The sequence below is a fragment of the Lissotriton vulgaris genome, chromosome 1_1 (assembly GCF_964263255.1).
Source record: "Lissotriton vulgaris chromosome 1_1, aLisVul1.2, whole genome shotgun sequence".
Classification (NCBI taxonomy): Eukaryota; Metazoa; Chordata; class Amphibia; order Caudata; family Salamandridae; genus Lissotriton; species Lissotriton vulgaris.
In genome coordinates, this window is record NC_141685.1 from 1,776,696,111 (window position 1) to 1,777,843,799 (window position 1,147,689).

General features: G+C 45.4%; 2 protein-coding genes across 3 annotated transcripts; one reads left to right on the forward strand and one right to left on the reverse strand.

Annotated features, from left to right (window-relative positions):
* Positions 1–158,101: 158,101 nt before the first annotated feature.
* Positions 158,102–661,650, reverse strand: ANO6 (anoctamin 6). Of its 2 annotated transcripts, none has more exons than XM_086919093.1 (20): positions 661,485–661,650; positions 441,714–441,797; positions 411,919–412,049; positions 349,303–349,368; positions 302,522–302,800; positions 283,223–283,336; positions 282,904–283,019; positions 253,453–253,587; positions 251,926–252,031; positions 241,926–241,986; positions 241,154–241,299; positions 215,981–216,058; positions 215,117–215,342; positions 207,169–207,338; positions 206,900–206,997; positions 200,735–200,862; positions 198,240–198,445; positions 197,058–197,263; positions 196,170–196,275; positions 158,102–160,889 (listed from the first exon to the last, which is right to left on the reverse strand). In XM_086919093.1, the coding sequence occupies exons 1-20, from the start codon at positions 661,564–661,566 to the stop codon at positions 160,683–160,685; spliced, it is 2,745 nt and encodes a 914-aa protein (XP_086775219.1). In that variant the 5' UTR covers positions 661,567–661,650; the 3' UTR covers positions 158,102–160,682. The 2 variants fall into 2 exon arrangements, with proteins under 2 accessions (XP_086775219.1, XP_086775218.1); XM_086919092.1 differs by lacking the exon at positions 661,485–661,650 and adding an exon at positions 586,345–586,526.
* A 400,373-nt stretch (positions 661,651–1,062,023) lies between these two features.
* On the forward strand, positions 1,062,024–1,112,141 carry DBX2 (developing brain homeobox 2). Its single transcript, XM_086937977.1, has 4 exons — positions 1,062,024–1,062,336; positions 1,097,250–1,097,342; positions 1,109,703–1,109,890; positions 1,111,516–1,112,141. Exons 1-4 carry the CDS (start codon positions 1,062,024–1,062,026, stop codon positions 1,111,870–1,111,872), a joined length of 951 nt encoding a protein of 316 aa, XP_086794103.1. The 3' UTR covers positions 1,111,873–1,112,141.
* Positions 1,112,142–1,147,689: the final 35,548 nt, after the last annotated feature.

The window sequence follows — 1,147,689 nt, forward strand, 5'->3', positions numbered from 1 at the left end:
CATTGAAAAAGAACTATTTCTCCTTTAATTGTGAATTCTTCATGCAGGTGAAAGGAGCTGCCATGGGGTGTCCTTATTCCCTCAGAGATGGCAGTCCTCTTCATGGCACAGTACGAAGAAAAATTTGTGGAAAACCAACAATCCATATAAAAACATATCTCTCAGTGGTATCGCTATATAGATGACGTCTGGCTCCTGTGGCAGGGGAACCAGAACAAGCTATTGGCTTTCCACGAATGGCTGAACGCCAGACATGGACATATAACATTTTCTATTGAGCATAGTAATACCAGAATGACATTCTTGGATGTAATACTGACATGTGCCGAAGGTCAAATAAAAACATCTTTATATAAAAAAGCCACCGACAGAAACACCATCTTGCACCACAGAAGTGCTCATCCAAGAAATTTAAAAGCGAATCTCCCGTACGGGCAACTCCTACGAATAAGGAGGAATTGCTCGGACGTGAGGGATTATGAAGATCATGCCCATAATTTCTGTAAAGAGATGAAGCAGAGAGGGTACCCCAAAAAACTCTTGAACATTCATTTAAAAGAGCACGTTTTACGCCCCGTGATTGCCTCCTTCAAGTAAAGAAAAAAACAGAATTAGAGAGGCTAGTATGTGTAACAACCTTTGGCCCTGACACACATAAAATGAGACAAGCTGTCCTCAAAAATTGGCATTTATTGGAAGGCTTAGAATGCCCCTTTCCAAGAGCTATCTTTGCCTATAGAAAAAATCAGAGTATAGGGCAACAGATCATCAGGGCGGACGTTGCTCTACCAAGACCAAAGAGTGATTTACTATCACAACGGAATTTTAAACCCATTGAGGGTCATCATAAGTGTGGGAACTGCGTGGCCTGCCCTAGTACCATCGAGGGGAAAGAATGTTGCCATTTGGGTACTAAATGGAATCATTCTGAATTTTCGAATTGTAGGACTAAGAATGTAGTCTATGTGATACTGTGCCCTTGCATGAAGATATACATTGGCAAAACAAGCCAACAAGTTAATTTACGAATCAGCCAACACAGATCACGAATAAAAAAGAGAGTGATGACAGCCCAAATGGTAGAACATTTTGTTGAAAAGGGGCATGATGAAAATGATTTCAAATGGTCTATTTTGTTCACAGTCAACCAAATGAATCGTCGCCCAGATGTAGATAAAATGCTACTACAAAAAGAGGCTTATTTAATCTTGAAATTCAACAGCACTCAGACAGGGCCGAATAACTTGTCCGAATTAGCAAGATTATAGACCTGAAAGAATTAGGATGATAGAGCAGGTCCTGATGTTCACAGTGCCTTTAGATCGCATTAATAAATATGTCCCTTTACATGATGCCACCTTTTTGCACAAGGTGCCAATTGGTTTTTTCTGCTTTTTTTGCGAGGTGACTTGGCAGTCAAGATAGGCGAACTTAGATGGTAGCCCAAAAGGACTCTTCCACAATTTAGATCCATGGCACAAATGAAATAAGATTACATGTTTCTGAGTATTTCATGAATTCCCACGGCAAGTTGTGCCCGATGAGTTTCACACGTGGTCGGGCCATCGAAATAATGTGCTACAAAGTCATTTGTTAAAAATCAGCACAATTTCAGATAAGTTTTTCATATATCAGGAAAAGGGGCGACTACATGTCCCATAATCCTTTGAAAAAGCACTACCATACAAATTGAGCACATACGAGCAGGCCGCCATCTTCAATCTATCGGGATCCAGGTAGCGGAGGCGTTCGAAAGCTCGAGCAGAAGGTAATGCTGCGTGCTTTGCCAGAGATCTGTTTTTCAGCATTTAGAGCGTTAAGGCATATATATTTATCTAAATACTCGATGTTGTCTTATTAGGTCCTGCGCTCATCGAGAAACTTACAAAGATTGCAGCTACTGGCAAATCGATACAGGTACGCCAGCGCGCTGTTTGGAGGTGGCTATCACGAATAATTGGCAAGGGATGTCTGAATAGTTACAAATGTTTCTCTGTATATTTTATTGAAACAGTGCTGAGATGCAACAAGCCGGTTGAAGTGGTGATTCGGCAAGCGTAAATAAAAAAAGATTTGCATCCATTGTAACACAACAAAAAAAAGGTACGTGTAAACACGGATTGGTTTCTTTGAAACTAAGCAACTGTACCATAGTGAAATGACTAATTTCTGTCATTTTCTTTGGTAGAGTGGTGCGTGGATTATAAATGTGGCAGCAAGAGTAAGACCTGAATAATGCGAGTGTGGAGCTCATTCCAACTTAAGTACGAACCATCTAGTGGCAATAAGAAATTATTTTCTACAGACCCCCGCTTCCTGAAACACCCTGGTAGGTTGATCGAGCTAGAGTCAGATAGATTCAAAACTGAATAAATGCAACTGTAAGAGAGAAGAGCACACCAGATTGTAAAAAAACTTTATTGTTTTTTTACATCTCATGTAGACAAAAAGAAAAAAGCCCTGATGAGATTCCAGGAACTGGTTTCCTGGTTTCGAAACGTGTCGGCATACTTGGAGGAGTGAAGGAACTACAGTATATACTAGCAGCAGCTAGTTTATTAGATAATTGATTGGTTTCATTTATTGAATGCACTCCCTGCTTTTTTACTTTGTCCCTCATTTCCTGAAATTGATTACACAAGAATGTATATGTTTTGTTTTTTCTAAAATTCTTTTTAGGATGGATGATGTTATGAATTAATTTTTTTAGTATATATGTATTGTTTCATCTATGTTTGTAAATGGTATTGTATATTAGTGTAATATATATGAATGTACAGTTGTTTTGTTCTCTGACATTAAGGTGCTGATAAAGAGTTTTTCTAAAGAAAAAAAGAAAATGAATGGTATAAAATAAAAAATACCTGATCAAATTTGAAAATGGTTGGTTTGACCTTGATAAATAACATTGAATATAAAGAAGGGTGGTGTAGGCACGTTTTGTGGTTGTAGTTTGACAAACAAGTGGGCAGGTTCCACCTCTTTGGGCTGCCCGGCCTGTAGTATTACAGTGGAGTCGGAATATCATGTACTTTTCTATTGTCCAGGCTGTAGGAAGGCCAGGCATAGATGGTTGACAAAGCTATGCAGAAATTTGTGAACTAAGCACTGTTTGGAGCCATTTAGATAACTGAAATACAACACCCATCTGCCTATTGTATTTTCAGTTTTGCACTTTTTATTTTCTATGTGGTGTGTACGTAGAATGCCACTGAAGACCAATCCATAGGCTCTAGCTGTTAACTATATTTTAGATTGGATCTGGAATATTTTACATTTGTTTTTAATATTTAGGGTTTTTTAGTGTGTTTTTACTGATTGTAATATAGTCATACTTGTTTTTAGAAATGCTGTACACTTAATGTAAACCTTTGAATACGAATTGGGTGTGCCAACTCCTGTGTTGGAAACCATAATCATGATGGGGTTCGGGCATGTGCCCATATGGACTGTCTTTATTGTAATGTTATTGTAACACACATGCATTTTCATGGGCTACTCTATCCCGGCGACACGGGCCGGGGGCCCGTGCCCATATAGAGCGTTTTAAATGAAATGTTATTGTATTGTACACATACTTTAATGGTGAAAACAACCGAAATAAAGTTTTTCAGAATTGAATTGAAATGATAGGTGCTCTACTAGTGGGTCAGAAAGAGTTTTGACTACCTGAAAAAGAGTTTTACGGCAGTGTTGGGTTGCGGCAATGTTGTTTGTATAAAACGTCACAACAGGTGTTTTGGTAGTATTTTAAAGCAATTTTGTAGATTTGCTTAGTTTGATTGCACCCGCCACACCCTCTCAAGGTGTTTGCATGACATTTTCTTTTTGTACAAAGACTCATTGCACCATGGAGTTGGAGGAAGAATTCTATGATGCAGATCTGAGCCAAGAATCTATTGTAGTAGTATCTGACACTACTGAATTGCAAAGCAGAGGGGGATTAGCTTCAAGCACAGCACTCTACTAGGGAATAACACATTTTGTCCATCTTCTGTTTGAGGAGTCTGGTGGATTCTTACAGATCTTTAGATTTGTGTCTGTAGAAAACGAAAAAGGGACTGCAAAGTGGTCGGATCATATTGACGGAAAAGGAGGGTCTGATTTCAGGTTCCTCAAGTTGGTAAAGACCAGATGCAACAAATGACCAGCTTTGTGAGTGGGGAAATTATTAATCCGCTGAATATCTAGGGCCATAAACTCTTCAATCAAGGCAGTAGTAGTATTACAGGTTTTATCGTCTACATGAATATTTATTTATTTTATTTATTTGTGTATTTTGTAAAGCGCAACAGCTGCCCCAACGGGGCGTCCCGGCGCTGATAAATCATGGAACTTAGAGGCTAGGCACCAATGGGGCATTATATGGGGAAGAGATGTGTTTTCAGGGACTTTCGGAATGCTAATTCGGTTTGACAGGCTCGTAATGCAACCGGGAGGTTATTCCAACACCGAGTGGCACAGACCTCGAATGTTTTCCCTCCGGCGCGAGTACGTTTAAATCTAGGGGTTTCCAGCAGAAGTAGGGAATTTGAGCGTAATGTCCTGGTGTTGACCTACGGTCTCAGAGTGCTTTTCAGATGGGCCGAGCCTTTGCCCTTGGAGGCCCGGAAAGCCAGGGTCATGGCCTTAAAAATACATCTCTTGGAAATGGGGAGCCAGTGGAGTTTACGGAGGTGTGGGGAGATGTGATGTCTGGCAGGAATTCTCTCCACCAGCCGAGCAGCAGCATTCTGGACAGTCTGTAACTTGTGGCATAGGCCTACTGTGATGCCAAGATATAGTGCGTTGGCATAGTCCAGGTGAGATATTATCAGGGCTTGTACCACAGTCTTACGGCAGTCCATCGGCAGGTAGTTGATGAGCCGTCTAATTGTCTTGATCTTAGCAAAACAGGATGCTGCTACTGTTTGAACCTGGGCGTTGAAACTGAGATGATTATCCCAGCGCACTCCCAGGTTTCTCACCGAGTCTTTAGGCGTGGGGGCATGGCTGAGATCATCCGGCCACCATAAATTAGAATCAAGAGGGGATGATGAGTTAAAAAACAGAATCTCTGTCTTTCCAGCGTTGAGTCGGAGGGAATTGGAGTCCATCCAGCTAGAGATGTCTCTTAGACAGTTTTTCAATGGGTCGAAGGCAGAGGCAGTGGGGGTATCAAAGGTGAAGAGTAACTGAATGTCGTCAGCGTAGGAGGTGGATTTAATCCCAGTTTGCGCAATCAGTTTAGCCAAGGGGGAAAAGTAAACATTGAACAAGAGCGGGCTCAGGGAGGAGCCCTGTGGAACTCCCCATTTAAGTGGTCTAGCGGTGGAGGTGTAGGGAGGGGTGTATACCTGCTGAGTACGGTCACCCAGGTAGGAAGAGAGCCATCTCAACACTGTACCGCCAATACCCAGGTCTCCCAGCCTTCTCAGCAGGATCTTATGAGAGACGGTGTCAAATGCTGCTGAGAGATCCAGCAGCACTAACACCGCCCTCGACCCTCGATCCAGCGTCCATCTCACCGAGTCAGCCATTTCAACAAGGGCCGACTCCGTGCTGTGGCCCGATCGAAAGCCGTGCTGAGAGTCATGCAGGAGCCCATGGGATTCAGTATAGTTGGCAAGCTGGGCGTGCACCAGTTTTTCCAGGATCTTAGCTGGGGCAGGCAGGAGAGAGATGGGCCTGTAGTTACTAGGGTTATCTGGGTCAAGATCAGGTTTCTTAAGGATGGGGACTAGGGACGCATGCTTCCATTTTGCGGGAAAAATGCCCGTTCTCAGGGATTCGTTCCAGATATGGTTAAGGAATGGGTTGAGCAGGGGTGCCAGTTTTTTATATTGTTTGCCTGGCAAAGGGTCCTTGGGGGAGCCAGATTTACAGTTGAGTAATTCTACCAGTGTGTCAGCCTCAGAGATATCTGCAAACTCTAGCAATGAGGGTGACTGTAGCGGGTACGTAGTAGATTCCTCACCCGACCCTGCACTACTGCTGATGGGAAAGGAGGAGTAAATAGCCTGGATTTTTTCCTCAAAGAATTGTGAAAGTTTATCACACAGAGACTGGGAGGCTGGTTGAGTTCGAGTCAGAGCGCTGGGGTCCGTAAAGGATCTGACTATGTTGAAAATCTCCCTGGCGCCGTTACTGGCATGTTTAATTCTGGAAGCCAGGAAGTCCCTTTTATGATCCTCAATCATTCTGCGGTATTCTTTTAGAGCTGTTTTATAGGTGATTTTACTGTCGAGGGAATAGTTCTGCCTCCAGGAGCGTTCGAGGGCTTTGCATGAAGCCTTTTTCTGGCAAAGCATGTCAGAGTACCAGGGTGCGGATGGAGTGGCCCTGTAGGTTTTGATGGGTTTGAGAGGGGCCATAGCCTCTAGGGCTTGGCCGATCCAGGCGTCGAAATGGTCAATACCACCATCCGGATCAGATGATGGGGAGGGTAGAAAATTATTCTGGTGTTCCTGGAGCGTTTCAAGGGTGATACGACTCCAGTTTCTGCCTGATGCTTTGGGGGCGATGGTAGGTCTGATGGAGCGGGAGATGATGATCTCAAAAGAGATGAGAAAGTGATCTGACCAGGTGACCGGGATGGGAGAGGCTACCAGAATGCTAGGTAGGTTGGAACAAATCAGGTCAAGGGTATGTCCCGCTTTGTGAGTGGGGGAATCTATTTTTTGCTCTAGATTGCAGGTCGCCAGTGTAGAAATAAAATTATTGCTATGTGAGCATGATTCATCGTTTACGTGAAGGTTAAAATCTCCTAAAGCAGTGAAGTTGGTGTAGCGAGTGCTAAGCTGGATGATGTAATCCATCAAGGCCGGCAGGTAGGAGAGGTTGGAATGGGGAGGGCGGTAGATAAGTATTCCAGAGCAGGAGGTGGACGAGGAAAAATGGATAGTAAAAGGTAGACCCTCTATGCAGTCAATAGGGTCATATGTAGGGAAGGAAGCCGTCCATTTGGATTTGTGGATTAAGGCAACACCACCCCCCTGTTTACCGTTTGGTCTATTGGCGCAGGCGATGCTGTAGCCGTCCGGCAAGGCAAGAGTAATGGTGGGGTTAGTGGTCTCATTCAACCAGGTTTCAGTTAAGAAAAGCAAATCCCAGTTGTTGTCCTGGAGGGACTGCCAGATGTCAATAGCATGTTTATTCAGAGACCTGCAGTTAATCAGTGCCGCTCTGAGGGAAAGAGAAGGGTCGGCTCCATGGGAGGAAGCAGAGCACCGAGCGAGGGCCGGGCCAAGAGTTGAGTCCAGAGAGGGTAGTGAGAACTGGCAGGTTTCACATACGTAAATGTGGCTCTGGGCGTCCGGGATAGACCAGAGGCAGGTGGGGCAGGGAGGGGGTCTCATAGAAAGCAACATGGTCCGAGAATGGATTGTGGGGGTAGTGCTGGTGAATCAGGCAGGGGAACCGGCCCCGGTCGCGTCATGATCGCGGACGAGCGCAGACGAGCTTGCCTTAAGCGCGCCTTCGGCGCGCAATCGGCGCGCCCCTGCGCTCGTCCGCTGCGCTTCCGGTAGATACACATGTATAAAGTGAGGGGACGTGGCCTCGAAGTGGGCGTGTCCCTGTTGCAACGAGGACAATGGCGGGAGAAGTGGATCGGCGATTTTCGCCCGTTTCTAGCGCTCGTTTTTGCTGCAGAAATTTATATTTATATTACCCAAAATGATCTAATTAGCATATTGTGAGTATTGCAGGAGAGACATTCAATAATATTAGCACACCTATTACTAGACGTGCCGGAGGCTCCAGCCAAAGTAAACTTCATTGACAAAGGTAGAGAGAAGAGCAGTGCTTCGCTAACCGGAATAATAAGTTTATCAATTTTAAATGCAAATCTATTTATGAAAATAATTGTGATGCCACCACCTTTTCTATCTGGAAGCTCTTTGCGTAGAATTCAATAGTCAGACATAAGGGTTGAGATGATATCCTGTACCGATGTCTAATTCTGACAAGTTTCTGTTAAAATAGAGCACCATGGCTGTGATCAATCAAAAAGTAAAACATTTCTAGATGATGCTTGACCAATGGCTGACAGTTTAAATTAAAAAACCTAAAACCAGAGAAATTAAGTTTCTTATCATTACAAATATCGTTGTGTGAGAGCTGGAGGTTATCTACAGGGTGCACAAAAGACTCACAAGAAGGCTTAAAGTGGAGGAGGGGTCAGCTAATTAAAAAGAGCAGTGTAAGCAGTTCCTCTTTCCTAATCCTAAATTGAGTGATGAGCCACAGGCTTCAGGTGTGAGAGGGCGGAGTAAATGGAGAGTGGAAGCAGAGTAGATAAGCCGACCTGTAGACTGGGGGGGCATTATTCCTAGCCCCTGGACACGTTTGGGTGCATGCGGGCATGCCCTAGGCACACCCAGGGCTTTAAGTGGGCCGGGTCTCAAGAGGTCTGAGCACCATCAGTTTTTTAAAGGGGGCCTCGAAACGGGTCTCTATCGGGCTCTGTTTTGAGTTCTGGCACAGGCGGTCCGTTTTTTTTCCGACTCCAGTCTGGAAAAAAGTGACAGGGCACGAAACAGCCCGATAGAGACCCTTTTCAAGATAGCAAGGACATTGATGTGCGCGTGCTCACACTGCTCACTTCTCACTAGTGGAGAAGTTACTGCAAGATGTCATGCCATGTGAGCGTTGTGGGGGGGAAGGGAAATCCTTTAAAGAGTCATTTTCTTTCTGGATTTCCCTTCTCTTTCTGAAACGCAAGAGCAGCAACATTGTGGTAGGGTCACCAGGGCTTCAATTGGAAGCTTTGTCAATATTATATGTAACAAGGCATAGTTGCAGCTTATTTATCTTATGGAACTAATAACCATTGACAAAGCCAATTGTCCTTACTTGTTGTAGGTATGATGTTACTTGTTGTATCACATATCTTGATGTAATGACAGAAACAGCAAAATGCAAGTTGGGTGGCAAACTGTGCTAAACACTGATTTTTAGCGTAAGTGTTTTAAAGACACGCACTTATTTACGCTGGCCATGCCCATTTGAGAGACCCCACAGTTTTTTCATCCCACTTAAAGCCCTGGGCGCGCCCACTGCAAATGTCTGCTGCGCATCCGCGCCATGGCAGTGCTTCAATAAGCAAGCCAGGAGCAGATGGTCAATGTAAAAAAAATGCTTTCGCGCTAACCACTCAATTCTAGTGGCACACCAAAATGGCCGCTGATTTGCACAGAGAAAGTTCCCTCCTTTCCGAATGTTTTCACCAAATGAGCAGTTTTCCCACACAAGTACAACTCTCAACGAAGTTTACCTAGATTTTTCCTAGCATACAACCGGTATTTCAGGCAATACAAAAAAACAGGTAGCAACAGATTCTTAAACTAATCACAAAGGTATTTTTTTTTAATAGCAACGCAATTAAAAAATGAAGTCTCTGACAAAGCCCAGTTACCATAACATTGCTGTAAGATAGCTGTTCAGTGCAAGTGCATTAAGTATTAAAATTGCTCTTTACTATGCCAGTGTAAATAAAGTTGGATTGATAACATTTTATCAGGAACAAGTAAGTGAAGAGTGCAGAGTCAAATTCCTTAGTATTATCAAATTTGAGTTAAACTGGCATGAGAAAACAATTTATTTATTATTTATTTATTTATAAATTTATAGAGCGCCTGGTGACCCGTAGGCATCCCCGCGCTATAGAGTTGTAAGAACCAGGAGGAGGAAGGGCCGGAGAACTATTTGGGGAATAAAAAGGTTTTTAGTTTTTTCCGGAATAGGGCGTGACAGGGTTCCAGACGCAGATTGCGGGGGAGTGCGTTCCAACCTGCAGAGGCTTTGACCGAGAAGCGACGTCCACCGGTCCGAGCCTTCTTAAATTTTGGGACGATGGCCAGATGTTCATCGTCAGAACGCAGTGTTCTTGGGGCTTTGTATGGGGCGACTAGGTCTTTCAGGGCGGCTGGGCCGGCACCATTGATGAGTTTATGGCTGGTGCACATGGCTTTAAACTCCACTCGCTGGCGAACAGGAAGCCAGTGCAGAGCCTTGAGGGCCGGTTTGGCAGAGGCTCTGGGAGGAAGGTTCATGATGAGCCTTGCCGCAGCATTTTGTGCACGTTGGAGTTTGGCCAAGGTGAAATCCGGTGCGCCGAGGTAGACGGCGTTGCTGTAGTCAATCCGGGCTAAGATGAGCCCTTGAACCAGGAGTTTCCTGGAAAGGGGGGGGAGGAGAGGGAGAATTTTGCGGATTGACCGCAGAAGGCCAAAACATGTTCCAGCGGTCTTGGTTGCCTGGGTCTTCATGGTGAGGGTCGGTTCCAGCCAGACACCTAGCGTTTTGATTTCTGTCTTTGGTGTGGGTATCTCACCAAAGGCGTCCGGCCAAACCGAGGGAGGGATGGAGGACCATTTGTTGCCCAGAAGCATAATCTCGGTTTTTGCACCGTTTAGCTTCAGGGAGGATTCGCACATCCAGGTGTAAATGTCCTGGAGACAGTTCAGCAGGTTGTCTGGGTGTTTATCTAGCTGGGAGAGAGAGACGACAAGTTGGGTGTCGTCAGCGTAGTTTACTATTTTTATCCCGTAGGGGGTCACGACATCTTCCAGGGGGGCCATATAGACATTAAACAGGGTGGGACTAAGCGAGGACCCCTGGGGAACTCCACAGGTAAGTGGTAGGGGGTCTGAGCGAGAGTTGCCGTCCCACACCTGAAATGAACGGCCAGATAGAAAGGAGTCAATCCAAGCATGTGCAGTTCCCACAATTCCTGCCCTGGCCAGGCGATGTAAAAGGACACGGTGATCAACCGTATCAAAGGCGGCACTGAGGTCCAGGAGGATCACTGCCACTGATCCTCCTGAATCCAGAATGCACCTTGACTCCTCGATGACGGAGAGGAGGGCTGTATCCGTGCCCTGGCCGGGCCGAAAGCCTGTTTGAGATGGACGCAGGATTTTGTTGGTCTCAAGGAATTGGGAGAGTTGTGAATTAACTAGTTTCTCAGCCATCTTGCTGATACAGGGAAGGAGTGATATAGGTCTGTAGTTGGTCATGTCGCCCGGGTTCAAGTGGGGCTTTTTAAGCAAGGCCTTGACGACCGCGTTTTTCCAGTTGGGAGGCACTGCGCCTTGGAGGAGGGAGATGTTAATGAGATCCCTGATGGTAGGGGATATGCTGGGAGACACAGATTTTAAGAGTCTGGTCGGGGCCGGATCAAGGGGTGAGCCACTTTTCATTTTGGCTAACGTGGAGGTGACCTCACTGAGGGAGACTGCTCTAAAGGAGGACAGCCGCGGGCTGTAAGTGCAGACCTCTGTATCATCATAATTATGGGAGGTGATGGTAGGGAGAGAGTCCAGTATCCGCGAAATTTTTGAGTCGAAAAAGGAGGCGAGGTCGTTGCTTCTGTCCGGAGGGGCGTGGGAATCAGCGGGTGCCGAGGGAATATTGAGGAGTTCCTTGACAATCAAGTAGGATTCTTTCGCCGAATTAGTGGCATTTTGTATTCTTTTGTCATAGAATCCTACCTTGGCTAGTTTGAGAGCCGATTTGTAGCGTCTTACCGTGCTGTTGTAAATATCTTCGTTACTGTGGAGCCAATCCTTTCTCCACTGTCTCTCAGCCTTTTTGCATTTTTTGCGGAGGTCACGGAGGTCAGAGGTGTACCAGGGGGCCTGGCCCTTTATCCTGTTTTTGATCTCCCGATTTTTTATGGGGATGATACTGTCGAGAGAGGAGGATATCCAATCTCTAACTTGGGAGTCGGCAGTGGAGGAGTCCTCCGTGAGAATAGGGGTCGAAACGTCCAGGGCTATGGACCAGTCCTCCACCGAGAGTCTGGCCCACGCTCGGTCTCTGGTGAAGGTAGGGGGTTTTTGAGGCTTCTTGAATGCTCCAGGGAGGTGGGTCGTGACCAGAAAATGGTCCGTCCACGGGAGAGGTTGAGAATTAATGAAAAGGAGGGAGGGGATGTTGGAAAACACTGGGTCGAGAAGATGCCCTTTCGTATGTGTTGGGCCAGAGTTGGCAAGGAGCAGACCAAAGGCCGCTAGTTCGCCAATTAGGTCGGCTGCTCCTGCGTCAAGAGGATCCTCGAAATGGATGTTTAAGTCGCCTGTTATAAGGAAGTTGGATGTCAGGTGTGCCGAGGAGGAAACAGTTTCCAAAAGGGCGGCCGTGAAGGGGCCAGAGTGGCCGGGCGGCCGATACACCAGGAGGCCTGACAGGGAGCTGGTCGAGGAAAGGTGAATCGTGAAGAGACAGCTCTCTGAATCCTGAATCGCGCAGTCTTTGATTCGACAGGTGAAGTGGTCCCTGTGGATTATGGCTAATCCACCTCCTCTACCTAGGGGGCGTGGTTGAGACAAGATAAGGAAGCCCGGGGGTAGGGCAAGAACTATATCTGCGTTGGAATGCTCTCTAATCCACGTTTCTGTGAGGAGAAGTATGTCCAGATTGAGGTCGACAATGAGATGATTAATGAGCAAGGCATGTTTAGGAAGCGATCTGCAGTTGAGAGTCGAAATTTTAAGTACTGGGGGTGGAACCGGGGATTTCGGTAGTAATACATTTCCTGGTTTGCATTTGTTACAGCTGGAAAAAGTAGGGTCATGAAGTGCAAGACAGGTACTGTTTTTAGTGGGTCTTAGGCTGAGTAGCTCTTTACGCGAGTAGCTTACCTTTGTGGCGGCGGGGACAGGCATAGCGTTTGGCCCTAGGCCCGGCTGGTCGCGGACGGGCGCAGACGGGCTTGCCTTAGGCGCGCCTTCGGCGCGCAAACGGCGCTCCCGCTGCGCTCGTCCGCTGCGCCTGTGTGGCCGACACATTTATGGCAATGTTGGGGGCGTGGCCTCGCAGGGGGCGTGGCTCGCCTTCGAACCGCGATGGCGGTGTGTTTGTAGATCCTGTCTCAGCGCTGGTTGCCGCTGTCTCAGGAGTGCCTCAGAGGGTCTGCTTGGCGCGTGAGGGCAGCGCTATTCAGTGCAGGTGAGGTTAAAATAAGTGGCCAGAACACAAGAATACAAGTATTTTTAAAAAATGAACAAGGGTGCCGTCCTCCGGCTTTCCGCCTCAGAGGAAATTACAAAGTAATGCTTGTTGCGCTGCGATCAGCGTTTATATAAGATTCCTAGGTGGGCGTGGCCTCGCAGGGGGCGCGGCTCGCCTTCGAACCGCGATGGCGGTGTGTTTGTAGATCCTGTCTCAGCGCTGGTTGCCGCTGTCTCAGGAGTGCCTCAGAGGGTCTGCTTGGCGCGTGAGGGCAGCGCTATTCAGTGCAGGTGAGGTTAAAATAAGTGGCCAGAACACAAGAATACAAGTATTTTTAAAAAATGAACAAGGGTGCCGTCCTCCGGCTTTCCGCCTCAGAGGAAATTACAAAGTAATGCTTGTTGCGCTGCGATCAGCGTTTATATAAGATTCCTAGGTGGGCGTGGCCTCGCAGGGGGCGTGGCTCGCCTTCGAACCGCGATGGCGGTGTGTTTGTAGATCCTGTCTCAGCGCTGGTTGCCGCTGTCTCAGGAGTGCCTCGGAGGGTCTGCTTGGCGCGTGAGGGCAGCGCTATTCAGTGCAGGTGAGGTTAAAATAAGTGGCCAGAACACAAGAATACAAGTATTTTTAAAAAATGAACAAGGGTGCCGTCCTCCGGCTTTCCGCCTTAGAGGAAATTACAAAGTAATGCTTGTTGCGCTGCGATCAGCGTTTATATAAGATTCCTAGGTGGGCGTGGCCTCGCAGGGGGCGTGGCTCGCCTTCGAACCGCGATGGCGGTGTGTTTGTAGATCCTGTCTCAGCGCTGGTTGCCGCTGTCTCAGGAGTGCCTCAGAGGGTCTGCTTGGCGCGTGAGGGCAGCGCTATTCAGTGCAGGTGAGGTTAAAATAAGTGGCCAGAACACAAGAATACAAGTATTTTTAAAAAATGAACAAGGGTGCCGTCCTCCGGCTTTCCGCCTCAGAGGAAATTACAAAGTAATGCTTGTTGCGCTGCGATCAGCGTTTATATAAGATTCCTAGGTGGGCGTGGCCTCGCAGGGGGCGTGGCTCGCCTTCGAACCGCGATGGCGGTGTGTTTGTAGATCCTGTCTCAGCGCTGGTTGCCGCTGTCTCAGGAGTGCCTCAGAGGGTCTGCTTGGCGCGTGAGGGCAGCGCTATTCAGTGCAGGTGAGGTTAAAATAAGTGGCCAGAACACAAGAATACAAGTATTTTTAAAAAATGAACAAGAGTGCCGTCCTCCGGCTTTCCGCCTCAGAGGAAATTACAAAGTAATGCTTGTTGCGCTGCGATCAGCGTTTATATAAGATTCCTAGGTGGGCGTGGCCTCGCAGGGGGCGTGGCTCGCCTTCGAACCGCGATGGCGGTGTGTTTGTAGATCCTGTCTCAGCGCTGGTTGCCGCTGTCTCAGGAGTGCCTCAGAGGGTCTGCTTGGCGCGTGAGGGCAGCGCTATTCAGTGCAGGTGAGGTTAAAATAAGTGGCCAGAACACAAGAATACAAGTATTTTTAAAAAATGAACAAGGGTGCCGTCCTCCGGCTTTCCGCCTCAGAGGAAATTACAAAGTAATGCTTGTTGCGCTGCGATCAGCGTTTATATAAGATTCCTAGGTGGGCGTGGCCTCGCAGGGGGCGTGGCTCGCCTTCGAACCGCGATGGCGGTGTGTTTGTAGATCCTGTCTCAGCGCTGGTTGCCGCTGTCTCAGGAGTGCCTCAGAGGGTCTGCTTGGCGCGTGAGGGCAGCGCTATTCAGTGCAGGTGAGGTTAAAATAAGTGGCCAGAACACAAGAATACAAGTATTTTTAAAAAATGAACAAGGGTGCCGTCCTCCGGCTTTCCGCCTCAGAGGAAATTACAAAGTAATGCTTGTTGCGCTGCGATCAGCGTTTATATAAGATTCCTAGGTGGGCGTGGCCTCGCAGGGGGCGTGGCTCGCCTTCGAACCGCGATGGCGGTGTGTTTGTAGATCCTGTCTCAGCGCTGGTTGCCGCTGTCTCAGGAGTGCCTCAGAGGGTCTGCTTGGCGCGTGAGGGCAGCGCTATTCAGTGCAGGTGAGGTTAAAATAAGTGGCCAGAACACAAGAATACAAGTATTTTTAAAAAATGAACAAGGGTGCCGTCCTCCGGCTTTCCGCCTCAGAGGAAATTACAAAGTGATTCCATTGTGGAATCATTTGAGAAAATCTTCGCTATTTTTTTTTTATGTCACTGCACGTATTTAACGCGTTGTGCTCTAGATATATGTATATTTATTTGTTTCTAATTATTGAACGTTAAAAACACATCATGGCATAAACCATACATTGAGATGTGCTGAGTGTAATATGCTACTCATTTGCTATTGTTGATGAGAGGAAGGGGCATCATGCCACACTTGCGGCCTTTGTTGACATTGTTTGTTGACATTGTAATTAAAATATTAAGTGAGTTAATGTGCAAGATCGGGACTGTCTGAATCTCTGTAAGTCTTTGTAAGTCTTCATAAGACTTAGGGGTCGATTAGGATGTGGGACGTCCGCCCTACATCCTTCCCCGCGTGCCACCCATTTCCCCCCTCCATATTAGTATGGCGGGGGGACCCCGGCGGATGGAAAGATCGTCCGCTGGTTTTCCGCCGGTCGACTGGGCAGAAAAGGGGCTATATATGGTGGCGGTGTCTGCTAGACACCGCCATCCATACTAGCATGGGCAGCGGAGCATGGCTTTCCATTGCGGAGACCCCACCATGGAAAGCCATGCGGAGTCTGCTTTCGGGGGCCCGTTGCGGGCCCCCAGGGTATTGGTGGGTTGGAGGGTGCATTGTCATGGACATGGTGGCAGGCACCTCGCGGTGCCTTGCACCTTGTACACGACAATGCACACAATGCATACCCAGCATTGTGACGGGCGGTGCTGTGAGCCCCGCACTCCACAATGCTGGGAATGGAGGATGCCACCGCCACGGTGGCGATGACATCCTAATTTGCAGGTGCAGGACCGCCGCACCACTGGCGGCCGGTCCCAGCATCGCTAGGGTAGCGGGCGGACTACAGTTCGCTCGTGATCCTAATTGGCCCCTATGTCTTGATCTAATAAACACACTTGCAGAAGGAACAATTTAATGTTGCAACCTCATGGGTTTATTAAAAAATATGATCATTACAGAAAGCAAAAAGTAATTAGTCAAAGTATAATTCTGCAAAAGGACTAACTTAAGGTCAGACTCCCAAGAAAGCCCCAGAAAACACTAATACAAATCAGTAAACAGACTGATTGCTCATTAGAAAGGTAAAAAGAGTCATAGTACAAATAACTAAACAGACAAGGGCAGAGATTGCTCAGAATAGCAAAAGAGTCTAAGTGTACATTAAATAGACTGAAAGAATGCCCAGAAAGAACTGGCTCTCCTACAAAATAAAGCAGCTTTTGTAATATTTCAGGCTACAAAAGTGACACTCATCTCATGGTATGATATGACATAGCAGGTTTGGACTGCCAATGTTACATAAACCAATGAATATTTTAGCAAACTAGATACTTCTAGGGACATCTACTTCCAAGTGCATTTCATTGGTTAAGATATGCATACCTAGTTAGGGAAACAATTTGACCTTTTAGTAACACAGCAATATAACGTTTGTTCAGCTAATGAATGGCATATACAGAACATTGGCAAGCAGCCTTAGAAAGTTTCAAATGAAAGAAACATCCGGAGCATCGCGTCCTCCAGAGAACACACATATTACATTATATACTCGAATAACCGCCACAGTAGATGCCTCATTTTAGATTTTTCTAATATTTAAAAACACGGCAAGCAGAAAGTGAAAAAGGCTTGCTCACATAAAATAAACTTACACTCTTATTCTGCAAATATGAATAGCTACCAATACAAGGAGACCACGGCCTAGTCATGCTAACCTTAACAAGTTTAAATTTGGAATTATTTTCGAATGTGTAAAACCGGGGCCTTCAAACTGTGGCTATGTTCCCAAGGGGCACAAATGCTTCTATAATTACTTGTAAATGAAGATGGCTTGGAAGTGTTGCTATGTTTATTTATCACATTTCCAGTCTGTCTTCATCCAGTGGTTAAAGTGCATAAAAAAGTATGACAACTTTGATTCTGAGCGCTTTGGTGGAAGAGTCAAAGATGTGGCTAAAAAACCCAAAATATTCTAAAAGTATTGTGTTGTTTTTTAATCTTTAGCTAGATGCACATAAATCAATCCAGAAAGATTAAATGATATATAAAATGCTAATTAAACTAATCATTGGCAATTCTTGATTTTATGTTATGAAACCTCCATTGGCAAATGTGATCACTGCAGATGTCTGCTTATGAGGCCAGAAAGTGGCAACATTGACTCCCGGTTGGTACAGTGCAGAATAGTGACTTTTGTATTTATATAATGCTATGAAGACTCAGCCTGTAACACAAAGCACTGCGAATATGCAGGAGATTATTTAAAAATTGGATTACACACAGTAGAAACAGGACCACTGGAACTATGTTGCAGGGGAGTATCAAATTATGAGGGCGAATTGACTAAATTATGCAGCAAAAAAAGGCAAAATATGTGTCTTAATGGGACACTTATTGTGATAGTATAATTTCATTGTATTTTCAGTTTTACACATGCTAACACTGTCTGGGCCACAGTTTCACCTTGTTGGTTCAGTTTAACACCCAAATACAGCAATAAGCAACTGAGATGTGACAAGTGAAACTTTGTGATGGGCCTTCCACTGCGCAGCAACATCTGTAACTGTGTTTTAGTAACTTCTGAACAGTTTGCACTAAATTCAAATTTTTGTTGTTGAAATCTGCAGATTATGTAACAAATGATGGATTATGCGGAAAATGCAGCGAATGCAAAATTGCATAATTCCAGTGGCCCTGTGTAAAAGATAAGCTGCTACGAAATTATAGTGTTTATACTAAAACAAGTGCTTTCAAATAAAACATTTAGTAATAGGTAATGACACTGAATGAGTGAATGATGGATTTATAGAGCTTCCGGCACTAGCGGACAAAGCCCATGTTCGGATCCTCACAGCAGAAAATGTACCCCATTCCCCCCTGGCCCCCCGAAAAAATGAGCTCAGAAGCGATCAAGCACTGTTCTTGAGTGAGCTCATTCCAAGCCTTAGCAGCCAGGAAAGAGAAAACTTTGCCACCCCTTCGAACATGTTTAAAGCATGGAATAACCAAAGGTAAAGCAAAAGCAGAGCACAGCGCTTAACTGACTTGAGCTCTGAAGAAAAAGGAGCAAACTGAACAGATTGGCCTCTGGTGATCAGAAATGACTTGCACCAATCTTACACAGAACCCCCACACCCAGAGCAGAAAGATGGTGCAGGAGAACTGTACCTAGACCAAACATTTTTATAAGCCCATTGAAAGGATGCTTACCAAAACTCAACACCATTACATTGCCTCTCAAAAAGAATGCATCTTTGTCACCATGGAGCTTTAATGACTCCATAAATTAAAGTCTACACTTGCTCAAGCAGCCAAACCACGGGATTCATTTCCCCCAAACATAAGAGCCATGGATAACTATCTTATCTTAAGAAGACTACTTAGCATTTTCCAATCTCATTGGTCAAACCCCCGTCACATTATCTTAAGGACAGACACTACCGGAGAAAGGGCTTAAGGTTACAATGCTCAGCAGTTTTTTTGTACAAATAAATGCACATAACTACAGACATACATTTAATCAAATTATACGTATTTATTTACACGTACAAGCATATGCTATACATTTTGTGTTTGAGTGTGGTGGTCCTGTAGGAAAGAGTCAGCTCTTGAGTAGTGTTCTTAAGATAAGATAGTTATCCATGGCTCTTATGTTTGGGGGAAATGAAACCCGTGGTTTGGCTGCTTGAGCTGCTTGAGCAGAGAAAGATGTACCACCCATGGTTCTTTTCTTTTTTTTTTTTACATTTTATATTTTCATTTCATTAGTCATACAAGTATACAACAATCAACTACAGTATCATTCTTGTACAGTGATTGATTATAAATGTTTCAGCAGCGTTTACTCCGCAAGGTTCAGTAATATCATACCAACTTTACTACCCCGTAAATCACCCTCTCTCATCTCCCCCCACCCTCCTCATTATGTTAGTAGTTACAACCGTTGCTTATAGTTCCACCTTTGTCATGGGCTATTTTCAGGGGTCAGTGGTGTACATGGCGGTTCACATAAATTCCCCGGGATTCATTCCATTTCCCCCATATTCGTGTCCACTTTTTTGGGCAGCCACGATGTGTGTATATAATTCTCCCATTGGGATTGTGTGGGTGTTACCCGGAGCCCCAGTTCCGTGCTATATTTCGTTTTGCAATGGCCATTCCTAGTGTAGCCCACGCTTTTTGAGCAACGTTTAGGTCTGTTGGTTGCCATATATTTAAAATTCAGCATCTAGGGTCTACCAGGACCTCCACCCCGCTCACTTCCGAAATCTGTTCTAGTACTTGTTCCCAATATGATTGTATTTTTGGGCAATACCATAATCTATGGAAGTATGTGCCGGTTTGTCCGCAACCGCGCAGGCAAAGTGGATCAGGCGCGTGCCCCAGTTTGTGTATCGTGGTGCGGGAGAAATATACACGATGTAGGATTTTGAGCTGTATTAATTTCAAACGAGATGGGATCGCTGCCTCTCTGGCCGACGCCAACGCATCCATCCAGTCAGAGTCTTCTATGTCCCCCAGTTCCACCTCCCACTTGCTACGTAGGACTACTGTAGGATCTGGGAGATTGTTTACCAATTTCCGGTATGTTTGCGATATAGCTTTTTTGTCTAAGTGGTCTGTGAGGAGCCTGTCCTCAAGTGGGGAAGTGTCTGCCAATTTGGTGCCCGGGAGGATAGCGCTTTGGAGTGCATGCCTGATTTGGGTGTATCGGTATAGCTCTGCGTCTGCTATTCCGTATTTTTCTTGGAGTGCTTCGAATGGTAGGATTTCGCCCCTGACCCACAAGTCACCAGTATTTGTACTCTAATTCTAAATACATCTATACTGGAGATAACTCCTTTACTTGCTGCAATCTCTGCAACCCGCCCCGCGTTGAGACAGAATGCCATGGCCCACAACTCAGCCTCCTCAACTGTAGGTCGCTCGTTAAGCACGCCCACGAGATAAACCTCCTCATTCTAGTTCACGCCATTAACATTCTGTTTCTCATGGAAACATGGCTTACTCCCAACAACGGTTCTGATATTGTTAATGCCCTCCCACCCGGCTACCAAATCTGCTCATTGAATAGACCTCTCGGCAGAGGAGGTGGCCTGGCTATAATATACAAAGATCACCTCACTTGTAGAATCGATAATGGCAACATTAAAGATTGCGAAAGCTGCCATTTCACTTTACAGATCTCACCGGCAACGTCTCTTTCTGGGTTGCTAGTATACCGTCCCCCAGGCCCACTGGCCGAGTTCCCTAGCAGCCTCATTGATCACGTCACCCTTATGGCAACCACTTCTTCTAATTTCCTTCTCTTAGGAGATTTCAATCTCCACTTTATGGACCCCACCGACACCCCCGCAGCCGAATTGCTGCTGGATCTCTCTTCCGTTGGCCTATGTTTAATGAATCCACAGGCCACCCATGACAAAGGCCAGCTTCTGGACCCTATCTTCGCTAATATCCTTGACCTCAAAACCCGCGTGCCCCTCCCTCTTCCGTGGACAGACCACTTCCTGATCCCCATGGACTGGCATCTTGATACTCCCCCACTCCAACTGTCTAAAGCTAGAACCCTCATCAGACGTTGGCACAAACTCGTACCGGACGAATGGGCATCCAAGCTTAGGGAATTTACCCCTTCCCCTACTCTAGACCCCATAACCGCCGACATTGAATTTAACGCCTGGCTCACTCAATCATTGGACAGCCTCCTACCCCGAACTAGCACCCTTAAACGAGCCAAGAGAGTCAACCCTTCTCCCTGGTACACCCCTGAACTTAATGTTCTACGGAAGGAATGCAAGAGGACGGAACGCTCATGGAGGAAGGACAAGTCAGCAGATAAGGAAGACGCGTTCCGGACATCCATAAGAACCTACAAGCTTGCGCTTCGTAGCACCAAGAGCTCATTTTATGAGGAAAGAATTAAAAACTCATCCTGCTCCGCTAAGGAAACCTTCACCATTCTAAAAGGACTTCTCCATGTCCCAGATCCCCCCGTGAAATCCCTGGACCCTAACTCCGCGGAAGAGAAATGTATCAAATTGGCAACATTCTTCGATGAGAAAATTCAAAAAATCCTCGCTTCCCTGCCCTCTATCGATATCGGTTTCACAGGCGGTGACAGCCATAGTCCTCCCCCCTGCCTTAGTCCGTCCCCTGACACCTCTGCACCCTACCTTGACACCTTCGGTCCGGTAACCACAGAAGAGGTAGCCGCGATGTTTGCCACAATCAAAAGTGGCTCTCCCAGCGACCTGGTCCCCATGCGCTTTCTCAAAAAAGTAGCCCCCACCGTGGTCCCTCCGCTTACTGCCCTCATTAACGCCTCTTTACTGCAGGGAGAAGTCCCTCCTAGTTGGAAAGCAGCTGTTGTTAAAGGTCTCCTTAAAAAACCCTCATTGCACCCTCAGGACTTAGCCAACTATAGGCCAATTTCCCTCCTCCCAGGAAACAGCAAAATCACGGAGAAATTAGTGAACAAAAAGCTATCTCTATTTTTAGAATCCAACAACTTGCTTAGGAGCTCTCAGACGGGCTTCCGCCCAGGTCAGGGCACTGACACCCCCCTCCTGGCGGCAGTGGAGAAGGCCAGATGCATTCTAGACACAGGAGGATCAGTGGCAGTGATCCTCCTGGACCTGGACCACCAGGTTCTAATCCAGCGTCTGAGAGACATCGGAGTGAAGGGTACGGCCCTGAAGTGGCTCGTGTCATTCCTCCATTGCCGATCCTTCCAAGTCTGGGAGAATGACAGCCACTCCCCTGCGGTTCCCCTCCGCTGTGGAGTGCCGCAGGGCTCGTCACTAAGCCCAACGTTATTCAACGTTTACATGTCCCCGCTGGAGGAGGTAGTCACCCCGTTTGGAGTGACGATTGTCAATTACGCTGATGACACCCAGTTGGTGGTGACCCTCTCCCACCCCAACCAAGAACCTTCCAACCTCCACAGCTGCCTTACTGAAATCTATGGTTGGATGAACAACTCAGCACTGAAACTTAACGGGTCCAAGACCGAAATTATGCTTCTTGGACAAAAAGGGCCTTCCCTGCCGCCCAACATCTGGCCCACCTGTCTAGGGAACCCCCGGTCCCCAAAGATGAGGTCAAGAGCCTGGGAATATGGCTTGAGAAAGATCTAACCTTCAGACTCCAGGCAAAAAAAACGGCAGGTATCTGCTTTGGACTTCTTAGGGCATGTAGGAAGGTGCTTCCCCTGCTCCCTCCCACTTCCCAGAAACTGCTGATCCAAGGCCTTATTTTGTCTAGGCTGGATTACAGCAATGCCATCTACCTGGGAGCCCCTGAAGCCACTTTCAACACATTACAGAGAATCCAGAACGCCGCTGCCCGACTTCTGACCAACACCCCGGCCAGAACATCAGCAAAGCCGGCCCTGAAGCAACTTTACTGGCTTCCAGTCAGAGAAAGGGTGGTTTTCAAGGCCCTCTGCCTGGCACATAAACTCCTTCATAACAAAGGTCCCCCCATCCTTAAAAACGTCATCACTCCCTACAAAGCTACCAGGTCACTCCGGTCGAACCGCGAGAACTTCATCACAGTTCACAGAGTGAAAAAAGCCCGGTCTGGAGGACACCGCTTTTCTGTAAACACAGCGAAGCACTGGAATAGTCTCCTCCGGAAACTGAGAACAGAACAAAATCTCCTCCACTTCAGAAAAGCACTGAAAACTCTTCTTTTCCCCTGATCTTTCAGTCTTCTCTGCTACCGCTCCCTCCTGACTGTCTAGGTTCTAGCGCTGGGATGCTCACGGGTTACTACGCGCTCTACAAAAACCTTAAATAAATAATAAAAATAAATTTGTAATACCTATTAGGTCCCAGTGTTTGAACCCTTTAGAGTTTGCTAAGGTGCCCAGTCGTCGTGTCTCCCAGAGTGGGGTGGCCAGTGTAAGCACCCCTTCGCATCCCAGCGCTTTCTGGGCCGTGTGCCATATTTTGATTGTGTGGGCCGTGGGGCCTGTCAATGTGTGGCACCTCTTGTTCGTGTACAGGGCTCTCATCAGACGATCAACCGGTAGTACATCCCTGTCTAGGCGGTAAGGTGGATCATCATGTGGTGTGTGCAGCCATTGATTGACAATTGCTAGCTGTGCAGCCCAGTAGTACAATTTGACGCTTGGTAGAGCTATGCCGCCGTCATACCAGCTTTGTATCAGTTTGGATTGCGCTGTGCGAGCAGGTTTCCCATCCCATAGTAGAGTAGCTACTTCGGCATTAACGGCCTTAAAATAGGAGAGTGGGACCGGGAAAGGAGTATTTTGAAGTGCGTAGAGGAACCTAGGGAGTGCCAACATTTTAAAAAGGGCCGCCCTACCTAACAGAGTTAGCGGGAGGGACCGCCAGTGGGAAACGTCGGATTTTAGTCTGTGCAGTGGCTTCATCAGGTTTTCCTCCATAAAGGTGGTATCTTGGGGTGTGATATATATCCCTAAATTTTTTAATCCCCTGGTCACTATTTGCACTGTACAATCTCGGGGAAGGGTCGGCGCCGGGCCGTGCAGCAAGTAGAGCAGTGACTTTGACCAGTTGATTGTATAGCCGGACTTTTCCCCATAGACTGTGAGGATTTCCAAGAGGGTCTTTAGGGGCTCTGTTGGTGATGTCATGTATATTAGCACATCATCGGCGTATAAGGAGATACGGTCTTCCCAACCTGTCTCCCATGTTAGCCCCCGGAGTAACGGCGTTGTGCGTGTTCAGGTCGCCAGAGGTTCTAAGATTAAGGCAAAGAGGAGCGGCGAGAGCGGGCAGCCCTGCCGCGTCCCTCGAGATATGATTATTTGCGACCATATGCGCCAGGGGCGCTGTATAAAGTAGCCGAATCCAGCCGCAGAATTTTGGGCCGAAACCCATTCTTCGTAAGACGGCAAACAGGAATTGCCATTCCACCTGGTTGAATGGCATCGTAGCATCCAAGGAGAGGATGGCCGTATCATTTTGGAGCAATTGGGTGCGAGCCAGGACCCCATTAGGGTGGCGCAAATTAAGGGAGGTGTTACAACCGGGCATGAAGCCCGATTGGTCCGGGTGGACCAGTGTCGTTAGGTGGGGCTGTAGACGTAGCGCCAGTGTTTTGGCCAATAACTTTGCTTCCGCATTGATTAGTGGTATTGGTCGGTAAGAAGAGGGCTGTTCCGGTGGCTTACCCGGTTTGTGTATCGTCACAATAGTAGCTAGCCTCTGATCCCTGGGCAGTGTCCCCTGTGTTAGGCAGTCGTTGTACATTGTTATCAGATGTGGGGTTATCTTGTTCGCTACCTTTTTATACAATTCTACCGGCAAACCATTAGGTCCCATAGCCTTGCCCATGTGTAGTGCCCCCAGTGCTTTCCCCACCTCCTCTGCCGATAAGTCGGCTTCTAGCGTTTCCATATCTTCTACCTGTAGTGTTGGTAGTGGTATGTCGTCCAGGAACTGCCCACAGTCCTCCTCATTTGACTGTATTCGTGGTGTGTAAACTTTCTCATAGTGTGTTGCTAGCTCCTCTACAATCAGCTGAGGATCTGTTGTAAGTGTGCTGTCCTCTAGTGTCAGTTGGGCTATCCACCTACTCCCTCTCTCCTTCTTTTCGAGCCATGCGAGCATTTTCCCCGTTTTGTCGCCCAGTTCATATACTTTGTGCATTGTGTCTGTGTGTCTCGCTTTAGCCATATCTTCGGCCTATGCCCGAAACTCCTGCCCCGCTAGTGTCAATGTTTGCGCTGTGTTTTCGTTTGGGTCTAGTGGGTGCACCCTCTCCGCCTGTAGTGCCGTGGATTCTAGGGAATCAATAATTCGCCTTTGTTTCCGCTTCTGTCGGGTGATAGTTGAGATTGCTTGCCCCCGGATAACCGATTTATACGCCTCCCAGAGCGTACACGGGGAATCTACTGTCGCCGTATATTCTGCAAAGTAAAGGTCTGTGGCTGTTACCAGGGACTTTGCAATCTTTCTGTTCTGGAGAAAGCCAGGGTATAGGGGGTAGATGCGCTGTCTCTTTGGGAGGTGAGTGGTGTAAGTGAGCTATATCAGGGAGTGATCTGAAATCCCCCTGGCTAAGTGGTCAATCACTGCAATGTTCTCGGGGGGGTTTCGCCAATGTGAGTATATAGTTTATGCGGGAGAGACTATTATGTGCCCCCGAGTAGAACGTGTACTGTTTTTCCGTGGGGTGTTTAAGTCTCCACATGTCGGTTAGACCCATGGCTCCAAGAAAGTCCCTGAGGAGTTGGCTGTATTTGTTGCTCTCTCTGGGTGGGCTTCGGTCGAGGGCAGAATCACACACTGCGTTTAGATCCCCCCCTAAGATCAATTCGCCCTCGGGTAAGTCTAAGAGAAGTTTACCGAGATCATGGAGTATTGCCTGGTGAAGCGTTGGGGAATATATACAGAGACCATATTGTAGCTGCGCCCCTCCCATTGACAAGTGAGTGCAGCTAATCTCCCATTATCGTCCGTCCACGTTTTGGTGACCACTAATGGGGAGCTCTTGTGAATCAGGACACCCACCACCCCCTGGATCCCGAGGAGAACTCCGCATGCGCGGCCATTTTGAACCCCATCGATGGAGTGCCTTACATGCCTGTCCTGTCAAGTGTGTTTCTTGAAGCAGTACCACTGTGGGGGCCTTCTGCTTTAGGTATTTTAGGACTAGACCTCTTTTAATTTTATGGCCCAACCCGTTTACATTCCATGATATCACTGTCAATGGGGGGGGTAACCATACGAGGTGCCCAGGGATCACTTCCCGTCTGTTCGGCTCTCTGCATAGTGTTTGTGAAGTAGAGTGTCATTCACTGTGCCGTTGTCAATAAATCTGGCCCCTATTCGTGCATCCGGGGCCCAATGCCACCTCAAAATCGATCTAAGGAGAGACTGTGTAACCCTAACCTGTAAACAAATACACATAAACTTTGCGTAATTAAAAACCTGTGCCCCTCACCCTGCCTCCCTGCCCGGCGGAACCATAACCGTCCACCTCCCCAACTGAGCAGTGTGCTTACATTCCCCTTTAACCTGCGTAACTCGGGAGGGTGAGACCTCCTCGACCCTAGGAATTCCCCATTCGGAAATAGTCCCATTGTTGCATATTAGGTCCAGTATCTCCTACATCTTGTAGTCTTCATGAATTGTTCTGCCGTTTCCGCCTTATACTGTGGCAGACTTCAACTTTTACATTCCACCCCCTCCACCCCCGTTAGAGCCAACCCATTGGTTGTGGTCTGTATGGCTTTCCATGTGGCTAGGATCACCAGTTCATCTATAGTCCCACGGTCACGCCGCAATCGTCCATGTTATCTTCCCTCAGTGTCCATCCACCATGCGCTGTCTACCTTCCTCTGGTTCACCCCGGGTCGTTTCTCGATGTTTGGGGCCTCTTGCCGGCCGCCAACCCTCTAGCGAGTCTCTTGCCTCTCCTGGGGATTGAAAGAACCATGTCTTCCCTTCGGATATCTACTCTGAGCCGCGCTGGAAATATCATTGAATACTTGATTTCCCTGCTTCGGAATTCTTTTTTCACTTCCACGAAGCTCCTCCGTTGTTGCTCCACTGCCGCTGTGTATTCAGGGTAGAAGGTGACTTCCGAGTTCTCGATCTTAATCGGTGGGGCCACTCGCGCAGCCTGTAAAATAGCGTTGCGGTCATGAGAGTTGAAAATACGTGCCAAAATGGGCCGTGGTGGATTCCCTGGGCGCGGTTCCCCTCTTGGCACACGATGGGCCCGCTCCACCGAGAAGGAACTAGATAGCCCTCGTGGTTTTAGCTGGTTTTCAATAATGTCCTCCACAAAGAGGTCAAGGGCCGGGCCCCCGGCCTTCTCTGGTACGCCAACCAGGCGTACATTATTGCGTTGGGACCTCCCTTCTTGTTCGTCCAGCTTAGCATTTCAGCACAGTGTTATCTTGCTTCAGCTTGCGCATTCTGATTTGTAGGTCCGCTGTGTCCGCCGAGAACCTTGTCGTCGTTTTTTCCACTTCTCCCAGGTGGTCCGTTACTTTGGCGAGGTCTGCTCGCATTAAGGAAATGTCTGTAGAGATCGTGCCCATAGAGGCTTGCATCGATTGTAGTGTTGCCATTACATCTTTTAGGGTGATCTCCCCAGTGTCCCCCGGGCTGTGTGGCATTTGTGTGGACGACTGCGGCGCATTCCCCTTCGCCGTTTCCGCGCCGTCTTTGTTGTAGGCATATTTTTCCAGTCTGAGGGCCTGTGTGTGCGCCCTTGTCCCCCGGCCGCTCATTGTTGCGTGCCTCAATGTATTTTACTATCAGCCAACGTGGGGTGAGTGATCAGGAGGCGGCCCCTCGGCGTCTACTTCCACCGTTCTTTAATGACCCCCCCTGGGACCGGCGCCGAGCAGTCTCCCCTCTCGCCCCCACTCGCAGCTCTCCGGCAGCCTCTTATGTTCTGTTTTCTGGGGGGGGTCGTTCCTCTTGCGCTTTGGGCTCTGCTCCCCAGCTTGTGGCCTGAGTTATAGTTCTTCAATGGTTGGGGGGGGAGGGGGGCGCACGCCGATAGGCCCTTCAAGTGCAGGGCCAGTGCCAGGTTAATGTTGTAGGTGCTGGACCCCCCGGCTGATCAGCCCGTGCGCCGGTACTTCTCTTGCGCTCTCCGCGGGGGATGTTGGTCTCAGTGGGCCCGTAGCCGGCCCGCCGCGTGATGCCTCTGTTGTTGTAGGTTCCCTGGAGTATGTCTGGCCGCTCGCGTCACTCTCACCTTACTAGCGGCAGCACAGGTTTTGTGAGGCAGTCCTGTGCGCTCTTTAACTGGGGCGTGGTCTTCGGGGGTCCCGGCGTCTGTTTCGGGCTCCGCTGCTGCCGCCAGAAAACGGGCGATCACTCCAGCCGCGCCTGTCCCCGGGCCTCGGACCTAATTTAGTCCCCGGGCCTCGGACCTAATTTAGTCCCCGGCTCCGGCTGTCAGGTTAGGCCGCAATTCGCACTGCGGCGGATCTCCGCTTTGGTAGGGTCTCAGACGCTGCAAGTTGGCTCCTCATGCAGCGGAGGTGCTCCGGTCGGGAAATCTCTCTATTAGGGCCAGTATAGGGCAGGATTAATAGACGGATTTTGTTGGGAGGCTCTTCGGGTCACGTAGACCTCCTAAGCAGCGGCCATCTTGTCTAGTCGTTAGCCACGCCCCGGTTCTTTTCTTATATGCTGAAGAAACCGGTCTTCTCTGTTGGAAGCAAGTGTAGACTTTAAGTTATGGAGTCATTAAAGCTCCATGATAAAGATTCAACAAATTTGTAGCAAAAATTTAAGCTATGCCTTACAGAAGTCATCCAGTGGATGCAACTCAACCACCTCAAATGTAAAACAGACAAGACGGAGATCATGCTAGTAGGGAATTCAAACCCTTTTGACCTGGTTTTATGGTGGCCTGAAGCTGCCTTATGTTACCTCTCGCACGCACAGATCTTCATCAGCAAATTTGCTTTAACGTCCTACCTTTCGTTATAAGACAAAAGGTGGTAAATCCCTTGCTGTCCTCTGAACCAGAGCCTGGAATCTTCTTTCTTGCCATATTAGATCCACAGAATCAGAACTTCTCTTTATGAAACTTCTGAAAACCTGGATCTTTCCAGCCCTGGTGTGTCTGTGCTTTTCCCTCATCTAGAGACCTCCCTCTGTTCATGTATGTTCTGAAGTCTATTTCGTTCCTGCACAGCACCAGGATGCTCCAAGCGGAGAGATAGCTGCCCTCTACAAATGCTAAATTAAATTAAATTCAATGTAGCTATCTGGCCGTCCATCTGCTTCACTTTAGACTGGCTTTCAACCAGAGACACCTCAAAGTCCCCATTAACCATTCAGAGATGGTTTTTTTTAACAAATAGTATGAGAATATAGGAACTGTTTTTGTAAAATAAAAAGAAAACATGGGCACCTATGTCCCCATACACCTCCCCAACTTCGACCTCTGTATACATGCAAATGTCATTTCAGGTGATTTGAGGGGGTGGCAAAGAGAAGGCTGGCAGGGTATATTCAGGCACAGAGCTCAGTTCATTAGAACCCTTGATGCCTTTGAGTAATGGCCCTGGAGAAAGCAGGAAGGAGCGACATCCAAGGATCCAGCATAAAAGAGAGATGCTCTGAGGAAGGTGGAGAGAGATATGGGTTAATTTTTTTTTCTTTAAAATGACTATCGCTACCATTGGTGCAGAAGATCAGTGACACTGGAGCAATGGTAGGGGATCCTGCAAAAAAATTGAAAGACGGTATGCTTGAATTAATCTTAGCCACTGGTAATTACTTGGGGCTGCGTCCAAGTCCATTGTCATTTTGCACATCATGCCACCTCAGTTTGGACCCACGCAGATGCAAATCAGTCTCGACGACCTTCCAATGGGAGCAATCCAGCCTGAACTTCCAGGACAGGTCCTCCCTGAACCAGAACACAAGCAACCCACCCAGGTTTGACCATTATTAGGGTTCTTCAGTTTGTACAGCTTGATTCCAGTAACACAGCGTATACAGGACCTACATTTGAGCATATCCATCTGACTTAGGGTGTTGCACTGAAGTGTACAAAAAAAGTGATGGATTGAATGCTTGAGCTAATCTCAGCCACTAGTAATTACTTGGGGCAGCGTGCAAGTCCATTGTCATTATGCACATCATGCCACCTCAGTTTGGACCCAGGCAGATGCAAATCGGTCTAGCCCATCCACCAATGGGAGCAATCCAGCCTAAACTGCCAGTGCTCGTCCACCCTGAACCAGAACACACGCAACCAACCCTGGTTTGACCATTATTAAGGTTCATCAGTTTTTACAGCTTGGCTCCAGCATACACCGTAAACACATCTGAGCATACCCATCTGACTTAGAGTGTTGCACTGAAGTGTACACAAAAAAGTGATGGATTGAATGCTTGAGCTAATCTCATCCACTAGTAATTACTTGGAGCTGTGTCCCAGTCCACTTTTATTTTGCACACCACGCCACCTCAGTTTGGACCCAGCCATATGAAAATCAATCTTGAGCCTCATACAATGGGTACAGTCCACCCTAACTGCCAGTCCCGGCCCACACTGAACCAGAATACAAGCAACCCAGGACCTGTTTCACCATTATTAAGGCTCATTTCTTGGTACAGGCTGGTTTCAGTAGCACCGTGTACATAGAACCCACACCTGAGCATACCAGTCCCACCTAGGGAATCGCACTAAAGTATAAAAAAAAATTGATTTGTGGAGTGTTTGAATTAATCTCAGCCACTAGAAATTTCTCAGGTCACATCTTAGTCCATCTTTATTTTGCACACCATGCCACCTCAGTTTGGACCCAGCCATGTTCAAAACAATCTTGACCCTGCTCCATTATGAGTAGTCCAGCACAACCTCCCACGCCAGGTGCTCCCTGAACTAAAACACAAGCAACCCAAGACCGGCTTTGCCCTGTTTAAGGCTCATTAGTCGGGTATAACCTAGTTTCAGCGGCACAGTGTGCATGGGACCCATGTCTGGACATACCTGTCCCACCTACAGCTTTGTACTGAAATATACAAAAAAAGTGATGGAATGTTTCAATTAATCTCAGCCACTGGTAATTACTGGATCTGCATCCCAGTCAATTGTTACTTTGCACACCATACCACCTCAGTTGGGATTCAGCCAAAACTGCAACGGTATGATAAACCACTGCTTCCCAGTTATGGCTATATTACTAGCACAAAGGTGGGTGGGGAGTCATTTTCCTTGTTAGAATTAGGGACTAAGTCACCTGTGTTGCAGAGAGAACAGTTCCCAAGCAAGAGGCGGGTGAGATGTGGGAAGTCCACCCCACTTAAAATAAAACTCTTGATCAATTGTTTTATGTTCCACAAGATCAATACAACACAACATACCACTATTACATTCGTATCAGTGTCCGGAAAAAAGAAACCGACCACCTTACTTAGTTGTGGCACAAGTCAATTGCGGCATAGCTGAGAGCCACATCCCTCTCGTCAGATCTCATTCCCAGGTTTCTCCTTGTGTCAGTTGTCTCAGTGTAACCCTCTCTCCAGGGGGACCCTGAGAGGACCATGTTAGTCCAGTTCAGGCTGTAGTGTGCCAGCCATTGTCCCCATACATTCTGAATTTTCCTTGGGCCTCATATACCTCGCTGGGTGGGAGGGGGGGGGATTGGTCAGGGCTCCCCCATTTGCTGGTGATGTCCCGTTTGACTACACAGAAGCCCAGTACACAGAATATGAGCTGCCCAAGGGGATGTCAACATCTCCTGGTATTCCTAAAAGTGTAAACTGCGGCATCGATGGAATGTTGGACCCAAAACCACTGTCAACCCGGCAACTACCCCCTTTCAGTATGTCTGTATGTATGGGTAGGACCAGAGAATATGAATGAAGGTGCCCCTCTCCTCCCCACACCTCACACAAGTAGGGTTCCCTGTCTGGTCCATTGTGCAGAGCTGTGGTCTAGAGTAGAACGTCCTGTGCAGGACCTTGAGTTATACAAGTCTATACCTAGTTTATATTGCCACTTCCCATGGATGCTTCAAAGCTGGCACTCAATCTACGTCCTCCATTGTGCCAAAGTCCGCTTGCCAGGAGGCTCTCAGTGGCCTGAGGTTGTCCGTTCTGATGTTTTGGAGGGTGTGATACATAAAGGAAATGGCCCTAGAGGGTGGGTCGCACTGAAGTAGCCTCCTTTTAAGGTGGCTACTGTCTTCCAATTTGTCCCACTGTATACCCTCTACCAGCAGGCCATGACATTTGGATATATTGAAAGACTGTATGTTGTGGAGGTTGTATTTGGCCTGTAGTTCCTGGAATGATTTAATCCCTCCCTTCCCCAACCACATCCCCAAGTATTGAGATCCCAATCCGGTCCCAAGGAATCAGCTTGAACAGCTACCTGAACCCGCTCAGAGAGTCTCCAGTTCCCAGCAGGGTGAACAAGTAGACTCGGCCCCTCCAAGCCAGTTAGGCCGCTGCCCTATCCCAGGCCACATGGGCACATCACGTGTGCCCCAACAGCTGTGAGCTGAACCTCTGCCTGTAAATGTAATGCATATGGGCACTGTGCTCCATTATCAACCTTTCTAGCCATGTTCCTGGATCAGATCCAGGGAAAAAGCACCATTCGTTGACTTTCTGGAGCTGTGAGGCCCAATAATATGCTTTAAGGTAGGGGAGTGAAATAGCCCCATTGGGGCTTATTTACAAGCCCCTTGTGCCACTTTTGCGTAATTTTTAACATGGGAAAAGTGGCATAAGGGTGGTGCAAGAGGCTTGTAAATAAGCCCCTTTGTATACATTCCTCTACAATGTACACATGGCAATGCTTGGGGGACCTCCATCACAAAGCAGGGTCCGGAGTGTGTTGTTCACTTTTTTGAAAAACTCTTCGGGCATCGTCCATGGGGTGTTTTGCAGCACATATAAGAAATATAATAAAGTAATCATCTTGAAGAGGTATCGCCCTTCCCATTATTGATAGGGGCGAGTGCCTTAAGCGGCCCACATCCTGCACAAAAGTTTAATAGATTACTTCTGTATTTCTGGCAAAAAGAATTCTTTTTGAGGGACAAATCTCTATTGCCAAATAGCGTAACTCTGCTCTGTTGTCATTTGGAGGGGGAGTACTACCTCTGGGTGCCAGACACCCATTTGGTATAGAACTAGTTCATTTTGTATCCTGCGTACTTCTCAAAATTACAGAACACTGTAAGGATCATAGGAATTGAGACAACCGGGTCAGAGAGATATAGCAATACATTGTCTACATGCAGAGAGAACTTCTCCGGCTCTCCCCTGATTTCCAGGAGCCCTGCCACATCTCTCCTGTTCCTTAACCAACAGGCCGAGGATCCAAGCACAAGGCAAACAGGAGTGTCCCCCTCCTCAAATGGAACTCCTCTGATAGGGTTCCTTACACTCTCACACCCGCGACCGGAGCATGGTACAGTAGGTGCACCCACTGGCCTAAGGTCAGTCCAATCACCAACATGTCAAGGACCTGAAAGAGAAAATCCCATTGAATGGAATCGAACGCCTTCTCGGCAGCTAGGGATACAATCGCATGGGGTGTCTGAGAGTCACATAGATGGCTCAACCAGCAATGAAGCCGCCTCTCTAAACATTGCAAGGACATGGGGCACTAAGATTGTGAAAGTCCTCTTATAAAAGTTCACTGGAATGCCATTGAGTCCCGGCGGTTTCCCCTGCTACAGCAATCTCAGTGCCTCTGGTAAAGTCCTGGCCTAGGACCTGCCTGATCTCCTACGTGAGGCTTGGTCGTGGCAGTTCCTCTAGAAAGGCTGCAACCTCGGATGCCTGGACCCGCTCCCTGTAAAGGTCCCAGTAGTAGTTTTCAAACTCCGCCACTAAAACCTTGTCTGTCCTAATTCGGGAGCCATCTGGAACCTCCAATTTCCCCACCCACCTGGATGTCAGCTCATGTCTACTAAGTCGGCCAGTAGATGTCCTGCCTTATCGGTTACTTCGTACAATTTCCATTGAGTCGCCAAGAACTGTTGTTTAGCCCAGTCATGTATCATACTGTGGTATTCCTCTGTCAAACTCTCCGGGCAGTGTAAATAGTGCATTTCGCCGGTCCTAGTTATGCTAGTTCAGCAGCCTCGATGCGACCATCTAAGGCCTGTTGGTTCTGCTCTTTGTGACGTTTCTTGCATGCTATACCATTTTGGGCTTCATCCCTGAACACCATTTTGTAAGCCTCCCATAGTGTCACCCGAGACTGTACCAAATCTTTATTCTCCTGGAAGTATATCTCAGAATCCATTCAGAGTTCTAGTATAACCTTGTTTTCTTGGATGTCCCATCCACTCGATCTCCAGGCAGCCTCCAACCCCACCGTCTGGCTCCAAGCACTAGTCTGAGTGGGGCATGTTCGAAATTCCCCAGTCAAGATGTTCTACTGTCATGCTGTCAGGGCACTCTATCTGTGGCACGAAAATGCAATCTCATCAGGAGAGTGATCTATGGGCCCCTGAGCAGAAGGAGTAAGTCCTCTCCGTGGGGTGTTTCACCCTCCACATGTCTAACAGACCTAGTGCGAAGGCAAACTGTGCTAATGGACACGGTGTCTGGGCTGGAAAAGAGGGAACATTGAATCTGTCCACTGAGACATCCATGACTGTGTTAAAACCCCTCCTATGATGTGGAAGTCGGTGACCGCCTCCTGCAAAATAGGACTCAGGGTCTCAAACACTTCCCTGGGGAGTCTGGGAGGTGTATAGACACCAAAGGTTAATAAGGTTTTCCTTGTTCTAGTTTCCAGTGAGAGACAATGGCAGAAAGTCTATACAGAAGACAATAAGATACAACTAAGGAATTAAACAGAATAATTATAAAAATGGAACATGAAAGGCTAAAGAAAACTATTACACTAAAACAATTGTCGAAGCATCGAATAGGCCACAAAAGATATTTAGCATAGCAGGGGATCTAGTAAACCCAGAATGTATTAAACAAACAATAAAACATCCACAAGAATTGTGCAATAATTTGTCGAACTTCTTCATTAAGAAGATTGTGTTAATTTTAGATTACATAAATATAGACCCACTGGAGAGAGATCTGTCTACGGGGTAGGCGACCACTAGTGTGGGAAAAATAGACTTAGCAGCCACTAAATTAGAAAGTATAAAGCCAATGAGCGAGGAGGGATTTTGTTCAATGGCCTTGGCTATATCTTAAGCTCCTTATTGGACCTGATACAACCAAGAATATGGAAGGGATGGGCGGGTGATTTATACCCGAGCCTATTAAAGATTTGCAATCAGTCCCTTTTGACAGGCATAGTTACACAGTCCTGGAAGAAAGGTCTAATAACCCCACTACTGAAAACAACCATCAGCATATTCAACTATTCTTAGCATTTACCGTCCAGTATAAGAACTCCCCTACACAGTAAAAAATTGAAATAGTGGAAAAATATGTCAGCAAGACATTGTCAAACTGTTTGGAAAACCACAGCTTTCTTAAAGACGAATAAAGGCTTTAGACTGGTGCATGGGAATGAATCTGCTTTGATTCGCCATGCTTTGATTCAAGCTGCTGATGAGGATTGACTGAGATCAAACAGCAGCCTTGAACTTATCTGATCTGTCAGCCGCGTTTGACACTGTCAACCTAACCACCAAATACTGCTATCCAGACTGAGGGATATAGGTGGGGACGGTATACTATTAGAATGGATTAAATCTCATTTATCAAACAGAAACCCAGCAATTTCACTTCCCACATTCTGTTTAGATTTTAAGAAAACTGAACACGGTGTACCTCAAGGATCAGCGTTGAGCCCTATACTTTTTTCATTTCAAAGTAGTTTATTATAATTAGGGGATACAAAGATATGGGGAGGGGAAAAGGGGCGGGTTTTAATACAGTCATAATGAGAGGTATACTTGTAGAAAACGAGTAAAATTAAGAATAAAACCAAATACAATCGGCCAGTATGGATCTAAACACATTTGTAATTGGTTGGATATGAATTGAAGTAAACCCGGGGGAGGAGGGAGAGAGAGAGGGATGGCATAAGGGAAGCACATAAAGAAAGAGAGGGATAGCTAACGAGAGACAGAGAAAAAAAGAGAGAGAGAGGAAACAGCGACAGAGAGATGACTAGAATTAAATACTAATGGCAATGTGATGATAAGTGTTGCTGCTCAGCGCCTATTTACAAATGTGGGGGATTGGATTAGTTCTCTATCAAAAAGGAGGGAGTTAGAGAGGTGACCAATAGGTCAACGGACACTGTTTACCTCCCAGGGGGGGTTATGGGAGGAAGGTCCAGTAGCAGCTGTGTCCGTGTTAAACACTGAGTAAACAAGAGAGGTTGCTGTACTGTTCCTACTGGGGAGTATTTATCTGGCATGACCGCAGATGTTAAAGTAACATCCTGGGGCATCCATTTTGTTGGATGGAATGGCCTCACACACCCCGAAGGATGTCATGCTTCATCATCGGCAGTTGCTCCTCGTCGGGGAGGCGGTGCAATCCCCGACGGGCTCACCTCAAAGAGGGGCTCTTTAGCGGAGATCTTTTTCCAACTGCCTTTTGGTGAGTGGGGGTGTGTGGACTGGACTAGAAGTGGTGGTGTGTGGGATATTAAAATGTAGCAAGGGGTACCTGAATTCTATTTATTCTGGGGGTCCCCTGGTTACAGTTAAAAAGGTGGTTAGGCTCACTAGGTGGTCAGCAGGTTAGGTCAAGTGACCCTAGTTGAGGCTAAAGGTGATGGTGGTCGACATGTTTCACGCTGTGGGTCTATTCACCCGCGATTCATCAGGACCGTGTTAGAGTGATGTGGCACACATGCAAGTGTAACGTGTGTCTAGTGTTACCTCTGTGTGGAACTCCTATGCCTGAAGGTTAAGGACTACCTGCCACATGAGGGGTCGGCGGGATTAAGACATCGGGGGAGAGCCCAAGGAGTATGCTCTATCCTTCCGTGTCCATCTGGTGTGACCTACCCTTCTCCGCCGAGCTCGAGTAGATGTTGGATTAGTTCTAACGTTGAGGGTCGGAGAAAATGTGGTTTAAGGAGGTTTCATTTTTTGCATGCATAGGTCTCATCTATTCCATAAGCATGGTTTGCAAGGGGGTTATCTGTGCTTCTTGTGAAGCAGACCAATGCCCACCATGTGTGAACTGAGAGGTTTTGGAAAGATTTTCATTGGCATAGAATGTTTTTAACTCCTATCTTTAAAAGGAGGTCCATAAGGCAAATATCTGATTGATTTAATTTCAATGTGGTAGAGTGAGCTAAGGGGCCTAAGGTTACTGTATGGAAGTTTAGGGTGACATCAATGTTGAAGATTGCCTTTACGGTTTTCTGAATTTTGTTTCAGAAATGATGGTACTTATCACAGTTACATAGCATATCCCCAGGGGAATTTTGGCAGCTCCAGCAAATATCGGATTCAAGATTCCCTACTTTGGCGAGTTTTACTGGAGTCTAATAGGCCTCACGTAATATCCAGTATTTACATTGTAATAGAGTGGGGACATTTTATTTGAGCGTGTGTCCAGATCTTCTTCCACAATGAGTCGTTTAAGGTGGAAATAGATGAGGTAGAGGCTGACTGAGTCCATTTATCTTGAATCTCCAATGTAATTCTTTTGTTAGCGTTGGTGAAGTTCAGTGATTTATAAATTGAGGACGCAGCATGTGGCATTTTAGATCATTTAAGAAGTAGGGGGATTAATTCTGAGCTGTGTGGTGTAGGATTGTTTTTCATCACAACCTTTATTTTGAGGAAGTTATAAAATCTAATATTTCCCAGATTATGAGCATTCTGTAATTCTTCAAATGTTTTCAGAGAACTCAGTGTGCCAAGGTCTTTGAAGAACAAGATATTATTAGATGACCAAGAGGTCCAAGATGGAGCTGTGCCATCTATTTTAATTTTTGCGTTGTTCCATAGGGAACCATAGTCTGAGTTTTGGCTTTATGATGCACCATTCTATCTAATGACTTGGGGACTATGATAGTGTCCTTGATAATAGTGTGAGAGTGTTGTATCAGCACCGTTTCCATAGTTCGGAATGAGATTAAGACATATGGTTTAGTCAGTGATTCTTCGATCCACAACCAAAACGGGGAGTGACCGGGTGTGACCACCAAGTGGCTTGTTTGATTAGAAAGGCAAGTTAGTATTTAAAAAAGTTGGGAAAGTCGAGGCCTCTGGAGCTTTTATTTAGTTTTTGTTTCTTAAGTGCCATTCTGCCTTTTTCCCCCTTCCAGATAAATCTAGAATTTACGGTGTCGATGTTTTTATTGAAGGTGTTTGATAATAGTAAGGGTTGCATGCACGTAATGATATTTATTAGTGGTGCAGTCATCATTTTTATGCATTCCACTCTGCCCAACCAGCTCATACATTTTGGGGACCATGCTTTCAGAGATCTCTTTAGGAGGTTATCTTCATTTATTTTCATTGTGCCTTCTAGGTTGCTTTTAAAGCAGAGGCTTAGTTATTTGATCTGCAGGATTTACATTCTAATTTGGTTTTGTTCACAATGAATGGAAAAGTGAGGTTATTCAGAGGGAAAATGTTGGTCTTCTCAAGATTTAGGGACCCGAGACCTGAGCGTAGGAGTTGATTTCAGATAAGATTGCCGGGATGGCAGTATCAGCCTCTTGTGAAAATATGAGTACGTCATCAGCATAGGCAGCGACTTTTATGAAGTGTTTCCAAAAAAAGATGTCTTTAATAAGAGTGTTTGTTCTGATGGAAACAAGGAGGGGGTTCCATAACTAAAAGGTAGTGAAGGGGGAATGTGGGCAACCTTGTGTAGTTCCTTGAGCCAAATAAATGTTATTGGATAGGATCCCATTAACTGTTATACGGGGCAAGGGTTGGGCATATAGAGCAAATGTTTGGCGAATGAAAGTTTCTCTGAGGTTAAATTGTTCATGACAGCCCGTAGGAAAGGCCAGGTTACCATATACTTTCTAATATATATTTGTGCCTACTGCTGACTCTCATAAGATCACATGGCATCACTTTGTAAACTATGCCAATGACACACAATTAATTTTGTCATTGGATAGCAACAGGCACATATCAATGGAGGGGTTCCATAAATGCTTAAAAGAGATGGCAACGTGGATGAAGAAGAACTCATTAAAGCTCAACAGAGGGGGGACAGAATGTGTATGTTGCTCACCCTCTAAAGTGCTTTATACACTCCCAAATAATTTCAGGCCTTGAACTAGCACATACACGCTAAAGACATCACAAGCAGTGCTTAACCTAGCTATTTATATGGACGTTAAGCTCTCCATGGAGACACACACTAATAAGATTGCAGCCACTTGTTTCAGATAACTCCAGAACCTCAGGAAAATCGTGCCGCTGTTGACTCAGCCAGCAAGACATTAGTGGTTCAGTGTACCGTGTTTAGCAGAATTGATTACTTTAATGAACTCCTACTGGGCACACAACTGCCTAATTAAAGGACTAGATAGAATGCAATTGATGGCAGCAAAACTTGCACTGGATAAACCAGATATGCCTCGTCCTTGGGCTCTCTCAGAGAGTTACACTGGCTCCCTGTGAAACAAAGAATTGTCTTTAATTCAATGTGCATGATCTCTAAGGCTTTACATTGAACAGGACTCATTTTGCTACAAAGAAAATGTATGCCCCACAGTCCAAGGAGGAACTTACAGTCCTCCTCTGCCAACCTATTATGTGTCCCGAAATTCAGGAAAGTCGGGTCTGGTGGCAGGACCTTTGAGGTGAGCACAGGTCAACTGTGCAATGAGTTGCCAGCTCCCCTCAGAGCCATTACAAATCTCACTAATTTTAAGAAAGATCTAAAAACCTGTCTCTTCCCTAAAAAGTAGTTAGTTTCATATTGAGGATGGGCCAGGAAAGATGGATTATTAATAAGGAAGGGTAGGGCCTGTTGTTGCTAATCCGACATGGTTGACATAGCGCCAGGATACTGGAGAGGTGAACGTTGCCCGTTATGTATGTCTATTACTTACTTACTTACAGTACCACCACAAACCTTTCCAATGGGTTGTGCCATGTTTTTGTGACCTCGAAGAGGGGATTTTTTTCACCAGGATAGCAACCACCCTTGATCCTCTGATATACCAGCATGGGCAAGTAAGGTGTAAGGGGCCCTGTTAAGACAAGGGCAGTGGTCCCCAGGCAGGTGAGTTTCGTGGAGCAGCACTATGTGCAGGGTTTGCCTTTTGAGGTATTGCGCAACCACCCCTCTTTTAATTTTGCACAAGAAACTGTTGATGTTCCATGAGAGGGAGGTTGTGATGGCGTAAACATGAAAAAAAGAAAATCCCTAAATCTCAATCCCAAAGCTGAAAACAAACATTTCCCAATGTCAGATAGAACACAACCCGAAAACAAAACTCCCTCTCTCTACTCTTCTACCATGAAAGTATCTGTCACCCTGTCTTGCAACACACCCCAGCATGATGTCGCCAGAAAAAACTGTTGTGTACAGTGAGTGTCTCTCATTGACTCTCGTCTTATTTATTGTACTTTTTTTTTGCTGAAAACTATGTTTATTGGCATTTTTCCCATTATAACAATACCACAATTACAAAGTGTGGTAGACATTACATTAGTAGTCCATGTACTCAGCAGCACAGTACATTAATGTAGTTTAAATACACAGGGACCAGCGTATAGCAGTCATTATAGGCTCGAGTTGTGGACGAAATACCACAGCAGTCACATTAGTGATCAACCTCCTGGCCTTGTGGCCTACTGTTCCCAGTTTGGTGGGCGGTTTGCGATGGTGCAGCCCCATCTTCCGTGTCTGTTGCAGCTATTCTGAGTAGATAACTAGTTAGCGGCTTCCAGATATCACAGGGATGTGAGCGGGGGTAGCAACTCAGCATAAATATTGTTTTGTTCCTGGTAATAAGTAGGTTAATTCAACCATTCCTTAAATTTTGGTGCTCTGCCCCTCCCCCATCTGCAGGCAATTCTACGTTTGGCCACGAGTAAGGCTATCGCCAGAAATCTTTTAATGCGACCTTTGTGTTCTGGGATGTTTCCCAGGAGACCCATTTCTGGTGTAAGAGCCAGCGGCACATCTATCATGTCTCCCAAGGCATTCTCCGCTTCCGTCCTCTATATTGTGCTATAGTACTACATTCCCAAGCCATGTGTAGGAAGCCAGTTCCCTCCTGCCTACAGCGGTCGCATCTGTCGCTTTCTCGTAGTTGGAGTTTGTGCAGTCTTACCGGGGTATAATACATTGTATGGAGGAGTTTAAAGTGGATAATTCTAAACTGCCTGCTGGCAGTGATAGGTTCAGTTTGCTGGCAGCTGTAAACCCAGGCTTCCTCCGTGATCAGGTGTCCCTATTCCGCTTCCCATCCCTGTTTTGCTCTCAGAGTATGGTGTGTCCCACCCCTACGGAGGCATTATATATGCGGAATATGGTATGTGGCACCCCTGCCTGTATCGTTTGGTGCAATGGGAGCACTGTAGGAGGTTCCTCGGACCGTGGGGGTAGCAGCTTCGACAGCTTGTCGCAAACGGATATATAAGAAGCGGTCCATGACAGTGGGGGATGTGTAGCCTAAAAATTCTGCCGCAGTTTTAAACTGTCGCTAATTTTACATGTCTCCCCAAGTATGTATCCCTTGTTTAAGTAGCGTGCGCTTACAGATCCCTTCCTGTGTAGCTGGCAGGTTATGTTGGTTGAGTAGAGGGAGTAACGGGGAATACAGCATGGGGACTTGGGACCTTTTAGCGATGTCGCGCCACGCGTTATTTGTACAAACCATGGTGGGCCCCCTTCCTCCGGCTGTTTTGTTATCCACCCCCAGGAATCCCACTAGAGGTAATGGTGCCATAAGCCCCTGCTCTACGGCTGTCTTATTTATTGTACTTGCATTGCTTTCAACTTCTATTTCATCTCCTTGAAGGTCCACCATTACTGCTGCACCCGCAGCATGTAGTTGGGAAAAAGCATCACCCTGTTGGAGTTCAGTGAGACCACCAGCAGGCGACAGGCCTCCGCGAGGACAGCGCCCCTGTTAGCGTAGTTAAGCAGGTGCAAAATTCGAGGCCTGGGTAGACCCCCCTGGTTCAGGATGAGCAGCCAGGGATCTGTGTGCACTTTCGATGACAGAGGAAGATGACAGAGCTCCCTTCAGCATTCCCAAATGAAACCAGCGAGTGAAATACTGCTCAGGTCGGGTCTCCTCCAGGACCCCAACTAAGCGATGTTATTCCTCCATGAGGAATCCTCCGCATCCTCAACATATCTCTCCAGTTGCAATGCTACTGAGAGCACTTATTGCGACGTCTCTGAGAGTTCTTCTTTCATCCTCTGCTGTGGAGACCCAGGTCTCCACCTCTATCATGCAGTCTAAGACTATCCGCAAATCATTGTGCAGGAGGGACACCTCTCGCCCACAGTGTTGATACAGCTCTCCAGAGCTGACTTGGAGCCTTGTATAGTCTGCAGGATAGCGTCTGCTGAGTGAGCTTCTGTCATGGGCTGACCTCCCGCCGCTTCCTTGGTCACTGACTTAAGGTAGTGATCCAGCATGACCTGTGAGGACTTTGCAGCTCCTCCCCGCACCATTGCTGTCCACCTAAAACTCCCATCACCAGCCAACACTGCCCACTCCGTCGCTGGGCACGACCACCCCCAAGAAGGCACTGCTTCTCCCCAACGCCGTCCCTGGGGTGCCACACCATTTGTTGCTAGCTTCTCATTGCTCCGTGCCTCACTGCCACCAATCCGCTGTTCAAGATGGAAGGGAATGACCCCCACCAGTCAGCCTGCCTCACCTCTGCTGTTTCAGAGGGGCATGAGCAGCCGCCTCCACTCCGAACCCTCGGATCACTAACCACAGCTGCCTTGCATCATGCACTACCAGGCTCCCACCTCTTCAAAAACGGAGCCTGGGCTGAGTTTTCCAGGATCTACTCCCTGGTCCATTCACTAGGAGGCCGAAGGTTAGCACCCCGCATTCCTGATTCCCCCCAGCAGGTTCAGGGTAGGGGGCTTGAGGGCATCCATCAGTCGGCACACCTCACATCCAATGCTCTGGGCAATCTCACATTGTTGCGTTGCCACCACTCGTCTCTTGTCTGGCGGGGCACCTGCAACAGTTCATCTCCTACGGCAGCCAGGATTGGGCCTAGACGTCGGCCGCATTTCCCATCTGAGTGCCGCTCTGAAAGGCCTCAAGCTCCCCGGCCGCCTGGCGCCGCCTCACAGCTCCTGCTCTTTGAGGCAGCTGACAGCAGAAGGCGAGGCCAGGCAGTGTCTCTTTCCGCCTGGGGCACAGCGTGTTTTCTGGTCATGCAGGCCTCGCATGGAACCGTGCCGCGGCATCTGCCGCTCTGTGCCCTGCTTGACCAGTGGCGTATCCTGGTGTTTGAAGGGGGGAGAAGTCCTGCACAAGGTGAGCTGCACCCCAGCCCTTGTCACCCCCTCGGATGTTGACGGATCCGGGGAGTTGCTGTAGGAGCTCAAAGTAACTTGACCGCCATATTTGACAGCTTAGCCAGCCCCTCCTTTTTTAACACAAACAGCTTGTTTGGGCCTTAAAAGAAAAGCCTAGTGGAGGGGGCAAAGGACTAGGGGGAAAATGTACAACAAAATGTTGAAGCGCGGAGCTGCGCCAAATTTGTCATTGCCGCACTCTGACATTTTCATAACGAAGGGATACACCATATTTACTACAATATGGTGCTCTGCTGTGTTTTCCCTAGTGCTGGCACTAAAGTTAGATGCCTAACGCCAATGCTGGTACCCTTGCTCCATAGTGCAAGGGTGCCTTGCATTGCAGGAAATGATTGTCTGTGTGTAGGAAGGTGACCTCCCTGCACATAAACAATCTAGAATGGCTATCTTTTACTTCTATATGTACTGCATTCTGAGGCATACATAGAAGTAGCAAATCGCCATTTTTTAATGATAGTTTATATGCAGGAAGGAACACCTTGCTGATCATTAATGGCTTTTTGCTCTTTCTATGTGTGTTGTAGAATGCAGCACACATAGAAAAAGCAAAAACGAGCAGAAATAAAAGCATGTCTCCTCTTGTGCCATTTTAACGCCTGCTCTTGCATGGCTTTAGTTTTCTGTGTTGCCACAGATTCACACCTCCTAGTAAATCTGGGGAAGCACCAAAAAGCAATGGTTGGTGTGGTGGAACGCCCACATGAACACCCATTGAACAAACCTTTCTCGCAGATACCTGCTCAAAAGAGTAGCGTATTTACACAGCAGTGTTAAGCCACAAAAAGTGGCTTAACGCCACTGTGTAAATATGATGCTTGGCATACCACCACTGTGTCACAAAATGTGATGCTAGGGCTTGTACATATGCCCCTAGGTATCACTTGTGATTCATATAGGGGGCCCAGGGATGTGAAGGGCCAAGTAAATACCAATTAGTGCTGTTTTACTATCCTTCCTTGCTTATATTAGGGTACAGTTCACCATTGCTGTGTGAGTGTTGCTTGGGCCTCGGGTCAATGGCCCAAGAGAGGGGAAAAGCAGAGGAGACACCTTTACCTAGGGCTCATAGAGATCCCAGAGTGGGGGATAGGGTAAGGTGGAGGCCTATGTTTTTAACAAGGGGCAGAGTAGACTGCCCGCTTAGAAAGGTAGTCATTCTCATTAGTGAAGCAGGTGCAGTGGCACTGCAGCCCAAGAGTGTGGGGGGACCACTGCATCAAAAATCTGACGGTCTTACTTTACATAAGGCGTATTATTTTCTCAGAGGTTCAATTTTCTTGCTATCATTAAGACCAGTGCTTTACATGGGCAGGTACTGACCGGTACTGAGTACCTGCAATTATTTAATTTGAAAGGTAGAGTCTTTGCACTTCACAGCACTGTTTCAAAACATTTAATGGGAGAGTACCCGCATTCCTCCGGAGCAACTAGGTACTCTAAATTGTGAGTACCTGCACTCCGATATTTCCATTTAAAGCACTGATTGGGTCTAAGGACACCCTTGCTGCAAAGAGGTGGGCAACATAGAGCTCATTTTTTCTGTATGGGACAAAGAATATGTTTCAAGATTGAAATGATGGTCAGGCATTGTAGTTAAGGGGTAAAAGAAGCAGAGGAGGCAACCTGCTTCTCAGGGCTGAAGATACAATTAGTGCAACAGTTGTGTTGGGTCCAAGGAGTGTAAGGGGCTCAAAACATGGCAATTATTCAAAAGATTTTTTTTTTATTGAACAATCGCTCAGTACACTTCAGTTTTTGCATATACAGAAATACATTACATTTAGTGAAGTGGGAGGAAATAATAGGACACACTTCTTGGACAATAACATCTCAAGGTGCCCCCTCCCACCGCTCGGTTCCCTATCCCCTCCCATTGCTACAGCCCATCTCCAGCTTCCACCCTATTTGTGTCGATATTCCTCCCAAGGGGTCCAGATCTTTTCCCATTTTTTGGGGCATCCCCTGCATTGAAAAAAACCTTCTCTGCCTGCTGACACCTGCTCATATTGTGTTCCCAGTCTCTGGTGTTGTCCGCAGCACCCCATGTCCATGCAATGTTTCGCTTTGCCACTCCTGAGCCAATCATAAGCCAAAGTCTAAGGTACTTGGGCCACCTCTCATTTCCTTTTATTCCCAATATGTGCCATCTCGCTTCTAGCGGGACCTGGATACCTGTGGCCCCAGTCATAATCCTGGTCACTCCCTCCCAATATTGTTGAATATTGGGACAGGCCCATACTATGTGAAAAAGGAGCCCTCTTCCCCACACCCCCTGGCACACCGGTCTGAGTTACAATGTCCCCATTGACATTGGAGTGTTCTGGAGGTGTACGACCTGTGTAAGTTGAATCAATCAAAAGCATGCCTCTGCCCAGTCATCATCTTTCAAGAGCCCCAAGTCTGTTTCCCATGCATCCCTCAGGGATTTTTTCCATGAGTTTCAGGTATGTGAAATGATGGCGTTCTCGCCCATCAGGTCGAGGAGGAGCTGGTCTTCAAGAGGAGAGTATTATGGTAACTGTTTTCCCTCTGGCATATGATATCATAAGGCATGCCTTAACTGCAGGTATCGAAAGCGCTCGCTGTCTGCTATTTGATACTCAGTCTCTAGGTTCTCGAATTAGATCATTGCCCCATCCCGCCACCAGACGTCACAAGGTGGTCATTCTCTATGAGGCTCCATCGTTGGAAGCCCTGTAGGAATCCCACATAATACCCCAATTATTACCCCGGAAGTGATCTCATAAGCTGTACCCCCTGCACTCAGCCCTTCCCCTTCAACTCTTGCAAATAGTGCCATAAAGCTTTGGAGAGGACCAGATTTCAAAACATTGTGCTTAGGAGGAGCTCACAGCAAAAACATATGAAGACCTCTGATGCAAAAACGTGCCAATACCTTCTATGCCACCTGGCCCCTCCACATGCATAATAATATTCATAAATGTGCACTGTTGCTAACAGATTTGCAATTTTACATTTTCTACTGTGTAGCTTTACAACTAATTTTTGTGGACTTCACTCACACTACCACACTCCTCCTTTCTCTGGCACTGCTTGTTACCAACTGTCACCCATCATTCGGTTTGAAATGGATTTCCACCAACCAGCCGAAATACAAAATGGTGGTTACCCTTCCATTCAAAAGCTGAGGCTATTGCGTAAAAGGTTTAGTGCATTAATACGCATTATCTTTAAATCTTTACTTAAGTAAATCGTCCTTTCGCTTACTGTTGAATGGCCCGCTGTGCACATTAAGTGGCTAATTTATGAGAACTCTGTGTTACTTTTGCACCTCGTAAAGTGGTGCATGCATGAAGCAGGGCCACACAAACCCACCCTGCTTGGCTTTGAGTTGCCTCATAAATCATGAGTAAGGTGGCCTTGTGCAAATCGATATGTTGCCTTACTCTGCGCCCAGGAGGCATTCCATGGGCGTTGTAGTGGGTTTTCCCACCGACACCTTTGGAATTTGACACTGCCCCCAGATTTACATAGTGATGTAAACCTGAGGAAATGCCAAATCGGAGCGCCTCATGAGGTGAGGCGTAACGAGGAGAAATATGTATCTTTTTCTTCGTTTTTATCTCTCTCTGTGTGTGCTGCATTCTGCAGCACCTACATTGAGGAAAATGCCTCTTAGTTATATTTATGTGCAAGAAGGTGCCTCTTCCTGCACAAAAACAATCCTGCAAGGAAAGGAGGCACCATGGTGCAAGGGTGCCTGCGTTGGCGCTAGGCTGCTGAAATGGCGCCAGTGCAGGGAGAAATGACAGGAACGCACCGTATTCCTTAAATACAGTGCATTCCTGCCCTTTCACTTTGGCGTAGGGCAGCGCAGCAAGATGCCTTGCTGCGCTGCCCCATGCCAAACTTTCCAAAATAAGCCCCCAAGTCATTCAGCACCTTTACTGCAAATTGGACTCGTTAACAACGCAGCCCCAGAAACACGTCGGTTTAGTGTTTCATTTTACATTGTATCTCTGCATCATCTTATGCCATGTAGGCGCGTGGCAATGATGCAACATTCCATTTCTTGTGGGAGCCGCTCTAAACAATGGTAATGAATTGTGCTGCAGACGCTGGCCGCCTCTTGGCTTAAAGGGGACTTGGTTAAACCCAGCCCATGTGCCCAATAAACTGACGTGTTGGTTATGTAATATCCAAACAATAACATTAAATTACTATGAATTGTAGGCAGGTCATTTTTGAATAATGTTATTTGAATTAGTTTTGTTTTGCAATCCCATCAAATAAAATACAAATCAAGCGTGGGTGTCCGGAAATTGCATTAACTTGGAATATGCCTGAAAATACCAGTTTGGAAATTAGTAGTTCCTTTGGAGCTTCCTCTGCAAAAAACAGAAATTGTGCGAACTACTAAAATCATCCCAAAGTAAGGCGGCTTTCAATAGAGGTAGAGGGCACTCCTCCCCTATGCATGAAAAGTGTCATGGGATGCAGGGTAAGAGCATCCCCGACTCTGCCTCTCCTGTTCTCCATACCAAAATATGCTTTACTCACTCTTTGCAAGTAGTGCCGAGCTTTGCTTATTGGAGCAGCAGTCCTGCCCCACTCCCATGGCTATAAACCACTCAATTGAAGTCTCTCCTTTTTAGGTTTTGCTGGGGGGCGGAGCCGTTAGGCTCCTCCTCCAGAGAAATCTATTGAGTACAGTAAGGCACTATGGAACACGCCCCCCGTCCCATTGGCTAGCTCCATAAATGGAGCCTATCCATTGGACGAGGGGCCTGTCCATCAATGCCGGACCAGACACGGGGGCGTTCCCGAGATTCTTTGGCTTTTGCCGACGTCACGCGACGCCGGGAACGCCCCCGAGTCTGGTCCGGCCGGGCCGTGCTTGCTGCTGTCCTGCCTTGTGTCCCTCCTCCCGCCGTCCCCACGTTTCCCGCCTCCCTCCCGCCGTCCGTTCCTCTCGTGTCCTTTCCCGCCCCCCTCCCGCCCCCTGTGTCCTCTCCCGCCCCCTCCCGCCGTCCGTTTCTCTCGTGTCCTTTCCCGCCCCCCTCCCGCCCCCTGTGTCCTCTCCCGCCCCCCTCCCGCCCCCTGTGTCCTCTCCCGCCCCCTCCCGCCGTCCGTTCCTCTCCCGCCCCCCACTGTCCTCGTAGGTGCTTGTTACGTGGAGTGCGTGGAGCGATGATTACCAAGTGAACAAGCACAGACACAGGTGCGGCGCAGCACACCCCTCTCTTGTTCCCGCCACGGCAGAATTTTAATGGTATTCACCTGCGCTTCACCCGAAAGACACATGTGAAGCAGCTCTACAATTTACAATGGGGGAAAAGAGATAAAGACAGGCTTTCAAAGCCGATGCAGCATGTCGGAACGTGTGCTCCTCTGCACTTATGACCATTCTCTCTCCAAGCAAGAGTGCGAGGCACAGACTGCATTTCAAATGGAATGCGATGATGCTCCCGCCCCCCTCCCGCCCCCTGTGTCCTCTCCCGCCCCCTCCCGCCGTCCGTTCCTCTCCCGCCCCCCACTGTCCTCGTAGGTGCTTGTTACGTGGAGTGCGTGGAGCGATGATTACCAAGTGAACAAGCACAGACACAGATGCGGCGCAGCACACCCCTCTCTTGTTCCCGCCACGGCAGAATTTTAATGGTATTCACCTGCGCTTCACCCGAAAGATACATGTGAAGCAGCTCTACAATTTACAATGGGGGAAAAGAGATAAAGACAGGCTTTCAAAGCCGATGCAGCATGTCGGAACGTGTGCTCCTCTGCACTTATGACCATTCTCTCTCCAAGCAAGAGTGCGAGGCACAGACTGCATTTCAAATGGAATGCGATGATGCTTGTTTTGGTTGATTCATCGGAGCCGTGTCAGTATTTCCATTAATTCAAACACTTGTGACGTAGGTGCTTGTTACGTGGAGTGCGTGGAGCGATGATTACCAAGTGAACAAGCACAGACACAGATGCGGCGCAGCACACCCCTCTCTTGTTCCCGCCACGGCAGAATTTTAATGGTATTCACCTGCGCTTCACCCGAAAGACACATGTGAAGCAGCTCTACAATTTACAATGGGGGAAAAGAGATAAAGACAGGCTTTCAAAGCCGATGCAGCATGTCGGAACGTGTGCTCCTCTGCACTTATGACCATTCTCTCTCCAAGCAAGAGTGCGAGGCACAGACTGCATTTCAAATGGAATGCGATGATACTTGTTTTGTTTGATTCATCGGAGCCGTGTCAGTATTTCCATTAATTCAAACACTTGTGAAGATGTTAAATAAGTTTAACCTCATTTCATTGACTTTGTATGTTCTCGACAGTAAACCATTTGTTTGTGTCATTATTTTTCCCTGTTATATATGATTTCTAGTCTGTATTTCTTCCCGAGTGAAGTGATTTAGGTCTGACTACGGGTGGCACTCTTTGGTGAACTATGGTGGACCGTGCAGGGCACTCTGTGACTCAGACTAGATTTACAGCAAGATCATCAGTAACACAGTACTGACCAGTGAAACAATCACAACGCATCACTCAAAATTGCAAACCTTCAGCAGCAATCCGATCATAAGATCCATGTGCAAAGTTCCTGGTGCATCCGAGATGCTCAAGGAACGTTGCAATCATTAGGAAGTCTCAAGCTGGCGCTCCCAGCTTTCCAGCTCCACGATTTGATGATTTCCTGCGAAGCCCGAGCACTGTGTGCCCTTTTGTGTATTAATGTTACTTTCCTCCTGGGTTAATCCCTGCTGTGTGGGGAGGGCTGTTTTCATCTGGACAGCAGAGAGTAATATGTGCGCTAACTCTGCATTGTTATCTCACTGTGTTAAGAAGTTCCGTGGCTAAACTGAATAAACAGCATGCCTACGTCATTATCATTGAGTCATACCTACAGTTTCACAATTGCTTAAGTAACCTTCTGTTTCTCAAATTTGCTTGAAAATGTACCATTTGCCCATTAAAAAAAAAAAAAAATCTCTGGGAGAGACCCACATGAGCCCACTGTCACCAGGCACTCATTCAGAACTTTTGCCCCCCACCACTTATAAATTTCACCAGCAGCCACTGAACTATAGTTACTCGATACGGCCGTAATTTAGACTAGCATGCATCCCAGGGCTAGTTTTGCTGAAGGTGATCTTATTTTAACGGGGGACTTCAGTGCTGCAGGACTCCGGCCTAGATAGGAGAGGTTAGGCGTCAACACGTACAGGGGCAATCTCTGAGCGTTTGAAAAAAATCAGTCAAAAGTTGGGTCTCGGAGATATTTGGTGATATCACCACCCACATGATCAGGAATACCTGTTGTTTTTCGATAGGACGTTCTCCAGAATAGATTACGTTCTCATTAATAATGCACTGGTACCATTGGCAGCTGGGCCTGGGGGTCTAAGGCCAAATAGGTGTAACAGATCATACCCCAGTCACACTTTGCATGCATTGGCAACAGAATACAACAGGAACAGGATGTTGGATTCTGCACCCTAAGCTCCTGAGATATGCGGTTCCTAAAGAAGAACTTGGGATACGTATAAAACTGTATTTTGAAGAGCATGAGAATGAAGAATTCACAGAAAAAACTACATGGCACAATTTTAATGGAGTCTGGTGGTGTACTTGTATCAGTCTAATGGTGAATGTTAGGCGATTGCATAGAACTCAGTTCTAACAAGAACTTCAAGCAGCAGAAGCCACTCAAAGAACAGCTCCCTGTCCAAGACTTCTACGGACAGTTTACGGTTATCAGGGGATAACACGGGCGATAGGAATAGAGTAGAGATTGATTTCCTTCGAGTGAAAAAAGTGTATTAAACTAGAGGCAATTAGGTAGGGACCTTACTGGCCAAACAACTAAGACAGACAGGAGAGTAGCTATGCCAGGGAACTTATTATTAAATCAGAAAATCTATGTACTGGGGAAGAAAACAAATTGTCTTTTTTTTATTTTTACTGTATCTTATGTCAGTTTGCCTAGCTTACCCAATCATTGCAAAATGATTATTTAGATAAGAATCACGAAAACACTTCTTGACTCCCTGATAACTGAAGACAAAGTTAAGTTTGTGATTAAAGCCCTGAATGCCAATAAGATGCCTCACCTTGCTGAATTCATGGGATTATTATTTGCTCCTCTAGCTCTGCCATGATTTTTCTTTTTTTACAAAATGCACAATAAAATTGTTCATTAAAGAAAAGCTCTTCACTGCTTCCAAGAAGCAGCTCAATGGTTCTAGCGGAAAGTCCCTGAAGAAGGCCAAAATTCATAGGCTTGTTAGCTTTACCTTAATGACTGTGCCCTTAGACTCTTGATTTGCTCCTTAGACATTCAGTGCTGTGTTGACATTTGCCTGTGAACATTAAAATTGTAGCATTTCTTGTTGATGGTCCCAAAGCCTCGACATCTGCCTCCATGCAGCTCCATGGAGTATGCCTCATTAACGGTTAATCCCATCAACAACTGCATTTTTAGGTTTCGCTGGGGGACGGAGCCGTTAGGCTCCTCCTCCAGAGAAATCTATTGAGTACAGTAAGGCACTCTGGAACACGCCCCCCGTCCCATTGGCTAGCTCCATAAATGGAGCCTAGCCATTGGACGAGGGGCCTGTCCATCAATGCCGGACCAGACACGGGGGCGTTCCCGAGATTCTTTGGCTTTTGCCGACGTCACGCGACGCCTGTTGACTCAACCCCAGACGGATCTTTTCTTTGGGAGTCCGACCTCTCGCCCGTTTGTCCTCCGCCGGCCTCTGCCACAAATATTTGGCTGTTTTTCACTTTTCTCTGGCGCCCGTGAAGCCTGCGCCTATTGGTAGATTAATCATTCTTTTCGAAGAAATTCGCCCCTGGGCGCATTTCTTAAATGTTTCCCAACCTCTGGGCACACAGAGGCAGCCGGCTCACGAGCGTGCATGTGCGCAGGCCGCTCTCACAACAGGGTGTGCCAGTACTAGCCTGGATCAGGGGTACGAGATTGCGTGAAGATACAAGCTGAGGTGAGCAGTAACCCCCCCCCCAAACCCCTCACCCCATGTCCCCCCCCCCGTCGGAGCTGGGATCGAGAGCCTGCGGGCGTGCGGTCTAAGTGTGGAGTGGGCTAAGGAACTGCTTCTGGAGGCCACACGAGCACCTCGTTGTGCAGTGAATAAATAACATATAAAGAGCCTGGGCCTACGTGAGGTGCACTGGTCCTGCCAGCAGGGGGAGTCTGGAGCTGGTGACTGCCGCCGCTGCAGTGAAGGCGGGCCCCTGTGTACCCAGTCCCGGAGGTAGTGAGTGTGGCGCGGCCTAGCCCCAGTTAATGGTGGCAGAGGCGGATGCAGGCCGGGTGCGGGCGGCGTCCCGTGAGCTGCAGAAAGGTGATAGGGGGCGTGGGTGGTGCCGGAATTCACTGCGTGCGGCTCTTGGAATTATGCTCTGTGTGTGGGAGTCTGGCTCTGTGTGGGCGTCTGGCTCTGTGTGGGCGTCTGGCTCTGTGTGGGCGTCTGGCTCTGTGTGGGCGTCTGGCTCTGTGTGGGCGTCTGGCTGTGTGTGGGCGTCTGGCTGTGTGTGTGTGTCTGGCTCTGTGTGTGTGTGTCTGGCTCTGTGTGTGTGTGTCTGGCTCTGTGTGTGTGTGTCTGGCTGTGTGTGTGTGTGTCTGGCTGTGTGTGTGTGTGTCTGGCTGTGTGTGTGTGTGTCTGGCTGTGTGTGTGTGTGTCTGGCTGTGTGTGTGTGTGTCTGGCTGTGTGTGTGTGTGTCTGGCTGTGTGTGTGTGTGTCTGGCTCTGTGTGTGTGTGTGTCTGGCTCTGTGTGTGTGTGTCTGGCTCTGTGTGTGTGTGTCCGACTGCGTGTGTGTGTGTGGCTCTGTGTGTGGGCAATGCCAATAGCTCTAACTTTTCCAAAGGCGAAACCATTGCATTGTAAATGCTTGTTTCACTGTGATTTTAGCCAGATCAGGGAAAGCAGCACCTCTTGACAAGGATATTGGAGGTCTCTCTTGGTTTTGGCTGGTTTCAGAATCCTCCTCCTCCACCAGCAGTCACTTGAAGTGAAGTATCAATGGGGGTCTGCACTTTACAGTCAGTTTGAACGCCTTTCAGACTTGATTCTGAGGCACTTCCAGTTCTGGTGCCTATGTTAATCAGTTCCTTTTTGTTTGGGCAATAATTATTTATTGTAATTTTCAAGTCAAAAACAGTTTGATAAAAACTTGAAAAGGAAATAAATCATACTACCTTAAAGAGATCACTTATTACGTCGGAAAGTCAAGAAACAACAGGCAAAAAAAATAATCCGAGTCCAAAAAAGGGGGGGGGGACAAAGGGAACCACAAAACAAATTGGGGGCTAACTAGGGCAATACGTTTTGAATTAAGTCGGCAATATCTCAATAGAAAACCAATCAAACAATGGAGCATCGTAAGCATGGACCTATCTAACCTGAACAGAGGATGGCAGTGCTTAAAGCTCTGGAATGTGGGGATGGGGGGGGGGTTAAAAACAGTAGTGACCCAGTGATGTGGACAGTGTGCAGTTTAAAATATCCATACAGCCAGGTAAATAACTTTATTCCAATAGTGAATCGTGATAGTGGTGCAAGTCTACAATATTCTTGATCTTATTGCAAACAACGTGAGAAATAGGGAAATACAACCTGTTTCTTTTCTGTAAGGTCTCAATGTACCTGGAGTGTGATAATGCCACACTTCCTTCGGGTTTAGTCAAGGGCATCGAGGGGGCTTCAGCTCCAATCCTCGTGCATCGCTTACGCTGATGCTGCCTCTCGTGACCCGGGTCACGATTAACTATTGGTCCTGAAGAAAGCCCATAAGTCCCATTCCCCGGCAGATTGGGCTGAAACATGTCGGCCATTTTTTACCTCACTTATTGCTAGCGCTTTCTGAACTCCTAACAATTTCACAGAACGCACTTTTTTCAGCATTCCCCTAACAGGGGCTATCCGAATCCAGACCGAATAAAGTTATTTACCTGGCTGTACGGATATTTTAAACTGCACACTGTCCACATCACTGGGTCACTACCATTTTTAACCATGGGTAAGAACCTCCAGGTGGAGGCTGCATAACGAAAACTAACCCCATGATTATGCACGCACGTGTATGAAGAGCGGAGAATCAAGATATACCGCTACCACTACTTCCCAACACGTGCATGAGGGTTTTTTATTGGAGACACCTCGCTTACCTCTTGCATACCCTGGTTCATGCAGGACAAGTGATTCTTCCCCATTGATTAGTTTCATTTATGAACACGCCTGAGAGAACGCCTGTTACACTACAGGCTTCTGGACTTATCAAGGTCCAATGGGCTATTTGTGATGCATCAATGGATTGTGTGTCGTTTTCACACTGCCTCGATTACTTTAATTTCGCATCCATACTTCAACATTAAAGACTAACTTCGGCCTTCACATGGGATAATGAGTTTTTAGAGCGAACGTATGAACAATTTACTGAACCATATTTGGCAGTCAGAACCACAATCTTTGATACTATTTTCTCTGTGAGCCTTGAAAAAACCCTGTGGGCGAAACGCGCGTCGGCTGCTGCTGTGTCAACAAACATGCATTTGAAATAAAGCATTCAAGACCTGATTGAAAAGTGTGATTGAAGTACTTCTTGGAGCTGAATCTTGGGAAATTGGACTAAAAGACTTCTCTGGGATTTGTACTGCGTTGTAAAAGGATTCTCTTTGTTATATGCTATTATGTGATATATGCCACAATTGGATTTCAGAAATAATGATTGGGTGTGCTCGGGTGTAGTGTATATAATTTTGGGTCAGGATATTGTAGATCCATAGACTGATTGACACCCCAGTGGGTTGGTGTAAAACGCCATTTAAGAGCACCTCTCACCAAGTGATTGATAGGAAAATAATTTTTCTGTGGAATTAGAGAGTCAGCAGATGTGCGGATCAAATTAAGCAAACCCACTTTTTGTGTTTATGATGCGTAACCCTCAACTCGGGCCGCACTGTCGATCCTGGCGCTGCCCCAATGCTATACTCTGAGGGGGGGGGGGGGGGGGGGGGGGGAGGGGGGAGAGGGGGGGGGGGCGACCGCTCCTTAGCCGTCCTGACCTCGTCCCCCGGTCTATCTTGGGCAGGCAGTCTCCCAACGGCTTGCGGCTACTCCAGGCTCTCTAGCGAGACTCCCAAGGTCTCCTCCACTCCAGCAGCTGCCATCTTAGCACCTCTGTCCGCGGTAGGCCTCAATGCCCAAAACACTGCGTTTCCTCTCCACGGGCGCTCAGTGACACCTTCGAGCCACCCGAAGGGAAAGTTATCTGCGAAGGACAGATAGAGAGTGATTTGGTTACAAGATGCTGCAGGATCTTTTACGGATTTAAGGCTCCATTGGAACCTCTTGCTCAGTGCAACTTACTCTGCCATGAGCTAGCCTAAATTCGATATTCTTGACCACGAGACTTTGTCAATATTTCCAACCCACGATATTTTTGACTCGATATTTGTATATATCGATATTTTTGATTCAATATTTTGTCCCTGCACTGTTCAAAAGTATTTATTGATTTCAGTATCTACTACATATCAACAAAACATAAGAGCAATAGTGATAAACCAAAGTGAATATGCAGTATTAGATATTGATAAGGAGAACCATAAAAGTCTTTATTATTTTCTGAGATAGGGAGAGGAGAAGGAATGGAGGGAGAAGGGAAGGAAGGGAGGACAAAGGAGAGATCATATTATGAGTCATAGATATTAACAACAATGACAACAAATTGCCTCTAAGGTAATTTCATATAATAAACAATATTGTATTGTATTGTGTTGGACCCGGCCCATTAGGCAGGTTCACCCCTAGACTTTTTGCGTTTTCCTAGCCTATTTATGGAACCTGGTGTTGGTGATTTTAGGCCTCTGCGCACTTTTTCACTGTGGTACAGTGTAAAGTACTTGAGCTCTCTGTGGATGAATGGTGAGTGACCTGCCCTCCCATAGGAATGAATGGGGAATATGTATGCCCATGGTAGTTCCTGATGTGTGGGGAGTGCAGGGGCGAGTTTGGTATGTATCAACTCGTGAGAGTGAATGCTGCAAAATGATGTATGCAGCATGACTGTGTCTAGTCTAGAAGTACTACTTTTGGAAGTTGGCATATTTGTGTAGGTTGTCTAGCGTGTGATTGGCTGGTGAGCCTGGCCCAGAGTGCATGGGCCTGCTTGTGGATTGACTGTCTGGTTTGAGGATGACAGGGGCTGGAGAGCCCAGGAGGTTGTCTGAAGTCAGCCCATGGATGAAAGGCAGCATCTGCTGCCAGGGAAGTGGGAGGAGATGGCACCTGATAGTGAAGGGCTGTTCCTGTGTAACTACAAAGCTGGCTCCACCTCCCGCTGGGCGACTGACACCTCTGTCCCTGATACTGAAGGGGACTTCCCTCTAAACCAGTCCAGCTGGTTCTCACACTGCCTGCTTCAAAGGACTTCAAAGGTTTTGCACTGTATAAGAAGGGGTTGTATCCCCTTCCAAAATGTTCTTGTTTTCAACTTGAATCTGCCAGGGGCATGCTGCTGCTGGGGCTCAGGGGAATCCCTGGGCTCTGCCCAGCTCCTGGACATCTGATGGACTGCTGGGGGACTCTTCCTGGCTGTCCCCCTGTCTGGCTGCATCTTTAAGGACTTCTTGAGCATTCTGTGGACCCTTCTTGCTGTAGGGGTCTGCTCTGGGGACCTTTGGCGCCTGGGAGCGCTGTGCTGGGATCCTAACGCTTGAGAGCGCTCCTGGCTGCATTTCGAGCATTTCGTTGCACGCATTTTGCGTGAGGATTGGCGGGTGCCACCCCGCTTATTGGATTATTTACATTACGAGTGCCCACCTCGCTTATTTGTACTTTTATTTTGTTTCGGTATTACCGATATTTTAAATGCCTCCCCGCCTGCCTGCCTAAAGGAGAAGGGCCGCTGCGCTGCCCGCAGCGACCCGGAAGTGGATGGCCGGCCGGCCAATCCCAGCGCGGCCGGCCGGAAGTCCCGCCCCCGCAGCCCGGGTGCCGAGAAATGGCGACCGCGAGCCCGGGCAAGGAGAGAGGAGAAGCGTGATGGCGGCCGGCTGACAGGGCTCCCGTGAGCGGAGGGAGCCCTGCCACGAGAGGAGCGGCCTGAGGATGGAAGCGGAGGGGGCGCGAGGCACATTGTCGGTGCCTGCCCCCACCGCGAGGCTCCCCGGCGAGAGAGAGAGACCGGCAGCAACGAGAGCCCCGGTGAGTGAAGCTCCGTGAGGGGGCGGCTGGTTCCACGTGGTGGCCAGGGGGGAGGACGAAGCATTAGAGCGGCCCCGTGGCAGCGGGCCGCTCTCCCTTTTGCCCGCATATCATTTAGGAGCCCCAGAGGCTCCCCTTGGGCATTTCTGAGTCCAGAGTCCCCCGTGGGGGACTCCAACGACGGGGCATAATTAACTTTGGTGCAACTAGGGCGGCCCCGGATGGCAGTGGGTCGCCCCACCGTTGGTTCGAGCCCCCGAGGCTCCCCAGGGGCATTTGCAGTTTTGAGCCCTGAGAGAGGCTCGTGGGGGCATTTTGGTCTATTTAGAGCCTGAGAGCTCCAACACTCCTCCGCAGTCTGAGAGAGCCTATGTGGCTCAGAGGGGCCATATTTTTGTCCAGAGCCTGTGTGGCTCCAGCGTGGCGCAGTTTGCGCCTGAGGGCTAGTGAGAGCCCCCAGCCGCAGTGTTGATGATTTTCCCAGCTGTCCAGCAATTAGTGGGCAGCTGCACCGTTTAGGCCTTTCTGTGATGTACACAGTTGCCCAGCACTTTGTGGGCAACTGCCACGTTTAGGCTTTTGTACTCTGTGACTGGCGCTGCATGGCAGCGCGCCCTGACATTGGACACAGGGCATCTGAGCCCCATCAAGGCCAGTTGGCCTAGGGACTGCCACAGGTAGTGGCTTATGTAGTGTAGGCGCAATGTGATTTCTATGCTTTTAAATAGTAATTGCCTACTGTGTGTTTTTGCGCTATTGACTTATGTTATGGCATTATGTGTCTTCCTTTCCATGCGCTGCACCTCTGAATGTTTAGTCATCATGTGTCTTCTTGCGCTGCACCCCTGAATGTGATTTTATTGCATCATGTGCTCTATCCTTATTACTCCTCTGAATGTGTTCATGCATCATGGGTAAGGTGTTCTGGTTTATGCCCCTAAATGTGGTTATTCTTAGGTGGTTGTCTTTTCTACTCCTCTGAATGTAGGTTTATTGCGTCATGAGTAATGTATTCTTTCTTAGACCCCTAATGCTGTGTGATACTTAGGTGGTTCTTCTTTCTTAGTACAGGTGGTCCTAGTAAGGTCCTGGTTCCTGTTACCAGTGGTTACTGGTTGTTATCTTTGATTATTATTTTATGTTACATTTATTCTTTATTCTAAAAGTGATTTTAGATTCTACACTTTATCTAGAAGTTCTATATCTGATTTTGACAGGCGCCCATGAGGCCCTGTCTTGTGTACATAATCCCTGTGAATATTGCCCGTGCCAGTTGGCACCATGTATATGTGTGATTTTATCTGATGTGTTTTTACAATACAAAAGTTATTTTTATAATAACCTTGTGTGGAGTCTCTTCTGTGGTGTGCCTAGTATGTTGTTGCTGTTGTGCGCTGGCGCAAATGCTTTACACATTGCCTCCGAGTTTAGCCTTACTGCTTGTGCCAAGCTACCAAGGGGGTGAGCAGGGGTTATCTTGGCGTGTGACTTCCTTGCCCTGACTAGAATGGTGGTTTCTGCCTGGCTTTGGCGTCAGCCTTAGCCTACCAGAAATAGCCAGTTCTAACATTGTTGGTCAGCGGTGCGGATTTTGGACTTGTGTTTGCGCAGTGCCATAGCGACAACTGGCTACATTACAAAACTCTGCAATTGTTTTTTTCAGATAGTCACATGTTTGGGATTATTGTTTTTGATTTTTTTCCTCAAGAGTGTCATTTTCAAATGTGTTTCTGCGCTTTGTGTTTAGTGGCAGATGAGAGAAAGTGACAGGGCGGGACGCCATTAGAGGGGGGAGGTTCCCATAGATTAGGAATCCCTTGCTGGGTCCCGTGTCCAATCCCAAATCCTGTCCCTGTGTGGGTAGATGGAAGAGAGGGAGTGTGAGGAGAAATGACTAGCTCAGGAGGGTGGTTGTTCCCTGAGTGTAGTGTGTGTGTCTGGATTCCCCAGTGTGGTAGGATCCAGTGGTGGCAGCTTTAATGTGTCCAGTGTGTTAATTCCCATTCCCCGCTCCCAGAGTTTGGTACCTGTGTCACGTGTGGTCAGGTTGAGTGATCAGGGGTGGTAGTAACTGCCTTACCAGTCCGAGGGGGGGGGGGAGTGTGCGAATGAGTGATGTGCTGAACTAGAGGAGTTGGTGTGAGTTTTCTTTTTGTTAAAGAGCTTGCATGAGAGCTGTACCTCTGGTGGTGTGCAGGAGGTCCTGCAGAAGAACTGGACAGGAAGGTGGATGTCTGGTGGTGTGCTAGATGTCTTGCAGAGGCATTAGGGAGTGGTTCCAAAAGGAGTGGTTTGTGTATCTGATGATCCTGTGAAGGGGAAGAGGTTACTGTGTAACCCAGCTAGGTCCCAGTAATATGGTAGGGGTGTAGGGGCTCACGCCCTGTCTCAGTGGAGGCGGAATGAGTGTGGGACGGTGTGTCCCACGTCGGCCTGAAACCCTATCTCTGGGCCTGGAGGGTTCCCTAAGGGAGCGCCAGGTCAGGGGCCTAAGCTGTAAATAGATCATTTGAGGAGGATCTTCCTGTGTCTAGAGGACGGGGAGTGTCTGTAACCAGAACTCCGGCGGTCCTAGTGTTGGGCAGTACCGCTCCTAAGTGGAGGGTGCAGAAGTCCTGGCTCGCTGAGCATTTGACCGTCTAGAGTGCTTGACCATTTGTGGGGCCTCTGGAGGTCGTTCCCCGAGGAGGGGGGAAAGCCGGGTTGGGGTTGTGGCCTGACCTGGGAGGAGTACTGGAGGAGAGTGTGTCGCTGATACGCCGCTGCGGTGTGCTCTGTCTAGCCTGAGACATACTGGAACTGGAAGGGGGTGCAGAGGGACGGTGTCCTTACTTCTGACCCCGGTGTAACCTGAGGGTTTATTGTATTGTATTGTATTGTGGCATACTTATATAGCGCAACCTGTCACCACCAAGGGCATCCTGGCGCTTTGACCCGTACTCAATGAACAGTAGCTCAGCCTATCCTGGGAAAAAGATGAGTTTTTAGAGCCTTTCTAAAAGAGAAAAGATCTCCAAGGCTTCTCAAGGATATAGGTAGAGAGTTCCAGAGTTTGGCTGCCGCTACTCTAAAAGAGCGGCCTCCCATCCTCACTCTCTGGAATCGTGGAACTACCAATAGCCTGGATGACGAAGAGCGTAAAGCTCTAGATGGACAGTACCAGGCAAACATTCGCCGCAAAGGAATGGGGCCCAGGTCATGAATAGCTCTAAACACAATACACGCTGCTTTATAGCGCACCCGTAGATGAACTGGCAGCCAATGAAGTTCTCGCAATGCTGCCGTAGAAGAACTGTGGTAGGGGCGAGAAAGGGCGAGTTTAGCAGCGATATTTTGCACCCTTTGCAACTTGCCCAAGAGTGTTACCGGGGCCTCCAGAAGTAGTGCGTTACAATAGTCAGATCTTAGGTTGGGAGATTAGGAAACTTCTAGGTCAAGAGGAATCTCTACCAAAGTGGATCAGCTGAAGAGACTGAGGGGGCTGCCCTTGCTGTGTGTTCTGGGGCTCACCTGCAGTTTGTTGTTTCCACCAAGGTAGAGGAAAGGGGGCTTTGCTGTGTGCTGTGTCCCCCCACCTGCTTGAAGAGGGACTGTGCTGTGTGCTTTGTACCTCAGAAGTGGAATAGTTTCCAGGTGGTAGACCAGTGATGGAGTGAGGTCCTGATCTGGTAGGAGAATTGTGTTCTGGTGAGTGCTTCTCTGTGAGGGTGCGGAAACCCAGAAGTAGAGGTAGGGTGGGGCATTCTTTCCCGTGACCTCTGGTCAGCCTGAGGGTATGGTCCCTAGGTTGTTGGATCAGTGGTGGTTGTAGCTACACTGAGAGAGAGAGTGGAGCATGGCTATTGTGTGCCAGGGGTTACTACCCCCCACTCTGTGGATTAGTTAGGACCTGTGATTTGGATGGCCTATGGCCTGGTCTTGGCTGTGGATGACTAGTGTGTACCAGTGGGGTACCCTAGTTGAGTCAGAGAGTTATTATTTGGAGGAAACCATGTAGGTTCAGAGTGGCGAAAAACTGGACGGTGTCCCTGCTGTGCGAGGCCGTGTCCGTGGTTTTGTCGCCCAAAGCAGTGAAGCCCATCAGTGGTGTGATTGGTCTACCCTGCGTTTTGGCTGGAAGGGGGTTGTGTTGGACCCGGCCCATTAGGCAGGTTCACCCCTAGACTTTTTGCGTTTTCCTAGCCTATTTATGGAACCTGGTGTTGGTGATTTTAGGCCTCTGCGCACTTTTTCACTGTGGTACAGTGTAAAGTGCTTGAGCTCTCTGTGGATGAATGGTGAGTGACCTGCCCTCCCATAGGAATGAATGGGGAATATGTATGCCCATGGTAGTTCCTGATGTGTGGGGAGTGCAGGGGCGAGTTTGGTATGTATCAACTCGTGAGAGTGAATGCTGCAAAATGATGTATGCAGCATGACTGTGTCTAGTCTAGAAGTACTACTTTTGGAAGTTGGCATATTTGTGTAGGTTGTTGCTAGCGTGTGATTGGCTGGTGAGCCTGGCCCAGAGTGCATGGGCCTGCTTGTGGATTGACTGTCTGGTTTGAGGATGACAGGGGCTGGAGAGCCCAGGAGGTTGTCTGAAGTCAGCCCATGGATGAAAGGCAGCATCTGCTGCCAGGGAAATGGGAGGAGATGACACCTGATAGTGAAGGGCTGTTCCTGTGTAACTACAAAGCTGGCTCCACCTCCCGCTGGGCGACTGACACCTCTGTCCCTGATACTGAAGGGGACTTCCCTCTAAACCAGTCCAGCTGGTTCTCACACTGCCTGCTTCAAAGGACTTCAAAGGTTTTGCACTGTATAAGAAGGGGTTGTATCCCCTTCCAAAATGTTCTTGTTTTCAACTTGAATCTGCCAGGGGCATGCTGCTGCTGGGGCTCAGGGGAATCCCTGGGCTCTGCCCAGCTCCTGGACATCTGATGGACTGCTGGGGGACTCTTCCTGGCTGTCCCCCTGTCTGGCTGCATCTTTAAGGACTTCTTGAGCATTCTGTGGACCCTTCTTGCTGTAGGGGTCTGCTCTGGGGACCTTTGGCGCCTGGGAGCGCTGTGCTGGGATCCTAACGCTTGAGAGCGCTCCTGGCTGCATTTCGAGCATTTCGTTGCACGCATTTTGCGTGAGGATTGGCGGGTGCCACCCCGCTTATTGGAATATTTACATTGCGAGTGCCCACCTCGCTTATTTGTACTTTTATTTTGTTTCGGTATTACCGATATTTTAAATGCCTCCCCGCCTGCCTGCCTAAAGGAGAAGGGCCGTTGCGCTGCCCGCAGCGACCCGGAAGTGGATGGCCGGCCGGCCAATCCCAGCGCGGCCGGCCGGAAGTCCCGCCCCCGCAGCCCGGGTGCCGAGAAATGGCGACCGCGAGCCCGGGGAAGGAGAGAGGAGAAGCGTGATGGCGGCCGGCTGACAGGGCTCCCGTGAGCGGAGGGAGCCCTGCCACGAGAGGAGCGGCCTGAGGATGGAAGCGGAGGGGGCGCGAGGCACATTGTCGGTGCCTGCCCCCACTGCGAGGCTCCCCGGCGAGAGAGAGAGACCGGCAGCAACGAGAGCCCCAGTGAGTGAAGCTCCGTGAGGGGGCGGCTGGTTCCACGTGGTGGCCAGGGGGGAGGACGAAGCATTAGAGCGGCCCCGTGGCAGCGGGCCGCTCTCCCTTTTGCCCGCATATCATTTAGGAGCCGCAGAGGCTCCCCTTGGGCATTTCTGAGTCCAGAGTCCCCCGTGGGGGACTCCAACGACGGGGCATAATTAACTTTGGTGCAACTAGGGCGGCCCCGGATGGCAGTGGGTCGCCCCACCGTTGGTTCGAGCCCCCGAGGCTCCCCAGGGGCATTTGCAGTTTTGAGCCCTGAGAGAGGCTCGTGGGGGCATTTTGGTCTATTTAGAGCCTGAGAGCTCCAACGCTCCTCCGCAGTCTGAGAGAGCCTATGTGGCTCAGAGGGGCCATATTTTTGTCCAGAGCCTGTGTGGCTCCAGCGTGGCGCAGTTTGCGCCTGAGGGCTAGTGAGAGCCCCCAGCCGCAGTGTTGATGATTTTCCCAGCTGTCCAGCAATTAGTGGGCAGCTGCACCGTTTAGGCCTTTCTGTGATGTACACAGTTGCCCAGCACTTTGTGGGCAACTGCCACGTTTAGGCTTTTGTACTCTGTGACTGGCGCTGCATGGCAGCGCGCCCTGACATTGGACACAGGGCATCTGAGCCCCATCAAGGCCAGTTGGCCTAGGGACTGCCACAGGTAGTGGCTTATGTAGTGTAGGCGCAATGTGATTTCTATGCTTTTAAATAGTAATTGCCTACTGTGTGTTTTTGCGCTATTGACTTATGTTATGGCATTATGTGTCTTCCTTTCCATGCGCTGCACCTCTGAATGTTTAGTCATCATGTGTCTTCTTGCGCTGCACCCCTGAATGTGATTTTATTGCATCATGTGCTCTATCCTTATTACTCCTCTGAATGTGTTCATGCATCATGGGTAAGGTGTTCTGGTTTATGCCCCTAAATGTGGTTATTCTTAGGTGGTTGTCTTTTCTACTCCTCTGAATGTAGGTTTATTGCGTCATGAGTAATGTATTCTTTCTTAGACCCCTAATGCTGTGTGATACTTAGGTGGTTCTTCTTTCTTAGTACAGGTGGTCCTAGTAAGGTCCTGGTTCCTGTTACCAGTGGTTACTGGTTGTTATCTTTGATTATTATTTTATGTTACATTTATTCTTTATTCTAAAAGTGATTTTAGATTCTACACTTTATCTAGAAGTTCTATATCTGATTTTGACAGGCGCCCATGAGGCCCTGTCTTGTGTACATAATCCCTGTGAATATTGCCCGTGCCAGTTGGCACCATGTATATGTGTGATTTTATCTCATGTGTTTTTACAATACAAAAGTTATTTTTATAATAACCTTGTGTGGAGTCTCTTCTGTGGTGTGCCTAGTATGTTGTTGCTGTTGTGCGCTGGCGCAAATGCTTTACACATTGCCTCCGAGTTTAGCCTTACTGCTTGTGCCAAGCTACCAAGGGGGTGAGCAGGGGTTATCTTGGCGTGTGACTTCCTTGCCCTGACTAGAATGGTGGTTTCTGCCTGGCTTTGGCGTCAGCCTTAGCCAACCAGAAATAGCCAGTTCTAACATATTGTAATTGTATTGTAATTGCATTTATATAGAGCTTACTACCCCTGACGAGGCGTCAAAATGCTTTGTCTGTGAGTAGTGTGCTACTGCGGGACCCATAGAGAATTAGTGTTGAATTAGTGAAACATGCAAGTACATTGAAGTGGTGGATAGGTTAGTCAGTTATTTGGATTTGGATTGATAGCAGAAGGATAGAGGAGGACAAAGGTTTGCATTTATATAGCGCTTGTTGACGCACGCTATTCAGGTAGCCTACAAAGGATTAGTGATGAAGTAATATGATGAAATATGAAGTAATTTCAGTGGTGGATATTAGTCAGTTACTTGGAGTGAGAAGGATAGAGGAGGGATGAAAGAGGAAGAAAGATTTGCATTCATATAGCACTTGTTACCCCTGATGGGTGTAGAATCGCTTTTCTGGCGAGTAGCACACCACTCCGGAACCCATAAAGGATTACTGTTGAAAATTAGTATAGTAAAAAAATATTAAGTAATTTGAGTAGTGGATATGTTATTCAGTTATTTGGGTAGTATATTAGTATAGTTTAATATGGAATTTGGGAAGTGAACATGTTAGTCTGTTAATTCTCGATTGAAAAGGATAGTGGAGGGATAAAAGAGTGAAATATATATATATATTTTTTTAGGTCTTAGCAATTGGAGGAGGCTTTTGGATGAGTAATAAGGAGTTTTGGAGTGGAGGACTCAGAGGAAAGAGTTTAGAAAGGTTTGTTTTAGGGGATCGGTATGGTAAAAGAGGTGTCCGTTGATACAAGGAGGGGTAGAGTAGGAGAGAGTCTAGAAAGGGTTATTTTGGCAATCATAGTGGTGGTATGGGGTTTGGAATGAATGAGAGAGTGGATGTAGTAGATATTTTGGTAGATGTATTGGATGAGAGATAGGGTAGTGCATTGGAAAGGAGTAGTAGAAGTTTGAGAAGAGTCAGAAGGTTGGGCTAGAAGATATATTGAGCGAAGTATAGGCTGAGAAATAGGGTAGTGCATTGGAAATGCTAAATTAGAAGAAAGTGATAAATATGTAGATCCATAATTACATTGAAAGTATATGTGTTGCAAGAGTTACAAAGTGTGGTGGTGTGCAGTGTTTGTGTTGTGGGTTAGTGTTATTATGGTAGAAGGGAGAGGAGGGTGTTTGTTGGACAGCTGATGGAAGGATGATTATACGTTTGTTAGTGATAAAAGGTGGTCTGTTAGATGTAATTACAGCAGGGAGAGTGTGTCTGAATGGGATGTAGTTATGTATGGTGTTGATTGGTGTTGTGTTAGTGATGAGTGTATTGGTTAGTGGTATAAGATAGAGTTATGTACTGTTTGTAGGTGATGGTGGATATGTGTGGTAGTTGGGATAGTAGGGTTTGTAGATGTGGTTTGGTTGAGTTTGTAGTGCAGGCTGGTACATTAATCTGTGCTTAGTGTTGTATGCGGTGTACATTTGGTGTGAGTGTGTTGCTCTGATTGTGGATGTGGATGGTGTGGGCTGTGTATTGTTAAATGATAAAAAGGGCAGCATTTCTGGCCCTAGTCCCGACCAGGCTCAAACAGGCAACTGCCCTTGTCCTCTCTGCCCATAATATGCTCAAACAGGCAACTGCCCTTGTCCTCTCTGCCCTTAACAGGCTCAAACAGGCAACTGCCCTTGTCCTCGCTGCCCTTAACAGGCAACTGCCCTTGTCCTCTCTGCCCTTCGCTGAGACGCCCTATATGCCTAGTAATCAGGTGACCCCATTCAGCCAATGGGAACCCTAGCCCTAACACTATCCAATCACAACACTAGCCCTAAAATCTAGAAACCAATAGGAGACCAGGACCTTACAGACAATCTTAGCCCTAGTCCAAGCACCCAATCAGTTAAAAAACCCTGATCTCTACGTCCAATAAAGACCCTAGCCCTACCAGTAGTGCCAAAACAAGTCCATGCAACCAATGGCACAGGTAGCCCTAGTCCCTACTTCCAATAGACAGCCTAACCCTACTCTAAGTCCCACACCTAGTCCAGCAAGCAACCACACCCAAAGCCCTAATCGTTACTTCCAATTAAAGGTCTAACCCTAGCCCTAGTCCCACCCTACTCACAACAACCAATAACACAGGAAGCCCTAGTCCCTACTTCCAATAGAAATCCTAACCCTAGCCCCAACCCTACAATGATTGAATCACAGACCCAGAAACAAATCAGAACCCTCAAATACCCAACCAATGAGGACATTAACCCCAATCCAATAGAAACACCAGACACAACCACCAATCAGTGGAGACATGTACCAACCACTAGCAGACCATATAAGGTCCCAGCGACCTCAGACAAGGTTTGCTGGCCAGGGAGTTGGAAGCTGCTTCTCCTGTTCAGAATCTCCTAGGAGACAGACAGGCTCAATCCACACTTTGGACTTCAGCAGGTAAAGGGCCTTGCTAACTTGAAATGTAACAATACTGTTTGAATACAACTTTACTCCCCCTGCTGGCCAAAAAACGAAGTGCACAGGCCCTAGTAAAACACACTTTAAACAGCTCACAGAAGCACCCTCTGATGTAGAAAAATCCCTGTTGCTGGGGGAGGGGGGGGGGGGAAGCAGGGGGGCTTGTTTCACTGGTGTGTGAACACAAAATGGTGGCTGGGAGTGCACTGTTTTAACATACAGGTCTTAGCACAGAGCAAAGGAGAAATGTGGAGGGAAAACAGAATTGTCGCCAAGGAATGAGAGGGACAAACTACAGAGGTTGGACTGCAAATCCCACAATTCAACATACTAAATGGAGGCAATCATGGGCAGGGAAAACCACAAATTTAAAACACAACACAGGTGATAAAATATGCAATTACAGGCAGGCTAAAACTACAATTTTTAACTGTAACAACCACAGGCATAGACAGTAAACACAGAAAGTGAAAATCGTTTTTTAAACAACTTTTTGTCTTGGGAAGAGACAGCACTAGTCTGTCTCATTACCGCTTCCTGGACTCTGCTCACTGCAATCTGGGGCACAGGTACGCTGCAACTCACAAGACGGAGGAGAATGACTTGGGGTGCACCCAGCAAGGCCTTAAGGGGCCTTGGCAAGTGTGAGAGGAGGGCTCAGCCTTGCCTGGTAGCTGAATAGCCAATGATCTGCTGGCCTGGGGGTGGGGGCTAGGCAACTGCTTCTCCTGTTCAGAATCTCCTAGGAGACAGACAGGCTCAATCCACACTTTGGACTTCAGCAGGCAAAGGGCCTAACTAACTTGAATCTAACAATACTGTTTGAATTGAATTGTAGTCCCTCTGCTGGCCAAAAAACAAAGTGCACAGGCCCTAGTAAAACACAGTTTAAACAGCTCACAGAAGCACCCTCTGATGTAGAAAAATCCCTGTTGCTGGGGGGAGGAGGCAGGGGGCTGGTTTCACTGGCTTGTGAACAGAAAATGGTGGCTGGGAGTGCACTGTTTTAACGTACAGGTCTTAGCACAGAGCAAAGGAGAAATTTGGAGGGAAAACAGAATTGTCACCAAGGAATGAGAGGGACAAACTGCAGAGGATGGACTGCAAATCCCACAATTCAACATACTAAATGGAGGCAATCATGGGCAGGGAAAACCACAAATTTAAAACACAACACAGGTGATAAAATATCTATCTATCTATATAAAATTTGTAACACGCGCAGTTACCCAGGGGCATCCCGGTGCTGTGAACACTCAGTACTACACCGGAAACAAGTGTGTTTTCAATAGTTTCCTAAAGTGCAGGATATTGGGCTCAGCACGGATCTTAAGGGGCAAGGAGTTCCAGTGTGCCGCCACTTGCGCCGAAAAACGTCGGCCCCCAGAACTAGCTCTTTTTACTCTTGTAGTCTGCATCAGATGTCTTTGATCCGAGCGCAATGGGCGTGTGGGCTTGTAGGGGCGTGCCATAGAGGACAGAATAGAAGGGCCCCTACCGTGCAAAATTTTATGGGCCGTACATAGCGCCTTAAATTTCACCCGCTCCTTAACAGGGAGCCAGTGAAGCGCTTTCAGGGCGGGGCAGCTGACTGTCTTCGCGGCACTTCCATCAGAACCCTCGCGGCTGCGTTCTGCACCTGCTGAAGGGTTTTAAAAGTCGCTTCGGGTGCGCCCAAAAATAGCGCATTCCCGAAGTCGAGCCGCGACAGAATTAGACCACGGATCAAAAGCTTCCTAGATGGATTAGGGAGCAAAGGTAGCACCTTGCGGGCAGATCGCAGCAAGCCAAAGCATACCCCGCGGTTTTCCTAGCATGGGTCCTGAAGGATAAATCTTCCTCTAACCACACCCCCAAGCTCTTGATTTCCTTCTTGGGGGATGGCAGGTCACCCAGGGACCGAGGCCAACAGCTAGTGATGAGAGAGGGACTGGCCTTGCCCAGCACCATCATCTCAGTCTTGTCACCGTTGAGCTTCAAAGCGGACTGGGACATCCAGCGATGAACATTAGAAAGACAGTCATGAAGGACTTCGGGTTGTTCCTCCAGCTGGGTGAGGCCTACAACCAGCTGAGTATCATCAGCATAGCTGATGATCTTCACTCCTGAAGGGGAGACCACTCTTTCAAGTGGAGCCATATAGGTGTTAAATAAGGTAGGGCTCAAGGATGAGCCCTGCGGGACTCCACATTGAAGAGGGAACAAGGTGGACTGCTCTCCCCCTTCCCATACTTGATAAGACCGGTCTGAGAGGAAAGATTTCAGCCATTTCAGGGCCATCCCTTTAACACCCACCTCTGCCAGCCGTTGGAGGAGCACCTGATGATTAACGGTGTCAAAGGCCGCACTCAAGTCCAGGAGGATCACTGCCACTGACCCCCCTGAATCAAGAATGCTCCTTGCTTCCTCCACCACTGCCAGTAAGGCTGTGTCTGTCCCCTGACCAGGGCGAAAACCCGTCTGGGAGTCCCCTAGCAGATGGTGGTCTTCAAGATGGCGAGAGAGCTGGTAGTTGACCAGCTTCTCTGCGACTTTTGAAAAGCCGGGCAAGAGTGAAATGGGCCTGAAGTTGGCCAGATTTGATGGGTCTAGTCCAGGTTTCTTCAATAGTGCTTTGACAACAGCGGATTTCCACCTTTGAGGCACTGTGCCCTGGGCAAGCGAAAGGTTAATAAGATCCGCAAGCGGAGTGGAGAGAACATTTGCCACCTGTTTAAGGAATTTCATGGGCGCCGGGTCACTTGGAGACCCGTTCTTCATCCTTTTCAGGACTTTTTCGACCTCCTCCTCTGAGAAGGGGCCGAACGAGGGCAGCTCAACGGGGCTTATTGTTGGGCTGACGTCCATTTCCAAGCTCTGCGACGTCGCAGGCTATGAGGACAAAATCTTCTCGATTTTCAAGTGAAAGAAGTTGGCCAGCTGCTCACATTTCTCCTGCGGGTTGTCATGGACAACTGGGGGGACCGGAGCCTTCAGCAGCTCTTTAAAGATCTTAAAGGATTCCCCTGGAGAATTGCTTGCCTTCTCAATCCTATCACTAAAAAAGATCTTTTTAGCCTCTTTCAAAGCCACTTTGTACTTCCTCATCCCGGTCTGTTCCGATTTTCGTCAGTCCGCTCTCTTCTCCATGCACGTTCTAATCTTTTGCATGAAGTTCTAAGAACCCTGAGTTCGGGAGTGTACCATGGGGCGGAGCCAACTCTTCTTTCTCTGAGAGGCCTCCTCTTTTTCGGGATCAGCGAATCCAAAGTATTAGTGAGCCAATTGCCCACCTGCTGATCCGCCATAGTGGGGTCAGTAGCAGGGGGAGGACAGGTTCTTGCCAACTCGGCTGCCCAGCTTTCCACTGGTAGCCTCGACCAGAGACGTTCCACTGTGTGCCGTTGAGGTACCGGGTCTCTCCCCTTCACCAACTGCCACCTAAAAGGAACCAAACGGTGGTCAGTCCAGGGAAGAGCCAAGGGATGTAGGGCAAGCAGGTTTTTCGAGTTCGCAAAAACAACATCCAGCTGATGGCCTCTCTCATGGGTGGCGCCGACATTGACAAGGTGAAGATCAAGTGCGCCCAGCGTGCCTTGTAAGTCTTTCGCCCATCCATCGTGAGGGTCATCAAAGTGCACATTCAGGTCCCCAAGAACTACAAAATTAGAGGATGCAACGGCTAATGGTATCACCGCTTCAATAAAGGAATCTACAAAGTTTCCCATAGTAGCAGGAGGCCGGTAAAGAAGGAGGCCTGATATGGAAAGAGTAGAGGATAATCGCAGCACAAATTGACAGCTTTCTGAATTATTGATGCCGCAATCTACAGCCTTGCACATGTAATTGTCTCTATACAGGATGGCTACCCCTCCCCCTCCCATCTGGCCTGTCCTGATGAAATATGAGGTATCCCGGCGGGAGGGCTTTTACAATATCCGGACCAGAGCTAGGGGTTAGGCAAGTTTCTGTAAGAAACAACACGTCCAAATTATGGTTTGAGATCAGAGAATAGATTTCCGTGGCATGGCAGGGTAAGGACCTGCAGTTGAGCAACGCCATAGATAACTGTGTTTGGTCCCTGGCGCCGCAGGCCGAACAACAGAGAGCACATTTCAAATAGGGGGTACCCTCTACCCAACAATAGCTACAACCTGAGCGTCTGGGGGCATGCAGTGACATCAGAGTATCCCTAGAATACCTGATAATGGGATCCATGTGTCGTACAGGATTGAACAGAGTGACATGCCCTGTGCCCGTCTGGGCACGGACGGGCGCAGACGGGCTGGACTCAGGTGCGACTCCGGCGCAGGTCCGGCGCAGGTCCGGCGCGTCCGCTGCCCGCGTCCGCTGCGCGGAAGCATGACTGACCGTTTAAGTAGAGCGACTAGAGCGCTCGTCCAATAGCACCCAACCAAAGATGGCCGCCAACTACAGCAACCCGGGACCCGGTGATCTTAGCCCCGAGGACGGCCAAGCCCCACCTGGGAAGCGGGGAAGACTGAGAAAAGTGCTAGCGTGTCAGTGAAATAAATGTCAGCCCCTAAGGTGTGCAAAATCTGGCTCGAGGGGGGGGACGGACACAAGGGAAATTCTATAATGACAATAAGTATTATTCAAAGTTTTAAAAGTTTAAAAAGAGCGACCGCTCAGGAGCAGCCTTTAGCGTCTGTGCGAGGTAATCTCCCGATTTATTTGAGAGCCCCTCCTTAAGTAGAGCGACTAGAGCGCTCGTCCAATAGCGCCCAACCAAAGATGGCCGCCAACTACAGCAACCCGGGACCCGGTGATCTTAGCCCCGAGGACGGCCAAGCCCCACCTGGGAAGCGGGGAAGACTGAGAAAAGTGCTAGCGTGTCAGTGAAATAAATGTCAGCCCCTAAGGTGTGCAAAATCTGGCTCGAGGGGGGGGGGACACAAGGGAAATTCTATAATGACAATAAGTATTATTCAAAGTTTTAAAAGTTTAAAAAGAGCGACCGCTCAGGAGCAGCCTTTAGCGTCTGTGCGAGGTAATCTATGCAATTACAGGCAGGCTAAAACTACAATTTTTAACTGTAACACCCACAGGCATAGACAGTAAACACAGAAAGTGAAAATCGTTTTTTAAACAACTTTTTGTCTTGGGAAGAGACAGCACTAGTCTATCTCCTTACCACTTCCTGGACTCTGCTCACTGCAATCTGAGGCACAGGTAGGCTGCAACTCACAAGATGGTTATTAACATATCCGAAGATGTAATTAAATATAAAAGAAATACAGAGAGAAACTCCATGGAGGCGCACATTTTCAGAAGATACATGTACAATACTTAGTTCATCACTACCAATTTTGTTGAGATATGCACTGAGAAGTAACCATAGTAATTGCACGTTACGAACAGATGAGCATTGTGTAGCATACATAGTATCTAACTTATGATAAGCAATCATCGAATCCCACCACATTTTGTATGATAACTTATCTGATGTTTTCCAATTCAAACCAATCAGGTTAAAGGCGCTTTCTACCCCTAGAGCCTATCATTTCGGGTGGGGGAGGAGTCAATCTCTGCACTTGGTCTTAAAGATGGCCACAGCACGGGAGCACCCGTATAAGGTACGAGGGCTGCCTTTAACATGAAGTTTTTTTTTTTTTTTTTTAAATTTTTGAAAACCTTTATTGTGCATGAATAAATGAACAAATACGGGCCTACAACCGCCAGGCCGGCCACCACATTTCGTCAGCACAAGTGCAAGCATTACAGTTCCCCGGCAGTATTAGTTAAAGTTTCAAGAAACAATGAGCGTTACACTGGGAAGAAGCATGTCGCCAGGGGAGAGGAGAATTGAAGGTTAATTTTTATGATTTGTTTTGGGTTTTCATCATGAAATAAGTCAGTGAAGAATAAGAACTAAGAAGATTTGAGTCCGCACAATAACTTCACGACATGGGTAAGCGGCGTTGCAGCTGAAAACAACAATGGAACGTAGCATCAGTTACAATATGGCGGTGCAAAACAACGGCAAGTCGTCATCCAGAATTTACGCACCCCAAGTAGCGCCGCCCCCACCCTGCCAACCCCAGCCCAGACCCAGATTCGAACCAGAGTAAAAGCGCGGAAAATAGAAAAAAGAAGGCCCATAGAACCAAAAAATGAATAAAGTACCCCACCCACCCTGCATCATTGTGGAGGCTATGGCCTATCCCCCCCCCACAGAGTGCCTGTCGCCCTGTAAGAACCCGAAATATAGACAAGGAAGAAGAAGGAAGAAAATGAAGAAAAAGAATAACGTGTATACCTATAATATAGGGAGCAAGAAAGAAAAAATCAACCTAGACTCCCAGAGAGAAAAAGGTGGGGAGGAGCCCACTCAATACCAGGTCACCCGGAAATCCCAGCCCTCGACAAACACCCACATCATAGATTACACCATTACTAAGCATCGGCACAGACACAATCAGATATTGCAGTGCAATTGAAGAAGTCATAACATGGTACGTGTTCATGGAATAAGTGAATCAGTGCCAACCCCGTCCCCGGCAGCTAGCAAGTCAATAATAACAACAAAAAAAAAACCCCCCTGACCCGATAGTGGATGCAACTTTGAACATACTTCCCCACGAAGACCCCCCCCCCCGCGCCTAATAGGACACGAGGAGGGCCAGTTCCTAAGTCACCCGGGCTACCCCGATCACAATAGTCACCTCCCCCTAATCATCATAAACAAGCAAGGAGTATCGAGCATAAAGGAAATCGGGAAGGACATCGTGTAGCACAACATCGCGCTGAGGAGGCGACCCATCCCGAGTCCCAGCCATCCGTCAGACACAGTTCGCATGAATATGGGCACTTCTAGCCCTGGCCAGACCGCAAACGTAGTCCCAAACATAGCTCCAGTGAAAGCCCCGCCTCAGGTAGAACAAAGGGACAAGATGGCCGCACTCGGCAGAGAGATGAACCTCCAGGGCAAAATGGCCACGTCCAGTCACACACATTTTTGGCAGCCCAGAAGGACAACATTCCAAAGTCCATATGAAGTAGTAGGTTACAGGGACGTAGAATCGTATTGTGCAGGTTGTAAATATTCAATAAAGAAAGAAGCTGTGCCCGCCGATCCACGTGGAATGATGGTGATGCCTTGGTCAGGATAGAACTCGAGGGCAGGATAGGAAACTTTGTGCCAATGTCAGGGTCGACAGACAGCAGTGCATCCAAGGCATCGGAATCAGCAGTGTTTCTCAGTTCACAGGCGCGCTGCAACAATGTTGCCCGCACCTCGTCGTGAGGGGGCCGATCGGTGGGAAAAGGAGAGCAGTAAAGAGATACATCTCTGAGTTCAAGCGCGGCTTCATCTAGTTTCATTTCCAGCGCCCGAGAGCGCTCATACCAAACTGCCCTTAGTTCAGTGATCGCACTCATTATGGAAGCGCAGGTAAATGCAGGCTGGGGAGTCGCCTCGGCCGCAGTCTGGTGTGTATCACCGCGTCCCCCCCATCGCCCAAGCGCACTCCGTACAGCCTCTTCAGTAGCCGAGGTAAAGCCCATGCCAAACACAAAGGGGACGGCCGCCATGTTCACTGCGAGGGGTTTCACCGATAACCGAGGCAAGTTATCAGTAAACCGGCGGGGTGCAGACTCCGGATAGCTGGATCCGTCTACAGCGGGTAGTGATGAGCAGGAAACCCCCTCGCTTATTTGCCCGCAGGATCGAGGGAAACGGCAGATCCCGGCAGGCGGTCCCACACACGGGAGAAAGGAGCAATGCGGCTCACCTCTGTGTCTCAAAAGGACTGTGAAGCTGGATGGACCCACCGTCGGTCGGCGCACACCGTTCAGCAAAGGTAAATACAGGCTCTCCCACAGCCTAGAATCCGCATGGGGCGTCCAGCACTGCACTGCTCCAGCAGCTCACGGAATGGAAGACTTCTCCGGCGGCGTGCAGGGACACGGAGTCCGGCTCCAGGGCGCCATTACGTGCAGCAGGTCAGCTCGCCCTATCGTCGGAGTTCGGACTGGTAGGGACACCGGAGGAACACCCCCGGTATCAGCGCGATGTGCGCTTCCTCCCGCGACGACTCTGCGCCAGGATAGGGAACAGGATGGTGCCGCAGGGAACAAAGGATCGGGGAGCCGGGCGTCTACACGTCCGTCTCCGCCGCCATCTTGGCTCCTCCCAACATGAAGTTTTTAAACTTAACGCTGCTAATTAGTTTTTAAATATTGAAAAGTACATTGAATTTGATTTACTCTACCTTGTGCCATATGCTTGGCCCCTAGAGCGTTTTCCCGGTTTCCTGGTTGCTGGACCGGATATCCTGCTTCCCACCCCTAGAGCCCATCATTTCGGGTGGGGGGAGGATCCAATCTCCGTACTTGGCCTTAAAGACGGCCGCAGCGCGGGAGTGCAGATGACGCGTGCAGCGGCACGCCGATGGTGCACCATAGGCGTGCCAAAGGCAAGCCCGTTTGCGCCCGTCTCGCGCCAGTCTGGGCCAGGGGCCATGCTCCATGCCCAATATTTTCGCAATTCCGCTAAGGGGTTGAAATCATTACGAGTTAGCATGCCTATTGATACGATCACTCGTGCTAAACTCGAGAAGGTAGGGATTCTAAAATACAGAGATACTTATCCAGAAATTAGCAAAAAGCTTCCTGACCTGGAGGAGCATATCAGACAAGAGACCTCACCTGAATTTGCTACCCCCCAGCACCAAGAGCAAAAGGGACTCACAGTTGGTTATCTGAACACTCGCTCGCTGGTCAAACACCAGCTTGAAATCCTTCAGCTTCTAGATTCGAACAAACCGGAAATACTCCTTCTCACTGAAACCTAGCTTACTGAAGAGTCTGCCCCCTGACATCTTAGCAGCCGTGCCAGACAGTTACTATATTCTTCAGGCTAATAGGACTACATGCAAAGCAGGGGGAGGGGTTGCGGCTATCATACATCAGAGACTATAGTTCACTTCACTAGCAGTTACGGGCCTACCCTCAGTTGACAGCCTAGTTTTAAAAATTGAGTCTTCTTATTCTCCTTTTATCTGTGCATTATTTTATAGACCTCCTTGTCTTATGTCAACATTCCCCCAGTTAATTGGGTGAAATGATCTCCCATCTAGTCATTAACTATGCTAGAATCCTCATAATTGGAGATTTTAATTATTGTCCGAATGATGTTCAGGAGAATGCTAGCTCTGTTGAACTGACAGATTTACTTTCTGGGATGAATTGCTCTCAGCATGTGAATGCCACTACTCACATATAAGGCCACACTCTTGACCAAGTCTGGACATCTAATCTGACAATTTCTAAGTTACTGATCTCCCCGTGCACTTGGTCTGACCACCATTGTATAACATTTACTCTCTCCAGTGTTCAATTAACCAAGCCCCAACAGATGGGGAACCGTATGGCAAGAAACTAGAGGTGTGCTAACTTAGCCGACTTCTGCACGTTGCTGACTACCACGGCCCAGTTAGAACAGGAGTCCCTAAACAATCAAGCAGAAAGTGTTAAAATCTGGCTTGAATCTGCCTGTGACAGCGTCACCCCTATCAAGAAAAACAAGATCATGAGACCTCATGATGCCCAATTCTGGTTTTCTGACATTTTAAAATTAAAGAAACTTGCCCTGGGTCAAGCGGAACGCAACTGGAGACGACATTACTTTCCAGATAAGAAAGATATATTCCTAACTCAGCTCAAGGAATATAAAAATGCTATTCTACAAACTAAGGTGGATTATTTTTCCAATAAGATTTTAAACTCCGCTAATAAGCCCAAGGATATCTTTTCTATAGTAGACAAACTATTGAAGCCAGTTAGAGTAATGGCGAAACCTGTCCTTTCTCAAACTCTATGTGATTCTTTCAACTCCTATTCCACTGAAAAAATTGCCACTATTTTACTTCTCCGACTAACTCTCTGCCTATAAGTAGAAACTCTCTTTAGCTAGACCAGATCCCTTTGATTTCTAGGGAAGTGTTTTTTTTAGCTTACTAAGGAAGGGCGGATCCTGCTCACCTACTGACTGCTGTCCCCCCCTCACATACTACGGGAAGCTTTTCTCACCTGTCCGGACCCCCCTCTTTTGCTCCTGAACAACTCTCTTAAGCAGTTTATAGTCCCAAATATATTTAAAGATGTGGAAATCTCCACTACCAGCATGTTCTACCAAAAGTCTGGGTATTATGATCTGCAATGATCTGTCTATGAAAGCCCAGATTGGGTCAGAGGTCTCTTCCTGTTTCTTCCAATTGTGTAGGATCAGGAAGATCAGCAGATTTCTGACCACTGAAGCCCTTACCCTAGTCATCCTGGCTTTGGTAATCTCCCGCATCGATTATTATTATTTTATTTATAAATTTAGCTTGTAGAGCGCAACAGCTACCCGTAAGGGTCTCCTGGCGCTAAGATACTGCAGCTAACAAGGGATGGATTGGCCAAGTAGTTATAGATCGAAAAGCCACGTCTTAACGGCTTTACGAAAACAAATAAGGCTGTCTTCAGACCGAATGGCCAAAGGAAGGGAGTTCCATAACTTGGGCCCTAAGTAAGAGAAGGAACGGCCTCCCATTCTGGAGAGTTTGATTCTTGGGACTGAGAAGAGGCATTGGGAGGAAGAGCGGAGAGAACGGGAAGGTGAGTAAGATTTTACTTAAGTCTGTAGATAACTGGGTGCCACCTTATGCCTGATCTTATGCATATAGGTGAGAGCCTTAAACTTCACCCGGTTTTCAATCTTCAACCAGTGAAGATCACGAAGGCGGCTGGATATGTGGTCGGTTTTGCGACATCCACTAAGAAGATGCTCTGCAGCATTTTGGACTAGTTGTAAGCGTCGGGTGACAGCCTTGGCCACCTCCAGGTAGAGTATGTTGCCATAGTCCAACCGGGAGGTGACCAAGGCACTCACCACCGTCCTTCTTGTGTCAACAGGCAACATCCACAGGATCTTACGAAGCCAACGTATAATGGTGAAACACATGGCAGATACTTTATTAACTTGACATTGCATTGTCAGGCTTCTGTCGATGGCAACACCTAAATTTCATACCTGCTCCACTGGTACAGGAAGGGGACCTAGGTTAGCTGGCCAGTGTCTCGAAGTCCCCAGGTTAGGCTTCTGTCCTAGGACAAGGACCTCCGTCTTCTCGCCATTCAGTTTGAGAAGGTTGTAATTCATCCATTTTGCTATTTCTCCAAGACCAAACTGAAGGCGAGAGGAGGAGGCCTCGCCACAGTTCGTAAGCGAGAAGATAACCTGGGAGTCGTCGGCGTATGTGAATAACGTGAGACCGACATTGTCAGCTATATGAGCTAAAGGGGTGACATATAAATTAAAAAGTAGGGGACTGAGGATAGAACCCTGAGGGACACCATGGTACTGTGACTAGGTATTGGAAGTGGCAGAACGGGAAAAAATTTGAAAAGTGCGCTTGGAAAGAAAGGAGGCCAGCCAGTCCAAGGCTAATCCATCTAAGCCCAATGTGACTAAGGCGTCAAGAAGGATTTTGTGAGAAATGGTGTCAAATGCCGCGCTGAGATCAAGTAATATCAGCGCGGCCGTTTCACCTTTGTCGAGCAGGGACCGTAGGTTCTCTGTAACGCCCAGGAGAGTGGTCTCCGTTGAAAAACCTGGCCGGAAACCTGACTGTGAAGGATGAAGTAAGTTGTTGGAGCTCACATACTGAGTAAGACGAAGGTGGATGTGACTCTCTAGTACCTTGGAAAAAGCAGGTAACAATGAGATAGGGCGGTAGTTGGCGAGAAGCTCAGGGTCGGCAGTTGGCTTTTTTAGAAGTGGCATAACCATTGCATGTTTCCAGATGGCAGGAACCGTTGCAGTCGTTAGTGATAAATTAAGAATGGAACAGATTTTAAACAGATGAGGGGGATCGAGCGCCCTAAGTACAGAAATAGGGAGGGGATCCAAAGGGGAACCAGATTTTACTTTACAGAGCAATTCCCGGAGACCCTCAGGCTGTAATTCAGGCCAAGCAAGGAGTGGATGGCGAAGGGAAATCTCGGGCCGGGGTGCTTGCTCTACAGAAGCAGGTTGGGCTATGGTCTTGATATTAGAGTTACAGGAGGAGATGTCCTGATGGATCTTCTCCACCTTGTTTAGGAAAAACTGGGCAATTTCATTGCATTTCCTGTCTGTCAGAGAAGGAGTTTTAGCTACAGTGGAGGAGCCCGCGAGATTTTTTACTAAGCTAAATAAGACTTTAGAGTTGTCGATGGCATCTGTTATAGATTTCGTCACTAAGTTGGCCCTAGTAGAGGCACACTCTTTGTGATAAGATTTTAAAGCAATTCTGTAGGTCAAAGCTGCCTGCTGAGAATAGTCTTTGCGCCAAAGGCTCTCAAGCTTCTTACACCGAGACTTCTTAGCTTTTTATGCCGCGGTGTACCAGGGGGCGGGCATCTTATGACATACATCCTGATTTAGAGAGGTAGGGAGTACGGTGTCAATGGCATTTTTTAGCCAGAAATCGATCAGCATGGCAGAAGTTTCCACATCAACTAGTGTGGACAGTTCCAAAGGGAAATTGGAGGCAAGAGCTTTATTCAGACAACCGATGTCCAAATTCCTCCATGCCCTGCTCCTTTCCGCGTAGTTGCCTCTTTGCAGAGCTGCGATGGTCAGAGCCGAAATTCTAAAATTGACTAGGTAGTGATCTGACCAATGGACGGGCAAGGGCGGAAAACATTGCAGATCCGGCAGGTTGGAAAAGATGGGGTCTAAGAAGTGTCCACCTTTGTGTGTGGGACCATGATTATGTAAAATAACATTCATCGCATGAAGGTCAGTGACCGAAGTTCTAGCTACACTACTGCTAAGATCACCCAAATGAATATTAAGGCCACTCACAACTAGAAGAGTACCAACGTTAGGCAACAAGGAGGCAATGAACTCAGACAGGTGAGTGACCCAGTCATTGATTGGCCCTGGTGAGCGGTAAATAAGAATGCCATTTAGGGAAATTTTGGGATGAAGGACAAGTCTAAAAGATGCGGCTTCGCAGTTTTGTAAGTTAATACGGTCTAAAATACATTGATACACATTTTTTCAAAAATAATAGCAATGCCCCCACCAATTTTGGCCACCCTATCACACCTGACCATGGCATAGTTAATCGGAAGTGCTTCCGCGACACCCGGGCCCGAACCTTCATGGAGCCATGACTCCGTAACGAAGAGGGCATACGGTTGCTCATCATTTAGAAGGTCAAAGATCTCACGTCTGTGCTTAGGTACGGAGCGACAGTTCATGCTAAGAAAATTATATGTTGTTTTAGAAACAATCGGCAGTTGAGATGTACAGCCATGACAGAGTTGGGGAACCTCAAGTGACAGAGAGCAGTTAGAGCAAAACTGTGAGGACTCAGTTGTTAGACTGAACATAGAGCAATCTGCATGGTGATAGGGCCTATAAGCTCGCAATGAGCTGGCGCTGTAGGTGAGTCTAGGAAGCGACTTGGCAATTTGGCCAGGGAGTATGGCCCCTGGGCCCGTTAGGGCGCGGACGGGCGCAGACGGGCACGCCTTTGGCGCGCCGCCGGCGCGCCCGCTGCGCCGCCCGCTACGCGGACGGGAATTCACTGCCATAAATACTAAAAAAAGTGGGGAAGGGGCAGGAGAGAAGAAGGCGAGGTGGAAGAACCAGCTGGTCCGCAACCCGTCTCCTCACCCAAGATGGCGTCGTTCCGGTCAGCGTCTCACATCAGCCCCAAATCGGCTGTGGGGACAGCTGAGAGGATCCAGGTAGGTTAGAAAGTGCCCCAGCAAATGCAGCAGCTTTAAAAACAATTTAAAACTGAATCGTGCAAATAATGCGAGTAGCTGCAAATCAGGGAACAAAATTCATTAGACAATGGCCTAAGACCCCGGCTTTCCGCCTCAGGGCTCAGGTTAGCAGCAAATCAGGGGGGGGGTTCGGAAATAGCGTTTTTTTTATTTTTTTATTTCAGTAATTTTTATTGAAAAAAAAGCATATATACATGGTGCAGAGTGAAAACTGGCGACGGCGGGGTGGAAGAACCAGCTGGTCCGCAACCCGTCTCCTCACCCAAGATGGCGTTGTTCCGGTCAGCGTCTCACATCAGCCCCAAATCGGCTGTGGGGACAGCTGAGAGGATCCAGGTAGGTTAGAAAGTGCCCCAGCAAATGCAGCAGCTTTAAAAACAATTTAAAAATGAATCGTGCAAATAATGAGAGTAGCTACAAATCAGGGAACAAAATTCATTAGACAATGGCCTAAGACCCCGGCTTTCCGCCTCAGGGCTCAGGTTAGAAGCAAATCAGGGGGGGGGGGGTTCAAAAATAGCGATTTTTATACTGGCGAGGGCGGGGTGGAAGAACCAGCTGGTCCGCAACCCGTCTCCTCACCCAAGATGGCGTCGTTCCTGTCAGCGTCTCACATCAGCCCCAAATCGGCTGTGGGGACAGCTGAGAGGATCCAGGTATGTTAGAAAGTGCCCCAGCAAATTCAGCAGCTTTAAAAACAATTTAAAAATGAATCGTTCAAATAATACGAGTAGCTACAAATCAGGGAACAAAATTCATTAGACAATGGCCTAAGACCCCGGCTTTCTGCCTCAGGGCAGCAGCAAATCAGGGGGGGGGGTCGAAAATAGCGTTTTTTATACTGGCGAGGGCGGGGTGGAAGAACCAGCTGGTCCGCAACCCGTCTCCTCACCCAAGATGGCGTTGTTCCGGTCAGCGTCTCACATCAGCCCCAAATCGGCTGTGGGGACGGCTGAGAGGATCCAGGTAGGTTAGAAAGTACCCCAGCAAATGCAGCAGCTTTAAAAACAATTTAAAAATGAATCGTGCAAATAATGAGAGTAGCTACAAATCAGGGAACAAAATTCATTAGACAATGGCGTAAGACCCCGGCTTTCCGCCTCAGGGCTCAGGTTAGCAGCAAATCAGGGGGGGGGTCGAAAATAGCGATTTTTATACTGGCGAGGGCGGGGTGGAAGAACCAGCTGGTCCGCAACCCGTCTCCTCACCCAAGATGGCGTCGTTCCGGTCAGCGTCTCACATCAGCCCCAAATCGCCTGTGGGGACAGCTGAGAGGATCCAGGTATGTTAGAAAGTGCCCCAGCAAATTCAGCAGCTTTAAAAACAATTTAAAAATGAATCGTTCAAATAATACGAGAAGCTACAAATCAGGGAACAAAATTCATTAGACAATGGCCTAAGACCCCGGCTTTCTGCCTCAGGGCAGCAGCAAATCAGGGGGGGGGGGGGGGGTCGAAAATAGCGTTTTTTATACTGGCGAGGGCGGGGTGGAAGAACCAGCTGGTCCGCAACCCGTCTCCTCACCCAAGATGGCATCGTTCCAGTCAGCGTCTCACATCAGCCCCAAATCGGCTGTGGGGACAGCTGAGAGGATCCAGGTAGGTTAGAAAGTGCCCCAGCAAATGCAGCAGCTTTAAAAACAATTTAAAAATGAATCGTGCAAATAATGCAAGTAGCTACAAATCAGGGAACAAAATTCATTAGACAATGGCCTAAGACCCAGGCTTTCCGTCTCAGGGCTCAGGTTAGCAGCAAATCAGGGGGGGTTCGAAAATAGCGTTTTTATGCCAACTCACTTTATGTAGGTATCCCGGCATATCAATTAAAGCGTTTACAGCTAGTGCAAAACCAAGCAGCCAAACTAATTTATCACCAGCCAAATGGCACCATGTTGGATATCTAATTAAAAGCCTACACTGGCTCCCATTGGCCAAGTGTTGTGCATTTAAGCTGGGGTGTATCAGCGTTGTGCATTTAAGCTGGGTTGTATCACCTTTAAAGCCCTACATGGCAACAGTCCAGCTTTTATTTCTTCTAGGATTCAGTGCTAGGTCCCTCCTCTGGACCTCAGGTCTTCCCATTTGAATCTGTTAGTCATCCTACCCTTTAAACGTAAGAAACACAGGGGACTAAGATTTGCGATTTTAGACCCTCATTTCTGGAACTCTCTTCCTGTTGAGTTAAGATCAGAAATCTCTTACGCGCAGTTCCGAAAACAACTAAAACATGGCTGTTAAGCCAGGTGTATGACTAGTTTAATCCTCTCACTAGTGCAGCCTCCCTTGGACTCTAGCGCTATGAAACCACCTGGTGTACGTGCGCTGAACAAATTCTCTTAACATAAACATAACATAACAAAGGCGTTCGCTAATAGAATATCTAATAACTTATTTTTTAGAGAAAGATGGAATAAGTAAATTTGACAGGGAACCCCAAAAAAGATAAACAATATTAAAACGGCAATCAAAATTAAAGATCCTCATAATCTGAGCCCACATTTTACACCAAAAACTTCGGGTATTGGGAAAATTAAATAAGATATGCACTAAATCTGCATCAGGAAAAACACAAGACCAGCACTTAGTGGAACTATCAGATGAGAATTTAGAACATTTCAAAGGAGTAAAATATAGGTGATATTAAACTAAAAATAGAGATTATGTAATACAAGCAGACTGTCAGATTGTATATATGCGTACCCATACCTTATCCCAAAAAGAGCTTGTCCAAGAAAAGCACAAATCTCTCTCCCATAAAAGTTCAGATCTGGATTTGGTTCTAGAGGGATCCGGAAGGGAGAAATATTTGTAAATAGCCGAAGCCCTAGGGCCAGTTTTCAAAAATTCCATAATATGAGAAGAGACAGGAATCTTCTTTGAGGAATTCTGTAAAGAGGCATGTACATCAAGAATTACATTCATTAGTAATAGAAAGCGGGTACGAAAGGATTTGGGGCAATGATAAATAAGTAAAAGTGGGGAAAAGGGGGGGGCGTGGCCAACTGCCAAGCATGGCGGCAGCTTGAAGCGGGAGCTCCCCAAGGCATAACGGCCCGCGGTAAAATCCGTACATTTATCCGTACCATTGCCCGCCCGAAGTAGCGGTATCGGCTCGGGGACCCGAGCGACACATTCTGATCCAGTCCCGGCGGAGATCGGGAGCCGGGAACTGCTCTATCCTGCAGCGACGAACTGTGGCCTAAGACTGCCTGACCGCACCGGCCTTGCGTGCCTGGTGAGCCCTGGCGGAAGTGCATCCTGTCCGGCTTTGGCGCGGTGACATCGGCCGCCCCCTTCAGGGAACGGAAGCGAGGCCTGCTCCGACGCTGCGCACTGCTGGTGCAAGCCCCCGGGGGGGCAAGAAGACCTGCCGCATCGGAGCCGGCTGCATAGAACAGTGGTTCCCAGTACAGGCACCGGCGCAGACGGAGGTGCCCCTGGGACTCAATCAGGCGCCATCTTGGGAGTAAAAGACTGTCTGCACACGCATCGCGAGGTGAGGCCGATCGCACCGGGGGCCCTAGCATCCGCCCGCAGTGATACTAATATCCAAGACCCCACTCGTGTCTAGCGGAGGGGTGGGACTGCGCCCCTACATCCTGCCACAGTGGTCTGCAACAAGGGAGGAACATCCGGGGGAACCGTCCTGAAGGAGCTGGGCACGCCGGGGGATAACATAGCGGTGGACATCCCGGCAGGAGGCGCTTCAATCAACCGACCAGTGACATCCTAGCGCTGCAGCAGTGGGATGCCCTCCTGCTGCACAGAAGGGGCCTGAACACCAGTAAGCGGGGTGAACCCTACCAAGAGGTCGATGAGGGGACCTTGGGGCACCGAGACAAGGCACAGTATATTGAACACGGGGGGACGGGGTGGCCACGCGGCTGGCCGCTCAAGAACACGCCAGTGAGGAGTTACATGACTGGAAACGTGGAAGGGAGGTCGGAGTGGCTGCACCGGGTCTGACGCACTGATCATTGCAGCGGTTGCGATGGCTGTGACTCCGCCACCGCCTGAAGCACACCTGGACCCTGTGTGGAGCAGACTAGGATCCTGGAACCAGTGAGGCACTCACCCAACTGCGCTCCCCCTGACGAACACAGGATCCACGCAGCCCATTGACGTGTGGTGCTGAGGGTACCACTAGGAGCAAGCTAAACGTCCACGAGCACTGCGCCATGGCAGGCAAAGGTACTAGGAGTGCTTCTACGCAGGCCAAACTTGACAAATTTGCCTATAGCCAACACGGGCACTCTCAGGTCGGCGGGCGAAACTCCACAGGCGCAGCTCGGGACACAGACGGGACGAAAAAGGTGACTTTGGAGGACATTATGAAAACCCTCTCCGAGGTACAAACGACAGTGGGCTCCATCTCTTCTGAAGTCGCTCAGCGGCGGGCGGACTTTAAGAAAATGTCAGAAAGGGTGTCCCAGGTGGAGGTGGTCACAAAATCGCTCATTGAGGACACTTCAGACCTGCAAATAGCGATGGAGCGAATGGAAAAAGTCACTAAGCAACTACAGGAAAAGCTTGACGATCAGAAAGGGCGCTCCCGAAGAAATAACGTACGCATCCTTGGCCTGCCGGAAACGGAAGGGAAGGGTGCTATGGATTTGTACGTCGAGGACCTCATTAAAACTAAGCTGCAACCAAAAGGCTTGTCACACTTTTTCTCAGTTGAGAGGGCACACCGGGTACCTGGCGGGACGCCCAAGCCGGGAACCACACCACGACCTGTACTGGCTAGACTGTTTAACTTTAGGGACAGGGACGCAATCCTGCAAGCGGAGAGGGTCTCACCGCCTGTCAAAATCCAGAACTCAACTCTGGCCTTCTTTCCGGACTACACGGCGGAGGTGGCCAGGCGCCGGAAGTCATTCACTGAGGTAAAAAAGACGCTACGTGACAGAGGCCTACCATACTCGATGCTGTTCCCCGCCAAATTGCGGATTGTTGCCGAAGGGAAAACGTGGTTTTTTGATACGCCGGAGGTGGCGCAGGAATGGCTTGACGGATGGAGACAGGTGGGCCAACCCCAGCGCCCACACAGGGAACGCCAGAATCATCGCAACGGCAGGCCAGCGGAGCAATCGCCCAGCAGCCCCTCGCACAGGGAAGACGCTGCAGGACTGGAATCTGATCTTGAGAGGGATCCACTTGATTCAGGACAGCCGGTCCGAATTTGATTAATACGCTGCATGATGGGACAACGCACTTGCAGCATTTGGGAACCTGAAGCTGATGCAGCTGAGTAGGGCGGGCATTAGCCGGTGCCTGTAGGGGGCTCACCAACCCCACGAGCAAGTAAGATAGTTGGGGACGGGATTAAGCACTCTGCCAAGTTGGGGATGCGGGCGGGAATCAGTCCGTGGCGCAGGGGAGCAGGGAGGGGGTGGGGGGGGGGGGAAGTTGAAATGTTAACGTTCTTGTTTACAGTCATCACTAATTTCATATGGTGGATGGTCCTAACACAGGCCTTACAATTCTGGTACCCTAGCACACGACGCTGCGTCTGCGCTACACCCCACTGTCACTCATCAGTAACACCGATCCCGCGCCCTAATGGCCCAACAGGAACACGATGCACCCGCTGAGGGCGCCCCTGCAGTGGCTGTAGTGCCCCCTCTGAGACTGCTCACATGGAACGTTAGAGGCCTGGGGGACAAAATTAAAAGAGGTTTGGTCATGCAGTCCATTAAACGCCATGGGCCTGACTTAGTGATGCTTCAGGAAACACACTTGGCAGGGAATACATGTAAAGCGCTTGACAGACGTGGGTATGCCATGGCAGTGCACGCAGAATTCACTACGGGCTCCAGGGGCACTGGGATACTCCTTAAAAAGAACTCGTCTTTCATAGTAGAAAGCAGCAAAACAGACGATCAGGGTCGCTTTGCTGCGATACTTGGCCAATGGGAGGGAAGGCCCCTCAGTGTGATATCCATGTACATTTCCCCGGCACTCCACTCTACGGCATTGCCGGCTCTTGGGCAGTTTCTCCTTGACCTCCCAGAGGGTGATATGATCATTGGGGGAGATTTCAATGCAATAGCGGACCCCTCACTAGACACCTTTCCAGTACGAGACCGCCTGAGAGGGACTGCCACGCTTCCTGGTTTTCTGGACGCAATGGGCCTCACGGATGTGTGGCGTCAGTTAAACCCAACGGCGACCCAATACACGTATTACTCCGCTACACATAACAGCCTTTCACGTATAGACTATTTTTTATTTTTAGGGGTGGGAATGGGATCGGTAGACAAACTGGAAATTCTGCCCATAGGCATATCTGATCATTCCCCAGTGTCACTCCATCTTACTACCAAAGAGAGGAAGCGCGCTAGGCTCTATCCGCTATACCCCAACTATTTAAAAGTCCCTGGGATCAGAAAGAAACTCAAATTAGCGACAACACACTACTTTAACGAATATGAAGGGACAGTGTCCTCACCCTCGGTGCTTTTGGAGGCATAGAAAACAGTCCTACATGGCGCAGCTATAGCGGCGATCACAGGGCATAAACGGGATTCCAGACGTGAACTCGCGGAATTAGAACTGGCACTTCACAACGCTAACAACACCCACATGTCAGACCCCACCCCCGGAAACAACACATTTACTGCAACTCCGACAGCAGCAATACCAGGCTCACCTCACAACGACTTTTAGGGGGCATCTGGCAAACACCGCACATAGAATATATGACGTGGGTGACAAAGCTGGGAGGATGCTGGCTTGGTTAGGCAGAAGGGGCGGCAGTCACAGAGGAATACAAAGACTCTACACACATGATGGCCAGCTACAGACACACCCTGAACAAATAGTGCGCACCCTGGCACGTCACTATCAGGAAATATACACCCCGGTGCGGACCGTTACTGCACAGGAGGCGGCAGCCGCACTCGAACACATTGCTATCCCCGTGCTTACGCAAGAAGCACAGCAGGAACTAGAAATTGACCTGACGGAGGACGAAATCCAATTGGCTATACAGGCATTGCAGTCCGGCAAGGCACTAGGGCCCAACGGGCTACCCATAGAATGGTATAAGGCAACGGCTTCTGTATTGAGTAAACCCCTGCTAAATATGTATGCTGAGAGTGTGGAGTGGGCGGAGCTCCCGCTTGACCAACGCACGGCCACAATCGTAGCCATTCCGAAACCGAATAAGCCACTGACTGCATGCACCTCATACCGACCCATTTCCTTGCTTAACGTTGAAGCAAAAATCCTGGCGAAACTCCTGGCCAATCGTTTGACTCAGCACCTACACACATTGATACACCCCGATCAGTCGGGATTCATGCCACACAGGAGTACAGCACTGAATCTAAGGAGGGTCCATGGAGTCCTGGCACGTACACATCTCCTTTCGGAACAAGCCGTGATCCTATCCCTTGACGCCAAAATGGATTTCGACCTAGTAGAATGGGAATACCTGTTTGCAGTCCTTGCTCGTATGGGCTTTGGGGCGAAATATATTGCATGGGTGCGGTTACTGTACACGTCACCGGTGGCACAGGTGGTTGCAAATGGTCACATTTCACCAACGTTCCCATTGGGACGCGGGACTAGACAAGGGTGCCCGCTATCGCCCCTACTCTTTGCGTTGGTGCTACAGCCGCTGGCCATCTTGCTCAGAACAACGCCACTGTTCCGGGGCATCACTTGGGAGGAAGGATGGGAGGATAAAATCTCCCTGTATGCAGATGATATGCTGATTTACATGGTTAACCCTAACGATGGGATCCCTGCCCTGTTGAGTCTTTGTGATGAGCACGGGAAATCGTCAGGATACACCCTGAATTGGTCCAAGTCGATAATATACGTGCTTAACGGCCCGGAACCACTGTTACAAGACGACTGCCCCCTGACGTTGGCGACCACCTCCTTTAAATACCTGGGTATTTTCATCACAAATAATGCCGCGGACTTCTATGCCGAAAATTTGGTGCCGCCTCTGGTTCGCCTACGTGCGGATGTTAAACACTGGGCGACCTTGCCACTGACCCTCTTTGGGCGGGCGGCATTATACAAAATGATGGCTCTCCCCAGATTTCTCTATGTGCTGGAAAATACCCCTTACATGGTTGCACCGCGTTACTTCAAACAAGTTGCAGCACTAGTCTCCAACCTACTGTGGAACAACGGTCCGGCTCGTATAGCACATGATAAATTCGTGAAAAGCTGGTATGAAGGGGGGATCGCGCTACCCAATATTCAATTGTACTATTGGGCGTCCCAACTTAAGATAATTAACCATTGGATCCACGTCCCACGAGGAGACCCCGCGTACAAGGCGGACTGGTCGCAGTTGGGGACGGACGGTATGCTCTCCGTGCTGTATAATTTGTCACAAGTTAAAAACCTGCTCGGACCGACACGTCATACGGCGGCCTTGTGGCATGCAGCACAACCTCGGCTGGGTTGGAAGGGGAAAATTACCAAGATGACGCCGTTGTGGGACACAAAATCACTGGGAAACTTAAGGGCATGTAAGGGGTTCGCACAATGGGACTGCATAGGAATTTCCACGGTAGGGGACCTTTGGGACAAAGGCACGGTAATTGCGTTTCCACAGCTCCAGCAACAATATGGTCTGGGCCCCACTGAAACATTTAGGTATGTGCAGATACGTCACGCACTCCTACAAGCAATCCCGCCTAACACCACACTCCCAGAGTCATCACCACTAGAAGACAGACTACTGACGGATTTTATGGAACAGAGGGCAACTTCTCTCACATACAAAAAGCTGGTTAACAACTTGAAAGACCCCACACAGAAACTTAGAGAGAAGTGGGCTGGGGAAATAGGAGAATTGGACGAATCAGAATGGAACGAGGCACTTGCATCACCGAGGGAAGTAGACATCTCGGCTAGGTTCAGGTTAGTGCAACTCAAGATACTACATCGCACTTACTACACCAGAACACTACTTCACAGAATTCAGAGGGCTCCACACCCCTTCTGCCTCAGAGGATGCGGGGAGGAGGGGACTTTGCTCCACACATTATGGGAATGCCCACGGATCCAAGAATTTTGGAAGCAAATTATGCGCACGATTTCCCAGGCCCTTAAACTCTGTCTTGCCTGAACCCCGTAGGTGCCTATTAAACATTTGGGACCCTAACAACCTGGACAGATATGGACAGCTATGGGCCACATTGGCCGTGACAATGGCCAAGCGAGATATTGCACAAAAATGGGGTGCCCCAGAACTGCCTACGGCGGCTAGGTGGATTAGGAACATGGATTTGCTGATGGTGAAGGAAAGGGCGGTTTACCTGCTGAGGGCCTGCCCCCGTAAATGGATTAAGGTTTGGGCACCCTGGAACATCTACAGGGGAGAACCGTGTGAACCTTTACCGGAAGACGAAGACTTGGACTCAGAGGAGGAGAAGGATTAGGGGGGGGCGGGCATTAGTGATGGGCTCCTGTTAAGGCTGGGGTGGCGCATGAATGCAGCAATACCAATGATGGCATTCTGGTCCTGTGCAGTGGCTACTGACTGGATTTGTGCAGGTGACACCTAATGATAAGTGATGACATTAGTTGGGCTTTATTGTTTTTTAGTTAATTTTGTTAGAAACAGATAAATGTGCTGAAGGTAGACAGGTCACGGAATGAACAATGGGTTAGTTATAATGTGATCTACAATCCGTAGTGAATGGTCGCTAGCAGCACCCATCCGTATCCCTGTTAAGACACTACTTGCACCGTATCAGAATGTAATTTGTTTTACCCGTTTCACTTGACAGTAACTGCAAAAAAGTGACAATGACCTCTGAATGTGATATTGTGAATACATCTTCTGCCTTCATGTTAATAAAGATTTTTTTTTTTTTTAAAGTGGGGAAAAGAGATCGGAAAGTCGTTATGAAAAAGTTGAGACACCCACATAAATCCTTTATCCGTCAAGGTGCGCCAAAAAAGAGGTCTATTATTTATCTTAAGTGAGGAAGTATACCAAATCGGCATTTTCAAAAATAGGGCCCTATCTAGAGAAAGTGGAAGAAAAGTCGATTTGAGCAGCGATATTGTGTTCAATAAGATAGGGGTAAAAAGACTATGTTTTAGCAGACAGGGATGGAACTTCTTTGAAGCTAAAAGGGAAAAGAGAAGCACGTTCAATTTCAAGCCATAGTGGAGAAAAGAGCGAGGATGAATCTTGAGTCCAAAGAGCTGCTTGGCGTAAAGAAAAAGCTCCATGAAAACCATAAAAATTAGGAAAATTGACCCCTGCCGCCAGTTTCGGTCTTTGTAAGGTAAGTAATGCTACTCCTAGTATTTTATTTCGCCAAAGAAATTTAACGAGCAACGTGTTAATTCTTTAAACAAAATGTTCAGGAATGAGTACTGTCAATAGGGGGAAATCTTCATTTTAATAGAGTCTAAACAACCCCACCAAGACAGAAATAGGGGATTCCAAGAGGAGAGTATTTTATCAATGTTAATAGTAAGTTCTGTCAAATTTATCCTAACCGCATCGGGAACAGAATTTGTGAACCATATCCCCAACTATTTGATTTTTGCAGAAGTGGATCATTGATAACCGGTGAGAGAATAAGAGCTACTAAAAGTGTATTTCATTAGTGGAAGAAGTTCGGTTTTATCCTTATTGATTCTGTATCCAGAGACAATAGAAAAAAGCAAGATTTCGTGTAACAGATGAAGTAGAGTCATCAGGAGAGGAGATGAATAGGAGAATGTCATCTGCATAAGCAGACAGCTTTAAATGTTGTTCCCCATAAGGAAAGCCAGAAATGAAGGATTAAGATGGATTCGAGAAAGGAAGGGCTCCAGAGTAAAACTAATAACAGAGGGGAGAGAGAGAGGCCTTATCTAACCCCCCATTGAGAGAAAAATATGAGGAAGTTATGCCATTGACCATTACGGACGCTCTGGGAGCAGAATATAAAATGGAGATAAGAGCTATAATCTTAGGCCCAAATCCATGCCATTTTAAAGAGTGAAAAAAATGTCCCAATTTACTGTATCAAATGCCTTCTCTGCGTCGATTGTTATAGCTACAAGAGAAAACTTAGAAGGAGAGGCCTTACTGAGGACATTTAGAAACAGTATCGCATTATCCGAATTAAGCCTTCCCTTAATGAACCCTGATTGTTCTTTTCCTATAGGATGGGGAAAGGGCTAAGCAATAATGTTATAATCAACGTTTAATAAAGATATAGGTCTGTAATTTTTACATTCGCAAGGATCTTTACCTTCTTTATAATAAGACAAATGATTGCTTCTTGAAAGGTACCAGAAGTAGAGGAGGATGCAATAAAATGGCTAAATAAATGATACAAATAAGGAAGAAGAATACTAGAGAAATGGAGATAAAATTCAACTGTAAAGCCATCTGGACCAGGTGTTTCCCTAACTTAGGCACTTTTAAGGCTGCTGCAATTTCTTTAGAAGAGGGTTCAATCTCTGAAGAGTCAAAATCTAAATTTGGCTGAACAGGATGAGGGGTTTGGTATAGATAGTCCGTGATAGTTTAGGAAGAGGGAACTGATGCAGGCATAATGAGAGATTTATAAAACGTCGCGGGGTATGGTCTTTTCCTATCTTGCCCGGAAGTATTGGAACAGCCTTCCACGTTATCTACGAGAAATATCCTCCTATCTGATCTTTAGGAAACAGTTAAAGGCATTCTTGTTCTAGGCTTCTCTTTCACCCCTGTGCTGCCCATCAATCCGGAGTACTCTGAGTAGGGCGCCGAGATGCCCCCCGGTGATTCAAGCGCTATATAAATGAGTATAACATAACATAACACCGTAACAAATTCTTCTAAAATATCTTGGTGTTTAGTGGTGGACTTACCTTTTGAATCAGAGATAGAATCGATAATGTGTCGTTCTTTTCTTCCCTTAAGATAATTTCCTAATACTTTACCAGCTATATTTCTCCCTCTATAATAATGCACTTTTCTGGAGAAGTACAAAGGAGGCTACATTAGTAGAGATAGAGTTAAACTGCGGTTTGGCTTTAAGAAGAGCAGTAAGGTCTGTGGACAATTTAGAAGGGAAATATTTCCTTTCTAAGGATTTAATCGATGTAAGAAGCCTAGTGTGTTCTTTTAACCATGTCATTTTTTGTTTAGAATAATAATTTAAAATAAAATCCCGTGCCAAGGCTTTGAATATATCCCAAAGTAGGGAAGGAGAGATTTCTGTATTATCATTAAAGGAAAAGAAGTCAGAAACAAAGGTAATAAACAGACTAGAACAGTGGGATCCTGAAATAAATAAATGTTAAATTTCGAGCGATGCAAAGGAGGACGAGGGGGAACCAAATCCTTATCTGTGATAACTATAGCATGATCAGAGAATACAATTGGAGAAATGTGCGATTGTATGATAAGATGGTCAAAGGACTTGGAGAGAAATATATGTGTCGGAACCACAGTATCTGAACTCGTGCCTCCACAGGAGCAGAAGGGCCAAAGCTGACGGTAAGATGATATTTCCCAACTCCCCAACCCTAATGTGCACCAGATGCCTATCTGCACACAGTGGGGAGGGGGAAGGGGAATGGAAAGATAGAGAGTCTGCTACAGTGGTGTCAACTCTGGTGCTCTTCTGTCTGGTCTGCTAACACCTGTAATTACAAACACAACACTCAGGAATTCTTTTCTACAGATTCTTAAAAATCATTAAACTACTTCATACACAATTCCCAATACCTGAATTATGCTGTAGCTTGCTTCTCTCTAGTAAAGTAATTAGTCTTATAGCTTTTCTTTCTGAGCCAACTCTAAGCCACTAACAATCCTTCTTTTCTTCTATGGAGAAGATGTCCTATTGCACAGGATAACAATGTTAAGCAGAAATATCTATATAGATTTGTATTTACTTGTTGACAATTGAAGTACGCTGCACTGTTAGTGATGACCGATTAAGAGTGGCAGAGTAAATTGAGTCCATGCGCAAATTTGAAACAGTGTAAAGAAAAAAATTAAGCTCTGCGCACTAATTCTAATATTGCCTCAGACTGAGTTCATACTGAGTTCGCAATAGGTAGGCTAGTAAAAAATAAACATGCGAAGATAACTTGCTACTCTCCTCAGCAAAAGAGTTAAAAAACATATAGAGGCTCTGAAGTCTTAAATGATATATGAGCTCTCCACAAAGAACACGATATAGGAAACTCTCAGTGGAAGTCTGTAACTTGCCTTAGTATTCAATAGTTTCAGAGTAGACAGTTTTTTCCAAGAAAAGAAGAAGAACAGCTGAACGAACCCGAGACGCAAGGCTCTCTCACTGTTTCTGAAATACCTGTAATCTCCTTTGACGGAGGTTAGGGAACCACTACAAACCTCAGCAGAAAGCGCTGACAGGGGAGATTCAGAAATGCGAGCGAAATGCCTCGCAACCTATTCAAAAATTGATGAGGCAAAAAGCTTAGGAAACACAGCCTTCTCTCACGGATTGATAGTTGAAGTACGAAGGGCAACAGGTGCGCAAGCACGATAACCGTCAGTTAGAGAGAATAAAGTGAAACGCTAGAACGCCAACCCCAGTGTTACACAAATCCGCCATCTTGGATTTCCGTGAACACGGACTCAGCAGATTAAAGCTGAAGAATGGCATTTTCGGGCAACCAATTGTCTCCAACTCTTCTGATTTTTTCTAGGATTTGCATCCCACCGTAACTTGGGAACAGGCAAGGAATGTCTCAGTCTCCAATAGGATTGCCTAGACCTGACAATATGGTCCAGTCGTGAAAGTGAACCATGAGACGCAGAATAATAAGTATATTTCCGGGCAGTTGGATTAGACAATCTCCAGGAGTCCACCAAAACTCCCTTATGAATAGTAGAGAGAAATTGCAAATGGATTTTATGGACTGAAAAATGACTGAGGATTGCCTATCTAAACAAGCATTGGCATAGTCAATAGGTCTTGCCTTTGGGACCATATACGTGTTTAGCCATGCAACACTTGATGTTGTTGCACCACGGATATTGTGCTGGATAACTAAACACTTATAAGGTCCCAAAGGCGAGACCTATTGGCTAGGCCAATGCTTATTTTTAATTAAAGGGACCGTGCATTTTTGCATTTATTTACACAAGCAAAAAAACTTTCAAAAAATAATAGTGCAAACAGACCAGGAGCATTTGGGTATATCCGACTTCATATAAAGTGTATTGCAAAATACGATCCAGGCCTGGTGGCACTGCGTCCCCTTGGGGTTATTTTTAAACATGAACTTTCAACTTATCTTGAAAATGTTGCATGTTCGTGCCAGCTGGTCCGTTGTGTACCTTCCACTTTCGAAATGGATTTGGAGACCGGGGAAGCCTACATTGTACTCTGGCACAATACAGAATAGCAGCTCCCCCACCCCCTTTTTCAATCATATTTCATCCATGTAGGAATGGAAACGTTCCTTCTGGTGATAATGAGGTGAAACCTCTGCCCAGATAGTGGTAACATGTCAAAATGACAAAGTCATACCTTGGATACTCATATCACAAGATGTGCTGCCTCAGTGGCGTCACTGGGGTTGGTGTCACCCGGTGCGGGTAACTCATGGTGTCACCCCCTCACGACTTACCGCATGGACCACCTCTGTCGGAAATGTACGGCGCTAGGTACTGTCTTACTCCCTCTAGCTCCCTCTCTCTGTCTAGCTCCCTCTCTAGCTCCCTCTGTCTCCCTCTCTCTCTGTCTTACTCCCTCTAGCTCCCTCTCTCTGTCTAGCTCCCTCTAGCTCCCTCTCTGTCTTACTCCCTCTAGCTCCCTCTCTCTCTCTGTCTTACTCCCTCTAGCTCCCTCTCCCTCTGTCTTACTCCCTCTAGCTCCCTCTCTCCGTCTTGCCCCCTCTAGCTCCCTCTCTCCCTCTCTTACTGCTTCTAGCTCCCTCTCTCTGTCTTACTCCCTCTAGCTCCTGCTCTCTCTCTCTCTCTTACTCCCTCTAGCTCCTTCTCTCTCTTTTACTCCCTCTCTCTCTGTCTTGCTCCCTCTAGCTCCCTTTCTCTGTTTTACTCCCTCTAGCTCCCTCTCTCTCTCTGTCTTGCTCCCTCTAGCTCCCTCTCTCTGTCTTACTCCCTCTAACTTCCTCTCTCTCTGTCTTACTCCCTCTAGCCCCCTCTCTCTTACTCCCTCTAGCTCCTTCTCTCTCTCTTACTCCCTCTAGCCCCCTCTCTCTCTGTTTTGCTCCCTCTAGCTCTCTCTCTCTCTCTCTGTCTTACTCCCTCTAGCTCCCTTTCACTCTGTCTTGCTCCCTCTAGCTCCCTCTCTCTCACTTACTCCCTCTCTCTGTCTAGCTCCCTCTCTCTCTGTCTTGCTCCCTCTAGCTCCCTCTGTCTTCCTCTCTTTGTCTTACTCCCTCTAGCTCCCTCTCTCTCTGTCTTACTCCCTCTAGCTCCCTCTCTCTCTGGCTTACTCCCTCTAGCTCCCTCTCTCTGTCTAGCTCTCTCTAGCTCCCTCTATCTCTCTCTTACTCCATCTAGCTCCCTCTCCCTCTGTCTTGCTCCCTCTAGCTCCCTCTCTCTCTCTATATTAATCCCTCTAGCTCCCTCTCTCTGTCTAGATCCCTCTCTCCCTGTCTTACTCCCTCTAGCTCCCTCTGTCTCCCTCTCTGTCTTACTCCCTCTAGCTCCCTCTCTCTCTGTCTTACTCCCTTAGCTCCCTCTCTCTCTGTCTTACTCCCTCTAGCTCCCCCTCTCTTACTCCCTCTCGCTCCCTGTCTTGCTCCCTCTAGCTCCCTCTCTGTTTTACTCCCTCTGTCTCCCTCTCTCTCTGTCTTACTCCCTCTAGCCCCCTCTCTCTCTGTCTTACTCCCTCTAGCTCACTCTCCCTCTGTCTTACTCCCTCTAGCTCCCTCTCTCTGTCTTGCTCCCTCTAGCTCCCTCTCTTTGTTTTACTCCCTCTAGCTCCCTCTGTCTCCCTCTCTCTCTCTGTCTTACTCCCTCTAGCTCCCTCTCTCTGTCTTACTCCCTCTAGCTCCCTCTCTCTGTCTTACTCCCTCTAGCTCCCTCTCTCTTACTCCCTCTAGCTCCCTCTCTGTCTTGCTCCCTCTAGCTACCTCTCTCTGTCTTGCTCCGTCTAGCTCCCTCTCTCTCTGTCTTACTCCCTCTACCTCCCTCTCTCTCCGTCTTAGTCCCTCTAGCTCCCTCTCTGTCTTGCTCCCTCTAGCTCCCTCTCTCTCTCTTACTCCCTCTAGCTCCCTCTCTCTCGGTCTTGCTCGCTCTAGCCCTCTCTCTCTGTCTTACTCCCTCTAGCTCCCTCTCACTCTGTCTTGCTCCCTCTAGCTCCCTCTCTCTCTCTTACTCCCTCAGTCTCCTTCTCCCTCTCTCTTGCTCCTTCTAGCTCCCTCTGTCTCCCTCTCTCTGTCTTACTCCCTCTAGCTCCCTCTCTCTTACTCTCTCTCGCTCCTCTGTCTTGCTCCCTCTAGCTCCCTCTCTGTTTTACTCCCTCTAGCTCCCTCTGTCTCCCTCTCTCTCTGTCTTACTCCCTCTAGCCCCCTCTCTCTCTGTCTTACTCCCTCTAGCTCACTCTCCCTCTGTCTTACTCCCTCTAGCTCCTCTCTCTGTTTTACTCCCTCTAGCTCCCTGTCTCCCTCTCTCTCTGTCTTACTCCCTCTAGCTCCCTCTCTCTCTGTCTCACTCCCTCTAGCTCCCTCTCTCTCTGTCTTACTCCCTCTAGCTCCCTCTCTCTTACTCCCTCTAGCTCCCTCTGTCTTGCTCCCTCTAGCTACCTCTCTCGGTCTTGCTCCATCTAGCTCCCTCTCTCTCTGTCTGTCTTACTCCCTCTAGCTCCCTCTCGCTCCGTCTTAGTCCCTCTAGCTCCCTCTCTCTGTCTTGCTCCCTCTAGCTCCCTCTCTCTCTCTTACTCCCTCTAGCTCCCTCTCTCTCTGTCTTGCTCGCTCTAGCTCCCTCTAGCTCTCTCTCTCTGTCTTACTCCCTCTAGCTCCCTCTCACTCTCTCTTACTCCCTCTAGCTCCCTCTGTCTCCCTCTCTCTGTCTTACTCCCTCTAGCTCCCTTTCTCTCTGTCTTACTCCCTCTAGCTCCCTCTCTCTGTCTAGCTCCCTCTCTCTGTCTTACTCCCTCTAGCTCCCTCTCCCTGTCTAGCTCCCTCTCTCTCTCTTACTCCCTCTAGCTCCCTCTCTCTGTCTTCCTCCCGCTAGCTCCCTCTCTCTGTCTAGCTCCCTCTCTCTGTCTTGCTTCCTCTAGCTCCCTCTGTCTCCCTCTCTCTCTGTCTTACTCCTTCTAGCTCCCTCTCTATGTCTAGCTCCCTCTAGCCCCCTCTCTCTCTGTCTTACTCCCTCTAGCTCCCTCTCTCTGTCTAGCTCCCTCTCTCTGTCTTACTCCCTCTAGCTCCCTCTCCCTGTCTAGCTCCTTCTCTCTCTCTCTGTCTTACTCCCTCTAGCTCCCTCTTTCTGCCTCTCTCTCTGTCTTACTCCCTCTAGCTCCCTCTCTCTCTGTCTTACTCCCTCTAGCTCCCTCTTTCTCTGTCTTGCTCCCTCTCTCTTATTCCCTCTAGCTCCCTCTCTCTCTGTCTTGCTTCCTCCAGCTCCCTTTCTCTCTATCTTACTCCCTCTAGCTCCCTCTCCCTGTCTAGCTCCCTCTCTCTGTCTTACTGCCTCTAGCTCCCTCTGTCTCCCTCTCTCTGTCTTACTCCCTCTAGCTCCCTCTCTCTCTGTCTTTTTCACTCTAGCTCCCTCTCTCTCTGTCTTTCTCACTCTAGCTCTCTCTTTCTCTGTCTTACTCCCTCTAGCTCCATCTCTCTCTCTGCCCTCGGCATACACGGACCAAGATGGGTGTGTCTGCAGAACTCGTCTGGAGGGACCAAGAAAGGGCTCTGGTGTTAAGGAAGGAGCTGTGGAGCTTAGAGAAAACGCCATCCTGCACATGGGGTTAAATACGCATCATAAAAGGCCCTGCCGAGTACCTAGTCACGTGGGCACTTTGAGGGTGTTCCACTACCCGCAGGGCTAAGTGCGAGACACTGCAAAGATGCGTACACGGGCCAAGTGGACCCTTTGAAAGGGCTCTAATGGTCTCAGGGGCAGTGGGGTCATTGCTTAGGCAGCTTGAGGTGCGTACACTACAAAGGAGGCCCGTATCCTCACTGTCCATATACTTTCATCTGCTAAGTGCATTAAGGCAGAGTAGAGGAAACGACACACTTCAAGGTTCTACTATTAATAGCGCCGCTTAGACCTGGCCATTACTTACTTCTATCTCTCATTCGCTCGTCTCGGAATCACGTCACTGAGCTGCAGAGGGGTCTCCAGACTCTCCCACTGCTGCAATATGGATGTTAACACTGCCTGATGCGCGGGCGGCCCATGCTGAGAGTCAGTCATGGACAGGTGTGCGGCGCCGCGGTAATAATTACATTTTTAAACGCACCCTAGGCCCCGAGGCAGCAGAAGCTTGACTCTCTGCCTCTCTCCAGTTCCCCGCCACTTCTAATGACTTCCTTCCTGTGTTCTGGAGGCAGCCGGAATTGAGGTTCCAACATCCGATAATCCCCCCCGCCTCTGCTCTGTTGAGCTAAGGGCAGGAAGTCTTCAGTGATTGACAACCGCGCCGAGGGCCCGGGGTGCGCCGGGTCCGTCGCAGCGGCAGATTGCAACATTGTAGCATCTCATAGAGTCTCATAGGAGAGACAGATTTAACTGTGACTATCTGACGGAGCCAGCTGCTGTAGTAAGTCTGCAGCGCCGGGGAGCAGCATGGTGTCACCCATGTGAGGGTGTCACCCGGTGCGGTCCGCACCCCCCGCACACCCCTAGTGACGCCACTGTGCTGCCTTATGACGCACAATTTAGGAAACCATACCTAGGAAACCATACCGCATAATTTGCACTTCCCAATAATATCAGTATCCTGCTTTAGAGTAATAAACCTGAAGCTCACAAGAGACATGACCTGAAAATCTGGATCGGACAAAAGCAATGACCTTGAGATCTGACCTAGCCCTGGGCCAAGGGTGTCCTCTGAATACTACAGCTGCTGTCAGTGCACATGGGTCGAGCTGTCTGTAATCAAAAAAGAGCCCAGGAAAAACCATACCTACAAGGCAGCGCCGAATACAACACCCCTTCATTTAACTACTATGTGAGAAGCCAGTCACCGAGAGAACGATCTAAGCTCATCCTTGAAACTAGAACATGTGAGCTAGGGTCACCAGTGATTCTGCTGTCTAACAAGGGTGCCATGGGCCCTAATGCGAGTAGAAAAAAAGAGCCTGCGCCCATTCCATGGTGCAGAAGTTAAAAATAAAAAATAAATGCAAATCAGCCGTAGAGGTGATGGAGTCGGCTCCTGGTGCCACTGCACTTGCTGCGCCAGCGCTGGTTCGGTACTATTTCAAAACGAGATGTGGGATTCCGAGCAATTTGATCAAAGTAGCAGATGAGGCGATTTTTAGGTCTCGGCTAGCGAAGGCTGCGCACATGCGTAGTCTCGCTGGCGAGATTTAATGACTGAGTAGCGAGGGTAAACCCACCCCTCTTCTCCATTAGCTGGCCTCCTAAACGGCGGCCAGCCATTGGAGAAGAGGTCTCAGTGTCGCCAGTCTCTAGAGTTGTATGGTGTGCATTAATCGCTCAGAATCGTTTCAGAACTATTTAATTTGGAGTCAGTGGGATTGATTATTAATAGTTTCAAAATGCATAGAATTAGCCTATCTGTCTCATGCCTTCCGCTGTCCTTTATCCTTAGTGCGAACGTCACCTAATAACCATCTTGGAGGGAGGAGGGGGGGTTGCACTGTTCACAAACCAGATGCTTTGCATAGGAATGAATGTCTTACCCAATCCAATATGGCCGAAGCACACATGATGTACGTGCAAATCTGTAGGGGTGTTAATCCTGTTTCCATGTTACGGAATGACGTCACTGAGACCTGGAGACATTGGGCAATGATGTATTAGAACGAGGAAAAGTCAGCAGAAGTTTCAGGAAAGAAAAAACGGTTTCGATAAAATATAGCGACGATAAGTCAACTGGTTTAGTGGTAGAGGACTCGCACCAATCCTTAACTGTGAACCCCGGGGTCGGTGGAGTCACACCCCGGGGTAGCGCGGGGCTAAATAGGAAATATCTGCAAGTGCAAAGTACAGCGCCCACCAACAACCTCACCCTTTACATCGGGAATAGTAGGGTGGACCATTGTTTTCACTCCTGGATTACTGAACCACACCACTGATTCTGGGGATGAACCACAAGACTAAGAAGCGAATACGAGAAGCCAAACGCAGTGCCCGACCAGAACTGTGGGAACCGCAGGACTGGAGCCGACGGGAGTATAGCCGGACTTTCGACCTCAGCCACAGCACAGTGCGGGTAAGGGGTGCCCGGGAGAGGAATGATGAATGAAGACTACGTTGGCTAAGGGCATCTAAGGCAACTGTACATCTGAAGTTGAGGATTCAAATATGGGTGATCCTAAGCGCATGAGGGCACCTTTGTGTATGGGTAATGTGAGAGCCGGGCTCTGTGGTTAGAGCCGGGCTCTGTGGTTAGAGCGCGTACCAGATTTTTTTTTACCAGTGTATTCGCTCTCGAACACCGATAGGCTTTAAGCCATTTAAAGAATAACGTTTCTTTATGTTTATTTAAACTTGGCAGGATAATGTGGAGCGTGCCGATTATCTCACCTTGTCCGCGGAAGAGTTTATTTAGCGGTACGAAAAGCCTTACAAACCGGTGGTCTTGGTAAACGCAATCTTAGAATGGGCTGCACAGGCGAAATGGACCATCGAGCGACTGAAGCGCAAGTATCGGAACCAGCAGTTCAAGTCCAGAGAAGACAACGATGGTTACTCCGTGAAGATGAAGATGAAGTACTACATGGAATACATGGAGACCACGCAAGACGACAGCCCACTGTATATCTTCGACTGCAGTTATGGAGAGTATCCCAAGAGAAGGAAGCTTCTGGACGATTATACGATTCCCAAGTACTTCGAAGATGACCTATTTCAGTATTCGGGCAAGAAGCGTCGCCCCCCTATAGGTAGGTTATCATGAAGTGTAGTCTGGAGAACCGTGCCTCTAATTATTATTTTAATAAGTCTTTATTATTCCAAACACATTACAGAATGATAATAGGCTTCAAATATTGGGTGTCCGCATACTTTTTCTCTGCTGGGGTAGTGCATCATAGCAACCACCGATAAGTGCATCTGAACGTTCTGCAACAGTATCCACTGCAGATTTGACAACTGTTTCATGTTTATGATGGAAACATTTTAAATCAACAGTACAGACGGTATCGGTTAGTAACTTGCCCGTGAGCTGCAGATGCTCTCTCAAATGCTTATACATTGTCGCTATACGTTGCACACACTGAGTCTGGCATTCGGGCCTCCTCATATATTCCTTGGAAAAGCACGCTGGCAAAGAGCCCCCCTACTCAAGCTTCTTGGGCATTGCAGTGCCGACCGACGAGGAACATAGCCTGACGAAGTATGCAATTGAGTGCTCTCTTCTAGGAGTCAGTGTGCCCAGTTCATGGACAGTAAGTGTGACAGTCTGGCTTAGGATCCTCTAGCTCTTTCTGCTTCTTTCTAACAGCTAAAATAAATCTGAGGTTAATGTTAACGTCTAAATAAGAGCAGGTATTCAGATGTTTGCAAAATATGCACCTTTGAAACTTTGTACATATAAAAATTAGTTTATAGAATGCCAAACTAATGATTGTAACCCATATCTTGCTAGCCTTACATGAGAAAGTCATCCAAGTTATTTGGTCATTGCAGTATGATTAGACATTCCTAGCATTTCCCAGGTTGTTCCTGCTGCTTGGTATTCTGTGATCTTCAATTTGCAGGACAGTCCTTGCCAAGCGTGTACATACTGGTCCTTCGTTGTGGCCCATGCTGGTTGAGGGCAGTGGGGTCGCGAAGTTTGTGTAGTGATTATATAGATATCGCTTACTACTCAAGTATAAGGCTGTCAATCTATACAGATAGCATCACAGCTTGGATTAATATTTTCTCTCCCTGGATTTCACCAAGAAGTTTTATTCTTGCAATCTGTTTGCTCTACATACCCCTCTTTGCTGGCCTCTGGAAGTAGAGTGGAATCTTGAACATGTGGTATTCCTGTAGACGGCATTTCATCCCAAAACGCATGTTAAAAATACTTAATTCAAGCAACAGTAGTGTTGAAAAATTGTATTTAAGTCAAAACACTTATTCTATTTATAAAATGAAAATGGAAATATGCATAAGAACACTGTAGATTGTTCAAGCGTGAAGTGAAATTATGAAAATATTAAAGAACAATTTTTTTTGGTATAAGGAATTGATTGAGTTTGTGTATGGATGTGTGAAAGGTTCAGGATGTATGGGGTATGAATATTTATAGTATTTGTTTCTTTGAAAGCTTGTATTTAGGACAGTTTGCCTGGTTATATAATACTAATGTTAATGATTTAAACTGTTGATACATTTGTAGATATTTTTCTAGGAATAATAAAATGATAAATACAAAAATTATAACCCTCTGGGCCGTACAGTATTGTATTGTAATTGCATTTATATAGCGCTTACTATCCCATACGAGGCGTCAAAGTGCTTTTTCGGCGAGTAGCACGCTACTCCGGAACCCATAAAGGGTTAGTTTTGAATTAATATAGTGAAATATGAAATTAATTTTAGTGGTGGATAGGTTAGTCGCTTATTTGGATTCAGAAGGATAGTGGAGAGATAGAAGAGGGAAACGTTTTCATTTATATAGCACTTCTTACCCCTGATGGGGTGTTAAAGCGTTTTTTTTCGGCGAGTAGCAAGCTACTCTGGAAGCCATAAAGGATTAGTGTTGAAATAGTATATCATAAAATCAAAGTAACGTTTTTTGTACAGCAGACACGCTGAACACACCACATCCAGCACATCCACCACATCCAGCACATCAACCACCACCACATCCACCACATCCACCACCACCACATTCACCACCACATCCACCACCACCACATCATCCACCACCACCACATCCACCACCACCACATCTACCACCACCACATCCATGTGTGTGTGGCTCTGTGTGTGTGTGGGTGCAAATGCAATAGGTCTCGCATTTGCAAGAGATTAAGCTATTGGCATTGTAAATGACAATGCAATTTATTTATCTGATTTCAAAACCAACACATAAATAAAAAAATTTAATTACAATGCCAATAGCTCTAGCTTTTGCAAAGGCATCACCGTTGCATTGTAAATGCTTGTTGAAAGGAATGTTCGCAAATCTAGAATTGTTTCTGGGGAGAGCGGGGGGGGGGGCATCTGAGAATGCTACAGAACACAAAGCCCATTCATTCAGATTTGCCTGGAGACACTATCATCCTTCTTTGAGGCACGTTTCTAGAGCTAGGTGATTTCTTTCTCAGCTTGGAAGTTGGCGAAAGAGCTAAGTGAACTAAGGATTCCACTATAGAGTATAAAAACATGCTCACATAACATGTAAAGCGCTCTGATACCTTTGGGTTTAGCTAGCGCTATACAAGTCTCAAAGCAATAATAAAAACAGGCTCCAAATTCAGTCCTACATCCTTCCGAGTCGAAAAAATGAGTAACATTGAGTTAGATAGTAATGTGAATACCAGTCTCTAGATACCAAACAAATGGTAGACAGCGCTTTGTACAGTTAATTGTGTTATTTTTGTCTTCCAAAGCCGTACATAAGTTAGCTAAACAATACTTTTTCCGGGCTAACTAAATATAATTTTACATTAAAAGTAATACCTGTGGCGTAAACATTCCCTGCACTGGCTGTGTTTTCAAAAACTTAAACCAACGCAAAATATTTCACGAGTCTCAGGCCACACATCACCTGCAGCTGGTGAAACGAGGTGCAAGCGGCACAGAGTAGTGAAAAACAGAGGTGAAATGAGCAACACTGAACAAAAGGCGCGCCCTCTGAAGTGTTGTGGCAGATTTAACACCTTTTCTGTGACGTGGCCGAGGTGCAAATGGCGGTGGCCAAAGGTACAGTAAGGTCCCTGCGAGAGAACTGCAGCAACATGCTGCAGATTAACAGCGTGAATGACAAGAGAGAAGTGGAAAGTAGAGAAGCCAAACAAGGAAGGGGCAGAGAGGATCGGTTTGCAGACTCTATGGTCAGAGATCAAAAGATAGCAAAACAAGAGGAGCCTTGGAGTGACAAGACGCTAATTGTCTGTCCTGCAGATGGGCACGAGGTGGAAGGTACCGGAGGGAAGGGCAAGCTACAGTAATGAGCGTCATTCAATATGTGTGGGAGAATGGACATGGGGCACTCACTGCAGGTGCACTGCCGCCGTGCACCAAAGGGCTGCACAGGTGAATACATAAACACGGGCCCGCAGTGGGATTGCTCGTTTCTGGCTTTAATAGGAAATTTATCAGAATACATCACACAGGAGGAGGTTGCCAAAAGTTAGTCAAATTTGCACACACGTTAACGGCATGGCCACGCCCAATCATCTGGCGTCTTACTTGGGTGCACTCAAAGAAAGAGGAAAATAGATATACTTATAGAAGACAATTGAGAGAGACGTTGTGTCTTCCCTCGAGGCAATTCCATACTCAAAAAGCCAAAAAACGCCATCCCCGTTGCTGGGTTTTCAGGACACGTGTGCCGCAGAGCCCTCGGTATATGGAGACTAATAAGGTAGGGGGCTAGGGGTGGGGAGAATGAAACATTAAGTTGAAGGGAAAAGTGCACGATACAAACACAATTATACTATCAGGCTGAGCGCCAACTGCACAGTTGCTTGCGACCTGTGCACCACAAGTCTGTGTGAGCCAATGGGCCTGTGATGAACACACGCCTGGTTTACAGAAAGAGTTTCAGTCGACTTTTAAGTGAGCTGTGGTTGCCTGCCTGCTGAGGCATGGCTGATCCCTGCAATGGTTCACGGGGTGATCCAGCCACCCCTGGGCCAAAGATGTGCTGCTCCGTGCAGTTGTCGTAGAGAATAAGGAAGAAAGAGGCAAGCAAAAGCGGAGGAAAGTTGTAGGCATATAAGAGAGATAAGTAGAAGAGGAAGGGAGAAATAGGAGAAAAAAGAGAGATTCTCGAAGAACAGAAGAAAAGCAGACACGGAAGACAGAGGTTCCAGCCTCTGCTCTATGGTGTGAGAGCTTGTCCGAGTTTTTTGAGCAAAAAATAGCGGCTATTCAGGCGAGTTTTAGCTCTAGCCACTTTCCGGATGACTCTTTCCATCTTTCCCCTCCCTCTGAGGGTTCATCCCCCCGGATAGTGGAGCTCACGCCTCCCACTGCTATTGACACACTAGCTGTGATCAAATCTTTGAAATCTGGATCACCTTCTGACCCGTGCCCAGCGCGAGTGTTGGCAGGGGTCGCGGATGTGGTGGTGCAGGAAGTGACGCAGATTGTTAGCCTTTCATTTAAAACAGCCACAGTTCCTGCTGAGTGGAAACAAGCCAAGCTTCTTCCCCTGCTGAAAAAGGCTGGAGCAGACCCTGAAGTGCTGGCCAATTATCGTCCAATTTCTCTGCTCCCGGCTATGGCAAAAATAGGGGAAAAACTGGCTTTCCGGCAGCTTAATGAGTTTGTGGAATCATCGGGGGCTCTCCATCCTGCTCAATCTGGTTTCCGTGCTGCGCACAGCACGGAATCTGCTTTGGTGGAGATCTCTGAGGCAGTTAGGGAGTGTCTGGACGGTGGCGGCAGAGCAGCTCTAATTTTATTGGACCTCTCTGCCGCGTTCGACACGGTGCCTCACCAACGCCTCCTCACTAGGCTTGCGGACATTGGGGTTGCTGGCCTTGCTTTGGACTGGCTGCGCTCCTTTCTCTCGTCTCGATCACAACAGGTATGGCTCCCTCCTTTTTCATCTTCGGCTAAGCCCCTCATGACGGGGGTCCCGCAGGGCTCCACCTTGAGCCCTCTTCTTTTTAATGTATATCTGACCCCCCTGATTGAGCTTGCCGAACATTTGGGGGCCAAAATCATCGCATATGCCGATGATACACAGCTGTTGTTCACCTGGCCTAGGGATGTCTTAGATACCGAGCGGATTCAGTTCTGTTTATCCGCAGTTTTCAACTGGTTAGCCTCCGCGCAACTGAAGTGCAACGAGGACAAGACGGAAATACTGCTTTACGGTCAATTCCCCCCTAATTTTAGAGAAGCACTTTGGCCGGCCGGTTTCCCGATGCCCAGTTCAGTCAATGTCCTCGCCAAGAATCTAGGGGTCTGGTTCGGGGAAGACCTTCGGTTTGAGGGGCACATCAAGAAGCTGGCAGGGGGCTGTTTCGGGACCCTTAAGGCGTTGCTGACGTTTTTTCCCTATTTGCCTGCCTCAGCAAGAGAGTCAGTGGCTAGAGCTCTAATTCTTTCGCGACTTGACTATGCCAATGGCCTGCTGAGTGGATCCCCGGCTTATATGGTGAGACGTCTCCAGGTGATCCAAAACGCAACCGTCAGACTGTTGGGTAATATCCCCAGCCGGGTCAGCGCCAGAAACCACCTGCAGAGCCTGCACTGGCTGCCGGTCTCCCAGAGGATTACTTTTAAAATCTTGACCCTGGCCCACAAAGCCATTCATGGACAAGGCCCCGCCTACTTGATGAAACGATTCAGGCGCTACTCTCCTAAGCGACCTTTGCGCTCTGCCGCCCAACATCTGCTTCAGGTCCCGCGCTTCCGGCTTTCTCGGCTGGGAGGGCAATCAGTGGCGGTGAAGTCCGCTTTGGCTTGGAATGAGCTCCCTCTATCCTTGCGTGCTACGGTGAACTTTATCTCTTTTAAAAAAGGGTTGAAAACCCATTTGTTTCGACTAGCCTTTTAGCTTTTGTCTGTGTAGGGTAGGTTGCTTATTCTTATTCTGTTTTTTTTCTTTTCGCGCCAGGATACTCCGGCAGTAATTGAGCGCGCTATAAAACAGCATAATAATAATAATAATAATAATAAGAAAAGGAAACAAGCCCGCGAGTGGTGCACACGCGTGTGTGCCACAGCGAGCGATCTGTTTTCAATTATCGCGCCTGTGTCTGGGCATGATAATTCAAAACAGATGTCCCCCGTGTGGGTAACCACAAACAATAGGCCGTGGGCAGAGCAAAGGCGGGACATGCAACCGCCTTTGCCCAATTGCGTGCTGTCTTTCTTAGAAATCGATTTACAAAAAGGGGGTGGTGATGAACAGAGTGTCTGAGTTAAACAGACCACTCTTACCCAGTCCAAAGATCAGGGCTTGATCCATCACCGTTATTTATCTCACTGCCCCATCCCAGCTCAGAACCTGGCTATATGCAAATCAGTCTGTCCCTGGCCCAGTGCATCATGGGAACAGGGCAGACTAAACTACCAAGCCAATTCTTCACCAGAAAGGAGACAAGCTACCGGGGACCGGTTTCTGGCATTTCAGCCTTCTTCGGCCCGGCTTGCTTGAATCCTGATGGAGCAGTGAGAAAGGGACTCATGTCTGAGTATACCCTGCCACACCTATAGTGGCCAAAATCGATTTACAAAAAGGGGGTGGTGTAAGAATTGGCTTTTGTAGTTTGGTTTGCCCTGTTCCCATCATGCACTGGGACAGGAACAGACTAATTTGCATACAGCCAGGTTCTGAAACTGGGATGGTGCAGTGAGCTAAAAAACGGTGTTGGATCTAGCCCTGATCTCTTGACTGGGTGAGAGCTTTCTGCTTAATTCAGAGACTCTGTCCCTCACCACCCCTTGTTGTAAATGTCTTTCTTAGAAAGACGCACGCAAAGCCCAATAGCCTGTAAGAAAAAAAAAACACACGTACAAGCGTGTGGTGAGCTTGGTGAACTTTCTGAAGCCCATTACTAAAAGTCTTGCAAGCAGCGCATGCGCTGCTCTAGGCTCGACATAAAAAGGGTCCATTATTTCATTACAGTTCCCTCCTAAGATAAAATAAGAGTCATGAAATTGTGTACATTTTTGTGCAATGATAGGCCAAAAGGTAATATCAGGTTGTGTTGGGGCATAAACATTCATAATAGTGAAGGGGACATTTTCTATTATTAGATTTACAATAATCCACCTACCTATGTCATCTGTATGTGGAGAAACCATATTAACATTGAGATTTTTTAACCAGTATCACAAACCCATTTTTCTTATTAATTGACGGGGAAACATACACATTGCCAACCGCAGCTTGTTAACTTTCAAAGCTTCACTTTGCGTAAGGTGAGTTTCTTGAAAAAGCACCAAATCAGGATTAGATTTACCTAGGTGGAACAGCACTCTCTGTTACTTAATCGGATTAATAGATCCTTTAATATTCCTTGGATTAGTCGGAATTATACACAATCAAGAACAAGCATTTACAATGCAACGGCCTCGCCTTTGCAAAAGTTAGAGCTATTGGCATTGTAAATGACACATTTTTTATTTATGTGTTGGTTTTGAAAACAGATAAATAAATGGCATTGTCATTTACAATGCCAATAGCTTAATTTCTCGCAAATGCGAGACCTATTGCATTTCCAATGCAATAGGTAGCGTATTTACGCGACTTTGAGCTATTGACATTGCAAATAACGTGTTTTATTTATGTTTCAAAAACACACACACAGCCACACACACACACCCCCACACACACAAAACCACACACACACACAGCCACACACACAGCCACACACACAGAGCCACACACACACACAGAGCCACACACACACACACAGAGCCACACACACACCGAGCCACACACACACACAGAGCCACACACACACACAGAGCCACACACATACCGAGCCACACACACAGAGCCACACACACACACACACAGTGAGCCACATACACAGCCACACACACACACAGAGCCAGACACACACAACACCAAGCCACCACCTTTCTTTGACGGTGACTGTTGCACTCTAATTTTGCATAAATGAGATTGAATTGCTAACACAGTTACGATTTGCATACGTTCAAAAGAGTTGTCTCATGGTATTTACTGCTTGCAAAAGGACCAGCCATGCGAAAGAGACTCATCTATTAACCTCCCTGATCAGACGAAAATAGTTATTTAAAGGCAGTAAATTTAGGAATGCACGGATGAGATCAGGTGATGAAGGCAAACATGTCTTAACAGGATAACAGAGCAACACAGGCTCGAGTCTGGGAGTCACATTGTGACTTATCGTGGGGGGGGTAAACTGCAGCGTGGGTGAGACGATGGTAACGCAGAGTGCAGCGGACCGTCAGTGCAGGGGAGGGGTCAAGACAGTCCTAGACATGGAGAGGGGGTCTCTGGCTCACAGTACCGCCACATATTTCACACGTATACTCAGTTTTGCTGGTAAAGTTGAACTGTTACTTTTGTCAAAAATCAGCAGAGCTTTTACAGATTTGATAGGAAAACCCCTGCTTTTACCAACGAAACAGGCTTGCCATTGTGCACCACTGTGTATGGTTGCTCAGCTGTAGAACACGCCTTTTTTATTCTGTGTGTGTAGGGAAGTTGGATGACTGCTACTGCCTAAGTTTCCTTATGGAAGTAATGTTGTACTCTTACTGATAACTGTCAGAAAAGCTTGCTAGCTGGCGACTCGTGGAGTATGTTTGAGCATGTGTGCAAGCATGCTCGGTTAGCCCATGCTGTACGTTTCTATATGTGGGGGTGGGTTGATTTTGCTGCCACCGCCTTTGTTAGACTTGTACTCCATGGGATGGAAGGTTGCACTGCTTCTCTCACTGGTGCACCTTTTGGTGTGTCAAGCTTTGAGAGTGCCGGGTCACAACACAAAAGCCAAAACATTTGGCTTAGTAAATGGTTATTGTGATGGAAGCCCTCTTTCTAGCAAAATAGTGAGCCGCTGCTTTAAAGATTTTTTTCGTTTACCTGCAGTTATGTATCCTTGTATTTTATTGAACAATCAGTATCTGCTTTCAGCAGTATGCATGTTTTGTCTACTTTATTCATATCAGATGTTAGCTAACTACACTTGCCATCCACATGTGGCAGTCCATCTTTAAATTGACAGGGTTTTGTGTGCTTCGTACGTGGTATGTATGCTAGGGTAGCGGAATCCACAAAACTGAATATTCCTTACCGTCGTCAATGCGTTGCCCTTTCGCTCTATTTCGGTGGGCAGGGGTCGCCCCAGTATCGTTTGAGTGGTTTTCTGAGCTGCCGTAAAAAAATGCCCCTTACACCGGTCCCAGTATATACTAGGATATTTCAATTGGGGAATTGTTTGGTTTCGCCAATAATTTCAGAAATAAGTCCCTCGCTTTGCATGTTTACTTGGCGTGGTTACATAGCCCACCACTGTGACTTGGGCTTATGTCCTCCTCCTTGCATCTATCGGCCAATCAATAACCATACGAGCTTTCTACGTCACTTTTATCTTCCCAGAGGCTGCTAAAAAGCGATTTCTGTAAACATCCTTTCGGTTATGATCTATGCAGCTCCAGTAAACATTGCTTTTAAGATCTGTGTTGCCCCTTGACGAAGTGTGGCCGCTATTCTCTCAACGTTATGTGCTGTTTTTGTATTACTATACTCTTTTTTTTCAATTCCAATACACACTTTCAAACCGTTTTGCTGAATAACGAGACCAAACGTAGAATTGTGCTGTCCAAGGGCAGAGCCTGCCCTCGTATATTTTGTGACACAGCCCTGTAAGGGAGATGGCTGAGCCGTACCGATGGAGACCGATTTAGAGCTCTGTTCTCAAATGCGTGGGGGTTTCTTTGTGGGTGAGGGGGAGATTCGCTGCTTGTTGCCGTAGGACCCTCGTGGCCAGAATTGTGATTGTGAATGCTGGACAACAATCACAGCTGGTTTTTGTTGTTTGCATGCCCCCGCCTACAGCCCATAGCAGAAACAGCACGTACAGCACACGTTAATGCACACGGACACTGAGCGGCTAGGCGAGGCACTTTCAGTGGATGCAGCAAACGCCTCCGAACACCGAAATAACCCGCTGACTCCGATTATCACTGGGATTGCCAGTTCTCGCGCAACAGGGGAGTTATTTTCCTTTTGTTTGAAGCCGTGGTGTTCACCCAGATGAAAATCCAAATGTGAATCTGTGCACTGCGGAAGATGAAATGCTTCCCCTGTCAGTTCACACAGACTATTAAATCCTCTCAGTCCAGCACCAGTGCATTGATGACGGCTTCTTTCTTTGTTCAAGGTATGGGAAAAACACTGTCTTAATGGTGAGTTCGAGAGTTGCAGATGCTTAACAAGAGAGGAGCGCTCCACGCCATCATGTTTCTCGAGGTCATGCAGAAATGCCTCGGAGAAACGCAGCGTCATTTTCGGATTCGGGCGTGTTTTTCTTTCTCTCCTCTTTCCATTGGCTGGAATGTAAAATTCCAGCCAATGGGAAGAGGAGAGAAAGAAACTAAAAACACCCCCCGAATCCCAAAAAGACGGGGCTTAAATGGACAGACGGCCCTCTACTCCAATGGCTGGCCTCCGTTTAGGAAGCCAGCCAATGGAGAAGAGGGGCGGGTTCAAGCCCCACTCTGAGAAACATAAGATCTCCCCAGCGAGACTGCGCAAGCGCAGCCTACGCAGGCTGAGACCTAAAAATAGTATTGGAAAGTAATGAGGCATATAAAAGAATTTCAGCAAATAATATGCAAAAGAGAAAATGTAGTATCGGAATACAATCAGAGGGAAAGATGAGGAAAAGAGGGAAAAGGAGGAGTGAGGGGAAAAGGGAGAAGAAAGAGTAAAAAGAGATGACAGTACAAGTCCAGACAGGACGACTGGAAAAGAAAAAAACCTTCCCTGTAGGGGAACAGAAAAGGAACAGGGGTGGTGCTGACACAAAAAACAGATGACATGCCCAAAAGGGGGGAGTCTACGCCACATCCGGACACACACACACGGATGAAGTGTGGTGTACTGTGCAGACAGATAAAATGGATCTGTGAGAAGGGGGGAAGCAGAAAAGAGAAGTTATATTAGAAAATATGATAGCATGACGACAAGGACAAATAAGACAAACATCATGATAAAGTTAAACATACCATCAAATAACTACCATGAGAGAGAACAAACATAGATACATCTATCACATCTTACAACATCCAGCCTAAAAAGGCCATCGGACACAAAGAACAGATAGACAAAATATTGCTCAAAGGAAAGTCAACACGAGGAAGGACCACCCGTATCCATAGTGTCTGATGATCTATGAGATTGTATAAATCTATTAAGATCTGCTAGATCTTCGAAAGAAGAAGTTGTGTTTTTATAGGGGACTTTGAAGATGCAGGGATGGAAGAGACCATAACGCACACACATCGCTTTTAAGGAAGGCCAAAGACCTAGAAACTCCTTTCTTCTGGCAGCAGTGGTGTTGGAGACATCCTGAGACAAAAAAATCCTCTGACCCATCCAGGATATCTGTCGTTTAGCCCTTACTGCTACAAGAACTTGCATATGATTTGTAAATGGCAGAAAAAGTATTATAACTCCTCTAGGTTTTGCAGGCGACAAGGAAGAGGTGAGCCGAGGACCCAACCTATGAGCCCTCTGAATATTAAGTGAAGTAGTCAATTACATATCCAGCAATTTTGGGTGAAAGGATGTAAAGAAGGAAACAGGATCATCGCCTTCAAGGGACTCTGGGAGACCATTAATGCACAAATTATTTCTCTTATTTCTGTTTTCAAATCCTCCGCTTGTTTTTTGAGATGGCCAACTTCTTTCTCCAAAAGCTGGAGTTTGGCTGTTCCTTCATGCAAGTACATGGCCTGCTGTTCCTCCATAGAGACATGATTTTCCATTAGTTTCCATTTATCATCTAATTTTTGGATACGTTTACTCATTTCCTCTACAAAAGGTCTTAGTGCCCTAATCTCCTCCAACAGTAATTCTAGAGAGATTGAAGATGTAGTGTCCTCAGGCGAAAGGAGGTCTTGCTTCAGTCCTTTAGAAGAGGAAGGAGATTGAGATTTATTCAGGGTGGACTGCTGAGAGGAGTTACATGATGCTGAAGAAGTAGCCATTTCTTCAGATGAAGATAACGTTTTCAACAGTGAACTATCTTTATTGGAGGAGCTTACTGAAGAAGGAGGTAGTTGTTTTTTGGACACAACTACGAATTGTGGCTTTTTTAACCTGCCCCTAGAAGAAAGAACTAATAGTTAAAATGAGGTAAAGGGTCCATGGGTTCCAGCGAATACCGCAACCTTTTCCACATGTTTTGGTCCGATTTCACAGGACAAATCAATTCAGGAATGCCTCCTGTTGTGATTGAATATGTATTAAATATGAGTGGAGGGAAACGAGGTGGAATGCAAGTGAAAAGGAACTTTGTAGGCAATATGTGTGTGTGTGGGGAGGGCATGTCGAGTGCTTGTGCAACAGGGAAGGGTATGATATTTTGCATGTGTGGAGGCGGGAAGTGGTCATCCAGAAGCCCCTGGCCCATTCGACAGAGGTTTTCCGGGTGTGGGAATACCGGGAGGTGGGGGATGAGGGATCCATCTTCGAGACTGCTCTGGCAGGCTCATAATGGATGGAGGCTTGAAGGTGGGTTTCTCCGATGAACAATTCACATACAGCAGCAAGTGGCACGGTTTTGTTACTGCTATCCGCTGTTTTTAAATAGGATAAGGGCAGGCTCCCACCGTCGCTTAAAGAGACCTTCAGTCTAAAACAAACACCTAAGGTCTCACAATCCAAAAAGAGTACCTCACAGCAGGGGCGCGTTATAAATAGGGCTCCCGGTTTTCCGTTTTTACGGATTTTTACATATAAATACAGACGGAAAAGTATTTTTCCTTTGTCTGTATTTATATGTAGAAACGGAAAAATACGAGTAAACGAGGACATTTTGGCACGCTGCTGCCTTGGTTTAGAGTTGCCGTGCCCTGCTCCGATGCTGGGAGTTCCTTCCAGTGACGTACTTGGACATACTGTGGACCGATTGGCTCAGGGTCTTCAAGTGACCCTGAGCCAATCCTGGTTGTTTCAAAGCGTCATAGTGTGGGCGTGCTAATACCTCCAGCCCCGCCCTGGTAACATCTGCCCTACATTTTGGGGGCTCACCTGCCTGTTGTTCCTATTTGCCTCCACAACGTTAAAAGACGCCTTCCAGGAATCCAGGACTTACGCCACTTAAGTCAGCCTGCGCCAGCCCACCGCTGGAGTTAGCCTGCGCCAGCCCACCACCATTTGAATTTCAAGGGAGGTGTATGTGCCCTACATATGTGGCCTCGGGACAGATCGATACGCGTTAAAAGTCGTTCCTGCCTCTCTCTGTCCCTCTGCAGCCTTAGGCCCCTGCCCTCCCTCCCCACCCCACGTGCGCAGCACCGGCTGTTGCACCCCCGGTGTTCACACTGTTCTTTTTAATTTTCCTTGTATTTTTAATCCTGTCTACTGGTCTGGGGAACCGAGTTCGTGCATCGGCTAAACATCCTGGGATCCTGGGCATATCACTTAACTGTCCCATTACTATATATGTGTGTCTTTTTGTAAAGTAACTTGTGCTCATAAAATTGCCCCCATTGCCCAGAAGTGAAGAAGTAGGTGCACCTGCCAGGGTCTGCTTGTGTGCCTGCGTGTGTGCTTGTGTCTCTGCCAGGGTCTGCTTGTGTGCGTGCAGAGTCTGCTTGTGTGCGAGCGTGGTTTCAAAAGGGATGTGAGAAGGGGGAGGGGAGGAGAAGGGAAGAAGATGTAGACGGGTTTTCAAACAAAATGCATGGAACTTCCAAAATCGCGTAAGTAGAGAGTATTCAGAAACATTCCCAGCCGTGTTTCCATTTTGGTATATGAAAGATGCACTTCCATAATTCTTAGGGGTCTGGGTTCCGTGGATTCTCAACAGGGAGATAAATTCAATCCACCTCCGTGTCTCTGCCAGGGTCTGTTTTTGTGCATGGGTGCAGGGTCTGCTTGTGTGCGTGCTTGTGTCTCTGCCAGGGTCTGCTTGTGAGCGTGCAGGGTCTGCTTGTGTGCGTGCGTGTGTGCTTGTGTCTCTGCCAGGGTCTGCTTGTGAGCGTGCAGGGTCTGCTTGCTTGCGTGCGTGTGTGCTTGTGTCTCTGCCAGGGTCTGCTTGTGAGCGTGCAGGGTCTGCGTGTGTGCTTGTGTGCATGCGTGTGTGCTTGTGTCTCTGCCAGGGTCTGCTTGTGTGCAGGGTCTGCTTGTGTGCCTGCGTGCGTGCTTGTGTCTCTGCCAGGGTCTGCTTGTGTGCAGGGTCTGCTTGTGTGCCTGCGTGCGTGCTTGTGTCTCTGCCAGGGTCTGCTTGTGTGCAGGGCCTGCTTGTGTGCTAGGAGGGGCACAGGCTTGCCACCAAGCCGCACATTCCCTGCGGGTGACATCGGAGTCATTAATGGGCCCGGGCAGATGGCACAAGGTCCAATGCCCCCTGACCTCTGCCTCAAAAGGTGTTGTTTTGTTCCTGGAAAGGTTTTTTTTTACGTTTCCTGGTCTGGGGAACCGAGTTCGTGCATCGGCTAAACATCCTGGGATCCTGGGCATATCACTTAACTGCCCCATCACTATATAGGTGTGTCCTTTTGTAACGTAACTGGTGCTCAGAAAATTGCCCCCATTGCCCAGAAGTGGAGAAGTAGGTGCACCTGCCAGGGTCTGCTTGTGTGCCTGCGTGTGTGCTAGGAGGGGCACAGGCTTTCCAGATTGTTGCGTTTAGGCCCCCTGGAAGGCATTTATTTATGTATGCGTTATTATACTGCGCAGACTTTACCCGAAGGTGTCAGAGCACTTCAGAATAGGAACAGTAACATGACATGAGGAGAAAGTTACAAGTGTGCGTATTACAAGAGCAAACGTTACGTTACATGAGAAAAAAGTGACAATTGTGCAAGTAACAACAGCAAACAAGATACAAGATGAGGTAGCAAACGATACGTTACAAGAGGAAAGAGTGACAAGTGTGCATGTTACATAAGCATACTGGATACAAATAGAGGTATAATACTTCAATAAGTGTATGTCACTCCAAACACAAGAACCCACTGGGAAGGCACTTCTACATTCATAGTTTTCAGATGAATGTATTGTGTTGATCAATAACAACTGGGTGCTGGTGTGCATTGTCAACTTAAATAAATGCGGAAAAATACTAGCTGTAGCATTGTATTTTGCTTGCGGCAAAAATAAATGTGGATAAATACAGAAAAAATGCCCAAAAAATAAATATGGATAAATACAGACGGAAATGGCAAAAAAATAAATACCATAAAACCGGGAGCCCTAGTTATAAACCTGGAACAAATACAGGTACTCAGAAGTCAGCACACCTTTCATTTCAGCCTTTTGTTCAAAAGTTCCAACTAGTATCGAATTTTACAATAAGGAAAGGGGACGCTGTGCGCAGACCACTCAGCTGTGGGCTTGATATTGCTGGCAAACTGTGAATAAAGATGCTGCTCTTTACAGGGAGGGATGGTTAACAACTGAATCTGAAGGAAGGAAACTATGGTAATGAAAGAGAGGTAAGTGGGGTATTCCTGGGTAGATGACCAATGATAGGACTCACATTCTTTCTGCAGTTAGTGGATTTCATTCCTCCACAGGTGTGAATAGTTCTTTTACTCATTTCAAACGTCAGCGAGCTCTGTCTTCTCAGAGAACAGTGTGCTGCATTTTGGAGCGAGCGGTATTAATATAAATCACCTTTTAATCGGATACCCCTTGGTTTGGGTCTAAAACTCTACAGGATTCCGCATAATTTGTCCCTTCCCTGCCACATAATTCCATTGGCCCTGATTATACATTGCGTCACACGTTACTACTTAAAGCTGTTGATTCTGAGGCCACCGGCATGTCTTCCCTGGCCCTTGTGGTGGATTCTTGAAATTGGTAATTATGAATTTTATATCTATGTAATACAAGTGTATGAATATGTAAATACTTTATAAATATGTGGTTTAACTACATGCACACCTCACTATTCATTGACAAGAGACGTGGCTCGAAAGTTGCACTGTAATAGGTTTAACATTGAATTGTGCTTTCACTATAGTCATGGTCTGTATTGTGGTCTTCCTGTTATGCAACGGTGTCACTTAAAACAGATTTAGAATGTTGTAGTGAAGTCACTGTTGTACTTTTTTTTTTAATGGCGTTTCTTTCATGAAAACAGCATAATAATTTAAGGAAATAGTGTCATCATATTGAAGTACTGCACAATCAATGAATGTATTTATTGTATAGTTAAAACCATTACAAGTGTATAAGTGTGTTCAAAAGTTAATATGGGCAAATGATAACATCAGCATGCGCAAAGATTGTCATCAATAGCTCATAAAAATTGCCAACTTCTTAAAGGATAAATAATTAAATCGTATTGCTTTATTAACCTTCCTGCTTACTCAAATTTGCTTGAAAATGCACCATTTATCCACTCTTTTTGTTAAAATTTTCTCAGGGGGAGAACCCCCCCCCCCCCCCGAACCCACTGTAGGTTGTTCGAGCTACGCTCCTTTGCCACAGTGCAGTATTGCAATAATATGACGCCTCACCACTTTCAAATGTCACCAGCCGCCACTGACTAAGAGTTAATGTGCAACTGTAGTAAAATAAATTTCTGCTAAAATTCCACAAAATCTCGATTTTTGTGCCGTTAAATTCCAGTTTTTGTGCCATTAAATATAGTGATCTATGCTGCAGCTGGGTGGATCTGAAGTTGGAGAGTAGTGAGTGAAGCGGGAGCGTAGCACTAATGCTATCTGAATAAATGCAGTGAAATAAATTTGTCAGAGATCACAACTATTTTATAAGTATATTTTCCAGACTGTGCCTCGTTGTTAAACTAGATGCTGTACGAGCAGGGCTTTAAGTGGGCCAGGTCCATCTGGGTATCAGGCCCAGAAGTAATTAAAAACAGACATCGAAATTGGTCCCTCTCAGGCCCACATTCATGTCCTTAAATATACTGGCACATAACGCCGATTTCTAAACAATTAATGTAATAACGTTAAAGTTCGCAATTTAGTTACTGTTTATATTTCACATGTTGTACTTAATCTTGCATTCCCTACGAATGCCTGCTATTTCCAGGATGCTGTTTCTGTATGTTTTCCATGTAGCACATTCTTAGTGCATACTTTGAACTGAGTCGATTGAGAGCTCTAGAAAAGAGGCTTTAGGTCACTAAGGTGTTTAGAATATATGGCCATCCAATCCTTGGCCTCTCCGCAGAGTGTACAGAGCCATGGTCAAGTATTCCAGTGTGTGATTCCGTTCAAATGTGTATTAAGGAGGTACTGTGCTGTCAAAATATTGAGAAGGCGAAAGTAAAATAAAATGCAGGGCTTACTGGTGAGTGGGTGCATTGTGTGTTGGGGGGCGGTGGTGTGAGGAGATGCGAGGAAGTGCATTCAAGGGGAGTGAAAAGATGGCGTTGAAGAAGAAAGAGGAGGTGTAAGATGTTCAGATTGAAATGTGGAGAGAAAAATGGTGAACACGCCTAACATAGATTGAACATAAGAGAATTTACGGAGACACTTTGAAAATAACCACCCCTCCCTCAGGCCTCAGTAATGTTTAAGTCACAGTCTCAATATATTTCAGAAACAAAACATTTTCAATATTAATTACTTACAACAAAATCATTATAGTTACTCATTTATCTTGAACAGGTAACAGCCATTTACAAAAACAATCTCTGGTTTTAGATGCATGTCAGTTTTGTTTTATGACTGGATGCAATAGCAGAAAGCTCAAAGAGGAACCAAATATGGGTTGGGTGTCACACTGTGGGAATTGCAGAATTGAGTTGATGTATGTTAAGCCGCGCCCTTAATTGCACAGGCCATGCCCATTTTGGAGACACCCTCACTTTTTGCTTCCCACTTAAAGCCCTGTGTTCGAGAAGAATATATACTGTGCGACGTGACCATTCAGAAACGCATTTGTGACGTTTTTGAGCTCTGTATACTTCTGTATAGCTTCGAATCCGGCTGCAGATTGCTCCCTGTTCTCGTATTACGTCGGCGCCATCTTGTGGTTAAAAAGAAGTAGAGTAAACGCAACGACATAGCAGCACAGTCCCTTAATTCAAGTGATCAAAATGGAAAAGCATTGGGCCCTTTTAGAACCAGATAAACATGGAAAGGCAAGAAGCTTAGGTAAAGCTACAGGAATTTTGATCTTAACTCGCAATTTCTTTATTTGTTTAGCTTCTAGCTATATTACATATATTATATAATATATATTATAGCGGGTCAAGACCCTGGACACAGGGTGAAAGAGTGCTTAACAGAGACAATGTATATAATAACATTAAGATAAGTAAAGAACGTGTAATAAAATATGAAATCTAGGTCTTCAAAAAATGGATGTTCTCTTTGTAGTAGTGGGTTTGAGAAGATTAAGTACAATAGGTTGATAAATATTACAAAAGGTCTTTCCGGAAATGCTGCTCGAGGTCCTTTTTAGGTCTCGCCTGAGCTAGCACATGATGCCATGTGAGACATTTAGTTAGTGGATTTTTAAAGTGCAACCAGAGGCTTTTCCTGGCCTCAAGCTTGCGTTCACAAGTGTGTGCACTCGCGCATCCGCCATTTGTCTTTCCTCTGTCTGGCCGTCATGGTTCATAAAGCACAGCGCTCTACCAAGCGCCTTGCTCTGCCCCTCCCCACCACAGAGCGCGTCCCTGCCTACCCCCTCCCTTCTCCCACTATGTGCTTTCACTTTCGCTGCGGCAGGCGCTCGCGCCTGCACCACTTTTAAAGCCGGGCTTTCTCAACTCATTCACTTTAGAGCCCTGCATCCATCCCCCAGATTAATTATTGTCATGTTTTGCGAGTCCTTAATAGCGATTATTAAGGAATCGCTATTAAAGACTGGCAAAACAGGATTCATGTAGAAATCGCAATATTTATTGCGATTTCTACAGCTTCCTTATTTGCGATTCGCTGATGCGGACACCCTGTAGCCCCCCTGAAATGGTAATGTACACAGGTGTTGCGCACACACATGTCCAAAGGACATGTGTGTGTGTAACATACAGCTTAGAAAAATGTTTTCGCTATTTACCACGTAGTTACACTTCGCGGCAAATAGCGGCCCCAGATTGCGAATTCGCAATTTTAAAATGGTTCATGAATTGTATTTAAGCAATCTCAAATTGAGATTCCTTAAATACAATTATTTGCAATTCAGCGATTTTTAGATTTGCGATTTTTGCATTTGGGATGATGAATCCCAAAGACAAAAATAGCGCTCGCAAAGGGCCAGATTCTCAGAATCTGGCCCTTTGCGAGCCGATTTCGGCTTCATGAATCTGGCTGCATGTTTTTCACCTTCTTTGCTAAATACAAAGACGTCCGCACCACTTTCAAAGCCGGGCTTCCAGCCTCATTGTTGCAACAAGCAGGAGCCAAGAAGAATGCCATTCGCTGAAGCCCGTGTCACCTCCAGGGTGACATGGTCTGCCTAAGACAGGCACCTCTCAAAGATGTTTGACAGCCACTGATGCGAAAAACCCACACTTCAAGAGAGTCAGCGTGGTCTTTTGTGGCAAAATAAACAAGTCAGCGCTGTCTTTTGTGGCGAAATAAACAAAACTCATCTTTGGGGATCACAAACGTGAATTTTGCAAGTCCTTGCTTTCATGTAGCAGTGAGCCACGCCCAGTCTTCAAAACAAGACATTTTTCTGCATGAGTGTTTGTGGCTGTTCTGGTGTATTTGTATCTCAGAATGTGCCTCTCCTGCATGCGTGGTCTGTGGACTTTGTGTGTTTCTCTCGCTCTCTCTCTCCCTCAAGGTATGCATGTGTCTACCAACTCTTGCGTTTGTGCGTCCTTTTGTCTGTTTTTTTCGTGTACATCTTGTGACTGTACGTTTGTCTATCAGTGTGCGCCATCCAGTGCCATCCCTGTGGGTGTGTCAAGTTCTCTGTGTGTGACACAGCGCACAAGTATTTACATTCAGTGGAAGACCAACTAATATGTCTCCGTAACTCATGTCAATGCCAAACACGACGAAGGCGCTTTAATTTAAACCCCCACTTGTGTTGTGTCCTTCAAAATTAAACATCTTGTACTAGTGAATATGGTATTTCTTACCTTTTACAATCTCCTCCAAGTTCACACCTTACCCCGCAGCTCAGACCCAGGTGCCAGCTGGGTGCTTACCAGTATCACTCACACTCTGATGATCCTGCAAACGCTCTGTTAAAACTGGTCCTTTCTTTTTTAAAAATAAAAGAATAAAAGAATGACTGGAGGTGCCTCATGTTTTTCTCAGAACCCAGTTTGCGCCGCTGAATACCGCGGATTCCTCTTCCCAAGCTTTTAGTGCTCACTCAACGCTCCTCCGCCCATCCCCCGCCATGTCTGTGTTAATTTAAAACATATGTGCTTTCACTTTTGCTGCTGCAGGCGCTAGCGCCCGCACCACTTTCAAAGCCGGGCTTGTTTACAAATGATCTTGATTCATTCACTTTAGAGCCCTGCATCCATGTTTTTCACCTTCTTTGCTAAATACAAAGGTGTCTTGGTGTGGCCTAATGGCTTGAATTGCTAAGTTTGGAAATGGGGACTCGGGTTTGAATCCCGGCCCAACTCGCCATCTTGTGATTCTGGACAAGCCGCTTAATTCTCCCATCGTTAAAAACCAGCAATCTTTGCCAGGTAGACAAATTTTGAACCCAGCATTCCTTCCCTGACCTCAAGTGTGCTTCCGGGGTGCAGCTGTGGCTGGGCAGCCCCTTATGTCTCACAGCCTTAGTCCTGTGGTAGCAGCTTGCATGTGGGCCAGTGCCATGGTGGCGGTTGATAGGAGTTCCTTTTCATGAGTCCACATACATGCAGACTCTGGACCAAGCCCTGCTGCCTCTTCTTATGCGCCCATATTCAGTGCAGCTCTCGAGCCGCTGTTAATGGGGCGTCACCCCCCTCCTAGATGGGGCCCATCACAGCCCCCTCATTTTTCAAATCTATATTTATAGATTTCCCAACATAAATCAGAAGTTTAGATTCTATTAAGCATCGCATATTGCTACAATAGCATAACTCCTAACAACAAAGGTTCCATGTGCCCATTCTACTCAGTTGTCTGGTATAACCTTTGGCCTTTTACTAAACGCCAGAGTGTACTTTAAACACGCAACTCTGTTAATCTGATAAACATTTTTATAGGTAGTCCTCGGTACGGCGTCTATGTCCATAAAACCCGAACTAGTCTGTAAATTTGTTTTCAGGCACACTCCCGTCCCAGAAATAATGTGTTTAGGTTGGACTCCTTATTCCCATTTTAGTAACAGAACCAGAGGGAATGCTACCAATTGCGCCTTGATAATAGAGTGTAAGCAGCAGGGCTGGTACTTGATGTACCCCCTGCAGGCGTTTCTAGGTCCTTTAGGCGAGATATGCCTGGCACTCGATTTCTTAATTCTGTCTGCCTCTCTCTACAACCCCCTCCACCCAGTACCCCCACCCCCCGCCTCGTCGTCCTCTCTTCCATTCTTCACTCTTTCTTCCCTTCTGTTTCTTGCTCGCTATAGCCCACTCTTTTCCAGTTTTCCGATTGTTTTTTCGTGTCTCTCCTTCTACTCTTTGTTTTGGGGTCTTTCCTGCCGCTCCGTGTTTCTGCTCCCCTCGATTCCACTCTGTGTGTGTGTGTCCTCTCTCCCCCAAACTCGTTCCTCGCTCCCCTTATTCCCATCTCTCATCCCCTGGCTTCTCTCCTCTACCATTGCCCTTCTACTGTCTCATTGTCCCCTCTCCCTTCTCTGAATCCACTTTCCCTCGCTCCCTCCCCCATCTTTCCTATTCTCATCTTTACTCCTAATGTATAAATCGATAAAACAGCGCATTATTGGTCTAATTTGAGGCTCTTCGTCCCACCGGTTTCTGATTCTTAACACATTTCTCCTTCCTGCCCTGGTGGGTGCACTTTGAGGGGTCAGGGGCCTCGCCCTGCAGACCCCACCCATGCCAGGAGGGGCATAAGGTGGTCAGTGGGGTGGGGCATCTGTTGGGGGCTCCTGCCTCCCTCTAGCTAGTCCTGCTGAAGATGGAGCCAGTTTCTACCAGACATACCCTCTCATTACTGACATCCTAGTTGTTTGTGTGGACTATTTAAACATTTTGAGGAATCCTATCTCCCAAACCCCAGGGGCTGGCGAACAATGGCCCACTGTGCACACCGTTCAATGTTAACCATTTACTCCCACGCAGGAGAGGACGTCCTGACAGTAACATAACCGTCAGTGCACACAAGTACTGCCTGTGCGTTTGCGTGTGCTTAGGGATCAGGCATGCTCGGTTGTGCTGGTAGGCCCCAGAGGAGGTCTTGTGTCCGTCAGCCTGACCACCTCCAGGTGCTGTCAGAACAGGAGACAGGCAGGGGGTCTGCAGATCACAAGCTCCCAGCATGACTCATCACGCAGCTCCGGCTGATACAAGTTTGTGTGTTTTGCAGAACACTGCAGGGCACATCTGGATGCTGTTTTTCGGCCACCTAGACATCCGGTAGTGAGGTCGTTGAGCGCATTTGGCTTATTCTGCACTGACACAATAGTCACAAGCATTGGCATAGCCAATAGGTCTCGCCTTTGGGCCCTTATACTTGTTTAGCCATGCGACAGTTGATGTTGTTGCACCAAGGATATTGTGCTGCACAACTAAATACTTATAAGGTCCCAAAAGCAAGACCTATTGGCTATGCCAGTGCTTGTTAAAAGTGGAGACTGATGCAGCTTGTTGGATGTGCGTGTGGAGATCCTTAGAATAGGATTGAGTAGAGCCCATACAGAAGAGAGGAGATAGGCTGAGAATAGGCAACTTTATTCTGACACCACAGCCACCACCAACCATCAACCTCTCTTCGTCCCTCTCCACCACTTCATTCCATCATTCAATTCCACAGGTATTATTCTGTTTTTACAATAACATAGCATGCCCCACTAAGATAGTATGCCACACTTTGTCCTCCCATAACAGAAGGTTGTATGACGCACCTCCACATGCCTTTACAACACAGTCACTACCCCAAATGCGACATTACAATACGTTACTTTACCACTCGAGTCGTTACAATAATTCGCTTTAGGGTGAACTGGACTTTCGAATAGTATACATTACTATTCCAACTCCTGTCTATGCAACAATAGGGAAGGTGTTGGACTTAAAAATCCACCACCAGTCCAACAATGTGCCTCCTACAGCAAGCTGTTGTAACGACTTGAGGGTTAAAGTAACGCATGGTAACATTGGGGTAGAAACTACATTGTAAAGGCTGTTCATTGTTGAGACTGCGGTGTAAAGGATGTTTCCCATAACATAAACCTAAACTAAGGAATATTAACAATTGTAAAGCATAGAAAGATTATGTCAAACAAATAGCACAACAAATTACATCTCATAAATGATCCTCACCCTAGCATAACTAAACATGACACAGAAAAAACTAACATTAGCACGGAAAATCACATCATCATGGAAGAAACGGCCCTAGTTAATGTGCAACAACATTTTTCAAATAGGAGGGTTTCTTTGTAACTCTTTCTCCTGTCAAACACACCAACAGGAGTTCCATTGAGATCTACAATCTCACGATCAGCCTCCGCTTCCTTCATGTTTTCTGCATAAATTGGGTTACCCTCCCCATTCCTCATAGAATCATGATGAAGAACTGCAGCCCTAAATTTGTTCCAAATTCTGCCATCATGAGTCTTGACAGCATTCTTGAAAAGGTTGACTACCTACAACTTTTTAGTGAACCTGGACTAATCAGTCTGGAAAGATCATTATCCTGGACCCTTCATGTTATAATTCTCCCTTCTGTTGTGCTTCTCGGAGGATAGTAGCTCTATCTAAGAAGTTGAGGAATTTTGCGATGATGGGACATGGAGTAGCCCCCAGAGGGTGGAGGGCTTTCCTCTCGGGGCCCTATGTGCACGTTCTTTTACAAAGTATGTGGATAAAAGTTCACTCGAGAAGGTAGACTTCAGCCAAGAGGTAAGGATGGCGCCAGTATTATCTCCTTCCGAGCTCTTGTTAAAGCCAATGAATCTGAGGTTTTTGCGGTGGGCGCTATTTTAAACATCTTGAATTCACCAGAAGACATCTGCATTGATTTTACTCTGTCCCTCAGTAAATTTCTATAGTCCCTGGACTATGTCCTCCACTTTGGATATTCTTGTCTCCACTGCCATGACTTTGCAGATGTCTTGACGCAGGAGGGAAACCTCCGATCATATCTTGCAGATTTTCATCTCCATTGCTGACATGGAGCCATGTATGGTATTGCTGGGGTCAGGGACGGCAGACTCTTCATGTTCTGCTGGAGAGATAACCACTCTGGCATGGAGGTCTACTTTGCCATGTCAAACTAGTTTGAGCTCCTTGTCCTTGACCATAGTACCAAGAGGTCTTCCCAGTACAACCACTGGTGATTGTGTTGTGTTCGCCTGAGAAGGTAGAACTAGGCCCTGAGCATTGCGGGGAAGGGGAGAATAAGAGGGAGCTGGGCACTAGGTCGCATGAGCAGTTCTAAATGGCGCCAGTGTCTACACTCCCCTTCAGTCCAGTGGGGTCCCAGAAGAAACCAGAGAATTACAGAGCTCCGTAGTGTGGATCTCGGGTCCCAGCACCCACAGTTCTCAGAGCAGCAGCCTTCGGGTGGGCCTCTGGAGGGACAGCACTCCTCAACCAGTTAGTGGGGGGTTCCTCCAGGATACTCCTCGAGACAGCAGAACGCAGCGACCCTCCTCAGGGCGGCAGCTCCGGACAAGCGCTGTGCCCATGGTGGAGCAGCTGGTATCACATGGGCCTGGGACTTGACACTGCCTATGGGATGGTATTTGGGCCCTTAATGTTAGTTACAGGCCTCCTCATCTCCCTCAGCCCACAAGGGCAAAAAGGGAAGAGCGGGGGGCAGACTGCAGGAGCATAGCAGGTGTTGGTTAAGCTGCTTATTGGGCTTCCCCCTGGTCTCTCATCACACAACTACAGGGTTGCAGCACGTCTCCATTCTGAGGCCGCACCTGGGCAGGTCACCGCAGTAGATGTCCATGGGATGCCAAGCCCCTTTTGGGGGCCGTACCACTCTCCAGACCAACAGTAGAGGGGACAGTCTTACCCCCATCACAGCTCTCCAGGTGACCACCACTTGCCTGGGCCTCTCTGGCTGAGTGCCCTGGTGCACAGTCTTCAGGTCACCATCCAGGCTGCCGGTGTTCTTCAGACTCTGTCCACCAGGTCCCAATCCTGGGATCACGATTCTCAGGCAGCTGCTTCCCCCAGGACAGCGCCAGTGAGTCTGCTTCCCGGCCCCTCCGTTCCGTCCTCAGAGGCTGCACAGCCGCCATTTAGTGATTCGGCACGGCCCGCGCCCTCTCGCTCCTCAGAATGCTCCACTGGTCTGTGACCCCTCAGCACTCATCCCAGAGTCAGGCAGACTGGAGTGGGGGTCTCCTCAGGTCCATTTGGGGAATTATTTGATTGAGGGGTGGGTAGATTATTGAAGGATTCAGCTCCGGCGATCGGAGCTCTCAGCAAACACGTCTCAGCCATGTTGCAGGCCACGATGTCCCCATACACACATTTTCCTGCTTTTAAAGTTAGGCCAGCATCCTGTAATTTGCCTAGTACATCACATACTCTCTCATCATGTTCTCTCATTTTAGAACCATAAACCAAAAATATCACCCTGGTAGCATTTAACCCCAGGAATACCCTTCAAAATTGTCAACATTGCCCGCTGCAGCCGCTGAAATCAATTCAATTGGCATTCTTCTGAATTGATACACCCCCATAGGAGTCACAAATGCTGTGAAATCTTGAGATGTCCCATCAAGTTCCACCTGATGGTATTAAAGTTGTAAAAACTTTGGCTTCTGAAGATGTGGAAATCCTTTGTTCAATATTAGGCAAAGAAAATTTGTCGACTGTCACTTCCTTGTTCAGTGCTCATAGATCAACACAGAGACAAATACAAGCAACATCTATAGGACACACCTACTCAGTAGCTTCCACTGGTTTGATAACCACCAAGTCACACAGCTCCTGTAATTTACTAGTGACTACATGTTGTATGCTTAGAGGAGTATGCCTTACCTTTCCTACCACTAGAATTCCATTATCAATCTTATCCTGTGAAGATATCCTTCCTGTTTCCAAGTTTGTCCTGAAAAATACTTCAAAACTCCCTTACAAATTTGTTGTCCCCTGATACTACCCACCAGGTTTGACATCCATTCTCAACAGATTTAGATTCCTTTTGGAAAACCTTTCTCCAATATAGCCTTAAAAATCATAGTAATTTGTGAGCAAGAGTGAAATTTCATGGGTACCCTATCGTCATCAATTACTACAACTTCAGTTGAATATCCAGTGGATGCATCTTTTACCTGCAAAAGAACTTCCTGGCAAACTTCAGAAACTTTACTCTTAGGAACTTTCTTCCCTTTTCTCCTATATCATTTGCTGATTTGACCCTTACTGCCACAAGTATTACATGTTTGGACCAGGATGGGCATATTTTGTTATTTGTCTGATACCCTTCCACGAAACACCAAAAACACATACCCTTAAACTCTCTCATTTTTTTTGTTCTGTCTTGTTTTGGTTTTTACTACACACACATCAGCCATCCTGTCTTTTGATACGTTAGCTTTTCCTCCTTTGTCAGTACAGAGTTCTTCCACACACTTCAACATGTGTTCTACATGTTTTGCCACCAAAATAATTTTCTCCAAATGTGGCTCATCCTTCATCCATAATTCTTCCCGGATCTTGTCATTATTACATCACAGAACAAACTGATCTCGGATTCTGTCTTCCGTGGTTCCACCAAATTTAGACCTCAAAGCCAGTTTCCTTAGACTAGTAACAGATTCTATTACAGGACCAGAGGCTTCAGATTATGCTATCTCTTTCTTTACTGTATAAAACACAGCAGCCAATTAAAACATTCAATTAGTTATAACAAACTACATTGCCCATGATGCTTTGCAATGGTAACGCCGCCTTGGCCCTCCATAAGAGCCCTGAGTCCAATCCCATCATTCTCTTTCTTTGCTGCTCACAGCAAGAGATAAGTGCCCATCTATTGCTCTGACTAAGAATGCTTATTTCTCTTTGATATGTCGACTTGACTTATGAGGATATTTCTAGTTTATTATGTGTTATTTGCACAATTGTATTAGTGCCTTGTTTTCTATGCCCAATGTGAATTTGTCAGACTTTGATTGAAGTTACTTGACTTGTGCTTTAGCGCGCACCGCGTGCTATGAGCGGACTTTGTCCTTCAACCCAAGCGCTGCTGGAGAGTCCTCCCAGCTTTTGTGCAGTAGGCGTTATCATCGCGCGTGTGTACCGGGACGCTTCCTGCGGTCGTTTTCTTTGCCGGTAATCGGCAGCGCGTTCAAGCGCTAAAGTTCCCCGGGCTCCCCTCGTCGCCCGCACACTACGCAGGCACGAGTGGTTCACGGCAGGTGTGCGCTGCACAAGCGAGCCCAATTGGGCTCCTTTTGGGCTCGCGTTGGGCTGCGCACTGAGTCATTATATCCCGCTCAAGCTAATGAGTTGGTGGAGGTGATGCCCGGGTCGGCTGGAAGAGTATCTGCTTTGGGGAGTGACAATACGCTCCTAGAAAATTATATTTGGCTCCTACAACTCTTTAATAGGGGGTTATAAGAACAGTTGACTTTAGCTTTGCTGAGGGGGCCTAGTACAAACTTTGGTTGGTCATCAATGACTGTGTGCAACGTGGGCTGCCCCCCCCCCCCTTTACTCCTCAATATTAAATTGGATATATTATATACAGATTGCCTGTCAGTTGCTCTGTATAGTACACCACAGCCTTTAAGGAACATGGATGACTGGGTGACATATGAAAATGGCCAAGAGGAGGTGTATTATGAAGGACAGCAAGAGACTGTACTTGAAGATAATATTGTGGAGGCTCTGGACGCTTCTGTCCAATCCTCAGTCAATAAGGCGGTTGAGAGCACAGTACCAAACACTGTGCATCAGGCTTAGCTGCTGCACTTAAACCTACCACTAAGCAGCTGGAAAGCTTTGCTAAAAGGCATGGGTTCACTAAAGATAAAGCGAAAGGTACTCCACCAACTGCAGGCGCAGTGCAGGAAAGTCAATGGCCGCATGCCAGCGCATTAAATGACCTACCCCCGCCTCTATAGGGGTACATGGATATTCTATTGGTGGCAAGGCAAAGGGTAGACAGAAGGTTTATCCCGATACCGACACAACTAACACCGTTACGGATACTACCACTACGGATGAAGAACCCCCTCCTAAAAAGCAATCAAAGACGGCGACTTCCGCCGCCCCTGAAGGTGCACCCAATACCCCGTTCACTTTCAATCCTAGTGATATTGTGCATCCCAGATCCTCGGATTGGTCTCCGGCTCCAGAAAATACTGAATACCTTCATGAGAACCTTCGTAAAGGTTTTGACAAGGAGGTCCATAACAGACTCAGGTCCGAATGTCCTCGGCCTGAGGTACCGAATAAGGTGGCAGAGAACCCAGAGATAGACGTTAGTCTCCTCACCTTTCTGAAAAAGTTTGCTAAGGATCACAAGAAGGGGATCGCCGCGCTTGGCGCGGGTGCCAAGATAAGCTCCTTGACGTTGTGGGTCCGCTAGCAAAAATTCTGGAAATGACCCTGGTGGCCAAGGAAGCAGCATCCCCAGTTGACCCAGATATCTTAGCAGGTTGGGCGATTTGCCTATTAGGCAATGCAAATTGCGCCATATCCACTGAAAGGCGTAAGTCCTTGCTTAAGCGCATGGACACCAACCTTACAGATCTCACAGTGGTGGAACCCGGCCCCTTGGCCGAAGGTAATCTCTTTGGAGACCGCTTTGTAAAAGATGTATCGAAATACGTGGGAACATTCACCTCCCTAGATAAGGGGCAGTCAGGTATTAAGCGCGTCTTCCAGCAAGGCCCTTTTAACAGGGCTGGACGAGGCAGGGGACGCTCCTCAGGTTGTGGATACAACCAAGGTCCCCCCAGATGTGACTATGGTCGTGGACGAGGAGAATGGGATTCAACAAGAGGGGGTACCTTCTACCCTACTCGTCGACGCTTCAACAGATGCCGTTTCCACTGAGGTGGAAATAGAGCTGGTTTCCAGGCACAGAATTCCTCAGGTAAGCTTATCAGACGTATCTCTACTACCATTGGGGGGTCAAACTCAGTCATTTGTTCAAAATTGCCGTATCATAACGCAGGACATGTGGGTATTCAGACGGTTCAGGGTTTCCATCTGGAGTTCTACGACACAGCACTTCAGGACAGTTTGCCCAAACCTCTCCATTTTTCCCAACAAGAGTGCATTTTTATACACTCCGAAATAGCAGAATTGCTGCAAAAACACGCAATTACGGCTTGCGATAGCAGGCCTCGCAGCTTTTGCAGCAATGTCTATTTAGTCCAAAAGAAAGGAGGTGTCACAGACTGGTGTTGAATTCGAGGGAGTTCAATCAGTACCTCATTTACAAACATTTCAAAATGGAAGGGATCCATTTTCTGACGGATCTACTAAAGCAGGGGCCCTAGATGGCCAAGTTGGATCTCAAGGATGCCTACCTGTCCATTCCCATTTTCCCTCCGCACCACCGTTTCGTGCAATTTCAATGGAAAGGTCAGTGGTACGAGATTCAGCCCTTCCGTTCGGGTTTTCCTCAGCTCCTCGGTGCTTCACCAAGGTGATGAAGTCGGTAGTGGCCCACCTGCGGGAGCAGGAGGTGCGCATGATTATTTATCTGGACGACATTCGAATCATGGATCAGAGCCCGGAGTTGGTGGTTCATCATCTTCAAATGACAATGTCCCTACTGCAGAGCCTGGGCTTTGTGATCAATCACGCAAAGTCTGCACTAGTTCCGGCACAGGCAACTGAATTTCTGGGGTTTGTGATAGACTCTCAGATGGCACAATTGAGTCTCCCCAAATCGAAGTTGAAGGATCTCAGGAAAGAGATTACAACACTTCTCAGCAAGCAGCTAGTGTCTCTCAGAGTTATTGCCAGAATAGTGGGTTTGCTAGCATCGTCCATTCAGGCGATCTTCCCAGGGCCACTGCATTACAGAGCACTGCAGAGATTGAAAATCCAACATTTACAGAAGGGTCTCACTTACACGGATGTGGTTCTGGTAACCCAGGAGGTGAGAGAAGAGATGCAGTGGTGGCTGGGCCACGTGGAAGCGTGGAACAGCAGAGCTATTTTCGTCTCACAGCCCAAGGTCATCAACGAATCAGACACCAGCCGTTGGGGTTAGGGGACACGCTGCGGAGATATCTCCACAGGGGGTCAATGGTCGCCCCAAGAATTGTCATTACACATAAATTGTCTAGAGCTCCTAGTGGGTTCTTTCGCGATTTGGACTCTATCACCCAAGCAGACTTAGTGTTGAATCCTTCTACGGATGGACAACATCTCAGCAGTGAGATACATAAACAAGTTGGGGGGAACGAGATTGTCTCTTCTAGTAGAGATTGCCAAGGATATTTGGCATTATTGCCTGAATTGACAGGTCACGTGATAGTGGAATACATCCCAGGTCAGTCCAATCTAGTGGCAGACTGGAATTCGAGACACTTTAGGGATTACAGCGATTGGCAGCTGAATCCGAGAGTGTTCCAATGGTTACAGAACCTTTGGGGTCAATGTCAGACAGAATTGTTTGCGTCCAGGTTGAACCGTCAGCTTCTCAATTTCTTCAGTTGGAGGCCGGACCCAGCAGCAAAAGTGACCGACACATTCCTTCAAAACTGGTCGGGAGCATTGAATTATGCATTCCCTCCATTCCTCTTAATACCCAGGGTGACGTCACACATTTTCAAGCAGCAGGCGGAAGTGATACTAGTGACATCCCTGTGGAGGTCGCAGCCATGGTTCCCTGTGTTACTGGAGATGAGCTGCGACCTCCCCAGGATGCTCCTGTGGTCGGAGTACCTACTCCTGGACCTCAGGGGGAACAGCATCCGTTGATCCTAGAGGGGAGACTGCCCCTGATGGCATGGCGGCTTTCCGGCAACAGTGGGAAATGCCAGGGTTTTCGGAGACAGCTTCAGCGCTCATCAAGCAGGCTCGGGCTCCGTCAACTAGAAAACTATACTCTTTAGCCTGTAAGGGCTGGATGGGTTAGTGCTTGGAATGGCACTTGGATCCCGTGGGGGCAGACCTACACCACGTTTTAAATTTTCCTTCTAACAAAGCAGCAGAGGGGTTGGCATACCGGTCAGTAAATAATTTTAGATCGGCCATCTCGGCGGGTCATAATCAGGTAGACGGGAAACCTATTGGTATGCATCCATTAATATGTAAGCTTCTTAAGGATATAAGGGTGACAAATCCGCCTAAACCTAAATACTCGGGCTACTGGGACGTCTCACTAGTTATTTCTTTATTTAATAACTGGCCAGTGAATAATCTTCCACCCCAGAAACAGTTGTTGCCAAGTTGGCAATGCTTCTATGTCTTTCGGCATGCAGGCGTTCATCAGACGTGCGGGCCTTAGTAATTACAGGTAGAGTATTTACTCTGGAGGGAGTTTCTTTTACTATCACAGGTCGTACGAAAACTCTATCTAGACATATTGAATACAATGCTTTTCCCAGCAATGAAAAATTATGTGTTGTGCACTGTTTAAAGGAATACGAGGAATGTACTAGATTTTTGAGACCAGAAGGGTCTACTCAACTGTTCATTGCAGTGCAGAAACCTTTTAAGACGGTGTCAGCAGCAACTATTGCTAGATGGCTTCGGTATATTATGAAAGAGGCTGTATTGACACTCAGAAATTTGGGGCACATTCAGTACGGGGTGCCATGGCATCTAAGTCTTACATGTTAGGTTCTAACATTCAGGATATTATGCATTGTGCTGATTGGTCTGCAGAATCGACTTTTAAACAATTTTATTATAAGCCGGTGGGAGACATAACATCAGTTGTATTTAATAAAGCATTAAACTATCATAATCCAAAGCTAGCATTCGCGCCGAGAATTTTCAATTCTATTAAGGACACAGAGGTGAGGATTATCCCACCCAGCTACGTACAAGATTATTGTTCATATTACCCACCCGTTCATAATGGAATGATGAGGATTTATGATACACAGATATTATGGGTTGTTAATTTTTTCCTAGGCGCAGACAAGAAGCGTGAGTAAGAAGTTCTTCCAGTTGAAGACTACAGATGGATCTTGGTTCCGTATTAACTTCCATGTTGGAGGATGTTCTGCAGTTATTTGTTGATATGGACTGTTGCAGTTCGAGCAAAGAAAGAGGATGATGGGATTGGACTCAGGGCTCTTATGGAGGGTGAAGGAGGCATTACCATTGCAAAGCATCATGGGCAATGCAGTTTGTTTTAATTAATTGAATGTTTTAATTGGCTGCTGTGTTTTATACAGTAAAGAAAGAGATAGCATAATTCTCGCCTCCGTGTCCTTAATAGAATTGAAAAATCTTGGCGCGAATGCTAGCAAATTTTTGATTCTTCCACAGGCTCATCTTTCACCTTACATCTCAAGCCTAAATGATACCTTTCAAGCATTGTGCTAACTCTTGGCAGATAATGTAAATCAAGTTTTTATGTCAATTTCATATTTATTTAGATCTTTTATCTCGTCTAGTGATGGCAAATTCTCCAACACCTCCTACCTTTCTGAACGCAGACAATGCAAGAGAAGTGTGCTTCCTTTCAGCACTTCCGTTTGTGCCCCACACTCTTGAGCAATTACCAAAACCCCGTTTCCACTTATTCCATTTGAGAATTGGCTCACCAGGGGAAGGTAGAAAAAACAGCACAGCTGTAACATTCTACATTTCTCACCAAGTATATTAACCCGTTGCATGCGTGTGTCGGCCAATGACCGTCGAGAGCACTACCTTTGTAGTGCGCTCACGTCCGTTGGCCGACGCGGCCCCGCCCTTGCACGGAAACATCCGCACTGCGGCAGGTTCTACTCCACGGTTAAAGGGTTAAATGCTCAGCTACTAAAACAGTTCTGGCAGGAGTGCTACCAATTGAAGTCGATTAGCACCCCTCACACCTCATTAACTACTTATGACAGGTTTAGGTTGTCAAGCAAACTTCCTATATGTTCGGACGTTATTTTACACAATTGTGTAAACCTCTACAGTTTATTGAGCCTGTTCGTCACACTATACATGACAAAAAAGTATTCTCCAGTAAACCCCACAACCTGGTACATAATATTATGAAATGTCAATACTGCCACCACTTTAACATGTCAGCTACTGTAGCACTGCAGAGATCAAAATACTGTCCCGATTCCAAATGAGCACGTTCTTGATGCCACAACTTCACAGCTACTGGCACTTTAGAAATGCTATCGTGATTACAAATGCCTGTCATATTCCTGACGTCTTGAGGTCACAACAAGGCTCTTAGCAATGAAGCAGCTGGCAGCTCCTGCTGTGGTTGCGAGTGTGCACACCCCTTGAGTTTAGGTCCTCAACTGCTGACTCAATTCGTTTTCCGATGCCGATTCTGTGCCCTGAGACTCATGTGTGAAGATAAACAGCCCCCTCTGTCATGCTTTGTGTCTCTTGCTAACCTGTTTCCTGCAGAGGCGAGATGAGTCATGATGTGAATTCCCAACTCATCCCCTGTACTGGAGGCTAGAACGAGGAATAACTGAGTCAATTCTGTGGGCCGGGGGGGGGGTGTAAGAGGGAGAGGGAGAGAGAAAGGGAGAGAGGCCTGTGCTGGATAATGGAATTCCCTTCTGGACTTCAGAACCTTCCTGTCTCCCGAGTCCTACTGCAAGAAGGGAAAAAACAACCTTAGAATTGAAGACAATTCCTTACAGTTCTCCACTACAATTCCTATAATCACGCTATTTCTACTCAACCAGCTTGAATACCTGTTGGTATCCCCTTTCCTGCTGGTGATGATCCCGGATTATCGTACCACAGACTGCAGAAAAACACTATCTAGTTCAAGAAAGTTAGCAGTTTTATCTGTAGTGCGTGTTACTGCTACCTAAATTTTATGTACCGGTATTATCAGAGTGGGTTCATTTACTTGTTCTGTAGTTGCAAAAATAGCTTTCCCATTTTATCTACCTGGTCGGTATTGAATCATGAAGTCACAATCGGGAAAGAACTGTATCCAACGTTATTGGTGATTAGACAGGGCGCATGCCGATTTTAAAAACGGAGGTTTCTATGATCTGTCAAAATGATAACGGTATGGAGGCCCTCCCAGGAGATAGTGTCTCTATTCCTCAAAGGTCAGTTTTAAATGGCTAACAGGCCTCAATCAGCCACCGAATAATGACTTTTTGTAGGATTCAGCGTTTGGGAATATTGTGCTCCTGGGTGGAGTTCTTCATTTTGGGGCTCTCATTGTGAGAGTTCTTCCACTATTGCTTCTTGAGTCACAAAATTCCCATAATACTTCATTCATGAAATATTGAAATGCTGAGGAAACATTGCAGAGTTTGAAAGGAATGACGTAAAGTCCAAATTTAGTTCAGAATGCTGTCTTCCATTCATCACCCTCTTGGACTCTCACCAAATAATAAGCCCCCCACAGGTCCAATTTAGTGTAAATAGTAGCTGTTTTCACTCGATCTTACAATTTAGAAATCAAAGGCAACAAGTATATGTTCTTCACCATTATATGGTTCAAAGATTGATAATCGATACAGATTCTTAACTCCATTCGTTTTTCAGGTTATAAAAAAGTAAGGTAAGGAAGCTGGCGAATGTGACGGTCTTTTGAAACCAATTACCTGCATGTCATCCAAATATTGTTGCAACTCTATGTTTTCTTTCTCTGTTAATGTTATATATATGACTACATGGAATCTGAGACTCTGGTTGCAACTCAATTTGGCTATCAAATGACCAATGGGGAGGAATAAGAGTTGCTTTAGCTTTATCAAAGACATTTGAATAGTCTTCACAACAGGGAGAAATTATTGGAGCAGAAACACTATATGCTATCAATGGTTTTTTCCACCATTGTTTTTTACAGAAAGGTGATTGTAAAAACAACTGTCGAGTGTACCAGTCAATGTCAGGGTTTTGTTTTTGCAGCCATGGTACTCATAGACTGCCTTTGAATTAAGGAGCATGGACTAAATCAAATTTTACTCGTTCAAGGTGTACATTTTGTGTAACCATCGTTATTGACTTAGTGGTATGTACGATGGGTCCGGATGACAATTCACTACCTTCTACAGTATGTACTGATTCAGTGAATTCTTCATCTGTTATGGGGATTCCTAACTCTTTAGCTAAGGATATATCTAGGGAATTGCCAGTAGCCCCCGAATCTAGAAGCATTTCTATATTTTGCTGGCCTGTTTCCCCACTACAACTTATCAGGGACATAAAAACATCTAGATCAGTTTCCGAGCTTGTTTGAGCCAGAGTATTGGAGACTTTAAGAACTTGGATACCTTATAGACTAATCTCCAAAGCTAGTGGGCTTCTTAGTTTCCTGAATGATTTTTAACAGTCTCTCCTCTGTGTTGCGGTTTGAGATTGCAATCTTTTCGAAAATGTCCTTTCTTAGCACAGTAAAGACATAACTTTTGGGCTTTACGTCGTCATCTTCTTTGCTTAAGGGACCTATCAACCTTCAAATCTGCATTGGTTTAGATTCAGTGACCGAGCTGGTGTTATCTGATATTTTTTCCCAACCACCAGTACCTTGTTATCAAACTGCCCTCTGTCAGATCTTCATGAGCCTATGATCCAGTTTAGGTTTAACTCTTTTAATTTGAAATCTGCACCTGGAAGGCAAATCATTCAGCGTAGACAGTACAACATCAACAGCAACAATATACATGAAAAGGGTAAGGACAGGGCTCGAAGAAATCATTATAACAGTCCAGTACCCATCCAATCTGTTGCTGCGCTGATCTACAAGGAAGAGTGCATCGTGCCAACCAGGTGGAAACTCCCCTTCCCCAACTTCTCCGGCACCCCTCCCCGCCCCTCCCCGTCCAGTGCTCGAGTCGTTCTCCTCTCGTGTCGCCTCGTCAGGCCTCAGTTCGGAGTCCCAGCGTTTCCCCAGTGTCAGGCCTTGCCCCTTGGTCCCGTGAGTCGCAACAAGCGGAGATACCGTGGGCATGTAAGTTCTCTAAATTCGGTGACCAGTAAAGTGCGGAATGGTTGCCAAAGCTCGTCAAATTGATCTTTATCTCCGGCTAGTGTAAGGGACATCTTCTCCATCCCCAACACCCCCCATAGCCGATGAAGCCAACCTGTAGTGGAGGGGACTGTAGCAGTGCGCCAGTGTATCAAGATGTTTTGGATCGCTGAGCCCAGGGCGATAGTCATTTGGCGTCCTCTTCGTGAGCGTAGAGGGTGCGTTAATGGGTTAGGGAGCCCAAGTATGATGTAAGCGAGAAAGCGGGGCAGCTCGGTGTGGAAATGTGTATCTACGTCATCAATCACTTGTGTCCAGTATGGTTGTATCAGGGGGCATTCCCACAAGATGTGCAGTAATATGCCCAAGTGTCCGCAACCCCTCCAGCAGTTCTTGTCTTTGCTGTGGTCTATTTCACTTACGCGTTCTGGCGTGTAGTACCAGTATGTGGTCACTTTAGTAAGGGTCTCAGTAAGTCCTGAGTGGTATGCCGAGTGTCGGGCTCTGATATTTGGCTCCATTCTTTGTGGCTCAGGGTCCTACCTAGTTCCCTCTCCCATCGTTCCCTTCCTGGATTGTAAAGATGGGCTGATTGTGGTTGGAGGAATTTGTAAAGGTCAGATATGAGTTTGGTGTCCAAAGTGCGAGTCAGAAGCCATCTCTCGTATGGCCGGAAGTGTCGATTGGCGGTCTCCCTCACCTGTGGCTGTAGAGCCCAATGGCGAACTTGAAGGTATTGCATGCGTTCCGTTTCGGGGAAGTTGAATTCTTGTTGGAAGAGGGGGAAGGGGAGTCCGCCATCCGGGCCATAGATGGGACAGAGGCAGCGGCATCCCGCCGACCGCCAGTGAGCGTAAGGCCCTCTGGCCATACCCGGAGTGAAGTCTGGGTTGTCGATCAGGGGTGTAAGCGGTGAGGGAAAGGTAGTGAGATCGTGTACCACGTTAGTGGCATCCCACGCTTGCAGCGGGACCCGTGTGATGAATGATGCGTAGAGATTAACCGGCCGGGCTGCTTTGCTAAGGAATGGGATTTCCTGAAGTGGGCGTCCCGCTATCGCTTGATCCTGGAATATCCAGGGTTTTTCGGACTCCCACCTGCTCCATTCAACCAAATAGCGTAGTTGCGCCGCCTGGAAATACTTGCGTAGGTCCGGTATTCCTAACCCTCCCTCCTCAGGGGCAAGCGTGGTCAAAGCCTTTCGCATCCTCGGCTTCCGGCACTGCCAAATAAAGCGGGCAAGATCAGCCTGCGTTTGCCGGAGCCATCCCACGGGCGGCTGGAGTGGTAATGCACGGAAAAGGTACAGGATTTGGGGTAAAATTGTCATTTTGACTGCCGCAATTCTGCCCAACCACGAGAGGGGAAGGCTTTTCCACCGGCCCAGTTCATCGCGCACTTTCTTTTGGAGCGTGGCGTAATTGACCGCTGTCATTGCAGGGAGTGTGGAGGTCAGCTGGATCCCTAGATAGGGCACGGCATCCGACGCCCATTGGAGGGGAAGGGTGGTCTGCATATGATCTAGTTTAACAACGAGGTCTATCAACTCCTCACATGACTCTGGTGGATTCACGCTTGGGCCAACAAATCCTTTAATTTGTCTTTTAGCCCTTGATTCTTTCCTGTTTCCTACCGGCCAATCCAATTCCTCTACCAAACGATTAAAAAAAGTTTGTAAGTCAGTAAATCCCCTGACCCTGGTCTGAAATTCCTAAGTTCAGTGTAAACAGACTGCATAAACGTAGGTTTACTAAATAATTTCTTTGATTAAGTTTTAAAGGCTTCAAAATTGTATGAGAGAGTATCATTTAGTTCCACAAGGAGTACAGACCAAGAAGCGGTAGTCACCCCTAGGTAGAATAAACCAAAGGCTACTTTAGACTGTTCGTCCGGGAAGAACGTAGGCCTGCACAAGAAGTGTAGTTTATATTGGTTAAGAAACAAGGTCAATTTTGAGTGTTCTCCTGAGAACCATTCAGGAGAGGCTTACGGGACTGCAGGAGGAGTTGTTACATGGATCACAGGTGTGGAAGACCTATTACCATATGAACCAGGTAACGGTGAAGGGAATGAGAAGGTAGACAGTCTCATGACTAATTTGGTTCCAAATCCCCTTACAGCTTCCCCATATGACTCTTTCAACCGGTATTTGCCCCTAAAGATGGTCTACTCTCTGGGCTAAAACGTGTGTCTCTCTCTGTTAATTACCTATCATCGTATCTGCATAAGCTGACATGACCTCCTGTGACTCCATCTCGCCCAGGCAGGCAAGTGTACATGGGCTTGCTATTCTGTCATGCTTAGTGTCTCTCACTAACCTGTTTTCCTGTGGAGGTGAGAGTAGTCCTAATGCTAGTTCCCAACTCCTCTCCTGTCCCAGAGGCCAGAACGAGGAATAACTCAATTAAGTTTTTGGCCCCAGGGGTAAAAGGGGAATGGGATGACAAGCGAGAGAGAGACAATGCAAGGTTCTCCAGATACTAGAATTCCCTTCTGAACTTCGGAACCTTCCTGCTACTTTGGTCTTTCTGCATGGTGAAGGGAAAAAACAAGCTTACAGTCTCCACTATGATTCCTATAGTCACACTACTTGTACTCACCCAACTTCTACACATATTGGTATCCCCTTTCCCACTTTTGATGCTCCCTCTCTCTTGTGTGTGTGTGATATGGTCCTGTGCCTTCAAAATAAAAGAACAATAATGTACAGGTTCTTGCTTCATTAACTGACGTATATATCAGGAAAGCATGGATGCATTTCACTAATGCATATGTGGCATGCATAGATAACAACATATATACTTATCACACGAGCCAACATGAAACCTTCATATGTTGTGCATAGGCGAAACCCCTCCTAACAATAGCAAAAGATTGGTAGAATTATGTATGCATCTTAAAACAACAACCATACAGACACATAGTATTTCAGTGATGTTAGATTCACATACCTCTGTTAGGGTATACTCAGGCCAAAGATGGCGTTTAGCACGTTTTATTATCTTTTTGCACTGGAGTATGTGCTGCACATTATCACCCACACACACACAGAGTCTTGAGCTAAACCTCAACTTAATAGTTTCCCCTGTTTCTTTACACGGGTCAAAAGAATGCCTACAAGTCATTTAGGCAAGCATTACAATATGTGCTAATCCTGTTTGGCAGGGTACAGTTTGCATTTTTCAAGGTAGTTTCTACATTAAAATTCAGAGTGTTGCAGTGCAAGTGCGTTACCGCCCTAATCCTTGTTGCTTTGCTTTTATTTTGCAGGGTTGCCCAAGTGATGCAGGTGAGGAAACAGGAACTTCAGGTAGTGATGCTGGGGAGGGAACAGAAGATTCAGTCAGTGATGCCGGTGAGGAAAACAAGGACGGAGAAAGCTGCTACAGGAAACAAGGCTAACTAGGAAGATAGCAAACAGAGTGCAACCTGTCTGCTTCTTCTTATGAGATCTGCTTATATCTTCTTTTGCAGCATGGGATTGGCTGCTCCAGCCTTCCCACGTGATAGGTCTGCATTGCCCTCCGCGTCACATGGCCATGTCATATGACGTAGAGGAAATTCACACGGTAGCAGACCTGACACCCTTCGTGTGTGGAGGTGTCTGATGCAGCGGTGTTCCAAAACGCTCATTGCCAAATTGTGGTGTCCAGTGTCTACACCGACGACAGGACATAGGCTGAGAAGAAGTAACATTTATTCAGACACCTCAGCCACCACCAACCATCAACTCTACTTCGTACCTCTCCACTTCTCCATTCCATACCATCATACCATTCCGCAGCTATTATTCTGTTTGCAGAATTACAATAATAATAATAATAATCTTTATTCGGTTTTTTAGCATTCGCAAAACCATAAAAGATGTCATTGTATACAAACATTCACAGTAAAAAGGTACGATTAAAAATGCAATTTATAAAAGTGAAGATGCCATCTGTTTACGTGGAATATAAGTTGATCCATTGTTTCTACAGATTATTTCTGTGCCTCATAATACACTTTAGAAAATTTAATACATGATACACGGTGGCTTCAGAGTCCAAAGATTGAAGTGCCAACATGGCTGGACGACATTGTCTGTAACCCCATTTTTTTAATAGAGGGATAAGCCATATTTTTCGGTGGGTGTGGAAGAACTTGCAAAACAGTATTGTATGCATGGTAGACTGTTGGGAAAGATCGTCACATGGGCACGAGTCCATCTGAGTGTTCCAGTTATTTTTTTCCGGAAATGTCACTAGTCTGAAAAAGAGATTCAGTCTGAACCTTGTTAGGAGCATCTTTTCATATGCAGTGATCTCTAAGGTTAAATATAGCTGAATTTTTGGAAACTGCTGTATCATGATTGCATGCTGAACAGATTTTTTTGCAATCAACGAGGACAGTCTCAGGGATTCCAGGTGGCTCAATGCGGTTTGCTTCAGTTCCTTTTTGGATATCTCTTTTAGGCTTTCTGGTTTGTGGTAATATTGTTGTAAGCCCAGGTTGGAGAAAAAATGTCTTACATAGGAGAGTCAAGCTATTTTATTGGCGTGGTCCAACTCCATAGTATCCTGTAGGATGGTTTTAGTTAGGCTGTTTTTTTCCGACAGCCAGACTCGCCTCCAGAGCATGAGGGGTTGTATTTTAATTAGATCTTCGATATATGAGATTCCCAATTCTATGTGTGAGGCGTAGGTGGAGGTGCCTCGTGGAGTTGATAGAAGGAATCTCATGAAGATATTTTCCTCTTTTTGTATAGAGCCAGTAGGTGTATGTCCCCAGATCCCTGCACCGTATAGTGCGATGGCTTGGCATTTCGCAGCATAAATCTGCAACAGTTCTACTGGAGGTCTTTTTCCGAGCTTGTTTGAGAATTTCATCAGCGCCATGATCGCTCGTTTGAATAGATGTCTCCTGGCCTCTACCGCCGCTTTCCAGTTTAGGGCGTCATCTATCATAATACCTAAGTAGGGGTATTGTGAGGTCTTTTCAATTTTTTGGTCTTTCAGGAAGATGGGCTTCGTTGCTTTTCTTGGTCCGCCGACTACCATGACAAAAGTTTTTTTAACGTTAATGTTCAAGTCCAAGGCACCCATAAAATCTGCATATTTAGTTAAAGATTTCTGCAGTTCAATGGGGGTTCGAGCTAAAATGACTGTGTCGTCCGCATAAAGTAGTGCAGGGATCAAGCGATCTTTTGCTCTTGGGAGGTCCCTCCCCCCTCTCAACATGGTCTCTTCTAGGCCATTGGTATAGAGAGAGAAGAGAAAGGGGGCCAGGACACAGCCTTGCCTCACTCCCCGCTCTACTCTGAATGGTGCCGTCAGTTCTCCTCTTGTCCCATACCTCACTCTCGCCGTGGCTTCACTGTAAAGCTCCCTTAAAAAGTCCAAGAGAGGAGGATCTACCCCCATTTCGCTCAGCAGTGACCAAAGCTTAGCATGCGAAACACAATCGAATGCGGAGGAGAGATCCACATATACCATATAAATGGCTCCAGGTTTAGCGTGGGTATATTTAGATGTTATCAGGCTTAGGTTTAGAGCCTGTTCGACCGTACCAAAGCCCTCCCTGAAGCCGAACTGTAGGTCCGAGAGGATGTTTTTGACTTCAACCCATTGTTGCAGCTTTTCAAGGAGGACTCTGCCAACTACTTTGCCCAAAGAGTCGAGGAGCGAGATTGGTCGATAACACTTAGTGTCTTGTCGGTCCCCCTTCTTGAAGATTGGGACCATGATGGAGGATGACCATGATTCTAGCAGGCCGAGTTTCATTGTTGCTATACAGACCCTTGTAATTATTGGTACCCAAAGGTCAGGGAGATGTTTGAATAGGTCGACTGGGACCCCGTCAGGGCCGGGGGCTTTCCCACGCTTGCTTGAAGATAGCGCCATTTCGAAGTCCTGCAGATCAACCTCCAATAATATTGGATAAACTACTGGATTGATGTTGTACTGGGGTGCTTTGCTGTTGGGTGTCAGTTTAAAGATTTTCGAAAAGTGGTTCACCCACGTGTCCTCGTCAATGGCCACGTCTATTTTTGGGCCGTTGGAGTCGATTAGCGAGGGGGATTTAACTATATTCCAGAATGCTTGGCTGTCTTTCAAAAGTACACTCTTATGCAGGGCATTCCACAAGGATTGTTTTAATTCTTTTTTCCTTGTTTTTCTAGCGATGTTATACTCCCGTCGAAGAGCTTGAATATTTGATTTGTCTCTGTTTGGGTTTCCGAGAGCTTTTCTCAAATTAGTCTGCGCTTTGGTGCAGTCTCGGTTGAACCAACCTTTAAAGTTTTTCTTGTTTTGATTAGAAGTTTTGGTTAACAGTTTTTTGACTTGTTGAATTATTATATTAAAGTTTTCCAAGATTTGATTCGGCTCCGCGTGAGGATCAAGGCAGGTCAAGATGTTATTATAGGCAGATGTTACTAACCGTTTTGTAAGAATATTAGGGTCCACTTTTTCCCACTTTATTGTAAATCCATTACTTTTGCCCAGTTCAAGCCTATTCTGTGTTAGCGTGTTTGCTATGTTCGCCATCAATGTCCTTGGTTGGTTTGTTTGAATATTTAAGCTTAGAGCGGAGTGATCACTGATGTTGTTTTCCAAAATTTTAAAGTTGTTGATTTTATCTTTCAAGGCATCTGCAACTATTACGTAGTCCACGGTGGTCTCGTGGCCCCTTCCTCTGTAAGTGGGTTCTAGTTTATTGGTTGTCTGTTGGATGGGGTTTATGATTTGTAAGTCCAGATCGGAAAGTATTTTGTTCATGGGTGGTCCCACTCCTGAATGGATAAAGTGGACTAGGGGGTTGTCATGGTCATCCACCATTCCACAGGTGTCGGTATTGGGGCAGGGATGTAGGTTAAAATCACCTCCCCATATTACATGGGCATTATCCATTTTCTGTTTGGGATGACAATGTTCAGTTATTTTTTCTTGAATTAGGGAAAGAACATTCAAGAAGTTGTCATCCTCTAGGTTGTTATATATGTTAATTATTGTGATGGAGAGTTTTTTCTCAATTGTGAGAGTGAGGATCTGAAAGTTCGATAGTAGATCTGCCTTGAAGATCTTCGTGTCTGCGATTGTGTTCGCCAGGTAGATTACCAGTCCCCCTTTAGGTCTACCTGAAATACTGGGAAGGGCGGGAGATGTAAATGTCCTGTACCCCGCAAGGTGGAGGGGCGTCGTTGCCCAGGTTTCTTGTAGGCAGATGATTTGAGTGTCCTTCAAGAAACCGGCGGCCGAACCGTCCTCAATTTTGCTTCGGAGGCCAGCCACGTTCCAAAAGATCATAGAAAGCTGAGTGGATGTGTGATCTAGATCTGTGTTATTCATTTGTAGGGGGGGTGGGATCGTACTGCAAGGTGCCGGGATTATTTGTGAGGGCTCCGGGGATTTGATTGTTGGTCAATCGACCATTTCCAGGCCGCTAAACCGGTTCATGGTCGGTATGCCTAGCCAGTTTTGCCCATTGATGGTGTCTCCATAGCTGGGTCCGTATGGTAGGTGGAGTGGTCTCTCCCACTGCTCCCAGTTTCTAGGTCTATTTTGTGGGCCCATAATCTGCCATGGTACTTCTCTCTGCTGGTGTTTCTGATTTACTGACCACCAGGAGTTGTCGGGTTCGCTGTGTCACGGTGGTAGATTTGGACCAGCGACATCTAGCTCCCACGGCTGCAAGATTGGTTTCCGCCAGATATTATCAGTGTTACGTATATAATTGTTGTTATTATACCTTTTTGGGTAGAAGTAGGACAAAGATCTTGTTGCAATCCCCCCTGAGGAGTTGTTATATTCCCAGGAGCAGATGTACTCAGCTATGCTGGGGTCCTCGAACGTGATTACTATGCAATCTCCCCGGATGTTTTTTTTCTTGTAGCCTACCCACGAGGTTCGACATACTGATGCTATTCTGCTTTTCCAAGGTGGCGGGACGGGGCGATTTGTATTCAACCAATACTGGACTTTATTCTTTAATGACCAGTTGGGTTCCGTCCCCTCACCTGTAAGTTCGGGGACCCCCGTCATGACTAACACGTATGGAGATGCCTCAGGTGGCAGATTTAAGGTGGGTCTTTGGTCAGTAGTCCCTCTCGGGGCACCTTTTGTTTTTGGTGGGATTGTGTTTGTTGTGGCAGGGGTTTTAGGAACAGGTGTGTTTATAATTGGGGTGCTTACCGTTAGTGTCGGTTGGGAGCTGGATTGTGGGGGGATGGTCAGAGGCTTGGGAATTGTTTTTTGTGCAGTGGGAGGGTTTGTTTCTGTCGGGAGTTTTACTGTGGTTTGTTTTTTGGTCTGTGGAGGGGGTAGGGTTACAGGTTTCCTAGGTACTGGAAGTGTGGTCGTGGGATTTGGGGCTGGTTTAGGATGGGGTTGTGGGAGAATAGGGTTAAGAGAGCCGGAGATTTTTGTTAATTGACTCTCAATATTGCTCAGTCTGGTTTCTAGAGGACGGATGTAGGAATTTAGGAGGGAGGCTATCTCCTTAATTAGCCTAGCTGATTCTCTTTCCCTACCTGTTTGTTGTGGGCTTGGGGGATCTGGGATTGAGGAATCTTGAAGGTCATGTGGTAAGTGATGTATTATTACAACATTATTAGTTGGGGGAACAGAGTGGTGTGGTAACACTGCCGGGTTTGTATCACAGACCAAAACTGGATGCTCAGTCTCTTTGGTGTTTTCAGTGTGATCTGGATTTTTCCCGGCATTCCTTTTCTTTATAGCTCCCTCCCGCCTCCCTCTCCTTTGCCTTATTTCTTCAGGTGTTGGGTCTGGAAAGATATCAGGGGTTTTTTCGAGGTCACTTTCTGTAAGGATTACAGAGAGTTGAGATGCTGAAAGGTCTACGTTATTTGGAAGGCTGAGTCTGTTTACGGTCACCGTGGATTGGGTTGGGGCTGACTGTACTTCAGGGGTTCTTGCGGTTGCTAATAATCCCATTGAGGATCGACGTGCGATTGCAAGTTCGGTTGAAACCCTCCCCTCAATTAGACTTATGCTCTGGTCAATGAATGTGTTTGCTTTGGCCAGGAAGTCATCCATTGGACCTAATAGTTTTTCTCCTATCCCGTTCTTTTTAGGCTTTTTCTCCTTGCTAGATCTCGTGTTCATTTTCCGATGGTTGTTTGTTAGGAGATCTTTCTGTGTTGTCTGTAGGATTATAGGAGAGGTCGGGATAATGATGGATACCTGTACTAGGTTGACCAAGGTGTAGTGCTTAGGGGGGTGGGCCGGACCGGACTCTCACGTTCTCGAACGGCCTCAAACGGCCCGCTCTTTGCCCGGTCTTCGCCCCGGGCTGCGTCCCGCGAGGCGCGTTCCGTACTGTGCTTTTAGGTAGTGGCGGGTTGTGGGGGCGTGGCTCTGTGAGGGGGCGCGGCTCTCACGGGAAGAGGACCAGCTGGAGCTGTTGTATGCTGGTCCTCGCAGTCCCGGGGCCGGCGCCTCGTCCTCCTCTGCGGCCTCGCGGTGGTGACAAGCTCCCAGCAGCGCAGTCAGCGGGGTGATTAGCTACGCCTGTAGCAAGGGCAGGGCTCCAAGCAATCTGTGACAGCAAAGTCTTTTCCACGAGTGGCACCCGCGAAGCGGGTGCCGCGAGAAGTTGTAGGGCTTGGCTGGGGGCGTGGCTCTGTGAGGGGGCACGGCTCTCACGGGAAGAGGACCAGCTGGAGCTGTTGTATGCTGGTCCTCGCAGTCCCGGGGCCGGCGCCTCGTCCTCCTCTGCGGCCTCGCGGTGGTGACAAGCTCCCAGCAGCGCAGTCAGCGGGGTGATTAGCTACTCCTGTAGCAAGGGCAGGGCTCCAAGCAATCTGTGACAGCAAAGTCTTTTTCACGAGTGGCACCCGCGAAGCGGGTGCCGCGAGAAGTTGTAGGGCTTGGCTGGGGGCGTGGCTCTGTGAGGGGGCGCGGCTCTCACGGGAAGAGGACCAGCTGGAGCTGTTGTATGCTGGTCCTCGCAGTCCCGGGGCCGGCGCCTCGTCCTCCTCTGCGGCCTCGCGGTGGTGACAAGCTCCCAGCAGCGCAGTCAGCGGGGTGATTAGCTACTCCTGTAGCAAGGGCAGGGCTCCAAGCAATCTGTGACAGCAAAGTCCTTTCCACGAGTGGCACCCGCGAAGCGGGTGCCGCGAGAAGTTGTAGGGCTTGGCTGGGGGCGTGGCTCTGTGAGGGGGCGCGGCTCTCACGGGAAGAGGACCAGCTGGAGCTGTTGTATGCTGGTCCTCGCAGTCCCGGGGCCGGTGCCTCGTCCTCCTCTGCGGCCTCGCGGTGGTGACAAGCTCCCAGCAGCGCAGTCAGCGGGGTGATTAGCTACTCCTGTAGCAAGGGCAGGGCTCCAAGCAATCTGTGACAGCAAAGTCTTTTCCACGAGTGGCAGAATTACAAAGTATGCCCCACTAAAACAGTATGCCACAAATTGTTTCAAGGTGGAAGATTTTTTTGAATCCACAGGAGTCCTGCTTGAGTAGATCTTAGTTCGAGAGAGATCCTGGGATTATTGCCCTGAGAGAAACATGCATTATCTGGGATTACAGTGTGTACTGCTCAGATCAATTCAATATAGATGAATTATACACATCTCTTGAAAGGCTAATCTGTTAGTTAACCAATATAGCCAATATGAGGTGATTCAAGCCTTTAACAATCTTGTGGTGTGCTTGATCAAAGTCAACACATTGAGTAATTCTCAAGTAGGGTCAGTCCCAGAATAAAAAAACACTTGTTCAGTCTGTACACTGGTCCTATACTGTGACTCAGTGCCACATCCAAACCCAAGCGTTAGACCCTTCTGAAAATGTATGGGAGGGATTGTCTCAACATGTTTACCAGTAACACTACCTAATTTTTGTTGTAAACAAATCCTTGTAAAAAGGAATACTTGTAAAAGTGTTTGATCGGAAAATAGAATGAAGTAAGGGCAGTGTGAAGGGTTTAAGGACTGGGTCAAAGGGTACACGGTATAGGAGTTAAGGTTGAACTCAGAAATATAGGGTTAAAGGTATTGGGTTTGGGATACAAGGTTAAGGGCATAGGATTAGGGATTGGGGTATAGAGATACTGGGTTAGGAATTAAGCGTTATAGTTTATGTGTATGGGGTTAAGAGTATTTGACGTAGGGTTCTGAGCTTGGTTTATAGGGTTAAGGGTGTGGAGTTGGGGTGTAAGGTATAAGGTTTCGATACTGAAATAAGAATATGGGGCTACGGATTTGGGGTATAACTTATTTGTGCGGCTAATAGTTAGTGATATAGGACTTATGTTTATAAGTTATAGAGGTTAAGGGTATGGGTCAGATTAAGGGAATTGGATGCATGATTTAGAGCAAAAGGTTTTTTATAAAAGGTTCGTGTTTTGGGGTATAAGTTTGAGGGTGTGTTGTTTAAGTGTGAAGGGCATAGGGTTAAGGTTGTATGACAGTATAGGAATTTTGTTTTAGGGTACTGGTCAAAGTTAAAGGGTCAAGGGTTTGGAGTACAGTGTTCAGAGTTGGGACAAAGGGTTAACCATTATGATTATATTAATTTAGTGTCAGCATTGGAAATGCATTCAAGGTGTGTTGATGATTTTTTTTAATAACTTTTTTTTATTTAGTTGACAAAAGGAATGCACCAGCCATTCAGCACCATATCTCAATAGTCTGGGATTACATACACAAGTCCTCGTAACCCATTTTACAGACAATAATAAAACAAAAATGAAATGGAAACAATCAATCCCTTCATAACTAGACCCCCCCCCCCCCCAAACCACTTCCCCCAAATTCTGGGATATTTCTTAGGGCATCCTGTGTCACATACATAACTTTCTCCTGTGTGGTGCACCAATACACTCCAGTCCGCCAACGCCACACACGTGGGGGTTCAGGGAATCTCCAAGAGGCGGCAATGTCTCTTTTAGCTACCACCATATCTGTAGTGAAGAACAATATTTTGTTGCGTGACCCGTCCAGCCCATCAGTGATGCCCAGGATCGTGTGCTTAGGGTCGTGGGTAACCCCCACCCCAGAACTTCAGTGAGTTCTTCTTTAATGCCCCTCCAAAATCACACCACGTGGGGGCAGGCCCAAACCATGTGAAGGAAGTCAGCGCGGTCATGGCCACACCTGGTACAGGCTTAAGACGGACTAAGCCCCGCCTGATGAAGGCGTACCGGGTTGAGGTATGCGGCATGTAAGTAGTAGAGCAACAGTAAGCACAGCAAACATAATCCTGGCTTCAGGCGGGCTATGATCCGGTAACCGTGGATTGCAAGATGCGAAGACAATGTGGGTCAGACCGGTCGGGATCTGCCAAATAGATGATGACATCGTCCGCGTAGCGGGCGATTTTACCCGGTTCAGCACTGGGCCATTCCCATCCACGCATCTGGTCGCAAGACCGCATCAAAGACGGCAAGGGCTCCATCACCAAAGCAAAAAGCAGGGGGAAAGGGGACAACCCTGCCTCGTCCCCTTACAGACCGAGAAGGGCTCCGACAGGACTCCGTTTACCAGAACACGAGCCCTCGGGAGGGCGTACAGAACCTTGACCATGGCCCCAAAGCAGGGACCAAGTCCCATCATGTCAAGAACATCTTGAAGGAAGCCCCAGTCCACTGAATCAAAGGCCTTCTGAAAGTCTACCAGGAGAAGCGCCAGGTATGGGGTGAGGAGGTGGCGATGGGCCAAGGCGACTGCAGTCTGCGGAAACAGTGTCGGGTGCCGCAAGAGGGCATAAACCCACATTGATCAGGGTGGACCAACGTAGACAGGTGGGGTTTGAGTCGCTGGGCAAGGATGGTGGCGAACAGCTTGACCTCAGTGTTAATGAGGGAGATGGGGCGATAATCTGTGCACCGTGGTGAGAGGGGCTGGGATTTCAGAAGGACCACAATGGTGGCTATATCCGTCTCCTGGAGGAAGGAGCCTTTCTCCACAGCTTCACGAAACAATTCAGCAAGGTGAGGGATGAGTACATCCCGGCAGTGAGCATAGTATTCTTCAGGAAAACCATCTGGGCCCGGTGTCTTGCCAAAAGAAACGAGAGCGATTGCTTCTCCAATTTCCTCACGGGTAATGGGGCGGTCTAGATCAGCTTGAGTGGCGGCGCCCACACACGGAAGGCGGCCACCCTCCACGTCCATCAGGTCCACAAGGGACAGGGTTAGGGCTCAGGCCTCGTATAGCCGGCGGCACAGTGGCCCATCCAATGCTGCTATTTCAGGAATTATGCGGTTCGCCCTTGGGTACATAGCAAGGCTGTGAAGGAGGGAGCCATTCTTATTGCCCCATCCAAATACCCTGGACATGGAGGAGCGCCAAAGGAGTTTGGCCGCGTCCAGTGACAGCTGCTTGATCTCTGACCGGAGCCGGGTCAGAAGTCTCGTATTGGAAGCATGTGGGGGTCGGGCCAAGGCACCTTCAAGGCACAGGGTCTGCGCCTCCTGCAAAGTAATCAGACCCAATTGGGATTGTCGCTGGAGCTTAAGTTGGCCCTTGGCGACCCCCCTAATCCTGGCCTTGCCCGCCTCCCATAAGGTGCCTGTGGATGACACGGATCCCTCGTTAGAGAGAAAGTACTGTTCTAGTTCCCACCTCACCACCTTCCTGAAATCTTTGTCCTGAAGAAACCAGGCATTTAGCCTCCATGTTTGCCGGAAAGAGGTGAGGGGGGACCTGTATGGATCATCACTGGTGAGTGGTCAGAGATACCTCTCGGAAGAAGTGAGACGTCCTGAATCAGGCAATCCGTCGAAGGAACGAAGATGGCATCAATGCATGCCTGTGTGTGGAGTGCCGCAGAGGTGTGTGTGAATTGTTTAGAGTGAGGTTGCCATATTCGCCAGGCGTCACATAAACCCAGTGATGCAGACCAAGACCTCAGCTGCTTGGCTTGTGCGATTATACCAGGGGACGGAGGGCTTGTTGTGTCGAGGTCGGGAGATGAGACTGCATTAAAGTCACCCCCAGGAAATGTGGGACCCGGGGCAGAGACGCCAGGAGGTCAACAGGGTTGTCGTCAGCATCGAGGGGGGGGAGTAAAGGGACACCAGATTAAGCGGGTTGCCACTTAGTGTGCCACTAAGGGCCACGAAAGTGCCCTAGGCAACAAGAGTCGTCTGGACAGTCACCAGAGGGAGGGAGCATTTCACCCAGGATCGCCATCCCTCTGGAACCCTGCGCAAACCCCGAGTGCCATAACACGTTAAGAAGGGGCAGGGATTACCCAGCAGATGGGTTTCTTGTAAGAGTAAGATGACCACCCCTAGGCGCTGTGCGTATCGGAGGACAGCCATGCTTTTAAGGCGGTCCAGGAGGTCATTGACGTTCCAGGACATGATGCTCAGTGGGGCGTTTATTAGTGGTTTGTCAGACATGGTGTGTGGTTTGTCAATGGGACTACAAATCTAAAAGGGGAGGCCCGGTCTGACTGTCTTATCGGGTGTACGCCAGGGTGCTTCGTGAGTGCTGGTGTGACAGAACTAAAAAAAAATACAAAATTGATGAAAAAACTTGGGACAGCGGTCCTACCTCCATCCCCATCCCCATCCCCAGCCCCACCCTCCACCCTACACTTCAGGAACGGAAGCATCTGTCGCCCTAACAACAAACCAGAGAGTGAACAACCAAACTAAAATGCTTGGGAATGGGAAAGCGCGGCGAACCCCTCCTCATTTCAAGATGCGCATAAACGAGTCCATCAGGAAGGAAAGGAATGTGGCGAGACCAGGCACACTCTCCGGCTGCGGAGCCAGGGTTGGCAGGCAGAGGTGAGTTCAAGCAGGGTCTTTCAAGAGCATCGGGCTGCATGAGAGGTCTGTGTCTGGGAGAACCAGCAAGGAGGGTTGTGGCGAAGCACGCCCTGGTCCAAGTGGTCTGATGATCCTGAGCGCCTCCCAGTTGAAGGTTCATCAGAGAGCAGTATTGGCTGAAGGGGGCGGCCCGGTGGGGTGTCCGAGCGGGTTCGTCTCTGTCCACGGAGCCTGCAGGAGTGGTTACGTTAAGGCCGGGGAGCGGGAGGCATGAGGCGAGCAGGTCCGCCCCCGGGCCCCCCAGGGGCTGAGCTCGGTCATCAGTGTGTAATGGGCGTTCTTCCGTCGCCCATGTCCAGGCCTCTGTTGGGTTGTCGAAGAACAAAGTCTTGTTGGCGAATACCACTCGCAGGAGGAGCCGGTATTGGATATTGAGCGCCATCAGCTTTTATTTAACCTCAACGAAGGAGCGGCGCTGGCTCTGGATCTCGCGGTGTAGTCAGGGAAAATCATGACACCGCGATTTTCATGTAGGAGCCGCTGCTGTTTGCGGGCTTCAGACAGGATCGCGTTCCGGTCTTTGAAATTAAGGACCCGCATTAGGATTGGTCGGGGGGCCACACCCGGCGGCGGCTTAGGAGCCAGAGATCGGTGAGCCCGCTCAATCGCAACCAAGGAGAAAGAGAGCCCTCAGGGACCCATAATCTGAGCCATTTCTCCAGAAAATCCGCAGTGCGGCCGTGCTCTGCCCCTTCCGGAAAGCCCATCAGGTGGAGATTGTTGTGCCGGGACCTGTTCTCTGCGTCCTCCACCCGGCGGTGCAACTCCTGAGCGTGAGATTGAAGACGGGTCATCTGCCCCTTGAGTTGCTGCACATCGTCTTCCAGGGTGGAGATACAGGTTTCGGTTTCCTTGATCCGGGCATTGGAGTTTCGGAGATCTTGCCGGATAAGAGTCATGTCCAAGTGTACCTCCGCGATTTTGCCCTTCCACCGAGGTCTGCAAGGCGTGCATGGCTTGTAGGATAGTAGACCAATTCCTAGAAGGCGGGGGCTCCTGTTCCGCGGCTCCCCCAGTTGCGCCTGCCTCCAAGGTGGTGAAACGGTCCATTTTAGTTTGGGTGGCAGGAGCCTTTGCCGACCTGTTTGTTCTGCCCATGGTGGCACCCCAAGGAGTTGCGGTGCCCGGGTTCCGCGGCGAGGGGAACCAGCGAGCCACTATGGGCGGCCCAAAGTCAAGCGGTGGGACAACCAGTGCCGGGGCACAGCTGGGACCAGATCGCCGCTGCCCGATGTGTGCAGCCGACTCCGTCATCCCGGACAAAGTGGATCATCAGGGAGGATGGGGGAGGGCGAAGAGGATAAAGTCCAGGCCCCAGGGACGCAAGTAGGACCCCGCTGGTCGAGGCTGCAACCCACACAACTCAGGAGGTAACAGGAGAGGCAAAAAACCACACCACCCTCGGAGCCAAGATTCCTGAGTGCGGTGGCGCGGAGAGGGGGCAGTCGCCCCAAGGCCTCAGCCCAGCACCACAGACTCGGAGGCAAGGCGGGAAACCTCCCTGTGGGGAGGTGATAAATTTTACAGTTATTTTTAGTCTAACTGTTCAAAACAGAAAAATGAAAACGCTGCTTTTTACAGTAACACTGCACCAAATTCATTTATAAATGAAACTCACTACAATTTTAAAGTGGTGCAGTTAGGTGTGTTAACAACAGATTGATGGTTGTTCTCAGTACAAATTGAATTAACAATGTACAGGCAGGTTGGAATTCTTTCATCAAAGAGAAGAAAACCATTGTTCACAATTTTGAGAATAGAGTTTTCATTGCTGGATTTCACACCGATCTCCAATTGGAAGTTGCCTAGGAGAGGATTGTTACTGGTAAATTCTAGGAGGCTGGCTACACCTCTTTCCATAATCTTTGAAAAATAGGGAGGTCTGAGATGTGTTTGTAGTTTGTGATCTGTGTTTACATTTAGTTTTGTAAGCAGGGGATGAACATGCCCTGATTAGGGAGGAATGGATCATTTGGAGCCATAGGGGTAAAAGGGCATTAGAGGGATGTTTGGCTACAGGAGGTGGTATGGGATCTTAAACTAACTTCAATGGCTTTGTTTTTGTGATGGTCTTTTTCAGCATATCTGTGGTACATTCCAGGTGGCCAAGGGTTTTTTCCTGAATAAAGTTCAGTTTTCTGTGTCAAAGGAGGTGATTTTGCTTGAAAAGTGTGAAGCTAAATCATTGCATTTGGATTTTGTTATGCGGGTGGGGCATCCTTTGTGGTCTGATGCAGGTGATGTGGAAACGTTTTCTAGACTGGTTTGAAACATGTCTAAGTGTATATCTCTAGAATGAATATTTAACATGGCATGTGGCATGTTTATAATATTTGCTGCCCATCTTGAGTTTGAGGAGAAGGCAGAGGTGGAAGATGATTTTCACCATCTCCTTTGTGTCTATGGATCATTTATAACTAGCTCACCTCATCATTATACCATTTTAAGTTTTACATGGACTTTTTATGGTGGGGGTACATTGTTTGGAATTGGCGAAATCGTTTGGCAGGAGCTAAATTGTCTATGATAGGAAAAATCTCACATTTGTATCCAACACTAACTTGTCTGTTTGAGCAGTGAGCTCCACAGGTAGTTTGATTGGGTGGACCGTGAAGTCTATGGCATTCTTGTTAGTGTGTTTGAAATCTCTTCAGTTTCCCATTATGGTTTGAGGTTTAACATCTGAGGGGAAATTTGAAGTGGAGATTAGAAAGGAATAAGGAGATGATCTGATTGTTCAGTCGAAGGGAGAGTGCAGCTTCAAGTAGGTACTCCTTAGTAAAGATCAGGTCCAAGGTACCACCTTTTTGTGTACAGTAGAGATGCAGCGCCGGAACAGGTTATTGTTGGGAAAAAGATTTTAATGTAGACGAGTGATTGGCATTATTTCCCTGTTGGAGATTGAAGTCACCAAAGAAAAGTTGTCACATGAAGCGATGAGTTAGTCACCTGCACAGTCCTTGTAGCTTCTGGGAGGATGGTAAAGGATATTCAGCCTTGGCGTTTGGATGTTACGTTTGCAACATTAACCATGAGGCATCGGACAAGAGAGGAACGTAGTAAACTTGTCACCTTCAAATTGAGTGGAAACTTGTGTATTGGTGTGCTGCCTTCCCTTTCATTCTCAGTTCTGTCAACAGGGATAATATTGAGGCCTAAATCTACTAGGATATCAAATAACAGAGTAGAAGCTGGGGTGAATCAGGTTTCAGTGAGAGCCAGAGCATCAAGGTCATGGGCAGATATGTATATGGCATTTGAAACAGCAGACCTACAATTTGGAGGAGAATATTGACCTGGTGAGTGGGTGCAGGCTCAGTGGTATGAGTGTGATATTCTTGAGATTGCTTGAGCAAACAGATCTTGTAATCTGTTTTGGTCACCTGCATCACAAGATGGTATTGTTATCATATGTGGGGTGATAATTGAATTTTGGGAGAACTAGTGGTGTGTATACTGAAGTGAAAGGATGTACTGGAGAACTGAGGGTGGGTGGTTGAATAACACAATAAGGTGGGTTTGGTGAGCCAATGGGGGAAGAATACAGGAGTTTTGTGTAGATGGAGTGGGGGAGAGAGAGGATATGTGGTCTGGAGGTATTTAATTTATTCACTTAGGTGATCCAGTTCAGGGCATATAATTTGAAGTTCACTGGAGCAAAATGAGAGTAGATTTGTGTAAGGGATAATAGGAGGTGTTTGTAGTGTAGTAACTGGTGTTAAGGCACATTTCACATGGAAATCATGGCTCACGTAATGAAGACCTTTACAGGTGAGTCCATCTCGGTACTGTGTCCTTGGTTTAATATGAATGAGTTGAAGGGCAGGTTGGTAGGATATGGTGTAGGGTGAAATTATGAGTGGTACAAGACTACTATGAATTTTGGAAGTAAGGTCATATCGGACAGGTATGTATAAGTCTGTTGAAAGGAGAGAATGGTTAATGGGAATATGTGCAGTGCTGAACACAATCATTTTTTGATGTCTATCAGTGCAGAGATAGTTTTAAGTTTGGTTTTGAAATGCTGGTTGCATGCCATATTGGTGAATTAGTGAAGGTGTAGAGCTCCTGGGCTGGTAGGTCATGGGATGGTTGTATCACGACAACAATGGTTGTGGCTGTACTGTTCTCCTGGTGTTACTTCTAGTCCTGGCAGAAGCTTTAAACTCCTTAAAAGTGCCGAACAGTGCAGTGTAGATGGGCAGATTTATGTCGGAGGACTACATTGTGATTTTCCCATTATTATATAAGTTCATGTTACGGCTATATTTTTAGTTTTGGTAACCAGTAATGGTCAGTTTGTTTCCTGTAGGGTATCTGTCCAGAAGGGTATGTCATTTTTACTGCACCAGAATGGACTACAAAGTCAATAGCATTCTTCATTACCCCTGAAGATTGTAACGATGCTTTCAGTATACCATCTAGCAAGTGACAAGGATCTCTTACAGGGATGCACTTCAGCTCCGGTATCGATTTTGACAGGCCATCATACAACTTTTTCATATACGTAGTTGAATTACTGCAAATACAAACAATATCACTCCAATCTTTATTGAACTTGGTAGGAACTTTTTTCAGCAGTATTCTAGGTGACACTGCGTTCCTTTTTTACCAAACGCCTGGTGTCATGTTTTCACCACTATCTCAGATGCTAGGTGACAAAATTCTTTTCACATATACCTGTCACTACATCTATTTAAAGACTGGAGTGTTTGGCAATACACTTACAATCAATACTGACTCACTAGAAAAGGAGGCTGATGTATCAAAGGATTTCACCTGTTCACTGTCTGTGGGTATATGTGATGGTACATATTAGGAAAGATTCTTATGAAACCAACCATTTTCCCGATCAGTGAAATCAAATGTAGGCAAAATTTCAAATATGATTTTGATATTTCCCAATTCTCTACATTATAAAATAACTAAATAAGACCTAAAACATGCTTCTAAACACTGCATCTTTAGACCAAAGAACACAAAACGGAAGAAAGCAGAAGAAAGAAGAGACAATGTTTTAGTGACATACCTAAACAACAAAACTCAAGCAGAATAATGTTAGCCCAGTCGTTCTTGATGCTTCCTTGTATAACTAAAGTTACATTGTATTGGCCGCTTCAGGAAGAAATAAAAATGACTCTTTCACTCATCATTTCCTTACTATGAATGGCACTTAGTTTGTGGATGCAAAGGTGTTTTTTCAGTGTTTATATGTTTACACTGGTGATAGCTATTTTCCTTTCAGTGGGGTTTTATCAGTTATTATAGGTTTAAACCTAAAACCAGATAGCTGAGTTATATTTCATGGTGGTTTTGGAAAGACCAGTAGGGAAGAGAATCTCTGAAGTATTGTTTCCCGTAGCCTGACATGATAGGGCAATCTACTTGTTTTTGCTGATTTGGCATGTTTACATTTGTTGTGAAGCACAAAAAATACAAAGAGAGTAGAAAAACATGGAGCAAAACATGACAAATTTCTATGGTGCACAGTGATGCAGTGATCCTTGCATAAGGCAAATCACATGGAGCAAAATGAAATAGAGGAAATCACACAGAGAAAATGTAAATGGATCAAATCACACAGGGAAATTATCTTTGAGGTCAACAACATAACCACCCTCCAAAACAAGGACACACAAACACAGACTTTTTTTCTTGACAAGGCCCAATTGGACAGTAGTAATGCCGAGCTATGACAAATGAGCGCAGATAAATATATTTTAAAATAAACTTTATTTAAATGATAATAAATATAAAGGAATATACACATATAGAAATGTTCCAAAATTAGTTTCAAAGTGGAATTTGTTGGCACAGTTCACATTCTCTTACAAACAAATTATGAAAAGTTGATTACATTTTTTACAAATGCATATAATGCAGTCAAATTACATTTTGTATTCCAGAAGGATGAAGAATAACGTATAATGACAACTGCACCATAAACATATATAATAATGTTTTTTAAAAAATGGAGCTAAAATGATCGGACTGTCACGTAGAATGTAAACATGGAGGTTTTTATAAATGTTTTATGTTTGCACATAGTTTTGATCAGCACGTTGTAGATATAGTGGTTTATACAATGGTTTTAGCTAAAATAGGTAGTTAAAAATATAATTAAAGTAGGGAATCTCAAATATGTCATCATCATAACTTTTCCACAGATATTAGGTATACCACATTATTTACCACAGTACCGGTTTCATTGTCCAGTGCTAGTGAGCTGTATCATTCACAAACAATCAAATGGGAAAATGAGTGAGAGCCTAACTGATGAGCCATGAGCTTAAAAGAAAGAGAGTTAATTTTTAGGAAGAATAAATGTGATTGTTGAAAAATCATTATGTGTATGTGGATGACTGGACAATCATTCATTTGGGTAACTGATTTTGCAGTGTTCGGCAAACTTACCACCTGTTGCAGCAGAGGTTTTTTTTTTAAAACACGTTTATAAAGCACTTTTTGGTCCATACTAGTAGATTCTTTTCTATTAGCATGTTACAAAATAGGTAATTTACTCTACGAGATATTAGCATTTTGTTAAGTCAAATTGTCTCATTTGCCTAGGTTAAAAACATCCCCATGATTTAAAAAGCAGTCGACAGTACCTGACTGTGTGGGAGATTAGGGGTTCTGTGAAAACATCCCAGGGGTAGACTTTGTAGGAGATTAAAGCAAAGTGTCCTACTCGCCCGCCCAACTGATCTATTCTAGAAGTGTGTTTCTTTAATAATGCGTATCCTTCAAGCTGCACCCTCCAGAAGAGAGAATGGGTGAATGGTTTGAGCACCAGAGGCTGCCTGCGCTCTAGCACCTTCCAGAGTGCTGGGCCCAGGTGTGTGACAACTACATCATTCAACTTCGGTGTCCTTCCTGAAGTGCACCGGTCACAGGTCAGCTGTCACTCAGAGTGAGGCTACTCAGAATGAGGGCTGTAATCAAAGGTGTGATGAAGTTCTAGACACTGACTGTGTGCAATAACCGATTTCTGATCTTCTAGACACAAAAAAAAGGATTCACCCACAGATGCATCTATGCAATGGAAACACAGCTGACTTTCATGAGCACATTATATGCAGTGCCTAATAAACAACAGTGACACAGTGGTATATGTATATATAAACTTACACATGCATACATTATTGTATTAACGAAGCATCGAAATACATTTAACAAGTAAGGCAAGAAAGGCAAAAGTGGTTGGCACAGAATGACACTTTTTGGTTCAATGGCGATGCTGGGATAGGAATGTCTCATGGTTCTAAAGTCAAAGATTAAGCTACTAGACAGCATCTCATGTAATTTAACAGTATGTAGGATCCCATTGTCCTTGCAATTCCCTATTTAATTGTGTTCTGGCAATGTTTCTTCTTCGGTTCTTTTTTGTCAGAAGCATTGAATGCAACAAATACGTCTTTCAGCATATTAAAATAGTGGGAATGCCTAAGGAGCATGTTAGCACAGGAAGACAGTTCCAACACTTCTCTCCCATACATTCTTTATACTGCTCCTTTCAGGCAGTTGTTGCAGCCAGCTGGAAGCGATTGCCAGTTATGAGTGGTAACAGAAGAGAAGGAATGTGCCTTTACACCCGCGCTTCAACCGTTTGCTATAAGCCATGGGTAAGAGCTCTTCCATGTCTTTATACAACACTAATAATACTTTCATTACAAAATTGCCCTTTCAACCAGTGCCTTTGGTTGAAAAGAAAATACAGTAGTTCTAATGGTGTATCAATGCAAATTTCAAAAATATAATGACATGTTGCTGGAGGATTCAGCATTACATTGCTTTCCACATCTCCAGACTGATTTTCTGTACTGTAACCTATGAAGTACAGCCTGGTCAAAATTTAAGGTTTGAGATTAAAAAGAACTTACATTTACAATGTACAAGAGAAAAACATACTTGAGAGAGTCATATAAGATCTTCAGCACAAACAAAATGTATTGTGGTATTCCCATTCTTCTTTAGATCCATACGTTCAAATGACTTGAAGGCACATTTCTATCATTCTACTGCAATACGTCTAAGCTAATCAAGAACTTTCAGGTCAACTTGATGAAACACAAACAAGGATAATGTATTCCTCAAAGCAGACCCAGTTTAGAACGCAATGGTGTTCCATGTGATGGGATCCTTTCTCAGCGTATGGAACATATGTCGAGAAAATCATCGTTTACGGTGATTATATGTTTCAAAGACCTTTGGTGTGCTCTTCAAACTTGAAATGTTTTCATTGGTATCATATTTTAAAAGTTCCGAGCCCAACTGAGCTGTCATACCCTAAAATTCTAGTCAAACTTTTGTCGGAATGTCTCATCAACTCCTTTCAAGAGTTTGTCAGCCACCTTTCCCATCTTATTTTTCATGACTGTAAGATGACTCTCATGCAAGAGCTTCTGTCTGAGGTACTTCTCTCGCTTGATCTTGTCTCTGGTTTCCTTGGAGGTGTCCGGAATGATGTAGGCGATAATGAACTTCACAGAATATACAACATGCTGATAAAATTAAAGAAGAGAGTGTAATTAGTCACGGAGTAATAAGATACAATAATTAAGGCATGAGTGAAGTGTTTCATAAATCTGAACTAAGCAACATGAAATTGGTTACTCTGGCTGTGACAGGTTACCATGCAGAGTAGGAGAATTGGTGCTACTGTAGAGCGCAAGTGTAATGGCTGGTGGGTAAGTGACCAGGTAAATCCCATTTGGTTATGTTCTGGTCTGATTGCGGACTCCCATGATTGCATTGCTTTGAGTGTGCAACAAAAAGGTTTGGATGTGCAGGACTGAACCTCTGTCTTATTTCTTAGATTCCATAGGAGGGACAGATACACGGACAACAGTCACATAATTACAGATTGTGAGGAGTCTGAATTTGGTGCAGGTGATAAACCTCTGTCATCCTAAGAATTAGGAAGGCCAAATGGGGCAACTATTACACATGCACTTTGTTGGAATAATGTGTGATTTAGGAATTGAAAAGGTCTTATAATTGTATACATATAGGAAAGCACCAGGTGTGGCAACACGTACCAGCAGGTGTGATTGAAAACATGTGACCAGTTCAGGGATCAGTCCTGGTTTCAAAGGGAGAGAGTGTAGGGACGTTTTCCACATGAAGCACGAGAGAATTTGCATGGAGTATCCATGGAGACAATGCTTCCTACCACAGTGAATTTGCATTGGAATGCAGTGTACCTGCACACCCTTGCCAGAGCTGCCCACAGCCATTGTGGCCATTTCTGATGAGTCGAATGAAAGTATTAGTTTCAGTCACTAGTAATTACTCTGGATCACATTCCATCCCATTAATTTGTAGCTTCTCCATACTATTAGAGGTAGGGACCAACCACATGCAAACTAATCTGGGATCTGCAGCAAAAGGGATGGTCCAGCCTAAACTGCTAGGGCTGGACATAACCTGCTAAGAAGGAAGGATGGATGGATGGATGTTGTCACTGGGCATGAGCAGTGAGTGAATTTCCATTACATGATTAGGTTAGAGTCTGCATGAGAATGCCAGTTGGTGAAAGTTTTCTAGAGGATTTTAATAAGGTTTCTGCTGTAGTTCAAAGCTTGTAGGTATGCTGCTTGCGGGGTCCCGCTGCATGGGTCTAGTTCTATAACTCTGGGCATTGGGATAAGAGAGGCCTTAGCATCAACTAGTCTCTTTTGGAAGATGGACAGAACCTATGAGGACAAAAGTATTGTAGGGCCCAGCACTAGTCAAGATCAGAGCCAACAGTGAGCAGATTCATCGGGGCCACCTTGGTGCCAGACCACATTCATGTGGGGATTACTGGCCCAAAGGTTTTATGTGATAGTACGTGAGCAACACTCCGATTTCCATCAGTTATTAGATATATAGGTTAAAGTGGCACCATGCTCAATTGTCTCACTGCTGGCCATGAATTAATCCTCAACTAAGAGCTAGCCACTGGTTTCCTGGCCATGTAATACAGGCATGCAGCATTTTTGGTGACCCTTTGGGGACATTTCCTCCCATGTATTCTTAACCCTTCTCCCCCCCCCCCCCCTGCAACATTGCTGAAGCACCAAACAGCGTCATCAGTGAGGTACTGCAGTGCTGGAGAAAGCCACAAAGACCAGAATGAGCAAAGACCGATATTATTTCCCCTATTGTTTTAAATTTGGCTTCTGTGTCAGCCAGTTTCATAGGACCATGCTAATGTAATATAGTTGAGTCTGTTTTTCTAGGTAAACAGTGAGACAGCTTCTGAGCCATCTCTCGATCAGGGAACCCCACCTTATCTCTGAGGCTGTCTTGAGTATGCCACCAAAACAGTTTGGAGTGAGTCCTTAGTGTTGTATAGTGTATACATTGGTTTGCTGGCCCCCAAGAAACAGGTGGAAGCAAAAGTAATGAGTATTGATCTGACTTAGAATGTTTATGCCAGCAATGAACATACATAAGTGTAACTCAATCTATTTCCAACTGCACTTAAAACATGGATGTGTTCTAGCCAATATGGAGGTAAGGGATCAGGCGGAGTTCTACAATCATGCTCCCTGCCTTTTCTATCACTTTACTAATAGTTGGGGTCTTTTTAAAATGACTAAAAAAAACTTTTAAGTACTTTCCCCTATCAAAAGGAGATACAGTGTGCACAGAGTCCAGTAAGTCCCCAAAGGTATAGCAGAAGATAAAGTAGATAATACCTTACTCTCAATTTAGTGGTAGCTGGGCTGAGCAGTTAGGCTTATCAGAGGGTGGTGTGAATGTATTTGTTGTATACCCTCATACAAGGCAGGAACACACACCCAATGACTAACTCCAGGCCAATGTTTACAAAAATATTACTTTAGTTACTTTTATTTTAGGGACCAAGTGGGACTCAGTCACAGGTAAGTAACCTTTTTCAGTTATACCACACTTTCAATGTACAGTTGGCTATGGTTTAGATAGCATTTGAAATACTTCACAGGTGCATGAAATACTATTCAATAGTAATAAGATGCTTTGTACTGTTCTCAGGGTCAACACTTAGTGCAATACAGAGAGAAACCAATGCAATTCTATGTAAGGAAAGACAGGTTAGTAGATTTAAGGTAAGCACTTAACTTACAAATCCAGTCTTCAGGGGTTAGAACAACACTAGGCATGGGGCGGACCAAGGTAGGTAATGCACCACTAGTGGCACTGGGGCAGAGCAGTACAGAGGTCACTGAGCCTAATGTTAGCCTATGGAAGCTGGGGGTACCTTGAAGAGGCACCAGTTGCAGGTAAACATCCACCGTTCAGGGACACAAGCCCTGGGGGTTGTGGACACCACTGAAGTGGCCACCAAGTAGCACCAAAGCCTAACCACCAGTGGCACAGGGGCCGCCGGGTGCAGTGTGAAAAGGGAGCGCCAGGTGCCCTATAGAAACCAATGGAGATCATAAGCTGGGGAGAATTGCTGCAGGCTCAGGCCAGTTTCATCGGTTTATCATTTCCCCTACCTATTTTTTCCTCCTTTTTCTTCTCTCTTGTTTGGCAGATTTTTACTTAGTCATCACAAAGAGAAATTTTCCGTTACTCCTGAGAAAACGTATACCTGTATATACGGATTTACTATATTAAGCTATAGATACCAGATGATTTCTGATCTATTCCTTGTGCTTTACTCTTTCTCCATTTTCATACCTCTGTGTTGTGCATGGTATGATCCGTGTTGATCCATTCTGAAGATTAAACGCGGTGAAGGATTTTTCTCACTGCACTCATTGGATGTTAGCACTTTTGCTTGTATGAGCACAAGACTTCACAAACGGTTTCTTTTCTGTTCTTCTGAACTCCCGCTTTTCTTGGGTGAAGGTTCTATCTGGTGATTCCATTATTGTTCTTTGGTGGCACTTTGATTGAAAATAATTTGTAGTGTTGCACGGGTTAGGTCTTGAAGAGACACCTATGTTAAACGTTGAGTTTGTAGTGGTTTTTTCCTCTTGAATCCATGTTTATACAAACTAGACAAACAGATGTATTTGTTTTATTTACAGCCTTGAGAAAGTCATTCTTACGACGAAACACATGTCGGCTGTGGAGTTTCTACAACAACGTGTCAACTTTAACAAACAGATATATGCTGCCTATTTCTTGTTACTTGGATTGGAGTATGTTATGTTGTACATGGGAAATTAAAATACAAGCTTGACCGGAGTTGGTCAGAGAATACTTCTACTGGTGCTGTGCTTTGTTTGTTTAAGGTTTTCGGTCCAGAAGACTGACTGAAGGAACCCAATGACTGGAGATGTGAGTTGGATAATTGAGGGATGCTGAGAACCTACTGGTTGGCACCCCAAAGCCTGGGGGCTGAGGGTGCAAGGGTGTCTTAAGGCATTGGGTTTCGTTCACCAGATCAGGTCATGGTCAGAGGGATGAGGCTGCAGGTGTTGCGGGGAAATTCAGGTGAGGTCGTCCAATGCTGGATCCCAGGCCACGATTGCTGGGGAGATGTCACTGGATTGGTGGGCCACTTAGACTCGGGCTGTGGGCGACGGGTGCAAAGTGGTGAGGTCTCGCGGATCCAGGAGGCACTGGAGTCCTTGTTGGGCGTTGCTTTTGCTGGACAAATCCAGTGTTCACTGGAGAAACTTAAGTCAGCTCAGGTTTCTGCAGTTGCTGGCAGTGGGACACGCTGATTTCTTTGAGCAGGGTCGCTGGAGGAGACCAGCGGGTAGGGCTGGGGCCAAGTCAGTTGTCGTCTTCTTCTCCACTGTGGCATGGCTCTTTGGTCCTTCTTCTTTGTAGATCATCATATCTGAGGAACAAGGTACGGGGGGGCCCTTCAATTCTAGGTTTAAGGTGTTACTGCGGTCGGAGGGCAGTAGTGTTGCAGGGATTCTGCACATATACAGAACTATGCACAGGAAAACAGGACCACAGTGAATAGGTGGTGTACCAAACTACCACATTTGTACCCAAAATCCGAAACCGACTAGCTATAGTGTCTCATTCATTCTCCGTCTATAGCGAAGCTACCAATGATTAGACAACCCAGAACACTTCATTCTATCTTGGGAATCGCGGGAGCGAGACACTCTTTAGCTCACTCACTCATACCTGTCCACAATGCGAGTAATCAGAGACGTGGTATTGTTTTAAATGTTTATTTAAACTAACGTGCTCTATGGTGCAGTACATGACCCAATGCTAGCAACAAAACACAATATAGTCAGCATTGTTACAATATCATAGAATACAAACCGGCATAGCATGTTATAAAAAACTGTGGAAAAGGACTGAACGACCTAACCACCCCCGCGACAAGAGATAGTTTACTATGAAATGAAAGAACTCTGGGCTTTGTCAGCAGCAGACCCCATACCTCAAGGCCTCGATGCAATGTTCACATCGCAAGACAAGCAGAGCTCTTCTTGCTGGAAAGGTGTCTCTCAAAGTGTGTCAAAACAGGTTGTGGTTGCAATATTAAAGTACACGATTTCCAGGAGTGCAGCTGTGTGTAGCATGTTATATCTAGGTGCAAGGAGCTGATTAGAACAGAATAACAAGGGGGATTGTTGTTTAACTGTGAACATTGTGTTCAGACTAAACCTCCGAGCACAGCAAAGAACTTGGAAGGTAGATAGTTCTCATGTGAAAGGGGCACAAACAGAGTATTGAGAAATATATGCATGCGGTGTCATGCGCAAAAGCAGCCTTATGGCAGCGAAGCTCATGCTAACTTAGCAAATGTCGACAATGGACCTATAATATTATGACTCCCCTGTGTTGAGCGATTGTAGTCTGATATCTAGCAGGTCCTGAGGAAGGTGATGTCTATCTACACGTCAAACCACCGAAACGCGTCGACCTTGGCTAAACAGATCCTGTTTTATGCAGTGGCTTTAAATGGTCGTGAAGACCATTAAACAATCTATTGTCTCATATTCTCCAGATGTATGCAGTGATGAATGTGGTGTGAATGCAGCGGAAGGATTGTGCTGGAATGAAAGCTGATTGAAAGGTTGGTTATTGTCTCTCTACCTGGGGTTATTTAATGTTTATATATGACAATGTCATTGTCTTGTAAGAAAATTAGTACATGTTGATAATAATTTTATGTGTAAAGTGGATAAAAGAAATGATAAAAATAATTTTGATAAAAGAAATTAAATAGTAAAAAAATCAATGTTAAAACGGATAAAGATGTTGATATTTCTACATTTGTGTTTAATAATCTGCTTTGTTTAGCCCATTTTGGAATTCGTGCTGAATCTGAAAAAAGAAATTGAGGTCTTGAGGGCTGTTCCTTTAATGTATTGATGTTTTTCCCCTCTTCTCCCTGACCTTGTAAGTACTCTCTTAGAGGGGGTCTCCTTATTGTTGCATAGATTACACCAAATATAGTCTGAAAAGAAGACAAGAGCCCAGAACATACATGTTTAAATAAATTAGCCAGGCTTTGAGCTTTCAACGCATTGAATATGCGATGAATCAACCCCCCAAAATGTAGTGGGAGGTTAGTATTTAAAAGTGTTTGAATTTCAGTGGCCGCACTTGCCACCTGGAGGGTGAAGGTTTCTCGTGCGGAAGTCAATGGAATTTCTTGTTGCGTTAAAAGCGCCTTTAATCTGCTCAGCTTGTTTAAATCTGCTTTCAAAGTTGGTATTGAAAGCAAAACTGAACTATCCAGCGGCCCACGCAGGGGTGCAAAAAGCACATTATTGCAACAATTTACGCACTGGAAACCCGTTACAATGTAAGGTATGCCAGCAAGCAAGCCACAGCATTCCTGGTTATTTAAAATAATATAGCTACCATTAGTAAGCAGTGTGAACGTGGGAATTACGGCGGGCACTGGTTTAACTTTTAAAACACAAGTGAGGTTCGGAGCTGAAAAATTACACACAACGTGCAACTGTATGTTTTTGCATACCAGGGAATGTCCTACTGTGCAATCACAATCCTGCCCGGTAAGATAAACCTCAGTGTCTTCCCTAAAACATCAATAAGTGAAAGGCAAAGACCACAGTTCATGCAAAAAGGCACTTCCAAGGGGTTCAAAGTGGCCTACAGGGTAATGTTTCATAGATGAGCTAAACTGAAACATTGAGAAAGGCAAAGATATAACCACAGGGATTAACCAAACAGCAGAGTCAGACTCTGCTACAGAAAAGGGCAAAGGGTCTATTTTTTTCAATGTGCAAAAGAGTGTAGGTTGCATCTTTCATGGACAGGAATTGCTGTTTATCTATCAAATAAAACTGATAAAATAAAGCAGTTGCATTCAAGTAATCCCATGGCACTTTTCCCATTTTCAATGTTGGCAAAGTCCATGCAAATTGCATCACAGAACACAATTGATAATGACCATGAGACACATCTTCTTGCACAATGTGAATAACAAAGGAAACTATATTATCTAATGTATAAATACGGGAAGACAGTGTATTAATACTATTGTTGACAACAGCCAAAAGTTTTTCTAAGTTTGCCTGGCCTATTTCCCGCAAACGAGATGTAGCTTCAATTTGAGAAAGTTTCCAAATTTCATTGTAAGCAGTGTATATCCATCATTTTGTTCTAGGAGCTCTACGGTCCTAAGAAAAAATCGGCCAAATTAATATTGTCGGACAACAAAGATAAATGCTGTTTAACGGACAAGAGTGTAGAGTGCTGTAACCATTGTTGACACAATTTACCAACAGAATAGTTTGTGACAGTATGCGAATCAGAAAATCTAGGGTTGAGTCAGTCTTGTGTGAAACCTAAACTAGAGTTATGAAAATGAAGTTGGCAGGAATTCGAACTACTTGGCCAAATTAACCAACCTAGGGGATCTATGGCAGATTTATTAATGCATTATTTTGGAACAAACTTTGTAAAGCCTCAATGGTATAATTTGTATGTGTGCGCCAATTAATATATTCAGCTAATGTCAGAATGGCAGGGGCATTATTTTCTTAGCAGTTGCCGGGCCATAGCATGTGGTCTGGTACACTGTATTGTTTAAAAACAACATTTGTGTTGGAATGAGGCAGGCACGATGTAGCGCCTCAGTGCTGTGCACTTGCTAATCCTTGGAACCCCCAAACTGATTTCAAGTCAATGATGTCCTTCCAATGATCATAGCATTTTAGGGGCAGAGCATGATAGAAGGAATTGGAATAAACCAATTTACTATGAGTTAACATGACTTTTTGAATTGACGGACAACATAATTTGAAATAATAAGATTCAGGATTCGCTTTATCAAAATCTGGGAAGTATGTAAACTTTTTCTTGAATGTTTTTTAGCTTCCTTTCAGGGGTGTAGGGCAATGTTCCCATTGTCTGTAATTTACGACAGGACCTAATGTACTGGTCTTGTGTATGAAAGGAAGCACATAGTGTTGAACAGGTCGGCATAATTTGCAGAATTCATATACAAGTCTTCAGCATCAAATGCAGTATAATAATTTAAATCTGAAAACAAAGCCTGCATTGCATGCACATCCCAATCATCAGAACGAATGTCTTGTGTGACCACATCACCCATAAAGACTCTAAAGATATATGGGACGTTAATCAGCTCTGTCGGACCATGAACTTGAAAATCTACTTCATCACAAACGATACCATCCGAAATTGGGAACACTGAAATGTTAACAAGAGTCTGGTCACACTTCCTGATGTGTGAAGAGGAATGGGGGGTCAAAATACCATCAACAGAGTTCACAGCAGAGCATTCAGGCAAGTAGTGACCATTGATGAGTTGGAAAAATACAGTTACAAATCCAATTGACATAAAAAGAAAAATCTAAATTAGTATCAATCAGATGTATATCCATGGAGGAACCAAATAAGTCTGTTTAAACCAGGTCAAAAAAATGGACACTTTTGTTGGGTCTCTTGAGGAGGTGGATGATGAGTCATAAGAAAAACTGCCATGGTGCAAAGGACTATCCAGCAAATCATGCAAAGACTCACTTGTGGGATATGTGTATTCAGCCTCTGGATTGCAGGAGGAAGCAGGGGGAACAGAAGATTGGTCAACAACAGTGTCCATCTCGATGACAGTGTTGTGTGGCAAATTGGAAGATGTTATATTCTCTTGAGTCCTCAAAATTGTAGAACACGAAACAGCAGGCGTCAAACTATTCAGAATCGGCCAGATTTTGTAGCTTGACATTGTCCACTGAGATGTATCTGTTGTCTTTGCTGCCTGGAAGAGGAGGTAAAATGACTGTTCGAGTACCCTTCAGGACAACCACGGGAACCGGTGCACGATAACAGTGACTAGATTCTTATTTGTTCTCTCGGACCAGACCTCCAACTTTGGAAAGCCAGCTGACCACCGGATTCTGGAGTGCTGCGTCAGTTGCTGAGGAAAAATGTTTAGTAGCAAGGCTGGCACGGGTCTCTTGTAGGTTCTGTAACACAGCAGAATGATTATCTACGTCAAAGGTTGCGGCAGCCGCCGCAACGTCTAGACCATCAAGGTCTGGCACAAACATTTTGATGCCAAAGAGCATTTCGTAAGGGGTCCGCCCACCCAGAGGTCTTCTAGGGATATTATTTAATGCACGGTGGACTCCATACAAATGGGCGAACCAGTTCCTGCCAGTACCTAAGACTCTAGCTGTCCAATTTAGTTGCCCTCAGGCCTGTATGGAGACAAAAATTGCACCAGCACCCCCTAAGACTTCATCGCATCCTTGTACGCCTTAGAGGCGAACACTGGACGCATGAAAGTTGCCACAGGCAAAAACCCCTACAAAGACACACAAATCCTTGATGACATTTCGAGCGTCAGCACTGCGTTGTGGCCACACCCAAAGGAATCTAGTGCACGAATCCACTGCAAATAAAATATATTTATATGCAGTATCTGAAGAAAAAAGTACCGCAGTGATCAAGATACACACAAGCAAAAGTCCAATTAGCAATGCTAAGCCGTGTTTGTGGTGGGCGTGTTACCACTGAAGGCTTAATTTGCTAACAGATGTCACAAGAAAGTACATAATTGCTGGTCTGTTTATATAAACCGCGCCACCAATAACATTGCTGCAAAATAGAAACAGTTGCAGAACACTCTGGCATGGGCCGAAGCCATGCCTTTGTGTGCGGTTTTGATTAAAGTGTGTCTGCCGTCCGCGTTGAGAATCAGCCGATTTCCAACATCTGGTATTCTAGCAAAAGGAACTTGTTCTGGAGTTAACTGACAAGCATATTTCGAAGGGAAACCCTGCGGGTAATTGAGGCCCTCTTTTGTAGCAACAGTTGCTGACAAAATGTCATTATCCATCTTCATCATGGATCTAGTAACGGCTGCTATGGAACACGTGGCTACTGCAGATTTGGCGGCTTCATCAGCCAAATAATTTCCAACAGTGTGTGCTCCCACACGCTGGTGGCCAAGAGTATGTATAACATGTGTGAGTGGCAAACGCTGTTTAAGATCTGCCACCTAATCCCAAAGCGTTTTATGCTTAATTGTGCTGCCTTTAGAATCTCGATAATCATTTTGAGACCAAAAGAATAAGTTGTCATTGAAAGACTGAACACAGTAATAAGAGTCACAGACAATAAGAGTAGAAACTGTTGGATCAGCAAACTAGACAGCAAAAACCAAAGCACGCAGCTCAGCCAATTGTGCAGTACAGTCTCCCAGTGCCTGAGTGTGCACTATGGAAGATTTGAACTCTCCATTCACCATTGTACCGTCTACAATAGCACAATCTGCTGAGTAAGCATGTTTAGAATCCGTGGCTGGTTGTGCCGAACCATCGGTGCAAATAATCCATGCATAGTCTTCCAAAGGAAGTAAAGACAAAGGAGGTGGATGAACATGTTCATACTGCAAGAACTCCTGTGTCTGAAGAGCGGGGTCAAAGATAAAGGTGACATCGGGGAAGTCAAAGAAGTAGCCCATTGAATCCAACTGGGATGCAAAGCTTTTGAGTTTGGCACACTTGCCTTTGTTACTGCTTCTAAGGCAGGGTAAAGTCTAACCACCAAAATGCTTTTTCCCTGTGCGAGGGCACGTTCCTTCATTGTATGTCAAGTAAGTGAAACCCACTGCGCCCGATACGATTCGTATCACCAGGTTCGTGTGGTTATCATGCGTCAACAAGTATTAAGATTCAAGCAACTCAGATTGCAAAGAAAGTAAAATGGCAGAATGTTCCGGTAACCAGCTGTCCTTTGAAAATATAGGTTGTATCAAGGCATAAAGTGGCTTGATACACTGGGCATATTCGGGAATATAAGAACGCCCAAAATTTTAAAATCCCAGAAAGGACTGAAGTTTTTTCAGAGTGGTTGGAGATTGCAACCGTGCGCATTTCTCCAGAAAGTGGGGATCCAGGCCTCGACCTTCATTGTTGAGCTCATAGCCCAAGAAGAGCACAGCATAACAAGCAATGTGAGACTTGGAAAAATTAAATTTATAACCATAGTCTGCAAATTGCAGAATTATGCGGTCAACTCAGCACAGATGTGGCCATAATTCGTCATCTGTGAGATAGATATCATCCACATACGAATATGCATCTGGGTCTATGCTGTCCAACAGAGAGACAACATGTGCTGCAAAAATACCTGGGCTGTTTTTGTACTCCATTGGCAAACTCCGGTATTTTTTCTGTTTTCCACCAGTCGTGAATGCGGTCCATTGACTGCTTTCAGGGGACAGGTTTTGCCTATAAAATCCATTGGAAATATCAAGTGTTACTTTATATTTTTTACGAACTATGCTGTCTACTAAAGCAGAACTATGGGTATTCTACCGCACAGGTCTGTCAATGGGAGTTCAAGTGCCGGTAATCAAAAACTATGCAGTAAGACCCATCAGGTTTGGATACAGTAAAGAGTGGATTATTCATTGGTGATACACATGTTTTGATCACTCCTTGATATTCCAATTGAGTGAGAATATCAGCGACAAGACCTTTTGCTTCCTGTCGAATGGGACATTAGGGTTGTGGTTGAGGCATAGACCACAATGGATTATCATGTGGTGGTGAATCTTTATCCCAGCCAACTTGATTACGGTACAGAGCTGGAGCCAGGGCCAAAGACCACTCAGCTGCAAAAGCCTCTGCATGCTCCTTGGAAACGTAACTTGAAAAACTAGAAAGTATCACGTCCTCCCCGCGAGCCGCAGCCAGAACAAAAGGTGGGGGCCAGTCTGCCTCCGCTAGCAAAATGTCATAGGAAGCGGTCAGATTCTCCCCAAAAAATCCCAGTAATTACACGCTCAATGTCACCCTGTGCACGAACATTTTTGTCATACAGTCGATCCGGAGGCGGGGGCCACCCGGGTGTCAGCTGTATCCATAGTAATGAAAGTATCAGTTGCTGTCGCCTCAAGACAAGGACGCAGTGCCTCCCGCACTATTGTAACTTCTGCTGCGCTATCTAGCAGGGTTACCGCCTAAGTACAGTCAGGTAGTCGTGTTCTCACTGTCTGAGGCATATCTCGCTGTCAAAGCGGCAACATTTTTCTTTTGAAAAGGGGCGCAGAAGTGTGGTTGCTTGTAATGCTTCCCCTTGCCGCCAAACTGAAGAGGCTGATCACGTCCCATTGGAACTGGCTGACTCTTGCCACGATCCTGGCAATCCCCAGCACCAGCTTTTGAACCGGATGTGTCCTGTGAAGAACGAGGAGAACGCTGATCAGGTACTTGAAATCTATCAGGAGTCTTAATTTTCACGCGATCGTGCAAGCCATAAGTACGCTCAGAAGATTCATGTGTTGGGGAACTAGCAGGCGACCCTGTTTCTGTTGTTGTTGCCCCCTTTTTTTTGTTTCTCCAGTTCTTTTTAGAAAAGACTGAGCGTCCATCTGTGTCAGATGGCACCTTAAGCTGTGATAGCGATTGAGTAAAAGGTTTGTTCTCCAAACTATTGCGGCCAATGGTTTTATAAGCCTTTGCAGTCATTTTTGGTAATCGCGTGGTTTGTCCACTTCAGGGACTGCTGCCAAGCCGTTAGCGTCTTGAAAGCTCACAACATTGCCCTTGACATTGGCAAGGATCATATCAGCCATCACATCGAACACTCCCACCAGACGCCTCCCCAGTTCCACAGCTGCTTCAGTGCCATGTTCATCCTGAACATGTTTTATCACGGAGGGGAGAATAGTCAACTCTGGAATCAAACCTTAGGCAAACTAATAGTTAAAATTCTGTGTTTTTCTTCAGGAAAGGTGTAAGGAAAAACAGCTTCAAGCTGTCCAAATTTCTCTGCAAGACAATAAGGCAATTCATTCTTATTTTTTGGACGCTTGCCCATCACCAAATTAACCATAATGGGATGGATAGTCACCCCACAAGTTCCTGTATGTTGTGCGACAACTCCAGGTGGAGCCACCTGGAAAGCACGTGACATGAACTATATAACAGCTCTGTGTACACAAATTAAGGAAGTATGCAACACCCGCAGCTCATCAAGCGTAGCTGTCGTTAACCCACGCGGGTGTGGTGCATACCCAGCTAACACCGGCCATGTGGCCTCTTTCTTTTGATAAAGGACCTAAACGGACCCGCGTAAATGTGTGAGAAGGGCACCATTAAACCGAATTCGGTGTTGCCATGTTTTGAGCGGAACCTCAAAGGTCCGAAAGGGTTGATACGCAACTGGAATAGCCACGGCGGTGTATTCATGAAACACACCATCGTCTGCTTCAACCACCAGAAAGGTAACACAAGAGTAAAAGACTTCAAACTGATCCGCAGGATCTGCTTCTACTACAAAAATCAATGATACCCCTGGATCAGGGGCTCCATAATTTCTTAAGAATTCCCTGAGTGGGGCACGATTGTGTGCAGCAATGTTATGCCCCATCACAAAAGTAGGAAGTACAACTTAATTTCAGGCAGCACAAGGGCCAGTAATAGAGAGTAACCTTTTTTATATAACTTCAAGCTTGAAAGAACCTATAAAAACGTCAATATAGGAGGTTGCCCCATCACAGCCGCCTCCGGAGGCAGAAGTGAGGGTATTGTGGATAAGTACGAGTACTACTCAAGCGTCTCGCAGATAAGAACCAGACCAAACGTTGGTGGCGCTATGTTGCGGAGATTCCGCACATATACAGAACTATGCACAGGAAAACAGGACCTCAGTGAATAGGTGGTGTACCAACCTACCACATCCCAAACCGACTAGCTATAGTGTCTTATTCGTTCTCAGTCTACAGCGAAGCTACCAATGATTAGACAACCCAGAACACGTCACTCTATATTGGGAATCGAGGAAGCCAGACATCTTTCGCTCACTCCCTCATACCTGTCCACAATGCGAGTATTTAGAGACGGGTATAGTTTAAAATGTTCATTTCAACTAACGCACGCTATGTTGCAGTACACGAGCCAATACTATCAGCAAAATGCATAAACACAATATAGTCAGCATTGTTACAATACCATAGAATACAAACGGGGATAGCATGTTATAAAAATGCAGTGGAAGAGGACTGAATGACCTAACCACCCTCCCCGTGACAAGAGATAGTTTATTATGAAATGGAAGACCTCTGAGTTTTGTCAGCAGCAGACCCCATACCTCAAGGCCTAGATGCAATGTGCACAGATCTTCTTGCCAGAAAGGCGTCTCTCCAAGTGTGTCATAACGGGTTGCGGTTGCAATATTAAAGTACACGATTTCCAGGTGTGCAGCTGTGTGTAGCATGTTATGTCTAGGTGCGAGGGACTGATCAGAACAAAATAACCAGGGGCATTGTTGTTTCACCTTGAACATCGTGCGCAGACTAAACCTCGGAGCACAGCAAATAACTTGCAAGATAGACAGTTCTCATGTGAAAGGGGCACAGACAGAGTTTTGTGAAATATATGCATGCAGTGTCGTGCGCAACAGCAGCCTCATGGCAGCAAAGCTCATGCTAACTTAGCAAATGTCGACAATGGACCTATAAGCCTTACTACAGTAGTCAATGGCTACTGTCTCCTGGAGTGACTACACTCTTTAGGTGCCTCCTACATTTGGGGAGACGGGCACATCCCTACTCCTATTGGTCCCATGTCTCCAAACCAAGATGAAGAATTCTGAGAGGGGTTCACCTCAGCTCCTGGCCATCCTAGGGGTGTGCCAAGCCAAGGTGGACACTCCTACCCTGCTTACTAATGTTCCCACCTGTGCTGCTGCCAAAAAGAGGGGCGAGGACAGGGGAGCAGGCATCTCCACTAGTTGGAGCTGCCCAAATCAGCATAACACAAGGTGAGAGCCTTCGAAGCTTACTGCCAAATGCTGCTGTTCCTACAAGGGGGCGGTGTGAAGCACCTTCACTCAGAGCAGGCTTTGTTTCTGACCTCCGAGAGCACAAAGGCTCTCACCCCATGAGGTCAAAGCCTGTCTGTTGCTGGCTGGCTGGCTGGCAGCTACCAGTCAGCCAATACACTAGAAGGTGGTCGTTTTTCAGGGGGCATCTCTAAGATTCCTTCTGAGTGCATTTTATAATAAATCCAACACTGGCATCAGTGCGGGTTTATTATGCTGAGAAGTTTGATACCAAACTTTCTCAGACTTCAGTAAAGCCATCATGGAGCTGTGGAGTTTGTGTTGACAAACTCCACTCAAAATGGCTTCACTGCACTTACAGTGTCCAAGAATGGATTCAGACAGTGTAGGTACATATTGCTCATGCAGCTTTGCAGTTACCTGTGGCACAGTGCACCCTGCCTTTCGAGACTTGTGTGCAGGGAGAACTCTTCAGTGCCTTAACTTTGGAAGAAGACTTTGTGGGCTGTAGGGCGGAGACACCACCATTGGCGCAGCAGCGGGACTGCGAGTCAAAGGAATCGAGGCGGCTGCTGACACGCCGCACCTGGAGACTCTTCCCGGCTGGCCACGCCCCCCCGCCCTGTGAGGCTAAAACCGCGACTGACGGCCCCCGCTCTGCAAGTGCCGTTCGTGGCTTGTGTGCAGGGAGAACTCTTCAGTGTCTTAACTTTGGAAGGAGACTTTGTGGGCTGTAGGGCTGAGACACCACCATCGGCGCAGCAGCGGGACTGCGAGTCCCAGGAATCGAGATGGCTGCTGACACGCCGCACCTGGAGACTCTTCCCGACTGGCCACGCCCCCCGCCCTGTGAGGCTAAAACCGCGACTCACGGCCCCCGCTCTGCGGGAGCCGTTCGAGGCTTGTGTGCAGGGAGAACTCTTCAGTGCCTTAACTTTGGAAGGAGACTTTGTGGGCTGTAGGGCGGAGACACCACCATCGGCGCAGCAGCGGGACTGCGAGTCCCAGGAATCGAGGCGGCTGCTGACACTCCGCACCTGGAGACTCTTCCCGGCTGGCCACGCCCCCCCCACCCTGTGAGGCTAAAACCGCGACTCACGGCCCCCGCTCTGCGGGAGCCGTTCGAGGCTTGTGTGCAGGCAGAACTCTTCAGTGCCTTAACTTTGGAAGGAGACTTTGTGGGCTGTAGGGCGGAGACACCACCATCGGCGCAGCAGCGGGACTGCGAGTCCCAGGAATCGAGGCGGCTGCTGACACGCCGCAACTGGAGACTCTTCCCGACTGGCCACGCCCCTCAAGGCCAGCGGCTACAGAACCACGCCCTTAGACGCGCATCGCGGGACGCGCGCGGGCGGTCGACGGGCTAAGCCCGGGCAAAGGGCGGTCCGTTTGAGGCCGTTAGAGGACGGAAGAGACCGGACCGGGCCACCCCTCTAAAGTCCGATCCTCCGGTTCCCTTCGTGAACTATGGCTAGCAGGGAAACAAGAAGCAAGGTTGTGACTGTGGTCTCAGGTACTATGGACAAATTCCTCTCCAAAATCAATATGCAGGGCAGCAATGGCCCCTTGCTTCCTGTAACATCTATAGAGGGTGGTGTAGAAAATAATGCTGTGTGCTCTCCTCCTAGTTTAGTAGTAAACACTAGCACTCCAGTAATGCTTGATGCCACTCACCTGTCCTTAATGGACAGTATTGACCAAACCATTGAGTCCGTACTTCAACAGCTCAGGACTCCATTACCCACGCAGAGAGATAGGGACACATCTCGGGTTAACAGTGATGTGGAGCTCTCTCCTGCTGTGGGGCTGGAGCAGTCCGGGGTTCAGGGCGCGGATCTTAACCCTAATTCTTTGGCGCATGTGGGGTGTAGAATGGATCCGGTACCGAAACTTAAAAGGAAAAGATCAAGAAAATCTAAAAATGCTAAAAGGGCCAAAACTGATTCCATACTGCCCGTGAGGGAAGAAAGTACAAGTACTTCTGTGCTATTAGTTTTTGGTAATGATGATGATCGGGAAGCACCGGCAACATCATCTATCCCCTCTGTACCCCTGCCTCCTGAACCATTCATCTTTGAGAGAGTTCCCACTAACAACATAGAACTTCTTATCACTTCGCTTACCAACATCTTTAAGAATCTCCTAAATCCTATCGCCCTTAAATTAGACTCAATTGAATCAAGACTAATAGCCCTTGAAAAATCAGGTACGGGCACTGAGGCTCAGACGGGGAGGGGAGATAGTACACTGGTATCACAGGGGCCTATTGCTGGACCATTTCATTCTTTAACGACCTCATTGACCGCAGCTGCAACTACAGCGACAGTTATCCCTGGGGAAAATATTAACAATGGCCCTATACCAGAGCGCCAAATAGTACCCGTACCAACAGCCAGGTTAGTGCCACCGATACCTGCTCCTAGGAGGTCGAAGCAACTAACTTCGGACACTTTACCCAGACAGGAGAGACCCTCTAATGGTATGGACAATGGTTCTAAAAGACCAGATGGCACTAAATCCAGGCATAAGGCAGTCCATCTACCCCCAGAGGCGGTGGGTTACACTGTAATTTTGATGGGGGCACCTGAACTAGCAAGTGGCGTAACGGAACCTTATGAATCTTTACGCAATAAAGTACTTAGCTGGCTAAACATCCATAGACCCCTACCACCGCTTTTAGAGGGAGAGGTCCTTATGGTCAGAAGGGTCCCGTGGGTTGGGTATACCATTAAAAAAAGAGTAGGGGACTGTATTATTGTTAGCTTCAGGAACCCCCAGGTAGTCACACACATTTGTAATTTGCTTGGTAATAAAGGTAATACTACCATTGAGTTGGTTCCCCTCTCCTATTTCTACCCTAATGTCCCAACCCACACCGTGAGGAGGGATGAAGGTTGGACACGGGTGGGCTTTGCTGTGGATGGGACAAGATACAGGCCGAGGCATAACATCTTCCCTGCCCATGTTAACTATGTACACCCCAACAGATATACCTGCCTTGACGAGGTGGATTGACTCTGCAGGGGTGTTCCCTCGCAATCCAACGGAAAAAGTGAGAATGAACCCCTGGGACAGGGGGAGGTAACAACCGTACGGGAGAGCCAATATAATAGAGTCCCAGAACCCTCCCTAGGGAGTATTCTAAAGCCACCCACTGATGGAGGGGTCGTAGTCACTCTACCCCAGAGTCAACCCGACAGTACGCCAACACCTCCAATCTTGTGTGTCCCTAACACCACTCCTATTTTGCAGCCCACTGTGGAATTTCTTGCTCGTCGCCACGCATTTCGACCAGCGGACGATGTAGCGGAAACTCCATTGGGACCAACCAGGGGGCAGGAACCGAAAACTCACATTGAGGTTCTGAAGTTCTTGTCCTGGAATGTAGCGGGTATTGCAAATAAAATTTACACAGAGGACTGGGATCTCCTAGTGGACGAGAGTGATATCTGTCTCTTTCAGGAGACTTGGGCGAGGGATCCCCTGAGTAGAACGGGCTATGCAGTCCTCGAAATCCCGGCCAGTTGGAGTGGTAGGGGGAGGCCTTCGGGGGGTATGGCGGTTTGGGTGGCTACGCATATTGGGTGTTCCGTGGAGAGTATTCCCACGTCCTCCCGGGACATCCAGTGCGTGCTTCTCAGATGGCCAAATGCTGTAAATCTGGCAATTGTCAATGTATATTCCCGCCCTGTTAGTGTGGCCTCGGAATCACCTACCCTTGATGACCTTTCGTCCTTCCTGGGCCAACTCCCTAGTGATTGTAAAATAGTAATGGGCGGTGACTTCAATTGTCACTTTGAACCTCTGGATGGTCTAAAAGAGGGCGCTATCACTTCTGAAGATGACTACTGGGGTGTTCCACCTGGTCAATCCCCCCACCCAAAGACCTGGTCCCCCCTTGCGGTACAAATCATGTCCCTCACATTGAACTACGCGGTGAGGGCTTGTAACGGACGAACTCCGTCCGACAGTCCCTCTCTGTGTACTTTTAATGGGAGGGGTCATGAATCAAGATTGGATTATATTTTTGTTGATATTTCCTTATGGCCCAAGGTTGAGGACTTTAGGATAGTGACTAGAACAGATAGTGACCACAACGCCCTGTTACTAGTAATGAAACACCCCGCTCCTTTAGGCGAGCCACTTCTCTCCAACCAAGGTGGCGACCCTGGGAACTTGGTTCTTACCTCCAATAGACGTAGGGTTAAATGGGGGAATATAATTAGTGCAGAAGATAACATAAGAAGGATTTATGAAGTGGCACTCCCCAAATTTGAAGAAATGGAGGATTTAATCAACCTGCCCAGGCATCCGGATTTTAACTAGCAACTGGGCCAAATCCATGATAATTTGGTGGGAGCACTAGGCAAGGTTTTTTATCCCGTGGTACCCTCGCAACGTAAAAAGACCAGAACCCCTACCTGGTATAACTCTTTATGCAAAAAGGCCAAAACAGAGCTCATTGCCTCAATAAAAGCAGGCAAAGACAGGGGTAGGATAGTCGAACTTAGGCGGGAGTATAAGGCGGCCCTGGCACTGGCAAGGTCAGAGTGGGACTGGAACCACTGGCAGGAACTTTCCCTAGCACTCGAATCCAGGGACCTCCAAAAATGTTGGTCCCTGGTTAATTTTGGCACTGGAGATCCCAAAGTTGCAGTAGAGCCAAATATTGCATCTTCTGTATGGGAAGAGCATTTCGGCAAAATTTATCAAGAGATTGAATAACCCACAATTGACGTTATTGCTCCTGGATATCTATCAACACCTGTAACTGCTATGGAATTCACCCTAGGGGAGGTGGTGGGTGCAATGGAGAGATTAGAAAGTTGGAAGGCCCCCGGACTGGATAGATTGCCTGGCGATCTATTCAGATACCATCCGGAGATCTGGGGCCCATATTTTTTGATCCTCTTCAATGCCATCTTGGGAGGGATGAAGATCCCCTGTACTTGGCTGGGCGCAGAGATAGTGCCCATTTTTAAAAAGGGTTCCCCTCTGCTCCCAGCCAACTACAGGCCGATCAGTCTCATAGATGTCCCCCAAAAACTCTTCTCCCGTCTTCTCCTGGATCATCTCATGGACTGGATGGAGGCTAATGAAATATTGAGCCCACTGCAGGCTGGCTTCAGGAAAAACACGTCCACCATGGACCAGATCTTCCGCCTCGTCCTCCTGTATTGGAAAACGGTGAGGATAGAGGGGGGGGGAGACTGTACATGGTGTTCGTGGACCTGAGGTCAGCCTTTGATATGGTCCCACGCAAAAAACTATGGGAGGTCCTGAAAAAGCTTGGTGTTCCCACACATATATTACATGCCATGATTAGGCTCCATGATAATAACTACGCACAGATTAGGTGTGGGAGGGATGGAGCGTTGTCTTCTAGGTTTCCTGTACGCAGAGGGGTGAGGCAGGGTTGCGTCCTGGCGTCAACCCTGTTCTGCCTCTTTGTCAACAATATCATATCCCACCTGGACAACGTTAAGGACAATGATGCCCCCTTTTTGGCAGGCAGGAGGGTGCCAGCTGTTATGTTTGCTGACGACACCCTCCTGCTTTCCAAATCTCCGATGGGGATACAAAGGATCCTGGATGGATTTGGTCTTTTCTGTATACAGCATGGTCTAGAGATCAATACTGAAAAGACCAAGTTTATGATCTTCAACCCATCCCCAAAGACTAGACCAAATCCCACCCTGGGCGAAGCCAGTTTGGAAAGGGTCACAACTTTTCAATACCTGGGGGTCACATTGCAAGAGAATCTCTCCTGGGACCCCCAAATATTAAAATCTCAGTTAAAGTTGTCCCAACTTTCAGGTGCCATTTTAAAGGTTGTGAACATCTCCACCTTTAAACCCATAAGCCCGGCATTAGAACTCTATAAAACTCAAGCCAAAGCAGCTGCAACTTATGGCAGCGAACTTTGGGGGTACAAAGCGGGGCGTGAATTGGCTAAGGTGGAAAATCATTTTCTAAGACGTCTTTTGGCACTTCCCCGTAGCACACCCTCACTCCCCTTAAGATTAGACGTGGGATTACCTTCCATCGCCATAGAACTGGAGTCAAAGCCACTAAGATTCTGGCATAGGCTATGGACCACTAGCGAGCTAACTCACTACAGGCGTGATCTCACCCATGTAATGTGCTTGAACAAGCGTGATAGAATCCCATGGCTGGCCTTTGTCAAAAAGGAACTATATCGGTTGAAACTCCAGGAGTTATGGGAGGACCCAGAGCAGGGGTGTCGAACCATTTCTCGTAAAAACCTGGTGCAAATCCATAAGGAATCTAGTTTGGCTCTCCTCCTGTCGGCCACCACCAACGGCACCCTGACCGACTGCTTTTAGGAATTCAAAAATTCCTATGAATTTGAAGATTTTATAGACATAATATTCCCCATCCTAGCGAGAAAATTGTTTATACAGTGGAGGTTAGGCACTTTGCCCATAAAAACCTTCACCTGTAACTGGCTTAAGGGGAGGGATAGATGCTGTCCTGGATGTTAAATGTATGATGAGGAGGAAGTTCATCTTTTTTTCTTCTGCCCTGCCTACAGCAGACCCAGAAAATACTGGCTGGTGCCTTTATGCAGGAATCTGGGATCTAGGTCTTACTTGTCTGTATATAGAATCCTAAAAACAAGCACTCTGCCTTATATTGTATTCGCTGTGGCTAAGTTTATTATGGCTTTGTGGCAGATAAGAAAGAAACTGTTACCTACCCAAATGCATAAAGGTTGACGTTTCTCCCATTCATCCATAATCATCCTTTTAATACTCTGAATTATTCTTTATAATATTATGTAATTGAGTTTCCAATGCCATTTTTACCCTTGGTACTTTTTTAAAGTCCATCTACTATTGTATTCTAAATTGGAGTGAACCTTTTAAATGTGGTTGTATAAATGTATTTTGTGTGAATCTTTTATGATCTTAAGGACCGAAATAAAGAAATTTTGGATTGGATTGGATTGTAAGGCCTGCCAGAGGGGTGACTTACCTATGCCACAGGTAGTGAGGTTTAGGCATGGCACCCAGGAATGTGTGCCAGGTCCACTCTTGTAGTTTAGCTACACCACAACACATTGCCTGCAATGGCAGTGTGTATGTGTTTGGTGTGGGGCCCCTGTACGTGGCACAATACATTTTGCAGCCAAAGGGACCCTCTCTGGGGACAAGGACTGTGGTACCACTGGTACCTTTTACAAGGGACTTATATGTGGGCCAGAGGTGTACCAATTGTGTTTGGTCAATAACACAGGTGCTGGGGCCTGGTTAGCAGGGTCCCATCACACACTCAATCAAGTTAGCATCAGATTTCAGGCAAAAGGTTAGGGTTGACCATGCAAAAAGGGGTACTTCCTACAGATGCCAAAACCAGAACTAGCTAAGAATCTCACATGTTACATCGGCCTCTGGTAGCGAGGTGTACCTTACATTACATTCAAATATGGGTTGTGTTCGCATTCTGATGGTAGGCCACGTATAGTAACATAAACTCTTCACTTGAGACTAGCTGGCCTAACATCATCATGAAAACAGGTGTAGTACAATAACAGGTTCCCAGGTGCTAATAATCATGCCATTGCTTCACTTACCCTCCGAGGTGGTATGGGCTGAAGGGGGACACAGAGGAGCAGCAGCGGCCCCCAGAAATTACTGTTTGCTGAGATTAAATCAAGACTTCCATCCATCACTCATGACGTACATCACGTATGCCCAGAACTGTGCCACTGTAACCAAGCTACACCCAACTGATGAGCACTAATAATGACGAAACTGGGGTTGGTTTTCTTATGTTACGCTTCAAGGAGAACTTAGTCTGGCAGTTCGAGCTGGAATGTTCCTTTTGGAGCAGGGTCGTGACTGATTTGCATATGGCTGGGTCCAAACTGAGCTGGCATGGTGGGCTAAATAATGATGGACTGGGATGCGACCTGAGTAATTACCATCACTTTTATCATACTTTAGACGCCCTATGTGGGAGTGGCAAGCCCAGATGTGGGTCCCAAGCTCTCTGCACCACTGAAACCAAGCTACACCTGCTTGATGAGCCCTAATAACAGCGAAACTGGTTTTGGGTCCAGTTCGCTGAGGAGAACCTAGCCTGGCAGTTTAGGTTGGACTGTTCCCTTTGGAGCAGGGTCCATACTGATTTGCATATGGCTGGAACCAAACTGTGGTGGCATGGTGCGTAAAATAATGATGGACTGGGATGCAGCCCCAGGTAATTACCAGTGTTTGAGAATAATTCAAGCAATTTGTTCTTTCAAGTTTTTTGTATACCCCAGAAGGGGGACACTGAAGCACCTTCCTCACATTCATTCTGGTAATCTCATTTGGAGCTGTAGTTAATGTCAACACACATATGGGTATAGTAAGCATCATAGATCCATCCGAAATGTACCTTATGCATTAAAATAGTGAAAGCCGACACAGTCCACATGGCTCATACCTGGATCCATGTTAAAAAGATGACTTTCAAGCAAGTGCTACATCTTTTAGCTGATTATTACAAAGTAGGGACTTGTAAATACACGTTTCCAATATACCGTCTTGATCTACAAGTTTGAGCATGTTTAGAGCAGCTGGGTTGACAAGTAGGACTTACTGAAAGTTGCCTCTGGTTTGTCTTTCATTTAAATTGTTTTTCTCTGCATGATGTTCATGTCCGCACTTGTGTCATTCTAACGCAGTCACCTATCAGAAGAAATTGTGCCTTATTTTTCAAAACCTCAGTGACTGCAGAAAACCCAGTTTCCTTGTGCATCCAACAGAACTACACCAAATCATTACAACAGTAGACCTTTAAGTGATTCTACCATGATACAACAAGGGGCTGATTATCACAGGTTCCCTTTAACTGGATACTTTGTGTTTAAAGCAGCGAATCCTTACTGGCGCTGATCTTAGGAACAATTCACCTTCTCAAGCCAGTAGTCAGAAATTAGACAACCTTCAGCTTTTAAGGTATGAGTTGATTCAGGGCAATTTATAAGAATGCTTCCTTTGAGCTGATCACTCCACAAAAGCCATAGCTATCACTCGAGATGAGTGGGTAATTCCATTTGAGAGCACTGGAGTGCCTAATAGCACACCTCAGTAGGTGATCCTGGCAGTAAACAAGGTGATTGCCAACTTATTTTATGCATAATGTGCACAGGCTCTGGAGAGGAAATACAAATCTGCAGTAACTGCTTTTTTGGTGCATCCGAAGGACTCATTGTCTCTTGAATAAAAAGTGCTGTTATGACCATTTTTTATGGTACTCATTTTGCCAAACATAAACGGAAGAAAAGCTGAGTCGACCATACCAAGCTGTGCTCTCGCAACCGTTCTGCAGGATGTACCGGATCCTCTGCTTTCTGTGCACAAGCTACTGACCACCTTCCCTAGCAGTCAACTAATAAAGGTTTTTTTTTAAAAAGCAATTGCATTTTTTTATAATACTGTAAGAGTGAGGAAAAGATTTGTTCCTTTTAGACATGGTTCAAAAAACCTACGTCCTTACCTCCTACGGATGTAGGTAAAATGAGTAACAGTTTATATGGTACGAATACTCTAAATGTTTAGTAAGTTGGTGACACACAGGCCAGGAATTACTATAACAACTTCCACCACACAACTTTTCCCCTTACTGGTATACCGGCAGTTCATATTTGTATAAACACCTGCTTTGCAGGAGCAAAAAGCAGGAATCCAATTTTTTCTCTATAAACTCTAAAATGGCAAATCACTTGTGGGGGGAAGGAGCGACTTGAGTTGGGTGCACGTAATGAGAAGAGTACACCTTTTGTCTAATAAAATGTATATTATGACATACACATCTCTTTAAAATGAATAGCAATAAAAAAGATGCGGGGAAAAGTTGCATTGACTATGGACTGTGTGAAGAGCTACTTTTTTATTTCATCACTGGCAAAGTTTCATTGACGTGCAACTATAGGTCCTGCACATATACTGTACGCAAGGTGCTGGAATTGTGTAGCGGGGGAGGAACAAATTATGTGGCAGCTTTTACTAAAAAATGCAACAGGAAAAGGCAAATTATGCTGCGTAATGAGGCTCATTTTGTGATACTATTACCTTAATAGTTTGACATTTTTACACGTTAACAATATTTGGGCAATGGTTTCACCTCATTTGCCTCATTTTGACACCTACATACAGCAATAAACAAAAGAAAGGTGACCAATCAACATTTGCGAAGGGCATTCCATTATGTGCCAACACGCTTCACTGCTTTCTTTGGTCTGGCTTGACAGTGCAGCTGTCGCCCAACAATTATGTGGTGATCACCAGGAGAGGGGCTTTGGCCCGGTATACATGTTGGGAGTCAGGAGTAGAAGTTTTGATTGGGCAGACACTGTGTGCCTCCAGAAAAAAAGTGTTTGCGCTACACTCAGCTGTGATCATGTTGTTCATTTATCCAGCTTCATGTGCTTGAACTTTCAGGGGCACACATATGCCATTTTAATGCTATTAAAACGTCTTATATAGCTAGATAATTTATATTGTTTTTCTCTGGCAGTAGCATAGATGAGAGCAGGGTAGTCATTAACGTACGTTGCTTTTGAGGTCTGGCTTGACAGTGCATTCATGACCCAGACCTATGGGCATCACCAATGCATGTTTAATAACTTTTGATGAATTTGAAGTAAAACCCATGTGAAACCTGCAGATTCTGTAGCAGATGATGGACTGTGTGGCAAACGCATAAAATACATACTTTTGTGGAAAACACTGTGGCCGCAAAGGTGCATAAATCGAGACTCCCAATCTATAAGCCCTTTCCAAAAACACTTTGAGATTTTCCTCTGAAATCAAAAGATCATCATGAGATCACGGCTACTAAGCCATCTTCTTTAAATTGTTGATCAAGAAATTAGGAAATTTAAGGTCTAATCACAGTGTTGGGTAATAAAGTAGGGCTAAGTTTAGCCTCTCCTTAAGTGGGCGGAGTTATAGTGCTGCAATCTAACAGTGCAAATGTCCGAAGAGAAGGCCATTCTTCCATATTATCTCTCGTATACCAAATATTACACAACTTAGGCTTCCCTACTTCTTAAAAATGTGTGATCCTGGCTGCATCTCTTAATTTTGAATCTCAGCTCCAGTGCTTAATTTGAGCCAGTAGTTTCTGGTGTTGGGCACTGGAACTTAATTGTCAGCACCAGCACTTACGACAGTGTGCTACATGGTAACGCGGGCTGCATAAATTACGGTTGAGTACAACAGTTGTTTATTAATTCAATATACATTAACAATGACTAATAACTGCCACACAAGCAATTCTTAGAGGTTTGGGGCTTGGAATAGTGTGAAATGTCACACTTGTGAGAGGGTTAGTAGTTCTGGGAAGGGGCAATGGATAGTGTAAGCTGCTGTGGCCTCCTGACGAGGGCCTGGGCACTTAATTTTTAACACATTAAGCACTGCTCAGCTCTTACATCTGGCAAGATAGTGAGCCTTCGGGAACAGGCTGAGCTCCATTAAGCATTAACCTCTAAACAAACAGAGCAATTGTTGGAGCACTTAGTTGGGAGCGTTGTGATGATTAAATATGTCACTGCTCATTTCTTATCCTGATCTCGTCTCTGCAACAATATCGATAAACATTTTTTTCATCTGAAAGTCAAAAGTAACCAACCACTTGTGTCCTCCCTGAAATTAACTCTTTACCTATCTATTCACAAAAACACAGTCCCTTACTTTCCTCCGGCACAGAAGGACTGCCCATGCCTGTGAAGTGGAAACACAACAGCACGCTGCTGAAAGCTTAGGCCTTTCGATTGCTCTACCTTTTTAGGTCGAGCTTAGCGGCAGCGCGCATGCACTGCTTGCTCTGTGAGGCATGCTGTAAGAGTATTCAGTGGAAGCCCTCCCTACTCCCCGCCCATATTTTTAATTGGCTTGCGTCATTGTCTTTCATAAAGGCTGGCTTCTGAATAATTGTTTGCCCATCCTGAGTACCTCCTTGTCGCTATTGGTTACCGCCCAGAAGGATTGGACTTTACTTGGCTTGTTACACAGTCTGCTTTATCTAGTCGGTAAGCACTATTTTATTTATTGACACTAGGGACAATGGAGGAGTCACGATCGTAGCCGGACCGAGGGGTAGACAAAGGCACATTCTTCTCTCCTATGGTTATTGTGGGATGACTGGGAGATGCATGGGTAAGGAACTACATAACCCAGTATCCTTTTAGGTGAGCTCAGGAAGTGGCAACAGAGGTCAGCTGATGTGAAACAGCAGTATATAGCAGGTCCGCACCGCTGCTCTGTGCTTGTCGTTCCGATTCCTGGGATTATACCTTCTGTCTGTTCCCTGCCTCATGGATTCTGTTTGCATTCGTTCTCCGCTTCCTGACAGAGCACCATTCCGACAGCGCTCTTCATCGCCACCGCTCCAGCTTTCTGATGATTTTGTTTCATTTCCTGCCAGCGCGGCTCAGCGCATTTCCTGCCAGCGCTGCTCTCAGTACTACCGCATTGTTCCTTTCCGGACAACGCAGCTCTCTTCAAAGCCGCCTTTACACATTCCTGTCAGCACGGCTCAATTCAAAGTCGGCATTGCTCCTTTGGAGGAGGGGCTGAACTGGAAAAGGGTTGTTTCTGCCTGTAGCCCTCTCAAGCTTGCACCGCTCCTATGACGGAACACGAAGCTTCCCTGCACTGCCAAATATAAGTGGTGGGAGTATGTTTGCGTTGCTTATTTGAGAGACCTTGTTTTAGTATTCATTTCTAATCACCCGCATTAACAGGGATTCGGTTTAAGTGTGGGACTTGCTTTGACTTGTTATTTAGAATTCACAACAAGGAGCTGCTGTTTCCTCCTTTATACTATAGCCATATTCAGACTATTTAACACTGGTTCCAACTTGCCGTGTTGGTGGATGCTGGGGATTTAAGCTGTTTGATTGTAGATAAATGTGCATCACTTAAAGGAAGGCTTGTATGCATATATGTTTTCTTATCTCTTTCTCTTCTCTTGCACAAAGGGTACGTCCGCATGATCACTGTTTATGAAGGTCTGACAGGCGCATCCTCCCTCCATTGTTATTTGTTATTTTCTCCCATTCCCTTTTCCCCTGCATGCTTCTCACAGGGCAGTGAGATACCGACCTTCAATCCCTGTGTGGCATTGTGAAGGGGAGGTGGGAAACTATCTGCTTTTCTTCATCCCCGCTGGACGTTATCGGCAGGTCAGTGGCATTTCTGTCCTTGGTTTCCGACAGGGGCCTGCTTTGTTGTATTTGCATTCTGGGCGCAGTGCCCGCTTTAGGGACACCGCTCTAAGTTTTCATTTAATTTTTAAAGTTTGATGTTAAGTGCGGCGCCCGCTTCAGGGACACTGGGATCTGTTTATTTTATTTTTTATTTTAACTTTATTACTGCGTGTGGTGCCCGCTTCAGGGACACAGCGCTCAGTTTTATTATTATTTTTTTTTACTTTACTACTGAGCGCGGTGTCCGCTTCAGGGACACTGCGCTTAGTTCAATTTTTTTTCCAACTTTAATAATGAGAGCGACACCCGCTTCAGGGACATCGCGCTTTTTTTTTACACTTTAATAAAGAGCGTGGCGCTCACTTCACGGACACAACGCTCTGCAATGGGTATTGAATTTGCGGGACTTTGAACTGTTGCCATTGTAACTGACCATGCCTTTTAATTTTTTTTATAAAAGGCATTGACATTTACAGTACCAATGGCTCAAAGGCTCACGACTACGACTTATTGCATTGTAAATGCTTTGTTTTAAAGAGGTCCTTCCCCATCCTCACATGGGAAAATTGACAGACACCAAATGAGACCCCCACAGCACCAAGAACGAGAGGCGCAGACACACAGCTGTCTCAAACTTTGTAAATAATCTGCTTCGAAGCACATAAACCACTGACTTCCTTGAAGAGGCAGTCGCAAGAGCCAGCCCACTCACTGGACTTCAGCGTAGGGAGAACCAGCAGAAGTCACGTTGCTTATGTCAGACACCCGGCAGGGCCAAAAGGCAATAGAAATAGCAGAGCCGGCGCTATAGAACGTTTTACCTAATCTAAAATCTCGATGGGAGGTGGGGGTGGGGGGAGGCACTCTGGTTCTAGAATGTGCAAGGCTTTTGTGGAACCAGCAGTGACGTAAACGCTACTCGGCACCGAGGCCTCGTTCACAGTTTCAAAGACAGGAAACTCATTTTGCTAAAACAATGTATCCCAGCATGTCTTCCTTATTCCCACTCTGTCCCCCGCATCGCACCACCAACCTCTGCTGTGAGACAGAACAATCCGAGTAATATGCTTTATAGTCTAGTCAAATTAGTTCAGACAATGGGCTAACATAGAACTAATTGCAATACAATTTCTGAGAGTAGATTTTTATTGAACGTTTTCAGTAGAAAACAATGGTGAAAAGTCTACGACTCTATCATGACGTGTTAATCCAATATGGCGGATTTTTCAAAATGGCTGCCCATTATTTGAGGTATAGGGTATAACTGTTTATATGCCCATGTGTGGTATCATTTTATATGTTTTTAGGGACAAGAAAGTCAAAAATAACATAAAAAATTGTTTCCGATGACCATAATATCCAATAATCGCGGAATATGTCAGATAGACAAAGCTTGTATAATGTTTTCGTTGACTTATATGACAAAGTGTGGAGGAACGTAAATATTACAATTAACTTTTGAAATAAAAAGTTTGCTATTGTTTGTGTTTTGTTTTGTAACTTTGTTGTTATTGTTTGTTTTTTTGTTAATCAAAAATGTTTCATTTATGTGTTACAGGTTCTTGCGAGCTGGAGTGAGATACAGTGAAAATGGACGTAGAAAAGTTTTTAATTTGTGATGTAGTGTTTCAAAAAGATGACGATGTATCTGTACTCACTGAAAGAGGAGTGACTGGAATTCACCAATCACAACAGGTGCGTTGCCCCCGACGCCTATCGCTGCGCTAGCCGCTCCACCAGTTGTAGGACATCAAGGCAGTGGTATAGCACAAGTGTGGGTTCAGTCAGGGAGTGTGGCCCAAACTCCAGTCATGGTAGCGGCAATGTCGCAAGGGCAATTACATAGTCATAGCGCAGCAGGGTCAGTGGTCCCCGCAATTGAATCCCCATGGCAATAGGGCCAATAGTCCCAGGGCAGGCATCACTAGCATACAGCCCACTGATCTATGGGTCGGCATCTATGGCGTTAGCCCCCTCGGCGGGAATCATGTGGCATGTACCAGTGGAGACCAAAGAGAGAATATTCAAGGGAGAGTATGTGGATGTGTTTGACCTCATAAATGCCGGGGTGATCCTGGGGAAAAGCAGGACTATGGGTATTTTAGTTGATCAAGAACTGGATCATAGGGTTCACTATTTATGCAGCAATTATGGTAGAAAGGTACCCCACAGTGGCAGCCCAATTAATCAATTACATGTCTATGATTCATGGGGCGGCATCAGAATTCCCAGGGACAGGGTGGCTCCAGTACGACAACAAATTCAGGCAAATGAAGGCAGTCCATCCGGAGGTAGCGTGGGACCAGCGTGAGATTAACATATGGCACGCAGTGTTTTACTCAACAATACCAGATAATAAAACGAATCAGCCCTTTCAGGGGGACAGGGGATCTGAAGTTGGGGAGGCCAAAAGAGCAGCCTGCCAACACCCAATCCCAAGCACCCTAAGAGCCTACCCACGCCCATCCAGCTTCACGTCCTGACGCATCTCCTTAGTAAGTATGACAAGATACAAGAGGCACAGTTTTTATATAGTGGCTTTAGTTTTGGCTTTCGTATTCCATCCTCGGCTACCCCGTCCACGGCTCCACCGCGCAATCAACGCTCTGTTCTCCAAAACCTAGAGGTGGCTAGGCAGATAATCGCGAGGGAAGTATCTTTGGGGAGGATGGCAGGCCCCTTCCAACAGTGGCCAAGGCCCGACCTTGTATGCTCACCATTGGTACCAAAGAAAGAGAAAGGGAAATTCCATTTGATCCACAACCTGTCGAGCCCACCAGGTCTGTCAGTTAATAACAAGCTTGACCCAGCGCTGTGCAGGTGCATTACACCACTTTTGATATGGCAATACGGAAGCTACAAGGGCTAGGGGAGGGAGATTTGATGGCTAAATCAGACATTGAGTCAGCCTTCCCCCTCCTGCCAGTCCACCCTGACGACACCAGGTTCATGGAGTTCTCTTTCGAAGGAGAGTTTTTCATTGACCTCTGCATGCCAATGGGGCGTTCCATTGCGTGCGCGGTGTTTGAAACGTTCAGCAGGTTTTTGGAGTGGGCAGTGCAGCAATTTCTAACATCAGTAACATCTGTTGAGGTAGTGCATTACTTGGATGATTTTTTGTTTCTGGGACCACAGGGCTCCCTTGCGTGCAGGAAGGCCCTACTGGGCTTCCAACATCTGGAAAATGCTCTGGGCGTACCTTTGGCTGCAGAGAAAACAGAGGGGTCAACCACTCTGTTAACTTTCCTAGGCATTGAAATAGACACCAGGGAGGGGGTATCCAGACTTCCCCAGGAGAACGTAGCAGCATTTAGGTCGGCCATTGAGGCTTGCTTGTCAGCAAGGAAGGTGACGCTTCACCAACTGCAGGTCCTAGTGGGGCCTCTGAATTTTGCGCTACGAGTGATACCTATGGGCAGGGCATTTTCAAGAAGTATCGCGAGGGTGATGTCTGGCCTGCAGGCCAAACATCATCACACCAGGCTCTCGGCGGATGTCAGGAACGACTTAGCCATTTGGAAAGTATTTCTGGAAGAATTCAATGGAACGGTGATGTGGCAACAGCCTAGTCACCCCAACACTGAGTTGAAATTGTACACAGATGCAGCGGGCAGCGTGGGCTTTGGGGCGGTCATGGGTCCCAGGTGGTTTATGCAGCACTGGCCAAAGGAGTGGGTGGTGTTAGGACTCACCCGCAATATTACCTTCTTAGAGCTGTTCCCAATTATTGTGGCATTGCATTTGTGGGGCGACAGTCTGAAAAAAAGGCATATAGTATTTTGGTTGGATAACATGTCAGTAGTGATGGTGATTAACAATCAGAGGGCAAAATGCACCTGGGTCCTGGTTTATTGAAGGAATTGGTCTTGCGATGCTTACAGCGCAAGGTACACTTTACTGCCAAACATGTGCCAGGGGTGGACAACGCAGTTGCTGATGCCTTGTCCAATTTTAAGTTGGCAAAGTTTTGCACTCGATGGCTTCAAGCGGACAAACAAACAGATGACGAACTTCCCGGAGGGACTATCGAAGCTTGTTGCCCCACGGCCCCTGAGTTGATAACGATGTCATTGGCCCCCAAGACCAAGAGTATGTATGAGAGGTCGTGGCAATCATACCTGGCTATCCTAAGGGGGTCAGGAGCAGTAGAGAGGTTCTCACCACAGGGTGTCCTGGAGTTCATAGTTCACCAGAAAAGGAGCAGCAGATCACTAGCTACGGTGAGGTGACAACTATTGGCAATAGCATTCTATGCAGGTTTAGGGGGGGTGGCGGACCTCACAAAAGATCCATGGGTGAAAAGAGCAATGAGGGGTTGGGAGCACTTAGCACCAGGAGTGAAGGACAGTAGGAGGCCCATAGATGCTGGTAGACTTACAAGTATCTTAGAAATATTGCCCAGAATCGTCTTTATGCCTTACGAGACGCAGTAACTAAGATTGACATACTCGTTTGCGTTTTTTGGGGTATTTAGGATTTCGGAATTGTTACCAGTGTCAAAATCAGACAAGGTAGGGGGCATACGTTGGGAGGATGTAATCCTGACCAGGGAATCCCTTCAGGTCAGACTGTGGAGATCTAAGACAAACCCGGTGGGTAAGGGAACTAGGATCCAGATAGGTTCAGTTGCAGGGGCCACCTGTTGCCCGGTAAGCTTGGCCAAGAATTTTTTAGACCGGGGGGAGGTGACAGCAGGGTATTATTGCATGCTGATGGCATCCCTCTAACCAGATTTCAGTTTACTAGGATATGTAGGCGTGCTCTGGAATGTTTAGGGGTGGAAATGACTCATTATACATCCCATTCGTTCCGCATCAGTGCAGCCATGAAGGCGGCAGTCCTAGGCCTCCCGGAGGAAACCATTAAGAGGGTGGGCCGTTGGAAGTCAACCTGTTTTGAGCGATACGTACGCCCCCAGTTAGCATGAATCATTAGTCAGTTCTTCTCCACTTGTCCCATCTCCCACTGATCGTATCCATTTCCAAATTTGATCTAGGTGTACCGCGCCAGAGGGCCCAGATATGCTGGTGTGGCCATTTGTTTATTCGCAGATCAGGGCACTTCTTCAAGAATTCGCGTGAGGACAGAATACAGAGTGCAAAGGGAATCGACCACCATTGGGTGGGGGAGGTGGACAGCATTTAGCGGAGGTGCCAACCGATCTGCAGGGTGCCATGGCCAAGGGCATTTCTGTTCCCGATATACTAGTGATTCATTTGGTTGGCAATGATTTATACTAGTGATTCATTTGGTTGACACCGTGTCACATGACATCATGACCACCAGACTTGTGAACATCGGTCTGGAAGGTGGAGCTCTGGCATGGTTAAGGAGTTTTCTGACTGACCGCACCCAGACAGTCATCCTGGGTCCCCACCGGTCAGAGGAGTTGGAGATCTCAAAGGGGGTGCCACAGGGTTCTTGCTTAAGCCCGACCCTTTTTAATATCTATGTGGCCCCCCTGGCAAACATCATGAGATCTCATGGGTTCATCCCTATGTCATACGCGGATGACACCCAACTCCTCTTTCCGTTCAAACATCTCACTGAGACGGTCAGGAACTCTTTCTCCTCTGGGATGAAGGCAGTGGCCCACTGGATGGCATCTAACTTCTTGCAATGCAACGTTGCAAAAACGGAAGTGATGCTGTTCGGTGAGGCAAAGCTCCTATGGTCCCCAGACTGGTGGCCGCAAGATCTAGGCCCAGTCCCAGAGCCAAAGCAGGTGGTAAAAAATCTTGGCGTGCACCTGGATCAGGAGCTCTCCCTGAAACAAAACAGCAATCAAGTGGTGAGCTCATGCTTCCATGTGATCGCCATGCTGAGGAAAGTTTTCCCTATACTCCCTGACTCAACTAGGAGAACATTAGTGCAGGCCCTAATACTGAGTCGTCTGGACTACTGCAACGGGATGCTCCTATCAGCAAATGAGGGAGTTATTGCGAGATTGCAAGTAGTCCAGAACACAGCGGCCCGTCTTGTACTAAATCAGCCACCCCGTACACCATCAAAGCCTCTTTTGAACACCTTACATTGGCTACCCATTAAACAAAGGGTGAAGTACAAGATTGGATGTACTATACATACGAGCCTCCAGAACAGAGGGCCTGAGTATCTAAACAGCAGATTCTCCCTCTATAAACCTGTACGGTCCCTGAGATCTAGTGACCAAGCCTTACTACAGGTCCCAAGAGCTAGAAAGACCAGGCAAGGTGGAAGGGCACTATCCATAGCCGGACCAAGGTTGTGGAACAGCCTCCCTCTCTCTTTGAGACTATGCCAGGACTATCTCCCGTTCAGAAAACTGTTAAAAACCTTCCTATTTACCAACTAGTGATATCTGTGTACTTACTGCCACAAGCTGTAAAGGTGTTCAAGGCGCGGAGATACTCCTTCGGGAGGTGATCCTAGCGCGGTATAAACCCGTAAATAAATAAATAAAATAAATAAATAAATGATATGATCCCAGCGGGAAGGAGGGGCATAAAGGAGGTGCTGTTTTCCGTTTTGTCTGTGGTTAAGAACATGTTGCCTAACACAAAAATACTATGGTTTGAGGTGATACCGTGTCAAGTTTGGGCGAAGGGAGCGCCTCTGAAGGCAGTTAATAAATCTGTAAGGAGATTAAACCAATCAGTGGCCGAAATTTTGTAAAAGTCCAGCATTCGCACCATCAGGCACAAGTTAATACAAGTGTCAAGGGCAGAGCTGTATGCACCGAATGGGGTACACCTGTCCAACGTAGGTTTGGAGTTGTTTATTCAGACTGTTTTGGGTGCCCTTGCTGAGGAACTAGAATGTGCAGGGAGGGAGGTCGAGTCCCCCAGTGAGAGCCTCGCCCTGTAAATACAATGGAAATGTATAACCCTGATATCTTATTTGCGTGTTGTGGTTTTTAAATAAAGCAAGAATAAAGAATGGTCACAAGATTAATAGAAGTGAGGCCAATTGAGTAATTGGCAGTATCTGAAGTTAATAAAGTTTACACTGTGAAGGCCAAATACTGACTCAGGTGTTTCTATTTGATGGGAGATGGGAAGGGACCGTGAAGTGCAGTTTGTATGCCAGCTAAAACCAGTATTTCTAAATGTGTACCGGAAATTCCAGCCGCACCCTGTTCAGGCACAGCAAGGGATGAACAAGCTAAGTTTCTATCTCTATAAAAGTGGAACAGATCAGCGGTGGTAGGGCGCCATGTTCTGATTAACTAAAGGAATACAACAGTTTAAAATGATTTGAACAGTGAATGCAAGATGTCATTCATGGTGGTTTCTGCCCCCGCCCCCACTCGTTACAAAGCACCCTCTTGAAATGATGTCCTGAGGCTTTTTGTAACCCATTCCAACAGAGATAGGTCCCTTACCTCAACGACAATAAGAAAAGACAGCTTGGCTGCGATCACGTGCCAGTAATACATGTTGTGCTCATACTTATACTGGTGGTCAGGAGGGTATCGGAAATCACGGTACCTGAAAAAAATCAAAACCCGCCAGGGTATACATTACTGAGTGTCTTCCAGTAAACCACACTTTTATGAAACATCAGCAGCCCGAGCCAATTAAAATGGCTTCGCGAGCTAAAACCCGCCCCTGGTCTATATTACGAATTGCAGGTCACACGTTTCAATCCCTGCAGCACCAATTCAGAAGCCCATCCTTAAGATGGAATTAAATGATTAGCATTACATTTGGTAATTATAATATTGGTTATGGGCACAGCACTTGAAAAGGTAATGGAAACAAGGGGAACGCAAGTATCACTGGGGACCTGGAGTAATAAACAATGACATTTAATGAAAAATAGATATGATTATAGATAGTGCCAGTAACAAAAATGTGCTCGGGGCTCCTTTTAATGAAATTCACACTAGTGAAAAGTGATCAACAGGTGTATCATGTAAACACGAACACTGCCCGTCTGATTCCAATGCAACAATGTTAATAGGGGCCGTGTATAGGTCTTAAACACATGTTGATCACTTGATAAGCACTGCTCATTACTTTTATCGTCTCATGTTCTAGGGACCACCGTGTTTATAAATGCTGTCAGCACTTGGAAAGGCAGCAACGTAGGACGAAGAACCATCTATTGTTATTAACAGCTGCAGCAGTACTTACAAGGTTTTATTTGGAAAATGATTGATTAAAGTAAACTATATGCATAGCTATTATTTTCTCTTGGTTTCCCTAGGCAGGAGTGACCACAAAGATTCAAGGTGTCTGCGTGAAGTGATGCTTTCACAGCGACTTGCCTGCAAGTAGTCACCTCGCCCAGCCAGGGAGGGATGGTGTTCGGTCTGCTTTGGCTCTTGAAGTCCGAGACATTGAAGATGGAAAGGGTGTTGTTGATGTACCCCTGCATGGTATAGCTGCTATGGTTCCCATATGGAGGGACGGAAAATGACCAGTAATACACCAGTCTGGGGATCATATCAGAGGTAAATGCAATAATCATAGCCTAAAGACAATGATAAAAAAACACGTCAGTGGAGAACAGATGGCACACAACGACAGCGTTTTCCACACATACACAACAATGGATCTTCTGTTACCATTTATAAATCCTGCAGCGTGAGATGATAGCAGAATGCTTTATTTAGATGGGATGATGGATTGGTGAATTAAGAACTGGCAGTTACTACGCTGACAGGCTAAGCTTTTTGATTGAGAGATGTTTTTGAGTGAGCACGAAACAATACGCGCATGGCCTCTTAACACGAGTGTTTCAAAAAGAGCACCGTGCTTGGGAATTGTTCTGCTATTTGGTTTAGAGGGTTACTGCTGATTCAGAGCATGATTTTAGTTTCCAAAGAGCTAGGAGTGCCATATTTCTTTGGTGAAAGGGGTGGTGCACTCTCCAGGGGTATGATATCTGTTTGTAAAGGGGGCAGTGCACATGCTGGGACTGGGACATTTCCTTGGTTAAGCAGAGCTGCGGCTGCCATGATTGTGGTATTGTTTTGGTGAAGAAGTGTGGTGCACTTGCTTATGAAGGTGATATTAGTTGGTGGAAGGTTAGCATACTGGCCATAAGTGTGATATAGGTTTTGGCTTAAAGGCCACAGTAGGATGGCTCCAGAGGATGGTTGCTAGCCCGTACTCTCTGCCTCTTTTGCCTATGGCGCAAAACACTGAACCTTGTACTATTGCCACAAGGGTGAATGGCGTCTTTGGGAGAGAGACTGCAGCTGTGCAAAGCAGCACTGTTTTCACCAGTGAAGAATAACATGGACACACCACCACTGAGAAAGGAATTACTCGTAGACTTTATAAATGTAAGCTTCACATATTTTTCTCCTGTTTAGTGCTTAGCACATTTATTCCAAAACAGTTGTGTTGCCTTAGCAGTCCAGTGTTGGATAAAATCCTAGTGATTTGACTTCTCCTGGTGCATACATTTATTGGTCACCATTTATAAGCGCAGTTGTACTCACGTTTGTCACCACAGCGAGAATCGCGATGCCCTGCATGATGGGCTGCCAGGCTCCTATGTCTTGGGCTTTCTCTGGGGTTACGCGTCTGAACTGCGTGACAAGTTTCCAGGCATCCACTCGTATTTCCAATAAATTGTTCACAAGGGCAAGCAGGGGCGCCAGTGGGAATGATGCCACAAACAAGGTAACAAATCCAAACTGAATCACTGGTAAGAAAAAGAAGCATCCATGTATTTGCGAAATTTCACAGCACCTACCTCTTAGAATATGTTACACAGATAGGTTGTATCCCAACATATCAAGGCTCTACTGTCTTTTGGCTAGGCTTGCGCTACAGTAATATATGCTTTGTTTATATTGATACATTCGTATAGGAAAGAACCTAGCTTGGAAGCAGTCAAGCACATTACAGGGGAATAATTTACAATCACTTCCTAACAAGAGAGGAACAGAAGTTGGGGAGGCTCTTGAAATACAACCAACGAGGAACAGCAATGTTACTTATTGATGGGGGAAGGTAGCAGCAGGAACAGAAACATTTTTCTCATCGCCTGGTGTAATGTGGTAGGTGAGTACACTGACAGAAGTGAAAAGTAAGTCTGTACTTAAAGAAACTCTAATGCTTGATTTTCTGTCAAATATTTACTGTCAGTGGAGCCAGTCTCAGTTGACATTTGTCTGTGTGCCGTCTCTCTCCTTTATTCTGCTTTTTCGTGCCGAATCTGGGCCAAGAGTTTATTCCAGATCCTGCATACCTTCTGAAGATTTGTCTTCTGGGCCTTTCTTCTTTACACCTTTTGATTCTGACAGTGTCATGTCTTTGCATGAAGCATCTCTGAGCTTACTTAGTATCTCAGAACGAACTGAATGCGAACCACATTGGTTTGACGCTTCTGTTACAAGGGGGCTTCTTATTTCAAAATGAGGGGAATTCCACTTGTATCATTAGACTAGGATTCTAGGGACATCATTTAAATAACATTAGCCACTCAAGCTATTAGAGAAACTCTTTTCAGGTCTGAGTACAGAAAGCTCAGCTGTTTAAGACGTCAAATCATCTAAGTTTCAAGGTACAATACGTAGTACAGAGATAAACTTGTCTTTGGGTCTGCCCTTTTAAGAACGTGGGGGTCAGGTTGAGGGGCTTCCACCTGATCTAAATATTTTGCTTGCTTCCATCTGAGCTTGATTTTTTGTTACAATTGTTTCCACTTGCCACCTGCAAACAGCTCAACCATTCACTGTTTATCTGCTGCTCTATGTTGTACAAGTCGACTTTTTATTCAAATTTCCTGAAATACAAAGCAATTGGAACAAAGAGCCTCTTGCATAAAGCCAACCTGCCTACACTGATATTAGTGCCCAACAAAGATAGGTATTGAGAACTCCCTTCTGGTCCATATGCAGCATTGTGTTCATAGCATGTAATTGCCACGTTATTTCAATCACTGTTTTGGTGTACCAAGTTTTTTTCTGTACAGTATTTGACCAACAATACACAATTCCTTCTATTGCTGGTACTTACCTCTAATGGTGACCGCAATGAACAGCAGTTTGAACAAAAGTATTTACTGTGATATATTAAGCTATGTATGCCCTTTAAGTTCGCCACTAACACAAACATCCTTTACTGACTCATTTTCTAACGCTCAATAGTGTGGGTACAGCCTACTTCCGCTAATCCATGGTCTCAGTGAGCTGGAATCACACCGTTGCCTTTATGTTTGATCTATAATAAACACTAAGGCCCTGATTATGAGTTGGCGGTGAGGGACCGGGACCGCCCTGCTCCTACACTGCCAAACCCGTGGTTGAACCTCCTGTCAGATTAGGAGTTTTCTCCTGGTCTGGTGGGTGGTTCTTTGGCGTTCCCACGGTAGTGCCTATGAACTAGGCACTGCAATGGGAATGTCAAAATTCGTACCTGAGTGGCATGGACTGCTGCAGTCCATGACATCAGGTACTGCATTGCATGTATACACGGGGCACAATAAGTATCACCTGCATGCATCCCGTAGCCCAGAGGCAACAGGGAGCCCTGTAGGTCCCCCTTTGTTTCTTCCTCTCCATGGTTTTAATGGTGGTGGAACCACCATGAAGACTGCAGCAGAGAGGAAACCTGGTAATATGCTTGGCGGGACTGTGGCGGTCCCACCAAGCATATTGAGGCCTCAAACAGCCACGCCACCACCTGGGATCTTTGATCCCTGGCAGTTGTGGCGGTCGCAGGGCCGCCTGACCTCCCTAGTTGTAGTAGGGTGGTCAGAAGTCCGCCACTACCACCCTAGTTGTAGTAGGGTGGTTGGAAGTCCGCCACCATGCCCCGCAAGTCTGGCTGTCCTCGTAATTAGCCCCTAAGTGATGTCTTCCTAACAACAGACCTTTGATCTGTTCTACAAAGACAAATCAATCTGGAACTATAATTTACGGTTCTCCAGCACGTGGGGAGGGTGGGTTCTTCTAATACAAGGTATAACTTCCAAGAGGTTTCTTACCCATTTCGAGGTACTCATAAAACAATCCCAACTTTCCCATGGGTTGTAGATGGTAGTCTTGTTCCCACCGAGGGATAATCTTCTCGGACCCTACAGCTGTGCATCTTCCAATGAGATTTTTAATCCAACTGAAAAAAAGAAACATGTGTTTTACCTTATGTGGCATGACTGCAAAGGCTTTATTGTAATGCTGTATTTTGTTCTGAAAATACTGCTGTAGTTCACTGCCTTTGTGGAACCACTTCAAGGGTTAAATGTTATTGGGTTCAGCTTTTTTCAGTTTCCACAATTAGCATTTTTTTTCCAGCACTTCTAATTATATTTATGTGTCTTTTAAAAAATGTTATAATAATATCATGGGTCAACATCCCACGATAATAGACCAACCTGTGGTTGTCCGAAGTAAGCAAGTACTTTAGGTAGTGTTGTTTGAAAGAAGGCATATTAAATTAAGTGTTGCTGTTGTGTATGCTAGTAGGTAATAAGGTACAAAATTATTCCAGTTATCGAAATGGGCTTTGAACAGTGAATGTCCACTGTTCACAAGGCAGCTGTCTGTGACTTCATAGCAAGGCAAACTGTATGGAAACTGCTACTATTTTGTGAATATGTTGACCCCTCTGTCGCCTTTCATGATGTAAACTGAGTCCATTTAGCTCACCGAACCATATTAATTACCAAGGCGGGAGAGCAATGTCAAAGCATATTTATAACAGTTTGGGCACAAGGAAGGGCTGTAAACTTGCCCCGTATTTTTCAAAATCCATCTTATTGCTCTGGAAATTGAAAGCAGGGAGGGATACCTCCCTCGAGTGTAGGGTGGCAGGTTTGTACCGGTCACGTTCTTTGCAGATGACGTGCTGATACCCGATTGTACACCGGTGGGGCTCTAAAGACCGCTGTACCATCTCACTATCTAATCTACAGAGAACAATTGCTGGTAAATATGAATTAACACTAAAATTATGCACCAAATGTTTTTTGGGAATAGGCAAATTGGAAATGCTTGACAGATACAATTATCTGGTAGTTGTGGTGGACCATACGTAAGGTCACAGGCCAGTTGAAAGCCACCAAGGGGGCTGTTAGACCTGGCATTTTTTACAGGTTTATGTCCAGACCTTTTGCTATTTGGCCTTCTGTTTTTGGCTCATTTTTCGTTGGTTTGAGGACTCTGGGCACTTTACCACTGCTAATCAGTGCTAAAGGGCATATGCTCGACATGTAAATTGTGTTATGATTGGTTTTCCATGATTGGCACAGTTGATTTACTAGTAAGTCCCTAGTACAGTGCACTGTGTGTGCCCAGGGCCTGTAAATCAAATGCTACTAGTGGGCTTGCAGCACTGGTTCTGCCACCCACACAGGTAGCCTTTCAAAGGTGTCTCAGACCTGCCACCACAGTGTCTGCGTGCCGTTTGAACTGCCATGTCGACCTGGCAAGTGCACCCACTTGCCAGGCCTTGAAATTCCCTTGTCTTACATGTAAGTCACCCCTAAGATAGCCCCATGGGCAGAGTGCAGTGTATGTGAAAGGTAGGACAGTAGTGTGCATTACATATAATGATAGTGAAATACTTTGCATTTTGTTTTTCATTATTGAAAGGCTGTCTTTTTTATAGGTGATCATTGGAGATGCCTTGTAACATTTTACAAGTGTAACGTTCAATGGGGAAATATAGAGGACTCGAGTTTACGTTCCCTGAGCTTCAGAATTTAATAACACATCTTTTAGTAAAAGTGGCTTTTAAATTGTGTGTGTGAAAATGTCTCGTTTAGAAAGTGTTTCAAACCATAGGGGTCACGTCCATTGCGGTAGGACGTAATAAAGTTTATAGACAAAAGGGTATGTGGCCACAAATTCACATATTTCCTTTTTATTTTAGCAGATTTCAGATGCAACACATTCAGTTATTGTACCTTGCTTCATCACTTGTAATCATTTAGAATAACCTTAAAGCAACATTTTGTTTTTCATTATTGCATTTTTCGGGAAAAAAACTTGTGCAAAATATAACAAAACATTAAAAAATGTGAATACATAACATTACACCAGTCGTTGTTGTTAATACTCAGCCTGCCTGTAACCACAATTATTTGTACTTTGTTTCTTTTAAGGGCAGACTAACTATGGGGAAATGAAAGTTTGACTTCTCTCTATGGGTGTGCTTCTTGCTGTTAAACCCTCTTGAGAGTCCAAGTCAATTTTAGTTCCCTCATAGATTTAGAGGAAAAATGCAGACGCGTTTCCAATCCCCTTTGGAGTTTGGGGATTATCGTCAGGGCAGAACCACGGTGTAATCTGATGTTTATTAAAGTGATTTTCACTCGCTGTACACCATTCTTTATGTAATTAAGACACAGTGGCTGGGTACTTGGCCAATAACTGTTTCAAAAGCGTGTATTCAAAACGTATGTCAGGTCTCAGACTGAGACGCCGCTGCTCACATGCACGTTTTTTGACCTCCGGTAAAATGGCTTCAAGGGACTTCTTTTTCGTCCAATATTAATGTATTCTCTATTCTGTTTGATCAACTGTATTCATTTCGGCCTTCGCTCATGTGTCAGACTTCAAGGCTTTTGGTATGCCTCACATCTTCTTCCAACGTTCGGTCAGTTAGGAAATCATGCACTTTTAAAAAGTGGGCATTATCTTACTTAACTATCCTGTGTGCTTCTGCTTGTTTGCGTAATCACAGTCTGGTTTTGAAATAACACGAGCTGGGGATGTGCATTCACACTAGACAGTCACAAATGGAGTTGAAGTGTGTCCTGCCTTTCCTGGGTGACTCATAGCCAGGCTGAATAGACCTTTCTGCATTTAGATGGGTGGGAGGAGTTTTTACTAGCACCTGAATAGGCTGTGTCTGCTCTGCACAATGCTGCCTCCACCTCCTGTAGTTTAGCTGGACCAGGGAAGACACAACTGTTTTTTACTGAGCTCAGAGACTTTGTAAACAAAGATTACAAAGAGAAAATGTAGTATAAATATCGGGGCCCTGACCCCAGAACTTTAGATTATTGCTGAAATAAAGAACCTGCCAGGAAGAAGGGCTGGAAAAGCTGTCTGGAGGAACTGGCCCTTTGCTGTTTTGGCCTGCTGCCTGATGTGTCTGTCTTGGGCAGGAAAAGGACTGGATTATACTTTCATCATCCTGCTGTTAAAGTTTTCTCCAAGGGCTTGAAGTAGAGCTTGCCTCCTGCTGGAAACCTCAAGGAAATTAAAGACTTCATGAGAACTCTTTTGGACTAAGGACCCTGCCAAGAAGAAGAGCTAGGAGAGCTGCCAGGAGGAGTACTGCCCCTTTGCTGTGTTTTGCTTTGTAGGAATGGCTTGCAGTTGCTTAACTTTCTGCAACGTATTTCCTGAGTTTCTCCAAGGGCTTGAGGTAGAGCTGTTCAAGAAGTCTCAGGAACATCAAAGACTTCAGGTTCATCTGTCAACAGCACTGGGAACTGTGTGTTTTGCACTGCAACAGAAGAAAAAGCAACCAGACACCAACAACGACAAGCTGCCTGCTCCATGACCTGTTGGCACTGCAGAGAGCACCGCCCTTCTTTGCACCACAACCCTGGTCTCACAGATGACACCACCCTCTGCCACCATCGTGCCACTGCTTGCACCGTGACCTGATGGCACTGCAGTTTGCACTGCCTTGCTTCACATCGCCGCCCTGGTATCCCTGCTGCCGTCGCCCCACGCCGACATCGACACTGCTGCCTGCACCATGGCCTTGTAAGTTGCTTGATGCACTGCCCCATCCCACACTGCAGCCTTGGCCTACTGGTGCCACAGATCATCGACCAACGACAGTGCTTCTGCAACACCGCCACCTCTGCTTGCACTGTGACCTGCCAGCACTGAAAGGAGCACACCCCACTTCATACTGCAGCCCTGGTCTCACCGACGCCACTGGATGCCGTCAACAAGCTGCTGCCTGCACTGTGACCTGAGGGCACCGCATGCCACACCGCTCCACTTCGTGCTGCAGCCTCAATGCCTGCAGATGCCAGTGCTCCAGACTTAAACCTCACAAAGTTCAACCAGCAACGCGTGTGACTTCAGGGGCCCGATGACTCCCGCACCGACCTCCGGAACAGATGCCTGCTGACGCTGCTATTTCGCAGCTCATTGCAAGGTTCACAATGCCCTGCATTTCCAAGGTACTGTTTGAAGGACTTCTCGACACCGTAACTGGGCCGCGATGCCGTGGTTGGCCTGAACTATTGGATTTGTTTGATCACGACGCCGTGATAGCCCTGGACGGAGCCATCGACCTCAAGGAATTGTATTTTAAGTCTATTTTTGCAATATTTGTATTTTGATTAATGAATGTTGGATTTTCATCATTTTAGTCTTATGTTACATAGATAAATATGGACTATTTTTCAAAAACTGGTGTGGTGTCCTTTTGTAGTGTTTTCACTGTATTACTGTGTGTTATGCGCAAATGCTTTACACATTGCCTCTGAGATAAGTCTGACTGCTCGTGCCAAGGTACCAAGAGGGTGAGCAGGGGTTATTTTAAAAGTGTAATCCATTTACCCTGACTAGAAGGAAGGGTCCCTACTTGGACAAGGGCATACCTCTGCCAACTAGAGACCCCAATTCTTAACATCGGCATTGTATTTTTGCTGTCCCAGTTGGTCCAGTTCAATGTTTAATTTCTAAGCTGGCTAAATCATGTAAATGAGCTGTCCTTTACAGCTACAGAGAACCTAGATAGAGGGATACTATGCTACGCGCATCAAGCTTAGGATTCCTTGGGCCTGATTTCAATCTTTTTGAAAGTCTCTCTTATGCCTAGTTTAAACTAGACGTGCAAAACAAGAATACAATATTTTCAGTGGCTGCACACTGAACATTCTTGCTAGAAAAACTTTGTTTATGAGATATGCTAAAGATTTTACTTCTGCACCTATACAACTTTATTTGCACTTAGAGATGGTCCCTAGTATAAGGATAATCTACGTGTTCTATAAATTGGATTTTGCAGTTGGGGACAAAGTGACAAAAAAAGGTTAGGTTGGCTGTTCCAGAAGGAAGTAGAATGAATATAAGACAAACACATGTATGTTATATGTTAGCTGAGATTAGGGAACAAACATTTGCTCCTCTGATCGCTTGACTGGGAACTGAAGAAGGTTGCACAGGACCTAAAATTGGACCAATTTTAGCAAACGTGATAGAGAGGAATGATTGCGTTCTATTAGAATTATTTTCAAGTAATCTTCTATTACTGTTAGAAAAAAGAAGCTATATTAATATTAGTGAGAACCATTAATTGATTACTGAATAATCATTATTAGGTCATGCTATTTAATTGTAGTATAGTTGGAGGGAGCTTTCAAGAACAATGAATATCTTATAAACGTAGGGTTCTCAAACTTTTAATTGGAATCAACCATTTGTCTTTAGTAACCTTAAGAAACCCAAGGTTGAAGGCTCCATTTTCAATACTGCTTCTATATTTAAAGATTCCATTTAATAGATCTGGGCCCATCAGGCACCCATTCTCAGCATATAATAAACAACCATCCCTACCAGGATTTCACCTTGCTGGTTTGATCAAACCTCGGTATGCATTTGTGCATTGGCTAACAAAGTGGTTAAGATGTTTTGAAATTCACTTTTTCATATTAAAAACTGTTTTTCATTTGGCTGATAGTATGAGGATTGTATTCCCTTTAATGTTATCAACCCTTATTATCATTTCTGATCAAACGTAACCATCCTGACAGCCAGGAAAGCTCTTTAATCACAACAAACCTTTTCTTAATATGAACCACAAACTTTGAAGCAAACTGCCCCATGAAAACATTGGCATTAATCATCCAGCACAAATATGCAATAGTGAATTTATAAACAAAAAACTGCTAATGTGAAATGAGGAGAGGCAAATGCAATTTTGACATACTGAACTCCAATTTATAGGCTTCTAAGCAGTGATTCTCGACAAATGACAGGCAGCGGCTGATAACAAAATGAGTAGATAAGCAGTGTTAGAAAAATGCATTCATTCATGAGAACCGCTCCCAATTAGACCATTTTACATTCTTCACATTATCACATTTTAACTATATATTTTTTCATACTGCATGATGCTCTTCAAAAGGCCTAAGTAAAATCTTGACTCGATGTCTTAAAGTAATAATTCCACTTACGGGAAAAGTACTTCTTGAACGTTATTCCAGATTGCCTTGCCTCCCATTATTATCATTAACTGAGTGGTAAGTTCCAGGAGGCAGCCACCTGGATCACACTTTAAAGGCGAGATAAAAACATTGTTAGAATATTTATCATATGGACCAGAGCACTGTCTACATTAAAACACAATTTATTGTACAAAACATAATATTTAACAACATTTTATGAAAATGTGGCACATTTTCAAACACCTTTTATTTTTAGAAGAATCTGTTTTTTTCTATACCTCTTCATTTCTGAATCTCCCCAGCCAATAAACTGGGTCTCCAGGATAGCCAACAAATTTGCCTTTAAAAAAGGCAATATAGAAACAAGCTGAATAGTAGTTGACAAACTGGAAGAGGAACATCTTCATCGTCAGACTGTGCTCATAATCAGATTTGGTCCGTTGTAGCTCTGATGAGACATAGAAAAGGAAAATGTTTGAACCTTTTATGGCTTCATTGACCTTAACAGAAAATACAGCCCAGGACAATGAAGTTTTAACATAAAAATTTCTAAATCCACCTTTGATATCTAGCAAACATTTTTGAAGATTGTAATGAGAATTAACATTTATTTATGGTTAGTTAAAAATAATATTAACATCAGCCAAGATTGTTATGCTGTTTGTTATGGTGATGAACCAGTGTAAATGTTTATTCATTCTCTGGTAGGTAAAACCACACTGAGGTTTACAACAATGATGGTGTGCTTTTTATGTTCTGGAAAAGTGTTCCTTATTGATTGTGCTCTTCAGAACTTAACTGTCTTGAAAAAACACAACACCACATGGCAAATTTGGTCACGGCGCTAAATTATTATTTAAGAAGGGGGGAGGTTGCAAAGGGGATTTTAGGTAAAGATACTGTCAAAGCAATATAGAGTGAGTGAATGTTAGTCGGAAAAGGGCAAACCGCCATTTGAGTTTAAACATCACTATATTAACTGGCAGTACAATAGTATGTTTCAGTAGACAATAGTTACTGGAAGCTATAAAATCTTTTTTCTTAGAGCATATATTATAAAAGGAAAATTCAGATTTCAATAATGCAAATAATATAGGAGCAGGAATGAATATCAATTTGCATCATTGATCAGTAAATTCAATCAAGGTGTATATGTATGTATGTATAAATACATTTATTTTTGTAAGCATGCACTGCTGCTACCATACTCAGTGCCTAAAAAGTACATTGTGTAAATCTTGTAAAGTGTAATTATGTCCAAGATTGTGCATGCTTTTTAACAATGAAATGATGGCCTTCAATAATGTATTCCAGCCCTCTACCCACATTGCAACAATTTTGTTTCAAATGGTAATTTTTGCATTGATAAATGTCTTCATGGAGGCAATCTGCACAATTAACCTTCTCTAGTAATATCACACTTTGGAATTAGTTCTTTAGTCTTTCTGCGTTCAGTAGTCAAAACCAGAAAACATAGATGAACTGTTGACTATTATTCTGACAAGAAAATGTCCTGTTTGTAAAGACTTAATACGAAAATAAAGTAAGATGTTTTTCAAAAGGTTGGCAATTTAACCGTTAACCTCCAAGCTACGTAGTGTTAGATTAAATCACGCTTAGCAATAATGGCTGAAATGGTAAACTTCCTAAGAAATTGATTGAAGTATGTGTTTGTCCAGACTAAAGAATTGCTGAAATTGTGTAAAGACCATTGCAATATATTGTGTGCATTCCTCTAAAGCCCACTGACAGACAGCATGAGCCTGGCTAGAGAAACTGAGAAGAGCTATTTCTAATGTCTCTATGGTTAGACTCAAAAGACTGCCTTGGGTTGTGGATCCTCCCATAGTGATGTGTGTACTACCTAAATGAGCCACAACTATTTCTGCAAACCTAGTCTGCAGATTGGAGACACACATAGTCCGCCCCTATGTTGGACGTAGAAACGCTAAAGCATAAAGACCCAGTATGCGGACCATCACTTTCCCAGACTAGGGCTCTAAATTGCTCTGCCTCAAAGAAATTCTGAATTACAGACTATTGATAGTTTGTAGTTTAGTTTGACAGCTGGAAAAGGCTGCTACAGGACTCCCCGATTATGCACATTGTGGGCCTTATGTGGGTGATAGGCATGCTTTCTGATTGGCCAGGAATTGAGTTTGTGAAGATACACATATATTTTGGATGCATAACGAGGTAGGGAATCAGCTTCTGTGCTGATTTCCCAGCCAATGGTGATTTAAGATAAAGTAGGAGGGGAATGTCTCCTTACTGGTGTTTAGTTGTAACCCCTGCCCTGGGAGCCAGACTGCGAATATTTGGCATCATAGTTTTCAGATTTTGGCCCAGCCACACGCTAACCTACTGTGTGAATTAAGGCCTAGGCCTTTCCTTGACTTATGAGTGTTCTAGGACCTGGCCTGGACTTGGAGGGACAAATCAACTGGACCTTCAGTAGCAACAAGAAGACTACTGTCCATGTCACAGGTCTATGTGTGTGGCATTGGTGGTGGCAGCATACAGTGTTATTATAATTGATTATAGTAAGCACACCAAAGGAGCGAACTTCCAACTCAGCATCCTAAGGAAGCTCAAACCCTTTCTCCCAGCTCATGACCTAAAGGTTGCAGTGCAAGCATTAGTAATTGCAAAGCTGGACTATGACAGCATAACAGTTTGTGGTTTGCCCCGAGTGAAAACTGCTCCTCTTAGGGTGGCCCTCAATTCTGCCGCTAGGCTCTTAACTGGCACTAAAAATTTCTACCACATCTCTCCAGACATGCTGGCCTTGAATTGGCTTCCATATGAAGCTCGGATACAGTTAAAAATCGCATGCATTGGCAAACACAGCCATCTACTTCAAGACCGCGAGGTACCTCGCTCAGAAACTGGAGCTTTCATGTGGTTCAAGAGCCTCTAGAAGCGCCAGCACCCTTTTACTCAAACCACAAAATTCAAGAAAAAAAAGGACCAATAATCGAGCCTTCTTAGGTATGGCGCTGAGGATCTGGAACTCTCTTCCCCCCGAAGTCAAGGTGATCCCTTCCACTGTCCTCTTCAAAATAGAAGTCAAAGGACTCCTGATGAAGAAGTTTCTGCCTCAATCCGTCTACCCCACTTGATTCTGGGGCTATAGATGCTGTTTTATAGCCCAGCTGCTTGATTAGCGAGAATGTCGGACATCTTAAAACTATGTACTTTTTGCTATGTTGAATCTGTTTGTTTGCCTGTACCGTTCTTGCTGCATAATCTGTAAAGCGCTCCAATACCCTTGGTGGTCATGTTTGCGCTATATAAACTTTCTAAATAAATAAATAAATAAATAATAGTAAGACAATAAAAAACAGTTAGTACTCCTTTAAGAATTTCTGACTCATACCACGTAGAAGCAGTTACGCCAACATACATACTAGGAAGGACCTTTCGGGAAGTTGTGATTTCACGTAGAGAAGCCAACTTAGCCGGCGGGTGATTGCACTGATCCAGCTGCTGGTCTGCTTGATACTCAGGAAGAAGGATGGGAATTATATGCCTCTAAGCATATAGGGACCTCTTTGAATAAATGGTTAATATCTATACCAGGCATTTACAAGGTCCTAATATACTGAATTATGACTCGTTTTTGGTTACCCTACCCAGACAGATTAACTTTTGCCCTGACGAAGTCCACATGTAGTAGACAAAACAAGTTGGCTGGTCTATATCATTTTCTATGAAATAAGAAAAGTAAAGAGCTTTTTTGACTTCATTTACAAAGAATGGACTACATTTATGTGGAACTGAGATTGTGCGGTGCACTACACCTTTGTTTTTGAGTAAAGTAAGACAACGCCTTTTTACCTGTGCCATGTGAATGGGAGTCTTTATGCCCATTCACCTAAAGTTCTGCTGTTGTCGGTGAGCCCAGAATCCTAGCACCAAAATCCAAAATGGCTGGATGTGTGCATGGATGCTAGTGGAGTTTGATATGGCATGTTGGTTTACGCACTATGGAGGTGAGGATGATTTTGCAGGCACCTGAAGTGTATATGCTGACATGCTTTACTGGAGCGGTGAAAAAGGAGGCTTTCCATTAGATGTTTGATCAAGTCCTTTCTGATATAGAGGACTGCTGATTAGTCTTCCTGAGACTGCCATTTGATGGCCGGTAGTGGTCAGGGGTGGGACTGGAGTTTCAGTGTCAGAGTGTGAAGGATCCTTTAGAAGGGCAGCCATTCTTTGTCTCTCTTCGCGAACACTAGTAAGGGAGGCTGGTGAAAGTCACGTGCAGACTGCTCATATCTTTTTGTACCTTACTGTGAAGATCTTCACTTATGAAAAAGTCTGAAGCTGGAGGACAGCCTGAATAAGACACGTGAAAAGGGAACAGACCCGAATTAGTTCAGCAAAGAGAGACAAAAAATCCACATTCCTGGTCTGCTAACTTTAGAAAAGTCAAAGCAGCTGACCCAATTATTATTTAAGTCCTAAGTTCTCTCTGACCAAGGAGGGGGAGCTCAATAGAGAATGCAGAGGATTACTGTGTAACCAAGGCTCGTGTCTCCTGAAAGCCAAGTTCCCAGTAGTGAGGGAACATCACTTGGCGGTCAATCTGACTTGTCCTACGAACTAAAGAAGTCCTGCTTGAGCCAAGATGAAGGAGTGAGTCTAGCCTGAAGCAGGAGATGCCCACTGGATGAGGGCTAGAAGCAATTGTCCATGGTCAGTGGGCCACCACCAGAGACTTCCTGATTGTATGACTGGCATGATCAATGTTGCAGATCAAACCCAGAAATCGTACAAGGAATTGCAGCACTTCTGAAGTGTGCCTGAGAAGCCTCCAATGTCACCCCGTCATAATTGCCTTGGCACTTGAAGCTTGACCTATTGGTTGGTGTGGCTGAAGCAGGGATCAACACTTACCTCATGGCACCTGCTGTGTGCCTACAGCTGGAGGTGCTGTAACCACAACATTGGCAACTCTGTATCATGGGGTCCTGGCCACCCTGAAAAGACTGCAAACCTGCGGTGCTTGTCTGGGCACCCCACCACTGTGCGGCTACCAAAGAAGTGATCCCCAAGGCTATCACCTCAAGGCACTTTGTTCTGAACTAGTGCCTGGCAATCGAGGCACGGGAGACCCCAGCACCTGATCAGGCTACTGCCAATGTGCTCCCAACAGCCCCAAAAGTAACTCATAGTTGTCGAAGTGTCTGGAGAAGATGAGTACTGAACCGCCTCCACCTGTTAGGGGTTGGAGGATAGCAACAAGGGCTAGGGTGAGATATTGACATGTGGTTAGAAGCAAACCCTGTGTCCCTTTTGCCACATTCCCCCATAGAGTATACAGAGTATGCTCTTTGGAGACGATCCCTGGACCACGTAAAGGGACGCTCTACCTAGGAAAAGACACTTGGCTTACTGCCGTGAGCACGCCCCCTTCCTTGTTCCTGTTTGTTGCAAACGCCATTCCCCTTAGCGTGTTGCTTGTTTCCTTCGTCCAGCTCATATTCTCTGCTCTCCTAAAAGATATCGATTGGGGAGTTTGCAGAGATACTTATCCTGACACGGATTTCCCGCATTCCGTTGCTTCCCCGGCTCTAGAGAGAAAGCCGGTTCCTGTTACCTCAAGCACCGCTCGGTGCACATCTCGGCTGAGAATCCTAAGTTTGATTTACCCGCATTTTTTGTGTATTGAGCTCTCTTCCCCGCTCGGTGCACATTACTGCTGTGAAGTCGAGATTTGTTTTTCAGGCATTAGGTGTGCCGAGTGTCATACACCTTTTGCAAATGGCTAGAGAAGTTATATTTACTTATCCCCTTACCGAGAGAGTGTCGCTCCGCCTGGCGCTTGGTCTTGGGCCGGGCTTCGCCTCTCTTGAGAGAGTAGATGCTCCGCTCTTAGTTGCTCCAGAAGAGCCGGCCATTGCTCCTCAATTCCCAAGGTTTACTTACCTTATTATTTCACTAGCCATTTTTCTTTTGGTCTAAATGGTTGAATGTCGTGTGAGAGAGTTATCTAGTGGCCCCTCCCCTGGTCTCCTGCCTTTACGAGTCCTGTATCTTACCCACTTCTCTCTTTAAGGACATTCCGGGACATACCTGGGGTAAGTGAAATGCAATGCTAATCACATGTCAATGTCTTTCTAGTTTGTATGCATAGCACAGTGTATTGGTACCCTCCTATTGTTTCCTTGCAGCATTTTGTGACCAGACAGACCTGTTTTCCTCCTGTGATTCCGCCCCACGTATGGGGAGAGTGGTGGACACTCCTTGGAATTTTTCGCCATACTTTTAGAGAACAGCCTATAGGCGTGTATGTTACACATCATACCTGTGGTTGTTTTTTAGAGGTTAAGGGTATTTCTCTTCACTTCCGTGGACTCTTGGGTGCCTGGTGCTTGAACCCTGACACCACCCCAGGAAGTTCCAGCACAGCTGACAGCATATTCACTGGCTGATACTGTGAGGCCCACCAGCGCTGAGAGAATGCCAGAGCTCAGGAGAAACCACCACCACTTTTCCTGTCGCTGCTCTCCAAAGACTCCCTGCAGGGCCTGCAGCTGCACACCAGCCAATGCACTGACCTCTGAGAGGACCATTGTGGCTGCTTGCCACCCACAAGAAGGCACAGGAAAGAGACTATACCGGATATTTAGCCCCAAAGAAGTGACTGTATGATGTGAGAGGGGAGGGAATGCTGCAACTCATTTAGAGATTAACCACCCAAAACCCAAGCCAATAGAGTAGAGGGAGATGTAGGAGGGAGTAGAGTGCCTAGCAGGGGCCCCTCTTTGAATCACATAGCACTTAAAGCTGAATATGAGGTACTAACGGCATTATTGTAGTGTGTAGTATTGTGCCTTCATGTAAAATAAAGTCCTTTTCTTTTTCAAAAGAGAAGCATGTCTCTGGATTTGATCCTATTGTGCTGCTGGGTGTGCTTGAGTGCTGAACCCCACTAACCTCCCTGAGAAACCTTGCTATCAATTTCACCCAGTTTGAAGAGCCACCTTTTTAAAGGTAGTTTCGTTGCCACACGAGAAGCCTATCTCTAGCTATTTATTAATAGAAATGATTATTACAACCGGACTATATAATTTTCATGGTACAAGAAAGGATGCCAGAAAATACTTGAACTCATTAAAAAAAAAAGCACCACAATTCAAAAATATTTATCACACCTCTACCACATCACATTCCACCTGAGGTCAACATTTGGGCCGATTCTAACATACACTTGTTTCATTGTTGCATTAGAGGCAGTAACGTTCTGGAACGTTATAGCTATATGTCAAAATAGGTCATCATAGTGGAAGAAACACTAAGTAAGGAAGAACGACGAACTTGCAGTGTGATCAAGCATAGAATGAAAAGGCTGTTTTCTTATTCGTGATCAAAATACAGACCTAGAAATCTAATCTAAGTAAGAAATATTAGATTAAAGGAAGTTACAATACATGATAAGGGAACAATTCCAATCTATTCGCTGCCAAATATGGTTTAACAGAGCTCCCAATGTGGGAACAACTGAGGGAAAAAGCTGAACATCACACAAAAATTATTGTAAACATGATTTCTGTCTTATCTCTTTAATGGCGTGGGTTTCAACATGACTCTAGACATTTCTTAAGTCATATCACAAAAAAGAAAATGAAACTAATAACAAAGACTTCAGTAAGAGGTGATACCTCACGTTTAAGAACGTTTGCACAATCAAGGCTAACATAGACAAAAGGGGATACCGGACTTTGGACTAGATTTATAGATTGAGGGAAAGGGTACTACGTGGCAATGGCGTCGGAGGTCCCTGCCCGCCAATATGGTGGTCCACCCACCAAATTTATTTGTGAATGGACCTTAAGTTTGGCCACGGTGGAGATTACTCTGCCCTGTATTCATTTTTTGCAGAACATAAATTTGCATGTGTTGTTTTTGCGACTTCAGTTTCAGCAGGACTGATTTCGAAAAGATAGTAGCCGTTTATCCAGTAAGTATCTCAGTATGTTTAGCACCCATTGCAATGGTCAATGTGCCATTTGCGGGTCACAGGTCCGAATCCTGGTGTGGGTGACTTAATCATTCATTTTATTTTAGTTGATAGACAGGTAGCACTGAGTTCTTTATAACAGCATTGGTCACTAATGAACCAATGAACAGGTCATTTTGCCGTGCACACTATATAATCAGTCTAAATTCTTTATCAATATTTTATCCATTAAATTATGTTAACACAAAAAAGCTTACCAAAGTCTGTGATCCAGATGGCCACTCTTTCATAAACCATGTTCAAAATCATGATAATCACAAAATTAATGATTGATGCGGTGACTGTCGTAGCAGTTTGTGGTGTCAAATACTTTTGGATTGCGTCTGTCCCGTTAATGTGGCGCGGTAATGTTGAGGAAAATACCAGAAAGACAGAAAGTCGGTATACGATAATCCCAACTACGGAGGCGATAATCAGGAAAATCTGAAGAAGAAAGCGATAAAATGCATATAACTATACCTCTATTCTGCCATGGTTCGATACATTATCCAGCATGAGGCCGATACATTACATTAAACATCTTTCACATTGTATATTAAAAGTCGAATTCTTTGTGGTGCAAGTGATACGTTTCCTACTGTCAGAGTGTTAATGTCGTCCACAGTTCAACAACAACAAAAAACCCTCAAAATAAGACAAACCATCAAAAGGTTGTCTGCAATTCTTTCTGTTCTTGCACTTTGAAAATATTGTCCTTCTGAGAAGTGGGACGAGGCGGTCATATTCGGTTCTAAAGAGTATGTAGTAGGTAAGGGACAAACTTGACCCCACCCAAACAGCTATAAAAGGGGATAGAATAAAACCGATGTAAAAATCATGCTTTAAATTAATATTTACTTTGTGATATTTCCCTATACCAGTTAACATGCTGTGTTTCTATGTGGCAGCGCTCAGGTCAGGCTGTAATGGTAAAGGACAATTAGTTGCCAACTCTGTTATTGCAAATAATAGCCTTCTTCAGATCATATGTGCTGGAAAAGGCACTTTGTGTGATCGTTTGCAATCATCAGCTGTTTCAATAGACAAGCCACATGCAGTAGGAAAACAAAAAGTAGCTTTACCCAGAAAAAAACAGCACTCGTACAGAAGGTCATCCTCATGCACTTTCCGCAGGTGGTGTATGGCACGTGCTCTTCTTGCTGTGAGGCAGTAAAACGTATTGATTAAACCATAGCATAGATTATAATTTTCAATAACTGAAAAAGTCGACAATTTAAATACAGAACACACAATACAGAGGAGAACATGGTAAAATGATGATCGGTCGAAGAGGCGTCTAAATGAACCCCTTGTCATATGATACAAAATCTATATGGAACTCCACATGGTCATTGATGAACACAAACAGAAAAAACACAACATACACATTAATCTAGTGTGTTCGAGTATTTGTCTCGTTTCTTATTCATGAGCTTATTTTCACTTTTGTTTTATATTTTGTTTTATGATAATCTTATCTTTCTGGTACAGACGACACAAATATGTACAACAATTAACACAAATACCATAAAGCAAAAGTTACAAAACATTTCCAAAATGTTTTGGAGATCAGTGAGTTATAAATATTGAGTTCAAATATAGTCTCAAAAATCAATGCATTACCCCTTTTATCACATCGGGTTACCGGGCACATTCCTGTAATCACTACTTTACCAAGACAAGCCACATTCTTTCCCTATTTCTTAATTTGAGTTATACAGGTTTCATAACCAAAATAGTTGGTTGTACGCAGAGAAGGCTCTCCTTTTTCTTCCCCAAGAAACTGCCAACGCGCTTTGACCTCAATACATGGTGGGGTATGTAAAAACTTTTTACAAGGTCATCATCAGGGCACTATATTGCTCTTTCAGTTAAAACTGAATGGTATTGTTCCTCGCATCGCATGTGAGGCTGCTGGACGGCCGCCTTGGCGTCAGGTAACCCGAGGCCGTAGCTAAGGTTTTGGTTGCCGCTCCTCCTATTAGGTCTGATCTTTGTTTTGATAAAGGCTCCCGGATCAAGATTCAATCAGCGACTGATTTTTCATATAATCCTGCATTCAATGCTCCAAACCGGTCCTAACGCCATGACTAGCCTTCACTTATCTTAAGAGCATACTTTCATGGCTCAAAATCTGTGGAGCCTGAAGATGGTGGCAGAAGGGACATTCAATTGCACTATTCACATTTAAAGAGACGCCTTTCCAGCAGCAGGAGAGAGATTCTTGCACCAGTAACTATAACTCCAGTCTGGAGCGAAAGTTGAAGAAATCACTCAAGGCAGGAGGAGAGAACCAGTGGCAACACAAGGGATTCTTGTATCACTCAACGCGTTGTGAATTCAAGAAGCCGCTCTCACAAGGAGCGGTAGGGTCACAAACAGCAACACCAATATACAGGCTTGACAGGCACGGCCAAGCATCTTTAGTCGGTGGCATACTATTAAGCTGGAGGGTACACAAGGTTTACAGCTGTAGAACATGAGAAAGCGGTTTGAAAAATTGGGTTCTGCCAAATGTCCACATTTTATCAATATTCCCGGATTCCCAGTGTGGGCCACAGGGAGTGTATGCGCGTTTTTAGACTGCTGTTGACACGTTAGGCTCCTGAACTTTCAGTACAGGAATATTTATGGTTCTTGAATTACTAACCAAAAATACTTCTTCGTTGGCTTACGCCGAGACAGTTATCACTACATCAACAGGAGACTATGTACACTCCACATAGGAATCGAGCTCACCAAATTACTGGTGGGCATCTTCCCAAGGTCATGCATGGGCAGCGAGATGCCCTGACTAGCGTGCTCATTGGTACATGGAAAAGCCCCAGGAATGAAAGCACACCTCACACTCCAGAACCATAGAAACATCTCGAGTTGATTCATTGTGTGTGCCGCCAATCTAAGCAACGAGCACTCGACACCGAATCTGCCCTTCTGCAAACCTGGAAAGCAGGGGTAAAGTCATACAAACATAGCACAGGCAATAATGTTACTACTTTGTAGGAAGGGCTGTCACAACTTTATATAGTTTCCTAAGCATTATAAGCAGAGTGATACACTTTGCAATCAGTATTATAGATGGAGCAAAACATATGATTTACAACGTATATTTTCATACATAAGCCACGCACTCATTTCCATCGTCCTACAAAAACCTATATTTAAAAAATGAAGCACGCATCATTAAACAGTCAGTCATACCTGACATGCAATAAAACACAAACTAGAGAAAGCAAATGTTGCGCAAATGTTGCATTCAGGCGATATGCACCGTACTTAACCTCTATATTTGAAACTCATATAGTAAATAACAGGTTGTTTCAGGTGGGACTCACTTTTGGGGACCAGCACTTATTTCTCATCATCAGACTTTGAACCAGCAAGAAAAAAAAACACAAAAGGAGAAAAGCAGGCGAAAGACGGAAAAACGGCAACAAAGGGAGAAAGTGGGGATGGAAAAGAACCTATAAAATTGAGATAAGAGGCAGAAAGAATCTGGGATGGAAGAAAGAGGCATGAGATGAAATCAAGACTACGCAGCCTTAGTATGTGGCAATCCCAAGGTTCGTTGGTGCAGGCTGCAGGGTGGGGTGGAGGGGTTGAAAAACCTCAGGCACCATCACTACTTATTTCACTGATTAAGCACTGCGTATTACATTTAAATGAGCTTATTTGTAAAAACAAAACAGAACGTGTGATATGGCACATGAGTGCACTTTAACACGATCCCAGACATTTGTGATCATGTTTATTGCCATAAATCGGAATATTAACTATTAATTTAAAATGTATTTTGCATTTTGCACACCAACATGCATCGTTTTTACATGTTAGCAGAACTCGAGCACATAACTCACTCAAAATGACAACTTTTTCAAACAAATGAAAGTAGACTTGGTTGGAAAATGCAAAAGGGCCATTTTTAAACATGCACAAAAAATGGAAAAGAGAAAGAATGAAAGAAACAGCGACAGATACAGTTACACCAACAGCCACCCCCTACCCACCTAAATGTAAAAGAAAACTGCTCTGGCCCCTGCTCACTTGAAATAAAAATAAAACAGCCCTGGGTCTTCCCTGTGGTAGGTCCTGCCACACATACATTGCAGACACTATATATGTAGAGCACCTCCTTCCACAGAGGATGTACCCAAGAAGACTTTAGTGACCCCTGACTGCTTGCAGGCCAGGTCACCCCCTACCGCCGAACAGCTCCACCTGTTCACCGCCCGCTGCTGCCACCGCCCGCTGCTGCCTCGAGCGCGAGTTCGCGCCAGCTGTCCCCTTTGCGCCACTAGCACCGCACTAATCCATCCTTGGATTTCCTCTTGCCCCGCATCTTCCTCCCCACCCATTCCTGCTCCGGACCCCAGCTTCCACCGCTGCCCCATGGGCCACGCCCCCTCGCCGCCCCCTCCTGCCTCCCAGCTGCTCCTCCCTCCCTCCTCACCTTTATATGGCGGCCGCTGTGCGGGCGCGCTCAGCGGGCACGCCGCTGGCTCGCCAAAGGCAAGCCCTTCTGCGCCGTCCGCGCCTGGACTGCGCCCAGCGCCAGAACCCCTGGACCCCTGGACCCCGCGAACACGACAACACCAGACTCTGCTACGATGCCAGCATCCTCCACGCACTCAATGCCAGTTGAAACAACACCTGCTTCCAGGCCGCCCCGAAACAGGCTCACTGACCTTTTTCCTGCCACACCTGCAGCTTCACCTGCGACAGAACCACCAAACCTCCAAGGACCGGACCCAACCACCTCCGATGCATACTCCTCAACACCCGCTCTGCACGCAAACACGCAGTCGAGCTCTGGGATCTGCTTGAGACCTCTGCCCCAGACGTGGCCTTCCTGACTGAGACCTGGTGGAACGATTCCTCGATGCCCGACATCGCCATAGCCATCCCGGACTGCTACAAGATCACCCCCAGGGATCGCACCAACGGAATCGGAGGAGGAATAGCCATCATCCACAAGTCGACCAAGGTCGCCACCCTCGCAGACGACACCCTCAACACCGCCGAACACCTGCACTTCCGAATCTATACCGACCCCAACACCACCCTCAGAGGAACACTGATCTACAGACCACCCGGACCCCGGGCTCAGTTCCGCGACTCCATCGTCAACCTCGCCAGCACCCACACACTCGCCTCCACGGACTACATCCTCCTCGGGGACCTAAATTTCCACCTTGAGAACAACAACAACACCATCTCCTCCACCCTGATCAACAACCTCGCCAACCTCGGCCTCAGACAACTCGTCACCGCACCGACCCACGCCGCTGGCCACACACTGGATACGATTTTTTCTACAGGCACCCACGTCACCTTCGACCACACCACCGAACTCCACTGGACCGACCACCGCTGCATCCATTTCACCTTCAACAAACCAACCACGCACCACCGCACCACCGCACCCAACAAATGCCTCGCCGCTGCTGGAGCAAAGTCACAGAAGACCAGCTGACCACCACACTCGCCCAGAACCCACCCACCGACCCAGATGCCGCGGCCCGCAACCTAATACAGTGGATCGACGACTGCGCCAACACCCTTGCCCCACTCAAGAAACCCTCCAACAACCACACCAGCAAGAGAGCCACCTGGTTCACCGACGAGCTGCAGACCTCCAAACGCGCCTGCCGGAAACTGGAGAAGATATGGCTCCATGAACGCACTCCGGGCAACCACAGAGCCCACAAAGACGCCACTCTCAGACATCACCACCTCATCAGAATAGCCAAGAGATCCTCCTTCAAAGACCGCCTGGATAACAACGCACACGACAGCAAAGAGCTCTTCAGCATCGTAAAGGAACTCTTCAACCCCAGCGCCAACGCCAACGACATACCTCCCTCACAAGAACTCTGCTACTCGCTGGCCACCTTCTTCCACCGCTAGATCGCTGACATCCATGACAGCTTCAACACCATGGCCGCCCCAACTACGCCTGACTCCACCTTTCCTGTGAACACCACCAGCACCAACCGCCTGTCCTCCTGGTCCAACGTCAACAACGACGAGACACGCAAGATCATGAACTCCATCCACTCAGGATCCCCGTCAGACCCGTGCCCACACCACATATTCAACAAAGCAGACGCTGCCATCGCACCCCAACTATGGAAGGTCATCAACATCTCCTTCGAAACAGCAACATTCCCGGAAAGCTGGAAACACACCGAAATCAACGCCCTCCTCAAGAAGCCGAAGGCGGACCCCAAGGACCTCAAGAACTTCCGGCCCATCTCCCTGCTCCCGTTCCTGGCGAAGGTCATCGAGAAAATCGTCAACATGCAACTGGCCCGCCACCTGGAACACAACATCCTGGACCCGTCCCAGTCCGGGTTCAGACGTAACCCCAGCACCGAGACCGCCCTCATCGCCGCCACAGACGACATAAGGCGTCCACTAGACAACGGCGAAACATCAGCCCTCATCCTCCTGGACCGGTCAGCCGCCTTCCACACGGTCTGCCATCGCACTCTAAAGACACGCCTCCTAGAAGCCGGAATCCAAGAGAAGGCCCTCGACTGGACCACGTCCTTCCTCTCCGGCAGAACCCAGAGCGTCCGCCTCCCGCCCTTCCGATCCGAGGCCACCGACATCATCTGCGGCATTCCCCAGGGTACATCCCTCAGCCAGATGCTGTTCAATGTCTACATGGCCCCCTCGCACAAGTGGCCCGCCAACAGGACCTCAACCTCATCTCCCACGCAGACAACACCCAGCTCATCCTCTCCCTTACCAAGGACCCGCACACCACCAAAACCAACCTCCACGAGGGAATGAAGGCCGTCACCAACTAGATGAAGAACAGCCGTCTGAAGCTGAACTCGGGCAAGACGGAGGTACTCATTCTCGGACCCACCCCCTCAGCCTTGGACGACTCCTGGTGGCCGACCACACTGGGGACAGCACCGACACCCCCGACCATGCACGCAACCTAGGATTCATCCTCGACTCCTCCCTCTCCATGTCTTAACAGGTCAACGCCATCTCCTCCTCCTGCTACAGCACCCTCTGCATACTTTGCAGGATCTACAAGTGGATCCCAACGACACAAGAAGAGCGGTGACACAGGCCCTCGTCAGTAGCAGACTAGACTACGGCAACGCACTCTACGCAGGAATCCCAGCCAAACACCTATGACGACTACAACGCATCCAAAATGCCTCCGCCTGACTGATAGTCAACGTCCCTCGCCGCAGCCACACCACCCCCCACCTGAGAGACCTACACTGGCTCCCTGTCGACAAGAGGATCACCTTCAAACTCCTCACCCACGCACACAAGGCACTCCACAACGCCGGACCGGCCTACCTGAACAGCAGACTCAGCTTCTACACCCCTACCCACCAGCTCTGCTCCGCCAGTCTCGCCCTTGCAGTTGTCCCCCGAATCCAACGTACTACCTCCGGCGGCAGATTCTTCTCTTACCTCGCCGCCAAGACCTGGAACACCCTCCCTACCCACCTACGGCAGACCCAAGACCTACTCGCCTTCAGAAGACTCCTCAAGACCTGGCTCTTCGAGCAGTAGCGGCGCCCCCACCCTCCCCACCCATCAGCACCTTGAGACCCTCACGGGTAAGTAGCGCGCTTTACAAGTATTTTGATTGATTGATTAATCTAGGAAAAAACAGCAAACCAGAGGGTTATCGTGCACATCACAGAACCAAAATGTGCAAAAACCTACCCTCAACCGTAGCCTGGCTGAACAAGGTAACGTCAAGGTTGCCCCTCTAAGATAGTGAGCACTGCAGAAGAAAGTGATAACAAAAGAAAGGTACAAAACATACCAGCAGCATAGACAACCGATCAAGACTAGTAAGTGACACGGTCTACTACTTAATCAGGAAAAATCAACATTTAGAATGCAGAAACATGAAAGACACTCAGACCAAAGCGCTGTAAAAAATAAAAGGTAGCCGTGGAACAATCAAAGCTCATAGAATACACCCAGTTGATTATGGAAAACTCTAAGAAACAAAAAACCAAGACCTGAACGTATTGCTAAAAACCAGGGGCACGCAAGACAAAAAAAGGGAGGAGTCTGCATTGAAAACAGCAGCAATACAGAAACCACACCTCAGGAGAACTGTCATTAAGGGTGAATTTATGAACTCCTACGACAGACAGGCAGGCCTATTGAAACCCTCCCAAAGGAATATCAGGGGATTGGAGGAACAACCACAGAACATGAAAGTGGAGGACACATAGAAAAACGATCTTGAATTTGCAGCATTTAAACCCTAGAGCAAATGCTGGCCATGGCACCCCAGCCACTCAGCGGACAGTCTGCAAGGAGAACATCTGAAAGTGTTGCAGGAAAGACAAAAGGGGACTATGGGGAATGGGAAACACTGAGAGCTCCCAGACCCTGAAAATAATAAAGGTAGACCCCCTGATGGGACTACAGAATGGGGTTTGTCGAGGGACAGACACACAGGGGAGTTGGTTGGTAGTGCTCTGGATATACGTGGGCTGAGTGGGGGTGGAGCGACAGACAGTGAGGATCCAGGGCTGTTTTTTTTTTAATTTAGGTGGGTGGTAGGGTGCCTGTCTGGGAGGTGCACACACCTCACCTAAGTTAGGGCTGGGACAAGGGAGTGGATGATGAAATAAGATGTATTATCACTGTATGGTGCAGAGGGCCACGGTAAACTATTTTAGTTTGCGGCCACTACTTCGTAGTACCTTTTATACGCATCTTTTACTTAGCACGTTCCATTACTTTGCATGCATTGATTACGCATGATTCTACTACGCAAATGCCGTTACTACGCAACTACCATAACGCATTGCATCTTATTTATAAAAAAGAGTAATCATTGAAAAACGTGAGTTTTGAGTGAGTGATTTAATTTCAAAATACCGTTACTACGCATATCAGAAACATCAAATTAGATGCAATGTAACTGTTGTTAACAAGCGGTGGGGGGTGGTGGGGGAGACGAACACCGCTCACCGCCATCAAGGCTGCACAACATGGAGAGTCTTAATGAATGCACATCTGATTCCACTATGGTGTACAGGGGCACACCTCTGTGGCGAAACACCGGGGTCACCATGACAGCGGACAGGATCGTCAGCCTTAGGCACAGCAGGAAGGTATGGTTGGATCGTGGACGACCAAGTAATTACAGAGAGCGCGCCCAGTGTATTTGAGAGGCGTGCATAGAAGACGAAAATGAGAAATGTAGCAAGAGGAAGGCAAAAGTCGTGTGTGTTGTACATAGGATAGGGCAGGAGTTGTGGTTATGGGGTCGTAGGCAGTTAATAAGTATGTATTATAAGCGTTTTCTAACACTTTTTAATGAATTGAAATCATACAATTGTCCATTTCTATTTTTAGGAAAATGAAGTAGATAGACGCAAGAACGTAACAATGTAATTTGGAGGATCGACGAGCCAAGTACGAGGAGCATAGAAGACTGCTGTACAGGTAAGAGCTTTAAAAAGATGACATTATTTATTAAACAAAATACTTCTAAATTGAAGGAGAGTGGAGGGAGGATAGTTGGATTAGGGAGGAGAAGCAAAGTAATAGACTTCAAAATGAGAAAACAAAGTGAACAAGGAAAGTTAGTAAGAAGTAGAACTGAGTCAGACTTTTGATCGAAAAACGAGAAATGAAGAGAGAGAGTCATTTAGTAATTAAATTATAATCAAAAAGGAGCAAAAAATGCGTTATAGATGTATGCGTTACATTTAAATGCGAAGTAAAAGCATTTTTTATACTATATGATGAAGTTGCGAAATAAAAGCATGCGCATTAAAAAAATGTGTAGTAATAGTATTTGCGATGTTAAAACTACGTACTAAAGGCATGCAAAGTATTTGTTTGCGTAGTAACGAGTCATATTCGAGGGCCACATCTCAAATGAAATGAAATGAAATGATATAGTATATTTGTATGGGCGCACACCTACTCAAGCTAGAGTGTCCTGGCGCCTTGACAGCGCTGGGGAGGGGGGGGCAGTGAAAAAGGACCCAGATTAATAATTAAAAAGACAGGTTTTACATTTTTTCCAAAAGGAAAGTAGGTCTGTATTAAGCCTGAGGGACATCGGAAGGCTGTTCCACAGTTTCGCACCAAGGAAAGCAAAGGATCTGCCTCCCGTCTGGGACAGGCGTATCCTGGGCACGCTGGCCAGATTGGCATTGGAATAGCGTAACGATCTAGAGGTAGTGTAGTGGTTAACCAGTTTGATTAGGTAGCCAGCTCCTACGTTGTGGAATGCTTTAAAGAAGATCGTCAGGACTTTAAAGTCTATGAGTTCTTTTATACGAAGCCAGTGTATCGATGTAAGAATTGGGGTTATATTAGATCGAGGTTTAGGTTTAAGAATGGCTCTGGCCGCCGCGTTTTGGACCACCTGTAAACGCTGGATCAAAGATTTAGAAATACCTAGGTACAGGCAATTGACATTATCAAGCTTTGAGGTCACCATTGCTTGCACTACGATCTTACTGTTTTCCAGGGGAAGTAGTGGCAGGAATTTTTTTTAGCATTCAGAGGATACCAAAACATGTTCCAGTAAGATTTTGAATCTTAGATCGCATGGAGAGAGTATTGCCTAACATGATTCCTATGTTTTTGGCTTTCTCCTTTTCTACAGGTGGGGGCGGCAGATCCTCAGGCCACCAGGAGCGCCACCCAGGGGTTTCCGAGTATCCGAAGAAAACCACTTCTGTTTTGTCTGGGTTACACTTAAGCTGATTGATTCTGAACCAGTTGAACACCTTGGTGAGACAAGCCCTGACCCTAGCCCCATCAAGGTCGGAGGCTGTATCACAGGAGAAGATCAGCTGAGTGTCGTTGGCATAGGAAATCATTTTGGCCCCTCTGCCTCTACCATGGATGCAAGGGGTGATAAATAGATATTAAAAAGGGTGGGGCTGAGAATAGAGCCCTGAGGGACACCCACGTCAGAGGCCGGCACCGGCAATGAAAACAGAGGGAGCCAAATATCCTGAGATCTATTACCCAAAAAAGAGGACAGCCAGCTCAGGGCGGTCCCACATAGGCCGATGTCTACAAGCTTATTTAGGAGCCTATCATGTGGGACAGTATCAAAGGCCGCTGACAGATCGAGCAATATCAAAATGGCCTTTCCTCTCTGGTCAAGATTTCCCCTGATGTGCTCTGTCACTTCCAGTATGATTTTGCAAGGCCATGTTAACGTGCTTCCCCAAAACCTTAGAGAGCCGGAAGCAGAGAGATCATCCTATGATTCGCCAGATCCTTTGGGTTGGCGTTTGCCTTTTTTATCAATGGAAGAATCTTAGCATGCATCCATGATTTGGCATAATGCCTGGTGTGAGGGAGGCAGTAACAAGCTGATGCACTGTAGGGAGAATGATGGGGGCTGGTAGTGTCAGGATGTTTGCAGGACAATGTCGGACGGGGAGCCAGACTTAATGCTTAGGAGGAGGGACAATGACTCTTCCAGCTGGAGTTCTGGGAAAGCGTGTAAGGATGGGGGGATCCAGGTTATGAAATTTGTTATTCACTTTTTTTAAATTAATCAACTTTATTGCGTTTTTAATAACACGTAAGTTCATTGGCAGCAGATCATTTATCATTAAAAAAAACAAAGCCGTATGCACAGTCGACAAAGGCAAGGGCACCCCAGCGGGCTGGGCACGGCAGTCCAAATAACCATCACAGATAGACAAGATTAGACTGGTCATCACATTGGTAGCAGATTAAACCATTTACCCCACACTTTACCGAATAAATCGGGGCAGCCCCGGGCTTCAAAAAGAGATTCTTCCTGTATTCCACACCAGTCCACTCCTCTCCTCCGTTTCCGCACAGTTGTCGCCCTAGCCTGGGACCAAAGCGCTGCTATATCTCTTTTTGCTACTGCCACGGGCGTCCCCAGGTAGCGTTTGTCTGCCCTAGAGCCATCAAGACCGCCGAACACCCCCAGCAGCATGCGTCTCGGATCTTGGGGAACCTCCCATCCCAGGGCCTGCGTGAGCTCAAGCTCAACCCCTCTCCAGAACGGCGCTAAAGCCAGGCATTGCCATACCATGTGATAGGAATCAGTTGGGGCAGACTCACAGCGAGCACAAACTGGGGAGGATCTCATATGGGTCCGGAATAGGCGCGCCAAAGTGAGGTATGCTGCATGAAGGTAATAAAGTTGGACCAGGTGCAACTCGGAGGATGTGGTAAGGGTTTGGGTGCCATTAGGACATCTCGCCAGTCCGCCTCTTCTAGGGGGCCCAACCAGCCCTCCCATCGAGCCCTTAGCTGGGCCAGGGATGCAGGACCATTGTTCACCAGTGACCGGTATATGTGGGACACTCCCCACTTCCCCAGGTTCTCCATCATCACCTGGGAGAGAGGTAGGGATGAAATGTGAGTATGAAGGGCATGTCGGAGTTGTAGGTATTTATAGAATTGGGAATGAAGTAGGGCGTGACGTAGTTGCAGATCAGCAAAGGATCGAATGTGGTCTCCCACCCACACATCTCCGAGCAGCGAGATCCCAACGAGGTCCCAGCGGCGAACCCTTGCAGGGAAGAGTCCTCTCATAACCATGCCCCACTCCAGAGCGGTGTTTGCCGAGTGAGTTTCCGGTCCCACTGTACATGGCGTAGGGCTGTACGTCCGGCCAAGAGCACCCTCCTAGTGACAGGGGGCAGATCCTGCGGCACCGGGCAGACATATAAAAATGCCTGGATCTGCGTGAAGTCCGTTGTGTGGAGTTCCACTCAGTATGCGGGGTCGGACCAGCCGCCCGGAAACCAATCGTTGACCACGATAAGTCTCGTGGCCAGGTAGTAGAGGTGGAGATTAGTCACTCCTATGCCTCAGTTGAAGGGGGGGATACGACAATGAAATTTGTTATCAACTTTATGGTAAAAAGATAGCTCATCTTCCGAGATATTTGATAAAGCTTGTTGGATCACGGAAATGTTATCATTAAAAAATTGGCCAACCTGCTTTGACCATGCTTCTTTGCATGGCTCTTCAATTGAGCCAGCCTTTGGCGAGGAAAAGGATTTAACTTTTCTAAAAATGTCCCTCCTTTTATTTTTGGCAGTATCAATCTTAGTTTGGAAAAAGTTTGATTTGGCTGCTTTTACCAAGGAATAATTAGCTTTTAAGTTATCTTTATACACTTTCCTGTTATCAGGCAGGTATAATTTGCGCCAGTTCCTTTTGCTAGCTCTAAGAATATCACTATACCAGGGTGCCGATGCATCTGACCTCTTCGAGGAGCGGGACACAATCGGAGCCACTGCCTCAATTTGGTCGGAAGCCAGGAGTCTATTTGGAGGGCATCTAGATGTGGGGCGTTAGACACCTCTGGTCGAGAGAGGCCCAAGGTGCCGGCTAACATTGGGATGGATATGTTGGGGAAGGATCTATACCTATGGGCCTTTGGCCCTACGATCGCCCGAGGGGCTGAGGCAGCGTAGGGGATACCAAATTTAAGAAGGAAGTGGTCAGACCAAGTGATAGGCAAAGGAGGACTGGCTTACAAGTCAAAGGTATGAAAAATGTGGTCAAGGGTATGACCCTTCTCATGGGTGGCCGAGGAGATAGAAGCAAGCATCTTAAAGGTCAACAGCGTCTCCAGCAAGAGATTAGATTGGGGATCATTCCCATTCTCCATATGCATATTGAAGTCTCCCAAGATCAGTCAGTATTTATATTTTAAGGGCAAGGAGGAGATAACAGAATTTAATGAATTGATAACATTTTTGATAGGGCCCAGGGGTCTGTAAATCAGAAAGCCTGCGATGCTTTGCTGAGGGGACAGAATACAATGGAAACCTAAGGACTCTGTGTTCTCTATGGTTTCCAGCGAAATGAGGGAACAGTCGAAAATGTGCTTATAAATTAAAGTGATCCCCCTCCCTTTCCACCCAGAACGATCTTTCCTAAGAAAATTATAGCCAATGGGAATGGCCATCGCAATCGTGGAGTTTCAAGCATCCGACAGCTATGTCTCTGTAAGAAATAGAAGATCAGGCTGTTCATCTAATAATAAGTCCTGAATATGTAACGCATGCTTTTGCATGGAGCGACAGTTTACAAGGATAGCTTTGATATCCTGTGTTTTCCTCCTGAAATTGCTCGGCTATCAGCCATGGTAGACTGGGGCCAGTGAATAAAGCACAAGAGAAGCGGAGTGAACAGAAAGCCACAACAGTTAATAAAGTGCTAGTGCAAGTAAGAGCTACAAATAAGGATTTCTAAGAGCATTCGCATACATCACAATTACAATTTCAAAAATGCGTATAAAAATCAATGAACATAATATCAAAATCAATGCTGGGTTTAGGCACTAAGCCCTACCGCTATCGACTGTGCATGTCGGTTTCCATCTAAATATATAGTCTAAGCAGACTAGACTGCATGCGCAGGAGTGGAAGCGGAAACTACGAGGGCGGAAGTGAGGCGCCCAATAGTAGCAGACTGGCCATCTGCACAATCGGCTATCAGCCGTGGCAGACATGGGCAAGTGAAGAAAGCACAAGAGAAGCGGAGTGAACAGGAAGGCAAAACAGTTATTAAAGTACTAGTGCAAGTAAGGGAAGCTACAAATACGGATTTCTAAGAGCATTTGCATACACCACAATTAGAATTTAAAAAATACGTATAAAAGTCAATGAACAATGTATTAAAATCAATGCTGGGGTTAGGCACGAAGTCCTACTGCTATCGACTGCGTGTGTCGGTTTCCATCTAAAAATATAGTCTAAGCAGACTAGACCGCGAGGGCAGCAGTGGAAGCGGAAACTACGAGGTGCTAGGGCAAGTAAGCAAGTGTTATCCTGTATCCCTCACTCGTCAGTATTTTGTGATATTTCACTGTTCACATTGCAAACATGGCTTGGTGAAGGTTCTGAATGAAATACTTCATTCCTTCCAATAAAAGCAGATCAGATTTTTGGTCAAATTTGTTTACGCTTCTGTATTTAGGTAGAACCATGAACCCTTGTATGTTAGGTATAGCAGTGCATCTCATGCCTCACCTTACTGCTTTTTAAATTAATTGATTTTCGTTGCAGTGCATGAAAGGTTTCTTTGCTTTTTAAAGTAAGAATATACACATATTTGTAGTAACGCAGTGCTATAAGTGGGATGAAAATGTTGTGGGGGGGACGGAGTCTAAAAGTGGCGTGGCCAAAGAAGCATACCCATCAATCCTTTCCAATACTTTTGTCTGTGTAATTAAAGGTGTGTTTTGAACATCCTGTGCTTCATACCGTGTGCCACCTGACCAGTATTTGGGGCTTTGGTAAGTTTTCTGATATTGCATCCAGACTTCTAACACAACAATGGAAATATGCCAAAAGCCAGCCATATCGCCTGACTTTGACAATGCTTGTTAGCAGTATGAAATAAACGAGCAACAACCATGATTTTGGGGTGTATAATACGAGCTGAAAATGTTTACATTCTGAAAACACAAGACTGTGAATTAAAAAAAACAAGATCTGTGGAAAGAGGTCTTCTGAGAGTCTCAATTGTGCCCCTACTCTCCTACACACACCATTACTCTAAAGACTCCAACTCTGGTAGACACTTTTAGCCAGTTTCTCTATGCATCTTTCTGAATATCCTCCATCTGCATCTCTTGCCTCTTCAGAACAGTCTATTCCCTCTCTCCTTTGGCATGCACATATTTTCATCTCCTTGACTTCCCCACTATTCCCCACACAAAACCCACCTCATCACACCCACTACATATTCTTTTGATTTGCACAATCAATATTAGAACAGCTGTGTATTTATTTCGCTTAGAACAAGTTACTTACCTTTGGTAATGATGTACCTGGTAGAGACATATATTAGTTGTAGACTCCTTACCTTGGAATTTCCCCCAGGCAACAGTCTGGATCTAGAAATTTTTCTTCAGCAGTACCCCTGCGCCTTGTTAGGTGACGTCGGTCGGCTCCGCATCTGTTGTCGGCGCCGGGATGATGTCGCTGGATCTACATAGAAGCCCCCCATCAGGGCTGGGCAAGCCATAGCGGGCATCAGGCGTTTCCCCGAGAGGCTGGAAGGGTGGGGCCAGTTTTGCAGCTGTAGCAGCTGGTTTTGTTATTGGCGACTGGTTTTGCAGCAGTGCTGCAATATCGGCCCCCCATTAAAAAAACAACAACACAGCAGTGCTTCACACTTGCACACCCTCCAGTCCCCTATGGGGCTTGTCCGACAAAACTGCCAGGTCTGTTTTGGGTCCCAGTCCGGCCCTGCTGCCCATGCGTGTTGATGTCGGTTCTTAACACAACTTTCCACACCAGAAGCACTGAGCTATGAAAGACAGTGACCACTGGTGCATCAAAACTAGGGATCTGTAGGGGAGTCCCTATCCCTATTAATCAGTTCGCAGAGTGAGAAGGATGGATGGGGCAGTAAAGAATGTATAACTAATATATGTATCTGCCAGAAACATCGTTACTGAAGGTAAGTAACTTGTTCATCTGATAGAGACTATTAGTTGTAGATTCCCTACTTTAGAATAGATACCCCAGCAATACCATCCCCAGAGGAGGGTCTGTGAACCGAGATCATACCCGGTAGTCTTGGAGGAAAGAACGGACAAAGTACCGTCTCTCTGGATTGGATGTCCAGTCAGTAGTGTCTGCTAAACGTGTGCAGGGATGCCCACGTTGCTGCCGGACACATGTCAAGGACTGGGACTCCACGTGCTAATGCCGTGGTTGCCACTGTTGCTCTGGTAGAGTACGCACGCAACCCCACAGGAGGTTCTTTATTCACAAAGGCTTAGCATACTTTGAGGCAGAGAACAACCCACCAGGAGATGGTCTGTTTTTAAACAGCCCGACCTTTCTTGGCACCCACATAACCAACAAAGAGCTGATCATTCATCCGGAAGTCTCTGGTGCGATCAAGATAAAAAGACAGGCCACGCTTTGGGTCCAGACGGTCGAGTCTCTCCTCCTTTTTGGAGGGATGTGGGGGTGGGTAAAAGGTGGGCAGAGTGATAGATTGTCCCACATTAAAAGGCGTGACGACTTTAGGAAGGAAAAAAGGTTTTGTATGAAGCAGCACTTTATTTGGATAGACAGAACTTGGGCTAGGGTGAGCATTTTCAGCTTCTCCTTCTGGAGGAAGAATTGGAGGGCCCAAAGGTCTAGAATAGGACACAGGCCTCCATCCTTTTTGGGTTCCAGAAAGTAGGGTGAAGGCCGCCCCTTCTGTAGCCACGAAAGGGACAAAAGGCAGGGTGAGGTGGACTGGAAGTAGCCATAAGGCCCAAGGATCTGGCCATAGCTCGAGAATCCTTGAATCGCTCAAGCGTTGAGTCTGCCTTGTTGTCAAAAAGGTCAGTGCCATCAAAGGACATGTCCATCAAGGAAGAGATCCCCTGAGAAGGCAGAAATTCTCAACCAGGCGAAGCGTGTAAGTGCTACCGACGTGGCAATCGTTCTGCCCAGTGAGTTGGTGGTATCCAGTCCACATCGTATGGTGACTTTGGCCGCGTCTCTCCCGTCTGCAACTGTTTCAGAGATAACGACACTGAGGCAGCACCTGCGCGCCTGCATCCCAGATAGTATGGAAGTATTGGCCCTAAAGGCAAGAGGTATTCACTGACCTCCATGCCAAGCTGGAGGTAGAAAACACCCTCTTCCCAAGGTGGTCCAGCTTCTTGCATTTCCTATTTGGAGGAGCAGAAGGGAATACGCCTTTCGATGATGAGGCTAGGATGACCAAGCTCTCAGGGAAGGGGTGTGGGGTCAGGAACGAGAGGAGGTGGCAGCAGGCAATCGTTCTATACACAGGAGTCCCTGCACTGGGCTTGGACCAAGTTCCCAGAATGACAGCCGTGAGGGCTTTATTGAAGGCAAAAGGTGTTCAGGAGTGGAAGACGCAGGCTGAAACACCTCAGTCAGAAGGTTAGTCCTGACTGCCACGGTAGAGAGCTGGAGGCAGAGGACCTTGGCTGCCCTCCTCACCACCACAGCATAGGAAGCTCCCTTCTCTGTAGCCACAGTAGGGGGAGACAGCAAGTCAATGTCAAGGGAGGTGTCAAGTGGGCGTGGCTTGGAGGCCGATGCGGATGGCAGCGTGAGCGCTGAGCTCTGCGGAAAACCCCATAGAAATCCTGAAAAAACTGATGAAACCGAACCCGAACCCCTCCGGACAGTGAGAGAGGACCTGGGTACCACGCCGGGTCACTAATCTGCACCCAAACCGGGACTACGTCGAGGCTAGTGGGTTGAAACCGGGGGGATGATCGGAGGCCGAGGCGGTGAAGGAAATGGCGACGCCTGCATGAGGGGGTCGGCTGTGACGGAGGCCGGAGAAGCGACCGTTGCATCGGATCTGAGCAGAAAGGGAACAACGCAGCACTCTCGAAAAGGGGAGACAGGCTGAGTAACCAAACGACGGGGCCTGCTCGGGTCACTGAAACCAAAGGGCTCCAGAGCAATACACCCCGGAAACGGAGGAGGAGATCGGAGGAGATCAGAGGAAAATGGCGGCGGCGCGCAGGTTTGACCAGGCCGCGAAAGGCAGGAAGCGGTGGTTGGGCCTCTAGCCACGCGGCAAGCAAGCAAGAGAAGAGCAAGGAAGAGGGACGAAAAGAGAAAAAGGTGTTTGTGGCTGAGAAGGAAGCCGACCATTCGGACACTAACTCATCAGGAGCCGATAGTGTACAAACACAGAGAGTCACTCCGGGAACAGCGGACGAACTGTTGGATGAGTAGAACAAGATGTTGAAGGACTGGCTTGGGGAAGTGGGAAGTGGGGAAGGTTGGTTGGAACTATTGCAAGCAAGAGGACCTTATTGAATAAATGTCACTGTGGACCTTGAGGCTAGACACAAAATAGAAGCAACGGGATCAAGCAGGCGTGACACGTTACAGGCTGATATAATGTCTGGACGGGAGGTGGGATAAGGGAAGAGAATGTATCTGGAGGGGGGTTCAGGCAAGATTAAAATCGAGAACAGTACAAGACCACAGTTTGGCACCAAGCACCCTCTGTTGCCCTTAAGGTACGCCATCAGTGACGACTGGTGGATTAAGTGACGATTAAGTTGTTACAAAGGTTTGGATGGGGGCTAGCATGTTGTTCTAGGTCCTGCTCTCGGGAGGGGGAGGGGGGAAGGGAGTTGGGGAAGGGTAGGGAAAAGGGGGGGTTCCTGGTGTGTCGAAAATGTACGGAGAGATAGAGCATCGGATATTAAGCAACAATGGGGACAATACCTCATTTAAGATGCATAACCTGGAATGTGAGAGGCTTGCACACAATGACAAGAAGACATAAGATACACGCCTATTTGGTTAGGAGAGGAATACATATAGCGCTGCTCCAAGAAACACACCTCACTAAGGAAGAGGGATTGGCTTTGCAACGTAGATGGAGGGGGCAGGTATTCAGCACGGCACACTCAGCGTTTGCGATAGGTGTATTGATATGGGTAAGAGCAGGGGTGCCATTTCAAGTAACGAAGCAAACTGTAGACCCTAAAGGCAGATTCGTAGCGGCAGAAGGGAGATTGAGAGGGCAGGAGGTTGCGCTATGCAGTATTTATGCCCCAAACACAGACCAGGGATCCTTTTTTGAGAGGTTGTCAAGTGCGCTGGCCCACTATATTGCCGGACCAGTGATAATGGGAGGAGGCTTTAACTCCATTGTGGATGTGTCCCTGGATAGATCGCACCCGCCTTTGCTAGATTCCCCGGTGCGTAGAATGGCTAGGAGTAGGTCGAATTGGCAGACCAAATGGGGGCTGATAGATATATGGCGCACACACCATCCTCAGGAGAAAGACTACTCTTACTTCTCAGCGGTACACGAGCTACATGTTCGATTGGATGCAGTGTTGTGCTCGCCGCAGATGGCTCCATCAGTAACTTACATAGAATATCTCAAACGAACATTGTCAGATCATTACCCACTGCTATTTGACTTGCGATGGATGGCGACGCGGTCGGCTATTCCAACGTGGAGGCTACGGCCGGACATGTTGTAGGACACGGCCTTTCATAGTGCCATAGAGAAGGGGATCACACACTACTTCACTGAAAATGAGAACACAGACACAACTAGGGCGGTAGAATGGGACGCATTCAAGGTAGTGATAAGAGGGATCTGCATTAGTAAACATGTAGTGGTCAGGAAGGTTTTGTTACAAGACGTGGAAAAGGCTGAAGACAAGCTGAGGACTGTTGAACGGGCTCGTCCAGGCCATCCAGACAGGCAAGAAGACTTGCGGTAGCGGTGGAGGTAGAAAGATTGAGAAGTTATGACTTTAAGGAGTATACTGCAAGAATGTATGTTGAGGGGGACAAAGCCGGAACGTTATTAGCATGGATAGCCAACCTGATATAACGGGGTTCTCCGATTTTGTCCTAAAAGGATCAGGGAGGGGAAACAGTATTTACGCAACGGGAAATTCTGCACAGGTTAAAATTGTATGAAAGCAATCTGCTGGCAATGAAATCGGATATAGAAGCCTTTTTGGATGCTGCTCCCCTACCACAGACAGCAGAGCAGGCAAAATGTTTGGGCAGGGAAATTACAATAGATGAGATACGATGTGCTATTAAGCAAATGGCTCGTAATAAGACGCCAGGGGTAGATGGATTACCAGTAGAATTCTATCTACACTTTATTGACCTACTGGCCCCTCGATTGCTGGAGGTTTACAATGAAGCGAGGGAACTGGGTTATCTCCCTAACACCATGAGTGAGGCGCTGGTTTTTCCGCTATTAAAACTAGGGAAAGATGGTACAGATAGACCATTATCAATGCTGACCACAGATTATGAGGTCTTGAGCAGAATACTGGCGACCCGCTTGATGCAGCATATGACGGAACTGGTACATGAGGACCAGGCGGGTTTCATCCCGACCAGGAACACAGCTAATAATATACGGAAGCTAATACGGATTATGGGAGAGGTGGATCAGGAGGTTGTGAACCCAGTAGTGTTGTCAGTGGATATAGAAAAAGCCTTCAATAGCTTAGAATGGAGATACCGGAGTGCGACCCTGGGGCGTTTTGGGCTAGGAGAAGGTTTTGTGCATTGGACGGAGGTGTTTTATATGAATGCAGTGGCTAGAGTGAAAGTTGGAGGGCTAGTATCTCATCAATATGGAGTGGCACGAGGGACGAGGCAGGGATGCTCCCTATCTCCGCTGTTATTCACATTGGCGATGGAGCCCCTGGCCGCGAGAGCAAGACTAGGAAGATATTATGAAGGTTTAGTCTTCAGAGGCGACCAGCAGAATATATCATTATACGCGGACGACCTGCTGATGTTTCTGGGGGACACTGAAGCAGCACTGGAAGGGGCAGCATCCTTGTTGTCACAGTTTGGAGAGGTATCTGGGTCAAGACGTGTCTGTTCCCGGTGAAGCACGGTGGGCGCCCACCGGAACGGGAAGGAGCGCTGCGTTGGGAGCCGACGTCTCTGGTATATCTGGGGGTGAACATATATCATCAAGCGGCTGACCTATTGGACGGGAATATAGGAAGATGCGTGAGGGCCCTGAAGAGTAGTATGGCCTTCTGGTCCACATTACCCCTCTCGGTGATGGGCTGCATAGCTTTATTGAAAATGGTAGCGTTGTCGCGACTGCTGTATTATTTCAGGACATTGCAGGTTTGGATACCGAACTCAATCTTTCGGTCCCTGCGTTCTATGACAATAGGATTCCTGTGGGGAACAGGATGGAGAAGGGTGGCTTTGAACACCTTGACACGTCCGAAAGCAGAAGGGGGACTAGCGGTCCCACATTTTGAGTTATACTATCTGGTGGCACAGCTACAAGTGCTAACGCAGGAGGTCGCGAGGGAGTTTAGGGGCCCAGAGGCACGGAGAGGGAAAAGAATACCGACACATGTGCTGCCCTATATAATATTACAGCAAAAATTAGACGTTGCTGAGTTAACGCAGGAGGAAAAAACTTTACGATTGTGCTGGAATCGTAGCCAGCGTAAAGCGGGAGTATTACACCCATATGCGCCAGAGATACTGTTGGGGATGCTCACAGCGTTGCCACACGGGAGTGACTAGACGCCATTGTTGGAATGGGGGGATGCTGGGATACAGATGATAGGGGACTTGATGAGGAACGGGAATTGTTGCCGTATGGAGTCTTACAGGAGAGGTATGATCTCCCTAGGGGAAGCTTTTTGTGACATGCGGCGGAAACACATGCAATAAGGCGGCACTGGCACGAAGGAGCGAAAGAACCCAAAATGACGAAAGCGTGTCAATATGTAGTAATGGCGGCGGGGACTTTCAAGGCGGTCACGTGTTTGTATTCTAGGATGTCACAGGAAGGACTAGCTGGAGGGACTGGAGGGATTAAGAGTGAAATGGGAATAGGGCATTGGAAAATCAATACCGGAAACGACATGGGAAGGCTTAGTGCGCAGAGCTTGGAAGGGCACGAAGAATGCACGATTCCAATTGGTGCACTTCTTTGTATTGCACAAGGCATACCTGACTCCTGGAAAGATTAAGAAATATTCCCGAGTGGACGACGCGATGTGTCCCAGGTGTAGGAGTGAAGGAGTAGAATTAGAACATATGCTATGGAAATGTCCACAGATAGGGGATTATTTGAAGGAAGTGGGCAATATATTGAACGAGGCCACAGAACGGAATCTAACATATGACACGGCGACTTGCCTATTACATTGGTTTCCCCACACATCCAAAACGAAGTTGACAAGCAGATTTGGGGACCTAGGGTTGCTATTGGCCAAAAGGGAAATAACGAGACACTGGAAGGCGAAAGAGAGCCCTAGCAGCGGACGGTGGAGAATAGAACTGCAGAAGTGGGCCAGCAGTGACAGTAAGCTTAGATTCGCACAGGCACAACGCACAAAAAAAGAAAAGGACTTTGAAACAGCCAGGTCATGGGAACGGATGGTACAGGGACTAGCTGACACCCTCCAGGAGGACGAATAAGCAAAGAATAACAGTACTAGCTCCGACCAGTAGCACACAAGATGGGATGGCCTCTGAAGAAATATGATATCAATAAACAATTCGGCATGAATAGTTACAGGATGACACACCAGGTAGGGAGGGGGGAGGGAAGGTGGGAGGGTGTTCAGAAAAATGAGCAGGAAGTAACGGGGTGAACCATTGATCGAGGGAATATAGTAAGTATGGAATTAGACCGTGGGGGAGGGGATGGGAGCAGACAGCAATGGCATGTTGTAACTGAATGTTCAGAAAATAATAAAAATGTTTTTTTTTTAAAAAGGGAGGTGTCCAGACCATTGGCATCACTCAGGTCCATTTGCCAGTCCGATTCTTGAAGCTGGTCAGTTAAAAGGTCCAGCGGCCCTTCTCAGTCCTCTTCCTCACCATCTGGCCTAAAAGGATTACCAGGACAAAACTCCCTTCCGGCGTCTGAACCAATGTCTGTCCGCCTCCCTATGTGACCAATGCTCTGGTCACTCTGCAGAGAGGCCAAAGACAGGATGTGAATGCACTCTGAACACCTTTATAACCAATTGACGGGCATTGTGAAAAAGGTGCTCTCTCAGTCTCAGCTCCTGATGAACCCTGTCATAAACAACCACCCACAACCGGAACTCACCCCAACACTTGAATGTGACTCACTTCACCATATCAACTATTTAAGAATCATATTGCATAAAAAAACTACAGAAACAGAACATCTACTGAAAACAAATACTCTTTGAGGAAGCAACAAAAATAAAAACATATGAAAAGCAAAAAGAGACTATATAGCTGACATGGAATACCTTATGAGGTTTTCTTAAAAGTCATTGTTGAGAAGTCGATACAAATATTTGCTTATAAAGTTAAGGACGTGAATGTAGGGGTCGATAGGGATTTGTTTCAAAGAAAACATCTTACTAGTGCGGAGTCTGAGTCCCTGAAGGGCCTGCACCACTTTAATCCTTGTCTTGGATCATTAATATCTGTATTACGTTGAGGGTTGGAATCAATTAGCCAGGTTTTGGTGAGGCTCAGCTATAGTAAAGAACTACAACTTTGGTGGTTGGGGTATTTCATTAAACACTAGTTTGGCTGCTAATGAGAGCTCCAATAGAGAGATGGTGAGATTATTTAATTTTAGTTTGAATGTGGAGAGCCTTTGATCTATGGGATGTGAGATACATCTGTATGGTGGACTTAGTCAATATGGCTCGGCACGGGTATGTCGGAGTGCAGGCTCTTAAGGTTATCAGACCGCTGCGATCAGCCTTGGTGGGGTCAGCCCATGTCAATATGAAGACTGTCTTATTAAGTGACTGGAATCATTGTTCAAAAACAGATGTATTGTGATGATTACCCTATGCCATTCATCTTGGCAGTGGTTTAAATGTTTAATTTCAGGAATGTAGTCTTGCCTCCAGTCGATGACATGTAAAGTGCCAACCTCCTTGAATACCCGTATAGAAACATCTGGAGAGCACTGATTCTAGAGTGAGTTCTGAGCATAATGTGTAGTTTCTAAAGAGAGGCTTGTGGTAAATAGGTTGTCCCTAGTGGTCCATCTTGAGGGTTTGTGGGTACACTATGAGAATTTCAATCATGAACTTCTTTTTCAACTATTAGAAAGTTATCGCATCACTTGCTAGTTGTAGGACTTTCCGGGCCGACTGGGGTGACCTGGTAATCGATCGCAGCCTTGATTAAAATCATACATAATGATCACATTTTTTGAGGCAGAGCTTGAGAAGTGGGTGGATTGATAGAGTGTGCAGGGATAGTGGTAACCTCAAATACCTGCACCGTGTCCAGAAAGAGAATCATGGCGGACTGTTGAATGGGGGTGAGAAGCAGACTGCAACTCTGAGAGCAGCCACACGCGCATTGTAGGAATGGCGAGGAGGTCTGTCTCTCTGAGAGACTTCTATTCAGTCTCTCGCCTACTGCCTTTAGCATGTCATTGGTTCTCACTAACTCTAATCCCTTTTTCAACTCATCACATTCATACACAATACATCCAACTAATAAGGCGGCCTTCATGAATCTCATTTTGTATAATGAATATTGAAAATGAAACTTTACCTCCTTAAAAACACAAAGTGTATTTGCAAACTCTCTAGACAAAAAAAATCTGTGCTTCCGGCAATGTTGCTCGATGACATTGTTTAGCTATCTGCTTCCCTTGCAGGTTAAAATAATGTGCGGAAGGGGCGGGAAGCACGTGCTGACCTCTTCACTCTCGGCCTCTCCCTCCTCATTCCTGATAAAGACACGGTTACCCGGATGCAAATTTAATTTCCGAGGCGTACATAAAGGAAGGAAGGGTATGGAGAGGGCAAGTTTTGTTGTGGACGGAAGCCTCATATCTGGCAGACGTACATCTAAACAAATAACCACACAAACGTCCAATGGGGTTTTGAGAAAAAAAATAAAAACTATATATATATATATATATATATATATATATATATATATATATATATATATATATATATATATATATATATATATATATATATATATATATATATATATATATATATATATATATATATATATATATATATATATATATATATATATATATATATATATATATATATATATATATATATATATATTTTTTTTTTTTTTTTAATTTAAATGTGAGGCTTCCACTTTGAGCTCTAGAGGGAATTCAGTTTGTGGTGAGAAGCATATAACTGATTAACATATAGCAATATTGAGATTCATTCGGATGAGTGTATGATCACATATAGCATCTCGATTTTATTTAAATTTGCTTTAACGTGTTCTGTTTTTAAATAGAAGGGCCAGTGTACCTTGGGGAGCAAATGTGAAGCATGTTTGAGCTGAATCATAACAACAAGAATAATGTGTTTTCATATAGTGTTTCAAACCCCGAAAAGCTGCAAGAGCAATTTAGGCTCTGACCACAATGGGGGCCATATCTTGTGAGAGCGAATTGGGGGTTTTCACACCTCGGAATGGTGAATGAGTGGAGACTGTGTTATTCGTTATTCCGAGGTGCATAAACAGTGCACATGTGCTATTTGTTCAAGTGATTCGCTGCTGGTTTCACTTGATGCAAACATCTGCGATCTGGACCCACACTGCCCTCCTATTGCAGGCATAAGCGAGAGTTTGTACCAAAAACACAGGATTTCTCGAACCATGATGGCTGGAGCCTGTGCAGTAAATAGTAAAAAGAGACTACATCCCTTCTGTTCCAGCTTGAAAGTTGTTTGACTAAACCGAAGTGGTCTGTGCTGAGGTTCATTTCATGCCCCACTCGCTTCGCATGCCACTCACCTGTGTGATTGGATTCATCACTACATGGGTGCATTTTGCTTCATATTCTGGAAGAGGTTGTTCTTCTTGGTCCAGGAACTCAACAGTGTCCCATTCGTGCTCCAGCTCTGCCTGTCTTCGTTTCCAGAACTCCAAAAACAGAGTCACTGAGGAGGGGAAAACCAGACAAGAAGTAGAAGGTGTGAACAGTTGAAACTTCAGCTGTTAGGAGGACATCTTTTTAAAGTAGGTATTTTATTTCCTCAACATATTAGTGAACTGATACTATAAAAAGAAGTTAGGGTATCTTGGTAGATTAAAGTATCTGTTACATAGACATGTCTACAACTTGTATGTCACAGGTTTGAATCCTGTATGCTTCCTCCATCAATCTGAGGATAATAAAAGCAGTGCTAGCTAGGTTTGTTATCAGTTTTGTAAGGTGCTGGGTACCCTGGAAGTGGTGCTGTTCGTTATATAACTTCAAAAAGATCAGCTGTTTTTCTTCTTCTTACATTAGTAGCAGCAGAATTAATGTTTATTTTAAAGTACCAGTGTTGTCTATTAATGTTACTCATAAATAAAAATACTAATATCCTTCCTAACACTAACTTACTAATTTGAATAATAGTGAACATAAAATACAGGAGAATTGAAGATCTTACAACTGTATCTGTACTATAACGAGCTCTATTTAAGAACGTTATCTAAGAAGCGGAGACAGGAAGTAACGAAATGTACATCAAAGGGTCGCAGTCAACCCAAGTGCCAAGAAATATAAATGTCATCTTACCCCATATGCCCATGAATACTGCGAACACTAGCGTTCCAAAGCTGTCAAATATACAGAGTTTCTGTAAAACATAAGTACATTTATATGAGGAACAACAAAGTAACATCATATCCAAAAATACCACATTCCCATTGGCTCGGACACTTTTTTTTTAAACGTGTGGTCGATCTATAGAGACAAGAGCCTATCAGTATTGTTCTCATAGAGAGTTTGTTCAGGGCTGAGAGGTGATTGGTTGTATAGCGCACCACTTTTATAAGTTTATCATACAAAAATATATTTTTAAGTGAGTATCAAATATGTTATTTTAATAGGTGAGTACATTTCTTATACTTTCGACTTTGTTCGAAGCGGGGAACATCCTTTACAACTAAACTCTAACAACGCGGTACCATTACAACGCAGGTTTTACAACGAAAGTCGTTACAACAACTTTCGCTGGAGGGCGCTCTAGGATAGGGAATAGTTTAATTTACTATCCAACACCTTCCCTACTATCCACGGGGACTGGAGTTGGAATGGTAAATTAAACTATTCATTATCCAGCGCCCCCCAACGCAAGTCATTGTAACGACTTGCGTTGTAAAACCTGCATTGTAACGGTACGCGTGGTAATACCACGCGTTGTACCGTCATACATCCGTTTGAAGCTAGTGCTTAATGTTGATTGAAGTTTGTATCTTTACCTGCTAGTGGTAGTAGCAAGGTCATAAAACATATCAAATTGAATCCGTGGTTACGCCGTGTAAAATGCCTTTCAAATTGGGATGGCGAGCACTGGCCTATCTTTCTCCACACTCCAGTAGCGTAGGACACACATTTATTTTATTTGAAGTCTATATGCATTAGCTCACTGTGGTTAAAAGCGGCTTCAGAGCGCTAGCAGTGCGGGTGTGAAGTGCAAAGGTCAGGGGAAGGAAGACACCCTTGAGGTCATTGTGATCAGAGTGCACCCACAAGGCAAGTAGAATACATCAGCTTTTAGTTTCTTCGATACCGCAGTCATTTGTAGGACCCAGACAGCCTTGGATATGGAGGGATGTTCTTACAAAGCGTCTGTTGTCAGCTGGACCGACCAGTGATAGGCTGTGCCAGGCGGCCTTTTGCACAGCACTTTTGAACACTTGTCTGCTAAAGACAGGGACTGAATGTCACACCGCTGTTCCAAGTAGCCTTCAAGCTATGCACCGACAGATGTAGTGGGCGCAGGCTGGAGATAGAATGTCTGCGTTTTGTCTAACTTTCGTGAATAGATTTTTTGTAAAGAGTTTTATTAGTATTTACAAATCTAAGACGGATAAATACAAGCATTAGAACAAGTGATACAAATTCTGAGCAGAGATACCAGGCATGTATCGGATATCAGAGACAAATGTTACATAACAGTATAAAAGAATCAACGCCAATTAGTCAAGACTAGACTCATGGACCTGAATGGCTCTCATCCCTAGAACAACAAATTCAGCTGAAATAAATAAAGTGTTGATAAAGCAATGAACAATTCTCAGGGCTAGTGGAATTACACAACTCTGTGATGGTGGCGTTTACTGCATAATCATGGATTTCACGTAATTGCCACATGATCTGCAGCTTTCAACAAACGTGTTGTTTCTAGCTCAAATTTGATCAAAATAATCTGTGCCTCATAATGCCACATACTTTGCATTTTATTGTCCCATAATCAAACACACATGTAATAAAGTAGAGCACTGTATATTTTGATATAATGTATCTTAATTTAATATGTGTTGTGAAGTCCTCTTCTTTATTGTTATAATATTATCCGGTCCTGTGCATTGGATTTGCTGTGAGAGTTAAGGTTTACACGACAAGCGTGTGAGCTATGGTTTGCATATCTAGCCATAAGTGGGGAAGTTCCGTTTTTTTGCTTTATTTTTTAAGAGTAGTTACACTTGCATTGTAGTTTTTAAATGAATTTCCAGGTTATTTTAAACATTTTAGTATTAGTATTATGGCCAAGATAACCATAACTTCAACTTAGATGTGACTGGTTCAGTGAATGTGTTTTCTGATGATATAATAAATCCAACTTCTATAAAAGAAACCGTTTGAATGCTGCGAACAGTGAGAGATGGCATCAGGGGAGGCACTGTGGCCAGCCCCTCCTGCAACAACAGTTGGCCAAGAACAGTGGGGGTTGGCCAATCTACACTTTTATTGCGCAGTAGGTCCCATGTTGCCACTTGGTTTTTCATAATAGGAGGATCCCCAGCCAGAATCAAGACAAAAGGACATGATGCTGGGGGGAGGCTAAGTACCTCCCTACTTGCCTGAGGGATTTCTATTCTCTCGAGGTCCAAAACCCCTGTTCAAAATCTGCCGCCCCCTGAGTTTGTACTGTCTTTGGTGCTCCTAGGGACACTACGAAAAACTGGGGACATATGTGGAGCAGTTGCAGGTAAGCTATTAGCAACATCATCATTGGAAAGGATGTCCTGCACGGTTAGGTGCTCTGATGAGAAACATTTCTTAACTTTACTGCAGGTGTCACAAACACCAGAAGATGGAAGAGATGTTGGTGCGGCAATTTGTAGGTTACAATTAAGTATGCCATTAGCTGGCGGATTGGAAGCAACCCTTCATTGATAGTAGGCTTAGTGGTTTTGAATTGGGAGTTTAATCTGACAAAGTGTCCAACCGGTCTAGTCGTTTCCAAAGGGTGGCAAAGCTCTTATCAACTGAGTCTGTCTCCCGGCTATTCTCCACAACCTCAATGTTCTTAAGTCTTTCCTCGATGTGGGTTAATATTTGCCGTAAGAACAGTACTAGGATGCAGAAGTCAAGCACTCTTCCCAGGCCAGGAAAAATCTTCACAGATGAAAAAAAGGATTCAATTCAAAGCTCTATCATGCACACAGCTTTTTAATGACATTGCCAAGTTATGCCTCAAGGAAGTGTTACTGAAATACATACTCATCCAGTCTCTTTACAGCTCCCGTTCCATGTCTGTAATGTCAAACTGCCCAGTATTGGTGGCTGTGGACTCTACCACCTCATTCTTAAGATATGGAATGCTCTGCCTCATGACGTGAACAAGCAAACAGTTTTCTTTTCTGGAAAGCACTTAAAGCTTAAGTCTTCTTACAACATTCTTTATCCTCTCCTTTACAGTTCTTCACAGGGGTTTTCCCCTTCACTGTCATGATGCTACTGGGGTCTACGGGAGCTTTATAAGTATAGCATAAATAACTAAGTAAATATATTTTGGAAAATGCTATTTCAAGAACGAAAATTTTTGTTTAATTCACCAATATATTTGATGACATAGCATCAACATGTGTTAAAATGTCATTTTAGGATCTCACAAGTTATAAAGCAGTGGCAAAGCCAACAGGTTTGATGTTTGTATGGCATGCTATTGGGTTTGATAATCCTTGTTTGTATGATACAGTGTGAGTACAATCAAAAGCTTCGGAAAAATGGATGCGTCAGAAACAAATCAAAGTCAGTACACCTGGTCAATGATGCAACACGTGTAAACAAAAGTATTCTCAAATGTTGTTTACGTGTGTTGAATGCAAAAATACTGTTTATCACATGGGAACCCGGACTGGTGACTTCTAAAGCACGGAAACATGAGAGAAAAAGGATTGCTTCCTGTATAGAATGTATGTGGGTGATAAAGAACTGAATGTGTACTAGAGTGTACTTTTCAGATGTAAAATAGTCCCTCTTACATTCCAATGGGAGCACTTTCTTGAAGAAGAAATAATTAGCCAAATAGCCAGTAGCGAGAGGAGGAGAGAGAGGTACATTTCTTTGGGTGGAGCCAAAGCCCACTATGTGTATTTTAAAAAAAAGGCAACAATATGTCCTACAAACAGCAGCGCTGTCAAGCCAGACCTATAAAGGGTTGCATTTGATTCTGTAGCATCCATGTTTTAGCTGTTTCTTTCAGCACTTGCGCCCCATGTGCAACTGGGCCCCTTGCAAATAAATGTTAGATTTGTAAAGTGTAAATAAATGCACCAATTTATAGTTCTTTAATCGTTGCGGTAAATGATTTAAAGCAAATTTATGTAAGTCACTTTTAACTGGCTTGGGTTTAGAAGGCACAGTAAGCTAATGATGGATGATAACTGTATTCTTGGGGAAAGAAAAAAGTTCAAAAGAAATGTGGTTGAACAGCTAATCAGCTATTCAGTTGTTCAACTGGCAAGCAATTTAGTCAGTAAGCTGCTTTTCACACCTCACACATTTTAAGATATCACTAAGGAGTTGCGAAACCTTGGAATCTGAAGATGCTTTTTCATTGCTTTTATTATGCACAGTTAGGTTTTTTATGTGTGTTTAATTGTGTTTTATATCTTATTTTTATAATGCACTGCTGTACCAAAAGGTGTCAAATTGCTGCACATGTCAACAAGAATTGAGATTTGGAGAATCTCTTACAGAGAACTGTCGATCAGAAACTGAGCCACAGACAGCATCAACCAACTCGCACCCACAACCATAAACCCCGAAAACCATCTCACCCACTGGAACCTCCCGACCATTCAAGACACTGTATCCATCATGAACTTCATGCACTCAGGAGCACCCATGGATCCCTGCCCCCAAACCACGTCTTCAACCTCAGAAGCAAGACAATTGGTGAAGAACTCTGGAAAGTCCTGGACACCTCCATCATCTTGGCCTCCTTCACTGAGGGCTGGAAGCATACTTAAGTGAAGCCCCTCCTGAAATAAACCATCCACTGACCAAGCCGATCCGAAGAACTACCGGCCTATCTCTCTGCTCCACATCCAGCAACAAAGGTCACTGAGAAGGCAGTCAACCAGCAACTCACTAAGCACCTGGAACACCACAACCTCCTGTACCCCCCCCCCAACCACAGCACTGAGACAGCCCTGACTGCAGCCACCAATGACATCAGGGCCCTCCTCCACCACTGAGAAATGACAGCTCTCATCTTCTTTGACCTGCTAGACACGATTGACAGAGTTTCCCACCACATCCTGATCAACAGACTCCTCCACATCAGGATCCAAGGAGATGCTCTTAAATGGACCCCATTGTAACTCAACGGTAGAACCCAGAGGATTTATCTCCCACCGTTCACCTCTAAACCCAAGAATATAATCTACGGTGCCCCTCAAGGATCGTCCCTGAGCCCCACCCCTGGCTGACATAGTCAGATTGTACAGACTCAACATCATCTCCTACGCCGACGACACCCAGCTTATCCTCTCAATGTTTCCACCACCAGAGCCAACTTGCACAGATACATGAGGACCGTTGCTTACTAGATAAAAGGCAGATATCTCTAAGTCAACACAGACAAGATGGAAGTCCTCATCTTGGAAAAGAACACCTTGCTGTGGAATGACACATGGTGGTCCATGTAACTAGGATCCCCCAACACCTCATCAGATCACAACCTCGGCATCATCCTGGACAGCAAGCAATCTATGAAGCAAAAGACAACACAGTCACATCCGCATGCTTTCACACCCTCTGCTTGCTCCACAAGATCTTCAGATGGCTTCCAGTCAACACCAGAAGGACCGTCATGCAGACCCTCATCACCAGCAGATTGGATTATAGAAACACACTCTCCATAGGAATCACTCCACGCCTTCTGAAAAGACTCCAGACTATACAAAACTCAGAGGCAAGACTCGTACTGGACCTCCCCAGAAGTACCCTCATCACACCCCACCTGAAGAAACTACACTGGCTCCCAATCGTGAAGAGATACCAGTTCAAGATGCTGACCTAAGCTTACAAGGCCTTTGCCCAACGAAGGACCACCATACATTAACAAATGCTTAACTTTCCTCCAACTGACCAGACACCTTTGATCTGCTTCCCTCTCCCTCGCAGACACCCCACGGATCCGCAAAACCAACAGCGGAGGAAGCTCTTTCTTGCACCTGGTAGCAAAGCCATGGAACAATCTATCCCTGCACCTAAGGATCGCAGCTTTGCTCCTGCAATTCATGAAGCACTCATGACCTGGCTGTTTGACTGAACAACCCAACATGCAGCAACCAACTTCCCCAGTGCCTCGAGTCCCCCACGGGTGGGTTGTCGTGCTCTATAAATATTTGATTGATTAATTAAAAAACAATAAACAAGAAAATAATCATAGACATGACCATCTTCCAGACAGCCTGGGATTAAAGCACTGTGTAATCCCTGTGCTCGTGGGGTAAAATAAACATTTAGGTGAAGACAGACAAATATAATCTCAAAACTGACAATACAGGAAATAGTGATTAGCATTAAGCAAGTAGAGAGTGGAGGTTAGTGGGTGGGCAATGGGTGGGATAGAAGTTATAGTGAGCACTGAGAAAGAAAATCAAAAAAGGCAGTCTAGGTAACAGTAGAAATATGTACAAAGACAGTATGGAGGGATAGGCGTCAGTGTCAAGAATACTTAAAGGGAAGTAGAGCAAAGAGCATAAGAAATGATGGAAAGATGACAAATTACATGGATGCTGAAACTACTGCAAGTTTAAAATGGTGGGTTTTCTGCTTTTTGCAGAATTGAAGAGGTCTTTGAATATTTCAGGCCCACTGAGAGTTAGTTTCAAAGAGCACAGGCTGCATCAGAGAATGATTTGCAGAATGTGGAGTTATTATTTTGGTTGATTCCAGTTTTATATTTCAGATTCTCCTCGAGTTTTTAAAGAATTGTGGATGCAACCAGATGCTGGAGGTGAAGAGCTTTAAAAGTAACGCATGCCATTTTTTTGCTGTTCTGGGTTTCACATATTCTGTACTGTATGCAAACAGCTCACTAAGATTTTAATTGTTTCAATCTTCCAACATTATCCCCTACATTTTTTAAAATCTGGTAGCATTTGCTGCCTACAGTTTATGCCTATGTACCCATCGTGCTGAGGCACTCATAATTTGTAGATTATGCACACAACACATTTATGCACATTTGGTTTTAGAGAACATTAATAATAAGCACTATGGAGTTTTAAAAGAAAAGCATTCTTAAGGTCCCCTACATGATTTAGCCATCCAACTAGTTTGTTTAGAACAGTGGTTTTGTAAAGTCAGTTATAAATATGATATTATAGCTTGCAACCGAGGACTAAACCAGTTAAAGGCCCTGGACCCTCGGCTTGGGCCTATAATGTGGAAGAGGTCCTTTAATAACTGGTATAGCCCAAGGCTAAAAGGCTATATTGCGATTAGAAGATTACACCGGCTGAGGGTAGAACGTTCTAAATTGAAAAAGGGAAAAACAGAAATAGAAACATTGGAATGCTAGAGTAGAAGTTGTATACCAGACACTATTGTCCTGAGGCACACCACTGACTTTAACAAAGCAGTCAACATTCTAGAGTTCTAAAATAGCCTTATAGCCCGCAGTAGCGGGCTATACCATCCATTAAAGGCCCTACTCCAGCATTAAAGGAAAGGGCCTTTAATGGCTTGTATTGCCTGCTATGGCGGGTTAGAAGGCTGTCAGAACATTGCACCCCATGAGGGCAGAATGTCCTAATTAAAAAACAAAGACCTCCTAGAGAAGGAGGGGGTTGAAATCCTCCACAGTTTCAAAGCCTTTGATTCGCAGCTGCTGTTGTGAATGTTCAACAGTTAACAGCCAAATGCAGGGCCAGGGCTCTGTGGAAGGAAAATGGTACCCAAAATGTAGACACACCAACAATGTACCTAAATCAAATCTCCCGCATTAACTAGATCTGAGTTGGTGTTGAACCTCAAATTTGTGAAGCAATATGTCTGCATGTTAAGGAACCCCCAAAAACATCAAGTTAGCAGGGTGAAACAAATCAATAAATTACGGGTCAAAAAAAATTGAATGGTCTCCACAGTGCTTAATTTGTGAAAAATAAGTGTCAGAGCCCTTGTCAGGAGACCACTGCAGATTGCACCTCCTATTGCCCCTGCCAGTACTGCCAAAGCCGGTACCAACACAAATCCTAACCATCCCACTCCTACAAGAGTGACTATTGAGACTGCTACAGGACCCCGAAGCTCTAAGAATGGCTTGGACGGCAAGTATTATTCCATTTCCATTTATATTGCATCAATACACAACTGTGAGTATGCTCATCCTTAAATTAGACAGTATCATAAGTGCCAGTATTGACAATAATGTGCTGGTGCCTAGCACCTGAAACCACCAGTTCAAATTAAGCATTGTTCTCCACTCAATAACTGAGTTCTAGATGAATGAAACATTAAAGAGTTTTATTACAAAAATTCAAAGTAAGTGCTACAGAGTCAATGCCTTGAAGGCTTTCGGATGCAAAATTATGCACAGTAGGCAAAAACCAGAAAATATTCCAAGTCCCAAGCGTATCAAAAACATTAGAAAATCAGACAGCATGCCTAGAAGCATTGGAAAGCTCAGGAAAATCTCAGGCTAACCCCCAAAATCAAGAGGTTTATATACACAATTCTTGCAGTTTTAACGTGGAGTGAGCAAATGTATAGTTTGTTCAAAAAATCAGAGCACAGAGAAAACATACGTGATTTTGCCTAAGCACTTAAGCTCTAACCCATTTCTTAATAATTATTCAGCACCCTCTATGCTAATATCATCCAGAGATGTTTGAACAAAATAGGAAACATTGACAATAAGACTTTCTTCAAGTGAATAGATCAAATAAAGGAACGGAACATGAGGTTATATGTAAGAATTTTACATCTGCACCATGGAAAGTTCATCGTGAGCAAAACAATACAGCAATGAAAATAAATGAATATGACCTCAGCTTGACTGTGTGCTGTGGAGCCTGTGGGGAGATGAGGTGCGCGGGGGGATGTACAAGTAAATGTCAGAAATGGTATTTATCTTGTCCAAGATGATGTTTTACACAGAAATGTGACTTAACTGAAGCACATTATTAACTACACTGCTACACATCATAGGGAATTTGTTTTTAAAGGCAATTATACAATATCAGTCTGTAGATGTAATATTGTGAGTGAAAATGCACATTACACATTGTTAATGATACGCAAAATATATATCTTTAAAACAATTCTACAGCTGTTAACTGTTGAACATTCACAGCAGTAGATGTGAATGGAGGCTGAAGTCAGCCCCTGGTTCTCCCTGGGCTTGGCGAAATTGCTTTCTTAATTCAGCCAAGTCAGGGACGTTCCGAAGGCCCAAAGTCGCCACGGAAACCGTTTAAAGGTGAATTGCTGAATTACATCACCACATATTTATCCAAGTAAATTAGACCCCTTCCTTAGTCGGAAGGCCACTCGAAAACGCCAGTCGTCTCAGTCGGAATCGATCAGGGCCCTTCACAAACACACCTGTGAGGCCAGGCTTGGCTCCAGGTCAAGGTTGCAAACATAAAGTCCTGATGAAGACTCGCAGCTAAGGTCTGAATCCCTCAAAGCACAGTGCATTCGAAACGTCAACGCCCTCCTACTAACTAAGACCTGTACCTACAGTCTCATGGTCATATTATTGGAAAATGCATTGAGTGCACATTTGAAATTTACAGATTACTTGTAAATCTAATCTGGACAGGCTTGTACTGACTGGTCTCTGATACCAGTAATTGTAAAATATCGAACATATTACCTTCATTCTCTCATTCAATCTTTCACCTCCCACCACTACTACCCTGCCCCTTTTCACCTTTTTCGCGCGCAACCTGTGGTCATTTGAAAAAGTAGATTTTTGATTCATGCAAATAAATACTTGTTATTGAACTACAGAATTTGACGCTTTTTTGCTTGTGTGGTCTATTAACTTTTGTACATGCATAAATAGGTATGGATTACATGCATATGATCTTTGTTAGGTTATTAAATAACCAGGTTGTAGTGTTTTCACACAACCCAAATTGTTAAACTTTTTTGAATTGTGGTCACGGACCATTGTTTTCATTTTCGTATTACGTCCAGGTCCGCATTGACTTTAAGGGCTACCCCATTATCTATAATAATTTCTAATATAAACCCACTACAAATATTGCAGGTCAATTTATAGAAAATAATCTTTGCCAATAAAATAGATTAAATAAGTTACCTTTGATGAACTACATGTAATGGTGAGATTCCAATAAGTGCATTCTTGATCACACTGGGGACACATAATGATATTGCCTCCGATTTTGGGATCACAGACTTCTTTGCTTAAAAAGAATAGAAATCACCAAAAGATTATGTGCTTTTTCTTTACCCTTTTCACTTCTTTAATTCTTAACACGTTTTCCTTTTTGTTCTACTGAGCTTGACAAGCAACAAACCCTTCTTCATAGTAGGGACCAAGCAATCCTGAACAAGGAGAGAATGTTCGTGTGTATATTTATGAGGGGTTACAGTTAACAATAAAAAACAAGGCTTTCTTTGGTTTGCTCAATAATATGCACCACTCACAAAGAGTCACCAAACCACTTAATTCCACTTCAACTTGACACAAGGGAGTCTAGTTGACAATCTAAAACCAGTACATAAGAAGTAGAAATTATATCTATCTTTTTATTAAATACATTAAACACATATCAAGAGATTAAAATCAAGATAGAAAGAATTTCACATATAGGTTACGTAAATTTCAAATTTATACACAGAAATGACAACGTTCTAATTAGTCATAGCACAGATGTGTGTTTTTTATTACAACTTGTACTGCCTTTTTTTGTACTCTCCATGTTTTCATTATTTGTTGCCTGATTAGTTGTTTGCACATGCAGTGGCAATTTCTTCTAAGCTACGACTAATTAGAACTTTGTCATTTCTATGTATGAATTTGGAATTTACGTCTACTGATATGGAAGGCATTGTGCAAGTTTCTTAAAGGTTGGCTGAATATTTACTTTTAACTAACGTTCTTGCGGCTAGCTGTATGCCTGCATGGAGGAAGGTTGTTGAGGGCTGGTTTTGGGTCTACTTTGAATGCAAGCTTCTTACTCATTAGCGGTTTGTGTACTTGTATGTAAGTTCTATGTAAGGCACTTGAGGGTCTGAACTATACAATACTATATAATATTTTTGCAATCTATTGATTATTTAGCACCTCCCTTCCACAACACTACAATCACCGCTGTGGTTGGAATTTCTCACTAGCCAAGAGAAGTCCAAGAAGAAAGTACACAAATTGGAAACCAAACATTAGAACAGAGTGAATTGGCCATTTATCCAGTTTGTTGTGTGAACTGGTATTTTACAATCTACAAAATGCATAGCTGAAGTATGTCCCATAAAACAGAGAATTGCTGAAAAGATGGGAACATCATCTATCTGTTCACTGGCCAAGATGTAATTTATGATTCACATTAATTTCCTGGAATCTCAAAATAAACTACATCAAAAACACATTCATGGAAAGGGACATGCACGATTTCCATGTCTTATATGTCAATGTTGAACATGTAGGTATGATATTAAGCAGGGTTGACATCTCTAGTCAAAGTACAACTAAACCCTAACCCTACACTCCACTTCATTAATCTTTGCCATTCATTTTAAATTACAGTGTTCTAAAGATATTTGCTAAGCCTGTTTTAAAGGGCATAATGGAAAATATCAGCACACAAATATTTTGATACGATACCTCCATGTGCAGGTTTCCTGAGATTTGAATCCATAAAGAAAACAGGCAAGTCCCACAACTGCTGCAAGGACCAACATCTTTGTATAAAAACCGAGCCAGGCAAAATAAATTCCAACTTTTTCGCCGTAATATTTCCTGTGTGAAGTAAAAGTTTGTGTTAAGCACAGCAATATTGTTTAATAGTATATCCACGTAAACATTCATGAGGTGTTTTAGGGTTGTTTTATTGTACGGTTAAAAAATTTGGGGACCATGAAAAAAGTGTTAATCATTTATGTGTAGTTGATAACCAACTTGATTATTCTGATATTACATTTAAAAATATATATTACCGGAAAAACATGTGGGACATATTATCTTCAGAGGTACTTTTGATGCCTGTAAGCTATGGTTTCAATACCAGTAAATGTTATCTAATGTAGTGGTTCTTAACGTTTTGGCTTCTGTGGAGCCCGAAGTAATTATTAATAAAACCAGAGTACGCCCACTGAATCCTTATTGGAATTTGGGATCCCGTACTGAGCTATTACTTGAAGCCAAGGGACCCACCCCAGCCTCAGCATTTTCAATTATCTGAACCGCAAAACAGTACACAAAAAACACAGAAACAAGCATTCATCGAACAAATATACAAATAAGAAAATATTTTATTTATTCACGAACAAATATAAACAAAAATCAAAATGTAGTTTTAGTGGGAGATTGGAGCTTTTCTAAATTCAATTGAGGCAACTCATCGTCTGTTCTGTTTGTATTATTTCTACAAATCAATCTGAGGATACTAATTTATAGCCTCCAATTTCAAATGAACTCCCATTTACAGTACGTTTTATAATTTTCAATGTTGCTTCTTTATTTATACACACTACATTAATATGTTAAGATTACTAATTTTTCTAAGCATTCGCAGGCTCCCTATGTAGATTCTGCAGTCCCCCCTGGGATCCCCGGACCACAGGTTAAGAACCACTCATATAGTGATTACGTTCGTTCTAGGTTAAAAACCAAAGGAGCGGTGTTTCTTTGACCATAGCACTTCCCCCAGTTTCTGCCATACTAGCACTTCATCAAACCAATTTACGACATTCTAAAGCGAAAATACATGAAGAATCAACTGTCATATACATCACTAATCCTCCACCCTGCCCATAAGATTGTTGCTGGTGGCCTCAGTGCTTACTATGGAGTCGCTCATTTCACTTTCACTCAAAACGTAAGCTCTTTTAACAATCTCATGAGGCAATGTTCCAAACCAAATAAAACATACAGTAAAGAGCTCCCTCATGACCTATATTTCTTTCATAAACTTGGAACTAAATTCAGCATAGGCTAAATGACAATATCATGACATCAACAAGGCTAATAAGATAACGTTGATTTATTCATCGTTGTTTTTTAAACTTCTTTTTATCATTGAAGATATATGTAGCAAAAATGTAATTATTTCTCCTTTTTTTATAAAACTATTTTGTATAAATATACATATAAGTGAACAAAATTTCTACGCGGAATTCACAAATGACCCCTGAGAGAGAAATCATACAAAAGAAAAGCGTTCATACATACTCAAACAAAACCATCCACACTCATGTGAACTTGTACTACATTCACAAACACATATAACTGGAAAAAAGGAAGACAGTAGATTTTAAAATAGGTCCTATATTGTTCAGATCCTTCTGAACACATCCATCACACATGGTCCCAGAGATTTTGCGATCTATTGTCTCCCTTTAATAAACAACTATGATTAAATCAACTTTATCTTACTAGCCTTGGTGATGTCATAATATTGTCGTTTAGCCTATGATGAATTTAGTTCCACATTCATGAAAGAAATATAGGTCATGAGGGAGCTCTTTACTGTATGTCTTGGTTTTCCCCTTTTCTCCCTGACCTCAAATTATCTTTACAAGAGGGGGTCCTCCTTTTATTGCATAACTAAACCAAATGAAATATATCTTATCTACTGGCCAAATTCATCCTCTCCCTTATAAAACATATACAAAGAGTTTGGCCGGACTACCTTATAAAGAGAGATTTTCTCTTCCTCAGCAATTTATAATATGCCTACAACCAAGAACAGGTAAAATCGCCCTTCCTCACCTGCACCCTCCAAGAGGATAACTCAAAACCCTACCAAGGAGCATCCATTACAAGCTTCATGAAAAGAATTTGGCTACTCCAGCAACTGCGGTTTACACAATTGCATGAGCGATTTCTCTTTGTGGGCAGAAGAGCGTCGCCCGACTTGCTGCGAGCAGAGTGGTAAACTCAGAATAATAAAATGGTCATTACCATTTTATTATTCTGTGTGCCGCCTGCCGTAGCAAGTGGGTGGTGGAGGCAGGGCAGATTCCTGCAGATTGCAGGATGATGTTGTAGGTGTTAAAATTTGCATGTCAGATTTGCCTGCAACCTATGGCCGGCCAATCTGACATGCACACTTTAAAGCCAGCAATCCCAGCGCTGCAAAACAGCAGAGGGATTGCAGGCACAGGCCCCCAGCCTCAAAATGAGCACAGGGTTAGCCTGCTCCAACCACTCCTGGAGCATTGGTTGGATGCGCATTGCATGAGAAGGGAAGTCCCTCCCTTTCCTTCCTGCTCCTCATCACCCCCAGGATCTGTGTGGCGAGAGGAGCATCTGTTTGGGGTGCCCAGCGGCCGGCAGCCATTATGGCGAGTGCTTCACCATTAATTAATGTTGCAAGTCGCCACTGCACAATTGCAGGTCTGCCTGCCCTCAACTAAGGGAGTTGCAATAATATTTTTTTTTAAATCAGCGATATCACTAGAGTCCAGCACGGTGGATAGGATGGAAAGATGGGCTATAGCCAGGGTTAAATGCCATGCATTCAAGTTCAAAGGGGCAAGATATTATGGCCCGAACACAGATGACCCGGCACCCTTTAAAAACCTACTGTCTGGATTGTTAAACTACACAGACCCGCTAATATTGGCTGGAAATTTTAATGTGGTCCTAGACCATCCATTAGTTAAGTCACAGAGAAGTAGAGCTATTCAAACCCACAAAATGGGTGCATTGATCAAAAATGCGATGAAACAGCTAGCCTGGTATGATGTGTGGAGGAGTAAAATAGGAAGAAAAGAGGTTACGTCTTTCATTATAAGAAGTACGGTCATAAGTCTAGACTAGATTACTACCTGTTGAGCACAAACTTCAAGAAATGGGTTCATGATGTTAACCACGTGGGAGAGCATCTTTCTAACCAATCAGCAGTGACCCTATCTCTCAGGGTGCCAGTTAGATCAACCCCCAATAGATGGACCCTGAAGCATGTCATTCTTCTAGAGGAGGATATAACTGAGAAGTGAGCGTTCGAATCAGAGGCCTTTTTTCAAACCAATCTAGGTACTGCCACGATACAAGTGGTCTGGGATGTGTACAAAGCTTTCTTAAGGGGTCTAATAACCTCTCTACAATTTGCTAAGCATAGAAAGTATAAAGCAGAAGTCGAGGAGATAGAAAAATAAATACAAGAATTAGAGTATTACCTCATCACACACCAGAGTAATCCTTCGGATGCTAACATATCTGCAAAGCTAGAGTCTCTTAAATCAGACTTGGTGGCTATCCTTGACTCAAGGCTGAAAAAAGAAATGGCAAGCCAGAAAACTAGCTCATTTTGAGTATGGGGAAAGCTGCAGAAAGCTTCTGGCATGGAAGACCAAACAAGATCTGGCTAGAGGTATTATTACTCTGCTGTCCCGGGGAATATACTCAAGACCCCAGATTAAATCGAAAAGGCCTTTCAGTCGCATTTTGAGAAAGTTTATCATGAAGATTTAAATGTCCAGGAAGGGGAAATAACAAAATGGCTGGCTCAGACCTCCCCCAAATAGGATTGCTGAAGACAAATCTCATAATATGGACATGCCGATTTCAAGTGTTGAGATTAGGAAATCCATAGACTTTGGTAAATCCGGAAAAGCCGCAGGCCCAGACTGGCAACGTGCGGAATTATATAAAGTTTTAAGGGAAGTTCTTATCCTTGTCATGATGATACTATTTTCTCGCATCTTTGAAGAGGGTGGGGATATACCCTCTTGGAACGAAGCAACGATCCCGTTAATCCTCAAACCCTCCAAATCAGCACGCTCCTGTGACTCATATCTCTCTACTCAATATTGATTATAAGATCTCTGCAAAAATATTGTCAGAGAGGTTGAACAGAGTAACAGAGAGCCTACTCCATAGAGATCAAAAGGGATTTGTTAGAGGGAGAGGAATAAGGGATCTTACCTTTAACCTGATTGTGGCAATCAATATAGCAACTTTACACAAAACTCCTTTAGACATAATTACCATAGATGCCACGAAGGCTTTTGACAGAGTAAACTGGGCCTACTTAAAATCTATATTTAAAGAAAGTAACTTAGGAAAGAACTTTTGCAGGTCAGTTTCTCTGATATATAAAGCTCATATAGCTAGAATTCTAGTGAATGGAAATGAATCTGCTCCAGTCAAAATCCAGAGAGGCACTTGGCAGGGATGCCTATTATATCCAATGTTCTTCAACTTATACATTGAGCCTTTGGCTGAAAAGATTAGACAACACCCAGGCATACCTCACTTAATGATCTATACATCGGACTTAATGATCTTTACATCAGACTTGAATGCCACAATCTCTTTAATATATAAAGAAGCAAAACATTTTGGGAGTGTTTCGGGATATGAAATAAATGTAACTAAAACTGTATGCATGGCATGGAATTTGAGGGCATGTGCCTATCCAACGGAAGAAGTGATTAGGTATTTGGGAATACTGATTACCCAAAATATTACAGAAACCAACCTGCAAAAAACCATGAAAGAAATATACAACTACTTAATGGGATTGGCCTATCTACCCCTGACTCTAATTGTTAGAGTTAATTTAATAAAAATGATGTTGCTGCCTGAAATAATCTTCTTGCTACAGAATATCCCACTGGTATTTAATGAAAAAAGCTTGAAGATTCTTCAGTCGAAACTAAATACCTTTATCTGGGCCTCAAAAAGTATAGAATATTGTGGAAAAAGTTGCGCTGAAGAAAAAACAAGGGAGGACTACGCCTCGCAGATCTAGTTCTGTACACAAGGGTATTCTCATTGAGGGCAGGTAAAATGCTCATGGACGCACCAGATTGCTCAGATGTAGGCGTGATGTTCAAGGACATGCTCTTAGATGTTGAAAGAGGGCGTCAGGGTTTCTTATACAAATATGGAGATCCGAGATTTTGTAAGAAAGTTCGCCTAAAAACACTAAGCGTCTTGATTGCCACTTGGATTAAGATCAAGAAGGCCTTAAAGATTAGTTACTTTAGTGCTCTTGCTCCCATTTGGAATGCTCCGGGGTCACCATTGTGGACCAGAGATTCTTTGTCAACTCCTCTAATAGAGGCAGGTATTTTGTGCTGGGAGCAGTTAATATCGGAGGGGTCCTTGCTATCCTGGGCTGAGATGAATTCACTCACAGACAACAAGCTTTCCAAATTCAAGTACTGGCAAAAAGTTGGCACCAAACTGTCGGGACTGATGTGGGCATGTCCAGTGAACTGGAAAAGGCACTATGGTAGAAAACAGCAAAAAAGAAGGAAGTAACGACTCTTTACTGGTTATTGCTGGACCTGGAAGAGGGAGAGTTTAAACTACCAACAGAGCTGTGGGGAGAGACCTTGCCTGGCACCCATCTTGAAGATTGATGGCAAGTATCTCATGAAATTTTGTATACCACATTACAACCTGCAAATTTAAGAAGGAACCATATGTTTTGTATCCACAGGCTGTATTGGGCTCCCCTTAAGCGCTCTAAATTCTCGAAAGGTCCAGCGCAAAGTGCCCAAAGTGTCTCCAAATTAATGCGGATGATGTCCCTATGTTCTTAACTTTTCCAAAGTGACGTCAATTTTGGGCAGAGGTGAATAGAGGCATGGAAGGTATTTTTGGTATAACCCCTCAGGTAAGCATTACTTTGGTTATCTTTGGGTTGTTTCCAGATTATAAGTCTATGTCCAGGTGGGAAAACAAGTTTAAGTGTATATATGATTTTACTGGCACAAAGAGAAATTTGCAAAAGGTGGATTAAGAATACTTCCCCAACTTTATTAGATTGGCTGATCTCCATTCAATATACAACGAAGCTGGATAGAGTTAAATTAGAGAAAGATAAGAATGATAATGATAATAGAGAAGATTTTTGGGGTCCATGCAAGGAATGGTTCGGCACTCTTGATCAATAGGATAAAATCAGTCCAATGATTAAGACTTTACACTAACATACTTCATCTCTCTGGTATCTGTGAGGTGCCCCGAGTGATACAGAACAAGCATGTAGAGAGGCTCTGTGTAAAGCTTATCCATCTAGATACAGAGCTCTCCAGTTGGTGCCATTTGAGAGGGGGGCCGCAGGTGTAAATTTAACAGCTCTAAATTATCTGATGGCGAATGAGGACAAAACAAATTAAAAAAACTATTGCAGGTCCGCAAATGCACACCACACAATTATAACAGAAAAAAATCGCTAAGCTCAATGTAGATATCCTAGTCCACACCGAAACATGGCATAACAATCCCTAGTAATCTCCCAAATTAATTATGAAAGTTTCCAAGTCTTCACTTCCCCTGAAAGCCATAATTCACTCAGGAGCTAATCTGGTCTCTGGCGCTTGAAAAATTCAACCACATTACTAAGATAACTCTACTTGCTCTACATTTTAAATTAGCCTGCATAACTTTCAAAGATATCCCCGTTGCACAGCCAAATTACTCGTGATCTTTCCTAAAATGTCAGGAGGAAATAAACATCCAAGAATCAAAGACATACCTTCACTGGAATCCAAAAACCTGAAAACTCATGCAAGTTGTTGGCAGTCCTTCTCTAGAGTTGCATCATCCCTCTAGAACTCCCTTCCAGAAGAAATACGATGCTGTTAGACCCTCTGAACTTTCTGCACGAAACTAAAATCCTTTATATTTAATTGTTCAGATTGATTTGCACGGTGAAATGATTTATCCTGTAAATAGATTGTTACACCACATAGTGCCCTGCCTTATCTTTATGCAAACAACTCGCAGACCACTGCTTTACTTTACTACATTCTGCTTCCTCTTCTCTAATAAACCCCCATTTCCTCCAGACTCACCCAATTTATATGATTCTATATGATCATACCGCATTTTGTTTCAGGTCTGCTCGTTATGCACATATGTTTCATTAACTTTGAAACAATTGTGTTCCATGGTATGTTGCACTGTAACCTGCTCTGTCAGCCTCGAGTAGAGTGGTGCTATAGAAAATGTAAAATAAAATACATAATTCTGTGTTCTTTCTTGATCAAATGCTATAATACCGGGAAAATCGCTATCAGCCTATGCTTCCATTATCTGGAAGTATTGGCATAGGAACGGGCTAGAGGAAATTAAAACACTTGCATATATTATTAAAGCTACCATACCTGTCATGATGGCTCTCAATCTCCCGGCCTTTTCCTTCATAATAATGCAGTACTTTATCAATAAATTCATCAGAGTGTGTAGGAAATTGGGTTACTGGTTGAGGGGGTGAAACCCTACTCAAGCAACAACCACAATTCCTGTCATGGTGAAGTCAGAAGCAAAACTCAAATTAACCTGTGCTAAACCCTCTGGGAGTTTCGCACAAAAGCAGGCAGGCCTAACTTAGAGGCAATATGTAAAGTCTTTATGCAGCACATCAAACAGTAATAAAGTAAAAACACAACTCAAAAATGCCACACCTATTTAGAAAAATAAGGAAAATGTAATACATTATTTGAGACAAAAACAACAAACACCCAATCGGCAGAACCAGAGATATGCAATTTTAAAGAATTAAGTGAAAATAGTGCCTAGAAGCACAAAATGTGCGTATCTGGACGTGCCGGACTAGGACAAAGTCACAAGTTTAGACCAGCTGCGATGGAGCGTGGTCTGGATGCAGGAAACAAGGTAGGCCCGCTGAACAAAGTACCTTAAACCCTGGTTGAATGATTCAGCATCAAGGATGCGTGACACAGCGTCGGTTCCGATGGACTGTGGGCTGCAGTGTGAAGTCCTGCATCAAGGATGCGATGTGCAACAGCGAATCTGGGGGTCAGTAGCTGCGATACGAGGTCCTGCATCATGCATCATTGGTTCGGAAGTGCTATGGGGTCCTGCATTGGGGATGCAGTGGGGAAGTGTGGCTCAATGATTAGAGCGGCAGACCCTGATGCAGAGGTCTAGCCCAGGACCAGGGTTCAATTCCCCGCCACGGCGGGTCTTGGGCTAAAGAATTCCACGGACCTGATAATTCTCGCCTCGGTGCCTATTCCAATCATTGAGTCCCACTCTGCAACTCTGGGCAATAGCTTGCTTAATCTCCACAACGGCCCCCACAACGCTAAGGATGCCTGGCCTCCACCTTGGGGGTGCCCAGGAGTGGACGCCTCACAGGGAAAGCCAGGATGGGTTCCACAGCGGTATTCGTACAAGCGCCTTGAGACCCTTGCGGGTGAGTAGTGCGCTATACAAGTATCAATTTACAATTTACATCGCACTGTGTCGGTTCTGCGTAGACCACAGCTGGGCTGGCAGAGTACCTTTAGGCTTACTTCCAAGGGTCCAGGACTGGGCTGGCATCACTTAGGGGCCATGGCTCACAGCAGACAGTGTCTAGGTGCTGGGTTCAAGGTAGGTGGAGCCTTTTCTAATCAGGTGGACTCACTCTGGTGATCCTTGGATCAAGATGCAGGTCTATTCATTTTCACACAGGTAGCAAAGTCACAGTCCATCTTGCAGCACAAAAATCTTGCTGAGTCTTCCACAGGTCAAGAGGTATACTGAAGAGTTGGTTCACAGGGTGCAATATTTATACCGGATGCCAGCTTTGAAGTAGGAGAAAGTTCTGGAGGTTTCCACCACTAGAGGTGTCTGGAATGTACTGCCCCCCTGCCCTGGCTGCAGCTCGTCATCCAGGTGTCACGAAATACTAGTCTCAAAACCCTTTTTGAGTGTACTCAGGAACAGTCTTTGTTATGTGCAAATGTGGTAGGTGACAGCGCCTCCCCCTCATCCAGTCAGAGATGTCCCATCCTGCCAACACCTATTGTCTATTTGTCTCATTGTTTGGAGCAATACATAAAGACCAACTGCCAGCTACATATAGTCATATGACTCTGGATACAGGCTGCAGGCACTAGGGCAAGAAAATGCCAACTTTCTAAAAGTGTCATTTTCAGAATTGTGACTTAAAATCTGACTTTACCATTAAAGAGGGTTTTAATTTACTATTCTTTAGATACCAAACTCAACATTCCTACTTGTTCCCAATTGAAAGGTATCTCTTATTAAATGTAATAAGGTAGCCCAATGTTATGCTATGGGAAAGGTAGGCCTTGCAGTAGTGAAAAACGAGGTTAAGAATGTTTCACTACTAGGACATGAAAACCTTAAAAGTACATGTCCATCTTTTTAAATACACTACACCCTGCCCTATTAGCAGTTAGCGCCTACCCTAGGGCTGACCTATATGTGTTAAAAAGGAAAGTTTACTTCTGACAAAAGGTTTATTTTGCCAGGTAGAAATGGTAGTGTAAAACTGCACAAACAGGTTGCATGGCAGGCCTAAGGCATGTTTAAAAAGGCTACTTACATATTTGGAACAATCCGTGCTGAAGGCCCATTTGTAGCATTTAATTTACAGGCCCTGGGAACATGTAGTGCCATTTTACTAGGGCCTTGAAAGTAAATTAAATGTGGCACTTGAGTGTAAGCCATTCTTGCCATGTTTAAGGGAAGAGTACTAGCCTGTTAGCACTGGTTAGCAGTGCTAAAGCGTGCTGAGTTCTAAAGCTAGTAAAAACAAAGTCAGCAAAAACAGGAGGGTTAAAGGCAAAAACCTGTGGTAAAACCACGCCAAGGATGTCCGGTCCAACAAAATGTTTCTTTTACTTGTTTGGATGCAGATAGTTGATTGCTATGAAGAACACTTCTCGCTGCCAAACTGTAACCTCAAGTCATTTTTATGCATCAACATGTATTTACATAACGGCAAAGGCACAGTTTTGGTGATAAACAAAAAAGCCTTACTTCATTAAGAAAATAAACACAGTAAAGTCCTGTATAAGTGCAAGCCCCCTGCACGATGCCTTTCCCGTGGCAAAGGTGATGTTTCCGATCAGTACACTCCACCCAAAGAGATCACAGTGCTGCATCAAACATGATGCTTGAAGAAGGTATAAGAGGATGTGTGAGGGTCAGGAACCCAAAGAAAAATAGACACTCTGATATGATGATCCTAGCAGGGTTTATTTCCCAGAGAAACTTCAGCCACAGCCTGTCAGATTCAACAGTTAATTGACAGCCCAGTGTCTCAGCCATCCCTTAACATTCTCATCAGAACTCTCTGAGACAAGGGAGCTAGCCATGGCAACTGTACTGTCAAATGGAGTTGCACATTACACAATACAGTCATGATAAAAGAAGATAAAAGGATAACTATATACACATTACCACACACCTTTGCCCCTAATTAAAGAACAAAATACACTTCACTTATTTCAACTAAAGGATATCATACATTTACAAACTTCATTTCACTAGTCACTAACTACAACTATCCTGTTGAAATACCAACAAGCATTTACAATGCAATGGTCTCGGCATTATTAAAGGTAGAGCTATTGGCATTGCTCATGACATTTTTTTCTTTTTAAAAAAAAAACATAAATAAATGGTATTGTCATTTACAATGGCAATAGGTGAGCATTAGAGTAGTAGAGAGTATTCGCGGACACAGAGCCACACACACACACACACACACACACACACACACACACACACACAGATAGAGCCGTGCACACACACACAGGCAGAGCCACGCAAACACACACACACACACACAGACAGAGCCACGCACACACACAGACAGAGCCACGCGCACACACAGAGCCACGCACACACACCGACAGAGCCACACACTCACAGACAGAGCCACACACACAGAGCCACGCACACACACAGACAGAGCCACGCACACACACAGACAGAGCCACGCACACACACAGAGCCAAGCACACACACAGACAGAGCCACACACACACACAGACAGAGCCACGCACACACACAGACAGAGCCATGCACACACAGACAGAGACACGCACACACAGACAGAGGCACACACAAAGCCACACACACACACACACACACAGAGTCACACACACACACCGACAGAGCCACACACACACACAGACAGAGCCACACACACACAGAGCTACAAACACACACAGACAAAGCCACACAAACACACACAGACAGAGCCACACACACACACACACACACACACAGTCAGAGCCATGCACACAAACACAGACAGAGCCACGCACACACACACACACGGCCACGCACACACACACACACACACACAGAGCCACACACACACAGAGCCACACACACACACAGACAGAGCCACACACACACACACACACACACACACACAGACAGAGCCACGCACACACACACACACAGACAGAGCCACGCACACACACACACACAGAGACAGAGCCACGCACACGCACACACACAGACAGAGCCACGTACACACACACACAGACAGAGCAACGCACACAGACAGACAGGGCCACGCACACACACAGAGCCACGCACACACACAGACAGAGCCACGCACACAGACAGAGCCACACACACACACAGACAGAGCCACGCACACACACACACACACACACACACACACACACACACACACACACACACACACACACACACACACAGACAGAGCCACGCACACACACAGACAGAAAAACCAGGATGACAAGTAGGGAACTGAGGCACAGAAAACACCAGAGACACCAAGAGGGAAGACACAAGCACACACCGCCCCGGCAAGCACTGACTCATAACGGTGACGCCGACCCCGCGCCCCCTGTACTCACGATGGTGACGCTGGCCTTGCGCAGGTCACGGTTCTCTTGATGCAGGACTTTGCACTTGAGCTTGTAGGTTTCTAGCTCGATCTTGAGGACCTTGTTCTCCTGCTGCATAGACACCGTCCGGTTGGTGAGCTCCTCCAGGCGGAAGGGCGAGATAACCATGCTGGACTTGCAAGAGGAGGAGGAGGATGAGCTCTGCATAGCGGTGGAGCACGCACGATAGGACTGGATAGCTTATACCTGAATCTCATCTACTGCCTTTCATTATATTGTTCATAGAATTTTGAGAATGGATATATTTAGACTTTCAAAATTGTGAAGTAACGGGGGGTGGTCAGCAGCCGGAGAAGATGGCCGAACACTAGCACGACTTCGTCATCCCCCGCCACTCTCCCTCAAATATCCTGCATTAATCCGCCGACATCTGACACACATCGGAATGCAGATATATTAGGTGCAGTACAACACTGGAATAAGCTACAGAAATAGCCCACTCACTGTCCTTATAAATACTAAAAATCCAGTACAATGGTGAAAGTGGATTTTCGATAAAAAATATACAGGAATGGTAACTGTTAAAAAGTTATTCTTTCCCTGCCTGAAGTCCCTGTAAGACTACTTCACATTAGCCTGCCTGCAGCTAGCCTCTCGATGTCTCATTGAGGAGGTGTTAAATACTGCACTCAGAGCAGAGACAATGGCTTGGGACTGGCAGGGTAGCTTGGGGGAGGAATGGGACCCAGCTTCACCCAAGCTGGGCAGTTTTAGAATCCAGTAACGTTAATACCTTAAAAGAGACCGGGATGAGACTTGCTCTTTTATAGTTTAGTATAAAGGGAAGTTGGAGAAGAGTCTGCTTTTGATCCCAAAACAAAATATTGCCTTATCAGTGGAGTAGATATTTGGCCACAGAACCAGTGTGGAGTGAAAGAGTAGGGGGGCTGCTCTTTTCCTCAACCACACACTAGGTGTGCAACCCACAGGAGCAGAACGTTTTTAACCGTGTTGGATGTTACTGAGAATGGTGCACAGTGGGATCGTTTGCAGTAAGGAAAACCTGATGTACTGCAAAAGTGGGAAGGGTTGCCTTTGGGACAGTTTGCCTGTTGGTCAGGAAGTGTCTAGGAGCCACTCATACCCACTAGCTAGTGAAAAAAATAATCTTGTGGTTACCCACTTTATGCAGTGCAAGACGATGTAATAATCCATGGTGTAAATTGGGTGTTGATGCAGTGTCATACACCTGCACATACATTGGTAACATAGTGTTACCTTTTGATATGAAACGCTGGCCAGACACGTGTTTAGATCGTTAAAGGGGCGAATCAGACTTTCACCATTCCGAGGGCTATCAATGTAAGTACCACCGACCCGGGTAGGATTTCGCAGAAAGTGGAGGAAAACACATTAGAAATCCTATTAAATAAATATCTAACTACCACAAGAGGAGTTCTCTTTCTTTGCAGGCTTGTTATCCTGGATTTAATAGTGTACTTGCTGAGTTGATCATGTTCAAAGTATATAAATTGCAGGATTTCGTCAGTAAAAGGCGTCAATAGGAAAGCTAGACGGAAGGCTAGTTAAATTAATTAGCGCAGTATGTAACAATAGCCCCCAGGTACTGTGAAGAGCACTTTTGTTGATAAACCAGTGAATGAATTAACTTGAACGGAAATTATTCAAACAGCAGTAGAGCAGCATTGAATGAAGAACAGTGCATATGTACATTAATTAAAATGTTTAATGTTAGCATGCCATTATTCCAGCAGGGGACTAATGACATTAGGGACCTTGTGATCGGTCCTATTTATAGCACAAAATGAGGTAGATAAAGGCTGTTAAAGGGTGCATTCAGAGACTTCCGGTGTTTTCTACGCGTTCTCAGCTTTCCGCCTCGTCAGCTGTAAATTGTTTAAGGGGGGGGGGCGCACATTTATTAAAGGTTTGTCTGCTTAAAGGGGTGTGGTTTAGTCGCCAGACTGTTGTCTATGGACCAGAAAGACCAGAGTTGTAATCCCGGATTCTGTACTTCACCAAATTGTGTGATCCTGAGCAAATCGCTTTACCCTGCTGGAAGTTCCCTCGTCTGCCGAAATTGGAGGGGAATCAAATGTGTTAATCTCTATTATTTAAACCCTACACACCACATCGGATTTAATTATATTTTGTTGGTGGTTTCTGTGCCCGAAATGTGCGGAAACAGACAAGAATTTGGTCAATTATTTGTATTTTCACTGTGAAATAATTCCAGTACTCTTATTACGGTGTTTACATTTTGTTTACTTTCCTTTTTCAAGTTAAAGCACACCTTTTAAATTGTCAATTAAACAGTAGTATGTTTTGTCTCTTTCCGGAATTTTCGCCTGCCCCATCACCGTGACGCACAGTCTCACTGAATGTTCCCCACACTATAAGTGCTGAGTATTTATTTGTACAAGACCCGTGAAGAGAGGCACATCTGCCTCGTAGCGCTCTACACTACAGGGCAAAGGGCGTGTAATGGAAGTAATGATTCCATGGGCCCCAGCCTTTCTTGGGTACTAAAAGACATAAACCATTAGGGTGCAAGAGACCCTCGCACTTGTGGGTTCCGGTGCCACGGGATCTGCTGCACCAATGACAAATACACCCTAGTCTTGTCCACACACCATCTCACCTGCGGCAGCGGCGACAGACAATCCCGCAACTTCAAGGACTTTGATCCGTATTTTTAAGAGAACCCCGTGTTAAACAAGCCGAGGCAGCATGGCCGCTGGAGAGGGAGGAGGGGTGCGGGCCCGGGGGAGCCGCAGAGCGCGATGGAGGAGAGCTGTGGCAGAGAGTGGGGGGAGGCGAGAGCGTGACGGAGGAAGGCAGAGGGAAGGGGGGGAGGCGAGCGGAGCCGAGCAGCTCCTGAAAGCAGAAGGGAAAGGAGGCGGGCAGCTCCGGAAACATCACCACGTTTCTCCGAGGTAAGGCGGAAATGCCTTGGAGAAACACGTGGCCATTTTCGGATTTGGGGGCGTGTTTTTGGCGTTCTGAGTGACGGATGACATCACAGTCAAAAGAACGCAAAAAAACACGCCCCCGAATCCATAAGAGACGGGGCTTGAATTGAGAGATGCCCCTCTCATCCAATGGCTCGCCTCCGTTGAGGGAGCCAGCCAATGGGGGAGAGAGGCAGGATCAAGCCCCCCTAACTCCAAAACATAAATCTTCGGGACTCCGCCCACTGCTTCGCAGTGCGACAGTCCCTCCACCTAAAAAGCGACCATCATCCATTTTGGACGCACCGCAGAAGACTTTTGTCACATTGTATGTTCTGCTGAACTGCGAGGTGCCTCTTACTCTCTTTAGCATTTTTATCTTGATCACATCGCCCACTTTTATCTTGAATGGCTTAACCGCCTTCTGACTGTCATGTTTTCCTTTTCCAGAAAATAGTGCTCACTCCCATGGTAAAAACCTATACTCTTCCACACGTTCCTAAACAGCTTGAATGCAATCTCCTCCATTGTTTCGGGCAATCTGGATAGTTTCTTCCAGTGTTCTATTAAATCTTTCCACCATTCCATTTGTTTTGGGACCGTATAGAGCACACTTTTTATGACATATGCCCCTATCTTCAAGAAACCTTTACATTTCTTTTGAAGTCAATTGCAACCCATGGTCTGTACGAATACTTTTAAGATGTTTTCCCTTGCAAAGATCTCAGATAAAAATCTGGTTTCAGAGGCTGTGTTCATGTCTGTAGTAACACCTACCTCTGGCCACCGGGAATGAACGTCCATGACCATCAACAAATACTTGCAGACACTGCACACATGAATGGGCTCAAATATATAAAATCCAATCACCTCCCAAAACTACTCAAGGTATTTCTCGACACACCATGGGTGACATCCTCACCTTCATATTCTCATCATCAATCATCCTTCATTCACCACTTTCCCTCACAATTCTCTCAATCATGAGATCCCTTCCTGGCCACCAATAAACACCCCTAAGTCTATCCTTGGTCTTGCTAATGCCTTGATGCCTCGAAGTCCCTCATGCGCAAGTTGTATTAGACACACTCTAATACTATGAGGTGGTACCAATCTGCTCCCCCTCATCAAGACATCTTTGTTTAAAGACAACTCATCAAATATTTCGTCAAATCCAACAAATGTCTCATTCTTTTTTCAGTCACCTTCACCAGACAAAACAAAGTGACACATACGGTTGAGAACATCATTCTTGTTCATCTCAGCTAAGACGGAGAAGCATCACCCCACTGCCAAGAGCAGCAAAGAAAGGAAAAAATTAAATGATAATAACAGAATGTTATTATAATCTAAATGTTTCCTCCTTCTGCTGCAGTGTGTGAGGGGGCGGTGTGGAGCAACAGGGGAGGAGTGGTAGAACACTCCTGTGTGCAAGACTGTTTGGTCGGCCCCTCTGGTAAGCGATGCCGGTCACCCCTGCGACTTGCAAAATTGGGCACAACTCAGGAATAAAATTCTGTGATTCAAAGAAAATTTGAACCTCTGCTTTCTTGGTAGCACACAGCAACTCAGATATCGTGCCAATAAGTTCATCCTTGGGTTTGATGCCCTCACTGGAGATAATGTGTGCCAAATATATTAGCTGAGATTGAGCAAATTTACAGTTACCAAACTTGAGTGTTATTCCCCTCTGCAAAAATTTGCGAAGAACATCTCTGGATCCTGTTATCACTGAAAATCAGCATATCATCTTGAAAAAAATTTGCTCCCATCATTCCCTTCAGCAAACTGGACATGAATCTCTGAAACACAAATGCTGCGGAACAAAGTTCAACAGCATCCTGTTGAAGCAAAATACCCCCAAAGGTGTAATAAAGACAGTCAAATCCTTAGAGTCAAAACTCAAACAAACCTGGTGATAGGCATACATCAAGTCAAGTGTAGTGAAATACCTTGCATTAAACATCAGTGTCATCATCTCGATTGATTTGGGTAGAGGAAATTGGTCCTCAATAACTTCCCTGTTGAGATGCCGGATATTCACACAAAGACATATCTCCCCAGAGGACTTGGAAGCTACAAACACAGGTGCCACCCGTTGCGATGCCTCCACAGCTTCAATGTTGCCCTCACACTCAAGTCTATTAAGTTCAGAATCCTCTGCTTCATGCAGACTCAAGGGAATATTTCTAACCTTACAAGCAACTGGCATGGCAACTCCTTCATCCTAATGCAATGTACATAACCTTTTACATATCCAACCTTTCCTGAGGATACTTGTGGAAAATCCTGTTGAAATTACTCAACCATAGTATCAACTTTGCTGACATGCGCTTGAGGAGATGAATTAGGAATCAGAAAGATTCCTAAGAGCTTCTGCCAACTTAAAATAGAATCCCCTTTAACTGGTACATACACCTTACCGGAGGCATAATTACCCTGAAACTCGAAGTCTGTCTCTAAGTACCCTACCAAAACAGTGCATTTGCCACCATAACTGCACGTTGTGACATCAGGAGCAGATAGCACAATTTTCCCTTTGAAAAATCTGTTCTAGTCCCCGTCAGACATTAAGGGCAAACTAACCCCTGAATCCATCATCATAAGAACTTCCATACCATTCAATTTCACCAGATGCGAGGGATGCGCAAAATCTGCACTAGAAACATCATTGACATCCATATCATATGTTTGCAGAACAATATCTTCCACCTCATCATATGTCGCATTCACCTTTTCCTTGCTGGAAGAAGATTTACAACACTTGGCAAAGTGACCTCTTTTTCCACACTGCATACATACCATTCAAAGAACAAGACATTTCTTGGAATTTGCCAATTGATTAGGATTTCCTAATCTGTATCTACTAAACATTTACTTAAAGGAACTTTGTTGCTTGTTATTTTGTATGACCACTGCATGAACTATGGACACCTCATTCTTTGCCTCATTTTTTGTCACATTTTTGGATTTTTGCAAGTCACGTATACATTGCATGGAGTGTTCCACCTGTTTAGCAATAGTAAGAACCTCCATAAGACTAGGTTCCCTTATAATCCACAGCTCTTCCCTAACCTTATCACTCTAACACTCTATCATGAATTGAACACAAATTCTTGCTTCCGTGTTCTCCCCAAAGTTACACTCAGCAGCAAATTTTCTAAGTGCAATAACAAAGTCTTCAACAGACTCATCATCATTATGCTTTCTTTTTCCAAAATAATATCTTTGGAGAATTATGGACGCCTTGGGCAAGTAATGAGTATCTAACTCAAAAAGAGCTTTCTCAAATTCTTTCAATGTATCCCCTTCCCCATCTTCAATTATATTAGGTAAGTTCTCATACACCTCTTGGCCTTCCGCTCCTAAACAGTGTATTAACATATAAGTTTTATTTTCAGCAGATAGCATGAAGCTACAAACTTTTAAATAATTAATAAACCCCTTTTTCCATTTTGAACATGTTAATGGCGGTTCCCCTGGAGAAGACAAAGAAACTGTTGGTGTTGAAATATGTTGCATATTCCTTCTCAGTACTAAGCTCCCAATGTTCTAATTACTGTGTACTAGGTACTAACCCACCAAAACCACAAAAAATTAACATAACACCAGAAAAATAAGCAAAAACAAAATATACCACAAACACACAATCTTGAATCCGAGAAACCACTTGGGAAAAAAATACTTTAATTAAAATGATGCTGAAAATTGAACAATTTCACCAAAGTGTTTTCGTAGTTTTTCTACTATTGAACTGTTGATTGTTCTTCCTTTGGGTTTGTAAAAGCACAATCTCAAAAGATGCAAGCAGAGAAACAGGAGACCAAAGAAGTAAAAAATGAATAAACTCCAAATTATTGAAATGGGAGAACCAGACCTTTTCACAGGTAAACAGGCACTCATTATCAAAGTGCCACCTGCACCGTGATGAGCAATGAAACTGATGAGCGAGCAGAAGTCAAACAAAAAAGACTGTAAATGTCAAGTTTAGTGAGCAGTGTAAAGAAATGACAGAGGTTCCTTTGAGAAATGATATTCAGCCCAACAATGGCCAAGTGACAGCGGCCGTGAGATGCTGGCTCAGTGTGTGAGATACGGCGTGGTAGAATATGCAAGAGGAATATTTACCATTAGGTCACGTCACAAGAGGGAAACTCTAGCGCAACACATGCATAATTGCAGCCAGCGGTTTAAAATGTAAACACGACTAAGGCTAGCGCTCGTGCAAGCTTAGCATTTCCACATCTTTGTCAATAAAAAATGAATCCTCCAGCCATAAAAGGAAAGCAAAGGCCTAAACCTTGATGCAGTGCATGGCCATCAATTCAAATGCCAGCAAACTAGAATGGGTCCATATCAATGCTTTGAGCTCCTCACAGGCATCATTGCCATAAAAAGCCTCACCAAAACAGGTCCAACTATTGCATTTTGCTCAACGTGGACAATACGTTAGCAGTATAGTATGGTAGCAAATTGGGAGGTCTGAGATCAAAGGCCCTACCATACCTTTCCATAGATGTCTGGGAACACCACATCATCAACAACCTTTCAGTGACTGCGGAACATCTTTCTGATCTTTCCAACTATATTTCAGACATGTTCCACAAGCACGTGAGGGACTCCAGCCACAGGAGACTATATTTGGTCATTTTTCCATCACTGACTTTTCTTTGGAGTCCCCTGGATATAGACCGCTTCGCCTCACACAATCTTCATCATCCCACCATCATGAGAGGGTGCTCTGATCCAGAGGCTTGGGCAGTGGATGACTTTCTTCAGGTCTAGATCCAAAAGTTTGCTCTTCTACCCAGGGTTATTCTGTTAACAAGATGATTCCAAGTCATGATCACCTCTCACTGGCCTTTTAAAGCCTGTTTGTTCAGATCTTGGATCTGGCCACAGATGCTCCTCAACTTCTTCCCTCCTTTAACTTCCTTCTTCTGAACCTAGAAAGCCATCTTCATGCTTATCTTGTGAGGATTATTTAGTTGGCCAGGCCTTTCACGGTTGCTGCAGGTCTGGTGGTTGAATCCTGGGCCCCAGGCACTCATCGAGCCTACAATACTGAAAAGAAGCTTGGCTTTGGTGCTGCTTCTGACGGAATCTAGAATCCCTTGCTTCCTTTGCCAAAAGACCTGGTCCAATTTACTCTGGACACTTTTTTCTAAAGTCCTTTCTTACAGGACTATCAACATCTACCATTCTGCTATGGCGGCTCACTCTTCCTCTAGATCATTCTTTATCCTTGAGAAAAGATCATTTACTGTGCTGTTCCTCTGCCAGGGATGCTTTCACCATTTTCCTTTTCTTTCCTCTTCATTCCTGAATTCCACTGTCTCCTAGAAAGAACTATCTGTCAATATGCATTGCCTGAGAAGGGTTTCTGATATCTGAGCTCTCTCCATGTCAGGCCTGGACCTCTCCCTGGATGGAGCGATCTTCTAAATCTTGGCCCATACCAAGACAACCTCTAAATCTGTCCTTTACTCTTACTTTACTGTCTTACCTGCTTTTGGTGTAGTATCTTGCCTTCAGGAATACATCACTCACACCTCATATCACAATCCAGTTTTTGTGCCACTTTCACCCACTAGGTCAGGTTAACTTGCCAGCAGCGGGCATTGAAGCCAATTCGACTTGCTGCGCTAAGGTCTCTAAAGCCCTTTTTCACTGGCACCAGACTCGAGTACATCCTTAAGGCCTCGGCTAGGTCACGGGTGGCAACCTTAAGAAAACGTTACCTCAAGCATGTTGATCATATAGCAATCTTAGACCTCTCCAGGCACTGAACTTACATATTATACTTCCTCAATGTCTTATGATGAAAAATGGATTTTCCTAACTTTAGTGAAGAGGAATTGTAAGGTTTTAATATAGAAAAAGCAGCATGAATGTTTATCTTGGCCCTCCTCTGTATGGTAAGTTTTCTGTTTACTGTCTAATGTTTCTACATTATTGATATGATTTATGCCTTCATAGCATGGTGTTATTGCTGTTGATGTTTTTGGCTTCTCATGCATCTTCTCCATCAGGCTCAGATTGAAGTTCATATGTCCCTATTTTGTTTTAGCTACAGCTAAGGTCTGATGCAATCCTTCATCCATCCTGTTCCCGTTGTATCAGTTTCCTACCTTTTCAAGTTCACACTGTTCTCTGATGAAGTTACACAATAAGAGAGTAAAATGGATCCAACACATGCTTATTTAGTACCAGTTTAGTATAGTGTCAATTCTCATTGGTGTAGCTAGGACAATGATTAAAGAAATATTGTATATGCCACATGCTTCATTGTCTTTAACAAAATCTTAAATTTCCTCCACACTGAAGCTAGGAAAATCGGAAAATCCCCTTTGGCTACCAATGGAACTTATCTAAGATAAAAGTGCAAGCTTTCTATGAGGACCTTTCGGCTTACACCGGATACTTAATGGCATATGCTTAGGAGAAATATTTCTAAATAATATCTTAATCCTCCATTGCTTGCTGTGATAATTGTAATTTCCTTACCAAACATACATTACTGATTCATAATTATGTGGCAGGAGTAGAAATGGGGCGTCCTTAAGGTGCAAAAATGGCTTTGCTATCCCTCCCTTGACCTCTCATGGAATGTTAACTCCCGAAAAGGGGGCTTAAACATGTAAAGCCCTAATGGATTGTATAAATTCTATGAGGACCCTTCAGCTTACACCTGATACTTAATGGCATATGCTTAAGAGAAATATCTCTACATTCTCAGAGATCTCCTGGTGGCTTTAGGATAAAATACTGGCTATTCACCAAATTAGCTTGCCAGCTAACTCTGCCAACCATTTTTTTAAAGACCTTTATTGGATATTTACAAGAAAAAACACAGCGTATGGCCTACAACATCTAGGGCCGGCCGCGACATTTGCAATTTCCTTTCAACATTTTCGGTTTATACACACTGCCAACCATTTTTGTGTTTATCCACAATCCTCTTTGATTGGGTAGGGACCTCCAAATCCTCAAGTTACTCAAAGTTAGAACCCCTTACCAACCTTCATAGCACCTTCAGGAAAAGCCAACATGGTTTACTCAGCTTTGGGCCCCATCAAGCAGTTCATAGATCAGCTTTTAATTTGGACAACATCCAACCTTCTCTAGTTCACTCCCCCATGACTGACTAACTCTAATACAATCATTCTGATATTAGTCACTAAAAATATTTTTTATTCCTGGGGAAACAGTTGTAGACCAGGTGCATAAGACAAAAGACACACAGTTGATGGACGGAATGCAGAACAAATCAAAATATTCACCCGAGTCAATAGATCTGGGTTAAATCCATCATTCTTTTGCTCACCATGCCACCCCAGTTTAGACCTGGCCATATGCAAATCAGTCTTGACCCTGTGCCTCATGGGAACAGTCCAGCCCGAACTGGCTCGGTCCAGACTGGAATGCCATGGTGAGCAAAAAAAAAATGTATTTAGGCCCAGATCTCTGTACTGGGGTGAATGTATGCTATTGTTCTGCATTCTGTCCATCAATTTTTTGCAGGTGTATAAGACAGCATGAGTGTATTAGCCAATAATGCACTAATTCACTTTTCAATGTTCATCAAATCAATATTCACGATATTGCAAATTATACCAATCAGGCATCAAATTACCTTAACCCCTGACACCAATCATACATGTCTATGTCAAACATAAGGTTGCTAGGATGATGCCATCATCCACAACAAAACCATCCACTGCCCCACCACCGCAGACGACGTAATCCCGAATATGGAGCACCTCAACTTCCAACTCTGAACCAACGGCAAAAACACCATCAGAGGCACCCTCACCTACAGACCACCAGGACCTCGCCCCAGGTTCTGCAACACCATTCCCGGATTCATCGCTCTGCTCACTATCGAATAGAAAACCTACACCTTCCTCAGCTACCTCAATTTTCACCTTGACGACCTCAATGATACCAGCACACCCATCTTCCTCGTGAGCATGAACAACATCAGTCTCACCAAACTTGTCAACAACTCCACACACATCACAGGACACACACTCAAACTTTTCTTCATGGTACATAGTCTCCAAGTACAGCCATGTCACCAAGCTCACCTTGACAGACCAATCCATTGTCCACTTCACCATCTCGGGATCCTCCTGCACAGCCCCCAAGCTGCCCAGCACCTCATGTTGCAGCTGGGGCAAAGTCTCAGAGAGCCAATGGACTGAAGCCCTCAACACCTTCCACCCACACAATGCAAAGATCCAATCAACCAACAGGCTGTCAAAAACTTCTACACCTGGATCACTAACTAAACCGGCAAAGTCACCCCCAGAAAACCCACCAAGCTCAAGTGGTCCTCAGCGCAACCAGTTGGTACACTATGGAACTTAGAACCATGAAAAGTGCCTGCAATCATCTCTAAAGGAAATGGCGCACCAGCATGGAGTCCACGGACTGAGCCACATTCAGGACATCCTTCAACCAATACGTCTAACTCCTGAAAATGATGAAAAGAAGTACCTTGACTGACTGAATCGAAGCAAGCTCCAACTACAGAAAAAAACTCTTTATCATCATCAGAGTTTTCTCCATCCCCTGAGCCTCCGAAAATCTCATCACTCTGCGACTCCCTGGCAGACTTCTTCCACAACAAGATTTCCATCATCTACAGAAGCTTTGAACTTCAACCTACAACAGTCTCAGCCATTTCATCCCCACAAACGAGAAACACAACCACATGCTCACCATCTGGGACCAGCTCTCCACGCAAGACACAACAGCCATCATTACCTCCGCCCACTCATGAGCACCGACAGACCCCAGCCCTCAACACATCTTCAACCTTGGTAGTAAGATGATCAGCAATAAGCTCACCACCATCCTCAATGCATCCATCACCATAGCCATCTTCCCAGAAGATTGGGAACATGCAGAAGTCAAGCCCCTACTCAAGAAGCCTTCTGCCGACCTCAACAAACTCAACATCTACCGCCGCATCTCTCTGCTGCCCTTTCCCACCAAAGTCCTCGAGAGGGCCATCAACCACCAACTCACAGAGCATCTGGAGAACAACAATCTTCTGGACACTTCTCAATCCAGATTCTGCACCAACCACAGCACCGAAACTGCCCTTTTTGCAGCCACAGACAACATCAGATCCTTCCTTGACCAAGGAAAAATGGCGGCCCTGATCCTCCTTGACTTCTTGACATCATTCAACACAGTACCTCATCACGCCCTGATTAAAATTATTCACCATATTGTAATAAAGGAGACACCCTCAGAACCCAAGAACACTATCTGCAGCGTCCCTCAAGGTTCATCCCTTAGCTCTACTCTGTTCAACTCCTACAAGACTCCCTTGGCCAATGTCGTCAGACTGCATGGATTGAACATCATATTCTACACAGACGATGCCCAGCTCATCCTCTCACTATCAGAAGACCCCTTCACCACGCTGACCAATTTTTCCGGAGATGCATGACAAGCATCGCCAACTGGATAAGAGACAACTGCCAAAAACTCAACACAGACAAGACAGAAGTGCTGATTTTTGGGAATAACACCTCCCCGTGGAACAATGCCTGGGGATCTCCCAAACTAAGAACCTCACCCACTTCGACCGACCACACCCACAACCTTGGCATCATCCTGAACAGTAAGCTCACCATGAAAAGACAGATCAACTTAGTCTCACCGCATGCTTCCTCACCCTTTGCATGCTCCTTAAGATCTTCAAGTGGTTCCCCAATGACACCAGACGGACCGTCACCTAAGCCCTTGTCACCAGCCGACTGGACTACGGCAACAAACTCTACTTGGAAATCACCTTGCATCTCCTTAAGAGACTACTAACCATAAAGAACACGGCAGCCAGAGTCATCCTAGATCTCTCCACTCAAACGCACATCACCCCCACCTCAAGAGGCTCCATTGGCTTCCCGTTCAGAAGAGATGTCAGTTCAAGATGTTGATCCACACCTTCAAACCCCTTCACAACTAGGTCCCAGCATACATCAACCACCGCCTGAACTTCCACCTGGCCTCCAGACACTTGCGCTCCGCCTCCATCTGCCTCGCTCATATCCCATGCATCCCCTGCAGCAACAGCCATCCTCCAAGAACCCTCTATTTCTTTGTCGTCTAATCTGAGGTCTAGAAGTGATCCACTCACTCACAAGTGCTTGAACATAACAGACCATAAATGTATGGATTGCCTTCGAGATGCACAAAGGACACAGCTCGTGAATTCAAGCAATTAATGTATAGTGTGACTCACACAACATGAAAGCCCTAACAAGTACAGCATACAACTGTTGAATGTGTTTTTTCGGCAACATACGCGTGAAAAAATGTCTCCCCACAAGTATGATGAGATATGCATGGGCGGCCTTAGGCATGTGCAAGCTGTGCAACTGCACAGGGCCACCAAACCCCAGGGGCCACCACACCAATATATATCCTTAATATAATAATCCTCCGAAGATGGATACATATTTGCGTGGCGGCAGGGATTTGGCGGCCTCTGGCTCTGTTCCACTTCCAAACACCCTGACCCCCCCTCTTCACTGGCCTCCACACCTGCATTCCTCCGGGGGCCCCCTACCTAGGCTCCCTGCCCAGGGCCGCCATGAGCCTAGAGCCACCCCTGAATACGTCACTGCAGCCCCTTTTATGTCAGAGGTAACTATGTTGAAACTTGCTCACTTGCCATAAATTGTGACAAATTGTCAACATGAGATAATGTTGAGCTCACATAGGATAGTATTTTGTTTTTAGTACATATATGGATCTCTAGCCTAGCAATTGTTAAATATGGTTTCTAAGTAAATAATATTAAGCAAATCAGAGAGCCCTTTTATTACGAACTTGCATACAGACAGGACATTAGTATGCAGTCTCCAGTGATCATATATTTAGTTACTCAAGCGAATCAGCATAAGAAACAATACCTGTTGAAGTTGATTAATACATACAATATATATATTCAGCCTTACAAGGATCTCAGTGCATTCGGTATATCCTGTAGGACACCCCCACTATACCGCATGCCATTTGTTCAAAAGGGGACTCTGCCTTTATATTAAACCCCCATGAGTTTTAATAACTAACACAAGACACGCTTTGTCAGATATAGAATATCGGTGCAAGGTTTTATTTTTACTTGGGGTCAGATATGTATAGGTGTACAGCATAAACTAAAGGTATGAGTTGCATGAGATTTTCAAGTAGTCGTTACGCAATGTTGATAAGTATTTAATAATATAAATCTGTTTGCAACAGGCACACAATGCAATCACATTTGATTTTCAAGTTCTTGAGATCATCCCGATGAGGACTAGAAACATTGGTAAGGCCAAAACACGGTAACAATTTATGGAACGCAAATGGCTCCCAAAAAACAAAGAGCAAGGACGACTGATTTTTTTTTTTATCAAGTAAGTTGGGATAAATACTTTAGCCCATAGAAAAGTCTTCGCTTGCCTCAACTATTAATGAGCTCAGAAGAGGAGTGGATTTTAAAATGTTTATGCTCAAAGACATCTTGTGGACTCATCATTTGAAACAGATGACTTCTGAATCACCAATATCATAATGTCTCTGAGATTATGTCTAATATGAGCAATGAAATAAATAGAGGCAGATTCACAGCGATGTATTTACAGAACTAGGCATTGGTTACGTTTTAGAGGATTTAATTCTTCCCCGTTGCAAATCAGAAGCTACTTGGGATCTACATTAATCTGCCATTATTGATCCTTATGAGAGTTTTGTTTATTAATTGCCACCAATTAGGTCATTTTTCCTAGTCCATTGGGAGAACTCACCTTTCTCTGCAGGGTCCACTTTTCTGTTCTGTTGGTGCTTCAGGAGTTGTGACTTCATTCTAGACTGAATTACCCCTGTTGGTTCCAATAGGTGGTCCCCAAGTACCACATTACTGGGCATGGGAACATGCTTGCTCCTAACTCAGCTGTTACAAAGAACAGAACAGAACCTCCTAAACACAGTAAGAAAAGAAATCCTCTATCGAAGTGAGCTAAAAAAAGATGATGGATTCAACCCAGATCTGTGACGGGGGGGGGGGGGTGTCTGAAATGTTTCAGCGCTCCGTCATTATCCCCTTGTGTTTGCTTTGTTCGCCCTAAGTTGGCAGGGTATGCCCAGACTTGGGTCCCTTGCTCACTTTGCCACTAGATTCAAGCTAGCTGTTAGCCTGAAACCGGTCCCAGGATGCTTGTTTCCGGTTCAGGGAAGACATGGCTTGGCAGTTCGAGCTGGACTGTTCCCATGAGGCACAGGGTCAAGAGTGATTTGCATATAGCTGGATCTGAACTAAGGTTGCGAATTGAGCTAGAGAATGATGATCGATTCAACCCAGAAATGTGACTGGAGGTGTGTGTCTGAAAAGTTTCAGTGCTCCGTCCATCATCTCCATGTGTTTGCTTAATTCAACATTAAGGCCATGATTTAAAGTTTGGCGGACAGTTTCTCCATCGCAAATGCAACAGAGTACCCTGTCCGTCAGACTCTCAGTAAACCTACCTCATTTAAACATAGGCCGACTCTAAAGTTTCCATTAATGGAGCCCCCAGGTGCTTCCTCTGAGGGTTTGACGAAGTAGAGGCTGTCAGAGAAAGGGCTTCACACTGCCTGCTCTATTTAGGTTGGACAGTGTAATGTAAATTCTTTCTGTTCATCACTGCCAGGTAAAACCTTGGAATGAAGGACAGAAAAAAAAACTCCTCCAAGCTGGGAAAGAACGCACAGGGTGCAAGACATTCATTTATGTATTTTCAGAAATTTAACTCCAGCTTTGGGAATTTATTTCTAGAAAATAAAAATAAAACATTTAAACGTTTGGCAGACGGTCGTTAAAACCGACTGTGGCCATCCACCAAATATTTTGTACCTTGAAGTACACTGCCATGATGGCAGCTCCTTTCAAGGTACAGAGATGACCGCTGGGCTGCAAGTCATCACTAAATTTGTTGGATGGTAGTTCATCAAGGTGCCCCTGCCACCCTGATGGATGGAGTACCATGGTTAAACCCTAAATCAGACCCTAAGTTTCTATTGAAATTGATTAGAGTGAATGACAATCTGCAGGGGTTTTACCAAGAACCTAGTCATTTTATGTTTTTAAATAAGTATGAAATGTTAATATCGTCTTTCAGATACAATTCAATTGAGAGGTCCCCCTTACTGAAGAGGCGTGGTTCAATATGTCCTATGAATGCACTGCATTCAGTATTCCCAGACAGGTTTAATTTACATAGGGTGTAGAGGTATGTGGGCCCTGTCTCTATAGACTCCTGTCTTAGTCCATGGCTATGGTTCCCACTGGAAGATATAGAATTATGAGAAGCCAATATATATATGCAGCATTTTGGTATTGCACAGCTATATGATTTACAATTTTGGTAAGGGACTGGGTTTTTAACCACCAATGCTGGGGGGGGGGAATATGAGATCAAAGTACAAGGATGCAGGTACTGGAGAACCTGTTAGCGGAGGAGTAGGGAGTATGAGATAAGACTTTGTGCACTGGACATTCAAACAAGAGAAGAGAGGAAGGGAGTATGAAGTAAGAAATGGTATATTGGATATAATAATAATAAAAGAATGAATACGGCAAAGAGGCCAGGCAGAAGAGGACTGGTTGAAGTCTAGTTAAAGTTAAACATGGACTTAAAAGATTTAATGTTTGTTGAGAAGAGGGGACAGGTGTTGCTCTCCTTGTGACACACTATGTGAGAATCTTTAGTTTACTTGGTTACTTCATACTCATGGTTTCTAGCTACTAACTGCAAACAAAGTGCGGAGTAGGAGTATTCATCCATTGTGCACTAGATTAGTAACACAATTTGATCTTGCAGAGGTGGCCATGCTACTGCTGTGGTGAGGCCTCTGCCTGAGAAGAGACACATTAAGATATAAGTCTAGGGCTGATCTGATTTAGAGTTTGGTAGAGAGGGTACTCTTTTCCAAAAGCGACAGTATATCATGCCTGCCTCATTTAGAGACAGGAGGGCCTTATGTTAGCTGTCAACGGAATGCTTCCTCCAAGGGCGTACCCGAGTAAGGGCCATGTGAAGAACAACATTACACTGCCCGCCCTGTTTATGGTTGAAGCTGTAATGTCTTTTTATCCTGTCTGTCACAGCCAGGAAAGCCCTGGTAGCAAGGGACAGAGAAAAAAACAACGGACAGTAGAGCATCAGGATGGTGAATGTAATGCAGTACCACCTGTCAAACCATAAATTAAATAAGGTCCCTACTTTCCAGTCTATGCTCAGCAGTCTTCTTCCTCTCATTTATCTACCGTGTGGTCGATATGTGAGCTGGTCACAGAGGTGTGGAACTCTGAGAAGACTTTTTCTATTTTGAAAACCGGGCCACACTCACTAACAATGCAGTCCTTATTCATGTCGATTTTCGGAAACATATTGATTATCTGCTTACTTGGCCATCAGAAATCAAAAATATTTTAAAGTGTCACAGATGCTATATTGTTCTTCAATCTAGTAAATGGTACGTCTGCCCACCTGACAAGATCCAACGGCTGGAGTTTGAAACAGCTGCGAGGGTGAGCCCACTCTCTGTATAGAAGATAACGCTCATTGGGGCAGTTAGAGTCTTCGGAGATGTAATTAAATCTGCACTGGGAAACAAAAACAAATGATGTTATTTGACTTGCATGGTACTGGTCCCATAATTGCTCTTGTATTTGCTACTTAAATTCAATAATAAATATTTTATGCAATAAATTAAATGAAGTAGAGTGAAATTAATTTTTTCCTAAAGTAAATATGCAGTTCAGTTAACCTTTATAGGGAAATCATCCAAGCATTTTCTTATACTCACATCATGAAGAGGAAAAGCTGCCTTGTAGACCCCAGAGTCGAGTAATTTGTTGATACCAAATTTTTTCACATTGTCCCGAATGGCATAATTAACACGAGACAGAATAAAATTAACCTGTAAGATCAAAATATGTTTCATTTACAGCTTGTTCATGTTGATCAAAATGAGGAAAACACATCTATGGGGATCACTTCAGTCCTTAAGTATCAAATCAATTCCATGAATGAGCTCCCCCAGTTCTGCCACCTTGGTCATCTCAATGGTACCCACAGAACGGTACAACACGATTCAGGGCCAGACATTGCCTGCAGCATTGTTACTGCTACAAGTGACAGGTACACCAAACAGGACTAACCCCTGAAATGAAAGATAGGAGTATATTCTAGAAAAAACATCTACTTGAACTATTAAACATGGGCAGCTCATGGAGAGCACAGATGCTTAATTAATACAACGGAATAGCCTGGGGGCCCGATTCACAAAGAGACTTACTACTCGTAAAGTTGAGTGTGGAGTGCCTGTACTAGGGCGGAATTTCCACACTGAAAAACTGTTCTCAGTGCAGATTCCGTCACAAGCTCGGAGATTCCTCCACGAGTGCGTAGACTAGACACTCATAATTTTACAAGTCTTAAATCCCTTTGCAAATTAGCCCAATGTCTGCAAATAACTTGGGCCAACCTTTGATACAATCCATGGTGGACTGAATAAATAATGATGTCAGTGCCTGGCTTCGGTTATTTTAGTTATTTAACTGTCCTCCAGTCCACTAGAAAACAGTTACTGAGATCTACAAATGTGGCAGATCGGATTACGCCTAAGAGTACACACATGGCTAGAAGAGATTTCAAATGATTGAAATGTGGACCTCTCCCCTGCAGATCTCTGGAGTGTGCCAAGTAATCCAGTTATTCTGCATGCTGTGCAATACTTTACACTACAATGTGATTTATGTTTTATGTTGTTTATTTTACAATCACTTTAGTTTAAATCTATTCATAGCGATGTCCATTTCCAATGTTAATTGATTAATATTATTTTTACATTCAGAAGCATTCTTCTTGAGGGACTATCAAATGAAATTAAATTAAGCTAGTTTAAATATGATTCTGTGAGATACGGAAATTATAAAAAGCTTTAGTTAATCTGCAAAAAAGGTTTTATCTGGGTTTTAGAACCAATATGTTAAGTAACTTTAGGATTCTTAAGCATTTAAGATCACCTAGTTTTTTTTAGGAGTCTGCAGCTATTTTAAAACCACAAATATAAATCTCCTGGACATTATGGGTCCTAATTATACTGGTTATTATGATTGATAACTGTGTGCCAAAGGTTAAATTCATTTCATTTCCTAATCTTTATTTCGATACAATAGTACCATAAAAGATACATAAAAGAACATCTTGCAATACATAAAACATTGAATGCCATTACTACAAAGGCGGGAATGAGGTGCAGTCCAGTGACTTTTTCCATAGAGACACTGTCGGGGATGATTCATCATTATAAAAATAATAATTATTATATAAATATTTTAAAAAGGCATTTGTTACAATAAAAAACATTTTACATTCGAGGTTGGGTCCATGATTATTCAGCAATGATCCATCGTTGATGATAATCATATATATATATATATATATATATATATATATATATATATATATATATATATATATACATATACACATATACATATACACATACATATACACATTTAAAATTCATTAATAACAACAATAGCATCATCATTCCATGTGACAGCGCTTTCATCTTCAACAACACTTCACTACAATTTAAGGCCTAGTTGTACTCTTATAAAATTTGTAGCTAAGAGAAACCTACTAATACCAAAAATATTAACTTGACTAGTATCGGTCTTAAAAATCCTTTTCGCATCTTACTCACACCTATATTTAAGCACAATGGTCTACTCCACATTTTCCTTGGCACTGATTAAGCGGTACAAAAAAACAAAATGTGCAAATCATCATCTTTGGCTTTACATGTGCACAAAGTACATTGATCATTGCCATCATTTGACCACCTTGCTGTGCTTGTATTAGTCATCAAGACTCCATATCTATACTTCATATACAATGTTTTAACAAGTGGTGGACGTACTTCATCTAAGAAATATTCAAAGCAGGCAGAATCTTTAAATAAAAGAAATGTACTTGTTAAAGATCCAATCACTATTTCATTTAACCTGCTATGGTCCATATATGCCCAAAAAGATGTCTTTAACATCTTTTTTGAATTTTGAGTTAACAATGATGGATCATCCCAAAAGTGTGACAGACCAATCTTTTTTAGCCAATTGCACACATGATTTAGCCATAAAATACTATTATTATTATCCAATTCCATCATTTCTTTTAGTCCAACCCTATAGTCTGAAAGCTCGGGTGTCGACCAAAGTCTAACCCAGAGCATTATTGGTCTTAAGATCGCATGGTGATCAGTACGCTTCATGTTTAATTCAAGAATAACATGTATTAATGGGGGACGGACAGGTAGTCTTAGTAATGATCTATAAAATTTGTTTTCATCAACCTCAAAAACCTTTTTGCACGAGGGCCCCCATAATTCAGCTCCATACAAGGTAGCTGTTTGGGCTTTACATTTAAATACTTCTAGTGCTGGGGATACTGCTTTACTAAGACTATTTCCATGCCTTTTCATAATCGGTAACATGTTTTGAGATAAAATCATTTTACTTTTTTCAATTTGGGTTTTCCAGGCTAGTTTTGAATCCAAGGAGACACCCAAGTAACTAAAATTCTTAACATTTTCTAGTTTGTGTCCGTCTAAAACCACATTTTCCCTAAAGGTTTTATGCGGGTTTATAGCCATGTACTTCGTCTTGTTTGTGTTGATCTCAAGTCCCTTCTCTCTGCAATATGTTTGGAATGTATTCAATAAACATTGTAATCCCTTGGGTGTTTGCGATATAAGTATAGTATCGTCAGCTAAAAGGAGGGTTTCTATTCTTTCTCCCCCCAATTTTGAAGCATAATTTTTACAACCCTCCAAAAAGGATGAAATATCGTTGACGAATAAAGAAAATAATGTAGGCGCCAACACGCAGCCTTGGCGAACTCCCCGTTTTATTGGGATTTGCCTTGTTAATTATCCACCCGGGCCCCACCTAACCGTTGCATAATTATTTCCGTGCAACCTCACGATCTGATCAAACAGGTTTACTGGCAGTCCTAGATGGTTGAGTGTTTTCCACAACAATTTTCGAGGAATAAGATCAAATGCAGCCCTAAGATCTACAAAGGCTACGTATAAATGACTCTTCCTTAAGTTGACATACTTCGAACACAAGCAAGAGAACCTTAGGACTTGATCTATAGTACTTATTTTGGCTCTAAACCCCGCCTGGGAATTTGTAAGGACCTCTTTTTCCTCTATCCAAATATTTATACGGTTTAAAACATGCCTTGCGTATATTTTTTATAAAATATCAATTAAACTACTGGGGTGATAGTTCGCTGGATCACTTCTATCCCCCCTTTTAAAAATTGTAATGATTTCCGCCCCCTCCACGTTTCCGGAATCTCTGCACCAGCAGCTATGGCATTACATAAACAGTTAATATAGGGGCCCCAAACTTTATTTTCATGCTTATATAATTCCCCCGGGATTGTATCAAGTTCAGGAGCCTTCCCATTTTTAACTTGATCAATTGCCAATAATGTTTCTTGTAAGTCAAAATCCAATGAGTCTTCATTTTGACCTCGCACTAGCTCATCATTTAGAAGAGTCACATCGTCCTCAGGTGCTTCATACAACTTAGTAAAATGTTCGATCCAGGTGATCTCGTCTAAGTAAACAGATCCCTTTTCTTTCCTATTTCCTTTCGCCACTAATCTCCAAAATAGCATTTGATCATTACTCTTAGCAGCAGCAAGAAGATCAGACCACGTTTCTTCATCCCAGAATTCTTTGGCCCGTTCTTGTACTCTTTTATATTTCAATCTAGCTTCTTTAACTAGCAATGTATCACTATTTTTAATGGCATGGACTAACTCCGTCTTTGCCATTCGACAATCCTTATTATACCAAGCTTTTCCTGCCAGTTGAGGTGTTCTATCTCTGCGGATCTTTTTGGGCATATTTGTTACCAGCGGAATAAGTTCTTTGAAGAACCCCTTATGTAGATCTAAAAGGATTTCCTTTCCACTGATATGACTGCGTGCCTACAAAAGGTGTTTGTGAATGTATTATACACATTTGCCAATATTTCGCCATGTTCCAGCATATACGCCCATTTAACTGAACGACAGTTATTGCTAACAATAATTTCATCTGTGTTCACGCCAGATGTACTATTGCCTTCACTTGTGCTGCATAATAGTCTACTATAAAAATCAAACTCAAGAGGTCGATGGTCACTCTCTATTCTTGGAATTATGTTTAAATCTACAGCGTACGGCCAGATATCAAAAGATAGGATAATATAATCAATTTTACTCTGAGACTTGCCTCTGCAAAAGGTTGGGGCCTTAGGTACATCAGATGGTAATCGTCCATTACATGCTCGCAGGCCATCCCCAACCGTTAATTTCATAATTTGGAGCGCTAGCACAGTACACGGAACTGTTTTAGAATAATACATTTTAGGGATCTTATTAGCAGTATCTTCCTCTTCTAAGATGTTATCAAACCCTGTTATTGATTCATAATTACAGTTGAGATCACCACCTATTACTATACTTGTCTTTGTTTCAAGTAGCTTTAAGATGGAGTCTATTTAATCTATAGTTATCGACTCCTTAGAGGTCGGGGAGGGTCTATTATAGATATTATATATATGCAGTACCCTATTATCCTTAGTTATTATTTTTTTTGCCAATATATCTAATGAGTCAATACATAATTGCACGACTTTAACATCGAGGGTCTCTTTAACCCAGATGACTAGGCTCCCAGAGGGCCTTCCTCTTACAGAAGGAACTGCGGCCACATAAAAGGTTTTGTACCCTACCCTATGTGGAATCTGCAAGGCCCATGTCTCCTGTAACATACAAATGTCACTCCTTTCAATATAATCATTCCACTCAGGGTCGTTGACATTCCTTCCTAGACCAGCAATGTTCCATGAGATTATTTTTAATATAACAGGACTTTTAAAACCTATGACTTCCATGGACCCATTCTTTAGCCTAGCATCTAAATTTTTATCCTTCCTCATTTGTATATTTCCACTTGTTCCACTTGTTATTTGGGTTGTTAGTATGGTTTCATCTGCACCACTCTCGTCTTCTACTTCAATTTCTCTACAAGAGTCAATAAACAATACCTTATTACCTCCCCCTAGATTCTTCTCTAGGTATGCCTCATGGGAGTTTTTTTATATATCTTTTGGGGATTGTAGTCAATCAACCGCCTCTAAGGATGATAATTCTTGGAACCTATTTAGAATCTCAGGGAATATAGGATTAATTGTGTTCTGACATCTTCCCAGCTCAACAGGTTTGTAAAAATAACCTAATGGTAATGCACAAATACTAGTACTCTGTGTTGGTGTCTCCTCGTGCGCTCTCAACAAGTTACAGATATGTGGGTGCCTAAAGTTTATAACAATGCAATCGCCTTGTACATTTTTTGCAGAATTCCCCACCCACCCTACCCTGCGCACCATCAGGATTTCATTCATTTTGTCGGGGTCGAACTTTTTAAACTTGGAGAGCCACTCTACTACTTTGTTCCTGAGATTGGACCATGTTTCGGTTTGTTCCCTTCTCAGGGCTGGTACACCGGCTAGTACTAGAACATAGGGGCATGTAGCGAGGGTAACTTCAAAACATCAGAGTTGGGTACCAAATCTGTCCCCTTTGGACTGTACATAGCTTGCACAGGACTGTTTCTCCCACTTGGGTCATTCTAGTGCCAATACTAGTGTCTAGCTTCCTCTGTGCCTCATTTTGCCCTAACTCTTCTGTTTCTCTCCTCATCCCAACACTATTTGTTAGTTCCTTTCTGGGCTGCGTGGGAATTTGTTCATTTCCACTAGCTTGCTTACTTTCCACTCGTGTTGTTCTAAGGTCTGCTAACAATCTAGCACCCTCTTCTATTATTTTGCCTCCATCCCCAATCATAGTTCCTAATTGGGCTATGGTTAAATTTAACTGGTCTAATCTGCTGTCCATTACCCTCATTTTAGCATCCATACATTCATTTATTTGGGTCTGAACTGAGTCCAGGGCACCTTTAAAGATGTCCACCGCTGTTTGTTCTATTGCTTTAACTACTTCATCCTCTTTTCTTAAATGTAGGAAGCTGTCATTGTCCGTTTATAACCCGGGCTTCTTCCGGCGTGTCCCGCAACGCGGGAACCCTGCACTGCTTTTAAGCGCCTCCTGGCGCTGTCCGCTCGCGCTGGTAACAAGCCGCAAGTGCTGCCAGGCAGTGTAATTCAGCCCTGGCAGCAGCGGTACTGGCGGCAGGGAGGCGAAGGTCAGCGGTGATTATGAGGGGTCCCGGGCACTCCCAGCGTCTTCCGGTCAGCAGCAACACAAGTAAGTCAAACTGCAGGACTCCCGCTCCACCGGAGCTGAGGTTCCGTGACAATTGTAAGTGGTGTTTTCGACTCGCACGAATATGGTCGAGTCTGGTATCTATGAACCGCAAATGCCGAGTTTAGTAAGTGTGCGCAGTTTCGCTGTGCTAACTTAAACCGTTCGTTTGTTATGTGGGTTTTTCATCTTTACCCACGGGTTCCATCTTAGATACGGCATCCATTTTGTCTCTTGACCTCAAGTAGCCAGCGAACGGACGCTGTCCGCTTCGCGACCCTGGGACTCCCAAGATATTTGCGGAAGACACATGTCCTTTGTAAGTGTCTTTATGACGAGGGGGATGATACTGTAAGGCAGATGGCCCCGCTCGAGGCTCATCTCGCCGTGCCGGTTTATTGTCTCAGCCGTGCATCCCATTAGGCACGTCCCTTTGATGCCTGTATCTCGTGTTTCCCGATACCTCCCCTTTTACACCCTTTCCGATCTCCCCACTGTCTCCGTCTTCCTCTGCACCTGTCTTTGTTCCTATTTCGATCTGTTTTACTGCCGATTGGAATGCACTAATGTTGGGAAGATGGGTTTTTACAGTTGGGAACCGCCAAATGTTTCCGCACTTATGTTCCGGACCTTATGTGTATCAAAGTGACCAAAGCGACCCCTCTGGGGGATAATGGTGGGAACTGGGTTGTAAACTTTTGTGTACCATGTTGTCCTATGGGTAAAAACTGTATAAAAGGAGCGATCCACAGAACCAATTTGAAGCAGTCTCCCCAAGTTGCACGAGTTGTACTTGTCGTGATATCTGTGTTCCCTGCAGCAAATAAACCTTGAATCTTTGACGCCGAAGGAAGTGTCCCGTGTCTCTGTCATTCGTACGCCGGAGCAGGTTACCCACGAAGGTTTCAGGTGTTGTGCCCTGGCACCGCTGGGTCTTAAAGAACCCAGTCCTTCAGTTGGCGCCCAACGTGGGGCTGCATCAGTGGTACCGGTCCAAGCCCGACGATCGTGAGGAACTTCGTGTGAAATCTCCGAGGGAAGGTGCACTCCGCTTCATCGATCCTGTTGTCGAAACAAGTGGCCCGAAGGCTTTTCCCGCGAAGATTCCCGCCTCCTGACGGCTGCGACGGACTGCTGCCCTGACTGTAGACCTGTTTTGGCGCCTGGCGTAGACCTTGGTATAGCGAGACGATTGACGGGCCTTCCTGGAGACGCCATCGATCTTTGAGTTAAGTATTTGTGGGTCGCTCCCAGAGTTCTTGGTTGTTGACACTTTAGCGAGTGTTTTTGTTGTTAACGCTGTGTGAGTGTTTTTGTCGGTGACACTTTGCTAGCGTACTTTGTTGTGTTGTTTGACGACTGCAGCCGCCAAAAACCGAGGGTTTTGTTCTTTGCTGGGACTTGGTAAATCCCGTAACCCTTGAAGTTTGTGAAACTCGGCTAGTGTGCAAGATGCCTGGTCGCAGTACTTTGTTTAGTTGTTTCAGACCTTGTGGTACGGATTCCCGACTGGAGGACTCGTGTCCGATACCTCCGGTTGGAACTCCCACGTATGAACTGTATAGCAAACATGGGCTAGGCCCGATTACTTTTAATGAATACTGGATCAAATATACGAAGAAAGATGGTGACCTTCGCTGGCCACCACATGGTAGCTTCGAGGCCCCGATCTTAGATAATCTAGAGGTTAAGTTGTTCGCGAAGAAGTCAAGGCCGGCCATGTTTGATGCCTTTCGGTTGTGGCGTAAAGAAGCCCGACAGAAAGAAATCAGACAGACTAAACGTAATCAGAGAGATAGTGCTGGTACCATTGTAAAGAAAGCAGAGCAGTTTCAGCATGATAAGGAGGTTAGGGAAAAGGAAGTGTTTGACAGATTACAGCATATGACTATAGATAAATGCTATCCTGCTTTGCCTACGGAGTCGGAAAAGAAGGATGAGGCAGTTGAGGATCCTTTGATGTCTTATCTTATGAAATCGCCACCTCCGTACGTACAGGGTACCACAGCCCCTGTGATTCCCCCTGTACCTGTTCCTGCACCTATTCTTCCTCCGCCTGTTCCTCAACCTGCACCCGTCCTTCCGACTGTTCCTGCTCCTTCGTCTGTTGCTATTCCTACTGCTCCTCCGCTTCCACATACTCCTGCTCACGCTACTGCTCCTGCTCTGTTAACCCCTGCTGTTGTTTCTGTTTCTACTCCTTCACTTGTCAGTCCTGTGTCCTATACTTCTCCCTCTACTTGTAGTCGTAATTCTCCCCTTGCGGCTAGCTTCTTTCATTCGCTCGGACCTGTTCTTGGGTCCGCTGGTACAGATGGTCCTCAGAGACGTAGTCAGCTTCCTGGTAATAGGGAACGTGCTTCGCTATATAATATGGCGATGGGTTGGATGACGCACCCCCTTAGAAATCCACCACGCGTTGTGCTCGACACGTTTTGTCAGTTCAATATACCAACCCAAAGATTTGTGTTCGAGGAAATGTGTAAGGTTCTTTGTGATCAGATATCGGCCGACGCACCTGACGAGGTGCTGACCGCGTTGTCTGATTTACAGCTTCAGTTCTCGACTGGACTGATAGTGGATACTAATGTTCGACGTGCTGTTGAACGATTGCTATCTTTTCGTCCCACGCCCATACCTCAAGCCTTGTTTGTTGAGGATGTCGAAAGACAGCCAGATGAGTCTGGTCAGTATCCTATGCTGGAAGTTCCGCCAGTTTAGATGCCAGGTAACCCCGCAGCTGCTCCTCCGATCTTGCCGTTCTTCCAGAGAGTATGGATACATCTCCCGTGGAAGCGATCAGAGGTGTTACAGGTGAAGCAATCTTTGCCTGACCCTCACAAAAATCCTGCGGGGTATTACAAAGAATTATCGCAGCTCGTAGATGCTACGATAATGAATCTTGCCGATATCGACATGTTGTTTGGCAATGTCGTACCGCAGCCGGTATGGGCTAAGATTCGCCATGAAAACCATCCGAATGAATTAGGTGGTGCTTGGGCTGCCATTGTAGCGGCAGATGCCGGACAAGTTGGTGGCGCTAAGCCCGACCAGCTGATTACTGATCTTCCCCAAAGAATAATAACATTAATGAAAACTCTTATGCCGGCTATGAGGGTAAATTGGGACAAATTGTCAGCTTGTAAGCAAAAGAAGGACGAGAGTGTTTCCGACTTCTTTACGAGGTTCGAGGAGGCATTCATCGACCATAGTGGCCAGGATATGAGCACTGAGGGTGGTCAAAGGTTGTTCGTGGATAAATTTGTTTCGAACTTACTGCCCGATTTGAGCAATAAATTGAGGAATTCAGAAAGTGCATGGGCCGTTTCTACTTCAGCTCAGATATTGGCTACGGCACAATATTATGAGAACAGAGAGAAAGAAGAGAATGACCGTGCTGATAAAAAGACGAAAGAGCTAAAAACTAAAGTGCTGCTTCAGCAAGCGTATCCTCCACGTTCGAATCAGAATAATTCGCAACAAAATAGATCGCAGCCGCAATCGAACCGATCCCAAACTCGTACTGACTCCTCTTCCAAAAGATCCTCGTTAGGATACAACCAATGTGCTTATTGTAGGCAAGAGGGTCACATTAAATTCAATTGTCCTGTTCTAAATGAACGTAATAGTGGTAACTCATCTAGAGGAGGTCGTGGTGGTTCGCAGCAGGCACCACGTGGTAGAGGTCGTGGTGCTCAGAACGATCGCTCAGATAACTCATCGAATTCCGATAATTGTTTTGATCAACGTGGATCGTCGCAAGGACGATCTGCGCAGTACAATGTAGACGATTACTACGTCGATCAGGGAACTGATGACAGTAATTACTAGGACAGCCAAAGACAAGGAGAGGGAGTGGTATCAGTTCCGGTTGATCAGAGAGGGCCTTACGTCGCAGTTGCTACATCGGGCGTCGTTGAGCCTTTTCTGTTGGACACTGGTGCAGCGAAAAGTTCCATTAAGCATTCGAAACTCCCTGGCGCACCTTTGTCTGGCTTAACAAATGTTTCCGTTGGATTCTCTGGCGCCCCTGTTAGCAATCTGTTTCGCGCCCTTTGCCCCTTACAATTGGGCCTCGTGAGCTCGAAGCTCCGTTGATTTTGACTACGGGTTGTGGTGAAAATCTTTTGGGCCTGGATTTGCTCAAACGTTTGTATGCGACTTTGTATTGTTCTCCTGCGGGTGTAAAGCTTACGTTAGGAGAGAGGGTTGTCTCTCCCATGTACTTGTCTCTCGATAAGCTCCCACCGGAATTGAGTTCTCTTCCTGCGTCTTTGTGGGCAACAGGTCCCAATGATGTGGGCCTGCTCGATATCTCCCCATATGTTGTTCAGTTGAAATCTAATGTGCGATTGCCACGTATTCCCCAATATCGTATCTCCCTTGATGGTGAACGAGCACTGTTAGCGATCATTTATGATCTGATCGAGAAGGATGTCATTGAAGAGACTAGGGGAAACGTGTGCAACAGCCCTGTACTGCCCATTTTAAAACGTTCTGATCCTTCGAAACCGCCTGTTTATCGTTTTGTTATCGATCTACGGGAGGTGAATAAAATTGTGGTTCCTCAATTCCCTGTTGTGCCTGACATCACGGCGCTACTGACTCTGATTCCAGCTTCTGCATCGTGGTTTTCGGTGATTGACTTGAAAAATGCGTTTTTCAGCATCCCGATTGCCGAGGAGAGCAGGGACCTCTTCGGTTTCTCTCTTGGTGGACGCAGCTTCCGGTTTAAACGCGCTCCTCAGGGCTACTGTGAAAGTCCATCGATTTACAGCCAAGCCTTGAAGGGTCAACTGGATGCGTTTAGGTTGCCGGTCGGTGCGGCCTTAATCCAATACGTCGATGACTTATTGGTGGCTGCTGATACTCAGGACATTTGCAAAATTGCTACGGTGTCGTTGCTGCAACATCTCTGTGAGTTGAATCATAAGGTGTCCCCTTCTAAACTCCAATATTGTTGTCAAGAAGTAACCTATCTAGGTCACTTATTGTCAAAGGAGGGAAGGAGGTTGACCCCGGAGAGAATTGCAGCAATTGCACGTATGGCTGTGCCAACAACCCAAAGAGATGTGCGTGCCTTTCTAGGTATCACGTCGTACTGCAGGCAATGGATTCCAAATTTTTCATTGCTAGCGAAACCATTAGTGGCTCTTACGTGCAAGGATGTTTCGACTCCTTTACCATGGACGGAAGAATGTCAGAAAAGTTTTTCTGAACTGCGTGATTCATTATGTTCGGCTCCTGTGTTGGGTACTCCCGACTACAGCAAGCCGTTTACATTATATGTTCACGAGAGAGAAGGTTGTGCTTTGAGTGTCTTAACGCAACCTTTTGGTGGTAAGCAACGTCCATGTGCATATTTTTCCTCGACTTTGGACCCGGTAGCTAGAGCATTGCCGAGTTGTTTACGAGCAACAGCGGCAGCCGCGGTCTCCATCCGACAATCAGCAGGACTAGTCATGGATAATATGCTTACGGTGATGGTTCCGCATGCAGTCGATACTCTTTTGAATCGGACGAAAACTCAGCACTTGACGAGTGCGAGGTTGTCTGGTTACGAGTTGACGCTGTTGGCAAGCCACATTCAAATAAAACGTTGTAATGTTCTGAACCCGGCAACTTTGTTACCAATTAGCACAGAGTCAGATGTAGTAGTAGAACATGATTGTTACTTGAGGACCGAAGAAGAAACAAAAGGTCGAGTGGACCTTAAAAACACCCCATTGGAAGATCCGGATGGTACATTGTATGTGGATGGGTCATGCTTTAAGTTGCCGAATGGCGATGTGACTACTGCTTATGCTGTTGTAACGTTGAATACTGTTGTTGAGACTGCAAGATTAAATCAGAATTCTGCCCAAGCTGCAGAGCTGATTGCTCTTACTAGAGCGTGTGCGTTAGCGAAAGGGAAACGTGTGAATGTGTTTACCGACAGCCAATATGCATTTGGCGTCGCACATAGTTTTGGACGATTGTGGAGAGAGAGAGGTTTCTTGACGTCGCATGGTACGAAGATTCAGCATGGCCAGCTTGTGAATGATCATTTGGATGCACTGACGCTGCCTAAGCAAGTAGCGATTGTTAAATGTAGTGCGCATCGTAAGGTGACGGATGATGTTGGTCGTGGTAATGCGTTTGCGGATGAGACTGCTAAGGAGACTGCCCGGAACCTTAGCACTCGAATGTATGTGACGAGTTCGGTTAGGTGGCCTACAGAATCGAGCATGTGTGAGGATACTATCGAGAGTGTGAAAGCAATTCAGAATGAGGCCACCGACACTGAAAAGACGAAGTGGAAAGAAAGTACGGGAAAGTTGGATGCGAATGGTTGTTGGATTGATTTGTCTGATCAGAAGAGATGGATGTTACCGGATGCGTATGTGCTGGCTGTTGTGACAATGGCGCATGGGTTGGCACATATTAGCGCGAAAGGTATTTGCAAATTGTTGTCTCCTGTATGGAAGAATGATGGTATCACGAAATGTGCTGAACGTCTGGTGAAGAATTGTATGGTGTGCATGATGTACAATCCTGGCAAAGGAACCCCAACTCCTCCTGGCAGTTTTGCTCCCCCTTCATGCCCCTTTGAGGTGATTCAATTGGACTTCATCCATATGGAGAGATGCAATAACCTGAAATACGTTTTAGTTGTGGTTTGCGCATTCTCCGGATGGATCGAGGCTTATCCTCTCAAAGACAATACTGCTTTGTCTACTGCGAAAATCCTACTGAAGGAATACTTTCCTCGGTATGGAATGCCTAGAGTCGTGTGGTCAGATAACGGAAGTGAGTTTGTGGGTAGTGTGATGAAGAGTGTGTGTAAGGGCCTTGGAATTAATCAGAAATTCCACAGCGCCAATCATCCCCAGTCAGCTGGTTTGGTTGAAGGGTATAACGGCACCCTTAAACTAAAGCTAGCAAAGATTCAGGCTACGACTGGTCTTTCGTGGCCTGACGCTTTACCCTTAGCATTACTGTCAACTAGGGCGACTGTACATTCCCGAGTAGGGCTTAGTCCCTATGAAATAGTGTTCGGTCGTCCTGCGAATGTGTGGGGGGTTCCTAGGCCAGGTATTTTTCGTGATCTTGAGTACCCAATGTTGATCGATTATCTTCATGACTTGACTGCTAAACTGAGGTTAATTCACCAACAGGTTCACGAAGCATTGCCGACGCAGACGGAGGGTCCAGGCCACCAGCTCCAGCCCGGAGATTGGGTGGTGACGCGGAACTTTTCGCGCAAGAACAACTTGGACCCGAGGTTTACCGGACCCTATCAGGTCCTCCTTGCCACGAGAACTGCAGTTCGTCTTGAGGGGCGGAAGAATTGGGTGCACGCCACCCACACAAAGAAAGTCCCCATCCCGTTGCCAGCAGACTCGTGGGTGAGGAAAGGCATTGCATCAACTGAAACCGAAGGATTGCCGGCGTTTGTACCTTTTAGCGACGCACAACCTGTCGGAGAATCCTCAGTGCAGCAGAGAGACACTGTTGAACGATTGTCAGAGAAGGACTCAAGACCAAAACATTCAGCTGATCAACAGGACGCTGTCCCTTCAACGGATCCTTTGTTCGACGAACAGACACGTCCTGGGAAAACTCGATACTTTTTACGATCTAGCACTAAAGACTAATAAAAGATCCTGCTTTGTTGTATTGACAACTGCATTATCCCGTTTTCCGTGATCAGTTTGAACATTCATATCATTGTAATTATTTTGTATATATTCATTGAGCTTCGTTCCTTACACTTTTTGCTTCCATAGCTGAGAGACATTGTTTTTGCATACATATATATTGTGCATTGAAGGCCGTAGGGCCGCGCGCGTACTTCCTTCTGGATAGTAGGTCTTGACGCTAGGTTAAAGGCCGTCGGTTCCTGGGAACTCCTAGGGATTGACTATTGCTACACAGAACGAAGTGCGTCAAGAAACGTTGCGGACGGTCGTAGGGAATGGCATTCTCGAAGCTGAATGATTTGGAAGGAGCTCAGGCTCATAGATTCAAGCTGCAGCAACTCAGTCGCACCAAATGCTTTATATTCCAACTATTTGTATTGTTTTTGACTGCTTCTGCATTATTGGCGGGTGGGGTGTATTACACGATGTCTTACTTCTTACCTTCTACTACACCTACTCCTACTCCTGACCCTAAACTTATCTCCACTGTTTCTCCTCATTCCTTTCATATGTTACCCGAACACGAACAGGCTAGACGTGTAGAATTCCGAAATAATTCCTTTATTCAGCTCCTTCATCAGCATCAGTTAGTGGTTAACACTACTAATTGTTGGGTGTGTGGGTTGATGCCACATACTACGGATAAGGGAATTCCATATCTGGTGTTACCGTATAGTTCCCAAGGGTCTGCTCGAGCATTTCAGATAATGTTTCGAAGCGCACTGGGTTTCCACCCCATTCGAGAACCACGTTCTCCCTACTCTGGTCCTACCTCGTATCAAAAACCTTTGTCGATAGCAATAGAGGATTTAGATAGCGATATCTATGATCCCTCGCTTATTCCCGAAGAAGAGATACAAGCCTATAGGGTCCTAAGTAGAGGTGAATATAGTGTGTTCACCAGTGAAAAGCAGCTTAAAAGCTCGCCTCCGATATGGGTCGTACCCCACATTGGTAATTTTTGTCTCATGGGTCGTGGTCGAAGATCGCAAGCCCGACTTGGAGCAAGTGCTTGCACTGAAAATTACATCCTGCCGATGTTCTCGTCCCCTGTGTTTCTGGCTGCCAAGGGTACATACTTTATCTGTCATGATCGTGCATACGCATGGTTGCCCGCTGACTTCATGGGCTCATGCTTCATTGCAAATTTGTTGCCTCCGACGTTCACTGCAGATGCCGATTATCATAAGATTAGAGTTGAGCGAGGCGTAATTAGCGAAGAGGATACTGCCGGTCAAGAGGCAGGAGACTTTTTCAAGGGTTTCCTCCCGTTTTGGGGACCTATGGTTAATAGTAGGAACCTGAGACAGTTGACTCGAGTGGTAGAATCGACAGCTAATATTACTGCTAGTGCCCTTGGTAATATCACCACTGAACTTCAGGCGGATAGACTTATGACGTTACAAAACCGTATGGTTTTAGATGTCATCTTAGCAGATCGAGGTGGGGTATGTAAGGTGATCCATTCGAGCTGCTGCATTTTCATTCCAGATAACGCTCCAACTGTCTATCAAGCCATCTCGAGGTTGCATAAGATCTCTGAATCCATACACGTGGATGTAGGGGATTGGACGCTACTTGGATGGTTTTGGGGCCTGATGTCGACTTGGGGTTGGAAGATTCTGATGATCATCGGAGTCGTTGTAGTGTTCCTGTTCACGTGTTGCCTTTGTGTGCAGTGTGGTCCTGCCTTATGTGGCCTCTGTGCTACAACGTGTATGAGACAGCCACCTGTTACCAAGGGGACTCGGTTGGACAGAGCTATGCTACAGCAACATCTCGATGGTCTGATGAATATCGAATATGATTCCGACTAGTGCTTGCCTACATGAGGGCAAAAGGAGCGTCTGAGGTTCCGTGACAATTGTAAGTGGTGTTTTCGACTCGCACGAATATGGTCGAGTCTGGTATCTATGAACCGCAAATGACGAGTTTAGTAAGTGTGCGCAGTTTCGCTGTGCTAACTTAAACCGTTCGTTTGTTATGTGGGTTTTTCATCTGTACCCACGGGTTCCATCTTAGATACGGCATCCATTTTGTCTCTTGCCCTCAAGTAGCCAGCGAACGGACGCTGTCCGCTTCGCGACCCTGGGACTCCCAAGATATTTGCGGAAGACACATGTCCTTTGTAAGTGTCTTTATGACGAGGGGGATGATACTGTAAGGCAGATGGCCCCGCTCGAGGCTCATCTCGCCGTGCCGGTTTATTGTCTCAGCCGTGCATCTCATTAGGCACGTCCCTTTGATGCCTGTATCTCGTGTTTCCCGATACCTCCCCTTTTACACCCTTTCCGATCTCCCCACTGTCTCCGTCTTCCTCTGCACCTGCCTTTGTTCCTATTTCGATCTGTTTTACTGCCGATTGGAATGCACTAATGTTGGGAAGATGGGTTTTTACAGTTGGGAACCGCCAAATGTTTCCGCACTTATGTTCCGGACCTTATGTGTATCAAAGTGACCAAAGCGACCCCTCTGGGGGATAATGGTGGGAACTGGGTTGTAAACTTTTGTGTACCATGTTGTCCTATGGGTAAAAACTGTATAAAAGGAGCGATCCACAGAACCAATTTGAAGCAGTCTCCCCAAGTTGCACGAGTTGTACTTGTCGTGATATCTGTGTTCCCTGCAGCAAATAAACCTTGAATCTTTGACGCCGAAGGAAGTGTCCCGTGTCTCTGTCATTCGTACGCCGGAGCAGGTTACCCACGAAGGTTTCAGGTGTTGTGCCCTGGCACCGCTGGGTCTTAAAGAACCCAGTCCTTCAGAGCCCTGCACTCCTTTTAAGCGCCTCCTGGCGCTTTCCGCCCGCACTGGTAACAAGCTGCAAGTGCTGCCGGGCAGTGTAGTTCAGCCCTGGCAGCAGCGGTACTGGCAGTGAGGGCGGCGGTGCAGACGAAGGTCCGCGGTGATTATGAGGGGTCCCGGGCACTCCCAGCGTCTCCCGGTCAGCAGCAACACAAGTAAGTCAAACGGCAGGGCTCACGCTCCACCGGAGCCCTGCACTCCTTTTAAGCGCCTCCTGGTGCTTTCCGCCCGCGCTGGTAACAGGCCGCAAGTGCTGCCGGGCAGTGTAGTTCAGCCCTGGCAGCAGCAGTACTGGCGGTGAGGGCGGCGGTGCAGGCGAATGTCCGCGGTGATTATGAGGGGTCCCGGGCACTCCCAGCGTCTCCCGGTCAGCAGCAACACAAGTAAGTCAAACGGCAGGGCTACCACATTTGCAACAACGATCTGCTCTCATCGAGGAGTGTCTGCTTACAGACAAGGTATTTCCAACAATCCTATACAGGTTTCTATATTACATAAAGATTGGGAAATAAAGTCAGGAATATCTCCTAGATCTGCAGAAAATGTTATTTGCTCCTAATTAGTCATTGGGTGGTATGCCAGCAATACATATAGAAAAATGTAATATAGTGATTTTAATCATAACAATATATTTTGCTCCTATATTATCCTTTGCTCCTCAAACAAACATTGTATCACAAGCTGAAGAAGCAATTAAACAATTCATAGCAGTAGCAGATTTGGATTAGTGTTTAGCTCTGTACTTTGCATCCAGAGCCCTGTGTTATAGTTCCATCTTTGGGACTTGGACATATTGTTTGATAATGTGATTATTACATTAGCTCCTAGAGTCTAGAACTGCAAACAAGTAATGTTACATCCAGTTGTGAAAATATGTGATGCAGTAAAAGAAAAACTGTTCACTATCTCGTAATATCCCAATAATACGTTAATACATCAGTGACAGTCCTAGTGTCAATGGAACCAAGCAATACCTGGCTTGTGAGTTCTAAATAGGGTGAACTAAGTCCTAGGTTGGTTGTGTTACGGTTCTGGAGGACCTGGCCTACCAGTTGGGGCTGGACTGTTCCCATTGGAGCAGCATTAAAACTGATTTGCATATGGATGGTTCCAATCTGAGGTGGCATGGTGGGAAAATAACTATGGGTTGGGATGAAGCCCTGAGAAAGTACCAGTGGCTGAGATTAGTTCAAGCATTCCATCCATCACTTTTTTTGTATTCTTTACTGTGTCAAAGCCACCGATATCAGCATATTAGATAGATGTAATAGGTGTTTCTCCTTTTCATCTGCAGTAGGATGCGAAGATACAGAGATAGGATTATATATTTTGTATTTTCTTTGAAAGATATAGGATCTGCTGCTAAAATCGGACTTTTAGGAGAGTCATTTTAAGGTACAAATGTCAGTTTGGGTTTATCTACATGTATTCATATTTATTTAACAGTAACAAAGGTAATTCTAAAAGCTAGATTTACTTATCTCACCTATCTTTAGAATTGTGATTCTAAAAATAAAGGCAGGATTATGCTAATTACCAAAAAGCACTACATTTGGGCTCATGATAGAATGAAATAAGAATATTATCATTCTTAACAGCATTTAAGAAGATCCGGTCATTAAAATGCACATATCCTCTGCTACTCATTTCACCCGCAACTTGCCCAATATATGCGTCTTTGCAAATTTGTTTCTATAGAGAGTCTACTAGATTTGTAAATCTTTGCTAAATGCCTTTCTTTTCATTTGTATCCAATCAAAGTTAAAATAAGCCAATAATCACTGCATTATGCAGTGTAGTCTAAGATCATTTTTTGTTACAAAATGTTTTTTGGACACAAAATAAAAACATTGAGACTTGAAATGGTTTTATTTAATCCATTTCAGAAAATATAATAAACATTACTGTTTCTCGGCCAGGCACATTTACGGACACATCCCCTGAGTTTTTGGCTATAGCTCCCTAAGACTACATAAGTGGCATTTGTATGCCCCTACACATAATCCTGAATTTATACTACAATATAATATCTGTAAATGTACAAGATAAGCTAAACATATGTTGTCGATGGTTACATTTAGTTATGTGTAAGAATGTAACAAAAAAATCAGTATAAGCATTTACAAACTTCAAATTTGATTTTGTTCATATCAAGGTTTAAATAGCTGTCTTTCGCAAAACACCCTACAATTCGTTTTCTTGAGTTACGTTTTAAACATAGGAACTCCGTCTGGCTTATCCGACTTTAAGGACATAACACATGTGCTGTCAAAATGTAAACTTACAATTCGACTTCTCGTTGATGGGTTAAAAAACTGGTCTTTGTCAGGAATGTGGAAGTCTTGCAGCCGGTCCTTCTCAAATGGAGCAGTGAAAAAATCTTGCTCTGGCTTTATAATATATTCACTGACTTTGAAAAATTTTGTGAACCAACTGAAGGGCGAGTCGGGTACTTGCAAATCATTAGGCTTTAAAGGGAGCTTGATATGCATAACCTCGGCATACGTGCAGAGGACGTCCCACGGTGCATGCACTTTTACAAATATCAGCTTCTCATCTACAACCTGCAAAAGAGAAATGCACATTGTCAGGAGAACGAACGTTATATTTTATTTTTTTGTCTTCAGAATAACAGGTGTTTTTTTATATTGCATGAACTGTTACAGTGTAAGCCTTTATGAAATATATTATAAAATATGATCATTATTAAAGCTTTTCTAATTTCGAATAGAATAGCGTGCTCAAGTCACAGTAATTAATTCAGTTAATATAAACCTTCTCTAGATATAATTAAAAAAGGGTTCATTGGGATACTTTTTCAAAGTTATAAAAGTGCATTTCTTATTTAGAACAGGAATTTCAGGACATTTTGCTAGGAAATCACCCTTTTCTGTGTGGTCAAACTAGATTTTTATGGCCCATATATTTTTGATGGTTTTAGAATTCTGTGCATTTTACCGCTGCTAACCAGTAGTAAAGTGCATGTGTACCTCATTTAACTATGATGAAATTGTTTTTTTCCTAATTGGCAAATTTAACTTGCATGCAGGTTCCCAGTATAGGGTGTACAAAGTGTACTCAGGGACTGGAAGCTAAATGCCACATGTGGACTGCAACACATATTGTTCAATGCACTATAATGGCAGTGCAAACATGACTTTTGTGTTGTTACTCTGTCCCTCATCACTGTTCCATTGAAAATTGCTTCTCTATATATTTTACAACATGTTCGCATTTGTACTCTTTTGCGTTTGGATCTTTATTTTTTCTGCATCACTGGAACTTGGATTCCTCCATTTAGTGCCAAGGCTTCTGCGTCTGTCGTCTTTTTTGCTTTGTCCCCACAAATTGTGGCTTGGAGACAGTATTAGTATTCAGGTCAGTAGGTTCACCTCTGGTGAATTTATTCTGCAATGCTTGACTTACCTCTCAGCCACCCCCCACCCCTATTGGTGCTACGTTTCCTCGCTCGCCCACATCTTCTCAATTAATTCTGCACTGATGCAGCTGCAACTCTTTCTCTCACTGTTTGTGACTACCATTTCCTGTCTTTCACTCCTTATCAATTCTTATTTCTCCTAGTCTTTTTTGTGGGCACTCTGTCCTTTACAAAGTTGCTTTGCTGCTGCGATTCAGAAAAGGGGATGGTGATCCATCACCGTTATTTAGCTCACTGCACCATCCCAGCTCAGAACCTGGCTATATGCAAATTAGTCTGTCCCTGGCCCAGTGCATCATGGGAACAGGGCAGACCAAACTACCAAGCCAATTCTTCACCAGAAAGGAGACAAGCTTCCGGGGACCGGTTTCTGGCATTTCAGCCGTCGTCGGCCCGGCTTGCTTGAATCCTGATGGTGCAGTGACAAGGGACTCATGTCTGAGTATACCCTGCCACACCTATAGTGGCCAAAAACGATTCAGAAAAGGGGGTGGTGATGAACAGAGTGTCTGAATTAAGCAGACCACTCTTACCCAGTCCAAAGATCAGGGCTTGATCCATCACCGTTATTTAGCTCACTGCACCATCCCAGCTCAGAACCTGACTATATGCAAATTAGTCTGTCCCTGGCCCAGTGCATCATGGGAACAGGGCAGACCAAACTACCAAGCCAATTCTTCACCAGAAAGGAGACAAGCTTCCGGGGACCGGTTTCTGGCATTTCAGCCGTCGTCGGCCCGGCTTGCTTGAATCCTGATGGTGCAGTGAGCAAGGGACTCATGTCTGAGTATACCCTGCCACACCTATAGTGGCCAAAAACGATTCAGACCTCGAAATATCTTTAGTTTATATCACAGTAGGAACCCTTTGGTCTTCTGTTGTTACCAACTGGCTTGCCTACTAGTACTGGCTCTGCTTCTTTCCTTCTTCCTGCCACCTCATTTTCAATTTGTTTTCTTGAAGATGTCACTTCTCAAACACTTCATCGAACTGATAGAAACAGAAAACAATCCCAGTTTACATCTGAACCCCCGTTATGTACTGGACACTGCAATAGAGGCATACGAGTCTGCTATACCAACTATTAAGCAATTCAGCAATTTTAGACAGAGCAGAACACTGAGCTTTGTCCTTTGGTTGTCCACACTAGTAAAGAACGCTGCTGAGCAGTGCCATATAGATGGAATGTGTCCGAGTGGGTGAATGCCCAATGTAATTGGGGCCCACCCTCTTTCTCTGGCCAGTCTGTAATGTAAACTCCTTCAACACACCCAGTAAAGAAATGAACAGGAACACTTAGATTAAGTGCGTCTATATACTGTTCTTACTCAGGGAGGTTTTCTAGAGATGAAGTACCTGGTGATATCCAAACTAGACTATGGACACATGATTAATCTGGGCCTTCCTCAGTATATGAAGAGTTGCTTTTAGAATACAGTAGCCAAGGTGCTGGCCAGAACCCGTTCACGGGCTCGTATCATTTCAGTGCTTTGAACATTATATTGATTGATTGTGAAATGTGTACTAAACATAAGGTTCTATCCCTTGTCCATCAGGCCTCTGTGGTTGGGAGTTAATTTTCTCTGTAAAAATGATGCATTTATGAACCTGCTAGCAAGCTCGATTTTCTATGAGATCTGGACAAGTTCTAGTTTCTTCTGTTCGAATATCGAGCAGTACATTACCTGTCCACCCTCCAATGGAATAGTTTTCCATTCAGTTCCAGAAATAATGGCAACTTTCTGTACTTCAGAAATAATCTTTAAACCTTTACCTTTTCATTCCAACTTTACAAGTGACGCTGCAATGAGCAGTTCCAGTTTCAAAGCCAAAAGACCTCCTTTGAACCTAACTCTATGTAGGCACAACCTAAACGTAAGCGCCTCTTAGTTCTTCAGCCTACTCGGTTACTACCAGGTAGGGGTGACCTCTAAATATGGCAGGCGGCCCTCTGCCTCGTTGGGGGGAACAGTGAGCCTAAAAAAGGCCCTTTATCCTGCCATAGACAGGAGCAATTTACATGGGTGTCAGGTGGGAAATTACCTGCAAACTCTCACTGCCAGAATGAGCCAATTTGCAAGATATTGTTGTAGAAGGAACAAGAGATCCACAAGGGCCTGGATTCTGCCTAATTCACATTGATGAGTTATTTAGACGGAATATCAGAAACAAAAAAATCGTGGGACAAAATATCTTGTCAAGAATATCAAGGATAAAAATATTGTGAAGGTAATTTTCTACAGGTAAGCAAAGTTTTACTATATAAAACTTCATTCATGGTGTTTTGACCAAGTATCGGATTAGAAATATCATGCTGCAGAAATATCGAGAAAAAAAATATTGTGATAGAAAAATATTGCATTGCAGAAATATCGTTGGAATTGAATTTTGATTTGTAAAGCGCATGGCTGCCCAAGAGCGTCCCAGCGCTGCCTAACAGGTAACAGAAAACTCAAAAGGAACCGGAATTTAATGTGTTTTAGGGAAAAGAAAAGTTTTAAGCAACTTTCGGAACTTAAGGTGGGAAGGTTCAGTCCGAATATGCCTAGGGAGAGCGTTCCAGTTTTTTGCCGCATTTACAGAAAAACGGCGGCCTCCTGTGCGGGCCTTCCTCACTCTAGAAACTATGGCAAGATTATCCAGGTCCGATCGGAGGGCCCGAGGGGGTCTGTAGGGACAAATCAGGCTCCTCAGGGCCGAAGGACCTTTGCCTTGGAGTGTCTTATGGGCAATGCAAGATGATTTGAAGGCGATTCGCTCACAAACTGGAAGCCAGTGGAGAGCTCTCAGCAACGGTTTGGCAGACGCTCTTCTTGGGGCCCCCATAAGCATCCTGGCAGCAGCGTTCTGCACCCGCTGCAAGATATTAATGGTGGCTTCTGGCGCTGCCAGGAGTAGGGCGTTGCTATAGTCCAGTCTGGATAAAATTAATCCCTGGATCAATAGTTTCCTGGACTGAAAGGGCAAGAGAGGGAGAACTTTCCGCACTGCCCGAAGCAGGCCGAAGCACAAGCCCGCGACTTTCTGGGCATGTGTCCTAAAGGTTAGTTAGGGCTCAATCCAAACCCCTAGGCTTTTGATTTTCTCTTTCGGTAGAGGCAGCTCGCCCATACAGGGCGGCCAAAAGGCTTTGGGCAGAGATGTAAATTGATGGCCCAGGATCAGGATCTCAGTTTCTGCTCCGTTCAGTTTGAGCTTTGAGCTGGTCATCCAGGAAAAGATTCCAGTGAGGCAGGCCGAAAGGTTATCCGAACATCCCACTTGTTGCGTCAGCGAGACGACTAATTGGGTGTCTTCTGCGTAGGTGACGGATTTAATCCCGAAAGGGGCTACTACCTCCTCCAGTGGGGCCATATAAACATTAGTGTTACCAACAACAAGAGAGTGTTAATACAAACATCCAACACAGTAGGCAAATAATGAATTAAACAAGCACTACTGAACTTTTAAGAGAGGGAATTATTAACAGTAGGAAAGGATAGGGTGCACGTGCTCAAAGTATTAGCTAAAAAGAACCCTCAGGCCCCAGTGGAACACTGGTAGCCAGTTGTCTTCATTGGGCTCTCTTTGTTAGCTAAGAAGGTGACAGTGAATTAAAAAGAGTATGGGCTACTCCTCGACATTATTTTAATAGGAGGGTAGCTCTAACTCTATTAAAAACAGTGTAATGGAAAAAGTGAAAATTTTCCTGGACTAATGAAAGGTTGTGCAAATTTGAACCAATCAGTCCCTCAACAAAGTGCAAAAAGAAAAACTAAAAAAAGGTCAACATGTTTCTGCTTTACGAGCGCTACTCTGCTCAGCATTCGTCAGGACCAAAGGATTAATACCACTCACTGATCAGAGCACCCAAAAGCGCTCGGAACCAGTGGTAGTTGTATGAAACAATACGACCTGTGAGTGTCGATGCTCTAAGAGGACAGTCTTCCTCAATTTGGAATTCACTCCTTATTGTAGGAGCAACTGTAGTAGTCTGTAGGGATGGACAGAGAGAAGTCTCAGTTGTAAGCCCTTAAGGAATACAGTATATTGATACAATCCAAGCATGTGTACACAACTATCTCCAGCAGAATGCATACAAACAAAAGCCTTTCTTCTCAGTATTGCAATTCTAGACCCAAATATATTGATTGTTTCTAAATATAAACCACACAGTGTCATTGTCTGTCGTGTTTTTAAATAAAATGAATTAATTAGCAGGAGTGGAAAATAGCAAACAAAACAGTGCTCGAGTTCATATAGGTGAAAAACGGATTAGGAGTAGTAGCTCCTTAGCACACCTCTACATAAAGCACACAGGGCACAGTACACTACCAGAGAGGAGGGGGCCGTTAAAAAACTTACTTAGGATTCTTAGGTAAAACGCCCCATGGGCATAGCGGCAGGAGGAAAATCTTCACGTTTGGATTTCTGCCATAAAAGCAACAGAAACGAGTGTATCAGTAACAGTGCCACAATCCCGCCGTTATTTGCCCAAACGCGTTGTCAACTGCACGTTACTTACATTTCACCAAACGCCTCTCCGCCTGTTTACCTACAGGTGACCACGTCCGCCGCCCGCAATAACCAGCACAAAGCCGGAGCTTTCGTTAATAAAAGCGGAGCAAACGGAGGAGGATGGCGTGTGACGCGGCACGTCTTGATCACGTGTCCTAAGTGATCGCGTCAGAATTTTAAAGGCGCCCGTCTGTTTACAGACGTACTAGGGCGCATTCAAAGCGAGCAAATCTGCAAAAGAAGCAGAAAAAGGAACATGATTACAGGAGAAATACCTCAAGGGACGCTATGGCTCTAGTTTAAACAAGGGCAGAGGCAAAAATACAATAGTGTAGTGAAAAGTGGGCAGATGCAGTAATATGCTCTTGATAGTCCCAATAATGAAGGTGTGTATTTCACTCGTAGTTAATCGAAAACTGGGTTTTGTGGAATTATCAGTTTATATCTCAGTATTCATAGGTTAAGTCTATGGTTCAATTATGGCTGTGGCAAAAGAAATTCAGTGAGAACTAGGCAGATGCAATAATATGCCCATCATGGCCCATATATTAGAGCAGTGTGGAATTACATCATAGTCGTTCAAAACCTTAGTATTGTGAAGTTGATAGTTCTTAACACAGTATTAATAGGTCATGACACCGTGGGATATGGATGGGCGCCTAGTTGACAGTGATGGTATATTAAAACTATCTGTGCATGACTGATCCCCATGGGATATCATCGTTCAAGCCATTTTTATGGGTAGAAAGGCGATAAACCCATCGTTGCTCCTTCTCATACAAAGTACCCTCGTCCTTGGTGCTCAACTGTTCTATTATGACCCATTTGACATCATTAGGGCAGTGACCTTGTTCAAGAAAATGAGTGGTCATTTTAGTGGTGTTCCTGCCACATCGGATGTTGCTGCGATGTTCCCCTATTCTGGTCTTGATTTTTCTAGTGGTCATACCTACATATCGGAGACCACACGGACATGTAATTAAGTAGATGACATTACTTGAATTACAGTTAGTGTGGCCTCGTAGGTGCCATGTTTTGCCCTCTTCCAATTGTAGCGTTTTTGTGGATGGCGTAAGGTGGCATACACTACACCCCCCACAGGGGTAATGGCCAGTTATAGATGGCAAACCCCAAGCATTCAAAACAGAAGTGTCATGTGTGGGTTGATTGGTTCTAGGGCGAGTGTGTACTAGAACATCATGCAGACTCCTATCTCTTTTATATGAAAAGAGTGGTTTCCGCCAATTTCTTCCATTGCTGGTCAGTATTTGCCAGTGTTTACCAATACAGCGACTTACAAAGTTGGAGATATTATTGTAAGTGGTTACACAGGTCAGGGGGGCCTCTGATTCACCATGTTACGCTACAATTGGAAGAGGGCAAAACATGGCACCTACGAGGCCACACTAACTGTAATTCAAGTAATGTCATCTACTTAATTACATGTCCGTGTGGTCTCCGATATGTAGGTATGACCACTAGAAAAATCAAGACCAGAATAGGGGAACATCGCAGCAACATCCGATGTGGCAGGAACACCACTAAAATGACCACTCATTTTCTTGAACAAGGTCACTGCCCTAATGATGTCAAATGGGTCATAATAGAACAGTTGAGCACCAAGGACGAGGGTACTTTGTATGAGAAGGAGCAACGATGGGTTTATCGCCTTTCTACCCATAAAAATGGCTTGAACGATGATATCCCATGGGGATCAGTCATGCACAGATAGTTTTAATATACCATCACTGTCAACTAGGCGCCCATCCATATCCCACGGTGTCATGACCTATTAATACTGTGTTAAGAACTATCAACTTCACAATACTAAGGTTTTGAACGACTATGATGTAATTCCACACTGCTCTAATATATGGGCCATGATGGGCATATTATTGCATCTGCCTAGTTCTCACTGAATTTCTTTTGCCACAGCCATAATTGAACCATAGACTTAACCTATGAATACTGAGATATAAACTGATAATTCCACAAAACCCAGTTTTCGATTAACTACGAGTGAAATACACACCTTCATTATTGGGACTATCAAGAGCATATTACTGCATCTGCCCACTTTTCACTACACTATTGTATTTTTGCCTCTGCCCTTGTTTAAACTAGAGCCATAGCGTCCCTTGAGGTATTTCTCCTGTAATCATGTTCCTTTTTCTGCTTCTTTTGCAGATTTGCTCGCTTTGAATGCGCCCTAGTACGTCTGTAAACAGACGGGCGCCTTTAAAATTCTGACGCGATCACTTAGGACACGTGATCAAGACGTGCCGCGTCACACGCCATCCTCCTCCGTTTGCTCCGCTTTTATTAACGAAAGCTCCGGCTTTGTGCTGGTTATTGCGGGCGGCGGACGTGGTCACCTGTAGGTAAACAGGCGGAGAGGCGTTTGGTGAAATGTAAGTAACGTGCAGTTGACAACGCGTTTGGGCAAATAACGGCGGGATTGTGGCACTGTTACTGATACACTCGTTTCTGTTGCTTTTATGGCAGAAATCCAAACGTGAAGATTTTCCTCCTGCCGCTATGCCCATGGGGCGTTTTACCTAAGAATCCTAAGTAAGTTTTTTAACGGCCCCCTCCTCTCTGGTAGTGTACTGTGCCCTGTGTGCTTTATGTAGAGGTGTGCTAAGGAGCTACTACTCCTAATCCGTTTTTCACCTATATGAACTCGAGCACTGTTTTGTTTGCTATTTTCCACTCCTGCTAATTAATTCATTTTATTTAAAAACACGACAGACAATGACACTGTGTGGTTTATATTTAGAAACAATCAATATATTTGGGTCTAGAATTGCAATACTGAGAAGAAAGGCTTTTGTTTGTATGCATTCTGCTGGAGATAGTTGTGTACACATGCTTGGATTGTATCAATATACTGTATTCCTTAAGGGCTTACAACTGAGACTTCTCTCTGTCCATCCCTACAGACTACTACAGTTGCTCCTACAATAAGGAGTGAATTCCAAATTGAGGAAGACTGTCCTCTTAGAGCATCGACACTCACAGGTCGTATTGTTTCATACAACTACCACTGGTTCCGAGCGCTTTTGGGTGCTCTGATCAGTGAGTGGTATTAATCCTTTGGTCCTGACGAATGCTGAGCAGAGTAGCGCTCGTAAAGCAGAAACATGTTGACCTTTTTTTAGTTTTTCTTTTTGCACTTTGTTGAGGGACTGATTGGTTCAAATTTGCACAACCTTTCATTAGTCCAGGAAAATTTTCACTTTTTCCATTACACTGTTTTTAATAGAGTTAGAGCTACCCTCCTATTAAAATAATGTCGAGGAGTAGCCCATACTCTTTTTAATTCACTGTCACCTTCTTAGCTAACAAAGAGAGCCCAATGAAGACAACTGGCTACCAGTGTTCCACTGGGGCCTGAGGGTTCTTTTTAGCTAATACTTTGAGCACGTGCACCCTATCCTTTCCTACTGTTAATAATTCCCTCTCTTAAAAGTTCAGTAGTGCTTGTTTAATTCATTATTTGCCTACTGTGTTGGATGTTTGTATTAACACTCTCTTGTTGTTGGTAACACTGATTTGATGAGGGGCATGGGAGTGTTTATCCCGACCCTTACTCTCTTGTTGATCGAATTATTTTTCCATATAAACATTAAACAAGGTAGGGCTCAAAGACGAGCCCTGGGGAACTCCACACTGGAGGGGAGTAGATTTAGACATGACACCATTTTCCCAAATCCTGAATGCTCGTTTAATCAACAATATCGATTTTAAAAGGTAAGTAGTATTGTTTTCAATAATGTTGTTAATATTTCTTATCTCTCTTTATGTGTGTTAGTTCATATATTAATGAAATGTGTTTGTATGATTGTTAATATTTTTAAATATAGGTAGTAATTTTAAGTGAGTGACATTTTATTAATTTTATTGTTAATAGTAATCTATATTGTTGTAGTAGGTTGCTAGGTTGGTAGGAGTGAGGGGTAGAAAGTGAATTAACATGTTTTATTAATTATTTAATGTATTAATTATGTAAATTGTGTAATAAATGCAGTTCCTTAAGATATATAGTAGGTGCAGGTTGATGGCTTTGTAGGTGTATGAAGTGCGAAGTTATTTATCTAACAATTAATAATATTTTATTAACTAAATAACGGATTATTAATTATGTAAACTGTGTAATAATAATCATATTTTAAAAATTACATATAGGTGTGGGCTGCTGGGTTTGTAGGGGAATAAAGTGTAAAGTTAAGTAATAATTATGTGTTAATAATTAATTAATGCTTATTGAAATTGTTTGATTATATTTTTTTAAGTTGTAAACTAGGTGTGGGCTACTGGGTTTGTCGGGGTATATGGTATAAGTTATGTAAGTAAAATGTAATAATAATGTATTATTAACTATTTAATTGATTCATAAATATGTAAATTAAGTAATGATTATATTTTTTAAGCTACATATTAAGTGTGGGCTGATCATTTTGTAGGGGTATATGGTGCAAAGTTATTAAAGAAATGATTAATTATACATTTAGGATTCATTATTTAATTGATTAATAAATATGCAAATTGAGTAATGGAATTTGTTTAAGTTATATAATAGGTGGGAATGCGGGATTTGTATGGGTATAGTAGGGAAGTTAATTATGAATTAATCAATAATTCGTTATTAGATTACTAATTAATATTTAATTGATGGTTAATTGTGATACATTTATTTTGGTTATATTTTCAGTGTGGGCTGGTAGATTTGGAGGGTATATTGTGGTAATTTAATTAACCAAAAAATAAATGACAATTATTTAAATTGATAAATATTCATGTATTTACTAATCGTGTTAACTGTTTAATTGTTTTATATATATATATATATATATATATATATATATATATATATATATATATATTTGGTTAATTAGTAAAGTTCATATTAAGAGTTTTATATTTGTTTTAAAATAATAGGGTTATGTTTCATATATGTTATGTGTTTTTTTATAAATCTTTTTATAAACAGTCACTGACATTTACATACAGTACGAAGGATTTGGCAAATATGCTTACAGTGGAGACAAACCGCAATCATTAACGAAACAATACTTTCCATTGGTAGTCATGGGGTAGAGGCATCATCAAAGTCAATCCCACGGGGTGGCCTACAAATATTTCCCCTATAGTAGTTCTATGGGTCCCAGATTTTGGACCATTTTCGGGGGCAGCCCCGGGCTATATCGACTGTCTTCTCCCTACGAATCCACCAATCAATGTCTTTTTTCCAGTCTACTATCTTGGGTGTGTGTGTGGCCCCCAAACCTGCGCTATATTTCTTTTGGCTATTGTAAGTCCCAGGGTGACCCATAGTGTTTGGTAAGTGTTTAAGTTAGTGGGCTCCCAAATGTTGAGGAGGCATCTACCTGCCTCGGAGTGGAGAGAAATTGCTAGAACCTCGCTGATTACCTCATGTACTTTTTGCCAATATGATTGTATATATGTGCAGTCCCAAATGATGTGAATGAATGTGCCTAAATGAGTGCATCCCCTCCTACAGTCCCCCCTCCAGCTATTCTCATTTGTAGCAGTTGGGGCTCTATTACATAAACTCTATGAAGGATTTTGAGCTGTATCAGTCACAGGCGCGCTGGGATAGTGACTATTCTCGGGGAGGATACGGCCTCCTGCCATGCCACTCCAATTTCAATACCTTCACTCACCCATTTTTCCCGTAGAGCGTGGAGGGGGTTTTCCATGTTATTCATAGGTTTTTTATATATTAGGGACATGGTTTTCTCTGGTAAATGACCGTCGAGTATTTTGTCGGGGGGGGTGGACCCCGCTGGAAGGAGAGATCGAAGTAGGTGTCACACCTGTGTGTAGCGAAAGTGTTCAGAGTCTGCTAGCTCATATTGGTGCTGAAGTGTGGCAAATTATTTTATCTCGCCCTTGTCCCAGAGGTACCGGACATGTGAAATCCCAATAGTTCCCACTTGTCAAATCCCTTTGATTTCCAAAGTCAAATCCCTTTGATTTCCAAAGGTCACCCTGCATCTGGGAGTCCCACAACTTGGTTGCTAGAGTGAGTTTCTTCCCCCATCCCAGCGACCTATTGGTTGCATGCCACATATCGGTAGAATGTTTAGTAGGGCCCGTAAGGGGATATCTACCTGGTTTTGAATGTAATATGTTATGTGTTTGAAGTGAAGTACTTTACCCACAGACTGGAGTGGGAATAGTAATTGTTACCCCTCCAAAGTCCAACCCTTCCCCTACTGTTGCACAGACTGGAGTGAGAATAGTAAATTGTACTCCTCCGAAGTCCAGTGCTTTCCCTACTATTGCCCAGACTGGACTGGGAATAATTAATGTTACCCCTTCAGAGTCCAACGCTTTCGCTACTGTTGCACAGACTGGAGTGGGAAGAGTACATTTTACCCCTTCACAGTTCAACGATTTCCCTACTGTTAATTAATTAATTAATTAATTGTGTGCTTATATAGCGCAGGAATCACTCCCGAAGGGGTACCTCCGCGCTTCGACCGCTGCGAAACCCTTCCTGGCTTCCCTGAGAGATGGTCCCTTAATGGGTATCTCCAGGGTGAGACCAGGCATCCCCGGCGGTCTGGTGGGGCCGTTAGTGAAGATGAGGCAAGCTAGTGCCCAGAGTTGCCGAGTGTGATCACTGATCAGAGTGGGCACCGAGGCGAAAGAATTATCGAGTCCGCTGACCCTGGTCCAGAAACCTGCCGCGTCGGGAATCGAACCCTGGTCCCGGGCCGTCCTCTGCTCTCGGGTCTGCCGCCTCTAACCAGTGAGCCACACTACTTCACAGACTGGAGTGGGAATAGTACATTTTAACCCTCTGGAAACAGATGCTTTCCCTACTGTTGGACAGGCTGGAGTGGGAATAGTAAATTTAACCAGTGCTTAATTTGTAAAATATTAAGTGCCAGGGCTCTGATCAGGAGGCCACTGCAGCTTGCACCGCCAATCACCCCGGTCATCGCTGCCAAACCAGCTATTAACCATCTCTCTCGCATGTAAATGCAACAGTTCTGATTATTCCAGGTCCCCAAAGCTAAAGGAATAGCTGGGGAGGCAGGTATTAGCAATGTTAATGCATATTGTATTCCTAAACTATTAGTGTGCTGCTCATCTCTAAATTAGATGAGCAGCGCCACCATGAGGTGTTGGTATGGTTTAGACAGTTAGGTGCCGGGTTTGGAGCACCAGAAACTAATTAACCACTTGGCTGCTAAGGCAATATTTTACTTTTCATTGAATTTCCATTGAAATCAATGAAAAGTGCATGACGAGTTACCCTTGTCATTAGCGGCGAAGAGGTTAACTGCTGGTGCTTAGCACCGGAAAGCTCCAGCTCAAATTAAGCACTGGATTTAACCCCTCTGAAGTCCAACACTTTCCCTTCTGTTGCACAGACTAAAGTGGGTATAGTGTATGTATTATTGTCAGATTTCTATATTTTTTAATGTTTAAATATATCTAATGATATTATTTGTACATGTGTTTAATTTATATATATATATATATATATATATATATATATATATATATATATATATATATATATATATATATGAGCACAAAGTTCCTCCTCTGTTTGCTCTGCGCTCGTGGTCACAGCCTCCACGCCAACAACAAAAAGAATACGGACCACCAAGTCAGCAAATGTTGTTATTTATTTTGACTCCACAGAACCAAAATCAGCGACGCGTTTCGAGCACAAGTGCCTTTGTTCACGCTGCAACTAAATGAACAATCACAAGCCTTTTTATCAGTATGCTAACACTCTGTTACCACCCCCTGGTGGTAACCTCCAGTGTCACGTGAGTAACAACAGTGAGAAAAGACTTTTGCTGCAAATGTCAAATACAAACAGCACACATAGAGCAACAGTCACAGGTTAAATCCACATGATGAAAGTAATGACATTGTAGCACAAAAAATGTGTTAATAGCTGGTTAAATCCAGTAAAGTGCACATATTCAGTACATCACAATGGAAGTGATCTACTAGCTACATTACTAATCCATCAAAAAGAAAGATGGTACAAACAGTTTAAATTTCCAAGCAAAAGCTAATGATAGGGAAATGTAAACATATCGACTGTCATGTGCAAAGTAGCAAATTTTGATAGCAGCAAAAGGGTAAAAAGTGCATGAATAGATAAGGTGCAAAAAAGTGATTGTGATGAAAAAGTGCCAACGTGCATAGTGAGCCGCATTTTCATAGGACAAGAGATACTATATGAGATATAATTGCTCATAAAAACTCAGATCCCTGAGAAAAGATGACCAATATATATAATAAATAACAGCACTCAAAATCACATATGATAAAAGCTAGTATCAAAAAGGCATATCAAAAATTTTAAACTGGGTATATATATAAAAAGCACTATATCCCATATATTTACAAGATAAACAGGCAAAGCACAGTATAAAATACAAATTTCATAGAGCACAGACAAATGTATTGAACATTATAACTGGAATGAATAGAATGAAGCAATGTACAAAAATATATATCTACAAGGAAAAGAACACTCCATTAAACACCTATTTCAGCAACAGCATGGACAAAAATAATGCATATCACAAATAGGGAACCTAACTTGTGAAAAGATACTCCTGTTAGAGTTAAGACCATAGAAAGGAAAACAGAGACTAGAAATGCATGTACAAAGACCGATAAGATGATAAATCATTCTAAAAAGTGATGCATTTCTTCAATATTATTTAGCCCATTGGGCCAACGACTATCGAGCTCGAGGATAAACCGAGCTTCAAGCTTTCTCAGTAATAGTTCTCTGTTACCTCCCATTCTCTGCAAAGGAACAGACCCGATCACAAAATAGGTAAGGCAAGATAGGTCCCTATTGTGGACCTGATTGAAATGCCTAGCGACCGGATAGGCAGGGTCGTTGTGTAATATAGCTCTTAAGTGTTGTAATATCCGCACATGCACCCGGAGCTTAGTACTGCCAACGTATCTAAGCCCACAGGTGCATGTTAGGACATAGACGGCATGATCCGTTTTACAGGAGTAATTGCCTTGAATAGATTTCGCTACCGTGCTGAAAGGAGTGTCATAGTGTGAAATGGTTATGCCAAATTTGCATGCCCAGCAGCTTGAGCATTTAAAGAAACCTCTGGTAGGTCGTAACCAGGGTACTTTGGTTTTAAGCTCAGGAGCTGCAGTGTCCAAACAGTTCCCCATAGTCTTCGCTCTTCTAAAAGTGACAAGAGGAGCAGGAGGTAATCTAGTGTTAAGTACATGATCACTAAGTACTATCAGACAGTTTTTATTGAGGATGGCCCTAATTTTTCTTTCTTCCTTGCTGAAAGTGGTGATCATTCGTGGACAAGATATAGGGGGCTCGCTAGCTATAGGAGTCACTGTTTCTAAGGTGTTTTTAGGAAACAGGCTCTCTCTCGTCCGAGAAAGAGACTTGTTGTAGGCAGTTTTAAGCACTGATTCTGAGTACCCTCTGGCTTTAAGGCGTATAATAAGGTCCTTGAGACATACTTCATAATCTGATGGCGAACTGCAAATCCTCTTTAGTCTCAACATTTTGCCATAGGGGATGCCAGCTATCGTGTGCCTAGGGTGCATGCTAGTAGCGTGCAAAGTGGCATTTCCAGCAGTCAATTTTCTATGTAGGGTAGTGTTAATTTTGTTAGCCTTAATGTACACTTCCACATCAAGAAATTGGATCTTTTTTTTCTCGACGTGTGCTGTAAAGTTGAAGTTGAGGTTATTATCACTGATTTCATCAATAAATGCAAGTGCCTCTATATATATCCATCACAGGCTTCCATTCAATAGAACAGACGTCTCCGACACTCGTGAGTTGCAGTGCACGTAATTATTTTAATCAGCAGGAAAACAACGCGTTTCGCAATGTAGCTTGATCACGTTTACGTTTAAAGTTACCAACTGAACATTAGCGCAATGTGAGGAACTACAAGTCCCATAAGTCCCATCAGGGCGTGCATCTAAGCAAGAAGGGGTGTGGTGCCTCTAGCGCTCCTTTATAACTGCCAAAGCCTCTGAAGAGAAGTTGGGACACTTCGGAACGCGTCAGGCATCCAGGGCAGTTTGAACAGTCAAAGGATATCGTTGTGCTGGAGGCGTGCTTACCATTCAAGGCTCCTTGTGTGCATTTGAGGTCCGGGTGCTCCTTTGTACGTGGGGTACCTCGGAGCAGGAATATTTACGCGGCGGCCCATGCCGCGGAAGGAGCACCACCCTGAAAGAACCGGGGGCCATGCAGTCATGACTACGGGCCGAGAACATGGGACAGCAGCGTATGGATTCTGCACGCATTCCACACAGCGAGGCCCATCTGTGGGCTTGAAAAGTTACCAACTGAACATTAGCGCAACGTGAGGAACTACAAGTCCCATAAGTCCCATCTAGGGCGTGCATCTAAGCAAGAAGGGGTGTGGTGCCTCTAGCGCTCCTTCATAACTGCCAAAGCCTCTGAAGAGAAGTAGGGACACTTCGAAACGCGTCAGGCATCCAGGGCAGTTTGAACAGTCAAAGGATATTGTTGTGCTGGAGGCGTGCTTACCATTCAAGGCTCCTTGTGTGCAGCTGAGGTCCGGGTGCTCCTTTGTACGTTGGGTACCTCGGAGCTGGAATATTTACGCGGCGGCCCATGCCGCGGAAGGAGCACCACCCTGAAAGAACCGGGGGCCATGCGGTCTTGACTAAGGGCCGAGAACATGGGACAGCATGGTATGGATTCTGCACGCATTCCACACAGCGAGGCCCATCTGTGGGCTTGAAAAGTTACCAACTGAACATTAGCGCAACGTGAGAAACTACAAGTCCCATAAGTCCCATCTAAGGCGTGCATCTAAGCAAGAAGGGGTGTGGTGCCTCTAGCGCTCCTTCATAACTGCCAAAGCCTCTGAAGAGAAGTGGGGACACTTCGAAACGCGTCAGGCATCCAGGGCAGTTTGAACAGTCAAAGGATATCGTTGTGCTGGAGGCGTGCTTACCATTCAAGGCTCCTTGTGTGCAGCTGAGGTCCGGGTGCTCCTTTGTACGTTGGGTACTTCGGAGCTGGAATATTAACGCGGCGGCCCATGCCGCGGAAGGAGCACCACCCTGAAAGAACCGGGGGCCATGCGGTCTTGACTACGGGCCAAGAACATGGGACAGCAGCATATGGATTCTGCACGCATTCCACACAGCGAGGCCCATCTGTGGGCTTGAAAAGTTACCAACTGAACATTAGCGCAACGTGAGGAACTACAAGTCCCATAAGTCCCATCTAGGGCGTGCATCTAAGCAAGAAGTGGTGTGGTGCCTCTAGCGCTCCTTCATAACTGCCAAAGCCTCTGAAGAGAAGTGGGGACACTTCGAAACGCGTCAGGCATCCAGGGCAGTTTGAACAGTCAAAGGATATCATTGTGCTGGAGGCGTGCTTACCATTCAAGCCTCCTTGTGTGCAGCTGAGGTCCGGGTGCTCCTTTGTACGTTGGGTACCTCGGAGCTGGAATATTTACGCGGCGGCCCATGCCGCGGAAGGAGCACTACCCTGAAAGAACTGGGGGCCATGCGGTCTTGACTACGGGCCGAGAACATGGGACAGCAGCGTATGGATTCTGCACGCATTCCACACAGGGAGGTCCATCTGTGGGCTTGAAAAGTTACCAACTGAACATTAGCACAAAGTGAGGAACTACAAGTCCCATAAGTCCCATCTAGGGCGTGCATCTAAGCAAGAAGGGGTGTGGTGCCTCTAGCGCTCCTTCATAACTGCCAAAGCCTCTGAAGAGAAGGGGGGACACTTCAAACACGTCAGGCATCCAGGGCAGTTTGAACAGTCAAAGGATATCGTTGTGCTGGAGGCGTGCTTACCATTCAAGGCTCCTTGTGTGCAGCTGAGGTCCGGGTGCTCCTTTGCACGTTGGGTACCTCGGAGCTGGAATATTTACGCGGCGGCCCATGCCGCGGAAGGAACACCACCCTGAAAGAACCAGGGGCCATGCGGTCTTGACTACAGGCCGAGAACATGGGACAGCAGCGTATGGATTCTGCACGCATTCCACACAGCGAGGCCCATCTGTGGGCTTGAAAAGTTACCAACTGAACATTAGCGCAACGTGAGGAACTACAAGTCCCATAAGTCCCATCTAGGGCGTGCATCTAAGCAAGAAGGGGTGTGGTGCCTCTAGCGCTCCTTCATAACTACCAAAGACTCTGAAGAGAAGTGGGGACACTTCGAAACGCGTCAGGCATCCAGGGCAGTTTGAACAGTCAAAGGATATCGTTGTGCTGGAGGCGTGCTTACCATTCAAGGCTCCTTGTGTGCAGCTGAGGTCCGGGTGCTCCTTTGTACGTTGGGTACCTCGGAGCTGGAATATATATATATATATATATATATATATATATATATATATATATATATATATATATATATATATATATATATTTATGCTTTAATCGCTTCGCTGCGGCGCACATTACCCCGCTGTGCAGGAGAACTCTAGGTGTGCGAGAATCGGACGGCCGAGGGCCGTCCGACGCCCATGCCCAATGTGACATCAGATGGCTGGGGGAAGTCCGACGCATGGTAGAGGTTATATAGTAGTAAATAAACATAATGTTAATATTTTTAATAATAGTGCTATATTATTTAAATGTATATATATATATTTCTATATATATATATATATGTATACGCACACACACACACACACACACATTTATGTGAGTATCTTTATATAAGTATATATTTAAATATAGAATTAAAAGTTACCTAAATGTATTTAACTTACATTATATTAATGTTATATAACAGCAAAATGGAGCCTCTTTGAACACATTTGACAGAGGGGGCATGACCCGCTTTCCAAGTATACCAGCCAACAAGGATTTCCATGGCAAGGTGGTAACGAGTGGAAGAAAGAGAGATGAGAGAGGTGAGCCTCTCTTGGGTAACGCCGCATTTCAGGCAAATTACTTAAGTGTGGCAGGACTAATATGTATTTTGCAGCTGAGGATTTCAAAGTGTATACCTTGGGAAAAAAACAAGAAATGTTCGAGACATTTGGTGTAAAAAACGCTATTAAGCAGAATTGAATTACACATCAATGCACGTGGAGGACTTTACATTTTACGTTTTGTGCACTCCGGGGCTTGTAGTTGGTTGCTACAGGCAATGACCACAAGGATAAAAAAAATGTAAATCTGCATTTGTAAAGTGCGAATTACTCACCCTTACGGGTCTCAAGTTTGGGGGCTGTCATGGAAATGAAGTGAGCTATTGCCCAGAGTCACATGGTGCTGAGCTGAGCTGCCGCTGGAGCTGGGGATTGAACCGTAAACCCTGTGCTCTGAAGTCAGCTGCCCTGGCTGCTGCACCACACCTCTCTAAACAAATTACACTCACCTGTGAACATGGCGGCTCCACGCCGAAACGCTTAAGGACTTTAAGAGTGTTTCTGTTCTGGTACACATTTAGACAAATAAAATCAGCCTGTTTAGAAGTCGGAGTTGGGCTCTACTCTTTTTTGTGGCAAAATATATATATATTCACAGGGGTATTATAGTTAGCTGGGCATTTCAATCGTACAAAACCATAGAAATTCCTCCGTTATAGTTAGTTCTGCTAACTATAACTCGCACGCCCGCAATGCACTGCTGATGATGTCAGATATTACATCATTCATGACATGGTCAGTGACATCTCAAATGACATCACTGATGACATCATTGATGACATCACCCTGTGAATGTGGTTTAAGTTTGAAATTGAAATGTGTATATATATATATACCAATCTGTATTGAAGATTGAGTGGATATAGAACTGTCTGGATGGAGGATTTAGTAGCTGTCTGACTGTTTAAGTGAGTATTTAAAAGTGTCTCACTTAATACATGGATTAGTAACTAAACTATGTGAATGTGTACATCACTGTCTCTGTTGTATAACATGCTGCATCAGTTGGTCACTAACTACATGAGTGTGTATATTAGTTATTGATTATTTGGGTGAGTATTTGTATGGGACACTGAGTTTATGTGTGGTTGGATGGGTTGTGTGTAACTCTATGCATAGATTTGTGAATGGTTGATTGACTAGGTGTGTAGGTTTAAGAGTGCATGTAGAAACTGTTGTTTGGGTGACTGAGTGTATTTATTTATGTGTTGGTGAGCGAATTTATGTTTTAGTTGTACATCTTCAACAAAGTAAAAAAATAAAAGGCATTGTATGTGAGAGTTGGTGTATATAAATAAGTATACGTAAGAGTCAGTGATTGTGAGAGTAACTATATGAATGAGTGTATAATTGTAATGGTGATTTTTTAACATATTAACTATGAGTTACTATGTGTTTGAATAAATGAGGTGTTGTGGGTGTATAATTGTGTAAGTGCGTAAATGTAAGTGTGATTGATTTTTTTCATGAGTGAGTAGGATGACTGCATAACCAACTAAGATGACTACTGATGTGTCAATGTCTATATATGTGTATAAGGCATTTGACAGTGTCCTATTAATTAGTGACTGCATGTATAAGTGATTCTGTTGTTGAATGAGTAGTTGTGTGTGTAGACTTAGGAGTGAGTGGGTAAGTAGAAACTGGTATTGGTGTGTCAATGGTTTCAAATATGGTACTCTGTATTTTACAGTGAGTGGTGAACGGTTACTAGTGTATGATGAGGTGTATCAGATTGTCACGTGAATGATGTCATCACTGAGTCATCAGTAATGTCATTTGAGATGTCATCAGTGGTGTCACTGACCATGTCATGAATGATGTAATATGTGACTTCATCAGCAGTGCATTGCGGGCGTGCGAGTTATAGTTAGCAGAACTAACTATAACGGAAGAATTTCTATGGTTTTGTATGAGTGAAATGTCCAGCTAACTATAACACGCCTGAAACCTATGTTTTTTTCTGTGAATTTCTAAGGTTTTTCAAATGCTAATTTCGAACTATAACGTCTCGGAAACTTATGTTTTTTTCAGTGAATTTCAAAGCTTTTTTAAATGCTCATTTTTAAGTGTAACAGCAGTTATACCTATTTATTTGTACTGATTTTCTACAGTTGTTAACTTGTTTATTTTTAAATATTTTATTCATGAAATAACATCAGATATTTTTCAGAAAATTGCAACAACAAAAAATGTTTTAATTCAAACTGAAATATAAATTGTTTTGTTTTATTTTTTATTTTAATATATTTATATTATTTTCTTTTTTAAACGTCCATTTTTTTTTCGGAGTCGCGCACCCAAAGCGTACACATTACAGGGGGTGAGCGGATTCTGGCTGCCATTTTAGAAAAGTCATGAAGGATCCGCGTACGGTGTGCGACGGCTGCGTGTTTTTCAGTTATATCAAATACATTTAATATTATGTGATGTGTGCGATTGGTATGCGACCAGTCCGCGACTCCTGCTCCCGTGCATTTGTGACACATGAGCATTATGGTACGCAACGCTTGCGTTGTGGCGGGTCACGCATGATGTCATATTTGTGCTGGGGCGCGCAGGGTGCGTGACTCTGGCAAAAAACAATGTATGTTCTAAAATTATATGTATGTGTCTTTAATATACATATTAGGGCAAGAGATTATCTAAGATATTCATAAAAATAATATATTTGTATTTATAATAAACATTATTTTTAAAAATATTTTCGGAAAGTCGCGTTGGGTGTGTGCTTTGTGAGCGCAGAGTGCACAGATCCCATGTGACCTCGAAAAAAAGATTTCATTGGTTCATAACATTTCTCACTGTAACTATTGAAGGACCCCACACATTTTAATCATTCTTGTTGGAGCATCTTTAGAGAGACATCTCTTTTCCTGCAAGAACCCTTTTTGCTTGTTTTTTTGGTGTTTTTCAAGAAATATCAAAGAAAATGGCATCTGGACAGCAGTAGGAGGAAGTATGTTCTGAAGGAGAATTCTTGCAAGAGGCACCACGTCCACAGAGGCCGGAATCTATTGTGTGGAAATTCTTCACGTTTCCACCATGAGAGAAAAAAGTAAATGCGAGAAAGGTGATGTGCAAAATTTGTGACCGAGTCCTGTCAAGAGGCAGTGAAAAAAATACTCTTGTGGCATTGCTTCTATGTTCAAGCATCTCCGGATCACACATCCTCTCAATCTTACTCGGCAGGAAATGAGGCGAGGTGCTTTGAACCCCTCACCTGTTGTGGCAAGTACGTCTTGAGCGTCCTCAGGAACACCTGCAATGGACATTAGGCCAGAATTCGCCTTTCTCAAGCAACACTGCGTGAAGTGTAAGAAACATATGCTTCAGTGAGCAGTCGGTGGATGCAGTTTGTGCTGCCCAACGCAACCATCGTTGTTAATTTTTTTGTTTTTTTTGTCTTTGGGATGATAAGTAATTCCAAAAGTTTCCTGTTTTATTCGTTCTTTTTTTTGTTAATTTTTTGAAAAACCACCCAAAAAAACTAGAAAATTGTTTACATTTTTTTTTTAAAAAATACAAAAAGGGAAAAGAAGAAAAAAAAGTTCTTATCAGAACTACCTTATCTGGTTAAAGAGAGAACTATAATGTAAATTTAAAAATGTAAATTGATACTTGTATAGCGCACTACTCACCCGCAAGGGTCTCAAGGCGCATGTACGAATACCGCTGTGGAACCCATCCTGGCTTTCCCTGTGAGGCGTCCACTCCTGGGCACCCCCAAGGTGGAGGCCAGGCATCCATAGCGTTGTGGGGGCCGTTGTGGAGATTAAGCAAGCTATTGCTTAGAGTTGCAGAGTCGGACTCCATGATTGGAATAGCACAGAGGCGAGAATTATCAGGTCCATGGAATTTTGAGCCTAAGACCCGCCGAGGCGGGGAATTGAACCCTGGTCCCGGGCTAGACCTCTGCATCCGGGTCTGCCGCTCTAATCATTGAGCCACACTTCTCCACCATAATTGCAAGGTAATGTGTGAAATTTTGGTTGAATATATGTATACAGCATGATTGACTGAAAGAATGCATTAGTAGTGTATGGTGAATTTAAGGTGAAGATTTATGAGGAAGTACTGCAGCGTGACACTGCAAGCTCTTTAGCTGCAATGCACTGTGGCACTTCCGAAGCACAGGGATGTGACATATGTACATGAATATATTGCAACTCTGTGCTTCCCTCTGCACTGCTGCACAAACTGCAGCCATGCGGTGACACAGGCACCCTTGCACCATGGTGCAAGGATGTCTGTGTCATGAGGAGATTGTTTTTGTGCAGGAAGGGACACCTTCCTGCACAAAACAAACAGTAAAGGCATTTTCCTCTATCAATGTATGCTGTGGAATGCAGCATGCATTGATAGAGGAAATAATTAGGAGAAATGAATACAATTCTCCTCGTTGCGCCTTGCTACACCAACTCTAGGATGGGGCAGCATTTACACACATCTCCAGATTTACGATTTTTCATAAATCTGGAGATATGTCTTGTTCTATGGGTGTTGCGTGGGAACATCCACAGCAACACCTATGGAACGCCCCTTCAACGCAAAGTTCTGTGTATGAAGGGGTTGTATTTACAAGGAGAGGAAAAAACACGCAGGATGGCTTTTCCTCTCCTTGTAAATATGAAGGATTGCCTGGCGCCATCACTACGTTACAGAAAGTGACGTACTGGTGGCACAGGGTGCTTGTAAATCTGCCCCATAAGTGCTTAGGTATTGGCAGACTGATACAATAAGAATATAGTGCTGGATGGGTGATTGAAGAATTGCATGAGACTGACAGGTGGTACCCTACGCTGCATGGGTACTACGTCAGTATTTAATGGAGTGGACCAATAGTATGTATCTGTTTAGAGATTCGTAGGGATTATGCACAGAATATTTAATGTGTACTTGTATTGCTGCCTAGGTCACTTATAAGAATACCACTAGTAACTGGAATGATGACCGTGCTGCAAACAGAGTGAACACTTAATTTATAAATGCTTACGTGTTGGTGGAGTGATAGGAAAAGTAGATAAGTGATTAAAGAAGTGCATGGGACAGACTGGACGATTTCTACACTACATGAGTACTAACTGGGTATTTAGAAGAGTATATCAATAGTATGTAGCTAGTTCGAGGTCTGCTTGGAGAGTGCACAAAATATTATAGCTGTGCTTGTGTTAGTAGCTAGGCCATTCCATGAGTTCATGATAAGTAACTAGAATAATTACTGCATTACAAACAGAGTGTATAGTGAATTTATAAGTGCTTAGGTATTGGTTGAGTAATAGGATAAGTAGATAGTGCTGGATGGGTGATTGGAGAAATGCATGGGACAGACAGGAGGATTCCTACACTGCATAGGTACTAACTATGTATTTAGAAGAGCGTATCAATAGTTGGTAGCTGGTTAGAGGTGTGCATGCATAGTGTACAAAATATTGTACCTGCACGTGTGTTAGTGACTACGCCATTCCTTAAGCATAAGACTAATAACTGGAGTAATTTCAGTGTTGCAAAGAAAGTGCGTGCAGCATTTATAAGTGCTTAGGTATTGGTGGAGTGATAGGATACGTAGATAGCCTGGATTGGTGAATGGAGAAGTGCATGGGACAGACAGAAGGATTCCTAGACTGCATAGGTACTAACTGGGTATTTAGAAGAGCATATCAATTGTATGTAGCTGGTTAGAGGTCTGCATGCATAGTGTACAAAATATTGCACCTGCACTTGTGTTAGTGGCTAGGCCATTCCTTAAGTATAAGACTAATAACTGGAGCAATTTCAGTGCTGCAAAGAGAGTGCATGCTAAATGTATTTGTGCTTAGGTATTGGCAGAGTGATAGGATACGTAGATAGTGCTGGACGGTTGAATGGAGAAATGGAGAAGTGCATGGGACAGACAGAAGGATTCCTAGACTGCAAAGGTACTAACTGGGTATTTAGAAGAGTGTATCAATAGTGTGTAGCTGGTTAGAGGTCTGCATGCATAGTGCACAGAATATTGTAGCTGTACTAGTTTTTCTGGCTAGGCCATTCCTTAGGTACATGACTAGTAACTAGAATAGGGACATGGCTTGGGAGCCGATGGGACTCTCAGACCCCCAAGACAGAGCCACTTGAGCGGAGGGGGGCGACCCGGAGGTGATGGGCGTCGAGATTTGCCCGATTCCAAACCTACAACGGCGGCGGAGGCTGCTGGCCTGAATGGGGGTGCCGGCCGCTGGAGGCTTCAAGATGGCGCCGGACCCCACCGCCTACTCCAGATGCTGGAGCCGGCGCGGACGGCCGCGATAGGGAGCAGGGAGCTGCGGCGGGGGACGCGCTGCTGACTGGGGCGCAACGCCCTGAGGAAGACTGCGGTGGTGCTGCTGGATGGCAGAGAACCCCAAACTGCGGTAAGCAGGTGCCGGGAGCACCGCTGCCACGGGAAGACCGGGACCAGTGGCTCGGTCCACCGGGATCGCGGAGGGCCCTGCAAGGAGTCTGGACTGTGCGGGAGAGGTGCCCAGCCTGAGGACCGGACGGCGCCCTTCCAGCTTGATTGGAGGTGACAAGATGGTGGCTGGACCCCGAGGGGGGGACTGTGTCCGGGGCCCCTGCGGGAAACAGCAGATTGGCAGAGGCTGGGCTTGCTCCCCCTTGCCCCCCCTGCTCGCCAGCGTGAACTGCGGACTGGGGGCAGGATAGCCTTGGGGGGCCCTGGAGATCGCTGGCGGCGCCGCTTAGAACGGCTGCGAGTGGCCCCAGGGCTGCACTGACTGGGCAGTGGCGACTGGACTGGCGGCGCCCTCCTTGCACGGAGCTACTGGGCGGGGGTGCGGGCAGTGACCTGGCAGCACATCGCTGGGCGCCTGACACCCCAGAGTGTGGCCATAAGGAAGCTGCGGCGAGGCTGCTGACCGGACTTGGGGCCGAGGATTGAGCGCAGCAACGCGGTGATGAGGGGCGGACCTGGGCTTGCCCTCTAATACAGGACCGTGAGGAGTCGGGCCACCTTGGCCTGGAGTGCACCGAGAGGAGCCTTAAGAGAGCTGCGGCGAGCTAAGAGACCTGACGCCCCACGGTGGAACCTCTACGTCCATGCATCGCCCTCACTGGATGGTACACTAAGGCTGGGGCTGTTCCTGGGTGATGCCGGTGAAGCGAGTGGCGGCCATTTGGGCCTATTCGGAGCGTGAGAGGTACTGCCCACTAGTCTTGATTGATCGGCATTTGGAGCCCCGCAACGCAGGATTGGAGTGCGCCAACGGACGCAACCATGGGCAAACCTCAGGCACGGAAGGAAGAAGACCCACCACAGTCAGACACCGACTCCCCCCTCAGGAGAATAGGGGTGAACAGGATTTGCCACGAGACCCGGGGATCCAAATCCAACTGGATAAAATCCTGGCAGCCATAGCGGACTCCCGAGTTGCCCTCCAGCAGGACCTTGCGCAGGTTGCAACGGGGCTGGGTTTGTTGCGAGCAGCCCACTCGAAACTTGCTGACCGGGTGAAGCAGACCGAAGCTACGCTTCAGGAGATTGGCCTTGCGCAGACTGCGATATCTGAGACAATGGCGGGCGTCCTGGACCATCTCACTGTGCTGGAGCGGAAGGCAGAAACAGACACAATAACATCCACGTGGTGGGGCTTCCGGAGAAAATGGAGGGATCGGACATGGTGACCTACCTGGAAACTTGGCTTCAGACTGTAGTGGCCCCTGAGGCTCTCGAGCTTCTACACCTTGGAGCCGGCGCATCGAGTCCTGGCTAAGCCGCCTCTGCAGGGGCGTCCTCCGCAGCCAGTAGTGACGCGACTGCTACACTTTCGGGACCGAAACTTGCTTCGTCGGAGGGCCCGTACCAATGGCCCTTTCCAAGTGGACAACAGTAATGTTACTCTCTTCCCGGACTACTCATTCCACACGCAGTGGCGCCGCATGTCCTTCCAAGCTGTCAAGAAGGAATTGCATGCAGAAGGGATTCAGTACTCCCTGTTCTTCCCAGCCAAGTTGCGCATTGCACTCGACGGAAAGACTCACTTCCACGACACGCCGGAAGATGCATGGGATTGGCTGGAATCTTACAGAGTAGGAAAGGATGGCTAGGACGTGGAAGCAAGGAGCTGGCTGGAGAATCTCAACCTCGCAGATCACAACAGTTACGCCGCCGCAGGCGGGGCCTGCGGAAACCATCGACCTCACAGACGGCCATGGAGCGTAGGGGTGCTCTAGAAGCGGTGACGGCGATCTCCGGAGAACTGTTGAAGACCACACCGGAGGCATCAGAACTTGGCAGTGACAAGGGCCGATCAGAGGCGGAGTCCTCTGTGTCGGACGATCCACGCTTACCAACGGTCACTCCTGGGACGGCAGATGGACTGCTGGATGAGTAGATATTGTGCTGGTTGCGGGACTGGGAGTTCTGCCCTAGAATGCTGTAGTAGTAGTAGTAATAGCTTTATTCGATAAATTCATATCATAAAAGCATTTCATACATCTTAAAAAACATTTTTAAAACAGCAATCATCAGCATAAGAACATTTAATCGACATAGCAGCATATTGGGTGTAGGAGCTCGGTCACTGGATTAACAGTTTTCTTGCAGCTCTAAGACGCCATGCCCAGCCCAAAAATTTTGCCATGCAGGTGGAAAAGAAGGGTCTAGCATCTGTGCGTAAGATACGCAGCGCTTCTAAATGAGAACGAGTTCCCAAACACCTGCAAAGGGGCTTCAACCACCTACGTCTCGGGGCTGCATAGACACTACACTCAAACAGCATGTGGGGCACAGACTCTACCCTTCGGTCACAAAAAGGGCAGTAAGGTACAGTTTGGGCCGGCGGTCTCCAAGTGGATGTAAATTCGCATAATGGAAGCACCCCCACCCTAAACTTAATATACAGTGATCTGTCCCATGAGCTCTGGATGGTATCCAGATAAGATTCCCTTAACGGTAACTCTTTGACCGACAAAAACAGGATTACAGATTTGCAATGGTTTGTACTACGAACCCTCTCACTGTCTACCCATGCCCAATAAGCCTTCTTTAGCTGTTGTTTTAGGGGTGCAGATTTGTTAGCCCAAGCCTCTCCTAGTCCTAGTTTGTGCAGCAACTTTTTGACTTCCCTGAGCCAGATGATTTTATGTGAGCCCGGTAGTGACATAATGTCATTCAAGGCTTCTGCATAACTTCTAAGTTCCTGCACATTCCAGATTCTGGACCATAATAGGAGTGGGCGTAGTTTCGCTTGATCGCAAATAGCCCGGGTACCTGCATCTAACAGCAGTGGGATTGTTGGCGTGCTGCGGGGCAAACCCATTAGATCTTTGTGGAAGTTACTCTCAAGATGAGCCAGAGTATCAACTCTGTGAGTGCCCCACAGCTCGGCACCGTATAGTGCCGCGCTCACAACCCTTGCCCTATAGATGTCCAGGGGGGCCCCAATGGGTTTTAGTGATGAGGCTCACTGTTCCTTGAGCAAGGCACCTGCCACCCTTTTGTGAGTCAGGAACACTTTTTGGTGGTGTGCCTTCCAGCTCATGGTGTCACTGATGCGTATACCCAGGTAGTCAAATTCTTTGACGCGATCAAGTGGGACAGAATCTAGGGCCGGGGGAAAGACAGACTTTTTGGGCGGGTTGAGAACCAAAAACTTGGTTTTCCCTATGTTTATGGCCAAACCCCTTTCTTCGCAGAAGGCCTTGAAGCTGGAGAGCAGCGATTGGATGCCCATTGGTGTTTTCGAGATAAGGAGGGTATCGTCCGCGAACAGGAGCGTTGGAATTTTCCTTCCAGCCAGGGTGGGTGCGTCTGATGGTTGCTGAAGTAGATGCTCCACCACTCCGTTAATGTAAAGAGAAAACAGAGTGGGGGCAAGCACACACCCTTGGCGGACGCCCCTGTCCACGGGGATACGAGATGTTTTCTCTCCCTGTGCACCCCATCTAATTTGCGCAAAATTCCTGTCGTGAAATTTTACAGGGAGCGAGAGCAGGTAGGGAGGGAGGCCTAACCCATCGAGGACGTTCCATAGAAGTGCGCGTGGTACTAGGTCGAACGCAGTCCGCAAGTCAATGAAGACTAAATACAGACTGCCCCTTCCCAGCACCACCACTTTCCAATAGATCATTAAAAGGCGGAACGTCTGCTCGATTGTACCTGTTCCTGTTCTGAAACCCGCTTGGAGATCTGACAGGATATGATTTTCATCGGCCCACTGGATGATCCTGCCCAATACCACCTTTCCTGCTACCTTTTGGGAAGAGTCCAATAAACTAATTGGCCGGTAGTTCGCTGGGTCGTCCCTAGAACCTTTTTTAAAAATAGGTACGACTTCAGCGCCCCTCCAGGAGTCAGGAAAGAATCCACCCGATAACACTTCATTCAGAAGGGAGGCAATTAGTCTGCTCCAGGAAGATGGGTAATTCTTGATTAGGTCTCCTGGGATCCCGTCAGGACCTGCCGCTTTGTTCGGGACAATACATTGGATTGCTCTCTCGACTTCCAAGCTGGTAAATAAGCCGTCATGGCACCGGGGATCAGTGATAGGGTTAGACAGTAAACTCATGGGTGGACAAGCTGACTGGGATGGGCCTGGGGGAGCAGAGTATAATTTCAAAAAGTGGTTGAACCATACGCCTCCTGGGATGTTACAAGTTAGCTGCTGTTCAATGGGCTTTTCCCTGGATCTTAATAGGTCCCAGAACCTCTTGGCATCCTTCCTAATGCTTGCCTCTACAAGCTCTCCCCAAAAATTAGAATCGTAATCCTGCTTGGCTTCAGATAGGGTTTTTTAATAAATTTTCCTAGTAGCCCTAATATCAGCTGCGTCTTTGGATTTTAATGTTACAACAAGTTCCCTCTTAGCTGCACGACATTTAGCTGTATACCATTTGTCTGTTTGTTTCGGGGGACCCCTACGAGTAGATTGGGGAACAATAAATAAATCACTCAGTGCCAATACAGTCTCAGTGAATAGGGGTAAAATCTTAATGTCAGTTGTCCCTGAGGTGTCCATCCTTGACTCCACTCCTTCCAGAATAGTCCCGGCTTGGGCCATCCTTGTTTCATCGGCTGAGACTTTCGCCCACTTCAGGCGCCTGCTACAGTTTGTGGGGCTAGTTCATGGGAAGACTTCCACTTATGGCCGGGAGGGCCTTGGTTTCCGGCCTGCCAAGGAGATGAAATAGTTAGCGATAGAGGGTTGTGGTCGCTATCACCCGACACTATAACCTCCATGTCTTGATGGTATTGCCAGAGGTTATAGTTAAACATGACGAAATCAATCCTTGATGTATGGCCTAGTCTGTTATAGGTGTGAGCACCAGTTTGGTCAGATTTGGATCGCCCGTTTGTCGCTCGCAAATTATGCTCCATACAAAGAGCATTGATCTCTATTGCGTTTTGCGACCATTTAGGGATCGGGTCAAGGCTCAGAATAGGAATGCCTCTCCTGGTGTCCTCCTCGAAAGTGTCCAAGATATCTTCTCTGGCCAAAGGTTCAAAACAGCAGTTAAAGTCGCCTGCAAGCATTACATATGAGTCCGCACTGCAGGCGGCCAGTTTGTCGTTTAGGCCTGTAGCAGGTAGATGGGATGCACCGCCTTTAGCACCCCTCAGGTAAATATTGAAAACTTCCAAGCTTCTTCCCCCTTTGTGGGTTATTGTTAGCCACTGGAGATCAGGTGACTGAGTATTTCTTTCTATTACTCTGAAGCCCAGTGCAATATTAATCCATATAATAAGGCCGCCTGAAGGGCGACCTTTAGATCCTTGTTCCTGGGCAGCGGGGATAAAAAAGGTAGAGAATCCCACTCGGTGTCTTGGCTCCAGGCACCAGGTTTCCTGGAAAAGACAGATGTGATAGGGTTCCAGAAAATCATGCCATTCGGGAATATCAAAGTTGGGACCGAGACCAGCCACATTCCAACTTAAGATTTTTAGAACAAAGTCAGTGGGTGGAGAAGCCTTTGTACAAACAATGGGCATAGGAGAAATAATCGTAGCCTCAAGTTTAGGAGACTTCACAGGTAGCTCAGTTTGCTGTTTAGGGGTCACATAACAGCCAAGACAGGTAGGGCCAGATGGTTCGATAGAGGTAGCTGCAGAGTGGTACATGTAGGGTAGGGGCGGCCAATCTTCCCTGCCTTTTTTGTTGTGACAGATGTGGATGGCTCCCCTTCATACCATGGGCTGTTTGGTCGTCCCACTTCATTTGTTACGAGCTCAGGACCAGTACGATCATTGGGATGGAGCCCCTGCGATGGTAGGATTTCCCTTCGGGGCTGCTTGGCTGGTTGCGCAGGGAGTCAATCCACCTCCTCTAGGCTCCCGAATCTGTTATAAGTGGAGAGACCGTTCCAATGTAGGAGCGTCTCCTTCTGGCCCGGGACTTGTTCAGCCATGGATGTTGTTGAACCAATGTCCAATTATCCCCTTGATTTCGGCTTGGTCGAGGAGGATAAAAAAAGGATAGTGGTTTAGGTATAACTAGGGAGTCATCGTTACTGGGCCAAGAGCAAATGTGATGCGCCGTTTGGGGATCTTCAAAGGTCACTACTACGCAGTCCCCCGGACTGGATTTCAGCGTTGGACCTACCCAAGGAGTTCTGCGTACCATCAGTACGCGACTTCTTCGGCCGTTGGGGATTGGTCTGTTTACATTTAACCAATGCATTATTTTATTTTTCAGCGACCAGTGGTTTTCGAATTGGCCATTACCTATCATGGGAACACCCGTCAGGACAACCACATAGTCGTTTGCCTCTGGGGGAAGATCAATATAGCCGCCTCTAAAGTTGTCTTTAGCTGGGGGGACTTGAATTTCACTAGGAATCGACCTGTTGGGTATATCGTGTTTGATATTTTGCTGGTGACGCAAAGAGCCCCGTGGAGGGGCCTTTGGTTTATCACGAGCTTGCTCCACCGTAACGGTCCTTGGTTTAGGGACGGGCTTTACTGTGGGTGGGACCGAAGAGGTAATTTGGACGGTTTGGGGTGCAGTGGGTTGTGGCATTGGGTCAGCAACAATAATGCCCTGGTTTTCGAGACTTTTCAACCCTAGAGTGGCCAGAGCAATAATGCTCTTCTCCATTTCTAACAAGTTATTTTCTATCCTAGATAGTCTTAAATCTAGGGGTGACAAAAATTTTTTGAGAGTCTCCCAAACCACCTCTATAAAATCTTTGTTATTTTTAGTTAACCCATCTACTTCAGGGTCCTCACCTGCTGGAGTATTAAGGAAGGGAATGGATGGAACCTTTTCCTGTCCCTCTCTAGCTGGCTGGGCATTAAGAGTATGCTCTGTACCAGCATTAGGTGCTGTGATGTTGGTCAGAGGCAGATCTTTGGGAACAGCAATTTTCGCTTTTTTGCGAAAATAAGCAGAGCGAGAATTGCGTTTCCTCTTCGGTTGCTTGCCACTAGTAGTAGTATTAGGTAAATTTATGGGAAAAGGTACAATTGGGGCTGGGTTGGGCACACTAAATGGTGTCGAGGGAATTACCTCCTCTTTACTTCCTAAGGCAGGTTGGAGAATAGCCGGGGTCGGGGAATGATGAACATCGACCTGAGTGATTACACAATGTGGGCGGGCTGGGCGCTCAGGGGTAACAGAAGAGGCTATGTGGCCTAAGGAAGATTTCTTAGAGAGTGCAATTACTTGGGACACTCTTCTAGCAGCTTCTAGTTCTAGCGAGACCCGGTTTTGGAGTTTGGATATCTCTTCGTCAATGGCAATGTTAGTGCGGGTAATAAAATCATCCATGGGGCCACTGTTCTGTGACCCACCTTTAGAAGTTTTGCTGCGAGTTACCCTTGAATTCATAGCGCTAAGAGCACAGTGACGAAGGTAGGTCTTTTTCCCCTCAGTAATTGTATTAGATCCCGAAAATAATGGGCGAAAAGGGATGGGCCAGTCGAGTCCTCTCTGTCCTCGAACGGCCTCAAACGGCCCTGTCTTTGCCCAGTCTTAGCCCGGGCTGCGTCCCGCGCTGCGGGAGTTAGTTGGCTTTTTATAGGAGGAGCAGAAAGGGTGGGGGGTGGGCCAGCAGGGAGAGCGGACCGGAAGCTCTTCCTTGGTCTCGCAGGGACTTCTGGGAAATGAAGTCCCCGCACGCTCGCAGGCCTGCTGATGCCTCGCGCCCCTACCGCCTTGCCGCTAAGACTCCTCGCGTCTCCTCCCAGAAAGCTGCTGGCGCTGTTACCCAGCAGCGAAGCGGCACCCGCGGAGCGGGTGCGGCGAGGGGTTGACAGGAAGCCTCGTACGCTGAAGGTCAGAGTGCCCTGGTGCGCTGGAAAGCCTTGTTTCTCTGTGCCTGTATCCTCTGAGAGTAAGTGTCCCACAGTTGGTCAGAACAGGGTCGCTTTTCAACAACCTTTGATGGGCGGGGGGCGGGCCAGCAGGGAGAGCGGACCGGAAGCTCTTCCTTGGTCTCGCAGGGACTTCTGGGAAATGAAGTCCCCGCACGCTCGCAGCCCTGCTGATGCCTCGCGCCCCTACCGCCTTGCCGCTAAGACTCCTCGCGTCTCCTCCCAGAAAGCTGCTGGCGCTGTTACCCAGCAGCGAAGCGGCACCCGCGGAGCGGGTGCGGCGAGGGGTTGACAGGAAGCCTCGTACGCTGAAGGTCAGAGTGCCCTGGTGCGCTGGAAAGCCTCGTTTCTCTGTGCCTGTATCCTCTGAGAGTAAGTGTCCCACAGTTGGTCAGAACAGGGTCGCTTTTCAACAACCTTTGATGGGCGGGGGGCGGGCCAGCAGGGAGAGCGGACCGGAAGCTCTTCCTTGGTCTCGCAGGGACTTCTGGGAAATGAAGTCCCCGCACGCTCGCAGCCCTGCTGATGCCTCGCGCCCCTACCGCCTTGCCACTAAGACTCCTCGCGTCTCCTCCCAGAAAGCTGCTGGCGCTGTTACCCAGCAGCGAAGCGGCACCCCCGGAGCGGGTGCGGCGAGGGGTTGATAGGAAGCCTCGTACGCTGAAGGTCAGAGTGCCCTGGTGCGCTGGAAAGCCTCGTTTCTCTGTGCCTGTATCCTCTGAGAGTAAGTGTCCCCAGAATGCTGTGTTGCAGTTATTGTTCTCTCTTGTGAATGGGGGTTATAGTGCTGTATTGGAGACGCGGGGGCTGGGTGACTGGATCGGAGGGGTCCAGGGTTGGGGTGGCGCTGAGATTGTGGGGGGTTCGGGGGGATCTGGGAGGTATTGCTTTTTTGGGGGGATTTGAGGGAGGTATTGGTTGCACTTTTGGTTTATTGTAGGTCATTTTCTAGGCTCTATCCAACCCCCACCGGATGGTACTAGTTAGTTTGCCTTAGCTTTGCACGAGACACACAGTTGGGGTAGTTTGGATATGATTCACTATGCTGGTGCCTGTTCTTTGGGGGGGGGTGGGGGGGGAGATGTACTGGGTGGGGCGGGATTGTTAGGGGATGGAATTTGTTTGTTTGGGAGACACTGCCTGCTGGTGAGCTTAACCGAGAAAGTGGTACTATCGAGTGTTGTGTATTTCTGTGCTGATACCGCCACCTGGCAGCCGGAGGGGGGAGCTGCTTTGAGTGGTTTTCGCATTATTGTTATGGGTCCATCACCTAATGTGAAATGTATAACCTGGAATGTTCGGGGATTGCACTCCATGCAGCGTAGATATAAGGTCCACTCCTATTTGGTCCGCAGGGGCGCGCAGATGGCTTTCTAACAAGAGACACATTTGACTAAGACTGAGGGGCTTGCTCTGCAGCGCAGGTGGCCAGGACAGCTTTATTACACCACTTACTCAGCCTTTGCATGACTAGTAACTAGAATAATTTCAGTGATGCAAAGAGAGTACATGTGGAATTTATAAGTGCTTAGGTATTGGTGAAATGATAGGATACGTAGATATTGCTGGATGGATGAATGGAGAACGGCATGGGACAGACAGAGGGATTCCTAGACTGTATAGGTACTAACTGAGTATGTAAAAGACTGCATCAATGCTATGTAGCTGATTAGAGGTTTGCATGCATAGTGCACAGAATATTGTAGCTGTACTAGTTTTTCTGGCTAGGCAATTCCTTAGGTACACGACTAGTAACTAGAATAATTGAGATTACATGTGGAATTTATAAGTGCTTAGGTATTGTGGAGTGATAGAATACGTAGATAGTGCTGGATGGGTGAATGGAGAAGTGCATGGGACAGACAGAAGGATTCCTAGACTGCATAGGTACTAACTGGGTATTTAGAAGAGCATATCAATTGTATGTAGCTGGTTAGAGGTCTGCATGCATAGTGTACACAATATTGCACCTGCACTTGTGTTAGTGGCTAGGCCATTCCTTAAGTATATGAATAATAACTAGAGCAATTTCAGTGCTGCAAAGAGAGTACATGCTAAATGTATTTGTGCTTAGGTATTGGCAGAGTGATAGGATACGTAGATAGTGCTGGATGGTTGAATGGAGAAGTGCATGGGACAGACAGAAGGATTCCTAGACTGCAAAGGTACTAACTGGGTATTTAGAAGAGTGTATCAATAGTATTTAGCTGTTTAGAGGTCTGCATGCATAGTGTACAGAATATTGTAGCTGTACTAGTTTTTCTGGCTAGGCCATTCCTTAGGTACATGACTAGTAACTAGAATAATTGCAGTGCTGCAAAGAGAGTACATGTGGAATTTATGCTTAGGTATTGCGGAGTGATAGGATACGTAGATAGTGCTGGATGGGTGATTGGAGAAATACATGGCACAGACAGAAGGATTCCAACACTGCATAGGTATTAACTGGGTATTTAGAAGAGCGTATTAATAGTATGTAGCTTGTTAGAGATCTGCATGCATAGTGTACAAAACATTGTACCTGTACTTGGGTTACTGGTTAGGCCATTCCTTAAGTATATAACTAATAACTGGAGTAATTTCAGTGCTGCAAAGAGAGTGCATGCTAAATTTATAAGTGCTTAGGTATTGGCCGAGTGATAGGATACGTACATAGTGCTGGATGGGTGAATGGACAAGTGCATGGGACAGACAGAAGGATTCCTAGACTGCATAGGTACTAACTGAGTATTTAAAAGACTTTGTCAATGCTATATAGCGGATTAGAGGTCTGCATGCATAGTGTACAGAGTATTGTAGCTGTACTAGTATCGGTGTGTCTATGGTTTCGAGAAAAGTAGTCTATATTTTAGGGTGTGAGGAGGTGCATCAGATGATCACGTGGATGATGTAATCAGTGATGGCATTTGAGATGTCATCAGTGATGTCTTCAGTGATGTCACTGGCCATGTCATGAGTGATGTAATATGTGACGTCATCGGCAGATCATTGCGGGGGTGCGAGTTATAGTTAGCACAACTAACTATAACAGCTGAATTTCTCTTGTTTTGTACAAGTGAAATGTTCAACTAACTAGGACGTTCATGAAACCTGTGGTTTTTTCACTGAATTTCTGAAGTTTTTTAAATGCTAATTTCTAACTATAATGTCCCTGAAACTTGTGTTTTTTTCAGTGAATTTTATATATATGTATTTTATCAACTCTCACTCTTACAAGGAAGGAATCAGCAATCAGGTTATAATTTAGATGTATTTAATCTACAAAGGACGTGATCCACGCGTTTCGGCTCATCAGAACCTTGATAACGATACAAGATGCCATTGTAGCATCCTTATTTAAATGTACAAATGCCTCCAGTTGCCAACAATAACAAAGGACTACATATTACTTTAATCCAAAAAGCTGACGGCCATACTGGTCTGGTCACGATGTGAAAATTCAGGAATTGATACAATAAAGAAAAGAAAACAAGTGTTAATATGCACACAATGTCATTTCAGCATATCTTGCCTCGTAACCGTCATACCGGTATGTTCGTCAACGTGACTTATTCATAATAAACATACTTAGGGTTGCAAACATCAACATAAACAATAGACTACACATTTCTTTAAAGTGAAAGTCTATCGGCCATATTAATCTGGGCACATTGCGTATTGGAATGGTTCTTACATGAAAGAAAAGAAAAAAAGGGATCTTAATACACACACACTATCCCTAAATAAAGTTCTAGCGATTATAGTACCATTCCATTCACAGCTCATTTGAGATCTCATGAGTGATGTCATGAGTGATGTAACCGACCATGTTAAGAATGATGTAATGTACGAGGTCATTAGCAGTGCATTGCCGGGGCGTAAGTTATAGTTAGCTCAGGTAACTATAACCGCTGAATTTCACTGGTTGTGTATGAGTGAAATCTGAGTCTAACTATATCGTTCCTGTAATCTATGTTTTTTCAGAAAATTTCTAGGTTTTTATTAACGTTAAGTAAGATGCATATCACAATGGATGGTGGGGAGTTGGAAGCAGGTCCTGGCATTGTGCTGCCCCCATCCAAGCTTGCTGCTCCTGCCTTGCCTCTTCCTAGCCATGCATTGTCCAAGTCCTTATTACAGCCCTGTGTGGCCATTGTTCTGCCACTGGCCTTCCCGCCTTCTCTGAACAGTTAGCTTGCTGCCCCATCCACCTCCTCCCTATCCTCTGTTGTCTGAATCCATGGACTAGCCTCCTCCTTCCTGCAATGCATGGTCTGATGTGCTGCCACTACCCTCCATTTAGCATGATGTACCAGTCCACTCCTCCTGCCCTCCATTGCCCAATTCTATGCCCCATCATTGACCTCCTGCTTAGCCTCTGTGCTTAGCTTGCTGCCCCATTCTCCTTCCCCCTGCCCTCCGAAGCCTGTGTGCATGCCCCGGCTGCATCCTTTTTGCCCACCATGTTCCATGGACCTGCCACTCCTATCTACTCTGAGTGCCCTGCTGAGCTGCCACTCCCCTCCCACCTGCCTAGCATTGTCAGATGACTGTAACCTGTCCCTGCCACCTCCACCCTCCCTGTCCACATTCCATGCCCCTATCCCCTTACTCCTGTCATTCATGGTCCATTTTACTGCTACACCCTTCTGCCCTCCCTGGTCTGTTGTACTACAACTGCTCCTCCTGCCTGCCCCGCGTGGTCTGTTGTAAGGCCCCTTCCCCTGAACTCTCTTGTCTGTGCCCATGTCCTGACCCTCCCTTCTATCCTCCATGGTCCTTTGTGCATGCCCCTGCACCCTCCTTCTTGACCATCATGGCCATTGTGCTGCCTCTAACCCTCCCGCTTGCCATGCATGGTCTTCTGTGCTGCCACAGCCCCTCCCACCTTCCCTGTGTGGTCAGCTAACTGCCCCGGACCCCCTCCCACCTTCCCTCCATGGTCTGTGTGTATGCCATTATAGTCTCATTGTTGCTCTCCATGGTATGTCTTGCTTCTAGTGCCCATCCTGCCTGAACTCCATGGTCATCTTGCTGCTCCTGTCCTGCCCCCTTGCTCCCAGCCCTCTGTTTCCATATTCCCTCCCTCCTGGCTTGTCTGATCCATTGTAATGCCCCTGATCCGTCCCTCCTGCCCTTTATGGTCCTTTATGCTGCAGCTTTCTGTCATGTCTGTCCATTATGGTCAACGAGCTACCACTGCCTCTTTCCCCTCTGTTCTCTGTTGTCCATGTGCATGTTCCTGTCCCATCCCATTGCTTTCTATGTATAGTGGTGCTGCACTCCCGTCCCGCTTGACCTGTGTGGTGTATTGTGCTGCTGCAAACCCTGATGCCTGCCCTGTAGGGTCAGTTTGGGATACCTCTCCCTGTCCCTCCTGTCCTCTGTTATCCGAGTCCATGTCCCTACCTCAATTCCTCCTGCCTTCCATGATTCAATGTACCATACGTGCTAACATTTTGAACTTGGTAAGAGGGAGATTTTGAAAAAAAAACTGGGGTATTGATTTTCCTCTTTGACTTACATTGAAAAAGAGGAGATTGTAGACAGGAGACAGATCAAATAACGCCTATTTGGGCTTAAAAACATTGGACGTTTCCTTGCTGAATCGGGTCTGTTAGCAAGTATAGTTGTACTACCACTGCCTCTTCCTTCTGCCCACAATGGTCTATTATATTGCCACATCCTCTCTTGCCAGTCCTTTATTTATGGTTTGTTGCCCCTTCCCCCCTTTCCACTGCCCTTCATAGTCTGTTGTGCTGCCACTGCCCTTCCTGCCTGCCCAGTGTGGTCAAATTGTTGCCTTTGCATCCTCCTACCTGCCTTCTATTTTCAGAGTCCGTGCCCCTGGCCTCTGCCTCTCAACAGTATCCTAATGAACAACTAGATGGCTAACATTCTATATTTACTACAAAAGTGTGGAACGCCTGACGTCATCTTGATGTAATAAAAACTGCAATACCTGGAGCATTTCCTTTAGAAATTACATATATGAGAGGGTCTTATTTGCATCAAAATTATGGTTAGTGCTCTAAAGAACTAAAAAGAGGACATATTTCCGGAGTTTTCAAATAGCTACAAAGCACTTTTAGAATTATTTGTTATCTTTATGATTTTTTTTATCCAGATGACCACCTGCACTTAGGGGAGAGGATGTGGTGTTACTTCCAGAGCTGCAGACTTTGCAACTGGGGAACCAGGTTGGAGTTTCTGCTTCAGCTCGACATTCTGTGATTCTGGTCAAATCACTTAATCTCCCCATGTCTACAACCAAAATGAATTTGTTCTTGTGCGCTGTAAGTAATGCTCATGTAAAGCACTCCAATAACTGACAAGTCTGCACTATATAAAACTGCAAAAACACAAAAAATAAAAAGTGTTTTGCACACTTCTGTCATTGGGCTACATGTGGGCTACATCTGGGTGATATTTGTGCTACATTTGGGCTCTTTTGTCTCTGGTGGCCATCTTGGGAGATTTATTTGTTATGAAGTTTCCTAATTTACTGCAGTCTCCTCAGTAGGAAATGCTTTCAGTTTTTTACTTTGAATACAACAAGAAGGTATTCAGATATGTCACACATTTGCCATACATTTTCAATGTTAGCACTCTAGTTGCTCATTAGATCACTGTAGTAAAGCTATTGCTCACTACAGAAGTCTACTACTGGTATTACAGGTGCATGTTTCAGCCTGCATGTCAGAATTTTTTTATTAAATAGAAGAGGATTTGAGAAGTCACTCAAAATGTGCCCTCAGTTTTCCTTTCTTCAGCACTAATCATAATTTCTATGGCAAAATGAAGCCCCTGATTGTGTTCCTTTTTAAATTTAATGTTTTAAGTGTTACCAGTTTATTCCAAGCAAGATGGCTTCAGGTGTGCCATACTTTTATCATAAGTAAGACAGTAAGCGCTCTAGTTGTTCTTAAGAACACTCTGGGACATTCTGTCATTGAGCTATACATGGCCTACATCTGGGTGATATTTGCGCTACTACATTTGGGATCTTTTGTCTCTGGTGGCCATCTTGGGAGACTTATTTGTTATGAAATTTCCTAATTTCTTGATTTACTTCAGTCTCCTCAGTAGGAAATACTTTCAGTGTTTTACTTTGGTTCCATCAAGAAGGCATTCAGATGTGTCACACATGTGGCATAAATTCTGAATGTTAGCACTCTAGTTGCTCATTAGATCACTGTAGTAAAGCTACTGCTCACCAGGGAAGTCTGCTGCTGGTATTCAAAGAGCATGTTTCAGTCTGCATGTCAGAATTTTTTAATGAAATAGAAGAGAATTTGAGAAGTCAAAATGTGCCCTAATTTTTCTTTCTGCAGCACTAATCATAATTTCTATGGCAAAATGAACCCCCTCATTTTGTTCCTTTGCAAATTAAATGTTTTAAGTGTTACCACTTTGTTCCAATCAAGATGACTTCAGGTGTGCCATAATTTTGTCATAAGTAAGACTGTTCCGCTCTAGTTGTTCTTTAGAACACTCTGGGACATTCTGTCATTGGGCTATACTTGGGCTACATCCGGATGATATTTGTGCTACATTTGGGCTCTTTTGTCTCTGCTGGCCATCTTGGGAAACCTATTTTATGAAGTTTCCTAATTTACTACTGTCTCCTCAATAGGAATTACTTTCAGTGTTTTAATTTAATTCCATCAAGAAGGCATTCAGATGTGTCACACCTTTGCCATAAATTCAGAATCTTAGCACTCTAGTTGCTTATTAGATCACTGTAGTGAAGCTACTGCTCACCAGGGAAGTCTTCTGCTGGTATTGAAAGTGCATGTTTCAGTCTGCAGGTCAGAATGTTTGATTGAAATAGAAGAAGATTTGAAAAGTCACTCAAAATGTGCCCTCCTTTTTCTTTCTGCAGCACTAATCATAATTTCTATGGCAAAATGAACCCCCTCGTTTTGTTCCTTTATAAATTAAATGTTTTAAGAGTTACCACTTTATTCCAATTAAGATGGCTTCAGGTGTGCAATACGTTTGTCATAAGTAGGACTGTTAGCGCTCTAGTTGTTCTTTAGAACACTCTGGGAAGCTACAGTAGAACACAAAGAAATTAATTGACAGTCTCTGCCCTTGTTGGATGTACATGTTTTACTGAGAAAGTCAGACTTCATTCTAAGATGACTGAGAAAGATAACGTGAATTTACAGAAAATATGCTCTCAGTTTAGCTTATAGATCACCTTCCAAACCTCTGTGGGAAAAACATGAGAATATAGTTTTCTCTCAAACATGATTCATGATATCCCAGCAGAAGGCTTTTTCACATGGTAAAATCACCTTAGAACACACCACAATTCCTAAAATGAGTAAGGTACCATCAACAAATGATTTATATTGTAACTAAAGTCTTAAAACCTTCTATTAACTGCAATGCTTTTTAATGAGGTGCTATCATGTATATTGGTCCCAAGATGGCTGCCAACACTTCTTGGATGAAGTGCTGACAGCCAATCAGAACTCACGATGAGATGTGTGGTGAGGCTCCGCCCATATATATATATTTCTTTTTCCATTAATATTTAAAATACTACTCAACGGATTTACACCATTTAACAAAAAGAGCTCTTTCTGAACCAAGGGCTACCTTTTTGCCAAATTTGGTGTAATTCCATTCAGCAGTTCGGGCTGTAGCCGTGTCTAAAGTTTCCAATGGAAAATTGCATGGGGAAAACCCGTTTTGGGACCCCCTTTTTCCTCGGCCCCCCCTTGACGAATCACCCCGAAACTTTCAAGACAGGAGCTGACCGGAGGAGGCCATAGGTTTTGAAAATTTCATGAAGATACGTCAATCGGCGCAAAAGTTATTGGGAATAGAATGTTGCGATTTTCCTATGGTAACTAGGTCCTAACTATAAATACATACTGGCTGTCAGGCCGTGCTCTTCCTTTTGCACAGGAGCAGAATGCAGCTAGTTCCTAATTCCTTCCAAGAACTCCCCAGCCACACGCTAATTTAACATAATGGCCAGTAGAGCCCCGTGGGGGAAAGGGGATGGGACAGAGAAGAGACTGCCACACTGCGTCTATGTTCTTTTCTCTCTTTTTCTTTAAATATCTTTTCTGTTCTTTCTTCCTTTCTGGCTACTGATGGACCATTCACTGCAACAGGAAACACATGCATTATTCTCACTTCTGATCCACTAGTGTTCATATGTACACTTTTTCTAAACTCACCTCCCCAGACTTAGTGTGACCTTTGCTCCTCTTCTTTTCTCTACTGTTGTGTGCTTCCTTCTATTCTGTGTTGTAACTGAAAATTCTACAGGTTATTCTAATTGTATGTTTCTTATTTTCTATTTATATTCTTTGTTGTGTGTCTCCCACAGGTTCTCACTTTCTCCTGTCACAGCTGCTGCTTCTACATGGATTCTGTTGGTTGTAAATTATATTCTTCACCTGAATTTAACTGGATACTTCTCTAGTTTTCTGTCTTGGTGCTTACTTTTCTTTACTTAATATAAATATCATTTGCAGTTAACAGCACTGCAAGTAATATAACCCAAGTGACTAAAGAGTTCTTATTTTCCTCTTAATTATCTAATTGGAACTAGAACGATTTTCACTGAATACGTTTTTTAAAAGATTCTGTGCTCTCTCCCTTCCGATATTACATTTCAGAAGCTTGTGCGGACTCTACTTTTGCTTTTCCCCTATGTGCAGTCAGACGCTAGCTCGCATGACACATTGTATTTTATTATTCGCACTCCCGTGCCCTTTTTTCCTGAATGGGCACACTCTAAAAATAGAACACTTCCTTAAACGTTGCCTCAGAAGTTTTAACTGAGCATGCCCCAAAAAACGGTAAATAATTGGAACAGTCTTACTGGTAATTCCTGCGACCATCCAGCTTCTCAAGCGGAACCCAAAAACTCTTGAAATGCGCGACGTAGAATTCTCCTAATCTATCTTAGCGACGCACCGCACTTGGACATCTCCTCCTCGTATCTCAGGTGAAGTGCGCAGCTCCTCGGGCGTTTCACCTGCATCACTGTGATTGTGCTCAGAAACTAGTGCACTAATCAGACTATTCCCAATTTGATTTTTGGCCGCCATCTTAGTGTCCTCCTGTGATGTTTTTAACTGTTCTGCATTTCTCTTTAATAAGTCTGCCAAACCTAGTTAAAACTACGCTTACAGTCTGTCTTTTCCTGCCGCTAGTCCTAACAGTCCTGACACTGGCGACCAGTAGGTAATATATACAATATTTTAGTATGTTTTTAAACAACATTGGTGTAAATCAATATTATTTTCTCATTATTTTTGTACCTACCATCATAAGTATGGGGAAACAATATTTTGTAATCAATATTTTTGACTCTATATTTATGTCCCTCGATTTTGTTGGATTCGATATTCCCCACATATATGTACCTTGACGATATTTTTTTGAGATACATAGATGTGAGGTTAAGGTTAGTAATATACAAAACTATTTGCACTTAGATTCCCAATATTTTTGACATGATAATCTGTCCACACTTAGGGGTCCATTAGGATGGCGGGCGTACTTCAGTCCGCCCGCCACCTTAGTGGTGTTGGGACCGACCGCGAGTGGTGCAGCGGTCCCGCACCCCTAATTAGGATGCATCCCCCACCCTGGCAGTTGCATCCCGCATATTCAACATTGTGGCGGGAGGTGCTGTGAGCAGCACCTGCCACAATGTAGAAAATGCATGGCGTGCGTTGGCATGCACAACATGACAGACACAGCGAGGTGCCTGCCACCTTGTGTATGCCAATGTAGGGGGGTATCATGGGTACCTCCCAAGTGCAGCCCCCCACCCTCCCAGGGGACCCACAATGGGCCCCCAAAGCGATTCCCGAAAGGCATAACGCTGCCCACAACATAATATGGATGCACTGCCACCATATTATAGGCCTTTTCCACCCAGTAGGCAATCGTGAGGATTGCCTACTGGCAGAAAAGCGGCGGACAATCTTTCCGTCCGCTGCGGTACCCACGACCATGCTAATGTGGCGGGGGTAAAACGTCGGCCGGCGGGGTGTTTTGGCGGGCGGATCGCCACCGCCGGTCGGGCGGTGGTGATCCGCCCACCATGCTAATGGGCCCCTATATTTTTTTTTCTGATATGTCACTGATCCATTGACAACGGTAAAGCTCTCTTCATCAGGCTACCAGGTTTCACAGACATTTCAGCAAAACCAGCATCCATGCTGCGACCCAACCAAAGATGAAGAGACTGGAATGACTCCCTCTCCCAGCAAGAATCCAGTTTAAATATCTGTACTTAACATACTACAGAGCTATTGGCATCAACAGCCAGAATACCTTGCGGACAGGGTTTCAACATCTAGCTGATCGGACTGGACAAAACAAAATTGTGCCGTATTCCCAAGATCTCGATCAATGCACTCATAATATTTAATTTTTAGAAGGAACCTGTACGGCAGTAGTCTTCAAAATGTGGGGCAGAAGAAGAAGGCTTTGTCTCAACTATTTCACGAAACTTCCAGTAGCATTTATCAATGTGTTTGATAAAATGTCTTTCTAGAAATGGAAGCCTGATACGTAGCATTACTAAGTGTGGAATGTTTAATGTGTTAATGTGAGTAACTGAAAGGTAAAACTGATCACTAATTGTTAACAAAAGGTCTTGGAAGAACTCTCATCCCTCAAACCACTCATGAAATGTTTAGCTTGCCTTTAAGGTTTCCCGTTGCATATTTTTATCAAGATAAATCGAACAATCCTACAATGTTGTTTTGCCTGCAACTCTTTAAGGAGCCTCCTTACTATTTTTCGGCTTGCTCACAAGATTATTCTACATATTATTTGTGAGAAAATGTTAGCTGGGATGTCAATTTGAGAGAGCTGAAGCTGAACCAAATATTTTTTTATTTCAAGCGAGGCTTACCTTGAAATGTTTTGGCCGCTGAGGACTATAGCAACATCACGATCCATCAGTACCTGATGACATCAAATTGTGAGGATATAAAATTGTATCTCCTGCTATCACAAGCACACCGAATTCCCCACCAAAGATCCTTCCAGAGCTTCATACAGTTCGGAGCATCTTCCATACACCTCACACTAAACCCAATAAAGTCAATGTGGGGGAACTCACAAAAAAGCAAGATTAATACTATCAGACAATGCTTCAGAGCTCCACACCCACTCTCACTATAGAAATGTCATTAGTTTTTAAATGGATTCTGATCTCTTGTTCTAAATACTTCATAGCCAGGGAAGCCCAGACTGCCTGGTACTGGTTGTGACTACGAACATATTTTGCTTGCCAGTTATGCTTTTGCACTTTTCTATGTATGCCCCACTGAATAGTTTACTAGATTGCACCCATATCACTCTGAGGGAAGCCCTCCATACTGCTGCAAGCCCTCCATACTGCTACTTGCTAAATCACTGGTAAGAAGTAATTTTGCAGACTCACTCTCCAAAACAAAGCTGCACGATCTCTCCCTACAGCAGAGATCAGCATCAACATTTACTAGATGATTTACAATGATTTTCACACCAGCACACCAGTCTACGGAGCTAATAAACTCTAGTGGCCTGAAAGTAACCGAGAGCCTGATGGTCACACAAGTGAAAATTTAAAATAATTCCACAAAGAATGCACTTGAAAACAAGCATTTTCAGGTTGTGCACCCAATTCCGTGAATGGGCTATAAGACTTTCCTTATAAGGTTCAGAAAAGAACTAAGAATTCCAGTTCTTGATATTTCTGGTGCACTATGTTACCTGCCAGGGGTTGCTCATTATAATATCCAGTCTGGCAACTCCTGTCGTCTCTACTGAAGTATGAATGACTGAAGTGTAAAATTGAGAATCGATGATTTTGTGTCCTCTGTAAATGTATCAAATGCTTATCAAAGTCCCTCGTGCCTTGTATAGCAGTCTGCTCCTTTTTGGTCTAAGATCTTGCTAACCAATATCCTATAACAAATTCACAACAAAGCGTTAGTTTGCTTTGTGTTTTGGCATGTTCCTGTAAAGGGGAAAGCTGTACAAAAATGTGCAATAGATGCTGCTCTGCTAATGGCATGCAATAAGAAAGATGCTAAATGGGAGTGTTCATATGTTACCTCTCTCTTGACTACTTATGCATTAAGGGTTTTAGCCATGTGTAACATTAACCACTTCAAGGTCATAAAATAATAATTTTCTGTGGATAACTTCCATTTTGTATTGTTTTAACACACTTTTTCCATTGATACAGGGCCTTATTTCGAGTTTAGCAGTCCTCCTGTCAGCCCGCCACTGCTGCGCAAACAGGAGGACATCTAGGCCCGTAGGGCGCATGCCAGTCGTATTAAGAGTGCAATCAATGGTGGGTGAGCGAGTGGTGCTGCGGCGGTCTGTTGGGCTCATAGGAGAGCCTTAACAGCAGTCTGCCGCCATGGCAGCTCCTGCAGCACATTCCTGCACGGTTTGGCATGCACCATGTTGTGCATGCCACACCATGCAGGAACGGGGGTGCATTTCCAGGGGGCACAATATGTGCCCCCCTGCATGCACCCCCAGGCAAACAAGTGGCTAGCGGCCCTATTAGGGCCCACTTCCTTGCATGTCCACCAAACTTTTCATGGCTGGCTCACTGCCATGAAATGAGCAGTGGACATTCAAATCAGAACATGCTCTGCGGTGACAGCTTAGCTCCGCAAGGATATTCCTGACCATTTCCAGATCGCTGGCACAGCGGAATCCTTGATCCCAGCGGTCTTGTGTTGGTCCAACCGCCACACCCATAATACGGCAGGCAGACCGCCAGTGTGTCAGTGGTCAGAACACCACCAAGACTATGGAGGTCCTGTGGACCACCATACTCATAATGCACATGCAACCTCCAATACAATTACTAAATAAGACATATAAGGCAAAAATAGACACAAAAAATATGTTACTTACAGATCGTGTTGCTTCCAACTGTAAACCATGACCAACCAGGTTTGATTCATACGCTTGCCGTTTTTTCTGCAAAATACATTATCAAAAAAAAAAAAAATTAACACACACTACCACAAAGAAGTAGAAAATCTGATGCAAATAAGGAAAGGTTTTACAAGGATAACAATAGCACTTTTAATCAGTAAATGCATTATCTTCACCAATTTTAGCAATTTGTGGCATTCACATCTCGTAGTTATCAGGGCAATAACTTTGATGCACCTAAGTCTTCAACTATCAGGAAAATAATCAAGAGTTACCTTTAAACTCAGAATCCAGAATCGTAGGTGCATCACGCCCATTGCAATCTAGCTGCCTGTACTCTATACTGCAAGGGGAAGACACATGCCACCTAGTGGAAGGTCTAACATTGGAAGCAATGCTTACTTAAATCTGAATCAGGCGGTCAAAGAAAAATGATATTCTGTTTTTCTTAAAACTATTATGTTCGCAGATCCCACTTTTAATATATCTAGCTAAGTATTCTATTATATAAAAAAATCTTGCAAAAGCGTAATTGCCATGTTGGCAGGAGGAAATGTGAATCCTGAAACTGCTGTTTCACTTTATGTTTTCATTCTTGTAACATTTTGAAGGCCAATATGTTCCCTCTTAGGTTCGCTTCCCTCTCTAAGAATTCAATACTGTAGTACATAATGTTTGCTAGACGCTTCTGTTAAAATACTTGTACAGATTAATTAATGTAGCATTACTAATGCTCATATAAGAAGGCAACTCTTGGTCGTTCTATTCTGATAATTCACTAAATAATAAAATATATATCAGACTTCTTGTAGCTATTTTTTTTCCAACAAGGGGACCATCGTGAAACCATTGCAATATAAAGGAGAACTACTTGGCCATGTTTTCTTATTGTTTTTTTCTGGGGTTAATATCTGTATTTAAAGGCCTTTCTGGCCCTGTGGGCCTTAAAGTGTAGAGGTCTTCATTGGTTACAGGGAAGCAAGCAGGTGGAGTTCACTCTTGGTGTGTGTTTTGTCATTGTGTCCACAGCTGGTGCCTGGAAAAGGCAGGGCTTGGTCTCTGCTTAGGTTACCACATGCAAGACAAAACTACCGATCCTCTCATTACGAGCGCAGAAGTTTGAATAGACTGTAATTTCTGCCTGCAGAGTAAGTGGAGAAGCTGCTTTCCTTAAACCAAAAGGGGAAAAAGTACAGAAAGGAAAGGAGGAGAGAAGGAAAGGAAGGAAAGAAAGAAAAAAAGAAGAGGATATAAGAAAAAAAGAAAAAGATAGGGAAAGAAGGAAGAAGAGGATAGAAGGTAAAGAAAGGGAAAGAAGAAAGGGGAAAGTAAAAGGAAGGGGAAAAAAAGAGGAAGAAGGGAAAAAAAGTCACTGCAGAATAGTTGAATGAGAGGCTTGGCACTTAACCTGGGTTTTGTCTTGAGAGAGTTCTAAAGCTGACAAAATGGGCTGACTTCTGTGCTTATTCTCACCCTTAACCCCTTGCATTAGCATCCCCTCTGACCTACAGATTGGAGTCATTATGGCACCACCCACAGAATCCCGCCCCCCCCCTTACAAAAAGGACTGAAAGCACAAGGCCTTAACTCCTTACCCCCCCCACCTCACCCCCAAATCAAAAAGAAACCTTATACATAGACTAATTAGACTACACCCTGAAATCCTAATCACGGACATATACTATTGCTCTTCCAAAGGCCAGATAAAAATAGACCTCATTTTCCACACCTTAAGACCTTCTAACTCGAACAGCATACTTAGAACACATCTGCACATATCCAAAACAACCAACACCACCAATAGCTGCAAACTTACGTTCACACTCCCTAACCGCCCCAAACACAGCAGTAACACCTCTGCAACCATCTACACAAACTGCAAAGTCTTGATCCAAGCCAATAACAACAACCTAGAAGCGTTTGAGTCCCTCTTCCCCTCTTCCCCACGCTCCGCAATGCCCCACCACATTCTCTCAACACCCACCCGCCCAGTCTCTCATTCCCTGATAGCCCTCCTCTCCCTGTGATTGCACAAGACACTCACAAGACATCTGCCATGCGAACCATCCTCCCCCCTCCAGAAACCAACTGACACCCCGTCCACCTTTTCTCAAGAGGTCTCAACTCAGGAGGGCGTGGCTTGGGCGCCGATGGCGATGGTCGCCTGAGAGCTCGGCTCCGGGACTAAGCCCGAGATTATCCTGAACATCGGAGGCTGAGGGGCGCCCCAGACCCCGCATTCGGTTGAGCGAGGTGACGACACCCTGCCGGGGACCTTGGTGGAGTTTGGACGGGGGTGGCTACGAAGAAATGCCGAAGTTTGCGGAGTTGCGGAGTGCGACCCAACATGGCGCCCGGACCCCTTTGTCCCCTTGATCGAAGCTACGGAGTTGAAGAGGTCTCGCGGGTGTCGACTGACACCCGGCTTCACCATCCTCGGTGGTTTTAGACATTGGACATTGGCAGGATCGGACCTTCTTCAACTGGTTCACACTCGATTAGACGACCGGGCGGGTGCCCACGCACTAGAGGGCACCGGGTGCGGGTGCCCTCTGTTTCGGGCGGTGGTCTGCACCGCGACTCCGCGTCTAGTTACGATTCCCTGGCCAGCCCAACTACATGGGAGGCGCGACACTCTGGCGCCACAGATCAACCGAGGGAGTTGGTGGCCCTCGTCCCGGAGCTACAGTGGGTGAACGGGCCTGCCCGACTCGGCGACGGTTGTCTCCGCCCCCTCATCGGTGCCCTCGGACGCCGTGGCGGTGGCGTGAGCCGAAGCGGCGGAGTCTCCACAGGCTCTGGAGAAGGAGATCGCCCATACCCGACTTGAGAACGAACTCCCGGGAAGGTCGTGCTGGACACCTATACACGGCGACACCTACTCCGGGACCCTCACGGGGAGCCCCTGGCAGCATGGGGAAACCGAAAGGAGCCAAGGGATCCAGCCAGACCACCTCGGACTCTGAAGCCCAGGACAAGGAAGAGCATGGAGACCCAAAAAGACCGGGTGGCGCACCACTGCAGCAACAATTCGACCGTGTATTGGAAGCGATAGAGGCAACTCGGTCAGCCCTCCAACAGGACATTGCCCAGGTGGCGACGGGCCTGGGCCTCCTTAGGGCAGACCATGGGAAACTCTCAGACCGGGTCAAGGAGGTGGAGGGCACGGTGAAAACTTTAGAACCGGCGCAGAGAACCCTGGCTGCGACGATAAAGGATGCCTTGTCTCGAATTGAGACCCTCGAACGGAGGGCGGAGGATGCGGAAGGCCGCAACAGGAGGAATAACATTCGGGTGGTGGGCCTGCCGGAAAAAATCGAGGATGGCGATATGGTGCGATACTTGGAGACCTGGCTCCGAGACACGGTGGTCCCGGAGGGTCTGTCCTCCTTTTACACTCTAGAACGGGCCCACAGAGTCCCAGCACGGCCCCCACAACAGGGACGGACCCCAAGGCCGGTGGTGGCGCGGTTGCTACATTTCCGGGACAGAGACCTGATCCTAAATGCCGCCAGGCATAATGGCCCGTTCCGGGTTGCAAACAGTCAGGTGAACATCTTCCCTGACTACACGTACGAGACGCAGCGCAAGCGGTTCTCCTTCCTGGCGGTTAAGCGTGAACTCAGGAGTGAGGGCATCCAATATTCTCTCCTATTCCCCGCAAGGCTCCGTGTCATTGTCGATGACAAAACCCAGTTCTTCGACACCCCGGAGGAGGTCTGCGACTGGCTTGAACTGTACCGGACGGGGAAAGATGGTTTTGGCGCCTCGACCCAACAGGCGGAGGAGCCGGAACAAAGGAGGCGATCTAAGAGGGTCAGGAATCGCCGCGGCCGCACGGGAGGGCCCTCGACTGCGGAGACATCATCGGAGCGGAGGGGAGTGTTGGAGGTTCTATCTGAACTGTCGGGAGCAAGAGGCGAAGTCATCGAGGAGGAGGAAGAAAACCCGGGTGCTCAGGGGGCACCATCGGACTCGGAGGATTCAGTGGCAGACAGTACCCATACACCGGTGATCACACCGAAGTCGGTGGAGGACCTTTTGGACGGACAAGGGTAATGGGGTATGCTGCCTTGTTTTGGGTGGGGGCCCGGCAGGGGGGAGGCGGTTGCCGCTCTTTATTGCTGACAACGAAGGAGAGAGGGTTGGGGGGCTTCTGTTCTTGCCCCGGAAGGTTTTGACACCGGGGAGGGCTCGCTATAGTCCTGGTAGCCTGGGCGACGAGGGCCCACTGCCTCCGCCCAGCCCGCACCTGGCCCATAAGGCCTTCCTACGGTGGCGACCGTAGGGCTAGTGGGGGTTTTGGGGTTGATCTACGTAGAGGTTTGGATGGGATCTAGATGGTGCAGTTTGGGTCCTGTTCTGGGGTGGTTGGGGGGGGGTCTTGTTGGGTTTTGGGTGGTTTGGTTCTGGTTGGGGAAAATGGCCACCGTCAGCGCTGGGAGGATTGATGCTTTTTCTTTGAGTGGACCCGAACGGGGAGACTGTGCAAGAACACTCTGGGACAATGGCTGATGTTGCTAATTTGAAATGTGTTACTTGGAACGTGAGGGGGCTTCACACTATGTCCAGGCGTCACAAGGTCCATGCTTATTTAGTGCGTAGGGGAGTGCAAATGGCGCTGCTGCAGGAAACGCATCTGAACAAGGCGGAAGGGGCGGCGCTGCAGCGTAGGTGGCGAGGGCAGGTCTTTTCCACGGCGTACTCTGCTTATGCCAGGGGGGCGCTAATATGGATTAGGGCAGGAGTCCCCTTCCAGGTCACGAGGACAGTGGTGGACCCAGAGGGGCGTTTCGTGGCCATCTCAGGCACTCTAGGAGGGAGGGACCTGAACGTTTGCTGTGTGTATGCTCCTAACGTAGACCAGACTGCCTTCCTTTCCAGGTTATCGGGCTCGTTGGCCCACTTTTTCGCCGGGCCCCTCCTGCTGGGGGGGGACTTTAACTCCGTAGTGGATGTAGACATAGACCGCTCGCATCCCCCGCTCCCCGATTCCCCGGTCCGGCGGACGGCTAAGGGTCGTCAGGATTGGCAGACCCGTTGGGGTTTGACGGACATTTGGAGGGCGCATCACCCCGCGACTAGAGATTATTCCTACTTTTCGAGCCTACATGAGCTGCATGTCAGGCTGGATGGCTTTCTTGGTTCGTCCGAACTAGTTTCGGCAGCGGTCCGATCGGAGTACTTATCGCGGACCATCTCGGACCATAACCCCCTCCTGCTGGACATTCGCTGGTTCCCTGGGACGCCGGCAGTACCCACCTGGAAGATGCGCCCCGAGATCCTCGAGGACAGTGTCTTCAAGGCGGACCTAGGGGAGAGAATCTCGGATTATTTTGCGTCCAACGGCGGCTCCGCGAGTACTAGGGCGTTCGAATGGGACGCTTTTAAGGTGGTGGTGAGGGGCTACTGTATCTCCAAGAAGGTGGGCATGCGGCGTGTTATCCTGGCTGATTTAGACACAGCGGACCGGGCACTCCGCGAGCTCGAAATTAGCCGCCCCGGACACCCGGAATTGCAAACACGAACGGTAGAGGCGAGGGAGAAGGTAGCGGTGGAGGTCGAACGGCTCCGCTGTTTCGATTATAAGGCCTATACGGTCCGGTCCATTGCGGAGGGCGACAGGTCGAGCGCGTTGCTGGCGTGGCTGGCCAACCCCACGCGCCAGTCCCAAACTACGACAAATATGCGTGGGGCAGATGGGACCGAAGTGTGCACCCAACCGGAAATTCTTAGTTGCTTCCGGCATTACTACGAAAGTTTATACCGCAGTCGCTCCGCACGTGACTCAGACCGGCTTGATAACTATCTTAGCCCACTGGAACTCCGCACAGTAGGACAGGAAGTGGCGGAAACCCTGGGTTCTGATATCGACTTGGGGGAGATCCGCGGGGCCATCAAACGGATGGCTAGGAATAAGACCCCGGGCCTAGATGGCCTTCCGGTGGAGTTCTATGCAGCTTACGCTGACCTCTTGGCCCCTCGATTACTGGTGGTCTACAGGGAGGCGAAGAGGTTGGGTCGTCTCCCTGGCTCGATGTGTGAGGCGTTGGTGGTCCCGCTCCTCAAACCAGGCCGAGACTCGTCTGACCCGGGGTCCTACCGTCCCCTTTCAATGCTGACGGTGGACTACAAAATATTGAGCAGCATCTTGGCCTCGAGGCTGCTGGGACATATGAGTTCCCTAGTGCATGAGGACCAAGCCGGTTTCATCCCGCGGCGGAATACGACCATGAACATCCGAAGGTTGTTCCGCTTGCTTGGGGAACCATTCGTGGACGCCCCGTCCCCGGTAGTCTTATCGGTGGACCTGGAGAAGGCTTTTGATAGCCTAGAGTGGGACTACCTATGCACGGTATTACGGAAATTCGGCCTCGAGGAGGGATTTGTCAAGTGGACTGCGGTCCTCTACGCTTCCGCTTCGGCCAGGGTTAGATCGGGCCCTTTGATTTCATCGCGATATCCGGTGGAGCGTGGCACGCGGCAAGGGTGCTCCTTATCCCCGCTTCTTTTTGCACTGGCGGTGGAGCCACTGGCGATGCATCTTCGCTCGGGGGCCCACTATACGGGCTTATGGACAGCGGCGGGCCCGCATTACGTCTCGCTTTATGCGGACGACCTGTTGCTCTTCCTGGAGGATCCGGTCGACGCACTGCGGGGAGCGGAATTAGCGCTAACGGAGTTCGGAGCGGTCTCAGGCCTCCAGGTGAATTGGTCTAAGACCTGCCTCTTCCCGATGCGTAGGGGCACCCCCACTCCTGCGCTAAGCAAGGAGATCAGGTGGGAGCCCGACTGCTTTAAATACCTTGGGGTATTTGTGTACCACGACCAACCCGACCTCCTGGATGGGAACATTGCCCGTTGCATACGAGCACTCCGAGGGTGCATGGACTTTTGGGCCACGCTGCCGCTCTCAGTGGCGGGACGCATCGCCCTGCTCAAAATGGTGGCGCTCCCCCGGCTATTGTATTACTTCCGGACTTTGCCGATCTGGGTCCCACCAGCCACGTTTCGTCGCTTGCGTTCTATGGTGATCGGGTTCCTCTGGGGAACGGGCCGGCGGCGGGTGGCCCTCAATACCCTGATGAGGCCGAAGGACGAGGGGGGGCTCGCTGTGCCGGACTTCGAGAAGTACTACCTAGCGGCGCAGCTCCAGACCTACACCCAGGAGATAGCCAGGGAATTCAGAGGCCCGGAAGACGGTAGAGGGAGGGGTATGGCCAGGCACGTCCTCTCCTTTATTGCGTTGCCACAGCGCCTGGTCCTACGGGACCTGTCGATGGAGGAGCGGACTGTCCGACTCTGTTGGAATCGGGCTCACAACAGAGGCCGCCTGCGGACGCCATATGCGCCTGAAATACCGTTGGGGATGCTGACGGCCCTCCCCCACGGAGGGGATTGGTCACGACTGGCGGACTGGGAGGATTCCGGTTTACAGCTCGTCGGGGACCTGTACGAGGACGGAGCGCTCCTGTCCTTTCAGGATCTCATTGACCGCTTTGGGATCCCCCGGGGCGACTTTCTGCTGCATTCGGCCATTGTGCGAGCGATCCAGGCGCACTGGCAAAACGGGCTGGAGGAACCTCAACTGTCTCAGGTGTGCCAGTACGTAATGATGTCGGCGGGCACGGTGAAGGCGGTCACTTGCCTCTACGGCAGGCTGATTACCGAGGGGTTGGTTCCTCTCACCACACTGAAGTCCCGCTGGGAAGAGGACATTGGTAGGGAGATCCCGGAGACGACCTGGTCCCAGTTGGTGAGGCGTGCCTGGAAGGGTACACGTAGCGCCCGTTTCCAACTGGTCCATTATTATGTTCTCCATAGAGCGTACCTGACCCCGGTAAAGATCAGGCGTTATTTTGCCACGGCTTCAGCGGAATGCCCTAGGTGCCCGGCTCAGGAGGCGGACCTCTTACACATGCTGTGGGCCTGTCCAGGACTGACGTCCTACTGGCAGGAGGTGGCGACGACTTTGGAAGAGGTGACGGGGAGGCACTTATCATTTGATGCGGCGGTAGGGCTCTTGCACTGGTTCCCCCATACCCCCCGGAATAAATTCTCCAGTAAATTTATCGACCTGGGGCTCCTACTTGCTAAGCGAGAGGTGACCAGGAACTGGAAGGCACGAGCTGGTCCTACAGGCAGCAGATGGCACAGTGAGCTTTTGAAATGGGCGGCGGGTGAGAGCGCGCTAAGATATCAGTTGGCTTGGAGGCAGGGTAATGAGAAGGCGCAGGAGGCCGCGTTAGAATGGGAAACGCTGGTGCAGGCCTTCAGGGATTATTGTACCCCCAGCGATTCCGAAAGTGAAGGAGCAACTCGCCCTGAGTCCCGTTAAACATTAGCATTGACAGCACTATCACCTTCCCCGTGGGTCAAGCAGTGGATCCTATGTTGATGAGCTCCCTGGCGCTGATGGTGGGGGGGGGGGGAGGGGGGGTTTCATGGTTACTGGGAATTTTGAGGGGGGGGTTTATTTCAGGGGTTTTGGGTTTGTTTAGAAAAGCAGACGACGGACAGTGTGTTATCCGGACCAGCTCCAGCTTCCTACTGACTCCTGCTACATTTGCCGCCCAACCCCAGGGATATGGGCTGATTGGCTGTACACAAACGTTATGGAAGGGGGTCGGTGGGCTATAAGTTGTATAAGTTGTTTATAATACGATGCTGGTCGCTACTGTATTGTTTTACTGATTCCTGCAATAAAAATATATTTAAAAAAAAAAAAAAAAAAAAAAAAGAGGTCTCAACTCTCTCCCACCCTTCCTATTGAACCAAAGCTCGATCTCAGACGAGGCTCTGCAACCTCATACCGGACAACACCCACTGCCCCCCTCCCTCCATCCCCACAAGACCCCGACACGCAAGCCAGCCTCTCCTCTCAAAACACCACCCTACACTCTGTCTACTCTTCCCCAACAGTGACAAATTCTCTCCCACAAACCAAATCTATTCAGAACCCCGACACAGATGAGGCTCTCCAACCCCACGACCAATACTCTGCCCGCCTTCCTCAATCCCACACTCTCAACAGACAAATTGCGATCACATGGCCCCTCCCTCGACGCGTAGCTATCTCTCTCCACTGCCACACAAGAGATGGTAGAGGGAACCACGCCAAGACCAGACACCCTCAATATCCAGGACACTCCATAGAGATAATTGAGGCATCTCCAACAACAAAAGCAAACTCGGAGAGCCCAGTCCACACCCATACCTGACAACCTCATTTATTGACACTTCTCACGCAAACCCGCCCAAGATCGAACAGCCCAGCTCTACAACGCCCCCTAACACGGCCCAGTCTCAGAGACCCAGGTACAATAGAGCCGCATCACCCTCCCGAGACTCCTCTTCCCTTCCCTACGTAAAGACGAACCAGCAGCTGTCCCTGCTCGAAAGCCAGATAGAAACGGTAATTCTGGGCCTTTCCAAAATATTACGGAACCTCACCACACTCAGAAATCCCCTTCATAATTCACATCCGACACCCCCATGCGCCAAATCTAACCACTCTAGGCCCGAGACCCAGCGGCTCAGCTGGAACACAACCCCCCTCCCAACACAGGCTCAGAGACCTAAAAGAACAATAGCCACCAACTAAGGAAGCAATGGATCTTGCCTCCATATTCAACACAACCACTAATGTCATCCCTAGCTCCAGGATTCAGGTGATCACGGGTATGGGCAGAGACTGCCCCCCCCCCCCTCCAGACCTTTAAGACCGCCAGCCCTCCTCACCAATATCCCTAGGGCTCCTGTAATGAAGAATCCCGTTAATGAGAGACCCAACACCAACTGCATGCTCATTAACTGCAGGTCGGCCTACAAACCTGCAAATGAATTTGCAGAGACCATCCTAACAGATGACATTGACATCATGTTCATTAACGAAACTTGGCTAAATGAGTTCTCTTCCCCTATTATGGACATGCTTGTCCCCCCCAGGCTTCACCATCATACACAAAGACAGAAAAAAACAGAGGGGAGGATGCTTAGCAATCATACATAGAACAGCATCTCCACAAAGGAAACTGCCGCCATCAAATATAACTCTTTCGAATGTCTCTCTACAACCATTAAGATGAGTGACAACAAAATCATTACTTTGTCATCTCCTCTACCATCCACCGAGAAACACCGCCTCTTTCGGAGGACATCTCTCCGACCTATTAACTCACTCTTCACTCCAGGACTCTAACAACATAATTCTAGGCGACCTCAACTTAAACTGGAAAGATGAAAACACTGCGTTAATCAAATCCCTAAATGATCTCTTAAGCAACCTCGATCTTACACAACACTGCACAGAGAAAACCCACATCAAAATATCCACCCTAGACGCCATTATCGCTCGTGCAGATACTGTCTCCATCAACTTCACCTTGCCTGTGCACTGGTCGGATCATCATTTCATTCTGTTCCACCTAAAACAGAAGTTTCAAGACCAACCCTGCACTCAGGACCCTCCGTGCTTGGTGAGAAATCTAAGTCAAATTCCACTTGTAGACCTGGAGGAGAGGGTAAGCTCCCTCTTCCCCTCCCACACGGGTGATCTCTCAGTAACAGAACTCACTTCTCAGTACAACACCTCCATGACCTCCATTATGGACCAAATAGCCCCCCTGAAACTAAAAAGATCAAGAAACATTCCATCCAGATCATGGTTTAATACAGAGTTAAACTCAGAAAGAAGAGAACTAAGAGCGGCAGAAAGAAGAGAACGAAGAGCGGCAGAAAGACTGTGGCAAAACAAGCCATCCACAATCCTACGAGCTAGACTCAAAGCAGTAAGAGGGAGATACAATAAACACATGAAAAATGAAAAAAAAACGTCCTTCTTTTGCGACGACCTTGACAAAGCAAAGAACAGACTTAAGGAACTTTTCAGCCTCATCAGGTAACAAACCTCTAAACCCCCATGACACAAGTTATGGCCTTCAAAGACCTGTGTGACAACTTTGCCAACTTCTTTATTGACAACATTTCCAAGATTGAACTCTCCTTGGACATCCAAAGCAGTCCTCACGACAGTAAAGCATCCACGGAGTTCGATGTTGTCACCCCCAAGCACCCTCCTTACTTATTGGAAATTCTTCAACCCCATCTCTGAAACAGAGGTCATCAAATTGATCTCCAACACCAAACCCTCAGCACATATCATGGATCCCTTATCAACCCAACTAGCAATAAAACTTAAATTATGCCTAGTCCCGCACTGGACTAAGATTATAAACAGATACTTGAGTACTGGAGTCATGCCTGACTGTCTCAAAATTGGCCAAGTCACTCCTCTACTGAAAAAACCTGGCTCGGACACAAACGATCTGAACAACTTCAGACCCGTCTCCAATCTCCCTCTCCTTGCAAAAATTATGGAAAAATGTGCTCTCCTCCAACTCACTTTACACCTAGACAGCACCAACTTTCTCGATCCTCATCAATCGGGGTTCAGGAAAGGTTATAGTACAGAGTCAGCGATCCTAAATGTAATAGATGACATGCACAACTCTCTGGACAAAGGCCATTGCTGCCTACTCATACTCCTGGATCTATTGGCAGCCTTCGACACAGTTGACCACAAACTACTCATCAAAGCACTTCAAGAAAGAGTAGGAGCAGATGAGGTGGTCCCACAGTGGTTCACCTCTTTCCTACAGAACTGCACACAGAGTATAAAAATCAAGAACTTTTCGTCTGACCCACTCCTCGTGGGTAGGGGTGTTCCCCAAGGATCAGTACTTTCCACATAACTTTTTAACATCTATATGGAGCCTCTCACCTCCATACTGGAAAAAACCAATATTCCCTTCCACCTCTATGCTGATGATACACAAATCTATCTGGAAACCTCCTCCTTCGAAGACATCAAAAGACTGAACGACACTCTATGAGAAGTCCAACACTGGCTCTCTCGCAACCATTTAAAGCTAAATCAGGGCAAAACGGAAATCCTCCTCATCTCTAACAAAGAGGAGAACCCACAAATCACAGAACGGATAAAAGCCATCGAGGCTCTCAACCACAAATTCACCCTAGCAGAGTCTGCAAAATCGCTGGGAATTACTCTGGACCCCAAACTAGATATGAACAAACACATTAAAAACTCTGCTAAGAGCGCCTTCCTCAACCTTAAACTACTCAAAAAAATAAAACCATTCATCCCTACGTGTGACCTCAAACAAGCTACAAAATCCCTGGTACTGTCCAGACTGGACTACGGGATTGCAACCCTCACAGGAGCAGCAAAATCCCATCTTGCTCCACTCACTTCAACTCTAAACGCAGCAGCCAGAATGGTCACCGGAGTAAAGAAATACGATCACATCTTGCCTGCACTAAGAGAGCTAAAATAGCTTCCTGTTGAAATGTGTGCCAATTTCAGAACCGCCTGTCTCAGGCACATAGTGCTGCACACAGGTAAACCCGCCTACCTAGCTGCTAAACTTCAGAAGGCCGGTCAGTCAAGAACCCTAAGGAGCTCAAACACACTACTCCTTATCCCACCGAAATCTCCCACACAAAAAACACGCATCTCGATCCTTTGCGGGAAATGCGCAGAAAATATGGAACTCCCTTCCAGTCCATATGAGGATTAACCCCTCCTACTTAAAATTCAAAAGGCAGCTCAAGGACCTCCTCCTCACCCGATCTCGCGCAAATGGATAGCTACAAACCATAGAAGCACATGGACACTCGGTAATCAGTGACCTCTTCCTCACCCCCCCCCCCCCCCCCACCGGTTGAACCCCTCCAGGAGTCACTGGATCCTCAACGATAACTGAAGCAAGGCGTCATTTGTTCCCGGTACATTTTACTTGATAACTGTCATATGCTCCCTGTACATTGTACTGAAATAATTTACTTTACATGTAACATTTTGCACTCCACGTTGATATTATGTGATGCTTCCTGGAACATTGTATATAACAATTGGCTTAATGTATCCTACGAGTGATTCATGCTGTAAAGCGCTCCGATACCTTCGGGTCTGGGTAGCGCTATATAAAACTCATAAAATAAAAAAATAAAAAATAAAAATCATTAAATGATTTGGTTCGGTGAGAAAATGGATTAAAACGCACCAATATTATAAATGAAAAAGGCATGAAAATCAATGGAAATCTTCTGATAGTAAATGCAATAGTGCAGCTAACAGGACTCAAAAAAATCATTTTTATTATCTGACAGATCAAAACCACCTTTGGGGATCAGCAAGAACTGCTAGCCCCGATTTAGTGAAAATACGTTTTGGCTATTGAGCCCAAAAGATAACTTCAGTAAGTCATTCTATTTTCTCCAATCAGACTTCAAGTCTATTGCAGCACATATATTTGCATGGGGAAATCTGTACTTGGTGGCTTCCATAAACTATTTGTTTCCATCTGCTAAAAGTGGTTAATCAAGGAAGGAGTAGCAGGCACCTATCTCATGCAGTATAGCAAAGATCCACTTCTCTGTTTGACTTTTCTGCTCAGAAGCACGTGATGCAGTTCATTCCAAACCTCAACAGGGTTCATTCGAAAAACGAAAGTCCTTAGGTACACAACTTCTTCTCATCTTTATTGATTCACTCAAATAAAACGCTAACCCCTATCCAATGGAAAGACCGGAAGGAGCCACATTTCTCGATGGGAAAAGAGAGTTTGAAGTATATCATGCGCTACATAAATATGGAAGATAACATTATCAGGTAGATTCATCAAAGACCCGTTTTGCGAGTCTTTAATAATGATTCATAAGGAATCGCTATTACAGACTCGCAAAACGGGATTCATGTAGGAATCGCAAAATAAATTGCGATTCCTACACATTCCTTATTTGCGATTAGCAAATTGCTAATTGCAAATAAGGAATAACTCCCCATTCATTCCTATGGGCCTAAAGGCCCATAGGAATGAATGGGGAGTATTTCTTATTTGCGATTAGCAATTAGCTAATCGCAAATAAGATAGCAATTTCAAGGGTGCCACGGGTGTCCAAAGGACACCCTGTAGCACCCCTGAAATGCAAATTTAAACAGGTGTTGCGCACACACATATCCAAAGGACATGTCTGTGTGTAACATGCAACAGAAAAAAATGCACTAAAGTGCTTTTTACTATTTTTTCGCTATTTACCACGAAGTCAGACTTCGTGGTAAATAGCGACCAAATATTGCGAATTCGCAATTTCCAATTGGTTACTGAATTGCATTTAAGGAATCTCTAATAGAGATTCCTTAAATCCAATTCCTCGCAAATATGCGATTTCACTAATAGCGATTTTTGCATTTGGGATGATGAATCGCAAATGCAAAAATCGCACTCGCAAAGGGCCATATTCTCAGAATCTGGCCCTTTGCGAGCGCTATTTAGCTTCATGAATCGGGCTGCAATTGCCAAATGTGTGAAGAGTAGATCGAGTTTTGGCCTTGCAGCTGTCCGATAAAAGGTGCTACTGCAGAATAAGACTGAAGTCCCCTTGTACTGTATAGAACTGATCAATCAGGGGACCCAGGAGCTGCCAAGGCAACATTTTAATGACATTGGTAGATGCTTACTCGGCAGTTCTGGCTTCTTTTTTTTGGGGGGTAACTGTTTTTATTGAAGGTTTATATTGCATTACAATCATTATTCTGGCAAGTTTATACAGTTTTCGAGATATGGTAAAGAACAAATACAGTAATTCATGGCTAGTGGCTATACATCGGACAGTGGTAACATATCAATTCAATTGTTGATGTTATCATCCCAGACATAGTCCCTGTGCATATCTGTAGCAGTTCTGTCTTCTTGCACCAATGAGGGAACCATCACTGCAAAATTTGTCTCTTTTGGAGCCATCCATGCAGCACTATAACGGTGCAGGAGCCACAAAGCGGAGCACCCACTAGGGATTTTGCGGTGCTGTTGAGGTGTGGGAGGCCATACAGCTGACCACCCTGCGCGAATTGTGCTGGTCTGTTCCTTGAAGTAACCAAACATTGTCCTCATATTCTATCTACTTTAAGAAATGTCGCAGGCTACTTTTGGATTAGAGAAAGGCTTAAATCGAATAACACCCTCGTTATCAAATGAGTGGAACTGCAGACTGGCCAATCTATCCAGGATGACGTGGAGGTGCGGCCACTGATCCCGAGGCACTCCATCTTCTGCCATGACTAGGACGCGTATACTTGGAAAGGCTTCTATTCTGTACAACTTACACGTTTCGGAGCTACTTGACTGAACATGTGCAAAAGTTAACTTACGATGCTGCAAGGAGCCCCGGATACCCAGCACCATTACTAGGCTTGGGGCATGCATCCTTGAAGCCTGCATCCGTGCCAACAGGACATGATGCTGTGGAAATGTATTAGTGACAAAAACAATCCGAATTTGACGGAGCCGAGGCTAAACGGGAGAGTGCAAATCATTTCAAACACCGTTGACAAAATTGAAATTTCAGTGAGCACGACACCGCTGGGGCTGTTTAGAGGCAGAACTTTCCATTATAGGGCAGATTCAAACATGGGCGAAGTTTGAGAATCCATCTGTCACAACAAGTTTAATGTGCTGTTGAAACACACCCAATGCCAGTTACAGAGGCCCGCGAACAATAGAGAGAAACCTTTACTTAGCAGGCGATTGAACTGGAGACAAATATTAGACGCATCACGGTGTGTATTTGGCAGAGTCTACCTCGGAAACAAGCAGACCAAAGTAAATACATATCCCTCAACAAGCCAAGCCCAGAAGGAAGGCACAGTCGCTTTGCAAAACTGCATTCTTTTGTTTGTGGTGTTAAAATGAACGTTGCTGAATGCTTCTCCACACAGACCTTCCATTCTTTGTGTTCAATTCGACTACTCAATTTTCAGAAAAATGACACATTTACCATTTGTACTTGCATATCTAAAACTAGGAAGCGCTCTGTTAAGAATGCGGAAGAGACTAGGCCAGTTATAAAAAAGTTTTTTTTTTTTTACTGTTCAGAGTGCCTGAAAGTGAGGGGCATAAAAAAATCTGAATAACCTAAATGCAGCAAGGCGAGACAGTCTCACGAGCCATTTGTCTAATTAATCACCAGCTTAAATTGTAGTGTAATTGCATTTCGTTGGATGCAAGAGTAGTTTTATTTGCAACAGCTGAACCTGGCCGCGCGTTGCTGTGGGTCAGTCTGGTTAAATGGAAGAGAAAGAAAAGAGTAAGCGCACGTTTCTAATATGTTTAATTTCACAATGCTTGTGGGTATACAGTATGTTTTTGTCTATCCTAATATATGTAGACTATTGTCTATATGCGTCCCTTGTATTTATTGCGCAGCAACCAAATCGATAGGGTCTGTTCAGGTTGCAAAGTGAACCAACTCCCTCCCCCTCCCCCCTCCCTCTTCCCGGTCTGCCATCCTGACACCAACTGTCCATCCTAATATATGTAGACTATTGTATATATGCATCCCTGTATTTGTTGCGCAGCATCCAAATCGATAGGGTCTGTTCGCCCTTTCGATTAAAAACACGCGCGTATTGGACACGCGCATATTCGAATCCAATGTTGTGTATATAAAAACGCGCGCTAATGTTGCAAAGTGAACCAACTCCTCCCCCTTCCTTCCACCCACTTCCCGGTCTGCCATCCTGACACCAACTATCCATCCTAATATATGTAGACTATTGTCTCTATGCGTCCTTTCTTAATGTTGCCAAGTGAACCAACTCCTCCCCACTCCCTCCACCCACTTCCCGGTCTGACGCGCTATGATGTAAAGTGAAGCAACTACTCCCCCCTCCCTCCACCCACTTCCCGGTCTGCCATCCTGACACCAACTGTCCATCCTAATCTATTTAGGCTATTGTCTCTATGCGTCCTTTCTTAATGTTGCAAAGTGAACCAACTCCTCCCCCCTCCCTCCACCCACCCACTTCCCAGTCTGCCATCCTGACACCAACTGTCCATCCTAATATATGTAGACTATTGTCTATATGCGTCCCTTGTATTTGTTGCGCAGCAACCAAATCAATAGGGTCTGTTTGGGTTGCAAAGTGAACCAACTCCTCCCCCCTCCCTCCACCCACTTCCCGGTCTGCCATCCTGACACCAACTGTCCATCCTAATATATGTAGACTATTGTCTATATGCGTCCCTTGTATTTGTTGCGCAGCAACCAAATCGATAGGGTCTGTTCGGCCTTTCCATTAAAAACACGCACGTATTGGACACGCACGTTTTTCGAAACCAAGGTTGTGTATATATAAACACGCGCTAATGTTGCAAAGTGAACCAACTCCTCCCCCCTCCCTCCACTCACTTCCCGGTCTGCCATCCTGACACCAACTGTCCATCCTAATATATATAGACTATTGTCTATATGCGTCCCTTGTATTTGTTGCGCAGCAACCAAATTGATAGGGTCTGTTCGGGTTGCAAACTGAACCAACTCCTCCCCCCTCCCTCCACCCACTTCCCGGTCTGACGCGCTATGTTGTAAAGTGAAGCAACTACTCCCACCTCCCTCCACCCACTTCCCGGTCTGCCATCCTGACACCAACTGTCCATCCTAATCTATTTAGGCTATTGTCTCTATGCGTCCTTTCTTAATGTTGCAAAGTGAACCAACTCCTCCCCCCTCCCTCCACCCACTTCCCGGTCTGCCATCCTGACACCAACTGTCCATCCTAATATATGTAGACTATTGTCTATATGCGTCCCTTGTATTTGTTGCGCAGCAACCAAATCAATAGGGTCTGTTCGGGTTGTAAAGTGAACCAACTCCTCCCCCCTCCCACCCCCCACTTCCCGATCTGCCATCTTGACACCAACTGTCCATCCTAATATATGTAGACTATTGTCTATATGAGTCCCTTGTATTTGTTGCACAGTAACCCAATCAATAGGATCTGTTCGTTCTTTAGATTAAAAACACGTGCGTATTCGACACGTGTATTCGAATCCAAAGTTGTAATATATAAAAACACTCGAGACGGGTGGCGGGCGCGCCATTCGGCCGCCTATGCAACGTCCCGGAGTTGGGGCCTGCGGCAGCGCCTGTAATCGGGGGTGCGGCCGGGCCTCGGCGCCCCCACCGACTTCACTACCAGTGCTGGCAAAGGGTCGCGCAGCGAGCCTCGGCCCCGGTTTGACATTCCTGGACAGCACCTGAGGTGGGGGCTCGAGGGCTCTACGTCCCCTCTGGGATTGCGATAGGCCCGGGTCTCGAGACAGCGGCCTGGAGAGCCCGTAAGGAGGCAGGAGGACACTCACCTCTTCCCCTGAGGAATGGCCCAATTGTGAGTCTAGTGGTGTACCTCGGCGGCCTCTTCAACCCTGCTACAGGATTGCACGAGAGAAGCATAGTGGGCCATATTTACAAGTGTGGAGGAGGGAGGCATTACCGGCCTGCGGCAAGGCCCTGTGAGACCTGAGGACTGCTGCTACTGGAGGCCGCATTGGAGGCTGAGGGTGAGCTCTGCACAATTGCACCAAAGGATCAAGTGATTTGTGAGGGACCCCGCCTGTGTGGGAACCCCTCCCTGTGCTCAAGAGACCTACTGCCGGAAGGGCCTTATAGAGCGGGGGAGAGCCCCTGAGGTACCCGGGCAGTGTGCGAAACGACCAGAGGTGGTCCCCCAGTAGCACGTACGCCGGAGGTTCCAGGTGCGGAGGCGGGAAGTGGGGTTGGCCCATGAAGCGGCCTGAGAGCTCGGCTCTGCCCGGCAGTGAATACGAAGGCTGCATAGTAATACGGGTGCATGCCCCTAGTGGCGACCAGGGGCCGAAGGAGGCCAAAAGACACCACTCCCATGATCCCCTCCTGGCTGGCCTGAGTGTTGACTTGAGGTCGATGGATGGACAAGGAGGCCTGGTGGGAGTGTGACACGCGCTTGTGACTTAAGTATAAAGGTCAGCGAGCCCGCCAGTAAAACCGAACAAAGACCTGGCTGGGTGGCAGTGGGGATCGCAAAATGTGCGGCGCAGTCATACTTAGGGACGACAGGATGACCAGAAGATTCCTTTCTGTACCAGCCTGCTGAACATCCACGGGGAGACAGCCTGGACAAAGGAGACAGCAAAATGAAACCAAAGGGCGCAGTGGCTGCCCAGACTAACAAATTCAACAAATATGCAGTTCCGATGTCGGCGCCTCAGACCGAGGGAGCGGCCGGGGGGCAACCTGCGCAGGTGGAACCCTCCGTTGCTTCCATATTGGCGGCCATTCAAACTCTAGGGACCACCCTCGAGACGAAAATCGACAAGATGTTCATTGAGATGAACCTTATACGCGCCGATCTCAACAAGACATCGGACAAGGCCAGGACCAATGAGACGGATATCCTGGAGCACCAAGCATCCTCTAAGAAGCTCGAGCAGAGGGTCAACAAGCTTGTACACCAGCACCGCCAGGTTGCTTTGAAGCTCGAGGACCAGGAAGGGAGGGCACGACGGAATAATATTTGTGTGGTGGGTGTTCCAGAAGTTTCAGAAGTATTGGACCTCTGCCTTGAGGATTTGATCCTCAACTATGTGAAACCGAAACGGCTCTCAACTATGTTCTCCATTGAGAGGGCGCACCATGTGCAAATCCCCAAGCCTCCACCGACGACCATCATTGGCAAAATCCTCAACTATAGAGACCGGGACGCCATCTTGCAAGCAGCCAGACAGACGGGAGACCTACAATATGAGAACGCAACTGTCAGGTTTTTTCCTGATTTTACGATCAAAGTGCAATGAGACCGGCGTTCATTTGATGGGGTGAAAGCGGCGCTTCGAGGCAAAGGTATTAAATACATGATGTTCTTCCCTGCAAAGCTCAAAATTATTGCTGGTGGCAGGTCCCTCTTCTTCACTATGCCTGCGGAGGTGCAGGACTGGCTGGACAGAGGCGCATTGCAGACGTCAGCGACTGCTACAAGCAATGAGTGGAGAGATACCCGGGACAAGTCACCGGGCTCACTGGACGGTAGATCGGACACCGACAGAACGAGTCAGCGCTCATGGCGATCAAGATCTTGCAGCCCTGACATGGGCGGCAATCAGGGATGCTAGTGGACTCACATTGGCTGGAGAGACTACATTTTCGGACCGCGGCAAGCTGTACTGTAATGTATAAATCTTTCCTATGTTGTTGGGGCTGTGGGCTTCCGGGGGTGGTGCTAGCTGGGGGGGGCAATGTGCTCCCTGTGCCCGAAATGGGCTGGATCTGGACGGAGGGGGCTGGAGACGCTTCCTGACTTTCATTATCTGCACTTCATGGGCAGACAGCCAGGCCGGTCATGGGACACTGATTGATGCATTTAGTTGGGGGCGGGATGGGCTTGATGGTGCCATTTGGATTTCTTTGCAGGGTGTGTGCATTTGCCTGATGAGCTACTACATGTACAGGAATAGGCGTTCAGCGGCCAGAGTTGGTGCCAGCGCCCTTCCCCGCTTACTAGTTTTTACCGGGGAGGGGGGGTTCTCTCTCTTTCCCTTTTTGGGGCAAAAGGGGCTCTGCTAGTTGGGGATGTGGGTCGTTATTAACCTACGTGTCAGGGTAGCAGGGTGGTGGTGGGGACAGCAGTCTCATTGTTATTTACTACTGTTTGGTAATGCTTGGGGGGGAGGGGATGAGGGCTTGAGTTGGTCTTGTTGGGGAGGTACTGGTGGGCGGGCACGGTGTTGCAGGATTGCGTACTTGGATAGTTTCCAGCGAGGGCAACAAGGTGGATAAAAGTCTTAAAATCCTTAGTTGGAACATCAACGGATTGGGGGACAAGCTCAAGAGGAGTATAGTTCTTCAATTTGTTAAACGCCATCTCCCAGAAGTGGTCCTTTTGCAAGAAACGCATCTTATTGACAATACATGCCACGCACTCAGCAGATGGGGCTACACACTGGCAGCACATGCAGCTTCACTACGGGATCCAGCGGGGTGGGCATTCTGTTGCGCCGTAACTTCCCATTTGTCATTGAACACTCGGAGACCGACCCGCTGGGGCACTCTGCGATGCTCTCGGGGAGGTGGGATGGACGCATACTCAACTTGGTTACGGTTTCTATCCCACTGGGTCTGCAAACCCAGTCCTCTCAGGATTTGGGTAGACGTCTCCTTTCCCTTCCTGAGGGGCAGCTTTTAATTGGGGGAGACTTCAATGCAGTGGTATCGGGAAGACTGGATAGGCACCCACTGCGAAATATTGCGACTGGGCATATGTGGCTCTCCAATCCCCTGGAGGCATTCGGATTAGTTGACCTCTGGCGTCTGCGCCATCCAAACCTACAGCAGTACACATTCTTCTCGGGACCACACCACACGTTTTCTAGAATAGACAACATCCTCGCACCTTTGCAGCATGACACTGCCATTCGAGAGATCAGACATCTGGCATGGGGTATATCTGACCACTCACCTATATGGGCACACCTTACTATCGGAGAACAGAAGGTGGGCTGTGTTCCGCCCATAAACCCTAAAACCGTATTGAGGGGTGAAGCCCTCTCCATGATTGCCGGATAGCGCAAAGTAAAAGAGACAAATATTTACCAATGAGCGCGACCACCTTGCTCTAGAGGGGGCAGCACAAGAGGACGGGAATCCGGGGGCTCTGCACCAGATGCAGCTCAAAGCAGCCAAATATAAAGAGCTAGCCACCAACGCCGCTAAAAACCTAGCAAAAAACAGGGACAGACGATTGTACCACCAAGGGGACAAAGCGGGCAAATTAATAGCCTGGTTAGACAAAAAACAAAAAGCACAGAGGGTGAGCTTCAGACTGAATTGGGCACCCTCCTCACTGAACCTCACGAGATAATAAACAAGTTTGCGGCACATTTTAAAAGAGTATACAGAAGAGCGTCGGAGAGGCCGAAGGAGGATTCCTTCGCGCTTTTGGCCGACATTAAGATGCCCACCCTTTCTGAAGGTGGCTGAGAGAGTTTGGAGGGCGTGCTTACCGTAGAGGAACTGGCCAAGGCAATTAAGAAACTCCAGCCGGGGAAAGCCCTAGGACCAAATGGTCTTCCTATTGAGCTGTACAAGCTCAAATCCGACTGCCTGGGTCAACACCTTAAAAACATGTTCGAGGATAGTAGCGTTCGGGGGAAACTAACAAGAGACCAGCGCATCACCACGTTGGTGGCCATCCCTAAAAAAGGGAAACCCAGAGAACTGTGCACCTCTTACAGGCCGATATCATTATTAAATGCTGAACCCAAAATCCTCGCGAAGCTGCTCGCAAATAGGATCAAGCCGATAATCACTAAATTGGTCCACACCGACCAATCGGGCTTCATGCCGCGCCGCAACACTGCGCTCAACTTGCGACGACTCCACGGAATGTTGGGACGTTGCCACACGATCCAGGAAGATGCGGTTGTGGTCTTGTTGGATGCCGCTATGGAATTCGACACGCTTGAATGGCCTTATATGATGGCAGTCCTCAAAAAGAAGGGCTTCGGTCCGAATTTCATTGGGTGGGTGCGCCTCCTCTACACCAAACCATTAGCCCAGGTGGTAGTAAATAATCAGATCTCAGAGGTCTTCACACTGGAGAGAGTCAAGTCAAGTCAAGTCATAGAATTTGTATAGCGCACTACATACCCAGAGGGTTTCAAGGCGCTTAGGAAGGGGAGGAGGATTACTTGTCAAATATCCACGTTTTAAGTTGCTTTCTGAATGCTAGGTGGTTCTGGGTAAGGCGAAGGTAAGCGGGGAGTGAGTTCCATGTTTTAGCAGCCAGGTATGAAAAGGATCTGCCTCCCATGGTGGTCTTGTTGATGCGAGGTACAGTGGCGAGGGCTTGGCTGGAAGAACGTAGTTGGCGGGAGGGGGTGTAGAAGGACAGTCGTGAGTTGAGGCATTCTGGACCGATGTCGTAGAGTGATTTGTGTGCGTGGGTAAGCAGTCGGAAAGTGATCCTCTTATTGACGGGTAGCCAGTGGAGGTCTTTAAGGTGACCAGAGATGTGTTCGTTGCGTGGGATGTCTAATATGAGTCTGGCTGAGGCGTTTTGGATTCGTTGGAGTTTCTTCTGGAGTTTTGCGGTAGTACCTGCGTAGAGGGTGTTTCCGTAGTCCAGTCGGCTCGTGATCAGAGCGTGGGTGACTGTTTTTCTTGTGTCGGAGGGGATCCAGCGAAATGTTTTTCTGAGCATGCGAAGAATGTTGAAGCAGGAAGAGGATACGGCGCTGACTTGTCTGTTCATTGAGAGTGAAGAATCCAGGATGACGCCTAGGTTCCGTGCGTGGTCTGTCGGGATGGGTGCTTTTCCGAGGGCTTCCGGCCACCAGGAGTCGTCCCATGCAGAGGGGGATGTACCTAAGATGAGGACTTCTGTTTTGTCTGAGTTCAGTTTCAGACGGCTTTGTTTCATCCATTCGGCAACTTCTTTCATTCCTTCGTGTAGGTTAGTTTTGGCGGTGCTGGGGTCATTGGTGAGAGAAAGGATCAGTTGAGTGTCATCCGCGTAAGAGATGATGTTGAGGTTGTGTTGGCGTGCGATGGCCGCGAGGGGGCTCATGTATACGTTGAAGAGGGTGGGGCTGAGTGAGGATCCTTGTGGTACGCCGCAGATGACTTCAGAGGCCTCGGACTTGAATGGTGGAAGGCGGACTCTCTGGGTTCTTCCGGTGAGGAACGAGGTGATCCATTCAAGTGCTTTTCCTTGGATTCCGATGTTATTGAGGCGTTGTAAAAGGGTTTTGTGGCAGACTGTGTCGAATGCTGCAGAGAGGTCAAGGAGGATGAGGGCGACTGTGTCTCCATTGTCCAGTAGAGTTCGAATGTCGTCTGTTGCTGCGATGAGGGCGGTCTCAGTGCTGTGTTTTGCTCGGAAGCCAGATTGTGAGGGGTCGAGGGATTTGTTGGCTTCGAGGAAGGCGGCGAGCTGGTTGTTGACAGCTTTCTCGATGACTTTGGCCGGGAATGGAAGAAGCGAGATGGGGCGGTAATTTTTGAGTTCGGTGGGGTCCGCTGTGGGTTTTTTCAGAAGGGCGGTGAGTTCAGCGTGTTTCCAGTCTTCCGGGAAGGTGGCGGAGTTGAAGGAGCAGTTGATGACGTCTCGGAGGTGCGGTGCTATGACGGAGTCTGCTTTGTTGAAGATCTGGTGAGGACATGGGTCTGTGGGGGATCCTGAGTGGATGGAATTCATCAGGCGGATGGTGTCCTCAGTAGAGATTGGGTTCCAGTCGTTAAGGGTGTTCACGGGGGGAAGATGATCAGCAAATGGTAGGGTGGGTTGGTTTCCGGGTTGGTTGTCAAAGCTGTTGTGGATGTCTGCAATCTTGTTGTGGAAAAATGAGGCTAGGGAGTCGCAGAGGGTTTGAGAGGGGGTGATGTCGTTGGAGTTGGCCGAGGGATTGGAAAATTCCTTGACGATGTTGAAAAGTTCCTTGCTGTTGTGAGCGTTGTTGTCGAGTCGATCCTTGAATGCTGTTTTCTTGGCTTTTCGGATTAGTTGGTGGTGAATGCGGGTGGCGTTTTTGAAGGCGTTCTTGGTGCTGGTGGTTGGGTCTTTTTTCCAGGCCTTTTCAAGGGAGCGGCAGAGTTTCTTGGACTTCTTGAGATCATCGTTGAACCATGAGGCCTTCTTGCTTCCAGGTTTGTTTTGACGTTTTTTCAGTGGTGCTAAGGTGTCAGCGGTGTTGGATAACCATAGGGTGAGGTTGGCGGCGGCTTCGTTAGTGTTAGAAGAGAGGGCTGGGGTGTTTTGAAGGAGCGATGCGGAGATTTGGTCCGTGGTGATTTTGTTCCAGTTTCTTTGCAGGGTAGGTTGGAGGTGGATGCTGGGTTTTGGTTTGTTGTAGGTGAAGTGAACGCAGCTGTGGTCAGTCCAGAGGAGGTCAGTGGTGTGGCTGAAGGAGACATGGTTGCTGGATGTGAAGATGGGGTCGAGTGTGTGACCTGCGATGTGGGTGGGGGAAGTGACTAGTTGTTTAAGTCCGAGGTTGGCGAGGTTGTCCACGAGGATGGCGGTGTTGCGGTCGTTGATCTTTTCGAGGTGAAAGTTGAGGTCTCCCAGAAGGATGTAGTCTTTGGAGGGGAGCGCGTGTGGGGTGATGAAGTCCGTGATGTCTTCACTGAATTTTGCGCGGGGTCCTGGTGGTCTGTAGAGGAGGGTGCCTCTGAGTGTGGTTTTGGGGTCGATGTGGATCTGGAAGTGAAGGTGTTCGGAGTTGGCGAGGTTGGCGTCAGAGCTGGTTGAGATGCGGATTGATTTCTTATGGACGATAGCGATTCCTCCTCCTGTGTGGCTGGTACGGTCTTTGCGAGTGATCTTATAGTCTTCAGGGATGGCAATGGTGATGTCTGGTGCGGAGGAAGCATTCATCCATGTTTCCGTAAGGAAGGCGATGTCCGGAGAGATGGTGTCTAGTAGATTCCATAGGTCAATGGCGTGCCTGTGGACTGATCGGGTGTTGAGAAGGATGCATTGTAGGTGGTTGGGGTCGGGAATCTGTGGTGTGGTCGTAGCGGAGATGTTGACGGTGCCGCTGAATTTGCAGGAGAAGCAGGAGAAAGGTCCATGGGTTTGTCCAGGGGCGGCTTGGACGCAGTTGGGAGCGCGGCCGGGGTTAAGGGCTAGGAGGGTGGCGGCATCGTAGGTAATGCGGGGGGCTGGGCGGGACGGGGGCCAGGGGGTCTGGCGCTGGGCGCGGTCCAGGCGCGGATGGGCGTAGACGGGCTTACCTTTGGCGCACCTTCGGCGCGGATTGGGCGCGGTCGCTGCGCGTAAACGCTGCGCGCGGGAACTCCTGTCATATATGGGTGGTGGAGGGGGAGGGGCGAGGGCGTCTCAGCTGGGAGGCGGGGCGGGCTATAGATGACCACAACAACAACACCAACAAAATGGAGGCGGAGGGGGGAGCACAGCGGAAACGCGCTAAAACAGAAAAAGCGGCGCTTTTAAATTGTAAAGTGCAAAATTATCAGAGCGGCAGCTAGGCAGCTAGGCACACAGCAGGCAGCAATTATTAGGCAGAAATATAAACAAATCAAAGCAGCAACTATACCGAGTGACACAGCAGGAGGACACTGGGGACCGACCACTCAGCCCAAGGGGCTGTCCCTTCTCACCCCTGCTTTTTGCCCTCTCCCTGGAGCCTCTTGTGGCCTGGATATGACCAGACCTCTCACTACGGGGGCTTAGGTGGGCAGATGGGTGGGAGGACAGGATTTCGCTTTATGCGGATGACATCCTTCTGGACCTTGCCTTCCCTTCAAAGTCCCTTAGAGTTGCCCTAGACAGTTTCACCAGCTTTGGGAGAAACAGTATCAACTGGGGGAGATCAGTGCTTTACGTCCTACATGGCGCTACTCCTTCCATTCCGCGCGATTGCCCGATCAAGGTGGCCACAGAGGGGTTCAAGTACCTTGGAATCTTTATCTCCCCGGACGTGATGACGCGATATGAGAGGAATCTTTTACCACCTCTGCAAAGGTTCAAAAGGGATACCACAGTTTAGAAGAGGCTCCCGTTGTCCTTACTGGGTCGGGCAGCTCTTTTCAAGATGATGGTGCTTCCGCGTTTTTTATATGCCCTCCAAAACTACCCAGATTTAGTTCCACAAAAATATTTTGTAGACATTGAGGCCACTCAAAGGGACCTGTTGTGGGCCGGAACGCTGTGCTTATCACTCCAGAAACTGACACTGGGGTGGTACGATGGGGGTATAGCACTTCCAGACATTCTGAAATACTACTGGGCGGCACACCTCTCGGCCATAAACCATGGCACATATAGTGGTGGGGTTGATCCCGGCTATAGGATGGACAGATGGCTCCTCCTGGGGGAAAACTTTGAGGCTGCGCTCTACTCTAGACCTAACAGATATCCACTCACGGGACCTACAAGGCACTCTGTCCAACTCTGGCATATTGTGAGTCGCAAACTAGGATGGGCGGACAAGCTCACTTTGGCTACCCCACTGTGGGTATCTGAAAGGTTGGGTACACTGGATCGCACAAAATGATTTCACAACTGGGACCTGATAGGGATCTCACATATCAAAGACCTATGGGGGCCCAATGGTATGGTGACATTTGCCTCACTACAGCAAACATACGACTTAACGCAAACCGAATACTTTTGATACATACAGATCAGACACTCACTCCAGTCTAACATTCCACCTGGTGCGACGCTCCCAGAGTCCTCCCCCCTAGAGGACAGACTGCTTGATGGCCATTTACCGGAAAAGGCTATCTCCCTCACGTATAAAAAACTTATACATCATATCCCCGATCCCTTGCTTGCACTTAGGAGAAAGTGGGAGACTGATGGTCTTGAGATCGGTGACGAAGAATGGAGAGAGGCACTTTCCTCCCCCAGGGAGGAGGCGATTTCGGCAAAACTGAGACTAGTACAACTAAAAATACTCCACCGAGTATACATCTCAGGTACACAACTAGTATTGATGGGTAGGAGTGAGGACGGGCTTTGTAGGAGACAGTGTAGGGAGGTGGGGACGCTCCTTCACATAATTTGGGAGTGCCCTCTAATACAAGCCTACTGGAAACTGTTGCACAACTGTATGCGCAATGTCTGGGAGGTAGAATTGCGACCCAAAATTAAAAGGAGCATCTTAAACATCTGGGAGCCAACAGACTTGTCTGCGAAAGGCAAAATATGAGCAACACTTGGACTGATTATTGCAAAGCGAAATATAGCATGTCTATGGGGAACGGGCGCACCTCCAACATTAGGTGCATGGAAGAAGGACATGGACTGGTGCATGCTGCAAGAGAAGACAATCTATGTGGCCCGGGGTTGTGCCCCAGAAATGGGTAGCAATTTGGACAAAATGGAATGAATACCGCGGAAACATGTGTGCATCTCCCTTGGTCCCCTCCCTTGACGAACCATTAACGCAATAATGATTTATGTGGTGTTACCATCTTGCATGCTATAACATCAGACAATATCAAGGGGACAGCCATGGGCTGTCCTTATGCCCCGGAGATGGCCGTATTGTTCATGGCTGAATATGAGAACAGATTAGTTGAAAATAATAACCCTTATAGAAACACATTAAACAATGGCTACGGTATATCGACGACGTGTGGCTCCTGTGGCAGGGGAGCCACACCGAATTGATTGAATTCCATCAGTGGCTTAACAATAAACACCAGGACATTAAATTCTCCCTGGAGCATAGTAGCTACAAAATGACCTTTTTGGATGTAGAGATCAGTTGCGTCGACGGTCACTTGAAATCATCTCTCTTCAAAAAGAATACAGATAAAAACACAATTCTCCACCACCGAAGTGCCCACCCTAGAAATCTCAAAACCAACCTACCATATGGGCAGCTACTTCGAATTCGAAGGAACTGCTCAGAAGTAGAGGATTACGAACTACATGCACAGACGTTTTGTGAAGAAATGACCACCAGAGGTTACCCCAAAAAACTACTTAAACACTCCTATAAAAGAGCGCGATACACTCCTCGAGAGGGCCTACCCCAAAGTAAAGAAAAACAGGAACTGGACAAAATGGTATGTGTAACAACGTTTGGCCCTGACATCTGCTAGAAGAACTAGAATGCCCCTTTCCTCGACCGATTTTCGCATATAAGAAAAATTGGAGCATTGGCCAACAGATTGTGCGTGCCGACGTAATGGTGGAAAAACCTAAACATGACTTACTTACAAAATGGGGCTTGAAGCCCATAGAGGGAAATCACAGATGCGGCAACTGCGTATCTTGTGGCACAACGATCGAGGGTAGTGAATTCACTCACAAGAACGTAAAATTGAAAAATTAAGGGTTCTCCAACTGTAGGACCTTGAATGATGTGTACACAATCATCTGTGGTTGCAACAAAATCTATATCGGAAAAACCAACCAGCAGGTTAATACCCGAATCACGCAACACAGGTCACGATTAAAAAATAAAGTGATGAATGCCCCAATGATCCAACATTTTATGGAAAGGGGTCATGCAGAAACCGATTTCAAATGGCCGGTTCTGTACACAACGACCCAAACAAAATGCATCAGAGATATGGATGATGTGTTATTGAGAAAAGAGGCATACCTAATATTGCGATTTAACAGCATTCAGACTGGCTTGAATACCATGTCTGAAATTTCCAGATTGTAAAGGCTTAAGGTATCGCCAAAGGTGGATGTGTAATGCTTCACGCGAGAAATTCAGCCGATTCCACTGTCCATAATTCCAAACCAGCAAAATTTGACTTGAGGAACTACATATCCCAGCATTCCAGGAATCACGTGATGCAGGTAAATATCACGAGTTCCTAACATGGCGCACTCACTGAGAGTCAAGCAGACTGAACGTAGCAGCGCTGAATGAGAAGAGACCGGGTAGGTGAAAAGAATGTGATAATGACTAAAGTGTAGAGCAGGATGAGTAACCGGTTGCTAACCGCATGTTTAAAATTCTGGTAGGACCGGGATTAGACCACGAGTGGTGAAACCACAAATGCAAGGGATTCAGTGAGGAGCACGCCGTGTTGGAAATAGAGAACACAGGTATGTGTTGAATCCTGTGGGCGAAGTGTTCCATTATTTTTAAAAGCAGATCAGTGATACGGATTATTTATGTCTCACAGGCTAACCGGCATCATATTGAAGAATTTGAGAGAGCACGCCGCACCAAAAAAAAAAACAGGTACATGTTCACTCCTGTGGGCAAGGCGTTTCATTATTCAATAGGCACGCCTAGTGACACACATTATTCTTCTCCCATAGACTAACAGGAACCTTATTGGCATTTACGAACTTGAGATAGGCGCGGGAAAGTGCTTAACCAAAATACAGAAGCAAATTAAGAAAAGCGGGACAAGTCGTGACATTCCCATACATAAAAAAAAGGTAGGACACACAAGTGTTTAGAGAGTCACGCCATAGGTACGCATCTGAGCAATGACTAAATCTGGATTATTGCTATCTTTCAGAAAGCCTAATTACGACAGGCACCCAGAGTGAACCCGGGAAACCGCTACAAAATAGGTCAAAGGTACACCATTTGTGACAAAACAGCATAGTGTAATATGAAATGGGGTAATGACATATAAACCAACTTAGTGTTATTTTTTTCTCTTGCACACGATTTGCAGATAAAAGTGATAAAGCCATGATGAGAACTCGTAGATTGAGATAACGAGTTCGAAACGCGTCAGCAGAAAGGAGAGAATAAATTGTTGGACTGACTGCAATAGTGATTAATACGTTCAATCAAATCTTTTCTATCTCCTTTTGAACTTGACTTTATCCTCTAAATGATATATTTGAAGAAATACCATGCAAATATTGAATATTTGTTGGATAATAGATGTGCAATGTATATGTAATGTTCATTGAATGTAGTTTCTATATGTAATGTCATAATTTATTTACATGTGTAATGTTTAATGTAATGTGTTTTTCTCATGCAAAAATATTTTCTATTGAACAAACGAAAAAGTAAAGTGTATAAATAAATTGTACAGAACAAATCCAGAAATAGGACTGATTTGTTGCTTGAATTTACGAGCTAAAAAAACGAATTGTAGGGCTGGCATCTTGTTTCTTAAAAAGTATTATATGGTCCAGCTGACCCTACGTCCCATGACCTACCTCCTTAATTTCACAAAATAACATCAGACAAGACTTTTTGTTTAGGAATATGTGAATGCAACACTGTACTAATTGTGAATTCCTGTATGCAATGACCAACGAGTTTATTATTGCAAATAAAAAGAGTTTAAAAAACACAACAAAAAAGAAATTGTAATTGTTTGTATAAAGTGCTTATTACCCCATGCAATGCATTAGTGTTTAGTGTTTAACACGAAGCAGTATGTTGCTTAGCACCATCCTGGGATTTAATCACATCCGGGGTTCAGCCACGCCCAGACCCGGTTTGAGAACAACCGTATCTTCGTTTACAACTTTGTCCGTGCATGCCACGGTAAGCTCCATTTACAACCGCACACCTTATGGTTTGCTTTGCGATAGGTTCGCATGATCACTTTTTTAACCATTGAGCACAGCCACAGCATTTTTACCCACTTCAGTGTATTTCTGAACACGGAGTACTTTCTTCGTTTTTTAGCCGCCATAATTCCACCGCCCCCAACACGCCGCCTTTTTAATACAATCACGGCCTTGAGCACCGACCAGAGGCACACCTTTTAATTTTAATTTTCACGCTGCACTGTTTTTTCACAATTCTTGACCATAGTTTGTTAACGAGCACGTTGTGCCCCATAGAGGCCCTTATGAACTTCCCACCTCTGTTGTGATTTGTTAGCTAAAACTCTCTTGCACATTACTCTGAGTACATATATTGTTTTCTTTGTTGATATATATCCCCAGAAGAAGGTATTTGTGATATGCCGAAATGCATTGGGATTGTTCGAGTGCACGATTTGAATTAGGAGGACTATGTTAAAGCTGAATATATCCTTGTGAATACAACAAGATGGACTAAATATAAGCATATTTCAAAAACAAACATTTTCATTTACTTTTTTACATTTATTCGTGAAACCTTTATATAAGGACAATTCAGGAGCCCGGGGGACACTTCTCACTCTTGGGGAGTGCTACCTCAGTTCATATTTGAAGAAATACCATGCAAAGATTGAATATTTGCTGGATAATAGATGTGCAATGTATATGTAATGTTCATTGAATGTAGTGTTGTTTCTATATGTAATGTCATAATTTATGTACATGTGTAATGTTTAATGTAATGTGTTTTTCTCATGCAAAAATATTTTCTATTGAAAAAACGAAACAGTAAAGGGTATAAATAAATTATACCGAACAAATCCAGAAATAGGACTGATTTGTTGCTTGAATTTACGAGCTAAAAAAACGAATTGTAGGGCTGGCATCTTGTTTCTTAAAACGTATTATATGGTCCAGCTGACCCTACGTCCCAGGACCTACCTCCTTAATTTCACAAAATAACAGCAGACAAGGCTTTTTGTTTAGGAATATGTGAATGCAACACTGTACTAATTGTGAATACCTGTATGCAATGACCAACGAGTTTATTATTGCAAATAAAAAGAGTTTAAAAAAAGAAAAAAAAAAGAAATTGTAATTGTTTGTATTAAGTGCTTATTACCCCATGCAATGCATTAGTGTTAACATATTTTATTGCGTAGATAAAAAGAAATACTTTGGCAAGGCAGTAGCAATACATAAAAATCAGAAACAGATATATAATAATGAAGAATTAAAAAGGAATACATAAATAACATCAGAACTGGGATAAAAAGATATAAAAGTTTGAGGGCTACTCGCCCCTGCTCCCTTCTGGGTTCCCCCCGTACTACACCCTTGCCCACATGGGGGGTTTCAAGATTGTCTGGGACCCCTCCTAGTGAGCCCTCCAGCCGGTTTCCACCCCACAAACCACCATGACACGCTCCCACGCTAGGGCACTTACCCTTTTGACATGGAACATAAATGGCCGTGGGAATAAAATAAAGAGAGGGGTGGTTCTACAATATCTCAAACGCCATGCTCCGGACTTAGTCTTGCTTCAAGAGACACACCTGATGGGCAATACCTGTCGGGCACTTCATCGGGGGGGTTACAAGTTATTGGTTCACACGGGGTTTACATCTGGTTCCCGGGGCACCGCTATTCTTGTTAAGAAAAGCCTTCCACTTACCTGTACGAAGACGTGGGCAGGCCCCTTGGGTCGTTTTGCTGTAATTGAGGCCACCTGGGAGGGGCGACAGTTGAATGCTGTCTCAGTCTATATCCCACCAACACTAGGTAGGGAATCACTGCGGGCCTTAGAACTACTCCTGCTAGATCTCCCCCAGAGCTCGTTGATTGTCGGTGGCGATTTCAATATGACAATGAATGATGCGTTGGATAGACACCCCCAACACAGCTCCCACAGGCAAAAATGATCTAACCTTCTAGACTTTACTCAGGCGATGGGGCTAGGGGACTTGTGGCGGACATTTCACCTGGACACTTCCTATTTTACACATTACTCTAATGCACACAATAGCATGTCTCGCATTGATTATTTCTTTTGCCCCATGGCAGACGCTGGGCTATTTTGTCATCCCCAGGGACTCCCTCGAGGTATCTCAGAACATTCACCGCTTAATGTTGAGCTCACCTATCATCAGCAGGTGACCCGGGGACCCATTATCATCAATCCATGGCTCCTGAAAATCCCTGACATTAACGACAGCCTGCTCGAACACACGGAATATTATTTTAATGAGAACGTTGGATCGGTGAAATCATCTGTCATGATCTGGGAGGCCTATAAAGCCGTGATCAAGGGGAGGGCATTGGCTCTTAAATCTGCATACTTACACAAACAAAGCGAGATATTGATCCCGGCGGAGACTGACTTGCTCCGCGTGGAGTCCGACCACAATACCGGCCCATCGGATGAGACGGGTCACCGCCAAACAACTTGAATATAAGGCACTGACCCTGGAAAAGGCTTAGACTAAACTCCTTAAAACTCACCACCGAGTTTACGAACTAGGAGATAGAGCGGGTAAAATGTTGGCCTGGTTGGAAAGGCGTCACCAAGGCTCCAGATGGGTCCCGCTGCTGATCCGTTCAGACGCCTCATGCATCATCGACCCGCAGGAGATAGCGGAGGCCTTTGCAGACCACCTAGAACAGGTCTACTTCTCTAGAGCATATTATACGGCGGACGAGTCCCGCTTACTCTTGGAGGAAATGGATCTACCCACTCTCTCCGACACAGATAAAGGCGAGTTAGAGGCAGAACTCATAGTTGAAGAGATTAGAAACGCCCTCTTTGCTATAACATCTGGTAAGGCTTTGGGACCCAATGGCGTTCCCATTGAGTTCCTGAAGGGGATGGCCCAAGAGGCAATCCCTCATTTGAAGGCTATGTTCGAAGAGAGTCGGGATGTGGGATGTCTGCCCCTGGACCAAAGACTGGCTTCCATTGCCGTGTTCCATAACCCTTACAAATCACCCACTGACTGCTGCTCCTATAGACCGATTTCTCTGAAACGCTGAAGTTAAGATTCTGGCCAAACTTTTAGCTACCAGGCTCCTCACAGTTATCCCCTCTTTAATCCATGATGACCAATCGGGCTTCCTTCTGGGCCGGAACACGGCCCTTAATCTCCGTCGACTTCATAATGTTCTTGGTAGACAGCCCTATGTACAGGAGGATGCCGCGATATTGTCCCTCGATGCCACACTAGCATTTGACTCTATAGAGTGGTCTTATCTTTTCGAAGTCCTGGAGCGCTTCGGCTTCAGTCGTAATTTCATCCAATGGTCAGTTTACTTTACACTGATCTGTTGGGCCAGGTGCGAGTCAATACCCACACCTCCAGACAATTTCGGTTACATAGAGGGACCAGGCAGGGTTGCCCCCTCTCCCCCTGGTTATTTGCAGTTACCCTAGAACCCCTGGCCCACTGGGTCCGATCGGACGCCTCCATTAGAGGTCTGCGATGGAACGATGACACTGTGGACAAAATCTCCCTGTACGCAGATGACATTCTAGTCTATGTCTCCTCCCCGTGAACCTCCATTAACAGCCTGCTACATGTTATCACTAACTTCGGCAAATACTCCGGTTTCTCGATCAATTGGTCTAAATCGGTGGTCTATGTATTACATGGCTCCCCGCCTGCCCTTCCGAGGGGATACTCGATCGCCTTGGCCCCCGACAGATTTAAATACCTTGGCCTTTTTGTCACCCCAGATCCTAAATTGTTTTACGAACGTAATCTACAAGGCCCGCTGCAGAGACTCCACAGTGACATTTCCCACTGGCGTACGCTGCCTTTATCCCTCCCAGGCAGAGCGGCTCTCTTTAAAATGCTAGCACTCCCACGCTTTTTGTACGCTCTCCAAAACTGCCGGTTCCCATTGGCTGACTCCTACTTCCGCACGCTGGAGGGAGATCTAGGACTCCTCTTATGGGATGGTGAGGCGCCCCGGATAGCCCTTCATAAATTCACTCAGGGGTGGTACGATGGGGGCATTGCCCTGCCAAACATGCACCTTTACTATTGGGCCTCCCAACTAGTGGCCACTAACTCTTGAATTCATTGATCGCCTACCAACCCGGCCTCCGATCTTGAACTCTACCAGACTGGGCGAGAAGGGTACTTAGGTGCCCTATATAGCAAACCTTCCCGAGGTCGTTATGTAGGGCCAATGTCACAAACAGTAGCTATTTGGCATCGTGCTACGAAGAGTCTGGGATGGTCTGACATGTTTACTAGGGCTACTCCGCTTTGGGCCTCTCAAAAGCTTGGCTCCCTTTGCCACCACAAAGGGTTTATAAATGGGACACGATTGGCATCTCAACTCTGGGTGACCTGATCCATAAAGGAAAATTACTGACTTTTCATGACCTTCAACAGCGCCACGCTCTCGCCCAGCGTGAAGCCTTTCGGTACCTCCAAATAAAACATGCTATCCTTACAAACATACCCGACCTCTATTCCCTTCCGGTGGCCTCACCTCTTGAAGATAGGTTGCTTTCAGAGCCCCTCTCAGCGATCTCTTGCACGTACCGCAAACTCTAACAATATGCACGACCCCTTTCAGTCCCTACGTGACAAGTGGCAGGGCGACGGAGGGCTTCTAGAGGACGACGAATGGCGATCAGCCTAATGTCCCCTAGGGAAACAGCTATTAATCACCGTTTCAGACTGATTCAGCTTAACATGGAGCCTATATGTCTGCCCCCCTCCTGGCCAGAATAGGGAGGCGACCAGACAACATGTGTCTCCGGGGTTGTGGCATCATCGGCTCTTTCTATCATGTTTTGTGGGAGTGCCCTATAATCCAACAACTATGGATAGGGGCGACCCGCAAAATGACAGAGGCGCTGGGTAAACCTGTCCCTCTTTCCCCTAAAGAGGGACTCCTTAACATCTGGGGCGCTACGGACCTCACATAGGTGGAACTCCAATGGGTGGCCCTAGGTTTTCTGCTAGTAAAACGAGCAGTGGCAATGCAATGGGGCGCCCCTCAGCGGCCTCTCCTGGTGGGATGGGTGGCTGAAATGGACAGATGTATGCTCGCTGAAAAATATGTATATAAGGTCAGGGGGTGCTCCAAAAATGGGACGGGAAATGGGGACATTGGAATGGATATAGAGGCGATTTCTGTACCTCCCCCCCCCACCGACATTGCCTTGGATAGGGCTGGACCTCGACAACGCACTGTACCCTGATCTAATGTCTTTAAGTTTTGCCTATTGCATTTACCTCTGTATTGTATGAGATGATGCTTGGACGATGACTCCGTTTTCTTTTTGTTTTCAATAAAATATTATTAAATAAAAGTTATCATATAAAAATGATCAGATACATATCATGACAGATAACAGGTATTACAAATTAATCAAATACTAAGTATAAAGCCCAGGAAGATGGGACATATGGAACATCTACATATATCCCAGGAAAGTCATGTGTGAGTATGTACTGTTTGGTAAATAAGATGCATCAGCGAGGGGAAAAAAAGTGGAAATCGGAAGAGAGAAAGAAAGGATACTGGAAGGAAGCAGGGTGGGATGGTGGGAAGGGACATCTGCTACACCTATAAAAAATTAAATTAAGAAACAGATTCAAAAGGATATTGATCTACCAACCCCTGAGAAGACAAATCCATATAATTATCCAAAGAACGCCATACATTGTTAGCAATTGGAGGTGAATAATGTTTCTTTTTAACAAAAGTATGAGCTCGACGAAGATAAGAAACCCACGCCAACCAGGCATGGTAAGAAAGGAGATGAAAAGATTTCCATTCTGTGAGTATAATTTTGACTGCAATAGATCAAACCAGATCTAAGAGCTCCAAATCTGTACTGTCAAGAGGTAAAGGGGTAACTATTGCCCAAGGACCCAGCAAAATCATAGCTAAAGAGAGAGCTCTAGGTGTATTTAAGATTAACGATAAATGTTTTTGTATCGGAGCCCAAAGGTGCCTAATAGCGTACATTCATAGAACATATGTTGAGGGGTGCCTGGTACTAAATTGCAATTCAAACAAAGATCACTATCTTTTAATTTCAGCTTAAACAAACGAGCAAGAGTCCAGTGCAAAAGGATCATAGTAAAGGATTTGGATTTAATCAGTGAAAGAACAATTTTGTTACGTAAAGATAACATCCCTATCATTTGCCAGGCATCCTGTGAAATATGTCTAAAATAAATTGCTTCAAAATGCTGAGACAATTTAACAGAAGTAAACGTGGGTTGTGAAGGCATGGATCAGATAAAAGTTTATACATTTTAGTATCTGTATGGCTTGAGTGCTCCACATAGAAAGACAATAACCGAATCTGTAGAAAGGGGTATCTTAGAAAGTTTGACTTTAAACTTAAAAAAAGTATTCAAAACCATTTTATTGAGATTGTATTTTAGGGCTAGGAAGTAAAAAGGAAGAGGATCATGATTATTATCATAGAGGTCTTTCACAAGTCTGATACCCTTGACGGTCCACAAAAGAGCGGTGTTAGGTTTAATGTCAGTAACAAGCTTAAAATTAAACCATACAGATCTCCATCTTGATTTATGAGTAGGGTTTGAAACTGCCAGATCAATGTATTTCAATGCATTAACCGTAACTGATATAATACGCTGAGAGTGTGCTAATGTAGTTTTTGAGGCTGTGAGTAAAGAAAGAGTGGAAAAGGGAGTCATTTTTTTGTTCTATATAAATCCATGGAGGTATATGTTGGGATTCTGGTAAAAACCAAATTGCTCTCTGAGCCGTCACGAAAGAAAGATGGTATAGATTTCAGTCCAGGAGGTTACATCCTCCCAATACAGAGGGTTTTCTAAGATATTTGTAAGCAATTCTAGCTCTCTTATTCCATAAAAATCTTGAAGTGATTAAATGAATCTCATGAAAGAAAGAAGTAAGCTTTATAGGTAGCATAGAGGATGAAAAAATTAAGGTTTAGCGTTATCATCATTTTAACAGTTTGTAACCTACCCCACCAGTGAGGATCTGGACTTGCATTTGTGTCTTAATGTCACCGGGTCACGAACCCCTTAGGATCCTTCCCCGTGACAGACTTCTCGTCTTCCCTGCAGGAATGGTCCGGGCCCTTTAAGGGAAGTCTGGAGTCCCTGGACAGCGAGTCCACCCCTCTGACGTCAGTGGACCCAGAGCAGAGCCAGACGTCCACGGACCGTCGGAGCAGGAGAGGGAAACCTCGACGCGGGAGAAGCCAGGAGGCCACCGGTCCCATGCACTGCCCAGCCACGTGCAGGAAGACGCGTGGCTCAAGCAGGTACGGGGTTGTTTCCGTAATCTTCTAAACTTTGGAAAAGGGGGAACCGGGTAGTGGGAGGCTCCAAGACACCTCCCCAAACAGCCCAGAAGGCTGCTAGGAGTTCCGACGGAGAGAGCGGTGCTCCATTGTCCTGAGCTGCTTGCCAGGTGAGGAGAAACACTTACACCTTAAATCAAAGGAGGAAATCCAGAAGTGAACAGGTGACATTTACCAATTTTGTTCACTATTGTTTTTTAACCTTTCACAAGAGCAGTAGCAATTAAGTTTATGGGTCCTGAGGAAGCGGCAGGTACCAACGTGGACCTTTAAATGTCTGCAGAAACATGTCGACCAGATAACCCAGTCAGTAGTTATTTGTTTAAACCATCTGACTTTTTTGCACTCTAGTTGTTTTTATAGTTGGAAGTGCACGACTCCAGAATAAAGTTATATTGCGTTCACTATCCAATTTTATTATAAACACATTTCTCTATCACTTATCACACTTGCACTGCTTTCAGTTACAGACAGCATCCACCAATCACCCTGTAAATTACACCATCATAACCAATCATCTCCTAACAACAACTCTGGAGTTGGTAAACTTGGACTACCTACTGTGAAGTAGACCACTTGATGAATTGGGCGGTACAAGAAGAGTAACTGATGGACACTTACTCACATTAGGTAATTGTCCAGTAGTCTGCTTACATTTGGAAGCCTACATATAGCCATTTCCACACACATAGCTTTCTTATCATTCTAGACCCACAGTTATTCTTTCTGTTTTTCATAGTTTGCAAGGGGGGTCATAACTGTGCTGAGGTCGGTAAACATTCCCCCGGACCCTCTTCTGATCCTTTTCTTTGTTGTAGGCTCCAAGACACAACAATTGCTTTGTGCACTTTCACCGCACGTTGGGCTCAATACATGTGTAGTTGTGTTGGTGACGGTGGTTCTCTATCTCTCACACCCGATAGCTACCCTCACTCCCTTTTCCGGCATACTCATTTAAAACCCAGGCAGTGAAGTAATTGCCGCGTTTGGCTTGTGTTTTTTTTCCTGCATATACCGGGCATATCGAGAGGACCGGCCAAGACGACCTCCCGAAGAAACCAAAGCAGGAAGTCATAGACAGTACCTGGGAACTGTAATCAAGATTGGAACTGTAGAACTCTCTTTCTTGTACACAAAACCCAATAAAACGTTTCTGCAAAGACCCATTAGTGGCTCCTTCCCTCCTTGTATACCCATAAGGTCACACTTAAATCCAGTGATTGGTGTACACTACTAGCATAGTGCAGACCATTACATGACCACATACTGGTTTTTCTGTTTTCTGGTGTCTATCGGGAAGTATTTTTTGATACTAGGACTCTGGTTAGTTGTTGCAAAATGGAACTTGACTTCCGGCACATGTTCATCTACACAATGAAGGAGCTATGTGTGTTTTGCAAGGAAAGAGGGCTTCCTGTGAAGAGAAGGTCTAGGGAGGATCTAGAGGCATCCCTATTTCATTATGAGTTACCCCGCAGGGGTCCAACACTACCAGTGCAGTCTGAGAAAGGACTTTCCTGAAAGTGAGGGAGAAACAGAAAAAGATGGCAGGCTTCTAGCTTGTGAGCAGCGGCTGAGAGAGCTTGATGAGGAGCTTGAGAGGGCAGAGATCAAAAGGGCCTTAACCCAAGAAGAAGAAATGTGTGTAGCCCAGTAAGTGAGCTTGGCTGGGTTGAAGGTGGAGTCCATCTCAGATCGTGGCAGAATAATTGTGTTATCTAGTGCTGAGGGAGCAGTACACACACCCTGAGATGTGGCGCCTGACTTAAAGGAGGGGGTTAACATACACCAGGGGGCTCAATGATAGGAGGTAGCTCCAGTGGTGTGCAGTGTCCCTGAGGTAGATTGAGGAACTGGCACAGGTATTCATAGTTCTAGTGGTGGGTGGGACACTCTACTGACTCTAGATGAGAGGCGTTCCCCCATGGTTGAAGTCCTAGTATGTGAGTGTGGAGACCACCCAGAAGAGTGTGGGTTGAGTGACAGAGACAGTCAGACATGGTCTTGACAATCTCAAGAGAGTGTTGTGGTGTACGGGTGCGAGGCACTGGATGGTAGGGCAAAGGATAGCTTGGTTAACACCCATGTGGGGCGGAGTGATTCAATTGGTAGAGAGCATATTTTAAGTCCCTGTTTTTCCAGAGCTATGCCAACGCCTAGTGGAGTGTGAGTTCTCTGACCCCTGGGAGATCACACTGGAGGCAGACCTTTTGGTGTATTCGAGAGGGTCTGAAGAAGACTCTGGTGGTGATCCTGACGGAGGGCTCTTGTATTTCCCAACCGAGGGTGGTGGGAAAGGTTCTGAGTAGCCTAGATAGATCCCGGTGTAGTGGGAGGGGAATAGGGACTCATGTCCTGTCTCCGCAGAGAAGGAGTGAGAATTGGATGCCTCCCAAGATGCCTGAAACACAGTCCAAGAGCCTGGAGGGTTCCCTAAGGGAACACCAGGTGGGGATCCTAGGCTGTACCGGGAGGCAATCTCCTGAGGGAGATTCCAAGGTGTCAGTAGAGTAGGGGAAGACTGCTGTAACTAGCATTCCACCATCTCTGGTGTCTGGCAGAACCTCTCCAGTAGTGAGAGGGCATGAGTCCAGAGAGAGGGTGAGAGGGCATGAGTCCAGAGAGAGGGGTGAGAGGGGGACACAGTCCCCAGTGGAAGGACCAGTCAGTCAAGGGTTGCCAGCACCCGAGGACTGACCCTGGTGAGGCCACGTCTGGCCTGGAGGAGGCAGGAGACTTGTGTCAGACAGACTCTTACACTCCTACAGATGAGTGTGTTTCCCTTGGGAGTGGGGGGCTGGTGTACACAACCAGAAGTCCTGGGTTGCCAGGAAAAGGTCCAGCCTAAGGGTACAGACCTTTGGTCAGAATGCCAGTTTCAGGGTATCCCCCCCCTGACCTGGAGGAAGTGGCAACTGCTAACAGTGCCCCTACCGGTTTGCCGTCTGGGGGCACCACTACAGGTGGGAGGGTGCAGGGCCCCAGTACGGGAGCAGAGAGAGGGCAGCCTCACCCCTCACCTCTGCCCAGTCCAAGGGTACAGACCCTAGGCTGGGATCCCAGTTGCAGGAAAGAACCCCTTACCTGGTAGGCGAATTGTGCAGGACACAGGCCACAGGTGCCCTGGCAATTCTGGAAGGGGGTACCGCTCCAGGTAGGAGGGTGCAGAGCCCTGAGGAGGAGGACCATGTGTGGGAAAGCCCACCCTAGTCTCCTGTACAGCCAACGGGTACTGGCCCAGGGCTGGTGGGCCAGTGTCAGGATGTCATACCTGACCGGACTGGACAGGACAGGAAGGAGAGTGGACAAAGACTGCCAGGCACCTGGGGCTGCTTCTCCGCTCTCTAACACCACCGGGGTTTGAGAGCTCTGAGAGACATAAGGCCTGGGTCTTATCACTGACAACTGTCAGTGGACACTGTGACTTGCTGTCCTGGTGTACAGAGTGGCCCCTGGGGGGACAGGAGTCACACCCCGGGGGGGGGGGACTGGGCCACACCACTGTGTTGCCCATGTGGGTACTGTCTGTTTGTTGGGACACACCTGTGAGTAAGCTAAGGTTAGGTGCTGCACAGATGATGTCCACAGGTGAGGGGGAGGGTTCCCCATAGGTTAGCTTAGTAGGCCCTACGAATATGGACAGAGGGCTCCAAATGGGTTCAGATTGGCATAGAACTGGAGTATGCCCCTTCAGTTGCGGGCCAGGGTCCATGTTCTATCACCCCAAGCAGGGAAGCCCATCAAGATATTGATTAATCTACCCTGGCTTTAGGTTGGAAGAGGGTCGTGTTGGACTTGGCCCTTTTTGCAGGGTCATCCCAGAACATTTTGCCTTCCTCCTGCATTTTTTCTGACTTGGTGGTTTTATAACTCTGGGCACTTCACCACTGCTGATCAGTGCTAAAGGGCATATGTTCTCCCTGTAAATTGTTGTTATGAATTGGTGTTTCCATGATTGGCATATTTGATGTGCACTGTGTCTGCCCAGGGCCTGTAAATCAAATGCTGCTAGAGGACTGCAGCACTCATTGTGCCACCCACAGAGCAGCATGTACAATGTAACTCTGGCCTGCCATTGCAGAGCCTGTGTGCAGTCTAGTACTGCCATGTCGACTTGGCAAATGCACCCACTTGCCAGTCCCTAACCTTCCCTTTTCTTACATGTTAGTCACCCCTATGGTAGGCCAAAGGTACCCCTGTGGGCAGGGTGCATTGTATGTGAAAGGTAGGACATGCCCTAATGTGTGTGGCATGTTCTGATAGTGAATTACTGTCAATTTCATTTTTCACCATTGCAAGGCTGCCTGTTCCCATAGGACAGAATGGGGAGTTTGTTTATAACATCTTGTAAACATATCGACCCCTGGGAATGAGGTAGAAAAATAAAGTTGAGTATGCCTGAACTCAGAATGTTAAAATGTATCTTTTAGAGAGGTTGATTTTTACATTCTGTGTTTGAAAACGCCACTTTTAGAAAGTAGGTATTTTCTTGCCTAGCCATCCAGAGTGCCTCTGCTAGGTGTGTGTATTGCATGTATGGCTTTTGGATGACAGGGGCTGGAGAGGGGCAGTGGCTCCAGAGAGCCTGACGAGTAAGAGCTGGGCTTAATAGGCCTGATCTCTATTTGGAGCGGTGGGAGGAGCAGCACCTGCACCGGAATAAGGCTGTGCCTGCCTTCCACGATGATGGCTCCGCCCCCCTGTGGTGGGTCTGGAGCCAGGGCTCACATTGACAAAGGAGGTTGTTGTGCACTTGCAAAGTGCCCCACAGAACTGGTTTTGACTGGGTACAGACACTCTCTGCCTTCAAAGAACAAAGGATTTTTGGGTGTGCAGTCTAGTACTGCCATGTCGACTTGGCAAATGCACCCACTTGCCAGTCCCTAACCTTCCCTTTTCTTACATGTTAGTCACCCCTATGGTAGGCCCAAGGTACCCCTGTGGGCAGGGTGCATTGTATGTGAAAGGTAGGACATGCCCTAATGTGTGTGGCATGTTCTGATAGTGAATTACTGCCAATTTCATTTTTCACTATTGCAAGGCTGCCTGTTCCCATAGGACAGAATGGGGAGTTTGTTTATAACATCTTATAAACATAGAAAAATAAAGTTGAGTATGTCTGAACTCAAAATGTTAAAATGCATCTTTTAGAGAGGTTGATTTTTACATTCTGAGTTTGAAAACACCACTTTTAGAAAGTAGGTATTTTCTTGCCTAGCCATCCAGCGTTCCTCTGCTAGGTGTGTGTATTGCATGTATGGCTTTTGGATGACAGGGGCTGGAGAGGGGCAGTGGCGCCAGAGAGCCTGACGAGTAAGAGCTGGGCTTAATAGGCCTAGTCTCTATTTGGAGCGGTGGGAGGAGTAGCACCTGCACCGGAATAGGGCAGTGCCTGCCTTCCACGATGATGGCTCTGCCCCCCTGTGGTGGGTCTGGAGCCAGGGCTCACATTGACAATGGAGGTTCTCCCACTGAAAAGGCATAGCCTCGGGTGACGGGCGGTTCACATGCTTCCCCGCGCAGCCTGACGCAGGGAGAACTGACTGCCATTGAAAAGCTAGGCAAAGCAGTACCTGTCACAGCGCCTGATTCCAAGAGGTGCCGGATACCAGCAGGACAACGAGTGGACCGAGTTGGACGCCTACACCGCCACCAGCCGCACCGCCGCCTAGGGACTGCATATCCCGACAGCCTCAGCGGCGGCGCGTTCCCCGACGCGTCACACGCGCCGGGAGGGGCGAAATAAAGCAGACAGCCCTCGGTGGAGCGGGGGGAGCACATTGAAAAGCTAGGCAAAGCAGTACCTGTCACAGCGCCTGATTCCAAGAGGTGCCGGATACCAGCAGGAGAACGAGTGGACCGAGTTGGACGCCTACACCGCCACCAGCCGCGCCGCCGCCTCGGGACTGCATATCCCTCGGTGGAGCGGGGGGAGCACATTGAAAAGCTAGGCAAAGCAGTACCTGTCACAGCGCCTGATTCCAAGAGGTGCCGGATACCAGCAGGAGAACGAGTGGACCGAGTTGGACGCCTACACCGCCAACAGCCGTGCCGCCGCCTCAGGACTGCATATCCCGACAGCCTCAGCGGCGGCGCGTTCCCCGACGCGTCACACGCGCCGGGAGGGGCGAAATAAAGCAGACAGCCCTCGGTGGAGCGGGGGGAGCACATTGAAAAGCTAGGCAAAGCAGTACCTGTCACAGCGCCTGATTCCAAGAGGTGCCGGATACCAGCAGGAGAACGAGTGGACCGAGTTGGACGCCTACACCGCCACCAGCCGCGCCGCCGCCTCGGGACTGCATATCCCGACAGCCTCAGCGGCGGCGCGTTCCCCGACGCGTCACACGCGCCTGGAGGGGCGAAATAAAGCAGACAGCCCCCAGCGTCGCGGGACGCGATCGGGACGCCCGGGGCTAAGCCCGGGCAAAGGGCAGGCCCTCTACGGCCCTCCAAGGCCTGACAAGGCCGGGCTGGGCCACCCCCTTTACGTGTGTACCAGCCTCATACACCCCTACGGTTTAGGATCATGGCTAAATCGGGCAGCGAAGCCCATTCAACTGTAGAAGGTAACTCTATCCTGGGACCATTGGATAAATTCTTTTTTAAAGCAACTGGCGAAATAGATAGAGATCTGGCCCTGGTAGAGCGTCGTATCGCGCGGCGACAATCAATAGAGCAACTTAAAAACACCATCCTAGATCCGGGTCTGACACATACCCCTGAGCCTCTCCCACTAAATTCGACCCTGGAAAACACCGATGATGATCTTATGAACACTGATAACGTCCCATCAGTTTTTCAATCTTATTTTCCCCCAAAAAATGGATCATCTGCCCCATCCCCATTAAAATCAGCTAATAACACAATCACTGCATCCACTGACCTTATTGACCTGGTCACTCCAAATTTGCCAAAGATTGCAGAGTTCGTTGCTCCTGACATAATAGAAATTCCTTCCTCTTTGGGCACACAAAAGATAACTATGTTTCAACCTTTACCCGTTGTATTAAAGTTAGATAAATCCTCACATTCCACAAATCAACCCAAAAAGAAACAGGTCATCATCCGATCTCCACCAAAAAAACGACGAAAAAGAGCCCCAGTGAAAGGGATCCCTAAAACCCAAAAATCGGCTAAGGACCAACTAACCAAAGAACTACTACAAATTGTAGAGGGAACATCCACATTACCGAGGGAAACATTTACTTCCTGTGTCCAACCTACAATTAAAGACTTTGTGGACGCAATGGAACATCTTATCAAGGCACTACTAATACCAATACACGAGAGAGTGAAGAGAATAGCCACTCAACTAGACACCCTCTCATGAACCCTGACCCAAAACCAGGCTGGTAGGAGGGCCCCAGATGCTGATTCGAGCGTAAAAAGTGGAGATAAAACCAATTATGTAGCAAAACCTACAATGCCCACCGTAAAGCCCACCACATTGATAGTTGGGGGAAAAAAGTCCAACAAAGAAAAAGTGACTCAGGTTCAAAATGCTACGAACCAAACAACCGCTTCAAACCAGCAAAAAACCCAACCATCAGACCCAATAAAGAAGACGGCAACCATCCAAAATCTAGTTCCCCCCCCAAAAGCTTCTTCCAACATCCAGCCACACTCGACACAAATAAACTCCCTCATACCTTCGGCAAAAATGGGCAATACACAACCCACACCAGATAAAATTAAGTCTGCCACCCAATATGAAAAACGCTCACGTGAAAGATATGTCGACCTACCCCCTGCTGCATCACAGAACGTTATTGTTTTAACGGGGGTTGCACCATTATCCGCTATAGGAGGACATGAAAACCACCATAGCCTAAAAAATAAGGTGATTTTTTGGCTCAAATAAAATAGACCCTTACCTCCTCACATAAACGGCGATATAATAATGGTAAGAAGAACTAATTGGGTCGGAATTCGTCCTAAAGACATAGAAGGGGATGTAGTAATTGTCACCTTTAAAGATCCAAGGGTCACTACACACATTATAGATTGGTTTTCTGGTTTCAACAGGGGACCAATATCGCCAAAACCACTGGCATACTTTTACCCTGAAGCTTTAATGTCCTCAAAGCCATATCAATCTAAACTCATTATGACAAACTCTCATTTGCTCAATCCAGAAAACACCACCAAAGGTACGGAGTAAGAGATCAGACATTTTTCCCTTTTAATGACTATATGCAACGGCCGATACCACGACAAAACCCTGAGGGATATCCCCAACCTTCACCATTCATAAATCCGTCCTGGAACATGGCTTGTCACAACTATTATGAGCCGCTCTACGGCCTTGATGACGTAGAATGACTCTCTCAAGGCAAAGAACTAAACCATGGTAGCGGGAGCGTTGATAGTACAACTGACCAGCCCTATGCCATTCAGGACGATCCAGTAAATGGGCAAAATAAAAAACCCCCAGCTAACGGCATGAGAAATAGAGAAAAAATTCTTGAAAGGGGCAAAGCTAAAAGAGTACCACGTTTAGCCCTAAAACCCACGGATAATACACCCCCGACCCATAAGGGAGACAGGTATAAAACCTCCAATTTGCATTTTCTCTCATGGAACTTGGCGGGACTTTCCTCAAAAACTACATTACCAGACTGGATAAAGGTGGTTAATCAGTATTCCATCCTGTGTTTTCAGGAAACTTGGGTGATTTCTCCTATTCACCTACAGGGCTTTCAGACATTCCACTCACCGGCTTCCGTGAGCAATCAGGGCAGACATAAAGGGGGACTATGTACATATATTAGTGTAGCAGTTGGTCACAGGATCAGAAAAACATTACTTAGGGACTCATTCCAAGTAATTGTTATGGATATCGCCCCGTCCCTCCTATTGTTAATTGTCAACTTTTACAACAACCAGACCGTAGAACAACTGGAGAAAGCCGTGGACAACCTACAACAAGCCCTGTTAACGATCAAAGAAACCTCGGGAGGAGAGTGTGCAATAGTTTTTCTAGGCGATCTAAATTGTCACATCTGCCCAAACAAAATGAGAGATGATTGTGATATCTTTGAGACACATGAATCGGACACTGTTAATGCTACCTTTAATCATTTTCAACATACAAAATCAGGAGATCTTTTTAATAATTTTGCGACCTCGTTTAACTTACATTTTGCTAACGAGCTTCTTCACACTCCAAGTCCTCACAAATCAACCTTTCATGGCAGAGGTACGAATTCCATCATAGACTTTATACTATTCTCAAAAAATCATGCTCCGTTAATACGAGAATGGAACACCCTCGACCACCCATACAGTGATCATTATCCTTTGTCCATCACCATCGAGCTACCTTCGCTAACCACGAGTCAAAATTGCCTAAAGGTTATTTATGAACAACCAATTATAATGGGAGCCACAAACGGATACTCTGTAAAATGGAATAAAATCAATCCAAATCTTCTCAAAAATCTAGTCACCAAAAGGAGGGAGGAGATTTACATCTGTCTTTCTAATAATGTCAACCCCAACGACATCTGTAAAGCCTTCATCAAAATTCAGGCCACCTTGAAAGAACTATTGACGCAACAGTTCAAATCAGGACCTATCGTATATAAAGGGTGGTTTGATAAAAAATGCTCTATGGCTTTAAAATCTCTAAAGAATTTGCTGCGTGTCACACCTAAACCTCATCCAGAAATACGCCAGGCTAGAACCCAATATCGCCTAGCCATAAAAAATAGAAAAAGGGCACTGAAAGTGGAAGCATGGCAGAATTTGGTGACAACATCGGAAACCGGGGACATGGCAGCTTTCTGGAGACTCATCAATACCCCCTGCCATGGGTAACAATGCCCGAGAGGAACCTGGACATGGCAATAAATGGTGAGACGTGGGCGGCCCACTTTCAGAAGCTATATAGCAAACCCACATGTTCAAATAATCCTAATTCAGATTGTATTTCATCACCAATCTTAATCCCATCTCGGGAAGAGTCCCTCCAAAATTCTCTTTTCGCTCGAGGAGGTAGAACTGGCAATCAAGGAAAGTCCCGCTGGGAAGGCACCTGGACCAGATGCCATCCCAGCAGATGTGTATAAGGCAGAAATTGAATTCTGGGCCCCCCTACTGACTTCTGTTTTAAACTCTATAAATACTTTTGATCTTCTTCCATCATGGGGTGAGGCAATAGTAATACCTATTATCAAAAAAGGAGATAGGCACTTGCCATCGTGCTACAGACCCATATCCCTCCTCGATACCTTAATGAAAATCGTCGGACGCATCATCTTGAAAAGAATAACTACGTGGACGGAGGATAAAAACATACTCTCGAAATTTCAATATGGTTTCCGCTCAGGCAGAGGTACAATAGAACAGACCCTCAACTTACACCTAATCAAGTCCAAATATGTGGATACCAAAAAGCGCAGTCTGTACATAACGTACATAGATTTAACTTCAGCATTCGACTGCGTCCTGCATGACCAATTATGGGACATTTTAAAACAATTGGGGATAGATCCATCAATCCTCCTTTTTATCAAGGCCTTGTATAGAGAAGCCGGAGCCAGAGTCAGATTTGGACTGGAGGGAGAGTGTTCGCCGCGCTTTAATATCAATAGAGGGGTCAGGCAGGGGTGCATTTTGGCTCCCCTGCTTTTCTCCCTTTATATAAATGCGATTGGTAATCATCTCAAAAACATCGAATGTGACTTCCCCAAAGTAGGAGGCCAACCAATCCCAATTCTGCTATATGCAGACGACGCGGCAATCCTCTCCCAGACCAGAGTGGGCCTGCAAAAAGCAGTTTCAGCTTTCACAGTATTTATGAATGATAGGGGCCTGAAAGTGAACATAGGAAAAACTCATACAATGCTATGTAACACCAGTTATAAAAAAAACCCATGCCCCGTTTTCATTGAGGGCCAAAGATTAGAGACAGTGGAGGCATTCACATACTTGGGTATCTGTCTACATAAAAAACTATCATGGAAATCGGCAATAGAGAAGAGGAAACTTGCGTTTGTGAGAGCCATCGGCGGGCTTCGAGATTTTGCAGGAAAAATAGGGGGAAGGCCGGTAAAACAACTATTAACCATATACAAAGCAAAATGTGCCTCTACTGCCACCTATGGGGCTGGACTATGGGGAATAGATAAAAACATCTCACCGATACAAATAGTGGAAAACCAATTTGTAAGGTATCTTCTGGCCACCACAAAAGCAACCTCTGTGTATACGATGCACATTGAACTGGACCTACCGTATATATCAGACATCATAAAATCTGAGCCTCTTCTTCTCTGGCACAAAATCTGGACTACCCCTGAGACTGCTTTCAATAGAGAAGTGATACAAGACATCCTAAATTTGGAGGGGGCCAAACTCTCCAACCAATCTAATTGGCTGGTCTATGTCAAAAACTTATTTTCTGAAATTGGGCGTCCAGAGTGGTTCACAGATCCTTTGTTATTGGAAAACATCCCAAGAAGAATTCTAAGAAGGACCCTAATGGCCCACCTGGAAACAGTCAGATGGAACAAACAAAAACATTATAATACTATCCAGGCGTATCAAAGGGTGACACCACACAAGGGCCTACAATTATACCTATCCACGGATTTCTCGTGTTACTCGAGGATGCTGCTTACCAGATTTAGACTGGGCTCCTTCTTCCGACTTGTAACATTTCCAACATGTAATGATTGGACTCGAATTCTCTGTTCCTGCCCTTGTGATGACATATCACAACAATCTAATATCCACACCATTCTTTTCTGCAAATACTACGGGACATTGAGAAAAGCCCTTTTATTACCCCTATTGAAGAGATGGAATGTTAGGTCCTGTAAAATTGCCTTCGAGCGTTTACAAGAACTTGAAGACAGGGAGGTGATAACTATAATGGAACAGTTTTTAAAATTATTGATCAAATTTAGGAAAACTTTAGAATGATTTGGGAGATAATAATTATTGCTGTTTTTAATTGTTGTTTTTAAAATGCAGTTTTTAAAATAGTTTCCTTATCAGTGATTTTTAATTTCCTACTGAGTAGTGGATGACATTTTAACCAAAAATGTTTCTTTTCTTTCATTACTCTGTTTTAAAATACTGTATAAAAATGTATGCTTATATGATATTTCTCTTGAATATCGAATAAAGCTTATTTTGAACCTTTGAACCTTTGACAATGGAGGTTGTTGTGCACTTGCAAAGTATGTATGTATGTATGTATAAACCATTTTATAGCGCGCTCCGTTACTGGAGAGTATCCTGGCGCGGGTAAAGGAGAGGCAGACAGTGAGACATACAAGAAAAACTTAACTTACACTCTTGAACAGATGTGTTTTCAGATGCTTTTTAAAAACAGCCACTGAGGACATAGAAAGTAGCTGGAGAGGGAGAGCATTCCAGGCCCGGGCCCCGATCACTGAGATCGATTGGCCGCCAAGTCTTGCTCGTTTGAAGCGGGGAAGATACAATTTGTACAGGGTGGAGGATCTGGGGGTACGTGCAGGAACAGAACTGGTTTTGACTGGGTACAGACACTCTCTGCCTTCAAAGAACAAAGGATTTTTGGGTATAAAAAAAGAGGGCCCCAGACCCCAGACTTTAGATCACTTCTGGGACATCAAGAGGAACCTTTGCCAAGGAGAAAAGCCGGAGAAGCTGAGGAGGAATACTGCCCCTGTGCCACTTGCTGTCTGGGGTTGGCCTGCAGTGGCTAATTGTTGCCAAGGAAAGGAGAAAAGGCCTTTGCTGATTGAAGTGTCCTCTGCTTTAGGAAGATCTAAAAGGGCTTGAAACTGAACCTGCCTCCTGTTCTGAAGTCTCAGGGACACATCGACTTCACCACCAGCTCCCCTGAACTTCCTTACTGTCAAGTCAAGTAAAAAACATTTGTATCGCGCACATATCACATCCAAAGAGTCTCATGCCGCTTGCAGACGGCTCTGACGAGAAAAGGGAGAGGCCTAGTTGGCAAAAAGCCAGGTCTTCAACTTCTTACGGAAGCAGCTGTGTTCGGAGATGGCACGGAGATTGATGGGTATTTTATTCCACAGGGCAGGGGCGAGGAAAGAGAAGGTGCGACCACCATTTCTAGAGGTTCTAACCTGCAAAGAGGTGCCTGCTGTTGCTTTGGACCCCTAGAGACTGTTTTCTGCTAGGAGCTGGAAGAATCCACGCATCGTCGCAGATGGTCGCATCGAGCTGTCAAGTTTGTCGCATTGTTGGGAGACGCATTAAGAAACCAACGCATCACCTCCTCATGCAGTAAGAAACTGGCGCATCACCTCATCTCCGGTAAGGAACGGACGCATCACCTCCCCTGTGCAACAGTAAGGAACTGACGCATCACTTCCCCTGGAGCAAAGAACCAACGCATCACCTTCCCTGAGTGCGCCCTATTTTGTTTGTTTGCGAGACGCCTCCCAAGTACTTTGTGTGAAAAGTGTTGTATCTGCAATTTGCTTTGAACTGAACTATTTCTACCATCTGAAAGTCATATTTGTATTACTGTATTGTGGATTTTTGTTGTTTGGTCTAGATAAAGATTACTTATTTTTCTAATCTGGTGTGGTGTTTATTTGTAGTGTTTTCACTGTATTACTCTATGTATTCACAAATGCGTTACACACTGCCTCTGAGATAAGCATGTCTGCTCGTGCCAAGCTACCAAGGGGGTGAGCAGGGTTATTTTAGGAGTGTATCCCCCCTTACCCGGACTGGAAGCAAGGGTCCCTATTTTGACAAAGGTACCTACCTCTGCCACCTAGAGATCCTTATTTCTAACACTCCTGCTAATTTAATCCAACACAAAGAAGAGGGAATGCATGAAATGGTTTGCATACACAAACAAGGCTAAACCCAGTAGGCAACAATAGCCAATAATACTGGATTCATAGAAAAACTATAGTGGATTAGGCATGATTAGTTATCTGGCTTTCAGAAGAAGGACAGGTTGTGATCTTGTAAATGAGTTTTAGGCAATAAGCAGAAATATGTGAACCAGATGTCCATGTTTGTAACACGTGAAAGGTGGCACATTAAGCTATTAGGGTTGAGGAGACATCCAATGTCTGTCTGTCTGTTGAATGAGGGGTCATTAATTGTGTTAAGGTGTGAGGTGGTGTTTATTGTGGGACACCACTCAGTCATTGGTGTGCCCTCACTTTTCTGTTTTGGTTGCATGCAGATGTTGTGTGATAATTTATGCACACACTGGAGACTAGCAATATGGCTAACAAATGAAAGGCAGTCACACAAAGACTGGCTTGCAGTTCACCCCAGCACTGTGATATGTTTGAGTTGGATACTGTGTGTATAGTACATACGTATGGGGTGTGCACTTAAACATATCTATGCATTCTGATATCTAATTTTCGGTGTATACATGGCCGCATACCTTGTGTTAGAGCCATGCATGTTTAGTGTGTTTGCATGCTGGGTGGGTTTCATGCATGTTTAGCTTTAACACTATTGGTAGATGGAAGGGGTTGTGTCAGTGTGGGAGATTATGCAGTGCCATATATAAGCGGTGTTGAAAGGGGGCATGCAGGGGGTGAGTAGCTGCACCAGGTACAGACGTTGGCTGATGTGAAAATGTAGTGCTTAAAGTGGCATTTTACTGGAGGTATAGCATCTGGGTTCATAGTGGTTTTAAGCATTGCAACTTGAGTACATGTATACGAAGCAAATAGGTTATTAGTGAAGTCAGACAGAAATGGAGTTTATATGTTGTCTGCAAAGTGATGTGTGGTTGATGGATTAGCCTTATTTCTATGGTGATTATAATTTACGTCGGGGAGAGGATAGGGCAAGCAGTAGAGGTATAATATGTGGATGGAACAGATCTGAGACAGTGCAATGTATAGATGAGAGACACACTTAGCCCTTGACAATGTGGTTTCAATGGAAGCTTAACAGAAGGGCTTGAAGGCAATGCAACAGGTACCTGCAGTTGGTGGAAAAGTCGTATTTCACAGTATGTGTGTGTTGCTAAAAATGGTCCATTGTAAGTGGGTTCACCTAAGGAATTGTGTTGATTGTGATGCAAGTGATGCAAGTACATGCGTTAGGGCCTTTCAGAAAAGTTCTGCAAAGGATGGGAAAAGGGACAAGCAGGTGAAGACTACCTGTATGAGGTGGAGATGCAATATGGACTAATGAGTACTTCGTTTTGAAAAGTTCAGCCACATATTTGGCACTGTGGTGGTTTCAATACCGGTCACGTGGCCATTACAGGGAACACATGGAGAAAGGGCATCCAGGGAGAACAAATGTTGCAGTGCCCAAGTGTAGCGGACAGGCATATGGGACTTGTGGGGTGGCAGTAAAAGGCACTGTTGATATTTTGAATAATTCGATTGAGCACATTTTGGTGTGGGCTGGGTGATGAAAAGAAGGATCATATACACTGTCACTAATCTATGCAATTCAGATGGTAGGAACATGCATGTGTGTGGACAAACGCATGGGGCAATTGAATGTCCACGTAGATATGCTGTGCAGTGTAATCTTTATTTGTGGCAAGTTGAGTGACTTCATTTCTTGACAAGTATGGCACATAAAAATGGCATTGAAAGGAAAGGTCTAATAATACTCTCACCCATAGACTTTCCCTTTTCATTGGCAATGTGGGTATTTGTTTTCCTTAATTGCATTTAGAACAGGGTGGAATTTGTTGGTTGCCAACACAGACACCTCTTTGCATCACGTACTTTAGAGCTAGGGTTCCAGTTCTGGCTTGGTAAAATTGCTAAATTAGACTGCTGAAAGTGTGCAGTGCTGTACGGAAATGCAGTGTTGCATATTGCTGCCATAGGAAGCCTTTATCATTATACACTGGATCGGTATTCAGTAATGTACTACTACAACGGCATCACAACAATGGCTAACCAAAGTAATTACACACTTTTGTGAAGTCACTTGGAGAAGAGCTTGGTCCCCCTTTCTCCGTCTTGCTTTAGTCCAAGGAAACAGAGTGCAGCTGGGGCGGAACTGTGGGTGGCGGTCTAACCCACCTTCTCTGCATCTTGCGGGTCTCCGCAGACTCAAGAGAGATGGGTGAATGCTGGGTCCAGCCGCCTTTTGTGTCAGTGTGTGACTCTGCAAACTCATGCGGAGAGGAAAAATGAAGACAAGAGGCACCATAGAGCCGCTGTCAACGTAGTGTGGCTCTACACTCAATGCTAGATCAGGGAGAGCAACTTTGTTCTGGGCTGGTAGGAGGCCATGTAATTATTGTTCTGTGTTATTTCCTGTGTGGGCGGAGAAGATTGCAGAAGGTGGTTAGCTGCCTTATGCTCACAGTTAACCTTACAAGGATAGGAAGCATTTCTTTTTAACATCGAACTCTCAAAAAAATCAACCCATTAATGGGCTTCTGGTATATCGCCAAACTGGAACTGGAGCTACATATTTTAAAGATATTAGCTCTATATTAGAATCACGTGCCCTTAAAAATGATTTTACTAGTCTAGGCAATTTTAATTATCTAGTTAATCGTACTGACAAGGATAGTAAAAAATATTTAGATACTGTGTCCTGTTTGGGTCTGCTGCAAATCGTGGAGGGAGAAAATTACAAAAAACAATTTGATGGACAGAATGTAGATCAATGTCGTGGAGGGGCCAACTCATTTAACAGGTCATACTCTGGATGGAGTCTTCACTAATAATCCGAACTTAAATTCATTGAGTCTCTCAACCCGACCTGCTCTGACCATAAAGCTATATTTTTCGTCATCTCTATCTTTTTAAAGAAAATTACTGTGGCATTAGTAACACAAAATGTACCTGTCCATGCCATAAATTACAAGAATCTGATCGAAGATCTTCGTTATTAGAATCAGGACTAACTGTGGCTGTGTATCCCGAGACTGCACCAAAGGACTATGGAAAATGGCTGCAATCTTCAATTAATTCTCTAGTGCCAATTAAGCCCAGACTAGCTGAAAGACGAACACCTTCGGCCCCATGGTTTAATGAAAACCTCTGAGCTTGTAAACCAATTTGCCGAATGCAGGGAAGAGTGTGGCGGAAAGAATACAGCTTAGTTGAAAAACAAAAATCATAAACAATGTTTAGAAAAATACAAACTACGAAGGCTAAATCAGAATATTTCACAAAAAAACATAACTAGCAAAAAAAATCCCCTCAGGAGCTTTTTCGCAGGGTTATAAACCCTACCTCTGCACCAGTTGTCGAATCAATTGAATAAAATCAGACATTGTGAAATTCTTTAGCTCTTTTTTTCAAAAGAATCAGGACATCTACGACTGAGTCACAGCTCACAGCCAAAATAGTGGCCAGTTGTTGAACATTGCGGATTCAACTAAAAAGACGTCTACTGAAATGAAATGAAATGAAAATGAGATTTATAAAGCGCTACAGTTGCCCTGAGGCGTCCAGGCGCTGAAAAACAGATGGGGCCCTCTTGAGGTTACTTTGCTATGCGTTAAACAGCAAGGTTTTTAGCTGTTTACGGAAAGTGGTCAGGTTGGGGTTGTTCCTTAGCTGCAAAGGGAGTGAGTTCCAGAGTTTGGAAACGTTATACGAGAAGGAGCGACCTCCTGCTCTGACTCTGCGAGTTCTGGGGATCTCGGCCAGGAATGCTGTAGAAGAGCGGAGGGATTTATTCGGCCTGTAGGGAGAGATCAGGGGTCGATTAATGTCTGGGCCCGTTTCCCAGAAAGTCTGGTGGGCAATGCAGAGCGATTTGAATCTTACTCTGTCCCTAATAGGTAACCAGTGCAAGGTCCTCAAGCTGGTTCTCACTGAGGTCCTCCGGGGGATGCCCAGCAATGCTCTAGCAGCACAGTTTTGGGTGCGTTGAAGTTTCTGTAGGGTGTAGTCCGGGGCTCCCAGGTATAGGGCGTTATTAAAATCCAAGCGGGATTGGATAAGGCCCTGTATAATTATCTGTTTGGCCTCGAAGCAGAGGAGGGGAAGGACTTTCTTAATCACTCTGAGGAGGCCAAAACAGGTAGCTGAGATCTTAGTGGCCTGTGTGTTAAAGCTCAGAGACTTGTCGAGCCAGACCCCTAAGCTTTTGATGTTGTCTCTGGGGGGTGGAGCCGCTCCCATGCTTGGTGGCCAACTCGCCTCTATGGAGACGGGGGAGGCTGTGCCCAGGATCATCAGCTCAGTTTTGTCGTCATTCAACTTTAGGCAGGAGCTCATCATCCACTTCTTTACATCCTCCAGACAAGCCGCTAGGTCTGGTGGCGCCTGGAGGCCGCTCTTCTCTGCCAGGGAGACCACCAGCTGGGTGTCGTCCGCATAGGAGATGATCTTTACACCATGCGGACGGACAACCTCAGCCAGTGGCCTCATGTAAGCGTTGAAGAGCGTAGGGCTTAAGGAAGAGCCCTGGGGAACTCCACATCCCAAGGGACGAATGGATGAGCGTGATGTGCCATCGAAGACCTGAAAGGTTCTGTTGGACAAAAAAGAATTGAACCATGTCAGGGCATCTCCGGTCACTCCTAAGTTGGCAAGACGGGTTAGCAAGATTTTGTGATGCACCGTATCAAATGCGGCACTTAGATCGAGGAGGATCACTGCCACTGATCCTCCTCGATCCAGGAGCCGTCTTGCCTCCTCGGTCACAGCCAGTAAGGCCGTCTCAGTCCCATGTTTGGTACGGAAACCTGTTTGGGAGGAGTCGAGGAGATGGTTTTCCTCAAAAAACATTGTCAGAGTGGTATTGACATGTTTCTCCAGAATTTTCGATGCCCAGGGGAGTAGCGAGATCGGACGATAATTACTAGAGTTAGTCGGGTCTAGAGAAGGCTTTTTCAACAGGGCCCGCACCATAGCGTGCTTCCATGTTGGGGGGACTGTCCCACTGATTATGGAGGAGTTCATGAGCTCCAAGAGCGTGGGGAGAATAGCAGTGCTGGCAAGGTTCAGCGAACCTGGGGGGGCAGGGTCGCACGGGGAGCCGGATTTTATTTTTTGTGCCAGTATCTGTGCGGTTTCCAGAGTTATCAGGGGGAAAGACTCTAGGCATTTGGTTGAGTTTGAAATCAGGTGCGGGTTCTGGCCAGGGGAATCAGAGGGGGGATTGGGAAAGGAGAGATAGATTTTATTAATTTTTTGGAAGAAGAATTCCGCCAGATCATTGCATTTGGTTGGTGAGTTATTGTTATCTGTGACTGGGGGCGGGGGTTTGATCAGGGAGTTAACTATGCAGTAGATTTCTTTGGATTTAGATTTTGCCGTGGTTATTTTAAGGTTGTAGAAGGCAGCTTGCGAAGATTTGATAGCCAGTTTATAGTTCCTGATCAGTTCCCTGTACGTGGCCTTTTCTTCAGGGTTGTATGAGGTGCGCCACTTCCTCTCTTGTTTTTTGCAGAGACGTTTGTGGTTCCTGAGTTCTTCTGTGTACCAGGGAGCTGTTTTACTATGTCTCTTAGATTTGGGTGCGTGTTCTGGGAGGACCTGGTCCAGAGAGGTGATTATCCATTCTTCATATTTTTTGTTATTAGCGGTTGGGTCTTGGGAAAGGGAAGGTCTCATGGTGCCTAGAGCTTGTACCCAGTTGTCAATGGGGAGTTTGGACCAGTTACGGGTTTTCCTAGTAGTAAATGAGGAGGAGGGTGATTTGTTTGTGGTCCAGTTGAAGGCTATTAGGAAGTGGTCTGACCAGGGGAGTCTGGTGATGTTTCCCACTTCAAGCTGGTCACAGTTGCTGAAAATAGGGTCCAACAGATGTCCTTTTTCATGTGTGGCAGCTGGGACTCGTTGTTCGAGTTGATATGCAGCCAGGCTTGACTTGGTCTCTTGCGCCGACCGGTCTAGTGGGTTGTCAAAGTGAATATTAAAATCTCCAAGTAGGGAGAAGTTGGACGGGGAGACAACCGACTGAGAGGTCACAGAGAGCAAGGAAGTATTAAATTGTCCTATAGGACCGGGAGGGCGATAGATGAGAATGCCGGTAAAGCAGGCATTGGGAGAGAATTCGATGGAAAAGGAAAGGTTCTCGCAGTCCTCAATATCTTCCGATAAGTGACGACAGAGGAAGCTTTCTTTATGTATGATTGCAAGGCCGCCACCTCTGCCCTTAGGTCGGTCTGCGCGTGCTATCTGGTACCCTGGGATGATAGCTTGTGCTAGGTCTGGCTGAGAGTCTTGGTTCAGCCAGGTCTCAGTCAGAAACATGGCATCTGGGGAGTATTCCTCTAGTAATAGGGAGATCTCTAGAGAGTGTTTTACGAGGGACCTACAGTTTAGAAGAAACATGGAGCAGGTCATTAGCTCGCCTGATAGTTTAGTGGTTGGGATGCATAGGTGTAAATTGCAGTACTTACAGCGACGAGGAATCTCCAGGGGGTGTAACGGGATAGCGCATTTAGGAGAGACAGGTGGCCGTAGCTGGCATAAGAGGTCTCGGCTATATACCAGTCTGTCGGCTCTGGGGGAGGCAGAAGGCGTGGCCCCTGGGCCCGGCCGGGCGCGGACGAGCGCAGACGAGCTTGCCTTAAGCGCGCCTTCGGCGCGCAATCGGCGCGCCCGCTGCGCTCGTCCGCTGCGCGTCCTATGGTTGCACATATCTATAGAGGAGAAGAGGAGTCGAAGGGGGCGTGGCCTGTAGGATGGGTGTGTCTCCCTCCGCGACAGCTTCCAATCAGCTGTGCGAGGTGCTGGGTGAAACGCGAGTGAAGTGTTTGTTAAAAACCGGAGCTCAACACATACAGGTGAACACAAGTATACAAATATACAATTTTAAAAATGGAGCGTCTCCCGGCTATTTCGCCTCAGGAGAGTCAGGTCTGTCTAAGCGCCGCTTTCGTTCAGCGCGCGCTTTTGTAAAGGTCGAAGGGACGTGGCCTGTAGGATGGGCGTGTCTCCCTCCGCAACAGCTTCCAATCAGCTGTGCGAGGTGCTGGGTGAAACGCGAGAGAAGTGTTTGTTAAAAACCGGAGCTCAACACATACAGGTGAACACAAGTATACAAATATACAATTTTAAAAATGGAGCGTCTCCCGGCTATTTCGCCTCAGGAGAGTCAGGTCTGTCTACTGCTTATAAAGAATGTGTTTGTCTGACAGTGGAACAAGTAAGTCAGCTGTTTCTCATTACAAATTCAGGATCTCCAGTAGGTCCACCATCATTTCAGGACAGCTAATGAAAATTGTTAACAAAATGTTCTCTACAGGTGAATTTCCGATGTATTAAAAAAAGGCCTCAGTTTTACCACTCATAGAAAAGTCTAAGTTTGATCACCAAGATGCCATTAACCACTGCCCTACATCAAGGCTTCCCCTTCCAGCCACATTTGCGAAAGGACTATCAATATACATCTGACAGCATTTATTGAATCAAACAATCTTTTGGATGTGACTCAGTTTAGTTTCCGCAGTGGTCACGGAACAGAGACAGCTCTTATCCTGGTTCCTGAGGTAATCAGGTCCATACTCGATAAGGGCGGCGGAGCGGCCCTCATCCTGTTGGACCTATCCGCAGCCTTCGATACGGTCGATCATTCTTGTTTGACCGACCGGTTGAGGAAGCTGGTGATTAAGGACACAGCCTTGATCTTGCGTCATTCCTTCCTGGCTAACATGATACAAACAGTGACACTTGGCGATTTCACATCTGAGCCATATACTCTGCCCTGTAGTGTACTACAGGGCTCATCGCTAAGCCCTACTTTATTCAATTTATACATCACCCACTAAGATGCCCTAATTAAATTCCTTGGGTTACCGCTAGTGTCCTACACTGACAGTACACAAATAGTGGTATCACTCTCTAAATCTGATCATAGCATAGATGAGAACTATCGAAACTGTATGTCTGCAGTTTGGGATTGGATGGGCAGTAACTACTGTCAATTAAACTTATCCAAGACAGAAGTGATGTTGTTTGGGCACTTCCTTACGGTCCTCATCTTGGTGGCCAGAAGAATTAGGGACTTTGCCAGTCTCTACAAAAAAAGTCAAACACTTGGGTGTCACTCTTGATGACAGACACGTGTATATGAACCAGGGGAATGCAGTTATTTTCATCATTCTTCTTTGTTTTGAAAACCATAAAAAAGATTTTCCATCGGATTCCTTTTGAGCTACTATAGATAGTATTCATTGCACTGAGCCTTTCTCGTATCGACTATTGCAATGGCCTGTACTTAAACTTACAAGAGGGGCTGCTATAACTACAAGCTCTGTAAAAGTCAGCTACTAAAATGTTGTTAAACCTCCCTAACTGTCATTCAGCAACTCAGGCTCCTAATGAACTCCAGGGGCTCCCTGTGAAAAAACAATCTATTTCTAAAGCGTTATGCATAGCATTTAAGTCCCTGAAGGGTATAGGTCCAGACTATCAAAAGAGGAACTTTAGATGGTACATTCCAGGCAGAGCTTTTCGTTCCAGTGACGTCAGAAATCTGATGCCCCTCTCTCACAAGTTTGTTTCATGGGGAGGTGGTAGTTTCATTAGAGGCAGTGCCTTACACTGGAACACTCTGCCTCATAGTGTGAAAGCTGCTTCACCGATTTACTTTTAAAAAAAAAAAAAATCTTTTTATTAGAACAGAACAGCTCCGTCAAGACTCGCATCAAAGCAGCAGTGGAAGTGCAATGGCAGTCACATATTACGCAAATATAAACAATAAGAACCCCTCAGCAATGTGTACATTAGTGGTCAATCCCCAGAACCGGTCCCACCTGAAATAATCAATTGAGCCAAAAACATCCATACCACCCGACCAAACTCCCCTCCCGACCTAAGACCCACCCCGCCTCCCATCACACATCAACTCTCCCCCTGTGCAGTAGAGGCTTCTGATCGTCATAGGACAGTGACCATGAAACCAAGGGGAGCTCTCGTGGACATACAAGACATGCTATGTAATGGGAAGAGCCCGCTGAAAACGCCCTCAACCCGGGGAGTTCATCCATTCTCCCCTATACCTCCGCCATGCCTGCCAGATCTTTTCCCACTTCTTGGGGCAGCCCCGACTACTGTAAATGACCTTCTCTGCCCTCTGGCACCAATCAATATCACGTAGCCACTCCTCCACAGTCTGTGTTAGATCACTCCCCCAAAGGCGAGCAATATTCCTTTTGGCCACCATGCTTGCCAATGCCAACCATGTTTTGTCACCTTTAGGCCACGTTACATCACCAGTCACTCGCAGAACATGCCAACGAGCCTCCAGCGGCACTTCCGCCCCTACCACCTCCACCATAATGTCCGCCAAACTAACCCAGTATGCTCTGATTTTAGGGCAGTCCCACAGGATGTGGAAGAAGGTGACACCGCTTTACTTTTAGGAAAACCCTAAAGACGTGGCTATATAGCAAGTAATCAGGGCTTTACTCTGTTGTCATAGGTTAGCGCCAAGATGCCTCTGGGCATAAGAGCACTCTACAAATCAAATCTACAGGAATTAATATCTGAAATCCATGTTTTCGGACCCTTCCCCTGTTTCTACCCCCTGCATGATGGATTGCCACAAAACGTTCCAGTTAGAAGCTTAGGTGGATGACATTTCTTCACCAAAGTTATTACCCAAACAATAATGCTCTTACTATGAAATTTCTGACCTAACTATAACTCCACAGTGGCGGTAGCCACTGTGTAAAATATCTAAATATTCTATTTCACACTGGTGCACAATCTGCATGATTGCCCATTGTGGGTCGCCCCACCAGCTTTTTTTGTTTGTTGTAAAACTTTTTATTAAATAATATAAGCAAAACGGTACATTTATGGATGCATGACGTGGATACAGATGGAAAATAACATATATCAAAGTCTTCAGAATTACAGCTTTGCGGAACCTCTTTTGTGCATCGAAATTCGGAGCCCACCCAATTCATGGCACAATAGTTCAGACTCCAAACAGAAAGGGCATTCACTCAGCCCCACCAGCTTTTATCGGTGTCACTTGCGTGCCCCCTATAACAATCACTTCTGTAGACATCATTGAACGGCTCAAATTCATACTTAGGCCTTGGGGAGCTCACAAAGTTGAGAGGGTTAGATACACCAAATTTGCACCAAGGCAGTACCTCCATATTTCGCAGGAAAGGGGTAGGGAAATAAAGGGTGTTCGGCTCAATCCCAAAAAATGTTGGCTAGTGGTTTGTATTCATCATGCCACTCATATCGATAAGAAACTCTCATAATTAATTTTAAAGTGTTGTTTCGGGCAGAGTGGAGTAAAAATAGTGAACTTTACAAAAGGACAATAGCTCCATGTTTGTGTCACTCACTGTAGATCATGTATTGTACATGCCTGTTTGAAACGAACACTCGCACAGTTATAACAGATTATGAGCAAGTAGAGTCCACCTTTACACACTCATTAGGGGACCACAATATTTTGTTAAACTGTTAAATATGGCATTTGTACAGCCGTGAAAGTGAAAGCTTACCCTCTGCTTAGAAATCACGCTGCTTTTGCCACCTTTACTCGCTTTCATGATCTCATCTTCGTACACAAGAACATAATCGATCCTTCGCTCTCCATCATTAAAGAACAAAGAATCTGGCTTCAGATCAAACTCTACCTGTAATGAAATATTACATCGTTCTGTTATTTTTAGTAGGAGGGACTTGCTTTAGGAGACACATACTATGTTGACAAGCATTCCATCCACACTACACTGATATATCAGCTCAGAAACATGTCACATATTACTTTTTCTTCACCTGCTAGGTTACAGTGCGTATTTTAAATCCAAACGGACCCTTCTTCATTGCAGGGACCTATCCTTCACCAGCTTATGACTCTAAATCACTCAATGAATTGCTAGATCTAGCCTTGCACCACAGACACGAGTATGTAAAACCACAGAAATTGGAAAAAGCAACCACTAGAGAGACATATCTTATAATAGCCCCTCAGCAGATTTCATTAAAAAACTGAATACTTTAGGGTTCAGTCCAGATGCTAGAAGCCCGGCACATACAGAGGATCCCACACAACATACACTTCAACCATACCATTGTAACATCTGAAATAATGTCTCATCTCAAATTTAGGCAGATCATTCCCTCATGGCACTCCACCTTTGTTTTGCTACTCTGTCCTCACATTAGGATAAAGGTAAAACATCTCTGAATGAGATGCCTCAAAAAGACAGGGAAAAACAACAATTGAAGTTCAATTCAAAGCAAAGGGGCACATAGCAAGAACCAGCAACAACCTTGAAAGCATCATCTATACACTGCACCAACATGACCCAAGCTGAACAACATTTCTCTGGCAATATACTTCATCCCAGATGAGCAGAAATCTATAGTCATTTTTACTTGAGAAACATTATTAAGTATATTCTCTATTCTATAATACTTGTTAACTACTACAACTTCCTATACCCCAGGTAAAAACTGGAAAAACAGATCACAAAAAGATTATTTACAATAAAAAATGATTCACTACCTCAAACAGGGGGGGGGGGGGGGCTGAAATTAACGGAATTACCTCTGGCAAACATCATAGAGGGTCTGCTCATCCCTCTGGAAGAAAGCTGGCAAACACTTTTGATCCCTATGCAGGATACAGCTTTGAAGAAGAAGATATTTTGCTGAACAGAGTAAAAGAATAAGCAGGTCCATTCAACAGGACTTTAGATTGAATCCACGTATTCCTTTGTGACCACAGCTAACCGCTCTGGATCTGTTTTACTGCTTCTTCCATGAAAAAGGTGTCATACGGTGAGCCTTAGATGGCCTCCGTTTCTGCCCTTTTCCTTAAGAGCTCCTTGATACCTCTTGAAGAGATAACAGAAAAATAGCAAGTGCATTTCCAGAAAAACAGACATCATAGCTATTGACGGAATGGACATGGGAGCCAGGCTAACATTAACAGGTGGTACTACTGTGTCCATCCCTGGACAACAGAGGGCTCCTGTGTCTGAATGAAGCCAAATGATTTTACTTGGCCCTACAATTGGAGGCCTTCAACCACCACATCACAGAAAGGTGAAAACCATATTTGACACAAATATCATATGTTCTCATGAAATCAATGTTTTGGTGCTTCAAAATGCAAGTACATTTGCTGAGAAAAATTCATTCTTACACTCCTGAAATTTGCTTACAGTGTAGATCTGCTGAGATAGTTAGTTATGCTGCGAATCATCTACTCCAATGTGGGCTACACTAACATTACAAAATATTTGACTGACAAGCAGCAAAAACGTGAATTATTAAACAGTATACATTATATGAAAGTTACCACTGATTCTAACAGATCTGTTCAGACAACGGATTAACCGAGGAGGTACCGTGGATACAGTGACCAGAGAATGTTGGATAGGTGATTTCCCTCGCATCCCACTGAACTCTAACTGTCCTATAACCGCAAGTTACCTATTTTCTCTCTTCCATGTCTATTTATAGCTCACCTATATACGGAGGCATTTGAACACCACTATACTCATACATAAAACTGAGGTACAAAAACACACAGCTGTAAAAAGCTTACTTATTAATATTCAGCTGACATCAGGTTATCCATGTCGACCTCAAAGTAAAAAATAAAATCCCAAATGAAGATTTTATAAAAGCAAAATAAGTTTAACACGCATTTGTTGATTAACCGAAGAAAACAAAACATAAATACTAAAGGAAAGTGATCTACCCCATTTGTAAGTAACTGAAACAATTGCTTTGTCAGACACTCCAGTAGTCTAGCCATCATAAAGAAAGATCAACAACAGATGAAGCTGTAAAACTAGATGCGTTCATGGGTAGTAAGTATCATTCAAGTTCAATGGGTGCAAATTATAACATAGGCATAGCTGTACTCCATGTAGATACCACTCTGCCCAATTGTAATCAGCTCGGTGACCTGGGACCAGAGTTTAGCAACCAGAAAATCCAACCAGTAAATTCATATGATGCTTGGGCAAAAGTGCAGCACGACCTTGACCCACGTCCCCTGCCAAGCCCCCTTTCATGGTACAGCCAACATAAAAATCCAACCTCTGCCAAACACATCCTCTGCTTTCACTTAAACCTTTTCCTACCTCTTTGCCTCCCAATCCCCACAAGCCCCCTCCCCCATTCACCACCTGTGTAAAACACAGTGTCCCTGCACATTCATTACCCCACCTCATAATCGGGCCAATATCTTTTCAGAAATATTAACAGTACATGTAACTACTATAACAGGACCTCTACCTATTCAGTCTGACTGATGGTTCCACAAATTACACATATGTCAAGTCACTTATAAGAGGAGAAGCCTAGTAGTACTACTGGTGTTTGGGCAATGCCATGCCTCCATTATAGACTGACCTCTAAAGGGCTGCTACCCCACTGAAGGGATTGGAATTCCTTTTTCGAGCTGTCGGGAAAAAGTATCTGCCACACAACATAACACGGAGTGCTTTGTAGTTTTAAAGGAAAATGGGCGAAGATATAATATGGAAGATGGCTGCTGTTCCCAGTAACAAGAGTGGAAGTTCCAGGGCAGTGTTCCACATTCTCTCTGAAGCCAGCCAAGACTAATTTTAACTTATCCTCCCAAAACTCCACCTGTTCCAATAGTAACCTCAATCAATCGGCATCTAAATCCATATGTTTGCAATCAAATATGGAAAGCTTGTACGAGATGTATGTCCCAGAAGTGGGTCTGAAGGAGCGTTGACTTAGCCCATTTAATTCTAGAGGTGGAGCATTTCCCAGAACCTTTAAAAAAGAATTAGAAACTTTGGTATTGTCTAGAGAGATTATCTGCTACATTGAGGATGGCACTGCCCACATACAATATTTTGTCATCAACTACAATTCACTATTTAAATCCCTTTTCTAAGGGGTCCACCCGAATCCAGCATGCTTCTGGCTGAACGTGCAGCCCAAACAGGAGCAGGATGGAGCGACAGAAATACAAGCAAAACAGCTAGTGGAGAGTGCACCTTGCAACTTCTATTGCTGGAGAGCAGTGAACCCTTGTAATGAACACTTCCACTTACCGGTGGTGAGAGGTTTGCAACGTTTTTGGATGATGTTACAGAAAAGGCAGACAATTAGTGCCAGAAGTCCCTTCTGGTTAAGATACACATTCCCTTCAGATAGGGCAGGGTTAATGTACTCATATGACTCTTCAAAGTGCTTAAGGATGATATACTGATCAATCCTATACCACACCGATCTCTCTCTATTTCTCTCTGTATCTTTTGGGTTGCAAATCTAAATGTAAACGGCAGGGGCTTCACTCTGAATGTGTCCCTTAAGCAATGTCTCTTGGTTTCCCTACATATTAGAATATCACTAGGAGCACATAATTCCAAGGTTATCAAACCTGCCCAGTTCTAGCTGCATTCCCTAAGGAAACCGAAACCATACATCCTGCGTGAAGATTTCAGTAGCACCATTCAAACAAGGGTATTCTCACACCAAGATTAAGACTAGGCCTAATTTAAAATCAACCAAAAATGTCCTAGCCCTCTCAGAGCCATCCTACATGAAACTGAAAGGCTTGCTAGAGGTGTAAAGAAATTGAACCACACAAATCTCGTTCTTAAAAGAGCTCCACTGACTCCACATGGATGCCAAAATCCAATTTATCATACTGAACCTCTAAAGCTCCCAACTAAGGCCAACCCATCTATTTAAAATACAAATTGATGTTCATCACAGGAGAAAGGAAACACCAGAAACAAATTTTGAGTTATATTGGAGATATAAAAAGTAAGGCAAACTAAAAGACTGAATCACATCTTCTCTTGTCTGGCTCCGAGACTCTGGAACCCCACTCCCTTTCTCGGTCCCCTATATTAACTACTCTTCTATGTTAGTGTTACCCTGCTACAGCACAGTTAGGATGATCACCTTTCGTTTTTGTTGCATTTTTTCTTAATTGTAAAATGATTTGCAGTGCATGTGATCGTGTCTGAGCTATATAAATGGGCTTAATAAATAAGTATCTAAATCAATTGAGCCAGTTGCATTTTCAGGAATAGACAGCTCAGGGCTCCTCCATGCTCTCTACTCTGTCCAGCCAGTTGTGTAATCTCAATAACGTTCAGCCTGGTGAAGCACAAGGGCATCAAGCTTGATTGGCCAGAGTTAACCCAAGTGGTTAGCCCTATTATGAACTTATTCGTACCCACCTTTGCCAGCATTTTAACTTTTATGTGTAGTAGAGAGATGGAGCGGTACAAGGCACAGTCATGGATCAATTTGCCTTCTTTTAGTATGATGGTTATAGTATGATGCCTAGGGTCATCTGGCAGCTTTCCAAACCTTTTCACTTCCTCAAACATGTGCAGTATGTGTGGGCTCACTTGGGATGAAAGCCGCTTAAATGGCTCAGCCAGGAGTCCAGTGTGCCCTGGCATTGTAGCAGTCTGTAGTTGATCAATTGCATCTGTGACTTTTTCAGTTGTATCCTTCTACAACCTAGTTCTAGTCTTGGATGTCAGTTTCAGAGTCTATGTCTAAAAACAAACCGCCTTATTTCAGCTTTGCTGTCACCTGCACTGCACCACAAACCCTCTGCAGTACTCTGCAAAGAGTGCCAAAATGCCCTTATCTGTGGAGACCTTGTCACCAGGCCTTGACACAAAAGCATCTACCCAGTCGGTACCATCTTACTCAGCCAAAACATAGGCTCTAATTTAGAATTTGCAGATAGTATGTAGCATAGTATCCTGTTTACCATACCGATGGTTCTTTTGCTCTCTTTAGAGTTGAGCAGATCGTCATGCTTTCAATAGGTTTCTCTGCCTACGTTAATGCTACTCTGATGACCTAATAGAGTTGGGACTCTTGATGTTAGTATATTAGACCATCCGCACTATTTATAGCAGTTGGTGTGACATATTCCTTTTCTGTTTGGGGCCACCAAGAAAAGCCTGGCATTCATGAACAGAAAAATGAAAATGATACCCACACCCTGGAAGAAACCTCCAAGAGTGTCAGGATCATTTGTATTTTGCTTTTCACTACCAAACTCCCACTTTGTTTTTTTTCATTTGCAAAGATAAAAAACTTTGCTGAGTGGTTGAATGAACATGGCTGCCTCTCAGCAAAATTAAATTGCCTTCAGAGAGGGCTGGTGAATGGCAGGCCACTCACTAAACTATAAATAAGGCCCTAAATTCTTACTTCATAAAGTTCCTGTGATCTCCAATTAAACCCCACAAGTGCTCATGACACATACCTCTCTTTCCCTAGGAATGCACAGTCTAACCCCAAAAAGTACATTTCCTGATGAAAAACCAGGCTGAATCCATACCTCTGGAGGATCCAAGATACCATCCCCTCTCCTCAACCTATCCTCCAACCGATCAAAAACATTCCAGGAGAGGACTTTATTTGGAGCATTTTTTCTGCTTCTTTATGTTAGTCCCCACTGAGCAGAGAAAACAAAATGGTTACTTAACAGTAGCAGTAGTTTTGCAGCTTGAAGAATTTTCTCGATTCACATGCTGTGCATTATTCCACCACCTAGTGGTTGGGTCTAGAAATGTTTTTGTTTATTTTTGTGAGGGTCGTTGACCACCATTTGGTGGTTTGTCTATCCCCTGTGTGAAGTCAGATATGCCCAGGAAGTTCCTAAGCATAGTCACCATCTTCGGATTAGTTTTCTCTCTTTGTTGTCTCTTTTTTTCTCTCTTTTCTCCTTTGTTCTACCTGGTTGCTTCATCTCCCATTTCTAGGGTGGCGGGTGGGTCGCATGTGAATTCTGAAAATTCTTCAAGCTGCAAAACTACTCCTAATTGTAAGTAACCATTTTGTTTTGCAGCATGAATCCTATTCTTAATTCACTTCCTTTGGATTGGTTGTGTTGAAATGTGGATGTGTTAGCAAACAGATGTTGTAGTACCTTCTGTCCCACCTGTGATTCCTTGTTCATTTGAATGTCCACACAATATTGTTTTGCAAAGATGTGTGGGTTTGCCCATGTAGCTGGAGTGCAAATTTCATCAATGGGGATGTTCGCTGGGAACGCTAGTGTTGCACCTTTTTTCCTAGTTGAGTGTCATCTGGAGCATACAGGTAAGGTCTATCCAACCCTGGAGCAGAAAGTTTGTATTGATTCCACTATCCATTTTGCAAGTGTTCCTTTAGTTGCTGGTGATTCCTTGCTTGCTTTAGCAAACAAGATAAACAACTGGATTCTCTTACAAAACTCCTTTGTTTCCAGCAGATAGGACATTAAAGTTCTCCTCAAATTCAATGTGTGAAGGGCGTTTTTGGTTTGTATCTTTGGCTCTATGAAGAAAGTTGGGTAGGAAATGTGGATTGGTTCTAAGGACCACCTTGTCTGTGTGGATTTGTAGGCATGGTTCCTATATCATCAAAGCTTGTAACTCGCTGACTCTGTGTGGCGATATGATTGCAATCAGAAAGGCTGCCTTTAGAGTCAGTGATTTTAGATTCAATTTGTGCATAGGGTCAAAAGATTCTGTCATTAACTGCGTTAGCATGGTGTTAATATTTCACAATGGTGCTTGAACCGTTCTTGGTGGTGCAACTCTCTTAGAACCATCCAAGAATCTCTTCACCACTGAGGATGTGAACCTGAAGTATCTCTGGTGTAGGCTACTATTGCTGCTAGGTGTACCTTTAGCAATGCCTAGGTTAGCCTGGTATCTAACAGGTGGGTGAGGTATGTTAGTTTCCTGTTCTGTCCTTGTTTCCATTTTCCTGTTGTCAGCAGATCTTGTTCTTCTTTGATTGTGATCATTTCTCCCATGGACATTTCTAATAGGTCCAAGTACCAGGTTTGCCTGGCCCATTGTGGGGCTATGAGGATGAGCCTTGACCTGGGTTGTCTGGCTTTGTCCAGTACCTTTGGGATCAGGGAAATCGGAGGAAAATCGTATGCAATTTTCCCTGACCAGTTTATTGGCAGTTGCAAAAAACACAGGTGATGGACAGAATGCAGAACAATGTCCTACATTCACCCCAGTACAAAGATCTGGGCCTAAATCCATCGTTTTTTTGCATTCCACGCCACCCTAGGTCAGACAATGGCTATATGCAAATCAGCCTTGACCCTGTGCCTCATGGGAACAGTCCAGCCCGAACTACCAAGCCATGTCTTTCCTAGATCGGAATCAAGCATCCAAGGACCGGTTTCTGGCTATCAGCCTTCTTCAGCCTGGATAGCTTGACTCCAGTGATGTGGAGAGCCTGGGACTCACATCTGAGCATACCCAGCCCACTCGGGGTGAAAATTTCAAAAAACACAGTTGATGGGCAGAATGAAAATCAATGTCTTACATTCACCCCAGTACAAAGATCTGGGCCTAAATCCATCGTTTTTTGCACTCCACACCCACCTAGGTCAGACAATGGCTATATGCAAATCAGCATTGACCCTGTGCCTCATGGCCATGTCTGAACTGGGGTGGCAGAGTGGGCTAAAGAATGGTGATGGATTAAACCCAGATCTTTTAACTGGGTGTGAGTGTTTGATTGATTCAGATGCTCCGTCCATCACCACCCCCTTTTGTACCGCTTTTGGCCGCCATAAGTGTGGCAGGGTATGCTCGACGTGAGTCCCTTGCTCACTTTGCCACCGGATTCAAGCAAGCCGGGCTGAAGACGGCTGGAATGCCAGAAACCGGTCCTCGGAAGCTTGTTTCCGATCCAGGAAAGACATGGCTTGGCAGTTCGGGCTGGACTGTTCCCATGAGGCACAGGGTCAGACTGATTTGCATATGGCCATGTCTGAACTGGGGTGGCAGAGTGGGCTAAAGAAGGGTGATGGATTAAACCAAGATCTTTTGACTGGGTGTGAGTGTTTGATTGATTCAGATGCTCCGTCCATCACCACCCCCTTTTGTACCGCAGTTTATTGGCAGGGCATTGCCCTCTGACCGGTGGTGTGGAAATCTGGAGGTGAAGTTTTGGTATTTTGCGTTTTTAGGGATTGCTAACAGGTCTATATTTGGCTTGCCCCAAACTTTGAATATGTTTTCCAGTGTCTCCTGCCTCATCTCTCATTCATGTGAGGTGAAGTCCTGCCTTCTTAATCTGTCTGCCTCCGTGTTTTGTTTTCCTGGCAGGTGGGTTGTCTGCAGTGTGATCTGTGTTTGGATCAACCATCTCCATATCACCTGGGCTAGTTTGGACAGGGTAAATGATTTTGTTACCCACTGCTTGTGGAGATAGAACATGGTTGTTGTGTTGTCCATTTGGATCAGTACAGTCCGACCTGTTATGTGCACCTGGAAAGGCTTCAGGGCGAGAAATACTATTTTAATTTCCAGGTAATTGATGTATTTTACTGCATCTGTTCTGTCCCATAATCCCCATACCTTCAGATTGTCTGTGTGCGCTCCCCAACCCTTGTAGGATGCAGCCATCATTATGGTCATTGTGGGAGCTGGTGTCTTGAATGTTCTCACCATGTTCCTGTTTTTTAATTTCCACCATTCTATTTCCCTTTCTAGCTGTGCTGTGACAACCACTTGATCCTCCTAGTTTCCTGTGGCTTGTGACCATTTGTTGCAGATCTGTTCCTGAATGGGGCACATGTGCAATCTTGCATGTGTTATGAGTGGGATGCATGATGCCATGAGTTTCATGGCCACCCTCACTGTTAGAGATCGAACCTTCTTGTAAAGATGAGTCTGCTCTGCGATTGCATCTTTTCTCTTCTGGACTGTATATACTCGTGCAGTCCTGGAGTTTAAGTTTGCTCCCAGGAACACCTTTATCTGTTCCTGATGTGGTGAAGACTTCTTGTGAAACCAAGGCATTGCAGTGTGGCAATCACTGTGTGCATGTCCAGGTGGCATTTTTCTATTGATTGTGCCTTCAATAGCCAATCAGTATGGGTAGACATAGATTCCTTGTCTTTTTAGGTGGGCTGCCACCGCCGCAAAGCACTTTGTGAATACTCCTGGTGTTGACTTAATGCCAAATGGTAGCACCCTGAATTGGTAATGCACCTTGCCCAGAACAATTCTAAGGTTTTTTGGTGTATTTGGTTCATAGGTACGTGTAGACCGACATCCTTTAGATATAGGGTGGCCATATAATCTCCCTTCCTTAGGAGTGGTATTACTCCTTGCAGTGTTGTCATCTTTAAGTGTTGTGTACGGATGAACTAGTTTAGAAATCTGAGGTCTAGAATTGGTCTCAAAGTCATATATTGCTTTGGCACAGGAAAGTAGGGGTAGTAGTTGCCCTTGTTTGCTTCTCTTGCTGGCACTTTTTCAATGCTCTCTTTTGTATAACCTCTCTGACCTCCTTTCTAAGTTGTATGATTTCTTATCCCCAAAAGTGTTTTGGTTGCGGGGGGGGATTAGTGGAGGTTCTTTGAGTAGTTCTATTCAGTATCTGTGACGTACTATGTAAAAAAAACAACTGTCTGATGTAATTGTTGGAAAACGGCCCTCTCTGAAGGGTCACCCCAAACTTTTTGACTTCCTCCTCCACTTTTTGCTGCACTCTTTTTGTTGGCTTTTGGACTCTGAGAACTTTACCACTGGTAACGAGTGCTAAAGTGGATGTGCTTCTTCCCTAAACATGCTTGTGATTGGTGTATACCTGATTGACATATTTAATTTACTTGTAAAGTGGTACACCATGTACCCAGGACCTGTGAGTTAAATGCTACTAGTGGGGTTGGAGCACTTAAAGTACCACCCACAGAAGTAGTGTTTCAAATCTATCTCGGACCTGCCATTACAGGACTCTGTGGTACTTTACTGCCACTTTCGATCTATCATTTAAGGCCTACTTTCCAAGCATTAAACTCCTCTTTTATTACACATAGATAACTACTGAGGTAGGCCCTAGGTAGCCCTAAGGGCAGGGTGCTATGTAAGTAAAAGGTAGGACATGTACCTTTATGTTTTACATGTCCTGGTAGTGACAAATAGCCTATTTCGTCTTTCACTACTGTGAGGCCTACCCCTCGCATAGGGTAGCATTTGGAATTCCTTACTATTTTTTAAGCTGCAATTCTGTGTGCCTGACCGCCTGTCTCCAATACATTCCCTCTAGACAGCAGCAACACAGGACACTCAACTGCATATGCATTCATCTGCATACTGATGGGTCATCCTGGGCAGGAGGGAGGAGAGGAGGTAACACTTCACTTGAATAGGTACTGTCCTATTTCCAAACAATGGGCTGATTTACCACCTCCCCCATAGCTAGGCTGGCAGACAGGAGGCTGAAAGGGGAACCTATGTACTTCAGAGAATTCATTTGAAGTCACTCCGACATCATATATATATAGATATAAGTTCTGCGTCTCTGACCACCCCTCTAGGTAGGCACTTCGTTGGACCTGTAACCAGGCAATGCTGGCTCCAGATATGCACATTGCTAGAAGGAATGCTGTGCTGCCAGGTGTGACTGTCACTTTGCTAACTACTCTGCTGTGTTGGCCTGCTGCTTGATGAGCTGCAGGAGGGACTGCCACTTTGCGACTTGCCTAGCTGTCCTGCTACCTTTGTGCTGTGCTGAACTCCAAGTGTTTTTAATGGTTTGCTGACTTGCTCCCTGTTCAGGAGGTCTCAGAATTATCAAAGACCTCGCCCCCTTCCACGGACATAGGACTCCGTACATGGTAAGTCCGGTGAGTGGGTTTTGACATGGATCAGCTTGTGAACCGATTGCTGCCTCCATCTTAGCCCAGAGACCAGTGCTTCCTCTTTTTTTTTGAAAATCTGTTTATTAGCATAGTGATTAGAGCAACAGTACAGAGTTATTATTGTATGACTAAACTAGAATGAGGCATGCTCCTGTACGCATGATAACAGCAGTTACATTATACATTTTGATTTTGTTGCATTTCTGAGTAAGTGAACAAACCCCTTAAGAACCGGAAAAAATCCCTCCCTCCGCCCGCAAAAATCCCCCCCGACACTCTCACTTTAGGCGTGAATAAACCAGATTGTACTTGGCTGCACCCATAGGTCAGTTCTTCCCAGAAGTATCATTCCATACAGTCAGTCAGAGACATAAGCAATAACATCACAGGATATCCCGTACCATTGTCCAGTGCACCACGTTTGGTTACGGTACATGGAAGCCCATTAAGGTAGGACACATTTCAATGTAGGGGTATCGAATCAATAGACTCCCCATCACCCCCTTCTTCGAACATCCCCAGTATGGCAAACCAGTCTAGTGAAATCAGCGTTTTCCTGAGGCCCCTGCGTTCTTCACGCTGCAGCGCTTCACCCTCTGCTTTGCCCCAACGTGCCACTTCCGCTTTCCATAATTCGGGATCAGGTGGCTTGGGTGACTTCCACCCCATCGTGATTGCACGTTTCGCCTGTAACATGGCCATGTCAGTAAAACGTGCTGCTACACTCCTTGTACGCGACGCTGGTCCCAGCCCCAGGAGTGCATATTCCAGAGTGAGCGTTTGTGGCAAGACACCTGCTCCGGTGAGCAATTCGTTAATAGTGGTCCAGTAATAGCCCAGTTTGGGGCAGTTCTACAACATGTGTACCAGTGATGCATCATCTGCAGCGCATCGGGGGCATGTGTCGACTGCGTTAGGGAACATAGCGTGTATGCGGTGTGGTGTTAAATAAGCTCTATGTTGGAGCATCAGTTGGATGAACTTAAACTTGGGGTTCCTGGCCACTTTTTTGGGGAATTGAAGGATACGTTCCCATTCCTTGTCCCTTAGTGGCCTCCCTATATCACCCTCCCACTTAGTCCTGAGAGGCGACAGTGAGACCGCTCTCCCTGTTCTGATGCTAGCAGTGAGCCATTTAGTTAGGTGACTTCCCGTCCCCATGAGATACTGCATCGTCGGCAAGGGGTTTGTGGGGGGTTCTACTCCCTCATGCACCCACCTACTCGTTACGTAATGGCGGAGGCCAGCATGCAGGAGGAACGATCCCCCGGGGACACCATGCGTGGCCCTGAAGTCTTCAAAGGACCGCATTTGTCCTTCAGCAAAAAGGTCTCCTATATGCGTCACTCCAGCGTCGTGCCATGACATAAGTTTGTGTGTGGTGAGCGGTCCCGACTCCATTGGGATACCCAGTAGTGGAATTGTGGGGGCATAGGATGTCGTCGGGCCGTGTATTTCAATGCCTTCCGCCAGTATTGGACTGCAAGCCGGAGAAGCGGTGGGGTGTCTCTCGGCAGTTCCGAGCCGGGTAGTAGCAAGACATGGATTTTCCCCTTAGAGCGATCTTCCTCTGTCATGTTAATCTCATGTAGGTTCCGACCCGCTAGCCAGTAGGCCAGCCATTGCAGCTGACATGCGAAGTTGTAGGCCCTGAAGTCTGGTACTCCCATGCCTCCGGTTCCAGAGGTGAGCTGCAGCTTAGCAAGGCCTATGCGCCTTCGCCCTGGTCCCCATATGAGTTCCGCGAGGAGTGTATCTAGTGCTTTAAACGTTGTGGCAGGGATCAGAAATGACAATATTTTGGAAGAACAATCGGTAGTGCGCTTAGTAATTAAGCCAAAAAACCCAAGGAAAAAAGCTAATTAGCTAATAAATGTGACATATAGAAACAAATTGATAGAACAAGATCCAATAATTATATTCAAAATAGTATTGTGGTTTATTTAAATATTTTCTTCATTTTTTTGATAAGAATCTAATTTCTAAAAGATGCATATAAGCATTAAAACATCAATAACATACAATTTGTAAATACAAAAAATTGTTGACACATTTTCAAAACACGTGACGAAGGAAATAAGAATAAGTGAAATAGACATACAAAAAAGCATAAACAGAATACAAATGACTATGATGGTAGGTCGGGCTAGTGGAGTAAGCAAAGCGGTTGGTGGGAACTCTACGCGCGTTTCGGCATTTGCCTTCTTCAGGAGTCCGTCATTTGCTTTAAGACAGAAACATAACAGAAAGACAGAAGGTTTGCTTATATTTTAAGAAAAATCTCTTGCTGGTCAGTCAGGCAGGCTGGGTGATAATCTGTACCTCACTTACTATTCCAACTTGGAATGTTTGTTGTTTTTAGGATGATAGTCCAATCGGAGGTATTGGAAGATTGACCATGGGTGTACAACACTTATTAGTTGTTCTTGTTGCCTTAGTGAGGTAACTGGATGTAGGACACGACGATTAATCCCGGGTGAAGTCGTACTGAACGTCAAGCTAATGTCTAGAACGAGTCTTGGGCGGTAACTGACTATGACTGATATATGTCACCCGCTATAGTAGAGTTGTCGATAATAATTAGAATATAATGTTCTCTGTTTGCCATCTCATTACCTAAGAGGAAAAAGAGCGATGGGATGCATCATGATAATGGACACGCCGCCAAATAACGATAAAAGGTCGAGCGAGAAGTTTCACCGGGGGTTCTGGATGCCTGCAAACAAACGTCGAGGTTGTGTTTGCAGGCATCCAGAACCCCCGGTGAAACTTCTCGCTCGACCTTTTATCGTTATTTGGCGGCGTGTCCATTATCATGATGCATCCCATCGCTCTTTTTCCTCTTAGGTAATGAGATGGCAAACAGAGAACATTATATTCTAATTAATATCGACAACTCTACTATAGCGGGTGACATATATCAGTCATAGTCAGTTACCTCCCAAGACTCGTTCTAGACATTAGCTTGACGTTCAGTACGACTTCACCCGGGATTAATCGTCGTGTCCTACATCCAGTTACCTCACTAAGGCAACAAGAACAACTAATAAGTGTTGTACACCCATGGTCAATCTTCCAATACCTCCGATTGGACTATCATCCTAAAAACAACAAACATTCCAAGTTGGAATAGTAAGTGAGGTACAGATTATCACCCAGCCTGCCTGACTGACCAGCAAGAGATTTTTCTTAAAATATAAGCAAACCTTCTGTCTTTCTGTTATGTTTCTGTCTTAAAGCAAATGACGGACTCCTGAAGAAGGCAAATGCCGAAACGCGCGTAGAGTTCCCACCAACCGCTTTGCTTACTCCACTAGCCCGACCTACCATCATAGTCATTTGTATTCTGTTTATGCTTTTTTGTATGTCTATTTCACTTATTCTTATTTCCTTCGTCATGTGCTTTGAAAATGTGTCAACAATTTTTTGTATTTACAAATTGTATGTTATTGATGTTTTAATGCTTATATGCATCTTTTAGAAATAAGATTCTAATCAAAAAAATGAAGAAAATATTTAAATAAACCACAATACTATTTTGAATATAATTATTGGATCTTGTTCTATCAATTTGTTTCTATATGTCACATTTATTAGCTAATTAGCTTTTTTCCTTGGGTTTTTTGGCTTAATTACTAAGCGCACTACCGATTGTTCTTCCAAAATATTGTCTTTTCTATTCCCTACCGGTAGTGCATGCATTAGCAGTAGGGGTGCCCCTTCTTTCTGAACTAGGGATCAGAAATGGCAAGTTAGTGGAAAAGTAAATGAGGCGGGGAAGCATTACCATTTTGGAGATGGCCACCCTACCGGCCACCGATAGGGGCAATGACAACCAAAATTGTATTTGTGATTTAAGTGCTCTCATAGCTCTTCCGAGGTTGCCATCTATCATTACTTCGGCATCCCTATAAATTTGTATCCCGAGGTATCGGAAGGTGGTGTCTGCCATTTGAAGTGTATGTAGCGTGAAGGGTAATGGTATGGACGAGCCAGTGGCAGCAAAGGTGAACCCGTAGGACTTGGGTTCGCTTATGGTGAGGCCCGACAATGACCTGAAGTCCTCGAATATTTTAGGTATAGGATCCAGGTCGCCCCGCAGATCATGGAGGTACAGGATATCGTCAGCATAGGCGGACACTATATGAGTCGTCTCGCCTCTCCGAATGCCACAGCGGGGAGCCGATGTCCGGAGTTTACATAGCAGCGGTTCAAGGGCCAGGATGAATAGGAGCGGGGAAAGCGGGCAACCCTGCCTGGTGCCTCTTGCTATGGCTATGGGTCCTGAAATGTATTTGGATGTGCGCACCCGAGCCGTGGGGCGGGTGTATAGTAGTTTGACCCAGGCAATATATTCGGATGGAATCCCGAATTTCGTGAACGTAGCAAACATGAAATCCCATCTGAGGGAATCAAAGGCCTGCTTCAGATCCAACGAGATGCAGCCCTCGGAGCCCATGTCCGCCGGGTCTCGTAGCATCAGTTGGGCTAGTCTTCTAAGATTCATGGCCGTGCTCCTTCCTGGTACAAAACCGCACTGGTCGGGGTGGATCAGTTGCGGGATGTATTGTGCCAATCGCGTCGCTAGTACCTTGCTCAGTATCTTATAGTCGGTGTTAAGGAGAGATAAGGGTCTGTAGTTAGCTAGGTGCATTCCATCTTTACCCGGTTTTAAGAGGGAAGTTATTAAAGCTTGTAGGGATGACTGAGGTAAGGAGTAAGTCCGCAGCGCTTCCAGATAAACAGTGTGTAGGCGTGGGGCTATGAGGTCTATGAACGTGGCATAGAACTCGGCCGGCAGGCCGTCCGTCCCAGGGGTTTTGCTCCTCGGGAGAGCGTGTATTGCTTGTCTAATCTCCACAACAGTAATATTACGCTTCAAGTCCTCGCTTTGCCTGGCAGTGAGTTGGGGTAGTTCTATATCCCTCATAAATCCCTCTAGTTTGGTCTTGGAGAGGCATGGGTGGGGGCCATAGAGTGTGGTGTAATATTCCTTGAATGGAGTGTGGATTCCTACTTGAGTCGAAGCCAGTATACCTTCCTGATCTAATATTTCCAAAATTGGATGGTACACTGGAGAGTCTCGTATAATACGGGCCAGCAGAGGGCCCGACCTATCCGCCTGTGTATGCTGTCTATTAGTGTATTCCTTGTAATCTAATAATCTCAAGTCTTCTAGCAGTTCAGCTTGTTTTATATGTGCGTCCTGCAGTGGTGTGAAGTGTGTGTTCGTGCCCGCAGCTTCACTCTCTAGCATTGCCAATTTACCTTCCACTTCTTTTAGATTATCGATCACTTCCCTCCTCCTGCCCACCCGGGTGGCCATCACTTCCCCTCTGATGAATACTTTGAAGGTGTCCCACTCTATTTGTCGGGAGCTGGCGTTGTTAGCGTTCATGTCGAAGTAGGTCTAAATGGTGTCTGACATGGACGACCTGAAGACCGTGTCCTCAAGTAGTTCCGTGGGTAATCTCCAAGTCGGGATAGGGGCCAGCAGCTGGCCCCATTGCTAAGTAAGCTCGACAGGATTATGATCTGAGAGGGTCTTCCCCATGTGCTGGGCCTGGACAACCGACCCCAGTAGAGAACAGGAGCAAAATCTACGGTCTATTCTGGTGTGTAGTTGGTGTCCCCACCACACCAACTGCACACCAGAATAGACCGTAGAAAAAGGTATATTCCCTGTCCAGTAGATGTGTACTGCGCCATGCATCCGCCAAGTCCCATCCCTCCGCCCATTGTGTTAGAGCATCCGCCTGTCTCCTGCTTTCCGTGGCGTGCAGTGGGGGGTGTGACCTGTCCAGCGCAACATCTAATACAGCATTGAAATCCCCTCCAATCACCCATTGATGATCTGCCCAATCCGCAAGGACCCCATTGACATTTACCAAAAAATCCGATATCCTGAATTCGGTGAATATACACAACCAATCACAACAGCATCCCCATCCAATAAGCCCCTTACAAACACATATCTACCCTCCTTGTCAATTCTCTGCTCTATCGGCTTGAAGGGAACAGAATTACGAAGCCAAATAGCGGCCCCCCTAGAGAATGCTGAGTAGGACGTAGCGAAGAGTTGACCCCTCCACTTCTTTCGTAGTTTCATGTTTTCAGCACAGTTCAAGTGTGTCTCCTGTAAGCAAGCTATCATAATTCCCCTACGGTTGAGCTGAGCCAGTATCCTGTGTCTCTTGTGAATCGAGCCCATGCCCCGCACATTCCAGGTGCACAAGTTATAAACATTAAGTGGCTCCATGACTGACCGTGCAATGCGGTAATGCTGAGCTCGTGGGTGCCCATGCCAGATACATCGTACTACAGGAGAGGAGTGTCGTGCAAACAGTTAACCCCTTAACATTAAGGTCCCCAGGCCAACGGGCTCGGGAGCCGATCCAAGATGCCCAACGTGGGCATAAGTCAAACAGTTCCATGTGCATATGGTGGGGGGAGCAGACCACTCGTGCCTGACTTGTACTGGCCTGTGGCGGCATGGTAGCCCTCAGTAAACCAAACCCTCCGGCAACCCACCTTTGTGCGGAGAGTGATATAGTTCATACATTACCACCCGGATATCATTCAAGGTGCTGATGCTAAAATTCTTCTGCCATCTGCGCCGTGATCTTGGGGAACAGTTGTAGGCTGTCCGCCGACCCTGACGCTTCGGTGTGAGTGTCAGAGGTGCTGGTCTGGTCCCTGGCTGTGCCCGAGTCTTGAGCGGCAAGTGCCTCCTCCGTCAGTTGTACCACCGATGATTGATCTGCCAAGCGGTCCTTTGCAGCGTGTCCCCTCGGTGACGACCTCGGCGAGGGGGCTTGTCCAGTGTTGGAAGCGGTGTGTCTCGGGCCCGGTTGGCTCCGATGCCTGTCGCTCCCGGTGTCCGCAAATGGGTCCTGTGAGGCCGGTGGCGTCAGCGTTACCTCCATCCACTCCTCCGCCTCCTCCGGCGAGTCAAAGAAGTATGATTTGTTACCGTGTAGAATCTTGAGGCGTGCGGGGAACAGGAGGGCATATTTCAAGTCTCTCTCCCGTAAGTTGTGCTTCACCCCCATGAAGGTGGACCTAGGTCGCTGTACTGTGGGTGTGAAGTCAGGATATATGGAGACATTCTTGTCCTCATAGCGAATCGGCGCTTTCTCTCGGGCCACTCTCAGCACGGTGTCGCGGTCCTTATAGTGAAGAAGGCGCACGATTAAAGGACGTGGGGGCGCTCCCGGTTGTGGAGGTCTCGACGGCATTCTATGCGCCCGTTCCACGCTGTATAGGTCAGTAAGATCTTCCGGACCCACCATTCTCCTGAGCCAGTCCTCCACAAATTGAGTAGGGTTCCTCCCCTCGCTGCGTTCCGGAATGCCTAAGATGCGGACGTTGTTACGGCGGGCTCGTCCTTCCTCATCGTCCACCTTTTCTCATAGCTGCTTGAGTTGCTTCTCCATGCCTTCCAGCTTCGTAGAGTGTTCCGTATGCTGGGGTATGAGATCATTCAGCGCAAGTTTTTGTTCCGAGACCCTCTCCGCAAGTTTGTTATGATCTGCTCGGAGCAATGGGAGGCCCGTCGCCATGCTGTCTATACGTGATTCTAGTGCCTCCCGTGTGGCTCGTATTTCATTGAGGATGAGATCCAGTTTGGCGTCCTGTGACCCTTTCCCTGTCGGCGGGATAATATCCACATTAGATGAGGCTAGTGGGTCCTCCGAGCCGGTGGACTGCATGTCCGTCGATGCACCGTGGTCTTGGGCCTTGCCCCTGTGTTTCCCCATCGATCTAGTATGCAGGGTGGCGTTGTGGTAAGCGCACTCACTGTTCCCGGCCTGCACAGTTTTGCGACACACAGTGTTATAGGTCAAGTGCGTCTATGCAGCCACCAGTGCTATCGTGAAGGAGGCGAGTGCAGAGTTAGTCCCTAGAGCAATGCAGAGTCGAGGGTGCCGTGGCTTTGGTAGCGCTTCCGGCGGGTGTGGTGGCGCCCTGTGGAGGATCCTCCGCGTGCCTACAGCTCTGGCCTCGGCGAGGTGGCGTGTATGGGCTATGGACCGTGGGAGGGGGGCTCGTCAGAGGCAGGAAGGAAGGGAAGCGCCACGCGCCTGTTCCAGCAGAAGGGATCTTGTAGTTAGCAGCCCGCCACGTGAGCCTTTGTGCAGCTGGACCCCTCAATGGTGCTCAGGGACATCTCCTGCGATATGGATGCAGGGGCCGTGCCGTTGTTGCGAGGCGTCCCTAGCGCCACGGCACTCTCGTTGTCACAATGCGCTTCGGGTAGTGCAAGGTTTCGCGCCAGTTGCTCAGGGAGTTCGGGGCCCAGGGTGAAGGCAAGATGGCGCCTGCAGCGCTGCCGCGGCGCCAAATCGTATCATGCGGCCGCCGTGTGTCTCAGGCAGTGGCCGCAGACTCCCGGGTGCCAGTATTCTCTTTCCCGTTCCCCCGATCCCTCACTCCTCACCGGTACTCAGGCGAGCGTGGGCGCCTCAGCGTTGCACAGGCGGGCGCTGGGCCGGTCCCGGTGTCCCCTCGGCTGCGGACAGGGCAGACAGGTCAGGACGGGCTCCTGTGGGCTCGTTAGCGAGGGGGGAAACAGTGTGGTGTCAGCAGGAGCAGGTGCCCGCCGCTGATTATGGGCACGCGGTCAAGCTCCGCAGTCCCGCTCACCTCCGGAGCCCCCTCTGCAGTCCGCTGGCACTTCTCGGCAACCCGGCGTCCAGGCTAATTGAGGCCGTGGCTCTCCTCGATGCAGTAGGCCCCAGCAATCGCCGCAGTCCACCAGGGTCCGAGGGAGGCGGCTCACCGTCACTGCTCGCCGCTCACCTCCTGAAGCTCCGGGCGCAATATCGAGGTGGGTTGCGTTGCAGGCGGTCAGGATAATCAGCTAGTTTCAAGGGCTAAGGACGGAGCTCTTCCACTACACGTCCGCCATGATCGGCTCTTGGCCACGCCTCCCCGACCAGTGCTTCCTCTTTGCCGAGCACTCAGAGTGCTGCTTTCCTACAGCCCGCATTGTCTACGAGGTTCAAGTTGTTCCGGATGTGCTTGTGCCGAACTAAGTCACTGCCACACTCCCAGAGGCTGCAGCACCTTCTAGCACAGCTCTACTGCGAAACTTTACCCGGGTCACCAGTGGTGTGTCCAAGGGCGTCAGGTTCATCAGCTTTCTACAGGCACGCTGTTGTGACCCCAGATCAGCCAACGACATGGGCCCCAATCACGAGGCTTACTGACAACTTGTTTGAAAAGTACTGTACTGAGGAGTCATACCCCAAGGTTCCAGTCACCGACCCACACTTACGCGAGTGGTTCGCCTTTTGTTGCATTTTCCAGGTCCTGAGGGACCAGTATAACACTAACCACTGGTGCCATTTTGTGCACTGCTTTGCCCCACCACAGACCATGGGCATTTAATGTGCTAAAGAATACATTGTATTTTTGTTGTTTTTGTCTTGTTTTGTTTATAACACAATAACCTATTTTTATAAACGTGTATTTTCTTGTGATGTATTCATTGTATTACTGTGTATGTGTGCGTGTTGCTTCACAAATTGCCTCTTTATGTAACCCTGACTGCTCTGTGTCAAGCTACCACAGGGTGTGCACAGGCTATCTTAGTTGTGTATCTAGCTTACCCTGACTAGAGTGGTGGGTTCTGACAGGTCTGGGTGTATGCCTTAGCCAACCAGAAACCCCAGTTCTAATAGTAATCTTTCCCCACTTTTGGAGGAATGCCCTTATCTTGGCTCCCACAGCTGTATCGTGGTGGGGTTGAATGTTGCATAAGTCACTTGCCTGCTGGTCCTCCCCCTCTGGGAGGTTGGCCTTTTACCTTCCTCTTAAGGATTGTATTGAAGATTGTTGCCACTGCTGGTATGTTGTTTGCTGTTTTGCATGGTATGTACTGCTTTGTGGCAACTGTTGTTGCTGCTGAGATGTAAAGGGCGCCTGCCTGCAGCTCTCCTGTTTGCAGTTCCTCCTCTCTTGAAGGAACCACTGAGATGCAATGCCCCATGGGTATCCTTTGGTCAGGATCCGTGTGAATCTTGGTTTTGGCTGACCTTCGGTCGACGAATGCTTTGAAGCAGAGATTACCTTTTAGGACTTATTGTCCGAGGATTTAGCGTCTGCACCTTTCGGGATTTTATTTACCTTTGATTATTACTTTTCTGTGCCCTTTGCCGCCTTTTTCTATGATTGCCTCTTTTCAGCGTCAGCAGGATGGATCTTGCCGTACAACTCCTCTCCTTGAGCTTGTTTGGCCTCCTCGATGCTCTCATCCTCGTTGCTCCTTGATTGATGCCTGCATCTTTTGAGTGTTGCCTTTGGTGCAGTGCTCTAGCATCTGTTGACGTCGTACCTTGAGAGAGTTTGGTACAATGCTGCACAGGCTTTGTCCTTAGGGTCCTTTGGAAGACCTTGGTTGCAGACTTCGTGGGGGTCTCTTTGTTCAAATTTGTGGTGGCAGTTGGGGCAGAACTTAAAAGGGGTGTTTTCCATTACCCTTATCTACCTTTCCCTTTTTTATTCTCCAACCACGAGGTTCTTACTGGTGGGGGTCCCTCATCAGGATCTAGAAAGATTCCCTTCGTCGATTTTCTCACGGTTTTTGGCAATTTGGGCGATTTTCTGACTTCTCTTCTTTTCCCAAAAATTCTTCGGAGCTCCTCTGTCGTGCTTCCAGACCCAACGTCGGAAAAAAGAATCTGAGGATGGCAACTACGCACAGGAAGTACTTGAGCGCCATCTGACATCCACATGGGATGGACATATCAGCAATGGTGGTCGATAACGCCCACAGAAAAAAGGGGGGGAATGAAAAACAAGACCATTTCCACACCCAACCATTAGATGGCGGAGTAATGCACAGCATGTGAATCCAGAAAAGGATTCATGCTGCAAAATCATGGCTTTCTTATTGAAAACCCCTTGATGTCCCTCCAAGGTGAGAAAACGAACACCATCTACCTCTCTAACTATCCCTAAGGGGCATAAATGAGAGATTTGTATCACACATTTTTTAATACACTCATCTATAGCTAGCAGTTGAAGAATTCCACACCAAGAGCAAAATACTGTTGAAAACATCTATAATATGTAAAAGAACAGTTTGTCTTATTACACAACCTTTACAGCTGTCCCATTTATCTCTATTCATAACAACTTGTCCCACGCATCGACAAAATGCATTATACATTGGAAAAGCATATGTAAGAGATCTGGTAATTATGTGGCAATCCTAGTTCAGAACTTTTATAGAATGAGAATACTAAGGACTGTAGCAGTATATCTGCTCAGCGCATTTTCTCTGCCCACTTCTGCATAACTGAGACACTGTAGTCTTTTTACAAAATAAAGGCATGGTTCTTTATCAGATTAACAGTCCACAAAAATACTCATGAAAGAATATCCTGCTAGGCAGACTCAGAGGTCGTTTGATATTTTTATTATTCATCATATTTGTGACCCATTAACTCATAACTGTTCTTTATGTATATTTCTTGTTCAATTGTACAGAAGGGTTATGAAGGCTTTATATGATTGCACATTTGCCACCAATAACTCTACTACAACTACAGATGATAACATGCACATGTTGCTATTAACAAATATACACCCCAGTGGGATACACTGTGCCTGCTGCATGCTATTAGTGGTGGTTCTTCCGCTAAGGCGGTGGAGCGTTGCTCCACTGCTTTTGCAGTGTAAATAAGGAAAAATAAAATGATAATACCTCAGTATCATTTTATTTGGTCCTTCTGCGGCAGCTTTGCGGGCAGGTGGGCTGCTCTGCTCTCAGAGCAGGGGGAAGAGTGGTGGGCATTCTGTTAGTGCGAATGAATATTTGGCTGGCTGTCTCGGGCCGGCCAAACAGCCATGCACACTCTGGATGTTCTCCACGCAGGCTGCATTACAGCCTGCATGGAGAACATGCCCATGCGTCTAGTCCCCGTCTGAGAGCTGAACCATGGCGCTCCAACCAATTATAACGCTGCATTGCAGTGTTGTTATTGGCTTAGGGGAGCCTGGGTGCTTCCTGCTTTCAGCAGGAGTGGAGGGGCGATGAGGAGAAATGCAGCGAGGAGGTACGTTTCATTTTCTTTTTTTTCCACTGCCCCCCCCCCCCGCCACCCGCCCCCAACCCGATCTGTGCCAGTTGCCACTGCATGCAACTTTGTTCAAACTAGAGGAAAAAAAATCACATCCTGGTCACTTGAAGTATCCTTTTATCATTAAATATTGATAAAAAGTATCCCTGCTTTTACATACAGAGTTAAAAGACTACAAAGTGCACAACTGGTTGCAGTGCTGAAGAGCGCCAATGGCAAGCACGTATGCATCTGTCCTTGCCTGAATTGCATCCAGTCAGAAACCAGGGTCCTGATTTTTCCCACAGTTACCCCACATCTTTACATCACTCACCGGACACAACTATCAAGACGTACCACAAACAAACCAGGGAGCTTTCTCCTGCGCCTCTTGCATATACTCATGTATGCTCCCAACCCACATCAATCAAAAACACACACACCACTCCTAACGCACACACACCTACAAGCAATCCGCCCTTACAAGCCCAACTGCATTGTCCAAACATCTCTAATCACTCACTTGCATGCTCCTCAATGCCAGATCACAAGCCAACCACACCACAGAAGTATGGGACCAGCTGCACAAACACAGCCCAGACTTGTTCTTCCTCACAGAATACTGGTTGGGTACCACTGCAGTGCCGGCCATTGCAACCACCTTATACCCCCCACCCCTAAGCCCCACCAGCATCAAGATCATGAGACAGGAGAGGACACACAAAACCAGGCGAGGAGTAACCATTAAATAGAAGGACAACTTGAGTTGCACCACCTCAACAGACATAATCTCCATGTACATGGAACAAATCTCCTTCAAACTCTGCATCACAGCCAAATTCACACTGCACGGCAGTCTCAAATACAAGCCTCCAGGACCTTGTGTCAATTTTTCTAACATAACGGACTTCATTGCTCCCCTCATCATCAATGCCACCATCTACATTCTACAGACCTTAACTTTCCCAACAAAGACCTCACCAACCCTACCTTGACAGCCATAATAGATAATCCGAGCAATTTAGGTCTCACTCAGTACATCTCTGGGCCCACCCACACCACCAGACAACTCCTGTCACCCATCTTCACATTCTTCAGCAACAATCACCTTAGACAAGACCAAACCCCTGACCTGGCGGTCTACACCGTAATTAGCTGTAACATTTAAGTCTCTCATCCCCACAGTACTACCGAACCGACAAGTTTAAATTGAAAATGAATCACTGAAGCAGACTTGATCCCACACCAACCGGAGCACACCACCTGCTGATGCCATGAAAAACTTCAACAACTGTATCAAAGATTGAGCCAAGATGCTGGCCCACTTAAATAGGACACCACAAAAAGATCCAGACCATATGCTAGCTAGTATACGGAAGAACTCAGACTGCAACTCTTACTCCAAACAACTTGAATGTAAATAGAGAACCACCCTAGACATGACAGACAAAGACACCTTCAAGTCCCCACTAAGATGCTACCATGAGTTGATCCAAAGCATCAAATGCTCAGCCATTGCAGACAGCATTAATGCCTGTGCCAACAACAGGGAAAGCTTTGCAATTGCCTAGGACTCCACTTCTCACTCAGTTGCTGCAAGCAACATCATTCCATCACATGACCTCTGCAATAGACTTTCTATGTTCTTCAGTGACAAAATCACCACTATCTACTGCAACTTTGACCTTCAACCAGACCTCATCACCCTAGCCGAGCAGTTTACCACCAAGACAAACAAACAAATTCTAACATCTTGGCCCACCATACTCACAGACTAAACTGCAACTATCATGAAATCCACCCACTAGGAGGCCGCCGGCAAACCCTTCCTGCACCACACCTTCAACATGGAACTAGCCAGATCAGCGACGTTCTGACACCGATACTCAACACTTACATTAACACAGCTACTTATCTGAGCTCGTAGAAACATGCCACTATAAAGACTCACTCACACTCAAGAAACCATCCATAGATCCCTCCACACTCTCTAATTACCAACCAATATCACTCCTTCCTTCTGATTGTTGAAAAGCCAGTCAACCAGAACCTCACTGACCATCTGGATTCGAGTAGGAGGTTTTAATAACTTTGTGGCGTGCGTTTGAGAATTGTTAGGGTTCTCACGCACTTAATTTTGTGGTTTTAAAAAGGTCGACATGTTTCAGCCCTTGGTTGCCTTGTGAGGTCGAATGGGCTTTCTTCAGGACCAATAGTGAAGGGTGTGTAGAGTGGTGGAGTCAGCACAAGTCATGCAAGGATCAAGCCGCAGTAGGCCTCCTTGATTCTCTGGCAACCCGTTGAGGCGTGAAAAGTTACAGCGAAAGGTACCATGAGACCTATTTTGAATAGGGATTAATATATCCCTCTTCTCACCTCTCTAAATAAAATGAAAATTATTTTATAAGAGAATACATTCAGAGAGACGCCCACAGTCTCTACACAAACTTCACTATTGGTAATGAAGAAAGCCTATTCGACCTCACAAGGCAACGAAGGGCTGAAACATGTAGACCTTTTTAAAATCACAAAATTAAGTGCGTGAGACCCTAACAATTCTCAAACACAGGCCACAAAGTTTCTAAAACCTCCTACTAGAATCCAGACCCAATAAATACGAAAATCTGTCTGTACGAGTATTTTAATAGGAATACCCCACACATCACTGATCAGTACTGTTTTTAACCAGGGGTAAACCTCTGGGTGGAGGATGCATAACTACTAACCCTATGATTATGCAATCATGTGAAAAAACAGCGGACAACCAAGATATACCGCTTTCCGATCTTTAAACACGTGAATGAGAGTTTTTTATTTGGGACACATCGGTACGCGACCTGTATGCCCTAGTTATGCAGGACAAGTGGTCCTTCCCTACATGATCTATTGGATTTGAAACTAAGGAAGCTGAATGGATCACACCTTCCTTCTCCCTCCACAATTGATTCATTGATAACACCAGATCTAACAAGCATTGGCATAGCCAACAGGTCTCGCCTTTGGGACCTCATAAGGGTTTAGCCATTCAACAGTTGATGTTGTTGCACCAAGGATATTGTGCTGCATAACTAAATACTTAGTCCCAAAAGCGAGACCTATTGGCTATGCCAATGCTGGTTTCTAATGCTGATGTTTCCTCTGACTGCTTCAACACCCTTCTTGAAGGAGCTGACTACATATCTTCAGCCAGCCCTGGTATTTTCGTAAACACCGCTGTGTAAGATGGGATTGTTCAGCCCACACATACAAAGCTAAAATCAAAAATATAAGATCTTTATTAAAAAAACTAATTTTACTTAAAAATCAAAATAAAATGCTAACTGTATTGCACATGACAAAAGGACCATTTGGAAGATATGCAGCAGGGGCTTAACATTGTTTTCCCAAAAGGGGAACAAATGGTTTCAAAGTAGACGGAAAAAGAGTTTTCCAAGAAGGGAAGAGGTCTCTAAACACTTCCCATTCACAGAAATGTGATCAGTGAGCAGCCCAGACTTGCGTGGTGCTGAACTGTGACATGCTAGGACATTACATCTGTATTTTATAAGACTAGCACAGTACCAGGATGTAGAGAGGATCCAAAATTTTGCAGAATGTCGAAGGCTTTGTGGCAGCACGTTAGGGTGTGAAGGATGGGGTATCGGGTTTTTGTGGAATACACATGAAGGCACTGAACGTAAACTAGAGAGTATAAATTAAGAAAATAAGGTCGATATTTTTGGGTAGTTACCTCCCCGTCAAGAGATGTACTGCGTTTACAGGTCTCTATGCTGCAGACTCTAAACGTACCTACCTCTCCGGCACCAGCAAAGCACGTCATTTCTCCTTCACTGCACCAAACACTTTGAATTGCTCGACTACATGACAAAAGCTTTCATGAAAATGAAGGGAAAGCTTGGAGAGAACACAATCCAGGACACGAAGCTGCCGCCTGCAGGTATCCTTGTAGGGGAGCCTGAAAGGTTACTACTGTACGAGCTGTGCAGGCAGCTGCAGCGCAGGCCGGCGTTGCCATCTACGTGCTTTGTTACGCGTCTGATGTATGTGGGAGTCAGGGAAGCTACTCTGACTCTCTCATGAGACTGTCCCTGCATGCTAAACACGGGAAAAACCTCCGCGTGGCTCCGGAATCCCGACTCTCCTGACGCTGCAGGATTCTGCGCACGCTGCATTTCAATTCCAATAAAGCGCCACTGATTAAGATGAATGGGGCTTATTTGATGCCGTTTTTTCCTTCCCACCAACTACCAGGAGGGGAGAGTGCCAGCCAAGGAAATGCCTCAGACCTGATATAGGGGATCTCCCCAGGCAGGGATGGTAAAGTAAAATAACGATGCTCTATTAGATTGTGAGGCTGCTCTGTAGAGAGGGGGTGGGGAGGGGTGGGCATCCGTCTGCAGTACTCCGGCACATTGGATAACCTACAAGCAACTTGCTATTTCACACGGAATCTCTGACTAAACTATTATTGGACGGAATCGTAAGAGACTTGATAACTTGGAAATGTCATTCCCCTATCAAATGTAATAAAATATCCAAGATTTTCAGACAAATATGTGGCCATCCTATACCTATATGAATGTTAAGCAATGATTTGATTTGACCGAGGTTCTTTTTCAAATGAAGGAAAGGATGAATGGAGCTGCGTTTAATATTGATGCTTGAGAAAACAAGGGGAGGGTCAGCCAGAAAAAGCACAGCGAGGGGCGCTGCAGGGAGTCTGGAGACTGCCAGGGGCATGAGCGAAGCAATAATGGCAGTCTTTGTGATCTGGTAACAAGTAGGGATGTTCACAGCTTTTATCGCCCTCGCCATAATGACGAGAAGCTAGAAACTGCCGAAAGTAGAACCGAGCAGAGAGGTGGCCCCTGCGCGTCGCTGCTCGTTCCCGCTAGGTGGATGCCAGCACAAGCATGAGTGCTTGAAAATAGCTGACCGATTCCTAAAGGTCATCTCCTAGAGCAGCGCACGCGCAGCTCTAGGCTCAACCTAAAAAGGGTGCTTTGGAAAGCCTGCGATTACCTAGAAGCAGCATAAAGAAATGCTTTGAGTCGCATTTTTGCTTGTGCTTGGAAATAACCGGTTCATATCTCCATGCATGTTGTTTGCGCTGATGAGGGTCTTTGATTTGCTCCCTGAGTGGTAGTGATGGATTGGTTTTATTTTTAACATTGTTCTGAGATGTACATTTTAGTGCCCATTCTATACCGGATATATTCTGTAACTTTCTAACAAATAGTTCGTAACATCTCTTCTCCTGCAGACATCGTCTCTCTCTTTCAATATTTATTTTGTTAAACTGCCCCTTTCACACACTTTGATTAGTTTTGCTTCTGTATTAGATTATGTGTATGTGATTGGTTTAAATTTTTTTTGTTCCGTTAATAAATACACACATTACCATATGACTGTTGACCTTGAAATTGTAAGCAATTTATAATTGTTTTTGTCTGTTTTTGTCAATACAATCCAAGTGGGCGAATCACAAAGGTATTGAGAGTTTGGAAGTAGTACTGCAGAAGTACTCTTATGTGATCCTACATGCCTTTATGACGGCTCAAAACGTCCAACACCATATTAGAAATAGTGCAAAGAGCTACCACTGTACGAATATTATTTTATTTACATTTTAGATGTCTTCGGGACAATTCACAAACACATGGAAAAATATAGGAAAAGTACTGCAGAAATACTACTTTATGTACTGCAAAGTACCTTTTTGAATAAACCCATATAAGTCATATGTAGCCCATATGCATTTAGTAGAGCAAAAACATAAAAAAGCAATTACATTGTGAGATATTCATATACAAAATTAAATTAATAGTTACTGAAGAGTGCTAATCATCTAAATGACTCCCTGGAAAGCATCTCCTATTATTTCAGCTCACACAATTTGCAGCACAACAGGGTTTGTAACGTTTGGCTCCCATCCTATATATCATCATTCTAATTGTCTTTGAAAGTGAAGCTCCAGAAATTCTTGGATTGTGTATGATAAACCAAACACCATTGTGAATGTTCTGTAAGATGTATTTTTTAAAGTTTCAAATATTATAATGTGGAGTTTCTAAAATGGTTTAACTTTTCGGAAAGAAATAATGATACCCATAGATAAAAGAGGTACTTGAATGAATACATAAAAGAAAATAACAGAATGCATTTATTATATATTAAGACAATTGCATACTCCAAATAACTTCATGCATTCACTTTGACATGAACATAGTGAATATTTCACTCAGATAAACCACACATCCTTTTTGCCAACTTAGATCTAATGATTCCTACAAACTATGTTGTGAGCAATGTCAACGGAAAATGTCCTCCCCCTTTGTTTGGAGTATACCAAAGACTTTCTTCCAGCCAGAAGATTGCTTCATAAAGGCAGTCTTCCAGAAAAGTAAATGTGCTTTGTTACCATTACTCTTAAGTATGGAGTAGAGACTGCCCTTTATGTGATTCACAGAGAATTCGTCGAGTCCTGTGAGAATCTACCATAGTCTACAACTATTGTAGATTTAGTATTCAATTGATACATAGTTATGAAACTTTACATGTAAATAATACGTATCTGAAATTTTACCTACCAACTTTTCTGGCTGATAGCTTTCCTGTGGTTGCATAGATCCATAGGTCTGAACTATCCTTTGTTCCATGCATTCCAGCACTGAAAAACAATCCAAAAGTAAAAATGTAAAATTCATGGCTTGACATAACTTGTTGTAAATCAATTCTTTGTTCATATGTCAGGATCTTAGCATCATCAGGCTCTCGATTCATGCGCTCCTGAATATTTATTTTTCACTTCCTTTTTGCAACTTTAGAATCTAGATAAATAAACTACCATGAATGGGATACCACTCAAAACACGTATCGGAGCTAATTTGCTGTAAGCTATAGCACCTCGCGGTTTGAGAATGCCTGAAGTTCATGTGATGCAATAGATTCATACTTTGCAGAACATAAATACAAAATACAATTAATGACCAATGGAAGTAAAATGAAAGACTTGCAGAGTATAACTCGTCCAATATGTAAAAAGAATTACCAAGAAATATTGAAACATAGAAATATGAGTTAAAAAACTCATTGCAAGAGGTGAGAACGTACCCACTTGTATGATATGCAGTTTGATAAACTCACCCTACACAACCCCAGCAGTGAAGTCCCTGCTAGAGAATAGACAACTAATCTGTCATGGGAAGTGAAGAGAGATTCTGGATATAAAGTCAATCCACTAAAACCCCGGGCCCCGTGCATCTTAAATATGACCAAGCGGTTTTCAAGAAGGCTAGAAAAAGAATATTTGTTTCTTAGCACCCATGTTTACTTCTCAGCACAGATGTTTTTTCGTGACAGCAGCACATCCTATCATGACACTGAGATCCGACAAAAACATTGAACAGAATTCCTAACATATATTGAGTAAGGCCCAGACATATCATATAGTTTTCTGTGACAGTACTAATTAGAACTCACAACCAAAAAAAGCCCCACACAAACCTCTAACTTTTCTGTAAAGTAAGCCTGTCTATTAACCAAGAAGACAACTAAGCAACTGTCAAAACCCCTTAGCATTACCTTTTAAACAACAAGAGCCACAAGGAGTAAGACAGAGCCACTTAACTGAGAATACAATCAGAACACAATAAGTGCAACATATCATCACGAGATTAATCATATTCCAATCGGCAGTGCTAACTCCAGATTCATGTGGAAAGTTGCCGTACTGCGAAACATACTACAAGGCCATATTAATGACAGAATCTGTGCTGTACAACTGACTATAACATAACATCAACATAAATGTAACCTTATCTACCATATCTCAACCATCTCTTGAGAAAGACTTCATACTTTATCAAGTCTATCCTGTTTCTTTTCATTCACTGAGAATCTCTCAGAAGGTGCTGGTGGATATCTTAACAACTTCAGGTGTGCCTAGTGAAGGTTATTGAACATTGTGTATGTTATGGAATTATTAACCACCATGAACTGTTAGACTTTTTACAAAAGACAAGTGTTAAAGCGACAGCGCTGTTCGAAAATTGTTTATTTTGCATTCCTCACAATGGAAATGTGTCTCTACTTGTTCTCTTTGTTCTATCTGCTACCTTCCACACGGCTTTCCTTAACAGCCTGGGGCATTGATAATGCAGTCTTAACTGCTTTGAATTATACCCACAGTTTCTCTCAGCTGGTCAAGAACTGACAGTGTCTTTTCAAGTCCTGCCAAACTACTTCAAGAGTGCTACAAAATTCTGTGTGGCTCCTTTGCTACAATGCTGCCCCAATCACTGAATGCTGTGATCAGTTATGCCATTAATTACGTAATTTTTCATCAATTATGTCATTTAACATGTCCTGAGAGGTCATAAGCAGTGGAAGGCGGGGGCAGAAGTTCTAGTTGGCTCAGTTACCTATAACTTATGAATTTCACTTTTTTTGTTGTTAATGTTCTCCGTTATCTCTTTTCAACGCCTAACCATAAAGTCACTTAAACCTCTCTTTGTTTCAGTGAATTGTTTTTTTAATCATATTCAAAGTTGAACATATGCCCAATCCACTGTCAAACTGTGGCCAATGCCCACGACGCACACCCATTGGGCAGGCACTGTGCCTCAGCCCCCTGCGGGCAGCCAACTGCCTCTTGCACCCGGTCTTTGGAAATGAGGGGGCTAGCTGCATCGCCTAGCCTCTGATTAGGCCCAATTAACAGCCCTACTGTGGGTGCCCAAAACACTGCTGCGCAGGGCCAACTGGCAGCCAACACCCCTGCGGTGTATGGCACAGCATGAGGTTGGCAGCAGGGCCGGGCCTCTGGTAAGGTTCTGAAGCTAACTCCGCTGTGACTGCCCTAACCCCATGCTGCATGCAGCCTTTGAACAGGCCCTGTGTCTGACCCACCGCCCTCCACAGGTATCAACCCTCCACTGTGCACAGACTTCAGCAGTGGCTTTTCCCTGCACCCAACAGACTGCAGGTGGCTAACCCCCACTGTGCATGGCCTATGGCCTACAAAATGGCAGTAGCCCACAGATTTTTTACCTGGTGGGGTGGGAGGGGGGGTTGCAAAACTTTCTGTTCCATGATAGAGACGTGGTGGATGAACTATTTCTTGGAAAGTTTCTCGCAGCTTTGTCAAATGGATAAAAAGGTTATCAGTAAAGACAAAAAACACTATTTGATGCCATCAACAGGTCATGAGTGATGCAATATGAGAGTTTATAAGTAGGTCATGATGGAGGTGCAAGGTATAGTTAGTGCAGTAAACTATAACAGGTTTTGCTTTCAGACATTAGTTTTTATCTTATTTCAACCTCTTAATCATAGCATCACTTAAACCTTTTTTTAGTGATGGTCTTAGTGGGAGAGACAGAGAATGTATATGTATACATGCAATCTAATGACTCCTTAACGGTAATTTTGCTGCATAAAGGCTAAAATGTTTAATATCTGCATTTGTTAGATGACTTGTCCAATGTATAGCCAGCTTGCCTAATGTAGTGTACTGATTACCCTCGACAGTATACCTAGTATGCTTTGGAAAAAAGTTTAAAATATAAAAGCAAGTTTACCTATTTTCATTGGCTTTTAGTCCTACGACAGTCTGCCACGGCCTACTCGACCTTCATGATGTTACGCATGTAAACCGAGCGCGCTTGCAAGAGACGAGCACTGTAATCGAAATTTGCCTAGCTTACGTAACGGTAAGTTTCAATTCTATTAAGGACACGGAGGCGAGGATTATGCTATATCTTCCTTCGCTTTATTAACATAAAGAAACCACAGCAGCTTAGGAAAAGATATAATCAGAACAAAAAATGCTTTAAACATAAAGCATTGACGTAATGTTCAACAAAAAATCAACAACAACTCCCAAGAGTCTCTTTGTTATAATCATAGTCCACAGTCCTTTGTCACTGTTCATCATCCCTATATAATCGGACTTCCCATCATCTTCCTCCTCTTTCTTCGCGCAGATCACGCTTAAGCCTCATTGGTCCTGTTTAGCACCGTCGTTGCCTGTCAAAAAAGGAACAGCATCAGCGAGGTGGTCCAGGAAAAGGCGACAACAAGGCGAGGAGCATTCAGTGAACAACACAGTACTGACAACGTAAAGGAAAACGCTTTACTTACTGCCATACGGGTGGGTAGAGACACCACCGTAGTCCGGGTGGGATAATCCTCGCCTCCGTGTCCTTAATAGAATTGAAACTTACCGTTACGTAAGCTAGGCAAATTTCGATTCTATGTCAGGACCGGAGGCTTCAGATTATGCTAGTTTAAAGCTTACTTACCACCAACTGAGCTAAATCCACCACCGGCTTAAAATAAAACCTCTTGAAGGTGGAATCCGAGGACCAGTCCGCCGCTCGCATAAGGTCCTCCAGACGAGCACCCACCGAGAATGCCTTAGAGGCCATGGCCCCCCTGGCGGAGTGTGCTCCAAAGAGAGAAGTATTGATGCCCGCTTCTTGCATGACCCAACGCACCCACCGAGCGATAGTGGGGGAGGAGACAGCTTTGTGTGGCTTCCGCAGGGCAATCAACAACTGACGCTCGCCCGGAGGGCGCAGATCCAAGGTCAGGTCCTCATATGCTTTGAGGCATTGCACGACACACAACTTAGGAGTGTCAGTAAAGGCTGGATAAGAAATGGAACGCGACGACGTCTTAGTGCGTCGACCCACCGTGAAAGTAACCCCCTCCGGGGAAAAAATGCGTGCAGAAACATCCAGCGCGCGCACGTCCGAGACGCGCCTACAAGAGACCAGACATAACAACATGGCCAATTTCGCCGAAAGCTCCTTCAGAGACAGATAAGGATTCGCTGGCCACGATAGGAACAGGTTCAGAACCAAATTGACGTCCCAAAGGACGGAGTACCTGGGCTCTGGCGGCAGTGCGAGGCGAACCGCTCTCAGAAGCCGGCACACAAAAGGGTGTTCCCCTACCGGATGGCCATCGATGTTATCATGGCCCGCAGAAATCGCCGACCGGATAGCATTGATCGTTCTATACGCCAAACCCTTGTCGGCCAAATGAGCCAGGAAATTCAGCACGGGAACAAGGCCGGCGACCATGGGATCCAAATCCCTTCGTAAACACCAACGCATCCACTTAAGCCAAGCGGATCTGTAACGCTTCGTCGTACTATCGGCCCATGCTTTGGAGAGCAAGTGCTCAGCTGACCCCGAAAGGCCCGGGAGCGTCCAGCGTCTCCTGAGAGCCTCCACGCCACGAGGCGGAGAGTGTTCTGCATGACGAGAGGGTGAGGTTCCCGATCCGGGCTCGTCAGGAGCAGAGGAAACAGGGGGAGTAGGATTGGAAAATCCCAGGAAAGTTCCAGAAGAACCGGAAACCATACTTGAGACCTCCACAGCGGTGTAACCAACACCAGGTCCGCACCCTGGCGGCGTATTTGAGCCGCCGTTCGCATGATCATGGAGAACGGGGGAAACGCAAACGGCTGTTCCCGACTCCAATCCTGCAAGAACGCGTCCGTGGCCTCCGCCAGAGGGTCCGGCCTCCAGCTGTAAAACCGCGGCAGCTGGTGATCCAGACGGGACGCGAAGAGGTCCACCGAGAAGGGGCCCCAAAGGGAGTGTAGCCACCGGAAGACTCCCGGATCCAGTTTCCACTGGCTGGCATCCCTGAGATGTCGAGAGTGCCAATCCGCCACCTGATTGGACTGGCCTGGCAGATACTCCGCCGTCACCGCAATGTGACGAGACAGGCAATAGTCCCAGAAGTCCTTCGCTAAATCCGCCAAGGCGCGGGACCGAGGACCTCCCAGGTGGTTCACATATCGGACCGCCGAAACATTGTCCATCCGTAGCAGGACACAAGCCTTGACCGAATCTTTGGTCCAACAGCGAACCGCGAAGGAGCCCGCAAGGAGCTCCAAACAATTGATATGCAATTGTTGTTCTTCTGACGACCAGGCGTCGCCGGTGGAAAAATCCCCGCACCGGGCGCCCCAGCCCGACCTGCTGGCGTCGGACTCTATGATTAAGTCCGGAGCCGACCCGAAGATCGCTCGCCCATTCCATGCCTCCATGTGAGACAGCCACCATGACATCTCCTCCTTCACTTCGTCCGTGAGGGGAACCCACTGATCGTAACACATCCCACGGCGCAAATGCTGCGCTTTTCAGGCGCTGAAGAGCCCTGTAGTGCAGCGGGCCTGGGAAAATCGCCTGAATGGAGGACGACAGAAGACCCACCACCTTGGCGACATGGCGCAGTGACGTACGATCCCTCGCGATCGTCTGCCGGAGCAGGTGCCGTATCTTCGCGACCTTCCGGCTCGGTAGGCTCAAGACCGCCTGCACTGAGTCCACCACGAAACCTAAAAAGGTGATCTGCTGAGTGGGAACCAAGACCGACTTGGAGCCGTTGACGACGAACCCCAGTCTCTGAAGCAGGCCGACCGCTTGACGCAGCTGTCCTGCCAGCACCTCCGGGCACTGCCCCATGAGGAGGATGTCGTCTAAGTATACTATCATACGGACCCCCTGGCTTCTGAGAAACTCCACTACCGGGTGAAGGACCTTCGTGAAGCACCACGGGGCCGAAGAAAGGCCGAACGGCAGGGCGGTGAATTCGAACACCTGGCCGTCCCACAGGAATTGTAGGAAACGATGATGAGGGGGGTGGATGGGAACGACCAAGTAGGCATCCTTGAGATCCAGTCGCACCATCCAATCCCGAGGGAGGAGCACGTCCCGAAGGAGGTGGATCCCCTCCATCTTGAAGTGACGGTAGACCAACCACCCATTGAATTCCTTGAGATTGATCACAGGCCTCTTGCCCCCATCCGTCTTGTCTACCAAGAAGACGTTGCTGAGGAACCCATGCGGATGGCGCGTTGATAGGCGGATGGCTCCCTTGCGCAGCAAGTCCGAGACCTCCCCGTCTATCAATCGCGCGTCGGAATCTGAGAAAACCATCGGGCGCGGGGGCCTCACCTGAGTTGGCTGGTCGTGAAACTCTATATGGAAACCCCTCACAGTTTGCAAAACCCAAGCATCGGCAGTGAGCAACTCCCACTCCCCGTAAAAGCTTGCCAGCCGCCCCCCAATCGGAACTTGATCCAAGCAAAGTACACTTACCGGGGGCATTTCCCTGTCCGGACTTCTTTTGGAATCCTCTGCCACCATAGCGTTGTCCCCTCGTGGGGTAGAAATTGGTGTAGTTGGCCGAGGTCTGGTACTGACCTCTTCCGGAGCCTTGTCCACGGTTGTTGGTCTGCTGACCACGGCCGATCGCGCGGCCCCTGCCGCGACCGGCCCCTCCAGAAAAACGCTGGTGAAACACCCTCTTGATGCTGGACTGGGCCTTGTCCAGCGACGTGAACGTGTTCACGAACTTTCCAAGCTCGCGGATGAAAGGTTCACCGAAGAGGCCACCCTGGGCCACGGCACCTGCCTCCGACGAGGCCAGGTCCCCCAGCTTCGGGTCCAGCTTAATAAGGAGCGACCGCCGCCGCTCCGTGGACAGGGCACAGTTGGCGTTGCCCAAGAAGACGATCACCCTCTGGGCCCAGTTGGAGAGCACCTCCGGTGAAATGGCGGTGCCATTCGCTCGAGCCTCCTCCGCCATATCGAGGATCTTCGTGGCGGGCCCGACCGCATCCAACAGCTTGTCCTGGCAGGCCCGCCAGGACCGATCGATCCCCTTCCTGGGGTCCTTCATGAATTTTGCCAGGAAGGTGGCCATCTTGGGGTCCAATTCAGGTGTCATGGCCACCTTCCCCTCCAAAGTAGGCCGAGGGCATTCCCCGCGCAGGCAACCCCTCGCCTCCTTCTCCAGGGGCTTGCGCAGCCGGCCCGCGACAAACTTCGCCACCGTCTCCCCCGGGGCCCAGGCCGTGGATCGGGGGTGGACGATCTCGTCCGGGTCCAGCATGCCCGACTCATCTCGGGGCATCTCCTTTCCCGAAGGCGCCGGGAGCCAAGACCGGGTCGATTCCCCGTCGTCATCCGTGTCCGGAGAGTCGAAGATCGGGGAGGCGGGCGCCGTCGACAGGCCGCCCGAAGTGCCAGGGTCCACCAAGGGCGTCGGAGGCACCGCCGTCGCCTTGGCCAGGAAGGCGTCACGTAGACGCTCGAAGGCGCCCTTATCCACGCCTTGGGCCTCCGATGAAGGCCCCTCACCCCGGGGTCTCTTCGGAGCGGGCGGCAACCCGCCGGACGTTCCCGGGAGCTCGGGGGACGGCGGCACCTGCGCCGCTGCCAGCTTGGCACACTCCTCCACGATGCGGGCCGAAAGGCGGTCCTCCATGGGCCCTACCACCTCCGTCACACAACGATAGATGGAGTTGTCCACCGCCTGATAAAACTCATCATCCTGCAGATAGGGGCAGGCCTCCTCATCGTACTCCCCTTCCATCTCGGAACCAAGGGCAAATGCGGGGCACCCAAGAGGGCGGCAACCGAGAAAGTTCTCGAATGTGGGCAGGCCCAGCGGCTGCGATCACGTTTTGGGCCAGCTGACGTGGCAGGTGGGCTGCACCAACCCCCAAGCGCGCAGACCCTCCTCGCCGGGACCGGGCCTACGTACCCCTCAAGCGCGCTAGGCCACACATGAACAAAGAGGTGCACAGATCTCGCCCGAAGGCGATTCACGCGGTCAAAACCGCCATACAGACCCCAAAGGGCGTCAATTTGTGAAAGTACAGACCTGGATCACCAGGTGTCAGAGGGGTACGCGAGGGTCGGCCCCCGCGCAAGCAGACCCCACGGCGCGGCTCCTCGTACCGCGGAGGCGCGCCGGAGGGTCGGCGAGGCGACAGGCCGCCCCCTTGCGGTCTATGTACACACCGCACACAAGTGGGAATAAAGTCGCGTAGGAACGGTAGAACGTTCCCGCAACTAGGGGACTCTGAAAGGAAATAAACCATGCAAGGAGTCCCCAAAGACCGCAAGACAATCAATCACAATAAAAGAAGACAAAATAGAAAAGCACTTATCTGGCTGCGGGAGCAGCGAAGAAAGAGGAGGAAGATGATGGGAAGTCCGATTATATAGGGATGATGAACAGTGACAAAGGACTGTGGACTATGATTATAACAAAGAGACTCTTGGGAGTTGTTGTTGATTTTTTGTTGAACATTACGTCAATGCTTTATGTTTAAAGCATTTTTTGTTCTGATTATATCTTTTCCTAAGCTGCTGTGGTTTCTTTATGTTAATAAAGCGAAGGAAGATATAGCATAATCTGAAGCCTCCGGTCCTGACATAGAATTAGAAATGACTATTGAAATTCAAAAAGCTACCGTAATGCGCTGCACTTTGGCGCCCTGCATTCCACCGGATCTTAATTCATCTTGGGCGGGGGTAGAAAACCGGTTTATTTACATTTCTGTCTTTTGCTACACGGTGGAATGAGTGCGTAATGCATCCGAATACACTTTCGCCTTTCACCAGCTCCGCTTTTGTGCGCTTAGGCTTTTCCTTCCCCCTCCTCTAATTGCCAATAAGATTTAACAGCACTTTACTAATGGATGGAACCTCGGGGAATATGGTTTGTGGGGGAGACAGGGAAAGCGTGAACGGAAACGGTGCAGGAAGGGAATCATTAAATGGAATTAAGAACAAACTGCTCAGCCTGGTGACGAATTAAAAATTACGTGTGTAACTCAAGGCATTGGAAAACAACCCCCCCCCCCCCATGCTCGAATAGCACTGGGACTAAGAAACAAAATAAAAAACAAATATCAATAATATCACAGCTTTTTATGTCGGTGGAAACATTATGTATGTAATCCGTTTTACTGAAGGCTCAGATTAGGTATCATTAAATAAGAGAGTGCCTTTTCTTTTTGGTTTTCCACTTAAGGGGCATAAGAAAAATGCCTGTATAGTTTGACTACTTTTTTTTCTTTATGTTCCGTGGTAGACAGACGGAGCTATAAAATGATATTGCATAAGGACATTGTACATAAAATGTGTGGAATCAGTGCTTCTATGAACATTGTCCGTGTGAGTTACATAAAAGGTACTCAGGAATGTGATATTACGTCCAGCACCGACAGAATAAGGAGCGTATTCCCTCTCCACCTGTGACCCTCCATGAAGGATTCTTACATGAATGTGGGTGTCTGAGAGGACTCAATGTCTGGTTGGACAGAGTTCTTGGCAATTCAATGTGTGCTGCGTTCTCTACATGAGAGCAGAAGAATGCGAGATCAGTTACAATTAGTCACATGGTGGTGTGGTGAGGGGGGTGATGGTGGGGAGGGGCGGGCGAGAGGGGGTGAAAAGCCAGAGGTATTCTGGATTATGAGTCTCTGGGGAGATGTCTGTGTGTGAGGCTAGTTCTGTCAGAGATCGGATAAACCTATGTAACTGTGGAATTGAGCCCACTGACATGGCTTGTGTTTTTTGGTTTGTTTTCTGCTGCAGCTTGCACTTTGCTGGATTCTCAATGTCTAGGAAATATCACTTCTTTTCAACAACTAAAACCTGGCGATGTATTTGGTCAGGGTCAGATGTAGTGAAGGTGTGAACCCTTTCTATAATCTGCTGGTGTGGTGAGCCCAAGTAGCCGACCAGCGAAGTGATAGCTCGACCTGAAGCAACATCTCGAGGAACAGGGTTTCCTCCATTGAGCCTTAATGATTCCGGTATTCTATCTCCGATGTACACTAGACATTTTTATTTTATGCGTTTTTATATAGCGCAGACTTTACCCGAGTGTGCCAGAGCGCTTCACAATAGGAACAGTAATAATACAGGAGGAGAAAATTACAAGTGAGCATGTTACAAAAGCAAACGTTACGTTACACGAGGAAAAAGTGACGTGTGCAGGGTACTAAAGCGTATAAAGTACAAGTAGAGGTATAATACTGCAATAAATGGCAGACACTCAAAACACAAGAACAGATGTTACGTTGCATGAGGCAGTGGTGGAAATTGTGCATGTATCAAAAGCAAACAAAATAAAAGAGGTATAAAACGATACATTACAAGAGGAAAAGTGATGTGTGCATGTTATAAAAGAGTACAACATACAAGTAGAAGTATAATACTGCAATAAATGGCAGACACTCAAACCACAAGAACACACTGGGAAGGCACTTCTATAGTCATGCAGAACAGAATTTCCTATAATGGAAGGACTTCCTTCAGATAATTGAGAGGGCGTGAATTAAATTTGGAAGTGTCTTTGAAGGAGGAGAACTTTGAGGTCAGTTTTGAAGGCCTGGGAAGAGGTGGTGGTCCGGACCTGAGGCGGAAGTGAGTTCCAGATTCTCACCGTGTAGCCTGAAACGGATTGGGACATCCGTCTTTCCTTCTTGAAAGTGGGAGGTTCAAGCAACACATTTTTCGCATTACGTGTTGGTCTGGAGCCTCCTGTGAGTTTCAGTTTATTCCCCAGGGTGATACAGGCACTCTTGTAGATAGATCTTGCCTCGATGGAAGCCAACGGAGGGTGGATAAAATGGGTGTGATGTGGTCGCTTCTTTTGGCCCCATATATTTATTTATTTATTTATTTATTTAGAAACGAGCTGCTGAATGGAGAACACATTTCAGGGGGGGGGGGGGCTGGTGGGATTTGGGGAGGCCAGTAAGAAGAGAATTGCAGTAGCCAGTCTGGAGAGAACCAGCGATTGGACAAGAGTTTTAAGGTCTTGCTCCGGGAAGAAGCGACAAATCCCCCAAAGAAGGCGCAGTAGGTATCGAGCATACTTTGCAATGGAATTAATGTGGGAGAGTAGATTGAGTTTTTTGTCAAGTATGACACCAAGGGATTTTGCGGAGTCGACAATGATGGGTTTATTGTTAAGTAGATTCATCTGATCCATCCATGATTGAACCGGGGGAGAGAAAGTGAGGAGGCGAGGAGGAGGAATTCAGTTTTGGAGGGATTCAGAATCAGTTGATGAGTTGACATCCAGTTATGAATGGAGTCGAGAGTAGAGCTTAGGATGGAGAGATCGTGAGTGGAGTGGGTTTCTATCGCAGCTCTCCCTAAATCATGGATTCCTTTATGCTACTCGCTCTCTCTGTGGACAGAGTGGAAACATCTCAACACAGGAGAAGTCATTGCTTGTTATGTTTCCTACGATGGTGAGGACCCACTGCTCATTTTTATAAATCCTAGCATGCTGCGTGGAATCAAACTTATGGAATTTTCTATTAGTATTACAGGGAATTGCCTTGATGGGTTGCCGCACCACACCAGAACCTGTGGCCAAATGTAGGCCTGTATTCAGTCTTTTGAAATATTCTTTGCATTATGCTCGGTCAGGAATAGCACCATAAGTGGTTGAAGAGCATCTTACACCAATCCAAAAAAGTTAAGGAGCTTTCTCATCATTAGGGTAAGGGATCGTTGAAATCTTTCCAATTACCAGATAGTGGCATACCAAACAAGACAGATGCAATGGGAGGAAAATCACTAGCCTATCCCTAAATATCTAGGCAAACAAAAATATAACAGATGGCAAACTATTCAAAATAGAGCTAAAACATAAAAGCAGGTAATATCAACTTTAACTTTTCACTTACTGCAAAAGGGTTGCACTTACCCAACTTAAACTAGTTACACATAAGGCTTGCATGTGTCATATTTTGAGCAACATTACTTATTGGTGCAAGAACACTAAGTGATGCAATAGGTTGCAGGGAAACACCTCTCAGATATTGGCCAATCATACATATACAGAAGACCCAGACGCTGAACTCTCCTGTCAAATCAATAAAGGAGAAGAGAACTTTGGATAAAGGTCTGATACTACTTCTGACAGAGCAAAAGTGTTGGAAGAGAAGGAAAACACTGGGCAAACAAAGCATTTTATGCACCTGCATTCCCACTGACCTGCCTCTCAAACACTCAAGGTCATTTTAAGCTAAACTACTCGAGTCATGGACAAGAATGAGTGTAGAAAAAGTAAAGGACAAAGATGGCATCCCAATGGACTCATTTCTAATATAAGGATCACGTGTTGGGGCAATAAGAACAAAATGGACTATAGGTGAGGAATAGCCACGAAAACCACAAGCTGCTGAACACAATATAACACCCTGGGACAGTGGACACCTGACTTTCGAGAGCAATATGGTCTGCGACCAAAACAAGTGTAGTAGGCCTGAAACAGAAATGGTAATCAGATTTAGAAAAGGATTTAACGGACAAAAAGTGAGACAGTATAATAGAATACAGCCACAATGTACCCACAGCAACCGGATTCAAATATATTCAATTTAATTACACACGCAGAAGCTACCCACCCCAAACGACAAACAAAAATACATAGGCTGGCAAACTTATTTTTCCCAGATGTCTCCAACAGAAAGCAGATTTCTCTTATATGTTGTTGGACTGCACCATCATCAATAGCCAATGGAAAGGCTTCACAAATACTCTTGAAGACGCGCTAGAACACAACCACCTGCTCCCACCCACACACTGTTTGCAGCTGTTGATTAAATGTCCCATCTCCAAAAATCTGTTAAGAGATATCTAGTCGTAGTACCAATAATAATGAAAAGAGCCATATCAGTGGCTTGGAGTTCAGTGTTGGCCCCAGCATTTAGCCGTTGGCGTGGGGTGGTGAAAAACTGGGCCATAGGCAAAACCAATGCATGCACTGCAAGGAAAAGTGTACTCTGAAAAAAAGCATATACGAGACTCTGGTATGAACTATTAATCACTTTCAAAACCTTTTCATATAGGAAGGGACACACCAAATCTGAATCTTCAATTTACCTAAAATCAATGCAGAGGAACATCAGAACTTGCAATAAAAATTAATGTAAACAATGAGGTGAATTTCATCACCAAAAACCTGGAATGAAGATCATATATTGCAAGTGGAATGAACTGATCATCTGTACAAGAAAATCGATCTAAGAACCCTTCTTTCATTACATTGTAGGAAAGTGCAAAGGGTCCTACAATCCTCGCATGCAGACACCAATTTAAGATTACCCCGAAAATTAGCCTGCTGACCCATATAGCTTTTGTTGTTGTGTTTACTACCCAATAAATGTTGTGACTGACAAACAAGCATTCCAAACATTGCCTGAGCCAATAGAAGCAACTGAGCTAAATGGCATTCATAAATCTCTAAAAACCTACATAAACTTTTGCTCTGAAAAGTGAAAAATAGAGTACGGAGTTCCTCAGCGAGTCATGGAACACATTGGAAGAGGATGTGTCATAACAGGTTGCTCGAAAGTCCTCTACGGAGGGGAATACCTCCTTTCGGAAGTAGGGCCCTCACACACCCAGCAAGCTAGGTGTCATGCTTCATCATATGGGTCTGCTCCTCGTCGGCGCTGCAATACCCGGCGGGCACCCATAAAGGGGCTCTTTTGCAGAGATCTTTTGTTCCTTGCGTATAGGTGCTGTGGGTGTAAGGGGCTAAGTATGTGTAGATGTAATAGCGGCATTTGCAGAGTAAAATTGGGGAGGGAATCCTCTACATACCTTTACTCAGGGAGGATCTCAGCCTGGTTAAAAATAATAAAGGAGAGGCAACAATCTGGCTACAATGTGTTGGAAATGCGCTCTACTCCTAGGAGGTCGACATGTTTCTCGCCTGATAGTTACGAATGATCTGTGGCGATTCCTCAGGACCGTAAGTGAAAACTAGTGGTAATGTGTGAAACTGCATACCATACAGTGGTTCTACAGTAACTGTACCCGCAAGTAAGAAGCCAACCATTGCTCACTTTGCCACTGGATTCAAGATAGCCTGGCTGATGAGGGTTATGAACCCAAAACCGGTCCCAGGATGCTTGTTTCCGGTCCAGGGAAGACATAGCTTGGCAGTTCGGGCTGGACTGTTCCCATGAGGCACAGGGTCAGAATGATTTGCATATGGCCATGTCTGAACTGGGGTGGTGGAGTGAGCTAAAGAATGATGATGGATTAAACCCAGATCAGTTGACTGGGGGTGAGTGTTTGATTTGCTCAAACTCTCCGTCCATCATCCCCTTTGGTATCGCTTTGATCACCCTAAGTTGGCAGGGTATGCCCAGACGTGGGTCCCTTGCTCACTTTGCCACTGGATTCAAGATAGCCTGGCTGATGAGGGTTATGAACCCGAAACCGGTCCCAGGATGCTTGTTTCCGGTCCAGGGAAGACATGGCTTGGCAGTTCGGGCTGCACTGTTCCCATGAGGCACAGGGTCAGACTGATTTGCATATGGCCATGTCTGAATTGGGGTGGTGGAGTGAGCTAAAGAATGATGATGGATTAAACCCAGATCAGTTGACTGGGGTTAATGTTTGATTTGCTAAAACGCTCCGTACATCATCCCCTTTGGTATCGCTTTGTTCAGCCTATGACGGGAACATATTTAGAAAAACATCATATTATTGGTGCATTAATCATCATACATCAGACAACAATTAAATTAGTATACCCATGACCTCTATAAAGATTAGCAAAGGCCTGATCAATGTAGATTGATACCACTAGTTATCAATCGTGGAGAGTAAAAAAGTGTGCAGTGCTATTGGTGGTATGATGATAGCACAACTGTGGCTTAAAATACAATAAAACCAGCAGGAGTGATGAAGTAGGCTGTGATAAAGGTGTTATTGAGACTTATCTAAAGATCACCTCAACTATGTAAGATCGTGCCTCATCAGTTGCAGCAGGAAAAAACGACACACGTAATGTTGCATCTAAATTTAAAAGAAGTTTGAAGGCAGTGATTAGCAGGTATGCATGAAAAACCGCTAATCAATAATTCTTGAAACCCCGTTTAGTCGCCAACAAAGCCGTGCAGTGGCGCTTGGAGGGCAAGGCAGTATGCGAGGTTGACCGTCCGTCCTACTCGTATAGCTAAAATGACCCCTGTTTATCTTAGTCTGGGGCTCCGGTGGTAGCTCGGAATGCCCTACAGCTGAAAGGCAGCCCAACAAAGTTGGGCCCGGTACTGCAGAGCAACCGAGGACCCTCGTGAGCCCTTAGGAGTAAGCAGAAGGGATTAATAGCGGTAAAGACTGAGTAGTAAACTATTACTCGACATGTAAATGATCAGGAAATATGTTGTTGGAATAAGTCTGTAATGTATTTGAAAAATGTTGAAATATCCATACAAATTGGTTTATGAAAAAAAATCTTAATGTATTCAATTAAGAAAACCTCACTGAACAATAAATTCCCTACTCGGTCAGTTTAGTGGATGCCAACCCACCACAGTGCTTCTAGGGCATTTAACTCAGGCCCTAGCGACAGTAAGACTTCCAACTAAGCGAACTGCACACTTCTGTCTGGGAGCAGCCATGTTGGGTGCAGGGCATCCTTGCTGCAGTCACAGTGCTTCTACTTAAATAGATGTAGAGTTGGTTTACAGTAAATCAGTCCAACCTCGCATTCAATTGAATGTGCAAGTCTCAGGACTTCTTTAACCAATATTGTCTACACATTCCTAGGCTCTAATTTCTATTGCATGCCTATTTGCTGGCAAACTCTGAAATGACCTTTGCCCTGGCATCTGCCATTGCCGCGAAGTATCCGTCCATACTTTTCAATACACAGGAGAGGTGACGAACGTAATTTATACTGAAAGCAACGAGGTCTTGTAGCTGGAAATAAATTACCTGAAAATCTTCAGGTAGGCATACTTGGGTGAAGTACGTAAGGTCCGGTAACTTTGAAAACAGTGCAAAGTGCAACCTTTGTCAAATGTCCTCATCTGTGAAGACGATGTTAGAAACCTGATCCACCCACAGGCACTGGTTTTAAAATATGCTGATAATACATCAGTAGCCAGCAGCATTGCTTTTCAGATAGTTTCACTTATGATCGGAGAGATTGAATGCATGTTTTTATCAGATGCTGTATCAGTTTTTTCTAATTCCCTTTTGGTCATGAACACAAATTTCTAAACCATATGGTCTAACTAGAAGATTAGATGGAAAGATGTTGAAGAAAGTAACCTGCATCACATCCTGAAACAGAGAAGATGACTTAATTGTAGCCATTTGTGAACGAGTTAATTTGACCCTACTGTAGGTCCGTAGTACACAATGCCTGCTAAGGATGTTATAATTTATTTTATGTAAATGTAAATGTATCGGCATTTATATAGCGCACTACTTACCCGGAGGGTCCCAAGGCGCTTCGACCGCTGCGAAACCCTTCCTGGCTTCCCTGAGAGATGGTCCCTTAATGGGTATCTCCAGGGTGAGACCAGGCATCCCCGGCGGTCTGGTGGGGCCGTTAGTGAAGATGAGGCAAGCTAATGCCCAGAGTTGCCGAGTGTGATCGCTGATCAGAGTGGGCACCGAGGCGAGAGAATTATCAAGTCCGCTGACCCTGGTCCAGAAACCTGCCGCGCCGGGATTCGAACCCTGGTCCCGGGCCGTCCTCTGCTCTCGGGCCTGCCGCCTCTACTTCATGAAGCTGCATCGTGAACAGTTTAGGGAGTTTCTGCAGACAGCTGTGACTGTAGCTAAAAAAAAAACCTCAGGACTATATTTTCAGGGTTTCTTTCATAGACAACGCACAATTATGTTCTTATTGCGGTCAGGTATGTCTGTAGTCCTTGCTAACCCAAAGCTAGAACTACACCGCTCAGTATACATGTTTACATGAGTTCCAAAGCGTACTGGTAGGCAAATGCGCCTACACAGGCCACGTTGGGATGTCTGTAGTTCTCCTGGTGACTTCTTCGATACATCACCTCCTAAAAGTTTTAAATTGAAGGTTTAAGATGCTCTTGTAACACAAAAATTGTTATAATTCCATATTTCAACTGAGACACTGCTTTAATGTTCCCAGCAGAAAAGAAGTCTACATGTGCACGAGTCCTGTCCTAAACCCACGTGTCTCTTCTATGCTGTGTATCAGTTATGCGTTAGAATTAGGCATAACAACACAGCATTGACTGACAACCTTGGAAATTCCTCGAAAGGCGCATTTCAGTTCTGTACTGTATTTAAAAATAAATACAGCCTTGTAAATTCATGGCTTTATATCTGTACGATCTTAAAAAATGCAAAGTGGGTGCTTTACGTGTAATACAGTCTTTGTGTAGGCAGAAACAAAAAAGATAGAGTCGATAATATGTCTCTTCCCCGAATCCTACTAAATTTACCAACTTTTTTTTACTAAATGGCTGCTGCTGCACGTGCACACGCACGGCGCTAATCTTTCAATGGTTAGGTCTCGCTATTCGATGCGCATGCGCATCGAGCTTGCGAGCATATAGGGCTTTAACCAGAGTTAAACTGACTGGCGATTTGGTCCTGTGCCCGTGGCTTTTAGGTCAATGCGCAAGCGCATTGACCTAAAATGCGCGTGCACATCACCAAATCGCCGTCTGTTCCCTCTCCCCGCTCCGCCCCCTCCCCTGCCCGCCGTGTCGCATTTCTCCTCCCCCTCCCCTTCTCACCTCTCACACACAAGTGAAGCTTCACTTCAAAGGCCCCCGCATTTACATTTCACTCTTTCACTCGTCTCTTGTATTCTCTCACTCGCACGCTCAAACACACACACATTTACTCTTAGCCTCCGTGGCACTCTCGTTCTCCCTTTTGCATGCACATTTTTTGCTCTCAGCTTTCATTACTCTCTCTGCTGTTCCCCTTCTTCCACTGTTCGTAACACCCTCGCTGTTTCCACTTCCTTTATGGAGTATCAGCAATATAACCCGGTCCCAGTTACATTTTGCGGACATGTTTTTTTAAAAAGAAAAGAACGTGAGCCAATGACACACGTATTCACACTGCCCGGAAGTGCGCATGCAAATATACAACTGCAGTAGACACACCAGGTAACGTGCACATGGCCTGAGACAGCCCAACTCTGAACACGCTACAAAGAACGAAGAAGCATCACACCACCCTATGAAGCAAATTCCGTTTAGGGACTTAAAATTATGTGACAAATACCCACTGTGTTCATGACAACGGTACAATAACTAACTTTGTAACCAATTCAAAATGACTTGGTTTCAACTCCAGACTTCAATTAAACTGACACATTCAATTTACTTACACACTATAAAAATCTCAATCAGGGTGGAAGGCAGAGAAATGCAGATCTAATAAGGAGGCCCTCGTCTTTAGTGATCCGTGCGCAGCAAACGTCTCGGAGGCATTCCTTCTCCCCGAAGTGTACTCCCACCTGCTTGTTAGTCAGTCCTACACCGTAACACTGATATCAGGCAGCTGTACCTGTGCTGCCAGCCCCATTAAACACCGAGATAATCACCCGCGGCGGAGCCGGGCTTCTCGCCACTAGGAGCGAAGCTCTCAAGCATCTGCTGAGCATCACTGCGAAACGAGGAGAGAGAGGCCAAGGCTCCTTGCACAACAACTCTTGTGATGGCAGGATAAGGACCTCTCTCCACCGCCACATGCGAGCACAAGAGGACAAGGAGGCGCTACGCAAAAGAAGCCACAGTGACCCCAACAGGACTCAAGACTACAGAAGGCTACTGCACTCCGCTCTATCCTGACAGACAAAAAACGGGGAACAGGTTAGACACACACATATATATGTACACACACATACACACACACTGCGATCCCTCTTGAAGTTGATAGCCAGGGCACTCTGGTATAGTTATGGTAAATAGCAGTTTATTTCCCAAGCGGAAGATGTTCCACCCCTTGGGAATAAACTGCTATTTACCTTAACTATATAGGAGTGCCCTGGCTATCTACATCGAGAGGGAGCTGTGTTTATGGACGTTTACAGCAACGCGACGTAGCTCTGAATTTGGGCACCACTAGCGTCCAGGAAGCCCACAGGCAATACGAGAAACAATTGAAGAATATATAGCCAATTTTTATTAAAAGGAACATCACGTGAATCTAGCCTTAAAAAGCATCTACCGAGACAAATACTAAAACATTCTCTCTCTCTCGTAAGGCTCATCATTTACAACAGCCCCCACCAGTTTGCCTAGATTTCAGGGTGTGCAAACCTACCGGTGGGGTTGTCATTCTGGAAAACGTGTTCCCCTATTTATGCGTCGTCCTCTCTCTGTTGCACAGTAGACATTAGAACAAAGACCTGGGACTATCAGGTGGAATACCACCTCCACCAGAACTGTTAAGTTATTTTTGCTGGCCATCACACTCTTAGTCAACGAAAAGAGGGAGAGCACGAGAGTGCCCATTTAAATACCCGACTACTTTGGGCCAAATAGTATGTCATCCGCCAGGGATCAGGGGCGGAGAAGTCATGTTGGCCAGAGCTAGTTTGCTTAGCCAGGTGACCAATGAAATATACTCAGCTAGAAGTGGGGATTACACTAAAGGACTGTCCCTCTTTAATGTTCCCCTGTTGGCGACGTGGCCTTCCATGTGCAAGACCCTGTTTTAGATGACCTCTGAACCGCAAGTGCAAAGGTCCTTACTGCACCAAACCTGGTTCCCCTTCTTTTACTCTTTTTCTTTCAGTCACTCTTTCCGCAGCCTATCTGTCTTCATGACTGTCTTCAACCCTGAAAATGTCCATGAAGTATAAAACATCTTAATGTAAATTGTCCGGCAAATTCCCACGCTTCAAATGTCTCTGTAAAGAGCAACAATTTGAAAGTAAAAACCTGAAAAGAGCATTTTTTCTAGGCGAGTTTCGCAAATGTTTGAACAGTAGCAAAAACATCTGCAGCTAGACCCTGCGTGTAATACGTTTGCTGTGTGTGGAGTGCACATTTTTTTTAACACCACCAACAACGTTTTGAGTAGTTATTTGGCTACCCCTAGTTCGTGGACTTTTCTGCTTTAACTGCATTTGCACCCAAGCATAGTTTAGTTTTTCCAGCGCATTGCCTATATTTCCCACCGATGGTGTTAGTTGGTGCTGAAAATTGTCCAGTTTTCTTACATCTTTAAAACTGTTTAGAATGCTGTTGGGCTGTATTTTTGGCCTCACAACCAACAACTCAGAAATGTCAAAGTCCCAACTTTCACCTGAAGAACTCACATGGTGGTTTTGTCTACCTAAATCCTATTAATTGCAGTGCTTGCATCAATTGTGGCAACTTCGTGAGATAGAAAGTTTGCACACCCCTAGTTGTGTCCTGGCGGCTGTCGAATCAGCTAGCACCAAAGACTAGCTTACATTTTTTGGGGTTTCAAATGTTTACCATAGTTAAATGTACTAGGCGGATTTTTGCATAAGGGTGGAAATACTTACAAATGTACATTTCTCCAGTGGTCGAACACTTCAGTTTTCACATGAAATGTGTTCTGAATAAATTAAATGTATGAACTCAAAACTTTTTCCCTGAGATGCTAAGTCTCATTGCCCAACCTTTTAAAGGGCCTAACTTTGAGTTGGGGGAAATGTGTGACTACACCAGGTGGCTGAAATTAATGATTCCTGCCAGTGCCTCAGCACATATTTCTTCATATTAACAGTTAAAACCCACAGATGGATGGCTGCACAAAACGGGCTTCTGCAGCAATCGGTGCAAATGTGTTTGCATTGCTCATTCTGTGCAGATTTTGGTGCAAGCATTGCAGTGCACGAGTGCCATGGTACTATGTTGGTTGTTCAAGGGTAGATGGGTTCAGATCTTCGTTTCGGTCTGCCCTTTAGTTTTCACAACAAAGCAAAGACAACCCTGAAAATGTCCATGAAGTATTAAAAATCTTAATGTAAATTGTCCGGCAAATTCCCACTGAACACCACCACATCCACCGCCACCGCATCCACCACCACCACATCCACCGCATCCACCACCACATCCACCATCACCTCCACATCCACCATCACCTCCACATCCACCATGACATCCACCGCCACATCCACCACCCCATCCACCACCCCATCCACCACCACCACCGCATCCACCACCACCACTGCATCCACCACCACATCCACCGCATCCACCACCACATCCACCATCACCACCACATTCACCATCACCACCACATCCACCATCACCACCACATCCACTATCACCTCCACATCCACCATGACATCCACCACACCCACCACCACCACATCCACCACACCCACCACCACCACATCCACCACATCCACCACACCCACATCCACCACACCCACATCCACCACACCCACATCCACCACACCCACATCCACCACACCCACCACCACATCCACCACCACATCCACCACCACATCCAACACAACCACCACCGCATCCACCACCACATCCACCATCACCTCCACATCCACCATGACATCCACCACCGCATCCACCACCACCACCGCATCCACCACCACATCCACCATCACCTCCACATCCACCATGACATCCACCACCACATCCACCACATGCACCACCACATCCACCATCACCACATCCACCACCACCACCACCGCATCCACCACCACCACCGCATCCACCACCACATCCTCCATCACCTCCACATCCACCATGACATCCACCGCCACATCCACCACCACCACATCTACCACATGCACCACCACCGCATCCACCACCACACCCACCACCACCACATCCACCACACCCACCACCACCACATCCACCACCAGGTGCAAATGCAATGTTCTTGGATTTTCGTCACAATAAAATACACTGAACATAATCTTCACAAAATTAAATTACAAACGTTTAAGCTATTGCCATTTATAAATTACAATAAATTTTATTTAAGTATTAATTATTTACAAAATTAAAAGCCATTATTTGCAATATCAATACATCTAAGTCACGTAAAGACAACACACATTGCATTACAAATGCTATAGGTGTCACATTTGCGAAAGTTAAAACTATTGACATTGTAACTGACAAAACTATTACTTTTGCTATTTTCAAAACCAACACATAAATAAAAAAAGTGTCATTTACAATACCAATTGCTCAAACTTTCCTAATGCGAGACCTATTGCATTTCCAATGCTTGTTTTTCTTTTGACTTTAGTAAACGTTTTACAGCACGGCCACCATCCGCGCACATACATTAGCGATGATATTTTTTGTGCTTTATTCTTAATTTACCATTTAGAATATGGTGGATGGATAGCCCTTATAAAATAGTTAAATTAAAAAAAATAACAAACACGTGGTTGCATGCCAATTGGGGCCTGTCAGTCTTCAGGTGGAGACGTGGACTCACAGAGAATCCTGGCCTTCCCTTCCCCGAGTCTCTCTGGAGGTGTTGAGCACTGACCCGCCTCAGAAGAGACACACAGGAGCGCTTGCATTGCAGACTGCGATTGGTAAAACCCATCCTAGCCAGGTATTGGATTTAGACTGGTACGTGCAATGTAGAGTATGTGCTGAATATGTGTGAAACCCCGAAACCGGCCCTAGGATGCTTGGTTCCAGCCCAGGGAGAACCTGGCCTGACAGTTCGGCTGGACTGTCCCCATTGGGCGCAGGGTCAAGACCGATTTGCATATGGCTGGGTTCAAACTGGAATGGCACGGGAAGCACAACAACGATGTATTTAGGCCCAGATATCTGTACTGGAGTAAATGTATGACATTGTTCTGCATTCTGTCCATCAATTGTTGTTTTTGCAATAGGAACAGTAAGCATCAGAGGTAGGATACAGGCAAACATCAGGCACTCTAATGCCTTTTGAGATTAGAAGATAGTCTTAAGAGATAACAGGATTGATGAAGAGACCAACCGTCGACCAGGATACCAAAGCTGATCCCCAGGATGCCAGGAAGCAGGAAGAACTTGAAAAGCAGCAGCAAGCATGGGGTAGACGAACCACAATAAACAAAAAACGGATACAAAAAAACCTCAAAGGCAAAATCTGCCCCAAAGGGAAACAGGAAGGGATAAAATAAGTAAGTGTAGGGACACAAGGGAAGAACTATACCATAACGGATAGACAATACATCAGGAATTGTTGCCAGGCAAAGAACCACAAACGCAGCAGTGTTAAATATGCTCCACTTGTGTTGACCTGGAAATGACTCTTGATCTAGGAAATTCCCACCCGCACAGTCTAGTTACTGTTAGATGCCACTGTCCCGTCTTCCAGAGAGCCAGCCCTTGTTTTCTATATATTGGGTAATTCGATAATTACGCTGGGGAAGGATGATGCGATATCAGGCTTTAACAGACCTCCCTCTAAGCAAGACCTCTCATTACCCCTTTCCCACTCACTTCTATGCAGAGATCCCGACAAAACAAGCAAATGGCCTTTACAGAAACAATTTTAAAATGAAAAAGTATGTGGCTTGGCAGGTAGGGCAGGGAGAGTAGGTAGCAGTGTACAGTCATTTGGGCCCTGGCAAACATTAATAACTGATATAAATATGAAATAAAACACAAGAAGGAGGAATTTGGGGCTGCAAGAGAGGAGATGCACAGTGAATAAAAATCGGTGGCTCACACCCAGTGTGCAGCTTCCAGGCTCCCATAAGTAGTATAAAGATAAATTAATATACTATGACAATGTGGAGAGAGAGAGAGTGTGTAAATGGATGAACTCCCATAGGATGCTTAAAAAAACTAAGAAAAATGTTCTCCTCATTCAGCAGTGGAAGGATACAAATCAACCAATCCGAGAAATTGTAAATAGAAGTGGCCAGGGGTGGGACAAACACTTGAATTTGGAGGAAAGGCATTAAATAAAGAACATGGAACTGAGACAGACCAGAAAGCCACCCAATCATGAGAAAGGGGCTGACCCAAAGCGCACTATCTATAGTGTATTGCAGACAACAGGTTTTTGACAACAGGCCGCCACAGCCATCTCTAGATGGTGAGCTCAGAACAGAGACAGACAGCATTCCTTACAGTAAATTTTTTAAAGAAAAACATGTACACATAAGCCTCTCAGGCACTGCACACCGAATTGCTTCTCATTCACGTTTGAAGCTTTTATTATTTATGGATTTATTTCAGATTTTCAGAATTTTAAACGTACAGGAGACAAAGTATTTTTTTTCAATGTCCTTAGTAACGGGAGGTACAATTACTGGGCAGATTAATTATATCCTATTTAGAGGGTCGAAACAATTCCATTAAAAGTTACATTTAGACATACACAATTAACAGTAAAAAACTCGGTATTACAGGGCAGGTTCATTTTGCATTTGTAAAGTTAACATGTAATGGAACTCTCTACAATCTGTATATATGACGATGTAACCTCCCTGTACTTGTAGCGTTGCCAATGCTTGATGCCCTCTGCCTTTAAACTATGCACTTGTTACAAGAGGGAGGCTTGGGTCTTTGTGCTAACTAGATTAGACCACTTCTATTGTGTATACTAACAAAATATCTAGTTGCCTTATTTCTCAATGTGTTCAACAATAAAAGAGCCAATGCCCATAATTCATTAGCCCTTGTGATTTATTTTTCTTTTCTTTATATTTTTTTCCGAATTTTTTTTGTAGCATTTAAAGCATGTCTACATGAAGGGCAACACTTGATTTGTGAAAACGCTTAGTACAAACATACATAGACCACAGTTGTGTTTACGTAAATAACTTGTACAAACTTACTGTCAAATTTTTACAAAGCATATTTGACCAGTCCTTTACTGACACATATAAAACTTGGCAGAAAAATCAATTATAGAATGTGTAATGTATCCTGCCATTGTGTATTTCCCTTAAATTGTTGTCATATGGGGAGTGGTTGCAATGCTAAATCTCTCCCAGACACTAATGTTGCACTAATGATGCGAATGTCCTTTCCTAGGGGTGTGAGTCAACGCGTTTCAAACCCCAATCATTTCAGGGGTTCTCCCCTGGACCTGGTCATTTCTCAATCATGTCGAAATGGAAAGTTCCAATGTCAGCTCTTGCCACTTTGTTTGGTTAGGGAAGTCGGATTCCTTATAATTAGGGGTCCACATTATTTTTTTCTGTTTTTCCGCCTATAAATTCCTTTTTGCTGCCCATTTAAATGAAGCCTTCAATACTTAAACGGGTTCTGTCCATTTCTTGACTGCTTGCTTCACTCAATTTCATAAGTTAAGTGAGGTACAATTACGTGGCAGATTGGTTATATCCTATTTACAGGTTCAAAACTATTCCATTAAAAGTTACATTTAGACATACACAAATAACAGTAAAATAACTCGGTATTACAGGGCAGGTTCATTTTGCATTTGTAAAGTTAACATGTAATGGAACTCTCTACAGTCTGTATATATGACGATGTAACCTCCTTGTACTTGTGGCGTTGCCAATGCTTGATGCCCTCTGTCTTTAAACTATGCACATCACTTTGACATCCTCTGACGCCCTTGTGCCTGGTCGTCGACTGGGCGGGGCCGCAATGTCAGCTAACAATTAGAGGTCACAGGAAAGGTCTTTAGCTTTAGTCATCTTCATGTTTACTTCATGAACTTTACTAGTTGCTAAGGCTTTTTTGGAGTCATATTCCTTTAGATTACTTCACAAAGCAAGAGACCGCCCATCCTTGAAGACAGGACTACTTAATGATCAGGAATTCACTAAGCACAGTCTACTTCAACGTCCTAGGCAGGGCCAACACTACAACCACAGGAACAAATACATTTGCACTAGGCGTTCTTATCCCTTTCTAGGGGCGTCCATGAAGTGTTGATGTAATTTCATTGTATTTCATCGCCTCTGGACTCACAAAAACAGTTCCTTAAACAATACCAACAAAATAGCAATGCCTGGTTTCAGAGCCGGATTTTGAATTTTTACGTGGTCATGATGGCGAAAAAAACAAGATGGCAGTAATTGTTGGTGCAGCAGGTGAAGGTGAAGTAGTACTGGAGACAAAGGTTGTGAGGGGTCCCGCACACTGACTGTGGTTTACTAGACGGGTGCAAGGGCATTTCCTGGATTTCATACGGTCCGTGGCACCTTTGTTACACCACCAAAAACCAAAGCCCTCCTATCAAAGCTCTACATATATAAATTGAGCACTTCATAGTGGAACTGTGGCTTTCCCACAAAAGAGAGCAAATATAGTAGGGAAAAGTATTCAATGTTCCCTTGCCATTAGACCTGTATCAATGTAACTTCTCTAAAAAAAAAAAAAGATTTATTGTTACAAAAAGAACAGTTGCATCTTCACACAATGAGAGAGGGCTGGTATTACAATATTACATCTTTGAAACTAAATTTAAATTACATCTAGACCACAAAAAACAGGAAAAGCAACCTCAAACCACCAGCTCAAATTAAAAAACAAAACAAAAAGAAATTAGAAAAATAAGCTGTGCTAGTGAACCGATGGTGAAATCTGGTTAAAAGGCTGGTCTTACGTTTCTTTTTTAAGTATATCGTTAAGGGATGTGGGCGCCCGTTTCTGAAGTATGTTTTTAAGGGGCATGGGTGCCTCAGAGGTACACAGTCTTCACCTAACAGGCTCAAATCCTTCCAGAATGTGCTTTGAAATTCAGGGCACAACGTGTTTGGGATTCATAGTGAAGTGCGCATTCGTTTTTCCATTGTTAATTAGGCTTCTTTCTGCCTTTCCCTGTAAAGTATGTTATTGAAAATATAATTCATTAGTCCATACTAGTTGTAACCAGGTGGACTTGTAAGCTTTTAGAACTAGTATGAATATCCAACCTGTCTGTAAAGTTTCCAACTCTACATATCATACATGCCAATGGACCTGATTCAGGCGGGAAACTCCCGAGTTTTTAAAATAAAAAATGGCTTTATTTTGGCTGTCTCTCGACTAATATTGCCTCTACTTCAATGGTAGTCAATGGGAGAAATACATTCTCCGGCTTATTTTTCTATATCGCCCACTTTCTTTTTTTTATTTTTTATGTTAAATGTTTTATATAGCGCTGGCTAGACCCGGAGGTATCAGAGCACACTACATCAGCATCAGATCATAGTTACAGGTTACATCGTTACAAATGTTACACAGTTATTAGAGCATGGCAACATAGTTACTTGTTTGGTCAAGATAAACAATAAGCACAAATACGAAAGGGGAAAAGCAAGCAAGGGAAAAGATTCAGGGGAGGGGGTAAGGAGCTGGGGAAGTAGGCAGGTAATGAAGGCGGGAAAGAGGAGGGGAGGGTGAAGGACATCGCATGGAAAGAGGAGGGGAAGGGCGACGGGGATACAAACCGGTAGACGAGTCAAAGCAACGTCCTAAATCCAGTAAGCTGTGATCCCAGGGGAAGTGGTATCACTTCCCCATCTCTGTTGCGGGAGTCTCCCTTTACGCAGTGGACTTCCAAAATGTTGCCACGTATGTTATAGGTTTAATTCCCAGGCCAAATTTCTGATCATGGGTCAGGCTCCGCCCTTCACTCAAGTTGTGCAATTGTCTTTATTGCTATTTCTGGATCGCTGTATTTGATAAAAACAATCGCAGGTGCACTCTTTGTTTTAGAAAGCACGCTTTCAGAGTCAGCAGATGACATTTCTTTTATTTTTTACTATAACGTGTTTTGCATCTTAAAATCGAACCTTGTATCAGATTCTCTGCAAATGCCTGTTGCTTGTGGGATGGAGTACTGAGGCTTATCACTGTAGATGGCGAAATGGTGTGCATGAAGAGAAAACTTTAGGTACCATGTGTTGCGTCTACGGGTATTTTATTTTCCTGTCATTGGGCAAGAGGTCCCATATCAGTAGCATATTACAGTGTTAATTGTGGATTCCAGCCACAAAAGTCGGAGTGGCACATGCTACATGGAGCCCGAGCTGTGCTGTCTGTTTACACCCTGTTCCTGAGAGCATCTGCTATAAAGAAAATAAATAATACTGACAGGCTATTGTAATTAATCTCACTGTGTGGTTGAACAGAAACTCTATTGACATCCTCAACTACTCTTGGGTATCTCTCTCTGTTTTAACCTTTCCCACTCTACTCAAGCTCAATTTCTTCTTTCAATTTGTAGCATTTGCTCTCTCACACCACCTCAATCAGATATAATCTTCTAAAACAATGTTCAGTGGCGCAGCTAGACCTATTACCACCCAGGGCTAGCCCTGGGTATGCTGTCCGGTGGTGGGGGAGTAGGGGGGAGGTGGTCGACAGGGGACTTGTTCTCATGGTGGTGGGGGGGGGGGGGGGGTAGTCGACACAGACAACTGACTCACCTCTGCCGCCCCCAAAAAGAGTGCCCCCCCCTCCCCGTCTACGCCACTGACAATAATAAAGCTGGGAAAATCTACTGCTATTTCCGTAATGGGCTAGTTTTGGCAGGAACGTGCAAACCTCTTCGATTCTGGAATGTCTAGTGCGAAACTTTTCAAACTGTTTATTTTTTATTCCCACGGGAATGCGCCAAATGATTTGAAAAGGAAACCCCTTTGGATAGCAGACAACGAAGATGTAAACCCATAAATGTTCTACAGTGTTGACCAACTCGTGTGACGAAGTACATAGCAAGTGCCCCGCAGGGAAGAAAAGTTTATTTTTGCCTGTGGTATTTTTCTTGAAAACATTGCTGAATATTCTGCTATTCCGGTCTTTCCCTGACCTTTCGCCTGGCTTGGTGCCATGTCAGAGGAGCAGCTATGAGAGGTGGGCGTGGGGCCTGCATTTTACGAGCAGCCTGCATCACATGGAAGGAATTATCCCTATCCTTGCTTTCCTTTCGAAAGTCAGAGCACTACATTAGAGCAGGAGAAAACGCCTGTGCCAAGAATGTGACCACTAAATCACGGTGCAGCAGTCTGAACTGCTACCCCATGTATACCCAGCAGAGGGCGCCATTTCAGACCACGACGATTCACCTAGGAACTTGGTGGATCCCAATCCTGGCTTCCTCACACTGTACAATCCTGTCAAATGTATTCATCTGCCTCTGTTTCAGCTCCTTTGCCTGAAAACGTGGAGTTCTTACTACAGGTGATAAACCTATTTGCTTTTCACTGTGCAAATCATTTAACATCAATTAATGCCGTAACAATATGAGCACTCTATGCCCTGACGTAAATATTGGTCCGTGCTCTTCAACAAACATTGATTCTTCAAACTATTGTTCTTTGTGTGATGCATAGTGCCACAAAGTATAATTTAACTCCAGCCGTGTTATGAATTCAACATGCCTGGCCCTTTTAGGCTTTTCTGGGTGATTTTATCATGGCTCCCTCAAGCAGGGTGTCATTTCGGCACTGCTCATCCATCCAAATAATTTGAAACAGGATTTATCACATACTCGATTTGCCTTCTGGAGTGGTTCGGAATTACACAAGTTTTGGATCAGTCATTGCTCAACCATAATTCCCACAATCTATCATCACTGAACTTTTTGTGATCTAACAATCTTAACTAACGATTTTTAATATAAAAAATTAAATATACTTTGAGAAAATGTTCTCTCACTCTAAAAATGAATGTGTAATTTATGAACCTACTTGCCAGCAACGTATACACTGATAAAACCTCTTACAAATCTATTGAGTACATTAGTAAATATTGCTCACACGAGCGGAGAGGATGCACCCTTAATATTGTGTACACATTGTTTGCCTAGGTGACCAATAATAAACACCCGCCCACTTGTAGTTTATGACGTAAGCCCGAGGCATGTGCTTGCCTTTGTTGCGTTTATACAAAAACTATGGCAATGTGTTGCATGTGTTTTCTTTATTATGATACTGTGCTTTTAGTTCATATGTTCAATCCATATATCATGTATCGTTGTAGCTCAGTGGTTTCCTACGTAGACTACTATAAGTAAGAATTCCCAGGATTCTTTTCACTTTACATCACAAATCACTAGTTCACTTTCTCATGAGAAGTAGTGAAATACTACAAATACGTCGCCTTTAGATATCTCAGACAGAGAGGTTCATTTCCAGGGTTCAGGGAGCATGTTTCTCCACCATCAAAAACACAGACAGAGCGACCGTTGACCCTGCCTCAAGGCTAGGTCGCCCCCTCGCGCTGCTGCCCTCCAGCCAGCCTCCTTCCAGCTGATTGCTGCCTCGGACGACCCAGCCGCCGCTGAGCCGCCCATCTCAAGACTCTGCTCTTTCCCGCCGCTGCCTACATGCGGCCCGCCCCTCTCCTGCCCATTCGCCGCCCCGCTCCCGCTACCCAGTTGCTCCTCCCTCCCGGCTCCTCACTTAAGGGGACAAGCAGCAGGCGAAGGGAGCGACCGTTGACCCTGCCTCCAGGCTAGGTCGCCCCCTCGCGCTGCTGCCCTCCAGCCAGCCTCCTTCCAGCTGATTGCTGCCTCTGACGACCCAGCCGCCGCTGAGCCGCCCACCTCGAGACTCTGCTCTTTCCCGCCGCTGCCTACATGCGGCCCGCCCCCCTCCTGCGCATTCCCCGCCCCCCTCCCGCCACCCAGCTGCTCCTCCCTCCCGGCTCCTTACTTATGAAGGCCACAAAGCGACCGCGCAGCGGCGCGCGCAGCGGGCGCGCCGATTGTGCGCCAAAGGCTCTTATATCATTTTACCAACTTGCCGGTGGTCCCACCCAGGTCCTTCTTCCGGGACCTCAATTCCCTCCTAGGTGCCCTAATTTGGGGATCGGGCCGGCACAGGGTAGCCTTGAAAACCCTTCAGCTTCCCACCACCCAGGGAGGCCTCAGAGCCCCATCCTTTGAGTCCTACTTTCTGGCGGCCCAGCTCCAATGGCTGTCGTACTGGACGGCGGACCGGCATACACAAGAGGCCAGTACCTCAACAGGTAGGATTATGACGCTGGAGCTCACCCGTCTTCTTCTCCCGGGCACTAAACCGCGGCACACATATCCTCTACAGGTCACAGTGGCGCGTCAATGTATGCTTCGGGTCCACCGGATGTCTCCCGAGACAACCCCATATTCCCCGTTGCTCCCGTTGGTCAGCTGGCCCAGGTCGGATTCATACTTCTCAGCCCCCATGCTAGTTGAGTGGACACAGTGTGGTATTACGGACATGGAGTCGCTCTTTGAGGAGGGTCGGATCAAATCACTCAATCGGCTTATTGCCGAATTCGGTCTCCCCCCCATGTCAATTCCTCTGATATCGCCAGCTCCTCGAATGTTTCCGTCCTTACCACAACCTCCAGGCCGGAGAACCAGACACACATCCAGTTGTACACGAATCCTGCACATGGGTGTAGGACGCCATTTGGTCACCTGGTTATATAAGGAGATACGAGAACTCTCGAGTGCTCCCCTAGTGTCCCTACGCGCCACGTGGTAAGAGGACATCGGACGCCCACTACACGACTCGGAATGGATCAAGGCGCTTGAAGCCCCATAACGTACGTCTAGGAACGCCCGTTTTAAAAACATCCAATATTACATATTGCACAGGGTGTATCTGACGCCGACACGGCTGCAGAAATTTTACCCCACTACACAATTCCTCTGCCCCAGATGCCGCTCCCCAGATGCAGATTTCCGTCACATGTTCTGGAGCTGCCCGGACCTCCACTCCCTTTGGCGGACGGTACACAACACACTGAAAGACCTCACGGGCCTCACAACCCTAGCCACCTGGGAATCCAGCGCATTGGGCATTTTCCACATTCCGAAACAGCTCCCGGCACACAGGCGTTTTGTATCCCTAGTGTTACTGCTAGCAAAAAGATGTATAGCTATGCACTGGCGATCATTAGACGGCCCCCCCATAGCAGCATGGACAGGGGCAGTTTGTAAATGGGCAGCGGCGGAAGAAGGCGTCCTACGGGAGGAGGAGGCTAAAGGCTCCCGTAAACACCCCATCTCTATGGAATGGGCCATGCTACTGCATCATTTCTGACAGCTGACGCGCCATGATGACCTGGCCACGCCTACACCTGCAACTGCACCCACCCCGACCGATCCCCCCACCCCCGCGAGCCTGCAGCCCCTGACCAACGACTAGTACTGTACTTTGACGATTCACAATCCCACACTACTACCTAGCTCCCGGGGCGATTGGCCCGATGCCCAATCTGACATAACACTCCCGGCCTCTGGCAGCCCTACACACTGTAAACACGAGTCATTGACCCCTCAGATGCCCGACCCCCATTTCCTCTTGTTATGCCCGTGCGAACGCCCAGATGCTCCCTCCCCGAGTTCTGTCCCCCCTGTTACTTGGCAACACCGCTGTTTGGACTCTGCAGACCCAATCCAATGATCCTCATGATGGTGACTCACATGCTTGCGCTTTTTCCTTTCTCCTTGAGTCTTGCTCTACGTTTTCTAGCTTATGTGATTACTTACATGGTCTGTACTATTCAGATAGCGAAATGCCAATAAAAATAAGTTTAAAAAAAAAACAAGCCCACTTTATCAACCCACAACAGGTATGCAGGAAGCGTGAGCGAAGGGTCCCTTTTATTAATTTTAAAAAACGCTTTAAGTGCAGAGGAGTGGAAAAAAAAAGAAACAGTTAACAGCGCGGGGCTCCTGACTAGCACCGTACTCATTATGTATGCAAATAAGTAGGTTATGCTGCAACTCAGCATGCTGGGCTGCAAAAAATGTAAAAGAAAGTTCCCCTTAAACACACAAAGCCCAAAAGCGGACAAAAGCAGTAGTTAGGCACTGCTGCTTCCGGACTGCACGGAAGAAAACGGAAGTGACGTATCGGACCACCAGCCAACAATAAGCGAGATAAGAAGAGCAATGCCAGATTTAAAAAGTGACAAGTGAAAAAACTAAAAGAAGCGCAATGGGTGGAGTTTCGCCACTAATACTGATAACTTAATGCCTAGTAGAGGCACCGCATGCGCTGCCCTATGCAAGACCTAAAACATGTGTGATGAGTCAGTGTATTTTTGAGTTGTAAAATAGTCAGTCAGTCATGCAGTGCAATGCAACCTCACAGAAGTATGATGGTAAAAGTCCTGATGAAGACATAGTGTATGTCGAAACGCGTCGGCAGGAAACCATCTGTTATTCTTACCATAAAGCTTTTTATTGTGACAACATATGTATTAGTACAATGTTATTTTATCAATTGACATCAATTTATTGATTTTTTACTATATGTGTTTATCATATTAAAATTGTATTTTTTCATATTGAATTAGTTGTGTGTTTGCCTTAATCCATTTTTTGCCACTTTCCTTAATTGTATGCCTGGGATTGTTATCTCACATATATTGTTTGCCCTGTCCCAGGATATTCATCCAAAACAGGGGGTCCTTGTTTTCTGTCAAAAGTGCAATGCAACCACTACACAGGAGGTGGAATGATGCACAAAACAGCCAGGAAAATTGGGTTAGAGATTTATCCTCCTCTGAGTGAAGCCAAAGCACACAAAATGCATATTGCATATTTTAAAGAACTGGTAACAATGGGCCTTTAGACAATTGCCCTTTCAATCCAGAGCTAAAACCAATCCAAAGTTTAATTTCAGAACTTGAGCCACACCTTGTAAGATTGCTCAGCCTGATTGTTTCTCCTATCAAAAGAAATGTGTAACAGTTTTGGGAAAGGAATGGAAACTACGCTTCAAGAGAGTGCATGGGAAAAACACAACTACCACAGAAAGGCTAAAACACCTGCCCCTATAACATTCTATGTTTCTATGTTTTTGCACCCTGTGTTGTAATGTTACTTATAGCTGTTAGAATGCAAGCTGAAACTATGCTGGCCACATGAGTATCTCATTGGCTCAGGAGTCCAGGCCAGTCATATGTCTGTGATTGATGTGTGGGCGTTTATTTATTTGATACTCCTGTAAATAGGTTTATAATTTATTATTCCACTGTCTCTTTTTGGCTCACTTACCAGTCCTATTTTCTGTTGCTCAAGCTAACTTGATAGTCCTATTATAGCTCACAAAAGCCTATCTGTGCTATTTCAGTGTTTCAAGGATGCTTGGGCTTCTGGATGCTTGTAAGCCTTAAATCACTGGCTTCTTCTTGCTTGCTATTCCTGATTCTGTGGCTTATGTATTCTCTCCAATTCTATTTCTAGAGCTCGTATCTGCTTGAAAGACTTGTCCTATTGCTAAGAAGACAGGCTCCTTATTGGCTGCCACGTTTCATCCAACTATCTTTGCTAGATTGCCTTCTTAGGTCTTGCGCCTAGCGTTGCAGTGCGCAGCATTGCTCGCGCAGCGTGAGACCTCTTCTAAGGGGGTTTTGAAAGCTGACCACAATCTTCTGCGTGTGATCAGGCTTTCGCCGGCAGGCATTGGCTTTCGCGTGTTTTTTTTAATTAAAAAGGTACGCGATTGGGCAAAGGCGGGTGCTTGTCCCGCCTTTGCATCGCCCATTCCCGTCCTCCGTGTCTAGCACACGCAGCAGCACACGTTCACCTCCCTGCCGCTGCCGCGTACCTCCCCCCGCTCCTCTGTGGTGCGCACCACTAGTTTCCATTTGACAAGGGAAGGTTCAGGGAAAGTTCCGCGCAGCATCTGATTTCCAGGCCATCACGTGCATCTTCTGTTTCCTCCCTCCCCTCGCTACTCTACCCCCACCCCACTCTCTCTGCTGTGCATGGCATTGGAACCTTTTCCCTTCAACTCTATTTCTTTTAAATATTCCAAAAGGATATTGTTTATTCGACTCCATATTCCAAGAGGAGTTATCGGGGCAGTTCCTGCTGTTTGTTGATATCATTCAAGAATGAGAGAGTGATTGCGGGGGGAGCTCTTTGTCGAAAAGCTGCTAAGGCAGTGCGTACAGTGAGTTAATGCACTTGCTGCAGTTGTTGAAACTTGCAAGGCCGATTCTACGGGCATCCAGCAAATTTCAAAGACCTGGACATTTTTACATCCCTTATTGGAGTTAAACTGTTATAAAAGCAGACCATTACACCCTGTGTCACTCTGCTCAGCCTTTCACTATTTGCCTGCGTATTCACTCTTTTGCATTCCCCCTTGTTTTAATTGTTGCGTTTTTTCCTTACGGGATTTGGCCAGAGGAAGATGTGGGTCTGGATGGGAATTGCAAGGCGATCAAGTGCTGCCTTGCTTATAAAACAATTGGCTTGCCCGTTTAAACTTTTATGAGCAGCCTGGGTTTGAGGCGCGGTCTCTCCACGCAAACTAAAAAAATAATCTACAGATAACAGGAAGGGAGACGGAATCAAGATAAACAGAACAGTAAACTTGAGTGACATTTTATGGCAGGAGACGCAAGTTGGCATGGCGAGTGTAGCTCAGGTGGGCTGATATCCCAGGACAGAGCGTGCAGTATCAGTTTAACACTTAAAGATGCCGCCGGCCAGCAGCGTGAAATCCCCAAGAACCCCCTCCGCCTTTCATCTTTACCTCATTACAGCTACTTCGGGCAGGGCGAGAGAAGATTGTTTTATGTTTGAGTTTATATCTGCACTTATTACAGCACGTCCTGTGAGCACAGCCATATTCCTGACTTAGTTATTTATAACAGTTATAATATTTCGTTTAATTTAATAGACTCCGGTTCCATGGTCTTGTTGCGTATTCGGCCTAGTGTACTGAGATAGCTAAGGGTATTATGTGCGTGTGTGTGCGAGCACACACACACCACGTTTGGTACACTATAGTGTTTTGCAAACTAGGCAAAGTACTGGATTTGACACACTGTGCAAGCATGCTTTGGGATGCGTGCAGTGCTTAATTTGACAAAGTGTTTGCAGGTGGGACCCTTGGTAAGTGTTATTATTATGCAATACATGGTACTCAATGTATTGACCACCACGGAAGGCTAGACAGTTACATTGGCCTTGGCAGGTTCTGACTCAGGGCATCAACCACCAAGCAGCTCACTGGCGCGTTTTTATCTCACTGAGCCATAATGCCAGTTTAACTGTGCCTAAGCCCACAACAGACACTATTCCCTTATTTTCTAGCACCAAGACCCCTTTGCTAGGATGGACAAAACCTTCCCTGGAGCCCCTGATTAAAAACAAGAACGACCCATCATTCAGGTACAATGGGCCACTGAAATCCCTTGGTTCAGGCGGCAATGTCACGCTCTCCCGACCTTTGCAAAAAACAGAAACTTTAATGTTGTGTAGATTTCTAAAAGTAAAAAAAAACGGAAATAGGCCAAAATATATCTAAATATCACAGTTGCAATGTTTAATAATTGTTTAAATTGAATATACGTTTAACATCCGTAGCGAATTATTGCACCTAATGTACAGCAGGGGCTCGGGGATGGTATGAAGGATTGCTAAGAGAGCGGATGAAAGAAGTATACAAGAGTCCTATGTCAGAGACTGAGTATGCCTTTCTCGCATACTACAATTGTATTCTTCTTGACATTATTAGAAAACTGGCACTGCTGGACACAACGGGCTGTTTGTGCAGCGAGCACATCCGGGCAGGCTTTTGTTGCACAGTTATGCGATTCACATCAATGCCTACCAGCTGACGGTATCATGCCCTCATTCATAGAAGGGCTCGCTACTCCCTCCACGATATAAAGTGATGCATCACCAAGAATCAATCGTCTTCAATTAAATACACAGATGCAGATAGCCAAGGGTGATAAATGAACTAATGGGAACTTGGGGAACCGTTGCTACTCGTGTTGCCAACTGGGGAAAACCTTTCACTCTTTTGAAAGTAGCAACAAAAAATAAGACTTCTAGATCATTGGAGCGCTGCGTGCGGCCACCTGCCAGGCGCGCGGGCGTTCCTCGAGTCACGGGAGATGGCTGAGTAGGTGCTGCAGGTCTTCGGATATGCCTACGGTGTGAGGTAGGTGGGACGTGGGTGAGGGAAGGCGCAGGTCAACCTGAAGGCTTCCAGGAACTCGAATTCACGCGCTATCACACCCTTCCACCACCTCACTGACGGTCTCGGTCTTACAGTCCAACCATCCATCTCCCAGCACCCCCTCTATCTCTCGCTCTACCGCCCCTTTCTCTTTTCCCTTTGCCTCTCTCTCTTCCCTCTCTTGTTGCAGTTCTCCCCTCCTCCTTTCTCTCTTCCCCTCACCTCTCCCTCGCTCTCTACCTCCCTCCTCTCTCTCTTCCCTTTGCCTCTCTCTTTCCTCTCTTGTTGCAGTTCTCCCTTTCTCCTCTCCACCTCCCTCTCTCTACCTCCTCTCTCTTTCTCTCTCTACCCCTCTTTCTCTCCCCCTCGCCTCTATCTTTTCCCTCTCTTGTTGCAGCTCTGTCTTTCTCCTCTCTTCCACTCGTTCTTTCAAACTCTCTCTTGCCCTCGTCTTCTCTATTATTCCCAGCACATTTCTGGGTCCTCGCTCTCTTCCAACCTCTGCCCTCCCCACTCTCCTGTTTTAAACTCCACCCTTACCCCACACCATCCGTCGTCCTTTCTCTGGGTCCCCAGAGCTTGAGGTGCTTCTCTCTCATCCGTTTTCCTTGCCGTGCCTTTTCCTCTTTCTCTCCACCCACTGGTCTCTTCATCCCTCCATAATTTTCTCTAACCATCGCCTCTTTTCCCTCGCTTCTGTTCAACCCTACGCCGTCCCTCCTTCCACTGTCCCCATCTCTCCTCAGCTCTCCCCTCTTTTTTCCTCTCCCTCCCTCCTCTACATCCTCCTCTTCCCACCCCATTGCCTCTTTTAATCTCCTCATCCTCCACTCTCTCCACCTAGTCTAGCCACCTCGCCATGCTTGCACGTGCTTCCCTTGTTCTCCCACCCGTTTACCTGCAAGCGCCCCCTCCATTGTCTCCCTCCAGCCTCAGGTCTCTCCATCTCCCCATCCTCCACCCTCTTCTCACCTTGCACCCTCTTTCCATTTCCCACTCTTCCCAGCTCCTGACTCTCCTTTGATTCCCTCTTCATTTTCTCCATCATCTCCACACCCCACCCCCACCCCTTCTCTCCCTCATGTTTTAACACATCCCTGCTCCTCTTCCCATCTCCCCTTCACATCCCGTCAAACCCAAACCTCCTCTCCCCTTACCAATCTCTCTCCTTACGTTCCAACCCTGATCCTCTTCTCCCTCCACTGCCTCTTCTTTCCACCCATCTTTCTCATCCTCTTTTACCTATCCGCACCCACTCCTTTTCCCCTCTCCCCCTCACTTCTCATATACCTTCCCCTCATCTCCAAATCCCTCTGCTCTTCTTTTTCTTCTCTTCGCACATCCACCTCTCTTATGCCCGCAACCTCTTCTCCCCGCATCTTGTCATTTTCGCACCCTGCTCTTTTCTTGTTTAGTTTGTGGTGATGTGTTACAGGTATTGTGTGCTGGGCATGTTCAGGGGTCGGTACTGTTTACCAATCTCATTTGGCCCGTATTCACATATCACCTTTTATTTTCATAATACATAATACACTACACTCTATAGGTCTCCATTACTAAAAATTAGAGCCATTAGTGTTGCGTTATTATTTGCTACGGCAAAAACTCAAACTTTTACTAATGCGAGACCTATTGCATTGCAAATGCTTGTTCTTTCTTATCTCAAGCATACATGCTCTGTTTCCAACAATCTGTCATGCGCCCCCCACCATCCCAAACTATATTTCACTCAAGTCCTTATGCTGTAGTGTTCTTTGTTTATCTAGAATAACTAAAGATTTTGTTAGGGGTGTGTGGAGACTTATAACCTGCGCAAAGCCTTTTAAGTTCCCTATTATTGACATACCAGTAGTTTATGGAGCTTGGCACTTTGCCTCTATTTATGCACTTGTGGTATTCTCTTCAGGGTGTTAGTTGGCACCGGTCACTTGTGAACATTTTTGCATGTGAGTGCATGCCTTGCTTAGCTCTTTCTTGTGAGCACTCTAAAACCATGCCACGCCAGTAACTCAGGAGCATTAAGTAAGAGACTGCATAGCTTGCTTAGGTGTTTTCTCAAGATAAATCAAAAATCGTGTTGCACTGGTAACTTGCAAACATTGTGGTTATGAACGCACAACTTGCTTACATTTATCTGTTGTAACCCAACACACATACATACCAGCATTCAAAATGCCTGCGAAAGTTCTGATTTTCACAATAAAATACCACTCTTGTAGCTCTTCATTACCTTCACATATTCGTAAGGGAGCGGGAGGGCGAGTGCGCCGGGGAGCTTCTCATCCTGTGGCGGAGCGCTGACAGTTTACAACAAAGGGGGATGCACAACAATGGAGGTGCAGCCATTCGATGGACCCCTGGAAGGGGTAGATTCCACGAGTGCAGTGGGTAGGCGGGGAGGAGGGACTGGCCTGCCGGTAGTCCTGGACTCTGCTGCCCTAACCCACCACGTATTGACTGAGTAGAATCTTGGGGAGGATGCCTGTGTTCAGGTGGGCCGGTGCGTTATGCGGTGCCCTGGATGTCAAGTAATGTAACTGTTGGCTGTAGCACGTTGGGGCCTGCCGGCGCAATGAGCGTAGCCGAGTTGGGGATTGTGGGGAGGATGCTTGTATTCAGGTACCCGGTGGGCCGGTGCGGTATGCGGTGCCCTGGATGTCAAGTAATGTAACTGTTGGCTGCACCGCGTTGGGGCCTGCCGGCGCAATGTGCGCAGCCGAGTGGGAGATTGGCGGACTAGATGGCCAAGTTCAAATGTACGGCCAAGTTCTTGTGTACGACCGAGTTAAAAGTTAAAGTGTAAGTTCGAAATGTGCTGCCAAGTTGTGCTAGTGTACGGCCAAGACAAAAGTTAAAGTGTAATGTCAAACCTAATTTCCTTACTGCCGTTGACATGTTGATGCAGATAAAGATAAAGTGTGATGCTGTGAATAGTTCTTATATATCAAAGAAGGATACTTTCATTTGGTAATGGACTATGATGATTCACTTGGATTGATGTGAATTGAAAACATATCCTGATTCCAAGAGTTCTTGGGCGTAGCGGGCGGTAAGGGGAAGGAATTTGGGGAGGAGGGAACGTCCTGTTGTGTGCATACTAAACACTTAGAGGCGCCACATGCACGCTTAGACTGTGAAATCTAATTGTACTCGAGCAGACCACTCCTGGTAGCTATCACAAGTGAAGGCTCGGTGTGTTTGCTGGCAGGCTGGATTAATTGAAGGCCCTGGATGCCAGCAAAGAAATGTAATTAGGTATAATGAGCCATCGTAGCTGATGGTTTAGGAAAGGCAGTTATGTTTATGTTATATATAGCATAAACGTATGTTTTAAAAATGCAGTTAATTGCGGGAGCTTGCCAATTCATTGACTTGCATCAGTTTGTTCTAAAATTCTTTGTTTAGGGATACATTTTGTTATTTAGTATACAAAAGCTATTTACTATCATCCTGCACTTCTACTAACAATGTAGATACCGGATCAAAAGCAGCGTCCCAAGCATTGGTAAAGCCAATACATTTGGCCTTCCAGTGGTGTATGTAGAAATGTGTATAGCCGACATGCTTTGTGGAAACAAACAGCATGGGTTGTTGATGTGTGATAGCTATAACATATCATGAAATGTGACTTTGTGATTGAGACGGGCAGCTGTCACCTGGCACCCTACCATGAGTCTATCTTGTTCAGCTTATTTAGCCAACCACGCTAAGCGTGCTGGATTGTGACTGCCTATAGCTTGAATAAGAAAAGTGGATCTACAAGTCTCTGGCAGTCTAGACACTCACATAGGATTAAAGAGTTGCATGCATGACGGCCCAGGCACAGGCAAACAAAGTCCACCAGCCCCTCTCGCAGATGCTGCTCTATCTCAGAAAATCATCCCATACCTATGCCTTGGATATTTATTTTTTATGCACTTTTATATAGTGCAAATTTGACCCGTAGGTATTGGAGTGCTTTACATGAGCACCAGTTATGTTACACAATGACACTTCATTTTTTGTAGTCACAGGGAGATTAAGTGATTTGCCCACAATCACAGGATGTTGAGTGGACGCCAAGACTCTAACCTGGTTCCCCAGCTCAAAAGTCAGCCGCTCTGGCCATTACACCACATCCTCACCCCAACACCTGGGAGCAGAAATTCCTGTACTGGGTTTATGGGGCAGACTGACCATCAACCCAACAGGACAAACACGCCAACTGAATCCAAGGTGCCAGAGCTGATCCCATGCTGGTTCTGGTCGACTTCGTTGAATGTTATGTTATGTTATGTTATAAAGGAATTTGTATCGCGCACTGCTACTCAAGAGTGTCCTGGCGCGTGGGAGAACAATAACATGGGAGGCAGCAAGGGCTAGATCGATTGTTTAAACAGATGAGTTTTTAGACGCTTTTTAAAAGGTGGACAGTTCCTTGGTGTGCCGCAGATCATCCGGCATAGCATTCCACAGAGTGGCAGCCTTGACCGCAAAGAACTGCCCCCCCCAAGGCGCGCTCTCCGAAATCTGGGGATCACCAGCCGTCTTTGCACACCAGAGCGGAGGGGTCGGCTGGGAGTGTAAAAGGCAAACCTGGAACTGATGTGAGGAGTGAACCTCCTTTTATCTCTCTCAACATCAAGGGCTCTTTTAAGCTTTATTAGAATGGACAAAGGCACAGTCATCTTTAGAACTGAGTTGACTACAGCACCCATTGTGCTAAAGCAAATCCCCCCGCCTACCATCACATGATGTGCCTATGTGAGGCAGACGCTTGCTTACATTGGTGACGGTAGGTGGGGGGTGTGCTGTAGCACAATGGGTGCTGCAGTCAACTCAGTTCCACTGTGTTGTCAAACCCCTGCATCCATCCCAATACGCACTATATAGGTCAACCCACAAAAAACCTTACAGCTACACACTCAGGACATCCTGAACCTGATGCAAATTGGAGCCTTAGTTTCCTCCCCAGGGATATGAATTTCCATATAAATAATAAAATCCGACCATCCAGAAAGCACTTTTGATCATGCAAGGGATAGGGAATTGCTGTATAAATAACTATACAATTAAATTCATTTTGGGAAGTGGCTAGTGCCATCTGCAGGCTAAAACTAGGTGGTTGATAAATAGGCAAAAATAATGAAAATAAAGTGCATTTTAAAGTCAGGAAAAAAGCGAATAAAAACAAAAAAGTCAGCATGATGGTAGGTAAAATTGGCTTATTAAATGAAATTTAATTTCTACCTCCGGCTTAGCATCTTCAGGTAGGGGATACATTTTAAAACATACGTTTATGGTAATTAATGCACTACCTGAGTCAAGCTGTGGTAGTATAATTACTTTCCTCCTCGTTGCATGAGTTGGTCCCCTTGAATCCTGCACGGTTTCTCAAATAGTTTTTATCCTGAGCTTTTGTTACTGGTCTCTGGCCTGTTTTGTGAGATCCTTAAAATGGTTCATTAATCTAGCAGTCATCTTATTGTGTTTTTAAGTTTGGCACGGGTGAAGGCACATTACACTAGCTGCAGGGCCCCATTTGGTGGCCGACAGCCTTTCGTACCAGATTAGGCGTGGTCATTTCTTCACCTGGTTTATCTAGGTTGAACAATTTTGAAATAAAGCTGCACCCTATTAAGGGTGTAGGCTCCGACTTAGAAAAGGAGAAGTTATTAACCATGCAGGGGAAATCTTTATAGTTTATTTAAGGATGCATTCAATGGCTTGTGTTCTCAGAACGTGTCTGCAAGTAGGAAATACCCAAGATTTAATAGTGGTTCTTAGAAAACGGTTTCTTCACTGGTAAAATAAATTCCCTGTGGAGAAACAAGGAACGAAAAGTTGAATGTGCAAAGGCACGGTTTATACTGGCCAAGATTTAACTATGCAGATATCCCATTCAGTTGAAAATCTTCAAGAGTAACTGTTGGGTACTAGGAGTAGTTGTGTAAATGCTTGTCCATTTCCAGAAATACTGCGCTGGATGTTTGCGTACTCTCAAAAGGTCTAAAATCTACTTCAGGTGTAAAACCAATTGTGCACGATTAGATTTTGGACTTGCTTTGTGGAGCTTTGTGAATCAGGACCATTATGTTTTCTGAGGGATTAGGTCCATCTCCTTTGAGAAATGCGTTCATCTGAGAGAATAATGAAGGATAACAAATTATGACACAAAAAAGAACCAATCACATCAATGGACCAATTCTGTGTCTCAAGACCAGGTCTGCCCCATTAGGGAAGGCCAGAGAGGTGAAATGAAGGCCTGCACTGGAGCCTGTCCACCACCATGAGGAGCATTATAAAAGGACAATCCCAAATCAATGAAGGTCATAGGAACAGGATGACGAAATTCATTCCAGCTTCAAGAGCAGATTCTTCTGAACAAGATCTACTGGATTTCTGAAAAGGCTAATGTTTAATCTGCTGATCCTAGAGCTCCTAGCTCCAAGACCCACCGATCTTCTGCAGTAGGTCTGCCGGGTGACAATTATCCACACAATTATTTTTTTCAAAAGTACAAATCAGACGATATTAATGGATGTCTTGGGAATGAAAGGTTGGGATTCTGGGGTGAGAGATAAATATATTAGATGCTGGATTGCTGAAATTTCACCATTATTTCTACATAAGAGACGCCCACGGGCCATTGCATGCGCTTTACAAATATCAAAAATAAATAAATATATATATAAATTAGCAGTCTTGTGCTACGGGCAGGGGTGGGGGTGGGTATGTTGGTACAAGGACACAGAACAAAAGCCATATTTGTTTAGCAGCAGCTTAAAATTAGTACATTTTGGTACATTCAGAGTGCTTCAGTCACAATAAGAGCCAGATGATGAGAACATGAATGTTAGCAATATCACAGCTATTTTTTTCAGAAGAATTTGGCGAATTTGAGTGTTGTTGCAAAATCCTGCCCATATTTGAAAACCACACGTTTGCATCCTTTTACCAAATGTTAGCAAAATGTTGAGGGGCTTTTGACAAGCACAGGCACTCCTTACATGTAGCATTCACCCAACCCCTGGAATCGAGACTTAAGCCATATTCCACCACAACACGACTGTGTAGCACAATGTTGTTAATCAAGTGTTAGAGTGACAACGAATGGATGCTCATGTACAATTATCAGCAGGGCGTAGAGCACACCAGCCTCAACTGCAGCTCTATCTTTAGTTCTCAGAGAAGACCCTTTATCAATTCCTGCAAGATTCCCTCATTTCTACAGTGCAACAACAATACAAAAATGGCAGGGTGTGGCTGCAAAACCTTTTTTTTTTATTCAGCTTTGCAAAAAAAACAAGAAGTTACAAATGTGCAGTATAGATAACAAAGATAAGGTGGGTTCACTAAGCTGCAAGCTAAGTATGAGCAACCAGGGAGAACTGTGCCAACTGGCTTCACCCACGCACATCACTAACAATGTAAATAGCGGCAAGACATCCTGGGCACAGATGTCTGCAAATATTGAGAGCTATTCTGAATCAAGACATTGAATGAAGCCAACCAAAACATACACATGAATATTCCCATAGGAAAAAAACATAAATCATTTGCACAAAGCAAAGTGTAGCAAGCAGTGCTGAGCAATGCCTTTGTGATTCATGCTGGTAACATATGCTAACCTCATCGATATGTAGGGGGGAAACGATAGGGGAGAATGGACACGTCACTGGAGCTGAATAGTAAATTTAATTACAGTGCGCAAGGTAATGAGAGTAATATAGATACAACTTGAAAGATAATCATTAATCATTTGAAGGCACTTTCTGATCACTAGTGATGGCTGATAGCCCATTTGCTGCAGAATACCTAATCAATAAGTAACTAGTACGAGATCAATAAGTAACTACTACAACCCATTACTAAACCATACGCTGCACATATCGATACTAGTTGACAAGACAACAGACCACCTGATGCTGATTGATGCCATTTGTTAAACCCTCTGCAAAGAGTGTTTAGAATGTGAAAGGGCTGCGGGCCGCAGAAATGATACAAGTGGCCATAAGTCCAGTGCTTAATTTGTAAAGAAAAAAACGTGCGGCCACTGCCGCTTGCACCACTCATAGCCCCTGCCAGAGCTGGCCAACTCCTCCTTGGGTGGCCAATGCAGTCTGCACCACCCATTGCCCCTGTCAATCAATCAATCAGTGACACTTATAAAGCGCGCTACATACCCGTAGGGTCTCAAGACTCAAGGTCAGAGCCGTCAATGACAGTAGCAAAACAACTACTAATCATCACACTCCTTCAACTGTGGCAAAGCAGCTAGTTCAGTACATCTTAGCTATAATGGCGTGAGTGGCTGGTATTACTAATTTGTAATGCATATTGATTTATTAAACACACTTGGGCTCATCTCAAAATTAGACAAGCAGCTCCAGCATGTGGTAGACTGTCACGAGAGCCAATGCTGACAATTAAGTGCTGGCGCTGAGCACCTGGAAACCACCAGCTCAAATTAAGCACCGGCCAAAACGGAACAATTGTTTTCCTATTAACTTGAGATACTTTTCCTCATGATCTATACAGCAATCCAGACCCCAGAACTGTGGGAAACAATGCGAAGCTCTTTTAGGATAGTGCGGGTTTGTTTTAGTATTTTAATAATTTACATTGCTATTCAATGACGCTTATTTTAAATAGAGGAAATCAAAAAAAGAAAGATGTTATATTGAGCAGCTCGAACATTATTGTGTTAAAAGACTGGCAACGAGTCTCGCGGAACACCTGCAGGGGCGGCCAGCATAGTATCATAATCACAGCAGCGTATACACGACTAAACTAGTCCATGCCCTCCCTATACACTGAAAACCCAGTGCAGCACATGCCTTTCAAATCCAGAAATACGTAACAAAAAACACGTAAATATATTTTGGAAAAACGGGCTGATCCAGTTGTGCACTTGTACCGACAATCTCGTCGTTTTCTGGGGTGCGCCGAGTGCATCTTCATATCCGCAGGCCCCATCTTGTACATACCCAGGCCAGATTGCATGAAAACAGGCCGGCGCTAACCCTGCGTTAACCCTTTTCAGGTGGAAGTGCTTGACTCGGAACAAGGATTAGCTGTGCATTCCTTCAAGTAGGTGAGCTAAAGGACCCTCAGGGCCATGATGAGATGGGAGCGCATCGTGCCAGCCGTGAGCGAGTTAACCAGAACTTTCCTCAGTTCCATAAAAGTGAGTGTGAGGCAAACATATTGCGCAATGCAACTTTGGCAGAATGAACCCGCCCAACGGACACATGTGACACCAACACAAACTTGCCTCTCCGCAAGGGCCCGTCTATGCCCACAGCCAAAGGCCTAATGCATCCGGGCGTGGGAGGGTTTTATGGCGACTCATCACAGGAATAGTTCATTAATGTCCCTTTTTGTTCGCGCCGGTGGCACAGACTGGAGGAAGACTTAGCAGCACGACTACACACCACGTGGTCTGTCACTGTGCGGGAACCAAATGAGCTACTGGCTCAAAGGACCAAACCAGCCCGCGCTGCACCATGCGAGCCACTGGGGCAGGGATGCTGGTCCTCTCTAGTAAATTGAGGGTCCGGGCTCCCGCACGGATTTGCATTTTTAGTGGGCCCACGTGCTGCATTTACTGCACAGTATTTGTATTGCACTGGCTAAAAGGCGTAGGATTCGCAGACACTTCCGACGAGAGGCCTATGAAATATGTCAACACTTAAGGGTCTGGCGGGAATATCCCAGAGCAATAATTATTCAAAGCAGAAGAGCCTAAGAAGAAACGATGCGCCATGTTAGAAACAACTGGGTCCCAGCAGGCCTTTGCACCATAGCCGGTGCAGTGATACCTGAGACAGGGTGCCGCACTGAATGCATGCGGATACAGAACTATGCGGTGAGGTAAATAGAACCTGTGTACATGCTGCCTCAGGGCATGGCGCCATCAATATTCTTATTCAAATTAGGAGTCCGTCAAAACATTTCCATGCTCTGATAATATGCAGCCACTCTGCAGGCTGCCAATACTGCTGCTCGGGTCCTGCAGAGTCCTTCTGGAAATGCCAGTCAGAGATGCACACCACTGTGCCTGTCTTCTCTTCCAGGAGGCGGGCACTTGTTCAAGGTACTAGGATTGGCGCAGGTCACTTACTAGCCATGTTAACACCTCAGACATTAGGCTTATCCATACGGATACAGGTATTGTTATGATGCATTGCAGACAGATTTCTTACTACAATGGCAGCTTCTACAGTGCCCCAGCACGTGACACTCCTGCTTGATGATGAAATATGGAAAGTGCGACTGCCATTCCATAACCCACATTTGCTGTGGAACATAAAGAAGAAACTTATCTCATAATGTGCTCTGCAGGGGTGTGTGGAACAGCACTTCCGCCCACAAACAACACTGCCCCAAAATGAAAACAATAGTGCACTGCAAACATCCCCATCGCTGTGGCTGCAGCAGCACCACTGGCAATGAAGTAGAATCCACAATTCGCAGGCATGTGCGCACAACTGTCGTGCCAGAATCCTCACCACAGCACCATTACCAGACCAAATACCCAACTGCTCTAATTCAGTGAAAGCACCTTTGCCAACATGCTACCCGTCCAACTCCTTTTGCACCTCTCCTTGCCTACTATCCTCACTCTCCTCTGACAGGAGCTGGCGCCGCAGTGGGTTGTGGGTAGCTGGAGTTCTATTCATTTGGAATGGTGGCAGCTGTCCACCCAGGAGCGCCAGAGTGCTGGCTGCTTCATACACTGCTGCAGAGGAGCACATGAGCCCATGCCTCCTTTTTCCTCCACTGTACTTCTGTGTTCGCTCCTGCTGGGAGGTAGTTTACATCTCTGGCTACCTCCTCCATACGTCAGTCATCTACTGATGAAACATTTGCACAGAAATATTCTCGTGGTAAACTGTCGGTGTGTCCTGAAAGCTGCCTGGAGCTGTGGATGGAAAGGTAGCAGATGGACTGAGGAGTTCAGAGATGGGAAAAGGATGCCAAACTTGGGTTTCTTCGTCTGCCAAGTCAACACAATGAGTTTTGGGGAAGGGGCATGAACAAGCCTTATAAACTGCCCTTTCCACCATGATGGTCTCTCCAGGGTATGCTAAGGTTCCCCGTGCAAGATGCATTAGTCTTTTCCTCAGCAGCGAGTCCCTGCTTGAATCATATGTAAGGAAGCACTTAGTGATTGCTGTGTTGTAATGCATGAATACCCTGTTTTTCGCCACATTTTCACCTCTTTGCTGCTATTTTTGCTTCTGAATTTAGGTTCTTGCAGCTGGAGGTCTACCAATGTGCTTCTGGATGCCCTATCTGGACTCGTTCCTCTTCCCCCTGTGGGGTAGTTTGGTGCCTTGCTATTAACTTCTGTATTAATCTTCAATTCACTAAAGAACTACACGATTGACAACTAGTTTATATTCCCTTTTGTGGTTTTTGATAACTGGAGCTCCATTGAGGATACACTTTACACCTATCAGAGCGCTTTACATACATCCTGTAAAAAAACAGACGGAAATTGCATTACATCGTAAGCAGGCAGTAAGGAAGCAAACAAGGGATAAAAAGAATACAGCATGAAAAATAAGGTGGTTTACACAGTTCGGTCACCAACTATCCTTGAATATCAAGAGAGAGGAGTAAACTCGGAATAATGAAGTTAGGTTAGATGAAGTTGGTCAGGAAAGTATTTGTTAAAGAGATGGAGTTTCAGGTCCCTTTTGAAAAAGAAGGAGGGGTTGCATCTGAGACTCTAGGGAGAGCGTTCCACATCCTGGGAGCGTTGCCAGAAAACGATCTGTATTGTGTGGTTTTCTTTTTCAGTTTCGGAGGAATAAGAAGGAGTGAGTTGGAGCTTCTCAGAGTTCTGGATTGACCTGCTCTTACCAGTTTGTTGTTCAGGTAGTTGGGGGCCGGAGAGTGAAGAGTTTTGTGTGTGATACAGGCCAGCTTGTAAATGCACCTCCCTTCCATGGGAAGCCAGTTGAAGGAGTTGAGAGCTGGAGTGATGTTAAGGGGGACACCGTGGCGAGCCACCATTTCCTCTGGCAAACAAGAAGGAAATTCAACAGACCTTCTCAGTGTTCAATCCTTGACATTAGCCCACAGCAAATCAGCATCTGGCCGGCAGCCACCAGAGCCAATAGATCGGCAGTAAAATAATGACAATGAAGGTATAAATTAACGTAATCTAGGGGACAGGGTGACACATATTTGTCACAAAACACCTAATATTATAGCAATGGGTGTGCTCTATCATCAGAAAGAAGGGCCCTTCTTTGTTTCTGTCAGTGCAAATTATGGGGTTTTATAAATCAAAATGGGATGCTATGAAGGTTTCGAAAATCAGGATCAGAGGGGTGTCACTGTTTTTTATGTGCTAAATATTTGTTGGGACAGTAGGTTCAAACAAGCCTTGATTAAGCCTATTGGACTCTCCTTTGGACCTATAATGTCTTTGTTGATGGTTTTTAATGGGGCTGTACCGCGTGGTTAAAGAGCAAACAAAAAATATGCTTTAGTGCAACTACCCACCTCCTTTTGAAGGTGCGCGCAACATGCATACTTTTACAAACAAACTGATGTGGGTGTTTTTTTCCCTTTTTCATTTAAATATTAGTTTGACTGGTAAATAAGCACAAACACGTTGCTTTCTTTTTTCATACAAGGGTGGGGGAAGCAACACCAAGTGTGCAGGTCAGGGGAAGCAACATGAAGGAAGGACACAGGTGGGAAGAAGCAAATCGAATGGCGCCGGTGGAGGGAAAGAACACAGAGGGTGCAGGCGCAGAAGGAAGCAAAACAAGGGGAAGCAACATTGGAGCTCAGAAGCAACAAAGTGCGGGGCTGGGGGCAGAACCAACACAGAGGGCAAGGGTGGGCGAATCAATATGGAGGGAGGAAAAAAGAAGAACATGAGCTGTTTGGGGGAAGTAAACAGGTGCGAAAACAATGCAGGGTGAGACACACATGAGAGAGAGCACAACAGTAAGGGGGTAGGGGAGAAGCGAAGCACATGGTTAAGAGAGCAACATGGAGTTGTGGGGGGGAAGACCATTGCAAGTACTCTAGTAGAGTGCATAAACAAACAGAAAACAGTAGAGCTTCACAAGTGAGCAGTGGAAGTTGCCAAGTAATGTGTCCCTGCTCCAGGGGAGGGACAGACACATGAGCAAGTAAAGCCAACACAAGCTGACGAATAAAAGAAAGCAAATGCGAGTTACAACAAAGCCAGCACACTTCAAAAAAGAGGCCAAAACTTTCCTAATGGGCAAATTCCTCTTCTAACGCTCACGTTACAATCACCTCCGTAACCTGGCTTCACCAATCGCTACGGCACTATTCCTGGGCTTTTCTCCTTATGATACCCACCTGGCACTTCTGAACAAACCTCCCGGGCGTTGAGACTGCTTTCTCTAGCTTAATGTATCGACTCGTTCTTACCCCAAAATGTATCCGGGTATTATGATTGTTTGTTTTATTAATATATTGTATCTACCTGTCCCTATCCCTTTGGCTCTCTTCCACCCATGTCCTTGTATCCCACCTGTTACTACTGTAAAGCGCTCTGATACCCTCACGGGTCTGGTTCGCGCTCTATAAAACACGAAATAAACAACATCTGAACCCACTGTCTGGTAGGCAAAACATAATAATAGAGACCACATTATGAAGGTAAACAGGTGACATATGCATGCATGGTGATACAGAACTGCTCCAGCAAAATGAGTGTTATAAGGAACAAGGGAACCCACTAGGTAACCAAGGACCTTGGGTATCAATTAACATATGAACAAGAGGTCCTTGACATCAGGAAATGAAACTGCGTAATAATTATAGGCCACAATGAACTCTATAACAAGAACAAAGTCCAGCCGGACTTAAAAATTTAATTCAATGTTTTAAAGAATGTACTTAGATCAGACAAACAAACAATAAAGCAGTGGGACACAATCCTGCATCCACGATGCTACACATACATTAAAACATACAATCACAGTGGTATTTCAGGCAATTAGAGATCGTGAGCAAAGAATTGGTTGGCACACAATTGCTTCACATATGCGGGAAACATACAGTTTTGGCACATAATAGTACACTTAATGTTTAAGCCCACATAAGTGTCGACGGCGTTTCGATCCAATAGAATTAATGGATCATCATCAGGACTTTCAATGTCAGCCTGAATGTACAGAGCCTGTATTGACAGGAAGGAAGGGAACAAATAACAATTTTTAACCAGCTGTAATACTCAACAGATTTAAAGTGACCTCATGCCATTTTAAGGTGCTATAAAACATTCAAGTGAGAGTGTCTCATAACCAGTGGCAGAAACATATTCATCGCGGTGATAAGCATACATTTCAAGGTATTCCAGGTGGCAAACTAACAGTGTATATCGACCGATAGGACAGTGCTAACACTAGGTGCGTGAGAATTAATACAGTTGTCAGTTATTAAGGTGCTGCGAAGGTGAGCCAGCATGCAGCACATGCATGTCAGGTAGTGCCACGTCATGTCGAATAGCGCAAAACCGACCGATGTAAAGCCATGGTTGCCAAGGGGGGGGGGCCCATTATATACCTGGAATTGGTCCAGACCGATGGTGGTAGATGGGATTAAGTAGACGTCTGAGGTATAGGTCTATAGGAGTACATAAGGTTGGAATTACGTGGCTGTTATTGCCTGAATTAAGCGCAGTTCGTTACTTAATTAAGAACATCTGCGTAAAGGACGCTTACCCAATGGCAGATTAAGCCCAAGTACTGAGAATTAAAACAATGATGTGCCCGTCAGGGTAGGCGGTAACAGGGAGAGGGGGTCATCTTCCTAGAAAAACAGGGGAGGAGAGATAACCTTTAAAACCAAACGGGGCTTAAAATGTGACCTAATTGCGTCGTAGCCGGTGCTGGGGCTTAACACAGCGTGCTTACCTTAGGGAAGGTCCTAGCCGATCGGCCAAATTATAACCTCCTGCAAGGAAACAATTGTACACCAAGTAAGGTGAGGAGAAGCGATCCTTCGATAGCCAACCAATAATTACCAAACAGGTCCTAAACGCTTACCAAAGGTTCACGATGGAACCACAACAATACGTCCTGGTGCACGATCGCGCCTAGGAACAATAGAGGAGGGACTGGGCTGGGAGGATAAGCGTGTATACGGCGGCCATATTGCGTTGGGACTTGACATAACAAGGCGGCCATTATTGAAGGGGCATTGAACCACCGAAGTGTACTAGGAGCGTGACTATACGAGGGATCATGCAGGTGATTTACATGCATAGTGACCCAATTAGTGGTACATTAACAACTTAATCGGATTACACTTGTAGCGAAGGACCTTAGAAATGTAACCAACCCCAACCTGGTGGGGGACATGGGATTAACATGGCATTACAGTATGTTAAGCTTTACGAGAGAACCATGTAGGTCATCTTATTGATGAAAATGACAAGAAAATTTATACAGATTATTGATCAGGCACCAGTTAAAAGGTAAGGACAATAAATTGTTCCATAATTCAAGCCAATGAAGCTTCAAAGTAATGAGGTCCAATCCTCAGTTCGATTCAATCCCCTGTGGATACTATCCAGGAGTAAGATCATTTTGAGTTCTTCTCTATTCAATAACAGTCCTATGTCTCCTCCTCGCGGTGGTAGCTTTACAGACTTCAGGACAGTCCACTTTATATCATTGTCGGTGTGTCCTTTCTCACTGAAGTGGTCCACCAGTGGGGCGTTGGGCGTCTTGCAGCGAACCCGGCTGCGATGTTGGCCAATTCTTGTTTTGACTTTCTGTCGTGTTTGTCCGACATAAACCAATTTACATGGGCACTGAATCAAGTAAATAACATCGCTACTGTTACAATTTGTAAAGCTTTTACATTGGATTGTAGTATCATCAAATACAAACGATTTACCCTCCATGGTAAACTCACACACGTTACATGAACCACACTTCACATGACCCAGTAGCGGGGTTTGTGTCCAGAGGGCATTGATTGTACCTAAGGTTGGAGGACTTGGGAGAGCGGCTCGAACTAAATGATCTTTCAGATTGGAGCTTTTCTTGAACGCAAAAAGTGGGCGGTCAAATTGTAGACTGCCCGCACTCAGAGTGGGCCAGTGTTTGAGTATGCTCTTTTTTATTTCATTAGACACAGGGGAGAATGTTGTTACACAGGCAATTCTTGTGTTTGATTCTTTAGCTTTGGGACAAAGAAGTACCTCCCTTGGACAATACCAAGCACGTTTTGCCGCTGTTCGAACCAGCCTGTTAGGGTAACCACGGCACTTCAATTTTTCTGACAGTATACTGGCTTCTTTGAAGTAATCTTCCTTAGCATAGCAATTCCGTCTAATGCGCAGGAACTGTGAATAAGGGAGAGAGTCCCTCAGAGCTCTAGGGTGATTGCTCTTGTAGGCCAACAATGTATTTCTTTCAGTTGGCTTACGATGAAGCCTGGTATATAAGTGGCCATCAAGGTGGTATATGTTAAGATCCAGAAAAGAAATGGAATCGGTATCAATAGAGCTGGTGAACGTAAGTCCACAGCAATTATTATTCAACCAATGAATAAACTGGTTGAGCGTCTCTTCATCATTATTCCAAATTAAGAAAATATCATCAATGTATCGTTTCCAACTGATGATACATGATGAAAATGGATTGGATGGTGTTAAAATAGAGTGTGTCTCTATCTGGTCCATAAACAGAATTGCCAGGTTGGGGGCAAAAACAGCCCCCATGGAAGTCCCTTTGACTTGCTGGAAATATTGCTGATCAAATGAAAAAAAGTTTCTGGTTAAGCAAATTTCCAATAGCTGAAAGTATAAAAAATGTAGGGACGCGGTGAGGTCTTGGTCTTGTGTCCAGGACATCTCGTATGACCAATAATGCAGCAGTTTGTGGAATATTCGTGTACAGGGACTCAATGTCCATTGTACACAATAACTCGCTACCTATATTGAAGGGTGTTTCTTCAATGAAGTTGACCATGGCCATAATGTCTCTGACATAACACTGCGTGTCAGGCACAAAATCTTTAATAAAAAAGTTCACATATTTGCCCAAGGGTTCAAGAATTGAACCACAACCGGATACAATTGGACGTCCGGGTGGTTCAGTAATACTCTTGTGTATTTTGGGTAGAGTATAGATAACTGGCAAGCGTGGCGATTTTATGTTAAGAAATTGGTGCTCTTTTTGGCTGATGATTCCCAATTCGAGAGCCTCTGTGGTAATCTTAAGAATTATTGATTGTAAATCCCTGGTTGGATTGGCAGGGAGTCTCTGATAGTGGTTCGTATTAGAGAGTAGTCTATGGATTTCTGCAGTATATTGATCTCTATTCTGTAGGACAATCCCACCTCCCTTGTCTGCACTTTTAATGACACGAGTCTCTAGGTTTTTCAGAGAACTAATAGCTTTCTTTTCAGCTAAGGGCAAATTATATGGAATGAATCTTCTTTTCTCTTTTATAATATTAAGATCCTTGGTCACCAGTTTTTCAAAGGTAATAACCTCTGATGGTACCATGCCTGCAGTGGGCAGGAAGGTAGAGGGGGGTCTGAAAGGGGTGAAAGTTGTCGGTATAGGGCCAGGGTTCATTTGGAAAAATGCATCCAGACGAACCTTCCGATAAAATCTAAGAAGTTCAGTTTGGAGCTCCAAAAAATCAGGACGAACAGTCGGTACAAATGTGAGGACTTTGCTCAACAGTGACAATTCAACATTCGTCAAATTGTGCATTGACAGATTAAAAATGGGGATCGTTTGTGGTACAGTCATATTAGGATCTACCACTTGTAAAATTTCTGTCTCGTTTGACGTTCGCCTGGGGGGTTGTGCCACCATGGAACCCTCTTCCCTCTCCCTCTGGTAGGTGTGTCGGATTGTCCTCTGTCTAAAAAATTATTCCTATTAGGAACCGGGTTTCTATTTGAGGGACCTGGATTGTCATTAGAGTCTGAATTATCAGACTGATCTGCTGAGGAATCAGAAAAGCCAACCAATGTTTGACGTTGATTGAAGCGGCCCCAAGGTCTTGTATTGCGAGGGTTAGAATAAGACCGATTCTGATAGAAATCCTTCTGAAGGTAAGGGTATACCGTTTCAATATGAAAAGACTTAATGTCTTTTTTTACTTTGTTGGTTTTTTTATTTTGTTCAATACGATGAAACTCATCGACGGTTTTTTGAATCTGTTCTAAAAGTGTTTTGGAGTCAGGAACTAGATTGTCATCCTTGATTTTTTTCTCAATTTCTTCAATTTCTGTTAAGAGAGTACTGAGAGTCTCAATGGCTATCTCTATACCCAATACTAACCAATGCCTTGAGCAGGTGGTACCAATGTGGCTAAACCCTTTGATATATTTAGGGTTGTCAGTGAATATACCCGGAATATTTCTCACTATCAATCCTAATTGGATGATTTCAGCCTTGAGATATTGTCTTAACATAAGGGTCATCAGATCCAAACGAACATACTTTTTCTTCAATTTCTCCAACTGCTCTGGTAGAGCCGATGGAGTAGTAGCAGAGGTATTATCAGTAGTGTCTGAAAATAAAGAGGGGCCTTCACAAATCTTCTGTATATATTCTAGTGAGTATACAGGTGGAGGGACAGACATAATAAAAGAAATGACAACAGGGAGTGACAACCAGTGAGCAAGGGGGTACAGGAAAGGCCCACTTCAAGGGAAGTAGATTGGATTATTAATCCCTTGCAATCTAGCGATTGCGCAACATACTGTTATAAGGAACAAGGGAACCCACTAGGTAACCAAGGACCTTGGGTATCAATTAACATATGAACAAGAGGTCCTTGACATCAGGAAATGAAACTGCGTAATAATTATAGGCCACAATGAACTCTATAACAAGAACAAAGTCCAGCCGGACTTAAAAATTTAATTCAATGTTTTAAAGAATGTACTTAGATCAGACAAACAAACAATAAAGCAGTGGGACACAATCCTGCATCCACGATGCTACACATACATTAAAATATACAATCACAGTGGTATTTCAGGCAATTAGAGATCGTGAGCAAAGAATTGGTTGGCATACAATTGCTTCACATATGCGGGAAACATACAGTTTTGGCACATAATAGTACACTTAATGTTTAAGCCCACATAAGTGTCGACGGCGTTTCGATCCAATAGAATTAATGGATCATCATCAGGACTTTCAATGTCAGCCTGAATGTACAGAGCCTGTATTGACAGGAAGGAAGGGAACAAATAACAATTTTTAACCAGCTGTAATACTCAACAGATTTAAAGTGACCTCATGCCATTTTAAGGTGCTATAAAACATTCAAGTGAGAGTGTCTCATAACCAGTGGCAGAAACATATTCATCGCGGTGATAAGCATACATTTCAAGGTATTCCAGGTGGCAAACTAACAGTGTATATCGACCGATAGGACAGTGCTAACACTAGGTGCGTGAGAATTAATACAGTTGTCAGTTATTAAGGTGCTGCGAAGGTGAGCCAGCATGCAGCACATGCATGTCAGGTAGTGCCACGTCATGTCTAATAGCGCAAAACCGACCGATGTAAAGCCATGGTTGCCAAGGGGGGGGCCCATTATATACCTGGAATTGGTCCAGACCGATGGTGGTAGATGGGATTAAGTAGACGTCTGAGGTATAGGTCTATAGGAGTACATAAGGTTGGAATTACGTGGCTGTTATTGCCTGAATTAAGCGCAGTTTGTTACTTAATTAAGAACATCTGCGTAAAGGACGCTTACCCAATGGCAGATTAAGCCCAAGTACTGAGAATTAAAACAATGATGTGCCCGTCAGGGTAGGCGGTAACAGGGAGAGGGGGTCATCTTCCTAGAAAAACAGGGGAGGAGAGATAACCTTTAAAACCAAACGGGGCTTAAAATGTGACCTAATTGCATCGTAGCCGGTGCTGGGGCTTAACACAGCGTGCTTACCTTAGCGAAGGTCCTAGCCGATCGGCCAAATTATAACCTCCTGCAAGGAAACAATTGTACACCAAGTAAGGTGAGGAGAAGCGATCCTTCGATAGCCAACCAATAATTACCAAACAGGTCCTAAACGCTTACCAAAGGTTCACGATGGAACCACAACAATACGTCCTGGTGCACGATCGCGCCTAGGAACAATAGAGGAGGGACTGGGCTGGGAGGATAAGCGTGTATACGGCGGCCATATTGCGTTGGGACTTGACATAACAAGGCGGCCATTATTGAAGGGGCATTGAAACACCGAAGTGTACTAGGAGCGTGACTATACGAGGGATCATGCAGGTGATTTACATGCATAGTGACCCAATTAGTGGTACATTAACAACTTAATCGGATTACACTTGTAGCGAAGGACCTTAGAAATGTAACCAACCCCAACCTGGTGGGGGACATGGGATTAACATGGCATTACAGTATGTTAAGCTTTACGAGAGAACCATGTAGGTCATCTTATTGATGAAAATGACAAGAAAATTTATACAGATTATTGATCAGGCACCAGTTAAAAGGTAAGGACAATAAATTGTTCCATAATTCAAGCCAATGAAGCTTCAAAGTAATGAGGTCCAATCCTCAGTTCGATTCAATCCCCTGTGGATACTATCCAGGAGTAAGATCATTTTGAGTTCTTCTCTATTCAATAACAGTCCTATGTCTCCTCCTCGCGGTGGTAGCTTTACAGACTTCAGGACAGTCCACTTTATATCATTGTCGGTGTGTCCTTTCTCACTGAAGTGGTCCACCAGTGGGGCGTTGGGCGTCTTGCAGCGAACCCGGCTGCGATGTTGGCCAATTCTTGTTTTGACTTTCTGTCGTGTTTGTCCGACATAAACCAATTTACATGGGCACTGAATCAAGTAAATAACATCGCTACTGTTACAATTTGTAAAGCTTTTACATTGGATTGTAGTATCATCAAATACAAAATGAGTATCACCATATAGATTAAGTTGAACCTACCTCAAAGTATTTTTTTTATATACAGATATGAATAAAATGTGCTTTATCACTATTACGGCTTCGCAATGCTAACGGTGTTTGTGTCCCTTCACATCCTGGTCTAGAGGACACAGACAGTTGAAATCTGAATTCAGGGAGTTCATAGTGGATTAGTGTAGTGAATGATTGTTTAATTTGCTGCTTTTGTGTGTGTATTTATAGATGTACTATGCTGGTTAGTAGTGTTTGATGTGTGTTTCCAGGCTTCTTTACCAAATTGGATGATTGACACGTGGGAGGAACGGTATGTGCATTGCTCAGATAGAAGTGTGTCTGGGGGAGGCAATTGGGAATTTGGTGTCCAGTGAGGGTCCCAAGTATCCCTTTGAACAGAGGAACGAAATGCATTTCGAGCAGAGGTCTGAAACCGGGCTCTTTTCCCCTGAGGGCTCCGAGCCTGTGCTCAGAGATTCAGATCGGAGTCACCTTTCCAGTTCTGCGTGTACGGGAGCAGCATTCCTTTCCGCATCAGTGGTGCCAGCTCGGTTTTTAGCAGAGGGGGCAGAGTTAAACCTAGTTACAGTAGCCTATGCATGCGAGGGGACTAATGTATACTGTTTGTAACCCATGTCCTGAGCCCGCCTCAGTACAAGGTCTTCGGCTCCCGCTCTGTGCGAATTTGCATCTCTGTTGCTCGCTTGCTAGATGCCTTCTTCCGTAGCAAACAGATGGGCCATTGTTTGTGGCTGAGTCCACATGGCCTTTCTGTACTTGTAACCGAATACCTAATCAGGAGCTTCATCAGAAATGCCCCCAGAAATCCGACAACATTCATAAAACAATGCAGGGAATTAGTATCGCCATGTGCCATGCCCCCTAGTCTCATGGTGATAACATCTGGGTAAAGTCAGGGCCACTGGATATTATGGAGCGCGGGAGGACCAAATTATGAGGTAGCAATTCCTAAATTATGCAGCAAGAAAAGGCAAATTATGTGGAAAATTGCAGTACATTTTGTGATAGTACTACTTCACTATTTTATCATTTTTACACACGGAATACTGTATTGAAAAATTGTTTTACCTTACTAGTACGAGTGTAACAGCCAAAAATAGCATTAACCAACTGAAAGAGGACCAGTCAACCTTTGGACGACAGGGCCTTCCACTGCGCAGGAGCACCGCATGCACAATGTGGTGCAAGAGTGACAAACCTTAGTCAGATTTTTGAAGCCATGCAAAGGCAAGTTGCACGTAGTATTTATATGAAAATGGTACATGTAATGACATTATTCCTGTGGAGTTTTTCTCCTTCACTTAGTTTATTACAGATTTGCTACAAGCACTGCCATTTTAACATTTTTTAGTAACCTCAATATGGCAATGCTCTGTAAATGTTAGTGCTCAAAACAAGCATTTGAAAAGCAATAAGTCTTGAATTTTCAAGAGTTGGAGCTATTGGCATTTGTTAGAAGGGCGATCTTAGGGAAGGGCAGATTTCGCACCTGACCACCCTGGGACCCACCTCTCCTAGGAACACAGCCGAGCACTGGCGGGAGACCCTCAGGGTGAGGATCCCGAATCTAAAATCGTACGTGCTGCACCAGCACCACTCAACAAAGAGACACCACACCGTAGGTTAAGAGAACGTATTCTTTATCTCTTCAAGTAAAAATGGATCTTTATGATCCCCAGTTTCTCAAGTACAGGCGAGCAAGGGCTCAAAGAGTCTTGGTAGGGGTAGGGTAGCGGGACAGTCTCAAAGGCAAAAGTATCCGGCACACAGCTCTCAATCCTCGAGCTGGGGGATCAGGGTGGTCTTGGGTCCAGCCGAACCAGGATAGTCTCTGAGCCGCGATCGAATCAGCAGGGCTCGAGCAAGAAGGTCGTCGTCTTACGGTTTCGGAGAGCCGCGATCAGATCAGCAGGGCTCAAGAGTTCTCGAGGTAGCAGGGGAGTCGCGACAGCGTCAGCAGGGCTCGGTGATCTTCTTCGGTAGCAGTGGAGCCGCGACAGCGTCAGCAGGGCTCAGATATTTCTCAGATTGTAGGAGAGCTGCGACGAAGTCAGCAGGGCTCGGTAGTCTCTTCGGTTGCAAAAGGAGCCGCGACAAGGTCAGCAGGGCTCTCGTAGTTCAGGATACAACTGCCTGATCGTTCCAGAGCCACCCTTGATATAGGACTCCCTTCCTTTGATGTCCGGAGTCCTCGCAGGCGAAGGTCCTAGCACCTGGGGGCTGGTTGTTGGGGGTTCCACCTCGGTGGCTCCTTTCATCCTTTCAAGTGGGGCCTGGAGGGATCCCAGACACTCAGCAGGCCTGGAGCCAGCCCTCAGGGAGGCCGGATGGGTGATCGAAACTCATCTCTCGAGGGGAGGTGGAAGGTGTGACCAAGCTACTCCTCCCTCTCTTGCTCACAGGGAGCGCTCTACCCCCTGGCTGGGGATGGCGCCGTTGGCCGAGGTCAGGCTGGGGCGGCCATCTTAGGTGCAGGGACATGGGCCTCGGCTTTGGTTACCAGGAAAATGGGGGACGAGGACGGGAAGCCCAGTGTCGGGGATGTATGATATGGCGGGAAGGTTCGGGGGGCTCAGGGTCTTGGGGAGCTGCCTGGGTCAGGGGTGACCATGCCACGAGGCCGGGTCCAACACGCGTCCCCCCCCAGCTGAAGGTCGGGGAGAACTACCCATCCTCTTGGGGATTCTCCTCGCTGAGGCGGAAGAACCTGGAGAGGCCGCCAGCGTTGGCGTGGTCGGTACCAGGGCAGTGCTCTACTGTGAAGTCCATCCCCTGAAGGGAGATTGACCATCGCAGCAGTTTGGGGTTCTCCCCTCTCATCTGCATTAGCCACCGTAAGGGTCGATGATCTGTCTGCATTCGGAAGTGGGTTCCGAATAGGTAGGGTCGGAGTTTCTTGAGGGCCCAGACTACTGCGAACGCTTCTCGTTCGATGGTGCTCCATCTCTGTTCTCGGGGCAGTAGCCTTCTGCTGATGAATGCTACGGGCTGATCTATGCCTTCCTCAATGAGCTGGGATAGTACAGCCCCCAATGCCATGTTCGGAGGCGTCGGTCTGGACCACAAACTCTTTGGAGTGGTCCGGGGCTTGGAGTATGGGGGCAGTACACATTGCGGTCTTCAAGGCGTCGAACGCCTTTTGGCAGGATGGGGTCCAGTGCACGCGCTTGGGCTGCTTTTTGGATGTCAATTCTGTAAGGGGACCCACTATACTGCCGTAATTTTTTATGAACCTCCGGTAGTATCCGGTGAGGCCCAAGAAGGCTCGGACCTCGGTTTGGGTGGTGGGTGGTTCCCAGGCCAAGATGGCATCGATTTTCGGTTGGAGAGGGGCGGCCTGCCCGCTTCCGACCTGGTGGCCTAGGTAGGTTACTGACCCCTGCCCGATCTGGCACTTGCTGGCTTTCACCGTCAAGCCCGCCTGGCGCAGGGCTAGCAACACCCTCCGGAGGTGCCGGAGGTGGTCACTCCATTGGGAACTGAACACCGCAATATCGTCTAGATATGCAGCGCTGAACTCTTCTAGCCCGGGCAGGACTCAGTTCACCAGTCTCTGAAAGGTGGCCGGGGCGTTTTTCATCCCGAACAGCATCACTCGGAAGTGGTAGTGCCCATCCGGGGAAGAGAAGGCGGACCGCTCCTTGGCTCCCTCTGTGAGCGCAATTTGCCAGTAGCCGCAGGTCAGGTCGAAGGTACTTAGGTAGCGAGCAGACCCCAGGCGGTCAATGAGTTCGTCCGCACGGGGAATGGGGTGGGCGTCTGCTCGGGTGACTGCGTTGAGCCCCCGGTAGTCCACGCAGAACCGAAGTTCGAGGACAGCCCCAGGGGCCGCGGCTTTCGGGACCATCACCACGGGGCTAGCCCAGGGACTGTCGGAGGGCTCGATCACTCCGAGGGAGAGCATTTTTGAGACTTCGGCCTGGATGCAGGTCCGGACTCTGTCAGGTACTCGGTAGGCTCGGTGTCGCACCGGCGGGCTGTGTCCGGTGTCCACGTCGTGGACACACCAGTCGGTGATTCTGGGGACTAAGGAGAACAAATACGAGAACTGCCCCAATAGCTGGCGGCAGTCCTCACGCTGCTGAGGAGTGAGGGAGGGAGAGAGGTTCACTCCGTCTACAGAGCCATCTTTCTCTTTGGCACACAGGAGGTCAGGCAGAGGCTCCGTTTCCTCTTCTGCTCCGTCGTCGGTGGCCAAGAGCAAGCTCAACTCCGTCCGCACGGAGTGAGGCTTGAGGCGGTTCACGTGGAGGACCCGAAGGGGGTTCCGAGGGGACTGGACGTCCACCAAGTAGGTCACTTGGCTCTTCCTCTCCACAACCTTAAAGAGGCCTGTCCATTTGTCTTGGAGGGCGCAGGGTTTCACCGGGGACATCACCCAGACCTGCTGGCCCGGTTGAAACTCGACCAGAGTGGCATTCTGGTCGTACCAGCGCTTCATTTCCTCCGGACTTGCTTCGAGGTTGGCTTCGGCCAACTCTCGGAATTTCCGTGTCTGATTTCGGAGGGTGAGAATGTAGCGGAACACATCGGGAGGAGGTTCCCGGGGGGCCGTTTCCCACCCCTCCTTGACCAGACTAAGGGGCCCCCTGACGGGGTGCCCGTACAGCAGCTCAAATGGGCTGAACCCCAGGGACTTCTGGGGGACCTCTCGGTACGCGAACAAGAGGCAGGGAAGGAGGACGTCCCATTTGCGCCGGAGCGGTTCCTCTAGGCCCATGATCATCCCCTTCAGTGTCCGGTTAAACCGTTCCACTAGGCCATTGCCTTGGGGATGATATGGGGTGGTGAATTTGTAGGACACTCCACATTGTTGCCACAGAGACATCATATACTTTGAGATGAAGTTTGTGCCGCGGTCGCTCACGACCTCGCGGGGAAAACCTACTCGGGAGAAGATCCCCATCAGTGCCCGGCCCACCACGGGGGCCGTCACGGTGCGGAGGGGAATGGCTTCGGGGTACCTGGTGGTGTGGTCCACCAGGACTAAGATGAAGCGGTGACCTTGGGAGGACCTAGGGTCCAGGGGCCCTATGATGTCGATTCCGACCCGCTCAAAGGGGGTACTGACGACTGGAAAGGGTTGGAGGGGAGCCTTGCGCGCTCCTCCACTCTTTCCACTAGCCTGGCACGTGGGGCAGGACTTGCAGTGGGTCTCTACATTTGTTCGCATTTTGGGCCAATAAAAGTGAGTGACTAGGCGATCGTAGTTCTTATCCTGGCCCAAGTGTCCCGCCAGGGGTACATCGTGGGCCAAACCCAGGAGGAAGTCTCAGAAGCGTAGGGGTACCATCAGCACCCGGCCCGACCGTAGCTCCGCAGACTTCTGCTCACTGTACAGGAGGCCATTCTCCCAGTATACAGAATGAGTTCCAGTCGGGTCGCCTGCAGCTTGGGCCGCGGCCTGTCGCCGGGGTCCGACCAGGGAAGGGCAAGTGGCTTGCTCCCGGCAGAACTCTTCTCGGGAGGGGCCCCCCTCGTGACGCCACTGCGCCAACTCGGGCAGATTATCTAACTCAGGGAGCTGTGAGGTCTCATTGTCGGTGACGGGCTCTCCTCCTGGGGAGAGGCCGGTGGGCTCAGTTCGGTCTTCCCTATCTTCTTCTACAGGGAGATGGCTGGGAGGCTCAGTGTCGACCGCCCCGATGGGGGGTAGTCGGGCGGACATGGAGTGGGTGGTGGCGCACACCCACTCGGGTAGGCCCATCATGCCCAGGTGGGTCTTCGTTCCTCCTGTCTCCACGGGGAACTCTCTAGGTCGTTGCCCAGGAGACAGTCTACAGGTTGGGAGGCCCGGACAGTGACCCGTAACTCTCCTGTCACTCCCCTCCATTCGAACGGTACTAGGGCCATCTTACATAAACTCTCGGTGTTGTCAGCGGACAATACGGGGCATAGGACATTTGGAATGATCTGGTCTTCCCTGACTAGGTGACTGAGGATACCTGTTATACTTGCCCCGGTGTCGCGAAGAGCCTCCACCCGGTGGCCGTTAACCGTCACCAGTTGTCGGTATTTCTCGGTATTATCTGGTAGGGGGGCCCCGGGGATCATCTCTCAGTCTCCTAGGGAGACTAGGGCCATGGCGGCGGGTTCCCACTCTTCGGTGTCCTCCATTTCCTCCCCTAGAGCTACGTTGGCTACCTGTCTGGTTGGGAGAGCTGTCGTGGAGGGTCGCGGGGCTATGGGACACAGGGGGTCACTGGCGTAATTCCCGGTTTGTTGGCATCGGTAACAGGAAATATTGACCCGGTGCCCACGGTTGCCCGGGGGAGCGGGTTTGGCCTCTGGGGGGACTACGCTGGGGTCCAGACTGGGAATCCCTCTGTCTACCTTGGTTCCCCATACCCCTCTGGCGGGGAGATCCCTGATTGTTCCTGGGGGAAGTCTCCTACGGGGCCTCGGGGGACCCGGGTGTTCACCCAGCGATCAGCCTCCACGGCCAGCTTCCTCGGGTCAGCAAGCTTGCTGTCGAGCAGATGCTGGCGGAGTTCCACAAAACAATTCATGGACAAATGTTCCCATAGCATGAGGTCAGTTAGCTCTTCCATGGTGGTCACTTTGCTGCCCTTGACCCACCCGTCGAATGCTCTGCTAAAAAAGTTTACATACTCCACCCAGGTAGTGCCAGGAATCTTTTTGCAGTCCCGGAACCGCTGGCGGTACATTTCTGGAGTGAGGCCGTATCTCGTCAGGAGGGCCTCCTGCATGTGGCTATAGGAAGTCTGCATAGAGGATGGTAGGTCGAGCAGGGTGTCTCTCCCCTCGCTCAGGAATCGGCCCCACAACCCAGCTCCCCAATCCTTCTGCGGAACTCGGTGGGAGGTCATTGCGACTTCATAGGCCTTAAAGCATTGCTGGATATCATCGTTCTTATAGTATTCCTTCACCACATCCTTGGGGATGTGCACCTTGGGTTCCATCGGGGGAACCGTTTCTCGGCTCCCCATGGTTCGGTTTTCTTCACTCCGGGCCTTGAGCTCGATCTCTTTCAGGCTGCGCTCGTGTTCCAGCTGGAGTCTCTTGTCTTCATGTTCCCGTTGGAGCTTTTTTTCCTCCAACTCTCCTTGTACTCGTAGTTGCTGTACCGCTAGTCTTTTTTCTGCTAGCTTCAGTTCACACTCAATTTTGAGCTTGGCCAGTTCAAGTTCATGGTTGCGGTTTCTTTCTCTGTCCGCTAGTTCTCCGGGGGAGAGTTCCCTATCTGGATTGCTGTCCCTTACTGGAGAGCTGCTGCCCACTCTCAGATTGAGTCTGAGTCTGGTCAGCTGTTCGGTTCCTCTTCCTGATGGGGGAGGGTTCTCTTCGGATTCGACCCAAGTTTGTAGGGCTTTCTGCATATCTTCCTTCGTATTCAGGCCTGTGGTAGCGATTCCTCGTTCCTTGCAAAATTCTTTCAGTTCTCTGTGCGTGTAATCTTCTAACCGTTCCGGGAGGAACGTGGTACTGGCATCAGTTTCAGTGGAACTCTTGGTATTTTTTTCCCGCCATCTTTGTTTGGTAGTGCGTCAGCCGCTTACTGTACGATGTCTAGATTATGGACACGGATCCCGTTACTTGCCACCAATGTTAGAAGGGCGATCTGAGGGGAGGGCAGATTTCACACATGACCACCCTGGGACCCACCTCTCCTAGGAACACAGCCAAGCACTGGCGGGAGACCCTCAGGGTGAGGATCCCGAATCTAGAATCGTACGCGCTGCACTAGCACCACTCAACAAAGAGACACCACACCGTAGGTTAAGAGAACGTATTCTTTATCTCTTCAAGTAAAAATGGATCTTTATGATCCTCAGTTTCTCAAGTACAGGTGAGCAAGGGCTCAAAGAGTCTTGGTAGGGGTAGGGTAGCGGGACAGTCTCAAAGGCAAAAGTATCCGGCACACAGCTCTCAATCCTCAAGCTGGGGGATACGGGGTGGTCTTGGGTCCAGCTAACCAGGATAGTCTCTGAGCCGCGATCGAATCAGCAGGGCTCGAGCAAGAAGGTCGTCGTCTTACGGTTTCGGAGAGCCGCGATCAGATCAGCAGGGCTCAAGAGTTCTCAAGGTAGTAGGGGAGCCGCGACAGCGTCAGCAGGGCTCGGTGGTTTTCTTCAGTAGCAGTGGAGCCGCGACAGCATCAGCAGGGCTCGGTGATCTTCGGTAGCAGTGGAGCCGCGACAGCGTCAGAAAGGCTCAGATAGTTCTCAGATTGTAGGAGAGCCGCGACGAAGTCAGCAGGGCTCTGTAGTCTCTTCGGATGCAAAAGGAGCCGCGACACGGTCAGCAGGGCTCTCGTACTCCAGGATACAACTGCCTGATCGTTCCAGAGCCACCCTTGATATAGGACTCCCTTCCTTTGATGTCCGGAGTCCTCGCAGGCGGAGGTCTTAGCACCTGGGGGCTGGTTGTTGGGGGTTCTGCCTCGGCGGCTCCTTTCATACTTTCAAGTGGGGTCTGGAGGGATCCCTGACACTCAGCAGGCCTGGAGCCAGCCCTCAGGGAGGCCGGATGGGTGATCGAAACTCATCTCTCGAGGGGAGGTGGAAGGTGTGACCAAGTTACTCCTCCCTCTCTCGCTCACAGGGAGCGCTCTACCCCTTGGCTGGGGATGGTGCCGTCGGCAGAGGTCGGGCTGGGGCGGCCATCTTAGGTGCAGGGACATGGGCCTTGGCTTTGGTTACCAGGAAAATGGGGGACGAGGACGGGAAGCCCAGTGTCGGGGATGTATGACATGGCGGGAAGGTTCGGGGGGCTCAGGGTCTTGGGGAGCTGCCTGGGTCAGGGGTGGCCACGCCACGAGGCCGGACCCAACAGCATTGTAAATGACAATGGCTTTTATTTATGTGTTTTTTAAAAAACAGATAAATAAAAGGCATGGTCATTTACAATGACAATAGCTTGAACTCTCACAATTGCGAGAACTACTGCATTGCAAAAGCGTTAGAAGAGAGCTGTCCTGCCTTTTCCTGCCAGGAAGAGCAGGCAGAAAAAAGATCTTTGAGAAAATAGTGCTCAGAGGTTGTAATTAAAGCCTACCGAGCAACAACACATGTAACAGGGGGTGTCCTCATGAGAGGTTACAAAATGGGAAAAGGTGGGACTTCTAAGCATATTGACTGATAAAAAGACACAGTTTACAATGGACAATGACAAGCCAATGAAAAACTGGGCGAAGAGTGTGCTGAGCTTCACGTCCATACCTCAATACAGCATGCCTCGCAGAGCAGCGCAGGCGCTGCCCAGCTCGACCTAATAAATGCTTAAATATAAAAGGAAACTGATATCCTCCCTATCAATGCAACACCATTACACTCACTGCCAATCATTAAGAAAAAATCTTGGTTTTGGAATTGAGGAGGTAGATGGGTTACTCCTGCACAACATTATTAGCAATCTAGACCCTATCAGAAACCAGCAAGAGCAAGTAGAAAGATTAATTTGTTAAACAAATCGTTTTTAAAATTGACCTCCATTTACAAACAACAAAATTGAGCAGAAGTCCTGCTTAGCGGTGACTACAGGTGTTGTAAATCAAAATTGAAGGATAAATGGAAGAGGACTTAATGAGTGCCTATCAAAGGTACACACAAGTTTATTTCTGACTTTTTGTGTATTTCACATGCGGTCAACCTGTTCAAGCATAGGCTTGGAATGTGTAGTAACAAGCACAGAAAGCTTACTAGAAGACCTAGTAATATTTTTGTCCCATAGTTATGACTACATATGAAGAGGGAAACACAGTTTGTTTTCTTTCTGTTCTGATAAGCAACAATTAATAGAAACAGAAATTCACCTTATTTGTAGGGTCATGGAATTCCACTGTGACGTCTGGAAAGGTGTATCGTATTCCATACAATACATGATTGCCCCGGACCTTGGTCTATTGTATAAGCGGAATAAATATTTCCCCTGGTTGAGGATTTATGGAATATATGTGAAATCTCATAAATCAGTTAGGGAGCGGCGATCACTTGTCCTGCATAACCTGGGTATACAGGTAGATTGTATGTCCCAAGGTAAAAAACCCCCATGCATGTGTAAAGTTGTTTGTATTAGCGGTATATCTTGATTCTCCGCTCCTTTATTCACGTGACTGCATAATCATTGGGTTAGTTGGTATGCAACCTCCACCAGGAGGTATATGCCCTAGGGTAAAAGCAGTAGTGATCAGTGATTGGTGGTGAGTGTGAGATATTAAAATAACTCGTACAGCCAGATAGTCCAATTTATTTTCCTGGATTTGAGTTAGGGGTGAGAATATTCTGAGGAAACGTAGGTTGAATAATTAGGATTCTTACGTATTCAATTCCCTTGTTTTAAAATGGTCGACATGTTTCAGCCTCGTATTGCCTAGATAGGTCGGTTGGGCTTTCTTCAGGACCGTGTAGGGTATGTGTGGTAGAGTGACGTATTAGTCCTCTACTTCATGGAGGTGAGGTTAGTACCTGTGAATAAAAAAGTGTATGTAACTAGGGAAAGGGTAATGGGACAGTGTTATTCATATATTAATTCAAAAATTAAGAGTGCAACTACAAGAATGGCAATACTTAATTGATCACTCTCCATGCAGTCAGCTGCCACATACTCATACTGATTTCTCACGTTCTGAATGGCATGTTATGTACATATTCATGGCAAATTTCCCTGCTCATTATTGTGCTCAAATTAGTAGGACTAGATGTTGCGTCCTATAGAGAGGCAAGGGTACAGCCTCTTTAGGCATCCTTGCAATATTGGTAATGGTATTGCCCAGTTCTTATCGTAAAAGTTCATGTATGCTCTAATGGTCAGCTCATAACGGCGCGCCGATGTGTAGCTCTTGAAGTCGAGCGCCAAGTATAAGTGCCAATTCGTGAACCTATGGGCGTTTGGCATATTATTATTGTTGTCACGTAATTACTCTGTGATGTTCGGCGCGTTTCCCATAAAACACCTACATTCTCATAGTTCCGCACATCTATAGTCATTGGCGGCATCCTAATCAACCTGCCAAGTTGTTATGCTTTATCAAATTAAGGCAGGACTATGACCTTCTGCAAAGTAAAATCCCCCCAAAGCCCTATGCTGTGCGATTTAATACACGTACCTCAGCGCGTCTCAGGTTGCGCGTCAATCAGGTGCCAGGGAGTCGGGGGGAGGGGGCGCCTTTTAAGAGCAAAACGGTACTAAAGTTAGTAAATGATCACAATACTTATCTCCTTTGTTTGCAGCTCGGATCTCCTTCTCTCGGGTTACCTCGTCGCTCACGTCCTCCTGCACAACTTGTGCTGACTCTGCTCTGCCTGGTCCCGGAGGTCGGAGTCACTTCCGGGACTTCATTATCATCACTCTCACAAACTATGGAGACTGTAGAAAGACTATGGACAGGTCCGTGTAATGGATTGACTGCCCGTCATTAACTGGTATTCTATTTTTTTAGAGGATAAATACAATAACGGTTATCACTTACAAAAGCTCTTAATTATAGAAATAACTATTGTCATGAGCTCAAACGGGGATCTAAGCTTGTTGCACTTAGAATCAAAATGACGCGGTGGTTGCTAGGATACATGTCGGGAATAGCGCTATGAAATTAACGGGTATAATTAGGCAGGGAATACCCATGCATACAGTCTGTGAGATGGCATTTAGGGTACTTGCGTGTTCAGGCTTGGCTATGGTGGATCTGGTTCATATCCTGCATTTGGTCTTTTTTTAATAAATGTCCCATTAGTGAAGACCTGTGCACGTAGTGATCACAGTGTCTGTTTGATGGTGTTTGGTTACTTGTTTAGGACTAACCCAGGAGATTCATGGATATCTACCACACTAGGTCGTTAAGTGACTCAAAGTCCCAACAAAGGAGACCTATACATCTTGTACTCATGGTGTCTGTCGGATGATGTTCTGGCTACAATTACCTGTTCAGGCTTACCCATGGAATGTTGTCGTTCAGCCCTAGTCGGTATGTGCCCAGTCTGTGTACCCATCTCTGTTCTTTCTCGAAAAGGATGCGCTCTGCATTGTGGTCCTTTACAGTGAGGGTTTCTAGGATGACCCATTTTAGTTCATTGACTATGTGACCCTTTTCCAGGTAATGACTTGCCATTTTTGTCGTGGATTTCTTACACTTCACGTTGCTGCAATGCTCGCAGATTCTTTGTTTTGTTTTACGACAAGTCATGCCTATGTAACGCATGTCACAGGGACATGTGATCATATACACTACATGGCTCGTGTTACAATTTGTATAGGTCCTCAAGGTCCATTTCATGTGTGGTAGGAGTTGTATTTCTTTTGTAGGTTCTGTCAGACAGCACACTGAGCACGATCCGTAGGGAAAATGACCCGTGATGGGTGGAAGATTCCAAAGGTTGGTCTGTTTTTGTAACAACATGGGTGGAGGTCGTGTGTGGACCAAAATGTCTTTTAAATTCCGTGTTCGTTTATTGGCGAATCTGGGTTTTGGCCATGATATTTTGGCGGAGGTCAATATGCGCCAGTTTTTGTTCACGATTTTCTTCACATTGTTGGTTGCTGGACTATATGTTGTTACGCAAGTCAGTAAGTCTTCCTGTTGGGCTTTATTGGTTGTTTCAAGCAGGCCTTCCCGATTCTGATTCCTGGCTCTCTTCTTACATTTTTAATCACCTTTTTCGGGTAGTCTCTTGCCGCAAGTTTTTTTACAGAGGTCGGTTGCTTGAGACTGGTAGTCCTCTGTCTTGCTCCAATTCCTGCGTAGTCTGAGGAATTGGCTGTATGGAAGGTTTTCTCTTAAAGGGCGAGGATGATAGCTATTGAAGGACAGCAAGCTGTTTTTAGCTGTCGGTTTAAAAAATGTCCTCGTATGTAGAAGATCATTCTCTACATATATCGTTATGTCCAGGAAGTCAAGGCTTTTTTTGCTGGCTGTATATGTGAATTTCAACCACTCGTCTTGTGTGTTAAGCCACGTGTGGAACTCTCTAAGACTTTCCATATCTCCTTCCCAAATGAGGAGAATGTCGTCTATGTAACGCTTCCAAAAATAAATGTGGCGTTGAAAAGGGTTGTGGCCATTGTTGACAAACATTTCCTGAAGTTGCTGACATATAGCCCAGCTACACTTGGGGCAAATGTGCTGCCCATTGAGGTACCATGGCATTTCCTGTACATGGTCGTCTCGTACTGAAAAAAGTTTTCGGTCAGTGCAAGCCTGCAGCACTCTAGGACGAAGTGCCGGGGGGTTTTGTAGTTCCAGTCCATGTTGAAAAGGAGTGTCTCTAAGGTGTTCAAAGTCTTCTGTTGGGGCAGGCTTGTGTAGAGTCTCTCTACGTCCATCCCTACTAGGATCATGTTAGTTTCTGAATAGACTATTGGAGTCAGGTGGTTTAGAAGGTCCCTAGTGTCTCTCAAGTATGTTTTTTTTTGTGTCAATGGTTTCAAATACTCATCAGCAAACTGGGAAAGTGGTTCCAAGACAGACCCGATGCCAGAGACAATGGGTTTGCCTGGTGGTGGGATCCGTGCTTTATGAGTCTTTGGTAGGGAGTAGAAATACGGGGTTCTTGGTGTCGTGGTTTTCAGGAAATCGGCTTCTCTCTTTGAGATCCAATTGTGTGTTTCGGCCTCCTCTACCATTAGGGCAATAGTTTGTTGTAGTCTGGGTGTGGGATCTGTTGTTATGATCTCATAAAATTTGCGGTCTGATAAGAGGTCCATACATTGTCTATGGCACCCTTCTTTCAGCAGCCGGGCTGGAGAAACCCCCACAGACTCCTCGTCTGAGCCGGGCGTCTTTTACGCCCGCTCAGACCAATCCCTGTGCTACTCCGCATCACATTGATTGGATGGGAGTCTGGACCAAGGACTGCTGGGACCCAAGCTGGCCAGCCGGAGCAACGCGACGCGGTTGGTGACCAGAGTCTATAGGTAAACTTGAACAACTTATTATTAATCCCGCTTCTGCCGCGCTCGATCTCTCCCCCCCCCCCCCCACTTCTCCCATCCACCCTACCACCCTTTGTTACTGGCAGCCGCCACTGGGAAAGTAAGCTGTTTTAACCAAAACCTAAAGAAATAAACTGTTGTTGCAGTATAGTATTTTCCTTCCCTGCTAGAAATACATAAATATAAGGTTTATGGGTAAAATCAGCTGCCAACCCAAGAATGTCAACAAATGTTCCACTGCCTTGTCCCAGGACTGCAGCAAGTTCAAGCCACAATCCTACGCTTTGAAGTCTATGAAGCAAACGGTTGGTGTCGGAAGCGCTACACGAAAAAGTAAAACAATGAATTAAAATTGTCAGATGAGGAGGTCTTTCCGAATAACAAATTCATAATAAACGTCCTGTACATCGCCCAGATCGCCAAGAAAAAATATCATATCCATCTTGCAGATTGTAGCACATTTTTATGATGTGTTTGCTTCCGGTTCTGGGATTCAGGACAATGGCTTTTGAATAAATAGTTACTTCTTGTGGTATAATCTTCCATCTACACATGAGTGCGTTATGCTGGGGTGAGTGAGGCAGTACATCGTGCTCATCACGAGCTGCTGGTGGTCTTCGGCTGCCAGTAGAACACAAACTGCAGGGTTATCGATTGATTTTGTTTCTTAGAGCTTGTATTCCAGAGTTACACTTTTATCTTGTTATTTTTATCTATTTGTAAATTGCATTTATTTCTGTAGTTTCTCTTATGACCTACACAGGTCGAATGAAGATTTTAAAATTGAAATTAATTGAGTGAGCCGGTCAGTCTGATCAACAGTAGGTAGCGAAATGCTCTAGTGATCAGTGATGGATAGAACGAGCTTGCACTACTCTTTCACAGACCGCAACTGGGAGTTGTTTCATGGTTAGGTTTTTTTAGGTGTCGCCTGCGCAGGGCGTAAGCGCTGTTTGGAGTGGCCTCTTGGAATCACTCTGGGCTTTTTTGGAAACCTATGCATGTTCTGCACTGTTTCCAATGAGTCTTCGTACATGTGTGCGGGAAAGAGCAGCGGCGCCATCTGTTTGCAATTATCATGCCTTCCGCTGCTCGCTCCCACAAGGTTAACGCTGTACATGGACTTCTGGCCCCGCTCCACTTGTTTAATTATGGAGCTGTGCGTAAGATTTTTTTAGTACTCATGGGGGTTATTGTTTCAAAAGAAGTGCTCGGTGCCTGCATAATTTTCAGGGCACTATCTACTGTCTATCATTCTCTTTAGGCTGATGCACACTACACTGTCATTTTTTCCACACCTTCATATGGGTAGTGTTTTTAACGTACATGCCCGGGCGAGCGCTTCTTCCGACTGCTACATACCCTCCTGCCTGCCCTCACCTGGCCGCTCCTTTCCAATCCCCAGCTGTCCCCTGTGCCCTACCCAGTGTCAGCCAGTCCTGCGCCATCTGCCGACCCCACCATATATATTCCTCCAGGACTGCAGACGTTTTTACCTTCAACCGCTAGGATGAAGGCATCGCAGTAGAACCTTTCAGCTCCTGACTCCCCTTCCATCCAGCTAGTCGCTCCCGTTAGGGTGACCAACCGTCCGTAAATTTCACGGACAGTCCGTAATTTCGGCCGTCTGTCCGTTGTCCGTGAAGGATCCTTTAACGGACGCCATTTGTCCGTAATTTTAACCGGGCACAGCTTCCACCCACCTCCCTGCTTAACTCCGAGGCTGTTCCAAAGCTCAGATACCCCGCAGCATTGGAGAGGCACAGCGGGATGGCCTCACACCTCCAGCCCTTGATGAGCTGTTAAGAGGTGCTGAAGGTGACAGAGGGAGGGGCTGTGGCTTCGGAGCAGGGCCATCTATTCAGACGCAAACAGCCCTGAATGCGTCTCTGCAATTTAGAGGGGCCGCCGCCTCACACATTCCCTTTCTGCCAGGGCCCCAAACATCCTCGAACCGGCCCTGATTGCAGCACTGGTTCTCTTCACAGAGCGGGTCTTCAAACATGCAGCCTATAATGTAATAAAGTAAAGAAATGGCACAATCGCACCAACACTGATTAACAAAGTATGGAGGACAATCAGTTCAATCAGTTCTCTTGGAGCATCTCCTGTAAGTGCTGTACATCACAGTGGGGGCTGGCAAAACTAACATTTTGGAAAGAGAGCCTGTCTTCTCGTTGTCTTGTCAAGGAGGGGATGAGGAGCCCTACCCCACCCTCAAACAGACCAGGATGATACTAGAATACTGCATGCCCACCCCTGTGCCCACCCTGGTGGATCCCGTTCCCCCTCCAGTGATGGCTCTTGTCCCCCCATGTGGTGGCTCCCCTCCCCCCCACCCCCACCAGTGATGGCTCCTGTCCACCCCCTGTGGTGGAACCTGTCTCTGCCCTGGGTGGCTTCTGTCCCAGTCCTGGAATGGCTCCAGCAGCAAGGGTGAAGTTCTTGATGGGCCTCTTCTAAGAAAGGCTTAGCTCAAAATTAATATGAAAAGGTGGGTGAGTGAGTAAGTGAAGGGATGGCTGGATAGCTGGATGAATTAGTGAAAGGGTGAGTGGATGAATGAAAGATTGAATAGATGGATAATGAGAGAGGATGGCCGGATTGATGAGTGAGTGGAAGGATGAGAGAGAGAAAAAGTAAATAGCTGGATGTATGGGTGGAAGGGTAGCTGGATGGGTAAAAGGGTGGATGGATCAGTAAAATGATGGCTGGATGAGTGAAAGTGTGGATGGTGAGTGAGTGGATGGATGAGTGAAATGATAGATGATTGATGAACGGATAAGTGCAAGGGCGAATGGATGCACAGATGAGCGAAAGGGTGGATGTAAGGACGGATGAGTAAGTGAAAGGGAGGGTAGATGGACAAAAGGATGAATAGATGAGTGTAGTGAAAGGATAAATGGATGAGAGAAAGGATGGATGTGTGATAGGGTCAATGGATGGATTCATGAGTGGATGAGTAGATGGGTGGGTGGGTGGGTGGGTGGGTGGGTGGATGGATGGAAGGGAGGATTGCTAAGTGAAAGGGTCGATGGAGAGAGAAAGGGAGGATGGATGAGTTAAAGGGTGGATGGTTGGAAGGATGAGTGACTGGGTGGATGGATAGTAAGTGAAAGGATCGCTGGATGGCTGAAAGGGTAAATGGCTGGATGGATGAGTGAATGAATGGATGAATCGGTAGAAGAGAGGATGGATGAGTGTACAGATGAATAGGGTGAAAGGGTGGATGGATGGATGATGGATGAGTGAAAGGATGAATGAAGGGATGGATGAGTAAAATGATAGATGGAAGGCTACATGATGGATAGGTTTGCAAATGGTTGAATATGTTTAGATATGGCTAGGTTTATTTATATACTATTGCGCGACCTCTGATGTGTCTGTAAAACGTATCCAATTGTCCTGAAGTTTTGTCCTGAATTTTGACCTACTGTCCTGAATTTGTGTCCTGAATTTTGACCCTTTGTCCTGAATTTTTACACTCACCGTCCTGAATTTGCACCAATGCCAGTTGGTCACCCTAGCTCCCGTATTGCTTACGGTTATGCCATACTTCAGCGTGATGCCCTGCAGCCTGTCCCCGGAGCTCTCGGGGTGCTCGGTGTACCTCTGGGCCCAGGCGGCCACCGTCACGCTGGCTGTGCTGCCGTAGGAGAGTTTTTTTGTGCGTGCAGGCTCAAGGACAGTTCGGCTTTGTATTCAGACTCAGAGCAGGAGCGTGGTTAGACGGGTAGACCCAGTCGGCCTCCCACCACCCTCAGTGCCTGGGGAGACTCTGCCATGTTCTGAAGGGAAGGCGCAGTGTCTCAGGCTGACACAGAGGGCCGCAAAGCCGGGCTTGGCGGGGATTTGTCTCCCGAGCACACTGGCTGCGGCAATAAGAGCAGGTGGCGGAGCGTCTTGTGCATCCCACCAGCAGCAGAGGGAACACGGTAACGGTGAGAACGCGAGGCTGTACGCAGAGCAAGAGCAGCAATGTGACACCAAGGCTCTAGTAATGGAGAATGCCAGGGGGCAAAGAGGGGACGCAGCATCAGGGATCGAGACGGTAGTCTACACCCTGGAACCCACGGAAGAGACACACCACAGTCTGGAAAAGATTCTGCAGCCTTAAGGGAGGAAAAACCGCCTGCTTCAAGTTCTTCCTCTTCACGAGAGACACTAACAACCTTCTGAAGGATGCACACTGTTCGCTACTTCAAGCATGCAGAATAAATAAAACTATAAGTAAAATTGTACACTATTGCACAATAAAGACATTGTGGCAGATAGAAGCAGCACAACAAAAAACACATCAACTAAGAAAATACAGTGCACACAGGTAGCACAAATTAAACACACCATGTATAAAAAGCATTTGCAATGCAATAGGGTTCACATTTGTGAGAGTTTGAGCTATTGCCATTGTAAATGACAATGCCTTTTATTTTTGTTTTAAAAACCAACACGTAAATAAAAGGCACTGCCATTTACAATGCCAATAGCTCAAACTCTCACAACTGCGAGACCTATTGCGTTGCAAATGCTTGTTTTAAATTAATGTTTATTCCCGTGAGTCCTGTGTACTATTTTATAAACTGCAACTCTGTGGTGATTACCTCTGCTTGGATTGGCATCTTATGTTTACTGATACCCTTTCAGAGCGTGGCATGCTGCCCAGTAATGCAAATCAACAATGAATATTGTGTTCAACACACTCGCCAGAATGCTGGTGTGCTACCTCGTCATTCTCCCACCGAAATTAAGAATCAGAGACATATTTGGTCTTAAGATCACCCCAGAATGCACCAGGAGCGGTGATGCATAGAGGAGCACCCCATCAGCACTTGCACTCAGCGCCACCTGTGCTCCAGGTGACTGAAAAAATATGGAGGGGGAAAGATGTCCACAGGGCTCGACTCTAACCATCAACGCTGACAAAATGTTTTAGAATTTAAAAAACGGTGGTTCGCGGGGCCTCCACAAGACAGAAAAGAAAAGGGTCGTGTGCTGTGACAGGACTAGGACACATGACCAGCACAGACATGGAAGCCGCCGGCCACGAGGCAGAACAACAACCCAGATTCAATAAGCAATGATTGCAAGAGGAGCAATCAATCACCTACTGCACGCAGCAAAGGCTGGCAGGGCACTTACCCCAGTGATCTCATTTCACTGGCTCCCACTGATGCCAGACATGCCTTCACGACAGAACGTGTGACCTACAGGCTACACATTACCGTTTCCTGAGCCAAGGGTCTAAAAAACAGAGAGCTGTTCCTACCATCAAACATTCCAATGCAAGAAAAACACTCAAAACGACTCCCTTTCAGAAATATCAGCTCAACCTAGGCAAGTACATTTTAGTAGGTTTTCAACAGATTTGACACTTTTCATTTCCATTGTCTCAGGAAAGGCTCCTGGTGTAAATGTAACTTTCTAGGGATCTACGGGCTTTGGCCCAGTCCCACTACTACCTGCAGCAGCGTACACCCTAAAAGACCTGGCTGACACCCAACTAAAAATAATGAAAAGCAGACAAAAAGAGAACTTCATTGTCTATCATTATTCGGTGCTTGCATGAAAATAAAAAATCTGTCTGTCGTCTACATACCAAGTGGGACGCGCAAGGGGTCTTCGCACCACATCAGCACACTGCAGAAAAGCAAGACTGCTACAGAGCACTAAAGTTGTTTACCGTTTAAAACCCGTGGAAATGCTCTTCGACATTGTAGGAAGAAACTGTGTCGAAAATTCAAGATAAAGGGTGCACAGAAGAGATATGAGCTGCATTTCGACATTTATGGGGTAACAAGACCTATGCTAAGGAAGAGTTTAAAGAGTGAACAAAACGAAAAAATATCTCTGGAGTGTCTAGTTAATCCGTCATGTGTACCCGTTACTGATTCGCTCCCTTCACTTTGAGTCACAGCACAAAGCTTGTGCACATTGGACCTATCCACCTAAATGCAATTAATTTTAGTGACAAAGCAAGTTCAAAGCGAGTTTTACTTAATGTATTTATTTATAAGGCCTTTAAATAACAACTATTTATTTTACCTACACTTCAGATATGCATTACAATCGTGTTTTAAAAAAAAAGTTGTTGATATAAAGCTGGGTTCTCCAAAGTCAGTCCTAGAGGGCCGGATCCATGCCAGATTTTTAGCATATCCCCATTTAGATAAATGTAGTTATCTTAAAATCTGGAATGGATCTGGCCCTCCAGTACCAAATTTGGACAACCTTGTTATAAAGTGTTTCAGTGACATTGTAAAACTGTAACTGCATTTCAGTCCTTGGTTAGGTTGCAATTTATTCTAGTCTCCTTCACTAATATAACTTTATAGCTCGTTGCCAAGAGCTAAACTGGTTGTTGTAGACCCTAAACCAGAGTGACGCTAAGGCCAAAACTAGGGAGAGGGCCTTTAACAATCGGTATAGACCGAGGCAGAAGGCCCATAAGGCTATTAGAAGATTTAACCTACTAAGGGTAGAATGTTCTAAATTTAAAAAGGGAGATACATGAAGACAAACATTGGAATGTTGTAGCTCCGGGCTTATCAATATTCACAAATAGAGGGACAAAGGGATTTTATACATGAGGTCCAGAACAGTTGCCCTAATGAAAATGGCTATATGGAAAAAGATCTCCACCAAAGTGTCCCTCATCGGGAGCCCGACAGGCATTGCAGCGCCGGCCAGATGAGGAGCAGCCGGATGAAGCACGACACCCAACTGGGTGTGTGAGGGCATTACATTCAAAAGAAATTGGTTCCCATCTCTTTGACTCTGTAGCCTACTGTACTTTGTATATTGCTAAATTCTAGATCATTCAGGAACAGCACAACTTTAATTTTCATATAGCTCCGAGCTTATACCAGTCATTATAAACCAAGAGCTATGCCATTGCCTTCAATGGAGCTCCCAACATTCCAATGTTCTAAGAATAAGAATAATAAAATGCATGGCACAAAGACACAGGTTTTTACTTAAAAAAAACACTAGTTACATAGTAAAATTAGTGAATTATTTTATTTAAAAATTTTCATTGCAATCATATGAGGGTAACTAGTTTTGGTGACTGCATTGGTTTCCTATTAATCATTGTGACAACACGAGCAGCATTGTTTCAATTGGTAAATTATTTCAATTTAAATATTTTCATTGCAAACATATGGCAGATAAACGGTGTTGTTGGCTGCATTTTTTTCCTATTTGTCTTTGTGGACAATGCATGCAGTAAACAAAATAAAAAAATAAAACATTGCACCAGTCTGCCGAAGCCAGCTCTATTGACTTTGCCAATGCTTGTTAATATTGGTGTTGGGTTATTAAAACAATAACTCGCTTTTATGTAGCACGTCGTACTACTGCTGTTGTCATTTATGAGCACCGTATACAACAGGCATGACTATAAATGTGTTAGATGTTTTGGGAAATGGCTGAGGAGCTGGTACTTCACATTCTGCTGAAGTTTGATTTTTCATAACTAAAGGCCTCATTACAATGTCAGTCGAAAGGCTACGAACAGCATGCATATTTTCCACCTACCTACCTGGAGCGGCAGGAGGATTTTTAATCTTTAAACCCCCTGGGCATATTCCCTCAAGTGCTCCCTGAAACATGGTTGAGCCCATCCTGACCTTTAGGAGTCAGGGTGAACCCGATGATGAAGCATGATACTACTAGAGTGTTTGAGGGTTATTTAAAAAAAGGAATTGCTTCCTATCCCGCACTTGAGCGGTTGGCACCCTGGGAGGTTTGATTAATGCCCAACTGTCTCTAATCTAAGTGAGATACTTATGTTGGAATGGTACCAATGGGTCCCCTCTTTAAGAACATGCACAGTGTGGCAGGCACCATGGGGTGCCTGCGACCAGGTGCAAGGTTTTCCACAACCACCCCTTTTTAGGTCTCGGCCTGCCAATGCGCTTGCGCATTGCTGGCTGAGATTATAGTAATTGGCCAAAAGAACAGTCTACCAACGGCGGATTTGGCACTGTTCATGTGACCTACGTGCGTTCACAAACCAGCCACGTCACAAACAACCATTTGTCTGTGTCTCCTGTGACACTTCAAAGCTGCCGCTCCCCGCCCCCGCATCAGACTTCAAAGCAATGAGCTCCCGCCCCACCCCCCCACAGCAATGCCAAGAGCTTGTTAAATCTCCTTGTGATAAAACCAGCCGCTGCCGCCCCCCTGGAAAGTTTGCTCGAGCTGTCTCCTTCACTAAACCCCACCTCTCGGTCTTGTTAGTCTTCACGTCTCATCCTTTCTTCTCAGCGCCCCTCTCATTCACCCTCCGTCTTCTTCATTTCTCTCCCCTCCCTTGTCATATATTTATTTTTATTTAACTCCTTTCTCACATTTTATTCTTTTTTTGTTTCCCTTCTCTGCGTTCCTCTCACCTCGCATCTCACCCCCACCCGTACTTCTGTTCTCTTTTGCTTTCTCTTCTTACCTCATCTCATCACTCTTTCTTCCTCTTAGTCTCTTTCTTTCATGTATTACCTTGCTCTTCATTATCACATATCAATGCAACTTTCAATATGTGAGTTTAGGGAGTGCACTGTACAAAATACCCCATATTCATTTATGTGAGGCACTTCTGCGCTTCATTTCACTTACATAAACAAATGTGGGGCTATCTCGGCGCCCTTCTACTCTGGCGCTGCCTTTGCGCTTTAAGGATAACATTGGCCGTGTTTAATTTTGGCATGAAGCAGTGGTAGCTGACAGCGTCAAGGCTTTGAGGCGCTGCACTGCTACACACACATTCACAAACGTGTTTTGAATGATGGCATAAAGCTGGTATGACATTCTGGCCGGCTTCTCAAACCCTGATGCTGCAGAGGAGGTAATTGTTTTAAAATCTGCCTTACTGTAAAAATTGCAAAGTAAAACGTTTTTTTCTGCATTCATTTACTTTATTAGTAGCTGTAAAGTCGTCCGCCCACGGTTTTTTGTATTCATTTGTTTTATTAGCATTTGTGTCTTGCCACGCTTTAGTCTCACAGGTTTAAATCTAAAGTGTGGCATGCCGCAATAGCTGCAAAATTAAATAAAGAGAAAAGAAATTTGGCGATGCTGCATTTCTTCAGTTTATTTACTTTTGTAGCAATCACGGCACGCCACCCTGAAGCTTTAAACATCTATCGCTAAAGCAGACTGTGATGCGATTTCTACAAAAGTAAAAAAAATAGGAAAAGAATGTGGAGGCTGCCCTCTTTTTTTTTTTTTTTTTTACAATTATTTAATTTTGTAGCAATTTTTTGCCAACAAAGCACCTCACATTCTTCATGTATTAACATGCTGGCCGCGCTGCTGTTATATTGTTTTTCAACACAAAGCCAAATGAGCTTCATGTTTTAACATGGCAGCCGTCAACCAACGGTGCACAGATGGTTGGCTCTACGCTCACCAAAATCTTGTTATATGGTAGATAAGATGTCTATTGAAAGCAACTAAAAGTTGGCTATATGTGACAAGTTGAATCACAGTCTGTGAAGAAAGCTTGCACGGAAATAACAACACAGCTAAAATTGCTTGAATAGCAGCAAAAGCAAACCTGTCAGCACCCGGGAAAAGCTTTGAGTACGCACGGTCTGAGACTTAAGGTTTTGTAAAAAAACTCACACAGTTTAGAAACTCATTTTCCTGCGTGGGACAAGAAACCACGTTTTTTGCCTTTCCATTTAATGGCGATACAGCGAGCTAAAGGGAAGTGTTTTTAACATATAAATATTACCTATCCCGTTGTCTGTTGAATTCCAACACCCGACTTCACCCCGCCCATCTCACTGCACTGATGCTCTTACCTCTGCAGACCACCACTTGCCTGTGTGTGTGTGCGCCTGTGTGTATGAGTCTGTACGTATGCTTGTGTGTGCCTGTGTTTGTGTATGTGCTTGTATGTGTATCCATGTGTGTGCTTGTGTGTGTTCCTGTATTTGCTTGTGTGTGCTTGTGCGTGCGCACCTCTGTGTATGTGTGCTTGGTTTTGTGCCTGTGTGTGTCTGTTCCACATCACTCACTCCATCCAAGAGTTCTATGCCATACCACTCTACACAGTCAAGTGATAATGCACACCGAGTTATTGCTCCCATAAGGATAGATGAGGGAATTGCCTTATGGAGTCAGCAGTAGATGGTGCCCAATAGCAAGCAAGACCTGGAGAATAGTTTAGCCAGTAGATGCCAGACTCCAGTGTCCATATGCTGTTGTGCCCACCCTTGCTCCGTTCGTTGCACACAACGCTACGAACATTTACACTACCACCTTACTTGCCAGCCCCCACCTCTGTAGCCCATGGGGCGTGCTGAGATCCGTAGAAATGCTTCCATTACCCGTAAGACCATAGACATTCTTTGGGATGATGTTGTTTGTTGAGTAAACAATAAATGTTCCCTAAATAAGTGAGTAGACATGCAGGCATCCAGGTCTAGTTTTCCTTGAAGGAAACGCGCTGGAGGCCACTATGTTTTGTATCTCACATAAATAGCGTGGTGTCAGAGGGCCCGTTATTGACATTATAGGGACAGGCCTCTCTTTTATGGCTTAGGGAAGTCGGGCCACAAAAGACAAAATTAAAAACCTGATGTGACTGACCTTGAATGTTACTCGATAAAGGCTAATATTGTGAGCGTGCACGGAAAATTAACCCTCGTTTCCAGCGCTTTGTTTAATTATTTAAAGGAGAATATGCAGGGCTTTTCCTCTCCATTATAGCAACAAACCTTGCCCGAAGGAGGAACATTAAATCACATCGTAATCTGTACTACTACATTATGTTGACTGGACAGGGATTTGGTTTACAATAACTGTTGGAATATGTGAGCAGCTTCCCGACACGCGCAATCAGTTGCGCATCACTGCGGGCATTTATTCCCCTTTGCCTTTACTACACTCATGGGGAATGCACAATCATTAGCCTTTTTCCTGTTCACGCTTATGGGCCCCCTCTCAGCATCCTCCCCCGCCCCTTGAGCTTACACACCGCTATTCTGCCAGCCACACTGCCCGGCCAGACCTCTGCCACCCAGGTCCCCACTCCGGAGCCATTCCCCGGCCCTGCTCCAATTGCTAGTCACCCGGTACTCTTTGTCAACTACATGCCATCCCGGGCTTTTGGGCAGGTTCAGCCACCCTTCGGTCAATTCCACCCTTCGGTCAACTCCCCCCCAGGACAGTTGTTCTCTGGGTCTCTCTGGGCACAGTTTCATACTTGTCCCACTGTTCCCACCACTTACTGTGCAGGCCTAAGAGACTACGTGATGTTTAACTTTCACCTTTATGGCAATTATTACATTCATAATTTCAGCCCCCAGGAGCACTTATTTGGGCCCCTTGCGTTTGTGTTTGGCCTCATTCCTGCTCAATCCGACATACTATCTATCTATCGCAATCCCTCTAGCTATCTATCTCCCTCCCTCTAGCTAGCTATTGCCCTCCCTCTAGCTAGCTATCGCCCTCCCTCTATCTATTGCATCACCACAGCACCACTCAGGGGCACCACAACATCACTATGCGCTACCACAGCATCACTGAATGCCAAAGCATCACTCGGCGCCACCAAAATATCACTCAGGGCCACCACAGCAGCAATCTATGCACCCATTCAACAAAAACTGGTTCAAATATGTTCGCTCAATGTTTCAAACTTTATTACAAATGTCACAATTTTTTTTTATATTTCACTTCTGTTCTTGGATTTCCGTCACAATAAAATACACTGAACATAAATCGACACCAAAATTATTTACAAAAGTTTCAGCTATTGCCATTATAAATGACAATCACTTTTATTTAAGTATTAATTATTTAAACAAATGAAAAGCCATTGTTATTTGTAATATCAATACATCTAAGTCACTTAAATACAACACATATTGCATTACAAATGCTATAGGTGTCACATTTGCGAAAGTTAAAATTATTGGCATTGTAAATGACAAAGCTATTAATGTAGCTATTTTCAAAATCAACACATAAATAAAAAATGTGTCATTTACAATACCAATAGCTCAAATTTTCCTAATGCAAGACCTATTGCATAGCAAATGCTTGTTTCAAAGGGAGCTTGTGTTGTTGGTCAGATGCAGGCTCCCATGGAAGTCAATGGGAGTCTGACCGAATGGTGTTCGGAAACATTGTAATCGGTTGGTTGGACTGTCCGAGTCGGTCAGAACAGATACCGACAAGGAGTCGATCAGATTGCTTTCTGACCGATATCATAATGAGACCATAAATGTTATATAGGGAAAGCTTTGGTCTATTTTAACAGGGTTCTTTCCCTACTTTTATCTGTAATGCCATATCAATTATGATTTCTTTAAGAAGTGACCCTTAATGGTTTTAAACAAAGACTTCCAAATATGTTTGTTTTTAGCCCTCATTTTATTTTTATTTATTTTTTAATTTTTGGGGAACCTTTATTATTATTTCAAGCAAATACAAGCATGGGCCTACAACCACCCCGGCCGGCCTCTAGTCAAGTCGTAAGTACAGCAAATCAATGTGGGAAAATATAGCAGCTCGAAAACTGGGGTCTAACAAGTGTCCAGGATATGACTTGTATTCAAGCGTACTGGCCGAAGTTCAGGATTCATAAAGGTTCATTTTACAATAAAGAAAAAACTAAGAATCAATGCCATACGGTCATACATGGTCCTACAATAACAAGCATGAATCAGGAAATCCGCAAATAGTTCAAATACAATTGAAGTATTGGGGGTAAGGTATACGAGTCAGGATAAATGTAAACACAAACCCGTTCCATAGCAAAGCTGCACCCCACCCCTCAAAACGAAACATACTGTAGGAAACATGAAAAACGTCAACACCAAAAAGGAAGAAAGACAAAAGGGCCATAGAAACAAATAACAGACAAATTAACAACGCCCCTCCCCCTACCCCCCCCCCCCCCCTGCACCCCTGCAGAAGGCCACGGCCTACCCCCCCCCCCCCCCAGCAGCGTGCCTGTCGCCCTAAATAATAGACCCGAAATATAGAAAAAGAGGAGAAAGAAGAAAAGAAGAAAAAAAAGGAAGAAAAAAGTGGAGAAGGGCCCTCGATCTTGCCACCCGGCCCCACCCCGCGCCCAGTAAACATCCTAAAAGCAAGATCAGAATAGCCATGGAAAACATTAATCACCAATTGCACCGTCAATAAAATCCCCGCCGAGTGTCCCCCAAATCACCGTCAGCCAACAATAAGTCCACTAAATCCTAGACGGTATCACCCCTGGCCTTTTCTATCAGTAGTACCAACATACGTCCACTTATCAATCGGCATACAGAGCGGCGTGGAGGGTCCAAGTGATCCGGGCGGACCGGGCCGTGTTATTACTCCATGGGACTTCAGCAACCAAAACCCAGCCGAATATGTATGGTGGAAATCCGTCTGTGTCGGTGTCGACCCCGAAAACATCCTCAAGTCCGAACACAGTCTCACCATCCAAGGAGAGAGAGTCACACCATCCGGCAAGCGCTGGGACGTCGCCGGGGCAGCCCAAGACATAGATCGGCGTTGTTTCCCCAGCCGCCGATTAGATATGTGCCCCGACGAGTCACTCACATGTACTACAGAACTGTCCAAGGCGGTCTCATGAGCCGGGTCTTCCAGCGTCTCCACGAACCTAGGCGTAGCTGGAGCACTCTTCACTGACATAGAGGCGGGCATGTCGGCACTTCCTTGAGATCGAGCTGTGCCCGTGTGGAACGGCGGGACAACAATGGCGGCCATCCTTCTTCCCAGGTCCCGGGCGTTACGGATCATGGTCGCATGCAGGGTCGTTAGAGCAGCCAATATATATTTGGACGTGGGCTCTTTCTCGTGCCGCCAGTCCCCTGAACTCTACCGCACGGCAGCTTTTCTATCCGGATGTGGTCTGCGTAAGAGGGTGCCAGCCGCCATCTTAGCTGATCCGGCCTCGTCCTTCTTCACCTCACCTCGGGACCGGGCCCCACACCAGGGCGCAACAGGATTCACAGCGAGGACCCAGAAAGTCAAGGCAGGCTTCCCAGAGACGAGTCACCAAACAAAATCTCTGCCGCTCCCCGGGAGCCGCCCGCCGATTCCAGGGGAAATCCTTAGTTATGCCCGGATACAAAACTGGAAAGGGGGCCAAATATCATGCACTCCCCTCGACCCTGCTTTGCCACGCATCCCCACGAGGCACTCCGCTAGATGGACTGGGTCGTCACTGTCACCATCGGCCCATCAAATCTCCGGCGCCCTCCGGCCGACTCTTCACCTCCACCAATGGCCGCTGTTGTCGCAGTCGCGGCCGGCTGCTCTTCTCACTCAACACCCCGGTCTCAGCTCCGTGAGGGCCACAAAACAGTCGGGGACATTTCTTCGGGTCTGCCGCACGTAGAAGCCTCAGGAGCAAATGGTTAGTGAAAGTTTTCCTTCGCCTACTTAAATATGTCGTTACGGCTCAGGATAGTTGCCTGGATGTATGCGCGGGGTGAGAGGGCTCACGGAGCCGAGCGTCTATGCGGCCATCTCGGTCGCTAGCTTGGCTCTTCCTCCCCTCATTTTATTTTTAATTAGAATTTGTGATCGATTGGTAGCGGATGGTGCTCCATGTGTAGCACTAATATGGATTTATTCATACACAGTTTATTTTATTGGTTTTGTATAGCTGACAGGCAAAATTAGAATAGCGCGGTCTTAAGGAGCTTTCTGAAATGAAGATAGTCAGAGCATTGTCTCAGATGAATGGGGAGCGGATTCCAATAAAGGGGAGCGAGGTAGGAAAATGCTTCCCCCCAACCTAGATTTCCTGACCCGGGGGACCAAGAGAAGAGATTTGGTTCCTGAGCAAGAGTAATGGAAGGAACATAATGATTGAATTTCTCAATGAGATAGGAGAGGCCATTGTTATACAAGGCCTTATGAACGGTGCAGAGGATATTGAACTTAACCGGCTTACGCACCGGGAGCCAATGAAGCTGTTGGAGAAGAGGGAGGGAGGCAGTTTTCGGGGAGGGGTGGGGGCGTTCAAGACAAGGCGCGCTGCGGTGTTATGAACCACCTACTGTCTGCATCGCGAGGACTCGTTGACTGACACCAGGAGAGCGTTGCAGTAGTCTAATCGACTTAGAACCATCGTCTGAATGAGGGTTTTACGTGTGGAATCTGGTGGAAAAGGAAAAACTCGCTGTAATAAACCCAACATGTGGAAACAGGAGCCAGCGGTATAAGCAGCATGCTCATTCAGGGTCAAAGCCTGATCTAGGCGGATACCCTAGTTCTTAACAATGGTCTTGGGGGCAGGAGGGGTACCAAGTTCTGCCGGCCATCACTCTGGTGTCCAAAGCAAAGGAGCCTTTCCAAAAAGCATAATCTCAGTCTTCCCTACGTTGAATTGGAGAAAATAGCTTCTCATCCAATTTGATATGGCTATCATTCCAGAAGAGAAAGTAGACTGAACACAGGGGTTGGATTTGTTAAATGAGAGGAGAAGCGGAGTGTCGTCAGCGTATGAAATGGGAATAAAGCCACAGGTCCTAAGGAGATTAGCCAGGGGAGCAACACAGATGTTAAACAAGATGGGGCTCAAACATGAGCAATTCCATTGTCTTCGATCTGGTCTGAGAGTGGGAGGAAAGGTAGCTCATCATCCACTGAAAAGCTGATCCTCTGAGTCCAATCTCCTCCAATCTCTTGAGCAAGATCTGGTGAGAGACCGTATTGAATGTGGCAGAAAGGTCCAACAGCACAAGAATTGTTGTATGGCGCTATCTAAGGTCATCCTGATATTATCTGTGACCGCCACCAGGGCAGACTCTGAGCTGTCTTTGGGCCGGATACCAGATTGAGAGTGATCCAAGCTACCAATAGATTCGACATGGCCAGGCAGATGTTTATTAATGTATTTTTCCAGTAGCTTGCGCAGGAAAGGTAGTAAAGAAATGGGACGGAGATTGGAAAGATCTTCCATAGGGACTTTGGAGTTCTTACGAATAGGGATGACCTGTGCCGCCTTCCATTTCAAAGAAAGATAACCCTCTATCATTGAGATACTGAGAAGCAAACCTATGGGCCCGGACAATTGGTTAGATAAAGAAGCAGCAATTTTAGCTGGAATAATGTCCAGGGGGGAGCCAGATTTTACTGTACGTAATAATGCTTTCACATCCATGGTGGTCAAAGGGGGGAAACTCTACAGCATCTGTGTTTTTTGTGGGTGTAGGCGGGTTATAAGCCGTAGCAACCGGTTGCTGGCTCCCTGAGGTAGTAATCTTGTCGCAAATGAGCTCAATTTTATGTGTGAAATACTGAGCAATCTCATCGCAGAGGGCCTCTAAATTGTCACAGGTCTTGGGATTGGTGAAGGACTTTAGGATCTGGAATAGGGTTTTAGGAGAATTCCCTGCCTGGGCTAACTGTGATGCGATAAAGGCTTTCTGCGCAGCCTTATATTTTTATGGTAGTGGGAGAGGGCCGTGTTAAATCTGTCTTTGTCCCTTGCATCATGGGAACTGCGCCAGCGTCTCTTCGAGATAAAGTGGGGAGCTATTATTTCTGTAAGCTGGAGTGAGAAATATGCCAGGGGGCCTGGAGGCCAATAAATTAAGGCACCCTTCCAGCTGAGTTGCGGAAAAAAAGTCAATGCGGAAGACTAAAATTACGATGTTAGCGTTGCACCATTGCTCAAGTATAGAGACTTTAATATAGTCTTTATGGATAATGGCTATCCCACCCCCATCTTAGGCTGTCTGTCCATTCTTAAGATCCGGTAGCCTTCAGGCAGTGCTAATGTAATGGTGGGGTTGGAGTTAGTCTTGAGCCAAGTTTCTGTCAGGAAACCTAAGTCTGGGTTCTCTGAAGAGAGGAGATCCCATAACTCAGTCGCATGTTTTGGCAGGGATCTAACATTACTTAAAACACCTTTCCAACCATGTTTGGAGTTGTTTGGAGGCTTCTTTAAATCTAAAATGAGTGAGATATCGTCCTCGGGGATGTAGGGGCATTTGCTATGGGGAAAATGCCAGGGGTCTCCATGCGTTTGATCAGTTTTGGTTATGATACATTGGTACCAGCAGGATAAACCGGAGAATGGACCTTCCTTCTAGTGTTGGCAAGGTCAAGGCTGCGTCCCGAGCGTGACACAAGCAGGGGGACGATAAGTCCTTCCTCAGATCAAGTAAATCCTTGCTAGAGTAAGAAACTATTGAAATCGGGCCCTGTCCAGGAGCAAAACGGGCAGGGTTCCTGGTTCCTGGCGATGCCAGGGCACAGACAGGCTTGCCTTTGGTGCGCCTTCGGCGAGCCACCGGTGCAGCCGCTGCGCGACTTGCCAAACATCCGGTTTTGTAGAGGGGGTTGAGGCCACTAGACCGTCAACCTCCCTCTTGACCGGAAGTCACCCTGGCCTCCCTCTACACAAACGGGATGATCCAGCGGTGGACCGGGGAGAGGCAACTAAGAGGTAGGAAAAGTGCCAACAAGTGGTTTAATATGCCTGAAAATGTAAAATCAAATGTCCAAATGCATATAATATTACAATGAGCTTAAAAGCAGCAATTTCTGCAATATAAGAGTGAGTGTCAGCCTTACTTGCTCCCGTTACTTCTCACAAAACAATTATACTTTTTGGAAATGTCGAGAGGAAGTTCTACGACAATCCAAATGCCTGGGACCACTTTGGAAAGCAATTTGGGATTAGCAATGAATTGTTGTGGCCCTCTGCAGGTGGGTTCGGTGCTCTACAGAGCACGGAGAACCACCAGAGACGGTGAGATATTAAATAGCACTTCCCTCTAGAATGATAGTTCTCGTACCCTTAATTTTATTATTTGTCGCAAACCTTTTAAAGGGCACCTATAATCGAATTAGAATATATGCAATAGACTGATATCTCAAACTGTGCTTAAAATGTATATTGTGCTACGGAAATAGTAAATTACCAGAACCATGAATGTACAAGCCGTCAAGTGTAAAGTATGCCAACGATATGGGGGGGGGGGGGGGGGGGGGGAAGGGGTGTTCATGCATCATTAAAATATCTACAACAATATGAACACCAGCGTGAATTAGACACCTGGAAGTCACAGTGGAAACATTGGCTAATGTAATTTCTATCAATTCTACTACTCATAAAACATGTATAGCCAATGGTTAGTCAGCACTGAAGCATTGCCACTGACAGAAACTGCTGCCAAAATCCTGAGGGCAAATAATGCTTTTAAGTTGCTAAATGCATCTCAGAGTGCATCACGTCACTGAACACCCATTCTGATGGAACCTGTTGCTTCTGTGCTGTTCGGTACTTTGCACTAAGCTTTGCAGCGGAGCCAAGGTATAAACATGGCATAGACATCTGGGAATGAGCTGTTGTGCACCACATGTGAAGCTGAAGGTGGGATCAATGACAGAATGACGCCAATGTAAACTGTAGAGCAGGATTTTGGCACAAAATGACACTGTATTCATTTGTTGCATATAGAGCTCAAGGTCTAAAGCATCCAAGCTCGTGCTTCTTCCAGTCACAGAGAGTTATTTGTTGTTTTACTACCTTATTTATCAAACTCGCAAAACAAAGTTAATTGTCTTTAGTCGCCTGGGTCAGTAGAAAATAAATAATCTCATGGCATCTCCTAGTGCAAACAAAGAACCATGAAACACTCATGCTGTGATCTGAGGAAACCTGGTCCCAGATCCCGAGGCCTATGGCCACCAATCTGGCCTCCTTTCCATCAGGGTTTGGTTGTAGTATTTCTAGGGTGCCTAAACTAATTAACAAGAGCGTATGCATGGGCAGATATTAGATACTTTTGATCCCATCTATACTGGGGCACTTACATTAAAGTCCATATAAGCAACTTTAAAAATAATACTATTTACTAGATGGTACAAATATGCCCGTATTTCCTAATATTTCGACCATATTTTAATTAATGTAGTTTTGAGTTAATTAAACAAACACAATGGTTTACTATTAACATAATAGTTTGAAAGTGTATTGCATTAGTGTCCACATCTAAACTTTTCACAGAATAACTTCTGTGGGTTTCCTTAAAAGATGTCCGGAATTTGGTGCGGTAGCATACTACCAATGAGACATTAATGAGGGTGCGAATGCTGCATCTTTATCAGTTTTTCTGCTTGGAATGAGTCATAGCATTTACATTTCGAGTCTTGCACACCAGTTACTTCCTATGTTTCATCTTTTGAAGCAGTATTTACTCTTAGCAGTGACGGATTTGTCGTGGTGGGAATGATCAAATGTGCATCCTCACACAAAATTTCTAGCCCCAGGTAGTGTGGGAAGAGTGTGAATTACAAAGGGGACTCAGACCAAGTTGCAAAGATGCATGCAGTGCAATGATGCTTTTGTTTTTCTAATTAATTTGGGGGGATGTGAATCTGATCCTACGTGGATCTCCAAATCCCAATTCATGCCACCATGCATTCATGTGCATTGGAAAGCTGCCTTGACCTGCTAAGATAGATAGAATGGTTGATGGTGTGTGTGAGTGGCGCTGTCTTGGTGCTCTTTGCAGCTACGCAACAGATCATGAAACCCACCTTGACCCACTGTGGTCTTCATGGACAGGGTTGCGTGCGAGCATTTAGAACCTGGACTGAGAGGCACATCACACATGGACATGGGAAACTTGGCAAAGTCTACCGGTTAGATTCTGGCTTCTGCATTCTGCATCTGCAGCTTTCTAAACAGCTGAAGCTACTCTTCTATCAAGTTACATTTTTGTCCATAATGTCTCACTCACCCTTATTATGGATCTTTCTTAGTTATTCACCGAGATAATTTAAGTAAGGACAAACACGCAGTTGAGGAGTTAACTGCACTAGTGAGTGAACATTTAGATTTTGGAAGATTTCTGGCAGCACTGCTAATTTCAAAAGTCTACAAATCACATGAAATCTTTTGAAAAACTGCTGCCCATTACTTATTAACTTCCGGTCTCCGTAGAACGTGCATGGGCCCTGTGCCGACTGTAAGCAAGCGCCTACACGTCTCAGCATGCATGCGCCGTCCTCTCCAAGCCATGGGGGAGGAAGGCACCACACGTCACGCGCCCTTTGCCAGTCGGGAATGCGTTAGGAGCTACTTCGAGTGCTAACAAAGATTTGGAAATATAAAGTTAGAAAACGAGGCCGATTCTTTCTAAGAGTCTAGCACGACAATCTTTCAAGAGAGAACCCGTTGTAGGAAAGAATCCCCTCTGCAGCTCTGGCTTAACCACGGATAACAAAACACAGATGCTTCGAGTCAGAACCCCTAGAATCAAAATGACCAGAGCAGCTGAAAAACGAAACTTACTTTGATCTATCGTTCTGGCAGCACTTGGTACTTTCTGTGCCAACTAAAGTCTTCAATTAAAGTCCCAGAATGGGTGCGCTGCAGCACCAAAACGGAGCAGAGAAGTCCGTGCAAGTAGAGACCTCTGTTATGGCGCTCGGTTGTTATAAATAGAGAACAACCGGCCACAGCGAGGTTGCACATCTCACAACAGGCTACAGCTCTATTCATTTAAAAGTGAATTAACTATTTAATGCAAATATATTAAATACAATAAAAATAGCTTTTAGGGGTTTAAATTCAAAATATATTTCCAACTTAAGTAAAGAAAATTTCCTTTTTATGCATTAATATTTATTAAAAGTTATATGCAGTTAATAAAATGTAATGTTAAGTTGATATACATTCAAAAAATGGTTGTTACAATCTTTTATAATTAAATAGGTTTTATTTTGAGATATCTTTAGTAATATTAAAACATAAGCATTTATATTTTGTAACTATTTTAAATACAATTTTATTTAATATTATTTCCTATGGGGCTTTATGGGGCTTAGTATTAAGTCCCTACCTCCATTATTTTCTATTTGACGGTCTTACAGTACCAGTGGTTTGCAATGTGTGATGCTGGGCTTACTCCAGCTCGGGGCTGGCGTAATTTACCACAGTTTGGGGTCCTTTTTTTGGCAGGGCGAACTTTAGAAGTGCAGTTTGTGAGTAGCATTAGGCTTACTCTGCAGTAGGTGGGTGCATGTCTCTTCCTAAACCTCTCCCTAACTGTTCCAAAACCCTACCTTACTCCTTCCAAAACCCCTCCTATGTCATAGGAAGTAACACCAAACTTACACCTCTTACATCATATGGAGCAATAGGTATGAAGAAACAAGTAATTGGAAAAGTCAACAAACTGCTTCTCAGTTGATAAAAATGTATATTGAATCCAAGACCTTCTACACCTCAATTCATATTAAGTATACAGCCTGTACTATTAACTGCTGGAGTATTTTTTGCAAATGTTTTATTGCAGAGGAAAATACATTAAAAAACACACTATTATTACAACATTTTAGCTTGACACTGAATGACTACCAGCATATCCCACTATCATCAAGATGAGCAGGCCAGCCCACAAAATGCTGAAAAAGCAATCCGTAGAGAAGAATCAATTTCAGTCTGATATTGAGAAAACACTGAAATATACAAAAACGAACTATATATTATCCTTTTATACTATGAAAGCACAATTGTATCTGGATTTTAGCATAAACTCACACATTTAAATAATCTTTTCTTAGATTTTGTCTTTTTTATGTGTGTTAGGTGCAATTTGAAGGATCGTGGGATACTGCAACAAAGAAAATAATCCTTATGCTGATTATGTCTTTCCCACAAAGAGATCATAAAACATACTTTATCCCTAAATCCTAATTATGGGATGTCCTTAAGAAATATTTGAGACAAATCTTCAAAATCCATAGCAACAGAATGATAACAGAAGCTACTCCCCTGTGCTTCCAGGGTTGGACAGGAAAACTTATTACATGTGCAATAGGGGTGGGCGTTACTTGTGTGTGATTCAGTGTAGCATAATCACATGGAATTACCTAAGAATTCCGTAAGATTACGAATAATTACGCAAGAAGAGTAATTCTGCATTTAGCGCTATTTCTCAGTGCAAAAATGCTCTTCACATAGAAAATGGGTGTGAGAATGCATTTTGCGCTAAGAAATAGCGCTATATTAAGACAAACATGAATAGCGAGCACAAGCAGCTGCTCATGCTGGCTAAATGTGCTCTTTCAGTAGGACTTTCCCACAACTTACTCCTAGCATTTACCACTATTTTCCTACACCTAAATGCACTGTGGCATCCGAAATGGATGCAAGGACACATGTTGTAGTAAGAAATAGCGTTAAATACAGAACATAAATAGCGAGTATGAGCAGCTGCTCGAGCTTGCTAAAAGTGCTCTTTCAGTAGGATTTTTCCCCAAATTACACTTGGTTATACAAGCACAAGTAATTGCCTTTTTATTTGTAAATTACGCGTCAAAGAGTATCACTAAATTACCAAAATTGCTCTGATTACTCCATTGTAATTGAAATTTTGCCCGGGCCTATGTACTATGAAATTTTTGTCAATAACAGAGGAGATTATATTAACTTGAAAAAGACTGTATTCCTTTGGCCCAAACCCCAGAATATATTGATTTCACATTCAAATTGACACTAGAAATAATGTTGCAGTATGCGCGGCCAAAATAAATTATTTAAGAAATGACTATGATAAATGCTCTTGATCGTAATATGCATTTTATGACTTTTAACATTCAAATACAGTATAGTTACTGAAATTGGTCTTATAGTTGTTGTATAGTTATATTCATTTAAAAGTAACTTTTAATTTATTGTATTTGTATCCCTGTTATTGTGAAAGGTTTTAAAAACCTAACACAATAAAGAATTGTATTCATTCAGGCATACTAAGTAGTACAGTCACGTGTGAATTCTCCCCATAGAAATGCTGGGAGAGGTGGATATTTACACTCATAGGTCTGTGAATAGCTTTTGGTATTATTTCAGTAGTAGTCTTGGATTACTACTGAAGGTACTACAAAATGCAGTTTGTAAATTGGCCTGCAGTATTTAAATGACACGAATTCATATTTTCTATGCAAATGTCACAAATATTCATATTTTCTATGCAAATGTCACAAGTGAGTACTGTGAATGCTTGTCCTGTATTTATGAATGGTCGGAAAAATATGAAAGGTAGCAGAGGTGTGTCTGTGTGTGCATGTGTGTTGGGTGTGTCTTTGTGTGAATCCCTCCTCTTTCCTTGTTTCGAATTCTGCACCGTCCACTGGACTGTGGCAAGATGAAGTCACAGTACTACTGCCATGTCCATGCGATAGTACTCCAGAGGAGTGACCTTCACACAGCTTACTGGCAGTTGTGTAAGACACCTGCAAAGTGATATTCTGATCTGTAGTGTGATCTTCCACACAAGTGATTGGTCAGTGCTAGAGTGCTTTCTCTAGCGGTGTCCTGTAGCACTCAAAGAAATTAGCATTAGGGGGTTTCTTCCAGCAGTGTCCGACCCATCAGTGCTATAGCTTGTTCAATTCTAGGTACCGATAAAGTGCCTATTTTCAGATATCCATTATTCAAATCACGTTCTACCCAGTGACACTTAAAGAAATAAAACGCATTGAACTCAGAAAGGAGATGCTGGTCCATGGTTATCCAATGTCAGCGTGTTTTTTCTCTTTCTCTTTGTTGTAGCAGAACTGACAGAGCTCTTATGGCCTCACTGCAAGTAGTGCAGACGTGAATGTTAATTCCTACACCCACCCAGAGTTAAAAATATCGTGGATACTGCTAACTCTAGGGGTGCAGAATTAAGAGAGCCCTGAACTCTCTTCAGGAAAGTAGGAATTATGAGGTGAATCAGTTGCCTTCAGCAGCCTAAATCTGTGGGTGAAACATGACAGATCTGCAGTGTGCCCACAGATCATAATTGTGGAGGGGCCATTAACTGTCTCTGATAGTCTCACTGGAGTCACAGGGCAAGCATGATCTGATTAGTCATGAAGGAGAGGGAGCAATTAGTCATTTAAATTGGAAATGACCACATTTTCCACAGTTTAGCTACGCTGCAGTCAGTAAATTAGGAGATCAGGCATACATTAGAATACTGGTTGCAAAAACGCTTCTGAGGAAGTTACAGTTGCGTCAGGTGATAGCTCCGTTTTTGCACCAGGTATTCACTTTCGTCGTGAAGATGGACCATCAATGCTGTAAATGTATTTGTGCTCAATTTTAATAAGACCTTATACCCAGGAGCGGCCTGTCCTTAAGGGCAGAGGGGCCCTGCCTCCCCCTCAACTTTGTGCAGACCTGAAGAATGTCTATGAGGCTTAGCAGAGGTCAGCCTGACAGACATTCTTTATGTTCAGGTCATGCAGCCAGCACTACACATGCAATAAATGTGCAGGTGCCTGGCTACCTGAGCTGAACTTAGCTGGGGTGAGGATTTCACAGCCACGTGGCCGTGACCTCCTCAGTACGGCAACGTGCCTCAAGGTCCCCTCTATCATGATGAGGCGGCATGTCACAGATGGACTTAGACCTGGGTGCGTCAACTTCAAGCCCTGAAGTGCCCAGGGCCGAATGTCAATCACTGACATCTCGTCATAGAAGGGGTTGCCCAGAGTGACGGCGTCAGAAGAGGCTGGATTTAGAGGGCAATTTATAGAGGAAGGAATTAATTCTTCTTTCCGATTACGTCATTTCTAAGAAGTCCCGTTACAAGAAGAGAATCCAAGCACTATTGAAACAAAGAGGAGATCAAGCAAAGGTATTATCAAGGGACAATGGGGCCGGATCTACAAAAGATTTAGGTTAGCAAAAGTAACATAAATCTTGGCATATTATATTCATGAAAAATTTGGAAATACTGAAAATAAGCACTTTGTTGACTACATGTGTATTGCGCAATCTCAGTCACTATTACATAGAACGGTGGAACAAGATGGGACATATAATGCATTACAAAGAGTTTTATAGGAAATAGCTCTAGCTATTGATTCACCAGCAGAGTAATTTATAAACATATCTCTTTTGATCAACTAACATCCCAAATTGAAGGCTAAAGCACTTTTTTTTAATAACATGCACTCTTCCTTCAAATTTGAGAGACTGTTTTACGCCAGGCACCCCCTACGAAACGATGTTGATTTAGAGCTTAATATGCATGGTCCATGTTTTTCCACTTCATATAGTGATTGTGTTTATTGATATTTACATTTCGTGATTAGAGGATCATTTTTCGATTCTTCCTCCTTTTCTTCCCCTCTGCAGGATCCCCTATACCTCACTTAAATATTTATATCTACATACATTGCTTGCCTCTTTCTTTTTTGGGTCTTATAAAAATCAGTTTGATAATATGTATTGGAAGAATCAGATCAAATTCTTTTTTAGTAGGCTCAGCATTTTGAAGTTTGCATGTATTCTGACAAAACAACTCGAAATGCTGAAACCCTTAAAACACATTGGTGGGACAGAATCAGATGATAAACATCCAACAAGCATTGACAGATTTCTTTTTGCGTTGTTGATGGGTTTATGGGCTCATACATGTAACTATCACTCATCCTTGCACTCATGCACCCTTTGTTGCTTATACGGACCAGGGCCAGACTGGCCATAGCGGGCACCTGGCATTTCCCCGGGAGACTGGAAGGTTGGGGGCTGCTTTTGGAGCAGTGGGGGCCGGTTTTGTTACTGTGGGCGATTTTGTGGCAGGGCTGCAATACCAGCCCCCAGTACCAAAAGCAGCAGTGCTAAGGGCCAGTTTAGTTAAGCAGCAGTGCTTTACCTTTGCACCCTCGCGCACCCCCTGGCCTCCTCCGAAGGCCGTTCCGGTAAAATTGCCAGGGCTGATTTGTTTTCTCAGTTCGGCTGTGATACGGACTCATTTTTGTATTCCCCCTCTGACACACTAATAAAACAGATACAAAGAGCACAGCAGCAGACCAAGGTTAAGCACATAAATTCCGTCAGTTTTAATTTGTACGTTGGTGCTACTTCTCTCAACACCCGCTGCGACAGGTTGTATAAGAAATAAAATGTTCATAGGAAGAGAGAGATGCACTTCCCGGTTACAACTATTATTAAGTACCGTAGTCAATACAAGGTGCCAGGATTAATAGAGCGTTGTCTCAGTATTGGCAAATCATACCTCTAAGAAGTTTGGCCAATAGGTTCAATGGTCATCGAGATTCACCCCTCCCAGTTTCAGACGTCAATAAAATTTATACTGCAACACCATTGTCTATCATGAGGCGCTATTCCAAAGGTTGGAAACGGGAGGTGGGGGTATGTGCGTCGCCTTTACAGAGAAACGACGTCCACCTTCTAGGTGTTTCATCCGCAATAAGGATGAAGCAAGTCCACGGCACCTGTGATAAGGTGCAGTCGTTACGTTCCTCTAGTGACCAGCAAAGACCAGGTCCAGGTTGTAACCGGGAATTGGACCACTATCGACAATTTGGGAAATAGCGACATTCCTGCTAAATATCCTTTCTACGAGCTTTGTTTCGAATTAAGAATTAGAATTAGAACTCGGTTGTCTGGGACGACCCAACTGGGGTAATGAAACCTAGTGTGGACTATCATTCTTCTAGTTCAAGCTTACCTCTTAAGTGCTCTCTACGTAAGCCCTGACGAAGTTCCCGTGGCACTGGGGGAACGAAACGCGTTGGCTGTGCCGTTTTTCACGAAAAGAATAAATAAAGAAGAACTTTTCACACAAACCCCGTGCACAACTGACTTTATTGGAGTGCACCTCCCTCTTCCTATGAACACTAATAAAACACACACAAGCTCAACAATGAATGATAAATTAAAAGAATATAAACAGAAAAAAATATGCTGCTTACTCAACATGGCGTCCATTTGCTTGCAATATTGAAACTAAACATAGCATTAGTGCCTATTTTGGTATTGTATACAGTCTAATAGTGCTTCACAGTTCCAGTCTGGTTGCCATGTTTGGAACCAGCACGCTGACAATCTTTGAGGGGTAAAACAATGTTACACGGTGTACATCAGCATTCTGTTATGGTAGGATGGTTTAGAGGAAGTGGCCTCGTGTAAATACAGCATACTGCAGTTGAAATAAGCAGCGAACTGTAGTATATTCTTACGAAGCATAAAACAAGTATTAGCAAAGCCAATAGACCTCGCCAATGGGCAACCTATTGACTTTGGCAATCGGGTAGAGGTGCACAATGGCTGGGCAGGAAGGATAGATACTGGGACGGGAAAAATAAAAAGGCGTTATGAAGCATGCAGCACTGGCAGCGTCATAGCGCCTTTTTTCTTCTTTATAGTAGTTTGGGGGAATAAGCAAAATGGACTGGTAAGGGAAGAAGGAACATGAACGGGGAGGTGGGAGCGAAATAAGCCACACAGACTGGGGTGACGGGGAAGAAGAAATAACAAGGAGGGGGGTGGTGGAAGTGAAATAATCAAAATGTACAGGGGGATGAGAGGAAAAGAAACCACACGGACCGGTGGGAGGTGGGGAAGCAGCAGCATGGAGTTGGTTGGGAGGGGCAGAAGCAGCATGAATAGAGGGGTGGGTGGGGCGACAATATAATGCACACCAATTTGCAACAATGTACACAAGTGCAATAAAATGGGGGACTAACTAACACAGACAGTGAGGTGCCTGCAGAGCCTGAGAGGCAACAACAGAGGAACAGAGTGGCCTGTAGGGACTTCAAACTGTGTGCCCTTACAACCAGGGCCGGACTGACTACCGGGCAGTTTGGAATGCTGCCGAGCTGGGGGCTGATTTCACTGCGGTGGGGGCTGTTTCCGTACATGGAGACCTGCGTGTGCTTCGAAATGATTAAAGCAAACGAATTACTTTTAGCACACACAGGTCTCCATGAACGAAATCAGCCCCCAGCTCAGTAGCATTCAAAACTGCCCGGTAGCCAGTCCGGCCCTGCTTACAGCTGACCTTTAAATCTCTTCTTTCTTTTTTAGGGCTACGAATACAGAGAAGCTGGAAACCAATAACCAGCTGGCACAGGCGCTGTTCCGAGTCTGGATGTGACGAACATAGCAGGAGTATGAACGTCTCGAGACATTAATCACTGCTCAATAATGCAGTACCGAGTACAGTTAATTGAAGCACTGAGCACTGAAAGCTGTCATGCTCAAATAGCAATTAGAGAGATAATTTTATACACGGACACCAGTGGGATGATACGGTGGGGAAACAAAAAACGAATGCAGAATAATTGACTTGTGACGTATTGCGTATGCATTTTTATTGAATTTTGCTTATGAAACACAGTTCACTTAATTTCCAGGGCTTTATATTGACACTCAATGCCCATGGTGTGCTGTGCAGATGGTTGCAGGTGGTGACCACCAACATGTACTTTTGGGCACCAGCACTTATTTCTTTTTATCACCCAGCGGCAAGAAGAGGGCGGAAAGAAAAAGTAGTGCAACTAAAGAAAACATATGGCCCATACTGACAGGAGGCATGTAGCAGCGGCTGTTGCCAGGTTGGGAACAAAACACCCTAAAGGCAGGACAAATGCACACTATTCAGCAGCAAAAACTATGAAATTAGTTAAGGCAGAGCAAGCAACAAATAAAAAGCGGTGGGCATGTGGTGGGTGCATTCAAAAGCTGCAGACGGAATACAGCATGCTTCGCAAAGCAGCGCATGCGCGCTGGCTCTAGGCTCGACATAACAGTGGGAGAAGCAAAGAAATGGAAGGGGAACTATAAAAAGGAAAAGAGAATAAACAAAAGGCCACAATGTGCACTAATTTTCGAGCAGATGTACACATGTGATCAGAAAATGCCATCATTCACAGGGCTAGAGAACCAATGACTAATATGGTCTGAATCATTACCCCATTCAGTACTCTGTTATGAATGGAAGCAAAGTGTAAATGTAACTCAGGCAGGTGAAAGACACAAGAGGGCTGACCCAAAATCATGTCCTTACACATATTTATATAAACGGCTGTATGTAATATTTATTGATTTTGTTTAATTATAAGATTCTGACATAACGCTAAGCCTGTAGTTTTTTGGTGTCATTTATCTAGCGCAAACGAGACCCCAAAGTATAGGAGCCCTTTACATGAACATATGTTATATTTAGGGCTCCCGGTTTTATGGTATTTATTTTTTTGCCATTTCAGTCTGCATTTATCCATATTTATTTTTGGGGCATTTTTTCTGTATTTATCCACATTTATTTTTGCCGCAAGCAAAAGACGACGCTACAGCTAGTATTTTCCACATTTATTTAAATTGACAATGCACACATGCGCTCGGTTGTTATAGGTCAACACTATACATTCATCTGAAAACTTTGCCATTTGCAGCATGTCCCAAATATGCTTAAAAGTGCTATAACAAGCCATTTGTCTCAGAACATTGCAGTTTCTGTCATCGGCAGAGTGCCACATCGTCTCCCCCACTGAACTCCATACTGCCCCATTTAGAGAAACTATCACTGCCTTCAGTAACAACTCAATTGTGTCCCGCTATAAACACCTGGAAGCAATTCAATTCAAATTATGCACTAGACTACAGTAATATGCTGCCTGAAAAAAAGTAACAACATATTGGAAAAAAGCAAACACTCATAGGGAATACAACTTAAAGCTTTTACACTCCGTATTCAAAAATCAATGAGTGTTTTTGCTTGAAAAGCTAACATGAAAAGAAAAGTGTTTGATGAAGTGAATGGCAGGTAGAGGGTGAAATTTCAAGAGGCCCCAGCACAGTGTTCGATGAGTGTGAATGGTGGATGGAGGTTGAGATAAGAAGAGTCACCGGCACGGTGTCTAATGGGCATGAATACAGGTGGGAGTGAAATAACAAGACGCACGAAATATTACGAGAGATGCTAGCCCAATGTTGGATGGATGTGAATTATGGGTGGAGAGGGAAATAACAAGAGAGGCCAGCGCAGTGTTTGATGGGTATGCATGGAGAATGGATGAACAGAGACGCTAGCACGTTTGATGGGCATGAATCCAGGTGGTGGTGAAATAAACAAGAGTCACCATGACCCATTCAGACATTATCAAACATTCTGAAATCCTTATTGTTGGTGACTGCTCGCCCTGCCAAATTGGGTTAAAAGATATTGTGGGATTTGTTTTTCCTTTTCATGGGTTGGACCTCCTAGGCCACGCTGGGATGTTGATATCACGGTCGTCACAATGAATATCCAGACATCACGGAAGCCATGTACTTTTGGAGTGTCTGATGATCTAGGACAAAGATCTACGGGTCAATGCTTAAATCTAGCGCCTTGATGATGCGTGATACACACCTGTCACTGGTGTGCAAGGACATATGAGGGACACGCACACTCTGCTTCACTCAGAGATGTTACTGTGAAAGATGCACAGGGTCACTTTGCAAGCAGTGAAGGCTGCGGGTCTCTCTCCCTCGTCTACGGAAGCACTGAGGACCAGGCAAAACAGAAGTCGCCCATGCTGAAGTAGCAGAGTCCTCACTCAGTAAACAGTCTCAATCCTGCACCTAGGCCGCCATTCACAGGGAGACAGCAGAGACGAGAGAGAGAGACCCGCAGCCTCCTCTGCTTGCAAAGTGACCCTGTGCATTTCTTTTTTTTTACACCGCAACAATAACACAATTTAATGAAACACAACAGCCACAACAATGACACAGTGTGATAAAGCAACACAGAAACACAACGGTACAAAAAATAAAACTTCGCAACAGAATGCAACACAACAGTTATGTACAACAATTCTTGTCATATTTATATTGTGTAAAAGGTGTTAACATCAAGTACTTCCTTGCTTACAATCAAGGGCATGTAATTGTGTCAGTAAAAACGTTTTGTGATCCACCTTTGGTGTTCATGCCAACATTTCTAAAATAGGAGCTTTCCTCGGGCACTGCATCTGACTATTGACTTCCATCTTTGTCTCATTGTTGAATTAATTTACTCCTGATTTTTTGAGCATACCTACTTAGATTTCTACATTTTGTATAATCAGAGTGACAGGACCAGGGGATGTGCATTCACATTAGACAGACACAGGGGATGGGGTTGAGGTGTGCCCTGCCTTTCCTGGCTGACTTAAGGTCAGGTTGAATAGATCTGGCTGCAATTAGAGTAGTGGGAGGAGTCACTTACACCTGAATGGACTGTGGCTGCCTTCCACAAAGCTGTCTCCCCCTCCAAGAGTGAACCTTGCCTGAGCCAGGCAGAACTGGTTTATATACGCCAGTGGAACTTTGTATCAACTTCAAAGGGAAATGTGGTATAAATATTGGGGCCCTCACCCCAGAACTTTAGAACTCTTTTGGATCAACGAACCTGACAAGAAAAGGAGGTGGCGAAGCTGTGAGGAGAGACTTCACCCTTGCTGTGTGCTTTGCTGTGTTGGCCGGAGGGGTGCTTCTGTCTTGGGCAGTGAATGGACTTGACTGGACTACAACTTCTGCCTCTTATTTCTCTGAGTTTCTCCAAAGGCTTGAGGTAGAGCTTGCCCCCTGTTGAAGAAGTCTTGGGAACAACAAACACTTCAAGTTCATCTGTTACCAGCACTGGGAACTATGTGTTTTGTGCTGCAACAGAAGAAAAAGCATCCCAACTCTGTCAACGACACTGCTGTCAGCTCTGTGATCAGAAGGTACCACAGAGGGCAGTGCCACATCAGTCTGACGCTGCCACTGAGCTTGCACCGTGATCTGTGGGCACCGCACTCTGCACCACCTCGCTTCAAACCGCTGCCCTGGTACCCCTGATGCAACCTCTTCACGTCAACATCGATGCTGCTGCTTGCCCCGTAGTTTAGGTCCACCGCTCATGAAATTACACAACACACCACCCTGTCCCACACCGCAGCCTTGGCCCACCAACATGGACTCCAGTTCGTCAGCCAACGACAGCGCTTTAACAACACCGCAGCCAGCACCGTGACCTGCTAGTACCGCAATGAGCACTGTCTCACATTGCAACTGAGCCCTGGTCACACCGATGGCGCTGGGTGCTGTCACTGAGCCACTGCCCGCACCGTGACCTGAGGGCACGGCACATTGTACAGCTACATTTCACACTGCAGCCATGACGCCCACCAACGCTCTTGACTTCAACCACATGGAGTTCGATCTTCCACATGTGTGACTACCAGAGCCCGATGACTCCGGAACCGACTCCCGGAACCGACGCTGCCAACATGAGCTCTTCAGAGCTCATTACGAGGTCCTCGATTCCCTGCATTTCTAAAGGTACTGTTTGCGGGTCTTCCCGACAGCATAGCTGGCCTGCAAAGCCGCGGTCGGCCAGAACTGCTGGATTTGTGTGTTAACAACACTGTGATAGCCCTGGACGGAGCTATCGACTTAAAGGAACTCTTTTAAAGTCTATGTTTGCTTCCTAATGTTTTTGAATAACTGTATGTTGGCATTTTATCGTTTTGGTCTCTTTTTACACAGAAAAATATTGGCTATTTTTCTAAAACTGTGTGGTGTTCTTTTGTAGTGTTTTTACTGCATTACTGTGTGTTATGTGCAAATGCTTTACACACAGCCTCTGAGATAAGCCTGAGTGCCTAGCCACCAAGGGGTGAGCAGGGGTTATTTTAGAAGTGCAACTCCCTTATCCTGACTGGGAAGAAGGGTCCCTACTTGAACAGGGTAATAAACTACAAAACTACAACAAGATATCCCAATTTCTAACAATACATGTAACATACCTTCTTAAAAGCTTTATCACAGTGTAATAACAGTTAATTCCTAAAATCCCATTATGTTTAACACATGTTTTTTTACACGAAGTCACACCTACTGACTTCTTCATAACATTTCACACTACACAGATCAAACCTTTGGAGTCTTGCATAACTTTTTCCAATGGATTGATATAGACCATAACATTTACCATTGGTTTGACATGATAACAACACAGGTGTATTAAGTGCATATAAACTGGGAATAATCGTGCATGTATGGGATAAACTACCCCTGCTGCTCATTGTAAGGTTACTGCAAGTCACCAAGAAGTTCCATGACAATGTAGAGCAACGAGGCTGAAGGCTGAGTTCCTTTATAGGGTTAAGGAAATAATAGGTGAATTACAGTATCGTTGTTGTGTATGGCCAAGTGTCCTTTATTCCTTAAAATACATGGTCCCACCATACCTTTCACGCAAACCACTTAAATCCTAAGTGGGTAGCTTTTTCATATAAAAAAGAGACCATGTTTGCAAACATGAAGAATAGAATTATCATCTTTAGTGCAAAATGAATCACATTCAAAAAGTTGTTTGATATGTGTTGTAAAAATATATCAGTCAGTTTAAAACAACTCAGTTTTATTTATTTTAATAAACGCGATGGAGAAACCAACAGAAAAATTCGAACTTTTCTATAACCAACTCAGGAGTGCAAAAAAATGAGCGCGGTCCCTTTCTGCTTGTCATGGTACCGTTAGAAAAACTGAGAAGAAGTAAAGCAGCATTTTGTTTTATTTGCTTTAAACAGCTTCTTTCATTATGCTCACTGACCGGACATGTCTTACCTCTCGGCTGCTGGATCTGGTAGCGGGCATTCTGATGTCAAAATGTACTAAGTTATTAGTAAACTTTTTAATAAGTAATTAATAATATTTAAGTTCTAGTGTAATTTTTTTATAATTGACAACTGGGTGCGACACAAATCGGCGATTATAAGAGAGAAGCTTTTAATACTGGGATTGTAGAATCCCATCGATTAAAAAAATTACAAATATGTAGAAAAATAAAGGTTGCAAAGCAACATAGAGTTCTTTTAAATAAGGCCTAACAAGAAACATCACAGTGAAAACCCCAAGTTTTGTTAGATTGGGTGGCCAACACCAAAACTCTTGCCTACTAGAGTAATCTGTGCGATTACATGTAACAGAATATCTGTTTGTAGCCTGTAACACAATGTGATAACAACCCTATGTTAAAGTCCTACTGTCTTCAACAAATGCTTTTCACAATAAATATGCTAGACCTATTGTCTTTCTCATAACGTTTCATAATAAGTAGATCAGACCTATGCCACCAGATATAACTTTCCCCAGTGCATCAATCAGGCATATAGCTTGTAACCATGACCAGCTCAAACCTACTGTTTTGTACACATCATTTTCACAAGGTAACCATTAGGCACACAGTCATAAAATGACAAAGGTATACAAAATTACAGTTGGCTGACCAAAATACTATCTCTTCTAAGTAGGCCTATCAAGGATTCTGACATAGTAAATTTTCTAAATCCACGGTTTGTCACAGGGGTAATCAACAATCTGTGAGATTACATGCAAAGAAAATCCTTCTCTGCAGGCTACCATATAAGGTAATAACAATCCACCCTTAAATATATTGTTGAAGGAAAAAGTGATGGGTGGCGTGATTTAATTAATCATAGTCACTGGTACTTAATCTGGGCTCCAATCCAGTCCAGCATTTGATGTTGACCATACCATCATAGACAACGACCAGCCATATAAAAATTCGCAGTGGGCTTGCTCCAATGGGAAAATTCCAGTCCAAATGCCAGGTCTACCAACACCTCTATCAGTAGCCAACTGTGAGGTTGCACTCATTTGCATTTCATAATAATATTTTATTTGAGCCCACTACAAACAAGAGTCAAATAAATATGAGTACATTTTTGGGCAGGCACTTTAGTCTCTAGTCTGATGATTTCAATCTTTTCTACCCTAGGAATGGAGACCACCATTCCGGTTTTAGATGGACTGGAACAGCCAATTATTATCGCAGTCTCCACATGCGCGGAAGTCTTCTGCATTCTTATGGACAAGTTGCCTGTAAAGACTGTTTGGTTCCGATGTGTGACGAACATTTGTAAATCAGATACTTGCATATGTTGCACATGTTTCTGTTGTTCATATTTTGACTGTGCTGCTATGAATTAAGGCCAGCAGGACTCCCAGACCGTACAAGATTGTAGGCCAAAATGCTTTCAAAGCATGGCCTAATACCTTCAAAGATGTTGCTGTCACTCTGAATACAAAACCATTCTTCTTATCAGAACAATGGCACATATACAGTAGTTGAAGCATAGTCACCAACATTTTCCAAGAATGACAAACAAAAGAGAACTACAGAAAATGCTAAAGATATGCTGGCATAGATCGTTTAAATATACCTTTCAGACCCTAATGACCGAGTACGTAAACATATAAAATATTAATTCACTGAAACAAAACTATTCAATGGATTTAAGTAGACGCTCAAAATGGCTCACTCTAGAATTCTAAGATGGGACTTTTTATTTATTTTAGTTGTTAACACCTTAACCGCGGTGGGAATTACGCCGCAGTGCGAGCGTTCTAAAAGGTGGGCGGGGCTGCGACGGCCATTGGCCGTTCGCAGCATCAGGGAGGGAGTGCTCCTGTCGACCGTTGGCCGACGGGAGCACGGAAGGGGTTAAATGTGTCTTTAGAATGTTTTATGGACAATTGTCTAAATAAACTTATTTTCTACCTACCTATAACTTTCAAAAAGGTCAGAAAGGCCAGAAAACTGTTTTTTTCCCGATGCAGTTGTCATTCTCAGACATGAGCGTCACCTTTTAGCTCTTCCAATGCTCTTTCTGTTGTATGATTCTTGGTGCTCTTTCTGAGCTCTCTTTAAAGATAAATAGGTGAAATAAATAAGCAAGTTAAAAAAGTGACAAAAACTAAAATCGAGAAAACACCACAATCTGCTGCCAAATTAAGTGAAAAGTGTTCTTATTTTTTAGAATTTCTAATAACAGACACAATTTGCAGGCAAACATCCACAGGAACCCAGTTATTGTAAACATGCGCTTCCGCTTGAGAAAAAAAGGCTTGCGAACATGCCATGATGAATAGAAATGCGTGTACAATTTTAAATAGAAACCTACCCAAGTGCCCCATAGTTGTACACTGCACGTAGAGAACAAACCTTAACATTCCATCTTAACAACTACAAAAACCCATTTGGAACTCAAAAGCATCTTACTTTAGATCACAACTTGATAAGGTAAGAAACTGACCAGGTAAACTTTTCAAAATTGTCAAACAACAAACAGGGGCAAACATTGTGACCAGGATCAGCAATAACTCAAAGGAAAACTGTGAAGCTTTCCCAAAAACTTTTTCGAAGAAACTATTTTAGAGATTGGAAAATCAATCGCTAGAGATAGAAAAAAGGTTTTAAGTTATGATTGTCAACAATCATTCTTTCCAATTCAAATATCCATCCCCAGAGGAGGATCAAATTACCAACCATCCACCCAAGGCTGAAAACCAGGCAACCTGGAGTGAGTTCAAGACACTAAATGAAGATGAGGTCCGCAAGATCCTATTATTTGTGAAACCAACCACACATTTCAATGAGCTAATCCCCTCCACAATACTAAGGGTCATATGCATGAGCACATTTTCCCATAGAGACAGAATGGACAAAAGCCTTTGATGCATCTGGCCCTAAAAGGCCACCTATCTCTTCCCTGTTGATGATGATTGTAAACTCATTGGTAAATCATGGGACAATCTTGGACTACCTGATGGTAGGGCAAGTGACACCCCTCTTGAAGAAAGCAGAGACGAACCCTAGAGCCCTGAACAATTTTCGTCCAGTGTCGAAAATACCCTTTCTCGCCAAATTGTTGGACAAAAGTAATGTGTACATAATTAACTGTGTCAACACATCGAACAATTCAGCGAACTCAACAAATTTCAATCAGGATTCAGACCTGGACACAGCACAGAAACAGCCATCACACATCTTGGGCAACGTTCTCAAGACACTAGAGAGTAACAATGTCTGCCTACTCATCCTCCTAGATCTTGCATTTGACACAGTCAATCACAACAGCCTTTTAGAACAACTAGAAAGCAGAATGGGGTTATCAGGAAACCTAGTCAAGCGGTTCGCATTTTTCTTACAGACTTGCTCACAACGGATCAAATTAGGTAGCTCACTATTAAATGCTTCCCCAGTAAGAAGCATGTACCACAATGGTGGACTATCGACCCACACTCTTCAAACTCTATATGAAGCAACTGACAGAAATCATCCAACAATTAAACCTGCATTCCACATGTATGCAGATGATATGCAGCTATACTTACAGATTTCTTACCTGGAAGATGTTATCTGACTCAACAACATTCGAGTACAAACTCAAACCTGTCTGTCTCGAAAACACCTCAAGCTGAACTCTCTGAAAACAGAATACCTCAACTCCTGTCAGCTCCCCGCCCATCCAAGAATAGAATAACCACCTAGATATCCTCAACTGCAAACCAGTCATTATAGAATCAAAGAAAATCCCCCAGAATAACCCTGGATAATAATCTCAAAATGCAAGCACAAGTTAGTGCAGCCACATGCAGTGAGTCATTCCAGCCCAGCCTCCTGAGGAAGGTAAAACTGCTCATGCCACCACCAGATTTCAAGTTAGCAGTACAATCCCTAGTGATCTCCAGACTTGAATATGGCTGTGCATTCTTAACAGGTCTTCCCAAGTCCAGAGAGGTTCCACTGAAGGCGATCATCAATGCAGCAGGGAAACTGATAACAGGCACAAGAAGTTTTGACCACATTACTCCTTCTCTAAGCTCCCACCTGGCTCCCTTTTGAAGCAAGAGCTCAGCTGAAAATAGCTTTGCTGCACCCGCAAATTCTTGCACTACCCAGATACCTAGCAGAAAAAATTCTAATATCAGGGGCAGTAACTCCCTCTGGAGTGCTAACTTCCTCTGACTGGAACCACCCAGATATAGAAAATAAAAGACCAACAAACGCTGTTTCTCAGGATCTGCCCCTAAAATAGGGAACTCTGCCCCACCAGAAATCCGGTTAAACTCATCAACATAATTTTTAAAAAAAGAGGTGACAATTATCCTGATGATCCGATTCCTCACATAACCTTAGGAGCCGACGACGCCCCGGTCAGTCTGACTCCTGGGATGACGGCCTTGATGACAACTCACCTGGCGAGAATGCCACCCTCCTAGATGAATGCCCAGGAACAATCTGAATTTGGTTGCCATGAACCGGATCAACTTAGGCCCTGAAGGTAATCTTCAGAGGAATTGCTTAATGTTTTGTAACTGAGTTACGTTGCTTGGTGAATATTTGTAATGTAACAGATCATATTTTGGTTAAAGTTTTTGTTTTGCTTCTGCTCTAGACTATGTACAGTGCTCTAATACTCTTGGGTCATGTTCACGCTTTATAAATCTCTTTAAATAATTAGAGCAAAAATAATCAGATTCGATCCCTAGAGGGCAGAGTTGTATAAAAATAAAAAAGAAGAAATAGTACCTCTATCACAGCTCAAGCACAGACAGACACTCAGGGCCCGAATAACCTTTTTGTGCGTTGGACGGCCCCCAGCCGTCCGACTTCACAATGGGCGTGTGCGGAGGTCGGTCAGGGGCTGTCCGAACCGTGCACGCATCGTTTCTTTCAGCAACACGGCAAAATGTCCGCCACGGCGAAAAGGTTAAGACTTTGACGGTGCTGTGGCGGGTACGTCCGTCCCTGCACTACCAAAACTGTGGTCAGACTGCCCACCAGATTAGGAGTACCTCCTGTCTGGTGGGCTAGTTTTTGGCATTACCATGGCGGTGCCTCAGAAAATGGGCACCAAAATGGGAATGTCAAAAACAGTTCCTGCACGGCATGGACTAGAAAGTCCATACCAAGCAGGAAGTGGGACAAATACACACAGGGGGGCACATTTGTGTATCCCTATGCAGAGGATCCCCCTTTGTTTCCTCTCTGTCACAATGTTCAAGGAGGAGAAAACTTGTAATATGCTTTGTGGGACCTCAGTTGTCCCAACTAGCATATTGCAGCCTCCAGACCACTGCAATATCACCAGGGGACGGTGGTTCCCTAGCGGCTGTGGCGGACTGTCGCAGTCGGACAGGCCAAGTCGTAATAGAGCAGTCGGGAGACCGCCACCGCCGCGCCCCGCAAGTCTTGCGGTCCGTGGAATGCCAGACTGGTAATAGGGCCCTAGCTAAAGACGAATCAATCTGTACTTGGTCCATGCCCCACATGAAGAAACAGAAGTGATGCCTGAGACTCACTGCCGAATTAGAAGGCAGCGAAGAAGAGTGTTAATAAAGGTAAGTAAACAGCGTGCTGAAGGTCACTTTTTAGCGTCTATTTTTTTTTTTTAGACACAATAGATAAATCAGCAAGCAACAGCATATGCATGCTGCCAGCAAGCGAGACCTCAACAGTGAGAATCGCTAATCCGAATGGCATAAAGCTCATTCCCTCTATAGAGGACAGTGTTATTAGTCAATAGTTAGTTAGCCGGTTTGGATACCACTCTTAATGTCCATGCAGTGACTCTAGCCTTCCCTTGGTTTGTGTAGCTCAACATTTCTGCATGCACAAGGTGGCCCTAACCAGGGGGATCTTTCGCTCATTGTGGAATTCTACTGTAGCTGCTAGATAAACCCCTAGAAACATTTATATTGTTTGAGGCAAACATCCTCAAATGACACAGAGGATCCCAAATCTAACAAGGTCCTCAAGATGGCATCTACCTGAAAATTGAAATTCACTCTGCTTACGGTGAACCACATTGCAGCACCATGTGATAATTCTTGATGATCTTAGTCAGGGATGTCTTCTTTACCCCTTCTATTGAGAGTCCTTTGACACTTGTGATAAACTAAGTGGATGGTACCCTACCAATTACTTCACTAACTATGTACCAAGGGTCGCCACAAAATTCAGCCATCTGCAATAATATCAAAATATTGACGCTTTGGGTCAACCTGTAGCTTCTGAATGCCAATATGGGCCCGGTTTCATTTTTTAAGAAATAATTATTTGTGGTTTCTTGTAGTAAATGGGAAGATAATTCTGCTGTGCATATATACTTAGAACATTAAGATTTCTTTGGAGGCCCACTCTATCAAAAGTTATATGTAGCTTAATGCATATTTGTTAAATCCTGCTGATTACTGAACACCAGAATTAAGTTCCCCTAATGCAAGATATAAACTATTTAGGGAAGTTACAAAGAAGGTTAGTGCAGCAACAGTCTTGACAAGCACCTCTACCACAAGGTAAAGCATCATGACTAGAATCAGTCCATTTAAGTATAATTATGCCACTCTGCAATGTGCTTAAAATATTTGAGCAGCCTGGGGTAAGGTGTGTGCTGCCACATTTAGGGCCTTATTACGATGTCGGGTGGACGTGAGTCCGCCCGACACCGTTTCGGTGTTGGAACCAACCCACGTAGGTCGGCGGTTCCGACTACGGTTTCTGCCCACAAAACAAGCTCCCATAGAAAAATTAGAGTTTGTGTAAATCCCTGCTACAGTTGGCAGACACCTCATGGTGCCTGCCACACTGTGCAGGCATTTACAGGGCCGCCAACTGGAGTTTGCGGCGGCATGGTGGACCTGCTAGGGGCCCCAGAAGTCACTGTCCGACAAGCTTTTCATGTCGGAAAGCAGACATGAAAAGCCTGTCTGAAACTGGCATTGTAATCTAGACAGCGAAAATTCCATCCTAAATGGATTACATTGCGGTTCTGACTGGCCTCCTTGAGCCAGTCAGAAGCCAGTGGTCTGACTGGTTAGTTTACACTTCGATCGTCTAAATTGTAATTAGTCGGTTTGACTGCAAACCTACAATGTCAATCGGTTAGCCTCCGACAAGCAGGCGGAGGCTCACCGACCGACCTTGTACTGAGGCCCTTAGTGTCTTGTTTTGGGATAACTACTCACCATTCATGCAGAATTCATATTATTTTATTTCAAGTCTTGTTATGTACTTAGACAGAAAGTTACCATCTCATAGTGCTTGGGTAAGTGGATAAGAAAAGAGGAAGACAATGGGTTAACGCTACAACGGTTACATTAAGTAGCGGGAGCAGAGTAATAACAGACTAACAAATGTATTAATGCTCACAAAAGTTGAAAAGCCTTGAAGGACAAAAAATTCAAAAAGAATGTTGCAGATGTCCAACTCTGGCTTCTGCTAAACAGGATCTGAATTTCACCATACAGAGTAATAAATCACTGTAATCTTGATAGAAGTAAACATAACCAATTAGACATTGGAAATATCTGAAAACACATTAATCTATTATTCCGATTCTGTAATGCCCAAACATTTTTAATGGAATGTCCATTAACAGCTGTATTAGAGGGAATATAACATCTGTCAAGAATGAAGATATGAGATTCAGTCTTAATGTAAAGTAGATAGTCAATATCAACTAATCTCATACCCTCTTGGGTAAGGCAACCAGAAGATGGGCTCAATGGAATTTATTGGCTCGTCAAGTAAAATCAGCTTTAACTTTGGATGAACAGATGAAAGGTCATAGAGGTTTATTAAAGATATATCTGACACTTACACTATAAAAAAAATCAGGGAGCCTACATTTTTGTCAAACCAATAGACGTTTCACTATAATTTTGAGATTTGTGTCAGTTTGGTTCCTGAAACTCACATCAATTGTTCTAGTTCATTGGCCGACACCCTATCATTCAGAAGAGAAGGTATATGAACACTTTCAGCTGAGCTACAAATATTAATGTTAATATCACTGAGAGCTTGACTACCTCACCAGCCTGTCGTATTGCTTTGTGTACTATGTGTCATATTTAGAAGACTTGTTTTTCTTGTTCCTATTCTTGATAACACTGAAAGGCACAGTTTTCCTGGACACTCTCATGGCTTCACTGTTTTTTTCAATGTTGAGTCGGATCTTTTTTGTATAATTATTTCTGTGTAGTAGTAAGAGCATGAAGTATTACAAATTCAGAATGAAAGGTATTGGAAATTATCATCTTTTCAGTAGTATTCTTCCCAGATTTTTGCCCTCACTACCCCTTTTCTTTGCTGTACTCAACTGTTTTGTTGGCATTAGGACACTGTCCACTTTACCCCTGCTAACCAGTGGTAAAGTGCTTGTGAAGTTCCTTCCAAACATGGTAAAAGTGGTGTTCTCCTAATTGGCACACTTAATTTACTTTTAAGTATCTAGTAAATGGTACTACATGTATGCAGGACTTGTACGTTAAATTCTACAAATGGGTTGCAGCATTCATTGTGCCACCCACTCAAGTAGCATTGTTAACCAGGTCTCGGAGCTGCCACTGCAGCCTGTAGTGCAGTTTAAAACTGCCAGTTTGACCAGGCAAAATAACTTTTTTGCCAGGCCTACACCTTCTTTTTTAAAACTTATAAGTCACCCCTACGGGTGACCCTAAAGGCATACAAGATAGGGTGCATGGTATTTAAAAGGAGGATGTGTAGTTAAGTTTAACATATCCTGGTCACGGGTGTGTGGAAAGGGTGTTCCTCTCCTGAGCAGGATGGCCTGGTGGGGTGTACTCAGCCCTTCCTGGACTCCAAAGGGTTGCCTTAGACCTTGTTGCCTTGAAACTAGAACTCCAGAAGTGACTCCAAGCGACAGCTGGCTGACCTTCTCTTTTATCTACAGGAATACAACAAACTACCAGAGGTCTATTCCTGCAATGGACCAGTACCAACTGGACCCACTTGAACCCTGCTGCTGGCCTCTGTTGGAGAGTGTCCTGGACCGATCTAGTGTTAGAGTGTTCTCCTCCAACTCCAACACTGTAAGAACTGGGCTTCCGGTGAAAAACCCAAGACTTTTTAGCACTTTGCATCAAAAAGCACTGCCGTCGGTCTCCTTATGGATGCAAGCAGATTTCACGGAGGTCAACACGGAACCCACATCTGACTGTCCATGAGACCTTCTAAGCTACAGACTTAGGACTTCGCCATCCAGAGCGGTTTGTATTGACCCCCCATATTGTCTGCTGGTACTAATGATCATCAACCAGCTCTTTGTGACAAATACACTGCGAACATGAAGGGGGCCATTGCCTTTTTGCTGAACTGCAGGAAAGGGAGTTCAAGCCTAACGAGTGAAGGATGTCGTTACATATCTGTGCTGTAAAGAGGTAGAATTCTTAAATTATAGTTTTCTCTTTTCTTCGCTTTAAGACTTCAAGTCAGGCAGTGATTTGTCTATACACCCTTCTGGTATTAGCCCTAAACCGATTCCTAAACATAACAAAAACCCCAACTCCTACCCCAACCCTTAACCCAATCCTCACGTCAACTCTAACCATATCACCTTCACTGACACCATCCCTTGCTCTATTCCTAACTTTTAACTAACCCTAAACTTGGCACAAATTCCGTTCCTACCCGATGCACTGTTTGCTACGCAGTAGTTACTTGCACAAGTCAGTCTGTTCCCTGGTTCATTCATTTACTAGTGGCAGGATGCCTGTGGGTAGCCGTTGTGCTTTCAAAATTAATTTGATTCATTCACAACTATAAATCTTGATATGTGCCATGCATCTCGTGTTAGACTAACGCTTTTGTAATCATTTGTCCACGTCGCCGCAAGGTGTGAGAATGTCACGCAATGTTTGGCACTTGGCAGGCTAACACAGGATATACAATTTTAAATAATTCAGCTGATAGTTTGCGCTGCAGTTTGCACCGGTTCTGGTAACACCCCTAGCAGCAGTGGTTCATGCTGAGGCTCTGGAAACTGGTGAAGTGTTTCATGTTTCTTAAGTTATACAGCACGGGCGTGACGTGGGTGCCGGCAAGAATGGATGTCTGCTAGCAGAACTCCATGGCTGCTCGGGAGGGATGTTGACTCCCCACAGATGATTTCAGCGCTGCACGACGTCTGAAGTTGCAATCTACGGCAACATGAAGTCCTAGGGCTGCAGGAAAGAGCTTCACGACACAGGAAGGTGCGGTAATTGTGGTTGCGGCGGGCATATTTCTCCTCAAAAACACACGCCCACAATTTGTCTAACTACTGCTCTGTTTTTTCCAGTCATGCGGAACATCGTTCATTGTGTCGTGCGTCTCCTCATACATGTGCCAACACCACAACTCTTTAATTAATTTTTCAGTTTCCACATTGAAATGTAATGTGACCACATTATGGCAGGTTTTAATGTTTCTACCTGACTCCCTGCCCTGATATTCATTTGTATTTTATACATTGACCTATTTGGTTGCCTGGCTCTAATTTTTTCAATATTATGTAGCTTTGGGGAGAGCTTTTCCCATATAGCTTTAGATTTATTTTCCTAATCCAGCAGTATTTCAATATGTTATTACTTTGACCACACCTTACCTCATTAAAAAGATCCTAACTGAGGTTGCTTCTGCTGGTTTATGGGGAAAACAAAGTCTACACGTCGCACACCCATTTCTTCTCCTTCATTACCTCTAGAGTGTAGGAAAGTAGTATCCGCTTCTTATGGTTAGCCCCACTCTTTGCTGATGTCACACTGTGTTTGGCCTAGTCTGACTGGGATCCTGCTATCCAGGACCCCAGTGTGTCTGCTTTCTCCCTTAAATTGATAAGCATGTACTTTAGGTACACTCCAGATTGGATTCTGGGGTACCCTTATCAGTCCCTAGTATATGGTACACCATGTACCCAAGGCATAGGTACCCCAGAGGCCTCCCATGGGCTGCAGCATGTATTATGCAACCCCTGAGAGGCCATTCAAATTGACACGAGAAGCCTGCTACAGCAGACTGTGTAAACTGGTGCTTGCACCAGTTACTTAAGATATAGGTTCACTATATCTATCTAAATCCCTACACTTAAATACCCATCAGTCCCACCTATGGCAGGCCTTAACAATCCTGAAGGCAGAGTGCTGGGTTTTACGTGAGAGGGTGCCCCTGCATGAGCAGAGCCCCTCTGCATCCTTTCTCCGGGATGGTCTGTGATGCAGCCAGATATATATGTTTAAGTGCAATCCTCGTGGTAAATGCTACCTTTAAAACGGCTGCTTAGAAACATGTCCTATTTGGTGTGGGAGGTACAATTCCACCCTTTCCAAAAGGACATATGTGGGTCAGTGGTATACCGGGTACCAGCTTTCTTGACCTGGGCAGCACAAAATGGACGCTGCCAGCCAAAGACACGATTCTGATCTCCTGCTGCTGAGCCAAGCTCGAGCAGAAGAAGGCATGACAATAGGCTTCGTATCACAGGGAGGTGTGACCCCCGCCCAGACAGGGTTTAGTGTACTGGGGCAGGGTGGGTGCACTTTGAGAGTGCCAGAAAGTCTGCACTGGGGGCACATTTGGTGTCCCTGTGCATAGTCCAGCTCAAACCAGTTCAGGGAGCCAGTTGCTCCTGCTCTTGCACGAAACTGGACAAAGGACATGGGTGTTGCCGCCCCTCCCCTAGGAGCGTCCACAGAATCTTTCCAACCCCTTCCCATGGATATAAAGTGGGTTGCCTGGCTACAGGACTTTAGATTTTACTTGGACAAGATTCTGCTAAGAAGAAACCAAGTACTTCGACTGCCGGCACGATGCTGGACGGCGGAAGAATCTCCCTTGGATTAAAGGAGTTACTCCCCTGCAAAAGCAGGCCCCTAAATGCATCTGACCAGTTTGCTTCTCCCAAGCTCCTGAGGACTCCAAAGATTTCAGCAACACAGGAGGTGGGTTTCCTAAGGTCCTAGAGGTTGATCTGCTCTTTCAGTGATTCTGAGACCAGTATCTCTCATGGGGACCGTGCAACCCGAACCCCTGTGCACCGTGTACATTTGCAGTTGCATATGCTTAGTGACAATTCCCAAGCTTGTGCATTAGACTCTGCATAGTCCTGCCCGCGAGCAGTATTTGCACCAAAGATTTCCGGCCTCCACTCCATGAGTGTCCTGTGGGCTGGTCCTTTGCAAATTTGCTTGAGGTCTCCTCGCGATCCCTGGTCCATTGGCCCGTGGGTCCTAGCAAGGGTCACCTTGTTAATTCTTGGGCTTACCTGGTTGCTCCAGACATGCCCTGACTCTCCATTGCTTGGAGAGTCCCCTAGACCTTGCTGGTCCTCACTGTAACCTGTTTCCTCTGACCCCATGGGTTGCATTTGCCAAGGCTTGTTGGTGCTCCAGCTGGACATCGACACCTCAGCTCTCGACATCCTCGTGGGAAAGCTCACCTTCAGACTCTGGTCATCCTCGATGTCTCCTGCTTCACGTGGCTGCAGAGTCAAGCAACCCTTCTTCACTCCTGAAGAACTCGACATCGGTGGGCATTCGACTACCGAGCCCCTGGTCACCTGAAGTGACCCAGAGTTTGTCCCCTCTGCTTTCAGGTTCTCCTCACCTCGAATCCAGGCTTGGATTCCACGGGACATTCTTCGCCCTCCTGGCAGATGGACTTCTTTGCAGTTCTCCATTGAAAACGATGAAGGTTTCCGACACCACTTGACCCCTATGCACCCGGCTCCTCTGGGATAGTTAACACTGGTACTTTGTTACTCACTGGGGGGTTGGCTTTAGAACCTCCTAAGTTCCAATGGGTTTGCTCGAAGTCCTCTTAGAAGTGTCCTTAACTTGTAAATTTCCAACCACGGCTTTCCCATAGAGTTGCACGGAACACGTGTCTGTGTTCCCTCACTGCACCCGTCCTCCGTGGGCTCCCTGTGTCACTCCTCTGGGTGGTTACTTGGGGTCCCAGCGATTCTACGTGCTCCAGGCACTGAGTCTAGTTAAGCCGTCGTTTTATACCATTTTTTTAGTATATGGTTCGGTCTCTCCCTGGAGCCCGCTGTGTATTTTGCTATTTACGAATGTTCTATTGATTTAGTATTGCATGCTTTGTGCCCTAGTCTCTTGTAGAGGCTAGTAGAGAGTGTTATATTAATAAATACATATTTTCATATAAACACTGTGTGGTTCTCATTTCATTTAATCATTTAGGGAGGTGATATTCTGGTAAAGCAAGCTGCTTTACATTCCTTCAAGATTAAGCCTGAAGGCTGCTCTCCATAGCTACCACTAGGATAGCTTTCAATAACCACATCCTTGACCTCAGACATCATAAGGCTCGTATGGCTTGGTACAAGGTGCCCACTTTATTTAGTGGACAGCATATACCAACCCACCTTCTCACATAGAGGATTATAATTCCTTTAAATTCCTTATAACAAACATGGAAGGCTCTGACTGTAACACTTTACCTCCTTCAATAGGAGTTATGCCACCACCATCAAATATTCCAATTTCAAGTGCCAAGTTTGCATCTAAAGCAAATGCCTCCTCTCCACGTGTGTCTGGCACACATCAAAAAAGACCCTCCTTCACCAGCCACCTCTCCTCCACCTACCTCCATGGTGTTGCTTCTTGAGGAGATTCGAGCCCTTCGACCATATATGGAGGAAACCAATAAACATCTTCAAAATATAGAAAATAAATAGTCAAACATGGAGAATAAAATTGTGCAAATGGAACAGGGTGTGGACTCTTTTCAAGCCATGGCAATCAAGGTTCCTCCTATGCAATTGGAAACTGCTCACCGCAAAAAACAAGTGGAAAATCTTGAAAATCATAACAGGCGTAACAATTCACGTTATTTATGTATTTATGGGTTGGTGGAAGGTTTGGAGGGTCCAGATCCTCTCTCATTTTTCAATTCTTGCCTTCGAAAGGTATTTGATCTCCCAGACATTCTAGTTCTAAATATACAAGGAGCCCATCACCTAGGTCGTGAATCTTGTGCTTTGACTTCACATACCAAACCAAGAGGTGTTATCATCTACTTTCTAGAATATACTGACCTATTGAAAATCATACAATCTGCCAAACTTAAAGGCCAAGTTTCCTGGCAGGGATCTACTCTTATCTTCTCCCAAGTTTATGTTAAAGAAACAGCAGATAGGAGAAATACATTTATGGAAATGAGACCTGCCCTTCGCAATATAAAAGCCTGTTGTGTTCTCTTCCATCCCTGTTTGTTTAAAGTGACTTATAAAATCAAAACTACAACTTTTGAGGATCCTGGGATTGGAAAATTGCAGGGAAGAAGATATGGATATTTCTAGGCTTTCAAATGTTTGATTATGTTGTATTATGTTATCCATGTTTCTTACCTCTTGGTTTGTTATAACTACGTATTGTGATTGTGGTCATTAACTGTTACTAATTTTTCATGTCCCTTCTTTTATTAGGTGCGTTTTTTGTGTTTGATCATTGTTTTTTTCAAATTGTTTGGCTGGTGTGATCCTCCCTTCCAGTCCACCTTGGGTTTTCTGGTCGGCTGTGTCTCTTTCTTGTGTACTGTCACCATCCCCATTTCGTCCATGTCTTCTTCAGTAGATTATTTTATTCCTTATTTGTATGGTTCTTGTTTTTTTCATTCTCCGTTTCCTTTTTATTCTTTTTTTTCCCCTCTTTTCTTTCACTTTTCTGGCAATCTATATTCAACACTATTTCATTCTGGTTTCTTTTGTATGGTTTACATACTTCATATTTATCTTTAAATTGGCATTTCATTCTTTCTCTACTCTTAACCATGTGTTGCTTTTTATATGCTACTCAATTTTGCTAGTTTATTGTAAATTAATTTTCGATAGTCTTCATTTTATTTACAATTTTAACATGTTTTAACTACCGTTATTCTTTATCTCAAAGACATACTCTTGTTTTTACATTATAGATGACTTTAAGGCTTATATTTTGGAATGTTAAGGGTTTGGACTCTCCTATAAAACTTCAAAGAGTTTTAAGATATCTTTCTCATTTAAAATGTGATATAGCCTTACTGCAGGAAATTCATATTCTGGACAAAGAAATATCTAAACTTAAACGGCAATGGGTTTGCCATGTTTTTGCTTCTTCCAGTACTGGAAAACGTAATGGTATTGCCATTTTATGTCATAAATGTTTGGATGTACAATGATCGCACAAAATGCGGATACGATGGGCAGATGGATTTTGAACCTTTATGCACCCACTTTCCCAGATAACAGTTTTTGGCTAGACATATTGCATTAATGTCTTACAAAGATGACTATTTAGTAGTTGGTAGGGATTGTAACATGGTTTTTGATCCCATCATTGACCGAAATTCTAAATTCATTTCTTCCGGCATGCATTCTTAATTCACATCTGCTATTCAATAAAGATCTTTAGTGGATGTTTGGAGATTGTGTAATCCCACACTTTTAGAGTACACATTCTCGACTGGATTAGCTGTTCCTTTCTAAATCGTTTACACAACACATTACAAATTCAAGTATAGGATCCATATTAATTTCGGACCATGATCCAGTCATTTTGGACTTGGATCTTCTTCTACCTAGTCGAGGTGCTAAAAGGTGGAGATTTAATAATTCTCTTTCATTGGATCCCAAATTCACTCAGAGTTTTGAGTATTTTGCCAGCATCTTTTTTTCTTGAAAATAAGAACCCAACCATTTATTTTCAAATTATATGGGGCACTTTTAAAGCTGCCTCTAGATTTGTATTATCTCCTTTGTATCTCGCAAAAAGAAAGCATCTTTCAATCAATTGAAGTCACTTACAGCTCGTATTAAACAACTAGAAAAATCTTATCTCTGCAACAATTCTAAAACTTGTTTAGATGAACTTATCAAAGTAAAATTCTCCTTTAATAAATTATCCACAGAAAATACTAATTCATATTTACCTAAATGCTCTGCCAAATACTTATGGTGGTCAAAACAAAGCTGGAAAACTTTTAGCAAATTATCTCAAAGTTAAAAAAGAACGCACCAAGATTGAGTCTATGCTCCATTCCACTATAAGTAAAGTTTATAAAAATAAAGAAATTGTGAAGGAATGTACTCAATTCTTTCAGATTTTTCAATACTACGTGATGATATTTAAATTCATGATATTTCAAATGCTATTCAGAATATTAAATGAGGCAAAGCACCAGGTCCTGATGGTTTTACTATAGAATTGTATTCTAATTTCTCGAAACTCCTTCTTCTCCAACGACATCAACTCTTTCTCTTCTCATAATTATAGTGGCTCATTTCAAAATGTTTTAATATGTCTCCTCCCCAAAGACAATAAAGATGATACATTATGTAAAAACCACAGGCCCATTTCTTGCCTTAATATAGACTATAAACTATTTACCAAAATTTTAGCTTTTCGTTTAGAGACCCTATTACCTTATTTGATTGGTCATGAACAATGTGGTTTTATTAAGGGTAGACATATCTCTGATAATACTTGCTTACTTTTTAATGTACTTAGCGAATCTAAATCTTATAAGCATTCTTTAGCTGCTATTTATTAAGACGCAGAAAAAGCGTTTGATCGGGTTAGCTGTCCTTTTCTGTTCTCTACTTTATCTTGGTTTGGTTTTAGCCCTACTTGTATTAACGATGTTGCTTTGTTGTATTTCTCTCATGCATCTGCTATTTTAGTTAACGGTCTCCTTTCCCCAATGAAGGGGTTTGACAAGGTTGTCCCCTCTCTCCTATTCTTTTTCTTCTTGCCCTCAAACAATTTTTGATTAGGATTTGCATAAACGCCCAAATTAAAGGTTTTCACTTTGGTGATAAGCAGTTAAAACTTTCTGTTTATGCAGATGATATTTTACTTTTTATGTCACATCCACACACTTTGTTGCCAGCCTTTTCATCAGAGGTGAATCTTTTTGCATAAGTTTCAGGTTATAAATGAAAAGTAGACAGATGTGGAATTCTTCCATTAAACAAATTATATTTTCACACAGATTTTCTCTCTTCTCATTTTCGTTGGAGTTTGGATAAAATCAAATATCTTGGTTTATGGTTTAGATCCCCTTTTAAAGAGACTGCTTCTCGTAACTTCAAGGAATTACATACAACATTGAAGTCTCTTACATCCCTTTGGAATCCTCTATTTTTATCTTGGTGTGGTCGTCTAGACACTATAACGAGGATGCTGGTACCCATAATATTTTTTTATATCTCTAATATGCCTGTAAATATTTCTAACTCTCAATACAAATTACTTCATTCTATTTTATCTAAATTCCTAAGGAACAATAAAAAAGCTTGTATGTCTCTTTATAAACTTAAAAGACCTAAACACTTAGGGGCAGTACATTTTCCAAATGTTCAGTCTTATCATACAGCATTGTCCCTCAAACAAGCTTCTTTATTACTACAAGTAGACGATGTGTTCAATGTACCCTTGTGGACAAATATAGAAAAATTAATTATTCAACCATTTTCTTTAAAATAATTTTTAACTTTTACGCATAGACCCCTATCTTTATCTCTTCCTACCTCTAATAACACATGTAAGATTCAACATATTTTTACTTCTTATCCATATCCTAAAGAGAGATGGTTGTTGAAAGTTACTCATAATTACACTGAAATTATGAAGATGCCACACAAGCAATTTGAAAGCTTGGCAGTTATTACCTATTCTTTTAACATTTTGTATATTTCAGTTTTAGTAATCTATATGCTTCTGGAATTTTTTCCTTTCATGCAGATCCAGCAAAAACCCTTGAGAAAGAGAAGAGTTGATCGTCTTTCTTTACCAAATATTTTAATTTCCATATTGTATGCACTTTTTAATAGTGCACGTGTTACTATAAGGAGGCCTATGAGGGGTGCACTATATTAATCTAGTCTGGGCAGGGAGAGTGTGTGTACTATTGTGGGGAGCCTGGATGGAGACAGAAGTTCTTAACTTTATGGAGGAGGGACAGTTGGATTTTCATGGCAGAGCTAATTTTTGCAAGGCGTTTTTTAACAGGTGGCGCTGAATAATTTGAGGGATCAGCATCTTTACTGACATGGTCAGGATGATCAAAAGGAGGGACAGTGCCTACTTTCTACTGTTGGAAAGGATGTTTGATGGAATATATATGTGCAAAAAATGATTGGGTGCTCAAAGCATAAAAAGCAGTGGTACAAAAACCTATATCTCACAGGGAATCGTGAAATATGAGAACTAGTTTGTGGTTGTCTGTGAAATACTGGTTTCATCATCATAATGACAGCCCCCAAACTAGTTTGAAGAGCTTTACCTTTGTCATATCTACTAGGATTGTATGACAAGGCTACCTAATTATGCAGCATTGATATTTAAACTATGTGGCAACTAAAGGAAAGTTAAACAGCACATTCCATTGAGATTTTATGTTTATCCATTTGAGCTAGAAACAACATTTTTGTGAAATCTACGAACTGTGTGTACATATGCGGCAAATAATGTGGCAAATGTCATAAATCCATCATTATGTAAAGGCAGCAGACACTGAATCACATAATTCCATTTAACATTGTTTTATCATTAATTTATTTTTGAATGGTAAACCGAAACATTGTAATTCCATTTAGCACCCATGGTTAAATTCGCTTGGAATAACCCTGTTTTTTCAAGCCAACTACCCCAAAATAAACATGTAATACAAAAAATACAGAACGGGTAGCGAATAATATGGGTTTAAATTTTCCTATGAGAGTTCTGGTGACATTTAAAAAGCACTCTGCTTCCGACCTCATCGTTTATGGTTTGACCAGAACCAATCAAAGGGCAATTGTGGATCACAGTAAGCAGCTACCGGTTATGTATTCTCGATAGACACTACACACACACACATCTCCATCCTCTCCCTGCCGTTGGGGAAATACAACTAGTGAGCGGGCAGAAGAACTAGGAGTTGGACTTGTTCTACCAGAAGTACTTGCTTTAATGCAGCCTTTCAGGAATTAGTTAAAGGCATTCCTGAAGTAAGCCAGCCTCGGGCTAAGCCCATACAGGTCCAGACACTGAAGAGATTTCATTTGGAACACGAGTTTGCTGCATAGTAAGGATAATATATGTGTAGGTGTGTATATAGCTATCTATTGGCGGCCAATTAAAATCAAAAGTGCCCTAATACTATCAGATTACAAAAACCCCTACAAAGCACTGAGCAAGTAGAATAGTAGCAGCAACTGAACACCCATAACTGCTAGATAATACCTGTGCGTACAAATCACACAGTAGAGTAGAAGTACTCCCTTAAGGGCCTGGGACATAGCAGCAACCATCGTGCACTCAAAGCATCACAGCCAAAACTTCAGCAAAAGTGATTCATACTGTAGCAGCATGCTGTAGAGGCGTAGCAGGAACTACTTTTGCGCTAAAAAAAGTGCAACCTCGAGAAAGCAATTCATACTGCAGTAGTAAATATGTGCAAGCATGCCACAACAGGAAGTGAGTCAAAGTTTCAGTAAAAGACGGGGTTGTCTGGTGCCTGTGCACGCAAAGCTTCGAATACTTCTGAACACAAATCTTGTAGGACTGACTACACCTGCATTACCACATTGTAGACGGAAATATGTGCACCACTATTATGCTGACAAATGACAACAAATATACGCGTACAAAACTGGTAGAAGGGGCACACTATTTAGTGAATGAATCAAAGGTGGTAAGGATAACTGGGTTAAGTGAGATGTACAGAAAATGTGTCCTGCCCAGAAAAAGGTTGGCAGAAGACAGGTTTACAATCACGTGCTCAGAATTCTTTTGCAGGGCAGTCTCCATCATGCTCTTTGTAAACTCACTATAAGAAAAAACATAAAAAGTACACTATAAAATGAAGAAGTTTTCCCTTTAAAGTCAGAAGAGCTATCCTCATACTGGTAGCGTGACTCTACCACCTGGGGAAGTCATGGTTTGAGGGATTACTGCTGTTCCATGGAATGATGTACTCATGGTACCAGCCTGAGGAGGATGGGAATCCACTTTTACATGTTTCTCTGTCTGCACTCTTCCCAGTTCCCAACCAAACTGGCTCCCACTCCAGGTTCCAACATTCCTGTTACACGAGAACAGGGTTGTTCCCTATTCAGACCTCAGACCCAGCGCTGGCACATTAAGGCTGGGCAGCAGCAGTGCAATCTCTGACTCACCCACCTCATTGCGTCGACCCATGAAGGTAGCATTACATTCCGCCTGGCGATCACTTTGATCACTCCGAGTCAATTGTTAGGAACTATCACCAGTTAGTCCTACGATTTAAGTTTTAGTTAGCAGCTTCCTACATCAGCCTAGTCCTGGGTCAATCAGTCTATCTAGCAGAGATCTGTTATTGTTAGTACAGTAGGTGCACTAGCACCGTCAGAAACCCAATGCACCCTAATTATGGATATTTTTTACTATCCAAGCAGGGGGCAGAAGGGGCCAGGAGCCACACACTGATATTTTATCAACTAAATCCGCCATCATTATTACTGGTGGTGTAGGATGCTGTTCTTTAGCTTTAAGAACACTTTGACTGGAATCTCAGTTCCAAAGTTTCTTTGTTTGAAAATGAGGATAGCCATGTATATGCAAACAGAACGAGGAACAAGAAGAAGTAACCTCCACATCAATTTAATGAAAGCCATCCAGGGGCCTGCTCTGTACCAACCAACCCTACAACAGTGAAGAGCGGTAAGAGGTCAACAATGGGGAGAAACCAGAAAATCCTGTTGTCTGAGATAAACTTAAAGGGTGGGAGCGACCGGAAAGAGAATGGGGAGGGGGAAGGTGAGAAAAAGGGCAAGCGGGGGACAAACAAAGTGAAGCTCTGGTGGACAATAGGCAGCAGTCCCAGAAACAGTATGGAAGGCAAGGCAACAAAATAATATTTAAATAATATGCTAATCCAGTCATGGACCCATATCACTATAATTTTAGAATATTATAGCATGAGCATCAACTTCTCCAACCAGGAGGGTTAGGGCCTATGAGAAATCCAATGTAATAGATACTGCCGAGGCCTTAACATGCAGACTAGCCTAATCTGTCCCTCTCCAATGTTACTCTCGTTTAAACCAAGAAGCGCGAGGAAGCGGCATTAAGGCCAGAGCTGCCGATTTTGAACTGGGAAACCAGGTTCCAGTTTGGGCGTCCACTCAACATCCTGTGATTCTGGGCAAATCACGCAATCTCCCTGTGCCTAAAATTGCGTTTGTGTACTTGTGTAATATAACTGGTAGGCGGGTAAAGCGCTCCAAAACCTTTGGTTTGAGTTTGCGCTACATAAAACTGCAAAAAACAAGCATTTGCAAAGCAATCATTCTCTTCTTTGGGGCTTTATAAGTATGTAGCCATGCAGCACATTGTTTACAGCTCGGGGCTAGTTGCGGTTCCAGGGAAACCGTGCTCTAAAACGGCCATGCTGTTTTTAAGAGCCAAATAAAGAAAGGACAAAACCAGGTTGAATTTACTAGTGTTAAAGAATAAATGCGTTCAGTGCTATTTTCAATTCAAAATAAATATTTATTAAACGAATGTCAGAAATAGGAGTGTTTGCAAACCACCAAGGTGTCTGTAGAAAGAGATAGTTCGATGAGTGTCCAGGTGTGTGCATAAACTTACTTAAAAAAATAAAAATAGGTTGGCTGCTTTAGGTGAAAACAGAACAGCTCCTAGGGTTTTCAGAATGGGTAGGAAGAAATAGATATACCCTTTTGACTCAAAATACCAAAATGGCTGAGAGATGTGGAAGGGGGCTAAGACAGGTACGGTTCTGGGACACCCCCTCTGAGATGCCCTTGCCCCCTCCCCACAGCTCTCACAGTTTCTCCAGGCAGAGTAGTATGTGTACTGTAAATTATTCACCGTCACACCGAAGGCATAAGCTACACATGTCACGCGATCAAGCTGGAAAGAGGGTTATGGGTACCTTCGCCGCTCATTACCAATGTGGATGCACAGAGCTGCCCTTTGTGTGGGCACCGGCATCCCTGCTTACTAGTCAAGAAAGAGTCAGGTCACATTTAGGGGCAGGGATGGGCAGGACAGAGAGAATTCCCAGCCGAGGCAGACACATCCTGAGGGTATGGTAGACTCAGCTGACTCACACATCCAAGGTAGAGAGAACTCACAGCATGGGCAGAAAGAGTAGACAACCAGAGCAGACCCAACTCGAAGCCAAAACACACTGTTGACAGAAGGTATCTGACAGCGGAGGCACATCTCACAACTAGCTCCAGACAGTCATTACAAAACTTACCGTCTGTACAGGTTAAAGCGCGTCGGGCACCTTGCTGAGCCAGGAAAACACAAAAAAGAGCGCGCAAACAGAAAAGGAAAACAAGTTTTTGCAATCCAATAGGTCTCGCATTTGCGGCTATTGGCATTGTAAATGACAATGCCTTTTATTTATCTGTTTTGCTAATTAACACATAAATAAAAGACATTGTCATTTACAATGACAGCAGCTCAAACTCTTGTAAATGTGAGACCTATTCAAAGAAGGGGTCGCCATTGTTCCCGCTGCTCGGAAAGTGAAATCACGCATGGCACGCTGAATGTTGCAGAAGAGCATGTTGTGTCTGCAGTAGGAGAAACTCAATAAAGAAAATAGTGCTTACAGACTAAACCAGCATTTGAAATGCTACCGGTCTCGCCTTTGGGACCTTATATGTATCTACCTATGCAGCACATTAGCCTGGGTGCTGAAAATTCTTTAACATGGAGGAAACGTAAGCACCAAACTGCGTGACATTTCAGGTATGGAACACATGGAGAGAAATATTGCCTTTCAGCAGGAAATGGCATAGTCCAAAGCTGTTTTTTTAATATAAAATCAGGGCCTTTGGCGGTCATATCACTAAAAATACAAGATTTGAAAAAAATATTATTGTCTACGGGTGCTTGTAGAAGACAATTTCTATGGACTGGAATCTAGAGAATGTTAAAGTGATTCTGGTAATTTACTGACCTCTGCTGGTCGTTTTCTATCAAGACAGTTAAATAGAGGCAGTAGAACAGAAAAACGTCCCTAAGCTGAGGAAGACAAGTCCTAAGGCTAATCTCCAGAGCCCACAAAGTACATACACATATTAGTATATACTTAAGTATATAGAAGAGGTCTCGATTGCTCGACCTAAAAAGACGTACCATGTAACAACCGAAGTAAAAGGGCCTGTCCTCATGGGAGGTTACAAATGAAAACAAGGCGGTACTAAGGAGGGACTAACAAGCCTATTAACGAATCAGAAGTCAGCATTTTCGAAGGTCAATGACACTAGCCAATGACAAATCTAGACGGAGAGTGAGCGGGCTTCTTTTCCATACTCCATACGGGGAATAGGGCCAACCTAGAACAAACGGAAGTCCAGGACCCTAGGCAATCTCCCTTGCATAATGCGTGCGTAAAATAACTATGAATAAGACCCTCCCTCTACCCTGGACTGATTACAGGGAAATTTACTTTGAGTTGATAAAAATCAAGTCTAGCCGCTCGATTCCCTTTTGTGCCACCAAGGTGAGGTTTCGGCATTGGAATAAGATACAAGGGAGCGATTTGGAACAGGCTCTGAATTCCTGTCCGCCCATCCTGGCCAGGGACAATGATGTAGCAGCTGACCAGCTCGATAACTGGATTCCGGTAGCTGTAAATAGCATCGCTCCTGAAGTAAATAGCACAGTTAAAAGAGTCTCAGCAACTGCCCCCTGGTACAGACCTGACCTTAAACGTGAAAAGATGAACTGTAGAAGAAGTGAACGGACCTGGAGGTCTGACTATAGCACGGAGCATAAGGCAGCTTACAACTTAAACCTAGAAAAATACAAGAGGGCCATCATTGAAGCCAAATGGGCCTATTTCACTACTAAAATGGAGGCTGCCAGAAACTCATCCAAGGAACTTTTCAAAGCCGTCCATACATCAGTTAAACTGCAGCACGCCGATCAGTTCAGACCAGACCAAGCTTTTTGTAACAAATTGGCTATCTTTTTTCAAAGCAAAGGGCAAAGGATTTAGAACGATCTCCTGAACTTGGCCACTGCTATGACTGGTAGTAATAATCCATTCATGGAAGCTGGGGCAGTACACTGTAGGCTCTCACGTTTCAGGTCACTTTCTCAGGAGGAGGTCAACAAGTTCCTATTATCAACAAAGTCGGGCTCCCCGAATGACCCTTGCCCCCGGCTTTATTTCAATTAGTATCTAGGACTATCTGTGCTCAACTTACCCCTCTTTTAAATCAGATCTTAGAAACCGGCTTATATCCCAGTGCCTGGAAAAAAGCCTGTACCAGGCCAATACTTAAAAAAAAAAACAGCTCTTGATCCCATGTAGACAAAAAACTACCGGCCAATCTCTAGGCTGCCAATGACAGTAAAATTCTTAGAATGAGCAATGAATAAGGAGCTAATACAATACCTTGAAGAAAGCAATTTGCTGGACCTGACACAGCATGGCTTCAGGCCCTGCCATTCTACTGAGACGGCCTTGATATTAGCCACTGAGGCTATCTGGAAGATAGTTGATGGAGGGGGGGGGGGGGGGGGGGGCAGAGCGGTCCTCATCCTCTTAGACCTATCGGCAGCATTTGATACCGTGAACCACACGGCATTAGTGCAGCGGCTGAGGGACATGGGAATAGAGGATACCACTCTGACCCTCCTCTCCTCCTTCCTTGAAGACAGGGAGCAGAACATTCACTGCGAAAGTCTACAGTCTAAGATCTTCCACCTCCCATGCGGAGTCCCGCAGGGATCTGCCTTGTCACCAAAGCTTTTTAACATATATGTATCCCTGCTGGATAATCTTGCCAGAAAACACAGCTTCACCTTGATCACGTATGCTGACCACTCCCAGCTCATGATATCGGTATCTAAATAACCAGAGATCGTTGCCAGCAGTTTTTATGCTTGTCTGACGGATATCCTGAGCTGGATGAGCCAAACTTTTCTGAAGATAAATACTGACAAGACAGAGGTCCTGGAGTTTGGCAAGGGACCGTCTTTATGGAATAACACCTGGTGGACAACAGAGGCGGGTGATTGCCCTCGCCCTGTCACTAAAGTTAGGAACTTGGGTGAAATCTTCGATGATCAACTCAATTTTTCAGCCCAAGTTAACCATCTGACCTCTTCCTGCTTCTTCCTTTTGAAAAATCTAAGGAAAATCCTTCCTTTCATTCCACATGAACTCCAAAAGACCGTTGTAGTGGCACTCTTTCTTTCTAAGTGAGATTACTGCAGCACGCTCTTTATAGGAATTGATAAGGCACAGAGGAGGAAGCTGCAATCCCTGCAAAATGCCACAGCCAGACTACTTATGAACATTGCCAAGGGTTTCTCCATCTCGGCTGCCATCAGGACTTTGCACTGGCTCCCTGTTCAGCAACAAGCTGAATTCAAGTCCCTTTGTCTGGTGCATAAGGCCCTTTATGGAGGAATCTCTGAGGAGATACAAAAGTTGTTTTCTAGGTACTCTCCAATCAGAACACTCAGATCCACAACGATGGGCCTCATTTGCACTCCGAAAATCCGCAAGGTAAGGTGAGGGGCCATACCCTGTCATTTTGTGCGGCTAAGCTATGGAATCAGATGCCATCCACCATACGACTCCAACCTAACCTACTTATGTTTAGGAAAACTCTGAAAACTTAGTTGTTTTCCGCAATCTAATGGTTCGTTCAGAGCTCACCATTCCCATGTACTTCAATCAGCGCCAAGACGCCACGGCATTCGAGCACTTTACAAGTAACAAATCAAATAAAAAATCATACTTCAATACAGCATGCCGCAGTGCAGTGCATGCGCTGCCCAGGCTCGACCTAAAAAACACACCCTTAGAATTGGTGGGCTGAAAAAGGTCCAAGTAGCCCGGCAAAGGCTCTGGGGAGTACTGGGTGACTGGAATCAGATTGCTGGCTAAATGGGGGGTGCAAGACGTCGGGGCAAATGCCCCCATGGGTCGAATTTGACCTGCCCGCCTATTACCCTTTTCATGAAATGGACAATTTCTTGGAAACCTTATGATGAGCACCGAAATGGTGATGCACAGGTCTTCTAGTAGAACCGCAAAAAATTCTGGTGCTAAATTAAAACAAGAAAACATAGCTGAAGGCAAAACATTAACATTAAAATACCGGGCCTATCTTTGGCCACTTTTTTGCAGTAGGAAAAGAGCAAAACAAACGTTTTTGGTATCCGTGTGTCAGCATTTGCAAATACTTAAGCATAAACACACATAGACCGGCTTGGGCAGAACAGTAGAATGCTTTTCCAAATATATCAAAACCTAAACAAGAGGAATTGTAAGTGTGACAGGACGGTAGACGGTAATCACCCAACACTGATGAAACAAGTAAATCTAAACAGGTTAGGCGAGCATTTTTTACATATCTATTTCTTTTATTAGTGCCAGCACTACAACTTACATGCATTCCTTTTCTGGTGGCTGTTCACATGTTATTTGACAACCACTGTCAATCATAATTCAAGACAGCCATTAGATGATGTGGGTTGACTTTCTGACCCATGCTGTAGAGGGCAGAAGCCAAATGTGAATATAGATTATAAGCATGTATTTAGATTATGAATTTACTGGAAAACATGAGGCCAACAAGAATTAAGTCTGCCGACTGGTTCAATGCAACTCGTCTTAACCGCAGTGCACACACCCGGTGTCGCCTTAACTGCTCAACATCTGACTCGTAAGGATAATCATTCAAAATTCCATCTTCATCGGTACCATAATCCGAAGATAATATTTAGACTCTAGCAACATTTTTCACAATACAGCGTTGAGTCGTTTTCGATAAGTTTCACTTGTGTCTTTTAGAGAGTAATGCCACTGCTGGTTTTAAGTGCGCTGAAACGCTGCATGCTACTTTACACGCTAAGAGCCCACAGAACAATGGTAGCAGCCCAGCCTTCGCCTTTTATAGAATAGATTACAATCTACTACCAGATTCCACCCATCATACTCCACATGGACCCACATTAAAATTGCAGTACGTAATATCTACACAAGCTCCTTCGTCTTTGTTTCACTGCACTATCGTGTTTTATTTTGTTTTATCATGATGCCATTATGTCAAACAAGCATTTGTAATCTAGATGAAGATTTTGGCGGGAACCAATATTAAACACATGTCAAGTACTACAAAGAAGATGATATTGCTTGGAGCCAGTCCACAGCCAGACAGACAGCTGTCCACAAGACAGAAGAATAAGAAAGCATTGAAAAGTGCTTCAAGACTATGGTGGACGATAATAAAGTCGACACAACTGCACACGCGGAAACAGAACAATCTTCCAAGTGGCTGGCTCCGATTCCAGTCCTGAAACAGAGCAGACAAGTCAAACAGAGGAAAGTGGAATAATAAACTGTGGATTTTAATACAAATTTTGGGGAAGAAGGTAAAATGGTCGCTTGGTGCCAACCCAAAAAATATATTTGTCATCTGCAATGTCTTAATGTTGAACAACTATTGATATACAACACTTTTTCAATCCAGAAACATTTGAAAATTTCAATGGACAACTTTGTTAAAGTAAAATTGAACTCTAGACACACCGTGAAATTACGGGAGAGGGATTAAAAGAAAATGAGACCACTTGAAGAAGTTAATGCTACACGTTCAACAGAAAACAGACAACGGTAAGTATATGCATTTAAAGCAACGTCTTAGACGTAGGAGAGAAGTTATGATTAGCACCATGAGGTATGCACGTCACCATCATACTGTTCTGATCAAACAGCAGGGCCACTAGAGGCTGCCTATTAAGAAGGATTATCATGGGGACAGGAAAGAAAGCCTAGTGCACTTGATAGGAAAGAGAGATATTTGAATGAATTAATCTGCAAATATGGCTATGTAGGCTAGTAACACAGTAATGGAGTTAAGGTCTGCTTTAATGAGGCCTCTGCAGGAATTGAAAAGAGTCCAAAGACTGACCAATGTCAATGACAGGTCAAGGACAAAGAGGAGGTAGGGGCCATATTCATCCGAGATCATCTGCCTGGGCAGGAGCCGGACTGGTCGGTCTGCGGGAGGCTGTGGGGCAATAAAAATGCAATATTGCGTTTACAGTTACACAAGACTGCCTTTAAAAACATGCCTAATGAAACAGGCCACTGTATTATGCTAGGAGAGCGTACAACTCCAATTATATGCCGGTAAGAGGGAAAAAGTTAAAGAATAGTTTTACAAAACAGACTTAGGTATGTCACAAGCAGAGTCTTTAATTACCACCACTCGCACGCACTCAATATTTCCGCAGCATTATCTAGGTCAAGACTGTCTCCCACACTAGTTGCATTTCCTGAGACAGCACCTCGCATAAAACGGTACACACATTTTTTAAACACTGGTATACAAACCAGTATGTGGCCAGTTAGGCCCCATTCAAGAGGTTTCACGTGTTTTAAAACCCCATTCATTCATTCATTCATTCATTCATTGGCTTTTTTGCCACTGTGAAAAAGTTGGCAACCGTGAAAACTTTACAATATCTGAACCCTGATACTGGATGTTAAGACGAACCAGAAGGGTGGTGTCCCGGACTCTCTCACTCAAAAACGTTGTGCTGCAGAAGGCCTGAGATGGAATGGAGGGCTGGCTGTGCGGCCCCGGCTGTTTCCTTCGACTACATTTACACAAGATGGAGTTCCATCTCTTAAGCCTAATGGATTTTTTACTTGGAAAGATCTTGGGCAGTCGTACAGTGGGACATTTAGACGCTCTTGCTATACCAAACACTAATTCATGCAAATGTACCTAATGTCTACTGTTGCTACAAACAACAGAGCACAGTGTCCCTGAAGTGGGCGCCGCGCTCAGCATGAACGTACAACAAAAAAAGCAGCCGCCATTTTTAATAAACTAAATAGTACTCACCCACTAGACAAAGCATGCTGTGTACCCAGCAAAGTAAAAGGTCCAGTCCTCATGGACAACAACAAATAGAGACCGGGCGGTGCCAAGGCGGGACTTAGAAGCCTCACAATGAATCGGAAACCAGCGTTTATCAGGGACAAGGACACCAGCCAATGAAATATATGGGAGGTGTGTAAGTGAGACTTCTACAGCATAATCAACTACAGCATGCCTCGCAGAGCGAGCAGCGTGTGTGCACAGCCGCTAGGCTCGACCTAAATACTACTGAGAAAGGATACCTGTAATAGGCCAATACTCCAGGGAAGGAGTAAGGCAGAAGAAGGTGGGACAGTTAAAGCCAATAAGCCAAAGAAAGGAAAGCTTTTACAAACAACGTGTCTGTTTTAGAACCAACACACATGTAAACAAATAAGCAGCGAGGGGCGGAATGAAAACCCACATACCGAACACAGCATGCCTCGGAGAGCAGCGCATGCATGTTGCTTGGCTCGACCTAAAGATAGAGAGAGATATGTATACCCACTCATCATCCATAGACACCAAGGTTTCAAATTGCTTCTGTGTGACATTTTCATAATTTCAGTGTAATTATGAGTGACACTCAACGACTATTAGTGTCACTTTCTCACCAGTAAAAATCAAGCAATGAAGACAAATGTCAGAAATGAAATCCATTCGCGCAACGAGAAACTCCTGGAAGACCTTAAAACTGTGCACCAGAAATGGAAGGGTACTGTTGGACATGGCCCTTTTTGCAGGGTTATCCCTAAACGTTTTGTCTTCCTCCTGTATTTTGCGGACTTGATTTTTGCTGGTTTTAGGACTCTGGGCACATTCTCACTGCCGACCAGTGCTTCAGTGCAAGTACTCCCTGTGTAAATTGTATTGGTGTTTGGTTTATCCATGATTGCCACATCTGATGTATTACTAAGTCCCTAGTGAAGTGCACTAGGTGTGCACAGCACCTGTGAATCAAATGCTACTAGTGGGCCTGCAGCATTAATTGTGCCACCCACATGAGTAGTCCTGCAAACATTTCTCAGACCTGCCACTGCAGGGTCTGTGAGTGCAGTTTTAAACTGCCATTATGACCTGGAAAGTGCACCCATTTGCCAGGCCCAAACCTTCCCTTTTACTACATGTAAGCCCACACGCAGGGTGCAGTGTATTTAAAAGGTAGGACATGAAGCAGTGTGTTTTACAATTCATATTAGTGAAATACTGCCAATATTGTTTTTCACTATTGCAAGGGCTATCTATGCCTCCCATAGGGTAATATGGGGATTGCTTTGAAATATCTTTTAAGTGCAATTTCCCATTAGGAGCAGATAGAGATTTGGAGGTTGGGGTCTCTGAACTCACAAATTTAAAAATGCATGCTTTGGTGAAGTTGGTTTTTAAATTGCGTTTTGCAAAAGCCACTTCTAGAAATGGTATACTACAAATAAACTGCCAATGCTGCCAATCTAAATCAAAGTCTCTGTTTCTAATACCGACATACGAATTAAACACTATGAAGGCAAAGTCAAGTCTTTGTGAATTAATCTTTTTGATTTAATTTTCATTTGGATTTCATTTTTTCATTAGATCAAGCGGATTTTTTCATTTCAAACGAAAAACATTTTTAAAAAACATAGAATCAACAAACATGTATATGTTCAACATTGTACCCCAATAATTCATTCATACACATTCACTCTGAAATTCTCACACTACACACATTCATACTCTCATATTCTCGTAGCAAAAATATTTTATATGTACATTTTTTATACAATTTGTACAAGAACCATAGTATACAATTTGTGAAATAAATCCATCTAATGTAAATATTCTTTCTGATTTTCTTATGGTTCATATTTTTTGAACCATAAGAAAATCAGAAAGAATATGAAAGTATGAAGGTGTGTAGTGTGAGAATTTCAGAGAGAATGTGTATGAATGAATTATCGGGGTACAATGTTGAACATATACATGTTTGTTGATTCTATGTTTTTCGTTTGAAATGAAAAAATCCGCTTGAACTAATGAAAAAATGAAATCCAAATGAAAATTAAATCAAAAAGATTAATTCACAAAGACTAGACTTTGCCTTCATAGTGTTTAATTCGTATGTCGGTATTAGAAACAGAGACTTTGATTTAGATTGGCAGCATTGGCAGTTTTTTTGTAGTATACATTAGGCAGGGTTTGGCCTTGCTGCCTGGGAGTCCATACCCAGTGACGTGTATTGATACTTCTAGAAAGGGAGCATCTTCTTGTTTATCCATTCTGTGCCTCTGCCTGTCTGTAGAATCCACATTTGGGTTAGGCTGATAGTTGGGCTCTTCTGTATTCACTATAGACAGTCACATAAAGGGAGCTGAGGTGTGCCGGGCATATCCTTATAGTATGATGTGCCTTCCTGAGACTCGGCGCTGGCATCTGAATAAGACTGTGCCTGTCCTCACAAAAAGATGCCTCCACCCCCTTTAGTGAGTCTGGAGTAGGCCAGGAAAAGGCAGGGTCTTGTGTGCTACTAAGACTTTCCTTTAAAGTTTGCCTACTTCAAAGGCAGAAAGGGGCATAAATATTGGACCTTTGACTCCCCAAACTCAGAACACGTCTGGACTGACAACATTCTGCCAGGAAGAAGAGCTGTTTTTCTGTCAGGTGGGACAGACACTTTGCTATTTGCTTTGCCTACTGCTGTTGCGTCTGTCTTGGGCAGTGAAAGGAGGGGAATTTGCTTTCCACATTATGCTTTCCAAGTTTCTTCAAAGGCTTTAGTTGTGCTTGCCTCCTGTTGGAAGTCTCAGAAATATCAAAGACTTCATCTACATTTTGTGACCAGCACTGGGACTCTTCTGCTGTGAGTCCTGCGTTACCAAGTGGCCCCCAAACCAGTCATGGGCCCTTGGCATTGAGTGGTTGTGCTGTAACTCGCGCTGCTGCCTGCACTAAAGTCGTGGTCACCACTCGTAAAGAGCATGAGGCATTGACCGCGATGATATAGTGGCCCGCCATATCCAGCGCTCCTGACCTCAACATCGTGGAGTTCAATCCCAAGCGCATGTGACTCCAAGGCCTCATCGACATTGCCCGACTTTCGGAACCGCCGCCTGCCGAAGCCAGTGACAAGTCATCTTTGGATTTAATCGCAAGATCACTGAGGCATCTTCACTTCGAAAGGAACTGTTTTTCGGGTCTGTCCAACACCGTATCACTGTGCTGGTCGCGACACCGCGATAGCCCCAGTGGGCGCCATCAACTTCAAGGACTGTATTTGTAAGTCTATTCTTGCAAATTTCTTATCTTTACTTGTGTATGTTGGATTCTTTTCATTTTGGTCTTGTTTTACTCAGATAAATATGCCTATTTTTCTAAACTGGCGTGGAGTTCTTTGTAGTGTTTTCACTGAAACTGTGTGTGTAAAATACTTTGCCTCTGAGATAAGCTCGACTGCTCATGCCAAGCTACCAAGGGGGCAAGCAGGGGTTATCTTAACTGTGTAACTAACTTACCCTGACTAGAGTGAGGGTCCCTTCTTGGAAAGGGTGTATACTGATTGCCAATTAGGGTCTCTATTTCGAACGGCACTAACCTAGTACCCCTTGCATCGTGATCGTACTGTTCAACAAATTTGGAATCAATAACAATGAAATAGATACTCTGCCTTTGCCAGCCTACGCTGACCAGCCCTCCTGGCTCCTCCCGGGAAATCAACTGAAGCAGGATGTGAGAGCCCCCAGCGCAGATCTCAGGTGCCTCAAACCAGCTAATAAATGATGATAATCATTCAGAGACCTGCCTAGGGGAAATCGTTAGTTCATTGAGTCAACAGACTGACGATCTCATACCAGGCTGATGCCATGCTAATGCCAATACAGCATAGTGGAAAATGATATAATATATTCGTATTTTGACATTGTGACAGAGCTATGAAAACAGAAACATTTAGATGAAATGCACTGTAAGGTGAACATATCATGCAGCTAAAAAAAGTAAGTGCAGTAATTGAAATACTTCAGACATGCAGGTGACTATGACTTTCAAGATGTCCAGCACTGAAACGTGAACATGACATTTACATGTGGTTGACATACAATTGAGAGTGAAAAACAGAATGAAAGAAACACGTGAATGCCATGCATTGAGCCCAGAATGGCATGCAACTAAACCAACGAAAGGCATGCATTGAACTGTGAATGCCTCATATATCGAAACGTGAATACCATGCAATGAAACATGAATGGCACACCACACTGGTTGAAACATGCAAATAACATGGGCTGAAGAACGTGGGTGGCAAATGCACTGAGAAGTGCAAGGGAACAATATACTGAAACGTGAGAAGCATGAGGTCAAACATGTACGTGTAGCGCAGTGAAACACGAAAAGAATATTAGCGAGAGGGGCAGCATATGGCTTTGGCCATATCTGTGTTTCAGCAGGTACAGTCTGTCTACCGCACCTCTAGGTGAGCGGATGCATGGTACTTGGCAGCGATGTTTCCCCGACCAAGTGCGTAACAAAACCTTTCACTCTCCTTTAACCCCTATCTCTTTGCCTGCTCAAAAGTCTTCCTGGCTCCCTTAAAGCAGAACTCACCCAGTATTAAGCATGAGCGAATTTTGCGGATCTCGCGTTCGCAAATTTTGCGGATTTGCGGATTCGCAATCCGCAAAATCCGCGAATTCCCGCGAATTTGCGGATTTTTTTTTTTTTTGTGTTCGCCCGTGTTTCTGCCAGTTCGCGAGGGTTTTTTACAATTTCGCAATTTGCGAACTTACCTGTCGGGTCGCAAGTTTTGCGAACTTGTTGTTTCTACGTGTCCAACCTGTTTGGGACACTCTTCTTCATCACTGCCACTCTCTGTCACCACTGCCACTCTCTGACTACTCATGCCACCCTCTGGCCCACCCATGCCACCCTCTGTTTCATCACCACACCCTCTGGTTGTCCAGTGTACATTATTTTCGGCAAAGCAAAGCACACCTTCCCTGCCTCAAGTGACCTGAATTAATTTGGGGCTGATTAATGTGTCACAGAATATTTTTTTAGCTGGCACCTGCTTCCTTAGTGCGCCCTGATTAGTGATCTTTTGCACTTGCTAAGTGCTTTCATTGTTGCAAAATTAGTTACAACACCTGCCCTGCCCCAACTGACAATAATGAATTAGGGGCTGATTAATGGATTTTAACTTCCAGCCTGGCTCCTGCTTGTCTCCCTTAGCTGTAATTCATGACCTTTGTGGCATATGTGTAACTATTCTGAGGTTCAGAGCAGGGTCACATAATAGTTTCAACTGGCAACTGAACTCTGGAGGGGCCCCTCAGGAAGCACTACAGGAAATGGCTACTAATGATGTGCCTGAACTTTTGAACCTGGTAAGTAGTTACTTTCAGTTTTGCTTAGATCGTATTTCTGCAATTTCGCACTTATTCGCGGGGCGCGAACTCACGCGAACAGTGCGAGCAGTGCGAGCAAAATCCGCTGCTCGCGGATTTGCGGATTTTGCAGGAAATTCGCAAATCTCGCGGATTGCGGATTTCCCGAAAATCCGCAAAATCCGCGAGCGGAACGGATTTTCCGCCCATGCCTACCCAGTATCAGGCATCTATTTATTTCCCAGTGTAGAATGGCTCCCTGCTGAAACCTGGCTGAAAGTATGAGAGGTAAAGGGCGATGAATAACGCATCAAACCTCTAAGTATCTATCTCATACCAGAACTTCAATATTGAAAGCAGCGAGCGGATGCTCCCCACTGCCGTCCACCGCCACCTGATGGCACGGCTGAGCCCTGGCCATGTCACAGAGCTCACACCCGGAACAGGGTGCAGGGGCCGGTCATCACTTTGCCCCTCAGCCGTATTCACTGGCAAGAGCTGCCGCATCTGACGCGGTGTAGACCATCGGGGGACAACGCGCCTTGAGTGAAGAAACTGTAGAGTGAGGAGGTTGTGGTGCCTGTGTGCAGCCAGGGCCTGCGCTAGGCATGGGCGGTGTGGGTAGCTGCCAAGGGTCTCGCACTCTGCCTACCAAGACGGGACCCCACACAATGGCAGCACCCCACCAGTCCTCGTGTACCCCTGCTGATCAAAGTGAAAGAAATGCATCTCTTTACGATTGGGCTCATGGGAGGGGGCCCCCTCCTGGGGCCTCTAAGGGATGGTGTGGAAGGCCTAAGGGAGGAGGCCACCTCCCTGGCTGCCCATTCAGAGACTCCACAGAACGCCCATTGTCAGCACTTTAGCCCACACAGGTTTAACTCTCAGCCCCCAAGCATCTCACACCTTCAGTCCGAAATGGGCTGTAAAAGAGGTGCTTGAGGGTGGCTAAGAGAAGGAGCTGCGGCCCAGGTGGAGCCTGCAGGAAGCAGCTTCACCGAACCCAGAAGGTGTCACTTGTGTAAATTTCAGGGCCTCGCGCAATCCCTTTTGCCAGGGGAGGCCTTAGGCATGTGCAAGCTGTGCACCTGCACAGGGCCACCAAACCCCAGGGGCCACCACACCAATATATATCCTTAATATAATAATCCTCGGAGGATGGATACATATTTGCGTGGCGGCCCCTGGCAGGGATTTGGCGGGCTCCGGCTCTGTTCCACTTCTAAACACCCTGACCCCCCCCCCCTTCACTGGCCTCCACACTCCGCCCCGCCCGGACCCCCTCTTCCGGGGCCCCCTACTTACGCTCCCTGCACAGGGCCACCATGATCCTAGAGCCGCCCCTGCTTTTCCCCAGGGCCCCGAAAATCCTAGAACCGGCCCTGTGTGCAGCTCTTGAGCAGGAGTTTGTTTCCCTTAGGGCACTCATGAACTCTGAGCGTGGCTGCAGCACCGAGCAAGCCTTTGGAGAGCGAGAGCCCAAGGCTGCAGTGCACACAACAAAAGAAATTAAATTACAGACTGACTAGGCTGCCCAGCCCGCCACAGCACTGGGCAAGTCACTCCTCAGGAGAGCAACTGAAAGATTGAGGCAGGCAACGCATGCACACTTGACACTGACACTTACTGGTCTAGTGTGAGCGGCATGAATTGGCCGGCCAGCCATGACAAAAGGCTTCCCCCTTGCTGGGCAGTGCACAGGCGGTCCAGAACTCTTGACTCGTTGCAGCATAATGACTTCACACTACCTAACTGCAGTGCAGACTCAGTCGAGGCACCACTCCAGAAGCAGCTGGGTCGCGGGTGCCAGTTGGTCCGAAAGTGGTAGTTCCATCATGCCGCACAGTGCCAGCTGCAGAGGGAGCTGCCTGAGCTGTTTGAAACTTATGCCCTGCAGTGCCCCACTTATAGGTGTGTCTCTGTGTGACACGTGAGTCTCTCCTTGTTGGCTCATGATTGGGCAAAATCAGACTGACTCTTGTGACGTCAGTGAGGATGCTGCGCCAATGTCAAAATAATTGGCTAAATTTTAGCCCTCAAGGCTGCGGCGAGCAGAATGCACTGTACGCTGCCACAATTAGCTTGGTCAGTCACACAGTGGCAAGAGCGCTCCAGACAGCTGAGGAGGCGCTATAAATGCGTGACTTTGCATATCAGAGCGATGATGCAAACTACCACACTGAAATGTGTTACTTTAACGCCTGATGCGTAGTACTTGGTAGGGCTGGTCATCCCAGCTATGTCTCGCTACCCTAGGAGAACGCAGAAACCTGAAGTACTAGGAGAGTGAGGGTGCTCAGAGAGCTGAGAAAACAAATGTGCTGAGGTTCGGTGTGAGTGCTTCTCTGGTCATTTCCTATCAGTATGGGGAGTAGCTAGGTGGAGAGATGGGATGGTTGTGAACTGTGGGAGAAAAACATGGAGCCACATCAAGGCACAACCTAGAAATAATAATGAAGCACAATTAGCTGTCCAGGGTGAGAACGTGAAAGTTAAAGTATATTCTTGCTAGTAAACCAGAAGGGCTTTTCCACTTGTGGGGGGCACGAGGGTTAGCGTGCTACACATGGGACGCAGGCGGGTCTGCATACAAAGGGAAAAGGAAACTACGGAGGCAGTGAAGCATGAGCGGAGTTCTCCTCAGATGCAAGAAAGGCACCCCAAACCCTCTCAAATCCGCCTAGTTTGTCATTTATTTTTATAAGAGTTGTGTTCATATTGGCGTACACTATGCAATTCAATGCGCCATTCTTAAGCACTAGGTGGGGCTGTTTGGGACGGATGCATTTTATGCCCTTTTTGGCCACACAAGGCAAAGGCTACCCATCTATGGAAGCCCTGTTCCAAAGTTTATGATCAGGATTTTTCTAGTGTCATTGTCATTTTGTTCTGAAAATTCATTTCACCAAATATAAGGCCATCGTTTTTGCAAGACCATAAAAAACGATTTTTTTCAGGCAAGCATTCTGGTGATGCTGTTAGTCATGATGTGCAGCATGCTGGTTTGGGGAGAGTGTGAAGTGATGTTATCACCTTCTTTGCAGTTATATTTACCTCTATCCATGGATTTCTATTTCACTGTTATTCTCTTATTATAGTGCATTTTCTTGTTAATCTATGACTGCCATTTGTGATCAGTTCTTTACTGCTATGAAATGCTTCAAACTAAAATTCTTTTTAGGTAGAACACATGACAGCACATGTGCAGCAAGCGCTTTCCATGCAAGACACTACTTTTTACAGCAAAGGGCTTGGAGCCCGTCCATTGCTTACCATTTGTTGGTTTCAGTGTTCACGCTCCTTTGGAGCCTCGTAATTGGCCAGCACAGGCTAACTGTCACTTCTGTTCAGTTAGCATGGACCAGGCGCAGAGTGATTCAATTTAATTAGTGCCCGTCCGCTACTCGTGCAGTGATTCGGGTGCTATGTCTTCTTCCCTCCTCCAAATCCCCATGGCCCTGTCTGGTACACCCTCATTCATCTCTAGCGCCTTCCTCGTTTTGTTTTCCCCATGTCCCCCTCCTTCCAGTCTCTGCTAGTCCTGCGCTACCGAACAACGTTTCTGTCAAAAAAATATGCAGTTCCTAAAGAAAGAGAATTAAAAGGATTGGTCAGTATGTATATATCTGTCCAAAGGTTGGAGCTGGAATCTCTTCCTTTTGGAACCAGGGTCCTTACACACCCAGCTGGGTGTCATGCTTCATCTTGTGATTTTTTCCAGAGACAGCAGCATCCCTCGCGATTAAAACACAGGGATTGCCAGTACATTATTGAAGCTCAAGGTCACGGAGGATCGCTCTGCGAATTAATTACGCTGTGATCGACCTGTGACCTCTGCACAGTCCATCATATCTCCACGTCCTGAGCCCAGTTGGGCCACGACTCCATGGATTGCCCCTTACTTTTCCCGGTTGAATATGTCCTGATGAAGACCCCACCTAAGGACTGAACGTAGCCTACATATAGGGGACTAAATGTCGACGGCTTTCCTCCGGCACAAGCCCTCTACAGTTTTATATTGACTGTGTGTCCGCCGAAAGTTCACTTTGTTAAAAAACTCATCATTGTGTGCCCTGATTTTTGGGCTTATGTATTTGAATTATTTTGATTGTGTTGGAAACTTTTGTACTCATCACCTGTTTCCTTAACTGTGTCTATCCCTTCCTTACACTCCCCTGAGCACTTTCCCTTCCCTCTTTTTTTTCCCCCTCTTTTTTCTGGGGCAAAAATTGTTTGATTGTGTTATTACCTCATGGTATTGCTAATAAATTACAGTACCTAGATTGAATCTTTTTATGTTTTTCTTGTTTCATGAAGTTGTTTAAACAATAATTGTTGGTTGTTTGACACAACACGTCTCTCTTGCGGGGACCCCCTTTTATATGTACTACACATCGCCCAGGTCCCGGCGACTGCATGGGTTCAACCCCCCTTTTTTGTAATATGCTTCATCATAGGGCTTGCTCCTTGTCGGTTACCCTTTTAGTTCTCTCTCTTTAGGAACTGCATACTCTTTTGACAACATTGATATGCTCTAGGGGCTTGTATGCTGGACCTATAAGAGCCAATAGATCTCGCGTAGGCAAGACCTATTGGCTTTGCCAGTGCTTGCTTGAGTAGGGCATCTCTGTAACAGCGTTTGAACCTTTGAGGTTAAAAAAAATATATATATACTTTTGGCGAGATAGATAAACGAGTTCTCTAAATTAGGGCATTATAAAATTGGGCTTTGATACCAACAGAATAATCATCATATAAAGGAGTGCGTTGCAGGGCTGATGAAGCAACTTTGTTTCATTAATTTCTGTCCATTTGATTTCTTTGTATTTCTGATCAGGGATTCCAAACACCCAGCTGAACTAGACACCCGAAGTGAAGCGGGGCAGGCAGCCTTAAGAGCAAATACCACTTTTTTCCACTGGTGCCGCATTTTTACATTTTGATTTCTTACTACATTCCTCATGCCCGTTTATGAAAAAAAGTATTTGATGTTGAAGAGCAAAACATAGAAACCCCGGCCTTCCTCCCAGAAAGGGTTTTGTCTGTTATTACCTTCTCGGTTTCTAATCTTTGGTGACTTGGGAACACCAGAAGAGCGAGCGGCGTTACTATCTGTTCACTTCCAAGGGCGGGGGTGGGGGGCAGTGTAACATGTGACATCCTTAAAATAAACGGCGGCAATACCTCACAATAATCTAAAATCAGCCGTGCAATGCTGTTTGCAGCCGGAAGCAGTAATGCACCCTCGCCACACCCCTGCTTTCTCTCAGGCACGGCACCCATGCTTCCAGCTAAGGAGGTCCTTACCGGCAGTCTCATTCTCACACTCGACCTCCGGCACTGGGGCCGCCAGGCTGGTCTCCTCTTGGTCCTCACCCTCCTCCATTCTCGCCGTGTCCCAGCGCTGCCACATCTTCTGGGGCACGTCCAAGCTCCTCGAAGGCGCTCCAGTAAAGCTCAGCAATGAGTGGCAGCGGCCCTCCTTTCTCTTGTCTCCCCCATCATTCAGGACCACTCCATTTCCCGTACCACTGTGGTCAGGGGGGGGGGGGCCGTAGCACCTGCTTCTTACTTTGAATCTTCACTCATGCAGCCCTGGCCCCCCTTTCAACTTCCAACTGCGTCAGTGTGTCCAGAGAAGCGGTCGCATCCTGCCGGTCCTCCGTCCCAGGACGGCCTCTCCAGCTCCCACCCGCCCCCTGCGCCGCGCCCGGCCCCACTCGCGCGCAGTCTCCCGGCCCTTCTCTTGGTTCGCACTAAGGAGAATGCAAACAAATATGCAAAGAGGAGCGCGCGCCGTGAAGCACCTTTGGGTGCCTTGGCAACAGAACGTCCTGGAAGGAGCCTGCAGGACTGGTCTGAGCGCTACTGGCTAAATTTGGCAGACTGCTCTGCTCAGAAGTCCCAATTATGAGGCACTTAGTCCACAGTAGGGGCAACAGCACGTCTACAAGTTACAAGACGGTGGGATTGTATTTCGTGGTGAGCAATTCTGCAGGGGTATAGCCTCTTCATGCACCTGTCAGTGAAACTCACCTGCTAGCCATTCACTGTCCCTCGCCCTTCACTTTTATGTTCAGAGGTGACGATTGGTTCTGGGTTGGATTCTTGCGTTCTGCTTCAATACGAAATGCTTTTTGTAACAGTCGATACATTTCAATAGGGTTAAAAGAGGCATTGTAGGAAGGAACCTCGGCAAACAAAATGTAGAGAGGGCCCACCCTCCTCCTCATCTCAAAAGTAGGGGTTCACCTTGAAAGGATTTCGGTCCTAATATACCAGGTAATATTACACACATTATTTATGGTGCTATGAAATGCAAACAGCAGTAGGAAGCGCTATAAAAACAAGAGCTATTTTTAATAATATTCGTCCGTGGTTGAGAAATTATATATATTCTTTTCTTTCGGAGTCACAGCCTCCTCACCAAACAACATATAGGTATGCAATGGTAATTTACTAATTCAGAACCACATTATCTATAGTATTGGCACTCGCAAACATTTTCCAGGGGCCACAAAATATGGTCTGTGGTGTGCCCGAGGGCGGCACTGATGCCAGCCGGGTGCAGGATGGGGGTAAGGTGGGTGTTGGGGAGGTAAAGCATGTACATAGTGTGGTCAGTGAGCCATGGAGTTATTTTCAGTGGCGGCTAGTGGCATTTCTAAATGGTAGGGCGTAAAAGTTTGGGTTGAGTACACTGTGGTGAGCGAGCGCAGTGAACGAACAAGACTGTCATAGGTGGGTCCTGGGGGGATTCTCCCCCTGGGAAAAGTTTGAAAAAAAGAATTAGGAAATGGGGCATTTTCAAGCAAATTTGAGAACGTTAGAAGGTTAATAAAGCAATTGTGAAAGTGTAGTTATGACCTCAATAAAGAAATTGCATATGATATATTGCAATCCTTGTTCTTTGTGTACTGCTACATGCTACCCTTGCATTTTTGACAATCCCTAGGACTTCAGTCAGGCATGTGACATTGATGACAGCACCCCATTCTGAAAATAGTTTCAGCACTACTAGATCAGAGGCAACACTACAATGCCATCCATGAAATCTGACTCCAGGCAGGCCACGTGTTGTTAGTTTATGTCGGGAAACATCATTTACTACGAAGTAATTACCACTAATAACGTTTACCACGAGTCGCTTACCACGCAAACGTCTTTTAAACGCGGGTGCCTTCCACGACTGACTTTACCACGCAAGTACGTTTTGCGTGGGCTGGGGGGGGGAGACGTGGTATTCCTTCCAGTCGTTCTGCGTGGGCTTGGGGGCTGGGGAGGGGCTGGGGGGGGGACTTGGGGGGGGGTCTCCCCCCCCAAAAAAACAAAAAACAAAGGAACAGGTTACTTAAAAAAAAAAATACGCACTTCAGTACCACTGAAGAAAAAGGAAAGTGCCTCCCCCAAAGACGTGCTGTGTACGTCAAAATAGCAGTCCTTTTTTAATGTTGGTAGACGTGTTTGGACGCTTGTTTCCATGGTGGATGGAATCAAGGGCTGCTGGTGAAAGACGGGAAGGTGTAAGGTAAGAAAATAATCTTTATTTAAAATATATATATATTTAGGCGCACAGTAAAATAAAAGAATTTATAAATCTAAGGTAATTTGTTGTTTTTGAATGTTGAAAAAAAACGATCGATTGGGTTAAGCAGTTACTACAAACTCTAGACATACTTTTTTTGCCTATCAGTTTCATTATGTTTCATTTGTGCTTAGTGGACGTTTCTACGCGTGGTATAATCCATTGTTGTAAATTCCAGCGTGGTAAAGCCACTTGCGAACTAAAATTTGCGTGGTAATGCCATGCGTGGAACTTGCAATCGTGGTAAAATCATATATTCGCTTATGTCCTGACAAATGGCTTGAATTGTAATGCTTGCATTAGAAAGGCCTGCTTTCAGTAAACCAGTGTGTTTATTATGTCGCCTGCATGCAAGCCATTTGTCAGGCCATAAAGACCGCACACAGCAGGGTCAACTTTAGTGCTGATGGTGGCCACTGCAACCATGTTTGTTGGTGCCCTTAATGACCACTTCCGCAATGGATACCCTCACTACCACCCTTTAAAAGTGCACTTCAAGCCTCAATAACCACTCTCTGTCTCAGATGCATTTAATTAGTTTCATAGCACCACTAATACCAGTGTAGGGTGTCAGAGCACTTTACATCTCACATACATTACACAGAGACAATCATACATGTGTAAATCAGTATATGAGAAACGTCACATAAGACAGAGGACTACAAGATGTAGGAGTCACATGGCATCTGTGCTAGTAGACAGTATATTATAAGAGTGCTTGGTCTGAAAAAGCATAAACTCAGAATTTAAAACTTCACACCACGGTTGGAGGTTCTCTTTATTAATAAGATCTGATTTTTATGCAAATGAACCCTTTCGGAACATTAGGTTTATTTATAAAGTTTTAAATAAAAGAATGGGGAAAAATCATAACGCTCTAATATATTCCCTGCGGTTGCATGCTGCTCTTGGAGGACAGTTACTAGCCCACTGTTCTATATTGGGATTTCCACTTATAAACTGCAAGTAACACAAGAGTCTATCTGACGAAAGCAGTAACCAACAAACCTATTTACATTATATGCACGGTGTAATCTGCATGGTGCACGTTCTTTACAGCAGGCATATTAACCCTAATTGCTACCTTACACAGAGTTAAAACTACCACTAGACAAAACTCGATCTCACTACAGGAAAAACATAAATCACTGGAGTAATCGTGATATTTTTATTCTTGCTATTTAGTGATAAGTCCTGCCTCTTTGTCCATCCTTTTTCTCTTTTGGTTCCTACAGAGCAGGGACCATAGTCAAGTGCACTACCAACAAGTAGAATATCCAAATAAGATTTATTTAGGCAACACACACCGTATTTTGGTACAAGTAGTGTTTTGATGAAGAGTGAAAGAAGAAAGTGAAAAAGAAGGGTGCATACAGTTGAAGGGCATTATTTTTGGTACTTCTGCACACCGAGGTGTGCACAATGTAGTTTTGATTCATACTAATAGGAAATAATGTTCAAAGAGTCTTTGGTTACATATGAGCACCTACATAGACAATGATTTTATTTTTAAGAATATATTATTTGATTATTACAATGAGGCTAGTGCAATTTATGGGATACATTGCATGTATGATTTACAAGCTGTCATTTGGTTATATGATGATGTACATTCCATTGCCGTATTATATAAATAAGATTTGCCCCTCCCACCTTATCGAATGTACAGTCTGGTATAAGGAATGGGTTAATTAACCTTCAACTGTATGCAATAGCTGATGTATGGACTTGATCTCTTAGCTTGGAGGCATGCATTGAGTGTGTTGCCTAAATAAACCTCATTTGGATACTCTACTTGTTGGGAACATGCATGACTTTTCTCTTGAACTTGGAGTCTGCTTGTTTGCAGATTAATTTGGATTCCCACGCCCAGTCATGCACTGCACTTAGGGGGCCAAGAGCTTTGTGGGACTAGGCATTGCTGGGATATATAAATATATATATATACTTACCCAGTGGCTGTTATAGTTAGGATTGTGTATCCTTTGGACATAAGAAATGCCATTTTTGTTTTGCTAATAACTTTGGTGCCGTTTGACAAATCTCATTCAAACTTTCCAAGTGCTTCTTTTTGACTAGTTTGCACATGGGACGTTTTGAGGTGACCCATCAAACGATGGCCAAGAAAAAGGGGAGGGGGGGGTGTCCCAAAATGTGTTTTCCACATTCATTGTTACATAGGAAGTTTAGACACAGCTACAGCCGAAGCTACTAAACAGATTTGCCCACATATTTTGCAGAAAGTTAAATCATGGTCCAGACAAAGTGCTTTCTATCATTTGGTGTAAATCCGTTTAGTAGTTTTGAAGCAATTGATGCTCACAAACTTTGTATATATCACGCGTGAAGGATCGGAGTCTTTAAAAAAGCATAAAAGATAGACATAAGGGGGGGGAAGGTTACCCCCTAAGCCTGGTGGTAGGGTTATAATCCGGGTGTCATCGCACCAGCAGGAGAGGACACTTTACGAAGATTCCTATTGAATAACGCGTTGATACCAGCACCAGCATAGTCTGTAAATGATTCGCCACTACCACGGGACGAATCATTGTATGCTATTCAGCAAGGATATCTGAACAGAGAGCGCCCTCGTGTGCTTCTTGCTCCGTGCCTCTCCTGCGTTTTCACGCCATTTTGTACTACGGATCCATTGGCCCGGCTTTTAACCCATGCGTGCCTGCTCCTTTCACCTTTTTCTGGGCTTCCAGCTGGGACCCCTGTGAGTCTTTTTGTTCACCATTACTACACGGTGTCACCATCACTTTTCACAGCAGTGCATGCCCTCTTCAGGTGTCCCTACATTGACCAGTCCCGAGGAGACCCTGTATCCACTATGGGTCGAAACGTCATTGACAGCTACAAAGAGATAGACCTTGTACAATAGTTACCTAAATTCTACAACTGTTGTATATTAATTGGATAAATTCTGCTTGGTAGCCTCTTTTTGTTGAAATCAATTGAAAAAACAGAAACCTTCCTTTTCTATATGTTATTTGATTTTCACTTTAATAGTGTAGGTTCTTTGAGATATTCACTTGGGGGACACAGCCACTTTTTATACTATGTTTGTAAAATATGTTGCAAATTTTGTAGTAAGATTAATTTTGCCTATGTTCATATAAACTATACAAATTTACTACCATACTGACTAAGTGTATTGACAGCTTCTTTCTTTGACGTCCTACATACCACCCTACATTGCCATTGTGCTTAATATTTACTATAAGTGCTATATATCTATCCACAGGAGCCGTCGTTTCTTAGTTATAATCCGGGGTGGCATTGCATATTAAAAAGGGAGGTGGCTAAACTGCCCCACACCCTGAGCCCTATTTGGCCCCAGGGACCACATTCACTAGAGAAAAGTTCTATTAAAAAAAAAAGATGGCCATTAGGCCCCCTTGCAGATCCTTAAAGGGCCCCGGGGACCCCATCCCCTCGGGCTGAACAGAAGTTATAATGGAGGGTCCAGGCAGTTCTACTCCCCGACCCCCGGGACCGGCTCACAGAAGCTGTCCTGAGAACCCCACCACCGGGACACAGTGGTTTACGTGTCTGCATCAGCGTTGGCATGGAAATATGATTGCTCCTTCTGGGCCATAGTATTTTTTTTAATCTTCCTTTGGGTGGGAGTAGACATGTCCTCTCTGTCTGCAGGAGTGTGGGCAGGTAAGGTGTATCTGCTCTCACTCTGCCAGAGTTCAAAAACAATTAACACCAGATGGGAGCAGACTTGTGTTTTCCTGCCCGCGCTCCTGTGGTCAGGGAAACACATTTCTCTTGCCCAACAGGAGCAAAACACAATCAGCAGCAACTGCCGGTTGTAGTACTTGCGGTTCCCGCAGCATGACGACATTGTAATTCCATTTAGCACCCATGGTTAAATTCGCTTGGAATAACCCTGTTTTTTCAAGCCAACTACCCCAAAATAAACATGTAATACAAAAAATACAGAACGGGTAGCGAATAATATGGGTTTAAATTTTCCTATGAGAGTTCTGGTGACATTTAAAAAGCACTCTGCTTCCGACCTCATCGTTTATGGTTTGACCAGAACCAATCAAAGGGCAATTGTGGATCACAGTAAGCAGCTACCGGTTATGTATTCTCGATAGACACTACACACACACACATCTCCATCCTCTCCCTGCCGTTGGGGAAATACAACTAGTGAGCGGGCAGAAGAACTAGGAGTTGGACTTGTTCTACCAGAAGTACTTGCTTTAATGCAGCCTTTCAGGAATTAGTTAAAGGCATTCCTGAAGTAAGCCAGCCTCGGGCTAAGCCCATACAGGTCCAGACACTGAAGAGATTTCATTTGGAACACGAGTTTGCTGCATAGTAAGGATAATATATGTGTAGGTGTGTATATAGCTATCTATTGGCGGCCAATTAAAATCAAAAGTGCCCTAATACTATCAGATTACAAAAACCCCTACAAAGCACTGAGCAAGTAGAATAGTAGCAGCAACTGAACACCCATAACTGCTAGATAATACCTGTGCGTACAAATCACACAGTAGAGTAGAAGTACTCCCTTAAGGGCCTGGGACATAGCAGCAACCATCGTGCACTCAAAGCATCACAGCCAAAACTTCAGCAAAAGTGATTCATACTGTAGCAGCATGCTGTAGAGGCGTAGCAGGAACTACTTTTGCGCTAAAAAAAGTGCAACCTCGAGAAAGCAATTCATACTGCAGTAGTAAATATGTGCAAGCATGCCACAACAGGAAGTGAGTCAAAGTTTCAGTAAAAGACGGGGTTGTCTGGTGCCTGTGCACGCAAAGCTTCGAATACTTCTGAACACAAATCTTGTAGGACTGACTACACCTGCATTACCACATTGTAGACGGAAATATGTGCACCACTATTATGCTGACAAATGACAACAAATATACGCGTACAAAACTGGTAGAAGGGGCACACTATTTAGTGAATGAATCAAAGGTGGTAAGGATAACTGGGTTAAGTGAGATGTACAGAAAATGTGTCCTGCCCAGAAAAAGGTTGGCAGAAGACAGGTTTACAATCACGTGCTCAGAATTCTTTTGCAGGGCAGTCTCCATCATGCTCTTTGTAAACTCACTATAAGAAAAAACATAAAAAGTACACTATAAAATGAAGAAGTTTTCCCTTTAAAGTCAGAAGAGCTATCCTCATACTGGTAGCGTGACTCTACCACCTGGGGAAGTCATGGTTTGAGGGATTACTGCTGTTCCATGGAATGATGTACTCATGGTACCAGCCTGAGGAGGATGGGAATCCACTTTTACATGTTTCTCTGTCTGCACTCTTCCCAGTTCCCAACCAAACTGGCTCCCACTCCAGGTTCCAACATTCCTGTTACACGAGAACAGGGTTGTTCCCTATTCAGACCTCAGACCCAGCCCTGGCACATTAAGGCTGGGCAGCAGCAGTGCAATCTCTGACTCACCCACCTCATTGCGTCGACCCATGAAGGTAGCATTACATTCCGCCTGGCGATCACTTTGATCACTCCGAGTCAATTGTTAGGAACTATCACCAGTTAGTCCTACGATTTAAGTTTTAGTTAGCAGCTTCCTACATCAGCCTAGTCCTGGGTCAATCAGTCTATCTAGCAGAGATCTGTTATTGTTAGTACAGTAGGTGCACTAGCACCGTCAGAAACCCAATGCACCCTAATTATGGATATTTTTTACTATCCAAGCAGGGGGCAGAAGGGGCCAGGAGCCACACACTGATATTTTATCAACTAAATCCGCCATCATTATTACTGGTGGTGTAGGATGCTGTTCTTTAGCTTTAAGAACACTTTGACTGGAATCTCAGTTCCAAAGTTTCTTTGTTTGAAAATGAGGATAGCCATGTATATGCAAACAGAACGAGGAACAAGAAGAAGTAACCTCCACATCAATTTAATGAAAGCCATCCAGGGGCCTGCTCTGTACCAACCAACCCTACAACAGTGAAGAGCGGTAAGAGGTCAACAATGGGGAGAAACCAGAAAATCCTGTTGTCTGAGATAAACTTAAAGGGTGGGAGCGACCGGAAAGAGAATGGGGAGGGGGAAGGTGAGAAAAAGGGCAAGCGGGGGACAAACAAAGTGAAGCTCTGGTGGACAATAGGCAGCAGTCCCAGAAACAGTATGGAAGGCAAGGCAACAAAATAATATTTAAATAATATGCTAATCCAGTCATGGACCCATATCACTATAATTTTAGAATATTATAGCATGAGCATCAACTTCTCCAACCAGGAGGGTTAGGGCCTATGAGAAATCCAATGTAATAGATACTGCCGAGGCCTTAACATGCAGACTAGCCTAATCTGTCCCTCTCCAATGTTACTCTCGTTTAAACCAAGAAGCGCGAGGAAGCGGCATTAAGGCCAGAGCTGCCGATTTTGAACTGGGAAACCAGGTTCCAGTTTGGGCGTCCACTCAACATCCTGTGATTCTGGGCAAATCACGCAATCTCCCTGTGCCTAAAATTGCGTTTGTGTACTTGTGTAATATAACTGGTAGGCGGGTAAAGCGCTCCAAAACCTTTGGTTTGAGTTTGCGCTACATAAAACTGCAAAAAACAAGCATTTGCAAAGCAATCATTCTCTTCTTTGGGGCTTTATAAGTATGTAGCCATGCAGCACATTGTTTACAGCTCGGGGCTAGTTGCGGTTCCAGGGAAACCGTGCTCTAAAACGGCCATGCTGTTTTTAAGAGCCAAATAAAGAAAGGACAAAACCAGGTTGAATTTACTAGTGTTAAAGAATAAATGCGTTCAGTGCTATTTTCAATTCAAAATAAATATTTATTAAACGAATGTCAGAAATAGGAGTGTTTGCAAACCACCAAGGTGTCTGTAGAAAGAGATAGTTCGATGAGTGTCCAGGTGTGTGCATAAACTTACTTAAAAAAATAAAAATAGGTTGGCTGCTTTAGGTGAAAACAGAACAGCTCCTAGGGTTTTCAGAATGGGTAGGAAGAAATAGATATACCCTTTTGACTCAAAATACCAAAATGGCTGAGAGATGTGGAAGGGGGCTAAGACAGGTACGGTTCTGGGACACCCCCTCTGAGATGCCCTTGCCCCCTCCCCACAGCTCTCACAGTTTCTCCAGGCAGAGTAGTATGTGTACTGTAAATTATTCACCGTCACACCGAAGGCATAAGCTACACATGTCACGCGATCAAGCTGGAAAGAGGGTTATGGGTACCTTCGCCGCTCATTACCAATGTGGATGCACAGAGCTGCCCTTTGTGTGGGCACCGGCATCCCTGCTTACTAGTCAAGAAAGAGTCAGGTCACATTTAGGGGCAGGGATGGGCAGGACAGAGAGAATTCCCAGCCGAGGCAGACACATCCTGAGGGTATGGTAGACTCAGCTGACTCACACATCCAAGGTAGAGAGAACTCACAGCATGGGCAGAAAGAGTAGACAGCCAGAGCAGACCCAACTCGAAGCCAAAACACACTGTTGACAGAAGGTATCTGACAGCGGAGGCACATCTCACAACTAGCTCCAGACAGTCATTACAAAACTTACCGTCTGTACAGGTTAAAGCGCGTCGGGCACCTTGCTGAGCCAGGAAAACACAAAAAAGAGCGCGCAAACAGAAAAGGAAAACAAGTTTTTGCAATCCAATAGGTCTCGCATTTGCGGCTATTGGCATTGTAAATGACAATGCCTTTTATTTATCTGTTTTGCTAATTAACACATAAATAAAAGACATTGTCATTTACAATGACAGCAGCTCAAACTCTTGTAAATGTGAGACCTATTCAAAGAAGGGGTCGCCATTGTTCCCGCTGCTCGGAAAGTGAAATCACGCATGGCACGCTGAATGTTGCAGAAGAGCATGTTGTGTCTGCAGTAGGAGAAACTCAATAAAGAAAATAGTGCTTACAGACTAAACCAGCATTTGAAATGCTACCGGTCTCGCCTTTGGGACCTTATATGTATCTACCTATGCAGCACATTAGCCTGGGTGCTGAAAATTCTTTAACATGGAGGAAACGTAAGCACCAAACTGCGTGACATTTCAGGTATGGAACACATGGAGAGAAATATTGCCTTTCAGCAGGAAATGGCATAGTCCAAAGCTGTTTTTTTAATATAAAATCAGGGCCTTTGGCGGTCATATCACTAAAAATACAAGATTTGAAAAAAATATTATTGTCTACGGGTGCTTGTAGAAGACAATTTCTATGGACTGGAATCTAGAGAATGTTAAAGTGATTCTGGTAATTTACTGACCTCTGCTGGTCGTTTTCTATCAAGACAGTTAAATAGAGGCAGTAGAACAGAAAAACGTCCCTAAGCTGAGGAAGACAAGTCCTAAGGCTAATCTCCAGAGCCCACAAAGTACATACACATATTAGTATATACTTAAGTATATAGAAGAGGTCTCGATTGCTCGACCTAAAAAGACGTACCATGTAACAACCGAAGTAAAAGGGCCTGTCCTCATGGGAGGTTACAAATGAAAACAAGGCGGTACTAAGGAGGGACTAACAAGCCTATTAACGAATCAGAAGTCAGCATTTTCGAAGGTCAATGACACTAGCCAATGACAAATCTAGACGGAGAGTGAGCGGGCTTCTTTTCCATACTCCATACGGGGAATAGGGCCAACCTAGAACAAACGGAAGTCCAGGACCCTAGGCAATCTCCCTTGCATAATGCGTGCGTAAAATAACTATGAATAAGACCCTCCCTCTACCCTGGACTGATTACAGGGAAATTTACTTTGAGTTGATAAAAATCAAGTCTAGCCGCTCGATTCCCTTTTGTGCCACCAAGGTGAGGTTTCGGCATTGGAATAAGATACAAGGGAGCGATTTGGAACAGGCTCTGAATTCCTGTCCGCCCATCCTGGCCAGGGACAATGATGTAGCAGCTGACCAGCTCGATAACTGGATTCCGGTAGCTGTAAATAGCATCGCTCCTGAAGTAAATAGCACAGTTAAAAGAGTCTCAGCAACTGCCCCCTGGTACAGACCTGACCTTAAACGTGAAAAGATGAACTGTAGAAGAAGTGAACGGACCTGGAGGTCTGACTATAGCACGGAGCATAAGGCAGCTTACAACTTAAACCTAGAAAAATACAAGAGGGCCATCATTGAAGCCAAATGGGCCTATTTCACTACTAAAATGGAGGCTGCCAGAAACTCATCCAAGGAACTTTTCAAAGCCGTCCATACATCAGTTAAACTGCAGCACGCCGATCAGTTCAGACCAGACCAAGCTTTTTGTAACAAATTGGCTATCTTTTTTCAAAGCAAAGGGCAAAGGATTTAGAACGATCTCCTGAACTTGGCCACTGCTATGACTGGTAGTAATAATCCATTCATGGAAGCTGGGGCAGTACACTGTAGGCTCTCACGTTTCAGGTCACTTTCTCAGGAGGAGGTCAACAAGTTCCTATTATCAACAAAGTCGGGCTCCCCGAATGACCCTTGCCCCCGGCTTTATTTCAATTAGTATCTAGGACTATCTGTGCTCAACTTACCCCTCTTTTAAATCAGATCTTAGAAACCGGCTTATATCCCAGTGCCTGGAAAAAAGCCTGTACCAGGCCAATACTTAAAAAAAAAAACAGCTCTTGATCCCATGTAGACAAAAAACTACCGGCCAATCTCTAGGCTGCCAATGACAGTAAAATTCTTAGAATGAGCAATGAATAAGGAGCTAATACAATACCTTGAAGAAAGCAATTTGCTGGACCTGACACAGCATGGCTTCAGGCCCTGCCATTCTACTGAGACGGCCTTGATATTAGCCACTGAGGCTATCTGGAAGATAGTTGATGGAGGGGGGGGGGGGGGGGGGGGGGCAGAGCGGTCCTCATCCTCTTAGACCTATCGGCAGCATTTGATACCGTGAACCACACGGCATTAGTGCAGCGGCTGAGGGACATGGGAATAGAGGATACCACTCTGACCCTCCTCTCCTCCTTCCTTGAAGACAGGGAGCAGAACATTCACTGCGAAAGTCTACAGTCTAAGATCTTCCACCTCCCATGCGGAGTCCCGCAGGGATCTGCCTTGTCACCAAAGCTTTTTAACATATATGTATCCCTGCTGGATAATCTTGCCAGAAAACACAGCTTCACCTTGATCACGTATGCTGACCACTCCCAGCTCATGATATCGGTATCTAAATAACCAGAGATCGTTGCCAGCAGTTTTTATGCTTGTCTGACGGATATCCTGAGCTGGATGAGCCAAACTTTTCTGAAGATAAATACTGACAAGACAGAGGTCCTGGAGTTTGGCAAGGGACCGTCTTTATGGAATAACACCTGGTGGACAACAGAGGCGGGTGATTGCCCTCGCCCTGTCACTAAAGTTAGGAACTTGGGTGAAATCTTCGATGATCAACTCAATTTTTCAGCCCAAGTTAACCATCTGACCTCTTCCTGCTTCTTCCTTTTGAAAAATCTAAGGAAAATCCTTCCTTTCATTCCACATGAACTCCAAAAGACCGTTGTAGTGGCACTCTTTCTTTCTAAGTGAGATTACTGCAGCACGCTCTTTATAGGAATTGATAAGGCACAGAGGAGGAAGCTGCAATCCCTGCAAAATGCCACAGCCAGACTACTTATGAACATTGCCAAGGGTTTCTCCATCTCGGCTGCCATCAGGACTTTGCACTGGCTCCCTGTTCAGCAACAAGCTGAATTCAAGTCCCTTTGTCTGGTGCATAAGGCCCTTTATGGAGGAATCTCTGAGGAGATACAAAAGTTGTTTTCTAGGTACTCTCCAATCAGAACACTCAGATCCACAACGATGGGCCTCATTTGCACTCCGAAAATCCGCAAGGTAAGGTGAGGGGCCATACCCTGTCATTTTGTGCGGCTAAGCTATGGAATCAGATGCCATCCACCATACGACTCCAACCTAACCTACTTATGTTTAGGAAAACTCTGAAAACTTAGTTGTTTTCCGCAATCTAATGGTTCGTTCAGAGCTCACCATTCCCATGTACTTCAATCAGCGCCAAGACGCCACGGCATTCGAGCACTTTACAAGTAACAAATCAAATAAAAAATCATACTTCAATACAGCATGCCGCAGTGCAGTGCATGCGCTGCCCAGGCTCGACCTAAAAAACACACCCTTAGAATTGGTGGGCTGAAAAAGGTCCAAGTAGCCCGGCAAAGGCTCTGGGGAGTACTGGGTGACTGGAATCAGATTGCTGGCTAAATGGGGGGTGCAAGACGTCGGGGCAAATGCCCCCATGGGTCGAATTTGACCTGCCCGCCTATTACCCTTTTCATGAAATGGACAATTTCTTGGAAACCTTATGATGAGCACCGAAATGGTGATGCACAGGTCTTCTAGTAGAACCGCAAAAAATTCTGGTGCTAAATTAAAACAAGAAAACATAGCTGAAGGCAAAACATTAACATTAAAATACCGGGCCTATCTTTGGCCACTTTTTTGCAGTAGGAAAAGAGCAAAACAAACGTTTTTGGTATCCGTGTGTCAGCATTTGCAAATACTTAAGCATAAACACACATAGACCGGCTTGGGCAGAACAGTAGAATGCTTTTCCAAATATATCAAAACCTAAACAAGAGGAATTGTAAGTGTGACAGGACGGTAGACGGTAATCACCCAACACTGATGAAACAAGTAAATCTAAACAGGTTAGGCGAGCATTTTTTACATATCTATTTCTTTTATTAGTGCCAGCACTACAACTTACATGCATTCCTTTTCTGGTGGCTGTTCACATGTTATTTGACAACCACTGTCAATCATAATTCAAGACAGCCATTAGATGATGTGGGTTGACTTTCTGACCCATGCTGTAGAGGGCAGAAGCCAAATGTGAATATAGATTATAAGCATGTATTTAGATTATGAATTTACTGGAAAACATGAGGCCAACAAGAATTAAGTCTGCCGACTGGTTCAATGCAACTCGTCTTAACCGCAGTGCACACACCCGGTGTCGCCTTAACTGCTCAACATCTGACTCGTAAGGATAATCATTCAAAATTCCATCTTCATCGGTACCATAATCCGAAGATAATATTTAGACTCTAGCAACATTTTTCACAATACAGCGTTGAGTCGTTTTCGATAAGTTTCACTTGTGTCTTTTAGAGAGTAATGCCACTGCTGGTTTTAAGTGCGCTGAAACGCTGCATGCTACTTTACACGCTAAGAGCCCACAGAACAATGGTAGCAGCCCAGCCTTCGCCTTTTATAGAATAGATTACAATCTACTACCAGATTCCACCCATCATACTCCACATGGACCCACATTAAAATTGCAGTACGTAATATCTACACAAGCTCCTTCGTCTTTGTTTCACTGCACTATCGTGTTTTATTTTGTTTTATCATGATGCCATTATGTCAAACAAGCATTTGTAATCTAGATGAAGATTTTGGCGGGAACCAATATTAAACACATGTCAAGTACTACAAAGAAGATGATATTGCTTGGAGCCAGTCCACAGCCAGACAGACAGCTGTCCACAAGACAGAAGAATAAGAAAGCATTGAAAAGTGCTTCAAGACTATGGTGGACGATAATAAAGTCGACACAACTGCACACGCGGAAACAGAACAATCTTCCAAGTGGCTGGCTCCGATTCCAGTCCTGAAACAGAGCAGACAAGTCAAACAGAGGAAAGTGGAATAATAAACTGTGGATTTTAATACAAATTTTGGGGAAGAAGGTAAAATGGTCGCTTGGTGCCAACCCAAAAAATATATTTGTCATCTGCAATGTCTTAATGTTGAACAACTATTGATATACAACACTTTTTCAATCCAGAAACATTTGAAAATTTCAATGGACAACTTTGTTAAAGTAAAATTGAACTCTAGACACACCGTGAAATTACGGGAGAGGGATTAAAAGAAAATGAGACCACTTGAAGAAGTTAATGCTACACGTTCAACAGAAAACAGACAACGGTAAGTATATGCATTTAAAGCAACGTCTTAGACGTAGGAGAGAAGTTATGATTAGCACCATGAGGTATGCACGTCACCATCATACTGTTCTGATCAAACAGCAGGGCCACTAGAGGCTGCCTATTAAGAAGGATTATCATGGGGACAGGAAAGAAAGCCTAGTGCACTTGATAGGAAAGAGAGATATTTGAATGAATTAATCTGCAAATATGGCTATGTAGGCTAGTAACACAGTAATGGAGTTAAGGTCTGCTTTAATGAGGCCTCTGCAGGAATTGAAAAGAGTCCAAAGACTGACCAATGTCAATGACAGGTCAAGGACAAAGAGGAGGTAGGGGCCATATTCATCCGAGATCATCTGCCTGGGCAGGAGCCGGACTGGTCGGTCTGCGGGAGGCTGTGGGGCAATAAAAATGCAATATTGCGTTTACAGTTACACAAGACTGCCTTTAAAAACATGCCTAATGAAACAGGCCACTGTATTATGCTAGGAGAGCGTACAACTCCAATTATATGCCGGTAAGAGGGAAAAAGTTAAAGAATAGTTTTACAAAACAGACTTAGGTATGTCACAAGCAGAGTCTTTAATTACCACCACTCGCACGCACTCAATATTTCCGCAGCATTATCTAGGTCAAGACTGTCTCCCACACTAGTTGCATTTCCTGAGACAGCACCTCGCATAAAACGGTACACACATTTTTTAAACACTGGTATACAAACCAGTATGTGGCCAGTTAGGCCCCATTCAAGAGGTTTCACGTGTTTTAAAACCCCATTCATTCATTCATTCATTCATTCATTGGCTTTTTTGCCACTGTGAAAAAGTTGGCAACCGTGAAAACTTTACAATATCTGAACCCTGATACTGGATGTTAAGACGAACCAGAAGGGTGGTGTCCCGGACTCTCTCACTCAAAAACGTTGTGCTGCAGAAGGCCTGAGATGGAATGGAGGGCTGGCTGTGCGGCCCCGGCTGTTTCCTTCGACTACATTTACACAAGATGGAGTTCCATCTCTTAAGCCTAATGGATTTTTTACTTGGAAAGATCTTGGGCAGTCGTACAGTGGGACATTTAGACGCTCTTGCTATACCAAACACTAATTCATGCAAATGTACCTAATGTCTACTGTTGCTACAAACAACAGAGCACAGTGTCCCTGAAGTGGGCGCCGCGCTCAGCATGAACGTACAACAAAAAAAGCAGCCGCCATTTTTAATAAACTAAATAGTACTCACCCACTAGACAAAGCATGCTGTGTACCCAGCAAAGTAAAAGGTCCAGTCCTCATGGACAACAACAAATAGAGACCGGGCGGTGCCAAGGCGGGACTTAGAAGCCTCACAATGAATCGGAAACCAGCGTTTATCAGGGACAAGGACACCAGCCAATGAAATATATGGGAGGTGTGTAAGTGAGACTTCTACAGCATAATCAACTACAGCATGCCTCGCAGAGCGAGCAGCGTGTGTGCACAGCCGCTAGGCTCGACCTAAATACTACTGAGAAAGGATACCTGTAATAGGCCAATACTCCAGGGAAGGAGTAAGGCAGAAGAAGGTGGGACAGTTAAAGCCAATAAGCCAAAGAAAGGAAAGCTTTTACAAACAACGTGTCTGTTTTAGAACCAACACACATGTAAACAAATAAGCAGCGAGGGGCGGAATGAAAACCCACATACCGAACACAGCATGCCTCGGAGAGCAGCGCATGCATGTTGCTTGGCTCGACCTAAAGATAGAGAGAGATATGTATACCCACTCATCATCCATAGACACCAAGGTTTCAAATTGCTTCTGTGTGACATTTTCATAATTTCAGTGTAATTATGAGTGACACTCAACGACTATTAGTGTCACTTTCTCACCAGTAAAAATCAAGCAATGAAGACAAATGTCAGAAATGAAATCCATTCGCGCAACGAGAAACTCCTGGAAGACCTTAAAACTGTGCACCAGAAATGGAAGGGTACTGTTGGACATGGCCCTTTTTGCAGGGTTATCCCTAAACGTTTTGTCTTCCTCCTGTATTTTGCGGACTTGATTTTTGCTGGTTTTAGGACTCTGGGCACATTCTCACTGCCGACCAGTGCTTCAGTGCAAGTACTCCCTGTGTAAATTGTATTGGTGTTTGGTTTATCCATGATTGCCACATCTGATGTATTACTAAGTCCCTAGTGAAGTGCACTAGGTGTGCACAGCACCTGTGAATCAAATGCTACTAGTGGGCCTGCAGCATTAATTGTGCCACCCACATGAGTAGTCCTGCAAACATTTCTCAGACCTGCCACTGCAGGGTCTGTGAGTGCAGTTTTAAACTGCCATTATGACCTGGAAAGTGCACCCATTTGCCAGGCCCAAACCTTCCCTTTTACTACATGTAAGCCCACACGCAGGGTGCAGTGTATTTAAAAGGTAGGACATGAAGCAGTGTGTTTTACAATTCATATTAGTGAAATACTGCCAATATTGTTTTTCACTATTGCAAGGGCTATCTATGCCTCCCATAGGGTAATATGGGGATTGCTTTGAAATATCTTTTAAGTGCAATTTCCCATTAGGAGCAGATAGAGATTTGGAGGTTGGGGTCTCTGAACTCACAAATTTAAAAATGCATGCTTTGGTGAAGTTGGTTTTTAAATTGCGTTTTGCAAAAGCCACTTCTAGAAATGGTATACTACAAATAAACTGCCAATGCTGCCAATCTAAATCAAAGTCTCTGTTTCTAATACCGACATACGAATTAAACACTATGAAGGCAAAGTCAAGTCTTTGTGAATTAATCTTTTTGATTTAATTTTCATTTGGATTTCATTTTTTCATTAGATCAAGCGGATTTTTTCATTTCAAACGAAAAACATTTTTAAAAAACATAGAATCAACAAACATGTATATGTTCAACATTGTACCCCAATAATTCATTCATACACATTCACTCTGAAATTCTCACACTACACACATTCATACTCTCATATTCTCGTAGCAAAAATATTTTATATGTACATTTTTTATACAATTTGTACAAGAACCATAGTATACAATTTGTGAAATAAATCCATCTAATGTAAATATTCTTTCTGATTTTCTTATGGTTCATATTTTTTGAACCATAAGAAAATCAGAAAGAATATGAAAGTATGAAGGTGTGTAGTGTGAGAATTTCAGAGAGAATGTGTATGAATGAATTATCGGGGTACAATGTTGAACATATACATGTTTGTTGATTCTATGTTTTTCGTTTGAAATGAAAAAATCCGCTTGAACTAATGAAAAAATGAAATCCAAATGAAAATTAAATCAAAAAGATTAATTCACAAAGACTAGACTTTGCCTTCATAGTGTTTAATTCGTATGTCGGTATTAGAAACAGAGACTTTGATTTAGATTGGCAGCATTGGCAGTTTTTTTGTAGTATACATTAGGCAGGGTTTGGCCTTGCTGCCTGGGAGTCCATACCCAGTGACGTGTATTGATACTTCTAGAAAGGGAGCATCTTCTTGTTTATCCATTCTGTGCCTCTGCCTGTCTGTAGAATCCACATTTGGGTTAGGCTGATAGTTGGGCTCTTCTGTATTCACTATAGACAGTCACATAAAGGGAGCTGAGGTGTGCCGGGCATATCCTTATAGTATGATGTGCCTTCCTGAGACTCGGCGCTGGCATCTGAATAAGACTGTGCCTGTCCTCACAAAAAGATGCCTCCACCCCCTTTAGTGAGTCTGGAGTAGGCCAGGAAAAGGCAGGGTCTTGTGTGCTACTAAGACTTTCCTTTAAAGTTTGCCTACTTCAAAGGCAGAAAGGGGCATAAATATTGGACCTTTGACTCCCCAAACTCAGAACACGTCTGGACTGACAACATTCTGCCAGGAAGAAGAGCTGTTTTTCTGTCAGGTGGGACAGACACTTTGCTATTTGCTTTGCCTACTGCTGTTGCGTCTGTCTTGGGCAGTGAAAGGAGGGGAATTTGCTTTCCACATTATGCTTTCCAAGTTTCTTCAAAGGCTTTAGTTGTGCTTGCCTCCTGTTGGAAGTCTCAGAAATATCAAAGACTTCATCTACATTTTGTGACCAGCACTGGGACTCTTCTGCTGTGAGTCCTGCGTTACCAAGTGGCCCCCAAACCAGTCATGGGCCCTTGGCATTGAGTGGTTGTGCTGTAACTCGCGCTGCTGCCTGCACTAAAGTCGTGGTCACCACTCGTAAAGAGCATGAGGCATTGACCGCGATGATATAGTGGCCCGCCATATCCAGCGCTCCTGACCTCAACATCGTGGAGTTCAATCCCAAGCGCATGTGACTCCAAGGCCTCATCGACATTGCCCGACTTTCGGAACCGCCGCCTGCCGAAGCCAGTGACAAGTCATCTTTGGATTTAATCGCAAGATCACTGAGGCATCTTCACTTCGAAAGGAACTGTTTTTCGGGTCTGTCCAACACCGTATCACTGTGCTGGTCGCGACACCGCGATAGCCCCAGTGGGCGCCATCAACTTCAAGGACTGTATTTGTAAGTCTATTCTTGCAAATTTCTTATCTTTACTTGTGTATGTTGGATTCTTTTCATTTTGGTCTTGTTTTACTCAGATAAATATGCCTATTTTTCTAAACTGGCGTGGAGTTCTTTGTAGTGTTTTCACTGAAACTGTGTGTGTAAAATACTTTGCCTCTGAGATAAGCTCGACTGCTCATGCCAAGCTACCAAGGGGGCAAGCAGGGGTTATCTTAACTGTGTAACTAACTTACCCTGACTAGAGTGAGGGTCCCTTCTTGGAAAGGGTGTATACTGATTGCCAATTAGGGTCTCTATTTCGAACGGCACTAACCTAGTACCCCTTGCATCGTGATCGTACTGTTCAACAAATTTGGAATCAATAACAATGAAATAGATACTCTGCCTTTGCCAGCCTACGCTGACCAGCCCTCCTGGCTCCTCCCGGGAAATCAACTGAAGCAGGATGTGAGAGCCCCCAGCGCAGATCTCAGGTGCCTCAAACCAGCTAATAAATGATGATAATCATTCAGAGACCTGCCTAGGGGAAATCGTTAGTTCATTGAGTCAACAGACTGACGATCTCATACCAGGCTGATGCCATGCTAATGCCAATACAGCATAGTGGAAAATGATATAATATATTCGTATTTTGACATTGTGACAGAGCTATGAAAACAGAAACATTTAGATGAAATGCACTGTAAGGTGAACATATCATGCAGCTAAAAAAAGTAAGTGCAGTAATTGAAATACTTCAGACATGCAGGTGACTATGACTTTCAAGATGTCCAGCACTGAAACGTGAACATGACATTTACATGTGGTTGACATACAATTGAGAGTGAAAAACAGAATGAAAGAAACACGTGAATGCCATGCATTGAGCCCAGAATGGCATGCAACTAAACCAACGAAAGGCATGCATTGAACTGTGAATGCCTCATATATCGAAACGTGAATACCATGCAATGAAACATGAATGGCACACCACACTGGTTGAAACATGCAAATAACATGGGCTGAAGAACGTGGGTGGCAAATGCACTGAGAAGTGCAAGGGAACAATATACTGAAACGTGAGAAGCATGAGGTCAAACATGTACGTGTAGCGCAGTGAAACACGAAAAGAATATTAGCGAGAGGGGCAGCATATGGCTTTGGCCATATCTGTGTTTCAGCAGGTACAGTCTGTCTACCGCACCTCTAGGTGAGCGGATGCATGGTACTTGGCAGCGATGTTTCCCCGACCAAGTGCGTAACAAAACCTTTCACTCTCCTTTAACCCCTATCTCTTTGCCTGCTCAAAAGTCTTCCTGGCTCCCTTAAAGCAGAACTCACCCAGTATTAAGCATGAGCGAATTTTGCGGATCTCGCGTTCGCAAATTTTGCGGATTTGCGGATTCGCAATCCGCAAAATCCGCGAATTCCCGCGAATTTGCGGATTTTTTTTTTTTTTGTGTTCGCCCGTGTTTCTGCCAGTTCGCGAGGGTTTTTTACAATTTCGCAATTTGCGAACTTACCTGTCGGGTCGCAAGTTTTGCGAACTTGTTGTTTCTACGTGTCCAACCTGTTTGGGACACTCTTCTTCATCACTGCCACTCTCTGTCACCACTGCCACTCTCTGACTACTCATGCCACCCTCTGGCCCACCCATGCCACCCTCTGTTTCATCACCACACCCTCTGGTTGTCCAGTGTACATTATTTTCGGCAAAGCAAAGCACACCTTCCCTGCCTCAAGTGACCTGAATTAATTTGGGGCTGATTAATGTGTCACAGAATATTTTTTTAGCTGGCACCTGCTTCCTTAGTGCGCCCTGATTAGTGATCTTTTGCACTTGCTAAGTGCTTTCATTGTTGCAAAATTAGTTACAACACCTGCCCTGCCCCAACTGACAATAATGAATTAGGGGCTGATTAATGGATTTTAACTTCCAGCCTGGCTCCTGCTTGTCTCCCTTAGCTGTAATTCATGACCTTTGTGGCATATGTGTAACTATTCTGAGGTTCAGAGCAGGGTCACATAATAGTTTCAACTGGCAACTGAACTCTGGAGGGGCCCCTCAGGAAGCACTACAGGAAATGGCTACTAATGATGTGCCTGAACTTTTGAACCTGGTAAGTAGTTACTTTCAGTTTTGCTTAGATCGTATTTCTGCAATTTCGCACTTATTCGCGGGGCGCGAACTCACGCGAACAGTGCGAGCAGTGCGAGCAAAATCCGCTGCTCGCGGATTTGCGGATTTTGCAGGAAATTCGCAAATCTCGCGGATTGCGGATTTCCCGAAAATCCGCAAAATCCGCGAGCGGAACGGATTTTCCGCCCATGCCTACCCAGTATCAGGCATCTATTTATTTCCCAGTGTAGAATGGCTCCCTGCTGAAACCTGGCTGAAAGTATGAGAGGTAAAGGGCGATGAATAACGCATCAAACCTCTAAGTATCTATCTCATACCAGAACTTCAATATTGAAAGCAGCGAGCGGATGCTCCCCACTGCCGTCCACCGCCACCTGATGGCACGGCTGAGCCCTGGCCATGTCACAGAGCTCACACCCGGAACAGGGTGCAGGGGCCGGTCATCACTTTGCCCCTCAGCCGTATTCACTGGCAAGAGCTGCCGCATCTGACGCGGTGTAGACCATCGGGGGACAACGCGCCTTGAGTGAAGAAACTGTAGAGTGAGGAGGTTGTGGTGCCTGTGTGCAGCCAGGGCCTGCGCTAGGCATGGGCGGTGTGGGTAGCTGCCAAGGGTCTCGCACTCTGCCTACCAAGACGGGACCCCACACAATGGCAGCACCCCACCAGTCCTCGTGTACCCCTGCTGATCAAAGTGAAAGAAATGCATCTCTTTACGATTGGGCTCATGGGAGGGGGCCCCCTCCTGGGGCCTCTAAGGGATGGTGTGGAAGGCCTAAGGGAGGAGGCCACCTCCCTGGCTGCCCATTCAGAGACTCCACAGAACGCCCATTGTCAGCACTTTAGCCCACACAGGTTTAACTCTCAGCCCCCAAGCATCTCACACCTTCAGTCCGAAATGGGCTGTAAAAGAGGTGCTTGAGGGTGGCTAAGAGAAGGAGCTGCGGCCCAGGTGGAGCCTGCAGGAAGCAGCTTCACCGAACCCAGAAGGTGTCACTTGTGTAAATTTCAGGGCCTCGCGCAATCCCTTTTGCCAGGGGAGGCCTTAGGCATGTGCAAGCTGTGCACCTGCACAGGGCCACCAAACCCCAGGGGCCACCACACCAATATATATCCTTAATATAATAATCCTCGGAGGATGGATACATATTTGCGTGGCGGCCCCTGGCAGGGATTTGGCGGGCTCCGGCTCTGTTCCACTTCTAAACACCCTGACCCCCCCCCCCTTCACTGGCCTCCACACTCCGCCCCGCCTGGACCCCCTCTTCCGGGGCCCCCTACTTACGCTCCCTGCACAGGGCCACCATGATCCTAGAGCCGCCCCTGCTTTTCCCCAGGGCCCCGAAAATCCTAGAACCGGCCCTGTGTGCAGCTCTTGAGCAGGAGTTTGTTTCCCTTAGGGCACTCATGAACTCTGAGCGTGGCTGCAGCACCGAGCAAGCCTTTGGAGAGCGAGAGCCCAAGGCTGCAGTGCACACAACAAAAGAAATTAAATTACAGACTGACTAGGCTGCCCAGCCCGCCACAGCACTGGGCAAGTCACTCCTCAGGAGAGCAACTGAAAGATTGAGGCAGGCAACGCATGCACACTTGACACTGACACTTACTGGTCTAGTGTGAGCGGCATGAATTGGCCGGCCAGCCATGACAAAAGGCTTCCCCCTTGCTGGGCAGTGCACAGGCGGTCCAGAACTCTTGACTCGTTGCAGCATAATGACTTCACACTACCTAACTGCAGTGCAGACTCAGTCGAGGCACCACTCCAGAAGCAGCTGGGTCGCGGGTGCCAGTTGGTCCGAAAGTGGTAGTTCCATCATGCCGCACAGTGCCAGCTGCAGAGGGAGCTGCCTGAGCTGTTTGAAACTTATGCCCTGCAGTGCCCCACTTATAGGTGTGTCTCTGTGTGACACGTGAGTCTCTCCTTGTTGGCTCATGATTGGGCAAAATCAGACTGACTCTTGTGACGTCAGTGAGGATGCTGCGCCAATGTCAAAATAATTGGCTAAATTTTAGCCCTCAAGGCTGCGGCGAGCAGAATGCACTGTACGCTGCCACAATTAGCTTGGTCAGTCACACAGTGGCAAGAGCGCTCCAGACAGCTGAGGAGGCGCTATAAATGCGTGACTTTGCATATCAGAGCGATGATGCAAACTACCACACTGAAATGTGTTACTTTAACGCCTGATGCGTAGTACTTGGTAGGGCTGGTCATCCCAGCTATGTCTCGCTACCCTAGGAGAACGCAGAAACCTGAAGTACTAGGAGAGTGAGGGTGCTCAGAGAGCTGAGAAAACAAATGTGCTGAGGTTCGGTGTGAGTGCTTCTCTGGTCATTTCCTATCAGTATGGGGAGTAGCTAGGTGGAGAGATGGGATGGTTGTGAACTGTGGGAGAAAAACATGGAGCCACATCAAGGCACAACCTAGAAATAATAATGAAGCACAATTAGCTGTCCAGGGTGAGAACGTGAAAGTTAAAGTATATTCTTGCTAGTAAACCAGAAGGGCTTTTCCACTTGTGGGGGGCACGAGGGTTAGCGTGCTACACATGGGACGCAGGCGGGTCTGCATACAAAGGGAAAAGGAAACTACGGAGGCAGTGAAGCATGAGCGGAGTTCTCCTCAGATGCAAGAAAGGCACCCCAAACCCTCTCAAATCCGCCTAGTTTGTCATTTATTTTTATAAGAGTTGTGTTCATATTGGCGTACACTATGCAATTCAATGCGCCATTCTTAAGCACTAGGTGGGGCTGTTTGGGACGGATGCATTTTATGCCCTTTTTGGCCACACAAGGCAAAGGCTACCCATCTATGGAAGCCCTGTTCCAAAGTTTATGATCAGGATTTTTCTAGTGTCATTGTCATTTTGTTCTGAAAATTCATTTCACCAAATATAAGGCCATCGTTTTTGCAAGACCATAAAAAACGATTTTTTTCAGGCAAGCATTCTGGTGATGCTGTTAGTCATGATGTGCAGCATGCTGGTTTGGGGAGAGTGTGAAGTGATGTTATCACCTTCTTTGCAGTTATATTTACCTCTATCCATGGATTTCTATTTCACTGTTATTCTCTTATTATAGTGCATTTTCTTGTTAATCTATGACTGCCATTTGTGATCAGTTCTTTACTGCTATGAAATGCTTCAAACTAAAATTCTTTTTAGGTAGAACACATGACAGCACATGTGCAGCAAGCGCTTTCCATGCAAGACACTACTTTTTACAGCAAAGGGCTTGGAGCCCGTCCATTGCTTACCATTTGTTGGTTTCAGTGTTCACGCTCCTTTGGAGCCTCGTAATTGGCCAGCACAGGCTAACTGTCACTTCTGTTCAGTTAGCATGGACCAGGCGCAGAGTGATTCAATTTAATTAGTGCCCGTCCGCTACTCGTGCAGTGATTCGGGTGCTATGTCTTCTTCCCTCCTCCAAATCCCCATGGCCCTGTCTGGTACACCCTCATTCATCTCTAGCGCCTTCCTCGTTTTGTTTTCCCCATGTCCCCCTCCTTCCAGTCTCTGCTAGTCCTGCGCTACCGAACAACGTTTCTGTCAAAAAAATATGCAGTTCCTAAAGAAAGAGAATTAAAAGGATTGGTCAGTATGTATATATCTGTCCAAAGGTTGGAGCTGGAATCTCTTCCTTTTGGAACCAGGGTCCTTACACACCCAGCTGGGTGTCATGCTTCATCTTGTGATTTTTTCCAGAGACAGCAGCATCCCTCGCGATTAAAACACAGGGATTGCCAGTACATTATTGAAGCTCAAGGTCACGGAGGATCGCTCTGCGAATTAATTACGCTGTGATCGACCTGTGACCTCTGCACAGTCCATCATATCTCCACGTCCTGAGCCCAGTTGGGCCACGACTCCATGGATTGCCCCTTACTTTTCCCGGTTGAATATGTCCTGATGAAGACCCCACCTAAGGACTGAACGTAGCCTACATATAGGGGACTAAATGTCGACGGCTTTCCTCCGGCACAAGCCCTCTACAGTTTTATATTGACTGTGTGTCCGCCGAAAGTTCACTTTGTTAAAAAACTCATCATTGTGTGCCCTGATTTTTGGGCTTATGTATTTGAATTATTTTGATTGTGTTGGAAACTTTTGTACTCATCACCTGTTTCCTTAACTGTGTCTATCCCTTCCTTACACTCCCCTGAGCACTTTCCCTTCCCTCTTTTTTTTCCCCCTCTTTTTTCTGGGGCAAAAATTGTTTGATTGTGTTATTACCTCATGGTATTGCTAATAAATTACAGTACCTAGATTGAATCTTTTTATGTTTTTCTTGTTTCATGAAGTTGTTTAAACAATAATTGTTGGTTGTTTGACACAACACGTCTCTCTTGCGGGGACCCCCTTTTATATGTACTACACATCGCCCAGGTCCCGGCGACTGCATGGGTTCAACCCCCCTTTTTTGTAATATGCTTCATCATAGGGCTTGCTCCTTGTCGGTTACCCTTTTAGTTCTCTCTCTTTAGGAACTGCATACTCTTTTGACAACATTGATATGCTCTAGGGGCTTGTATGCTGGACCTATAAGAGCCAATAGATCTCGCGTAGGCAAGACCTATTGGCTTTGCCAGTGCTTGCTTGAGTAGGGCATCTCTGTAACAGCGTTTGAACCTTTGAGGTTAAAAAAAATATATATATACTTTTGGCGAGATAGATAAACGAGTTCTCTAAATTAGGGCATTATAAAATTGGGCTTTGATACCAACAGAATAATCATCATATAAAGGAGTGCGTTGCAGGGCTGATGAAGCAACTTTGTTTCATTAATTTCTGTCCATTTGATTTCTTTGTATTTCTGATCAGGGATTCCAAACACCCAGCTGAACTAGACACCCGAAGTGAAGCGGGGCAGGCAGCCTTAAGAGCAAATACCACTTTTTTCCACTGGTGCCGCATTTTTACATTTTGATTTCTTACTACATTCCTCATGCCCGTTTATGAAAAAAAGTATTTGATGTTGAAGAGCAAAACATAGAAACCCCGGCCTTCCTCCCAGAAAGGGTTTTGTCTGTTATTACCTTCTCGGTTTCTAATCTTTGGTGACTTGGGAACACCAGAAGAGCGAGCGGCGTTACTATCTGTTCACTTCCAAGGGCGGGGGTGGGGGGCAGTGTAACATGTGACATCCTTAAAATAAACGGCGGCAATACCTCACAATAATCTAAAATCAGCCGTGCAATGCTGTTTGCAGCCGGAAGCAGTAATGCACCCTCGCCACACCCCTGCTTTCTCTCAGGCACGGCACCCATGCTTCCAGCTAAGGAGGTCCTTACCGGCAGTCTCATTCTCACACTCGACCTCCGGCACTGGGGCCGCCAGGCTGGTCTCCTCTTGGTCCTCACCCTCCTCCATTCTCGCCGTGTCCCAGCGCTGCCACATCTTCTGGGGCACGTCCAAGCTCCTCGAAGGCGCTCCAGTAAAGCTCAGCAATGAGTGGCAGCGGCCCTCCTTTCTCTTGTCTCCCCCATCATTCAGGACCACTCCATTTCCCGTACCACTGTGGTCAGGGGGGGGGGGGCCGTAGCACCTGCTTCTTACTTTGAATCTTCACTCATGCAGCCCTGGCCCCCCTTTCAACTTCCAACTGCGTCAGTGTGTCCAGAGAAGCGGTCGCATCCTGCCGGTCCTCCGTCCCAGGACGGCCTCTCCAGCTCCCACCCGCCCCCTGCGCCGCGCCCGGCCCCACTCGCGCGCAGTCTCCCGGCCCTTCTCTTGGTTCGCACTAAGGAGAATGCAAACAAATATGCAAAGAGGAGCGCGCGCCGTGAAGCACCTTTGGGTGCCTTGGCAACAGAACGTCCTGGAAGGAGCCTGCAGGACTGGTCTGAGCGCTACTGGCTAAATTTGGCAGACTGCTCTGCTCAGAAGTCCCAATTATGAGGCACTTAGTCCACAGTAGGGGCAACAGCACGTCTACAAGTTACAAGACGGTGGGATTGTATTTCGTGGTGAGCAATTCTGCAGGGGTATAGCCTCTTCATGCACCTGTCAGTGAAACTCACCTGCTAGCCATTCACTGTCCCTCGCCCTTCACTTTTATGTTCAGAGGTGACGATTGGTTCTGGGTTGGATTCTTGCGTTCTGCTTCAATACGAAATGCTTTTTGTAACAGTCGATACATTTCAATAGGGTTAAAAGAGGCATTGTAGGAAGGAACCTCGGCAAACAAAATGTAGAGAGGGCCCACCCTCCTCCTCATCTCAAAAGTAGGGGTTCACCTTGAAAGGATTTCGGTCCTAATATACCAGGTAATATTACACACATTATTTATGGTGCTATGAAATGCAAACAGCAGTAGGAAGCGCTATAAAAACAAGAGCTATTTTTAATAATATTCGTCCGTGGTTGAGAAATTATATATATTCTTTTCTTTCGGAGTCACAGCCTCCTCACCAAACAACATATAGGTATGCAATGGTAATTTACTAATTCAGAACCACATTATCTATAGTATTGGCACTCGCAAACATTTTCCAGGGGCCACAAAATATGGTCTGTGGTGTGCCCGAGGGCGGCACTGATGCCAGCCGGGTGCAGGATGGGGGTAAGGTGGGTGTTGGGGAGGTAAAGCATGTACATAGTGTGGTCAGTGAGCCATGGAGTTATTTTCAGTGGCGGCTAGTGGCATTTCTAAATGGTAGGGCGTAAAAGTTTGGGTTGAGTACACTGTGGTGAGCGAGCGCAGTGAACGAACAAGACTGTCATAGGTGGGTCCTGGGGGGATTCTCCCCCTGGGAAAAGTTTGAAAAAAAGAATTAGGAAATGGGGCATTTTCAAGCAAATTTGAGAACGTTAGAAGGTTAATAAAGCAATTGTGAAAGTGTAGTTATGACCTCAATAAAGAAATTGCATATGATATATTGCAATCCTTGTTCTTTGTGTACTGCTACATGCTACCCTTGCATTTTTGACAATCCCTAGGACTTCAGTCAGGCATGTGACATTGATGACAGCACCCCATTCTGAAAATAGTTTCAGCACTACTAGATCAGAGGCAACACTACAATGCCATCCATGAAATCTGACTCCAGGCAGGCCACGTGTTGTTAGTTTATGTCGGGAAACATCATTTACTACGAAGTAATTACCACTAATAACGTTTACCACGAGTCGCTTACCACGCAAACGTCTTTTAAACGCGGGTGCCTTCCACGACTGACTTTACCACGCAAGTACGTTTTGCGTGGGCTGGGGGGGGGAGACGTGGTATTCCTTCCAGTCGTTCTGCGTGGGCTTGGGGGCTGGGGAGGGGCTGGGGGGGGGACTTGGGGGGGGGTCTCCCCCCCCAAAAAAACAAAAAACAAAGGAACAGGTTACTTAAAAAAAAAAATACGCACTTCAGTACCACTGAAGAAAAAGGAAAGTGCCTCCCCCAAAGACGTGCTGTGTACGTCAAAATAGCAGTCCTTTTTTAATGTTGGTAGACGTGTTTGGACGCTTGTTTCCATGGTGGATGGAATCAAGGGCTGCTGGTGAAAGACGGGAAGGTGTAAGGTAAGAAAATAATCTTTATTTAAAATATATATATATTTAGGCGCACAGTAAAATAAAAGAATTTATAAATCTAAGGTAATTTGTTGTTTTTGAATGTTGAAAAAAAACGATCGATTGGGTTAAGCAGTTACTACAAACTCTAGACATACTTTTTTTGCCTATCAGTTTCATTATGTTTCATTTGTGCTTAGTGGACGTTTCTACGCGTGGTATAATCCATTGTTGTAAATTCCAGCGTGGTAAAGCCACTTGCGAACTAAAATTTGCGTGGTAATGCCATGCGTGGAACTTGCAATCGTGGTAAAATCATATATTCGCTTATGTCCTGACAAATGGCTTGAATTGTAATGCTTGCATTAGAAAGGCCTGCTTTCAGTAAACCAGTGTGTTTATTATGTCGCCTGCATGCAAGCCATTTGTCAGGCCATAAAGACCGCACACAGCAGGGTCAACTTTAGTGCTGATGGTGGCCACTGCAACCATGTTTGTTGGTGCCCTTAATGACCACTTCCGCAATGGATACCCTCACTACCACCCTTTAAAAGTGCACTTCAAGCCTCAATAACCACTCTCTGTCTCAGATGCATTTAATTAGTTTCATAGCACCACTAATACCAGTGTAGGGTGTCAGAGCACTTTACATCTCACATACATTACACAGAGACAATCATACATGTGTAAATCAGTATATGAGAAACGTCACATAAGACAGAGGACTACAAGATGTAGGAGTCACATGGCATCTGTGCTAGTAGACAGTATATTATAAGAGTGCTTGGTCTGAAAAAGCATAAACTCAGAATTTAAAACTTCACACCACGGTTGGAGGTTCTCTTTATTAATAAGATCTGATTTTTATGCAAATGAACCCTTTCGGAACATTAGGTTTATTTATAAAGTTTTAAATAAAAGAATGGGGAAAAATCATAACGCTCTAATATATTCCCTGCGGTTGCATGCTGCTCTTGGAGGACAGTTACTAGCCCACTGTTCTATATTGGGATTTCCACTTATAAACTGCAAGTAACACAAGAGTCTATCTGACGAAAGCAGTAACCAACAAACCTATTTACATTATATGCACGGTGTAATCTGCATGGTGCACGTTCTTTACAGCAGGCATATTAACCCTAATTGCTACCTTACACAGAGTTAAAACTACCACTAGACAAAACTCGATCTCACTACAGGAAAAACATAAATCACTGGAGTAATCGTGATATTTTTATTCTTGCTATTTAGTGATAAGTCCTGCCTCTTTGTCCATCCTTTTTCTCTTTTGGTTCCTACAGAGCAGGGACCATAGTCAAGTGCACTACCAACAAGTAGAATATCCAAATAAGATTTATTTAGGCAACACACACCGTATTTTGGTACAAGTAGTGTTTTGATGAAGAGTGAAAGAAGAAAGTGAAAAAGAAGGGTGCATACAGTTGAAGGGCATTATTTTTGGTACTTCTGCACACCGAGGTGTGCACAATGTAGTTTTGATTCATACTAATAGGAAATAATGTTCAAAGAGTCTTTGGTTACATATGAGCACCTACATAGACAATGATTTTATTTTTAAGAATATATTATTTGATTATTACAATGAGGCTAGTGCAATTTATGGGATACATTGCATGTATGATTTACAAGCTGTCATTTGGTTATATGATGATGTACATTCCATTGCCGTATTATATAAATAAGATTTGCCCCTCCCACCTTATCGAATGTACAGTCTGGTATAAGGAATGGGTTAATTAACCTTCAACTGTATGCAATAGCTGATGTATGGACTTGATCTCTTAGCTTGGAGGCATGCATTGAGTGTGTTGCCTAAATAAACCTCATTTGGATACTCTACTTGTTGGGAACATGCATGACTTTTCTCTTGAACTTGGAGTCTGCTTGTTTGCAGATTAATTTGGATTCCCACGCCCAGTCATGCACTGCACTTAGGGGGCCAAGAGCTTTGTGGGACTAGGCATTGCTGGGATATATAAATATATATATATACTTACCCAGTGGCTGTTATAGTTAGGATTGTGTATCCTTTGGACATAAGAAATGCCATTTTTGTTTTGCTAATAACTTTGGTGCCGTTTGACAAATCTCATTCAAACTTTCCAAGTGCTTCTTTTTGACTAGTTTGCACATGGGACGTTTTGAGGTGACCCATCAAACGATGGCCAAGAAAAAGGGGAGGGGGGGGTGTCCCAAAATGTGTTTTCCACATTCATTGTTACATAGGAAGTTTAGACACAGCTACAGCCGAAGCTACTAAACAGATTTGCCCACATATTTTGCAGAAAGTTAAATCATGGTCCAGACAAAGTGCTTTCTATCATTTGGTGTAAATCCGTTTAGTAGTTTTGAAGCAATTGATGCTCACAAACTTTGTATATATCACGCGTGAAGGATCGGAGTCTTTAAAAAAGCATAAAAGATAGACATAAGGGGGGGGAAGGTTACCCCCTAAGCCTGGTGGTAGGGTTATAATCCGGGTGTCATCGCACCAGCAGGAGAGGACACTTTACGAAGATTCCTATTGAATAACGCGTTGATACCAGCACCAGCATAGTCTGTAAATGATTCGCCACTACCACGGGACGAATCATTGTATGCTATTCAGCAAGGATATCTGAACAGAGAGCGCCCTCGTGTGCTTCTTGCTCCGTGCCTCTCCTGCGTTTTCACGCCATTTTGTACTACGGATCCATTGGCCCGGCTTTTAACCCATGCGTGCCTGCTCCTTTCACCTTTTTCTGGGCTTCCAGCTGGGACCCCTGTGAGTCTTTTTGTTCACCATTACTACACGGTGTCACCATCACTTTTCACAGCAGTGCATGCCCTCTTCAGGTGTCCCTACATTGACCAGTCCCGAGGAGACCCTGTATCCACTATGGGTCGAAACGTCATTGACAGCTACAAAGAGATAGACCTTGTACAATAGTTACCTAAATTCTACAACTGTTGTATATTAATTGGATAAATTCTGCTTGGTAGCCTCTTTTTGTTGAAATCAATTGAAAAAACAGAAACCTTCCTTTTCTATATGTTATTTGATTTTCACTTTAATAGTGTAGGTTCTTTGAGATATTCACTTGGGGGACACAGCCACTTTTTATACTATGTTTGTAAAATATGTTGCAAATTTTGTAGTAAGATTAATTTTGCCTATGTTCATATAAACTATACAAATTTACTACCATACTGACTAAGTGTATTGACAGCTTCTTTCTTTGACGTCCTACATACCACCCTACATTGCCATTGTGCTTAATATTTACTATAAGTGCTATATATCTATCCACAGGAGCCGTCGTTTCTTAGTTATAATCCGGGGTGGCATTGCATATTAAAAAGGGAGGTGGCCAAACTGCCCCACACCCTGAGCCCTATTTGGCCCCAGGGACCACATTCACTAGAGAAAAGTTCTATTAAAAAAAAAAGATGGCCATTAGGCCCCCTTGCAGATCCTTAAAGGGCCCCGGGGACCCCATCCCCTCGGGCTGAACAGAAGTTATAATGGAGGGTCCAGGCAGTTCTACTCCCCGACCCCCGGGACCGGCTCACAGAAGCTGTCCTGAGAACCCCACCACCGGGACACAGTGGTTTACGTGTCTGCATCAGCGTTGGCATGGAAATATGATTGCTCCTTCTGGGCCATAGTATTTTTTTTAATCTTCCTTTGGGTGGGAGTAGACATGTCCTCTCTGTCTGCAGGAGTGTGGGCAGGTAAGGTGTATCTGCTCTCACTCTGCCAGAGTTCAAAAACAATTAACACCAGATGGGAGCAGACTTGTGTTTTCCTGCCCGCGCTCCTGTGGTCAGGGAAACACATTTCTCTTGCCCAACAGGAGCAAAACACAATCAGCAGCAACTGCCGGTTGTAGTACTTGCGGTTCCCGCAGCATGTGGGGTGACGGCTGGGGCCCAGGGGCCCTGGGACTCCCCTCATGACCAATTGCACTCAAAAATTCTTAGGCAACTATACATATTATAATCATGGACATAAATCACTGCTATGTTAGGGATCTCCTAATATATGACCATGAGATCCAAGTTATAATCAAATGTCGTACATTTATTGTATTGGAAAACAATTAATAATATACATATCCATCCATATACAATATACATTCTGTGCTTCTTCTAAAACATACCATCCATATCAATACTCGTATAGATCTCAGTCATAAATCCTCATTCATTCCTCTTTATTGCATAATGAGAAATCACAATACATTATCTCAGTATGCATGTATAATGATAACATGCTCCTCTATTTTCAACAATATTCGAAACTTGGAATGCTATTATAAAAAATAATAGAGAATTTCCTGTATATGATGTTGACATCTATCTGCAATGGATAAAATTGAAATTGTAAGGACCATGTGAAAAATAATGACGACAGGAAAATATGCGTCAAGGTCACTGGGGGAGTTAAGCTGCTAGTGAGAACAAGAACAAGCATTTACAATGCAATGGTCTCAGCATTATTAAAGGTAGAGCTTTTGGCATTGCTCATGACTTTTCTTAAAAATCATAAATAAATAGCATTGTCATTTACATTGCCAATAGCTTAATCGTTAAATAAATGGCATTGTCATTTACAATGCCAGTAGCTTAATCGCTCGCATATGCATGACCTATTGCATTTAAACCCACACAGAGCCACACACACACAAGCCACCCACACAGAGTCATTCACATAGAGCCACCCACACACACAGAGCCACCTACACAGAGCCACCCTCACACAGACAGAGCCACCCACTCATAGAGCCACCTACAAAAAAAGCTATCCACACAGAGCCACATACACACACACACACACACACACACACACACATACAGAGCCACACACACATACAGAGCCACACACACACACAAAGCCACACACACACACAGTGCCAAACACACACCCACACAGAGCCACACACACACAGCCACACACACAGAGCCACACACACAGTACCACACACACACGGAGCCACACACACAGACAGAGCCACACACACACAGACAGAGCCACGCACACACAGACAGAGCCACACACACACACAGACAGAGCCACACACACACACACACACACACACAGACAGAGCCCCACACACACAGACAGAGCCACACAGACAGAGCCACACACACAGACAGAGGCACACACAGACCCCTAGTGACAGTAAGCACTTCTGAGCCCTCCTCCCCCGATACAAAATAGGTATTATCTGCTCATTTCAACCTCCCAAATGCCAGATCACACTCTTTCAGATATTGTTACAATGTCATCTTCGCTGAGCAGGTCGTTATCTGTAAAATGGCTTTTGGTAAATGGCTGAGGAGGAAAAGGAAACAATTAAAGGACTGCACTGTCCCTGGAACACAATCAATATTCTACAGGCTTACACAGCAATGCTCATCTCTGAGGAGATCATTCACTAGCAAATAAAGTCCTACCCGTCCACCTTGGGCAGACTTGCTGGTGCCCACGCATGAGGACATAAAGGGGGCTTTGATGCACCTATCTCGGGGTGTGATTGTTTTTTTTTTTAATCAAGCATAGCGCGGCACAAAACTGTGTTTTTGCTGCGAGTTCCAAGTTTGAAATATGGCAAAACTTTAATGTGTTTTGAGTGACTGGGTGATACGCATCAGTGGAGCGCATTTACAGGTATGCGATGACGCGGTCACTGCACGCAGCGTCTGTCCAGAGGACATTAAAGGTTTACGTTTGTAACGCGAAAACTGCAGAGAAGCCATAGCCACATGTGGGGGCGTCAAGGCGCTGTTGGCATAATGTATGAAGTGGCCCTGCGTGGTTTATCGGGGATGAGGGAACACATGGCAGTAACCGGAGCCTTGCCGGTCCCACTCAGTTTTCGGCGGCCATAAACTCACACTAAACAGGGCAGGGGTGGCAGAGGAGAAAATCAAACAATGGGGGGGGGGGCACCTGGGGAGGAGCGCTTCTCTTACCTCGCCCTGCTCCACTGAGGAGTCGCTGCCGTACTTCACCCCGATCCCAGAATTCATGATTACACTTTCCAGGCTCCCGGATTTGAACGGCTGTCCTGTTTATGCTCCACACTTTCTGCGCTCCAGGCTTCCCCCACCTTTTCCTGCAGCGCACACTTTACTCTGGCAAGCCAATTTAAGCCACATTGTCACAAGTCAGGCGCCTACAAGTGAGAAACGGCCGCGCAGGGGGCTGGCATCTCTGGGAGCCTCCCGTGCTGCGAGCGGTGCCAGGCAGGCTGCTCGACCACACGGCGGCGAGGAGCCCCGCAGGCTGCAGCACCCATGTGCAGCCTCCGCAGCGCCACCGAATGGGAGGGGGGAGGAAAACCACTCACCTCAGCAAAACAGCGTCGGGCAAAACAGCGTCGGGCAGCATGTTCGTTCAGCGAGGTCCAGGAGGGGAGGGGATCCGTCCTTTTCAGACTGGGGGCGTGTTTTTTAGGTTTGAGTGACTGAAGACGTCACAGAGAGAAAGAACCTAAAAAACACGCCCCGAATCCGAAAAAGACGGGGCTTGAACAGAGTGACGCCCCTCTCCTCCAATGGCTGGCCAGCATTTACGAGGCCAGCCAATGGAGAAGAGAGGCGGGTTCAAGCCCCCTAACTAAGAAACATTCAATCTCGGAGCTCTGCCCACACTGCTACGCAGTGCGACGCAGTCCTCAACCTAAAAAACCTGAACCCAGGACAGCTTTAAACCTCTTGTTAATGTTGAACATCAGAATATGTTTCTTTCAAAGGCATTTCTTCAGCTGCCCCTTTCACAAGCTCTTTTTCGACTCCAGGACCTATCTGAGCTATAGCTATTTTAAAATATACCTACTGCTGCTGTAGGGAACTTACTTTACTACAGTGTTGGGGATGCAAGGCACACTGCTCAGCTGTCATCACCAATAGCGGCCTGTGTTTTGGGGGAGTGACAGGGTGGGTGGGGTGAAGAGGGGGCATTGGGGTCCTCTCCAAACAAACAGTTTGGGTATGGCTTTTATGTGCACTCATTTTGAGAAATCTTGATTAAAGGTTTTTTTAGGGATTCTTCTAAACAAATATAGTCCTGAAGAGGGTATCATGTATGCTAACCATTTGGAGACTGAAACATTGAAAATTTAAACACACTTGCCCATATTAAGTAGAAATATTTGTACTGCAATGCTTTGTATTTTAACACTGAAGAATGTATTTCTTAGGCTGTGTTGTATGGTTCACCATATAGTACCTTTTGTGAATTCAAATATATCAGACACTTCTAAGTTTTATCTGGTGGATTTTTGTATGTGACCATTCATTTGTTTGTTCTTCCCTGGCTTGTATAGAATGTATATATTCACACGTTCCTTGCTATTATTAAAACTATTGATTTTTCAAATGGTAGCACAGAATAAATATCTATATTTTCTCTATGCCCTCAAAAGATTATTTCTACATAAAGGATATTCATCAATTGAGTTTATGAGACAGTGGGGCAAATCCCTTTACCCCCTTATCCATCTTCCTCGCCCTTACTGAAAGAGAAAATGCTTTCCAATGCCAGACAGTTTACCTATCAAAGCTAAGAAATACAAAAAGTACAAAAATGAGTTATTTCCTCTTTCTGTTCCAGCACTTTTAAGAGGAAGTAAAAATAAGTCATCTAACTGTCTGTCTTTAAGAAGCATTTGTCATTCAAACTCGACTGGGTTAAGGGACGCCTCAACTCTGAGTAATGAAGATAACCGATAAGTAACTAGGGACCTGCAGATCTGCATGTGGACGTACTGAAATTCAGAACTCCATTCGATTGTAATCCGTCGAAAGCACTGTCCACAGTTTTCTAATGGTTTCTTTGCACGATGTAGAAAGTGCACCCTTCAGCTTTGGCTTGGCATACAGCATATTTACCCATTTCTGCAAGTGGGTAAAAGGCATATGGCTCTTTAACAGAAAGTTGAATGAAAGTATTGATTTTATGCTGCCCAAAACACCCTTTCTCAGAAATGTTGTTAATATTATCCCATTAAATACTACTTATCAACTCCAGAAGAATGTGGGCTTCCCATATTTTGATCCTTTGATTAACTGGTTGCCCATCGATCTCAGCCGCAGGCACATTACCTCATTGAGCAGGGGCGGATTGGCACTGTGGGCATTCGGGAATCGGCCGAAGGGCCGCTGTTTCAGTGCCCTCTGTGGGCCGTTTTTTTTCTTCCCTTTCCCAGTCCACAGAGAGTGCTCTCTGTTGTAGGTGTAACATTACTTGCTGTATTATATATCTGAACGCAATGACAGAAGCAGCAAAATACCAGTCGGGCGGCACACTATGCTAAGCACAGATTTGTAGCTTAGGTGTTTTAAGCTACGCCCATAATTACATTGAACACCCCCTTTGGAGAGACCCCTCAGTTTTGTCATCCCACTTAAAGCCCTGGAAACAACACCATGTCACAGACACCTCAGGGCCTGGCGTGTGCATCATGCATGACTCATGACTTCCAAGGTTTCAGATTGACTATGTGCAGGGGCATCTTGAACGCCTCCCTTTACTTTAGGAACTACAGCGAGGGGTGAGTTCCTGATGAGTCTCTTCTGTCTGCAACTCTGCGTACAATGGCTCAGCTCGCAATTAATGTGAAAAGGTGGGTGAGAGAGTAAGTGAAGGGATGGCTGGATGGATCAGTGAAAGGGTGAATGGATGAATGAAAGGGTGAATGGATGGATGATGAGAGAGAATGGGTGGATGGATGAGTGAAATGATGGATGGATTGATTAATTGATAAGTGAAAGTGTGAATGGATGAACAGATGTGTGAAAGGGTGGCTGTAAGGATGGATGAGTGAGTGAAAGGGAGGGTACATGGGCAAAAGATTGGATAGATGAGTGAAGGAGTGAAAGGATGGATGAGAGAAAATATGGATGGATGATTGAAAGGATGGATGAGTGATAGGGTCAATAGATGGATGCATGAGTGGATGAGTAGATGGATAGTTGGGTGGATGGAAGGATGGATGGCTAAGTGAAAGGGTCGATGGAGAGAGAAAGGGAGAATGGATGGCTGAAAGGGTGAATAGGTGGAAGGATGAGTGACTGGATGGATAAGAAAGTGAAAGGATGGCTGGATGGGTGAGAGGGCAAATGGCTAGATGGATGAGTGAAGAGATGGATTGGGTGAAAGGGTGGATGGAGAGAAAAAGTGAGGATGGATGTGTGGATGACTGAAAGGGTGAATGTGTAAGGGTGAGTGACTGGGTGGATGGATGAGTAAGTGAAAGGGTGGCTGGATGGGTGAAAGGGTAAATGGATGGATGAGTGAATGGATGGATGGGTGGAAGAGTGGATGAATGGGTGGATGAGTAAAAGGGTGGATGGAGGGATGGATGAGTGAAATGATGGATGGAAGAATACATGAAGGATAGGTTTGCAAATGGCTTAATATGTTTGGATCTGGATTAGCGGCATCTTATGTTTGCCACTTTACATCTCACAATGACTATCCAAGCAGATCGTCCTGACCATTTCTCTCACCAAACATGACTGCTCAGAACCATGAATTGTAAACAAAATATCAGACTGGACAACCCAGTGCTGTAACCATATATATAGATTATTATCATATGAAATATCACAAAAAGACCTGCACAGTTGATCAAAGCTGCGTGCATACTGAAAAACCGTGAAGTACACAATTGGTTCAACCTGATATAAACTTATTTTGACTAGTGCTTAAATGGTTGTCTATTTACTTACTTACATAATAATGCGGAACCTCCTCTGATGGGTCTGTAAAACGCACCTTTTGTCCAGAAGGTTTGTTCTGAATTTTAACCCTTTGTCCTGAATTTTTACACTCCCCATCCTGAATTTGCACCCATGCCAGTTGGTCACCCTAGTCCTGACAGTCCCATACAGAACTACAGAGTGTTCACCCTGCCTTTTCTATTTCGTTACTCTTGTAACCAGATGCACCACACTGCCAAGCTCTAACTCAAGAGGGGCCATCTAATCCCCTTGGCATCCCACTCTCCACAGGGCTGACCAAAGTAGGCTGAGTAAAGCAGTACTCAAAGCTACATCGAGTGTGCCTCAATTGTCATCCCACGAATCCAGAAAATACTGCACTAGCCTCAGTGCAGTAGGTCTTCCTCAAAGGTTTACTTGACTTGCCACATCCAGCACCCAGAAATGCAATATGTTGCTAGCCGATCCTTTCCTCTGAAGCAAGAAGGAACAGGTAGGAACCATTTTGTTTACCATTTCTTTGCACAATTTACTGATTGATTTGTGTGCCAGTTAATAATGTAACTTTATTTTAAAGGCCTCATCCAAAATGCAGACAAGGGGCATATTTCTCTATATGCCAAAAATATTAATTAGTAAGTTTTGGTTAGTTTTTGTTTGTAGTGTGTAGGTCTGACTGCACTCTATTTTAGGTCCTAGGCCAGAATGTGGCAACATGTTTGTGTGTTGATTTCAGGACATGTCTAAGACTTTGTGTAATGTGATTTCTCAAAAGAGAGCTGTTTAGCCTCATTCTATGCTAGACCTAGTTCGAGGCCTAAGCAAAATTTGCAAACTTGGCACTTCTTTCTCTGAGCAGAAGAATTAACTTTTCTAGCATGTTCAGGTTAGAATTCCTTTTTGCAGATTTTATATCATTTTCATGGTTAATTGAGTAATCCTCAGTCTCCTCATGGCCCAGACTTGAAGGCAGCAACAGATGTGAATAAAACTGTCCTTTTGTATATAGACATCACTTGCTGGCTGTGAAATAAATTTATGACTAGATTGTACAGATACATTTTTTCAGCATTCTTTACACCCCAGACTGCCTTTTCCTAATTTGTGAATTCTTACTTTTGTTATTACATGTTCTGTTCCCAGAGATTCCAGTCTTACCCGTTCTCCATGACTTTGTACTAGATTTCTGATTTTTGTGATGATCAGCTGGTTGGGAAAGAGTATCTAACGACCTTGTGCAGGGCGTAAAGACTGCATGCAAGTATTCAGTTATTTGACCTGCAGTGCTCCTAGTCTTTACCAATGTTACTTGCTCTGAAAGCTTTAAAAGGCTTAATTTACTAAATATTTCTCTACGAATTAGACCTCAAAGAGTAACCAAATAGTGTTTCATGAAAGGGCACGCCCCTTGAATGTGGGCCACGCCCCTTAACTGTAGGCCACGCCCCCTTAATGTATGCCACGCCCCTTGAACGTGGGCCACTTTTTTCGTCAGTGCCCGGGCCAAATTGTGATCCCAATCCGACCCTGTCATTGAGGTACTTTACCAGCTTCTTTTCTCTGCTAGGTCTGACCACTGTCCTACGGCAATGATGCTCGGTATTTTGTAGCACTAGTGATGTTTTAAATGGGATACTATTATATGCCTAATATGTGACGAAAACAAACAATCACCTAATACCCACAGGTCACCTATTACCACCCATCTACATGGGTGTCCCTCAGTGACATGAGGTACGAGGTGTAAGTGGAAAATATCCACATATTCAATTCTCTCCCATCTTTCATTCAACTGGAACCTGATTATCTGGAGTTCAGGGGCGCTTTCAAAACGTGTCTGTTCTACTCTGCCTATGCATTCCAGCAACGGCTGTCCCCACCCTGTTTCCCCCATGGGACTAATCTACTTTCTCCCTTTCCCCACTGCTCTTCTCTAGCATCTCTGGTGTGGCTTCACAGCAGTGTGGGCACTTGACAGATCATTAAAAACAAGCAAAAAATAATGGATTGATGAGGCAATATGATATGGGATGGTTGGATATTTCCAGGTGATTGAGATCATTTCTCACTAATGCCAGGCTATCTCATGGTATACCAAGAGGCAACGTTACTAATCATTTGTCTGGAGTAGCTATTAGTGTAGGCCAGGGTGTAGTGGAGAGAAACTCCTTTTTACAACCTGCCTGTTAACTACAATATAAATAGTGGATACACAACAATGCCAATGGATATTAATGGACAGCCCAGGATTCAAACAACAAGCACAAATGCTTTCTAAACACCTAGGAGCCAATTCATAAACTGCACTTTGCAGTAGTACTATGATCGTGCTCATTGGGTATCACAAAATGCTATTCACAAACTTACTTGTGGAGGTCTCAGTCGTCGCCTCTTCTATCTTTTCTGTGCAGAGATCTCAGCCTCGAGTGCAGAAATCTCTGCACACAAAGACCAATGTTTAAGTAGTTAATGTGGGAGGGACATGGGGAGTGACTGGAGAATGAGAATTACTAACTACTAACAAGGAGGGGCTATTAGAGGAATATGGGCGGGTTAGGGGAGAGCTGGGGGAGGTTGGAGTGGGACATGCGCTCACTCACAGAAGAGTAAGGCAATAGCTATTCACAAACTGCACTTCTAAAGTTATTACAGCCAAAAAGGACCCAAAGTAGTTATAAATGTACTCCAGTTCAAACCTGGAGTAAGTCCATCATAGCACACATGCCTAACCAATGCAACTGCAACGCAATCTTATAGTAAATAATGTAGGTAGGAACTTAAAACTAGAAACACATAGGAAATAGTGTTTAAATAAATTACTTTTTTTACACTTCCGGAACTATAAATTTCCTTAAATGTAAAAAAAATATATCAATTAAACCTAAGTATTAGTTTATTTAATGTTATTTTGATAACTTTTTTAAACGGAAAATAAACTTTAGCTTTATTTTTTTAATTCAATGATTCTATACCGAGAAGTAACTACTTTTCAAATATATAATAAATCAACATTTTACTTTAGATTTGTTTCTTATTAAATCTTTAACAACATTAATTGTATTTAATATATATTCAAATTAAATATTTAAGCAAACTGGCCATTTTGTACACAAAACTTTTCATGGGGTCTATAACAAAAAACAGGTTTGAACAGGTCAACTATATGCTTCTGATAAGATAGCATATTGGGGCAATACAGTGATGATATTTGTATGCTTTTGAATGAACCTGTAGAACTAAAGGATTCTCATAAATATCTTAATAAAAACGATGTCAATATGCAACTAAGTTTGGAATAGGATTTTAAAAAATTGTTTTTCTCCAAAACTGCTCTCCAGCAAACCGACAGCTGTTTTTTTGTTCTTCAATCCCAGTTAGACCAGCCAAAAAACAAATTAACAATGTATTTTATGGTGAACTATTAAGGGATAATAGAAATTGCAGTGTACAGAGAATACAATATGGACAATGCTTTTAAAATGGATAAATTCAGTGAAAGAGGTCAACCAATAAAAGTTTAAAAGAAGCAGAGACTAAAGCAGATCCACTCACTAGAACAAAATCCAGTTCATTATCACATGAAATAAAGACAATAATATCATTGATTATTGTCTCAGTAAACATTGGGATGTCTTGAAACAATTTGAAAAAAGTGATCACAGAGATACCTTTAATGACATATAAAAGGGCACACATAAAAAAATATACACAGCACTAGCAATACTAATACATATGAGACCAATAATACCACTCTAACTAGAGAAAACATGTTGTTACCATCTCGACTGCGAGGAACTAAGGGCCAGATTTTGTTATTAGCGGACGGAGTAGTCACCATTGGTCTGGCAAGGGACTTTAGGTCCCCCAGGCCTAGACAACTCTGCCCAACATATTTATAAATGACCACCTAGTAAAGGCATTGGCAGGAACCACCATCACAGCAGTTCCTATCAATGCATTTGTCTGTTTGTTACAGAGCTGCGTAGGAAGGAACAGGATTTTCTTTTTGTAAAGAAAAAAAGTAATGCTTCCCTCGCCATGGGAGGCTTCTCTCATGGCATGGGGAGCATCAAAATCTTTTACTGTGCCTTACCGCCAGGTTTTACCTGACTGTAAGAAACACTAAACAATTACTACATGTCCGCTCATCCAAATTGAGTGGGCATACTATGTAGTCATTTCTTTGACTGCCCTTACTTTCCAGGGCCGTAAAAGGGGGTTAATCACAGCGGAGACAGAGTAGTCTCCGCCATCAATACCAACATTACCATGAAGGTTCATCCGCATCTAAATGCAGCAGATGGACTGCATTCTTGGCAGTGAAGATACTCCATCACCGTTGTGACGGAGTATCCTTACCGCCAAGAATTAAATTGGGCCCTACGTTCAATAAATGGATTTGCTATAAGTAATATATGGACAAAATTATAGATTGTGGAAATTCTGGTAAAAAATAGAAGTACAAATTTGAGTCTTTTAATGTTTGCAACACAAAATGTTGCAATTTTTTAAATAATTTGTTTGTCCTATGCACAAACTTAAATACAGAAGAAAATACACTTCAGAGCACTGAAAGTTAATTACATCAAATATCCAATGGTTAACCACATGTTGCAAAACGTTCTTATATACAAGTAGAAAAAATCGAATTAACTTACATTGAGAATATAAATGTTGTATAGGAGGATGAAATGTGAAATCGTAATTAATATCAAAAGAAACATTTTAGATTTCCAAATTATACACGGTTAACCACGGCCCAGATTCAGATAGAGAACTACACACTGTCCTTTAACTGCCGTCTAACACTTTGCTGGCTATTAGTAAGCTGTTGAAAGTTTATTTTGTTTATAATTGAATTTACTTATTGACCTCAGACCCTCGGCTGTCCCTCGGTAATTGGAAATGTTCTCTCTTGGTGCTGGATTAGGTCTTTGCTGGTTATATTAATAGGGAAGATCTTAAGCAGTACAATTGATGTTCTTATGGACCCTTTATGACAAGGGTTCATGTCTGATCATCTATATCACAAAGAAATCAATTTGTGTGGCTCTAATGAATACACAAATGAATTCACTCATTAAATGATATGAGAATTGTAGGATATTACTGTTTTGTATACAAGCTAATTTTGTTTTGTTCTAAGCACAGTGATCACTTTTATAGGACTTCCTTTAAAATGTACAAATGATCCTATACGAAATGAAAAAAAGTTCTGCTAAGACATCAGTTGACCTTCATTCCCCTAAGCTCACCTGAAATTACATTGGTTTTCGAGGAACTAAAGATTAGGGCTGTATTAAGATTATGGGTTTTAAATATTACTTTATATCAAAAATATGTATTTTTGTCATTATTAATTTATATAAATCCACAATTTGTTTTAATCAAATTACCTCACCCAATCCACATCAATGGGTTCTAAAATTATGGCTCAGTTTACCTTACAACTGAATAGTTTCTATCTATTTTCAAACTCTGTTACCCTGTTTCGGCTGCCAGCCACTTTTGACTAAACAATAACTTCCTCATTCTGGCTACACAGCATGATCTCACTTAGGCAGAAAAACTAAGCTCTATAAATAACTTCTCAGAATGTCACTGGTTATTTCATCACATTGACACAACATGCAAATAGTTTCCGTTAACAGCAGGTAATAGAGGCTCCCATCTTCTTGGAACATAATAGCTAAAATAATAAATAGAAATTCTGGATAGTGTATTTGACTAAATGTGCATTGCTTTATTTTTTAGTATATTTATCATGGGATATATCAACCATTGTCGAAAACCTAAATTAGTTACTTTAAACCAGTGCAACTTAGAACTTCCTACAACCTGTAAAGCGAACATTTACTAGGTAAGGGAAACATTTTCAACATCACTTGCTGTTTGTGTAGATACCTTAAAAATATATTTTTTACATTATAAATATTTTTTAATCATTTACATTTAAAAATAACGGTCTCCTGAAATAAATATAGATGGCAAAAGGTCGTGATCATTTTATATGGTTTAGGGTAAGTGTCCATGTATATTTTTTAAGTCTGTAACCCTATCAGCAATTGGATTTTTGGTAGGCTAAGGCTTGTGCCAAAGTCAGGCAGAAACCACCACTCTAGTCAGGATAAGGGAGTTACACACCTAAAATAACCCCTGCTCACCCGCTTGGTAGCTTGGCACGAGCAGTCAGGCTTATCTTAGGAGCAGTGTGTAAAGCATTTGCACATAACCAACAGTAATACAGTGTAAACACTACAAAAGGACAACAAACCAGTAAAAAAAATATCCAATATTTTGATATGCTTAAGACAAGACCAAAAACGATAAAAATCCACAATACAGTACTTAAAAATCTTCAGTTATCAAAATATGCTTGAAAAAACAGTTCCTTGATGTTCGGGGCTATCACGAGGTTGTAAACAAACAATCCAGACCATTCTGGCTGACCGCGGCGTCGCAGGCCAGCTACGTGTCGGGAAGACCCGCAAATGTAAATGTAAATGTAAATGTAAATGTACAGGAATTTATATAGCGCAAATCACCGAGCGGTTTCTAAGCGCTTGCTTAGGGAACCCGTCCTGGTATTCCCCTGTGAGATAACCCCAGCAGGGTATCCGCAAGGTGAAATCCAGGCATCCCGCTGCGAGGGGCCGTTGTGGAGATTAAGCAAGCTATTGCCCAGAGTCGCAGAGTGTGAACCCGTGAATCGAGTAGGCACTGGAGCGAGAATTGTCGAGTCCATGGGCATTTTTAGGACTCAAGACCCCGCAAAGCAGGGAATTGAACCCTGGTCCCGGGCTGACCTCTGCTTCCAGGTCTGACTCCTCTAACCAGTGAGCCACACTTCTCAAACAGTACCTTTTAGAAGTGCAGGGCGTCGGCGACCTCTCATTGAGCTTCCGGAAGCTAGACGTCTACAGGCGTTGATTCCAGAGGTCGGTGCAGGAGTCGTCAGGGCCCTCGAAGTCATACGCGTTGCAGATCGCACTCCTCTCTGTTGAAGTCAGGAGTGCTGGTGTCGGTAGTCGTCTGGTGCTGCGGTGCGGAATGCAAAGGGTGCGGCGTGCGGTGCCCTCATGACGCGGTGCGAGTAGTGGCTCGGTGGCAGCATCAGATGGCATCCTCGGTGAGACCAGGGTCACGGTGTGAAATGAATGCAGTGCTGGCAGGTCGCGGTGCAAGCAGCGACATTGTCATTGCTGAAGCGCTGTTGTCGGATGACTAACAGGAGTCGATGGCGCCGGCTTCGGTAGGTCAAGGCTGCGGTGCGGGATGAGGGCAGTGCGTCGTGTAACTTTACGAGCAGTGCCCTCAATCCATGGTGCAGGCAGTGGCGTAGATTTCGGCTTGCGTTGGGGATACCAAGGCATCGTCGTGAAGCGAGGCGGGGCAGAGTGCGGTGCCCACAGGTTGCGGTGTGAGCAGCTGCTCGGCAGCGGCATCAGCAGGCGTCATCAGTGAGACCAGGGTCACATTGCAGCGCTGATCTCTGCGGTGCCTTTAGGACATGGAGTTGTCGTCGTCGACGTCGTCGGGTTGCTTCTTCTTCTGTTACAGCACAAAACACACAGTCCCCAGTGCTGAGGGCAGAAGAGCTTGAAGTCTTTGCTGTTTCAGAGACTACTTGAACAGGGGGCAAGCTCTACCCCAAGCCCTTGGAGAAACTCACAAAAGTATATTGTTGAAAGTTCAGTCCAGTCCTTTCACTGCCCAAGACAGAAGCAGCCACTGCAGGCCAACACAGCAAAGCACACAGCAATGTGGTAGCTCGTCCTCACAGCTTTTCCAGCTCTTCTTCTAGGCAGTCTTCTTGGTCCATAAGAGTTCTAAAAGGCAGGGATCTGGGCCCCAATATGTATATGTATCCCAACATCCTTTGATTTCTTAGGCAGAGAGTGTCTGTGCACAGCAAGAACCTGTTCTGCCTTCTCTGGCAGTGGCGGCTCCCCCAAAGGGGCATTTGGGCGTTGCCCCACTGCCGTCATGCAGTGCGGGAAGGAAGAAACAGAAAATGGTAAAAACTACCATTTTATGTTTCTGCTTCTCGCACTGCGAGAAAGCAGAAATGCCTGGTTGGGGCGGGAGAGTGGGCGGTCCTGCTCAAGGGCAGGGAAGGAGTGGCTTACCCACTGTTGTGAGTACTGACTGTTTGGTCGGCCCTCGAGCCGCCCAAACAGTCAGGACCCACAACAGTGGGTAAGCCACTCCTCCCTGCCTTCGAGCATGACCACCCACTCTCCTTTTTTCACTATGTAGTCTGCCTACATCGAGAAAATGGCGTGGCTGGGTCGCTCTTTGCTGCACCTCACTACGTTCTGATTGGCTGCCATGTAAAGTTGCAGCAGGGCGGCGGCATCATGACTCGCTGGCCGGGACTTTTGAATACGCTTCCTTAAATTGTTGTTTCCAGTTTAAAACAGGTACCTGCACTTCTGAGGAACGCCATGTTTGCAGTCTGAGCAATGAGGGCCCAGAAGTGTTTTTAATAAGATCCTGCGGGCTAGGTCTGCACATGCACAGCAGGATGCCTCAACATCACGGTAGATGCTTAAAGTAAAACACAGATCAGTCCGTGTAACAAAATGAGCGGGGGCATGCAGGCTGGAAGCACAAGAGGGCAGGTGGGGGCTGATCAAGGCCGGGCATCTCTCAGCAGAGAGACATCGGGCGATGCCATGGGGGGGGCAAGTGCTTCTGATGGGAGGCTGGTCCCGGCACTAGGTGGACAAAAATGACAGCTGCCGGGGCTCGAAGCTCGTGCGAATCTCTAGGTGGCTTCAAGTGCTCCATTAATGGCACCATGCGGTGCTTCAGTTTGCATCACCCTCTGAAACCAATTCCCCTAAACAAGTCAGGCAGAAGCATACAGACGTCAGGCATTCCACCGGGAATAATGTCAAGCAAAATGCTAAATACTTCCGAGGCTTGCATACCATCATGTCTTTATACTGGGCAGAAAGGTGTATTTCAGAGCACGAATTTCAACATGGAGCTTGGAGGTAAGGATACTATGCAGTGTTTTTTGTTTTTACTAAGATCCGATTTTACATTGTTGTTTTCATGCTGGTGGTTGGGGTGAACAGTAGCGTAGGGGCACAGCTGCCCTGATATTGGTGTTTTAGCTTCCGGAGGAAACTCAGGCTGTGGTACGAGCAGGGGCGTGGATACTAGGAGCACGTTACCAGGGAATCAGCTCAGAGCACGATGCAGTCCGAGCGATGAGTTTAGATGTCCCTCGTGCTGCTGCCTTACATTAATTCATAGCTTGGGGCAGTGGGGGCTTTCATTTTCCTTGTTTCCTCAAAAAAAGTAAAGCATTTCCAAACTTCAGCCTCATCTGATAAACAGCTTTTAGTTCTTGTCATAGCCCTTATCTTCCTAGCACTGACATAAGTGTTTACATTGGGAAGGCGGAATAATTACTTTCATTACTGGTCCTGGGACACCGGCATCATAAAAGTATTACAGAGTTCAGGAGTTCAACCTTGAAAATCTTTTCAAGAGTTTTTTGTTTAAAATATGTGATGTTGGGCCTGCTCCAAAAACATTCAACTGACAGTATTGTGTGATGCGTGTTGTGACAAGTATTCTCCCAACAACCAACCGTTGTTTTGTGTGATGTCCTGTGTGTTACTGTTGTGTTCTGTGTGATATCCTGCGTGTTACTGTTTCAGACTTTTACGGCCCACTACTTTCAGATCCCACCAGCCGCCACTGTTCTCTGGTGTCACTTCTTGGCAGGAGGTGGAGACGGCATGGTCAGAGGCAGACCAGGCCCTTTGAGGTTCAAGGAAATCTCCTCCCCCTTCCCCAATTGTAGCCCAGGTCTATTCAGCCCTTTCCTGACCCACTTAGACTATCTGGAGCCACTCCTGCTGCCCAGCCTTCTGTCATCCAAAACCCATACAGGCAATCCACATTCCAGCAGAGGCACAGGGGATGACTGAGCAAGAAAATACATACTTTCTAAAAGTGTTACTTTCAAACACAGAATGTAAAAATCACCTTCACTAAAAGATGCATATTTAAGTTCTGAGTTCAGGCATACTAAACTTTATTTTCCTACCCAAAACCCCTAGCCAGTTATGTTTATAAGATGTTATAAACAAACTGCCCATTCTGTCCTATGGGGAACAGGTAGTCTTGCAGTAACAAAAACCAAAATTGGCCGTAATTCACTACCAGGACATGCCACACACACCAGAACATGTCCTACCTTTCACATACACTGCACACGGCCCTGAGGGGTACCTTGGGCCTACCTTAGGGGTGGCTGACATGTAAGAAAAGGGAAGGTGAGGGACTGACAAGTGTGTGCACTGGCCAAGTCGACATGTCAGTTACAAACTGCGCGCAGACTATGCAATGGCTGGGTCCTGAGTTACCTTTTGAGGGCTACTCACATGGGTGCTACAGTCAGTGCTACAGGCCCACTAGTAGCATTTGATTCACAGACCCTGGCACACTCAGTGCACTTTACTAGGGACTAACAAGTAAATCAAATATCCAGTCATGGAAACACCAACCCATAACACAATTTACCTCAGGAGCACTTGCACTTGACCGCTGATCAACAGTGAAAAAAGTGTGCAGAAACACTACGCCAGTAAAAGCAGTCACAACGGGGGGTCAGAAAGCAAAAACTCTGGGGAAACACACCAAAAGATGCCAAGGCAAACAAATCCCATAAGACAAACTGTACATTACTTTAGAAAAATGAAATACATGAAACAAATTCCAGTATTGCTATTTTAACTAATATAATAGGCTTGCATTTTTATGCTTGTTTCTTAGTGGATAGGAAACAAGTGATTAACATTTACCAGAAGAACAATTTTATACTAAATGAGATGCCAATTTACTAAGATGATCTACGACAATGAACTTGTTATAAGTCAACCGGCTGCATTAAAAAACTGGTAGCACTATTATGAAAATGACAACATTATTTTGTTTGGACTTCAATTTTATTGTGTGAATTGTGTTGTGGAGATATATTCATAACAGTCAGACTGATCTAATTTTTAGTCAGCTACAGTAAAAGAATCAATAGCTGGAACATTACGATTTCAAATGTGTGTGATAATGTTTATTCTGTATGTGTGTGATAATGTTTATTCTGTATCTGATAGCAATATCTGCTGCAGGAACCAGGCTAGATACAGAAATTAATCCATACTTAGTGCCACGTTCTTAATGGATATTCAATACCTCATATCGAGATTTTGGAGCATCAGCCTCTGAAGCCAATTATGGCATCCTTTATAGTGCTGCTTCAATATAACATTTGGTGAATATGTAGTCTAATGGATTATTACTCTTCCTGGATATCGTTGTGGTATAGAGTGTACATCATCTGTCAATGTTTCTGATTTAAGTTGCTTTATCTTTGAATGACTCCTATTAAAAAATAAAATCAAATAAAGCAGGCATTGACCCTCCTAATTACACAGACCTGGCTTCTACATCTACATCTTAGGGCATGCCCCTCAATAAATATTCTACCACGGCTCTTTACCTCCCCCCTACTCTTTTCATCCCATTTAAAGTACTGCACATGAGTAACCAGACCTTAATCAATCTCTGCTGGGAGCCTTTTTCAGAGTATAGGGTTAACCACTGCATGGTGTGAGCAACTTAAGCTTCTGTGTGCAATCACCTTTATGGTGCAGGCTTAATGCAGGGTGTACAAGCGACCACTACAAGCCTGTGTGTGCTGCCATCTGTAGAGTGCAGATCACTCTCTGATGCACAGGTCCGATGCTCCACAAGTCCCAGGCTGTAACCATATCTATATTGTGGGCAGAGCCTCTTTTGAGAATGCAAGTCTCCCCAGAAGCCTCTGTGTATCATTTCCTCTAGGGTGCAAGCATTCCCCTGTTGCAGGAGTATGCCACCTCACAAAGGCCTATGTATGCAAGAAAAGAGAAGGTAGCGTTCCATGTCGTCATGGTCACCGATTTCAGTCCTGGGCTTTCAGCCTACAAATCAGCACTTTTACGCCAGTTAGTCTAATGTGTCCCTTGAAGTAAACAAAGACTACAGCAACTACAACAAATTATTTTTGCACATGTAAAACCTAACTTAGACACAGTTTCCAATGATATCTTGCAGCGAGGTGTAACCTCAGGGCAGCAGTGGGATGGCAGATGCAAGGAGGTCAACTTCACTATTCGAACTCCAGTTCTAGAAGTTTTTTGGGAAAAGCAACTTTGCTCCCAGATATTCCAGGAAGCTTATCTGCCATTCTGACCCCACCCCTTGAATTTGGGGGTGTAAAGTTATAAATCCCCCCAAGTGTTTTGGGGAGGGTTGAGAACAAGTAATTTTGATTCACGTAAAGTTCTTTCCTGAGGCGCAGCTCAAGGCAACAAACTAGGAATAACCAACCTTAGTGTGAAACCTGGGCATATCGCATCCTCCAAGTGTATGCTTCCGCAAGCTGAATGCGCAGATCCATCAGGTGACTTGTAAAATGTTCAAAATCAGCTTTAACAATTAAATTATATTCACTTATTATGCGACTCATCATTAGATTCGAAAGCGAGTGTTGTAAAACTACCTTCCAGTCACGATAGGTCTAAACGTGCTGCCTCTATTTGTACCTTCTGTCACTTAAGTGGTGAGAATATTGTAGGGAAGAAAATGAAAAACAACTGTACTCAACCCTGCCAAGTGCTATGTATCTTGTGTTAGACTAACACTTTTTAAATCATTTGTCTGCCTCGCAGACTCAAGGTATGAGAATGTCACCCAATGTTTGGCATTTGGCAGGGCTACACAGGATATACAATTTTAAATAACTCAGCTGAGAATGTGCCTTTTGTGTCATGCCTCTTTGCAGTCTGCACTGGCTCTCGTTGCAGCTCTACCAACAGTTGTTGGTGCTGAGGCTCAGGAAACAGGTGTAGTCTTTGTTTTTATGTCTGCCTAGGCAGCGCTTGCACTGTCTCCGAGACATGCTGAATTTAGGATATGGGCATAAAGCTCTGCACTTTACGCCCATCTTTTTAATTGGCACCTGCCACTGTATTTTGCAAAAGGTGGCTTTTTTCATTTGTCAATAGGCTTAGTAGTCCCTCCCTAGTACTGCCTTGTCTCTTCTCATTATCTCCCATAAGGACACCTCCTGTTACATGTGTACTTACTCCCTAGGTTTTAATTAAAGCCTCAGGCCACTATTTTCTTAAATGGCTTCAGGCAGGACACACACTTGGTCCTAAGCTTGGCTGGCAGTAGTTACTTTACTCACTACAACATCTCACATTTATATGAGACCGTCTATAAATTTTCCTTACATCAGCTCCACACAGAGCACAACCTAATCCGAAATGAATGTAATAAACCTTAGTCACATTTCAAAGTTAATAATTGTATATATATATATATATACATAGCAATTTGAATGTACTTGTAGTACTGTCTTGCATATAATGCATTATGGGTAGGGTGGATTTACCATATCTTCTGCATGGTACAGTACCATATGTGACCAACAGAGGTCCCCTTTTAGCCACATATGGTACTTCACCCTGCAGCATTGCTAGGTAAAAAAACATAGTGGACAAGGGAGGGGCCCTGGTGGTCATGAACACCACATACTATGAGGACAAAGTAAGGGAACACGTATTCGGCGAAGAAACATTTATTCCTCTCGAACAGGATCCAACTATTGAATTCCATAGAACCTTGCATAACATTCTAACAAAAGCCAGTTGCTCTGGGTGGATTTATGCCAACACCAAAACGTTCTTGACATGAGATTACCCACAACGTACACATATTTATATCCTACCCAAGATGCATAAGGATCATTTGGATCCTCCTTTCAGACCCATTGTGGCAGGATTTGGTTCAATACATGAGCCGGTGGGAAGATATCTTGATAATTTTCTGCAACCTTTGGTACAATCATGGTCATCGTACATTCAAGACACCACAGATTGGTTGAATAAATTAACTAAAATCCAAGAAGCCATCGATGATGACACTTGGTTATGCACTATTGATGTAGCGGCACTATAAGCATCCCTTTCCCATGCTGATGGTTTGGCAGCCGCTGAATGGATGCTACTAAAGAGTGATTATGAAGAATCCTACAGCATCTTTTTACTGGGGTTTTTACATTTCAGTTTATGTTATAGTTACTTCTCCTGGAAAGACACCTTTTTTCTCCAACGCACAGGCACATCGATGGGCTTTCCTGGTGCACCTACATATGCAAACATCTTCGTGGCCGAGTATGAGGATACACACATTTTACAAACAAAAGAGTGGCAAGACAATTTGTTATTATACAGGAGGTACATACATGATATTCTGCCTGTATGGAAAGGACCTAAACAGCAATTGATAAATCTTATTGAGCCCAGAATGGACGGAATCCTCGTATCAAACTTACATACCAGTTGAGTCAAGAATCTATTAACTTTCTGGACATTTTAATAGAACTGTAGAAAGGGCATCAACATAGGGTGTACAAGAAAAAAACAGACAGGAATAATGCCCTCCATTTCCAAAGTTTCCACCCACCTTCACTTAAAAATGATCTACCACTCTCAGAATTTAACAGGATGAAATGAATAACGTCAGATCCAGAGGAATGCCATAAAATAATCGATGAAGTGTCACAGCAATATAGGGAACTGTTATATCCACGAGGAATTCTGGATACTGCACATAAGAAGGTCAAAAATATGCAACGTTTAGACCTATTGAGAAGAACCATGAAACATACTGACAAAAGAGAAGTTTTCATTATGAAATTCTCAACAGAAACTTCAGCAATTAAACGGAGCATTCTGAAATATGGGAGATTATTGACCAAGAAACTGATTTCAAGGATGTGTTTATCTCAAAACCTATTTCTGCACATTCACGGTCTAAAAATATAAAAGAACTTTTGAAAAAAAGACCAGAATCAATAGCTAAAATACAAGCGGCAGGCATGCTGAAAATGCTACAACTGTAGTCATTGCGGCAAAGTGATGGTCGAGAAAATATTCACGCATCGACAGACTGGCAAGAAAATAAAATTAACTCACACCTCAGATTGCAATACAGAAATGGTAGTGTATGCCATTAAGTGCCCATGTGGTTTTGCCTGTGTGGGCAAAACATCAAGAAATGTGTAGATAAAACTCACAGAACACAAAAGTATGATCAGGACAGCTAACCTAAATTCCTGTTTAGCAGCGCATTGGGTGGAAAAGAAACATGCCATACCCTAAATTAAGTTACCCATTTTGGGGAAAATCATGATGTTAACACATAGGGACACAAACCAACTGTTAGTGCAAAGAGAAACACATTAGATAAAGTATTTGAACACGTTGATATCATTGGGTTTGAACGACAAAGTTGAGAATGTTTGCTTCTTGTATATAGGATTTACACACCAAGTATACTTTTGCTTGGATCGCAATTGTTATTTCATGCTAACATTGATGATATAATTTAATCAACGACACGTGATTTTTTGGGCACCCGTAAATTGTGGTTGGTAGCCATTCATGCTGAGGCACAAAAGTAATTAGGATACTTTTTCATTCATTGACATCTTTACGGTTTTCATATTATGCATTATTTAGTGTATCATACTTTCCATTAACCATGTAAGCATGGCAGCTCATTGCGCCGCATCAGCATTATGAAGGTGAGATACTTGGGAGATGGTCCTTTAGGTTGAGCAGCTCAGTGGCCTTTTATTTTCATATCTTTTGGCATGCGCGTTTTTTCAATTGTTTTATTTTAAAATTTAGGGATAGAGCACAGTTTAATCTTGGAATTGGGTGCTTTGTAAAACGAAGTACAAGATCAAAGCAGGTTCCACAAAAGCGTATCCTACATTGCGTCTGTTTTCAATGTTTACGCATCAACACGACACATCTGCATGATGTACACACACCAAGTTTGAAAATAGAGACTGCGTTAAAGTTAGCGTACGCACAGCACTATCGGCAGGGACGGGTAGACCGCAAGCAAGGGCAGCGCAAGAACAAGTAAGCACAAGCGCTTTGATAACCGTGGATTCATTGAAACTGGAAAGTTCACTTTCGTACTGACAGCAGAGGCTGTTTTCTTGATAGATCGAGTGAGTACACCACACCGGACCTTATCTGTTTGGCATATGTCATTGAGCACGCCAGTTGTAGTAAGTTTTTGGCAGTTTCTGGTCTGTTCTAAAAACTTAATCTTGAGTCGGCAACCGGGATGTATAATAAATCACAAATTGATTTTTGTCATAGATACATTTACATATTTGAAGGCTGAGGTCAACCCAGGACCGGGTATGTGTGAGTTGGTTACACAAAACTGTGTTTGGTTTATTCTCACACAGAGGAGTTGCATGTTTTAGAGGCAATGCACTAGGGGCATGTTTATCTTCCATAAGTTACACCGAATGGTAGGCATGATGCACCAGGTGGACAGATGTCAATGAAGGAATTTTTCAGTTATTCCTTTGAATTTTTCAGTTATTCCTTTGAATTTTTCAGTTATTCTTTTAAGTTACTCTTCATTGTGAAGACACAGACTTTTAAATCACAGCATGAACTTATGGCGCCAAAAAACACGGTGAAGGGCATAAACCTGAAAAGTCCGAATATTTTTGATTTTTTGTTGTTGTGTTCACACAGTATGATAAAAATCATGTATTATTTGTTATCATGGAGTTCCCCTGATGAAGTGATTTCCGAAATGCATTGGGAATACAGAAAAGAAAGACCTTATGTGGAATTCATAATGTTGTGAAAGCGTTGTGAAGAATTGTATAATACAGAAGACACGTGAAAAATGAATTTGATGGCTGCTGTTTTCTTCTTTTTGTCTTTGTATTAGTTATAACAATGAAATGATCGGTTCACAGTTATTTGCTGGATCAATGATTTAACAATGGCATCAGTGAAAACAATCTGTTAAATTTGTATTACACCACATGGGCAAGAGTGGTGCACCTTGATATATGTAACAGAGTCTGTACACATTAGTTGGTTGATAAGTTAACCTGACAGGAGCAGGTCAGGGTAGCACAGAATAGAGGAACATGTTTTCAGTTGTTTATGCTCAGGATATACAGTATTAAGTACAGGAGTGCAGGTTATACCAATAGTTCGAATTTAGGTAAAGAAAACAGATTGCCATTTATAATGCCAATAACTCCAATTTTGTAGATATGCAGTGCTGGCGCCTTGTTCACTAGGGACCTCTAGGAGCAGCTTAAGGTACTGCACCGAGACATGCAGTGCTGGTGCCTTGCTCACTATGGACCTCTAGGAGCAGTTTACGGTACTGCACCTAGACATGTAGTGCAGGTGCCTTGCTCACTAAGGACCTCTAGGAGCAGCTTGTGGTACAGCACCTGGGCATACAATGCTGGTTCCTGTTTCACTAGGGACCTTTAGGAGGAGCTCACTACACAAGCATTTGCAATTAACTAGGTCTCGCATTCTGAAAGTATGAGCTATTGACGTTGCATTATTAATTGCAAGGCCAATACCTCAACCTATCAGCAATGGGGGACCTATTCCATTGCAAATGCTTGTTTTTCTTTAGTTATACATGACAGTTGGGGCACTCTCTCTCCGCCTTTGTGAGAGATAAACAGGCCCTTCCTACTATTTATCCGGTGTGGTTCAGTTATAGAAGTGCGTTACGCAGTTCGGGGCTTCGCCTACCCAATTTTGAGGGGGTTGGTAGGAATACCTGAAGGGTGGAGCTTCTGCTATAACAACCAAAACCCGACAATTGTATAGGATGATCACCTCTGGCGGAACCCTCCACACGAGCATAAAGGAGTTAACCTCATGGTCCAGCATTGAAAGTAAGGCATATTTTCCTAAAAGCTGCGTTTTTGTCACCTGTGTTGTTTGCTGAAGTGTAAATATATGGATGAAAAGCAAGCTATTACCCCACTGAGTTCTAATTGATATATGTCCCTGTATTTCTATTCTTTGAATGTAAGAAACTATGTGGAGTGACGGGCAGAGATGCCGACTCAAAACCTGGGAAGCGAGGTTCTAGTACCAGTGTCGGATCAACACCTTGTGATTCTTATTATGCCCAAAAAAACATTTGTCTTAGTGTAATGTAACCGCTGTCTACATAAAGAGGCCAAATACCGTTGAGTCGAGTTCGTGCTGTAAAAAACGAAGGTGTTTATTATTTTTTATCAGCCCAATGATATTCAAAAAAGTATAATGTACAATGTTTTTGCAGACTTAATCAGACTATTCACGGGATGGATACTTAAAGTATCTCAGCACTATGCCCCTTGTTTGCTATAAAACAACAAATGATAATAGTTTTGAGGTGACCTCATTCTCCAGTACTTCCATCCTATGTTCTTCAGGTCATCAACAAGATGATGAGATTGCAGTAGCAGTGATTACAGAGAGCTTGTGTTACATGAATGCTTATTGTGTATAGTGTGGTTTATAGTTTCGTAGGCCTGTGTGTGGGAGGTGCATAGTGCACTTCCTAGGATATTAGGCCTAGATGTATCAAGCATTTTGCGATTCTTTAAGGCCGAAATTCGCAGAATTTCGGCCTTAACGAATCGCAAACGGACATTTTGCATCTTTTGGGAAGTATGTGAAATTAGCAAAATAAGGAATCGCAAAAAATTGTGATTCCTTATTTTGCTTAAGCATTTAAGGAATCGCAATTTTGCGATTCCTTAAATGCCATGTAAGAAGCTTTTTTAAATTTGCGAATTCAGGATAAGGAATCGCAAATTAACACCAACTTGAGGTTCGTGTTAATTTGCAAAATCCTTTCAAAAACCAAAAGTTGCCAATTTTGAGGGTGGCATGTGACACACATACATGCCCATAGGGCATGTATGTGCGCCATATGCACACACATGTAAGTTTCAGGGGTGCAGCAGGGTGTCCATGAGACACCCCTGCACCCTTGCAATAATTCTCAAATTGCGATTAGCAAATTGCGAATTCGCAATTTGAGAATTATTTCGCAATCATTCCAATGGGCCTCATGGCCCATAGGAATGAATGGGAAATTATTCCTTATTTGCGAATTCGCAACTTGCAAATTAGGAAAAAAAAGGAATCGCAAAAAAATAGCGATTTAAAACAAACATCCCATTTTGTGATTTCTTAATAGCGATTCGTTAAAAATCGCTAGTAAGAAATCGCAAATAGGAACGATGATACATCTAGGCCTTAATTAGGTGTGGACGTATCCAAGCTACACAATGCAGGTCGACAATTGCTCATTCGATCACTTCATTGAATTACAGGGACATCATTGCTTTGTTCTATCTACTCCGGATAAACGGTCACGCATTAAGATTTGAAATGTCACACACAGGCACGCTAAAAAAAATGAAACGGTCACACATAAGCAAACTGAAATCTCAGCAGCAATGTGTACTGGTTAAGAAAAGCCAAGAACATAGGGGCATATGTATGAAGCCCATTTCCCATTCGCAAACGGGTCGATTCTCAGAATCGCCCGTTTGCGAACGGGAAAAAGCCTTTTTGGGATGTATCATCCCAAAAGGCCCTTGCAAAATAGGGAATCGCTAAATTTGTGATTCCTTAAATGCGATGTATAAAGCACTCAAGTTTAGCAATTTCTTTGAAAAATGCACTTTTTTGCATTTTTCAAAGTGCAATTTGGCGCGTGTGCGCACCACATGTGTACCCATGCTTATTTCAGTGGTGCACACACAGGGTGTCCTTATGACACCCTTGCACCCTTGAAATCGCATTCTCAATCTACGATTCTTTAATTGCGAATCACAAATTGAGAAGGTTTCCATTCATTCCTATTGGTCTCTAGGCCCATTGGAATGAATGGGGAGGGTTTCCTTAATTGCGAATCACAAAGTGCGATTCGCAATTAAGGAATATATAGGATTCGCAAATTATTTTGCAAATCCTATATACATCTCGTTTTGCGATTCTCAAATAGCGATTCTGTAAAATTCGCTATTTGAGAATCGCAAAATCAAACTTTAATACATATGCCCAATAGTAAACGAAACGCGCATTAGTGCGGCACCTCGAAAAGGGCCATTATGTTAAAGAGAAGTGCTCTGCTCCGGTGGGCGCAGGGCGGGTCCCATAACACCTCCAAAACAGCAGACATGGTCGATTAATCAGCAGGAAAGACACACCCCTTCCGGTTGCTATTTTTGCATGTACCGAACGTGTGTTGAACTTGCGGTCTCTGCAGCCGGTGGGAAGTGCATGCTGGCTTGTGGTGGGGTGTAAGTAAACTCAAGCTCAAAACAAGGAGCGGCCCACAAAAGGTCACGGGTTTTTGTTCCAAGGATCAACAGAATGCGTGCCGAGGCAGTGGCAGATTTTGTTTGACAGAGAAAATGAACACAAAGCTAAAATAGTCGCACATTCATCATTTTGAGTGGGCCTGGCCTGGAGTAGAACAAGGGCAACGCCCTGGAGCTAGAGCGGGAGGTAAAATATCAAACCGTAGATGCTTGAAAAACAAGTTAAACTCCCACTGAACATCCCTGCGGTGACTTATCTGGTGTCTGCAGGCCACTCTTGATGAAAGTGGTGCGCCACCCTTCCTCTGCAGACAAGAGGGGCCGTGTCAGGTCTGACGCCTCCAGACAGTCCATGCTGTGCACTGTGCTGGGTCTGGTGGCGTAGAGGAGTAATTGTGCAACTACGGATCCCACGCTGCAAAGTGTTATGAGCTCAAATGGCTTTAGACGTCCTTCTTGGCACTGGGACATTTGGCGGCATTACATCTGGAACAGGGACAGAGCAATGGCGAACACCTCATTTCGAGCTGGACAACCATACTGTTTCCACGCCGGGCTTTTAGCAGACACGTCATTGCCATTTGGCATTTTACTTTAATCTTCGTCCAATCGAAGTAAACCAAGGCTTTCAAGCTCAGACTGCATTAGACTCCCACGCGGAAGCCCAGAACTGCCAACACTCTCAGCAACGACAAGAAGTAAGGTGGTCACTGTAGACAGGACATGTGCAGGAAACAGTGACCTGAAGGGACACCCCACTGGAATGCAGTGTCCAATGTGGAAAGAAACATTTTAAGGAGATGAAATGCAAAATGACCTGTTGACCACGGTTTTCAAGCTCTTCCATGTTGTATACAACATGGAACTTTCAGCTATCATCGGGACTTCCAGCTTTACTTTGCCCCCACCCATCAAAATGCAGGACTACAAGGCCCAGAATCCCTGGCTGCCCTCACGTGGTAGCATATGTAGCCTGTGCTGCACTTGTTTAAGTTAGGATGCTGTGAGTGCGCCCTCTAAATCACACAAACACCCCAGGATGAGCTGGAGAAGAATGAGTGAAAGGTCATTATTTTTCTTTTCTCTGTGTCTCTACACTAGGAGGCTCCAACCTTTTCTCTAGGGAGAGCCAGTTATGCTCATTAAAAATGTTCCAGAGCTACCAATATTGTGTTGTAATAGTGACCTCATAAGACAACATAACACTGGGGGCCATGCCTTTCAAGACTATCAGCGGTGATCCTCTCAGTGCATCAGGCAGGGTTACTAGCAGTAATGTGAAAAATAGGTTTTATCAATTTGCAGTGCATCTACATGGGGAATACATAATAACAATAAGTCTCCTCAACCCTGCCTACTTTATCACTCAAATATAACCTTTAAAAGTGTAATTTGTAACGTGGATTTGTAAAGTGCATGTGCACCCTAAAGGGTGGTCTTGCGCTGAAATAACATATTTATTTTTACGCAACACAATGACTGGAATTGTTAAATCCAACCATACCAACATTTTCATCTTGAATACACGATTTTCAATTTTGAAATACATGTAAAAACAGAACAAACGCTTCTACATTATTAGGCTGGGTTGCAGACTGGGGAGATACTAACAGGTTGCGGGAGAGCAACTCATTGGAGAAGCCCGCTCTAGAGGCTTCTAACTTGCTGATGCTGGTTGCAATAGATCCTTTTAATAAGCTGGTTTTCCAAGGAGGGTTAATGTTAGCCTATTGTCAGGAGATGCTGGCATTCGCATCTGGAAGGCCCTCTCTGCCCTCTCACCCACAGAGCTGCATAACCCATGATTGCCGACATGAAAAAAGGCAGAAAGCCAGAAACTACCTTTATGTTGCATTTCACAGCTCTTCGCGTTGCCACTATGACATAGGATACTAGCATCTGTTTTTTTGCAGCCAACAGCATGTTGCATTGTGGGGCTTGTAGTAGCTCAAAACCCCAGCATGCAAAGTGGTATTGACTAATATGCCAAAATTGGCTGCAGATGTTCTACATAACATAGAACCACTTGTCAGCAATCTTAACATTTTACAAAATAATCTTTTCCTTTCATGTAAATATGCTTTATTTTTCAATAAAAAATTACTGAAATAAAAAAAAAAACTATTTTTCCACGAGTAATACCAAAAGTAAACTCTGCTCAGATGTATTGGGAGGGTTCACCCTCATCATTCATTAAAACAAGCATTCGCAATGGGAATGTTTTTTTTTCTTATGTGGAGTGGAAAAATGTATACAGACATTCACAACACAATAAAGGTGCAACATGGACAGCCATAGCATAACCTTCCCTAATAAATGAGACGCTAAGGACAGGTGGCAGAAGCAGAAAGAACATCACATAAATCTCTCAAACATACAGGACAGGTGCAATTCAGGCTGCTTATGCAGTAAAGAGTAAGTGAAAGGTGCTCAAGAACTGTTGTATTTACCATAAACAGGCCTAAACATACAGAAGGTATAAATCTACAACAAGACATATACAAACTCCTTATGACTAGACCATACATTCATGTACTCATACAGGATGAACCCTCACCTACCTCTTGTAGTATGCTTAATCTGTGGGTGCCATGTTTTGAACCGGTATGCATTTAGAGAACTACTTTTCATTGGTTCCACAGTCTCCTAGCTATTGGGATCTCTAGTTTGGATGAAGTTCTGTCATTGATGTCAATATTTACTTTCTCTCTTTGTTAAACTGTTAGACTTATTTTAAAGATTCTAGGTGGGTGAGCACAAAATGTTTTTTACTAATATCGCCCAACTACAAGTTTAACAACAGGCGGGTAAAGCAACAAACACTTCTCTTTTCCATGAACTCATTTCGGTGCTTGAATATTGCCCCTGTAAAATCAGTGTATTTCCCGGGAATATATGTATCTTGCATCAAATGTTGTGAAATAATTCCTGTTTCATAAAGCATGTTCACCGGCCTCAGAAAAAAAAGGAGGGAGTATGAGGCAGACCTCGCATCAGGCTATTGGAGTGGTTGTCAGTATGCAGCTTGTTTTCCCAAGGCGAGTCGTAGTAATTGCAACCCGCACCATAAATCAGACCATGCCCATGCTGCCAAACCACACTCACAACTGAGGGCCCGATTCTGATACAGGTTGGAAAACTTCTCGATCGAATCGGTTTGGAAATGGTTTCCGACCCACTTGGATTGGGAGAGTCCGACCGATGGAGTACGAAGCATCCAGATGCTTCCCAATACGATTTGGTTGGACTCCCATTGACTTCAATGGGAGAATATGTTCCTAACCACATCATAATTGGGTCATCGGTTGGTAAGACATGTTTCTGATCCGATTTGGAAGGAGCTAATGCCGTTAGGAGGTCTTCCTAACCACATCAGAAACAGACCCTAGGTGGGAATGCTTTCCTAACCGCATCAGAATCAGGCCCTGAGTGGGTGTGGGCAGCGGGAGTGTACAGGCCTTAAGACCCCAAACTATATGCCCCCATACAAAAGCGTATCTTGCCTCCATGCAAACAAGAATAGGGTAGTGGTGCTGAGGAGGGGACCTACCGGCCTTTAATTTTCTACAACCCCCATATGTGTTGCATCTTGTATGGAAAATTTGCAGTGCAGTGGAGGGGTGAACAACCTTAACGACGCAGCTGTTACACCGCCGTGCCGTTACAACGCGGTCTTTTCAACGCAAGTCGTTACCACGACTTGCGCTAGAGGGCGCTGCAGGACAAGGAATTTTTTTATTTACTATCCAACACCTTCCCTACTGTACATAGGCTGGTGTTGGAATAGTAAATGAAAAAATTCCTAAGTCTGCACCCCCTCCAACGCAAGTCGTGGTTACGACTTGCGTTGAAAAAACCGCGTTGTAACGGCACGCGTTGTAACAGTACGCGTTGTAATGCCGTACATCCAGTGGAGGCTTAAGAGAACAGCTCTTTGCTTAGCCTGGATGTTCCACTCTTCTTAAAATGACAGGAACTGACACTTTATAGCCGAGGTACGAACTTTTACACAAAAAAGATACATATATTTTGGACTGTTTCACTTTCACACCTTAGACTATTTAATTATTTATTTATTTATTTGTGTTATTTGTAGAGCGCACACACTCAGCCCCAGAGGGATATCACAGCGCTGATACTGTCCACAGTCAATAAACTAGTATGCTAGGGGAGAGTCAGATTGATAGATCGGGTTCCAGTACATTGGAAACAGACATGTTTTACGCTTTTTCCTGAATCTGAAGTAGTCGCCAGTAAGGAGGAGATCCAGGGGCAGTACATTCCACTGGGCTGGAGCCAGATAGGTAAAAGAGTGGCCTCCGGCACTAAATGTTTTGATTAGTTTTATTTTAGCTATGGTTAAATTTACTGATCTCAAATTTGGATCAAAGAATCACGGGGCTCGAGTCATGACGGGCCCTGTGAGCATGGCAGAGAAGCTTAAATGTTGCTCTCTTTCATATGGGCAGCCAGTGCAAGGTTTTTAGGCAGGCAGACTGCAGTCACAGCTTTATCTGTCTTTGTTGAAGATGAGTTTTGCAGCTGCGTTTTGTATCACCTTTAAGAGAGTAAAAAGATAGTCAGCCATTCCCATGTATAGGGCATTCCCATAGTCCAATTTACTGGCAATTAGGGCTTGGACCACGGTTATGCAGCAGTCATCCGGAATCCAACTGAATAGTTTTCTGACAAGTTTGAGCAAGCCAAAGCATCTGCCACAGGTGGCATTGACTTGTTCCTGCATGGACAGTGACCTAACAATGAGGACTCAGATTTTTTTGCTGCTTTTTTTGGCTCAGGCGCGGTGCCCTCGGAGGCAGGCCACCATGATGCATCACCACCGTATAGTAGAATTTCCACTTTTTCGGCATTAAGTATTAAGAAATTAGCCATAATCCAACTGACCACCTGGAGTCAGAAAGATTGTTTTGGGGCTTCTTCATAGTACTCCCCTATTGAGATGACCAGTTGGGTATCATGTGCATATGAGCAAGTCTCAAATTCCCACTTTTCGACCATTGTGACAAGGTAAGCGGTACACTTTGAAAAAGAGCCTTGTGATATGCCGCATTTTGAGTTGAGGGAGAACACAGTCCTTTTACACAGGAAAGATCCAAACCATTGTAGGGCTGTAGAATGAAGCCCTATCCATTAAGTTTTTTTTATCATTTGGCTGCGAGAGGCGGTATCAAATGCTGTAGAAAGATTTAGTAGAATCAGGGTAACTTCTAATCCAATGTTGTCCAGAACAGCTAAAAAGATAGATTCTGTGCTGTTCTTGCCTCTGAATCCCATCTGGGCAGGTCTAATAAATTGTTGCTCTCCAAAATACTGTCTACCGGCTATTGAGAAGTCTTTCAAGGACTTTGGACATGTACGGAAGCAAGGAAATTAGGACGGTAGTTAAATAGAATAGATACATCTAGTCCTACTTTTTTAAACAAGGGGAGAATCAATGCTTGGTCTGAGTAAAACAGCGTTCATCAATGAAAAATGTAAAAATGTTGTGAACTGTTGGCTCAGGATGGAGTTTTAGGCGAAAGAAAATTAAATGGGGACGGGTCGAGGGGAGATCCTGACTTAACTTCTAATAACATTTTCTCCACATGTTCCCTAGATACGCTAGCAAGACTCCCTAAGTGGGCTCTTGCTTCCGGGAGTGGCCCTGACTGGGTTTATAGGCCTGAAGACCCCAAACTATATGCCCCCACACCAAAGCGTATCTTGCCTCCATGCAACAAGAATAGGGCAGTGGTGCTGAGGAGGGGACCTACCGGCCTTTAATTCTCTACAACCCCCATATGTGTTGCATCTTGTATGGAAAATTTGCAGTGCAGTGGAGGCTTAAGAGAACAGCTCTTTGCTTAGCCTGGATGTTCCGCTCTTCTTAAAATGACAGGAACTGACACTTTATAGCTGAGGGACGAACTTTTACACAAAAAAGATACATATATTTTGGACTGTTTCACTTTCACACCTTAGACTATTTAATTATTTATTTGTGGTATTTGTAGAGCGCACACACTCATCCCCAGAGGGATATCACAGCACTGATACTGCCCACGGTCAATAAACTAGTATGCTAGGGGAGAGTCTGTTGGGGGGCGGGGGGGGTTGGGTATAGAAAGTAGAATATATTTTATCGGTTTTATCTGTGAAGTAATTAGCGATTGCTTCATAGTGGTGGACTGAAGAGGTGATAACTTGTGATCGACTGATGGGTTGGGACAGTTCTTTTACAATTTTAAAAAGTTCTCTAGAGGATCTACTACTTCATTCTAATCTGCTGATGACTATATCATGGCTACAAGTTGTCTTAATGACACCCTTTCTGCTGTGACAGTTTTATTTATGATTTAAGGAGCAAGTCAGTTGTCTTGTTTCCTCCTATATAAGCCTTTTATTTTTATAGATGCAGCAACATTATGGTCTACTAAACCATACACAAGATATGTTGCTGTACAGCGTGCACCATGAGCTATTTCAATGTGCTCTCAAATGTGGTGATCATGGAAAAGGAGTGGAAAACAGTAATTGCCAAGGATTGCGCTGTTTGGTCAAGTTTAGAAGCTGGGATTGAAACCCGGTTTCCTGAGTAGACATTGTGCAATTCAGGTCATGAGTGGATATTGCATTATTTCCCCCTTCTGCCCTGATGCCACCTTGTCTTATTCTAGGCCTTTACTGATGTTGTATATGGAACAACATTGTGGTCTATTAAACCCTGTTACAGAGGTTTTTATATAGTGCACATCCTGAACTACATTATTTCAAGTTGCTTTCAAATGTAATGATGACTGAAAAGGAAGCAGAAGCAAGAAAAGTAATTGCCCTTCTCTGTCATACTTTGTTCAAGCGGGGAAGCTGTGCTTGAAACCAGGGTCTCAGGGTCTGCAGCTATGGTGTCCTGGGTCAATAAAAGCTTCTGACTTGCCTTAACATGATATTAAAGGACATGTGAATGACCCTTTATGTTTTTAGGTCTCGCCTGTCGATGCACATGCGCATCGAGCAAGCGAGACTATGGTGGCTTATCCACTCTTTATCCAACTTGCAAGGAATCGTGGCGATTCCTTGCAGTGCATGAGAAATTTAAGCTCAATGCGCATGCGCATTGAGCTTAAAAGCGCGTGCACATGCCCCCAGCCGCCTGCCTTGCCTACTCTCCCAGCTGGTGCCGCTCCACCCCCTGCGGCATCAAAGGCTTTCACGGCCGGCCGGCCATGCTTTCAGTTTCACGACCGGCCGGCCGTGTGAACTGCATTTCAAAGCCCGCTCTCCCTGCTCCGCCCCCTGCTCCGGCCGAGACGCATTTCTCCTCCCTCCTCCCCCCTCCTGGGTCAGGTTACCCTGCTTTCTCTTTCTTCTTTGTTTGGTAGTTTGTTTATTTTACCCAAGTGACTTTGCGCTATTGCAAACACGAAGCATGGTTGAGCTTGCAAACACGAAGCATTGTTGAGCATGTACTTTTATTTGTTTTACGGGTTGATCGTTCGAACATTATTCATTGTTTATTTTTACTAGTAACACCTATGAAAAACTCTGCGGCTTTTGAGATCAACACTTGAACCTCGTGCCCACCCCCGCTGGCGAAGAGAGGCTTACACAGGAGGCTGCACACGACCCAGGGGACGCTCTGTGCACATGGCTTGTGTCCTGCCCATCTCTTGGCGTGTCCCTCCGCTGCCTCCGTCGCCGCCTCCCCGGGCACCGCCTGAATGGAATGGGTGGGTGCAGGTTGTGCATCGCCCTGAGAAGTGGGCAGCTGTGCTGGCGATTCCTCGAGCTATGCCAGCGAGGAGCAGTGCCGACACAGGTCCGACATTGCTGGAAATGTGACCATAAACTTCCTTAACCGTGACCTTGTAAGTAGAGGGTGGTGTCAAATGTTGCTTCAATACCCTACATTAAAGTTAGCCCCGGGTGAAACCGTGTGAAATTGGCGTCACGTGAATAGAATTTTATGGGTGCAGCTTTTTGTAGAACGGGCTCCTCAGCACAGTAGTTGGAGGAGACAATGCTTGGTGGAAACAGTGACGTCATTGCTGCGGGGCTCCTAACTCTACAGTCTCCAGCTGGCTCACGAGTATGGTCGCTTTTCGCCAGAATTGAGCCATTTCTCCGAACTTGTGCCACGATTCCACCTCGACCGTGTGTTCATTACAAAGAAGTGTTGCCAGAAAGGAACCTTTGGGTTCCACAAACTTATTCCAATCAAGTATTTCTAGAGGAATGGAACAGTGTACCTGACGCTGGAGCTGAGGGCTTTCTGTGGTGTGGGGTGAAAGGACACTTGCAAATACACGCGCTGGTCACTCAGGGCCCCGTGTACAGGCTTTGCATCTGAAGCACGTATCGGGAGAATCCCTGCACTTTACCTTCAAGTGCCTGAATTCGGTCTCTCACCCCCTCACCCTCCACCCTCACTCACCCTCAACCCCTCACCCTCACCCTCACACCCTCAACCCTTCACCCTCAACCTCTCACTCACCCTCAACACCTCAGCCTCACCCTCACTCACCCTCACCCTCACTCACCCTCAACCCCTCACACTCACTCACCCTCACCCTCACTCACCCTCAACTCCTCACCCTCACTCACCCTCACCCTCACCCTCACTCACCCTCACCCACACTCACCCTCACTCACCCTCAACCCCTCACCCTCACTCACCCTCAACCCCTCACCCTCAAACCTTCACCCTCAACCCCTCACTCACCCTCACTCTCACTCACCCTCACTCAGCCTCAACTACTCCCCCTCACCCTCACTCACCCTCAACCCCTCACCCTAACTCACCCTCACCCTCACTCACCCTCAACACCTCACTCGCCCTCACCCTCACTCACCCTCAACACCTCACCCTCAACCCCTCACCCTCACTCACCCTCACCCTCACTCACCCTCACTCTCACTCACCCTCAACCCCTCACCCTCACTCACCCTCAACCTCACTCACCCTCACCCTCACTCACCCTCAACCCCTCACCCTCACACAGTGCAATAGGTCTCAGACCATTTCAGTTAGAGCTTTTAGAAATGTTTATGGCTTTTTTTATTTGTAATTCTTTAGCATTGGCTACAGGAAACAAAAATGCTAAACATTTACAAAAAAAACCCATAAACAATTCTAAAAGCACTAACTCTAATGGTGCGAGACCTATTGCATTTCCAATGCTTGTTATAGTATGGGGAAACAACAGTGGAAACCCCTCTCTTCACAGAACAGGTGCAGAAAAAGTGCAAACATCCCTCTTTTAGAAGACTGGTACAGCTAGTGTGCCATCAGGGGAGTAACAGCGGACCCCACAGTGCTGGGGGAGGGCCACCGCACGGTACCCTGGCCTGAGCTCCCGAGTGCCCCTCTATGTTCTTTGCAGGTGAGCCACCCAGTGCTTAATTTGTGCCGGTGCTTTCCGGTGCTTAGCACCGGCACTTATTTATTAGGGCCAGGGCTACACGCATCCGCACGTCATATGGCATTGATGATATATTTATCTCACTGACTCGGGCAGAAAGTATTATGCTGGTTCGTCTACCGAGTGAGTCCAAGACAGTGAAGAGTTTTGCGGCTGTGGGAGCCAAGATTCACAAGAAAATAATCATTACTGGTCCGATCATAATTATTTATGCAATATCCATATCGCATGCGCATTTGCTTTTGGCGGCGCAGAGGCAGCCCTTAGTTCAGTGTTGCCAGTGGGCGGGCGCTGGACGGGACACCGATCGGGCTGGATTTGGTCTGGTAGTAAGCATGAGCGAATTTTGCGGATCTCGCGTTCGCGAATTTTGCGGATTTGCGGATTCGCAATCCGCAAAATCCGCGAATTCCCGCGAATTTGCGGATTTTTTTTTTTTTTGTGTTCGCCCGTGTTTCTGCCAGTTCGCGAGGGTTTTGTACACTTTCGCAAATTGCGAACTTACCTGTCGGGTCGCAAGTTTCGCGAACTTGTTGTTTCTACGTGTCCAGCCTGTTTGGGACACTCTTCTTCATCACTGCCACTCTCTGTCACCACTGCCACTCTCTGACTACTCATGCCACCCTCTGGCCCACCCATGCCACCCTCTGTTTCATCACCACACCCTCTGGTTGTCCAGTGTACATTATTTTCGGCAAAGCAAAGCACACCTTCCCTGCCTCAAGTGACCTGAATTAATTTGGGGCTGATTCATGTGTCACAGAATATTTTTTTAGCTGGCACCTGCTTCCTTAGTGCGCCCTGATTAGTGATCTTTTGCACTTGCTAAGTGCTTTCATTGTTGCAAAATTAGTTACAACACCTGCCCTGCCCCAACTGACAATAATGAATTAGGGGCTGATTAATGGATTTTAACTTCCAGCCTGGCTCCTGCTTGTCTCCCTTAGCTGTAATTCAGGACCTTTGTGGCATATGTGTAACTATTCTGAGGTTCAGAGCAGGGTCACATAATAGTTTCAACTGGCAACTGAACTCTGGAGGGGCCCCTCAGGAAGCACTCCAGGAAATGGCTACTAATGATGAGCCTGAACTTTTGAACCTGGTAAGTAGTTACTTTCAGTTTTGCTAAGATCGTATTTCTGCAATTTTGCACTTATTCGCGGGGCGCGAACTCACGCGAACAGTGCGAGCAGTGCGAGCAAAATCCGCTGCTCGCGGATTTGCGGATTTTGCGGGAAATTCGCAAATCTCGCGGATTGCGGATTTCCCGAAAATCCGCAAAATCCGCGAGCGGAACGGATTTTCCGCCCACGCCTATCTGGTAGGGGCCTGTGCAGCAGGCAAAGTGCACAGGTTTTTTTCAGAATGCCAATATCTGGCACGCCCGCACTCCATGCGTCATCAGCGGTTCAGCTGGGTCAGCCCGACAACGTCGAGCCTCGAGGGCAGGTAGCACCAGGCCCATCAGTTAAATAAAGGCAGAGCCCGGTCGCCCACCACCAGCAAACCGTAAGTACTAAGTAAATGAGCGCAGCCTATTGCCAAACCAAGGTGCTATTTTTTTTAGCCAAGCATGGTGACGTGACGGTCACCGCAGTATAGCTCCGGCTGAGCGCCACAAACTGAAAATTCGACGAATCCCAAGGGCCTGGCCTAGCTGTACATTATATGGGAGGGAGGGGGTTAAGTTAATGGCCCTGCCCGGCCCCTGCGCTTTCAGCCTGCTTGTCCTGGCCAAGGTGCTAACGAAGACCGCGTGCCACTTAAACCTGTGATTAAACACAGCAGCTCCAGAACTGTTGGGTAAACTGTCTCAGCGCCGCTGATCACTGGCGCTTGGGATCGAACTCTCTATAAAGATGCTGAAAGTTATTTTCATTCCTGGCAAGGGCCACAACCTGCAGGAACACACCATTGTACTAGTTGAGGGAGGTTGGACTCGGGATCTGCCTGGGGTCAAGCTGAAAGTCGTGAGAGGGAAATAGGACTGTGCTCATGTGCAAAAGAAGAGAAGTGATAGAAGTGCAATACTGTGACCATTAATTAACTGCTCCAAGGTCGGTTTGAGGGGAGTGGTACCTTTTCAAGGCACTTTGTGAAATCAACAACAAACTACTGTTTGGATGGCATTGTATGATTCTCGGGTGTTGCTAACAGCAGAACAGAGTGCTGCAAGTAACGCTTTGTCTTCATAAAATCTTATTTATTGTCATTAAACCACTTGAGGACATTTTGGGAAGTGAACACTTGCTGTTTTTCTTTTCCAAGAGCACATCATGTCTCTTGATGCTCATACACGACCTACTTGGATTTTCTACTTTATAGTTAAGACTCTTGACAAATGATGATCATTGTCATTTGCAGGCACTTGTTTCTCCATAGTCGTCCACTGCGGATCACGTTCAAAAAGTGAGCCTTTTCCAATAAAAGCATATGCCAAGTACAAAAAAAAAACAAGCCAAAAGTCTTAAAGAGAGATGAATTGGTGCCTGGGGTACAGTTAAATCTTTCCCCAAGGGGGTACTGGAATAATGTTAAGTAACAGCTTCGAGATGACAACGTGTCTGGTAGAATTATCTGGCAGCACACTCATTATTTCAGGTGCGCGGTAACCTCAGTTCAAGACGCCTACAGCACGGTTTGCTGAGATTAGAAGCCACTGAAACTTTATCGAGGCCCTGAGCTCAGCTAAAGCACCTCGTTGAAACTATTGAAGAACAACCACAAAAGAAAAGAAACCAAGATCTGATTTAATGCGCGCCAGAATGGTGATTACAGCAGAGCACAATTAATTTGGCAATTACTTTCATGTACATACACTTGATTTACAGCCCGGACCTCTTGGGCTCATGACTCCCACCAGGGAGGGGGGTCAGAGAAGAGCAAAAGGCCGAAACACAAGCGAAAAGCCAGGGCGAGAGTGTGAAATAAATACACCTGGGAGAATGCTTTCTGTAGCTGGCAGGGTGGAGTCTGAAAGGCAGTGTGCAGTGCCTTCTCAAACTGGGCCGCCACAGTTATTTTCTCTGAAGAAACCAGAAAAGTATATTTTCCTAGCAATCGCCAAACAAGGGTCTAACTTGTGTAATTAGACTAAATTCAACCAATACCGGGGTAGGACCGAAAACATGATCCTGAAACACTACCTAGAACACTGGTGATGTGAGCAAACACCACAGTAGTGCCCGTCGCCTGACAATTTAGCTACCCACTGCATTCATTCCCCATTAACCCTTCGCCTAGCTCCTTAGTTTTATGATTGTTAAGTTCTAGCCTTCTACCAGGGTCTGGGCTGGAGCTGCCGATTTGAAAGTGCCCCTCATCTTGCACTATGTGCATATATCACTTTGTAGTACCGCTTTCACAGCGTCCCAGGTGCCCCTTCCGTACTGGACTTTACTCTCCCACCACTGGAACTCAGTGGGAAGAAATATAACCAAGTACACCCAAACCTACCCCGGGTCAGTGCGTCTTGGTTACATAAAAGCAATAGCGCAGATGTTGGCCAAGCATCTCTCACTGTGTCAACCCCCATCTCTTTTTCTCTGTTTCTCTCAATCTTTTCCCACACTCTCAAACATCCTCGTTCTTTAAATATTTTCATTACTCTTACTTCCTGTCTTTCTCTCTTCTCAAGCATCCTCTCCTCCGCGGTCTTTATCAGCTTCCTCTCTTATCCCATCCTCTTTCCTTCTATCACCAGTCACTAGTCACTTATCACTGCGGTTCTCACCTGGCCTCCTCTCTCTTTTAAAACCAGTACCCTGGAGCAAGAGTGTCTCAACGCTACGACTGTCAAGTTGAGAATGTTCTGATGAAGACAAATGTTTACCAACATGCAAATAGGATTTACACATACATTTTAAAATAAATATTTTGCTGACCTTTTTGTGCTTTGTGGAGAACATCTGTATTTGCTGGATGAACACTTTAGTTATCAGAGGTTTACCTTTTCTTTCTGTATTTTTATTAAAGTGTTCTTAATGTAATTTGCAATATCTTTTGTGATCTAATCGCACACTGGCTAAGCGATGCTGTTGTCAAGTGCACATTCTATGTTGCTCTTCTCCACATGTGAATGAATGATATGATTTAATCTTTTTTAAATTTTCACAGGGTAGGGAACCTCCTATTAAAACTTTACTATGGGGAAGGCTCCCTTGCTGAAATTCAGATAAGATATTACCTCTGACTATTAGCAGTGCCAGTTGAGGATGTGGGTGGAGCCACTACAGTAAGTGGGTGGAGCTGGGGAAAAGTAGGCATGGCCTCCGATAAACATTTGAGCACCTGGACTTCATATTTTACAAATTAAGCACTGGAGCCACCCTCAAGGTCTATTACTCCAGTGTGTGGCATCAGCACAAGCAGGTACACATTGGAAATCGCAGTGCAAGCTTTAGTTCTCACAGAATAGGGACAGCATGGCCATAGCAAAGCAGGCTTCCCTCTCTCACAGAAGGAAAGAAGTTTAATCTTCCATTACTTCAGAAAAGATCCAGCAATGCAGAGTTGTACAAACTTTCATCGCTCACAGAACCTGAACGGTTAAGGCAAGAGTGACATGTAGGTTAAAGTTCAGTGGGTTCTTAACTCACTGAGAGGAATGTATAGGTGGATGAGTGAGGGAGTAAATATGCACATTGTGACACCACTTTCATTCAGGGGATATTCCAAGCCAGCACCTTGAAAATCCTGCTGCCGACACTGAGAGCAGTTTCATTGATCCTTTGTTATTTCACATGTTAAGAGGTTGCAGTAACCGAGTAGGTAATTGTTATTTGGAACAGCCTCTCCACAGCCCAAGTATCCAGGCTCTGGGCAGGCGCGCGGGTGTCGGTCTCTTTGAAAAGGCGCTGAAGTCGCGTGCCTCAGGCGGCGGGCACTCCCAGCCTCAGCTGCAGATGTTACATTCTGGCCACCAGTGCCCAGAATGCATAGCCAACATCAGGAACAGATGAGTAATCAGAACTAACGTGACAGCCTGAGGGCTTTGGCGGCAACACCCTGGACAAAAACAAGCAGGATAGATATCGGCTCTCCTCGGAATGAATGAGTGCGGATACTTTTCTTGTTACACATGCGGGGCCACAAGTCATAGGGCTCAGCGAAAACACTAGAGGAGCCACCTTATTCGTGAGTCGGGACAACTTGTGATCTATGCATGATCGCGAGACAGCACGGGCGGGTGTACTGTGGAAAATATCCATCAATGTGTGGAAGGCCCCGGTTACTACAGCATGGATGACGCACCTGCTGCTCTTCAGAACAGCCGGTTTTAGACCGGCACTGCAGGACTATAAACTAATTGGAAGCCCTTGAATCGACTGTGCATCCAGTTCTAAGGTCACAAGAAGCATTCTATTGTTTTATCTATTTCCAATACACGTGGCTTTGTCTGTATGTGACAGGGTACTGCTTGACCCAAAACATGGGCTTCAAACGTCTCGTCGCAGAGCAGTGCAGGTGCCTGCAGGCTGGAAGCACACATGGCTCGATATGGAATGATTTACATAAAAAAAATGGTCTTACATAGGTTACGACTGCCCTATATGAACACGATGACAAAGACTGGAAAATAACTGCTTGCTGGTAGGTGGATAATGCATTTATAGGAAACAGTGTTATTTTAGAATTTTGGAATCAACAAAAGATATCAAAATGATATAGATACACCTAAAAAACGGGTTGTGCGCGAGCCACTGCTGACCGATTTCGCAGTTTCTATTCCTACCTTCGTAAATAATATAGCAACCGGTTCTACCAATTAACTCAGTAGTGCTCATTTTATCAACTGAGGAAAGATGAAAGTCTGAGCAGAGTGGCCGGGATTTTATCTTGCTACTTACACACTGTGGGGAGCTACCGGCGCAGATGTTTTACCTGCGTTTGAACCTCTGGCCGAAAGTCCCGAAGACATTTCTATACGGCGCACGGGCCACGCATGTGTTTTAAAGGTTTGGAGCCTGGAGGTGTGACTACAAAGATCTCCGCAGTGGGCGTATCACGCCTCTGATCCACTACAGATGTTTTTTTGTTCTCTAAGTAGACAATTCAAATTAAACGTGAAACCCTGTCGCTGTGCCTCAGAAGACAGCTCCCATGATGAGGGTTCTGGAAGTGCATGGTCTTTTTTCCCGTAACCCATTGGGCGTGCCCACCATGCAGCAGAAACAAAAACGAAAAAACTAAAGTGCGGCGTGGAACATTCCAAAGTTTCCGTGCCTGTTTTCACAGATGCTCAGCGCGGCATTAGTGTCACACTCACTGCGGACTACGACTTTCAATTGAAACAATTTGGGGTGAAAGACCGACGTGCCACAACACACGGGCTTTCTAAATCCTACCGACTCCCTTCCTCGGCGAAAGTGCATCGCAGAAGACACCAGTGTAGGTACCGTCTACTCACCGATCTCTCCGTCCACGTCCGTCTCCCCGTCCTCGGACACCCCTTCCAGTTCCAGCAGGACATCCTCGTTGTCCACGTTCATGGCTGCTCCCTGCAGAGGGATCCCTCCGCTCTCCCAGGACTTGGAAAGCGCAACAGCCTGCTCACAGCTGGAGAAGGGCGGGGCCCTGGGCGGGCAGGAAGAGGCTGTCAGGGCGGCAGGAGGGGAGGCTGCCACAGGCGGGAGGAGACTGGGGAAGCCGGACTCGAGCAGAAGAAGGAGTCAGTGGTGAGGAGACGAGGCAGCTGGGATGGAGAGGAGGGGGCAGCCCGTGGCGAAGAGAACCAAAGACGGGGAGTGCAACACCAGATTGAATATGTGGCGTAACAACCAGAGCTGCCGGTTTTGGCGCCAGGGATCCGAACCAGGTTCAAGTCTTGGCATCCACTCCACTGACTCTCCTGTGATCATGGGGAATCTACCCCTGCCTCCTAAAAATGAACGTGGTGTAATGGTTAGAGGTGGAGCCATGTTCAAACCTCAGCATCCTATGATTCTGTGCAATTTACTTCACCTACCCGTGCCTAATGTAAAAGCACTTCAAAACCTTTGGGTCGTATTCGCGGCGCTGTATAAAACTAGACACAAAGCCCGAGGGAAAGGTGCTAGGAATGCGGGGCATCTCCAGCTAGTGCTGGATGTATGGCCAAAGGGCTTTACATGCTTCGATTTGTGAGCCTATAGCTGCCATTGGCGTGTTATCCGCACACGTTGGACGCGCTGAAGGTGTAGCAAGCGTCTCTCCCGCATGGGAAGGCTCTTCTCGCTGCCGTGTACTTGGAGGCCGGTGAGACTCGTGACCAGCCCCTACCGAACTCGAGTTGTTGTCATGCCCAGTTTAAGGAAGAGAATCCACTCCCGCTTTGTTTGGATGTACTCGGGTCCTTGTAGTTTGTTATCCCACAACACAGAGGAGGAAACAAGTCCCAGCACGAAGTAACCCCGTGGCTCGATGACTTGATCTTGCCTGACACAGGGCACCTCGAGATAGTCCTGGCACCGCTGCTGGAAAGGAATGTGTGGGGGGTGGGGGGTGCGATCAGATGTATGACGAACACGAATTGTTGGGGGTGAATGTTAAACCTGTCTTTTAAAGATTCAGTGCCACGCTCGGAGGATCCTTCCTTGTGGATAGATCTTTCAGTGAGGCTGGCTTTGAGTGTATCAGTCTTAATTTTGAGCTTGGTTATTAAAATACGTAAAAATTACCTTAAAATAAAGTCAATTACCTCTATGAGCTGTTACCTTCTTGGAGTGTATAGAAAATGAAAAAGTTCTCTTGGGAAGATCAAAATATATACAGCATCTAATTCTCTCTCTCTAACCACCCCGTTCACCAGCTACACACATTCAAGCAAAAGGACCCCAGACCCTATTGGCAATTATAATACATGTAATACAAAAAAGCATAACAATATTTTTTTTATTATTAAAAACTATTTCTTTTACCAAGTTCTCGGGACTACAGCCGTTGCCCTCACGGCGTAAGATGGATGGCCGAGTAGTGAGGAGCTGCAAGGAACTGGTGCCGTTTCCCTCACGGCGTGCTCAGTACTCCGGTAAGCGACCCCCAAGAGCGCTCGGCGCTCACAGATCTTATGGCGCCTCCGGGCGCGTTGGGAGCTTCACGGGACTGCGACCTCTCCGGGGTTGCTGGGTAGTGTAGTCCGCTGGCCGGGACTACAGCAGTTGCCCTCACGGTGTAAGATGGATGGCCGAGTACTGAGGAGCTGCAAGGAACTGGTGCCGTTACCCTCACGGCGTGCTCAGTACTCCGGTAAGCGACCCCCAAGAGCCCTCGGCGCTCACAGATCTTATGGCGCCTCCGGACGTGTTGGGAGCGTCACGGGACTGCGACCTCCCCGGGGCTGCTGGGTAGCGTAGTCCGCTGGCCGGGACTACAGCCGTTGCCCTCACGGCGTAAGATGGATGGCCGAGTTGTGAGGAGCTGCAAGGAACTGGTGCCGTTTCCCTCACGGCGTGCTCAGTACTCCGGTAAGCGACCCCCAGTCTTGGGCGGGGCTCCTTAGGGCTCCAGACGCCTGCTTGACAGTTTCTAGTTTTCTGGGCGCAACAACCCTTGTTTGTTTGAATACATGCGATTCCAAGTTATGGTCACTTATAGTGGGACCTTGCTATTAAAAGTATCGGACGCGGTCGACTCTGCTTTAAAGGGTATACCCCCTGATTTACGGCAGAGACGACCGCGTCCGATACTTTTTATAGCAAGGTCCCACTATAAGTGACCATAACATTTATTCGAACAAGCAAGTTCACAGATTTCCAGCTAAATCCAGAGTGTCCCATATTTACAAGTAACTTTGGATTCCCAAAGTGGATCAAGACTGCAGAGGATACTTGAGTGCACCTCCGTCACGTTTAATATAATATTTATTTATTTATTTATTTAAGCTTGTATCGCGCACAGCTACCCACAGTGGGTTTCCCGGCGCTAGGGATAGACTGGAGAAGAAGGAAGCAGCTTCACCTAACTGAGCCAACAGCATGCTATTCGGCACGTTGAGAAAAAAGCAATGTTTTTACAATAATAGGAGGGTTGTTGTGCCCAGAATACTAGAAACTGTCAAGCAGGCGTCTGGAGCCCCGCCCAAGACTGCAGGGGATACTTGAATGTACCTCCTCCACTTTTAACATAACAGGAGGTGTGTTGCGCCCAAAATATTAGGACTCTTTTAGGACTCTTTCCGGGTCTTGTGTAAATAGAAAAGAAGAACACCCTGCCTTAGGATATAAAGGCCCTAATCAAAGGGTCCAACAAATATGTATGAAGGGGTGATTAGCCTAGGGGTTGACACAACACATAATAATCACATGGTCAAATCAAGAATGGACAATACAATTCATATTTATAAATATATATGTTTTTTTATTTTTAAGGATAACAATGATATAAATATAGAATTTTTAGGTATCACATGTATATATAGATCATAAATAAGACAGACATAGATAAGCAAACAACATAGTTAGGAGAATTCTATCCTACCCAGTAACGGCCACACTACACACACTCTAACTCACTTACTTCAATCTCTACCCACTCTCTTATTTAGTCTCATTCACCATTCATGCTACATTCATTCATCTAGTCCTGGCGAGTAAAACACAAGGGTGGTTTAACGTGTTGTATAGATCGGGGTGTTTAATCCAGGGAGATGGTTTTGACTACGGGTCCTGATGTAAAAAGGACAATAGCCATTTTCCTGGAGACATAAGCCGACGCGCGTTTCGGTGACAAGCCAATGAGGCCGCACCTTCGTCAGGGCAAAGGGCAGTATACTGGGAGGGGGCACAGGTGAAAAGCAATCTGTAGGTGTATTTTATTCAGTTATTCAAGAGATGTCGGAACGCAGTTGGGGCTAGTTTTTTGTAGGCAAAACTTCTGGTCGGTTCGGGTCTGTTATCACCAGCACCTCAGCGTAGTATTTTTTCTTTCAAGTGTCACAAATCTCATGCACGCTTTAAACAAGGATGTTCATCCGTCTAGCCAGCGCCGCCGGGTTGTACAGGCAGACTTTCTTTTTAAATGTCCTGGGGTCCACAAAGGTATACAGGTTTAGTTAGATGTATGGCCAGCCTTCCATATAATAGGTGCTGTTCCTAGACGGGGGTTCAGATGAGCAATTCTTTTGGTGTGTAATAGATTTTCCTCGTGGGATATAGGCCTAGGCGCCGTCTTCTCTAGGTGGTAAGTGACCCATAAAGGGACTGGCTGATCTTGGTCCCGAAAAGCTGTCTCTGTGGAGCAGGGGTTCCGCCGACCGAGTATGCCGGCTAAATGGTGACGACTGGACGGCGCCTAGACCTATATCCCACGAGGAAAATCTATTACACACCAAAAGAATTGACACTTGAAAGAAAAAATACTACGCTACCACGCCTGTGCCCCCTCCCAGTATACTGCCCTTTGCGGTGTGACCTTCTAACAGGATGGCTGGGGTATGTGCCAATCAATTTTACAAGCTTCAAATGGGCAGCCCCTGTCACCGTCAGATGTAACTCACACCTGGGCCTACCCCTGCCATTGTCCCACTAGCCATAGAGGCATCAGTCCAGGGAAGGTTCCTGTCCCGGTTCTGGGTTTGCAAGGGAGTTCCTCATTTCCCTAGACACACCACATGGATGTGCCGTGGGCTCTGACGAAGGAGGGAAATATTCTTCCATCTTTGATTTTGGGAGAGCAGGACACTGTGGGCTTGTTTAGGACCTGACCGTCAGGAAATTATGTCAAAGTGGGTAGGGTTATCACTGGGAACTTTTTCCCTATTGGTTAGGCAGTCATCCCTACCCACAAGTTAGTGCCTAGCATAAAAGTGGCACCTCTGGTTACCTTCTTCAGAACACCTCTGGATCTGTGGAAGACAGAAAAGGGACTAGAGAGGGTGAACCCTGATTTTTAGAAAGAAGACTGAACCTACTGCAATCTATCTAGAGAGACACCAAAAGCTGGACCTGCTCTCACTTGAACCTGTGACAGAAGAGTGGACTCTAATGGCTAGTTGGCTAACCTCCAGCTAAGCTATTGGTTCACAAAAAGCTGCAGGAAGTCTATATTCCTGAAGAGCCCAACTCAACACTTTCAATTGGACTTGTCCTGGAACCTAGTGGCTTTTATTGGAGTGAGTCCTGACTCCCAAGTGATTTCCCTCAGGACTTGTGGCCTCCTACCTAACCCTAAAACCTGGGACCTAGAAATGTTTCCAAGGATTTTTAGCAAAAGAATCGGATTCTACCACCAAATTGTTGCTGAGATGCAGGTGCCAACCTTACATTGCTGGTCGGATTCAACTTGGTGGTTTTCTCTGCTGAAAAAAAGTTGACTTCCCAAAAAATGTCTAAATCTGAAGGAAGAGATCTTCATTGGGAGAAGATGCTGGAAGGATCTGGCCAGCAATGGACTTTCCCTGGGCCCGAAGGCTATGTTTCTTTTGCTGGGAGTTTTCCCACCAAAAGTTAACTGCTTCAACGGGTCCTTGCCCCACAGATATCCAGCCTTTTAGAACCTGTCCTGGCCACAGACTCCTACCTTGCCCTGCTGGGGACCTTCAACTTCAAAAAATATTTCTAAGTTAGAAGTTAAAACTTTTCACTGTAACAAACCTGAGCCCTGTATCTGATCCATGCTCCATCATGATCAGACTTTTGACCCGGTCTAGTACAACCACATATCTGTGGTAGGCAGTTTACACTTTTTGGCACAAGAAACTTTAAAACTTCCACAAATCAGATCTACGGTTCCCGACCCGATTTATGTTGTTTTGGTGTCTGTTTGTTTATTATAATTTATACTGTTTTTATATATTGGAGTGGGATTTTTATTGTGTTGTGTGTTTGACCTATTGACTGTATTGGTACTGATCAATGATTTACACATCTTTCTTTGAGTTATGCCAGACTGCTCTGTGCCACAGCTCCCAAGGACTGAGCTATGGTTTAAATTAAAGTAATCTGACTGGACCTCATACAGAATAGTGCCATTATTACTTGGGGAGGTCTCACAACCAGCCCAACTAAGGATCTACTTTCTCACAGAGTAACCGACCACTAAATATGCACCACTATAAAATGCTCGTTTGCTTTTCTGTACATCCATGCCAAATGTAGAGAATGCATTTGAATAGCACACTGTTTTTAGTCCAACATTTTAACTCAAGATGCCCCATTATGTAACTTTTCAGTGATATAGGGTAACAACTAGGAGAAATGAAAAATATGTCTCTCAACCTGTCGGTGACGTGTGCCATAGACCTGGAACTCCTGGTCAGGTGTTAAAATCAGAGCAGATTGCTCTAGGGCACGGAGCTTCAACAAGTAATTTGAGAACTGGATCAGCAATTGTGCCAACAGCATCTCCCCCATCCGAGCAACATCCAGAAAAAACCCTCCAAAAAGGCTAGCTCATTCACCCAAGAACTGAGAACAGCGAAACAAGAAAGCAAACAGCTGGAGAGGAGATGACTCACGAGCAAGAGCACCTCTCATAGGCCATCCTTCAAGACCTCCCCGAGTCTCTACCACTGCCTGCTGAGAGCTACAAAGAAGACAGTCCTAGACGCACACATCAAAACCAGCGCCAGCGACACAAGGAGCTCCTAAACATTGTCAAGGAATTCTCCAACCAAACTGCCAGCAAAAACTACATCAAAATGGTTTCACTGCCCGCATGGTGTAACAACTCCAGAACTACCCCTTAATCATGGTTCTGACAGGTCAATCCAGTTCGGGATCAATTTTAATGGGGGGCGGAGTTTCTCTCATAGCTCTCCAGACTTGTTTTCAAGTCCACATATTGAATGGCAATTGCCGCTGCACACATGCATTCCTACTATGCTCTCTTCTACTTACTGATTATTAATGCCTGGTGGTATAATGCTTAAGCTGATCCAGCATACACCACAGACAGATGGGCGACACTTCAGTGCTCGACTTTCTCTATAGTGGGAGTGAGATGAGCTCTCTTCCCCTGGCAACTAGGATAGTAATACACATATGGAGACAGTCCCTCTGAAGGGTGGGGTGGAGCCTTACGCAAGGTACACCACTGTGGCAGGGGGTTTCACAAGTGGGATGCCATAGGCATTTCTACGCTAGGGGATATCATGAGCGGCATGTTTCTAAAATCGTTTCTGGGGATACAAAGTGATTACCAGCTGCACCGTAGGCAGTGCTACAAATACTTACAATCCCCTTACCTGCTAGACTTCCAAGTACTGTCAGAATTTAGCCCACTGGAAGGCAAATTGTTAATGGGAGTCCTCAATACCCACATGATCACTACAATTTATCAGTCCCTGATTACGAACAGTTCCACTATGCTGCCAGTCCTTATGGCCGCATGGGGGGGGGTGTGGGCATTGGAAGCATAGACAAAGATGACTGGACAGAAGCACAAGAGGCCCCCTGCAGAGCGACACTATCTACCTGGGCCCGTATGATCCAACTGAAATGTCTACACAGAGCTTATTACACTAGGAGCCGCCAACGGCGCATGGGATTGATTTGATCCCCCTTATGTCTTCATTCTGAGGCAGAGGAGGACACCTTCCTTCATACAGTGGGAAATGTTACAACATTAACATGCTTCTGGCGAGCGGTGACATCCTGTCTTGGGGAGGTTCTCACCCGAGACATTCCACTAGACCCCAAATTGCTCCTTCTTCATAGTATGGAGGGAATTGGTGGAAACCGCTACAAACTGCACTTATTTCTTAGGTTTACGCTGGCAAAAAGAGACATAGTTAGACTGTGGAAAGTAAACACACCACCATCAGTGGAGGCATGAACGAGAGCAATAGACTACTGTATGGGGCTGGAGGCAACAGTGTTCCAAGGTAGGGGATGGCCACAAAAGCATCAGAAGATATTGTAGCAATGGGCAAATTACAAGGGTATAGTATTGGCCCCAGTCCATACTTTAGAATCTGAACTGGATGCCAAAATACAATATTATGGTCACGCAGAACGAGGGACTGAGATGGGGTCTAATGTTGCATCTGAATAAGGGCATTACTGGTGATGTGTGGTAGGGGGAGGGTGACCGGGGTTGGCTGTGCAAGGTTTGTGTTTGATAGTTGTTCACAAGATTTTTACATTACAATCTCCTATATAAGTACGTGAGCCGGCTTGACCCTGATATATTGTTAAAACCCAATAAAATTTGTAATGAAAAAGAAAAAGAGGGAAGGAGGAAAGAAGGAAGTAAAGAAGGCATGAACAAGTGAAGGAAAGAAACAAAGAAAGCAACATAAAACAATGGAAAGAAGGCACAAAAAGAAGGAAAGGGCAAAAATGAAGGGAAGAAAGGCAGAAAAAGGAAATAAAGAAAGAAGGAAAGAAAAGACTGCAAAAAGATTGGAAGGAAGAAATAGCAAAGGAAAGATTGAAAGAAAAGACAAAAAAGAAGATGAATGGAAAGAAGGCAAAAATGAAAAAAGAAGGAAGTTAAGATGGAAAGAATGTAGGCAAAAATAAAGAAAGAAGGAAACAGAAGGTAAAAAAATAAGATGGAAAGAAGGTAAAAAAGAAAAGGCAAAAAAGGAATAAAAATGACAAAAGCAAAGGAAAAAGTGAAAAAAGTAAAGGTAAGAAATAAAGATGTAAAAAAGGAAATAACAAAAAAAGGAAATAAAAAAGAGAAAGCAAAAAACAAAGGAAAAAAAAAGCGAAAAACACTAAGGAAAGATGGAAAGAAAAAAGGAAAGTGGGCAAACAATAGAAAGAAGGAAAGAGAAACAAAAAAGACCAAAGAAAAAAGAAGAAAGGATAGAAAGAAAGAGAAAAAAGGAATGAAGGAAAGAAAGAGGAAAAATGCAAGAAGGCAAACACAAAGAAGGAAAGAAAAAGTAAAGGCAAAAACCAAAAAAGTATTGAAAGAAAGAAAAAAATGCAAGAAAGAAGGAAAAGAAACAAGAAGGCATACAAGAAAGAAAGAATAATGGAAAGAAAGAAGTAGGGATAAAGGAAGAAAAGTGGGTTCACAGTATAAAATACAATATACTAAAACCAATATTACACCCCATCTATGTTCAATTAAAACTGTTACAGTTGTGCTGCAAATTAAGCTTGATAACGTTGGTTTTGTTTTCTTCCTTTGTAACGTTTATTAATCCACTTCAAAAGGAACTTACAACTGTTGTGTTTCTATCTAGGACCCTAATTCGATATTCCCGATTCATGCCCTTATGTGGTTACAATTAAAAATATCCTTATAAAGGCATAAGAATCGTATCCATATTCAGTAATAGCCCATGCAGTCCAAAGCACAGCACGGCTACTCCCATCGACTCCTAGAAAGCACAACGCGTTCTTTAAACAAACCAAGCCTCCAGCAGCCCGGGAAAACCCTTGCTTTTGTTTTGATTTGAACAAGAACTCCTGGAGTCCAGAAAGAACTGTTAGTTCTTAGTGACGTCTTATGTCCAACCTTACGTCAAACCCGGTACCTTTCAGGTATAAATATACCAACAGTTGCCTTAAGCAAACACACAGTGGTTTGGAGCAGAGCGGCTATCTACTTGCCCGAGAGCCCAGCTGATGCGAGAGCCCATGGAAGCCGCCCCTCCCGTTTGACGCACTGAGAGAGACGCTGTCTTTTTCTCCAGCCGAGAAAATCCAGCTCCGGTGTTTCCAGCCACCCCTGCGGGTTGCTGGGAGATCGAGTCCTGAAGAAAGAGATACTAGACCGCCCACATTCCATTACCAAGGTACGGAGCTGACTAAACCCTTAAGAAAATTCTTGATTCAGATTCTTGGCAAAACCAACTTAACCAACTTAACTTAAACTGCTACTTACTTACTCCTTCCCAAGTATTAGGCTTAGGTCAGGTACACCGGGGTAGGCGTAGTTAGAAGCACCAGTTGAGTAAGTTAGTCAATGTTTTTATGTATGTATATATTTTATCTATTTTAAAGTATCATATGGCTAAGAAACCATATCAATGCTTTTACAGTATTATTTCATAATACTACTTTTACTGTACGCACTTTACTTTATGATAAGTATTGCAATTGTGGCAATTCATTTCTCTTTTATGAGAAAGAAGACTGCTCAATAAATACCACCTTTTATTGAAAAGGCCCGTCTCTCTATTTCTCTGCACTCTGGTGAAACTAAGTATGCACAGTTGACTGAGTGAAATAGCTGCCTATTGTTTCTACACGACTCTAGAGATACATTCTTTTCTGAGGGAGCAAAGTTGTTATGTTTGTATGGTTGTCAGAAGCTAATCCTTTCTTGTCTAAATCCGGAGAGTTAACTCTTTTCTGAACATTCGAGAAAGTTTCTAGTGACCTCTGAGCTAGCTGGCAAAACTAATTAAGTCTAATATAGTCACTAGAGACCTAGTCGACCTCAGTCCTACGTCTACACTGCTGTTTAAATTATTCCAATGCGCGGAGCCTATTGGGAATATAGGAACTACACTACATGGCGCCCAACGTTTGGTAAGGCGATAATCTAATGCAAGACACTAGAGTAACTCAGTCGTGCTTTTTCACACAAAACCCTTTTCCCGTAAAAACTCCAAAAGACGTCTGGAGTGGGTGAAAGGTTAATATCCGCCAGAACTTAGTAGGAAGAGATTCCTATGTATTAGTTTTTGGTTTAGTCAACGTTGATGGATACAGTGTTCCAAAATATTGTGCACCTAATCTTTGTTTTCTTGAAACTTGATCTGCAACAAAACTTTCTGTCAGTAAAATGGGAGAAAGTGAAGACGAAAGGGAGCAAGCTAGAATAGCAGCTCAACTCATAGCGGATGACACAACCATCCAAGAAAATGACCCATGTGCTATACTCATTCCGGCTAACGTAAGGAGAACTATAACTCTTAAACTTATAGAAAATGGACTGACATCACGAGGTGGTACAGTCATATTCGTGGTAGAGGCCCATGAATATCGGCAGACAGAGGTATTCTAGTCATGGATGCACTTTCCAGCAGCAAACGCTGTAACAAAAGAATTCCACTATTACAAAATAGAGGAACCTCCGGATATATACACTCCTTTCAAAGACGTTGAAATCCCACTAAATTACCAAGATCACTTACTCTGGTTTAAAGGCGCCCTAAAACATCAAAATCACATCACCAGGCACGGTCCACTAGGTAGACCAGGAGCAACGTGGCCGGTTCTAGCCAGCTACACACCACATCCAGACATTGATAAAATGTCAGACCGGGAACTATTAGCTCAGCTAAAATTACTAATTAAAATACATAGACAATTGGTCCAATATGTCATGCGGACTTCAACAGTCCAACCCACAATTAATATTCCACAGCTGACCCCTCATCAGGGGAACGCAAACAAAATTACACCACAGAACATACAATCATGTCTTGGTAAAGTACCCGCAAAACGGGAACAAATTCCATTCTGGCAGTATTTCCAGATACTACTCCTACTGAGAAACACAGAATTCTGACTATCTGTCTTCCAATGGGGATTGCACCACATGTGAAAGACTGTGACACTTGGGGCATGGTCTTTGCTTCCATCTACACAAAAACACATGGTGTTCCGTCTATGGCGGTTATACCAGATGTACTAAGACAGATTCAAAATGAATACGGTCCAGAACCTGCTTTAACTCTGGGTATGAAATTACTAAAAGACTTCAAGCAGGTCTCAGCTATATTATTAGCCAACATAAAAGGAGAAGCAGCATCTGTGGCGATCCGCCAGAAATTGAAAGAAACAGATATAGCAGACCAACCATTTGAACTTGCCAGAATCATAGAAAAATCCTAGGAAGAACTAGGAAGAGATAGTTTGGGTGGGAAACCAGTAAAGCCCCAACTAACTGAAAAACCTGAAAAAACCTTTATTACAAATAATCTGAATACTCCAAAAAGGAGTTGGGATGGTAATAAACAGTCCACTCCCAGGTAAAAATGATTCCAGTCCAGAGGAAGGTCTCCTCAACTGAGAGAAAATTCTCCAGACCGAGGAAACCAGTCTCCCCAAAGGGAGCCCTCTGAGAAAAGATACAACCTTAGAAATAGGGATAATTTGAAAAAACCTGATAGATATCAAGATGTTGATACACGTCCCTCTCGATCTTTTCAGACTTCCTCACAGAAATCGGAAAGAAGAGGACGGTCAGAACACAGAGAAGAGCACGTCAAGTCCAAAGACAAAGAACCTGCTTATCAAAGTAAAAAATTACAATATCCAAGAAAGAAGGTAGCTAGTATTAAAATTAAACATGCCGAGGATACTGAGGACACAACTGAAAAACGGAGAGTGGGCCCAGACAATGCTAGACAGCGCAGCAGAAGTGACCATAGCTCGCAAGATCGTGATGAATCTTCTGGAGACAGTGGACACGAATGAATACATTCAGGTGGAAACCCCAGATACCAGGGTTAGCAAACCTCATAAAATATGCAAAATAACATTGCGTATAGAGGGGGACAAGACGAGGAAAGTAAGGGATCTCTTTTGGGATAACCTTTCGAAAGGCTATGACATCCTGTTAGCTGAGAAAGACTGGCCACCAGAGTTTGTCAGGGAGTGCCCTCATGGCGAAGAAATGATTATGCCTCCCTTTTCAAATCATATTCCAATTCATAAAAAATACACATTCGCAAGAAAATGGGCAGTGGCACAAGCTCCTGCATTATATAAAAATCATGTAGGATGGGATGAGGATTCGCCTCACCACAAAATCCAGTTAAAAAATCAGCCCACTGCACAAAGGCAGTACCCAGTTAAACAAGATGCTAAAAAGCAAGTCAGGAAGATCTTAGATCAACTTGAATATCAAGGGGTGATTGAAACATGCACCTCACAAATGAACAATCCTTTGTTTCCTGTCTCCAAGCCAGACGATTCATATTGTCTAGTTTTGGACTACAGACACCTAAACTCCTGTTGTAAAACATTTGCAGTACAAAACTCACATAGTGCAGCACTAATGAATAACATTGTGCGCAAAAAATATAAAACAACATTAGACATCTCTAATGGATTCTTTTGTCAAAACATTGCACCTGAAAGCAGGTATTTGACCGCTTTCTCAATAATGGGGTCACAAAAACACTTCTGTCGACTCCCACAGGGATTCAAGAATAGCCCAGGATTATTCTCAGCAATGGTAACAGAGTTACTACAAATATATGATGATGAGGCATTATCCTATGTCGATGAGATCTATCTCACAGATGATGACCTGGAGACTCACTTAAAAAGAGTGAACGCCATAATACTTGGGTTCGCATCAGAGGTTACAAATTCAACTTTAAAAAGTCACGAATTGCCCATCTAACTGTCCTGTTTTTAGGATATGAATTATCAAGTGAAGGCAATAACCTAGCTGACAATTTCTTAGAGAGATGTGCTGTACTCCAAGCACCAAAAACGCAGAAGAATTTACAATCAATACTAGGTTTCCTGAATTTCGGAAGAACATACATGCTAAATTATGCAGAGAGGGTTAAACCTCTCTATGAATTATTAAAACCAGATTTCAAACCAATCAATTGGACTCAGAAACACACAGAGATTTTGAGATCATTGCAAACAGACATGTTAGCTAAAACAAAATTACAAACTTGCGAAAACATACACAATCTTGTAATCCGAGTCATCCCAGGAAGATGCGGATTCACATACCTGACCTCTAATTAGGGAGAAACTGTACCTATAGCTTACAAATCACATTTGTACACTCAAGCTGAAATGAAATTCAGTTCTACTGAAACAATTCTGCCTGCGGTTCAAACTGCTGTAGCAAAAGAAAGAGCCCTAGCCCAAGGCAAGAGAATAACTGTTCATACAGCAGAATCAGCCCTTGAGGCATTAACAAGTCCACGCAATCTGAATACAGTGGCATTAGATCCAAAATGGATACAATGGGAAAATTCTCTTGCTACTGAAGACGTGAAATACTATTTTGACCAGAAACTGAAACAACTAGATGATCTAGAATATGAACAGGAATATCCTCTGCCAATCGAAATTCTGCCTCTGGAACAATATACCTGCGTAATCTATATGGACAGATTTGCACAACACTACGATGTAGATAAAAAATCGTACAATGCAGCGTGCACGATTGTTAAAGGTCGCTGGCGCTCTGGTAAATTCAAACCGATGATTACCAAAACGGAATCACTCAAACTGTTCAGCTCAGCGAGCTGAAATAAGATCTTTAAAGATTGTGCTTGAAAATGCCTATCGCGAATTCCTCACACTGATAGTGTGTGATTCGCATTTCTGCATCAAGTCATACAACAGTGACATGCAGACATGGAGTAAAAATGGTTACAAAGATGATACAGGTGCCACAATAAAGCATAAAACGCTTTGGGAACAAGTAGTTCTTTTAAAGAAAGAACTACAGAAGACTCACATGATACACGCACTGAGTCATCAACGTGATGGCGTTCACGTTGCAGGGAATTCATTGGCTAACACAGCCACAGCGGAAGCGGTTCAACCGGCTTCCGTAGCCACTTAAAAGCGTTCAGAAAAACACATAGATGGGGAAACCATGCTGGCAGTAAAAGCCTCATTAAAAGGCGATTACGCATCATTACCTCTCAACTATCCACTCAATAATACATACATAAGTGATGCAAACTCCGTTCCTTTTGCTCAAATCCCTGGAGTGGGGGATAGAGTAATTCCAAACACGAACCGGAGAGTTTTCTTGATTGAAAGCACACACATGGGACTGGGTCCGAGGCACCAACAGATCTTGAAATCTCTAATAGAATTACAATCAGAGTACGTGTGGCTGGGAATGAGCGTGCAAATTTACAAATTTGCAATAGATTGTCCAGACTGCAACAGAGATCGCAGTTGTGAACCGGACCAGACTATTGCCAGGACACCTTTATTAGAAAGCATCAGGCTATCTATAACACAGAAATCCATCGGGAGATATGCGTCCCCATAATTATTAAGACAAATTAACTTAAACATGTAGACCACCAGCACTCGGCTGACGCCAGAACTGTTATAAAAGATTTGCGAGTCTATATCGGCACATACGCAATTGGCATGCTACATTCTGACCAGGGTCCTGCGTTTAGCTCTCGGGCTTACAAGGAGGCCATGGCCAGCATGGGCATTGCATTGTGGTACTCTTGTCCCTTCCATCCTGAGGGAAATGCGGTAGTGGAAAGAAAAAACCGTGACATAAAGCAATCCATAATGGCGAGGGTATTAGGTTCGGGTAATGGGTGGGTCAAACATTTAACAAGTGTCCAACGTAGTCTTAATAATCTGCCAAGAAATTCTCTAAAAGGTCTCACTCCATACGAACTATTGTTCGGTACTAGAATGCACATGGAGGATCTTGATTGTCACACTTCAGTGGTAGAAGAAAAATCCTTTGATATCAAAGACCGTTTGGCTGTTTTACAGGATTTAAATGAAACAAGAAAAAGCCTTAGTAACATAAAGTTGAAACAACAGCCGACAGCCACTGAAGAAAAACCACCTGTCCCAGCAAGACCTGTCTGGATTCCAAAGATTGGGGATCTGGTCAGAGAGAAGATCGCGATGATGAAGGAATTTGGGCCTTCTTACAGAAAAGCAGTACCTGTCTTAGCTGTCAGCGGAACAAGATCAGTTGTACTACCGCCCCTTGATGGTAAAAAGGAGAACAGAGTTGTATCCATCGACCTGGTAAAATCACAATCATGTGGCCAATAATAAGTTGTAGGCCCAGTGGACTCCCAAGAAATAGCAGAATACCGAAATTTGCTACAATCCAAGAGGCTCAAACTGAGAGACTAATCACATTTGATAAACCTGCAGTGAATAAAAAAGGACTATGCAATAATGCCATGGAACTTGTGCCTCTTGAAACCTAAATTGCAACAGTTCGTCAAGAAACACCAGTCTACAATGATGTATGCTAATTAAACAAAGAAAAATGCAAAAGCAAATGAAAATCCGGAAATAATTCCAACAATTTACAGAACTGCATCTGGCTACTTCATCAATTTCGATGATTTTTCTGAAGATCCAAGCGAGCATGAAGAAACGCTTGCAACAAAAACTTTCAAAGACAAAGTAATTTAACTTTTTCACCAACTAAAAGAAACATATCTGATTTCACCATGGATTGAATTTTGGATTGTGTTAGGTGTACTTTTTCTCCTGCTTTGGCTCATCATGGTTCTATGTTTGGGAAAATTCATTGATGGAAAATATAGTACAATGGACACAGCAAGTCAGAACATCAACTTGGTCCTAAAGCCTCACACATCCTCTCACATCGAGAAAAGAGAACTGTCATCAGTAAACATCTCAGCCAATCCAATACCCGGTGGGGTAGCATGGGACAGAACTGATTATGACATTTTTGGCCCGGTTGAGCTCTTGAAATATCCACACCAGTTCAAGGTTTCATTAAGTGACTTTTTGACACCAAGTACTTTCTCTGATGATTGAGACTTTGAAAACATTAATAATATGATGTCAGGGGATGAGCTACGCAAGCGTCCGAGATGGCCGCGTGAGCACAGAGCTCCCGGGACCTTTGCCATTCTTTGCAATTTATCCTGACTTTATCCTGAATTTTCAGATGGGCTTTTGAAGATGAACCTCTGCTGATCACTTTGCTCCTTTAAAATTCTGATTTGGACTTTGGGAACCGAAGTTACGCTTATCCGAACTTTGGAGGCCCACCTCTCAGTAAGCCGGGGACTTGGCAAGTTCGCACGTCGGGACGGAGTTGAACAACAACGGCTGAGGGGTCTTCCCCCAGTAGCCCGCATCGACTTTCGGTTTCACTTTTGGGTCCTGGCATTGTCTGACGGCGCAACAGTTCCGTTTTGTTGGAGATTCACCCAGGCTCTGATGTATCAGAGTGTGCCTACTCTCCTTTACGCCGCTGTGTTGAACCACATCTTCACCTCGGCCGCACAGGCCTGCCGTTGAAGACTTTTGGTGACTTGCCCGTAGGCGGCCATTTTCACCAGGTCTCGCGGGCCCCTCCGGGGCTTATCTCCCAGTATGGCGGCGAGGAGCGACGTTGAGAAACGGAAAACTAAGGCTCCCATTCACGGGGGGTCGGTCCAAACCAATGTCATAGATCGGTATACACAACCTAAAGGATCCCCTGGTGGCACCAGTCGTACCCTGGAGGAAGCCAAGGACGATCCCACCGTGCCTCCTGATCCGTCTCTTCACGACATCATGAGCGCCATCGCTGGCATGAAGGAGACCATCGGCCAGCAGTATGAGGCTCTAGCTCACAATATCGACACGGTTGCTATCGACGTCACCCTGATCAGAGCCGATTTGTCCAAAACCAACGAGAAGGTGAAATCATTGGATTTGAAGACTTCTAGCCTCACGGCCGTTGTGTCCGAACTTCAAACTGATATTAGCGAACCTGAAGTCTACCAATAATCTCATGTCTCATCGACTGGAGGATTTTGAAAATAGGGCAAGACGCAACAACATCCGCGTCATAGGTGTCCCGGAAAACCCTGAGAACCATTGTATGGACCTTCTGGTCGAAGACCTCGTTCTGTACCATCTTGCCCCTACGGGACTGAGCAAGTTCTTTGCAGTGGAGCGTGCCCATCGCGTTCCGGGTGGAAGGCCGAAGCCGGGCGCCCCTCCAAGGCCTATCATCGCCAAGCTTTTTCACTTCAGAGACCGTGATGTTATCCTGCAGGCTTCGAGGTTAGCGGCCCGGTAAAATTCTAAAACTCTACAGTCAACTTCTACCCGGACTTCACTCAACTTGTCCAGAGGCAAAAGATGGGTTTTCAGGGTGTTAAGCGCAGACTCCGAGACTTGGGATTGAAATATGCGATGCTGTTTCCCACCAGGCTTCGAGTGGAGTACAATGACCGGACATTTTTCTTTGACCGACCAGAGAACGTGAGTGACTGGCTGGATTCGCTGCCTGCCCGGAACGACAGAACTGAGCTCCCTGGTGGTGCAGAGGGTGGTGAGCCGGAGCAGAAACGATGACTCGGCGCCTGATCTCCGAACATTTGACTTTGCGTAGCTGGGTTCTATAACTTCCTTATTTTTGTAGTTCATTGTTGTATGTCCGAGGGTGGCGGGGGTGGTGGGTCTCTTTCTTCCTCCGGGGTCTTTTTGTAGATTGGGTAATGGTAGGGCGACAGGCACACTGAAGGTTGGGGTGGCTTTCTAGTCTAATGCAGGGGTGCAGGGAGGGGGGAGTTGTAACGGGATTTGGTTGGGGGGAGGGCTGTTTGTGAGTTTGTTTTTCTTTTTCAAGGCAACATAATGTTATTCTTTATGACTTAAATGTTGTGCTCTTTGTGGGGTGAGTTCTGCATCACTTGTTGGGATGGGGGTAGTGGGTTGAGGTTAATATCTTGGAATGTTAACGTGTTGGGTGACAGGATAAAACGGGGTGTGGTGTTACAATTTTTGTGTCGCCTGCCCCCGATGTAGTTCTTTTACAGGAGACGCATCTAATAGGCAACACGTGTCACGCTATGAATAGGTGGGGCTATCGCCTTGTCGCACACTCTGGTTTCACCACTGGCTCTAGGGGGGTGGGCATTCTCATTCGGTCCTCTCTCCCCCTGGAGATAGACAATGTAATCCTTGATGACAGGGGGCGCTACGCCGCCCTCCCTGGCAGATGGGAGGGTAGGACTATTTTGTTGCTCACAATATATGTTCCCCCGGGCCCTCAGACCTCCACTTTTTCTGATATTGGGCAAGTAATGCTGGGACTTCCATAGGGTATTTTGGTTATGGGCGGGGATTTTAACTCTGTCGTCTCTGGTACCGTAGATCGTCATCCCCCCAGGGATCTTCTCAAATCCCAGTCATGGCTTAGTGTTTTTTTTTACACTTTTGGTCTGGTGGACGGCTGGAGGTTGATGCATCCAACGCAGATTCAGTACACTTTTCACTCTGGGGCTCATGGGAGTCTCTCTAGACTCAATTACATCCTCATGCCTGCTGCCCAGTCCCCTTCCATTAGAGAGATTCAACACCTTGCCCGGGGCATTTCAGACCATTTCCCAGTGTGGCTTTGTATGGATGCTGGACTAAGTAGCGCGGGGCGAGTCGCTCCCATAAACCCTTGGCATTTGCGCAATCCCAAAACCCGCGCCGGCTTGGTAAAGTCCCTAGATCAATACTTCCGTGAAAACTAGGGGTCTGTGTCCTCCTCTGTGTCCCTATGGGAAGCCTTCAAGACTGTCATTCGTGGGCAGGCCTTATCCTTGATCTCTGAAGCTAAGAAAACTAAGAATCAAGAGGTCGTGCGTCTTGAGGCCGAAATAGTCGAACTGGAGAATGACTTAGAATCAGGTGTTACCCATGATAAACTCCACGCCCTTGGTCTAAAGCAGCTGGTCTATAAGTCCCTTGTCACGGATGCTGCCAAAACAATGCGCAGGGAGCAACAGGGCAGGTTGTATGATGTCGGGGACAAGGCTGGTAAGTTGATTGCGTGGCTGGATAAGAAAGAAAGGGCGAATCGTGTGGTTCCCGTGCTTCGGAATCTGAATGACGAGTGTGTGACTGAACCGAGCGAGATTGTTGAGTGTTTCGCGGACTATTTTCGTACTGTGTATTCCCCGGTGTCTGATAGGGATGAGGAAGACTCCCATCTGTTGCTACGTGACATCACATTGCCGTGCTTATCGGAGGAGGACTGTGATCTGATGGAGGCTCCTTTGTCTGCGGATGAGATTGCGGTCGCTATTCGCTCTGTTCGCTCTGGCAAGGCCATGGGCCCGAATAGTTTGCCTATCGAATTGTATAAATTGCGCCCTGATAAAGTTGCACCATATCTCCGAGACATGTTCATGGAATCGCAAGACCTCTGCACCCTCCCTTGTGATCAGCGCATGGCTGCAATTGTTGTAATTCCCAAGGAGGGTAAACCTCGGGATCGTTGCTCCTCGTACAGTCCCATCTCTTTGTTGAACGCTGAAACAAAAATTCTAGCTAAAGTCTTGGCTAACCGGTTGATCACAGTGATTGCTGACCTGATCCATCCAGAGCAATCTGGTTTTATCCCGCACCGTAACACCGCACTCAACTTGCGGCGCTTGCATGGTGTTCTCGCGAGGGCAGGGTCACTTCAGGAGTCGGCCATCTTGGCTTCCTTGGACGCCACGATGGCCTTTGATACTGTTGAATGGCCTTATCTCTGGGCCGCCCTCGCGAAATTTGGTTTTGGTTCCGAGTTTAGTGTGTGGGTGCAATTGCTATACAAGGAACCTCTGGCACAGGTGGTCGTTAACGGCCGGGTGTCTAATTCCTTCACTCTTGGGAGAGGTACGAGACAGGGGTGCCCGCTGTCTCCCTTGCTTTTTGCGCTAGCCTTGGAGCCCCTCGCAGCTTGGCTCCGCTGGGAACCTTCAGTGGACTCCCGATTTTGAGGACCGGATCTCGCTTTATGCGGTTGACATCCTTTTACACCACACTTCCCCCCTAAATTGCTGAACGTCTTGTTCGATGTTCTTACCTCGTTCGGCAAGAATTCAGGTCTAGTGATTAACTGGACCAAATCCTGTGTTTATGCGATTTCGGGTGGCCTTCCCCCCCTGCCGCGTAGATTTCCCATTCAGGTTTCACACACGGGATTCAAATATCTGGGGATTTTTATATCGTTGGACCCTGTTGCTCATTATGAGAGTAATTTGCTCCCCCCTCTCCAGAGGCTGAAGCTCGACGTGGTTCGTTGGCGTACATTGCCATTATCGCCGCTCGGTCGTGCCGCGCTCTTTAAAATGATGTCCCTGCCACGGTTTTTGTATGCACTTCAGAACTCGCTCGACACCATCCGGGCGAGTTACTTCCGGGAGGTGGAAAGCTTACAGAGGCGGCTTATCTGGGATGGGCGCGCAAGAATCGCTCTCGCTAAACTAACCCTCCCCTGGTATGACGGGGGCATGGCACTCCCGGATATCAGGCGGTATTACTGGGCCTCCCAGTTGAGCGCGATTAATCACGCGACGTATGCACCCAGCCCAAATCCGGCATTTGAAATGGATAAGCACCAGTTGCCGGGTGGGAATTACAACAGGTCGCTCTATTCTAAGGGAGCAGGGAGAAATTTAACAGGACCTACTAAGATTGCTGTGCGAGTCTGGTGTGACGCAACTGCTGCCTTGGGTTGGAAGGATCGATTGACACGTGCGACTCCATTGTATGCGTCGGAGAGATTAGGATGCCTCTGGACAACGAAAGGTTTTGAGAAATGGGACATGATCGGAATTAGTAGAGTGGGTGACCTTTGGGCTAAGGGTGCTGTTAAGACTTTTGAGACATTGAAGACTGAATATGAACTGAATGACAGGGAGTTTTTTAGGTATGCGCAGGTTCGTCATGCCTTGACCCTAACATCCCTGAGTCCTCCCCGTTGGAGGATCGTATACTCGACGGTCATCTGCCTGATAGTACGATCTCACTAATATATAAAAAATTGATTAACAATTGGGCGGATCTCCTCGTATGCCTCAGGGAGGCCTGGACCGGAGACAGGCTGGAACAGGATGATGAAGACTGGCAGTCCGCACTGTCTTCCCCTAAGGAGGTGGCCATTCCCGCTTGTCTCCGCCTCGTCCAGCTTAAGATCCTCCATCGTGTGTATGTCCCTGGTCCCCGGTTGGTCTCCATGGGCTTTTCTACTGATGGGTTATGCAAGGATGGCTGTGGATTGAGTGCTATGTTCCTCCATATCATTTGGGAATGCCGGAAGGTGGCCGAATTTTGGAATCGAGTGCATGCTGTGATGGAGTGTGTCACCGGGATTGCTTTGCTGCCTGAGGCCCGGAGATGTTTGTTGAATGTGTGGGAGCCGAATGATAACAAAATTGCCCAGACTCGGTGGGCAGCCCTTGGAAACATGATTGCAAAGAGAGATATTGCGCAGCTTTGGGGTTCCCGACGGCCGCCCACCGTGTCAGTCTGGAAGGAAAATATGGATTGGTGTATGTTCAGAGAGAAGACTGTGTATTTGGCTAGGGGCAAGCCTAGGGCGTGGACTGCAATCTGGAGTCAATGGAACACCTATCGAGGGAACATATGTACACCCCCCTTCGAGGACACTCCAGACACCTCTCTCTCCCGGTCTGATTCTTATTTATTATTGCTTTTTTATCTCCCCACTGTCCCCCCTGACCAACTCCACCGTTTGCAACAATTTGTTCATCTCGCTATTGAGGCTCCCCCCTGTACAAGCACAACTTCAGGTTCAATGTCTTTTGCCTTGAGACTTGTTTAGTTTCTTTTCTTTGTTCTTTTATAAAACACAAAATACTACTGTATCCTGGATCCATCCTGAGTTGCTACGAACATTATCCTGCACTGATGCCGTACCTCTAGGATACCGGCGACGGAATTGCGGTGACTGTTGATTGCTATTGCCTTGTCTAGCGGCCGGCCCCTGTGGTTGTAGGCCCATACGTATAACTATATTTACGTGCACAATAAAGTTTTTATAAAATTATAAAATAATATGATGTCAGATTTAGTAATGTCAGCCAAATTTACAGAACATGATTACTTACAGGGTTCATCGAATTATGAAGATTTATACTGTTATAATCATTTTGGTGATCACTATTTGCATAAAACTGCTCAGCCTAGAAATGTTTTATCTTGTAACCAATGGGAACACTGTCCAACTCCGCCGAAAGGCAGCTCGAAAACATTTTATGAGAAATTCCAGTACTTCTCGGGGTTTAACAACAGTGATCCAGAAACGTTTTATTTTAAAATGTTAATTAGGATAGGAATGAAAACAATGTTGACAAATACTAAATTGATTTATTCTGAAAATGTTATGACAAAATTTCTACATTTGGTTTCGAATTTTGGAAAAACAACATTGAAACAAAAACGATCTGGGGTACCAAAGATTGGCAAGTACAAGGTCAAGAAGCATTATTTAGGGCCTGCATGATCCCAGAACAAATGATTTACTTGAGTGACACAATTCAACAAACTACTTGTCTTGGCCTAGCTAAGATAAAAGACTTAAATACACTGTGTATTCCGAAACCCATAACTGATAGTAATAGCACTACAGATGAGGAGATAGACGTATCCCATATTTTACACCAAAACAGAACACATCCTGTTTGGAAAAAGTGGTTGATCTGGCCAACAGACACAAATAACTCAAGATAGATACCTGAACAAAACACAGGGGTTCAAAATGACCAGGCCAGACCCAAGATACTCCCAGAGACAACATGCAGGGATAGTTACAACATACAGTGTAGGGAAACTATGCCTTGAGTGGCTACAGAAATCCACACTGGCTGAAATTAAGCAACACTTGACTTTACTTAAAGACGGTGCTGACTTGCGTGATTTCATACTGGGACCATGCAAACAGCATCAAAAATGTTTCATAGCGGCCGGTATATACGCTGCGTACAACGAAGCTTGGAAAGTAATGCAAATTGAAACAGCAGAAAAATTACGAGAAATTGATCGTATAAATTTGGAAAAATCACTTTCTGTAGTGGACAATGGGTTAACGACTCTGTCCTCCAGAATATATTCACTGGACAGCATTGTATCATCTGCTATTGATATAATAGAGCAGGACTTGCTAATGTTACAACATGGTCAGTCTCAATTACGTTCTATTGTACAGCTTGGTTGGATGTTGCAAAATCTGCGTTCAGGCTACGTACCATGGCGTTTAATGAACACAATGTCAATATTCGGTATCTTTAACCTTACTGATACACAAATCAGTTTGGCACAAAAAGGAGCAGACTATACGATTCTGAGCATTGAAAAACTTGAGAGATTACCATTGACAATGTCAGAGAGACCTGTCATTGAATGGATAATACACGGAACAATTTCAATTCCGATAACAACCTTCCAGTTTAAATACTGCCAAGAGTATATACCTGCGGGCCAGTATGAAAGGTTGGGTAAAGAATACATCAAATCAACCTGGGGTTTACCTTATACACACAAATGTTATAGTGAAGGGAAAAAGGAAGTATTCCTTAGTGGTAACAATTGTAAAAAATCACTAAGTGGTACACTTCTGTGTCAAGGTATTAACTTGCATGGAGCCTGCGAAGGGTCTTCAAATAACCTTTCATGTCACCTGCATGGCACGCCTGCAAAACAGATAGAGCCATTTTTTAGACAACTTTCTAATGGCAGTTACGTTTTAATAAGTGACCACAGCTGTTGTGGAATGGTGCCAGGGAAAGCCTATCTCGTAACTGTTGTATGCAAGTATTGTATCCACACAGCAATGCAGATATGGGGGCTGCGTTATGGCCTTCCTTGAATATCTCTTCTATTCGAATTGATACTTGAAGCAGAATTAAGTCTATTCTTTTACAGACAACTGTGCCTTTAACGTCATCCAAAGAAACGTATGATCTGCAAGTGGCAAGGACATCGGCAGAGATACATTCCCTTTTATCGACAAACTGCCCTGTGCATTTCGTAAAAATGTTAAGCCAAATCTTAAACATGTCTGATACCAGTGGCATCGCACATGTATTTAAGACAATTTTTTCGGGACTGTTAGCACCCTTTGAAACAGTTCTAGGCATCTTTCCGAATTTTGTCCATTCTGTCTTTGGCGGCCTACCCTTAATCTTGGGACTCGTGGCAGGAATTTTATTTTTGTTCCTTCTGCTCCGATATGGCAAGCCAATCCACAAACAAGACTCCAGCAACAATGGAAGAAACGATCCTAGCAATATGATACCGAGACCGTATCACTAAGGTCCTCAGATTGGCCCGGCTAAGAGATCTGAGTACAACCTGGTTTCTTTCATTCAGACCAATCTGGCAGGATTGCATCTTACCTGTGCTTCGATGTATGCTATGTGGAGAAGAATGCGTGTTGGACGTCTGTCTTACACTACCATCAGCAGTACCAATGGATATCGATACTTTGCTAGGTCCTGTAACGACTCATGCATCATGTTGTCCCCAGCGGCTACCTATTCTGATGACGGCATTCATTGAGACTTCACCACTACGAGTAGGTGGCAGTGAGGTACGAGAGGAAAGCAGCACCAAACAGGTACAACCTTCTGTGAGCATTGCTGATCCAAACATCGATGATAGCAATCACGCACAGAATTGCACAGTTGCAGTATTTTCAAACTTGGTCGAACTTTCACCTGATGTTGTAGACCAATTTTTTGCGAGTCTGTCTGATATGATGTTCTCTCCAGTCAACGAGAATAACTCTTAAAAAACAATGAGCACACAGCGTTCCCTGAACTCTGAAGTCGGCCTTCAGTTTTGATAAACAAAGCTACCGAAAATATTTGGAACTATTTTTTACCCTGAAAGCAAAATTATTTTTTTCCATTTTCCAAAATATTTACCTTTTTTTTGGCACATGGTACTCTGCTTAAAGTAGAACTATTCTTAGAGAACAGAGCTTCTATTTTTAGGATACTAGAGACAATATTTTACCACAGCCTCTAGCACATATACAGCATTTTGTATAAATATGTGATGGAATGGTCTCGACCTTCTTTTCTGTATTCAGAGCCATTTCATGTGTAGTTTTCGCAATTCATTCAGCTGATATATATATGCATTTAACTGAATGATGACACTGCTCGAAAAGCGTACAGTACCAACACTCATTTTCGTGTATTTACCATATACCATTTCAAATGCGAAATATGTATTTTGGGGTGGGTTGGAAAACACACATGCATCGTTATAATTTACTATTGCTTAGTTTTTTAGTAATGATGGACATTAATCCGTGGAGTTGGTGTTGTGTTTCTATGTAGGACCCTAATTCGATATTCCCGATTCATGCCCTTATGTGGTTGTAATTAATAATATCCTTATAAAGGCATAAGAATCATATCCATATTCAATAATAGCCCATGCAGTCCAAAGCACAGCACGGCTACTCCCATCGACTCCTAGAAAGCACAACGCGTTCTTTAAACAAACCAAGCCTCCAGCAGCCCAGGAAAACTCCTGCTTTTGTTTTGATTTGAACAAGAACTGTTTGTTCTTAGTGACGTCTTATGTCCAACCTTACGTCAAACCCGGCACCTTTCAGGTATAAATATACCAACAGTTGCCTTAAGCAAACACATGGTGGTTTGGAGCAGAGCGGCTATCTACTTGCCCGAGAGCCCAGCTGATGCGAGAGCCCACGGAAGCCGCCCCTCCCGTTTGACACACGGAGAGAGACGCTGTCTTTTTCTCCAGCCGAGAAAATCCAGCTCCGGTGTTTCCAGCCACCCCTGCAGGTTGCTGGGAGATCGAGTCCTGAAGAAAGAGATACCAGAGTATCTGACGCAGAACAAGCTCCAAAAACTATCAAAAGAATTGAAGAAATTCAGCCAAGAGAAAATGCATCCGTACTCGAAGGACGATTTTGTTTTCACAAGTAACGGATCAGATGGAGACTCCACTGGTGGGACTTCATCAGAAGGTTCAGAAGCAAGTTTTGAGGGGTCAACACCAAGAAGAGGTCGTAACAATTTTAGATTCCAACGCCCCCGACGAGGAAATAGATGGCAAAGACCACCTTTCTATCATGGTAATCCAATACCATATCACCCTCCGTACATGCCCCCCTTTGCTGGATGGATGAATCCTTTTCATCCCAATGCCAACCAACAGCACCAAATGGAAAGCCAACATATGACAAACAACGCTATTCAACATCAAGCACAGCCTTTTTTAGGGAGAGGCCAGAACATCTCGAGAGGCAAAAAGAAAAATCTCAGGTGGCAAGACCAACAGCCCAGTGTACAAACAAGGAGCATGGCCTCAGCTCAACCAGGACCGAGCAAGAAGACTCACTCATAGTGAACCTGACCACTATAACTCTGACTGAGGACCAGAAAAATGTCCTCAACAAAGGACTTGGTTTTGTACCAACACCTACTACAGACCGGTTCAAGCTCAATTGTGAAGTGTCTGAATTTTGCAGGACTTTGAAATTGAAAGCATTCTTTAGCAATTCGCCTAACCAAGTGACGGAGGGTGATACCAATCTAAGAAGAAAATCAAAGTTCTGCCCACCATCCACAACAGTGCCCATTGAAATTCAAGCTTTTGAACAAGCGATAATGAAAGGGATCGACAAAATGGACAATAAGAAAAAAACGTACCACAACATGACTAACAAAGAAAAACAAGCACTATCCGAACTAAGAAACAACGAGGACATTATAATCAAACCTGCAGACAAGGGTGGCGGGGTGGTAATCCTTACAAAAGAAGGATACAATGAACAGTGTTTGGCTCTACTGTCCAATGAAACTTTCTACAAACACCTAGACACCGACCCCACCGAGAGATTAACTAACATGATCGCAATAATGGTACATGAGGCTGAAACGAACAGATGGATATCAAAAAAAGAGGCAGAATTTTTAACACCAAAGGGCCCCAAAATACAATTTTTCTATTCACTACCCAAAACACACAAAAATAAATTTCCTCCTCCTGGACGCCCGATAGTATTGGGAATTGGCTCTTTTTTGGAACCACTATCAAAGTTTGCCGACGAATATTTAAAACCATTGGTCCAAAAAACGCCCACATACCTAAAGGACACGAGAGACCTTTTAAATCAGATTGCGGATGTAGAATTCAATCAAGACAACATGCTACTGGTAGGGTTGGATGTGGAGTCCCTCTACACCAGTCTACCCCAAGAAGATACCCTAAAGATGTTGGAGGATCTTCTCTTCATGCAAGATTGGACATACAAGACCCCCCGTCACTTCATACTTGAATGCTGCAGATTGGCTCTACAAGAGAATTACTTTGAGTACAACGGCCAACTATTTCTTCAATGCCATGGTACCTCCATGGGCAGTGCATTTGCGCCTTCGGTAGCGGGTCTCTATGTGAGCCGCTTAGAAGAAGAATGCATCCTTCACAACACCAATCCTTACGTTTCCAGTATCAAATACTGGAAACGTTATATCGATGACGTCCTACTCATATGGGATACACAATTTGATCTCACCACCTTCATAGAATGGTTAAATGGCAGAGACCCATGGCTGAAATTCACCTTCACATCACACAGGCAAACAATTGATTTCTTGGACCTCACCATTTTCTCCGAAAATGGAAGATTGGAGACCAAGACCTTTACTAAACCGACAGCCAAGAACTGCTTACTGTCATACTACAGTTACCACCCTCGTCCCCTACGAGACAATCTCCCATATAGTCAATTTCTGAGACACAAACGGAACTGTAGTAAAAAAGAAGATTATAAAAAACAAGCAGAAGAACTGAGCCAAAAGTTGAAGAAGAGAAACTACACACCGGCAATAATAACCAAGTGCGAAAAACGGGCGAAACATCAGCCCAGAGATTGTCTCCTACAAAGTACGAATAGAGAACCAGTCACAGACCTTGTCACCTGTGTAACAACTTTCTGCCCTGCTACCTACGATGTCCAGAGACTCATAAAGAAGAACTGGCAGATATTAACTTCAGGAGCCCTGAATTGGCCGAAGCCTAGATTTGCAAATAGAAGAACGAAGAACATAAAAGATGTTCTTGTCCATACCAGACCGAAGAAAATACTTCCAAGGTCAAGCATCAGAGATGTACATATGATGCCAGTCACCGGACATTATCCATGCGGTACGTGTGGGGTTTGCAAATTTACCTCCAGTACGAAGACCTTACAATTGAATGACAGCTTACTATGGACTCAAAGAAGCCATACAAACTGCAACTCAACACACGTGATTTATTTAATCACGTGTCCATGTCAAAAACAATATATTGGCATGACCGGCCGCAAAGTCAAACTCCATATAGGAGAACACCGGAGCAATGTTAGGTTGAAGAAAAACACAACTAAATTGTGCACTCACTTTGTAGAGGCTGACCATACATGTGACGACCTGAAATGGACAGTCCTGGAAATGTTAGATGTCAAAGACCAAAATGCAGAACAAGTTCTATTCAACAAAGAACAAAGATGGGTGGATCGTTTAAAGACAGACATAGTGGGAATGAATGACCACATTCCATGGCACCAATTCTATTAACTCTACCTGATCGAATGTAGAGTGTAGAACAAAACTCAAGTCTTTCAAAAATATCTGTGGCTAAAATCACTACATACGAAGATCCAAACGAGTATATGATAGCTGAAAAGTCCACTAGACTTTCCACCATCTTACAGTGCTTTTTTCTGTGCACACAATAGTCCTTTTTCAGTGTCCTTGATCCGTATAAAAGACCGGAGACCTAAGACCCGCCCATAGCCGGGGGCAGAGTCAGCACAAGGCACGAAATCCGCGCCGCATGGGTAAGAATGGCGTTTTCCTGTTTTCCCACAGAGATCAGGTAAGAACGCCCCTGTAACTAACCATAGACGCTCTATTATCTCCCACCTAGTAAAAATCCAGAAGCGACTCCCAGTCCCCGTTGATGCCAAAATATTGAACGCATAAGGTAATACACTGGTTTGTGCATGGGTATCCACGGAAAACCGATTTACCGGTTATACAGCTTTTTTTAAGCACAGTCACAAATATTTGATGTCTAATGTGGTCAACGTGATAAAACCGCTACCATGTGTATCCGCCTGAGACATGGTAACGATCTAGAGATCCGATCCCCATAAAATGTCAAAAACAGATGTCTGACCCCTGTCCTTAAGACATTGAGGACCCTAACAATGAGCAGCCGCATGGCTGAATATCACTCCCTCCCCAGACCGTTGTTTCCCCCACTACCTCCTTTCTCCCGATTAACTTTACAAGCAGGGTTAATCTGTGTTAGCATAAAATAATGCTTTAATGTGTGCACCAGTATGCCAAACCTCACAAGCATACCGACTGATACAAGTTTTTTGTTGGTTTCTTTCACAGCTTGGAAATTCCAATTTACTACAATTGCAACACACACAGAAGGTGTGCGTGTTTTCTTTATGTGTGTTTGTTTTTTGTTACTGTCCTGACGAAAGCTCCCCCGACCCCTGTGGGCCCTGAGAGCTGAAACATGTCGACACTCTTTCAAAATGATATGGTAGCCCAATAACTCAACTACCTACATATCACAAGGGTTCTTAATGATAGTGACTAGTCCTTTTTTTGATATTAAATTTTTCAGTTCTGACTAAGTCATTATTTTTTAAAAATTTCCCCCCCCTTTTTTATTTCTGGACACTTCTGCATACACCAGAAGTAGCCTCGGGTGAGGCAGGCATCCTGCACGTTAATCGTTGACCCAATGACTATGCCAGGACTCCTGATGGTATTTACAACAAGGGGTAGCTTGTCTCCTTTCTGGTAAAGAATTGGCTTGGTAGTTTAGTCTGCCCTGTTCCCATGATGCACTGGGCCAGGGACAGACTGATTTGCATATAGCCAGGTTCTGAGCTGGGATGGGGCAGTGAGATAAATAACGGTGATGGATCAAGCCCTGATCTTTGGACTGGGTAAGAGTGGTCTGCTCAATTCAGACACTCTGTTCATCACCACCCCCTTCTGTAAATCGATTTTGGCCACTATAGGTGTGGCAGGGTATACTCAGACATGAGTCCCTTTCTCACTGCTCCATCAGGATTCAAGCAAGCCGGGCCGAAGAGGCTGAAATGCCAGAAACCGGTCCCCGGTAGCTTGTCTCCTTTCTGGTAAAGAATTGGCTTGGTAGTTTAGTCTGCCCTGTTCCCATGATGCACTGGGCCAGGGACAGACTGATTTGCATATAGCCAGGTTCTGAGCTGGGATGGGGCAGTGAGATAAATAACGGTGATGGATCAAGCCCTGATCTTTGGACTGGGTAAGAGTGGTCTGCTCAATTCAGACACTCTGTTCATCACCACCCCCTTCTGTAAATCGATTTTGGCCACTATAGGTGTGGCAGGGTATACTCAGACATGAGTCCCTTTCTCACTGCTCCATCAGGATTCAAGCAAGCCGGGCCGAAGAGGCTGAAATGCCAGAAACCGGTCCCCGGTAGCTTGTCTCCTTTCTGGTAAAGAATTGGCTTGGTAGTTTAGTCTGCCCTGTTCCCATGATGCACTGGGCCAGGGACAGACTGATTTGCATATAGCCAGGTTCTGAGCTGGGATGGGGCAGTGAGATAAATAACGGTGATGGATCAAGCCCTGATCTTTGGACTGGGTAAGAGTGGTCTGCTCAATTCAGACACTCTGTTCATCACCACCCCCTTCTGTAAATCGATTTTGGCCACTATAGGTGTGGCAGGGTATACTCAGACATGAGTCCCTTTCTCACTGCTCCATCAGGATTCAAGCAAGCCGGGCCGAAGAGGCTGAAATGCCAGAAACCGGTCCCCGGTAGCTTGTCTCCTTTCTGGTAAAGAATTGGCTTGGTAGTTTAGTCTGCCCTGTTCCCATGATGCACTGGGCCAGGGACAGACTGATTTGCATATAGCCAGGTTCTGAGCTGGGATGGGGCAGTGAGATAAATAACGGTGATGGATCAAGCCCTGATCTTTGGACTGGGTAAGAGTGGTCTGCTCAATTCAGACACTCTGTTCATCACCACCCCCTTCTGTAAATCGATTTTGGCCACTATAGGTGTGGCAGGGTATACTCAGACATGAGTCCCTTTCTCACTGCTCCATCAGGATTCAAGCAAGCCGGGCCGAAGAGGCTGAAATGCCAGAAACCGGTCCCCGGTAGCTTGTCTCCTTTCTGGTAAAGAATTGGCTTGGTAGTTTAGTCTGCCCTGTTCCCATGATGCACTGGGCCAGGGACAGACTGATTTGCATATAGCCAGGTTCTGAGCTGGGATGGGGCAGTGAGATAAATAACGGTGATGGATCAAGCCCTGATCTTTGGACTGGGTAAGAGTGGTCTGCTCAATTCAGACACTCTGTTCATCACCACCCCCTTCTGTAAATCGATTTTGGCCACTATAGGTGTGGCAGGGTATACTCAGACATGAGTCCCTTTCTCACTGCTCCATCAGGATTCAAGCAAGCCGGGCCGAAGAGGCTGAAATGCCAGAAACCGGTCCCCGGTAGCTTGTCTCCTTTCTGGTAAAGAATTGGCTTGGTAGTTTAGTCTGCCCTGTTCCCATGATGCACTGGGCCAGGGACAGACTGATTTGCATATAGCCAGGTTCTGAGCTGGGATGGGGCAGTGAGATAAATAACGGTGATGGATCAAGCCCTGATCTTTGGACTGGGTAAGAGTGGTCTGCTCAATTCAGACACTCTGTTCATCACCACCCCCTTCTGTAAATCGATTTTGGCCACTATAGGTGTGGCAGGGTATACTCAGACATGAGTCCCTTTCTCACTGCTCCATCAGGATTCAAGCAAGCCGGGCCGAAGAGGCTGAAATGCCAGAAACCGGTCCCCGGTAGCTTGTCTCCTTTCTGGTAAAGAATTGGCTTGGTAGTTTAGTCTGCCCTGTTCCCATGATGCACTGGGCCAGGGACAGACTGATTTGCATATAGCCAGGTTCTGAGCTGGGATGGGGCAGTGAGATAAATAACGGTGATGGATCAAGCCCTGATCTTTGGACTGGGTAAGAGTGGTCTGCTCAATTCAGACACTCTGTTCATCACCACCCCCTTCTGTAAATCGATTTTGGCCACTATAGGTGTGGCAGGGTATACTCAGACATGAGTCCCTTTCTCACTGCTCCATCAGGATTCAAGCAAGCCGGGCCGAAGAGGCTGAAATGCCAGAAACCGGTCCCCGGTAGCTTGTCTCCTTTCTGGTAAAGAATTGGCTTGGTAGTTTAGTCTGCCCTGTTCCCATGATGCACTGGGCCAGGGACAGACTGATTTGCATATAGCCAGGTTCTGAGCTGGGATGGGGCAGTGAGATAAATAACGGTGATGGATCAAGCCCTGATCTTTGGACTGGGTAAGAGTGGTCTGCTCAATTCAGACACTCTGTTCATCACCACCCCCTTCTGTAAATCGATTTTGGCCACTATAGGTGTGGCAGGGTATACTCAGACATGAGTCCCTTTCTCACTGCTCCATCAGGATTCAAGCAAGCCGGGCCGAAGAGGCTGAAATGCCAGAAACCGGTCCCCGGTAGCTTGTCTCCTTTCTGGTAAAGAATTGGCTTGGTAGTTTAGTCTGCCCTGTTCCCATGATGCACTGGGCCAGGGACAGACTGATTTGCATATAGCCAGGTTCTGAGCTGGGATGGGGCAGTGAGATAAATAACGGTGATGGATCAAGCCCTGATCTTTGGACTGGGTAAGAGTGGTCTGCTCAATTCAGACACTCTGTTCATCACCACCCCCTTCTGTAAAAGGACTCCTTATGGGGCGGAAAAAAGATATACCGCTACGATAATTCCAGGAAGTCTATGAGGGTTCTCGATAAAAACGAATGTTTTTTTGCAGAAACTAGTGTCCATTCTCTTTTTGATTATCTATAATTAATAATATCCTTATAAAGGCATAAGAATCATATCCATATTCAGTAGTAGCCCATGCAGTCCAAAGCACAGCACGGCTACTCCCATCGACTCCTAGAAAACACAACGCGTTCTTTAAACAAACCAAGCCTCCAGCAGCCCAGGAAAACTCCTGCTTTTGTTTTGATTTGAACAAGAACTCCTGGAGTCCAGAAAGAACTGTTTGTTCTTAGTGACGTCTTATGTCCAACCTTACGTCAAACCCGGCACCTTTCAGGTATAAATATACCAACAGTTGCCTTAAGCAAACACATGGTGGTTTGGAGCAGAGCGGCTATCTACTTGCCCGAGAGCCCAGCTGATGCGAGAGCCCACGGAAGCCGCCCTCCCGTTTGAATACATGGATAGAGACGCTGTCTTTTTCTCCAGCCGAGAAAATCCAGCTCCGGTGTTTCCAGCCACCCCTGCAGGTTGCTGGGAGATCGATTCCTGAAGAAAGAGATACCAGACCTCCTACATTCTATTACCAAGGTACGGAGCTGACTAAACCCTTAGGAGAATTCTTGATTCAGATTCTTGGCAAAACCAACTTAACCAACTTAACTTAAACTGCTACTTACTTACTCCTTCCCAAGTATTAGGCTTAGGTCAGGTACACCGGGGTAGGTGTAGTTAGAAGCACCAGTTGAGTACGTTAGTCAATGTTTTTATGTATGTATATATTTTATCTATTTTAAAGTATCATATGGCTAAGAAACCATATCAATGCTTTTACAGTATTACTTCATAATACTACTTTTACTGTACGCACTTTACTTTATGATAAGTATTGGAATTGTGGCAATTCATTTCTCTTGCATGAGAAAGAAGACTGCTCAATAAATACCACCTTTTATTGAAAACGCCCGTTTCTCTATTTCTCTGCACTCTGGTGAAACTAAGTATGCACGGTTGACTGAGTGAAATAGCTGCCTATTGTTTTCACACGACTCTAGAGATACACTCTTTTCTGAGGGAGCAAAGTTGTCATGTTTGTATGGTTGTCAGAAGCTAATCCCTTCTTGTCTAAATCCGGAGAGTTAACTCTTTCCTGAACATTCGAGAAAGTTTCTAGTGACCTCTGAGCTAGCTGGCAAAACTAATTAAGTCTAATATAGTCAGTAGAGACCCAGTCGACCTCAGTCCTACGTCTACACTGCTGTTTATATTATTCAAATGCGCAGAGCCTATTGGGAATATAGGAACTACACTACACAACAGCCTTGGAAGGAGAAAGTAACTGGTAAAACTGGAATGTGCCCTGTGATTACTTCAAATGCATCCTACTGTCACACAAGGCAACACTGACCCTAAAAGGAACTACCTTGTGTGCGAATGTCCACCTTGTGAAAGAGCAAAATACAGTCACTCAAAGTGATGTTAGCCTGAAGCTTGGGTAGGCTGACCCATTTCCCAATGCTGCAGTGGGCGGAAGCAAAATGGGAATGACACAACAACAGATCAATGAGTGAAGAAAGGTGGCTAAAAGACCCTTTACATAACATATATAAGTAAAATAACCATTTTATTGGCTAACGCCAGACCTAAAAATGCAGTAATCCTAACTTTTAAATTAAAATTATGCAAAAATGCTAAATTCCATTAATTTCCTTCAAAACAAACATTTCAGCTCAGTTTGATTTTAATTCACAAATAATTCCGGTGCAATTAAATTCAGTACAAGTTGGATTAAATGTACATTCCTACAACTCTTTTGTGGTACTTCCATATCTCCAAGGATTACATTTCTGTCTCTTAACATGAAGTTGTCTTCATAAGTGTTCAGTGAAACAAATTTCCTACCTAGAACTATCTTTACTGCACTCTCGTTTTTAGGAGATTATAATATCAACTGATGCTATGTAACAAATACATATCACTCTATGGTAAAGAAACCAGTGACTTGAAATGATTCAAAGGAGTTCTGCAGTTAACTTCCTAAAAGCAGCCCTGATCCTCTTTGATGGAAAACTATTTTTTAGCAACTACTCAAATGTGAATTTGTCTGCTCATGATTGTCCAAACTAAGAAGCAAATGTAGGTTAGCCAACCACTGTCTTACACAGACTATACAGTGTTCCATCGTCTTCTGTACCCAAATTACAACCCAGAAAGATCTTTACAAAGGAAAGGTGGAAACTAACAGGGGCTTTTGTCATGCCATGTCACTGTAAGATCTAGGGTGGCCTGAATTTCTAAGACATCGCAAGGCACTGCTGTGCCCTAGATTGCTAAAGCATCACAAGACACCAATGTGGCTTGAATTGCTAAGACATCACAAGACACCAGACTCAACTGAAGCTTCCCTCTGTGACCCCCAGCACCGTTTTACAAAGCCCCCCAAAGCCTAAAGCTATTCTTAAACTGAAGGATATTCATTTCATCCAAAAAGTCACAACCATGGTGATTTTTCCTCAGTGGCTTTATGAAATGTTACTACTCAGAGCTCCCGTACCCAACTTTAATATTAAAGGCATCAAGGGGTCCCACGCTTCTTTCACTATAGTCCTATTAGCCTTCCACTGTAACTGATTTTCAAAAAGCCAACCTGGACACCCTTAGGTACCAACTATTTACAAAGGATTCAATACCAACATCCAAACAATCCTTGCAGATGTCTTCTAAAAGGTGATACATTTTGTTTAGGTATGGTTTATTGAGATAGAGTTCACCTGAAACATTGACAAAGCCTATCCAGAGAGCATTGATGGCCCAATCGCGTAATATCTGTCACAAGCCCTTCCTCCTCCCTCTCTGCCACAACCCGCTCTTGTGTCCTCTGCATAGTGTTCTAACGCGCAGGGCTGATCTTGCTATATGTAGTGGTCTTGCACGCAGGGCTCATGTTACCTTACGCTATGGTGCCTTATGCACATTCTGATATTCCTCATGACCGAGGTTACCCCAACAAACCCCTATGACTGAGGCTTCCCCAGCATCCCTCATAACCTATTGTCCCCCAGCATCCTCATGCGGATGTGCCTCCAGCATCCCTCATGGCTAGTGTTCCCCAGGTTTCCTCATGGCTGGTGCTTCCTCAACACTCTCATGACTGGTGGTTCCAGAGCACCTGTAATTTCCATTATGGTTGTACCCCTGCAAGCGTTCCACACATCCTGTGAACCAATAGATTACCTACTCTTTCTGATCTTAGGGCCTTAGTGCGAGAAGGTGGCTTGGCATATGCTGTCCACTACTTAAAGGGGCACCCTGTACTAGGCCACAAGACCCTTATGATGTATGAGGTCAAAGATAACCTTTTTGAAAGCTATCCTAGTGGTAGCTATGGAGAGCAGCCTTCAGGTTTAATCTTGAAGGAATGTAATGCAGATTGTTTTACCAGAATATCACCTCCTAAATGACTACATGAAAGGAGAACCACACAGTGTTTATATAAAAATATGTATTTATTAATATAACACTCTCTACTAGTCTCTATACGAGACTAGGGCACAAAGCACACAATACTGAATCAATAGAACATTCGTAAATAGCAAAATACACAGCGGGCTCCAGGGGGAGACCGAACCATAGACTAAATAAATAGTAGAACAACATCGACTTAACTAGACACAGTGCCTAGAGCACTTAGAATCGATCGCTGGGACCTCAAGGCTCCACCCAGAGGAGTGACACAGGGAACCCACAAGGACGGGTACAGTGAGGAAACACAGATTCGTGCTCCGTACAACTTTATGAGAAAGTTGCAGTTGGAAATTTACAAGTTAAGGACACTTCTAAGAGGACTTCGAGCAAACCCTTTGGAACTTAAAAGGTTCTAAGGCCAACCCACCAGTGAGTACCAAAGTACCTGTGTTATCTATCCCAGAGGAGCAGGGTGCATAGGGGTCAAGTGGTGTCTGAAACCTTCGTCGTTTTCAATGGAGTGCTGCAAAGAAGTCCTGCTGTTCAGGAGGGTGAAAAATGTCTGGTGGAATCCAAGCCTGGATTCGATGTGAGAAGAACCTGAAAGCAGAGGGGACAGAGTCTGGGTCACTTCAGGTGACTAGGGCCTCGGTAGTCGAAAGCCCACCGATGTAGAGTGCTTCAGGAGTGTAGAAGGGTTGCTTGACTCTGCAGCCCACGGGGACTAGGAGACGTCGAGGATGATCAGAGTCCGAAGGTGAGCTGTCCCATGAAGGATTTTGAGAACTGAGGGGTAGATGTCAGGCCTGAAGCACTAACAAGCCTTAGCAAATGGAACCCACACAGTCAGAGGAAACAGGTTACAGTGAGGACCAGCAAGATCCAGGGGACACCCCAAGCAATGAAGAGTCAGGGCATGTCTGGAGCAACCAGGTAAGCCCAAGAATTAGCAAGGTGACCCTCGTCCAGACCCACAGACCAACGGACCAGGGATCGGAAGGCAACCTCAAGCAAGTTTGCAAAGCACCAGCCCACAGAACACTTGAGGAGTGAAGGCCGGAAATCTTCAGTGCAAATAATGCCCAGGGTCAGGACTACATGGAGTCCACTGCACAAGCTTGGGCATCATTACTAAGCATATACAACTGCAAATGTACGCTGTGCACAAGAGTTCGTGTTGCACAGTCCCCACGAGGGATACTGGCCTCAGAATCGCTGAGAGTGCAGATCGACCTCAGGGACCTTCGGAAACCCAGTGTTGCTGAAATCTTTGGGGTCCTCAGGAGCTTGGAAGAAGCAAATGAGACAGATGCGTTTAGGTGCCTGCTTTTGCAGGGTAGTAACTCCTTTACTCCAAGGGAGATTCTTCAGTCATTCAGCGTCGTGCAGGCAGTTGAAGTACTTGGTTTCTTTGTAGCAGAATCTTGTCCAGGTAAAATCTAAAGTCCTGTAGTCAGGTAACCCATTTTATACACATGGGAAGGGGTTGGAAAGATTCTGTGGACCCTCCTAGGGGAGGGGCAGGACAGATGGATGGCTACACCCATGTCCTATGCCCAGTTTTGCACCAGAGCAGGAGCAAATGGGTCCCAGAACTGGTTTCAGCTGGACTATGCACAGGGACACCAAATGTGACCCCAGTGCAGACTGTGGACACTTTCATAGTGCACCCACCCAGCCCCTATACACTAAACCCTGTCTGGGAGGTGGTCACACCTCCCTGTGACAGGATGCCTATTGTCATACCTTCCTCTGTTCGAGCTTGGCGCAGCAGCAGGAGAGCAGAATTATGTCTGTGGCTGGCAGCATCCATTTTGTGCTGCCCAGGTAAATAATGATTCAGAAAAGGGGGTGGTGATGAACAGAGTGTCTGAATTAAGCAGACCACTCTTACCCAGTCAAGAGATCAGGGTTTAATCCATCACCGTTATTTAGCTCACTGCATCACCCCAGTTCAGAACCTGGCTATATGCAAATTAGTCTGACCCCGTGCCTCATGGGAACAGGGCAGACCAAACTACCAAGCCAATTCTTCACTGGAAAGGAGACCAGCTTCCGGGGACCGGTTTCTGGCATTTCAGCCGCCGTCGGCCCGTCTTGCTTGAATCCTGGTGGAGCAGTTAGCAAGGGAATCCTGTCTGAGTATACCCTGCCACACCTATAGTGGCCAAAAATGATTCAGAAAAGGGGGTGGTGATGAACAGAGTGTCTGAATTAAGCAGACCACTCTTACCCAGTCAAAAGATCAGGGCTTAATCCATCACCGTTATTTAGCTCACTGCATCACCCCAGTTCAGAACCTGGCTACATGCAAATTAGTCTGACCCCGTGCCTCATGGGAACAGGGCAGACCAAACTACCAAGCCAATTCTTCACTGGAAAGGAGACAAGCTTCCGGGGACCGGTTTCTGGCATTTCAGCCGTCGTCGGCCCGGCTTGCTTGAATCCTGGTGGTGCAGTGAGCAAGGGACTCATGTCTGAGTATACCCTGCCACACCTATAGTGGCCAAAAATGATTCAGAAAAGGGGGTGGTGATGAACAGAGAGTCTCTTGCTCACTGCACCATCAGGATTCAAGCAAGCCGGGCCGAAGACGGCTGAAATGCCAGAAACCGGTTCCCGGAAGCTTGTTTCCTTCCCAGTATAAGAATTGGCTTGGTAGTTTTGTCTGCCCTGTTCCCATGATGCACTGGGCCAAGGACAGACTAATTTGCATGTAGCCAGGTTCTGAGCTGGGATGGTGCAGTGAGCTAAAAAACGGTGATGGATCAAGCCCCGATCTTTGGACTGGGTAGGAGTGTTCTGCTTAATTCAGATACTCTGTCCATCACCACCCCCTTTTCTGAATCGTTTTGTCCACCATAAGCGTGGAAGGGTATACTCAGATGTGAGTCTCTTGCTCACTGCACCATCAGGATTCAAGCAAGCCGGGCCGAAGACGGCTGAAATGCCAGAAACCGGTTCCCGGAAGCTTGTTTCCTTCCCAGTATAAGAATTGGCTTGGTAGTTTTGTCTGCCCTGTTCCCATGATGCACTGGGCCAAGGACAGACTAATTTGCATGTAGCCAGGTTCTGAGCTGGGATGGTGCAGTGAGCTAAAAAACGGTGATGGATCAAGCCCCGATCTTTGGACTGGGTAGGAGTGTTCTGCTTAATTCAGATACTCTGTCCATCACCACCCCCTTTTCTGAATCGTTTTGTCCACCATAAGCGTGGAAGGGTATACTCAGATGTGAGTCCCTTGCTCACTGCACCATCAGGATTCAAGCAAGCCGGGCCAAAGACGGCTGAAATGCCAGAAACCGGTCCCCGGAAGCTTGTTTCCTTCCCAGTATAAGAATTGGCTTGGTAGTTTGGTCTGCCCTGTTCACATGATGCACTGGGCCAGGGACAGACTAATTTGCATGTAGCCAGGTTCTAAGCTGGGATGGTGCAGTGAGCTAAAAAACGGTGATGGATCAAGCCCTGATTTTTGGACTGGGTAGGAGTGTTCTGCTTAATTCAGATACTCTGTCCATCACCACCCCCTTTTCTGAATCGCCCAGGTAAATAAAGCTGGTACCGGGTAGAACGGTGACCCGCATATATCCCTTTGGAAGGGTGGGATCATACCTCCCACACCAATTACTGGTGTGGAGGTATAATTCAAAGGTGTTTGATACCAAACACAACATGTTTATAAGCAGTGGTTTTAAAGTTAGCATTTATCGCAAGAGTATAATGAACTTAAACATATATGTCTGGCTGCATCACAGACAACCCCGGAGAATGGTCTCTGAAGGCTGCAGAGGGGCTCTGCTCATGCAGGGGCACCCTTTCACGTAAAATCCAGCCCCCTGCCTTCAGGATTGTTAAGACCTTCCATAGGAGTGACCGATAGGTATTTACGTGTATTGATTTAGATAGATATAGTGAACCTTTATCTTAAGTAAGGGGTGCAGCACCAGCTTACACAGTCTGCTGTAGCAGGCTGGTCATGTCAATTTGGATGGCTTCTCAGGGGTGGCACAATACATGCTTCAGCCCATGGGAGGCCTCTGGGGTACCTATGCGCTAGGTACATGGTGTACCATATACTAGGGAAGGATAAGGGTACCCAAGAATCCAATCTGGAGTTTACCTAAAGTACATGCATAGCAAATTCAAGGGAGAAAGCAGTTAGACTGGGGTCCTGGATAGTGGGATCCCAGTCAGACTAGACCAAAAACAGCGTGGCATCTGCAAAAAGTGGAGGTAACCATAAGAAGCAGATACTACTTTCCTAAACTTGGCATGGTTTTCCATTAAATCCATGCAAGCTTCCCCCAGAACCTTGAGAGCCGATGGCAAGACTTTCTCTCGATGTTACTGGGCCTTGGTGTTGTTTTCCGCTATGCATGTTTGAGCGAAAACAATACATTTGTTTCCTGCTATTTGGTTCCGAACAACAAGTTGCAACAGCCAATTCTTTAAGGTCATAGAGAGTGTACTTACATGTGTATTCTCCAAGGTTCAATAACCTTGCAAATGTCCACGTGATCTACCTACATCCATCAGGGGAGTAGCCAGAAATGTAAAATATCCCCAACTTTGAACCCAAGCTCTAATGGCACCAAGCCAGCAAGCCATATGAGTCTAGACCTCCCTAGATGTGCTCCCTTGTCTCTTTCATCCAATAATCTATTTATTCCTTCACCCTTTCTTCCCCTCACAGATATCCATGATTCACCTTTACATATTCTAATCCATTTATTCTTTGATTCATCATTCAATCTTTCAACATTCTATCATCCATTGGTCATTCCATCCATCCATACAGATATCCATGATCTATGCTTTCATCCATCTACATCAATCCACATATACATCCATAATTTGACTTACCCATCCACCAATAAAGGTTTTCATTCATCAATCGATCCGTTTACCCACTCATCCATCCATCCTCTCTGATTTCCATTATTTTACCAGCCTTTCTCTCACATTTCCATTTACTATGCCACCCATCCATCCTCTCTAATTATAATTTACTCATCCATACATCCATGCATCAACCCACCGATCCTCTCAGATCCCCATTTACTATGCTGTCCTTTCAATACACTCACCTATCGATCCATCCTCAAATTTCCATTTACTTTGCCATCCTTTCACCAATCCACCCATCCTGTCAGATTCACTTTACTCCACTATCCATCCATTTATCTGTCCCTCTCAGATTTCCATTTATTCTGCCATCTTTTCATCCACCTATCTGTCCTCTCAAGTTTCCATTTACTGTGCCATCCTTTCATCCACCGATCTAGCCATCCTGTCACTATTTATCCATTAATCGTTTCACCCTTCCATATTTTCACCCACCCATCCATCCATCCTTTTACCCATTCATCCATCCATCCAACCTTCCATCCATTCATACATCCAACCAATCATCTACCCACTAACCCTTTTACCCACACATCCATCCTTTTACCCACCCACCCTTTCACACACTCATCCATCCATCCAACCACCTTTTCACCCACTCATACATACATCCTTTTGCCCACGCATCCAGCCATCCTTTCATCCAGCCACCCTTTCACTCACTCATCTATCAATCCTTTCTTCTACCAAACCTTTCACCCACTCATCCATCCACTCTCCCATCCTCCTTTACATCAGCCTTCCTACCCTTTCTTTCTTTTAATGATAATTATAAGCTCTTATCTGATCTGCCAAGTTGCAGATAAGAGGCCCATAAAGAACTCCACCCCAGCAGTAGCTGGTAAAGTGGGATTTCAGGACGCACCTGCATCCATCCATCCATCCATCCATCCATCCATCCATCCATCCATCCATCCAATCCATACAGACATCCATGATATGTACTTTCATCCATCTACATCAATCCACCCATACACACATCATCTGACTTACCTACCAATCGATAAAGACTTTCATTTATCAATTGATCCTTTTACCCATTCATTCATCCATCATCCATCCTCTCTGATTTCCACTCACTTTGCCATCCATCCTCTCAGATTTCCATTTACTATGCCATCTATACATCCTCTCAAATTACAATTTACTCATCCATCCATCTACCCACCCATGCTCTCAGATCCCTATTCACTATGCCATCCTTTCAATCCACCCACCCATCAATGCATCCTCAGATTTCCATTTACTCTGCATTACTTTCACCAATCCATCCATCCTATCAGATTTCAATTTATTCTGCTCTATTTTTATCCATCCACTATCCATCCAGTTATCCATCCCTCTTGAATTTCCCTTTATTCAGTCATGTATTCATCCACCCATCTATCCGTTCATATTTCCATTTACTTTACCATCCTTGCATCCACCCATCTAGCCATAATCTCACCCACTCATCCACTCATCTAACCATCTAACCATCCTTTCACTCGCGTATCCATCCATCAATCCATTGTTTCCCCCTTCATTACTTTTATTCATCCATTCTTTTTCCAATCCATCCTTTCACCCACTCATCCATCCTATCTTTCACTCACTCATCCTTTCACCCGTCCACCCATCCTTTTATCCACTTATCCTTTCACCCACTCATCCTTCCACCCACTCATCCACCCAGCCTTTCACACATGCATCCTTCCATTTTTTCTTCCACCGATCCTTTTAGCCACTTATCCATCCATCATTTCATCACCCGGTAATCTATCCTTTCATTGACTCATGCATCTACTCGCACATCCTTTTTTTTCTGTCAGCCTATCTGTCTTTCCTTTAGCAATAATTATAAGCTTTTATCTATCTGTCAAATTGCTAATAAAAGGCCTATAACCATCCCCATTCCGCTGTAACTTTTAAAGCTGTTATGAGCCCCAGCGTACCCAAATATAGGCCCTGGTAGTTGCACAACCTTTTACCTACATTTTTCCTACCTTGCTCCAAATTACTGCTCTGGCACTGACCTTTTACTTAGTTAGGTGCAGAATAAATGTCCGCTGTTTTTCTTCAAAAACTTGCCTCATTTCATATGCTTGATGGTTCTTAGTATCACAGCAGGATTACCATCTTCTGCATAATAACTCTGTACAAAAGTCACCGCTATCCTCATTCTTGGACGACAGGCCTACAGTAGCATGACATATCTAGGTAGATCCTCTGAGGGTACTTTTTCGTGTATATAAGTACCACATCTTCACGGGGCAAACCACATTGTTCTCTCGCATCAGGTAATGGGGTTGGGTCTTTCCTAGGAGAGATTCTTGGCTTTACACCTACATACATGCTAGGTACACTTAGTTAGGGTTTGCTTCTTAGGAGTACGCATGATTACTGCCATGTATCTATATGCCCACATCTATTCACTGTTTTAGCACCATGGTAGAATTCTACCTTTTATTTACTCTGTTGGTGCTCGTAATCGTTTATATCTGTTTCTGTCTAATGGTTGTTGCAGCACACATATTTTATACTATAATGACGCTGGTTCAATAAATGCTTATTGAAAACGTCCCGACGGTTTATTCTGTATATCTCTCTGAGACCAAGTGAGCACGAGTGAGAGAGCGAAAAGCACTGTACTGTTTCTACGATCATTGAGGGGTCAAGGTTGTCATGTTCAATAGTTGCCAGAAACTATTTCCCTCCTTTGTAAGGTTGTGGGGCTTAAAGTGGTACTGTGAGCAAGCTGGTCTACAGACTAACATATATTTTGGGGGAGTCTGGACTCAGTCTGGACACCAATCCCTTAGTTTATGTTGTCTAAACACGCAGATCCTATAAAGATTTGTAGGAACTACACAACATGGTGCTGCCAAAGTTGGTTTGGTTCTTATCTCTCAGTCAAATCTGAGTAGTTTAGTTGTGCTTTCTCAGAGACCACTATTCACATAAACCTAGAGTTGTCTGGAGTGCGAAGGGAACATCTGCCACAGCTGAGAAGGTATAACCTATGTATTGGCTGTAGGTATATTCAAGCTTGAAGGATTATAGTACCCCCACATTGTGCAGCCATTCCACCCATAATGTCAGACACAGGTGATAGTGCTACTAATAGGGCTGGTAGTGCTAATCCGGAGGAAACTAAGCAGGAAGGTGCCATAAACATTTCAGAACATTGCAGAAATGCACTTACTATAAAACTAGCAGATTTGGGATTTTCATCATTAAGTGGGACTGTTACCTTTGTGATTGAGGCACATGAGGCATAGAAAACAGATGTGTTCTATTCTTAGGTTAAATTGCCACCTGCAAATGCACACACACACACACACATACATTTCATTCTTACACTGAAGTATCAGATGAATATACTCATATGAATCCAGTTAACTTACTAAAAACATATAAATTGGTTTAACACCTTCGGTGCTCATGACGGCTCCCGGCCGTGTGCTCATGATGGCCGGGAGCCATCAGAACATTGCGGCTCTGCCCATGCGTGGTTAAATCCCCGCCTGTGTGGGAGAATTAATCCGTGGGCGGAGTTCTGATGGCTCCCGGCCGTCATGAGCACACGCCCTCCGAGATTTATGATGGCCGGACGCCGTCATAAGTACCTGAGCGTCACAATCAACCTCGCACCCCTTCACTCCGCTGCAAAATTCACGCTGCGGCGAAGGGGTTAAAAGCACCCTTCCACATACCACAGAAAAAGTGTTGCCTGGTCTGCTTACAGAGCGACTTGGCCGTTCTAGCTGCTTACACATAGCATCCAGAGATTGACACATTGCCAGCAGCTGACTTACGCCCAATTCAAAAAGAAATAATAAAATTTTACAGAAGTCTTACACATTTTGTTATGCAAACACTCACACTTTAACCTACAAGCGTCACTCAAGAAGGTCAACTACAAGGGACTGCAACAAAAATCACCCCATAAACGCTAAACATGATAACGGGAAGAATGCCCACTAAACATGAGCAAATGCCATTCTAGATAGCACAGAAAATAGCACAGCTTGAGGCAGTGTTTCCACACTTAGACCAGCAAGAAAAACACAGAATACTGGCAATCTGTTGCCAAAAGTAATAGCTCCCCTGATAGAGGATTGGATCACTAGGGGTACAGTCTTCACTGCAATTTATACCAGAACTCGTGGTACCCCCTCAATTGAAGTCATACCAGAAGTATTGAAACAAATACAGAACAAGTACGGAGCAGAACCTGCCCTTGACTTAGGGATAAAATTGATAGGCAATTTTCCCAGGTATACACAATTATGTTAGCAAACATAAAAGGGGAGGCAGCAGCGGTGGCTATATGCAAATGCCTGAGGGAATGCACTCCTACACAACAGGAGCGGGAGTTACCTAAAATTATTGGAGAGACCTATGCTTCACTGGGTACAGATAATTTGGGAGCTATACCTGTGAAACCACAATTAATGTGTAATTCCAACAAAGGATAACTCAGAGCAAGCACTGATTCTGCTAAAAAGAAATGGGATTACAAAGAATCAAAAAACAAGCAGGATGCATCACAATCACCAGGCTGGTCTCCTCAACGGATCCCTCTGACAGGAAATATAACCTTAGAAACCGTGACAATATTAATAAACCTGACAGGTATCAGGACACTGATACACGTTCCTCTCATTCCTTTCAGAGTTCATAAAAAAACTCTGAGAGTGAAGAGCGGTCAGAACGCAGATCAGAAGAGCGAGCCAAGCCAAGAGATACACATCGCACTTTAGACTACATTATCAAACAAGAAGATAAACCTAAAAGTAAACCTCAATTTAATAAGAAGAATGTAGCTGGCCTTAAAATAAGAAATGCCCAGGTCACTGAGGACTCAATTACTGAGCAGGGAATGGGCTTTGACAATGCTAGAAGCGCAGCAGAAGTAACAATAGCTTGCCAGAACCTGATTGAATTTCTGGTGAGAGCAACGATGAATGAGCACATCATGGTTGAAACACCTGATACCATGGGAAGAGTCTTCCATCAGTTACAAGAAATAACACTCCAAATGTTGGGGGCATATCAAGGAAGCTGAAAGGTCTCTTTTAGGAGAACCGGACCTTTGGATACAATATCTTTTTGGCTGAAAAATATTGGCCACCTGAGTTAATTATGGACTCCCCAAAAGGAGACGGCGTAATATTACCAGACTTCTCCGACCTTGTTCCAGAATCACTTAAACATTCATATGTGCAGGAGTGGTCTGTAGCACTAGCTCCAGCATTATACCACAATCATTTAGGGTTGGATGCTGAGTCCCCTCACCATGAAATCCAAGTAAAAACTACTCCAACTCCACAAAGGCAGTACCCAATAAAACACAGCGCAAAAAAACAGGTCAGGGAGATCTTAGATCAACTTGAATACCAGAGTGTAGTTGAAAACTGCACTTCCTCCATGAATATTCCTTTGCTTCCCTAATAAAACCCAATAATACATACCGTCTAGTTTTATACTACAGATATTTGAACAAATGCACACAGACATTTGCAGAACAAAATACGCATAGTGCCGCATTAATGAATAACATTGTGCGGAAAAAATACTAAACAACACTAGATATCTCAAATTGATTCTTTTGCCAAAATATGGCCCCCGAAAGCAGATATTTGGCAGCATTTTGGGCCCTTGGATCTTAACACCAATTCTGTAGATTGCCCCAAGGGTATTTAGAATAGCCCGGGTTATTATCGGGAAGAGTATCAGATATACCGGGTTACTATCGGAAAGATTATCAGATATACTTCCAAATTTTTAATGAGGAGGCATAGTCTTATGTAAATTAAATTTATCTGAGGAACTATGAACTTTTGGATCAATTGAACAGGATGAACAATATCATTTTGGGATTCGCCTCTGAGGGCCACAAATGTAACTTTAAAAAAATCAAAAAGTGCCCACCTCAATGTCCTATTTTTTGAATATGAGCTTGCATATGAAGGGAAAAGCCTAGCAGCTAATAATGTTTTCAGAAAAATGAGTGTTGCTTCTACCACCAAAGATTCTGAAAAATCTACAGTCCATTTAGGGATTCTTACATTTTGGCAGCATATGCATTTTGGATTACGCAGAAAAAGTAAAACCTTTCTACGACTTAATTAGACCTGATTTTTCAGTTCAACGGTGGACACAGGAACACACAAAAATTCTCTGTACCTTACAAGCTGATATGATAGCTTCCAAACACTTACACACATGTGTAAACACCACACATTTGGTGATCCGTGTAGTCGTGGGTCAATCCGGGTACACTCACCTCACTTTATATGAAAGCAAAATTGTACCCACTGCATACAAATCCCATTTTTATAAAAACGCTGGAATCGTTTTGCATAAACAGAAAATATACGGACAGCAGTACAGACTGCTGTAGTGACACTAGCTCAGGGGAAAAGCAGAATTGTCATAACTCCAGTCCTTAGAGGCTGTTACAATTGCAAGCATTCCAAATGCAAAAGCACTGCATCCATAATGGATACAATGGGCTAATTCCCTCACTGCAACAGATGTAGACTACAAATTTGATTCTACATGAAAAACACAAGCATCTTTGCAGTATGAACAAGAATACCCTCTCCTGCATGAAATAATGCCTTTAGAACAGTATGAATACATGATTTACACTGACGGTTCTGCTCAGCCTGCCCTAGGAAGTAACAGCAATAAAGCGCCGCACGTTCGATTGCAATGGAGCTATATATGAAACGGTAAGTTCAGTCCCAGCAATACGCAGATGCAGTCTCTAGGAGATTGCACGGCACAGCTGGAAGAACTAAAAGCCCTTGTGCTGGCATTAATAACACAGATCGGGAATACCTCACACTAATAATGTGCAATTAATTTTGCTGTGTCCAGTCATACTATACATATCTTCACTATTGGGGCCAGAATGGGTTTAGAGATTCCAAAGTTTGCACAATAAAGCATACGTTGCTTTGGGAACAAGTGGCAGAGCTGAAAAAAGGCTTGCAAAGGGTTCGCATGATTCATACACTGAGTCATCAGCGTATTGGCATGCACGTTTGAAGGGAGTTCATTGGCTGATGAAGTCGCCAAGGTGACAGTAAGAACTGCTGCTGTTGCTGCACTCACTCGTTCTAGCACAAGACAAGACGGACAGATAATGGTAGCTGTCAATGCTACACATAATAACCGCTCAGCCTTACCAAAAGGTTTTCCACTCAAGTACTTCTACAAGCTAGATGTGCAAAATATTCTGTATGCTCAAATTCCAGGAGTGGGGACAGAGTAATATCAAACATGGATCGCAGATTAGGTTTAATTCTAGCTGCATACGGGGGTCTGGATCCAGCACACAGTTTCACTACTGAAACAACATTATTGGTGACCAGGTCTTACGAAGCAGACCTAGGGCTTTGTTCTATCATCAGATGAAGGGTTCCACTGTAGCATGTCCGCCACAAACACCACTATTGATATCAGATAGACCTCTCGCATGTGCCTATTTGGACCACTGCGGCCCCTTACAATCCGACATGATTTACAAGTACATCTTGGTGGCAGTTAACCCATGCTCTAGATTCCTGTGAGTTTGGCCCCAGCGCTCGGCTGACGCTCAAACTGTTATAAAGGATGTGCAAGTCTACATAGGGATATATGCAATTGGCACATCACAATCTGACCGTGGCCCTGCGTTCAGCTCTCGGGCTTACAAAGAAGCCATGGGAAGTTTGGGTGTGGTCTTGCGGTACTCCTCTCCATATCATCCAGAGGGAAATTTAATTGTGGAGAGGAAAAACTGGGACTTAAAGCAATCCTTAACAGCGAGGGTATTAGGCTTGGGTGGCAGTTGTGAAATCACCTATATGAGGTCCAGAGGGCACTTAATAACATGCCAAGAAGTTCCCTAGGAGGCTGTACTCCATATGAGGTCCTGTTTGGGACTAGAATGTTGATACCCGACCTCGATTGTGGCAGCATAGTGGTGGATGAAAAAACATTTGACATCAATGATCGTTTGGCTGTTTTACAGGAACTCAATGAATTCCGGGCATTACAAAGCAACATCCAAGTTAAACGCACCGCCACTGGGGAAATGAAAGCTGTTCCAGCAAGACCTGCCTGGGTCCCAAAGATCGGGGGCCTGGTCAGAGAAAATATTGTGGACAAAAAACAATCTGGGCCATCTTACAGAGGGCCTGTACCGGCTGTCGAAGGAACTGTACTTGTTCTGCCTCTTGACGCAAAGAAAGAAAAGAGATTTGTCTCCATTGATCTGATCAAATCACACTATGTGGCTGGTACTGGATAGCAGGCTGCGTGGGCTCCTGGGTAGCTGCCGATCTCCTCTCACTACCATGCATGAAGTTCAGACAGAAAGAATAATAATGTTTGAAGATTCTACTCTATGAAGTAATGGAGTTACCACCATCGGAATGGGACTCGTGCTCGTTGGAATTGAACAGCAACAAAACATAAATAAAACATAGTTCTCAATTCTGCTTAATACCAACATCTATGTAAATATGTCTTGAAACGAGTCTTTTGCCAGTTCTACAAAACTTGCTGAGCTACCAAAGACAGATCGAATAGTGTCTGGCAACTTAACTGATTTTGACACCTTTTCTCTGGATCCAAGGGAACCTGAGTCACCACCAGCGGCTGTTTCCCACAAAGAAAAAATACACGATCTCTACCTTTGTCTGAAAAAGACTTACTTTGTTTCTCCCTGGCTATAGCTCTGGATTGCAGTTGGTCTACTTTTCCTAGTCCTTTGGATAAGTATTGTAAGTGTCTTTTTCTAGCTCCCGAATGGACATTATCTCCTCGAACACTCTACAGTACAACATGTGAATTTGGTCCTGAAACCACATACAAGGTCTCATTGTGAACAAAGAGACCTGTCCTTTGTGAACAATACAGCAGTTCCAGTTCCTAAAGGAATAGTATGGGACAGGGTTTCAAATGATGTATACGGTGCAAATGAACTTTTAAAATACCACAATTATTTAAAATGTCCTTGATTTATAGCATCACCTCCAGTACTTTCACTGATGATTGGGACTTTGAAACTGCAAATACTATGCTGTCTGATTTAGAAGAATCTGCTGCATTCTCTAGTAATGATTTGTATGATGATACATCTGATTGTGACACCATGTATTGTTACTAACACTATGGTCATCATTACTTGCACTAAGCAAGTATCTCACGTAATGTTTTCACTTACCATCAATTGGAAAATTGCCCAACACCACCAAAAAAGTAGTTCACCAACATTTGCACAGAAGTTTGCTTATTTTTCTGAGTTTAACACTTCAGACCGACATATTATTATAAGGTTGTGCCTACTCCTGCAAAGAAAAATATGCCCACCAACACAACACATATTTGCTCTGCTTCCTTTATTTCCCAGCTGTCTTTACAGGGTTTTGACTTTTGGAGGGACACCATACACACAAAATGTGCATGGGGATTAAAAATTGGCAAGGCCAGGGAACTGAGGCCTTATTTAGAGCATCCTTAATACCACATCAAATTACCTTCCTGAACGACACCATTCAACAGACTTCCTGTCTTGGAGTAGCTAAGGTGAAGGACGACTTCATCCCAGATAAGATTATTCCCCCAACACAACATCGGCATGTCATGTGTTATCCTTCTCCAATTGTGATTTTCCCCATATGACATTTTTTTTAAATTCATTTGTTCTTTCAATTTACTGTACATAACTCAGTGGCGTTGAATTTTTTATTCCATTTGTCGTAACATATTTTGTCTGTCTTCTCCGTCTTTGCTCATTTTATTTATTTTTCTCTTGATTTTTTTCTTTTTCTTTCTCTCATTGATGTTCTTTTGTATATTAACCCGCTTTTTTCATTTGTGTTTTTCTTCATTTAGTTTTCTTTCAAATATTGATTTGTTTTCTTTTTCCCAAATTTTTTGTTCAATTTTGTTCTTTGTTAGTTTGTTTATAGATTTCTTTCTTTCTTATTTTATCTCCCTCTTTCTGTTTTTAGGTCTTGCTGAAGCAATGCGTAAGCATTTTTTTCGGCGAGATTATAGTAAGCTGATTTCAAAACTCATACAGTTCATGTGAGAGCCAGGCGCGTGCACCGCAATTTGCCCCCCCTCATACTCCTCCCACAAAGCAAGACAAGAACATCAAAACATTTGCCAGCAGCCACTTCACGCGCTCTGCAGGTCATAAACAGGACCATCTGCTGGTGAATCGGAATGCTGGCATGGTTGCCCAGCCCCCCTCCCAGCGCTGCCTTGAAGGCTTTCCCCACATGCAGGAGACAAGGAGAACAGGTTTTCTTACGACTTAAACCAGACCAGACATTTACAAACTTTACATTCACTTAATGCACCTCTTTATGGCAATTTACTAATTTGGCCAAATACATACAATTTATGCCAGACACAATCGTTGCCCCTCCATATTCATCTTCTAGTTATTGATGACACTTTTTGTATAGCTGATAATTATGAACTTTTGACAAAAAAAGGCCAACTTGCCATCACTGGTTTTGCCTGATCTTGGTATTAGTTTTACCATGCAGGCTATTCCTTCTTGTCGTTCTGGTGCTTCTTTAGCTTTGTGTTCTCTTCACTATTCACTCCCTTTCACACTCACACCCGCACCCTCACAACCCTCTCACTCTCACTCACCCTCACACCCCCTCACCCTCACATTCTCACACCCCCTCACCCCCTCAACAACCCTCACCCTCACACACCCCCTCACCCTCACACACCCCTCACATCCTCACACCCTCACACACACCCTCAAACACCTCCTCACCCTCACACCCCCTCACTCTCACCCCCTCACCCTCACACACCCTCATCCTCACACACCCTCACCCTCACACCCCCTCACCCTCACACACCCCCACACCCTCACACTCACACCCTCACCCCCTCACCCCCACAATCCCCTCACCCTTACCCCCTCACACCCCCTCACCCTCACACTGCCTCACCCTCACACCCACCCTCACCCCCCCTCACCCTCACACACCCCTCACCCCCCTCACCCCTCTCACCCTCACTCACCCTCACACCCCCACACCCTCACACCCCTTCACCCTCACACCTCTTCACCCTCACACCCCTCACTCTCACACACACCCTCACCCTCACACACACCCTCACCCCCTCACCCTCACAACCCTTTCACCCTCACCCCCTCACCCTCACACACACCCTCACCCTCACACACCCCCACACCCTCACCCCCCTCATCCTCACAACCCTCTCACCCTCACTCACCTCACCCCCTCACACACCCTCACACGCACCCCTCACCCTCATAACCCTCTCACCCTCACTCATCTCACACCCCTCACCCTCACACACCCCCTCACCCTCACATCCCCACACACCCTCCGACCTACACCCCCTCCTCACCCTCACTCACCCCCTCATGCCCCCTCATTCTCACACCCCCTCACCCTCACACCCCCTAACCCTCACACACCCTCACCCTTACCCTCACACACCCTCTCACTCGCACACACCCTCTCACCCTCACACTCCCTCACCCTCAGACCTCCTCACCCTCACACCCCCTCAACCCTCACACACCCTCACCCCTCACCCTCACACCCCCACACCCTCACTCACCCTCACATCCTCTCACCCTCACACACCCTCTCACCCCCTCACGACTCACATTGCTGCATGCCACACACTGCTGCACGCTGCACTGCTGCATTACTCATACTGCTGCTCACCTCACACTGCTGCCCGCCTCACACTGCTGCCCGCCTCACACTGATGCACACTGCAGCATTACTCACCTGCTGCATGCTGCACACTGCTGCACGCCACATACTGCTGCACGTTGCACACTGCTGCATTACTCACACTGCTGCATGCCACTTACTGCTGCACGGCACAGACTGCTGCATGCCTCACACTGCTGCACGGCACACACTGCTGCATGCCTCACACTGCGGCACACCTCACACTGCCACCCGCCTCACACTGCTGCACGCCTCACACGGCTGCATTACTAACACTGCTGCATGCTGCACACTGCTGCACACCACACAGTGCTGCACGCCACACACTGCTGCATGCCTCACACTGCTGCACGCCTCACACTGCTGCATGCCTCACACTGCTGCACGCCTCACACTGCTGCACGCCTCACACTGCTGCACGCCTCACACTGCTGCACGCCTCACACTGCTGCACGCCTCACACTGCTGCACGCCTCACACTGCTGCATGCCTCACACTGCTGCACGCCACACTGCTGCATGCCTAACACTGCTGCATGCCTAACACTGCTGCATGCCTAACACTCCTGCATGCCTAACACTGCTGCATGCCTAACACTGCTGCACACCTCACACTGCTGAACGCCACACAACACCACCACATCACTCAGGGACACCACCATATCACTCAGGGACACCACCACATCACTCTCGGACACCACCACATCACTATAGGACACCACCACATCACTCTGGGACACCACCACATCACTCTGGGGCACCACCACATCACTCAGGGGCACCACCACATCACTCAGGGGCACCACCACATCACTCAGGGGCACCACCACATCACTCAGGGGCACCACCACATCACTCAGGGGCACCACCACATCACTCAGGGGCACCACCACATCACTCAGGGGCACCACCACATCACTCAGGGGCACCACCACATCACTCTGGGGCACCATCACATCACTCTGGGGCACCACCACATCACTCTGGGGCACCACCACATCACTCTGGGGCACCACCACATCACTCAGGGGCACCACCACATCACTCAGGGGCACCACCACATCACTCAGGGGCACCACCACATCACTCAGGGGCACCACCACATCACTCAGGGGCACCACCACATCACTCAGGGGCACCACCACATCACTCAGGGACACCACCACATCACTCAGGGTCATCACTCAGGGGCACCACCACATCACTCTGGGACACCACCACATCAACACATCAATCAGGGTCACCACCACATCACTCTGGGACACCACCACATCACTCTGGGACATCACCACATCACTCTGGGACACCACCACATCACTCTCGGACAGCACCACATCACTCTCGGACAGCACCACATCACTCTCGGACAGCACCACATCACTCTCGGACAGCACCACATCACTCTAATACACCACCACATCACTCAGGGGCACCACTCAGGGGCACCACCACATCACTAAGGGACACCACCACAACACTCAGGGACACCACCACATCAATCAGGGTCACCACCACATCACTCTGGGACACCACCACATCACTCTGGGACACCACCACATCACTCTCGGACACCACCACATCACTCTGGGACACCACCACATCACTCTGGGACACCACCACATCACTCTAATACACCACCACATCACTCAGGGGCACCACCACATCACTCTAATACACCACCACATCACTCAGGGGCACCACTCAGGGGCACCACCACATCACTCAGGGGCACCACCACATCACTCAGGGACACCACCACATCACTCAGGGACACCACCACATCACTCAGGGACACCACCACATCACTCAGGGACACCACCACATCACTCAGGGACACCACCACATCACTCTAATACACCACCCATCACTCAGCCCAACCACATCATCACTCAGCACCACAACAGCCTCACTCAGCACCACAACAGCACTGTCCTTGCTTGCTACCAACAAGCATTCCCATAGCCAATAGGACTCCATTAGGAAAGTGTAAGCTATTAGCTTTGTGAATAACAATGCTATTAATTTATATATTTTCAAAGCCAAGCAACCAACACTATTTGTGCTAACTTTTTTTTTAATTTTTCGTTTTACCATTCAACTTGGATCCAAACATAGAAAAAAAGGCACTCAAGTAATTTTTTAGGCGCATGTTTTATTGGTGTGCGCACCTACAAAATGACATGCAGGTCGCTCAAGTTTTTTGTTTGTTTTTAAAAGCCATGCTGCACAGTATTGGTGACTGCACACTCACACATTGCTCACTCACAGTAATGTAGTCCACACATACTGCACCCTCACACACACTGCCCCCTCACACATTGTGCACTCACACTACTTTAGGCCACACACACTGCACCCTCACACCCCGCACCCTCACCCACCTCGCACCCTCACACACTCTCATTACACGGTGCCCTCACACACTGCCCCCTCACACACTGCCCCCTCACACACTGCCCCCTCATACATTGCTCACTCACACTACTTTAGGACACACACACTGCACAATCAAACCCCTCACACACTACCCCCTCACACACTGCCCACTCACACTACTTTAGGGCACACACACTGCACAATCACACCCTGCACCCTCACACACCCTACACCCTCACACACTCATTACAGTGCGCCCTCACACACTGCACCCTCACACACTGCACCCTCAAACACTGCCCCTCACACATTAGCCCCCACTCGTAGCCACCACAACATCACTCAGCACAACCACAGCACCAATCTGTGCAACCATTCAACAACAACTTGTTCAAATATGTTCTCTCAATGTTTCAAGCTTTATTACAAATGTCACAAAAAAATTTAATAATTCACTTCTGTTCTTGGCTTTTCGGCACAATAAAATACACTGAACATAATCTTCACAAAAGTTATTTACAAAAATTTAAGTTATTGCCATTATAAATTACAATAAGTATTAATTATTTAAAAAAAACAAACATTGTTATTTGTAATATCAATACATCTAACTCACGTAAATACAACACATATTACATTACAAATGCTATAGGTGTCACATTTTTTAAAGTTAAAACTATTGGCATTGTAAATAACAAAGCTATTAATTTCGCTATTTTCAAAACCAACACATAACATATAAATGCAATTACAATACAATACAATAAATACAAAAATTGCCATTTACAATACCAATAGCTCAAACATTCCTAATGTGAGACCTATTGCATTGCAAATGCTTGTTTAAAACTAGACACCAAGGGGAATCCAGGATGGGGTGACTTGTGTGCCTCTCATCAGGTTCTGTTGCCCAGGATCCCTTGCAAATCTCAAACTTAGTTAAAAATAAAAAATGTCCTCACATTTCTGGGATGGAAAGTGCTGGGATCTGCGTAGATCCACAAAATTCCACCAAGACCGCAATCCCCAAAGTCTTCTGAGAAAAATGGTACCTCACTTGTGTGGGTAGGCCTAGTGCCCACATCAGGAAACGTACCAAAAACGTAACGTGGACACACCACATTTTTACAATGAAAACAAACCTGTTTTTTGTAAAGTGCCTAGCTGTAGATTTTGAACCCTAGCTCTACCGGCGCCTAGGGAAACCTAGCAAACTATACAAGGGCCCAAAACCTTTTGTTGAGGCAACTTGAAAATCACCTGTCACAAAACAACCTGGTTTTGCAAGGTGGGGTCCCATGAGTTTTTGGGCCTGGGCTCGGCGGCCATCTAGGGAAACCTACCAAACCCACACATTTCTAAAAACTAGACACCATGGGGAATCCGGCAAGGTATGGCTTGCATGGGTCCCCCAAAATTTCACAGCGAGAATCCCCTGTAAACTTCAAATCTAACTGAAAAAAATCACTGTTTTCTAAAATTTCTGTGTGGGAAAGTTCTGGGATCTGCCTGTCGCGGGTACTTGATTCACCTACACAAGTGAGGTACCATTTTTCTCTGAAGACTTTGGGGAATACGGGCTGGGTAGAATTTTCCAACACAGAAAATTGAGGAAAATTTGTTTTTTTTAACCAATCTTGAGGTTTGCAAGGGATTCTGGGTAACAGAACCTGGTGGGAGCCAGTCAAGTCAGCCCATCCTGGATTCCCCTGGGTCTCTAGTTTTCAAAACATTTATAGGTTTGCTAGGTTTCCCTAGGTGCAGGCAGAGTTAGGGTTCAAAATCTACAGCTAGGCACCTTTGTAAAAGAAAGGGAGAGTTTTCACTGTGAAAATGAGGTGTGTCACGTTGCGTTTTGGGCCGTTTCCTGTCACGGGCAATAGGTCTACCCACACAATTGAGGTACTATTTCTCTTGCAAGACTTTGGGGAACGTGGGGTGGGTGGAATTTTGTGGATCCACACAGATTCCAGAACTTTCCACCGCAGCAATGTGAGGACAATGTGTTTTATTTTACAAATTGTTAGGTTTGCAATGGATTCTGGGTAACAGAACCTGGTGGGAGCCAGTCAAGTCACCCCATCTTGGATTCCTCTGCATGTCTAGGTTGCAAAAATGTATAGGTTTGCTACGTTTCTCTAGGTCCTGGCAGAGTTAGGGTTCAAAATCTAGAGCTAGGCACTTTGCAAAAAAAAGGAGTCCATTTTCACTGTTAAAATGTGGTGGGTCCACGTTGCGTTTTGGGCCTTTTCCTATCACAGGCTCTAGGCCTACCCACACAAGTGAGGTAACATTTTTCTAGGAAGGCTTTGGGGAACACAGGGTGGGTAGAATTTTGTGGATCCACACAAATTCCAGAACTTTCCACCACATAAATGTGAGAAAATGTGTTATTCTTACACTTTTTTAGGTTTGCAAGTGATTCTGGGTAACAGACCCTGGTGAGAGCCAGTCAAGTCACCACATCCTGGGTTCCCCTGGGTGTCTAGTTTTAAAGATGTATAGGTTTGCTAGGTTTCCCTAGGTGCCGGCAGAGCTAGGGTTCAAGATCTACAGCTAGGCACTTTGCAAAAAAAGGGTCAGTTTTCACTGTGAAAATGTGGTGTGTCCATGTTGCGTTTTGGGCCATTTTCTGTCGCGGGCACTAGGTTACCCACACAGGTGAGGTACCATTTTTCCTCGGAAGACTTTGGGAAATGCGAGGTGGGTGAAATTTTGTGGATCCATGCAGATTCCAGAACTTTCCACCACAGAAATGTGAGATGTGTTTTTTTGAATATATTTTTAGGTTTGCATGGAATTCTGGGTAACAGAACCTGTTGAGAGCCAGTCAAGTCACCCCATCCTGTATTTCCCTGTGTGTCTAGTTTCAAATATATATAGGTTTGCTGGGTTTCACTAGGTGCTGGCAGAGTTAGGGTTCAAAATCTAGAGCTTGGCACTTTGCAAAAAAAGGGTCAGCTTTCACTGTGAAAATGTGGTGTGTCCATGTTGCGTTTTGGGCCGTTTCCTGTTGTGGGCCCTAGGCCTACCCACACAAGTGAGATACCATTTTTCTCGGACGACTTTGGGGAACGCGGAGTGGGTGAAATTTTGTGGATCCATGCAGATTCCAGGACTTTCCACTCCAGAAATGTGAGGACAATTTGTTTTTTTAGATACATTTTTAGGTTTGTACGGGATTCTGGGTAACAGAACCTGGTGAGAGTCAGTCAATTCACCCCATCCTGGATTTCCCTGGGTGTATAGTTTTCAAAAATGTATAGGTTTTCTAGGTTTTCTAGGTTTCCCTAGGTGCAGGCAGAGTTAGGCTTCAAAATTTACAACTAGGCACTTTGCAAAAAAAGGGCCAGTTTTCACTGTGAAAATGTGGTGTGTCCCCGTTGCGTTTTGACCCGTTTTCTATCGCGGGCACTAGGCCTACCCTCACAAGTGAGGTACCATTTTCTCGGATGACTTTGGGGAATGTGGGGTGTGTGGATCCATGCAGATTCCAGAACTTTCCACCACAGAAATTTGAAGAAAATGTTTTTTTTTTTTTTACAAATTGTTAGGTTTGCAAGGGATTTTGGGTAACAGAACCTGGTGAGAGCCAGTCAAGTCAACCCATCCTGGAATCCCTGGCGTGTCTAGTTTTAAAAAATGTATAGGTTTGCCAGTTTCCCTAGGTGCCGGCAGAGCTAGGGTTCAAAATCTACAGCTAGGCACTGTGCAAAAGAATGGTACATTTTCACTGTGAAAATGCGGTGTGTCCACGTTGCATTTTGGGCTATTTCTGTCATGCCTGCCGAGCCGAGGGGAAGAATGCGTGGTTGGCAACGGTTGGCAAGGAGAAAAATACGGACCTTGAAGCATGCGCAGTAGCCGCGCATGCGCGAGTGATTAGCGGGGAAGCCTTAAGCCCGCCCTAAACTCACAGGAAACGCTTCGCGTTTAGCCAGTGAGAGTCCCATTTCGTTCAGGGTTGTTGTGGCGTCCGAGGAGCTAGGTGTTCGTGTCGGCGTTTCTGGGCCGTTAGGCTGTTGGATTGCGCATTCTCGAGAGTTCGTAAGTTGAGGAGCAGCTTGCTTCTCATGCATGATTGCATACCTGATTGTGGCAGTTATCGTGTTAACTTGGATGTTGGCCGTGGATTTGAACGGTGATCCTCGTTATTGAAAGTCTGTTTCTAGGCGCTTTATTCTTTATTAAGTGCCATCTGTTTTGGTGGTAGAATAGGAGTTTCTTTACCTAAGCCTGCCATTAGGTTGGAGTATTTTGTTTTAGCGCTTTCACGTAGTTGAATTGGTGAGTGTCCCTTCATTTAGAGATAAGATAAGAGTATGGCTTTCGTATATCATTCATGAGGTTCATTTCCTTTACAGATACAGTGATTAGTAGCTACCATTTCCACTTTCATCATTCCAGTTCATTTCCTACGTTTCCTACGTTATAGGCATTCTCCACTTCTCACAAGGTACAGACATTGGGGGGGCTGTAATTTCCACATTGTAGGAACTAATAGGGAGGGCATAGTGTGTACTAATTTTTCTTGTATATATTGCAGTGCTCATATCCAGAAGAGCAACCTCATCTGAAGCAGAGGAGGAGTGTGGAGCGCCATCATTTCTTTTCCTTTCTTACCCTTGTTTTGTTCCCCTTTGTTCCCCTTGGTTACTTGCTGGGTGTTGGTGTCTTTTCCTGACATCCGGGGGGTGACGAGGGGGAGACAGGTTGTTTAGCATCGTGGATCCAGGGTACTTCCGAGACAACAAGGTGCGTGCATTACAGAACGCAAAGCCTCTATAAATTTGTCTCCCGAGTATCATGGATCTCACGTTACAAGACGTAGCAAGCATGGTTGGGAATCTCCAACGGGAAACCCAAGCCATTGCAGATAGATTAGAGGCTTTAAGCCAACACAGAGGAGAAGGAGCTAGTGCAAGTACTCAGTCCCCAGTAGTTCAAGTAGTTACTCCTCATACTATTCCTTTGGCACCTCCTGAAAGGTTCTATGGAGATCCTTCTAGATGCGCTGCATTTCTGACCCAATGTCAATTGCATTTTCTTTGTAAAGCTGCATGTTTTCCCAACGACCAAGCTAAAGTAGCATTTGTACTATTCTATCTAGGGGGGTCAGCGGCTAACTGGACTATACCTTTGATAGAAAAAGATGACCCCTTATTATTGGACTATGAGGCTTTTCGTAGAGAGTTACGTAAAATGTTTGATAAACATTCCTTCACTCATGCAGCAGATACAGAACTCTTGAACTTGAAACAGGGCTCTAAAGATCTTATCACTTACATATCCACCTTTAATAGATTAGTGGTGGAAGCTGAGTGGCCAATTAATAAACGCAGTGCCCTTTTTTATAGAGGATTGCGTGAGGAATTGAAAGATGCATTAGCTCATGTAGTCGATCCTCCTGAGACATGCCCTGAATTAATCGATTTAGTGGTCAAATTAGACCATCGGTTAGGTGAAAGACGTAAGGATAGAGGCAAATATGAATACCCAAAATGAATTGGTAAAGAAAAGAAAGCTGAACCTGAAACCAAGACTGACGAATCTGAACCCAGGCAAATAGGTAGTGTTAAAGGACCTTTATCTGAGGCAGAAAAACTACGACGCAGAGAGAACAAATTGTGTCTTTACTGTGGTAAGGCAGGACATTTTTTAAAGGAGTGTCCCATAAAGCCCAAACAATTCCGGAGGTCGGAAAACTAGCCGACCCGAGGGTAACAGAGACCTTACCACCGGGTCCTTTGAAACATATGGTCTCCTCTTTAATGACTAATGAAGTAACTAACGTGCGCTTTATAAGTCTTTTTAAATTCAAATTCAAATTCAAATGAAGGACATTTTTATGTCACAGCTACTTTTTCCTGGTTATCCAATGCTATCACACAACCTGTCATGATAGATTCAGGAGCATCTGGTAATTTTATGGATCTTCATTGGGCCATTGCTCAGAATATCCCTAAGATGCAAAAAAAGGCTACGGAGGAAGTATACACTATTGATGGGAGTCCATTGAAATCTGGACCTATCACACATTCTAGTATCTTGCTAAATGTACATATTGAACCTACACACTGGGAAACTCCTGCTTTTGACATTATTGAATCTCCCCAATTTCCTGTAGTGTTGGGTCTTCCATGGTTACGTCTCCATAATCCTCAAATAGATTGGAGAAATAACTGCCTCACCTTTGAGGAGAAAGACAGACAGCACATCTCTGTTACCGCTTCTAACCTTCATGTTTCCCCAGTGCAGTTTAACACATTGTCCTTAACAGACAAGACTTCTGTGGTTTCCCATACCTCCTTAGATTCAACTACTTGGGACCAACCAGATACCATACTACCCTCTGTGCATCAAGATTACCAGGCAGTCTTTGATAAGGAAAAGGCAACCTGCCTGCCTCCTCATAGATCATACGATTGCCGGATTGAGTTGCAGCCGGGTGCTCGTATACCAACCAGTAGCGTATACTCCCTTACAGAAAAGGAAAACATATACCTAAGGGAATACCTTGATAATATGCTTGAGCTCGGCTTCATCAGACCCTCTAGATCCGCCGCTTCCTCGGCATTGAGATGTTGCATCGATTATCGATCATTAAACAGTATCACTATTAAAAACAAGTATCCCTTACCCCTCATCTCCGCACTCCTTGACCAAATACAGGAGGCCAAATGGTTCACGAAATTAGATCTACGTGGGGCCTATCATTTGGTTAGGGTTGCTGACGGAGATGAGTGGAAAACGGCATTCTGTACCAAGTTCGGGCTCTACGAATACATGGTAATGTCCTTCGGGCTCTGTAATGCTCCTTCAGCATTTCAGTATTTCATCAACGAGGTGCTGAAGGAGTATCTTGACAAAAGTGTAATTGCATATATAGACGACCTCCTAATCTATTCCAAGACACTTGAGGAAAACATAGATCATGTAAAGGCCGTCTTGCACCAGCTGCAGATCAATGATCTCTTTTGTAAACTAGACAAATGTTTTTTCCATAGACACCAGGTCGCCTTTTTAGGGTTTATTGTTTGAGCAACAGGTCTGAGCATGGATCCACAAAAAGTGAAAGCTGTCTTGGAATGGCCACCTCCCAAAACGGTAAAAGAAATCCAGCAATTCCTTGGATTCGCTAATTTCTATAGGCGATTTATCCATCAGTTTTCAGCACTTGTGGCTCCTATCACTCGCCTGTTACAACAAGCATTAGAAATGCAATCGGGCTCAGATTTATTTGAGTTTGAGCTAATGGCATTGTAAATGCCAATGTATTGTTGCTATGTGTTATGGAGTGTGTTCATGTGGTGTGTACTGCCAGTGATCTCCTTGTGAGTGTGCGAATATTGCACATCTTGCCTGTGATGTCCTTCTTGTGAGTGTGAGAAGCTTGCACCTCTGCTGCCTGTGGTCTCCTTGTGAGTGTAAGAAGCTTGCACTGCTGCTGCCAGTGATGTCGTTCTTGTGAGTGGGAGAAGATTGCACCTCAGCTGGCTGTGGTCTCCTTGTGAGTGTATGCACTGTCATCGCTAGCCTGTAGATATGCACTGTCATCGCTAGCCTGTAGATATGCATTGGCTTCACTAGCCTGTAGATATGCACCGTCATCGCTAGCCTGTAGATATGCGCTGTCATCGCTAGCCTGTAGATATGCGCTGTCATTGCTATCCTGTAGATATGCGCTGTCATCGCTAGCCTGTAGATATGCATTATCATCGCTAGCCTGTAGATATGCACTGTCATCGCTAGCCTGTAGATATGCTCTGTCATCGCTAGCCTGTAGATATGCACTGTCATCGCTAGCCTGTAGATATGCATTGGCTTCACTAGCCTGTAGATATGCACTGTCATTGCTAGCCTGTAGATATGCACTGTCATCGCTAGCCTGTAGATATGCATTGGTTTCACTAGCCTGTAGATATGCGCTGTCATTGCTATCCTGTAGATATGCGCTGTCATCGCTAGCCTGTAGATATGCATTATCATCGCTAGCCTGTAGATATGCACTGTCATCGCTAGCCTGTGGATATGCGCTGTCATCGCTAGCCTGTAGATATGCGCTGTCATCGCTAGCCTGTAGATATGCTCTGTCATCGCTAGCCTGTAGATATGCATTGGCTTCACAAGCCTGTAGATATGCACTGTCATCGCTAGCCTGTAGATATGCTCTGTCATCGCTAGCCTGTAGATATGCACTGTCATCGCAAGCCTGTAGATATGCATTGGCTTCACTAGCCTGTAGATATGCACTGTCATCGCTAGCCTGTAGATATGCATTGGCTTCACTAGCCTGTAGATATGCGCTGTCATTGCTATCCTGTAGATATGCACTGTCATCGCTAGCCTGTAGATATGCATTATCATCGCTAGTCTGTAGATATGCACTGTCATCGCTAGCCTGTAGATATGCACTGTCATCGCTAGCCTGTAGATATGCTCTGTCATCGCTAGCCTGTAGATATGCACTGTCATCGCTGTCATCGCTAGCCTGTAGATATGCATTGGCTTCACTAGCCTGTAGATATGCACGGTCATCGCTGTCATCGCTAGCCTGTAGATATGCATTGGCTTCACAAGCCTGTAGATATGCACTGTCACTGCTAGCCTGTAGATATGCTCTGTCATCGCTAGCCTGTAGATATGCACTGTCATCGCTAGCCTGTAGATATGCTCTGTCATCGCTAACCTGTAGATATGCACTGTCATCGCTAGCCTGTAGATATGCATTGGCTTCACTAGCCTGTAGATATGCACTGTCATCGCTAGCCTGTAGATATGCACTGTCATCGCTAGCCTGTAGATATGCTCTGTCATCGCTAGCCTGTAGATATGCGCTGTCATTGCTATCCTGTAGATATGCGCTGTCGTCGCTAGCCTGTAGATATGCATTATCATCGCTAGCCTGTAGATATGCACTGTCATCACTAGCCTGTAGATATGCACTGTCATCGCTATCCTGTAGATATGCATTGGCTTCACTAGCCTGTAGATATGCACTGTCATCGCTAGCCTATAGATATGCACTGTCATCGCTAGCCTGTAGATATGCATTATCATCGCTAGCCTGTAGATATGCACTGTCATCGCTAGCCTGTAGATATGCTCTGTCATCACTAGCCTGTAGATATGCACTGTCATCGCTATCCTGTAGATATGCATTGGCTTCACTAGCCTGTAGATATGCACTGTCATCTCTAGCCTGTAGATATGCTCTGTCATCGCTAGCCTGTAGATATGCGCTGTCATTGCTATCCTGTAGATATGCGCTGTCATCGCTAGCCTGTAGATATGCATTATCATCGCTAGCCTGTAGATATGCACTGTCATCGCTAGCCTGTAGATATGCACTGTCATCGCTAGCCTGTAGATATGCATTGGCTTCACTAGCCTGTAGATATGCATTGGCTTCACTAGCCTGTAGATATGCACCGTCATCGCTAGCCTGTAGATATGCACTGTCATTGCTATGGCTTCACTAGCCTGTAGATATGCATTGGCTTCACTAGCCTGTAGATATGCACCGTCATCGCTAGCCTGTAGATATGCATTGTCATTGCTATCCTGTAGATATGCGCTGTCATCGCTAGCCTGTAGATATGCATTATCATCATCGCTAGCCTGTAGATATGCATTATCATCGGCTTTAGTGGGTCAATTTCTGCAGTCATATGTAGTGGGCGGGAAGAAACGTGAATGACACAATAACGGGGTAATGCATGAAGAGGGCTCTTTAAAAACTCCTGTTAGTAAGTGTATTAAACATAAAATGTTTGTTCAAATCAGTAGGTCTTGGGTAATGGCAGTCCTAAAAAGTTAGTTACTGGCTATACAATTTCTAGAATATTTTGTGTGTGTTATCGAGGTGGGAGGCTCATGCGTTGATGGTGACTATTTCCTGCTATGAATTTGTGTGTGTTTTTTCTTTGCAGAATGTCCTAATTGCTTCCGCTTCTCCTCTGCCCTCCAAACAAGCGTGCTCAGCCAAGTAATGCCGACCCCTGAGATTGCTGGGAACGGCTCTTTCTGAGCACTGCGCCTAATGGGCCGGTAGCAGAGTGGGACAGGATGGACGTTTTTCCTGGTTAGCAGGAACACGTTCCTCTGGACAGAGACCGACTAAGCCATTCAGAATCGGGGCACATTTTCAGAAAAACAGGGAGGGGTTTTGCAGACTAGCCCTTGACAGTGCTGATTCTGAAACTATTATCTCCCTTAAGACTGACTCTGACCCAGCCCTAATACCATTTCAAGTGCTCTGACGCATATTGTGCTCTTGAAATCGCCTAATATGCGGTCGACTGTTCCCCACACTTATAAATTCCCTGTAGTAGGCCGAATGACATGTGGCTGACGAGGCTCCGGTCCTACTCGGGCAATCACAGGTACAGCATCTGCAGAACTAACACAGTGCCCTAGGCCAGGCCTCCGCCGCGCCGGCTCTCCGTGGTTGGCTGGTCGAGCACATTACGCTGGGGCATAGATAAGCATCCCCGCGCCACACATCGAGTCCAGAAATCTCCTAGCCTTAGGCACACGCTCTGCCCGGCTGCCCCTCCACTTCACACGGCAGTGAATCACACAGCGAGAGATAAGAACTGAGAAGGAGTCAGTGCTCGTGATGTGTGAAAAGTTCAAGCAGGACACCTCTCTTAACCATCTGGATTGCATTACACGGGCACTCTGACAGCTCCTAATTAAGATTAATCACTCTCCGTGCTAGTTCGCGCACAGAATATGCCACATCGGGCACGCGTAAATTACTTACAGCCTATCACGTCAACGCTACTAAATACACACCACAGCGAAGACGAATCACTAGGCAGATGCCATAACAAAATAAGGAATGTGCCAGCCGGAGCCCTTTCTGCATTTTATTTTTTAACACATAAGAGCTCGGAAGCTCCGCCTCCACTTCCTGGTGGCTTAGGCCCGAGCCCTAAAAAGGGGTCCCCTTTTCTTGGTCCGAGGAGGCGGATAAGGCTTTCAACATTCTTAAGAAGTCCTTTACCCAAGCCCCTATCCTCAAACATCCTGATCCTGCTAGTCCGTATGTGGTGGAGGTGGACGCCTCGCAGGTAGCGGTGGGAGGTATCCTTTCTCAGGCAGACAGAGACACTGGTGAGTTACATCATGTAGCTTATTATTCTCACAAATTGACACCAGCTGAGATAAACTATGCTGTGGGGAAAAGGAACTCCTAGCTATAAAAAAGGTTCTAGAGGAATGGAGACAATACTTGTTGGGCACAAATCATACCGTTACTGTTCTAACAGACCACCGTAATTTGCAGTATTTAAAGTCGGCCAGAGCCTTGTCTATGAGACAATTGCGGTGGACACAATTCTTCAATGAATACGATTTTACTATCCATTTCAGAGCAGGCAGACAAAATGGTAAGGCAGATGCTTTATCACGCCTGGGATTTGAGCCATTACCACATGATGATACACCTCCTTGTATCATCGCGCCTCAAAAAATCATAGGAGCACTGACAGCTGAAAAAGTATTCACCTTAGATGTACAAAAGGCCCAACAGGAACCGGCAGCCCAAGAAATCTTACGAAAACACCAATCCGTAGTAAAAACAAACCTTCATTATGTACAGGGACAGCTGTTCATTCCCACGGTACCCCTTCAAAAGCAAGTTATGGAATGGTGTCATACTCATGGGGTGGCGGGGCATCCGGGATATAAGAGGACCTTAGAATTGATAAGGAGACATTGTTGGTGGCCCCAAGTAGCTACGGATGTACAACGTTATGTAAGGACATGTCCAATATGTGCACAAGGAAAACCATCACACGAAGGATTAGTGGGGTTATTGCTTCCTCTTCCCACACCTGTAGCTCCCTGGCACTCTGTTTCAATGGACTTTATAGTGGAGTTACCCAAAACACAGAGAGGCAATAACACTCTTCTTGTTGTTGTAGACATGTTCACCAAGACAGCTCATTTCATCCCTTTAAAAGGTCTGCCTTCTTCCTCTGTCCTGGCGGGTGTATTCCTGCAGAATATAGCCAGACTCCATGGTTTGCCCTCTATTCTGATAACAGATAGAGGCTCACAGTTTATATCCAGATTCCGGAAACAATTGTGTACCTCTTTAAAGATGGAAGTGCGTCTATCGTCTAGCCACCATCCCCAGACGGATGGACAGAGCGAGTAAATCAATGTTTAGAACAATTTCTGAGGTGCCAACTTCTGCAGGACCAGAGAGAGTGGGATGAGTTGATTTGGTTGGCAGAATTGTCATACAATAACAGTCATCATTTTTCCACTCTATTTTCCCCTTTCTATGCTTCTCATGGGTTCCATCCTAAGGTCTTACCCTTTTCTCCTTTGAGACCTTGTGCCATGCCTGCTGTACAAGATATAGTTTTGCATTTACAGATTGTACATTCTACTATCCACGACAATTTGGACCGAGCTAAGATACAGTACAAGAAGACAGCCGATACCCATAGACATGCAGAACCCAAGTACCAATTACATGCTAAGGTATGGTTGTCTACCAGGTATTTGGCGTTGAAAGGTGCATGTAAATTTAAACCCAAATATATAGGTCCTTTTTCTGTTGTCCAAGTCATCAATCCAGTAGCCATGAAATTACCCCCTTCTATGAGAGTACACCCTGTTTTTCATGTTTCTTTATTGAAACCGGTATTGCCTGATACTCGCCTGCCGACTATTCCTCTTCCTATACCCTCGGTTGTAGATGATGGTGATGAATACGAGGTGGGTGCTATTATTGATTCCAGACGCGTGCGTCGCCGACTGCAGTATCTGATACACTGAAAAGGTTTTGGGATAGAAGAGAGATCTTGGGAACCTGCCAGTCACATACACGCTCCGCGTTTATTGAAAGTGTTTCACAGAAAATACCCTAATAAACCGAAGCCGGTGGGGGGCGTTGTGGGAGGGGTATTCTGTCATGCCTGCCGAGCCAAGGGGAAGAATGCGTGGTTGGCAGCGGTTGGCAAGGGGAAAAATACGGACCTTGAAGCATGCGCAGTAACCGCGCGAGTGATTAGCGGGGAAGCCTTAAGCCCGCCCTAAACTCACAGGAAACGCTTCGCGTTTAGCCAGTGAGAGTCCCATTTCGTTCCGGGTTGTTGTGGCGTCCGAGGAGCTAGGTGTTCGTGTCGGCGTTTCTGGGCCGTTAGGCTGTTGGATTGCGCATTCTCGAGAGTTCGTAAGTTGAGGAGCGGCTTGCTTCTCATGCATGATTGCATACCTGATTGTGGCAGTTATCGTGTTAACTTGGATGTTGGCCGTGGATTTGAACAGTGATCCTCGTTATTGAAAGTCTGTTTCTAGGCGCTTTATTCTTTATTAAGTGCCATCTGTTTTGGTGGTAGAATAGGAGTTTCTTTACCTAAGCCTGCCATTAGGTTGGAGTATTTTGTTTTAGCGCTTTCACGTAGTTGAATTGGTGAGTGTCCCTTCATTTAGAGATAAGATAAGAGTATGGCTTTCGTATATCATTCATGAGGTTCATTTCCTTTACAGATACAGTGATTAGTAGCTACCATTTCCACTTTCATCATTCCAGTTTATTTCCTACGTTTCCTACGTTATAGGCATTCGCCACTTCTCACAAGGTACAGACATTGGGGGGGCTGTAAGTTCCACATTGTAGGAACTAATAGGGAGGGCATAGTGTGCACTAATTTTTCTTGGAGCGCCATCATTTCTTTTCCTTTCTTACCCTTATTTTGTTCCCCTGTGTTCCCCTTGGTTACTTGCTGGGTGTTGGTGTCTTTTCCTGACATCCGGGGGGTGACGAGGGGGAGACAGGGTGTTTAGCATCGTGGATCCAGGGTACTTCCGAGACAACAAGGTAGGTGCATTACAATTTCCTGCTGCGGGCAGGAGGCCTACCCACACAAGTGAGGTACCATTTTTCTCGGAAGACTTTAGGGAACGTTGGGTGTGTGGAATTTTGTGGCTCCACGCAGATTCCAGAACTTTTCACCACTGAAATGTGAGGAAAATGTGTTTTTTTAAATACATTTTTAGGTTGCAAGGGATTCTGGTTAACCGAAACAGGTGGGAGCCAGTCAAGCCACCCGATCATGAATTCCCCTAAGTGTCTAGTTTTAAAAAATGTATAGGTTTGCTAGCTTTCCCACTGTGCCGGCAAAGTTAGGGTTCAAAATGTAGAGCTAGGCCCTTTGCAAAAAAGGGGCCCGTTTTCACTGTGAAAATGTGGTATGTCCACGTTGCGTTTTGGGCCATTTCCTGTTCCGGGCCATAGACCTACCCACACAAGTGACGTACCATTTTTCTCAGAAAACTTTAGGGAACACGGGGTGGGTGGAATTGTGTGGATCCACGTAAATTCCAGAACATTCCACCACAGAAATGTGAGGTACATTTGTTTTTTTAAACAAGTTTTTAGGTTTGCAAGGGATTCTGGGTAACAGAACCTGGTGAGAGCCAGTCAAGTCACCCAATCATGGATTCCTCTGCGTGTCTAGTTTTAAAAAAATTTATAGGTTTGCTAAGTTTTCCTAGGTACCGGCAGAGCTAGGGTTCAAAATCTACAGCTCGGCACTTTGCAAAAGAATGGTCCGTTTTCACTGTGAAAATGTGGTGTGTCCACGTTGCGTTTTGGGCCGTTTCCTATCACAGGCTCTAGGCCTACCCACACAAGTGAGGTAACATTTTTCTAGGAAGGCTTTGGGGAACACAGGGTGGGTAGAATTTTGAAATGAAATGTGAGGAAAATGTGTTTTTTTGGATACATTTTTAGGTTTGCAAGGGATTCCGGGTAACAGAACCTGGTGAGAGCTAGTCAAGTCACCCCATCCTGAAATCCCCTGCGTGTCTAGTTGTACACAATGTATAGGTTTGCTGGCTTCCCTAGATGCTGGCTGAGTTAGGGTTCGAAATCTAGAGCTAGGCACTTTGCTAAAAAGGGGCCTGTTTTCACTGTGAAAATGTGGTGTATCCACGTTGCGTTTTGGGCTGTTTCCTGTCGTGGGCACTCGGCCTATCCACATAAGTGGGGTACCATTATTCTCAGAAGACTTTGGGGAAAGGGGTGGGGAGAATTATGTGGCTCCACGCAGATTCCAGGTCTTTCCACCACAGAAATGTGAGGAAAATTTGTTTTTTGACAAATGTTTAGGTTTGCAAGGGATTCTGGGTAATAGAACCTGGTGAGAGCCAGCCATGTCACCCTATCCTAGATTCCCCTAGGTGTCTATCCTTAAAAAATGTATAGGTTTGCTAGGTTTACCTAGTTGCCGGCAGAGCTAGGGTTCAAAATCTACAGCTAGGCACTTTACAAAAAAAGGGTCAGTTTGCACTGTAAAATAAAGTGTGTCTACATTGCGTTGTGAGCCATTTCGTGCTGCGGGAACTAGGCCTACCCACACAAGTGAGATACCATTTGTATCGGGAGACTTAGGTTAACACAGAATTGTAGAGTAATTGTAATTACCTATTGACTTTTGATGCATTTCTGCCTTCCAAATGAAAGACAATGTGTAAAAAAGAAGTCATTTTGAAAAATGACCTATAATTCTCATGCTAGTATGGGTACTCACAATTTTGGAAATGTGCAAATATCTACTGTTTCTAAACTCTGTTTTGTTCCAATTTCAGAAATACATAGGTGTCTTTCATACCGATTATTCAATGTATATATTTCCCCAAATGAATTGCTGTATACCCAGTACATAATAAAAAAACATTGCAAGATGTTGCTCAGTTATTGGCTCTGGGTTCGTCGGGTTCTTGGTGAACCTACAAGTCCTATATATCCCCACAACCAGAAAAGTCCAGCAGATGTAACTGTATATTGCTTTGAAACAACTGTCATGATTAGAAGAAGTTACAGGTGAAAACATCGACCCAAATGGCTATTTCAATTTTTCCTATATTCAACTGTTAGTTTATATAAAGAAACCTTGAAGAATCTACACAAATGACCCTTTTCTGAATTCACAATTATGTTTACTTTTTAAAAATGTACAGCTTTCCAGTATCCATTATTGCTTTCATCCCCATTTCTACCATTAACTGGAAGGAGGTTGAAAGCACACAAAATAGCAAAAATAGGCTAAGTCTCAGAAAAAAGCCAAAACTGTTTAAAACATTTTGGTTTTCTGACAAAAGTCTGCTTGTCCCTGAAAGCTGAGAAGATGGTGATTTCAGCACCACAACCCCTTTGTTGATATAATTTGCAGGAAAGAAACCAGACACTTTCACCTGCTGCCCTTTTTCCTATTTTTCCCCCAAAAAACAAAATATTCCTGTATTTTGACAAATTTGTGGATCCCCTCCAGGGGAATTCACAAACGACGGGTACCTTTAGAATTTGCATAATGTTGGAAGAAATGGACGCAAATTTGGAGTGGATACCTTATGTGGTCAAAAAGTTACAGGGGCCTAAGCGCAAACTACCCAAAATAGCCAAAAAAAAGGCTTAGCACAGGAGGGGAAAAGGCCTAGCAGCGAAGGGGTTAACAACAGCTCTTTGCCCAAAAGACCACTATAAACCCAAACAAAATCAGTGCTAAAATCTATATATGCAACGTAACATAGGCCAATCCTGTGTTCAGGGCCTGCTTGTCAGGAAATATCAAGGTAAACGTGTTTTGTAAAGTGAACCCAACATCCCTGGAACTGGTTTGGTCAAATGGGAGAATCCCTTCTTTATCTAACCATTGCTGTAGTTGGCCCAGTAGCCTTTTCCCAAGCATATCTGTTTATTGAGTGGGACACAGGAATTGCCATTCTTATGAACGGGAGAGGAGTGATCAGAGCTGTAAGTGAAAGACTTCATAAAATGTATTTTCACAAGGAGTTGGGATGACTCAATCCTTCATTGGTTGGTAGTGCAGCCCACACCGTAAACCCTCCCCACTGCCAAAGCTTCCAGCTGACTCTACCCTAGTTTTCCTTTTAATGTAATACCAAATTGAGTCCATGAGCTTCACAAGGTGCCACGCTGGTGCAATTGGTTATAATTGTACCAAAGATAATTTGCAACACCTTCATATCTAGTTACTTTTCAGCAAATTGGCACTGTTTTGTTCCAGTCACTTTACGAAATCCAGTAAAGACCGTCTCTGGAACCAACCATTACAATACTCTCCATACATGGGCGGAGAACTCAGAGATGCCCTTTTAATTTCTTTAGTTCCTCACTCCAAATAGTAGTCTATTCAATACTCTCAGAATTGGCCAGATATGATCACTAATCAAAAAGGTAGATGCAGACCCAACAAAAAATGTAAGACCAATTAATGGCTAAGATGTGCACCAAATGTGTGGCAAACCCAATGAGAACATCTCTGACAACAAACTTCTAGGTTCTTTTCAGTCGACCTTTTGATCAGAGCACATCACTGATTACTCAAATTTGCAAAAGACACCCTGCAACACATTGATAAAGCAAACACTCACCTCCCAGTGCTACTACGTCTATTAACCACATTTGATCACACCTTTCTTACTCTTCTATTAGAACGTATGAGTTTCAAAGACCCAGTTCTGAAACGGTTCAAATATTACCTCACAAACAGATTTTTGCAGATATAAATTGTCAACTCTTAGGCAGAACAGCTAATCAGAATGGGCATCACACCAAAATTCAACACTTCCTCTAAAACACAGCCTATATTCCCACATAAATGTTATTGCAAAGGCACCAAGCACCATCTCAGAAACATTCAGAATATCACTTCCTACTAACAGACAACTTGAAAAGCTTTGTCCAAGTTATGGTAATTTCCAGAATTGAGATCTGTAACACCCTATTCAGCAGCCTACCCAAACCCCATCTTGAACCGTTAAAAGCAGTCCTACACTGTGTTGCCCAACACACCTCAAGGACACGGAAATTCAGTCTCATCATTCCTGTATTGGCATCATTGAACAGGTTGAAGCTTGAAGCTTGCAGTGCATGCAGGACTGTCAATATTTCCAATGCTCTACATATGGAAACACCAAACTATCTGGCAAGCAAAGTATCCTTAGATGGAGGAAGCAGAGACTTAATATAAAGTCATTATGTCGTGCCCCTCCCAATTTAAAAGAAAGTTGCTCCATTAAATTTACCTTCCATGGCAATGCCCTGTCAGTTACTATCTGTCATGCTCTTCATGAACAGTCTAAAAAAAATTACTTACTGAGCAACCATTGGCACCTCATGATGCTTGCATCGAAATCTGGTAATGTATCCAGAATTATGTTTCTCTGTACTACTATTCCTTCTATAATTCTTTATGTTTACATGATTTTTGTCTTTTGAACAGGTAAAGTGTAATCAGTAAACCCTGTTTTATGCCAAAATGCGGAGACCAGATCCTCATACTGAAACTCACCAACAAGATTGCTATTTTAACGACATTCAGCATTTGTCTCTGGGAGCCCAGCTTGCGTTCAATGACCAATAAACGTTGGTGTGAACATGTTTTAACCAGATGGTTGGATGGAAGCTGGAGGCGGGGAGAGCGTGGTGGGGGACTTTAGTTCTTTGACTTTGCAATTGTTTGTGTAGACGACACGGATATGTGATGCATGCTAGGGCAGTAGGTTTTTAGTCATGTTCTACAATACTGAACCTGGAGTGGCAGGGATGGCAGCCTGATGTAATGCACCTGTACTATAACTTAGCATGCTGTGCATGTTATTCTGTTTTACAACACAAAATATATTTTTTTAACTGTTAGTGGAATTGGTATGCTGAGACATATTGATTTTCATCTCTGCCTCTCCCAAACAAAATCTGGATGGCAGAAACTGAAGCCACTGAGGTCCTATTTACTGAGCCAGTGGTATAACATACACTCTCACAAAGACATATGGCAAAGAAATGCTGGGTGACCCAGACAACTGAGGTGTAACCTTGATCACAAAGGAGAAATAGAAACAATCTCCATCTCATTTTCTAAAAAGAAGCACACAACAAGACATGTTAATCCAGTTTAGTCTCATGCAGGAGGCGAACACTGATAGAATAGTCAATAATGACAAATGGCATAAATCAAGGCTTGGTTACCGCCACTGAAGGCCACCATGCAGGTGTAGTGAGGGCAGGGCCTTACTTGCGCACATTGCTATGTTAGCATAGGCTTATTAGAAATGTAAACGCCATTTTACCTTTTCGCTGCTTTTGCACACACTATATGTAACTGTTGTTGTAAGTTAGGCTGCGTGAATTGCTTCACATGAGAAGGGCTTGTTTTCAACGCCCCTAAACTTACAGCTCGGCCTTAGTCTGCACAGTGAGTGCTGAAGCCTCCAAGGTTATCAAAACAATGTTCAGTGTTGTTCGGGCTGAACGACTCATGCACTAGACATAACATGTACGCAGCTGCAGCTAGCTGAAAAATCTGGCGTCTATAATATTACACTGCATGCATGATTTAGACACTTTGAAGAAAGCCAGTGTCCAGAGAGACAGAGAGCTATTGCAAATCCTGATGTGATTCACTTCTGCTGATCTTGGAGGTATGAGGTTCCCCATTCAAGCCTAAGAGACCTTCTATATTTTATAAGACATAGTTCCTAGCTAGGGAGGGTGGCATACGAGGTGCTATATAACCTGTTCCCACCATAGTTATAATATGATTTCTCCTTTTGTGTTTTTTTTTTAACATCTTTTTATTGAACAAAAGAAGGAACATTACACAACTCGAAACTGACCAGAGCGCATTGAGTGACTGCAAATATACATATAGAGAACATAGACTTCCGTATAAGACCAATTAAGCAAAATGTAAAGAATGGGCTTAGGCGTCTTCCGATTCCACACTGGCAGGATCCACATCAGGTGGTGTACTAATGTCCCCACGATAAGCGTTCCAAACTCCCCAGATCTTACCCCACTTGCGGGGTCGCCCCATCGACACATACACAGGCTCTCCCGAAACATGCACCAGTCGAGCTCCTCCATCCACTTCCCAACCCGAGGCGCCCGAACAGCACCCCAGAGTTGTGCAATATTACGTTTGGCTATCGCACAAGCAAGAGTGACCCAGAGTTTGCTGTGACTCGAGAGGTCGGAGGGCTCCCAAACATTCAGCAGACATCGACGCACCTCCAACTCAATCCGCACACCTCATACTTCACTCATCTTCAAATGTATCCTCGTCCAAAAATCACGGAACTTCTCACACTCCCACAGAATATGAAGGAACGTTCTAGGCATTCCACACCCTCTTCGACAATCTGCAGAAACGGCCAACCCCATCCTCAACAATCCAGGGCCCGTGGTGTAGGAATGGTGCAGAATCCTGAGTTGGACCAAACGAAGTCTCATCGGGACCGCCACTACTCTAGGGGATGACACCGCCTCCCTCCAATCTTCCTCATCCAGAACTAATCCATCCACCACCCACTGTTCCCTAAGCTGCACCAGGGGATCCTCAGTATGATTAATGAGTTTTCTGTAGGTCAACGATATTGCTTTGGTAGGCAAATAACCATCCAACAGTCGGTCCTCCAGCGGAGAGGCCACCGGAGGTGTCTCGCCACTGGGATTACAGCACGTAAAGCATGACTAACCTGAAGGTATCTAAACCGTTCAGTATCATGCAGCTGGTACTTGGCCTGCAACTCCTCAAATGTCAACACCCTATCCTTACCCCACACATCTCGCACCTGTGCAATTCCAATCAAATCCCAACGGTCAAACCCTTTCGTTTTCCACAGATTACCCAACTTCTCCGATCTCCACAAAGGCGTAGCCAGCGTTATTCGCGCCGCCCATTTAAGGGCCCTGTTAGCCTCGTGCCATAACCTCGTCGCCGTCGATGGAGGACCCACCAAAGGGAAGCGACCATTCTTCGCATACAACACTCTAGTATACCTCTCCTTTTGTGTTTTATGGAATTGTAACAATGCTGATTGTAATATTTCTAATCATATGGCTGCTTATGCTTGCAAAAATATTGCATCTTAGAGCACATCTTTAAAATAAATATTTTTAACTTTATCGTGTCTCTTTCTTTACACATGTTGCGGACTGGTATGAGAATATGATGAATTAATGTTCTTGATTCCCGCCATTCCTGAGAGTAACCTAAGTTGCATGTTCAGGGTTTTCTAATCATTGTTACCTTTGCTATAGGACGAAGAGCTAATGTGACACTGATGCTAGTCGGTTAAGGGTTCTAGGTACTGAGGTGAGTTTTTCGGTCGACCACAATTCACTGATGTCCTGGGTCTCTGTGCACAGTTCTGTGTGTGATCAGAATCCCTGCAACACAGGCACTGTTACACATTTACCCTAGAACTAGCTCTCTTTCTCTGATCATTCAAAGCTAAATTTCGCCTGGCAACAAATTAAGAAAATGGCGGCTTGGCAAAGCCACTAGGTTGAGTGGTCACCACTGCAACTGGAAACCTTGCAAATAATAGTAATAGGATGGTAGCACTAAAATCAGAAAGGCTCAGCTGGGTCCAGGACTGATTTTTTTCAATCACAGCTTCACAATGCTGATCATGGTTGATTATCCCGATCCATCATAATGAAAATGGACTATCAACAAAAAGGCAACAATACAAACTACGGTGCCCCAATGACTTACATTTTTACTAAGCAACATATCTATTGCCCCCGGGGCATCAATAAATCCAGTAAGAACCAGTATGAATGTGGTGCCTGAACAAAAATGCAGGGCATTAATGTCCTAACGGTTGCAAACAGACCAATATATGGAATTCATGATATTATGGGCTGGCTTCTCACATTAAAAATATGCATACATGCATAAGCAAGCACTGGATAATGATGATTGAGATTCAGTTCCAAAAAAGTGTAACACAACTGTCAACATTTCTCATGTAATTAAGGTTAACTTATTCCAGCCCTGTTTTTTCAGCTGCAAGAAGTAAGCATTTTGGGACTAGTAGTTACACTGGTTGTGTTATAAGTTTGATCCACAAGTTACTTTTCAGTTAATGCTATCGGCTTAAAAACCAGGACTGCTGAAAATGAAAAATGTTATATTTGTTTGACAGGACACATATTCTGCGTTTTTTTCACCCAAAAATTAAAAAGTAAGCATCAGAGTGCTTCTTTATTTTAAAGCGAACACCAGCAATGCGGAGGCCATCACGGCCCTTACACAGTTTGAGTAATGATAACAATGGTGCTACTTCCTGAACATATATAGCGGACGCCTCTCGGCAGTTATAGTTAGGTCTGCTTTTCCATAGTAAGAGCGTTTTTTGGTTTGTTAAAAACTTTGGCCCAGTTTCAACGAATCTTCACAAAACATTCCAATAATACAGTTCATCCACCTCAGCTCCTTCCTGGAAAGTTTTAGGGTCATCTGTCAAGCGAGAGGTGAGAAAAAAGGAAGGTGCCAAAACACAAGATCCCCATGCATTTTCCAATACTTTTTTGTCAAGGCTCCAGCAAAAACTGCGGAATGGAATTACACTAAATTTGGCAGGAAAATAGCTCTTGCTTATCAGATTGTGATTTGGTGTAAATCCATTCAGTAGTTTTTGTGAAATTAAGGAACAAAAATAATCGTATATCTGGACAGTTGAGTGCCCAAGAGTCTTCAGAGACTCTTGAGGGAGCGCCGATTTAAAAATAGAGCGTTCTAATTAGCCCAGGGAGCTTTATTTCACTTGGGCCATCTCACTTTCATGGGAGTCGGACTCTCCCCTTTATTTAAATTAGTGGCCCTGGGGATGGGGTCTTTGGGGCCAACAGACCCCCTCCCTATTATTTAAATAAGTTTCCCCTTTAAGTATGAAAAACGCTCCCAGGATTGTTGCTTCCGGTTCAGGGAAGACCTGGTTTGGCAGTTCGGGCTGGACTGTTCCCATGAGGCACAGGGTCAAGACTGATTTGTTTATAGCTGGGTTTGAACTGGGGTGGCAAAGTGTGCTAAAGAACATTGATGGATTCAATCCAGATCTGTGTCTGGGGGTGAGTGTCTGAAAAGTTTCAGTGCTCCGTCCATCATACATCATCTCCTTGTGTTTTATATATATATAGTCAAGGACGTGGCCAAAATGTGTCGTCCTTACCTGCTGTGCCACGAATAAACTGTTAATCTGACCGAGTGGGCTTGTGTGATTTCTTCCGATGAATATCGCTTTTCTGTGGAATATATACCACAGGACCAAGGAGCTGGACTCCGAAACGCGTCGGGCAGGACTGCCGATTTATGACTGAATAAATCAATTTCACATGCAAAAACGGAGTTTGGGCTTGGTTCTTTCGCTCTTTGCTCGCAAAGGTATCCACGAAGGAAGTTGGATATATATATATATATATATATATATATATATATATCCGCACTGCTCTTTTCACTGCGACAGTCTCCAATTACCGACCCCACACAGGAAAGAACAGGAAGACCCAGAGTGCAGGTGAGTTTCTTTTATTCAACAGCACACCACGGCAGCATAACGTTTCGGCCTGCACAGAGGCCTTGGTCACATGGCGCACTGAAAGAGGTGCAAGAAATTTAAAGGGCACATTCACCAATGATGGGAGCATTTGATTGGTTATTTTGTATGCAGTGGGAGTGTTACAACCTGCGACGGAAAAAGTATTTGCAATTGCACTTTTTAGGGCGGGGAAACTTTTGTCAAAAACAGGTGAGCCCTAGAAACTTGATCACTGTATGAATACATTTGTGAATTCCGACCATTGTGAAAATTCTGAAAAATTATTATTGTTTGGGGTAATCAGTGGGCAACCGAGGTATGTACAACAAGTAATACATAATTACATATATTTACATAAAGTGTAAAAGACAAATGTCTATCAGATGTCATTATGGTAGGGTCATTAGAAGGCTGTCAGCATAAATGCTAAAAATACACCTATTCAATGCACAGTATAACAGTTGTACCTCATATTTAAAATATATACAACATATTTAATATATATACATCTATATACACCATAGATTTTATACCCCTACCCCAACATGCTACTAAGATGCCATGTAATAATAGACATCACGGCCGGCTATGCAGGGCACTATTTTATATACCTTCTGACATCTCCCCCAACTCTTCCAAGGAATATCAATCTACAACACCAATCACCCATCACTGATGTGCATGCTACGGAAAAAGTGCAAGATAAAATAAGTGAATACATATTTTTTCAAGTTACGTTAAAAATTTCAGTGACATTTGTTTTCTGAGAAATATAGCAACCATAAAACTACTTAAGATGACCTAGTGTGTTAATTCATATATAGTCATCTTGCTAGTTTCAAAATTGGGCCAACACTACTTTACGAAATTACAGGTGACAGCACGAACAGAAATTGGAAATGCCCATTCGCTATCTGAACGGAGACGGGGCAAGATTACTGCAAGAGAGTTGTTCAAATTTGTAAGATTTACAAACAAGTGTAAAAGTCCTCTGTGGAGTTGAGGCCATTGGGGCTCTTGCTGTCCATCTCCAGGATGTATCTGGTCTCGAGTGCCCTCAAGATCCCATCCCGGTTACCTCCTCTCCTTAGTGGGCCTACCGAGTCAATAGCATAATATTTAAGGAGACTACTGTTGTTACCATGGAACTCCTTAAAATGCCGTGCAACCGGGTAGGTGGTGTCATTGGTATTGATGGCTCTAATATGCTGGAGAACCCTTTTGTGGACCTGCAATTTGGTGCTGCCAATATATTGCAGGCCACATGGGCACTCCAGCACATACACCACGTACTCCGATTTGCACGTTAGTTGCTTGTTGATCTTACGGGGTACTAATGAAAATGCTGTGAGGAACTCAGTTTTATTGAGCCCCTGAGAGCAAGCTTTACAGCTGGAGCACTTCCTAAACCCTCGACTGGCAGCTAGCCAGTTTTTGGGTGGTATTACCTCAGGGCTAGACTTAACTAGCGCATCCTGCAAGGAGAATGCCTTCCTGTAAGCAATAGCTGGTTTGTTAGGCATGTGCTCGCCAATAACTGGATCTAGTTTGATAAGATTCCAGTATTGGTTGATAATCTTTCTAAGCGCCCCGTGCTGACTATTGTAGGTCCAGATAAGCCTAATAGGGGGCTCTGTGTTGGCTACCGTGTTTTTCTGCTCTTTCCTGTGGGTCAGTGCTTGAGTGCGCGACAAAGCATTAGCTTTTCTGATAGCTGTATCGATAAGCTGCTCGCTGTACCCGCGTGCAAGAAATCTTTCTTTGCTAGCAGCCTGTGCGCTTTTGCAGTGGGAGTCCGTGCTACACACCCTACGGATTCTAAGCATCTCCCCGTAGGGGATGCTTCTAATCAGATGTGGGGGGTGATGACTTCCCGCATGCAAGATGGTATTGCCCGATGTGGGCTTCCTGTACAGCTTAGTTTCAAGTCTGCCCTCACTGACCTCTAATGTAACATCAAGAAAGTGTGCCACCTGTTGGCTGATGTGAGACGTGAAAGACAAATTAAATGAGTTGGAATTTAAGGTTTCAATGAAATTGACTGCCTCTTCACGTGTTCCACGCCAAACCATAAGTATATCATCGATATACCTGTACCATCTGATGATATGATGGGTACAGGTGTCATGGTGAATGCCTCTGAGGACCTGTCTCTCCCAGTACCCCATGTGGAGACAGGCGTAACTGGGAGAGAAACAGGCCCCCATGGCAACACCCCTGACTTGTTGGTAATATCGATGAAGGAACATAAAGTAATTGTGGTGCAGACAGAAACTGATCATAGTTAGCAACATTCTATTATGCTCAACCAACTCTATGGGACGTCTGCCCAAAAAGAACTCCACAGCTCTGAGCCCATCTGCATGCACTATGCTCGTGTATAACGATGACACATCTAGTGTAATCAACCAATAATCATTGTTCCACTCAAACCCCTCCAATTTCCTCAACAAATCGCTCGAATCCTGGATGTATGATTCAAGTGATAGAACATGCTCTTGGAGGAACAAATAAATGTAAATGGTGGCCTTTTCCAGCAACCCCCCGCACGCCGATATGATGGGTCTACCTGGCGGCTTTGTTGCGTCCTTGTGCACCTTCGGAATTAGGTACAATACTGGGGTTACAGGGTGGTCATTTTTTAGGCACTTCAGCTCATCCATACTGAGCAGTCCGCTGGAACGCCAACCCATTAACAGAGAATGAAAGTCTGATTGTGCCTTCTTTAGTGCAGTTAAATCACAATGTCTGTAGCAGCTCGGATCATTGAGCTGCAGGTAAGCTTCCTCCATATATTGAGTTCTGGGCCAAAGCACAATATTGCCACCTTTGTCAGATTGTCTGACAATTATATTTCCATCTGCATTCATTTTGGTGATCAATTTCCGATACTCATTATTATCATGATGTTTACGATAATTGGCTTTCAACGTTTTCACATACAATGCCTTGATCTGTTTGACGGCAGCATCCTGGAATATGTCGATGTTATCATAGGGGGTTATGGGAGTAAACGTGGACCGTGGCTTCAGATCACTAAGGCCACCAGTATGAAAGTTCCCCTCATTCTGCGTGCTTTGTGAATTTGGAGCCTCTGCACGCAAGCCCGCCAAGTCCTGCATCAACGGGATATCATGAACTGCCAGGCCTCGAGTGGTAGATTCCAAACCTGGCCTTTTAGCCGTCCCCCGTGACTTACTGTTGGCAAAATGTTTCTTAAGTCTCAACTTACGCGTGAATTTAAAAAGATCTATTCTAGTATCCGCATAGTTGAGACTACTTGGAGGGCAATATGATAATCCCTTGGACAGGATGCTGATTTCAACGTCAGAGAAAGTAGTGTTGGTCAAGTTGATGACAGATAGACCATTGTCCAGTGTTTGATGGCTGCTACTTGGTGCTGTGCTGATTACTTCTTTTTGGTGGCGTTCCAACGCTTGTAGTTTCCAAACTAATATAATAAAGAGGGAGCCCAAACCTTTGAGGCGGGTAATCTCAGGAACCACAGCACCAATCACAACACCCAATATAGCGTTGGAAAGGGCAGTTGCAGCAGAAGGACATAGGCTATGCAGACGCCCACCATATGCATTTAAAAGGTAAAAGAACCGTGCCAGCAAAGTAGTCCCTTGTGGGCGTGTCTGCGTTGTGCTGTGGGCGTGTGCTGGGGCGTGAAACGCCTGGGGCATGTGGTACGTTCCGCCCTTCATGCCTTTTCTCATATCGTGTGTTAATCTCACCCTGCTCCCTTTAAATACCCCTGCAACCCATAATCATAACCCACCCTTACTCCTTAAAATACCCCAACACCCTTAAACATTAACCAATCTTAACCCTATAAATATACCCTGTACCCCAAAACCCAAAACTATCCCTAAACCCTAATACCCCTGTACCCCAAAACACAAACCTAGCCCTGAACCCTATAAATACCCCTGTACCCCAAAACCCATACCTATCCCTTAACCCTGAAACTACCCCTGTACCCCATAGCCCAAAACTATATCTGAACCCTTAAAATACCCAAACACCCCAAAACATATACCTCAGTACCCCAAAACATATACCCCTATACCCATACTTACCTTACCAAACATTTTTAAAAAACCATGCTTTTACCATTCATGCATTTACAACGAATTTCGTAAATGTATGCGAGGTAAAAGCATATAAAATGTAATGCCATGCGTTATAATGGCATTGCGGAGTCATGGTACTTTCGTAATGAAAGTATGCAGAGTGATGGTATGCGGAAAGAAAGTTGCGGGATAATGGGTGTTTACCCTCCCCCGGTAAGTACATTGGTGGCACGGCGGCCCACATCTCCAGCAACATACTCATTTTTTCACCACCCATTTAAAAAATGCACAGGTCTCTCTCATTCTTTGTCTCCCCATGCCTACCACAAATGAATGTGTTCTTCTGTAATGTAAATTGTGCTCATGCCATGTTGTCGAGTTTGCGCTGTATAATATTGCAAGGAAAATAAAGTAGGGAAACTCTAGTTCAGACACTACTGAACGCGCACTCTTAAGTGCATCAGCAGTGCACTGTGAATTGGAGCGTTTCACAGGCCTGTCACAGATAAGAAATACTATCAAAACGAAATCCTACAAAACAATATACTACTGGCCGGCAGCAATTCATACCCGTACAACGTCGGGACAGGATATATATATATTTTCCATCAACTTGGCTCGTCCTCGTTGACCCCTGGCGCTTCTCGGACCGGTGCAGTATTCCTCGGCAGAGCCCCGCCGAAATTCATCAAAACACCTCCTTCTCAGGAATGAATACGCACTCGCAGGATCTGTTCTTTCCAAATTTTAATCATTCGCAATTACCAGCATGATAAATACCGACGCGTTTCGCCACCAAACCGGCGGCTTGCTCACGGTTGAGATTTACTTTTACACATTACTTCCTTTAAGAAGGGATTTCAAAACGCACGTGATTTACTTGTCACTTCCTGCTGTTACTCGCTAAGCATAATGAGTTTTGTAGTTTACTGGAAACATTTATTACACAAAATTACGTTCCAAACATAAACACATTCGGAAAATCAGCAATTGCTGTTCAAATAACGTTTTGGTGCCCATCAGTGTTAGATTTCTCTATTGATTAACCCGCAACATTTGCAAATACTTTTGTGCAACCACTATTCAGTAATTTATGATTGTGTATGAACTTGGGCATAACCCGAGTTATCCATTCCCATGTCCTCATAATTTATAGACCAAGGGTACCCCTCTAAAATTTAATTAGGTTACCCATTACCAAAAAATAAATTTACATTTCTGATTATTGTGGTAATTTTTGGTCTGAGGAATTTGATGGTCGCCCTCCAGTGGGCAATCGTTATGGGATGGTTATTATAAAGTTAAAGCCCTCCAGTGGGCTATTTAGGTTGTGTTCAGTCTGATTACACCCTTAGACTCAATCGTACTTAAAAAAGTTTGGTATTGTGTGTCTGTTCCCTTTTCTACCATATCCATTATCAAAACCCCACTCTTTCTCAGGGTTTGTCATATGGTAGCTATAACAAAGTAAGGAAGGATTGAAAAATTAAACTCCCCATTCAACTATTTACAACCTAATGCATTGTTACTATTATAGCATTTTTCTTTTACAGATGTACATAAAGTTCCTCGCTCTGATTCAGACCATTCGGGTATAAAGTTCGAAAGTTCAAGATTTGACGTGATTCCCTGCATCTTAATTTTCGCTCTCCATCCCCTCCTCTCTCGTGAGGGACAATTGTCTCTAGGGCATAAAATTTTAGGAGTTTCCAATCTCCATTATGCGCAGCTTCCATATGTTTCGCAACAGCGTTGCCTCTATCCTTGTTTACCGTAGCCCTTACATGTTCAAGGATTCTTTTTTTCAATTCATTTTTTGTGCTACCAATATATTTTAAAGCACAAGGACATTCCATCACGTATACTACAAAGTCAGTTTTGCAGTTTATCAACTGTTTGATTGTCCAAGATTTTTTGTTAGGTAAGATTACTTCTGTTTTGTTTACTGCAATCTGACATACTTTGCACTGCTGACATTTCCCAATGCCTTTACTTTTTAACCACTGGATGCCTTTTTTCTTTTTGTCTGGATCTTGATGATGACTATGCACCAGTTTATCTCTCAAATTTGTAGCACGTCTGTATGTCACTTCTGGGTGTTTCCCCATTATTTTGCCAGTGGTTTCATCCAGGCATAACAATTTCCAATTCTTTCTTAAGATCTCTATAATCTGTTTGGATTCTTTTGTATGGTTTATGATAAGTCTCACATGCGTTTGTAGCCTCGTTGTTTGAATCTTCTTGCCATTTCACAACTGTTCGTTTTCCACTCATTTTCCTGTGAACAGATGAGTCGTAGCCTTAAGAATTCACCATATGGGATATTGTCCTTCACTGTTGATTTGTGGAAACTTTCGGCATGTAGTGATGTCACTGACCATGTCATGAGTGATGTAATATGTGACGTCATCAGCAGTGCATTGCAGGCGCGCAAGTTATAGTGAGTCCAACTAACTATAAAGTGGGAATTTCAATGGTTTTATGTCAGTAAAATGTCCAGCTAACTATAACTGGTGTGAAACCTATGGTTTTTTCAGTGAATATAAATATATATATATATATATATATATAGAGATATAGACACACACTGCTTTTGGGATGGATGGCACTAGTTAATTTTTTGTTTAAAGACTTAGCTTTTCTTACTTATACATTTTTGTACAAAGAAAACTTGAGCAGAACAAAGAAGATGGGGCAACATGCTTATTTTTTCCATGCTATAAATCATTGTAGAAAATATAGAACTGCTTCTCATACCTTTTTCCAAAAAATGACTACCAGCATTTAGGTGTGATTAATTTTGCAGTACAGATTATGCTTTTATACTTCTTGTCTATAATGGACATGAAAGAGCACAGTACCAAGGGTTTAAGTGATTTGTGGTAAGGGTGATCGTATGACCATGTATTATAAAGAACAAAATATTCTCTCCTGAATATTAACAGGATATTGCAAGTCACCTCAGAGTTCCATGACCTTACAAAAGGAGCTCGAGCTTTGGTCTCAATCCTCTATATGGTCATAGAACTCCTTGGTGAAATGCAATATCCTTTTAATGTACAACAGAGTACTTTATCCCATAAATAAAAGACTGTTTCTAATCTCCTTACTACAGTGGAGTTGTGGTGTCTCTAGTCATCTGTAATAAGAAAACGACGTAGCTGCAAAACTGTAATAAGTTATTACAGTTAGGTTGTGATATCATTTTCTTGTTTGAATCTTTTCATTGACATTTTGCATTACACAGTCACATAATTACGAGATCAGCACAAGCATTGATTACCACAGTAAACTATTGACCATGACATTGGCATATCAGTAAATGTACAGAATGATATGCAATTGAAAAGATGAAGAGTATACAATGAATGGTTTACATCTACAACAAACATAGCTAGGTGCGTTCTTGTGTTATGTGCATCGCGGTTGATCCCTGTGTGGCATGTCATAAATTTGAGCAATGGAAGGAGGGTTCAACCAAAGGAGGACAATTAATTTAAGGAAGGGTTGGGGAAACTGCCTGTGACCTGCTGCTGCGAGGAACTACATCAAGAACTTATCTGCTTTACTGAGGCGCTGGATACCAATGTGTTGACTAGCTGATCTGGTATTGTGGTTCACCAATCCACATGCATCACCACATGTATAAACCCATATTGCAACATGCGACCCGACTAATCTCCCTCCTCCCTCCCTTTCTCCAGAAACCCAAGATTGCAGTCCAAACCCAGCAGATTCACACAGCTGAGTTGTGATATCATAATTACAAGTGCTAGCAACCAAGGTGAAACGCAGGTCACCATACTGGCGTTTTTTTAATGCGTTATTCTAAAATGTACAGTTATCAGCAGAATGGAGATATTTATGACAACATGTATATTTTTTCTATGCTGTAAGTTATTATAAGAAAGATAGAATTACTGCATGCTTCTACACAATCTGATCTAAAGCATTTTTAAGCTAGATTACATCAAACTGTTTCTAATATATTTTTGCAGCAAATTACGAACTTTTTGGTGGACTGAATTTCACACTACATATTTTACTGTTTTACGTTGTGCATGCAAACATGCTATCTCTTTCATACGAAACAGCAATACAACAAGGGCTCCAGTGCTACGCACCCGCCTTGTTATACCAGAGCGAATAATAATCTTTTATCCACTCTTGGTATAAAAAGAAAATGCTGTGCAACAGCATAAGACAGCTCAGCTAGAGAGAATGTCTGATATCAGGCACTTAAATGTGCCTGCTCCAGCCATCAGAAAATATCCAGGGCAGGGGAACCCCTAGCTCTGGCCCAGTAACACACCTCAGTGCCTCCCAATCTGTGACGTGGTAAAGTGTCACAGATAAAGTTAGCCATGGGCGTGGCAGTGCCTGTGGCTACATGTCAATCAGCCAGTCACTCCACCCTTTACCTACACGTCACAGAGTTGGGAAAGGGTGAGGTGAATGAGCAGACTGGAATCTTGAACCTGTGAATGTGCCGGTTTGAGGTTTCGGTTCAAGTGTCCAAAGCTGAAAGAAGCAGCAGGAGTCCAACGGTGACCTGCTCAAACAGCAAAGTAAGTAAAAATGCTTTTAAATAGTGTTAATGTATGTGTGAGAGTGTGTGTGTGTGTGTGTGTGTGTGTGGGCATGTATGTATGAGTAAAAATTAGAGTGTCAGTGAAAGAGTGGGTCAAAGTGAGGTCAATGAATGAAAAAGAAGAGTGAGAACAAGTGAGAATGATTGAGTGAGGGAGAGTGACAGGGAATTGAACTGAATGTTACTGTGAGTGAGACTGAGTGAGTCAACTCCAAGTGAGTTTTAGTGAGTCAGAGAATGAGTGAGACAGAGTGAAGCAGTGTGAGACTGATTGATTAGAAGGACTTTACGTCATTTTTCTGGGGGTAAAATGTACTTAAATTGTATTTTAATGCTTGTTTTAACTTACCACGTACTTTTATGCAAAGGAACAGTAGTGAAATAATGCTTTTACTAACTGACTGAGTTAGACTGCGAAAGAATGATTGTGTCTGAGTGTGTTTGAGTCAGAATGAGTGTAATGAGTATGAGGGAGTCGGAGTGAACCAGAATGAGCATGACTGAGCAAATCAGTAAGAATAACTGAGGCTGACTATGAATGAGTCACAGTGAAACTGAGTGAGTCAGAATGAGTGAGACTACTAAGTAGGACTGGGTGTGAGTGCATGATATTGTATGCCACAGTGAGATTGAATTAGAATTAGAAGGACAAAGGGAATCAGGGAGGACGAGTGAGTTATGGAGAGTCTCAGGGACGCTAGGCGAGATTGAGTGAGACTGAGCGGGAATGGGGCGTTAGAGTGAAACTGAGTGAGTCTCAGTAAGACTAAGTGAGTCAGATTGACATTGTGTGAGTCAGAATGAGCGTGATTGAGTGGGTCTAATTGAGTATGAGCGAGTCACAGTGAAATTGAGTGAATTGGAATGAGTGGGACTAAGTGAAACTAAGTGAGTCAGAGTGAGATTGAGTCACTCAAAATGACTTAGACTGAATGGGACTAAGTGAGAGTAACTGGGACTGAGTGGGTCAGAGTGAGAATGAGTGAGACTGCATGAGTCAGTGAAACTGAGTCAGAGTAGGTAAAAGTGACTGGAAGTGCGAATGAAAATAAGTGACTAAAACCGAGTGAGAATAAGTAAGAGATTAAAAATTACTGCAAGCGAGTGTGAGCGAACCCTCCAAGTAAGAGTCAGTCTCGCTCACTGGAATTCAAGCCAAGGATTACGCCCCATCACTTTTAATGATCACAGGCTGCCACTGCAACAAGTATTTAAGCAATTTTTGGGAAGGGCAATGGCGTGGCCATGTGTTGTTATAAGAATAAAATACCCTCTGCTATACATTATAATAATATTGTAAGCCACCTCAGAGTTGCTTTATCGTATAAAGGAACAAAAACCCTCAGCCTCGGTCCTCTATATGATCACAAAACTCCTCTGTGATTTGCAATATCATTATAATGTACAGCTGGAGTACTCTTTCTTACATCAAAAAGTTATTTAACACCCCTGTACAAAAATAGGCAATTGCATAAGATACATAATAATTGAAGCTGCACTCCTCCAAAACCAAACTCCAGGCATACACACATTTAACTTTTTCAGTAGCATAGCTGTCTGTCTCTATTCCCTCTCCAAGAGACAATAAAAACTGTGATTTACACGGTACACTTCACTAAACAAATTGTCTACATACATATCAATAACAAGTGTTATAAAGAGCATCCAATTCAATAATGTTCAACTGATCGACCTCAAATGGATGGAAGGCTGAGTGGGCCTCATGGATATTCCAGCCTGTGGTCGATTTGAAGATGACAAACCTCAGGAGGAAACATTCAACATACTGTGTTTTCATGCAGAGCTATTGTGCTTTTTCATGTCATTGCATGCTTACCTAGTACAGTCTTGTCCTTTTTCCATTTTTACTGTGCTTACTGTTGGACTTGGCCTTGTTGGCTAAAGTTCACTTAAACTCTTTGCTTTTTCCCTAGACCTTTTTTCTGTCAGAGAGCTGCGAAGTTAGATGCTGTAGGTACTTGCCACTGCTAATCAGTGTGCAAGTACATATATTCCCTGTATAAATTGTAGAGTTGGTTTGGCTGTCTCTGATTAGTATGTTTGCCATACTAGCAAGATCCCTAAGTGATGTGCACTGTGTGTGCCCGAGCTAGTACTAAGGAAATGCGCAGAGAGGGAACACAGGTCTTCAGCGTAGGGCCTGCGCGCATTATGCTAAATTAGTATGTTGTCCTGACAAGTGCTACCACTTGTCAGGCCTTACTTTCCCTTTTGCATACACATTGGAGCACCCCTGTAGGACATCCTGGGTAACCCCTAGGCAGGGTGCGGTGTAGGTAAAAGGCAGGACCTGTGCCAGTGTGGGCGTAAGGCCCTGACAGTGGAAAATGTTCCATTTCATTTTCCCTGATGAAAGGCCATCCTGCCCGTAGGACAGAATGGGGAGGCTGGGTGTAGTATAGTTAGCCTAGTTTTCCAAGATTTGAAGATGGAACAATGAAGTTTGGTATGTCTGAACTCACATCGTCAAAACGTATCTTTTTTGGGTAGATGGTTTTGTCGCTGTGTGTCCAGAAAGCGCCGTTTGAGAAAATGGCAGAGTTTGTGCTTTAGACCTATTTGCGTGTCTCAGCAGAATGTGAATTACCTGCCTGGATCTGGGAGAGGTGAGAAAGGCTGAGGGAGGTCGTATCCCAGGGGAGGGTTGGAGATGGGGCCAGGCTGCCCTGCACCTGGAGCAGGGTGAAGGAGAGGCTTTGCAAGGTGAAGAGGCCTGGTTCAGAGCCATAATACAATAGACCCATCTCCCTCTGAGTGATTGAAGATCCAGGCCCCCAGTGTCAAAGAGAGGATGATGACACTAGAGGGGACACGCAAGACTGATTTAGGGAAGGTGTTGGGGACCCCTGAGCACAAGGAAACTTCAAAGACACTGAGGGGTATAACTAGAAGAACTGGAACCCACAGACTTTGGTGATGTTTTTTCTTGTGGACAATGTCGTTGAGAAGGGTCTTGGTATCGTTCAGGGAAGTGCTAGGAGCGCTTTGAAGATGCCGTGGACTGGTCGGGCCTCTGGTGGCTTTGACCTGTCCATGATCGGGAAGAAAACCTCTGCCTCAGGAAGAGTTGCTAAATAGGCTGCGGGAGATGCTTGACCCTTGCTTCGTGATCTGGGGCTTGTGGTAGTTTCTAACTCTTGACCGAGGAGAGACTGAAGGGGCGCTGCAGTGGTTCGTGCCCCCCCCTCTTCCTGAGCAGGACTTTTATGTGTGCTACGTCCTGTACCCCAAGGGCCCGAGGTGAGCTGGCTCCCTGTTCGGAAACACAGGAACATAAAAGTTTTCAGGAAGACTCAAGTGGCGCGGTGGTGGGACCGTGTCGTGGCAGCCTGAGACTTCTGAAAGGGTGCCTAAGGTGATCTGGGGCACCCGGAACGAATCAAGACTCTGACGCGCAGGGTGCATGGCTTGGTGCGGCTACAGGAGTTGGGGCGCCTGTGGATTGTGGGCATCGTGGAAGAGAGCCGAGATTCGGGACGCGCAGAGGGTGCGTGTCGCAGTGCAGTCTAGGCACTAGTGGAGAGTGCCGGGACATCGTGGGCACTGAGGAGTGAGTCTCCAACACGCGGATCGGCGTGAGGTGATGAGGTGAGACTAAGACGCGCAGTGTGCGTGTCGTGGTGCGATCCAGCCGTTAGTGGAGAGCGCCGAAAGGCCGGGTGCACCAGTAGACAGAGCGAGTCTCGGACGCGTCAGGGGTGCGTGTCGAAGGTGCGATCGAAGGTGCTGGTGAGGAGTACCGGGGAGCGGTGGGCACCAAAGAGAGAAGAAATTCTAACAGCGCTGGAGAAGAGGGCCTGGTGATCAGGCCCTCAAAGATAACGTGAAGGAGCACCAGCGTCGGGTGGAAGGCTTTGTGGAAGGACTTGTGCTGAACATTGACGGCCCGGACCAGCAGCCCCACAGGAGCTGAACTACCAGCCCAAGCATGCCTTGCCCGTGGTGACAAGGTTCTGGAGTGAAGCCAAGCTGCTGCAGCAGGAGAGGAGAGTGGGGTCGCGCCCCCACAGTTAAAGTGGATCATCACCTGGGGCGGGGGCGGGCCCGGAGGGACACTCTCCTGGCCTCTCGCTGCTGGCAGCTGTGTTTGCTTGTTGCTCCAGCCCAGATTCGGCCTGTGTTGGTCTCAGACGGGGCATTACAGGAGCCAGGGCCCCGAGTGGAACTTGGGAGTCATTGTTGATCCGGGTTGGGGGCAACCGGTCGAAAACTTCTAAAAACAGTCATATAACACTTTGCATATTTGCTGCTAACGAACTATCGAACAACGTCTGACACTAGAGGTGCTTAACAAACTCAGGGGGTTAGTGCGCTACGCACTACGTTATGTTGCTTTTGCAGGATACAGGATCATAGCGTAGCGCACTGCATTGATTGTTTACTGCACTGCACTGAATTGCACTGTGACGCATTACCTTATTCCTTCCTTGCACAGGGCATGCTGGTGGTGATATGCATTGCATTGTTTTCCTATCGCACTGTAGGTAATTGTAGCGTGACACATTGCTGTATTGCTTCCTTGAAGAGGGCATGCTGGTAGCAACCCGAGTTGCATTATTTTGTGTGAACTCAGTACAGAATCTTGACGCTACACATTGACCGTCCTGACCCAGTCAGATCCGGTCGCTCCACCCGCTCCTGGCCGTCTTCGCATCTCATCCCCACTCTGTACCCTACTAGCCTGTGCCCCGACCTCGCTTTGCTTGGTATCGTATTTACTGCCTAATTAAGCATCTGTGCCAGCCTGAGCACCGATCTCGCCTTGCATTGCTTTCTGCTGCTGATATCGCGTTTACTGCCTTAATTGAGTTGCTGCCTTGGTTTCTGTTGCTGATATCCTACTTGCTGCACTAATTAAGCATTTGTGCCAGCCTGTGCCCCGATCTCGCCCTGCATTGCTTTTTGTTGTTGTTTGGTGCCATTTTGTGTCCCAGCCCATCTCTCCTCCCCGCTCCCTGCCGCTGCTCCCCCGCAGCCCCACCCCAGCTCCCTACAGCATCCTCAAGCAATCCCTTCCCCACCCGCCACCCCGCTCCCGCCTCCCAGCTGCTCCTCCCTCGCTCCGCCCCCCTCCACTCTCCACTTATGGCAGTACGGCATACGCGCAGCGGGCGCGCCCTATGCGCGCCGAAGGCGCGCCAAAGGTAAGCCCGTCTACGCCCGGACCGCGCCCAGCGCCAGACCCCCTGGACCCCGCAATCACCACTCCACCCGCCTAACATACGACGCCGCAACCCTCACTGCACTCAACACCGGCCGACTCCCCGACTGCCACCAAGCCGCCCCAGGACCCGCCCATGGACCCTTCACCCCTGCAAGTTCTGTTGCATCAGAACCCACACTGCAACCACAAACACCAAACAGAGCCCAAACAACAACCACCTGAAGTGCATCCTGCTCAACACCCGCTCGGTCCACAGACACGCCATTGAACTATGGAACCTACTCGACACCACAACTCCGGACATCGCCTTTCTCACGGAAACCTGGATGAACGCCTCATCAGCACCCGACATAGCCATAGCCATCCCGGAAGGATACAAGATCATCCGAAGGGACCGCATCAACCAAACAGGAGGAGGCATCACCATCGTCCACAAGAACTCCATCCGCATCACGACCTGCTCCGACGACACCCTCACAGCCGCCGAACATCTTCACTTCCAGATTTACACCGACCCCAAGACAACACTTAGAGGCACCCTCGTCTACAGACCCCCAAGATCCTGCACACAATTCTGGGAAGACATCACTGACTTTATCAGCTCACACGCCCTCCCCTCCGAAGACTACATTCTCCTTGGGGACCTCAACTTCCACCTGGAAAAGAACAACGATAGCAACACCACCACCCTTCTGGACAACCTCGCCAATCTCAGACTCAAACAACTGGTAAACACCTCCACCCACTACGCCGGACACACGCTCGACGCAATCTTCTCCTCCAGCAAACACATCTCCTTCAACCACGCCACAGGACTCCACTGGACGGACCACAGCTGCGTCCACCTCAACTTCAGAAAAACCACGACACACCACCACCCACAACAAGTTCCCCGCAGAAACTGGAACAAAATTACCACCGACCAGCTCACCACATCGCTAAACCAAAACCCCTCCGCCAGAGTATCGGACCCAAACCATGCAGCCATCAATCTCGCACAATGGATCGCCCGCTGCGCCGACGAATTAGCACCCTTGAAAAACCACCACAACAAGCCAGGAAGCAAAAGAGCCACCTGGTTCAATGAGGACCTCAAAAATTCCCCAAAAAAATGCCGCACCTTCGAGAAAGCCTGGCAAAAAAACCCAACCGCAGACAACATGACCGCCCTCAAGGACGCCACCCGCAAACACCACCAGCTGATCTGATCCACCAAGAAATCAGCATTCAAGGATAGACTCGACAACAATGCCCACAACAGCAAGGAACTCTTCAGCTTTGTCAAAGAGCTTACCAACCCCAGCACCGGCACCAACGACATCACTCCCTCTCAAGACCTCTGCGACTCTCTAGCCTCGTTCTTCCACAGCAAGATCGCTGACATACATAACAGCTTTGGCGAACAACTCACTCCCCTCACCACCGATCTGAAGCCCCCCACCACCACCCTTTGCGCCTGGACCCCGATCAGCACTGAAGACACCATCCGCTTGATGAACTCCATCCACTCCGGATCACCAACCGACCCATGCCCCCACCACATCTTCAGCAAAGCCGACTCCATCATCGCACCCCAACTCCTAGATATCATCAACTGCTCCCTCTACAACGCTACCTTCCCAGAAAGCTGGAAACATGCCAAACTCAGTGCCCTCCTGAAGAAACCTACAGCAGACCCCACCGAACTTAAGAACTACTGCCTCATCTCGCTCCTCCCATTCCCTGCCAAAGTCATATAGAAGACTGTCAACAACCAGCTCGCCGCCTTCCTCGAGTCTAACGGCTCCCTCGACCCCTCACAATCCGGCTTCCGAGCCAAACACAGCACCGAGACCGCCCTCATCGCAGCCACAGATGACCTCCGAACACTACTAGACAACGGGGAAACAGCGGCCCTCATCCTCCTGGACCTCTCCGCAGTATTTGACACGGTCTGCCATAGCACCCTTGTACAACGCCTCAGCAACGTCGGGATACAAGAAAAAGCAAAGGACTGGATCATCTCGTTCCTCACCGGAAGAACCCAGAGAGTCCGCCTCTCCCCCTTCAGATCAGAGGCCACCGAAGTCATCTGTGGAGTACCACAAGGATCATCCCTGAGCCCCACCCTCTTCAACGTCTACATGAGCTCCCTCGCTTCCATCGCACGCCAGCACAACCTTAACATCATCTCCTACATGGACGACACACAGCTGATCCTCTCCCTCACAAAAGACCCAAACACCGCCAAAACCAACCTACATGAAGGGATGAAAGACGTAGCCGAGTGGATGAAGAACAGCCGCCTAAAACTGAATTCAGAGAAGACGGAAGTCCTCATCCTAGGATCATCCCCCTCTGCATGGGACGACTCATGGTGGCCACCAGCCCTTGGCAGCGCGCCCAAACCAACGGACCACGCTCACAACCTGGGATTCATTCTAGACTCCTCCCTCTCAATGACCAGACAAGTCAACGCCCTCTCGTCATCATGCTTCAACATCTTACGCATGCTCCGAAAGATCTTCCGATGGATCCCCACCGAAACAAGAAAGACGGTCACCCAAGCACTTGTCACAAGCCGACTGGACAACGGAAACACCCTATACGCCGGAACCACAGCCAAACTGCAGAAAAAACTCCAACGCATTCAGAACGCCTACGCCCGACTCATCCTAGACATGCCCCGCCACAATCACATCTCTGGTCACCTGAGAGACCTTCACTGGCTCCCCGTCAACATGAGAATCAAATTCTGTCTCCTCACCCACGCACACAAGGCCCTCTACGACCTAGGACCCAGTTACCTCAACACGCGCCTGACCTTTTACACCCCCACCCGTCAACTACGATCGTCCAATCAAGCCCTCGCCACGATTCCACGAATCCGAAGAGCCACCATGGGAGGAAGATCATTCTCCTACTTAGCGGCCAAAACCTGGAATTCTCTCCCCACCCACCTCCGCCTTACACAGAACCACCTCTCCTTCAGAAAACAACTCAAAACCTGGCTGTTTGATAAATAGCGAAACCCCCTCCCCCAAGCACCTTGAGACCCTCTGGGTGAGTAGTGTGCTATACAAATTTTGACTTGACTTGACATTGCATTGTTTCACTGTGGCACTGTACAGAAACCCATAGTTAAGTAGGGCAGCATTCCTTGTATTTTGCAACGTGTGTGAATCTAGTGATACGACGTACCTAACCTGTTGAGAACGGTTAAAAGTCAGCGTAACTGTTGGTTAGAAGCGGTGGTTGGGAATTAGAACCGTCCAACCCACTGGAAACAATATTACCCATTGTATATGTGTGGAAGGTGTATCGTGTGGTCCTTTGGTATATCTTTTTATATAAAGTTTACTCGTTTTATACAAACTTGTGTGGACTCCATTTGTGGTGACATCATTGGGGTTGCTGTGGGCGTGGTTGCACATACTGAACACTCGTGCCTTGGAGATAAGCCTGGCTGCTCGTGTCAAGCTACTAAGGGGGTGAGCAGGGCTGTCTCGGACGGTGTCCTATCTTGGCCTAACATGGGAGCAGGTGAGGTCCGGGTCGCGCACTTGACAACAACGGTGTGCGCTAGAACTCCGGCTTCTAACACTTACATTCCTGCATCTATGGTAGTAAACAACCAGCATTAACAATGCAATGGGTCTCACATTTGTGAGAATTCAAGCCATTAGCATTGTAAATGACTGCCTTTTATTTGTGTGTTGGTTACTTGTGAAAAAAAATATATATATAAGGCATAGTCATTTACAATGCTAATGGCTTGAATTCTCACAAATGTGAGACCCATTGCATTGCAAATGCATGCTATAAAAAAAATGTTAAACTGTTAGGAGAGAGCATGTCCTGCTTGCAACTGCATGCAGGACAAAGCTATTTGAGAAAATAGTGCTCGGAGGCTGTAATTAAAGCCAACTGAGCAACAACATGGGACAATGAGATAATGAGGTACTAAGGACGGACTACTAAGCCTTTTGACGAATGAACAGCTACAGTTTACAGCGGACAATAACACAAGCCAATGAAAAATGTGGTCGGAGCTTCAATTCCCTACCTCAATACAGCATGCTTTGCAGAACAGCCATGCACTGCCCAAGCTTGACCTAAAAAGCACTATGTGTGTCAGAGTGCCAAGGATAAAGCATGACTGGGCGAGCAACACTCAAATGACAGCGACCCCAAGAACTTTAAAGGCGTTTTTCACTAACGTAGTTTATACTGGTAAAGTACACCCACACGTCCCACAATGCAACATGTGTTAATCTAAATAGCGAGACAGGCTAAATGTGTCTCATAGAATGCGGCCTTCTTGGCAGCTATGATGGATACACATTCCCATAGATTATTGCTAATTAGTATGTGTGTAGCAGCCAGTCTTTCAGTAATGTGGCATTGCACCTTCTTTTAACAGTCTAAGGCAGTGGATAGCGTGGGGAGGGGGCACAAGGACGATTGCTCTGGACGCAAACTTCTTGGGGGCATTTTTAAGGGGCGCAAAATTCTTTGGGGCACTTTTAGGTGCGCAACATTGTAAAAGAAAAGTGGAAGGATGCTTGCCTTGACTCGGAGGACACTCGCAATCCACGCTACGCCGCTGGTCTGAGGCATGACTTCCCATTTTACCAGTGAATACCGGAGCCGGGTGCACAGAGCTCTCGGGATTTCAGGTCCTTGCCGAGTGGTTTATCCAGGCCGTGTTTTCCTGGTATTCGAAAACGGGCCGTCTTAAATTTGTAATGGGGGGGGGGGGGGGGGGGTAGTTCCGCGTGTTCCAGATTGCCAAGAAAAATAATAAACACAATTCGGAGAGCAACTCGTGGATGTGGTAAACTTGAAAACTAGATGCCGTCGACATGCAAAAACGTTGTTCCATGCGATATTATTATTGCCCTTAGTTATTGATGGCAAGTCGCCCCAGTTTCCCAGGTCCACGCCAAGTGAGTGGCTGACCCAGTCAAGTATTTTTCTTTCTTTGCTTTTTAGATTTTGTAGCTCTCTCTCATCTCAAGATAAAATTCAGGACATGAAATCCTTGAATGTAAAGAGCAGGCTTGGAGTGTACTCGTGTATGAACGAGGGGAGAGGGGATGAGGTGTGGCGTTTACGTAGAGCTGCGGACTGTGGGACAGGGGATCGGTTTCAAGTCTCGGTCCAAAAATCTGTTATTTTGGGCTAATTACTTGATTTCCCCAGACCTAAAATACACAAATAATGCGACCTTGCCTAATGTGACTGGTGCTCGGTTAAAGCTTTCTGATACCTGGGTACGAGTTCGTGTTATATAAAGCTGCAAAAAAAATACTGCGCCATTTTAGTGCTCTATAAGTGAGCCCGATCAAACCCTGCTGGGGGTCACAACGTCAGTAACGCTTCATAAAACGGTTCCGTTATACTTTGTTGAGGTGGCTCGCTCAACTCTTCTATTAGAGCGGTATAATAGAATAGCAGGGTTTGTCTGGACCCTGCACAGAAAATCCCTCTTCACATACCTAAGAATGCGAACTGGCTGCCTGCGGTGTTTGCGGTTCACGGTCGGGGCTGGAGAACCTGTTTGTGAGTCACCGGCCTCCCCGAGGGCGGGTGGCGCGAGGTGGAAATCTTTTACGTTCGTGGTGTAATCTTCAAACAGACGAGTAATAGAGCGGGAGAACTGCAGTTGATATATTATTGCCCAATCCGTGCTTTTGCATAATATTCTTTCAGAACTGAGGAGGTTTAGTGGCATGCCTCTGGCCCTTGAGGATTAAAAGAAATGTCAAGAGGATTAGGCCTTCTGAATCTGAACTTTCAGAGACCTCAGGTCAGAAGGGTGGGGCACCATAGCCAGTTTTTTCGAACTGGAAAGTGCGAGATGTTTTTTTTCTTTCAATCGGAGCACTCTATTTTTTAAGCCATACATTAGCCCTTATTGAAACATAGGGGAATTTTACGTGGGACGCACCTAAAAGAAAGAACTTTTTTTATTTCTGTAATTTTTTATTGAAAATTATATTTACATGGAGCATTACAGCTTAAAAAATCGCGAGCCTCCCGCCAGAATCAGGTCTGTTGGTAAGCATGATAATAGTCACTAATAGTCAAAACTTTATTTGTTGATTAATAAAAATCGTTACAATCAGCAATAAAACACAGAAGCTTACAAACATTATTTTTGCCCAAAAAAATGCATATACAGCTTTACACAGAAAACTTTAGCAGCAATAATAGAGAGCAGCAATGAATAAAGTGCGTTTGTGCTAATGGCTAGAGGTCAGTATCTAAACAATATCATTAACATTCTTAAATGATTTGTTTTTAGTCTTAAATTTGATTAACCCCATCCTATAATGTTTTAAAACCTTTTGTGATTATATTGTAAAATTATATACAGAACTTTTAAGACAGATTTTAAGAGCAGATTTTTCATTTTCATTTCATTTTTGCTTTAAAGTCATTAACAACATGTTACTGTATGCACAATCAGTATCAGTTCTGGTTCATAGTTTTTTTCGGCAATAAAAATAAACTTTACAAATTGGGAGATCAAACGGGGCATAGTCCCGGTGAAACAGGTAATAATGGTGTGTCGACATGTTCTCACCCCTAATTTATTAAAAATAGGTTTAACAGAGTCTTCTGCTCTTCTAGCAGTTGGAAGCATGTAGTTACAACATGCATTAAAGTTTCGTCATAGAAGCCACATAACCTACAAAGTTTACTGGACCATTTTTTTCCCATTTGGGTATTCCGTCCTTAGTAGGATATCTCCCAAGCCACAATAACATAAAGGCATTCCTTAAGAATGGTTTTAAGTGTGTCATCAAGCATGATTGAGGTTCTAATTTAATAAATGAGTTGGTAACTGTCCAGAAATGATACAATTTTTCTGAGCTCATCCTTATCTAGAAGACACGATAGTAGAGTTACTGAACGATTTATTGTTTGTTTAAAAACAGCTTTACTCCTAACTTCATCTTCAAAGGTTGGGCACTCAAAAATATGTAAACTCTCACTTAAAAAGGATCTCCAGCTAATGGCATGCTCATACCTCGTTATCTCCTGCCAGCACTGGTTTGCAAGGGTACCTTGTTCTGAACGATATAACGAATATAGCTTTCTTAAATAGGCAGTTTGCTGTACTAGAGATTTTCTTTTCAGACCAAATTCTAATCTGACATTGGCATGTCCTATATACCTAGGGATCCTAAAAACTGATTTGAAAACTTTTATTTGTAGGTCATCAAAGAATTTTTGATCTTTACCACGAAAAATCATTGAGCCGTAAGCCAGAGATGGAATCAGCTTTGCTTTCATGACCTTCAGTAGATGTTCGTGATTTGGACATGACAAATTATCCCTTAGCTTTCTAAAAGCAAATGACAAAGCTGTTGCTTTCACTTTGAGGTTGATTAAATGCTGCCTAAAAGACATATTATCGTCAAATGTTATTCCTAGGTATTTATAAAATTTTACAGTTTCAATATGTAGCCCATTAATGTTCCATTCTTTCTTATCTGTTTTTGTTCCACCTATAGTCATTATTTTTGTCTTTTTGGTTTCAATTTTCAAAGCATGATAATAGTAAACTTGCAGTGAGAGGAAACTGGCATAGGGTAGCTTCTTCAACTTTGGATAAGCTCAGAAGGATAGGAATTTCGTGCCCACTACGTCCCTCGTCTTCGACCCAGTCCTTAACCTATGAGGTTGTCACCCAATCCCAGGACAGGAACCAAAACAGGAAATGCTACCACACTCGTGCCATCCTTAGCTGGATACTACAAGAGAGTAGCGTTCTCCCAGCACTTCCTGTTTTGCTTCCTGTCCTGTGGACGAGAGGCAGGGAATGGTGAAGTCTTTGCCCGGTGTTGACTTCCATTGACGTAGGGACAGATTGGTTTTCCCTGCTGAACTTGGAGAACATCTCCCTACGTGGGAGCTACACTGGGAGAGTTGGAATGGATCCCCAGGCACCAAAATTACATCGATAAGAGCATTTCTATAGGAGGAATTACGCTCCAATGTGGCCTGTTGTTGCCTCTTTAGGTCGCTACACATATCTGAGTTGCAGCATGCTTTTTCGAAATTATGGATGCAGATTTAAAAAATATTCCTGCTAACTCTCGGTTCTGCCCTTTGCTAAGCCATAAATTATTTGTCATACCAGGTGGTGGTTCTCTGGTCGCGGGGAAGTTCCGGAGCATGCGCTATGGAGATTCTAGCATTCTTTACACATGCACATTAGACCGGGGTTGTCTTTCACCAGTGCATGTTCGCTGGATTCTCTGTAGTGTTTCTGCTTTTACGTATGAGTGATACAATTGTTTAGGCCTTTTCTGGTTTGCTTCTATTGGAAGGTTGGTATTTTCTTTTTAAACCCTTTAGGAGAAGGTGGTGAGTACACTTTGGTGTCTGTTGTTGTTTTACTTCTGATTGACAATATGGGAAACATTCTCAAAAGAAGAGTCATTTATCACCTTCTCCAAAGTCTTCTTCCAGCAGATTGGTGTCTCCTTCACCTCCTATAAAGAAGAGTTGATATTCTCCTGGAGGGCATTTCAAGAAAATCAAAGCGTTTATCCCCATTGACGATCTTAAGACAACCTCTAGTCCTCTTGAAACTTGACTACGGCAACGCCATCATCACTGTAACTCCGAAAAGTCACCTTTGGCCCCTAAGAGCAATTCTCAATGCGGCTGCCAGCCTCCTCACAGGATTCAAATGGTTTGATCACGTCACCTGCCATAAAAAGTCTCATTTGGCTTCCCATTGAAGGAAGATGCACCTCAGCTTGTATCACTCATAAAGCCTTTCATACAATGAACCCCAAATACCTAGAAGCGAAACTATCGAGAGCAGGAAGAGGCCGGGCCCGAGAAGCTCCGACTCACTTTTACCCATACCTCCAAAATGGAAGAAGAAATCATCCCAGGCACTTTCTTTGTTAGGAAATGCTCCTAGGATTTGGAACTCACTACATGAGGATCTCTCTGCAACCCTCCTTCTCTTGTTTCAAAAGCGAACACAAACCTCTACTGCTTAACAACTACTTCAACACGCTCCCACACTGAACTACGTTTCCCAAAGACCTAACCCCCATCAACAGGACCCTCCGATGCAGTCGCCTGACTCCCACAGTCTCTAATCTGTCACTAACTCTGTTACCTCAGCAAGCCTCTGGGATGTGGAGTCCCGCAGGGATCATCGTTGAGCCCGACGTTACTTAACGTCTACATGAGGCCACTAGCTAAGATCGTCCGTCCGTATGGTATTACGATCATTACCTACGCGGACGATACTCAGCTTGTGGTCTCTCTGGCACAGGAAAGGGGATCTTCATTGTATGTGGATCTTGCTGGTTGCCTGGAGAGGGTTAGGAGCTGGATGACCAAGTCTTGTCTCAAACTCAACGGAGACAAGACTGAGCTCATGCTCCTAGGTCGTACTGCACCATCCTCTATCGACACTCTCTGGCCACCCAGCTTAGGTCCTGCCCCTGCTCCTAAAAATACCATTAAAAGCCTTGGTGTCTGGCTGGATAGGTCCCTGTCATTTGACCAGCAGGTAATTAAACTATCTGCCATCTGTTTCGGCATCCTTAGAGTCATCAAAAAGATTCTCCCTCTACTCCCTTTCGAAGCAAGAAAGACCGTGGTCTTGGGCCTGATCCAATCAAGGTTGGATTTTGGGAATGCTTTATACCTGGGAGCTCCTGATTTTACTCTGCGCAAACTGCAGTTGATACAGAACTGCGCAGCACGGACTCTTTTACAAATCCCCTGGATATCTTCAGTAAAGTCCGGCCTAAGGAGACTGCACTGGCTTCCCGTTAGGGAAAGAGTTAATTTCAAATCTCTCTGTATCGCACATCAGGCCTTCTGGTCTTCAGGTCCTGCAATTAATCTCCCCCTTACCACACCCTATCATCCTGCCAGACAGCTGCGCTCAACCTCTGCCAATCTGGCCATTGTGCAGAAAATAAAGAAATCAAGATCGGGAGGCCGCTCCTTTTCCTATAATGTAGCCAAGCTGTGGAATGCCCTTCCCCAGCATTTATGATCCAACCCTGACCTCGTTTCCTTCCGCACACAGCTGAAAACGCTTCTGTTCATCAAGTAAATAGCGAGCAGACATTTCTCCCTCCCTACCTAAGCTTCAGTTGGTATTCTTAGCGCTTGGACGCCTCAGGGCAGCTATTCGCGCTTTAGAAAACTCAATTCATTCATTCATTCATTAATGACAGATTGTCATATACTTTTGTGACTGTGGAGAAATATAAACCTCCTATAGGGGTTCACTGATACACTGATACACACTTCTTTGTTGGTTCTTTTAACCAACAAAGAAGAGATCGGCACAGAAGCTGTAATATAAAAATAATGCACTTATTAACCTCAGATGAGGGAGACTGCATCATACAGTACCCTCAGGCCACTTTAGGAAGCATTCTAAGGAGTACAGCGAACAGGCGCCTTATATATGCATAGGTTTACATAGTCAGTATAAAACCAAGGGGAGGTCCTGGCACATGTAATCATGCAAAATGACTTATATGGGTATACAAAATGTGCTTGCTCAACAAAGTGGGAGGAGAGACTAAGCTGAGCACATCAGTAAGAATAGCCTGACAGATCTATACTAGGAGCAAGTGCATTCTAATAGCTAGCCTTTCTGAGCATCTGCAATGCTCTGGAAGAGGGAGAAAGCACATGGCAAGCACCTGGCTAACTAAGATGGCTGCCAAGTACAAAATGGCTTACAGTTCATGTTAACAGGTTCCTGCAATATTTAACAACTGTTTTGACTACTTTAAAATGCTGTACTGCCCTATACTATTTTGTTGACGGTTTCGACCCAAATGAATCCGCGCATGTATTTCGAGTCAACGTATTCCCAGAACATGAAAGCTCTCTGATACACTTGGGTATAGCTAACGCTATATAAAACTAAAAAATAAATAAATAAATATTATGGCGCTCTTGATTTCTTTAAAGAAAAGAAACACGGATGTTGGTGACAGCCATCAATGTAATTATTCAGACCTTTGGATTCTGACATGTCTGATGGTTCCTCTCCACCTTCACCAGATCACAAAGGAAAGTACATTTCCAAGGATATGCTGCTGGACTTACTGTCACATATTGAAGACAATATGGAGTTTCTTGCTGAAAAAGTGTCTGAAATTTCAAAAGACGCTGTTCTGAGATAGTTTAAGAAGACTGTTAGCAATGGAGTGTCAATTCATCAGTACGTTCTGGATGCGATTCTAAATGAGTGGAAGGATCCTGACAAGGTCAATATCTCAAGGTTCATGTCGAGTCTTATCCGCTGGAGGTGATGGAGGAGAAAGTTGTTGCATCTCTGTAAACGGTTTATGTAGGATCTCATGTGGCTCTTCAATGTGGGATTTATGGTGCCTATACTGCTCTCTCCTTGTTATTGGATTTTATTTTAAAGAACTTTTTTAATCTTAGCAAGAAGTGTCTGGAGTTCCTGGAAAATATGGAGAAGCAGGTTGAGTTTTTGTCAGACGTCTCCTTTGATTCTGTCCGGGCTTATGCACTATCTTGTAGAGAGTCTTCCCCACATCGGAAACACTTTCCATCAAACCCAACACCCATTTAGACATCCAAGTGGGGATATAATATAAATCAAATAATGTCTTAAAGAATTGAACTTTCAGATTTGCTGACAAGAAAATCTCCCTAGAACTGACAATGTGCTTCTCAACCGAAATATTTGGTTCTCCCAACTCTCTAGACCATTTGATATTATGTTTATCCAAATCATCTGATCTATCTAACAGTAATAACTGGTATAACACACCAATTTTCTCCTGTCGTCTAACCTTCTGTATAAGAGAGTGGGGCACCATATTGACATTAGTCCGAAATAAGAAGTCCCTAATCTGCAAAAATTTGAAAAACTGCACTTTGGGCAAACCGTATTGTGTAGCTAATTCATCAAAAGATTTTGCATACCCCATCAAGAGAGAATAAATCCCCTAATTTCCTAATACCTTTCTTTCTCCAACCCTGAACAATGTTATCCCCAAATATAGAGGGTGAGATCTTTACTGCATTCAGGGGCGTGTAATATGAGATTTTCCCCATTGAGTCAAACATTTTTTATCTTTTCCACACTTTATACAACTTTAAACCATGTTCATTTGAAGTAACTCCCATCCACTTCTTTAAATAAGCAATGTCTGGCAATTGGGCCCATGACAATTTCAAAAAATTGTTGGCGCCATAGCACTAGTCACAGCTCCCTCCCCCGTGAGTAAAACCCGCATTTTTAACAAGAGGTATAAAGCAAAATCAGGTATGGTTAACCCTCCTCTCTCAACAGGAAGCGTCATAAAACGCATCGCACGTCTGCGCCTACCAGGGCCCCAAATAAACTTTCCACAAATCGATTGAAGATGTTGTAATCTAGCATTTGTCACTTCCAAAGGCAGTGAGCGAAATAGATATAGAACCTTAGGTAGGATATTCATTTTAATGATATTGCTACGACCAATTAAAGTAAGGTGTAAGCACTCCCATCTATCTAGTGAATCTTTAACATTCCATATGAGTAAATTACAATTTGCATCCATCACTTCAGACATAGAGGATCGTCTTTGAATGCCCAGATATGTCACCTCTTTTACTACCCGATCACCTATCCATACAATGTTATCTGAACACAAAATTTGTGTTTTTGCCACATTAAGTTTGTACCCAGAAATTGGTCCAAGTTCTGTTGCTAACCGTTCAATCTCGGCAATCGCAATAGAGGGATCCACAGTGGTCACGGCTATGTCATCCGCATAAGCGAAAACAGGGAATTGATAGTCATGTACCACAAATGGAGGAATGCAAGCCTTATGAGCTAATTGTTCAACAAAAGGACTAATATAGAGGGCAAATAAAAGGGGAGAACAGGGGCACCCTTGCCTGGTGCCCCAGGTAATAGACACTGCATCTGATAATAAACTCATTGCAGAAATTTTGGCAGTAAGGGTACTGCACAGGGTTTGCAGGGCTGTAAAGAATTTATTACCAAAACCACTTTGATACAGCAATTGCCACAAGTAGTCCCATTCCACACGGTCGAACGCTTTCTCTGCGTCTAATAAAATCAAAGCTAATTCCCTCTTTTCTGTACATGCAATATCAAATAATGTTATACCTTTATTCACATGTGTGACAGTTCCACGTTGAGGAATAAAACTGTGTTGGTTTAGAGAGACCAATGGAGTAATTACTTTAGATAATCGATTGGCCAGGATTTTAGAATAAATCTTACTATCGCAATTTAATATGAAATTGGGCGATATGATCCCACCAAATCCGGTGATTTGCCCTTTTTACAAAAAAACCACAATGGTGGCTTCTGACCAAGATTTAGATAACTGACCAAAAGGGCAACCCTAGAACAAGAACCAGGGATAACAAACAATATACTCCAAACAATAGTCGACACATTGTACATGGCACAGATCAGAGATCACATTATTTTTGTATTGTGTATTATGTATATTGTGATTTGTTTATTAGTCTCTGCCACTGTCTTTTGATTCCACATAGGTCTATGTTTTGTAAATGTAATTATTGTGAGTGTAATTGGTTGTGCGCCCTTGTGTTTCCATATTAAATTTATTTGAGTATTCACTTATGTATTTGTTGTTTGTGACATTGTGGCATTCATTTACTTTTTGGTGGGCTTGTTTCTCTTTTTTTTTTTAGTTAAGTCTGATTATATTGCTCAAGAACCATTGTTCTGACCAAGATTTAGGCAGATGTCCTAATTGTGTTGCACGAAAAACATTCAGCATCTCATCCTTCATTTTGAGGAAAATTGAATTTTATATGGCCAAGTATGTCCCCTATCGTGTACCCCAACGTTCAATGTATGTGCATGACATCCATGCATTTTCCCTCTATGGCCGAAATGAAGACGCAATTGCATTTGCGTCCAACGTTAACATGTCATCTACCAGGCCCTCCATGAACGAAGCGATAATTCAGCCTTAAAACCTATGTTGCCAATGCATTTACATGGTATACGTTTTAACATCGAGAAGCACACGTTTTGTGGCTCAGCCGAGCCAGGCCCTGAATTCAGGCTCCGAACCTCTTCTGTCCCAGAAAGCTGCAGTTTAGGTATGCATCCCTGACCTCTACCTTACTTCCTGCCCAGCCGAGCGGTGCCCGGCTCGGCCTGGCCTGCCTGCCAAGACGGTATTTTGCCTACAGTTATCTGCTCAGCCTCCGCAAGAACACATTCCAGTCTAGTGAAATAGGTAAACATATTCCCGGCTGCAGAGCAAAGGGCCCGGCCTTCCTGTCTCCTTGCAAGTAATTTACTGCACCCGTTGCCATAGTAGGCCCATGGCCCCACGCATTGCACGAAGACACATATGCACCCACGAGCATTCAGTGATGAATGGCCTCTGCCCGAGAGACCTTTTACTTCAGATAATACATCCTCCAAACACAAGATATCAGATATGCTATAGGTGCAGGTCGTTCTGACATCCCAGACATCAGTCTCCTCTACTAGTGCTAAAGTCAAGTCCCCCAGCTCTCCCCAGTTACACGTCAATACCACGTCATGCCCGGTTGCGCGCGCATATGTGGTAAAGGTTTCTGCAGACCCTGCAGATTTTCTCCATGCATCCACCCACCTATGACAGTTCTGTGACGCCTCCAGCACACACCTCCGTGTACGCCCTATCACACGCCTTCTTTTACGCCCATATGTTCTTATCTCTCTCTTTTCACTTGTTACGCCTACTGTATTCAATGCAACTGTTCAGTTTTACTATATATAATGTGTGATGTTAATAAAATGTTGAATATCCCTTCCTGAACCTTAGTGGTGATGGAACCCGATGTCCAGTGACTTGAGCCACTTAATTAAAGCCCGTATGACTCAGATACCACGGACTCTGCCTCTCATTTATTGAGCTATCCTTATTGTCATTTAATGTATAGAAAAATAGTCCCGGTAATTTTATTTACCACATAATCTGGCGCCCGAATAGCGACCCCTCCCCTTCCCCACGCGCCGGCGATGTAACGCAGGCCCCTGACCCCTTCTACAGCCTTGACGGACCCCTTTCTGTGCACACTCGCGGGTTTTCCTGCTAAATCCCTCAGGCCCACGGAGGAGACGGAGACTGCGATCCAGCATCCAGACGAGGCGGTGAGGAATGCGGAGAGTCCCGACCAGAGCCCAAGCCGAGAGAGCAAGGTCCGAGGTATCCGGAGGCCCACCTGTTCCGAAGCGCATGCGTAGTAGCAGCCAGACGCCGTAGCAGTCCAGTCCAGTCCAGTGTCGAGTTTCCGAGGCCTTCAGTTTTGCTTCCCGGTGAGTACCGTTGTTGGGAACGCATCTAGACGGGTTCATTATTTGTGCCCGGTCAAGACGGGTCTGGGTACGCAGACCCGGTCCAGACGTGTTCACTTAGGTGGATACGGTATGACGTGTCTCTTTATGGGACCGGTATGTCTGTACTGTTTTAGCAGTGCATCTAGTAATTCAGTATTCTAGTATTGTCTCTCGAGATTTTCAGAATTATGTTTTTCTGTCCGAAATATTTTTATGTGTTTAATGTCGTAGTATGAATGATTGTTTGCAATTCATTATTGTGTTTCATTGTGTTCACGTTCAAGTAAGTTCAAATATGCCGCTGTTATCGAAATTACGTCAGATAGGAACCAGGAAAGGGATACTCGAAGACGCAGTTCCCGTCCCGCCTAGGGACACTCCTGGACATTTTATGTACCATAAGCATGGCTTAGATGCCATACTGTACTTAGACTTATGGGTTGACTACACCAAAGATCTGGAAGAGAAATATAGATGGCCTGTCTCAGGGACATGGGATGCTGATTGCATCATGAGAGTAGAAGAAGCATTGTGGAAAAAGAAAGCCAGACAATCCCAGAAAGATGCCATAGAATTATGGCGTAAAGAAGCGCATAGAAGAACAGAGAAAGAATTCAGGCAAGCAGAGAAAAATAGAGAAGCATCAGAAAAGGCACAAGAAAAAGAATTACTAGAAGAAGGCGAACGAGTTAAAGCAGAGCAATTAGACAGACAAAGAAACGCCCTTATTAAAGGCATGTATCCCCTTCTCGCCGAGGGCCTACCTAAGGCGACCCCGGAAGTACCCTGTAAATTGCCGCCACCACTGGTCCCGACTAAGCTTCGCCATAAACAGACCGCAGCGGAAATTTTCCTTTCTTCCTACTTAGACGACACTGTCCCAGAGTATGCCAATACAAATCCTCCCCCAAATATTCATCCTCGCAACCCTGTTAATGACACGATCCCCCCCACTGTTCCTCCTGCTACTGGTCCTGGCAATCCTTTTACTCCACCTGTAACCCAGGACCAACCCACTTTACCTACACCTACTTTACCAGCACCAATATTTCCAGTGCCAGTGCACCCTGCAAGCCCCGGTGGCTCACATCTAGGAGCCGTGGGAGGGGGTTTCTCCACTCCTCCTCAAGTAAAACGAATACCCTTACGAGATTTAGCACTGGAACAAACGCCAAAGGCAACATACGCAACCCTTAGAAAGAACCTTACTGATTGTATATATGATCCAGTACCGGGTGAGGACTCATTGGTCTTACACTCATTACGATTAAGGCGCGTTACAGATTATTTGATCACTTTACCAGGCATGAAAGAGAAATTAGACAAGATATATCACTTCATTAGAACGGGGGAGGGACCAGAAAGTATACAGGAGGCCATGGCACACAGAAAGGTATAAACTCAACGTTTGATTTTACAGTTCTTGATAAATTGTTTGATCAGGGAACAAGATCAACCACACAGAGAAGTAACTAAACGTATGTTAAATTGGAGTGATAACATAGCGGTCGGAAAGCATGATAAACAAAGTAGTATAGAGGCCATGTACAGGAAAATCCGTAAGGAAATTCTAGACATACGTGAGAGAGAACGTGCCAACGAGAACAAAACCGAGAAAGAGGATGAAGTCTCAGAAGACGATGATATAGAAACAGAGAACCCAAATAGAATAGCGTACGTAGGTAGGGCGAGACCCTTTGACAAACCCATACGCCCAGAATGTAAGAAAAGTTTTCTTTCTCCCATACCAGAACAATGTTCTCTTGAGCATCTATTCCAAGCCACTGATAAAGTACTGAAACAACGAATAGGTTACATTGAGCTTAGTACCATGCATGAACAGGAACTAGCCCGGTCAGCAGTTCAATGGGCTAGCAATTCTATCATATATAAAGATGACGTAGTGGCGCAAACATTTTTGAATCTCTCTCCAGACGAACAACGACTAGTTGGTATGTACATGATCCAACATCTCATTACACTGTACGAAAGTCAGCATTCTGATCCAGGTCCCCTATACAATGTATTGGAAGAGTTACTCCTAAATAGATGGAGAGGCCTAGGTACCGATTTGATTAATGTCATTCTAGAACAGCGACACAAATACAGGACTTTCCTGACTCCACATTTCGTTCCTGTTCCGCCCCCAGTAAGGAAAACGTTTTACATAGACAGACAGAATCCCTTACGAGAAGTTCATCCCGTCCGGACAACAGGTGGTGAGCTCGAACGAGTATTTGTTTACACCCCCTTAACGAAAATAGAACTATTGGAAATGAAAAAATTAGTGCCCTGTCACGATAAAGATCCGGGAGGGTTCCACCGTGAATTAAAAGATATGCTTCGCATGGGGGAGTATACGTATCCCGATATCATTAAAATGTTAAAGGTACTTCTGCCAGCCGGCATTTACGAAAAACTTAATGAAAAAGAATGGGAGGTGGGAGAGAAAAAGATCGACTGGGCAGAATTAGAAAACGAAGATAATACACGAGTCCCTGGTACTGGTCTCTGGGAAAAAGCCAGAGCATTGCCCGAGTTGTTAATACAGGTTTTGCCAAGATTACTAGCTACTAAAAAGGAAGACTGGGATGCCATCTCAGCCTGCAAACAGAAACAAGACGAAGACACTAGTGATTATTATTCCAGATTCGAGAAATGTTTCATTATTAATAGCGGGCTAAAAACAAGTAGTGAATCATACCCACATCTTTTTGTGACCAAATTAGTAGAGAATTCCTTACCACAAGTTAAAAATAGAGTACTAAAGGTTGAGAGTACCTGGCAACCTAATACCCCTTCCCAAATGTTACAAATGTTACAGTACCACCAGAACCGAATTAGAGAGGAGCAGGAACACGAAAAGAGACGCATGAAAGACACGAAAATGAAAGTACTAGTTGCTCAGTCTGTCCCAGCTGATGGTCAGAAGAGGGGTTCGACACCGACCAGTCATTCTGTAGCTCCTGTAAAAGGGACGTGCAACTATTGTAAACAGCCGGGTCACTATATAAATGAATGTGCCGTTCTGAAACACAATATAGCTACAGGTAAGACGAAAGAAAGACCGCGTCCTCCAAGACAGGAACATGTTGCACAGAACACGCAACCTCCTCAAAATGCCCAACAGACAGTGGCCGTACCCCAGCCCATAGCTGCCACACAACAAGTTACACAGCAAATGTACCAGTATGCTCAGTCAGATTATCCAGATTATCAACAGTATTCATGAAACAGCCTAGAGAGGGAGGTTGGCTTGCCCCTTATCGAGGTTCCTGTAGATCAAGAGGGTCCCTATGTACATAGTCAGGTATTAGGGAAAGACAGAAAATTTTTGATTGACACAGGGGCGAGCAGAACTACCATCAGTCATGACGAGGTTCCAGGGGCACCCCTCTCAGGCTCAAGAAATGTTTCCCTGGGATTTTCAGGAAAGCCTATTGTTAACGAAGTGTCGAAACCAGTTTCCCTAGAAGTTGGTCCATTGTCCCGCACTACAGACTTGTTACTTACGAAATCATGTCCAGAAAACTTACTTGGTATAAAAACACTGAAAGAACTAGGAGCAGTGATTTGTTGTTCTCCGGAAGGAGTGAGATTGTTTTTACGTGATTTTAAAGGACATTATGTGTTAAGAGATTTTGATCCGAGATTACAGAATGTACCACAGCATTTATGGGCGCAAGGTCCAACTGATGTAGGTTGCATGCACATTACACCATACCGTGTCACTCTTAAACAAGGAGTTGTACTGCCCCGAATCCGACAATACAAATTACCACCTGAGGCTGTAGCGGCCTTACTGAAAATTATTGACGAACTCATTGCTCAAGGAGTGGTTGTAGAAACTGACTCCAATGTATGTAATTCTCCTATCATTCCGATTCTTAAACGAACTGACCCGAATGCACCACCGGTCTACAGACTGGTGATTGACCTTCGAGAACTAAACAAATGCATCATACCCCAGTATCCAGTGGTCCCAGACATTTCCTTCCTATTGACTGCCATTGATTCCGAAGCTGCGTTCTTCACTGTAATTGATCTCAAGAACGCCTTCTTTAGTGTTCCCATCCATCCGGAAAGCCAGTATCTTTTCGGATTCTGTTTAAATGGCCGAAGCTTCAAATTTGCACGTGCTCCTCAAGGGTTCACAGAAAGCCCTAGTATTTACAGCCAAGCACTGAAACGACAACTATACAGTATTCACATGCCTACTGACACTGCCCTGCTCCAGTACGTTGACGATCTATTGATCACAGCACGAACAGAACGTGATTGCGAATGTGCATCACTGACAGTCTTGTATTTTCTGGCCGAAAAGGGGCATAAAGTGTCCCTTTCGAAGCTGCAATTCTGTGCCCAGCAAGTGGTTTACCTTGGACACTTGCTGTCCAAGAGGGGTAGACAGTTGACACCTGACCGTATCCAGTTAATTGCACATCTTCCACAACCCAAGACACAAAAGGAAGTACGGGCCTTCATTGGCCTCACTTCGTACTGTAGACAATGGATTCCCCAGTATGCATATCTAGCCAAACCACTCATACAGTTGACAACACAGGAGGCAGCGACTTCGACTGTCCTCCCTTGGACTCAGGAACATACACTTGCTTTTGACGAATTGAAGAAAGCCCTATGTCAAGCACCTGTATTAGCGACACCATGTTACAGCAAACCTTTTACACTTTTTGTCACTGAACGCGATGGCACAGCATTATCTGTTCTCACACAAGATCAAGCAGGAAAACACAAGCCTTGTGCTTATTTTTCTAGTACATTGGATCCAGTAGCCCAGGCCTTGCCTGCATGCCGAAAATCAGTTGCAGCAACAGCTCTAGCTATCAGACAAAGCGACTCCATAGTGTTAGGACATCCCCTGACAGTACAGGTTCCACACTCCGTGGAAGTTCTCTTAAACAGGACACAGACTCAGCACCTGACCATGTGGAAAATAGACAAATTGATGTACATAAGCAGCGTTCATTTCCCTTTTTCCCACTCCTCTCCCTGTATGCACCATGAATACCATAAAATATTGACCGTATCACTCCCCCAGTAAAAGCCCGTGCCCATATGTACATAACAGCCATTTTAGGCACCTTGGCCTCTTGCCCACTCATTAGAACCACTGGCTTCCCTCCTGCGCGCATTTGAGCACCCCCCTCCCACTCTCACATGCATAGACCATGAAACCCAGCACTCTGCGCGACCCTGCTATGAAAGGCAACCCTCCTGCTTGACCCAGGCACCCCCCCCCCATTTCCCTCTTGAAGAGGCATCCTTCGCCTCAGCTGACATAGCCCCCCAGCTGTATCTGACTGCCCCTGTTCTCTCATGTACGGGTCATAAGACCTCTCTCTCTCTCTGTGCGACTCTGACCCTGCGCGCACCCTGACCCCCTCCTTCTCCCTCACATGGACAAGTCATAAACCTTCTCCTTCTGCAAGACCCTGTCCTTGGGAGTCACGGCCGCGCCTGACCAACACCTCCTTTCCTTCCATGAATGCCCCTCTGTTGACAAGCCTTCCCTCCGCGCTCGATTGTCCACGCGGCATGAATACCACTCCTTTGATGACCCCTTCCCCCGAATCCGACTGACCACGCATGTCCGAGGCCATCGCCTAAGCCAGAGGATACCATTTACTGCACTTTATTGTATGAAGTCACTCCTCTTCAAAGGACCCACTATTGATCCTGGTCTCCCCACCCCCTGGGCTACGATCAGGCGCACACATCCAAATAATCAGCGGAACATTCAGCTGCGTCATTGCCCCCTCTCTTATCAGCAGGTCAAGGGTCCCTACTATGAACACATGTGGGGTAGGATGGACACGAGGATTATGGGGTTATCTTTTCTTTGTTTCACAATGATGTGACTGTAATGCCAAGTGTTTTGTAAGGTATAAAAGGCTGAGTCTCAGCTCAGTTGTTAGAGCACCTCGAGACGATACCTTGTTGTCTGATCTGATGTGTTCTGCTCCGTCGGAATAAACTTCTGTTTCCTGCCTTCTGGTCTCCGGCGCCTGCCTCATTGCTTGGTAAATTTGAATGGTACAAGGGCGGTTAGCGCCGGGCAAATCTTGAGAAAGGTCCTAGCCCTACCTTTTTCGACAATTGGCGTCCCAAAGCGTGGGGCCCATCAGCGACACGTGGATCCAGAGGGAGAGGTCCCGATGACAGAGTGAACGACTGCAACGATCGGGAAGAGCTTGTGTCCGATAGACCCTCGTCTGACAGCCGATCATCCGACCTTCACTAGTTCTGAACAGACCTCTCTCGAGTGATCCACGGTCCTGACTGGGAACCATCAGGAGTGCCACGGGCATCACGAAGAAGAGAGGACGATCGGGCGCTGGATCCAGGAGACAGGAAACCGTCCACGCGGTCCGGGTAAGGTCGTGTAAACACGACGAATTGAGAAAAGATTGTTTTGTTTGGATAATACTAGTATTACGCTTTGTTGAAACCTCTGGAGATTCACTGTCTGCAAACGGGGAAAAACAAACAGGCTCTCTCTTTGCAAGCAGTGAAGGATAGGTAACGCAGACTTTTGTCCCCGTTGTAATCCGTCGTGCCTATCTTCCTCCCCCACTGTTTCCCGAACTGTCGTTCGTGGATTATTGTCTGGAGATTCTTTGTCTGCAAACAGGGAAGAACAAGGTCTCTCTTTGCAGGTAGAGAAAGAGTGGGTAGCGATAACTTTTCGTGCCCACTTATTCTCCCCACTGAATTGTTTGATTGGCCGATTATTCGGTATTGGTTCGTTTGAGGTATTCACCGCCGGCAAACAACGGAGAATAGAAATATTCTGTCTAGTCTTTGCCCGCCGTGATAAGATAGGTAGTGCAGACTTTTGTCCCCGGTGTAAACCGTCATGCCTGTCTTCTCCCCACTGGTTGGTAGCCTGTTTAGCCCGGACCGCTTATTAGAGATGAACCATCCAGCTCCACTGGAGGGCACCCCTAATAAGGACATGTTCACTAAGCATGGACTAGTCGCTATAGCTTATAATAGGTTATGGCATAAAAATACAAGAAAAGGAGTTGAGCGAAATCAGTAGGCCACTGAGGAGTTATCAACTTCGCTAAAAATAAAATAAGAAACGCTAGAAACAACCCGTAATAAGAAACATACAAATGGCGAGGGAAGACAAGTTTGACAGCAGGCAAGCCACGAGGTAGCTAGGTTCCGTTGCCTATTCCTGCCCTAAACATGTCTGCCTCATTGCCCACCACGCCCAAATAACGGTCACGTGAAATAGATACAAATCAATAGGTACCTACCCCCATCCCGGAAACTCCCGAAGTGCCACAGGTCCGCGGTTACGCCCATCCGGTAGGCGAGGCCTCGAGGCATGCGGGGCTCGCCTGGACGCAGTCGGAAGGGGAGGCTGTGGGGCGGACGGCCCAGAAAACCGTGATGGCCTCTCCTTCTCTCCTCCTCTGCTGCCCTGCAGGCCACGGGGGGGGGGGCTGTCTTGCCTCAGCCACCGACCCCCCCCCCATCTTCAATAGCCAGCACGGCCAATATCGAAGCGGCGGAGCCGAGGAACGGCGCGGGGTCGCTGGAAGGGGGAGGTGACGCGAACGGGCCTCCCCCACCTCCCTCCAGGTGGAGGCTTCCAGCGACACCCCAACGCTCTTTACTTAAAGAGGGTCCACATCGAAAAGCGGTCTTTTGCCCGGGACGGGCACACGCCCCATGCCTTCTCTCCTCGACTTTGAAGATTCTATGAGAGCCGGGGGGGCCCCCGACCCCTCCGCATGGGTGCCCCCGTCCCCCTCACTGGGAACCGCGACATCGACGCACTCCTGCCGGCGCCAGCCTCAGTTTGGAAATGGCTAAAACACAGCCAAGGTACAGACCTGTTCAGTTCCGGAGGAACACCAGAGTGACCCGGTAGGAAAATTGTTGCCGCCCTCCCCACTCTTTGACTAAATGGTCCATATTGTTAGACTGTTACCACATTGCGAAAAACTTTTTGAACTGCCAACGGAAGGTTAGTCATTGGAGACATTCTGACTATACCGGAACCTGCCTGACCTCGCCCAAAATGGCGCCGATACACGAACGAATATTGATGCTCTGAGATATGTATGCATTTTTGGACAATGAAAGTCGATAAGATGGATAGTGATTATGTGCTTAGAGAAGAAAAGCAATACCGATATTGATCATGTGTTTGGACAATGAACTGATTTAGGGTGGGTACTAATTATGAATGGGAACAATGAATTGGTGTAATTTAGACAGTGAACGAGCATCTGGATAATGAATTAATGAACTAATTAAAAACTGAATTCTTGATATGCATCATGCCTGCTCTGTAGTAAAAGTTCGATACGATTTTATTGCACTGCCGCACTTTATGCAATGAACTGCCATCAACTTCTTTCTTCCTATGTACAGTTCCAATCTGCTCCGTGGCTGGTCCACTGGGTTGTAGGCCTGTATTTTATACACCAGCACTTTTTATTAAAAGTATTTTGAAAAAGAAAGCATAGTTGTAGTGGTTGCCTTAATGAGTTTTGAATGTATTACTACTGTGAGCAACGAGAAAATATGATGAAGGCTGAAGGTTAAAAAGGACCCGATATTTAGCAGCTACATTATGTGCGACAGACAGCCGGAAAAGTGTTTTAGACGCTTTTAAACGACACCACAGAAATGCCACCTGATCGGCACCCTTGCACGCAACCTAAAGGGGTCGCGACCAAGCAACTCATGTAGATACGCAAATCATCAATGATTATCTATCTGACGCTACTGGTCCCTCTGGGCTTAAACGCCGAGATGGCAAAGAAATGCACTACGTGGAGATAGGTCGAGTATGTGGTAGGTAAAAACATTTCCGGATTACTGCATGCTGATGAGGTTTGAATGCTGCCCCCCACCCCTTCTTTCTCTTCCCTTCTGCAGGTCGCGTTGGAACATCGGCTGAAGTATGGGAGAACGATGATCGAAACTTAAATATGACTGTTCCTCCATTAGAGCATAGCGACTGAGAAAATGGACTGACATAGAAACTCGACGGGTACTGTATGACGGAAATTGACTGGAAATTAGCACGTTAGAACGGCTGGGAGGATGGACTGACATAGAGACTTGACGGGTACTGTATGACGAAAATTGACTTGAGATAACACGTTAAAGAATGTAACTAGACGTTTGACTAGGTAGGGAAAGGACAGAAGAAAAATGCAAGAGTTAGGGTTACCAAGGCTGCTGCCGTCTGGGAAGTTAGAAATGTTGCTGATGTTCAAAAATACTGCTCCCCCCCCCCCTTCTCACATTATAGATCTAGCCAAGCTGTCCGACTGTTCTCCCGATCAATACTTGCCGTTGCCTCAGCCTGGAGAACTTCCCACCAAAGGAAGAAACTGAAAAATGATTTAAGATCCAACCATGGGTAAATAGCGCGACCAGGTTAATTTCTGATCAACTAATCGAGGTGTAAGTATTGGCAAATGAGAAGGCTCGAAGAAATAACAAACGAAAAGGGAAATGAGAGGAAAAGGAGGAAAAAGGTAAAAAGAGCTCAGCACGTAGATAAATAGGATACTAAAGATGCGCAGCATGCAGAAGTTCTGTTTGGCCAATAACTGTTTTGTGTTTTGTCGTGAACTCTTTTGTATGTAACACATGTACTGTCTTCCCTTGTCTGAGTTTGTGTGTATGTAATGTACGGGTTTATGTCTTCCCTCTGTCTGCGTTTGCGTGTTACCTGACCTCTGTCGTTCTGTGTTGTGAGCACACTAAATGACCTATTTTCGTACACGTCTCTCTCTCTCTCTCTCTCTCTCTCTCTCTCTCTCTCCCTCTCCCTCTCTCTACATGTCATACGTGTACCGAATGGCTCGTTTAGGTTGCGGACGACTCTCACTCCCTACGAGAGTCCCCCTGTCCCATCCTTTTTGTATGGTAATATTGTGCCCCGTCGGCACCAGTCTGATTGGATACTTATTGAACGCGAAGGTGTTCAGCGAAATTGACCAAAACTAAAATGACTGTATCTCACCATATTACTACCTCTCCTTTCTACAAAATGAATGAACTCGAATTGGCTGAGAAGGAAAGGACAGGTAAGACGACTAAGGTCCCCCAATTTGGCCTTTTATAGGGGGACTGTATGTCAATGGCACCTTATTTTTTTGTTCATTAGAGACAAGCGCCAAGGTCCAGATTGACCCCCAATGCCCAGATTGCCCCACCCCCTTTGCACCCAAGCGCGAATGCCCGAAGCGTCCCCGCCCCACTTGATTGACCCCAGCTACTGTCCCCGATATATATATCTGATGACCATGAGTAACTGCCGCCCCTCGAGAAAAACCTGTTTGACCCTGTCTTTCAATGATTGCACCCCCGCTCTGTTTGAAAGAGTTAGCCAGCTCTAAAGGGAAATGTAAGACTGTTAAGGCTCGGGTTAGAAGGACGAGTCTCCCCTGAATGTTGTCAATCTTGGGGTTTTTGTTGAAATACGCAGGTGATAAGAGTCTGACCTCTGTCCATATATGTCATGAACGAACGCCGATTAGACTCGGTGCGAACGCAGTAGAAATACCCACCTACTTACTTCATGGTAATAGACTTCTGACTATGACCAATGAGCATAACGCCAGGTGCTAGGATTGCGAGTGGAATTCAAATGCAAAAATCTCTTCTCCTGCCAGGTCTCTAAAACTTGTTTTTACCCATTTAAAGATACTCAATCACCGGAGGAGAAGGGCCGGACGTGACGCACAGCGTGGCTGCAGATCATGAGACACATGCGACCTCGACCAAAGGTGGAGCCGCAGCACAACAAGAAACGGGACGAGGCAGCACTCTCAAAGGCGGTAAAAGAAAGGATGAAGGGCTGTCCTGAAGCTCTCTGTCCGCCAACCCACGTGTGCCTGGAGCCTCCGTCCCTCTTTTCAAGCCCGATTGATGGGCCCGCTTGCTTGTTATCCATTGCTCCCTTGGTCCCTTTGGTGTGTCCCAGGAAATCTGCCCCCACTCCGCCCTCTCCCTCCCATCGACTATCGAAACAACACACCCTCTTTTCCATGCGACTCTCTGCTGAAAGGAAGAACAGCATCTAGATGGAAATGGGGTTACGCCACGGAAATATAGGTGCCAAACTTAAGGCGCCACTAAAAGGATTGGTTAGGGAACAGGACTGTGGTCTAACATCAGAGGACTGACCGCACCCTGCAACGCGTAAGGATAGAACCGAGCTGGACCTATAGCTCCACCGCCGGTGCTCAACAGCGCCAACGAAAGGACACGGACTAGAGCCTACCAGTGATGGCTCACTACTAAAAAGACACTGTGACGAAGAGATCTTATTGGACTGAATTCCTCCCTCAACTGCTTGGTCAAAATGTTCATTGGTCACATTTTTAAGTCAGAAACATTTATGCTATGTAGTGCTTTTGAAATGATAGGAACTCGACAAATGCAATTTCCTATGTACTGCATTTTGCCAATCGCACCAACTGTTCATGATTTTTATGCAATATGTTAGTATTGACAAATGCTATTTCATCAACCACATGTTTATATGTACGCCCCTTAACTAGGAAGGATAGGAAAATGAACTTCATTGTTTATATGTACCCCCATCAATTACAAAAATGAACTCTGTTATGTAAAAAGGGGCGACTGTGGAAAATAGACAAATTGATGTACATAAGCAGCGTTCATTTCCCTTTTTCCCACTCCTCTCCCTGTATGCACCATGAATACCATAAAATATTGACCGTATCACTCCCCCAGTAAAAGCCCGTGCCCATATGTACATAACAGCCATTTTAGGCACCTTGGCCTCTTGCCCACTCATTAGAACCACTGGCTTCCCTCCTGCGCGCATTTGAGCACCCCCCTCCCACTCTCACATGCATAGACCATGAAACCCAGCACTCTGCGCGACCCTGCTATGAAAGGCAACCCTCCTGCTTGACCCAGGCACCCCCCCCATTTCCCTCTTGAAGAGGCATCCTTCGCCTCAGCTGACATAGCCCCCCAGCTGTATCTGACTGCCCCTGTTCTCTCATGTACGGGTCATAAGACCTCTCTCTCTCTCTGTGCGACTCTGACCCTGCGCGCACCCTGACCCCCTCCTTCTCCCTCACATGGACAAGTCATAAACCTTCTCCTTCTGCAAGACCCTGTCCTTGGGAGTCACGGCCGCGCCTGACCAACACCTCCTTTCCTTCCATGAATGCCCCTCTGTTGACAAGCCTTCCCTCCGCGCTCGATTGTCCACGCGGCATGAATACCACTCCTTTGATGACCCCTTCCCCCGAATCCGACTGACCACGCATGTCCGAGGCCATCGCCTAAGCCAGAGGATACCATTTACTGCACTTTATTGTATGAAGTCACTCCTCTTCAAAGGACCCACTATTGATCCTGGTCTCCCCACCCCCTGGGCTACGATCAGGCGCACACATCCAAATAATCAGCGGAACATTCAGCTGCGTCATTGCCCCCTCTCTTATCAGCAGGTCAAGGGTCCCTACTATGAACACATGTGGGGTAGGATGGACACGAGGATTATGGGGTTATCTTTTCTTTGTTTCACAATGATGTGACTGTAATGCCAAGTGTTTTGTAAGGTATAAAAGGCTGAGTCTCAGCTCAGTTGTTAGAGCACCTCGAGACGATACCTTGTTGTCTGATCTGATGTGTTCTGCTCCGTCGGAATAAACTTCTGTTTCCTGCCTTCTGGTCTCCGGCGCCTGCCTCATTGCTTGGTAAATTTGAATGGTACAAGGGCGGTTAGCGCCGGGCAAATCTTGAGAAAGGTCCTAGCCCTACCTTTTTCGACAATCATAGCAAGACTGACAGGATATGAACTGACACTGTTTCAGCCACACATAGAGATCAGACGTTGCAATATAATAAACCCTGCTACACTGTTACCCTCGATTACAGCAGACCCTACACCACATGACTGTGTGGAAGTCATTAACACCATGACGAAGCCAAGACAAGACTTGACAGACATTGCATTACCCGACCCAGACCTGACACTTTATGTGGATGGTTCGTGTATGAGAACAAGTACAGGAGAGTTAGTGGCCGCATATGCAGTGACCACTGAAACTGAAGTCATAGAAACACATCGTATTGACACCCTGTCTGCCCAAGCAGCAGAGCTCATCGCTCTGACCCAAGCCTGCATACGAGCCAAGAACCTGAAAGTAAACATATATACAGATTCACGTTATGCATTCGGAGTCGTTCACGACTTCGGAGTCCTCTGGCAAGAGAGAGGTTTTATGACTTCTCATGGAGCCAAGATACAGCATGGTCCCCTCATTCAAGCACTGTTAGACGCAATACACTTGCCTACAGCCATAGCCATCATGAAGTGCAAAGCACATATGAAAGTTACTGACACCATTTCCCAGGGTAACGACTTGGCAGATCGAACAGCCAAGCTTACAGCTCAGACTCATACAGACATTCCAGCTGACACGACAAAGACCGAAGTACCATCACTGACGAATTGCATGACAGTCAGGGATCTCACACAAGATGTACTCGACATACAGACACATGCTACTCCAGACGAAATCAAGAAATGGACTGAACAAGGAGGGGTCCAGACAGATCAGGGATGGATGACAAAGGGAAAAGCCACATGGTTTCTTCCCGACTCTATGGTTCAAGTCATCATTAATACAGCACATAGTCCAGCACACTTAGGAGAAAAAGCCATGTTAGACAGCATACAGAACCTTTGGTTCAACAAACATTTACGTGCAGCAGCAAAACAGAAAGTGCGTACCTGCATGATCTGTTGTCAGTTCAATCCAGGCAAAGGTATTTCTGTGGAACAAGGTGGATTTCATCCTCCTGACCACCATTTTGAAGTCCTCCAGATGGATTATATTCAGATGGATCGATGTCGAGGATTTAAGTATGTCCTCGTAGCTGTATGTGCCCTATCCAGATGGACAGAAGCTTACCCAGTCCCAGATTACACTGCTGTGACCACTGCCAAGCAGTTGGTTCGTGAATTCTTCCCACGATACGGCCTGCCCCGTGTCGTGTACTCAGATAATGGACAGCCATTCTCGTCCGAGCTCATGAAACAGGTATCACTCCTGTTAGGGTACCAGTGGAAATTTCACTGCGTACGACACCCCGAGGCAGCAGGCCTCGTCGAGCGACACAATCAGACTCTGCAAACACGGTTAGCGAAGGTCTGTGCAGAAAAAGGTGTAGATTGGATGGTAGCCCTGCCGGTTGCCCTCTTTTACATGCGTCTGGTAGCTCATTCCAGAACCGGATTATCTCCTTATGAGATTGTCTTCGGTCGTCTCCCAAACATGTGGGGTACGCCTATGCCGCGCAAGATCACCGATGTTGATAGTAATATGCTGACAGATTACCTGGCTTCCTTGATGTCTGCACTACTCTCTTGTCGTTCACAGGTCGCGGCTGCTTTCCCGGACAACACCCAAGTGAAACCGCATGAAATCGTTCCGGGGGATCTCGTTTGTATAAGGAACTTTGACTGCTCAAGCCCTCTGGAGCCCAGGTGGCGGGAGCCGAAGCTGGTGTTGATGACCACGAGGACCGCAGTAAAAGTAGAGGGAAGGAAAGGCTGGCTACATTCCAGCCACATCAAAAGATTCCATGGACTGTGTCCAGAGACATTTCCCAAGGACTGCCCTGATTCTGATACTGACACTAAACTCCCTCTGTTAGAGAAAACGCCGCAGCAGGAGTATAAAGCCAAATTAAGGTCTAGTAAGTCAGACAGCGTTTAATTGTTTAAGTCCCCCTCGGGTGAAGCGGTTAGACAGGTTTTCTGACATGTATGAGATAGACCCAAATAGTGAGAGAGATAGACAGGAAATAATGAAAATGGAATATTGTAAAAATCTACGTAGTAGATGCATCGTTACATTGCTTTTTATGTTTTTTCTGAGTATTACGATCATATGTATGAGCTGGACGTTATATGTTTTCTTTCCTCCGCCTGGTTCACATGTACATTCTTCCTTTAATGACACCATAGAACACACATTCAGTGACCTGCCCCCTCACGAACTATCCTATCGACTTGCACTGCGCAACAACACTTTTATCCGTATGTTACACCATTCTCACCAGACCAGCAATGTCACGAATTGCTGGATATGTGGCCGACTCCCCCCTTACCAGAAAATGAAGGGAGCTCTGCCCCTCTTTCCTTATCCGTTTTCGCACAATGGTTCGTGCGGAGCATGGTTTGCATTCATGTCCTCATTAGGCACTAAGTCCACAGTTTCCCAGAGCAATTGGATATGGGGATACCTGAATACAGTTACGAATAAAGCCTGTTTCCCAGACAAGGACGGTCTTCCCCAAAGGACAGGGACCGATCTAGAAAATGAAGTGTATGATTAAGGTAATTTTTCCCTTAACCTCATGATTCTGAACGTTCAGTCCGAGACTAATTCGGACTTGCCATTTATAACAGTTTTACCAGTAAAAGGCGAATTATGCGTTAGGAAGAATGGTTCAGTACACCTAGGACACAGCGATTGTAATACTGTGGTTGAATTCAGTGATAAAGGAAAGTCCACTTTCAAAGCTTCCCGTCATTCCTATTTTATTTGTGGTCAGACAGCTTATGTACGTCTGCCATTAGATTGGGGTGGAACATGTTATATTGCGTTCCTACTGCCACCCATTTTTCTAGCCCCATCCAATTATTATCGAGATACCCATCTTGTGCATATAAGACATAAGAGGGAGATTGAGTCCCCAATTGTCGACCAGACTGAGACTACATTAGAACAATATACGGATTTCAATAAAGGTTTCTTTTTCTTCATAGGTCCCATCCAAAATAGTAAATTAAAACGCAGGTTGACCAGAACCCTTGAAGCAGTAGTGAATGAAACTACTTCTGCCCTAGGTAACTTAACCGAAGAGCAGTCTGCTATGAGACTTGTTGTTCTACAGAACCGCCTTGTTCTTGACGTCATCCTGGCCGATAGGGGCGGAGCTTGTAGAGTGATCGGCTCCAGTTTTTGTGTGTTTATTCCTAATAACGCACCATCAGTGTATTCAGCAATAACAAGGCTTCATAAAATAGCTCATCAGATACACCACAATCCAGGCACCTGGACTTGGTCCGGTTGGCTCTGGAGTGTAATATCAGCCTGGGGATGGAAAGTACTGTCATTCTTAGGACTAGTATTCCTTATGGTATTCAGTTGCTGTCTCTGTCTACAATGTGGCCCAGCGATTTGCGGCTTGTGCGCCACGGCTTGTATTCCCCGTCCACGTTCACGTTCTCGTGCTCGAAAGAAAAGAGACAAGCAAATGATGCTATATGAACAGATAGATGGTCTCATGAAGATAGATATATCCTGAAGGGAACGTAGGGGACAAGAAGGGAATGAGGAAAATTGAATTTATATGGCCAAGTATGTTCCCTATCGTGTACCCCAACGTTCAATGTATGTGCATGACATCCATGCATTTTCCCTCTATGGCCGAAATGAAGACGCAATTGCATTTGCGTCCAACGTTAACATGTCATCTACCAGGCCCTCCATGAACGAAGCGATAATTCAGCCTTAAAACCTACGTTGCCAATGCATTTACATGGTATACGTTTTAACATCGAGAAGCACACGTTTTGTGGCTCAGCCGAGCCAGGCCCTGAATTCAGGCTCCGAACCTCTTCTGTCCCAGAAAGCTGCAGTTTAGGTATGCATCCCTGACCTCTACCTTACTTCCTGCCCAGACGAGCGGTGCCCGGCTCGGCCTGGCCTGCCTGCCAAGACGGTATTTTGCCTACAGTTATCTGCTCAGCCTCCGCAAGAACACATTCCAGTCTAGTGAAATAGGTAAACATATTCCCGGCTGCAGAGCAAAGGGCCCGGCCTTCCTGTCTCCTTGCAAGTAATTTACTGCACCCGTTGCCATAGTAGGCCCATGGCCCCGCGCATTGCACGAAGACACGTATCCACCCACTAGCATTCAGTGATGAATGGCCTCTGCCCGAGAGACCTTTTACTTCAGATAATACATCCTCCAAACACAAGATATCAGATATGCTATAGGTGCAGGTCGTTCTGACATCCCAGACATCAGTCTCCTCTACTAGTGCTAAAGTCAAGTCCCCCAGCTCTCCCCAGTTACACGTCAATACCACGTCATGCCCGGTTGCGCGCGCATATGTGGTAAAGGTTTCTGCAGACCCTGCATTTATTGAGCTATCCTTATTGTCATTTAATGTATAGAAAAATAGTCCCGGTAATTTTATTTACCACAATTTGATGGAAAAAAAAGCCTATAGCCCTCAGCAGGAATCCTATTAGGTCCTGACGCTTTCCCTAAGGCTAGACTGTTAACTGCACTTTCTAGTTCAATCATAGAAATCGGGAAATCTAGTTGCTCAGCAGCCAGAGGGTCTAATTGCACCAATCCCTCCTGTAAAAATACACTTTCACCCCCAGCCATTCCTCCCTGCTGCGTGTAAAGGTTGGTATAAAACTCATGAAAAATAGAGAGTATCTGTTGTGAATCAAAATGTAAAAGACCATTCTGATCCTTCAATGATTGAGTAGTTTGAGCAGATTCTTTCATACGAAGTCGCAAAGCAAGATGTCTACCAATAGTTTCCCCATTATCATGATTTTGCTGTTTAAATATTAGATATTTTCTAGCATTCTCCACATTCCAAAACTCCAAAACATTTGCACGCTGTTAAGCAACTGTATTTTCGAATCCAGAAATATCATTCTTAAGAGTTGCATTCCCTACAGTTAGGGCCCCTTGCGCCTTTCTCAAAGCCCCATAATGCCGAAATAAATCAGACTTAAATTTCTTTTGTTGGTGTAAACTAAAACTAAGGACTCCCCCTCCCCCCCCCCCCACCGAAAACAAGCCTTGAAGTTATCTCAGATTGTAGTAATATGAGCTGACAGGTTACTATTTGTAAAAAAAAATCCTTCATCCAATGATTCATATATTCCTTAAATTCTTCATTTAAACAGTGCTTCCGATCGAATGAGAAAGACTTAAATAAAATCCTCCTCCTGGATATGCCTAATTCTAGAACAATATGATCATGATCCGATGAAATCCTCTGATGCAATTGAGTAGAAGCATCTGTTAACAAAGAAACGGGGGCAAAAAAATAGTCCAATCTAACTAACTTTTTGTGAGGGTGGGAGTAAAAAGTAAAACCCATATTGAGTTCCTTTAATTTGCCCCAAACATCCACTCAACCATGATCACAAATTAAATTATAAAGTGCTTTAAAAACTTTTGTTTTTTGGCCTATATATTTCTGGGGGCCCTCCTGTAATGCGTAATTAGTCAAATTAATATTGATGTTGCAGCAAATTACTAAGGGTTGTTCCCATGAGGCCAATTCAGTATTTAATTCAACTAAAATTTCTGGGTCATCAAGGTTAGACCCATAAATAGAGCAGAGCGTAATCTTACATCCCCAAAACAACATTCAATTATAACCCACCGCCCATATTTATCTGCCAGGGTGCGTCCATTAGTGACCAAATCAGATTTATCTAAAATGGCAACACAGCGAATCATACCAGTTTGTTGAGACGCTGATATTAATGAAAATCCCAAATCTTTCAAAGTGTCACGTTTAGCCCAAGGTATATGGGTCTCCTGGATGCAAACTAGATCTGGCTGAATGTGTTGTAACTCCGCAGCCACTCTCTGTCGCTTTGCCCAATTATTAAGACCAGACACTATTAGTGAACACATTTTTAGTCCTTTATGTGGCATTATAATAGTGTATAATCTACAGCATGCAATCCTAGCCCTGGAGAAAATAACCCAATGTATACACATTTACACAACTTATAGCATTTCTCTAACCTTTGGCACCAAAATATTTTCTTTATTTTTTCCCTAGCCTGTAAACAATTACTTGCTTTTTACCCTTTTGCCCCCCTAAGTGCTACCCAACCCCCTCTGACCCCCCACCACTTCCTACCTTAGTAGACCCCGTCCATCCCCCCAGCCTCATCCCTCCCCCCCCTTTAACGAGGCTTTAGGACACATAGTCCTGCAGGTGCAAGCTCGCCAATACCCCTTGCCTTCCCCTGAGGAGTCATATTACACAAGGAGTCATGACCTAAAAAAAGGGTAGAAATGGAGTGGAAAAAAAGGCAAGTATGCACAATACATATCTTCGCGCATAAATAGGCCTGAATGAATATGACTAAGCTAAATAGAACTTAGAAATTCTTTAGCGGGGCGAAACTGGTAAAAAAACGAGTACGCTCAAGAAATACAACTTTTAGCTTAGCAGGAAACATTAAATAGACTGAAGCCCCTTTAGCCTGCAATTCTGAAATCAATTGACAAAATTGCCAGCGGAGCTCAACAGAGCATTGACACAAATCTGGACGCATAAAAAAACTCAACATCACCCCCTCTTCATTTCTTGTCAGGCCGTGCAAGTTTAAAGACTTCTTCTTGTGCCAAAAAACTAATATAAGAAACCAAGTAAGCCCTAGGTTTAGAATCCTGACCTTGTCTAACACGAATGTTAAATGGAAACCTATGAGCACGTTCAATTTCACGATCCCAGTCCCACCGGGTCAAATCGACGAAAGCTTTTTTAAACAAATCAACAATAAACCCCCTTGGGTCTTGCCCCTCCTTCCCCTCAGGAATCTGAAGGACCCTCAAGTTATTGCGACGTGCCAGATTTTCAATATCAGTTAATTTCCAAATGGTGTCTTCCTTGATAGCCAAGCTTAGTTCAGTAGCCGTTTTATGTTGAGCCAACTCAACTTCTAAAGTGGATATCTGGGCCTCTGCCTCATTAAATCTAGACACAAAGTCAGCATGCGATTTAACCAGCCGTCTTACTGAGTTCTGTAATTTATAGCAAGAATTTTGAACTCTTTGGCTTTCCTCTCTAGTTTCATCCCAATGAGACATAATGGAGATATATATCATTGATAAAGAGATTTCCTCCCCCTCGACCGCACCTTGATCCCCCTGGAGCAAAGATTTTGTCACAGCGTCCTTAGTGGCAAGCAGATCAAGTTTCCTTACAGTTTTAAGTTGTCCATCCTCTAACTCTTCGGATTCTTCCAACAATAAGCTACTATGATCACTGCCATCCACCATAGTAAGTTGAGCAAAATATTGCAATGCCAAATCCTCACAAGACGACGTAGATTGCTATGAAAGTGAGAAAAAGTTACCTGAATCTGCTTCAGGGGCTTATGCACCCTGGCCTTGATCCTCCCCAATAAAACAGCTGTCAATGCTCTTTTCACCGGGCACCGCTAAGTTTCTATCTGCATCTAGAGAGAGTCCTGCTCCCTCACCAGTGTTATCGCCCGACCACCATCCAAAGCATTAGGTCCAGGAGTCACCGGGAAATACGAATGGCGCGTATTGATCCTATTATCCAACACAGTAGGCACAAGAAAAAGAATTACTAGAAGAAGGCGAACGAGTTAAAGCAGAGCAATTAGACAGACAAAGAAACGCCCTTATTAAAGGCATGTATCCCCTTCTCGCCGAGGGCCTACCTAAGGCGACCCCGGAAGTACCCTGTAACTTGCCGCCACCACTGGTCCCGACTAAGCTTCGCCATAAACAGACCGCAGCGGAAATTTTCCTTTCTTCCTACTTAGATGACACTGTCCCAGAGTATGCCAATACAAATCCTCCCCCAAATATTCATCCTCGCAACCCTGTTAATGACACGATTCCCCCCACTGTTCCTCCTGCTACTGGTCCTGGCAATCCTTTTACTCCACCTGTACCCCAGGACCAACCCACTTTACCTACACCTACTTTACCAGCACCAATATTTCCAGTGCCAGTGCACCCTGCAAGCCCCGGTGGCTCACATCTAGGAGCCGTGGGAGGGGGTTTCTCCACTCCTCCTCAAGTAAAACGAATACCCTTACGAGATTTAGCACTGGAACAAACGCCAAAGGCAACATACGCAACCCTTAGAAAGAACCTTACTGATTGTATATATGATCCAGTACCGGGTGAGGACTCATTGGTCTTACACTCACTACGATTAAGGCGCGTTACAGATTATTTGATCACTTTACCAGGCATGAAAGAGAAATTAGACAAGATATATCACTTCATTAGAACGGGGGAGGGACCAGAAAGTATACAGGAGGCCATGGCACACAGAAAGGTGGAAACTCAACGTTTGATTTTACAGTTCTTGATAAATTGTTTGATCAGGGAACAAGATCAACCACACAGAGAAGTAACTAAACGTATGTTAAATTGGAGTGATAACATAGCGGTCGGAAAGCATGATAAACAAAGTAGTATAGAGGCCATGTACAGGAAAATCCGTAAGGAAATTCTAGACATACGTGAGAAAGAACGTGCCAATGAGAACAAAACCGAGAAAGAGGATGAAGTCTCAGAAGACGATGATATAGAAACAGAGAACCCAAATAGAATAGCGTACGTAGGTAGGGCGAGACCCTTTGACAAACCCATACGCCCCGAATGTAAGAAAAGTTTTCTTTCTCCCATACCAGAACAATGTTCTCTTGAGCATCTATTCCAAGCCACTGATAAAGTACTGAAACAACGAATAGGTTACATTGAGCTTAGTACCATGCATGAACAGGAACTAGCCCGGTCAGCAGTTCAATGGGCTAGCAACTCTATCATATATAAAGATGACGTAGTGCGCAAACATTTTTGAATCTCTCTCCAGACGAACAAAGACTAGTTGGTATGTACATGATCCAACATCTCATTACACTGTACGAAAGTCAGCATTCTGATCCAGGTCCCCTATACAATGTATTGGAAGAGTTACTCCTAAATAGATGGAGAGGCCTAGGTACCGATTTGATTAATGTCATTCTAGAACAGCGACACAAATACAGGACTTTCCTGACTCCACATTTCGTTCCTGTTCCGCCCCCAGTAAGGAAAACGTTTTACATAGACAGACAGAATCCCTTACGAGAAGTTCATCCCGTCCGGACAACAGGTGGTGAGCTCGAACGAGTATTTGTTTACACCCCCTTAACGAAAATAGAACTATTGGAAATGAAAAAATTAGTGCCCTGTCACGATAAAGATCCGGGAGGGTTCCACCGTGAATTAAAAGATATGCTCCGCATGGGGGAGTATACGTATCCCGATATCATTAAAATGTTAAAGGTACTGTTGCCAGCCGGCATTTACGAAAAACTTAAAGAAAAAGAATGGGAGGTGGGAGAGAAAAAGATCGACTGGGCAGAATTAGAAAACGAAGATAATACACGAGTCCCTGGTACTGGTCTCGGGGAAAAAGCCAGAGCATTGCCCGAGTTGTTAATACAGGTTTTGCCAAGATTACTAGCTACTAAAAAGGAAGACTGGGATGCCATCTCAGCCTGCAAACAGAAACAAGACGAAGACACTAGTGATTATTATTCCAGATTCGAGAAATGTTTCATTATTAATAGCGGGCTAAAAACAAGTAGTGAATCATACCCACATCTTTTTGTGACCAAATTAGTAGAGAATTCATTACCACAAGTTAAAAATAGAGTACTAAAGGTTGAGAGTACCTGGCAAGCTAATACCCCTTCCCAAATGTTACAAATGTTACAGTACCACCAGAACCGAATTAGAGAGGAGCAGGAACACGAAAAGAGACGCATGAAAGACACGAAAATGAAAGTACTAGTTGCTCAGTCTGTCCCAGCTGATGGTCAGAAGAGGGGTACGACACCGACCAGTCATTCTGTAGCTCCTGTAAAAGGGACGTGCAACTATTGTAAACAGCCGGGTCACTATATAAATGAATGTGCCGTTCTGAAACACAATATAGCTACAGGTAAGACGAAAGAAAGACCGCGTCCTCCAAGACAGGAACATGTTCCGCAGAACACGCAACCTCCTCAAAATGCCCAACAGACAGTGGCCGTACCCCAGCCCATAGCTGCCACACAACAAGTTACACAGCAAATGTACCAGTATGCTCAGTCAGATTATCCAGATTATCAACAGTATTCATGAAACAGCCTAGAGAGGGAGGTTGGCTTGCCCCTTATCGAGGTTCCTGTAGATCAAGAGGGTGCCTATGTACATAGTCAGGTATTAGGGAAAGACAGAAAATTTTTGATTGACACAGGGGCGAGCAGAACTACCATCAGTCATGACGAGGTTCCAGGGGCACCCCTCTCAGGCTCAAGAAATGTTTCCCTGGGATTTTCAGGAAAGCCTATTGTTAACGAAGTGTCGAAACCAGTTTCCCTAGAAGTTGGTCCATTGTCCCGCACTACAGACTTGTTACTTACGAAATCATGTCCAGAAAACTTACTTGGTATAAAAACACTGAAAGAACTAGGAGCAGTGATTTGTTGTTCTCCGGAAGGAGTGAGATTGTTTTTACGTGATTTTAAAGGACATTATGTGTTAAGAGATTTTGATCCGAGATTACAGAATGTACCACAGCATTTATGGGCGCAAGGTCCAACTGATGTAGGTTGCATGCACATTACACCATACCGTGTCACTCTTAAACAAGGAGTTGTACTGCCCCGAATCCGACAATACAAATTACCACCTGAGGCTGTAGCGGCCTTACTGAAAATTATTGACAAACTCATTGCTCAAGGAGTGGTTGTAGAAACTGACTCCAATGTATGTAATTCTCCTATCATTCCGATTCTTAAACGAACTGACCCGAATGCACCACCGGTCTACAGACTGGTGATTGACCTTCGAGAACTAAACAAATGCATCATACCCCAGTATCCAGTGGTCCCAGACATTTCCTCCCTATTGACTGCCATTGATTCCGAAGCTGCGTTCTTCACTGTAATTGATCTCAAGAACGCCTTCTTTAGTGTTCCCATCCATCCGGAAAGCCAGTATCTTTTCGGATTCTGTTTAAATGGCCGAAGCTTCAAATTTGCACGTGCTCCTCAAGGGTTCACAGAAAGCCCTAGTATTTACAGCCAAGCACTGAAACGACAACTAGACAGTATTCACATGCCTACTGACACTGCCCTGCTCCAGTACGTTGACGATCTATTGATCACAGCACGAACAGAACGTGATTGCGAATGTGCATCACTGACAGTCTTGTATTTTCTGGCCGAAAAGGGGCATAAAGTGTCCCCTTCGAAGCTGCAATTCTGTGCCCAGCAAGTGGTTTACCTTGGACACTTGCTGTCCAAGAGGGGTAGACAGTTGACACCTGACCGTATCCAGTTAATTGCACATCTTCCACAACCCAAGACACAAAAGGAAGTACGGGCCTTCATTGGCCTCACTTCGTACTGTAGACAATGGATTCCCCAGTATGCATATCTAGCCAAACCACTCATACAGTTGACAACACAGGAGGCAGCGACTTCGACTGTCCTCCCTTGGACTCAGGAACATACACTTGCTTTTGACGAATTGAAGAAAGCCCTATGTCAAGCACCTGTATTAGCGACACCATGTTACAGCAAACCTTTTACACTTTTTGTCACTGAACGCGATGGCACAGCATTATCTGTTCTCACACAAGATCAAGCAGGAAAACACAAGCCTTGTGCTTATTTTTCTAGTACATTGGATCCAGTAGCCCAGGCCTTGCCTGCGTGCCGAAAATCAGTTGCAGCAACAGCTCTAGCTATCAGACAAAGCGACTCCATAGTGTTAGGACATCCCCTGACAGTACAGGTTCCACACTCCGTGGAAGTTCTCTTAAACAGGACACAGACTCAGCACCTGACCATAGCAAGACTGACAGGATATGAACTGACACTGTTTCAGCCACACATAGAGATCAGAGGTTGCAATATAATAAACCCTGCTACACTGTTACCCTCGATTACAGCAGACCCTACACCACATGACTGTGTGGAAGTCATTAACACCATGACGAAGCCAAGACAAGACTTGACAGACATTGCATTACCCGACCCAGACCTGACACTTTATGTGGATGGTTCGTGTATGAGAACAAGTACAGGAGAGTTAGTGGCCGCATATGCAGTGACCACTGAAACTGAAGTCATAGAAACACATCGTATTGACACCCTGTCTGCCCAAGCAGCAGAGCTCATCACTCTGACCCAAGCCTGCATACGAGCCAAGAACCTGAAAGTAAACATATATACAGATTCACGTTATGCATTCGGAGTCGTTCACGACTTCGGAGTCCTCTGGCAAGAGAGAGGTTTTATGACTTCTCATGGAGCCAAGATACAGCATGGTCCCCTCATTCAAGCACTGTTAGACGCAATACACTTGCCTACAGCCATAGCCATCATGAAGTGCAAAGCACATATGAAAGTTACTGACACCATTTCCCAGGGTAACGACTTGGCAGATCGAACAGCCAAGCTTACAGCTCAGACTCATACAGACATTCCAGCTGACACGACAAAGACCGAAGTACCATCACTGACGAATTGCATGACAGTCAGGGATCCCACACAAGATGTACTCGACATACAGACACATGCTACTCCAGACGAAATCAAGAAATGGACTGAACAAGGAGGGGTCCAGACAGATCAGGGATGGATGACAAAGGGAAAAGCCACATGGTTTCTTCCCGACTCTATGGTTCAAGTCATCATTAATACAGCAAATAGTCCAGCACACTTAGGAGAAAAAGCCATGTTAGACAGCATACAGAACCTTTGGTTCAACAAACATTTACGTGCAGCAGCAAAACAGAAAGTGCGTACCTGCATGATCTGTTGTCAGTTCAATCCAGGCAAAGGTATTTCTGTGGAACAAGGTGGATTTCATCCTCCTGACCACCATTTTGAAGTCCTCCAGATGGATTATGATCAGATGGATCGATGTCGAGGATGGACAGAAGCTTACCCAGTCCCAGATTACACTGCTGTGACCACTGCCAAGCAGTTGGTTCGTGAATTCTTCCCACGATACGGCCTGCCCCGTGTCGTGTACTCAGATAATGGACAGCCATTCTCGTCCGAGCTCATGAAACAGGTATCACTCCTGTTAGGGTACCAGTGGAAATTTCACTGCGTACGACACCCCGAGGCAGCAGGCCTCGTCGAGCGACACAATCAGACTCTGAAAACACGGTTAGCGAAGGTCTGTGCAGAAAAAGGTGTAGATTGGATGGTAGCCCTGCCGGTTGCCCTCTTTTACATGCGTATGGTAGCTCATTCCAGAACCGGATTATCTCCTTATGAGATTGTCTTCGGTCGTCTCCCAAACATGTGGGGTACGCCTATGCCGCGCAAGATCACCGATGTTGATAGTAATATGCTGACAGATTACCTGGCTTCCTTGATGTCTGCACTACTCTCTTGTCGTTCACAGGTCGCGGCTGCTTTCCCGGACAACACCCAAGTGAAACTGCATGAAATCGTTCCGGGGGATCTCGTTTGTATAAGGAACTTTGACCGCTCAAGCCCTCTGGAGCCCAGGTGGCGGGAGCCGAAGCTGGTGTTGATGACCACGAGGACCGCAGTAAAAGTAGAGGGAAGGAAAGGCTGGCTACATTCCAGCCACATCAAAAGATTCCATGGACTGTGTCCAGAGACATTTCCCAAGGACTGCCCTGATTCTGATACTGACACTAAACTCCCTCTGTTAGAGAAAACTCCGCAGCAGGAGTATAAAGCCAAATTAAGGTCTAGTAAGTCAGACAGCGTTTAATTGTTTAAGTCCCCCTCGGGTGAAGCGGTTAGACAGGTTTTCTGACATGTATGAGATAGACCCAAATAGTGAGAGAGATAGACAGGAAATAATGAAAATGAAATATTGTAAAAATCTACGTAGTAGATGCATTGTTACATTGCTTTTTATGTTTTTTCTGAGTATTACGATCATATGTATGAGCTGGACGTTATATGTTTTCTTTCCTCCGCCTGGTTCACATGTACATTCTTCCTTTAATGACACCATAGAACACACATTCAGTGACCTGCCCCCTCACAAACTATCCTATCGACTTGCACTGCGCAAAAACACTTTTATCCGTATGTTACACCATTCTCACCAGACCAGCAATGTCACGAATTGCTGGATATGTGGCCGACTCCCCCCTTACCAGAAAATGAAGGGATCTCTGCCCCTCTTTCCTTATCCGTTTTCGCACAATGGTTCGTGCGGAGCATGGTTTGCATTAATGTCCTCATTAGGCAGTAAGTCCACAGTTTCCCAGAGCAATTGGATATGGGGATACCTGAATACAGTTACGAATAAAGCCTGTTTCCCAGACAAGGACGGTCTTCCCCAAAGGACAGGGACCGATCTAGAAAATGAAGTGTATGATTAAGGTAATTTTTCCCTTAACCTCATGATTCTGAACGTTCAGTCCGAGACTAATTCGGACTTGCCATTTATAACAGTTTTACCAGTAAAAGGTGAATTATGCGTTAGGAAGAATGGTTCAGTACACCTACGACACAGCGATTGTAATACTGTGGTTGAATTCAGTGATAAAGGAAAGTCCACTTTCAAAGCTTCCCGTCATTCCTATTTTATTTGTGGTCAGACAGCTTATGTACGTCTGCCATTAGATTGGGGTGGAACATGTTATATTGCGTTCCTACTGCCACCCGTTTTTCTAGCCCCATCCAATTATTATCGAGATACCCATCTTGTGCATATAAGACATAAGAGGGAGATTGAGTCCCTAATTGTCGACCAGACTGAGACTACATTGGAACAATATACGGATTTCAATAAAGGTTTCTTTTTCTTCATAGGTCCCATCCAAAATAGTAAATTAATACGCAGGTTGACCAGAACCCTTGAAGCAGTAGTGAATGAAACTACTTCTGCCCTAGGTAACTTAACCGAAGAGCAGTCTGCTATGAGACTTGTTGTTCTTCAGAACCGCCTTGTTCTTGACGTCATCCTGGCCGATAGGGGCGGAGCTTGTAGAGCGATCGGCTCCAGTTGTTGTGTGTTTATTCCTAATAACGCACCATCAGTGTATTCAGCAATAACAAGGCTTCATAAAATAGCTCATCAGATACACCACAATCCAGGCACCTGGACTTGGTCCGGTTGGCTCTGGAGTGTAATATCAGCCTGGGAATGGAAAGTACTGTCATTCTTAGGACTAGTATTCCTTATGGTATTCAGTTGCTGTCTCTGTCTACAATGTGGCCCAGCGATTTGCGGCTTTGTGCGCCACGGCTTGTATTCCCCGTCCACGTTCACGTTCTCGTGCTCGAAAGAAAAGAGACGAGCAAATGATGCTATATGAACAGATAGATGGTCTCATGAAGATAGATATATCCTGAAGGGAACGTAGGGGACAAGGAGGGAATGAGGAAAATTGAATTTTATATGGCCAAGTATGTCCCCTATCGTGTACCCCAACGTTCAATGTATGTGCATGACATCCATGCATTTTCCCTCTATGGCCGAAATGAAGACGCAATTGCATTTGCGTCCAACGTTAACATGTCATCTACCAGGCCCTCCATGAACGAAGCGATAATTCAGCCTTAAAACCTACGTTGCCAATGCATTTACATGGTATACGTTTTAACATCGCGAAGCACACGTTTTGTGGCTCAGCCGAGCCAGGCCCTGAATTCAGGCTCCGAACCTCTTCTGTCCCAGAAAGCTGCAGTTTAGGTATGCATCCCTGACCTCTACCTTACTTCCTGCCCAGCCGAGCGGTGCCCGGCTCGGCCTGGCCTGCCTGCCAAGACGGTATTTTGCCTACAGTTATCTGCTCAGCCTCCGCAAGAACACATTCCAGTCTAGTGAAATAGGTAAACATATTCCCGGCTGCAGAGCAAAGGGCCCGGCCTTCCTGTCTCCTTGCAAGTAATTTACTGCACCCGTTGCCATAGTAGGCCCATGGCCCCGCGCATTGCACGAAGACACGTATGCACCCACTAGCATTCAGTGATGAATGGCCTCTGCCCGAGAGACCTTTTACTTCAGATAATACATCCTCCAAACACAAGATATCAGATATGCTATAGGTGCAGGTCGTTCTGACATCCCAGACATCAGTCTCCTCTACTAGTGCTAAAGTCAAGTCCCCCAGCTCTCCCCAGTTACACGTCAATACCACGTCATGCCCGGTTGCGCGCGCATATGTGGTAAAGGTTTCTGCAGACCCTGCAGATTTTCTCCATGCATCCACCCACCTATGACAGTTCTGTGACGCCTCCAGCACACACCTCCGTGTACGCCCTATGACACGCCTTCTTTTACGCCCATATGTTCTTATCTCTCTCTTTTCACTTGTTACGCCTACTGTATTCAATGCAACTGTTCAGTTTTACTATATATAATGTGTGATGTTAATAAAATGTTGAATATCCCTTCCTGAACCTTAGTGGTGATGGAACCCGATGTCCAGTGACTTGAGCCACTTAATTAAAGCCCGTATGACTCAGATACCACGGACTCTGCCTCTCATTTATTGAGCTATCCTTATTGTCATTTAATGTATAGAAAAATAGTCCCGGTAATTTTATTTACCACAATTTGATGGAAAAAAAGCCTATAGCCCTCAGCAAGAATCCTATTAGGTCCTGACGCTTTCCCTAAGGCTAGACTGTTAACTGCACTTTCTAGTTCAATCATAGAAATCGGGAAATCTAGTTTCTCAGCAGCCAGAGGGTCTAATTGCACCAATCCCTCCTGTAAAAATACACTTTCACCCCCAGCCATTCCTCCCTGCTGCGTGTAAAGGTTGGTATAAAACTCATGAAAAATAGAGAGTATCTGTTGTGAATCAAAATGTAAAAGACCATTCTGATCCTTCAGTGATTGAGTAGTTTGAGCAGATTCTTTCATACGAAGTCGCAAAGCAAGATGTCTACCAATAGTTTCCCCATTATCATGATTTTGCTGTTTAAATATTAGATATTTTCTAGCATTCTCCACATTCCAAAACTCCAAAACATTTGCACGCTGTTAAGCAACTGTATTTTCGAATCCAGAAATATCATTCTTAAGAGTTGCATTCCCTACAGTTAGGGCCCCTTGCGCCTTTCTCAAAGCCCCATAATGCCGAAATAAATCAGACTTAAATTTCTTTTGTTGGTGTAAACTAAAACTAAGGACTCCCCCTCCCCCCCCCCCCCCCACCGAAAACAAGCCTTGAAGTTATCTCAGATTGTAGTAATATGAGCTGACAGGTTACTATTTGTAAAAAAAAATCCTTCATCCAATGATTCATATATTCCTTAAATTCTTCATTTAAACAGTGCTTCCGATCGAATGAGAAAGACTTAAATAAAATCCTCCTCCTGGATATGCCTAATTCTAGAACAATATGATCATGATCCGATGAAATCCTCTGATGCAATTGAGTAGAAGCATCTGTTAACAAAGAAACTGGGGCAAAAAAATAGTCCAATCTAACTAACTTTTTGTGAGGGTGGGAGTAAAAAGTAAAACCCATATCGAGTTCCTTTAATTTGCCCCAAACATCCACTCAACCATGATCACAAATTAAATTATAAAGTGCCTTAAAAATTTTTGTTTTTTGGCCTATATATTTCTGGGGGCCCTCCTGTAATGCGTAATTAGTCAAATTAATATTGATGTTGCAGCAAATTACTAAGGGTTGTTCCCATGAGGCCAATTCAGTATTTAATTCAACAAAAATTTCTGGGTCATCAAGGTTAGACCCATAAATAGAGCAGAGCGTAATCTTACATCCCCAAAACAACATTCAATTATAACCCACCGCCCATATTTATCTGCCAGGGTGCGTCCATTAGTGACCAAATCAGATTTATCTAAAATGGCAACACAGCGAATCATACCAGTTTGTTGAGACGCTGATATTAATGAAAATCCCAAATCTTTCAAAGTGTCACGTTTAGCCCAAGGTATATGGGTCTCCTGGATGCAAACTAGATCTGGCGGAATGTGTTGTAACTCCGCAGCCACTCTCTGTCGCTTTGCCCAATTATTAAGACCAGACACTATTAGTGAACACATTTTTAGTCCTTTATGTGGCATTATAATAGTGTATAATCTACAGCATGCAATCCTAGCCCTGGAGAAAATAACCCAATGTATACACACTTACACAACTTATAGCATTTCTCTAACCTTTGGCACCAAAATATTTTCTTTATTTTTTCCCTAGCCTGTAAACAATTACTTGCTTTTTACCCTTTTGCCCCCCTAAGTGCTACCCAACCCCCTCTGACCCCCCACCACTTCCTACCTTAGTAGACCCCGTCCATCCCCCCAGCCTCATCCCTCCCCCCCCTTTAACGAGGCTTTAGCACACATAGTCCTGCAGATGCAAGCTCGCCAATACCCCTTGCCTTCCCCTGAGGAGTCATATTACACAAGGAGTCATGACCTAAAAAAAGGGTAGAAATGGAGTGGAAAAAAAGGCAAGTATGCACAATACATATCTTCGCGCATAAATAGGCCTGAATGAATATGACTAAGCTAAATAGAACTTAGAAATTCTTTAGCGGGGCGAAACTGGTAAAAAAACGAGTACGCTCAAGAAATACAACTTTTAGCTTAGCAGGAAACATTAAATAGACTGAAGCCCCTTTAGCCTGCAATTCTGAAATCAATTGACAAAATTGCCAGCGGAGCTCAACAGAGCATTGACACAAATTTGGACGCATAAAAAAACTCAACATCACCCCCTCTTCATTTCTTGTCAGGCCGTGCAAGTTTAAAGACTTCTTCTTGTGCCAAAAAACTAATATAAGAAACCAAGTAAGCCCTAGGTTTAGAATCCTGACCTTGTCTAACACGAATGTTAAATGGAAACCTATGAGCACGTTCAATTTCACGATCCCAGTCCCACCGGGTCAAATCGACGAAAGCTTTTTTAAACAAATCAACAATAAACCCCCTTGGGTCTTGCCCCTCCTTCCCCTCAGGAATCTGAAGGACCCTCAAGTTATTGCGACGTGCCAGATTTTCAATATCAGTTAATTTCCAAATGGTGTCTTCCTTGATAGCCAAGCTTAGTTCAGTAGCCGTTTTATGTTGAGCCAACTCAACTTCTAAAGTGGATATCTGGGCCTCTGCCTCATTAAATCTAGACACAAAGTCAGCATGCGATTTAACCAGCCGTCTTACTGAGTTCTGTAATTTATAGCAAGAATTTTGAACTCTTTGGCTTTCCTCTCTAGTTTCATCCCAATGAGACATAATGGAGATATATATCATTGATAAAGAGATTTCCTCCCCCTCGACCGCACCTTGATCCCCCTGGAGCAAAGATTTTGTCACAGCGTCCTTAGTGGCATGCAGATCAAGTTTCCTTACAGTTTTAAGTTGTCCATCCTCTAACTCTTCGGATTCTTCCAACAATAAGCTACTATGATCACTGCCATCCACCATAGTAAGTTGAGCAAAATATTGCAATGCCAAATCCTCACAAGACGACGTAGATTGCTATGAAAGTGAGAAAAAGTTACCTGAATCTGCTTCAGGGGCTTATGCACCCTGCCCTTGATCCTCCCCAATAAAACAGCTGTCAATGCTCTTTTCACCGGGCACCGCTAAGTTTCTATCTGCATCTAGAGAGAGTCCTGCTCCCTCACCAGTGTTATCGCCCGACCACCATCCAAAGCATTAGGTCCAGGAGTCACCGGGAAATACGAATGGCGCGTATTGATCCTATTATCCAACACAGTATTTACATTGTTGACAATATTGACAACATTGGCAACATTAGCTGGATCACAGGGCACCATCTCATCATTGGTTACAGTTGCAGTCTTTACAACCTCTGTTATACATTCTGCTGTTTTATCTTTCCTTTTATCTTTTTCTTTTTCTTTAATAACAGCAAAAAGTGCAGGCATGTTGTTGCCCTTTACTTTTGACTCCACAGGGGCAGGGGCAGACTCCAACGGCTTATTTAAAGCAGGATTACTGCTATTCTGGGTGTTTTTCCCTCTCACCTGCACAGCCACTGCAGAGCTTTCTACTGCCTCTACTGCTCCCTTCTCCTGGCCGTGGGGCTTGCCGCGGGAGTCTTTCGGTGGCATTGTGGAGAAAAATCCAAGTTTACCAGCAAAGTTAGGCAACGGCTTCCAGGTGCGCGTATACCTACTGAAAGTAACGACCACAGACCGCGCCGGCTCCGCACCCGCTCCACGGCTGAGAGAAGCAGCAGCAGGATATCCAGCGTCTAAGTCCGGCGGAGATCAAAAGCCCGAAACTGTATCAAGGAAAGAATCCCAGGTTTGCTCTGTGTTTCTGCGTAGGCTCAGCCAGGAAAAGTCCTCAATTTCGGCAGACCATCAGCGACAGAAAGGCAGTTCCCCACTCCGATCAAAGACTCAAAAACAGGGTCCAGCAAGAGAGGTCCGCTCAAGCGTCCGCAACGGTCGCCATCATGCCTCTCTTTTTCCTTCAAGTTCCAAATAAAGCAGCAACAGAATCCTCTGACTATCCTGGAAAGCAGGCGATAGATGGCTTTAAGGGCGAGGTTGGTGGCAGAATCATTATTTCCTCAGTTAATGGCAGGCAACAATGTCGGACAAATGGATCCTCAAAATCATCCCATTGCAAGATTGATTTCTCCTCTCCTCTAATTTCCTCATGGAATATTCATATTCCTGTCCCAGGATCGGCTGAATGTCCTAAAAAAAAGGCCTTCTTACATTGGTCCAGAAAAAAGCCTTTGTTCCTGTCCTGAAAAGGAAGGAGGGGAACATATTCAATTGTGTTTCTTGTGCCTAAGCTTCAAGAAGGGTTTCGAATTGTGATACATTTGATGGTCTTGAACAGATTTGTGGCGAACATACACTTGAAAATGGAGACCCTTTAAAGGATCCTTCATCTAATAGAACCAAATTCCTCCCTGGCAACTTTGGATTTGATGGATGAATATTTACATGTTCAAGTGTATAGGCTACATCAGAAGTTACTGTGGTTCTGTGTCTTGGGTAACCACTAGCAATACAGAGTCCCCCCATTTGGTCTCCGGTCATCTCCGAGGCTGTTCGAAAAGTGGTATGCCCGGTGGTTGCCCCTCCAAAATCTGCTGAGATATCTGGTTTAAAGCAAGGAAGTTACCTTGTTCAAATCATTGGAGCTGCAGAACCATGTAGCAGCTTCAGTATTCATGGTGCAGTGGGCAAGACTGCATTTGAAGCCGCTGTTGTGTCATCTGCAGAAACCTAGATCCTTGATAGCAATTTGAACTTCATGATCCCAGTCTCTCCAGACATCTGGTGCTATCTGCAACAGTGGATATATGTAAACAGTATCTGCAAAGAAGTGTTAATGCATCCAGAACCTCAGGTAATTCTGAAAGCGGATGCAAGTTCCTTGAGCGGAGGGGGGGGGTGGGGTACACTGATGGATCTTGCAATCCAAGTGAAGTGGTCCTGGATGAAAACTTGGAAATCCTCTAATTGGAGGGAAACCGGAAAACGTACCTGCGTGCATCCTTGGCAGAATGGAACAGTGTGACCCTGGGATTTGCCACCGCAGCGCCTGACGTCTCCTCTGATTGCATAGTCCCCCCCTGCTGCCGCACAGGAAGATTTCGCGGCCGTAGAGCGGGGGGACTACAGCCCCCAGAGGTCCTTGCTTAGCTGCCCCGCCCATCTGCATCCATTTCCGTGCCCGGGAGGCGTTTAAAAGTCCGGCACTTTCTAGGTGGAGCTGGAACCCGGAAAACTTACCTGCGTGCATCCTTGGCAGAGTGGAACAGTGTGACCCTGGGATTTGCCACCGCAGCGCCTGACGTCTCCTCTGATTGCTGGTCCCCCCCGCTGCCGCACAGGAAGATCTCGCGGCCACCGAGCGGGGGGACTACAGCCCCCAGAGGTCCTTGCTTAACTGCCCCGCCCATCTGCATCCATTTCCCCGCCCGGGAGGCTTTTAAAAGTCTGGCGCTTCCTCGATGGAGCGGGAAACCGGAAAACTTACCTGCGTGCATCCTTGGCAGAGTGGAACAGTGTGACCCTGGGATTTGCCACCGCAGCGCATGACGTCTCCTCTGATTGCTGTTCCCCCTCGCTGCCGCACAGGAAGATCTCACGGCTGCCGAGCGGGGGGGCTACAGCCCCCAGAGGTCCTTGCTTAGCTGCCCCACCCATCTGCATCCACTTCCGCGCCCAGGAGGCATTTAAAAGTCCGTCACTTCCTCCGCGTTGCGGGACGCACGCGGGTGACGCCCGGCTAAGCCCGGGCCAAGGGCGGGCCCGGTAAGCCTCTTAAAGACTGTGTGAGACCGGACCGGGCCCCCCCTCTTTCTCCTACTAGTGTGTGACTTGTATGTACATCTCTATTTGACTTAATAATTTGTCCTGTTTTGTGGGTGCGCCCTGTGTCCATTTATATATAATGTCTACTCGAGAGAGCAGGAGCAAAACTGCCGCATGTAGGGCACAGATAGTAGGCCCAATAGACAACTTCATAACCAGGGCCAATTCTGTAATCGATCAAGGGATAAGCATCATGGAACGAAGAGTGTCTCAGGACTTGGCGCTGGCGAAAAGGTCATCTTTGGGCCTGATCGCGCTAGCTCGAACTCCTGAGCTCGAAAAGGGCTTTGGCATCACAAAAGTTAATGCTGACGTGCACAGCCTGCCACAGGTGGTAGACTTGTCAGTCTCTCAATTGCTATCTGACTCTCAAGTTAGTTTGTCCTTAGAGAGGTCTCCAGATTTGGTCTTAAACTTAACACCAGAGGAAACTGGTACTAGGCAGGCGAGGGAAATAAGGGAGGGAGCAATACCTAAGAAGAAATGTGATAACACAACTGCGGCTGGGAGGGGGAATCTAAAAAATCTAAATTAAATAAACAAGGGGCGGGACCAGCCCAGATACCACAGGAAGGGCGGGATCAAATGCATATTCATATTGAGAATGATGTTTTGACTCTAGGCAGCGCTGAGGCCCTGAATAAAATGGCTGGGGATATCAACAATGTTGTCGTTGACCGACTTTTAGTGAGAATGGGGGAACTCCTAAAAACTTATCATACCCCAATTGAGACTAGATTGACACACATAGAAAAGAAGCTTATGGCTTTAGATGTTACTAAAAGAAATCAATCAAACCCTAAAGTAACAAAGGCAGGGGGTAACAAATTGAGTAATAATAAGCCGGTAGGCATGACAGTAATAAAAACTCTGGCCCCAGCTCAAAATGTGAGTCTGAAAACTCCTATAGTCCTAGAGAGAAAAAAAGCAGACAAACCACTGGACCCAGCGGTACACATAAGGCAGGACGAGATTAAACCTAATGCACCTATACCTCACCCACAAAGCGACCGGAACAGGGGCTTTACAGAGGGTAGACACGCTGCCAACTTGCCCCCAGAGGCGAACCCATTTGTGGTGGTCCTAACCGGGGTTCCTGAGTTGGCAGAGCACATGGAGGAACCCAGTTGGTCACTAAAGAATAAAGTCCAACATTGGTTAAACCTAAATAGACCATTACCACCACACAGATCAAGTAGGATTTTAATGGTACGTAAGGCCCCTTGAGTAGGGCACGAGAGAAAATTTATTCAGGGAGACTGCGTTCTGGTCAATTTCGAGGACCCACTTACGGTTGACCATATTTGCTCGTGGAGATCCCAACATAATAGTGAAGGATTAGAAACCAGAAGGCTCCGCTATTTTTATCCATCAAATACCCGTCCTGACCAGGATTATGGTGGGAATTGGCAGAGAGTAGGTCACCAAGACTGGGGTGGTGATTGGGGACCTTGGGGAGTTAGTACGAATAGGGACGAAGTGTATGGGGATAGCTGGAGGGGGCCCCAACTGCAAATAGGTTCAGCTGTTTGGAGATGGTAGATTGACTGTCATCACCTATCAATACCATAAATGGGTGTTGGGAGGGATACTGTAAGCCAATTAGGAGAATGTATCCATTGGCGTATCGTAACCTTAAAACATCATTCAAGAATAGAGACAAGGACGATGTTATTGCACCCATTTTAAATTATCAAATAGAACAGGAGAGTGATAGATTGATGAATTTAGATCCTAGAGGTAACGCAGGAACTATAGAAAGCCCGTTAGTTCAGTTAGGGAGCCTAAGTGTGGCAGAGAGGAGTGTAGGTGATAGATTAGAACCTGTACCCCAGGCAATAGGTTTTGCCGACCCTAGGGAATCTGTCTCAGCGAACCAAAAGGCTGAATCAAGGGGAAAAATGACCCTGTTATCTTGGAATATAGCGGGTCTGTCAAGGACCCTGCTTTTTTGACATTCATAGATAACTTTAATGTCATCTGCCTTCAGGAATGCTGGGATCTGGTCGAGACCCATATAAATGGGTTCCGAACTTTTTTTACTGCTGCACAGCAGACTAGCAGGGGAAGGCGCTCTGGAGAGCTGTGTACTTTTATATTCAACACAGCTAACTTGACTGTTAAGCATTTGCAAATCGGGGGAAATAGCTTTTACCAGGCACTCTCACTTAAGGCGGGTTGTGACCAGTTTTTTATTCTTATTAATTTTTATAACAATATTCCAAAGGGCGACTTAAAAAAGGTTGTGGAAGACTTAAACAACTTTTTACATAATGGAACAGGTCCAGAATTCAGGGCAAGGTGCATAATATTAACAGGCGACTTTAATTGTCACATCTGTCCCTTTAGCAGTCTACGTATATGTGGAATGGCTAACCTTAAGGGAGATTCCTGCACCCACTTTGAACATTCTATGCTCGAAAATTTATTTAATAATCTATTATCTGAGTGGGACCTAGGATTTGTAAATGAGCTCTGCAATCCTCAGATTGGCTTTCGACCAACATTTAATGGTCGGGGCCTAAGCTTTGTCATAGACTATAGTCTGGCCACTGTCAGTTATCATAGTAGTGTCTTATAGTTGGAAACAGAGGACAGTGCACTAAGCGACCACTTTCCAATTAGCTCATCTTTTGACATTGGGCTGAGTCACTAACAGACCTCTAATGTGGCAGACAATTTATACCACCACGGTATTAACCTGTCCAGAACTAAAGGTTATACAATAAAATGGAATACGGTGAACCCGACTAATTTTTTACAAAATCTTGTTAGGGGTCAGTTAGAAGAATTCATGACTTGCCTTGCGGAAGATTTTGACCCAAGCCTGGTCATAGCAGCGTTTTACAAGATCAGCGCAGAGATTAGTAGTAACTTAATAGGCACCATACGGGAAGGGGAGAGACATATGGTAGAGGGCTGGTTTAATTCTGTGTGTAGCAAAGCTCATTCTTCATTAATGCAAGCTTTAAAAAAAGTACCCAAAAATACGGCAGACATTAGGTCTGCCAGGGCACTCTATAAAATTGCCTTAAAAAATCGTAAAAAGGAATTAAAGGAGGCTGCTTGGGAAGCATTATTTAAAGCGTGCTCCCTGAAAGACAACACTGCCTTTTGGAAGGCGGTTAACGCACCGTTCTTTGTTGATAGGAAATTTGACCGGGTTGATGTAGCCATAGATGAGTCTGTGTGGGTTAACTATTTTACTGAGTTATATAAGAAAGACGAGTTAGTCAGAGCAGAGAGCCTTGGCCATTTGACACCTGTGGAATCTGCCGCTTTGGACCTCTTTCCCCTGGAGATAGTCTTCTCCCTAAAAGAAGTAGAACAGGCAATTGGTGAAAGTTTAAACAGCAAGGCTCCTGGTCCGGACGGTGTTCCAATTAATATATTTAAGGATAATATTACTCTATGGGCCCCGCTCCTAACGAACGTGCTTAACAGCTGTAACATCAAAGGATTTCCATCGACTTGGCAGGAAGCGGTAGTAGTGGCAATATTTAAAAAGGGTGATCGAAATGATCCCAAATGCTACAGGCCCATCTCTTTACTCGACTCTCTGATGAAAATCGCGGGTCGAATTATCCTAAATAGATTACAAACATGGGCGGACGATGAGGGCATTCTCTCCAAATTTCAGTATGGGTTTAAGTCAGGTATAGGTACGGTTGAGCAAGGATTAAATTTGGCTATGTTAATAAGTAAATATACGGTGGCAAAAAAGGGGAATTTATTTATTACGTTCATAGATCTTAGTTCAGCCTTTGACTGTATAAGTCATGAAGTCTTGTGGGGCATTTTAGCTGATTTTGGTATTGACCACAATATTTTAAATTTTCTTAAAGAATTATATAGAGGGGCAAGTGCTAAGGTGCGTTTTGGTAAGAGAGGTGAATGCACCACTAAATTTCCAATAAAGAAAGGTGTCCACCAGGGCTGTATTCTGACACCCTTTCTTTTTAATTTGTATATTAATAATGTGGCCGACCACCTAGCAAAATTAGAGGTGAATTATCCCCAAATTGATAGTGCTGCTGTACCAATTTTATTATACGCAGATGATGCAGTGATAATGGCGAGAACCCAAGTTGGCCACCAGAAAGCATTAACTAGTTTCTCAGATTACATGGGATCTAGGGGCCTTAAGATTAATACTGGGAAAACTTTTACCATGTGCTGCTCATCTAAAACTAAGGTCTCATGCAACACTTTTTTAGAACGGTCGAAGATAGGTTTAACTAGCACTTTCTCATACCTGGGGATTGTTTTTAATAAAAGAGGCACTTGGACCACAGCAATTACTCCTAGGAACCTAGCTTTTTCTCGCGCCATTGGCGCAGTAAGACAGTTTGCTAATAAGCTGGGGGGAAGGCCAGTCTGTATTCTGCTAGACATTTATAAAGCTAAATGTGTATCAACTGCGGTATACGGGGCCGGTTTTTGGGGGTTCTTAGATTGTCAGGCTATACAAACATGTGAAAATGGCTTTCTGCATTATTTGCTAGCTGTGCCCAAATCCACCCCCACCTATGTTTGTCATAAGGAACTTGCATTGGTATACATTTCAGACCTAGTCAGGATAAGCCCAGTACTGCTCTGGCACAAGACATGGACTTCACTGGCTACAGAGCTCAATAGGGCCATCCTTCGGGACTGTATTAAACATGTGGGGTCAAAAAATATCCAGTGGCTTAGTTATGTTAAGGATTTTTTAAACAACTTAGGCCACCCAGAATTATTTTGCATACCTTCTACATTGTCTTCAATCTCCAGAAAAACCCCGAAGGAAAATTGCTTAGCTTTTCTGGATGATCAACGTTGAAATGTGGAGGGGAAGAAGGCTTCTGTTTTTCAACATCATTTTCTAATTCAGGGTCCTGGTATACGCATTTATTTGTCCCCCGATCAGTCCTGTTACACTAGGATGTTAATAGCACGACTGAGAATCAGCAGTTTTTTTAGGCTGATTACCTTTCCAACCACGAATGACTGGTCAAACACCTTAATTAACTGTCCATGCGATGACTCCTCTCCACAATCTTTAATACATTGTATCATATTTTGTAAATTTTACACGTGGAGCAGGAAGAGGTATTTGTTACCATTGTTAAAAATTTGGGGCTTGAGACAGTGTAGACCAGCCTTGTTCAAAATCCAACAACTACAAGATGAAATGTCGATAAGCGTGGTATCTCTGTTTTTAAAGTCCATTATTAGATGTAGATCTACTATGCTTTAGTCCTATATCTTAACTGAACTGATTTAATTTGAAATGATTGTATTTATAGCATGGCATTGTTGCACTCTAGTGTATTTTTAGAGTTTCCCCAGATTATGAATGAAATCGAGTTTTTTATCATGATTCATTTTTTATGTATGTATGTATTGATATGTGCTTTTATGGTTTTAATTTTTGAAATCGAATAAAGCTATCTTTGACTTTGAATTTGACTAATTGGAGGGAGCTGATGGCAGTCTTATGGGCTCTCCAGTATTTCATGCAACAGCTAAGCCACCGCAATGTGTTAGTGAGATCAGACAACACAGTGATGGTGTGTTACATGAATAATCAGGGGAACCCATTGGCAGTCTCTGAACGAGGTGGCCTGAAACCCAGCTCAGTGTGCAGAGACTCATCTCCCTGCTTTATCAGCATTTCATGTCAAGGGAAAATGCGCTGTCATCTAAGTACCTGAGGTGGGCCAAAGGAACTTTCAGGGGCATTTGCAGGAAGTTTGGCACTTCTTTTCTGGAGCTGTTTGCATCCAAGAACAATGCCCTGCTCCCAAAGTTTTGCTCCAGATTTCCAGAGCCAGCGTCTTGGGGAGTAGATGCGCTGGACTAGATTCACTGATTCAAATGCTACTGTGCAAGATTCAACAAGAGAAGGCTTGGGTGGTAGTAGTTTTTCCATTCTGTCCCAGAAGAATTTGGTTTTGTCTTGTGAAACAAATGGTATGTCAACCTCTGTGGATTCTTCCTCTGTCTCCTTTCTCCCCTGAGATCGTGCATCCCTTGCTTGTCTCTTCATCTTACCCTTTCTGTTTGGAAGTTGAGAGGATTTGTTTCGAGAAAAAAGGTTAATGTCCATAAATTGTTTAAGTGGTACAGAATTCTAGAAGATCTGCTCTCATAGCTTATTTTAAGCACTGGGAAAACTTTGATTCTTGGTCCACTTCTGTGGGGCGTTCTGTTTCCTTTACCCTTAATTTTTTTCTAGACAGATATAAGAACGAACTCTCTCTATCTACTTTGAAAATTCGGTGGTATGCCATTAAGGCATTCTATGTTAATAGTAGTGTGTTTGAAGAGGCACTACCCTTGGTGACCAGAATAAGCAACAGCTTTTCTATTTCTAGACCTGCTGGGCAATCTTCAGTTCCTTCTTGGGATTTACCTTTGGTTTTCAGAGCTTTACAAGATCCTTCCCTTGAACCTCTAACCACACTGGATCTCAGGTTTTCATTTTTCAAGATCCTATTTTTGTAGTTATTCCTTCTACTGGACAGTTGGGGGAACTCTCCTCTTTACATTGCAATCCTGCTTTCCTGTCTTTTCTGGATGACGCAGTGGTGCTAACAACAGATCCTTTCTTCTGAAGGCTAATTCTAAGTTTCCCTGTTGATGAATCTTCCTGCTTTCTATCATTCACCTACTTCTGAGGAGCAACAGAAGTTGCATTTGATGAATGTTAAGCCTGCTCTATCAATTTATTTTGACAGATCAAATGATTGTAGAAAGTCCAGTTCTGTTCGTCACTTTTGGCATCGCAGGGAAGAGTAAGAAGGCATCCAAAATCAAGTTGAGTTGATGGATCAAAGAGACTATTGTTCCCGTCTATTCCAGTTTGGATCTCCCTGCGCCTCAGGGACTGCAGGGTTGATCAATGAGAGCAGTGGCCACACTTGGGCACGGTTGATAGGTGTGACTCTGGAGGAAATTTGCCGCGCGGGGAAATGGGCCTCTGAAAACAACTTTATATGACATTACAAATGGCATGGAGTGTTGCGTGATCAAAATAAGCTTGGATGAGGAGTGTTGCAATCAGCGTTACCATGATCATATTTGTGTTTTTGGTGTCTTGGATCAAGTTGCTTGCGAATAAAGCCCTATGCTGTTGCATTATATCTTGATCTTTACTGAAATTTGTTCGTATCAAAGGCCCTGTTGAATAGTTTTGATATACCTCCTGGTTAATGACAGGGTCGAGGACGAGGGACGTAGGGGTAATGCCCCGATTACTTACAGGTAATCTTCATTACTCTTACTCCTACTCTTCCTCAACATAGTTATTCCATCCAACCCACTCTCCCCGGGTTCTTGGCCTTTAATAAGAGGACTGGTAGTACAGGAAGCGCTGGAAGAATGCCACTCTCTTGTAGTTTCAAGGTCAGGGTGAGTGGGGCTAGGTGTGGGTTGGTGGGGTTAGGTGTGGGTGGGTGGGGTTAGGTGTAATTTCCAGTTTTGTTTCCTGACTTGGGATTAGGTGACAACCACGTAAGTGAATATTTGGGTTGAGGGCAAGTAGTATTAAGAGAAATGAAGATTACCAGTAAGTAATCAGGGTAATCCTTGTGGACGTCCAATGTTAGTCTGGGAGGGCACATTTTCAGACTATCCACATAAGACAAATTTACTTAAAATTGACCAAAATTGAATTGATTTACACAGAGGTTATCCTGAAAATACGCATGAGTCCGACTTTTATGGACCTCTATTGGACACCCCAGAAAAGAGAAAAACAATGACACATTTTGTCGAATTGAAGATATTTGTTTTCTAGCTCTGCTTTAGAAGTGCGGTAGCACTCCAAAGCTCAAGTCCACCCACCAATAAGAAGACCTCTATAAAAATTTCAACAACCCTCTTAATTTAATGCCAGTGTTTTCATATTTTTTGATAAAAACTTTTATTGTGTTTTAACAGCCACAAGGTGGCTAACAGAAATAGGTACATGTAGAATAGTTAGCATCCCATAAACAAAGTACAACCATTTAATCCGTGCATTTGTATAAATAAGTGGGCCTCCTTGGAGTTGGGACATGGGGATGGCACGTCAAAGGTGCGACCACTTCCCTCACACATGGCCATGCTTCCGTGGACATCCCCTTGCCTCAAACACTACTCTCCATTGCTGGGCACACCAGTCTACTCCACGGCGGCACTTTGCCACAGTCGTGGGAATGGGATTCATCCACTGTGCCGCGATATTGCGATTGGTGGCAAAGAAGGCTGTACCTAAGAAGGCTTTCTCAGCTCTGGTGTCCCCCACTCCCTCCATTATACCCAAAAGGATCAGGTTAAGAGAGAGGGGTATTGTCCATCCCAGTACCTCCGACAGTTTGCGTGTTATAGTGGCCCAATATATTTGCATTGAGGCACAGGACCAAACCTTGTGGAAGGAATCTGTAGGTGTAGCAGCGCATCTTGGGCAGGAGGGGTCAGGGCGGAGACTGACCCTGTGCAGACAGCAGGGGTTATATACGCCACATAAAGATAGTAGGTTTGTATTAGCCACAGTTTGGAGGAGATAGTGAGCTTATTGGGGGCCATCAGGGTGACATGCCAGTCTACTTCATCTAGGGGGCCCACCCAACCCTCCCACCGGGTCTGTAGATGATTGAGGGAACCAGTTGAATTAATGATGAGGGTGCGGTAGATTTGCGAAAAGCCACTTTGCCCTAGGCTACCAATTAAGATTTTGGCTTGGAGGGGATTAAACTCCGGAAGTGGTTCTGTGTCGCACATATGGACATGGAGGGCACGTCTGATCTGGAGATATTTGTAAAACTGGTAATGGACAAGGGCATGTGATTCTTGAAGATTGGCAAAGGACCATATGTGTGTTCCTGACCACTTATCCCAATGAGGTCCCATGCTCTGAAGTCTGTAAGCGCCATCACCCCTTTCAGCCAGGTGCTGTGCCATAGCAGGGTATGTTGTGTGACTTTACCGTCCTAATGCACATGGTGTGGGCCAGCGCGCCAGGCTAGGGCTACCACTCGGGTGACTGTGGGTAAGTGGGAGAGGATCAGGGCACCGTACAGCATTGCCTGTAGAGCGTGGAAACCAAGACGCACTAGTTCTAGCTTGTAGGCCGGGTCTGACCACCTCCTGTTATACCAATCATGCGTGACAAGGAGCTGGGAGACAAGATAATAATGGTACATGTTAGACATACCCAGTCCACCATAGTATGAGCCTCGCTGGCGGTGGGTCAGTGCCAGACTTGGCCTTGTTCCCCGACCTTAGCAAGGTATGTGAGTCATTTTCCAGCTTGCGAACCAGGACCTCAGGATCTGAAGAGGGATGTTAAGAAGAACATAAAGAAAGCGGGGCAAGATCATCATTTTGCATAAGACAATCCAGCACATCACATTAAGAGGGAGGGTATGCCATTTAGTCAGGTCCGCTATCATCTTCTGGGTCAGTGATGTATGTTCAGGGCCCAGGTGAGTTCGGGGTGTAGCGCCACCCATATGCCCAAGTATTTAAAGCTTAACCTACAAAGGGAAATGTTCCACTGCCAGTCGAAACAGTCCCTTGACTGGGCCAGGGGGAGAAGCACTGATTTGGCTGGGGTAATCTTCCACCCCGAAGGCCTGTCCAAAAGCCTCAAGGAGGTGGAGACAGTGGGGGACGCTCTGCGCTAGATCTGCCAAGTACAAAAGGACGTCATCTGCATATAGGGCGATGCGGTCCTTATGATTGCGTCCCACCTCCACCCCTCGTAGTTTGGGTCACTGTGAATGAGCGGCGCCGGGGCTCCATCGCTAACTCGAAGAGAAGGGGGATAGGGGGCAACCCTGTCTCGGCCGTGTCTAATAGGGAAGGGGTCTGAGAGGACCCATTTTATGTGTACTCGAGCCGAGGGATGGGAGTAGAGCACATCAATCATACCATTGAAGTGTGGGCCGAGACCGGTACCAACCAGCACCGTGCGTTGGTATTCCCAGTCCACCGTATCAAACGTCTTCTCAAAGTAGACCATGAGTAAGGCTAGGTTATGTGGCAAGGAGTGATGATGGGCTAAGACCACATGGAGCCGTCGAATACAGTGTTGTGTGCTTCTTTCCAGCATGAAGCTGCATTAGTCCGGGTGGATGGGCGCTGGCAGCACCTTTGTCAGCCTGTTTGCCAGGACTGCGGCAAAAACTGTGACTTCGCAGTTGAGTAAGGAGATGGGGCGGTAAAATGTGCATGAAGTTGAGGGGGGTTCGTTTTGGGGATCACCAGGATAGTGGCAGAATCCAGGTCCTCTGGGAAGGAGTCAATGTGGCATGCCTCTTCGAAAAGGGCGAGGATGCGGGGGAGCAGTAAGTCTCGGTTTTTCAGGAGGTATGCCATGGGGAATCCATCCGGGCCTGGTGTCTTCCCAGGGTGTAGCCCGAGAGGGTCTCTCTGACCTCCTCTGTCGTGATGGGGTCATCTAAGAGTTGGGCTTCCTCCCAAGGGAGGGGTGATAGGTTGATCATGCCCAGAAGGCGGTCACTGGCCTCCCGGTCTCTGTCGCTCGGCACCGAGTACAGTTCCTCGTAGTAGCGAACAAAGGCACGCACAATGTCTGGCAGAGCATAGTGCACCAGGCCCATTTCATCCGTAATCTCTGGGACTATTCTAGAGGCCTGCTGATGAGAGGCCAACCAGTACATTATTTTCCCGTTCTTATCACCCTATGCCATCATTGCGCACCAGAGTAGTTTGGCTGCTTCCAGAAAGTGCAGGCATATGTGCTCCTGGATGAGGACCAGCTGGTGAGAAGTAGCTTTCCCTGGATCAGAGAGAAGGCGATGCTCCAGGTGGGTGGGTTGGGCTTCCAATTATTTAATGAGGGAGAGTCACTCGCGCTCCTTAGTCGGAACAAAGTGTTTCGCGAATATACGAATGGTAGCCTTACTGGCGGACAAGAGGGTGCTCACGCGGGTCACTGATCCAGAGTTGTGTAGGAAGTAGGATTGAAGCTTGGTTCTTCGGCTTTGGAGAAAAGTTGGGTCTTGAAAATACCAGGCGTAAAAGCGCCACATGGGTCGCAGTGTTGTGGGGCATTGCCCCATTTTCAGGAGCACAAGGGAGTGGTCCGAGATCCCTCTGGGCAGTATTTTGACATGATTTAGGGATTGGCTGTCAGGGGCTGGCAGTAGGTCTATGTAGATACGTGAGTGTGTGTGATGGGAAGCCGAAGTGTGTGTGTGTACTGCTGAAGGCTAGGTGCCATGTTCTTCAAGCCTCGTAGAGGCCCCAGGAGGGGAGCCAATCAAGAAAGAGCTTTTTCCGGTTGCCCCTGGAGGCAGTGGATCCGGTGCAGTTGAGTGTCGGTCTAGGCACAGCATTAAAGTTGCCAACCAGTACGGTTAGGCTGGGGGGTATAAATGGACAAAAGGACTATCACACATTTCACCAGTATGCCTTCAAATGATATGAACCGCCCTTTGGGGTCGCAAAAGATTCGATAAACCACCAGCGGGAAGGAACGCTGCAGGAGAATGGCAACTCCCCTTGCTCCCCGTGCAAACCCCGCCTGGAAGCCCCTATAGTAACCTTTGTGAAACAGGAAGGGGCAGCGCTCGCCTTGTAGATGGGTTTCTTGCAGGAGGAGGACATTTGGTAAGTGAGGGTGGGCAAATGTGAAGACCGCCGAGCGCTTGAATCCGGTCCAGAAGACTGTTAACATTCCAAAATAGCACCTTGAATGTGGTGAGTGCAGGGATGTGGGTGTTGGAGGAGGGCGGCATGCCAGGCAGAGGGCTGCAGGAGGCCGGCAGGTCTCAGGGAGGTCCCAGGAACGCCTAGTGTTGCGTGGTCGCCGTTGCCAAAGGAAATACTGAATGTACCTGTACCTAGGGGAAAGAAGAGTAACTTGAACAGGCACCAATTATGTGTAAACAAAACCCCACTCCCTAACTCCCACCCCTCTCCATACTTCTACTCCAGAAGCATCTGTCGCCCTAGAAAAATGAAACAATAGAGTCAACATAAGCTTCTTTTGATGAGTCCACAATACAAGTGAGTTGAGATAATGCAGGGTTGGGAAAATTAGTGCCAGGTTCCGCTGTCAAGTTGGTTGGCGCTCCGACTGAGCATCGCATGGCCCATGTCAGGTGTTGAGTACCTGGTCCGAGGTTGGTCTAAGTACTGGACAAGTTTGAATCTGGCAGGGTGGCTGAGGAGATTTTCAGGGAGAAAGGCAGGAGGTACATGTTGCCTTTGCTGTTGTCCTGGTACCCTGTCACCTGATCTGTAGGTGGAGATCGTTTTTTTAATGGAGTTTTATATAGCGCAAACTTGACCCGAAGGTGTCGGGTATCAGAGCGCTTTACATAGCACCAGTTGCGTTACATGAGGACACATTCATTTTTGTTAGGCATGGGGAGAGTAAGGGGTTTGCCCAGAATTACAGGATGTTCAGCGTCATTGCCGAGACTTGAACCCAGTTCCCCAGATTCGAGGTCGACTGCTCTAGCCGTTAGGCAAACTCCTTTCCCGATCTTTCAGTTCGGTGTGCTGGTGGTTTGGAGTCCGGTGGGGAGGCCACGCAAGTTTCACCACTCCACCACTGAGAGCGGTGGTGTCGTCCTCCGGATCAGGTCTGGGAACGAGTGGCAGGGCCCGTGGCTTACCCATGGGTGCCAGCGAGGAGGGAGGGGTGGTCCTGCAGCCGCCTTTCTTCTGTTAGCCACTGCCAGGCTGCGTCGGGTTTGTCGCAGAAAATGGACTTATTTTGGAAGATGACCCAGAGTCTTGCTGGGAAAGGAAGCAATACTGCAGAGCAATGGTCTGTAACTTCTGCCTGACGTCTTGGAAGGATCTCCTGCGTTGCTGGACCTCTTTGCTGTAATCTGGGAATATCAGGGCCTTGGTGCCCTCGTATTGGAAGTCCGGTCGGGAGCACGCCTCACCCAGGACTGCATCCCAGTATCAGAAATTCAGGATGCAGGCAAGATTCGATCTTAGGGTGGCGCTGGGAGGTGGCTCCAGCACCAGTGAGAGGTGCACGCTCTCCACAGCAAACCAGGGGGACAAGCTCTCTGCGGGCATCCAGGTCTTGAGCCACCTTTTAATGGGGTCCCCCATTTGCTGTGGGTATATATTTCCGACTGACTCTGGAACACCCACGATGCGGACATTGTTGCGCTGCGAACGGTTCTCTGTATCTTCGGCTCATGTGTGCAGTTCTGCTGTGCATGACAGGAGGGATGATACTTGAGATTTGAGAGCTGAAACTTCCTCTTCGACTGTGGAGATCCGTAACTCCGCCTCCGTAATCCTGGCTATGGCGGTGTAGAGGTCCTGACATAGCAAAGTGACATCCATCTTCTCTTCTCCAATTCTCACCTCCACCGCTACCTGGGAGGTTTGGATCGCTTGTAAGATAACTGAGAGATCATTGACTGGGACCGCAGCTTTGTCAAAGTCCACAGGACCTGGTGGAGGACTTCCAGAGCGGGTGGTTTAGTGGTCAATTGTCATCTGCATGAAAGTGGCACTTGCAGCTCTGTCTATCCCCATGGCTCGTCCACCCCTGGGCTTCAGTTAGACCTGATCTTAGCCTCAGGTCACGAAGTCCAGCGGTGACACCACTCCATGGAGAGAGGGGTCAGTGAGGGGCCCTCGCATTAATTGAGTCCTTACCCACCTTGGGTGCCAGGGAAGAGATGAGAGGGATGACAGACACCTCTTGTAGCCGTGGGCCCTGTGCCAGGCCAGGTGGCACAAAGGGCTTTGAGCCTGTGGAAAAAACCTGGGGTCAGGCCACGGGACCACCTGTTAGTTAGCAGGGATCTGGGGCCCCAGCACCTCCGGGGCAGGGGCTCTGTCTTCAAATGAGCACTGATAAGTGTGATGCAGCCTGGGGGGCTGGGGGCCTGGAGGATCAGGTATCTGGTGAGAGAAGAGGACCCGAGCATGCGGGTCAATTGCCGGGTGGGCCCAGGTCTCCCAGTTCCCAGGCCTTCGGTCAGTTCTCCTCTTGGCGGCCTGTCCATCGCGGTCTGGTGAGCAGCCCAGGGCCTAGGCACTGACCCTGCACCTATCTGTGCAGCGGATCAAAGGTGGCAGTGTCAAGTTGGGGGCCCGAGGCACCTGTGTCCCCTGTCACTACGCCTGCTTCTCAGGCCAGGTGGGCCGTGCCCGCCCTGGGTGCCACAGTGGGCCTACCAGCACAGCCTTGCAGGCCGCCAGGGAGGCGTTCCCAGTCAGAAGTTGGGTGGGCGGGACCGGGCAGTGCATCAAGCCGAGCCCAGCAGTCAGCCCCACAGGTGGGATGGTGTTTTCGTCGCTGACTATGAACCGATCTGTGCAGTGAGGCCAGATACAATGCCTCCAGGGAGGGGCGACACACCAATAGCAGGTTCAGGAGTTGTGTAGAGCTGGCCCGCAACCCCTGACACTGTCCTCTGGGTCAGTCCAGGCCCCTACACCTCCACCCCAAATCTCCTCACCATCTGTTCAAGGAGGAGAGAAAGCAGCGACCAGCAGTCTCACACAGTCGGGCCCCTTGGGCAGTTCCTTGCATCAGGGCCACCAGGTTGTCATGGCCGTTGTTGCGTGGGTCTGCCGGGGCAGTGGGCGTCCCCACCCATGGGTGGGCCCCCGGCAGGATCAGCAGAAGACCAGTAACACTCGCGGGGGTCCAATGATACCCCCTCACCTTATTCTCGGCGCCGAGGCCCTGCTCTGGGCGGGCGCGGCCTAGTTGATAGCAGGTGGGCCATCTGCTACATTCCAGGCCCCACCTCTCTCCCTTGTAGCTGCCAGGAGGTCGTTGGACACCTCAGAGGTCTCCACGGGTGCACCCTGTGAGGGTCCTCCGGGGTAGTCGAAAGAAGAGCAGCCGACGTACTGGATGCCTAGGATCGGGTTTGCTCATGGCAGAGCTTGCAATTCAGGTGACTGCCATGCTGCCATCCTGGCCACGCTCCACATATTATATTTAATAACAGAACTTAACAGCTCAGCGTAGAGTTGGTACAAGAAGGCTTATGTATATTTTTCTGAAGCACAGGTTGGACAACAAAGCCACCCACAAGTGGTTCAGTGGGGACTTACGAAACACAAAAGTGTCCACCAAAGATAGGAACAATAATAGTGCAAGTCGCAGAAAAAATGAGACAAACCTGCTGAAAGATATATTGGAGAGTCTATTACAATACCATGAAGAGAGACAACAATATTGACTTTGCCAATCAAAGAGGAAACATCCAAACACAATAAGGAACAGTCCAGTTAGAGCCATAAGAAACAACAGGGGCATATCTCAATAATACTAGGAAAATTAGCATTTATAGCAAAATCTATTATTCAATCATCAGTGCACGGCTGTCTCTGTACCATCTCATTCATTCACCTCATGCTTTACAATTTATCATCACCTCTTTCAAGCTTAGAAAGATGTTAAGTTTCTAACTCGTGTCAAGCAGCTCCTGCCCCCTCTTCCTGCGTATACACTGAACATGTGGGACTCATCCCTTCCCTCTGGAATAATTCCTGACCCTCTAAAATACACAATTATCACCACCCTCAAGAAAACATACATCTGCTACATGGAAATTCTGGCCCAACTAACATGGTATCTCCAACCTCTGCTTTCTCAGCAATCATTGAGAGGGTGGTGATGAGACAACTCCAGAAATATGTGTAACTAAACCACATCACAAATGATTACAAAAAAAGCTTGATAGCGACCATCAGAGGGTGCTAAGTTGCTGTGATTAAATTTAGGATAATGCTGTCTTTGAATGAGGACCACAAATCTGCTGTTTTACTCCTTGACCTATCTGCCATTTGCGAGATTTTGGACTATAAATTGTTGTGAGAAAGACTCAACGCATTGTACAGGCTTAACCATGTTGAAATGCCTACTTGTGCTGAAATGGGTCCAATCAATTCTCACCAATCACCGCCCAAAAGTCAGGATTGAATCAGTCAAATCATCCACACACTAAGGCCCGGATTTCAATGCTGATACCTGTGCAAACACGAGTTTGCACAAGAACTGGAAGTCAGAGTTTTGAGGTAAACACTGCCTCCCTTCAATTTTGAAAGATAATAGCAGGTCCAACCTGCCAAAAGTTATAAAGGGGAGAATGCCCCCAAAAACTCCAAAACACATGCAATTCTTGTGTTAATTACCGATTATGTGTGCTATTAGTATTGTACCTCAATTCCAAGAGGAAAACTCAGAACAGGAGGTTTACTGCACCCAGTAAATAATTTTTGCCAGGATAATGGTATTTGCCAGGTACAGTAAACACCACTCCTATTTTGACCAACACACAGTATGAGTCCTAACATGTTGTGACCTTTCTTAGGGTCATGCCTCTTTTGTCTTCTCAGTATCTGTTTATACCTCCGGCACACCTCCTTGACCAATTCCTGTTGCATTTCTAAATGAATTCTGAAGACATCTGCTTGGAAACTGCTCAGAGAAGCCAATGAGGGCAATTTCCTGATGGACCGATGTGTTCATTTTGATGCAGGAGAGAAAGCATCCAGTGCATTAATGGCACCAAGAATGAGATTCTAGTAATCAGTATCACTAAGCCCAATTTGACTAGCTTTTGGCCTTGAAAGCCTACTCTTATCTCACCAAAAGTAAAGAATCTGAGGACTGTCTTTGATGTCAGTCTCACTTTTGATCTCCAAGTTGATCATATGGCAAACGATATGAATATGAAACACTCTCTCCTCCCAAAAATTCTTACAATGCCCAAAACACTTGAGATGTTAAGACTAGAGTACTGTAATATCACCTTACTTGATCTTCTCATGAAAGTCATTGCAAGACCCTAATAACGTCAGAGACCAGTGGCTAGAATATGCCATGACCTCTGGTAGCAGGAGCATATCAGACTCACCCCTGAAGCACTATGTTGGCTGACAGGAGACATTAAAATTACATTTAAGGTCCTGTGCACCATCCATAAAGCACACTGGGGAACCAATTCTGATCACCTTCAGAAACCAACACCACACTACATTACAACAAGAGACTTCTACCAAAGATTTTCCCATCTGATTAGCTAAAGATCCTCTATGAGAAAGAAACACAGAAACAGATCTTTAGATGGACGAGGACTCAGATTCTGGAAACATCTAGAAGATTCTCCTACTTCAAAGTGGGCACCATATATAAATATTGGACCTCAGACCCTGACTCTTTGGTACACTTCTGGACCTGTGGATACTGCAGAAGAAGGACTGCTGTAATGCTTTGCTGCCAGAAGTACTACCACTCTGCTGCGCTGTTAGTCTACTGCTGTCTGCCCTGCTTTCTGAGAAGGAAGATTTGACCTGCACTCTTCATCCCCGGTGAAGTGACTCCAAGGGTCAGCCAGCTGATTTGTTCTAAGCTACAGTGACAGACAGCTCCCTGCAACTACCCAGCTGACCTGCTGCCTGGTCCTGCAACTGGACCTGCCTGAGCCCTGCTGGCCTCTGCTTGAGTGAGTTCCTGACACCCAAGTAGTGCCCCTCAGATGCTGGGCCCTTGGTGTGGTCTCAGTTGAGCTTCGCTGGAGTTTTTGATCTCTTTGCAAATGCAAACTGGCCAGTTTGCACCAAGATCTCGCCCCCTGTGTCACCCGCCAATGTGAAGTTCAAATGAACCAGACTGCGCAATACAGCAACCGTCAAAGACACCCAACAGTGCAAAATCTACCCTTCACGCTACAGCATCAACAGCTCGCTGTAACTGCCAATTTGAAGCTTCGGTAATGACCGTCCGTGACACCGAAGGGAACTTCGTGCATCAGCGTGAGCATCCGTGATGCCCAGCCTACTCTTTGTGCTACATTGGCAACCATCCACGACACTCTCCCTGCTCCTCATGGACCTTCTACCATGAATGGAACTCTTTTCACTGGACTCCGAAGGTAACTTTTACAGCAGAACTAACCTGGTCCCTGTATTTGTTCCGCACTCCAGTGCAGTTGCATGCGTTTGTGACTTTCATCTGGTATCACATGACCAGATAGCCGTGAGTGAAGATTTGTGTCTTTTAGAGTTATTTTTAATTAAATCTTTAAAATTGTATCCCTCTACTAAAAAAAATGAGCAACTCATTTGATAGTAACTAATCCATTCGGACAAGCAGTGCCCCAAAAGGCCATTTTAGTTGTATTTTTGTATCCTGCTTGGCACCTAGAAGGGGCTGGGGCGCCGCCAAGCATTTTTTTTAATGTTGTGGAGGGCTGCAGGAAGGGCAGCAGTCCCCCAATAATATTTTAAAAATACAGTAAGCATCCAGGGTCTTAGAATCCATGACACAGGAAAGTTTCCATATTTTTTTTTAAAACATTCCAAGCTGGAGCAGGATGTGCTTCAAGTGGAGTGCAGGGACCCCTTGTGGTTGTTTCTGTGGTTGCACTTTGTTGCCTGGGAAATAGAAAAAAAACACATAAAGACGTTTTTTTAAATGTTTGGTTAAAGTATTGTAACACTCATGATAATTAAACATTGCAGTGAGTGAATTTATGAATGTACATCTGATTATAGTTATTGGTGACTTTTTGACAAAGCCAATAGGTATGCTATAGTTTGTGCTCTAAAGTAACTATAACCTGTGCCCCCATCATTTACTGCTTATAACCTTTCATATTACATCACGTATAGCATATTAAATGATAACATTCATGAACAACACTCACAGCATCTCAAATTACATTATTTATAAGAAGACTGTGCACGGTAGAGGGTCAAGTTATTGTTAATTTTGTCTGGCAAGCAAGTTCACAGCACTTGGTACTGAGGTGGGCGAGGTAAAGTACGTTTTGGGCAGGGCGCAAATTATAACATAAAGGAATAACAGTGACTTTTGAATTTCTGTGGTTTGTGTAATTTAAGTGGGTTTTGTATATAAATATTAAGTGAAGTTTTCCTAGCTATAACTAATCTTAAACCTTTGATTTTTTCATTGAATGTATATTTTTTGTAAACCTTTGTTTCTAATCATAGAATATTATTTATTATGGTTTTAAATATTTAAAATTTTATTTTGGTACCAGGTTCTTTTGAGAAAGACCAAAGTTCTATATCATTATCAGCGTTGTTTGCATGATTGTTTTGCTTTCACTAGTGGTACCTCTGTAAATTGTTTAAATTATATTCACTCCAAACACTTTTGTTTTATTTAAAATATGGATTCAGGGTGTTATGGCTAGGTATATTTTTCAATGTTGTATGTGTTAGTATTGTACATATAGGTTGTGCTTGTGAACTATACGGGGAGTGTGTTAGTGATGTTGTAATATAAAGATACTATTGAGGTACTTTTGCTTTTGTAAAGCACTATTGAACTTGCTTAGAACTCTGTCAGTTGTAGGAAACAGGAAGTATATACCTCTTATCCATACTCAATTTGATATCTTCAAAAGGTAAGGTTGTGATATTTGGAAGAGGGAAAATCTTTGTTCAAAAGCCACCTTGGAACTTCTGGACAACAGCAATGACTGAAGAAGATGACCCTGTGCTGTTGCAAGAGAAGAAAGAAGAGGTGGCAAAGAGGAAGAAATTCAAAGACTCCATAATATATTATTTTCTTTCCTTGTTCACTTGGAGGGAAATTAATTAATTCCAAACTTGTTACATGCACTTATTTCCTGTGGAAACATAAAAAATACTCCTTTTGTACCATGGGAACGAGAAAACACATGCAGGCAGTTCATTTCACCAGGTTGTTGCCTGTGGAAAGATAGCATCATTATTGGATAGAAGTAGTCAAAGCAGGAAGTTCGGCAGTGTCCACTTTTTCGTTTAATGCAACGTCTTCTTCTGGTTCAACATCACCTTCACTACCACTTGCTGCATTTGTCCCTTAAGGAGCACCTTTTAATTCTACTGATCCCTCAGCACCTCAACCAACACCTGGTGCATTTTCCCTCCACCAGTATCTGCTCCTTATACTCTAGTGCCAATACATATTTTCAGGCGGAATCGCAATATGATAGAGCAACATAGCAGCACAGTGCCTTATGGTGGCTTCAATGCAGATAGTAAATTAATAGTAGACCTCTACAGTGATATCCTATTGTATTTAATAAATAAAACACAAAGTCAATCCATCATTGTTTTCCTTGTTCTGTATTTTCAAGCAAAACTACCATTTCTGTTACACTACTCTATCATAATTTAGAACATTTGCAGTTCAAAATGATCATGTGGTAGTAGTCATCATGAAACACTGGAGAAAAAGAAATCAAGTGGATTGTGAAATCTCCCCAGAGGTTATTGTGCATATCCATCGGAATGAGAAAACACGTGCAAGCAATTCATGAGGGAATAAAGGCCGTCGCTGACTGGATGAGGAGCAGCCGCCTGAAGGTGAATTCAGACAAGACGGAGGTCCACATCCTTGGCCCCTACCCCTCTGCGTGGGACAACTCCTGGTGGCCGACCACACTGGAAGCAGCACTGACACCCACAGACCTCGCACGCAATCTAGGATTCATCCTTGATTCCTCACTCTCCTTGTCAAACCAGGTCAACGCCATCTCCTCCTCTTGCTACAACACCCTCTGCATGCTTTGCAGGATCTACAAGTGGATCCCGATCGATACCAGAAGAACGATGACCCAAGCCCTCGTCAGCAGCAGGCTGGACTACGGCAACGCACTCTACGCTGGAATCCCGGCCAAACACCTGCAACGACTACAACGCATCCAAATCGCCTCCGCCCGACTGATCCTCAGCGTCCCCCGCCGCAGCCACATCACCTCCAACCATAGAGACCTGGTCTGGCTCCCAGTCAACAAGAAGATCACCTTCAAGCTCCTCACCCACGCACACAAAGCACTCCACAACACCGGACCAGCCTACCTGAACAACAGACTCAACTTCTACACCCCCGCCCACGAGCTACGATCCACCAGCCTCGCCCTTGCTGCCGTCCCACACATACAACGTACATCCTCCGGTGGCAGACCCTTCTCCTTCCTTGCCGCCAAGACCTGGAACTCCCTCCCCACCCATCTGCAGCAGACCCAAGACCTGCTCACCTTCAGAAGGCTCCTCAAGACCTGGCTCTTCGAGCAGTAGCGGCACCCCCCTTCCCCAGCGCCTTGGGACCCTCACGAGTAAGTAGTGCGCTTTACAAGTTCACTGATTGATTGATTGATTGATTGATTGCATTAGGTTGACGAATGCAGAAAGAAGTCATAAGAAGGAGATAAAAGAAGCCGAAACGGGAAGATCGGCAGTGGTCACTTCTTCGGTTAATGTGACACCTTTGACTTCTTCTGTTTTATTAGCAGCTCCACCACATCTTGCTGCATCTGTCCCTACAGCAGTACTGGCTCCTTGTACTCCTTGTACTGCAATGTCAATACATCTTTTCAGGCTGAATCACAATATAATAGAGCAATATGGCAGTACAGTGACATACTGTCTCCTCTGCTATACTTTGCCATACTTTGATTGATGTGGGAGAGAGAAATATGATTGTCCATGGAGACCTTGTCATGGCTCACCAGTGTTCTCCCCAACATCCCAAGGTTATTTTTTTGCCTTTGTTGTTATCCTGTTGAGATCATTGTTTTGGTCGGTTATGTTGACCATCCAGAAAACATACCAAAAAAACATTATTTTTAGAACTACGCAAATGTCTCAAAAGAGAAAGCGCTTTTATGAATATTAAGCATTTTTGTTCAGGTATCCAAAATAATAAACTGTAGTAAATATAGAGATAAATGGTAAGCGTGATATAAATTAAATACGTGCATTATGGTGGCTTAACCCTAGATAGTAAGTTACTAATAGACTACTGCAGTGATATCTGATTGTATAGAATAAACACAACTCATGTCAATCCATCATTGTTTTCATTGTTATGTGTTTTCAGACAAAACTACCATTTCTGTTGCACTTCTATGCCATCATTTAGAACATTTACAATTCAAGATGACCAAATGACAGTAGTCATTATGAACAACTGGAGAAAAACAAATAAATGATATTGTGAAAAAAACATAGATGTTTTGCATATGCAACAGTCACTAGTGATTTGATAAATGTGAAAGCATAGAAGACAATAATTAGAGCAGATTTTTAGAAATGCCATCGCCCACCCCAGTTCACATAATGGTATATCTCCTGAATTAACTAACTTCATCTCAACAGATACTCAGATCCATGTAGAAATGTACCTGTTGTATGTAGAACTATAAAGATGGAGTTGATGAGGAATCATTTTAAATTTCTCTGTTATGTGTTTGAAAAAGAAATAGAGCTCTATTGCTTTATAACAGTACGCAGAGTCTCTATGGTTGTTGTTGGTATTTAGTAGTATTGGGCTGAGTTTATAACCTATTTAGTGTTATTAACCAATTACAAATTCCTTTATTTTATTGCTTAACTACTTTTCTATTCATTGTCATTGCATTGGGACCAGAAATGTTTGTTTGAAATGCCTTTCTAATACTTGTTAAATGTCATTGCTGCAGACTAGCTCATTTTGGATTTTGGTAGTATTGTGCTACATTAAACCCAAATTGTATTCAAGCCCGGAATTCTCCTCCTTTCAAAATTAGGTTGTTGTTATGATGTGGTTTCCTAATGGTCAGTCATCTAAATCTTTATTTTTATGTTTGTCTGCCTGTGTGTTCCTTATTATTGTATGTCAGTGTATGTGTGGTGGTTAGGGCTTTGTTGGTTGATAACAGTTTCATTTTTTGGGCCAGAAAGCATGCTAATAAAGTAGGCATTGAAAATGATTTAGGTTTGAAAGGAGTTGAAATAACCTGGAGTAGTGAAGGAAGTTTGAAATAGAAACAGTTACTGCCTCTACGTTTTTCTGTTAGCAATTATGACCATCCCTCCTTTCTGGTTTTACTCTGCGGTGGCAATAACATAGGAAACTTAGCTGGAGTTAGAGTAAGATTGGAAATTGAGATGAAAGAGACATTTTTCATCTTAAAGTCTTTGTTTACAAGCATACATTTTGTGACCTCAAATATTTGTCAGAGACAAAAATGAAAGTGGTCTACTGTGAATGGTGCTAAGTTTGAAAAGACTTAGTGACATGTGAACAAGGCAGTGTCAGCATTCCATTGCGATCATAAAACCTTTTCTATTTTTCATTTAAATATGAAATATGACACTGCAGCACTGTCCCGCCCTCATGGTGTTCGTTTTTCAACCTATGCTAACCATATTTTTTATTTCAAATCTCAAAGCTTTTTCAGATTTCAATAACTACTGTGGTAAAGTACTGCAGAATTTCATAAACCTTTTTAAAATATATGAATGAATTAAAAGACTTTTCCCTAACTCTACAGACTTTGCTAACCTGCCTCATTTCTTCCTATCGATTACACAAAGAGTAATAAGGTATATTCGAATTTAAAACATAGAACAAAGAAAGAGGGTGGTCTAAACAAAATAGCTGCCTTTTTATTTTGAAACGGCTTTAATTAATTAATTAATTATTATTTGTGGGTTTGTAATGCGCTAGAATCGACTCATGAATGAGTATCTCTGCGCAATAGACCACTGGGCAACCCGTCCTGGCTTTCCCTGTGAGATGGTCCCTACTGGGTATCTCCAAGGTGAAACCAGGCATCCCCGGCGTATGTGGGGGGCCGTTGTGGAGATGAGGCAAGCTAATGACCAGAGTTGCCAAGTGTGATCCCTGGTTAGAGTAGGCTCCGAGATGAGAATTATCGAGTCCGCTGACCCTGGTCCACGACCCTGCTGCGTCGGGAATTGAACCCTGGTCCCGGGCCGTCCTCTGTTCTCGGGTCTGCCGCCTCTAACCAGTGAGCCACACCACTCCACTAACCAATAATATTGTGTTTTATCATCGTCATGTGATGCACTGTGATATGCAGTCCAATATATTACTTAGATTTTTTCCCGTGTTACCTAAAAACAACTGAACAAATTCAGATCAAACAACAGGAAAGACCATTCCACATCATAATCTATATTCCTGCCAAATTGCATGTAAATCTGTTCAGCCATTTTGTCACTACATCTGTTCAAAGAGACTATGGAAAATGCATTGATGAAAAAAATTTGTTTTGGGACCCCCCTTTTTTCTTGAAACTTTAAATTGGTCCATAACAACAATTTAAATAATCTCAAATATTTTGTGATAGGGGCGTTACCAAATTTAAGAAGAGGAGGCAACAGGGAAAAATATATGTAAACAACTGGAGTCCAAATTTATTCTTGAGCTGGATTCAAAGATACCAAAAGGGCTCAACACTAGTGAGGATTTACACAATTTCTTATAATCGCAACTCGGGGACAAAAAATGTTGTGGCAAAAACTGAATCAGTCTATACAACATTTAATTACAAAATGTATTCTATTTAACCGATTCATAAGAATCTAGAAGCAAGTTTACAGTTTAAAGGTTTTGATGTTATTAGGCACGAGTCACTTTATTCATTTTATTTACTTTATCCATGCATAAGCATCTTAAATCAAATGTGGGTAATTGGAAAAAACAACATGGGCTACTATCCCAAAGATTCTGATACAGGAAGAAATATCCTATATAAGTGTCTAATCTGGTAAATGCCATTTTATAATTGTTTTAGCACTTTATTAATACAAATTGGGGGGACAAAAGTATGTATGCAATAATGCTCATAATCGATGAATATGGGTTATTAAAAAAAAAAATAGGGGTACTATCCCAAAGAATTTGATACAAGAAGAAATATCCTATATTAGTGTCTAATCTGGTAAATGCCATTTTATAATAGTATTAGCACTTTATTAATACAGATTGTAGGGACAAAAGTATATATGTAATAATGCTCATGATCGATGCGCAATGCTGCTATAAGGCTTTTGCTTTGAGCACTTTAGTACACAATTTTCACTTTGTTGACACATGGCACTTTATTCAATACTGTTTTTGATCATTAGGCTTCAGGACAAAATTCGTTTCATACTGATTGTGTGCATCAAATGTAGTTGGACATTGTTCCAGAAGTAGTCTCTGTTAATTATATTTCTATTATATTTATCAATAATGACATTTTGTCAGAAGTATGGATTTCATAAACATTACATATTTCCATTTGTGAGCCTGTGTCCGTGAGGAGATCAACTAGAGCCAAACCTGGTTTGATAGAATAGATGGCTATAAGCATCACCATGTACATACAGTATAATGAGGAATTGTTTAGGCAATCCTATCTGAAATAGTATATTGGTGTGGTTTTATAGAGGTCTATGGATGGCTACAGTGCACCATGAGACGTTCAGTAGGTGCCATTAGGGCAGTATGATACAGGCTTCACTCAAGTTAAATAGTGGGTGAATTTTGGAAGAAGTTGTTATTTAAATGAATGTGTTTTAATAACTGATAATTTGTAAAGTTGATATAGTAATTTATTTCTGAGTTGTCAATTAATTTAATCAGTAAAATTGCAAACAATTAGACATATATTAAGATACAAAAATTTTTAGACGAATTAGTGGAAAAGACAATCCATCAAAGTCTGTTGCTTATGTCTATCACTAAGAAACAAAAGTGGTGTAAGTTGTTAAAAGTTTGAGAGTTTTTGCAGCGAGTTTATGTGATGAAGACCATGTCTAGGCGGTCGAAACGCATCATGGACAAGGCATTAGCCTGTGAATGTTGAAGGGTTTAGGTTAATAAAATCCATTATTGCACCGTGAAGGAGTCTGTGCATGCTTCGTTAAAGAAGTATCTTCTAAAATAATGATTGAAGTTTTTTAATACACATATATATATATATATATATATATATATATATATATATATATATATATATATATATATATATATATATATATATATATATATATATATATATATATATATATGCTGTGAACTTGCACACTATAGGGGCAAAACGGAACCCACTGTGGGTGCTTTAAAATTACAACTCACACTACATGTCCCAAGATTTAATGCTACTAAGCAGACACACCCACAGCTGTTACTACGAAAGGCAGCTGAGGCGAAGAACTGTGAATTGTACTAACTGAATTGCCGGAGCCCAGGACGAAGGAGCAGACAGCTCAGAAACGCGTTGGCAAGGCAAGCAAGTGAAAAAAATCCGGATGTGAAGCCACCCTTAATGCCAATAAACGAGGTGTTACCTAAAACGCTGTGGAGTGCCTTTCTATAAGCTGAGCCTTTCTGAAAAAAAAAATATATATATACATATATATATTTGCGGTTGAAAACGAAAAGCCCAAAAACGACTGGTGATGCGTGAACAGCGTCCACCGCCGACGCTGAATAACATCCAAGACAACCTTACTCCTGACAGGAAGAAGGCACGCACACAAGGGCTGCAGAATTAAGGCTTCTTTATTGCAAAGGGCCTCCTTCGACCCAGGCGATTGAAGAGACGGGTTTCGGCTGACCCAGCAGCCTTTCTTAATCTCATGATTGAGAAAGGCTGCTGGATCACCCGAAATGTGTCCGTCCTGAATCTCTTCTGGTTTCCCCACTCAGCACAACCTAATGCTACTGTCCACTTAGCCCTTGGCCATGACCTTTGGATCCTTGCAGGGCTGGAGGAGTGTGATTGACTCAGGATCCCTATACCATTTGGGACTGAGCCAGATACTATCACACAGCATCCCCTTGTGGTAGCTGAGGGGGCATCAAGTGTACCTATTAGTGAACACTATATTAACAAACAGCCTTCTCTTGTGGTAGTCGAGGAAGCTGCATGCTTGTCTGCTAATAATAGTCTATCATGGAATGTAGCGGGTTTGGCCAACAAGATCCAAGATCCGCTATGGTTGCAGTCTGTGAAACAATAGTCTGTGATTTGTCTACAAGAAACGTGGTTGGTGGACTGTGATTTACTCCTGGAGGCTTACAAAAGGCTTTTTTTTGTGCCAGCTGCCCCATCGTTGAGTGGAACAGCGAGGGGTGGCCTTGTATTGATAATTTATCTAAGATTGATTCACAGGAGCATAGTTGTGGTGTCGTTTGGACCGTGTAGGCCGCTTCTTGGCCCCTCTTTATGAGACCATTTTATTCTGATATCTTCCAGTCAATTCCTGAAATAGAGTCACCCATTGTCTGTAGGACGGAGAGCTGCAAATCCATTTTATGTGATTGAAATTCTAGAGCCGTGGCTGAGTCTTGCAGGGTTTTTAGGATTGTGGTCTATACCGATTCAGGGAACACATTTCCAGTATTGTTGCTTTTCTCCAGTCTTGGGGGATTGTTTGCTTCGTTAAGTGAATTAAAGTGGACTGGTTTAGAGTTGTATGAAGCAACTAGTTCTTCCCATTCCTGTGTGGCTATAAAAGTCTTGTCGTTGTTTATGGAATTGTTCATGAAATGGGAGTCATTGTATGGTAATAAGGTGCGGCGCTCTGAGGACATGTGCACTGCTTGTCTGCTATGTGTTGCTATTTCTTCCCAGGTGCCAACTGGGATTGTTTGAGGTGTCTTAGTTTGAGTAAGTGAGCTATTGGTTGGTTGGGAGAATTCTTTTTGCGTTTTTTCTTCCCTACATTCCTTCTCTTTGGACGTTGTTGGTTGTTCTGTCTGTATTACTCGGACTGTCTTCATTAAAATTGGGGAACTACTATACAGTTGGGGAAGAAGTGTGTCTTGTCCTTTTCCGCCATTGTGAATCTGAGCCTTGATTTTGACTGGTGAGTCTCAGTTTTCTGAGTGCAGTATGCTTGCTTGGCTTGGGTGTATCTCAACCTGACTGGCTGAATTTGAATTGATCGCCATCTCGGCAAACTCAACCGTCTTCGGTGGTCTCCGTAAATTGTCGTTAGCGATCCCTTTTCTGAAGCATACCATATCCAAGTTATCCCTGCTTTGGCGGTCATGGTTATTAGCTCCTTGACCTGCTAAGTAGGTGGATTCAGCCGCTCCTCTGGTTCCGGGTGATGCTAGTGTTGCAGATGTTACCTCAGTAATAAAATGATTATGACCCCCGGCGAGCCATGATGAAGCAGCTGGATTGCTGTGGGTACGGCTGCAATCGATTTTACTTGATAGAAGCGGTGTTTGCAGTCCTTTTATATTCCCGGTCTTGGAGTAAATGGCCGTCCCAGGGTCTTTTAAGAAAGAAAACTTTGTATATATCTTTAGTTGATGGGTGCATATCTTGTTCCTCGCTGGCGTTCCTTCAACAGTTATGAGGTTGTTTGGGTCCTTTGGTGATAGCTTTAATGTAGAACACAGTGAGGGCTGTGGGAATGACTGTGATATTTTAGGTGAAGTCGATGGTCTCAAAGGCTGCTCAAGAGCCATAGTTAAACTTGAAGTGGAGGCGTTGGCCATAGGTGGTACAATATCCTTTTTATTTTCGTTTTCATCTTCTTTGGGTATGGTGTGGACATTAGGGTTTGCTTCCTGAGGAGTGGCTAGATGTGAAGGCATTATTGGCTCAAGTTTCCTTTTCCTCAACTTGTCCTTGGAGTTAGATTTTGGTTTGAGTAGGGGCAACCTTACTCTACCGGATCTCATATCTCCTATGTATTGTATTAAGTTAACTTTATTTGTGTAATTAAGTTAGTTCTATTTGGTTTGGCGCTTGGGAAGCCTCTCCTTGCGAGACCCCTCTTGACTGGGTCTGGCAGGGGGCTTCTCACTTAACCCGACTAGAACCTGGATCTTTGACCCTTTAGTGTTGGACCTTAAGTATCAGTAATGTAACTGATTTTGATGCTGGCAATGTAGCTGTCGTTGGAGCCTCAATACTTTAACTCAGTGCTTTATTTAGAATACATTAGGGTCCTGAACTCATCCTCGTAAGCTCTTTTGGAAAGATTACTGAGGCGAAAGAGAATAATTTGAAGGGGTTAACAGACCGAGGTATAAGAATTATAACTGACCACCTCAGTCTGACTTGGCAAAAAACACAGTCTCAGTCCCAATCTCAGCCCGGGGGTGCTGGAAGGTGCTAAGAGGAGCTGGCAGGCACAGAAAGGTCTATGTGCACTAGAAGGGAGTTGGGGGTTGGGGAGCGCTGGGAGGCAAGCAACAGAGGGCAATGTGGCAACTGAGATGGTTTAAGAGGGCAAGGACGGGAGGCTAAGCACGCTGCCGTGCTCGGCTGGCTCTCCCCCGCCCTTTTTACCTCTTGCCTCTGATTTCCGCCTCAACATATGATGGTCTTCGGTGCGGGCTCCGGTGCTTGCTCCAATACTCCAATGCTCTGCCGTCCATGGGTACCCACACTATCTCAGTGCTGCTTCAGCTCCTCAGCTGTCTACTACAGTACTGCCTTTGGTGAAGCTTTTTAGGGGTTGCTCTCACTCGCTTGAACTCTTGTCCTTAGGCAGATCTACACTCTGCCCTCTGCTGCGTTTTTCCTGGGACGTGTTTTTTTTTTTTTTAAAGTTATTTCTCGCAGACTGGCAGCTGGCAGGCAGGCAGGCGGGAGGGAGGGGCTCCTATCACCGCCCGGCCATTCCAAACCGTGGGTAGGTAGTCCTCAGGCAAAGGAATGACGAAAGGGGGGGCATGTGTTGATGACCACCAGCTCTCAGCCCTTGGGCCCTGACAGCCGACGGCAACAGTGGTTTTCCCTGCAGGCGTTTTCTGCACTCGGTCTCCACTGGTTTGCTGATTGAGCTCCTCGAGAACCAGGACCGGTAGATGGCTAGCAGAGGCTCGCAGACACAGGCGGGTGGGGTAAGCTTTGCTGCAGGCCCCCGTCGCACCGCAGGTTGCTCTGCCAAATTCTGCCAAATTCCTCTGACAAGTCGAAGCTCAGAAAAGCCGCCGGGGGCCCCCTGGGGGTTGTCGATGTTACCGTCTCGGGTCTCGGCGTCTTCCAATGACTCCGCTGCACAACCGCTGCGACTGCCGCTCAGGTAACTTTTAGTGAGTCAATGCCCTGGGCCGGCAGTCTCATTCAGCAAATTGTTAAAGCACCAGTGCACAAAATTCTCAATGCATGGTTAGGAGAAACACAAATTCAGTATGTTGAACATAATGCAGTGTTTGGTTTTGTCTGTACTAATTAGCAGTGCCGGACTGGGAATGGAAACCGGCCCTGGCAAACTGTTTGTCGTGCCCCCTGGGGGACAGGGAGGTGCGGCTAAGATGTTTGCTAGGGCTTGTTTTGGCCAATTTTGTTACAGGGGACCGATATTGCTTGCCCCCAGTATAAAAAACAGCCTTCAGGGGCCCAAAACAGGCCCACCGGGGAAGTGCCCGATGCCCACTATGGCCAGCCCAGCCCAGCTAATTAGATTTTATTTTATTACTACCCAAAGGAACACCTTTTAGCAACCTTAAAATATTGAATAAATTGAGGGAGAAAACATTCAGATTCAAAACCCTATGCTTTGAGGATTGCATGCAGCTCCTTGGTGCTAGTTTATAGCTCTCTGTGCTATATCAGAAATATTTCAACTTATAAACTGCAAGTAACAGAGGGACCTTTGTGTGAAAACCAGTAACTAATTGACTTATCTACATAAATGCAAATCTTTGATTGCATGTTAAGCCATGTGCTTTGCAGTAGGCATGTTAGCCTTCTATGTTACTTTGAGTCAAAACTGTGACAGGACAAAACACAGATCTCCCCCACAAGGGCACTAACCCTAAAAGTTATCTTTTTTTTGATTGTCCTCATACCACCGTAAGCATCTGCAATCATAACATTAGACCCCATTTGTCCTAGGCACCCTGGGTCCATGTTCCTGCATGCACTACGGGCCGCCAGGCCTGCTTCTTTGTACGAGGCTTGGTGTAATCCTTGGACGATCTTAAACCAACCTTAGGTAGTTTTATATGGGCCAATAAGAACTCCACATTATCCTGGAAGAAGCTGAAGAGGAGACTACTTAAGGGAGGGCTAGCATTACCTGACATCTTCTGATATTGTCTTTCGTTTCAGTTTAAAAACATTCGCAGTCTTTTGTCCCGCCCTAGCGATAACAATTGGGGGAGGATCTTGAAGGTAATGACAACACATGAGCGGGGCGGTGATGGTTTTCTGTACAAATTTGGAGCTATAACGTTCTTCAAGAAAGTCCGCCTAAAGGTAATGCGGGCGGCACTTAACTCATGGCAGAATCTGAAAACCAGGTGGGGTATAAAATATTATTCGGATTTCGCCCCAATCTGGGGCTCTCCAGGGCTTCCTGACTGCCTGAAGGATAGCTTGGCGGTGCCAATTGAACTCGCAGGCATAAGTACATGGTCCAAATTATTCTCAGTAGATGGGGTTTTACCCTGGGAGGTCTTGAAAGTAAGGATTGGAGAGTCTTTTTCACGACTAAAATTTTTACAACTACGCTCATGGTACATTGAAGAAAAGAACAACATTGACGGAAATTGGGAAATAGAGTTAAAACTCCAAAACCCCATCCCCCTCAAAAAGGAAGTTGGGATATGGTACAGGAGCCTGCTAGATAGAGAAGAAATTGAACACCCCCCCCTCATCTGGTTTGGAGAACATCAATTTTAGAAAATAGAGCTGCAGAGTTTTATCTTCCATCTATCACAAACCTTTATAAGTTCGTAAAATCAGCCTCTTTGAAGAAAACCCATTTTTTTACTATCAACAGGATTTATTATACCCCTTATAAAGTTGCTAAGTTTGCCAGTGATCCAACCCCTAGGTGCTCTAAATGTGGCATGCTCAAGGCAGACGATCTGCATATGTTTTGTGAATGTTCCCAATTGAAATGGTATTGGCAGAATGTAGAACTGGCACTAATGGGTATATTAGGTTACAAAGTTAAGTTAGACCCTGCATTGGTCATTTTTGGTTTAAATTCTTCACTGGAAAACTGCATATCTAAAGCACAGATTGGCCTTTTTTAAATTTGATTCTATTGGCCCGTAGGGAATTATGTATACTATGGAAAGATCCAGCTGCTCCACTTTATGAGAAGTGGCTTCGGGCCGCATTTGCAATGGCACGGCTTGACCGTACAGAAGGCAATGTTTGGGCGCCCTTGGTGTGCTGGGGGAAGGCAACTAAGGTTGGTTTAAGATCGAGCCTAAAAGTTATCATATCAAGCAGTGTCATGAACCCCTACTTTGACAGTTTAACTGGGGTTTGGCATTGGCCGTTGTATTTCACTCAAAACATCATCATCTTTGTTTATTGCTCATTCAACTTTGATCAGAGACTTCTGGTCTTCAAAGACAAGTTCATATATAACACTAGAAGAGGATACTATGTTAAAGCAGTGGGGTGAGGAAACATATAGAGCAATAAAGCCTGAAAAAAGAGTGGGAGGCCTGAAATAAGGACGGATTAATGGAACAATGGGTGAATAAGATCAATGGAGAAGGAGATGGATGTATGCAGTGTGCACTGAGTTAGGGGTGGATGGATGGAGAGAGGAATGGATGTAGAGAAGAGTAGATAGGTGAATGAAGAGAGGTCTAGATGATGCAGTTAAAAAAAATTAAAAGCAGATGTTTATATGTATATATGTATGGAATGTAGGCTACACGGATGTTTGGAAGGATGAGGGAAGGATGGATGGATCACAAAGACAAAAAGTAAGATGACAAGGAGGAAGGAATGAAGAATGGATGGATCGATGGATACCAGGACAGACAGGGGTTGAGATTATGAAGGAAAGAAAGAGAAAAAGATAAATAGCAGCTAACGGAAGGACAGAAAGAAAGAAAACTGACTGAAAGTAGGATGGAGGAAAGGATGTAAATGTAATCATTTCCTCAGGAGAAGAAGGGGGCATTCTTGTGAATAACTGCCATGCTTGCACACCTGATTTAGGGGCATATGTAAGAAGCTGTTTGCGATTCGCAAACACCTGAATTCATAGAATTCCGGCGTTTGCGAATCGCAAACGGCGTTTTTGTATGTATGGGCCACATAGCAAAATAAGGTATCGCAAAAATTGCAATTCCTTATTTTGCTCAAGCATTAAAGGAATCGCAATTTTGCTATTCCTTAAATTGCAATTTTGGCTTAAGGAATCGCAAAATACCGCCTACCCCAAGTAGATGGTATTTTGCGATTTCCTGTTAAAATGCATTTTTTTAAAAAATTCAAAGTGCCATGTGGCGCACAGACATACCCTTAGGGCTGAGGTCTTCAATCTGTGGGGCGCGACCACCATGGGGGCCCTGGAGTCATGGGAAGGGGGTCGCACATTCCTGGGGCTCACTTCCGCCTGGCCTCTCGGAAAAGTAAACTCTCCCTGGACATTTCATTTGAAATTAAAATACTTCTAGCTTCAATGCCATTCAGGAAGAGTTCTCTTGTGCTGTGCAACCGGAGCTGATCAGACAGCTAAGCAAGGTTTGCCTGCTTGCCTGAAAGGACTGGAAATGTGTGCGCTACGGGTAATATGAAAGTGTAAAGGGCAATTTGAAGATGTAAAGAATGCTTGGTACTGACTTTCATTGATTGAATCCCTGGAAGCTCAGTGACGAACTGTGAAGTGCGTGCTTCTAATTGCAAATATATTTACATAGCGTTTACTATCGGGAAGGAGGAGTTGAATTTCAGTACGTAGCAAGAAAAAAAGGGAAAGCCGGGCAGGGTATACAATAGGGACGGAGGTGTTGAATTCCAGTAAGTAGCAAGCATTTACAATACAATAGGTCTCGCACTTGTAAAAGTAAAAGCTACAGGTATTTATATTTTGGAGTAATTATGTAAGGAAAAAGTGCACGCAATACCACAATATGAGCTTTTATATCTCATTCTGCTTAGCAGTTGACATCTAACCTTACTCACATTTCTGTGTGATCCTGTCACAAGTCCTCAACTGCTCCAAAGTTGTAACGGTGGCAAGCAGAATATAGTATTTCTTTGTGTATGGAATCGCTTAGCTGGTCTTTGCTCTCATAGTGCAGTTGTTTAGACATCACCAGGAATTCGGAGTTTAGAGAGGACTGACCCTAAACATGCACACTAAGCCAGTCTGGCTCAAACGCTAACAGCCCAGTACCTCTGACAGTATGAGACTGCAGTGACCTCACAGGTGTTATTATGGATGCAGCCCATGGGATAGACTCATACTAACCAAGCTTATGTCCAATGGGGCCTCAACAGACACTCTCTCTTCTCTACTAAACATTCCTTTTGTCAGGGGCAGGGGTAGGCTAATCTCTCACAAGGTGCAGTGGCCATCTTAGAAATACTAACAGACACTTTTTATATAGCGCGAACTAGACCCGAATCCGGTATCAGAGCGCTTTACATAGCACCAGTTATGTTACATGAGGACACACATTCATTTTTGTTAGGCACAGGGAGATTAAGTGATTTGCCCAGAATCACAGGATGTTTTTTTGGCGTCATTACCGAGACTCGGACCCGGTTCCCCAGGTCCGAGGTCGAGCGCCCTAGCCGTTAGGCCAACTTTAGGCCAACTTCTCTCCCACTTGAGCTACTTCCAGAGAGATGCCAACAGGGACTGCAATAAAGGCATGTGCTATTAACGGGCAGTTCCGATGGGCCTGTAATTATCTCATTGCTAGTTTAGCTATTTATTTCACATATTCTCATGAAAAGCCCATATCTAAAAATTTCAAAATACGATTTTGATGCATTGCAGTACGTGCATGCAAGCATTGGGAAAATTAACTACCAGGATGCAATGCAGCTGCTTTTGCCAAATCACTACAGTTAATGAGTAAAGATAGCAATGCATCATATTAAAGAAGCTGTTTCCGCACAGTGACATGATGGGAACCAGCATGCACTGCTCTTTAACATGTGTTGCTGTAGAAGAGTGTAAAGTTTGCTTACTGCTTACTTCAGTACTGAGTCCAACTCTCATTTTTGTCAACCAGTGGAACTTTACCCGCAGAAAGCTGATTCCTGTTCGTTGTTCCTCGGGACATACTCCAGCATCCTGAAGCAGTGTTCTCATGGCTGTACAGAGTATGCAGCATGCCTGGCAATGTAAAGTGAGCAAGGGGGTCGGTACCGGGCCCTGCTAACAGTGGAGGCCGCAGTGTGAACCTCATCAATCAGTTGGTACCTGCATTCCATTATGGAGTACCTTTTCTCCTCTGCCTGTGCTACCCTTATGCTCTGAGCTGCACTGTTATCTCTGTCGGTGCTCTGAGCTGCGTTTATCTGGGCGGCCTTGGCAGATGAGCATTTCACTTTCACCCTGCTCTCTGGGCAACTAGCTGCAGCTCCGAAGCTGGGCTGCATGCCACGGGCGCCGTGTTACTACAGGAAGTGCAGAGCCTATACGTATTTAATTAAGCAGGTACCATGTTTAAATGAGGCACTAAGAGGGCCAGGTTGCATGATTAAAATAAATAAATAAATAATGATGAAAGTGGGCGCCGACTACATCATCAAGCACGGTACACCTGCATATTAAATTAACCGGGCACTGTTCTACTACTACACCAAGTGCAGCGCCCGTGCAGGTTACATTCATGCGCATGGCGGCCCGTACAGTTTAATATTGTTTCACCACTATAAAAATGATTTGCCGTGGGAATTGGGGATGTTTATGGTTGTCGAGGATGAGGAGTACCAGGTTCCAGAAATTTGTTTCAGGAGGGGTCCTTATGCCTACAATCTTTTGACAGGGGGGTCTCAGCATCAAAAAGTTTGAAGACCTCTGCCTTAGGGCATGTATGTGCGCACATGTACTTACATGCACATTCCAGGGGTGCAACAGGTGTTCTTTGGACACCCTGGCACCCTTTGAATTGCGATTCTCAAATTGCGATTTTCTCATAGAAAATCGCAATTTGAGAATGTATCCCCATTCATTCCTATGGGCCTCTTGGCCCATAGGAATGAATGGGACACTCATTCCTTAATTGCGATTCGCAATTTGCTAATCGCAATTAAGGAATTTTAGAGATTCGCAAAAAAATTGCGATTTATTACATACATTCCATTTTGCAATTCTCAAATAGCGATTCCTTAAAAATCGCTATTTGAGAATCACAAAATATTAATTACATACATATGCCCCTTAGTCACTATCTGCCATTTGGGATATGATTAAAAAAAATTCCAAAAGATATTCATTAATACACTTCAAAATAGAATTCCATGGAAAATCTGAGTGATTTGCAGCCTTGTTAGGGGGCTGAAGCGTGCAAAAATACAGAGGAAAACATCCAAGCGAACATCTTAACGTTCCTCTCCAACTGCTGTCTGTGCAGGTAAGCGCGGTGGGGTGGGGCAGGAGCGGTGCCGTTCGGGGCAGGGCAGTAGGGGGGAAGTCGACAGACGAAAGAGGGAAATATAAATAAGTAAATAATTCCTATTTCGTTGTCTGTCGACGTCCCCCCCGCCCTACCGTGCTTCCCTTCACGAACCACTCACTGCTGTTCCTCTTTCGTGGTCCTGTTTAGGTGGGGTCAGGGGTTCCTGCATGATCCTGTTGGGGTGAATGTGTAGGTTCTTCAATGGCCCAGTCAGGGTGGACATACAGGTGTGGGCCTCTAAGCAACAGAAAGGTGGAGTAAGCAGCTACAGTCAGCAGCACCTGTCACATAACCTAGTGATGCACCGTGTATTCATGTGGGAGGGGACCCAGGAGAATGTCTCAGCAGCTGGACCAACCATTGTTGGCAGTCCTGGCCTATGCTGCCTTCCCAACACGTTGTGATTGATGATCACTGTTTCCATGCGTCAGAATTACAGATCTTTGGCATGGATGCCTTTCTGCTTCTGTTTCTAAAGCATTGGATACAATATTACTGCTGCCTTCTCACAGCCGGGAAGCCAAGCTTTGAAAGAGAAGGATCACTGGTCCAACTTCGAACTTTATGATGGCCTGTCCATCTCTAAAATTCTAGCCCCCTTAAAACCGAACACTCACTTAAATGACCCTCTCCCCGCCAACTGCTTGGCAGCGACCTCCCCACTCATTGTTCCCATCTGGACTACAATTATCAACGCTTCCCTTCTTCAAGGGTCCATACCTGACTCCCTGAAAACTGGGCAAGTCATCCCCATCCTAAAAAAACCCACTCTGAATCCGTAAATTCAAGACAGCTTCAGACCTATTTCCAATATTCCTTTTCTTGCGAAAGTGCTGGGGAAATGTGTGCAGCTACACCTAAGCCAACACATTGCTGATTTCAATTTACTTGACGATTTCCAATCTAGGTTCAGGCCTGGGCATAGCACTAAAACCACTATTTTTCACATCGTAGACTATGCTCTCCTAGTCCTTGACCAAGGCAAAACCTGTCTCTTGATCATTCTGGATCTCTCCTCAGCTTTCGACACTGTCAACCATGAGAAACCTCTTGAACGCCTCGAACACAGGATGGGCCTAGGAGGTACCATCATCAAATGCTTTGGTTCCTTCCTCCAGAACCGTACCCAGAGATTCTTAGTCAACAACAACCTATCTGCTCCTTCCTCGATCTCTATTGGTGACCCTCATGGCTCTACTCTGTCCCCTTCCCTCTTTAATCTCTACCTTGAACCACTAGCTGAAATTCTTTGCACGGCCAACATCTCCTTCCACATGTACGCCAATGATACTCAGATATACATCAAAATCTCTTCTCTTGAGATTACCTATCTGAATGATGCCCTGATTCTGACTGTTCAATGGCTCGCCAACAACCAGCTCAAATTGAATGCTGAAAAACAGAGTTCCTTCTCATCTCCCCTCAAAAAAATCCAATGATATCCCGGAATGAATAAACTCGATCACAGAACTCAACTGCACGCCAACCATAGTGGATTCTGCAAAATCGCTTGGGATAACCTTGGACAGCAATCTGAATAAGTGTGAACACATCATCTCTATGGCCAAAACTGCCAGGTTCCATCTGAGCTACTTGAGAAAACGGAAACTCCTCCTTGATACTGCAGACCTAAAAACCGCAGTTTAGGCGTTAGTTATCTCCAGAATTGAATACATCTGCTCCACCCTATCTGGCCTACCAAATAATTCGACAGCCCGCTAAGAGCTTGCCTCAATGCAGCAGTTAGACTCTTATCTGGCTCAAAAAAATTTCACCACATTTCACCACATCTGAAGGCCTTGAATTGGCTTCCTCTTGAAGGCAGGAACCAGCTCAAGCTGGCCTGCTTCACTCACAAATCCTTATACATGAACACCCCAAAGTATCTCACCCAGAAAATTGTGTTATCTGGGAGAACCAGAAACTCCTGGTCCACCAGAGACGGTGTGCTCCAGCCACCCCGTTTCTGTAATGCAAAAACATATAACTGAGCAATCTCTGGGGCCGCACCAGGATTCTGGAACTTACTACCTCCCTCCATCAGAAGAATTCCTATGTTGTTGCACTTCAAAAAGGAAGCAAAAACCTTCCTAATGAGCAAATTCCTCCATTAACTCTCCTTTATTGCACTTTCCCATTCTCATAGCCTATGTTTCTGTGCATAATCTCCGGTATTGCTTGGCCCTCTCCATGTTTAAATTGTTCCCCTTGTTTTATTGCTGACATGTTGCTTGCTGATGTTGGTACTGTGCTGCTTATTGTATATAGCTCTGACTTTTATCCTACTGTAATTCCCTAACCCCATCCCTGTTATTTTGCCTATGCCTATACTGTACAGATGTCCGGAGATGTGGCTGTTTCGTGGGAATGCCGAGGATGAGTCTGTCTGAGGTGTTCTGGATCCGCTGGAGTCTCTTCTGGAGCTTGGCGGTGGTTCCGGCGTAGAGGGCGTTGCCGTAGTCCAGTTGGCTGGTGACGAGGGCCTGGGTGACCGTCTTCCTGGTCTCGGTGGGGATCCACCGGAAGATCTTCCGTAGCATGCGCAGGATGTTGAAGCACGACGAGGAGATAGCGTTGACTTGTCTGGTATAAGACAGAGGAACGAGATGCAGATAGGATCGATAGCAGAAATGGGGATACAGTGTAAGACAGAGGAGCAGGATACGGGTAAATATTTAACAGAGAAAAGAAAGGCAGACAGACAGAGAGCGAGGCTAGTGACAGAGATGTGTGAAAAGATAGAAAGGAAAGCAGGAGCAAAGCAGCAGAACAGTATGAGATGGAACAGAGTGTAGAAAGGAAAGAAGCAGAACCGTGAAGACAACAGGAACACATAGGGGTCGATTCCGATTCGGGAAAAAAAACGACTGTACGATTTGTATCCGGAGCCCTCTCCGTACGAATCGTACCCGTCCGTCCGAGTCGCATAGTACGATCCGTATTCCGTGAATCCGTCCGAATCATTGCGATCCGTACGTATTGCAAGGCTAAAACCATGAACCGTACGACTCGTAAACATGCTGTACGACTCGTACACATGAGGTGCGACCCGACAAGTACGATCCGGACCGGGGTATGAGGACGCGATTCGTACGGTCCACATCAGGTAAGGGCGAGTTGTACGGAAAAGCACACAAACACATACACACCGTACGGTCCGTACACCCCATGATCGCAGGGGTATGCACTGTACCCCTGCGATCATGGGGTTTATGAGCCGTACCCCATGTACGATGGGTGTACGAGCCGTACCCCATGTACGATCGGTGTACGAGCCGTACCCCATGTACGATGGGTGTACGAGCCGTACCCCATGTACGATCGGTGTACGAGCCGTACCCCATGTACGAAGGGTACACCTATCGTACATGGGATACGGTTCGTACACCGATCGTATATGGGGTACGGCTTGTACACCCCATGATCCCAGGGGTCAGGTGTGTACCCCTGTGATCATGGCGGGTATTCACTGTACCCGGGGGGGGGGCTGTTCCGTACCTGTTTTGGCACGAACTCTGCTTTTACGGCTATTTTCAGCTCCCATAGAAAAAGGGTCGTAAGGTGCGCACCCGACACGTATCGTACTTGCTGGGTCGTAAAAACCAGCCGCAAACCGTACAGATGTCGCGTACAGCGGGTTCCGAGGGAGAATGGTACGGAGATTAGAGTCGTACGGTCTCTGTACGACTCGTATGGAGTACGGCTCCTGGTATGAATCGTACTTCGTCGTACGTACGGGGGACGTTGCAGGGTGCAATTCGTACGGGAAAAACGCTCAGAACGGCTATTCGGAGCGGTTTTTCCCGTATCGTAATCAGCCCCATAGTGGGAGATATATAAAGGGGTTGGAGGGAAATAAAAAATTAGCTAGCATTCGCGTCAAGAATTTTCAATTCTATTAAAGACACGGAGGCGAGGATTATGCTTTCTCTTTCAATTTATTGCCACTCACAGCAGCCAATGAAAATTGTTTTTTTTGTAAATAAACGACATTTCGCATGATGCATATCTTGCACATCACATCCTGAAAGACCCTATAAGAGCCACATTAACTTAAAATCATCCTCTTTCTTTATTCGAACAGTAAAAGTCCAATAACAACAACTTAAGTCCAAATAACATCTTCCAACGTAGAAGGACCGACCCAACTGGAAAGTAACGTCTTCTTAACCAGAAGTACTCTTATTCCATCTTCTCAGAACCTGAAAGGAATGAAACACAGGAACACCCCGTAACTTTTGCTTAGACAGAATATAAATACATACGGGTGGGTAAACATTACAATTATTGTAATATAACCGGGTGGGATAGTCCTCACCTCCGTGTCCTTAATAGAATTGAAAATTCTTGACTCGAATGCTAGCAAATTTTTTATTCTATTACAGGACTGGAGGCTTCGGATTATACTAGTTTAACGCTTATCAAATACAACTGAGGCTATATCACCCATTGGTTTATAGTAAAACTGTTAAAAAGTTGACTCAGAAGACCAGTCAGCAGACCGCATGATATCATGAACAGTAGAACCCAACATGAAGGTTTTGGAGGCTATAGCACCAAGCACAGAATGCGCTCCATACACCTAGGTTTCAATACCCGCCTCTTTCATAACATATTTTAACCATCTGGCTATAGTAGGCGCAGAGACTGTTTTATAAGGTTTTTGCAGAGCAATTAACAATAGAGCCACACCATCAGGTCACATATGTCTTGGACATTGTTCATAAGCTTTTAGACCTGGAACTACACATAGCTTTTCATTACCAAGAAAAGCATGATATTTAACACTTCTTGACAAAGTCTTAGTTCTGGCTGTAATATTAAAGGAAACTCCTTCCGGAGTAAATTCTCAGCCTGTAAGGTCCAGGGCTTTTACATCAGAAGAACGCCGACAGGCAGATGGGCATAGAAGCATCGCTAACTTGCACGATAATTGTTTCTGCGTCAACCTGTCATTCTGTGGCCATTTGTTCAATAAGGAAAGAACTAGAGATACGTCCCACAGAGAGGAATACTTCGGTTTAGGTGGATTTGCAACCCGAATACCTTTTAATAACTTACAAATTACTGGATGCATACCCACCGGTTTGCCATCTATCTGAGAATGACTATCTGAGATGGCTGAACGAAAATTGTTAACCCAACGGTACGCCAGACCTTCCGAGGCTTTTTCAGACAGAAAATTTACAACATGGGGTAAGTCGGCCCCCACAGGATCCACATTTTGTTCCACGTACCAACGAACCCAGCCTTTCCAGGCCGAAGAATATTGTTTCCTGGTGGAGGGAGCCCAGGCTTGGTTGATGAAAGACGCAGCCGTGTCCGAAAGGCCTGGCAGTTCCCATCTTTGCCTGAAAGTCTCCAGGCCATCAGAGACAACTGTTCCGATAGCATCATCAGATGTATTTCTCCATGAGGGCCCTGGATCGTTGTCAAGGATGACGGAATCATCCTAGGGAAGTCGCCGCTCATCTCCAATAAAATTGGGAACAAAGGCTGCGACTTCCACATGCGGGTTACTAAAATCACTTCCGCCAGATGGCGAGACACCTGGGTAGTCACCCTGGGAATCAATATGAATGGGGGAAAGGCATAATTCAGGCCCTTGGACCAGTCCTGAGAAAACGCATCTGTCGCCAGAGCTAACGGATCCGGTCTCGAGCTGAAGAACTTCTCCAACTGGCGATTCAATTTGGACGCTAATAGGGCAATCTCCCAATTGCCCCAGATCGCTTGCAACCATCCTTATATCTGGGGATGGAGTTGCCAATTGCTGTAATCCTTGAGATGCCAGGAATTCCAGTCCGGTACTATGTTCGACTGCCCCGGGATATATTCGGATATCACCAAGATCTGATGACTCAGGCAGTAATGCCAAAAGTCCTTTGCTATTTCTATGAGCAGAGAGGGCCTAGTGCCTCCCAATTTGTTGATGTACCTCTCCCCCGAGATGTTGGCCATCCGAAGCAGGATGCAACATGAGAGATGTTTGGGTGACAGTGTCTGGATCACGAACAATCCCGCTAAGAGTTCCAGGCAGTTGATGTGCAGATCGAGTTTGCGCAGGCACCATCGCCCGCCTGTGGAGATATCTCCGCCATGCGCACCCCAGCCCCAACAGCTGACGTTGGATTCTATAACCCCTCTGGTTGAGACCTGAGTAGTGGCTCTACCATTCCATGCCTCCACTTGGCTTAGCCACCATCGTATCTCTTCCCGCGCTTCCTGAGAGAGAGGGACAACATCCGTCTATGAAAGACCTTTCTGAAGATGTCGTATCTTTAACCTCTGAAGGGCCCAATAATGAAGAGGACCCAGGAAGATTGCTTGTATGGAGGATGCCAGAAGACCCATGATTCTGGCAATTACTGTGAGTGAGACTGTCTGTTTGGATAACAGCATGGTGAGCTCCTTTCTGATGAGTTTCAGTTTGTAGCGGGGTAGCCTCAACTGGGTCGTCTGAGAATCTATGACGAAACCTAGAAAATCCACCTTCTGCGAGGGGGTAAGAGCTGATTTGGATTTGTTGATCACGAACCCTAGGTTTTGCAAAGTAGCTATGGTCAGTTGTAAATGATGAGCAGCTATTGTCGGAGATTGCGCCATGATGAGTATGTCGTCTAGATATACTATCATGCGAATACCTTGCTCTCGTAGGTAAGCTATCATCGGCTTCATCACCTTGGTGAAGCACCATGGTGCTGAGGAGAGCCCGATTTCTTACAGCCACCTTAGGCGTAAACAGGATCTCTCATTCAAAAGAACTCCAAGCATGTGAGCTCAGGAGCAGTCCAGGGTTGAAAAAATTTAGTGCGTAGCTCCATCCAAGTAGCCCAATTGGGCTACACATGAGGGATCGAGTGAAAAAAGCTCTCAGAGATGCACCGACAATTGCCGCGTCAATGATATGGAATTATGCACTGCCGACTGCAGTGCGGCACTAATCAGGCAAAGCGGGTCCTTAAAACAGCCCGACCGGGCTGCCCGCATAAAAGTAAACTCCCGCTGATTCACGGGGAATCGGGTGAGCGCTAGCGCGCAAGAAACACAGCGCGATGCACCGCTTCATTAAGGGAATTGAACATTGCAGCGCAAGTCTCGCATATCAAAGCTGACCAGTTGAAGGCAGCAGGGTGTTACGCACAACACAGTAATTGACATATAATAACAGCGCGATAAACGCGTACATAAGCTGCATACATTAAAACCTTTTCCAAAACAGTGAATGCCTTTAAATAAGCAATTAATCACAGTAAGCATGAATAAACTTTTGGAACTTAACTTCCTGCGTGAGCAGCAAAGTAAGAGGATGATTTCCGATTATTGTGGCTTTTATAGGGTCTTTCAGGATGAGATCCCCAAGATATTCATCATGGGAAATGTAGTTTATTTACATAACAAAACATTTTCATTGGCTGCTGTGAGTGGCAATAAATAGAAATAGAAAGCATAATCCGAAGCCTCCGGTCCTGTAATAGAATTAAGGAACATTTCCCTCGTTCTCCCATCTAAACCACAAATTGTCTGTAGCTTGCGCACTTGCATAGTAAACTACTGCATGTCTTCGGTGCACGTAAGTTTAGAACTTTCATTGCAGCACACACAAGTACAAAAATTACAGCGCTCCGAATTGTGTGTCCTGACACATTTCTAAGAGTCTGAAGTATTTCCAACTGTCTTGGAATATTACAAACGTCACTTAATTTTAATTGTATTATTTCCCATCCGTGGAAATGTAGTTGCTATTACGTTCGCTTTTGTTATCTATTTCAGCATTGGCTTTCTTTGGAAACGGAATATTGGCGTGTGCTGCTCTCTGGTGGCTGACAGTGGAATTGATTCATAAATTGATTTTGCTGTTGCTAACTTATTTTATGTGCGTTTCAACAATCACTTATTTTTCATGTTCATTAAACCTGCCTCTAGTCACATCTACAGGAGCCCAACCACCGTTATTAGGAGATCTGTAACTGAATTTTGGATTTGTTTCTTATAACAGTAACATTTTTGTTTCTTGGGTACCTTTATAGCATTTATTGCAAATATTTTGCATCCTTTTGGTAGCTTTCCATGTGATTATCTTTTCACCATGTACACAATTGTTTGAAGTGTTTTGCATGTGATATTTTGTTGTTTCCACTGTATAATTTTTTCTTCCAATATATATAAATTGGCAACAACAATTAAAAAAAAAAGCATGAATTATACTTCTGCTTGTAGTCTAGAGAAACACTTGGAGTACATCTAAACCAACTCGTTAGACTTTCATGCACATATGCACATTTCTACAATGAACGATATCACAGGATCATTAAATGACAAATATTTTTGAAAGAACTGGTTTATCACACATAGATTGATGTTCTTTTTATATTGGATTAGGTTTTCTGTAAATCATACAACGTATGTTTCCGGATTTAGTTTTCTTCTAATAGTCATACAAATCAATTTGTATTTCTATAACATTCATTTTGATGAAGGGCAGCATTTTAGCCCTCTCTATATTACTAATTTTGCTTCTTTCGGTTAAAAAAAACCCCACAGGAAAGTTGTTGCCCCCTCTATTCTGTTATTGGTTTGTCTTGATTACATTTTTCGTATGCCTGAATGGAATTCAATTGTGCTGGAGAAATCTCACGTAATTTTGGCATTATGATTTTTATTCAAAATGCTTGCTAATACACCATTATGCCACGTTTTATGATTAAGAGTTCGTTTGGGTAATAATCCGATTGTGGGACCATGGGAAGAACGTGAACAAACTGAATACGAGTGGCTGTTGCTTGTGCCATGTGTGGTTTTGTGATATTTTTTTAGCCTGAAATGTGTCTTTTGACAAAAAGGGATGCGAGGATGCATTTCAAGCTTCAAAATACTGGAAAATGCCAAATCTTTCATTGTGCGCAGCAATGCACGATTCCACATAATGTTTTAGCCATCTTGAAACATTTCCAGTGGCCACCCAGGCCTTTTTCATTCCTGACTTACTTATTCATTTGGATTCAGGTATACACTTGCCTTGTTTGGTATTGCATATGCTTTTACCTTGTTTCCCTCGGCTTATTCACAAATGGACCGTGGATGGCTGGCACCTGGCCGTAGATCACACTCACCAGCTGAAGATTTAGCTGCCAAAGAGGGAAATTACAGTAATGGTGTATTTGCTTTATTTTTTATGAGGATTATTGTTATAATTTCTTTCAAAGAATTAACTCTCCCTTTTATATAATCAAGGTAGTATGTTCTTACTTATGTCTGAGTACACAAAGGTGTTCTTTCAAAACCAGGTAATCTTTAGTTTTCAGGTCCGCTATTTCTCATATCCCAAATTTCTGTTTAATGTTGTCCACATTGAGTTAGTATGTTTCGTGTGCTCATGCAGCTATGACGACGTTATGTCACTTAGAAGTACAATAAAATATATTCTTTGTTTACATTTACATTCTCAGCAATACTGGGTTACTATAGATAATTTGAATGTGGTCATCCATGTGCTTAGCCATGGAAAAAAAGCTTTGAAAATATAGCTCCAAAATATATAAATTAAATTGTTAATTCACTTTTCTGTGCCTAGCAACATAATGCATTTCTTGTCATTTAGAATGATTTAAAAGCTGAATCATCTTAGTTTAAGAGGGGTTAGTGATGAGGACTGTATTTGCGCCAGGATACATGATCAAAGAATGTAGGTTATGAAGTGTGACACTCATCTATAATGCAAGCCCTCTAAGGTTCTAACAAAATTTGAGTGAAATTGTGTTTTATTAAACACTTAAGTAAAAAAGTAAAATGGGCCTTCGTTATAGACATATGCTGGACACATTCTTTCCCTATCTACTAAGTGGACCCACATTTTCAGAATACTGTCATGAAAATTGAGACAAGGTATCTAAACCAGCAGCAAAGAATATTCAGTTTTTCATGAGTGGTCATTTTCTTTGATTTCCATTGAGGAATTGTGGACCATTTTCAGCGTCCGATCCTGTGCCTTGCATCAGACGTTGCACCACATTTTACTTTGTTACTATTGAGCTGTGTTAGAATCTCTAGTTGGCATAACCACTCTGAGTAGTCCATAAAGAATCTAATGTTCACCTTGCCAAACATTGAGCCTAAGCTAATCTTGTTGAATTTATTAGAAATGAAGATCCAATGTGCCCCACCATCCCTGGTGCTACTGCTACAAGGGGGCCATTGATTTTTTTTTAAATGTATATCATTGTTCCTCTTTTGGAACACATTTTAAAAGTATTAATTTTGTGTATGACATATTCTAGTTGAAGAGTGGAAAAAGAAATCAGAGTAAGGTGTCTGTTTGTAGTGAATTAATATATGGAATTTTATATGGACCAAAAGGATATTGTTTTGCTAATTCAACAAGAGATTGTTGAATGCTTTGGACTGCAATTTAGGTCTTCTGAAATTGGTATTGTAGCAGCGTATTCTGCACTGCGGGTGATGGAGCACCGTGTGAGATTGGGGCTCACTATTTAAGGGTACGTCAGAGCCAAGTGTATCTAAACGAGGTGCTCCCAGGCAGGGGGGACCACCCAAACCCCTTCAAGGTGACCCAAAAGGATCTATTGTATATATACACTCAACCAGAGCACACACTTTTGTGATAAAAAAAGAAGAAAATAAAGACCAAGTAAATCTGATTTGAAATATTTTCTATATAATATGACTGTATTAAGTTGGTAATTGACCTAAATGTGTGCTTGGGTTGAATGTATATATTGTAGCAGCATACTACTCTCATCTCCTATTACACTCGGACGTTATGCTAGCTTTTGACCATGTATAGCTCTCCTTTACCTTTTGGCTAAGTTTGCCCTATAGAAATACTATAGGCATACATACATGCAATAGAAAAAGAAATAAACAGACTTATGATTTATTGAGATGACCACTGTGTGTGCATGTCTTCTAAGAAAATGATCAGAAAGAAATAAACGTTTGAAATAGTCTTGAATATAAAGAGTGTGGCCTCTTTTTGGTTATTAGTTAGTATGTAAGTTACATTCTTGTTATTTGTTAATTAAGGACCAACAATTATCCAATGGTGAATTGTTGAAACCCAAGAAAAGCATCCTTCCATCTGCAACACACCTCACCAAAGAGTAACAAGACCTCAGCCACAGCACATCAATACTGATGTAACTGCATTCGCTCCATCCTCGAGCCTGCATTATTTCCTATAGGGCAATAACAATGACGTCACCAGCATGCTTGTCATAGAAGCTTGCCATCACCATCAGGAGGCGCTCCCTTCCTGGACATCAACATTGGGTGTTCTCCTCCCCATTCAATTTAGAAGGGAGTTTGCCATCCACCCCTTCAAAGAACACTTCTACCAGTGTTCACCAATTTAAGAAAGAAATCAGACCTTAATCAAGTAAGCATCTTACCCAGCGTTCTGACAACAATGAACAGGTCCCCTCTGCAGATAACTCTTGAATAGTTGCTGTGGCTCTCAGGACTGTTGCATATATACTACCTTTCCTCTATACTGTATACAACTACTCCACTGATTTCCAAAGCTAGAATTATACTATCTATATACTGAGAATCTATCTAAATAAATAAATAACTCATTATTTGTGAGCTGTTTCTATATGCAGCTCCTCAAGTAAGGTTTTCCTACCTATCTGCAAATTGAAGTGCCTAAATTGTCCTGCTGCACACAGTCTAGCAGAGCAGGGCATGGCAGAATTTATATTCAGCCAGATTGGTCAGGTCTACTACAAATGAAACCTACAGCATCATAGAATACTATGCAGTGAGCTAAGACTTTTGAGAACAATGGCAAATAGTATAGAAGAAAAGTTTATGCTGACAATGCACAAACATTGCACAGTGCACTAGTCCAAGAGGGCTAGGTATGCACACCACAGGACTTTCGCCAAGAAAGCCTTGAGCAGATTGGTTCTGTTTAGTAAATACGATAGCTGAACTAGTTGAACAATCTCTGCTGGCAGTTGGTGTGGCCTTCAGGTTGTGAGCTTCAGTCCCAGAAGAGGGTCAGCACAGGTTTGTATCCTTCCGCTGGAAAATAATTGAGTCCCATTAAATTGGGCCCTAAGCACTGAAAGTTGGGAGCCTACATCGGGCAATAACCTGAACTGTTGGTGTTTGCTCCAGCTCTGCCACGTGATGATGGTCTGCAATAAAAAAGTTGCTTCAACATTTGTGTGCTCTGGGCACTTGAGGGTCCATCCTAGTTGGACCTCACCCAGACACTGTCCCTGTGCTGTTTATTCAGTGCTCCTCTGCACATGATGCCATCCTTTACTTAGGTCTATACTCCAGTGGGTGCCTTTTCCCATGGGTCTCAACCGTATCAGTATATGACTACAGATTTTAATATTCGATTCCACAGACAGTCAGGCCAGGCTACAGGGCAATCAGGCAGTGCCCGAAGGGCTCGTCTGACAGGCCAGCGTGTGGGCCATTTATTAAGTCTTGCCTAGGCAGCGCTTGCGCTGTCTCTTCAAGACATGCTGCATTCAGGATATGGGCATGAAGCTCCGCCCATCTTTTTAATTAGCTTCTGTCACTGTACTTTGTAAATGGTGGATTTTCATTGGTCAGTAGGCTTAGTAGTCTCTTTATTACTGCCTTTTCTATTGTTGTAACCTCCCATGAGGACTGCCCCTGTTGCATGTGCTCTCACTCTGGATGTTTTAATTACAACCTCAAGCACTATTTTTTAAATCCCTTTCTCCTGCCTACTGTTGCAGGCAGGCCCCGCTCTCCCCCCAATTCTTTTTTCTGAATGTATTAACGCACGCCTGAGCTTCAATAATGGCGGACGAGCTTTTCTTTTGTGGTTTGCAGCTCGCCATTCACTGCATACCTTTTTTCAGTTTCATTACTTTTCTTACAATGGCGGCATGCCCCGCTTTAGCTTTAACCATCCTAAGCTGAAGGGCGGGTGCCACGATTGCTTCAAACATAAAGAAATAGAAAAAGAAATGCGTCCCCATGCCTTTTTTCTATTTCTTTACTTTTGAAGCAATTGCGGCAACCGTGCTTTAGCTTAAGATATTCAGAGTGGGTGCCGCTATTATAACAAAAGTAAATAAACAGAAAAAAAAGCTTGCAGCTGCCATTTGTTTTCTATTTGTTTACTTTTGTAGCAATGGCTTAAGATGTTCAGAGTGGGTGCCGCCATTATAACAAAAGTAAATAAATAGAAAAAAAGCTTGTGGCTGCCATTTGTTTTCTATTTCTTTACTAAAGCACGTTAGCTTATGATGTTTATAGCTAAAGCGTGGGTACCGCCATTGTAACAATAAATAATAAAGAGGAAAAAAGCATGCTCCCACCATTTGTTTTCTATTTGTTTACTTTTGTAGCAATGGCGTCTTCCGCACTTTAGCTTTAAACATATTAAGCCAAGCATGGGTGGCACTATTGCTTCAAAAGTAAAGAAATAGAAAAACTTTTTTTGTAAATTTCTTTACGTTTGAACAAAATGAGGCACTCGCGCTTTGCCTTAAGATGTTTAAAGCTAAAGCGCGGGTGCCGCGATTGATTTGCAATGCAACAGCTCTGGCATTACTGAAAGTTTGACCTATTGGCGTATTCTTATTAGAAACACCAATAGCTCAAACTTTCAGTAATGTGAGACCTATTGCATTGCAAATGCTTTTTTGGCTGGTCGTGGGTCTGTTTTTGGTCCTTTGGGTCGGTTTTTACTTGTAATTTTCCTGATATTAAAACAAAAATTGCCTTTAGCAAGCACACATGCATACATACAGTCTCTACTGCCTTTCAAAAACATGCATGCAGCATGTCTTTAGTCAAAACTGCCCCAATTTGTAAACGTGGAACAGTTTTTTAACCATCTAAGTTACTAATGGGAGCCCCTTTCCTTTTGGTGGCATGATATATTTTTGTCCTAGTCTGAACTTGTACAAATATAGAGTTATTTCTACTTCCTGTGGAATATGCAGCCTCTTATAATAGTAATTGTCATTTCTGGTAGGGTCCAGTCAGTGTTCAGGAAGGGGGGGGTTGTGGGACAGCCTGGCACAGGCATCATTCTTCTCATAGAGCTGTCTCACAGCAGCCCTGGAAATTGGCATTGGTGTTGCGCGAAATTAAACTTCAGCAGCCCACATGTTGCAAAGATCACACCGTATGGCTTATTATGAGCTGCTAAGTTTAGAGTAAGTTGCACAGTTTCACTTGCTAACGAGCAAATCTTCCGAACCCCGTTCTTTGCAGGTGAATGTCTACCCTTATGTGGATATTTGTCTGCAACATTTCTAAATATTTGCTAGCTTGTGTACTTCGAAAATCTGGCGAAGTGAAGAAAATGACGACGTAGATCTCCCAACGTCACACACTGTTATGTTGTACGGGAGCGTACGACTCAGGATAGGTGTCAATTGAGGGGCACCGGGGGCTACACTTGTTCCAGAAATAATGGGGACACAGACACCATTTGCGTTGCTTCTTTCGTCTTCCACGCCATCGCCTCTCTGGTGTACGTGCGTGCGTAGACGCTATTTATTTAACAGAAAGTCACGTGGGCGTGACGTGTTCAGCCGGTTGCTCCACCGACTAGAACACAACATTCCTCCCCAACAAACATGAAAACAATCATTGAACAAAGAAAAAAGTCTCTTAGGAGATCTGCTACAGTCTGTCACGTTAAATGCGTATCAACTGGTACACCGCAAGCATATATATATATAAGAACAGTCTTACATTAGGTAGTCTCTCAGGCGACTGGAGGGCACTGGATTCCGTCGCAGCCAGTATTGGGACATCCCCCGGCTTTGGGTCTCGCCCACACTAGACTCAGTTCTGGATGGCGCTGCCTCAGTCACTGGTTCCGGAACACACACACGGCTGTCAACACTTTCACTCTCCCCTCCATCACCCTGACTGGGCGCCCTATCAGGGGACTCCGGATTCTCCATAGGAAGAGACCTGTCCATCACATTCCTCGGGCTGGCACATTCTCGGACCGGGGACCCAGGATTTTCTGTCACCACAGGGGGTGTCGCAGTGGCGCCACCTCGCTGATACTTTTTGAAATGAGATACGTTGTGAGTCACCGTTTCCCTGCCTCTGGTGGCGATGAACCTGGTGCCTTTGACATTTACCACTGTCCAAGGGTCAGGCTCGTAGGGAAGTCGGAATTTGCCACTAGTGATCCAGTTCTTTAGCAACACTATGTCCCCTTATGTGATCTGGGACACACGGGCCCGTCTCCAATGGCTGACTTGCGCATGTGTTCTCTGGCGCCTGGATTCAACCTGATGCTCATTGGGAGATGCAGGCAGCCACTGCGGATGGTGAGGTATGGAATCCTTGACCACACGACCCATAAGGAGGTGCCATGGGGCAACCCCCGTGGTGGTATGGGGCGTCTGACGATAGTTCCGTAGGAATGTGAAGATGGCCAGTTCAATAGATTGCCCCTTGTCATGGGCAATCCGAATTACTTTATTGAGAGTCCCCATGAATCTTTCTGCTTCACCATTCGCTTGTGGCCATCTTGGGGTGATTCGACGATGTTGGATACCTAATGCATTTAAATAAAAGGCTAGTTCTTGGCCTTGATACGGAGGGCCATTGTCAGTCTTCAGTTCTCGCATCAAGCCGTGCACTGCTATGATCTTTTCCAACTTGGGAATGACTTCCGTGGCACTGGTTGTGGATATTATTTTCACCTCCAGGTATTTGGAGTAATCATCTATGGCTACCATTGTATGTCGACCATCTGGAAGACTGCCAAAATCCAGGCTGACACACGCCCAGGGAGACCTAGGTCTGGGTTCTACCATGATCGGGGCTGGTCTGGGAGGCTCTCCTGCCACTTGACATGCGGCACACGACCGAACGGTGGCCTCCACTAGGTCATCCATCAAAGGAAACCATACCTTGGTTCGAAGGCGAGATTTCGTCTTGACCATGCCTTGGTGGCCCACATGAGCCAGTTGAATTACTTGATCTGTCAGGGCCGATGGTATCACCAGCCGGTGTCCTCTTAACAGGCATCCAGTGTTATCCTCATTCAGCTCCTCTCTCACATGGTATAGGCTGTCCATAATGCGTTGCGCTCCCGGCGTCAGGATCTTCCACTCCTCTTTAGCTTTATGCCAATTTCCACTTTGTACTGCAACCCTGGCCCTTTGAAGGCAATCGTCCTTCCTGGTGGCTTCTGCAAGGAGTTCCATAGAAATTGGCAGGGGACAGGATCGGGCAGTGACACATCGCACATACTCTTCCGTGTCAGCCGCATCTTCCGTCTCTTCCGGGGTGGCTGCTCTCGGATGTCGTGATAGATAATCAGCCGGGTTTCGAGACCCCGGTTGGTATTCCACCCTGCAATTATAGTTCTGGAGCTGCAGCATCCATTTCCCGATGCGCGGCGGAGGTTTAGTGGAGGTCCCTGAAAATAGAGTAACCAGCAGCTGGTGATCAGTGGCGACAACGAAAGGTTTTCCATACACGTATAGGTGGAAGTGACGGCACCCCAGTGTATCGCTATCGCCTCCTTCTCAATCTGTGAGTATCTCTGCTCCGTTTCCATGAGGGACCGGCTGGCAAGCGCCACTGGGGTCCAATCCTCTTCTGCTCGCTGTCGCTGCATCAGCACCGCCCCTAATCCGACAGGACCAGCATCCACGGCCACTAGTGTCAGCTTCCTGGGATCGAAGAATGCCAGGATGGTAGCCTCTGAGAGCACCTCTTTGATATCTTGAAAGGCTTTGGCCTGTTCCGGGCCCCATTTCCATGGCGTGGAGTCCTTGGTGAGCTCCCTCAGCGGTAACGTCAGGTTGGCCAGATCTCTCATAAACCTTCCACAATAGTTTACCATTCCGAGGAAACTTCGGACTTCCGTGACTGTTGTGTGGGGTGCAGCTTCCTTGATGTCCCTCACCTTCTCGGGGTCAGGGTTCACCCCCTCGATGGAAAAAGTATATCCAAAGAACTGGATCTTCCGCTTCAAGAATTCACACTTTTCACGATGCAGGGTAAGACCCGCATCTCGCAATCACCTTAGTACCTGCGTCAGACGACTGTTGTGCTCCGGTATGGTTCTCGTGTGGACCATGATGTCATCACTGACATTGATTACCCCAGAATGTCTGCGATGAGCTCTTGTATCACGTTTTGAAAAACTTCCGCCGCACTGGAAATTCCGAAACTCAGGCGGATGTATCTTCTGAGCCCTAGGTGCGTCGAGAACGTGGTGATGTTGCTGGAGGCCTCATCTAATACTAACTGGTGGTAGCCTGATCGTAAGTTCAACTTAGAGAACCAACTTGCACTAGCCATTTCGCCTATGAGGTCATCGATAGTGGGGGTTATATGGCGTTCTCGCTTAATGGCGGCGTTGGGGAGCCGCATGTCCACACAGATCCTCACCGCACCGGGTTTTTTGGTTTTCGCGTGACCACGATTGGCAAAACCCAAGGGGTGGGACCGGTCACCTTCTCTATTATCCCTGCATTTTCGAGCTTTTTGAGCTCCTCTTCAACCAGTGGTCACAGGTGGAATGCTATTCTGCGGTGTCTCAGGGCCACCGGTTGGACCATGTTGTCGATGTGAAGGTGCACTTCTTTTCCCGAAATCTCCCAATGCCCTTGAATACTTCGGAGAACTCCGTTAGCAGTTGAATTGATTCCTGATGGACCCCAAATGCAAAAGACACCACTCCTAGGGCTTCAGCCGCTCTGCATCCTAATAACATTCCTTGTCCCTCCTCTGACACAAATACATTGGTGGTGATGGACTGATCTCCATGTGAGATTGATGTCTTGAATTTTCCTCGTATCCCTGAAGGGGTATCCTGTCCATATGCAAACACCATGATGGTTGACGGGAGTAACACTGGCGGTGGATCTAGAGTTTGGTGTAAGCCGGCAGCCATTAGATTATTGGTTGCCCCAGTGTCCACGACTGCCATGATTTCTTGGGTGCCTACTTTGATACCACACTGGGGTAGATGTCTGGCCTTTCGAGTGGTGTTGCCAATCATGTGCACCTTGTGCACTGTTCGCTCTTCCTCCTCATCATCGGCCATGTCGCTTTGGCTCGGTTCACCTTCGGGCACCGCATTCACAACCTGGCGGGGTCTTCGGTATTTGTTCACATGGCAGACTTTTTCGAAGTGGTTGAAGCGTCCACAACCCGCACACCGCTTTCCTTTAGCGGGACATTCCACGGCCGTATGTGTTGGTCCCCCGCAGTATCCACACGACTTTGGCTGTCCTGCCGTGACTGTTCCAGCTCCCTTCTTGACCCATTTTATCGGGGACTTGACGGTCACTTTGTTGACCGGTTCCGCCTTCACAGGCGCCTGAAGGGCGGCCTCCATGTGCGCGGTGCGAGCCTTTGACAGCTCCTTGGTGCGCCCCAGCATTAGGATGTCCGCCAGCGACTTGCCGGACTCTTCTAAGATTTGTTCCCTCAGCTTGGCAGAGGCGCAGCCTTGAATGGTCTGACCGCGAATCTCCTCCGTAGTGTCAGCAAACCCACACGTAGACGCAAGGTTCTTTAGGCGCTCATGATACGTGTCTAGCGACTCTTCCAGAAGTTGTCTCGCCTGCCGAAATAGGAATCTCTCGTAGTCCTGGTTAGCCATAGGCTCGAATTGCGCGTTCAGAGCATTTATTAGTTTGTGGTGATTTTTTGGGATAACTTCCACTAGGGTTTTGGCTATAGTGTGGACATCCTTGCCTCCCAAATGAAGAACCATGGCATGTTTCTGGTCCTTATGAACTTTGGTAGCTTCAAAGAAAATCAAAAGTCTGTCCACCCAAACCTTCCACTTGGGGGCTAGTGAAGGCGGGGAGCCTTCAACCACAAACGGATCAATTGGGGGTATCATGGCCATAACGGACGCAAGGGCGCGTGACTGGATGTGCAGGGATTGGCGCTGTATCTTCGCTGTGGCCCTATGTGCTGCCCCAGCAGCAAACGCCTTTCAGGCAGTAACTGTAGCTATTTGGCGTGGCCAATGCTTGTTGATGCCAGGATGTGCTGTGTAGTGACTTGTCTGTGGCACGTAAGGTATCTAGCAGATCCTGTAGCTTTTGCCTGCAGTGCCTTCCTCCTCTGTCTGGGCCTGTAGAGGGGTCTTCTTCTGTCTGCTCACCCCTGTCTGTTGGCCTCGTGGTGCATGTGGGCATGTGCCTGGGATGGAACCTGCTAGAATTTCCCTGGCCGCTGATATGCTTGAGGGGCCTGGCACACTGTATTGTCCCCGTCACGTTCACACACAAAGTAGCTCTCCCACGGTGGGGGGCCGCACACGGCACATCTTCGGCCGATATACAGGGTCGGCTGCCCCTCCCCCATGCATGCACTGCCACGTGTTGCTGGGCCGCTGCAGGCCAATGCACTGTCCGCTAGCGCGGGCCGACGCGCCTCACCTGTGCCACACGCGCTGCCGATGCAGCCGCGGTGATTGTGGGTCCGCTCCGGTGCACGGAGCGAGCAGCACCGCAGGAGTATGCCGGGCACGAGCGCTGCAAGCCAAAAGCAGAGCTCGCGACGCCCCTCGGCAAATGCGGCAATACACGCGGCGAGGGCACGCCCACCCTCGTCGCCAGCTGTTATGTTGTACGGGAGCGTACGACTTGGGACAGGTGACAATTGAGGGGCACCGGGGGCTACACTTGTTCCAGAAATAATGGGGACACAGACACCATTTGCGTTGCTTCTTTCGTCTTCCACGCCGTCATCTCTCTGGCGTACTTGCGTGTGTAGGCGCTATTTATTTAAGAGAAAGTCACGTGGGCGTGAAGTGTTCAGCCGGTTGCTCCACCGACTAGAACACAACACACACCTTTAAATTACAGCCGTATTTTGTGACTGCTTTATTAAGTAGAATGTTTGGTAAAGACGTGTATAATGCGCCTTATTAAATCATTGACATATAATTAGATATGCACCAATCTTGCCACATACTATATAAGGAAATTATTTAACCAATGTTGTAGCAGGCTAACACCCATATATTTATAATAATACTTATCAACACGTAACATGTGAAGCTGGAACAGCCTTGCGTTCCATTCATGTATAATAAATAGAGTAAGTATCCAGACCTTTGAAAGGGCCTCCCTTTTGCGCAGAAGTTGTACTGCAGCGACTATACAGCCTGATTCATGAAAGACCCGTTTTGCGAGTCTCTAATAGCGATTCATAAGGAATCGCTATTACAGGCTCGCAAAACGGGATTCATGTAGGAATAGCCCAAAAAAATGCGATTCCTACTTATTCCCTATTTGCGATTAGCAAATTGCTAATCGCAAATAAGGAATAACTCCCCATTTATTCCTATGGGCCAAAAGGCCCATAGGAACGAATGTGGAGTTATTCCTTATTTGCGATTAGCAATTAGCTAATCGCAAATAAGATAGCGATTTAAAGGGTGCCAGGGGTGTCCAGAGGACACCCTGTAGCACCCCTTAAATGCTAATATAAACAGGGGTTGCGCACACACATGTCCAAAGGACATGTGTGTGTGCAACATGCAACTCAGAAAAATGCTTTTAAAAGCATTTTTCTGAGTTTTCGCTATTTACCACGAGGTTTGACCTCGCGGTAAATATCGGCCCGAAATTGCGATTTCGTAATTTGAAAATGGATGATGAATTGCATTTAAGGAATCTCAAATAGAGATTCCTTAAATGTAATTCATCGCAAATTTGCGATATCACTATTACCGATTTTTGCATTTGGGATGATGAATCCCAAATGCAAAAATCGCACTCGCAAAGGGCCAGATTCTCAGAATCTGGCCCTTTGCGAGCGCTATTCAGCTTGATGAATCAGGCTGATACAGCCTTATTCATGAAGGGGCCGTTTTGCGAGCCCCTAATAGCGAATCATAGCGATTCGCTATTAAGGACTCGCAAAACGGTAATCATGTAGGAATCGCATAATAAAATGCGATTCCTACTGATTCCTTATTTGCGATTAGCAAATTGCTAATCGCAAATAAGGAATAACTCGCCATTCATTCCTATGGGCCAAAAGGCCCATAGGAATGAATGGGGAGTATTCCTTATTTGCGATTAGCAATTAGCTAATCGCAAATAAGATTGCGATTTGAAGGGTGCCAGGGGTGTCCACAGGACACCCTGTAGCACCCCTCAAATGAAATTTCACACAGGTGTTGCACACACACATGTCCAAAGGACATGTGTGTGTGTAACATGCAACTCAGAAAAATGCATTTAAATGCATTTTTCTGAGTTTTCGCAATTTACCGCGAGGTCTGACCTCGCGGTAAATTGCGGCAAGAAATTGCGAATTCGCAAATTTAAATTGGATGTTAAATTGCATTTAAGGAATCTCTAATAGAGATTCCTTTAATGTAATTCCTCGCACATTTGCGACATCGCAATTAGCGATTTTTGCATTTGGGATGCTGAATCCCAAATGCAAAAATCGCACTCGCAAAGGGCCGGATTCTCAGAATCCGGCCCTTTGCGAGCCGATTTAGCCTTCATGAATAAGGCTGATAGTGCTCTGAGTGAAGTGTAAAACATCTTGAGGCGCTTTCCCTGCGGGAGGACGCAGGCTAGGCTGGTCCGCACGGGTGCAGCCGGTGGTCCCAGGCCGGGCCGGAGCCTTCCTCCCTCTCACAATGTCCTTTAATTGGCATGCGCGCGGAGGCCTGCGCCGACAGGCCGGGATTCAATGGGCACTCAGCGCGTGGCAGGTGGTCCCTGCAGAGTGCGGCGGGGGCACGCTGGCCGAGTGAGCGGCTGCAGCTGGTACTCTGCGGTGCCTGCTGTGTGTACAGACGCATCCCAGCCTGCCCGCCCGCCCTTCCTCTTGCAAACTGATATTAGAATAACACAAAGACAGGTGCCTGCTCACAGGGAAGGGCTGGGTGAACTCTGCGTGACCCAAATGCAAATCGCCATGTTGTTTATCTGTATACAAATAATGGCATTCTGGCCAAACGTGAAGCGATTTTATTTTGCAATACAATCTCTCTCCGCTGGTTTGCTTAATGCCACGGTTATCAACAAGCACACCTCCAACATTCGGCGCTACACTGTATAACGTGACGTACTTTAAATATCTTCTTCAATGTTTACTGAAAACGTGTTCACATACGCACATCGCCTCTTCCCACGAATGGCTGAGCTTAGGAATTGCAGGTGCACGCGCTGTTCTTCTCCAGGCGGCGTTAGTGATTTGCAAAAGATCTGCGTGCGCGAGAGACGCAAACTGCGCAGGATAATTCGATTCACAGAACAGAAACGCCATCCTTGTAAGTGGTTCCACATTTCGAGAAGCGTAATGATTCCGCCGTCCTAAGCAGTGTAATGGCAGAAGAATGCGCGGCTAGGGGCCTTTGTGCTCGGGAGAGCGCCGAGGACCTGCCATAATGACATTGATATAGTGCTAAGAGTCTGTTACTATCTGCGTGTATTCTTCAAGTGTAACAAATACCCCATTCAGGGCCTGCCCCGCGCTTTGCGTTGGGTGACATTCTTGCGGCGGTGTTAATATTGGGTCTATTAAGCCGGCCTCATGCTCCATTAGCCTTTCTTTAGGCCTGACCCAATGAGGCGAGGGGGTCCCGAGCACAGTGTGAGAATGCAAAGGGCTCCATTCTCACCCGGGGAGCTCATTAGGACTGCATAGAAAGACGATCAATGCTCGCCCATTACCAGCCCTGGCACTGAGGGTTGCTCCCAAGGCGAGCAGCCTGGTGTCAGAGGGGCCTTTGTTGTCCCCCCCAGCCCTCGGCTGCACTACAACGGCGCAGCCCAACCACAGGAAGTGCTCGTTTGTCATTCCGCACTTCACAGTTTGTGGCATAAAAGCATTAAATCTTTTAGGCACTTAGCCCCAGAAGGGAAGAGAAACTTGGGTGGCAGTTCATGCGAAAAGAAGTTACTGAGATACTGGAGTTTAGGGGATCTGTTATTTGTGGCGTTTTTGTGGGGCTTTCCCCAAATCTACAAGTACCCAAAAGAGTTTTCTTGATCAGGTACACATTGATAATGAAGGTTGGCAGTGGCGTCACTAGGGTTGGTGTCACCCGGTGCAGGTAACTCATGGTGTCACCCCCTCACGACTTACCGCATTGAAGCACACAGGAACACCCCCAGGGTTCATTAACTAAAACAAATGAAACTGTTGGGCAGAGAAGCATATTGCCTGTACCGGAACTCCCAAGGCATTATGCTAAATGTGTTGACACTCATTGTCTCTCAAGCGTTTGCCGCCTAGTGTTGGTATAGCCAGTGCTGGATATTCTTGGACATGTGTTTCATGCTTAGTTGGTATTTGTCCACTTTGGTTGTGCTTGACAGGCTGCTTCCCAATAGGAATTTCCTTCACCTCACGGTCAAGCTGTGTGTGCTCGATAAAGGATGTAGGTCAGTGCCAAGCACTCTATATGATGATAAATACTCAGGACCTCATTTATGAAAACGGTCACATCGCTGGGTGAAAACAGCAATGCAACAGTTTTCAGTATGCCCTCCTTGCAACACCGTGGATGCACCATATTAAACGTACACCGCACCACATCGCAAGGAGTTACAAATATGTCAGTATTACTGTTGTATCTGTAGGTTCAAAAGTGATGCATTGCTGGGGTGTGTATAAAAACAGACACAACTCTAGCAATGTGTCCTTTCACATGTGGGAGGACCCTGTGTCAGTCTTATGCCTGCTGGGAGGCAGGCATAAGATATTGACGCAGTAGTGTCCTAGAAGTGTTGCAGTGAAAATTCATAGATTTCACAGCACCACTTTTACAACCCTTTATTCCGGGGGAATGCACACCCTGCATGCATTATACCTGATGCAGGAATAATGTAGTGCAGACCTTTACAAAGTCGGTACAAAAGGGGGTGGTGATGGACGGAGCATCTGAATCAATCAAACACTCACACCCAGTCAAAAGATCTGGGTTTAATCCATCACCGTTCTTTAGCCCACTCTGCTACCCCAGTTCAGACATGGCTATATGTAAATCAGTCTGACCCTGTGCCTCATGGGAACAGTCCAGCCCGAACTGCCAAGCCATGTCTTCCCTGGACCGGAAACAAGCTTCTGAGGACCGGTTTCTGGCATTCCAGCCGTCTTCAGCCCGGCTTGCTTGAATCCAGTGGCAAAGTGAGCAAGGGACTCACGTCTGAGCATACCCTGCCACACTTATGGCGGCCAAAAGCGGTACAAAAGGGGGTGTTGATGGACGGAGCATCTGAATCCATCAAACACTCACACCCAGTCAAAAGATCTGGGTTTAATCCATCACCGTTCTTTAGCCCACTCTGCCACCCCAGTTCAGACATGGCTATATGCAAATCAGTCTGACCTTATGCCTCATGGGAAGAGTCCAGCCTAAACTGCCAAGCCATGTCTTCCCTGGACCCGAAACAAGCTTCCTAGGACCCGTTTCTGGCATTCCAGCCGTCTTCAGCCCGGCTTGCTTGAATCCAGTGGCAAAGTGAGCAAGGGACTCACGTCTGAGCATACCCTGCCACACATATGGCAGCCAAAAGCGGTACAAAAGGGGGTGGTGATGGACGGAGCATCTGAATCAATCAAACACTCACACCCAGTCAAAAGATCTGGGTTTAATCCATCACCGTTCTTTAGCCCACTCTGCCACCCCAGTTCAGACATGGCTATATGCAAATCAGTCTGACCCTGTGCCTCATGGGAACAGTCCAGCCCGAAATGCCAAGCCATGTCTTCCCTGGACCGGAAACAAGCTCAGACATGAGTCCCTTGCTCACTTTGCCACTGGATTCAAGCAAGCCGGGCTGAAGACGGCTGGAATGCCAGAAACCGGTCCTCGGAAGCTTGTTTCCGGTCCAGGGAAGACATGGCTTGGCAGTTCGGGCTGGACTGTTCCCATGAGGCACAGGGTCAGACTGATTTGCATATAGCCATGTCTGAACTGGGGTGGCAGAGTGGGCTAAAGAACAGTGATGGATTAAACCCAGATCTTTTGACTGGGTGTGATTGTTTGATTGATTCAGATGCTCCGTCCATCACCACCCCCTTTTGTACCGTTTTTGGCCGCCATATGTGTGGCAGGGTATGCTCAGACGTGAGTCCCTTGCTCACTTTGCCACTGGATTCAAGCAAGCCGGGCTGAAGACGGCTGGAATTCCAGAAATGGGTCCTAGGAAGCTTGTTTCGGGTCCAGGGAAGACATGGCTTGGCAGTTCGGGCTGGACTGTTCCCATGAGGCACAGGGTCAGACTGATTTGCATATAGCCATGTCTGAACTGGGGTGGCAGAGTCGGCTAAAGAACGGTGATGGATTAAACCCAGATCTTTTGACTGGGTGTGAGTGTTTGATTGATTCAGATGCTCCGTCCATCACCACCCCCTTTTGTACCGCTTTTTATTATTATTATTATTATTATTATTATGTTTCTTATATAGCGCATGAATCGACCCCCGAAGGGGTATCTCCGTGCTTGCCTTGGGAACCCGTCCTGGCTTTTCCCTGTGAGATAGCCCCTACAGGGCATCCCCAAGGTGAAAGCAAGGCATCCCGCCGCAGGGGGCCGTTGTGGAGATTAAGCAAGCTTAATGCCCAGAGTTGCAGAGTGTGAACCCATGATTAGGTCAGGCACCGAAGCGAGAATTATCGAGTCCATGGACATTTGAGCTCAAGACCCTGCCACGTCGGGAATTGAACCCTGGTCCTGGGTCTGACCTCTGCTTCAGGGTCTGCCTGCTCTAACCAGTGAGCCACACTTGGCCGCCATAAGTGTGGCAGGGTATGCTCAGACGTGAGTCCCTTGCTCACTTTGCCACTGGATTCAAGCAAGCCGGGCTGAAGACGGCTGGAATGCCAGAAACCGGTCCTCGGAAGCTTGTTTCCGGTCCAGGGAAGACATGGCTTGGCAGTTCGGGCTGGACTGTTCCCATGAGGCACAGGGTCAGACTGATTTGCATATAGGCATGTCTGAACTGGGGTGGCAGGGTGGGCTAAAGAACTGTGATGGATTAAACCCAGATCTTTTGACTGAGTGTGAGTGTTTGATTGATTCAGATGCTCCGTCCATCACCACCCCCTTTTGTACCACTTTTGGCCGCCATAAGTGTGGCAGGGTATGCTCAGACCTGAGTCCATTGCTCACTTTGCCACTGGATTCAAGCAAGCCGGGCTGAAGACGGCTGGAATGCCAGAAACCGGTTCTCGGAAGCTTGTTTCCGGTCCAGGGAAGACATGGCTTGGCAGTTCGGGCTGGACTGTTCCCATGAGGGGACTGGGTGTGAGTGTTTGATTTATTCAGATGCTCCGTCCATCACCACCCCCTTTTGTACGGCCTTTACAAAGTGACGCATCTGCTTAGATGCAGCACTTTGTAAATGTGGCACACTTTGTACGCTGCAGCAGTGTCACAAACTGTGGTGCAACAGCAGCATAAAAAGTGTCACAGGCCTTTGTAAATAGGGCCCCCAGTTGTCAGCGTGTCACATACTATCCTTTTATGCTGGACATAAAATCAAATATCCTTGCAAGCTCTTCTTAGGAAAGAGTATGCACCCTAATTTACAACAGTAATTCAAAATCCTCTTTAATAATTCAATAATCTGAATCAGTTTCACTATCTCTGATTCAATTAAATGTAGCATCCCAATGATACTAAGAATGTACTAAAATGTTTTATGGTGATTTCCCATTGAGTAAATAAATAGTGTCTGGGCGCACCAAATGGCTTACTCTGTTGAAATATTAAATGGGATTGGGCTAAACTCAAAGAAGCAGAATAAACATAATATTCAGTGGTACACACCTCCACCCTGCCCACTTAACATTAAATGTAATGAGTGCCCAACAGTGCATACACCAGGCAACAGTAGCAGTGGAAACTTACATCACACATACTGAAAAGACACAGCACAGCTAGAAGAAGTGGAAGCTTTCCTCAAACCGACAGAACAGGTACAGAATGCTAGCTTAAGTGCACCCTTTCCACAAAACACAACACAGAGGAGGTACAGAGAAGTAGCTGTGCATGATGCGCTCAGACACAAAACAGGCAGAGGAAAAGCAGCAGCAAAGAAAGCTAACCTCACAGAGCGAACAGGTGGAAGTTGGAACACAACAAGAAGCTAGACAAACATGTGGATACTGGTCTCCTCTGGTCAACAGGGACATGTTAATGAACCTTTCTTCTGGTTGTAAAGAAGGTATCCGACTTGTCATTACAAATTGTGTCATGGTTCTCTATCCCTTAGCTGGTATCCGCAGCACCCCAGCAAGTTCTCACAAACCATCAACTGGGCACCATAAACACTCAGCTAACACTAAGAGTTCACAAGCTATACTTCAGCCAACTAAATGCTAGCATTCATCCACCCTAAGAGGCCCTCTGCTTGTCCTGAGGCACCATCAGCCTACCTTCAACTCCCATCACAAACTCTCAGCTGGTTGTTACATTTCCAAGTGTCTATCAGCACCCTTAGTTGATCCTCAGACAGTGTTCAAGCCCACTCTACCACGGCTCATTACACAGATCCATTTATTGTCTCCATCTTCTCACAGACCCTGTCACCATGGTCTCAGACCATCATTTTTCACTCTCTACTGACAACAGACGACCTAAAGAGACCCTTAGCAGACCGCAGTGAACCCCTAACTAACTCTCGGAAGCCCTTGCTGGCCCTCACATCTAATTCCAGTTTTGTAAAATGTATCACCCTTAAGGGTATCCAGGTGGTGGATGCAGTACCTTAACTCTCTATCTGCAGATTACTTGCAGTTTTTTGCGCCTTGTTCAAGTGCTACCTAGTGAATCAATAGGTGTTTCTATCTCAAGCAGATGCTTTTCTTTTTCACACAGCGACTGGGACAATGGAGGGGGGCATCTAGCAAGCTCCCCAGGTTCAAGTTCTCTTCAAAACACTTTTTTCGTAGTGTGAAAATTAAAACAAAGGTAACTAGTAAAACGGTCCACCAAATGCATGGCATAACTGCATCAACTTGCTCCCCAGCTCTGTATGTTTAGGTTGAATATACATGACCACTAAGTTTTGTAGAAAATGTTTGTCTTTGCCACTTGCCTAAAAATAAATAGTTACTGCACTGCATTTGAAAGCTCAGCATCGTTTTGTAGAGGAGGCAGGCTTACAATCTGTGTTTGAGGTCAACTTAATAGCTGGATATATCCAGCGTCAATGAAGTGGGCAAGACAAATACTTTGACAGTTACATTTCCCAAGACCCTGAAGTAGACAAGCCACATCTGAAGGTGTCTAGCACGCAAATCAAAGAATAATCGTGCGAGGGAAAAAAGTACTACGTGTATTGAGATTATTAGCTGAAAAGTGAGAGTATATTGCAACTTTCATTTCATTTAGTACACAACGTCTTACAGGCACCACCTTAAAAGAGCAGATTCGGGGGGCGTGGCCCAGATGGCGGCGGAGTAGGACGCTTCTCCGAGCCGCTCCGGCGCCGATCCGACAAAGCGTCTTATAGCACGGTCCTGAGGGAGCGATTTCACTTCAAAAGTGCTGCGGAAGTCCCCCTGGCATAGCGGAGAGGTTTAGTGCCGTCGGTGGGGCGGAGAGACTTCAAGAACGACCACGGGACCGACTGAGCTCTGAGGCCTGCGCGACCCCGGCCTCTCGTGGGTCCTGGCGGCCGATGTAGGAAGAGGGCGGAGCCCCTGAGATCCCGCCTGGAGGCTCCGGAGCTGGTTGAAGGTGGAGAACCGCACTGAGTCGGCGAGGCGGCCGATCTAGCTACCGGTGTGGCTTGGAGTCATCTAGCTTGTGGCGTGGAGCGGGCCCACGAGGCTTGGAGGCGGAGGTTTACCGGCGCCCGGCGGTGTTCGATGAGAGGAGGCCCGAGACATCTGAACGCCGGTGGCGGTGCAGACTGGGCAACGGCTGTGGCCTTGAGCGTGACTGGTGGTGGAGAGCGGTGCCAGATCGTCAAGCCCCGGTGAGGCCGGATTTGCGCGTGAGGACGCGGCCTACGGGATTGCGGCGGCATCCCTGCATGGCCGCCATTGGACTTTGGGCCGTCCGCGAGCTTGCGCTTTACCCTGGACGCCTGTGACGCCTACGGAACGAAGACCCGGGCCGCTGTGTGGGCCGTGAGCATTTTTTCAGAAGTACTACGGCCTATAGTTCGAGGCTTGGTCACTGGGATCTAGGGCCTCAGTTCTGGACTGGGATGAGCGGCAGGGCCCGCCATCTTGTTTAGCCGCGTGGCGCTTGGGTGGAGTGCCGCTTGCAGCCATGTCTAACACGCTGCGCAAGGGGTGCCCGGGGAAGGATGGCACTTCGAAATCTTCCCAGCAGCCGGCATCCCCAGGGGCTAGCGGTTCATCGAAGCAGTCGGACGATGAGGCGCCGGTGATGAAGGCTTTTATGTCCGAACTCTTTGCCTCTATTAAGGAAGACATCTCCGAGCTCCGCGTGCAATTGGCCTCCGATCTACGGGAGGTGCGGAGGGACGTGGATGGTATAGGCGAGAGGGTGGCGACTCTGGAGGACCATGATTTAAGTATGGCCAACGATGTGCATTTGTTGCAGCAGGATATCATCCGCCTCACCGAGCAGAACCTGGACTTACAGACGCACACGGAGGACCTGGAAAATCGTTCCCGCAGGAACAACATCCGTATCCGAGCTGTGCCCTGGGATGGTGAGGCAGGCGATCTGCGTGGTTATGTCCAAGAACTGTTCCTCCAGATATTGGATGAAGAGGATGTGCGGGAAATTCGGATGGACAGGGTGCATAGAGTGGGGTTGCCCAGACGAGGGGGGGGGGCCCTCCTGACATTCTTGTCTGTGTCCATGACTTTCAGGTGAAAGAGCGTATCCTCCGCAAAGCCAGGGCAATCACGTCATTGCAGTTCAGGGACCACCGCCCTCAGTTGTATCAAGATTTAGTGGCCTCCACACTACGGAAACGAAGGGAGTTCCGCCCAGTGACTGCCTTTTTGAGGGAGCGTGGCATCGCTTACTCCTGGGGACATCCGTTTCGAATCATCTTTCGGTGGCAGAACCGGCTCGCACAGATTCGCGCGCTCCAGGTGGCAAAGGACCTCCTGGGTCTGGAGGATGTGCCGCCCTCGCAGGAAGCAATTGCCTCCCCGTCTCGGAGGCGCCACCGCTCGTCTTCCTGGCACAGGGTGGGCGCTTCCCCTGATCGGCGGCGACCGGACCTCACTACCAGCCTGCAGGAGCGGGGCAACGCGGTGGCATCGGTGGCTTCGGCTACATTAGCTGATACGCAGCAAAGCTCCGGAGCAGCTTGACCTCTTTCTTGCTAATGGATCGACGCCGGAGGGGTTCTGGCCTCCTGGTCTGGGGTTATGGATGTACTTTTGGAGGAGACACCCTTGACCGTGGCCATGGGGGATACCGTATTGGTCCCCCGGACCTACTTCCTGAAAGGAAGGCCCCTTGCGGACTCTGGACTTCTGGACACGATGAGTACTGTATTTGCTTTCACAGTTTTGCCTTTGTTGTTGCTATTGGTTGTTTTTCAAATGGGGGGGGGGGTTTGGAGTTGGGGAGTTTGGGGTGTTGGGGGGGTCCCATGACGGTGGGAAGGGGGGACTGCTGGATGAATGGCTGTTGATGTGCGCGCAAGTTGGCATCGTGGATAGGATTGCTGTGGATGGGTGGCAAGTGTTGGATTATGATGGGGGGAGAGTGACGGACCCTTTGGACATCCCTTGGATCGGGGGCTGTCTATATACGGGGAGGGGGACAATTGGAGTGACAGGAGAGATTTTTGGGGTCCATTTCTGTAATGCCGATTAGCATAGGGACATGGAACATTAAGGGCATGAATTCACCACAGAAGAGGCAGAAGGTGTGGAAATATGTGGTGGATCATCACCTTGACATAGTGGGGCTGCAAGAAACCCATCTAGCACGGAAAGATGAGATGCGGCTACGACATAGGGCTTATCCAATTATCTACAGGTCTTCCGCCGCTACGAAACACAGGGGGGTGGCACTCCTTTTCCGAGCTGCGCTGCACTTTCAACCTATGGAGGTGCGTAACGATAAGGAAGGCCGTTGGTTGATGGTCAAAGGGCTTATTCAGGGCTGACTGTGCACTTTTGTGGTGGTGTATTTACCCAACGCAGGTCAGAATAAGTATTTACAGGATTTGTTGTTGAAGGTTGGAGACTTTGCGGAGGGTCATCTGTTCTTGCTGGGGGATTTTAATCTGGTGTGGGACAAGGATATGGACAGCTCAGGGGGGCATAGGGCGGGCACGGGGGTGTTTTCTGCTTCGACACAGCGGGAGGTGGGGGAGCTGGGGCTGGTTGATGGCTGGCGTTTTTTCCACCCTACTACAAAGGATTACACATTCTTCTCCCACGTTCATCATTCCTATTCCCATTTGGACTCCATTTTCCTTAGCCAATCTCTGTGCGGGGACGTGGTAGATGCCGCCATTCTTCCAATATCTGTTTCGGACCATAGTCTCTTGGTGCTTAGGCTTCGTTGGTCGCCGCCCGGTGCGTCGCATCGGAAGTGGTACTTCCCGGCGTCGGTGATCAGGGACGATACGTCTAATAACGCCTTACGACTTGCCATCAGAGAATTCTTTGACCTTAATCCCCCGTCGGACACCTCGCTGTCGACCACATGGGACGCCTTTAAAGCTACGATCAGGGGCACATGTCTGGGACTCAACTCGCAGCTTAACGCCCTGCGGAGGAAGGAACGTGAGGCCTTGGAAGCTGAGGTGGTCGAGCTCGAACGTGCTCATAAACTCAACCCCTCGAGGGTGACCCTCCGCCCGCTGACAGCGGTGAGGGGCAAATTAAAGGCGCACTATGCCAATAGGGCCGAGCTTACGCTATTGCGACTGGGGCGACAATCATATTCATGCGGTAACAAGGTGGGTAGGCATCTGGCGCGGCAACTACGGGATAGGAGGGAGCGGGAATACATAGGAGGGATCAGAGATGCTGCAGGTGTGCTGCAACATCGGGACGGAACGAAGGCGGACATTTTTGGACGCTTTTACGCCGAGTTGTATACGGGTGACAACTTGGATGCAGAAACGCAAAGAGGGTTCTTGCAACGTTTGCCGTTACCTCGAGTATCTAGAGAATGGAACGACCTATTGGAGGCGCCAATTTCTAGAGAGGAGGTTCTCTCCACCATCAAACACTTGAAATTACACAAGGCCCCGGGTCCGGATGGATACACTGCGGTCTTTTACAAGACATATGCTTCTGAGCTGTGTGATTTTCTAGTGGCTCTCTTTAACGATATGGCGTCGTCCGGAATGACCACAGGGACCCTGGCCGAGGCGGTGATCACGGTCCTGCCGAAACCAGGGAAGGACCCGGAGCACTGTGCTTCGTTTCGCCCCATAGCCTTACTTAACATTGACGCAAAACTATACTCGGCGATCCTGGCGAGCCGCCTACAGGATTTGATGCCGGCGATTATCCACCCAGACCAGTCTGGCTTCATTAAAGGTCGCCAGACCCACGATAATACCCGTAGAGTGGTTCACCTTATCGAAAAGGCGGACAGGTTCCGCATTCCGGCTGTGCTTGTGGGCCTGGACGCGGAGAAGGGTTTCGACCGAGTGGATTGGGGCTTTCTATTTAATACGCTGATGGCCTTCGGCTTTTCTGACAAATTCATCACTATGGTAAAGGCAAACTTTTGCAGCCCACGCTCGAGAGTGGCAGTGAATGGCCACCTGTCGGCCTTCTTCCCACATTCGCGGGGCACCAGACAGGGGTGTCCCCTCTCTCCCCTGCTGTTCGCACTCAGTATTGAGCCCCTGGCGGTGGCGGTGAGGGAACATGAAGGCGTGAAAGGCATACCGTTCACGGGAGAGCAACATAAAATCTCGCTCTTCGCGGACGACATCCTGTTCTCGGTGGCGGATCCGGCTGGTTCCTTGCCCTGCGTTAGGGAGATTTTGCTTGAATTTGAGGATGTGGCGGGATTTAAAGTGAACTATGGCAAGTCTTATATTTTGAATCTGACTCTATCGCAAACTGACGTGGCTCAAGTACGGGCGTTGACACCATTGGCGTGGGCAACCGGTTCGATTGTTTATCTGGGAGTTCATCTGACTCCAACGGTGGGTAAACTGTTCGCGGCCAACTTCCCACCCCTCCTGATGAAGACCCGGGCAGAATTGGAGAGGTGGAAACCTAAATTCCTGTCCTGGTTAGGTAGGATACATGCGATTAAAATGGTCCTTCTCCCCAAATATTTATACCTGTTCCAGGCCCTACCTATCCCGCTGGATAGCGCCTACTTCCGACAGCTCAAGACGCAGATACTGAGATTTGTCTGGCAAGGGGGCCGAGCCCGTCTGTCCTTCACAGTCTTGCGCCGGCCTCGGTCGGAGGGTGGGGTTGGTCTGCCGGACCTGCACCTATATTATAAGGCTGCCCAATTGAGGGTCATGGTGGAATGGTCGCAGCAGCTATCAGAAAAACATTGGCTGCATATGGACCGGAGTGTGGCGGGTAGGTCCATCTGGGATTTGGCCTGGAAACCGAAGAAGGGCCGTCCCTTGAATGCCTACATCAGTACCCCCACGGGTACCACGCTGAAGGTCTGGGATACCTTGGCTAACGATGAGCGGTGGACGACCTTCCCGACCCGGTTCACGCCGTTGCATTTCAACCCGGCCTTTCCGCCGGCGCTTGCCGAGGGGCCCTTTGACGCATGGAGGGAGGGTGGGTGTAGGGCACTGCTTCACCTGTTTCATGGCTCTGATCCTTTGACCTTTGCTAACTGTATGCGGGACTACCAGGTGCCGCAGACTGATAGGTATCGGCATGTCCAATTGCTACATTGGGCCACGTCACCAGGAGTGCTGGAGGCAGCTACGAGGCCTCCCTCGAAATTTGAGGCTTTTCTGCTGCGAACGTCTACCATGAAGGGAGCCATCTCCGTCCTATATCAATTACTGCTTCAATCTGAACTGTCACCTAGGCCACGATATATGGAGCAATGGGAGGAGATGGTGGGAAGGGATGTAACTGACGCCGAATGGTCCGCGCTTTGGAGGGATATGAACCAATTTAACCACTTGATCCACTTACGGGAGGCTCACTTAAAGACTCTCACGTAATGGTATATGTGTCCGACTCGGCTCCACCGTATCTATCCGGCTGCCTCGGATAAGTGCTGGAGGGGATGTGGACTTCTGGGGGACTTCCGCCACATTTGGTGGGATTGCCCGGTGATTAGGCCGTACTGGGATGAAATTCTCTCCCATATTAAAGATATCCTTCAATATCCTATAGAGGACTCTATGGCCTTTGTGCTATTGGGCCTGCAGGACCCCGGTCTTGAACACCAGACGCGCTCAGATAAAAAGATTCTGTGGTTGTGCTTGGAGGCAGCCAAGCTCACACTGGCGGCGGCATGGAAACGGAAGGAGGCACCAGCGATATCCCTCTGGCACGCAATACTCTGGAGGCTTTTGAGCCTGGAAAGAATAGCGGACATCTTCCTCAGTAATTACAAGAATTTTAAACACGTGTGGGGTCCCTTGGTAACCTTCCTATCTACTGGCCTGCCTTCGGCTGTTTGCCCAGCATCATTGAGATCTTTACACCTCTTCCAAATTTAGTGTGCCTGCTGAAGGAATGTGGTATGTGTGCGTCACCGTCATGGGGGGGGGAGGGGGAGGAGGGAGGGGCTGGGGAGTTGCATTTTCTCTTTCTTTTCCCCTGTTGCAACCGAGGTGCCTATTTTCGCCGGTTGGTGCATTTCCATGGTTTTGTATAGCCTGAAGACCTGCTTGCTGTGGGACATTTTGATTTCGCAAGGCTCAGCACCGATGAAGCTTTCTCTTATCGCTTTTTTTTTGCAGGTCCCTGGACTGATTGACTGATCTTTTTCTTTGCGATGTAGCATCACCACCGTTTTAATTTGCTTTTTTCCCCCTGTGTGGGGACATGTGCGGCACCTCGGTGCTGCTTTCTTGTGTCTTTCCTTTTTGTAATATGCAAAATAAAAATTTGACAAAAAAAAAAAAGAGCAGATTCGGAAGAAGGTGCATATAACATGAAGAATATGATCACGAGGCCCAAAAGAAATCCAAAGAGGAGCGTTAATCCTAAAGTAAATGCAACACTGTTTTAATAACAAAGAGTGCTTCATTAAACGCAAAAAACACTTTATTCCACACATTTTACAACCACATACAAATGTAAATAGCCATAATTGTATGCAACATAACCACAATGAGAAATGAGAAAACAAAAGAAGAAACGAAGAAGTGACCAATCAGAACCAATACTAGATCTGTAGTAGCAAAATAAATCTGTTTTTGAGGCTCTTCAGAGGAAAACTCAGTATGCAGTACTATGCCTGGGTAGCAAAAAGTGACATCATCTACCCATCGTCCCCACAGAGCAGAGGCGAGGCTGCAGAGCTGTGTTACACAGCGTAACCTTGGTATCTGAAAGAGACACGTTAGTGATAGATTCCTTACCTTAGAATATCCCCAGACATCAGACTGGATCCGGAAACTTTTGCGTAGCAGTACCCTTGCGCGTCAGTAGGCGTCGTCTGCGGCTCCGCGTCCATCGTCGGCGCCGTGATGATGTCGTCGGAGTACTTAGACACCGCATCCGCGTGCTGATGTCAGTTTTTTTTTCTGCGCCAGCAAGCGCAGATCTGGAAAAAGCAGTAACCCTAGTTAATTTTTGACTAACTTTTTGGATAATTTTTTGATCATTTCTCGAAGTCTTACGACTCCGATCGGTGCTGTAGGGATGCCTGGTTTCAAGCACTGCGAGGATTGCGACCGCACGATTTCGGTCACAGATCCTCACCACCTGTGCCTAACTTGTCCAGGCGTCGACCACGACGACAAGGCCTGCTCCGACTGCCGGGCCCTCTCTTCGAAAGCCAGGCGGGAGTGGTCCCGCAGGCGACTCGAACTCTAGCAGTCGGTCCCGCGCCGTGAGAGGTCCCGGTCCCACGGGTGGTCGAGGGACAGGTCGCGGGCTCGGAGCCACCACAGTTCAGAGAGTTGGCACCACTCCTCCGGGTCAAAGTTGTCGTCAGGTAAGAAGCACAAGAAGTCGAAGAGGCGTCATCGCTCTTCTGACTCTCCCCAACGCTCGCGCGATGCGGCCGGGGGTTCAGGTGACACCGCCCACATGGCTCCTTCGGAGTCGCAGGCGTCGCGTCCCGCTCCACACCCTCCGGTCCCTTGGCGAGACGCGACGCCGGAGGAGATCGAGCACTTCCTCATGGCCATGAGGTCCCTCTCTCCTCCGACGGGCTCCGCGGCACCTTCGGGCCCAGCGGACCCGTCTGGGGCCCCTAGCGGGTCGGGGGCTTTGGCCCCGACGCCGTCGGGTGCTTTGCCTCCGCCGGCGTCTTCGACCCGGCACCGCAGGGCCCCACTATCCCGACACCGCCGGTGCCTTCGGGCCCGGCGCCGCAGGGTCAAGCGGTCCCAACGCCGCAGGCCCCTTCAGGCCCGGTGCCGCGGGACCCCACTGGACCTCCTTCAGGATCTGGATCGTCGCTTGAGGACCTTACGACCCCCCCCTGGGCGTCGGTCTGTCAGGTGTCGCCTCCGGCGCCGTCCTCAGGCGGCGCCGCCCCCGATGCCTCCTTCGCTCCTGTTCCGACATCGACACGGCGCCGCTGGGCGCCGCTTTCGACGGCGTTTGGAGATTTTCACTTCTATGAACAGGCCCCATTAATTGGAAACCCTGAGTATCAGGAGATGGGTGATGAGGAGGATTGGGAGGGGTCTGAGGACCCTCTGACCCGAGAGTGTCAGTCACGAGAGGACTGAACAGGGGAACTTGGGGAGGCCAGTGGCCTAGACACCTCTCCAGACACTGGTTTTGTCTCCCCTCCTACCGTGGCTTTGGAGGAGGGGGCAACCTATAGTGTGGTGTTGATGAGGGCTGCCAAGGCCTTGGGCCTTGAGCTCCCCGTCGTGGCTGTGAGGAATAACCTCCTCACTGAGGTCCTTAAACCGCAGTCAAGCTCGGCCGAGCCTCTGCTGCCCTTTAATGAGGCCTTGACCGATGTTCTTTTGGGCACTTGGTCCAGGCCCGCTACGGGTTTGCCCGTAGATAGGAACGTGGCCAGACGCCACCGCCCGGCCCCGGGCGACCCATGTTTCCTGTCCACCCACCCCACCCCCGAGAGCCTAGTCATCCAGGCCTCCAATTCCCAGACCGCATTCCCCTCGGCTCCGCCGGACAGGGAATCCAAGAGGTACGAGCAGTACGGAAAGAAGATCTTCTCCTCCCTTAGTCTGGGACTGCGGTCTTCCAACACCGCATGCCTCTTGGGCCGCTACACCCACTCTCTGTGGGAGATGGTTGCAGAAGTGCTGCCAGAGTGTCCGATGGAGGTACGGGCCAAATATTCTATCCGGTGTGGGCTGGATACCACCGACTCACTAGGTAAAGCGATGGCAACGATGGTGGCGGTTAGACGCCATGCCTGGTTGATGTCCGCCAACTTTTCGGCAGATGTCCAAAACACTCTGATGGACATGCCGTTTGATGGCCGTCGCCTTTTTGGCGACAAGGCAGACCATGCCCTTGAGCGCTTTAAGGACTCCAGGGCTACGGCCAAGTCCTTGGGCCTCTCGGCCCGCGCCAGTAATCGGGTGCCTTTCGCTCCTTTCGTGGCCAAGGAAGGGGCGTCCCCACGCATGCTGCCAGCCACACGCCGTAGACTAACATCCAGCACAGTGGCGGCTGTGGAAATCGCCGCGGCGGCGGTCGGGGTCAACGGCGAGGCCAGTCCACACCCTCCTAGTCCGTGCTTCTCGGCCCATGTGACGCAAGTTGGGGGCAAGGTTCGCCATCACCACTCTCACTGGCGCACTGTCACTTCGGACAGGTGGGTGCTGCAGATCGTCCGGAGGGGCTACTCCCTCCCCTTCGAGATGACCCCTCAAGCCATGCCACCGCAATACCACCGCATATCGGGGATCACTTGCGGCTTCTGCAGGAGGAAGTTTCGGCCCTCTTGGCCAAGGGGGCCATCAAGTGCGTTCCGGGGCCAGAAGTCGGACGTGGTTGCTACTCCCACTACTTTCTGGTACCCAAGAAGGGCAAAGGGGGCCTAAGCCCTATCTTGGACCTATGGAACGTCAACGGCTTCCTCCGGAAAGAGAAGTTCAAGATGCTGACTCTGGCTCAGGTCTTAGCTGCCCTAGACCCAGGAGACTGGATGGTAGCGTTGGACTTGCAGGACGCTTATTTCCACATCCCCGTCCTGCCGGCCCACCGGCGTTACCTGCGGTTCACGGTAGGCCACGAGCACTTTCAGTTTACCGTGCTCCCCTTCGGCCTTACCAGCACCCCACGGGTGTTCACGAAGGTGATGGCGGTGGTCGCAGCTTATCTGCGCAGGTTAGGGGTTTCAGTTGTCCCTTACCTCGACGACTGGTTGTTGAAGGCGGGCTCGCACCAGACAGCCGTCAACCACCTCCATACAACGGCAGACCTCTTGCATCAGCTGGGGTTCTCCATCAATGTGCCGAAGTCACACCTGTGGTCACACTGGGAGGAGTGTGGCTCAATGGTTAGAGCGGCAGACCCTGAGGCAGTGTTCTGGCCAGGGACCAGGGTTCGATTTCCCGCCTCGGCAGGGTCTCGGGCTCAATTTCCTCTGACCTGTTAATTCTCGCCTCGGTGCCTATTCTAATCACGGGCCCCACGCTGCAACTCTGGGCAATAGCTTGCTTAGCCTCCACACCGGCCCCAACAGCGCTAAGGATGCCTGGCTTCACCCTGGGGGGGCCCAGGAGTGGACACTTCACAGGGAAAGCCAGGAGGGGTTCCACAGCGGTATGAGTATCAGCGCCAGGAAGCCGTATAGGCGACACCGCAAGGTGACGTCTGGTGACAGTGCGCTCTATAAGTACCTTGACATTTACATTTACATTTGTGTCCCTCTCAGAAGCTCCTTTTCATCGGAGCAGTTCTCGACTCGGCACAGTTTCGGGGTTACCCACCCGAACTGCGGGTTCAGGATATACAGGCTCTGATTCCAATCTTCCAGCCTTTATCCCGAGTTTCGGTCAGGTTGACGCTGCGGCTTCTGGGGCTGATGGCTTCCTGCATTCTTCTTGTGCATCACGCCCGTTGGCGGATGCGGGCTCTGCAGTGGGACCTGAAGTTTCAGTGGGCCCAGCATCAGGGCAACCTGTCCGACCATGTCCTCATCTCGGGGGGCACTGTGAGACAGCTGCAGTGTGGCTCACGGACCGCAATTGGGTCAGCGGCAGGTCCCTCTCCCTTCCCCAACCGGAGGACGTAGTTGTGACGGACGTGTCCCTCCAGGGCTGGGGAGGCCACATGGGAGAGGCGGAGATCAGAGGCCTCTGGTCTCCGGCGGAGTCCCGGCTCCATATCAACCTTTTGGAGCTGCGGGCGATTCGTCCAGCACTGAAGGCATTCCTACCCTCTGTCCGAGGGAGTGTAGTGCAGGTGTTCACGGACAACACCACCGCCATGTGGTACTGCAAAAAACAGGGCGGGTGGGGTCGTGGACCCTCTGCCAGGAGGCTCTGCGCCTCTGGCAATGGCTGGAACATCAGGGCCTGACTCTGGTGGTTCAACACCTGGCAGGTTCTCTGAATGCCAGGGTGGACGAACTCAGCTGCCGGTGCTTGATGGATCACGAATGGCGTCTGAACTCGGACATGGCGCAAGGTCTCTTTCTGCAGTGGGGAGAGCCTTGGTTAGATGTATTCGCCACCAAAGAGAACGCGCAATGTCATCAGTTCTGCGCTTTGGAATTTCCAAGGCGGCACTCGCTCGGAGACGCTTTTCGTTGCGAGTGGAGTTGCGGTCTGTTGTACGCCTTTCTGCCTATACCACTTCTGCCCAGAGTGCTGAAGAAGATCAGGCATGACCGGGCACAAGTCATCCTTGTGGCTCCGGACTGGGCACGAAGGTACTGGTATCTCGAGCTACTCAGTATGTCAGTTGATCCCCCGGTTCGTCTGCCTCTTCAGGAGGACCTTCTGTCGCAGCAGCAGGGACGGTCCTCCACCGAACCTGTCCAGTCTCCACCTCCATGCTTGGAGATTGAACGGCGACAGTTGAGGCCATTTGACTTACCTCCTGAAGTCTGTACAATCATCCTGGCAGCCAGGCGTCCCTCCACAAAGTCGGTATACGTCTGCAGGTGGAACCTATTTGTAGCATGGTGCACAGCAAAGGCTGTGGATCCTCTCTCTGCCCCTCTTTCCGAGGTTCTTCTCTTCCTTCTTTCTCTTGCCCAGCAGGGCTCTGCTCTGGGCACTCTCAAGGGCTATCTTTCTGCCCTTTCAGCCTTCCTAAAGCTGCCTGGTCAACCATCTTTGTTCAAGTCCCCAATTGTAAATAGATTCCTGAAAGGCATCACACACACGTTTCCACCTGTTCCCTTTGTGATGCCTCAGTGGGACTTGAACTTGGTCCTTTCATTTCTGATGTGCGCTCCCTTCGAGCCACTTCACAACTGTCCTCTTCGCCTTCTCACTTTGAAGATTGCCTTCCTGGTAGCCATCACCTCTGCCAGGAGAGTGAGTGAGCTCCAGGCTCTATCCTGTAAACCTCCTTTCCTTTCAGTCCATCAAAAACAAGGTTGTGTTAAAGACAAGGCCTTCTTTCCTACCCAAGGCCTTCCACATTGGCCAATCCATTACCTTGCCCACCTTCTTTCTGCCTCCGCATCCCTCGAGAGAGGAAGAGAGGCTCCACCGTCTGGACCCAAAACGTGCGCTCTCGTTCTATCTGGAGTGCACATGCCAGAGTCGGGTTGATGACCAACTCTTTGTTGGTTACGTGGGCGCTAAGAAGGGGAAAGCTGTGCACAAGCGGCCCATCTCGCGGTGGATCATCTTGTGTATCCAGGCGTGTTACTCCTTGGCAAAGAAGGAACCCCCTGTTGGCCTGAGGGCTCATTCCACTCGAGCCACAGCGACTACAACTGCCTTGGGTCGAGGTGTGCCCTTGCAGGATATTTGCCAGGCGGCTACGTGGGCCTCGCTGCACACGTTTGCAAGACACTATTGCCTGGACAGCCAATTCCGGAGTGATGGCTTCTTTGGCCGTTCCGTCCTCCAGGACTTTCTGGTGTGATTATTGGTTCGCAGACCCACCACCGGGGTTGGTATTGCTGGGGTATCTATTCTAAGGTAAGGAATCTATCACTAACGTGTCTCTTGCAGATGCACAAGTTACTACTTGTGTAACGATATATCTGTAAGAGACATTAGTTAGTGATAGATTCCTTACCGACCCACCCATCCTCCCCGTTCTGCGAACCGATATCTAGGGTTAAGGTCATCCCCTTTCAGGGCTCTAGTTTCAAGGCACCAGTGTTGGTTTTTGGCATAGCTCTGCGTTTCTGGCGTGGAAAAGCTGTGTCTAAGAACTGACGTCTGCACGCGGAGGCGGCGTCTAAGTACTCCGATGACGTCATCACAGCGCCGCCGATGCCGACGACGGACGCGGGGCCACAGACGATGCCTACCGACGCGCAAGGGTACTGCTACGCAAAAGTTTCCAGATCCAGTCTGACGCCTGGGGATATTCTAAGGTAAGGAATCTATCACTAACTAATGTCTCTTACAGATATATCGTTACACAAGTAGTAACCTGTGCGTCACCCCAAGTGGGTGGTGTCACCCGGTGCGGTCCGCACCCCCGCACCTCCCTAGTGACGCCACTGAAGGTTGGAAAAAACGTTGTACAGCGCATGGAAATTAGAGCATACCTCTGATTATATGATATTTCAGGTAAGGGCATAATTAAACTAACTTGCAACATGACAACAGGAATATAAAAATCATTTGATATTCTAGAGTATTTTAGCTATTTTAGGAGGAGTTTCCTAGAGCCATTTTGTTTTCAACTTGCCTACCCTGCCCTCCCTGGAGGCATGGCCTCTATGCTCTACTCAGGCATTGTTGAGACTCCTGTTGGGGTTATCGGATTCTGTATGAGTGATGCTTTGTTCACTAGCATCCTTCAGGCACCATCGCTGTTGTGCCTACCTTCTGACCAGGCCTGGCTTCAGGATTTGAGATCTAGGACGACCATGAAGAAGCTTGGGTGGGACTTAAAAAAAAAAGAGCGGGGTTGTCCAGAGTCCACACATAATAGGTGTACCGTCCTGCACCAATCCCAAGGCGCGAAGGCCGGCTTTAGCGCTGTTGGCGCCTGGTGTGACAGTCTTTTTTGGCGCCCCCTCTCCTGATCTCCTTTTTCATGAATTTCTTCACTACCGCTCTCAAACAGTACACCTCGTCTCTCTATAGCTCCTCTCTGACATACATTTCATTTTTTATAGTGCTACTCACAGTTCACTCAAAATAATTTCTGTGATCTGCATGGTACACGTTCTTTGCAGCAGACACATTAACCCTCCACGCTACTTTACGATGAGGTAAAACTGCCACAGTCAAAATTGTAAACTCTCACTAGTAGCAACATTAGTCATCAGAGTTATCTTGACATTATTATAGTTGCCTGAAAACTGCTTGATGCACAAGGAAGTTCAGGAGCTTTTAAACCAAAAGTTATTTGTAAACACAGCACCCCCTACTAAAGTCAGTGCCAGGTGCGGCTGCCCTGTTCGCACAGCCCTTAAACCGGCCCTGCAAGGTGCACAGCCATGTAAGCACTGACCAAACAATCAAAACACAGGAATCCAATGTAATCCATGTAATCCATCATACTCAACTTTATACCAATTTCCTCAATATTTTCGGAGTTTAAACAGAAGCACTGTAGTTCCAATCTTTCAAAGAAGAAATGGCCCATCAAGGCTTTATTCTATAACATAGTAAAATTCACTTTGCTTCCTGGTAAATAATAATGGTGTTCACCCAATGCATTTCGGGTTAAAGAGCCCTTCCTCAGGGATATCTATGATATCTATGATATAAAGAAAGGCCCATCAGTAACCATCAAAGATCTCTTAGTCAGAAAACATAAATGTGTACAATATGTTTTCCATGCAGTCAATGTGCAAAACCAACAGTAAAACGTGCTGCTCTAATAAATATAAAATATTGTCTTCCGAAACAAATGTATAAACCGAAATTAAAATGTGAGTCACCACAACAAAAGGATAATGAACCCCTTCCCTGCACCGTGAATTCCGCTGCGGCGTGGGGGGTTAGGGGGCGGACGTGGCGATTCGCTGCTCATGACAGCTCCATGCCGCCATGCATTGCGGGCGGCGTGTGCTCATGACGGCATGGTGCCGTCACAACAATGTCCACTCATTAATTCTCCCACACAGGCGGAGAATTAGTGCTGCGTGGGAGGAGCCGCAGCTGCATGACGACTCCAAGCCGTCATGAGCAAACGCCTACCGTGACCCATGACGGTGTGGAGCGTTCATGAGCACCGAAGGGGTTAAACTCATGATGAACCCAAGTGAAAAGTCTCAGTCTGCATATATAACCAAATCTGTATCATTGTGACTGAAAACATGACTGCCCTTTCCTTCCTGCTGAATGGTCATGTATGGGTGTGAGCTACACACTATACCGAATGACAGGTCCTGTCTGCTAGTTTTAATTGTGTATTTCTAGAGGTTTAAACCTAAGGCCTTGATCTACTTTGTTCTCTCCACCTCACCGTCTTTATTTTTGTCTCGCGTTCCTCTCTCCCTGACTTCACCCTCCTTTCTCTCCACTTCATCCTGCTGTCTTGCTCACCTTGCCCTCTACTTCATGCCAGCTCACTCTCGTTACCCTATCCTACTCTCTCACTCCACTTTATCCACTTGTTTCCCTGCTATTCCTTCTCTCTCCACCTCATCATTCTCTCTCTTCCTCATTCTTTTCTCTGTTCCTTTCCCATCTCTCACTCTTGCTCACCCTCCTCTGTATTTCCGACTTGCCCTCCTTTTCTCCCCCTCAACATCCTCCAGAAACAACTTCCACAGAAGAATGAAGGCCGTCACCACCTGGATAAAGAGCAGCTGCCTCAAACTGATTTCAGACAAGCCCAAAGTCCTCATCCAAGGACCCTCACCTCAGCTTGGAATGATTCATCATGGTAGCCCTCCACACTGGGAACCCCACCCCCACAGACCATGCATGAAACCCTGACATCATAATGGACTCCTCGCTCACAGTGAACCATCACATCATGGCAGTTGCCCCATCATGCTTCCACACGCACTGCCTGCTATGAAAGACATCTAGATAGATCCCCTCGGAATCCAGAAAAACAGTCAGCCACGCACTCATCAGCAGCAGACTCGACAACGGAAATGCACTCTATGCCAGTGTCACCCAGAAACTCCTCAGAAAACGTCAGAATGTTCAAAACGCAGCAGCCAGACTGGTCCTCGACATCCCTCGCTGCAGCCACATCTTCGAACACCTCAGAGAGCTCCACTGGCTCCCAGTCAACAAAAGGATCACCTTCAAGCTCCTCAAGCATGCCTACAAAGCCCTCCACAACGCAGGACCAGCATACCTGAACCTCTCCTACCACCTTCCCACCAGACACCTCCACTCCACCCAGCTGTCCCTGGGCACCGTCCCTCGACTCCACAAGACAGGAGCCTAAGGAAGATCCTTCTCCTACCTTGCCGCTAAGACCTGGAACACCCTGCTGACCCATCTCAGGCAATCCCTGTTGTTTGCCCAATTCTGGAAGGACCTCAAGACCTGGCTCTCAACTGAACACCATAGTGCAGATGGAGCAGCAAGACCACATCCCCCTCCCAGCACCTTGAGACCTTCACAGGTGAGTAGTCTCACTTTACAAACCCTGATTGATTCATTGAACATCCTAATTTTTTCTTACTATCTTCCCTCCTGTCTCAGCCTCATCCCGATTACCCTACTGTCTCTCTGCTTCACCTTCCCCTCTCTCCACTTCACCCTTCTCTATCACCTGTACTATGGACCCTCCACCTCACCCTCTTATGCTAGCCTCACCTTCACTACTGTTGTCTATGGGGTCATGAGTTTGTGTATGAATAGAAATGAAGGGTGTACATGTGCTTGTGCAGGTACATGAATGTGCGTAATCAGACCTAGCACTTTTTCATCCTGTTGTCTGTGCTTCACTTGTAGCTATCCACATTCTAAACAGCGGCAGCACTAAGGCCTGGATGAAATAGAGCATAGTCATGAGCACACACGAAATCTACATAGACCCAGGGTTGTGAATATTGTAACTAAATAAGCAAGGTCATAATTGGAAGAACAATCAAAAGTGGCGACCCGAATAATAAAACCAAACCAGACATCAAATGTGGGCAAGTTTATACCTCTGTCTGCCCACTGTGCCAAGAGTAAATCTCCTGTGGTTGATGCTTGGACTTGTAGTTTGATGGCTAGTTTCTCAACCACTGTTTTGTTGTCAGTCCTTTGAGCCGAGTGTATCTTAAGGGGAACAAAGATAAAAAGTAGAACTCATTTGAGTGCCTCAAAATCAGGGCCGGATTGGCCTTAGTGGGCATAGGGCGTTGCCCTGGTGTACTGCCAGGGTAGGGGCCAGTTTTGGACCCCTGGGGGCCGTTTTTGTTACCGGCGCAGTGGTGGGAGGGAGGGATGCTTTCCACTAGCACCCCCGGGGTGCCGGCTGAGCTGTTTGCCAGGGCCGGTTTTGGTTCCCAGTCCGGCCCTGCTCAAAATTGAACTGTTACTCCTAAATAGTGACTAGCAAGCTTCCTATTCTTTCCCTTTTTCTGGTCTCCCACCAGTCTGTCCAATCACCTCCTCTTTACCCATCACCCTCCCCTTCCAAAAATCTTTCCTCCCTCTTGTTCTACAACTATTCTCCAGTTTCTTCATACTCTGTCTTTGGCCCCTCATCCACCACTAATCATTTGCTTATAACACTTCTTTCTATATGACTATTGTTAGACCTGACACCCTTGGCGTGGTTTTTCCCCATCTTTGTAAGTGTAAGTGCTCCCTATGTAAATTGTCATATTGATTGGGTATACCCGATTGGCATATTTGTATCACCATGAAGTCCCTAGTAAAGTGCACTGTGTTTGCCAGGGCTGGTGATGACAGATGCTACTAGTGGGCCTGCAGCGCAGATTGCGTCACCCACATATGTAGCCCTAAAATGGTGTCTCAGGCCTGCCAGCGCAGTGCCTGTGTGCAGTCAGTGGACTGCCATGTCCGCCTGGCCAGTGCCCCCACTGGCTGGGCCTAACCCTTCCCTGTCTGTGCACATCAGTCACCCCTATGGAAGGTTCAAGGTACCCCCCTGGGCAGGGTGCAGTGTATGGGTAAGGTAGAGCATGTACTAGTGCAGGTAACATGCTCTGGTAGTGAGCAGCAGCCATTTTGTGTGCTCACTGCTGCAAGGTTATCTTGCTCCATAGACTAACATGGGGGAGGCTGGTCCCGATGGATACCGGCCTATCTTCCCATAGGAACAAGATGGGACATAAGTGATTGATATCCCTGAACTCAGAATTTAATAACACATCTTTTAGGAAAGGTTGTTTTTAAATTCGGTGTTTGAGAATAGTACTTTTAGAAAGTGGCTGTTCTCTTGTCTAACCTTTCTGTGTGCCTGGGCCTGCTTGTGGATTGACTGTCTGGTTTGAGGGTGACAGGGGCTGCATAGGCCCCAGGAGGTTGTCTGAGTCAGCCCGTGGTTGAAAGGATGCATCTGCTGCCAGGGAAGTGGGAGGAGATAGCACCTGGGAGTGAATAGGGCTGTGCCTGCCTGACCACAATGCTGGCTCCACCTCCCGCTGGGCGACTGTCACCTCTGTCCCTCACACTGAACCAAAGAAGGAAGCCAGGAAGCCCAAGGGCTCCAGCAACACCCAGAACTGGTTTGGACCGGGCTCAGGGCCCACTTGCACAAAGACTTCAAAGACTTTTAGGGGTATAAGTGAAGGACACCTGACAACAGAAAATTAGATTCTACAATCAAGAAGAACCTCTGCTGGAAGAAGGACCGCTGAAGAACTAAAGTAAGATTGCCTTGCTGTGTGCTCTAAGGGCTGACCTGTTCTGCTGACCAACTGAAGCTGAGGAGAAGAGGGACTTTGCTGTGTGCTGTGACCCTGCCTGCTTGACCTACAGAGACTTTGCTGTGTGCTGTGTCTTTTAACTGAATCTCCAAGGACCTGAGAAGAGCTGGCCTCCTGTCCTGGAACCCAGGGTCTAAAAGGTTCCATTGCAACTGAACACGCTGTTAAGATCGTGCTGTTTTGGCTGGCTGCGGGATTTATGTCCAGCTGCTGATCGTGGGCAGAGATCGGTGTGCTCATCGGCACATACTCTGTGAAGGGTGGGGGTCTGTGGTGCCTCCCCCTCGTGAGCTCTGTCCTAATATGATCGTGAGGCCATGAGGGCGGTCTTGCTGTGACCCATGCCCTCGTAAATCACTTGCCGCCTGTTCATCACCGCGGCCCGTGGCCAGAAACACCCTAAGAAATGCCCCGTCCTTGGCCGGATCTGCGGAGACGGAGACCGAAGCCGCCGTGCTCCCATTGGCCAAAAGAAACAAGCCCCTCCAGTAACGCCGCGCTGGGATTGGTCCAGCGCCGCCGCGCCATCGCCGAGGCCGCGCACTGATTGACTGCCGGCTCAGCATCGTCAGGGGCTTGTCTTGGGAGCCGCGCTGTCATTGGCTGACTCCCGAGTGCACACCGAGGCTCGTCTGTGGAGCCGCAACTTCATTGGCCGGTCCTGAGGAAGCCTGTGGACGATCATCGGAGCCGCGCTCGAAGCGGAAGGGAGACCCGTCCTCGCCGAGGGAGCAACGCGAGTGCTGACTGCCCCTGGCCTGTGTCCCCGATCGAAGCGCTGAGCTAGCTCCCCGCCGCTCCCTGATGTGCTGAGAGTGGGAGGAGAGCAGCCGGGACCGGCCGGGGCTTGGTGCGAGCCTGCTTTGATCGGCACGGTGGTGCCTAAAGAATAGTCAGTGAGGCGCCCTCGCAGGGCTTGGGGGCAAATCGAGTGAAGGGCTGATTTTGGGGCCAATATTACCTTGCCATTATTTTCACTAATGATTTAAAGTGACACTGAGACTGATTCGTTTTTAAGAGTAAGAACTTCCTAACATTAATGCAACCATCAAGATTAAGTGCAACCATTTGATAATGAAGTAACCATCGAGTAACTGTTGATTTTCCCTGCATAAACTAGATAAAGTTATATTTTTATAAATATACTTACCTGTGTGGTCTCAGTTTGTGGTGGATTGGGGATCATTGTTTGTGTTAAGTGCATTTATTATACACATTGACTTGGGGATAAGCCTGTTGCCTCGAGCCAAGCTACCTAGAGGGTGAGCAGGGGTTATCTACTGTGTGTATTCCTTCACCCTGACTAGAAGCCAGGGTCCCTACTTGGTCTAAGGTACTTACCTCTGTCAATTAGAGACCCCCAGATCTAACAACTATCTTCTTTCCTCATCATCCCCATCCTTCACCAGTGCCATCCTCCACCTTCACCATTCTGTATTTCTATCCCCCTGATCCAGTGCTTAATTTGTAAAATAACAAGTGTAAGGGTCATGACCAGGAGACCACTGCAGCTTGCACCACCCATACCCCCTGTTATCACTGCTAAAACAGCTACTAACCATCTCTCTCGATTGTAAGTGCAACAGTTCAGATTATTCCAGATCTCCAAAGCTAAAGGAATGGTTGGGGAGGCAGGTTTTACTAATTTTTAATGTATATTGTATTCATAAATTGCTGTTGTTCTGTTCATCTCTAAATTAAAAGAGTAGTAACCACCATGTGACAGACTGTCCTAAGTGCGGTGTTGACAATTAAGTGCCAGTGCCGAGCACCGGAAACCAATTAAGTGCCGGTACTGAGCACCGGAAACCACAGGCTCAAATTAGGAACTGCCCTGCTCACCTCTTATCACCCCTAACTCAGTAAATATTTACCCATCCCTCTACTTGCATTGTATTCATCAATACTCTGCTGCATCCATCCTACTTCCTCAGACTCCATTTTCATCCCTCTTCATCCGATTCTCACACCAGCATCTTCACATTCTTTAAAAAAATAATTTATTAATATGTTTATTGATTTTATACATAACAAACATGAGACAATTGCATCATTCACAGGGAATCAATGGCATTTCACAACCAGAAAGGAGGCAGAAGATCAAAAGAAAAAGCAGTGCGGTACCAGACATGCAATTAGTTAGGAGTACATTTATCGCTTGAGGGTCGGTAATCCCTCGGCAGCCCAACATAGCATATGACCATCCCAGCTCTTACTTAGTGCTAACCAAATTGACATTTGTGAGTCAAAGTGTACAGGCTGAGCTCACTGGGGAGTTCTGAGGATCAGGGAGTTGGGAGTCATGCACAGCAGAAGCAGCGCCCGTACCGTTTCTTTGGTCTGTTGCTAGGCGGTAACATATGACTATAATTTTCAGTCTGGGTACAGCAGAACATCATATCTTTGGACCATTGAGCTAGTGTAGGTGTAGGACCGAGCATCCAGCAGATAGCCATGCACCTCTTTGCCAATAGTAAATCCATGTCTATCAGCCGCCTCTTTGCCTTAGGGATAGGTTTAGAGTACCCAAGCAGGGCAAGTAGCGGGTCAGGAACCAGCACCAACTCTGTAATTCGGTTTAGTTCGTCGAAAATCAGACCCCAGAACTGGGCAATCCCTGGGCACGTCCAGGCTAAATGTAAGAAGTGTAATAAACTCTGTAAAGAAATTTAAAATGCACCAACCTATGCCAGCCATTCAATGTTATACGCTTTGTGCTCATGCTCATGCAGCATTAGGACCATATGTCGTCAGTGTGGTCGCTATGCAAGTCACACTTCCAGGTCAGTCATGATTTAGTGTATGTACTTCCCCTAGTGGCCATTGTAGTGTGATAGATCGAAGACACCATCTAAGCTGGTGATTGTGCTTTAATAAGGGCAGTCAGGGCCAGCATCTTGGGGGGGTTATGCCATATCTTCACCCAGTAAGTTATTGAGAGCATGTCTAACTCTGCGGAATTAGAATTTAGCAAGGAGCGTCGGGGTGTCTTCTATCCCTGGCAACACCGTCCATGAAGAGATCACCTATGTATAGAGCCTTGAGCGTTTGTAGACCTGCTATAACTCCCCTATCTTTACTTGGGACGAGCCAGTGGCACCACTCAAGGCAAGCCAATGGGGAGTACAAAATGTTGCCTGCCTGAAGAGTCAACAAAAAATGCCAGGCGTGAGTAACTGTGTTAAGGGAATCCAAAATGCCCGTTCGTCTATCAGGTGGAGTAAACAACAAGGCCGGAAGGGGCCTAGGGGTGGCGACTATTGTTTCAATCTGGACGTGCGGTATGTCAGGTGGACCATGAATCCAGTGATAAGCTTGAGCGCTTTGAGCAGCTGTATAATATAGGTCAAAATCCGGCGCACCCAGTCCCCCATAGAGTACGGCAGTGTGAGTATGTGCCAGGCAACGCATGCCTGCTTGCCTGCCCAAGCAAGGCGTACCATAAGGGACTGAAGTTGTTGAAAGAACACTTGGGGCAACACCATGGGCACATTTGTGAAAAGAAAAAGGATTTACCTAAAAATAATTATTTTTATTAGGGACACTCTGCCCATCAGCGACAAAGGGAGGTGCACCCAGTGGTTAACGTCATCTTCAAGCTTACTATTTGCAACTCCATATTTCTCCATGAGGACCACCTCAGAGTTTGTGTGCAGTTTGATCCCCAAGTAGCGCACTGCCTCTGTAGACCACTGCAGACAATATTCAGCCTCATGGCCGTGGCCGGCGTTAGGGGGAACATAATGGATTTGTTCCAGTTGACTTTCAGGCCAGACATGGAGCTAAAGAGCACTACCTCCCTCAAGACCGGGCAGAGATTGGTTTCAGGGTTGCAGACATAAAGTAATGTGTCCTCCGCATAAGTGGAGACGATCAATCGATAGTTCGGGAAGCGTATGCCTCTGTGATTATGGTACTTCCAGAGAGCGCAAGCTAGGGGCTCAGCAACCAAGGCGTATAAGATAGGAGACAGGGGGCAGCCCTTACTTGTACCCCTAGTGATATGTATAGTGTTAGTGACCAGGTAGCCTATTTTATTTGATACGTGCCGTTGGAGAATAATACAGCTCCGCAAGAAGTTGAAGGAACACCACTCCCACTCTCATACACGCGAGGACCAGCTTTTTAGAAGAGCCATTTAACGGAGTCGAACGCCTTCTCCATATCCAAGAAGACTGCTAATGCAGGGACCTCCGGCCTAGTGTGTTGCAAGTTGTGTGTGCAAGTTGTATGTCAAGTTGTATGTCAGGTTCCTGCCCTGAACAAATCCTGCCTGTTTCGGGGCCACCAAAGTTGGGACAAGTGGGACCAAATGATTGGCTAATAATTTCGCAAACATTTTTGTGTCCACATTCATTAGAGATAGTGGATGATACGAGGCACAGTCGTCCGGGGGCTTACCAGGCTTGAGTATAGCCACAATGACCGCTTCCCTCATGGATGGCGGCATAGTGCTGGAGGTGCACATGTCCTCAAACAGCTTGAGAAAGTGTGGCAGCAAAAGGTCAATGAAGCCTTGTAAAAGCTACTGTGAGGCCATCCCCTCCCGGCGCGCTTCCCGCGACTCATGCCAGAGAGGGCTAGTAGCATCTCATACCTTTCAATCGGTCACATCAAAAATTCCTGATGCCAATGGGACAACCATGGCATTTTAATGTGGGTTAAGTAGTCTAATATGTGATCGTCTCAACTGCAGCCTCTCGCGGCATAGAATTCAAAATAATATTGTCAGAACTGCTCCGCCACTTCAGCCTCTGTCAATAAAGACTCGCCAGCTGGCGTTCTGAGTTCTGAAATCGACGTGGTGTCTCTGCGCTGCCTGAGGATCCATAAGTGCGGACAGTGGAATATTTCCCTAGGTGTTTGATCTCCGTGTCCGCCTCAGCGTGGTAGTCTTTCAGGGTTGTGTTAACTCTAGGGTAAGCGCTTCCGTAGGGCCATCTAGCAGGGAGGATTCCAGCACTTTTAATTTGCGTTCTAGATCTGTCAGTCTGTTATGAATCGACTTAAGGAATCCTGCGTGTTTGGATATCGCTACCCTCGGATATTTACCTTGAAAGCTTCCCACACAATTTGGAAGGAGTCTACTGATCCCACATTAGTTCCAAAGAACTCCTCAATAGCCGTGACCATGTCTTCCTAAAAGACAGTGTCTAGGAGGGAATAGGGTGGAAATCGTCATGTAAAGGGAGGAATACGCATCTTGGGAGAGTCAAGCATCAATAAAAGGGGAGAGTGATCAGAATAGGTGCACGGAAGAATCGAACAAGACTTAATATGTGATAATAGTTGTCTACTAGCAAACCAATAGTCGATTCTAGTGTTGACATCGTAGTATGCAGAATAATGTGCCCCGCCCCGGATGACGCTGACGCCAGACATCACACATGGCTAACCATCAACAAAAAAAATCAACAAGGCCTCCATGGTTTTAGCCGAAGCAGATATGCGTCGCTCAGGCCCGCCGGACCTGTCCAAGGCAGGGTCCCTGATAAAGTTGAAATCCCCTCGCCTAAAGAGGTGTCCTGTTGTGTGAAGGAGGATGAGGTCCGTCAATTTGCAATAAAAGTCAGGGCTATCATAATTAGGGCCATAAACATTAACTAGAAGCAGAACCATCTCCTTGCCACTACACCTAGTGAGTACATATCGACCCTGCCCATCCGTCTCCAAAGGTGTTAGACAAAACGCCTTCTTGGGGTTCACACACGTCAGGACCCTCCGAGCATGCGTGGTGAATCCAGCCATTGAACATTGCCCTGCAGTCCTCTAGGGCGTAAAATAGGGCTGTCCTGTGGGAGGTGGGTCTCCTGCAGTAAGGTGATATCTATGTCATGACTGTGCAAAAAGCTTAGAATTTTGCAAACTTTTCTATGGTCGTTTAAGCCCCGCACATGCCATGTGAGCACTTTAACAGAGTGTGGGGGGTCGTCTTCGCGCGTCTCATCCCTATCTGTCATGAGTGGGCGCCAAGTATGATTGCCACGTTACCGATCGCTCCGGACCAATACTACCATGGTACTGCACAGTGCGAAGTGACACAAAGTAAAGAAATGCAAATGCCAGTCTCAATACGTTACCATCAACCACCCCCAACAAACAAAGAACAATCCCACCCCCCACCCACTCAGGCAGATCCCAACCGAGCCTGGACGAGAATTCAAAGCCCCCCCCCCCCCCCCCCATCTCAGCTAAACACAACAGAGCTAAGAAAATAAGACATTGTGCGTTTGAAATGTCCCAATCTACCCCATTCCAGTTTGAACATAAACAGTGTGATTCATACGAGGGCAGATGTTGTGGACAGCAACAAAAAAAAGAACTTATATGCAATAATCAGTTCTGTCACACAGCGCCATCCACCGCCATCATGACCTAGGCTTAGCATCTACGAAATTACCCAGAGTTTCGTAACATGTCAAGCGCATTGAGGCTGTAAAAAGCTTCACCCATGCTGTACCCTGCTACCCCGACCTGGCATTGCAGAGGAACCCGCCAGCCACCAGGCACCCATTATAGCCATCTTTCACTGTTCAGACCCGCAGTCCCCCACCCCCAATCAGGTCAGACCCAGTACCCCGGTTAATCTCTATAGAAAAGTACCACACAGTGCATCTCAGTCCTGCTCATCCAGGCTGCCACCAACAGCTCCCGCAAACGCCTCCCTCTGTGGGCTTTTGCGTGACTCCCTGGACCACTCCTTCAGCGCCTTTTGTAGTGACTTGGGATCGGTGAAAATTCGTGAGGTACCTTCTCTGTTAACTCTAAGCTTGGCCGGATATAACATGGTGTAGTCTATGTTGAGTTCCCTCAATTGGAGCTTGTATGGAGCAAATTGTCTGCGTGCTTCTTGCACACGTGCTGTGAAGTCCGGAAATAAGGAAATAGTGGACCCCTCGTATTGTAGAGACCCTTTAGACCTTGCAGTAGCTAGCACCGAGTCGCGGTCCCTGTAATTGAGCAGACGTGCAATTATGGGCCGAGGGGACCCCTGGGAGGAGGCAATCTATGCGCTCTCTCCGCCCAAAAATTGGCAGAGAAAATGTCCCTGCCCAGTAGGGTGGTTAGTAGCATCTCAACGAACTTCTCCATGTTGCCCGTCTCAGTCGACTCAGGAACCCATGTGATGCGTAGGTTATTTCGGAGCGAGCCCGTTACCAAATCTTCCGCTTTATCTTGAAGGGTTTGTAGGGCTTTTGCTGTTGTTAAATGATTTGTATCCAGTGACATTTGGGCTTCTTCCACCTCGGTGATCATGCATTCCGTCATATCAATTCTCTCTGTGTGCTTATCGATTCTTTTGGACATTCTGTCCATGCGGTAGGAGAGAGCATCTATCTTGTTCCCAAGGCCTGTCAGGCTACCTTGAAGGTTCCTGTCCATAGTGATCAATATGTCTTCCTCCCCTACATCTGGTGGACGATCCGTAACTGTATCGTCATCCTCTACAGCAGTGTTGTGTTTTTTTTACTTTTTCTGTTCAAAGGTAAGTCGCAGTTGATTCTTGTCCACTCTACCCATTATGAGTGGAGCTTTACCTGAAGTCCCTGGTGCGATTATAATAAAGGAGCCAAGTCAGTGGGGGGGAGATTATGGTAGAATAAAAGATGGCACACACTGGCCCTGCACTATTCACGCCGGTAGTTGTGGGGAAGTCCTCGATAGTACACCAGTCCAGACTGCCAGAGATCGGAGGAGTACAATGCTGAAGTTCTCACTGCAGCAGTCTCCACACCAGACAGCAGGGGCACAAGCTGGTAAAATGGTACCAGTTCGAGGATGCTTCAGGGGCAGCACAGTCGCCAGCACTGCACCTCCAGAGTCCCCGGTGAAGCGAGCCCCCCGGCTGTCCACCCAAGGCCGCTGCAGAGGCCCGCTTACCAGTTATGAATCTGGGATCTCCCCACGGAGGGAAGTAAGCAGGCACCGGGTGAAGCCAGCAATGTCCGGGTGTCCGCAGTGTCCAACCGCGGCAATAGCCACTCGATCCCAGTGCCCCAGGAAACCCCCGGAAGCCTTCGGGGGAAGGGCAGCACCAGGCACACACTAACCAGGACCAGGGCGCGCCCGGCAGACCAAACTTGAGACCGGGGATGCAGCGCTGCTCATAGGTCGCAGTCCAGCCCCTTCGCAGCCTAGCAGGTCCAAATCACCAGGCGCAGATCATAACAAAGCGTAGAAGGCCAGCGGGGCTCCGGCAGACCGGACCCAACAGACCATGAACTTCTGATGATCGAGGGGGCTCGACGTATGAGCGTGCAACTCGCGGTGCAACACACTCAGCAGGTCACTCTTCGTACCGCGGGTGTCGAGTGGAGGGGTGTCCACCACCAGCGTTGCTATGCAGATGATGACAACAAGCGGCGAGGGGGGTCTCAGGTGGTTCAATTCCCCCCCGGCGGTCCCCCAGATGGGCCAGGGAGGGAATTGCAGCGCGAGCCCACCAAGGTGCACGACATGTCTGGCTGACTCCCAACTTTAGCTCGGGATGCAGTGCTTCAGGTAGGCCCCAGTACGGCCCGTCGGTAGCCGGAAAAGTCACACTGCAGGTGCGAATCCCAGCAGCTCGCGGGTGTCAGTCAAGAAGTCGGCAGGCCGGGCTTAATGCACTCCTCTCTCCCGATGACAAAGGAGCTTAGTGGGGAGGTCTTCCGATCAGTGGTTCGTAAGTCCGGCGGCTCTAGCCTATGGGCGGCGGGTGCAGCACGCTGCGCGAGTCTCCGCAAGCACCTCTCAGTAGCAGACGCCAGCCAGCGGCCAGTGGGGGCTCAGGTAGGTTATGCAAATTAGCCTCCAGGAACTTCATGGCAGGGTAAATGTAACTTTCAAAACGTTACTTTTCCTTAATCTTAATACTTATCAAAACTCCAACTCCACAATACATGTGATTTTTAATAACTGTTAAAAACACTAATTTATTTTCCCTGCTCGTCCAAAACCCAAGATAGCAGTGTTAATATATTAATCTGCACTCTGGTTTTCTGTATAAGACAGCCAGGCCTGCCTCAGTGAAAATAGCTTTTTGGTCTTGCCACTGTAGGCACACAGTGAGATTAATTTTCTACTTAAATTCCATGCACCGTACCTTGTGAGAAGGCTTACATAGGGGTGACTTTTTCAATCTAAAACAGAGGTATTTGCCTTTAAAAGGGCTTTTCTTAACAGGTTGCACTGCAGGTTTTACACTATAGCAGTCAGGTTACAATGGTAAGCCTGAAGTCAGGTTTTTCAGTCCCACTCCAAGGATCGAACAATTTTTACTGTTGTCCACTAGTGCCATTTAACTTCCAGGCCCTAGGTGCATTTTCTATATACTAATGACTTTTAGGCAATGGACTTATAGGCAAGTTTAAAGTGGGCACACTTTACCCAGCAGGGGTAAAGTGTGCAGAGTTTACTGTACTGTATTATAAAATGTCTTCAATAAAACTCTTTGAAATAAAAAATGGCAAAAAATAGGATGCAGAAAAGGCGAACAAATCTGATGTAACTATGCAGAAAATTCAGATCCCCTTTACTATCTCAATCTTCTTTTCAGCAATGGAAGGCTGATTGGCAAGATTTGAACTTGTGAAGCTAGCTGCAGATTGTAGGACACTCTCAGCAGCAAATGCATTAGCCCATTATATTATCATATCAGCTCAGGATCAAAGGAGTAAGAGTAGCACTATAATCAGGACCACTGGAATAATGCAATGGGGGGTATCCCAAATTAAGCAGCATGGTTGACTATTTATTTATTTGGTGTTTTATATAGCCGAACATGACCCTAAATAGGGTATAAGAGCTCTTCACATTTACATAGCCTTAAACTTAGAACTTCATGTTTGACGTGTGATTAAGTATGAACAACAAGCGTACAGCAATTTGCTAGAGACAGTTGTGCTACAAGATCCTATGTAAATATACATCGATATGAGAGAGAAACATTTGAGCTTTCACTCTCATATATACAAGTCCAATCAGCTGTTAGGGGTCGATTTATATTAACAAGGTGTATGACCAGAAAGTAATCTAACAGTGTCTCTAGTCTGCTGAAATTATGCAAGGAATTTGCTCATAAAAAAAGACTTGACTTCATTTCTGAAAGTAGAAATGGACGATATTCTTCTAATGTTCGGGGGGAGAGACTAAATTATGCAATGTAATGTGGGGTAATGCTGCTTTATAATTTTGTCATTTTTTACTCATGCTAACAGCTGCTGGAAAAAAAGTTTCACCTCATTCATACCCGTTTAAACCACAAATACATCAATAAGCAGCTGAAGGGTCTTCAGGAAAACTTTGTGAACGATCTTCCACTGTGCAGAAACACGACACAGCATTTTTAGTAGCAGATCATGGATTATGTGACAAATGTAACAAATCCATAATTATGCATAAAATGTTGCATCAGCAGAATTGAATGATTCCAATTGCCATGACTATTATCCATTTCTGTCTATTCACGTGACAAAATGAGAGCGACAGCACATGTTGCCAGTGCTTTTCTTTGTATAATGTACAGCTGCACTGCTCCTTCCCATTCTGTATCTTTGTTGTGTTAGTGAAACTTGGAAGTCTTTTCACTTGAGAAGATCAATGTCAGTGATTTTTGCTTAATATAGTGCCATAAGCAGGGCCATAGGACATTTTGTGATTATGCAGCTGCAGCATATTCCACACAATTATGGATTTGAAACATTTGTCACATAATCCTTCATCTGCTGCATAATTTGGAGATTTTGACATAAAAAATGTGCTAGCTCAAATGGATCAGAAAAGGGGGTGGTTTCTGAATCGTTTTTGGCCACTATAGGTGTGGCAGGGTATACTCAGACATGAGTAACTTTCTCAATGCACCATCAGGATTCAAGCAAGCCGGGCCGAAGAAGGCTGAAATGCCAGAAACCGGTCCCCGGTAGCTTGTCTCCTTTCTGGTGAAGAATTGGCTTGGTAGTTTAGTCTGCCCTGTTCCCATGATGCACTGGGCCAGGGACAGACTGATTTGCCTTTAGCCAAGTTCTGAGCTGGGATGGTGCAGTGAGATAAATAACGGTGATGGATCAAGCCCTGATCTTTGGACTGGGTAAGAGTGGTCTGCTTAATTCAGATACTCTGTTCATCACCACCCCCTTTTCTGAATCGTTTTTGGCCACTATAGGTGTGGCAGGGTATACTCAGACATGAGTCCCTTTCTCACTGCACCATCAGGATTCAAGCAAGCCGGGCCGAAGAAGGCTGAAATGCCAGAAACCGGTCCCCGGTAGCTTGTCTCCTTTCTGGTGAAGAATTGGCTTGGTAGTTTAGTCTGCCCTGTTCCCATGATGCACTGGGCCAGGGACAGACTGATTTGCATATAGCCAAGTTCTGAGCTGGGATGGTGCAGTGAGATAAATAACGGTGATGGATCAAGCCCTGATATTTTGGACTGGGTAAGAGTGGTCTGCTTAATTCAGACACTCTGTTCATCACCACCTCCTTTTCTGAACCGTCTAGCTCAAATGGATCAAAAGTTGGAAAAAACGCAGCAACGTGTGTTGCTGTGCAGTGGATAGTCCTTTGCATAGGTTCATGGGCCCTCTTTTAATTACCTATTACTGTATTTTGATGTTGAACTGGTACTAATGAGGTGTAACCTTTGCCAATACAGTATTAATTTGTAAAAAGTTAAAAATAATGAAGTAATTCTGACACAAAATGTCCGACATACACTGAATAATTTACCTTTTAATGCCACATAACTTAGTCAACCCTGACGCATTATTAGATTTTTCTCAGCCACATAATTCTAACCCTAGCGCTATGCAAAGTGCACTTCGCACTACGCGAGATACGTGTAGCGCTACGCGAACTGCGTAGTATGCTGTTCGGGATGATTGCACAGTGCCGGATGCTTGTCCACACTGTGCAATCATTGAAAACGGCATCTCGCACAGTGCGAGCTGTCGTTTTCTGCCGCTCGAGTATATTTTTACTCGAGCGGCAGCTTTCTCAATGCGGACTGGTAGTTTCTCATTGCGAGTGGTCGCCGGGAGGTTTATTTTCCACGCTCCCGATCGGCAATTTGATGTTGCTGATCGCGAACAAGGAAAAAGTCTCGCCGAGATGTCATTTTGCTCGCTCGCGGTCGCCAACTTGACGTTGAGGACCGTGAGCGAGCAAAACATGCCAACTACGCTACGCTCGCGATTTTACACTGTACTACGTGCAATTCGCGTAGCACGAAGTAGCACAAACTACGCAAACTTCGCGAGCGTAGCATAGTTGTCCGCCCAGGGTTACATAATTCCACTGGCCTTGGCCATAAGTTAGGAATAATATCAAAGCAGTAAGAAAATATAACAAAGCACCACGCAAATATATCCTAATTGTATGCAAATTATCATTTACTTTTCCTGCAGTGGCAAAATCCTTCTCACTGTTTCTTCCATTTAACTGTTTTCATCTCTTAATTACTGTGTGAGAGGAGCTTGCGGTCTCATTATATTGGGATGTCTCAGGTATCCCTTCTGCTTACACATGCACGATGTTACAGGTCCTGTTGTTTGCCCGGGATAAGCTGGAAATGTTGCACCTGCACCCTCGGGCCAGGCGTGGCCAGAGGTTATAAATAAAGGATGGCAATGATCGCTCAGGTCATTCCGTTCAATAACCATAACTAGTGTGTCCCTGTATTATTTATTGTGCAAGGCCAGCGTCCCGCCGCATGCAGCACCACCTCGCAACACAGGCAACAACGGCGGAAATGCGCCCACTCACTGGACCGCATCCAGCGCTGTTCTCCAGCCTAGGCAAAGAGGAGACGACACCTGCAGAGCAGCAGAGCTACGAAGTCCCTGAGGCGAGTACTCGTCAGGCCATGAACTCCCGGAAGGAAGGCGAAGGTAGGAGTGACCCGATTGTGGCTCCTCCCACTGCTGTGCTCATCAGGAGTCATCCCCTGACGGCACGGAAAGCGCTCGAGCTGCCACTTAGCTGCCACCCAGCTGCCTGGTCCCAAGCACATAGCACCAGCTCAGGAGCACGCAGCACTGCGCGTACCTGATAGAACACTGCACTGCTCATGTGACTAGGCCCATACAAGTGGTAGAAGGGCCTCACCCAAAGGAGCTCTACACCCAGCCCCTTTGGGAGAAGAAAGGGAGGGACAAGCTCACACCAGCACATACAGTGCCTGCAACAAAAAAAAAAGAAAAGGAAAATAGTTTTTTTTTTCTTGCTGAAGGAAAAGAATAGAAAAAGGGCAAAAGAAAAGAGACACCACTAAAAACAAAGGAGACACTATACACTAACTATAGAGTTCTGCACACACAGGAAAGATGGTTGAAGATGCCAATGCGGCACGGCCACACATGCACACCACAGTGCAACATGCTCCAACAGGTGTCTTGCCCCATTCAGTGAGCTAGCAGACCCTGCCAACGTGTCCCCAAGATGGAAGACGTGACTGGGACGCCGGAAAAACTATTTAGTGGTGACAAGGGAAACAGATGGTGCAGTCAAAAAGTTGCTACTCCTCCACTGGGGGGAGAGGAGGTCTATCTGTTGTTCAAGCACCTACCCAATACGGGAGTAGCCGGTGACTATGACACTGCCATAGCAGCGCTTAATGTACACTTTGACCCAGAGCTAAACCCGGATTTTGAGAGGTTTAAGCTGCGCCAAGCCCGACAGAGAGAAGGTGAGTCCATCGAAGCGTTTTATGCAAGGTTGCGAGAATTCGCAAGCACCTGTTAATGTTAATGTTAATGTTAATGTTAATAGGTATTTGTGAGCGCTCGTACGCCCGGGGGCTTCATGGCGCTATAGAAAGGAACGAATGCAACAGTCACTGAAGAGGAGGAGCAGCTCAGCAATAAGGCCGAGTGAAAAGCCAGGTTTTCAGGGAATGTCTGAAACTGAGGATGTTATCATTCAGTTTCAGATGAAGGGGAAGGGAATTCCAAAAACCAGCTGCAAGATGGTCAAAGCAGCTGCCTCCCAGACGTTTCCTCTTATAAGGTGGGACAGTCAAAAGGGATTTATGGATAGACCGGAGGTTGCGGGAAGGAGTGTATTTCTTAAACATGTCTCTGATGAACAGGGGGCCAGAGTCGTGCAGAGATCTGAAAAGAATACACCCTGTTTTAAAAGCCACACGCTGCTCCACGGGCAGCCAGTGTAGCTGTTTCAAGCCAGATCTAACAGACTGCCTCTTAGAGAGGTTCAGGAGGAGTCTAGCAGCCTGGTTCTGGACCAGCTGAAGGCGTTTTAGCTCTCCAGCTTGAATGCCAAAATAGAGACTGTTGGAAAAATCTAGTCTGGACAGAACCAGGGAGATGACAATCTGAGTGAGGGCAGCTGGGGAGAAGAAGCTTGCGATTTTCTTGATTTTCTTCAGCTGGAAAAAACTAGCTGAGACAACTGCTCCTACTTGTCTTTTAACCCCTTAAGTGCTGCGCACGACCAATGGTCGTCAGCAGCGCTACCTCCCCAGTGCTGCGCACGACCATTGAACGTCCATTCAGCACTAGTTCTAATGGACAGCGCAGCACTGGGGAGGAATGTGTATTAGCAGCTATGGAGTTAAGAGAGAGGTCCTCGCTGATATATATCCCCAAACTCTTGACTGAGGAGGACTTGGATGGGGGGGCTCCCATGCTGGAAGGCCAAAAGCTAGGGTTCCAACTAAGAGCACTCTGCCCTGGCAAGACCAATTCGGTCTTGCCAGGGTTAAGTTTCAAGTGACTGCAGTTCATCCAGTTTAAAATGTGGGACATAGTATTTTGAAATTCAACCACAGCGTCCTTGGTGTTTAAAGGAAAGATGAGCTGCAAATCATCAGCATAGTTGAAAATTGTCACCCTGGCCCTCCTAAGGGAGTGCAGAAGGGGACGTAAATATAAATTGAAAAGCAGGGGGGATAGCGACGAGCCCTGCGGGACTCCGCAGGTAGAAGGTATGGTGGGGGCAGTGTAAGGTCCCAGTCTGACAGCCTGAGTGCGCCCAGTAATAAATGAGCGAATCCAGCTCAGTGCCGGGCCCCTGAGACCTGCCTGCTCGACACGGTCGACCAAGATGTTGTAGTCGACCGTGTCGAAAGCAGCCGAGAGGTCCAATAGCACCAGAGCCTGATGTATTCCCTCATCCGCATTCCGTCTCAGAGTGTTCTGCACCGAAAGAATGACCGCCTCGGTAGAATGACATGGGCGGAAGCCAGCCTGGTTCGGTGCAAGATACTCTGATTCTTCCAAAAATTTGGAGATGCTGTTACAGACATGAGCCTCCAAAAGTTTGGCACAGTAGGGCAGCAGGGATATAGGCCTGTAATTTTGCAGGTCCTGCGGGTTAGCTCCTGCTTTTTTGAGTAAGGGAATCAGAAGGGCTTTTTTAAAGTTTTCGGGGACTTTACCCTGGGTGAGCGTGCCATTCAATAAAGAAAGTATACCCTCAGGAATTCTGGTTCCTATTTCTTTCAAAATAAAAGGGGGGCAGATGTCAACAGGGGAACCTGATTTAACTTTGGCAAGGAGTTTGGGTAGCATAGTGCTGTCAACAGGGGGGAGCGAACTTAGGGTCGCAGTATTGTAGAAAGTATCAGTCAGTAGGAGCGGTGATTGAGTGATGGGGATGCTATGTTTAATTATGCTAAGCCGATGACCAGGCCAAGGAAATGCATGCACAAGTCATCCAAGGCTGCTGCAGCAAGACTCTATGTAGGCTAATCCTGAGGCAACCGAACATAGCACTGGAGGACATATTGATCCTAGCCAGAACAAACAACCTGTCTGCGGCAGGGGCAGATGAAAAGGACTTAGCATTGACATGGCCCCCAGAGAGGAGCGTAGTCATCAAGACTGAATGAGCCGATGGAGTGAGAACTCAGGAGAAAGGAAGAGGAGGTCGATGCCGGCCACCCCAACACCCGAAGGGCAAGTGCGGATACTGTGGGTGGGAAGAGCAACCGATCCAGTCATGCCCAGCCCAAGGCCGAACGTGTTCACACTGTGGGATACCAAACCACTGCGCAGAAGTATACCGCAGGAAAAAACAAAGAATAGACAGCAGGGGTGACAAGAAGGGGTGGAGAAGTGTGGCTCAGGGGTTAGAGGCGGCAGACCCGGAAGCTGAGATCGGCCCTGGACCAGGGTTCAATTCCCCGCCCCGACGGGGGTTGGGCTCAATAATTCCACGGACTCTCACTCCGGTGCCTACTCGACTCACGGGTTCACACTCTGCGACTCTGGGCAATAGCTTGCTTAATCTCCACAACGGCCCCTCGCGGCGGGATGCCTGGCTTTCACCTTGTGGATACCCTGCCGGGGTATCTCACAGGGGAATACCAGGACGGGTTCCCTAAGCAAGCGCATAGATGCCTGCGATGTGGGCGATTTGCGCTATATAAATACATGTACATTTACATTTACATTTACATTTACAATCCAATGAAAAGAATAGTGTGCCAACTGTCGAACGCCTCCATCGCACCATTGAGGGGCACAAAAGGTATCAGACAGTCAACCTACCAGGTCGAAGATTCATCAACAGAAGACGATGACTGAGTAGAGACATCCCTTGTCTCCTTCACATGATAGTTGAAGAAGTGAGTGAGGCCACAACCTATGTGCACCGTGAAGATAGCCAGATCAGAGGTGTAGACGGTCATTGACACAGGGGCCTCGTTGAATGTCATGGGGATCCAGCACTACAACTGATTGCGGCCCAAACCTATACTAGTGCCCTTCAAGACGAAGATATTTGCCTACGGCAGTGGCGCGCCACTGCCCCTGTGGGGCAGAATGACTGTGCCCATACAGTCAGAAGTCAACGAAATTACATGACCATCCATGTCATCAATCAGAAAGCAGACATGCTGCTCTGCAGCCACGTGACAGAGGACAGTTGCATGCCTGTTTAAATGATTAGGATGCATCAAGTGAGCCCCAGTGAAGCTGCATATCAACCCCTCAGTGGCACCATTGGCCCTCAGACACTGGCTGGTTCCTTTTCACTTCTTACGGTTGGTGGAGCTGGAGCTCCAGAAGTTGGAAGATCAGGTAGTAATCGAGAGGGTGTCAAGGCCAACCCCCTGGGTATCCCCCATGGTCATAGCGGAAAAGCCATGACTACTCGGAAAAATCAGACTGTGCATCAACATGCCCCTCTCGAACAAGGTCATCCGCAGGGAGCGCCATCTGGACGAGATCATGGCAGACTTTAACAGATCCCGTTGGTTCTCCAAACTGGATCTGAACGTGGGATATTACCAACTGGTCCTGGCGGAAGAGAGCAGATACATAACTACGTTCAGCACACACTTGGGGTTACGCCGCTACAAACGACTTAACTTTGGTATATCGTCAGCTGTGGAGGTGTTCCAAAACACCATCCGAGAGATCCTGACTGGAATACCTGGCATGCTAAACTTCAGTGACGACATCCTCATCCATTCTGCTACTGCAGATGAGCACTACAAGCACCTATGAGCTGCGCTCAACCACTTCCAGGATCACGGGGTCACCCTACACAGAGAGAAGTGCACAAACTTTCAACGGACCATTGAATTCTTTGGTTACATCTTCAATCAGGAAGGCATCCAAGTGGACCCCCGGAAGTTCCAGGCCATCAAGGACGCACCACCTCCTACATTGGTGTCCAAGGTGTGTAGTTTCTTGGGGATGGCCACGTACTGTGGCTGTTTCATTCCAGATCTAACCCTCTTCGACATCACAGAAAAGGCAGAAGTGGACCCAGTCTTGATCAAGATCCGCAGCGCCTTTCAAGGAGGGGAATGGCAGCAGTTCCTACGGGACGCCAACAGCTGGTCGGGCCAGATCGTGAATACCTCACCAAAATGTGGAGGATAAGGGACCAGTTGAACATGACCCAAGAAGGTGTCCTACTACGAGGCTCCTGGATTGTAATCTAGGCAGCTTCACGCCACCAGGTGACTCAGCTGGCCCACGGAGGACATCACGGGTCCATGAAAATGAAAGCGCTGAAGCTAGAGAAAATCTTGTTTCCCTGGTTTGGAAGAGCGAGTATAGGAAACCAGGAGAAGATGCCCTGCCTGCCAGTTGACCAGTGCACTAGAGCGGTCCGCCCCTGTTCAGACAGAAGAGCCCGGAAAGCATCCCTGGCAAAAGGTGAGCATGGATTTCTGGAGTTTCCCTGACGGGCGAACAACCCTAGTCATGATGGACAACTACATGAAATACCCAGTGGTCGAAGTAATCTGCTCCAACGTATTCCCACGAGTAGCACCCATACTGGAAAAGGTGTTCGCCATGTTCGGCTCCCTCAAGGAAATCGAGAGCGTGAATGGGCCTCCTTTTCAAGGAACAGAGTTCCGCGAGTTTATGAGACTCCATGGAGTACGACAGTGGCCCCAGGAAAACGGCGAGATCGAGAGATACATGCGAATGCTGAATAAAATCCTGAGGATCCCTCTAGCAGAGGACTCAGATCCAGAACACCAGCTACAGTTATTCTTCCAAGACTATCGGAGCACGCCCCACAGCACCACACAGCAAGCAACGTGGACCACACAGAGACACCATTCCGGTATGTCCTGGATGGGCCCCACCCCCATACCAGGAAGGAGAAGCCCAAGCCAGGCTGGAACTACACAACATTACCACCAGCCATAAAAGAAGAGCCCAGCACCATAACCTACAACCGGAAGACCATGTAATAAGTTCAGGGCGCCGTATGAGCTTGGTCACTGGATGGTGACAGAGTGAAGGGTACGATGGTGACAGCAGAGAAGGACGAGGAGACGGTGACAAGGAACATCTCCTGGTTCAAAGTAGTGGAAGAAGGGTCGCCCGATACACCGGAGAAGCCAGAACAGTGTAGGAAGAAGGTGAGACAGGGAGTGGAGGGGACACCTGGCCGGGTGCCCAGGAGGGAGATTCATGCACAACACCGGACGAGACCAGCCCCAGAGGGAAGATGAAGACAGGTCAGCTGTCCTGTTGTTTGCTTGGCAGAAGCCGGAAATGTCACACCTGCACCCTCGGGCCAGGTGTGGCCCTTTATATCATCAGCAGCTTTGAGGGTTTGTTTCAATGGAGTGCTGGGGGTACTGTAGTTCTTCCCAGGTAGTTGAGCAAGAACACGTCTCTTGGTGGTGTTTCATTATAAGCTGGCTGCAGAAAGAGTCTTGGCGTTCAACAATCCGATACAGACAGGCACTATAGAGGAAATTAGTATTTTACTCGGATACTAAAGAACCTTCCACTCCTCCTGGTCAGGCACACGTGTTTGGCTAAGACAGTGTATTCCCCTCTCAGCAGGGCAGTAGTCAGACCCAACACATTGAACAAACAACTAACTGAGTTTCAGCCTTCTGGAGACTCACGGGGGCAGATTTACAAAGCCCTTTTGCGTCAAGTTTCCGATGTTAAAAATGAAGCAAAAGTGGCGCAAGGGCCTTGTAAATAAGCCCCCGGTCTGTTCGCCTCCTATTCTTGCAGCAGGTATAGTTTGTGTCAGAGAAGCTGAGGTGCAGAAAGATTCGCCCGGAAGGACAATGCTAGTAATCATATGAAGTCTTTTTCATTTTCATCATTTATTTTCTGGACTGTTGTTCTAAGAGGCTCTGGTATAAACAACAGTGATGCGTAAATAAAGTAATATCTATTGGTTATTACACAAAGTGGCTCCGCTGTATGTAAGTAAGGTACCCTTGGACTTTTAAACAACACTTAGCTAATGGCTGTGCACTAGGTAAAGTTTTCACCATCAGTGTGTGGTGTATTTCTAATGCCGCGCCTGGAAGCATTGGGCACACCACTGGGCACACTGAGTTAAATGATCAGAGAAGGAAAGAAAAAAGCAGCCGGGCTGGGATGTGACATGTTAAATTACTGTTTGGGGACACAATTGCTCTAACAACGTCAAATCAGTTTTAATTTATCTCATGAGGCAGAATGCTCATTGTTTAATGATTTTTAATGCAATTACATCTTTCTGTATCAAGATGTCATAAAAGTATTATGTAGCAACACTCATATCTGTCAAGATTATGTTAGAGTTGTTCGCGTTTCTCATTTATACCATATATATCATTTGTTAGCCTTCATTGTGATGCAGTGACACCCCTTTTATTAACCTGAACAACATTACATTTAAATAAAGCATGTACTAAATGCAGAATTTGTAGTATGTAATCATACTTGAATGTTATAGGCCTAGTCGTAAATCAAATGCTGGACTAAGTTAGCTTAACTGTTGATGTCATATTAAATGAGAAATAATGTACTAGCCAAGAAAGGCATGTTTTTCCATATTGAATAGTTGTTCGTGCAAGATGCTTTTCTTCACGTTACTGCGGATGTTGTAACTTCAGAAGCCTACTGCTAGTTAGTGAATAGATATTTGTTTAAGAATTAGACAGCTGATAGTGAGGTCCTCATCAGGAAGAGACAATAATGTTAGGAAAAATGATTCATGGTAAGAAGTTTGGACCTCAAGAAAATGACATTGTACCATTTCCTAGAACTAATGTCTGAAAGTCTATTATGCTCTGGTGAGAATGTGGGGAATGAATCCATTCCAAAGAGTTTGCTGATATTCTATTGGTGGATGAACAAGACAAAAGAAAATAATTTTTTAGCATAGAATTTGTGTGTTTATATTAGTGTCTGTGGTCCTACTTGCTGGTTTACAGAGCGAAGTTTAGACCCCAGAACCCGAGATATAGATCCTCCTGAATTTTCCTGTCCCCGAAGTTTTGACTAGAGAATTAGCTCTGATCTCCTAGACTTCTCCACATGGGATGTTACTTAACCTCATAATATATGCCTGCTTAATCATGACTGAGAGTAAATTGCTAGTCTGACTTGCAAAAGCTTTATGCTTACACATTGATCTTTCTCTCAATCAGAACTCTTTATGGGTTTCTGAACTGACAACTTTCCTTTTATTATCACAGCTTATTAAGAATAGCATGCTTCCTTTATGGAAAATGCTTGTTGCACTATTACTAATGTAACTGTTATTTTAACAAACATTTTGTTAAATTATATTATCAAATGACAATTGTTGGATTATATTAACTTCTAATGCTGAAATTTAAGATGAATGTCTAATAAATATATAAATAGATGAAAACCTAAAAAGGTTTGAAAATAAAACCCTTTAACTTGCACAAACTCTCTTTATTGGCGCAATGATAAGTCTTTAACAATGTATTGTTTATGTAGATGATTGCTCATCATTTCTCTTCGTCGACCAGTAAAGGTCCATCCTACCAGTGGGCGGGGGTTATTTAATGATTTCACCCAAAGATTGAGATACAGAAAACCCCACTTGGACAATGGAGATTTGGATCTTGCAGTCAAAATAATGCTGATTAACTACAAAATAATGTTTTTAAGATCGCCGCCTGCCCCGCTATGGGTTGTTGGCTAAATGGCTGTGTACGAAACTGAGAAGGGAATGTCACATTGTTGTCCTGACAGACTTTGCGACCAAAAATGGATTGGCGGGAGGGGGGTTTGTTTGATTGTAATGTTTGATATGTTGCAAATCCAATAAAAATATATATATTACCTACTGGCGGTCGCCAGTAGGTATATATAGTTAGGATTTTTTTGAATAGGGATTTCTGAAAATTCTATGTTGAATAACTTTGGCGTTGATGGACGGAATTGGCTGAAATTTTGAGGAAAATGGCACATTTTGCTTCTGAGCGTCCCCTGAAAGTTTGGGGGGAGGGGAGGGGTTTCGTCAAGCGGGGGCCGAGAAAAAAGGGGGATCCCAAAACGTGTTTTTAACATTGAGTTTTCCATAGGGCGGTTGGACTCACTTTTAACTCGAACGGCTGATTGGATTTCCACAAAACTTGGCAAAATTGTAGGGACTGGTAGCCCCATGTGCCTTTGCTATGTCTCAAGATATATGCTCCAGTGGTTTTTACGAAAATTAACTTTGAAAAATATATATTGTGCTACATTGGGCTATATATATGTTAGAGCCCAAATGTAGCCCAATGTAGCCCAAAGATGGCCACCAGAGACAAAAAAAAACAAATGTAGCCCAAATATCAGCCAGATGTAGCCCAACTATAGCCCAGTGACAGAATGTCCCAGAGTGTTCTAAAGAACAACTAGAGCGCTAACAGTCTTACTTATGACAAAAGTATGGCACACCTGAAGTCATCTTGATTGGAATAAAGTGTTAACACTTAAAACATTTAATTTGTAAAGGAACAAAATGAGGGGTTTCATTTTGCCATAGAAATGTTTTATATATATATATATTCACTGAAAAAACCATAGGTTATAGACCATATATAGTTAGGAATTAGCATTTACAAAACCATATTTTACTCACACAAAACCATTGAAATTTCATATAACCCAGAATACAACCCAGAATAATCTACGTTCGGCATTATCCTTTAAAACGCAGAGGTAAGCCTCAATGTATGACTTACAGGGATAAATGTGTACCATACCCTAACTCGGTTTAACTATATATATTTGAAATTTTCTGCCTTACCAACCATATTTCATAGTAACCTCTCTAGATCTTTAGTTTGTGTTACGCGTGTTAAATAGGCTGGTATAGGGTGTTTGTCCCCTACCAAGTAATTGATAGGCTTTTTCATGTCAATCGCCATATCTATGGCCTTTCAATTGGTAGTTTCAATTGGTAACTTTAAAAACATGAGAGGACATTACAAGTAGATTAAGTTACCAGTGACTGAGAACTGTGAGATGTTTCTGATTCCATATCTCAAAGTTAACACTTGGTTCCCTAATGTCTGCTCAAATAAGTAGGGAGTCACTACAACTGCTCAGATACATGTAATCTAGTTCTGTAACTTGTTTTGCAAATGATACATTGCTTAAAACATGTAGGAAGGGTTTGTTGCAATACAGTGTTTATGATTTAAAATGAATTATTTATAGGATATATACATTTTATAATCTATGTAAGTAAGAAATAATGTTGACGAATATATCTCTTATGTGTTGTTATTATATGTCTTTTTAGGTATACTTTGTGGCTCCTGAAGAAGGCGTTGCTTTGAACGCCGAAACGCGCGTCGAATATTAATTGCCACTTTTTCTTTGTACTTTTAAGTGACTGTATAATATATTGTTATTATAAATTTCTTTCCTCTTTTTTATGTGATGATTTTATTATGAGATGGAAATGTGTCTAAATGTTATATAAATTTTTCTGTATATTTTTGTTGATTTTAACCTATTATACTAATTAAAGGTGATACATAATTTTTCAATAATTTTGTTAGAATTTCTTCCTTTTGCAACTACCCTCCTGGTGTCCTTCTGATTTTATGCACACGTTTGTTTTTCCCTGAAGTATAAGCTATCATATTTCATCAGGGGGTCCTTGTTACTTACACTATAGATGATGTCACATATTACATCATTCATGACATGGTCAGTGACATCACTGATGACATCACTGATGACATCTCAAATGACATCACTGATGACAACACCCAGTGACTGTATGTTTCTGTAAAGGTAAAATATGTCTTACATATTGAAGAATGAGTGGATGTATAAGTGTTTCGATGAAGGATTTAGTAGGTGCATGACTGACTGTGTGAGAGAATGATTAAATGTGTGTCACTGAGTGCATGGGTTAGTGACTAAACTGTCTTATTTTGTGCATCATTATATATGTTGTTCTGTAAACTGCTGCATGTGTTGATCAGTAGCTATAAGAGTAACTATATGGGTTATTGATTGTTTGCCCAAGTATTTGTATGGGAGAGTGAGTATGTGTGTGAGTTGATGGAAGGTGTATGACTCTGTGCATAGATGTGTGAGCAGTTGATTCACTATATGTATGGGTTCAAAAGTGCATGTGGAAACAGCTGCATGGGCAGTTGACTGTGTGCATGAGTGTATTGCTGAGTGAATGGATATCTCAGTGCTACATGTCAAAGTAAGTACATATGTAAAACACAGTACATGTGAGAGTAGACATATATAAATAACTGTGCAGAAGAGCCAGTGAATGTGTGAGTGGCTGCATGGATCATTGAAAACTTGTATCAGTGATTGTATAAGAGAGTAAAAATATGTTAGAATATGTTTGAATTAGTATGGTGTTTATAACTGTATAGTTGAGGAAATGGAGGTGTGATTGATTCTTTGCATGACTGAGTAGGTGCATGAGTAACTCCATGGATGAGTGACAATCTGTGAGTGTCTGTTTACACTGAGTGTATCTAAGGTTATATTAGAGTCTGTAGAGGTTCATCGTATTAACACATGAATGATGTCATCAGTGATGTCATCAGTGATGTCATTTGAGATGTCATCAGTGATGTCATCAGTGATGTCACTGACCATGTCATGAATGATGTAATATGTGACATCATCAGCAGTGGATTGCGGGTGCGCGATATATAGTTAGGGCAACTAACTATATATGAAATTTCAATGGTTTTGTGTGAGTAAAATATGGTTTTGTAAATGCTAATTCCTAACTATATATGGTCTATAACCTATGGTTTTTTCAGTGAATTTTCAAGGTTTTGTAAATGCAAATTCCTAACTATATATGGTCTATAACCTATGGTTTTTTCAGTGAATTTCATTGGTTTTTTAAAAGCTAATATCTATAGCTGTAAAATATATTCTTTATTACATGACGTATCACATAGCCCGTGAGACGCCTCATGACGCATCGCATAACCGTGACGTATCGTCTCTGCAGCGCAAACAAAACCCGTAACGTAAGCGCGCCGGAGCACGCTTACAGATATATATATTTTTTTTTTACCTTAATTAGAGAAAATCCACACATGCACATATCTTGAGGCCTTGCAAAGGCACATCAAACAAACAGTCCCTACAATTTTGCCAAGTTTGGTGGAAATCTACTCCTTTAAATTTTATTTTAGTGTTTCTCTTGATTTTCCCCTTGTTACGCTTACCGGAACGCTACTCGGTATGCAAACAAACGCTCCAAAAACACAAGATGTCGGACTCCCGTTACGCTGCCGGTTAGCTGCCCGTTTTTTTTGCCCCGCGGGGAACTTTAATAGCCCCCTCATCAATCCTAGGGGTTCAGGAGGGGTCTACCTTACCCCTTTCCTTCATTTACACCTTTTTTTTTTCCACCTCTTGTCTCTCGATCCCACCGAGAGACAAGATGGCGGCCGCTCCGGACTGTTTACAATGTTAACAGCCAATCAGCTTCTCCTCAGACTCCCGTTACACTGCCGGTTAGCTGCCCAGTTAGCTGCCCGGTTCGCGTACCGGGACGGGCCTCTAAGGCGAAAAATCGCATTTTTTTTTTTCCCCCCTCGGGGCACTTTAATATCCCCCTCATCAATCCTAGGGGGTCAGGAGGGGTCTACCTTGCCCCCTTTCCTTTATTTCCCCCTTTGTTTTTCACCACCTCTTGTCTCTCGATACTACAGAGAGACAAGATGGCAGCCGCTCCGGACTGTTTACAATGTTGACAGCCAATCAGCTACTCCTCAGACTCCCGTTACGCTGCTGGTTAGCTGCCCGGTTAGCTGCCCGGTTCGCGTACCAAGACGCGTCTCTACGGCGAAAAAATCAGATTTTTATTTTTTTTGCCCCACGTGGCTCTATAATATCCCCCTCATCAATCCTAGGGGGTCAGAAGGGGTCTACCTTGCCCCCTTTCCTTCATTTCCCCCTTTGTTTTGGCCTCCTCTTGTCTCTCGATCCTACCGAGAGACAAGATGGCGGCCGCTCCGGACTGTTTAGAATGTTGACAGACACCGGAGAGCCAATCAGCTTCGCTTCGCAAAGCTCCGTTACGCGAAAAGTACGCGAACCGGAGCGCTGCCCGGAGCGCTGTTACAGATATATATCTTTTTTTGAACGTTAATTTCTCAAAATCCACTGGAGCACATATATTGAGACCTAGCAAAGGCACATCGGGCTAACAGTCCCTACAATTTTGCCAAGTTTCGTGCAAATCCATTCAGCCGTTCGAGCTAAAAGTGAGGCCAACCGCCCTATGGAAATTAACATGGGAAAAACGCGTTTTGGGACCCCCCTTTTTTCTCGGCCCCCCCTTGACGAACCCCCCCAAATTTTCAGGGGCTGCTCAGAAACAAAATGTGCAATTTTCCTGAAAATTTCAGCCAATTCCGTCCACAAACGCCAAAGTTATTAGACATAGAATTTTCAAAAATCCCATAGAGAAAAATTCCTAACTATATATACCTACTGGCTATCGCCAGTAGGTAATATATATGTATATATATATATATATATATATATATATATATATATAAAAAATATTTGTATATATATTACAACTGAGTCTCCCAAAGAACACGATATCCCCTGGGAAACAAAATGAAGCCGCCACTCCAGCCACTCGAAATTTGTGTGAGACAACTTAATTTATTCTTAAATCCATTACAGCATATTCACAGCACAAAAACCAACGTGTTTCGTTAGCTCCCCACTAACTTGATCACGGTTGTTTCAAACACTGTTTGCTGGTTGTGTTTTAAAATGGGAGTTCCCACCCACCTCGGTCACATGATAACATCCATGTGTTTTGTTTCACAATTGGATTCTGGGATATGTAGTCCAAATCTTAATTAAGTGCAAATTATAACAAAATTTAACCCATTTCTTTAAATTTTTTTACATTTTGGCTCTCTCTTGCCCTGCTGCTCTTGATTATTCAACAATTATTATGTTTTTACATTTTCTTTTTCAGCAAAGTCTCTATGCATTTATGCCTACATTCAGTTTCAAACAATTATAAGAAAAATAAATAGTTAGGGAATGCAGGGAACATTTTCATTATTCTTTTTCCATTATCAATTTAAAGCCCTCCAGTGGGCTGACATTACTTAGGGATTTTGTAGTCTTGAATTGTTTTTTTTGGTATATACAGTTATCGTATTTCATGAATCCCAGATTCCTTTTAATGTTCATCTCCAGATTGACCTATTGTGTGGGATTTAGGGACAAGGAAAAATTGTGGAGATTTTGTCGAGAAGTTTATGTGTTTTAGATTTCTCATATGTGTACATAAAGTTCTTCCGACTGGTTCAGTCCGAAAGGGGTCATCGTTCGAAAGTTCAAAATGTGTCGTGACTCCTTTTGGCGTAACAGTTTTTCGCGGTGTCCACCTCTGTCCGAAAGCGACATCGTTTCCAATCCCAGGAATTTTAGAAGCCTCCAATTCCCGTTATGGTGTGTCTCCATGTGGTTGGCCACTGCATTTCCTCTATCCTTGTTTACAGTGGCCCTTACATGCTCCAAAATTCGCTTTTTCAGCTCACAGATTGTACTTCCTATATAACGTAACTGACAAGGACATTCAATCATATAAATGGTGTATTGACTTTTGCAGGTAATTAATTCTCTTATTTTCCAGATCTTTTGGTTTGCCATAGTTAATTGTTTAGTAGGTCTAGCTATCTCGCAAACTTTGCAGTTATAGCATTTGGTAAATCCAATGGTTTTTAGCCATGTTTTTTCTTTCTTTCTGTTGACAAAGTGGCTATGTATCAATTGATCCTTTAAGTTTTTCGCTCTTCTATATGTCTCTACCGGATGATCTCCCATCTTTTGACTTATGGTTGGATCAAGTTTTAGAATTCGCCAATTCTTTTTGAGGATTCTGATTACTTGTCTCGATTCTTTGCTGTAATCCAATATTAGCCTGATAGGTTCCTCTAATGTTTTCTCTTTTGTTTGTGGTTTCAGACAGTCTGACCTCGATTTTTCATTTGCTCTCTCCCAACATTTCAGGTTTTTTCCATACTTTCTTTTTTGGAATCTTTTCATTGTTCTTGCACTATGTTTCTCCCATTCTGTGTTTTCACTACAGATGCGTTTGATTCGAAGAAATTCTCTGTAGGGTATGCTCGAGATCAGGGCAGGTTGATGGAAGCTCGTAGCTTCAAGGGTGGCATTTGTGGCCGTCACCTTTCTGTGCAGTGTTGTTTCCACTTGGTTGTTTTTAATATATACTTCTGTGTCCAGGAAGGATATTCGTTCCTTGCTTTTCGTGCATGTAAATTTCAATCCCGGTGTACTGTTATTCAGAAGTTCGAAGTATTGATCAAATTCATTTTCACTTCCGTCCCACACTATAAATAAGTCATCAATGAATCTTTTCCATTGTATAATGTGTCGGGTGAATCTTGAGTTTTGTGAGTTCCAGGCTACCTCCTCCTCCCACCAGCCCATAGCTATGCAAGCATAGCTTGGGCTGAATGAGAAACCCAGCGCAGCTCCGTTACGCTGACGATAAAGTTGTTCACCAAAGAGAAAGATGTTGTTTGTTAACATCAGAGAGATCATTTCACATAACATTTCGTTATGTTCCTTGTAGTGTATATTTCGCTGTTTCAAATAGTGTTTGCAGGCCTGCAAACCCAAGTCATTGTCAATATTTGTGTACAGGGCGATGACGTCCATCGATATCAGGAGATAATTTTCTTGCCATTTCAGATTCGACAATGTGCATAAAAAGTCTGTTGTATCCTTGAGGTATGATTTTAGTTCCTCCACAAAGGGTCTCAAGAAATAATCGATGAAGTTTGCCATGGGTTCCATCAATGAGCCATTTGCTGATACAATCGGCCTCCCGGGTGGTCTAGTGGGATCTTTGTGTATCTTTGGCAAGAAGTACATTGTGGCTATGCGTGGGAAATCTACTGTCAGATATTTCTTTTCTTCATAATCAATGAGATTCTTTCTTTCCCAGATTGTTAGTTTTTGGTCAATGTCTCTTTTTATATCATCCATGGGATTTTTTGATAATTGTTCATAATACACGGGGTTTGTTAATTGACTCATCGCTTCTGCAGTGTATAGTTCCTTGTCCCAGATGACCACGTTGCCCCCTTTATCTGCCATTTTTATTTCCAATTCTTGGTCATTGATCAGAGTAGCCAATGCTTCTCGTTCTTGTTGGGTTAAATTGTCTTTGTAATGTGTTTTAGAGATATTGTAGAGTTCATGTATTACTACCTCCTGGAAGATGTCAATTTTATTGCCTGGGGTGAGTTGTGGGTAGAATTTTGACTTAGCCTTCATTTTACTGATTCCTGCTCCCAGTTGTGGTATTGCTGTTTCCAGAGTTATTTCATCTTCTTCTTCCACATCTAGATTTAGGAGTGCTAGATAGCCATCAGCATCTTTTACACTTAAATTGGATGATGGATTCTGTGGGGTTCTGTCAATTTGAGGTTTGTTTTTTCTCTCAAGGAAGTGTTTTGCCAGCTTGATTTTCCGAATATATAAATAAAAGTCTATCCTTGTCTGTGCCAAATCCATCTTTCTTGTGGGACAGAAATTGATGCCTCTTTTTAATAAAGCTGTTTCCGCCGGTGATATCTCCCTCTTCGATAAATTGACTACTTGTAGTTCTTCATTCATTTGCCCTTCTTCTGTTTCATGCCTCTCGTTTCTATCCCAATCTATACCAAAAAAAACAATTCAAAGACTACAAAATCCCTAAGTAATGTCAGCCCACTGGAGGGCTTTAAATTGATAATGGAAAAAGAATAATGAAAATGTTCCCTGCATTCCCTAACTATTTATTTTTCTTATAATTGTTTGAAACTGAATGTAGGCATAAATGCATAGAGACTTTGCTGAAAAAGAAAATGTAAAAATATAATAATTGTTGAATAATCAAGAGCAGCACGGCAAGAGAGAGCCAAAATGTAAAAAAATGTAAAGAAATGGGTTAAATTTTGTTATAATTTGCACTTAATTAAGATTTGGACTACATATCCCAGAATCCAATTGTGAAACAAAACACATGGATGTTATCATGTGACCGAGGAGGGTGGGAACTCCCATTTTAAAACACAACCAGCAAACAGTGTTTGAAACAACTGTGATCAAGTTAGTGGGGAGCTAACGAAACGCGTTGGTTTTTGTGCTGTGAATAGGCTGTAATGGATTTAAGAATAAATTAAGTTGTCTCACACAAATTTCGAGTGGCTGGAGTGGCGGCTTCATTTTGTTTCCCAGGGGATATCGTGTTCTTTGGGAGACTCAGTTGTAATATTAAGCGGTCTGGTTCCACCGCACGAAGCTACGCACCTGCAGGAAGCGCCAAACACGGACGGAGACCTGAACCAACAATCGTTGAATATATATATACATATATATATATATTACCTACTGGCGGTCGCCAGTAGGTATATATAGTTAGGATTTTTTTGAATAGGGATTTCTGAAAATTCTATGTTGAATAACTTTGGCGTTGATGGACGGAATTGGCTGAAATTTTCAGGAAAATGGCATCCCCTGAAAGTTTGGGGGGGTTTCGTCAAGCGGGGGCCGAGAAAAAAGGGGGGTCCCAAAACGTGTTTTTAACATTGAGTTTTCCATAGGGCGGTTGGACTCACTTTTAGCTCGAACGGCTGAATGGATTTCTATGAAACTTGGCAAAATTGTAGAGACTGTTTGCCCGATGTGCCTTTGCTAGGTCTCAAGATATGTGCTCCAGTGGATTTTGAGAAATTAACGTTAAAAAAATATATATATCTGTGACAGCGTCCCGGTTAGCGTCCCGGTTCGCGTACCAGACGCGTAACGGAACTTCGCGAGGAGAAGCGGATTGGCTCTCCGGTGACTCTCAACATTCTAAACAGTCCGGAGCGGCCGCCATCTTGTCTCTCGGTAGGATCGAGAGACAAGAGGTGGAAATAAACGAAGGGGGAAATGAATGAAAGGGGCAAGGTAGACCCCTCCTGACCCCTAGGATTGATGTGGGGGCTATTAAAGGGCCCCGTGGGGCAAAAAAATAAAATACATTTTTTTCCGATTTTTCGCAGTGGAAGCGCTACCCGGTACGCGAACCGGGTAGCTCACCGGTAGCGTAACGGGAGTCCGCCATCTTGTGTTTCAGACGAATTTAGTCACAAGATGGAGGATAAACAATGTTGGGAATGGGTATAAGGGGGCACGGGAAACATATCCTGACCCCCTAGGTTTTCTGAGGGTGGCTCATATATGTAAAAAAAAAAACCCTTTTTTTTTCAAATTTTCGCACGGTTAGCGCCCGGTCCGCGCACTGGGTAGCGTTCCGGAAAGCGTAACAAGGGGAAAACCAAGGGAAATAGTAAAATAATATTTTAGAGTGCTTTGAGGTAGGGTAGCTCTGAATAGAGCTGTTGTGTTGTGTGGGTGATGTAAGTACCAACATGTAGGTACCAATGAAGAGTCTAAAATTCAATGTACACTGTCTCCTCTGTAGATATTTTGTATGTTCTAATATGGGTTATTTAAATGTAAATGTGTGGAAAAGCACTTCATGCTTTAAAGCAATTGTATTTTTGAACTGATTGTTCTTTCCTCTTAGTCCTCCTCTTTGTTTTTTTTCCCCACACTCTTCTTCAGCATGATAGTTGATAAATTCGTTACCTCAAAAAATTTATATACATAAAAAATTATATTAAATACATATAAAATATATTTTTCCTTTAAAAGAAGAATACATTTTACAGCTTTTGATATTTGCTTTTGATATTTGCTATTAAAAAAACATTGAAATTCACTGAAAAAACCATAGGTTATAGACCATATATAGTTAGGAATTAGCATTTACAAAACCTTGAAAATTCACTGAAAAAAACATAGGTTATAGACCATATATAGTTAGGAATTAGCATTTACAAAACCTTATTTTACTCACACAAAACCATTGAAATTCGCATATATAGTTAGTTGCACTAACTATATATCGCGCACCCGCAATCCACTGCTGATCATGTCACATATTACATCATTCATGACATGGTCAGTGACATCACTGATGACATCACTGATGACATCTCAAATGACATCACTGATGACATCACTGATGACAACATCCAGTGACTGTATGTTTCTCTAAAGTTAAAATATGTCTTACATATTGAAGAATGAGTGGATGTATAAGTGTCTGGATGAAGGATTTAGTAGGTGCATGACTGACTGTATGAGTGAGTGATTAAATGTGTCTCACTGAGTGCATGGGTTAGTGACTAAACTGTCTTAATTTGTGCATCATTATGCCTGTTGTTCTGTAAACTGCTGCATGTGTTGATCAGAAGCTATATGAGTAACTATATGGGTTATTGATTGGTTGCCCAAGTATTTGTATGGGAGACTGAGTGTGTGTGTGGGTGGCTGGGAGGTGTATGACTCTGTGCATAGATGTGTGAGCAGTTGATTCACTAGATGTATGGGTTCAAAAGTGCATGTGGAAACAGCTGTATGGGCGGTTGACTGTGTGCATGAGTGTATTGGTGAGTGAATGGATATCTCAGTGCTACATGTCAAAGTAAGTACATATGTAAAACACAGTACATGTGAGAGTTGACATATATAAATAACTGTGCATAAGAGCCAGTGAATGTGTGAGTGGCTGTATGGATCATTGTGAACTTGTATCAGGGATTGTATAAGAGAGTAAATATGTGTTAGTATATGTTTGAATAAGTAAGGTGTGCATAACTGTATAGTTGAGGAAATGGAGGTGTGATTGATTCTTTGCATGACTGACTAGGTGTGTGAGTAACTCCATGGTTGAGTGACAGTCTGTGAGTGTCTGTTTACACTGAGTGTATCTAAGGTTATATTAGAGTCTGAAGAGGTTCATCGTATTATCACATGAATGATGTCATCAGTGATGTGATCAGTAATGTCAAATGAGATGTCATCAGTGATGTCATTTGAGATGTCATCAGTGATGTCATCAGTGATGTCACTGACCATGTCATGAATGATGTAATATGTGACATGATCAGCAGTGGATTGCGGGTGCGCGATATATAGTTAGTACAACTAACTATATATGCGAATTTCAATGGTTTTGTGTGAGTAAAATAAGGTTTTGTAAATGCTAATTCCTAACTATATATGGTCTATAACCTATGGTTTTTTCAGTGAATATATATATATATAAAATAATTTAAAAATACAGTCTTTGGGATCAGCATGGGAAATCTTTTCAGTCATTTTTTAAATAGTTCCGCCAGCCCTATCCCATCCAAATCGACTATGGACAGAATTTGTCTCTGTGCAGCATCCTCTGTACTCAGGTCCTAAGGCCATGCCCTGTACCCACATGCATCCCATCTATAACCAGCTGAACTGGGTGCAGAACCTGGCTTATGGCCAGGTCCTGTGCCAATCCCAGTTCCATTCAATACAGCTGTATGGACATTTAGACATGGGCTGCAGTCTCAGGGTTCAGGCCCTGGCCAATGGGAAGTTACCTTGCCAATCTCACCTACACCTTCTGGGCCCTGCACCCAGTCATGCATGATTGCACTGAAGGTTTTATCTTTTTTCAGGACTTGCAGATGAAAAAACTTTGTGGATTTTAAATCTGGCACAAAATGTCCACTCATGGAATCAGTGAATCCACAGGCAGATCCTTGAATCCAGTGAAAAAATGGGCAGAATCTACCACTCTGGGATTCCCCCAACATTTATCATAGGGTCAGGCAGTGCTTAATGTGAGCCGGTGGTTTCAGTGCTTAGCACCGGCACTTAATCATCAATACAGGCGCTTTTCACGAAAATCATTCAAGGACACATTCATTTATGGTAGACATGGGGAGATTAAGTGATTTGACGAGAATCACAGGATGTTGGGCTGAAGCGGAGACTCGAACTTGGTTCCCCAGCTCCGAAACACTTGCCATTATGCCACATCCTAACGCTGCTTTCTTGGTTAGTAGTTGAATCTATTTTAGGTGGGGAAAACAGGAGAAATTGTCTGGTGCAAGCTGCCTCCTGACAAGAGCCCCAGCACTTATTCTTTTACAAATTAACCACTGTGTATAGCTACTTAACTTCAAATTGCATGAAGAAAGGAAAACATCTAATCTTGCAGTGGATGTATGCCTTTAGCAGATACAGGAGAAGTCATCCCTGTCCGAAAACTTCTCTTGCCATAGGTCCATCAAGTACGGACTCTAAATATAATCTCACATAATACTGGCAATTCATTGCTTATTTTGTTTGCAAGTGTCAGATGTGGAATCTAGCTCCGTATTTAGAAGAAAATTGAAATCCCCTCCTAATATCAATTCCCTAGGATGGTCAACAATGTCTGGTACTGCTCTACCATTGGAGCTGGATAATCTAGGATCGTAGCATAGAATGTAGCTATAGTTACTCTAGAGTTGTTAATTAAACTGCTAACAGGAGTCCACCTACCTCTTTTATTTGTTTGGGAAAAGGTAACTTAATAGGGAAGTACCTATTTATGTAAATTGCAACCCCCCTATGGGCAGCACATGTACTTGAAGTACACTGATGCCCTGCCCATATTATATTTTGGTTTCTTTTTGTCCTGAAAATGTGTCTCTTGAATAAGCACAATATCTGGTGAGTGCCATTTCACCCAATCTTCAATTGCCCGGGCCTTGAGCAAGTTATTTAGGCCAATAGCATTGAATGAAACGATTTTCAAAAGATCCTTATATCAGGGACATCTTAAGGATTTTGGGGGCCCTGTGCCAAATATACTTTGGGGACCCCTACATGAAACAGATCTGAAATTATGATCCAATTTCAGCTTTTTCATGACTTCTGAGACCAAGTTGCTGACACTGCACAGGCAGACTGGTCCAAATTGTAGATGTGTTTCCATCTAATGTTCAGGTGTATTGATGTTTGTTTTCAATATTGTAATATTGTAATATTGCTGCAGCTCACTAATATTATTGCAAATAATCTTTACGATCCATTGCCATTTCTGATAAAAGGAACTTTTATATGGGTGTTGCATATTGTTGAAAAATTCAACATTTTTCGTCAACACATCTGAAATTGACTCCCACACATTGCCATACAAGAAAACAATCTATGTTTAAAAATAATTTGAGGTCATCAACGCAGAACTGTGTGGAGTCAGAGTCAGAACTACCGGGGGGAACCCTGAAAGTGGAGGCCCTGGGCCAGAGGCCACTTTGCCCATGCCTTAAAACATCTCTGACTTATATACATTCATCTAAATCCTGGGTTTCGGCATGACATAGCATTTCAACCTAAAGTGTGGTGCAACAATAACTCAAAACAAGCTTATATGCATGAATTCTCTATTCAGTCAGTGCTTATTCCACATTGCCTACTTAGAATGGAAGCATACACATAACTTCATTCCTTTCCTGAGATGAAAAACAATTTAAGATTTAAGAGAAACCCAAAACATTGATAGCTTCTATAGAAAGGTAACGTTTCTAACGATATGCTATACCATAAACTAAAGTGCAGTGTGAAAATATAGGTATGCTTGTTCTCAAACATTACATACAATTAACATCCTATCAGTTTGATTAATATCCCTATTGCACTGCTCCGTATATAAAGTGCTGGAATACATTTCATAGCACCTTGATAGTGTGCCCGTGAAGAGTAAGGATCTAAACTGTCTGAAATGTTAGAGGCTAAGGGCCCGATTCTGATCTCGATAGGAAAGCCCTCCGTACGGCTTGGATCTGAAGGACTTTCTGAGCGAGACATGCTCCAGGAATACGAACAAACGAGTACGATGCTGCCATATGCTTACAGACTTGGTTCGCCTGGAATCCCATTGAACTCTATAGGAGTCCGTGTACAGATGCGTATACAGGCTACCATAGAAGAAAAGGGGTGGGTGGGGAAAAGTGTACACCCTGTGGTGGGCACCTCATGGTTCCTGCCACATTGTGCCTGCCTGGATCGGGGAGACCCAGCGGCACACCCCTGTGACAGATTCGGAGGGCCTCGGGTGAAGGGGGGCCTGCTACAGTCCCCCAGGGTACGCTCCCGACAGCAGTTTCATCACGCTGAGGCGGAGGCGAAGCGGCTGTCCGAATCGTGCATCGTACTCACTCGGTCGGAATTTGGCTCCTTAGTGCGGCACGATTTGGCTACGGACAAGTCTATGGACAGGTTCGGGTCCCGGAAAAGGTTTGGTCAGCGTGTACGCGATCTTCGGATCGTACTTGGTTGTTCAGACCTGTGTACGATTTGGTTTTAAACAAGGACTACGAATCAGATCCGAGAAACCCAAATCCGATTCAGAGGCCTTTCGAACGACATCAAAATCGGGCCGTAAGTATAGATATATCTTTGCATTACACTTTAGCTTTTGGCAGAAGAGGTATTCCACCACTTTAAGCATGCTTTTATTCAACTTTAAGCACAGCGCACTATCTCATTTATGGTTTGATTTCTTTTAATGTTGTCATAATAATTGGCATTTCTTTATTTTTGTTTTTTATATTGTTGTATTTTAGCTATTATTTACAATTATATTTTTTGCTTTTAATAGTTATATGTTTTTCTTGTTTAAGCAGGAAACACAATATTTTGGTTGCCAATACTTTTGGGGAAATATTTTTGTGTTCAATATTATTTCCTTGTTTTGAATCCATGGTTACCCCTATATCTAACATGATGGGCAAAGTGATTTCAACAACTACAATATTTTTTTGTTTTTGGGCAGTGTGGATGTGATTTTGGTAGGAGTTTGGAGTTTAGAAAATAACTTAAAAAAATTCTTGATAATAAGAAAAATATCCATGCTATGCATTTATATTGAGTGTGACAATAAATTCCTCTCCAGGTCTGCAGCTAGTGAGTGGAAATTCTACATGAGTTTCCAAAGTCTAGTAGATAGAAAGCAAATGAGAATTGTTCACTCAGGGTCGATTACAGATAAGGTTGGTCAATCTGAATGCCCCTGGGTGTCCCTTATAAAGTAACTATAAATACTAAAAAGGAATCTTACACTAAGAGCTTTTGAAATGGACACAGAATTTAGAGGGTGTTTTTATGATGGACTGGAGTACGTCCCTTAGCCAGAGATTAGGGGCCAGATGTAGGTAATTCCATTTTACCAACTCTAAAATACCGAATCATACTGATTCTGTATTTTAAAATTGGAAAATGGGATCTAGGTAAAAAAATCGGTAAAAAATACTGCTTCGGTAATATTCGTATATTCAGAATCGGTATTTACTGATTCGGTAAATACTGAATCGGTAAATACCGAATCAGTCACACCCAGTGACGACCCACCATCACCAGCAACAGGCCGCCCGCAGAAGCTGGAACAAGATCACAGCAGACCAGCTCGCCACCTCCCTGAGCCAGCACCCTCCTGCCAGCTCAGCGAACCCCAGCCAGGCCGCCGACAACCTCACGAAGTGGATCAGCAACTGCGCGGACGAACTCGCCCCACTGAGGACCCCGCCTAGCAGACCCGGCAGCAAGAAGGCCCCATTGTTCACCGACGAACTCAAGAGCTCCAAGAAGAACTGCCGAGCCCTCGAGAAAGTCTGGAAAAGGGAACCGACACCGGACAACAGGACCTCCTACAAACTTGCCACCCGGAAACACCACCAGCTGATCCGCGCCGCCAAGAAAACAGCATTCAAGGACCGGTTGGACAACAACGCACACAACTGCAAGGAACTCTTCAACATCGTGAAAGAGCTTTCCAACCCCAGCGCAGGAAACAACGACATCACCCCATCGCAAGACCTCTGCAACTCCCTCGCTTCATACTTCCACAACAAGATCACGGACATACACAGCAGCTTCAACAACCAACCAACGCACACCATGACCGAACAACCACCCCCCACCACCACCCTCCACGCCTGGACCCCGATCAGCACCGAAGACACCATCCGCACAATGAACTCCATCCACTCCGGATCACCGACCGACCCCTGCCCTCACCACGTCTTCAACAAGGCCGACGCTGTCATCGCACCCCACCTGCGAGACATCATCAACACATCCTTCGACACCACCATCTTCCCTGAGAGCTGGAAACACGCCGAACTCAGCGCTCTACTCAAGAAACCAACAGCGGACCCCACCGACCTCAAGAATTACCGCCCCATCTCGCTTCTCCCGTTTCCAGGCAAAGTCATCGAGAAGACCGTCAACAAGCAGATGGCCGCCTTCCTCGAGACGAACGGATCCCTCGACCCCTCACAGTCCGGCTTCCGAGCCAACCACAGCACCGAGACCGCCCTCATCGCCGCCACCGATGACATCCGAGCCCTGATGGACAATGGAGAAACAGCGGCCCTCATCCTCCTAGACCTCTCCGCGGCATTCGACACGGTCTGCCACCGCACCCTAGTACGGCGCCTCAGCAACATCGGAATCCAGGACAAGGCGCTGGAATGGATCATCTCCTTCCTCGACGGAAGAACACAGAGAGTCCGCCTACCACCATACAAGTCAGAGGCCTCCGAAGTCATCTGCGGCGTCCCCCAAGGATCATCTCTGAGCCCCACCCTCTTCAACGTCTACATGAGCCCCCTCGCGGCCATCGTACGCAAACACAACCTCAGCATAATCTCCTACGCCGACGACACCCAGCTGATCCTCTCCCTGACCAACGACCCCGCCGCCGCCAGAGCCAACCTGCACGAAGGGATGAAAGAGGTAGCCGAGTGGATGACGACCAGCCGCCTGAAACTGAACTCGGACAAGACGGAGGTCCTCATCCTGGGCTCCTCACCCTCCGCCTGGGACGACGCCTGGTGGCCTCCCGCCCTGGGCACCGCACCCAAACCGACAGACCATGCACGAAACCTGGGCTTCATCCTGGACTCCTCCCTCTCCATGACCAGGCAAGTCAACAACGTCTCCTCGGCGTGCTTCAACATCCTACGCATGCTACGGAAGATCTTCTGGTGGATCCCCACAGAGACCAGGAAGACCGTCACCCAGGCCCTCGTCACCAGCCGACTGGACTACGGCAACGCCCTCTACGCCGGTACCACCGCCAAGCTCCAGAAGAGACTCCAGCGGATCCAAAACGCCTCAGCCAGACTCATCCTCGACATCCCACGAACCAGCCACATCTCCGGACATCTGAGAGACCTTCACTGGCTCCCCGTCAACAAGAGAATCACCTTCCGCCTCCTCACCCACGCACACAAAGCCCTACACGACCAAGGCCCGAGCTACCTCAACAGCCGAGTCAACTTCTACGCTCCCAAACGCCACCTCCGATCAGCCAACCACGCCCTCGCCGCCGTCCCCCGCATCCGAAGAGCGACTACAGGAGGAAGGTCCTTCTCCTACCTGGCCGCCAAGACCTGGAACTCCCTCCCGACCGACCTGCGCCTGACCCAAGACCACCTCTCCTTCAGGAAGAAGCTGAAGACCTGGCTGTTCGAGCAGTAGCGCCCCCCCCCCCCCCCCAGCGCCTTGAGACCCTACGGGTATGTAGCGCGCTTTATAAGTGTCACTGATTGACCCATTCAACCCTATGGGCCTCCAGGCCCATAGGAATGAATGGGAATTACCGATTCAGTATTTACCGAATCGGTACATACGAAACACACCCAATTGAGCCTGTCATCCAATCAGGAACACCCACCACACCCCACAACAAAGCAACAGAGGAACCAACCAATCAAATGCAGCTACCCCACCCCACTCCCAGAAAGTGGCCACACCCATGCAGGTGCAGAGCAACTGAACAGCATTGAGAGCACTGAGACACAGATGAACAGGCTGCCCAGAGCATAGCTGAGCTGCAGAATGGAGTCACAGGATGCCCAGAAGGAAGGAGCTGAGCGCAAGAGGAAAGTCAAATTCAGCACAGCTGAACTGCAGGTGCTGGTGGAGGAGGTGGTGAGACACCACACCCAGCTCTTTGGTGAGCAGTCTCTGCATGTTGCAGAGTCTGTTAAAAGGAACACCTGGCTGGGGATCCAGTCCAAGGTTAATGCCATTGGGGTCACAACCAGGGACATTGATGACCTGAAAAAAAGATGGAAGCTGGAGCCACAGGTGGAGGAAGGAACCGTGCACCTGCACTTACTGACCTTGAACTGATGGTGGAGTCCACCCTGGAGCCTGAGAGTGTCCATGGGATAGGGGATGCTGACAGCTCAGCCAGAGCTGCTACAAAACAAGGTATGCTGCATGGACTGAAATCCCTACCCCTTTCCCTGTCCCCTTTCCCCAATGTGGTAGTGTGCATCACACTCCTGTACAGGTTTTAGGATTTACCCGCAATGCATCATGGGAGACGTAGTAATAGAAACATACATCAATACAGTCATCACAGAAAACAGCAAGGCATGCCACACACTACATCCAGAAGCAGGGGAGAACTATGCAATTGTGTGACATGAATGTGATTTAATAATGACACACAGGTGTACATCACCACTGAGCCAATGTTCATATATATCCACAGGAGAGTCATTGCGCAGTACAGCGCTGGAAAGGGAGAAGAGGGCACCAGCAACAGAGCGGAGTGAGGATGCAGCCAAAGGTGCAGGTCAACGCACTGTACTGCCACCCACACCCACAGTGCAGGCAGCAACAACACCTGAGTGACCCACCACACCACAGCCTCTGTCACCTCTGCTGTTTGACTCACAACAGTTGGAACTACCATCACTGTCACCCACACCAACCTCAGAGTCATCAGTAGTGGTAAGGCCAAAGGAGGCATGATTTTCCCGCTCTCAGGATCCTGGAGACGTCCGATGAGGATGAAGGGGAGGGTGACACACACACAACTCCACTTGAGGCAGACAACGCAGGACAGCAGAGTGCATTTGGAGCTGTGCGTACCGGTGCCAGAGGCCGGAGGGTACGGGAGAGAGGCGATGGCGAGAATGGAGAGGGGGTTTTCTGTGGTCTTGAGGCCACCATGGTCAAAGTCCAGCGCCTGCAAGCAAAGGGCATATTAGCTGTACAGAGACAGGTGCGCAACTTGAATCAGAGGATGGGCAACATCGACCTGTGAATTGGCTCCTTGGCACAGAGCATGCAGTCCATGGCAGAGGGAATGAGGGACATGACACAGTGCGTGATGGATCTTTGTGAGGGACTAGACTCTGACCACTCAGAGAGGCGCCCAGATTGACAGTGCATGCGCCAACAGACAAAGGCCATGAACCGGCTTGCCACAGCAACCTCCCTGCTATGTCGGCGCTCTGTCGCCATGCAAGATGGCATTGTGCACTGCTGCACGGATTTGATGAGGGGGATGGGGAGAGGTACCTCGGCCATTGAGCTACTACTCACCAACCAGGCAGCCACTGCTGGGGACACAGGTGTCGGGGACACTGAAGACTCTACCAACAGGAGTAGCTGTAGCACTCCTGTTCTTGACATTCGAAGGAGCAGCAGGCGCCTACCTGCTGACCTAGGCTCCACTGCCACCGTTGCCACCCAGCCTCGTGCATCCCGCACTGTTGTGCGCGGGCGCAAACAATGAGGATGCCCAAAACCCACAGGACATGTTGCGGTGAGGCAACCCAGGACCACCCAGTGGGGTATTCAGACATTGAGGTACCATGGTATGCTAACAGTAAATTTTTGTAGTGCCCATTAAACTATGTCATTCAAATACAAAACCTAGCTGTGTGTCCTTACTTAGAAATAACTGCGTGTGATCTCTGCCCGTCTCAGTCTCCCATCTGTGGCTTGCACTGCTCCTGCTACATAGGGCTCTGGCTGTTCAGTTCCATCATCAATGTCCTCATGATGTGTAATATCCACCTCTGTGCCTTTCTTGGTGGCAAGGTTCTGCAGCATGGCACAGGTCGCAATGATTTTGCAGCAGATGATTGGAGTGTACTGCTGTACACCTCCGCTCTTGTGGAGGCAGCGGAACCTGCTTTTTAGGAGTCCAAATGTGCGTTCTACAACGCTGCGAGTTGCTCTGTGTGCCACATTGTAACACCTCTCACTCCTGGTAGATGGATTGAGGGAGGGGGTGAGCACAAAGGACCGCACAGCATAAGCGCTATCGCCTAGGTGGAAAAGGGCGTGCCATTAGTTACATACTCATGATACATTCATCTGCATTAACTATCAGGGTGTGTCACAGTTATTTACCTAGCAGGTATCCGTCCCCAAAATCTCCAGCAACAAGGTGTGTGTAAATCCCACTGTTCTGGAAGATGTACGAGTCGTGGGTACTCCCAGGGAATTTGGCCACAATGTCTGTTATGATGTTGCCAGGGTTGCATATCACCTGCACATTGATTGAGTGCGTTGACTTCTGGTTCCTGTAAATGTGTTCTGTGGCTGCAGGTGGGTAGATTGGGATGTGGGTGCCATCTATACTGTCTATGACGTGAGGGAAGTGTGCCAGTTGATATAAATCTGCTTTGGTCTTCACAAGTTCCGCAGGTGTGTCAGGGAACCTAATATAATAATGCATTCTCTGCATCATGGCCTCCAGGAACTTCCTGAAGAAACGGGACAGGCAGCTCTGGGACACCCCACCTACTGCAGCAATTACACTCTAGTGACTCCCAGAGGCAAGCAGGTGTAGGCTGCACAGCACCTGCACATGGGGTGGGATGGCGTGCGCCCTTGGTGTTGGGTGATCCAGGAGTGGGTGCAGGTCCCTGATCAAGTCCTGGATGGTGTGGGGGTGTAGCCTGTACCTTTGCAGTATCTCTGGCTCAGTCAGTTAGAAAAGCGTTATCCTCTGCCTGTAGACTTGCTCCTGCCTTCTCCATACCCTCTCTCCTGCTGCCTGTAGCCGTACCTGCCTTGCTATGACGTAGAATGCAGCCATTCTGGTAACACTGTTGCATTTTGAGGACTTATTTTATAGCCTGCACCTGGTTACCACCTGCTTTCATCCATGGTAAATACCGACTCTTAAATACAGAATTTCAGGAAATTCGGTATTATTGAGCTTTCCTACATCTCAAAGGTCATTTTTTACCATTTCTTATTTACCGATTCAGTAAATAAGAATTCGGTAAATGAGGATTCGGTAAATGAGGATTTGGTAAAATACCGACTCGTATTTACCGATTCTGTAGATTTTTAACTCCTACATCTCATTTTCCCAATACCGGTCGGTAACGGCCGAAATTACCGAATTTCGGCCATTACCGACCGCTATTGGGCTACCTACATCTGGCCATAAATACCTAAACTATTTTGTGACTGCTTATGGTAATATGATGGAAGGCATTACTATGTGGGAGGTTTTTCTATAGAAAAATGGGGAAGGGGTTTGGAAAACACTATTGGAAAAAAGATGGGTCAGAAGCGGTCGCTCCTCACGCTGCTCCCTGTGGTATCGTAGCGCTTCACTGCCAGATTGCTATTTATAAGCTCGCATTTCTCAGATTGCTCTTTAAAAGTTCGCATTGCTCAGATTGTCCTTTGAAAGCTCGCTTTGCTCCTGCAATCATTAGTGCCTGCTTGCTGTTAATTATTGTATCGTAGCGCTATTTTGAGAAAGCGCGCATTCACTAGCATTCAATTGTGCTTTGCTGCCTTTGCCTGTATAATTATTTTGTGCCTGATTGTGCCGGTGACACTGCCCACTACATAGCGCTTATTAAGGTTGTGCCCCAATCCAGTTTCGCTTTTGGCTTGCAGCCATTTTGGTGTTTGTTGTTGTGCCTCCCTGCCCGGCTCTCCACCCCGCTCCCGCCTCCCAGCTGCTCCTCTCTCCCACTGACACTCTTAGCTCAACCCTCCTGTAATAGCGCTGTGACCGTCCTGAAGCTTTCAGAAGCGGTCGCTCCTCACGCTGCTCCCTGTGGTATCGTAGCGCTTCACTGCCAGATTGCTATTTATAAGCTCGCATTGCTCAGATTGCTCCTTAAAAGTTTGCATTGCTCAGATTGCCATTTGAAAGCTCGCTTTGCTCCTGCAATCATTAGTGCCTGCTTGCTGTTAATTATTGTATCGTAGCGCTATTTTGAGAAAGCGCGCATTCACTAGCATTCAGTTGTACTTTGCTGCCTTTGCCTGTATAATTATTTTGTGCCTGATTGTGCCGGTGCCACTGCCCACTACATAGCGCTTATTAAGGTTGTGCCCCAATCCAGTTTCGCTTTTGGCTTGCAGCCATTTTGGTGTTTGTTGTTGTGCCCCCCTGCCCGGCTCTCCACCCCGCTCCCGCCTCCCAGCTACTCCTCCCTCCCACTGATACTCTTAGCTCGACCCTTCTGTAGTAGCGCTGTGACCGTCCTGAAGCTTTCAGAAGCGGTCGCTCCTCACGCTGCTCCCTGTGGTATCGTAGCACTTCACTGCCAGATTGCTATTTATATATATATCTTAAGAACAAGGGTACCTCATAAAGCGAACCTGGGGTGATAGTGTATTTTTTGAAAAACAATGGTTCAGGGATGGCCTAATAAGGTCCTAAGAGGAGTGTAGCGTATGATTAATTCACGCTGGGGAGCTAAGGATGTAGGTACATATAGAATGTTTTTATTTTCTTTTACAACAATTATCAAAAAAGTTTCAGGTGCTCATATGAGTGACAAGGTGCATAACGTGACACGAGTGAACATAGTGAAAAACGGAATGTCACACAACAACAAGGTAAAAGACCACATAGATATATACAATGGGGGGTGATATTTCCTTGAGTAGGCCGACGACGTTTCGATCTATATGATTTTAGATCATCTTCAGGACTGAAGAGCTTCCTGAAATTCGTAGTTAGTACAGTCCGGCAGGACCGAAAACTCAATTCAGATTATTACACAATTCTCTTCCTGAGCAGGAAGAGAATTGTGTAATGTTCATTATATAGATAGATTTATTTGTCTATTTTTACAGTTGTGGCAGGGACTGTATCTCAGCCTTTGAGCAATACTAAGCCTGATTAAATATCCATTGAATAATAATCCTATAAGCGCAAAGAACCCCTCTTGCCGTTCGATAAAATAATTTCAATTCAGATTAAGTAGGGCATCAGCTGATTTGACAGAAAGGATTTTGAATTCAAGGATGTGCAAAAAACCGGAGTCTGGGCAGCTCGGTAAAGTAATTTAAAGATGGATCCTTCTGGCGCCTGTGCGTTATTTAAGCTTGTATTCTGTATAAGGGGTCCGTTTGGCGGTTAAGTCGCTATAGAAGAAGGTAGCATCATGTATTTACCAACTGCTTGCTTTGTCAAATGATGTAGTCTAAACAATAGCTCTCCACTGTGTGACATAATTAAGGTTTGACTACATGAGTATAGCTAGGTTGAATTCATTAATTTTTCTCTAGCGACTCCGAAATTGTAAAATTGCCTGAAAAACCTCCCACCTTGTGTATATTGTTTGTCTAGCCTTGTTGGTTGTTGTGGATACAGGACTGTGTCCCACTTTATATGTGTTCTTTTGAAAATTGTCTATATCTTTCACCATTAAATCATAGGGTCCGGCTGGACACCTTCCTCATTATAGCGCAGATTGTGGCCTATAATTATTTTGTGTCTGTGTTCTCAATTGCTAAGGACCGCTGTTTACTTATACAAGATGGATCCAACATCTCTTGCTACCTGCCCTGTTCAAATTATCAGGGACATCATAATACAACCGTGCAGGAAATAGGTGTAGGAAGGTGGATACCTGACTATGGTTACCCCAGATTTTTTGCCTAGTGTTTAGCTGGTTTTCGACAATGTGGCTGTGGGCCTGCTAATCAGATCCACAGCCCAGCTGCTCTCTCTTTAAATTCAGTACATTGCACTTTAGGTGCATTACCAATTGGATACTGGGTCACCTTACAGTGTACTATAGGTACCCAGGTCATAGGTGCATCCAAGGCCTACCAGGGGCTGCAGCATGTATTATGCCACCCCTGACTGGCCATTCACATTGACACAACTGGCTGATCACTCAGCTGGGGCAAGGTGGTGTAATCACCCCTTGCTTAGATATAGTATACCTATATCTAACCTTATATCTAGACATATACACCTATAAGTCACTCCTATGGCAGGCCTTAACAATCCTGGAGGCAGAGTGCTTGGTGAGATGTTGCTCTAGCATGAGCTGAGCCTGTCTGCAGCTTTCGGAACCATGTCCTTATAGCTGTTCTAGGATATTGCCATACCATATACTCTTAAGTGCATTATGAACCTCGCGGTTAAATGCTAACTCTAGTTTGGCTTTATCAAAATATGTCGAGTAAGGTGTCATACGATTTGGAATACGACCCCCTCGCCAGTTCTGGTGACGAGGGTAGCATTCCACCCTTCTAGAGGGAGAAGACATGTTGTTCCTACTATTCTCGTTTAAAGTTAACCAGAGACTCAGCATCACAAAATGGATGCTGCTGCCACAGACACAAGTCTGACCTCCTGCTGCTGGGAGTCCTTCCAGCGAGGGAGGCTTGGACAATAGGTTTCCTGCCTTGGGAGGTGCTAGCACCACCCCAGACAGGATTTTGGGTATTGGGACAGGGAGGGCTGAAAGGAATGAGACACTGCCTGGGGCACACAAGGTGTCCCATGCATAGCCCAGCTCTGGTGCGAAACTGGACAAAGGGAAAGGGGTGTAACTACCCCCTTCCCTGGTCCCACTCATAGGAGGGACCTAGCAGGTAATCCAGTCCCTAAGTTTGGTATATAGGTAGGAGCTGAGTCCCAAGACTTTAGATTATCCTGACTGAAACTCTGAAACGAAACTCTGGACCTTCATCACTCTACTTTGAAAGAAGATGACTGAAGAATCTCCCTTGTGGTCAAGGAGTGACCACCCCGCACAAGCAGGCACCATCCAGCGATCAACAGCTTGCTTTGTCGCCGCCTCCCACCGGAGCCCAAGCACAGAGCCTGACAAGAACCAGATTCCCAGACATGCAACAGCCCGATCCACAGTCCCTGCAAAGCTGAGACCCGTAGAGGCGACGAGAGACATGGGACCGGCATTCTTGAAAAGTCTGCGACCTGCTAATTGTGCAGCCCCTGAGGCCTCCTCAAAGCTGTGCATTAGGAATTGAGAAGCCCTAGCCCCAAGCAGCATCTGCACCAAAGATCAGCCCTGCACCCTCTATGAGTTCTGCGTGGGGCCCTTTTGCATTTTCCTGCTCGACGCGTCTGCCCGGTCACTTGCCCATTAGCTAGTGGCCATCTTGGCGATGATCCTTTGAATCTACACCACTGGTCTGGTTGCTCCAGACTGGCCCTTGCTTCCCTCAAAAGAAGCAGCCCCCCAGACCTTGCTGCTCTGAGTAAGAAGCCTACTTCATATCCTGCGTGGGTTGCCTTTGCCAAGGCTTGTTGACTCTAATATTGAAGCAGACACCGCCGACGGCGAGAACCTTTGTGGTACAGTCCATGCCTGACTCCTGGTCATCGTTGACGCCTCTTGGTTCACGTGGCTGCAGAGACAAGCTTCCCATCAGCACCTGATTGCTTCGCGACATCTCCTGGTTCCTTCCTGGTTCCTTCCTGGTCACTGGCTAGTGACCCAGACTCTGTCCCCTCTGCTTTCAGGTCCTCTTCATCTTCGATCCACCCTTGGATCCACCCGGACTCTTCTCTTCTGGCCGCCTGCAGCATCTTTTGTCCAAGGCTCCATAGAACTCCACAACGAAACCTAACACACTTTGGGACCTATGCACCTGCTTCCTGTGGGTGAGGTAACACAAGTACTACGGTGCTCCTGTAAAGAGTAACACTCATAGTGTCCTAGTTTCAAGTGGTTAGCTTCTAGTCCAGTCGGAAGACTCCCAAACCTTTAACTTTCGAACTTTACTCAGCCATTGACTTCTATGTGTGCACGCGTGTGCCTTTAGACACTGCACCCGCATCCCTTGGGCCTCCTGCTCCCTAACCATTGTTAGTCCAATGTAGCCCCAGCGATTCCCAAGGCTCTAGGTCTTACCATTGTTCGTGATGTGGTTCTTATACCACTATTTTAGTATATGGTTTGACGGGCCACCAGGGCCTATCCATATTTGTGCAACTTTTGTATGTTCTATTAAGTTACTTGTTTTGCGCTTGTGCTTCTGTGCTCATAAAGAGTTCAGGGGATTGAATTAGAAATAAATACATATATATTTTGAATATATATCCTGTGTGGTGTCCTTTCATTTGGTATTAAAGGGATTGCATGTGGTAAAACAGCTGGCTTCACATGCCCTCTTGAGTTTAACCTAAGACTGCTCTGTCCATGCTACCCCTAGGATAGCTGGTCTATAAGGTTGACTTTACAACCATCAACATAAGGGTTGTTTGGACTGGTGCAAGGTGCTCACTCGAATAGTGAACATCATATACCAGGCCAACTTCTCACAATTGGGATCTGCTTTCATGGTCATCCCCAATTATTGCTTGTGTGATTATGTTTTCCTGACTGGTAGGACTGGGATCCTGCTAACCAGAACCCCAGTCACTGTGCTACTTCCCTAAGTTGGACATGGTGAGTACTTAGGTACACTCCAGATTGGCTACTGGTGTACCCCTGTCAGTCCCTGGTATATTGTACTAAGGTACCCAGGGCATAGGTACACCAGTGGTCTCCAATGGGCTGCATCATGTATTATGCCACCCATGAGAGACCACTCAAATTGTGACCACAGGCCTGCCATAGCAGCCTGTGTAAGCTGGTGCTAACATCACTTACCAGAGATATAGGTTTCCCTATATCTGAGGTCACTACACTTAAACCTATAAGTGACCCCTAAGGCAGGCCTTTCAATCCTGAAGGCAGGGTACTGGGTCCTAAGTGTGAGTGCGCCCATGCATGAGCCATAAATACCCCCAGAAAGCCAATACTGATATATCTCTAGTGCATTACTTATGGAGGTGGCAGATGGAACAACTCAATGTGACACAAAGATTCATTTAATTTTCTCCTTTCTTTTTTCTTTTTAGGTTTCGACTGGGGAACGGAGCGTAAGCTCCGCCCCCAGAGAAATCTGTAGTTTCCAGTAAGGACTCTTGAATACGCCCCTCTGTTCGATTGGCTAGCTCCATAAATGGAGGCTAGCCATTGGAACAGAGAGGCGTCCGTCATGGCCGGACCAGATTCGGGGGCGTTCCCGAGAATTTTTGGCTTTTGGCTACGTCATGCTACGTCAGCCAAAAGCCGGGAACGCCCCCGAATCTGGTCCGGCCGGGCCGTGGTTGCAGCTGTCCTGCCTTCCTCCGTGTCCCTCCTCCCGCCGTCCCCCCTCCCCTCGCTGTCCTGTGCACGTTTCCCGCCTCCCGTGTCCTCTCCCGCCCCCCTCCCGCCGTCCGTGTCCTCTTCCGCTCCATAAGGAGTTCCAGGTTGGTACCATTCTAAGATGGCAATCACGTTTGGTTGCTCCCAAACTACTTGCCAGCCTGATCTTTTTGCACGTACATATTTAGAGAATGCAGAATCTTTCGTTGGTCGAGATTCTGCGCAAGCGTACTTGCCCTTTAAGAGTAGGTTGCAGAAAACACCACTTGACTAAACAAATGGGGGTGTGAATAATCAGCGATTTGAAAACAATAAATATCAATTCTTTTTAACAAAGACGGGTCTTACTAAAACGCGGCCGTTTATGCTGCTCCAGAGACTACGCCGGCCGGCGCTATCGACGTGCTTTTTATTTTAGTGTGATTGACGTAAATCCTAGCCTAGCCCCCCCTTTTGGGACTATTGCAGATGGTATCATCGCAATGTCAGCATGGCTGCCGTGGCTGTCAACAACAGGGCCGGTGGTGGCTTTGGAGCCGGGATGGAAGGTGGTGGCGGTGAGAAACATAACAGGGGCGCTGTGAAGGTAAGGCACAGGTCATGTCTTGCAGAAGGACACAATATTTTATGCGAAACGGGCAGAGGCACTGTGACGCAAAGGCCTCTCTCAGAGGATATGTCTATATGCAACCCATAGCTCAAAGTGCCGGGTTGCACTTGCTCCCAGTTAGGCACTGGCTGACAGGTATGGATGCCCGCTTATAATTGTCCCTATATGTCTTTGCGCTAAAAAAAAGAAATGTTACTCAGAATGTCCCGTTATGATAGTAAAAAAGAATAGTTGACTTATAGGTCTTAAAATTGAAGGAAGGCGAGCGATCTACTTGAAATAAAAAACGCAATTAATACAATGAGGTGGCTGGTGGTTGTACTCGAATCAGTTCCCTAAACGTTTTAGTCATCTATCTTTAATTGCAAAGAAAATAGCCGTTGGTTTAAAATAGCTTCCTGACGCAGATAGCTTGTTTAGATGCACAGTACGTAGGGGAAGGTCTTTATTACCGTTATTAATCTAAGATTGGTAATGCTTATGTGCCTTAGAGTGAAAATAAAAAGTAAGTTGCACTCTATACTTTTCAGGACTTATTGAAAGAGAAATGTAAAATGTTGCCTAGGCAGGCCTTGTGATATTAACTACTGGTGTACATTACACCAGTAATGACATATGTAAGTAATATGCAACTTCATTACCCAAATGAGAACCTGACGGCTATCATGCTGGGTGCGTACAATGGAACCGATCTAGAATGTTTATTTACTTTTGCACCCATTTTGTCTGCTATTAATGGAACACACCAGGGGTTATCGTTCCTGTGTTTATTATTCCTGTCTATTTGGGTTTCTCATATTACCCCCTTAAACATTGGGATAAAAGCAGGATAAAAATGTTTAAATCTTTGAAGACGTTTTGGACAAAAACTGGTACGTGTTCATGTGAGATATCCTTCAGAATGTGAGAACCTACCTGGACCATGCAGATCAGACAGACCAGTTCAATGGCAGTCACCTTTTTTTTTTATTTAAGTTGGTGCAAGTCAAAAGGCAACGGACACACTGTAACACCTCGTCTCCACTAAAGGAAAACATCAAAGTAATGTAAGCATTTAAAGACAGTAATGTTAATTTACAGCCTTCATCTCCTTAACCAGAATGTTTTCCTTGAGGCACTTAATCGACTACAGTTCTAAACAAGCATTGGCAATGCCAATAGGTCTCGCATTTGCGAGAGTTAGAGTTACTGACGTTGTAAATTACAATATCTTTTACCCATGTGTTATGGAGTGGAGTAGATGTATGTGGTTTGGAGTACAATTATGTCTTTTCTTTTCCGACGTGACGCGGCCGGAAATACGGATGACTGTGGAATACAGCGTGGGGTGTGGAAGACAAGAGCTGGGATACCAAAAGGTTAGGATCAAGCCAGCCAACAGTACCCACCCCAGACATAAACCTCCTAGACCTGCAGACCCACGATAATTGAGAATTCTGACCCTAAGACGGATGGGTATTAACTAAAGTGAGGACCCACCTATGGACCACATATAAACACAGCATAACAAAACAGAAGGAAGCAAAGTGCGACAAAAAGGTTTTAATATACACAAAAAAGGGCGGCTTCTAGGAAGAAAGGACAACAGGAAAAAAATGAAAGAACAAAATAATATGAAGGTCTGAATGGTCCTTAGTAGAAAATCTGCAACAGTAGGATTTTGTACTATGTGAACAGGAGTTTTGTGTCAGTGGCAACCAACCAGTGCCCAACTACTGGAGAGACTCATTAGTCAGTCTTGACAAAGATGGTAGAATATTAGCATAATCCATCGAAAAGCGTTGACGCCTCGTTTGCACGATCAAGGGACCAAACCTAAACTGTAGACAAAGAATTAAGCAAGTCCAGGATTTTGTTTTGTTTATGTTAGCCCTCAAAATGTGCAATATTTAATGACAAATCATATATGTGTTTGTATGTCTCTCCCTTTTTGTAAAATTGGTTCAGTTTTTAACTAAATGAGTGTCAATATTAATTGATTGTGTTTTTTATATATATGTGTATCAAAGTTGTATTTTATGAAATTGCTCATGTGGTTTTATTGTAGGCACGGAATGAGTTGTTTTTAACCAAAATTTGTAATTGTAAAAAATACCTTTTTATGAAAATAAACAATGAGCGAATGTACTGTTGTGTGAGCATACTAGAAAGCAAAGGGATTTGGGGCCAGATGTAGGTAGGCATTTACCGGTCGGTAACGGCCGAATTCGGCCGTTACCGACCGGTAAATGCAATTTGAGATGTAGGGCCCTGTATTTTACAGAATCGGTAAATTTACCGATCGGTAAATTTACCGATTCTGTAAAATACCGAATCGGTATTTTTTCCGATTCGGTAAAATTGATATGTAGGTGGGACTCTTCTGAGTCCCACAAGCATTAAAGAATCGGCATTTTACCATCAAATACTATTTGATGGTAAAATACCGATTCTGGTGTGCATGCACATGTGTGCATGCACACCTGTGCCATATGACAGGCAGACCTGCCCTTAGGGCAGGTATGCCTGCCACATGGTCCCCGAACCTTTTTTGGGGGTGCTAGAGGGTGTCAAAGTGACACCCCCTGCACCCTTGTCAGAATCGGTATTTACCGATTCGGTAAATACCGACCGGTAATGCCCTATTCATTCCTATGGGCTTCAAAGCCCATAGGAATGAATGGGGCATTACCGGTCGGTATTTACCGAATCGGTAAATACCGATATTTACCGATTCGGTAAAAGGAACATCTGGATGTTCCTACATATCCACCCCTCAGATTTACCGATTTTTAATTACCGAATCGGTAAAATTCGGTAATTAAAAATCGGTAAATCTCATTTACCTACATCTGGCCCCTAGTGGCTAGAGTTTGGGCGGCTTTAACAACCATTTGAGTTGAATTACGTGAACTAGTGTGCCAAGGAAAGATTTCTTCTTACTGTACAATTATGTGGGTTGGATTGGAATTATTAGTTGTGGAATTGTGTGGTGTGGAGTGGATGTGTGTATTGGAATTATATGACATGGTGTGCCGTGGAAATATGTTGGTAGTAATTATATGGTTTGGAGTGTACTGGAATTATGTGGAGTGGGACTGCGTGTCATGGAGTGTAATTATGTGGCATTTATTTTGTGTTGTGTAGTGGTATGCTGTGCAGTTTAATTATATGGTGTGCTGTTGGATTTTGTGGCATATTGTGGTATTCTGTAGTGTGGATTAGATGTATGTGGTGTGTTGTGTAAATTTGTTGTTGAGTTGAATTATATGGTTTGTTGCCGAATTATCTGGCGTGGCTTGGAAATGTGAAGAGTGGAATTCTGTAATGTGGAACTGTGTGCCATTGAGTGAAATTATTCTGATTGGAATTATGTGGCATGAGGTGGAGTGTATTTATGTGGAAATTTGCTATGTGTCATTTGCTAGTGTCCTGGAGTGGAGTCGGAGGAGTAGAGTGTCATAGACTGTATTTATTGGAGTAAGGGTGTTGTTAAGTGGAGTGGGAGAGTAGAGTGTAAATACAAATTTTGTCATTTACAATGCCAATAACTCTAACTTTTCCAAAGGCAAAACCATTGCATTGTAAATGCTTGTTTTGATTGTTTTTTCAATTAATGTATCAAAAAGGTTTCAACAATTTACAAATATCAAATTTACAATCCACACCACTATTTTTCACATTTTAAACTCAAAATTCAATTTCAAAACATCAAAATGTACATGACCAAAACACAACATATAACATACAACAATTAGTGACATACTTTTTTAACAAAGACAAAAAAAATAAACACATTTCAATGTAACAATAAGACAAAAAACTTTAGCACGTTTTGAGAAATTGCTTTCTAAGCCTTACATTTAGACCAACCAGTGCACTATTCTTAATGAACCCACTGTGCTGCAAGCATAACAATGTACTGTCTTAGATTCTTGAAAAACATTCTATGCTTGAACATAACCAGGGGAAACTCCCTTTTCATAGCACTTGTTCGGAAAATGAGCCAGGCACCCCTACAACCTTCGGAGTCCATTCTCCATGGTTGTAAGTGCAACAATCATTATAACAGATAGAGTGGCCATGCGTCATTACGCGAGGACCATCTCTAAACTGGCTGTAATGAACTCTGCCATGTTTGGTATCAAACATGTTGGAATCATACCCCCACACTGTAAACGGTGCAGGAGGTATGATTCCATGCACTGTAAATCTCCTTCGGGAGGCCCGCAGTGCTCCCGGTACCAGTCTTTTAGAACCAACCAGCAAGCTAGGGCTGCTGCCGACTAGAGACAAGATTATGCCGTCCTGCTGCTGAGCCAAGTTCGAGTAGGGGAAGGCAGAACAATAGGCATCCTGTCACAGGAAGGTGTGACTACCTCCTAGACAGGGTTTAGTGTACTGGGGGAGGGTGGGGCGCTTGCCAGTGCCACTGCGACTGCTTGAAGTGCACATTTGGTGCCCTCCTTGCATACTCCAGCTCAAACCAGTTCAGGGAGCTGTTGTCTCCCTCTCTGGTGCAAAACTGGACAAAGGACATGGGAGTATCCTACCTACTGTCCAGCCCTTCCTTTGGGAGGACCCTGAATCATCCCAACCCTTTCCTTAGGGTAATTAAGGTTTTCCCTGAGGGTGGGTCCTTAGATTCATCCCGGGATTCGATTCAGATCCAACTCTGCGTCATCTTCAACTGACTGGACACTCTGACCGCGTCAGACTGACCGTGTCAGACTGACTGCATTGAATTTCGCTTTGGGAACCAAGATCACAACCAGGAAGACTCTGACTGCTCCAGGTCTCATCATCCTTCAATTCTGCTGCACCGTCAGTGTCCGTGATCCATACAGGTCCCCCAGAGGGCCTGTGGACATCCAAGACACCAGAAGGAATCTCCCTAGGAGTGAAGGAGTCCCTCCCCTGCATTTGTAGCTGATTCTGGGCTCCTACAGACTCCGACAGGCTCCGTAACAAAGGTGGCGGTTCTACCGCTCCCTTTAGACCTGCCCTGTCTTCAGACAGAGTCTGAGGCCAGTATCCCTCGTCAGCACCGCTGTAACCGAGCAACTGTGCACTGTAGTGGCTGACCGTTCTTAAGGCTGGGTGACTCTCGTCTCCATATATCTTCGGGTACTTTTGAGGGTCTTCTTTGATTCCAGTGGGCTCCCATGCTTGCTCAAGCTTGCTCTGGCTTACCTAGTCGTGGTAAGTCACTTGTACCTTGCTGGTCCTGACCCTGCACCTTCTTTGATTTCTACACCTGTTGCCGTTTCCAAGACTTGTTGGTGCCCCCGCTGGACCCTGACTCCCTGGCTCTCAACATCCGACATGGGACAGCTTATGACCAGCTCCAGGTCTTCCACAGCATTGCCTGTTCTGCATAGCTTCAACTTTAAGGGCACCGCCAACCATCCTGCATCTATCGAAATCAGTGGGCATTTGTCTTCCGTGCCTCCTGGTCACTTCTGAGTGGCATAGAGTCTGTCCCCTCTGCTTGCAGGTTCTTCTCATCTTGAATCCACCTTTGGGTTCCTCCGGACTCCTTCATCTCCTTCGCCTGTGGCACTTTGCCTGAAGTCCTTCATTGTGGTCACCTGCGGTTTCCTGGTGTAGGTATCCTGGTTCCTGAGGTATCCACAGTCGGGTGACTCTCCAACCTTCTATTCTCCACTGGGTTTCTTCAGGGTCCCCTGGGACGGGTCCTTTTTTCTTTAAAACTACAACCACGTCTTACCCATTGACTTGTGTTGATCATGTGGTTGTAGCAGCATTTCAGTAGCATTTTGCTTGTTCTCACAGGGCAGAATTTTTCACACTTCCAGTAGTCCTGGAAAGGGAGAGTCGGTGGTCTAGATGCCGAACAGCAGGAGAGGTAAAAGCATGGCTGCAGCACAGCCGTGCAGCGGATGGCTGCAGCAGGCGCATTGATGGCAAGCCATAGGCAAGACCGTCTGCGCCCATATGCTCCTGGCCCGTGCCTGGTGCCAGTCACTCTGCCAGTTTAAGCTCCCAAACTACTCCACAACTGGGTTACACCAGGGACCAGCTATTAGATATTAACAATACAAGTAAGTGCAAGTAGAAACCCTGCCTCAGTGACGACCCGTATGTGGATCCTATTCAGAGTGTAATGTTCACATTCGCCCCACTAAACCACAATTGCTATCACCGACCCTTCTCTCTGCAGAAAGTGGGCCGTGTAAAACCAGATCAATTACTTGCACTTTGATCAATGCATGATCCCTTTGTAGGCATGCATCGGAATTTGCCTTTTTTCTGGAGGCTTAGGTGGTTGACTTAGCTTTCATCACTGAGACCTGGGTGAAGCCTCATCAGGCCCAGATTTAGCCATCGCAGTTCCAATTCGGTACACAATTTTTAAACAAAACCAGGTGGGAAAAAGGGTGGTGGATTGGCCATAATCTATCGAAGTAGCTGGAAAGGGACATTTACTACTCAAAATAACCTGTCAACCTTGGAATACCTACTGTTTAAGATTTCCATTGACAATCGCCATACTTTTAATGGTTTACTTTTTATCGTCCTCCTGGCCCCAGGGCTGACTTCCTAAACACTCTGGGTCTATTCTTAGATGTGATATCTCAGGCGCCGGATTTCACTCTTTTGGGCGATTTCAATTTACATCTTGAGGATCCGTTAGATAGGGACCAGGGACTGAATCAGCAAGCAACTGCTAATACCCATGCTGCAGGCCACTTTCTTGATGGAATATTTTCGAATAATAATGCTCTACAATATCACCCGTCGCTCCCGCTTACCTGGTCCAACCACAAAGCTATCATGTTTTCCCTCTCTCTCCAACATTTGGGATAAGAACATTTTAGAAATACATTTCCCAGCAGGTTCCGCCCATGGAACAATATTGTAACAGAAACCCTAGAAAGTTCCCTTGCCCAGACTCCCAGTAATAATGATCCCAACACAGCAGAAGCCGCCTTTGAGCAGTGGCTTCGCAGCTCAATTAATCGGGTCTTATCTGAAAAAACCACCACTAATCACAGATCAAGATGCTCTGACCCATGGTATACTAAACATATTAAACTTCAGAAACAAAACTGCTGCCGATGTGAAAGGAAATGGAGATCTTGTTATGATATGAATGACAAAATGGCCTACAAACATTCTTTGTTAGATTATAAAAAGTTAATGTATGAGGAGAAGACGCGCTATTACAACACAGCCATAAGCACAGCAAAAAATTCATTACAATAATTATTTTCTACAGTAAAAAAACTGGCCAACCCCCCAAAATTGCCTCCATACCAGAAAGTCAGACTTTCCATAACTCCTTGGCCACTATCTTCCAGGAGAAAGTCAGATCCGTTTATAGTGGTTTCTCTATGTCCATGTCCCAAAACCCAACCTCTTCTGAAAGTACACCAAATACTTTTAATAGGGAAGAGGAAGAGGAAGCATCTTTAGTCACCTTAAATTCTATTGATCCTCCGGAACTACTCTCCTTTCCACTTTTGACCTCGGATCAGGTCATCAATTTACTCCTATCCACTAAATCAGGATTCCCTTTGGACCCATGTTCCCCTAAGATTTTTCATCTTCTACGGAAGTAATGGCCGCTCACTTATCCACTATTTTTAATCTAATGTTTTCTTCAGGCATATTTCCTACCAATTGGAAACTAGCCACAGTCCTCCCAATCTTAAAGAAGGCGAACCTGGATGGGGCATATCTTAGCAACTACTGTCCTATTTCCAGACTCCCCCTGCCCTCCAAGATGGTCGAGAAGGCCATAAACACTATCAGATTACATCATTTCACAGCCAAAAGGAACCATCCGCCGCCTCAGGTGCAGGCGGGAGGGGTCATACGCCACTCCAGTGGCCTCCGCTCTCTTGGTTTCGCGGGGGCCCCATCAACGCCCCCCCCCCACAGCAGGCTCAGGGCCGCGGCCACTCCCCCATTGCTGCACCCACCAGTTTACAGTTTCGGTGGGCCCTCACCTTATCAGCTGCTGGACCGCCACCTCTTAACTCAATTCAGGCCCGACATGGACCTCGTCGCACTCTCTGCTCAATGGGGACCCCTGCAGCCCCCAGGGATCAGGAGAAGGCCCAATCGCTGCCTAGGCAGCGGCAGTCATGACGTCTTCTGTTCCCGGCCCACCACGCTGGGCAGGCCGCAGCTCATCCGTTACTTTCGGGGAATCCGTCTCAAGAGCTCGGAGTTCACTGTGCCCTGTGGGAGTCCAGGCATGCTCTAGTGCCAGGCCCCGTCCCACCAGCCTTCCATGCGGGCATAGAGTAGGCAATACTTGGCGGTAGCTGTGGCTGAGCTGGAGAGACCACAGAACACGTCCTAGATGGCCGCCATCTTGGCCACGCCCCCAATACTTCTCCTTTAAATTGAATATGTGTTTTATAAGAATCAATGGAGAAACTCAACATGTTTTGTAAGCACTGGAAAAACAGTTTTTGTGGGACTCAGCAGCTGAATAAATACCAGTCAATCAATCAATCAGGGAAATGTAAGCGCGCTATTCACCCAGGACGGTCTCAATGCGCTGGGGGGGAGGGGGGGGGGGGGAGGGGCAGCAGCAGTTCCATTCAGCTGAAGAGCCAGGTCTTCAGAGCCTTCCTGAAGGTGTTCAGCGAGGGGGCGCGTCTGTCGTCTGTCGGGATTTCGTTCCAGGTTTTGGCTGTGATGTAGGAGAAGGATCTTCCCGCTGCTATGCCTCAGTTGATGCGTGGGGTTTCGATGAGGAAGAGGTTGGTGGATCGGAGGTTTCTTTTGAGTATGTGGAGGATGATTCTGTGGTTGAGGTATTGGGGTCCGGTGTTGTGTAGGCATTTGTATGTGTGGGTGAGTATCTTGAAGGTGACTCTCTTCTCAATGGTAAGCAAGTGAAGCTTCCATAGGTTTTGGCTGATATGATCGAGTCGGGGGATGCCAGGGACGAGTCTGGTGGTGGAGTTCTGTATCTTTTGAAGGTTTTATGGAGGATGCGGAGGGTGTAGAAGCAGCTGGAGAGTACGGCTTTGACCTGTCTGTTCATGGAGAGGGAGGAATCGAGTATGATGCTAAGGTTTTCTGGCGTGGTCCGTGGGGGTCGGGGGCTGCCAAGGGCGGTGGACCACCAGGTGTTGTTCCATGCCAATGGGGTGGTTCCGAGGATGAGGACTTATGTCTTCTCCGAGTTCAGCTTTAGGTAGCTGTTGTTCATCCAGGCTGCGACGTCCTGCATTCCGTTTTGGCAGTTGAGATTGGTTGTAGTGGGGTCCTTGGTGAGGGAGAGAATGAGTTGGGTGTCATCGGCATAGGACACTATGCTGAGGCCGTGCTGTCAGACGATGCCGGCGAGGGGGGCCATGTAGATGTTGAAGAGGGTTGGGCTGAGTGAAGATCCCTGTGGGACTCTGCAGTTGATTTCCGTGGGTTCAGAGAGGTAAGGTGGCAGTCTGATCCTTTGGCTCCTGCCGGTGAGGAAGAATCAGATCCAGTCAAGGGTGGTCCTTTGTATGCCGGCGTCGTGTAGTCTGGCTGCGAGTGTGCGGTGGGAGACAATGTTGAATGCTGCTGACAGGTCGAGTAGAATCAGAGCTGCAGTGTGGCCTTGGTCGAGGAGGATGTGGATGTCATCTTTGGCGGTGAGTAGGACGGTCTCAGTGCTGTGGTTGCTGCGAAATCCGGATTGAGATGGGTCAAGGATGTCGTAGTCTTTGATGAACCTTGTCAGTTCTGCGTTGATGGTCTTCTCAGCGACTTTCACCGCGAAGGAGAGGAGCGAGATGGGACCATTGTTATTGAGGTCCGTCTGGTCTGCTGAGGGCTTCTTGAGCAGGGGCCTGACTTCTTCACATTTCCAGTCCTCGGGGAAGGAGCCGGTTCTGAAGGTGGTGTTGATGGTGCGTTGTAGTACGGGTGCGATGTGGCAGCACTGTGGTAGATGTGTGGTGGGCAGGAATATGTGAGGGCTCCTGAGTTGATGACTTTCATGGTCGAGGCGGTCTCTTCGGTCGTGATCGGTGACCAGGAGGAGATGGTGGAATGGCTGGCGTTGCCGGAGGGCGGGGTGGCTGCGGAGTCAGGCGTATGGTCGTTGAAGATGTCGTAGAGGTTTTTGATCTTCAGGTGGAAGTAGTATTCGAGTTTGTCACAGAGGTGCTGGGAGGGGGTGATATCCGTGGCATCGCTGCGGGTCTTGGTGAATTCATGGATGACGCTAAAGAGTTCCTTGGAGTTGCTGGAGTTGGCGAGGATTCTGTTGTGGATGAAGGTTCTTTTGGTGGTTCTGATGCATTGATGGTATTCCATCATGTCATCTTTTTAAGTGGTGTAGTTTCCAGGTATATTGCTGTTTCTCCAGTTCTTCTCCAGGCGTCTGCAGGTGAGTCTGGCTTCTTGGAGGTCATGGGTGTACCAGTCGGCTTTCCTGGGGCGCTGTTTGTCGGGGTTGCATAGAGGGCGAGCTTGTCTGCGCAGTTGGAGGTCCAAGTGTGGAATTCCCTGGCTGCGAAGTTGGCATTAGTTGCAGCGGTGGGGGTGTTGTGGTTGAGGGTGGAGTTGAGTTGTTCCTCAGTGACTCTGCTCCAGTTCCTTCGCGGTGGCGCAGAGCGGGTTTGGGTGGCTTGGGTTTGTTGACGAGGAAGTATAGGTTGGTCCAATGTGGTTGCATGGTGTGACTGAAGTGGACGCTGTTCCCTCCAGCGAAGATAGGGTTGAGAGTGTCTCCTGCCTTGTGGGCCAGAGTGGTGACGAGTTGTTTTAGTCCGATGTTGGCAACGTTGTTAATGAGGGTGGCAGAGTTGGGGTCTCTGGAGTTGTCAAGGTGGAAGTTCATGTCTCCGATGAGTATATAGTCCATGGCGGCAATGGCACAGGGTGCGATGAGGTCGGTGATGGTGTCAGCGAAGAGAGCCCGGGTCTGTAGACAAGGGTGCCGCGGAGTGTGGAGTTGGGGCTGGTCTGGACCTGGAAGTGCAGGTGTTCGGCGGCGGGGAAGGTTTCGATGAAGGTGGTGAGGCGGAGGGAGTTTTTGTGTGCGATGGTGAGGCCTCACCCTGAGTGGTAGGGCAGTCCAACCTCTGGATCTTGTATCCGTCCAGGATGGCGATGTTGGGGGCCGAAGAGGAGTTGGTCCAGGTTTCCATGAAGAAGGCGACGTTGAGGAGGATGCATTCTAGGGCGTAGGTGGTGTTGGCAGCGGGGGCGGTGGTAAGGAACTGGCAGCAGTTGCGGGAGGAGAATTGGCTGTGAGTCGTGTTTGGCGTGGCCTGCTGGCAGTTGTTGTTTCAACCGGGGTTGAGTGCGAGGAGGGCGTCGTCGTCGTAGCGGTGGATGGGCGGTGATCCGGAAGTGCAGGTGTTCGGCGGTGGGTAAGGTTTCGATGAAGGTGGTGAGGCGGAGGGAGTTTTTGTGTGCGATGGTGAGGCCTCCCCCTGAGTGGTAGGGCGGTCCATCCTCTGGATCTTGTATCCATCCAGGATGGCGATGTTGGGGGCCGAAGAGGAGTTGGTCCAGGTTTCCATGAAGAAGGTGACGTTGAGTGAGAGTGAGTCCAGGAGGTTCCAGATCTCCACTGCGTGTCTGTGCACAGAGCGCACGTTGAGGAGGATGCATTTTAGGGCGTAGGTGATGTTGGCAGCGGGGGTGGTGGTGAGGGACTGGCAGCAGTTGTGGCAGGAGAATTGGCCGTGAGTCGTGTTTGGCGCGGCCTGCTGGCAGTTGTTGTTTCATCCGGGGTTGAGTGCGAGGAGGGCGTCATCGTCGTAGCGGTGGATGGGCTGTGATCCGGGGTCCCTGACGCAGGTCTCAGACGGGACGCGGACAGGTGCAGATGGGCTAGAGGTGCGACCATAAAGGGTAGGGGAGAGACTTGCAGCTGGGAGGCGGGAGCGGGAATCGGCAGGGGGAGGGGATGCAGGGGAAGCAGCGGTGGAAGGACACGCAAAACAATACAATACAGTATGAAGCAAAAGAAATGGCAAAAGTTTAATTTCATAGATGAACAGAAAGAGACACTCCAGAGGCAGGGTTAGGCACAGCAGGAGAACTGGGGTAGAGTGGAGCGAAGCAGGCACAGGCAGATCTGGACAGCCTCGAGCACCTGCCAGGAGGAGGTGCACGGGGTGCGCGCAAACAGCAGAGCTGCTGGGGAGAAGAGCAGTTCTAAGACCAAGAGGCCAGAGGACCAGTAAACACTGATTTCAGAAATGAAAAAATGTGGAAACAATAGTACTAGTGCCCAGGTGCAGAGCTTCGCGGGTTGTGCCTGCAGCTTAGAGCGAGCAGTGGCCTGCTTAAGAAAGTGTCATGTTACACCTTAGTTGGGGCCCTGAAGGCCACTTTAAGGCTGGGTACAGACCCCCACTGCACCTACTCCACCTAGTGTCCTCCACTCCTCAAACAGTGTTGATGCGCAAATCCTATATGCAAAGTCCAAACTGCAAGGATTTGCAGATGCCCTGCTGGCTCTGAAAGGGGTGTAGGACCCTTGCGCTCCAAAGCGGGTTGCGGTGGGAGTCTTACATGCCCTTTCCTAAAGCCCCTTCTGGGCTAGTAGTAAATGTTTGCCATCCACACATATACCCAGTGCCGCTGCTGCTGGCATCTTTGCCCAGCCCTGAGCGAAGTTCTCAAATGGGTGCATTGTTCGGCATCTTAAGGGGATATTATCATTTCTTGGGATTACCCAATGTAATGGAAGAAACAACCTGGTTAGATTAAAATGTGCAAGTCTCGTTTCATGGCCTTTCAGACCATCTGTAATAACAATGAGCAGCCAATGCAGAGACATTTCAAGGCATGTGCGATGTGCGCAATTGCCCAAGGCCCACACTTTCCCAAGCTCTCCCGCTCCACCCCCCTGCTGCCCACCCCACTGGAAAAATAAACTTCCTCTTTATCTAACTCACCACTGTCAATTCCCATATCTCAGCTACTCTCCTCTCTGCCTATCTCTACTTTTGAGTCTGCTTCTCTCTGCCCAGTGGCATCCTAAGGTATTTTAGGGGCTTCATAAAGACATATTAAAACTGTTTTGTGTGAGCCCTGTTTCTGAAACTACGGATCTCTGTACTGGGGTGAATGTATGACATTGTTCTGCATTCTGTCCATCAATTGTTGTTTTTGCATTTGTCACCCCGAGTGGGATGGGTATGCTCAGACGTGAGTTCCATCCTCTCCACACCACTGGAGTCAAGCTATCCTGGCTGATGACGGCTGGTAGCCAGAAACCGGTCCTAGGCTGCTTGATTCCGGTCCAGGAAAGACATGGCTTGCCAGTTCGGGCTGGACTGTTCCCATGAGGCACAGCCTCAAGGCTGATTTGCATATGGTCATGTATTAACTGGGGTGGTGTGGAGTGCAAATAAACAATGGATTTAGGCCCAGATCTCTGTACTGGGGTGAATGTATGACATTGTTCTGCATTCTGTCCATCAACTGTTGTTTTTGCATTTGTCACCCCAAGTGGGATGGGTATGCTCAGACGTGAGTCCCATGCTCTCCACACCACTGGAGTCAAGCTATCCTGGCTGATAGCCAGAAACCGGCCCTAGGATGCTTGATTCCGGTCCAGGAAAGACATGGCTTGGCAGTTCGGGCTCGACTGTTCCCATGAGGCACAGAGTCAAGGCTGATTTGCATATGGCCATGTCTGAACTGGGGTGGTGTGGAGTGCAAAAAAACGATGGATTTAGGCCCAGATCTCTGTACTGGGGTGAATGTATGACATTGTTCTGCATTCTGTCCATCAACTGTTGTTTTTAAAGTATCGAAGGAAGTAAGAAACCTCTGCATGACCATGGACTCTAAGCTTTCGATGAATGCCCACGTGGATAAACTAGCAAGATCAAGCTTTGCTACTATAAAAACGCTGCGACTAATTTTCCCTCATTTGGGATTTCCACACAAGGTCCAAGCTACTATCTCCCTTGTTCTGTCCAAACTCGATTACGCCAATAGCCTCTACCACGGATCACCTTTAACGACCATGAAAAGACTACAACGGATTCAGAACTCAGCTGCCAGACTACTCTTGCGTATCAAACCGCAAGACTACATCTCCCCTGCTTTGAAAGCCCTGCATTGTTTTCAGGTTGCCAGAAGATCCACATTCAAGCTGCTTTGTATCACGCACAAAGCAATACATGGAATAGGACCACTCTTCATCAGGAATAAAATCACCAAACACATTCAACAAAGGAACCTCCGCTCTAAAGGAGCATCTCGCCTCAAAATCCCACCATACAAGAAAAAGCCATGGGTGGCACATCCTTCTCTGTTCAAGCAGCCAAACCATGAAACCCTTTACCACCCCCCCCCCAACATAAGGTCCACCGACAACCCCCTTATCTTCAGAAAACTACTCAAGATTTGGCTCTTCCCCACATAAGCACCATACGCAAATAGAAATTTACAGCATATCCCTCTGTATATAAGCATTTGTTTTCACTATAGATATGTACCTATCTTTGTGTATTACTTTGTATAAACATGTAAAATAATATTATGTGGTTAAGAGAAAAAATAATAGTAAATAAATAAAAATCATCTTTGGTCTACATGTACATACTTCCATTGTGCATCTATGTACCTTCCATGTACTTGGATCTGTGTGGCTGTTACTTTTCTCCTGAAAAAAATATCCAATGCAGTACCCTATTTCTCATCCTGTGCCGCTATCAATATCTTTAATTTACATATACTTACCTCCTTTATGTATCTATATACTTTCAATGTACTTATGGATTTCTATATTTATCACTTTCTTCTAATTTAGCATTTCCAATTCACTACCCTATTTCTCAGCCTATACTTCGTTTAATATATCTTTTAGTCCAACCTTCTGACTCATCTCAAACTTCTTTCTACTACTCCTTCCAATGCACTACCCTATCTTTCATCCTATACATCTGTCAATACATCCTCTACATCCACTCTATCATTTATCCCAAACCCCATACCACTACTATGATCGCTAAAATAATTATTTCTAGACTGTCTCCTACTCTACCCCTCCTTGCATCATCTGACACCTCTTTTTACTATACCGATCCCCTAAAACAAACCTTTCTAAACTCTTGCCTCTGACTCCTCCCCTCCAAAACTCCTTTTTACTCACCCAAAAGCCTCCTCCTACTGCTAAGAGCTAAAAAAAAAATTCCTTCACTCTTTTATACCTCCACTATCCTTTTCAATCAAAATTAACAGACTAACATGTTCACTTCTCAAATTTCATATTCAACTATACTAATATACTACCCAAATAACTGAATAACATATCCACTACTCAAATTAGTTCATATTTATACTATACTAATTTTCAACACTAATCCTTTATGGGCCCCGGAGTGGCGTGCTACTCGCCAGAAAAGCGCTTCAACACCCATCAGGGATAACAAGTGTGATATGAATGCTAATCTTTCTTCCCCTTTTATCCATCTGCTATCCTTCTCACTCCAAGTAAATGGCTATCCACCACTGAAATTACTTCATATTTCACCATATTAATTCACCACTAATCCTTTATAGGCTTCCTGAATAGCGTGCGTCAACAAGCTCTATATAAATACAAACCTTTGTCCTCCTCTATCCTTCTGCTATCATTCCAAATCCAAATAACTGACTAACCTATCCACCACTTAAAATGTACTTGCATGTTTCACTAGACTAATTCAACACTAATCCTCTATGGGTCCCGGAGTAGCGCGCTACTTGCCGAAAAAGCGCTTCGACACCTCGTCAGGGGTAGTAAGCGCTATATAAATGCAATTACAATACAATTACAATACAATTTCTAATGTGTGCATAGAATGTAAACCAGAAGAGCACGTGACCCGCGTTCTACACCAGGGGCTGGGGGGCGATGCATCCCTGACGCTGACGTGCGTTGGTCGTAATACGTGCGCTGTTGTCAGGCCATCGGACGTGGACAGCAGGGTTTGACTCTGACGTGCCGTTGTCCACGTCTCAGGATCGCTGATAGACGTTAGTGAAAGCCAGATGTATCCTCGTGGAAGACATTGTTAAAGTACATGGAAGTAATATACTTTTAAGGAATCCTTGACATTTCTTAATTGAAAAGTCTCCCGGCTGCTTCCACGTAAAGCGCAGCTGTGCATCCAGCCGGCTCATTTGCATATTGCACTGATGTAAAAAGCATGAGCAGGCTGTTTTCACACTACATTATAGCGAGACAGTGTTATTACTTTTATGAGCAAATGAACATACATTGCATATGTTCGTACTTTGTTTCCACAAGTACTTGGATTTCTTTGTTGATTACCTTTTCAACCTTGTTGTATATATTTGTCTGCGTCAGCTGTGGCATGAATTGCCTTCTCATCAAACTGCTGCCTGCCATATGAGCTCTTTTTTAATATGATTAAATATAAATCTTAGTTGATTGTTTTATTTATGGCATGAATTTCTTTAAAAACTGTAAATGCCTAGTAATTTTTAAGCTTACTCAAAGGAAGTTAATTGATAGACTCTGACACCGGTGAGATGAAAGGCTGAGTCAATCCAGCATTATCAACACCAGTTACGAGCAGGGTGGGCATTAGGTTGCAGCGCGTGCACACCTTCTAAATGCAGTGAATATTATGGTGCATCATGGGAAATAATTTGAAGGCGGAGGTTTACTAGTTACCAGGGTGACAAACAATGTGCAAACGAATAGGCACATCGTTTTTAGACAGCTTCATTTTATTGTACCCATCCTTCAGAGCACAGAGCATGTTTCAACTTTGTATTATTAATTCTGGATGCTGGGACTGTTTTAAACAAAATAACACAGATGTTTGACTGTGGCATGTTGTGAAAATGCTTGAGGCTGTTGGAATGTGATGCTATGTCAGGCAATGCACAGGTCTTTGGAGCCCCTGCATGAACATAGATTAACCAAAAGACTAAGAATATGACACCAAATCCCTTTTGATCACAATGACATCACAGGAAGTGACATCATGTGCCTTTTCATCCTTACAACACCACAGGGACTGGTATTCGGACGGAAATGTCCCCTGCAGGGTGTACAGTTGTGTTCCCCTGAGTGTCCGACTGCAATTATCTGGAGTCCTGCTTTCTGACCATGGTTCGCACTAATGTTGTAATATCACAGAGAACCAGGTCTGTACCTTGACGTGAGTGAGGTCTTGAACTTGTTCTTTGATCTGGGGGGGGGGGGGGGATATACCAAGCACACCCTCATTGCACTGACAGTGAACTATGAATATTCAAACAATGTCTGCCATGTCCAAACGCAGTCCCAAGGTTCACTGACCAGCCCGACTGCCCACGGAGAGCCCACATTGCCCAGGCACAGCCTCAGTTACCAAGTACTGCTTAAAAAGCCAAAACACAGCTGTCAAATGCAGAGGCAAAGCCTCATAGTCTTTGATATAGTCCATAATCACCTGCTCAGCAGCCATGAGGGACTCAGTGTCCCAGGGAAACCTGCGCCATGGGAGGAGGCTGACGCACATCCCTTGGTAGGGGCCCCCACTAACCATGCTAATCCTACACTTAGAACACATAGAACAACATTGGATGGCTTTTTTCAGAGAGTGGTTGATGTCAGCAACAGGGACATTGAGTTGGCGGAATGCCGTTTGGCTCTTTCTTCACCATCCTCTTCTTCATTGCTTCCCAGTCTGGGAGCCACAAAGGACGTTTCTATTATTGTCTTGAGACCAGGTGTGACCAAAAATCTGGGGAGGCCAGGTCTTGGATTGTTCACCAACGGCCCTGGTAGAAGCTCCGAAACAAGCACAGATTGGGGTAATACAGGAGGGGAGATCCCATAACCATCAACGGGAAGAGTAAAGCGGCAAAAAGGAAGAGAGCTGATGCTGGGGTAAATCCAAAAAGGCAGTGTTTTTCTTCTCCCTCTGTTTTACTGGAGGCTGGGACTGAAGAAAGGGATAATTCTACAGATATACGTGACATAAGTGATGCCATTTGCAATAATGTTTTGAATAGAGTTTCTGAATAATAAGCTCAACCGAATTTTGGCACGTCTGGGGAAGATTGAGCATGAAATATCTAAATTGAGCTCATTCTTCCGTGCTCACTTGTCGGTGGCTGCACCACCTGTGGTTTTATCCGCTGGCGCTAGGACACTCTGTTCTTTGCCCTTCCCATCAGAGCCCCCAGTCTCCCTGGGTTTGTCTATACCAAATATGGACGGGTGTAGAAAGGGCCAAAGGGGAAATGGTTTAGGATCACAGGAAAATACAGAGGGTAGCCTTGCTCTGTGTGTGGTGGATAAAGGCCACCTGGATCCTGTGGTAAAGGAGCTTTGCAATGTACCCATGTCTAATAATTCTCGTTTGGATCACCCTACTGAATGTACTATCCACATAGTAGTTCTGTTCAACGTGCCCCAATTAAAGAGCTCCAAGAAAGACAATTTTGAACAATTAAGAAATACAGTGACACACTGGTTGACTTCAAGGGTAAGTTTGATGCAAACATCTCATAGAGTGGAAATATTATTTCATTTGTAGGGGTGCTTCGTAATCATGTGTAGAGCGCACTCGCATATAATCATTTACTGTATTAATGTGAAGTGTTAGAGTTGTAAAATACACTGACATGAATATATGACGTATTTTAGGCCATTGACAAGTAACATGGAGAATCAACGTAGAAAGTGAGTGTAACTAGCAGAAGACGTTCACATGGAGGATTCGTGTTGTGAAACGGACAATTATTTGTGTATTAAATGTGCTTATTAATTATGTAATTTCATACGCTGATAAATGTATTCATTGAAATTGGATTAATGTTATGTAAATTTGTAAAGCTTATATGATGCTTTCCTTATGTTAGCTGAAAATTGTAGGCCTGAAATGCAAGTCCCTGAAAACTCCCGCTTTAGAATTAACAGTTTGAATTTCAATCGCGCTGTGGAATCTGTTCTTTCTTATGCTTTGTGTTGCAGGTGAAGAAGCGTTCTTTCAGGCAGAATAATGTCTTTGTTTTACTACTTGGGCAAGGAGAGAAGAAGTTACAATTGTGTGGTTTGAGTCGATAAAGGTAGGTCGTTACGCCTCACACAGTAGAAGGCCTGGGAACCAAGGACAAATTGTTGCAAGGAAAGCACACCATCGACATCGTGGAAAAATACCCAGGGTGGATGGCGTGATTCGAAATGCACCATGGGAGTGCTATTTGTGGGTAACTGGTTTTTGGAATTAGGGACAGAGTGCCACTCCCCCTTCCATTGAGAGAGAGAGAGAGAGAGCATTCTATGACGAGCTCTGTCTTTGGTAGCTTTATGCTGCTCGACCCATTGATCATGGAGAGACTTCTTAGGAACACTCCACATACTTACACCTTATATTCATTCTGAAAATGCTTAAGTAGAGATGTCACCTTATTGTTAGAGTAGGGATAGATTTAATGTTTTTCAATCACCAACCCTCAATGCAGGGAAATTTTGACTCATGATTCCTGATTTTCTGTATCCTACTTCGTGAATTAATTTTGCTGCTTATGCTACACTATTTAAATTGGATGCGCAGATTCGTCTTCATGCTAATTCCTTTGTATTTCTATACCGTTGTGTTGAGGTATCTCTATGTTCAGTTATTTTTGGCTTTGTAATAAACTAACTAATCTTAAGTAGTTGTCCGTGGGTTATTATGTATCCAAGAGAAATATTGGTTGATTGATTGTTTCCTACCAATTTGAATCTCCTTTACACTTTCATGCTGCAAAAAAGAACCATCAGATTGTGACTCTAGAACAGGTCTAGAACTTTGAGCCTGGCCCTTTCACATCTGTGAGCAAATCATTATGGCTCGGAGAATTAGGTGGGTGGGCCAAAAATCTTTCAACTTGCGAATCACTGATATTTCAGAATCTACTAATACAGGGAAAATGGAGACTTACGTAGAAACACTCCTCACAACGATCTTCGGATCTGAACACTTGTCACAACTACTGATGGAGGAAAAAGCGCTCTGATCCCTCATGGCGCAGCCACTCCTGGGAACCCCCCACATCCAATCATAGCGAAACTACAGAATTATCGTGATCGAGATACAGTACTAAGATTGGCACGGAAAATGAAAGACATCACCTATCAGTTCAATCATATAGGTTTTTTCTCAGATTTTACAATGGTGGTGCAGACAGCTCAACAAGAGTTCTTACCTATCAAGAAGTAGTTGCAAAAAGCCGACTTCACCTATAGAATGCGTTATCCAGCATGGCTACACATTAACTGCAAAGGTACATAGAAAATCTTCATGGCTCCAAAGGCAGCTAAAGATTACTTAAAAACCATCACCGTGAAACGTGGATCTCAACCTTCGGATGGTGACAACCAAGACAGCAACTAACAGGGACTGTGATTTCGACTGAAGCAAACTAATGGCATGCACTCTGCTATAGCAGAATACTTTGAAAAAACGTATGACTCTGAGGAAAGTGTAGCTACGCTGTGGGAAGTGTTTAAAATTACAACCAGAAGGGTATCCATAGATACTCAGGGCGGTTTGTTATGGGAAGTGCGCACATAAAAACACAACATAGTAATCTCTCTATAGTCTCTAGAAAGAGACTACAAGGTAAAGCCTCACACGCCACTCTGGATACCATTCAAAAACACATCCCTACCGTTCATGAGCTTACAGCCTAGGAAATGCACTTCTAATCCAAATACCACAGGGCTAGAACTTATGAGGAAGGTGGGCAGCCAGGATGGAGCTTAGCTACACGAATGAGCATATCAAAGGGGCATACACAGATAGTCCTAATAACTACCCGGGAGGGTGTAAACCACTGCAATACCCCCTCCATATTCACAGATTTTCAAAATTTCTGTGCCCGACTATACAATGCTAGACATGGTACTTTTGATTCAGATGCTCAGTCCATCACCACCCCCTTTTGTACCGCTTTTGGCCGCCATAAGTGTGGCAGGGTATGCTCAGACGGGAGTCCCTTGCTCACTTTGCCACTGGATTCAAGCAAGCCGGGCTGAAGATGGCTGGAATGCCAGAAACCGGTCCTCGGAAGCTTGTTTCCGGTCCAGGGAATACATGGCTTGGCAGTTCGGGCTGGACTGATCCCATGAGGCACAGGGTCAGACTGATTTGCATATAGCCATGTCTGAACTGGGGTGGCAGAGTGGGCTAAAGAACGGTGATGGATTAATCCCAGATCATTTGACTGGGTGTGAGTGTTTGACTGATTCAGATGCTCAGTCCATCACCACCCCCTTTTATACCAGACATGGTACTGGGGCGGAGGAACTGGGCGTTACATGGAAGATATAGTGCTAGGGTGGTTGCCCCGGGCCAAGCCATTCGCTCACTTCCTAATGGTAGGTAGTGGGGCTGGATGGCCTAACAAGCAAATTCTATATGGAATTTGCTGATTTGCTGGTGCCCCACTTACACACCCTTTAGGAAGAAGCATACACCAGGCAGATACTGCTCCCCTCCCTACAAGAATTCCATATTGTGGCACTGTTGAAACCCGATAAGGTGTTAGATAACTGTGAGTCATATAGACTATTGTCTCTCATAAATATTGTTGCAAATAATCTGTCCAAGATACTGGCAATCCATATGCAGCCCTTGCACTCCAACCTGGTTGTAGGAAGGGGGAGGCTCTAATTGGCGCAGTGCAACACTAGCGACAAGCAGGGACTCTCTCTTCCTCGTCAGGGCTGAGGGTTACCTTCCAGACAACCTCTGCTTACCCTCTAGGTAGTGTGGCTTAAGCAGTCGTAGGCTAATCTTTGGGGCACATAGGGTTAAACACTTGCAATATTACACCGTCACAACCAACCCACCACACAATGAGACCAGACTGTATTCTGTAAAAATATATATCTTTATATAGAATTCAAGCAGGCTTATGAATACAGATATCAGACTTTCAAGTAGCGGTTCCAAGTTACTTAGTTCAAGTTGCCACAGTTCGTTCTAGCAATAAGAGTTCTTTAGGGCCTTCTGCCCAGTTAAACAAAGTTCTTGTGGAGCAGGCGGCTCCCAGGGGATCTGTCCCACGTCGCGTTGCCTTCCCGGGGTCGCTGTTCGTTGCGGCTCTCAGCCGGGCAGTTCACGGGTCATCCGGGGCAGCGGTGTTCTGTGGCGGCAGGGTCCTCTCCTCGTCGTCCGCTCCGACCCTGGAGGCGGCGGTTGCGTGGTGGCGGCAAGTGGCAGTACGGTCCTCAAGTGCAGGACGTACCCAGCCAAGTGCCGGTGCAGCTGTGCGCTCACAGCTGAGCTGTCGGGCAAGGTACCGACCTAGGGGACTCTCACAGGGCGACTGTCCGTCTTTGCAAGTGGATTGGCTGCTCGTGGCGCAGCCAACTCGAGAGCTCGGACCGGACGGGTCCTCCTTCGCTTTGCTCTCGGGCTCCCGGTGCAGTTGCGGTCACGGTGTTCGGGCCAGCGGCGGCTGGTCCTCACTTTGCTTTCGCTGTTGCTTTGGGCCCCGGTCACGGTGGTCAGGTGGATGTCGTTGCCTTGGAGGAGATTCCTCCGTCGGTACTGCACGAGAAGCAGCACACGCAGTTGCTTTCTTCAGGGGGTAGCGCCCACTGGTCCTGGGGCGCTGGTCAGGGGGCAAGTTCAGTTTCAAGCCCTTGGAGATCTTTTAGCAGAGTTCGGCACAAAGTCTTGTAAAGCAAAAGTCTTTTCGTAGTCTTTCCTTTTTCCTCTCCTTCGGCAGCAAGGCACCAGACACAGGCAAGAGACAGCACTCTTCCTTGTCCTTCCCGGTCCTTCTCGTCGGGCAGAGTTCCTTCTGTAGCCCAAACAGGATCTAATTTTCAAGGAGCAGGGCTCCTTCTTTTATATGGCATTTCTTTTGTTCTCGCAGGCCAGGGGGGCCTTTGCATAGCCACTCTCAGTCCTCGAGTACCCTGGCGGGTGTACTCCGGCTTCTGCTTTCAGTGTGAGGGGCAGGCGCATCAGACGCCCCACAGGAGGTGGAGCCAGCATTGTGCGGACAGGGGCCGCCAGAGTACCTTGTTGATGGGGCTTCGCCCTTCCTGGGCCAGGTGTCGGCTGAATCATCCGACGCTCCCCAGGAGGGTGGAGCCATCATTGTGGTGGCAGAGCACAGCAAGATCCAGAGTCAAGAGCCACTCCTACCTCCCACTAAGGTGTAATCTGCGCATTCACCACCTGTCATCCCCCCAGCCCTGTCACTCACACGTCCCAGACAGTCAGATACACATACCAGCAGAGGCGGGCTGAAATGGTTAGGCAAGCAAAGGCTAACTTTCTAAAAGTAGCATTTGCAAACCCAGGATACTAAAATAAACTTTACTAAAAGAAATATTTTATCATCCTGAGTTCAGGCATACTAAACATGACGCGCTACCATGCTCCTTGAGCCTGCTGGGATTATAGGGTGTAATAACTCCAGCAGCTCAGTCTGTCCTAATGGAGCAGGTAGCCTTCAATAGTGAAATACGGTTTTGGTTGTAAGTCACTACTAGGACGGCCACACACTTCAGGGCTTGTCCTACCTTACACCTACAACGCGCCCTGCCCGTAGGCCTACCTTAGGGGTGACTAATATGTAGTCAAGGGAAGGTTCGGGGGCTGGCAAGTGGGTGCACTTGCCCAGCTAGCGTGACAGTACGAGACCGCACGCGGGTTCTGCGGTCGCAGTTCCCAGACACATCTTTACGGCTGCTTCGGTGGGTGGCGCAACCAGCGCTGCAGGCCCACCAGCAGTATTGGCATCTACAAGCCCCGGCACTCCTAGTGCACTTTACTAGGGACTAACAGTAAATCCAATGAACCAATCATGGATACCAATCGCATGTACAATTTACAGTAGGGAGCACTTGCACTGCGGCACGGGTCAGCCGTGGCGCAGTGCCCTGAGTATCGGAAAACCAGCAAAACATCGGAGGCACATCAGCAAAAAGTGGAAGGGAGACTCACGCCAAGGTGCCAGGTCTAACATGTGTCCCCTCCAGCTGAAATGTGGGGGGAACTACCCTTCCCCAGGGAGTTCCACATCACTAAGGCGGAAAAATCTGGACAGACCGTCAGCGTTGGCGTGATCGGTGCCAGGGCGGTGTTCCACCGTAAAGTCCATACTCTGTAGAGAAATGGACCACCTCAACAGTTTCGGGTTCTCACCCCTCATTTGCATCAACCATCTGAGGGCCCTGTGGTCCGTCTGAACTCGGAAGTGAAACCCAAACAGGTAGGGTCTTAGCTTCTTCAGCGCCCAGACCACAGCAAAAGCTTCACGCTCTATTGCACTCCACCTACTTTCCCGTGGAAGTAACCTCCTACTTATGAAGGCTACGGGTTGGTCAAAGCCCTCCTCAGTCATCTGTGAAAGAACAGCCCCTACACCATGCTCTGAAGCGTCTGTTTGCACTATGAATTCCTTGGAGAAATCAGGAGCCAGGAGCACGGGCGCCGTGCACATGGCAGTCTTCAGGGTGTCAAAAGCCTTCTGACAGGTGTCAGTCCAAATCACATTCCTGGGCTGCTTCTTCGAAGTCAGTTCTGTCAAGGGGGTCACGATCATGCCATAGCCCTTGACAAACCTCCTGTAATACCCAGTGAGCCCCAGGAAGGCTCTCACTGCAGTCTGGGTCTTGGGGGGTTCCCAAGCCAGGATGGTCTCAATTTTGGGTTGCAAGGGGGCTACCTTGCCACTCCCCACTTGGTGTCCCAAGTACACCACTGAACCCTGCCCAATCTGGCACTTGCTTGCCTTGATTGTGAGGCCTGCTCTGCGCAGAGCCATCAACACTTCCCAGAGGTGTCGCAGGTGTTCTGGCCAGGTGCCACTGAACACCGCGATGTCATCCAGGTAGGCGGCACTGAACTCGTCCAGCCCAGCCAACACCTGGTTGACCAATCTCTGAAAGGTGGCAGGGGCATTCTTCATTCCAAATGGCATAACCCGGAACTGGAAATGCCCATCTGGTGTAGAGAATGCCGACCTCTCCTTTGCCCCATCGGTCAAGGCGATCTGCCAGTACCCAGACGTCAAATCAAACGTACTGAGGAACCGAGCAGCCCCTAGCCGATCAATGAGCTCATCAGCTCTGGGGATGGGGTGCGCGTCAGTCTTCGTGACTGAATTGAGTCCTCTGTAGTCCACACAGAACCGGAGTTCGGGTGTGGCTCCCGGCGCAGCAGCCTTCGGAACCAAGACCACGGGGCTGGACCAAGGACTGCTGGAAGACTCAATCACCCCCAGGGCAAGCATCTTGGAGACCTCCTCCTTGATGCAGGCCCGGACCCTGTCAGTCACTCTGTAAGCCTTATGCTTCACAGGTAAGCTGTCTCCAGTGTCCACATCATGGACGCACCAATCTGTGACACTCGGAACCAGGGAGAACAGATCTGGAAACTGCCCCAGCAACTGGCGGCAGTCTTCCTGTTGTTCGGGGGTCAGGGTGGGTGAGAGGTTAACTCCATCCACTGACCCGTCTTTCTCACAGGCCACTAAGAGGTCAGGGAGAGGCTCCGACTCCTCCTCCATTCCGTCATCAGTTGCCAACAAAATGCCCACTTCGGACCTTCGCAAGTGGGGTTTGAGGCGGTTGACATGTAGGACCCGCAAAGGGTTCCTGGGCGTCTTCATGTCCACCAAGTATGTCACGGGGCTCTTGCGCTCCACAACCTCGAATGGGCCTGTCCACTTATCTTGAAGGGCACAGGGCTCCACTGGGGCCAGGACATACACCTCTTGTCCAGGCTGAAGCTCGACCAGAGTGGCATTCTGGTCGTACCACCACTTCATCTCTTCCTGGCTGGCTTCCAGATTTGCCTCGGCAAGTTGTCTGAAGCGCCTGGTCTGGTTTCTGAAGGCCAGCATGTAGCTATATACATTCTGGGGAGGTTTCCTGGGAGATTGCTCCCAGCCTTCCTTTACCAAACTCAGTGGTCCTCTCACGGGGTGACCGTACAGTAGCTCAAAGGGGCTGAACCCTAGGGACTTCTGTGGTACCTCGCGATATGCAAAGAGTAGGCATGGTAAGAGGACGTCCCACTTACGCCTCATCGGACCTTCTAGGCCCATGATCATGCCCTTCAGGGTTCGGTTGAATCTTTCAACCAACCCGTTACCTTGGGGATGGTAAGGCGTGGTGAACTTATACGTTACACCACACTCTTGCCAAAGGGACTTCATATACTTGGATATGAAGTTGGTCCCCCTGTCGCTCACCACCTCTAGAGGGAATCCTACTCGTGAGAAAATTCCCATCAGTGCACGTCCCACCACGGGGGCCGTCACTGTCCTCAGAGGGATGGCTTCAGGGTACCGGGTGGCATGGTCCACCAAGACCAGGATGAACCTGTTGCCCATGGCTGTCTTGGGGTCCAGAGGCCCAACAATGTCAATACCCACTCGCTGGAATGGCGTACCGACCACAGGGAAGGGTTGGAGGGGAGCCTTGTTCTTCCCTCCGGTCTTCCCACTTGCCTGGCAAGTCGGACAGGTTCTGCAATGAGCGTCTGAACTCTTATGCATTTGGGGCCAGTAAAAGTGGGTGACAAGCCTGTCATAGGTCTTGTCCATCCCCAAATGTCCTGCTAAAGGCACATCATGAGCCAGACCCAGTAGGAAGGCTCTGAACTTCTGGGGTACCACCAGCACACGGGCTGACCCAGGTTCAGCAGCCTTAGGCTCTGAATACAGGAGGTCGTTCTCCCAGTACACGTAATGTGTTTTGGCCTGAACACCATTGGCCTGGTCTGCAGCCTGCTGCCGCATACCCACGAGAGAGGGGCATTCTTTCTGCTCCTTGCAGAATTCCTCCCTGGAGGGTCCTCCTTCTTGCTGCCAATGGGTCAGCTCAGGCAGGTCCCCCAGTTCGGCGATCTGTTCCCCTGTAGGCTCCAGGGCATCCCCCTCAAGGTCTGCTTCCTCCTGGACCGTGGGAACCTCAGGGGCCGGTTTCCCGCGCCCCCTGCGCCCTCTCCCTAAGGCCAGTTCCTGGGCCTCTCCTTCAGGCCCCAGGACCTCTTGATCACCCCTACTGGCTGCCATTGACCGGGTGGTCACGCACGCCCAGTCAGGCAGACCCACCATCCGCAGGTGAGTCGTTTTCTCCACCTTTTCCCAAGGGGAGTGCTCCAAGTCATTCCCTAGCAAACAGTCAACAGGCATGGTTTTTCTTACACAGACCTGCAGAGTACCAGAGACCCCCCCCACTCGAAGGGAACTTGAGCCATCGGACACTGACTCTCAGAATTATCAGCGTTGATAACCCTACAGTAGGCATGGGGTACCACCTGCTCTTGAGACACCAGGTGCTACCTCACTGCAGTCACACTGGCTCCTGTGTCTCGAAGAGCCTCAGCTTCCTTGCCATTGATGATCACCATCTGCCCATATTTCTTAGTGTTAGAGGGCAGGTAGTTCGTAGGGATCATCTCACTGTCTCCTAGCGAGACTAGGGTCATCTGAACGGGATCTCCACCCCCCGGGACCATCACTTCTTCTCCTAAGTGAACACTAGTCACTTGACGGGGCGGAGCACCAGTGGGTGCGGGTTTTCCAAACAGGCGACACTTGGGGTCACTGGATATGTGCCCAGGTTCGCCACATTTGTAACAATTGAAGGGCCCCTTTGGAACAGGTTTACCTGTTGGGCCCCATTCTGCTTTGGGGGTGGGGGAGGCTGAGAACCTTGCTGCTGGTTCCCCTGGGAACTACTTTGGGGGCCTTTTTGGAACCCTTTCTGTTTTCCCCCCTTGTCCCCCCCACTCTTCTGCTGGGGACCCTGCCCATTCTTGGCGGAGTCTCCCACGGGACCCTTGTGGACCCTGGTGCTGAGCCAGCGGTCCGCCTCCTCAGCAAGCTTCCTCGGGTTGGACAGCTTGCTATCGATCAGGTGTTGGCGTAACTCAGGAAAACAGTGATCAGACAAGTGCTCCCATGCAATTAAATCAAAGAGACCTTGAAAATCATTCACTTTGCTACCCTTCACCCAACCATCCAGTGCTCTGCAAAAATAAGTCACATACTCCACATACGTATTCCCAGGCCGCTTAGTACATCCCCTAAACTTCTGTCTATACATTTCAGGGGTAAGCCCGTACCTGCGCATTAAATCTTCGTTCATGTGGGAATAGGATCTCTGTTTCTCAACGGGCAAATCTAGCAAGGTATCTCGCCCTTCACTAAGGAACCTTCCCCACAACCCCGCTCCCAAATCCTTGTCAGGGACCCGGTGGGAGGACATGGCTACCTCGTATGCCCTAAACCACTGTCCTATGTCATCCCCCTTAAAGAACTCCTTAACTACGTCCTTCGGGATGTGCACTCTTGACTCTACCTGCACTGGCGATGTGCTGCCACCAGAGGGAGGACGATCCAAGTCTCTCTCCTTGAGACTTATCTCCCTCATTTTCACTTCATAATCCATTTGGTGCTTTCGCTCTTCCAGCGCCATTCTTTTTGTTTCCAGCTCCAGTTGGATTTTCAATTCTGCCAGCTTTCTTTCGTGATTCCTTGTTTCCTTCCTGTCTGCCAGCTCCTCTGGCGACAGGCCTTTACCAAAGCTGTGCACGCTGTCTTGCCTTTCGAGATCCACCAGATCCATAGGTGCATTCTGCTCTTCAGTCGCATCTTGCTCCACGAGGGCATCTTGATCCTCCGGGGCCTTTCTGGACTCTATCCAGGCTTTCAGGGCCTTGTAGAATTCTGGCTTATTCTTGCAACCAGCGTGCGGAACTTTGAGTTTCTTACAGAAAAACTTCAGCTCCGTCTTTGAATATTTGTCCAGCTTTGCGGCGTCCCACTCCACCTCCAACACATCAGAGGTCGTGGACTCCGCTCCATCCAGGCTCTTCGTGCCCGGCATGGTTCTTACACTCGGAATCTTCTTTCAGCAAAAAGCAAAGTCGGTGGCTAAGTAACTGGACTGAAATCACTGTGCAATGGTCGGAAGCTAAGGTATAGATACCGCAAGTGTAAATTCGAAAATCCCACCGCTGCCACCAATGTAGGAAGGGGGAGGCTCTAGTTGGCGCAGTGCAACACTAGCGACAAGCAGGGACTCTCTCTTCCTCGTCAGGGCTGAGGGTTACCTTCCAGACAACCTCTGCTTACCCTCTAGGTAGTGTGGCTTAAGCAGTCGTAGGCTAATCTTTGGGGCACAAAGGGTTAAACACTTGCAATATTACACCGTCACAACCAACCCACCACACAATGAGACCAGACTGTATTCTGTAAAAATATATATCTTTATATAGAATTCAAGCAGGCTTATGAATACAGATATCAGACTTTCAAGTAGCGGTTCCAAGTTACTTAGTTCAAGTTGCCACAGTTCGTTCTAGCAATAAGAGTTCTTTAGGGCCTTCTGCCCAGTTAAACAAAGTTCTTGTGGAGCAGGCGGCTCCCAGGGGATCTGTCCCACGTCGCGTTGCCTTCCCGGGGTCGCTGTTCGTTGCGGCTCTCAGCCGGGCAGTTCACGGGTCATCCGGGGCAGCGGTGTTCTGTGGCGGCAGGGTCCTCTCCTCGTCGTCCGCTCCGACCCTGGAGGCGGCGGTTGCGTGGTGGCGGCAAGTGGCAGTACGGTCCTCAAGTGCAGGACGTACCCAGCCAAGTGCCGGTGCAGCTGTGCGCTCACAGCTGAGCTGTCGGGCAAGGTACCGACCTAGGGGACTCTCACAGGGCGACTGTCCGTCTTTGCAAGTGGATTGGCTGCTCGTGGCGCAGCCAACTCGAGAGCTCGGACCGGACGGGTCCTCCTTCGCTTTGTTCTCGGGCTCCCGGTGCAGTTGCGGTCACGGTGTTCGGGCCAGCGGCGGCTGGTCCTCACTTTGCTTTCGCTGTTGCTTTGGGCCCCGGTCACGGTGGTCAGGTGGATGTCGTTGCCTTGGAGGAGATTCCTCCGTCGGTACTGCACGAGAAGCAGCACACGCAGTTGCTTTCTTCAGGGGGTAGCGCCCACTGGTCCTGGGGCGCTGGTCAGGGGGCAAGTTCAGTTTCAAGCCCTTGGAGATCTTTTAGCAGAGTTCGGCACAAAGTCTTGTAAAGCAAAAGTCTTTCCTTTTTCCTCTCCTTCGGCAGCAAGGCACCAGACACAGGCAAGAGACAGCACTCTTCCTTGTCCTTCCCGGTCCTTCTCGTCGGGCAGAGTTCCTTCTGTAGCCCAAACAGGATCTAATTTTCAAGGAGCAGGGCTCCTTCTTTTATATGGCATTTCTTTTGTTCTCGCAGGCCAGGGGGGCCTTTGCATAGCCACTCTCAGTCCTCGAGTACCCTGGCGGGTGTACTCCGGCTTCTGCTTTCAGTGTGAGGGGCAGGCGCATCAGACGCCCCACAGGAGGTGGAGCCAGCATTGTGCGGACAGGGGCCGCCAGAGTACCTTGTTGATGGGGCTTCGCCCTTCCTGGGCCAGGTGTCGGCTGAATCATCCGACGCTCCCCAGGAGGGTGGAGCCATCATTGTGGTGGCAGAGCACAGCAAGATCCAGAATCAAGAGCCACTCCTACCTCCCACTAAGGTGTAATCTGCGCATTCACCACCTGTCATCCCCCCAGCCCTGTCACTCACACGTCCCAGACAGTCAGATACACATACCAGCAGAGGCGGGCTGAAATGGTTAGGCAAGCAAAGGCTAACTTTCTAAAAGTAGCATTTGCAAACCCAGGATACTAAAATAAACTTTACTAAAAGAAATATTTTATCATCCTGAGTTCAGGCATACTAAACATGACGCGCTACCATGCTCCTTGAGCCTGCTGGGATTATAGGGTGTAATAACTCCAGCAGCTCAGTCTGTCCTAATGGAGCAGGTAGCCTTCAATAGTGAAATACGGTTTTGGTTGTAAGTCACTACTAGGACGGCCACACACTTCAGGGCTTGTCCTACCTTACACCTACAACGCACCCTGCCCGTAGGCCTACCTTAGGGGTGACTAATATGTAGTCAAGGGAAGGTTCGGGGGCTGGCAAGTGGGTGCACTTGCCCAGCTAGCGTGACAGTACGAGACCGCACGCGGGTTCTGCGGTCGCAGTTCCCAGACACATCTTTACGGCTGCTTCGGTGGGTGGCGCAACCAGCGCTGCAGGCCCACCAGCAGTATTGGCATCTACAAGCCCCGGCACTCCTAGTGCACTTTACTAGGGACTAACAGTAAATCCAATGAACCAATCATGGATACCAATCGCATGTACCATTTACAGTAGGGAGCACTTGCACTGCGGCACGGGTCAGCCGTGGCGCAGTCCCCTCAGTATCGGAAAACCAGCAAAACATCGGAGGCACATCAGCAAAAAGTGGAAGGGAGACTCACGCCAAGGTGCCAGGTCTAACACTGGTATTCCCAGATCGGTTGTTTTTTTTACCGGCCAGTTCCACTACACATAATTTGTGCACTTTGTTCGCACTGTTGCACCAGCTAAAATCCATCAATGCAGGCAGCGCAATCCTTCTGGATGTCGCCAAAGCTTTTGATTCCATTGTTTGGGGCTACATGTTCGAGATTCTGGCCTTATGGGGATGCCTGAGGCATTTCTAAGATGGATTCAATTGCTATAAACAAACACAGTGGCCAGTGTGTGTATAAAGGCTAACACTTCTGAGGAGTTCCCAATATACAGGGGCACGAGACAAGGGTGTTGTATGCCATGGAACTTGGCATGCATCTGGCACCAGTACTGCATGCTTACATACGATTCAACTGATACTTGGGCCATAGCATTAACTTGCTGAAATCAGTGGTGTTACCCCTGACAAAGTGTTCCAAAGCATGCACACTAAATTTTCCCCTGCTATGGAGCTTGGATCCGATTAAATACCTGAGAATCTGGATACACAGTGATCCTGATTTGGTAATTTGCTATTACTATGGTTGAACTATTTTGCACTGGAGGACCAGATTCAAAGGTGGGCCAGATGACCGCTTTCACTGGTAGACAGAATCAGGGGTGGACTGCCCGTAGTGGGTGCCAGGTGTTTCTCTGGTGGGCCGGAAGAGTGGGGGCCGTTTTTGCTACTGGGGTCTATTTTTCAGCACTGCTGCAAAACTGGCCCCCAGTAACAGCGCAGGAGCAGTGTTCCCACCAGCCACCCCCCACCTTCCACCGGGGCTGGTCGGACATAATTGCCAGGGGTTGTTTGCGATCCCAGCCTGTTCCTGGACAGAACAGTCATTCTGAAAATGGTGGCGCTACCTAAATGTTTATATCTCTTTATCAATATTCCAATAATATTGCAATAACACTTTTTTCAAATACTCATGGCACATATGATCACATTGGTGTAGGCAGGGAAAAAGCCACCCTTGTGTTGGGAGGTCCTCACACGCTGTAGCCCAAGGAGGTTAGACAAGCCATTCGCTCACTTTTGCTAGTGCCCCACTTACACACCCTTTAGGAAGAAGCATACACCAGGCAGATACTGCTCCCCTCCCTACAAGAATTCCGTATTGTGGCACTGTTGAAACCCAATAAGGTGTTAGATAACTGTGAGTCATATAGACTATTGTCTCTCATAAATATTGTTGCAAAAAATATGTCCAAGATACTGCCAATCCATATGTAGCCACTAGGAGGTTTTAATGCACCAGATCTGCAATTATAAAAATTGTGTGCACAGTCCCATTTCGCTCATTACTGCCCATGACTACGTTTCGCATGTGGCGGTGGAGCATGACGATACGTTTGCCATCCTGTTACAGGCTATACTACAGCATAGCCGAGAGATAGGGACATGCACTGAGATAAACACGATTCACTCCACTACAGGCACCTGGTGAGCTGTAGGGCAGTTCACGGATAAAATGCCTTTATATGCACCAGCACTCTTGTTGAAATTCCACCCCCCATTGTCGGTCACACAGGAGAGTGGAGCACTGAAACTGCTGGGGAACGCGGGGCCAAAGACAGTAGGGGACTCCTATCTAATGGTACGCTTATTGCTAGGGCAGACTTCTCGCAAATGCGCAACATACCCGCTCTTGATCTTTGCATATTATTACCTAAGAGCAGCCATGTGAGAATCCTATGCACAATTCCTCAATGCACCCCCCGGTGCTATGTGCCCTGCAGACCTTTCTGACTGTTGTGACACGCTCAGACATCTGATCACTAAATTACAGGGGCGGTGGGTGACATTTGAAAGTGGTGGGGCGCAAAGTGATTTGCATACACCCCCCAAAAGAAAATTTTGGAGAAAAAAAATCGTGCATTTTCAAGCAAATTTGAGAAAGCAGGAAGGCTAATAAAGCAATTGTGAAAGTGCAGGTATTACATTAATAGATGGCATAACATAGGTAGCTGCTTATTCAGTATAAACACAGAGCTTCATACATTCACTACCCATGGATGTGGCCTGCAGAGTGTCACGTGAAGTCCAGCGTACCCTCGTTCAAATGGAGTCCAATCTGCCCACCCCATGTCACTTGGTTCACAGCCTGCTTGACAAAGCATGCATCAGTCTTCTGATGCTCACTCTACTTGTTGGAATCTACATGAGATCGTGTTGAGTCCAGTCAGTGGCGAAGACCAGATCCCCCATAGGGTTCTGACTCTTACACAGTGTTACCTCATATCCACGCCACAGAATGAGACTCATGCAAGGTGTCCCCTCATGGCCACTCCTTGGGATGTCAATCAATCAATTATAGATTTATAAAGCATGGTTCATACAGTGCCACCTCATGCCCACTTCAAAGGGTGAGACTCCTACACAGTCTCAGTGACCTCTCCATGGGATGTTACTCCTGCCCTGGACCACCCCATGTCCTCTCCTCAGATTGTCGCTCATGCCCTGTACCACCCCATGTCCTCTCCTCAGAATGTCGCTCCTGCCCTGTTCCACCCCATGTCCTCTCCTCAGAATGTCGCTCCTGCCCTGTACTAGCTCATATCTACTCCTCACATTGTGACTTCAACCCTGTGCTATCTCATATACACTCCCCAAGATGGGTTTCCTGCACCGCGAGACCTCATGACCCATCCTATGTGAAACAATTTCTTTTTCTTGCAGTTTTATATAGAACGAACTCTACCCGATGATACTGGAGCAAATGAGAAAAGAGAGCAGCTGAAGCGTCTGGCGCCATCTAGTAGCATAATTGTGTTGGTTGAGTCTCCATTAATAAACAGACCAGACTTGCTCCAAAAGTCATAAACACATTTTGCAGTATGGGCGTTGGGCCCTGGAAAAGCATGGGGCCTGGGGAATAATGACCACCTGTACCCACCCCATGCCCCCTGTCCACCTTCCGACCACCCTGTCCTTTCATCTTTCTTCATAAAATATCAGAGGAGCATTGTACAGCCTTCATGGCTTGCCTCACATTTGTTTTCAATCTGCATTATTTATCTTTTTGGAGCAGTGGCCCTGGACACAATACTCTAGATGTTCCCTCCATAGCAGAAAATGTTCTTACTTACGGATTCAACCTGCAGGTGCGACCTCCACAACCAGGGCACAATATTCTACATGTGACCTCTATGTCTGAATGCAAAAATCCAGATGTCACCTCCATAACTGACATAAGAAATCAGATGTGAGCTCCATAACTGGATAAAATACTTCAACTAGAACACTATGCCCCAGAAGCAATGTCAAAAAAGTGGCATATTACTCCATATGTTCCATCATGGCCCGCTCACCGCAAATTCCGCGCCTGCTCTGAGCGTTCCATTGAGCGGGGCGGGCCATGACGGAACCGCTCCGTCATGAGCACAGCTCAACCGAGGCTGGTGACGGAGCGGTTCCGTCACCAGCATGCGGCCGCCGCGCGGCCGCCCCGCCCCCTTAGCACTGCGGCGGAATAGCCGCCACAGTGAAGGGGTTAATCACTTCTTACAGAACACCTTGGGAGCAGATGAGTTCAGTCTAGCTCCCACATGGGACTTGGGAGTATCTCTCTCTCCCACCTCCCCCATACCCTCTCATACCTTCCTCGACTCTCCCAAAAAACAAACAAAAGACGTGCTCTTATATTGATCTCATTCTGGGAGGCAGCGCATCTCTTGACATCTGGGCTGGGCCATGAAGAGAGACCTGTCCATCACAGTTGGGGGGAATTGAAGTAAAGCTATACATATCCCATCTCCACTCCCCTCACTGGGTTTGTCCAACAAGTCTTGGGGGCAGTCACCAGGTAGGACCGGAAACCACGAGGGAGGGAGGGAATCGGCGTTTCAGGCAGTTCAGTGAGTAAAAGCTTTCGCCGGAGGTCAGGGCACATGTTGGAAATCTGTGCAAGGCATGTTCAGCCTCCCATCCATCTGAGCTCGATAAACTGAGCATCATTAAATTGGGCAACAGTAACTTCTTTGTAGTGCTTAGAATAAAACCAAGTTATTATTCACTAGAGATTTTCAAGATGGACTGACACCATTCAGATCAGGATGCCTTTATAGAGTAAAGAAACCCTAAACTATAGAGGCCTAGCACCATCCTGCTTTTACTCACGAATTTACGAAAGAAACGCTGTAAGCAAGCTTGATGGCTTAGTACTTAGGGTATTGCATTGTACCAGACCTGCCCACACCTGCTGAAGCCTATAGGTGGATCGGACACCGTCCACGCGTACACACACCCTCACGACAATCTTCTTCGTCACTACCGGGCCAATCACTCCAGGCATACAAGTTGTATCATACAACTAGTACTCACTATTATCAACGACGAGGGGTCGTCGGGGTCAACACTGTCTCTGAATCTGAATGATGAAACCACGTCACAGGGGCACACAGACACAGGCAGGCTGGCTGATGCGCACCACAGGCCTGGGCAGACACGAGACACCACAACGAGTCAGTCCACGACCACGAGAGGCAACTAGAACCGGATCCTCTGCTCCGACATCAGCAGCCTGAGCAGGGCTGCACACTGCAAAATGGCCAATCACTGCATGACTAAATTCAAGTCAGACACAGTGATTGGCCATTATGCAGTGCTGCTGAGCAGCAGTGCACCACCCACATGCGGCATCCAATAATGGATTGCTGCGCGGTGACCGGCAAATCCTGGCGCTGGCTAGGGGGGCACACTGTCTGCTCCCCCTCTCGCCCTTCCTAAAGCTGGGGGCTGGCCTGCCCGGCTAAACCTGCACCACCCTGGTCATTCACTAAGGAGGGGGAACTTACTGCGCATGCTTGGGCTAGTTTCAGCCCCAAGCTTCAAATGCGCGCTAGGGGTACCTGTCTCTGCTGCTACAGCGCTGGTGTGTGACACTGTCACTCAAGCTGTGCAGGACAGCCCCCCTGCGCGCAGCGCACTCCCGGTCAAATCGGGTGCTGCCCGCATTCCAGGCGGGGCTCGGCGGCGGAAAAATAAATTACTCCTGGTGGCAATTTAAAAAAAATAAAAGTTAAGTAGTTCAACAATTCCAGCCGCGGGTCCATGTGGGCTAGTGGGGCTACGCCCCTACGCCCCATTGGACGCACTGCGGCTGCTAAACTATACAACGCAGCGCAGGCAGACAGACGGGCAGCCATGGATCAGGCAATATTGGAGGACCGACCACTGGAACCGGCGGACTGGGCTTTCTGCTGTGTGCAGCTGAACATTCTTACATATAACTGTAATTTGCGTATTATTCATTTGAAGTATCTACACCAAATGTACTATACACCTGCTTGACAGTGCAGATTTGGTTTGCAGGATGATACGACTTATGCACGCTGTAGAACTCCAGGTTCAGATTTCCTGCATCTTGGACGGTTGCGATGTATGTTTGGTTATCTTGTGCAATTATAGAAGTAATGATGTACAGGTAGATATATCATACAATTAAAATAGCACTGATGGTCGATATGTTGATGTCAGTTTTGTATTTTATGAAAAATCAAATAAAAAAATAAATAAAAAGAAATTGTCCTATCGCCCCCATTTCCTCCAATCTTGCCTTGAGGGATTAAGGCAGGAAACTAAAATGGTTCAAAATAATTCCAGACAAATTTCTTAGCAATCAGTGTCATGAGAGCAGCTATGAGCTGGAATGCTGTCTGCACTCGGAGTCTGTGCACCAAGACGTTTTGAGGGCATTCACCGCTCGCTGCGCAGATATTAGGGCCTCCCTTACTCTTCCAAGTAAAGCACAGCTTGATAATAGGGCTGAAAGCTGGTTCGATGGGGCTTGTTCCAAAGCCCAATGGGAGTTACTCCCAGGGATGCAGTACAAGTGAGCTTGCTACGTAGACAGCATAAGTTGGCTACCAAAAACAAGCAAGGACAGTGCTGTTGTGGTGCTGAGTAATGATGTGGTTGGGCTGAGTGATGTGGTGGTGTATTAGAGTGATGTGGTGGTGTCCCAGAGTGATGTGGTGGTGTATTAGAGTGATGTGGTGGTGTCCCAGAATGATGTGGTGGTGTCCCCGAGTGATGTGGTGGTGTCCCCGAGTGATGTGGTGGTGTCCCCGAGTGATGTGGTGGTGTCCCCAAATGATGTGGTTGTGTTCCTAAGTGATGTGGTGGTGTCCCCGAGTGATGTGGTGGTGTCCCAGAGTGATGTGGTGTTGTCCCCGAGTGATGTGGTGGTGTCCCCGAGTGATGTGGTGGTGTCCCTGAGTGATGTGGTGGTGTCCCAGAGTGATGTGGTGGTGTCCCCGGGTGATGTGGTGGTGTCCCCTAGTGATGTGGTGGTGTCCCCGAGAGATGTGCTGGTGCCCCTGAGTGATGTGGTGGTGTCCTCGAGTGATGTGGTGGTGTCCCCGAGTGATGTGGTGGTGTCCCCGAGTGATGTGGTGGTGTCCCTGAGTGATGTGGTGGTGCCCCTGAGTGGGGCCCTTGAGTGATGTGGTGGTGCCCCTGAGTGATGTGGTGGTGTCCCTGAGTGATGTGATGGTGTTCCTGAGTGATGGAGGGTGGAGTTGGAGGGTGGAGTTGGAGTTGGAGGGTGGAGTTGGAGTTTGAGGGTGGAGTTTGAGGGTGGAGTTGGAGTTGGAGGGTGGAGTTGGAGGGTGGAGTTTGAGTTGGAGGGTGGAGTTGGAGAGTGGATTTTGAGGGTGGAGTTGTAGGGTGGAGGTGGAGATGGAGGGCGAAGTTGGAGGGTGGAGTTGGAGTTGGAGGGTGTAGTTGGAAGGTGGAGTTGGAGGGTGGAGTTGGAGGGTGGAGTTGGAGGGTGGAGTTGGAGTTGGAGTAGAGGGTGGAGTTGGAGGGCGGAGATGGAGTTGGAGGGTGGAGTTGGAGTTGGATGGTGGAGTTGGAGGGTGGAGTTGGAGGGTAGAGTTGGAGGGTGGAGTTGGAGTTGGAGGGTGGAGTTGGAGTTGGAGGGTGGAGTTGGAGGGTGGAAGGTGGAGTTGGAGGGTGGAGTTGGAGGGTGGAGTTGGAGTTAGAGTTGGAGGGTGGAGTTGGTGGGTGGAGTTGGTGGGTGGAGTTGGAGGCTAGAGTTGGAGTTGGAGTTGGAGGGTAGAGTTGGAGGGTGGAGTTGGAGGGTGGAGTTGGAGGGTGGAGTTGGAGTTGGAGGGTAGAGTTGGAGGGTGGAGTTGGAGGGTGGAGTTGGAGGGTGGAGTTGGAGTTGGAGGGTGGAGTTGGAGGGTAGAGTTGGAGGGTGGAGTTGGAGGGTGGAGTTGGAGTTGGAGGGTGGAGTTGGAGGGTGGAGTTGGAGTTCGAGGGTGGAGTTGGAGTTGGAGGGTGGAGTTGGAGGGTGGAGTTGGAGGGTGGATTTGGAGGGTGGAGTTAAAACAAAAGCTATTGTGCAATTATAAAGGAGACAGCAGGCAAATGCAATGCATAGTGGTTTCATAATGCGGTCCACAACTTGGTGCAAAATGCACTTAAGGAATAAACACAAGCGCGATAGGGAATAGGGAAGGGAAGCCTGGCAAGTGAACTGTGCTTATTAAAAAAAATGGTATGTAGGGTAGTTGTGGGAAAGAAGGGAAGTGGACTGGTGATTTGGTGGGGGGAGCAGGTGTTTTACTACTGAAGGTAACAAGGTAGGAAAAAATGGAAAAGAAGAATGAAAAGAGCATTTATGTGCTACCCAGACACCCCCTTTGATGGACACCACAATGATTCAGCTGCAGCTGACAGAGCACAGACATGGTGCAGAACGGCTAGTGCAGTGTAGCCCCTGGGTGACACTGAAGAGTGAAAGAAAAGAGTCAACAGTGAAATAAGGAAGTAATCCGTAAAGGGCAAGCTGCTTGACTCAAAAAGTGAATGTGGATGTTTGCAGACTCACTGAATTTGCTTTACTTAACTTATTTTTACGAATGGTGACGGCTGCGTGTTTCCATCAAAATGCAACTACCAGGCTGTGCGCATGTGACATTTGTCTGCTTCTGTGGAGTATTTACTTGCAGTGGGGCAGTTTGCTTCTATTACAGCAGACTTACTTAGCAGCCCCCCCCCCCGAGCGCTATCATGAGTGAGGGGGCTGTGATTTGAGAATGTCAGCTGGGTTAAAGAACTCACTGCACATAGCTTGCATTTTTGTGTGAAATGAATTGAATACTGACTTTCTGTACTTGCGTATCGGACCTGCTTAACTTTGCCTTTTTAGAAGTTTTACTTACCTGGCTATTGTTCTGGGCATGGTAGGGCTTCCCCAACAAAAAGCATCTGCGGGCTTGCAGAGAGGGAGCTTGGAACTAGTATGAGGATGCCATGCTACAGTTTTGGAGCTCGGAGGCAGTAAGCAGAAATTGGAAGAAAAGAAGTGCACAGAAACTGAGGCAAGGTTCACAGCAGGACTGTTGACAAACAGGCTCACTCCGTGTGTGCTGAGAGTTCAGCGCGTCATAACACAGCATTTGTGTCGGGCCTATCTAATAAGTGAAACGCTGTGTTTATGTAGGAGGGTGGTGGCCGGGCAGAAGCAGCAACGGTGGAAAGCAACCAGGGAAATGCTGCTATTGTGTGGGAGGGCAATATTAAACAAGGAAGTGAGATAGGAAACAGGGAGCTAGGAAGACATTTTAGGGAGGGAAGTGGGCAGGGTGGGCTAAGGAGGTGGGTGGGGCAGGGCAGAGTGAGGGGTGAGGTGAAGCTCAGCTAAGGATGTGACAGAGTGTGAAGGAAAGGGATGTAGCGCGTAAGAACATCTGATGGGGGGAGCGGGGAGCGGCAGCCTTTGAAGTCTGATGCGAGGCACAGACAACTGCTGATGGGGGGGGAGATGGGGAGCGGCAGCCTTTGAAGTCTGATGTGAAGCACAAACAAATGGTGGTTTGTGACGCGGCTGGTTTGTGCATGCACATACATCACATGAACTGTGTCTAATCCGCCGTTTTGGCAGACTTTTCGGACCACTTACTAGAAATCTCGACAAACAAGCATTGCTAAAGCAATGCTTTAGGTCGAGACCTAAAAAGGAAAGAGTCCCTAGGCCTAGGATAATTTAGTGTTTGCCTGTGACTCACAGGATAGTGCCGTCTTTTGACAGGTTGTTAACAGCTCTTTTAGGGGCACTGGTTGGCCCCCTGTGATCTCCGTGATTAGCGAAGATAAATGGTTTTGACCATTTCTCACGCATTTATATTCGTTGGACCCTGGCTTAGAGTCTACTTTTTTGCCTTTTTTAACAAAGTCAAATCTTTCTATTTCTGTTGTTGAGGTAACAGGGGTCATTTTGGAACTGGCTGATAGTAAGGACCCAGGTCCCAATGGTGTACCCGCAGATCTTTTTAGGGCTGATGTTCTTATTTAGGCCCCTCTGTTAACTAAGTTCCGCAATGCTGCAGAAATTGAAACTACCTGCATAAGTTCGTGGGCACAATCCATTATTGCTTCCGATTTTAAAAAGGGCGTCCGAGGTGATTCGAAGTGTGCTGTCAAGCTTTTGGGCCTTGAATTTTAGAAAGGCTTTCCTCGATGGGCACAGAGTATAGTATTATTTCAGAGTTTAAGAATGGGTTCAAGCCTGGCCTCAGTACTATTGACCAATCCCTGAACCTATACCTTTTAACTCAGAAATATACTATGGCTAGTAAGGGTACCTTGTTCCTGAGCTTTATGGAGACTACCTCCACATTTGATTGCGTGAATTGTACTAAATTGTGGCCTTAATTACTGCTGTCACTTGGGGTTGATCTAGCCCTGGTGTCTTTTTTAGGCGACCTGCACAAGGATATGTCTCCCTTTGTCATGTTTGGCAGTGATGGCAGTTGTTCGAGATCCTTTGCAATTACTCGTGGTGTTAGGCAGGGCTGTATCCTGGCGCCTTTTCTGTTTACCATCTATTTCAATCTTTTGAAGAAGGTGTTAACTGGGCTAAACTGTGATGTCCCCAGAGTAGGCCAGCGGGTGGTCCCAGTTCTGCTGTATGTAAGTGATGCCATCCTCATGTCTAGGATGGCAGCAGGGATGTTTCTTGCTTGACACCTTTTTTGAATTCATGATACACTTGGTTCTATCCATAAACCAGTCAAAATCCTATGTTATGGTAACTGTCCGAAAGCCTTCCAAACATAAAACCTTTTACTGCAATAGGAGCCGAATCGATCATGTACCCACTTTTAATTATCTAGGTATCCTGCTTTACAATAAGAGCACCTGGGACCTCCTTCTTATGTCCAAAAGGTCGAAGTTAGCTCTTATGTGGTGGGCGACTGGATTTTGGTGCCAGATTGGGCAGAAAATTGATCAAGCCCCTTCTTCCAATTTATACTGCTAAATGTGTCTTGGCCACAACCTAAGGTGATAGTGATATCTGGGGGTACAAGGACTGCCACTTGATTCAGGCTGAGAAGAATAGGTTTGCATGTTGTCATTTGAGTTCCGCAGAATACTTCCACCTTTGCTGTCCATGAAGAATTGAGCCAGATGCTATTGCATTACGGGCCTTGCTACGGTGGATCTTGTGTGGTGCAGGAGTGAGCCATCTCTGAATCGATTGATTATTAGGGATTGACTATGCTAAGATAATGTGAAAGCAATACCCTGGCCTGGCTATGTTAAGTCGAAAGCCACCAGTCTGAGTCGCCCTGATTTATTTTCTGCCCCTGATAAAATCACCAAAGCAGACTATGAATTGGTAAAACACACTTTTTACACCTGTGTTGTGGTCTTTAGGGAAAAATATGAATTGTTGAAACCTGCTGTCCATGCACATTGCATGATAAAAACAGTATCTTCTACAAAAGGTTATCGTGCATGGGAAACAAATGTCTATCACCGACAGCTCTAAACCAGATTTAGGTTTCATCTTTTTGTTGATCTTATTGGGTCCCTGTACTTATGACAATCTGTCGTTCAAACTCCTGAGCACTATGTTTTCTTCTGTTCCCCACTTTTCTCCACCGAGGAAATGCATTTCACTACCCTTCTTTAGAAATGTAAACATCACACAAGTAAGATCCGCATTTTACACTTTATGATGTACAGGAATATCGACACTTGTGGGAGTCTTGCTAATCTTTTAAGCTGGGTAATCAAGTTGCGGAAGGCTTGGGATTAGCCAATAGGGTAGACCTGCCCTTTGTGAGAGTTCTCATTTGCACTTTTTATTATATGTGGTTTTTAATAATGATTGCTAAACTGAATTATTGGGGGATCTGTACATTTGCCCTGTGACTTTTAAAATGTCTCTGGTATATGCTCCTGTAACATTTATGATTTATGTTATGCACATTGACTCAGACTGGCAGGTCGGGCTATTGGATGTTGTACTGTATGTTTTATCTTTTTTATGCGCGTAGGTTTTATGATATGTTTTAATGTTTTGTGTGTATCTTTTATGGTTATATTTTAACCGAATAAAGATTTATACTACTCTAATGGCCAGTACTGATTAAGAATGCTCAGGCTTCAACTTAAATTCCCAGCTAGTATCCCGTTATGCATTGTAAATCACAAATGCCCTGTGCAGCCTTCCCATGCTAAAATATTTCATGAAAATTAGTGCTATAGGCTGCAAAGGCCTAGTGCAAACTAGTCGTGAGATGTTTCTCTGAATAAAAGCTTATCCTCAAATTTCCACCTCAGGCTCCATGTGCTCATTTATAACAAGTGTGACACATTAGGTTGTTGGTTGAGTGGGTGTAGGTTCTTCTCAAGCAACATTCAAATTCCTTGTCCAGGTGAACCACAAAAACATAATAAATTAATCTGTGATTAACACAACAGTAGCTTGGCACATAAGCAGTGAGACTTAACTTTGAGGCAATGTGTAAAATATTTATGCCACACACAAACAGTAATAAAGTGAGAACACAACATAAGAAAATCTCACACCAATTTAGAAAAATAGAATAAAAAAACAAAAAAAACTATTTGCTACCAAACTGACAAAAATCAAATCAATAGAACTGGAGACGTGCAAAGCACAAAGTACTTGTGGTTATCTGGTCATGCAAGACTGGGTGAAAATCGCAAGTTCTGGCTGACCGTGTTGGAGCATTGGCCAGACACAGGGACCAGTTTGGTCCTGTTGAAGCAGTTACCGTCTCAAAGTCTGGCATGAAGAGTCAAGTTCTTGGTCGAGGAGGCTGCGAGGAGCAGGAAGAGCTTTGCAGATGATCATTGCTATAGCACCTGAGACATGTTTAACAAGGCTACTTAGGTGCTGCAAGCCTATTAGCAGCATTTTGTTTACAGGCCATGGGTACATATAGTACTACTTAACAAGGGACTTATAAGTAAATTAAATGTGCCAATTAGGTGTAAACCAATTTTACCATGTTTAAAGGAGAGAGCACAATCCCTTTAAGACTATTTAGCAGTGGTAAAGTTCACAGAATCCTAAAAGTCCACAAAATGGGTAAAGAAATCAAGACGGTGAAGGCAAAAAGTTTGGGGGTGACCCTTCAGAGCGGATTAAGTCCAGCAACCTCATGTTTTCAGCACAATTATCCTACATGAGCGTTTCACCATCAATGCGTGGGGGGAGTCGTCCTTTGTCAAATAATGTCGAAATTGCCCAGTAAAGGTGCTGAATGATTATTACCACCTCCTCTTGCACAGGAGTTGTCCTCCTGCCAGGCTCTGCACCCAGCCACCACTGTACATGGCTATAGGAACATTGTTGGATGTGTTATATGATAAAAATCAAAATTCACAGAAAAAAAACAAAGATTAAGGTTAAAATGAAGTCAAGGTTTGTTTTGGTTAAAGTGCAGTTATGATTGAGAACTAAAACTCAAAATGTAATGAAAGTCAGAATTTGTGGTATGACAATCATGCAAATCATAACTCACACACTAAATGCAATGCTTAAGACCTTGGGAATATTTATACAATAAATCACAAAGTAATTCAATAATAACATACACAAACCAATAAATAAGAGTGTACTCACAGTCATCTGTTTCATAGTGTTAAGGGTAATGTGGAATGTAATGTCATCTATAAGATTATTTATGACATCTGTAATTGCATCTAATACATCAAGGGTGTGATCACAAGCACTGCATTTGGTTGTGAGCTCAGGTTTGCATGACTATTGTACAGGCAATAAATTGTGGTCACAGATTGCTTGTAAAATTACTTCCACAACAAAACAACTCTCTTAATAGACACATATCTCATTGGTGTGTTTTACCTTACTATACAATTTAACCCTTTGCAACCTGGTTTTGGTTAAGTATCTTTTGTTAAAAACAAATGCACATTTGGTTAAGTATCTTTTATGAAAACAAAAACAAATTAAATAATGCCATGGCTTTTACCACATATGCAGAGGTGCGGAGAATAATATGCTATTTCTTATCATTATGGATGGAGGGGATGGACTTCATGAATCATGCAAGGCCTTGCCTTGCCTTGCACGAGTCAATGCCCCCCCCCCCCACAGTCAACAATGGTTATAAATATCATATTACACTCTGCACATCTGCGTATATACTACATATATGACATTTGTTACAGTTTTTAAAACAATAACCGATTCACTTAAACGGCAAAGAGAAACATGTAGCATTTGATGCCCTAAAAGTAGTGAGTAACAAGTAGGTAAACTGAGTTGGATATGAGGTATGAACTAGGTTGATTACTTCATTGCCATGCCATGTTGCATATTGTGGCCAATAAAAAACAGTGGGTGTTGTGAGTATGACCTATTTTATGTAAAATCATGTGTTTATCCTAGGGCATTAGGACTAGATCCTTATTTGGCCATTTGTGAACTAAAAACCTGTGACTTGGAAGTGCTATCAACTAAAAACTACTGCAGCGACAGTGATAACATACAATATCCCAACTTGAAAGTCACAGAAACAATGGTTCACACATTAAAGGAAAAACCTATTGAAGAGAAGGAAATATTGCTTTACCAATAGAATACACTTTGTCAAGAGTGGCTCGACGAAGTCACATACAGAATATAGAGTAATCTAGTGTTGGACTGGCTTTCTGAGCAGCGTGGCATTCTAGCACTGCCAGATGGGCCATCTCGAACAGTCAATGTGTGGTCTATTTTTCTTTTTGGTCCTATCATGTTATACTGAACCAAAAAATGACCCACACACTGGACCTTTCAAGTTGGCCCATCTGGCAGTGCTAGACGGGTGTAAGGCCAGCCAAGACTAGAGTAATCTCAGTGTAATTGGGTGTATGTCGCATTGGGATCTCACAAGCAGCTGTGCTTATCAAATCAGTTTCCTTGCAGACACGAATTGATATTCATACAATAAACTACAATAATGGTTTAAATAGGAATTATATATTGCAGGTACCTACCACCCTAATGATTCCCAATTTGGAGCATTTTATTTATTTTAATTCTCATAAGAGTTAGAATAAAATAATGTCCTGATTAAGCCATATTGTCTGGGCTGGTTCACCAGGTATATATGAGTTAAAATCCAGTTATTGTGCAGGTAACGAAGTGTAATGTGCACCGAGACTGGCCACCGCACTGTAATTCTGAACACGGCGGAATCATTTATTAATCTACAACATAGTCCAAAGGGATTGTAATGCCTTCTCTAGTCCTGTAGTCTTGCAGCTCTGTAACATCTCTGCCCAAAGAGAGTGTACATTTATTTTCTTCACAACATTAAGACTGTAGATGTGAGAACAGAACCAGGATATAGTTTGGTTAAAAATCTGCAAAATATTGCCAATATCAAAGAATGCACACTCCTCATTAATGCCACCATTTTCTCTAATGAGTGAAACCGCGTTCTTTTGGGAATAGAGGGATGACTCTGAGCATCGAGAAGTGCAAACATTGTGGCAGTGACCAGCTCACATTTTTGTTCACTGATGAACACAGACCTGAGGAATTAGGGCATGTCAATTGAATCTGCGAGCTGTTGTATGTGTTGTTTAATAGCTGCTATTGAGCAAGTGTAAGTGTCCAGGCAGATACCAACAGCTACCCAATAGGAAGCCTGATGACAGCAAAGGTGTTGTAGTCGCAATAACGATCCCTGAGTACGATTTGATTCAAGTAACTGTTTATTGGAGCACCCACACACAATGGCTACATCTCTCTACTGAATGGAATTTTACATGTCTTACAAACCATAATACAAAGCAACCAATGAAAACACACGGAGTTCCATTCTCCTTGGAACTTACAGCAATGAATGAATAAGTCTTCATTACTACACACCTCCCCTCTTTATTAACCAAAAACAACAGAAACACAAATAAAAAGAAATAATGGTAGCCAAAAGAATGAAAATAAATAATTGTCCAGAATTGCATTGCACAGGATTAGTACATAACAAAATCATTGTATTTGTTTGGTAATTTAACTCCTGAAACTGCTTGTGTAACTCCCATTACAATCATTACACAAGGAACCATTTTCATTGTTCCCTATTGACAACTGAACACTAGCATCATATTAATTGTTCTTATCAGTATATACATTATTATTTATGCATGCTTATTTTGAACAACTCCGCCAAGATCCATTACTCAATAAGGCTGATGTTTTTCCTACTTTCATAACTTTCCAAGCTTTTTAATATTTGGAACTCCCTTTTGACCCATGCTAAGGTAATTAATCTTAACCCAGTCTCCACATTGTAATGCATTAGATTTGTGTTTTACATTTGTGTGCAACTCACTATTTTAATTGACACATTTATTTTAACTTCTTGGTATACTTTTTCATGTCAACAACCGAAGGCTTATTTTGTAACCAACTTGGATTTGAACCTTATCTAGGTTTCCTTTCTTTAAGTAATCAGAAAGGCGCAAACATTGTAGTACAGTGAGGGGTACAAGAATACGACCAAATTCATTTGGCAACATGTTCCTTGACATCAATTCTTGCCTTGATTGCTAACTGAATCCCTTCTACTAGTGTTGTATTAAATCGTTCTACAAGTCCATTCATGTTTGGTGAATATAGAGCAGTGTATTTATGTTTGGTGCTAAGATTTTACCAAAATAATCTGTAACTTCAATGAAGTGAACTGGACACCATTGCCAGAAGTAATGGAATTAAGATATCCTTATCTTCTAAAGTATTCATCCAGAAAATAAATCACTTAATCTATGTTGGATTTCACAATCAATTTATATTCTACCCATTTGGAAAAGTAATCTATGAGTATTAATGCATACAATTTTCTCTAGATAATCCCCTTATGAGATCCAACAAATCTGTTGCCAAATCTTTCCAAGGCTTTTCAGGCAATGTTTTCATAATCACCTCACTCTTCTGCAACTTCAAGACTTGATCCGAATTCTGACAAAATACTATTCTTTATATATGTCACTGCCTCTACATCCATAAACAGCCACCAACACACAATTATCAATTTCTTAATAGTACCAGACTGGCCATTGTGTCCCATGTGAGCCACAGCAATCAATATACTTCTCAATTCCAACTGAGGAAGAAAACATTCACTGTTCATCACTATGTCATTTTCAACGGATAATTCATTTCTGACCTTCCAAAAGACTTTAAATCTTTGCTAAAAAATGTCTCTATAGGCCAGCCATCAACAATGCACCTTTTCACCACACTTAAAATGTTATCCTCATTGGATGCTACCAACCATTGTTCTTCCAAAATCACTTGGACAACCGATAAAACAACATCCTTCAAACTGGCCTCAACACATTCTTCCAAACTATCTACCCTATCTGCATTCCAAATATTACCAGACAATCTAGATAAGCAGTCCGCTCTTACATTACATGATCAAGGCAAATACGCAACATTAAAATTATATTCATAACGTTTGGCCAGTATTCGTAATAACTGTGAAGAAGTCTTTCCAACTCTATTTTTAGATAATAAGGCAATTAAAGGTTTGTGATTCATTATCAATCTAAACTGTTAGACCCACAGATACCTTTTGAAATGTTCAACAGACGAAGCACAAGTCAGTGACTCCCATTCAGTTGTGAAATATTTACACTCAGCTTCTATTAAGGGTATAGATGGTATGTTCCACATTGCCTTTAGTCTGACTCAAAACTGGACCAACCCCATTGAACTGGCATCCACATTAACTACATTAAATGCATAATTAGAAAAAGGAGACAAAGTTTCAAATGTATAATTTCTTTTTTAAGCATTGTAAATTATTTCTGCTGTTCTTGCAGTCATTCGCATTTTTCACCCTTCTTGAATAGTGAGTTTAAAGGTGCTGCAAATTATGCAAACATTTTTAACAAACCTAGAATAGTACTGACCTAACCCTAAAAATATCAGAATTGGTCCTTGTTGCTTGGCTCAACAATATCTCAAATTTATGTAAGTGAGTATTTTTTGGTGCAATACCTTTCTCAGAAATAGTATGACCTAAATATCCCACCTTTGTGGCAAGGAACTTACATTTATCTAAAATAATTATCATACCTGTTTCATTTAAAATAGACATTACTTTACCAAGCGTATGATAATGTTGATCTTCATAATTGGTGTAAACCAAGATATCACTTTGAAATGGCACTACATTATCAGTATTTTTTAACAGACAAAACATGAGCTTCTGAAATGCTGGTGCGGCAGATGCCAGACGAAAAGGCATGCATGTATATCTGAATGCTCCATCTGGTGTAATGAGCGTAGTGATGGCACTAGATTCTGTCTTCAATTTAATTTGACGATATGCAGCCTTTAAATCAATAATCTAATAAAATGTTGCACCATCCAATTTTGCTAGTTGTTCTTCACTACGCGTCAGGGGATTATAATCCACCAATATTTGTTTATGGACAGATCTTAAAGCCACACACATGCAAAGATCTCCTGTTTTCGTTTTAACTAATACAATGGGAGATACACATTCAGCCACATTGACTGGTTCAATTACACCTTCTTTGCAGATGTCCATTAGCATGGAAGATAACTCACTCCTAACAGATAACAGAACATGCCTTCATTTATGCTTAACGGGCACTGCATTCTCTTTTAGTTGAATGTGATGAGAAAATCCCCTCACCATACCCAGTTGTTTCCGAAACAAATTCATATGTTTCTCCAAAATAGCTTCTAATCAATCATTGCCTGACTGACAATTATGTACCCTTTGTACATTTTAAGCAACATAAACTGGATTTTTGGATTTGGATTTAACACCATTCCCATTTTTCCTTGATGGGCCCAACCTAACACTTGTAAACCATCAATAGCAACATAAACATTTCCAAAAGTAGATCTATTCTAAAACTTAAATTCAGCTATGAAAAATCCAAGCATTTAAATTTCTTTACAACCAAAACCAAATACTCTCACATGATAAAGTTCCAATTTTTTATCATTCCAATTGTTGGAAAAATAAAGCAGATAAAATTGTGTAAGAAGAACTCGAGTCCGCCGTGACTTTTACAGGAATACTATCAACAGAAATATCACACTCTGGTGGAACATATCGTTCATCATCAAAGCAAATGCATCAGATGTTTTATTCACATTCCCTCACCCTTCACAATATTGAACTTCAGTTGTGTTTCTCTTTTCATCACTTTCACTAGTTCCTCCCACACAGAGAATCATATTCTCACCTTCACAATTGTCAGACTCACAATTAATATCCTCTGTTATTACAGAAATCCTCCTGTTAGAAACTGACTTACACACATTTCCAAAATGTCCAATTTTCCTGCAGTTAAAACACTCGTTTCCCTTCGCTGGACAAAATTTAAATTGAGTAGAATATGTTTTTGAACCAGAATGATCACAACTTGACTTTGGCATACTGCTATTAGCACTGTAACTAGTTAAATTTGATGTATTGCTATTAGCAGTTGTTGTTCTGTTTACTCAATTGTTTTGTCTTCAATAATTTTCCTTTAACATTAGAATTTTTTGACATTGCAATTTCAAATTAACACAGCAACCTCCGTATTAACCTCATTAACATTGATGGTTTAAAACAATTTCATAGTGCATCCTACACTTTTAGCTGTATCTTCTGGGCCTTTAATGTGGGATTGCGCTGTTTAAATAACTGTTTATTTTATTTTTTATTTTAAAGGTTTTATATAGTGCTGGCTAGACCCGGAGCTATCAGAGCGCTTTACATGAGTATTCAGACCATAATTGCAGGTTACATTGTTACAGAGGTTACATAGTTATAAGAGCCTGGCAACATTGTGACAAGTAAGGTCGTGACAAACAAAAAGAACATATACGTAAGGGAAAAAGCAGGCAAGGGGAGAGATTCAGGGGAGGAGTGGGTAAGAGCAGGGGAAGAAGACAGAGAATGGAGGAGGGAAGAGGAGGGGAGCGTGAGAGACACAGCATGGAAAAGGAGGGGAGGTGACGGGGGCACAAACCGGTAGACGAGTCAGAGCTGCGTCCAAAGTCCAGTAAGCTGTTATCCCAGTGGAAGTGGTATCATTTCCCCATCTCTGTTGCGAGAGGCTCCCTATACTCAGTGGACTCTCTCAGAGTGGTCTCTGAGACTCCAAGGCCTACATACTGGATCCTTCCTCAAAAAGGGGGGAGGGAGTGCTTTGGCAAGGGGTGCCATACCATACCTCAACTGTGAGTGGCTCCCTAGGCGCTGTGGACTCTCTCAGCGGGTTTGCTGAGACTCCAGAGTATAAATATTGGATCTTTCCCCAACAAGGGGAGAAGGAGTGCTTAGCCAAAGGGCACAAAAGGACAGGGGGCTAGGTGGTGTAGTGGGCAAGGGGAAAGATTCATGTGAGAGGGGTTAGGAGCAAAGGAAGTAAGACAAAGAAAGAAAGAGTGCTAAATGGGAACAGATAGCTAGATAGGAGACAAGGAAAAAGCAGAGTTACAGAAGTATGATGAGGGGGAGGTGGGCGAGACAGGGAGATGGGGAGAAAAACTGTGCCTAAATTGTGCCCAAAGTCTGGCTGGGTAGGTGACGGTCAGGGGATGAACCAAGGCCAATCCCCACAATAGCTGAACAGAGCAGCTCCACCGGGCGTCGGACATAGTGATCGGACTCCGCTGTCAGGATGGAGATCAGAGTACTCAGAGATTGTCATATTTGGGGGGGGGGGGTAGGAACCAAGGACCGAATGCATTCCAGATGCCATCTTGAGGTCAGGCACAGTCCTGGGTGGGAGACGGCACCCTGCTGTAAAGGCATCATTTCCAGTCCTCCGTTACGTGTGATTCCCTTGACGTGGTGGTCTCTCTCAGCAGGCTCGCTGACACTCCAGGGCATAGATGCTGGATCCCTCCCCAACAAGGGGAGAAGAGTGCTTTGCACACGGGCACACTCAGAAGACTGAAGGAGGGACGAGGGGGTAGAAAACCTGGCGTGAATACAGTGTCAGACGTCCAGTAGAGTAGGTTCCCAGTGGAAAGGGATCAATCCCAGTCCTCCACTATGTGTGATGCCCTTATCACTGTGGACTCTCTCAGAGGGGACTCTGAGACTCCAGGGCAAAGATGCTGGATCCATCCCCAACAAGGGGCGTAGGAGTGCTTTGGACAAGGGCATATTTAGGTAGATAGATGGCTAGACCGGAGGAAACAGAGCGCTTGACATAAGAGATTACACAAGTAACATGCGTAGATGCAGATTGCATTGAACAAGAAAAACATCAGAAATGAGGTGGAACAAGGTGTAAACAATAGGAAAAAGTAGCAGTAGAGAAGATGGGGGGAATAGGGCAGAAGCAATCATAATTTTAAATTAATTTCAAATTCCGCAGATCAACAGTTACAAAGTTACATCAGTTATTAGAGAATAAAACATAGCATAGAGAAAACTGAGTTATAAAATTACATCTGTAGCTAGGACATTAATTAAAAAATAGAGAGCAAGTCCTGTAGAGCATGGAAGGGAGTGGGGGGATAGTACGGGGCTTTTCATGAAGATCCTTATTACAGGGGGCATCAAAGAAAAAGACTGAGTATGAAAGTCTACAAACCGGAAGGGGACCGGTGATAAAACAACAACTAATGTCATACATCCTCGCTGCATCATGTCGAAAAATAAATGGCGTGAATCCGAACGGGTCTCAAGGGTGATTCACCATGACCAAAACAAGTAGTGAAGGTGTAAGAGCTATTAAGGAGGGGATAACTAAAGGCCGTGGTCAAGGCGTAGACCAGAGGCCAAGTCATTAGCCCCAAATAAATGTTAACAAAATTGTGGGAGAGACAGAGATCCGAACACAAAATCATTACAGTGAAACACAAAGTCACTAAGGAAATATACCCCCGGAGCAGGGCTGAAATGTGGAAGGCAGCTACTTATACTTGCTATGGCTGCGGACTACGGAGTGCTCCACTGGTGGGCCCACTGAGTAGGGCGAAATGTGCTACTACCGTGGAAGAACTGCCTGTTGTGAGGCCCCAGAGTCATTATGAGGCCTGCCGTCCGCCGTGGGTGGCATGTTGGGGTCAGGCACCGCCGATTCTCAATTCACATAAGGGGTTAATTGTGAATTTCTGCTAAAAAAATGAGAGAACCCTCTCCAGTTGGTATCTCTCGCTGCAGAGATCACAGTTCCACAAGACGGCCACCTCAAATCTCCTCCGAGCACCCTACTTGTCTCTCCATTCCGTGATGTGCTGCTGGGAAATGGCGGCCTCCGCGTCTCCCGTCTCGCGCTGGGTTCACTCACCGGGCCTCTGAAGTCTGGCCTCCCGCCACATTCCGGCATTGAACACGCTGAAAAAAGTCATCCATTGTTGCCCGTATCCTCCTGCAGTCCTGAAGCCTCCCCGTCGGTGATGGCAGCGGGGTACCCCCAACATGCGATCAGCACAGTCTCTGACCCGGGAGGGATCTCTAATATAATTATCAACTGTCGCCTCAAAAGCACAATATGCCTCCAAAACTCTTATGGCAGACACATATGAATCAATGGTTTCATTCAAAGGTTGATGTCTTGTATAAACTTTTTACAGTTCCATCACAATATGAGGTTGTTCTGAATACTCCCTCTTAAGTCTGTCAACTGCCTCAGAATATCTGGTGTCTGTACCCCGTGGTGGTAACATATTCCCCATTCAGGAAGCAGAGATAGTCAATCTAATCTCTATTGCTAAACCCTCATCCCATGCTCAAGACCAGCTGCCCCCGCGTCTGGCCAAGGACCTGAAGCTCGTCCTAGCCCCGCTACGGTGCAAGAACATTAACAGCTCACTGAGCTCTGGAATTGTACCAGACTGCCTCAAAGTAGGCCAAGTCACGCCACTACTGAAGAAATCAGGACTTGACACTTAGGATATGAACAACTTTAGACCTGTATCGAACTTACCCCTTCTGTCCAAAATCCTGGAAAGATGTGTACTCCCTCAGCTGACCCAACACCTGGATAACATCAATCTCCTAGATCCCCACCAATCAGGCTTCAGAAAAGGCTGCAGCACCGAAACGGCAATCCTTAATGTCTTAGACGATCTACACAAGTCACTGGACTCAGATCAATGCTGCCTTCTCATCCTCCTAGACTTATCGGCCGCATTCGAAACAGTCGATCACTCTCTGCTCCTCAAGGTCCTCCAAGAAAGGGCTGATCTTGAAGAGACAGTCCTCCACTGGTTCTCCTCCTTTCTTCACAGCCGTTCACAAAGAATAAAAATTAAAAACTTTGAGTCCGACCTCCAACCAGTCAATAGAGGTGTCCCTCAAGGGTCAGTGCTCTCCCCTCAGCTTTTCAACATCTACATGGAACCCCTTACTACACTACTCAGGAATTCTAACATCGCTTTCCACTTATACGCGGATGATACGCAGCTATATCTGGAAACCACCTCCATCGACGACATCCGGAGATTAAATGTCACACTCAAAGAGGTTCAACACTAGCTCACAATCAACCACCTAAAACTCAATCAAGAGAAAAAGGAAGTACTCCTCATCTCAAACAGAGACGAAAACCTCCAAATTGAAGAATGGCTCAAAGCCATTGACGCCCTCAATGGTACCCTCACACCGGCGGACTCTGTAAAATCTCTAAGTATAACCCTAGACCCGAAACTTGTCTTAAAAAAACACATTACAAGATCCACCAAAAGTGCTTTTCTCAACCTGAAACTACTATACAAAACAAAACCCTTCCTTCCCCCTAAGGATCTCCAACAAGCCACTCAAGCACTGGTCCTCTCCAGAATTGACTATGGGATCGCAGCCCTGACCGGAACAGCAAAATCTCACCTAGGTCCCTTAAAAACAACCTTCAATGCTGCAGCAAGAATGGCCACAGGAACTAAGTTATTCGACCACATCTCTCCTGAACTCAGGGAACTTAAATGGCTCCCAATTGAACTGAGTGCCAGCTTTAGAACAGCTTGCCTTACGCATAAATCCCCACACACAGGCAAACTGGAATACTTAGCCGCCAAACTCAAAGGGCCGGCCAGTCCAGGGACCTCAAGAGCTCTAACACTCTACTACTCATCCCACTGAAAACTAGTAAGCAAAAAAAAATGCAGCTAAATCTTTCGCTGGAAACGCCCCAAAAATATGGAACTCCACCCCCAACATCAGAACGATCCTCTCATTCCCTAAATTCAAGAACCTGCTCAAAGTCCTCTTCCTAGACCACTCTCGAGTGAAATGATAAGATCCAAGGAAGCACCTTAGAAGGTTCTCCATCTTACGGTATTCTTTAGACTGTGGACACTGACTTGGACCCAGAAAACCTCTTGGTATCCCGTCCTGGTTGAACAAAGAATCCTATAAGATGCTCGTCGTGAACGATCAACACCCTACCCGCTCCATGCTCGCTCGCTCTTGTGTCTGATCTATACCTGGCTCGATCCTTCATGCTCTATCATAATATTTGTGTTGTATATCTGCACATAACTGTACATGTTGTAAAGCGCTCTGATACCCCCGGGTCCAGCTAGCGTTATATAAAACTCCTAAAATAAATAAAAAATAAATAACACTTCTTCCACTTGCAAACCTATTAAATTGAGCAATAACATTGTTTTCCTGTATGATTCAAAAGAATCCCCATTCATTGCTAACAAGTAATTTTTAAAATGCCTAAACCATTTTGTCCATTTCATGCTAGGCTCATTTGAAGTGTTTAAAAATGTGGGTGGTGGGTTTCCACATGTAACACTTATGTTACATGAATTTGTTAGGGGTGTTGCACTTTGTAGTAACGTAACACCTTAAATCAAAATATGTGCCAATACTACTCGGATAGCACCACAGCTTAAAAAAAATAAGTAAAAAGAGCTGGATTAATGTGAGTGTCTTTCTTGTAGCTGAGGGTTTTGTAGAATCCCAGTCGTTTTGCTTATTTCGTGGTCCTAGCAGTGCGTTGTGTGCCCTTCTCAGGACATGCAAGAATCATTTAGGTGAAGAGCCTTAAATATTTGTGTAAAACACTTGTACAACACTGTTGCAGGGTGTCAGAGACCTAATAGTGAACCCTTGCCTATGTGCCCTCAAACAATTTTTGCATGATTCATTTTATTTGCTCACAATGACGCAGTGATTTTCAAAACAACAGTCTGTGGCCTACTTGCCTAAATTCCTACTTTAATCATGACAGTGCATAGGCAATTTATCACTTCCCAGCTTTTCTTATGTCACCAAGGACCAATGTCATCTGCTATTATCCACCGATATGAAGATTTATGAGACATCATTACTGTAATGCTACAGTGTCATCTGCAACACTTTCTGCCAGTTCAAGTTTTTATTCATGACGTCCTGTGGATTCAGTAATTTGTAGGCCACATAAAAAGCGTGATAGAGCGCGGGCTCACCTGCTCGTTTACCATACTCTCCTGGGCCCATAACAACATACACACTTTGAACAGGTAAACTTACGCTTAACCAGATTTGAACCTTTTAGGACCAGTACCTTTGACTTACCAAATCCTAGTTACCAGTACCTAGAGTCCTAAGGGATCAAGGGAGTTAGCAAGAAAATAGGTAGTAAATAACATTCCTTGTATAAAATAACCACAGACTCGGGAAAGGCTTAAATACTTTATCTATATAAATTCTTAAATGTCAAAGTCCATACCAACTTAATCAAAATGTGTTCAATTAGAAAATAATATAATTAAAGCAAGATGATGTGAAAATATTACAAGACTTTCTTTAAGCATTGAAACATAGGAAGGGTAAGAAAAGGGAAACAGTACAATGACATACCCACATTAATTGATAGTTACCTTTAATGGTGTGAAGACCAACCCTGGCCACGGGTTGGGATAAAGGACAGGACGCCCGATAGTTCAGGTGCCAACAGGATAGAACAGGTGCAGACCAAAATCAGGACAGGTACGGCCCAAATTGTTTCAGGATAAGACCACCGCAGGTCAGGACCGGCACCCACAGCTTAAATGCAATGCCAGCGTCACACCCCTCTCTGCAGCTAACAGTCGGACCCCGATTGGGTTATCGAACTTCTTTCCAGAACCCCGATTGGGTTATCGAATCTTCTGACAGAGTGCTCCGCCAGCACCGCTGCTCTTGATTGCCTATTGAGTGCGTTGGGTCAGTGACAAGTCAGCTATTGGGACAAGTCGGACAATCGAACTAGCTAAGCCTGTTATGTTAGGTTATGTCAGGTTGGTTTTATATAGCGCTCAGCTACTCCGAGGAGTGTCCCGGCGCTTTTAAGAAAAATTGAGAGCGGGCAGCAGGGGCGGACAGACCAAACATAAGACTATTGGACAAAGAGCCAGGACTTTAGCTCCCTCCTGAAACCCAGAAGATTAGTGTTCAATCTCAGGGAGACAGGCAAAGAGTTCCAAAGCTTAGGAGCAAGATAGCGGAAGGAACGACCACCCATTCGGGCTCTTCTGACAGATGGAACATGTGCCAAGGCCAGAGAAGCTGACCTCAGAGTCCTCGAAGGCAGATAGAAAGCCAATCGGTTTCTGATGTATTTTGCTCCTGCACCATGGAGAGCTTTAAAGGTCAGCGTGAGAGCGTTAAAGGCCACGCGTTGTTTGAATGGAAGCCAGTGAAGTTTTTTTATTAATGCCGTTGCGCTTGTTCTGCGATGAAAGCCAAAAATGGCTCTGGCAGCAGCATTCTGCACAACCTGCAGGCGAGAGAGGAGAACCTCCAGCAGGCCCAGGTAGAGCACATTGGAGTAATCCAGGCGTGAACCTATCAAAGCCTGAACAGTCACTTTCCGGTGGCAAAGAGAAAGCATCGGAAGAAATTTCCTAAGCATCCTAATGATGTCGAAACACTTGCCGACGAGGCCCATGATCTGGGGTTTCATTGTGAGGCCATCATCAATCTGCACTCCCAGATTCTTGGCCTTGGGGGAGGCAGCCGTGGGGGGAAACATGGCCGGCGGCCACCAAGATTGCCATCTGGGGTCAGAAGGACAGCCGAAAAACAGCAGCTCCGATTTATCGGAGTTGCATTTAAGGCTATGTTGTTCAAACCACTTGAAGACAGCCCCCAGACAGCCTCTGATCTGCCCGCCATCGAAGTCTGCACCCTTCTGACAGGTCAAGAGAAGCTGGGTGTCGTCAGCGTAGGACACGATCTGGGTGCCGAAAGACTCCGCCAGAGCCGCCAGGGGTGCCAAATAGATGTTAAACAAAGTTGGGCTCAAAACAGAGCCCTGGGGCACCCCTACCTCCAATGGCGGCATCTCGACAGAGAAGGGGGGGCCCAGACCGTTTGGTGGCGGCCAGCCTATCTTAGATATACCATTTTCCAGGGCAGTGTACCACCCCCCAATGTTGTAAGTTGTGTATTCCCTACATTTGATTGGTCAAAAGAAGAGGAGAGGTCATCACACCATACCAGTTATGAGGTCATTTGCTTCATTAATCAGATTTACGTTCCCTCCCATAATTTTATTTTCCCATGCACTTTTATTCCACCCGGCAGTGAATGTATCAATAACAAATACAATGTATTAATATTTTACATTATTCTCTTCCTCTAGAGAGTTCATCAGGTCATGTTCTCAGGAACATCACTGGTAGGACAGTAGCTGACATAGATTCAATGTCATGGCTTTGTGGATTCGGGTGAAGTCAGCGCATGCTCAGATCCAGGACCCAAGATGGAGCAACATTGTACTTGATTGGTCCAAACACGAGCTAATAACAAAGTCAAAGAAGAACAGTTTTAGAACAAATAATAAATGAATGCACTGTATACCAATTATTTCTACTCTATTCCCATTACTTTATTGTAACTACAGCGTTAGGAGTTAAGCAGAACGAACAATTTAGCAAAAAAACAGCGATGCAAGCTTTAGCATGTTGAAATATAGAGAAGCCATCTTAGTTCTAGTGCGCAGAAGCAAAAGTTTTCCCACCAAGAAGAGAAACACGTCATGTCACCTGAATGTGGCAGACGCATGCGCAGTAGAAAATCCCGCGTTGTGGCAGCCATTTTAATGCATTTGGATTACCCTTAGTAAAAGCACATAGACAAGCTTCCCCTAGATACTAGAAATGTTGTAGGGTGCAGTTATTAGTAAACAAAACATATTGGTTAGCATATTATACGTTATTCTGAGAGAATTGAATCCAAGCAAGTCGCTCTCAACCTTGCTCCATCAAGTGGAAGTCCTAGAATGCAAAGCGAAATTGAATGAATTGATGACGTGTCAGGCTTGGATGCATTTGCATGACATTCTTAGCGTACTTCTGATTTTGTTGTTAAACTTTTGGTCTCTGTTTTTATGTTATGTTATGTTATGTTATGTTATGTTATTCACACTTATAACGCGCACAGCTGCCCCAGCGAAGGGGCGTCCTGGCGCTTTAACAAGGTACACAAAACACAACACCGATAAAAGGCCAGAAAGGAGAAATAGCAGAAGACAATTAGAGAACTAAACAAATAAAATAGTCTTGATGGCGCGTCTAAACTGGAGACGATCATCAAGAACCCGGATGTGAAGAGGAAGAGAGTTCCACCACTTCGCCGCTAACACGCGAAAAGAGCGGCCACCAGCTCTACTCAACCTGAAGCGCGGAACCACTGCCAAATTCTGGCCCAGAGATCTGAGGGTTTGCGGGGGTACATACGGTACCAGCAAGTTCTCCAGAATTTGAGGAGACGTGCCCTTGAGGATTTTAAACGCAAGGCATAGTACCTTGAATTTGATCCTCTGGTTTACAAGAAGCCAATGGAGAGAATGCAGTGATTTAGAGACCGAACACCGCCTTGGCAGACCTATCACCACTCTGGCTGCAGCATTTTGGACTCGCTGCAGCCGGGTGAGTTCCGACTGATTAATCCCCGCCAAAAGCGAGCTAGCATAATCCAGCCGGGACAACACAGATGCTTGAACCACCAGTTGCCTGGTGGGTGCGTCAAAAAATTTAAGGATAGGTCTTAGGCCTCTGATGATGCCATAGCAGGTAGCCCCCACCTTCTTGGTGTGACAAATGAAACTGAGGGTCGGATCAAGCCAAACCCCTAGGTTTTTTATCTCCGATGCTGGAGAGGGGGTCACACCCAGTTCAGGGGGCCACCACCTGTCACCCCACAGCTCCGCCTGCTTGCCGACCACCATAACCTCAGTCTTCTTGGCGTTTAACTGGAGACAGTTGGAATTCATCCAGTTGGCCACTGCCCGTAATCCGTCACGGAACCTGGGAGCCTCCATGTCTGAGTTCCCACTCAACGTGACCGCCAGCTGCATATTGTCTGCGTATGATACCATCGTCAAGCCCCATTGCTTGACGACCGCAGCCAGCGGCCTCACGTAAAGGTTGAATAGAGTGGGACTTAACGATGAGCCCTGTGGGACACCCAGGTCCAACGGATAAGATTTAGACTTGCCAGGCGGGATCGCAACCTTAAAGGACCGTTCAGCAAGAAAGGAACGAAACCAACATAAGGCGGAGCCCGTGACACCTACTTCTTCTAGGCGCTGGAGCAAGATCCTGTGCGAGATAGTGTCGAACGCGGCACTAAGATCTAATAGCAGTAGTGCCGCCGTCCGACCCGCATCAAGCACAGAACGCAGATGCTCGACCATAGAGAGTAGGGCCGTCTCCGTGCTGTGGCCTGCGCGGAAACCATTCTGGGTGGGATCAAGAATGTTAGCCCTGGTAAGATGGTCTGCGAGAATTCCGTTCACATGGGCCTCAGCAACTTTCGTAGCCCAAGGAAGCAAGGAAATAGGGCGGTAGTTCTCGGGTTTAAAGGGGTCAAGGGTAGCCTTTTTCAAGATAGGTGTAACTACAGCCTGCTTCCACCTAATGGGAACTACACCTGAAGAAAGAGACAGGTTAATCAGAGAGAGCACCGGAGTGCGATATAACGGCAACATATTCCTAAACTGAGCCGGTTTCATCGGATCAGCAGGAGATCCTGACTTAATTTTGAGGCTCAAGGAATCAAAGGCCTCCATTGATAGGGAGGGCAGGGTAGTGAGAGGCTCACATCCTCCCAAGGTACAACTGACCCGCTCTGAGATAGGGGAGCCCAGCGGGAAAGTTCGATAGATGGCTTGGATTTTCTCGAGGAAAAACGAGGCCAGGCCCTCACATTGGGAGTCCGAACAGATTTCCGCCACCGTTGCCCTCTTAGCCATCAGGTCCTTTAGCACCTTAAAGATGAGTTTCGAAGGATTCGAGCTATTCTGAAACTCTTGGGCATAAAAGGCTGCTCGTTTTCTACACACCGCCCTATGGTAAATTTAGATTTTAGCAAGGTAGCAGGCCTTCATTTCAGGATCAAACGATTTCCTACAAACCCTCTCAGCCTGTCTACAGGCTTTTTTGAGACGCGCTAGAGAACTGTCATACCATGGGCTAGGCTCCTTCGATCGACACTGAGACCATACCAAGGGGATCAAAGAATCAAGGGCATGGGTGATCCACTCGCATAAGAGATCATATCCGCGATCAACATCAGTGAAGGGGCCCAATGGTGCCTCCTCCAACAGATGGTAAAAGTCCTCCAGTCTCAGTTTGTTCTAATGTCGCCTGAGAGCTATTCTGTCCTGAGGTATAAAAGGAGGTTCGTATATGGGGCATATCATTTTTACCAGCATATGGTCTGTCCAGGCAATCTGGGTGGGACATAGAGCCCTAACTCCCTCTAAGTTAGTGAAAAAAGGGTCAAGGATATGCCCACCCCTGTGAGTAGGAGATATGACCAGCTGGGAGAGTTGCAAGGCCTCTAAATCAGCCAAAATGCTACTGATAGAAGGGGAGGTCGGGCAATCAAAATCAAGATTGAGATCTCTGAGGACATTAAAATTAGCACATCCCAGTGCCTCCGTGCTAATTAAGTCAGGGAGAGCAGCCCTGAAAGCAGAACCACATCCCGGAGGGCGATATATCAGCAAGCCAGAAAAGGTAAAGTGATGGCTGATCGAGACTTTAAAAAGAGCGCTTTCACATCCTGGGAGTTTTAAGACCTTCCACTCGCTCGGATAGCACGACTTGATGGCCATCGCAATGCCTCCCCCCCCTCGTAGCACGATTATGTGTGAAGATGGAGTATTCTGGGGGGAAGGCCAAATTGAGGATGGAAGTATCCGTATCCTGCAGCCAAGTTTCGGTCAAGAAAAACAGGTCAGGAGACTCATCTTTGATGAGATCATATATCTCCTGATGATGCTTTACCAGTGATCTAACATTTAAATTCCATATGCTAAGATCACGCAGTCCTACCGTTCTTTTATGTTGAGATGGCAGCTCCAATGATCGAATAAGGGAAGGGGTATCTAAGGTCCATCCTCCACATATGCATCGGTAGGGACCACATAACGGGTCCACAGGCGGGAGCTCACAATTTATAGTCCGACCCCGAATGGCCAGCAGATCCTCCCTTTGATATGTAATAATGGGCGAAGTCATGGCGATAAGGCTATTGCTTAGAGTCCTGCCGCGACCCACGCCTCCTTAGCGCTGATGGGCGCAGACGGGCAGGACTCTGGCACGACTCAGGCGCAGGGAAGGCGCGCCCGCTGCGCGATACCGCTGCACGTTGAGGGGAGCTTTAAGTAAGCGTTCCTCTAAGCAGCCGGAGCGCTAGACCGCTCGCAAATGGCGCCCGCTGATTGTCCCAAACCACCCTAAGATGGCGCCTAAAGTTCCCCACCCCAGGAACCGGGCCCGCTAAACAGCGGTGCACAAACGATTTAGAGTGCGAGTGAGGGGGAGAATAAGTCCCGATTAAAAGCAAGGGAAAAACAACTGATTCAAACTAAAATAGCAAATAGGTAGGTTTAAAAGCCAGCAGCGCGGCAATTAAAGCGCAGAGCGCAATGCAGCGTGAAGGTACCTCGTCAAGGCTGTCCACAAAACTGGTCGCCTTAAGTAAGCGTCCCTCTAAGCAGCCGGAGCGCTAGACCGCTCGCAAATGGCGCCCGCTGATTGTCCCAAACCACCCTAAGATGGCACCTAAAGTTCCCCACCCCAGGAACCGGACCCGCTAAACAGCGGTGCACAAACGATTTAGAGTGCGAGTGAGGGGGAGAATAAGTCCCGATTAAAAGCAAGGGAAAAACAACTGATTCAAACTAAAATAGCAAATAGGTAGGTTTAAAAGCCAGCAGCGCTGCAATTAAAGCGCAGAGCGCAATGCAACGTGAAGGTACCTCGTCAAGGCTGTCCACAAAACTGGTTGCCTTAAGTAAGCGTCCCTCTAAGCAGCCGGAGCGCTAGACCGCTCGCAAATGGCGCCCGCTGATTGTCCCAAACCACCCTAAGATGGCGCCTAAAGTTCCCCACCCCAGGAACCGGACCCGCTAAACAGCGGTGCACATACGATTTAGAGTGCGAGTGAGGGGGAGAATAAGTCCCGATTAAAAGCAAGGGAAAAACAACTGATTCAAACTAAAATAGCAAATAGGTAGGTTTAAAAGCCAGCAGCGCGGCAATTAAAGCGCAGAGCGCAATGCAGTGTGAAGGTACCTCGTCAAGGCTGTCCACAAAACTGGTCGCCTTAAGTAAGCGTCCCTCTAAGCAGCCGGAGCGCTTCCATGCTCATGACGAGCTCAGCTCGTCATGCAGTACAGTGCTCCTGTGCTCATGACGAGCTGAGCTCGTCATGACCACACCCGTTTTTTTTTTTTGTATTCATTTTTTTTTTCGTCCTCATCTCTACCATGGTTGCGAACTGCTGAACTGTTGAAACAAGGGAACAAGGGCGTATAATGGTACAGACGTGCTGCCTCAGTCAAAAACTGGTGTGGGTTGTAGGGTGTGGGGAATGAATCCAACCCAACAACGACGACTTATACCATACCAAGCCTGGCGCCTCGTTATTCAGTTGGCAGATACTAACCATTAGCCGGTTACACCAATGCTTTTAATCACCGTCGCGCCGTGGGAGAGGCTATGTGGCTTAGCAGGGAGATTGTGCCATGGCTAGGTAATCATCGGACCTGGGGTAAAAAAAAAAAAAACCAAAACAACTAATTAGACCAGTCAAGTAGATGCCAGAAAGCTCTCTTTTCTGGTTTCCCAGCCCTGGCGAGGTCTAGTTTTGATATTTGAAGTATTGATACACACCAGTCATGAATAGATGGAGAGGCAGCCTACTTCCATCGCTTACAGATTTCCATGCGCGCCACCAGAATGGAATAAAACAAGAGGTTCTTGTCTGGGCTTCGGTTCTGATCCAATATACCGAAGATTACAAGGCGAAGGTCAATCACGACTGTAAAGCCCAGGGAAGATGTACGTTTACTACTTATGGAGTCTCAAAAAGACGACAAATGAGGACACTCAAAAAACATGCGCATCGGAGGCAGATATTTAACCACATCTGGCGCAAGCCACCGGGCCACCTGTGGAAAACTTAGACAACCTCTGTGGAGAGTAGTATGCCCTGTGCAGGGTAAAGAGGTGGTTCCTGCGGAGCCAAGCTGGTTTAACTATGTCCCATAAAACATTACAAGATACTAGCCAAAGGTCGTTCACATTCAGGCTAGGCATCAAGGAACCCCACAGCTGCTCGGGAAGGTGGATATCTCCATCAATCTCTTCCAGGATTAGATTATACCATAGAGAAACTTCTTTTGTTACAGATGATTTATCCAGAAAAAAAGATTCCAGTTGACTGCCTGCCCCCAGCAGCAAGTTGTTACGACGAGGGGTTTTGATAGAAAAAGCTTGTGCCCAACTTGATATTTGGAGTTATTTAAATCTAGAAAAATAGGGACCTACTTTACTCACTAGATATTCCCATGGAAGCAAAGACCCTTCCACAAATAGGTCCCCCCATGTAGATATTCCAGCCTCCATTAGTGGAATTGCTAGTGTATCTCTCACCCAATCTGGAGCGGCGGGGAGATCCCATATGGGTGATCTGCAAGAATAATATCCCAATTTTATAGAAGATCTGATATTAAACCAAGTTCTTGCTAGGCTCTGCAGTACCTTAAGTTTGAACTTCTTGAAGTATTTGGGGTCGCTAAACTTAAACAGAAAGCCCGACTGCCCAACTCCTTCGCCCGCCAGCAAGGCCGAAAACATCGTCCCTACACCCTGATCTGTTGGCATTTTTAGCAGCATGCGTGCGTGTGATAATTGAAATGCCCACGCGTATATCTGCAGGTCTGGACCCGCCAGACCACCCTTCTTCCTACGCCGCCTGATTTTCTTCCAAGCAATACTTACAATTTTTTTTCCCAAATAAATGAAGTAATGTCCGCCTGTAACTTAGACAACATTGATGTATCAAAATAAAGTGGGATTGTGTTAAATAAAAAAGACTACTTAGGTAAAATGGACATTTTCACCAGATTTGCATGACCCAGGACCGACAGGGGAAGGTACCCCCAGGAAGCCATCAACTTCCGACACTCTTTAGCAACTATAGAGAAATTAGTAGAAGCAATCAAATTAATATCTTTAACAATTTTTAAACCCAGATATCTCAAGTTTGTGCTACGTTGCTCATTGAATCCTTTCCCATCACTATTCCACACCATTATCTCGGTCTTTGAGGCATTTACCTCATACCCCAAGACTTTTCCGAATTCCAGGGCTAGCTTGATGGCTGCGGGAAATGCGGTGCTGATCTCTGAAGTCATAATCATGACATCGTCCGCATATAGGGCCACCCTCTTCTCCCAATCTCTATACTTAAATGGCTTGATTGTATTATTATCCCATATTTTTTTAGCAAAAGGCTCAATATAGACATATGGGGATAGAGGGCTGCCCTGTCGTGTTCCTCTTGTGACATCAAAAGGATCGGATAGAGCTCCATTAACTAGGACAGATGCCGACGGACTATTGTACAGAAGTTTCACAGCTCTGCGAAAGCCCTCACCCACGTTGAACTTAGCCAAGGCCCCTGACAGGTACAGCCAATTGACCCTGTCGAAGGCCTTGGTGGCATCCAACGTGGGGATAGCGAGAGGCATGGAATGGGTGGTCACAATGTCTATGGCTCCTATTAAGTCATAAGTTAGTTCGAAGAGCTGGCGACCCTTACCAAAGCCCTTCTGGTTGGGATGTAAAATATCAGGAGTAACCTGACCCAATCTCCTAGTCAAGATTGACGCAAAGATCTTATAGTCGGCGTTAAGGATCGATATGGGACGGTACGAGCCACAATCAGTGGCAGCCTTTCCTGGTTTTAGAATAACTGTAATAGATGCGTTGTTCCAGGATTTTGGGGGAAACCCCCCTCCTGTAATATTTGATTAAAGAGCACAGCAAGGAAGGGAGAAATTTCTCCTACAAGATTTTTATAGATTTCGGCTGGCAGGCCGTCAGGGCCTGCAGCCTTGCCCCCCTTGCTACCGTGTATTTCTGTCACCACCTTTTCTTCTGTAATCGTCTTATCTAGAAAGGCACTTTGTTCTAGGGATAGGGATGGTAGGGAGATGCCATTCAGCCACTCACCGATACTTTCAGGGGAGATGTTTTTATCCTCCTGATATATATTCTGGAAGAATTCTTTGAAGGCTAATCTAATTTCTACGTCAGATGAAACGGTCCCTACACTAGTTGTAATTGAATCTATGTTGTCACGCGCCTGATCAGTTCTAGATTTCCAGGCCAGCAATTTGCCGGCCCCTTCTCCAAATTCAAAATGGGCTAGCTTGCTAGCTTCCCATTTCTGAAGGATACGCTGATTTAAAACAGAGGCCAGTTGCCCTTTGAGTTCCAACAATTTCTCCTGTTTGGCTAAAGTAAGATTAGAAACGTTACTACAGGCATCTAGTTCAGCTTGCGTTGTTAAAAGGTTAGCTTCAATAGATGCAACTTCTTGCGTGTACTGCCTCCTGCGAAATACGATCTTGTTCTTGATGGCTTCTCGCAGGAAGCACTTAAAAGCATCCCACACGATGCTAGACCCTGCGGAGCCGATATTAGCTCGCATGAATTCTCGTGCCTCTGATTGAGATACGAGACATCATCCGACGATGAAAGGAAGGAACGGTCAAAAGACCATGATCTATTCGGAAGTTGCACAATACCAGCAAGATCTAAAGCTACTGAAGAGTGGTCTGACAGGTGTGAGGGTAAGTAACTCACGTTATTTACAGAATCCACCAAGTAGCGACACACCCGTTTTTATTGCTGTCCAGCACAGCAGAGGAATCTCTCAAGCAGCGATGTGGTTAAATGTTGGTAAATGACTCTTAAGAAAGCAAGTCCTTGAAATTCGTCGATTCTACTGTGCACCCGGGCCGGATGCCACCAATGCCAAGGTCTGAGTCACAAGCAGTGTTGTCTGGGTTTTGCCATGGGGTACACTAGGGCCCTGATTACGGGTTACGCCAAACTTGTAATCAGGCCCTAGAAGTTCCGTCAGAATAGCTGCCTCTTTGGTCTAAATCCACATTTAAACAGGGCACACATTTTTCTCTCTGGAGTGCCATTTCGATATACCTGCAAAATGTATGGCTGTTAGTTTCCAGACAATTTATTTGAAAGGTGCACTACATGTACAATTTGGCACGATTTTTTTTTTAATCCCAGATTAAAAATTACCCCTCTTCTGCATTTTTCCGATCCAGAACCCAGGAAGAGAAGTCCGACTGATGTGGACATTTGACATTCGATACAGCTATTTTATGTCCCAACACTTTAAAACTTCACCAAACACCACTGGATTCTAGCTCTGGGCTTTCATCTGAACAAGTGGATTCTGGGAGTTGTAGTTTTTGTTTCCGCTAAACCGATGGGACTAAAAATCTTAATAGCATTGATTTGAAAAATGAAAACCAAGGACTACAAGGAGTTGTGCTGAAGTGGCTCGACCTGGCTACCCTGCAGGTGACCCCAGCCATCTTAGGAACCAAAAGTAGTCCCACCCATGGCAGCTGTGAGCAAGGTGTACATGTGTGAGAAAGTGGCTCTATAAATACTGGACAATAATAAAGTACAGTGTGTATAGAGTCCACAAACCCCAAAGGTATAACGGAGGTTAAAGTCAGGACTGACCTTACTCTCAAAAGTGGTAGCTTGGTCGAGCAGTAAGGCAGTATCAGAGGGAAGTGCAAAGCATTTGTTGTACACACTCAGTCAGCAAAGGATTTCACACACTCAAAGACTGAACTCCAGGCCAAGGGTTTTTATATCCAAAGATATAGTTGTTTTATTTTTAGAACCAACAGGCATAAAAATATACTTTGCTAGATATGAGAACTCTTATGTAATTACTGTGCAAGGAAGCAATAAAGGTGGTGAACAAAATAGGTACAGGAGTTGCTGAAGGCAACACAAGTCTTGACACACTTTAGCATTGAGCTCAATGGATTGTTACCATAAAAGTACAGTTGATTACAGTACAGATTACTTTAGTAGTTCCAGGGCAAGATCCTAGATTCAGTCCTGGGGTCTAAGCTGAAACCAGATTAGCACAAACCTTTTAGTTACTGTGGTGAATTTTCATGAATATAAAGCTGTTTTAAAAGTTCACACTTAGAAACTTTTCAATGACAATCTGGCAAAGTTATTCAATGGGAGAAAATTCAGGTTGCAGGTAAAGTATGATTGCTTTACTTTTGTAATCCAGTACTGGGCTTCTAGGGCCAGCACTGGGGTCTGAACTTAAAACAGGTAGGTAATTGCGTTTCAGTATTTCGTATGATTTTTAAAGGATATGTCAAGTTTTCAAAAGTAGGCACTTAGAAGAAATTTCATAGAAAAGAATAGAATGGGTTCCTATGAAGAAAATACAGATTACTAGAAAATCTGGTAAGGATTACTTTTGCGGTTCAGTACTGGGCTGCAAGGTACAGTACTGGCTTCTCGCCTGCTTGCAGGTGAATACTTCGGAATTCGGACTTCGGCTGAATTTATATGAATATTTGCAGTTTTCAAAAATTTCGAGTCAAAATGGGTCAATGTTATCCAACGGCAGGTAAGTGAGTCACCAGTTTCCAGGTGAGTACTTGGCTGGTGAAGTTAAGGTTCCCGGTACAGACTCAGGGGTCCCCTAGGGTCAGGTAAGTACAGTGGGTTCCGCCCCAGCAGCACAGGGCCGGCCGGGTGCAGATGTAGGCAGGCCCAATTATATCCAATGAGGGAAAGGGGGCCTCCGGTTGGTGGCTCCTGGCTAGCAGGCCATGCTGCTGTGGGAGCTGGGCTCCTGGTCACTTGCTCAGGGCAAGGGGGGAAGTAGCATAGGACAAAGGTGGCACAGCCAGTGGCACTCAGGCTGCTGGGTGCAAGGTGCTCTTGAGCCGTCGGGTGCTCAATGTTATCCAATGGGAAAGGTCAAAAAGGAACAAAGTCTGCATGCTCGGGGACGGAGACTCTCCAGGGGCGACCAGCACTTAGAGTGGATCTTGGAGCACAGGTAGGTACCCCAAAGAATGGCACAGGGGGCTGTAGGGCGCCAGGTGCAGGGGTGTCTTTGGGAGTCAGAAAAGCTTACCCTCGGCTGGTCGTGGTTGGGGTGGCCCCTGGTTCTGAGTCTGCAGGCGTCGGCTGGTTCATCGAGGAGGGCCTTTGGGCACTGGACTTCAGGTCCTATTCGCCGGGGGGACGTCCTTGTGGTCTTGGTTCGGTTGGGCCCGGCCTGGGCTCGGCGGGTACAGAGTGGGCTGGTCCGGAGCTTCCTGGTTGGCACCAGGTGGGTTGTTGCAGCAGAGCCTCTGCTAATGGGAGTCCCAGTCTTTAAGAGGGTCAAGCCAGGCAGGTCATCTGGGTGTCCCAAGGTAGCTGTCTGCAGGAGTCGCCGGGATTAGGCAGGAGCAGGTTCCAGGATCGACAGGCCGGTCGGGCTGGGGCCAAGTCAGTTGTTGTTGTCCTGTTGTTTAGCAGCTGCACAGTGGGTCTTCTTCTTCTTGTTCTTCTTTTCGTATCGGGATCTAAGGAAGGAAGGTTCAGGGAGCCCCTAAATACTGAATTTAGGGGTGTTACAGGTAGGGCAAGGACAGGGACCAATGGGTCCCTGTTCTGGGGTGAGTATACCCCCTAGTCTGCTCCTCTCCTGTGGGAAGGGGGCAGGAGCCTATCTGGGATTGGCCAGGGCTCCCCATCCACAAGATGGCCGGAGCCCGTGGTCGTGCTTCACCTCATCTCCCCCACCCGAGGGGTGGGGTTGGCAAAGCCTGGCACACCCCCCGTCCTGACGTAGTGTGGGTTAGAACTGGTGGGGGCCAGTTGCTGGGGTCAGCAAATGGTCTAGAGAAGCTCAGAGAGATGGCATGCCTTTGAAGCTTCCCCCTGCCCATCCTGGGGGAGAAGACCTAGCACCTCGCCCAGGATGTGGATTGTTGCAGGCCCAGGAGAGGGGCGGCTCTCAAACCAGTGGTCCAGCAACATGTCTGCTGTGTGGCAGCCTCTGCAGCCACTCAGCCCAGACGTGGATTGTAGGTTAGGATTTCAGAGGGCATCTCTAAGAAGCCCTCTGCTGCATTTTACATTAACTCCCACACTGGCATCAGTGCGGGTTTAATGTGCTGAGAAGTATGGTACCAAACTTGTCAGTCTTTAGTGTAGCCATTATGGTGCTGTGGAGTTCATAATGACAACTTCCCAGCACCATATACTCTTAATGGCATCACTGTACTTGCAGTGCCCAGGAATGGCCCTGGGTACTGTAGGGGCACAGGGCTCATGCACCTATGCCCACACCTCTGGCATAGGGCACCCAGCTAGAGGGGTGACTGAAGAATTCCAGGGCAGTGGGTTTTGTGGGCATGACACACAGGGATGTGTGCCATGTCGACTCTTGGTTTAGTTCTGTACTTAGGCACTCAGCCTGCAAAGGCAGCGTGTGGGTGCCAGGATACAGGGCCCCTGAGGGTGGCACAATAAGTGCTGCAGCCCTCAGGGGTCTTCTCTGGTCACCATGCCTTGCGTACCTAGGGTACCATTTACTAGGGGCTGACATTTGGCCAGAGAGGCCAATTGGGTTTTTAGTTTCAGCACAGTTTTAGGGAAGGAACACAGGCCCTGGGTATCTGCTTGGCAGGAACTCAGGGCACACTCAGCCAAAGCATATCAGAAGTTCAGAAAAAAGTGGGGGCATACCAAGGCAAGAAAGATGGCACTTTCTCACAACATGTTTTTTTTAGTTTCTAATCAAGTATCTGCAGTTCTGCTTTCATAATGGAAAAGTAAAGCTACGAGGGTTTGGATTGTGGTGAAGAGGGCTGATCGATGTGATAGGGGCAGTGTTGTAGATGGGGGTGAGGTGTGGGCACAGGGGTGGTTGCTCCAGGCGAAAACATCTTAGGGGGCGCACATTTTTAAAAGAAATCAAAATTCATACTACTCATTATTTTTTTCTTTTAAAATGTTGCACCAGGAACTGTTAACAGTCCACGGGTTAGGGGGCGCAATACTTGCCTTGCTCCGGGTGCTTGCAACCCACGCTACGCCCCTGCATAGGGTCAACATATTTCTAGTCGAGTTCTCATTTAGTAAACTGTTTTTCGAGGGCTGTCCTCCAATTGTTTCCTTTGAAAGCTTGAGCTCCCATTGTGGGGACCGGTGCGTGAAGGACCATGTCTGGAGTTACCCATGTCAAATGGAAGTTTAGCTCAAGTGAGTTTTTCATGCCCACATGAGGCAGCTGGAGATGGTCGCTGCCATTAGGCAGTTTGTGTGTATTTACTGCCTTTGTTCTATGCCCCAGGTGCATGTGTGGTGGTGTTCTTAGAGCCTATGATGTGCACACATGTATTGTGGAGATGAGTGACAAGAGGCAGTCTGCCCCAGCTGTAGGCAAGCACCAGCATGCAGTAGTTGTAACCTCCTTCAGGGAATGCTAGGGAGGAAGAGAGTTCACTTTTGCTGTGCATTCTTTGATCCCCGAGTAGGAACTCTTTTGACAGCCTCAGCCAGCAGATGTAGTAGTAATAACATTCTTTCCTGTACAATGCATGCTGACTTCACGACAACTGCCAACATTTAGACTTGCTGTTCATTGTATCGTATTGTATTGTTTATTGCATTTATATAGCGCTTACTACCCCTGATGAGGCGTCGAAGCGCTTTTTTGGCGGATAGCACGCTACTCCGGGACCCATAGAGCATTAGTGTTGAATTAGTATAGTGAAACATGCAAGTACATTTTAAGTAGTGTATAGGTTAGTCAGTTATTTGGATTTGGAATGATAGCAGAAGGATAGAGGAGGAAAAAAAGGTTTGTATTTATATAGAGCTTGTTACCCCTGATGGGGTGTTGAAACATGCTATTCAGGAAGCCCATAAAGGATTAGTGGTGAATTAATATGGTGAAATATGAAAGTAATATCAGTGGTGGATATTAGTCAGTTAATTGGAGTAAGAAGGATAGCGGAGGAATAACAGGGGAAGAAAGGTTTGCATTCATATAGCACTTTTTACCCCTGATGGGTGTTGAAGCGCTTTTCTGGCGAGTAGCACGCCACTTCGGAACTCAAAGGATTAGTGTTGAAAATTTGTGTAGTAAAATATGAAGAAATTTGAGTAGTGGATATGTTATTCAGTTTTTTGGGTAGAGAAGGGTAGGTGGCGGGATAGTGAAGGGAAAGAGGTTTGTATTTATATAGAGCTTGCTACGCCTGATGGGGTTTTGAAGCGCAAGTAGCACGCTACTCTGGAACCCATCAGGATTAGTGTTGGATTAGTATGGTGAACATGAAAGTAATCTTAGTGGTGGATATGTTAGTCAGTTATTTGGATTGAGAAGGGTTGGGGAGGGGTAGAAAAGAGGGAGGAGTTTAGAAAGGTTTGTTTTGGGAGATCGGTATAGTAAGAGGTGTAAGATGATGCAAGGAGGGGTAGAGTAGGACAGAGTCTGGAAAGGGTTATTTTGGGGATCATAGTAGTGGTATGGTGTTAAATGAGAGTGGATGTAGAGGATATATTGAGCGAAGTATAGGCTGAGAAATGGGGATGTGCATTGGAAATGATAAATTAGAATAAAGTAATAAATATATAGAACCATAAGTACATTGAAAGTATATAGATGCATAATGGAGGTATGTATATTGGGCAGCATTGCTTGCCCTGGTCAGTCTCGAACAGGCTCAAACAGGCAACTGCCCTTGTCCTCTCCACCCTTAACAGGCTCAAACAGGCAACTGCCCTTGTCTTCTCCAACATTAGCTGAGACGCACTAAGCCTGTCCTTTTATAGCCCTAGTAATCAGGTGCCCCGTCAGCCAATGGGAACCCTAGCCCTAACACTATCCAATCACAACACTAGCCCTAAAAATCTAGAACCAATAGGAGACCAGGACCTTACAGCCAATGTTAGCCCTAGTCCAAGCACCTAATCAGTTTAAAAACCCTAATCTCTGCGTACAATAGAGGCTCTAGCCCTACCAGTAGTCCCACCCCAAGTCCAAGCAACCAATGGCACAGGAAGCCCTTGTCCCTACTTCCAATAGAAAGCCTATTAGTCCCACAACCAGTCCAGCAACCAATCACACCAGAAGCCCTAATCGCTAACTCCTTGCTGGGGAACACCTTCCTCTGAATGGTGTTGATCTGTGCACCTAGGAAGATCTTCATCTGTTCTGGTTCCATTGAGGATTTCCCCCATTGTATTAAGAATCCCAGTTCTGTCAGCGTCTGTGTGACCCGCTGTGCATGTAGTTGGCATTGTTTGTAGGAACTTGCCTTTATCAGCCAGTTGTCGAGGTAGGGGTATACATGAATCCCCTCCCTCCGTAGATGCACCGCTACAGCTGCGAGGCATTTTGTGAAGACCCTTGGTGCGGATTTTAGTCCGAAGACCAGGGCTGTGTACTGGCAGTGCGCTTCGTCGATGGCAAATCTAAAACTCAGATGTTTTGTGGAGGCTGGTCTTCCTTCGCTCTCCACTTTACCCCATCCCCACCAAACATTTTTACTGCAAATTAGCCCATCTCATACATGGTTGCATAGGGCAGAGATGGTACTTTGTGTCTGCTGGAGGCTGATGCCGGTTTACTCCAGAGTAAAGATGCAGCGGAACACCAGAATTTCCTCAAATTCTCTTAAGCAGCAACGCCAGTGTTGCAAATTGGATTAATGCAGTTTGACTGGGCTTTGCTTACGATGAACAGATTTCTAGCGTTGGACTTTTAATTTCCAAAGATCAATAAATCTTACCAGCTACAAAAAGTAAATGTACAGCACAATGTCTGCTCAGTGGACAGATACGTTTCAGAGCAATAGATGTTATAATCCTCATCCTGTGCTTAAAATCTTTGCTAGAAAAACAGACATATAAGGCGAGCAGATTTGGAGTGTTGGTGTGGTAGAACATGCCACATAAAGGTGCAGCTCTCCACCTAAACCTTGTGAACTACCCATGGTTCCCTGCTTTTTTTTTTGCATAATTTTTTTGCCACTGTAAGCCAGACGGGGCATTGTGATTACTTAAATTGGTTGCTTTCATTAATAACCGGCAGGCTTGGGAGGTATTTACCAATCCAAAGTCATATGTCTATGCCTGGAACAGTAAAAGATTTTCGTTACATTTCAGCTTGCTGTGGATGGCACTTGCTAATTCTATGCATAAATCTTTACTAGAAAAACAATGTCGCTGGTGTAGTGTTCCATACAAAGGAGCTGCTCTCGGCTCTAAAATTTGGGACCAAGTGTTCCTTACTTCATTTTTTGCTCACATACATATATACACATATACATACATATACACATACATATAGTGAAATGGGGTGAATTTGATAGCTCCGCAGCTACCAAATAAATTGACTGTGCTCGTGTTTTGCTTCCCTGGACGGGACTAGGAGACTTGCTTTATGATATTAAACCTGTGTTCCACACCCATCAAACGAGCCACCGCTTGAAGTAGCCGTGGGCACTGTGTAATCAAACGTTTCTACACACACACACACGACTGGAGAAAAATAATATCAAGTGTCCAGATACTTTAAATGCAAGAGCTGTTGTGAACAATACACAGGGTGGGCTTTAGGATATCCTATTGCTTGTTATTGCTGACTTTCTTGTTGGTCTCATTGTTTCTAATTGGGTGAGTTGCATCCTTACAGTGCTCACAATCAGAAAACATCTTGTTTTTTAGGTAGAGCCTGAGCCAGTGCACATGCGCTGCTCTGCGAGGCTTCTTGTAAGCACTCTAAACTACTCCGTGAGGGTCTGACAACCCCACCCATAGGACTGGCTTTTGCATGTGTCTTTCAAGAATGAAAGCATGCAAATGGCTAAAGGCGGTGCATGTCCCACCTCTTTTTGTAATATTGACTCCCACAGTTTTGCTCTTGTGACCGAGCAGCGGCACGCAGGATGGTAGCTGCATTCCACGTGGGTCAGGTTACACACAACGCACCGCGCTTTCGCTTTAACTTGTTAAGAGTTGCGACTTCCTGCCGCATAGCATTACAAGCAAAGATCAACCTATGATCACGGGAGCAGTGAAAGGAGACGGGAGAGATCACTACATTGGCTGCAGGCAGCTGCCAGGCCACCTTAAGTTTAGTTGACGTCATAAAGCACACTCTTGGTTTGTAAGGTCCTCTTTCATCATAGTTAGGGCTACTCTATGCCTACGCGTGTTGTACAGGAGTTGATAACTGGACCTGACATGCCGGAGTTGAACAGTTTCCACAAGGCTCCCAAAATTTTGTTCACCGGTGAGAATGTGCATCTTAGGTACTAATAGCTGATGGTATTGCACTAGTCCGCTGTAAATTGTGTTTGACTTTGCGTAGCTGTTGGCGTGGAGAGGATGGGGCTGCATCAAATTCCTGTAGATAGCAGTCCAGTACGCTCCGTGCGTGTTCAGGACGGCACAGCGGCATAACCCCCCGGTTAGACCAACTCTGCAAAATATTTTTAGTTAAGTTTTCTTGATACTGGCATCATTCGACTGCATCTCCTCGCACTCACACTGTTACAAAGACTCGTAGCCAGGGCCGGCTCTAGGGCGGTGCGATCGGTGCGACCGCACCGGTGTTGACTTGGGGTGGGGGCGTCATTTTATTAAATGTATTTTCACGGTTATCCCAACTCTGCAAAATATTATTACTTACGTTTTCTTGATACTGGCCTCCTTTGACTGCATCTTCTCGAGAAGAGTCACACTGTTACAAAGACTCGTAGCCAGGGCCGGCTCCAGGGTGGTGTGATCGGTGCATACGCACCGGGCGTTGATTGGGGTGGAGGCGTCATTTTTTAAAATGTATTGTCTCATTTTAAAAGCACCTGCTGCTGTGTTGCTGGCCTCCAGCAATTTTCAGGGATCAATTAAAATGTCTGGATAACTCCAGTGATTACTTGTCTTTCTGGAAAGAAACCGGAGGTTTTCCTAGTGGAAGTTTTGACTCATTCTAAGGTAGTGCAGAGGGTTAAAATTCTGCTGCTAAGAACGTGTATCATGCAGATAATGAAGTGCACATAATGGAAATAGGTCAGTGGCTTACTGCTTCTGTAAGAGAACTCCTTTTGTTACTTGTCGTTTATAAGTCAAAATCCTACTATAGAACATTGAGCTATTAACGGTCATCCTAGAGCTACATGCAAGCTGCAAGGTATATGTTAGAACTATATGTTTTTGGCCCAGTCTTTCATGATCCTAATCTTGTGAAAAGGGTTCATTGGGGTAGAAAACAATTATTATTATGAAAGAGAACCCCTAACAATGATGTTACGTTATAAATTCTGAATTTGTGCTTTTCCAGAACAAGGACTCAAACTATATTGCCTACCAGTATCGATGACATGTCACTCCTACACTACACCTTGTAGTGCTGTCTGATGTAACATTTCCTATACACTGATTTACACACATATGATTGTCTCTGTGCAATGAGTTTGTGGTGTAAAGTGTCTGACACCTTATGCTGGTATGAGTGGTGCTATAAAACGGTTGTATGACGTTTCAATGCATGCTTTTACCACGCATGCCTTTACAACGCAGGTATTACAACGCAAGTCGTTACAACGACCTGCGTTGGGGGGGGCTGGCTAGTGGAATAGTTCAATTTTCTATTCCAACTCCAGTCCCCGTGGATAGTAGGGAAGGTGTTGGATAGAAAATTAAACTATTCCCTATCCAACAGCGCCTTCTAACGAAAGTCATTGTAACGACTTTCGTTGTAATTCCTGCATTGTAATGGTAGTGCGTGGTAAAAGTTTAGTTGTAAACGATGTTCCCCCCATAAAACTAAGTGAATCTGAGAGACAGTGGTTATGGAGACTTGAGGAGCCCTGATAAAGGGCGGTGGTGAGGGAATCCGTGGCAGTGGTGATCATTGGGAGGGCGCCAACAGACATTGTCGCACAGGGCGCCACCAGCGCTAAAGCCGGCCCTGCTCGTAGCCAATTAACTGCAGACAATCTAACATTTTGTTGTTGATTGATCAGAAAACAAATCTGCAACTTTTTGAAATCACTCAAATTATTTCATGTTTATGATACGTTATCAGAATTTGGAGAGCATGGCACGGCTTCCTATTGGCCAGGGCTGGGAGACCGCCCCGTTCTTGGCTTTCTCATTGACCAGAGCGGAGATTAAGAAGAGTATCTGATGTGTTGAGAAAAGTGACTGGGAGTCTACCGTGGGGTGTGTTTGGCCCGGGTCCAGGGTGCATGTGGTACGTCTGATTCATCTTGTGCGTATTAGGCTGTGAAGTTTTTACTTGCTATGATGAACGATCAGTCTGTGCCCTGTTGTTTTTGGGTGTTTGCTCATAATTAATTTAGTCTCTACATTCCGATTTTGTGTCTTATTGAATAACCCATGCGTATTTTTTGTTATCCTGTTGTGATGATTAGCCATAGCCTGGCAGCTAATCTTGTACTCCTGTGTTAAAGTTCGGTAATGTCTGGCTAAAAGTGGTCTCGGTCCGTGAATGTTGGGTTTGGTCTTTGCGCTTGGCATTATTAAATGCTCTTGTATCAGTTTTATTTAGGAATTAGAATGATGTGTATTGGGCATGAGAGTGTTCTGTCAAGGGCGTTTAATTAGTTTCATTAATATTTCCTATGTTTTCCAGGTGCGAGCATTGTGGTTGGTTGCGTTGGAGTGTTTTATATCATTATCTTTGTATTTTTTAGAGTATCACATTGATAACTGTATGTTTTTGATGCTGTGCATGTGATGGTACAATTAATGGTCTGAAATATTAGTAGTATTAGGATTGGTTGTATGGGGCGTGGGTACGTTGTTGGAGTTTATTTCAAGTCAAGTTGCATTATTAAGCCAGCAATCACATTCCAAAAATTGTGGGTATTCGTATAACATTCAGCAGATTACAATTAAGTGATCCATACCTTTGAGTTCACATTCGTTAAAACATTACGGTTGAGCTAATTGATTTGATATAAATAGGCCTTGTACATGAGCAAAGTATAGATAAAGAGGCTCTTTTGTGTTTGATCTGCATGGCTATTTGTACAATTTCTTCCCAAATATCTCTGGCTAAACGCTTATAATGTCCCAAAGGCGAGACCTATTGGCTATGCCAATGCTTGTGTTTTTCTGTCAGCACTCCATGGCAATGCGTGTGTTTTGTTTCCTCTCAGTCCCTTGTGTGTTTGTTGTTTTCAAATGTTTGACACCTGGCTTCAAGCTGCTGCTGGGTTGCTCGCTTTCTCGTCCTTCCCGAGCTTTAATTTACTTTAATTTTTAGAAGGATTTTACTGTTAGGGCCTGGCAGCTGCACACTGCTACCGGACTACTTGTTTCTCTATATATTGCTCCATCCAACCCTTTTTAAATTTTGTTTTTGTCTGTGAAGGCTGGAAACTGGACGCTGATGCTTGGCTTTTAGCTTCTATCTTCTTGTACTCCCACATGCTATATTTTTTTAATTTACTCTTCTAAAATGGCAGTTCACCATACTGGAGCCATAAATTAAAAATACCAAAATCACCACTGGTGCATCACTATGCATGCATGTCTGTTAGTGTCTATATTGGAATGGTGTTTCTTTATTAGAAAACATATTCCAAAATGCCTATTTATCCATGTGTGTCATCAGCAGCTGGTGGCCACTTTGTTTTTGTTCAGGCTAATGCATTCAAGCACTGTCAAAGTTAATAGCTTGCACTTTTAAAAGTGAGACCTATTGGATTTGCCAATGCTTGTTTCTATTGGTGGCAGGTCAATGGTTACGAGTGGGATATGGATGCGAATGCTGGGTTTGGAGAAGAATGTGTTCAATGTGAGTCAGGTGTTTGTGTGCATGTGTAACAGTGGTGAGTGACTAGGGGTGCTTGGGATAAGTCACATGACATACTAAATGTGTGAGATAAAAGAGTAATCCTTTTCTCTTTCGTTTTGAATACCTGACGAGGACATCCTTGGCATGCTACTGATAAGTAGGAGCGTTGACGGGATGTTCCTTCATATGCAATTCTTGATTGTATCGATGCTGCTATGTTTTGAGGAAGCTGTTGACAGAGGTGTACAAACCTCAGGTGAAAGGAAAGGATGGGGGGTATCTGATTGAGTGGGTATCTGATTCATGAGGATGGATTGGCCAGTGTGCCCCACAAGATCAAGATAAACAGACAATATCCCAACTGGTATTACTGTAAAGACAATTGTGCTCAACATGAACGGCGCACGGTGTGAAAGTTAGTTCAGTAAATACACACTTTCACAACATGCGCAGTTCATGCTGAACACAATTGTCACTTGCATCGCCACCCATGTGTCACTTGCACATACCTAGCACCAAGTATAATTTGGGTTGTTTTGTTATTTATTCATGTACAGTGCTGCTACAACTGTGTTTCCTATTATTATTATTTTTTCTCCAATTATACGATGCCATGAGCACGTTCTAAAACGTATTGAGTCTCCTTGTTTCTGTTCTCGTAATGCTTTTCGCATGCATGTCTAATTGTCATTACAGTAATACCAGTTGGCATATTGTCTGTTTATTTTGATTACCTACCCTGATCCCAAAGTGGTTTATGGGTCATACTCCTGTAGTAATTTACAAAACCCACAAGATCAAGGGCGCTGCATCAACCTACCCCTACTTCAAAACATCTACATTGTGGGTCACTACATCATCGTGACATCTATATCCGGAATAGTAAATTGTCTAAGATAGTGAATGCAAATAATTTAGGGGAAATATATTAATGGTAAAGATTATTTAAAATGATTAAACTCGTAAAAGAATTATGTGTAACTTATTTTAGTACATTAAGACCAGATAAAAAGGGATACAAAGGTGAAAAGAGGTCTTCTGATTAGATTCCTATGGTTAATTAAAATTAAAGGACATTTTTTTATAACATGGTGACTCATGATAAAATTAAAATTACATTAACCCCTTCACTGCGGCGGCTATTTCGCCGCAGTGCTAAGGGGGCGGGGCGGCCGCATGCTGGTGACGGAACCGCTCCGTCACCAGCGTCGGTTGCGCTGTGCTGATGACGGAGCGGTTCCGTCATGGCCCGCCCCGCTCAATGGAACGCTCAGCGCAGGCGCGGAATTCGCGCCGCGCAGGCGCTCCGAGCGGGCCATGATGGAACCGCTCCGTCATCAGCACAGCGCCACCGCAGCTGATGACGGAGCGGTTCCTGTCATCAGCAGGCAAGGGGTTAAAGAAAGTGGAGTTGGATAGGTTCTGCCTGAGGTATATCAATACCATTTTCTATATTTAATCAGGTGATTTATTTTAGTATATAATGCTTTAAAGTCATTGAAAATTGAGTTAGTGAAATATTCAGAATAATCGCTAAATTTACTACAATAATCAAATGAATTACATGTTAGGGTTAGGATCAGTGTTTGGGTGAGGGATTCTGCTAAACTAAGAGAATATAAGGAAAAAGAGATAGGATTAGAATGAGGTTAGTTTAAGGCTGACTAATAATTTTCTTTAATAAAAATACAATTAATATAAAGAGCTCCATTTTGAGTTAGGAATAGCAATACGACAAAGACAATATATTAAATAAAATAAATGCAATTTAAATAAATAAAACACGAAGACACCTATAATTGCTAGTTAATGGAAAACAAATAAATAAAGTAACATATACAACACAAAGACAAAGTGGGTTGTAAGTCAAGAAACAAATAAGGAATCAAACATTATAAAAATTGAAAGAATTAATTTAGAAAAAAAACTTAAATGTATAATCCATGTAATGGGGTCAAGGTAGTAGTAAAATGCCTTATAAACTTTGATGATATAGTGCTCCCCGGTGTAATGCCTTTGATACAATTTTAAGTCAATATCATTGTAGTAGACTTAGTATCATGCAAATGGAATAGTCAAACACGGTTGCTGCCCGACTATTACAATACTAAATGATGAGGACTAATATTACAGATCCCAAATATCTCAGATATAGCCATGAGAGTAAGAAACAGCTGCTTTTCAGCTATTCATCACTCTTCTTTTAAATTCCTAGGGTTAAGTGTCCATAAACTAGGTCCAGTGTATTTATGTATCAATGCATTTCTCCATAGACACAGAATGGGTAAAACTGTGATACAAGAGGCCTTAGGTGCCTAATCTCTGTTTATACTTTCCTAAATAGTGAACATTGTACGTTAGCGTACCCAACCTTTGTCCCTGTGCCTTGCTGTGGGAAAGGGGATCTTACTTGATTGCCCCCATTGGTGAATCAGATAGCTTAAAAAGTATCCCATATTTGCAAATAGCTGCAATTTTGAACTGGTAAAGACAAACTATATAGGTTAGCATCCATTTGTACTCGCTGTAGGCAATGTGTGTGGTAATATCAGGGAAATCAACAGTAATAACTGACCCACCAGACCATAACAAGGACCGCTAACAGCCTAAATAACTGATCCACACAAAGACCTGACCAGCCAGACCAGCTCTTCTGGTACTGCCATATTGCCCTGTAGTCCAGCCCAGCTGAAACTTATATTAATCTTTTAGGTAATGCGATGTTTTCTATTTCATGTGCCTGTGGTAGCTTTTCTATTTCCCGAGCCTGTGGGTGCTTTACTATTCCATGTTCCTGTGGGTGCTTTTCTATTTCCCGAGCTTGCAGGTGCTTTACTATTTCATGTGCCTGTGGATACTTTTCTATTTCATGTGCCTGTGGGTGCTTTACTATTTCATGTGCCTGTGTGTGCTTTTGTATTTCACGTGCCTGCGGATGCTTTTGTATTTTATGTGCCTGTGTGTGCTTCATTATTTCATGTGCCTGTGGGTGCTATTTTACGTGCCTGCGGGTGCTTTTCTATTTCACGTGCCTGTGGGTGTTTTTCTATTTCATGTGCCTGTGGGTGTTTTTCTATTTCATGTGCCTGTGGGTGCTATTTCATCTGCCTGTGGGTGCTATTTCACGTGCCTGTGGGTGTTTTTCTATTTCATGTGCCTGTGGGTGCTATTTCATCTGCCTGTGGGTGCTATTTCACGTGCCTGCGGGTGCTTTTCTATTTAAGGTGCCGGTGGGTGCTTTACTATTTCATGTGCCGGTGGGTGCTTTTTGCATTCTTTATTTCTTTCAGTATTGAAGTTGCTGTAAATGAGGCTATCCTGCTGACATATATTAATGAGCGTGCGGTAACGTTTCTTCCACTCTTGGAGAGTGCGTCTGTTTTATTTAAAAAAAAAAACATAGTCAAGACTAAACCAAGGAGTAATGTTAATGGGACTGGTCCCTCCATAATTATCGGCTTCAAAAAATGTACGGCTGCGGGTGGCATCGGAATATGACATTTTATGGCTGCATATGCCCACGCCTCGGCGAGTGCTATACTCCCCAATAGTACTTAAGGGGCATATTTTCATACTAAGTCTGGGACAGTCGCTAACATTTATTGCTGTTTATCTGAGAAGTTGCACAACGTCAAACATGCACTTCAGCAGACAGGCTGAGACGGACTGTAGCATTCCCCCAATGAACTTTTAACCTTAGCTGCCTCGTCAAAAACTCTCTCTGGAAACGTCCGTCAGATCCTGTAGAGACCGGACAGGAAGCATGCTTAACATGAACAGATTGGAACGCGTATACACGGGACTGTTGCTTTTATAAGGCAGGGGGTGCTGCAAATTTGATTACAAGCAACCTTTGGCTTCGTTCGGGCGCAACAATAGGCATGTTGTTCAAAGCAATTTCCATGCACAGCATGTGGGTGCCGTTTCTCCATCCCTAGACGGGGCTGTTTACTGTCAAGAACATTTTATGCATTCTAAGCAGGCGCATTCAGCGGTTCCCAATAAATCACCACTAGGTGAACGCAGCACAAAGAAGTCTGTGCCGCCGCTCGGCCCTGCCTTGGGAACTCCGCTTTTCCATGCATGGTCGCAATTTTTGCTTGTGACTGGTTCTGCATTCAAGTCCTAACCATTGTGGACGTATTTTACACCCGGTCCTGGGGTGCGGATTTCATTGACATTGTCAACAAATGCTGCCCGCTATGGTGCGCACGACCAAGGGATCCGCTGTCCGTTAAACACCACCAAATCCAGTCCAATTCACTTAGGAACCAGGTGTCAGCACTCTAAAGTCTTGCTTAAAGCAAAATGTATTAGTGCAGTGCTCAATTTGTAAAATATTAAGTGCCAGGACTCTGACCAGGAGGCCACTGCAGCTTGCACCACTCATCGCCCTTGTCATCGCTGCCAAAACAACTACCAAACATCTCTCTCGCAAGTGGTAGACTGTTCAATGAATGGTGTTGACAATTAGATACCGGTGCTGAGCACGGGAAACCAATTAAGTGCTGGTACTTTGCACAGAAAAGCGCCGGCTCAAATTAAGCACTAGGATGCAGCCATTTGTACCCACTGGTGGTCGACAGTAGGTAGTTATAGTTGGGACCTAGTTTCCATAGGAAAAGCCTTTTTTGACTTGCTATATCTTAGGCATCGTTTGATGAATCTTCACAAAATTTTCCAAAACAATGTCCCAGCGATTCTTGCCTAAGAAACAGACAAGTGCCAGTACTGAATTTGTTTTACCAACAGAATGATTTCAATTTGTGATCACACAACTTAATTATTGTGACCACCCTTTAATTTTCACATTGTGCATCATAAGTTATCCATTCAACATATAACTGTCAGTAACAGAGGAGAAACATCTTAATGTAACAAAGCACCGAATCATGCATTACATCTCGCACAACCATCGCTGCTAGCGATATTTTGCTCCTGTGCTATAATTTTCAAAAGTCCATTGTTCATGACGAGCTGGGCTCGTCATCAGTGTTTGAGGAGGCTACACCATGACGAGCCCAGCTCGTCATGAGCCTGGAAGGGGTTAAAGGGACTTCAGAACATTTAAACTTCTATGGATTGATAAACACATGGCAGGAAACATGTAACATTCAATATACCAGTTCTGAAATTGAAAGAAACCAAAAGGGAAGCAATGTTGAATGTCCTTAAACGGACCCTGCAGAATTGGCTTATAACCTAGGAATGTTATTGTTGTAATCAATAAGAAGATGAATACTCCAGGATTGATTCTTCAGTTACTTTATTAATTAAGATGTTAAGATAATAAGATAGAAAACAGAAACCCCATCAGGAGCAGCTGTCCTGCTGCTCAGCCCTCACTCAACTGACATTCATAAGCTACTCACATTCCAATCATCCAACATTCCATATGACATGCATACCAGCTGAGCAGCAGGGAAACTCAAGATATAACATATCTCCCTTCGTTATGGGTACAATTGCATAAAGCAATAAAATAGTTGTCAATAAAATGCACTCTAGTACACATAGTCAAAGATATTAAAACAATGCACCAAAGTACAAATGGACAACACAAACAAAATATTTTAACACATCCCGCACACTACAGTCCAAAAAGAATTCCGCATTACTTCCTGAAATGAACAACTATCTTCATCCTACATCCTTATGCCACTAATTATACAAGCTGGCCAGACCAGTATAACAAGAAAGACACAAAGGAACAAACCTAACGCAACAAATATCAGGAAACAACGCGCACACCATAGACTAAGAACAAACGCTCGCATAACTCATCCATACTGCGGGAAACCACACACACACATGAAGCACGCCTCAGCACCACACGTGCACACAACAAGCTGGACATTTGCGGCAAACAACTTGTACACAAGCTAATAAGTGGCTCAACAACCTGACGCCAACTCACACACAACACCAATTGGGAACAAAACTGGTTGAAATAAACATCAACACCCAAATAACACAACCAAGGGGTGACCATATACCACATAGCCCCCACAAACATGAGCTAAGGAGTCGCCTAACATCTAGACACACTCACACACAACACTGGTTATGGAACAACTCTTGTTAAATTAGGATCAACACCCAAACAACCCAACCAAGGAGTGACCATATACAGCATAACCACCACCTACACGAGCTAATGAGTGGCCTAACAACCCTGACACCAACTCACACACACCACCAGTGTGGAACAGCTCCTGCTGATCATTTGTCGTGAAACAGCTCTTTTTTCCTCATACACGAACTGATGCGTGGCCTTGCCACTACACACCAACTCACACACAACATTTGTCGTGAAACAACACTTGGCGAAATAATCACCAACACCCAAATAACACAACCAAGGAGTGACCATATACAGCATAACCACCTCCTACACGAGCTAATGAGTGGCCTAACAACCCTGACGCCAACTCACACACACCACCAGTCTGGAACAGCTCTTGCTGATCATTTGTCGTGAAACAGCTCTTTTGACCTCATACACGAACTGATGCATGGCCTTGCCACTACACACCAACTCACACACAACATTTGTCGTGAAACAACACTTGGCGAAATAATCACCGACACCCAAACAACACAACCAAGGAGTGACCATATACAGCAAAACCACCTCCTACACGAGCTAATGAGTGGCCTAACAACCCTGACGCCAACTCACTCACACCACCAGTGTGGAACAGCTCTTGGTAAATCAAAAACCTACACCCAAACCAACCAAACTCATAAATAAGACTATACAGCAGTCACCCTATACACAAACACAAATAAGGGTGTAAAAATAATAAAAAAAACACTTAAGAATAGTACAATAGTACTCAAGTTCAGGGAACTATATATTGGCTTTTCCACCACGTCTCCATGCTTAAAAGCCTTTCTTGAGCTCGAACATAGCCCCGAACATAGACTCTCAGAGCCACCACGAGTACTGGAAACATAGTCTTGTTACTGCAAATTAACATTCTCCACTGCACTTCTCTTACGCCGATCGCAGCTCAGGGATACCAAATAGTTTTCCTTTTTAATTCTTTAACAAGGCTTATATCGATCTTGAACGCTGTGCCAAAAACCACTGAGCGTCTTTCTGCTTCAATGTAAGTCGATCAGCATCCTCCGAATAGCCTCTGTTCTTGAGACCATTGAGCAATACTGGTTACAGCTTGGCTCCGAAAGTAGAGAATATTTCCGAACGGCTTCCATAGCAACCCAAACTCAAATCAGTTTCCTTCTGGGCATATAGCCATTAAAACTTCCTCACGAACTCAAGAGATGTAGCTGTGGTAACGCTCCCAAACAAAGACAGTTCTGAAATGGAGGCACGCATATTGCGTAGGGCTGGACGGATCTCAGCACGTCACCGCTTTTAAACGTGCAAGCGCAGACTAAGGAGGGAGCACGTCACAAGGAGAGGTAGGTTGCTCGCGTTCCTCGAGCCCTTCTCCTTTGAAAGTGACAGTTACGCATTGCACAGTTCGCCTGCAGTGTTTAAAATGGCAATTAAATTTTTTTTATTTGTTGCGCATTTCCAGTAGCGCATTTACCACCTTCAAACACGCATTTCCCATCGCATGACACCCAAGCCGTAGCCACCTCATGCGCTGATATTTGCACTTCCCATTGAGTAGCACTTCACTCCCCAAGTCTCGATTTTACATTGGCACGACACTGCAACTGGCAATCAACATCCATTCGACACCGTGACTCGACTTCACAGGCCCACAGAGGCTCGATTTCCAGCCCCCGAACTCCGCTTTCTTTTCTATTCCTCAAATATTCGGGAATCATACATCAGTTGTCAAAAACCCATCGCACTCCACCGAGGCTCGATTTTATGCCCCCGAATAATTCTCCCTGACTCAAACTTTTCTCTCAAACAGTGCTGCTGGCATCAATCACTTTGATTAACACTGAGAGTTCACGCTGAGTCAACATAAACATTTCCACTTAGCTCGAATTACTCTCATGAGTCTGGCAAACCTGGGCTTCAGGGCGAACGATGTCCGGGTCACTGATGGGGTTTGTTTGCCAGACAGCGTTACACACACACTCTTATTCAAATTCAAAGTCTTTTACCTCGAGTTATCCTTACTCCTCTTTAACAGCACCTCTCTGGTTCCGTTTCTTTTTTTCCTTTTTGTTCTCTCCTTGTTTGCAGGGTAAAATAATCTTCTTCCTTTAAGTTGCACGCGTAGATTCTTTACAGAGCAGCCCCAAAAATATCGCCAAAATGTTGTAATCAATAAGAAGATGAATACTCCAGGATTGATTCTTCAGTTACTTTATTAATTAAGATGTTAAGATAATAAGATAGAAAACAGAAACCCCATCAGGAGCAGCTGTCCTGCTGCTCAGCCCTCACTCAACTGACATTCATAAGCTACTCACATTCCAATCATCCAACATTCCATATGACATGCATACCAGCTGAGCAGCAGGGAAACTCAAGATATAACAGTTATCTTAACCTTTTTTTTTAGGTTGAGGCCTAGAACAGGGATCTGGCCATTCAAATTATTTTGCCCCAATCAACCCCTGTCAGCCTATAATTCTCTTTAGCATAGGATCACTCCTTAGGTATCAAGCTGCAGACTAGTTTCGAACCCAACGTTGATTAGGGGTTCTCTTCAGGACTCAGGACTGCATGCAAATGGGTTTGAATATTGTCCTGTAAAAAAGTCCTTATCGCCCGTATTTTTCTCTTTTTTTTAAATTGTTCTATTCAGATCAAAGGGTAGAGCATTGTGGAATCACTGGTTGCCAAATGCAGTGTGAGTTGTGTGAGTCTCCTCATAGATCTTCCTAATGCATTTGTTGGCAGTGTAGACAGTGAGTCTATTTTTTCAATGTTGGATGCCTTCAATCCCGTTATTTATTACATTTGAGCTTGTTTGAAAAGATGAAGAACGCTGGATGCATCTGTCACGATTAGCTTGGCAGAGATTTACCTCAGAACTAAAAAGGCGATGTTGAAAACATTATTTGATAGATTTCCCAAGCTGCAGTTTTTGTCATGGCGTAAATAGTAGCAGAAAGAACTGTGAGAAGCAGAATCACATGTTTAAAAAATGAGAAAGAAAGCGTTCAAAATAGAAAAAATAGACTTTCAACAATGCCAAAAGCTACTTTAAAAGTGAGTGGAATCCATTTACTGTTCTCTTAAAACAAAGAACATACTTCTAGGCTTTAGCTGTAAGTTTCTTTTTCTGAAAATACAGTATCTTGGGAAGTTTATCAATTCATCTTTTCCAACATTGCCTTTTTAGGTCTGAAGTAAATCTATGCTAAGCTAATCATGTTTCAGCCCAGGGAGGGAGGAAGTGCAGTCCCCCACCCCTGTTACAGGTAGCCCGGGCCCCAGGGATGGAATCCCCAGGGCCAATATCAGCCCAGGGAGGGGGGAGGAGGGGGGTGTCACGTGGCATCCTCCCAAAAATTAAAATAAATAAATAAATATAAGGCCGGGCCCTGAGGGATGGGACCACGGGCCGAAATTGCCATGGGAAGGGGGCCAAAAGGCAATTTTCCCCATTCTAAAAAAAGAGCCCAGGGCTGAAATCGGCCCAGGGAAGGGGGGCAATGCGGCCCCTCTCCCCTGGTAAAACAAAATGGTTTAAAAAAAGAAGCTGGCACTGCAAGTAGCGGAGGCCCCCACTTCCTTTTACCACCACTCTGTAAAGGCACCTCCTTGCTCATTACTAGTTGGGGGATGAAGTTCCTTGACTACTGGGGGTCCTTGGGGGTTAACTACCCCTCCTCTTACCTCCAGTAAGTCCCACAAACAGTGGGATTGCAGAGGGGTCTTCATAGACCCCGCCCTCCTTCTCCATCCCTCTGCAAATGTGCCTCCTTGAGCAATGCTGGTTGGGGGATGAAGCCCCCTTGGGTGCTGAGGGTCCTTGGGGGCCAAGAACCTCTCCTGTTACCTTCAATAAGTCTCATACAATGGGATTGCTGTGAGCTTGTTGGAGGCCCAACTACCTTTCTCCACCACTCTGCAAACACACCTCTTGGCACAGTACTGATTGGGAGAGTTAGTCTCCTAGGAAGGTGAGGGTCTTTGGGGGCAAGAACCCCTCATGTTACCTCCATTACATGGTCCCACACAGCATGATTGCTTAGAGCTGGTCGGAGACCACATCCCTTTTCTCCACCACTCTACAAATGTGCTTCCTGGCACAATACTGGTTGGAGGATGAAGTCCTATTGGATACTGAGAGTCCTTGGGGGCTAAGAAGCCCTCCTATTACCTCCAGTAAGTCTGACAAAGCGGGATCTCTGAGAGCTAGTCTAACAATAGATATTCACTTAAAAAAACAAAAGTTACAGGGATATTATAGTTAGGAAATAGAGCTTAAAAAACCTTAGAAATACACCGAAAAAACCAAAGGTTACAAGGACGTTATAATTAAGAAATAGAATTAAAAAACAACATAGGAATTCACACAAAAAAACAAAGGTAACAGGCACATTATAGTTAGGCTCAGATTTCACTCGTACAAAATCATAGAAATTCCGCTGTTATAGTTACCTGAGATAACTATAACTTACACCCTTGCAATGTACTGCTTATGACCTCACTGATGACATCACTGGTGACATCATTGATGACATCATTCAGTGAGTTTTTTGTAAAAGTATCTGAATCTGAGACTTAAAGATATATACTAAGCTACTGCAGAAGTTACATTACTATTCTTTCTGTACCACTGAGTGATACTATTTATAACACATGGCATCATATCTATAATCACGTTTTTAAAGTGGGTGAACTAATGACATCACTGATGACATCCTACACAGAACCACTCACACACCCATTCACATCCCATACAACCTATTGTACATCCACTCACACACACTCCCACACAACCACTCACATAGCCATTCACAGACCTATATCAGTACTCACACACCCACCCACTCACACCTCCATAGAGCCACTCACACACCTACTCACTCACTCGTACAGCCACTCACAACACCATTCAGTTACCCATACAACCACTCATAACTCCCACCTCCAAAGAGCCACCCACACACCTACTCACTCACTCGTACAGCCACGCACAACACCATTCAGTTACCCATACAGCCACTCATAACCAATCACTCACTCGTACAGCCAGTCACATAGCCACACACTTACCTATACAGCTACTCACACACCCATGTATTTACCTACACAGTCACTCACACACCCACTCACACACCAATACAGCCTCTCAACACAGCCACTCACTCACCCATTCAAGCACTCACACACTCACTCACTCAACCTCTTAATAACCATTCACACATCCATTCAAGCACTCACATATCCTCTCACTCACCTGTATAGCCATCCACACAGACACTCACTCTCCAATACAGCCACTGACACACCAACACACTTACCCAAACACCCACTCAAACAGCCACTTACTCACCCATACAGCTACTTAGACACCCAACTACTCACTCATACAGCCCTTCAAATATCCACTCACTCATCCATACAGTCACTACACACCACTTACCCACCCATAGAGCCACTCACACTGTCACTCACTCACACACACAGCCACTGACATAAACACTCACTTACCAATACAGTTACTCACACAGCATCTCACTCTTCCACACACCCACTCACACACCCATACACACAAGGATACACACAGTCACATAGCCAATAACATAATATATGTTAGAAGAAGTATCACTTAGTAGTAGTGCACCTAGTATACTAATTCAAATTTTGCAGTAACTTAGTATATATGTTTAACACTTGGAAAATACTTACACTCACTAGATGATGTCATCAGTAATGTCATTTAAGATGTCATCAGTGAGATATATGTATGTATATATATATATATATACTGCCTCAACCAATAAACATGCAGTCGGTTTCACAGACATGCAGTGTAAATAAAATGGTACCCACGACCAGGAAGCCAAGGAATTGAGTCTGCACAGACTCGACCTGTGGTGTGAGAGGCTGCTTCCCATGCGTCTGTCAATCCTGGCTTACCAGATTTTCTTTTAAGCGTAAATATGATGAGCAGTCTAGTTGTTGTTTTTTGTTTATCACTTGATAGCATCAGAGTACTTTAAATAGACAATCTAGACAAAGGGACTCTATTGTCCACTAGAAGGCCGTGTGCCGAAACGTGTATATCGTCCACTTTTCACCGGCACTAATAGCATCTTAGACTTTGGAAATCCTAAAAATGATGCATTTATGAAATAAAACAGTTGCAGCGTGCTTGATTCTTGATCCAAAGAAAAACAGTTGTCATCAGGGGTCCCCGGGTTCAACCCTGAGCCCAACTCTTTTTAATCTTTATATGACACCACTCCTCACTTTGATGGCCACATTTGATGTTGAATCCATAGCATATGCAGATGACATCCAGCTGATTCTCTCTCTCGATAAAAACTCTACAGTCGCTGAAGAGAAGTTTCACCATTGTCTAACGTCAGTGATGGATTGGATGAAACTGAATAATCTCAAATGCAACAGCTCAAAAACAGAAATCATGCTGTTTGGAAAATCCTACTTATTACGCCCAACAACAGGTGGCCCTCAAATTCGGCTTCACCTCCAAACACAGTGGATATGGTGAGAAATTTTAGGATCAGATTTAATCCCACACTACCTTTCCATAAGGAAGCCCTTGCTGTGGATGGTACTTGTTTCCAAATGATAAAAAAACTCAGAACGTTTTTTGACCTTCTCCTGGTACTGCTAGGAAAACGGTTTCAGCTGCCCTCATTTTATCACGTCTGGACTACTGTAATAGTCTATACGCAAGAACAAAAAAGACTGTTCTAAAAAGATTGCAGGTTTTTCAAAATGCTGCATCGAGGCTGGTACTCCAATGGTCAAAAGGCTCCTCCTCAGCAGCAGCACTAAGAACTCTTCACTGGCTGCCTGTCCATAAGAGGATTCTCTTTAAAATCCTGACCATCATTTACAAAGCCACAAGGGCAACAGGACCAGGATACCTAAGATCCAGAATCAGACCGTACACCACCCATCGCACCCTGCAGTTATCCTCAGAGAACCTCCTAACAGCCCCCACTTTCAAACCAAAATCTAGAGGGGGCTAGGCAATGGCTGTCCTAGGGACCAAAGCATGGAATTCCCTGCCTACTCAGCTTAGACATACACAAACGGTACCTACTTTCAAGAAGCTTCTAAAAACCTGGATTTTCGCCATGCCCGACCACATTGTGCTATCTCTCATCTAAATAGAATTCTTGCTTCTGTTGTTTTAACTTAGTTTTTCCCCTCTACAGATTCTTAGATGTTCTTTCCGGAAGCGCCAAGATGCTCCTTGGGGTGAACGTTGTGCTTTATAAATACTCTCATTCATTCATTCATTCATTCATTCATGTGCCGTGTATCCAGTCAGAGGTGGCGAGACTGCGAAAGCATATTGATGCAGTAGCTGCACTGCACATCACAGGCACTTGAGGAACGAGACGAAACAGCATTTAGCATTCAATTGTCGGAACAGGATATACATGCTGACACCTCTGCCCTTAACCTGGAAGCTGTGCTGCTCTACGTTGAAGAACCAAATACTGGAGGGAAACACTGGTAAGCAGAGGAATTCGGAAGGCACTGATGAGTGAATCCTGACGGCATGGGCGGGGGTTTGGAGCAGCAAACTCAATGCTCTGTAGGTAGTGGGGTGGCTTCGACCACCTCAAATCGTCTGGGGGAATCTCGCCAGTGGGAGAGAGAACAAGCATTTACAATGCAATGGTATTGGCATCATTAAAGGTAGAAGCTATTGGCATTGCTCCTGACATTTCTTTTTTTTTTCTATATCATAAATAAATGGCACTGTCATTTACATTGCCAATAGCTTAATCGTTAAATAAAAGGCATTGTCACACACAGAGAGCCCCCCACACACACAGAGAGCCCCAGCCAAACACACAGTGTGCCACACACACACCCAGAGCCACACACACACACACACACACAGCCACACATACACAGAGCCACACACAGAGCCACACACACACACACACAGAGCCACACACACAGAGTCACACACACACACACAGAGCCACACACACACACACACACAGGAGAGCAAGCACAGTGAGGGGGCAGGGAAGCAAGCACAGCGAGGGGGCATGGGAGCAAGCACAGCCAGGGGGCATGGGAGCAAGCACAGTCAGGGGGCATGGAAGCAAGCACAGCGAGGGGGCATGGGAGCAAGCACAGTCAGGGGGCATGGGAGCAAGCACAGCCAGGGGGCATGAGAGAAAGGACAGCCAGGGGGCATGAGAGAAAGCACAGCCAGGGGGCAGGGGAGCAAGCACAGCCAGGGGGCTGGGGAGCAAGCACAGCCAGGGGGCAGGGGAGCAAGCACAGCCAGGGGGCAGGGGAGCAAGCACAGCCAGGGGGCAGGGGAGCAAGCACAGCCAGGGCAAGTTATGGACATATCGCGCAGGTGTAAATCCAACATGCCAGCCCAGCAGGATGAGGCTATCACAGAAGCATACTATCTGGCCTCATCACAAGGTACCTGTAATTAAAAACCAAGGAGGCAATACCCCAAATAACTGTAGAGCTCCAGGTAGGGGATCCTGAATAAATCTGTAATAATAAACAGGAGATGACAATTCAGGAAATGCGAGGAGAACACTCATCTCAATCGATCTATGGCAAGAGCCCAACAACATAGGCCCCGGGGTTCTCTTTGTTAGCAGAGAGAGGACCTACCGAGCGTGATCCCAGGGCGGCCCATATGATGGATCCCAAAAAAGCCCAAAAGGTGAAGGCAGTGCCGGCGGCCGCACCCAGAGATGAATCAGCAAGGTATATCACATGGCTCCAACTGGATATAGTTCTCCACGGCAAACCACGGAGCAGGTTCAGCGATAAATAAAGACAAGGGCGACATAGATAAAAACCCTAGCGTACATAGCCAGGACTCATAGATGGGGTCCGTATTACATAACCGCATGCAAACAGCAGGAGAGGCTCTGCAGTAACTAAAAACAAGGGCATAATAGATCGACCCTAGAGCACATTGCCGGTGTTAATACACATGGCCTTAAAGATGCGGTATGTTTTATATGACCGCGGGCAGAAAGAGAATAAAAACTGAATCGTAAATAAGGGCAACCATCTCCAAATAACGGGGAATTCAGGGCAAAAGGAAGCGTAAGAATGGCCAGCGAGGGATACGGCCGTACCATCCCGGAGGACGCTTCACAGGCACCCAATAACCTGCCATCAGTGAATACAGGAATTAAGTGGTAATCCGATATAAGAGCCGTAATCCATGCCAAGATACAGGGCAGAAACCAAAGGTCACACCTGAACGCCAGTCAAGGGCTCAGGAAGGTATCAGGCAGGGATAGAGTTCGAAAAAACAAAGCCCCGCTTACCTTTAGAGTGTCGATAATTTATCTGGGCGGCGCATCCGTACAGGCTGCACGGCAACGCTGTCCTTAAGTGCAATGGAGAAACAAGGGGAGGTCAATATCTACTCTTCCCGCGGCCAATCAGAGGCAGGCACACTCTGTGAGGAAAGATAAACAACGGCCTAAGAAGGAAATAGCCTGCCAGGAGACAAACGGCGGCCATCTTACAGAGATGCAAAAAGAACTGCAGGCACAATCCCTCGGGTGGAATATACAGATAAGAATACTTAACGCCTCCCCGAGAAAGACCCGAGTTTTCTCAAAGGAGAGAAAAGCCACAGGTTTACACAATCTTACGACCTGTATATAGAGAAGATACATACAATAAGAAATTATTTTTCCCACAGCACGTGAAACAAGAAAAAAAATGGCGGCCTGAAACATTAGAAAATTTCGGATTCGGGGGCGTGTTTTGGCTTTCTGAGTGACGGGTGACGTCACAGTCGAAAGAACGCAAAAAAAACACGCCCCCTAATCAGGAAGAGACGGGGCTTTATTGGAGTGACGACTGTCTCCTCCAATAGCTGGCCTTTGTTTAGGAAGCCAGCCAATGGAGGAGAGAGGCGGGTTCAAACCCCCATACTCCAAATCATTAAATCTCCTCCCGGAGACTGCGCAAGCGCAGCCTTTCGGTCCTCGACCTAAAAAACAAGTCGGAAAGACAAAAAGCTGCACGACGTTCATACGGCGCATGCTTGAGAACCGCAAGTGGAAACTCAAATGTACCTAGGTTTCCCTATAGGAACGGAAGATGAAAATAAGAAAAGAAAGGGCATACTCCGACTCTCAGTTTAGAACCATAACTGAGAAATTGTAGAATCAATAATAATACAAGAATTTTAGGAATTTCCAAAATACAAAAGAACTAGGAAAATATTGGATTACAAATGAAAAATAATGGTTTATTGTGCAGTGTAGTGAATTTGAAGAAACATCCTTGACAATGTGGCCAAAAGCGGCAGGAACAGAGCCCAGAGGGCAAATTAATTACTCAATGATAATGCAATGCAATCTACTCAGGGAGCAGTGGAGCAAGGGGAAGGGAGAAAATGTACCATCAATACCATATTGAGAGACTTACAGTACAATCAGATAACGGAGATCAACAATTGGTGGGAAATGATGTCACTCCAAAAATATATTAAACATAAAAGAGTACCAGGAGGCCTAAGAATATGGATGTTGCCTACTTTAAATGACATGAATGAAGATCTTATTAGGCAATGGCAAGCTGATACCAACAAATGCTCCTTTAAATTGATGAGGACCCTCATAATACACTCGGAGAGGAAATTAGAGAAAGTAATTGCAAAAATCAAAGAATTGGAGTATGAATTGGAAAAGCTCACCATAAATGATGAAACTAAAATAGCTTTGGAAATAATGGGAAAAAAAATCAATAAACGTGAAATGGAAGTAGAGAAAAGAAAGGCCAATAAATTTAGGAGAGATCGGATTGACTATACGAGTGGCCGAATCTACACATTTGCAAGAAAATATGATGCTCCCAGAAATCGAGTTGTGATGGACAAATTCACAGGTTATGAAACATCAGGAACAGTAGACAACTCAGACATCAGCTCTGCAGATGAGGATTTAATGTCCCCAATTTGAATCTTCTATTGAAAAAGACAATTTCAGGTGGGAGACCGCCAAATGGACTTCTGGTATGTAAGCATACATGGGTGAGCTCGGCCACCGGGAACTCCTCCTTCCCCTATTTGTAAACACTTCTCCTCATTTGCAAATGGGGTAAGGAGGAGTTCCTGGCAGCAGAGCTCTGGTACGTACGCATAAATACCAGCAGTCACGATTTTGGCAGTCTCTCCCCTGAAAGTGACTGGAAACAATGCTCTGTGTCTGCCCCGACTGCCTCCCTCCCTGACATCCATGCATGTGACAAGACCTTAACCACCACTGAATAGAAGTGAAAAATAGGCCTGGGCCTTACCGGTTGGTGAACTACCCTAGTTCACATTATAACACCTCACATGACGTGCACAAGTTCCCAACCTGCAGTGCTGTGCGCAAGGGACTATCTGCCAGCACTGCAGTAAATCATACTGACTCGACTGTCGTGCAGTGTAAATAAAATGGCATCCATGACCAGGATTTACAGACGCCCGGGAAGCAGCTTCACGCACTACAAGTCGAGTCTGCGCAGACTCGATTACTTGGCTTCCCACCTGCCACACCCTTTCCCAACTTCTCAAAGGGTGGGGTGCCACTCACGGCCTGTAACGAGTTGGAAAGGGTGGGGTGACAATGCTCTTCACTCTAATTTAATGTGGTGTCTTAGCAATCCTAGGCTTGTATTTAAATCTCCTGAAGCTAACTTTACCTCCGCACCATCAGGGGTTGAGACTGGGCCTTGAAGCTAGGTCTTTGCTGAGCTGATGACCTCACAGACTTCAGGGCTGTGCAGTTGTCAGCACAGCAAACACTTAAATCTTCTTTGGGCCCGCCTGGGGAGCAAGCAAGCAGACCCAGTGACTGAGTCACGTGATGACGGTGTCCACATGGTTATTGGACAATGCCGGTGTTGGTGAGTGGGGCAGACAGTGCCCAGTGTTCAACATACAAAATTATGGCCCAATGCTCTTGGACAAATTCTGTGACTGTAGTGTTTGCTTAACCAAATGAATCAACTTTCATAAGAGTGTATTTCCCATCTACTACTTTAACTTGCATTTACTTTCCATTTAAGAGGTGTGGTTTATATTTTATATCTATTTACCGGAAGGTGAAAGGCCAACAAAAAAGTTGGAGAATATTGTATTTCCTTTGGGCCAGTTTCTGGCTTGGGCCACGTCTCACAGACCCCTCCCCCGATTGCAGTCAGTCACAGAATAACAATTCCCATAGCTTTGCATCCGCTAGAAGGTCTTCTGTACAGAGGCTCTTAAAGTCTGTGCACAGCACATTCTGTTTAAAACTATATACCTCGTACACAAAGCCTTTTTGATAAACAAGAGCCGCCGAAATATGCCCATGAGATACATATGATCCAGTTCTCAAGGACTTCTGATTCCCCCAAAAATCCAACTAGCTAGACCAAAAGGTAGATCGCTCTCATTTAAAGCTGCCAAGTAATGGAACATGCTTCCGATTAACATTTGGTAGACTGACAACCATAACAGCTTTAGGAAAATTCTAAAACTTGGCTTTTCAACCTTTGGGCCCTATTGCTTTTTCCTTTCCTCTGAGCAGGCTATTTCCTCAGTGCATTCTGAAAATATTATTTCATTCACTTCAACCGGAAGTTAAATGTATGTGCTTTAGACACTGAAAAGTCTTTAAAAACGTGTGCAGCTCTCTTCAGAGCGAGTGCACCCGTTCATGATACAGTCTAGGTGTGTGCAGCATGCAACTCGGCCATGTCAGTGGCAGCGAGGATTTAGGAACCAGCTACTAGTGCATTTCAGAAATAAAATAAAATAAAAGCAGGAGTCTGGACCTAATTGGTCTATTAACACTCCCTGCATCTTTATATGGGAAAAAAGATAAAAACTTGTGGAACAACAAAAGTTTAGAGACATCATAAATAACAGCATGGAATGATCTGCAAATCTGAAATTCGTCTATTACATAGATATTGATGCTATGAAATTCAGGCAAAGCAAACAAAAGGAGATGATGGACAGAGTGCTGAAACTTTTCAGACACTCACCTGCAGTTAAAGATCTGGTTGAATCCATCATCGTTCTTTAGCTCACTTCGCCACCCCAGTTCAGACCCAACCATATGCAAATCAGTCTTGACTCTGTTACTCATGGGAACAGTCAGGCCCGAACTGCTAAGCCAGGTCTTCCTTAGACTGGAAGCCAGCATCCTGGGACCAGTTCTGGGGTGACACCCCTCTTCAGCCAGGCTAGCTTAAATGTAGTGGCAAAGTGAGCAAGGTACCCTGGTCTGGGCATACCCTGCCAACTTTGGGCGAACAAAGCAAACACAAGGAGAGGATGGACGGAGTGCTGAAACTTTCAGACACTCACCCCCAGTCACAGATCTGGTTGAATCCATCATCATTTTTTAGCTCACTTCGCCACCCCAGTTCAGACTCAACCATATGCAAATCAGTCTTGACCCTGTTCCTCATGATAACAGTCCAGCCCCAACTGCCAAGCCAGGTCTTCCCTGGACCGCAAACAAGGATCCTGGGACAGGTTTCGGGGTAACACCCCTCATCAGGGTGACATGACCTGACCTGGTCAGTCCGGTCACTCCTCCTGCCGCGTGGCCCACCCCGAGTGTGGCCGTTCTCCTCCCGCTGCCGCCACCGCTGCCAGGAGTAGTCTTGTGCACATGTTAGGACTGGCCCCCTGCCCCTGACTTCCCTCTGTGCCTGCTTCGCTGGTAAATTGTATTCTGTATTGTATTGTTGCATCGCCGTTTTTTCTCTGGCCCCTGCCCCTGACTTCCCTCTGTGCCTGCTTCGCTTGTAAATTGTAAATTGTAATCTGTATTGTTGCATCGCCATTTTTTCCTCTGGCTCCCTGCCCCTGACTTCCCTCTGTGCCTGCTTCGTTTTTGTAAATTATACTCTGTATTGTCTCTTGCCGTTTTTCGCGCTCCTCCTCGCGTTGGTCTTCGCTGCCCCTTGTCACCCAGTTCTCCCCTGCCCCACCCCGCTCCCTGCCGCTGCTCCCCCGCGGCCCCACCCCCGCTCCCTCTAGCATCATTGCATCTTTCCCCCACTCGCCACCCCGCTCCCGCCTCCCAGCTGCTCCTCCCTCCCACAAGAGTACTTCAGGCGAGGCTCACGGGCAAGGAGCTGTGACCTGACCTGACCTGGTCAGTCCGGTCGCTCCTCCTGCCGCGTGGCCCACCCCGAGTGTGGCCGTTCTCCTCCCGTTGCCGCCGCCACTGCCAGGAGTAGTCTTGTGTCCCTATTAGGTCTGGCCCCCTGCCCCTGACTTCCCTCTGTGCCTGCTTCGCTGGTAAATTGTATTCTGTATTGTATTGTTGCATCGCCGTTTTTTCTCTGGCCCCCTGACCCTGACTTCCCTCTGTGCCTGCTTCGCTTGTAAATTGTAAATTGTAATCTGTATTGTTGCATCGCCGTTTTTTACTCTGGCCCCCTGCCCCTGACTTCCCTCTGTGCCTGCTTCGTTTTTGTAAATTATACTCTGTATTGTCTCTTGCCGTTTTTCGCGCTCCTCCTCGCGTTGGTCGTCGCTGCCCCTTGTCGCCCAGTTCTCCCCTGCCCCACCCCGCTCCCTGCTGCTGCTCCCACGCGCCCCCACCCCCCGCTCCCTCTAGCACCACCGCATCTTTCCCCCCACTCGCAACCCCGCTCCCGCCTCCCAGCTGCTCCTGCTCCGCCTGCCTCCCCCCCCACTCTCCATTTATGGCAGAGTGCATGTGGACGCACAGCGTTGACGTGCAGTGGGCGCGCCGATTGCGCGCCAAAGGTAAGCCCGTCTGCGCCCGTCCGCGCCTGGACCGCGCCCAGCACCAGGACCCCCGGTCCCGACGATGCCTGCCCACACGACGGACCTACGGCGCCGCCATCCTCACCGCACTCAAACCCGACCGAACAAGAGCCTGCCACCAAGACACCCCGAGACGCACCCACGGACCCTTCACCTGCCAAGCCTGCAAGTTCACCTGCATCGGGACCTGCACCACAGCCACCAAGCCGAGCACCAACAACAGCCACCTCAAGTGCATCCTGCTCAACACCCGCTCCATACACAGACACGCCATTGAACTTTGGAACCTGCTCGACACTACATCTCCAGACGTCGCCTTCCTCACAGAAACCTGGATGAATGCCTCCTCCGCACCCGACATCGCCATCGCCATCCCAGACGGATACAAGATCACCCGGAGAGACCGCGTTAACCAGATTGGAGGAGGCATCACCATCGTACACAAGAACACCATCCGCATCACAACCGACTCCAACGACACCTTCGCCGCCGCCGAGCACCTCCACTTTCAGATACACACCGACCCAATGACGACCCTCAGAGGCACCCTCGTCTACAGACCCCCGGGACCACGTACACAATTCAGCGAAGACATCACAGACTTCATCAGCCCGCACGCCCTCCGCTCCGCTGACTACATCCTCCTAGGGGACCTCAACTTCCACCTGGAGAATAACAAGGACAACAACACCTCCGCCCTGCTGGACAACCTCGCGAACCTCGGACTCAAGCAACTGGTCAACACCCTCACCCACTACGCCGGCCACACACTTGATCCAGTCTTCTCATCCAGCAAGCACATCACATTCAGCCACACCACCGGACTTCACTGGACCGACCACAGCTGCGTCCACTTCAGCTTCAGAAGAACCACGACCCACCACCACCCGCAACAGGTACCTCATAGGAGCTGGAGCAAGATCACCACCGAGCATCTCACCATCTCCCTCAGTCAGAACCCACCCGACAGCACAACGGACCCCAACGAGGCAGCACGCAACCTCACGAAGTGGCGGACCAACTGCGCCGACGACCTCGCGCCACTAAAGAACCCTACCTGCAGACCCAGAAGCAAGAAAGCCTCCTGGTTCACCGACGAACTCAAGGACTCCAAGAAAAAATGCCGCACCCTCGAGAAAGCCTGGCTCCTCGACCAGACCACAGACAACATGACCGCCCTCAAACACGCCACCTGCAAGTACCACCAGCTTATCCGCACTACCAAGAAGAAATCACTGAAGGAACGACTGGACAACAACGCCCACGACAGCAAGGAACTCTCCAGCATCGTCAAGGAGTTCTCCAACCCCAGCACCGGCAACAACGACATCACTCCTTCTCAAGATCTCTGCGACTCTCTCGCCTCGTTCTTCCACCGCAACATCGCCGACATCCACAACAGCTTCGGCACACCACCCACGCACCCAACCATCAAACCAACGCCCCCCACCGCCACCCTCCGCACCTGGACCGCGGTGACCACCGAAGACACAGCCCGCACGATGAACACAATCCACTCCGGATCCCCAACCGACCCCTGCCCCCACCACGTCTTCAACAAGGCCGACTCCATCATCACACCTCAACTCCGGGGCGTCATCAACACCTCCTTCAACACCGCCACCTTCCCGGAGAGCTGGAAGCACGCTGAGCTCAACGCCCTACTGAAGAAACCAATAGCTGACCCCACCGACCTCAAAAACTTCCGCCCCATCTCGCTCCTCCCTTTTCCTGCCAAAGTCATTGAGAAGACCGTCAACAGACAGCTTGCAGCCTTCCTCGAGATGAACGGATCCCTCGACCCCTCGAAGCCTGGCTTCCGTGCCAACCACAGCACCGAGACAGCCCTCATCGCAGCCAAGGATGACATCAGAACCCTGCTCGACAACGGGGAAACAGCGGCCCTCATCCTCCTGGACCTCTCTGCAGCGTTCAACACTGTCTGCCACCGCACCCTAGTTCAACGCCTCAGCAACATCGGTATCCAAGAGAAGGCACTGGAGTGGATCATCTCGTTCCTCACCGGAAGAACACAGAGAGTCCGCCTCCCCCCGTTTCGCTCCGGGGCCACCGAAGTCATCTGCGGCATACCGCAGGGATCATCACTCAACATCTACATGAGACCTCTTGCAGCCATCGCACGCCAGCACAACCTCAACATCATCTCCTACGTCGACAACACCCAACTGATCCTCTCCCTCACCAGAGACCCCGCCACCACCAGAACGAGCCTACACGAAGGGATGAAAGACGTCGCCGAGTGGATGAAGAACAGCCGCCTGAAACTGAACTCAGACAAGACGGAAGTCCCTATCCTGGGACCATCGCCCTCCGCCTGGGACGATTCCTAGTGGTCCCCCGCCCTGGGCGCCACTCCCAAGCCAACAGACCACGCACGCAACCTGGGCTTCATCCTGGACTCCTCCCTCTCAATGACCAGACAAGTCAACGCCGTCTCCTCATCATGCTTCAACACCCTACGCATGCTCCGCAAGGATCCCAACCGCAACCAGGTGTCATGCCTGCTGGTTACAGGACGAGTCAAGTAGGTGTCAAAGATTGACATCATAAACAAAATACCTACTATAATAGGTTCCAAGTATTGACCATGGCGTACCGTGGTTGGCGTTGATTGGCAAAATCCGATAGTAATGAGGCAGGACGCATGCGTCAGTATCGCGCATGCGCCGAGAGGTAGTGTTCCAGGTTTTTAAACCCACCCCAGACCTTACGGAAGTACTTCGCGTTTAGCTAGATTGGTTTCCTGTTCGTTCCGGGTTTCCAGTGGCATCCGAGGAGCTAGGTGATCGTAGCGTCTTGCGGGATCATCGATGTGCTTGTGAGTCTTGAAGCGGCTTGCTCCAAGAGTACTTTGTTTTGTTACTGCTATTTCCAGTTCGTGCTACCGCTGTAGTATAGTGCGGTTTTCCTCGGTGTAGGAAGTTTTGTTCTTCGTTTTTGTGACAGGGGTTTTCATTTGAGTTCAAGTAGGTTCTTTAGCTGTTAGTGTCCTCTTTGCAGAGATACCGTTTGTGGACAGCTTTTGGGAGCCAGTAATTCATATATCGGTGAGTGTCAAGTGGAGTAGCGATATCTGTGTCAATACAGTGCTTGTACAATTACATGAGCTGTTATCTTTTTGTCTATAGTACAGAGTCTATGTACAGGGCATATTCATTCGGTCTACAGAGTTTCTGGCAGTATTCCTGTGTTCGTTATCATTTCCTCCTAACACATCACAAGGTAAACTATAGGACTTGTCATTCATTACTGTAAGGTGGTTGGGGGTGGGATTAGTTCTCACTTATATCTTTTATGTTTCACTACAGTGATCTTTACCAAAAGCAAGAGCGTACCTGAAGTGGAAGAAGACTTTGGAGTGCCATTCTTTTGTTCCCCCTTCCTACCCTTGTTTTGTTCCCCTGTGTTCTCCGTGGTCACTCTCCAGGGGTTAGTGTATATTTCTGGCTCCCGGGGAGTGGCAGGGGGAAGGCAGGGTGCATAGCTTCGTGGATCCAGGACACTTCCGAGGCAAAAAGGTGCGTGCATGACACCAGGAAGACGGTCACCCAGGCACTCGTCACCAGCCGACTGGACTACGGAAACACCCTTTACGCCGGAACCACAGCCAAGCTACAGAAAAGACTCCAACGCATCCAGAACGCCTCCGGCCGACTCATCCTGGACATCCCACGACGCAGCCACATCTCCGGCCACCTGAAGGACCTGCACTGGCTCCCCGTCAACAAGAGGATCACGTTCAGGCTCCTCACCACGCACACAAATCTCTCCACGACCTGGGCCCCAAGTACCTCAACGACCGCCTGACCTTCTACACGCCCACCCGCCAGCTACGTTCTACAAGCCTCACCCTCGCCGCCGTACCACACATCCGAAGAGCCACCGCCGGTGGCAGATCCTTCTCCTACCTGGCGGCCAAGACATGGAACTCCCTCCCCATCCATCTTCGGCTGACCCAGGACCACCTCGCCTTCAGGAGACAACTCAAGACCTGGCTGTTCGAGCAGTAGCGGACCCCTTCCCCAAGCGCCTTGAGACCCTGCTGGGTGAGTAGTGCGCTATACAAGTGTTATGATTGATTGATTGATCAGCCAAGCTAGCTTGAATCCTGTGGCAAAGTGAGCAATGGACCACGTTCTGGGTATACCCTGCCAATTTAGGGCGGGCAATGACAATACAAGGAAATGATGGACGGAATGCTGAAACTTTTCAGACAGTTAGCCCCAATCACAGATCTGGGTTGAATCCATCATCAATCTTTAGTTCACTTCACCACCCCAGTTCAGACCCAACCACATGCAAATCAGTCTTGGCCCTGTTCCTCATGGGAACAGTCCAGCTTGAACTGCCAAGGCAGGCCTTCCCTGGGCCGGAAACAAGCATCCTGGGATTCAGGCAATCATAATAAATCTGCTGCCTTGTAAAGATGTTGCCATAAAAATTATACTAAAGTAAAGTTAGAGATTTTTGTCTCAATTCTGCAGTCTCTAGAGCTCTTCTTGGTGGCCTGAAGGTATTTATTCAAATAGGTTAAACACTAGAACTGGGAGTTAGTCTGCCTAATTCTTGCTACTTCCCAAAATGTACATAATAGAACAGACTATTTGACATGTCACATCCCACAACTACCTGGAAGTGCACTTTTTTCACATTGTTGTAAAGCAAGAAGAGGAATCTCTCAAAGGAGCCTTCATTCTTATCAGACTGGCGTACACCAACATCTTTCTCATGAAGCAATCAAAGGGCTCTGTCATCAGAGCTATTATCCTTTGCAGACTAGGTTATTCCAACTTATTTAACCATGGCGTTTATCATCTCTCTACCACCAAACTTTAGACCATGCAGCCAGACTCATTTATAATATCAAATGTCATGAACACACTAAGCCCCAGTTGAGAATTCTTCTTTGGCTACCAGTAGATGGCAAAAAATATTTAAGAAAATCTGCATTCCCACAATGCTATACACATCAAAGGCCCTGCCTATCTAGAGTCAAAGATCACCCATTACAGGCTTCTCATATTGTGTAAGACCATGAATTATTCCTAGATTTCTCAAAACACGACCATGTTATGCAAAACTTGCTTTCGCAAACCTCTGCAAACTTAACTGTTAATATATATACACACAAAAGAGACTCCTTTATATTCAACAGGCTTTCTGACATGACAGCTGTTTCATTCCTGTTCCTGGTTCATCTCTCATCCTACCTGCCTCTCTTCCAACCATATCTCTCTGCTGACTGTCTTTTCTCACAACTGTCTGGCTATCCACAGTCTGCACTATTGAAAAAAAAATGACATATAAGTGATACATTGTGTTTACTGTACTATGACATTTGTATAGCATTTGCTTCATTTTGTGAGATGCTTGTGTACCCACACAGACAGCAGTCTATGCCATAGAGGGTGTGTGATTAAAAAGGTATGGTCTTTGTTTTCAGACTAAGTGGGAAGTGTTTTCATGTCTCTCATGATAACCACTGAGGTGTTGTTACTTTGTTACGGAATGTAGCACTCTGCATTGTGGTAGGTGAGGGTATGTGAGAGAGAGACTTGTATTTTATCATTTTGTGGAATTCTGCCAACTCTGGTTCGCTCTGTAAACCCATTTATTATGTTTGTAATTCTTTTGATCTCGTGTCAGTACCCTGTCTGTGGCAGAATGTCATCCACTCTGATATCTTACAGATATGGGGGAGGGAACTTGTGTACAGAAGGAATGAAATTAGTCAGAGTTTGGCCCACCAGGGCTGTGTTACAATCATCTTTTATGCGATTGCCAACATAGGCGCCAAGTATCAAGATCTGCGAAGATCTACTGCAATATTGTCATCCTTTATATCATTGACATTATGAGATGGCAGTGGTCAGAGTATGTGACTATTTGAGACCTCCAGAGCGGACTATGCGAGAGTCTTTCAGCGACCAGCAGTATAGTAGATCTCTTCAGTCACATTAAACATGTTTGATTGGTATTGAGTTGATAGTTGTATGAGTGTTCTTCAGTTGACATCAGAGTTCAACAACTTCTTTCATGGATTATATGCGTGTCCTATTAATGGTGTGGTGCAAGAACTTAAATGATATATGCTGTCATTTGATGACATGGAAATTATATCAGATTGAGAGAAGGGGGACCTTTTGAATGATCAAGTTACGGTCATTCTTTTTGTGGTTGAAAGTGGGAGGTGGGTGGACATAATTTATTAAGTGGGCAGGGACCAAGGTTTCCATTGCGCCACTTAGGAAGCAGCTATCAGGTATTGAATGTTAGCTGGCACATCTAGTACTGGGTGGGGAGACATACTTTCAGATGTTATTGCTTAGCTAGTTATATTAGGATCATTGCTTTCGATGGCGCCAGCACAGTTGTTTCTATCATGGTATGGCCATGCCCGTGTCTGTGTTCTTTGCATTATCTGCTGGCTGAGTCTGTCTCATTGCACTGGACCTCACTGATACTGATATGTGGGTAGTTGAGCTGTGTTTTGTGTTTGACACAGTTATCTCAGGAGCAACCAGATTTTTTTTTACTCTCATCTGCTCTATATGTGTTCCTCAACGTATTGAATCCAAGGTGGCAAGGGGTTCCAGAGTCAGGTTGCTTGAACAGACAAAGCTGATCCTCTCATGGAATTTATTTAAAGACAGTCAGTGTTAGGATTTTAACTTTCCACCACTAGGTGAAACTCACGAAGTACCTGTGTGGTCCTGCATTTATCCCTGAATAGGATTATGTACACTTCTACACCTAGCATTCCCAGATCCACTTCATTTTTAGGTCTCGTTTGAGCCAGGCACATGCGCTGCTCTGCGAGGCTTCTAGTGAGGACTTCAAACTCCGACCACACACTCGTGCGTGTGCTTTTTCACGCTGTTGGCCTTTGCGTGCGTCTTACTAAGAAAAGACAGCATGCAAATGGTCAAAGATGGCAGTATGTCCAGCTTTCTTCTAAAAGTTAACTCCAACGCCTAAGGCTCTCAGGAGCGAGCAGTGGCATGCTGCATGCTGCATTCCAAAGGGTTCAGGTTACTGATTAACCGCAACCACGCTTGTTATTTATTTGATTTACAAGAGCATGGCAGTTGCAGCTTGTATCCTTTTGGCACTGTTCTTTTCTTTATCCTTTTTCTTTCTTACATTTTAATTAATCATTCTAACAATGCCTTACTCCATGTTATATACATTAAAACTGCCTGACACGCATTATGATACATTGGCACATACATAATGGCGTATGAGCATGCAGGCATCACAATGCATGATGGTCGTCTTGGAATGGATTTCCTTTAATATGCAACTCATTCCAAAATTAATGGCCATACATCTAGATGCATGTGTTCGTATCATGGTGGCAACTGGTATTAGTAAAGCCAATATCTGAACTATTTAAACTGAGACTTATTGGCTTCGCCAATGCCTGTTTTTCCTGACTTTTGGGACTTCTAGTCCTTATTTTATAATATGATTAACAGATGTGCAAGTCCCAGAAAGGCAAGCCATGCCTAAATGAGTATCAGGCATAAACCTGTGAAACTCTTCAGGAGAGTAACACAAACCCTCGCAACCCCCGCAGTGCGTGTATTCTTGACCCTGCCACCAGGCAGGTCACTCCCCTCACCGCTACGCAGCCCCCCGTGTGTGACCTGTGAACTGCTGCCACCCGTGTTGGCCCGCCTGCATCCTTGCTATGCTGTTGTTTCTGTGTTTCTGTGCCCATCTTTGGCATTCTGTTCTGTTCCACATTCTGTTCAACTGTGCCTGTTTTTTCGCCCCTGTACCCCCCCTTCTCTCCTGACCCTCGCCTTCCGTTTCCCGCCGCTGCATCCCTGCGGCCCCGTTCCCACCTCCCAGCTGCTCCTCCCTCCCTCTGCCCATCATATAGAGGCTGCGAAGCGGCCGCACAGCGGATGCGCCGCTGGCGCGCCAAAGGCAAGCCCATCTGCGCCCGTCCACGCCTGGACCGTGCTCAGCGCCAGAATCCCTGGCCCCCGCCAAAGCCAGGAAACCCGACTGAGATACGACACCACCGCCCTCAACGCACTCAAAACCGGGCGCCCACCCGCTTGCTACCTAGCCACCCCGAAGCGCACCCATGGACCCTTCACCTGCCAAGCCTGCAAATTCACCTGCCTCCGAAACTGCAGCCCACCCCCCGGACCAAGCAACAACAACAACCACCTCAAGTGCATCCTACTGAACACCCGCTCCGTCCACAAGCACGCCGTCGAGCTCTGGGACCTCCTCGATACAACAGAATACATCCTCCTAGGGGACCTGAATTTCCACCTGGAGAACAATAACGACAACAACACCACCACCCTGCTCGACAACCTCGCCAACCTCGGACTCAAGCAACTGGTGAACACCCCCACCCACTACGCTGGCCACACGCTCAATCCCATTTTCTCCGCCAGCAACCACGTCTCCTTCAGCCACTCCACCGGCCTACACTGGAGCGACCACAACTGCATCCATTTCACCTTCAAGAAGACTACCTCCCACCACCGCCCGCAACATATCCCCTGCAGAAGCTGGAGCAAAGTCTCCACAGACCAGCTAACCACATCACTGAGCCAGAACCCACCAACCAACACCTCTGACACCAACGGCGCAGCCCACAACCTCGCACAGTGGATCACCAACTGCACCGACACCCTTGCTCCACTAAAGAACCCCCCAGGCAAGACCGGCAACAGGAAAACCACATGGTTCACTGACACCCTCAAAGAATCAAAGAAATCCTGCCGAACTCTCGAGAAAACCTGGCGCCAAGAACAAACAACAGAAAACATGACAGCTCTCAAGAACGCCACTCGTAAACACCACCAGCTGATCCGCACCACCAAAAGGACATCGTTCAAAGAGCGACTGGACAACAACACTCACAACAGCAAGGAACTCTTCAGCATCGTAAAAGAACTCTCCAACCCCAACACCAGCAACAATGACATCACACCATCGCAAGACCTCTGCAACTCCCTCGCCACGTTCTTCTACCGCAAGATCGCCGATATACACGACAGCTTCGGCGCCCAGACTCCGCCTCCACTCACCAAACCAACGCCCCCCACCAGCACCCTCAGCACCTGGACCCCCATCAGCACTGAAGACACCACCCACGTCATGAACACCATCCACTCTGGCTCCCCCTCTGACCCATGCCCTCACCACATCTGCAACAAAGCCGGCCCCATCATCGCACCCCACCTCTAGAACGTCATAAACAACTCCTTCACGACTGCCACCTTCCTAGAGAGCTGGAAACACGCAGAGATCAACGCCCTTCTGAAGAAACCCACAGCGGACCCCAAAGACCTCAAGAACTTCCGCCCCATCTCTCTCCTTCCCTTCCCGGCAAAAGTCATTGAAAAGACCGTCAATAAGCAGCTCACTACATTCCTCAAGGCCAACAACTCCCTCGACCCATCCCAGGACGGATTTCGAGCCAACCACAGCACCGAGACCGCCCTCATCGCAGCCACCGACGACATCAGGACCCTGCTTGACAACTGAGAAACAACCGCTCTCATCTTCCTAGACCTCTCAGCCGCCTTTGATACCGTCTGCCACCGCACCCTAATAACCCGCCTCCACGACACGGGGAACCAAGCCCTGGACTGGATCACCTCGTTCCTCTCTGACAGAACCCAGAGAGTCCGCCTCCCTCCCTTCTGCTCCGCGGCCACCGAGATCATCTGCGGCGTACCCCAAGGCTCCTCGCTCAGCCCAAGCCTCTTCAATATCTACACGAGCCCCCTCGCCGCCATCGCACACAAACACAACCTCAACATTATCTCCTACGCCGACGACACCCAGCTGATACTCTCCCTCACCAAGGACCCAGCCACCGCCAAAACCAACCTCCAGGATGGAATGAATGACGTCGCAGAATGGATGAAGCTCAGTCGTCTGTAACTGAACTCAGACAAGACGGAGGTCCTCATCCTCGGACATTCCCAATCCGCCTGGGACAACTCCTGGTGGCCCACAGCATTGGGCACCGCACCGACACCCACGGACCACGCACGCAACCTAGGATTCACCCTGGACTCCTCACTCTCAATGACCAAACAAGTCCACGCCATCTCATCCTCATGCTTCAACACCCTGCGCACTCTCCGAAAATTTTTCTGGTGGATCCCAACCAAAACCAGAAAAACAGTCACCCAGGCCCTCGTCACCAGCCGACTGGACTACGGGAACGCCCTACACGCAGGAACCACAGCCAAACTTCAGAAACGACTTCAGCGCATACAGAACGCCTCCGCACGACTCATGCTCGACATCCCTTGCCACAGCCACATATCTGCCCACCTGAGAATCCTGCACTGGCTCCCCGTTAGTAAAAGGATCATGTTCAGACTCCTCACCCACGCACACAAAGCACTCCACGACATAGGCCCCGAATACCTTAACAAACGCTTCTCCTTCTACACTCCGACCCGCCAGCTCCGCTCCACCAGCCTCGCCCTCGCCACCATCCCACGAATTCGCAGAACCACCACCGGAGGAAGATGGTTCTCCTACCTGGCCCCAAAGACATGGAACTCCCTCCCCGCCCACCTGCGAATGACCCAGGACCACCTCACTTCAGGAAGCACCTCAAGACCTAACTATTAGAGCAGTAGCAGCACCTCCCCTCCCTTCACCGCCTTGAGACCCTCACGGGTAAGTAGCGCGCTCTATGAATGGACTGATTGATTGATTGATTCTTGACATTATACAGGCGTTAGAAGTGTTAACCTTTACACAGAGACATCTGTCGGGTTGCACACAGGTTAGAAGTGTGCACTTGCGCTATGGGTAGGCTACCCGCTAGACAGAACCATGCTCCCACCACTGTGCTCCTTTGGTTCATCTGTACATCTTGTATAGCAGAGCTATCTCTCAGATTGCACAGACATTTCCTTCTAAGGCATAGCCCCCAGGCTACACTGCTTCTATATAATGACTGATTAAACATAAGTCAATCAAGTGAGCATGCCAGGATCACAATCAGAGTCAACAATGAGCTTAGGATTTTTCCTTTTAAGATCAGCCTCAGCCCTTGCTAATTCTGCTCTGGCCCCTCTTTTCCAGTTTTCTGATTGACGCTGCATCTGGAAATATGAACTCACATTGGCTGCTTTGATGACTTAAATTGGTTTCACTGATACAGAAAATCTGCTTTTTGTATTAGTGTTACGTCTTTATATACCCACTCACCCTGTCTTTTAGATTACACATATATTTGTTTCTACTGTCTCTTTCCCTTTATTTTTCATTCTTTCAACCTCTTAATCCAAACACCAGGCTCTAAAGGACGCATCTTTACACCTGGACCCCTCCCCGCCCCCTAAATACGACCCTTGCCCAGATTTGCTGACAGATGATCTGGGTGGTACTGATTTAGGGGCACTCTCCTGAACAAGGCCGAGAGGCTTGCAGGCTGTTTTCGTTCCTGTGTTTTCTTGCTCTCTCTCTCTTTCACTTTCCATTTCCCCTCAAGCCTGCACGCTCCACCACCTCCCCACTCACTCACTAAGTTATCACTTTTGTTTTTAATTAGGAAATATTCTTGGCAGTTGCTGACGTGCCTCTGGCTTAGTTCTCAACTTTTGTAAAGTGACTCAACTATTCTTCCATCTCTCTTTCTTATCCACGCACTTTGTCTTCTTATCTCTGCTTTCTTTGTGTCTTCTCCTTCCTCTCTTTGCTGCTTTCTCATCCCAGTTTCTAAATGTTCCCTCTTCTAGTCTTTCTGCCTCTGCTCTTAATTTCTCCTTTTCTCTTCTCCCTCCACTTTCCATATCTAATTTTCTCTACTTTTCCTCTCCCTCAGCACATGCTCTTCACCCTTCCTCTCAATTGTCTCTCTACCTTCACCCTTCACCCTTCATCTCACACTTTCACTCTCACCTACTCTTGTTCTCACCTTTTCTTTTCTTCCTCTTGTCTCATTCTCTTCGTTTAATTTTTTTTATCTTCCTCCATCCACACTTCGGCTCTTACTTTTTTCACTCCTCTTGGCTTCTGTAATTTTCTTTCTCTTATTTAACTTTCACTATTTCTCTTCAGTTCTTGTTTTATCTCAACATTTCTCTCCTTTATTGTTTGCCATTTTTAGTTGGACGCCGACCAGATACAACACAACATCTTGAGGACATTCTCCCCTAGTGTCCGTCCGATGCTCGTGTACTAATTAAATTATGGGTTTCCAACCTCCACTACCCCATTATTTATGGCCCACTCCCCCATGACAATTTTTTTTATGACCAACAAGCATGAGAACAGGCAGAAAGAAGTTGCCAGTAGTGCAAGTACAAAAAAACTAGAAGACATTTTTCATGTTAAAATCTTTTTTTAATCAGGTTGTTCAGTTGTATATAATGTCGTCTTGGTTTGTATAACAAAAATGCTTAACACTTTTTATTATAACTTTTCAAAATGATGCGCAACAGCCACAATGCTCTACAACATAGAAAAAAGTTCTGGCTAAACGCATAAGGTCCCAAAGGCGAGACCTATTGGCTATGCCAATGCTTGTCCAGTCTAGATTTCCACACTCCCTTCTTGTTGCATCATAGTTCTTGTAGTCCTTTCTGTCTCCAAACCCCGGCCAATCACATCCTGGTGGCAGTACTCCACTCTTTATCTTGATTCCTTTGATTCTACACCTTTCTGACCTCTTAAGTCTGCATTTTGGAATTTTCTCTTACTTGGCCCTTTCTTATATTTTCTGATTTCCCTGGTTTTCCCTTTCCAAGTCCCAGTTCAACCTTCCCTTCATTTTTAATTCCCTAATTCCTTGTACCTGCTTTAGTGGAGTGGTGTGACTCACTGGTTAGAGGCGGCAGACCCGGAAGCAGAGAACGGCCCGGGACCAGGGTTCAATTCCCGACGCGGCAGGGTCGTGGACCAGGGTCAGCGGACTCAATAATTCTCGGCTCGGTGCCTACTCTAATCAGGGATCACACTCGGCAACTCTGGGCATTAGTTGCCTCATCTCTACAACGGCCCCCCACATTCGCCGGGGATGCCTGGTTTCACCTTGGAGATACCCAGTAGGGACCATCTCACGGGGATAGCCAGGACGGGTTCCCCAGCGGTCTACAGTGCCAAGACGCCTCAGGGCAGCAGTGCGCTTTACAAGACACATACATTTACATTTACATTTATTCCTTGTACCTTGTTCCCTCCCTGCACGTGTGTCCCTTCCTCCCTGAGCCTCCTGCTATTTCTGCCTGGTGAGGCCTGGGTGCAGCTGCTTGCAACTGACCTTGCTGCTGAGTCAACATTCGCTTTGTTTGGACCTGCTGCTATTACCCACATTTGCCCTTTGATTTCTTTTGTCATTTTTTTGTATTCCATGTTACAGTACTGGATAGTTATGTGCATGTCTCTTGATCTTCCTGTCTCTTTGTTCCTGTGTTTGCCTTATGCTTAGTTCTGACTGCATTCATCCTTATGTGTCTTTTGTGTGCAGATTCATTGTCCTGTATTCTGTGTTTCTGTTCTGATTCCTGTCCTCTCCTAGTTAGTGTGCAGATTTACAGAGTTCACAGTTCTGTGTATTTCCATCCTGTCCCTGACGCTTCTTCCAGTCCATCTTTTCTTTGAGCGTAGTTCCTGTTTGTGTGTACATTCCACTGCTTCCTATTATCTTTTTGTGTGTTTATATTGTTATTCTGAATTTCATTGCTTCTAAGGATGCCAGTTAGACCTTAAGGTTTGTGCCGGAGAACCACTAGCACCTCCTTGTTATGTTAGGTGACACTTGTAAAGCGCACTGACACCGGAGGTTTCCTGGCGCTGAAAGACAGAGTAGGTGAGTGTAAGGTCAAAAGAGGTAGAATTGACCTGAGTAGGGGAAGAGGTGGGTTTTGAGCAATTTCCTGAATTGAAGAAGAGTAAGGCTAGACTTAATGGAGAGAGGGAGGGAGTTCCAGTTAGCGGGGGCTAGATGGGCAAAGCGACGGCCGCCAAATTTCTTGGTTTTGATTTTGGGGGCGGCTAGCAGATGAAGATGAGCAGATCGAAGGTTGCACGTAGGTCGGTGTGGGGTGATAAGTGTATTCAGGAAAACGGGACTAGTGCAATGAAGGGCTTTAAACATGAGACAACCCAGTTTGAAGGCCGCCCTTTGTTCCGTAGGCAGCCAATGAAGTCTGTGGAGCATGGGCTTTGCCGATTGCCACTTAGGAGTTTTATAAATGAGGCGGGCCGCCTGGTTCTGTACTACCTGGAGGCGACGAGACAGGAATTGTGGAAGTCCATAGTACAAGGAATTGGAAAAATCCAATCGGGATAGTACCAGGGAGAGGATGACCTGAACCAGTGCAGCATGAGGCAGTAGACGGCTGACTTTACGAATTTTCCGGAGTTGGTGCATACAGGAGGAGGTCACAGCACCTACTTGGGCTTTGAGATAGAACTCGCTATCAATGATCACACCCAAGCTTTTTACAGATTTGGCCTGGACTGGGGGGGACATCAACTCCACAGGCCAAAATTGCGGGCCCCAATAGGTAAGACTAGATCCAGAGAGAAGAAGCTCTGTTTTCCCGGGATTTAATTTGAGTTGGTTGTAATTCATCCACTGTTGAATGTGGATCATGACGGTATGAAAGTTACTGACGGCATTCGGGGAGTTAAGCGGAAAAACAATCTGCAAATCATCAGCGTAATTGTACACTGTGATGTTCCATGACTGAAAAGAGTGGATCAAGGGCCGGAGGTAAAGGTTAAACAGTAGGGGCGAGAGGGAGGAACCTTGGGGGACTCCACAAGACGTGGGGGTTTTGTCCGCAGTGTAAGGACCAAGGCGGACAGCCTGTGTTCTTTCAGTCAGGAAGGACTCTGTCCATTTAAGGGCAGACCCCTGGATGCCGGCCTGTTTGACACGGTGGATCAGGATGTTATGGTCTACTGTGTGGAACGCGGCCGACAAATCCAGCAGTACAAGGGCTTGAGGAATCCCCGCATCAGCGTTCCTCCTCAGTGTATCCAAAACCGCTAAGATGACAGCCTCGGTAGAATGACCCGGCCGGAAGCCGGCCTGATTAGGCTTGAGGTGGCAGGAGGTCTCGATAAATTTGAGAGGCATCAGGTGACATGGGCTTCTATTAACTTGGAAAAATAGGTTAAAAGGGAGATGGAACGATAGTTGGAGGGTGCCAGGGGATCCGCGCCAGGTTTCTTGAGGAGGGGCAATAGGATAGCCTCCTTAAAAGATCTAGGGACAATATCACTGCTGAGGGAGCCATTCAGCAGGGGAAGATACAATTTGGTAGATTGAGACAGATGTTCCGCAAGACCGAGTGGGGGCAACAGTCTCTCGGGGAGCCCGATTTGACCCGGGTCGCGAGTTCCGCTAACGTATTGGAATTAAGAGTGGGGAATTGATTAAAGGATAGTGGGTTGTTGGGGGAGGTGTCCAGGGGTTGAGTCTGAGGGGAGGGGAGTATCGAGTCCTTGATTTTCGTAATTTTTTCAATAAAAAAGAAATTGAGGGCGTCACAGGTCTCTTGAGTAGGGGTCTGAGCTGGAAGGGTTCTGTCGTCTGTAGTCAATTCATTCATAATTTTAAAAACCTCCTTAGATTTATTGTCCGCTGACGACAGTCTGTGAGAAAAATGGTCCGACTTAGCTAAGGAAATAGCAGTTTTATATTCTCTGCGTGCAGCAATATATAACAATCTAGCTGAGTCAGAGTAATCGCGTCTCCAAAACCGTTCTTGCTGACGCACCCTAAACTTGTGCTGCTTAAGGTTGTCAGAAAGCCGTCTATGGGAATTATGATGTCTGGTGCAAGGGAATTTAGTAAGAGGGGCAAATTGGTCGCTGGCCGACTTTAGCCAAATACCAATATCACCTTCTATTTCATCAATGTTGGCAGGGGAGGTGATAGTTGGACGACTATTGGCCAAAGTGGTAAGAAACCCTTGGGAGTCATATGATCTCCATTTGCGCGATAGGCCGCCAGCCATCAAGGGGGCAGGAATCCTGCCAGCGATGGTAATGGTGGTATCTACACGGTGATGGTCGGACCGAAGGCAGGGGGAGATAGATGGTTGAGAAAGGGCTATGTTATAGGTCCATATCTGGTCGAGAATGTGGCCTTTGGTGGGGGTTGGAGAGGAGACTTTTTGGGACAGGTTCAGACTGTTAAGAACTTCAAAGAGATCTGTGGCATGTGAACCGGCATTGGCATCATTGAACTATTAATTAAGGTCGCCAAAAAGGGCGAATCTAGAATGCAGTGTAAGCAGGTTAGACAGCTGTTCGCTCATAATAGTGGAGAAAGATGGCATAGGATATGGGGGCCGTTAAAGAAGTAGGAACGTAAAAGTATGTTGTCTACTTCGGGAAGAATGAGGGAAGATGAGGAGATAACATCGAGGTGCTTCGATATAATGGCCGCTACCCCGCCCCCCGGCCGATCCCCAGGACGGTCAGCATGAAGAATGTAATAATCGGGGGGGAGGGCCGCCAAAATGTCAGGAAGGGAATCTACACTTAGCCAAGTTTCTGTTAGCAGGAGTATATCAGGTTTATTAGTGGATAGCAAAATGTAAATATCGTCTTGGTGTTTTACCAAGGAACGAGTGTTCAAATACATCACCGTAACAAGAGTGTCGCACTTGGCCAGTTTGGGCGGAACTATGGGTGTGTAGGGGAATGAGCGCGTGAGGCCTGCTATATTTATGCGCCTGATGGTTGCAGGGGATGGTGGGGGATAGGGGTGCTGTAGCTCCCTGAGGAATTTGGCGAATAGGAGATAAATTGCTCAGCATGGTTGGCCCCTAGGCCCAGTCTGGCGCGGACGGGCGCAGACAGGCTTACCTTAGGCGCACCTTCGGCGCGCATCCGGCGCGCCCGCTGCGCTCGTCTGCTGCGCTTCCGGGGAGGTGGAAACATTTGTACTGGTCAGGGTGGGAGGGCCGAGCAATTGTTCTACTCGCCCTCTGACTCACCCAAGATGGCGGTGGGAGTAGGAGGAGCAGCACCTAATCGGCTGCTGAAGCCTCGAATGAGAGCGCTGGCGTGGGCAGGAGGTAAGAACTGCCTCGTGAAGGATTGAAGTCTTAAAATCACAGCAATCACAGGTTATACAATTTTCCAAGTAAAATAGCGCTACAGCAAGTAAAGTTTTACAAGTTACAATTTTTACAATTAAAATGACGGTGTCCCCGGCTTTCAGCCTCAGGGACCTTATGCTAGGTTGGTAGTCTGTCAGGTAATCCTTCTTAATAGAAGATGCTGGGTGTCTACATTAACTCTGTGATATTAATCTGAACCTTGCCTTCTTGTAAGACCTGTTTCACATCACAGAGAGAGCATTTCAAAGGAGCAGACAAACTATTGTTCATGATAGTATGTCCATCATTTCCCTGCCTTTCCCTTCCTGTTATTTGTACTCATATTATCTTCATAGTTTCCACAGCAGACTTCCCAGTTCCCTAGCCATGTTTTTTTTACTCTGCTTCATTCTTAAGCTTCTGTCCTGCTTCCTTCCCTGCTATCAGGTACTATTTATATTTCAGGTACTATTTAAGAACACCCCTTCACTGGAAAACCTTTGTCATTGCATAGAGCAAGCCCCTCACCCCGTTACCTTACCTTGTCCTGAACTTTTCTAGTCTCCTTGACAGATTGTCCCGAACTTGCTAGATCCCTAAGATGATCTGAGATGTTGGCCTAGTGTGCAGAGTCTGTTTTTGCCTATATTACTTACATTTTATTTGTATATAGTGTTTATTTTTCATGGGAGCCTCTGTTGATGATGCAGAATACCAGTGACGTGCATGCAGTATTTGCGTCATGTGTTTTCTGGGGTGAAGGTAGGTTTAAATAATTTTTATTAAAGTTAATATAATCAAGCAGTGCTGTTGATTGCAGAGCAGAAGTAGCAATGAGACAATGCATGGCCTTTACGGGAATTGCAAAGTAAATTTTACAATAGGAGTCCCAACTTCCCACCCTCCTGCCCTCCTCCCTGACAGACTAAATAAATTCAAAAGGAAAAAGGAAAAATTCTCCAGGGTCCTATTCTGTTACATGTCGTCACTCATTCCTCCCCACTCCTATGCACCGGCCCCCCTTTCTTAGAGGCTCAGCTGGTAGTTTGTAGCTTCTCCACCTCTGTGTCTTGGGCGGCGGATGGAGTGGGGTGAAAGTAGAAAAATAGTTTTGTCAAAATACTTTGGGTCCATTGCAGTTGATGCATGATGAAACAGGAGGCACCAATGTATAGGCTATTGTTATCATAAATCTTGGAGTTGCCAAGTGTGAAGATAGCTTGTAGTTTTTGTTGGTATCCAAGATACTGGGAGATGCGTCACTGTGTTTTCTTAGTGTGGAAGATACTTCTAGTGTGCTGGTTGACATGCAAGATCTCAGTCCTTGATTACCCATCTGTTGTCTTAAAATTGCTGCTGGGGCATCAATTTCCTTGGGCCTTATCAGATTGATGTTTGTGTCATTGTTCATAAGTCATGCGCCCTGTCTTTGTGGTGCTTGCCCTTAGATGGTTGCTCATAATCCAAGCATCTGTGGTGAACATGCGTCTCCCTCATTAGAGCACTGCAGAAAATACTCCCTAAGCAACCTATGACAGCCAGGGCTCTAGTGGTGAGAAGTGTAATTCTGAGTCACCTGGACTATTGTAATGCCTTGTTATTGATCATGAAGCTTCAAAGAAATCAAATGATATTGGCAAAGATCGCCCTAAAGAAGCCACGTAGATATTCTGCCCCTGTGTCCCTCAAAGAGCTCCACTGGTTTCCAATACCACAGAGAATACAGTTCAAGTCTCTATGTATTGTTTTTAGGACTCTGCATGGACTAGGGCCGGTGCCACTGCAGAAAATATTTGTCTGGTATGCCCCCAAAAAATATCTTTGATCCTCTGCGGCCCATCTTGTTAGCACACCCAGAATTTGAACCTCTAGGTTTGGAGGTAGAGCGTTTAGCTCTCCATACGATTGTCTATGGAACGAACTCCCACCCAATCTTAGGAAAACAGAAAAATCCCTAGACTTTAGGAAGAAGCTTAAAACCTGGCTCTTCCCAAGGGTGTGTAATGCAGAACAGTCATCCTAATGGTAATATTTGCATATAGGGGAGCTAATGTGACCTCAGCGCCTGGATACCCGTGGGGTGATAGTGCGCTTTATAAAACTGCATTACATTACATTGTGTTGAGCATTTTTAGTGTAGATTATTTCCACAGATGTGTTAGAAAATGTCTGGATGGGGTGGGGCGGGGCTGGTATTAATATACACACAGCTCAATCAATCAATTAATCACTCAGGGGTTTCTATAGCGTGGCCACTCACCCGTGAGGGTCTGAAGGCGAAGGGGGGAGGACTGCTGATCTGTCTGGGTGTGGAGGTTCAGTCTAAAAGCCAGGCCTTGCGGTCCTTCCTGAATAGGGTTAGCTAAAGTCTCAATGTTTCTGTAGTTTTTCTGATTTTCTATGGGATGTTAAGTTTTTAAAGGGTTGAATTACCACACCATCAGGATGTAGCAGTACAAATTATAGTGAGAATCAGCATTGTGTTCAAATAGGGTCAGGGGGAAACATCATATGACCTAGTGTATAAAATATGTCTTGGTAAATATTACACAGTCAATCAACCACATTAGGTAGCAATGAAGCATAAGTCCCTGCTTAATTAAAAAAGGTGTTCACAACACTTGGAGGGAGTATAAGCATGAATATGCCTTCATCACTAGAACTAGGCAAGCTCACCATCTCTGGTGGATCTTGGCACATCCACAGCAAGCCAGGACACCATCAAACTGCAGATAAAGAAGTGTTAAAATAAGACAAGATAGCAGGCCTTTTCCATCTATGCATCCAGGAACAGGAACAACATCCCTGGATCCATCAGGACCACCACAATGCTGTTTCAAGTTAGGAAAGAGTTCAAGACTCACCTCTTTAAATAACAGTATATCACATCACAATGCATTAACTGTCTACAGTCCAATTTCCTCTCTACTTACTCATTGAATGTATGCTTCTTTGACCATATATAGAACTTCAGTGCCTTTTGGATGGGTCTGTGTCATAGAAATTCCACATCCATACATAGATAATACATACGTTCATACATACATACCTCATACATACATACATACATATATACATACATTCGGTAAGGTTGGTTGAAGGGTCAATGTCTGCAGAACGGTGAAAAAACTAGTCCCACAGGTCACGACACATGACACATACCTATCTCTTGATCAATTAGAGCCTTCCTGAAATATGTTATTTGCTGCTAGTGTTAATAGAACATTACTTTGGGGGACTCAGTTATGACTATTGTGTCGGATGATAGCTACAGACTGTCACAGAGGAGTAAGCATGCAGCGGAGCAGTTGGAATCGACTATTGGAGCACGGTGGTGATCAGCAAAGCATGGTCACTTTCTCTGGCTGTAGGGGGGGGAGATCAAAAGCAGGCCAGTCATTGGCTGGCGCTTTGGTGCCTCTGCCACCCTGCACATATTCTCTGCAACAGATACTTAGGCCAGTCTGTGTCTCTCCCCCTTGTCTGCTGCACAGCGCGCCTGGCTTCACACACTTCTTTTTATTCCCGGGCGGTATGAGGTTGGCTCAAAAACAGAAAACAGAAGAACTTATGGCCCCCAATTTTAAGTCAGTATTTCTCATTGGTGGGGAAAAGCAATGACAGGCTTCACCTCAGTTATGGCCCTGCCACTGCCTCACTGATTATGTGCATGATGTTAACCATGTGTCAGAGTTTGAGAATGAAGAGAAAGCTGGAAGTAGGTGACGGAGAAGACATCAGGCAACAAATGTCACTAGACTATGACAATAGCTGGCTCCATATCACAAAAAAGTTCCCGGGTCCGAAATGATACAGGGGGTTCAGCGGAGGGATAGGTGTACTTGGACGGGCAAAAGAGGAATCACTTTTTAGGACGGTTCCACTCACACACCAGACACATATATCCTATATAGCTGGCTCCACACATATATCCTAATATTTAAAACCAAACAAGGGAGGGGAAAAAAAGGACAACAACTAATATGAACTGGATAACAGTACTATTTATAAATTGAGCTAAATCTAGAAATAAAAACCAAGTATGAAAAATCTAGGCCTTTGATCCACCCTAGATTCTGAATGCATCTGTCTGCTTTCATGTCGAGGAATCAGATGGAGAGCAGTCTCTTGCAACCCTGTGCTGTTGATCCAACATTTGTGATACTGATTCTCCCAGATTAAGAAGACCTCTAAGATATATTAGTTAGACCCCTAAGTATTAAGTCATTTGTCTTGGGTCCAAGATACACATTTTGTGTACTCCTTCACTCTACCTTTCCTTGTCATCTGGTGCAGCCATAGCATATTTTTGATCATTAAGAAATATCCTACCACCACACATAGGAAAATACTTTCCTAGTTTCACTATTCTCTTGGTGGATGGTGCTGGGTCACTTTAAAAAAAATTCTCCTTTGTTACTTTAAGGATCCCTTTGACTTTTTCCTTTTGACCTCACAGCTAAGACTATGACAGTATGGGTTTGGTGAGCAGAAGGGGGGGCGGGGGGGGGGGGGGGTGGCACATATTCACCTTCAGGTGCCCTACAGTGCGGGTTTCTGGCTCCAAATGACACCAGCAAAGACGCAATGAATATACTGTCTACCACCCACCACATAGCTCTCAAACCCTTGATAAATAGCATCTGATGCCACCAGTGCAGCTTAGACCTGCTTAAACTTGGGTGATTTAGACATTGATGAGTGCAGACATCCACCAAAAATTGGTAGATGTTCTAGATGCTTTATTTAGAGTCTATATCCAAGAATGCATTTGAATAATGCGTAGGGAACATCTGCCAACTTTTAGCACATGCCTCCCATCTGCCAATCTCTAAATAACCCCCTTCATCCTCACAGTCCAGAATTCCTGTTGAAGAATGCATGTCGGAAGAATTATTAACCTGAGTTGGTAATTATAAAGCATGGCATCCACCCATTGCTTAATTTGTGCCGGTGTTTGCTGGTTCTTAGCGCTAGCACTTATTTGTAAACACCAGTACTTATTTATAACAGTGTACTGGGGATGCTGTTTGTATGTTTTTGAGCATATCTCATGAACGATGTATTCAGTATACTTAAAAAACATGAATGCAATAACTCCAGGCCATATTTACACCGTTATGTGAGCTGGAACAGTCAAAATGTCAAATGCAAAAACCACAGTTGATGGACAGAATGCATAACAATGTCATACATTCACCCCAGTTCAGAGATCTGGGCCTAAATCCATCGTTTTTTTTGCACTCCATACCACCCCAGTTCAGACATGGCCATATGCAATTCAGTCTGACCCTGTGCCTCATGGGAACAGTCCAGCCCGAACTGCCAAGCCATGCCTTCCCTGGACCGGAAACAAGCTTCCGAGGACCGGTTTCTGGCATTCCAGCCGTCTTCAGCCCGGCTTGCTTGAATCCAGTGGTGTGGAGAGCATGGGACTCACGTCTGAGCATACCCATCCCTCTCGGGGTGACAAATGCAAAAACCACAGTTGATGGACAGAATGCAGAACAATGTCATACATTCACCCCAGTACAGAGATCTGGGCCTAAATCCATCGGTTTTTGCACTCCACACCACCCCAGTTCAGACATGGCCATATGAAATCAGTCTGACCCTGTGCCTCATGGGAACAGTCCAGCCCGAACTGCCAAGCCATGCCTTCCCTGGATCGGAAACAAACTTCTGAGGACCAGTTTCTGGCATTCCAGCTGCCTTCAGCCCGGCTTGCTTGAATCCAGTGGTGTGGAGAGCATGGGACTCACGTCTGAGCATACCCATCCCACTCGGGGTGACAAATGCAAAAACCACAGTTGATGGACAGAATGCAGAACAATGTCATACATTCACCCCAGTACAGAGATCTGGGCCTAAATCCAATGTTTTTTTGCACTCCACACCACCCCAGTTCAGACATGGCCATATGCAAATCAGGCTGACCCTGTGCCTCATGGGAACAGTCCAGCCCGAACTGCCAAGCCATGCCTTCCCTGGACCGGGAACAAGCTTCCGAGGACCGGTTTCTGGCATTCCAGCTGTCCTCAGCCCGGCTTGCTTGAATCCAGTGGTGTGGAGAGCATGGGACTCACGTCTGAGCATACCCATCCCACTCTGGGTGACAAATGCAAAAACCACAGTTGATGGACAGAATGCAGAACAATGTCATACATACACCCCAGTACAGAGATCTGGGCCTAAATCCATCGTTTTTTGCACTCCACACCACCCCAGTTCAGACATGGCCATATGCAAATCAGTCTGACCCTGTGCCTCATGGGAACAGTCCAGCCTGAACTGCCAAAATGTCAAACTTGTATTGTTTAATGGTTAGTATTTGGCAGTGCTGGAAGGGACCAATCACAGAGACCTCCTGAGAAATTCCTACGGCCCTGACACTTGGATTTTTTCAAATTAGGCACTTCATTCACTCACAGGCATCTTCAAGCTGAGCCTGACTCAAATAGCAGAAGGAAGAGGCAACCTGAACAGAACAAATATGTTTTAAGGGACTTTCTAAATTTGCAGTGGTCCTCAATTTTCCACAAGAGGAGAGGAACATCATTCTATACAGAAGAAGCCTTTACAGCACTAGTGTCCCCCTTCCCTAAATCTACTAATTTGGAGGACTGAGAGAAGAAAGATTGAGAACGAATTGGGCACTTTGGAAAAAATCTTGATAATAAAGACTGGCATAATCTGGCTTTGGTTTCATAAAAGGCTTTGTTAACTGAGCATAAAGTCTTATGCTGAATCATTTGAGCTAGTGGGAGCCAATACAGCTTACGCCAAGCAGCAGAAAACCTATAAAAGTTCCTGAAATGCATAACAAGTCAAACAGCCATTGTTCAAACTTCATGGAGCTTACGTAGAGCTGTGTCTGGAAGACCTAAGTAGCAGGCGTTTGGCGAATCAAGCATAGGGATGATGATGATGACATTCAAAATGCTGTGTTTTAAGAGTTCTGAGATGAAGGAAATATTTTTCTTCAAGATTTTCATTTTCAATTAGCACAATTTCATCTCACCGCATTTACCTGGATGGTTAACCTACGTTCTCTGTCCAACCAGAAGCCTAAATTCCATTCCTTAATTACTTAATTGGAGTAGACAGATCACCAAGACAAGAAGGCCAACAATCTCAGATACTTCAGTTTTACAGGCATTAAACCTAAAGAATTTTTTTTCCATACTATGTAGAATGGCAGCTAAGCATCTGGACATCTCCTCTCGAATTTTAGAAAAGGACCTATTTAATCTCAAAATCAATTGGATATCTTCTGCATAACAGACTATTTGAAACCTAAAATACTTGATTAAGAAAGCCAAGAGGTAGAAGTAAATATTAAAGAAAATGGAAGTTAATGAAGGACCACAAGTTAAATAAACTGGCCACCAGTCCATTAACGTCTGTCTATGTGAGCATGTAAGTGTGGGATAAAGGTGTCTGTGTGCGTGTGTGTGTGTGTATGTATATGCTCACATAAACGAGTACACCTGTCTGTCTCTGTGTGTATTTATGTATAAGTCTCTATATATCTATGTGTTTCTTGTGGATGTTTTTTGTACAGGCTTGTGTAGAGGGACATGTATGTACCTGTGTAAATTATCATATGCATTATTGCATAGGTTTCCTAAATTAAATGCCATTTGTTTGGCCATCAGGACTTTCCAAGACTAATTCGGAATGTATTATTTCTAAGTTGCACCCTCAAAGAAGAAAGTCAGATGTTATCTTAGTTGCTCGAATCTTAAATACGAAATAAAGTTTGCTTGATGCGAAAAGCTGTATAAAAACAGCAAAAGTACCAGAAATATAAAATGAAACAGCAGAAACGACCGTTTCCCGGCAAGGTGCAATTATAAGACCTGCATTTAAATTTATAAAAATGTGCTAAATCAAAAACTAGTCCCTGTTATGGCAAGGGAGCCCACCTAGGCCTTTTAAATAGATTCTCAAAGTTTATGCCAGGCACGTAAAGAATCGGAATTTGGATTTTCATGAACTCCATCACAAAACAAACTAGATTAATTGTGATGCGGAAGTTCATTTAAAAGCTTAGGGTAGCTTTCTGCGGCCCCACAGCCGCGCACAGCAGCTTATTGTTGCCCACGTCCATCATTTTTAGTCCATTTCACACAATGAATGGCCTGGACACACCTTCCGCCCAACGAGGGCCACTTGCCTTATCTCAATAGAGAAGCCATTGATTCCCCTGAGCCATTGCACCACAGAGTGGAGGCGCTCACCCAAGGCAGGCCTTTTGAATGAGTTGTCCCCAAAACATTGAACATTTCCAATTAGCAGCTGGGAGAGGGATTGTCGCGGGGCAATGGAGTGAATGAAGCTGCTGACGGCCTGGAAAGTAAAAGAGGGGAACTCAGCGCGGGGGACGATTCTTCTTCAGTGGAGCCCGTGACGATGACGATGATGCCCGCCAGCAGCCCCCCTCTGGACCTCCTGGGATGCTCTACCTTCGCCCGGACACCGGGATTCGGAAACCTGGGCAAGAGTTTTCTGATCGAGAACCTGCTGCGGCGCGGTGGGGCCGAGCAGCGGGGCCCCGGGGCCCGCGCCGCGCCTGCCAATCCACTTCCGCTCAAGCTCTGCCCCAACGCGGAACAAATCAGCCCCTCGGGGGGTCCGTACGCGACAAGATGGGTCTTTCAGCTTGTTAACCCCGGCGGCCGGCTGCCGGCGTTACCTGCAGACGGGGACAGGGGCTTCCGCTGTCTCACAGGTGAGCAATGGATCGAGGTCCAGCCCCGTGCAACGCTGGCAAACCCTTCGAGGGCGGTACCCTTTCTATTCACGAATCCATAACACAGAGCGGGCATATTTACACACTTTGTATGACCGTACCCACTCCAGGAATATTAATAAAGGGACAATGTATTGTTTTATTCTTTCTCTTATTCTTGTTGTTTCTTGTCTTCTTTCCGGCTTTGAGTGGATATAGCAATATAGCATGTGAAAATATGATCCCCTTTTCGTTGTGGATTTGTTATATGTGTTTTTTTTTACTTTTGTGGTGTTCTTTTTTCCAATGCTAGTCTTGAAGATTGGTTGAGCATTGATCAGGCCCGTTTGTGCTGCTGGGGCGCTCTGTAAAGGTCCCACAGCATTAGATTTAATGGCAGAGGAGGGAACTCTGTGGTAGAAAGAGTAAGAATCAGGATGAGCAGGCGAAGCATTTCTGAAGTCAACCTTCCACCTAGAACACGCGGTTGAAATGTCTCTTTTTTAAAAACATTCTACCGCATAAAAAGAGTGGAAATAGGCATTTTAAGTTCCTATAACTTTCTTCCTCTATTACAAACTTTACATTGTGCATCCGTGGCAATTTGTTTGTGAAAAGCCCCTCTGCCATCTGAGTCTAAGACACTTGAATCAGAACTACACCAACCCAACACGGTGGTGCTAAGATAAAAAAAAATCCACAATTTGTATTCCCCAAAAAATGGAAGTACAAAATCTGAATTTCCAATCTAAAAAGAAGACTCCGAATAGAGTAAAGTTAGAGGCGCAGAGATGCAAGAGAAAAGGCAATGTTCTGCTTTCTAACTAGGCCCTGCAGTGCTTCTGATGGTAGACTTTAGGGGGTCAGAACACCCTACATCAGCTTACACCGTCGGTAGGCAATGGGAGGTGGGAGGGGGTAGGGACTGGGGTGGAGTGGAGAGGGCTGAGCTGACCTGTAGGAAGCTGGATTCAAACAAACTTGCTTTCTGGAAAAGCACCGTTTCGGTTTATGTATATTCTTTAAATCTTTGAGTCAATAACGGGGTTGCTGCTGAAAAAAGTGTGAATTAACCTAATTATTTGGCTCCTTTCCCCCACTGTGATATGAGAGATGTAGGCGGCAGGACAGGAAGGACACATCTCCCAAGGAACTGAGGGACGTGTGAGGGAGACAAACGTTGGAGCATTGCAGCATTTAGGAGGCAGATGAGGTTACAGAGGGGTATGCTCGCTCCTTCATCGAGGTGTTAGATGTGTGCGCTCTTGTTGATTTTATGGCTCTGCTATGGCTGTAGCTGTTAACACCAAACTGTCTGCACTGTAATGCACTCTTTGTGAAATGACAACAGTTTTAATCAATTTGTGACTGGCGATGTGATGTCTGGTTTCTCTGTTTTTCAGTGCTTAATAATAATAATCAGATATTGAAGAATACATGATTGATAAATAGAGGTGAAGGTCAGCATGGACACACCTGCAAGTGAACAAACAATGTTACGTCCTCAGATCTACTCCACAAGGGCTTTCTTTTAATTTTATTATTCTTTGCTGGGTAATCCATTCTTTGCTGGGCAGTTCAGTTTTTTCTTTGACTCTTTCTTTCCTGGTGCCAGTGCTCTTAAGATAACTTCATAGTGCATTAGAAATGAGTCTGCGAATGTAATGTGTCTTAACACAAGACTAACAGAGGCTGACCATAGGTTCTGCACCTCAATCCCTACCACATTTAATATATTTTCCTGTGCATCCTCTTCCGGCACTTGCCGCCGTTTAGCGCCACAGGAGACCAGAGAAAACGGTATAAATCCAAATGGAAGGTGCACCAGAAATGAATTTAATATGGAAGTTTTCAGTCCATCATCTTCTTTTATTTATTCAAAATTGTTGCATATGAATTAAAATCAGCCAACCTGTTTCGTTCCTGTCACACTAGGAACTTCATCAGGGCTTCATATATTAAATAGTGTGTTCACAGATAATCAGTATGAATCGTTGTATCGTCACCAACGCAGGTCCCGCTGCCTGCAGTCTGATGTAATGCGTCTTATTTACCCATTAGAAGTTAAATCCAGTGCTAAATGGCCAGGCCTGAAGCACACATTATTGCTAGGCCACATGAACCTTGTCCTTGACTCTAATACAGTCTTTAGCTATCATCTGGAAGGCCACAGACTCCTGACACAAAAGATCTTATGTGTTCTGGTCTTTGGGAACCACTGACTCCTTTCTTTCTGAAGTTGTGCATCACATAGACACCACTTTGATGAAAAGGAGGCATTTCATCGAAATTTAACTTACCAAGTTTACATTTATAGATCCTAGTCTGTGGGTTTTCCATGATTAGAGGATCACTGATCATATCAGCTATTTATCCTCACTAAAAGAAACTATCTATATTTGCATATCGGATTTGTGAAATGGTAGTAGCCCGTCCTCCACCTACCTGCAATCGGATTCACACTAAAATAGGAATATTGTAAGTAGTATTGGCATTAGGGTAAAAACAGAAAAGTTTCACACTTTTTCATAAAAAGAAATGCCGCAAACAAGCACTTCTCCACTCACCGGGACTCATTCACAAAACTTATTTTCAGTTGTAAATGAATATTTGCGAATGGTAACAGGTTTACATTGATTTAGTAATGGATTTACTGTTGCAGATTTCTCCACTATGAATATTGCTATATTCTTTTTTTGTGAATCGGACCCATAATTTTGCAGCTGTGCAAACCTAGTGCAAACTGATGCTGTATTTCTTTGGTGTTACTTTATTAAAATACATAAGTGGTTGTGTGGTATTTTGTCTCAGTGGATTACTCTTTCCACTCTGGAGATATCAGTAGGGTGACCAGGCGTTCCCGATTTGCCCGGACAGTCCCGTTTTTTTGACAACTGTACCGGCAGATTTCAGGAAATTAAGCTCATGTCCCGGTTTTTTGAGAGGGTCGGCTGAAAAAGTTGGGAGTTTTTTTTTAATCTTTTGCAAGGCAGGGATAGTTAGCAGCTGTTATAGGGGAGCAATTTAAATAACAGGTATGCAACTGGCTTTAAAAATGGCATTTTATGAATTTTCTTACTGCCTTTTCTGTAATTTTCTGCTAAGGAGCACTGTCATTTTGTGCACTGTGTTGAAGTAAAATTGTAGTTCTTCTTCTATTTTTGCTCCTTTTAGTTTTCAACATTATACGCTCACTTTAGGGTTGTGAAAAGTGTGCTCCATCTTATTTCGTAAACAGCCATAATTGTGCAAAACGAATTTAGTTCATTATCTTGGTGCAAAATCGTCATGTAATATATATAGTTTGTTAAGAAGTTTGTTAACTTTTCTTAATTCAGAAGCAGTAAGAACAGCATAAAACGGATCTCTTCCAGCATAAAACGGATTTCTTCCAGCATAAAACGGATTTCTTCCAGCATAAAACGGATTTCTTCGTTTTATCCTAGTTAAGAACATTACTTTTTTCCTCATTGCTTCGTTTTTTAAATATATTCAAATGTTTTCTTTCACGATCATTCATTTCACCTTCTGATAGGAGTCCTGCCGAGCTTGTTGCTCGTGCTCCAAATGCGACCTTTAAATCTAGCAGGCTTACTTGAAGCATAAACATTTTGATTAATATGGCCTTCGATGGTTGATTGATCGTCACTTGTGTTTTAAGGTCTTATGAGGTTTGCTGCCTCAGCTTACTGGCAAGCTGTGACCCCAAAGTGCCGACAGCGAAGGAGAGATACTAGTTCTAACTGTTCATTGCGTGAAACCCTGGCGGGCACGATGCACACTGTAAGAAAAGTGGGCAGAGTAGTTTGACAAACACACCTGCATACAATTCTTTGAAAATAACATACAAGCCGGATCTATTGGGTGAAAAATATATCTTCCAGGTTCATAATTTATATTCTTACATACATGTCCTAAAACATTTTGGGGCTCCACAGAAGAATCTCCTTCACCATTTAACAATTTACTCATGAACGGAAATTACCACCAAATCAACACTCTGAAAATGAATGCAAACTCTTTCAGCATACGAAGGCCTTGGTTCAAACATGGACTCAATCAGCATTATTTTTTGGGCTAGAAATTATTTTTCCAAAATTTCAAATTGAGCAATTGTCAAGAATGTAAGTTTTACACAACCTTCAGAAACACTCTCCACTGAGAGAATATTCTTACGTCAACCTTTAGGAAACATCCCTAAATAGATCACCTACTTACTTTTTGCATCCCTCAAGGAGCATGCATTCGTCTTTCTAGTGTTCTCCTGCTGCTAACGTCTGAAGGGAAAATCACAAACATATAAAATAGAACAAGAATAGAGGGGAGGACAAAGTAAAATTTCCAAACGTAAGCAAAATAAGCTATGTTTATGTTCTTTATGGAAAGTAAGACACGTGCAGTGCATCATAAAGAAGTGGGGTGGACTTTCCTGGGCGGCATCATATGTTAGCATCAGAGTGCTCAAAACTACCAAGTGTAAGGGACAACTTTTTGATGGAGTACGCAGAGTAACCAGCCTGAACCACTGAATGATGCTAGCTAAGTATTTTACATTTGAATTTGATGAGGCCGCATTGAAGGCGTAGTAATGTGTGAATTTGTGTTTCACCTGAACTTGTATATGTGTATCCATGGATACCTAGTCTCCATGACGAACTCTCTTTCCATGGAAAAGGGATCTGATATAGAATGTATGTTGTTGTTGAGGAAACTGTGATGGTCAGTTATAATGATCAGTTGAAGGTGGCAGACAGAGTTTCTTCTCAGGCATAATCTTGGAGATATTTTCACACACCCTGCGAGGAGCATTTCTTCATGTGTGCAAGATTATTCTGGATTTCACACTGGCGACGATTGGCCTGTGCTACTCAGGGCACCTGTTTCTGTACTTGCTTTCACCTTCCTGGGTCTGCATTTCTGATTCTTCAAGCTCATCCCGTACATGATTCTGCCTACATCTGTGCGTGCCTTGTCAACTTCTCCTGCTGTGCTTGACACACATTTACCTACTTGCTCTTTCTTGGTGTTCCAGCTCTAGATCAGCATGTATTATCTCTGACAGTGTTATCATTCTTTTCAGACTTGTTTCCGGTATATGGTACTTCTGATTTCTTTTGCACGCTCTCCCTGTGACTCCACTGTTTATTTTTAAACAACATACGTGGCTCGCCGCCCACGCGCGAGAAGTGATTGGTGCCAGCACTGCGCGTGGTGTCTTTCTCAGCTTTCTGTGAGCTGTTCTTCCCACGCTGCCTGTGCCATTGCGTTTTCAGGAAATATTGGTCACATGCACACACACACATCCTTGTTGGGTGGCTTCATGTGCCTTTCAACGTGATATCAACCCAGCGCAGATGAAGTTAAAGAGTGCACTGTTACTGTAGTGTTTTTAACAGAGAGTCAATGGGCGCAGGGAGTGGAGTGAGATGAGGTTGTTAAAATCATACGTCAGTTTGTTTTGTCTCGGGATCAGACATCGAAAACAATTGTGAAATGTGCCGGATTTGTGAAGATTTTTGATAAGTTGCCAGCGAGTGATGGAATACTTACGAGAGGGAGTAAATTGGTTTCACCCCATGGTGTTGCAGAATGTCTCATACAACTGCCTCAACAAGGGGGATCAGCAGGCCGAAAGAGAGACTCAGGTGTGTGTATTGGTGGCCTGGAATGGACATTGTGATGGGGAGAATTGTGAGAGAGTGTGGCGAGTGCAGGATGAGTGACAAGAATCTGAAGGTTAGGATATCTCCCTTGGTTTGTCGGGACATTCCCAATGATGCTTGGGAGGAGGCTGGGTTGGATATTGTTGGACCCATCAATGTGGGGGGCATCTCCAAATATTTGTTTGTACTTATGGACATGCGTTCCAGGGGGCCTGAGGTGGGGGTGACCAATGAGATTAACACCTCCGCAGGCATCACATTCTTAAATGAGTGTTTACAAGAGAAGGCAATCCTACAACTATCCTAAAAGATAATAGGTTGCAACTGATTTCAAAGGAAATTGAGTTGTTTCTGCGTTGGAGAGGTATGCTTCATAAAAGGTGTGCCTTATATCATACAGAAGCACATTGAATGATTGAAAAGTTCAATAGAACATTGAAGGAAGCCATTCAAATTGCAAAAGATAATAGAAAGGATTGGGTTCAGGCTGTAAAAAGGTGAGTTGAGGAGTACAGATTTACTCCTCATTCTACCATGAGGTCTTTGTACAAGAAAATAAGACCTTATGCTGTGATTGGTCCTCCTTGGGTGAGAAACTACAATAAGGATGAAGTGAGGCTAAGTGAGATGATGGAGAAAACCAAGGAGAAAGAAGAACAAATACAGGTTGAGAGGAAAGAGGGATATATGACAGGAGCAAGGCAACTAAGCCCATGCTCAAAAGTGTGAGTGATTGTTTAAAGTAAAGTTGCCTGAGAGAATTCGAGGACCATCTCAATTTAGCAGAACATACAGAGTAACAAACATATTCAAAGGAGTGGCCAAATTGGAAACTGTAATGGTCAGTTACAATGAGCAGTTGAAGGTGGTGACTGGACTTTCTTCTAAGTAATAAACTGGGAGTTATTTTCACCCATCCTGCTTTGAGCTTTTCTTCATGTCTGTAAGATTATTCTGAGTTCCACAGAAAGCTATGTTGTGATGAGAGATACTTCTACTCCCAAAGAGGCTCTTGAATTACAAAGAGAGTTTGCGAAAACGTTTAAATGAGATGCATGTTTATGACTACACACATGCAACAACATAAATGTTATTGCAACCTTACAATTTTCATGATAGCAGTGACTGATTAACTGTAATCAAATCTCAAGAAGGTAGCTGTTGGGTGCGCGTGAGCATCTTCCTTTTGTGCTGGCACATTGTTGTTTTCTGTTTGCTTTTGGATTATGTAATTGTATGAAATAGACACAAGCGGGACACAGCTGGGGCGCGCCCGTGCCTATTTCATAGAAAGCCATCACTTGTAATAATGAGCTTGTGTTGTGTACATTTGAGTGGGTGGGAGATGTATATGTATGGGGGTTGACAGTTGGTGATTATCCGTTTCCTGGACTTTGTAAGAAGTAGTTTGCCTGTTATGTTGAATAAACTTGGATTTCTCATTCTCAAAGATCATATTTGCACCTGGTTTCTTCATCAATAAGAGAATTCCTATCTTATTACAGTAACAAAGTAATACTGTTGGTTACTCTATAAAATCTACTGGGTTTTTATTATGTTCTATAGTAATTTTCAAAATGTTTTTGTTTCCATGTTAGATGTCTAAAGCAAAAAAGTTGCGTTAGTTTGGTAAATATCGCAATATGCTATTTCGATGTATGTTTGATATCTGCATTTTGTTTTCTTCAGATTGAGAATAACTTTCTTTCTTATAGAAAATACAGCTGAGAAATAGGTAGGATTCCATGAAAGTGAGAGAACATACATTTAACAGGCATCAGCAAAAGTATAATTGCCCCATGTTGATAGAGACACAATGAGCACTATTTCAAAATGTTCTGCTAATTATTGACAGTCTCTTTGGTTTTTGTGTCTGTAAAATCACTGATTTTCTATTTGAATATGTCTTCACTAACACTACTAGTGCTGTTGAAGGCCAATGGATTAAATTTAGCTTTTACTTTCTTCCCATAATTATATTTTGTAAAAATATTTTTAGCCAAGTTGTTCTATTGTTACGTTTTAATTACTCACTGAAAGCACATTCCATTCAGCCACAATATGGCCTCATATTTTATATTTTATTGTTTTTATTTGTACTTGCAGGTACTTAATCACCTTCATCAGTTCTTACTGTTTTTATTTGTCTTGGCTAGTTCTTGGCATGTAATTGCGCACCCAAGTGAGATCCAATTAAACCATGGATTAGTCGATAAGAGTGGCAATTATAGATGTACAAAGCTTATGTTACTGAATGAGACTAAGGAGGGAAACTTAGGGGCATATTATCGGCAAAATATTATCCCTGTAACTTTCTATGCCTAAAAGCGGCCTAAAGAACGGCGGCAGAAAGATTTAGTGTGACCTGCTGTTTTTATAACGAGATTCCAACTATCATTTGGGATCCCTTCAAATATTTATGATTCTGTTTTGTTCTAATTGTCACATGTAGAATTTCAATTTCCATAGATTGGGTTTTATTGATAATTACTCTTTGGGAAATGAGAAACATTCAGTTGCAGCGAGTCAATAAATACATTTCTTGGTAATGATTCACAATGACATTTTCCTTTCAAAAATACAGTGGTGTGGTTCTTGTAACAGTGGCTTGTAACGACTCATGTATGTAGTAATAAATGCAGAAGCAATTCATCTCTATTTTATTTTAGACGATTGATTTCAAACAGTGATTTTTTTATTTGTTATTTATTTTCCAACACATATTATTCCAGAAAAAAATCTGAATTAGGAAACCAACATAGATTTCACCCGGCAAACTATACCTACGATTTTATAAATGCTACAATTTGAACTGAAAATTTACATCTATTCATGGAATAATATTTTACACAAATTTTAAAACATGATACACTTCAAACATAATCGATGATCCATTCCGCCCAAACAAAAATTTTAAACCATTCACTTCACCAAATGGTCTCACATTATTGTTTAAGTGGCACTAATTGGTTGAGTCTTCTGTGCAATACATGGATATTGCAAAACCCCTTATTTTAATTGATAAAGTTGAAGACATTTCAACCCATGCTAAGCAAACACTGTGAAGTTTAAGTAAAAAAAAAACTACAGGATCAGCGGAACCACATTTCCTTTTTAACCCCTATGACCACGTCTTTCTATTATGGTCCCCAGTAAAGTGAATGATGGGGTATAACGCTAGTCAGGATCTCTATTACTTAATCTATTCTGGAACGTGAGTCGCAAGCCCCAAGACGAATAAAGCATTGGTTATTTAGCTTCCAAATTGTTTTTCAAACATCTTTGAAGCCCATCACAGTGTCCATTCTGGGCAGCCAGTGCGGCCCTGATCTACAGGACCATACTGGCCTGATCCATCGCAGTTGACTGCCGTAATATGATTAAAAACCTCACCTGTCAGCAGAACCACAGGGCTCAGGCAGGCGTTGTCCTATAGTTTCCGCTTTAAGCTTAGGTGTTGCACAAAACACATTGACCTGATCGTGGCTCCATAGATCACCGACCATGACATAGTGACGATTGCGATCCAGCTACTTCCATGACAAATCAGAATGAATGGACCTTTGAACATATATCACAAGCTCCCAGGGCTCTCTTGGGAATGCTTATGTACCAAGATTGGGCACAAGGTCTTACCTATGAATTGACGCACATTCACTAGCGGATGGGTTTCTTGGAAGAAGACTAGAATTGGCTTTTGTCGAAGAGAACACTGGAGAACCAGCCAACATTTAATTTTATAACATACACCATTCACATTCCACAATAATGTAGTCTGTGGCAGTCTTGAGTCCCAACCATTCACAGCCCCAAGTAGCCAAATGCCAATTCAAAACATACCCAAAATAATCCACGGGTCTTCCAGTAGCAGAAAGACTTGTATATAAGTTCTAGTATGCTTCGAACATACAACTTGTCTGTCACTCAAACACCCCTATCAAATAAACTGTATCAAAATGATGAACGGATGAACTCCTTCAACAAAAACAATGATGTACAAGCAAGACTTAAACAGGCTTTAAATAGAGAATGCCACCAATCAAGTAACGTCACACACAATATCAGAAAAATGAGGAGAGAAAACAAACGTACATTGGTGATTACCCCCAGGTCCCTCCTGTCCTCGTCCCATTCATGAAAAAGTGCAATAGTATTATCTCACCAACAGAGAAAAAAAACAAAGGAATGCTGGCCCTACCCCACCCTCTCCCCTGGGAGTACAAATATGTATCTATCTCAGCATTCCTCCTGTTCTTTTTTTCTGTCTTCCGACAGAATGGGATGAGCAGCAGGAGCTGGGGAGCTGTCGGGCGGGGGGCATGGCGGCGTGTTCCCGTTTTCTTCCCTGTCGGACTTTAGAGAACACAGGTTAAGTCCCTCCTCCGGGGTGGCGATTCTGAAGGCTGCAGGGGAATTCAGGACCCTGCCTCCCTGATTGCCGGGCACGCCAGGAGGCGTAGCAGTTCTTGATGGACATGGATGTTCCAGGGATTCTCCTTCTTGGTCTCGCTGCCTGACTTCTGGCTGGAAGGCAATCCAGGAAGTCAGGCAATGGTGTGTTGGTCGGCAGTAGGACTGCATTTGAAACGGCATAAAAGTAAGTACCGCATAGCGGTGAATCGATATTTTCTAGAGCAGTGATTTATGAAAGTAGCAGTCTCTGGTTTACCTGTGGATCAGGTGGCTTGGGCTGGATTGGTGCCCCCGTGGACCGGTCCTGGTGGCTGCCTGCTGAAATCAGGTTGAGCTGAATTTTTACACTTGGCAGGGGTGGTCGTGGTGTTCCCTGAATAGGTGTTTTGGTGTTCCTGCAGCCACCTGCCCTCTGACCTAAGGCACTCTAGTAACTTTGCTGGGTTAGTGGCCGGTTGGTGGATCCATCTCAAGCCTACTAGGGCTGGCATGGAGAAGCATTTCAGGAAGCTCAAGCATGTGGAGCGCTCCTCTTCTATCACGCAGTCTATACCCCTCAGGGAGGGGATGATACTCAGATCAAGAGATTAATCAAGGAAACTCTGCATGAGATGGGGAGGGACTCATTCCAAGAGTCCCCTTCCTGTTCATTCCTCTCAGTCTTCTGATTCCGAGTAAGAATCGATAGTGAGTGCTGAACATAAAGGCAAATATATTGACAAGGATATGTTACCCAACTTACTAAAACATGTCAAAATCAACATGGGTTTTCTGGATGTTGAAGCGCCCAGCACATCTGGTGGTTCATTGCTGCAGCAGTTGCAGAGTTCGGCTGCCGTGAAGGTGCCCGTCCATCCCTACATTGTGAGGTTCTGAGGAGGGAATGGAAGCATCCAGATTGTATTATGCTTCTAAGGTTTATGGCTAAGCTTTATCTGCTTCAGGATATGTCCAAGGAATTTCCATATTCTATTCTGATTGATGTCTTTGGGGCTAGTCTTGTGGGTCGGACTTCCTGGACTGAGGATGTAGTACTTAACGATCTGGTGGATCAAAAGGTGGATGCTTCCCTCCGGAAGGTGTACTCTGGCTCTCATCTGGCCCTTCGTACTGGTATTTATGGCACTTGCGTAGCTCAGTCCCTGATCTATGATATCAAGGCTCTGTATCAGTCGATGGATGATACATCTGACTGCTCTGGGCTTTTGGAGCATATCAAGTGGCCGTTGGAGTTTCTTTCGGATGTGTCCTTCAATGTGGTGAGGGCTTCAGCCCTTTTTGGTGGTGCAGGTGTGGCAGCCCAACACAATTTGGTGTTGAAGGACTGGCAGACTGATTCCTCTCCGAAGGCTTGGGCCTTGCGCTTGATTTTTCAGGGGACTATGTTTGATGTTTGGGGGGGAATTGGAGGGCAAATTGCATCATTTATTTAAAGAAAAAAACCTCTTCTACCTTTAGGCAGCCCTCTGCTGCGACTCCTTTGTCCCAATTTAAGTCTTTTTTTCACCCTCCTTCTTGTCGGCAGTTTTTCAGGGGCCACAGGAGGTTCTCTTATGGTTGGGGTGGGGATAGGAAGGCCAAGTCCCCCCCACAACCTCATTCCTGACTATATGTTCGGGGCTCCCAGATTCTTGGTAGGAGGGCTGCTGCAGTTCTTTCTACCAGCATGGCTGCAGTCCTGTTCCGACGTGTGGGTCCTGGGCATTGTTCATCAGGGTTATCGAATAAAATTTTCAAGCCTCCTCTGTATTCAGGGATTCTTCCGACTCCTTGCCATCCTGTTAGGCCAAGCGGTCGGAGTTGTCTCTAGGGGTCGAGTCTCTCTTGAAGAAGGGGGTGATTCAGGCCGTTCGTCCTCTGGAAGTGGGGAGGGGGTTTTACTCCCTGCTTTTGTGGTTCCCAAGGTGACTGGGGGGGGGTTCCGTTTGGTCCTGGAATTTAAGGTTCTGAACAAGTTTGTGGTTCATCTGCCCTTCCAGATGGAGACTCTTCAGCGAGTGATTCCGTTGGTACTCCCGGCCCATTTCTTGTGCACCCTCGATCTCCAGGACGCATACTGTCATGTCCGGTTAACACTAGTTCTCTTAAGTACCTGAGGTTTTGCCTTCAGGGACATCATTTCCTGTTTCAGGTCCTGCCTTTTGGCCTGAGGTCTGCCCTGTGGGTGTTCACTAAGGTGGTGGCACCGCTGGTGGCTTCTTTGCATCTTCAGGTAGTCCTCGTTTACCCATACCTGGATGATTAGTTGATCCATGTTCCCTCTCGGGATCAACTGTTGGTGGATCGGGAAGTGGTATGTTCTGCGTTACGAAATCATGTTTTTTTTTCAGAATTTTTGCAAATGTCAACTGGAGTCCTCGCAGGACTTGACTTTCATTGGGGCACACTTTCACACTGATCTGAACAGAGAGTTCCTGCCTGTTTCTCGGGCTGTGAACTTGGGTTCACTTGCTCGGAGGTTCTTGGCGGGGAGTTCTTTTCCGGTCAATCTCTGATACGGCTTCTGGGGCTCATGGCGGCAACAGTGTTTATGGTGGCATGGGCTTGATTTCATCTCAGGCCTCTGTGGTTGTATCTGTTGGCCCGTTGGAATCCGTAGTCATGCAATCTGCTTCTTTGGGCTCCAGTGTCTCCATCCCTCCTCCCCGCCCTGTACTGGTGGACAGTGTCGGACCATCTTTCTAGGGTTCTGCCATTGCAGCCCTCTCCTCTGGCAGTTCTGATGACAGATGCCAGTGCGTTTGGGTGGAGGGCGACTTTGGAGTCCCGGTCTCTTCAGGCCTGTTGATCCCTTCTGGAGGGGCAGCATTCTTCAAATTGGAGGGAGTTGACTGCAGTGTCACGTGCTGTGACGGATTTCCGCTTCCAGTTGTTCGGACGCAATGTGGTGGTCTGTTCAGACAACATGGTGTCGGTGGCCTACCTGAACCAACAAGGTGGATCGAGGCCCAACTCTCTGAATGGCATTATGATTCCACATTTTTGTTCGGCAGAGGGGCATTTGTTGTCTCTCTTGGCAGTTCATATTCGGGTGTGGACAGCGGTGTGGGAGATTCCCTCAGTCGATATTTTCCTGCATCTCAGGAGTTGTCTCTGACTTCGGTGGCTTTTCGGCTTGTGTGCAGGAGGTCTGGACTTCCATATCTTGACCCCTTTGCTTCCTGGCACAATGGTTCAGCAGGAGGGATCTTGGGAGGTGGATGCTATGTCCATTACTTGGTCATCACGCCTGCTGTATGCTTTTCCTCCACTGGCACAGATCTCCCGGTTTTTGGCTTGCCTGAGTCAGGAGTCCCAGGAGGTGGTGGTGGTGGTTGTGTTTTGGTCTCATCAGTCTTGGTTCCCCTCTCTGAAGATGTTGGCTGTGCAGGGTGCCTGGTTTCTCCCTTGCTTTCCATCTCCTCTGCGGTCGCCTCCGATGTTTTTTCTCCCGTGGCTAGGGCTGTCGGTGTGGAAGATGAGAGACAGGGGTGGCGGCATGGAGGTTTCCCTGAGCATTTAACCTTGGCCCTGCAACAGTCTTGTGAGCCTTCTACTTTGAAATCCTATGGGGGTCATTGGGGGAATTTCCAGCGCTGACATTGTGCTCTGGATTTGTCCCCTTTGGAGTGCTCTTTGCCAGCGGTGCTTCAGTTTCTCTGGAAGGGCTTTGAGAAATGATTGTCTGTTTCTACTGTGCGTGCTCAGTTGGCAGCGATTAAGGGTTTTCGTTCCCCCTTGGGGAAATTTGTCAGATGTTGAGGATTTGGTCTGTCGCTTGTTGCAGAGTTTCTCTTTATCCTTCCCTGTGGTGTGGGTTCCTTTTGGAGATCTCCCACTGGTGTTGCGGGCTCTTGTGGATCCTGATTGTAGTCAGTTTTGTGTCCTGGTAGTTTGTTCTTGATGAATGCCGGTGGTTGTTGGGTATTCTCACACTTTCATGAATGGGACGAGGACAGGAGGGACCTTGGGTTAATGCCCAACTACTTACCAGTCATCTTCATTACTCTCTATCCCGTTGTCCTCGTCTCAATCATTAATATCCTCCCTCCCTCCCAGACTTGCCGGCCTTCATCATTGGCTCGGTATTTCAGGAGGAATGCTGGGATAGGTACATATTTGTACCCTGGGGGGGGGGGCATCGGGGGGAGTAGGGCCATCCTTCGTTTGTTCTTTTTTTCAGTGGGTGAAATAGTACTATCTCACTTTTTCATGAATGGGACAAGGACAAAGGGACTAGGAGTAATGAAGATTACCAGTAAGTGAAAAGGCATTAAACGCTTGCAAGGTTCCCCAGTAACTCCCTCCTCAAACAATATACCTGATCTCAAGAGAGTAACCATTGTGTTTTAGCCTGCCTGAGAATAGGAGCACAACTATGATTCCCATCTCTTTGATCCCCAGCAGCAGACACAAGGGTCCTCAGAGTCATACTGCAAGCTAATGTAGTTTATATGATGGCATCGGTCACTATGCGGGTAGCAGCAGTTCCCAATTTACTTCAGCATCCTCTGTAAGATACTCCAGAAATCTGATCTGCCCCTTTTATGCAAATCAGTGATGTATTTGTCTCAGTGCAACACCTCCGATCTGATAGTAGCAAGTGTTGCCTCAGTTGGTCCTCCCCCATCAGCAAACGGAGGAGCCCAGTATCCAAGGCTTGGTGTCTATTTTGTTATTGAGTTTTCCAGGACTGTCCACATTTAATAGACTGCCAGAAGTATTTAATCCAATCTGCCCTTCGTGTCTGGGGTTTCCCAGCACCATATCCTGGATGTCAGAGGAAGAAGTGGTGTTCTCATTCTGTGTGTGATGTTTAACACGTGACTTTGGGGTTCCCCATTATTTCAGCACTCCCAGTAGTGTGTTCCATAACACAAATTCAGTTGTCCAATTGACACCTTTAACCTTCCGTCTTTGCAGTTCAACCACCACCCAGTCAGAGGCGGTGAAGAGCAGATTATGCTTCAAACAGCCACCTGAAGGCCTAAAGAGGGGCCCTCTTTCCCAGTCAAATCAATACCACTTAGCAGTTGAAATTCCAATTCTCTTGTCCATTGAGCAGGATATGAGCCATTATTCAACCCTCGTAGAACATAAGTTCAGTGAGGAAACCAACAATGGTATTGTCCTTTTCCTTGCAGACAGTAAAACGCATACTTACTACACAGGATATGATGAAGTATCCTGAGATGGGTCAGTTCTACATGACCTGTCACTACTGAATCCACTATCATATGCCTTTCAAGCTTAGCTCACAGCGCCGGTGTTATTTCGTACCAGCACCCACTTGTCTGAAAGAGAGTTTCTGTCTCACACAAAGAGAGCAGTAAGTGTAAAGCAAAAGTGTCCAGAGCAAGTCCCCAAGTGTCCATGGGTAGGTCCACCACAGGATCACAAGGATCTCTTCAACTCTGCCGAGCTAACTGTTAGGATACTTGGCAACCATCTGTTCTGGATGATGAATGTTGGAGTGACAACCCACCCATACATTACTCCTGCATATTTGCAGTTATCCTTCCAGGCGATTTCCTGGGTCGGTGCCATGGGTTTATATGTGAGCTTCTTCCCCCTGAGATCTTTTCATTCCATCTGCGTGGCCAGATCTTTCAAGTTCATATAGCGGACCGCCACTGTGGGCATCAATCTAATCCAGCGTGGGGGCAAGGAGATGATATAATACATAGATTATTCTCCGCTCATATGAAGTTCTCATCAAATGTCGCTATGGTTAAACACTACTGGAGGAGCTTTATAGTCTCCCCAATGTGGCAAAAGCATAGAATATGTTAGAACAATGCAGGATCTATAAATGATACCATCTTTGACACATAATTGAGGAGTATTCTGATTTCTATTGGAGTAAAGAAGAAATGCCAAGAAACTAGGGAAATGTTAGACAGGGAGGAACTCCTTCGTATAGCTCATGATCAGGTTATCTGGAATCCTTCTAACGAAAATGTAACAGATTTAGAATAAGTGAAAGGTAAAGTGAAAAAGATAAGCTTGCCAACAGAAACCATAAATCAACAGACAATGCATCAAAAATCTTTGAAGAAGAAAACAAGGTTGGAAATGTCCTTGCTTGTATAATAAAAGATAGTAAGAAGGCAGATATTATTGTGTGAATAAACTATCCAGAGCCAGTCATAGTAATGGATGATCTGGCAAATGTTGCAGAGATATTTATGAAATTCTATTATGAATAATATTAAAGAAGAGAGTTCTATTACGCAGGGCAGGCTCCTCCATGTGAGCGGAGGAGCGTCTCCCCACTGTTTTCTCGCAGTGCAAGAAGCAGAAACATAAAATGGTATTTATCTTTCTACTTCTCACACGGCGAGAAAGCAGAAGGCAAGGTTTGGTTGGGGGCGGGCAGGTGGGTGTGTCTTCCGGAGGGGAGGGGAGGAGTGGCTTGCCCACTGTTGTGGGCGCTGACTCTGTGGTCCACCCCAGGGCCGAACAAATCAGTCACACACACTGCATTTTCTCTATGTAGAGTGCGTGCAGCCTACATAGAGTAATGTCCTCCCCATAGACACCTGTGGGGTCGGCATCCCAGTGATTGGGATAGGGGAGGGTAGTGAGGCTGCCTGTGGCTGCTTCCTGTTGTACAGAGAACGACGCAGACCGACGACACGGGACGGGACGGCAAAAGTAAGTTAACGTAACTTTACAAAAATGAAACATCCCCCTGCGCGACCCCCTCCCTGCTTGCCCCCCCACCCGCGAGTCATACCTGCTGCGACTGCTATTCCGATGAGGCAGAGATTCATGCTTTTTAGGAATTGTACATTTATAGAAGTGCAATGCCAGAATCAAATTATTAACTATCACATCCTGAGCAAGTCATCTGATCATCTCCTAGGCAAAATCTAGAACCTCTCAGAGATTATCCTAATTGAGAAAAAGTACTTTATGTTATATTAATGCCACGCATGCAAGCGTCATTTCCATCAAAGGAATATATTCTAAAGCAGAAGTTTGTGTTTTGGAAAATTATAAAATCTAATGACCCTATCACCATGAGAGTTATCTCGAGTGGTGTGAGGATACGTTTTAAAGTTGTGACTACTAGACAGCACAGGCAGTGAGAGTTGTGAGTCATATTGTGGCTTACCAAGAAGATAGAGAGGCTTGGACCCACCCATTGGTTATCATTGGTTGGCTTTCCTTGTCACTCTCATTTGCCTGCTTCTTATTCATGACCCAGCTTTTCAATCTTGTTTTTGTCCCTCCAATGGAGCATTACCTCTGTACAATATCTATGATTGGCTGGCATTGCTTCTTCCACTGATTGCTTTTCAAGCACTACTGTTTCATTTTATGAGAAGTACTCCAGTTGAGTGCTTGTGTTTTCGAGCCATCTCGCTTGTGTACATCTCACCTCCACTATTCAGTGTTGCTGTCTGTTGCCTGATTGCTTCTCCCCACTTTCCCTCTACCGCTTGCCTGTGCACTTAGTTCAAGTACTTCCCTTAACCTTCACCTCTTTGTTGCTTTCCCTCCCGCCCTTCCCCCTTGAGTTTGCACCTCACTAGCCCCGTTGCTTTCACATTCCTCTTGTGTTGCTTGACGTTCGCCGCACCCTCTTCTGTGTTTTCTTACAATTCACCCCCTAGTATCCCATGTGTTGCTTTGCCCAAAAAAAATAACAAGATATTCCTGGCACTGATGGACAGTAACAACAAATCTGACCACTCACTTTAAATAGAGCAGATGGACAGATGACTTACTACCCATGACCCTCAGAGGAAGGTCAGTGTAATCTTGGTTGTCTACCTGACTCACAATTGGGTAGGCGGACTGACAGTTGGGTGTACAGTGTACTCCGTTACTCTTGCAACAGAGTACCATGTGTAAGAAATCTAAACCGGGCACTTAGTTATGACTATTCAGACAAGGTTTTAAAAGGTTTGTGACTTGTACTTATAGGTGTGAAGCAATACTTCAGAACTTAAATGTTTAACAAATGTGTGAGGAAGTGGGTCTAAACTGGAAGATGAATATAATACCTTGCTTTTGTGATTTAGACACAATACTGGCTTTTGCAATAGCAAGGATTTAAAAGTAAATGATACTCACTCTGTTATATGATTATGCGGATTGCAAGACGGCAGCTGATTGCCAAGTGAACCAGAAAGATAGATAACTCAGTGAAAACTTAAAGGTATGGTAGTGATGATCAAGAAGAGTAGACTTTTATTGGAGAAACAGCACATAAGGTTTCAATGTGATATCCAAAAGGAGATGACACAGGCTCCTCCAGCGACGGTGAAAATATTGGTAAGGGGAGGCATATTAGTTAATTGTTATACAGAGGAAATAATTACCTGTATGGGTCTTAAAATCACACTACTTTTCAATTGCATGTATTTATTTTACAGATTTAAAAAGTTAAACATAAACATACAGGCATGGTCATGCTGAGTGAGAGCATAACTTTACACTGGGTTGTAAAAGCACTGAAGTGCAGAGATTGAGCTCTGTGTTCTATATACATTCATCTGTAGGAGCTTAATGGGCTGGCCATAGTGGACACAGGGCGTTTCCCCAGTGGGCCGGAGGGATGGTGGGTGGTTTTGAATCTGTGGGGGCCTGTTTTGTTACTGGGGGCCAGTTTTGCAGCAGGAAATGCCGGAGCGGTGCTTCTCACTAGGACCCTGGGGTCGGTCGAGCAGCAATCTGCCAGTGCTGGTTGCTGTTCCCAGTCTGACTGTGGCTGGTGGAATGCACTATTGTGCCATAGGCCTTTAGACAATAAGCAACACAACACAATAGTAGGCAAACCTAACACTACCACTGCAGAAATCTGTACAAACATCAAGACACACGCTGACATGGCAGTAGAAGACAAACTGAAAAGTCTAAGATGGCTTACACACTGTATTTCCACATCAATATAGTTATTTTTCTCTCAATAGACTTCCAAAGGTATCAAAGAGATTTAAATCAGTGAGAAGGGGAGCGAATGTTAGGGGCTGCTGATCGGAAGAGGGTTCTATTGGTAAATACAATATGGTGGGTATCATCCGAGGTTTCTATTGACTGTTACAAACTATAATTGGGACTGTGTAATTTATTCAGTTATTTATTTAATGAGTTTTATACAGCGCTGGCTTGACCCGAAGGTATCGGAGCGCTTTACATGAGGTTCCACAAAGTTACAAAATTACATCAGTTAACAGGTTACATCAGTTACTAGTAAAACATTTAAAGAGCATAGAAGATGAGATAAATGGAGCGTAGAAGGGTAAGGGGGTAGGGTGAAGGGGTAGGAGGGAGATACGACGGAGAGACGAAGGAAAGTCTGCCCCAAGTCCGGCTGGGTTAGTGACGGCCTAGGGGGAAGTCCACAGCCCAACTCCTCTTTAGCTAACAGGTAGCTCCACCGGGCATAATGCAAACGCGGCCAGGGTATGTTACTGTTACATCGCAATTTTTACATCGCAATACTGTTACAACGCAGCTTTTACAACGCTGGTTCCATTACATCGGATGCCATTACAACGCAGGATATTACATAGCAGATGCTATTACAACACATACCATTACATCGTAAGTATTGGTAAGTATATAATTTGTTTTAATTTTATTTAATATTATATAATTAATTTAATAATTATTAATTATAAATAAATATATTTATTTATGTTTTTTAATATTATAAATTAAATATATTAATTTAAGTAATTTTTTAAATAAGTATGAGTATAGGAGTATATGTTTTGGGGTACTGAGGTATATGTTTTGGGGTGTTTGGGTATTTTTAGGTTTCAGGGCAGGGTTTGGGTTTTGGGGTACAGGGGAGTTTTTAGGTTTTAGGGCAGTGTTTGGGTTTTGGGGTAGAGGGGTGTTTTTAGGTTTTAGGGTAGGGTTTGGGTTTTGGGGTACAGGGGTGTTTTTAGGTTTTAGGGCAGGGTTTGGGTTTTGGGGTACAGGGGTGTTTTTAGGTTTTAGGGTAGGGTTTGGGTTTTGGGGTACAGGGGTGTTTTTAGGTTTTAGGGTAGGGTTTGGGTTACAGGGGTGTTTTTAGGTTTTAGGGCAGGGTTTGGGTTTTGGGGTACAGGGGTGTTTTTAGGTTTTAGGGCAGGGTTTGGGTTTTGGGGTACAGGGGTGTTTTTAGGTTTTAGGGTAGGGTTTGGGTTTTGGGGTACAGGGGTGTTTTTAGGTTTTAGGGCAGGGTTTGGGTTTTGGGGTACAGGGGTGTTTTTAGGTTTTAGGGTAGGGTTTGGGTTTTGGGGTACAGGGGTGTTTTTAGGTTTTAGGGCAGGGTTTGGGTTTTGGGGTACAGGGGTGTTTTTAGGTTTTAGGGCAGGGTTTGGGTTTTGGGGTACAGGGGTGTTTTTAGGTTTTAGGGCAGGGTTTGGGTTTTGGGGTACAGGGGTGTTTTTAGGTTTTAGGGCAGGGTTTGGGTTTTGGGGTACAGGGGTGTTTTTAGGTTTTAGGGCAGGGTTTGGGTTTTGGGGTACAGGGGTGTTTTTAGGTTCAGGGGTAGGTTTGTGTTTAGGGCTAATTAAATTATATTTACCATTTATAAATTAATTGAAATATATTTATTAAATTAAATTAATTATATTACATTAATTACATTTTTTAATTTAATTTATTAAAATAAATAAATTATTTTAATTAATTTAATTTAATTACAATTTTAAAAATATTTAAATTAAATTAATTTCATTATATTAATTAAATTAAATTAATTACAATTTTTAATAAAATAAAATTAAATAAATAGATTTTATTTTATTAAATTGAATTAATTACTATTTTAAAATGTATTTTAATTAAATTAATTAAATTAAATTAATTTAATTAAGTTAATTACATTTTTAAAAAAAGGTATACTTACCTATACTTACGATGTAATGCCATGCGTTGTAATAGCATCTGCTATGTAATGCCATGCGTTGTAATGGCATCCGATGTAATGGATCCTGCGTTGTAATAATTCCGATGTAACGGAATGCGTTGTAAAAAACCGCGTTGTACTGACACCAATCCGCGGCCAGGAGAGGTGGAGTGGGGCAGGCCAGGGTGGGGGGCAGAGTCAACAGACAACGGAATAGATAAAATTACTTAAATAAATCAATAAAACCACTTACCTTGTGCTCGCTGCATCACTGACTCTTCAATGCGGCGAGCGCAAGGTAAGTGGTTTTTAGTTTTTTTATTAATTTTATCTATCCTGTTGTCTGTTAACTACAATCCCCCCCACCCCACCCCGGCCCCACCGCTCTTAACTGTGTCAGCCATGCCTGGTGTAATGTGGGTCCATAGCTGTAAACGTCACGGGACTGAAATGACAGATTGACTGAAAGCTTGTTCTAGATTTTCGTGTCAGCTGTAAAATGTAGTTCTCCATCTTTAAGAATCTAAAAGTAAATCTCAACCTGCACTTGTGCTAAGCACAAACGTACCTTTACTATGGTGCAGGGATAGAGGTGCATGAAGTGAATCGGCGCATTATTGCTCTGCATCTCTGGAGTAAATTAAGAATGTGAAACAGTATACATATAAACCCCCTTCCTGCATATATGTGCAAAGAATATGCGTGCACAAATCTCCCTTGTATTTCATCTGGTTTGTTCATTTGCGCAAATCACTAATGCAGGTCAATTGCTTTTGTTACATAATTAAATGTATATAAAACAACTTTGTTTGAAAATTAATTTCCAAAGAGCAGTCTCTGTACTTTTGGGCAGTCGGTCTCAATTTTCAAAGCTATTCCCCTTAGTTAACCCCTTCGCAGTGGGAGTAATTCCCCGCTGTGCTGGGGGGTGGACGGGCGCGCACAGCGCCCCCATCCTCATGACGAGCTCAGCTCGTCATGAGGCACAGTGCTCGTGTGCTCATGATGAGCTGAGCTCGTCATGGCCACACCCGTTCCTGTGGAACTCTCAGCACAGCAGGGGAATTATTCCCGCGTGTGAGCGTTCCACGGCTCATGACGAGCTCTGCTCGTCACGAGCACCAGAGCACCGTGCCTCATGACGAGCTCAGCTCGTCATGAGCATGGAAAAGGTTAATAAGAATTGGTGTTATGTTCTCGGTTGTTAGGAGGCAGTCCACTTACATTCAATCTTGCTCAGAAGATGAGTCTCCTTGTTCTGTAATATAATAAACAGAAAGAATCGGGGGTCTGAAAGCCAACACTATAGCCGGCTGGCTTAAACTCCTCACAGAGTGAGTCAGAACAAAAGTCACATAGAAGCCCACAAAGACCGAACAAGCAAGAAAAAACAAGAAAAAAGAGAGCAAAAAGTTCAAGTGATTAATAGTGAGATCCAAAAACGAACAGAATGGATTAACATCAAAGTATCGCAGTGATCAATCTTCTCATTTGGTCATCCATCTATCGGGATGGTATGTCTCTTGATCATAGAGACTTGTTGCCATTCCAACGATAATAGGCTGGATTGGATCAGACCCAGAATCCCTTTAGGCAAAGAATGTGTTGCTAGATAGCAGATCACAAGGGAATGCAGTGCAGTGTAAAACACAAAAAAGTGGTGATTTAAAATAGGGTGATGAGGCCGAAAAAGGAAAACATTTTGGGGCAGATTAGGATAGCGTTTTTTCTGCATCCTCCGGGCCGGCTGAAGCCACCGCCGGCCCGGAGGATACGGAAAAACCGCAGCGGACCCATCAAAGACCCACCGCCACATTAGGATGGCTGGTGGGTCCTGGTTTTCGTCCGCAGCTTTTCCGCCGCGGTTGGCTTACAACCGCGGCGTAAAAGCCCTAATATGGTGGCGGTGTCTCTCAGACACCGCCAGCCATATTAGGATGCCGAAAAAGAAATGCTTTTCCACGGCGGGTTTTCTGCCGTGGAAAAGCATATGGAGCTTCACTGCGGGGGCCCGTTGCGGGCCCCCTGGGTGAAGGAGGGGTGGGGGTGCACATGGGGGGTACCTATGGTACCCCCTGCATTTGTATGCAGTAATCGGCAGGCACCGCGCTGTGCCTGCCTCTTTCTGCATACAAATGCAATGTATGCATTTTTACCATTGTGACGGGTGCAGCTTGAAGCCACACCCGCCGCAATGTTAAAAATGGAGGATGTGACCGCCGGGGTGGCGGTCACATCCTAATTGAACAGGAGGGAACTCCCCAGGCCATGCGGAGGTTCCCTCCTCCTCGATGGTCGCGGACGGACTCAAGTCCGTCCGCGATCATAATGAGCCCCTTAATTAGGATACAGACTCACCCCCTTGTTAAAAGCAGAACAGTGCAAGGGGCAGTTTAAACTGCCCCTTGCACTGTATTCCCTTGTTAGTTATTACAAATATTCCCCAAGTATGTAAAATTAGCCACCTTATCAATAGTCTTCTCCTTTACAGTAAATGTTCTTGTTTTGGTTAGTTTGGGACAAAACCATGGTATATGACTTGGTAAAATTAACTTTTATGTCCAGTCCAGACATAAAGTCTGTAAAAGCAATCAATGATTTTTGCAGACTATTAGCTGTTATGGCCAATAAAACAGTGTTTTCCGCGTATGACTACAATGGGACCGGGTTACCTCCTATTCTGGGAAATTCAAATGCCTTCTCTATTAAATATTCCTCAAAGCCATTTGTGACCATTTGATATTTAACAATCTAGGCAACCATAAGAGACAATCAAAGAAGTTTTAATAAATGGAAGGGAATTAAGCTACGAAATGTTTGTAAAGAAAACAATTTATTAAGAGTTAAAAAGAACAATATCACATTCACAGATTTAATATGTACGTTAAAAGAGTGTAGTTTAAACAAACTAGACTTAAAACAACAATCTATAAATCACATGGCATGAATCACAATGCAAATGAGAACATATATAAAGTTAAAAAACACTGGAAGTGGCAGATTGGTACTCTACGCGCGTTTCGGCGGCCAGCGCCTTCTTCTGGAGTAGCCACAAAAAGTTTCTAAAAAAATAAATAAATATAGACAGAAATAAGGATTACACACATAGGTAAATGACTTTACAACAAGAGAACAGTTTACAGATTTTACAGTAGCTTAAAAATTGAACCTTCCTATTTAAGATAGTCACCAAATAATGACAAATCTTATCAAATTTTTTCATTTCCTTGTAATACTGACTAATATGGAAAAGTAATACAAATTTACTTGAATAGGCCCTGTGGTAGAAAATAGATAGGGGCAATGAACCCTCTTTAAGACCATGTAGATATTGATGGCCTTTTAACAAAACTGGCAGAAAAAGATTAGAATGATAATCTATACTTACAAAAAGTTGTTGTAATGATGTAAGGAAAATACTTTTCTTTCTTAGTTTCTTTAGAGAGCGGTTCTAGCTGTCTGGTAACAAGAGTCTAAAGAAAAATTTATTTTCTATATTAATCCTAGCTTTATGCGACATTGATATATATGTATATATTTTAGCAATTATAAGACACTTACATGATATGTAGATATAGCGTGTAAAGCTCAATGGCGACGTCTAGTCAAGATAGGACATTAGTATTTTATTTCCTAGATGGATGGATTCCAAACAAGAAAATATCACGCTGTAAAATCACAAGGGACATATATATCAATGTCGCATAAAGCTAGGATTAATATAGAAATAAATTTTTCTTTCGACTCTTGTTACCAGACAGCTAGAACCGCTCTCTAAAGAAACTAAGAAAGAAAAGTATTTTCCTTACATCATTACAACAACTTTTTGTAAGTATAGATTATCATTCTAATCTTTTTCTGCCAGTTTTGTTAAAAGGCCATCAATATCTACATGGTCTTAAAGAGGGTTCATTGCCCCTATCTATTTTCTACCACAGGGCCTATTCAAGTAAATTTGTATTACTTTTCCATATTAGTCAGTATTACAAGGTAATGTAAAAATTTGATAAGATTTGTCATTATTTGGTGACTATCTTAAATAGGAAGGTTCCATTTTTAAGCTACTGTAAAATCTGTAAACTGTTCTCTTGTTGTAAAGTCATTTACCTATGTGTGTAATCCTTATTTCTGTCTATATTTATTTATTTTTTTAGAAACTTTTTGTGGCTACTCCAGAAGAAGGCGCTGGCCGCCGAAACGCGCGTAGAGTACCAATCTGCCACTTCCAGTGTTTTTTAACTTTATATATGTTCTCATTTGCATTGTGATTCATGCCATGTGATTTATAGATTGTTGTTTTAAGTCTAGTTTGTTTAAACTACACTCTTTTAACCTACATATTAAATCTGTGAATGTGATATTGTTCTTTTTAACTCTTAATAAATTGTTTTCTCTACAAACATTTCGTAGCTTAATTCCCTTCCATTTATTAAAACTTCTTTGATTGTCTCTTATGGTTGCCTAGATTGTTAAATATCAAATGGTTACTTTTCCCTGGTCTAGGAATCTATTTTCTATGATCTCAGGGCGTCCTTGTTAAATATACGCTAATCAAAGCCATTTGTGTACAATAAAAAAAATTGAGCTAGAATGCACCCCTGCCGAACACCTTCTGTGGAAACAATGGGCTTAGTCTTCTGCCCCCGGGCCATATTGCATAGCAACAGTGATGGACGCATACAGCCTACGCAGGAGGGAGATAAGGGGTTCTTCAATGATCATTTTCCCTATCTGTCCCGACAAAATCTCCTGATTAACAGTGTCAAAAGCACTGGATAAGGCCATGAAGGCTAGGTGGATAGACCCTCTCCTGGCCTTTATGTACTTACCCATTTTTGTCATTCTACTGAATATTTTATCTTAAGTTTTAAGAAATCTGTAATCACCCTTGTGTCATGCAATGTTATGTGAATACATTTTTTTTCAAGCATGTTGGGGACAAAAGATTAGTTTGCTGAAATAATATTTAAAAATAATAATCAAAAACAATATGGTCAGTCACTATGTTTAAAAAGCTGGTAGGGCAAATACATTAGGCTACATGGTGTAAGAGCTTGTCTCTGAGCGTTTTCGTGAGTTGGACTAGAATCAAGAATGCTCTGGAAGGACCACCATAGCAAAACAACACATGTTCATGTGTATTGTTTTTGATGTGATATCTTCTAAATATCTTTGAGATGATGACTCACTTCTCCATTCTCCTATTACAACAGTGGTATGCTCCCTTGGTTAAAGCTACTCATTCTACTATTGGGTACCCAGTTGCTCTTATTATAATCAGCCAAAACCAACACCAGTTTCTCTACAGCCTGGTGAGAGGAGACAGTAACCTGCCTTGTCTGTGGATGAAGGTACATTTTGGGCACACGTTTTGGACTGCAGAGTTTGATGCTGTTCGGGTGGAGTATTAGAAAACATGGAAAAGCTGTTCCAGTGGGCAGCTGATGATGGTGGGGCATAATACTTGCCCTGAATTTAAGGGAGCAAGTGATGCAAGCAAGCTAGACTTCTTCTAGGCGGGTTGTGTTAGGTTCCACCTAGAACATTTTCAAAAAGGGTGAAACTGTTTTTTTAAAGCACATTTTTACATACATTTGCTCAAAATCCATGGGCTCTAAGAGGTCACTCAAGAGCACAGCAAGCTTAATTGGCTTGCTCTACCAGCCATTAAAGCCTAACCCTCTTCAGGAATTTGCATATTTTTTTTTTTTTACAATATGTGCAGTGGGTGCCCCAGTGTGTCAATCATTTTCTCTATTGTGCCAGGTCCTTAATTTTGTTCTTGATTCCTCACATGCTATGGTTGCACCTTTATGTAAATCTTGCGCCATATGTTCAAAAAGACAAAGAATTCTTGCTAATAGGTGACTTCAACCTTCACAGCGAACTTACAAATTGTAAAGAAGCACAAGCATTTCTTAACGATCTCTCACTGCTAGGTCTCGAACCACACAATGTGGGCCCAACTCACGTGGCCGGACACACCCTAGACCTGATAATAACCAATTTCCCGAGTGTCATGTGCCTTTCCCCTACACAGGTCATCTGGACTGACCATTTTATCCTTGAGTTCTATACTCCCTATCCTGTAACCACTATCCTCAAAACCACCAATATCCCTGAAATACGGCGGCAATGGCATAAAGTTAATGAGACCTCCTTTGCAGAGAAATTTGTTCAACCCTACCATGTGAAGATATCAACAAAGCTATTGATATGTTCAGCAAAGCCACTAAAACAGCCATAGATGAGATAGCCCCATTAAAACAATTTAGACCCCGACCAGCCAAAAAACAAGAGATCTGGTTCTCTGAAGAGCTCAGGAATCTAAAGAAAACAGCCAGGAAATTAGAAAAGATTTGGAGATCTACCCATCTTGTAACAGATAGGAAACATTATTGGGACGCTCTAAGTGTATACCATAAAGCTATTAGAACGGCTCGAAAAACCCATATTACCACCCTTATTACGGCTGCAGACAACTCTCCCAGAGTATTATACCAGGTCCTTCACTCTTTCACTAATCCTACAGCATGTGAGAGTGCAGACACTTCGTCACAACTACTTTGCGACAATATATCTCAATTTTTCTCTAACAAAATTGATCTCATCTATGCGAAAATAGTCAACTCTAACAACAAGTTGACTACCAATGTAGTCCCTATCTTTCAGGATTCAGAACTTGATAGTGGCCCTCATACTTTAGACTTCTTCCCCCCTATCACTTCTAAAGAGGTGTCTCTGCTCACGACGCAGATTAAAAGTGGAAGTCCTGATGATATCATCCCGGCAAGACTCATGCCCACCTTGCTCGGAATTTTATCTCCCACCATCGAAAAACTTGTTAACTTATCCCTCTGTACAGGTTCTGTCCCCAAGCAGTGGAAACAGGCCTTAGTTAGGCCAATCAGGAAGAATACCACAACTCCATGGACTGATTTATGAAATCTCAGACCTATCTCGTTGCTGCCATTCCTGGGAAAGCTCACTGAGAAATATGTTAATCGTCATTTATCCAGCTACATTGAGAAAGCTGGCGGCCTAGACTACTCCCAATCTGGGTTTAGGCCGAAACACAGTACAGAGTCCACCCTCCTGTCTGTTACTGACGATCTGCATATGTTTCAGGACAAAGGCTACTCGGTAATTTTGGTGTTATTAGACCTTTCAGCAGCGTTCGACAGCGTGTCACACAACATCCTTATTGACCGGTTGTCGAACGTAGGGGTTAAGAACAAGGCCCTTGCTTGGCTAAGGAGTTTTCTTACGGATCGCACCCAGACTGTCACCATGGGTGAATACCGATCAACTGAGGTAGAGATTATGAAAGGGGTGCCACAGGGCTCTTGTTTGAGCCCAACACTCTTTAACATCTACGTGGCACCCCTGGCAAGAGTGATGCGCAAATTTGGTTTCATCCCCGTGTCATATGCGGATGACACGCAGCTCCTCTTTCCCTTTCAAAATCTCACCACGGAAATAAGAAACTCCTTCTCCGCTGGCATGAAACCCGTCGCACAGTGGATGTCCACCAACTTCCTACAGTGCAATGTCAACAAGACGGAAGTAATGCTGTTTGGAGATGCCAAATTACTGTGGACCCCTGACTGGTGGCCATCTGATCTGGGTACTGTTCCGGAGCCCAGATTGTCAAAAATCTGGGGATGCGCCTTGATCACGACCTTTCCCTCAAACAGCACAGTAACATGGTAGCTGGCTCATGCTTCCACACCATCAGCATGATGCGCAGAATTTTTCCCCTGCTACCGGATTCCTTCAGAAAAACCCTGGTGCAAGCCCTTATATTGAGTCGTATTGACTACTGTAACGGACTGCTCCTCTCTGCTAATGAAGGAGTTCTGGATAGGCTCCAGGTGGTCCAGAATACGGCAGCTCGCCTTGTCCTAAATGCTCCCCCCAGAACAGCATCAAAACCTCTACTACAGAAACTACACTGGTTGAGTATTCGACAAAGAGCCAAGTTTAAGATATGTTGCATTATCCATAAATGCTTAAACGGAAATGGCCCCACATACCTGGAGCAGAAATTTATCCCCTACACTCCTTCTAGATCTTTGAGATCTAGTGGAAATTTTCTGTTGGCAGTACCTCGTGTAAAAAAAAACAGACACGGAGGGAAAGCTTTATCTGTTGCAGGGCCCACACTGTGGAACAAACTTCCTCTGGCCCTCAGGCTCTGCACAGACCATTTAAAATTCAGGAAGCTACTGAAAACTCTGCTGTTCACTGACAAAATCTAGACCCTGCCCCTCATCTGCATATATATTTAAACTCTATTTGGTATCACAGCGCAGAGATACTCCGGTTGGAGTCGATTCCAGCGCTATAGAAACCCATAAATAAATAAATAAATAAAATATGTCAAGAATTATTTACAATATTCAACTTCAAATATTTGCAAATATGTACCTGGTTTGCTGGAAACTGGGAGATCGAAAATACACTCCAAAATGTAAACCTCATAAAAAAGGAGATAGGGCCTTGGTACAGGGCTCTAATTGATGCAGAGGATCTATATCTTCCTCCTCCCTACATAGTATGGTACTCATCAACCCTGGAAAATGCCTCAGCTGATTTTTTTTTTCCCTTCATAATTTATATAAGTACGTTAAGTCAGCTTCTTTAAAGAGGAATCATTTCTTTGTGGTGAATAGATTATACTACACACCACAAAAGATTGCTAGGTTTGCCCCAAACTCAGCGCCGAAGTGCCCGAGGTGTGGTCTGGTGGAGGCGGACGATATACATATTACATACTTGTACATCTAAGGGTCTTTTGGGAGAAAGTTGAGAGGGCATTGGAGGGAATTTTTTTAAAGTTAAGATTAGTCTTAATTTGCCTTTAGTTGTTTTTGATATTGAAAATAATCCTACTCATCAACTGTCTAACAAATTGACTGGTTTACTCCTCTGCTTGATATTAGTGGCCCGCAGAGAGATCTGCAGATTGTGGAAAGACCCCGAGCCACCGCACTATGAGATCTGGGTGAGAGCAGTATTGAGTATGGCGAGACTAGACCAAGGGGAGGGGAATATTTGGGTACCACTAATTAGCTGGGGCACAGAAATGAGGTTGGTTTAACCTCCTATGGTCCAATGATTACACCAAGCCTCGCACAAAAGAAGCTGGCCTGGTCGGCCTAAAAGCGAATGCAAGAGCTTGGACCCAGGGCGCCCAGTTTGAAAGTGGGACCTTATGCGAAAATTGCAGATGCTTAAGGTGAAACGAGGACAAAAAAAAAGAATTATTTACAATATGCCATAGTCATACTTTTGCTATAGACTGAATTCATATTCAATGATGATCAATATATTAAAAATTGCTTCCATTATGTCAATTCCAGCAGTTTCAATCACAAGAAAGATGGACTAAGAGCACATAAAGGTCCAGCATACGTGCTCCGAGGTAAATGTTATCAACTAAGGGTATGCAGTTCCTGGGAAGGAGAGTATCAGGGCAGGCACATAGGAACCAGAGGTTAGGAGACGGTTCCTTTTGGATTTATGTTCCAAACACACCCACATGGGTGTCATGCTTCATCATAGAGCTTGCTCCTCATCGGGCCGGCGCTGCAATGCCCAACAGCACCCTCAAGGGGGCTCTTTATCGAAGATCTTTTGTCCCAATGTCGTATGCAAGGTGCAAGTATAGGGCCAAAGGTGTAGATGGGTGAAAATAGGTGCCAGTGTATAAAAGGAGTAATTTTAAATAAACTAAGAAAGTCTCCGAAAATTATTTTAATCGTTGGATATGCTTGTCCTGTTAAAAACGTGGCCGTCGCCAGTAGAGACAACGATCTCTTGTTTCCAAAAAAGGGTTAAAAGGTCAACCTGTTTCTTGCGTCAATAATGATCAAAGGGGCAAATCATTAGGACCAGTGGAATCTAATCTACATAGCGTTTGGAACCTGGGGTGGAGTATATGGTAATCCAAACACCATATAGGTGTACCTCACACTAGTTACCTGAAGGCTGACCCAATTTGGGTAGTATCCATGCCTCCTCGAGTAAGAGCTGAGACCATGCTAAATTATAGCATGAGAGTCCAGGTGATAATGCTCCTCTTGCGCCTTGGAAGAACATTTTCAAACAGTATTTTTTAAAGCTTGTTTTTACATAAATCTGCCCAAAATCCATAGGCTCAAAAAGGGCACTGAAACTTTATTTACTTGCTGTACCAGTCAGTGAAGCCTGACAGTCCCCAGGAACTTACCCCATTTTTTGGGTGCCAGTGTGTGTCAATAGTTATCTCTATTGTGCCAGGGCCTGCATTTTGTTGTTGATTCCTCACATGCTATGGTTGTGTCTTTATGTCAAGAAGTATTTACAATAGGCCAGAGCCAGAATGTTGCTATTGACTGAATTCATATTCAATAATGACCCATATGTAAAAATGACTTCCATTATGTCAATGCCAGCATTTTATCATGGTTGCCAACTCCCTCTCGCCCCCATATGTCATGGTTGTTCTTCAGATGCCCCGAAATATGCCCTGTATTTTCTCATCAAAATGTTGCCATGGATGTCCCATATTCCATATTCCAAGACTCACCGCTAGTGTGCTAGGACTTTTAGAAGGGTACACCTTATTCTAAGAATTAAGACAAGTATGTGAGCTCAGACTTTTGGCGTGGTAAGGTAATACTAAGAATTATGTCCAATGAACCAGCACTAGCGTTTTTTTCTAAATGCGTGCTGCTTATGCCAAAAATGATGCCCAGTCTGCCGTCTCAAACCTACCAAGAGCTACCTCCAATGTGCCAGTTGTAGATGTTTTTCATGGCAGCCCCTTCTGCCAAGAGTGACGTCCAGTATGCCAGCACCAGCAGTTTGCCACAGGTATCCCCTATACTAAGAATTATCTCTAGTGTACCAGCGCCATTGGTTTGTCTTTTGTCTGGAATTACTTCAAGTATGTCAGCAAAAACATTTTGCAATGGGTGCCAATTTGCCAAGAACTACGTCTAGCATGCTGGTGCCAGCATTTTAACACAGATGCCTCATATGACAAAAATGTCACTTAGTGTGCTAATGCCAGCATATTCTCATGGGTAACTTCATGTCACAAATTACCTCCACTATGAAGCATTTTGCTATTGGTGCCTGGGTAAGCCAATAATTACCTCTTGCAGAAGAATTTCAGGCATAACACACTCACATACACACTCTCCTCACTCCTCTCGGTTAAATGTATTTACCAGTGGCATAACGCAGTTTGAGGGGGCCCCCCTGCAAGGTACATGGAGGACCCGCGGACCATAGAACTGTGCTGAGGGGGCCCCTTGCAGCTCGGGATCCCTCCCCCGAACCGTGGCGTGTTCGGAGGCCTGTATTGCGCCACTGGTATTCACTCGTGCTCATTCTCACTTACTCACATTGCCTCACTTTCACACCTCCACTCCACACTCTCTCACATTGCCTGACACGTTCTTTTGCTCTCACACAGTCTCACACTCTCATTCATTCTCACTCGCTGACTCACAGTCAACCTCCCTCTCACGTATTCTCACTTAGTTGTTTGTTCTTCATTCTCATTGACTCAACTTTGACTGATACACACACACACATTCACATGCACGGGCGCACACATGCTCCCTTTTGCTCCCTTATATTCCCTCACCCACCCTCATTGCCATTCCTTGATATTCACTCTCTTTCTCTCTCTCCACACTCATTCATTCTCACTGACTTAGGGCCTGATTTAGATCTTGGCAGACAGGTTACTCTCTCACAATGGTGACGGATCTCCCTGCTGCCAAAATATGAATTCCATTATATCCTATGGGTTTTATATATCGGCTGACGGGATAACCATCACTGTTGTGATGGAGCAACCCGTACCCCACGATCTAAATCAGGCCCTATGTCACTTTTACTCACTTGCTCTCAGGGCCGGACTGGGAACCCAAACCAGCCCTGGCAAAGTGCTTGGCCGCCCCGCCCCCCCCCCACACCCACCCCCCCATGGCGGTTGGGGGTGCTGCCAAGCTCTTTGCCAGGGCCGGTTTTCGGCCGATTTTGTAACAGGGCCGATTTTGCAGCTACGCTGCAAAAACGGCCCCCAGGGGCCCAAAACCGGCCCCATCCATGCGGCCCACCGGGGGATTGCCCGGTGCCCGCTACGGCCAGTCCGGCCCTGCTTGCTCTCACTCTTACTCTTATTCACTCTAGCATTCTAACTGTCACACCTATTCTCACTCCAAACACACACACACACACACACACATGCTCTTGCACACAAACCCATATGGATGCACACATTTGAGAGACTTTACTTGCCTTCAGCTGCTTGCACCATACCACTTCAGCTGTCAGTGTTAGAGTCTCAAGACAGGAAAATAGATCCCTCCCGCCTCAGGCACCAATGCAGGAAATTGGAAGCTTGAGTCTGCACTTTGATGCATAAGCTCCAACTTTCAGTTTCTTTTTTTTGCACCTCCCCCGACGAGTCATATGGTGGAACCAGTGAGGTTCCCGACACCAACCCCCACCCGTGACGAGGTGAGAGAGGGTAAGGTGAAAGTCTGATTGACAGGTAGCCCTGGCACCGCAAGGTGTAAGCCTAAAGTGCCAGGGGCTACTTGTTCTAGGGACACTGCAGAGGCCTGACTTTACCAAACCTGGACAGTCTGTCTGATGGCTGGTGCAGGAGTGGCTCTGCCCCTGCACCAGCCATCAGCCTGCACTGAGGGTAGACATCATTTTTCATTATACTGGTAGTGAAACAAGTATAAAACGAATTATTCACTACTACTGCTTCACCACTGCTTTAAAACTCTAAATAAATAAAAAAGGACAAAAATGAGGAGGGCAAAGCCCTGATGCCAAATGGGTGAGCTATAACTGGTACATTCACAGACTTAAAGGCCACTGGAAGCAAATTCACAGGGCAGCCCAGAAACGTTGACAGCCAGGTTAATGCAGGTTGCCTTGCCACATGAGGACTATTGGCATTGGAAAAATAGTGCAGCAACAACGTGAAAGAATGTTGGAACGTGTTTTATGTTGATGCCATCGTAACCTGAGAAAGTTAGATTTCAGTCTGTTGTCCATGTATTTCAGTACAGAGGGAATCCTTATGTTCAGTAAAACAAATTAAGGAAAGATTGTCACCTGCATGATATCACACATTGAACATTTCTTGGTACTTTTTACACTAACCCTTACATAGAGATAACCTTCCCTTAGTGTGGGTGTACAAAGTCCTTTAGATCAGGAAATAATGCAACAATTTGCAACAGACAAGGCTGTATTATGTGTAGCTGTGCTTTATATGTTCTGTTTGGATAAGCCACCACAATATCAGAAAAGGAAGGACAGCTACAGCATTTTAGCAACAGGAGGTTGTTTCCGCCTAGTTGGTGGACTGAACCTCAATTTGTAAAGGTGTTGATGAAGAAGAGTAGGAGAAAGAACAATGAATAAGAAGGGCTAAGAGCGATGATGAATATGGATAAGTAAATTAAATATTCCTTATTTGAGTGACTAGTTAGTGTATGATCATGTTAAATAGCACTTTCATTCTCCAAAAGGCTCAGTACTCAATGTATTGACCCCTAACCTGTGGCCCTCAAAATACACAAACCTCTGCAACTGGTGGATTTACCCACTGAGCTATCTTACCATCCCTTGGCAGCATGGCAATGAGCTGACTCAGAAGTATGACACCCACTCTATTCGGGTTAGCCAGATTCAAGCCTCTGTCCTGCATCAAACAATATCCTTTGGCCATAAACTGATATGGGATGTTAGATACGAGAATATCACGTCAATTAAGGATCAAACAATTAAATGGAATTTCCCCTGCTTCGGTGTATGCATAATTGATATATAAAAAAAAGTTAAGATGAGATGTTAAGTAGAGAAATTTAATTTAGGAAATAACCCATTATTGTGACTTTCTGTACGACTATTTGTGAATGTATTGTGGTGATTTAACACTGTAATAATGGGCACTGCGTGTTTTTCTGCTCTATTTCCAGCGGTCTCCAAGCCCTGCTTCCCGGGCGCCTCTCCCTGCTCCCTCTGCTGCGGTAGGTCCTGGCAGCAGCCGGCCTCCCCCACTGCTTTTCCAAGTAAGTTTTTATGCTTCATCAGTGATGCTTGAGAAGGTCTCTAAGCCCTAGCTGCAGGCTCTAATGTGCTACGGGAAGCTAATTGGGGGTGCAATGGCAGAGAGCTAATTCCTCAATAAAAATCACAGCGGCTCCTATTCAGGAGGCCTCCAAAGATTTATCAAACTTAAGTACCCTGAACAATCGGGCAGGATTCCTGCAGCTTGAGGCTGGCCCCATCCCGCGCCAGGAGGAGGCTGCCAGAGTGCCTTTCACTTCACAAGACCAGTCTGTATCCATATTACCCTTCATATACAAAGAAAAAGAAAGTTTAGTTTAAGCACAGCAGATCATATTAGATTTGTTCAACATTCTCAAAGCCATATTTTCCAGCAGGCTTTAGGATATTTGACAAAGCGCCTCCATACCTCACTCCCTCCATTTATGGGATTCAACCTTACACATGTGTGCACAGCAAATCTGAGTGACTCTCACAAAGAGCAAAAGGCCCCACAAATTCCACACAACCTTGAGCTACACGCTACCTCTGGACTATGTCGCGTCCTTCATTGTTGGACACCACACTACCACATCATCGGTGCCACACTCTGCTGCTGCGCGTTACATCATTGTGCCACACCTTCAATGGTGACCCCGCAGCACTCGCCATCCCTGTGCCCACGCTATACCACACTTTCACTGGCTTGCTCACCGTGCCACCCCATCATTGCACTCTCAGCAGAGGGCCTCAAGCATCTTAACACTGTCATTGTTGAGTCTCTCATGCTCGCACTATCATTGGAACCCATACTGTCCCACACCGCAACTGGGCTCCACATTAAGCGACACTGTCGCAATTGCTGTCCAGGTGAACACTGGTTCCTGCAATTTGTTTTCACCATCACTACTGGATCCTGCCACACACAGCATTCCTATCTGCCCTATTGTCACGCTTCACCATTGGCGCTCTGCGCAGTATTTAAGGAAGGAGTGCACTACCACTGTTTTACTGTCCATTTCTCATACCCTGAATAAACACACTCTGTGTTGATCAAAGCAACCAAGAGGCCTTACTGACACATCCTGCTGATGAAAATTACGACGAGAACGTAAAAGTGACCTTAGAAAACTACTGTGCAAACAACAACCCGATTAACAGCAAAACACCCCAAAGTGTCTAGTAGTAAAACTGATGTTGTCTCATGCCCTCAAACCCTACAACCAATCCCGAGGTGACCAGTGCCGTTGGCAAAATCACAAATTCTCAGTGCACACCCTTACGCAACACAGACGCGTCTACTGTTAGATCAGCTCTGTTTCTGGTGTAGATTCCTATAACCCGAAGGCACTAATGCTGACTACCCAGTACCTGCATATATCACCAACTAGTAATAGAGGATTGCAACTTGATGCATCGTGACACCATCAACATGGCATCTGTAGCACAATATGAAAACAAATCAACAAATGTATACAACTGTCAAATACAAATATCATGTACAACACCAGATATTGTAACACATCCACAATATAATTTCGTAGCCAACAGCAAAAGTTCATAAAAGTATATAAATAGTATTTGGTGGAGAAAGGTGATAGACTTTCATTTTATGATGCTCTAGATCATTTGCAAAGGGGTAGTAACTTAACTCAGTCCAGAATGGGGAGATTCACCATGTTTTTTTTTAACCATATGTTATCAAGCATTTACATGTTTGAATATTTTTCTGATCTTGTAAAGGACAATTTCTGAATTACTCTTGTAAATGTATTAGATAAGTACAATTTGGGGATAAGATGAAAATGTAAGAGTGCATTATGAAGGCCAGTGCACCAATCTACAGTATTATGGAGCAATGCTCCTGCCTTTCACAGTGCACCCTCTGTGAGAAGCATGAATGGCTGGACTGCTGAGGCTTGCTTGTGGGGGGACTGAGGGAATTTAGGGAAAGCCGTGGGGGAGCGAAAAGAGTCTTGTCTAGGCAGGCATTAAACGTTCGCCATTTAATGAGCTGCAAGATTTCTGGGTATCTCTTCAGGGGGCTGACACTTTCCCACAGAGCGTTTTACAAGGACCGGGCCAGCCCACAATGGAGGACAGCGCTGTGACCAATGGGCGCATTCACTTTACTCATCCACACGCGACCCCGCCACAATCCTTCACTGTGCGCATGAACTCTAGGAACCATGGCTGGCTGAAAAAGCCTGGACCAGGGTCAGCGGCCCCTTTGTGTCGCCATAATGCCGGGATCTGTGCGCTAGTCCTTTCTCTGTGCCACATTCCAAGCCAAACTCTGCGCACCATTTAGAGCAGGAAGGCTGTGGAATAAAGCAATGAAAGAAAGTGACTTTTATAGACTCTTTTTAGCTCATCTTCCCATATAGCGCTCTCTACCTGAAAAGGGACTTAGTGTATGAACCGAATGCACACAGGGACCCGCTGAATGCGCGGAGCCCATTATCCAGCCTGGCCATTGTGCTCTAACCAGGAGTGATACACTCCTATCCCGGGAGTGACCTATTAATTGTCCATTTCAATGGGAAGCATTGAGTCCCAGTTATTAAATGGAAACCGTGACTAAAGCCTTTACTCGCTCCTTCGAGGTGGTCTTACAGCAAGATGCATGATGGCCGTTGCACAAATTAAGAGGACATTTATCACCAAAAATCGGAAAAAAGGACAGATTTAATTTGTTTTGCAGGAATGCATTTTAAGAAGCATGCCCACCGCAGCATTAATGCGCCCAGGCCCTTTACACTGCAGCATCCAGTGCAGTCAAACAGAAGGCTGCTGCTGTTTAAGAATCTCTCTTGCGAAGCACTTTCTTGGCCTTTCAATATTGATTCAACCACCTCCAGTGTAGCACGGCTTCTATAGTCAGTGCTAGTGAACAGAATTAGTGAGTTATACTATTACTCCTTCTTGAAGCTTCTTGACTAGTTGCAAATTGTTTCTTCTTGATTCATGGATTTGTCCCACAGAAAAAGCATGAGGAGTTCTACTGATTAAAAACATCAGAGCAAAGAGCAATAGATATCCTAGACATGTGCTACATACATTGTATAGCTCTATACTATCATATATAAGGTCGCACAGCACTTTCGGACTCTGTGCTCCCTTGACATTTTTGGAGCATTGATTGACTGGAATTTAGCAGTTTGTTATGAGTCTCATTTAGAGTTTGATTGTGGTGTAAAATAATAAAATTTCCTTATGAAAATGACTGACTGTATATACTGTCAGACTGATCTTAAAAAAACAGACTGAACCCTTGTTTAAAGGTGGCAGAGCAATTGGTGTATCGATGAGACGTGATTTTGATATGAATGATTGTGTGTCACTCACCACACAATGATGCTGAAGGGCCCACACCAGTTTGTTAATATTTGTATTTATGTAGCTTGCATTTGGGAGAGGAACACTATGGGCCTGATTTCAAGCTGCAAAGAACTGGGGTACTAGTTAAATCACGCGCGATTTTACCATTAAAATGTGGTAAATTTGCAACAATATTGTGCAATTATGAGTAAAACTGCATAGAAATGAGAATGACCGTATGGGGCCAATTTTCCAGTCATAAACAGAGTTCCTGTTTCCGTGGGATTTTAAGCATACATTTACTACCTTCTCTGAGCAATTTGTAAATGTTAGAAGAGACCTGTGGGTGCAGGGTTGTGTAGGAGATGAGAGGAGTAAAGGAGGGAAGAGAGATTTTTGATTAAAAAGAAAAATGGGGAATGTGGCTTTGGCTGCTGCAGCAGCCAAAGCATTATAGGATTTTTCTGGTCGGACTTACCGGTTGTACAATTCGGTGATGTTTCTCCAATACGTGGAAAAAACTATTATAGAAACAAGCATTGGAAATGCAATAGGTCTCTCATTAGGAAAGTTTGAGCTATTGGTCTTATAAATGACTTTTTTAAATTATTGTGTTGATTTTTGAAATAGCTAAAATAATAGCTTTGTCATTTACAATGGCAATAGTTATAACTTTCGCAAACGTTACACCTATAGCATTTGTAATGCAACATGTTTTGTATTTACGTGACTTAAATGTATTGATATTACAAATAACAATGGCTTTTATTTTTTTTAAATGATTAATACTTAAATAAATTATTTAATTTGTAATGGCAATAGCTTAAACTTTTGTAAATAACTTTTGTGAAGATTATGTTCAGTGCTTTTTATTGTGACGAAAATCCAAGAACTGAAGTTAAATGTTAAACATTTTTTGTGATGTGTAATAAAGCTTGAAAGCTTGAAAACAGCTTGAAACATTGTAAGAACATATTTGAACCAGTGATGCTGTAGTGGTGCTGAGTGATGCTGTGGTTGCGCTGACTGATGCTGTGGTTGCGCTGAGCGATTCTGGGGTGGCGCGGTGGCGCTGAGTGATGCTGGGGTGGCGCTGAGTGATGCTGGGGTGGCGCTGAGTGATAATGTGGTGGCGCTGAGTGAGAATGTGGTGGTGCTGGGGTAGAGCTGAGTGATGATGTGGTGATGATGAGTGGTGCTGAGTGATGCTGGTATGGTGCTGAGTGATGCGGTGGTGGCGATGAGTAATGCTGTGGCGTTCAGTGATGCTGTAGTGGCGCATAGTGATGTTGTGGTGCCCCTGAGTGATGCTGTGGTGGTGCTGAGGGGAGCGGGACGAGAGGAGAGAGGTAAGTAGATAGGAGAAGAGAGGTAGAATAAGAGAGGGGAGAGAGGAGAGTAAGGAGAGGGTTGTGTGAGGAGAGGGTTGAGTGAGGAGAGGGGAGAGTGAGGAGAGGGGAGAGTGAGGAGAGGGGAGATGGAGAGGAGAGAGGGTAGTGAGGAGAGGGGAGAGTGAGGAGAGGGGAGAGGGGAGATGGAGAGGAGAGAGGGGAGTGAGGAGAGGGGAGATGGAGAGGAGAGAGGGGAGTGAGGAGAGAAGGTAGTGAGGAGAGAGGGGATTGGGGAGAGAGGGGAGGATGATCAGCCACAGATACTCAGCTTATGAAAGTAGTGCCATGGTTGGGGTAAAGGCCCATCACTGCTGAGGGAAGTTAGCCTTAACACATCATTGCCTATCAAAACTGGGTTTAGCTCCTGTACGCTTTGCATTGTAGGTTTATGTCCAACCATTCACTTGCACACAATAGCTGTGATGCAATAGATTCAACAATCTATCAAAAAATATAATAAAAATGTATTAAATGCTGTCATAATGTCATCATGTTTCTGATGTGCACCGCTGCTCCTACTTGCTGCTGGTCTTATGTTTTTGTTTTTCTTTGTGCTCGCTTTTTACCTAAAATCAATACATTTGGTTATCAAAAAAAAAAAAAAAATGTATTAAAGTCATCAGCCCTGGTTCCCTAATGCCTGAAATAGAAAAGTACCAATAAAATTCCCGTATATTGGGTGCTGCCACCAGAAAATGCATCTCGGGTCACTTGACGAACCTGGAAATGTAACGAACGTTAGCCAAAATCTTCATCTTTTACCATTTATTCCAGGTTATCAACCCTACTGTCCAACTTCACGTTAAATGCTCACCACGCTTTCTGGTTGTTCTGCATCTTTCCCTATGCAGGCGCCTGAAGAGCAACGGATCTTAAGCCGAGCACTGTCTTACTTAAGTCAAAATGCTTCGTAATTAACTGTATAAATCCCAGAGGATACACGTTAAGATATGAAACAAGGAGGTTTATAATCTTAGGTCCATCACGTGGGTCCTTTAATATGTGATTTTTTTCGGAGCAGCAAGGCGTTTGGCCGGCTCTCCAGCACGTCTCTGATGCTTAACAGAGGAGGTTCTTCTGCCGCAAATAATCTGTTGCTAAATTGGTCTATTTATCCTCGCGGCGGCTCTCTTCTGCTGATGGCGTCCAAGCGCGCGTGCCGGAAATAGAACATGTTTTCAGTGGCATCTTCCAAGGGGAGTCTGAAGTCAACCCTGTCTGCGGAACAGCTGTGGACGCACCAGCGCGAGGTACACAACCAGCGAGCTGAAAGAGTGAGGGAGGGGGAGGGGAGGTGAGCTATGCAGAGGGAGGGAGGAGAGAATAAAGAGGTGAAAGATGTGGAGGGGAAGCGAGGAGGAAGGGAAGCGAGCAGCCAAAGGATAGGTAAATGAACAGTAATGGTGGGAAGGAAATGGGATGAGGTAAAAAAAAAAAGGGACGTATTCAGGGCAAGGAAGGAATAAAGAAAGCAAATGAAAGGGGCAAGGAAAATGAATCGTCAGCCTGGGGAAAAAGATAAAGTGGAGGAAGAAAGCAAACGAGGTGAAGGGAAGCAGGAATTCAAAATGGACGAGGAGGGGTTGTGGGAAAATGGTGGCGAAAGGGAGCCATGAAGGGGAAGAAAGGGAAAATCAAAGGTAACCGTAAGAAAAATAAATGTTTTGAAGCGAGGCGCAGAATGTTGGTAACCGTAAGAAAAATAAATGTTTTGAAGCGAGGCGCAGAATGTTGGTGGTATGGACAAGAGTCTTAAAGAGACAAGAATAAGACGGAAGGCAGAGAAGGGGGGGTGGGAGGGGGAGAAATGCGACACGGCGGGCAGGGGAGGGGCGGAGCGGGGAGAGGGTGTGAAAGCAGCAGGGGCCTGGCAGACGGCTGAGGGAACTGAAGAAATGCGACACGGCAGGCAGGGGAGGGGGCGGAGCGGGGGTGTGGGAGGAGTGCAAGGCAGGCGGCTGGGGGCATGTGCACGCGCTTTTAAGCTCAATGCGCATGCGCATTGAGCTTAAATTTCACGGGCACTGCAAGGAATCGCCACGATTCCTTGCAAGTTGGTTAAAGAGTGTTTAAGCCCCCATAGTCTCGCAAGCTCGATGCGCATGCGCATCGACAGGCGAGACCTAAAAAACCTACCCACTCTGTATTAGGCAGAGCAAAATTTCATGTGGTAATTTTTCTCTGTCTGGCTCAGAATCGGTCCTATCAGTTTAATTATTTTAAGAGGGTAAAAACCTAACAGTGTTTTTTATAACATATTTTATTGGTATCTGCACCATAAATAACGCACTGTCCACAGTTCCCGTCCTTCCTCCGCCTTCCTTCCTCCTTCCCGACACAGATTTAGGAACAGACCGAAATAATAAAAAGTCACCGGAGGTCGCCACATAGGCGCCTATTTCCACCGATTTGCATGTCTTCCAAGGCGCTCGCTGCCCTTTCTGATTCGTAAAGTTAGGTTTTTTCTCAGTTTAGGAGTCCTAAAGTTAGGAGTCCTAACTTTACTACTCCTAAACTGATAAATATCCTAACTTTCAGACTTTCGATATTCACAGAAGGCATTTAGGAGTCCTAAAGTTAGGAGTCCTAACTTCTGTGAATACCGAAATGAGTAAGTGCCTTCTGTGAATACCAAAATTATAGTAAGTTTAGGATTGTGTTTTAAGTTAGTTCTGTGAATCGGGCCCCAACACTCTAAATAATACTCCCTGCATAATCCAAGAGGATCCTGAACTTGACGTAGAGGCCTTTGCGACATTGCTAGAATCTGCAGCTGGAGTAGTGTGGCTCACTGGTTAGAGGCGGCAGACCCAGAAGCAGAGGTTGGCCTGGGACCAGGGTTCAATTCCCGACGCGACAGGGTGTTGGGCCAATGTCAGCAGGCTCGATAAATCTCGCCTCGGTGCCACTTTAACCATGGGTCCCACTCAGCAACTCTGGGCAATAGCTTGCTTAATCTCCACAAACGGCCCCATCAACGCCGGGGATGCATGGCTTCACCTCGGGGGTGCCCAGCAGGGACCATCTCACAGGAAAAGCCAGGACGGGTTCCTCAGCGTTATACAGCGCCAGGAAACCTACGGGTAGCAGTGCGCTTTACAAGCTCAAATACATTTACATGTACATATACTGGGCCCTTTGCAGCTACATGCCCGTAAAAATAAGAAGATTAATGCCAGACTCAGACTATTAAAACAAGCCTGCCGTCCTTCTGAGCGAGTCTGGAGAATAACCCCAGAGGAACATGAAAGAACGCTACTCAAATCAAGTATTAAGGAATACAAACTTGTACTGGCGGAAAAAAAATCCATATACTGTACATATAAAATTGAAAACTCATCTTGCACTAAAGAGTTATTTAAGCTAGTACAACAGCTCTCGACCTCTCAACTCCTAGTAGAACCAGAGACTTCACAAGGGTTCTGCGACCAACTGGCCACTTTCTTTCAATCTAAAATCATGGATATTTACACAGGCTTTGATCCAAACCCCAGATTGTCCACTAAAACACCGGTATCCAGCAGGCTGACCAATTGGGTGCCTTTGGATCCCTGCAGCGAGAATAGAGGTCTCTCAAAATTGGTTGCATAATATCTCCTGAGAACGCATGCAGGATCACTTATGGAGGCATGTTCACCAGCAGTTCTCCACATGGCAGCAAACACCATAGCAGAGCCCCTTTGTAAACTCATGAATAATTTGATTCGTTCCAGAATTTATCCGCATAGTTAACAAGCCATTATTACGCCGCTCCTAAAAAAAAAACTATCCTAAATCCAGGGGACTGTAAGAATTATCGGCCCATATCCTTGCTTCCAGTTTCTGCTAAAAACTTGGAGCTGCATCTCAATAAACAGTGGATGGAAACTGCAGAACAACAATCATGGCTTAATGATTCCCAGTTTGGATTTAGGAAACACCATTGGATGGACACGGCTTTAATATCGGCCACTGATTACATCAGGTGTATGGTGGATGAAGGACAGGGTGGTGCTGATTCTTTTGGACCTGTCAGCACCATTCAATACCATCTCACCTATTCTGGTGCAGGACAGACTCCAGAGTCTTGGTGTCTCTCATCAAGCACTAGCCCTCCCGTCCTCATTCCTGACAGGGAGATCTCAAAAGGTGAAACTATCGTATTTTCACTCAGATCCCTTTGTCTTACCTTGTGGAGTTCTGCAGGGATCTTCTCTGAGCCCCACACTTTTTAACCTATATGTGGCACCTTTAGCAACCGTGATTCACTCATTTGGATTGGAGGTAGTGTCACATGCAGATGACACACAGATCATGGTTACTATCCCCAAAGGCTCATGCTCAATGTCAGAAAACATTCTCGGGTGCATGATGAAAGTGGCAGAATGGATGTCTGTTAACTTCATGAAACTCAATGGGGAGAAAACAGAAGTGATGATATTCGGATCAGGGACATCAAAGGGGAACAGCAAGTGTTGGCCTCAATCTCTAGGATGCTGTCCTGTCCCGAGCAAGAAGACTAAGAACCTTGGAGTTCTGATGGCTATTGAACTTTACTTTAATGTTCACATGAACCGCACCATCTCTACGTGTACCTGGCTCATAAGAATGCTAAAAAAAATTTCCCTCTCATCCAACGACCGACCAGCATGAATACAGGTAGCACTGGTCTTGGTAATGTTCAGACTGGATAACTGCAACTCACTATACCTGGTCGCCAATAAGAGTATGCAGTACAAACTTAAGGTGCTGCAGAATGCACTGTCAAGACTTGTTCTGGACATTCCCAGGAAACAATGTGCCAGGAAGGGACTAGAATCCCTGCACTGGCTCCCTATCGAAAAACGTATTAGCTTCAAGTCACTCTGCCTGATACACAAGTCACTATATCTTCCCCACCCATCCAGATTAAAAACACTATTCAGCTGGCACTCCCCCAGTAGACCCCTTCGATCTTCGCTTCAAATGCGATTGGTGGTACCAAGAACCAAAAAGAAGAAATGGGGGGACAGAGCATTCTCGGTGGCAGCTAGCAAACTTTGGAACTCCCTTTCTCTTGCCCCTAGGTCTATTCCACTTTTTTTACCATTGAGAAAGGTACTTAAGACCTGGCTTTTCTCAGCCTAGCATCTATCTGGGCTACTTTTCTTTTCAACCTTTTTCCGGGCGGTCGGTCTCTAGCGACTTGATGCCTTAGGGTGAGTGTCGCGATTTACAAATTACAAATCAAATCAAACCAAATTCATTCATATGATGTGAACATGCACAGAGATAGCGGAATATTGAAGGAAAAAGGTTGACAGCTTCAGTAGGACCACAGTTACATTACAGCACTATAACCCACACAATGCCTTCTTAACATAAGCACCATTTCTCAAAATTGGAAACTAAGATGCAACTTTATAAGTTTGGAAATGGTCTGGCAAGTGCACAACCATCATACAATGCAAGGTCTCACAGCAGCGGAATGGGAAAGAGATTTCATTGAATGAGACCTGACAGAGGAGGTCCGTGTGAGAATGACTAGACGGGACACGAAGGTGGTGGAGGACTTAGCTTACTGTGTAGAGATACTGGATAGGGATCCCTGTCCACGGCAGGATGGCCCCTCTTCCCAGAAGTCTTTTGCCCCCAAGATGGGACTGAGATCTCCAAGATGGGGCTGAGTTCTCCAAGATGGGGCTGAGATCTTACAGATCTGAGGGGTGGCCAGAACTACACATCCTTGCACAGAGGAATGTAGGACAGACAAGGAAACAAATGAGGAGTTGGATGTGAATGGATGGCTGGGGATTCTTGGGGGACTGTGGGGGTTCAGACTCTACCAGGGGGAGATGTAAAACACTGCGATGTTTCTCTCATGTCAATGAAGTAAATGCTTATAAGCTGTGTAAAGCCAGAGACATCATAGCGGGGATCTGTGTTGTACAATTTTGGGTGTGTACATTTAAAGAATATGTTCTCATAAATAAAAAACAGAAAGAATTAAAAAAAACAAAAATGTTTTGATTTGATTTAAAGTTTTTGTTTGAGTAAACATCCAAGCGAATGCTGGGGGTGATCACATGGCAGGAGTGACATGTATGTTTGTGAACATGTTTCTGGATATTCACAAACTTGATTCTGACACCTTAATCCCTGGAAAAGGTTTGAGATTTACTTATGTCAAAGGCAGAAGCAAATAATTTTACGGGTGGGAGGTGGAAGAATAAAGGAGCACCCTAAAAAATGGCGGCAGTGTAGAAGAAGCAGTTTATCTGCTGTAAAAAAAATATTATTCCATGGAGAGAAAATGTGAAAAAGTAAAGTTATTGAGTGCAATTGTAAGTGTCCATTCTTTTTATCCATGTGAAAATATATAACTGCAGCAAAAATTAAATCAAACACGTTATCCAGGAGTTTACCTGAAAACTTGCAAGTCCCAGGACTTACCAGGAAAATGTTTGTGAATTTTAAAAAAGGGAGATTAAAAAAGGGAGATCAGCACCCATGATCGTTGTGGAAGATGAGCTTTGTATTTTAATATTTTAACGCCATCAGTGAGACAACTTTGTCTGCTTTATGGGTAAACCATTAAATGCACCTACAGAAGGGTCTAGTCCGAGCTTCTCTGCTTAACTAAATAGTTTTATGCTGAGAATACAACTTTACCTTTTCTTGTCTCGTTTTCTTTATGTGCTAAGATTGGAAATGCCTCTAAACGGGCTGTATAAAATCTAGACATATACAATGTGCTCTAGTTACATATATATAAAAAAACTAGACCTTGCTGTTTTATCTATTTTACCTAATCATTCTCGTTCTTTACTAAGAATTTTGAGAGAGTTGGATGCTTTCATTTTTTTTGTTTTTTTTAAAATTTCAAATGTTTTTATTAAAATATAAAATGTGCATATCAGAGGTTATATATACAGTACAGTATAGTAAACATAATAGAATTGCGGCTGTTACAAAAATCCTTACGGCATTTTGCACAGATTTCAATTACTCATTATCCATGTATAAAAAAACACTATGTCTACTGGTTGGTCATATTTTTGTGCTGCACAAAAGAGGAGGCGACATTGGGCCACAGTTAGAATCACACATTGTCGAGCAGACCTAACATAATTGTGTGAAGAAAGCGATGGATTATAACTATCAAGACATTTTTCGCCAGAGCTGCACAGTTAGTACAATATGTCATCTGCAGTAGATCTTAATTTAACACGGGGTCATATGTTCCCCCAGCCTTGTTTGGTTTATGGAAGAAATACTATGCCTAAACTTGTTGAACTCCTTACATTTTTCAAAGTCTAAATTCTCCCATGGGAAAATGTATTAATCAATCAATTTGAATGACAACATGAAATTCAATAGCTCGGTGAAGTTCTGCTTGTAATCCTGCTGATTCCATTTGTGAAGAGATACATCAAAATAGAAGGCAGAATATTGAATCGGATTTGTGAAACCACCACCAGGGCACAGAAATGGAGGGAGGCTGTCAATGGAAAACATTCCCTAAATCAGATAATAAGTATTTCTGAGGTTTCAGACCCGGAAATTATGTTTTAAACACACTAAAATCTGAATAATTTGTCTTTTTCTGTGTTTACAAATGCTCATAAAAGGCTTTTAAATACTGCCGCGCAACAGTACTCCGCATTTAGTTTTTTTTTCATGCAGCAATTTTTAATTTTCTTGTTTACCCAGGAGAAGAGATCCTGTTGCCACTGTTGACACAAGAGGTCAATTCCAAAGCAAGAAGAGGAATTTTACGAAGGGCAGTATTTTCAGAAGATCAAAGAAAAGCGTTGGAGAGAATGTTCCAAAAGCAGAAGTACATCAGCAAGGTGGATAGAAAGAAGCTCGCAAGCAATCTAGGCCTTAAGGAAACTCAGGTACGGTAATGTAAAACAAAGAATGAATAAGGAAAGTTGGATAGCACAGGACTGCAAATAGGTAGACACTCTGTTGACCAGTTATAAATGGTGTAGATTGGATCAGTTGGACGAATTTGAAATGGATGGGTTAGGTGTGCTTTTTAGACAGTGACCTGCATATGTGTTGTGGAAAAAGCAAGAAAGCGCTGATAAATAACTGTTGAGGTCAAGATACAAATGGTGAGATTTAAAGTGTAAAGGATGAGTTTAAATTCGAGGAAAATTTTCAGAACAAAATACAAAGAGACTACACAAAAAATCCTTTACACATTCTTCCCAGGTTGGGATGGGGCATAATATCATACTCCCCTCCTACTCCCCATCCCCTTACTAATCATTTCTCGGAGTAGAAGCCCTGTTGAGGAAATGGCCTGTATCTAGAAATCACTTTCCTCTTAACTTTATCATGAAGAATATTTTCATCTGACAAGTGGATATTAAGTGTGCAAGATTACACCTTGTGATCTCATGACTACATAGATTCTCCACCAAAACCACAGTAAATCTTTGCCTGCTGTGCCATTTAGCAATGCTTTAATCAGGAAAATTTGGACTCCCCACAATATTTCTTTTTCTTCATAGGTTTCTACTGTCTAAGCTATTGGATGCTTTTGGGTGCAAAAATCCTTTCATACTCCCATTAAAACGTTAACTTTTTCCATACTCTCCTGTGTTTCTCATGTCTTATGAATTTCATTTTGACTTTCATTTTATCAAATTTGAATCTTTTTCATGACCTTGTCTCGGCCCTATGCCTGTCTGTTCACTATTCTTTCCACTCCCCCCACACCATTCACTCATCTTCAACTATAGCTTTCTGCTGCTCTCTTTATGTCTTCTGCTGTTTTACCACAAATTATTTTCATGTATTTGCCTTCATGCAACAACCACTGCACACTGCCCTCAAATAAATCTTGTAGGGATCATTCAATTTCGGACATCACTTACTCTCCAACCCTTATGCAGGGGTTTGACAATCTCCAAAGATGTTTGTTTTGATTTTGATCAATAATCATACTTCCATATCCTAGCATTAACCCGTTGCGTGCTAATAAGCTCAGCTCGTCATGAGGCATGGTTGAGCTGCACTCATGACAAGCTGAGCTCGTCACGGCCGTTTGATCGTTCGCACGTGGGGATAATTTCCCCGCTGTGCTGAACGTTCGAAAAACGGGTGTGGCCATGACGAGCTCAGCTCGTCATGAGTGCAGCTCCGCTGTGCCTCAAGACGAGCTGAGCTCGTCACCAGCACGGCGGCGCAGCGCGCGGCCCCCCTCCCTCCGGCACAGGAGGTGAAAAACCCCGCAGGGAAGGGGTTAAATGACAAAAATGCAGCACTCCTCCTAAAACGGCTTCCCCATTGTAGTGATTAGCTCATGAATCTTATATATTTTGTGTTGCTCTTATAAAAGGGCGAAAATCATTTGTCACCTTGACCATGTTCCACTTAATCAATAATTGTCATATAGGTCCTGGGGATATCTCCGACAGGGGGAAAGGCATTGTAAAACACGTCTACAAATTGAGATAATGTAAATGCATTGGTATACCTGGACTAAAATTTCAATTTTTATATTTGACAGGTAAAAATTTGGTTTCAAAACAGAAGGATGAAATGGCGAAACTCCAAAGAAAAGGAGGGGCTTGCAAGCAAGTACTTTTTAGAGGAAGACATTCTTGAAAAAGACCTAACCAACACTAAATTGAAATTAGTTTCTCCATGTCCATCAACAAAGAAGGTGCCGGAAAGCAGTTCGATTCCTCAAAGAAGACAGCATCCTCCAATGGCATCGGAAATCCTGCACTATGGCAACCCCATCAGACCATTTCATAAAGTGGACTGGAGCCAGAAGACAATTTATTTAAGTCCAGAAAAAGATGTTGGAGACAAACAAATGCCCGCATTATTGCACACAAATAACAATATTTCTTTGGACTAATTGAGCAACACGAATATCAAAAAGACATTTTTCAATATTCACAACAATTTATGGACTTTACTGTGTCAAATACTTAACATTTTTGGAATACTTGAAATTTAACATATAACGAATAAACAACGTCTCCTTTCAAAACTATTGCCCAATTCAGACTTTTGCATAATTTTACCCAATGGGTGACCCATTTTGAAATTGACTGGACAGGGGAGTAATATATGATGTCATATTTCACAACGTAATATGAAACTCGGATTCTGTCTCTAACAGTTGATAAAATTGTACTTTTTCAAAAGAAGGCAAATAGACCGTGTCTAGATTATTGTTCTTGTAATGGAATCATCTTATGTATTTGCATAGTGTTTATATTAAAATGCATAATATTAGATGATAAGATTTTATTACAATATTGCTTTTTCTCTGTATATACTTGTGACAATGGACATACATTTGTAAATAAAATCTAAATAGCAAAGTACACTTTCTGACATACCCTAGTCGATGGACGTTGCATAAAATAACAATTGCTTGATGATGAAGTAAGTGCCTAACAAAGCAATGGTTCTTCCCATACCCATGTGAATGACTGTTTTAGTTAATTAATTCATAAAAGGTTATAAGTGAACTTTTTAGTGCTGAAACTCAAAGTGACGTCCCTTCATGAACAGAGGACTGCCGAGTGCCAGTATGAATACAAGTACAACAATAATTGCTTGACCCTTCTTCCGCCCTGATCATGAGTATGCTGGCAAATTCTGACCCCTGTTTAAACCCCTGTTTAAGCACGTATCGGAATTACAAGTCTGGCTGTATTTAATACATTTCATAATTATTGGATGCATTAAATACCTGGACAGGTTAAACCTGCCTAAATTTAACAGGGGAAATTGTAAGGTATTTACCGTACCATGCGGATTTTGGTGAATTATCAAAATCTGCATGTTATTTCCCACAAACTTGTGACTGGTGTTATGTATTGCACACAATAAATAACGTACCTCATGGTATTGTTATTTATCTTGTGCAATAAATAACGCATCAATTTGTAATCAGGGTTTGGAGTGCTAGAGAGACCCACCTCTTGTGCCCATGGAGAGACATCCTTCCATAGATGTAAGTTACAAAAATCTGTAGTTTTGCCATAGGAGAGTGCTGCGCAGAAGAGAACTTCTGTATTTTCTCGCAAAACGTCCTTCAAAAACCTCTACTATTATTTCAGGATGTACAAATTAACAACAGCAACTTCTGTTGTTGTAATTCCTGCAGGGGTGGGAGGGTTGTAGACAAAGGTGGGTATAACACCCCATATATGTGAGTTAGGTCACCCACTACATAGAAAAAGGCAATAAATCTGGATATCCTTTTTGATTTCACAGTCCACTTTGAATCACATATGAAGTCAGTACAGCTAATGCCTATTCATGGTCACAATGCTGAGTTTTGAATTGCTCGCTCAAAAAAGCACTCAAGAAATGTACTTAATAACAAATTAGTTTTAGTGTCATTGATTAACTGTTGGGCAGTAAATTTAGTTTTTAAAACAAAGTAAATTTAACAAGTTAAAAAAGGACAAGGCCGCTTTACCCCGCTTTACCCCTGAGAGAGCTTATCCATACACAAGAGCAGACTATGTGATGAAAGAGACCGGGAGTGACACAGACAGTGTGAGCTCTGATGGCAGTACTACAAGCACCAATTCAGGTGGTTTCCAACAAAGGAAACAGAGGGGAGGTTTCCGACAACAAAGATCTCAATTCCCCCGCCAGAGAGGCTGGCGCGGTTTCCAGGGACCTCAGTTTAACCCCTACCAGAACCACTTCCAGTTCCCACAATATCAATTTGTCCCACCACAAATGGGTCAGATGTATCCCCAATGGGTCCCGGAATAAACCAGTGTACCCCAGAATGCTCAGCCTTTTTTATCCTGGGGCCAGGGACCCCACAGAGGGAGGAACAAGAAGGGCAACAATGTCAACTGGCAACCCGCAGACGAAACAGACCCCAGGGTCCTGACGAGGAGTATGACGGCGAACCAAGCATCTACGAGCAAGAGGGGGATCTAGTAATCAACATAACCCCATGGCCCCTCACTGAGTTACAACAGAAGGTACTGAACAGAGGCTTAGGGTATGTCCCTACCAACAAACCAGACATCTTCCTAATACATAAAGAAATGCAGGATTTCATAAGAACCATCAAATTGAGGGCCTTCTTTCAGGATAAAGAACCCTCTTTGGAGACTTCAGACACAGGGTTGAAACCTAAGTCTAATTTCACACCACTTGACAACCAACTCCCAGTAGAGGTTTTGGCATTCGAGAAAGCTATCATGCATGAACTCAAAAACTTGGACACCAAGCAAAGGGTGTTCCAAAATACTAGCAGACTGGAAAATGAGGCAATAAGGGAACTAAGACTTAACAAAAACTTGACCATCAAACCTGCTGACAAAGGTGGAGCAGTGGTTATTCAAACTACCACTGCCTATGATAGAGAGTGCAGGAGACTCCTCTCGGACAATAGGAACTATCAGGTCTTGGTTGAAGACCCCACCGAATCCCTGAGAGTACGAATAGAGGGGATGATTGAGGAAGCCCTTGCACATGACTGGCTCACCAAAAAAGAATCAGAATTCCTGGTTCAGAAAAATCCTCGCACCCCCTATTTCTACACGATACCCAAAGTGCATAAAAACCTTGAGAATCCACCGAGACGCCCGATTGTGTCCGGCATCTCGTCCATTCTTGAACCTCTATCCAAATTTGCCGATGCCTTTCTGAGACCTCTGGTGCAAGCTACCGACACGTATCTGAGAGATACAAACGCGGTGCTGCAACTATTACAAAACCATTCATTCGATCCTAACTCACAAATGCTTCTGAGCCTTGATGTGGAGAGCCTCTACACGAGCCTCCCACATGATGAGACACTTCTGATCATCGAGGAAGTACTCCACTCTACACATTGGAAATACCAAACCCCTGTGGTGTAGTGATGGAATGTATCTCGCTAGCTCTCACAAAAAACTTTTTTGAATACGAAGGTACCCTGTTCTGGCAAAGCCATGGAACCAGCATGGGGAGCACATTTGCCCATAGTCCGGCGGGACCTTACGTCCATCACCTAGAATCCTCCAAGATCCTTCACCCCAGTAATCCTTTCAGGGGGAGGATCAACACATGGCGAAGATATATTGATGACATTCTGGTGATCTGGGAGGGGGATGAAAATTCAATCACTGAATTCATGCAATGGCTTAATAACCAGAACACTTTCCTTAAATTCACTCACCAAATGTCAAACAGCACTATGGTCTTTTTAGATCTCAATATCTATCATGAAGCAGGCTTCCTGAAAACCGAGACCCATTTTAAACCCACGGCCAGGAACTGCCTCCTCAGGTTTGACAGTTTCCATCCACGTCACCTGAGGGAGAATCTACCGTACGGGCAGTTCCTCCGCCTACGCCGGAACTGCAGTGACCTGGCAAAATACAAAAGTCAGGCCAAGGATCTCTGCACAAAACTGAGACAAAGAAAATACCCAAACCCTGTGATCCACAAAGCTATGAATAGAGCCAGGAACAACAATTGTGAAGCCCTCTTCGAAGACAAACCCAAGAAAGATGACCAAGTGAGTAGAACAGTGTGTGTCACCATGTATAGCCCAGTAACCAACCAAGTTTCTAAACTGGTCAACAAACATTGGCGCATACTCACAAGTGGCACACTGCCCCTGGAAAAACCACTGTTTGCCCACAGACGTGGTAGGAATCTAAAAGACATGCTCGTCCATACCAGACCTCCACCACACAGAGTGGAACAGACAAGATTACAAGGGATAAAAGGCCACCACCCGTGTGGCAATTGTAACAGCTGTCACCTCACCAAGAATAGCCACACTCTTACCTTTACTAATGGTACTAGCTGGGAACAACGCACATTCACCAACTGCAATAGCATGAATGTAGTGTACTAATCACATGTCCCTGTAAAAAGGAGTACGTGGGAATGACAACGAGACAAGTAAAGATAAGGATTAACGAGCATAAAAGCAATATCAGATGCAAGAAATCAACCACGAAAATGTCAGCCCACTTCCTAGAATACCAACATTGTGTTAATGAGTTACAGTGGACAGTGATCGAGCAGCTACCCTCACAGACAGGGCTATTGGAAAAAGAGCAACGGTGGGTGTTCCGCCTCGGGAGCGACACCTCTGGGCTCAATGACTCGATTCCGTGGAGGCAACTGCGCTGAACATCAAAATACCACGTCATGAGAGATATATATACTGGGTGCGATGTATGACCTGGTCACACCCAATGAGACTTGGCAGAACCTAACTGTTTACTTTGCAGGGATCCTGTACCCTTCTCTGTTAACCAGAAACTCTGCCAGCATCCCCTTATGTTTAGAGCCAACCACGCTGAACATTTTATGATTTGTGTTGAGGGTGTGGTTTAAAAACTCAGCACACCCAATTGAGCCTATGTAGAACCATACTGTTTACCTCTCCCTAAACGTTGATGGGATCCTTTGTCATTTTCTATGAGTTATAAAACTCTCCTGTTATTGGTAGCGCGATATTCATCTTATGCGCTATTCCCCACTCCCTCACACTCGCATTAATTAGTGCCCGATTATTACATTTTTTTTACTATCTTTAAATATCCAGAGTTGGTTACAGTCAGCACTGCCCATGCGCGTAAGCCTAGCGTCTAACCAGCAGCGCATGCGCGTGTTAATTTCAGTTCGCGCATGCGCAGATCTACCTACGCTACTTCCTCACGCAGGTGCAGACCCTTGCAGCACCGCACCCTGCTGATCGCGCAACACCGGATCCGGTGGGCTGACTATTGCCGAATTTGGGCATACTTCCGAGGCTCATTAACCAATCTTCCGCCATTAATCACCGAGCCAAGAGTATAAATAGAAAATCGCCAAACCCAACCGCTCACTTCTCCTGAGCAGTGTTGAGGGGAAGGCAGGCGATTAAACCATACAGCAACCGTGAGTGGGGTCACACGAGTTAGGATGAGCATTGTGCATCTGTTCTTTGTACTTTCAGCTTATCTCTCCTTTAAACAACCTAAAACCTACCCTTGATTATCCTTTAGGTTGCTTTACTGAGCAGTGAGGAAGGATCCCCCCAATACCACGCATAGGCTCATGAGGTTATCAGACTTTAAACAATAAGTAAGCCTTAATTTGATCACTCTCTCCCTCTCTTCATCTATACCAGGGAGACAACAATTTAGATGTATGTCTGTGTTTTTTGTCTATATGACCTTTTAAATGTCTTTTTTTACAGGGTTACAGAATCCATTTTGGGTCCTGCCTTTTACCCTTATTGATTAGGAAAGCATTTTTCTTCCCTAAGTTCCTGGACATCCGACTAGTATGTTTATTATGTCTTTTTTTCCACAGATTCTCATCAACGCCAATTGGGCGCAACTGAACGATCCTATACATAAACATTGTTAGGTATATTACACATTTATTTTTGTATGTAACACTTTAACATTTCATGTGAGTAAGGGGAGGATAACGTGCATATCCTTGTCCTGAAGAAGGAGTCTCTGCGCTCCGAAACATGTTGACACTTTGAAGTGGTTGATATACCCTAGGTCGTATACTATCAACCTCACTCTGCACCTTTTTAATAATACCAGCCGGGGACATAATAAATTAATTTTTCCTACGTGCCAGGTATTTTTTAACTCATTTTTTCACCTCACCTCACTCACACTCTCACACCCTCACATAGCTCACTACTAAGTGCTCCTACGTGGCGGTCAGTCGTAGCACGCCGCATCCCGTAGAGGGATGCGAAGGCCCCGATGATGAAGCATGACACCAAGGGGCCTGTTGGTGTGTGAGGGGCATTTAAACAACACTGTGTGCTCCCCATCACTCTAGGGACCACTACCACTTTCTGAGTGAATTCCACTTTGTTTAATCATATTGCCAAGGGAGACTGAATACACTTGCCCTCTCTTTCCCCCTACTGGTTATATTTAAAACTCGTTATGTCATGCGCTATGCTTGATCTTGCTTCATTAATCTCTGTGTCAGATAACTCTCTTATATCTATCAACTCTCTTCTTTGATATCTAACGCAAATTTACCAAAATTATCCACACATAAATGTTATAACTTGGTTTAAAATCTACTTTACTGGCAAAAATAATCCTAGCCACAGTTATAAAGGAAATATTGATCTTCCTCCTGTATTTCCTATCTCATGGCTTACAAAGCTGTAGAAAATTGTCATAATGCAATTCTCTGCTACTAAAATGGTTTGTCATGAGAAACTAGAACAATAAGTATTGTCCTGTGGTATTTCTTCTATCACTATAAAGAGAGTAACCCCTCTGATACAAAGGGGGATAGGGTTATAAGTACCAATAACAATTATGTTTTCCCTTTGCCCCAAGATCCACAAATTCACCTTCCAAGATTTTGACCAAAACCAATCAGTATTACAAATGACTCGTACTAAAATATGTTAATGCTGCACTTTATAGGAATTGTTGATTCACACCACCCTCTTCAGGATATACATATTATGGTCAACCTGTATCGGGGCATTAGACTGAAGAATTAGTTATCCACTCAGTCTTCCACTTTTACTTGCTTCTCCGGAACCATTACATTGAGAAGCAACATTATCACAATATTTTTTTAAGCATCAAATTTGACTTAATTCTTATCTTCTGGTGAGTGTGCAGATCATTCACTTGTTCAACACCTGGTGACAGTCTATCTCAGATGTTGTGTCCTAGAATTAGTTAAAAAGGATACATGGGATCGTATTTTCTCAATGCCTTGAGATACACTGTAAAGCATGCACAAAAGCACAAGTTCTGGAACTATTAACCATGAAAGCAGTGGTGCCAGTACCAGAACAAGAAGTAAATGAAGTATTTTTCTGAAGAAAGCTAGGCTCGCGTGATTCCATGAGGAAAAGGGTCAAGTTTGATTTGCACCACATTTTTACATTTGTTTAATACATGCAGCCACCCGAGAATATACAGACAAAGTCATATCTCTAATGTGCAACCTGCTTCCGAAACATAGTTCTTGTTAGATTGGCTAAAGACCAATCTCACTCCAGTCCAAATCTTGCAGAACATTGGGCCAAGCTTCCTGGGCAAAGTGTTTATATCATTTATATCATTGGATAAAATCCACACAACATTAAATATGATTCGCTAAGGAACACAGCTCTGTCCAAGGCTCTGGCTGTTTTGTGTCTCCAGCTACAAGGGGATATGACAGCAGCCATTTTGTTGGCTCAACTAGTTTCTCCATACCTGGGTGTGTTTACAACATATTATTGAGATCAGAAATATCATGCTACAAATCTATTGTGAAAAACATATCATGGACAAAAATATTGCAGAAGAAATAGCATGAACACAAATATTGACTTTACATACAATGTAAAGTCCAAACATTTTGAGTACAAAAAATATTGTAGACAACCATATTGGCATAATATAGGTAAATACATATATTTACAAGTATTTAAGATTATAATAGTTTTAAAAAACACATAAGAAATAAATACATATAAAAAATGTAAAAATAAATGTAATTATTTAAACAATATACAATTAAAATACAAACATAGTATTAAATACAATCTGAAAGATTATCTAAAAACCGAAAGCAAACAAAAACCAATACTAATACTAACATGAAACATTATACCAACATTGTTAAAAATGGATGCAATTAAAAAAAAGGAAAACTTTGCTACCATACAAACTACAAACTGATAAAAATTGAAATAAAAATAACAATTGAACTGTACTAAAACAAAAACTGAAAAACACACTACAATAACAACAAAACATCAACATAAAAATGCTTACACAAACTGTTACAATTTGGGAGAATAAAATTCACTATTACTACTTCAACCTAAGAAACAGTAGATACAATGTTCGACCTTGGAGTGATCAGATTTACTTTTCCTATTCCAACTTAACCAACAGTAGAAAAAATGTTGAGTTTTGAGAGATCACATTTGCTATACTGTCTCCAACCTAAGCAACAGTAGGGAAAGATCTGGACTTCGGAGGAGCCAGCTTTACTATTTCTACGCCAACCTAAGTAACAGTAGGTAAAGTGTTGGACTTTGAAGGGTTGCAGATGCCTCTGGCATTCAGGAAACTTGCTCAAAGATCTCTTGATCATCTTTGGTCCACCTTTTGATTTTGTTGTTCAGGGAAAGATGTTCTACATTGGGATTTTGAGGGAGGTGTGGTTCTACAAGCTTGCTTAGAAGGTTTTGACATAAGCTTAGTGATATTCACCTTGAGGGTGCAGTGATGTGCAATTAGAGTCTTTAGAGAGCCTTCAAACTCATTGAAGCTTTTTGTGCCTTATGCCCTTAACTTATTGGAGGTTTCGTCTGCAGTCAGACCAGTTTCAAGATCTCCAGAACCTCAGTGGGATAATACTCTAGCACTCAGGGCTCTTCATTGCCTTCCTCTGTTCGTTCCTTTAGTGAATAGAGAAGATATATATTTCCTACAACTTATGTTTTGGAAGTTTCTGATCTTACTGCAGGCTTTAAGGGAGGCCCACTAGAGGTTTAGCTGGTTCCTGAGTAGATGCTCACAGATATCTAATGTCGATATCTACAAAATGGCCTCCTGTGCTGTTACTTCTACTTTTATTCTTCATTACCCTCTTCAAGTGGTAGGTAAAAGAGAAATGGATTTGAATCCTGGGTGTTATCTGTTGATTCTGGGTCCCAAAATTCCAACTGAACCAACATTTTGATTCTATGTTGTTTAAATATATGTTCATTAAACATGTGTTGGTATATATGTGTTGCACAATTAGTGATATAATTTATATATCTGGTCGTCTGCACCAGTTTGGCATTTCCTCAACACACACGGAATTTGAAAAGGAAAAGCCCCGGACAGTAATGAGCAGACTGTTACCGGTAATCTTCATTACCCCCAGGTCCCTCCTGTCCTCGTCCCCTTCATACTTAACAAGTGAGATTTGCTATCTCATCGACAGAAAAAAGAAAAGCAGGAATGCTGGTACGCCCCTCGCTCTCCCTATAGGGAGTACATAAGGGTACAGTACCCAGCATGCCTCCTGTTCTTATTTCTGTCTTCGACAATTTGTTCTGCATTCCCAGGAGCAGGTTGGCTCCTGGTGCCTATCTGTTGCTGGGCTTCGGGTGGGGCTGGTTTCTTCAGGGTTTCCCCTCCTGCCAGGCTCGAGGGGTTCCCTGGATCATCTTCCTGGCTGTCGTTTGTCCTCTGGACTGTTTGGTCATGCGTGTGGCTGTGGAAGGAGTTCGGCCACGTCTCTGTCCTGCTTGGCTTGCTCAGAGACGCGGCGCTGTTTCCTGAGGCTCCGGTGGTGCGGCGGCCCCCGCGCGGCTGGGGCGCTTCCTGCCGGGGAGTGCCTGACTTCCTTTGTGTGGAGCAGGAAGTCAGGCGTTTCGATGGACGGCCGGCGGCGGTGTTTATTGGAAGGCTTGCCGGCTCTTCCCTCGTGAGTACCGCGTAGCGTTTTTTTTCTGTTTTCCCTCTATTTAATGTGCACTTCCCCTGCGGTGCCTGTATTTCTTGTCTCCTGGATAGGACGAGTGGTGCTGCTGCTTGGTTGCCACTGTGTAAGGAGGGTCCTGTTCGTTTCTACATAGGGGGCCTCCCTGACCATTTGCTGGTGCTTTCCTTCAGCGTTTTGCCTGCTGGCCTTGAGCAGTCTTTGGTGGCTGTCTGGTTCTGCTGTGTTTTCGTCATGGGGAGGCACTCGAAGAAGAGCAGGCATGTTGAGGAGTCCTCCTCTTCTTCTTCTTCTTCGTCCTCTCCTTCTCCTGCGAGGTCCAGGCGTTGTGCCCATGGTGGTGATGCCAGATTGAAGGCGCTGATAAGAGAGAGCTTGTTGGAGATGGGGGGTCGGAGGTATAAGTGGTCACGTTCCATGTCCAGGTCCGGTGGTGTTCCGCGCCCTTCTTCTTCTTCTTCCTCTGGGTCGGAGGATGGTGATCTGGAACATGATGTTGTCAAGGGCAAATATGTGGATAAGGATATGCTGCCGGATTTGTTGTCCCATGTGAAGGAGAATATGGGATTTCCTGCTGACGATGTCCCGGGTACTTCTGGAGGGTCCTTGCTTCGTCAGTTCCAGTGCGCTGCGCCTGCGGTTTTGCCTGTCCATCCTTGTGTCAGGGAGGTTTTGGATTGGGAGTGGAAGGATCCTGATCGTATTCTGCTTCCTCGCTTTATGGCGAAACTCTATGCTCTTCCGGATATGGCGAAGGATTTGCCGGACTCTGTTCCTGTGGATTCTTTCGTGGCCAGTCTGGGGGGGCGCACTTCTTTGGCTGAGGATGCTGTTGTGCGTGATCCAGTGGACAAGAAGGTGGACGCTTCGCTGCGTAAGGTTTATTCTGGTTCCCATCTGGCGCTGAGGGCGGGCATCTATGGGACTTATGTTGCTCAGTCCCTTCTTTCAGACTTGAAGACTTTGTATGGGTCCATGGATAATGCTACTGACTGTTCTGCTGTCCTGGCCCACATTGAGGGTCAGGTGGAGTTTCTCTCTGACGTGTCCTTCGATGTGGTGTGTGCTTCTGCCCTCTCGGGGGTGCTTGCGTGGCTGCTCGTAGGAACTTTGTCCTCTAGGATTGGAAGACTGATTCGGCCCAGAAGTCTGCTGCGCTGAGGTTGCCCTTTCAGGGTTCCATGTTGTTTGGAGCTGAATTGGAGGGCAAGCTTCATCGGCTTTTCAAGGAGAAGAAACATTCCTCCTCTTTCAAGCTGCCCTCGGCTGCTCCGGCGTTTTCTAAACCTAAGCCTTTCTTTCGCCCCCCTTCTCACAGGCAGTTTTCCAGGGGCCGTGGTCGTTTTCAGCCTGGACGGGGTCGGGACAAGAAGGCGAAGTCCCCTCCTGCGAAGCCTCGTTCCTGACTATCTGGGGTCCGAGGTCGGATCCTTGGTAGGTGGTCGGCTTCGGTTGTTTCTTCCGGACTGGATGTCCTCCTGTTCAGACTTATGGGTCCTGGGCGTGATCTGTTTGGGGTACCGTGTGGGGTTCTCCAGCCTGCCTCCGGACTCGGGGGTCCGTCCGACTCCTTGGCCGTCCTGCCCATCCGAATGTGCAGAACTGTCTCTGGGGGTTCAGTCGCTGTTGGACAAGGGGGCGGTTTGGGTGGCTCCTCCGGGGAAGCTGGGTCGAGGGATTTACTCCATCATTTTTCTGGTGCCCAAGGTGACTGGGGGGTTTCGCCTTGTCCATCCTCTCTCCAGTCCCTTCCTTCGCTTTTGTCTTCTGGGGGTCCATTACCAGTTTGTTGTTCTTCCTTTCGGCCTGAGGTCGGCTCTGACGGTGTTTACCAAGGTGGTGGCTCCCTTGGTGGCTTTCTTGCACCTCCAGGGGATGATGGTTTATCCTTATCTAGACGACTGGCTCCTGCATGCTCCCTCCGCGGAGCGGTTGTTGGTGGATCAGAGGTTGGTGTGTGCAGCCTTACGGGACCATGGGTTCCTGTTAAACCTCCCCAAGTTCAGCTTCTCCCCTCACAGGACTTGCAGTTCATAGGGGCCCGTTTTCGCACGGATTTGAATCGGGTGTTCCTGCCGGTGGCTCGTGCTGCGACCCTGTGTGCCCTGGATCGGCGGTTTCTGTTCGGTCGGTCCTTTCAGGTCCGTCTTTGGTTGCGCCTTCTGGGGTTGATGGCGGCCACGGTGTTCACGGTGCCCTGGGCGCTTTTCCATCTTCGTCCTCTTTGGTCCTACCTGTTGGCTCAGTGGAATCCCTTGTCGGAGGACTTGTCCCTTTTGGTCCCTGTGTCTCTGTCAATCCTTCCGGGCCTGCGCTGGTGGACTCTGTCGTCCAATCTGGACAGGGGCTTGCCTCTGCAGTGTCCTCCTCTGGTGGTTCTTACGACAGATGCCAGCGCTTTGGGCTGGGGGGCGACTTTGGGGTCGGAGTGCCTTCAGGGTCGGTGGTCACTCCGGGAGGGCCGTCAGTCTTCGAACTGGCGAGAGTGGTCTGCTGTGTGTCAGGCTGTCCGGGGGTTTCGGCTCCTTCTGTTGGACCAGCATGTGTTGGTTCGGTCGGACAACTCGGTGACAGTGGCCTACTTGAATCACCAGGGCGGTATCCATTCTCGGTCCCTGAACGCGGTGGTGTCCCCCTTGTTTTGCTGGGCGGAGGGCCTTCTTTTGTCCCTGGCGGCTGTTCATGTCCGGGGAGTGGACAATGGGGTGGCGGATGCCCTCAGACGTTTTTTTCCTGCCTCCCTGGAGTTGGCCTTGACTACGGCGGCCTTTCGTCTGGTGTGCGGGAGGTTTGGTGTTCCCTTTCTGGACCTCTTTGCTTCCCGGCTCAATGCGCAGCTTTCCCGGTTCTTCTCCCGGATTCCTCAGGAGGGGTCTTGGGGGGTGGATGCCCTGTCCCTTCCATGGCCCGCTCGCCTGCTTTACGCATTTCCCCCTCTGGTTCTGATTTCTCGCTTCCTGTCTCGCCTGATGGTGGAGGATCGGGAGGTGGTGGTGGTGGTGCCTTTCTGGACCAGCCGGTCGTGGTTTCCCACTCTGAGGCTGTTGGCTGTTCGGGGTTCGTGGTTCTTCCCCTTCCCTCCGTCCCCGTTGCGGTCCTCTCCGATGTTGCCCCTGCGTCGGCTTCGGCTGTCAGTTTGGCGGTTGAGAGGCAGGGGTGGCGTCGTAGGGGCCTCCCTGAACATTTAGCCTTGGCTATTCAGAGGTCTCGGAAACCTTCTACCCTTCAGTCCTATGGTAGGCATTGGGGTAACTTTGAGCGTTGGTGTCTTGGCCTGGCATTGTCACCCTTGGTTTGTCCTTTACCGGATGTTCTCCAGTTCCTTTGGGATGGGTTCGAGAAGCGTTTGTCTGTCTCTACTCTCCGGGCTCAATGGGCTGCTATAAGGGCTTTTCGGGCGCCTTGGGGGAACCTACCTGATGTTGACGGTTTGGTTTCTCGCTTGTTGCGCAGTTTTGCGATTTCTCGCCCTGTGGTGCGTCCTTCTTTTCCTCTTTGGGATCTTCCCTTGGTTTTGAGGGTTTTGGTGGCTGCTCCCTTTGAGCCTTTGGAGGAGGTTGATATGAAGTTTGTCACCCTGAAGGTGGTTTTTCTGGTGGCTATCGCCTCGGCTCGTCGCCTGGGGGAGCTGGGTGCCTTGATGGCTCGGGAGCCTTTTCTGTCCTTCTCTGCGGATGGGGTAGTTCTTCGTTTGGATTCCTCCTTCGTACCTAAGGTCTACTCCCAATTTCATCGCTCTCAGGAGCTGGTCCTGCCGGCTTTAGATTCGGCTCAGGTGGACGAGTATGATCTTCCTTGGTCCTTGCTGGATTTTTGCCGGGCTTTGAGGGTCTATGTTGACCGGACCCATGCCTTTCGGCTTTCTGACTCCCTGTTTGTCTCTTTTGGTGCTGTCTCCCGGGGTCATCGTGCTTCTTCTTCTTCCATTGGGCGTTGGTTGAAGCAGGTTATTGTGCTTGCCTATTCTCTTTCGGGTTCTCCTCCCTCGGCTGGGGTTCAGGGGCGTTCAACTCGGGGGATGGCTGCTTCCTGGGTGGAGGTTCCTGGGGTGTCCCTTTCGGAGATTTGTAGGGCCGCCACTTGGGCGTCTGCTAATACCTTTGTTAGGCATTACCGTATCCAGAATGTTCTGGGGGATGACACTAACTTTGGTTTTGGGGTTCTTAGGGCTGTGTGTTCCTGATTCCCCTTTTTTTCTTTTCCTGTGCTGTTGTTTTCAATAAATTGCTGGGTTTTGCTGTGCTGCTGTGTCCTGGTGGTTTGTTGTTTGACGATGGCCGGTTGCTGCTTGGGTATTCTCACTTGTTAAGTATGAAGGGTACGAGGACAGGAGGGACCTGGGGGTAATGTCCTATTACTTACCGGTAATCTTCATTACTCTGGGTCCCGTTGTCCTCGTCCCCTTCATACCATCCCTCCCTCCCTCCCGGGCTTTCCGGCCCTCATCTTGGGCTTAGTGGTTCAGGAGGTATGCTGGGTACTGTACCCTTATGTACTCCCTATAGGGAGATGGAGGGGCGTACCAGCATTCCTGCTTTTCTTTTTTCTGTCGATGAGATAGTAAAAAAAGATGGCTGTCTGTTTTAGGATTACCGATAACCTCAGCACAGAAGGAATGGGAGGGGGAAGATGTAATAAAGATTGCCTGTAGGTAACTGCTCCTTTCTATTCATCATTTCAGATTAGAGGTTCACACATTAATGTATACATGCATTCATTGCTGGGCTCTAACTGCTTACTTTTACTGTTAAAAGCTGCATTACATGAAGCATTGTGGCTAATCTTTGGGTGAACCCATTTTACCAAATTCGTTTTCGCCTTACTCTACTGATTCCCTTTGGACAACAGGGTAGATTTACAGCCATAAATCCCCCTTTCTTCAAATTCATAGATAGCTAAACAATTGCCTTTTTCTCTTGGGCAGCTTACATCACACACTCTAGTTCAGTTTCTCGAAAGCATGAAACCACAGTACAATCAGTGCTGTAAACAAATCTACTGATATTCCTTTCAAAACGTAAACCTTCACCTGAGAGTTCCCTGTTTCAGAAAGAGGCAACCTACTATAAAATAATTGTTTTTTGTGTTTTAGCTGCATTAAAACAGGGAAACTGTTTCTTTCTAAATAACAATTATTTTGAGGTCTGCTTTTGCAGATACTTGTGACTTCAGCAGGCCGTTGCATAGCATATGCATTCTGAGTATTAGGCATATACATTAAGGGAGATGAGTCAGCGACTGATATGGAAGGCCAGCTCGCTGATTCATAGGCCTGAATTTCCACTTACTGCCCCACATTAGGGGATTTGGTAGTATGTTCGCCATAGGCACTTGAGGAGGCGAAACGTTTCTCTGATTTGCTTGACTGCCCACAGCACACTCATGCATTGTTCACATTAGCGGCAAGACTTAATGAGAAATTTGAGCACGAGCCGTTAAGAAAATTGCTAAATATTAAAAGCGACAAAACCTTAACTGTTCAATATATGTCTCAAGGCAGACTAAAAAAGTATTCAAATGATAGCTTGATAGCAGTGTGGAGATTTTTCCAAACAATTCCTGTTTGTCAATCCCTTTTCCTCAGAAAATATAAACAAAAAGGCAAATTCAAGTATTGCAACATCGATAATCAATTTGCATCAGTAAGTTAAAACAATTTTGTAGTGTTCAGTCACCCCCTTATTTCCGTTTCGTTCGTCCACTTCCATAATATTCTAAGCACAAGTGCATACCTTACCTTTCAGAAATATCATAGGGTGTATTGCAAGGCTGACAAAAAGAGGAAGATGCTTTGATGCGGTTTGCCTGATTGAATAATTTGCAAAGCACATAACTATACCATATAGTGTACAAGCAGTTTTGAACCATAGTGAGATGCAATTGTGTGGGTTTAAAGAGATTTCCTGAAATTCAAGCAAATAGTGCAAAGTCACAGCAAAAGCAAATTCCATTATTTATTCGTAAGGTCTGTACAGAATCGTCCTCCCTTCCTAGCTCGGCAAAACCTAGGCACAGAGGCAAGTAGAGTAGATGAGAAGCAAAGAGATCCAAGCGGGTGATGATGCATGGTCCTGACAATGAGATATTGTGGGTCCCGCCTGTGGAAGGCACGATGTATGGTGGTTAAGGCTTTAAAAAGGATTGTTTTCTTGCCCGGGAGCCAGAGCAAATCAGGAAGTTGATGAGAGATTGGACTGTCGAAGATGAGCAGAGCATCCGCAGTTTCAAGGTCTTGGAGTTTGGAGACCGAAACAGAGAATGTCTGCATAATCCATCCAACCTGGAGGTTACAAGAACACGGACAACCGTCTTATGAGTCACCTTCAGGAGAAGGTCACAAACTTTCTGATGGAATGAAGCAGGGCAATACAAGTTCCAAATACAGTCAAAATCTGAGGTTGGAAACAGAATTTGTCCTCTAACTTAATACCAAGATTCATGACCATTGAAGTGGGTGCTGGGGGGAGGAAGGGCATTAGGCCATCAGTGGTTTAACCATTTGTCTCTCACTTGACCAAAAAGTTTTTGCATTGCATTGCAGATGGCTCTCACGCTAAAATAGTGCAGGACATCACTCAGACAAGATTATCAAAAATGAGAAGCAACTGCTTGTCATTGGTGTAGGAGATTGGGTTACTGGGTGAGGGACACACCACCCTACATAAGCAGCAACCACAATTCTTATCAGGGTGAAACACAAGCAAACCCCAAATTGACCTCTACTTAAAGCTCTGGTAGTTTTGCACAAAAGCAGTTGGGCTTAACTAAGGGGCAATGGGTAAAGCAGTTATGCAGTACTTCAAACATATAATAAAGTAAAAAGCACATTACAAGAACACTCCCACCCAATGTAAGAAAATACAGTAAAATGTAATTCGTTTTTTAACACCACAACACCAAAAATCAAATGAATAGAGCCGGAGATATGCAATTTTAAAGATTTAAGGCAAGCATAGGGCCTAAAAGCACAAAGTGCTACACACAGTTCTCGCTGCATCACAAAGAGCAGGATGGGCGTTGTGGAGGGTCATGCCTGTATTGCGAAAACCCAGTTGGATATTGTAGACAATCGCTGCTAGAGATTTATTTTGGTCATCAACACACACTTCCAGTGCTGTTGTGCTAGGTGCAGATCTCATGTTGCTGGTGGTCAATGTATGGTGAAGAGTTGGTTGCACCGGAGCTTCGCATTAATGGGCTGTGCAGAGAGCAAGATCTTAGTGGAAACAGGCTGGCCCAAAACCTCAGCATCTCTCCTTTTCTTTCAGGAGGTGATCCACTGATACCACATTAAGGTCCGAGGACCTCAAGGGCACCTCATGGGGATCAGAAACTCGCCCCTGCAGATTGCAGCAGGGCTCAGGCAGTTTCAGTGCAGATTCAGTTGCAGGTCCAGGTAGCAGGTCTGCTGGGCCGATGCCAGGAGCCTTTGCTGCTTGTTATGTCCTTACTTCAGCCTGGGATGAAGGGTACAGATTCAGTCTTCTTTTTCTGCAGGCAGGGCAGGCCTCAAGAGGCAGTGCAGCAGGGCGTCCTTCTTCTGCAGTATTAACAGGTTCAGGAGTGTAATGAAGAGTTGGGTCAGAGAGTCCACTTTTATCCTTGGTGCCCTCTTTGAGGTAGAAGGTTATAGAGGGTTTCATCCCTAGAGGTGTTTGGAATTTCCCGCCTCCCTGCCCTTGCCCCAGCTTGTCTGGGGGCACAATAGACTAGTCTGAAACCCTATCTGAGTGTGCTGAGGTGGGATCTTTGTGATGTGCAAGAGTGGTAGGGGGCATCTCCGCCCCCTATCAATTTCGAGGTGGCCATCTGGCAATCCCTGTTTCCACTTTATTTCACTGTGAAAAAGCAATACAGAAAGACCAACTGCAAGCTACACCTAGTCATGTGACCCAGGATACCATGCAGGTATCACATGGTTGGGACAAGAAAATACCAATGTTCTCAGAGTGGCATTTTTAGAAGTGTAACTTAAAATTTGAGTTTAGCATTAAAGTGGGTTTTAAATTACAATTTTGTAGACACCAAATTCGACCTCCCAAGCTGCTCCCGGTTGGAAGTCATCACTTATTAAATGTAATATGATATTCCAATGCTATCCTATAAAAGAGAAAGGCCTTACAGTACAGGAAAGCCAATGTAAGAGTTTTTCACTACCTGGACATGTAAAGCTTAAAAGTACATATCCAACTTTTTAAATACCCTGCACCCTGCACCCTGCCCTGCTATTTAGGGCCTAATCCAGGGGATGACTTATATGTATTAAAATGGAAAGTTTAGGCCTTGCAAAAGATATATATTTTACCAGGTCAGAATGGCAGTTTAAACTGAATGCGCAGACTGCCCGAGCAGGCCTGAAACATGTCCAGAAAGGCTACTTAAGTGGGCGGCATTATAAGTGTTACAGGTCCACTAGTAGAATTGTATTTACAGGCCATGGGTAAATGTAGTACCACTGTACTAGGGACTGACAAGTAAATTAAATGTGCCATCTAGGTGAAAGCCAATTTTACCTTCTTTGAAGGAGACAGCACGACCACTTTAGTGCTGGTTAGCAGTGGTAAAGTGTGAAGAGTCCTAAAAGCCAACAAAAACGGGTTCAGAAAGGTGAAGGAAAAACGTTTGGGGATGACACTGTAGAAAGGGCCAAGTCCAACAATCGGCGTATGAGATTGTCTTGAAACCATATGATTCTATTTGTTTAGCTAATGGGGCTACATACATGTTGAATAATGTTGGGCTCAGTGAGGACCCCTGCAGCACCCCAAACAGTGCTTGCAAGATGAGGTGAATGGGGCAAAGCAGATTTCTTGCTTTCTACTTTTCAAAAATTAAAATAACCAGCTCTGTACAGTGCCATCAATACCAATGTCCTTCAAGTGCTGTAACAGGATGGAATAAGAGGCAGTATCAAATGTTGACAATAGGTCTAATAGAGAGTTGCACTTTTACCTTCATCCTGTGTGCACTTAATCACCTCAAAAAACCTGCGAAAGGGCTTTTTTCATACTATTACTGGATGGAGAACCGACTGAGTACATTGTAAAAGTTTATTATCCACAAGGCAAACAGACAGCTGAAGGTTGGTATCCTCAAGCTAAGCAAGGTAACCCAGTTTTCCAAAATTTTGGAGGCAGAGGGGAACAGAGAAATTGGGAAGAAATATGACATAACTAATGGGATTGGTGGAAGAAGGGCCACATTAGCCCTTTACCAGCAGGATGATATAATTGCTGACTCCTTGGAGTTGTTAAGTTGCTGAGGAAAGACCAGTACTATGGCTGAGTATGGCAGGTTTTTTTCATATGACAAAACAAATACCAGTACTGCACTTCAATTGCGGAACAATTATATGGACATAATGAGTTAAATCACTATATCACCAAGACTTCTTTTTCTGTCTGAATTGAATCTTTATTTTTTATTCTTATTTTGCAAAAAACATTTTTCTTTTTTATAACATTTTAACAATTATATACATTGACGTTTGCACTATATCACAACCTACAAAACCAAAATATATTCTCTCATACTCTCAATCACTACATACAAACATTTACTCAAACACATTTAAATCAACCATACTTTCTTTTCACATTGATTTGTACACAATATACATTTTTTACATAAAATTCTACAACAGAATTTTTAAATTTGTCACTGCCTTGGGATAATTTTTTTAAGTTATTAGTTTTAGATGTACTTTGAAGATTCCTAAGGCTGTATGAAGGGCTGGTCTACGCGTTTCGAACTCCCAACTCCCTATTTTGGCACATCCACCCTGCAGTATCGACCGTTGGTCGATACTGCAGGGTGGATGTGTCAAAATACTACGGCACAAAGTCTCTAAACTGACGCGTAGACCATCCCTTCAATGCTGTGACAAATTGAATCAATGAGCTTGGACTCTGAATAATGCGTGCACAGAATAATCACTCTATAGGCCGTTGCGGGTTGGGATGTACAGAGACGCGATCACCAATCGCCCGCAGATATTGTAGTGCGGAGCACTGGCGTGGCAAAGAGTGCGCAGTGCAGCCTGAATGAGATGACTCGCGGTACCGGCGGTATGAAAATACAAAGCTGCTGATGCAAAGTGAATGGGGACACTGCCTGCCGACATGCAAGGCTGTATGATGTAATGGAACCCCGCAGCAGATTCTGTACAATCCTAGCACACTGCAGTTCAGAAGGAATCCGGTGGCAGGATATATTGCATAACAGAGGAGCAGGCTAACCACAGAAATTGTTCAGCTTGCAGTTGTGCAAGACGGAAGCAAAGGGCAGCCTTTAATAAACATAGGCACTAACTGGTGCTGACCAGTGATATGAACTAAAGGGGCACTCTCATTCGTTCTGCATTAAACAACAACAACGTCTGCTCCTGCACCAACGTGTTCCATCTGTGAAATTCCAATAGCTGTGAGGTGGGCTAAAAAACAAAAACCGCTCTGTGGCCCTGCCTGCATAAACCCGGTGGTCGCACCTGCGGGACCGACTACGTGCTCATACAGGAATCATGGGCAAGATGGATAAGCAACAATCTAAGCTTCTATTCTATGCAAGCAAACAGTCAAACACAAGAGAGTTCTGGACAATAATAATAGGTTTGGCAAGACCAAATAAAAGGGGTGTGTCCTCTAGTCTAACTGAGCAAGAATGGATGACATTTCTTGGAAATCACTTAAATCAAAAAGGTTTGACAACAGAAAAAAATGAAAGTCAACCGACTGAAAAGAACGAAGGTGATAACGAAACTCCAATCATAATAACAAAAGACCAACTGAGAAAATTAATTAAACAACAGAAAGATGGGGCACCAGGACCGAATGGTATTCCTTTTGCCCTATTTAAAGAAAATCCGGGTTTATGGGCAGCGCAATTAGAAAAGGTATTTAATAAAGTTATTGAAAAAGGCGCTATCTCGGAGTCATGGCGTGGATCACTAATTACGCCAATTTACAAAAAAGGGAACTGGGCACTCGCAGAAAATTACAGGCTCATCACACTCCAAGATACTGATGCCAAGTTGTTTGCAAGGATCTTGCTTAATGAGCTGAATGATTGGGCAATAGAAAGTAAGATCCTGCCATTCAATCAAACTGGCTTTGTTAAAGGATTAGGGACTTCTACAAATATCTTGGTACTATCAACATTAATGGACAAGTCAATAAATCTTAAACAGCCCTTGTATCTCTGTTTCGTTGATTTTAAATCAGCCTTCGATTGTGTTCAAAGGAATTTACTGTGGCAAAAGCTTAGAGAAATGAACATTCCAACTACCTTATTAAGAATGATCCAGCTATTGTATAGTAAAACTCGGGTTAGGGTAAGGATGGGGGATGGGAAAACCCTGTCGAAAGAAATCCCAGTCAATGAAGGATTAAAACAAGGATGTGTATTGGCTCCCCTTCTTTTTAATTTATTCTTGGTGGATCTGTCAAGAACCCTAGATGAACTTAATGCACACCCTCCAAAACTAGCGGATAGTCATATTTCAAACTTATTATATGCCGATGATGCCATCCTGTTAAGCCAAACAAAAATCGGGCTCCAGCGACTAATCTCTGGAACATGTGTCTATGCAAGGCAAAATGGGATGGTGATTAACGAAACCAAAACGAAGATCATGATAGGTGCCAAGAGCAAAAAACTAAGGCAAAAATTTAGTTGGTATATGGAAAACACCAAACTAGAGCAAGTCGAAGTATACAAATACGTGGGAGTACTATTTGATGAGAAGGGTAGTTGCCAACTGCAATTAAGAGATATTCTGAGGAAGTCAAACTCCCTAACAGCTGCATTTAGAATCTTGCAGAAAACGCTGGGCAACCACACATATGGGCCATTTCTAAAGATCATAGGGGCAAGATTACTACCAACAATCACATATGGCAGTGAGTCACTAATGGGAAGGGATACGGAAACAATAAATAAAGCTGTATCTAAAACTTATAAATTACTATTTCATCTCCCAACAAATGCCTCGCCAGCCCAAATTAGACTTGAGTTTGGCTTAACCAATCAATATTATGCCAGGAATGATCATTTTATCAAAACATGGAACCGGGTTAAAAATGATCAAGATAACCAAATATCACAGTTATTGTGGAAGGAGATAAGAAATACAAAGGCAGCAGCATGGAATTATCTTAATGAAGCTGTAGAAGAGTTTGCAGTAACCTCAATTTGGAATAATACCATAGCCAATGGTTCTTTTAAGAAAATAATTAACAGAACTACAAACTTACTATCAATTGTAAATGATAAAGATAGTCTGACTAAAAGGAAACATGCCTGGACAATAATAAATGAAAATAAAACAAAGAAGGTTCAAGACTATCTGGAAATACCGTGGTCAGGAAACAGCAAACAAATCCTTCTCAAAACAAGATTTGGAATCCTTCCGGGAACCTGCCATCTCCCGCCTTGGAAAATCTCTGAAAGGAGTACATTGTACACTTGCTCTGTATTTGTACAGGACTTCAAAATGAAAGGATAAAACTACTTAAAGTCCTTTTTAATGTACGAGGAATACGGACATGTAGGCAAGCCCTGAAATGTTGTCTTCAATCAAATGACACAGGCATGAATGCTACCTTTGTAAAGTTTTTACTAATGATAAAAACAAAACTAGCAGACTAAGGGCCAGATGTAGGTCGGTCGGTAACGGACGAAAATCGATATTTTCGGCCGTTACCGATCGGTAAATAGGTGATAGGTATGTAGGGGGCATTATTTTACCGATTCGGTATTTTACCGATTCCGTAATTTTACCGATTTGATAAAATAAAAAATCGGTAAATTTACCGAATCTGAGCCACCCAGATATAGGTGGGACTCTTCAGAGTCCCAGGAGCCTTACCGAATCAGTATTTTACCATCAAATCCAATTTGATGGTAAAATACTGATTCCGGTGTGCATGCACATGTGTGCATGCACACCTATGCCATGTGACAGGCAGACCTGCCCTTAGGGCATGTATGCCTGCCACATGGCACCCGAGCCTGTTTTGGGGGTGCCAGAAGGTGTCAAAGTGACACCCCCTGTACCCTTGTGAAAATCGGTATTTACCGATTCGGTAAATACCGAATCGGTAATGCCCATTCATTCCTATGGGCTTCGGTATTTACCGAATCGGTAAATACCGAAATTATCCGAATCGGTATTCCAGCACATCTGGAATACCTACATGTCCACCCCACAGATTTACCGATTTTTAATTACCGAATCGGTAAAATTCGGTAATTAAAAATTGGTAAAACTTTTTCACCTACATCTGGCCCTTAGTTTTAAATGAACTATACTAAGGAATTTTTTTAACTGAGTTTTAAGATGAATGTTCTTTTACTTCTTTATTGGTTTTTATACTAAAAGTAGTTTTGTAATTGTATATTGTAAGATTTTAAATAATCAAACAATAAAATGATGATGAAGGTTGTTAGACCTTCTAATCCAAGCGGATCACAAAATCTCAAACGCAAGCTACGTCAGATACTAAACCAGAACTGGAAGCAGGTACCAGTAACTAACTATAACGTATGATGCTTGCAATGCAACACAGTTTGCAATCGATTGACAGCAAAATAGACACTATTAATCTACAGATAGATAATTGGAAGCGAAGCTCGACAAACACGGCTCGCGGCTGGCTCTAGCAGAGCAGCGCATCTCTACCAGAGAGAATCAGGTGGAGGTTGTTAGCGCATTTTGCTCACAAATGGAGAAGGTATTGGCAGTGATACTGGTGAAAAATGAAGACCTTGAAGCCAGGTCATGATGTAATAATTTGCGTACATCCAACATGGGCACAATGGAGCTGTACATTGAGACCATTTAAAAAGACATGCTGGGGGCAGACCATTTTTCATCTATGTGGGTTGTGGAGCGTGCACACAGGTCCCTGGCACCCAAGCCTGCTCCCGGCACTCCGCCGCGCCCTATCATTGTCAGATTACTAAACTACCGGGATCGAGACACTGCTCTACGACTGGCCAGGGAGAAAGGCAATACCACTTATCAAGGCATGGAGGTTGCGCTGTTCCCTGACTTCACAGCTGCTGCACAAGAAGTGTGACGTGAATTTCATACAGTAAAACAAAGATGCAAACACTGAAAATCCAGTATGCAATGCTGTACCAGGCGCGGCTCTGGATACAGCGTAAGGGCAAGGCCAAGATCTTTTCAACACCAAAAGAAGCCATGCCGTTTGTGGGTCAGATTGAGCGACAAGAAACGTCGAGAACAGCCGGTGAAGATGCAGACAATGAAGACTGAACACATGCGCTGAGACTGGTAACAATAGCAAGATTGAGTAATGCTGCATATGTGAGACTAACTGGTGAATTTTGTTGTTTTTATACTATGTGAATAAGGCTTTATTGCACCAAGGACGATATGAACATATGCTGGTTAACAGGTATACTGCACAAGTAGCAACGATTTTTTGTGATATTGCTACATACACTCTGATGCTCCATTTGTGACATCAAAGGTGTAGAGACTCCATGGTCACTTGCACTCTGGTGTATTAAGGTGTAGTTGGATGGGGGATCTTACATTCTCACCCCGACCCCCCCCCCCCCTTGTTACGACGTGGGGGTCTGATGGTCACTGGTGACCCCCCAAGAGGGTATACCCCAAAACTGATTTAAGGTTATTTTTGGACACCAACGAGGTGTTATTATTTGATAAAAGACATGCAGTTGCATGGATGTGTTCTTTTGTTTCACATGGGGATCCTTAGCATAATTGGGATGTTGAAGTGGGAGGGTGGGACGGTTGGGGAACTATGCAAGTACAAAAGTATGTTGGGCAAAATACAATTGTTGATAATAGCGCATGCACGATCAGTCAGCAAAGTTAAACGACCTAGATTGAGAGATAATGGCAGAAATGGCAGGTATTACTGGTAATATACTATCATGGTTGACATGGAATGCCAGAGTTCTCAATAACCCTAAAAAAACGTGACAGGTATTGGCTTATTTGGACAGGCATAATATTCAAGTGGCTCTGCTGCAAGAAACTCACCTCACTAAGCACACAGCAAAAGAAGTGGCATCTCGATGGACTGGGGTGCGACCAACGTCTTCTTATTCCTCACATGCAAGGGATGTAATGATATTAATCTATTGTGGAAGATCTCCTTCGGTATCTATTACTACCATTCTGGTATGTTCCATGGCCACCTACCTAGCTTGTGTCCCAATAATTGCAAACACCCACTAAAAATCCCCATTTTTAATTGCACACACTGTCCTTGTTTCCTTTGACCTGAGGAAGACCCACCGTGACCACCTTCAATTTATGCACTCTTCTGGGTCAAAACGTAGACATGCTTGTCTAATCCATACCCTATTTCCTCCACTTCATGTGAAAGGCAAACCTAGGGGCCCATTAGGATGGCGGGCAGATTGCCAGCCATCCGCACCTAAATTTCCCCCGCCATATTAGGATGGTTTAATATGGTGGCGGTGTCTAATAAACATCGCCAGCTGTATTATGATGGGCTTGTGTAGATGCCTTTCCGCAGCGGCGATGCCGCCACGGAAAGGCATGCGGTCTTTACTCTGGGGGCCCCCTGCGGGTCTCCAGAGTGAAGGAGAGGTGGGGTTGCACACCTGTGGTACCCCCCTGCATTTGCATAAACAAAGCGGCAGGCACCGCGCAGTGCCTGCCACTTTGTTTATGCTAAAAATGCGGGATGTGACCGCCATGGTGGCGGTCACATCCTAATACCCCCCACGGGACCCCCACCCTTATGGCGGGTGGTCCCTTTTTCCGATGGGATGGCGGGCGGAATTTGTCATCCTAATGGGGGCCTAAGTCTTGTTGGACTGGAGATTCATGTATTTAGCAATGGATGACTTTTGAATAACCATTTTAAACTTCTTACAGCACTGTATATATTGTACTCACATTCGGCACTTTTTTGCACTTCTGTCACTTAATCACCCTTGAGCCTTTTTCAGAATATCTTTGTTTATTGCCTACCACAGCCTTACCATGTCATTCCTATACCACAAAAAAAGGTAAAAAAGTAAAAAAGTGATTAATTGTTGAATACATTCTTTAGATTTATTCATGATTGGTGTTTTTCCTGTTTTTCTCTTTTCCATTTATTAAGTGTTGGAGTAATTGATTTTCTCTTCACTGTCTAATATTTAGTAAGTGGTAAAGCAATTATGTTAGCTCATTCGGGACACTGGAGCAGGACGATAGGTCGCAGGAACCGCTGATCGGAAATACCGTGAGTAAGCTTGATCTCTGCACAACGCTCTGGGTAAGCAACAATTTCTCTCCACAGGTACTATCCTAACTGTAATCCTCTACAAACATTTAGGATCTTCTTTCCCTCCCTGCCAAGTGACCCATGAGGCTTTAACAGCAAGTAGCAAGTGTGAGGAATTATGTACCATACTTACCTGTACCTCACGCTATGCCTGTTTCGCTGTGTAGCCCACCACTGCCACTGCGTTTAATATTTAACCGCCATAGTTCACCTTAGCCATGGCACACTCATGGCATTGTTACTTGCCGCTCTAGGTCGCTCACGCACACCAGAAGCCGGCTATTTGTTGTGTTTTGGTTAATACCATTCTCAATGACTCTTTTTGTATGTCTGTACTGTCTTTGTGTTTTATGTACAGTAAAGCAGAGGGAATCCCCCTCTTACACGTACGGCACCTTAGCGAGTGCAACACTTTTTTACCACACACTTTCACTTAATATAGTTTATTTTCACCCACACATACTCATTTGGTCCTGAGGAAAGCCAGTTTTAATCAAAAGGCCTGGCTGAAACATGTAGACCACAAGGACGTAGGAGCCCCTAATATACTCCACATCGTCCACAGCCTTTTTATCTTGCTAACAGGGGCCCAGGTATTAAATTTACCTCTTACCCTCGGGAACTGGGACCACCTGTATAGCTTTTAAAACCTTTCACCTTCATTCTCACCAACACTGCACACTCAGTAAGAATACCAGCTCCTCAGTAATCTGGAGTCGCAGCACACCCGGGACACATTCGGTGTCACTGTGGTGGGCCCGATGATGAAGCATGACACCAACTAGGTTGGTGTGTGAGGGCTTCATGACCAAACCTAAGGGTTTGCCCACAGATATACCTTCTGAGTTTCCTCTAACACAACATAGCTAGTCCTATATTGATATCTCTACTAAAGCAATTATGTACCCAACAGAACCAACATTACTTTACATTTTATACACCCAGGTTCTGAGGGGCACTGGGTTACCCCATTATACTAGAGGTGGATAGAATAGAGCCTTGATGTACCATGCTTCTAAAGTGATTAAGGTTGAGAAGAGTGTTGCCATTTTTTATATGTTGATATATATTTTCGAAGTATGAAGCGCATGAACTAAGGGGAGCACCACTGAATACCCATTCTTTCACTGAGCAAGTTTAGTAGAGTTTGGTAATTTACCATATTAAATCCTCAATGAAGTTGAGGAGAATGAGAAGTCAAGAGTCACAGACATTTTCAGTGATGCACAGTGCATCACCAGTTATTTGGAACATAGTGGTCTCATTGTTATATCAGGATCTAAAGCAAACCTGAAGGTCACCAAGGAGGGTATTCTCTGCCATAAAATGTTTGAGCTGAGTTGAGTTGCAGCTTTCAGTGAAGGTAACAAGGAAATGCAGATGCAACATTGGGCAGAGGTTGTTCAAGTCTTCCAGATCTGCAGCCGGTTTTCTAGGCAGCACTGTGACCTGGCCAATTTTGGACAGTTGGGAACCTCCCCTTGGCCCAGATGTGTTGGTGAGTAAAGTCCAGCAAGGTATTCCTGAGGTGCTCTTTCTTTTTACTATCATAATAATAGATTCTGGATCATAGGCAGCAATGGCTTGAGATTAGCTTTTATGTTACTTTTATTCCTTTTTTTGTATCTTCCTAAATGACTTTGAAACATCAGAAGGTTTCCGATAAGGTAAACAGTGAGCCAGGCCATTGATTGGGAGAGAAAAGGAGAGTTCTACTTATTTGGTATTTTTCAAAAGGAAATTAGAGAATTTCTCGTTGGTGTTATTGATAATTAGAGGAAGGTGAATGGATTTGGGTTCGTTTTAAACTAAGTCAGGGATTATCAGTGTACGATCTTCATGCCACTTGCAATCATTCAAGCTGTAATGTCTCAGGAGGCCCCACCATGTTGCACATCACACTGTGAATGATAACTGACCAGAGGTGTCTATTAAGGAGCAATCTTTATTTACAAGATAAATGTGATTAGGAAGTGTGAAGCATCAAAGGTATCCTGTAGGAACATGTTTAGCTTTATAAATGCTAATGAGGAATGCCAACACCTGCTGAGATGTAGTCCTGAACCAGTGGGGGCCTGCCTTTAAGCTCTTGATATGGTCTAATTAAGTTAATGGTTGGTCTAGGGCAGGCTTACCCAACGAGTAACTTGTGAGCTACCACTGGCTCTCCAACTAACTGAAGGTAGCTCCCATGGGTCCATCCCAGCCTACTAAATTGCAAACTTTTGCTTGGTTAAATTAATATATCTGTGCCAAAATTGTCTGTTCAAGATGACAATGTGTGTGTTTTCAGATTCAGAAGCTGATATTTGGAGGAAAATGGCTGAATTCCTCAAAAATATTTGAAGCTGATTGACACCCGCAGTATCATCTAAGTAACCTGAGAGACAGGCTAAGTAATTGATTCTTTATTTAAACATGGTTATCTCTTTCCTTTCCGAGATTTGCTGGGTCTGTCCACCCTGTGTACACAGCAGCAGGAAGACGGTGCTATTAACCCTGCTGTGGCTAAATAACCAGGCAGCAAGACAAGCCAAGAGCCATAAAGTATATTGATTGAGGCCAAGGCACTGCGTGTTGCCAGGATTGTGTACATGTGTTTACGTTTAGTGTGTGTGAGCAGTATGTTATGTTTGTGTATGCACGTGAATTGCCACATGTAAATCTTGTGTTTGTATTTATCATGTATACGCACTATATGTGTACAAATATAGTGTTTGCTGCCATGAGTGTGTCTATGTTATGTGTACATCTCCAATAAACTGATTACGTTAGGGACTTTTACAAGATGTCTTCCCAGCCAAGCAGGATTTATGCTTTTGTTGTATGCCCATTGCCCAACTTCCCTCTCAGACCCTTACATCCTCTCTTCTCAGGTGAGAAGTGCATGCTCCCTTTAGACAAGCTATTGGTTATTTAATTGCACTTCGCAACACAACTCCTCTCCTTCGAAGCAGGCTCATGTTGTACATTTCTCAGCATCTTTTATATGCTTTTTAAAATGTATTTTTATTTCTTATTTATGGTTATGTATAATTGCTTATCTTTTAGGTATATTTCTCGGCATCTACATAATTTGTGTCACATACCATCTTTACCCTTTGTTTCATAACTTTTTTACTCATATTTCACAATGATCTTGTATCCAGCTGCTGGATGATGCATACCTCACCACCACTATCTACAGGGACACTGGTTCAGAAGCTAATGTCAAAGGATCCATACACAAAGTAAACACCCCTGGCTGGAGAAGGGGAGTTGCAATTCCATTTAAATAATAATTACATGCATGGATCAACCCTACGTTCATAAATTTAAGGACATTTTCATGTAACTAAGTTAAAGTGTGACTTCTTTTAGAAAACTATTGTGAAAAAAATCTGTTGACCTATTGACCACAAACTTGATTCTATGTATTTCAACTTTTGTTATCTTCCTCTTGCAGGTCATGTAGCCTGACTGTGACGCTTCATCAAATAGAAGTGGAGCATGGTGGGTTCTCTGAGAAGGAAATCCATTCAAGTAGCTATCTCGACAGCCATCACTGCCAAAGAAAAAGGGGAGGAGGAGGAAGCATTGTATACCTCACAAGAAACCCTTAGTCAAGACTCCCTCTCAGCCAGTCAGCAGTTTTGTATGAAGTGTCTACTGATTAATGCTAGTCTTGCCTGATCCCTCTTCCCTTTACATCAGATTTATTCCATGTGTTGAGAGCCATGTTGTAATATGATTTTCAAGAAGTATCTTATAAATATTTTATGTCAAAAATATTACATTGGACAGACATTTTTAAGTAGACTTAGTAAACATTTTTTTTCAATCCATTATTTTACTATAAATCACTAGTGTAAATAATTGGCACCAGTGAGAGTATGTTTCATCACCAATGATTGGCGTGAAGCACATTTGAATCTTTCTGCCTCTATTAAAGTTGAAGTATAATTAGAAAGTGTATTGTGTGAATAGCATTTGAATTATTATTTTGCGGGTGTGTTTTTGTATTTGCATCTCTCACCCTGAACAATAAACAATACCCACTTTGTAGTACTTATTTCTCATTTTCCACCACTTTCCCTTGCTCCTCATTTACTAAAACAACATATACCTAGGTACAGAAAATATGGGAGAGGCAGGGGTGGATATCTCCGGTCTTGAGTTTGTGAATTTCACTTTGTAGTGCAGTGATAAGCCCAAGTAAAGAAGTAAACAAGATTATGTCGAGTTAAAGATTCACAGTCAATTTGTCTATAGGTGAAGCATTGTTCAATTTAGTGGGGTAAGGGTGCCTAACACTAAAGATTGTCCTGCCTTGATGGGCAAATGTGAAAAGAAAAATTGTGTGATTTCCAAAAGATTTAAGACAGGACAGGAGAAGTACAGAGTCTGGCATATAGTGGTTTCTAACTAGGAGGTTGAAGGTGGGAGAATGTGCGAGAATTAAGTTTGGATTAAAAAAAGGAAGGGAGAAGCAAAGTTTTCGAAACTACAACATATCATGAAAATGTATACTAATTTTGAAAAAAAGCAAAGCGTGGTACCTGAGGCAATCATGAAGGAGGTGTGTGAGAGAGAATAGGATGAGAAAAATTAGTCTAAAAGGAAAAGGGAGACGTCAGGAAAGGAAGTAGTGGAAAAAAGAAAGATATAACGAAGACATTTGAAGATTAAATTATGTAAATCTTCTAACCATATAGCGATTCTTTGCATTAATCATCACTACATTTTGGTTGTTCAATGGTGTTGTTATTTAGCGAACTAGTTAATGAACAATGTAATTTTCTTGTTGTTTCTTTTTCCTTTTTTCAGAAGAGGACTATGCTATGATTTGATTCAAAGACTGTATTTCTTGTTAGAACAACAATGGAATGTTATACTAGAACCTGAATGAATGCGACTATGAGGAGTTTTGAGAACCGTCAGTTACATGCCTATGGTTCTGTAGGAACAAGCTATCATTTTTGTATTCAATGTATTCAATAAAACACCGCTTTAGTATGTATCAAGCTCCCCATTTCTTATATTCCTTAAGTTTTGCACCCAGCCAACATAGTGAAGTTCCTCGTGTGGCTAGATGCAGATTTTATGGCAGAGTGATTTCTCAAAGGTTCTGCTGTTACAACTCATTTGACCCTTTGCCAGACTAGCTTATCCTCTGGTGTTTTAGACTTTGGTGCAATGCAACCCTGCATTTTAAGCCTCATATTTTGGCTGAGCCACTTCCAGACTCTGTCTAAGGAGAAACAAAACTTGAAACACGTGTGTTAGCACTGAGGTTGAAGCTTCAGTGTGGTAAATTAATGTTTACAGACAAAGGAATTTGGGTGAACTTGTGAATCAAGCCTCACTTGTGTGTAGTGTCCATTGTGTGTGGCTAACCCTTCAAAATAAAGAAAATTGTAATTCGACAACAAATTGAGCCCACCGATCACCATCTTTCTATGAGTGAAAAACAGGAGAAGCAGTGGGGAAGGGACTTCATCCCAGTATCTTGTGGGGCTGCTCCATCATCTACCGCACTTAAAAACCAAATCATCTTGCAACAAACCAGGTTAGACGGTCGGTTCATGTGTGTAAATCGGCATAGATGGATACCCAATGGCATTGTTACTGGATACAGAGATGGAGATGCCATTGTGTAACTTTTGGGCAACCTAGCTATTCTAATATACAGGTGAGCGTACGTTAAATGTAAGCAGACAGGAAGCTATTGGGTGCCAATTTGGACTTCTTTTCTATAGACTTTCTGGGGGGAGTGTGCATGTTTATTACAAAACACAATTTATTGGGTGTGTGCTAGCCCAACTGGGAAAGGGAAATTAAAATAGCCCTACAAAGTCATTTCCAGGGGCCGAAAGAATTGAGAGTTTGTGATAAATGCCTCAAGTGAAAGCTGGAGCCCTCCACGTAAAAGTGCTCAATGGATCTGATGTAATCTGCCAAGTTGTATAAATGTTATGGGCTGAAATAAAACCATTGGCGCGTAGATAAGTCGCGGAAATGCAGGTTATTCTACCAATGCTCTGCTTGGCCTGCCCTCCACAGTGGTCACTAGTACTTATTTAAAGAGTTTTATATAGTGCTGGCTAGACACAAAAGTATCAGAGCGCTTTACATAAGGTTCCACATGGTTGCAAACTTACATGTTATGTTATGTTATTATGTTATGTTATTAAAAATTTATAAAGCGCACATACGCCCGAGGGCTTCTTGGCGCTGGAAAGAGATAAAAAACATAACAAGGAGTGAGTCTGCGAGAATCTTTATTTCAAATATGCCTGTGTGAAGAGGTGAGTCTTGAATGCCTTTCTAAAGGCAAGGAGGTCCTTGCTCTGTCTGAGGGCTAGTGGCAGAGAGTTCCATAGGGTAGCTGCTAAGAAATGGAAACTGCTGCCTCCTTGTCATTTTTTCTTAAAGCGTGGTACTTCAAGTAGGTCTTTGTGGGCTGATCTCAGATTGCATGAAGGGACATATCTTCCAATCAGCTGCCTGATGAATAGAGGTCCCTTGCCTTGCAGAGCCTTGAAGATGATACACCCAGCTTTGAATTCGGCTCTTTGAGCCACAGGTAGCCAGTGCAAGGTCTCTAGGCCTGATTTGATCGATTCCCATTTGGGTACATTGCAGATCAGCCTGGCGGCCTGGTTCTGAAAGTACTGCAGTCTTCTAAGTTGGCCTACAGGTAGGCCAAGATATAGACTGTTTGAGAAGTCGATATGAGAGAGGACTAGGGCCATGACCACCTGAGTTAAGGCGGGATGAGTGAGGAAGTGTGCGATTTTCCTAATTTTCCTCAATTGGAAAAATCCAGAGGAAACCACGGTTCCAATTTGGGATTTTAACGAGAGGTCCTCATTGATAGTTATCCCCAGACTTTTTACAGTCAGAGACTTCTTAGGGGAGAGGCCCATATCAGCAGGCCAGAAGTTAGGGCTCCAGCTGATTTCGCTCTTACCGGGCAGGATCAGCTCAGTTTTCCCCGGGTTTAATTTAAGATGATTTGAGGACATCCAACTCTGAATTAAAGTCATAGTGGCTTGAAAGTCCTCCACAGCATTTGGGGAGTTACATCAGTTACACGTTACCAATGGTATCAGTAAAAACATTTAAGGAGCATAGAAGAAAAGGAAAATGGAGTGAGAAGGGAAAGGGGGTAGAGTAGAAAGGGGTAGGGTATAGATGCAACTGAGAGACGTAGGGAAAGTCTGCCCAAGGTCCAGCTGGGTAGGTGACGGAGAGGGAACCCGCAGCCTATCTCCTCTTCAGCTATCAGGTAGCTCCACCGGGCACCGGTCATGTAGCTAGGTCTCAAAAGAAAAACATTTAAGGGATAGAAGACAAGATGAAGGGAGCGTTGAGGAGGAAGGGAGTAGGGTGAAGGGGTAGGAGGGAGATACGACAGAGACTAAATAACGTCTACCCAAAGTCCGGCTGGGTAGGTGACGGCCGAGGGTGGATCCACAGCCTAATCTCCTCTTTAGCTAAAAGGTAGCTCCACCGGGCATCGGTCAAATGGCAGGGTCTCCACAGCCGAGGTAAAGTTTGAAGAGTACATGTTGGTGCGACCCGCAGGGAGGATGACGGGAACACCACGTCTCGTCCTCTAGGTAAAAGTCGGCCTCCGCTCCTCGCATCTTACCTCCGCAGCCTCGGGGTCTCAGTAGTGGATAATGCCGCCCTCCACCATCACCAAAGCACCTACAAAAAACTCAAAAATCTGCACTTTGCTCCACAACACGGAGGTCAGCGAGGAGGGAGAGTTCAAGCCCTCCAGCTACAGCACATCCACTCACAGCTGCAATCACAGGTTTGGAAAACTGCATGCAGGCTGGTCCCATGGGGGAAGGATTCTTGGTGGCATCTTGTTCAAGACTTATTAAAGTTAGGTTTTGAGCAACGTCTTTCAGATCATAGCCTGCACAGAAATTACCCCCTTTTCCATGTAACTACAGGTGCCGTGAGTGAACTGTCCTTTTCAAAGGACTCAAATGCCTGCACCAGCTCGGATGCTGTCTGAGAGTTCACCCATTTCGGGCTTCAAGCCTATTGATCCCAATCGTCATGATGGTTCCATGCCTTTCAGTTAGAACATTCATCTTATCTCTGTGTCCTGAGGATGGTGCAGATGCTTTGGAAGGGACGCCGGACGTCAGCTGTGGCCTGCAGCTGTTCTTGTGCCAGGACGCTTTTGAGGGATTCCAAGGCAGGTCAGGATTCTGCAGCCAACCCCTGAGGAAACAACTGGGCACTAAACGGACTCAAGCCCATCTCATTGCTGCCGGGCACCACACTGTACACCTGAGATGGCAGAATCAATGCAGTTTTCCTGGTTGCATGTGCGCAAAACTCTGGTAAATAATTAAAATCGAGCAAGGCCGCGCCAATGCACCTTCACGGTACAATATTCTGTATATTAACGAGCAAGTTGAAGACCAGTTTCTTTTATGCTGTCACTTGAGCTTGCTAAATAAACTCATCATGGTTTTAAAAAAATGGAAAACTCCATTTAAATGTGTCAGGAAAATAGACAAATAACATGCACAAAAAAGTGATCAAACTGGTGACTTGTGGGTAAATCCGTCAAAAGGCAATGTATGGGGTTACTCAAAGATAAAAAGGGTTAATATAGGATATATATTGTAAGGGACACAGTACCTAAATGAAGACAGATAACAGACATTGAAGACCAGGTTGGTACCTTGTCAAATAAGCATTGGCAATGCCAATAGATCTCCCTTATCTAAGAGCTATTGGCTTTGTCAATATGTGTTTGCCATGTTGCACACCAGTGTGGCTGCTGTTCAGCATGGCTAAAATTTAGTGGGGCAACGAAGAGTGGAGTGTCATAAAATGGAGAAGAGTGGAGTGTTATGGAGTGGCGCAGAGAGTTGTGAAGTGGAGAAGAGGGATGTAGAGAAGAGTGGCGTTCGATATCATGGAGTGGCATAGATTGGAGTGGTGTAGAATACTATGGAGGGAGTAGAGTGTTCTAGAGTGGAAGGGCCTAGAGTGGAGTAGAGTTGAGTGGCCTAGAGAAGAGTGGAGTGTCATAAAATGGAGAAGAGTGGAGTGTTATGGAGTGGCGCAGAGAGTTGTGAAGTGGTGTACAGTGGCGTGGAGAAGAGGGATGTAGAGAAGAGTGGCGTGCGGTATCATGGAGTGGCATAGATTGGAGTAGTGTAGAATACTATGGAGGGAGTAGAGTGTTCTAGAGTGGAAGGGCCTAGAGTGGAGTAGAGTTGAGTGGCCTAGAGAAGAGTAGAGTGTTAGAAAGGAATAGAGTGTTTTAGAGCAGACTGGCATAGAGTGTGTTGCATAGAGTGGAGTGTTGTAGACTAGAGAGGATCAGATTGTTGTAGAATGAAGTGAAGTAGTATTGGAGAGTGGAATGGCATAGAGTGGAGTAGAGTGTTGTGGAGTCGAGTGACGTAGAGTAGAGCGGAGTGGCATAGAGTGTCAGAGTGGATCGGCATAGAGTAGAGCGGTATTGAGTAAAGTAGAGTGGAGCAGTGTGTCATAGAATAAAGTCTAGTATAGTGGCATGGAGTAGCATAGAGAGAGTTGCGTAGAGCGCCATGGAGTAGTGCCAGAGAGTCGCATAAAGTGGAGTGTTGTAGAGTGGAGTGGCATTGAGTAGAACGCCAAGAGTGGAGTAGTGTTAAAGGGAATAGAGCGTCATAGAGTGGAGTTTCATGGAGTGGAGTGTCATAGAGTTGACTATAGGGAAGTGGCGTAAAATACAGCAGTGCAGAGTAGATTGGCATGAGGTACATGGGCATAAACTAGAGTGGTGCATAGTACAGTGGTATAGTGGCTAAGAGTGCAGTGGCGAATAGTACAGTGGTGTAGTGGCAAAGAGTGCAGTGGCGAATAGTACAGAGTGGTAGAGTACACTGGCATAGAGTAGAGTGGAGCAGAGTAGAGTAGAGAGGTGTTGATTGAACTGGTGTAGAGTGTAGTGGTACACAGTAGGTTAGAGT

Coding starts and splice junctions, on each gene's coding strand:
- ANO6 (XM_086919092.1), bottom strand. CDS start 586,450: ATGTGGCAGCGCTGGGACACGGCGAGAATGGAGGAGGGTGAGGACCAA. Junction 241,300..241,925: donor AGTATTCATGGGCATATGGG/GTAAGATGACAT, acceptor TCCCCTCCTCAG/TGACTCTGTTTTTGGAGTTC. Junction 207,339..215,116: donor CATCTGGATCACAGACTTTG/GTAAGCTTTTTT, acceptor ATGTCTCATCAG/AGCTACAACGGACCAAATCT.
- DBX2 (XM_086937977.1), top strand. CDS start 1,062,024: ATGATGCCCGCCAGCAGCCCCCCTCTGGACCTCCTGGGATGCTCTACC. Junction 1,097,343..1,109,702: donor CTCCCCCACTGCTTTTCCAA/GTAAGTTTTTAT, acceptor TTGTTTACCCAG/GAGAAGAGATCCTGTTGCCA. Junction 1,109,891..1,111,515: donor TAGGCCTTAAGGAAACTCAG/GTACGGTAATGT, acceptor TATATTTGACAG/GTAAAAATTTGGTTTCAAAA.